Genomic DNA, 1,059,394 nt, shown 5'->3' with positions numbered 1-1,059,394 from the left:
TTGTAAATGAGTTCCAGTAGTTCATGGATTAGGGACCCAATCTTATGGGGTTCCCAGGGCTTCTGTATAGCTTATTTAGTTAATCTTTCTATCTACCCAATGGGACTCAGTGCTGTGTCTCGAAGAAACCGTCAGAGATGCTTAGTTTTGTAGTTCTCAAACTGTGGATTTGTGTCTCCAGAGATAACATGCTTCTTAACAGCAAAAGTGTTTTAAAATAAATAAATAAATAACATATAGAAGTGAGAAATAACAGACCTCAACCCTATTGTCCCTCTTCAAAATCCCTGACCTCTCTCTAAAAGTGCAAAGTTTCAAAAAGTTCAGTGAATAGAAGATTGTTGGGGGCAGAATAGATCTGGACAAGGAGAAGACGTCTGAAGATAAATGTGAGAAGGGACAGACAGGCAGTAGCAACAAAAGTGAAACTGAGCAGCATATTCCAGAAGTCTTGAGGTCTTTCTGAGTGTAGCCTTCATTGATTTGAGATCTACCATACCATTCTCTTACTAGAAGGGAAAACCTAGAATGGCAGCAGGCCGTAAAAGAGACCCAGTTTGGGAATATTTTAATGAAGTTCCTCTAATTGTGAAGAATATGTATTAAGGTTATAACAACCAACAAGAATGCACTTTTATGTAGAAATCTATGATTAAATTGAGTCTTCCTGACTAGTGATTTAAATCAAATCCACCCTGAGTATAGCATGTGGCTTCAGCTACTTCTCCACAGAAACACGAAGCAAGTGGTCATGCCTGGAGAGTAGCCCTGTGTAATGCATCTTGGGATCTGCCGCATGCTCTACTCTATGTAATGATTATACTTCATATATCAAACTAAACAGAGTGTAAATTAAATATTTTCCAAATTAAAAAAAAATATTCCCCAAAGTAACCCCCCATCTTTTATTGGGCTAACTTTTATAATATTTTTAGCAGTTTATCTAACAGCCATCTTTGTAAGAAACCAAACATTACCAAAATAGTGTAGCATCACTAAAGCGTCTACATATACAGAAGGGGTAGGAGGAAGAGCAATGTTATGATAAAGTTCTAACTGCCCTTCATTTTCTGCTGAATGGTTTTTAAAAATACGGATCCCTTGCTTCAGGCATCTGTGTAAATATGTCTACTAACCACAGTTTTAAATGACTGTCATGTATTGCTCATCTCTTAATATGTTCCTTTTTTAAAAAAAATAAGGCATTATTTACATTCGGCATCTGGAATATCTGGGAAGTTTTTTCATCTAGCATATGTACGTATTACATACAAAACACTTTATTAAAAGAATATTAAAGTTGCAAAGTCAAGCATGACCATATCACAGGGGTGGGCAAACTTTTTGGCCTGAGGGCCACAGCTGGATGGGGAAATTGTATGCAGGGCCATGAATGTAGGGCTGGGTTGGTGTGTGGGAGGGAGTGCAGGGTGTGGGTGCAGGAGGGGGCTCAGGGCAGGGGGTTGGGGTGCAGGAGGGGTGCAGCAGGGGGCTCAGGGCAGTGGGTTAGGGGGCTCAGTGCAGGGGGATGGGGGTGCAGGTTCCAGCCCGGCGCTGCTTACCTCGAGCAGCTCCGGGGTGGCAGCAGGGATAAGGCAGGCTCCCTGCCTTCCCTGGCCCTGTGCCACTCCCGGAAGTGGCCAGCATGTCCGGCTGTGGCTCCTCGGGGTGGGGTGGGGCAGGTGGCTCCGCTGCCCTCGCCTGTGGGTACCACCCCTGAAGTTCCCATTGGCCGTGGTTCCCTGTTCCCAGCCAACGGGAACTGTGGGGAGTGGTGCCTGCAGGTGAGGGCAGCACACAGAGGCCTCTGCCCCCTCGCCCCCAGGGGCCGCAGGGATGTGGTGCTGGCCGCTTCCGGGAGCAGCGCGGGAGCCAGGGCAGGCAGGGAGCCTGCCTTAGCCCCAATGTGCCACGGGGCTGGCAATCCCACAGGCCGGATTGAAAGCCCTGATGGGCCGGATCCAGCCTGCGGCCCTAGTTTGCCCTCCCCTGCCATATCATATAGAAGTCTGTGCCAGGAGTAGAATGCAGCCCTTCTGGGTTTCGGTCCAGTACCATATCCAGAAGAGAAGAGAACATCCACTCTTTTCTTGCAACCATCTACCTCATTCACCGTCTATCTTGTGAATGAGGCAGGGCTGCTGTAGAACAAGAAGTATGTGATCATGTAATTAAAGACGGTATCATACTGCATATGCATAAGGGGGTTGAATTAAGCTTGCACAGGCATCCTTAATTCTGGCATTTCCTAACTCTTAAGTGCCTGACTTTGCAACCTTTATGATCTTTACAAACAAAAATTTGTTAAATTTCTTAGGCTTTTTAAAAAAGAGAACTAGGAAAGCAGAAATTCAATCATGTGGAACCATATTGACAGCCGAGGAAGGGGCTGGGACTGACAGCCGAAGCCCTGAAGTCACCGAGGTCACAAAAAATCACAGAATCCACGACCTCCATGACAGACTTGTAGCCCCATTTGTTTGCAATCTCAGCAAAGAGGCCAGGACTTGGCATAGAAAATCATTAATCTTTATTAGTTCACACAACACCCGGCATTAAAAATGCAGAGTTCAACCGGGATTTTTTTTTAATGGTGCATCCTATTGGGCAAAGATACAATTTTTGAAAAGACTTGAGCCAATTAAAAACAAAGCCATGTCTGTAAGGAAATGTGTGGGTGGGATCTTTGCTTATACAGCCAACTATAAGCAAGAAATATTTGATTGACAGTGATGTATGAGACTGGAATTTATCTGCCGGAAGTACTTCAAAGAAAGTGTTTTAATGTTCAGCTCTATTACACTGTATAGCTGCATGTGATGCTTGAGCCAGAGAATCAAAATGTCAAAACAAACTAGTCTCTTTAATTTCTTAAAAAGATGGCGGACCGAAAGCGAATCCACAAAACTAACCGATGTATCATCTTTTTCCACTAAATCTGCAAATTCTCCATCTTCATCTGATTCAGCAAAGGAAACAGTAACATGTAAAACTAAAAGTGAGCCTGGGACCAGTACAGCTGCAACTAATGCTGTTTCTACTAAAACTATAAAATGGCCTTCCGATATGTCAAATATCAACAAACCACCGACTCAGCCGAAACGTCAGTCTTTTCCCACTTCTGTTATCAGCGGTAAAAAACGAAGCCTTGCGACACATTGGTAGGAGACGCATCAGTGGGTGGAATATATAGTGTGTCTAAAAACACAGTGTTTTGTAAAATGTGTAGGCATTCTGGTGACTTGTTCCGAAGACAGGTTCAGTCACAGTGGATTTAGTGATTGGAAGCATATGCACCAGGCCTGCTCCAGACATGAGACTAGTAAAGCACATGCAGTGGCATTCACTAAATATGTCAGCTACCAACAGTGTCAGTTATCAGGCCATGGAAATATTCTTAACCAGTTAAACAAAGAAGCAATGAATAGGCGCTTAATAGATACAAATCGGGAGCATATTAAAGGGGTGCTTGATATTGTACTGTTCTGTGCTAAACAGCAAATATCTTCACATGGGCACAGAGAGGATCAGGAAGCTTTAAACAAAGGAAACTTTCTGGAGCTTTTCAAACTACCCAGTAAATATGACGGAGAAATTCAAAGTAGACTTGAGATGCCAACATCTTCTCTTTGTAAAGCAGGATGGGCCTGAGTCAATGCTACTGAAGTCAGTGTTGAGCCTTCCACTGATTTTTTGGGGGCCTACATGGACATGACAGGGTGGTGGTGGGGAGAATGCAGTAGTCAATAGTCACAGCACTCTGGTGAGGAAGGGTGGGCCAATGGTTAGAGCACTAGCCTGGGACTTGAGAGGTCTGTTTCAATTCCTTACTCTGCCACACATGACCTGTGTGACCTTGAAACACTGGGGGGTCTGTCTATACTGCAGTCAGGGGTGTGACTGCAGCCTATGTAGACCTACTTAAGCCACCTTTGATCTAGCTGGCTCGATTAATAATAGTAGTGAAGCTGCAGTGGCATGGGTGGCGGCCTCTCAAGTATGCACCCAGAGTCCGGGTGCGTGGGGCCAGCTAGATCAAAGGTAGCTTGGCCATGTTCACAGTGCTACCACCACTACCTCCTGAGTGCAGTGTAGTCCCTCTGTGATTTTTGCTTTTCTCTACCTCACAGGGGTTCTGTACAGATGCTACAGTAATGGGGTTATAAGTAACGGAGGGAGAATCTGCTCAGTACTTTGGGATGCATTGTCCTGCCTAAATGTTAAAATCGGATTGGTTTTTACACCACATTATTGTTACATGATAAAACTTCCAACCACATCCTGAGAACGAATGGCAATTTTAGCTGAAATGAATTTGCCAGAGCTTTTTCTTTCGGAGTGGCATCCAAACAGGTGCCTTTCAGGGGGTATCATACAGGATGAGCTCTTGAAACAAGTAATCTGCACTTTGACCACGAGATGTCACTGTGGTGTAGGGTACCACCACAGGATTAAAGGCACTCAAGTCCCTTCCCAGCCACTTTGGAATTGTTTTCATTGTTCCCAGTTAGGTTATACACTTCTTGGTAAACAGACAGCCATAACAGCAATGATTTTACATTCCTTTGCCTAAGTAGGATACAGACACCCACGCTCACTTATTTGCTATCAGTGATTTCATGTCCATTCTTGACATAAAGTAATTGGCTCTCATTTGCAAGCTCAGCAAAAAGGCCAGGACTTCACTATGGAGACTAAGAATCCTCGCACCCAGAGATATGGTCCCACAATGGCACAGCAGTGTAAGGAAGCATGTAACACTGCTACCTGGCTTGCACCAGCCTTGTGAATAAACAGAGAATTTAAGACTCCTGAGCCATCAGTCCAGGAGCACCTTCACAAACACCAAGGCCAAGACTCTCCCAACAGTATTTTGCTGCCTAACTCCCACTGAAGATCTGGACTTTAGGTCAAAGGCCCATATTTTAAATATGGGGGCCTTAGGTGAGGCCCCTGAACCCATATTAGGCACCTAAATAAATGTTTCAGTCTTCATAAATGCAGAGTCCTGTCAGCTCACACTGAATTCCCTTGAGCCGCTTGATCTGCCAATCGAGTATCACCAACCTGAATATACAGGGGCCTAAATATGGACTTAGGTGCTGAAATGTAAACACCCACACCAAAATAATTGAGGAGAAAATTTTCAAGAGTACCCAAGTGACTTAAGAGCCTATGTCCCATTAACTTCCAATGGCTCCTAAATCACATAGGCACTTTTGAAAATGTTACCCTCGGTCTAAATTAACTTGTATTTAGCACACTGACTACCTTCTCATTGAGGGCCAGCTTCTATAGCTAAGAAGTCAATGGAAGTTCTGCCATTGACTGCATGGAGTGCAGAATTAGGACTAAAAGCCAGATTCTCAATGTTATTTAAGGTGCCTCACTCCCACTGGAAAGTAGGCACCTAAATACCTTTGAGAATCTGGACAAAAATGTCTACACTTAGACACATATTTAGAGTGTTATATAATCAAGTAAACAAATCTGATTTATTTGCAATTCCATCAACTATTCATTATTACAATATTAGTGCACATTAAAAGCTGACCCTGTAGTGCTATTACATAACTAGGAAGAGGACACTATAGAATACAGCACAAAAATGACACAGCAGTTTTTCCATTTTGTAGTCCTCTATCAGTTTTAGAGGACACAGGTATAAATCTACCCAATGCAGAGTAATGACGTTATTGCAACCCTCCAGCTGATGATGTGAATGCACAGAAGTAAATTAAGGAGTTCCCAGAGCAATGTTCACTTGGCCACATTCAACATGCCCTATATACTAAGGTCTATATTTAACTACATACAGTCTGATCAGCAATACTACTGTGTATTCACTATGATTAGAGGTGAGTTGACATTGTTCTGAGAACATTGACTTTATCCCAGTTTGTGTGTTTATATCACCAGTCTCCATGTTGCTTTCATTACTCCTTTGTTATGTCTGTTTTGGTAGCACCCAAAAACCGTGATCAGGATCAGAGTCGCAGTGTGCTGGGTGCTTTACAAACACACAGCAAGAACTCAAAGTCCCTGCCTGAAAGATCTTGCAATCGAATCTGAAAGTGGATGTAACTAAGGTGTGTAGGAGGGAGGAGAAAATGCAGCCATTACTTGCATTGATTTATTTTAAAGGGGAAAGAAAAAGAAAAAGGAGACAAAAGCAAAGCAGGGAAGAATGAAGAACTGTGCAGTTCAAGTACCATGGATGCCAGCAGCCGGGATTGTGCATTTAAACCAGTAAAGAAATGGGACGTTTTCCCCTTCCCAGTTTCAGTGGGATTCCACTTTGGCACAACATCCAATCTGCTGGCATAGGCTGTTGTTCTAACTGCCAAGGCTGGTCTAACTGCCTATGGTGGCAGGTATAACGTCCCGCCAAGGTCCCACAACAGGCCAGTGGCAGAGAACAGACCCAGCTCTCCTAAAACAGGGCCCTAGCCACTGACCATGTTGCCGCCCCTCTTCAATTACAGGGTTTAAAAAGGTTCAAGTGTTGTGGTTTCTTGTGTGTTACACAAACTGTTCTGGATGAAGTTTTCTGTGGAATGTGCCTGTCTACAGAACTGTAACCTCACGGCTGTGCCTATGCTGGAGACACCTGTCAGATTATAATATGATTTCTCTTTTGCTATTTTCTATAAATACATTATTTCTTATTCAGCTCAGGACAACTGGTCTTTTATTCCAAGAGCCATCACCTGCCCCACGTCCCCACGACTATGAGGAGGCAGTGTAGCCTAATTGATAGAGCACTGGACTGTGATTCAGGAGGCCTGGTTTTTAGTCCCAGTTCTGTTACTGGCCTGCTGGGTCACCTTGGCCAAGTCACTTCACCCTTCTGTGCCTTAGTTTCCCCATGTGTAAATGGGGCTAATGTAAAAGCGCTTTGAGGTCTATGGAAGAACAGCATGATATAAGAGTTAGCTATATTACAAAGCAATAAAAAATCCAGTTGAAATACAGAATGTACCAAAAGCATTGTAAAGAACTAAGAAACCTATGACTCGGAGCATTGTGGAAACACCCAAATATATGGGAGGTGCCTCAGAAAAAACCCTAGTGCCACAGCAGAAAAATTGAGTTGTCAATTAAGAATTGGTTCACATGTTATCTTTTATATTTATAAATAGATTATTGACCCTTTATCAATTAATAGCTGTTGTAATAATTGGTTAGTCAACTGTGAAGCCAACAGGCTGCTTATAGCCACCTGAAACCTTCCCCGATGTGCCTCTAATACATACTACTCATGGCTGTTACATGCTTAAAACTTTTATTAATCATTTACTACCCCATTGTAATTGGTTACCTTAGATGAATATGACCCGGCCATGGCATCACATATTGGCCAAGAGTGCCCAGTGATATTGGGTGCCTCAATTTCTGGGTGTCCAATGGGAAGAAGTCTGATTCAATGCTCTGCACTTTCTGGACATCAGAGCCCTTACTGGTATCTCAAGTTGGGCACCCAAAAATCATTAGACACTTCTGAAAATCTTGAGTCCTTAGTCTCAGGCCAATGCTTTAACCAAAAGCCCAACCTTCCACACTGCCAGAGATCTGTAATCATCAAGGTCAAAGCTGAGGGAGGAGGTTGCCATCAGTTTATATTGGAAAGTCACCCCAACATCCACATCAGTAGAGCCCTGCGAGGATACAAAATTTGTAGCCACATCTGATCCGCAAACATGGTCTGTGACTACCTACATCCACATAGATCCGCAGATTTGCAAGGCTCTAAACATCAGCATGAGCTCTACCCGTCAGATGTGGACGCACAGGGAGCAGGCTTTATTAACATGAATGTTAGGCAGACAGCACTACATCAGCTACACAGTTTCTTTACAACCAGGAAAGCCAGAAACACATACTTTAAAAATAGAAAAGTTAGATTCTGTTGCCATCGCATGACTGGAAGTCAAGTCCTTAAGCCCATGCCTATGATGTCTATGCCTTAGCTTGGCCCTGCTTGTTTTGGTGGTGGGCTGCCTTCCAGCCCTAAATCAGATTGAAAGAGTGGAGATAAATTTTGCTCTTAAAGTTGCTGAGAAGCTTGTCCCCTATCACCCATCCACCCCATTACCAGCAGAGCATGTGCTAAAAAGAGATGGACTGAGAGGAAGGATGTTCCCGTGGTTAGAACAATAGGGTCCTGGTCCCTGCTCTGCCACAGAGTTTAGTTCTCTGTGCCTCTGTTCTCCCCCTGTACAATGGAGATAAGAGCACTGCCCTACCTCACTGGGGTGTTATGAGGATAACGACATTAAAGACCGTGAGGTGCGAGGATGCTACAGTGATGCAAGGGATCGGGTAAGTACTAAGACAGATAGTTGCAGAAGTTATGCTCAACAGCATGCAGGCTTATGAAGTGCTTCTTTAAAAGCCAAAGGGGAAACAGCTCAAAGAATGGGGAAAATGAGTTTTTTACGTGAATCTTCATAAAGAACCTTAGTAAAGAATTAAACTCGTAGACATCTTACAGTGTCATGATTTGCACCTGAAATTGAAACCGCCAAGGAGAAAAGCACAATTGAACTGGGGGGAAAGGGAAGGGAGGAATTAGTCCAGCCACCTGCACTGAGGCAGGACTAACTAAACCTAGTGCATCCCTGACAAGTGTTTGTCCAACCTGTTCTTTAAAACCTCAATGTTGGGGGGCCCACAACCTCCCTTGGAACTATATTCCACGGCTTAACTTCATTTATACTTAGAACATTTTTCCTAACACCTAACCTAAATCTCCCTTGCTTCATGTTAAACCCATTACTTCTTGTCTTGCCTCCAGCAGATATGGAGAACAGTTGATGACCACCCTCTTTTCTAACAGCTCTTAACATATCTGAAGACTATCAGGTTCCCTCGGCTCAGTCATGTATACTTTAACTCATGCAGTAGAGGCTCATGCATTTAGCTCCAAAGGCCCAATGTTCGATCCCGCCAGCTGACAAAGAAACAAATTAGGGTGCTTTGGCATGATTTGTTCTTGATAAATCCATGCTGGCTATTCCTTATTGATTATTTTGAAAATTCAGTTATTTGGCGGGGAGAGAGGGGGAGGACTCATTATTTTTCAACACTTGGGGCTGACAATACTGACAGCTCCATTGACTTGACATCAGCTTACACCAGCCTGTAGTGTACAGTGACAAACACAAGACGTGTTTGTGCTTGGATAAGAATGATACAGTATGTTCCTGACAGAGATAGGCATGAGTCAAGACTTTGGGCATGGAACACCCAGGACCTCTTTGCATGTCTGTATCCACTCCAGAGCAGAACTTTTCTGCTCAAGCCCATCTGATCCCAAGAGCAAGTTACGATGTCCCCTGATTTGTGGGGAGAATGAGGCTGTAGTACTTGTGTTCCATAGGGAAGAGTGTTGAAAGCCACCCCACTCTGTTAAAAGCTCAAGTTTAAATTCTAGCGACAGTCATGTGGGTGTTTAACTGTATGGCTCACACTACTGCTTTAAAAGGGGTATTGGAGAGGTGTGTTGGAAGATGAAAGAGCAAAGAATCCAACCAATCACGTGTCAGTAAAGACCACATTTGCACCTGCATTGTTTAGTTACTTGATTAGCCATTTGGTAGCTGTTTAATCAAAACACTAGACCGAAATGAGAGATTGAGTGAAAAAGAGGAAAAAAAGGAGGAAAGGAAAGACCCAGTCATGTTTGTCTAAAATGTCAACCTCCTAAATGTAACATCAGCTTTTAGTTTGGTTTCCAATCCAGATCTGCTGTAATGTGTCTGCAGATATAGATTGCTGTATTTTTCATGCATTACCAAATGCATCTGTGTTGCAGCTACAAAGCTCTCTCTGCCCAGTTAAGTGGATTAAGCAGCCTGGTGCCAGCAATACCTGGCTATTTTTTATATTAAGATCTCGCAGCCTTCCAGATTTCTCTCTCTCTTTTTTTAAAAATCTCTAATTAAGATATTAATGTTCCAGCCAGCTGGAAGGACGTCATGACAAAAGCCCTTGCCTAGCACTTCTAGCCACTGCAGAAGCAGAAACGGTCTGAGAAATGGTGCAACACCAGTCCTTCTAGCTGTGCAGAGGTGCACTCAACACAAGAAGATCTCCCGGGATGCATGCTGGCTGACTTGGGTCACTGGAGGTCCATGTGCAGTGTCCCACTCCCACCTCTACTGCAGGTGGTTTGAATTGCCAACTGTGTCACCAGAGGAGCAAACAAAGGAAAAGGCTCGAGGAACTCTGCAGAGTTTTTTAAAAGTGAAAACAGACGGTCATTTATCCCTCTCTCTTAGACACAGACACACACATGCTGGAAGATAACAGCCATGACTACGACAGTAGCAAGTAAGGTTCATTAGCAGGACAAGGTGCTGGTAGTGAAGTGATCACATGAGGGTTCCAATAAGACCCATCCATAATATTAAAAAATGCCATGAGTTATCGTCACAACAACGATATATTCCTCTGCCTGGAGCAGTTCCCAGATCAGGGCTAATATTATCATCTATCAGACAGGTGCTAGGCACCTGCAGACATAGAGTAAAGACGCGTCTCCACCATGAATAGTTTATAATACAAGGCCTTGGTCCTGCGCCGGGGATCTGCAGAGTTCCATTGACATCAGTGGAATTGTTACAGGAGTGCGCGGTCTCTGTACAAGTGTAAATAGTCCACACATGAGGGGCTAGTAGATGGTGCCCCATAGTTCCTGGGAACTGCAGAGCCAATAACTCTTCCAGCGGCTGCACTGCAAATGGCTTCTTGCATGCTGCTCTGTACATGACGCTCTCCACAGGAACTGCACAAGGGCAGGGGGGCTTTGGCTAGCGGATCCTGATGCGGGACTGGAGGCTAAATGCAAGCCCAGGGTGAGAGGAATGGGGCAGCACAGGGCAGTGCTTATAGCCCTGGCTTTGGAGTCAGGAAATTAGGGGGAGAGGCTCTATGCTGGTTCTGCCACAGACTTCATGGGTGACCTTGGGCAAGTCACTTCCCCACCATTCCCCCTCTTTCCCTGTGCCTGCCTGGTCTAGTTAGGTGGTCAGCTCTATGGGGCAGAGACTGTCTCTTGCTCCATGTCCATACAGCGCCTAGCACAACTGGGGCTCAGTCTCGGCTGGAGCCTCTAGCTGCTACCAGAATACAAGGAATAATAAAGGGATTGGCCAAAGTGCTTTTTTCTCACGCTTCCCCACTGCCTTTGGCCTGCTCTTTCCTAATTATTTCCTTTTTCAACACTTGGTTTAACGCCTTGCCTGTGTTTTTCTTTGCCATTCCCTGCACACAGGGTTTTTTACCCTCTCCCCCAACCCCTCAATTTTATCTGCCCCACAGCCACAACCTGCTTTCCAGCGAAAGCTTCCCCAGAGTCCATTCCAAACACAGTGCAGGGATTCCAGGCCCATCCCCTCTTCCCCGCTACCAGCTCACGTGAGGTTGCTCCATTGACACAGAGGGGTCTCAGAGCTGGAGCTGCTGCTGCTGCCACCATGGCGCTGCTATCCTCGGTGGAGTGGCATTAGGGCTGGGCTGGGAGGGAGGGAGCAGGAAGAGGGACCAGGCCAGCCCACATGGCCCTCCTGCCCCCACTGCTGCTCTGGCTCTGTCCAGTTAGGCCTGGTCTACACTACAGGGTGGGGGGTCGAACTAAGGTACGCAAGTTCAGCTACGCGAATAGCGTAGCTGAACTCGAACTACCTTAGTTCGAACTACTTACCCGTCCTGACGGCGCGGGATTGAAGTCCGCGGCTCCCCCGTCGACTCCGCCACCGCCGTTCGCGGTGGTGGAGTTCCGGAGTCGACGGGAGCGCGTTCGGAGTTTGATATATCGCGTCTAGATGAGACGCGATATATCGAACTCCGAGAAGTCGATCGCTACCCGCCCACCTGGGCGGGTAGTATGGACGTACCCTTAGGGGAGTTGGAGCCTTTTAAAAAGCTCCGCCCAGGTGTTAGTGGGATGCTCATGCCCAACATATCTCAGAGTGGGCTAAGGGGGGCCTGCTGGGCCTCAATTGTTCCAGCCCAGTCTTGAATGAGATCCGTTTCACTTCCACCACAAGAACCCTACTGAAACTAGGAGCCCTTCCCTTTTTCCCATAAGTCCAGGAGCAGCTCCAGGCACCAGCACGCCAAGCGCGTGCTTGGGGCGGCAAGCCACGAGGGGGCGTTCTGCCGGTCGCCACAAGGGTGGCAGGCAGGCTGCCTTTGGTGACATGCCTGCAGAGGGTCTGCTGGTCCTGCGGCTTTGGCGGACCTCCCAAATTCGTGGGACTGGGGACCTCCCGCAGGCAAGCCATCGAAGGCAGCCTGCCTGCCGTGCTGGGGGCGGCAAAATACCTAGAGCTGCCCTTGCATAAGTCCATTCAAAGGACTTCATGATCCTGCAGGCAATGCTGTGCCCAAGTCCCATCACCAGCAATAACTGTCTGGAATATTATCCCTGAGCTTTGCCACACAGCAGGTAGAGGACTAGGAAAACCAATTCACATGATTGAGGCTGTATCGTCAGCTCTCCCTTTCAAGATTCAGTGTGATGGACACGCTGGAGGGGAATGCCTCTCGTTATTCCACAGAAAATATGAACTGGAAGGACAAGGCCTGTCCGAGTTTGCCTTTTACACAGGGCAGGGGAGAAGAGCTCAAACATGTTCCTAAAAATAGGCAGCAGTTCGCACCCGCCTCTGGGATTCATGGCTTGGGCCCATCTGTAGTGAATGTGGCCGTGCTGATGCTACCTAGTGGGGATCTCCTCGCAACCAGTCTCTTCCTCGTCAGCGATAAACGTTGTGCATCCCTTCCCACAGCCATACCACTGCTGGGAAAGCAATGGAGGCAGCTCACCCTCAGGGAAAAGGTTGTCTCAAATCCGTCCTGAGCAATCCCTTGTTGTCTGTTCCTAGGGTGGTGTTAATGGACTCCGGGAGGATCCGCAACCGGCCTGTGTACCCAAAGGAAGCACTGCCACAGGGTAGGAGCCTCTGAGGGACATGGAAGGAAAAGAAGAAGGGGGCTTTGGACGAAGCCCGCTGCATGCATAAAACTAACTCCTGGATATTTCCCTCAGGTAAAGGCATCGCACTGGGACTCAGGAGAGGTGGAGTTAATTCCTAGTTTTGCCGCAGTGACCGTGAGCAAGCCATGTAAACAATTTATGCCTCAGTTTTCCATCTGTAAAATGGAGATGATACTACCCTGTGTAGACTGTGAGGGCAGAGGCTGTATCTCCCTAGGTATGTGTACTGCGCTCCCCGGTCCTGGGTGGGGCCTTTGTGTGCTGCTGTCATACAAATGGCAAAAAAGGGTGTGATCCCCTGTCAACAGGCCCAGCCACTCTGAAGAAGTTTCCTTTGCTAATTTTTAAACTGCACATCCACATCTCTAAAATTCTTAAAATGGCAGCACAGCACCAAGCAGTGTTTCCAGAGTGGGTCCAATGCGTTTTTGTCCATTCTCCCATGTACTCATTTGTCCCCAATCTCCTTGGACCTGTGATCATTCAAAAGGCGAGTAATATCTTACTGTGCTGACAGTGGCACGTACCTGCTGTGGTCTGGGGTGTGTGGGGGGGCTCATGGATGTAATTGGCTGGTAGACCCTTTGGATCTCTACAGTTCAATCTGACCCTCCCTGTGTTCTGTGATATGATACAGGTTCATATGTTATGTTTATGTTCTGTTCACCAAAGCCATTAATCTGCATCATTAGGGGTTTCACTTGGTGGCTGATTTGCATATAGCCAATGAGAGAGCATTGTTTCTTCTTAGTCACTCTCCCTCCCTTATTCACTGGTTATGCAGCCATGACATTCTGTCCCTTCAACAAGGTCCTGGCCACTGCAGTAACTCCCTTTTGGAGTGATCTGCTCCAAATACCATATGCATATGGGTGTTATATTTTTTTATGGCATACAAACAGAGAATTTAGATTAAAAATACATAGAATACTCTTGCTGGAAGGTTGCAGGGTAACACTGCGTGAATTGCTAGAATTCAAGCCAACAATACAAAGGATCCAAAACAGAAAGAGACAAAGCAGGCTGCTCCTTGAGGCAGAGAGGCACAATTCTCACCACTTTGCTCTAGGCTGACTCTTTGCAGACTGACTGCTGAGGCCCATATCAAGGCTTCCCTGCAGAGCCCCCTTGCTTACAAGTGAGCCCAGAAACCTCCCCTTCCTTGCCCATCTTAAAGTGACAGCTTGCAATTCTAACACAATCCTCATTACATCACACTGGGCCTGCATATGTTCTTCCTATGAGCAAGTAGGCATCACACAGACTGTGCTTGGCTCCCTGCTAAGGGCTAGGGACCAAGAGCATGCAGCGATACTCTGGAATAAGTAGATAGGGCAGTATCTGGGTATTAGACCCTACTGTGATAGCTGCCTTTTGAAAAGCTGAGGCTGATCACTCAACTACTTCCAGAGCTCCCAATCATCTGTGGCAGCCAGAGAAGGGGAGAAGTTGTTCAGAGCTTCTAGACCACCCACCCACTGGCCTGAAAACTCCATAATCCAGTGTCTCAATTCCCTGCAGTCTGTCTCTGGCACAACCACCTGACATGAAAGCCACCCTACACATCTCCAGTGTATGCCGGGCTTGGAATATGGTGGATTATAACCAAAGCCAAACGAGCTATTTAATGTAGAACCGCTGTTTATGGATCACATGCTAAAGTTCAAATGAACATATCACAAAGCAACAGCAGGGCAAGTTTGAGAAGGTTCCGTGCGATTGGGAGTCGTGTGTAAAAATAGCACCAGACAAGGCAGACGCTGTAATGTGCTCTTCAAATAACAGCAATATTAATTTCAGGGAAGTGAAATAAAGGGCAGAAACATGAGTTACAATCAATCGATCGGGTTGAACATTCCAGGGGGAAGTAGGTGGATGATGAGTCAGCACTATAAAACCAAGGAGGTCAGGACTGTGCTACTAAGATATGGTGCATGAGAAACAGGCAGAGTTAGGAGATGCTAAATAAGGACTTGAAGAGGTCAAAGTACTTCTGGAGGCTCATCGAGACGGTTATGAAGCCCACTGAAATCAATGGAAAGACTCCCCTTGACTTCAATGGACTTTGGATCAGTCTCTTATTGCTGTAGCTACAGCACTGATCCATTTCACCTAGTAAACATGATGGGGAAATCTGCCAAGCCAATGAGGGCCCTGGATGCCCAACTCCCACTCATTTCAAGGGGAATACATCATCCAAATTCCTTCAGTGGCCTTGAAAATCTCAGCCTCACAGATCTGAAAAGGAATTAACACGAGGGTAGGGAGAGCGAAAGATGTAGGGCCTAATCCTCAGTTGATGTAAATCTGCATCCCTGCACTGAAGTCAAGGGAGCTATGAGAGTGCAGAGAGGGAAAGGTAGGCCGAGATCGTCAGCATTTCTTCACTGCAATCAATGGACCTATATTGATTTAAACCAGCTGAGGATCTGGCCCACAAACACTTCAAAGTAGTTGAGTTAAAAAAGGGCCTGGTCAGATTGATATACAAATCTGTCTCATAAACAGCTAATTATATATCTTTAGACCAATAAAAAAAGGCTTGCATCACACCTATGTCTATTCAGATGGGTGCATATTTTCAAAATTCATCAGATACCTGAGTACAGGAATGGAATACAAAGAACCTAACCTCCAAAAGTTACAAGAACGAGACACTCTGGCTTGGAGATTGCAGAAAACAAAAACCCTAACAGTACAGATTTGCTGTCTTCAGTGCCTTAGCTACATCCTTCCATTTTTAGCACAGTGATACAGTGCCTGGGACAAAGGATTTCAATGCTGAACAATACAAAATAAAGTGCCAAATATCACATATCAATCAGAATAACAACCAGCCCAAATGCACAGTCTGAGAAGGTAACAGAATCCGGCTCAGTGGGAGTATAAAAAGAGATTGCCTTTGCTGTTAAGAGCTGGTAACTCTGTTTATTTGAGGAGAATAATGAGCTCATTGTCTAGCTTTGTCAGTAAGTGAAGCAGTGATAGAGCCGCATGGCAAAAACTTGCAGGAAAACACCTTTTCTTTCCAACCTTTGTAGGAAGAAGATGGGTGGTAGCTTGCCTTCACTTGGCCAGTCCAGAGGATTAGGTACGTGTGGGAAAGGGGTAGAATATATTTTCACGTGTGTGCACGTGAGCTTCAATTAATCTCAATGGCCTTATCTTCTCTCGATTTTTTTTTGGAGAAATCTCTTGTTTTTGCACTATCACCAGTGCAACTCCTCTGGCGATAGCAGTTGTGGCAGCACTAGCATAAACAAGGCACCAGAATTCTCTAGTGTTTAAACCACCATATTGTCTAGACTGGCTCTGGCGCTGGACCCATAACTGTGCACCAGTGGGTGATATCGCTGGGGAGTCCAGTGTAGACACAGCCTTTGTATTTACCCTTAAATACCTGCATTAATCCTTGAATAGCTCTCCCTCTCGAGCCCTGTTATCCCGAGTGACATGTGTGTATAGATCTCATGGTTAAAATAGCTATTTGAGGGTATTCTAACTCTAATAAAAACTCTTCATTGGAATTAATTTCAAGCCCCAAGGTCAAGTGAGGAGGAGAAACCAGCTGCAAGGTGCAGAGTTGTGTGACAGGAGACGCATGCCCGAAACTCTTTATCACCTAGTTTTCAGAGGTTTAAGCTTAGCCCCTGTGACTGAGAAACCACTTAATGCCAACTGGCAGAGCGCACAGGGGTACGTAGGGGTACAGGGATCCCCTCGGTTCACCAAAAGGGGTCATGTATGGTCTCTGTTGAAAGTATGTGTCACACTGTCATCATACTCGTTGTGAAATGTATGTGCAGATAAGGTGTAAGGAGTATGTATGTATACAGAACATTAACTTCTTAAAGGCTATAAATTAAGACAGGTCCACCAGAAGGCGATAAACAGATTCTAGGCAGGAAAGGGGTAGCAAACTGTATTGTATGCCTCCGGGCCAACTCAATCAGCATAAAAACCAGTGGACATGCTTTGAGACAGGCTCTATTTGCTGTCTGGGCCAGGTGCAGGCCCAAGGATTTACAAAGACAAAGGAACCCCAAGATAAGCCTCTGAAGAGGGACCTGCCCGGGGTAAGGGACCATATTTCTGTCACTGCATAACAGAAGTGAAGAGGGGATAAGATTTCATCCTTGGGTCTGTGAAGACAAGCTGCTAGCCAGATTGACCTGATGTGGGATGATAGGGGAGTGCTTGTCTGCCAGTGGTAGACGAGGTTCTCTCATGCTAATGGCAGGTGGTAGCAAGGTGCCTCATACCCATGGGTACCTCTGGGAAGTGTCACAGTCACCCTCCCCATTCCGGAAGGATACAAGGCAGTGCTGGGAGACCGTAGCTCTCCATCCACCAAGTTGTTTAAGGGTGATTACCTCAAAAGGAGCCCAGGTACTTGCACATCCAGGAAGGACGCTTTGCCATTCCAGGCTTCCTCTGGGTCCAGGAACAGCCAGTAATCCTTGCTGGTAGACACCAGGTTAAGGGCTTGTGAGCACTGCTACTCACAACTGACTTGTCACACCTTGTTCGTAGGAAAGCAGCACTGCAGCTTCCTTTGGCAACTGCCCCAGACCAGCTGGCTGGTTTTGTTTTTATTCTTGTACATCAGGGGTGGCCAACCTGAGCCTGAGAAGGAGCCAGAATTTACCAATGTACATTGCCAAAGAGCCACAGTAATACGTCAGCAGGCCCCCCCATTAGCTCCCCCCCACTCCCAGCGCCTCCCACCCACCGGCAGCCCCACTGATCAGTGCCTCCCCCTCCCTCCCTGCACCTCCTGATCAGCTGTTTTGTGGCATGCAGGAGGCTCTGGGGTGGAGGAGCGAGGGCACGGCAGGCTCAGGGGAGGGGGCGGGAAGGAGTGGAGTGGGGGCAGGGCCTGTGGCAGAGCCAGGGGTTGAGCAGTGAGCACCCCTCGGCACATTGGAAAGTTGGTGCCTGTAGCTCCAGCCCCGGATTTGGTGCCTATACAAGGAGCCGCATATTAACTTCTGAAGAGCAGCATGTGGCTTCAGAGCCACAGGTTGGCCACCCCTGTTGTACATCATGTTTTTAGTATTATTAGTGGAAGATCTAAGAACTAGAATCCAGCTTTCCTGACCCCAAGGCCAGCACCTGAACCAGAAGACCAGCCTGCCTCTGCCAGGGTGTAGAGCTGGTTGGTGTTGAGGTCTAGGGAGAAGCTAATGTGGCACATTGTTTTTAATGATTAACATGCACAAAAGGATTTAAAAAGTCCCAGCATAGAAAAGGGGAAGGGGCTGAACCCAAGATCTTATAACACTGGGGTTTTGGGCCAGGCTACTGACAGCTCTCTTGTAAGGTCTCTTATCTTCTTTCTCCCTTTCCTTCCATCAGTTATTCAGAAGCAGCCTGCAGCCACACTTTCACATTGCTGCAGTAGTTTGATCTTTGTTAGTAGTCTTTGGTCTTTGTGCAGGGTACTCAGTGGGCCAGATCCTCAGTTAATGTAAATCGGCACAGTTCCACTGAAGTCATCAGAGCTGATCTGATTTTCACAGCTGAGGATCTAGCCTCAGAGCCTTTACGAGCTGCAATAAATAATAATTCTGACAACATGACACAGAGCGAAAGTGCAGGGCAAAATTTTATGCAAGTAGCTGGAAGCAAAATTATTGTGCTGATTCCAGAAGCACTCTTGGGGCATGGAAAATTAATGAGCAGCACTTAAGTTTATCAGAATTCGATAGAAAAAATCCCTCCTGCTACCCCAAATGATGCGTTCTTGTATTAGGCTTCAGAGAGTGGAACAATATGTACAGGTTTCAAATGCATGCACAAAATTTAGAATATAAAAAAGTCACAAAGATTTTCCACAAGGTAACTCAGCTTTCAGAACATAAGAACAAAGGGACATGCAATGAAATTAAAAGGCGGTAAATTCAAAACTGATTAAAAAAAAACTTTTTTTCACACAAATGTGATTATATTGCGGAACTCACTGCTCCAGGATGTTGTCAAGGCCAAGAACTTAGTAAGATTGAAAATTTGGACATTTATCTGGCTAGCAAGAATATCTAGAGTTATTACAATTAGCACAAACTGAGTTTGGGAAGAGATAAAGAAACCTCATGCTTCAGAGTTTAAACCAATTGCTCTGGCAAAGTTAGAAGCTTTAACTGTCATAGAATATCAGGGTTGAAAGGGACCTTAGGAGGTCATCTAGTCCAACCCGCTGCTCAAAGCAAGACCAATCCCCAGACAGATTTTTACGTCAGTTCCCTCAGTGATTGGGCTTACAACCCTGGGTTTAGTAAGCCAATGCTCAAACCACTAAGCTATGCCTCCCCTATAGACATCACTTTTAAAAATGAAATTCATTGTTCACTCCTACATGAAAACGCACTTTATGGGGATTAATTAATAAACCTTGATATTTCTGGGGACGTGCATGTAAATGGGGAATACCATTCCCCATAACAAGAACCTGTCTCAAATTTCCTGTCCAAATGTTTTATTTAACAGAACAGTGTTTTTTTGACAAAATAGAAATTAACAGAAAATGCTTGTTTTCATCTAAAATTATTGGGTTTTCATTAAAAAAGTTTAATTAAAAAAAAACCTGAATAATTTTGAAGAAAACGTTTATGGAAAAATGAAAACGTAATTTTTTATGATATTTGTCGTGAGGGGCAAAAATCCAACCAGCTTTATGTGAAATTAATCTACACTGTAAACCTTTGACCTTCTCATTAAGGGTCAAATCCAACTCACAGTGGAGTCAATGGAAAGACTTCATTTGACTTGAGTGAGAGTTGACTTGGCGCTATCATCCTGATCCAACAAAGTACTTAAGATGGGAGAAATCAAAGTCAAAGCAACTACTCTTGTGCATGAAGTTTAAGTTCTTTGCTGGACTGAGGCCTATGGGGAGGTTTATAGACTGCAGCTCAGTGTATTTGGTTCGTTGGTGGGCTGTGGCTGCTGGAAAGGCCTATCACCAACAGGCTACCTGCTTCTAAATCAAATACTCAGCATGAGTTGGTTGTTGGGCAGTTAACCCAACTGTTAACCATTATCAGCCTGACTGTTTACGGTGCGTGAACTGCAAAAATAGTGGTTGAATGACACCCCTTTACCCTCCCAAGCCCTAAATGGTGATGGTAGGTCCCCAATTTATCCCCCTTTCCCCTCAGTGTTCTTCTTCTTCGTTCAACTCACAAGAGTAAGAAGTATGACTATGGCACACACACCTGTTCCTTCTCAAGCCAGCAATGAGGTAACGGTGGCTTTGTGATGATGCTTTTATTAAATATTTTGGTCCAATACTTCCTGCATAACAGGAAGCAGCCTTTGACATCACCCAAGTCACTGACTCCCATGGGACCGCTCATGTGAAGAGCTTGCTCACCAGTACTAGTGAGGGGCTCAGAATCTGCCCTAATTTACAGTTTCACTATCAAAGCCTCTAGAGATAATTTCCTTTAGCTTCAGATCTAAGAGTTTGCATCTACTGCAGGGATGGGCAAGCTTTTTGGCCTGAGGGCCACACTGGGGTTCCGAAACTGTATGGAGGGCCGAGTAGGGAAGGCTGTGCCTCCCCAAACAGCCTGGTCCTGCCCCCTATCTGCCCCCTCCCAATTCCCATCCCCTGACTGCCCCCATCAGAACCTCCAACCCATCCAAACCCTCCCTGCTCCTTGTCCCCTGACCGACCCCTTCCTGGACCCCCGCCCCCTAGGATTGGCTACAGGTGTTGTCTTTGGTGTAGGATCTGGAGCACCAATTGATCTAGGGTAAGTGGGACTGGGAGCAACCTAAATGTGGTGTGATTTTTGGTGTAAGTTACCATTATCACTAAGTCCAGTTTGTCTGGGTGGCAGGATAGTCTGGAGAGTCTAAAGGGGCTGCCTGTGACTCCCTGGTAAGACTGTTCTAGTGATCCAGGAGTTCACATTTGTTACTGGCTTGGGGAAATCTAATTATAGAACACACCATCAGCGTGTGGTATCTGCCAGTTTTCGTACAGTCTGCCCGGAGGTACTCACGGTCGTGAGCTACACCAGACAGAGTGACACCTTTGAACAATCATCTCCATGTTTTCTTCGACTCAGCTTCCTCATGTGTGGTTTGGCATCCCTGAATTCATCTGCAAGGCCTCTACCCTCTCCGGTTTCAAGCGCTCATTAAAAACCCACTTCTGCCATGTTGCCTGTACTAACTCTCATGGATCTGTGTAGAAAATCCCGGTTGTTCCCCTTCCCTGATTTATCTACCTGCCTGGTTGTCTGTGCTTAGGCCCTTGTATGCTTGAAACGTGCTTTGCACTTTTGGGTGCTCCCACGACTAGTGTATTTTAATTATAATAATACTTTTAAAAAGAAGTCCAACCCTTAAAACTGGATTGCAAGTCAGTGAAATTCTGTCATTAGCAGAGGCGGGTGAAATGTTTTCATCAAAAAAAAGAGAGAGAGAGAGAGAGAGAGAGAGAGAGAGAGAGAGAGTGTGTGTAAAAATGCAGATTTGGAGACAACAGAATATTTTGAAAAGTCATGTCAATGTCACCAAACTGGTTGGGCTAAAAAAAAAAGTTGAAACAATTTAAAAAAAGTCCAAGCATTTTGAAGTGAAATGTTTTGACTTTTTGTTTAGAAATTTCCTTTAATTTAAAAATGTTAAAAATGCTCAAAATCTAAACAAAATATTTTTGTTTCAGGTCAAATTAAACATTTTGTTTGAGCCCCCAAATAATTTTGTTTTTAATTTTAGATTTGCAAGAGCTATTTTCCCGATTTTTTGGAATTGCCAGTGACCTGAAAAAAATCCAGCATTCACATTTTTAGTCTTTGGCCAGTGACAAACTCTTGGGGGCTGAGTCCTTTTTCTAGTGGAGTCCCAGGGAAATCGCCTTATAACCGTGCCCATTTGCAAGCAATGGCTACTTACTCCGTATCCCAGACTTCCCTACCATGATCTAATCAGCTGACAATCTCCATCAAACTCCATCCTTTATGCCAACCCATCCCCCACAGTTCCTTCTGGGAAAGGAGACACAATATTATTCTCTCTGCCTTTAAATAGAAGGCACAAAATTGCCAATATTTCAGGGTAATGATGAATGTGGAAGAATTACCCAGGTGATTAATGAGAATTTTACAGGAAGCTTTTAACATAATTAAACATAATGTCCTGCTGGCTCTCACCCCCTTCTTTCCTACACACGTGTTTCCAAGTTTCAGCAAGATGCTGGTGAGAGAACCGTAGCGGCAGAAGGGCAAGTGGGCGTTCTTTGAAGGGTTCACCCCTTGGTCATGCAGATTGGTCAGCGTGGCTAGTGTGCTTTGTGTAGAGGGATGTCTGTGGGCTATGCCTGTTCAGCCGGAGGTGGATGGAGAGCACCAATATTTGTCACAGCAAAACCAGACGTATTTTTAAAGCCAAATGGGACCAGGGACCACTGTGACCATCAAGTCTGACCTCCTGCATAGCACAAGTGAGTGGATTGCACTCCATGGTCCCTGCAGCAGAGGGAGTTAATCTGTCCTGCTGTCTAAGGGACCTCTGCATCAAGGTTGAATTAAAACATACCTTTTAAAACCATAACTTCTATTTAAAACTCCAGCTGCTGGAAAATTTACCACATCCCTGGCAAACTGTTCCAATGGTTAATTACTCTCGCGGCTACAAAATTGCATCGGATGTCTGATTTTAATTTTCCCTACTTCAGCTTTCATCTGTTGGATCTTGTTATTCCATTATGTGCTGGATCAATGTGACCCGGTGTCAGATGCCGTCTCTCCGTGCAGATACTTATAGTCTGTGTGATCTAATCGCTTCTTAACCTTCTCTTTGATAAGCTTTATAGCTTGAGCTCCTTATGTCTCTCATTAGTCATGTTTTCCAGACCTCAAATCATTTTTGTGTCTCTTCTCCCTGTGCATGGAACACCCTAATCCATGAGGTCACTCTCCACTTTCAAAGCCCTCGTCAATATAAATTCCACCATGATGCATACAGAAAATTGCCATCTGGCAATGGCTAGGTAGAAAGTGTGCCACTGGGAGTGCTTATATTTATATTAAAAATGGAATGATTCAGAACCATCAAGTAAATAGATCAAGTTAGGCACATATACTAGCTGTTTGTTACCCTTTTCTTGTTGGTTACACTCTCTTGTTGTGTCTTGTCTTGAATTGGGTTGTAAGTCATGGGTCAGCTCTGGCTTTTTTGCCACCCCAAGCACAGCAGGAAGGCTGCCTTCGGCGGCACGCCTGTGGGAGGTCCCCGGTCCCGCAGATTCGGCAGCATGCCTGCGGGAGGTCCGCCAGTCCTGCAGCTTCGGTGTACCCACCGCTGAATTGCCACCGAAGCTGCGGGACCGGTGGAGCTCCCGCAGGCAAGCCGCTGAAGGCTGCCTGACTTCTGCCCTCGAAGGGACTGGCAGGGCACCCCCTGCGGCTTGCTGCCCCAGGCACGCGCTTGGAGCTCTGGTGCCTGCAGCTGCCGCTGGTGGGAAGAGAGACACAGCAAGGGGACCACTCCATTCTAGATGGCATCAGCAAACTGGATGGATCTGTTTCCAGAGCAGCCTACCTCCAAGCAGCTGCAGTGCAGGCATTCTGCTAAGAGTAGCATGCAGCCCACAGCTGTCACCTGCAACAACACCACAGTGAAGAAGGTACCAAGAATATGTCACTAATGCCTCCAAGTGTGAAATAGCAGAGTAGGTGTTCAGCAATGGAAAGGACTGTTTCAGAAACCGTGGCTGCCTATGGCCCAGCAGTTCTCCATGTCTGAGAATGTATACAGTGCACCACACGGTTCTGCCCCAGAGCGACTTACTGAGCTTACTCAGCAGGGCTGAGAGGTTCCACCCGAGATTGGGGCTCATTGCATTAAGCACTGTACAGGGAGGAAGGATGCTACAGTCATTATGATGTTAACCTGGGGTTCTGTTCCTGTGTGACCTTGGGCAAGTCACTTAGGTCTAGATTCTCAAAGGTATTTAGGGAGTTAGGATCTGGGCCTTAGTCCCTATGGGCCTGTAATGCGGTGGAGGGAGGAGGTACTGGCAAAGCCAGAGAGTGGGGGAACCAGACACATTGGAAAGACTCAGGGAAAAGTGGCAAGGCATAGGACAGTGCAGACCTTGGCTGCTGATCAGAGGGTGCCTGAGCTGGAACTCGGAGTAGAGGGTGGGCCCAGGGTCCCCTACCAGTCAGTGGGGAAGTGGCACAGACCAGGCAGTGGAAAGTAGTTTGCCTGGGACACAGGGCCGGCTCTAACTTTTTTGCTGCCCCAAGCAAAAAAGAAGAGCGCCGCCCCGCCCTACTCCCCCCGAGCGCTGCGCCGTCCGAAGCCCCGCCCCCTCATAGCGCTGCACTGCGCCGCGCCCCCGCCCCCCGAGCACCGCGCTGCTCTAAGCTCCTGCCCCTCTCTGAGCACCACGCCAAGCCCCTGCTCCCCTGGGCACTGCGCCAAGCCCCGCCCCTCCGAGCTCCACGCTGCTCTAAGCCCCGTCCCCCCAAGCGCCATGCCAAGCCCCCACCCCTGAGCACCGCACCAAGCCCCGCCTCCTCCAAGCGATGCACCAAGCCCCCGCCCCCCGGGGTGCCGCACCAAGCCCCCGCCTCCCCTCCGAGCGATGCGCCAAGCACCCGGCCCCCCTGGGTGCCGCACCAAGCTCCCGCCCCGAGCACTGCACCACGCCCCCGCCTCCCCTCCGAGCGATGCGCCAAGCCCCTGCCTCCCCGAGCGCCCCGCGCCGCCCAAGCGCCGCCCTGCCCGAAGCCCCACCCCCACGAGCGCTGGGCCGCAGAAACAAAAAAAAACCCCTCCAGCGCTGCCCTGAGGAATCAAAAAAACAACAACAACCCTCCACCCCGAGTGCCGCCCTGCCCCAAGGTGCCGCCCCAAGCATGTGCTTGGTCAGCTGGTGCCTGGAGCCGGCCCTGCTGGGACAGTTTGCTCTGAAAGACTTGGATCCCCTGGAAAGGAAGAACGCAAGTGACCTGGCTGGACGGTCAAGTCAGAAGATGCAGCTCTGGGCGTGAGAGGGGCCGCAGGGTCAGAGAGAATGGCAGGTGGAGAAATCACCAAAGGCGGGTGCAGCACCTGGAAAGAGCTAATCTCCAAAGCGGCCAGGAGGCGGCGCCCTAGCGGTGAGTGCATCTCTATGACAGGGCCTCGTTTGGAAAAAATGCAGACGATAGCACTTCCCTTCCTTGTAGAGATGCTGGGAGGTTACAGTAAAGAATGCGAGACACTCGGTCACTACAGAAAGGGTATGCCATACAAAGACAGAGGTTCATGGACACCATGAGAGGCAGTTCCTGCCACAAAGAGCTTACAATCTACATAGACACAGGGGTTAGGTGTGGGAAAGGAGAGAGACAAAATGATTTACTTGAGGTCACACAGCAGATGGGTGGCAAAACCAAGAACAGAATCCAGGGTTCTTGAGCCCAAGTCTAATGACCCATCGATGGGACTTCAATTGTACAAATGAAACTTGAAGCTGATGGAGTTTTGAAAACTACAATCATGGATAACTTAAAAGTATCAGGCCACCTGCAGGTCACTATACAGCAGCTAATATGGGATACCTCTTTCTCATGCCTGTTAATTGGGATTGAAGGAAATGGGCCTTTGATGACAGGCAGAAATTGACTGAACAAACTCCAATGGAGTGGAACAGCGTGCATCACTTGTTAGGGCCCTGTGAGGAAATAAAATGGAGAAGGAGGGTTTTTTTCAAAAGCATTCAGCATTGGCCTAACTCTGTTCCCCCTGAAGTCAGTAGGAGTTTTGGCCTTGACTTCAACGGGAGCAGTATTAGGCCATAGCTGAATGCTGCTGAAAGTCCCACCTGAAATACCACTCTAGTTTTAATGTGCTGAATGGCAGTTCCCCTCTACCTTCACAGCCCTGAAAGCTGGTGTCTGCTCCTTGGGAAATTTCAGGTTACATTTAAAATAATCCCTTTCCTACATTTTTGATTAAGATGAAAACTCAAATTTGAAACAGTAAGAAAAATAATCTGTGGGTGACTTTAGATTTCAGAGCCACGTAGGGAATGCATTTCCTGCTAACAGTGTTAGCTGTAATTGAAAAATCGATACCTACAGCAAGCAGACACTGGCTAAGTCGCAGCCTGCTTACTTTTATTATTACTAATCTTTGGAGTGGTCTCTCCCGTGCAGAAGAAAATGGCACATTCATTTTAATGTAATTACAGCAACAATGCTTATAACTTTAGTAAGGCTAATCTTGAAAATTAAATTGGGAGGAACATGCTCAATGAAATGAAATGTGATTGATATTAAAGCCACAGAAAGATAGACTCATTCTAGTCACAAGGTCAGGTCAACATACAGCAGTAACATCCATTTTTTAAATGAACGGATCTATGGCTACGTTGCCCCCTGGCAATTTGCCCTAAGGGGTAGCATGGAGATGTGTCTCCCCAGAAACAGTGTAGGGACCAGGGTCTGACTGTGAACATTCAGTCCTTGCTTTCCTCTTCTCCATGGGGAAAGTAGCTGTACCAGCCCTGTTCCTGATGCAGATTGCTTCCCACTCTGCTCTGCCTAAACTGCTCTGGCCAGTACATTATGGGGTGGGGGGAGCAATGTTCCACTCAACCCTGCCTGCCCAGCCCCCACCCATCGGCACATGAAGGGTAGTGGTAGCTCTGGCAGTTGCTTTCTCTCCTGTGTTGTGACCCTCCATGTGCATTCCCAGTGTCTGAGCGTACGAGGGCTCCTGGTGGCAGGTGCACAGTCCGGCTCACACTCAAGCCCTTCGAGAAAAGAGAAGTGAACAGCAGTGATCCTGATTCTCTTCTCACTCCCACCAGTTTTACATCAATGTAATGCCATTGAGTGAAGCAGGGTTATTCCTGATTCCCACCAGTGTGTGTGAGAGGGAACCAGGCCTAAGGAGGAGATGTAGGGATCTTTGTTTGAAATTTCTGTGTCACGGCAGAGTAGATAATGGAGGAGTCAAGGGAACCCATTGATTGGACATGGTCCTGCTGTTGACTCTGGTACCCCTCCATGAGAATACTCAGAGAAAAGACTCAGGATCAGATCCTCAGCCAGTGTAAATTGGCACAGTTTCTTTACAGCTAAGATATGGGAGGCTGGACCTGAGGCTGAAGAGGATCTGAATGGGAGCAGGAAAGAACTCACTGATTGGTCTTCATGTGAAACAAATAATACTGCTAGATTCTCACTGGAACACATCAGGGGAGTCTATGCCAGGCTGAGTATGATGCTTAAAGAAATGGAGGCTAGGTGATCTGCAGTGGGATTCTACCTAATCCACAGAGGAGGAGAATGAAGGCGAGACAAGATTATAATGATCAACAGATGGCGCAGGCAGTGCTGCCAAAAGGAGGGATTTGGGATGTTCGACCACTACGAGGCAGTCATGGAGAAAGGATCATTCTCCACCTGAGTGGGGAGGGAAATAGATTTCTGGAATGGAGGTTTGGCACAACTGATTAAAAGAGCTTTAAACTAGGAATTTAGGGGAGATGATCGGGAGATGCTCATGTAATCTCCACACGTGATTCTAATATCAGGAAAATCAAAAAAGAGCAATGGAAAAAGGAACAGCAGCAGGTAGGAGAATGGACATTAAGAGGAAAGAAAGCGCCACTACCAATGAAATTAACAGTCAGGTAGGCGATACTGGCAGTAGAATGACTGTACCTCATTGGAGGAGGAAACTGGGCAAAGCCAAGCAGAAACTAATAAGATGTTTGTACACCAATGCAAGGAGTCTGGGTAACAAAATGGAGGAACTAGAACTACTGGTGCAGGAAGTGAAACCCGGTATTATAGGGATAACAGAAACATGTTTGGGCTAAAATCACTTTGGGGAAGAAAGCTACCAGAGGCTCCCTTAGGATAGTGCTTGGGGTGTGCTACAGACACCCAGGATCTGTTTTGGATATGGTTAGAGACTTCTTTAAAGTTTTTAATGAAAAAATACTGCTGAGAATTATGTGATTATGGGAGACTTCCCAGATATAGATTGGAGGACAAGCATTACTATTAATAGTAGGGCCTTGACTTGCCTGGATGTGATATCTGACAGATTTCTTCACCAAATAGCCACCAAACCTACAAGAGGTGATGCCATTTGTGGCAGAGCTCTAACCTTGCTCCTGTGGGTCCTGCGTTTCTAGGCGGTTTATGCCAGCCTCAGTGGCTCACTGTGACCCTCCACGTAGCCCTTCTCTCTCCAGGGCTAGGGTTACAGTCTACTGAACCCTTTTCATCATAGGCTGCAAGGAGGTTGGTGAGAGAACTCCCACAGTCTCTGTTCAGCCTCCTGTCCTGACAGGGACCTGACTTCCCCTTCTAGGAGATGTTCCTGTAGTGGTGGGTTGCGGGGGACCCAGGCCCGCCCTCTACTCCGGGTTCCAGCCCAGGGACCCTAATGGTAACAGTTGTTGGCAGCCAACCTTTCACTGCCAGAGTTGCTACATTTCCCTGGGCCACTTCCCCACAGCTCTCCTGCTTCACCCTTACCTTAGGGCTCCTTTAACGATGGTTTTAGGGTGTCTTCAGTAACCAGCCCTTCAGCCGCACTTCCTCTCCTCTGGCTCCCTGACTCCCCTGCCTGACTGGAGTGAGCCCTTTGTATAGTATCAGCAGGGCCTTAATTAGAGTCAGGTGGTCACATTAACTGAATGGCCTCACCTGACTCTTTACAGGTTAATTAGAGTCGGGTGTTCTCATTAGCCTGGGGCAGCCCCTGCTCTGGTCAGTCAGGGAACAGAAAACTGTTAATCCAGTGGCCAGTATATCTGCCTTCTGCTATTCTGTGTACCCAACTGGCCTGGGTCTATCACACATTTTAGATTTGGTATTGGTGAGTAATTAGGACCTCATAGAAGAACTGGTTGTAGAGAATAACCTCAGTTTGAGTGATCAAAGTTAATTCAGTTTAAACTAAATGGAAAGGATAAACAAAAATAGATCTGCAACTAGGGTCTTTGATTTCAAAAGGGCAAACTTAAAAAAAATTAAGGGAATTAGTTAGGGAAGTGGACTGGACTGAAGAACAAGGATCTGAATGTGGAGGAGGCTGGAATTTCTTTAAGTCAAAGTTGTAGAAGCTTTTTGAAACCTGCATCCCAAGCCAGAAAAAAAATCATAGGGAAGGGTTGCAGACCAAGCTGGATGAGCAAACATCTCAAACAGGTGATTAAGAGAAAGCAGAAAGCCTACACGCAATGGAAGATGGGAAGGCTCAGCAAGGAAAGCTGCCTCCTGGAGGTCAGAAAATGTAGCGGAAAATTGAGAACTGCCAAAAGCCAAGTAGAGTTGGATCTTGCAAAGAGAATTAAAACCAATAGTAAAAGGTTCTACAGCCATATAAATAAAAAGACAACCAGGGAAGAAGAAGGGGGACCACTAAGCACGGGGGATAGGGTGGAGATTAAAGATAATCTAGGCCTGGCCCAACATCTAAACAAATATTTTGCATCAGTTTTTGATAAGAATAATGAGGAGTTTAGGGGTACTGGCAGGGTGGCTAATGGCAATGAGGATATGGATGTAGAAATTACCACATCTAAGGTGGAAGTCAAACTTAAACAGCTAATATGAGCCCCCTGATTTAGTGCCATTAATCTCCATCCAAGAAATATTAAAGGAACTGGCACATGAAATTGCAAACCTAATAGCAAGGATTTTTAATGAATCCATAAACTCAGGGGTTGTACCCTATAACTGGAGAATTGCTAACATAGTTCCTATTTTTAAGAAAGAGAAAAAAAGTGATCCAGGAAACTACAGGCCCATTAGTTTGACCTCACTTGTATGCAAGGTCTTGAAAGAAATTTTGAAAGTAGTTATGGACGTAGCAGTAAATGGTAACTGGCATAAAATACAACATGGTTTTACAAAAATGGTAGCTCATGGCAGACCAACCTTTGAGAAAACTGATTTTTTTTAGACAAAGGAAATGAAGTAGATTTAATCATTAAGACATGAGATACAGTTCCACATGGGAAATTATTAGTTAAATTGGAGAAGATGGGGATTAATATGAGAACTGAAAGGTGACTAAGGAAGTGGTTAAAGGGGAGACTACAATGGGTCAGCCTGAAAGTTGAACTGTCAGGCTGGAGGGAGGTTACTAGTGGAGTGCCTCCGGGATCAGTCTTGGGACCAATCTTAACATTTTTATTAATAACCTTGCCACAAAAAGTGGGTGTAAACTAATAAAATTTGCAGGCAACACAAAGTCGGGAGGTATTGCCAATACAGAGGAGGACTGGAATATTATACAAGAAGGTCTGGATAACTTTGTAAACTGGAGTAATAGAAATGGGATGAAATTTAATAGTACACAGTGCAAGATCATGCATTTAGGGACTAACAACAATAATTTTTGCGATAAGCTGGGGATGTATCAGCTGGTAGTGACAGAGCAGAGGAAAGACCTGACTGTATTGGTTGATCACAGGATGACTGAGCCGCCGATATGATGTGGCCATGAAAAAGGCTAATGCAATCTTAGGATGCATCAGGCAAGATATTTCCAGTAGAGATACGGAAGTGTTAGTACCAGTATACAAGGCACTGGTGAGACCTGATCTGGAATAGTGTGTGAAGTTCTGGGCTCCCTTGTTTAAGAAAGATGAATTCCAACTGGAACGGGTGCAGAGAAAGGCTACTATAATGATGAGAGGAATGGAGAACCTACCTTATGAGAGGAGACTCAGAGTTTGGCTTGTTTAGCCTAACCAACAGAAGGCTGAGGGGAGATATGAGCGCTCTCTGTAAATACATCAGCAGGCTAAATACCAGGGAGGGAGAAGAGTTTTTTAAGTTAGGCACCAATGTAGACACAAGAACAAATGGCTATAAACTGGCCATCAAGCAGTTTAGACTTCGTATTAGATGATGGTTTCTCATCATCAGAGGAGTGAAGTTCAGGAACAGTATCCCAAGGGGAACAGTGAGGGCAAAAAAACCTTGCTGGGTTCAAACCTGAGCTCGATACGTTTATGGAGCGGAGAGTGTGATGAGACTGCCTACAATGCCATGTAGCCGATCTGCGACTGCTCACAGCAAATATTTCCCAATGGTCAATGATGGGACTCTAGAAGGGGAGGGCTCTGAGTTACTACAGAGAATTCTTTCCCAGGTGTCTGGGCTGCTGGGTCTAACTGATCACCCTATCTTAGGTCAGGAAAGAATTTTCCTCCTGGATCAGATTGGCAGAGACTTGGGGGGTTTTCACCTGCCTCTGCAGCCTGAGGCATGTAGGTTTAAATTTGCTGGTTTAAACTAGTATAAATGGTGGAGTCTGTGCAACTTGAAGTCTTTAAACCATGATTTAAGGACTTCAGTAACTCAGCCAGAGATTAGAGGTCTATTACAGGAGTGGGTGGGTTAGATTCTGTGGCCTGCAAGGTGCAGGAGGTCAGACTAGATGTTCACGATGGTCCCTTCTAACTGTATAGTCTACGAGTTATGCTGCCTTTCCACCAGCTGTGGATGCAGCCTCTAACTGTTGTGCTGGAATTTTGAACTCATTCTTGGCTCTTACTGACTGGCTTTTGGGGCAGTGCTTTTATTCCAGGTCCTACATAACTGACCCTGGAACATTCCTGACTGGGCAGCTAGGAAAACTGTTATACTGAAGGTCTGTCCCCCAAAGCTGTAGGTGAGTATAGAAGTATTTACATTCCTGTGTGGCAGCGTGTTTTAGGGTAGGGCTACACTGCAATTGGAGGTGTGCTTGCATCTTGGGTAGGCATACCCGCACTAGCTTTAATCTAGCTAGGTAAAATAGCTAAAATAGGTAAAAATAGCCATGAAAACATGGCGGCACAGAATCCGACACGGGCTTTCAATGCAACTATGTAACCAAGTTCTGGGAGGGTTTGCAAGCGTGCACTGGAATCCGAGCTGCTGCGTCTTCACTGCTGTTTTTAGATAGATTAAAGCTAGCTCAGGTATGTCTCCTGACCTGAAATCACATTTCCGATTGCAGTGTAGACGTATCCTTAAACGCCAAAAAGCAGGCTAAGGGGTGCATTACACCTTCCCCAGAACTCATGCAAAGCACACATTGTATTCAGAGCTAAAAGGATGCAGATTCCAACACCCAGCAGTGCCCTTTTCTAGGCTCCCCTCCCCCCATGCACACTTGTTTTTGGGTTTTCTGTTAACTGGAGAGTCATTTACTAAACAATTGGCTGGATTAAGAAAACTGCTTTGATTGCTTGTGTCCACCAAGATGCTCTCTGGTGACATTCAAGAACAAAAGCACACTGGAGAGGGAGGAATCCCAGAACGGCCCTCAGTGACTCAGCACAGGCCTTGCGTTGAAATCAGAATGTTGCAACAATGTCTAAATTGTGGCTGACATTTGATCGGTGACTCACTGCCAAAACATTTGGAGAGGAAGCATTGATCCCTCTGTCCTGGAAAACTCCTAAAACTTTGCTAAAATGCCTATTTTAATGTAGCCTTTATAAAAATACAATTGTGATCCTTTTATAACTGCAGCCAGGGATTTCTTGACATCACGAGCTCTACAGTCCAAGCCTGCAGCTCAAATATTTTCCCTTTTCTTGCTTTCTCATTCTTTTCCCTCAGAAAAACAAGGATGCCATGCTCCAGAGCCCATCTCTGCATTGGCTGACAGTGGCGCTGTTGCTCATAAGTATGTTTGTACTTAAATAAATTAGGAACCTGTTAAGGAAATCGAGTTGTCTTTTTTTTTTTTAAATGCCACCATTCAAGTCTACATGAAAGATAACACCTCTTTATGACAGCAACAAAAGAATTACAAGAAGCTTTCAGACAATAAAATAAATACCTTCGTGAGCATTCAATGGCCCCTAAAAATGCAATGTAACTTGGAAATTAAAATGCAAACCTGGAACTAGGCAGATACCTTATACACTGTCCCCATGTGCAAAGGGATATTGTACTCAATGTACAGCAGTGCTAATAAATCAGGAATGGGAATGTCATCATTAGCAATCAGCTTACCGGAACTGAATTACTCCCTCAAAACCCACTATGCACGAGATCAGGACAATCTGGTCCACAATGGGAAGTAATGGCTGGTGAGGTGGCTGTCAGGGCACCTTCCCCTTTCTCCTCTCAGCAACCTTTTCCTCTCATTACTTAGATGTAAGACCCTCATACAAGGCAGCCACTGGGCAGAGAGAAGTCAGCAGGGCCAGCATTTTCTGCTCCACAGCGGGGCAACAGTGTAGACTCAGGGGAGTGGAGGTCATTATCTGACACATCCCAGTGGGTAAGAGAGACATTTTCTGCATCCCAGTTCAGACCAGTTTGGGGAGCTGGATATTTCTTTTTAGGACAAACAAGTGGAGTTAGACATGGAGTTGGTGTAGCACAGAAGTTGGAAACTTTCATCACTTACATTTATGTCATAGGAATTGTCTGAGCAGATCAGACTCATGGTCCATCTACTCAAATATTCTCTCTCCCACAGTGACCTGTGCCAGCTGCTTCAGAGGAACCTGAAAGAAACCATGAAAGGGCAGTTATAGAATAACTGGTCGTTGGGGGAAGTTTCTTCCTAACCCATCAGCCAGAAACTGGCTAGTGCCCTCACGCCTATGAGTTTATATGCCTTATTGAAAAAATTTATCCTAGTTACTACAACTGTGAAAGTTCTCATTATCCATCTAAGGGCTTGTCTACATTACCCGCTGGATCGACAGGCAGCAATCAATCCAGAGGGGGTTGATTTATCGTGTCTACTCTAGACATGATAAATCGACTGCCAAGTGCTCTTCCGTTGACACCGGTACTCCACCAGGGCGATAGGCATAGGCGGGGTCGACGGGGAGAGTGTCAGCCGGTGACTTACCAAAGTGAAGACGCCGCAGTAAGTAGATCTAAGTACGTCAACTTCAGCTATGTTATTCATGTAGCTGAAGTTGCATAACTTAGATCGATTCCCCTCCCCAGTGTAGACCAGGCCTAAATGTCCAATTCTTTTGTGAATCCTGCTATGGTCTTGGCCTGCATGATATCACGGGGCAGTGAGTTTCACTGGTTAATTATGTATTGTGTGAAAAAGGATTAGTTTGTGTCATGTTTTAATTTGCCTTTCAATTTCTGTGGACTGTTCCCTTGTTCTTGTGTGATGAAAATGTAAATCAGGACCTTCTATTCACCCTACCTCTGTGCCAATCATTTTTTTTTACACCTCTGTCATGTCCCTTCTCATTCATTGCCTCTGTAAAGCAACCAGGTTAAAATTTTAAGTTACCTGGGTGCTTTTGAAGATGTTTCCCTCAGTCCCAGACTTTCCCCAAGCCTCTGACTGTTCTCATCATGTTCTGTATTGTTTAGTTGGTTATACAGGTAAGTCTTAACTTTAGGAGTGTCTTGTGGGCCTCCAAAACCCAGGTAAATTCAGGGGTCCAGGTACATTGGCGCCTCAGTCTCAAGGAGCTCCTACGCCACACAGATCGAGAAAGCTCCTGCATTGCTCCTCAGCTCCCTGACAGTGGAGCTGCAGAGCTTAGGAGTCTGGCAGGACCAAAGCCTGGAGCTCCATGGGAGCTGGGCTGCAGACAGTGCATTCCTGAGGGGCGTGCCCCACCTTCCATTAAACCAGGGGATTGGTTTACTGGGATTCAGGGCATTAAAGCTGCATTGGACCAGAGTGAGATGTTGCATCCAAAGAGCTGAGGTCTATAGGGGCATGTTGCCCCCTCCCCCCGTTGAAGACTGAACGTCCCTTGGAGTTTTGTTTTTCTTTGCAGCTGATGCTCCTCTCAGAGCACATTGATAGAGTCATGGCACCTGTAATTAGCAAGACCAGGGGGTTGTTTTTTGGTTTGGAAATGCTACAGAAGAGGTGAAAACTACAAATGAGTTGCTGCTGAACAGCAGCAGTTACAGCAGTAAGATGGGCCACCTGAGCTGGACTAACAGGCCAAGAATGGGGGAGTGATGACCCCCAGGAGGATGGCAAGTCTGTGAGCTGCTCCTCAGGGATACCCCAAACCCTAGCCCTGCAGGTGGTTCTTAACCATGGGTACATGTGCTCCTGGGGGTACCCAGATGTCTTCCAGGGGGTACATCAACTCATCTAGATATTTGCCTAGTTTTACAACAGGATACATAAATGCACTAGCAAAGTCAGTACAAATTAAAATTTCATACAGACAGTGACTCGTTTATACTGCTCTATATACTATACACTGAAACGTAAGTACAGCATTTATATTACCATTGATTTTATTTTATAATTATATTGTAAAAATGAGTAAATCCGCATTTGTCAGTACTAGTGTGCTGTGACACTTTCGTACTTTTATGTCTGATTTTGTAAGCAAGTAGTTCTTAAGTGCGGTGGAACTTGTGGGGTATGCAAGACAAATCAGGCTCCTAGTTTGGAAAGGTTGAGAGCCATTGGTCTAAAGGCCTTGCCAAGGACATGGAGGCCAAGTAGAAAATGATCTTTTTTTGCAAGTAGTGGAGGCATTTGGCTACAGGAGTTGACTTTTGTTGGACAGATGGCTGAGCTGATGTTGCAGCTGCAAAGAGTCGTTTTCACAGTCCTCAAAATTGGCCTAGCCCTGCTCACACCGAAATCTATGGTAAAACTCCCCCTGACCTAACTCTGTTCCCTTTGAAGCCAGTGGTAAAGCTCCCAATGGCTTCAGTAGGAGCGGAGTTAGGCCAACCGTGAACACTTTAGAAAATCCCACTCACTTCTACAGTAACACATTGTAATCACATTTTTAGGTACTGCTGATAAACCAAGGTGCTTTCCACACTGATTGCTCAGTGTCCTTGCACTGCCCCATAAAGTCTAACTTTCTTCTGGCTTTAGTACATTAACTTTTTTAAATCCTTTTTCCTGTTCTGACGCAGCAGATTTTTCTTGCTACTTTTTCTCCATCTACTTTAGTTAGATATAAAATACTATTTTAAAAGAAGAATTACATTTAACAGTTTTGTAAACATCTATAAAATGAGTCAGAAATGAGTTCTAGGAATAATTAAAAAATCCAACAGCTTTTAGTTACAAAAAGTTTCATTTTCTATCATGATTTGTATAGTTTCTGTTAAGTTTACAGTGTGTTGATTTAAAAGTGTGGGTATCTATGGGTTATCATTATGCCCCATCGAGCGCATCATCTGAAACTGGGCTGTCCAAAATACCACTGGCTACTATAAGAAAATGTTCTATTTTTAATATTTATGAAGAGTTTAAAACCAAAGTTCTAGCTGGCAGACAGTTTCAGTGATCTGGTATCTCAGTGCAGCCCTGGTATGCATTTCAGACAGAGGTGAAGCATGTGAATAGATCTGGGAGAGATGCAGACACTGTTTGCCAAAGAGAGACATGGCACTCAATCAGCTTAAAAGTACTGTACATTTTATTGGGGAAATTAATAAAACAAATTACACCTCTCTCGCCTTTTAAAAAAGACGGGCTTAATTTAAAAAGTGAGGGCTTCAACTCCTGGCCTGGAAATGTTGCACTGAGTCAGACCCACATTGCAATCAGATGAAGGTCCATGTTGAAGCCGCATATTGTTCCAGTGCAGAATATCAAACTTTTGCCTCACTTGTTAGTCACTATAGGCCCAATCTTGCTTGGGCATATTCAGGGCTATTTCTTGCCTATTCCCCAGCACAGGGCAATTGTATGACAGTTCTGAGCCCCGAGCCTGCAGATGACTGCTTAGATAGGCCCATGCGCCTCCCCGGAAAGTTTTGTCACTTCTAGAATGGACCACTGCAATGCAACCCTCAGCTCCCTTCAGCTGGTGCAGAATTTAACTACCCCCTAGTAAAGTGGAGTCTCTCATCATGAGCACCTGACGCCAGTGCTCTGGGATCTGCACAGGCTACCTGTGGGTTTCTTGGTGGAGTTTAAGATGCTATAAAGCCTAAATTGGCTTGAGGCCTGCCAGTTTGACAGTCTGCCTCTCTCCCTGTGGCATACTGCTGTTGGAAGGTTGAGTTCTGCCCCCGTTTCAGCTTCCAAGGGGATTTAAGGTATTGCTGCAAGAGAAGGCTGCTCTAATTTATACCAGCTGCCAACAGCCCCAGAAATTGCTGAGTCCCTGGGATACCATGGTGATGGGCACAGGATATGAACACAAATAGAATAAGAAGGCTCTGGGCACACCCTTTTCCTCTACTCATGCTTCTTATGCCAACTGCAGGAAGGGAGGGTGATGTAGGAGCCATTCCACCAATGGTTGCTACCAGAGCATCTCCTATTCTGGAGTGAGCCTTCTGCAGATGGCTGCACCAATGTGAGGGCAGTACGCAAAGCTACCTCAGTGAAGGGGAGACTAACTGAATGTGGTGGATTCCAAATCTCCCACGACAGCCAGTATGGGATGGGGATGCAGGTTGCTTAGGTGCAGTCACACAATTAAGGAAGACCTATGAAGGACCAGACTCTAGGTCTGCAGAACAGGGGTTGGGAACCAGTATTTATAACTATGGGCTCCTAAAATGGACAGGAAGTGCTGTTGCACGTGTGGTAGGATCTCGAGAAAAAGGAAAGAGGAAGGGGGGGCATTCCCTTCTCCAATATTTGGAATTGTTCCTACTGGTGTTCCTAAATCTAATATTTGGCTGATATTGCCTGTTGATGGAGTAGCAGGTGATGAGCGATCTCCTAATTGCTAATGACAGCTTAGCAAACTCTTTATTCCCGTTTGCAGCTGTCTAGCCTCATTCAGATTCAGAAATATCTGACATCAGAGCATATTCGGTAGGACTTCAACATCTTTCATGTGCAACCTAATGTGATAAATGAGCTTGTTGAATAAAGGTTAATTGCTACCCATGGAGAACTAAGATATTATATTGACGGAATTATAGGATAGTTTATAAAGGAAGCCTGCAGAAAGCACCATACAGCAGGGCTAAAAATTAAATGACATCCACAGGCTTTACTGTAGGCTATTAATTTGAGACATTTCAGAAATGTCTAGAGAGTTCTGTTATTTTTGGAACAATCCAAGTACGTGACAAAGCTACTCTGACAGTTTTCTCTTGATAGTAAATAAGAAATATTTAGTATTAGAATCACTGTGGTTTAATCTATTGATGCTGTGGCAATATCATGCAGATAACAGACAGCATCTACACCAGCAATAGAGAACTTTATCAGAGCAAGGAAGCATTCCCCTATAGATCTTGGGAAATGCCCTGGTTCCACTTACTAGGAAATGCCCTGGTTCCACTCAAAATAGGTCCCTTTCCCCAACTTAAATGGTGTATCCCAACCTCAGGAGATAATCATCAACCATGGCACAGGGAAAATATCCAAAGACTTCCTCTGTTCTCATAAAACAATTATCGTGGAATGATTACCCCAAAACACATCTAGGCAGAGACTTGTCCTGATTCATGTTCAGTCTAATTTGTGCAAGGAGATCATAGAATCACAGGAATATTTTCCAGTGACACTGCACTTCTGTTCACCCAACTCCTTGTGAGGCCAGCTAAAGCCACACGCCACTCATGTTAATGTAGATCACTAAGAAAACACATTCATCTCTGGCAAAATCATTCATGCCTGCATTGTGCAGGAGGTCAGACTAGATGATCATAATGGTCCCTTCTGACCTTAAAGTCTATGAGTCTATGAGTCTATGTTGTTGTGTTTGAGAAACTTACCCACATGCTTTGTCAGCCATCTGACATGCATTTGATTGGTTTAATGTCAAAGATTAACAGCTTTTGGACTTTCCCCCATGTTATCATCAAATGTAGAGAGATCAACATTTAAACGTTCCCACAGTCCTCCGCCCTACCCACCATCAACTAACTCTTGAATGAAAACTGTTTCCCATCTGACTGCATGATTAGGTTTTGTCTAGATTAGGATTTAATGGCGTGAAGTAAAATTGCATTAGCTAACGCAGTCTAATTAGCACCTTCTAAAACTCTAGTCAAGACAAAAAAATTGTACTTTGGAATGTGTTAAACTGCTGGAGTTGAAGCTCAATTTAGCACATTCTAAAGTACATTTGCTTTGTCTTGACTGGAGTTTTAGTAGGTACTAATTAGATTGAGCTACCTTCCATCACACTCTCTAAATCTCAGGGTATGTCTACACTGGCAAAGTTACAGCACCGGCAGTTACAGTGCCGCTCAGAGAGCGCCGAAGGAAACCGCTGTTGTGTGTTCACACTGTCAGCTGCCTGCACAATAGCGTGTTCACACTTGTGGCACTTGCAGCTCTATTCAGAGCGGTGCATTCTGGGCAGTATCCCACAGAGCACCTCTTTCTCTTTTGCCGCTAAGAGGGGGGGTCACGGGGCATCCTGGGTCCAGTCCCAATGCCCCGTGATGCATTGCTTCACATCCCAGCAATCCCTGTGCTTCCGTCCACATTTGGCACCATCTTTCAACGGTTTGTGTACTGCGCGCCCTGCCTTTTCAGGCTGCAGGAATGGACCCCGCACTGCTGACCAGTATGCTGCTCACTCTGACCAACACGTCACGCGTGGCAGTGGAGTTATTCCTTAGGGCCTTGGCTACACTTGTGAGTTGGAGCGCATTAAAGCAGCCCCGGGCACCCTAACTCCTGAGGTGTCCACACTGGCAAGGCACGTAGAGCGCCTGGACTCTGCGGCTGGAGTGTCCCTGGTACTCCACCTTGATGAGAGGTATAACGTTTGCTGCACCCCTGCTGGAGCGCCACAGCACCAGTGTGGATGCCCTGGTCTGTCAATGTGCTCTGATTGGCCTCCAGAAGTGTCCCACAATGCCTGTTCTAGCCACTCTGGTCGTCAGTTTGAACTCTACTGCCCTGCCCTCAGGTGACCAACTCTCAGACCCGTCCTTTAAATTCTCTGGGAATTTTGAAATTCCCCTTCCTGTTTGCTCAGCCAGGTGTGGAGTGCTCTCAGTGCATCTCTCCAGGTGACCATGCCTCCACGCGCCAGGCAATCCCCAGTATGGAGCAATGGCGAGATGCTGGACCTCATCAGTGTTTGCGGGGAGGAAGCTGTCCAGTCCCAGCTGTGCTCCAGCTGTAGGAATTATGATACCTTCAGGCAGATATCAAGGGACATGATGGAAAGGGGCCATGACCGAGCACACTGCAGTGCAGGGTTAAAGTGAAGGAGCGGTGGAATGCCAACCGCAAAGCCGGCGAGGCAAACAACCGCTCCAGTGCTGCCCCCGCGACCTGCCGTTTCTACAAAGAGCTGGACGCAATACTGGGGGGCGACCCCACCTCCACTCTGAGTACCACCATGGACACTTCAGAGCCCAGTTCAACAAGGCAGGAGGAGGAGGAGGAGGAAAGCGGGAGTGAGGGTGCTGAGGAGGAGGGAGACACCCCGGCATCCCTAGATGCATGCAGCCAGGAGCTATTCTCAAGCCAGGAGGAAGGTAGCCAGTCACAGTGGCTGGTGCTTGGGGAAGGACAAACACCAGAGGAGGTGCCTGGTAAGGGGCTTTTATTTTGGGAAGGAAGTTGTTCGGTGCGGGCTCTTGGGGCGAGGAGGGTCAGGGCAGTGTGAATGCCTAGATGTGGAATAGGGCATTGATGTGCTCTCTCATATCACGGTAATCAGCCTCAGTGATCTCTTCAAAGGTCTCATGCAGAAGCTGGGGTATCTGCTTGTGCAGGTTCCTTGGGAGAGCTACAGTGCTCCTTGTCCCAGTCAGGCTAACATGTCTGCACCACTGTGCTCTGAGGGGCAGAGGGACCATTGCTGCACACAGGCAAGCTGCATATGGGCCAGCGCAGAAGCCCTGATACTGATACCGATCGGTCGCTAACCAGTTCGGAGTGGGAAAGTCGATGTGTTGATGGAAGTGTGCAGGGCCATTAATTGCATTCTGCTCCAAAATACCATGACTCTGGGCAACATGCATGACACTGTGGATGACTTTGCACAAATGGGCTTCCCTAACTGCAGAAGGGCGATAGATGGCACACACATTCCAATTCTGGCACCAGATCACCTAGCCACTGAGTACATTAATCACAAGGGATATTTCTCAATGGTTCTCCAGGCGCTTGTGGATCACTGTGAGCGTTTCACAGACATTAACGCAGCCTGGTCTGGAAAGGTGCATGACACACGCATCTTTCAGAACACTGGCCTGTTCAAGGAGCTGCAAGTGAGGACTTTCTTCCTGGACTAGAAGATCACTGTAGGGGAAGTCAAAATGCCCATTGTGATCCTGGGAGACCCTGCCTACCCCTTAATGCCGTGGCTTATGAAGCCATACACAGGGCAACTTGGCAGTAGCAAGGAGCAGTTCAACAACAGGCTGAGCAGTGCAGAATGAATGTTGAGTTTGCATTTGGCCAGTTAAAAGCCCGCTGGCGATGCCGGTATTGGAAGATTGACATGGCCGATGACAATAGTCCTATGCTTATAGCCATGTGCTGTACGCGCCATCATATTTGTAAAGGAAAGGGTGAAAGCTTCATTCAGGGCTAGACTGCAGAGGCTCAGCGCCTGGAGGCTGAGACTGAACAGCCAGACACCAGGGCTATTAGAGGGGCACAGCGTGGGGCCATAAGGATCAGAAAGCCTCTAATATTTGTTGCTATGCTCAGGATTGCGGTGCTTGTAATGCTAGGAGGTGATTGGTGCATATGATGCAAGAAGGGGCCTTAACATAATTGTATGTCACTTTGCAGGGCTCTTTTTGCTTTCACTTAATAGAATAAAGATTGCTTTCAAACCAACACAATTCTTTTATTAAAAGACAACAACTGGAGAAGAGAATCAAATGAAAAAATTCATCAGCAGGGAGGGGGATGGAGCTGGGCGAAGGGAAGGTCTCAAGAGGAGGAGGGGTCCCGGGATGGCTACAGATTTGTATATGTCCAGGGATCATACCCAACCTTCTCCTTTGGAGTATGATGCAGCAGGTGCTGTACTTCAGCAGGGCCAAACTGCAGAGGGATGGGTGTTGAGTGCAGCGGGTAGTGGGAGTCCACACTGCTGGACTGTGAGGAGGGAGGAGTGGAATGCTGAAGGAAGAGCCAGGAGGTGGATAAGAATGTGTTGGGGGTGGGGGAAAGAGCGCATGGGAAAGAGTTTTGCGACAGCGGCTGCAGGGGAGGGTGGGTGTGGAGCTGCTCGGTTTGAAGAGCTAGTATCGCCTGGAGCGTGTCCGCTTGGTGCTCCATAACATTTAAGAGCCGCTCTGTGGCTTCATTCTGGTGTGCCATGTTCTCCTTTCGGTTCATCTTCTCGCTCTCCCGCCACTCCTTCAAGTCCTGTTTCTCGACAGCGGAGTGCATCATACCCTCACTGGGAAAGTCCTCCTTAGTTCTTCTTGGTCACTTTCTAATTCTGTGCAGCTGTTCTGCTGTCAATAACAAAGTGGGAGGCTGGGCTCCCAAGGTCATCTCTGTGAAGTTTAAATGCAACATTTTACAGAAGCAGGATTGTTTGTAACACAGACTACACTGATTTAGTGCTTTAAAGCACAGCCAGTACTCACACACCTGTCACTAACTGGCTGACCCCAGGCAAGTACACATGAGCCATAAGGCCCCCAAAACGGTGAGTAGCTGCAGGGGCAGGGGAAATTAGGCTTCCCAGACCCTGCTGTACACTCGGCACATGGCTCTTGGGGAGAGCCAGCACTGTAGGGGGGGCCTGATAATCATTCCTATCCCCACAGGATGTGATCATTCTGGAAGTTATCTCGCTGCTGAGGGTGAGCAGGGAATCAAGGAAGGGTCTTCTCCAAGCCTGCGGCTTCCACTCCAGCCCCTATGCGGCTATCCTGTGTGCAGCTATGGTCCCTCCTCCCCCGACCCGTGACAGCAAAGCAGCATGGGAAAGTTACCATTAATGAGGCAAGAAACAAAGCAGCTCTACCGAGGAACCTGTGGCAGCGGATTGCCCAGTATCTCCACAAGAGTTTCCTGGAGATCTCTGAGGGAGATTCCCATGAAGTGAGGGAGTCAATCAACAGCCTGTTCTGCTGCTCAAACTAGGCATGGGATGGGAGACAAGCCTGCTTTCTGCAACCCTCCTGCCCCCAACAACTCGCTTCAGCAATTCCCAAAATCAGATCCACTTACCAGGGGCCTCCTCCCCTGTTTGCACTTTGCCAAGCTCTGACTGCTGCATGCATCTCTGGCCTTCGAGTCATCCTCTGCCTCTGGGTCCTCCTCCTCCTCTTCATCCAAGATTGCCTCCTCCTGGCTCGGTCCACTCTCAACTGACACATGAGCCAACGAAGTATCCACAGGGGCCTTCACAATGGAGGTGGGGTTGCCACCGAGTATCGGGTCCAGCTCTTTGTAGAACCGGCAGCTCATGGGCGCAGCACCGGAGCGGCGGTTTGCCTCTCGCGCCTTGTGGTAGGCGCTCCGCAGCTCCTTCACTTTGACCCTGAACAGCAATGTGTGCCGGTCATGGCCCCTTTCTATCATGCATTGTGAAACCTGTCCATAGGCATCATCATTCCTATGGCTAGAGCATAGCTGGGACTGCACAGCCTCCTCTCCCCAAATGCTGATGAGGTCCAGCAGCTTGGCATTGCTCCAAGCAGGGGATCGCCTGGTGCATGGGGCAGGCATGGCCACCTGGAAAGATGCGCTGAGGCCACTGCATGTGCCACCGAGCAAACAGGAAGGGGATTTTCAAATTTGCAAAGGAATGTATGGGGTGGGGCTGACGGTTGGTCACCTGAGGGCAGGGCAGTAGAGTTCAAACTGATGGCCAGAGAGGTGAGAACAGGCATTGTGGGACACCTCCTGGAGGCCAATCGCAGTGCTGTAATCACCACGGTGTCTACACTGGCACTGCAGTGCCAGGGGTGGCTCTAGGAATTCTGCCGCCCCAAGCAGGGTGGCACGCCATGTGGGGCGCTCTGGTGGTCGCCGGTCCCGCGGCTCCAGGGGACCTCTTGCAGACGTGCCTGCGGAGGGGCCGCTGGTCCCACGGCTCTGGTGGACCTCCCGCAGGCACGCCTGCAGATGCTCCACCGAAGCAGTGGGACCAGTGGCCCCTCCGCAGGCACATCTGCGGAAGGTCCACCGGAGCTGCGGGACCAGCGGACCCTCCACAGTCATGCCTGCGGGAGGTCCGCCGGAGCTGCGGGACCAGCGGACCCTCCACAGTCATGCCTGCGGGAGGTCCGCCGGAGCCGCCTGCCGCCCTCCCGGCAAAATGCCGCCCCAAGCGCGCACTTGGCGTGCTGGGGTCTGGAGCCGGCCCTGTGTAGTGCTGTACCCCCGGCACAGAAAGTGCTACACCTCTCATCGAGGTGGTTTTTTAGAGCACTGCATCTGTGCAGTTTCTGCGCACTAAGTGGCTTGGCAGTATGTACACCTCAGGAGTTACAGTGCTCAGAGCTGCTTCACTGCGCAGAAACTTGCCAGTGTAGACAAGGCCTCAGATTGCTCACAATGGGCCTGATCCTCAGCTACTGTAACTGGGCATGTGACATTGACCTTCCCTGCCCGTATGCTGATTTCTACCAGTTAGGGATAACACATGGCCCATTTGGTCATAACACATCATTAGATTTAATCCAAAAATCATTGAACTAGAACAATAGCTAAACCATGAAACCAAATAGCCAAAGACGATCTGGCTAACGTATTGGAATTTCATACATATCATTAAAGTAAATTATTTCCAAAGGTTCAGAAACTATTTGTGTTTATTCTAAACCAGGAGTTCTCAAACTTCATTGCACCGCGACCTCCTTCCGACAACAAAAACTACTACACAACCCCAGGATGGGGGACTGAAGCCTGAACCCACCCGAGCTCCACCACCCAGGGAGGGCTTCGGCCCCAGGCAAGAGGCCTATAACCTGAGTCCTGCCACCAGGGGTGAAAGTGAGCTGGTATGGGCCAAAGTGGCTGCCAGTACCAGCCCATACCCAGCTGACTTTAAAGTGCCGCAGCAGCAAAGGACCCTGCTTTAATGTTGTTGCCTCTTTTGCCCCCCTCTGCCGCCGACGAGGGGGGTAGGGGGGCAAAGGGAGCAGCTGCCCCAGGGCCGGCAATTTAAAAGGGCCCGACCATGACAGCAGCCAGAGCCCCGGGCCCTTTAAATCACTGCTGGAGTCCCGGGTGGCACGGGCCAGGGAGCATGGAAGGGCTCACTGGGGGACGCTGACCCCCAACTCTGCCCCTTCTGCCCGAGGCCCTGCCCCTTCCAGGAGCCGGAGCTGGCTTCCGGACCAGTAAGTCTCCAGAGTTACTTTCACCCCTGCCTGCCACCCAGGGCTAAAGTCCTCAGGCTTCGACTTCGGCCCTCGATGGTGAGGCTTGGGCCCTGGGCAGTGAGGCTCAGGCTTCGGCCCTGCACCCCAGCAAGTCTAAGCCAGCCCTGGACACCCCATTAAAACGAGGTCACGACCAACTTTGCGGTCCCAACCCACATTTGAGAACCACTGGGCACGCATCCTGTATATATTTATGCATATGCTTAATTTTACTACCTTGAGCAGTCCCAAAATGGGACTAAAATTAATCACGAGCATAAGTGTTTGCAGAACAGCGGCCTACATATCCTAATCATGACGGAGCAATTATACATAGAGTAGACCAGAGATTTAGAGCCAGATCCTCAGCTAGTGTAAATCTGTCATCTTGACGTCAATGGAACTTGGTTGATTTACAGCAGCTGAGGATGCAGGTTTTATTATTCTGGTTGTTGTGGATTAATGTGTGTAAACCCCATTGATAATAATACTGCTATACTCCTTGCACGTCGATGAAAGCCTAGATACCAGAGATTGAATGTTCTGAGAACATAATTAGAGATCACTTAAAATAGAAGACCAAAGAACAAAAATGATTGTAAAATACAAGAGAGGAAATTAGGAAATACACAGCAGTAAGCACAACTGATCTTCTTTCATCTGCACTTACAACTTGTGTTGCAGTTGTCCAAATTTTAGGCCCAGATCCTCAGCTGGTGTAAGTCATCTTACATCAATTTACATGAACTGAGTGTCTGGCCTTTAGCACTGAAAATAGCTGACTAGAAAAGCAGTGGAATATTCCGCCCCCCCGACCCTCAGCCCCAGCAATAAGAGGTATGGGTTTATCCAAAATGAGATAATTGCAGAGCCTAAACCATAAGATAGAACAAAGAAAAAAACATATGCCAGAGATTCTTCTTCTTCTTCTTCTTCTTCTTCTTCCCCCCTTTCTCTCTCATATCAAAAGGAAACCTTTGCTCTTATTCCTTGATCTTGCTGTGGTAGGAGAAATAAAGGCTGGTCAGCTCAGATCTATTTTTGATACCACTTATAGCTCGGGTGGATTGAAAAAGAGGGGAAGTGCTAGGTGAGTAATGTGACTGCAGTGAGCTGAAGCAGAGGAGACTTGAGCAGCAGGTTGCAAGATAGCTACATGCAATAAAGCCTCTTTTTTCCAATCAGAAACACTGGGCCACAGCTCCAGCGAAGTCCACGGACCTACATGGAATTACAACAGCTCAGGATCTGTCCCAAGCATTTAAAAAAAAATGAAACCACTCCCATGCATCACCCTTCTTTGTTTACCAGAAGGATTATTTCAATTATATTTACAGGGTACGAGACGTCTACTGTTGGCAACCTGCACCGAAGGGGTTCACTGAGTCACCACTGCAATGCAATCAGCTAGCACCCACCTCTGCATCCCGCAGGATCCCATTTAAGTCACTGGGCCGCTGCATGGGCACTGGAACCAACAGACTGAAGGATCTGGGCTAACTCAGGGGAATGGGTCAGTAGTAATAAGGCCTGTCACGGGAGTTGCCCCTCTCCTTGTAAAAACTGTACAGACTCCCCTGGTTATGCCATCCCTGGGTCTTTTTATTTTGTGTTCCCACCACCAATCTCACAGCAGTGCCTGTGCAACAGCCTATTTACAATAGTCAACTCGCTTTTGGCCCTCTTACCGGGGCCGGAGGGTAACCGAGGCCTCCCTGTTCTGAGCCTCTGTCTGGCTAGGCTCAGCTAGCCCTGGTGGGCTGGTTGGTCGGTCGGTCGGTCGGTCAGTCAGTCAGTCGGTCGCTCGGTCCTTCCTCTCTTCCCCCCTGCACTTCCTTCCTGTGCTGCCTCTTATTAGCCCAGGGCTGATGGGGTAATTGGCTCAGCTGGGCAGCCTGCTTGGGTAGTTACCCCCGTCAGCTTCCTACTGCTGAGCTAATTAACATTAGAGTGATCAGAGTGCGGGGCTGCCCTGTTTGCGCCCTGCACTCTCTCACAGGGCCCCTTTGTCTACTCTCACATTTATTAGAGGCTACCATTTTCTCTGCTTCTCACCTGCAATGCACTGCAGCTGCCAGGCAGCACTTCCCCTTGTTCTAGTGACTCCCTCTGGCTTTAAGACTCAAGACTGCACGACTGCAACAAAACTGGAAGAAAAATGAAAGCAAAGAGGCAGATTTTCAAAAGAGATCAGCTTCTACGTAGGCAGCTAAATGAAGCACTCAGTGCCCGGCTGTTCCCACTGAGAACAAAGGAAGCTGTTGCACGCGCCGCAATTTTGCAAATCTTTCCCCCACCCAATAAAGACAAAAAATCAAAAATCCGCCCCTACATGGGATGCAACAATTTCCCAGATAATAGAAAAATGGGATTTATTTAAGCGAGAGCTAGAGAGAGATGCACTTTGTTGACGTGGGTCCACTGGCAAATGACTTCATTGCAACAGAGTTAGACCAATGCTGACCACTTTTGAAAACACTAACGTCCATCTGAGGCCCCTCTCTCACAAGCATTTATGCACATGCTTAATTTGACACAGATGAGTAGTCCCTGGCCTTATCTCTATTTGAGCATTTTGCCACTGCAATTATGCCAACAGAGCTATACTGGTATAATATGCCTTAGCCAGTATAACTGCATCTATACTAAGGCCCGGTCTACACTAGAAAATTAGGTCGGTATAACTATGTCAGCTCAGGGGAGTGAAACATCCGACCCCCTGAGCAACACAGTTAAACTGACCTAATCCCTGGTGTAGACAGTGCCCGGTCAACGGGAGGTCTGGTTGGAGTACCTGTACCGATGGCAGAACCTCTCCTGTAGGCGTAGGTAGTGTCTTCACTGAAGCACTCCAGCTGCAGTGCTGAAGCTGTGCCACTGCAGTGTTTTAAGCATAGATAAACTCTCCAGCTTTTACTGGCACAACTGTGTCAATTACACACACACAAAAAATCAATCCCATCTCCCACCAACACAATTATGTCAGTAAAACTTGTAAAGAGACAGCTGCCTAGCTCTCGCTAGGTTTAGTCTTCATTCTTCATTTTGTTTATACCCTGGTCATTACAGAGATGCCCTTGATGTATGAGAAGCAAAAAACTTAAAGGCTTGTCAGAAAAATACAGGTTTTGAATAGAGCAGGTAGAAATTATTTTTTAGATGAAAAATGACTTTTCAACCCAAATGAGAAATTTAATGGAAAAATTTCATTTGATCAAAATTACAAAATTAAAGTATTTTTTGTTAACAATTTTACCATCACCCCCTCCTCCCCAATTTTTTTAAGGCTATAGAACCTTTTACTGTTAGTTTTAATTCCCTTTGCAAGGTCCAACTCTGCTTGGCTTTTGGCAGTTCTCACTTTATACCTACATTTTCTGACCTCCAGGAGGTAGCTTTCCTCACTGAGCCATCCCCTCTTCCATTCTATGTAGGCTTTCTGCTTCCTCTTAATCACCTGTTTAAGATGCTTGCTCATTCAGTTTGATCTGCATAACTTCCCTACAGTTTTTCCCCTTGCTTGGGATGCAGGCTCCAGATGGCTTCTACAACTTTTACGTAACAGTAACTCCAAGCCTCCTTGGAGTTACTGTTACGTAAAATATTTTACGTAATTGTTTTAGAAAAATTGTTTTAGAAAAAAGAAACTATATTTGATTTTCCAGTTAAAATATTTTGCAAAACGTATTTTTTTAAATGAAGAATAGCAATTATTTTTCATGGGTAATGCTGACAATCAGCACTAATTTTGGGAATGATGCAGGATGAATTTGTATAGCCCAGGTATTTTAGAACACAAATCAGTTGTAATCTCTATAGGAATGTACGTGTGTGTGTGTGTGTGTGTGTGTGTGTGTGTAATAAAGAGGAGATGGGATGAAATTTTACTTTTCAGTTACAAAGGTGTAATTCCGGAATAACTCTACTGAAGTTTACTTTGGGAGTACTTGGTTAATTCAGAGTCACAATAGATTAAAAAAAAAACTTGTATGCGTAAAGAGAAACACACAGTTCAGCACTTCTCAGATACAGAATAAAGTATACTGGACAGAATGGAAAATCAAATTTGCAGTTTGGAATATGGAAGCCAACAAATAAACATTATACAACAAAATAAAGGACGGGCAACTCAAAGAGGTCCTGAATTAAACACCATTGATAGCGTTGATACCATTTGGAACTAAAAACAGACATATCTGATAACATTCTTCCCTATCCTCACACCTCCTTCCATTTTTCACAGCAACACAAACTGATTTATAGTAATCTGATGTTGTCTTTTGGTAAATTGATCCATGTTCTTCTAGCCTCTGTATCTTACAGATAATAGCACCTGACATAAAAATGGACTCTGAGATATGGCCATGATAAGGATCAGCAAAATGCAAGAAGGTTTGATCTGTTCCCATCTCAACTACACCCACACACTATGGGACCATAGGTTATTTTTTTACCTGCCCAGGCATGTTCTATAATAAAAAAAACTATAGCTATGCAAATTGCATTCCTGACATTTTCCAACCAAGATTACCTCAGTCCTGGATTGATCTCATTGGTGAGAAAGTGTGACCCTGACAGAAGCTCTTCAATCAGTGAATCAGTTGCTGTTGCTAGTCATATGACTTTGTTATTGAATCCCCCTTGGTTACTGCGAATTGGCCTTTGAAGATGATCCGTCACTGGAATTTGCTACACTTGAACCTTGTCTTGCATTGGAACAGCAGCATGGCATGAAAGTTACGATTACTGATTAACATCTAAAGATATGATCCCCACAGTTTCTGTGTCAAAGGCTGCTACTGTAATCCCAGGGAATAATGTTACTAATCAATAATCCAGCACTTATAAGGGCCATTGCAGCAGTAAGGGCTTTTAAAATGATCTTTTTTCTGTGTCAAATTCAGACTCCTCCAATCCTCACCCCAGCTCTTTGGTTCCATAGCCCTCTGCCCAGATGGACGTTTCACTCTATCAGGCAATCTCCTTTGCCAAGGCAATAGTTGCTTTATCACACTTTCACTGTAGGACTCTTTATAATGATCATAAAAATGATAAACCTTTCATGTTTGGACAATGTCAGTAAATTGACTGATAACAACGAAGGTGCTGCTTTTATCACAAATGCGGGCAGATTCCTTTGAAATGCAACACGGTCTCAACAGGACAGATCATTTTAAGAGATGAAAGACGGTGTGAGCTGGACTTATGCCCTGAGCTTTTCCTCCCTCAGCACCATGGCATAGAATCATAAAAATGTAAAGCTGGAAGGGACCACCTCTGGGTTAACCATTGAATCAAGTGGCCCATAAAAGATGGCTGGCAAGATTCAACCAAGAATCTGCAATTATTTCTGCTGAACAAGTATTGAAAAAAAATACAAATTGTACTCATTGATCCTTTCTGCTTCCCCGAGGCACTTGGCTTTAGAGCTTAGGGTTGGGTAAAGGTGATAATATAGTTCAGGGATACAAATGTAGGGAAATGGCGGAGGGCCCTGCATGCTGGGCATCAGGGCAGGGCAGAATGCGGCAGGTGCTAGCACAGTGGGGCCCTGGTTTGTGATTGCGGCCCTAGGTTTATACAAATAAATCATGATCATCAGGTCCTGGAGAAAGCTCTTCATCCTCCACAACGTTGTGGGCAAAGTTACGCCACGACAGGCCATAAAGCGATACCAGCCAGTAACAAATGTAAGCTCCAGGGCTCTGAAAACCATTATAGAGCTGGGAAGGAAAGAACCAGGGAGGGCATACCAGCAACCGTGACAGCAGAAGGGTTTGGCTCCTTTTTCAAGGGACGACTTTTTAAACTAAGCTGAGAACCATCAGGCTGAAGGAGGCTTTTGGTGGCTGGTTCTGCATGTTTTAGGGTATTTGTTCCACTGCTTTTTCTTCCCCTCATCCTTCTAGGAAAAGGCAACCCCCTAAAATACTCCAGGATGCAAGCACTACTCTCAAGTAGCACCCAGCTTATTTGAAAAATTGTCACTTGCAAATTTCATCACATGTACCTTGCTGCCTTTTTGAAAATACACTGCACTGCTACAGGCATCAGAAAGGAGAAAATTTCTTAGCGCCTCCATATTACTCCCTCTTTTTTCCACCGGTCCCACCATCTCCTGGGCTACAGATTCTTTTGCTATCAGGGACAGATTTAAACAGATTTATGCTGTTTAAAAATCCAGGCTTACAAACTACCATGCATGATTCTCACTCGGAGAGGCAAGCAATGACTGGTGCATCTAAAACAGGAGTTTCATTGCAAGTGTGATGACAGCCAGACTGCAGCTTCCGACACGCTGCTGGGAGAGCAAGCTGCATCTCTTCTGCCTGGTTCTTCTCCTCTAGCACTGCTGCTCAGCCATATCTGGAATTGCTCCATACACACAGTCACAGTGGCATTAAGATGGGTCTTACAATGGCATTAAGATGGGTCTTACATTGGTTATTTTCTCCCTCCTCAGTGACACAATGCATGATGAAACTTGCTACTATCAGTTTGTCCTGAATTGCATTTGGCACAGAAAATGTGAGAGGCCAAGATGGCTTTCTACCAACCTTTTGCACCTCTCCTTAGTGTAGCCTTGATTGGCTATTGTGTCTAATAATATCAATAACCCCTTTTAAGCTCTTGTATTAGACAAGAATCTGATCTCCATGGCTACTCCAGGATTCAAAACGTTAGGGCTATCACCACCATGTGGGCTAGCATCATTGCTAGAGACTTGAGGAGAATGCAAGAAACAATGATTGCATTTAATCCAATGCACCTTTATTAAAAATTTCACCACATAGAAAGCTCCCAACTAATATAACTGTCATATAGACTGTAATGGCTGGAAAAAAAACCAGTGTCCAACACCAGTACTTCCAATTCCATCATACTCACATATCCCTATGGAATCCTGAAGAAAAGAGCATGGGACGAGGGCAGGGGGCGGAGAGAGACAGGGCACTCCTGTTGAAGGTCCAGCAACCATGACCTCCAGAAAGCGATGACCTCCAACCATCCACCAGGCACTATTTATGTAAATTATGCGTATGTCCAAAGCTCATTAGTATCAGAGGACTGTTCGCATCAGGGCCGGCTCCAGGCACCAGTGCAGGAAACAGATGCTTGGGGCAACCAATGGAAAAGGACGGCACATCTGGGCCTTCGGCGGCAATTCGGCGGCGGGTCCCTCAGTCTCTCTCGGAGGGAAGAACCGGCCACCGAATTGCCGCCAAAGAATGAAGTGGTGCGGTAGAGCTGCCGACAAAGTGCTGCCGATCGCGGCTTTATCTCTTTTTTTTCCTTTTCACAGCTTGGGGCGGCAAAAATGCTGGAGCCGGCCCTGGTTTGCATGATAAGCCACTTGGACAGTTCTTTTAGCTTATTAACTTTTACGTCTCCTTATCACCACAGTAACATGTTGTTACCTTAAAGAAGTCTCTAACATTTCACCCCGGCTGCCAGCAGTCATTTTGTGGTGTCTACTGATCTCTTATAGACATTACTATCCAAACTCAGCAGTTACTTTTCCAAAAAATCATCATACAAACACAGATGCAAGCTTGGCAGATTTATTATTAACTTACTTTGGCTAATTTATCCTAAAGCCTAATTTGGCTAAGCTAAATATTTTACAGGTCTAAGCCTGTAGGTTTCATAGAATCATAGAAGATTAGGGTTGAAAGAGACCTCAGGAGGTCATCTAGACCAACCCCCTGCTCAAAGCAGGACCAACATCAACTAAATCATTCCTTGCATTTCAGCTTTAAGCCTCAAATATCCAGCTCTGAGAATAGATTAATCTATTAGTTACAAGCTACATTATATTAGAGTCAGGTGTGTGTGAGGAGTGGGGCTGTCCAGGCTTTGATATAAGTTAGAGCAGACTCAGGGTTGCTCTAAATTATACTTAGCTGCCAGAATGACTCTTTGGGGCCATAGCCAGCCCAGAATAGTCACAGCCCAGCAGTAATTCAGCTATGCTGGGTGCTGTACAGACATCAAATTAAAGTCAATCCAAAGCTTAAAGAGATTGTAATGTAAATAGGGACAAGACAAGATAGGGTGCATAGGTGCTGGAACTAAGGGTGCTGCCTCACCCCCTGGATTGAAGTGGTTTCCATTATCTACAGGGTTTACAGTTTGGTTCAATAGCTGTCAGTACCTCCACTATACAAATTGTTCCAGTACCCCAATAGGGTGGTGTAGAGCACTATGGAAGGGGTGACAAGACTCATAATGGGAGATAGGGAGGGAGTTATCTTACCACTGACATATGGTCCAGAGCCAGGCGCTGTAGTCACTGCTCCTTCAAGGGAGAGTGGGCAGGGGGAGTATTGACCCATATAGGGTGGGTGAGAGGGGGTTCAAATATCCAGTATATAAAGCATGGCTGGGGCTGGTTCTAGTCTGTGGTCATTTGGGAAAGGCAGGGTAAAGTAGCACGTGCAAGGTTAGAACCTCTCTGGCCTGAAGGTATATGGTGGGAGAGGGGAGAAGGACTCAGGGGACCTTACCTTGCCTTGCAAACCCAGTGGGCCCGGGGGAAGCAATTGCTCCATTTATAGCACCTCCTGTGTTTGAAATTTGGCACGAAATAGTCCTGGGTTAAGAGAGGCAACTTTTACTGTCTCCCTGAAAATCCACTTGAACACAGCAGAGTTATAAGCTGCAGGTCACTGCCACTTGAACCTGTGCATTAGCAGATCCTTTTAGGGAAACGGAAAACAAAACACCTGCAGCAGGGAGTCTAAGAGCCTGGCTCAACTGACTCGGGCTTGCAGGGCTCTTGCTATGAGCTCCAGCCAGAGCAGGAACATCGACACTGGTAATTGTAGCCATTTAGCGTAATCCTGTGCCAGCTGAGCCGGGCTCCCAGACTTGCTGCCTTTTTTCCCCCTTTAATTTTGCAGTAGACGTTCCCTTAGAGGCTGTCTCTGAACGTTCCATCTGCCCTGGCCATGCTCCCTTGCCCAACTGAGCCTCCTGAAGCAGCCACACATAACTGACCTTCACAGGACACAGCCAAAAGAGTGGATTATCCCTGTACTGCTCCAAATAACCTCTGGCCTAGGGGAAAATGCATTGAGCTTCTAGGCAGGTAGATTTGCATGTTCAAATCATATCTTGTCTAATGGTGGGTGTTAATAACAGTGTGTTCTTTCCAACTGTTTTTATTGTCTGTGGGCTCAGGCCCCTAATTCAGCAAGGTGAAAAGGATTAACCCACACGGGTTCCAAAAAGGAGTAACAAAGGCTGCACAAAGTCACTTTGGGCACAAGTGGGAATAGAACCCAAGTTTTATCCACTTACTCACACTATCAGGCAAAACCTGCTATATCTATGTACCTAGGCAGGCTGGCTATAAAACAGGATAAATCCGGCATATGTAACCCACTGTTTCATTGTATCCCCTTGTAGAGGCTAGTCTATAGACCAGGGGTGGGCAAACTTTTTGGCCTGAGGGCCACACTGGGGTTCCGAAACTGTATGGAGGGCCAGGTAGGGAAGGCTGTGCCTCCCCAAACAGCCTGGCCCTGCCCCCATCCGTCCCCTCCCACTTCCCACCCCCTGACTGCCCCCCTCAGAACCTCCAACCCATCCAACTCCCCCTGCTCCTTGTCCCCTGACTGCCCCCTCCCGGGACCCCCACCCCTAACCACCCCCAGGGCTCCACCCCTCCAACCCCTGCTCCCTGTCCTGACTGCCCCAACCCCTAACCATAATCCCGCCCCAGACAGGCCCCCGGGACTCCCACACCTATCCAACCCCATTCCCTGTCCCCTGAGACCCACCCCAGAACCTCTGCCCCAATCAACCATCCCCAGTTACCTGTCCCCTGACTGCCCTGACCCCTATCCATGCCCTTGCCCCCAGACAGCCCCCCCGGGACTCCCACACCTATCCAACTCCCCCTGCTCCCTGTCCCCTGACCACCTCCACCCCCTGAACCTCCACCCCATCCAACTGCCCCCTGCTCCCTGTCCCCTGACTGCCCCCCAGGACCTCTGCCTCCCCCCTCCCCCCCTTACCATGCCGCTCAGAGAAGCAGGAGCTCGCAGCCCCACCGCCTGGCCAGAGCCAGCCATGCTGCCATGTTGCCCAGCAGGAGCAGCGGGCCAGAGCGTGGGCTGAGAGCTCAAGGGCCGGGCAGGATGGTTCTGTGGGCCGGATGTGGCCCGGGGCTGTAGTTTGCCCACCTCTGCTATAGAAGGTAACTGCTTATACCACTGCAGGCTGGTAAAATTAGTCCTTTAGCTCAAGTTGGAGCAATCTGTGCTAAAAGTTAGTGTTCAAACCCGAGTGATGAACCAGGGAGGAAGAGTTGTTACAGTTGCACATGAGTGAACTTGTATTTTAAAAAAAAAACAACCCAACAACCTAGGAAATGCCATACAAAGTGCTAAGAGAATGGTAAGGTTAAAGTCAAGCACTCAAGACAGGGAACATCTGAAGCATGTGTCCATGTAACCTTAATTCAGCCCTATTGCGCTTGTGCAGTATGACCACATGCTATTTATTTTTCCCTCGACAGGCCCCTGCCTCATTCAGTAGAGAGCACTGTCCATCCTACGCAAAGTAACTCAATGCAGCTCAATTAGACTCCACGTCTTTCCTGCTGGAGTTCTAGTGTTAACTTGCAGCAGTTACATTTCAATGTGCCATTGTAACAAATTGTAGAGTTTGGAAGTAGGTTTCAATAGAAAACAAGTTGTCAAGATGAAGCCCTTTAAAATATGTAGTGCTGCTCAGAATAAATCTATCACTATTAGGTACAGCATGATATCTGTGAGTGTTCTGTTCTGGGGGTGTCTGCTAAATTTAGATCTAGAAATCCCCCCACAGGACATAAGATTTGTCAGTATGCTGGAAATAGGAGTGAGAAGGAGAGTTGAAATGAGATGGGGGAGATTTCAGGATGCCAAACAACTGGCTTATGTAACTGTTCAGCAATTCTGCCTGGTTTCCACTCCACACTGGTATAAAGTGCCAAACTCCATGCAGCCAATCACTTTCCAGGACTTCTACTGGTTACTCCAGCGAGCGCTGTAAACCAGTGTCCCCGGACATGTGTTAGCATTATGTTATATTGAAACACTTCCTGATGTCCAGACAAGGATAATTTAAAAAAAAACAAAAACCCCAAAACTACATACACACAGATGCAACATGAAAACATCCACTACTCGCCAAGATTTAACTTGAGAGCCGTAATTAATGTTGAATTTACTTTAAATGGAGACTAATGGCTGAGGTAAAACTGGAGTGGTGAATAGAAACATGGTTTAAGATGAGGACAGATGGAAAGTTTTCAAGCTGGAAAGGGTTTAAGAGCAGAGTACCCCAGGGGTCAGATTTAGGACATCTGTTGTTCATAATGTGGGTCTATTTATAAAAATAAATTACTTGGAGAAGGGTGTTGAAAACTTAGGCAACATTCTGCTCATAGTTCCGTTTGTGTAAATCCGAAGTAATTCTGCTGGCTTCAGTGGAGATAGTTCAGATTTACACGGGCGTAATTTGAGAGAGGGATTTGGCTTGAGACCTCTGAATTTTCAGATGACGCAAAAATTGGAGGGTGAGCAAATAATTAGACACAATGTAACCAGCTTCCAAGGGATTTGGGCTATTGAAATGCTGGGGCCAGCAGATGGCAAATCCAGTTCATTGTCAAAATGATAAAATAATTAACTGAGGGAATATCTGCTAAATGGAACAGCCGTCCAATAGCAACTAGGAAAGGGACTGAAACCAACAGCTACACTACATATAGACAAACAAAATGCTACGCTAAATCGTATTAGCAGAGAAGGACTATAAAACAAGAGAGACAAGACCTTTTCTACATAAGGAACTGGTTAGGCAGGCTCATTTTAATGTATTGTCTCCAGATCTTGTCATCAGAGCATTGGGAGACCATCATAGTATTCCCTCTGCCTTAGAGAGAGAGAGACATTAGGCAAAAAATAAATTGCTACCAGGCCTGGGAAATTATAGATGAGGACAATGTAAATCAGGGAGGAGAGGCAGAGGGTGAAATTTTGACCCCCATTGACATTAATGGGTGTTTTGCCACTGATTTAAATGAAGCCAGAATTTGGGACAGAATCCAGGACACTTCCGGTGGGAGGGGTGAAATTGCTTTATTTTCTGTGGATGAAGCCATGATCTTATATATTAATACGCAAAAGCAATACAAGGCCCTCATTCTCTGTGTAGGCACAAAGCTCCGGCCACGTGGAACTCATCGCTACAGCTGGGTGAATAATTGATTTTCTGGTTTTTGTGGCATTTCCAAAAAAAATGGGGATGTGGGGATTTGGGGTTGAGTTGAACCAAATCTGAGTTCTTGGTGAATCAAAGGGTCCATCTGGGGTTTGTGCCAGACTGAGGATTTGAACCTGCATCTTCCACATCCCATGCAAGCACCCTGAACACTGGGCTCAAAATTATAGGGAGAGCTGGGGCAGCAACTGCACCATCTCCTCTGGCCATTTTGTGAATGGCTGAAACTACACATGTCAAATTCGTGACTAGTTTTGGGTTGACTGAAACTGCATTTTTTGGCGAATAAATTATTTCTTTCAAAAAAATTTCATCCAGCTCTATTCATGGCAGGATTAGGGCCTATGATTAGGGTGACCAGATGTCCCAATTTTATAGGGACAGTCCCGATATTTGGGGCTTTGTCTTATGTAGGCACCTATTACCCCCCACCCCCTGTCCCGATTTTTCACACTTGCTTTCTGGTCACCCTACCTATGATACAAAGAAGGACATTTACAAATATTGGTTAGTTAATTAAATTGGACTGTTTTAGCTACTACACAACTAAGTTCTATGGGAAACTCTCAAAATCCCACAAATGGCGCAGGGTCCCTTAATCTGTGGCTGATGAGACTGTAGATTTCCATGGGAAAGTGTACCTGTTTCATGAGTGCAGGAACTCAGACAGTGATTATATGAGCATTAGCAAGGAAATACACCTTAAAAGGCTACGATTTGCCCATCCAGACTAACCTCAATCCCCAAAATCTAATTGCCCAAGGGGGGAAGTCCTTACCCCTCTCATCTCCTTTGCAAAATTAAAATTAAAAGGAGCCTTGCACTGTAGTCAGAGGGTCACTAAAATCAGATTCCATCAGTTAAAGTTGGGGGGAGCCAGGCACACCACCAGTCTTCTTCCTTTGAACCAGAGGTTGTTAGTGTAGCTACAGATTCTTATCATGAAAAGAAGGGGACTTGCTCAGCCAGGTCCCAAATCATTGAGGACTTTGTAAGCTTAAGCTCCACCAGAAAGTTTATAGTGCAGTTTATTACCCATCTCACTCTATCCTAAGTGCTTAGATAATACAGTGATGGGTGTTCTAAAAAATCAAGCTAGATCTAAGCGAGAGGCACAGCGCAAAAAGCTTAGGAAGCATGCAACCACACTCTGCATACACTTACATTTCCAAGTACTTTTACAGAGTTGCCTCATGCAGAACACATTATTTAATTTAAGGACATAGTAACTTTAAAAAAAAAAAACTGCTCCATCCACTGCTCTGGGTGCTTATACAATAAAACACATCTATCAACATTACCAATTTAATCATATTCTCAAGAGTTCCTTCTTACACAGTTAGACATTCAAAACAAACAGAAACCACTCTCCTTAGCTTTCTTACCCCATTTATAACGTCTTCCCATTTCCACCTCCACCCTTAAAAGCCAGGGAGTAGCAAACTCAGGCTTTGTCAGCCTACGTGAGCAGATAAGTTCCAGAGTTGCAGACCCCTTACTGTGAACACCTTCCCTTAATCCAGGGGAGGGGGAGTTAGCTCAAACACCTTTGCTGATCTATCACAGGAGAAGAAAATGGGCCTCTCAGGTGTTAGCTCCTTCACTGTTTAGGATTCTACAAATCAACAGCTTGAATTTTACCTGGAAACAAAAAACAGGAAGATAGGGATGCACAGATGTAACATTTTGCCAGCAAGCCACCTCCCTAAGCAAGAAAACAGCTGCATTCTGAACTCGCTGTAGTTCTTCCAAATGATCTTTGCATATAGCCCCTTGTAAAGTGCAATGCAACAATCCCATCTGAAGGTGTGAAAGGTATGGATAACTTGAGAGAGACCCATGCCCAGAAGAAGACTTCAAGGAGTTCTGGTCAAACACAGATGAGAAAAGCAGTCTTAGGATCAGCTGCTCCCTGGTCATTCAGAACAATGGAGGATCAATAAGATCTACCAATTGTGGACCCCCTCATTTGGGGCCGGGTATCACCACTGCCATTTCTTCCACTTGCTTTCCCCATGTTACCAACATTATCCCAGCATTACATGGGTTGAGTCTGAGCCAGCGAGGCCTTATCCAAGAGCTTGCATCTGTCAAGCAATGAGTGAGTGGCACAGCTGCAGGAGCTGAGTCAGATGAGATGGGGATAAAGAGCTGTGTGTTGCACATGTACTGAAGGCACTGCAGGCCTTCTCATTAACCCGAATGAGATCATATACAGATCAAACAGGAGAAATAACAAGCCCTGTAGTAGTGCTCATGAGAACTCCTTTGGGACAAGCAAGCAATTACCAATTCCTACCCCTGGGACATCTTGGGCAGAATGGAATGGGACCATACAGGTCTATCTACCCCTCCTAGCCACTGCACACGTATCACCAAGACCTTGCCATGACTAATACTACCCAAGGCAGCTGACAGATTGGAAAGAATCATCATGGACCATCCATCCATTACCAGGGGAAGCTCATCTACCCATGCAACTTGTGAAGCTTCTGTACCATTCCTAGCCCAGAAACCAGAGTGAGTGGAGTCCAGCTAATCTTGTTTGGTGCCTCTAAGTGCTATTATAATATAAGTAACAAGCATAATAAAGGGAGGTTTAAGATTATTTTTTAAATGGGAGGTATGTTGGGCCAGACACCCTTTCCCTGTTCCTAAATCTATGCTCATGTTAATTAACTCGTTCCATGAAATCTTATATAAATTAGAGATGGAAACAACCTGTTATTGTAGGTTGTCTAGTATCCATTGCCCGGGGAAAAATGCAGGATGATTTTGGACAGTAATTGCTGGAGCTCTGTCCAGTCTTAGTTTAAAATTTTCTATTTCTTAATAATCAGCAAATTCACTATTTATTATTATTAGATCTGGCTGGAAATTTTCCGATGGAACATTTTGCTATTGGAAAAGGCTGATTCATTGAAATGGAAACATTCTGTGGGAAGGCATCAATTTGGGCACAACTCACAAGGAACTTGTCTAGTTTCCTCCCCACCTGACTCCTTGCCAGCTAACTTGATAGGGGGCTTGGGACTGGAAACATTTGAAAAATTCCATTTCAGTTCTTCCAAAATAGAATGTATTGAAAATATCCCTCCTGTGAAAAATTGTGCATATTCGACTTTTCCTTTCAATTTGGAGTGAATTTTTTACAGAAAGGTGAAATTTTCCATGGGCAGGAAATTCCAGTTCTCACTCATCTCTAACAGTTAAGTCTCCTCTCATCCATTCCTCGTTCAGTTGTTGTCTATGCCTTGTTTTAGCACTGGGGTGCCCAGGTCTGAGCACAACACTGCAGGTGCAATATCACCAGCGTGACTACTGAGGTGACCAAGTTATGACTTCACCATTCACAAGTAGTACAGCCATCCCAAACTCATGGCTATAAAAGCTTTACACCAAACTATACCATGTGCTCCAATGCACAATCCTATTTCACTGCAAATCCTTCTCCATGGAAAAGGCCTTTCTGCCACAAGAACAGCACTCTCAGCATTGACACACCTTCTACCTAAAGCAACCAAAAAAATTAAAATAAAAAAAAACTTAAAAAAAATCATGAAGCAAATCAACCCCAAGCAGAATTTTTACCTTGAAAAGAGGAGATTAGTGCTAGAAATTCCATGAACTCTACTAGGGACTTCACTATTACTATCAACTTTACATGCAAGGGACTCAGAGACAATGGTGATGGGCTGCGTAAAACCCTAACTTAAATTTCTCTCCTGTGTGTATGATCAAACATGCCTTACTGAAACAGTCATAATTTCATAGAGTATAAGGACAGAGGGGACCACCAGATCATTTTGCCTGACCTCCTGTATCTCACATGCCAGAAAATATCACCCAGTTACCTCTCCATTGAGCCCAATAACTAGTATTTCACTAAGGCATATCTTCCAGAAAGGCATTTGGTTTTGATTTGAAGTCATCATGAGATGTAAATCCACTCCTTCCCTTGACAGTTTGTTCCAATGGTAACTCATCCTTGCTGTTAAAAATGTGCGCCTTATTTCTAATTTGAATTTGTCTGGGTGCACATACAGCTGTCTATGAGCAATCACATAATTTCTGAGGCAGCAGAGTAGAACACTCATATAATTTTTATAACCATCGTCCTGATAAATATTTTTATGGAACTTTTTCTGTCTAAAAATCTGACAAATGGAACTGGTGACCTTAGAAGAATTTCATCTCTTCTAACTGAAGATTACTGGCTTGCAGAAGAAACTGGTATAATTTTTAAAAAAATATTATCCCTAACAAACATGTAAGGGCACCTGAATGGTTGCAGTCCACTAAAAATGAGTGATGACTTCTTGGTGATCTCTGACAGAAACGTTACACTTTGAATCTGGAGCTAGCTCTTTGGCCTGTAATGAACGAGTGCACAACATTTCAAGATTTTAGCTCAGTGGGAATTAATAGAGTCAGTCAGTGAGTGATCTGTTGCTAGGACATGAGTTACATACTGCAGGGGAATTTATGGGAACAGTTAATAGATACTGGTTTCACTACACGTCTTTTGTAAATTGCAGTTTAAAGAGCCACTGACCATATGCCAACAAATGTGAAAGCAATTGTCATACAGATTTACAGTTTCCTTCACATTTTTACCAGAGAAGTACCCAAGTCTGAGTTTCTCTTGTTAGGTTGGAATTCAGTACCAGCAACTTCCATGTTATGAATGACAAGCAGTGAATTTTGCCGTTAAAGTGGTATTTTCACATCTCCGTCAAGCCTTGTAAGTTTTTCCCTGTGTCAGACACAAAATGCCTAGTAGGAAGTAATAGATGACAGATGCTTCTTCTCTCAATTATGTCTCATATGTAGCAACGTTCCTTCAAATACTTTCACTTTGAGGAAGAAGGGTGGTTGCCCTTCATGAGGCACTGGTCTAAAAGTTCAGCTTTTTTTTTTTTTTAAGGTTCAAATTAGTGTTAATAGATCCAGTCAAATTATTTGTTGCAAATTTAACCCTTTTTCTGCTTGCAAAGTGTTCATGAATGGACTTCCACTTCACAAGACTAGTAGTTATTTATTATTATTTACACAAACAGTTTATCTGATGGGCTTTTCTCTGAACTATATCTATTTATTACATATGGTTTATGAGCGGTTACCTAAATTACACGGTGATAGTTCTGCTTCCTAATTGGATTACTGAAGCTTTTTAAATCAATAAAACAACAATGAATAGCAAATAGTAAGTAATGAATACTCTTATTCATGGAAACTATACCAATGTTTGTAGTCAAATCTAGGTATTTCTACAGAGAGCCAGCTATTCCCCAAGGACTGGTGAGACTAAACACTCATTCACCCAAATAGCAAGGGGCAGGAAAATGGTCAAATGGAATAACCCTTCCAACCTTGATGTTAATCATTATTACACCAGCTGTACATTTAAGAGTTGTCACCTGTCAGAACAGATGGATTTATGTGGATTTTCATTGTGCATCTCTGATGCCACAGACAGTAGAGATTGCGCCAGCTTTCCTCTCTCTTTCAAAGAATGGTGGAGATGTTCATTATTCACCAAAACACTCACCACCCACAGATTGGCGAAACAGTGAATTTTCTTGTGGACCACCCAAGAAATAAATTTCTTCAGCGGTATCTCCTGGGGAATTGATTTTAGGCAGGACACCCACGTTTGTTTCATTTTCCATCATTGTTTGAGACAAGTCTGACAAACCCCTGCAAAGCAGCTAGCCTCAGACCTCTCAAATGTTTCCTCACAGGTCCGAAGGCTAATCAAAGAGTGGTTCTTTGTAGCAAGATAATTCAATTTCCACAGATTCCTTGCGGCTGAGTGCTTGCTTTCAAGTTAGAGGGAAGGGAGCACCAGGAGGAAAAGATTTTTTTGCAATGTAAAAAGAGTCAAGAGAACTGGCAACACAGCTGGCCAGGGCTGGACACCACCCTAGGAGCCCGTCAGAAGCCAGGGAAAGGGAACAAACAGAATGGTTTGGTGTCTAGAGGCCTTAGGTGGAGATCAGCAGCAGCAGGAGGACTAGTTTCAGAGGGATTAGAAGGCTTTTCATTTTTAACTCTCTAGCCAAGGAAGGGGGACAAACAGACTTTTAGCAGTATTGCACCTGACCAGTTCTACATCCACATTTGAATGTCAGTAACAGAGGAAAAAGATTAAACAAAATTTGCTTCCTCTACAAATGATGCAAAGCCAACTCCCTGCATTCACTGGACAATTGTAGTTCAAACAAATCTACTACACTTCCTCTCTGTGTTGCACATGACCATCATGGTGGTGTCTGTATACTCTGCAATGAACAGTGGCTGAGAACACTTCAAGTGCATAGTCAAGCCCTCCTCAGGCCTTGAAATGTCTGCCCATTTGGTATTCTATGTGGCTGTGCACCAGGCGTTTAATTCTCTTCCTTTCATATTGTTTTGATCTGCCATTCTCGAAGTCAGTCCAATTCTCGTCCTTCTGTACAATGAAGGCTATTTTAAAACTTCTGCTACAACCGCTCTTAGAGTCTCCAAATCGGCTGCCATTGTAACAGTGATTTTGTCTGCTCTATGAGCACCTCACAACCACTAGTGGAGTTTATCACCACAACACCCCAGGAGGTAGGCAACACAATCAGCCCCATTGTGCAGATAGGGGAAACTGAGGTGCAGAGCAGATTAAGTGGCTTGTCTAAAGTCACACAGGGCAGTCTGTGGAGGAGCTAGGATAATTTTGCCCGTCAATTGCACTAACCACGAGTCTATTCATCCCACTCTGACCTCCAGCTAGTGGAACACTACCGTGTTTGTCAGAAATGGATTCCTATTGACACCCACCAGTGGGCTATGGATCAGGCCCATGCAGCGAGTAATTCACTACTGGAGCTGGGTGGAGATTTTTCAAAACTATTTGGAAACTGGGATTGGATTCAGTAAATAGCTATGGCCCCAAAAATGGAATTTTGTTTTTGAAAAAGTTGCAGTGATTAGTTTCAACCCTGGCAAAATGAAACGTTTTGACTTCTCATTTTGAAACTGAAAATGTCATCTCAGAATTTAGCTATAGCTTTAAACAAAAATGGTGGCAAACACCCTGAAAGTGAAATAACCTTCTCCACCAACTTTCATTTTGGTTTACATTGGGGGTGTTTTTAAATCCAAAATGATTTTTTTTTCTTCCAGTTTTTTGTTCCGGTGAGGGGGGAAATGAAAAAATAACAACATTCAGTTTTGGTTCGAAACAAACCAAAAAAAAATTTTTTTGGGGGGGTTTAAAGTTCAGTCCCCAAACAATAATAATAATAATAACCCCCCCTCCCAATTATTCACTCAGCTCTGCTTACTACCTGCACTAGCATCCCTGAAGGGCCTTAGGATTTTGGCATTCACATTGTAATCCAATGAGTCCAGTTGCTATCATCCCACGTGCATGACAAACTTCGCTTATGCTGGCCTTCCCACGGGTCATTAGAAATCCTTTCAGGAGAGCCTCCTGAGTGGCAAGCCTAGAGCCAAGGTCTTAATTAGGGTCAAGAGACAAAAGCAGAAAGCTATAAATGGGCAAGTGTAATAGCAGGTGGGAGAGGACTTCTGACTTTTAAGGGCTGGGGTAGAAAAACACCGAGAAAAATTGCTCGTTGCTATCCTCAGTCAAACAAGATTCAGCTAGGGTTCCATAATGCTCACTTGCATAGAATTCCCCACAACTGGTGGAATTAGTGGGTGAAATTCCATAGCCTGTGCTAGACAGAAGGCCAGAGCAGATTATTAGAGGGTCCCTTCTACCCTGAAAATCTCTGCAGAAGCCCCCCAACTTACGCAATCATTCCGTTCCAGAAAGCCTTGCGTAACTTGAATTTTGTGTAAGTTGGAAACGTATCTCCGTACATTACGCACAAATTTTTGCAACTCAAAAATCCTATTTCTGGCTTATGGGACTTTTTCCGTAAGTGCGACTTTGCGTAAGTTGGGTCTTGCGTAACAGGGGGAGCATCTGTACATAAAGCTGAAACTTGCCTTTACTTTAGATGTACAGAGTTCCGCATGCATACTCCATGCTCTTCTCTAAACTTCCCCTTCCACACCTGCATGATCTCTACTTATATACATCTACCACCCAATTAAAGCGCACACCAGCAGTTGCTTTGCCCTTAGCTCACTGAACTGCAGCCATTACAGAAAGCCAGGCTTTATCAGCCTGATAGAGTTCTCCGAATGTATTCGTGATGTGTCAAAGTCATGGCATTCAGTGGGTGGAGCGTACTAACCTCTTCCACAGCAGATACCAACGCTTTGGAAGCAAGAGCATTGGAGAGGAGGTAGACTGGACCCATTCTGGGGAAATGGCTTAGAGCAGGGTAGTTACAGATGGAACATTTTCAGACTGGAAAGGGGTTAGCAGTGAGTTGCTCCTGCTTTGAGACTTCAACATCCACCTATCAGGAAATGAGTGACCCCGATAAGGATATTAAAAATAATCCACAGATTTGGATATTTTTATACATTGCTAAAACTGGAGACAAAATAAACATGAAGAGGACAGCTGGCCACAGTTAACTCATCCCGGTGCAGCAATGGGATGTGAGCACTCTTGACGAAGAAGCCACAGCCAGAATGAGCTTGGAAACAGTCTATCTTCCAATGCCGGCAGGTGGGTCCCTCCATGTCTGAGGCGCAGTGGCGAAAAACGTGTGTGAAATTTGCACTTCTGTCCCCACTCCGTGGATAAGTCAGAAAACTTTGGGCACCAGAGCTGACTTCTCAGGGAAACGGGCATTTTTCTGGGATTCTCTGCTCAGCTGCCTCCACTGATACCCTCATTTTGATCCTGGAACCAGAAGCCTCAGGCTTGTTTGTTCATTCCCTGTCCCTCACACTCAGCTGGTGCCTGAATTCTATGGCCCCTCCGTCTCTTGGGGGGGAGGGGGGAGGCTTTTGTTGCTTTGGTGGAGCCTGGCCACCAATCCCAGGCCAGCACTAGTCACATAAACTTATACACACGTGCAGATGTGTGACATTAGCGACTGTAGCTTTTCAGAGCTTATTTTCCTTCTGGTAATTTTCTGCCATTGCATCTTCCTCTCAGACGAGAAGTCTCCTAACTCTGCTGTGTTCGGCTCTCCAAAGTCTGCTCCCACTGTACCACAGGGTAGCCAATGGACTGAGAAGGCTAATTACATACATTACCTGTGTGACCTGTTTGATGCATTTAGCTAAATTCCTGATAAAGAAAATAGGAGATGGTGATGGTCAGAGATGATCTTGTTTCCAGGAAACAACTATGACTGGGCAACCAATATGTTCAATGTTGAGTGCCAAATTGCCAACACAACCCTCCTGTTTCATTCTGCACACAGCTAGTGTTCAGCCGCTGGTGAGTTCAAAGAGCATGAGAAGGATGGGAGGAGCAGTAGGGAGTTTCCAGATCTTGTCAGATTGCCAGAAATGTGTCAGAACAGTTGGCCCCTGGGTGACCCAGCCACATCCCAGAAGAAAGGAAAGCTTTGAACAGCTGGCAGAAGCAGCACCGTCCATCTCACTGCAGCAGTAACGAAGGCAGGGGGAAGCACAGATAGGAGAATCTCGCCTAATCAGATTTCTGAATGAACTGTCAAGTATAACATAAGGTGTGTGCCACATAAGACGGCTGCTTGGGGTTTTTATACACCATTGTCCACATAGAGACCCAGCCACAAACTGTGGGTAAGCTCTGCTGTACAAGTGGAAATGTACTTGTTTTCTTTCAAATGAGAATTTAAAAATGTAATTTCAGAAATGATGGACTGGGTTCACCGGCACGCTCTGGCTGCACTGTGCCACTCTTGGTGTGCGAAGAAGCCACAGAAGCAGCTTCCCTGCCTGATTAAGCTGTGTTTAGGGCTGCCTTGCGTAGCCAGAGCAGCACAAAACAGCTGGAGTGTGCCAGTGAATCTGACCCTTTATGCTTTGTGGAGGAGAGGCAATATGATCATCTGAGGTACACAATAAACACAGTTACAAACAATGTTACCATTCAAAGTAGGGAAAGGTGAATTCTGAGCATTAGGCTGCTGCAAGGTTTCCCACATGGCTGGGTTCTTCACTTTGCACCATGGTTATGAGTGACAAACTTTTCATTCAGCTGTAATTCAGTCACAGATAGTACTGCTCTTGTTCTCTTTGTTAGGAACCCTTTCCCTTCGCTTCTGCTTGTGCTTTACTGAGTGGAATGCTCATAAATGGAGTATCCTCTCTGTAGGGTTTAAAATATCAATTTGCCATTTACTACCAAATACATTTTCCCAGTTATAGAAGACAAACTTTCTTGTGATATTTCAGGTGTTCACATTTCTTCCTGGGCATAGATGAAAATCAGCAGGCCAGTTAAGAGGAAAGGTGGCCAGTGATTTGGTGCTTGTCTGGGATTCAGGAGACCTGGGTTTAATTCCCTACTCCAACTTCCTGTGCAATTCTGCCCTCTTTGTAAAATGGGAATAATACTACTTCCCTACCTTGCAGGGGGAGTTGTGAGGATAAATGCCTTAATATCAGAAAACCTCATGATCTTTAATGTAATGGAGACCATACAAGTATGTTAGATACAGGAATGCCTCTGTTTTCATTTAACTTCTATGTGAAAAACCATGGGCCAAGTTCTCTGCTGGCATAATTCCACTGTCTCGAGTGTAGCAAACTGCAGGGAGAAAACAAGTTGCAGGAGGGAAGAGGTTGGAGGAGGCACCAGGAAGTCAACCTGCATGCACATGGCTGGAATACTAGCTGCAATTGCAGTGTCTCTAGGTAGTTCTTGTAATAAAGAGCCAGTTTAGTTTTACAAAAGCATGGCATCCTGCATGCAGGGTAATACCACAAGTGGAGTTACACCAGCAGAAAGTTTGGCCCAGGATGTCTTTGTTCCGTTCCAACATACAGAGCTGCAGGTTTTCAATTTTGTTTCCCCTCATGCTTCTAACCCACCAGGACTGAACCCCAGAAAAACCACAACAGTACAACAATGCCAGATTGCAGTCTAGTGCTGTTAGCTGTCCCCCGAAGTAACTCACATCACCATATCTATAACACAATGGAGGAACATTAATGTCCCCAGACAGGAGAACACCAATAGTCCATTTAGTCAGGTGCCCTGTTTACAGCAGGGGCTAATAATGGACATTTCAGAGGAAGCAGGAAAAATAGTATAGTATTGCAGCATAAGGAATGCTATTATATTGTGGCAAATGTCACTGTAACCCCATCTGGTGATCAGTTTATGCCTGAAATCAAGAGGCTAAGTAGCCTATAGGATTATTATCACAGACAATGTAATTGCAAATTGTATTCTTCTTTGTTTAGGTATCTAATCCCTTTTTGGAAATCTTACTGACACATTTGCTTCAGCATCTTGCAAGCCTAATTTAATTAGGCCTTGTGTGAAGAGAATTCCCTGTTATCCATTCCACTTTTAATTCCATCAGCCGACCTCTTCCATTATGGCAAAGGGTAAATGTATATAGGAGTGCATGGTGGGCCTTCTCTGTACCAAGAGGATCTTAAATGATTCCACCTTGGACCCCAAATTCAGTTATCTTTTTTTCTCCCAGGACCCTACATCCCAGAATCCTTTGCACCACTTTCCCCACAAGGTTTCAGAGAAAACATCCTCAGTACTTCACATAGTTCCAGGCAGAAATAGAGGCTCATTCTCTCTCACCACCCTTTTCTCAGCAGCCAGTGGAAGATCTCCTACTGCTACTGTTGTCTTTCCTTCACTGTCTCCAAGAGCAGGGAGATGGAGTGACACTCAGATCAGTGGACTGGCAGGATATTAACAGAACAATTTAAAGGGGAAAACTTTGTGATCTCCCAAAAAAGCCCCCACCAATGTCATGATCCTATTGCAGCCTAATGTAACAGTTGACTGCCACAGAGGGAATGGGAGGAGAGAGACTATTTAGCTTCCCTGCCTTCCAGCAATTTCCAAGGGTGAGGAGAAAGAGTGGAGCCCTCCTCCTCACACATGGGAAGGAGAGAGAACACAAGAACAGCCATACTGGGTCAGACCAAAGGTCCATCTAACCTAGTATCATGTCTTCTGACAGTGGCCAATGCCAGGTGCTTCACAGGGAATGAACAGAACAGTTAATCGTCCAGTGATCCATCCCCTGTCGTCCATTCCCAGCTTCTGGCAAAACAGAGTCTAGGGACACCATCCCTGCCCATCTTGGCTAATAGCCATTGATGGACCTATCCTCCATGAACTTATCTAGTTCTTTTTTGAACCTTGTTATAGTCTTGGCCTTCACAACATCCTCTGGCAAAGAGTTCCACAGGTTGACTGTGCATTGTGTGAAGAAATACTTCATTTTGTATCGTGCCCCACTTCCCCATTCTGACAGGAGGAGAGTTGTTCAGCATTTCCTGCTGGAGGGAAGGGATGTAGCTTGGGGGGTGGTGAGCAGATTTGGGGGAGGGGTGGCTACCTTACAGACAGACCTGGTCTGAACTCATTTTGAATCTTCCTTTTTGCCCTGAATTGCAACAAAGAAGTTGAAGTTTCAAAATACGCAAGTGACCTTATTGATATGTTTCAATAAGGGTGAAGTGCTCGGTTCCAACTTGATATTAGATATAAGAAAAGTCAAAGGATAAATACAAAACAAAGCACTTTGACACATTCCTGGGAAGTGTTTACACTTTGTTAAATCAGTATTTTCTGGTGGGAAATGGTTCCATCACTAGATTTCCAAACAGCTGGTGCTGTTGGTTTAAAGGGCGGTTACAAAGATGCCAAAGCACCATTGTAAGTCAGGAGGATTTGTGCTCCTAACTCACCAAGGCCCTTTTGAAAGTCCCACTCTTAGCTCATACTGAGCTAGGCTGAAAGGTGTGAGCCACAGGAGGTGCCACTTAGACACAGGTAAATGCTGTGAAGAAGGGAGGGCTTATGGCTTTGAGGTGAAGAAAATCTATGTGAAGTGGCACACAACCTGCCCAATGAGATAGAGTGATGCAACTCTGGTACCCAAGAGGAAAATGAACATCCAGAAGAAAGTAAACTAGCAAATGAGGAACACGGGCCATGCTAGTGATGCTTATAGGGAAAGTACCAGCATTTCATCCCCACCACACTCAAACATCACCCACAGTTATCTTGGTAAAGAAACGATTCTAAAGGAAACGTTATGAATAAAGACACCCAACCCCTCAGTATGTATCCACTGGATCGCTACCTGGAGCAATCTCCTTTTCAATGGAGGCCATGTTCATCTGTAGTGTAACCCCACTGAAGCCAAATGAGCTAACTCATCTCTGAACCTGCTGCCCAGGGGCAGATCTACAGCCGGTGTAGCACCACAGAGACAGTTCACACCAGCTAAAGATCTGCTCCTCCGTTCTCCTCTTATCTCACTCTGCTATGCCTCTCACTACCTTGTTTCTTTGTCACCCTTTTATATCTGTCTCTTTGAACAAGGGATTAAATGCATTCAATAATGCATATATATAATTACATATATGACCTCTGACAGCTTTAATCAACATATGGAATTTAAATACATAGCCATATTCCCCCATGAATTGGTAAGACTTTTACATCTGCCTTGAAATCAATATCCTGCATCAGTGACTAAATAAAATTAGCAGTGGACTGGGACTGAAGCTGAAACCTACAGTTGCCCTCCCCCACACTCCATCCTCCAGGAGGCTGTGCCATCTTGAATGGCGTGATCATGACACAGTTGTCAAGCAGCAAATTTGAAACTGCAACATCAGAGACATAGAGCTTTTGAGAACAGTGTTTCTCCAGGTGGGTGAGATATAGATGGGCAATGCTGACCTAGGATTTCTAGCTCAGTGAATAAATGCAGAGCTCTCAGCTAGATTCCCCACTCCTGGCCTGTACCCCATCAGGGCTAGTGAGTGGCTGGGGTGCTTTTGCTCTTGGTTACTGGGGTTGAACTGGTGCCAGAACTTTTTCAGCAGGTATCCCTCATCTTTGTGCTGTCCATGGCAACACACCTGACCCTGATTCACAAATTTTAAGAACCAGAAGGGAAAATTATGGTCATTTAGTCTGACCTTCTGCATAATACAGGCCATAGAACATCACCCAGTGATTTCTACATCTAGCCCAATGACTGGTGATTCAACAAAAGTAAGACACTGTCTTCATTTAAAGACTCCAAGTAGTGGAGAATCCCTTACATCTCTTGGTTCTAGTGGTTAGCCTCCCTGGTAAACATTTGCATCTTTTTGGGCAACTGTTTGAACTTTGCTGACTTCAATTTCCAGCCCCTGGATCTCGTTAGTGCTTTGTCAGCTAGTCTTCCAGTATCAAATCTCTTCTTCCTATGCTGCTACTTAGAGAAGGATCCAGTGGTCTCTTAACCTTCTTTAATTAGACTCAGGACTTATCTACACTATAGGTTACATCAACATAACGTATGTCGCTCAGGGGTGTGAATAAGCCAACCCCCCCTGAGCGACGTAAGTTACACCGACCACCAACCACTGTGTGAACAGTGCTATGTCAGCATAAGAGCTTCTCCCACCAACATAGCTACCGCCGCGCACGGAGGTGGAGTTATTATGCCGATGGGAAGGCTCTTTCCACCAGATGTGCTACAGTGGAGCAGCTGCATAGATTAGCCTTGAATAAACCAAGCCCCTTCATTCTGTCCCAGAGAGTCGCATTTCCCAGACTTCAAAATCATTCTTGCTTTTTTCAGAACCCTTTCCAGTTTTGCCAGCGTCTTTGTTTAGAGTGTTGTCACCAAAACTGGACACAGCATTCCAGTAATGCTCTCAGCAATGCTGTATACAGAGGTAATGTCGCCTCCTGGCTCCCACTCAATGCTACTAGTTATATATGGAAGGATCATGTTAGCCTGCTTAGTCACAATGTTGTACTGGAAACCAACTGAACCTGAGCTATCTGCCATGACCCCTACATTCTTTTCGAGGCACTGCTTTCCAGAATACAGCCCCCTAGCCTGTAATTATGGCCTTCATTCTATTTTCTTAGATCAAAGTCCTTGCATTTGGCTGTATTAAGATATGTTTGATTGCACCCAGCTTACTAGAAGATCCAGATCAATCTAAGTAATCTGTCCTTGGTATTTTCCACTCGAATCTGTGTCACCTGCAAATGATCAGAAATGGTTTTACGTTTTTTTCCAGATTATTGATAAAAGTATTGAATAGTGCTGGTTTGGGAACCAGTCTCTGGGGGACCCCACTCACTGACTATACCTGATTAACAATTAGTCTTTGAGATCTATCAGTTAGCCTGTTTTTAATCCATTTAATGGGCCATATTGATTTTGTATCATGCCAATACTAAGCCAGGGGTTCCTTAGCACACAGTGGATAGCTTATTCATTTGGTGTAATGCCTGCTTCAATCCTGGGGGGTCTAATGGACTCTATGCTGCGTTTTACAGAATTGCTGTCAGCGTGTATCAGTCCCTTGCAGGTAGCATTGCATTATTTGTGTCTTAACAATTTCTGTCACAGTGGTTTGAGGCCCCAGAAGTATAAAGCAATTGCTACAATAATGCCACAGCTTCACTGTGCTCTGCTTTCTCACCCCCCCCCCCTTTATACTCTCTTGACATTCTCTGTCATAGACAGTGTGTGCTGCAGTAGTTATTTACAACCACTAGGGGTCAGTTTTTTAATATCTAGAATGAAGAGTTCCTTTGTATGCTCTCTCAGTCCCCTGCACCCACTGCAGGCCTCCCCCTTGAGCCCTTCCCATTCTCCATGTCCTCTGCCTCCTATCCCCAGTCCTATGCCTCCTCGATGCCCCCAGGGCCCCTCCATCTGCATTCACCCCCACCTCCATGCCGAAGCAGTCTGACGTCTCCATTTCACATCTCTCCCAGGCTCCCCGCTCCCAGACTACTGCCCCTCTGCACCTCCCCCACCAGTGGCTCAGCACAGACTGGGGTCCGCAGCAAGGCAGATTATGTTATAGGTTTAACTTTACTACATAGAAATACCCTTTCCTCTTTGTAAGTCTGGGATGCTTCCCAGAAGTACACGGGGTTGAGAGGCACCTTGCTACCCCCTGCCCTTTGCAGGAGGGAGCCTTGTCTGTACCTGCCAGGGGTCAGCTCCCTGTCTCACCAGCCACCGGCAACACAAGCAGGCCCCTCTCAGCCTCCGCTCTCCCTTTGCAGGTTAGCAATAGGCACACCCCTGGAGTGCCCAGCAGGGCCGCCCAGAGGATTCCGGGGGCCCGGGTCTTCGGCGGCGGGGGGCCCCGCTTCGGCGGTAAGTTGGCGGCGGGGGGTCCTTCCGTTCCGGGACCCACCGCCAAAGTGCCCCAAAGACCCACGGCAGGGATCCCCCGCTGCCGAATTACCGCCGAAGCGGGACCCGCCGCCGAAGTGCAGCCCCCACCGCGGGTCTTCGGGGCACTTCGGCGGCGGGTCCCAGAACGGAAGGAACACCCCCCCCCCCGCCGCCGAATTACCGCCGAAGACCCGGCTGCACTCCAGCGGCGGGTCCCGCTTCGGCGGTAATTCGGCGGCAAGGGGTCCTTCTGTCCCGGAGAGGAAGGACCCCCCCCCTCGCCGCCGCCGAATTACCCCCGAAGACCCGGCTGCACTCCGGCAGCGGGTCCCGCTTCGGCGGCGAGGGGTCCTTCTGTCCCGGAGAGGAAGGACCCCCCGCCAGCGAAGACGCTCTGTGGGCCCCAGAGCGAGTGAAGGAGCCAGGGGCCCTGAAAAACTCTCATGGGGGCCCCTGCTGGGCCCGGGGCCTGGGGCAAATTGCCCATTGGCCCCCCCCCCCCCCCCCGGGCAGCCCTAGTGCCCAGACCCTCTTCCACTGGCCACTCAACGATCTGCTACTCCCGAAGGAAGGGTACACACCAGCTTACCAGTTTCACCACTACACTTCCCTTTGCTTTTAGTGGAAACAAGTGAAAGTTTGTATAACAGATATGAGAAGGTTCAATGGAAATATTGGCTATATAAATGCTATCATAACATGCTTTCTAGAGCCTCAACTTAACTCGTAAGACATCCCCTTGTCTAATAAATTTAAGATGCACCTCAAGAGTTTCAGGTGTTTTTCAGCCAAGCCTGACTGTGATTTCTCACCCCCCTATGAAACACACACACTGTCAGCTTATGTCCTAGGTGAAGGATACAGCGTGTAGCTCTGTACCTAGAGTTGTAGTCCAAAACTTCATTGCAAACAGGACTTTCTCCTGCTGATTTATTTCATCCTGTCAATTCCCTCTCGAAGATTTTACAATCCCTTCATTAGCATTTGGCTCTGACTAACTGGGCATCCATTGTGAACCATACAATACCCAATTTACATATAGCCAGCCAGCCAAACATCTCTTGCCTAAGAGAAACTGGTTCATCAACTTCTGGTGACCAGCCCCAACTCACAGACTTCAAGAACATATGTTTCAATATATATAATTCCTTATCTATTGTCTATAGATACATCTTGCAATCATTATGAGGACCAGTGTGACACAGACTTTCAGTAGAGACCATACCTGGCACTCTCTTGTGAACTAGTATGCACATACTAGACCCAGGGGAACTCTAACTCATGCTTCTCTGTGCCCTATTCCAGTTGGCACCAAGAGGTCCCTAAGTCAGAGTCCAATACTAACCCACCTCAACACATTCTACAAGGCCCCTTTCCTCCATAACACCAGTGGAACTGAACAACTGCAGAGTGGGAAGGTGGAGACATTGGGAAGACAGGATGAGCCAGAAAAGCTAGGAATGTTTTTAACAACTGAACAAGAGGGAATGGTTTATGAATCCCTGTGACTCTAAAACACATTTTCTGACCCCACTCCAAGCTTCCCAGAACAACTCAGTGCTAGCAGGAGATGTGGCCAGTGATGTTTCAGGTGGGTTGGTTTCTACCTGTGGAAGTTTGATAGCAGGAATTGAAAGCAAATAAACCAGACAGAGTGGAAAGTTGGCTTCATCTTGAACCATTAGGCAGATACAGCCATGCCATGATCAACTTAAGGGCATACTTGACAATGGTTAGGCTGCGGATGTGCTGAACCGCTTCCCATCATGATGGCTAACATCATCTCATGAATCAGAGGGGTAGCTGTGTTAGTCTGGACATGCATCCGACGAAGTGGGTATTCACCCATGAAAGCTCATGCTCCAATACGTCTGTTAGTCTATAAGATGCCACGGGACTCTTTGTCGCTTTTATCATCTCATGACTCCCCCATCTGTCTGTAGCCACCTGTTGTCTTATGCTGAGACTCTAAGCTCCTGGAGCAGGGGGACTGACTTTATGTTCTGTGTTTATACAGTGCCTGGCACAATGGGGCCCCACTGCAGTACTGGAATTCCTAGGTGCTACTGCAATACTAATAATGATTAATAATACTAGCTTCCTTTCTCTTACGCCATAACCGTAGCTGCTATTGCACAAGAGAGGTGTCTAGGAGAATATTTGACCTAGCAATGGGCTTCTGATTTCTGAATGGAATGGAAGAAAGATGTCATAGAAAATGTGGAGATAGTAGTAAGGCATCTTTGCCATGGGCTTTCTGGTTTGGTTCAAAGTAGGCCCAGCCAAATTAAATTAGCTGCCTCTTGGGGATGTCTTCCTTCCACCCTCAACACATTCCTGGCCTGTGACTTCAGAAATGCAGAACCACAACTTCATACCTTGGAATCCAAGCTCATAGTTCTCTTCAATCCAAGCTCACAAGATCTCTGTTTTCTCTGCTAATCCTGTTGGAGGAGGGGTGAGAGGGAACATAGTAGTAAAATCAGTGGGTGGGTAGGGCTCACCAAGAGATAAGGCAGAAGAGGCAGTAGTGATAGGATGGGACTGATTGGACGATATTCTGGAAGAAAGAGAGGAGTGGGAAATTGTACGCATGGTGTAATGGCATGTTTACTTGCTGTAAATAACTCAGCCACTAGATGTCTCTGCAGTATGCAGAGAATTCCAGATGGGGTGTGGTCCTTGGTAAACAAGAATCAAAGCTGGAACTCAAGCTATGTGGAAACTGTTTATAGCTTTTGTAGCTGTTTTATTTAATATATGTCTTCTGTTTAAGAATGTCTTTAGTTCTGTAGATGTCATGACACATGGGAGAGGGAGGAAAAAAGGGAGCAATGAGAGGGGACATGAATCTTTTAAAAAAATTCTGAAAGACATAGAAACAGACATGAAGCAAGAAATAAGACGATAGGAAAAGGAGAGAGAACCACACTTACTGGAACTGGTAGTGTTCCAGGAACTAAGCCATGTCACCAATACCATCAGAGTTAAGGGGTTAATGTCCTGTTAATAAATGTCTTCTAGTAGCTGCTAAAGTATAAACGCTGAATGTGTGAGTATAGCAAAAACATTGACTGGCCAAAACCCATGTAAGTCCTGCATCATACCATTTAGAGCCATGGCCAGGGGCTGTAAAGTAAATGAGGGACAGAGCGCGCTCGCAGTGCACTCGGTGAAGGGTTTAGAAAAGGATAAAATACCAGTAGAAAATTCTAGTTTTTGATGAGGCTGTGGAAAGAAAAAGTTGCTATCCTTGGTATTGTGGCAGGGCAGCTCCCTACCCCCTGACCGGAAAGCCCACAGAATTCTTGCAGGCCATTCAAATCTATGGGAGGATTTTGCTAACTATTTTCCACAATAGATTTCTGCTCCTGCAGTTTGTCTCCCTTTGTCCTACTCACTCAGTGGCAGCTTTGCTGCTAAAAGGGCTTAGTGTCACTGCCTAAGGCAACAACTCCTGGTTTTAGAGATGGTTTCTGTGGTTGTTGTAGACAATTAATGGTGGGAAAGAACTGCAATTAACTGGCAGCAATAAAGGGAAATACCAGGTTACCAACTCTTGATGTTTTACATACATCCCCAGCTTCAGGAGACAAGGGATTAAGTGAGAATCTCATCTTTCACTGAAAATAAAAAGGAAGTTGTAGTTGCAGATGAAAGCTTGAAAACATGACCCAAGAGGATCCTAAAGGCTCTGAAACTGGAAGGCCCCCACACCCCAAAAAAGCCCCAACATGTAGCTTAAAAAAATCTTATGAATTTCCAGACAATCTCATGATTTTTGGAGGCCTGACTCCTGATTTTGGAATGTGTGGGGCTGCCAATGCTGCATGTAGCCTCTTTCCCCTACACTCTAATCTCAAGCAGGCTGTGCGGGCACTCAGGTGAGTGCAGGGACCAAGGGGGCAGTTTGTGACTCCTGAATTCAGGGGCTGTTCATCTCCCGGTGCAGACTTGAGGGCCACTAAAACTGGTTCCCCCAATGGCCATGGAGCAGAAGCCCCTATGAGGCATGTTGTGGCAGGGACTCAAAGCACAGGTCTGACCCAGGCATGCCCCCCCACCAGTCTGGTCCATCTTAGTCATCTTTGAGCTGGGGGCTCCTTGCCTGGTGCTGTTCAGTGGAGGTGGGCTCATGCTATCAGGTGATTGCGAATCAGACCTTTTGAGTCTAATCTGGAATGCAAACGGACATTAGAGTTCATGGTATGAACTCTTCACAGCATGTGCATGCACCTCGGTGAAATCCACCCCTGTGCAGAGAGCCGGCACAAAGCCTGTGCACCACCCAAGCCCTATTTTGGTAGGTACAAATGGAACGAATCAAATCAATTACTAGATCTATCGAATAAATCAAAGCCAGGCCCCTGTCCACCCCAGCTCCGATTCCACAGGGGTGTGCACCAGAACTGGTTGGGAATGCCGGGGAATAAAGACACTGCTGGGAGTGGCCATAGGTCCAGATTCCCACATGTATCCAGGCACCTAATGCACACTGAAGCCCAGGGGATTTAGGCATGTAAATACCTTTGCAGTCTGGGTCCTATTTCTTATATCAGCCTGCTTCCGCCAGACAGAGCTTTGGTCCCCTCAGGCCCTACTTCATATGCATGAACAAAAACATGATTCTGCAGAGCTGGAGCTGTTGTGCAGAACTCAGCTTTTCCTACGTGTCTTTCTAGCCACACACTTCCCTTAACACATACTTCCAGCGGCAGGACCTGTGGCCAGTTATCCCTGGTAAAGCGGGCATACACAGGCTGTCTCCTGGGCCTCACTGTAGCGGACTCTCAAAGCTTCAAGAGCAGTAGCCCTCCCTTCTCCTGTCCCATCCTGGAGAAGGGCAAATCAGCAATGGCCCCTGGTTCTTTTAGCTACTTCTGGTGGCATAAGTGCTCCTGAGTAACATGCAGTGTGCTAAGCTCTCTGGCCTCACATGCTGTGCGTATGAGACACAGACCTCTAACAGTTGTGAGCTCTTTGGGTAGGGAGTCTCATTGCTATGTTTGTACAGGGCCTTGCACAATGGGACTTCCTAAGTGCTACCACAATACAAATAGTAAACAGTAACCTCACTAACATGTACCTGCATATATCAGACTGCTGCCCAGCCAACGGTTCCCAGGTCTCTCTCTGGAATATCAGATCCAAAACTTTGCTGTACTTGAGCCATAAATCTGCTTTAAATGGTCCAGCACACTTGGTCACAAGTTGATACCCACCTGGTAATGCTGACTGGCCAGTCATAAACGTACACCTCTACTAAGCCTCGCTGCGCGCGCGGCTCCGGCCGTCTCCGCCGCCCTTCCTGAGCGGCGGGTCCCTTCATCCCGGAGGTCCGAGCTCTTGGAGGAGCCCGGGGAGGATCGCGGTCCTTCAGCGCGTCGCTCCTGAGCAGGTCCGCTCGGGCGGCGACCCGCCCCGGCGCAGCTGCGGCTGCGGCGAGCCGCCCGAGCTCCCTCCGCTGGACCTGCCGCGGCATGCATGCGGCGCTCTCACGAGCCAAATGGAGGATGCCAGCGGGCGGCGCAGCCGCTGGTGCCTAGAGCCGCCCCTGCCTCTACTGCTGCTGTGCAGGATTTTCCACAGACAGCTGTAAAACCTTGCCCGTGCAGATCTGGGTTGGATGGAATGACAACTTTAGCTGTGGTGCCAACAGAGAGCTTCATCTAGTGCTTTTGGTCTCTGAAATTCAGACAAATGATATTCCTCCCAAGTTCTAAGAGGATGCATGTTCTCTCAGACTTTAGAATCTTTTGTTTAAAACAATATGACATGCAACTAAATTAATCATAGAATCATAGAATATCAGGGTTGGAAGGGACCTCAGGAGGTCATCTAGTCCAACCCGCTGCTCAGAGCAGGACCAACACCAGCTAAATCATCCCAGCCAGGGCTTTGTCAAGCCTGACCTTAAAAACCTCTAAGGAAGGAGATTCCACCACCACCCTAGGTAACCCATTCCAGTGCTTCACCACCCTCCTAGTGAAATAGTGTTTCCTAATATCCAACCTAGACCTCCCCCACTGCAACTTGAGACCATTACTCCTTGTTCTGTCATCAGGTACCACTGAGAACAATGAGTCCATCTCCATCGAATAACCATCAATATCCCTGAATCCTGCCTGCATTGCATTTCAGATTTGATATGGGGCAATGCATTTGCATTGCACCACTGTTGCTACTAGGAATATTCCTGCTTTTGCTTTGCACTTCCATTAAAATGTTACCCAACACGCCTTCCACTACTCTGGGGATTTCTTTCACTGCAGGTTTAGTTCCAAAAGTTTGCTTCTACACACAGAGCAAGGCTGGATTAATTTAACAATGTGATTTTAAGCCAGTTTAGGTAAGCCATGCAAAATCCTTGATGAGCACTTAAACTTTTAGTAGGTTAGTTTGCACTGGTAAATGTAAAGGTACAAGATAAATCAATGTAGCCAGAATTAAACCATTAAAAGTGTTTCCATAGTGGGGTTTGCACAAGAACCAGTTTTAGTTAAACTGGTGAAAATTCTGTGTTTAGACAAGGCCAAAGTGGCAAACCTGAGAAAGACATAGGAAACAGTATACAGGAGCTGATATCTCATTTCCTTTCCTGAACACAGAATTAATTGTGTTTGCTCATCATCGTATTTGCGGAGTCAGAGGAATCTAATTGCATTTGTGGAAGGACAGCTATATACCATGAAAACTAAAATTAGCAATTCAAATAGGCTCTTGGCACTTATAACGTGGGATACAGGCACCACCAGATGCTTTTTAACAAATCTTGCAGCATCCTGATCAAAATACCTGATCATGATGCAGCCGTGACTGCTGTCGTGGTCATCATTACTGTCAGAACAGCAAAAGGTCCTGATCTCACCTTGTTCAGTAAACCCTATGTGCTGTGCGCACCGAGCTTTGGTGTATGATGCTTTTATTCTTTTACAGGGAATATTCTTGAGCATTGGTAGAATCTGGTATCCTTAATCTTTACCAGCTCGGGGAAATGGCCAGCAAAGCAGATGCAAGCCTGGTGCAGCCCCGGGACTCACATGGCTCAGTGCCGCGGGGCTGTCAGTCTATTCCTGGGGCCTAGCAGTGTCTGAAACCCTTTCTCTGCTCCCAAGCCTGTCAGGGGGTTTTGTAGGGGGACCCAGGCCTATGCACTCCTAGATCTTTGCAGGCTCTCCTGCCTGTTGGTCAGTTCGTCCCCTCCTGGGCTGTTTAGTAGCTTGCTGGCAGTCACTCCTTTCTCCAGTCTGCTCTCTTCTCTGGTAGCCGCCCCTCCCCTCTGCTTCTCAGCCCTTTTGTCCTCCCAGCTGCTGAAAGGCTTCCAATCAGCAATGGCCGGCAGCGCCTGCATTAACTCTTTGGTCGCTGGGCCAATGTGGGGGCCACACACCCCACGACAGGGTGGTATTGATGGATTATAAAAAGAACTGGTTTTGATAGGAAAATGCCAGTGCTGCATGAACGCCATGTACAGTCTGCTGCAGAGCGCCAGGCAACGTTCCTCACTCCCTGCCGTTTTTGACTGGTGGGCTTTCACTCCATTACACAAAGGAAGGATGGTCTTGTCTTGTGGATAAAGCAAGGGAGTAGGACTCAGCAGAATTCAGTTCCCTTGTGATTGTGGGCGAATCAGTGTCTCTCTGGGTCTCTGTTCTCTCCCAGGTGTATGCTGCAGGCATATGGAGGATGGTTCTCCTGAATTATTCTCCATGTAATCATTGGACTGCCTTCTTTCATTAGAATGAGAGGTAAGGGGTAACAATTGGATAGACTTGGTGGATGTTTTCCCCTTTTCAGCTAATACGGTTGAATGTATTGTAACACATGTGGCCATATTAGTATGGAGTAACAGCACAGCATGCTGCATCACTGACCCTGGCAGCTCTCCCATGTTTAGCCAGAAACTCATTTGTACGTGCAGTGGAGTTTTAAAGGGCCACACAGCACGGACTCTGGTGGCCCGGGGCTGGGTGGTCAGGCAAAAATGGGAATTTCCAAAGTCAAATGCTCCTGCTCTGGAAGTTTGATCTAAACCCTGAGTGGATGCAGGGAACACGTGCTTGGGAAATGAAATTTCCAAAGTCTTGTTACTCCTCTGTGGGCTATTGGGGGTTCTAGGGTATGCTGCTCTGCTGCCCATTTCAACACAGTCTCCAAAGTAGCTGCAGACACTGCATCGATCTGGCATAGAACACCCCCAGCACTAGATCTTTCGCAGTGAAGCAGAGTATGACACCTGAAGCCAGATCCTCAGTTGGTGTAAATTTGCATAGTTGCATTGATTTCAGTGGAGCTATGCTGGTTTACACCATCTGAGGTTCTGGGCCCTGCTAGCCACAGCTCTACATACCACATACGATGGATGCTTTTGGTTTTCTGCTCTCGTTTGGTGCAGAAGAGGAATGTGAATGCAGAAAAGGAGCAGTCTGTACATACGTTGTCCCCAAACGGATGATACACTTTGAATAGCTAACTAGAGCAGGCCAACAGTTTTCATTTGAAAACATTTTTTTCAGTGAAGAATGGCTTTCCTCAAAATGAAAATGTACATAAGAACATAAGAAAGGCCGTACCGGGTCAGACCAAAGGTCCATCTAGCCCAGTATCTGTCTACCGACAGTGGCCAATGCCAGGTGCCCCTGAGGGAGTGAACCTAACAGGCAATGATCAAGACCATCAATATAGCCATACTGGATCAGACCAATGGTCCGTGTAGCCCAGTATCCTGTCTTCCGACAGTGACCAATGCCAGGTGCCTCAGAGGGAATCAACAGAACAGGTGATCAAGTGATCCATCTCCATTTCTTTGGAAAATGCTCAATTTTGACTAAATTGTTTGGGTTTTGAGTAATCAGAAGTGAAAAGCTTCACTCAAAACCTCAAGAGTTTTGATCAACCTTCCCCTCACCCCATCCCAAACATCAGTTTTTGGATTAAACGTTTTGGTTTTTGAGAAAAATGCAACAATTTCAGAAGAAACATTTCTATTTTTGCTAAATCTTTGGCAGGAACAAAAAGCCATTTCCCAACCAGCTCTAGAAGCTACCCCTGTGCACCACATCAGCCCTTTGTGCTGCCGCCATCAGAGACATTTAGACGGCAGAGTTCCTGGAGATGCCATGGCAAGCACGTAGGTAGGGTGACCAGATGAGATGAAGAAAATATCGGGACACATGGGGGAGGAGGGTCACGGGACAACCACCCAAATATTGGGACGGTCCTGATTTTATCGGGACATCTGGTCACTCTACACATAGGGTTAATGGGTTAATGGTACGGGGGGAGAGGAGGGAAGCTAGGTAGGGGCTATGCTCTGGGTAGAACCTGACATCTGTCACTGTCGGCTCACTGCATAGAGATGTCAACAGAGAGCATCAGGCTGGCTCATGACAAGACTAGACTCCTGGACATCTTGGAAGCCATTCAGGTGTCACCCTGGTCATGAGTGAGGAGTCCCCTGCTAAGCCTTCACTAGAGCAGTTAGAAGCAAAACGATTCTTCATGGCACAAATCTGCCGCACGTTTCATTGGAGGTACTCTACCAGCCTACACTAGAGGCAAACTTGCCACTCGAGGAAATGGGCAGTCTCCCATTGCAACCCAAAGGACAGGGGAACAGTAAGAGCCAGGATCAAGTGGTATCTCAGGCAGTGAGCAAGGACCGTGCTCTGCCTGCCTGGCCACCAGAATTTGCCCTGCCTTTTCCCAGGAGGTTTTGTGGTGCTCCACAGGAAATTGATCTCACCCACACTGTAATCCAGCACCTCAGATAGGTCAGTGCATCAGCAAACAGCAACTCCCCCAAAAGCTATTTTTCACTTCCTGGAGCATGCAGGGGTGTGAGTCACCTTGGTGCCACCTGCCTCCAGCATGAAGATGTCTTGCCTTTGTCCGCTGGCAATTAGCTTCCTAATGTAACCAGCCTGTCAGCTACTCAAGCACTCTCCTCTGGGCTATCCCAGCCCTCTCTTTGCCTTGCAGATTGACAACAGATGCACTCCAGCCCCTGAGTCCTTTCAAGGTGTCGCCCTTTGGTATCCAGTCCCTGGTCACCGGATACCCACAGACATCCCAGGCTCTGCTCCCAAAGGAACAATGTGCCATGATTTACCAGTTTTACCTTAGACTCCTCCTGTAATAGGCACAGCGCTTGAGTTCAATTATGAAACAAAAAGGAAATGTATTTAAGAAAGAATATTCAAATAAAAAGAGCGTGAGAGATGGGAACAAATGGTTACATATAAAACAACATCACATTACACATTCTAAAGACTAAACTTAACTAACAAGTTGTCCTCCTATCTAAAGAAGCTTAGCTAACCCAAAATTCTGTTCAGTGTTTTCACCCAAGCCCGTCTGAGACTCATTTTTCATGAAGCCAACTCACTGTCAGTTTACTTCCTAAGTGAAGGATGCCAGGGTGTCTTTTTGCACCCCTCAATATACCAGACCAGACCTTTCCTGATGGGAGCGGGGGTTGGGGAAACTCTATTTTGATCTTGTTTACCTCTTCCTGTTAGTTTCCTTCTCAATCTCCACCAGCTCTTCATCAGCATTTGCCTTAGAATGCTAATAGACTCCTATTGACGTACAAGACACTTGGGTCGCCTCTGGAGATAAGGTGTTTCCCCATCTCTTGTCTGGAGGAGTTGATCTCAAGTGACCTGTTTTTAAACTACAGACCTAGAGAACATGATTTTTAGTACATATATACAATAACTTCTCACACATTCTCCATACATACATCTCACAATGGTTAGGACCACCAGTGTGACACAGGTTCATTAGAAACAGTATATGACATTCTTATGGGAAACACAAGTGCGCCCAGTACCCCATTATACCCCAGTGCCCTTTGCCAGGTTGGCATCCAGAGGATCTTGGGTCACAGGGGTTGCCATTTCACATAGTCCTATCATACCCATACGTTAGAGTGCTCCAAGCAGGGTCAGTCTGCAGGGGACACTGGGTTAGTGTTCTAACTTTTTGTTGGTTTTTAAATCTTACCTGACAGAGGTTCAAATCCTAGCCTCCTCACTGATAAAATCAGCTCCGACGATCTCCTCACGATGGACGTTAGTCCACATCATGGAAACAACCGCACAGTTCCACACGACTGCAAGTCTGCACTCAAGGGATAGCTAGCAGTGGAACAAGAAGGAGAGGGGATGCAAGATTGATGGTGCATCAGGTGACTGGGACAGAGAGCATCTGCCTGCCCTGTGCTTTCCTGCAGACCGTGCTATTAATTCATAAGCCCTGAAATTCACCCCTCAAATATGGGGGGGGAAAACTGTGATAGCAGATGCCAAGCTGTTCTGAGCTTCTTCACTAATATCCTCCATGGTGGAACATTTTAACAGAGATTGCAAACACATCAAACCTTACTTTCAAAACTGTCACACAGACCAACAAGTAGGAGACATGAACTCATATGAAATCTGAATGGAGACTTCTTATGAGCAGAAAATATGCTCCATGGTTGCATGGTGCCTTTATCTGGCAGTTCAAGAAACATTGTCAAGCAGTTTGTGCTGCAGAATTGACCTATCTTCAAATCAGTTTAATCTGGCAGGGAATGCCATCTGAATTTTAAATCTCTGGTTTTAAGTCCCTCCTTTGGCACAAAGAGCTAAGTCATCCCTCTCCATAAGTGAGTCCTAGGGAAGGAGACATATAGCATGGAAAATTCAGAGCCTGCAGAATTCACTGCCGGGAAGGAGGGGTGCAGGAAAGAATCCAGACAAAACAAAGTGCAGGCACTGGTGAGAACATGGCCTTTCATGGGGAAAAAGTAGCTAGACATAAAACTGCCATGGATTTACTGTTCTCATTCTGCAATACCTGTTCCTATACGGGTCTGCAGATGCCCAGATAGATTTTCACTAGAATTTTTTTAATGGATGCCCTGGAGCAGTGGAGAGTCTATATAAGCTACAAAACCAGGAGTGAAGTAAGACCCTGGCAAGGAACTTCATAGCTAAACTAGAGGAGTGGATGAGGGAGAGCTTTGCCACCCAAAGAACATCAGAACAAAAAAACCCTCTTACATGAGCTAGATTTCTTGGTCCCACCCCTTGTTCCTATAGCAAGCAGCTGCTGGTCCCTCAAAGCAGCACAAGATATGAAAGACCATTGCAATTGACATGACATCTTTTAGAATGTCTCATGTCTGTAGATCTTAATTTTCCTACGTTGATATTTATTTAAAGTACTAGATAACATTCAATGCCACTTTTCAGTGAGGCAGTGTAGCACCAGATTTACATCTTAATTTACGATCTATGGTAAAACTTAGAACATCAGAAATGAAATATGTTTTGTTCTGGAGTGTAAGTGATCACTGTTGAGTCCTCTGCAGCTTCTGGTGCCAGTCTTGTAATGTGGGGCCTGCAAGAAGTAAAGTCACATGATTTAGCAGTCAGGCTAAAATACCTCCTCAGTTTGAAAGCTGGTCTTCAGTGGAGTTCGTCTGGACTTTTTAAACATTGTTTTTTTAAATCATTGACCTCAGACAAACTAGTGGATATTTTATATTTTTTCCTATGTCGACTGTTATCAGAGGAAATGTCCTCAGAGTCAGGACTTACTGTTTTTGTGTTTTATCTGTGCAGCAAATTCCATTAAGTGAAATTTAATGCCAAAGCTGTAAGATCTGCATTCCTGGGGAATGACTGTTTGGGGCATTGTCTTTGAATCGGCTGCAAACACAAGCTGATAAAGCACTTGTTGGATTAGTCAGTCATGTCATCTTTTGCTGGACAGTAATACAAAATTGCTAGAAGAAAATGTATTTCCTCAGGGGGACCATGTCGCCTCCTGTAGGACACAGCCATGCAGAGAAGCAAGTAAGCAACCGTGCTGCATGGTAAAGTCACACGTCATTTTGCTCCGACTTATACTGAGGTAGGGAGATCTTGGGCCTCAGTTGCATGGAGTGAAATAGAAGATTAGAATGCAGTGGCCAGATGTTTTGCGTTAGTGTCTGGGGGAAAGGAAGACGTCATCTCATCTCATCTTTCTCCAAGATTTGATTGTTTTGCATCTTGCATATGCTACCACGGGGAATCCACCTAGGAAGCATGAGCTGTAGAAATAAACCAAGGGACTGATTTCTCCACTTCCCTGCACCCTGTGTGGCCATTTAAACCTGGGCAAAGTGTCCATAAAACACTGCAAGATTCGCCTTTCATACTCCCTGGGCACATGTGGAAATAACTATACAAGGCTCTCGGCAACATAGAATCGGACCCTGAATCTGTAACAGCATTATCAGACCTCTTAGAATCAGGAAGGGAACATTCCGAGCTTGGCAATTTACATGGGGGCCAAAGCAATTAGGCATGTGATTAAAGTTAAGCACATGGTTAAGTGCTTCCATATTCAATATTCCATATTCTTCTTGATCAAAGATGATCACCAGAAGGAAAGTAATACCCACAGTGTCATGGACCCATCTCTGCCATGTACCTGAGGTGCTAGCCAATCTGGGAGAGGAGATTAGAAACAGCCCCAAGGCAAAAGGGTCAGATGTGTGTTCAACACTCATTGTGCCAGTTCTGTACTGATTTACAGCTCTGTGAAATCCACTTGGCTTCAGTGGAATGGCATTGAGTAAAGTCCGGCATGGGATTTACTCAGGTCTGCTCTGGCTGTTTTAATCTCTTTACTGTGGAATACAGCAGGTTCTGTGTAGGGCTGAAGAGGGCAATGGCAGGTCTTTCTCCAGCTGTACATCCAACTCCAATTTCTGCCTTTCCAAAAAGAGATCAGCACTTACTTCTCTGAAGCCAAATCAGAACAGAGTGCTACCCATGTTGTGGGACTTCCTGTGTCCTCAGTTCCTGTTACAGTGCTTAGTCTCATCACAGTCCCAAATTCTGCAAACATTGGCGACTTTACACAATGTGTTCTCAACGTGTGCATTGCAACCCCCAGCAAAAAGGGTTGTGAACAGGTGCCTGGAGGGACTGGAGCCACTTGGCCTTTCCCCTATTGCTAAATAGAAGGGGAAGGTAGAAGGGAAGGAGAGTCGTGTCCCAGCAGTGACAGGGAGTCTTGGTATAGACAAGCTCAAGAAGCCGGGTATCATACACTGCATCCACTAGTGTCCAAATGAGGATTCTGATTAGCAGTCAAGTGTTCTTGGCTTTTTCTAAACACACTCTCTGAATTCCTGTTCATCCCTACCCTGCAAGTTACACAGAAAGTGCCCTCTCATTCACTTACATCGAACCAGCTTTTATAAAGCAAGAGAACAAAAATAATTTGTTCCCACAGGAATTTAAGGTTAAGGGAACCAAATGACATGTTCATCTGACAAATACAGTCGCTTTACCTAGTTCATTAAATAAAGCCTAAGAGCTGTGCGGTGTCACCTCGTGCAGTGGCTCTCAACCTTTCCAGATGACTGTGCCCTTTTCAGGGTCTTGCGTACCCTCAAGTTACACCTCACTTAAAACCTGCTTGCTTACAAAATCAGAGCTAAAATACACAAGTCTCACAGCACACTGTTACTTAAAAATTGCTGACTTTCTAATTTTTACCACATAATTATAAAAATACCCTATCAGAATAAAATGTTGTACTTACATTTCAGTGTATAGTACACAGAGCAGTATAAACACGTCATTGTATGAAATTTTAATTTGTACTGACTTCGCTAGTTCTTTTTATGTAGCCTGTTGTAAAAGTAGACAAATGTCTAGATGAGTTGATATATCCCTGGGAAGACCTCTGAGTACCCCCAGGAGTACACATTCCCCTGATTGAGAACCACTGCTCTAGTGTGTCTACACTAAAGGGCCTATGCCCCTTAGTTCAAATGAGGCATGTGCCGACAGGAGTTTTTCCTGCAGATTTAGGATGACTTCCTCCTCAAACAGGGTTAGCTAAGCTGACAGAAGCACTCATCTATTGGCATAGCTGCGTCTACACTGGGGGTTTTCTTGGCATAGCTGTGTCGTAAGGGGGTGTGTTTTTTTCACATCCCTCACTGTAGCGGGGTGGTTACCCGCTCCTGCCCTTCAGGGCTTAAAACAGCCTGGGAGAGGGCTGTGGTTGGGGAAAGAACCCTGGGCTGATTGGGGGAAAGCAGGCTCAGCTGTGGCAAGGCCCCAATCAGGCCCAGCTGGCCCCTATAAAAGGCTGTGAGCCAGAGGACCAGTCAGTCTCCTTCTGCCTGTAGAGGGAGAAGGGCCTGGCTGCAGGGAGCTAGACACAGGGTACCTGAGTGGAGCAGGGCTGGGGAAAGGCAGAGGAGCTGCTGCCTGGAAAGCCCCAGGCGGTGGCCTAGCATAAGGCCAAGAGGTACGGGGGGTTGCAGAGGGCATCCCAAGGGGTAGGCAAAGGCAGCAGGTCCAAACCCACCCTTGCCAGTGATGAGTGGCGGATACTGCAGTCTGCCCCAGTGAACTGGGCTAGAGGAGACTGGGCAGTAGCCAAACTGAGGCAAAGTGGGGATAGTGGGTTGGGGGTTCCCCAGGGAGGGGATACCCAGACTGGTGGGGTACTGCCAGGAAGCAGCACCCCAGTTAAAAGGACACCGGGGTCCTGGGAGGACAGGCAGATCACCGGCCTGCAGAAGGCGCTCCAGAGCTGGAATGAGCTAATTCCCTGAGAGACCAGCAGGAGGCACCACAGGGGTGAAACTGCTTGTCTACACTCACCTATGCTGATATAAAGGTTTATGTGTAGGAGGAATGTCTGCACTGGACACTACGGCAGCACTGCACCACTGTAGCGCAGACACTTACTACAGCGGCAGAAGGGGTTCTTCTGTCATGTAGTAAGATTTTCAAAAGCATCTAACTCCCACTGGCTGCTTTTGAATATTCCACAATGTGCCTATCTATATCTTTAGGCCCTTAGTTCTGATGTACACCACTCAGGCTTGGGCCTAGTCTACACCTAAAACTTAGGCCAAGCTAGCTAGGATGCTCAGGGGTGTGAAAAATTCACATTCCTGAGAGACATAGCTAAGGCGACCTAAGCCCCAGTGTGGACACTGCTAGATTGACATAAGAATTCTTCCGTCAACCTAGCTGCTGCCTCTGAGAGTTGAATTTACTACATGACAGAAGAACCCCTTCTGCCGCTGAGCATCATAGTTGACAGAAAGACCCCTTCCATCAGTGTAGGAAGTGTCTACGCTAGAGCGGACAGCTGCAGTGCAGTCACTGTGCTGCTGCAGTGTAGACATGGCCTAAGTATCTTTGAAAATCCGACCCTAAGCTTCCAGAGACCTAACTGTGACGTTAATACCACTGGCTGCTCCCTCCCTCCCCTGTGCCAGGACTCCAACTAGCCCTTTAAAAGCCAGTTTTTACCTCCACGCTGCTCCATTCACTACACAGTGCTCCCCTGTGCTGCTGCATTTTGAATAAAATGGGGATTTCCAGCTGGAAAGAACGAGTATCATTGGGCTGCAGCTACCACGTCTGATTGAGAGATTGCAACTGTCTGCGGATGTCTGTTCCCAGCATCGGGATGATGATTATGTATTCAGTTGTTCATATTTTGTCATAAGCAGTTTTTCCTTGGTAACACATTCAGTTTCCACTCTGTCATTAAAATAACACTGAAATAACAATGTAAAATAACAGTGTAAAATCAAATAGCTCAAGAGCTCTCCCTGCTAACCTTGTGGCCTGTACAGTTTCCTCCTCCCCCCACACTTTTAAGTACTCAAGAGACGTTGTTTTGCAACAAGGCCACTCATTCCAAAGAGGGCACAAACCTCATCAGCATCAGGTAAACATATCAAATAAATAGCGTAGGCCTGGTGCAGGAAAGAGGCTCACATCTGCTAAACAAAGCTCAGGGCCAGATTCTGGTCCCCTCATGCATGCAGTGTAGTACTTTACTATGTGCATCGCCGCAGTGAGATTACTTGCACAGAATGGTACTGTGCTGAGTGGGGGGTTGAAAGGAGCTGGGCTTCAGTGCTATTAAAATACTAATGTTTAGCGAATTCCCCAAGAGCTGTTATCTGTTGAAGGAGCAATACACCTAGCGAGTTTCAACTGACATACTTGCTAAACACACTCGGAATTTCTAGGAGATTGTCTTTAATGACTTACTATTAGAATCTGAATTTCCTGGTTACATTATGTCCAATAATGGATTGATTTAAAAGGTATAGCTCAGTTATGAAGCACTGCTCATATCACAGACCTTGATGTCATGAGTTTTAATAAGTGACTAGTATATCCCCACCCCCACCTTCACTGGCACAGGATAGGGCCATGCATTATGTGGCTCTTCCGAGAATGCAGCACGGCATCACCTTGATTTTCTGAAAAGCTCAGGGCTGGAGCCAGATTTTCCAGAGAGCTCAGCACCCAGCAGCTCCCTCTGTGACCCTCATGGCTCAATTTTCAAGAGCCCTCCGCACTCAAAATGCCCTTGGAAAACCTGGCCCCAGATGTGTCCATGCCTTTTCACGCTCATGCTATACCACGCTGGTCTTCCTGTTACAGCAGAACCCCCTGACTCATTTCAGGCTAGAGACGCTTCCCTAGCCTCCACCCCAGCCCAGCGACACCTTTTCCTGGGTCACATCCCAGGCCTGCATCATGTGCACCATCTTCTGGCTGAGAGGTGCCTATGGGGTTCTTTCAGGAGCCCCTCACTGGCCATCCAGAAGGGCAGTGCTGAGCATTCAACTCCCAGTGACTGATGGGAGATATGCAAGCTCAGCACCTCTTGGGGGCAGGCCCTCACGTGGCCAGCGCGGTTGCAGTTGAGCATTGTGAACAACCTCAGGTATGAAGCTTAGAGGGCCGAGTCACTTCCCTTTGCCCCTCCCAGGCTTGGCAGGTGGACTCTGGGACTCACCAGAGCAGGTGCTGGTGGGCTCTTGGATCAGCACTGCTGCTACTTGCCAGTGCTCCTCTGGGCCCTTCCCTGCTCCCATCCACTGTTGAATGTGGCCTGGGCACAGGGCTCTCCCCATCCTGCTGCAGGTCTTCCCAGCTGTGGGGAGAGGAGCTCCCATAGTCTTCTTCACTCCTCCTTCCTCTTTCTCCCCCACCCTGTCATTCTGCCTCTTCCGCTCTGTCTCTGCTCCTTTGTCTCCTTCACTTGCTCCCTCACGCCCTCTGTTCCTCTTTCCAGGGCCGCCCAGAGGCGGGGCAAGTGGGGCAATTTGCCCCAGGCCCCGTGCTCCGCAGGGGCCCCCCAAGAGAACGGCTGAGGCTCCCGCCCCGGCCCGACCCTGCCTCTGCCCCTGTCCTGGAGCCTCAGCGCATCCAGGAGCGTCCCTGAACAGCTGCAGCGTGGCTCCGGTGGGACCTGAGCTTCGCCCCGCTGGAGCTCGCAGCCCCGCCCCCTTACCATGCGGTTCTGAGCGGGGAGGAGCTCAGGCCCCGCCGGAGGCAAGCTGTACCACTGTTCAGGGATGCTCCTGGATGCGACACACTGAGGCTCCGGATGAGGCTCCGGGTGAAGGGGAAGCTGGGGGTAAGAGGCTGGGGCTGGGGCCAGGGGGGTTGGATAAGGGGAAGGGAGTCCCGGGGACAGTCAGGAGACAGGGAGGAGGCAGAGGTTGGGGGAGAGGTCAGGGGACAGGGGGATTGGATTGTGGACATTCCGGGGGTCTGTCTGGACTCAGCAGGGGTGGGGGTGGATAGGGGTCGGGGCAGTCAGGGGACAGGGAGCAGGGGTGGGGTCCCGGGGTGGTGGTTGTGGGGGGTGGGATCTCTGGGGAACGGTGAGGGGACAAGGAGCAGGATGGGTCAGGGATTCTGAGGGGGGCAGTCGGGGGGCAGGAAGTGGGGAGGGGGTCAGATAGGGGGCAGGGCCAGGCTGTCTGGGAGGCACAGCCTTCCCTACCCTAAAGCTCATTCAGCAGTTTGAGGCTTGCAGAAGAGCCGAGCTGTTAGCTTTTCCATTAGGGCTACCATCCCCTTCACTTCTCAAATGCCAAATTATAGTCTATATTTAATTTCAGTGCCACAGGGAGATTCATGTCAGGGGAGGGTAGCTTCATTTAAAATTAGCCACTGGGGGAGGGATCACATGAGAAGAGCAATATCCTACACCACCTACCTCCTTCCCAACCCTACCAAGGGAGACCCACCCCCCCGCATTCCCTGAGGCTTCAGAGGGGTTAATTCAGTGGTTCTCAAACTTTTGTCCTGGTGACCCTTTCACATAGCAAACCTCTGAGTGTGACACCCCCCCTTATAAATTAAAAACACTTTTTAATATATTTAACACTATTATAAATGCTGGAGGCAAAGCGGCGTTTGAGGTGGAGGCTGACAGCTCACGACCCCCAGTAATAACCTCGTGACCCCCTGAGCAGAATTTAAGCAGAATTTTTTATTGTTTCTTTAAACAATAAAAACAGCAAGCAGCAAATATTTGGCCACACGTTTCTGAAACCCCAAACCATAGTCAGGTTTTGGCAGACTAATTTCAGCTTTTCAATTAAAAAAAACACAACAAATTTTGAAGGAAAGCAGACATTGTCCATGATTTTGTTCTGCTTTTTAAAAACCCCTAGTTTTCAATCCAGAAAAAGTTTTGACGGAAAATATTTGTCTAACCCTTTTAATGAGCTTTAGTGCCTTTTAGCACTAGCTGATGCGGAGAACCAGTGATACCTTGTAAAGAAGTTTTCTCAAAACTGGGTTTGTGCCGAGATGCAGAAGGTTTATTTTTCCCAGGGCCGCCTGTGGGCGGGGGGAGCAAGTGGGGCAATTTGCACCGATCCCCGCAGGGGCCCCCACGAGAATATAGTATTATAATTTTTTTTATTGAATGGGCCTCCGAAATTGCTTTGCCCCAGGCCCCCTGAATCCTCTGGGCAGCCCTGAGCCGCGGCTCTGCGCCTGCCGGGGACAGAGAGCACCGGTACCCGCAGCCCTACAGTTCTCTGTCCCCAGCAGGCGCGGTGCCGCGACTTCTCTCCAAGCCGGAGAGAAGCCGTGGCCCCGCGCCTGCCGGGGACAGTGAGCACCGGCACCCGCAGCCTTGGAGTTCTCTGTCCCCAGCAGTCGCGGTGCCGCAGCTTCTCTCCCCTGCTGGGCACTAGGCGGGGGCACATCAATGTCCTGGCGGGTGCCATGGCTTTGGGGACCACGGGTATTAGGCCTTAAAGGGGAGCCAACTTATGATCGTGTTATATGTGATTTCGCGTTATGGCGGGGCGCGTTATTGCGAGGTTTGACTGTATTTGCTTGAATATAGGCTAGTTTCTCTCACTTTCTCAATGTCTGTCTAGAGATTACCAGTAATTTTTCTTTCTTTCTTTCTCTTTCGCACATATAGCTTGTTGTGACTCTGTGTGTCTGAGGTGTTTACTCAAGATTAATTAATGGTCCTTAGGGAGACAGAGGATAGAGAAGCGAATGCGAAGAGAGATGCCTGTGTAGAAAAAAGCCTGGGATTTTCTGCTCAGCAGGTTTGGGGCGTGCAAGATCATATTTTATTATAGGTAGTATCCTATGTAAAAATTCTTATATAGACTGATAAATCACATATCATATGCATAATACATTGTATTTGTATAGCATGGCAAAAGAAAAATTCCAACAATTCATTGTTTTGTAGCAAAAATTAAATTGGAATAAACATTTGTAAATATATTTTATATATAGTCTGGATAAACTTTGTATTTTCCTAACAAAATTAATCAATGTTTTCTCATTTATTCATATGAAAAGGATAATTTTCCTTATTCCTGATGTAAAAAAAATATATATCCTCTTTCGTTTTCCTATTAGAACATAGACAAAATAGCACTAACTTTCAGAGAAATATCCTGGTAAAATAACACAGGTTTTCAGCATCTATCTATCTATCTATCTATAGATATATATAAATTAATAAATATATTATTTGTTGATAGATATATAAATCTCAATATTTATCATATAAAATTAAATCTTTTACTAGTTTCAATAAAAACTTTCTGCTACTAATTTTAGCACCAATATTAGGTAATTCAGCATAACCTTCTATAAAAAAAACCCAAATCAATGTACTGGAAAAATACAAACCACACACAATTTTCTGAGTGTAATTAATATCAATATAACTAATAGATGAGCTTTAGGCTAGTGGGTTGAAGCCGGAGAGAAGCCGCGGCCCCGCACCTGCTGGGGACAGAGAGCACCGGCGCCCGCAACCTCGGAGTTCTCTGTCCCCGGCAGGTGCGGGTTCTCTCCCCTGCTGGGCACTGGGCACTAGGCGGCGCACGTCAATGCACCGCGTTGGGGACCCCTGACTTAAACTGACCGGCTTGAAACCCCGCTATACCGCGACCCCGCATTTATCGCGATGGAATTTTTTGGACCCCAAACATCGCGTTATAGCGGGGTTTCACTGTATAATGAATATTATAGGCTTTAATAGCCTTTAAATCATATAGACACACAGTTTGAAATAACTTGCTCACCAAGTACTCAGAATATTTTGATATATGTGTATCTTCCTTCACTTCTCTCAAAACCCTCTATTTATCCTTTCATCACCACTCTCTGATATTTACTGTGAAGGTTCCCGAACTGACGGAGGGAAGCCAACACAAATTTTTCCTCCTCAAGATTCACTTGACCCAAGTCTATAAGACGATCACCTTCAAACTCAGTCATGTGAAGCATGAATAGCACATGACGCAGAAAGAAGCCTGTGCATTAAAATACACAATTGTACCTATGTACAGATCAAAAGAAGAAAGAACACACTAACATATGAGTATGAGCTTGGCAGGATTGCTTCACATCAGTGCTGTCTCCAACCGCACATTTTTCCCGATTTTATCGGCAGTGAGATTATTTATTTATTTAAACAAGCTATGAAGGCACAGTCAGAATTTTACCGGTATCATCTGGCCAACAAAATGCTCCCTTAGGAGACTGATAGAGGACTTACTCTTAGAAATACTAATTTTACAAATGCAATTATCGTTTTTTTCTCAGCCCTGATCTCCCGCCTGCCAATAACGAACAATTAGTAGGGCTATTGATTAATCACAGTTAACTCAAAAAAATTAATTGCGATTAAAAAAATGAATCATGATTAATCGAAGTTTTAATTGCACTGTTAAACAACAGAATACCAACTGAAATTTATTAAATATTTTGGATGTTTTTCTATGTTTTCGAATATATTGATTTCAATTACAACATAGAATACAAAGTGTACAGTGCTCACTTTATATTATTTTTATTACAAATATTTGCACTGTAAAAATGATAAACAAAGAAATAGTATTTTTCAATTCACCTCATGTAAGTACTGAAGTGCAATCTCTTTATCCTGAAAGTGTAACTTACAAATGTAGATTTTTTTTGTTACATAACTGCACTCAAAAAGAAAACAGTATTAAACTTTAGCACATACAAGTCCAAACACTCCTAGTTCTTCTTCAGCCAATCGCTAAGACAACCAAGTTTGTTTACATTTACGGGACATAATGCTGCCCACTTCTTATTTAAAATGTCAGCTGAAACTCAGAACAAGCATTTGCACGCACTTTTGTAGCTGGCATTGCAAGGTATTTAGGTGCCAGATATGCTAAACATTTGTATGCCCCTTCATGCTTCGGCCACCATTCCAGAGGACAGTCTTTAAAACAAAAAAATAAGTGTTAAATTTGCAACTGAACTTCTTGGGGGAGAATTATATGTCTCCTGCTCTGTTTTATGCATTCTGCCATATATTGCATGTTATAGCAGTCTCAGATGATGACCCAGCACGTTTGTTTTAAGAACACTTTCACAGAAGATTTGAAAAAATGCAAATAAAGTACCAATGTGAGATTTCTATAGATAGCTACAGCACTTGACCCAAGTTTAAGAATCTGAAGTGCCTTCCAAAATTTGAGAGGGACGAGGTGTGGAGCATGCTTTAAGAAGTCTTAAAAGAGCAACACTCCAATGAGATAACTACAGACTGAATCACTAAAAAAGAAAATCAACCTTCTATTGGGGGCATCTGACTCAGATGCTGAAAATGAACATGCATCAATGTGCACTGTTTTGGACTGCTGTTGAGCAGAACCCATCATCAGCATGGAGGCATGTCCTCTGGAATGGTGGTTGACGCATGAAAGGACATATGGATCTTTAGCACATTTGGCACGTAAATATCTTGCAGTGCCATGTGAACGCCTGTTCTCACTTTCAGGTGACATTGCAAACAAGAAGTGGGAAGCATTATCTCCTGCAAATGTAAACAAACTTGTTTGTCTGGGCGATTGGCTGAACAAAAAATAGGACTGAAGTGACTTGTAGGGGCTAAAGTTTTGCATTGTTTTATTTTTGAATGCAGTTATCTTTGTACATAATTCTACATTTGTAAGTTCAACTATCATGGTAAAGAGATTACACTACAGTACTTGTATTAGGTGAATTGAAAAATACAATTTCTTATGTTTTTTCTGTACAATATTTGTAATAAAAAATAATATAAAGTGAGCACTGTACACTTTGTATTCCGTGTGGTAATTGAATTCAATATATTTGAAAATGTAGAAAACATCCAAAAATATTGAAATAAATGGTATTCTAGTATTAACAGTATGATTAATCACGATTAATTTTTAAGCGCTTGACAGCCCTAACAATTAGTGAAGGGTAAGGGTAGGGCAGTGGTCCCCAACACGGTGCCTGTGGGTGCCATGGCGCCCACCGGGGCATCTATGTGCACCCGCGTACTGTCTGGCGGATGAGCATCCTCCGAAATGCCGCCGAGAAGCAACGTCATCCAGAAACGTCGCCGCCAAAATGACGCTGATTTTCGATGGCATTTCGGCGACAAAGCCTATGGATGCTTCTGCTTGTCGGCAGCATTTCGGTGGCGACGCCTAATGACGTTGCTGCTTCTCGGCGGGATTTCAGCGGATGCTCATCCGCCGGCCATGGTCCTCAGTGGCTCGTCGTCCGGCGCCCACCAGGCGAAAAAGGTTGGGGACCACTGGGGTAGGGTAAGGGGATTTGTGTAGCCAGATGTGTATATTTTTGTCATATTTGAACGAAATGTAAATATCTTCTGTTTCCCATATCTCCTTTATTTATCAGCTGATTTTGATAAAATTTGAAATGGAGTCAGTTTTTTCTTTTTTAGAGGCCCCTCATATTGAGAGGCCCTGAGCAGTAGCTTAGTTCGTTTATACCTTAATCCAACACTGCCAGACTGGGAGCTACAGAAACAGTGTTGTGAGGCACCCCAGGTTGCAGGGCAAGTGATGACAGAGCCACTCACTGATCTGGATTGTACCCTAGAATGTTGTACCCACATTCTCCACTCCAGCTCCCCATGTCTTCACTCTCTTCTCTTCGCTTCCTCCCTGCCAGCTGCCTCCATGCTCTCTGCCTCCCAACCTTCCGCCTCCATGTTCCCTTTCTTCACCTCTCCTCCTTCTGCCTTATCCCCAGTCGCCACTGGGCCTGGATGCCCCCAGCTTCTTCCCTTCACCCAGCCCCATAGAAAGTAGGCAAGGTGGGGAGAAGAGATGCTGCTGGCCTGTAGCTCAGTCTCCTCCCTGCCAGGTCAGGCTCCCTCTTGCTCTGCACTCAGAACCATCTGGGGCCGGGTGCGGGGCCCAGCTCAGCGATTGACTGCAGCAAGCAGTCTCAGCCATAGCATCCAGCCTGCCCAGCCGGAGCAAGAATGGCCCCTACAGGCAAGAGGCTCCAGTGCAACCCCCTCTTCCAGATGAGTGCTTCTGTTCTGGAGCTGACTGACTGACAGCTACAAAGACAGGCAGGAGTGTTCAGCTGAGTGCCACTGAGCAAAGCAGTACCAGAAATTCTCCTCTGATGCCCGCCCTGCAGCCCGTCCACCAGCCAACTGAAAATTGGAATGGGTGACAGGCATAGTGCCAGCTGTTCCTTAGTTGGTAGATTGCAGGGGCCTCCCTTGAGGTGCCTAAAATTATGCCCACGCTAGAAAGGAACATTTTTTTGTTCTGATGCTAGAGCATCATGCATATTATTGCTTGATTTGCCTGGCAGCTCCTTTTGCATGGGTTACATCATAGTATTTCAGCTCTTCTCCATATGTTATCAGCTGCTAAAAAGACTAATCTGAAAAATATCTGACACTAAAAGTATCTCCGTTAAGTGCTGAAATAGTTTAAACAGATTGCTAATTGAACCACTGACTCTCTCCTAGACAACCATTCCTAGCAAATATTCATCACATGAGCATGACATATGCTTTTATATTTCTTAAACTAAACTGTACCCCAAACAAAATAAGGACACTGCCTTGATATATGGAATCAGAATCTGATTTAAACAAGAGGCATTTATTACAGAAAACAGCTACAAACAGAGACACCAATAAATAGCCTTCCACACAGCTCCAGTCCCAGCTTTGTCTCCCTTGTTTACCAGGCACCACACCCTGCTTGGAATTCTATGTAGCACCCAGAGATATCCAGTGGCTGAATAATACACTGCATATAAACATAACATTACATGCCCAATCCTACAGGGTGCTAAGCACTCTCAGCTCCCAGTAGATCTACTCCTGACCCTATTGTGGTATGAGGACAAATGTGTCTGGAGCTCTGTGACCTAATCTGATTCTGCACCCACTGAGTTTGACTCTCACGAACAGGACCTCTCTCTCTCCCTGGCCCTCATTCATTTGTAGCTCTTGTTATCTTTCTGAACAATCTGATTTATAGTGTTGGCTCTTTCCCCAGGCTTCTGTTTCTTTTCAGTTTGTCCCACCAACCTGCATTTTAATTTTCAATCTCAGGTGTCTCCTCTCTTTTTTCCGTCTTCCCAGATCTCTCCATCCAAGTGCTGTGTGTGGCTGGCTGCTGCCTAGCCAGGAGGATCTTTTCAACCATGTTCTGTGTCTCAGATGCTGGCCTGGCAAAACAGACTAACATTCCCATTTATTTTAATAGTATAACCACAGGCCTGAATTTGGCCAAACACCTCCACCCTTCAGTCTTGTAGCCTCAGCTTCCACATCCAGCTGTCTAGGATTCATTTAAGAAGAGTGATACATTGCCACTTCATCATCAGCTCACACTGGGCTGACATAGGGAGTCCTCAGTTGGGGGATGGGCTCCCCCAGCAACCTTCTGTCAGATCAATTTGGTAGTCTGAGCTAACGTCCATTGAAAGGCAGTGGAAAGACTCCCACTGATTTCAGTGGGCTTTGGATCAGGCCCATAAGAAGAAACTAAACGTAGAGAAACAGAAAGAAGCAAGAAAAAGCCATTTGTGCTCTTGATCAGATAAAGTCCCCCTGGATATCAGGGGAATGAGAGGCTAACAAATAGGAAGACAACTGACTTCAGTCTTGACAGCCACACACAGAGGAGCCCCTCTGGGAGCCTGGGGACTTTGCCTAAACTAATCCTGCTCAGTGCCAAGTCCCTTTCTTAAACCCATTTTTCTTGCCAGATGTATGAGAATCTGACAGAAGAGACCAAGGGGGCAGATTTATTTATGTGAACTCTCCTATGTAACATTCAGGGAAAGAAACATTTCCTTTCCACTAGGGCTATCAATTAATTGTAGTTAACTCAAAAAAATTAATCGTGATTAAAATATTAATTGCAATTAATTGCACTTATAACAATAGAATAGTCATTGAAATTTATTAAATATTTTTGGATATTTTTCTACATTTTCAATATTGATTTCAATTATAACACAGAATACAAAGTGCACAGTGCTCACTTTATATTATTGTTTTTGATTACATATATATGCACTGTGTGACAAAGTCCCTCTTCTATCTTGGTGGGTCCTGCGCTTCTTGGCGGATTTGCTCACCTCAGTGATCTTCCCCTCTGGTGGAACCCACAGTCTGGATCAACTCCTCCTGTGTCTGATCAGGAGTTGGGAGGTTTGGGGGGAACCCGGGCCCACCCTCTACTCCGGGTTCCAGCCCAGGGCCCTGTGGAATGCAGCTGTCTATAGTGCCTCTTATAACAGCTGCATGACAGCTACACCTCCCTGGGCTACTTCCCCATGGCCTCCTCCAAACACCTTCTTTATCCTCACCACAGGTCCTTCCTCCTGGTGTCTGATAATGCTTGATTGTATGATCATTCCTCAATCCTCCAGAAGCACACCCTCTCAGTCTCAGCTCCTTGTGCCTCTTGCTCCCAGCGCCTCACACACACTTCTCTCCTCTGGCTCCTCCTCCTTGACTGGAGTGAGCTCCCCTTTTTATAACAGGTGCCCTGATTAGCCTGCCCTGATTGGCTGCAGGTGCTCCAATCAATGTAGCTCTCTCCAGTGCCTTCTAGAAAGTTCTTAATTGGCCCCAGGTGCCCTGATTAGCCTGCCCTGATTGGTTGCAGATGCGCCAATCAATGTAGCTCTCTCCGGTGCCTTCTAGAAAGTTCTTAATTGGTCCCAGGTGTCTTAATTACCCTGGAGCAACTGCCATTTTGGTTCCCATGGTACTAGGGATTTGCTTAGCCTGGGGCTAACATACCTGTTCCTGAGTACTTTTCTGTAGCCATCTGGCCTTGCTCCATCACAACTGTAACAATGAAACCAAAGAAATAGTATTTTTCAATTCACCTCATACAGTGTAATCTCTTTACTATAGTGTAATCTCTTTATCGTGAAAGTGTAACTTACAAATGCAGATTTTTTTTTTACATAACTGCACTCAAAAACAAAACAGTGTAAAACTTTAGAACCTAAAAGTCCACTCAGTCCTCTGGGGAGGAGCTGAGAAAGAAAAACAAAGGAAATCAGCTGTTGCCACCAGCTAATTAAACAACATGTGCACAAACCTCTTAGGACACCAAAAACCCAATCCTGTTCTTAAAAAGTAAATTTTATTAAAAACCAAAAGAAAGAAAATATATTTGGAATTTAGGCTATTGCTACTTTTAAAAAGAGCAAATAGAATAATTAAGCATCTAGAATGGTTTTCTTGAGGTCCAGCTTAATGGTTACAAGCAAAACAAAGCATTTGAGGGTTAGCACAGAGGAATCCACAAGCCAATAAGAAATAAAAGAGATAAACCTAATCACATCTTCCTAGACATTTCCTGATTTACTTACCTGTCTGGGGTTTCAAATGAGTAGTTCTAGGAATGATCTGTTGATTTCCCATACCTGGCTCAAAGCTCTTACAGCATAGCTCCAGCCCTGTCTCTCCTCTGTCCCCTCTCTCCAGAGAACAACCACAGACAGACAAAGGGGAAGGTTTTTCCCCAATTTTAAAAAGCTCTAGCCCTCCCGTTGGCTCTTTTCTTCAGGTGCCCACTCCCTTCCTTTTACCTATGGGTTTTTTTAACCCTTTACAGGTAAAGCAAGTAGAGAACAGATACTAACAGGGATTTTATAGCTAACTGGCTGCCTGGGTGTCCATAAAAGGGAGCTACGCTTCCCCCCACTTCATGTATAACATGTGAGATTTCTAAAAATAGCTCCAGCACTCAACCCAAGGTTTAAAAATCTGAAGTGCCATCCAAAATCTGAGAGGGACGAGGTGTGGAGCATGCTTTCAGAAATCTTAAAAGAGGAAAACACTCTGATGCAGAAATTACAGAACCCAAACCACCAAAAAGGAAAATCAACCTTCTGCTGTTGGCATCTGACTCAGATGATGAAAATGAACATGTGTCAGTCTGCACTGCTTTGGATCATTATCAAGCAGAACCTGTCAACATGTCCTCTGGAATGGTGGTTGAAGCATGAAGGGACATATGAATCTTTAGTGCATCTGGCACTTAAATATCTTGCAACACCAGCTACAACAGTGCCATCCGAACACCTGTTCTCACTTTCAGGTGACATTGCAAACAAGAAGCAGGCAGCATTATCTCCTGCAAATTTTAACCAACCTTGTTTGTCTGAGTGATTGGCTGACCAAGAAGTAGGACTGAGTGAACTTATAGGCTCTAAAGTTTGACATTGTTTTATTTTTGAATGCAGGTTTTTTTGTACATAATTCTACATTTGTGAGTTCAACTTTCATGATAAAGAGATTGCACTACAGTACTTGTATTAGGTGAAGTGAAAAATACTATTTCTTTTGTTTTTCATTTTTACAGTGCAAATATTTGTAATAAAAAATAAATATAAAGTGAGCACTGTACACTTTGTATTCTGTGTTGTAATTGAAATTAATATATTTGAAAATGTAGTAAACATTTAAAATATTTAAATAAATGGTATTCTATTGTTGTTTAACAGCACAATTAATCATGATTAATTTTTTTAATCGCTTGACAGCCCTAATTTCCACATATACCTTAGTTCTGGCCTAGTAAGTAGCTGTGATGAATGCAGAAATATTTGTTCTGTCTTCTTTAATTCCCTTCCAGTATATGCCTCTCTGACTTTTGTTGCATGCCACAGCTGCACTTTTCAGTGCAGATGGCACCAAAGACTGGGGAAATGTATTACAGCTCTTTTACTGAGCAGGTGGGCGGTTTGGGAGAAAAGTAGCTTAGCGGGTGTGTTGAATCTTTTCTTCCCAAAGTCCCTATGCTTGGGAACAGCTTGCCTGGCCAAATGCAGATCTCTGCCTCTATAGGGCACGTCCTCAAGTGGGGAAAGTCAGCATAATCAGTGGAGCTATGATTTACCAGGGCTGAGGCTCTGATCCAATATTCTCTTAGTCACTGTTCTAGGGACCTTTTCCTTCTCTCATTTCTTTTATTTGAATTTTATTTTACCTCTTACCCTCATCAGCGGATATCAATTTATGTCTGCCATGTCATCTCTTTCTTTCCATTTTTAAACCCGAGTAGCACTCACTGGTGTAGACTAGCATTAAAAAGATGAATAAATTGAAAAAAATCCCATAAATTGCAGTGAGCTCCCTACTTTCTCTTAGTTCCTATAGCAACCCCTCCAAATGTCCATAAAACCTGAGCTCTGAAGCACAGGTCTATGAAGAGTTAGTGCAGGCAAGTAAGTAACCTGCTTGGCTTTTGGCTTGTTTAATCTATTTTTCACAAGCAGCTCTTTCATCTCACTTCTGATTAAGTAGGATCCAGAATGCAGCAGGGTTCTAGCCGCTGTTATTTTTAACAAGAAGCCTGCCAATGATAAAGATTAGAAGTCAAGATGAAAAAGAATAAAAAGGGAAATGTTCTTATTCATTGAACTGTGTCTCTAAAGCCTGAAATGTATATTGCATAGTGAGAAAGCCTTAGCACTATAGTTTTAATATATGCACAGAGCTAAAACAGGTAGGGTAGTTTGGACTGACAAGATCATATTTAACGCAATGTTCTAGGGCACAAGACCAAAGGACCACCAAAAAAGTAAGTCATCTTCCTTAAATGCATAGGCTGGAGTGTCTTGTTGTCAAATATAAAATAGATAGTAGATATAAATATAGCTGACATTGCTTGCCAGCCAGAAAGCACTAGCTTTTTTAATCGGGAGATGGGTCTAAACTGACCCTTTCCCATAAACTTTTTGGTTTTGTTGAACTGGCATTTTCCAAAAGAAATGCATTTCATCAGAAAACTCCTGACCAGCCCAACTTACGATCTAAATAGATAGAGTAGGAAGGGGAACAGACACAGAAAGCTGAAACGAATTCCCAGGGTTCCTCAGCAAGTCAACATCAGAGCTGGAAAGAGAAGTCAGGTCGCCTGAGTCTCAGGGTACATCTACCTGGCAGCCGAGGGTGTGAATGGCAGCTCATGCAGATGTACCTGTGCAAGCTGTACTCTAGGTAGCTCGCTAAAGTTAGAAGTGAAGCTGCTGCAGTGTAGGCTTCAGCACTGGCTGAACAAGAGAGGACATACAGAGGGGGCAGGAGGTCTTATGTAGTCTGCACTGAAGCCTGGGCCATGGTGCCTCACTTCTATTTTTAGCATATTAGCTAGAGCGCAGCTAGGGCGGGTTTGTCTGCATGAGCTGCCCATTCACACTCCCGGCTGGAACATAGACAGACCCTTAGTCCAACTCCCAGTCCACTGGGCAACACTGCTACTCCTGTCTTCGCAGTATGCCAGGAAAGGCCAGTGTGTTTGAAAGTGTCATGGTATGTGTGGAGAGCCATTGTCATTTTCCCTTTCTGTTTGTCACAGAGAACTATGCACTGCCAACAAGAAGGCAACCCCCCTTCACTCCCCTGGAACTGTAATGGAGTCTATACCTATTGATTGAATAGCACTGGCAGTCACTACTCATTTCATGCCGCTTAACCTCCAATCCACCTCACACTGCGGTAAGCTCTAAACGAGCTGCTTTCTAACACGTTGACACAATTGCTTGAAATGGAAGAGTAAATACAGTTTGTTTTTTCAGCCTTACTCTGTTGCTTTATTGACTGGGAGAATTTAGGAGCACTGCTGCTTTTTGTCCCTTGTAATTGAAATTGTTTGCTAGGCAGGTGCTCTTGTTAACCAGATAGTGCAGGGGAAAATGATTGTGGGTTGCAGCCTCGTTTGGAGCTGCTTTCTGTGGAATAGAGATAGCTGTACTCAGGTCCATGTTAAGCCAAGCCGAGGCTCTATTACCCCCACCCCCCCAAGGCTACCCACACAAGAGCCATCTACTGGGTTGGTGGGAACCCAGGACGACTACTCGTGGGGCAGGCTGTGCCTCTTCCATCCTCCTCACCTCAGACAACTGCTTTGTGTCTTCAGGCTGGGCTCAGGTCCAGCCTGGAGGAGGGAGGACTCAGCAAGTTCTGGCCATGGCCAGGGAGGTGGCTCCACTCAGACTGAGGGGAAGCTGAGTGGGACAACGGCACCTGCATCCCCTCCCCTTCGTACGGAGTAGGCCAAGGGGGGCACTGGTGGTAGCTAGCCTGAGGGAGGGCACTGGGCTGTGTGTGGGCATGGGGGGGGGGGGAAGGTGGACTGTTTGTCTGGAGCACTGGAATTTGAGGGGGGGTAGAGTTGGGGGGGGCTGTGCAGTAGCTAGATAGCCTCTGTGGCACCCCTGTCTGTGGCGGGGGAGTGTGAACGGAAAACACACTAGCTCACCTTGCTCTCACTTTCCGGACCCTGCCTGAGTAAGACCCATTCTGCAACACAGGGCCAAGGAGGCTTTGGGTAACACATAGGGGACTGGTGCTGCACTCGGACTGGCAACCAGCCCCACTGAGAGTGTATTTGCTTTGAAACATACAGCAGTGGTCTGGTCAGTACTAACAATTTTCGTGCAGGTCTGGCAGCATCCTGAAAGCCTGTCCCTGTGAAGGAAGAGTGAGATGAAAACACAATAGTAGAAACTTTCAGAAGTGCCTAATGATTTGAGATACCTTAATTCTAAGTCTTCAACTTAAGACTACCTGAAGAGATTGGAAAAGCAGAGCACCCACCCACCCTCTGGAAATCAGCTTTCTGAAGCACAGTACACATAGTCACTAGTCACCTCAGAAAATCTACACCAACATTTGTTTATTGCTTTTTGCAATCAAGATCACTGACTTCTTCAGTGGAAGGAGGTGACCTCTGAGGAGAAGGTTCTTTAGCTCTTTATGTTTTATTCAAAATTAAAATCTCTCAAGGTAAATTCTATTTTTAATAATGATCATTCACTAAAACTTCCTTTACTCAAGGTCTCCTGGAGGGCTCGCCTGACAGTTACATACTTGATGTTTCTTCCGCTCTTCCTGTGCCAATATTCTGAATGGCTGCTGCTTAGTCAGAATGACAGACGAAGTCGGGTGAATCAGTATGCTGTATACCATGTCATTTCTCTTAACGAGCACCAAGATATCTTTAAAAGCACTTTACAGAAACTGTAAGTATGTTTTTATCTCAAAAGAAGTTTATACACGTCACATTTGGAAATGTGGCTTATTTGAAAAATGTAAAAATACAGCTCTAAAACATTTGTCAAGTTGTACTCTCTCAGCTTGCTTGGTAGAAGGACAGTTCTTCAAGCTGAAAGTACCATGTTTAACATTTTCACAGAGCAAATAAAGAGTTCAGAAGAATCTGAGCTAGATGTATAAACTATAGCTTTCCACTGCCTTTTAATAGTCATTAGAATAATAGAATAATAGAATATCAGGGTTGGAAGGGACCTCAGGAGGTCATCTAGTCCAATCCCCTGCTCAAAGCAGGATCAACACCAACTAAATCATCCCAGCCAGGGCTGTGTCAAGCCGGGCCTTAAAAACCTCTAAGGAAGGAGATTCCACCACCTCCCTAGATAACCTATTCCATTGATTTACCACCCTCCTAGTGAAAAAGTGTTTCCTAATATCCAACCTAGACCTCCCCCACTGCAACTTGAGACCATTGCTCCTTGTTCTGTCATCTGCCGCCACTGAGAACAGCCGAGCTCCATCCTGTTTGGAACCCCCCTTCTGGTAGTTGAAGGCTGCTATCAAATCCCCCCTAATTCTTCTCTTCTGCACACTAAACAATCCCAGTTCCCTCAGTCTGTCCTCGTAAGTCATGTGCCCCAGCCCCTAATCATTTCCGTTGCCCTCCACTGGACTCTCTCCAATTTGTCCACATCCTTTCTGTAGTGGGGGCCCCAAAACTGGACGCAATACTCCAGATGTGGCCTCACCAGTGCCCAATAGTGGGGAATAATCACTTCCCTCGATCTGCTGGCAATGCTCCTACTAATACAGCCCCATATGCCCTTAGCCTTCTTGGCAACAAGGGCACACTGCTGACTCATATCCAGCTTCTCATCCACTGTAACCCCCAGGTCCTTTTCTGCAGAACTGCTGCTTAGCCAGTCAGTCCCCAGCCTATGGCAGTGATGGGATTCTTCCGTCCTAAGTGCAGGACTCTGTACTTGTCCTCGTTGAACTTCATCAGATTTCTTTTGGCCCAATGCTCCCATTTGTCTAGGTCACTCTGGACCTACCCTCCAGCATATCTACTGCTCCCCCCAGCTTAGTGTCATCTGCAAACTTGCTGAGGGTGTAACCCATCCCATCAGCCAGATCATTAATAAAGATGTTGAACAAAATTGGCCCCAAGACCAACCCCTGGGGCACTGCCAACTAGATATCGAGCTGTTGATCACTACCCATTGAGCCCAACAATCTAGCCAGCTTTCTATCTACCTTATAGTCCATTTGTCCAATCCAAGAGGTAAGAATAGCTCTTACAGTGATATTCCTTTTTTTTCAGAGCAAGTCTAAACTAGGCACATTTAAATGTCAAGAAATGCTTTAAAAATAGCAACATTAGTATTCAGTAACTCACACTTTTGTGGGTAAACATGAAGATATGGGATTTTGGTGAAAGCATCCTCCCATCCCAAGTAAATATGATTAAACAAATATTTTGTTGAGGTAGATGAAAGTTGAAACAGAGAGCAGAAAAAGCATTCACCATGCAGACATATTCCTTTTGCGGCTATTCTTTGAAATGGGTTATCAGATACTTCACAGCCATCTTTATCAGAGCCCTTTGGAGCACTCTGAAATTCAGCAGCTGCAGAAGGAAAGCAGAGTATTACTCTGCATGCTTGATAGCTGAGTCATAACCACTCTGCTCCCATAGGCCACAAGACATTATATTCAATGCATGTAAGGCAGCAGTGCTGTTTCTATATGCGCCTCAAGCTAATGGGTAGGGAGGGGGAAAGTCACTGTATGAACCAAGCACAGACCATTCTTAAGCTGACACACAATACATTTTGGTTTAACGCTTTTCACATGGCCAAGAAAGACCCCTAGGTGCACTGGTTCATTCCTGGTAATGAACTTTGACTGTAACAAGGTTTGCTGCAGTGTTGAGGCATCACTAACACTATTAATGTAAGTGGCAATAATCATTTCCTTTGTACTTCCTCGCCCTAGCATGACTAATTGGTATCAACAGAAACAGCTCCATTCAGGGCCTTGCCTGCCCCAGCAGCTTTGAGAGCAAATATGGAAATGCTGATTATCTAAGGAGAGCACAAAATGTTGATCTGCAGAAGGAATTGTGTTTAGATAGAGGCTAATCCTCATACACAAATGAGCACATTAATTACAGAATGCATTTTGCTGCAGGGCAAGTTGTCTTTTGACCTTTGAAAAATGGAGTAGCTATGTTTCTACTGTATGGGAAGATAACGGTTTTGTGTATTGAAACTGATTAGCCCCGTTTGCATCCATGAATAAGGGGAGTGACTTTTGCTCAGGGCAGACACAGCAGTATTACTACTTTGTCAGCAGGAAGCTAGCTGCTATTGATTCATTTCCCCCCTTAAGTTGGAGTTTCTTTCTGCTGATTCCTTGGTAGCTGTTGGAAGATAACACTTTTGGTGTTGTTTTTTGGTACATTTAGTTTTCTGATTTCTTATGGGATTGAAAGTTTTCATGTGAAAATGAAGTGGGACAGCGCTTTAGCTACTCCAAGAGTGAGAGTCGGCATGAGCGTTACAGGCCATTTGTACTCAAGATACATATCAGCCAGACATAGTTTAGGATGACCTACCGGTTAGAGCACAGGACTAGAAGTCAGTAATATCATTCAGTCCCAAATCAATCAAGTTTTCAGAGAAAGCTGGCACTGGCCACGGATTCTTGTGGTGTCAAAAAAGCTATAAAAAAACTATGGGTGAAAAGCTTAACCAGCCCTAATGATTCCTACATTACAGTTGGTGTGGAAGTGTCATGGCCTCCTCTTTCAAACCAGGGTGCCTGAAATTAGACTCCTTAAATCCATATGTAGGCACCTAAATAGAAAAGTGGTCTCATTGTCAGGAGTGCTGAGCAATCCCAGCTCCCGCTGGAATTAATGTCAGAACACATCTGTTTAGGTGATTTACTTTAGGTACCAGGGTTAGAAAGTTTTCTGATAATGTTTGCAGAGATCATAGGATGGAAAGGACCATATCTCCCATCGACCCAGCAAGGTGTGGACACCGCAGTAAATTGACCTAGGCTATGTCGACTTCACGTAGCTGGAGTAGCGTAATTTAGATTGACTTACTGTGGCGGTGTAGCCATAGTGCAAGTGTCATGTTTGGTCTTAAATGAGTAGCAATATTATTTGGTCATGTTGCAAGGAAGAGGACGACATCTCTATCATGCAGCTCTCCTGCACATGTGAACCTACTACAGTTGCTTAGGGGCAAACACAAGAACACTGCAGTGCAGTTATGCTGGTGAGCCAATAGATGATTTTTCAATTAAATGAAGTCATAAATTTCATAATCCGCTAACCCTTTGATAACTTGCCAGACAGCAATTTCCGAAAAATGGTGAGTGCAGCAGCCAGAGGCCTAGAATGGAAACAGTCATTGTTTATGAGAGGCACGCAAATGTTCAAATCCAGGCCAGGCTGTAAAACACAGCCAAATAAATGAAGGAGTGGAGTGTAGAGTGACCTTGAAATCTAAATTAACTTGTGCTAATTGGATTTAAGTGATTGTAATTTCCAATTTGGAGTTTGTAAAGCTGGTTTCTACTAGTCAGCCCCCCTCTAGACGACCGTGTTCTCTTGTAATTAAAGTAAGAGGGACTCTCTTCTGGTAGTTCAATCAACTAGATTACAGGCACTGAGTTAGTACCACAGCAACCAAGCCACTGAATCCATAGATTTACAGCCATCCTTAGAAACAAGTTCGCTGTGGCCAGGCCAGCTCTTGTGCTAAAGTTTTATAGCACTTATCACTTGATTTTATGGGCCATTAGAGATCATAGAAATATTGCACGAATGAAATATTGATCCCCTTTGGCTCCTCTTTTCCTTTTGGGAGAACTGTTGGCCAGCTGGTGGCCACCTGAGAGGCGTTACTTCCTTGCTAAGGCTTCCGATTACATGTGACACCTCCAGCATACACATGTAGGACTACACACTTAGTGTGGGATTTTGGCCAGCAGTCAGCACTGGCCTAGCTCTGCTCCATTGAAGTCAATGGGCTTTGTTTTTCCATTCATTTCAGTGGCAGCCAATGTGGAGTTCTTTTGAAAATCCCACCCAACGCCTATACATGTCTGTTCCACATGCCCCTACCACTTCCTGTGGCAGCTGGCATCCTGGCTGCCTGGCAGGCCCTGCTTTTCCAGCTGGCTGCACTAGTGACACTCAACCAGCTACTCTGCTGATATTAGGCATCCAGCATACATGTCTGAGAGCACCTCAGAAAGATCAGTGTGTGGGTGAGTTCCTGGTGAGAAGGCCTTGCCTGGTCAGTGCATCACATTAGGTGTCATGCTCATTCTAACCAGTAGTGTGGTCCTCAACATTTTCCATGCAGCTGTTTTCTGCCCCCTCCTCCCCCAAACCCACCTAGCTGGTGCCACCTGCCATTTATCCATGTGGGAAGGGCAGGGTGGTCATGACCCCTTGACACCGCTTTGTGGTTCCCCCCCAGAGGTTGTGACCCCCAGATTGAAAACCCAGGCAGAGTCCACCCTCCTACTGCATACTGCTCATTGTGTGGTGAGGGGGGGTCACTCATTTCCAGCCTCTGACATTTCACTTTGGCTGCTCAGGTTGCAGAGTTGGGGATTTGAAAAAGGCCTTTTTATTTGCCCAGAACAGCAATTTGTTATGCCAGCTGACACCCACCGTGGTATGTCCTGCGCTTACTTAAACCATATGCTCTGAACGGAGGCTCTGGCTGTGTGTAGTAGACGATATAATTAGCTTGACACCCGGCAGCATTAAGAAGTTAAGGGTGTGTTGGCATTTTCATGGCAGGCTCCGTGAATAGAGGTGTCTAGCCCAGCAGCTGAGTGTCTCTGCAGGCTGAGGACCGGCATGTAAAGCTGCAGTGCATTCTCAGAGAGCGCTTCCTGAGTTCCATTTTACCAAATTGTTACCAACCCTGGGTTAGTTTGTCGGAGGTATGCTAGTTTAGCTCTGGGGAAGAGCAGGAACAAAACAGCATTACAATCTGGCTGCTTGCTCCCTGACCTGCTCCAGTCAAGGAGCTATTCTGAGCCAGCCCTCTCCCTGGTGCAGATGACTCCCCCCATTCCACACTGGCTGGCCTGTTGTTGTAGCTGGATGGGGGAAGAGTCAAGCAGCCACCCAGTCCTTGCTCACTTGGGGGGGAAAGGAGCAAGGGGCCCAATTTGTAGCCACATCATTCCTTACTGCTATTTAGCGTGCATTGCACATCAGATCTATGTACTTTCTGTATTGCTGTACAGGTCAGAAACCTGAGCGCCCCCATTGGCAGATGTGGGGTGGCTGGCGGCATTCCATATGTGTTGGCAGTGCCAAGCCTAAAGTGGTTTGACCTAGTGTGAAATGTCTCACTCTCGCAGAGATCTGGCCTTCCTTCAGGTGCTCATAATAGTCCGTGGTGGTGTTGCATCATCTTTGGCCACATCACCAGGATGGAAAACACTGCAACACATCATGCTCTCAAATGCTCCATCGACATGAGACGGGGTGCACGTCCTGCCCCCTACCTGGCGGCCCCTGTGGGGCCACTCCAGAGATTTGTGGATTGGCAGGCTTGACCCAGGCCTGGGAATTTTGCTACACGATGCCTGGTGCGACGCCATCAACCGTGGTCACTCTGGCTGGCACAACAGCCTTCAGTCGACTATGCACGTTTGACGTTTGCACACCAGGAAACCAGTACATCCAACAGTCTGCAGCAAAAGCAATCAGTGGGGTAGTCAGCATTCCTCCCAGGCACTTTTTTTTGCATGTTCCATAACTTGGTTCCAAATCAGTAATGATTTAATTAGTAATTAACAGTAAGTGTATTACCTGCCATCTGATCAATGTTCAGCCATGGAACAACTCTTTGTCACAGCTTCTATACTATCAGAAGACCTGTCTTTGCTCAGGGACGTTCTTAGCAAATTCTTCCAGTGTTTTCCTCTGATTTCCCCATGCAGCCCACTCTATACAGGGAAGTCCCTTGCTATCCGTAAAGGGAGTTAACTGGGTGGGAGGAGGGACAACATTTGCCATTAACGTTAACGTTTTTACTTAAAAACAAAGCCAAGGAAGAGGCAAAGCTGCCACCCCACAGCCTAGCAGCATGGATGGAAAGCGTTAGGGTGACCCTGCTGAAGTAAATGAACGTTTCCCATTGACTTTGATGGGGGGGGCCAGGATTTTACCCTCAGAGTAAATGAGGATCGGCTTCAAAATCCCCTTTGCACCATGCTGTCAGTGTGAAAAGGCTGCACTGTGGGCATCTATACTCACTTTGAGGCCCCTGTACACTGTGAGCGTGGCGAAAGGAAGCCTTCATGTAAATGAGATTCTGGAACCTGATTCATAATGCATAAGCACGGAGGGACAGCGCTAATGATGCCGAGCAATTCTGGCATCTCCTAACTTTAATGTGCTTGACAGTGCAACCTCAATAATGATGCAGTTTTGCTGTGTGACCCAGATTAGCTAGAGATAACATTCATCTGGGGGGAGGATCGCGGTGGGCGGGGGGGGGGGAAGTGAAACCTCATAGAAGCTGGTGGTGTGATTGACGCCCTTCTTTCAGGCTACATGTACCCAAGTAGCTGAAGCAGTAGGAGCCACCACCCAAAACACAGGCACATGGCAAGGCGACTGATGTAGCAAAGGCTGGGGCTAGGGCCTTGATTGGGGGAGCTGTGTGTGTGAGAGAAGCAGCAGAAACAAAGAAGCAAAGAAGCCTCGGATGCAGACAGAGAAGCCCTAGTAGTAGGACCCAGAGAAAAAGGCTAAGAGAGCTCTTGGGCTGAGTGCTGGCTGAAAGAGGCTTGGAACTATGAGCAAAGAAACTCTCCCCTGTTGTTTGATTCCTGTTGGGATCCAGGAAACAGGACTTTGTAACTTATGTATAAATAAACAAGATTGCATCAATGAACTACCTGATTCCATTAGGAGGAGAAAATGATTATACGAAACAACCTGCTAACTCCCCTCCCCACCAAACTGGCCAGCGGTTCAGGTGACAAGGGGATAACATTATTCGCTCGTTAGTGAATGCTATGGTTAAGGCTGCAACACTTACGGTTTTTTAAATTTTTTTTTCCATTTGTTCATTACTTTTCACCCATCTGGATGATATTTTCCCATACTTGGTTTGGAGCCAAAAAGTGTTTTTATTTTTAAAGTTAAAGCAAAATCCCTCCTTCCATTATTTAGGCAGATTAAGATGGAACAAACATGCATTTTCCTGTTTTGTTTTTTTTAAAAACTTTTTTTTGAGTGAGTGTGAGGGAGAGAGAGAGGCCTCTTCCCAAAACAGCTGAAGTTTGAAACATGAAACTTGGCCTCTGATTGATTCCCCAGTCAGGCGAGGGGCCTGTGGGGGTTGTTTTCTTTTGTTTTTTTTTTAAATATATTTGTTTTTGAGTTAACATTTGCAAATCACAAACATAGCAGGAAATGTTAAGTTGGAAGGTGTGTGCCTGCCAGCCCATAGAACAGAGCAAGGTACTGGCAGAGCTTCTGGGACAATCTGCCCCCAAGCCTTGGCAAGGCAGCAGGCCTCCCACACCACATTCAGGGGCAAGAGCCATGGGGTCCCACTAGAGGCAGAGCCATTGCTCTTATCCTCAAATCCTTGCAGCACAGCGAGGCAAAGGATGCAAGGCTACACCCCTTGCATGTCAGCACTGAATTCCATCCCCACACTGGTGCTACTAGAAATGGACTGGGTCTCTTTGCCCTTCGAGGCAGACCAGGAGTCACCCGTAAGGAGTGATGCATCATGCAGGCACAGCAACGTGCACTTAAAACTCAACAATACGGATTCAGCGGTTGAGCAACAGATGACCCCGTCCTCCTAGCCTGGACCCCTCAGACCCACTGAGCCTCATTGTCCTCAGCCCCAGTGTTATTCTCATTGGGCTTGGTAATGGGGTTCACTCACCTCTCGTGAGTGCCCCCTTGACTGAGTGGCCGTACCTGCACACCCTGTCTCCGATTGTCTCCAGAGAGGGAGCCCTGGGGCGCTGCTCTATCCCAGAGATGGGACAATGTCTTCACCCTCTTGGGGCTTCCTGGCTAGAGCTCTCCAGCTGGGCACTATGGTTCAGTTCCCTCTCCAGGGTGCCTCAATGTCCAGGCCACTGTCCCCTCAGTGGCTAATGGGGAGTGAGGGGGACCCGGGCCTGCCCACTACTCCAGATCTCAGCCCAGGGACCATGTAGAGAGCAGCCGGCTATTGTGTCCCTTTAACTATGTCACACAGATTCTCTAATTCCTTGGGCCACTTCCCCGCAGTGTTTTCACCCTTAGCTCAGGGCCTTGTACTAATGGAGTCCCAGCAACCAATTCAGGGCTCCTCGCTGTCCCTGGCTTCTAGTAGCTCTGCCCTATCTGGGGCTCCACAGCTCCAACAAGGAACTGAACTCCCTCTAGCCCTGCAGCTCTTCTTATATTAGGCTGCTTGGCCCTGATTGGCTGTGTCCCACACAGTCATTCTAGGCAGCTTGGAGGACCCTCTCCACTGCCCTTTTTTGGGGCGGGATGTGGCAGGGCCACAAGACCTCCAGCAGGGGGCCTCAGAGGGTCTGGTATACCCTGTCACAGGATCACACACCCTGTTCCCAGGTGCTTGGCCTTTGGAGTAAACCAGTGTATTGCAAGGACCTTGCTAGCTGAGTGGGGGCTTTGCTCCCAAGACTCAGCTGGGGCCTGTCCTCCCTGACTAGAGGAGGACATCTTCTGTCAGAGATGATTGGCCCTGGCCATCAGGGCCGGCTCCAGACCCCAGCGCTCCAAGCGCACGCTTGGGGCGGCATTTTGCCGGCAGGGTGGCAGGCGGCTCCGGCGGACCTTCCGCAGTCATACCTGCGGGAGGTCCACTGGAGCCGCGGGACCAGCGTGCCCTCTGCAGGCATGTCTGCAAGAGGTCCCCTGGAGCCACGGGACCGGCGACCGGCAGAGCGCCCCCTGCGGCTCCGCCCTGCTTGGGGCAGCCAAATTCCTAGAGCCGCCCCTGCTGGCCATGATGCAGAGCTACACTGAGGCCCCTGTGATGTGTTCCCCATTAGGGGTACGTGTGTGAATGGTGCAGTGGAGGAAATGACCATGGGGCACTGAAAATAACTGCCCAAGTGGGAAATGAAGTAAATAATTTGCAAAATAATCCGGTCATGCTCCGTTCAGGTCCCACCATGTCAATGTCAGTGAAGGAACCTGGAGCAGGAGCTGTGCTGCATATTCAGGACTCGGTAACGCCTCTCCAGGAATGGTGTTGAACTGCTGCAGCAGGAGAAATACTAATTTAGCACAATGGGGTCATGTAGGAGGAGGGATGATTACAGCTTTAAACAGTCACTCCTCCCAGTGCACGTATCCCTGCCTAGCCTCACTCATAAACACCTTCCTCGAGGACTGGATCAAGCCTATGTCTATCCCACTTGCAGATATACTGGGACACAGTGCTCCCAGGGCCCTACATTTTGCTGCACCTCCAAGGGGAGCCATCTCTTAGCCCACCACAGGAGATGTTGGCTAGTGTTGTCCGCCTTGTTCAATGTATAACTCAGCGTGACTGTGTCAAATGAACACAGCCGAGTTCAGTGCATGTGCTGCCTGGCCCAAGGGGATGTGGGCACAGGAGCCTGGGCACGGCCCTTGCACAGGTGTCTAGGGGGTTGCAAGAAGTTGCCCTGCCCTGGCACAAGTGCCTGACATAGCAGCAGTCTGTGCTCCCCGCATGCTGCAAGCAGGGGGCTGCTCACTCAATCTATTTAGCTGCCCCTCCTCTCTGCAGCAGCTGAGTGCCTCACAGTTTTCATATATTCATCCTTGCAACACCTGGTGCTATTATCCCCATTGCACTGCTTGGAACTGAGGTGCAGAGAGACTAAGTGACATTCTCAAGGTCAAACAGGCACCCTGTGGCAGAGCAGGGAACTGAGCCTAGGTCTCCTAAGTCCTAGGCTTGTGCCCTGACCACTGGACCATCCTTCCTCCTTGTTATCCCTGTAGGACTCCCAAAATGGGGTGGCCAGATTAGAGAGAGAGGCATGCCTCTCCCTGCCCCTCTACGCTCACCCAACAAAGCAACCTTGTCCATCCAAGCCAAGTAGCCCCAGGAGAGATTATTCCTGCCTGGGAGAGTGTCTCTCCTATGCTGCTGCTGGAGCAGTTATTCCACGCTGCTCAAAGGGCTGTGACATAAAAGCAACACTGGAGCTGTTCAGCTTAACTGTGCAACCTCCACAGTGCACAGGCGCAGCCCTTGTGCCTGTTACATCGTGGAGGTGTGCCAGCTAGCAGCTCCAGCGTGACGGTTGTGCCAGGCTTGTCCCTTTGGCAGGATCTGGGGTGTAAGGAATGGCCAGTTCAGATTTGATTTGTATGTGAATCCTCTCAAAGTCAACATGTTGATGGACCAGAAGAGTGATATGAAAAAATATGGATCTCAGCTCATTCTTGTGAAGGGCTGTTGTGTCTGCAACCTGCTGGGAAAGTGTGCGTGGTATTATAAAGTAGCTGAGCAGGCAGTTTTTGGAATGAATGCTTCAGTTTTGCCTGTTTGTCTTCAGATTTTGGCCAGATTAGAGTCAGGCACAGAAGAATTCCCATAACTCTCTAAAACTCTCCACTTCTTGTCACCCATCATGAGCAAATTGTTCAGCCTACTCGCTCTCCCGGCAGTGCCCCCTGGACAGGAATATGGCAAACAGACCTGCCAATGCGTCCCAAGCTGCGCTGCAAAGGGCTACCAGGGAGCAATGTCTTTACAATAGCAATTCTGCCCAGAGAGCTATAGCAGGGTGCATAGGCCAAAGGAGCCCTTGGAAAATAAATTCTCCGAAGGCAAAGAGAATTCACAGTGCCACAGACGTATTGGGGATCTACTACTGGCTCTCCTCCCACATGCGTTAAATTGCCCCTGAGTGGCAGGAAAGAGTTTGGCTGCAAATCAGATAATCCCAATAAAAGCCGATAATACCGACAATGGTACTTCTGCGGCAGACACATGGGTCCAGCAGAATACCACGCTATCTAACCACCTGCGTTAGACTTGGGCCTGATTCTCCTTCATGCCCTTCCCCTTTACTCTGCTGAGTTGGTGTAAAAGGGCCTGGATGGAAATGAGAATGAGGCACAAGGAATTCACAAAAACAGGCGGGAAGAGGCTGTCGACAGTGCTCACAGGAATCACCATCTCTGGGCCTGCTTGATAGATGGCAGCTTGCCCCAAGCGGAAATGAGGCCAGACTTTACTGCTTGGCACGCAAGGGTCAGCCAAGAGCTGGCTGGGCATTTTAAATCTTCTTCTGTGCTCACTCAGCTGCACCCGAGACAAAGCATATTAAGTCTGGGAGTCACCCGACAAAGCCCAGACATTGTGGCCAGGTGGAACTCCATTTGCCATTTCCCCTGCTGCAAACTACGCAGGCAGGCACGCATCCTCTTTTGCTCTGAAGGTCTTTGTGGCCATCTGCTGCCTCTCCCACTGGAGACTTCCAGAGACTATAACTCAACCATGTCGAGCTGTGAAAGGAGTGAGCCTGAGCTCTCAGCCCACGCCAGCACTTCTGGGGTGATCCCCAGTGTCAAAGGAACTCAGCTCTCACTTAGAAGAACAATGGGATGCTAAACTTGTAAGCCGACTGGGGCAGGGACTGTCTTTATGTTCTGTTTGTACAGTGCTTAGCACTATCCCAGCGATACTCAGACTAAGGCTCATGAGCCGCAAGTGGCTCTTTAATGCGTCTCCTGCAGCTTTTTGCAGCACATGATGTTAAAACACTGTGTGATTTAATTATTAACCAATCTAAGCTATTAACCAATCAGGAGGCTGTTACTATGTTATTAACCAGTTGTAGTTGATAAAATAATAATACTTGATCAGTCATTTTGCTGTGAGAATTATATATATATAATAATTATAAAATATATATATATAAATTATATATTATATATATATATATATAAATGAACCAATGAATTCACACTCCTGTGGCTCTTTTGGGGAATATTGATTGCTAATTTGGCTCCTAAACCACTGAGGTCTGAGTATCACTGCTCTATAGAGTCCTGACCCATGCTGGGGCTCTTAGGTGCTATGACAATATGTATAACAACAAACAAAAATCAGGTCTTTAGAAAATCCAGCTCTGACTGTGAGCACCTTTAAACCTTGGCTTGAATGCTCCAGCTGATAGCAACACAGCCATAAAGAAACAAAGTAGAGAAGGAGCCCAACACAAAAATCGGAATAACTTTCTTTAGAGGAAAGGTTGACAAAACTGGAGCAGGAATCGCTATTAAACGAACAACATATTGATGCGGGAGTGTCTTAAATTTCATATCCAAAAATCTTTCCTTTAGTTTGTATATTATTTTGCTGCTCCACTCCAATGCACCTGTTCGTCTTTCAGTTGAGCCATTAAGGACATGTGAGACATGCCACTGGAGAATTTCTTTCTTCCTTTTTTACTTTCTTTTTTAATTATTATTGAACCCTGGTCAATGCAAACTGCTCAGCAGCAATTAGACTGGCTATCTCTATGAACAAAGGCGACAGACAGCAGACTGGATGGCAAACTCCACTCCAGAAATTGGGACACGAGAGAAAAAGGAGGCAAAAATGACAGTAAAGGAACTTAGCTCACCAAAACAAATGTGGGAGTTAGACAGCTGTGTAACTGTAGTGCAGTATTTGGACTAGGGAGCCAGAGGTGAGGTCTAATGGACTGAAGGAGTCTGCGGAGTAACTGTGCCAGTACTACACAGTAGCAATTTATTCCAGCACCTCTTTGACTGCAAATGAACAATAAAACCTTAAATAAATCAACAATTGCTTATTGCTTCATAATTGGGATAATAGATTCTTTAGTTTATCAGTACCTTATGGCCTTCCAGGGTGCATTCTTTGAACAGTTTCATTACAGATACAATCCTCTCTTCTCAACAATAAATTATTATTTTTTTTAAAAAAAGGAAAAGAGAAACAAGAGGATACATGACAATTTTAAAGCAAAAGGAAAACAAACCCTATTTTTGACATATATCTTAAAATAATGTGAAGCCATCTCTCTCTGTGTTAAATGCCTAAGTATAAATAATAAAGGACATTATGGTATTTACAGTGTTACACAAGGAACTGAGAGAGCATCATTGACATGTAACTCAGAAAGACAATAAATGATGGAGGAAAACATTCAAGTATGTACAAGATGTATTTACAACAGAATATATCATTAAAATAATGATATGTGGCCATTTTCTTTGTCTGCATTTCTCTGCAGCATTTCACAGGTGCTCTTCTCATTGGAAGTCAAGGGGGCTGATGGAATCTAGCCAGTATCGAAGACAGAGAACGGGCTTTGCTTATGTTTGCCAGTGGGCGACTTGCCCTTTTAACAGACACAGGTTTGCTTTTCTGAATGCACAAGTAATGGTTCATAATCTGTACAAAGATATAGTAGCTGGATGAAAACAGGAGACGATGCTTCATTGTCATGAAACAAGAGAAAGGAAAGAAAGTTTTATTGTTTCCCTGGCAATAGTCCTTTCACACCCGGGCAGAAATTTTGTGGGATGAGGTGGGAGTCAGGGGAAAACACAAATGTGAGGATACAGGGCCAGATTCTCAGCTAGTGTAAATGAGCAGCCGTGGCGCTGTACTAATTTACACCAGCTGAGGATCGGGCCCCATGTTTTATGCACCACTTTCCATTGTCCACCCCTGACGGGATCCTCTAATCATGCAGAATTTCCCCAAATACAAAACTGCTTAGTGTAAATACGTTCTGGTGGGGTAAATGTCATGGTCATAGAACTCAGGGTGGTTTTACAGCCACAGAGTCTTTGTTCCCCCTCGGATTGCTGTTACACTTACTGTGAGTTTTAGCAGAGGGCCGGCGGGGCTGCCAGGGGGTTGCACGTTGTTAAAGGGACCCCAATAGCACAGACAGTGCAGCAACTGGCCCCAAGAGATGACCTGGCCTGGCACCGGAAAGCATGTTTGCTCTAATGCCAAGAGCTGAGTTTCCTCCCATCAGTCTTGCGAGGTGAGCAGCAGGTCCAGGGATTGCTCAGCACCTCTTGCAGGCTCAAGCCCATCTCCAGGAGGCAACAGGCCGCAGCAGAGTCAGGGCTAGCCATGTTACTGATTTGTTAACCTCCTCTCAGACTGTGCAGAGCTGGGTCCTATCATTCTCAGTATGTATTACTAATATGGCTCATGCATGAGGCCAAATTCTGCTGTTATGCTGATGCAAAACCAGGGTAATTCTACTTACTTATCACAGGTTTGGTTTTTGCTGAGCTTTCCAAAGGCGTCTAATGGAGTTAGGCAGCCAACGCCCACTGACACTCATTGAGCACATGCATCTCTGAAAACCCCAGCTTAAAGCTCTCAGGGCTCGTGCTCTGTTGTGCGTCACTCCGCCTGTATGCTGGGGCAGCTCCTTTGGCTTGAGAGCTTGACAATGCAATCGGAAGACTGTAACAGCTTTCCCCAGGTGTCCCACATGCACAAGGCACAGATTTCCATTTTGTAGTGCCCTTCTGTAATCTTTGATAATACTTTCAATGTTGTAAGTAATTTTCTCTGCTTTCATGTGATCAACCACCCCACCCCCCTGATTAATCTGTGAGAAGCCTCAAAGGTCACCAAGACATGGCGTGATTCAGTGGATGGGGCACTGAATGTGGACCCAGGAGATTGGGGCTCTATTCCCAGTGGTGCAGCCTTGGGCAGGTCACTTTCCCTCTCTTTCCCCTCCCACCTTTTGGCCGTCTAGTCTATTTAGTAAACGCATTGGGGCAGCACTGGGTTGGATTTTCAAAAGTGCCTAAGTGACTTGGGAGCACAAGTCCCATTGACAGGCAATAATACTTTTGTTCCTAAATCACTTAGGCTGCTTTGAAAACCCCAGCCACTTCTTCTTACTATGTGTTTGTACAGTTCCTAACACAATGGGGCCCATGTCTCTGCGGAGACTGCTACAACAGTAATAATGACTAACATGAAATGAGCACCAGGCATCCAGAATTTACACAGGGCCCTGGTTGTGTGCAGATGCAATACAAAGACACTGGTAAGCACAGTGAAAATACAGCAATACATACAAAAGAGGAGGGAAAACTGGGAAGGAATATGAGTCGTGGTAATACATCAGTTAAAAACTCTGCAGTCTCCCATATGCTTTTTAAATGCGCAGTGATATGCAAGTACAACTGAGCCCACTGCCTGAGCTTTCTCACTGAAAATAACCTGCCCTTGCTTTCCCTTCCATCAGAAAGATTCTCCCTTGTAATCTTGTCACTATTTCCCTACTGTCCTAAGCTCTCAGTCTGCTTGATCAGATGGCTAAGAACTCTGATTTCACAGCAAAAGTGAAGCTGATGCTGTCTGTTTTGATAATACAGTACTGTCGCTCCCCGCCTTCATCCAGAGTACTGAGTAGCTGCATTTACCACAATTGGCCAGATTCTGCTTTTAGACCCTGAATGAGGTGCCCAACCCTATTCAGCAAAGCACTTCAGCGTGTGCTTAACTTTACTCATGTCCTACTGCTGCCAATGGGACTTGAGCACATGCTAAAGATAAGCATGTGCTTAGAGGTTTGCTGAACTGCGGCCTTAGTTCCACTGGTGTATATCTGGCATAATTGCCGTGATATATTCTGATTTACACCAGTGTAACTGGGATTGGAATCAAGAGTAAATCACGGCTGAAATTTTTGTTGTCCTGAAATGGCTCCTATTTAGGATCAGTCATACTTACAGCACTGATGTTCTCCTATTCATACTCCCAGGGGGCCATGCAGAATGCTTGCTATTTACATCAGTCCTGAGTCTGCATTGTGCCAGCTGAATGTAAAATCAAAATCAACTGAGTGGGAGTCACCCCACTAAACTGATCAGAATTCGGTGCAAAAGAGGCGATTTGCTTCTGTCAGAAAGGGTGCAATAACTCCAGTATTGATCCCTCTCTTGTCTATTACCAAGCAAAGATTCTAATGCAATCACTGGTCACATGCACAAATACCCATGGACATTGTGGGGCTAATCAACGCAGCATGGGCTTTTCATAGAACTATTAAAAAAAATCAGGTCACCAGATATGAACTCAATGCGTCTTCTGCTATGTCTTTCCCACCAGGATTCCTTTTAACTATTCAGCAAATTGATTTGGCTTCAAGTCATTTCTATGTACAAGGATAACTTTCATTCTAACAGTAGCTCCAACAAGTCACAGAATAGTTATTGGGTTTTTTTCTCACCGTGTCCCTTTGGAAACAAAGAATAACTTGTCTATTAAAAATCAACATTAAAAATACGGGTAAAAATGGCTGCACTTTTATTAGTGGCTTTTTTCCCCCAGCTAGTTCTTTTCCTTGTCTGGTTACAGATACCTGGTGTATTTTTCCCAGCAACTTAAGCTAATGGAAATCTTGTTTTTTGTAAACTACTGGGATCACAGCCTCTGCTACTCTGAGCCCATTTTCTAAGGGATAACTAGGACAATTAATATCTGGAAAAAAATGTAATGACAGTTCCTAGTGAGTACAAGTGATTGCTGATTAATAACATATTCAGTTTAAAATCACAGTATTACTCTCTTTCGAATATGTAACATTATTTAATGCAATTTTTGTTATCCTGCTGTCATTAATAGTAGCATGCTTTGGATGTACTATTATTCCAGTGCCCAATGAAGCAAACCTTTTGGCTGGCAGAAAGCAGATACAACTCATTTCAGATACGGAAAGCAAATAAAACCTGTTATAGAAGAAAACAGTCTTGTTTTGTTGGTGGGTATCTCATCACAGGGTATGTTGATTTGGGGGGTAGTCTACTACAAGCAAACATAGGGACTTTTGCAATTCTTGCAAACCAGACCTCCAGTTACCATAACGCAATGCACAAAAAAGCCAGGAGAACTGAAGGTCGGAAGATTCTGCAAAATACCATGGAACAGCAATTACTGTAACAGTACAAAACTTGCTCTCAACATAATATAACATAAAGGCACCATTGATATCTTTCTCATTTTTGAAATACTGTAAAAAATTGCTACATATGGCACATAACACATTTGTACATACATATATTTAATTTATAAAAGTTTTTTTCCCCCTCCTGTTTTCTATTAGTGGAATTTGCTAAAATAAAATAAATTGTTTAATTTAAAGGTGGAATACTTCATTATATAAAATAAAGTTTTACATGTGAATCTATGCATTTTGTTTATGTTTTATACAGCAATAGGGTCTTGATTAGCTATTACACTGGACAACCTTGCTTGTAATTCTTCCTGTGTGGAGAACCGGCTAGTTGGGTTAGTCCTGCTGTCAGCCAGTCGGTATGCAGTGGCTGCCTCTAGGCTGGTTGCCATGGGGTTCTGTATGCTCAGGAAAGGTGTATCCTCACCTATTCTTTCGTCTTCTGTTTCACTCTCCGAGCTACTGCTCTCAGAGCTTGTGTCGGTGTCCACTTCTAATCTGTTGGAAATGTGGCCGTTGGGCTTTGTTCTTTTTGCCCTCCGGCTGTTGACTAGTTTCTTTGGAGGCTCCTGTGCTGGCTCATACTCCTGTGTGGTCTCATATTCCTCATCCTCTACTATCCTCAGAGGACTAGGTGGTGGACTGTTGCTCTCATGGGCGGGGTTGTGGTGGAAGGAGTTGAACTGCTGAATGTGATGGTCATACTTCTCCCGTAACCGAGGTGGCGTCACCAGAAGCAGAGGCCTCTCCTCTTCCATAAAGGGACTGACCGCCACAGAAGGGACAGATACAGTTAAGCTGGATACCGGTGGAGACATTTCTGAAGGGGGGGACTTTGGAGAACTTGGAGTGTGGAAATCAACAGGTGACATGCGAGCCGGTGTGGTCATAGCTGATACATACCTGAATAAGAACATATACAAAAAGGCCCCATAAAGGTGGAGAATGAATAAACATAAGAGAAAACACCTTTGAGGAACAAATCATTGCCATATTATCCATGTCCCACGTTTGTGATGTCACGTGCAATACCCTTGGGAATATAGGAATCATTTTCTAATGCATGCAATAGTCAATATGTATTTTTGCATGTGCTTGCCTTGCACCTGCGCACTGGATGTTGCATGCATGCATGCAAGCTGTGGATTTGACATGTGCATGTAGCTGCATGCAGGGATAATCCTGGCAGTAGGGAATGCATACTGCTTTTCATTTAGGCCATCACTGAAAAATGCAGCAGCCTCTGTCAATGCTCCCATAATCTATATACCTGACAGAGAGACATTCCCAGTGTTATTAGCCACATGGTATGCTAGCCTAGAATGCTTTTGTTCTTATGGGGAAAATCGAGGGAGGAGAGGAATTTGATGAAACCAGAAGTGTAGGGCTATTGGAAGAGTAGGGGAAGTATTTTCAGTTCTTCGGTGAGTCCAGCGATGGGAGGTAGGAGCAGGAGATGAAAGAAACACAATGCAGATGCAAGTAGTTTATAAAAGCTACAGTGCTTGTTGTTCCAGGCAACATTTGCCCCGTGTCTGGGACTTGAGGGAACGAGCAGGGAAAAGAACTAAAATGAGCAGAATGGAGGCTAGCTGAAGCTTGAGCCTGCATACCTCTGCTAAAAACAGAGGAGCTGATTTTGCCACCTTTACTCATGCTGAGTAAGTGATTCTTTACTGTAACAGTAGTTCCACTGATGTCAGAATCGGAACCAGAGTACTTAGGTGGACCCCTAATGTTAAAACATATCGGGCCTGGGTTTCAGAACTGATCAGGAATCTCTACTTTGTGCAGTGGAAACATCTGGGTGCTGACCCCTGGAGAAACCATTCCACACTGTAATTCCTGACTTTTAAATGTGTAAAATAGCGTTTTAAAATGGCAGCTGTTCCTTACGTGGAATATGATCCTTATAAGGTCTTTTTCCAGGACACACCTCCCCCCCGCCCCCGCGCACACAATCTCCTTGCCAGTTCTATGGGGGCATGAGGATCCAGCCCCTGGACAAAATGATCCGGCAACAGCTTCAGAAATCAAAACACAGAGCATTTCCTGCCCCCTGTGTGGAAACAAGAGCCGACACAAAGGACGGTTTGGCTCAGTGTTAATGGCCCCTCTAGAGAATTTACTCAGAATCCCTTGGTATCTTTCTGGGGAAGGTTAGCAGTTGAAGGTGATTTTTATAAATGGAGCCAAGCTGCCAGGTAGGCAGCCGTCCCTTAAAACAAAAATCCTACTGATGTTCAAACATGAAAGACAAAGAGCCAGATTCTCTGTGGGTGTAAATCAGTGTCCTTCCCTTGCACTCAGGGAAGCCAGGCTAATTCACCCCAGCTGAGGATCTGGCTCAAAATGCCTGATCAAAGGCACAGTGCACAGCATGACATTCTAAATTGGTTTTGTCTGTTTTTCCTTTCCCTGAACTTCACCTGCTTGAATTTCAGTTGTATCCAAATGTAAGACATACCCAAGTGGTACGTCCTGCACAAGTTATAGGCCTACTGCTGATAAGTGCATTTTATTTTTAATTGGTGAAAGTTATCTGAGTCTGAAATGATCAAAATCAGTCTAAATCCAAAATTGTCATCCAAAGCATGACTCAGTTCTGCATATTCCTCTTGATTAAACACAGCAGGTTAATTGGAAGGAGGGAAATTGGGTTAGACTCTCAGCTGGTGTAGCTCCATGGATTTCAGTGGTGCTCTGCTGATTTACATCTGCCCTTTGTTTCTAGGAAAAAAATGACAGAAGTAACCATTTGTGGCAATGAATCAAGTTGGCCACCATGAGACCAGAGAGGAACAAATAGGTCTGTGTGTCAAATAACAGAATAAAATCATTCCCTCTTTTTCCTTATATTCAGGAGCTCTCTGATCTATTCAAATCTTTCTATAGCTGGTGCTCAAGGGATAGAAGTTTCTGCCCAACAACAGCTGCTGACAGGAAGTTTCACTTCATTTGGTTTAGTTAAACTGGTCCAACGTTGTGTATTGACGCACACATAGAGACACACCTGGATGGAGCGTGATATGTTTGTGAATGGGATTGTATGATGGAGTTTCCTGTCACAGCAGGGGACTGGCCTTGATGACCCAGGAGGTCCTTTCCAGCCCTATGTCATATGACCCCATGACGCTTATACGGGTTTAAAACTGGGTGTATCAGTTTAGTGTGCGCCTGTAAATTGACCAACAAACTAAACGGACAGAATCCAGGTTTAAACTTATATAAGAGGATCCACACACAGAGATGTAGACTGGTTTAATGAAACCAATACCAATCACTTTGTGTTGTGGCAAATGGTCAATGCTAATGTGGTGGGTCCTGTGCTTTTTCTTGGTGTGGTGGGTCAGGGTGCCGCCCCTTGCCCCTATTCTTGGGTGTTATGGGCTCCGCTAGTGCCTTGATGGGAGAGAGAGAGGGGAATGGGGAAGAGACCCAGGTCCGCTCTCCTACCCTGGGTCCCAGCCCCTTCAGCTTTGTGAGCTGCTCACCCTCTCTCCCCTTGGGTAGGGTTTCCCTCAGTCCTTTGTGCCAGGGGAGTCCCTCTGCACTGCTTTCCCTTCCCCTGGTCCTCTGGCTAACAGCAATACTCCTCCAAACTCTAGTCAGCTATCCTTCCCTCCCTCTGTCTGACTGAAGCAGGGTTTTTTTATTAGGTCTTGGGCGGGGCCTTAATTGGCTCCAGGTGCTCCAATTACTCTGTAGTAAGCTTTCCTTGTTCCACAGGGAATAAGGTCTTGATCATCCTAGGGTTTATATACCTCCCATCTAACACTCTCCTGCTGCTCCCTGGCCCTGCTGTATCACAGTGTGCAGACCAGGTCTTAGGTCAGCCACAGAGATGGTTTCTACAAGCTTCTCTGGTGTGAGATGCAGCAAATATGTTCTACTGAATACAAGGTGGGTGCCCAGCAGGTATAAACTGGTGTTGCTCCATGGACTTCAATGGAGCCAGGACAACATGCATTAGCTGAGGAGCTGGTCCTCAACCTTTATTTAGCTTTTAAAGTAAAATTAAGATGTGACTCAGGTTAACTGTAGAGATCAGAGCCTTGAAGGAATATATTCTTATCTCATTAACTCCCTGCACACCAAAGTCTTAGAGGAAAAGGGAATCTGCATTTTTATTTTATCAGGTTCTTTTATGGTTCAAATTCAGCTTTAATCTAGAGTCTCTCTCTCCCTCCGTCTTCCAGAAATAATTTGCCATTTATTTCCTGCAGGCTGAAGATAGATGAGGCCTAATTTAACACCCAGGGTTCACGGTAACATCAAACACAGGTTTGGGCCATCACTGACTGGTGATTTATTGTAAAAATGCAGCCTGTATTTCCCCCTGGAATGTTATTTGGAGGAAATGCAATACCTGGAGATGCGGTGCCCTCTTTCTCCTTGTTAGAATGAAGAGCTATATACCCCAAAAGACAGCTAATGTGTCAAAATGCTGCCCAAGGTAACCTAGACACTCCAGAAGGGCAGTGCAAACAACATCCTCTCTTCTCACCCAGAAGATCAAATATGCTATACTAATGATACTGCATGAACTTGGGAGTACAATCCATATGGCCCATAGACAGTACAGAATACAATATTTGCTACTATAGACCCTGATCCAGCAAAGCACTTAAGCACATGTGTGATGGGGCGGCTGCCCCTCACTGGTATGTAAGGGGTTTAAGCCACCCTGGTGAGGCTGCGTGGGAGGCAGCCAATAGGGAAAAAGCTTGCAGATCCAGCCAATTAGGGGAAGGTTTATTGGAGGAGCCAATCAAGGCTGGGCTGGCCCATATAAAAAGAGGCTGCAGAGCAGAGGAGGGGGCAGTCACTCCCTGGAGTTTGAGGGAGGAGGACTGGCTGCTTAGAAGGCTGGAGCACCATGGACAGAGCAGGGTCAGCAGAGTAAGAGGAAGCTCCAGGCTGAGGGCTGCCAGACTGAGGCCCTGATACAAGGGCAGAGGAGGTGCTGGGGCTGCAGGGAAGTGGTCCAGGGAAGGAGACGGTGGAGTTAGAGGAGGGACAGTACATGGCTGCCAGCTATAGGCTCCCTGGTTAGGGGCCTGGATAGTGGGCGGGCCCGGGCTCCCCACCCTCCTTGCCCCTACTGAGTGAAGTGGACAGTGGATGGACTGCAGTTTGCCACTGAGACAAGAGGCTAGAACCTGGACTGCAAACTGCCAGTGAGGTAAGTGGTTAGTTTGTCAGTTCCCCGGAAGGGGGGAAAGAACTGAGTGTGGCACAGCTGGAGGGCTGTGTCCTGAAGAGGCCGATGCGGTCGGGAAGCGATGCAGGTACTGGACACAGAGACAGGAGTGACAACGGGCGATACTCCTCCTGAGGAGGGTGCACTGGCAACCCTGAGCTAATTCCCAGGACGGCAAGAAGGAGGCGCCACAACGGTGAGTTGAACCTGTCACATATGGTGGAAAATGCGGGCACACGGTCACCCCGATACAAGGGGAAGATAGAAGACTGTGGGGACTATTGCCTATTTGAGAGGCTAAGGGATAAGTAAGGTACAGAATGGAATTGGGGTATACTAAGGCCTTCTTTGCGGAGGGTTCTGGGGCCTTCTCAAACTGGACTCCGAAGGCGGTGTCCCTGAGGGAAGGGGCCGACACGCCGCAAGGGCAGCTTCAGACTCTGCTGCAGCAGGTGCTCTCCACCCAGAAAAGACAATGGGAGGTACAGGAGCACCTGCAGGCTTATATGGCTGGGTTAACCAAACACAAAGGGGAGTCCGTGAGAGTCGTAGGGAGTGAGAGGGCACCAGAACCAGGAGGCCAAGCTAACGTTTCACCTGTGGGAGGCTGGGACATGTTAAGAGGGAGTGCCCCTACCGGGCTGGGGAATGGGGGCCCCACCCAGAGAATAAGAAGGTGAAAGAGCCCAAGAGAGACCCCCCTGTGAGGAGAACAGGGAGGCACCGGGTTTGTTGGACCTGTGGGCAACAGGGACACGAGTGGAGGCAGTGCCCTCTGGATTATAGGGGTAAGGCTAGCCCAGGGGAAAGGGCCGATAAAAAGGAGAAGGACCATGAGAGGGCCATGGCCAAAGGGAGAGAAGGGATAAGCCTCCCGTGCCATGAGAATGGCCATATAAAAAGGCATTGCACCCAGAGGAGAAAGTGGGGGATGCCAGAGCGCAGGGCTCGGTCTGAGAATGCTCAGAACAAGGGGGCAGTGACTGAGGCCCTGATAGACAACCCTCTCCCCTACCCAGAAGGGGGAGGTAGGGAGGTGATGGGTAAGATGAGTGGGGCAGAGATCCAGAGAAACAGGGAACCTATGCAAGAGTAGGACAAGCTACGGTGGGGACCCAGACCCTGGAAGAGGGAGACAGGCTGCTTCCCTTGGTGGAGAACCTGAGGCAGGAGAGAGACACCCTGCAGGCCCAGCTGCGAGGGAAGCTGGGAAGATAGAAACCCCCCACCCCTTGCGCACCTTCAGGGGTGTGATCTTAAGGGGGAGGGTGTGTGATGGGGCAGCTGTCCCTCACTGGTATGTAAGGGGTTAAAGCCAACCTGGGGATGCTGCGTGGGAGGCAGCCAATAAGGAAAAGGCTTGTAGAGCCAGCCAATTAGGAAAAGGTTTATTGGAGAGGCCAATCAGAGCCAGGCTGGCCCATATAAGAAGGGGCTGCTGAGCAGAGGAGGGGGCAGTCACTCCCTGGAGTTTGAAGGAGGAAGACTGGCTGCTTAGAAGGCTGGAGCACCATGGACAGAGCAGTGCTGGGCAGGGACAGCAGAGTAGGAGAAGCTCTGGGGTGAGGGTTGCTAGACTGAGGCCCTGATACAAGGACAGAGGAGGTGCAGAGGAAGCGGCCCAGGGAAGGAGATGGCAGAGTTGGAGCAGGGGCAGTACGTGGCTGCCGGCTATAGGGTCCCATGCTCAGCGGGCAGGCCCAGGGTCCCTCCTCTTTCCCCCACTGTCCACTGAGCAAAGTGGCCAGTACATGGACTGCAGTCTGCCGCTGAGATGAGTGTCTAGAACCTGGACTGCAGACTGCCACTGAGGCAGGTTGGATTGAGGTCTGTCGGTCCCCTGGAATGGGGGAAAGGACCGAGTGGAAGAGGACAACGCGGTCGGGGAGTAACGCGGGTCCTGGACGCAGAGACAGGAGTTACGACGGGCGAGACACCACCTGAGGAGGGTGCACTGGCAACCCCGAGCTAATTTGCAGGATGGGCAGCAGAAGGCACCACAGTGGTGAGTCGAACCCGTCACAACATACTTAACTTTATACTTGAGTGAGCCCATCAATATTAACAGGACTACTCATATGATTAAAGTTAAGCATGTGCTTAAGTGCTCTGCTGGATCAGGGCCATAGCTGTTCACCCGATTTGGGAGTTGCTAGACACTGCATTTCTTGAAAGCCAAAGTCCAGAGTAAAATTACAGGCAGTTTTTTCACAATAATTCGACAGCTAGTGATGACCCAGCTTTAAGCTCTGTTTTGCATTCCTACATGGTACATTCATACAGTTCATTCCTATTATTCAAGCTTCTCTATCTTAACCAGCTCCTCTCTATTTGTAAGAACCAACGCAGGATATATGGCTTCTGCTGTCATTTGCACATGCTACTTTTTGAATCATGAAAGTGTCTCGTGCAGAACTCAAGAACTTCTGTGATTATGTTTATTTGGCAGTAATTATGCTACCACAGACAGGCAGTTAAAATCCCCCTGTGAATTCACAACACTCAGAGTTGGTCTAGGAACATTTTGTTCTCATTTTTCTTATATCCTAACCCACAGAACTCTTAAGTTAGGGCTGTCAATGAGGGCTTAAAGGGCAGATGGGGATAACTGGTGCTACCTTAATGTATTTATAATTATTTTTAAAAGTTGCAAAGACAACAATGTATAAAGAAATGGTTTGTATTTGACAGTTTGCCCTTCCCCCACTCCTTCATATGCCACTTGTCTTTTCCAATTGTAAGCTTCTGGAGGCAGGGATCCTGTCTCTGTACATGTTTGTACTGTGCAGTGCCTCACACAAAAGATCCTGAGTGGGGCTCTCCTGTGCTCTCATAATAACAACAAGAATGACAGCGCTTCACAGGCATTGTAAATATCCATTCATTTTTCCCTTTTGCCTGTTATCTCTCCTGTGCATATAGGCTGCTGCTGCTATCTGTACTGACGCTTTATCCTACCCGGTGTCAGTTCAAGTTTTGCTTTTACTTACAAACACACCTGGGGGGAATTTTCAAAAGCACCTAAGGGGTGTAGGAGCAGAAATCCCACTGAAAGACAAAGGGGCTTGTGCTCCTAAGGTACATAGGTGCTTTTGAAAAATCTCCCCTCCAGTGGATCAGTCAATCAATCCTCTTTATCCTCCTCTTTTGTCTCTGATAAACTCCATAGGCTGCCTTACTTGGATGCAGGAAGCAACCGAGAAACGGAACTAAGCAAAAGGTTCCCCTTTGATCTCCTTTCCTAGCTTCATATGCAGTGGAAACTCTGGCAAATGTCCGTATGTGAGCTACGGCCCAGTAGCCACGAGCCAGGACCAGAGAAGGAAGGAAGGGAAGAAACGTATTTGAGAGATTAATGGGGCACTGCTCGTCACATTTATGAATGAGGAGGAGCATTTCCTAAAGAAACAGAATTTTCTCTCTGGTCCTCAGGCACGAGGATTCACTCTGAATCTCTTCAAGCCCACTTTGCCCTGGCAGCTAGAGGGAGCAAAATGAATTTCTTGTAGTACCTTTCGCTGTGAGGCGAATCTCGGTAGGAGTCAGGGGTCTCTCTTGCATGCCTCAGGAAGCTGTTGCAATCTCGTGGACCTCCTATGCCACTGAGGCGTCCTCTGGCTCCTGCTGGGCTCGTGTGCCTGCTGTTCTCTACAGAAGAACTCACAAGCACGGAGTGGCTTTCCGAGATAATGCTTTCCGTCTGACCGTTACTCCAACTGATGGAAGGGAGGGAGGAAAGAGGAGAGAAAGAGCTTTCATTTTAAATTCAATACAGGAGAAAGCAAACTCACTGAAGTTTAACAATGAGAGAGCAAGGGCTACATACAGCTCGGGATATGCCTGTTAAACTCCATACTGGTTTATGGCAATCGCAGACCCTAGTTGGTGTGAATTCTGCCATCCTACAATGACAAGATGGTTTTATTTTTCTGACTATCAGCAGGTGGTTTAGTTCGGGGTGGAAAAGAGTTTTCCAGTCATTAGCAAGGCTTCTCAAACTGTGGATTGGGACCCCAGTGGGACCCGTTTTAATGGGGTCGCCAGGGCTGGTGCTGGACTTGCTGGGGACCATGAGTGATGGGGTTCAGGCTTTGGCTTCAGCCCCGGGCAGTGGGGGTCAAGCTACAGGTCCCCTTGGGCTGGGGCAGTGGGGCGTGGTTGGATCAGGCCTTGGTCCTCCCTTCTGGGGTCGTGTAGTAATTTTTGCTGTCAGAAGGGGGGAGGGGTCACGCTGCAATGAAGTTTGAGAACCCCTGAGCTAGAGCCATACTAAGTGATCTCACAGTATCTCCAACAACACACACTATCTCCTCAGTTCAACACTTTGTGTATATTAAAATTCACAGTACCAGTAATGGAACTCCACACAATCATATGGGCTCTTGGTAAACTCCCAGGAAGATAATTAGTTTTAGTGGCAGGATGTCAAGTACCATACATCTTTAGATTAAAACTTCATGACCAGTGCATTTTTAAGCATCTGCTTTAGGTAATGGTGGCAGAACTGACATCCACCAGTTTCTCCTTAGGCAGGGAGGTTTGTTTTCTCATTCTGGTACCTATGACTGGGCGTCTGGGTGACAGTGGTGGAGTGATGCGTTGTCGAGGTGTAGTGACTTGTGGAAAACGACGTCTCTGTCTCTCTCTCAATGACGTGTTCACTGGATATTACATTTTTAGATACATACTGCTGAAGAAACAGAGGTATCTCAGGTTTACACAGGGGAACGTACAACACATCTGCACACACACACATTTTGTTCAGATATTTATTTTGGGTCCCGGGTGAGCATTACCCCTGCAACATTCACCAGCCTTTGGTGGCTTGAAGAACAAGAAAATCATAGAATCATAGAATCTCAGGGTTGGAAGGGACCTCAGGAGGTCATCTAGTCCAACCCCCTGCTCAAAGCAGGACCAAACCCAACTAAATCATCCCAGCCAGGGCTTTGTCAAGCCTGACCTTAAAAACCTCTAAGGAAGGAGATTCCACCACCGCCCTAGGTAACCCATTCCAGTTCTTCACCACCCTACTAGTGAAAAAGTTTTTCCTAATATCCAACCTAAACCTCCCCCTCTGCAACTTGAGACCATTACTCCTTGTTCTGTCATCTTCTACCACTGAGAACAGTCTAGAGCCATCCTCTTTGGAATCCCCTTTCAGGTAGTTGAAAGCAGCTATCAAATCCCCCCTCATTCTTCTCTTCTGCAGACTAAACAATCCCAGTTCCCTCAGCCTCTCCTCATAAGTCATGTGCTCCAGCCCCCTAATCATTTTTTTTGCCCTCCGCTGGACTCTCTCCAATTTATCCACATCCTTCTTGTAGTGTGGGGCCCAAAACTGGACACAGTACTCCAAATGAGGCCTCACCAGTGCTGAATAGAGGGGAATGATCACATCCCTCGATCTGCTGGAAATGCCCCTACTTATACAACCCAAAATGCCATTAGCCTTCTTGGCAACAAGGGCACACTGTTGACTCATATTCAGCTTTTCGTCCACCGTAACCCCTAGGTCCTTTTCTGCAGAACTGCTGCCCAGCCATTCGGTCCCTAGTCTGTAGCAGTGCATGGGATTCTTCCGTCCTAAGTGCAGGTCTCTGCACTTGTCCTTGTTGAACCTCATCATATTTCTTTTGGCTCAATCCTCTAATTTGTCTAGGTCCCTCTGTATCCTATCCCTACCCTCCAGCGTATCAACCACTCCTCCCAGTTTAGTGTCAACTCCTCCCAGTGTAGTGTTTGTTCGTAACCTGGTGACTACAAAAGAAAAAGCACCACGATCTACCAACTGGCAATTAGGCTAGTCCACACCAGGAAGATTAAATATCCACTTGGTACATTATTTGTAGAGAAACATCTCCAAGGACATGCTTCTTTAAAGTACTGTGGCTATGAGCTCTGAGTTTCTTCTGCTAAAGCTGGTATTCTAACATCTCAGCCTCTGATCCAGAGCGATCTAGTGACTGATATCCAATGTTCTTCTGAAATGGCTGTACATGAAAATGCTCTGAATTTACTGTACATTAGAATAATTTCTTAAAAAGTTTCTAATCATTTCTTGGTGGAGAAATCCCACATTCCTGGAAACCCTGATCATTAATTTTTAGTAGCTAGCAGTTGAAAAGCCCTCAGATAAATGCAGTGGCTACCTACATTTACCAGCTGGACGTTTTCGGGCGGTGGATTGGGATGGTGGGGCCCATTAGCCATGTTCACCATGTTGTTCTGCTCAGAGCGAAGGCTCTGCCTAAGACGATCATGCAACTTTTTCCGTTGCTTCCTGTATGTGAAAGAGGGAAATGATTTTAATAGACAAAAGAAAGACAGCTGCACCATCCAGCACGACAGAACCACTTTACTGTCAACCCATGCCTGTTGTTGAGGGTCTCTGAGCAATCTCTATCACCAGGGTTACAAGCACTGGCAGAGCTGTGGAAGGTGTGTGTGGGAGTGAAGGGAGTTGCAGAAGGACAGGGAAAGGTGGGAGAGGAGGAGATCCATTTCCAAAACTTACTCCATTTCAGAAGCAGTTCTCCTCTGAAGATCAGATTGACTAGGTGGTGACATTCTGGATCTAACAGTCCACTGACATATATAGCTTGATTCCCTTCTACTGTACTGATCTGCCAACCCCCATCACTATGCAATCAAAGCGCAAAACACAGTGGATGTGCTTCTGCCTTTGCTTGTGCATGTAAATGCAATCTGGTATTATGCAGACTGCTTATGTGTTTGATAGCATGGGCTGGATGGACATGCTGGAAACGATTAATCTCTAACACATCAGTTCTATGGGTCTAGGATCCGAGCCAGGGAGCACCCATGTTACAAACAGCTAATGCTTTGCACTGGCAGCAGTAGCAGATCCTGTGCAAATACCATCCTGATTAGAAAAGCAGCAACGTGCATCCTGCAGTGGCTGCTCAGCAGAAGCCCTCCAGTCCTATACAACATCTGCCAGCCTTGCAGCTAGCAATGTGTTACTGTGATGACTTTTCTCAGTCAAGACAGGAGGTAGCCCAATGTTTCATACTGTGTGTTCTGTGACAGTGCAGCTACAGAATTTGCCATGGAATTTCTCCCTCTACAACAGAACTGTGCTCTACAATTCAAGCTTTCATGTAAAAATATATTTAGAGTCTTTATGGTTGCAGAGGAAATCTTGAAAATGTTAATAAAGTGCTAACTGATGAAGTGAGGTTGGCCGAAGTGTGCAGACACCCCGCCAGCTCTGTGAACGGCCTCATTCATGTAAATGGCATGTTAACTCTGAAACCTAGTGATTGTCACATTGATGTCAACACTGTTAATAGGTTCACTGCTATTTTGACAAAAACATCCAACTATTGTGTTTCTGCCACAATCTCAAAATGCCTCGGACTCCTCTTCTTAGACCACAACTTCTATGTCCCCTGCTCAGCTGCTAAACCTTCTATGAACACTTGTATGGGCTAATAACAAGCTGCCAGTACCAAAATCTATAGCACACCAAGGACTGAAACTGCAGTATAAAATGTATCAGGACTACAGTATTACAATTATGTTATTCAATTTCATACTTAATTTATAAATATCCTCCAGATTTGTTTGAAGGTACTGCAGAATTTCCATAATAGTGCTGCAGAACCCAGGGAATCAAGTGTAAAATTTAGGTCCAGTTTACTGCAGAGTATATAGGGTCTTGCCTATAGTACCTATAGGACCCAAAGCTGTCTACAGAAGTGTAGATATTTTAGCAGATAAGATACTTCAGGATATAACCATATTATTTTCAACCCTTTTCAGAACTCAAGGGAGGATATTCCAGGCTTGCCAAAAAAAAAAAAAAAAGCTGAAGCTTCTGAAAAGATGCTGTGATCAAGGAAGCTTGAATGCAAAGAATGAATTACTCGACACTGTGCATTTTATAATTTTTGCATGAATTACTGGAGGCACATTTTGGCTTTTGTTATAATTTAGTGCAGTGATTTTCAACCTGTGTGTCATTTGTGGACCCCTAAAAAATTTCCAGTGGATGTGCAGACCCCTTTGGAAATAGGGGACCGTGGACCACAGGTCGAAAACCACCGATTTCCACTCCTCCTGCACTAGTGAGGCCAAGATGTAGCATAGGTTGCCTGGGTGCACTACAAATACAGCAGAGTCAGCAGATATGATTACTACACAATTCCAATGCACAAGACTTAAGGCAAGTTAGGGAACATGATTCAGGTCGCATCTATGCTAGAACCTGGAACCGTGTTAGTGGATAGCTATGTGGTAACTAGGATCCCTGCCTCAGCTGTATTTGTAGCGTAGGTGGGTCCGAAACAGGCTTAGATTCATAATTTATGGGTCAGATTCTTAGCTGGTATAAATGGCATAGCTCCACTGAAGTCAATGGAATTCTTCCAATTTGCACCATGTGGGAATATGGCCCTATGAGTCTATGCTACTTTTCCCCTTCAGTAATATAGCTGGGTGCATTTTGCAAATGTGTCATTCTTCTTGCATCTAAAGGACATTAACTAAAAAGAAATTGCAAAAGGAAGCTGAGAGGAAAGAGTAATGGGAAATGTAATGTGCACATCCTTCGTTCTGCGACGTCTCTTCATTAATTTAATTGCTGTGCAGATAGAACACTTCGGAATTAAAGATTCACTGTTAGTTATCATCTTCACACTCCATCAGCAGTGTCATTTGCAAAGATGCCCACACATTTCTAGATCTTTATTTTTTTTACGTATTCTTTTCAAACCCATGTGGGGTTTTCCTAAAGATAGGAGGGGGGAGGAGGGAGCACATCTCCCAAATGCCAGCATGACTCCACTGCCACATTTTGAGGGTTTAACCTCTCAGGCCCCTTTTCACATTCATAAAGTGCTTTAAAAATATTTTACAGGCCGCTGCCAGCAATTCCCGATATCTCCTGCCCCTCCTGATTATCAAGGGCTGGGTTGGATTCCAGCCTGCTTTAGGTGAATCCTAGAGAGGTACTTTAGAATGTGTATGCTTAAAAAGCTGTAGGTTAGAAGCCTGATCCAAACCCCACTGTCCATTGGTTTCAGTGAATGTTGGATCATAGAATCTCAGGGTTGGAAGGGACCTCAGGAGATCATCTAGTCCAACCCCCTGCTCAAAGCAGGACCAATCCCCAAATGGCCCCCTCAAGGACTGAATGCACAGCCCTGGGTTTGGCAAGCCAATGCTCAAACCACTGAGCTATCCCTCCCCCCAAGTCCTAGAACAGCAAATCTAATGGAACATCTGCTTTGTGCAAATACTTTATGGGTACAATACTTTATTTTGGTGTTTGGTAGGTACAATTAGAAGAGTTTTATAAAAGCAGCAAAAGAATTTGACAGCACAAGTCCTATTGACTTTCACTGGGACTTGCTCCTACATTTTTTACATTAGCCCCATAATTTACAGAGAAATTACAGAATTTAACAGCACATGTCTATATTTACAACAATGTCAAATTCAATCCTTTAGTCTTTTGGATTTCCAGGTCCCTACTGCCGCTGATCTTGTTTTCAAATACTTACAAACTAGTCTGATCTTTTTACTTCTAGTCTCCAAAACCCACATTATTAAAAAGCTGGGGTCTGTTGTCCCATCATGATTCCCATGGGAATTATGAACATGTGACAAAAAAGGAACGAACAGATCAGTAATTTTAGTTTGACTCACATTCTAATTGGGAGGATTAGTTAATAAATTAATGTTTGCAAAGCCCTCTGATATCATCCAAGGTGATAAAATTAGTATTATACTTTCACCTGCTATTGAGTGAGATTTGTATCTGCCAGTATTTAATTCGTTTTGTCACTTACATTCGAATTTAGATAAACACAGATTGACTTTGCATGATGAAATCATCATGCTTTCATACATGCCCATCACATAGCAATGGTGTGAATCAACAATGCAAGCCTCTGGCAGGTTTCAATCAGGCATTGACTATCACCCCACAACTGTCCAATGGAACTACTCATGGAGTGTGAGCATTACGTTCAGCTGTGTGGGTTTGCGATATAAAGCCCTTAGGGATAATCACAGAGATTAAAAGGAAGAGAAAAGTTTACTTGGTTTTGCAGTAGGCCACAACACACATGATGCCAACTACAAGGAGGGCAATGCAGATGCCAGTTATGGTCAAGACCCTTTTCTGGTATAGTTCCTCTGCTTCTAGAAAGGGACAAAAACAGAGAAGATTACAAGATGCAGGCTGACAATTCAAGCAGATGACAGTGGACATGCTACATACCACCACACAGGATCACACAGTAACACAAACCCATGATCACCGTGCACTTTGGGCAAAACTCTACTGCAGGATCAGAACTTAATCTCTTAACACAATATCAGCAGCTAGTGGGTGCCAAAAAAACCCATAACAAGTAAAATAAAAAAGATACTTATATTGTTAACTAGAACAATATCCAAAATCTGACTTTAAAACTGACAAAATATCAGCATTTGCTGAAAATAAAAACACAATGCACTAAGGTAATAATGTGATTAGAAAATGCTTTGGATGTTTTGCTCTTGCAAAGACAACTGGAATAAAGGTTAATTCCCAGGCCCAGAAAACAAATTTAGCTTGTTTCTTCTTCTCTTATTTTGTTTTAACATTCAATGTTGTCCCTTTCCTCCAACCCCCACCCCCCTTCCCAAATCAAATGTATTTCTCAGTGGTCTTTACAGGAGACATTTCAGAGTCTCTTTTGACATTCATAACATGAGGTTGGCTTGAATTTGTATCACCAATGAAAATGAGACAAATGGTCAGCGGTCACTAATAGTGCTCAGCAGTTGAGCCTATCACCCCAAAATATGGCAGCAGCAATTATTAGTGATGCACTGTATCAAAGAAACACTGTGTGCTTACTTACATATCCAGATCTGTATTAAAGGAATGGTCCTAGCTAGAGGGGAGCCTTGCCCGCTGAAGAAAACCTGGTCTAGTCACTGATCTCATTCGCAGAGATATTTCACCATTCTAAAGAAATCATTAGCACCAGCCATGTTTGGGTTGGCTCAGCCTTCACATTCCGTCATCGGTCACACTTGGCGAAAGCATCATTGTATGTTGCAGCAGGGAAATGTTATGCTTAGAACTTTTAACTGGAGCCACGTAGGCCCAGATCCTCATAGGCATTTAACTCCCACTGAGCGGATCTGGGCCCAACTGAGGGTTGACTCAAGACACGACATTGGGAATCTGGCCTGTTTCCCTCTCTTTGGGACTGAAATGGTCACCAAGGTTGGGCTGTTAAAAAAATTTGGCCCTGGAATTAGTCAGAATTCCCCACGGCAATCGAGAAAAGTGGCCCTAACAGTGATGTGATGCCAGTAGGAACTTGGCCTTAAACCTGGCAGAGCATCATCTTGACACCAACGGGGAAATGGCCATAAGAGAGATTTACAAACAAAAAGAAACGCAGCTCCCCACCATAGTGGGGACTGAGCCCTGGCGGAATGGATATGGATTTGAAATCTGCTGGCCTGTTTCCTAGGGGGCAGTTCTAATTGGTATGCCCTTGATCTGTCAGTCTGCCTCTGACCTCACAGGAGTAACCTAGGGGCATGGAAGGTCACTGCCAGGCACAGAGATACACTTACTGTTGACCTGACACTGATCTGCCCTCTGGTCCCTTCATACAGGTTTGTGGCAATGCTGGTCTCCCTTACTGTCTCTTTAAACCCAGGAGCTAAATGCTTCACTGTCTTATGTCCCTTGCAAACCCACCAATGTCAATAGAGCTGCAGGCAGCGTGAGACAGTGAAGAACTGCCCCCAGCATATTATGACATGGCTAAAGCAAAGGATTAGCAACATGCTCTGGTATTCCGTGGGCTGCCTCTGGTACCCAGTGTGGGAATTAGGAAGAAATTTCCCTCCATCAGGGACTGGTTGTCCCTGGAAGGGTTATACCTCTGAGTGGCCTATAGAAGTGGCTTGGTATAGTTTTAAATTAGCTGATGGTACTGAGGCTCTCGGAAAGAAGGTCAGGTTTGTCAGAAAGGCTTTAGGAACCAACATGTGTGCGTTGGTGTCTATTTCTAGGCTAAGTGTTATAGTGATTGGCAGTAGATCCATGTGGCTTTCTATGTCATATGATCTGAGTAAAGGGGGAAAGTGAGGCATCAGGGGATGGGGAGTGAGATTGGATGTGGGGATTGGCCTTACATCTCCATGAAGGTCCTGATTCTTCACGTTGCGAAAGGGCCAATTCAGGAGTTTTGGTTGGGAGACTGAACTTCCTGGTAATAAAGATATATCATACTCATAACATATGGTGGGCCAGTTAGGCTACTATTTAGAAATGGAAAAGGGACTTCAGAGAATTTAATTGACATCTAGGTAGCAATCCTAGATTTGTATTACCTAAAAATAAATAATAATTTCCTGAGAACCTGTTAAGTAATTTAAGAAATGTTGTGGCTGATTGTTGAGGCATAACCCTGTATCTGTGTATGTACTGCCCACTGCAGAATTGCAGTGGCTGTGCAAAGGTGTTCACAAAAGCTACTCAGATATTGTGTGTCCTTTAAGGCCTGGCACTCTTTAGAAACTAATTGTGTAAGGTAACCATGGAGTGCAAGTTTCAGCGTGAATGGAGGTTTTCCCAAAATAAAAAATAGTATCTTAGTTTCTATGATACAATGCACCTTATCATGAAATGAACACTTCCTGCAAGCCAACCTCATTGTAAATCAAAACACCGGTAAAGAGATCATGAACACCATCAGACAAAATTAATAGCACTGAGTATTAACAGAGGGGAAGAAGTCAGTGTGGTAAAACTAGAATGCTGCAAAATTTATTAAAGAACTCAAAATCCAAGAACAGGAAGTCAAAAGGGGAAAAAAGCCCAAAACAAACATGACAGACAGGAAAAGACAGAAGATGAAATACAGGGAAAGACAAGGTTATAAGTTGAGGAGTCAACTGCAGGCCTGGCACAGCATGCTTGATACTAGAAAAAACAGAGTGAAGAAATGCTTGAAAAAAAGGTTTAAGCAGAGTCCGAAGAGATTTCTCATACAGCATAACTCCTAGCCTAGGCTAGTTAGAGGCTTCCATGAAAGTACTTATTGGTTAGCCAAGCAAATGGTGTATTGTGAGGGCACAATAAACCAACATACAGGAGAACGGTGTTAAATACACTATATGTATTAAATCTAAATTCAAAATGACTTGAACTGGAAGTCTGGTTTCATGTTATCAGGCATTAGCATATATTTTATTCTAAATAACTCTGGAAAAGTCCTGCTCTGGGTTATATCAGTGTAAATCCTATTCACTCCAAAGGCATCACTGATTTAATGGAAACTAGCTTCTGCACTGTGATAGCTTTGCTAACAGTGTTACAGACGTTTAGGCTTGTTATAGGTACGTTGGTGTGTCCCATGTTGGTCATATGGTGTCTGTCATGTGCAACATGTAAATGAACACGGTGGTTTGTGTGTGTTTATGAAGATAATTTTGCATTGACAGTTCACCCCCTCCTCATGGATGTGGAGCACAATGCATTGTGGATACTACAGGACAAGCTCTACGAGCCTGATTCTGAGTGGTGTAAAGGGGCCTTCGGGTAAATGAGAGGGTGTAGACGGGCTGACTCACCCAAGCAGCGCCTCCTGCTGGTGACTTCTGGGAATTAGCTCGGTTCCGCTCTGGAGTGCCCTCTGCAGGCTGGTGATCTGCCTGTCCTCTGGCCCCCGTGTCCCTCCCTGGACCCAGTGCCCTTTCACATGGGGTGCTGCCCCCTGGCAGTAACTCCTTTCTCTCAGGGTCTCCCCTCCCTGGGGAACCCCCACCCTCTATCCCCACCTTGCCTCAGTATATGGCTGCTGCCAGTCATTGTCTAGCCCCACGCCCTGGGGCAGACTGCAGTATCAGCCACTCATCACTGGCAAGATTGGGTTTGGACCTGCTGCCTTGGCCTACCCCTGGGCTGCCTCTGCAACCCCCAGAATGTATTGGCCTTATGCTAGGCCGCAACCTGGGGCTTTCCAGTCCGGAGCTCCCCAGCTCCTCTGCCTTTCCCCCAGCCCTGCTTCACTCAGGTACCTTATGTCCAGCTCCCTGCAGCCAGGCCCTTCTCTCTCTGCATTCAGAGAGAGACTCTTCTGGGCTTCTGGCTCACAGCCTCTTATAGGGGCCAGCTGGGCCTGATTGGAGCATGGCCACAGCTGAGCCTGCTTTCCCCAATCAGCCCAGGCTTCTTGCCCCAGCCTAAAGGCTGCTTTCTCCAGCCACAGCCCCTTCCCAGGGCTGTTTTTAACCCCTTCAGGGCAGGAGCAGGGATCCACCCTGCTACAGGGGGATTCACTGATTTCATGAATCCCTTGCTAATGGGACCCCTATGGAACTCCAAGCACAATTTATACCCCAAAACACCAACCCGCTTGGGGTGCTGCTCTATCCTTAGAATGCCACCTACCCTATCCTGAACAGTGAGTCCCCCTTGGGCACAAAGGACTCCAGGGGCTCAGAGAAGTTCAACTGGCAGCTCCCAGAGCCAGTGCATGGTTTGCATATTGGACAGAGTGTGTGTGTTTGTATAGAAATGTTAGTGCTGCACATGTCCTCCTGGATATTACAGGCCATGCTAAGCTCTCCCATGTGAGCTTTATGAGAGCAAACACTTAACGCTCCAGGCTTTGCATTCTGCAGCCGTCGTGAAGTGTGTAACCTGCTTCTCTTGACATAATTTAAATGGAGTACGGCATGAAAGGCAGGTAAATGAAATACTGCAGAAGGGAAGAGAGAGACAGTGCCTGGCTCTTCACAGAAACGCAGGTCACAAAGACTTCCTACCCACTAGCGGTGGCCTGTCACAACTGTAGTATCTACAGCCAGCAGCACTCCACGGGGGTGGGTGGGAAGGGTCAGGTGACAAGCCTGTTTCCCCAATGCCAGCCTGCAGAATGGCACAGGTAGAGCTGGGAAAACAGGCTGCATGAACCAGCTGTGAATGTTCTGAACCACAATCCATGGTTATTCAAGCCAGTGCTCAGCGTCACACTCAGAGAGAGGGCCTGGGACAACAGAGCTCTTTCTTGGTCAATAACACACATGAAGATTTACCAAACACAGGCCAGATCCTCAGCTGGTTAAACTGGTGCAGCTCCACTGACTTGAATGGAGTGACAGTAAGACACTTTCATATTCATTAGTTTGATTGGTGTAACATTTACAGATTCATTTAATAATATTTTGTAGAACAACAACTACAGTGTTGAAGTGTTTTTTTAAAATGATGTGGAAGAAGTTCAAAACAGCCTTGGGAAAAGTCCTTAGAGAAATATATGTGCAATGTGAATTTACAGATGGTTTTTCCTACTGACTGTTAAAAAATCCGTTATAGGATTGTTAGTTCTTCCTCAAGAATGCTAGGATAATGCAAATCATCCTTACCCTTAAATCATAATAGTGAAATATGTGTATGTCATTAATTACAAATTGCCCTAAACTACTCATAATTACTAATGTATATGGAGTTAAGTTTGTCCTCTAACAGCCATTTGTGAAAATTTAAAAGAAAGAATCATATCTCAAGTGGGAGTCTGAAGTGCTTTAAAAAGCTCTTTCCTGATAGAGGTTTGTATATGAGCTAAAGTCTGCAAGTGAGTCTGCATGGGATTTCAGCAAATAATTCACCAGACATTATTTTAGTAATAGAGTTTCTTCTACTACAGCACAGTACTAGTGCCAGACTTGTAAAGGTATTTAAGTGCCAATGAGAGTTAGGCACCTAAATACCCTTTAAAAATCTGGCCCTTGCAGAATATTTTGCTTTGATTTTTTTTCTTCAAATTTATAATGGTGAACACTCCACACACTATTTCCATGGCTATGAATTAATTATATTTAATCCAGGCAATTTTAATAGTAATCAAAATTAATTCTCTTTTGCAAATAATGAAAAAAGACAATTTGTATAGTTCATATTTTATAAAGAATTTTAGGAAATTCCAAATTATAATGAATTAAATCAAATTTAGCTTCATTTTAATAATTCAGCCAGTTCAAGAAATGTTTCACCTCCTGCAAAACATTAGTCATATGAGCAAGGACTACTCATTTAAAGGGTTGGTAAGATCAGGCTCTAATCCTTATATTTACTGCACCATGGTGAAAACGGTACCTACTGTCAGTGCTTTTGCCCTTGCATAGTTTGGATTTATTATTGGATAGATTGAGCCCATTTCGTAAACTTGAGTATCTGAAGGGAGGCTTGTAAACTCTTACTCAAGTATCTAAATACCTATTGCAGGCAATCAAGTGCTGAATAAGGCACCTAACTATGGATTTAGTCACTCAATTTTACTTTGAAAACTGAGTTCAATATTGCTTATTTTGTTGCAGAATTTAAGTGGCTATATTATCTTCTTGTCTTTTTTTAAAGACAGTCCATTAGCCACTTTGCTTAATTAATTCAGTGGGCGTTTCCAAAACCCAGCCACACCAAAAGATCATAACTAATGCTAATGTAACAAGTGTTCAGAACCATCTGGCACAAAAGTCCAATATGGCGACTTCAAGGCTAATGCATATGAAATCTGGAGATTTAAAGTATCCTATGTTAATTAACATTCTAGTGAGTTAATCACAATTAGGAAGTCAACAAAGGTTATTGTTATAGCTGTATGATCCCTTCTAAAGCATAAAGAAATTGGTTAGAAATTGAAGGAGGGGGAAAAAGGTTTTAATCTCTCAGGCTCTAAAATCTTGCAGGCTAAAAGGAATGATTGGTCCATACCCATAAATTCAATCCCAAGATGCTCTGCCAATGCAGAAAGTTGACAAAAAAGAAAGAAAAGGGAAAAAGTTTCAGAAAAGAGCAATACACCGTACTCAAAAACAAATTACACATGAATATTACGGCTGTTCTGTGTCTGCACATTGAAACAGGACGAGTGGCATGTGGTTAATGGGGCAGTGCTCAGATAAGCGTCTGTAAGCTTGCATGTCAATAACGGTTGTATTAAAGGTGTTACACACCAGAATAGGAATATGGCATTTGCACTGGCACAATGCAGTGAACCCAGCAGTTAACCCTTAAAGATCTTACTGAGCGGTAATGGAAATGTGGCTAGGGGGTGACGCTTGAACTAGTTTATTTTTAATAACTGACAATTATAGTGTATGGAGTCCTTACATCGAGCTGAATTACCCCTGCCAGAGACGGGATTTAGGGGGTGCTTACTCCTGGTTTCTGAAAAGGTGATTCTGGTGGGCAACACTACCATTCTTGTTATTTAGGGGCAACTTCATCCTGGCCATTACTGTTTTGTTTGATGGGAACAGATATCTGCAGCAGAATGGGCCCTCGTCAGCTTCTCAGCACAGCTCGTGACTGTAATGGCATTCCACACCCATTTACACTAGCTACACTGGGGGAGGGATAGCTCAGTGGTTTGAGCATTGGCCTGCTAAACCCAGGGTTGTGAGTTCAATCCTTGAGGGGGCCACTTAGGGATCTGGGGCAAAAATTGGTCCTGCTAGTGAAGGCAGGGGGCTGGACTCGATGACCTTTCAAGGTCCCTTCCAGTTCTAGGAGATTGGTATATCTCCAATTATTACCTTATTACCTAGCTGAGGATCTGACCCACTCTCCTTAGGCCATGAAGCCCCTGCAGAATCCTCCCTTGATAGCCGGCCATGCATCCAAAGGAAAAACCCAGTCTTGCAGGAGGATGTTTGTGTGGCAGGGTGGGGGAGCTGTCACTCTGATAAAATCAATGGTCTAATCTGGCATTCCACAGCCAGCACCAGTGGAGAATGCAGATTCCCCCGTGGCTGCGTATTCTGGGCGACCCATGTCATTTCCATGGGTGGAGGAGATTGTTTTCTTCTGGATAGAGCCCACTTTCCTTTGTAGAACTAAAAAATGCTGGATAAAATCCTAGCTCCATTGGCATCAATGGCAAAATTCCAATGGACTTCAATGGGATCATGATTTCACTACTCTGTGCTTTGGCTAACTGGGTTGCATAACAAAGTTATCCATCCAAATCCAACAAATATAGATTTCTCTTCCCATTGGATTTCTCAATCCCATTGGATTTCTCATTCCCATTAAATCAGATTAGCTTTTGCTTCCTATGTTTTTGTTTATTATGAAATTTAGAACCTGACCCTAATTTTCTATGGAAGTAGGTATTCAATTAGCTTACCCAGGTTAGGGAGAGTGAAGTGCACAATTCTTTCCTTGCCTATCAGTAACATTTTAAGGGTTAACTAAATTGGAATCCATCCAGATTTCTTTCTTAGGAGCCGGTACTACATGCCTAGGTGAACACTGCTAACAATACACATTAGTTGCATAGAAAGCTTGGTTGAATCTTCAATAAAATTAGTGACATGCTCATGCAAATATATTACTTTATTTATGTTATTTTATAGGTAAGCCTGCTAGTTTGGCTCTAATTTAATTTGAACAGAAGTCATTCATATCATGCAGCTTCTTTTTCAAATAATTCAGTGGAAATCGACCTTAAAACAGGAACATACTCTGGTCATAAGCCCTAAAAAGAAACCATGCTGAGGAAACATGCAGCACTCATTCTGATCCTAGATGGCATAAGACTCTCATTTATCTTTGCTATTCGGAGCTCCATTCTCTTGTTCTGATTAAAAGAAAGCAGAGTACCCCAACACTTTTCATTTTATAAAGCGTTTATTACATTGTATCCATTCCCATTTCATGTTGTTGTCTCATATTCACCATATGCAATATGCTTCCTGTTGAACTTCTGCCCATGTGTTTTAAAAAGAAACACAAAGATTATTTTAAATAATTAAGTTCCATTGTAGATGTGATTTCATGTTGGGCAAACTTTAAAACACATTCTTTAAGGGTAAAATTTTCAAAAGTGACTTAGGAGGGTAAAACTCATTTTCAAAAGTGACTTAGGGCCAGATTATTATACGTATTTAAGTGTCTAGCTCCCATGGATTTTAATGGGAGTTAGGTGCCTAAATACCTTTAAAAATCTGGGCCATAGACACTTAGTAGCCTCAGTCCTATTGAATCTCAATGGGACCTAAACTCCTAAATTGCTTTTGAAAATGTATGTTCTTAAGGCATTTTTGAAAATGTTACCCCAAGTCTAATTTAAACTTGAGAAGACAGTAAATGTTCATTTGTGAGTGATCCTCCCATCATATAAATATCTTATCATTTTATACACTCCAGAGCACTGGTTAGGCAATTTAGATTGAAAAAAAAAATGTAGCCTTTGACTTTAATCTTGGGGTGAGATGAAGGATAAAATTTTCAAATGCGGCTAAATCACATAGGAACCTGAGTACCATGAAATGTACGTAGGACTTAGGCGCCTACATAACCTAACCACTTTTGAAAATTTTACCTGAAAACTTCTAATACATCTGTTAGCCAAGGGTCTATTTTGGAAATTTGTATGAGCTTAGAGTAAATCTGCCAACTGTAAATTTCAAAACCTAAAATATTATTTATGTGTAAAAACTGAAAAGTGAGGGAGGTACAGCAATCAGCAATTCCAGTGAGAGCTGGAGCTGTCACTAGAGTATGTCAAACCTTGCCCATGATCCCCTGTAATTTATTGGCCAGACAAATCTCAAGGTTACATGACAGAAGAGTCTCATAATTGTCACGATAAATTATTCAACCATGAAAAAAAAATGATCACCAAGCCTGGTAAGGCTAAAATTGACCAAATTGAATAAGTGATGTGTATTGCAGATCTTGCCTTCAGGAATACAGGTTTCTTTCCCACATTTGGTCCCTTCTGCCACTCTAATGCATTTTATGTGAGTGTGTGTATATGTACACATACACACAAATCATATATACCCCACCATGCAGACGTACCACACAACTACTGAGAGACTCACAATTAAACTGACAGCCTGGCATGGAGTCCTCAGGCCACCAGGGACAGGATAAAAGGAGAAGATGCTTACCTGTGCTTATGCTCTAGAGCTACCTGTTCCATGCTGACTGAGCACTGTGGATGTAACCTGAATCTTGGGGGGAAATATGGACACTAGTTCTGCACATGTTCCCTTTAGACCTTCTCCTGACCTCCAGAAATGAACCCCCTCCCCACCTGGCATGGCAGAGGAAGAGAGTAGATTGTACTTGGGTTCTCCTGCTAGAGACTCAATTATAGGATGCTGTAGGGACCCCCCAGATTTTTCACAGGTTCATAGATTCCAAGGCCAGAAGGGACCAATGTGATCATCTACTCTGATCTCCTGGCCACAGAACTTCTCCAAACTAACCCCTAGAGCAGATCTTTTAGAAAAAACAGCTAGTCTCTGCTTGAACCAGATCTGGGAGATAGTACACATGCACCAGCCATTAACTGTCAATTTTATAACAAATTGTGCATCTTATTCCCCTTCCCTCACGAGGGTAGGAAATTTTGCCCACTTGCAATCTTGATGGTAAATATTGCAATACAGGAAACCTGTAAATTGTCATATCGCAGTGCAAAGCCCTTTAACCACAATAGAGCATGCTCATGAAGCTGGAAGCTTCTACAACGTTTTCCCCTCTACTTAAAGGAAGGAAAAACTATTTTTATATGGGGGAAGTTGCCTTAACTAAGATACCTGTGAAAAATACCTCTCTTTTCAGCACAGTATGAGGAGTACAATATTCTTACAGGGATATATTTGCTGGGTCGAATCCAGGGCTCCTTACCTACACAGCCTCTCATTGGGGTATGCGGTGTACACTTAGGATGGGATTTTCAAAAGCACTCAGCATTGACTTCGCTCTGCTCCCACTGACTGCAGCCGCAGCAGAACGAGGCCAATGCTTTTAAATATCCCACCCTTTAAGCTGAATATTAACGACAGAAAAATGACATTAGGATTTTAATAGCTAATCCAAAGGTCTTTGTATGGAGCCGCGTTGAACCATCCGCTTCAAACCAGTCGTGTCTCTTGAAACAATGAGGAGTTCTGCTTGAAACTGGATGGTACAATTTAGCTCCCATTTTTTTTTCTTTTTCTATTGGTGCTTGCTTTGTTTAACATCTGATTTGCTCTGAGCTTACCTGACTAAACTTAATTAAATCAATTGCTCAGTATGTGGGGTACAGCATAAGCTCTTGCCTTTCAGCCCCAGATATAATGTTAGACTGATTCTTCGGATCAGGCAAAGTTATCTTTTTAATTGTATGGCTTGACCTATACTTGGCTGTAAAACAAAAGTCATAGAAATGCTTCTTTATTGATTTTTCTGGTTACATTGAAATGTGCTCTCCCTGGACTCCTTCCAGAAGTGTCATTTTAAGATTTGTAGCATCTTAAGAAATGCCACTTTATGCTTCAGATCTATTGTATATAGAAAATGCTAGAATAAAATAGAATCGCTGGATTTTCAAAGTAGCCCAAGGTAGGTAGACAGGTGCTCTACACCAACTGAATTTCAACGGGGTTGTCAAAAATACCTCAGTGATTAAAAGACAGGTGTTCCATTGACTTCTAAAAGGCTTGTGCTCCTCAGTCCCTCAGAGTATGTCTGCACAGCAAAAAAGCCCCACAACAGTGAGTCTCCGAGTCTGGATGAATTAACTTGGGCTCGTGCTGTGGGGGCTAAAAATTGCAGTGTAGATGGTTGGGCTCAGGGCTCAGAGACCCTCCCCCATTGCCGGATAACAGACAGACAGACTATCAGGGTTGGAAGGGACCTCAGGAGATCATCTAGTCCAACCCCCTGCTCAAAGCTCCAGCCCGAGTGGGAAGTAAACATTGCTATTTTCAGCTCTGGAGCACAAGACCCACAAGCCCAAGTCAGTTGACCTGGGCTCTGAGACTCACGGCCTCTGGGTTTTTTTTGTTGCAGTGTATACATACCATACCTGTAGGTGCCTAATCCCCCCAGGGAGTTTTGAGGATCTGTATGTTAGGTGCTTTTGAAAATCATGGCCTGGGCACCCAAAGACTTGTTTAAAAATCCCAAGCATAGATAGAAAAATTAAAAACAAATGAGAAAAACCTGTAAATATATATTTTTCTGGGTGGAAAAAATGAATTTGTGGTTCATGTCTGAGTCTCCATTTGAATTAATTTGGGAAAAGTGTGATTTAGCCTTTGCGCTACTTTTATTTAAAAAAATGTTCTAACACTTGTTAAAAGCACAGAACATTTGGCTTTCAAAATAATAAATTAATATTCATAATTACAAATCTAATACTCAGGTAACAAAAGCACTGCACAGCCTAGAAAGGTATTTTAGCTTTTTGGTTGATAACTCACACTAATAAACCTTTCAAAACACAGTATAAAATAAATACTAAAATGCTGTGCAGTTGAATCACCTGCCGTTGTCCTGGGGATTTGCCAGGGTAATTCCCATGATAGACAATATGAATTATGTATGTACATTCTTTGTTCACTGATGTAAGAGAAGACCTATGTCTCTATTAGGGCTCCAAAATGTCCAGTGTGTGCTAACAGCTTTTTAGCCTATGTACTAGTGGAAATCTAAACTGAGCAATCATGCAGTCTCTGAAATCTTTCAATGCTAGTGAGTGATTCATCAAAAATAGTTCATATAGAACTGCCTTTACATCATAATGCAGAGGGACACCAGCAAAAATTAATTATGAATAGTGAATGTGCATTAAAAATGTAAACCCCAGGCAATCTCCCTCTATTTTACTTCTGACTTGGTTATATCTGAAGGCACAAAATAAATATGCAACATATTTGCACTTTCTCACTATTAAATAATAATTACTGGTTAACAAGACCCTCCAAGAGGAAGCTTATGACATCCTACAGTGTCCAAAGGAGTCTACATGGCACATTTCTTCAGCCATTTAATCTGGCTCTGAAATATTTGATCTTTTGCACCTGTCCCCCATAAATAAGAAATGTCAAGCAGCATCATTTATGTCCCCTTCCCCCCTTCTCTTTCTTCGTGTAATTTTCTTCCTACTGAAATGTAAAATGTTTGGATAATAAAGAAAAAAAAGCCCTCACTCCTGTTTGAGCGTGTTCATTTGATAAACCTGGAGTATGTAAATTGCCTTTACCTTTTATTTTCCACGGCAATTTATGTATATCCCTTTTATTTGGAAGGTTATTATCTTTATAAAGATTTTATAAAGCGATTTCTGTTTTAGTGCTGGGACTTATTTCTTTTAGCAAATAAAAAGTGAGACTTTTAAATGTATCTTTGTACTTCTTGTCAGCTACAGCTCTTTAGGACATCATTCAATATTAATTTCAGAACGCTCCTAAGTCTCAAATGCCCAAACGTCAATGCCAACAAATCCAACAGAGTACTGCAATTGCTTTTGTTATCATTTTCATGCAACAGGCAGAGGCAATCAATATTAGTTACAGGTAAAAAATAAATCTAGTTACAGGTAAAAAAAAAAATCTGAGGAAAGATGCAGCGACAAAAAAGCAGCACTGACTGAGCATGCTCCTATTGAGGCAGAGACAGAAAGGAAGTGGACGTACTGTAGAAGCTGGCCATTACGTAGTTTTGGCAGCGATCACCAGTAAATTCATTTGGACACCTGAGAGGAAAAACAAAAAAATGGTAGAGAAAACAGAGAAAAGAGAAGAGGTGAATACACACTAAGAAAGAAGCTCCTTCAGTGTGAACTGATTTGACTTGGTGAGTTCACCTTCAGAAACTGAATCTTGGTTTAGCGTGTCAAAATGGCTCAAGATGTTGAGAACAGCCCACTTGCTTTGCAGAAGCCCCAAACCAATCCAGATCACAGTATATTTCAGGATGCGAGAAAGTCACCATTCCAAATTTCCAAATCGCTTTTGTAAAGTAGTTTTCGCAAGGCAGCTAGGAAATGAAATCTGTACAACATTCATCTCAGTCTACATATTCCTTTAGGGTAACAATTTACAACATTTCACCAACCAAGAAAGTTGGCAGAGTGAAAAACAACAACAAAATTCTGCAGAGGATAAAAAGGATCCAGTTAAAAAAAAAGTCACACAAACTAGTAACATATTTGATGCTGATAATGGCATGGTGTACAGATTAAAGATTAAGAGAATCAAGCTATAATCAGAATCAAAGGATGCCAATTCCAGCTGAACTGTGAAAACACCAAGTAATAGTAATTGTGTTGCTGCAGTTGGGGAGAAAGCAAAGTTCAGATTATTTTAACATACTTTCTGGGTTTTGGATTTTCATGGGCAGAGTGTCAGTACATCTTGCTCCAGTGAATCCAGGTTGGCACCTAAAGGGCAAAAATGTGATAAGCAACAGAACACCAAAACCACTGAACTATCAGACTGGTAATTGCTTTCCTATGGAACATGGAGAGTCTCTAAATGACTTCAGGGGCGTAGGGGGCAGCAACTAATGAAAAAGTATAACGAAAGAAAAAATGTGTCCTCGGAGAATTATCATTGTGTAAAATTAAAAAAAATTATTAGAGAAAATCTGTGGCGTTTTTAAAAAAGTCAGCTCTAGTACAAATGGACTGCTCATTGTTCATTCCTGAGACACTGATTAGGGAGCCACACCAAATTCTTCCAGTTAATGACATGGTGTTGGACAATAATTTTACATCCTTGCCTTCAACAATCATGTATATTGCAGGACCTATGGAAATTCTACGGACTTTGGTATTTCCTTAATAGCGCGTTCTACCTTCAAGTTCATGCTTTTATTTATTATCTTTTTTTAAACACAGCTTTGTTCAAGGCAGCAGTTATGATTAAACATATCTGAGAAATGGAAAAGAGGTAGACCAAAAAACGACGAGCAGGGGGGTAGATATAAGTAGCCTCCTCTCATCTCTTCAGGCACATGGCGCACACATCATAATCCTTGGAAAAATGCAATATGAATTCCACTTTGGTTGAATGAAGAACTTCTTTCCCCCATGTTGTCCATGACCAGCTTTCTGCAGCCACAGCCAGCTTTTCCTTCTTCCTCATTCTCCTTGACTTCAATGTAGCTTTTGACACTGTGCGGGACTTCATTCTGTAAGGCCGGCATAGCTACACAGGCTTCTCTGGTTTCCTTAGAACATGTTTCTGGTGGTCCTCCTATGGAGTCCCACAGGGTTAAATTCTTGGCTATCTGCTTTTCTCCTACCTACCCACTCCATTCTCAGTGCTCTATTAATTTATCTACCTTTTACCTTCATGCTAAATCAAGCTATGTTGACACATTTAAATTAAGTTCTATTTATGTCAAGTTATGCTTTCTCCTGTTTGTCTCTAAAGCACTTCATGTGCTTGCTCCAGCCTGCTTCTCAGACCTGGTCTCTCTCTAATGCTGCCTCCCATTTGTACCTTCTTGCAATCTAAATTCAAGAGCATTCTGATCTGCAGCTACATTCATCTACAGCAGTCTTCCTGTACCTCTTCAACCCCATCAGGTTTTCAGTTGCACTGAAATCTCATTTCTCACTTGCCAAGCTTTTTAAAGTTCTCTCTCCCTCTGCTCACTATTATCTGTAGCGTTAATTAACAATAAGGATATTAACACACTGCACTTACATATTAGTTGTATTTTTTAAATACAAATGGATGCATCTTTGTCCAGATGCATTGCACAAGATTTATTTTCTTTCAATACAGGTACATTTTGGGTGTCTGAAGAAGTTTTGTCTAAACTGATTGCTGTAGAGATGAATTTGTTTATCAAAGGAACAGATTTTAAGCTTTTCAAAGCAGGGATACTGTCTTCTGATGTGTCTGTATAGCCCAAGCACATTAGGACTCTGATCCCAACAGGGATCCTTGAGCACTACCATAGATAAATACAATAAAGAATGAAATACTAAGGACAGAGGAAGGTTATGCCACTGGGCAGGGAAGATGGTTGAATTTGGATTTGTATTAGCAAACTGGAAGAAACAAAACTGCAATAGATGTTTTATCCTGTTAATTTAATTCTTATTTTACAGTAGGCTTATATGTTAAGTGCCCATCCTCGTAGTAGTAGCAATGATACCTTGCTCTTCTACAGTGCAAGAGCCCTTCGTCTGAGATCACTAAATCTCAGACGAAGGGCTGCACGATGTTCATGCCTACTCTGGATTCCCATCTCCTGACTCAGGCCAAACTTCAAATGGTGTCTATGAGCGTTTTGCTGATTAAAAGTCTCAGTATCAGGCCCCCAGTCACTGGCCTATGGGGGCCGCTTGCTCCTTGTTCTGTTCCTGTTGTCAGCAATGGGTGCAGCTGCATTGGTGTTGGCAATAATTTACAGGCTAGTGCAGACGGGACTAAATCATTTCCAGTCTGAGCTGGGTCAGGCTTCTTGACACAGCGCTGAAAACAGTTTAGCTGTGTTTATACTGACACTTAAACTGTTGTCAACACTGGTGCAGTTGCCAACCATTGCAAACAAGGGATAAAGACGGACCCAGTGTGGACAGGGGGTCGGATGACCATTTCCACTTCTGATTATTTGTGCATGTGAAAGGCATTTTATTGCAGACAACCAAAATTCAGTGCAGATTACAATTCTGCTTGTCAAGCTGTCTCTGGATTACACATGTATGAACAGGCAATATTTGAAAGCACCTTCTTATACTGTAATTTCTACAACACTGTCACTAGTCATCACTCTCTTTTTTGGTTACCCAAATAGCATTTTCAATTCTTTCCTTTTCTATATATGGGCCAGTGTCCACTCTCAGTTACACCAGTGTAAATCAGAATAAGGCCAATGGGGATAAGAGCTGCTCTGGATTTACACTGGTATAACTGAGAAATTACTCTGGGCCTGTATCTTCTCTACTGGCTAATTAGAGGCTATACAAACTATTTATTAAAGAAATTAGATGGCTTAAATCATCAGGACCACAGCTCTTTCTTTGATCAGATAAAAGAATAATGTCTAAAAGTTTTTTCTAATCCCTGATAATTTCTGTGTTTAGTGGTTTTTAATTTTGTAAAAAGCCTAGTCTCCAGGTTTTGACTAACTGTACATATTAATAGAAAAGATCAAGAACAAGTCCCTTTACTATAAGAAAATATGTAGTACAGGTAGGTAGCACAGGAATATTTTATCATCATTTACATGAATCACTGTAAGAACTGCGCCTTTAACTGCTTAGTTCAGAACTGTTAACACTATCCTGCCTCTTGACCCACTCAGACTTGGCAAACCTTTCCGTTAGCACTGTAATAAGCTTCCCTTTCTCCCCGTCAATTAACAGTTTTCTGGATCATCACATTAATTAATTCCTACTCTACCCATTCCATTTGCAAACAAGAATATAGAAAATTATAAAAATAAGAAATTCAATCACCGAAGCCATAGCACAAAATCACTTTTAGGGAACAACAGCAGCAAAGGCAACACAAATTGTATGGTGTGTTATTAAGGAAATATCAAATTAGCATAATCAAAAGTGGGTTATGGAAAGACTGTTCAAAACAGGGCTTGCAAAAACATTAAGAATACTATACAGAGTCTTCTCCAAATAAGAGAGAGCTGCTAACCATTCTCCTTTTCACAACATTGTCAAAATACCACATGGTCTGGCACTATTAGACTTTGGGTAAAATTTTCAAAAGCCTAAAGCGTGGGCTACACCTAAAAATTATATTGCCTTAGCTACATTGCTCAAGGCTGTGAAAAATGTTGTGCCCTGTGCAACATAGTTAGGTTGAACTAACGTCCCTTATGGAGAAGGTTAGGTCAGTGGAAGAATTCTTCCATTACCTTAGCTACTGACTCTCAGAGAGGTGGATTAACTACAGCAATGGAAAATGCTGTTTCACCAATGAAGGAAGCATCCACAGTAAGGTGCTACAGCAGCACAGCTGCGGCTCTGTTGCTGTGATACTGTAGTCCCATTTTCAGAAGTGATGTCGGCACTTAGAAGCCTACGTTTATGTCTGCACTGCAGTCAAAGGTGTGACTGCCGCTCGTAGACATACCAGCCTAGCTTTAATCTAGCTAGCATGCTAAAAATAGCAGCGAAGACCTGGCGGCACAGCTGCAGCATGGGCTGTAAAAGGCTGCCTGGGATTGTAGGTGTCTACTCGCATTGCTAGCCCACGCCAGGGTCTGTGCCAGCCTGTCTCCACTGCTCTATTTAGCCAAGCTACCCAGATGAAAGCTAGTGTGGGTATGTCTACTCTGGCTGCAATCACATCTCCGACTGCAGAGTAGGCATACCCTAAGTCTTACTGAAAGGAAACGGATACGTCTGTACTGGAATTAAAGACCCATGGCATGGACTTGGCTGGCTCAGGTTCACGGGGCTCAGGCTGTGGGTCTAAAAATTGCTGTGTAGATATTTGGGTTTGGGCTGGAGCCTGGGCTCTGGGACCCTTTCCCTTTGTGGAGTCCCAAGCCCTTAGCCTGAGCCCCACAAACTCAAACCAGGTGGCCCTGGCCAGCCATAGGTGTTCAATTGCTGTGTAGACATATCCAATGAGGTGTAGGCTTCCAAGGCCCAGATACTCAAAGGTATGTAGGCGTCTAGCTCCCATGGGAGTTATGCACCTAAATATCTCTGAGGACCTGGGCCCAAGTGCCTAAATCACTTTTCAAAATGACTCCTTTCTCATTTAGGCACTTTAAAAAGTTTTACCCAATGTCTCTTTAAAAACCCCTCCAAACCCCTCTTTTTTAGACTGAGATTATTCTATCCAGTCCAGGATTGTAATTAGATTACACAAAAGAGAAATGTATACAACACTGTGCCACTGTAGATGTCGCTCTACACAACATTTCAGGTACAGTCCATTGTATATATATACACATCTCAGAAATAAATCCAGGTAACTAACAAACATCTCTAAATCAATCATTTTGCTCAAAATGTATACTAGTATCAGTGAAAGCAAAATGTGACACAGTGTTAATCATTACACCTTCAGTTTTTTGGAAATCACTTTTGATTGCACAACTTCTGACTTTAGCAATAGGAGACAGATTCACAGGGGCTTACATGACCAGAGACATTGCCTGGAAAATTCCATGGTGGTTGTGCATTGGAGTCACGTTTTTTGATTCATGATAAAAACAATTTAGAACAATGAGACTCATGCTTTAAAAATTTTGTTTTTGTTCTCAACAGATGGAGCATATGGAAAATGTGAACTTGCTACCAAGGCAGAAACATGAAGAGCAAGTACCATCTTTCAAGTTTTCTGATTCCATGGGCACATTCTGGAAAAAGATTTGTTATCACAGTAGAAGGAAGCAATGTGTCCTTGACAGATATTTGTTTTAACAAACACTTTAAAATAGACATCCATATCTGTAACCATGCAAGAAAATAATGCTATTTTGTTTCTTCAGATTTGCAGTATGTACCCAATAAAACACAATTCAGATTCTCATGTCACTGTATCGCAGAGACATTTGTCTTGTTTTGTTACAGTATAAACAGCATCAGTGCTAGTAAATATCAAAGAGACATAGCAGAAGCATTGCAAACTAATTGTGAGCTTAGCTCTCCTTTATAGTGAGGTCCCTTTCCATCGCTTTAGTATAAATAAGAATCAAGCCCTGTGATTTTACATTGTAATGACTTCTCCAGCTATTTCTTGTGCTACCCAGAAAAGTGCCCTGCACAAATTTTGGGGAGTTATTTTAGTTTTCATTCTGATTCTAGATTTAATAGTTATTTCTTTTCTACATGGAAAAGAAAATCGTTTAAGAGGGCCTGGTATATTTAACATAACATAAACTTACAATAATAAAGAGCAAACACTGTCAGATCTGGCAATTTAAAAAAAAATGTCCTGAGATACAGTGAAAAAGAGGTGACTCTAAATCAACAGTGCAATACCAGTTAATAGTAAAAATGTTATGCACACAGCAAATGTGTTATGCGCACAGCCATTGGGCAGCTATGAAATGTTCTGAATGGGGTACGAGGAGGAAATGAAGAAGTGGAAGCACAGGAGCTGGTTTTTGGTAGGTTCCCAGGGATGTAGTATTAAAATTGGGTCATCTTGCGCTGCTCGGTTATGATGCTCATATAATTTAGTACAATTGTCCAAAAACAAAGTTGGTACTTTTACATTAAAGAAAATGGTTATAAACAGCCATAGAATAAATAGTCATGATTCCAGCAGCTGGGGAATTCGTGAAAAAAACAAATCTTGTTAATTGCAGGTAAGGTCCATAGAAAACGGCAAAATTGAAGTGAACAGAAAGTGTTTCACTAGAGTGCAGCCAGTATTTCCTGGAAGCAATTTCTATCTTCTCCTTTCCATGTGAAAGCAAGGTGTCTCTCCACCCTCACTTTACATGATGTTGCAGAAAAGCAATTATTGTGTTTTGATTTTTAGCCTTTATAAGACTGAAAATTATCTGATTACACCAGATTGTGTATCTTATTGACTAGCTTCTGCTGCCTCTCTTGAAAATGCCAATATTCTTACCAAAAAAAAGTTCCCTTAAGGTTCAATTCTGAAGGATTCTGAATGCCATGTGTTGAAGTCATTGAGAGTTTAGAGCACTCAGTTGCATCCAGCTCTGATCTGTTATCAGCACCACTACAGCTCCGAAGGCACCGGTTGTATAATGTGCTATGGCAAGATGCAAAGCTTCAGCCACAGCAACTGTATTTATACTGGATCTTCTGCAAAATAATGGGCTGATGTATGCTATGATTTGGATTTGTTTGTGATAGCAAAACTAGGCCTCGATTCAAGAAGGGAGCTCAGGCACGCACTTCAAGGCTAAGCATGTGCTTGAGTGAATTCCTGAATACGGATCAATGTCAGCACATCCTTAAGTGCTTTCCCGAATCAAGGCACTGCATCTAAAACACTGACAGCCACTGATGAGTTCAGGTGGCAATCTACATTGCTTATTACAAAATAATGCATTTAACAAAGTAATAACTCCTGTTATTAATTTGACCCTCATTAGACACAGTGACTTTGTAGTCACCTAACTTCAAAACAAAACATCTTCTGGCAGCACTAAGTTTTATAAATAATATTTGAATTGATCTTTAATAAGTCATTTATTTTACTACAATATGTTAATAAAAATGAGCTACTGTATGTGCTATACAGTATGTGCTATATCTGACAGTTATTTCACAATGTATCTTTTCATTATCTGGGGGTATATTTAACAGGTGATATCTGTCCTCTAAGATCTAACAGCCAAGATTTCAAATAATAGTTATCTCAGGGTATCCAAATGCCTGTTGGGCACATAGCGCTATCTGTATTATGAAACCAGCCGTGGAGTTTTAATAACTATTGTCTGAGCTATCTATAGGCTTGGCTTCATTGCAACAGTGAGTACACTTGAGTTATTCCACTAGTCTAGACTAGCCTCTCAAGTGAGACCAACCACACTGTGAAACAACACTCCAGCTACCCAGAGTGATGGGATTAGCAGCACAGTGATTGGATTAGCAGTTGATGAGTTGTTGTAACTTGAGCTATTGCATCTTCACTGCATTATTAGCTCAAGAGTGTCAAGCGGCTTCTCTGCTCTGGGCCAGAGCTAGCGAGTTTAAAGCTAGTTTGGGTATGTTTACATGAGCTGCAATCACACACCGGGACTGTAGTATCGACAAACCCCAAGTGTCAGCACCACTCAGGCGTCACCCCCTTCCCTCATTCTTCTCCCCTCCCTGCCCCGGACAGGCTAGCTAGCTCGAGTACAGAGCACCCCTTAGCTTGAGCTAGAGATTCTGTGTGGGGATGGGAGTCAGGTTAGGGGCAAAACTCAAGGTATACCTCGAGTTAACACTGCAATGAACACAAGCCCTGTTACACAGTGGTCATTCTCAATAGCTAGAGAGTTTTCATACCAACTCTGCCACACAAAGGTGAATATATATCTAATCCTTCTCTTATATCTGCTGGGCCTTTTGTGGGAGAGAGAACTGATCAGATATTAAAGCAATTACTTTGAGAAAAAGTACATGAGAAACATGGTGCTCCACTAAAATTAGCAAAAGGCTTCTTACCTGCACAAATATCTGGGGGGGTTTGGAAGGTCTTTGACCATGTAACACTCTCCCCCATTGACACAGAAGGCTTTCTGCTTTACGTCACATTTTGTGAGATGACTGGTGCCAGTAGTCGATGTAGAAGTGGCTGGAAGAGAGAAAACACAATTCAGGATGGTTTGGTTCTTTCCTGAACAGTCTTTGGATTTGAATACAATTTAGGCATGTGTGTGGAAGAGATATGGGGGAGGGAAGAACTGGCGATTCTTGTGACCTATCTGCTTGTGGCCTCCTAGAATTAATCTGAGTCATGGAAAATAATAGTTAGCCAAGGCAGTATTGTGCTGATCAATTTAAAGAGCACAAAGAGGGTTACAATCCTTAGACACGCTCCATGCACACAAACTGAGAGAGTTTAAAATTCCATACTGCAATCCCTCAAGCACCTGTAAATTCTATCAGAGCTCAAGGACCTTTCATTAAAAGAACTGTGTAATTTACATGTGAAATTACTTCAATTGCATTAAGCCTATTGTGATAAGATCTTTGGAGCAAGGACTGTCAGTCACTATATCTTTGTGAGGCCCTCGATTGGTTGACATCTAGGTGCTACCACAATATACATGTTAAATAATAAATATTAATAATACTACATAATGTGACATTATGACATTCCGGGATACAATCCAAACCACTGAGGGGCTGGGTCACCTCTGCGATGCACCCTTGGGTGCCTCATAATGCTTTGCTGATGTAGCTCCCAGTGGGCTGCTCACATACAGCTTTCAAGCACGCAGATCACCCCCTCTTCCCCATGTCCGTCTGAGTATAGCTGCAGCCTGCCAGCCACACATCAGTCACATTCTGACTTCCACCACCTGGCTACCACTTGCAGGGTGACCTCAACATGCTTCCAGGCCTGGAATTTCCTCCAAAACCATGTGTTCTGCACTCTCCTACCCTCTCCAAGACAGTCGAGATACATTAGGTCCGTTGCCCCTCTAAGAGGCTCAGTATACAACAGTTTGCCACCCTAAATTGGAGTTACTCACATAGTTCACAACATTGGATTAGTTTTGACTGAAGAATAAAACCAGTTTATTTACCTACAAGGAGAGATGTTTCCAGTGAGTACAAGTGTGAGGCATTAAAGTCAGAAACGGTTACAATAGAAATAAAGAGAAACTAGAGTGAGTTCAAGGTGAGGTCCTTTACCACAGATTCCCATAACACTGCTGACCAAACAACCAGGTCAGGCCCAGCTCCCAAAGTCTACGCACTGTTTAGACTTTGAGATTTCTAAGGTTTATTGTATTAATTTGTTTATATTTTGTAATTTTGTTTTAAAGTTAACTGATCCGAAACCATTCAGCTGTGCACATAGCTTGCTCATTCGTATAAACCTGAGTTCCTAATGCTGTTTTCCAGGGTCTCCATCCCTCCTTCCTTCTATTTGTTTGCACCCACTTGTTACATCTTGGGTCCTGATCCTGATTGGGGTCCCGAGGTGCTAATGAAATGTGAACAATTAATAATAATAAATCCTGATAACAATCCATTCCTTTCCCCTTGCCCCTCAGTTAGACTCAGTTAAATGAAGGCCATATCAAGCCTAGGTAAATAGGTCATGTTTTAAAAGCCTTGGCTAACACGTTTTAACAGGATGTTTCACCTACTGTAGAGAGTGCGTCATGTCAGCTGGTTGTGGTCAATCCTATAGGGGTTGGCATGGCTGTAGTAGTCCAAAGACTCTGTCAAGTGTAAGGTTATGTCTACATTGCACAGCCTATGTCAGCATAGCCACCTAGTATAGCTGCAGCACATGCCAACGGGAGTTTTTCTGCTATTGTAGAAACACCAGCTCCCCAAATGACATTGGCTATACCAGGGGTAGGCAACCTATGGCACGGGTGCCGAAGGCGGCACGCGAGCTGATTTTCAGTGGCACTCACACTGCCCAGGTCCTGGCCACTGGTCCAGGGAGCTCTGCATTTTAATTTAATTTTTAAATGAAGCTTTTTAAACATTTTAAAAACCTTCTTTACTTTACATACAACAATAGTTTGGTTATATATTATAGACTTATAAAAAGAGACCTTCTAAAAACATTAAAATGTATGACTGGCACGTGAAACCTTAAATTAGACTGAATAAATGAAGACTCGGCACATCACTTCTGTAAGGTTGCCGACCCCTGGGCTATACTGACAGAAACATTCACATCCCTGACTGAAATTAGGGATGTAAGTATCATTTAAAAAGTTAACTGTTTAAATGATTAAAAACATTTTGTTTAAACGGTTAACGGATTAAGTGGCTGGGCCCGCTCCGGCCAGGTGGTGCTGCTCTGGCCCTTTGGCCAGGGGCCACAGCTGGGCCCGCTCCGGCCAGGTGGTGCTGCTCTGGCCCTTTGGCCAGGGGCCACAGCTGGGCCCGCTCCGGCTGGTGTGGGGCTGCTGAGGTTAATGATTAAGGCGGTTAACCGTTAAGACTGATGCTTACTGGTTCATCGGTTAACGTTTTACATCCCTAACTGAAATAGCTACACTGGTATAAGTTTTAAGCGTAGACCAAGCTTACGTTGAAGTGAATGTGGGTCTCGGTAGGCGATACATATATGCTGATGGCACTGGAAGGTGCATTTACACTACTAGGTTAGACTCCCTTCTGAATTTAGTTCAACCTATGTAGTAGCTTGAATGCGTATTGCGTTTTAGCCCCTTTAAAACATTTCTTCCTGAAAGTAAGACCATTGTTCTGAAGACATCCTATAGTTCAAAAATCTAATGCATTAATTTAAAATGAAAAGCAATATTGTCTGCCTGAACTCCTGCCAGCAAAGCTTATTACTACCACAAAGACTAATGGAATGTTTGAAATTGAATTATAAGGATAGTTGTAGAGAACGAGCCTGTAGCTATCTAGAATTGCTCCGGTCACCCTGCTCGGCACTTTTTCTTTAAGCAGCATCAAAATTGATCATCCTGGAATTTGGAAGTAACTGTTAGTGCCCCACTGATGTAAAGTGAACGTTGGATGGCTGCAGTGGCTCTGAACAAATTGCGAGAGATGGGAGTATGTTGTCATTCTCAGACAAACCCCAGGACAGAAGGGATTTACATAGTTTTGCCAGGAGTTTTTTTCTCCCCTCACTCTTAAGTTTGGTATGGTGTATCCTATAAATCTTGCACACGTTTTTTTCCTGCCTTTATGATAGACCAGCACTGGGGTCTCAATCCACCTCCGTCCTCAGTAAGTTAGTTCTGGAGACAGCTTGTCTTTGATGCATAATTTTTGGTGGATAAACCAGTATTAACTCTATCACTGCATGTCTATTTTGCAAATTAAATTTAAAAAGCACCAAAATTGTGGTGTTAGGTTTCCCTTAAACCCACATGGCGGAAGAAATGTTGAGTTCTGGAGCAGGTGGTCCTCAGAGCAGATTTCACTCAATCCGTAACTAGCCCCATAGCTCTTGCCTTCCGTAACTCATAAAGTTCTCAGAGGGGGCCCTGAGGGCCTGAGTTATTTTACAATGTATTGACAAGGAGCTGCAGCAGAAAGACATAGCACAGCAGTAGCTAACATATTCCTCTGTTGTGTATTTAATTATCTAGCAAAATTTGTACCCTAATTTCATTTCTATTTTATAAGCCCATTTTAAATAGGCACGAGTGATATGCAAATCTATTTACATGATCCACTTTTCCTAGTTCATCGTCTTCATTTCCTTAAAGGATAAACCACAAATCATAAAACAATTTATAAACATCAGGCATAAGCAGGCATTTTAAAATACTGGATGTTCCATTTTCTTTTTTCATGACTGCAAGCAACATTTTCTTTAATAAACAACTGGACGTAGCATAAATGACACGTAACATTCTCACTAACGCAAATATTCGTAAGGCAACGAAAGACAATGAAATCTCTTCCCTTCTCAGGGAACTACTTGAGCACAAACAGAAGACTAGAGAGGTATCCTAGATACTATCTTTCTCAAAATCATAGAAGTTTTAGACACATTTAATAACTGTTCTCTAAAAAATGCTTCACACTCCACCCCAAAACCTCAGGGAAGCCCAATCTCTTAATTAAGCTTTAGCACAAGTTCACATCAGACAGTCATTGCAAAGTCATGGCAATTTTTTGCTTACCTGGGAGCTCTCTAACCTTTCTGTGTCTTGAAACATGGAAATGCATGCTAGTTTGGATTCTCTCTCCCCCGCTTTTCCAAAATGGAACTATACAGTCAATAATAATGTTGCTACAGCTTTAGGACACATGGATCCTTTATAAGTGCCTATGATTCAATCTGCTATCACCAACAGAGTTCTCAGATGGCTCCATGTTCTCGTTGCTAGTGAACAACTGTGCAATCTATGCACAATAGAAGCCTGTGCCTATTTTAATCTAGTTTCTGCAGACATCGGTGTAACATTGGAGGACACACTCTCAGCCAACCAAGGTGACAGGTAAGATGTCAATGCTCAAGTGAAGAGAAAATAAAGTGCCAGCCTCAGTGCACAGAAAGGAGCATCATTCTTTCTGAAGGCAGCTTATAGGTCATGAATAAGATTAGTTGCTGAATTGTAAGTAGATAGCCTTGTCTCCTTTTGTGAAGAAGAGATGAGAGAAAAAGCTCAGTATATCATACATTTCTGTGACTAAACACCACTAGCAACTGCAGCCTAGCTATAACTCACTCCAGCGACAGAGACAGGGACAGAGATGAAAAAAGAGACAACTCAGAGACGACATAACGATGACACCACATATCCCTAAATGGAATCAGCCTTACTGTCCCCACATTCTCCCAACTGGAGTTCAATCACCCTATTCTATGCACAAACCCAACTCCCTACTGACCTGAAAATAAGCAACTGAAAGATCTGCAGGGTGGATTAATTTCCCATATGGCCTTGGACAAGTCACTTCATCCTTGTATGTCTCAGATTAACCATCTGAAGGTTCATCCTGCTAAGTAATGAGCATCCTCAACTCCCATTGACTTCTTTGCTTGGCACCTCCCAAGAGTGATCCCCATAAAACAGAGTTAATAATATTTAATTATCTGCCCACCTCCAAGACATGCTGTTAAGATTCCTTCATGTTTATATAAACCCTCTGAAGAGGTAGTTGCAGATAGCTTCTAATCGGTAAAGTTCCCAATACAAACACTAAACAAACAGAAGCTGGGTAGATTTTCCACTGAAGTCAACAGACGGTCTTCCATTGACTTCAATGGGAACAGAGTTAGGTCAATACCAACGGCTTTTGAAAATTCCAAACTCTGTCATTTTGGAACACAAAGGAACATTTTAGTTTCACCAAAAATATGGATGGATATGTTCCAGCTTCTTTACATTTAATGATTTTAAAAAGGAAACTCTAGCCATGCTTAAAACTACCCACTGAAATTTCAAAAGATAAGATTGACCTCTGGGCAAGAAAAAACGGAGAAAAATGTTTGGTGTATTATGAATAGGCATTTTGGGTCAAAGGATCAGATTCCTCAGTATATTCTGGCTGCTCTGCATCACTCTGGTGATGCAATGCAGCCAAAATTCCAGCTTAGCTGGCCAATTACTACGGTAATAAGGGCTTTAAAGAGCCGGCTTTGCAGCTGGTTTGCATCGCAGGCATGGCATAAAGCTGCCAGAGCACACTTATGAATTTGGCCTGTTCTAGTCAAGTGCAAAACTGAAGCACATATAGAAGCCACTTTTCAAATGAGCAATTTAAAATCTCATAATATACATGCACAAATCCACTATTGTGTGCACACGTTTGTGAGAAAATCTGTGACATAATATACAAGGATCCCTACAAGGGGGAGAATAAACACCACTGCAGGCCAAAATATAAAACAAATCAAACAGAGGAAGACACAAAGAATCACAAAATCACAAGTTTCACCAAATGCGTTTGCCATCATAGTTTGAAGCCGCAGACTTTTGGAAAGAGAAAATGGGTAGAGTTATCATCTTACATTTATCCAGAACCTTTCATTCGGATGGCTCCCAAAGCGTTTTACAAACTGAACCAATAAAAAGACCATAACTTTCATCCATCAGTGAAATGCAGCCACCTCTGAGGTGAAAGGTGACTACTGTTTGTAATAGTACACTGCAAATCTACATATTATTTTAGCACAGGAACCAAAGACTAAATTACCCAATTAAAAATGCAGGGAAAATTTTAGGTTGGCAGAATGCAATTATGTATGGTGAGTGGGAATCTGGCCATAACACGGGCCAACGCTCCTACCCTTGTGAAGAATGACATAGGATCTTTAGGGCTAGATTTTGCCACCTTGCGCATGTTGAATAGTATCTTTCCAGGTGGTTATTTGTAAAATAAGGGGCTACTCAACATGAGGTAGGGTGGCATAAAGTGGCCCTGAATGGCGAGGTTGTCCATTTTGTCAGACGATTGAGAACTCCAGTAGCATGACTCCATGTTGGGGCATCAATTCCGACTGACTCAGAAGTGCTAGCCACCTACTTACTGTACCACCATAGCATAGAAAATGTCTATCCAAAATGCGTGGGGGGGGAGGGAGGGAGATTGTCTCAGCTTTTTGTGACATATCTGCGAAGCCACAGACATAGCGCAAACGTTTCTAGGCTAGTGTGCAACATCAGTACAATGTGAGGTAGCACCTCAGAACTGAAAATCAGGTGTGTCATGCCTTTCACTTCTCCAACAAGCATGTCACATGGATGCTGTCACTCTGTCTGGAGTGGCTCATGACCATGAGTGCCTACCTCAGGGCAGACTGTCAAAAACGGGGCAGATACCCCAAACTGGGGGTATGTTCTATAATTAGATTTCACCAACCTAGTAACAAATGTGAACCCCTGGATCCCTGTAACAGTCTTACCATGGAGTCCCCTTGAGCTCTGCAGTCTGGACTTAGTGATAAATGGTCACTTACACCAACAATCACAAAATATTCAGGCTGCTGCCAGTCCCAAGAGATCAGTCACCTCCCCGAGGTCAATATGTACCTTAGATCTCACACCAAAGACAACACTGATATCCCATCCAATCCTACAGTAAGCTAATTAAGGATTAACTAGGAAAAAGAAATTGAGAGAATTATTTACAGGTTCAGTCTGTGGTTCCGAAAGATGATGGAGCTGTAGCAATCTGTCAGCACTGAATGTCCTTTAGGGCTAACCCAGCCTGGCCCTGGGGATCTCTACTGTTTGTTTCTTAGCTCCAGCCCTTCTGAAAATCCAGACAACAAAGAGAAAAACAATCTTCATGACAACTATTTTTGTTTCCCTCTTCCAGCATTCCAAACAATGGGACGAGTCCTTCTGCGTGTGCTTCTGCATGGGTGGATGGGACCGTCAACAAAGCTTTTGTCTTACAATGGCCCACTTAATTTTGATAGACCTCCTAGATGGGTGGGGGAGCCTCTCTTCCCATCTGAGTTCACAAGTTCAGAGCAGGTATTTTTGCAGTTTTAAAACAAACTTATATTGTGCCTTGTAGCATAGGATGCAGACATTGCAAGCAAGATTAAAGCATGTAGCAACTCACAAGCATTTTATAGAGTCTAAACACTAAACACATCCTCACCAGTCTAACACCTGTCTTGAACAACATTAACAGACAGGTGAGCTGGTCTGGTTTCCAGCTATGAATTTGTCAGTGCTCAGCTGATGCCTACAGACTTGGCCAGAGCTGGCATCTGTTTGACCAATGTCACACATGTAATCTGCGCTCTTCTCTTTCAGCCGCCAAGCTGCTGGCAAGACTAAGCATCACTGAGAGCAGGGGTAGCCAACCCGAGCCTGAGAAGGAGCCAGAATTTACCAATGTACATTGCCAAAGAGCCACAGTAATACATCAGCAGTCTCCCATCAGCTCCCTGCCCACCGGCAGCCCTGCCAATCAGCGCCTCCCCCTCCCTCCCAACACCTCCCGATCACCTGTTTCATGGCGTGCAGGAAGCTCTGGGGGGGAGGGGGAGGAGCAAGGGCGTGGCAGGCTCAGGGGAGGGGGCAGGAAGGGGTGGAGTGGGGGCAGGGCCTAAGGCAGAACCAGGGTTGAGCAGTGAGCACCCCCTGGCACATCGGAAAGTTGGCACCTGTAGCTCCAGCCCCAGAGTCGGTGCCTATACAAGGAGATACATATTAACTTCTGAAGAGCCGCATGTGGCTCCGGAGTCACAGGTTGGCCACCCCTGCCTTAGAAAGACAAGGTGGGGGAAATAATATCTTTTATTGGACCAACATCTGCTGGTGAAAGGGACAAGCTTTCAAGCTCACACCATGATCCTCTTCAGAGGCTCTAGCTGAAGAGTTAAAAGATCTTTGGCTTTTGTTGTTGAATGGTACATTTTGAGAACACACTGTCTGGGCTAATCCATAGGAAATAACCTTTTAAAATATATATATTTAGCCTTAATCTTCAAGAAGGACTATTATATTAGTCACAGTCTGGATGATATTCTTTGTAAATTCACAGATGATCTTTTAAGGAGCTAGTTCTGCCTTTAGAAGCCAGAATCAAGTACCGTAACAGTCAGGGAATGATTCTATAGCTCTCTTTCTGTGGCACTATCTCTTTGAAGATCAGGGCCAGCTAAAAGGAAACAGGAAATCACTGGGTCTGGGAGATAGAAACTTCAGGAAAGCTTGAGAAAATGTAAACTGTTGTTGAACCAGCGCAGTTTGTCCCGCTTGCCTCCATGACACAGAGTCAGAAGCAATTTCCCTTCAAGAGTGCAAACCAAGAAAAGAAAAGCAGAAAACTAAAGACTAAGTCTTCAGTTCCTTGTGCCGGGTCGCTTCCTCCTTGATAGGCCGACAGACTGACCCAGTTGGCAGCAGCACTCCGGCAGGATCTGCACAGCATCTCAGCTCACCGCGGAGGGCTGAGAGGAGACGTATGCACCAGGCAGCATGACCAGGAACATTTTTGTTTTGTTTACTTTTGAGATAGGGAGGGAAATGTAAAGGCTGTTTTTAAGGAAGTCTGATTAGTATTTCATATGAAAACACGAGATGAGACGTGAGCCCCGACTGCACATAACACAGGGGAAATTAGAAACTTGGGGAAATCTGAGATTAGGCGAGATGAGCAGAGAGAGACCTGGCTTGCAATGGGGATTTCAGACAAGGAACTCTTTACAAAGCTGCAAATGAGGTCAGCTTTCACTTCAGGGAAATTGGGAGAGGCTAAACAATGCAGCAAGAGATGGCAAATTCACTGGTAATGGGGGTTTAAATGCACCCAATCCAATCGGAGGACAGAAGAACAGCAAAATAGACAGTCATATTGGGGTACATGGTACAGATAGAAAAAATGCACAAGGTGTGGTGGCCAAAAGGTCATGTGTCTAGGAAAGCAGGCTCTGAAAACATGCCTGGCAAACCAACAGCTGAATAGGTAACTGCCTTATATTTGGGGCCTGTGTCAAGCATTGGAGAAAATGTCAGAACTTGGAGGGTGGGACCGACAAGGAGGCAAATGCGACTGCTATTATAGAAGGGACATTCCAAAAGCTGACTTCCACCCTGAGCTGGAGAATACACGTTATCCTGAACAATCTGGGTGGCCAAGTAAACTGAGTTTGTGGCTCATCATAGCCATTCATTTAAAGCCTGTGCAGGCAGGAGGCCAATGCAAATGATTTACTGAGCTGAAGATTCAGGATATAAATGTGCAAAGTATCCCAGAAGTCTGCAATGTGTTTGATGAGAATGGTTTCCTATACAGAGGGCCTTATTCTCATTTACATTAGGTCCCTTTCCCCAGCTCTGGCAGGGCAAAGGCATTTTAAAGTGGGCATGAAAGTAATTTATACTCTTTGAGGTCTCTTCACAATGCCTACAGGGGTCCTTGCGTAAATGCAAACCAGGCCCCGAGAACCTATGAAAATAGATTTAAAAGAAGGAGCGAAGCCTCATGCTCTGAGTACTGTTCAGAAGGCCTCATTCTTCCTTCTGTAGAAGGGTAAAGCAGAGCAAATGAGACAAGAAAGAAATCAGATGACACATATCTGAGAAACAGTCTTTTTCCATGAACTGGGCCTGATCGCTTAACTTGGGTGAACAGACTGAACTAAACCACCAGACTGTGCATATGTTGTATCGCGAACCCTCAGCTAGAGTCTATTATGTCACCGACACTTACATTGTCTATCTGCATCACAAATGGAATCTGCAGATGCTATTGATATGGTCCAGTTATCACTCGAGTTGCTGAGAGATGCTCACGTCAGAAGTGCAGTTCTAGAAATAAAGCAGACATATATACCCCTTCTTTTTCTTAGTACAGCTTTCTCAGGTGTACGGCAGATTGATACCTAGTGGGAAATGAATCAGATACACTACATATCCTTATGCACCATAGATGCGGACAGGAAACCTTGAAGGCAAGTGCCAGGAACGTTCCTGGCATACTCAAGTGCTAGTATCACTCTTGCATTTTTATTCCTGTTCAACACACTTGCATAATACTGGCCGGCCTCTACGAAAGGGAAACGACACCTTGTGAATGCCCCAGGCACTGCTAATATAGCTCAGTGTAACACGCTGACACGTTTCAGCCACCCCAAAGAGGAGACAAGCCTGGAAGCATGGGGGGAAGGTTTCTAGTGATACTCACAAAAAGAGAGAGATACTATGAAATAGGATAATGACACCAGTTCAGGAAGTGGAGCCCAAAGTGCGGCCAGAGTGGGCCCGTGAGTCATGGGGACCCCTGCCCCAACAGGGCCAGGTGGGGCTGATGAGAGCACATGGAGTGAGAGCTGTAGAGCAACGGGACCCTGAGCACTCTGGAGAAACAAGATGGCTCCCTTTCATTACAGCCCCGGCAAGGCTACATTTTAGGTTTCTCCTTTTACACAAGAATTCAGTTTTCACTGTTCCCACAATTCTCTCCACAGAACCACAGCAAGTTTTCCCTTGGCTGTCAGTAAGAGGCAACTGGAGTGATGTTTTTGTAATTAGGACACTTGCCTATTAGGAAGAGGGCTGATGCCCCCAGAGCACCAGGAGCCCTATTTCATACAGGCCAATGAACAGACATCAGAGGCACACACTGCTACAGAGGTCTCTACAAAGCTGCCCTGGATTTGAACCAGCCAACTAGACATGAAAAGGGTCCAGCCTCGCTCTTTATCAAGCTGCGGTGCCTACCACAATGGTGCCCTGACCCTGATTTGACTCTCTGGGTCTGATCGTAATATAAATATAACCAATATCGTCGTTATCATTTCTATCCCACAAATGTAGTGTACAGTAAATAAATGTACACAATGATTTTAATTCCAGAAGCATTAATAAACACCTGTTCTTGTTTTCTTTCTGCAATAACAATTCCCCCAAAGGGGAAACACTAACACACCTAGGTCCCAATCCAGCAGCTAGGTCTGCAGAGGCACCTGCTGACTGCTAAGGTCTGCTTGCCTGGATCTGATTGTAGGACTGGTGCTGTAGTAGTTTACTGAGCCAGGAGGTATGTAAATGCACATACTGGAGTTCTTATTCTTGGTTCAAGGCTCTTTTCCCTCTCAGCTCTATGGGTTTGTCTTCCTGTGTGAAATGTTTTGCTACTTTTGTCTCACCTGTTTTAAACAACACATTCAGTCATAAAAACCCCCCACGCTTAACCATTGTGGCTTGAGTTAAACTGGAATAAGGTAGTGAAGTGCTTCATAAAACATGCAGTCAGGGTCAGTGTTACTGCTCAGTCTGCCAAGCTTTTACTGCTCCTGCATGTTATTGCAGCAAATGCTACATTATAAGTTCAATAAAGTAATGCTTCAGTCTTGATTTATATGCTGGTAATACCTATCTATTTGCTTATCAGATGGACTAATGAAATACTTCCATCCCATAGAAATGTGTTGATTCAAAGTCTGCTTTTCTTCCCCTTTTAGCTGTAGAATCTTTCTTATTAGTCTCAGGTGTGCACTCAAATTCTGTAGCTAAACAGAAATATACCAACTCTACTAATTTCTATTAGTCTACTCCTAATTTCAGTTTAATCTTTTAACTCTTTAAGATTAATGCAATCTGCTAATGGCGATAGAGACAATGTGTCTTTGAATGCTAGGTAGTAAAGTCCATTCACCAGCTTCCTAAAATGACATGCAAGCTTTTCATTATAAAGGACCTGTCAGCTAAATCCAACCTGATAATTGTAACATCCCCTTCTCTTCTCACTCCTCCATTGCCAGGGCCCCAGTACAGCAAACCACTTCAGCATGTGCTTAACTTTAAGCGTGATCCTAAGTTCATCTCTCCCCAAGAAAGCACATGTTTAACTTTCCATTCTTAAGTCCCCTTGACTTTGGTGAGTCTTCAGTATGTTCTTAAGAGCTTTGCTGAAGAAGGATGGATTTAGGCACATGCTTAAGTTGAATTGCTGACTTGGGGCCTAAGTCAGGGTCCCAGGTTAAATCTGCTTGCGCAAGTGACCAATGTCCAGTCCTCCCCTACACATTTTAAAATGTCCAATCTCTAGTGCTCCTCAGTATGAATCAATGGGTATGTCTACAGTGCATCTGAGAGCAAGCCTCACCATCGGGAGAGCTCGCAGGGCTTGCAGTTGTGTTGCTCTGACGTTCTGACTCAGGTTGGAGCTCAGGCTCTTAAGCCAGGGGGCAGGCTTAAAGTTGAGCACTTGCTGAAGTGCTTTATGTTCTGGGGCCCAAGCAATGGAGGAGTGAGAGGAAAAGGAGTTTACAGTTAGCAGATTGGATTTAGCTGAAATGTCCCAAATCTGCCTTCTGTTCAAGGTTTGGCACAAGGAGAAATATTCTCTAACTCTGTCAGGAAATATATTATAACTGAAAATAAAATAAAATAAAAATGCTTCCAAATGTTAGTTAGTGTATCGAGGGTACAAAGGTTTTCTAAAATAAAGACAATTACTCATTCTCCCTCTCCACCTGTCCCTCTGCTAACACGGGTGCAAAGGAGCAGAGCCCTATGGATGCTTGGGCACGGAAGGGGACATGACAATGCTGAGGCATTACAGCTTTTCTCATCCCTCAGACAACTCCAGTGCCCCTCCATGGTACACAGCAAAGTCTGGCCCTCAGTCTGTGGTCCTAGCCCATGGGGTTTCTATGTAAATCACAAGCCAATGTAGAATGATCCCCCAGATCCCTAGTGGAATTTACTGCACAAAGAATTTTGCCCAGAAAGCAAAAAAGATGACTTGCAAGCTGTCAGGTGTCTCCTTGACAACTATGATAAGACAGCTGCACTTGGAAAGGTCTCCTAAAGATGGTCATGTGAGGATTGTTGCTAGAGACAGCTTCCTTCTTAATGCACTGAGAAGTCTGAATTTATTCGCCAATTTACTTTGATATTCATGTTCTCACTGACACTCTTCAAGGCCTCAGAACATTTTTATGAAGCACATTGCAATTTAAAACAAGTCTTTGAGAAATAACCCGCAGAAAAGAAGAGCTATTAATTGCATGACAGTTGTATCCCAATTCTTCATGCCAGCCATGCACTGTTCCCTATGGAAAAGGTTATTAGAGTCTGACAAACAGATCATTGCACCTAACAAAGCTATTGGATCTGGCTTCTGGCTTCTGCTAGGGGAGCCACTCTCCCTTGCCTGAGAGCTGCTCACCCAGATACAGAGAGACAATCTTTTGTGGGTGGGTAGACTTGGAAAATTCCACTCCAATACTCTATCAACGCAGCCCTTTGATATGCCTCTTCTGAAAAAGAGAGACAAGGTGGGTGAGGTAATATCTTTTATTGGCCCAACTTCTTTTGCTGAGAGAGACAAGCTTTCGAGCTTACACAGAGCTCTTCTTCAGGTCAGCTGTTCTTCCGAAAAATGCAGACTTTCATTTCCATTTTCCTTCTGAGAACTTATCACAGCAGAAGAGAGTAGCGGAGAATGACATTATTAGGTGTTTTGCTTTTAGCCAAATCTTAGAGCTCTTGTAAGCAAGGTCTTTTTATAGAGAACTGTCAAGGCACTTGAAACTGCCATCAAGCAGTGTGCTTTATATATCAGGGAGACTTTTCTTTTTCCCCTCTCCCTTAATTTCCAGCCCAATGCTATACTACCATTTAAAAATGAATGTGTGTGTGAAATGATACACATCAAATGTGCTCCTGCCAGTAAAAAGATGACTTCAGAGCAGTTTTTTACACAAAGCAACATATTCCTTCCCACTTTTCCCTTTTTACTTGACTACTTTCGGAGATAAAGCCTGCTGATCTTAAACCAGATTAGTTGAAAATATAATAGCCAGTGGTTCTCAAGGGCTGTTCAGAGATTTGTACCCTCAAAGATTTTTTGTTCCATGCAGGGTAAGAGGAATCAACTTTAACAAGTGGCAGTAGAATTTGCTAATGTTTAATACACGTTTTTCATTTTATTTAGATGTATATTTCTGACACCTGATCTACACCCCAGGCTTCTGCCAGCAGAGCGATGTCAGTCAGAGGTGTGAAAAGATGTGATCTCAGAACAACATAGCTGGTCCAAGTCCCTAGTTTAGGGAATGTGTTTTTACACTATAGCTTGTTTTGGTCATGGCTAGTGGTTTTACTAAACAGATATAAAGCACAGTTTTTGCAGGATTGCTGCGTTCATACTAGGAGCTCTTTGACGATCCAGTATACTGGTATTCCGATAGCAAGCAAGTGCTCCTAGTGTAGACATGGCCTTTCGGTGAGAAGGTGACAGAGAACGATTGCTCAGCTTATTGCAGTGCTGCAGTCTTTACTTAGGGCCCATGGAAGCCAATGGCAAAACTCTACTGTGAATGGCATTTGGCCCTTAATACGTAAATGTTGGCACCTGCTATTTCCTCACTGAAAATTATATTATTAATGCAGCCCAGCAGCAATTGTTATTTAATAAGCACCTGCAGCCAAGTGTATTAGAGCAAACCAATTCAACATACAAATTATTGTGCCTGGCATTTCTGAAATGTGTGTGTGTAGTTAGAAAGTATAATAAAGGCACCACAATACTAGTCTTTCCTTGACTCTAAAAAAGTGATCTAATTTCTAGCAATAAAAAAATACAACCCTGTACAAAAATAAAATGTGCTCAGACTCAATGGCACATTCCACCCAGTAGATAATTTCTACAGTCTAGTTATAAACCTGTCAAAAAGCTGATTTATAATGAAATGCTGACAGGCTCCTAACTATAGCTGTGCTAATGGATCCACTGTAATAAACACGTCCCTGTCCATAAATCCACCTCCCTAGTACATAAATCACTAATAAATAAAATCAGCTAAAATTCAGCTATATAATCTTGCTAATCTAGAGACTGTAGATATCCCTGTGAATGTTTCCTTTCTGGTCCAGATTAAGAGAGGATCCTTGGTAACCAGACTCAGTGGTCCAAAGGGAGAGGACACTGCAGAGAAAATGAGTATGACTGATAAGAGCTGAGAGGGAGTCCAATAGGGGGACTGATGATTAAAGAAGCAGTCACTGTGACTTTTAACACCCAGCCCACATTCATAGAATATCAGGGATGGAAGGGAACTCAGGAGGTCATCTAGTCCAACCTCCTGCTCAAAGCAGGACCAAACCCAACTAAATCATCCCAGCCAGGGCTTTGTCAAGCCTGACCTTAAAAACCTCTAAGGAAGGAGATTCCACTACCTCCCTAGGTAACCCATTCCAGTTCTTCACCACCCTACTAGTGAAAAAGTTTTTCCTAATATCCAACCTAAACCTCCCCCTCTGCAACTTGAGACCATTACTCCTTGTTCTGTCATCTTCTACCACTGAGAACAGTCTAGATCCATCCTCTTTGGAACCCCCTTTCAGGTAGTTGAAAGCAGCTATCAAATCCCCCCTCATTCTTCTCTTCTGCAGACTAAACAATCCCAGTTCCCTCAGTCTGTCCTCGTAAGTCATGTGCCCCAGCCCCTCATCATTTCCGTTGCCCTCCACTGGACTCTCTCCAATTTGTCCACATCCTTTCTGTAGTGGGGGCCCCAAAACTGGACGCAATACTCCAGATGTGGCCTCACCAGTGCCCAATAGAGGGGAATAATCACTTCCCTCGATCTGCTGGCAATGCTCCTACTAATACAGCCCCATATGCCTTCTTGGCAACAAGGGCACACTGTTGACTCATATTCAGCTTTTCGTCCACCGTAACCCCTAGGTCCTTTTCTGCAGAACTGCTACCCAGCCATTCGGTCCCTAGTCTGTAGCAGTGCATGGGATTCTTCCGTCCTAAGTGCAGGACTCTGCACTTGTCCTTGTTGAACCTCATCATATTTCTTTTGGCCCAATCCTCTAATTTGTCTAGGTCTGTCTGTATCCTATCCCTACCCTCCAGCGTATCAACCACTCCTCCCAGTTTAGTGTCATCTGCAAACTTGCTAAGGGTGCAGTCCACACCATCCTCCAGATCGTTAATGAAGATATTGAACAAAACCGGCCCCAGCACCCTTGGGGCACTCCACTTGATACCGGCTGCCAACTAGACATGGAACCATTGATCACTACCCGTTGAGCCCGACCATCTAGCCAGTTTTCTATCCACCTTACCGTCCATTCATCCAGCCCAGACTTCTTTAACTTGCTGGCAAGAATACTGTGGGAGACTGTATCAAAAGCTTTGCTAAAATCCAGAAATAGTACATCCACTGCTTTCCCCTCATCCACAGAGCCGGTTATCTCGTCATAGAAGGCAATTAGGTTAGTCAGGCATGACTTGCCCTTGGTGAATCCATGCTGACTGTTCCTGATCACTTTCCCCTCCTTTAAGTGGTTCAGGATTGATTCCTCGAGGACCTGTTCCATGATTTTTCCAGGGACTGAGGTGAGACTGACTGGCCTGTAGTTCCCTGGATCTTCCTTCTTCCCTTTTTTAAAGATGGGCACTACATTAGCCTTTTTCCAGTCATCCGGGACCTCCCCCGATCGCCATGATTTTTCAAAGATAATGGCCAATGGCTCTGCAATCTCATCGGCCAACTCCTTTAGCACCCTCAGATGCAGCGCATCCAGCCCCATGGACTTGTGCTCGTCCAGCTTTCCTAAATAGCCCCGAACTACTTCTTTCTCCACAGAGAGCTGGTCACCTCCTCCCCATACCGTGCTGCAGAGTGCAGCTGTCTGGGAGCTGACCTTGTCTGTGAAGACAGAGGCAAAAAGCATTGAGTACACTAGCTTTCTCCACATCCTCTGTCACTAGGTTCCTCCTCATTCAGCAAGGGGCCCACACTTTCCTTGACTTTCTTCCTGTTGCTAACATACCTAAAGAAACCCTTCTTGTTACTCCTAACATCTCCGGCTAGCTGCAACTCCAAGTGTGATTTGGCCTTCCTGATTTCACACCTGCATGCCTGAACAATACTTTTATACTCCTCCCTGGTTATTTGTCCAATCTTCCACTTCTTGTAAGCTGTTCTTTTGTGTTTAAGACGAGCAAGGATTTCACTGTTAAGCCAAGCTGGTCGCCTGCCATATTTACTTTTCTTCCTACACATCAGGATGGTTTGTTCCTGCAACCTCAATAAGGTTTCTTTAAAATACAGCCAGCTTCCCTCGACTCCTTTCCCCGTCATGTTATTCTCCCAGGGGACCTTGCCCATCAGTTCCCTGAGGGAGTCGAAGTCTGCTTTTCTGAAGTCCAGGGTCTCTGTTCTACTGCTTTCCCTTTTTCCTTGTGTCAGGATCCTGAACTCGACCATCTCATGGTCACTGCCTCCCAGGTTCCCATCCACTATTGCTTCCTCTACTATTTCTTCCCTGTTTGTGAGCAGCAGGTCAAGAAGAGCTTTTCCCCTAGTTGGTTCCTCCAGCACTTGCACCAGGAAATTGTCCCCTACACTTTCCAGAAACTTCCTAGATTGTCTGTGCACCGCTGTATTGCTCTCCCAGCAGATATCGGGGTGATTAAAGTCACCCATGAGAACCAGGGCCTGTGATCTAGCAACTTCTGTTAGTTGCTGGAAGAAAGCCTCGTCCACCTCATACCCCTGGTCCGGTGGTCTGTAGCAGACTCCCACCACGACATTACCCTTGTTGTTCATACTTCTAAATTTAATCCAGAGACACTCAGGTTTTTCTGCAGTTTCATACTGGAGCTCTGAGCAGTCATACATAAGTCATTGCTCTCTTACGTACAACGCAACTCCCCCACCCTTTAAGTTGTCATCTGCAAACTTGCTGAGAGTGCAGTCCACGCCATCCTCCAGATAATTAATGAAGATATTGAACAAAATCGGCCCCAGGACTGACCCTTGGGGCACTCCACTTTATACCAACTGACAACTAGACATGGAGCTATTGATCACTACCCATTGAGCCCAACGATCTAGCCAGCTTTCTATCCACTTTATAGTCCATTCATCCAGCCCATACTTCTTTAACTTGCCAGCAAGAATACTGTGGAAGACTGTATCAAAAGCTTTGCTAATGTCAAGGAATAACACATTCACTGCTTTCCCCTCATCCACAAACCCAGTTATCTCCTCATAGAAGGCAATTAGGTTAGTCAGGCATGACTTACCCTTGGTAAATCCATGCTGACTGTTCCTGATCACTTTCCTCTCCTCTAAGTGCTTCAGAATTGATTCCTTGAGGACCTGCTCCATGATTTTTCCAGGGACTGAGGTGAGGCTGACTGGCCTATAGTTCCCCGGATCCTCCTTCTTCCCTTTTTTAAAGTTGGGCACTACGTTAGCCTTTTTCCATTCATCCGGGACCTCCCCCGATTGCCATGAGTTTTCAAAGATAATGGCCAATGCCTCTGCAATCACATCCACCAACTCCTTTAGCACCCTCGGATGCAGCGCATCCGGCCCCATGGACTTGTGCTTGTCCAGCTTTTCTAAATAGTCCCAAACCACTTCTTTCTCCACAGAGGGCTGGTCACCTTCTCCCCATGCTGTGCTGCCCAGTGCAGCAGTATTGGAGCTTAACTTGTTTGTGAAGACAGAGGCAAAAAAAGCATTGAGTACATTAGCTTTTTCCACAACCTCTGTCACTAGGTTGCCTCTCTCATTCAGTAAGGGGCCCACACTTTCCTTGACTTTCTTCTTGTTGCTAACGTACCTGAAGAAACCTTCTTGTTACTCTTAACATCCCTTGCTAGCTGCAACTCCAAGTGTGATTTGGCCTTCCTGATTTCACTCCTGCATGCCTGAGAAATATTTTTATACTCCTCCCTGGTCATTTGTCCAATCTTCCACTTCTTGTAAGCTTCTTTTTTGCGTTTAAGATCAGCAAGGATTTCACTGTTAAGCCAAGCTGGTCGCCTGCCATATTTACTATTCTTTCTACACATTGGGATGTTTTTTTCCTGCAACCTCAATAAGGATTCTTTAAAATACAGGCAGCTCTCCTGGACTCCTTTCCCCCTCATGTTATTTTCCCAGGGGATCCTGCCCATCAGTTCCCTGAGAGAGTCAAAGTCTGCTTTTCTGAAGTACAGGGTCTGTATTCTGCTGCTCTCCTTTCTTCCTTGTGTCAGGATCCTGAACTCAGCCATCTCATGGTCACTGCCTCCCAGGTTCCCATCCACTTTTGCTTCCCCTACTAACTCTTCTCTGTTTGTGAGAAGCGGGTCAAGAAGAGCTCTGCCCCTAGTTGGTTCCTCCAGCACTTGCACCAGGAAATTGTCCCCTACACTTTCCAAAAACTTCCTGGATTGTCTGTGCACTGCAGTATTGCTCTCCCAGCAGATATCAGGGTGATTAAAGTCTCCCATGAGAACCAGGGCCTGTGATCTAGTAACTTCTCCTAGCTGCCAGAAGAAAGCCTTGTCCACCTCATCCCCCTAGTCTGGTGGTCTTTAGCAGACTCCCACCACGACATCCCCCTTGTTGCTCACACTTCTAAATTTAATTCAGAGACTCTCAGGTTTTTCTGCAGTTTCATACCGGAGCTCTGAGCAGTCATACTGCTCTCTTACATACAATGCAACTCCCCCACCTTTTCTGCACTGCTTATCCTTCCTGAACAGTTTATATCCATCCATGACAGTACTCCAGTCATGTGAGTTATCCCACCAAGTCTCTGTTATTCCAATCACATTCAAGGATCCTTTACAATTAAAGCACTGTAGTCCCATGGAAGAATGTTCCAGAACATGCCCTCTCACAACAGCCACACTGCGGGGCTCGGGAAGTTACTTTAAAATACTGCACTCATATTTCTACAAGGGGTGCAGAGCAACTGAGCCACCACAGGATCCCCTGAGCTAGTTTATGTCAATTTAGTCAAAACTCCTTCAGCAGCCCTATGGAGCAAATGTCAGAGCAGGAGTGAAGTCACCATATACACAGATGCAGTACGTGCTCCTTCCTGCAGCCCTACTCTGGCAGCAGGCATGGAGGGGGGTGGGATCTAGCACCAGTGACAGCTCCAGTCGCCACTGGACATTGTGCTCAGTCTAGCACTGGGGATTATGGCTTTCCCCGCTCCCCATCCCATCCTGCAATAGAGCAAGGCCAGCCACAATAGAGCTCTGTCTTTAGGAGAGGGACTGTGGAAGGAAGGAAGCTCCAGGAGTCTGAGTGGGGATGATGTCTTTTTGTGGGGGCACATGAAATGATGGTGAACCTCTGCCCCCGTTTCCCAATGGGAAAAATGAGATCACTGTCACATGAAGACAGAGCAGACATCTCTGACTATTCATTCACACAGCCACATGATAAAAAAGGTTGGCAAAATAAAATCATGTGCACACACAGAAGCTGCAGCAGTTTAACTTAAATTGGTTTAGCTAAACTGATGTAAACCCTTCTGTGGGCACTCTGATTTCAATTTGGATTATTAATTATAACTTATGATTTGTTTTACTGTAGTCCCTAGGAGCCCGAGTCATGGAGCAAGGTCCCATTGCGCTAGGTGCTCTATGAACAGACAGTTCCTGCCCCAAAGAGCTCACAATCTAAATATAAGATAAGAAACAACAGATGGATACAAACAGATGGAATGAGAGTACAAGGAAATAACAAGCCGATATTGGTCAGCTTGATAGACTGAGATATCAGCACATCAGTGGCCTAATCATTGTCAAGTGTTTTGGTGACATCACAGCAAAGGGGAATTTTAAAGAGGGTTTTGAAGCAAGATACTAAGGTAGCTTTGTGGATTTTTATGGGGAACACATCCCAAGTGTGCGGGGCAGCATGTGACAAAGCATGAAAGCACTTGTTTGAAAATGTAACAAGATGGAGGCTTGCATCATGGGCAGATCAGAGACAGGAGTCAACATCTTAATAGTGAATGAGAGATGATAGGCAGGGTAGGGATAGAGCATGAAGGGCCTTGAAAGTGAAGACAAGCAGCTTGTTTTTGAGACCAGTTGAGGGATGCAAAGAGAAGGGCGCCGTGGTCAAAACGACAGGCTTGGAGAATGATCTTCACAGCAGCATTCTGAATGGCTCTGAATGGGGCAAGGTTGCATTTATGAAGGCCAAAGAGATGCAGTAATTGAGACATAAGATGATGAAGAACCTGGAGGAGAGTTTTAGTTGGGTGGATAGATAGGAAAGGCCGTTTCTTAGAGACGTTATGCAGACAGAATCAGCAAGATTTAGATCTAGCTTGAATGTGAGGACCTAGAATGAGGTCTGAGTTGAAATGGCCCAGGTTACAAGCATGAGTGACAGGCAGCACAGTGGTGTTGTCCACAGTGAATGAGAAAAGAGGTTGCGGGAAGGGCGGGGTGGGGGGGAGGGAGATTAGGAGCTCTGCTTTAACCATGTGGAGCATCAGCTGTCAACTTGACACCTATGAGGAGATGTCAGAGAAACAGGCTGAGATTTGAGTTTGGACAGAAAGCGACAGTTCTGCAGTAGAGAAGTGAGCACAGAGAAGGTAGCTGAATTTGTGTTTGCAGATGAGATTATCCAGATATAAGGTACAGAGGAAGAAGAGAAGGTGACCAAGGACAGAGGCCTATGGAACCTTGGTGTATCCTGAAGGTTTAGGATACTTATTTCAGACCAGTCTTTAAACACATATTCCGGGATGGGGAGTTTTGCCTGGTCCCCGGGGGCCATTTTGGAAGTTAATAAAGAAGCAGCTGTTGAGATCAGAGCTGATGTGCTGTGCTGCCTAAATACTCTGCAAGGCTGTAACATATTGACAAGGTTTGCTGGCTGATGTGTGCAACACATTGTACATGGACGCAGTGCTTTCAGTGCTGTGGTACCCTGAAGAGCTGCTTCCTGGGACTGGCTGGTTTCCTGAGAGAGGAGAAGGGTCCTAAGAGGCCTGAAAAGCCAGAATGAGTTTCAGGAGAAGCATGGAGGTGTAGACTCTGGGTTCTTCAGCCACGCTAGGGAATGATGCGCTACAGCAGGAAAGATGAATTCGAGCCTCAAACAGAAACATAGACATGCTATGTAGAACACACCTACTGTTATCTATTGGGTAATGGATGAGACAAAATGGAAGTTTTATCCTCCTCAGTGTTGTGGGTTGCAAGACCTATGGACTGATTTGTGATCTCCTGGAGCCAAGAACTCCTGAAAGGGTGACACTGGATGCTATAATTAAAAGCAGAGAAGGAACACTATGAACCAAAACCACCTGTTTGTGTTCTGTGGTATAAATTTTACTCTTGCATCAGGGTACCTAATGAATCTGTCTCGCAGTTTGCGGTAAATCTATGCCAGCTGACAGCCCAGCGTGAATTTGGAAATGGTTGGTAGGATATGCTGTGTGACCATCAATAATGGCATCAATAATGAAGCTATGCAGGGACTGATTCTGGCAGAGCCCACTCTAACACTCCAACAAGGCCATGGATATTTCTGTGGTGCTGGAGATGGCTGCCAGAGGCACCTGCCATCTTTTCTAGATCCCCGCCAAGTGGATGCACAAGTTGAGGGATAGGAAAGGGATGGTCAAGCCACACTAGGAAGGTTCAAGCTCCAGATCTTCTCATGCTAGAGGGAGAAAGAGTGGGCTACCAATGTGGGGGGAATCATTCTCACATGGGGAGTGCAGCATAAAGATTCAGGGTGTCATTATTGTAAAAAGAAGGGACATTTGGCTAGGTGCTGCGGAATCAGAGTCAGGGAATGCAGGGATACCTGGAAGACAAAGGGGAATAGGATGCGCCATGTGGAAGGAGCATCAGCTGGAGACCCTGAACTGGAGAAGGAGGAACCAGATGAGCTGCTTGCTCTCGTGAATCAAATGAACTCTTGTTAGGCACCAATCCTAGTCAAGATACAGCTGAATGGGCAGAGTGTGAAAAATGGAGCTTGGCATAGACGAAGCAGCTATGGTGTTGGTGCAAGAGACCTACAGAGATATCGCTGATGCATTCCCCAGCTTGACTTTATCCCCTACATGAGCTATACTCAAATCCTGCACTGTGGAGAAAATTCCCATATTGGGGAGGGTGGAAGTTGAGCTGAGGTATCAGTCCAGTGGGCTCGTCTTCCTCTCTTTGTGGTAGCTGGGTCAGGGCTAAACCTTTCTGGACAGTACTGGCTCTCCACCTTGAAGCGAGACTGGAAACGACTCCTGGGAGCATTGTATCACATATGCACAAGATCGATCAATGATCTTTTGAAAAATGATGAGTAAGTATTTAGAGAGGAGCTGGAAGAGCCCCAGAATCTCAAGGTGAAAAAAATACGAAGATCCCATTTCATACCCCTGATTTTGCAACCCTGTTCCTTATGTGCTACAAGCCAGGGTAGAAGAGGAACTCCAACATTTCGGGACCACATGGATTATCTAACAAGGAAAATCCTATGAGCGGGCTGCTCTGGTAGTGCCGGTAGCAAAAGCTGATGATTCCATATGCATGTGCGGCGATTATAAACAAACTGCAAACCAGGCTACCCACTTGGAGCACTCTCTGATTCCCTGAACAGAAGAGCTTTACAACAAGTGAGTGGGTGGAGTCTTGTTTACCAAGCTAGATATGCCACAGGCTTACCAACAGGTCATCCTGGATGAAGACTCGCAGGCTGTGATCACTGTCAATACACATAAGAGACTCTATAGGTATACCTGCTGACTGTCTGGGATTTCCTCTACTTGTGCTATATTCCAAAGAGTCATGGAAGAGTTATTGCTTGGATTGCACAATGTCAGCGTATACCTAGACAATGTTCTTAGCACAGGAGAGACAAAAGTGGACCATCTATGGAACTTAGAACAGTCCTACAAAGGTTAAGGGAAGTGGGGTTGTGACTCAAGTGCTCAAAGTGAGTTTTCATGGCTAAGGAGGTGGTTTATTTAGGACATTGTGTTTCGGGAAAAGAACTGCAACTACTGGAAGGGTTTAAGACATAAAAAAAGCTCCAGTTCCAAAAATTGCGAGTGAGCTCAAGTCCTTGGCCTTTTAAATGATTATGGATAATTCCTAGCAAATCTGTCAATGATGCTTGCCTGCCTTCATGCACTGCTCAAAAATGGTGCAGCGTGGCACTGGGGTAATGATCAGGAAGATCACCTGGAAGAAGAAACCAAAGGGCTTCTGAAGTCAGCCAGACTCCTAGTGTATTTTGACCCCAAGTGTGACCTGTTACTTACTTGCGATGCTTCACTCTAAGGTATGGGCGCCGTACTTTCACACTGAATGGAATATAGGACTGACAGGCCACTCTGCTATGCCTCATGCTCCTTATCGTCAGCAGAACAATGGTATCCCCAGTTAGACAATGAAAGATTGGCTATTGTAAGGTCCATCAATATCTCTGTGGGTGACACTTCACTATAGCAACTGATCACAAGCCATTTTTGGGACATCTGGACGAGGTCAAAGGTATTTCTCCTTTGTCTACCAATATCAGCCAATCGATAAGCCGCGAGTGGCTCTGTTCTGCCGCAGGTCTCTCATGGAGTAAAGCATGGGTGGCCTAAGTTGATAGTATCTTTGGACACACATCTGTATTTTCACAGGTTTTGTGAACTAAGTATCCGAAGCAGAGTTCTCCTCCGGGGATCATGAGTTATAATTAGGGTGACCAGAAAGCAAATGTGAAAAACTGGGACAGGGGTCGGGGGTAATAGGAGCATATATAAGAAAAAAAACCCAAAATTGGGACTGTCCCTATAAAATCGGGACATTTGGTCACCCTAGTTATAATACACCCCCAGGCAAGAAGATTAATACTGGAGAAACTGCACAGAACACACTCTGGGATGACCCAAATGAAAACTCTAACCAGAAGTTATGTCTGGTGGCCAAGTCTAGATAGAGAGCTGGAGTACGTAGTACTGCACCATGCCACATGCCAACAGTTACGAAATTGCTTCCAGTAGCAGACCTATCACCAAGGTAATAGCCAGGAAGGCCTTAGATCAGACAACACATCAACCATGTTGGTCCCTCCTTTGGGTCAATGTTCCCTGTTGTGGTGGATGCACATTCTAAATGGATGGAAGTCATTCCAGTCAGAGTAGCTACCTCACCTATAACAAATGAGCAGCTTTGTTTCTTGTTTAGCACACAGGGACTGCCTGAGACCGAGGTCTCTGACAATGCTAATGTCTTTACCAGTGAGGAATTCCAGGCCTTCTTGAGGGCTAATGAGATCAAACAGATAACATCTGCTTCCTACCACCCACCAACACATGGGCTGGTAGAGAGAGCTGTTCAGTCCTTTAAGAATGGACTCAGGAAGGTTACAGAGGGGTCGCTGAAGATCAGGCTGTCTTGGTTCTTGTGTAATTATAGAACAACCTCACATGCTACAACAGGGGTATTGTCTGTGGAACTACTGATGAGGCGGTGGATACATACCCGCTGGAGTTTCTTGAAACCTTGTCTGGAGAAACAAGTGCATCAACATCAAGAAAATATGAAACACTATCATGACCATCAACAGAGCACTTGCTTTGTGTCTCCTGGAGTACTCATTTGGGTTCACAGCTTTGTGGGAATGCCCAAGTGGTTGCCTGGTACAATTATAAAAGCTACAGGTCCACTTTCCTATGAGGTCGCTGTAGGAGATTTCCTGGTGAGACAGCACATAGATCATCTACTTGCCTGAGGAAGAGGTGAGGAACCTGAGTCAGGTTCACAGGACTCACTGTCTCCACCTGGCGGCGATGGATCAGTGGATGCTACTGCTCCTGTGACAAATCCAAGTTCAGAGTCTGGGGAGGTAAAGTTTGCTCCTGTTGCAGCAGCAAATGGAATGGACCTCTTGAAGGATTCTCAGTCTCTTAGTACTGGGGTGCTTGTGGAGTTATTGCCAGTCCTGGCTAATCAGAGAACATCTGCACCAGTTCTGCTTTACCATGAGACAACACAACGCCCCTGTCTGCTTGGATCTAGTCTTTGTGTGACTTGTGGAAGAATCTGTAGAGTAGGGGTGAATTGGGGCAGAATAATCCCCTTTTTCCTTTTTACCAAATGAGGTGGGGTCGTCTACCCTGCACCTCTAGTTAGAGTTCCAGTTACTAGGTTGTGCTCCCTACATACCTAAGTGGCTGTTACAAACCCCCACAGGAAGCTGGAGGCGGTATTAGGAGGATCCTCCAATGGACATGATGAAGGAGCGATTAGAGAGATAGGAGGAGCTTACACTTCATCTTAAACCTATTCTCAGTCAATTTAAACCAAAATAAGCCTGTTGTAAACTGAAATAACAATGTCCACACTGCCCTTTGCATGGCTTAACTAAATCGGTTTAAAATCACACTTTAGATTAAACTGGTGCAACTTGTTCCTGTAGATAAGGCCAATATTTTTGGCTTTCATAGCCAAGAACCATTAATTCAAGTGACAGCAGGCCAGTGTCATAGAATCATAGAATCATAGAACTTTAGATCAGAAGGGACCATTATGATCATCTAGTCTGACCTCCCGCAAGATGCAGGCCACAAAAGCTGACCCACCCACTCCTGAAATAATTCTCTCCCTTGACTCAGCTGTTGAAGTCCCCAAATCCTGATTTAAAGACTTCAAGTAGCAGATAATCCTCCAGCAAGCGACCCCTGCCCCATGCTGCGGAGGAAGGCGAAAAACCTCCAGGGCCACTGCCAATCTACCCTGGAGGAAAATTCCTTCCCGACCCCAAATATGGCAATCAGCTGAACCCCGAGCATGCGGGCAAGACTCTCCAGCCAGACACTCAGGAAAAAGACTTTCAATATCCCAACATTGACCCTCGGGACTAATTACCAGTGGTCGCATGTTATTGACCTATTGACTAAATCACGTTATCCTATCAAACCATTCCCTCCATAAACTTATCAAGCTTAATCTTAAAGCCAGAGAGGTCCTTCGCCCCCACTGTTTCCCTCGGTAGGCTGTTCCAGAATTTCACTCCCCTGATGGTTAGAAACCTTCGTCTAATTTCAAGCCTAAACTTCCCGACTGCCAATTTATATCCATTTGTTCTCGTGTCCTTTTAAACTCCCCACTTCCTCCGAAATCTTTATTTCCCTTTAACAAATAAACCAACATTTACATTATTAAGCCTTTTAATAGGTTGTTTTTCATCTTTCTGGCCACAGGATGATTTCAGAAGGTCTCTCAATCACTGAATCAATCTTCGAGTGCCACTGGCTGTGCCCTGAGGCAAATCCTTGCACCAATGAGCACTTTGCATCGTGATGTATCAACACTTCTTGAAGGTGACCTGGCAACTGATTTTCCACCACCCTGTAAAGCTGCCCATGGAACTTGGCCAAATGATATTTCTAGCCAGATACTCTTATTTCCTGAGTTTCAGTTAATAATTTAATAAAGCCCAAATGACAATGCAAAGGCTGGATGAGAATTGCACATTTTAGCTCAGCTATGCTAGTCCTGGCCTTGGTCCAAATGCTGAATTTGTCTCACATGCAGTAATTACTACATAGATTTCGATCTTTTTCATATTCACCGTACAGTTGGAAACAAAGATCTCAGAAGCTCAACACCAGAAGATGAGAGTTCAAAACAAACCAGGGAGAGGAACGACATCAGTAGTTTTATTTCCAAATATTAGATTAAAACAAAATAGTGGGAGAATTTACAAAAACGTATAGGTTAAAAATGTTTTCGAGTGTCTTTGGCTTTTTAAAAACATGAATATTCACCTAGAATGTGACCTAAAACAACAACAGCCGTATTGCCAAACCCAAGAGCTCCAAAATCAGGAATCAGGACAAAAAATGGTGTGATTGGCTTAAGAATCACAAGATTTTAAAAAATAATAAATTTGGAGTTCTTTAATTTTGTCTGCTGCTTTTGACCCCTAAGATTGACATTTCCCAAGCTTTTCCCCACAACCATCAGGGCTAGCAACTTTCTTTTTCTTTTCAATGAAAGCTGGGATTCCCCTGCAAGAACAGGGGCTTTAAGAAAGGTACCAAATATTGCAAGATTAGCAACAAAATTCTGAGAGTTGGCAATGCCACAACAACGCTGTTACTAGTGCTTGGGAACCAGAACTGAAACTGCTTAGAAGCTGCCGATAAGCTAAAGTGAAAGCAAAGAGCCTATGTGCACTATCCAAATGGAGCGAAATGCAAAAAAGGAAACTAACAGCTTAAATGCTGAGAAGGACGTTAGATGAGATCATTTCTTTTAGTCCTAGAAATGTTTGGACCAGACTGTGTCTCTGTGTGGAAACAACAGCCTGAAGCTGAAGTTCCCGAGCTGAATACCTCTGAATCCTTCTGTCAGCTTTCTCAATCTCCCCTCATCCACAAAAGAGAATGGGTGTCTGGCCCACCAAATGTGAGTCTCTCCTGCCTCTGCCACAACTTGCTGACTCACAGCTGCCATGTTTTGAGGAGCTCCTTGAGTGACATTCAGTACAGGGCGGGGTTTTTGCTTGGGTGAAAACTGTGGTTTTGTGCTCCCGTCTGTTGTGCACCCTTCATTATGCCTCCCCCTGCCGATTCGCTCTCCCATTCTCTTCTGTAACATGCCCACAGTGAGAGACAGGGTCAGCTGCCCCGTCCTTATCCTCCCTGGCTTCTGGCTCATCCCCACTGCCAGCCAGTGGGAGGGGTGGGGGCTGGGAGTGGTGTGAAGGGAGGAGGAGATGAAGTCTGGCTGCCTTTCTCCCCAGAGATCCTGTCCCCAGAAAGCATGGAGGAGGTCATGGGGTGAGTGAGTAGGGCTGAAGATGCCAGGGGCTGCTGGGTGGTGTGTGCGATGGTGGCCAGGAGTATTGCTGGATGCTGGGGCTGCAAGGCGGTGAGGGGGTGCCTTGGGGCTGCAGTAGGCAGACCCGGAGTGCTGGGGCTGGGACTCCGTCACTGCCTTGCAGCATTGCACCCCGGTGATCACAGCATGGTGCCTGCCAACTGGCCCCCAGTGGCCAGGAGGAGAGATTGTAGAGGATTCCCTGCTGCCAGCCTTCAACTTGGATTAACACACAGCATTCCAATGGGGTTGTAGTGAAGCACAGCAGGAGGCTGCAGGCATGACCGTCACATGAGACGTGCGAGACTTGGCAACCTTACTGACAGCATGGCTACTTGCCCTTAAAGGGATGCCCCTTTAAGGAGGCTCCCCAGCATGGCGGGAGCTCCACAGGAAAGTGAATACAGGCCCGGCCTGACCTTTCATTCCGTATGTCACTTGGCACTGGTATTGGGGCAGCGGAGGGGAAAGTGTGCCCTTTCACAGCCCCCTACAGATCCTTCACCCAATGGAGAGCCCTCCAGGGGAAGAGGGGCCTGTGTCATGGAGTGGGGAGAGGGAGATTTACATACAGGGGTCTCCTCTGCACAAGAGTCCTAAAGACTTATGTTATTTTCAGTAATGGAGATAAGTAAGAATTAAGGGACAGATTTTTAAATGACCAAAAGGCACATTACCACACTCCCCCCACTTCAGGACAGTGAGATCTGTGTGTCTCATGCCCACGTGTGCTTTTAACATTTCCCCCAAATGTATTTGTATTGCATTTAGTGTACCATCAAACTAAGGAACTTAACCCTGCAAACCTTCACTCCCCTGAATAATCCCTTAATCAGCTGTTCCACTGAAATAATTTGTGTAAGGTCTACTTGTGTGAATCCAGATTGTAAGGTTAAGCCCCATGTGAATATAGAATAATAGCACTGATTCAGGTCTAAACTACAGTATAGCTGTAGACTCTCAAAGGCTCCACAAGAATGTATTTCTCCAGGGTTAAATATTTCAAGGTCAAGTAAGACAAGACTGAGTTTGACTAACTAAGAGCAAAACCAGAAATGAATATGCCTTTCCTGAGGCTATTCAGTTACAGTCAAGCAGAGCTGACTTCAGGACTTTTTCAGTCTTTCCTGGGACTCAGAGATCTAGATCAATCATGTGTATCTTATACCCTAGACTAGAAGGACATGACACCTCAATGACATGGCCACTATAATACTGCTGTGTCGCCGACTTTCTTTGCATTTCTATTCTGTTTGGAGAGAACTCTATGTTCTCTTCCTCCACTTACCTGACTTTGCTTGCTTGATTCCAGCCAACGTTATTTTTAAAGTTTCTGTTTATAACATTCAGACAAATAAAGTGATTTGTCACCTCTTTGTAAAAATAACCCCCCAAAATATTACAGCACTAAAGATTTCTTATGCTAACCTTTGAAAACCTGGGTTGAATGATAATAAAACATTAAATAGGGCAAACACTTATGGACATATCATGCCATTCATTTCCCAACAGAAATCAGTGGGGAGTCTGGCTTAAAACTGACGACACAATATGGCCCTCGGTCAGCAATATGCCAACAGCAAGTTAAGTTATAGTGGCTGGGCCATACTTTACTTTCCACGGTGTCTTAGAAATAGACCACAAGGTACAATTAATTTCTCTGGACTTTTTGAAACTCACTGAGTAGGATGCTACTGTGTGATATGGTGTGATAAGGTAGCGATGAGAGAAAAGGGCATATGGGCACAAAGGATTTATCTGCCAGAATCACATATGAATAGACTCAAATGAAAAACTGATCCCAGAGAGTGAGATGGAGAGTGTTCTTCTCCTGTCTGGCATTTGAGCACATCCTATCTGCCTTCATTTACATGGACCATTGGCAAGTAATCTCCACTATGGAGTTCAGAAATGGCTGCTGATAATGTCCCTAAGGCTGAAGTCAGATTCTGGAGCTAAACAGTTTGAATGACCATATGTAAATGAACTGTTGCAAGCAGCTATATAAAGCTACTCCCTTCTGGTTAGGGTGTAAACAAAGATCATTTAATCAGACTTGCTTAAAAATATTCAGACGAGGGGGAAATAATGATCTAAATCAGCGGATGACAGCTCTGATTAAAGTGTTTACTAATGTCAAAATGGCTTCTCTGATAACGAAATTGGAATACGAATGTATAACGCAGAATTTATTTGCTTAATTTCTAGTAGCAAGATCTCGTACTCTCCAGATTATTATTTTTTTTGCTCTGTTGGCTTTGCTCAGCCTTTCAGAAATGTGTCACTAAAGCAGTACTTTGCTGATGTTGATAAAAAGAAACGAGGGTAACTCCCCCCCCCCAACAGTTATAGTAAATGAAATGAAAAATCTTTCACACATTTTATTTAGCCAGAAATGAATTCAAGAAGCATGACTAAAATATTGAACAACTTTGTGCCTTCAAAAGCACCATTAACATTTTTAGCTTGGCATCTTTTGTTTCCTAAAAACAAGTAGTCAAAGCTAGACAGAAATGTCAGGAGATCAATAAAAAGTAATTAAGAAGAGTGTTTAATGTCCTTGAGAAGGGTTTGAAGGAAAACTAGCAGGGAAACAAAAAGATCGGCATAGCTAAAAAATGGTAACAGTCAATGTTTTCCATTTAAGGAAATAGTAACACATAATTTTTGCCCAAAATTGCAGTTAAAAGTATTTAAATTATTAAACAGAAGAAATCAAAAGAAATGGATTTGGAGATGAATTATTACCAAAAACCACTTGCTATTTTTCAACTAATAGTTCTTGCCTTCTGCATATCCTTTATTAATCTATTACCTCCATAGAACACTGGGTATTTGTCATCAATTCTCTTTTCTAATTAGAAGACAGAATTTTTTTTCTAATGTGAAGAATGGTGATACTAATTCTCCAAAAGAGAAACTACTTGATAAATCCTGTTCACTCCATCCTTTTATCTACAGGCCTCTAGAGCATTGCATCCAACAGTGACTGGGACAATAAGGGTGTGGCTTTCCCTAAAGACAACAGGCCTTAGTTATTCCAGAAGAGATGACTGATTTTGGAGGGCCAATTTGACACACCTTAAAGAATCTGATTTTCAGAAAATTCTAAGGACCCATATTCTGAAATCAGGCCCCTATGACGTATCTGAAGGTAGCACCCAAAATGGAAGAACCCGAAGTCAGAGCATTGTAATTTACAGTAATTTCCCTAGCTTCAGTGGAATTGCCCCCAATCTGACTTCCAGTAACTTAGATCAGAATTTTGCCTGAAGTTAATAGCGGACACCTTTTATAAATGAGCTAGAACAGGATGCTGTTCATTACCTTCCATCAGTCACACATATTCTGTGTGATCAGGCGGAGGGTGGCACATCACAGAAATAAATCAAAGGGGATTATCACTTTGAGATACAGTAGGAAAAAGCAAGTCACAGAGATTTTATCCATGACCTTTTTCTAGGTATGCAGAGTTGTTGTAGCTGTGCCAGTCCCAGTATATTACAGACAAGGTGGGGGAGGTAATATCTTTTATTGGACCAACTTCTGTTGCTGACAGAGACAAGCTTTCGAACTTACACAGAGCTTTTTGAAAGGAGCAACTAACACCCCCCAAGACAGATTTACATTAGGACTAGCTGCCCACTGATGGCCTATTCAGGAGAATCCACAGTCTCAGTGACAACGGGGATTGCTTAACCCAGTGACTCAGCAGGGGATGTAGAACATGTGATCCCTGACTCCATGTTTGAGACAGTATCTTTCCATGCCCATGGATTTTTGGGGGTATAAATTGGAGTCTGTGACATCACCTCAGGCCTCTCTCCTGCCCCATATACTCTGAAAGCAACAAGAAGAAAAGACTTTGAACTGGGGAGATTGGTCCCAGACTGAGCAAAGAATTCAGCCTGTGTATTAAGAACTGTGAACTGCTTACAATGCCTAGTGGGATGAGAAAAACTGCTTGATTCAAATCTTTCTGTCTGATAAAGTGTAGAAGTTAGACTGCGATTTTATTTTTATTTCTTATGTAACCAACTTTGACCTCTATGCCTAACATTTAGAATCACTTAAAATCTACCTTTCTGTAGGTAAGAAACTTATTTTAATGTTTTATCCTTACCAGTGAGTTGTCTAAAGTGCTTGGGGAATCCGCTCAGATTACAAAGGCTGGTGCATGTCCACTATCCTTTGATGAAGTGGCAAAATAATTAATGAGTTTGCATTGTTCAAAAGAAGGTCTTGTGCAGGATAAAATGGGATATTTCTTGGGTGCTGGGGGGGATTTGCTGGTGTCTCTCTCTCTATAAGCAGCAAAGAGTCCTGTGGTGCCTTATAGACTAACAGACGTATTGGAGCATGAGCTTTCGTGGGTGAATACCCACTTCATTGGATGCATGTAGTGGAAATTTCCAGGTGACACCTGCCTCTGGAAATTTCCACTACATGCATCCGACGAACTGGGTATTCACCCACGAAAGCTCATGCTCCAATACGTCTGTTAGTCTATAAGGTGCCACAGGACTCTTTGCTGCTTTTACAGATCCAGACTAACACGGCTACCCCTCTGATACTTGGTCCCTCTGTATAGTTCATGAGTGGCTTAGAGAGCATTCATGCAACTTAGCTGGGTGTGTCCCTGCATGTTGTTGGCTGAGTGATCACAGCACCTGGAGGGGTTTGCTGCTTGTCACTAGCATGGCGTGGTAAGAGTTAGCCCGTGGAGGAAAGTGACAGTGGGTCCCACAGTTCCAGGTTGTACCCCAGGGATCTGTCACAAGTGGGTAATCCTGCCCAATAATAAAGGTCCTGAGCTTGCAAGTGTGTGTCCATGTGGTTCTCAATGCAATAGCCAAACTCTTCAGTGACAGTGTCCTGTGCATATTCTAGTGCACTTGGCCTTCTCTTTTAGACTTCAAACTCTTTGGTGTGGGGGCCTGTTTCTATCTTGATACAGAACACAGTGTTGGTGATAAACAACTAATAGATAAAATAATTATAGTTATAAATACAGCACTTTTACCTCCTACAAATGTATTCCACTGTAAGTCTTTATAAACATTTGGGGGGATATGGAGGGCTATGATTTTAGCACCTCTAGCTTCATATACACAGTTTAATTCCTAATACCTGAAATTAAAGGGAACCCACTTTTTTTATTTTTCCACCCCCAACAATTAGGCCAATGGGCTTTCTGGATTATTAGTACAACGTTAATTAGGAACAGGTGAGAGGCCCATATGAAGAGTTACTACCACGCAATGCAAGGATAAAATGTGTGGAAATTAGCTGTGCTAATTCCAGCCAACAAAGATATGAGAATGATGTTCAAGTAGGAAAACCTCTTTCATATTATTTTAAATAGTAAAATGGGTTTCAACACACAAACAGGACAATCTACCTGAAGTTACAGCTTGTTGTAATGAGTATGTATTGCATTCAAGTAGTGTCTGCACAAAGAGATACAGACTGCAGGTGGAATTTTCAAAGGGCCAGGCACCCAACCCCTTGTGAAATTCAATTCCTCTAGGCTCCTTTGAAAAAACCAGTTTAAAGCTGCACTATAATGAAAATCTGTGTCGTATCAGGGGACCCAGGCCTGCATATTCAGAAACGAATTGCTATCAGCAATGCTACAGATAAATATTCTGACAGAAATCAACGGTGAACTTTACCATGGGAAATTTCCAGTCTATGGCCATTTAAAATGGAAATTTTCTATAAACTCAGGGGCACATTTGCTGCTACACTCCAGCTGCTTTGTGCTGCTCTCGCAATGCAAAGTCCTCAAAAAGCTGGTTTAACTGGCTGGTTAAATTATGTGTTTTGCTTGGTCCTTGCTTTTATATAAATTAAAATGTCACTGCTCAGTTCTACTGCTCTGCTGAGCCAGTTCTCCATTTGGCTCCACTTCTCTGACGGACAGCTTAATTCCATTGCTCTGCTAAAACACTCCTCCTCCTTCTGGCCCCTCCCTTCTCATTGACAACTTCATTTCATTGTTCTGCTAAGCCACACCTCCCTTTGGCCCTGCCCCTCTCACTGAGAGCTAAGTTCTAATGCTCTGCACACCCCCTTGTCCCCAAACACCTCTGAGGCAGCTCAGTTCTCTTTGCTCCACTCCCACTTTGTCTCTCAGCCACCTTCCCCTCTGACAGGTAGCTCATTACTGCTGTGCTGGATATCACTCAACCTATTGCTCTTCTCTTGCAGGCAGGAAACATGATGCTTTTACTTGTCCAAATAACACTTCTATTTGCCCTGGACTTCTGGGTAATAGAGTTTTCCCAGCCTTAGCTGCTATACTTACGTCTTTTGAAAGAAATAAAAACCTTTCTCCAGCCACAAACTGCACAAATTAATCCAGATTATGATGCCTGACAAACTTCTTGTATTCATGTATTTCTCCACAGAAGGTCTTCACAGAACAATCCACTTCTTTAGGTGTCCATATGTCCTTTGAGATCCCTTCTAAATTAATTTGGGGTGGCCCCTATCTCTTTGCCTCACGAAGATTCAGGTCTTTGATATGTGCAAGTCAATTAATATTCTTCCTTTTCTTTCTTGGGATAATGTCTTTTCTTTGTGCACAATTATTTAAAATATACAATACAAGGAACATATATAAAAATGAAACTAAGGTTATGTCTATACTAGCACTTTTGTCGGTATAACTTATGTCACTCAGGGGTGTGGAAAAAACCCACCCCATGAGCGACATAATTTACACTGACAGAAGCACTGGTGTGGACGGCACTGTATTGGTGGGAGACACTCTCCTGCCAACATCGCTACTGCTGCTCATTGAAGGTGGTTGAATTATGTCGACAGGAGAGCTCTCTACCATTGGCATAGAGTGGCTATATGAGCAATCTTACAGTGGCACAGCTGAATCGGTACAGCTGTGAAGATGTAAGACCGCTAGTGTAGACATGGCCAAAGGATTAGGATCTTCCATTGTCTTTCATCTTGCAAAATGTGTACAAAGTAGGTGTTAAATGCAACCATTGGAGTGAGTGAGTGAATGGGGATAATTGCACAAGGTGCAGGACAGTGGAAAATCAGGCCCTATATGAGTGAAGTGCTCTTTTAAAATTACTTTTTGATAAAATCAAGTGTAACCCCCTCATCAAGTCACATATCAAATCTAAAAAGTAGAACATAGATCCTTCTCGGCCATTTATGACATGATGTCTCTAAGTCTTTCTTTGATCCTTCCTAAGAAGCATTGTTCTGCCATAAAATCTTACAACTGATATGAAATAAAGACAGGAGTACACTAGGTACTTGTGTTCTGGAAGTCTAATGAGCCAGGAAAAGGAAAATGCTGTCTCTGTTCCACATACAGGCATCAAGACTACAAGAAGATCTTTATCCTTTATGTACTGTATGGCCATTACATTTTTCCATTGGAGCATTCAAATTAAAATTTCTGAATGCAAGGTCTATTGTCCACTATATGCAACAGGTATCTTTTATTAAAGTGAAAGACCACACTTCAAGGTGCACTTTTAAAAACACATGATTGCCAGTCAGATATACCTAATTACAAAGTCTCTACCTTCACATCCCCCTACTCATGGCTAGGCATCAGTCCCTTTTCTCCTTAGAATCAGTGCACTATATGAAAAAGGTTTGGTCAAGAATTAAGTAGTTGATGCGAACGTTGTAGACCCAAGGGCTGAGCCAGAATATTTTTTTTTCATTAAAATATAATCCCATGGCCTGACTTTTAAAGGTGCTGAACATGTGCTGCTTCCATAGAAGTTGATGAGATTTTCTGATAGCTTTCTGCTGTATGTGTCCAGATAATAGAATTAACATATTTAAGACTTACGTTTTCAAAGGTGGCCAAAGATTTTGGATGCCACACTTTTTGGTCGCCTCATGTGAGACATTTCAAAGGGACTTGATTTTTAAAGGGTGTGTGCTCAGCATTTTCTGAAAATCAGGCCCCTTTAGGTGCTACATGGAGTGGCATCTCCTCAGCTTTATGCTCTCCCTTTGAACTCTGTGGCATTTCCGATGTGCAGGACTCCAGCGGAGGGCCATTTGTGTGAGGAAAGGGAGAGGATATTGCAGACGTTGCATTCAAGCTGTGATTGCAATCAGAAGTTTCTTCTTCTAATTTTTTAATAGACTCTTCTACAGAACCCTCCTTATGGCTGAATGAGTCTAATTAAGATTAAATCAAATCAGGACTTGAAGTCTGATATTGCAGAAAACACTGTGACAAAAGAGATCTTTGAACAGACTAGAGTCTGATGGGAAGCCAACAATTTGCCTGCCACACTTACTACATTTGATTCTGCTAGGGCCTAAGGAGAATGTGATGGGGGAAGGAGAACCAGACTCTCACCCCTTTACAGGGCCAGCTCCAGGCAACAGCCGAGGAAGCAGGTGCCTGGGGCGGCACATTCTAAGGGGCAGCATTCTGGCTATTCAGGAGGTGGCAGTTTGGCAGATCTTTGGCCCGTTTTTTGGTTTTTCTTGCTTCGGGAGTTCATCGGATGCCATTTTTTTTTGCTTGGAGTGGCAAAAAAGGTAGAGCTGGCCCTGCCAATTTAAATAGCAGGGACAGATGCAACAACACATTTCCCCCCCTTGCCTCCACATTTTCTCTTTGGAGACATCCTAAGTGCTAAATAAACAAGGAGAAGGAGGAAAGGATATCGAAATTAGGCCTCTTTTCAGTGCAGATAAGCAACTTGTCTAATCACTCAGCAAAAATGAAAAGCAAACATCTTGGTCCGTAGTGGGCTCTGATGTATCATATGGAGAAAATATATGTCCAACCCTGCCCCCAACCCTTGGGGAAATCAAGGTAGTGCTCCAGGAGCACGGGCAGCAGCATCGTCTGGCTAAGAGGGGGGTATCCTGTCTTGTTCCCTATACGCCATCCCCCGGGCCAGCACTCAACACGTGAAAAGACCCAAAAGAAAGGACACACAAACATTTTTCTCACAGGAAATTAAAAAATGTTGTGAGATTCCTTACCTTGGGGAGTGAGAGTCTGGAACCTCAGTCACAGCCTTCAGCACTTTGACAATAAAAATGAGGGGGCCGCCAATTTGTGTGGGTAACTTTGGGACTAAAATGAGGGCCCTCCACAAGGTGCACTTTGGGAAGGAGAGGGCTAGTGGTCAAGATCAATAACAGCAAGAGTAACTGCTTGAGAAGGAGAGGCTTTTAAAACCACCTACCCTCCAGATGTCAGCTCTAGGAGGATGGGTCATCGGTGGAGGCCTCAGAGAAGCAGTAGCTTCAATCAGCTTTGGCTGGGATTTTTAAAGTAGCCTCAAGAGAGTTAGGTGCTCAACTTCAATGGCAGCTAGCTCCCTCAGGCTCCTGATTTTAATTTTATGTAAAATGACTCAAGTCATGGTGCCTGAAATGACATCTTTTCTTTTCCCTAAGACTGTAATCAACCTGATTCTGCTGCTGGTGAACATCAGCTAGCACTCTGCACTCTCACTCCCTCAGCCTGTCAAGGACAGGCAAGTAACAGCAAAGCATTGAAACACCTGGACAACAATGTCAGCTAATGGTAGACAGACTTCAGGATACAGTGTGAATGTGAAAATATGGGCTAGGGTCTTATGAGAGCAATTGAAGCAAAATAATTTTGTAGCAACTCTTAGTCACTGTTTGATTTTTTTTTCCAGGACAAGCTTGAGTAATTTAAAAAGCTATATATATATATATGTATAGAGCTCTTGTAACAAAGGCTGCTCTCTCTCTCTCTCTCTCTCTCTCTCTCTCTCTCTCAAGAACCGCCTTTTTGCTACAAAAACAAATGGTAGTGCATCTGGGTGTGAATTCTGTAACTGATCTGTTGTGTCACAAACCGGTACTGGAGATTTAACTGTCCTCTTAATTCTGCTGAGTGCCTGAGGCATAGTGTCTCTCCTCCAGCATATGGCAGTGCCTGTATGATGACAGGTTTTGTTGTTGTTGTTGTGACAAGAGCACAGCTACATTCATGCATGCATGCACCAATACATCTTAACAAGGAAGGTAGCATGAGTGCCACAGATCTGCACTGACTGGCATTAACTGCGTATCATCCCCCCCAGAAGAAAGGACAGATTACTAATTTCATTGAGGATGCTTCCTATGGCTTTTACTGGCCATCTGCAGATGTACTGAGAGAAGAAACAAATGCACTGAGTTTGCTGTGCAGTTAACTACTTGCAAATGAGAAGACTTGTGTGTCCCTGTCTCACCCACCACTCACCATTATGTTCTACAGCACCTAACTTGTTTACAGCAGAAAATTAGGTCTAATAAGATAGAAAACATCCTGCATCTATAATGACCTTCACGTCATGTATATTTTCCTCTCTTAGGGCAGGTCTACACTAAGGGCGGAGGTCGAACTAGGGTACGCAAATTCAGCTACGTGAATAGCGTAGCTGAATTCGAAGTACCCTAGTTCGAACTACTCACCCGTCCAGACGCCGCGGAATCGAAGTCCGCGGCTCCAAGGTCGACTCTGCCACCGCCTTTTGCAGTGGTGGAGTACCGGAGTCGACCGCGGCGCTTCCGGAGTTCGAACTATCGCGTCCAGATTAGACGCGATAGTTCGAACTCCGAGAAGTCGAACTCACCGCGTCGACCCGGCTGGTAAGTGTAGACTAGCCCTTAGTCTCTTTACTTGGCTTATCCAGATCAGATGTTTCCCATAAAGCTTATGGGCACATCAGAGCCCCCAGTTTGATCTGACAAACCCATTAAAAACCACGAGCAAGAACAGCTTGGGAGTAAGTGAAAAGAAATCTCTTTTCCGATTCTCCAGCATACACAGAATGAGCCGATTTTAATGGGGTAAGCTTGGCCCAAGGGTCTTAAAATGAACAATTTTAAAAATCTGAGGCCAAGATTTGCAAATCTATGTGCCTAAAGTCAGGTTTCTAAATCCATAATAAAGCATCCACATAAAGGTGGCCTCATTTACAAAGTGTGAACAGCTGCCATTCGCATTAGCTTCCATGGGAGCTGCAGGCTTTTTTATTTAGATATCTCAGTAAGGAGTTAGGTGCTTGACTTTAGTTTTAAAATTCTGGCCAAAATTGTTTGCAAATGAAAATGTAAATGTGTCCTTCCGCTGCCCTGCTAAATTCATCATCAGCTAACGGGCGCAAATCTGCTCATTTTGTCTCTATGGGCCAGGACATACTCTTCTAGAGAGAATCAGAAAAGATTCCTGCAGAGAAGATTTGCATAACGATAAGAGAGAACAATAACTGAAAGTGCAGCTGTTCTTGGAGCAGTGAGTGTGAAACTGGTGTTGTGGGGGGTCTACAGTTATTGTCTCTCAGTTACGCCCAAATCAAATCTGATTGGTTTACAAGACTGCCAGTCCTTCAAACTCACATTTAGAGTCTGAGGCCTTGTCTACACTACAAATGTTTTGCTGGTATAGCTATACTGGGAGAATCCCAAGTCAGCTTATGTCAACAGGAGTTGGCATAGTAACACTACTTCTCTGAACAACATTAGCTAAGTTGACAGAAGCACTCTTCTGTTGGCGTAGTTGCATCTATAATGCGGGTTTTGCTGGCATAGCTACGTCACTAGGGGTTGTGGTTTTCTCACACCCCTGACCGACACAGCTGTACCAACAAAATGTTTTAGCGTAGGTCTAGGCTGAAAGTCAAGGTAGGTTCACCACTATTAATTCAAGTCCTTCAATCTGGCTTTAGGTAACAATTCTGTTTATGCATCAGCCAAAATCCAGCTCATTCTTCCATAGCTGTGTTGGCTCCTTAGCATTAACAAGGGGTAAAAGCAACAAAATCTTATGTTAATCATCAGAGTGAGCCGATGTGGCTGAAAACACATAGGAAGACACATCTGAGTAAGACTGCCACTTTGCAGAGCAGAATCACATGTTAAGTGACTTTGGGATTTGTCTCTTGGAAATGTGGTTCTTCTCTGAGATGTGATTCTGTAAAAATTGGCTTTGTGGCAGTCCGTCTAGGATCTCAGCAACTTCCATCTCATCTTTGTTCAGTTTACAAGTGAAGGGATAGTTTGTCTGATCGCCAACCCTACTATAACATGCTTCTCTCCGTTGTCCTGCTTTGTAGGTCGGTCGCTAAATGTTGCCCCAGCTGTAATTTTAAGATGGCTGGTATGGCCATTCCCCAGTACAATAACACATTGTAATAGTCTAGCCTGAAGGTGGCAGAAGCCTGCATCATTGTGGCACATCTTCATCTGCCACGAAAGGATGCAGAATCCTGGACAGCTGTAGGTGGAAAAAGGCAATTTTGCCCCTTGATGCTCTAAGACTCCCAGGCTGCATACCACCTTGATAACTCAGGGGGAAGATGCAGTCAGTAGATCCTCAGTTATATGTATTTTCTTCTGCCCACTGTTATCATCTCTGCTTTCCCTGGATCGAGCCAGAGCAGTCTGCTTTCTAGCTATTTTGGCCAGGTATTGTACGACAACATTATCTGTCCAGATTCTGCCACCCTTAGTCATGATGTGTGGTGCCCTTATTCACCAAGTAACTCCAGTGGAAAAAATTCAAGACTTTTCAGTGCATCACTTTGCAAACTCAACATGCTTGTAACAATCTTTTTGCAGGGAAGTTCTTTCAATCTAATGTGCTACACCTGAATACTGTCTAACGGCGCCGGTTCCCTATTCTCCTAATTCCTCTGGCTCATGAAGACCAATGGCTGCCCTTCCATCCTGTTCTAGGAACACAGGAATCGCCATCCTGGATCAGACCAAAGGACCATCTCGCCCAACATCCTGTTTCTGACAGTGGCCAGCACCAGCTGTTACAGAGGAAGGTGTAAAAACCCCACTGTAGGGAGATGTGGGATAATCTGCCTCATACATTAGATCTCATCTTGATCTAACAGTCAGATATCGGCTTAAGTCCTGAAGCATGAAGTTTAATATCCCTTCCAATATTTCTGTTGTTATTAGTTATGATAACGCTGCATATTCTTGTCATCCATTTAAATGTCCAATCTCTTTTTGAATCTTGTTAAATTCTTGGTCTCAATAACTTCCTGTGGCAAGGAGTTCCACAGTCTAATTATGTGTGGTTGGAAAAAGTATTTCTCTGCATTGGCTTTGAATTTCCCACCTTTTAATTTCATTGAATGGCCCCTTGTTCTTGTGTTAAGAGGCAGAGGCTCCTGACCTACCTATTTAGAACATTCATTATTTTATATACTTTTATCGTGTCCATATTTATTTGTATCCTTTCTAAGGTAACAATCCCAATCTTTTCAATCTCTCTTCATATGAGAGTTTTTCCAGCCCTTGATCATTTTTGTCATTTGTCCCTGAATTCCCTCCAGTCCTACAATATCTTTTTTGAGATGAGGTGACCAGTACTGAGTGCAGCATTCCAGAGGAGACCTCACCAGTCATTTATATAAATGAACTGTAATATTTTCCATATTATTTACCATCCCCATTCTTTATGCATCTGAACCTCTAGTTTGCAGTTTTGACCAGAGCTGCACATTGAGCAGAAGTCTTCATTGAGTTGTATACAATGATATGCAGGTTCTTTTCTTGAGCTTTCTCAATGTGACTAAAGAACCACACTCTCAAGTGAGAACAAACAACTATTTTTGCTTTCCTGGTGACAATTCCTGAGTTTAACAGGACAAATGATGTTTTTTTAAAAAGTCACATCTATCCTGTAGGGGGCACAGAAGAGCACCATACCATTGGCAGCTCCTGGAGCCATACTGCCTGTGAAAGAGACATAGAAAGAATTCAAATCTCCAGGTTCACTAGGGGAAGTGCACACCAGAATGGCAACTGCTACACTGGCCTTAGTCTGCCTGTCGATGTGCCATGTCTTCTTTGGGTTTTCCAGCTGGCAAGCCCTATGGCTTCCTGCTCCCTGGGATGCTGCCTGCCTGCTGATGTGTGTTGGTGGTGGGGATGGGGGGGAAGAGAAGGGAAGGGCTCTCTGGACTCCTCTTTATTTGTATTATGGTAGTACCAGTAGGCCCCAATTTAGATCAGGAACCCACTGTACAAACACATAGTCGTAGTCAGAGACTGTGCCTACCCCAAAGAGCTTATGATCAAAATAGACAGACAGACAGACAGACAGACAAAGGGTGCGAGGGGTCACGTAGGTCACATAGGCAGGGGTGGCTCCAGACCCCAGCACGCCAAGCGCGGGGGGCGCTCTGCCGCTCGCCGGGAGGGCGGCAGGCGGCTCCGGTGGACCTCCCGCAGGCGTGCCTGCGGAGGGTCTGCTGGTCCCGCGCGGCTTCAGTGGAGCCGCGGGACCAGCGACCGGCAAGCGCCCCCTGCGGCATGCCGCCCTGCTTGGGGCGGCGAAATGTCTAGAGCTGCCCCTGCACATAGGCCTAAGGTCACATAGCAGGTTAGTGGCAATTGCCCTGTCTTATGCGTCTGTTTATGGGGAGCTAGACATTGGCCCTATCTAAAATAGAACCCGTTGAGGTAATTAGACCGTTCCCTGTATCAAACCCGACAAACCAAATAAAAAGAAATGAAACCACCAAAAGCTTTGTGATCCATTTCCCTTTGTCAAGCCCCTACTCTACTGCCCCCGTTATTTTTTGCACTGTTTTATTACTCTCCAGTTGGTTAATATGAAGCACAAGAGCAATTCCACTCCACCATCTGTATTCTTACAAATGTATGCAGATATATTCGCTCAAGAGACAATGATACTTTGACTGACCCAGTTTTAACCAAAGTTTAACTTTCAACAAGGAAAGAAGAAATGCTTTTGATCCAAATATTTCAAGAGGAAAACAGGAGAAAACCAAAGATGAAAGCCATCTAGTCACCCTTGAAAGACATAACATAGTTGAGAGTATCTTTGTTAAGGGGGAGGGGGTGAGAAGGAATTCCACTTTCAGCCCTGCCTTCAAGTATTAAGAGTATTTAGTATCAGGAGTCTTTAATTCTCCAGCTGTTCCAAAAGATAAATATTGGCAGCTCTTTTCCCTATCACTTTCTTATCGACAGGTATCTGGTGTAAGAAGAGCTACTGGACAAAGACATATTGCACATGCTTTAGTGAACTTCCTAACTGGCCTGACAATTTCCCAGTAATCCATCCCATGTTGTTGATTCACACGTGACAGTAAATGAAGAAGAGACTCTCTATTTTCCGCATCGATTTTTCTGATTTATTTTCAACATCATGCCTCATTTCAGGATGAAAAGTTTCCGGTATCCGCATCATCCTCTCTCTGAGTTTGTCTGCCAATTGTTTTGCCATTCAGTAGCAACTGCAGATAGTACGATAGGCTGAGAATGTGGGAATGGCAGGCAGAGAAGGTTGGTTCAGATTCAGGGGGTGGGAAGATTAAATAAACGGCCTTTACAAAACAAACAGGTAGATTTTCTAAAGATCTCTGGGCCAGATTTTTAAGTATTCAGCATCTACAACTGGGTGTGGGTTTTCAAAAGAGCTCAGCTCCCATTTATGTACCTAAATAAGAACCTGTGTTTATAAAAAGTTTGGCACAGTGCCCAGTGTGCTTAGGGCCAGATCTTCAGAAGAGCCCAGCATCCAACATGCTGAATTCTTTTGAAAACCCGGTCAGTTGTTTCAGCATCTAAATAGGCACTGAGCTTTTTGGAGGCTTGGGCTTAGACTGAAAGTGCTGAGCATGTTTCAAACGTGCTTGCTGGGCCGAGCCTTGAATGAAAGGTTGGAGATTTTTTCATTGTCAGGGCACTTGAGTGGTATTTCAGGCAGCCAAAGCATATTGCTTTGAATATCGGGGGTTATAACTATGGTTATGTCTACACTACAGAATAACCTTTAGAAAGTAAGTGACTAGCATGTCTGATTTGGTTGGCAGGAAAAATATTAGAGCTTGAAAAATAAAAACGTATACTGATAACTCCGCCCTCCCTACCACTACATTCAATCACAGTTACCAGCTGATCCTTACATTTTCTTCAATTCATCCTGCTAATTAATCATTTCTGTAATTCATAATAATTTAATCTCTACACATTTGGCCTAATTCTACAATAGGTCAGGCTCTTCAGATTATGCCATTAATGATGACTCTTGCATAATATCATAGAACACAAGGGTTGGAAGGGACCTCAGGAGATCATCCAATCCCACCCCCTGCTCAAAGCAGGACCAATCCCCAATTTTTGCCCCAGATCCCTAAATGGTCCCCTCAAGGATTGAATTTATAACACTGGTTTAGTAGGCCAATGCTCAAACCACTGAGCTATCCCTCATCCACTTGTTTGATCTCTATACACTGATGACTCAAATCTACCCTCCTCATTGGTCCGGCCTCTTCTGGGCTTTCTGGTATGTCTGAATTGTCATGTGTTCTTCTAGGTCTTCATCCCTCACCTTAACTCCATCATCTCATTACTGTGATCTTAACTGACTGTCCATCCATGCTGTGAACACCCTACCTCCCCTGCCTACAGCGGGAGTAGAGTAAAAAAACTGATACCTCGACCTGGGGTGCTGGACCAATTTGTATAGTGGGGGTGCTGAGAGCCCTTGAACCAAACTGTAAACTTTGTATATAACGGAAACCACTTCACACCAGGGGGTGCTGCAGCACCCATAGTCCCAGCACCTATGACTTCGACACAAACACCCCAGGCTTTTGTGGATGTCTTCAGAAACAGACCACAGGTTTTGGGGGGGGGGGCAAACTCCTGTCTGCTTAGTAGGCAGGATGCACAATTGCCACTGCTCTTATCCTGGGAAGGATGATCCTATGGAAACACCTTGCATCGAAAACTGCAGGCTATTTTGGCCCTTCTCCATATTGCACATGGAAAGAACGGTTTGGTCCAGCAAACAGAAAGTTATAAAGATTCTTAATACTGCCTTGTTCAGCCTTCAGATACATGTTGATAGATCCCACTCAAGTCACCAGAACTGTGTGAACATTTGAGGACAGAAATGAGCCCTGAGGGAATTTCTCTGTGAGAGGGGATGGCCTAATGCTAATATTGTTGCTTATAATTTCAGATACACCAAAACTTGATTTTTCACCAAGGTGTTTGATTGTCTTACTCTTGAATCCACATTTACTTAGGAATACAGGAACTGACAGACTGGATCAGACCCAAGATCCATCTAGACCTGTATCCTGTCTTCTGCAGTGGGCCAACAGCAGACGCTTCAGAGGAAGGTGCAGGAAACTCTGTTAATGCCAGTGATGGAATAAACTGCCCCCAGAGAAATTTTCTTGCTAGAGTTTGATTTATGCCCTGAAGCTTGAGGGTTTATATTTCTTCCAAAACCTCTCATTTATTGTTAAGTCTTAACTATTATAACTCCTCTGGATATTGTTGCTGTCCATGTAATATCTAATTCTTTATTGAATTCTCCTAAACTATTGGCTTCAATAATCTCCTTTGGCAGGGAGTTCTATAAGCTAATTGTGCATTGTGTGAAACAGTATTTCCATTTATTAGGAGTTTTTAGGGGGCGGGGAGTGTCTTAATATAAATCCTTTTGCTATTTTAGCTCCTCTCCAATTTTCCTGTTTTCAGCACTAGACAGATCTCCAACTCAGAACTGCAGCAGAAGGCATAGGCCTATATTTTAAGCATAATGGGTGCCAACAATTCAAATGCTTTTAACATGGGGATAAAATGTTGCCTAATGGTTCATTTCTAAAGCACCTGTGAAATTTCAACTTTTGAATGCAGGGAAAAATTGAGTGCAAAAGTAGATTTCTGGGCTTTCATCTCAGCTTGGAACAGAATCTGGGCTGCTTATTATTCTGGGCCTGTTTGAAAACATGCTTGTTACGGACGCCTTAACCCAATCATTTGTTTCATTTGTTTAAATCATTTATTCATTGTTCTATAAGGGACCTGCGATCCTCAGGGCCAGATTCATTAGAGCTGGCACCGACAGGTGTGAAAAAAACCTTTAGATGCCAGTCTTCCCTCTTGTGCTCCAGGGGAATTTGTTCCAAGAGAAGACAGATGGTGGTGCCGGCACTACCTATTTGGGGGGATTTTTTGATAGGGCAAAGCATCGTTAAATTAAGAGCAGAGCTTTACATGAACCCACCAGGGAAAGGCTGAATTACCAATCCCCCGTTGCCTTTTCCAGATGCCTACTTTTTACGTGGCCCTGGCCCTCTTATCCCACAGAGAAAAGGGGAAGTTGAAATTATCTCTTCTGTTGCAACCTCCCACCATGCAGACTGAAAGTCAAGCAGACAGGTTACTGCTGGCCAACGCCAGCATAATCTCAGGCTTCTGGACTGCCTCAACCGAGTTCTAACCAGGAAAAAATAAACCCAAATCTTGTAATACAAAATAATCTGGGGGAACTGGAAGAAATGGTACAGGGCAGGGCGCAATCCCCCCTCCAAAAAACCAAACCAGCTTCCAGAATATTATGAGAGGCGGCGGGAATGAGTTTACAAAAATGTGAACCACAACATGGACATGTTCCTGACTGTTGGTTAAACAGAAATCAGAGGTTTCCCTTCACACCTTTTGTAGCAGGCATTCCAAAATATGACTTAAAATTGCAATATTGTGTTACACCTAACAACTACTTTGCTCCCTGTTCTGATAACTGGATGTGTGCCAAAGACTGTATTTCATAAGAGGTTGTCTTCTTTATCTTCTAGGAAAACAGATTTGACTCTTGCAACCACATTAATCACTAACCAAAGCAAGCTGTTTAGCTAATCAGAATCTGGGGTCTTACAACTGCTCTAATTTAATGATTCAATTTCTCTGCCATCATGGGCATACAGGGCCCTTCAATCACTGTCACCTACTGAACTGGAGGAAGTGAAACAGTTTCATTTTTAATGACTACTTAATTAAGGGCAGAGTAGCAATGGCATGGCAGTTCCATTCATGCGCAGTCTCATCAGTCAGGGGCCTAGGAGTACCTTGGTACAGAGAGATCTCACAAACCTGGGTGATTGGGCATCAAATGGCAGATGACATTCAACACCGATCAGTGCAAAGGAATGCACATTGGAAAACATAATCCCAATGATACACGTACAATAATGGGGTCTAAACTAGCTATCGCTACCTAAGGAGGAGATCTTGGAGTGCCTGCAGACAGCGATGACTGAAAACGTCTGCACAACGTGCAGCGGCGGTCAAAAAGGCTCACAGTACGTTAGGAACTATCAGGAAAAGGATAGAAAATAAGACAGAAAATATCATAATGCCACTGTATAAATCTGTGGTGTGCCCACACCTTGAATATTGCATCCAGTTCTGGTTGTTCCATCTCAGAAAAGATATAGTGGAACTGGAAAAGGTTCAGAGAAGGGCAATAGAGAGGATGAAGAGTATGGAACAGCTTCTTTACGAGGAGAGAGAGAATAAGAAGATTAGGGCTGTTCAGATTAGGAAAGAGATATTACCTCACCAACCTTGTATCCCTGTATAGTAAAGTATTATTTACCCTTTCACACAACACAAAACCCAGGGTCACCTGATGTTTAATACAAACAAGATGAATTTTTCACACAATGAACAGCTAACCTGTGCAACTCACTGCCATAAGATGTTATGAAGGAAAAAAAGTATAATTGGGTTAAAAAAAGTATCAGTCCATCAATGGCTATTAGCCAAGATGGTCAGGGACGCAACCCCATGGTCAGGGTGACCCTAAAGCTTTGACTATCAGAAGCCGGGAGTGGAAGACGGGGGTAGGTCACTCCATAATTGCCTTGTTTTGTACATTCCCCCTGAAACTCTGGTATGTGACACGCTTGGAGACAGGATACTGAGCATGATGGACTGTGGGCCTGATCCTATATGGCAGCTCATATGTTTGAAAGAGAGAAGCTCACTGAAATAAACAGGGATTGCTGGAATACGCATCCAAGATCATGAACCTTATCTTGAGATGACTGAGAGCATCCTTAGGGTACTGAGTAATGTTGGCTCCCGCTGCCTCCAGGAGGTTACCACCACTACCACCTCTCAGGATTGAGTTCCTAGAGAAGGACTAGAATACCCGGGCAGACTTTAAAACACATTGCACTTAAATAGAACACACTGAACTTTGCGTTTGCCATCACAGTTTCCCTTAGCATTTGTTGCTAGGCCTTAAGTATCATTGCAGTTCCCATCCACTCAGCTGAACTGACTCCCAGTCAAGTTCTAATGCTGAACTTCTGACATCCCACTCACTTCCATGGAAACAGTCTCCGATAGCATAAACAGGTCTATGACTTTGCTACAAGATCGAACAAAAGATCTGCATGAATTTCTCAGAGACCGGGTGTTACTAAGCAGTAAAAATAAAACCAGTGCAAACAAGTGTAAGTGGAGAAGGTGTGACGAAGAAAGCTCTTGTTCAGATCCTTAATCATATTTAATGACCGCCAGGATACTACAGACAAACTACAAGAAAGGCAAATTGACTTTTTTGTGACTCTTCTTTTTTCAGATGCATTCCTGTATGAAATTCCTGTTCTCCCTTTAGCAGAGAACAAATTGAATCCATACATTCCCCCTTAAAAAGCCTATCAAGCTCTGTGCCTTTCAGTGTACTGTAGTGTCTTAATGTTTACTTGATGTAGTATATTTGGTTCTTCATTTGTTTAGAGGAAGACCTTGGTTCTCAGAAGGAACATCTTGCTCCATACACTGCAGTCTAGCTTTCTTTAGCCAAGTAATGTCACCTCTCCTAAGCCCCAGTCCTGCAAACAACTCTGGGTGAGTTGGTTCCAATATGTGAACAGAGCCCCATTGACTGCACCTGTGGAAAGTTGCTTACAGGATCAAGGCCTTAAACTGGTCACTGAGATCACTGAAGAAAAATTGGAGGCATTCCCCCGTCCCAATGCAGGCTGAGTGAGATGTCTCACTAATGTTCCCAGACCCTACAAGCCTAAAGAACAAGAAACAAAAAGATAGAAAAGCATCCCTTAATCACGTCCAATCTCCCAAACATCTCCTCACTGCATCAGAAACTGTAAGTTAAGAGAAGAAACACTAATCATTCCTCTGCTGAGACCAGCCATATTGAAAACACTTGCATTTTATTACATCTCTCAACCTAAAATACATACAAAGGATCTCCTGTATGGAGAATTAAAGGCCACTGGATCGACCAAGGCTCAGGTTCAAGGATGTTTGCAAGAGGGACTAGAATACTTCAGTGTTGACACCGCAAGCTGGGAAGATGCGGCTAGCAACAGTTCACAGTGGAGAGCTGTGCTGCACCAAAGAGGCTGAAGAAAGGCGGATGAGTGAGATGGGAAAGCGAAGCAGGAGAAGAAGAAAGCACAGCCAGCCTCAAGCGCTAACAGTGGGTCAGCTTCATTGTCTGGCCCCACACCTCATGCCTGCATCATCTGTGGCAATGACTGTTGCTCTATGACTGGACTTTTTAGCCACTCGCGCTGCTACAGCGTGACACACAGTAACAGAACGGTTTTGGTGCTTACATCATCATCTTTCAAGGTGGATGCCTGCCATATTAACATTGTGTACACACACACACACACACACACACACACACACACACACACAGAGGAATTTTTCTGCACTGAACTTTAGCCCCAAATTAATTACGAACACTGTCCTCAGTGATCTCAATTCTTATCATCTTTCCCATGTTACAGCTCTTTTTTGAACTCCATACAAAAAATGCAGTTACACTTGGAGTGGGAAAAAGTGCTTTCCTGATGTGCTTCATTGTTTACAATGACTGTTGTCTTTACTGCACCAATGCTGAACAGATTGTCTTGCACACAAAGGAACCATTTTCAGCACTAAAGAGATTGCTTTTGGCGAATCACCGAACAAAGGAAGTATGCAGATGCTATTCCATAATGGCAAAACATTGCAAACTATTTATCAGAGCAATAGCCTGTATTACTTTGCAAGGGACATCCCCGTACTTGATAATAGTGGGGCTTCAGTCTCCATTGTCTGGGAGATTACTGGTCAGAAGTGAGTGTCTGAAGATATAAAGTAGGCAACTTGTAAATTATTCTTGGCCAATCCAATCATTTTTTTGTCTCTGAGGGCAGGTCTACACTCTGGGGCTAAGTCGACATAAGTTATGCAACTCCAGCTATGTGAATAATGTAGCTGGAGTTGAAGTACCTTAGGTCGACTTACTGCGGTGTCTACACCATGCTGGGTCGATGGGAGAAACTCTCCCATCGACTTACCTTATGCTTCTTGTTCCGGTGGAGTACCGGAGTCAACGGGAGAGCGATCAGCGATCGATTTAGCGGGTCTAGTGAACCCATGGTGGATCGATCGCCGCGCGTCGATCCCCCAGTAAGTGGAAACAAGCCCTGAGAGACAGATCACATGAACAAAAATTCTGTAAGATTAGCTGAGTTGGAGGCTGCATATTCAGCCCTTGTAGGAGGGGAAGGCGGGAGTGGCTTGCATCACTCAACCATTACCCCATCAGGGGGCCATTGCATTGGCATTGGCACATTCCAATCATTCACCAATCAGAGGTTACTCACTGTGGCTGACATGCAGGCTGTAGGGGAGGAGGAGGAGAGATGGGTGGAGATGGACATGAGTTGGTAGAGGGCACTGGGCACCTTCATAAAGAAAAAAAAACAAAGAAAAAAAAACAGTATGAAAGAGAAAGAGGGAGACACATTCACATTTTCTAAAGCGTTGGCTCTGTCAAAGGGGTGGCTGGGGTTACACAGTGGGGTGCCAGTCCACACGACGCTCGCTCTCCTTATTATCAGCAATACAAATACATGCACTTCCCCACAATATGATTGTTCATCTATGGCTCTCAACACTGAATGCACGGTTCACCCAACAGTTTGAATTTAGTTAGAGTACTGGAGAAGTGAAGAAGTGGAAGGGCTGGGTGGCCCATGTGAAAAGCCCATGTGACTTAAATTACTCAAATGGTTAGCCTGTGCTGCTGCTCTGCTGCTGCTGGCCTCACTGCTCAGGGGCTGCAGCTGGCTAGCTAGCCAGCCAGCTCATGTATCATCATGAGTCGCAGCCACACCCTGTGATTCCTGTGTAGACATATCCTATGTGAACAACTGCTGTGGGTGCTATGGGGAGGGGATGGGAGATGATAGTTGTAGAGGATGTCACACAGCAGTCTAGTCTCAAGATGACAAAGGCATGAATGACAGTAGCAATATCTGCAGAGAAACTGAAGACCAGCTGGCCAGATGTAGATGAAGAAATGCCTGTTTGGTGTTTGTTTTATATTACTGATTGTCACATGACACCTCTCCCTCTCACCTGGGGCAGCTATCATCATCATCTCCTTGTCCTCTTTTTTGTACTTCCCCACCACATCTCTCTTCATCTCTGTCTGATTAACCCTGAGCCAGCTTGTCCTCATCCACTGACTTCACCAAAGGATCTGGATGGGTCTGAAGGGATAGCAAAGTGGGTCTGAGTGTCACGAGCATACACCGTCTGCACCCTTTGTTTTCCCATGGCTCCTGCACCCCTTCAGTCAATGGACGCTTTGGTATTGACTTCAGTAGTACACCCTCTGGACCTTTCTAGAGTCTGAGCTCTTTCGACAGGGACCACCACCCTTTATTGAATGTCTGGAGAGAGGTTGGCACATCCTGGTGCACTACTGCAAAAAAAAATCTGCCTCCCACTGAGCCTTAACTATTACTGCACGCTCCCATCAGCTGTTCTGACGACTGTATTTCTGACAACCGTTAACATGAACAACCCTCCCAAAAATCTCCATTTGCAAACAAAGCAAGCAGTGACTGTTTATACAGGGCCAAAAGCGTGTTACGCGCCTCACAAAACAAGAGACACCATGTCCCCGGAGCTTATATTACCTTGACTCGGGGAAGGAGACCAGCAAACCGGGCAACAAGACATATATACACATACAACACGATGGGGGCTAATTTAGCTACAACGAGTCAGGAAAAAGATCTTGGCGTCATCGTGGACAGTTCTCTGAAGATGTCCATGCAGTGTGCAGAGGCGGTCAAAAAAGCAAACAGGATGTTAGGAATCATTAAAAAGGGGATAGAGAATAAGACTGAGAATATATTATTGCCCTTATATAAATCCATGGTACGCCCACATCTCGAATACTGTGTACAGATGTGGTCTCCTCACCTCAAAAAAGATATTCTAGCACTAGAAAAGGTTCAGAAAAGGGCAACTAAAATGATTAGGGGTTTGGAGAGTGTCCCATATGAGGAAAGATTAAAGAGGCTAGGACTCTTCAGTTTGGAAAAGAGGAGACTAAGGGGGGATATGATAGAGGTATATAAAATCATGAGTAATGTGGAGAAAGTGGATAAGGAAAAGTTATTTGCTTATTCTCATAATACAAGAACTAGGGGTCACCAAATGAAATTAATAGGCAGCAGGTTTAAAACAAATAAAAGGAAGTTCTTCTTCACGCAGCGCACAGTCAACTTGTGGAACTCCTTACCTGAGGAGGTTGTGAAGGCTAGGACTATAACAATGTTTAAAAGGGGACTGGATAAATTCATGGTGGCTAAGTCCATACATGCCTATTAGCCAGGATGGGTAAGAATGGTGTCCCTAGCCTCTGTTTGTCAGAGGATGGAGATGGATGGCAGGAGAGAGATCACTTGATCATTGCCTGTTAGGTTCACTCCCTCTGGGGCACCTGGCATTGGCCACTGTCGGTAGACAGATACTGGGTTAGATGGACCTTTGGTCTGACCCGGTACGGCCATTCTTATGTTCTTATGTGTGTGAAGGGAGACACCCTAAGAAATGAGATCAGTGGTGAGGCTGGGACAGAGTTGTGCCATGTCTTGAAGGCAAAGATGAGAAGTTTAAGTTCTCGCTTTAACCTAGTAAGAGTTTATTGACATTCCTTACAATTATTTAAGCAGGCATGTAGAGGAAACCCACTTCTTCAGGGGCATGCAAGGTAACCATCTTTGTGCTGCCTGGCACTGGCACTAGATGGAGCCCATGGAAGGATGGAAAGTCTTCTGGGATAAACCAGAAAATGCCTGCTGTTCAATTCAAAGAGGTAGGGGTTGGGTAAGGATTTATGTCTGCTTGTGGCCGCACGCTTAAATAGGTCAGAGATCCCCTTCCTTGTTCTTCTCCTTACACCTGTAACAAGTTAAAATTTTGCTGAAGTTGGAGGCAGGCCCTTTTTACTACCTGTCACACAAGTAAAAATCCTGGAGAATGTACAATGCCCAGAGAAAGAATAGTAACATGCTGTTCAGTTTGTAAACAGGTCTCTATTAATGTGAAACAGCATTATTGAAGAGTTGTAATTACATGAAAATAAACCACAAAGTCAGGAGACTACAATGTAGGTTTATTTTCATGTAATTACAACAAACCTAAATGTCCAGCACTGGTTTCCCAAGCCCACCTTAACTTGGACATGTTGCCGTGAGTATCTTCCACTTACTGATGGGGAAGCCCCACTAGCTGCAACAAAAGGACTCTTTTTGCCTGTTGTGTTTATGAATTATAATCTTATAGTCACTGAGCTCACCTGCTGCCATCCTTCTGCTCTAGATTAGACACAGGGGATGTTGCAGGCCCAGCTCACATATAGGGTGCTGGAGTCTGCAGCCTGTATGGTCAGCATGGATGTGGAAGAAGCTAAGGTCTCCAGTGTATGGTCTCTAACCAATGTTGGGAGGATGAGTGTGATAGAGCAGTGCAGAGTGGTTTATCCAGACCATAGGAGGGTGCTCAAAAAGGCAGCATTCTATGTGGGCCACCTGGGGAATGCTGTGTGCAAGATTCAGGATGTGCAAGATTCAGGTGAAGGTCTGTGGTCAGAGGTTTAGGTTGTTTCACCTACCAACGATCCTCCTCCTAGTTTTCTGACTCTCAGAAGTTTCCTGTTTAACCTAAGCCTACAATTTCCTGACCATTTAAAATGACTGCCATATCTGTGGTCCTACATCCTCTCCATCCCCCTCACTCATAGGGGCAGTGAGCGCTGTTAGTGGCAACCATCAGGAAAGTCCTTCTACCCCGGGGAACATGGGGACAAAGGTACAAGTAGGAGGAGAGGTTTCTTTTACACACACACACACACACACACACACACACACACACACACACACACACACACACACACACACACACACACACACACACACCCCTACCCCTTGCCCAAGAGCTGGGCAAAACCCAATTGTGTGTGTATAGATAGAAATACTGAGAAATGGCTAAGGAGCAGCTAAACGTTTTGCCTAGGCAAAGAGGAGTCATTTACTCCATACTGTAGTTTCTTGTGGAGCTCAGAAACAATGACAGGCAGAGGATTCAACTCCAGCCCCACTCCAGTGGATATTACAGGATCTGACTGTGATGGTGGCCCTCTTTAGCCTGGGAAAGGTTGTGCACTCTGCATGCTCCCTGTCCAAGGTTAGCCTGGGAGGTTATTTCTGGTCCTGCAGATCATATAAAACCCACAAGCCCGATGAGAATAGCTGAGACTGGACAGTTTTATAAGACATTTCTAAATGCTGTAGGACCGCAGAGGCTCTTAGGCTTTTCTCATTCCGCAGACTTTACATGGCCCTGTGGCTATCCAGAGCTAGTGGGGCTCTCTTTTCCCGCACAGTTTATCAACTCTACTTTAGTCCCAGACCAGGGAGCCTGTGGAGTTTAGGTGGATTATACATTGTGCCTTAAGATGCTGCAGTGTTGGATAGGACAATAGAATAAACCACATTCAGAGTTTCTAGTTCAAGTTGGTTGGAAGTTAACTGTAGGATACTAAATAAATAAACAACAAAAAACAACTTCAAACCGCAAACCAAATAATAATTGGGGAACTTATACAAAAGTGAAAACTTCTGGTTTTTATATTTGGCTAGTTCCCCCATCCAATTACCCACTTACTTTCTAAACCAATTATTCTCCAGCAGAGGACTAGACATGAATCATAGATTGATTTAGTTTTAGTGGGGTGGAGGATTATAATCAAGTTTATAATGGAAAGCTAGTTACAGCCTTAACTATGGAAGACTCCTGACTCTTCCTAAGTGTGCTCACGAAAGAGCAAAGCCTCAATTTCATTGTCTGCGGTCAGAAATACTGCATGCATCTCACAAACAGATTCTGAAGCTGTCTCAGAGGGAAAGAAGAATCAGTTGCGAGAGTGCAGTGTTTAAACTGACTTTTAGCATTGCTGGCATTACTGAAATGCCTACCTCTTTAAGGACTTAGACATTTCTCATGTATTAAAACAGTATAACACCATACCCGAGGTCTCTGCAGTCAGGAGATGTATGCCACTGAAACGGAACTTCTGCAGGAAGATTCAGGTTAAGGGGAAGATGCAGAAAATGGGATTTTTGAGGAGCTATAATATTTTGATCAGAAAGAAAATATAATTTTTTATCACTGAATTGTTATTCAGGAATTTGACTATGTGTTTAGCACTGTACCAGGCACAAAGAAAAACATGATTTTTGACCCCAGAAGTTTACAACCTATGGGCCTGATTCCGCCTCCTTTACTCAAATTACGTAGGACCATACCACGTATGGAGCCCCATTTATAGTTAAGATGTGTCACGTGGGAGTACTGCTAAGGGACCCAACTATATTTTCTACCCCTACTCACCTGAAATGAAACAGAGGTACAAAAGATTAATTGGCATTGATCCTAGTGGCATTGCTACACTGTCCCTTTTTCAGAAAATTAAATGCAACTAAAGCAGAACACCAGCTAAATTAAAACCATAAATGGTCTGGAGGTCATTTCTACAGGTACAAAGGACATTTAGGTGCCTAGCTCCTACTGACTTTCAATGGGAGTTGGGCACTTAATTCCCATTTCTTCCTTTGAAAAATCTCCCCTTCAGTTAATAAACACAGACAATTGGAGACATCTCAGGTGGGCTTTAGGGGATGGCATGTCTGCCAATAACTACTGTCTCGGACTCTCAATGGCTTTCTGATCACACAGACACTTCTTGTTCTCAAAGCAATTGCTTCTGCGGTGTCTGCTTAGCCACTGATGTGGATCCATCACCTGGAGCCTGTGATTACTGCCAGGGGTGCAGCCAGAATTTTCCTAAGGAGGGGGCCCAGAGCTTTCCTTCCTCTGCACCCTGCCCCACACATTCCCCCTAGCAAACCCAGGATGCATCCTTGAGCTCTCCCCTGCCGCTCCCTCATACCCAGTCCTGAGCTCTCCCACGCTACATGTTCCCCCCTGCACCCAGTTCCACACACATTCCCCTCCTGTTGCCCCACACCTAGGCTCACACTATTCCCCACATATTACTCTGTATCCAGGTCCAAGCCCTCTCCACCACTAAGTCCCACAGTCTCCCTGTCCCACACCCAGCCTAAGCTCTTACCCAAGGAGGTAGTCAGGGGCAAGAGTACCATCCCCACCAGGGGCCAGGATTTTCTGGGAGTGTGAGACCAGCTCCAGGCAGGAGCCAATAAACCCTGGGGCCCCCCTTGCTAAACTCCTGATTCCTGCTCCTAATGGTGTTTTCCATAGTTAGCAAATCAATTGGTGTCTGTTACTTCTGTCTGCAAAAGATCCCACACTCCTCTTCCTTATAAGTTAATGGTTACATGGCACGATGTCAAGTTCAAATCTTTTCTCTTGCTTGTGGGTTATCTGGCCTCAGATAATTGTGGGGCTGGTTCAGTTTGTGTGGTTTGCGTGGGGTTGTCTGGGTTTGGAAGCCACTGCGTGAGGCAAGTTGCACAGCCTCAGAATTCATGACGTACAGATGTGGATACTGTGGTCTAAACTGATTTATGGCTTTCAAAAGGTGGCAACTTTAGGCGCCTTGTGCAGACAGCAGGGGCAAGCCTCCCCTTGGTGGGTTAGGATTTCTGTGGCCTCCCAGCCCCACAGAGGTTGGGAGACGTGCATTCCTATGGATTAGGCATAAACCCAACTACCATGATGATGGAGGATGGGTCCACAGGAGCTACCAAGCTCTTGTTGCAGGACCCTTAGGGTACGTCTACACTACTCGCCGGATCGGCAGGAAGTGATCGATCTATCGGGGATCGATTTATTCTGTGTTGTGTAGATGCGATAAATTGATCCCCAATCTCTCGCCTGTCCACTGCTGAACTCCAGCTCAGCGAGAGGCAGAAGCAAAGTCGACGCGGGAGCGGCGGCAGTTGATCCCACGCCGCGAGGACACGAAGTAAGTGATTCTAAGTCGATGTAAGATACGTCAACTTCAGCTGCGCTATTCTCGTAGCTGAAGTTGCGTATCTTAGGTCACTCCCCCCCAGTGTAGATCAGGCCTTAGTTCCCAGTGCAGCAGCCTGGGGATGCAGGTCTTGGAATTTTGCCAGTCCATCAGGGCACTGGGCTTAAATGGATAAGGCAGGCCTTGAACTTTTGGGCTGCCTAGATTTTAGTCGCAAAAGAGAGATGAGCAGTGGACAGCATCTTTTTCCTTATGTTGATGCTGGGAGAGGATGCCTTTATGTGTGATGTTGTTTTGTCTTTTAAGTTACAGTCTTTAAAAAATAGCAGCCAGGATGCAAATAACTAAAGGAACAAGTAAGGTAAAATGCAAAGTCTAGCACTTTAGTCTCAACAGAGCAAGTTATATCCTAATCCTGCAGCTACAGAAATAACAGCACGAAACCAAACCAACTCAAAGATTAAATCAAGAAATAGAAGCGAATGCCAAAAACATTGTACACCCATTAAAATACTGGCCAGGATGAAATCCTGGAATATTAATCGTAGCGCAAACTATTATTGAGCCTGGTAGGGAGTGTCTGTTTTTAGAAAAAAACCTGCATGAGTGGATAAAGAGGGGGACAGAGGAGGTGCAGATCTGGGTCAAGATTCAACAGTGTGAGAGACTCTTCTTTTAGAAGACCAGCATAGACCAGCCTAAATAAGTTTGAGTAGCAGCTGCACGAAAGTCTCCAACAAAGCCAAAGTGAGCTGTGTCTGCTGGAGTGTCATTAAGGCTGGCCAAGGAATTCAGTGTATCTTTGGGACGGGAAGCTGCTCAGTGGTTTGAGTATTGGCCTGCTAAACCCAAGATTGTGAGTTCAACCTTTGAGGGGGCCACTTAGGGAGATGGGGCAAAAATTGGTTAGATGACTTAAGTGGGGATTGGCCCTGCTTTGAGCAGGGGGTTGGGCTAGATGACCTCCTGAGGTCCCTTCCAACCCTGATATTCTATGATAAACTATTTAGCATTGTCCACATCCTCCCAGAGTAAAGCAAAGGGGAAAACAGTAACATGGGCTGCATTGCATCTCCTCAACAAAGCTGGAAGGATCTGTGCTCATGTCAGCTGTTGTTCCTGATTGCTTTTTGGTGCTAGTGTTAATTTTTAATTGCCCATCCTTTTGTAACTGAAACCCCTAAGTGAGTCAGCCAACGTGTATCTTTCATCTAAATGTAAAACAGATCATTCATAAAAACACAATGCTTCAGGGCAACATGGTACCCAGACACAATCTGAGTTGGTTATTCATCCAAACGATAAGAAACTCATCTTCCAGCTTACTGTACAGCTCTGACTCACTCCAGGAGCCAGTGCACACCCACCCCTCTTGTATTTTCCCCATCAAATACCATTAGCGTTGAATCAAAAGCCAAATGTGCCTCCAATATTTTCTCAAAGATTCATCTTATCTATTACTACTGGCTGTATTCTTTGAACCATTTGGAGAGGACAGAAGTACCGTAAGTGAGCGTAATGTCTAATTTTCCTAGCAGGCATTCACTAACGCATTCCTCCTGCTTCTGTCACCCCCTTGACAATCAGTTACTGCCGCGCCCCCCCCCACCCCCAAGCCTTGAAACTCCCTTGTTACCTACGGACACAAAGGCTTTTGGAATATGCTTGTCACAGCAGTGCCACCCACATGAAAGCAAATTGTGTGCTGTTGGACAAATTGACTTTGCTAAGAGGCTGAATGAAACTGACTCACTCATGATCCATTAGGCAGCTGGCAGGAATCCAAACTAGCTAGTAAATAGCTACACAGAACAGGTCGTCAGGACCACTGTCTGAGGCCAACGATGTCATACAGAAGGCTCCAACACTGTGCTACATGCCGTATTGCCTCAGTCTACTTAAAGTTTAAAAAACAAACTAAAAAAGGCAATAGAAAGACCAGAGATGAGAAGTTAACATTCACATTAGAATTAAAGGGCCAGTTTTTGAATATGAATATGAAAATATAATGTATATTAATATTAACCACCCACATACACTATCTAGCAAGGACAACTAGATTAGGCTTTAGCCAGCACACTACATGTGCCAACAATATAACTTCCGGTTATACTGCAGATGCACAATTTCCATTAACTAAAACACACTATATTCTAAAGATGAACCAAAATAGATATGTATGTGTATACAAACATACTCTCTTTCCTTTTAACATTAGCAAAACTACCTATTTCCCCCTAACCTTGTTCTTGGAAATGGCTAAACATTTTTGTCTGAAACTTTCTAGACAAATTTAGCCTGGGGTAGATACCTGGCATGGAAAATTTCAGCCTGAATGGCTACAGTTTATCAAAGTTATATGCAGCTGAAAACAGGGGCTCATAATGGAAAATGTTACACAGCCTTAACTACAAACATTGTTACCTGCTCTACCTATAATCCATTTTCAAAATTAAATAGTAAAAAAAAATCATTTCCATCTTTATTCACATCCCAGGACTTGGTATTCAGTGTATTGTGTTGCTGCTGCAACACTGGATGGCTTCTCTAACACTTAATATAGTGTCAGCAAGTGTTAATGATGTCATCCACCACTGCAGAGGAAATAGAGAGCTCTGAGCTTAGATCTTGGCAGGAAAAAATAATTTTGCACCTAATCTCTAATCAAGTGTTTAAATAAAGTTTGTTTTACTTGAATGCTGCTTAGTGTCTAAGAAGGATGTTAGTAAATTTCCCCCTAAAGCTAGTCCCTGTACTGGTCCAGATAGATGAAAGGTGAAGGCAGCACATGGGGAAGGACAGGACAAGTGTGTGGCATGTCTGCCAATAACTACTGTCTCGGACAATATACAATACACAATAGAATATACAATATTCTATTGTAGAGATAGCAGCCATCTAAAGGATCAAGGTGTGCCCCAATAACTATAGGAACACCTGACAGAGCAGTGCAATAATACAGTGAGTGACATATATAAAGTAAATACATTTAAATAATGAATACCTCTATATTATAATTTACCATTATATTTTCATTTTTTGGGTGTGTGTGTGTGTGTGTAATTATGGCTCCTAGAGGCATGCTGGTCAGGTTGTATGTACCCCAACTGAGAAGCTGTAATTGAGAGCACTAAGCCTATTTCAATGAGGAAGTCTTTAGAAGCACTGGGGAAGTGCAATGAACAGAAGCACGTATAGAATGTGTTACACCTATAGAATAGTTAAAGGCAAATACTCTACAGAAGTAAATGTTTTTTTTTTTAACTCTTAACCATTGTTCACAATAGACACTTATAATCATTTTGGCAACTCAGGAGTTGGGAGAGAAAGTACACATGGTTATAGTCATACCTACTTACATGTTTTACAGTTCTACAGTAACGTATGATTTTAGGCATATAGCTGAATAATAGTTTAGCCTGTAAAAGACAGTACAAAAATCATTATGGGTTTTCCCCTACTGCACCAAACACACATGCAGTATCAACAGAAAGAGGAGTGGCTCAAGAACTGTCTAATACTAAGACCAAACCTAGACGTAGTTGCTGTTCAGATTTTGTGCTGTTTCCAGGCAGAAACCAAATGCAATTTACATCTCATCAAGTTGATGCAACCAATAAAGAGAACAGACCACGAACACCCTAGTCTCTTTTTCTTCCCCTAAAATAAACGTTATCTGCAAAATGACAAAACCAACAAGAAATGGAGCCATTTAAAAACCGGAGGGAGGTGAAAGATCTTATCACAGAGAAGTATTTAAAAACACTACAGTTTGGTTAAAAAGAGCCACTTTACAAATAGCATGTTCACATTTTGTTGGACTGGCTGGGCAGATGTTTTCAGTAATATCAGGTCCCTGTGTGTATTCAATATGCTATCCTGCTTTCTTTGGCTGCAGAATGCTTTCTTAGAAGACATCTGGGACACAACACACATGTTGTGTTTCGGATTCGGGTGTTATAACCCTGCGATGGTGAGTGCGGTTTAAAGACAATAAACTACGAACAAAGTAAAAAGCAGTGGAGCTTTTCTTTAAGGACAATCAGTTGGTAAACAAACAATTTATTATTGTGTGCACCTTGTGTCACGGTGCAATAGAAACCCAAACCTTCAGAGCATATGGATAATCATTCTTTTTAGTATACCAAAATCCAAGGATATAAAATAAATTCTAAATTTAAGCAGGTCAGTAACTACAGTATATTGTTACAATGTTTCCAGCATAACGCTACGCAGCTGTATATAACCCAAGGCAGATCTTGCAAGTTCTCCCTTCCTCTAACCTACAACCTCCCCTCTAACCTATTTTCACTTCTTGGTGTTTCTTTGAAACATTTATTTCCCTTTGTGAGCCATAAACATTCGTGTTTTTCCATTTACAGCCTCTGTCTGAGCTTGTGGCAGTGAGGGGATATGGGAGGTGAAAGAGTTGTCTAACACATGGCATAGTGCTGGATGCTGGACTTTATTGTTAGTCCATTGTTGTATGGGACCCTAAATAGCCAGTCTCCAGCTCAAGCTTCTGTTCTTGTTTTCTTTTCCACATCTGGCAATAATCCCCTCTTTACCATGATCCTCACTGCCTTCTTCCTACCAACACATTTCCTTGTAGTCCTCTCTCCTACCTTGGGACCCGATCCAATGCTCATTGAAGTCAACGGGAGTCTTTCCACTGGCTTCAATGGACATTGCATCAGGCCTTTTTCCCTGCACTTCCCTGCTGGTGTATTCCCATTCGGCCACATCCTGTCATCAATCTTTTCGAACCATGCACTGAAGCTGTCTGACACTGCTTCACAGGTGCATGGTACTTTCAGTTTTATCTCCACCGCTCCCAAAAGTGCAGAATTACCTCATGTCTTGCATCCTTTCTGATCTTGGACTATTGCCATTTTTCACCATGAGAACAGGTCTAGTCCTTCATTTTTAATTGGTATAAATTCCTTTGACTTTTGCTGAAAGTGGGTCACCTGCCGCCTTTTTTCCCCACACTATTCCCTAGGTGGTTGCAAACAGTCACTCACCATTGGGAATAGCATTCTCTCTCTCTCTCATTTTATTATCAGCTTTTCTACTAGGATGCTGCCCTTGCAAATGTGTTACCATCACAACCAAACAGGGAACCCTGCCTTGTTTTTTGTAAGCTTTCTAATTTATATTTTGACAGTCTTTGCTGCCAATTCCTTGTTCCTATTATTCTGTGAGTGCTCAGAGAAGGACAAAGTGCCCTATCTCCCATTTTCCTCTAAGCCAGTGGTTCTCAAACTGTGGGTCAGGACCCCAAAATGGGTCACGACCCTGTTTTAATGGAGTTGAGGCTAAAGCTAAAGCCAGAGGCTTCAAGCCCTGAGTGGCAGGGCTCAGGTTTTGGCCCCCAACCCGGGGTGGTGAGGCTCAGGCAGGCTCAGGCTTCGGTCCCCCCTCCTGGGGTGATGGAGTAATTTTTGTTGTCAGAAGGGGATCACGGTGCAATGAAGTTTGAGAACCCCTGTCCTAAGCAGTTTTAATTCAGATCAGTTTTACTCTTTGTTTGAGCAGAATGCATTTGCCATAAACGGCAAAAAAAAACCCAAAGTACCTTCAGTTTCTGATGGTGGTTTCTACTTGAACGTATTCAAGCTATTCCGAAACGGACTTTGATCAGCGACTGTGGCTTTAATAATTGTATGTGCACAGATTCTTTCTTACCTCTTCCCCTGAACTGGCTTTACATTCTGTGGAGCTGTAGTGACTTTTTCTTGGTCATTCTAGTCTTCATGTGTTGTACCATTCTTAGTTTTATTTATTTATCTAGCACAAATCATGTGCTAGGCACATTTTTCTTTAGAGGCTGTCAATTGGGCACTGGTGCCAAGACAGCAGATCTGCTCTCTGGCTTTGAACAGATACACATCCTCCTCGTGATATTAATCCTTCAATCTGCTGGGGATATTGCACAGTCCTCTGGGAACAAGATCCCATCCCATCTCGGGCACAGTTTGAGGATGCTTAGCTCTCTCTTTGGGTATTTATACCTTTGTGCTTTGGATCTCTCTGGAATCTTAGTACCTTCACTGCTTGCAGCATTACACCCTCTTAACTCAAGATAGTTAAGACCAAAGCAGATTGTGAAGAACTTCAAAAAGATCTCACAAAACTAAGTGATTGGGCAACAAAATGGCAAATGAAATTTAATGTGGATAAATGTAAAGTAATGCACATTGGAAAAAATAACCCCAACTATACATACAACATGATGGGGGCTAATTTAGCTACAACGAGTCAGGAAAAAGATCTTGGAGTTATCGTGGATAGTTCTCTGAAGATGTCCACGCAGTGTGCAGAGGCGGTCAAAAAAGCAAACAGGATGTTAGGAATCATTAAAAAGGGGATAGAGAATAAGACTGAGAATATATTATTGCCCTTATATAAATCCATGGTACGCCCACATCTCGAATACTGTGTACAGATGTGGTCTCCTCATCTCAAAAAAGATATTCTAGCACTAGAAAAGGTTCAGAAAAGAGCAACTAAAATGATTAGGGGTTTAGAGAGGGTCCCATATGAGGAAAGATTAAAGAGGCTAGGACTCTTCAGTTTGGAAAAGAGAAGACTAAGGGGGGACATGATAGAGGTATATAAAATCATGAGTGATGTTGAGAAAGTGGATAAGGAAAAGTTATTTACTTATTCCCATAATACAAGAACTAGGGGTCACCAAATGAAATTAATAGGCAGCAGGTTTAAAACAAATAAAAGGAAGTTCTTCTTCATGCAGCGCACAGTCAACTTGTGGAACTCCTTACCTGAGGAGGTTGTGAAGGCTAGGACTATAACAATGTTTAAAAGGGGACTGGATAAATTCATGGTGGCTAAGTCCATAAATGGCTATTAGCCAGGATGGGTAAGAATGGTGTCCCTAGCCTCTGTTCGTCAGAGGATGGAGATGGATGGCAGGAGAGAGATCAGTTGATCATTGCCTGTTAGGTTCACTCCTTCTGGGGCACCTGGCATTGGCCACTGTCGGTAGACAGATACTGGGCTAGATGGACCTTTGGTCTGACCCGGTACGGCCTTTCTTATGTTCTTATGTTCTCTTTACATGCTCTGATGCATTCATTGACATCATCCAATGGAGAAGGAAATGCTGATGGGACTTGAGCCTTCTCTGCTGACCCCTTGATCCTTCTCTGCTCAGAATACTGGCTTCCTCCTTTAATGATTATTTGACAGTAATAGATTTCCATTTCCTTCCACTGGAGTCTTAATAGGAAGTACTGTAGTAACTTAGATGCACAAAACAGATGCTTCATCATGATACTCATAGTTCATAGTTTCACTAGACACATGTAGGTGTTTTTGTCCATCTTCATCTTACTCTCCAGAAGCAACAGTCACTGCTGGTGTAGGTGGGTATAACTTCACTGAAATCAGTGGAGCTCAGGTGATATAATTTACTGGTTATTTTGTTTTGTTTAGTTTTAGTTTTACCTTGCAATAAACCTTAGGGTGCTTTTATACATCACCAGCACATAATTGCATTTATTCAGAGAGGTCTATCTGCTCATGGTGGTTGCAAGATAACATGATGCAGATGATCCTGCTGTTAAGTTGGCACTGAATTGGTCATTGATTAAATAGGATAGCTGTGAATATAGCTGTGGATAGTTGTCATCATTCTCCTTTAGCCCATCAATCTTTTGAGTCCCATGGCTTCTTAGATCACTCTTAGGATTTCCTTGTATCCTTCAAGGTCTCCTGCATCATCCATAACTGCATGCACTGTTTTATTTATGGTCACCGATATTTAAAAAGGCCTTAATGTACCTTTGCCCATATGCTGGGCAGTTGTGATTCCAGCTTTCATATGCTGTAGGTTCACTGAATTATACTACCCATGCTCTGCGCTGGTGTATCTTTCTACTGCCTCTGGTGCTCCTTTGGTGGAATCTGAACCTCTCCAGGGCCTTCAGATTTTCAGTCCTGGGGCAGCTCGGCCAGCCTTCTTATTTGGAGGTATTTACTCAGGGTCAGTCTTGCTACACTTAAATTCTTCTCTCTGCCACATCCAATTCTCTTTCTGATTCATAGCTGATAGCTCCAGAGTTGCATGAAGATGATAAACATTTCAGTTTGGTAACACAGAATCATAGGGTTAGAAGGGACCGCAAGGGTCATCAAGTCTAACCCCGGCCAAGATGCAGGCTTTGTTGCATCTCAACTATCCCAGACAGATGGCTATCCAGACTCCTTTTGAAAACCTCCCTAGGCTGTCTGTTACATTGTCCCACTGTTCTTACAGTTAGGAAGTGTTTCCTAAAATGTAATCTAAATCTGCTATGCGATAGTTTGAACCCATTGCCTCTTGTCCTGCCCTTTGTGGCAAGAGAAAACAACTTTTCTCCATTCTTTTTATGGCAGCCTTTCAAGTATTTGAAGATGGCTATCATGTCCCCTCTTAATCTCCTCTTTTTCAAACTAAACATACCCTGTTCCTTCAGCCTTTGTGCCTATGGCTTGCATTCCATCCTTTTAATCATCTTTGTCACTCACCTCTGGATCCTTCCTAGTTTCTCTACATCCTTTCTATACACTGCTGATCAAATCTGGACACAGTAATCCAGCTGAGGCCTAACTGGCACTGAGCACAGTGGTATTATCACCTTTTGTGACTTGCATGCTATGCCTCTGTTAATGAAACCTAAAACTGCATTGGCTTTTTTTTGCAACAGCATCACATTGCTGACTCATGTTGAGGCTGTGATCCACCATCGCTCACAGTTTCTTCTCAGCAGTGCTGCTGCCAAGCCATTATCCTCCATTCTGTATTTGTGCATTTGGTTTTTCTTTCCTAAGTGTAGCACCTCATATTTGTCTTAGTTGAATTGTATCAAGATCCCTCTGAATCTTAGCTCTAACCTCCAAAGGGTTGGCAACCCTTCCTCCACCCCGCCCCCACCTTTGTGTCATCTGCAGATTTGATCAGTGTGCTCTCTATTCCTACATTCAGGTCATTAATAAAGATGTTAAATAATACTGGACTCAGAACAGATCCCTGTGGAACCCCACTTGAGACCTCCTTCCAAAGTGACATCATTCCATTAATGGTTACTCTTTGTTTGTGGTTGTTTAACCAATTATGTATCCACTTAATGGTATGCCTCCAAGCCTGCTTTTCTCCAGATTCCTTATCAAAATGTCACCTGGGACTGTGTCAAAAGCCTTGCTGCTTTATGAACATGCATCTATTGGCTCTTCTTGAGGTTTATGTATGAAATATATCTCCCTTCCCTCTATTATAGTCTAAGGGCACAGTACTTGGTCTCGTTCTGGGCAACAATGTCCTGCTCACTTTCTAACCTTTCACCAGTCTAGGAACAAAATAAATGTGACTCGTTTTTTATTTCTGTCCCCCAGGTTAGCTCTGTATACTATTAAGATCCATTGCTAGCTTCAGCCTGTTCCATTTTTGCCATGGGAGCTTTGTCTGGAAATCCAGATATTCTATGGTTATAGTCCATCCAGGCTGTCTTCTCAGCATAGGACTAATCCAAAGCCCTTGAAGCCAGTGCAAACACTGAAGGTAAAATCCTGACCACAATGAAGTTAATGATAAAACTTCCATTGACTTCTACAGAGCCAGAATTTCACATTGTTTTACTTCAATGAGCTTTGGATCAAACCATCTACTTCTTTTACTTTCCTTCAAATGGTGCTTTTCTTTTTCTTATAGATCTTGCTGCAGCATTGCCACCATGTTTCATGCACCTAGTGCTGGTTTGCAGTGTAGACAAGAACCAATCTGAGTTAACATTTAATTGCTCTTAGTCAGCATAATGCTTCAGCTGCTAAGTAACTCAACCCATTTCCTCCAGTACTTCTCACAATCTGACCTCCTTTCATTTCCTGACGCTTTCCCTAAACACTGCCCACCTGAAATGCTTATCCAGCCCTCTGGGATCCGTGCAGATTGCTCCAGCTATGGAGCAGCTCTGTTTGCATCCTTAGGCTGACGCGAGAGCCGCTGCTCAGAAAGAAAGTGTCAGAATAAGTTCTTAAATAAAAAAGCAAAGCAAAGCAAACCAAAGCCTGTTCCAGGCTATCCTGACCTTAGCACTAACCAGCCCAGACTTGCAATCCTAAAGCTCTGTCTACCCTCTCTTTTCAATCCCTTAAAAATATCTTATTTCTATAAAAATCCTCTTGGGCAGAGATTCTGAGGGTCCCTTTAGGAAAAGCAGCTTTGCCTGACTGATCACTGTCAAAAGCAACTGCCCATTGTACACACAACATTTATTGGGTTTCTCCTCAGGGGAAAATGTTCACAACTGATCTGAGCTGACAAGAGAAGAATCAATATGGGGGCTTCCTTTTCCTTATCTTAGACTCAAGTTGACTATAGCAGGAAATAAAAAAATCTCATTTGCTTACTCAGGACTAAGTTGTGTTACTGCTGCCAAACCTGCAGTGAGGGGCGGTGCACTCCGACAGGCACTGTAGCCCAGATCCTCCAAGGTGTTGAACTCCCATTGCGATGTTTCCAGCAGCCCCCAGGGGCAGCACACTGGCAAAGCATGCAATGGCTACTCCAACAGGGGGTGAGCCCGACTGACCACACCACGCAGGGGGAAGGGTGAGCAAAGCTTCAATTACAGAGCAGCCTGGCTGCCGTTTGGAAGCCACAGTAATACATCTTTTCTGCTTTTCACCAAGTGTGTGTGGGGCTGAAATTAAGACACGCGACAATGACTAAGGCTCAGGTGTCTGCAGCGGTTTGGGAGTACAGCATGACAGCTGTTGGTACAGAGCTGCTCTGAGAAGTTGTGACCCAACAAAAGCAGAGTCTTTGGACAAAGCTGGATTTTTTTGGTAGAGAAAAACCATCTCTCTGTAAAACAAACAGCAGGGGGTGTTCTGTCAAAGCTTAAAAGAAAAGAAACGGGCAATGAATCGATTATACTCAAGACTTTGAAAAACAACCCACTCCCCGGTGTCCTAGAATACCCAGCTTTTGCAGCAGGTTACCTGCGTGAAAGCCATCAGTTAGAGATTGACGAGGCAGCCAGGTTCTTCTGCCTCATCGCTATTCGGTCCACATTTTAATTGAAGACTTTTTTGGAGGAAATATTAGCTGTCGGTATATTCTCAAACAACACATTCACCCACTCTCACTGCTGCAGCAAGCAGTGAGTCAGCAGCAGACAATACGGCCCAGATTCTCAGCCGAGGTCAGTCAGCACAGCTCCATTAACCTTCATAGGATGGGGGGCGGGGGGGGGGGGGGAAAGGGGGGGTGTAACACTGTAAATCTCTGGCTATCGAGCAGGAATGACAGCACTGTATCAACTCAGGTACCTTACTATAAAGATTGAGAGGCTGATTCTCATTTACCCATAGGCCTCTTTACATGGCCAGAGTGCCCTGAGCGGGCCTTAATGTATATGAGAACCAGGCTCTTAGATTGGCTTGGATGGAGGTTGCTTCTGTGACAGTCTAATCAGAGGCAAAGAAAAGTCAGAAGAATGCGTGTGTGTGGGGAGGACGGGACAGGACAGGTGGGAACAGAGGGGAACACATCTCGGTGGATGAGACAAGAAGGCTTCTCTTCTCTTGGGGAAAAGCAGGTTTCTGTAAAACCTGCACACAGCCTAGTTTTCAGACAGACTGAATATCCACATGTGCACACAAATTCTCGATCACCAGGAATTCTTGGTCACGCTGTATCTCTCAGTGTAGTGTTCAAAGTTCGATCCAATTGTGATTTTCTTCTTCCCCTTCACAAATGCCTTCATCACCCCCATCTGCCTCCCCCTGCTTAGAGAAACTGAGAGAAATGCTGTGACGTTTGCAATGAGACTCAGTCTCTAAAGCCTGGCACTGACTCACCCAATGATATTTTTTCCTACATTGTGATGTTTCACAACATTGAAACCCACTGACAATTCCATAATCATATAACTGCAAGACCTCACTGTGTCATGGCTCCGGGGGCTGTGCTAAAAATATATATAATTTTTTAAAGCCAGGAAAAAGGCTTGTACTGTTGTACTATACAATGACAACTGTTGCTGCTAATGCCATCCTATGCTACATGCCACGTGATGCTCAACAATCATATGTAAAACACTGACACTACTTTATTAACAAAACCACCCAATAGACATATATATAATATTCACAAGTGATATAGCCTGGGATGAATGGATGAGAACTAACTCCTCTAGCTGGAACTAATGTCCACTGACCTAAGTGCTAACATTATAACACAGGCACAGTATAACACAATTGTACTGTACTTTGTTTTATGGCAGTTTATATGAACACACATACTTCAGTGTTATGCAAATTGGCAGAAAGCAATGAAAAGGTCAGTGAACTAGTATGAAAATGGATATTGTGCTCTTCTGAACAACATCAGATGTAGTTAAGTGGTCAGAATAATTTAGAAATTACATAAAATAGGATTCTGTATATAGATATTGCCCAGAAATGCTAAAATACACATAAACAGCATTATTTTTAATATACAAACATTGAACCTTCAAATCAGAGTTGTCTTCAACCTAAGCCCTCCAAAAGTTAACGAGTAAGACATTTCCTCTTGCATAGAATTATATTGTCACCACAGTGGGTGAAGACAGTGGCTCTGACTCTAATCTCACTTACTCCTAAATTACAGTGGTGTTACTCCACTGACTTCCATGGCGTTACTCCAGATGTACAGTGATGGGAGAGGAGAGTATGGCCCATTGTGGTGCATTTTAGTTTCAGATGGAGCAGATCCTCAGCTGGTATAAACTGTCATTGCTCCATTGATGGAGTGATGAAAATTTACAACAGCCAAGGATGTGCCCAATTGCCTCTCAATTTCAGTGCATATTTGACCAAAACTATGTGCTCTTCTGAACCAATTTACAGGTTACACACACACACCTCTGCGTTGTGCTAAGACTTTGCAAAGTACTGAATGTGGTGGTGTTTATTCTGAAATAATTCTTATTACGTAAATGACATATGGCAAAATTCCAAAAATATTCTTCTATTATTTATTTGTATTAGAGTAGCATTGAAGAGCTTTAGGCACGGACAGGACTCCATTGTGCTAGGCGCTGTACAGACAAAAAGACAGTTCCTGCCCCAAAGTGCTGCCAATCTACGAATAAGACTAGAGACAACAGATGGTGACAGACTGACATGGGACCCCAAGGAAACAATGCAACAATACTGGTCAATATAATAAGCAGTGATTTCAGCACACCCACTGCCTAGCTATTGTCAAGTTTTTGTAGGCATCGCAGCAATGCAGAATTTATATCATCTTATTTTGCTGGTCTAACAACAAAAGTGGTACACATCTGGGAAACAGCACTTGCTGTCTCCCCACAACTGTCATTGAAAAACTCCAAGTGACAACACACCCTTCTGCTGTAGGTATCTCTGCAGTATATCAGCTTCCGTTTAAAACAAAAACCGAGCACATAACAGGAAAGAATAGAGTCGCACACGAGAAACAGGGCATTGGCCAGCTAATGGAGTGTTACAAGATTATTTCACTCATGACTAAGCTGGTTTTGACTTACTTGGTCTTTCAAACACTTTACCATAAATATTCATGAAATATTTCTTCATTCACGCTGGGAGTTAAGTCCCTATGTTCCAAAATGCAATGCCACCAGCAGCACCAGTGAAGAACATACAGTAACAAGATTATGGCATTTGATTTTTATTACTAATGTTGCTGTTCAGTTTCCCAGTTTCCTTTTAACTGGAGCCTGTGTTTTGCCCACTGCAGAAAGGCACAGAACTTCCATCCTGAACTGAGCAACTACAACTCATCCTACAACTAGACCCCTGGTAGGGCTGCGGGCATACAAACAGGCTCTGTCCTGTTGGCTTTACCCAAAACGTCAACCTGCCATGAAGGGGGGGAGGGGGCTTCAAGCTATGGAATGTGCTGAAGCACTGAAGTAAAGACAAATTCTCTCTAAATATCATGTAGATGTCAACAACCTCATATGGTCGCCTTAGTCCCAGAATAAAATGAACTGCAAAACAAGACAGCCCAGAAGCAATTTCTACAAGACTTTATTTTGCAGGCAGACGGGCTTGTTTCTAAATAGCACAATAACAAAATAGGTTAACACACAGGAATCATTACTGTGAAATTCCCAAGTACTCTCAGTGCCTCCTCAGACCCCTGCCCCTCCCTTGTTTGTGAGTCTTCATTACATTGACTGCCAGGAGACACACAGCACTGACTGTCAGCAAAAAGCCTAAGCCTTAAGATGAAGCCCAACAAGGCTTGCTTTGCTTGAACAGTTTTTCAAAGGGAAAATCTGGAATCCATGCTCGTGGTGTGGGGTCATGCAGCTGTGCATAGGAGGGAGAGAAGGAACTGAGAGGATGCCAAATCTTTTTCCATCGTCACAGCCGTGCAACTCCCCAGCGCACACCTCCTCCCTTCCAAATGAAAGCCAGGGGATACTAAGAGAGTGGAAGATTGTACTTAAATCTCCACTGCTCCAGTTATTGCTACCTTATTCCTTGGTCTTCTCTTCCTTTCTTGACACTGACTCCTGGGAAGGCTGTTCCAGTGTTTTCTACGCATTTATCCTCTCCCGCTACCATCCTTATTTCTCCTACACTCATTTCTGACTCCATGCCACCTGATGCGATGTGAGCAAGGATGCTGGTGCAAAGGCTCCACAGGGGGACAGGCCTCAGGCTGGGGAGAGCAGGATGGCAACAGGTGACAGGCCTGGGGGAGGGGGAAGTGCATTTGTGCTCACCCAGACTGTAGCTGGCATCATCAGCTCAGCTGGCCAGTCTCTGGGGTAAATTAATGCAAGTCGGAGCCCTAGACACCACCACAACCCATGGCCCAAGTCTGGTGCTATAGCTCTACCCCGCTTGGGGTGGTGGTGGCAGGGCAACCTCTCTCCCTTCCTGGAAAGCCTGGGGCAGAAGCATAAGGCCCACTTCCTCCACCAGGAGTAATTCCTTGGGAACAGCATTCCCATAGTTAACCCAGCAGCCAGGGTGCTTGGGCTGAGCCTCCTGCACTCTTTACTTGCCATACACAGAATCCTCTGCTGGGGTAAAACTGCCACAGAGTAGCGGGTCTTGGAGTTAACACCCTATTGAGAGTCATGAGGCACTTCACCCTCTCAGAACTGTTTTTCCAGGTTATCTGCAGACATCACTACAGTAGTTCCACTCAGGTCACATTTACAAGTTTTTCTTCACAACCATGAGGACTAGAAACCTACTTTTTTTGTCTAAATGAAAGCTGGGACTCTGATGTAATCACAGGACTCCAGTAGCTGAGGGGCCCTAGGCATTGGCCAATAAAGCCTATGCCTGAATCCAACCCTGGCCAGTCAGCTGGTGCAAAAACGAAGGTGTTTTTGTAAAGCCAGTGGACTAATTCTCCAGCACAAGTCTACCTTTGAAGAGAATCTTTGATTGGTGATGTAGCAGGAGCCCCTGCTACGTACATCTAGCCAAAAATAACTGAGTGGAGCCGCATTGAAAAAGTGCTTTAATTGTGTTTGACGCTGCACACTAATTTCTTAACTTCATTAGGCTCAGGGCAGATGACTCAGAGCAATGTGGAATAGCAATGGAGGGAACACAGTGGGATGCAAAGAGGGGGAGGAGAAATTTCTTAAGCAGTGAGTGAATTTCTCAGTTGTAAGGAGTCCTGCTTAATGTTTCTTCTTCAGCTCGACTCCTGCTGCAGGCAGGCAGGCAATTTCCTGTGCAGCTGCCCACTGAAGGGAGAGACGATGGCAATTTTCAGGACCAAGTGCTCTAATCTCGTTGATTGAGATCAGAGACTACAGTGTCCTTTCCTTAGACGTCCAGATTCACAGAACTAAATACAAAAGGGAAGAAGCTAAATATATTCCTTATAAGTTTTAACCAAATGGTGAGCTGTTCCATCAGCCCCAGATCCACATCATCTGGCCTGAATCTGCATTTACACTAAAGCCCCTTTATGCGGGCAGAGCAGCATAAAGGCCCTTCCGCGTACATGAGAATCAGACCCTTTGGCTCAGATCCTCACTGAGAGCTAGGTGCCTACATACCTTGGAGAATCAGGGCCTGTATACTGAACTATTGCATTTGCAACAGTAAATGGTATTGGCAAAAACCTCAGCCCCTCCAACCAACTCCATAATGATCATGGCATTTATTTATGGGAGTTGCAAACATGAGCTTTTCACAGAGAGGGGCTAGGAACTCAAGGCTGTATGGTTCATGGTGCTAGCAACCAACTCTGTTAACCATCAAAGTGACAAGAGCATATATAGAGTACAGCCATCCTACATGATTCATACCACACTTAGAGGTTCCCTGAATACAAGTGCAATTACCTCCAGATCATTTCTCCTTCTAGATACCCACAATTATTATTATTTTGATTACAGTACATCCTGGAGGCCTCGCCTGAGATCATGGCCGAAACACAGATCGAGAGACAAACATTGCCCTGAAGAGCCTACTGTATGAACAGACAGGAGAGGCAAAGGGTAGATATCTCAGTGCAACATTTCTCCCTATGAAAAGGGGCTGTTTACTGCAATGCTCTGAGCTGCCATGTCCTAGATTCTGACCATGTGGGGTGTCCTGAGAGCAATGGCCCTGTCCACCTCGAGGCTGGGTTAGTTATCACTCTTACTGAATTCACTTTGGAGATTGAAACACATCAAGGAACAGCTCTATTCATGTTGACATTTCCTTAAATGCATCTCTTTCCGACAGAGCCAGTACAGTTCCTGAGGAAGAGACAAGTGGGGTCCCAAATCACACAGCCTTTGTGCATTCACACATGTCCATTAAAGTCTGAGGTTCTGAGTGTCAAACATTTTTGGTCTCTCTCTCTCCCACGGCTGGGTTCGTACATCTACTTTGTCCTTGGCATCCTTATTCTTTTGAAAGAACTCTCCTTTCCCTTAACAGTGGAGTTCTTTAAAGATGCAACACCTAACACACAGCAGGAGTGATTCACTGCTGGGCAACAAGCAGTGGAGAGCATGGAAAGAAGTCAGTTAATTTGACAGGCCTCTTTGGTACTTGCCTTTTAGTGCAAGCAAACTAATATGCAAAACTTATAAAGGCAACAGCAAGAATTTTAAGTCTAGATGAATGAGGAAGGCTTTGCCACAGGAATAATGAACTGTTTGTTAATGTTAATGAGAACATCTCTGTCTGATTCCATGTCTCTTGCCTGTGAAATAAATACTTACATCCTTAGAATTACCAGGCTCTGAAAAGTTATCAAACCTTTGCCTGAATTGTAGAATTTCTATGAGAGGACGATGCATAGGCTCTCAGAATCAGGTCACTAATGGCTTTCTGGAGCAATCAGTCCTAAATGTGTGTGGCAGCAGCTACTTCAGAATCACAGAAACGCAGGGATGCCAGGGACCTCAGGAGGTCCTCTAGTCCAGCCTCCTGCCCTGAGGCAGGACCAAGTATACCTGCCCTCCATTTCTACCGTTCAATACTGAGTATTGCAAACACAGATATAAGACCTACTGCTCCAGAAAGCAGTTAATGGCCCTATTCTGGGAGTCTTTTCGCATTAGATTTTTTTTAGTCTTTGCACAGATTAGCTGCAGATCTCCACACTTTACATGCATGTCTGAGTGCAAATTTATTTGGTTTCCTAAAGACATGAATATGCTTTGCCTCCTTTTCTTGCCCTTCAGTTGCATTGTGAACCATCATGCACCCAGAGTCTCCTGCTGGTGCAATCGAGGTCAGGACTCCTATGCAGCTTCTACGTCTTTAATGATGATGAATAACAATTCCAAGACAAAGCAGTGGGTAGAGAGGTTACATTTTGCTGCGTCTATTTTGGGAATCTATTTCCTCCTTGGGCATCATTGCTCATGACTTTAAACAGAAGAGTAACTCCTGTGTTTGGGGAATCAAGAATCAGGGCACTGCATCATAACAGAGAAGTTTCCAGGCAACCAACCAGAAGGCAAACTTATAATCATTTGATGTCGGTGTCAGCATGTGTTGTTTAATTTGCCAGTACAAATCACTGCAATCATTTTTGGTAAAACCAAAGATAGCTCTTCAGACTTTCCTCTTGGACTAAATGGGAAAGTTCCAATAAAATCAATGTATCCAGACTACAAGGATAATGTGAGAATGTCTTCATACCTAAAAAGGAGGTATCACATTTTCTAGAAGGTCTTAATTGGGAAGAACATCTTTTACCAACGATCCTATCTTAAGTCTGAATTGGAACGTGGGGAGCTTTTAATTCAGATGGGTGTTGGACTATGTGTGCTGCATATTATTAGCCCTATATAACAGAATCACTCACTGGTTTCTTAGCTTGGGGGATGTGGATTGCTGCTGTTTATGGAATCTGTTTATGTAAACCCAATTAACACTCTTCTGAGTATGTATGTTCTGATTTGGAGAGTTTCAGACCTGGGTGGTTCATGGTGATGATGTACAGAAAGCTACCCGATCACTTAATGCTGCTTCTCCTCCTCATTTCCAGCTATTCATGCACATTAAAAGAAAGGTCAAAATACATTAAAGCACTTTCCTAAACTTTCCCCTGTAGTTGCTGTAGCTGTGAGTGTCACTATCCTGGCTGTAATGACTGAGCTAAGCATTAGGCAACACTTTGCTCCTAGAGCCAAATCAGAACCCAGGAATTTTGACATCCAGTATTCCTCTGCTGTGAGGCAGAAAGCTGAGCAACTCACTAGTTAAGACGTTATAAGGTATGCAGTGAATGAGGCAGGGACCTGCAGGAAGAGACTGGAGGGTCTTGTGACCATCTTTACATGCGCTAGCCACTAGATGGGGTCAAAGAATATGTTAGTGTAGTTGTGAGTGTTCCGTGTAACCCACCACTGAAGTCAATGGGAGCGATGGATGCTCACTATATCTGAAAAATCAGGTCCTAGCTCTCAACTTCCTGCTCTGCCTAGGTACGGTTTGAGAGGCCCAGATGAGGACCCTCTCCCCAGCCCTCAAAAAACAGGTTTACCTGATTCACACAGTGTGAAAACATCCTTAAAATAAGTTTAATATGACCTGTCAATGATGGCACGATGTGCAACAAGACACATAACTTCTGTTCTTTGTCACACACTGGCAGGCCTGAATGTTGCGAACACAGGTTATGGGCTGTGTGACTGTGAATAGGAAGACACAGTCTACACTATGAAAGGTTGAGAATCCCTGTTTTCTCATTCATGTGGCATTGTAGTTTGACCACTTGAAGCACTTACACACAACAACATAATAACTTGTGGTTAAAATTTAGCTCCCCACTCTTGCTTTATGGACATCACACTGCATCTTTCATTATTGTAAAGGTCATTAAGGGCCACTCGGGTATACATATGGAATCACTCCACTGACATCAATGGGGTTCCTCTGGATTTACACAAATGTAATTCACATTTGAATCTGGCTCAGAAGGGACGGGAGAAGCCAATTGGATGTAATTCACACCACTCCTTTTTAGTTTGAAAGTTTTATTAATGTGGGTGATCTGCTTCATATCCATTCTGGAGGAGAGAGATTACTTAACTGAGTCAAGACCCAACAGCCCTAGGAAAGCTTTTAACTCTCATGCTAGAAGAGCTGAAGGTGAAGCAATTGATCAAAATGAGCTTATTTTTAAGAGTGTTTATCATGATAACTTGGCTTAATTTTCATCAAAAATGACCACACGATGTTTAATAGGTGGAGCTGATAAAGCTCTTTGTTTGGATCGTGAAGGCCAGAAGCAACCATTCTGACAATCTAGCCTGACAGCATAGAATAGGCCAGACACTTCTTGAAACAGAGGGATTTAGGAGGAGAGAGAAATCTCTCTGTGATCTGGCACATCATATTTGTGTGTGTGTGTGTGTGTGTGTGTGTGAGAGAGAGAGAGAGAGAGAGAGAGAGAGAGAGAGAGAGAGAGAGATGGGAAAACAAAATCCACAAGTCAGCAACTTTGGGTTATTTTAGGGGCTGTTTATTGCCAGGGATGTAATAGTAATTTCCCATGGGAAAAATCTCATTTTGGAAAAGCTCCAGAAGGTTGGGATAATTTTTGAATTATCTTAAGTGTTTTGGAAATGTTCTAGAGGTTTTTTTAGACATTTGTAACATCGCCCAGATCTTCCATTAGTACCAGGGATGTTTGTATGTAATATCTATGGATGTTTATATTTTCCTACAAGCAAAGTAGAGGCTTCCTAGAAATATCTAGGAGGGATATTTAAAGAAAAAAATAATCAGGCTACAGGAACTTCCTATACAATGAAATCAATAAAAATCTCTTACTGAAATTAACATTTAAAATCATGATATTAGCATAAACATCATGAGATTAAAAAAAAAATTAAGATCTTTTTATTTGTTATTGGGTTTTTTTGAGCCTCACATTTTCAAGCTTTTGTCTGCAATCATGAGAGCTAGACACTAACTTTTATTTTTAAATGAAAGTTCAGATTTTCATATAACATCAGGACTCTTGGTGCTGGGGCTTTAGAAAAAAACAATAGATATTCTGAAAGTCATGGTAAAATTGTGAGAGTTGTCCAGAATTTAGGATCCACTTTTCATTGCTTATTCATAGAATCATAGAATCTCAGGGTCGGAAGGGACCTCAGGAGGTCATCTAGTCCAACCCCCTGCTCAAAGCAGGGCCAAACCCAACTAAATCATCCCAGCCAGGGCTTTGTCAAGCCTGACCTTAAAAACCTCTAAGGAAGGAGATTCCACCACCTCCCTAGGTAACCCATTCCAGTGCCTCACCACCCTACTAGTGAAAAAGTTTTTCCTAATGTCCAACCTAAACCTCCCCCTCTGCAACTTGAGACCATTACTCCTTGTTCTGTCATCTTCTACCACTGAGAACAGTCTAGATCCATCCTCTTTGGAACCCCCTTTCAGGTAGTTGAAAGCAGCTATCAAATCCCCCCTCATTCTTCTCTTCTGCAGGCTAAACAATCTCAGTTCCCTCAGCCTCTCCTCATAAGTCATGTGCTCCAGCCCCCTAATCATTTTTGTTGCCCTCCGCTGGACTCTCTCCAATTTATCCACATCCTTCTTGTAGTGTGGGGCCCAAAACTGGACACAGTACTCCAAATGAGGCCTCACCATTGCTGAATAGAGGGGAATGATCACATCCCTCAATCTGCTGGAAATGCCCCTACTTATACAACCCAAAATGCCATTAGCCTTCTTGGCAACAAGGGCACACTGTTGACTCATATTCAGCTTTTCGTCCACCGTAACCCCTAGGTCCTTTTCTGCAGAACTGCTGCCCAGCCATTCGGTCCCTAGTCTGTAGCAGTGCATGGGATTCTTCCGTCCTAAGTGCAGGACTCTGCATTTGTCCTTGTTGAAACTCATCAGGTTTCTTTTGGCCCAATCCTCTAGTGTGTCTAGGTCCCTCTGTATCCTATCCCTACCCTCCAGCGTATCAACCACTCCTCCCAGTTTAGTGTCATCTGCAAACTTGCTAAGGGTGCAGTCCACACCATCCTCCAGATCATTAATGAAGATATTGAACAAAACCGGCCCCAGCACCGATCCTTGGGGCACTCCACTTGATACTGGCTGCCAACTAGACATGGAACCATTGATCACTACCCGTTGAGCCCGACCATCTAGCCAGTTTTCTATCCACCTTACCGTCCATTCATCCAGCCCATACTTCTTTAACTTGCTGGCAAGAATACTGTGGGAGACTGTATCAAAAGCTTTGCTAAAGTCCAGAAATAGCACATCCACTGCTTTCCCCTCATCCACAGAGCCGGTTATCTCATCATAGAAGGCAATTAGGTTAGTGAGGCATGACTTGCCCTTGGTGAATCCATGCTGACTGTTCCTGATCACTTTCCCCTCCCTTAAGTGGTTCAGAATTGATTCCTTGAGGACCTGTTCCATGATTTTTCCAGGGACTGAGGTGAGACTGACTGGCCTTGTTAAAGGGCTGCTAGAAACAAAAACCTGATTTGGCTAGAAAAGATTTTCATGATCGTTCATCAGACCATTTATTTTTTAACAGCTTATTTTTTTTAAACATACACAAAACAGATAGCTCTTCTTGGAAGCTATCTTAATTAAATGTCTGAGAAAGACAGTTAGTCAATAGTTATTAGTAGTTTTTGAGAACAGCTGAACAAATCATGGGCCGGACTGTACAAAGGGCTAACCTGCTTTCAATTCCCACTGCAGTCCAGGAAAGCTGAGAGTACTCTGCCCAACTCGGCCCAAAATGCTGACGAGATGATATGGGAAAAATGCAGTGACTTGCTTCTGAGAGAAGAACTACGACCCCAATCACCCTCCTGCTGCAGGGATAAAGGAACCTGCAGGAAAGGGAAAACTTTGCTGGGAAACAATGGGAGGTTCCCTTGACTTACTTACTTCTTCCCAAAATGGAGAGGGCTCTTGCGGGCAGGGGGGCACAGCCCCTCTCCCTTGCAGCATGGATACTACAGGAGCAATGCAACAACTGGCCCTTTCCACCATTTACAAAGGGCCAACATTTTTAAAGGTTTGAGGTGTCTAAGGATGCAGACAGGTACCCAGTGCGATTTTAAAAATTGCCTAGACACCTAACTCCCTTTGGTGTTTAAAAATATACTTTTAATACTCTGTCTTTGCCCCCCAGCACTGCTCTGAAGGGGTAGAAGGTGCAGAGAGCGAGCATTCGTGCTGCTTGAAGCAGTATTAGTCACAAATGAATCTCCACTCTGAAATCCGCTGGTCACACTGGCTGATGCACCAGTTCCCTCCACTGCCATGCCCCTGGAGACAAAACCCAGCAGCTTGCCTGAGAAGCCACTGCTCACCTGAACACCATGCCCCTGAAGCCAGTTCTACTGGTTCTCAGCACCCCCTGCCAGCAAAGGAGGGAGAAGGATTTGGACCCAGGCATTTAAAATTCTGGGGGGAAAACCCTTTCCTATTTGAAGAAGATTTCAAACCTGAGCAGAGAGTCATTTGTTGTTCTGATCTTCAGGCCCAGGCTCAGATTTGTCACATGTCATAGAATCATAGGATTAGAAGGGACCGCAAAGGTCATCTAGCAGGACACGCTCTGAGACAGCCACATAAAGAAATGGAATAACCCTGACATCTACATTGGCATAGCTCAGAGCAGAATTCGGCCTCCACTGAGGCAGCTCCACCCAAAGAAACACTCATTTAAACCCACGCTGAATCTGACCCTATGTTCCCCGCAAGTCCTGTAATGCAGGCTCTGAGTTTGGGCAGCTAGGTAGAGGAAGGGTGGTAAGGCTGAGAATTTTGCATGTTACGTAGCCTTAACTAACAGTTGTCACACAAAATGAATTTGCAGCTATGCCTCTGGTCTGTATGGGATTAGCCACGTTTATGGCTCAGTGGCACATTATCAGCGGAGCCCTGGGCTGGAGGTCACTCTGAGCTATTCTATCCCCGGGGCAGCTCCCCTGATGCTGTAGGTGTATAACATTCTTCTCACGGCCCTGAGCCCTCTCTATTCCTTGCACGCATTTGCATAGGGGCCACTCACAATCTAGCCCTTATACCTCAGGTTTAATCACTTCATTGCCTACAATAGTGATAGCACGTTCTGAATACAGCAACCCCTGCATGTGCAAGCTAGCTAGTGCCGGCTTACTGCTGCACACTCAAGTGCCAAGTGGTCTGTCAGGAGCTACTACCCTTCTGTCCTCTCCTTCACGGCTTGGAGTTCACGTCACAGCCTGGCCCTTAGAGAATTAGTACCCGGTGGTGTCTTTGACATGCTCTCTTAAGATACTTGTTTCAGTAAGTTTCTCTCTCAGCTTTTAACATCAGAAAACACCTATTAATATTGGTTTTTCTAAAGAAATGTTTGAAAAGCTCACAAGTGAATCACTATCATTCCCCCCCTTCCCGCCCCCCTTTACAATTAAGGTCAAGTTGCAGGCTTCAACGTACTCAGGAGCAGAGTCCCTTTAAAACTCGATGGTCCAGAATCAGCGTACATCTCTAAGGAAACCCAGAGAACTGCCTCTTCAAAGGGGCTTGTTCTAACGGTATGCAGGAAGTAACAGTATTTGCTATGGAGGCAACTGCCTTGGCAAATCAATACTTTAAGGACTTGGAGGAACAAGCAGCAGCATAGTCCCATGGCCTAGGACTCTCAAAACCTTGTTGTAGTCCTGGTTCTGCCCTTGACCTGCTGTGGGACCTTTAAGAAGTTGCTTCCACCTTTTGTCGCTCATCTCTTTAGAGTACAAGTGCTTTAGGGCACGGCCTGTGTCTTGTCTCTGTGTGTTTGTACGACTGGTTGAAGATTCTGGGCATGATTGTAATGCTAATAATAAATAATAATAAACACTTGCTAGTGGATTATTAACAGGGCCTGAAAATATTAAACTGTTTTGTCACAGAAGCTAAAAACCACGGCATTCATGTCTACTGTTCCAAATCCTGGTCCCAGTGAAGTTGACATTTCCACAGGCTTGCATGGGACAAGGATGTAGGGCCAGGTTTCTACTGCCATTGGAAAGATTTGCATTGACTTTAGTGGCAGTTGGATGGGCTCTTGGTCACTAGAGAGAACTTTCACCGGAGAGCCCCTTCAGTATTTTTGGATGGTGTGAGCGCCTAGCCATAACTCCATAAGGATCATCGCTAAGGGCCAAATTGTGAGAGGTAGTACACCGGTAATTTCCCCCCTGGGTCTTGGATTACTGCACTACTCCACTTCCTGCACACATGGGTGGGTGGGTGGAACTTTAACTCCACTCCTTTCCCAACCTGTCACCTGTCAGCCCTGCTGGCAGGGGGGAAGGGGGGAGAGGAGAGGAAGAGCTAGGAAATTAAATTGTGTTTCTTTTGAGCTCCTGGGACAATGCAACTACACACTGGGCCTTGCTAAGGGCTTGTGGCAGCTCTGCAATTAGACCTAACAAGACCCAGCATTGCAGGAATGCCAAAGCAGGAGTTATACCCATAACTGCGTTTTATTCTGTCCAATTATAAAGCCATACAGATCTGTAGGATATGAGTAGAGTAAAACATTAATAATGAAGGCCTGTTAAAACTGAAGTTTTGAAATAAATGGCAGTTTTTCTGCCTCTGCTAGTTTGTTTAATTTTTCCTAAAACTGGCAATCAACTGGAAAAAATAAAGCGGGTGAGGTAGAATTCTCATTTACCAGAGAGCTCTCCAGCGATCCCTGGAGATTTATTAAACCTTATGGTGTGCTCTCTGCTAATGGCTTATACTTTTGGATTGGCCATTTGTGGTTAGAATAAGCGATGGCCTGACTTTTCCAAACCCAGCACAATGGAGAAAGATTGTCTTCTAGTTCTCTACAAACTTAAACTGAATTACACTGTAAAACATGAAACAGCACAGAATTTTTTGAAGCAAAAATAAAACTAGTCACATTTGGTATCTATGGGCTTTCATTTAGCAGAAGAAACAGATGAATAATAGATGTTCCCTTGGAAATACTATTCTGTTCACTTAGTGGAAATCAGGCAAGGGCAATACATTAAGTGTAGTCAAGATTATTCTATTTAATCTTCATAGTGATACAGTAATTTTAGCCTTGTAAAAAGCACTGACAGCTTTTTTTGCACAGAAGACCTTAAATCTGTAAATGAAAGGAGGCCTTCTCCATGTCCCCTGGCAATAGATAACGAGTCTCTAGCTTCAGTGTCTTCTGTGGAAGTGTCAGATAACCAGGACATGATATAAGGCATCCAGATTATGAAACAATATACCTCCACTACATTTCACGATGCGTGGAACCTCTTTAAAAAACCCGTCAATATACTAAGAGAGACAGTCAATCAATCACAAATATAAGCAACAGCAGCAGGACGATAAACTGTTGTCTACTACAGATGTTTTAGGTTATGGTTGCCAGATCTCCAGGCAGAGGCTGGGAATGTGGGAAGCAGAGAGAAAACGGAGCTACAGCACTCAACATTCAGTCTACAGATTTCTTACTATCTTTCTGATATTAAGATTTAATATCTGTAAAACACCACACCAGTCTGGAAGATCACACTAGTGATGACCAAACAGTAGCTGGTGCTTGGATGTCCAGAGTATATGTTAATAGTTTTGCATTCTGGTCTACAACTGTGGCTACATTAGAGAGGCATTATCCTATGGGGACCTTGCTCCTAATAAACCCAAACAAGCAGTCTCTAAAGCCTAATTTTTTTATTGTCCTATTATGCATTATCTCCCCACCAAAACACATCACTAATTCATCTGAAAAGTTAAAGGTCCAGATAGAGTTTTGTTTCAGTGTGATCTGAATCCAAACCAGATGTGTGGGATTACAGAGCAGTGGTTTGCTTCTAAGGGGAGCAAGCGAAGCTGTTCTTTGTTGTTTTGCTTTTGAAATGTATATGATGTTTTTCTTCGTATTTTAGATATGACAACACTCTACAAAACATGCAGCACTGAATTCTATTGCTCCCTTCCTGCACAAGGGGAGATGTTTTGGCAAAAAATTCCCGTTTCTTTTCCCTAGAAACCTGGTTTATTCTTCCAGCACTCCCAGGGGCACAGCATGGATATGGGGTGTGACCTGGTAATGGCGCATCAGCCAGGGCAATTCTACACTACCGGGTGCATCGGTGCCGCTGTGCTGCTGTAGGGCGCCTAGGGAAGATGTGCTATGCCGACGGGAGAGCGTCTCCTGCCCACAAAGCATGGTGTGGACACCGCTTTAAGTTGCTGAAACTTACATTGCTGGGGGGGAAGCGGGGGGGAGGTTGTTGTTTTCACACCCCTGAGCGACATAATTTACATTCACTTAAGTGGCAGTGTAGACCAGTGGTTCTCAAACTAGAGCTGCCACTTGTTCAGGATAAGCCCCCTGGCGGGCCAGGCCGGTTTGTTTACCTGCCGCATCCGCGGTTCACCGCTCCAGGCCAATGGGGGCTGCAGGAAGCAGCATGGGCCGAGGGATGTGCTGGCCGCCCTTCCTGCAGCCCCCATTGGCCTGGAGTGGTGAACCGCGGCCAGTGGAAGCCGTGACCAGCCAAACCTGTGGACGCAGCAGGTAAACAAACCGGCCCTGCCCGCCAGGGGCTTTCCCTGAACAAGCGGCAGCCCTAGTTTGAGAACCACTGGTGTAGACTAGCCCTTCGTGTTTCGTGGCCCACAGGTGCTCACCAGTTTGTCTTGACAGTTTCCAGACATGGCACCATGGCCATCTCACTTGTTCCCCAGCTCCCAAACAGCAACCTGCATTCCCACCCTCTCCGACACTACCTGGAAGGGACTCATTAGCTTATGGATGGGTTGCTGCTCACGTAGCAGCAGAGCACAACAGGAGCAGTGAATCCACCTCCACCCTCTGTCCCAAGATGGGTTTGCCATCCCGCAGTGTATATGAGGGTATGGTGGGCAGCCATCCATCCACTCTGCATGGCTCCCACTCGCTGCACCATTGGTGCCCTCGGCACCCTCCAGGCCACAGAATAGGCAGGCTGTACAGGCTGTAGGTAACATCTCTATTGTTTGGGCGAATAACTGATTATAATTACAGAGTTCATTAATGTGAGCAGGCTTTTCAGAGTCAAAACTGAGCCATGAACTTGGCATGTTTATGTATTGTACAGTAAAGCAATAATTCAGGGCTCAGCCGTGCCGTTTAGACATCGCCCTCTATTGGGGTGGTTCGGAACTGCATTGCCTTGAGGCAGCATGGGACCATGGAACCAGAGAGGCGGGGACCCCACCTTCCAAAGCTACCCAGCACATGCGGGGCCGGGGGCAGTGCTGCTCCACTTGTTCAGTGGGCATCACGTACTCCTCACTGAATGCCCATACTGCTCTGCTCCCATCCCTCCCCACTGCCTAAGGGTTGTCTTGCATCCCAGGAATCCCGTAAGAGAGCTGCACAGGTTTGAAATGGGGATGGTGGTGTCATTGTGCTCTGCCCTTCCTGTGCCACTGCAGAGTAATCTGGGTCACACTTCACAATAATGCTCCTAAGAATCATCACTCAGACCTTACACACAATCTAAACAGGACTCGAGGGCGTCCCAGCAATTGGTCACATGCATAGTTCGGACATTGGGTTTCTTCTTAAATGCCCACACTTATACCTCTTCTGTCGTCCTAACGGGCTTGCCCGAGAGATGCTCTCACTCGGCACTTGTCTATGTTCAGTGCTGAGCCATCTCATTCCATACGGACCCCGGAGGGCCTTGCACTGGCACTGAAGTTTTGTCGGTGGCTCTGAAGCAATCTAACTAACCGGCCAAGAGTCGATTTGGTGCAGGACACCAAGAAGGAGGAGCAGCCTAACCCAACCAATGCTGAGTGTCCAGCTGAGGCAGTGTTTGTGTCACTTTCTGCCAACAACAGCAGCAGCAGCAGCACTGAAGTGGGAGGATGCAGATGGAGGCAGGAGAAGAAAGGATTGTTTCTGGCTTTCCCCACATACATGCCAGAGGGCAGCATGGTTGGAGCCTAGCAATGACTTGCAATTGATAAGCAGAATGACAACAGTCAAGGGCAAAGCTAAAGGATTCTCTAGGTCAGGGCTGAGGAGCAGCTATGAGGATTACAAAGCTCAACCAGTCAGTTCCCCTTCCCTGTTTCCTTGATCCCCAGAGAGCATTTATGGCTTTCAAAATCTCCCTGACTCTCTTCTCCTGCATGCGACTCCTCACCAGCCTGGGCTAAGACCTTCCCCTAGCACATCCCCGACCAGCTGAGCTGGGCTCTGGAGGACAAAACTGTCCCTTACATGGGCCTTGAATGAATCTTTACAAAATGTCAATGGACTGCAACATTTTTCTCTGAAGGAAGCTGTTAGCAAACAATCTATTGCCTTAAAAGGCCAATGAGGCAGCAACAGAAAACAGCTTACCTCAAAATGTCAGGGTCTGATTTTGCTCTCACTCATTTAGCCCATTTTTGAGTCATTTAGGCTGTCAGAACATTCCCTAACAATATAGCGAAGCCCTGCTTCCTAGCTAGTTACTAAACATTAACAATTTTCTACCAGAGAAAATTTCTGGATTCATGATTTTTCCTAATTTCGGAGTGCTTTTGGCAACTGTAATGAATATTTATGACTGGTAATTTTTTGGCCATTTATTTTATGTTTTCAACTCATCAATGGCATGTTGTAAAGGGAGGAAGGCTGGTCTTATGGTTGAGGTATAGAACTGTGAGCCAAGAGATCTGGGGTTTGTTCCCAGCTCTGCCACAGACTTCCAGGCAGGGGCGGCTCTAGAAAGTAGGCTGCCCCAAGCAGCGCGGAGCGCTGCGCCGCCCTTCCCCGGTCCCGCGGCGGGTCCCCTCTTCCCGCGGCTCCGGTTGAGCTCCTGCCGGCGTGCTTGCGGTAGGTCCACCGGAGCCCGGGACGAGCGGACCTGCCGCAGTCATGCCTGCGGGAGCTCAACCGGAGCCGCGGGAAGAGGGGACCCGCCGCAGTCATGCCTGCGGCAGGTCCGTTCATCCTGGGCTCCGGTGGACCTGCCGCAGGCATGCCGGCGGGAGCTCCACCGGAGCCAAATGCCACCCCCCCGGGAAACAGCCGCCCCAGGCGCCTGCTTGGCGCGCTGGGGTCTAGAGCCGCCCCTGCTTCCAGGTACCTATGGCCAAGTCACTTGATTGACGCTTTTAGTAAATTTGGGCAATTAGACTTGTTTCTGCTCAGCAACTCTGAAAATCAGGCCCTATGTATCTCAGTCTGCACACCCAACGCGAGGGGAAACTTTTGCATATGTTTGGCACAATCTCTCTGTCCTTCATCTTCCCGATCTGTAAGACAGGGAGGATGATAACAACGCTTACCTACCTCATCAGGTTGTTATGAGGGTCACCTCACTAATAATAGTATAAATATTTAAACTTCTTGGATGGAAGTGCAAAGTATTATTATTTAATGTCAAATTTTGTGCATTGCTTAAAAACTACTTTTCATCCTGCACCGCCCCCCCACACCAGTCCCATCCTCTTTCTTGGTATGAAACTGACAAGAAAAGCGTCAGAGACTGGAATGAGGCAAGTGGTTCCTTTAAACAAAGATTCACCAGTAGGTTCTTGTTAACACTGTAATAGAATTCACTGGTAATTTGTCATTTTAATTAAAAAATAGTAGTTATTTGTTTTCAAATTTGAACATTAGTCAGCAGCATAAGGCAAGCTCTGTGGGATGAGGACTGTCTTTTTGTTTGGTTTGTAAAGCACCTGGCACCATCAGGTCCTGGTCCATGAGTAGGCTCCTAGTTGCTACCACAGTACAAATAATAAATAATAAAATAATGCCACACACACTATAGCACCACCACAAGAACTGTCATAGCTGAGATGCAGGATAAAACTTCACAACAGCTGCAGCAAGATCCTCCACCTGCGCAGAGCAAAAGCGACAAGGCTTCTGTTTGCAAGGAAAAAGAAAAAGCATTTTTATCATCCTGCATTTGGGGCAGATAGCGAGCAGCTCAAGAACATCCCTAGCACGAACAAGCTCTCCAGGAACTCAGTACCATTTAGCGCACAAGCCCAAAGGGCCAGCGCTACTGTGACATTTCAATCAGTCACTAATTTTTCCAGACTGAAACCCATTAATGGTCTAATCTGGGCTCCTTCCCAATGGTCGACTGAAGGAAGCACTTTGCTGACAGTTCGGAGCCTAATAAATCTTACCACAAAACTCTAGCTGGTGCTCTCTCAGGTGATTAAATAGTCAGGCAGGGGGAAAAAATGGTACAATTCGAGGATTGCTTTTAACCCAGCTAACACATAAAAAATGAAAAGTGGCAGTATATTACTTTGCTTTTCTCTTCCACCCATCATCACCCCAAATAGTAGCTATGGAGTGCTGTCCTCTATATTATTGGCTTATGCATAATTCAAAAATCCTGTACTGTATTCAACTGTATGGAAGAGCAGATCACCAGGTCTGTGTACACTGAAAATATCAAGTGGCATGTGTCTGAAGCTAAGAGCATGGACAAGTTCAGTGCAAGAAAATGTAGCACCGGCTACCCTGAGCCCTCTGGGCTGAGATAATTTGTGTTATCAGAATGGAAGCTCGCAAAGGGATAGACGGCTCTATCCCTTTGCTTGCAAATTAACATAGGTATTGGGCCATTTCTTAGCTCCCTTTTGACTAAAGGTTTTTTTCCCTTCATTGAACAAGAAATGCATCAAAAGCCAACCTTTCACATTGACCATTGCCTTTACCAGCTCTTTCCACAGGCTGGTCCCAGAACAGTTACTGAATTTTAAAAGGCAACCAGTTTTTCATCTACTTTCCATTTGTTAAGCTAATAGGGGACAGGAAGAAGAACAGATGGAGATTCTAAAATGCAAAAATCTAAGCTGCAGTCTCCCACTGCACTCATCACAAAATACCATTTCTTAAATCAGCCCCTCTTCTGAGCACCCCTCTGATATGTCATCTATATTCACCATGCAAACCACTGATCGGAAAGGAACTTGCTGTACTTGACATTAGCAAAAGAGATATTAGCCTCTGGATGGTGTTATGGGGGGTTCTGCTTGTTCCTTAACATCCGAGGCCCAGCTATAACTGGAAAGGTAGAGGACACTGTGAAAGCTGCGCTCTATTATGAAAAAGCAGGTTTGCAGCTGAAGTGCATTATTTTACAATGCAAACTGGAGTCAGCACTGAAATAAAGAGTAGCTTACATTATTCAGAATTAAAAAGTCTGCATTTGCCTACAGTTACCAGACAGTACAGTTGGATTTCACCTCAGCTTTACTTGGAATAGAAAATGTGTGGTACCCGTGTGGTGACAGTTAACAAATTCTGACTTTTCAATGGCTTCTTCTAAGTTATATTAGTGCATTAATCCTCCCATTACAAGGAAATAAACTTTACATGGGTAGGAACTGTGGGCCATTTTATCCATGATAATTAAAGCACCATTGGGCTATTCGTTACCATCTTCACTGATTATTAGGGCCCTACAAATTCATAGTGCATTTCGGTCAATTTTACAGTCATAGGATTTTAAAAATCATACATTTCATGTGTTGTAATTGTAGGGGTCTTGGCCCAAAAAGATTTGTGGGCGGGTCACAAGGTTATTGTAGGGGGTGGTTGCAGTACTGCTACCCTTATTTCCAGGGCCGGTTCCAGACCCCAGCGCGCCAAGCGCGCGCTTGGGGCGGCATTTTGCCGGCAGGGCGGCAGGCGGCTCCGGCAGACCTTCCGCAGTCATGCCTGCGGGAGGTCCACGGGAGCCGCGGGACCAGCGGACCTCCCACAGGCATGACTGCGGAGGGTGCGCTGGTCCCGTGGCTCGGGTGGACCTCCCGCAGGCATGACTGCGGAAGGTCCACCGGAGCCGCCTGTCGCCCTGCCAGCGCACCCTCCGCAGGCATGTCTGGAAGAGGTCTCCCGGAGCCGCGGGACCGGCAGCGCGCCCCCTGCGTGCTTGGGGCGGCCGAATTCCTAGAGCCGCCCCTGCTTATTTCTGCGCTGCTGCTGGTGGCGGCACCGCCGTCAGAGCTGGGTGTGCAGCCACAGCTGCTGCTCTCCAGCTGCCCAGCTCTGAAGGCAGCATAGAAGTAAGGGTGGCAATACTGCGCCGCCCACCAAAATAACCTTGTGACCCCGCAACTCCCTTTTGGGCCGGGCCCCCCAATTTGAGAAAGGCTGGTCTCCCCCGTTAAATCTGTATACTGTAGGGTAAAAGCACACAAAAGACCAGATTTCATGGGGGGAGACCAGATTTCATGGTCTGTGATGCATTTTTCATGGCTGTGAATTTGGTAGGGCCCTACTGATCCTCCATCTTTCCCTCTCCAGCAAGAAAAGAGCATTGTCCAAGAGACGATTACAAGTGCATGGGTTTGATCCAGCTGTACAGGTCTTTCCATTTCACAAAGTTCTCATACTGCTCCGCTGATGCCTCGTGGAAAACACTGACCCACGTTCATTGTCGAGGCAATGATGTGTCTATCTCATTCCCTGGAGATAGCTATGTGCAAAATTCACCTGGGGCATTGAAGGCTGTACAACACCCTCCACATCATCTAAATTGGGGTTATCCCAAGAAAGTTTTTGGTGGCCTAGAGTGTGGCCACCAGCAGGAGTTCAATGCCCCAGGTGAATTTTGCACATAGCTATCTCCAGGGAATGAGATAGATACATCTCACTGTAACAATTTTGCCTAAAATACTTATAATACATGGATAGACACCCAGCGCTGCCCAGAGGATTCAGGGAGCCTGGGGCAATGCAATTTTGGGGTCCCTTTCCATACAAAAGTTGCAATATTATAGAATACTCTATTCTCGAGCTGCCTTCACTAGCAGGACCAAGTACCTAATTAACCTTAGGAAAAAACAAATAAATATGCACAGATACATGTCCAAATCATTGTCATTTATTTATGTAGGGTTTTTTTGCGGACTCAGTAATAAAAATAATGTACAGTTGTCTGTTTTTTACTGGACCTAAACAGAATACAAACAAAATAAGGTGCTTTGCACATTCCTGTCTATTTTATTGTTTCTTTTGCCCTTTAGGCTGCTCTCTTTCAGATTTGCTAGCTAGTAAGGCTGCTGCTGTGAAACCTGATACATGTATATTCATATGTAGCACTTTTCACAGCAGACTTAGGAGCGACCTGGGAGGCAGTGAAAAGTGATATGAACAAACATCGCTTTTCACAGCAGACTTACGCAGCTCTGGAAAGCCGGGGGACAAATTAAGCCCTGGATGGAGAGGTGGGTAGGGAGGCCAGGGGCAATGGGGGTGAGGGGTGAGCCCAGGGCTGGAGCCCGAAGCCTCCTGGCTGAGGGATGGAGCCTGAAGCCCTGTGGCTGGAGCCTGGCGCCTGCCATCCCAAGGCTGAAGCCGGAAGCCCGAGCCCCAGTACCCTTGGGAAGGTGGGGAACTCACACCAGCTGCCTGCTCCTCTGGCATTTGTGGCTGAAGAAGAGGGCAGGGCCCAATCCCTGCTGGCAGTCCCAGGGGGAGGGCCACTGCTGCCGACCCCCATCACTGCCCAGGAGGCTGTGGCTGCAAGAAAAGCCTTTGGTGGCCGCATTTGAGAAACACTGATCTAAACACTGCACACAAGGAACCACATACTGCTCCAGAAAGGGTCTGCACGCTCCCTCCACAAAGATCCACACTGACATAGAGCTAGAGGCTGGAGCAGTGACCACAGACGAGCTGTGCGACCATCCCGTGCTCCATGCCAAACCTGGGAGTGGTGAATTTCACTTTCTCCTCAGCCCTTCACGTCACTCACATAGCGCCCCAGCACTCAGGCTGTATGTGGGTGACGCGGCTCTCACTCCATACGCAGCCGTAGTCCTCCAACGGTTACCTCGCAATCACGGCTGCAGCACGCACTGCCATGTCACAGGAACAGAATGGGTATTTCGGGCCAGGAATGAGACGCCAATGATGCTGAAGACAAAAAGAGCCTGTTCTCATGCAAAATTTCACTAATAATAAAAAGCCAGAGAAGGAAAGTGTGGTCCAAGGGATAGGGCACTGGCTTGGGAGTCAGGAGACTTGGGCTCTAGTCCCATCTCTGACAATGATGTACTGGGTGACCTTGGGCAAATCATGTCACCTGCTTCACCTCCCACCTGTCTGTGTGGTTTGTCTATTTAGATTACAAGCTCTTCGGGGCAGCAAGTCTCTCTCATTACATAAGCTATAGGAGAGCAGGCTACTATTACGTATACCGAGCCTAACATGCTAGAGCCCCGACTGCATCTGGTGCCACCTCAAGGTGCTAGTGGGTTACTAATACTAACATTACTAGCACTAAGAGGGAAATTGTTTCTCTGCTCCACCCATTCTCCACATGCTTCCTTTTGAATTCTGCCTTTATTCTACCTTAACAATTTAACACCGGTCAGTGGATCACATTCAGTCCCAAACCACGCAGCTACTATTGTCCACGTACATTTGGAAAACATTGCTGTCATGGTTTGGTTTATGTTTACTGTTACTAACAAATGAAAAGTGTCCCCAGACACTGCCACCATCATATCTACATGGTCTGAAATATCAGAGCAAAGGAGAGAAGTCAACTCCCAGAAGATCACTGTAGAGTCATAATTTTCAAGGCCAGATGGGACTATGATAATCATCTAGTCTGACCTCCTGCACAACACAAGGCAGAGAATGTCACGCAGTGATTCCCACATCAAGTTCGTATTTTATGGTTGAAGTACATCATCCCTTTTAGAAAGACATCCGGTCTTGTTTTAAATATTCCAAGTGCTAGAGAATCTACCACATCCCTTGGTAAACTGTTCCATGACTTAATTACCCTCACTGTTAAAAGTTTATGGCTTATTTCTAGCATGCATTTCTAGCTTAAGCTTCCAGCCACTGGTTCTTGTTATGCTATTTGAAATCTTCTCTTCACGTAGGTACTTTTGGATTGTAATCAAGTCACCTCTTAACCTTGTCTTGGATAAACTAGATTGAACTTGTCAAGTCTTTCCCAAGTAGGTTTTCCAGGCCTTGAATTATCCTTGTAGCTCTCTTCTAATTTTTCGGCTAGAACTCATACACTGTCCTCAGGTGATCCTTGTAGAAAAAAATCACTCCGCAAATATTCATTGTACCTTCCTGTAATGAACTTGAGTTCAGTACCATGCAGCTGTCACACAAAAGCAACGCTGGGCCCCCAGTTGGGTATTCAATACAAAAAGTTCACCCAATTAAAATAGCACACAAGACGATTGGCGGGATAATGGCCAATAGGATGTATATTACTATCCAATTAAAGTGGAGAATATTATAGGAAAAAAATAAAATATAGGAAATTAAATCAACAGCAGATATTTACCAGCATAATGGGTCAGAATTCACTAACAGTCACCACTATGATTTTCCATTCTAAGGAGAGGGCATAACTGGATTGTTGGCACATGTTAACTTTCTAACGGCAACAACTCTATTTACATTATACATGGCTTTTTGAACTGTGACTTATTGAGACGCCACATTTGTCAAGTCTTAGTACAGCACATAAGAAAAATAAATGTTCCTTTTCTTTCTCCTCTGCCCCCATGTTACCAAGTCCTTCTTTGACCAACTAACCTCCCCACTTAGGAACATACGTGCTTTTATATTTCATCTGAAACCACGGCTACTACTACAGCGTTCTACTTCCTGAGCTTGTTACCACTGGTCTGCCTCCACTCACAGCAGACAAAAAAGAAAACACTGCTTTCAGATTTCACAGTGGCATAAGGGGAATGCGGCAAATGGAAAACTGCTGATTACCGGCAATTAGTAAAATGATAAAGTTACTGAGCAACCTACCGATCCAAAGAAACCTTCATTAATCTCCATGGCAGGGTCAATTTAAAAGCTTGAAGCCAGCAAGAAAGAATGGCCGGAGAAGTTGCCAGCCATATACTTGGACCTGTTTGTTCAACAGCCCATATATTGGCTTTATTGGCCACAGACTGTTTTATAAAGCAAAGGGGGAATTATATGGTATCATTCAGTTAACTAGCTTTGAAGAATAGACTCTGTGCACTACCATATTGATTGTCTCTTTGAATTTGAAATAAGGCCTTTCTTTGCACTAACAGAATATATGTAGACAGTCATATATCACTAAAATTACATGGCTGAAGGCTACTGTTATTGGTAACTTGCAAACGTCTATTAGCACTGTAAGTGAATCGAATCAGGTCTGGACACAAAAGAATGGCTGAATTTGTGAAACTTGGTGAGGTGGCATCCAGAAAGCATAACAACTTTCAAATGAAAGGGCAGGAAGGGGTTAATAATAAAGAGCTACCTGGTGCTCTGATCTGCAGGCAGAAGGGGCCACTCTGGGGTCACTTTCTTCTGCGGTGGAGATGCTGTTCATGGGTCCCAGGATCCACCTAATGGCTGCAGTGGGCAGGCCTGGGATGAAGGGGGCATGCGGTAGCAGAGGCCGGGGAGGCTGGGCCTCTTCCCTTCATTTCGAGGGTGCCCAGCAGAGAATCTCTCAGACTCACAGTACAGCCAGAGAACATATTGCTTTTACATCTGTGCCCCTTTGCAGAATGTCCTGGAGCCAGCTGTGGCCATGGGAATCTTAAGGAGCGGGGCCAAGGCTGCTGCAGGGGCAAAGAGCCCTGCACTGATCTCCAGGGCCGCCCAGAGGGGGGGGCAAGAGGGGCAATTTGCCCCAGGCCCCAAGCCCCACAGGGGCCCCCACGAGAGTTTTTCGGGGCCCCTGGAGCGGGGTCCTTCACTCGCTCCGGGGGGCCCGGAAAACTCTTGGGGCCGGGTGCAGGAGCTTCTTCCGCTCCTGGTCTTCGCTGGGGGAGGGTCCGTCCGCTCCAGGGTGGACGGACCCCCCGCCGGCGAATTACCGCCGAAGCGGGACCTGCCGCCAAAGTTCAGCCTGGTCTTCGGCGGTAATTCGGCGGCGGGGGGCCCTTCCGTTCCGGGCCCCGCCAGCGAAGTGCCCCGAAGATCCGCGGTGGGGCCCCCCGCCGCCGAATTACCGCCGAAGACCGGGCTGCACTCGGGCGCGGGGTCCCGCCGCGGTAATTCGCGGCGGGGGGCCCCGCCGCAGGTCTTTGGGGCACTTTGCCGGCGGTCCCCGGAACAGGAGGGCCCCCCGCTGCCGAAGACCCCAGGCCCCCGGAATCCTCTGGGCGGCCCTGCTGATCTCAGGGTATCATGCCTTGGTAGTGATGTCTATCTGCGGGACCGAGGGTCAGATCCTGCCTGCTTTCTTTTACAAGGGAGAGGGGACAAACCTGTCTTCCCTCACTTCTCCCAGGCTCATTGTCTCTTCTCTATTTGCCAACATCTTAAAATGCCAAAGCTTTTCCTGTCCATCTCTCACTTGTCCATCCACAGCAGGCAGAAGGGGACTTCTCTCCTGCTGTCCTCTGCGCCTAAGTGACCCCAAGCCTCTTTCAGTCCTTCTCATGCCCTCCTCTTTCATTCCTAATCCTCTCCCTAACAAAATACTCACCTAGGAAACCCATTCATCACCCAGAAACTACAATGCCTTCCATCCCTCCCATACCACAACTACACAAGCCACCCACAACTTACATTGTTTAATGGTACTGAAAGCATGTCTAACACTCCTGGAAGCGTGCTGTGGTATTTTATATGAACTGCAGTAAATAAAAGTACAGCAAGAAAGCCTAGAATGTGAAATGTGGGGAATAACTGCCCAAGGAAGCTGATGGAAGACCCCTTGTTCAGGACACTTAAAGTTAGATCGGTCAGATCCCTACACATTATATTGTAGAGGACAATCCTGCATTTCCTATGGTGGATGTCTTCAAAAACTTCCACTGACAAACAAAAGCTACATCTGTGAGCAAAGTGGTACCACTTCCTAGAATAGGCAGAGCACACAGAGAGCTATGAGTATGGGGGACCAATTCTCAGCTACACAAAGGCCCCTTGATAGTGCTCTGGTGATGTTCACAGGCCTTAGAGAGGGTGTTACATTATTTTTGCCAGAAAAGGCTTTTAGTATTACTGAATTCAGGCCAGTGTGTCTACTAAGGCTGCAGTAGAATCATAGAATACCAAAGTTGGAAGGGACCTCAGGAGATCTAGTCCAACCCTCTGCTTAAAGCAGGACCAATCCCCAGACAGATTTTTGCCCCAGATCCCTCAATGGTCCCCTTGAGGATTGAACTCACAACCCTGAGTTTAAGCAGACCAATGCTCAAACCACTGAGCTATCCCTCCCCCCTAAGGGTGACCAGATGTCCCAATTTTATAGGGACCGTCCTGATTTTGGGGTCTTTTTCTTATATAGGCTCCTATTACCCCCCACCCCTGTCCTGATTTTTCACATTTGCTGTCTGGTCACCCTGGGCTGCAGACACTGCAGACATAGCCAAAATAACAAAGGCACTTAAAGTTGTGAGGTGCTCTCTTACTGAATCTAATTCTGGCACCTTCATGTTGACTTTAATCAACACCTTAGAAGAGTCAAGTCATTTCTTTTTATATGGTTGGTGGTTTCTTTTGCATTCAGAGAGGCTTTTGAATGTGCCTGATGTCTTTTACCCCTTTGATGTGTCTAATCTGAAGAATTAATTGACTGGTAAAAGTATAAAATTCATCTTTTTCAGGAACTCCAGAGCAAAACTTAACCATGTCACTAATCATACTGAAGATCATAGCTTCATATGCATTACCTGGCATCACGCAACTACCAAGCCATGACTGATTTCTTTTCATCTTAAAAACGGAAGAAAAACATGCACTGCCAAAAATACAATACCCATCTGAGTCTTCAGAATCCTTTGCCAGCCTGTTCCAGGACAGAGTATAGTAAGAAAAAGAATCATACGTGGAAAAGTTTTATTTCATTTAAACAGGAAATACTATGAACTAGTTGATTGTAATAGTGTAAAATAGAACTCAAAGGGGAGGTGGTAGCTTTTTGCCACCTTTTCTCTTCCCTTATTCTGGGCTGGTCGGGGGACTGAAATTACATCTAGTGTCACTGTAACCCTCTGGGCTGCTCTAAATTATGCCAGAGGCAGCCAGCCACTATGCCACACATTCAGTCCTGTCCCAGTCTGCTCCTGATAATCCCCTTGTGTCTCTGACACAGGCCCTGCATGCAGGGGCGGCTCTAGACATTTTGCCGCCCCAAGCACGGCGGCATGCCGCGGGGGGCGCTCTGCCGGTCGCCGGTCCCACGGCTCTGGTGGACCTCCTGCAGGCGCGCCTGCGGAGGGTCCACTAGTCCCGCGGCTCCACGGAAGCCAAGGGACCAGCGGACCCTCCACAGGCACACCTGCGGGAGGTCCACCGGAGCTGCGGGACCAGCGGACCCTCCGCAGGCAAGCCGCCGAAGGCCGCCTGCCTGCTGCCCTCCCGGCGACCGGCAGAGCGCCCCCCGCGGCATGCCGCCCCAAGCACGTGCTTGGCGTGCTGGGGCCTGGAGTCGCCCCTGCCTGCATGGAGCAGGGAGCGCAGTTAGCACAGGTCAGTTACATCAGTTTTGTGCTACCCAAGGAATCTCCTGTGTCATTTGCACCTTTGGGGAGCTTTCTGCCTGCTGAGGACTGAGCCTAAATGCTTCCTTCTTCACTTTGCATAGTTTCTTCTTAGAATAGATACAGCTTCCATAAACTGACCAGGACTCCCCAAAGAAATATTTCACCTGCACCCAGAAACAGTACAGTACCTACAATCACAACCAATAAATCTATGAAGCCTTTTCTCCTAACACCTCTATGACCTTGATAAAATATGCTTTTCCTACAGGAAGCCCTTCATCACCTGCCATGCTGCTTTGTCGGGCCTGTCTGCCCTTTTCCGCCATACAGCCAGAGTGGCCTCTGCTCAGGTGCTGTCTGCTGCAGATTGCTATCATATGATCTTTCCCTGAACCAGCTGCCTCATTGAATCGATATTGATTCAGACTTGGGTTTCTGCAGCAAATCTATTGCATTTCCATTAGCAGGACTGCAAATGATCAAACGTAGAAGGCTTCATTTATATCATCCCAGCTCCATGTCGCAGAGTAAATGCACAAATACATGTTAATGTGATCTGAGCCGAATTATGCCTTCTTGTCTACTGCTGGGAAAGTAGCATATCCCTTTTTAGAGCCAAAGAATATCGTCTGCAATGCAACCTGCAAATATAATAGTGAACTTAAAAGTACAATAGGTGCAGAAAGATAATAATCCAAGTCCCCTGCAGTGACAATCCAAACTTAGGGCCTTATCATGCCCCCAGTTTTTAAGCAGTTCTCCCCATTGATCAGAAACTAATGACGTGCTTCGGCCCCAGCCAGGAAACCATGATGAATACATACTTACATATATACTTACAGATTGTACATTTATATATGCATTCATATAACAAATATACATGGCTATATACATATATAAAGAGACAAAGATTATTGAAGTTCTCCACGGTAAGAGCAGATACCTAATTTTCAATGACAAAGGAGGCTTACAAAGAAATGTTCAGATCAAGAAATTATAAACAAAAGCAGCCCCAACAAACTAAAAAATGGATAATTGCAATCACTTCACTCTGAAAAAGCCAGAGCATTTTTAGAAGCAAAGAAGAAATGGCTACAGGCAACACATTTGAATGTTATGAGCTTTACATAACCAAATATTGAGTCAAGCACTGCCCTGAGTTACTACAGCTACAGTCCAGTGACTTGGGGGGGGGGGGGCTGCACCAATGCGAGCGAGTGCAGGATGTGGCCCATAGATTTTAGATCAATTTAGCCTTCTGCACATACAAACTGAATAATTGTTTTTCAATTAATTTATTTCATTAAAAGGGGAAAAATGGGAGCAAGAAACTAAAAAAAAGAACCAAAACTACACAAAATGAATAAAATGTGTGATCCTATATGGTGCTATAAAGATTTTATTATTGCATGTTTTGGAAGACCTGAATACTTCATTCATGGCCCTGCTACTTGTAGCTAATATGAACGATCCACATTTACGGCACCCCACCCCTGTTTCACACACACGCATGTGTGCTTTTTACATTACAGCCCTGTTGTATTCTGGGTATTATTACCTTGATTACACACGGGTAAAGCTCCTCTCAGCACTTGGATACTCCAGTGACAGCGCTTTAGGAATACACAAAGATTGGAGGGCTCAGTATCCGGGAATATCCTTAACCAAACCTGCTTAACAGAGGCCCAGCTACATCTCTCAGGATTTACAATGCTAGGCAGCCAGCCAGTGTCTCGCTATTGCATTGTGGGTTTGGGGACCCTTTTGAACACTTTTTCGCTGGGACCCTTGGTCATTTTTCCAGAGGTGTAGGATGTAACCCAAGGATTGGCAACCTTTCAGAAGTGGTGTGCTGAGTCTTCATTTATTCACTCTAATTTAAGGTTTCGCGTGCCAGTAATACATTTTAACGTTTTTAGAAGCTCTCTTTCTATAAGTCTATAATATATAACTAAACTATTGTTGTACGTAAAGTAAATAAGGTTTTTAAAATGTATAAGAAGCTTCATTTTAAATGAAATTAAAATGCAGAGCCCCCTGGTCCGGTGGCCAGGACCCGGACAGTGTGAGTGCCACTGAAAATCAGCTTGCGTACCGCCTTCGGCACCCGTGCCATAGGTTGCCTACCTCTGATGTAACCTGTTGTAGATAAATGGGGTAGTCAAGCATATACATACACACGGACATACCAAAAACCCCTCTATTATCAGTTGTTGCTGGAGTAATGGAGGCCAGTCAACAGAACAGGCCATGTTTGAGCTGGCACCTTCAGCCTTGCCATTGACTTTACGGGGCATGAGATCAGGCCCCAGCTATTTCAAGACCTATGCTTTGGGAATGGGAATCTCCCCTCCTATATGTTTAACCTTCAGGAAATAACCCCCTAGGCTGTTTATCAGCTCTGCCTTTCTGCCCCCATTACAGAACACAGCTCTGTGTACAACCTCTGAGGGTATGTCTGCACTGCAACTGAGAACCCAGGACTGGCCCGTGCCAGCTGTCTCAGGCCCGTGGGGCTGTTTAACTGCAGTGTAGATGTTCGGGCTCGGGCTGGAGCCCTGACTCTAGGGCCCTGCAAGGTGGGAGGGTCCCAGAGCTGGGGCTGCAGCCCAAGCCTGAAGGTCTACACTGCAATTAAATAGCCCCTCATCCAAACTCTGCGATCCCGATTCAGCTGCAGGTGTCCAACTGCAGTGTAGACAGACCCCAAAAAGCATTCCCCAACTTGCACTAGCAGAGAAAGAGAAAGGAATAGCCTGTGACATGACATAATCCCTGCACGGTGGAAACCACTGCATAAGGAAAGCAAGAGGTGGTAGTGTGTGTGGAGCGGGGGGTGGGTTTGAGATGGAGAGGAGAGAGCAGGTGAAGAAGAAAACTCAAATGCAGAGGTATAAGAGCCAATAAGGAAAATGAGAAGAGGTGAAGGAGGCAGCAAAAAAAGAAGAATTAAGGGCACAGAACCTAGGGTAAGGAGCAGAAATGTGGAAAATACCGACAACGTGATGTAAAGCCACTTAAACGTCAAGTTTTCCCTTCATTTTTTTCCAAACCCTAAAATAGGCCCATTTAGATCAGAAATTATGCCATGGTGCATCGATTATTTTGAGTGGAAAGAGGATTATTTTTGAGCTAAATGGTCCTGTTCTCAAGTCCAAGATGGCTTTTTAATGGCCTGAACACTGAAAATAATCATTTTGCTGACACTTCTCCTGAGCAAAGGAAGAAAAAGGGGAGACAAGTAAAACATGAGGCAGAAATCAGAGAAATGAAAATCAGAAGAGCTGTCAAAGCCAAGGGCAGACCAGTAACAGCAATACGTACAGCTTTCCATCTTTAATGCACAGTGCAAGCGCCAGCTAACCCCTGGGAGATAGGGACATATCATCATCCTCATTTTACAAATGGAGAAACTGAGGAAGCGAGGGGTCGTTTGCTCACAGGGATAGTCACTGGCAGAGCTAGCATTAGAATTCAGGAGACTTAGTTCCATAGGCTGACCACTTGGCTATGCCAGCTCAGTGTGTATGAGTGGAGACACAAGGAAGAGCCATTCTGCCAGGAGGAGCCCAGGTTTTTAGTCACAGTGAGGCAGCACTTACTCATAGACTCATAGACTTTAAGGTCAGAAGGGACCATTATGATCATCTAGTCTGACCTCCTGCACAACGCAGGCCACAGAATCTCACCCATCCACTTCTATAACGAACCCCTAGCCTATGTCTGAGTTATCCAAGTCCCCAAATTGCAGTTTGAAGACCTCAAGCTGCAGAGAATCCTCCAGCAAGTGACCCATGCCCCACGCTGCAGAGGAAGGCGAAAACCCCCCAGGGCCTCTGCCAATCTGCCCTGGAGGAAAATTCCTTCCCGACCCCAAATATGGCGATCAGCTAAACCCTGAGCATGTGGGCAAGACTCACCAGCCAGCACCCAGGAAAGAATTCTCTGTAGTAACTCATATCCCAACCCATCTAACATCCCATCACAGGCCACTGGGCATACTTACCTAATGATAATCAAAGATCAATTGCCAAATTAATTGCCAACATTAGGCTATCCCATCATACCATCCCCTCCATAAACTTATCAAGCTTAGTCTTAAAGCCAGATATGTCTTTTGCCCCCACTACTCCCCTTGGAAGGCTGTTCCAGAACTTCACTCCTCTAATGGTTAGAAACCTACGTCTAATTTCAAGTCTAAACTTCCTAGTGTCCAGTTTATATCCATTTGTTCTTGTGTCCACATTGGTACTGAGCTTAAATAATTCCTCTCCCTCCCTAATATTAATCCCTCTGATATATTTATAGAGAGCAACCATATCCCCCCTCAGCCTTCTTTTGGTTAGGCTAAACAAGCCAAGCCTGTTCATCCAGAACTGTCAAACCAGGCGTCTCAAGTGGCAGAAATGTCAGAAGAGACTAAATCACCTGAACTGACGGAGGAAAACAAAAACGAAAAGATACAAAGACAAAGGAGCCGTGTAGGCTGGGCCTGCCTGGGATGAGCTCAAGCAGCTCTGCAGTGGCATGCAAGAAGCCTGCTGGCAGGTTCCAGATCTGGCACCAAATGATGCGCTCAGCTATGCTGATATATTAATCTAAGCTGCTCCAGTAAAATGGATTTACTTCTGATTTAAAGTGATGCAACCTGAGAGCAGAATTTGACCCACCTTGTGCAGTCAATTACAGCCGTGCAAGGGGAGTGTTAAATACCACCAAATCAGAGTGATGGGGCCCATTTCAGTGTGGCATGCACCTAATATTGTCCTTTTCACTAGTGCAAAGTCAGAATCTGAGAGTTTTACGGTTACTTTGCATTGATGCAATTGACTACGCAAAGTGCAGGGCTACAAAGACTCAGGCCAAGGTGTAAGGAAGTGATGAATCAGACTCTGTGGCTGTCCAGAGGAGCTATAAAACCCATGGCTCCAACTCGAATGTTACTGAGATCTTAAGACTAGCACCACAGCTTTCTAGCTACAATTTATCCTCTACCTTCACTTGCAAATTATCAATTTTGCTCACATGAATAGGTTTAAGAACTTAATGGAAATGGAAAGTGAAAGCAGCTTAAAGATCTATCAGGAGGGAGGAATAGTTTAGGTATTATGCAGCTATAAACAAAACAATTATTATGAAAACATACCCATTAGAGGAGTATGGAAACATAATCATTAGAGTACGTGATGCATTGCTGCAGGATTGCACTTAAAGAGAAAAAATATAATTTAGTTCCTGCACTGTATTCCTATTCATAAGATCTACATGTCTGAGACATAATATTATATAGACCCCACCTAAATGAAACATTCATACATATAATTTAGCTGAAACTGACATGCCTCATACAGGTGGACACTTAAAAATGTTTGCTTCTGTTCTCTGTTTCAGCAAAGGAAAAATGACAATTTAAAATGGGGAGCCACAAAGGGAGGAAAGGCACTATTTCTGTACTGGGAGATCACAACGTATAATAATACAAGGTAGACTGGTTTGGGGACTAACACAGCTGACACAATTACTAGGATTGTCTTTCTCCTGCTCTCTCCCAGATTCCAGGATAAAGAAGTATCAATTAGCCCTCAACAGACTATGACCTTGAATAGTATAGCTCTAAACAGAATATGCTGAGTTAGATAGAAAAGGGAAGAGGAGAAAAGGATTCTAAAGTGCACTAAAGGGTCTTGTTCGGAAATGATACGTCAGTCACAGAATAGGAGCCATGACAGCTCTTACTTAGCCCTGGATGAAAAATTATCAATGCAAAGGGAAAGCTCACATGCTTTTTCTGAATAAATTACTTAGTCATGCCGGGAAAAGGAGAGAGGGTGAGATGCCATAAGGCCAATCCAATTTACAGACATTACTTCCTGAGACAACATTCCCAGAATTTTATACTTGACACAACTGTTCATAAAGAATAAAGTTTCAGTGCAGTTTCTTGTTTGTCCCTCTAACTTTTGCTGGGCATAACATAAAATATGTTCAAAATGCAGTTTAAAAAACCTCAGGACCAAATGCCTCTTTGAACTCTGTGGCAGATATTGTGCAACCTGCCTTCCCACCCTTATTTCCACAGGGATGCAAGGAACTGCAGCTGCTTGAAGCTTCAGAACTTGCTACACTTACGCTTTTAGGCAGCAGTAAATCTTTCCCACTCAGTGCAAACCAAACAAAATCAATTGCCAACCCCCTCTTGCCTTTCTATCAAGATCTATGTGGAAGTCAGATCCCTTAACACACTTAGTAGATATTTATCTAAAAAAATTAATTCCCGGACAGCCATTTATTTCCCAGCTGTGAGTGGATCTGAATGCAGAGAATGGCTTGTTGCCTGTGGCTGCTCACCAGCTAGTCTTTTTTCATTTACTTCAGACTCTGAGTGATCAAGTGAGGACAAACCAGCTCTTCCATGTTGAATTTTGCAGGGTGGTATGTTGTTGTTTTTCAGAAGCTGCTTTTGATTCCTCCCACCCCCATCCCCACCCGCAAGCCATTGCAGCGGGACGGCGTTCTCAGGTCACTCTGCGAGGTGCAAAGAGGTGGTGATATCTGTCACACCTTTAATGACACTTTCGAGATTTGTAGATGATACTGCCACAAAAAGGAGTTGCTGTGCTAATGACTTCTGGGAGGAAAAAAACCCTTTTGTCATCATTGCAAAAGCTGGTCCCAATAACTTAATCCATAGTCACCCAACTGATCTTCAACTAGGCAAAAAAAGCTTTTGTTTGACCGAACACCCATGTTTTCTTATCAGACACTCATCCTCTGAAAATTTACTCTCCATCTAACAGCAGGCAAAAGGCTACACAGGGTTATACATTTTTGTCTTTAAATTTTCCTTTCAATATCGTCGGAACTTCATTTGACGTTATACTAACTGGGCCATGGGTCAAGTCAATGGAAGTATCCTACGTACACCAGCTGAGGATCTGGCTCATGATATATTCTAATATAAAACATAACTAACCCAAGATGATTACTGGAGAGTAAATGGTGCTCCTGATGCCGCCATTGAGCCTGAGCATACTTCAAAGCGGGATTCAGTGGCAAAACTCTCATTGGTTTCAATGGAAACAGGATGAGGCCAAGTACATATGAATCACCAAGTCATCAGCCTGCAGTGGTTAAGAAGGGCACAACGGAAGGAGACTAGAGGTTCTCCTAAGCAAGCTTACAACAAAATTTGTTGCCAGTTTTAACCACTGGAGACCTCGATTGTGGATACCCGGCCTGGGCTCTAGCACAGCAGCACGCTGTCTTTTCATTTACAAGAGTTACAGAGATCACAGGCCGTCCAGCCTAACCTGCTCCCATCTGACAGGTTACAATGAAACATCCAATACATCATATTCCAGCAAGAAATTACTTAGATGTTTTACAATGAGCACGGAGAAATTTCTCCAGAAGCTTGATTTGTAAAAGGCTAATTCATTCTACATGTATGAGCTCCTTAACCAAGTCATCCTAACTAAATCAATGAGACAACACTCATGAGTAAGGTTTTGAAGCATCAAACCCTTGAGGAGGAAAAAAAAACAAACCCTGTAATGAGCCCTGAATGAAAAAATAGCCATAATTGTAATTGCTACATTAACAACTCTGGAATGCCTAGAGCTGCTACAAATGTACTGTAGCCCTTTCCCACTGCACTCACTGCCTGCTTCAGGAAGATGGCAGGGGCATTTATCAGCAATGCAAGACAGGAAAGAGGAAACAGAAGTGCTTTAGAGACAGGACAATGATATTAACAAATATAGGGGACTCAAAGCAATATGCAAATCAAATTGATCACTGAAATGGCAGGATAAATTACATGAAAAAGATACCAATCAAAATGTAAATAAACTGATTCATCTTTTTGTATAATGTATGCAATGAAATAACTTATGAAGACTTGCCTCTTGGTAACTGGCCAGGATATATGTCTTTAAAAATATCCTTTCTGGTACAACCACCATGTCTATTTAGCAACAGTTTCAGAGAGCTTGTGATCCACCCCTGTACCTCGCTCAGTTTATTCAAACTTAACATGCAATGTCAGATTCAAGGAAAAGATACAGAACAATCGAAGTCCTTTGTGGAAGAAAAAAATTAACTGCTACTTACAAAGTTTTGGAACGGGTTGGAGATTAGTTTCTGTTGTTTGTGCCTGAGAAAGGGTGGTAGTCTCTCTCACCTCAGGCAGCGTGGGCGGAGGGAAGGAAGGTGTGGCGGAGGACAACAATGAAAAATCTAAGACACGGTTATGCGGAGAAGGCAAGAGAAAAGGCTTGGAGGGCACTAGCGAACTATCAGCTTGCACTGTAACTTCAACCTTGGTTTCAGGGCTCGGTACTGGGAAAGGTGAGGTATGCACCACCGAAGGCACCCAAGCAGACAGAGCAGTAGGTTCCACTGAAATCACTGGGTCTTGTCCTATCCTCCCAGGGTCTAGGTGGGTAGGAGAGTCATACTCAAAAATTTTGTCTACAAACACCCACTTGAGGCCAGCAATGCAGAGGCACAGGCTGAGCAGGCAAGCCAGGATAGGGACGATGCAGATCTTTTCAGAGTTGAGGCAGCCCCTCAATCGCTCTGCCTCCAGGCACACGCAGCAAGTAGCAGCAAGGCCTGCTATTGCCTGGACCCTCCCGTCCTCTGTTTGCATCCCTGACATGTTGTCCTCAGCTGGGAGCCCTTCGAGAGATGCAGCAGGGTTCAGCTGAGTCGAGGAGTGGGGAAAAGTCTCTGCAGATACTTCAGACATATTTAAGCATAAAAATCTCAACCAGCTCACCTCCAAAAGGCCTTAACTCTATCACAGTCCATTACTATGAGACAGGGAAAAATCAAATCACCCAACTCTGGAAAAAATTATACAGTGGAAGTCAGTAGAGAGTCCAGGTTCAAGAACATCATCTGAACTGGGAGAGGATAAAAATAAAAAACCCCTCTCCTTTTAAACAAGAAATAGAGTTGCTTAGTAATTATTTAGCTCCCATTTCCTGGCCACTTTTATAATTCCTTCAATGCCTCTCAAGCCATCCCAGCTCTTCCGAGGGGGGTGGTGGAGGTGGTGCAGGGGGGTGGTGCAGAGGGGTGGGGGGGCGGAAACTGCACCAAACAAAGCACAAATAGTTGGATTAAGTGAACCAATAGCCCAAAGCGAAAGACTGGCTCCTCACCTTGAGCATCTGAGGCTGGTGTCTGCTTAGATGAAGAAAACAATTGTCATGCAGCAGAAGCAAAAGCAAAATCAGGAACAGCAGCAACGGCGGCAGCAGCGGCAGAGGTAACAGTGACAGTAGCAACAGCATCCTGTTGTGTTAAAGCGACGGCTGAAAGAGGCTGAATCATTACAGAGCAGCAGGTGCCTGCTCTCTGAGCATCACTGCAAACAATATCATTACACAGAGGTTTGAAAGGAAGAGCAATGCCAGGAGGGTGGTAACTCCCTTCTTCCCCCTACCCCCTCCTCTTTGTCCTTCTTGAGCACTCGCTCACTTTCCTCCTCTTTTTTTTCCCTCTCCTCCCTCACAGTCTGTTTCCCTCTCTCCTTTCTCTTCCCACCCCCGCCCCTCTGCAGGACTGCTTTGAGTGAAATCAGTACACCCAGCAACACAGGACTGCTAGTGACTTCCTATTTTATCCAATTAGAAGGAATAAAGGCCATCAAATCAAAGGGAGGCAGCAGGCAGCAGTTATGCGCTCTCTCGCTCTCTTCCTTCCACTGTTTGGTCAGAAGAAGATGGTAATCGATTACAGCAATCTAACAAAGCTGAGATGGGGGTGTAGATGGTAGGCTTAAGGGTTGGACCCGATGCTCAGCAAATCTGATATCCGATCTCTCTCAAGGGAAGTAGGCTTTTCTACTGCAGTTTCTTCCTGCCTGATGCATAGAGATAGCATTCCTTCCCAATCAATCTAATAAGTTTAACTCTCTAACAACAGGGTGATGCAGCTTAGGGAAATTAATATTTAAAAAAAATCATTTTAATCTTTGACAAATTTGCCTGTAAGTTATTATGGAGACGGGGATTGCATCAGCTTTTTAAATTCTGTTTTGGAAATAAATTTAACATTCTTAAAGGAAAATCAATCTCTCAAGAGCTAGTTTGTAACTGATACAGAAAATACAATGTTTAGGTCCTGCCTGAAATTGACAAAGATCAAGGAAATCTAGCATTAAGAAAGCTTCTGCTCTGTTCTTAACTTGGGCCATTGTTTTTCTGTATTGCAAAGATTTATTACGTCCTATGGTGCTTATTCGTGCCTCCCTTAAATTAGCATAAATCAAGGAGCAGCTTCATTTAAGTCAATTGTGTTATAATGGTGTAATGGAGATCAGAATCAGGCCCTTTATGTGGCATAATATTAACATATACAATGAGAAAAGGGACTCTGATTCTCAGCCCCCCTTCTCCACCCTGTGCCATCATTTCCACCAGTGACTTGGCAGCGTTTTATACCCATTTTATACTGGTACGAATGATGGCACAAGGTGCAAGGAAACAAAGAATCAGTCCCTCTGAATTGTCCTGGTTTTGTTTCTTGTTTCGAATGTTACTTAGTGACTAGTTTCCTTTTTATTTATTCATGGCAGTTAAAAATAACTAACTCCCACCAAGACCTCAGTGTAAGGGTAACTAATCTTTGTATAAGCTAGGTTTATTGACACTGAGATAGTTCCATGGGTGATCTGCTGTTTATCAAGATTGAACACCACCAGCAGTTTCTTTGGTGCCACTGGGACACATTTATACTTCGTGAAAATCAGCTGGTGTCAAAGGAATTATACCAGGAATGACTTTGTCCCATTATATTAAATTAAACCAATAGGGGTCTGCGCTCAGCTATGTTTATCAAATACTTCCTCTTAAATGAAAACAAATTGAGCATTAAGGCTCGGAAATCAAGCTCTCATAAGCTAGACAATGCCAAAATGTTACAACAGTAGACAATGGGAATCCAAGGTACTCAGCACCTTCCAGAAACACATCCATGCAGAGTCTCTTTGTTTGACCAACTATAGCAGTGGCTCTCAACCTATTTGCCATTGCAGGCTGCATATGCAGCTCTCTCTGTGTTATGTGGGTGGCATCCACACTCCCTGTGTGCCCTGAGGATGACACATGGGCTGCAGCTCTGTGCTGATTGGGCTGCAAGTGACCCACAGGTTGAGAACCACTGAACTATACAATAGTACATGGGAGAACAACACATGAGAGTCTGGGGAGAGACCCATGGTTACATTAAAAAAAACCCACAGCTGATAGCAACGTTCTTTATAAAAATATAATCAACAATCTAAGGCTGTAATTCCATTGTGGGATCTGGTCTTAAGGTTTATGATGTGATCAGAAACCTTTGTCAGAATGATTGCCTTTGATCACATAGAGTTGCTTAGCTTTTTACCTTTACATTAGCTAGCTGATAATACGTTGCATCAATACTGCATCTTTCAGCAAATATAGCAAAATACTTCCCAAATGGCAATGAATCACACACTTTACATTGCCACTGCTGTAAGACAGGGAGTATTATACTCATTCTACAGATGGGGACCATGATGTTTGAGTGTCTTATACACATCTTCTAATGCATCTCACCACTGGATTTTTTTTTTTACTTAGCCTAACTTTTTTCCAAATCTTGCTCTCTTATTACCCATAACTATGACCCTTTCGCACACCTGGATCCCTCCAAATCCATGTAACCCATTACTGTATTCCCCCACGTGGAGCTGCCTTCTAGGAAAACTACATATGTTTGTTCTCTGAATCTTTCCCTCTACCCTAGTCATCATTTCTGTTGCTCTTCTCTCAGTTTTCTCCTCTTTGTTGACATCTCTCTGGTGCGGAGATGACCAGATGTGAATGTGGTAGGGGCAGGCTCACAAGTGCCATGTCGTTAATTGATAAATAATGTCTAGTTCTATGGAGGGTGTAGAAAGGGACGATCACCTCCTTTGCTCATGCTGCGACCCCTCTGTAGCCCAAGAGCCCGTTGTTTTTCCTTTACCACCACACCACAAGCTGAAGACCACTAGGCCCCACTGTACGTCGAGCTCTAATTCAGTGTGCTTGGCCTGGCCATTTATTTTCAGCCCTTCCACCAGGTTTTCAATCCACATGACATGTCCACACTCATTCAAAATTGTTGCTCAGGCCGTGCTTTGTGAGCCTCTCACACATATCCATTAGAACAAGCTCTCTTACGAACGCTAGGTGAGTCCCCACTGCCCACCTCAGCCGTGACCCTCTGCTGAAGAGTGGCACACCACGGTGCAGACAGGCGCTACGCAGAGCACACAGCTCTCTCCTGCTCGCTAGGTGGCCTGCTCCTGCTGGGGGATTGTCTGCTCCGGGGCACTGGGAGCAGGGTTGTGCGAAGGCGGGGTGGGGCAGGAGGGAGGGAGCTGTGCTTAAAGCTCAGCCTGCATTGCATCACTGCAGCTGCTGAACATGACTGGCAAAAACCAGAGTAACTTACTGTAGCTCCTCATTTGTTTCAGCTCCTCCTCCACATGCCAAGGTCCTGCCTGCCTGCACTATCTCAGCACTTCGCTCGTCTAGACACAAACCCCTCCTGCTGCCTGCCTCAGCAGCATCACAACAGGCCTGGCTCCCCTCCAAGCTGCAGTAACCCCCGCCGTTGGTTCAGCTTCTCACTGCTCTTTCCTGCAGGTCCCTTACACCAGAGCACCACCAGGACTGGATCACTGTCTGCCTCCTCAGCATTAGCAGTAGCACTCAGTTCCTATTCTCCCTCACATGATCCCCTTCCCACATAGCCACCTGCATTGTCCTCTCATCCCCCACTCAATCCCCCTAGCCCTCCCACACCCCCAAGGTTTAACAACCCCCACTGCCCTCCCTCACCACGGGGTGGGTGGGGCCACACCCTTCTTGTGGACTGTCGGGGCTCCATTAACATCTTCTGTGCCAACAAGCTTCTGTGTGGGAATTGGAGCCCAGGGAGCAAAGTCTGCATCCTCTCCCACTCTGCATTTCTGGCCCTGCTCCGCGCATGGAACCTGGGCCAGGGGGACAATCTGCACAAGTGCTGTAATTCTAGCTTTGAGAAGCGATTAGTCTGGGCCAGAAAAATTACTGGTCAAGGCACCCTCTCACAAATAATCTACCAAAGATGACATCAGTGGCTAGGACGTGCTGAGAATGGGAAAAAAACGCTTACCAAATATGCCCCTTGAATGGAAGCCAGAAAATGCAAGAAGAAAGAGAGGAAGACTGCAAATAACATGGAAACAATCAGTTCTGAACTGCATCAAGCACCTCAACATGAACATAAGAACATACTGTACTGGGTCAGACCAAAGGTCCATCCAGCCCAGTATCCTATCTACCAACAGTGGCCAATGCCAGGTGCATCAGAGGGAGTGAACCTAACAGGTAATGATCAAGTGACCCCTCTCCTGCCATCCATCCATCACCACCCTCTGACAAACAGAGGCTAGGGACACCATTCCTTACCCATCCTGGCTAATGGGTAAGATGGGAAGATTTGGAGAAATGGGAAAATTTGGAGAGAAGGGCAGTTGATAGGCAAGGATGGCAAATGTGGGTAGCCCAATGTGCTAAGGTCTAAGGTAAGGTTTTGAAAAAGGAAGGTATTGGAACAGGAGGCACGCTAGTACTCCTTATCTCGCTTCACCTGGGGAGTGGGGGGAAATGTCTTGCCATTTGGTGTTTTCCTCCTATAGGCTGTTTTTGGTAGCTACTGCAAGGGGATGGTCTCTGGGTTACAGTCTTTCTGTACATGCATAAGTCCGGGTACAGATTCGCCACTGAACACGCTCTCCCCATTGTTAGTGCCTTTTTCTCAAAAATAGCTTGAAAATTCCCCCCGGCAGCTGCAAGGTTTGGCTTTTCATTCCTGCATTACCATATGAGGAAAGATGTATATTGTTTTAACATGGTTCTGTTGCAGGCTAGAGGAGATGAGCAGCTGGGAGTCAAACCAGCAATGGGTAAATGGGAATGGAGACTCTGAAAGGAGAAGGGAAGTGAGTCTGGGTGACTTGTCTATAGCTTGCAGGTGCAGAAGTTAACCAAACTAACCCACTGGTAACAAATCATAAGAGTAGGCTAGGGACGGGTCTCCCTAGGTTAACTCCCTGTGCACAGCTGTATTTCTGCATATGTCCATGACTTGGGTCTCTTTGGCCAAGAGGAAAAGGTTGTACAGATTCCATGTCAATGAAGCTGCTGTGTGCTGTGAACGGACTCCTGCCATATAATAAATGGTGGAGTTGAACTTAGAAGTTTGCAAAATATTTTTGTATTGGGTGGTGCATTTTGCTGGTAAATTTAATATAAATCCCTTCACTGCTGTAAGTTCTCAAGAAGAAGAGAGAAAAAATAATTATTCTCAAGACTGAGATGGGGGAAGTGAGCAGAGGAGTTGGTAGAGGCTGTATCTGTCCTTCTGACTGAATAGGTGTCTAACGTGGCTTTCATACATTTTAAGGCTAGAAGTCACCCTTCTAGTCTGACCTCCTGCATAGCACAGGCCACAGAATGTCACACTATAAAGAACCATCCTCCAGCAAGCCACAAATGTACATAAAACATTTCTCAAAATAAAGTATAAAGTATGAAGAATATCCACTGTCAGCAAAGTAAAGCAACAAGTAGCATTATTCTCAGGTGGTCACTCATCCATGTACTAACTAGGCCCAAACCTGCTTATGGTTTTATAAATTAGGCCTGATAAGCCTTATTACTCATAGCATGAGGGTAATCTGATTTGAAATATCCAGCTGCTACACCCTCACTTTAATTCACCATATTCCCTACCTGGATTCCCTAAGAGTACACTACATTCTGGGAAGCATCAGGCCCTGAAGAGACCAAGTATGTGCTCATGGGCAGATGTACTGTATGTTACAGTTGGACATGTTGAGTCACAGGTTGAGAATGGATGATGGTTAGTAGCAAAACACTGGTGTTGGCAAAGTGATTCATTCCATGCATTGCACTCTTGGAATTTTCAAACAGACATGAGCAACATTATGCTCCTGTGGTATTAATACAGGGAACCACTCTATCAATTTGTATTTCATTCAATTTTTTCTATACACTGAGAAATTGAAAACAGTATAACTAGGAGGATTAAAAAGCTGCACATTCATTAATAAGGGATTGATGATTAAGATTAAAAGGATCCCTCTTATTTGATTATGGGCCACTTTCTTCCAATTAAATAAATGCAGCATTTAGAAGATGGAGGTCATCAAAAATCACCAAGAGTGCCAAATGCATATCAACATTGACAACAGTAACCCCCTCTCCCCAAAATGTATCAACTTGTGTGTGTATCAATATGTATACATAAGGGGATATCCATGTGATAAATTGGGGAACCACATGGTAGATCCATTTGTCATGCACCTTTGATGGCTCACCTGTCCTCTGCCCACTAATCCATCTCCCTAGGGACTAATTCCAATCATCTGAATCTCTGAGAATTTCAAAGAGCTCCATTAAACACTCTCACACAAAAATGCTTAAGGAGAAATCCTATTTCTCTGTAAGACCTTCACTGGAACTGCAAAAACTAAAAGCGAGACCAACCTGAGCCTAGCTGTCACATACAGAAGACATCATTTTTCTGAATGCGGGTGTCACCAGGGCGGTCGCTTCTCCCCGGCTCCAAACCATGTGCTGCCACGCTTGGTTCTTCAAGGAGGTTTATTTGCACAACAGAGGTTATCTTAACCCAGTCTTAACTCAATCCTCAGTGACAGGCTTCAGGGCCACCCCTCCAAGGGGTCTCTGGCCCTCCAGCTCCTGCAAGCTTCCTAGCCTGGCCAGCTCTGCTCCCCTCCTGGAGCAGCAGTCGCAGGGCTGCTCCCCGAGCCCCTAGCCCTTTGCTCCTGGGACCCACCGCAGGCACTAGCTCCACTCCAGTGTGACCTCCCCTCTGGGGCTCTGCCTGTCTCATCCCTCCCTCTCCAGCTGCCTACGAGCAGCCCTTTATAAGCCCAGGTGTGGCCCAGCCCTCCTTTAATTGGCTGGATTGGGCTCCGGTCCAGGGAGCTGGGTTTAGTCTATCTACAGAGAGTCACAATTCCTTCCCTGTTCCCACCTTGCTCTAAGAAGGGGCCATAGGAAGGAATTCATGACAGCCCTTTTGCAGGTGCAGATGACTTCTGGACAGTGCATGCTCGGGGGTGGAGTGAAGGTACTGTCTACTTCCTGACCACTGGAGAGAGAGAGTGTGTGAGAGAGAGACGAAGCAGATGTCCCATGAATCCTGCTTTCTCCCATGCACACATAACTGACCCCTCCCCTTCCCTCTGCCATCACCCCATGTTACTGGGAGGACAACTGTGCTGGAAATCTGTACTTTTTTTCTCACCTATAGTTTTTGGTATGTGCGTCTTCTTTAAGGAAAAGGCAGGAAAGCTTTAGTGCTAAACACATATAAGCCCTAATCTGAGATAACACTTAAGCATGTGCTCAACTTCAGTGGGATCCCTTTGTGAAGACTGTATTCCCTTGTGATGTGCATAATAAAAGATAGGAAGCAACGTTCAACGAGCCTTCTCGAACATGTACCTGGAAGCGTGTCAGCTGGGGGCAATCACAGCAACATATATTTATCAGAAACCTGCAGACCGGTCATGATGAATATCAGTGCACTTGAAAGGTTAATGTTCATCCCAGCATGCATATGACTTTACTGTGGAATCAAGTTTACATACAACGTATACCCATATATTATCCATTGGCAGAATGCAGACTCTTTAAGGGCAATCACTGTGGTTTACAGAAACGTGCTTTACTAAAAACTACGGGTTCTCTCAAGAAATGTTAATCATTTCAGTGTTTGCTGCAGGTAATTGTAACAGAAAGATGCAATAAGATGGGCTGTTATTTCATGGGAACAAAAGGGTCTTCTGACTCTCTTCATCCTCCAGTGAAATGTGAGACACTGCGTCTCTTTCATCCTAATCAGAAGCTCAGTTTGTGGCACTCCCTGTGACTCACGAATATGACATTAAACATGAATTTCAGGAGCTTTAATCAATGGCAATAAATTGCCCAGCTGATGTATACACAGGCTCAGACTGTGTTGAATACTGGAATTGTCCAATGGAAAAATTAATCAGGGGAATTATATAGTAAAGTAGCATTCAGGAAATGAGCAGGCAGTTTAATACAAGAAATATAAAGCACCCAACTCATTTTTTCTGCCTAGGACTGTAAGCAGTGGGAGAGAGACGAGCACACCGCATGTGTTTTACTTGAGAACAATATTCTTCTCATCTCCCCAGTGCTGTAGCACCAGAGTGGTTCACAGTCTTTAATGTTTTTATCCTCACAATGCAGCTCTGTGAGCCCCATTCTACAGCTCAGGCACAGGAAGACACTAAGTGGCTCACCCAAGATCATACAGGAAGCCTGTGGCAGAGCAGAAATTTGAACCTAGGTCTCCAGAGTGCCAGTCTAGTGCTCTAACCACTGGGCCTTCCTTCCCCACTACTAAACCTCAGAAAAAGATGACATAAACAGCACCTCTAGTTCACTCAGCAGGCTCTGCACCAAACAGAGTTCTTAACAAAGAACCCAAGGATGAGGGCAAAAGTGTTTTTCTGCTCCTCCCCCACCATCTTTAGGGGCTGATTTACCACCACCCCCAGCTCAATTTAGAGATTCCTTGAAAACTGATGTAAATAGAGTAAAGGGACTCAACTCTGTATGGGGATTTATGATATACATACTACATAATTATTTCACGGAGAAGCTTAAAAAAGAAAATCAAGGCCTTGCAACCAGTGCTAGATGGAAGCATTTTTACAACTTAAGAACATAAGAACAGCCATACTGGGTTGACCAAAGGTCCATCTAGCTCAGTGTCCTGTCTCCCATCAGTGGCCAATGCCATGTGCCCCAGAGGGAATGAACAGAACAGGTAATCATCCAGTGATCCATCCCCTGTTGCCTATTCCCAGGTTCTGGCAAACAGAGGCTAGGGACACTATCCCTGCCCATCCTGGCTAATAGCCACTGATGGCCCTATCCTCCATAAATTTATCTAGTTCTTTTTTGAACCCTGTTATAGTCTTGGCCTTTACAACATCCTCTGGCAAAGAGTCCCACTGTGTCCCACTGATTATCCTCATTCCACCAAGTTTGTGTGATGCCTGTTATATCAACATCCTCATTTAATATGAGGCACTCTAGTTCACCCATCTTATTATTTAGACTTCTAGCATTGGTATATAAGCACTTTCAAAACTTGTCACTTTTTAGCTGTATTCCATTACATGATGTAATTGAGTGAGACTTGTTTTCATTTGACTGTTTCTCATCAGATACTACCTGTGTTTTATCTTCCATTCTCTCCTCCTTACTAGGACATAGAGAAACTCCATTAATAGACCCTCCCCTAAGGAATGTCTCTGTCCGAACCACGTGCTCCTCAGCACCTGTCGGCTTTCCCCCAGCCCTTAGTTTAAAAACTGCTCTGCGACCTTTTTAATTTTAAGTGCCACAACCTGGTTCCATTTTGCTTTAGGTGGAGCCCATCCTTCCCGTATAGGCTCCCCTTTCCCCAAAAGTTTCCCCAGCTCCTAATAAATCTAAACCCCTCCTCCCCACACCATCATCTCATCCATGCACTGAGTCCCAGCATTTCTGCCTGTCTAACTGGTCCTACGTGTGGAACTGGAAGCATTTCAGAGAATGCTACTATGGAGGTCCTGGACTTCACTCTCTTATCTAGCAGCCTAAATTTGGCCTCCGGGACCTCTCTCCTATCCTTCCCTATGTCATTGGTACCTACATGTACCACAACCATTGGATCTTCCCCAGCACTACACATAAGCCTGTCTAGATGTCTCGAGAGATCTGCAACCTTGGCACCAGGCAGGCAAGTCACCATGCAGTTCTCCCGGTCATCGCAAACCCAGCTATCTATGTTTCTAACTTAACCCCACCTCCCGAAGTTATAAACATAAAGATGTTGCAGGCTTATATTTGTGGAGTAAACTTTGCAATAAAATCATACATTCAAGATTTGCTAAGCTTCAAAAGTTCACTTGCAAAGAATATCATTACTTCAGTGCAAGAGCTAGTTCAATATACAGCTTTCTACAAATACCTCCAAAATTTGAATTTAATCCACAACATCCTGACTCATGATATCCATTCAATTATATTGTCTAGCACAGTTCTGGACATGTCTATCCAAATGCATCTTCATGGTGTTTAAGTAGCTGAATCCAAATTTCCTCTGCTTAAAATAATTTCAACAGCATAGCACCTGTATACTGCAAATATTCCAATAAAAACAGACATCAGTATGTCTCATAATCTCAGCATCATCAAGGAGATTTAATATTTAATACTTGTCTCTTACTTTACCCACAAAGCCAAGAAATGAATGAATCACTCTTTTGGCATTGGAGGGAAAACTTTGAGGATTTCCAAGTAATTAAAATTCAGTCAAGTAAGAATGACAAAGGGAATTTTATGCTTAGTCAGCACTCTGTATTTTAACCAATTTTGGCTTGTTGCATAGAATCATAGAATATCAGGGTTGGAAGGGACCTCAGGAGATCATCTAGTCCAACCCCCTGCTCAAAGCAGGACCAATCCCCAACTAAATCATCATAGTTACATTTCTAATCTGAAACCTTCTGCTAAATAGCTAAACGGTGTTTTCTGATGCATCTCCCCTCTGCTATATCTTTGGTACTGTATGCATTGCACATATCATTCCACAGTCTGGCACAGGGACTAGCATTTCACGGTTTACAGCATCAATAGCAAAAAGGCAGTTATTCTTCTCCCATAGCATGACATTCACATTACTACAGGGTTGGCTGATACTGAGCTAGAGAGAGGAACAGGGACAGTTACCAGCACCTGGATAACGTGCCCACTGCATTTACATTTCTATTCATTTCTATCCACTTACCATGTTGGTTAGTGGGTGAAAGCAATGCTGCTAAGCTTTTTCAGTACATAAAACAGTCACTGAAGTTGCTTTTCAAGCATCTAAGATGACCTGCATTTAACTAAGATAATTAAGAAACAATCAGATACAAAGTTTGGAGCTGTGCAGCTGGATGAGTGTTCCTTGCCAGAATTTCAATAACTAGCTCTGCTAAAAGAGCGCAGGGGATTTTGTGCGTATGTGTGTGCCAGAAGAGAATAAAATTCATTCCTTAACCTTCCACACTTAACAAGCATTAACAAATATCACAATGTATCCATTAGGGTTAGACACTGGCTAATTAAAAAAACCCATGCATCTGGGGTCTAATCAGTAATAATAATTACTTGCAGCTGTTTCCACCACCTTCCATCCCCTATCTCCTCCTCCTCCAATAAAAACTCTGTGGATTCTTGTAGTTACAGGAAGTTGAATGCATTATTTATGTGGATGCAGAGGCTAGAAAGTCCAGGCATGCTGCTTGCCACTGTTGTGGTAAGTTACAGCTATTGGCAACAGAAAGCTTGCTTGTGCATTAGGTGCTGTGGACAGATTTCAACCTTGCCAAATGAAATAGCGAAGTAATAACAAATATTAAAACAACAACCAGAAACAGTGCTAGGAATAGAAGGCAGGTCTGAATTCACTGCTGAGACAGAGTACAGTAGACCATCAACAGTTAGAATGATCCAGTAACAATTAACCTGTTACAATAAGATTGTACATTTCCTTTGATCTATTAATATGATTATATTCAAATGTATTTACTTAAGCTAGGGATCTCCAGAGGATGTGTGGGGAAAACAACTACAGAAGGCACTACCTCAGTTAGTGGCCAAGATGAAAAGTAAACGACGGCCTTTAGTGAGGCATTTCCCTCTTGCCCCTCTTCCATTAAAACAATGCACTTTTTATTCAGAAAAATCATTGCATTTGTCCATGATTTCAAGGAATATCAAACTGGTAGTCAGGCAAGCCGGAAATGCTCATTTCCTGGCATACTAAGCAATGATCTACCATTGCAGACATGTATCTGTCAAGTTGTCATCTGCGCACACATTCTGAAATAATGCCTTTCAGATTTCATTTCCAACCTGAGCCTGGGTAACAGATCATGCCACATACAAATATGGATGCAGAGGCTGACTCCCTGAAATGAAGGCTAAGTAACAAAGGGGGGGGAGGGGATGATGTGACTTGAACAGGTAATAAGGTTGCAGACTGTACAAACTAATTACAATAATCAAATGACATCAATCCTCTCCTGATAGGCTGCATCTGTTCTTCCCAAAACGAACTCCGCCTTCTTTTTTCAAGTGGGTGATCTCTGCGGGGAACTTGTGACTCTTGACACAAGTGCTTAGCTGTGAAATCTATAAACAGCAGCAGATGAATGTGTGATGCTGGCCTAATGCTGAAGGCTCCCCAATACTCTGCACATGGATCTTGAAGAGCCTTACTGATTTCAGGGGGACACCACATGTGCACAAAATGGGCCCTTGCTGAGAGAGCATACAATAGATCCATTAGGTTCATGGTAGGACCCAGGGGTCCAGTGATTAGGGTGCTAGCCTGGGTCCTGGGGGATCTTGGTACAATTTCCTGCTCTGCCACAGACTTGATCCTGGGCAAGTCACTTGCGTCCAGATCCTCAAAAGGTATTTAGGTATTCAGCCTCACTCCCATTTGCCATCTAAATACCTTTGAGAAGCTGGGCCTTAGTCTCTGTGTGCCTCAGTTCCCCATCTGTACAATGTGGATAACAGACTTTCCTGCCCCACGTGGGGTGATGGGAATATAAATACACTAATGAGTGTGAGGCGCTCAGTGCCTGGGATAGATGGTGCTTGCAGGAGCTTCCTATTATAGTATACCCAGTGTCATAATGCAATCTTTGGGCTTAGGGATTCTCTGTGGGCAAACGTAGGAAGAGGTGGACAGGGGAGTGGGCTGAACACTTCTGGAGCCTTCTCTGGTAGTGCCATCTGCTGAAATATGTCACAAACATTGCAGTAACTTGCAGAAAGCTTCCATGGAACTTACACAAACACTCTAGGTCTCGCAAAGTGAACCGTACGACATTGTGAGATGATGGTGTTGCACCAGGTTAAACTCCCAATTTCTTCCTGCTCCCTGCTAATTACAGTCCCTTAGCAACCGTGCCTTAGTTACACCAGTAGTGGCTGGTGGAATTACTGAGGCTTAAGTAACTGTCTCCTGTTCCTACTGGCTCTCTGTACTGGGGCTCATGGCAGGAAGAACTGCAGCCCTCCATCTGAAGGTGACTCCATCTCTCCCAAGTGGCCATGAATTAAATGTAACCTTTTCAGCCATCCTCTGACATTGAACCTCTGTGTGTCCTAGAGAGGCCCTTCAGCACCACTGTGGAGAACAGCGCTGGGATGGCATAGAGACCCTCTTGTAATTATTTGGTCTAATCCTATTCGGAGAAGAAAGGCTTTCATTTGCTAATGTAACAAATACGTTTCCTAGAAGAAGACCCCTCCATTTAAAATAAAAACAAAACAAAATCTCAAACAACATGACATTTATTGTGTGTGTGAAACGTTGTATGTTAACTAGATCAAAGGCTGTTTAATATTTAAAGAAAAGTTAGAGGAAAAAGCATTATTAAATGGCGGCAAATTTTGAAGCTACAATTCTGCACTCCTCATTATACAAGTGCAAACAATCTGAAGAAGCTGTTACGTTATTAAAGGTATATACCATCCAAGCAAAAGAGGCAAATGCATTATTTCACAGGGATTTTTGTATTGCAAAATATTCATATAGGATCACATTTGTGGTTGACAAAGTTGCTGTTAATTTAATGCTGTGATAATGTTATACTGGTTTCTATGCTGTCAATTGCAGGAATTAACTATTTTAAATGCTGATCAGAAATTCAGGTAGAAGTTTTAGAATTATAGTAACCTGATTTATTGAGCAACAAACAACATGCTTTCTATAAAGCCATGAGCCAAACCTTTAATCCCGTAATAGGGAATGTGGGTTTAGAGCATCTTTTTCATGCATCACACAAAGAGCAAGGTCTTTAAAATCATCAGATAATTTAAGAAAAAATGCTCCCTACCTGTGCAATAAAGAGCATTTAAATTACTTCTGAAAACATCTGTCTGTTGCTGCATGACATACTTGCCTCCCCATAAGCCTGCTCCCACTGACATCAATGGTTAAACTACCACTTATGCCATTGATGGGTCCCATGCACCTATTCTGGCACAAGCTTAGCCAAATCCTGGTCCCTCTGAAATCAGAGCCCAAACGCGCCTTGATTAGAATGAGACCACAATTTGGTTTCTCTGTCATACTTATCTGGCCCTTCACAGTCTTTAACATATCCTTGCAACACCCCTGTGAAGTAGGGCGGTACTATTTATCCCCTTTGTCCAGATGGGGAACTGGGGCCAAGAGAGGCGAAGCCTCAGATCCTCAAAGGTATTTAGGTGCTTAACTCCCATTGCGCAAGTTCACACAAAGTCTTTGGCAGAGCAGAAACCTGGACCTGGGTCTCCTAAACTGCAGGCCTAATCACTAGACAATCCAGTCCTCTGTCTTAGCTGAACACCAATTAAACGCATTCTTGTACAAACGTTGTTTATCCACCTCTGCATTCGCTTAGTCAGATTTTACGTTATTGAAGGATTTAGGAATTTTTAAGCAAAGGAGCATTTATGGAAAATCTAAGGTGGGGCTGTAGACAAGAGTGGTATGGTCACCGGGAGCAGACGCGAAGGTCACAGAAGGTATGCAAATTCATTGTGGGACCTTGTAAAACGCTTCGTTCATTCACCTATCAAGTGCAAGTAGCTGCAAGCTCTCTTCACAGCCTCCCATGCAACAACAACAAAAAAAGGGGGGGATATTTGGGTCTGTGGTGGGGAAGAGAGAATATCAATTCCAAAGTTACAATCATCTCAGAGACAAATCACTGCTGTCAATGATTCATATGTGAGTTATAAAACCGAGGCAATTAACTTAGATCTTCAGACCTGACTGGTACAACCCGAACGACAGTCAGAGACAAAAAATTACATTTGTATAGCTGATTCCCCTCCCTCCCCACAAACAGTCCACCTTAAACCTGTAAATTTCCTCACAGTAAAAGTATGCCTCATGTGTGAAATAGACACAATTATGGAAATCCCCTCTGGAAACTGGAGCAAGGCTCACAATCCCCTAGTTTGCCAGGAAATGCATCCTTCCTTATTTACTCTTCCCTGTAATGAAGAGTCGAGTTCACTGTCTTACCCTGATGACGAGTAAATTGCTGTCTAATCTCTATCTGCACCAAGACAATCCCCTTTCCCAAGGCAGACTAAGCATGCAAATTCTGAAGACACACTTGATATCTTCCAAATGATTATGGATGAGCCAGAGCTTTAGTGGCACTGGCCCTCTGCACAGAGGTAAATTTCTCCTGCTATGTGCCTGTACATATTTATTGTATGTACAAAGACACACAGAATTCATACATATATCATACAGATTACCGTGTAACCAGTCTACGGTCACCTAGGAAGTTTACAATTACTGTGATGCACACCAGTCACTCAGCACTTCAGAAAGTCTGTGGGATTAGAATTCCCATCCTCTATTGTCTACATTCTCACATCACACCCTAGTAGCCAAATGCCTCTTGCTTGGAAAGCAAAACCCCCTACCACTTGAGCTAAGGAAGGATCTCTGTTGGCTGCTGGCAGTAAAGGAAAATTGTGCCCCTCTATACTGCTAGAATTCTTCATGGATCATTGTGGCCAGGGAGAAACAGTCAAAGTTTCCTAGCAAGATGGAGGTAGAAAAAAAACTTTTTTTGGGGGGGGAGGGGTGTCATTGAAAATACCTGTTCATTTAGAGCCACTGAGGCCACAATCTTAGTAGGATTGAGAAATGGATTAAATATTGGTATGGAAAATGAAAACGTCTACAAGCAGCATCAGATAACATACAAACTATTTATAGAAGAAATATAGACACTCATGCTTCACAGCATAAGCCAAGCATGAACCATGGGGGGATTAGGAAGACATTTCCAGATGAATAGGTTTTACAAAATTGTCTATTGGGTTTTTTTTTGCACCCTCCTCTAAATCATCTAGGCAGAGAGAGATCCTGGAATCAATGGATCACTGCTCTCATGTGGCATGGCAATTCCTTCGCTCCTGTATCTGTCATGGACGATACGGTTTCATGACATTTGGAAATGACACATGATTTCAGCCAAAATATGAGATCATATGCCATGGCTATGGTTCCTTCTAGTCAGGGTAAATGATGGGCTCGGAGAGCTAGGAGCCAAAGGAAAGACAAAAACTTCATTGGTTACTTTCTGCTTAGCGCAGACCACCTCCCCAGCCCCTTTGTTTATATTAGGCATGACATGGTACTGAGGCCTTCAACTCCTACTGAAGTCAATGGGAATTGAGGTATTCCTGACATCATATAGGACTGGGCTTATTATGAGCTACTTCACACAGTGTATAATTAGACTGTGGAACTCATTGCCACAGGCTGCTGTAGAGATCAAGAATTTAACAACATTCTAAGAGAAACCGGATATTTAAATGGCTAAACAGTATAGTCATAGTTATAATTAGAAGAAAAGTTGTAGAAGGATATAAAACCTTGTGCTTCAGAGACTACACCAATCTCTAAATATTAAGGGTTAGCTGGAGAATCCTCTGGTGGGCAGATTATTCCACATCTTCCTACTGCATGGGGTTCTTGCACCTGCCTTTGAGGAATCAGGTGCTGGTTCCTGTCAGACGCCGAACAAGATGAACAAAGCATCTGACCCAGTCTGACAATTCCTATGTTTTATCTTTCTCTGACTAATCTTCTTCTCTATTTTTGCTGATGTCAGAATTCACATACACCATTTGTACAGCTGGTCAATTTCACTTTCTTCTCTGGCCAGATCAACAAAGGGCTAAATAGCAAGACTGGTTTGTGGGAGGTTGATGTATATGTGATCAGTGACTGGCTGGTATAAAGCTAAATAGATGGAAGTTTAATTTTTAATCCACTAATATTTCAACCTCACTGGGGGGAATCATTTCCTTCTGTTTCCATGTCTTCCCCCCCCCCCCCACCCCATCACCATGTTTGTAATTGTCCATGGATGGAAATACTCCTGCTTTCTTTTATTACTATCACTGCTATCCTAATTGTGTTTCATGTGTTTACAATGTTACAGTTGTGTGCATGATGCTTTACGCCTCTCTCACATCGTTCCTAGAACACCTGACCACCACAGCAGATGGACACTGAATGTGACCCTGAGAGCAATTACGTCTGTCCAAAAAGAACAGTCAATCTTCTTTTCTGCTCTTTGGTATATTACTCAGCTTTTATCATTAGATAAACCGCTGAGTTTTCTTACTTGTGTTCCTGTGCACACTCAGTCGTAGCAAAGCTACAATTTTATCTTGGAAAGTTTATGAAAGGTCATGAAGCTTGTCAGGATGAAAAAGGCAAAAGTCATGAAATTATGGTACAAACTCTATTCCCTTGAAAGTCCCAGGCATTATTTAGCACCAAACCCACATCTAATCTGCTTACAAAATCTTACCTCTTTTTTCAAAAATGTAGGTACTTGGAGTGAGATTTACAAAGGCACCTAAAGATGAATGTAGGAACCTAGTGGGATTTACAAATGTGCTCTATGAACTAGGCCACCTAAAGCCCTTTGACTTTCACTGGGCATTAGGCACCTAAATTGCTCAGGTGCTTCGTAAATTCCACTAGGAGCTTACTTGCCTCTCTAAGTGCCTAAATACCTTTGTAAATCTGGCTCTTAGTGCTTTGCATGTGCCATTTTGTGCAACCAAATTGTTGCCTTCGATAGTTTGTAATGCAAAAGGAAAAGAATGAAAAAAAATAAGCAGGTGAATCCTAGTTTTTTATGATGGAGAAACCAAATGTTTGTTTGAATTATTTAACTCCTCAGCAGTGTTAGTGACGAGTTGCTGTTTTTCTAAAACAAGTTTTAAAAATAATTTGTTTTTTATTTGAATAAAACTGTGCTAGTGCCTAGCTAAGGTGTTTCGATGAGAGCTGTGTTTGCTCAATGGGCTGGTCTGCAATGTAGGCAGGGTTCATTTTCTACTTTTTTGCTTTTTGTCTTTTATCACAGCTGGTTGCAGGTTTTGGTGAATGACAGTTTAATGTTAACAAGACATTTAAGAACAATAAAATTAGCCAAGATCAAATATCATCCTAAGTAACAGATTCGTAAAGAATGAAAAGGAAAGCAGACTGCTGGGTAATAATTAATAATCCCTTCAATATGCAAATGAATGGCGGAGTGCTGTTTGGGCCCATATGTTGAAAACTCACTGGCATATGTAAATTGAAGTCTTTGCCTCCAAGCCTGCTCACTATCACTGCACTCTTGTTGGGGGGAGTAATAGGACATGAATGCATAGGTATTACCCTGTGACTATGTCATTGCATGCACAATTCATATCCAATTACCCACAATTTTATGGCATATTTTACATGCACAACTCAAGATATTAAAAAAAGAAGAAATTAGCTCTAAGGGTACAGCTACACAGCAAAAAATGCCACAACAGCGAATCTCAGAGCCCGGGTAACTGACTTGGGCTTGCAGGAATCACACTATGAGGCTAAAAATAGCAGTGTAGATACTCTGACTCCGGCTGAAACCCAGGAGGGGGAAGGGTCTCAGAGCCTGGGCTCCAGCCCTAGCGGGAAAGTCTATATTGCTCTGTTTAGGCCTGTAGTGTAAACCTGAGTCAGTTGACTCAGGCTCTGAGCCTTGTGGCCATGGTTTTCTTTTCTTTTTTTCTTTTTGCAGTGTAGCCGAGTGATAAGAGTCACCACAGTGCTCTTGCTCAGCTCCTGTCTTCTATGGTGAAATTCACTTATGCTGTTGAGGGCCAGTGCAAGGTCTTGTCTACACAGTGACTTAATGCACAGCAAGCCATGGTGTGAATCTTCAGTGCACTAGCCTGCCATGTGCTAACTGGCTGTGTAGACCCTGCTACCATGCACTAACAGTTCCATAGTGTACTGGGATGTACTCCCGTTTCAAGTAACCACTTACACCCTGATGAGGTGCTGCACAGAGGGATTGTGGGGAAAGGCCTGTTAACGTTCTACATGTCACAGAAAGGCATAATGGAGGTGGGCCAAAAGAAGGGGCCACAGGCTGTCTGGCACTTCAGTCCACTAGTCCCAGTGTGAGGTTTAAGGTCACCACTGCACTTCACCTACATAGAGCCCAAATATTCTGGTTGTACACAGGTACAGCAGATTTCACCCTCTAGCCTCCCATGAAGCCTGGGGTTGACACACAGCAATCAGGGCTGTCTGTTAAATTTGTTCAACTACTTATTTGTCTAAGACCGCAAAAACACGTGGAATCCATATTTGCAACATTCTCCTTCTGAAGCTTCTTAACTCCCCAAATGACAAATGGAAAATAATAATAAATAGATACAATACAACTCTTGAGTACGTCTAGATACTGGAGAGGGGTTTGGATTCAGATCCCATTGGGCAGGAGAACCTGAACAGTAACTCTGTGCCACAAAATGTAGTTGTGCATTTGAACGAAGAGGACTGTAGCCCGAGGGCATATTATATATTTAACTGTGTAATTAGTTTTTAAAGATTCTTCTGACCTTTAGCAGACCATGCGATACTAAAACGAGTGCTATTTCAGCACTTGGCAATTAATACTCACCATTTCACGTACATAATAAGTAGCACAAAATGATTTATCCAAGTGCTTTGCATGTTCTAAAACACATTTTAAGGGAAAGAAAGAAATCAGAAGGAAAGAAGGGAGAGAGCTGTTACTGAACATTTTAAAAAAGGGCTCATGGGTTAGATTCTGAGCTCATCTACACATGTGCAATTCCTGTATCACTCCCATGAGTTCAGTGGAGTTACTCCAGATTTACAAGGGTTTAAATAATAAAAACATGTTAAAGGAATACAAAATAACGAATGGTAGAGAAAAGGTAAAACCAGGCACTCCTATTTGCTTTTTTATAATGGAAGAAGAGATGACATTCAATTATACTAAAATACAAAGCATTTAAATCTGATTTTTTTTAAACTCAGCTCAGAACTAGCTTGTGGAACTTCTTCCACTAAATATCCTTGCGGGTAAGTGCTCAGTAGAATTCAATGACATATTAGACATGGATAATGAGAACATCCCTGGCTACGTTACTTAGCATTAAAGACATTCAGAAGGAACAACCTGGGGTTGGCCATTGTCAGAGACAGGACATGGACTATAAGGACCATGGGGCTGAGCCAGTATGGGAATTTCTATGTTCTCCAAGTCTGTGTGGAGACAAGACATATCAGTCAGTGTAACTGTGCTGTTAAAAAACATGCATTCTGGTTTATTGTAGGAAGTAAAATCTCTTTCCCAGAATGCTGCTTTATCTTTTTCTATTAAAAAATCAACCATTATAGTAATTCACACCAACAAACATCTTCAGATGCCACAAACAAAAAGAACAAAAAAAAAAAAAAAAAAAAAAAAATAAAAAAAATTTAAAAAAAAAATTAAAAAATTCACTCTGAAGTAAATGAGTAAAAAATGTCACAAAGTGTTTAAGTTTCTCTATTCCATCCTCTGCACTTCAGAACCTGTCATGACTTAATGGTGCATTAAGTCACTGTGTAGACAAGACCTTGCACTGGCCCTCAACAGCATAAGTGAATTTCACCATAGAAGACAGGAGCTGAGCAAGAGCACTGTGGTGACTCTATCACACGGCTACACACAAAAAAAAAAATTCTCTGACACTAATAACCACCACATAATACAGAAATGCATTAGAAACCTCAGAACCAGGATGGATGTAGATGTATACTTCAAAAAGCTCCAGTCGTCATCCCCAGACACTTCCACATTCAACCTCTACTCTGAGTTTTAAGACTTTATGGTAAAAAAGCTTTTCCATGCTGAATCTTGGAAGACAAGTTCTCAGGTCTGGAAAAACTCTTCATAACCCCAGCTGGCTTGGGATCAGGAATATAAACCATAGTCCAGATTCTCTGCCCCCTCTTTTTAGTTTGGAAAAGAGAAGTCTGAGAGGGGACATGATAGCAGTTTTCAGGTATCTAAAGGGGTGTCATCAGGAGGAAAGAGAAAACTTGTTCACCTTAGCCTCTAAGGATAGAACAAGAAGCAATGGGCATAAACTGCAGCAAGGGAGGTTTAGGTTGGACATTAGGAAAAAGTTCCTAACTGTCAGGGTGGTTGAACACTGGAATAAATTGCCTAGGGAGGTTGTGGAAATATCTCTGGAGATATTTAAGAGTAGGTTAGATAAATGTCTAGCCGGGATGGTCTAGACAGTATTTGGTCCTGTCATGAGGGCAGGGGACTGAACTCGATGACCTCTCGAGGTCACTTCCAGCCCTAGAATCTATGAATCTGGTGAGAGCGGCCAAGGTTAGAATCCCCTTGGTATAAAGCCAACCACACCCCAGCCCAAGGTAGGTGGCATATTAGGGGAGGGATGGGCCATGACAGAGGCCAGTTCTCATCTGGTCACGTAGGGACAACACCTGCTGTCAGAAATTAGAGAAACCCCTATGCTGCTCTAACTCACACGAGGGCCAGGGCAGTCTGAAAATCAGGGAGTCATAAACAGCTCCCCTCCCCTGGCGCTGGAAGGTCTAGGTCTAGGCGCAGGAGAGAATCTGGCCCTATACTACAATGGTGATGTGAAAGGGCAACTTTGATAACTAATCTTTTAGATGTACTTAATTACTAATAAGGTCTGTATCAGCTCCCTAGATTTGCTTAGTTGTAGATCCCTAATAAAGAGGAAATGTCTAACCTGAAAAGCATTGAGTCAAAAGGAAAAAAAATCATAGGAAGGAACATGCAAGACATTATATATTTATATATTTATTGAAGAAAAATATTGACACCCCTTCAGATGCACAAATCCATGATTCAGGAAGCACAATTTCTCCAGGGCAGTAGCTTACTTCCTGACAATCTGAATGGGTTGTATGTGCCAACTTGCCATGCATTTCGAACATACCGCAGATAACTAGCCACCTACCTGTATGTATTCAGAGGGATATACATTATGACAAACAATAGTATTTTTAAGTGATTGTGCTTTAATAGCTACATAAAGTACAGTTGTTTCGCTCTACTCTGTGTAAAAGGCAGACTTTCACGAACAACCATAACACAAATTATAAAAATGCATTAACTGCCAACAATCTCCAATAACATTTTGAAAATGAAAGTCACCAGAGATGTAACTTTTCTCATTTGCATCTAATTAGAAGAGGTTACCAAAAGGCAGACGATTTCACAATTTACAAGGGAAAAAGATGCAAAGTGTGTGAAGGGTAATATCTATTGGAGGAGAGTTTAGCACAGCATTGTAAGAACAGAAGTGAAAGGGAACAAGATTCCTATTAATTCCCATGATTAGAGCTGCTATATATATGACCCAGTGGAGATCCAGGTCATGTCTCAATTGCAGTGATTGGTATTCCCATGCTAATGGTGACAGAGTACGCATATTGTATAGGTTCATTTCCAAAACAGTGCACCTTGAGCCAATTAAAAATATTCGTGCATCTAGTTCTCTATATATGTGGCTCTGAAAATATAACCCAGAGCACGTAACTAAAAAATTTTTAAGCAAAAGGTAATATATCAATGAATTGCTTTTAAAACAAACATTTGTTTAGAATGATGAACTTTACAAATTATTCCAAATCTAGCAGTGTATCTAGCTATCTTTATCTATTAATCAGAATCTTTTAATTTATCTTTCAAAGAACAAATCCAAATTGGTGTTGGTTAGAAGAGGAAACAATTGAAGAATTAACTAGGACATTTTCATCGAAGGCAACGTGGTGCAAATCCTCTAAATCTTCAAAAACAATGAGGAGTCCGGTGGCATCTTAAATACTAACAGATTTATTTGCATCTACAAATAAAATAAATCTGTTAGTCCAGGGGTAGGCAACCTATGGCACGTGTGCCGAAGGCGGCACGCAAGCTGATTTTCAGTGGCACTCACACTGTCCGGGTCCTGGCCACCGGTCCGGGGGGCTCTGCATTTTAATTTCATTTTAATTGAACCTTCTTAAAACATTTAAAAAACCTTATTTACTTTACATACAACAATAGTTTAGTTATATATTATAGACTTATAGAAAGAGACCTTCTAAAAACATTAAAATGTATTACTGGCACGCGAAACCTTAAATTAGAGAGAATAAATGAAGACTCAGCACAGCACTTCTGAAAGATTGCTGACCCCTGTGTTAGTCTTTAAGGTGTCACCGGACACCTCGTTGTTTTTGTGGATACAGATTAACATGGCTACCCCTCTGATACCTCTGAATCCCATCTGACACATTACAAAGCTTAGGTGATGAAGTAGTGTTAATGACCAAAATAACCTTCTTTCACCTACTGCTCACTAATGAACTTTGCCCCTTCCTCTCAGGCAATGACCTGGCCAGTGATCCATGCATTTGTCACTTCCAGACTGGATGACTCTAATTCACTCTATCTGAAGCTAAGCAAAGGCTCCAGCTTGTGCCAAATGCAGGTACCTGCCTCCCACAGGGGTTAGGCTGCCATCAGCATATCAGCCTTGTGCTCCAGTCCCTCAATCCCAAACTTCTTCCACTGCCACTTGATGCTAATCCCACAAAGTCATTAATGGATCATCTTCCTGCCACACTAGAGATTGCTTCTTCATGGACTGCCAATACAGTTGCATTCCTCTGGGACAGTGAAGATCAGAAAGCCCAGGATGCACCACATGACCGATAGAGAGCCAAGCTTCTGAATCGAAGTGAACCCAGCTGTGGAACAAACTTTCAGGGAGAGTGGAGTAAGTCAGAGCCAGACCACCTTTCCTACCAGAATCAGAATGATATTTACAAATAGAGCCTCCTCTGAACAGAAAAGAAAGAAAGAAAGAAGACTTCATGAAGTCCCCTGGGAACCTTGCTTTTCCAATCATAGGTGCTACGGGTTCATAGGAGTGATGAACATCAGTACAAAACCCAGAGGGTGAGAGGGAAGGAGACAGAGATAGATATATAGTAGCTAGAATTCCATTGTGTCAGTCTCCTAAATTTTAGGGCAATTTATAATTACTTAATTAAAACACAAATATTGTTCTTCATGCGCAGCTTTTCCACACTAAGTTTTGAGTTCTACGAGGATCCGTTTTCAGTCTTTAATTGAGCATTTTGGCTCTGTTATGCTTTTTTAGAGTGCAGTGATATTCTTGATTTCAGCATAATGACATATCTTGATGCACCAGAATGTCTGAATTGCTTGTATCTTGTCAAGGTCGTATCTCCCGCTGTAACTCAACGGATCTCTGGTTGGCTAATACCATTGGCTCCAATGGAACTTTATTCAATCTATATTATTGTTATGCCTTGAAAATAAAATTTAAAAGGGGGATGAATCAGAGAAGGCTGCCCCAATACTACTAGGTATATTAAGAACTGCTGTCCAAAAGATGATAGCCAGAGGGAAGCCTGTGACCGTGACTATTTGTTATTGTCATAGTGACAGCTTTAGATTTTTTCCTCCTGTGGAATCAGTAATGTAGCAATAGAAACATATCCCTCTGTGACAAGGTGTCTATAATTACATGATCAGTACAGACACTGCTGGCCCAATTTTGGTCTCACCCACAATGGTATACATCAAACATAACTCTAGTGAAGTGAAGGGAGTGACATCGGTGCAAACCATCCCCACGGTACAGGAGCACCTCACCCTTGGGAGCTAGGGAGGTGTGATTATTTCCATTTTCCACCCGCTGAGATTTTCAAATGTGCTCAGTCTCAGCCTAACTCTGCTCCCACTGAAGTCCATGGGCGTTTTTACCCTTGGAGCAGAGGGGGGCAATGGTGAGCTTTATGATGATCCCATCCTGAGAGGATAAGAGCCTGATCCAAAGCCCCCTGAAGCCAGTATGAGTTTTCCATCCACTTCCATGGGTTTTGGTAGGGTGACCATATTTTCCAAAAGAAAAATGGGACATGGCCCGAGCCGCTCTCCTGAGCCCTGCCTCTCCCCCCCCCACCCCGCCATGCAGGGTTGGCATCGCCGCTTGCGTCCCATACGTTCCTCCGCACTCCACTTTTTTGACCAAAGTGGGCATTTGTCCCGTTTGCTCTTGCCAACTCAGTTACACATGCCAGCATCAGTCACAACACACTACACAACTAACGACGTGAACAAGACAGAGTCGTTCAGCCCAATTCATGACCCTACTTCACCTCGTTCACTGTATATAAAATGGGGAAGACAACAGAATTTCCCAATTAATCCAGCAGTTCAAGAAGGTTAATACAGGCCTGTAATCGGTTAATCAGCCAGTTTCCACACAAAACAAGGTAACGGAACAATGATATCACAAAGAGTGTTGAGGCGTCCGGCCAATTATCTTGTGAGGTATTTATTCAGTTTGGAGTCTGGCATTCGGGGGGTCCGGATAATCTACATCCTAGAATATTAAGGGAATTGGCGAATGAAATTGCAAGCCCGTTAGCGATGATTTTTAATAAATCTCTAAACTCGGGGGTTGTACCGTTTGACTGGAGATTAGCTAATATAGTTCCTATATTCAAGAAGCGGAAAAAAAGTGACCCGGGTAACTACAGGCCTGTTAGTTTAACATCTGTAGTATGCAAAGTCATGGAAAAATGTTTAAAGGAGAGAGTGGTTACGGACCTTGAGGCCGATGGCAACTGGGACAAATTACAGCATGGATTTACGAAAGGTAGATCGTGCCAAACCAACCTGATCTCCTTCTTTGAGAAAGTAACAGATTTTTTAGACAAGGGAAATGCGGTGGATCTAATATATCTTAATTTCAGTAAGGCGTTTGATACGGTACCGCATGAGGAATTACTTGTTAAATTGGAAAAGATGGGGATCGAAATGAAAATCCAGAGGTGGATAAGGAACTGGTTAAAGGGGAGACTGCAGAGGGTCATATTGAAGGGGGAACTGTCGGGTTGGAGGGGGGTTACCAGTGGAGTTCCTCAAGGTTCGGTTTTGGGTCCGATGTTATTCAATCTATTTATCGCTGACCTGGGAACCAAGAGTAGGAGTGGGCTGATAAAGTTTGCGGATGACACCAAGTTGGGAGGTATTGCAAATTCGGAAAAGGATCGGGATATCCTCCAGGGAGATTTGGATGACCTTGTAAACTGGAGTATTAGTAACAGGATGAAATTCAATAGTGAGAAGTGTAAAGTTATGCATTTAGGGATGACTAACAAGAACTTTAGTTATAAGCTGGGGACGCACCAGTTGGAAGTAACGGAGGAGGAGAAGGACCTAGGAGTCCTGGTTGATCGTAGGATGACTATGAGTAGGCAATGTGATGTGGCCATTAAAAAAGCTAATGCAGTCTTGGGATGCATTAGACGAGGTATTTCTAGTAGGGATAAGGAGGTGCTAGTCCTGTTATATAAGGCGTTGGTAAGACCTCATTTGGAGTATTGTGTGCAGTTTTGGTCTCCCATGTTTAAGAAGGATGAATTCAAACTGGAACGGGTACAAAGAAGGGCCACTAGAATGATCCGAGGAATGGAAAGCCTGTCGTATGAAAGGAGACTTGAGGAGCTCGGTTTGTTTTCCTTAACCAAAAGAAGGATAAGAGGAGATATGATTGCACTCTTTAAATATATCAGAGGGATAAATACCAGGGAAGGAGAGGAATTATTTCAGCTCAGAGCTAATGTGGACATGAGGACAAACGGATATAAATTGTCAGTCAGGAAATTTAGGCTTGAAATTAGACGAAGGTTTCTAACCATCAGAGGAGTGCAATTCTGGAACAGCCTTCCGAAGGAAACAGTGGGGGCGAAGGACCTCCATGACTTTAAGATTAAGCTAGATAAGTTTATGGAGGAGATAGTATGATAGGATAACGGGCTTAGTCAATAGGTCAATTAAGTGCCACACTGGTAATTAGTACAAAGGGTCAATGATAGGATATTGTTAGCCTTTTTCCAGAGGGTATGGCTGGAGAGTCTTGCCCGCATGCTCGGGGTTCAGCTGACCGCCATATTTGGGGTCGGGAAGGAATTTTCCTCCAGGGTAGATTGGCAGTGGCCCTGGAGGTTTTTCGCCTTCCTCCGAAGCATGGGGCAGGGGTCGCTTGCTTAAGGAGTGGGTGGATCGGCTTATGTGGCCTGCATCTTGCAGGAGGTCAGACTAGATGATCATAATGGTCCCTTCTGATCTTGAATTCTATGATTCTATGATTCTATGATCTAAACAGAGCTTCCAAGCTTCTAGAGTTTCACCTGCTGAATCCTCAAAGATCTCAAATTGTCATAAGTGGGTCCTATCACGAGGCACTTATATCCATATTGCTTGAGGTGCTATGGGCCTCTATTATGCAGGAAGTCAGACTGGATGACCACAGTGGTGGTTCCTTCTGGCATGGATATTTATTTATTTCACAGGGCCCCAGCATTAGAGTTCTGTCAAGGGAACAGGCTATGAGACATCCTATGGTGCATTTCAGCACTATGAATCAGCAGTGACCTTCCAAAAGCATTCTGTTTGGAATAAGTGGTCATAGCCTTCACCCTGAGGGGGAAATAAATGGGTGTGGGGGGGGAACTGTTCTAAGGCCCTGAATATCATCTAATCGTATTCAACTGCTGAGTCAAGTGCCAGCCTCATGGATTTATTCCTCACACAGAAAAAATATGCAGATGGATAAAGCTAATGTTCTTTAATACCCTTTCCATGCTGCCAGCTGTATTTAGGCATTATAAACTCTTCCACTTATTCCTCTGCAACTGCAGTGTCAGCTTCTTCCAACTTTAATAGCGCTCAGACCAATCACTGCTTTTTACCTCTTTGACCTCCACTGGAAAGAGCAGCACAGGAGAGAATTGACTTTGTATTAATTGTCTGTGTTCCAAAGGATGATGTGTAGAAACTTTCTCATGGAACTGGCTAATTCAGCTCAAACCTGCATCGCCAACCTAACTCCCTCTGTTGGAATGAAAGAAGAACCAAAGATTATAGCTAAAGAAAATGTGGTGAGATTAAGTAGTTGGAGGCAGATACTTAATACCACTCCAAGGCTGAGAACCTGAGGGCGACTGAAGATTGTGCATCTCCTAGAAGTCTGAGAAATGTTAACTATTTGATTGTAACTGTTTCCTTTGTGATCCCTTCTGCAACCAGCTTTTGTACTTAAATAGGAAATGTAATTACATTCATATTAATTATCTCAACCTGCCCAGTGTCACTTGCAAAATCCCTACAGCAGAGATGACAATAAACTCTTGGGGGCTGATTCTGTAATGCATGAAGCAGCAGAGTATTTCCCTGACTCAATGCCCCATGTGTTGATATTAGGGGCACTGAGTTACTGGAGAGGTGCTGTCTTTCAGATGTGGAACTGTGTCCTGAATACTTGTGGTCAGAGATCCTGTAGTACTTTTGACAAAAGCTGGGGTTGTTAGTCCCACTGTGCTAGCAAAATTGCAATATGAGTAACTGCCTTCTGCCTATCTAAATTCCCTCAGCTGTTTCAATTGGATACAGTATTCTTCACTTCCTGCTCTGCACTAAATGACTGCACAGTGTTGCTAGGCACTGTTAAAACAGTTGTGTCGTTTCACCCAGAGGTGTCTGCATTTCAATGGTAAGTGAAGTGATAGAAATATATTTTGTTGGTACGGTAAAGCAGTGTGAGCTCCTTTGGGATAAAAGATGGTAAATAAATGATAGATTATTATTATTCTATTTGTCCTCCAATTCTTTATTCTGAGCACATATTCAATGCTGCAGGAGCCATGGCACCATCTTGTTTGTATTTCTAATGTAGAGAGAGTATTAAAAGTGAACATCTGTTAAACTCAGAATACAGTGGAGTCAAATAAAACTAAAGAAACTCAGACTTAAGACAGAAACTCCATCTCAAAATCTTAACACACCCCAATAAGCCTGTATGTTACAGGGTCCCCAGATAGCAGGTCATCTTACACATCCTATGTGCTGCAATAATTAGACATAAGAGAGAGAGAGTTCAGAATTGAGTTTCACTCTCAGCTTTGCATTTTATTGTTTGTGTAGGTTTCAGTCAGACCTCTACCATCAAACACCTGTCAACAATGGCCTAGTTATTCCTCAGACCTGCCTTCAGTGCAGGGGACTGGACTAGATGACCTACTGAGGTCCCTTCCAGTCCTATATTTTTATGATTCTATGATCAGTGGAGGGTAACTGTTGTAGTGCAATTTCCTTTGCTTTTCTTGCTAGCAGCATTAAAAAAAACAGAACAGGTAAAATCTCTGAAAACTAGACAGCAGGGGAACCCTATTGGCCTTAATGGTTCATTTCAAACCAAAAATGATCTGTTCTCTGAATTACAGAAAAACTAACAGTGAGCAAGCCTTGATCCATTTGGAGGTTTGGGTAATCATCCAGAAGCCAGAAGGCTTAGCCAAAAACTATGCAAGCCTCCAGAGCTCTCAAAGTGGTAAAATTGGTATTGTTGGATTCCAGGTTTATTGTTTGCACCCTCCTCCTCCCTGAGATACCAGCTCTAGCTTGCTCCCTTCACCAACAAAAAATGTTTTTTCTTACTGCACGTGCTGCATACTCAGTGTGTTCATATTTCTGCTGGGTTCTTTCCTCACTAGTATCAGGGAGGCAGTGTGGTTCAGTGGCTCAAGCCCTGATCTGGGAGTCAGAAGACCTGGGTTTTATTCCCAGTTCTGCCACCTTAGGTAAGTCACTCCCCTCTCCATGCCTTGTTTTCCCCTCCCACACATGTCTATTTAGATTTTCATCTATTTGGGGTAGCGACCTTCTCTCGCTATGTGTTTATCCATCACTTAGTGCAATGGGGCCCCAATTTTGGTTTGAGGCCTCAAGGTTCTATTGTAATAAATTAGAATACCCTTCTTGCATCTTTTCACCAATAATAAAGTTCTGCAGACCAAACTACATCCTCACTTATACCCAGGCAACTGTTCTGAAGGCTAGAAGGTTGGCACAGGGGTTATGGAGAGCATGAGCTGGCTTCCTGATTTTTTATTACTGGTGATGATATCGGGAGAGAACCCAGTTTGACTCTAGCTTGCAGAAGTAGCAGAGAGAAAACAACTCTATTTGTAAATGGTGCAAACTGGAACTGAAAGTCACTTAGAGGCAGGGTACATGGAACCCCACAATGTAATTTTTAAAGGGTAGATCCCTGTTGTAAGGATGCCCCCAGACTGGGAGAGCTCTCCAAAAACCTCTGGGCTTTATCTCAGAAAAGTCTTCTCCTTCCCCTCCCAAAACTCAGTTCCCACCTGTGATAACAGGGATCTGTCCAGCTATTTGCAGGAGGCTTCATCTCCAGCTCCTAGATCTCACAAGGAAGGCTGTATGATTAAGTGTATCCAAAGGGCAGTACATTCTATGCTGTAGATCCTAGAGCCACCTGAGGTTGCTGCTAATTTAGAAGGCAGTGGGGCTCAGAAGAAGGGTTATAGTTGAGGAGAGGGTTGTCCTTATTGAGCATCTATCTGGAGAGAAATAATTAGCACACATTTTTTACTAATCTTTATGGAGGGGTTGGGTACAATTTGGGAGATGGAGGAAGGTCTGAGCCCATTCTTATTTGGCCTGAAGCAGTTCACCCATCGCTAGCAAAAAGCAAGTGATTTCATTTAGAACGTTTTATTATGCGGGCTACTGACTAGTGAGACAGTTATCCTGGACAGTGTAAATTCATATTAACACACTCTAAAAATACAATCTCCTAATGCAATCAATATAGTTTTTGCTGTTTAGTGTGTATAATTTTAAATGGAAGCACAATTTTGAGCCTGAGATAGTGTGACTGCCAGAATGCCTTTGCGTGATCCTTGCTGTGTCTGTCTGAATCTGCTCCGCTTAATATGCAGGTTGGAAAATACATTATTGCACTGTGAAAAACTGTAATGTTGTGAAGATATCTAGCTATGTCTGGGATGGATAGAACAAATTATTATCTATGGATAGAAGAGATGAGCACTGCTAGCTGACATGTCACATCTCTAAATTGAGTATTAGAGCTAGCTGAGGGTTTTTTTTTCCCACTTGTTGGGTAAAATCTGATATGTAATGTCCATCTTGGAGTTGTGAAAGGACAGCTAAGCCTCCATCTTGGATACCCTCCTTCTCAGATGATTTAGTGCCTATTCAGTCTTTTTCAAACGAAGGCAGGAAAAGGTCAGGTCAGGTAGAGTCATGTGACAGCCATACTCTGCCTAGCAACCACAAGTTATTTAGTAAGTGGCAGGCCTGTCACTCAGGGCTGTCCATCCGAGTGGCAGCCAGAGTCCCACATAGCTCAGCTAGCTGCCAGGAGCCCCAGAGGGACCAGGACTCATGGGAGTTCGGATTCTTGGTCTCTATTGACATACTTGCACTCAACTGCTACACACCATTAGTGAGCGCGTACTTGCACTGGACTACGAGGTCAAGCAGAGACTGCGTGGGCAAGCACTGAAGACCTACCTGAGGGAGAAGATCTGCCCAAAAGGGAGAAGACCTGCCCAGAGGACCTGTCCAGAGGGAGAAGAATACCCAGTTCCTGAGTTCCTGTTTGGTGTCCAGTGCTCCCGATTTTCACCACTATCCCTGTTGGTATCCTGAGTCTTTGTCATTGTGTCCCTGTCTTCAGGATATGGTATTGTAATACCCACTGCAATTTTCCTCTGTTTTACATCCATAGGTTAAGGGGGTTTAAGGGCTCTGAGCTTCACGCTCTGGTAACTGTTAACAACCGAGTGTGTCTTCCTTATGTTTTGTATTGTCTGAAGGGGTCCTTGTCTAGTTTACTGACTAGTGGCATAATAAATATTTGTGTGTTACATCTTATTCTGCCTCTGTTTTAATAATTCACCTGATGATAGATGCGGGAGGGGGTGGGATCTGCAGACAGCCCATCTTCTGATTTGTGTAGACCATAGTTAAACTGCTTTGGGCTAACACAATTGTGCATGCTCTTGGAATCATTGTGGATGGTTCTCTGAAAACATCCATTCAGTGTGTGGGAACAGTCAAAAAAGCCAACAGAACATTAGGACTTCTTAGAAAAAGGATAGATAATAAGACAGTAAATAACATAATGCCACTATGTAAATCAAGGGTACACCCACATCTTGAATACTACATGCACTTCCGGTTGCTACATCTCAAAAAAGATATATTAGAATTGGAAAAGGTACAGAGAACAGCAACAGAAATGATTAGGGGTAGGGAATGGCTTCCATATGAGGAGAGATTAAAAAAGACTAGGACTGTTCATCTTGGAAAGAGATGACTAAAGGGGGATATGATAGAGGGCTATAAAATCTTGACTGGTGTGGAAAAAGTGAATAAGGAAGTGTTATTTACCCCTTCACAAAATACAAGACCCAGGGGTCACAAAATGAAATTAATAGGCAGCAGGTTTAAAAACAAACAAAAGGAAGTATTTCTTCACACAACACACAGTCAACCTGTGGAACTCCTTGCCTGAGGATGTTGTGAAGGCCAAAACTATAACTGGGTTCAAGAAAGAATTAGATAAGTTGATGGAGGATAGGTCTGTCAATGGCTATTAGCCAAGATAGTCAGGGATGCAACCACATGCTCTGGATGTCCTTAGCCTCTAACTGTCAGAAGCTGGGAGTGGACAGCAGGGAATGGATCACTCGATAATTGCCCTGTTCTCTGAAGCACCTGGCATTGGCCACTGTCGGAAGACAGGATACTGGGCTAGATGGACCATTGGTCTGACCCAGCATGGCCGTTCTTGTCATTTAGGTTTAGGAGAAAATAAAGTGAAATTCATCCAGACAGCAGAGGGTCAACACCAGGTGCTGCCCTCCACTTCAGATCTGAACAGAAACTATTCAGCAGGACCATGGGAGGAGCAGCCATGCAGGAGTTCCTGCACACCCTGGAAGAGTTCTCTGGCCTGGCTAGTCATAGGCTTGCACAGCAGGCTGTGATGCATGTGGATTAGTGGACACAATTCGCAGAGAAGGACCACAGCTGCTATTTCAATCCACACAATGGCACTCAAAGAAGAAGGAGCCAGTGGTGCTGGAACAATATAAACCAAACAGTAAACCCTGTATATGTTGGAAACCACTTCAAGCCAAGGGGTGCGGTTGCACCCTTAGCATCAGCACTTCTGAAGAGAGCTGCATTGTTACCATAGCCTTTCCTCAGGTTGGAGGTGGTGGATTTTGCCTTTCTAACCCTCCCACCCCCGCATCCACCTAGAGCCCAAATACTCTGCCTTCTCACACATTGCACGGGTTTGGTCTTTAATGAATGATAAGGCCAGAGTTTATTCCAAAAAGGGTTGGGGTTTTCCTCTCTCTTTTTTTATTTTTCCAGAATAAAGACGGTCAAACACCCGGTTAAGTAGCTCACCTGGGTTTTATGAACCAGGACTTCCCAAACAGGACTGTTGAGGATCTATTTTAGGAAAAATAAATGTGGGGCTTTTGTAGAATCGAGGCCATATGGAAATAATTACACTGCAGCAGTACTCTGTGAGTGAGGAATCCTCATTATTCAGCAGTACCTCTTCAGACAAATACTCTGCCCAGAGGTTTTGATCCTTCCTTTGACTCTCTTACAGGTTTTGACTCTTTTCAAGTCCAATGTTTCCCACTGCTATTGCTCATTAGTTTGAACTAGCTTTACCCCAAGAACATCAAGGATGATTCGTGTTCTGTGTGGATGAATGAAAAAGAGAAAACTCCTCTTCAGTTTCTTCTCCTTCTCCCAAGCACTCTGGCTTCCTGACACTGGTACCCTCACACTGTCTCTCCACAGACCTTCAAGGCCCCTCGCATTTCCATAAACCCTTGGACAACTCCCTGCCATCCCCATGAAGCAGAACCACCTAAGCCCTTCCAAGGTCTGATTTTCCTCTCCCCTCAGCCGCAAGCCCATCTGCCTCTTCTGTCCTGCAAACAGTTCCCCCACACTGATCCCGGCTGAGATCCCAACGTGACTGGCTTCCCCCTTGTTGATCCCAGCCCACGGGTTACCAGCAGGTCAAAAGTGCTCGGAAACTCTTCCTCGTGCTTATACAGCATACACAGAGACAGTGCCCAACAAAACACTTTATGGAACATCCGATACACAGCGATCACCCACCCACTTCTCCCCATGCAGAGATTTTGCCGCAGTGCAAGGTTCTGATTATGACTGGTACTTCACTAATTGTCTGGTGCATCAACACCGCACATGGTTACTTTAGAATCTCATCATGTTATAATTTTACAAGCAAGAATACGTCTTTAGGGACACTTTGTAAAATAAGAGCAAGGCCATGCAACACAATATTTGACTGTCATGGTGATGAATCAGAACATTTTTACAGCAATTCTCTTAACACTGCAAAGCCAACTGAATTTTGCTTTCTGGTCTTAAGCACACAGTTAACTAAAAGCACGTGATACCAAGGCACTGAGTTGTCTTGCAGGTAATGTTTCAGAATTACTTCTCCCTCACCAGCATCATACAGAAAAGAGTTATAGGTTGTGAGGGATTTGTTTCAGATCACTGCAGCCCTAAAAACAGAAGAAAAATGACTTCCATCCCCTAGCTGCTCAGATGACCTCGGCAGCCCTTGCTAATGATAGCGCAAAGGGCTCCAATTACTAGCGATTTGCTCACTTAGCTCATCCAATCCTGCAGGGGAAATTCTATCACACAGAACTACATTGATGAGAAAAATAAAAGCTATAATTTAGTTTTCAGTACTGAATAATAAAAAATAAACTTAATGGATACTATCTTGCAAGTATAATTTACTTTGCATTTAGAAAACAAACCACCTGACAGCGCTATCGTTGGTAAGTTAGTATCATCCATAGATCCTTGGAAGATGAAAGAGGATATGAATAGGCTTTGACCTGAATTTTCTCCCTCCTCTCCTGGATTTCCCAGACCGTTCTGTTGTCAGTCAGATCACAAGCCTGGTGGTTTCAGTAAGACTGTAAGTGTCATTATCTGTTCATGTTTTTTTCTACTGATCCAGATGAACTGTTGGATAATTACAAGCACCAATACCTACATTTTAAAAGGGACTAGTGATTTTGAGGAGGGCACCTCAATTTTTGGGTGCCAAACTTGACACACTTTAAAGGGACATGATCTTAGAAAGTGGTGAGCACCTGCCCGCTGAAAACCAGGCACCCTTAAGATGTTTCAAGTTGGGACCCCACAAAAATGAGGCACCTAAAATCACTGGTCACTTAAGAAAATTTAGGCCAGGGCAATGTTCTGAGATTCCTTCTTGTGTTTGGCTGATGGCGACACTGCTGGTATGTTTTCTGAAACAACATCGAATTTTCTCAGTGTGGTGGAAGGAAAGAGTTTATTTTACCTCCTGTGGCTGTTACAAGATTCAAAACAACTACTGTGAAATGGCCATGACCCAGTCAAATCAGGAAAAAACCCTAAACAACTTCATACCATATATGGGGGCCTAATCTTCAAACATCTTGCCTTGCCATGCCCCATGTGTCAGTGTCTACCCATGTACAAAGCGAATATAGAACACGACCATTCTGCTTTGGGAGTGTTTTGTCTACCCGAGGGGCAAGGCTGGGGGGGGGGGGTCTACTTGTGCTCTCTCAACAGTTTTCCTGTTTAATTCTACTGACTTGAATGGAGTGACTCCTCATTTACATGAGTGTGAGAGCAGAATTAGGTCATGGAAGTCTTAAGAGGCTATTTTAAATACCCAGTCCTGAGGGTGCCTTTCAGGTGAGTTGTTTTTTGCCCTGCTGTTATGCCTCAAAAATGTAAGATCCCATTTATTACTCTGACCTTGCAGGCTGAACGATTTTTGCCAGCCCCTAATTTCTTATTTTCCCTTGACACACAGTTAAAAGCACCAATCAATCCAATAGCTAGAAAAAAATCTGCAGGCATTAATCTTATTTCTCATTTTAAGCACAGAGAATATTCTGAGTTCCATGTTCAAGCATTTGGCTTTGAAAATGCCATATTATGCTCCTACAGTAGCTATTAAACATGAATTAAGGGCATCTCTATATAGTTTGCTAGACCGTGCAGAATACATTTTATAGGAACACTTGAATTGTCATGAGAGATCATCAGACCAATGCTCCATTTACCCCAGCAGCGGCCAGGTCCTAGTTCAGAGGAAGATGAGCCCCTCCCAGCCAATCATCCAATCAGTTACACAGTGATGTACTCTGGAGCTGAATGCCTTCCCAACTCTCAAAAGCTAGCTGTTTGGGCCAGGGGTGGCCAGTGGGTGTAGGGGCTTCTAAACTGTGGTCCTCCAGGGTGACTGTGTTAAGACGAAGATGTGCACATTGTCATGAATTTAAAAGTGGCTCCCTGAGCTGCAACCTACGACATTCAAACTGAAGGGTCTGAATCAGCCCCATCGTGACATGGAGGATGTAGGAGTGCCGCCTCCACAGCTGCTTCATACTGCTTCTCCTGCGGCCCCAGGACCTCTGCTGGGAGTAGAGTGACCAGACAGCTTATACAAGAAAAAGACCCCAAAATCGGGACTGTCCCTATAAAATCTGGTCACCCTAGCTGGGAGCAGTCACAGCAGTTACTGTCCCTTCCCTGATGCATCTGCTCAGCACCTCCCCCCGCCGGCTGCCTCTGCACTGCAGAGGAGGGAGAAGAGTAGCTCTTGTTCCTGCATTGTCCACTTCCCTGCTGGGCTGCCGGAGCCCCACAAAGAGTAGGGTAGGAGCTCAGCGGGCTCTTCCTGAACCTAAGGGAGCACTCAGCAAAAATGTCTCCCCTCCCCCACACAGCCACCCGGGGCAGCCCAGGACAGGGGAAAGAGAGAAGAAACGGTGCAGCTTTAACATGAGCCAGCTGGCAACAGACTTGGAAGGACCCTCAGGGCCATGCTCCAGATGCGGATAGCTGGAGCATAGCACATTCCAGTACCATGTGTTGAGAGAGGGAGGGAGGAGCCAGAGTGCTTGCTGGGGACTCCCCCACAATGGGGAAATTCCCAGTAGGGGACTCTGGTGGTTTCCTCTCCCTCTGCACTGCCTGAGTACGGCCCCTCAACCTTTCTGAAATAATATGTTTGGCCCTGAGGCTGTAAAGATTGGACCATCTCTGACTGAGGCTCTGAAGCTCAAAGACTGATACAATAGTATTCATGAGGGGAGGGATAGCTCAGTGGTTTGAGCATTAGCCTGCTAAACCCAGGGTTGTGAGTTCAATCCTTGACGGGGCCATTTAGGGAACTGGGGTAAAAATCTGTCTGGGGATTGGTCCTGCTTTGAGCAGGGGGTTGGACTAGATGACCTCCTGAGGTCCCTACCAACCCTGCAATTCTATGATGAACACTGACACTTAAAAAATATATTGATAGTCCCAATATGCAGGTGGGTCGCTCCCTGTCACTTACTGCATCTGTGGGATAACTTCATTATCCACTCATGGAGCTAGAGAGGAAAATGTGTGTCTGGAGGGCTAGTTCGTAAAGACTTGAACTGTTTGTATGTACTTACAGGAGGAGGCATTAGTTCGTTCTGTTGATGCCTGTATCCCAAACACGGGCTCTGCAACACACAGAAGGTAACAACAAGGTCATAAGGAGATACAAAAAAACTATCACATTGTATTAGAAGATCCTGAATGTGTCTTCCCCCCAAAAAAATAAAGAAAACCACCGAAGGAAAGAAAAAAGAGTAACAACTCCAGAAAGTGAGGAACTTCAAAGTCACTACAGCAAGTCTGGGGCACACCATGAATAAACAATTAATGCAAAAATGATCCACTGTCCTTGGAGTGAAACATAAGAAAAAATTGGCAGTGATAGGAACAATGTTTTCAGCTGCCTGTGACAGAATCAGAGGCCAGTCAGAAAGCAGAGGGCCTGAAAGTGGCCATTCTCTTCTGCGTATTGAGCAAGGAAGTGCTGAGAGCAAGTAACTCTCTAGAACAACGCCAAACGGATCTTCAAGGCTACATTAAATAATAGCTGTGCTTAGGGACTGCTGTGACTAAAAAGAGAACAGCGTCTATGAAAACCACCAGTTTTGGACATATCCACAGCCGGAACGGACCACAGACACAAAACTGTGAAAGGAGGATATGTTCAAGAACAAAATTGTACTTAGTGGCAGCATAATGTGGTAAGAAAGAAAGAATGAAGAGACGCAGACTTAAGCTGTCAGACAATTTGTAGGGCATATGAAGCAACCAGTTCTGGGAGACATATAAAACCAGGCCCAGGCCAATCAAACCAGGCCCAGACCTATTGACAAAAGGTACAAAAGGTACAAGGCCCAAACGCATGCAACAAAACCAGGGCATGCATTTGGGAGTTGCAAAAGTTCTACTCATAGAGGGTCGGGGCAGCTCCAGGTCCCAGCACGCCAAGCGCGTGCTTGGGGCGGCAACCCGCGGGGGGTGCTCTGCCGGTGCCGCGAGGGCAGCAGGCAGGCTTCCTTCAGCGGCTTGCCTGCGGAGGGTCCGCTGGTCCCGCAGCTTCGGTGGACCCTCCGCACGCAAACCGCCGAAGGCAGCCTGCCTGCCGTGCTTGGGGCAGCAAAATGCCTAGAGCCGCCCCTGTAGATGGTCTGGGCAATATATAGTGTAACACATGAGTACAGAAGTCATATGCAAAGGTGTGCAGGACAGCGTAGCAGCTAGACAGCAATAATACAGAACCCATGCAGAAAGAGGACTTTACTTGTGGTAGTAGTAGAATACCATGCAACCAGCGAGACGAAGACAGAGCCAAGGAGTGCCCAGCATTGAACAACAACCCCAAGAATGTATCAGTGAGGTTTCTGATAGACCATTGGGCAGAGGCTAAACACACTGACATATTCCTAGTAGAGATCTTAATTTAGAAACCAGAGTCACAGTAGGTACACCAGCTGAATGGGAAATTTATACCCAATGGGGTTCAAGTATAAGGCCCAAAAGGAATAATCATGTAGAGGGAAATCACACCTGAAGTTAAGGTGACTCTGCAAGTTCCGTCAGCTCCAAAGAGACTAAAGCAGCACTCCTAGGCAACTGGATGGTGGCAGTCTAAACAGGAGCACTGCACACTAGTCCTTTTCCAATAATCAAAGAAGATCTAATGTGCTCATCTGTATTGCAGGGTGTTGAATAATTCTGCAGGGTGCATAAAATCCCAGTTATTCTGAAACAGCTAGAGGATTCTGTAATGATTTAGCATAGATCCAGGATTAACAGCTTTGTGAGAATGGAAAAGAAAAATGGCACATGATGGGTATATTTGGATGTACAAGAGCTGAACAGAGTCATCCCGACTCCATCCCAACGTAAGATGATCTTCTGTGCTAAGTGGCCAACACTCTATTCAGACAGAAAGACAGGCACTGGAAAGAGTACCCTGATAAGTAGTCATCAGACTTATGCACTTTAATACTCCCATGGGTGGAAAGTAGTTTTGCTATTTACTATTTGGTATTAAATCTGCAAGTTCAGCAATGTCCTTTTGTGCCCCTCAGAGTCCACATCATAGCCTCTGCCACAGTGACAGCAAAGAGGAGAATATTCCTGTACAGAAGCAGGCAGTGGGAAGAACACAAGTAGCAAAGCCGCCGGTTCTGTGAAGAAAGAAGAGCTGTGTGCAGGTTTTGTTCTTACATCACCAGGGGTGAGGAAATGAGAGTAAAGCACAGGCCAGGGCCAGCATGACACTCCTCTGAACTGCTTACAGGACACTTGCTATTAATCGTTTGGTCTAATATGTACCAAGTGAAGCAATACTGACAGCCACAATGAGAATATGAAAGAATCCTGGGTCATCTGATGAGCATTTGTTAGACATCAGTGCCAAGATTTCCCAAGCCTACCACACACACAGATGCATCAAAGGACAGGCTGCAGGCATGCTTAATGCAAATTCTTGTGGTCTTTTCTCCTTGATCTAGCCTACCAACGTTGTCATCTCAGACTAAAAGCAGCCTTTGCCAGATATGGCATTCCAAACGAGCTGGTGAAAGACCACTGTCCCTTTGCCAGCCCGGATCTGTGCAATTTTGTGAATCCGTGGGATGTATGTCTTATCCACCCCAGTCTACAACTTCCTCAGTCAGACATGATAGGAGAGACATGGCCATTTATAAAGTATCACTACTGTGTTATATTTCCCATCTACCATACAGGGACCATTTATAAAGTAAAACTAATATTTCTTTTTTTAAAAAAAGAAAGACAGTGCACTCCGAATGCCCCTGGAGCCTAGAAACATGCCCCTCATATGCATGGAGCACTTAGCAGCAAAGCTGCTCAAGGGCAGAATGCGGAGAGGAACACTCACACCAATCTGAAGGTGAGCTAGACACAGAAGAGTTCATACCAAGCTGAAACAGCCTCAAAGGTGGTAAAAGCACAGACCGAGAATACCACCTGCATTCATGAAACCTGCACAAGGACAGTACCAGACTGCAGATCCTGTCAGGTTAAGCCACCCATAGGAGAAAGATAAAGGAGGTGCTGGTGACCTGATCACACAGGTCGTATGGAGTCACTAAGGGACCAGAAAGTGTCACTATGCGCTAGCCAGGAACCTATGTGGGCCACATAGCATTTGAGGACCCACTCTTACATGAATGTGAGATAATCATCGTGTAGCCTGCTAGGAAACATGAACATATTTGACACTGCCATCCTACAAAATGCACATGCACAGGCAGAGAGTCAGATACAGCTACTTGCCAGTGGGAAAGATTCTGTTATGGCCCAAGTGTAAAGATGTGTTCCTGCAGGTAAAGTGTTACTAGTAACCTATAACCCAAGAAGAGGTCAGGCAAGCTGCAGCACACTGACGGTTGCAGTGAACAAGGTAGGACAACGTATACAGCTCAGAGACACTGGAAGTTATGCTTATCCCCTTCTTTAATTGTTTGCTAAAGAGCACCTCCATGTTAAAGGATTAAAAAGCAGGAATGTACTAAATAGTTCACTCCTATTTTAAAGTCACCAATGCAGGGCCAGTATTCAAGTCACTCTCACTCCCACATGCTGGAGCTCTGGCTCCAGTCAAATTGTTATATGCAGAATGAGCTAGAGAGAGCAGACCTAGGTCTGAAGAACTAATTGGAGAGAGAAGAGACTGTTTAATTTGACTTACGTGAGGAAGTTTTTGCTCCTTCTGTTGATACGGGTGTCTTGCTGGAGTGTTCTGTAAAACATAAAAGGTAACAGGAGGTTACAATATGGTTTCAGAAGATCCTGAACTCATCATTCTTAGTAAAAGCCAGTTTAGCTGTTAAGAAAGGACTGGCTCAAGGAAAAAATAGAAGCTCTAAAAAGCAAGCTCAGACTTCAGCCTCAGGGGGCAAGGATGCCTACTGCAGTTGACTGTCTATTTGCAAAATAGCTTCCTGGGGAAAAACACAGAATGATCTATAGCTAGAATGACCCTGCTGTTCAAGTCTCTCATTCTCATCTGGGAATAATGGATCCACGGCAACTGAGGAAAAGCACACAAATGGCTGTATTTATGGAACAGTTCAATTGAGTCCTTGTGCTTCTAAGCAGTTGGATTTTGCAACGAAAGATTTGTGATCATCCTATTTTATTTGTCTGTGAATATATCCAGCGGTGTCCTTCTCTACTTCATGGAAATCTTCTAACTCACATGCACAGCCAACTCCCACTCATGGTAGAGGCGGAAGACTCTGCTTTGGAAGTCAGCATTCATGTTGCACAAAAGTGGAGTCAAGTTGTTGCTATACAAAAGTCCCAGGGAACGACTGCTCTTGGCATAATGCCATAGGCTTCTCCCCACTTTGCTTGTTGATATAAAAGTTGGTGGCAATGGTACATGATAGTACCAGCACTTAGCTCCTTGCCAGATGGTTAGCAGAGCGTCTAATAAGTAGATGGATGGCTTTCTGTTAGAGCAGGTTTCTGTGGAGACCCAGAGCACTGACGTCCATATCACAATATGCTATTGTGATGTCTGGCTGAGTAGAAAGCTCTTCAGACATGTTCCTGGACTGTAAGTTTTCTGAAGTTGTCTAGACAGTTATCAAACACCGAGGTGGTAAAGTTCTTTATCACTGCACAAGTTACAACTCCATTGGTAATACAATATCCTCATGCTTGGCTGGAGAACAAGAGGGGTCATGGATGCCACCATTTCAAGAAGTGTTGAGAACATCCCGCTTAGAATGTTAAGCATGTGAGTTTCCAGTAGATCAGACGAAAGGAACACAGAAGAAGAACGCAGAAGACACTTGGGAAAAGAACTCCGACAGCCATTGGCCATGGTATAGTGTTAGATCTTCCTGAACAACTGTGGTCTGCACCCAATTGTGCAGCCCTGTCACATTGTTCAAAACATTCCAACTCCCTGGGACATTCAGATTGTTTCCATTTTCTGTAGTCCTACAAAGATACACAAATCCCTTATCGAGGCATGAGTTAGTGGAGGGATATCTGTCCACCATTTTCTTTCAAGGCAAATAAGACTACTAGGTTGTTCTCTGTTCTTGATCCTGAGGTTGCACATGGACATGACCAGCATCAAGAACCAGTCTATATAATTTCTCTCAATGTAGCTGCAATCAAAGCCTTTGTATTAGGATCTGTTCACTTTTCTGGCCTCCCTTTTTCACTAGCTCTTCTGTTTGGATTTTTTTCCCTTGTGACCCAGTTTCCTTTGACAAATGTACTGGTTCTCTGGGACACGTGGTCCACGATTATTTCATGATGCAGGAAAAATTGTTATGAAGTGCTCCCCCACTACTCTGTGGTGGGTGCTCTGCAAAAGAATAGTGTACAGATGCATATAAAATACTAGGGTCAAAATCTTGTCACACAAGGCCATGGCATGTGGGGGTGCATGGCTGGGCACCAGAAAGGGTCTATGCATCTTGTCAGGGATGGAGACAGTGCGCTGATATATAATCTGAGCTGCCCAAGCAATTAACCTTTCAAAAACGAGAGGGAACATGGCAGGCCTGACACCTCAGACATCTCTGCATCAGGCCGTATTGGAGCAACATTTTCTTTTCTTCTGAAAGAAACAGTGTTCCATTCAGTGCCTGTGCTGAGCTGGTTGAGCCTCTCTCATCATTCTCGTTACAGGCTGGGCAGCATCAGTCAAGGCTTAGTCCATCCTTCCACCAATACAGACGGCGAGTTGCATTTGTAGCGGGAGATATGACCAGAAGCTCGGCACCAACAGGGCTTCCAGAAGAACCACATTCAGAGAACAGGTGGCACAGTCACACAGCATCAAGTGTGGTTCGTAATATTAACAGCTGAAGGTGTAAAACACAACAGGCACTTCTTATTGCTTATCAAGGACTGCATGCTGCACCATGGCCACGATGCATTCCACTCCGCACAACACCTGTAGAAAACAGGCTGAGGAGAAAGAGGAAGGTGGTCTCCAGCGCTCGCAGAGGCGGAAGAGCAGTGGGAGGTTTTTAGTAGTGGTATCTTCAGCACTGTGAGAAGCTGGTGATCTGGAGAGTGGCTTCTGGCCCTCTCTTCAGCTTCACATCTAGGTCTCCATCAACAGCAACAATGTCAATAGCCCTGTCCATTGTAACTCTCCCCCACATGTATTCAGGAGCGCTGGAACAATTTCTGTAGTGGGGATGCGTAGTGCCATTGAATCAAACTGTAAACCCTGTATATGATGGAAACCAATTCGAGCCAGGGGGTGGGGAAGCACCTCTAGTTCCAGCACCTATGCATGTATCCCGTGCCTCTTGGGGCACATCTAAGGTCTGTGAGAGGCGCTGTATTGTCAGGGCTTAACAAAAGACAAACTCTTCCCCGAAAATGGAAATATTTGCCTGTTGCTCCTCCACTTCCCTAGGCAAAAACTGCAGAGGGAGAGGCAAGTGAAACGCTGTTTTTTTTTAAGTAACACGGAAGGAGTTCTCTGCGGCACCTCACTCCCACTGTCCCGGTACTCCAGCCAGACGTGGTCTGCAATCTCTCCCTGGCAGGTGACTGAAGAGAAGGCAAAGACCATGAGGGGTTCAGCAGCACAAACTGCCTGCTGTGTCTTCAGTCTGATCCATTGTTCTCATCCATGAAAGCTGTGCTGGGACTGCTGAGAAAGCAGGGCTAACCGCTCAGACAAGGAGTGCTGTGTGAACTCAGCTGAATGGTCTGTCTACGCGCTGGAGTCTGACCTGACATGTCACTCTTTCAAATCATTCCCAAAGGTGGGCTGACCCCCATTGTGACCATGCCTCCGTAAGAGCTGGAGGCACAGCTTTGACACCACCAATGGATTATACCTGATCCAGCTGACATTAAACAGATGACCACACAAACCAGGTCCGCAACGCCCTGCCCTATGAACCCAGGCCCCCCTGGCACAGCCAGCTAGCCATGCCTGGAGGAGGAGGGGCTTCACAGATAAATGGGGAGACAGACAGGAAGGCAAAGCGAGGAGCAGAGCAATCCACTCCTAAGCAGTCTTCTCATCGGGGACTCCAAGAAAGAGGAGGATCCCTGGAATAAAAGGCAGACCCCCTCTCCCTCACAGGCAAAGGGTCCTGTTGGAATAGAGGGAGTTTCCTCCTCCAGAGCCTAGCAGAGAGATGGTGATGATCCAAAGCCGCAGGAAGAGGTCCTAATCATGTTACGAACAGAGAATGCCTTTCTCCAGGGATAACTCCCGGTGTCCTCGTCGCACATAGGAGCCACTGACACATCTCTGCGCTCCCTTTCTGCAGTGTTTTATGGCAAGTAAGCGGTGTATGGAGGAGTTTGGTGAGATACCCGTTTATGTTTAGTCATATAGTGTATGTATGAAAATATAATTGGACATGGAGGAATTGCTTTTAGCATGTTTCATTCACTTTCCAAGTGTTGGCTTTCATGTAGCTCCTGCATAGTACAAAGCAACATTGTTATTAAACATTTTATTTCAAAGGATTAGTTAGGGTTCTGTTGCTGACATACCCAAAGGACGATCTGTCCATTCATATCTTCATGTTACTTATTTCTCATCGAAAAGCTGAGCTAGTTATCCCTCCAGGTTTCCCCTCTAGTTCCTTGGAATTAATAAATTGGTCATTTTTATGTGACTCTTATTCCTGTAGAAAGTTCCCAATGGAACAGATACCCCTGTGTTTCTCATGGCCCCTTTGAGGTCATGCTTCCTGATGCTTGCGAGAGCTCTGCCCCTAATCCAAACACCGAGGGATATTTCGGCCTGAGCTGAGCTGAGTGGTTGCTGCTGTTGTTTAATCTTTCACTCACTGAAAGATGCCCAAAGAAATGGCAGTTGCCCACACACATTTCCCGCCCCCCCCTCGCCCAGCTATGTTCATAACTCCTTACCCTCCTCATCCATCCTGGAGCGGTGCTGAAGTGGTGACACTGTTCTTCCTACTCAAATTGCACTATTCAACTAGGTCCAGATCCTCAGCTGGATTCCACTGGCTGCAATGTAGCTATGCTGATTTACGCCAGCTGAGAATCTGGCCCACAATTCCTAGCGTGGCCTCGTCAAACTCACAAGAGAGGGATAGTCTGGTCTCTTGCTCTAATCAAACCTCAGACTGATCAATATAGGGCCACGAAGGGATTTTTCTTTCACGAAATGCATTGCACAGTTGGTCAGGTGCATTATGGGATTTAATGTGTGTAAGGCTGGATTTCATTTATGATTTGATTTGCCTTCCTCTTAAGCATCAGACATTGGCTACCTGCAGAGGCAGGATAGTGGATTCAATGGAACAGCCTATGGTGGCATGAGAAATCCTTCATTCTTAACTGTCCCCATTTGACATGCTGAATGGTGTTATATGAAGAAGTCCGTGCATTAATGAAATGGTGGCTGCACATCACCATTTCCAAACAGGGATGCGTAAAGTTGAAATCAATGCAGGGTGTTCAGTACGTTTGAAAATACAGTTATTTCCTTTGGCGTCTACATATGGATTTTGGTGTGTAACTTTTGGAAGACACATTTGAAAACTCTGGCCTTAGTTTTTATTACTGTATCAGTCCTCTTTTAGTACAGTTAAAATGATCCTTAAAAAATAATAGAAGTAAAAAGTGTGCTGCAAGAACCCCCTTGCATAGGAAAAGTGACAAATTAGTATATGAAAAGCAATTAGCACAATGCACTCAAATCCCAGTGCTCTCTATTTATAGATCTCCAAAAAAGTCTTTTCTGACCTCAGTTACAGTCCTTCTTAGGGAAGCACATGTGAAAAGGAAGGAGGCCGAATAAGAAGGCAGTTTGTACCTGTGGGCAAGTTACACTCATTATAAATGAAAAGAGGACAGAAGAACTGCTGCATACCATTAAGACTGCTAGAAACTAGAAATTGTAATTTTAGAATATTCTTATAATTTGATTTTAGTTGTATTTTTTAAATTTAAAAAAATCTATGCATAAGGCACCCTACATGAGAAATTCAACTTCCTTTAATCTCCAAACAAATTCTACAAGACGATCTGTCCAGTCAAAGCAGGAAGAAAAAAAGATCCAGCACAAGAGCAAACCTGATAGTCTTCATGCCCACATTCCAAACACAAGGGAACTACTTTGCACTTGGAAGGAGAATACGGAAAACAAAAAGTAGTTGTTAAAACACGATGAGTAGACCCAAGATCAATCAAAAGTAGCTAACTAGAACTAAAAGGGCTTCTGAAACATTCAAATGGCAGCCTATGAGAGATTCCTGATGGATCTCCTTGGGAATGGAGTTCCACATGTGACGAAGACATACACCATCTTGTTGCTGAATGAACCTGTGAACGGAGAGCAGACATGACCCACCCAACCTTATCTACTGGGTATGGACTCATGGTGAGATGCTTCAACAGATCATGGAAGGTGGGCTTTGACTCCTTTACTCCTGTTCCATGAAGGAAGCAAACAGCCATACACTTCAACCTCCAGATTAATGTCAAGGGAAGCTCAGTTAGGAGTGCATTACAGTAATCGATTATCTTAGAGATGACAAAAGTACCTGGCAGTTGAATCAACCATGAGGATTTCTGAATGTGTTTTCAGATGGATTTGTATGCATGCCTTGGTGCTTTGGAGAGGGATATTTTAAGCATTTAAATAAGGAAATAAATGGAATGAAAAGCATGCATGCCAGCAGTGGGGACCCATGTCTGATAGATATGGGAAGGTTTTCCAGATAAAAGCTAGTCCCTGCATAATGAGCACTTGTATTCCCACAAGGGGCCTCAGAACACTTTCCACAACCAAAAAGCTTCACCTAACCAGGTGTCACTACAAAAGGCAGGGAGGACTTACTGTCCAAGAGCAATCTCCAGCTGCTGGGAAGGGGTGGAAGTTCTGGGGTTCCTGCTTGGAGCTTTATCTTTTAGATTAGACTCTGACCAGACAGTGCCAGTTAAATTCAAGGAGTCCTGTGGCACATAATACGTGAGCATGTAATTAAAGACTGTACCATAATGCATATACCCAAGGGGGGCAAATTAAGGGTCCTTCGGCAACTTTATTTCTGGCATTTCCCAACTTCTAATGTCTTGATTTTGCAATCCTAACATTTTTTGTATGCAATTTTCTAGATTTTTAGGAATGTTCTAGATTTTTACCCCAGCTGTATTTTTCCATTAAGCTGTATCATATTGACATCCATGTGAGCATCAGCAGGGCTGGAACCTTTAGATTCACAGCACAGACCTCTGCTGCTTGACCTAATGGAGTAACTGATAACAGTAACAGGTTGTAATGCTCTAGGACAGTGGTTCCCAAACTTCAACAATCTGTGAACCCCTTTCAATAAAATGTCAAGTTTCATGAACCCCCTCCTAAAAATGAATATTTCTAGGTATTTTCTCCTTTACCTGAGTATAAATGATAAAAGCAGTGATCTGGGAAATATAAAATTTGTTTTTATGACATGCTTATTACACACTATTATTATTTATCATTACAGTATTTTTATTACATTATGAAAATGGCAACATTCTTCTCACTTTTGTAGCTTGTATCACTTTGAATAAGCCTGTTATAAGACAAGGCTCCTATGTTTCATCAAGGAGTATCGGATGTGAAACAGCATGAAGATATTTAAGAAACCAACTCAAAGAGTTCCTCCTACACAAGCATTCAGGTCTTGAGCAGTCCAGGCACAACGTACGTTACAACAAAGCTTAAACTTGTTCTTCATAATAATTTTAGAAACAACACTAGCTGCCTATTTAATTTTAAAAACAGCAAAAAATATCCACCTCCCTTTCCATTTCTTATAAGGAGTCTTGAAGTTTAAATCTCCTAGTGTGATAGATGTGCTTGCTTTGATCTGCTTAGCTGCTGGTCCCTTGCTGCCCGGGGTCCCTAGGGAAGCTCTGTCCGCCATTAGGGCATTTTTCCCTGAGAACCCCCTGTAACATTTCGTGAACCCCCAGGGAACCACTGCTCTAGGAGGAACACACTTTGCCAGTGAGTTTCACAGATAATTACTGACAGCAGAGGAATCTTGGGTTACATTCCCGGTTCTGAAAGGCATTGTACTCTAGTGGGCTCAGACCTTTCTGCCCTCTTTTCTCCCCCAAGCCCAACTCCTTCTGTCCCTGTCATGTCTCATCTCCCCCATCCCTGGCTCCTCATGCCAGTCTCCTTACCTAGCCATTCCCAGTCTCCACCCCCTGCCCAGACACTTTATCCTAGTCTTAGTTTCCCCCTTCGGACTGCCCATCCAGATCCCAGTCTTTCCCTCACCGCATCACCTCATCCCCCTCTCCCTCCCCACGCTCCTTGCCCAGTCAGTCTTAATCTCCCCGGACACAAGGCTCCTCATCTGAGCTCAGTCTCCCTCCCTTTCACCACAGCAGTCCCCAGCAGCAATTGCAGGTAAAGTCCTGATCAGCCTCTGCATCCCTGGGGTGGAGCAAACTCAGTGGCAACAGTGCATGCCCAGTCTGGGCAGCACCTGGAGCCGTGACAGCCCAACACTGTGGCATTTAATTTCAAAAGGGGGAACTATACAAAAATTAGGGGGTTAGTTAGACAAAAGTTAAAAGGTACAGTGACTAAAGTGAAATCCCTGCAAGTTGCGTGGGATTTTTAAAGACACCATAATAGAGGCCCAACTTCAATGGATACCCCAAATTAAGAAACACAGTAAAAGAACTAAAAAAGAGCCACCGTGGCTTAACAACCATGTAAAAGAAGCAGTGAGAGATAAAAAGACTTCCTTTAAAAAGTGGAAGTCAAATCCTAGTGAGGCAAATAGAAAGGAGCACAAACACTGCCAACTTAAGTGCAAGAGTGTAATAAGAAAAGCCAAAGAGGAGTTTGAAGAACGGCTAGCCAAAAACTCCAAAGGTAATAACAAAATGTTTTTTAAGTACATCAGAAGCAGGAAGCCTGCTAAACAACCAGTGGGGCCCCTTGACGATCAAAATACAAAAGGAGAGCTTAAAGACGATAAAGTCATTGCGGAGAAACTAAATGGATTCTTTGCTGCAGTCTTCACGGCTGAGGATGTTAGGGAGATTCCCAAACCTGAGCTGGCTTTTGTAGGTGACAAATCTGAGGAACTGTCACAGAATGAAGTGTCACTAGAGGAGGTTTTGGAATTAATTGATAAACTCAACATTAACAAGTCACCGGGACCAGATGGCATTCACCCAAGCGTTCTGAAAGAACTCAAATGTGAAGTTGCGGAACTATTAACTAAGGTTTGTAACCTGTCCTTTAAATCAGCTTCGGTACCCAATGACTGGAAGTTAGCTAATGTAACGCCAATATTTAAAAAGGGCTCTAGGGGTGATCCCGGCAATTACAGACCGGTAAGTCTCACATCGGTACTGGGCAAATTAGTTGAAACAATAGTAAAGAATAAAATTGTCAGACACATAGAAAAACATAAACTCTTGAGCAATAGTCAACATGGTTTCTGTAAAGGGAAATCGTGTCTTACTAATCTATTAGATTTCTCTGAAGGGGTCAACAAACGTGTGGACAAGGGGGATCCGGTGGACATAGTGTACTTGGATTTCCAGAAAGCCTTTGACAAGGTCCCTCACCAAAGGCTCTTACGTAAATTAAGCTGTCATGGGATAAAAGGGAAGGTCCTTTTATGGATTGAGAACTGGTTAAAGGACAGGGAACAAAGGGTAGGAATTAATGGTAAATTCTCAGAATGGAGAGGGGTAACTATGGTGTTCCCCAAGGGTCAGTCCTTGGACAAATCCTATTCAATTTATTCATAAATGATCTGGAGAAAGGGGTAAACAGTGAGGTGGCCAAGTTTGCAGATGATACTAAACTTCTCAAGATAGTTAAGACCAAAGCAGATTGTGAAGAACTTCAAAAAGATCTCACAAAACTAAGTGATTGGGCAACAAAATGGCAAATTAAATTTAATGTGGATAAATGTAAAGTAATGCACATTGGAAAAAATAACCCCAACTATACATACAACATGATGGGGGCTAATTTAGCTACAACGAGTCAGGAAAAAGATCTTGGCGTCATCGTGGATAGTTCTCTGAAGATGTCCACGCAGTGTGCAGAGGCGGTCAAAAAAGCAAACAGGATGTTAGGAATCATTAAAAAGGGGATAGAGAATAAGACTGAGAATATATTATTGCCCTTATATAAATCCATGGTACGCCCACATCTCGAATACTGTGTACAGATGTGGTCTCCTCACCTCAAAAAGATATTCTAGCACTAGAAAAGGTTCAGAAAAGGGCAACTAAAATGATTAGGGGTTTAGAGAGGGTCCCATACGAGGAAAGATTAAAGAGGCTAGGACTCTTCAGCTTGGAAAAGAGAAGACTAAGGGGGGACATGATAGAGGTATATAAAATCATGAGTGATGTTGAGAAAGTGGATAAGGAAAAGTTATTTACTTATTCCCATAATACAAGAACTAGGGGTCACCAAATGAAATTAATAGGCAGCAGGTTTAAAACAAATAAAAGGAAGTTCTTCTTCACGCAGCGCACAGTCAACTTGTGGAACTCCTTACCTGAGGAGGTTGTGAAGGCTAGGACTATAACAATGTTTAAAAGGGGACTGGATAAATTCATGGTGGCTAAGTCCATAAATGGCTATTAGCCAGAATGGGTAAGAATGGTGTCCCTAGCCTCTGTTCTTCAGAGGATGGAGATGGATGGCAGGAGAGAGATCACTTGATCATTGCCTGTTAGATTCACTCCCTCTGGGGCACCTGGCATTGGCCACTGTCGGTAGACAGATACTGGGCTAGATGGACCCTTGGTCTGACCCGGTACGGCCTTTCTTATGTTCTTATGACTGGAGGGAGCATGCTCAGTGCAATCTTTGGAGAATTTAGCTGCCAAATTCTAACAACTCTGTATTTACTATAGGTGAACTGAGATTTTTCAGACTTCTACTTTGAACAGATTTGGGTGTTTTTTCCAGGGAACAGCAAAAAGCATATCCATGGCAGCAGGGCAACTGCCACAGCCACATTTCAAATCCCTGCTCCAAAGCACGGAGGCACAAGAACTTCTCAACAAAGTGGTTGTAAGAATCTTTGTGACAGTCTGTATCCCTATGTTTACCCCCTTTTCAAGACTACGGTAAATACTGTACAAAGTATGCCTTGTGAGATATCATTTGAAAGCTCATAATTTACTGATATCGGCTTATCAAATTTAGCCTCTTTAGAGACACAAGGGCTGGCTGCAAAGTTTAGATCAGGACCAAACTTTTCTCAAGTTCAGGAGTATTTGATATATTAAGTCTATTCTATTCTATTCAATACACACACACTAAGTCATTCCACATCCATACACTAACAAAAAAGCCCAAAGACTTACACTGATGACAAATAAAGATTATAGTTTCATTTTCCAATTCACATGGGACTTACCTCCTAGTTCAGGGCACAGTGTGCAACAAATATGCATTGCATTGTAATGTTGTCTTCAAATTCCATCACATTAAGAGACAAAAGTTGTCTTTTAGTTGTTGTATTGATCTAATCAGGTGTATGGTCCCCTCACCCTCAAAGGCCTCCTACTTGAATTTCAACTGTCAATACGTTTTAATTACTCAACAAGTCCAAGAAACAGAATTTAAGCATATACCTGCCAACTGGTCATAACCAGAAAAGGTACTGTGAAAAGGTTTATATACACAATGATACAAACTACATTTTGCTAGAAGCATATGTCACGATTCCTACCAGTGAAACAGAAAGGAGCTTTGAAAAATATAATTTTGTAGCTTCAAATGACTTTGAATAAGCTTGAGAGCTCTGCTTCCTCAGATCCTCCATTCCTCAAATCACAAGTCTGAATGACAGTATATGAGACAGGCTTATGTCTATGAATGACTTCAGATGTTGATCACATAGCCTGCATTAGAACATTTCTCTCACGTGCCAGCTGTCCGGACAACTATCGACATGTGAAAGGAGAGGTGGTCACATTCTGTAGCCATATAAATAGTACTTAGAGATGAGGGCTGGTTTTTAGTAAAGGCACCGGACTGGGACTCAGGAGATATGGGTTCAATTGCCTGCACTGCCACAGACTTAATCTCTATGTGCCTCAGTTACTCTTTTGTATAATGGGAACAGGAATACCCTCTTTCTTCCACCCTTTGTCAGTCTTGTCTGTTTAGATCATAAGGTCTTTGGTGCCGGGGCTGAGTCTCACTGTGTTTGTACAGCGCCTAGCGCAATGGGGTGTTAAGCTCTGTGGAGTCTTCCGGGTTCTACTGTAATGACGACTCAGCTTGTTTGCATAATGAGGGCCAATTTAATCTAAAATCGGTTGTACTTATATCAGGCCTAATGTTTTTAAATTTATTTTGTTTACACCACAATAGACTTAAGTGTTTTCATCTCTATTTTGCTTCCAGTGTGGTCTAGTGAGGATGCACCTCTTGCAATGCTTGCAAGGTTCTCATTCACCTGCAGACCCTTTTGTCCGGATGGCTCTTTTATGCAAGAACTTTTAAACTGCAGTTAAACAAATAGCCACATCTTACCATTGGTGTCCGTGATGGTAATGCTGGCTTTGGTGCTGTCATTCCCTAGTTTGTTGCTCACTTTGCATGTGTATTCCCCAGCGTCTGCCAGCGATGCTTTAGAAATGTGAAGTTCCGAGTACTTCCTGTGGAATCAGGAACAACATGTTACATCTTTTATCCGAGTAATAATCATGACAAGCAGCTAATGCATTTATCCAATGAAGAGATTCATCTTCTATCCTCTGACTACACCAGTTTACCCCTACCAGAGTTTGGAGAACTCTGTAGAATAGGCATATGAAAGAGCTGAAAGAAATACATTTCTTTATACTTTTCTGCTTGAGAGTTCTCATTGTTATTAAGGGAAATCTATGAAATCTTCTCCCTTCAAGAAACTGGACCAGGAGGTGCTCCGACACCACGGACACGGGTGCTGTACAAAATATAGATAGATTCTCCTGTCACTGAAGTTCATGCTGCAGTAGCAGAGTTCTGTGCAAGTACTGTAGTTTCTAGCATCTGAATAAATAATCATGAGATAGCAAGAAGCTCTTTAAGCAATCTTTGAAACCCCACTAGGAAATCACTGTCCAGTGTTAACAAAAAATTGTGGACAACAGTGCAATCTGCTTGAGGCTACATTTTGTTCCTGGCAGGAGATGTAATTTAATCAGTCTCCAAGGTTTTAAGATTAGATTTTAAAATGCAGAACTCCTGCCTGGTCATTTATTTGGTAGGAGCACATTCTAGTGTCTCTCAGCAGGGCCCTGACCACAAGTAACCTCAGTAATTCCATTACCTGGAACAGTCATCCTGAGCTGTGTTTGGCCACAGAACAGGTACAGCACAGGAGGTTTAGGCATAGGCTTCCTCACACTGCCAGGCCAATCTGATTTAGCCCTGCCCAGGGCAGATCATCTCTAAGGATGAGAGGATAATTCACTCTTTGCTCTCTCTCGTCGGAATTTGGGGCCACATGAAGTGGTGGTTGTTATATTGTGGACACTTGTGAACTCCCAGCAGAACTAAGGCCTGTTCAACACCTCAACTGTAGGTCGAGTGACATTGCTCAGGGGTGTGAAAAATTCACACCCTTGAGAGAAGTCATCAAGCCAACCTAAGCCCTGCTGTAGACACTGGTAGGTTGATGGAAGAATTCTCAAGGGGTTGATTACTACAGCGATGGAAAAACCCTTCTTTCGCTGTGGCAAGTGCCTATACTACAGCAACACAGCTGCAGCACTGCAGCGGGGCCACTGTAATGCTTGGCATGTAGCCACAGCCTGAGAGTCTGAACTCTCTGCACACAGGGTGCCAAGCAGTCATCGAACTGAAATGATGGTCAGGAACGGATGAGCTGGGCTGGATTCAAATTGGAGGTGGTAACCTAGAGGTAAAAGGCTCTATTTACCCTAGTACCAATCCCCAGAGCCAACTAGTGCCCCTTCTCAGCTCTTCCTTGTGGCCTATTGGTCTTGCAACAGTATGGAGCAGTTGTTGCTAAGTCGCTTAAGGTTTCCTGTTTTCACACAAAGGCACAATTGCGGAGGGGATGAATCAGAACAGCTCCGATGCTTGCAGGGGGAAGAAGGCGGCAGAGAAACAGTGCCAGGCAGCCACTGCAGACTCAAGCCATCGGGGAGACAGGGGACTGTAGACCAGCAGGCCATTAGCAGAGGGAGAAGAAGGCATAGGTGCAGGAAGTAAGGGTGCGGGGGGTGGGGCCAGCGGCCAGGAACCGAGCCCCAGGTGAGGTGAGGGGTTGGGGAGCAGAGAATGGGTGGAGGACCGGGAAAAGGGCACAGGCGCAGGAAGCACCCCCCAGGTTTTATGTGGGGCCACCGGCTCTGTGCCCCACTCCCCAGCCGCTGGCTTCATGCATTAAACCTGGGGGTGTTTCCCGCGCCTATGCCCTGTTCCTGGCCCTCCGCCAACTCTCTGCTCCCCAACCCCTCACCTCACCTGGGGCTCGTGTCCTGGCCACCGACCCCACCTCCTGCTCCCAGGCCTCCACTCCCAGGGCTCTACTCCGGGGGCCCCATGCCTGGTCCCACAGCCGAGGCTCTGCTCTTGGCCCTGCACGTGGGGTCCCGGCTGCTGCCCCCAATGCTGACTCCTGGCCCCACGCTCGCCCCCAGCTGTGGCCTCAGCCCCGTTACCCCGTCCAGGTCCCCACTCCTGGAGACACAGCCCTGCTCCCAGGCTCTGCGGGTGGGCGGACAGGGGTTAAGAGGGATGGCTTTCAGCTCCCCCGCTACTAAAAATGTTCCAGCGCCACTGGAAGAAGGAGTAGGCCAGTAGAGCAAAGCAGGGGCTGGCAGAGCCTAGGCAGGCTAACTCAGGATGCAACATCACCCCACTGATAGGCTGAGAGGAGGCCAGCTAAAGTTGTGGAGCCAATTCATGGAACAGTATTCACTGACCCACCTTCCTGGCTGGAGTTCAGGTGGCATGATGCTGGCTGCTTGTGGGTCATGGGGGATAAGAATATGTAAGAACACGAGAATGGCCACACAGGGTCAGACCAATGCTCGATCTAGCCCAGTATCCTATTTTCCAACAGTGGCCAATGCCAAGTGCTTCAGAGATAATGAACAGAACAGGGAATTGAGTGGTCCATCCTCTGTTGTTCACTCCCAGGTTCTGGCAGTCAGGGGCTAAAGACACCCAGAGCATGGGATTGCATCCCTGACCATCTTGGCTAACAGCTAACAAACCTATCCTCCATGAATGTATCTAGTTAGTTTTTTGAACCCGGTTATAGTTTTGGCCTTCACAACATCCCCTGGCAACGAGTTCCACGGGTTGACTGCAGGGCCAGCCTAGACCAAATGGCTCAGCAAGTGAGGAGCATCTTTGGCACTCCCCCCTCCATTTGTTAAATGTTTGAATGCCTTATGAGATTTTATAAAGATCTAGAACATTCTAGGTGGTTAGTGAAAAATGAATCCACATACAGAATATCTGAAACATGTAACTTCAAACATTCTATTTTCCCTTTTGTCACTAACAACAAAAACAGCCCCCCGAGCCTGGTGCCCAGCTGGTTGCCTGAGTCGCCTGCCCCTAAATTCAGCCCTGATTGACTGTGCGTTATGTTGATTGTTTTAAACCTGTTGCATATTAATTTCATTGGGTTACCCCTGGTTTTATGTCATGTGAAGGAGCAAAGAACACTTCCTTATTCATTCACTTTCTCCATACCATTCATGATTTTACAGACTTCTATCATATCCCCCCTTAGCTGTCTCTTTTCCAAGCTGAAAAGTCCCAGTCTTTTTAATCTCTCCTCTTATGGAAGCTGTTCCAAACCCTTAATCATTTTTGTTGCCCTTCTCTGTACCTTTTACAATTCTAATAGATCTTTTTTCAGATGGGGCAATCAGAACTACATACAGTATTCAAGGTGGGGCATACCATGGATTTACATTGTGGTATTACATTTTCTGTCTTATTACCTATCCCTTTCCAAATGTTTGTTTTTTTGGCTGCTGCTGGACATTGAGCGGATGTTTTCAAAGAACTATCCAAAATAACTCCAAGATCTCTTTCTTCTCTGGTAACAGCTAATCCATGCCCCATAATTTTGTATGTATAGGTTGGCTTATGTTTTCCAATGTGCATGACTTTGCATTCATCAACGTAGCGTTTCATCTGCCATTTTGTTGCCCAGTCACCCAGTTTTGTGAGATCCCTTTGTAAGTCCTCACAGTTGGCTTTGGACTTAACTGTCTTGAGTAAATTTGTATTGTCTGCAAATTTTCACACCTCTCTGTTTACCCCTTTTTCCAGATCATTTATGAATATGTTGAATAGGACTGGTCCCAGTACAGATCCCTGGGGGACACCACTATTTACCTCTCTCCTTTCTGAAAACTGACCATTTATTCCTACTCTTTATTTCCTGTCTTTTAAAGCAGTTGCTGATCCATGAGAGGACCTTCCCTCTTATCCCATGACATGGGGATAAAATTCTTACAAAAGCAACTGGAGAATGCAAAGTACTGCAGCTTTGGGTTATAGTCTTGTGCGAGAACAACATTCAGGTGCACAGGAATAAAAAGCACAGTTTCAACAGTCTCTCATATTTTAGACTCCCACCCACATTTCAGCTTCTACTTTCCTCTCTCTCTCTCTCTCTCTCAATTATCAAGATCCATGAGAACCATCTATGTGGCACTTGTGGCAGAGGAACAAACCCTCCGCTCTGCACAGTTGTAATTCTTCATTACATTTAAGTGATATCTTAACTTCGAAAAAACAGTGAGAAGCCTGGCATTTTGTTATTTTTCTTAGGTGCAAAATCCATAGCAATGGTTTCCAAATCTGAGAAAGAAATTGAATATTCATAGCATCAATGGTATTATAGGTATTATTGTTAGCTAATGCTACAATTTAAATAACTGAGTGCACACTCAGACTCATTAATCACTTTAAATGAAGAAGCAGCCAAAAAATGCTGGGCTCATATGCATGCATGCAAGGAAGAAAACCCCACCCAGAGTGCAGTCAAAGCCCAGACTAGAGGAGTGCTCAGTGTCATAGACTGAGGACCCCAAGGCAGGGCTCAGACAGCCTCCACCCAGCAGCTTGCTGGTACCAGCAGATATCATGGGCTGGTGGACTCTAGCTCACCAAAGGCACCACCCATATTAGAGGAGACATCCGGCCTCTCCAATTGGCTCAGGCTCACTTTGTAAGCCACAACTAGGCACAGGAAGTCGTCTGAGCAACTCGGGGAATCCCTGGCTGGCTGCTATATTTGACTCTGCCTTCTCATCTGACTTCTGAGCCCTGCCTCAGAACATAAGAACGGCCATACTGGGTCAGACAAAAGGTCCATCCAGCCCAGTATCCTGTCTACCGACAGTGGCCTATGCCAGGTGCCCCAGAGGGAGTGAACCTGGGGCTGGACTAGATACCTCCTGAGGTCCCTTCCAACCCTGAGATTCTAGGAACCTAAAAGGCAATGATCAAGTGATCTCTCTCCTGGCATCCATCTCCACCCTCTGATAAACAGAGGCTAGGGACACCACTCCTTACCCATCCTGGCTAATAGCCATTAATGGACTTAACCGCCATGAATTTATCTAGTTCTCTTTTAAACGCTGTTATAGTCCTAGTCCTCACAACCTCCTCAGGTAAGGAGTTCCACAAATTGACTGTGCGCTGCATGAAGAAGAACTTCCTTTTATTTGTTTTAAACCTGCTGCCCATTAATTTCATTTGGTGGCCCCTAGTTCTTATATTATGGGAACAAGTAAATAACTTTTCCTTATTCACTTTCTCCACATCACTCATGATTTTATATCCCTCTATCATATCCCCCCTTAGTCTCCTCTTTTCCAAGCTGAAAAGTCCTAGCTTCTTTAATCTCTCTTCATATGGGACCCATTCCAAACCCCTAATCCAGGGGTTGGCAACCTTTCAGCAGTGGTGTGCCGAGTCTTCATGTATTCACTCTAATTTAAGGCTTCGTGTGCCGGTCATACATTTTAATGTTTTTTAGAAGGTCTCTCTATAAGTCTATAACCAAACTACTGTTATATATAAAGTAAACAAGGTTTTCAAAATGTTTCAGAAGTTTTATTTAAAATTAAATTAAAATGCAGATTTTATTAGTTTACTGTGATCCTTGCCCTTGCTTTTCCTTGCTGAGTTTTCTGATGTCTGGTAGCACCTATTTGGATACTTTAAGCTGCACACAGGCTTCTGAGTGATCAGTTGTTAACCGTCTGGAACCCCTGATCGGCAGCTGATTTGAGTGGAGCTGGTGAGTGGTAGGGCTGAGCAAGGCTGGAGGTGGAGGGGGCCTGCGCTGGAACTCCAATCGGAAGCAAGGTGAGTGGGGCTGCGGCGGGGACCCCGACTGGCAACGGGCCAGCAGCCGGAACCCCAGCCCACCCAGCTCTGGGGTTTCGGCGGTGGGCTGAGCGTCTCCGCCCGTCCCCGCTCTGAGGTTTCAGCCACCGGCTCCTGCCAGCCGGGGTCTCAGCCCACTGCCAGCCTGGGGTTACTTCACCCAGGCTGGCAGTGGGTGCTGAGTGGGACCAGCGGAGGGACCCCGGCTGGCAAGGGGCCAGCAGTGGGAACCCCAGAGCGGCGCTCAGCCTGCCCTGCTCTGGGGTTTCGGCTGCCGGCTCCTGCCAGCCAGGCTGGCAGCCCCTGCCAGCCTGGGGTTCCTTCCCCCAGGCCAGCAGCGGGTGCTGAGTGGGACCCCGGCTGGCAAGGGGCCAGCAGCAGGAACCCCAGAGTGGCGGCGGGCTGAGCAGATCAGCCCACCGCCACTTTGGGGTTTCAGCAGCCGACTCTTGCCAGCTGGGGTCTCAGTCCACTGCCAGCTGGGGGAAGGAACCCCAAGCCAGCAGCGAGTGCTGAGTGGGACTGGCGGTGGGACCCCGGCTGGCAGGAGCTGAGAGGCTCAGCCCGCCACCACTCTGGGGTTTCAGCTGCCAGCTTCTGCCAGCTGGGATCTCAGCCCACTGCCAGTCTGGGGTTCCTTCCCCCAGGGCAGCAGCAGGTGCTGAGTGGGACCAGTGGCGGGACCCCAGCTGGCAAGGGGCCAGCAGCGGGAACCCCAGAGCGGTGGCAGGCTGAGCGGCTCAGCCCGCCCCGCGTGCCATCAAAAATCGGCTTACTTGCCACCTTTGGCACGTGTGGCGTAGGTTGCCGACCCCTGCCCTAATCATTTTAGTTGCCCTTTTCTGAACCTTTTCCAATGCCAGTATATCTTTTTTGAGATGAGAAGACCACATCTGTACGCAGTATTCAAGATGTGAGCGTACCATGGATTTACATAAGGGCAATAAGATATTCTCCGTCTTATTCTCAATCCCCCTTTTTAATTATTCCTAACATCCTGTTTGCTTTTTTGACTGCCACCTTGTTCCTGACTCCTGCCTTCCTGTCCCTGTTCAGCTCTGCCCACTAAGCCTGACCACCACCGTTCTAGCCACTAGGTCTAACTGCCTACATCCCAGTCTATGACACTATCTCTGTCTGTCATCCAGAATAGCTATCCGTAAGCAAATATTCAAATGAAGCTAATATGGCAGCCCAAACTGCTGGTGCACTTGCATGCAGCATTTCGTGGGTGGTTTCATTTCTAATATCAACAGCCAGGTAAAGCAGCAAGCGCAAATTATTTGGACACACAGGTGCCAGGCAGATTTGAAATGCACAGAAAGAGGATAAAGAACTGAAATGTTGCCATTAGAAGTGGGCAACTGAGTGAATATTTTACTAACAGGTGAGAAGCCATGGACTGGTGTCAGAATTTTCTGAATGGCATTACCTGGTATGTCGACTGATATAAAGGAAATGTTTAGTCTTTTGTAGCATCCAGCCCACTGGCTTTCAAGCAGGCTTGATGAAATAACAGGTTCAAAATGTCAATATGGGATTTACCTGTGAACAGCATCAGATCACAAACCCATTCAAGCAAGCTAATAGGCCAAGGAAATACTGCACCTGTGACACTTCTGCAGATGTCATTAGCTAACAATATGCATCAGGAAATTGCACCAGTAAATAACAAGACTGCAATTTCATCTCCTCCACACCAAAATCTGTTGGTTCTGGAATCTGTTGCTCAGACCTTCCCTGTCATTTTAAAGGAAGCTGCAGAGCTACTGCCTCCATTTCTGTTTCAGTTGTTGGCCCCTTATTCTGCCTAGCACATATTTTTACATTTTGTTTAAAATTTTACATCTAATCTGTTGGAATTCAAAAAAAAAGTTTCTTTCTTGAAATGACTTTGCACTTTCTATTATGCAGTCACATAATGAGCAAAGAGTTGGTGTGTAAAATCTGAAATTAACAAAAGTCACTTTTGATGGTTGGACACTACTTTCAGCCCTAATGGGATTTTATTAATATGTAGAAAGTGTTCTTCTGAACTGTCTGGATTGATGAAGCCAATAACATTAGGCTGCCTTGAATCCTGATGATGCTAGTGCGTGTCTTCTACAGCAGCAATATAACTCACTCTTTAAGTAGCCATTTGTCTTTAAAACAGATATTAATTCTAGTCAGCTCAGATGACTCTCCACACTTTAGTTCATATTTTCCATACTTCATTATTATAAAAATTCCATATTAAAATTGGTTGTCCGTATAACAATATAGCAGCCCAAGAATAAGAAATATTTGCCTGCTTGATTATCTTATATCATAAAAACACTAAAAATAGAGAAATATTAACCATTTAAATTAATTTAGCTTGGTATGGGAGATTTCTTGTGTTCCTTCATTAATCCAGTTTGTACATAATATAATTCTGATCTTTACTGCATTCATCTGCACTGTATTATTTTTCCACTTATTTACTTAGCTTTATAATATGTGCCTGTCCTAAATATGTGTACAATACAATCTAAACATGAATTTCAACTGAGCCAAGGGCTATGTTCATGATTTTCCTCCAAAACAATACCTATCTCTTCTCAGGCCTGGAGTGGTAGCAGCCAAAGCAACAGCAAGACCCCACTTTCTCCCCAAGTTACAATCCTGAATGACAAATTCCTTCAGTTGGGGACACACCACAGGCGACTATCTCCGAATCTCAGCTAGACACTCTGACCCACAGCACCTCACGTACATATGGAACAGGAAGGCAGACAAACAGAGTCCTGTGGTGCAGAGAATGGGAGTGATGTCAGGGCAGAGGAGCTGTCAGCGCTAACCTGTGAGGACTCTCAGGGTATGACTACACTGCAATTAGACACCTGGGGCTGGCCTGTATTAGCTGACTTGGGCTAGCAGGGCTCGGGGTAAGGGTCTGTTTAATTGCTGTGTAGATGTTCTGGCTTGGGCTGCAGCCTGAGCTCTGGGACCCTCCCACCGCACAGGGTCCTAGAACCTGGACTCCAGCCCGAGCTGAACATCTACACCGCAATTAAACAGCCTCTTGGCCATAGCCAGCAGGCACAGGTCAGCGGCATGGGTTTTTAACTGCAGTGTAGATATACCCTCACAGACAACCCCTGTGCAGTTTGTCACTTCATCACTTTTTCGGTAAAAGCACAGAGCCACTCGAGCAATTGTAACTCTCCCTGCCAGTTTCCACAGGCATATCACCAAATATCTTGTGGGCAGTGGTACTGAAGGCAGCTGATGGATCTGAAAGAATCGGCGCAGGCACTTGATTTGCTTCCACTTCCAGAAGGCCAGTAGCCAAGCAGACCAACTAAGTAAGTCTCTGTACCATATCCTAGCCTAAAAGCAGATTGGGAGGGGTCTGGGAAATCAGAGGGTTCCAAGTGTTCCCAGAGTTGCTTCATTAGTCCTTCCCAATAAATCCTCTGTGCCAGGGAAATCAGAGACAGGGTAGAGATTAAGTTCCTCAGAATCCAGATACAGTTTCTTGGGCCAAGGCCTAACAATTGCTTCTTTATGAGATTTTGCTTCTATACCCTTTCTAAAAGGCGGCATTGATACTCTCCTCCACTAATAGCCTCAACATCTCCCTGCAAAACTTGGTGAGTTAAGAGAGTTATTAGTCCAATGTTCTCCAATGGTCACACACCAAAGCTCCTCAAGCACATCAAGTAACATAGGGTGAACAGAAGAAAAAAATGGCATTTGTCACATATGGGCAGCCAAGGGTCAGGTTTCTCCACAATACAGATTGAAATTACTATACTGCAAGAAACACTTGACTCCACAAATAGGTCTAGATTAGGATTCACCAGGCTATTTACCACCTGGAACGGTTCCACTTACCAGGACTTCACAGATGCAAAGTACAAGGGCCCTTTCTTTACCTCTTGCACAACCCCATGCCAAGAAACTTCAAAAATTCTTTATGTCACAGTCAGTCAGACAGACTCAAGGGGCGGCTACTCTAGCTGTCTCCCTTCCTGTTTCCTGGCACTGGCTATACTGCAAAGCACTGCGAGGACAATGCCGGGGAAGAGAGGAGAGAACGGATCTTTTCAGCCTCATCCATTTGATAGCGAGAACAGAGATGCTTGGTGTAACACAAAAAGTTTAAATGCTGCTATTTGGGTGGAGGATTTGACACATAACAATAAGTGTTCACCCCATCAGAGGGAAATGCAACAAAATCGCCCACCAAAACCAGTTGTGGTTTATTCTACAGAAAAGTGTGTCTTCAGATCTGATCCTGTAAAGTTAATAGCACTTTAGCCTGAGCAAGGAGTGCGGGATTGGGCCCAAAATGTCTTAAATGCACACAGTAGAACCTCAGAGTTATGAACACCAGAATTACAAACTGACCAGTCAACCACACAACTCATTTGGAACCAGAACCTCCCCCCACCAAAGCAAACAGTATAGTACTGTTTTAAATGTAAACTACTAAAAAAATAAAGGGAAAGTTGCTTTTTTTCTTCTGCATAGTAAAGTTTCAAAGCTGTATTAAGTCAATGTTCAGCTGCAAACTTTTGAAAGAACAACCATAACGTTATGTTCAGAGTTATGAAGATTGCAGAGTGAACAACCTGCATTCCCGAGGTCTTCGTAACTCTGAGGTTCTACTGTACCTTTAATACACCCTTCTATGTAAGAGTGACAAGGTGCAAACCAAAACATTTTGTGGAAATAGAATGTCAAACCCTCCTCCATAGATGAGAGAATAAGCTATTACTTAACTTCTCTCTCTCTCTCTCTCTCTCTCTGCCTTCACACAGAAATAATACTCCAGATTTTTCCTGCACATGCTTCAGCAGCAACCCAGTAAGGACAGTTTCATCTAATCAGGAGGATGAATTTCTGACAGCTCTCAGATGAGGGCCCAATCATTTGAGGTTCTCACTGCAGTGGGGTAATTTTTTTTGACCAAAACATGTTTTTTTAAGTGAAAAATGCAGATTTGGGTCAACCAAAACATTTTGCAAAATTCTGTCAATTGTGGCAAATTGTTTCAGTTGAACTAAAAAAAAATATGAAAAAAATCAAAACATTCCATGTTGGCCTTTTTTAAATGAAATGATCTGATTTATTTTTTATTCCAAATGACTTTCTGTTTAGAAATTTCCTTGGATTTTATTTTTTTAAATTTATAGAATATTAAAAAAGATTGATATCTAAATGAAGTGTTTCATTTTCGGTTGAACTACACGGTTTGTTCGACCCAAAACAATTCTGTTTGACTTTTCAATTCGACAAAAATACAAAAAAAAATTTCATTTTCGAATCAATCCAAAACACATTTTTCTTTTGATTTTTCAGAATTCACAAGAAACCAAAAAACTCTGTTGGCCACACAGCTCTAGTTTGGAGCGCCCTGGTAAAGCCAGTGGGAATTGAAGCCTCTCAGAACCACGCAGGAGAAACTTAGCAACTTCCAATGCAAGACTCAACGTTATTCCTGGAGCCAGATCCCCTTGAGAGTTTCAAACAATCTGGGACTTCAAACAATGAACGTGAGGTTTTACCAATGGCCTGCACCCAAGATTTATTAGTTTAAAAAATGTTTCCACTTTGCTATAAAAAACAACAATCAGAAAAAAAATGGAATATTCGTCATGAGATATTCCATTTTTATTATTACTTGACAACAATATATAAGTCCCAGTGAAAATAAAGAGATAACCTATTTCCGTTAATTCTCTCTCCTTATTTCACAGCACTCATTTGTGGATGCTGAGATCATTAATACTCCCAGTGCTTGGGTGAATAATTCCACTTCCTCCCCCCAGCCCAGCTTGCAGGATGTATCACGGTACTTACTTTTGTTTTTTGGAGATCTTGACATTTCCTGGTTTGTTTTTTTTGGTTATTTCTTTTCCATTCTTTAGCCATTTGAATCTGAGAGCGGGGTATTCGGAACTGGCTTCACACCTGAGCACTAGCTTCTGGCCCACAGCGGACTCCTGGTTTTTCAGCTCCTTCAATTTGGGAGGCCCAGCTAAAGAGAGAAAAGAAAGCGCTGGTGATTAGGCTGCTTTCGAAAGAGAATCACGCTGATTGAAGAAGTCCTAGGCAAGCCAGAAAATGTAGAGAGAGAACCAAACTAAGTGACTTCAAAACCAAAAAATCTCCCATTTGCATGAATTATACTTAAAATGTATGAAAAGGAGAAGATATGAACGGGCACATTGGTGAGTTTACTCTGGAAGGAAACACACACACTTGGCCCTTCCTTGACTTCCCAGACACAAGGCAACACAACCTGTGCAGAACTGCAATGATGCTCCCGTAGCCAATACAGAGATGCCGCCCATGAATACTGGGACCTGCAGTTGAGTAATGATCTATGTGGCAGGCCAGGCCTCTTGAAGCAAGACTTCATGCTGGGAACTGTAGGGTACGTCCACACTGTACACTGAGCCCAGATCTGTGGGACCCGGGCTTGGTGTTTCCAAGTCTGTGCTTGAGCATCCATACTGCATTGTAAACCTGGGTTAACAGTTACCAGACCCGGGTCTCACAGAAATGCTAACACGTCCAGACTGTTCTATGCAGACCTTCTGACTCCGATTCGTGGCTTGAGCTGCGTCCACACTGAAAAATGACAGGTCTTGAATCTGAGTCACAGCAAGATTTAGGCTCTGACCCACCCCCCTAACAGGGTCCTAGGACTTTGGTCCTGAGTGCTTGCTGACCCAAGTCAAACTAATGAAGCCCAAGCTTCCCTTCCATCCACACGCCAAACCTGAGTCAGAGCCCTGGTTTGGGTATGTCTACACTGCAAGAAAAGACCAGTGGCATGGCTGTGACTGGCCTTGGTCAGCTGACTTGGGCTCATGGGGCGTTGGGCTGCAGGGCTGTAAAACTGCTGAAGCCCGGGCTCTGAGACCCAGCCCTGTTGCAAGGTCCCCAACTCCAGGCTTCAGCCCAAGCCCAGACATCTACATTGCAATTTGATATAGTCCTGCAGCCAGAGCCCTGCAAGCCAGAGTCAGCTGACCTGGGCTCTGATGCTCAGTGCCATGGGTTTTTTAATCGCATACCTCTCATCTCCATGGGCCGTACTGAAGGCAATAGAATAAGTAGTGTAAAGCATGTTATTTATTTGCCTGTCCAAAGGCTCCAGGTACCTCTGACATGACAGACAGCTTACAGAACAAATATAAGCACAGCAGCTTCCCAAACCACCGCGGGGAGAAGACACTCACTCCGGACAATAATTCCAACCCACATTACACTGAGCTCAACCTGAACTAGCCCTTCTTCCCAAAGGCCATATTAAAGAGGCAGGCTTTGAAGCACACCTTGGGGAGCAGCAGATTAGGACCATATTGGATTGAGGGAGTGGAACTGAATTCCAGAGTCTCAGGCCAGGTCTACACTAAAATGTTAAGCTGACCCAGCTATGTCGCTCAGGGATGTGAAAAATCCACACCCCTGAGCAATGCCATTAAACCAACCTAATCCCCAGTGTAGACAGCATTAAGTCGATGGAATAATTCTTCTGCCTCTCGGGGAGCTGGATTAGCGACAGTGATGGGAGAACCCCACCCATCACTGTAGTGAGTGGTTACACTGAAGCTCATCAGTCTCGTCATGGAGAATGCGCTGCTAGCAGCTCCCTGTCTGAACTGAGGTGGCCCCAGCTCCAGTGCCTCCAGTGACCACCGCAGTATGGTACTGGGAGAGCGGGGTCTCTTTTACAGCTATATCTCAAACCATTCAGGGCCGTACATGTCAAAGCAGACACTTAAACTGCAACAGGACAGATCTCAGAGCACAAGCACCACGTGCTTATGGTGAGAAACTGCATCCATTAAGTGAACCAATATCCCTTTTGCACTAGCATCAGTTTTCAAGTTCCTCCCAGTGGTGAGAACTGTTGCTTTGCTTGTTGTATAACTATAATGCTCGATAAGGAAATGAGGGACCAACATGGCTGTCCCCTGATTCCGACAGATGAAGACGGCTGCAATCTTCTCTGTAGTATGTAAATTAGGTGCTTCCACCTGGATCATGACAAGTTTCCAGTGTGATCCTGTGATGGGAACACTTTTGACTCCCCTGGAATATGGAAAGCAGGGCCAGGATTAGAGCTTTTATTAGCTTGGCTACTTTTCGGCATTTGTATCTTATGTTTTGGGATGGGATGCCTGTGCTTGCTATTCTACCCCGGCAAAATTCTGAAGGCCCTAATACAAACTTAACGCTGACCCACAAGACATTTTTATAAAGTCTTTCAAGATCTGCATTACTATTAGAGCTCCAACTCCATATATCTCCATAGTGTAAAATATATGACTAGGATTGGTCAACATTTTTCTGTTAACTACTTGGAAATGTAAAATAACTTCTTGATCAAAATTTTCCCAGAAAATTTTCATTTCAGTTGATGTTTTCACAGGATCTTCAGTGAAAAATGGAAACTGAAAACTTTTTTAAAAAACAAAAAAATTATTTAGCTTTTTAGTTTCTGAAAACTGAATTTCCACCTACCCTCCAAAAACAAAAGTGATTTAAAACAAACAAAAAAGCCCACGTTATGGAAGAACTTAATTGTTTTTGTGAAAATTTTTGAAAAACAATAATTTTAAAATTTCTCACAGAAATAATCAGCATTTTTCACCAGCTCTATTAGTGACATGTGTGCTGACAAATGTGCCATTGAGTTTTGTGGATCGAGATAAGGTCATCTGTGAAATGGGGAAGGTGAAATTTTCACATCAATATTGTCAATAATGGAGCAGGTGAGCAGCAAAAGGTAAAAATATTTACATAACCTTCCTTAACTAGTTATTTGAATAGTCATAAAACATGTATAAGGGTTATATTAAGCAGGGGAGCATCATCAATTATAGGGTCCCAGGTTTTTGTATTGGTTGAACTGTCATGTTCTCAGTAAGAAATAAGGGACTAATGCAGGGGTTCTCAAACTGGGGGTCAGGGCCCCTCAGGGAGTCGTGAGGTTATTACATGGGGGATCGCGAGCTGTCAGCCTCCACCCCAAACCCCGCTTTGCCTCCAGCATTTATAATGGTGTTAAATATATTAAAAATGTTTTTAATGCATAAGCGGGGGGTCGCACTCAGAGACTTGCTATGTGAAAGGGGTCACCAGTTTGAGAGCCACTGGGCTAATGTCTTGGATCTTATTTTAATTCAATATTTTCTGCACAAAATGGCTTGCAGAACTTTTTCCCCCATCAGAGCTGTTAATGGAAAACAGTGTTAAATTAATATGCTCCACTCTTGCCATAACTCCGGAGTTACCAGGAAACATAAAAGTAGATTCAATCAGCGGCAGTGCCCTGCATTAATTCATGGTAACTCATTGTCTACAGGCCCTCCAGGGAAAACGGTATGATTTGCACACAGATAAGACAGAAAAAGGAGTGTCTTTTTTCATTTCCAGTATGTTTGTTTGTGTTTATCTGCATCCATGCTTTTGCAGAGTTAACCACATACCTGTCAGGCATATGAAAATGAACTTACTGATAAATTATAGCACAGAATGCTTTACATTTTGACATTTAGTAGGAATGCAGCTACCCAGATTATAACTGCAGCTGTACTTCACTCCAGCCCTATCAGTACTTTTGGGGCAGTCTCTGTGGGACATGCATTGGTTTGGAAGGAAAGTGACTTTTAGAGATACTAGTATCTTTAATGCTTATCTTTTACTGTCCATTGCTTTAATATCCCCTTAAAAGCTTGAAAATATTATTTATTTCCCTGTTAGTTTTGGCCCATTTCCATTTGGTAAGCACTGATTACTTCCCTGACTCTGCTTCATTTGTTCCCGTGCATGCCAACCAGCCCAGGACCTTAAACCTTTTCTGTCAGTAATACAAAATAGTGCCTGTTAAACAATTGGTGGTGGCAGAATGATTTGCACAACATATATATTTAACACAGAGAAGTATAGCCCTCCAATGTTTAAGGCGGCTCAAACTTTGGACAGAGCTCTTCCAGGAATTTCAGTATCGCAACAAAAGTGGTTGTACACATGACACCAGTAGAAAAATGACAACAAAGCCAGACATTAAAAAAAAAAAAAAAAGACAAAGAGAAACATTTAGAAGTAACAATGGGAAAGCCCCCAACCAAGCAACGCCCCTATTAAGGTGCACTGGGATAGACTTTACAAGCATTCTTTGGCTGAGAAACTCATTGAAATACTAGGACAGGGGTCGGCAACCTTTCAGAAGTGCTGTGCCGAGTCTTCATTTATTCACTCTGATTTAAGGTTTCGCGTGCCAGTAATACATTTTAACATTTTTAGAAGGTCTTTTTCTATGTTTATAATATATAACTAAACTATTGTTGTATATAAAGTAAACAAGGTTTTTAAAATGTTTTAAAAGCTTCATTTAAAATTAAATTAAAATGCAGAGCCCTCCGGACCAGTGGCCAGCAGTGAGAGTGCCATTGAAAATCAGCTCGCGTGCCATAGGTTGCCTACCCTTGTACTAGGAGGTCTCATGTTTTAAACATTAAATTAGACACACAGAAAGGCATCCAAATTTAACCTTGAGCCTTCCACACTCCCCACTAAGGATCACTCTCTACAACTTGCAGACCTCCACTGACATGACGAACTTCACCCCTCCCCCACAAAAAAGCAACACAGGCTATCATGAGGAGAGAGATCTAACACTGTGAGAAGTCTTGACAAATAGAGCCAAAAGGCCCTTGTGTCAGCAAAAGACCAGCAGTGCTAATGGGCTCTGAGAAAGTTTAGCAAGCAGCAGTACAGGAGATGTTAAACCTTTGCTTATTAACGCAGACTGACTATCAGGGTTTTTCTTGTTAATTTTTCTCTCTGGGGGGTGCCGTTACCTTTTGAAAGTCCCAGTGTACAATATTGTTAAGGACAAGGAACAAACTTTTCTACATTTACTCTGCAAAACCATGTTGATAACATAAAACCTGAGTTAATCTGTCATTACTGGACTTTGGAGAGTTTGGCAGTGCTGAGTTCTCATCACCTTCAATGTTTGATTGTATAGTTAATCTGCATGGAGCCTCAACACACTGAACAAATTAAACAGCAAACCTGCAAAATGTCATCCCGCAGCAGCACACTTGCAGCTGAAATTCCATGGAGTCTTTCTAGAATATTACAAAACCTTTTAAGAGCGGGAACACAGGAACGTATTAGACACACTTGCCATCACACATATGTATTATTTGGTGTGAAAAATTGTGATTGACAGTTATGTTAGTAAATGAAAGCCACAGCAGTAACCTCTATTGGTTCTTCGGGCTGCTGGTGTGCAGAGACCACAGCCTACCATGCTGACCAATATTGTCTCATTGTTTCCTTGTACTCCCCTGTCTGTATCCATCTGTTGTCTCTTGTCTTATATTATGAGCAACTTGGGACATGGACCATGGTTTTTTCGTTCTGTGTTTGTACAGGACCTAGCAAATGGGGCCCATGACTAGGCAATTCAATAATATAGATAATAAAAATAAGTTATGCTCAAGGAAAGAGAGACAGTCACTTAAGACAGAATACATCTACTGCCCAAATCCCCTTCGCGCCACGTACACCTCGCCTACAAGATTACAACCAAGCTCAGGGTTATAAACTACAGGCCAGATTTTCTAAAGTGCTCCTACAATGCCTGAAGGGAGGTGCTGGGGGCTGAGCACTTTTTAAAATCTGGCCACTCCATTTCAACGTATTGAGGCTCCATGCAGATTAGCTACACAACCAAACACTGAGAGTGCTAATAGGACATAACCCTGCGTTGCCAAACCCTCCAGAGTACAGAAATGACCATATCGGCACTGAGCTCTTTGGAAAATCTGGCCCTATATGTTTCAGATTCTGTGACTTGATATTACTGTGCACTTTCATTCGCAAAGACAAACAAAAAGGAAACAGGCAAACCAATAAGTAGTTATTAGACCTGAGCTGTCTGTCAGTCTAGGTACCAAAGCCAATAAACCAACAGAAGTCAGCCCTACCTAACCTTGGCACTATAAACAGGAGATAAGCAAGTGATGCACGTGACAAGTACAACTCAGACTCTCTGAATGCCATACGTCTTAGTGAAGCCACAAGGACATTTCTGCAAAAGTTTGAGCTGTAGATGCGACATCACTAGCATTTCAGCTGAAACTTTCAAAGCAGCGGTGCCACCCAGCAGCATCAAGAGCTCTCGTTAAACAGCTTGGTTTATTTTCTGGTGAAATTTTCTACACGAATATATGGCATGTCACCCAATCGGCATGGATGTTTACTTAGAAAAGTGGAGCTGCTCCTTGAACTTGGATTAGTGCCTCCTTCCTATTCTTTCCTTTCTAAGTACAGTAATCCCCTCCAAAAGCAGTGATTGAAGTTGTAGCTCTTTCCTTGAAATGACTTTCAGAGAGGTATTATTAATCATCTTATCTAGAGCATGGAGATAGAGTCAATTAACATTTCCCAGCAGCAGGTGCAAGACGGTGTCACAATGAGGAACCAAAAAGTGAAAGCAGAACATTAATCCGAGCATCTATGTTCACTTTCTGAAAACAATAATAAAGCAAAACTAAAAACGTTGCATAGATGGGGAAAGCACCGTCCTCTCTGTTACAGTGTGTAAAGGGAGAGTAACCCCACCAAAGTCATGGAACGATGTTCAGGCCAAACTTGTGTGGCTGAAAGCAGAATCAGGCTCATGAAAAGGCCTGGGTAGCCTCGACAAGGTAATGCAGCCACACAGGGCATCAGCTTGTAAGCTTAGTCACCAGATTTCTGCACTGCAGGGCAAGAGAATGCTGTAGAGAGAGCAAGCTGAATTCAGAGGTAATGAAAATGAGGGGGAGAGAGAGGGAGAGTACATAACCTACAGATTACAATTTAAATGTCAACACTCTTAATTAACTCGCTGCTGATTATTTCTGCAGAAACATACAGTTTATCCCTTCACCCCAATCTCATCAGCTACCAAATGCCTCCACTGACTCCTACCCTGTTGCCAAAATCTCCTGCTTCCCTGATCAACTTTCACGATGCCGTTACACATTGTCAATACAAAAATCTGACACTGCAGGCAGAAAACGTGGGGACAGCATAAAATAAATGCAGTTTATATCAAAATAAACAATCCAGGGCTATTATTCACATTTAAGTCAATAAAAAGCGCTTAAGGCTGATTTTGCAAACCTAGGAGCCTAAAAGGAGCCTCCTAAATCCATATTTAAGTATATTTAAATAGCTAAATAAATAAAAATCACAATCCCCTCCTCCTCCAGCCAGGCTGCCGGGGCTAGGCTCCATGTTTCCTCTCCCCCTAACCTGGCACTCAGCAGGGACTGCAGCGGCTCCCCTCTAGCTTGCAGCAGGGAGCAGGGGGACTGGCTGAGGGAGAAGCCTCCCCAGGAGGCCTGCTACCTGCATAGGAACAGCTTAAACTCACCTGTTCACTCCCTGGTTCAACCTGCGGGATTAGGGGCCATTTCTGGCATCCTTGTTAATTTGACTCACAGTTGTTTGGGGCGGAGGGAGGAGAGAAATGGATGTGACAGTGACTTTTCTCCTTCCACTGGCTTTTATTAGCTCTGGATTTAAGCTGTGCAGCCAAATGCCTAATCTATTCTGCCCCTGCCTTGGTCTCACCCCTGACCCCCTCTCCCCCAAACAACTGTGAGTGAAATTAACAAGGATGTCATAAATGGCCCCTAATCCCGCGGAGTGAACAGATGAGTTCAAACTGTTCCTATGCAGGCAGCAGGTGTCCTGGGCAGGCTTCTCCCTCAGCCAGCCCCCCTGCTCCCTGCTGCAAGCTAGAGGGGAGCCGCTGCAGCCCCTGCTGAGTGCAGGGGGTCAGGAGAACGTGGACCTTAGCTGCGTCGGCAGCCTGGCTGGAGGAGGAGGGAGGAGAGAAACCAGTGTGACGGTGAGTTTTCCCTTTCCAAGCTTTTATTAGCTTTGAGTTAAACTGGTTTTTATGCAGTCAAAAAAGGTGAAAGTAAGCCAGTACTGAATGCTCCACTTATTTGCCAGGACGCTGCTCCACCTTTTTTTACCGGTCCTCCGTACCGGCCTGTATCGGCTTACTTTCACCTCTGATAACACTCAACCCTTGATTATCCCTGTGCTGGAGCAGTGCTGACAGAGCAGTGCTATCCTGCCTCAATCTTTTGAGGGCACAAAGGCGACATGCCTTAGGACAATGAATGACACCATAAACCATATTGCCAGCAGTTTTCTTTAGGTGCCTGTTCAACACATCTGCCTAATTAAACTTGTCATTGCCACAGTTGGGCCTAGTTCCAGTGAGATCTACACAACACGTGCATGGAGCAGGCTGCCATTTCTGTTCCGCAGAAGCAATGCACTGAATTAAAACGGCATCATTCATCATTAAACAGAGAATGTAAGCAAGTTTCATTGGGCACTGAAATACTTCTGCTGTCCTAAGAAGCAATTCTGGAGGGCATATTGCCATCTGTGGCAAGTTTACCTATATTACATACCTTCTTAGGTATGTTCTGACTGTAGAATGAATGCCAATGCTTGGGCTGTCAACTCTTACATCTTCTTGCCTTTCTGTAAAGTGCTGTGGATGTACTGGAAGTCTGGGTGAAACTCACCTCTCTGTGGAAGGACAGCCCATGCACTATAACAACCACGTCAATCCCACTTAAGTCTCACCTAGACTTTGCCCTGGGCCTGTGCAAAGCAGTGAGCATCACTCTACATGACTACACAACATATGTGTTTCAGGGGGAGCAGGGTTGATGCTTTCCAGAACAAACCTTTTTCCAACTGCTCCTCCACCTTGTTTTTTTTTTTTTTTTTTTTGAGAACTCTAAAGCCTCCTTGGGTTTGCAGCAGCGATTTGAAATGTAACAGAGAATAGCTGTCAGGTCAGAGAGCAACTTTTGGCTGTCCTCATGGAAATCCATTCATTGGCCAAGTTACAACATGTTGAAAATCATCATTTGATCAGCATAATGCTCCGGAGAGTTTGCTATCAGCTCACTGCCACAAATTGGGAACATTCTGCCTGTCTCACTAAGCCCCCCTCACATGTCCCATGTGCACCAAGTATGCTCCACAGTGTCTCTCTATCGAAACAGAAAACCACAGCCACAACCTGTGGGGACAGGAGAGTCTGTTCTTCCCTGGTAACATTCCCTCCCAGCAATTCCTGCCCTATGTCTGGAGAATTTCACAGGCACAGGAACTATGGGTGTGAGGTTTTACCCAGGGTCATCGCTGCCGGCCCTGCACCCAGGGTCCCAGCTGCTGGCCCTGCACCCACCCCTTGCTGTGGCCCAGCCTCAGCCCTTTACCCCATCTGCGTCCCCCACCTCCCGGAGCCACAGCCCTGATCCCAGCCCCAGCTCTAAGGGGCGACTGGGGGTGCAGGCAGGGGTAAGGGGGGGCACAGCTCCCCCACTCTAAAAACTGTTCCAGCGCCACTGTCCCTTCTTCTCCATAAACTGTGCTCTCCTGCTGCTGTTCAGCTCCATTTAGTGCCTCCTGAACCAAACCATTTTCTGTCTCTCCCCATTAGTGTCTAATGCACTGAAAGAGGCACAAGCCCCATGGACAAAATAGAACATGATCATGTAATTAAAACCTGTTTCATAATGCGTACGCACCAGGGGGCTGATTTAAGGTCACAGGGTCAATCATAATTCTGGCATTTCCTAACTTTTGAATGCTTGACTTTGCTACCTCAAGAACATTCTTTAGCATATTTTTGTATGTATTGATGTTGTATCTCATGTAACAAGGTACTATTAAGTATGTACTAATGACCTGGAAAAGTATGTTGGGGCAGGAAACAGTAAAGTGACAAAATCTGCAGGTGGCACAAAATTATTTAGATCTGTCACATCTCCAGAGGGTTGTGAGACACTTCAGAGGGAGCTAACAAAGCCAGGTGAATGGGTAGCAGAATGGTAGATGAAATTCAATGCAAGGTAATACACGCTGGAAGAAATAACCTGAACTATTTATATACCCCCTTGAGAGTGCTAAATCAACTGTAACCACTCAGGAAAAAGAGTTGAGACATGATTTTCAGAAACAGGAGCCAACAGTTAGGCTCCTAAGTCCATATTTAGGCACCAAAAATATGTGGCCTGATTGTCCAGAGCACTGGGTGTCCAACAGCTCCCACAGAGGTTGATGGGAGATGCTGGGTGCTCAGTGGTTTTGAAAATGAGGCCTAATTATGGATTTAGGAGCCTGACTCAGAGCCCACATTTTTGAAAATCTTTGCCTTGTAAGATAGTGTAGACAACTCAATGAAAATATAGGTTCAACATACAGTAGTGATCAGAAAACCCCCCCAAAGATTTAAGGCTTTATTAAGAAAAAGAATAAAGAATAATAGTGACTATCTGTTGTTATATACATTGATGGAGTGGCCACATCTTCAGTGCTTTGTTCAGTACTCGTCACCCCATCTCAAAAAAAGGGTGGAGCAGAAATCGAAATGGTCCAGAAAAGGGGTAGAGGCATCGAAATACTTCTATATAAAGACAGATTTACTGGAGTGGAAAGATTTGGTTTAGGGAGGAGTTGAACAAGAAGTTAAGTGATAGATATACATAAAATACAGAATGGTACAGAGAAAGTCTGGTACTCCTGCTTTGTCTCACAATGAATGTAAAAGGAGACACCTTGTGACAGATATGTCGATTTCCTGCTTGGGAGACCTTACTGAATTAAGTTTAAGTACCTTTGGGGTCCACCGAATTAAATGCAAAGGGTATGTGTTATTGTGGGCTAGGATTGTATGTAACCTCTCTATGGGGGAGATGTTATGGGAGGCCTGGGAGTTCAAGGACTATACTGAAAGTGTGCTAAACAAGAATGGACTTTTGGGACAATAAGAGTGAAGTGGATGTCTTAGGCCTGGTCTACACTAAGGGGGGGGGTCGAACTAGGGTACGCAAGTTCAGCTACGCGAATAGCGTAGCTGAACTCGAAGTACCCTAGTTCGACTGACTTACCCGTCCAGAAGGTCGACTCCGCCACTGCCGTTCGCGGTGGTGGAGTTCCGGAGTCGACTGGAGCGCGCGGGGAGTTCGAACTATCGCGTCTTGATTAGACGCGATAGTTCGAACTCCGAGAAGTCGAACTCACCGCATCGACCCGGACGGTGAGTATAGACCTACCCTTAGTTATCAAGGATTGAACCTGGGACTTTTACATGGGCTTCTGTCTAAGCAAAAAAGAGCCAGCTCCGTTAGCCAAAGCTAAAGCCGGCCCAGACACCAATAGAGGGGGGACACAGCACCACCTGAAGGAGGTTACAATGCCACACACGCTAGTCTACTTCACCCTCCCTTATTTTTGAGTGGGAAGGGGAACTTCCCCACAGGCTCATCAGACCCCCAACTCGTCTATATATACACTGGCCTGTATGACAGCTTGTATGAGGCCTGTTTTCCTCCCTGGCTCTTGTACAGTTGTAGCCCTTAGTAAGAGGGTTAGAATGAAAGTGTCACCTTAGCCAAATGCTCTCATTTTTCAAACAAGACACCCTGGACTTGAAGTTGACCTAGGGAGAGGTCAATGCAAATTCCCTACTTCCAGTTATGCAAAAACCCAGCCCTTTGAAGCTACTTCCTGAGAAGAGGGTCACTCTGCTAATTACCTTCTCCCGGAGACTGGAGATGAAAGGCCAAGATGTATAAAGAAATGGCTAAACTCCCCTGCTGTGGTTCTAGTTCTGAATCTGAGACAGTTATGACCTGTAGTCACGGAGTGAGCCCAGGTGTGGGTGTTGAAGGACTGATACCTACCAGAGCCTGAGGTGGGAGCTGGGGGTGACCTCTGGTAAGCTTTCTTAGCATGTGTGTAGATTCTTTTTTGTTTTAATATGTTTGCTCTGTAGTGATTTCACCATAATAAATGTGCTTGCATAGAGGGAGCTCTGCGGTAACTTCTATATGCAGCCAATATACCGGTCCTAGCTTCTAGAAATAAAGCAAAGAACAGATGTTGGCCTTTTAGGCAGCCTGGCTTGTTGGGGATATCCCAGTGAAATACAGAGATCTATGCTGCCTTTAAACCCCCATCAGGAGGGAGTGAGATGCGGGTCTTCACCCAAGAAAGTTGACAGCTGGGAGCCTAAAGTGGGTGCCCTTGGTGGACCACAGAGGGAGTATACAGGAGAAGTTACCTTGAAATAGTGACATACCATGAAACTGAAAAAAACATATCTATGTATCTAAAAAGGTGATATTTATTTTGTAACATATTACCTGTGGAATTCACTGCTGCAAGATATTACTTAACCTTCCCTGTGGATGCACCTTGATGTGGTGGGAAAGCTTGTGTGCTCCAATAGCTATGCCAGCAAGAGCTATAACTTCTGGTAGGGCCAGCCAAGCTGGACAGATCAACGGAGAGGGACCAGATGAAAGGCAGCCCGTTGGGCCTCTAGGTTGGGGGTTGAGCAATTGGCCAACAAGCTCTCCTTATAAAAAAGAGTGATCTTATAGCAACACAAAATAGCCTTGTTTGAGCCCTAAGTGACATTGGCAAAGATTCAGATTCAGAAGATACTGTATTGCTGAAGCAAGTAGCTTAGTAGGATATTCAGAACAGTTTTGTCATTAATATCACTTTTTTATTATTTGTATTGTGGTAGTGCCTAGGAACCCCAGTCACAGACCAGGACACTAGTGTGCTAAACACGAGGGACACAGAACAAAAAGACGATCCCCGTACCAATCTCAATAATATTCACAAGTCCATAAGACAGGACAGAAATGTTTCCAAGATACCAACCCTCATCCTTCAAGACATAAGCCAACTACTAGGTATCTGCAAACCGGAAGAGATAGCTCTTCTGCAGAAAAGGACCTGGGGATTACAGTGGACGAGAAGCTGGATATGGGTCATCAGTATGTCTTTGTTGCCAAGAAGGCTAACGGCACATTGGGCTGCATTAGTAGGAGTATTGCCAGCAGATTGAGGGAAGTGATTATTCCCCTCTGTTCGGCACTGGTGAGGCCACACCTGGAGTATTGCGTCCAGTTTTGGGCCCCCCACTACAGAAGGGATGTAGACAAATTGGGGAGAGTACACAACAAAAATGATCAGGGGGCTGGGGCACATGACTTACGAGCAGAGGCTGAGGGAACTGGGCTTATTTAGCCTGCAGAAGAGAAGAATGAGGGGGGATTTGATAGCTGCTTTCAACTACCTGAAAGGGGGTTCCAAAGAGGATGGATCTAGACTGTTCTCAGTGGTAGAAGATGACAGAACAAGGAGTAATGGTCTCAAGTTGCAGAGGGGGAGGTTTAGGTTGGATATTAGGAAAAACTTTTTCACTAGGAGGGCGGTGAAGCACTGGAATGGGTTACCTAGGGAGGTAGTGGAATCTCCTTCCTTAGAGGTTTTTAAGGTCAGGCTTGACAAAGCCCTGGCTGGGATGATTTAGTGGGGCTGGTCCTGCTTTGAGCAGTGGGTTGGACTAGATGACCTCCTGAAGTCTCTTGCAACCCTGAGATTCTATGATTCTATGATCTCCTTAAGGCATGTTATTGTAGGGTTGCCCACCGTGGAGGTGTTATATCTTCCTTTGGAGCATCTGGTAATGGCTAATATCAGAGAGGTAAGATAACACACTAGATGGACCACTGGTGTGTTCTGTTATGGCAGTTCTTATGTTACTAATCAAAATAATTAATAATGATGATGTCAGAATGATAGCCCAATAGACTCTGTGCATGTTCAAAACACAATTTCAATATTTTAATGAGGCCAGTCTGAGCAATGGACTACCTCAGTGGGTTATATAATGTTTCCCGAAAATAATCACTTATTAAGGTATTGGCATGTAAGGAAAGAAAAACTGAACTGATTTTGGAAGATTTCTGATTTTTTTTTCCATTAGCAGAACTGAGGTTAAAAAGTACAAACCAATTTGGAGAAAACAGGATTATTTTAAGCATCAAAAGCATAAAGTTGCTGTTAGAGTACAGGTGGTATAAAATATTCACAGCGACATGAAGAACTTTAAAGCTTTTAAGTCATTGATTTGCTAATGCAGAAGGCAATTCTTAAACTATAGATTTGGGCTCCTAGTTCAATGGAGTCTAATGTGTTCCCTTTTAAAATCCCTTTTAGTGCTTCTCAGGTGTGATATTCCTGTGACAGGATCCCTGGGTGCAGCCTGGGACCGTGGGACCGCTGTGCCCCCTAAACTCTCGAGCCTGGGCTGTCTCTCACAATGCCCTGCTAGTGACCAGCAGCAAACCCCTCCAGGAGCTGTGATCAATCAGCACACCCATCTAAAGTGCATGAATGCTCCCAGAGCCACACATGAATCACACAGAGAAAGGCACCAGGCAAATCCCCCCAGCTCGCAGCCTTGTACCTCAGGAAGACAAGCAGTGCAAGTTTATTAATTGGTTCACCACTTCATCAGTGGAATGTGGACATACACCAGTCTTTGCAAACCTGAGCAGATTTACCACACACTTCAGGCAAACTCACTGGTAAAGATAACAGTAAAATAAATGTATTGACTCCAAAAGATAGATTAAGTGATGGGCAAAAGGTCAGAGTTAATTACCAAAAGAAACAAAATATAAGCACACAGTCTAAACTCTCAACCCCATTAGACTGGGCAACAACTAGATTAAGCAGCTTTTCTCACTCCACTGGATACTGCAGTTCACAGTACACAGATTTCACCCTTGAAACCTGGGCCAGGCCCTCAGCTGGAGTCTTCAGTCATTTGAGTGTCTTTGTTGCTTGCAGCGTATGTGAGGGCAGGAGAAAGGCCAAGCATGGGCCTGCTCTGTTCTGTGGGACCCTCAGTCCCACGTGCTTGGGGAACACAAGTCCAGGCATGTCTGGGAGCATTGCTGAGTCCTCAGGCAAGGTTAAGCAATTCCCCTGGTGTGGCCTCATCAGAAGGGTCTCCCTCCAAAATCTATAACCTGGGATCAAGTGTACAGATAAAAGGTACAGAACTTCAGTATAGTCTCTGTTTCTCTAGAAGAGGCACATGGAGGTGGCTTTATGCAAAACAGAAATGGTCACTTTTAGGCAAAAGCTCCAAAAATGATGAGTGGCAAAATTGAAAGTCTTTCTACAAGACATGCTCTGAGTCTAGACCAACCACAGTTATTGGGGTAGGTGATGGTCACTAGGTCAAAACTATAGCCTGTGTTCTGCACAAAATGAGTTATACCTAGAAAAGGACATAAAAAGCAACAAGCATTGGTTCTTTAAATATATTAGGAGCAAGAGAAAGACAAAGGAAGGTGTAGGTCCTCTACTAAGTAGGAATGACAGCTAATAATTGAGAACATCGAGATGGCTGAGGTGTTTAATGCTTATTTTACTTCAATCTTCACTAACAGGGTTTAACTAGAAGGGGGAAGGAATGCAAGCCAAAATAGGGAAAGAACAGGTTAAAGAATATTTAGATAAGTTAGATGTATTCAAGTCGGTAAGGCCTGATGGAACTCATCCTAGGGTATTTAAGAAACTAGCTGAAGCAATCTCGGAAACATTAGCAATTATCTTTCAGAAATCCTGGAGGATGGGTGAAGTCACAGGGGACAGGAGAAGGGCAAACACCGTACCTATCTTTAAAAGAGGGAACAAAGAAGACCAGGGAATTATAGACCAGTCAGCTTAACTTTGATACCTGGAAAGATACTGGAACAAATTATTAAACAATCAATTTGTAACCACCTAGAGGATAATAGAGTTATAAAGGAATAGCCAGCATGGATTTGTCAAAAACAAGTCATGCCAAACCAATTTCTTTCTTTGACAGGGTTACTGACCTAGTCGATGGTGGGAAGCAGAAGACATGATTTAACTTGATTTTAGTAAGGTTTTGGGCACAGTCCCAGGTGATAGTTTCATAAGCAAACTAGGGAAATGAAGTCTAGATGAAATTACTAAAGGGTGGGTGCACAAATGGCTGAAAGACTGTACCCAAAGAGAAGTTATCAATGGTTTGCTCTCAAACTGAGAGGGTGTATCTAGTGAGGTCATGCAGGGGTCAGTCTTGGGTCCAATACTATTCAATATTTTCATTAATGACTTGGATAATGGAGTGGAGAGTAGGTTTATAAAATTTCAAATGACACCAAGCTGGGAGGAGTTGAAAGCACTTTGAAGGACAGGATTAGAATTCCAAACAAACTTGACAAATTGGAGAACTGGTCTGAAATCAAGAAGATGAAATTCAATAAAGATAAGCACAAAGTACTAGGAAGGAAGGAAAAATCAAATGCACAAATACAAAATGGGGAACAACAGGGTAGGGGCTAATACTGCTGAAAAGGATCTGGGGGTTATAATGGATCACAAATTGAATAAAAGTCAGCAATGTGATGCAGTTGCAAAAAACTCTAATACAATTCCGGCATGTATTAACAGGTGTGGTATGTAAGATTTAGGAGGTAATTGTTCCGCTCTATTTGGCACTGGTGAGGCCTCGGCTGGAGTACTGTGGTCAATTCTGGGTGTCACGCTTTAGGAAAGAGGTGGGCAAATTGGAGAGAGTCCAGAGAGAGCAACAAAAGTGATAAGAAGTTTAGAAAACCTGACCTATGAGAAAAGGTTAGAAAAACTGGGCACATTTAGTCTTGAGGAAAGAAGAGTTGGGGGGTGGGGGAGGAACCGATAAGTCTTCAAGTATGTTAAGGGATGTTATAAAAAGGACAGAGATCAATTGTTTTCAGTGTCCATTGAAGGTAGGACAAGAAGCAATGGACTTAATCTGTTGCAAGGGAGATTTATCTTATATATTAGGGGAAAGGGCCATTACTCTCTGGAATAGGCTTCTGGGGAGGTTGTGGAATCCCCGTCATTGGAGGCTTTTAAGAACAGTTGGACAAACATCTGTCAGGGATGGTCTAGGTTTACTTGGTTCTGTCTCAGTGCAGGGGGCTGGACTTGATGATTTCTTGAGGTCACTTCCAGCCCTACATTTCTGTGATTCTATGCACAGGCTGAACTAGATGATCCTAATGGCCCCTTCTGGCCTTAAAAATCTAAGAATCTGTGAAAAATAATATAATTAGAGTTAAATACAAAATAATAATAATGAGTAATTATATAACACGGCAACATCACACTCAGAAGCCCAAACAGATCAGAACAAGACCAAAATAAATGGCGAGAACTGGTGATGCCATATGCCCCTGGGGGTCCAGGAGGATACAGAAAGAAAAGACACTGTAAAAGCATGACCATCTGCCTTGGTCACCGTGCAAGAGGTATGTTTTGGGCTGGAAGGATTCTGTTCTAAGTTTATGATGTTTTCATTCAGCTGAGGGCACATCCAGCACGTTTACACTGCAGCTGAGAACGTGCCTCCCAGCCTGGCTAGACAGACCCATGCTACCTTTGTTCAAGCTAGAGCTCTAAAAATAGCAGTGTAGACCTTGCGGTTCTGGAGGAAGTTAGCAGCTAGTCACCTGAGTCAGCTGCCCACTGGCTTGCTTCCAGCTACAATGCAGACATACCCATATATATGTTCTGCAATTTCTCAAAAATATCATGTTTTGGAAGAATGAACACAATTTCCCAGAACTACAGAAATGTAGGTCTGGAAGGGGCCTTGATAGGTCATCTAGTCCAGTCCCCTGCACTGAGGTAGGACTAAGTATTATCCAGACCATCCCTGACAGGTGTTAATCTAATCTGTTCTTTAAAACCTCAAATGGCAGAGATTCCACAAGCTCCCCAGGTAACTTGTCCCAGTGGTTAACTACCCTCACAGTTAGGAAGTTTTTCCTAATGCCTAACCTAAATCTGTCTTGCTGCAACTTAAGCCCATTGCTTCTTGTCCTGTCCTCAGTGATTAAGGAGAATAATTTATCACCTTCCTCTTATAACAATCTTTTATGTCCCCCACTCCTTTTATGTCTCCCACTCCTCCTTCTCCAGACTAAACAAAACCTTTTTTTTTTTTCAATTTTCCTCCTAGGTCATGTTTTCTAGACCTTTAATCATTTTTGTTGCTCTCCTCTGGACTTTCTCCAATTTCTCTATATCTTTCCTGAACTGTGGCACCCAGAACTTGACACAGTACTCCAGTTGAGGCCTAATCGTGTTTTGCTTACAACACTCCTGATAATACATCCCAGAATGATGTTCCTTTTTTGCAATAGTGTTGCATTGTTGACTCATATTTAGTTTGTGATCCACTATAATCCTCAGATCCTTTTCTACAGTACTGCCTCTTGTGCAGTTATTTCACATTTTGTATGTGTGCCATTGATTATTCCTCCCCAAGTGGAGTATTTTGCATTTGTTCTTATTGAATTTCATCCCATCTATTTCAGACCTTTTCCCTAATTTGTCAAGATCATTTTGAATTCTAAACACCCAAAGCTCTTTATAAGCACTCCCAGCCTGGTATCATCCACGAATTTTTTAACTGTATTCTTTATGCCATTGTCCAAATCATTTATGAAGATATTGAATAGAACCAGACACAGAGCAGAACCCTGCAGGGCCCCATTCAATATGCCCTTCCAGCTTGGCTGAAATATCGATAACTACTTTTGAGTGTGGGTTTCCACCCTCCTTGTAATAGGTTTGCCAATGCTCCTAGTTTGTTTATGAGAAGGTCATGTGAGACAGTATCAAAAGCCTTACTAAGTCTATGTCTACACTATGGACCTTACAGCAGCACAGCGATCCCGCTGCAGCCGTCTGCTGTAAGGTCTCCCGTGTACCTGCTCTATGCTGGTGGGAAAGAGCTTTCCTGCCGGCATAATTAAACCCCTCCCAATGAGCAGCGGTAGCTATACCGATGGGAGATGCTCTCCCACCAACATAGCGCTGTCCACCCTGCTGCTTTTGTCAGTGAAACTTACATACGTCAGGAAGGTGTTTTCTGGCTTTTCGGAAACAGTGCCACTGGAATGTAATGGGAGGAAAGTCTCATTTTGTTCTCCACCCTTGCTGGGCTCAAAATGGCTGAGGGCATTTTGCTTGAACTTTGGGGGGCCGGGTGCGGGAGGGAGGAATTTGACTTCAAACAGAAACTGAGCATCAAAAAATTAACCTTAAAATGTTGTGTGAAAACAGGGGGTTGGGACGTAAACTGCTTTGTAACCATAATTACAGCAGGCATAGCCTAGCACACGCATCATGTATACTATATGTATCACCAGATACAGCATAAAGGCAGCACAGAGCACTGCCATATGATAAATCCAGTTTCAGGCAGGATTAAAGAGAGTTATTTCCCAATTGTGATAAAAAAATAAGCCCACTATTAAGAAGGTATAATGTGTTTGGGCAAGAAACTATTGACTTGTCTCTTAAAGCTGGCACCCTGCTCTCACGATCATGCAGCAACGGCAGCAACTACGTTTATGAAAGGAAAGCAGAACGAAACGGGCTAACCAGAAGTTGGTAAGGTGGCAGGCTTCTTATAAACACCATGGATCAGCAGTTCTCAACTAGGGTGGCACAACCCCTCTTCCAGATGTCCAGGAGTCATGAGTACCCTGCCCTTCCCATATTGCTAAGGAAGGAGGTCCTGATTTGGAAGAGTTTGAGAACCACTGCAACAGGCAGATTAGACCCATGGTAGTGAACGCTGCAAACAGCTGGAAGAAGAAGTAAAGCAGTAAAAAAACAAAGAGAGGGGACATTCACCAGAAAGATCATAGGCCATTTTTTAATGCTCTGTGAGAAAATCTAATATCCTGAGTACCCCTGCTGGTTGTATGGGGAATTCTCAGGTAGTAACTGACCAAAGAGGTCACCATCATTGCTCAGGGAAATGCAAAAAACAGACACAAACAATGTCCTGTAGAATATGGACAAACTCCTTCACTCAACTTTGCCTTACTCTGAATCTTTGCCCATCTGTAGGGAGATATAATAAAACAACCTGACTGGAGAGAATAATGAAAAAAATCAAAATGATTAAATTGATTCCCCACTCTATTTCTGCCTTTTATTCGTGTTTTATTTCTTCTAGCAGGAAGTTATTAGTTCCATTCACATAGTTCTCTTTGCAAAGTGTTTTATCTCATCAGCTTTATGAATATCCAATATATCTATAGTACATAAGTACGTCAATGATTAAATAAAACTAATATCAAAGTAGGCTTTTGCTGGAATCTCTGAAAGAGGAAATTTGCTATTCAGCAGGGAACAAGAAGAATGTAAATTCCTTAATAAACTTGCCCAGAGATGGGTACAAATGGCCAGTGGCTGTTCCCATGAGATGACTGTGAAGTGAGTTGTGAGAGAGGAGGTCTTGATCTAAATGGACAGTTATACACACCATAAAAACCATCTAGAATCATCACTCAACTTAACACTATCCAGCATCTCAGTTGGCAGCCTTGGAGGAGTTGCCAAGGCTGGAATGGGTACACAGATTGGCACTGGATTTGGACTCTACAATTCTGTGCCAAGGGCTGCAGACAGAGCTTTGTGACTGGCTTCTCCTCCTTCTCCCACCAATCCTTGAGGAGTGAGAACACTGCAAAGATTTTGAAAGTTCTCACAGGGGGTGCTCGGTACGACAGCACTGATACACAGATTCCTCTTCCACTCACACCTTCCTCTGTGTATCATCACAATCGTACCAGTTTTCTCATCCCACCCCTGCCCTGGAGGGTTAAAACTGGAGGATTTCTCTTTGCAAAGGCAGTTTTTGTGATGTGCACACCTGAGACTGAGACCACCAATTAGCCACCACATGGTAACACCTTCCAATCACTACCAGCCTAGCCTAATTTAGAATTAGTAACTTAGAGGTGGAAGACAACCTCCCCTCATTACAAAACTCTTGAGTCATCCCAGCCGTATGGAACAAAGTTTAAATGCCCACAACAAACATGGTGACTTATGTTATTTCTGCTTTACTCCTCTTCCCTCTGTTCAGAGACGCCAAGTACAGGAGACTCCTAGACTTTGATTTAATCTAAACGTTTATTAGACTTAAAAGCTCACACAATGGTGCTAAGGCTCTGCTGGGGCCAATGACATACTCCAAGGGTCATGGCTCCACATTCTAAAACCATTAGCCTGGGGGGAATGAAACTGTTTTCTATGCCCCTGTGACTTCCTTACATCTCTTGTGTGCTGTTTGTCCATCCCACACCATTACACAAAACCTGTTACCACAGTTCCCAGTTTCTGAAGTGCGAGGTCTGAATTCTCACAAGAGAACTACATTTGTGTTCTCATGAAGTCAAATGGAACCGCTGATTTGGAGGAAATGTTGCTGTTACAATACAGAATCAAAGATTTATGTTTTAAACGGGCAGCAACTAATATCAAGAGGGAATAGATATATTACAAATAAGGAATTTCCAAGCAGCTAATAACCTTTCCCTACCCACCATATCCTAGGATACATTTTAAGGTTTAAGCATAACATATACATTGAAAATAGCAGAAACATCTGGGGTTTATTATGACACCACTTTGCTAGTCCAGGGCATTGTACTAATCCCTGCAGGCCAATGCTCACCCTTGACCTGCCAAACACGATTACCGCAGTCAAGCAACTTCCCCATGCTCCACAGCTGCTCTCCTTCCCCCACTCCCATCAACAGACATTAGAGCTACTATCCTATAGCAACCAATCCAGAACTTTGGTTGCCATGGTCACTGCATGGGCTAAAAGATACGATCACAAGGATGATCAGTGGAGTCATTTTGCCAGCAATGCTGGGGGCGGGCAAAAGACACACAGACCCCCATAGTGCCTCCTGATCCAAGAGCCCAGAGATGTAAATCCCCTCCTGCTCTCTTATGCTCTTAGTGCTAGTGCTACTGAACAAACATGAATCCACACACCTCCGGTGACTCTTCCTTCCAAATCCCCAGTCATTCCATCCTCTCTGGGCAGAGGACTCCCTTCGCCCCTAAGCATCACTCATGCCCGGCAGGAGTGAGAGCAGCTCCTAGTGTCAAGAGGTGGCAACGTAGCTGCCTTCTCCAGATGAGCCCAGCTGGCAGGAGAGCTCAGGTGAGCAGTGCCGGGTAAAGCAGCTACAGAAACCCCCCTCAGCAGCTTGCCCCAACCAAAGGAAAGTTGGAGTGGGGGCAAAGTTGGAATGTTCACATTCCAGCTATTTACCCTGCTTACTTTACAGGCACTGAGGAAGTCCCCCTCCATTCTGAGTGTTCCCACCCCCACCCCCAAACAGGTATTTGGGCTAATTGTTCGAGCAATATTACATCCATTTCCCCCTCCTAGATTTTCCTCCTAGATTAAAGTGCATGCTCTTCTTTTTTTTTTTGGTTGACACTTGACTATATGCTGATTACAGTATTCTGTCCAATTTGTCCTGCAGGATAATTTGGAGAAGTGAATTTCTAAAAATAAGCCTGAAGTGTCTTGCTTTTTAAAAGTTCCATGTCTCAATAGCTTGGTAAAACCTCTGTGTTAGAAGAAATGATACTTACTTTCACTTTTTGTCTGTGTGTGTTAAATTCAGCCCGCCGATCAATTGAAATGTCTTCTTGGAGTTATGCCATGGTGAAAGAAATGTGCATTTAGAGAATAAATGGGCTTGATTCTCTGCTGGTATTAAGGGGATATCTAGATGATGTATTTAAATATAACCTCGATCCCTCTCTGAAGAAGCATCTGGCAATTCTGGTTTTGGATCTCCACAAAAACTTTATGAGGTCATGCGTTTTCCCTTCCCCCATTACTCCTGGCTGGAACTTTTACATGCGGCATGCTCAAGGAAGAGGCTTTATGGAAAATTTAGATACTAGTGCTTGTGAAAAAGACACAGTAAGCACCCAGACACTAACCCAGCCCTAAATTGGCAGCATTTTAACAAGGGGCTTCCTCAATGAGTGATACATGAGCCATTCCCTCCGTAGCTCATTCCCTTCTCTCCCAACTCAAAAAATCCTTCAGTGCTTTCCTTTCCTTTCTCACCTCAAAAAAATCAATCGAATCACACTCCAGATCCATCCAAAACTCCCCACACCTCAGACCCGCCCACCTATCCATGCTCCCCCACCCCATTATGAGCTTCTCTAGGCAGCTCCCCTATCAGCAGCGTCTCATAGAGGCAGCTGTTGGGTCACTCTGTAGCCTCTAGCTATAGGATGGCGGAGAAGCAGGTCCCCTCTGAGAATGGTGGGCTGGGTGGGGGCTTGGGAATATTTGCTGCTTGTAGTGAGTGGGTCAGCCCGACCTCATCTCCCCTAGCTGGGTCAGGGGAGGAAGGGAGTCCTTCCTGGCTTGCAGAAAGGGGATCTAGACTCATGGAGGGAAAGTGCCTTTTCTATCTTGTGTGAGAGAATTGCGGAGGAGGAAAAGGGGAGATTAGTGCTAGTGCTACTGAACAAACATGAATCCCCTGCTAACTAACGGGAAAAAAGCCCTGCATTCACATTCTGTAAGTATATTCCTTTACCTGGGTTATTGGTTTTATCTTATCTGCTCAAAGTTTATGGAATCAACATAAATGGGTGCAAAGCAGTTTTATGAATGTAACTGGCCTGATAACCATATTCCAAGCACTTGGTGCCTCAAGTTGTTACTTATTTTACAACAACTTCAAAGCATTTTACTGGTCTTGTTTATTCTGTGTCTCTTTGGGACTGATCAGAAATGGACTCTGATTTTTTCCAGGAAACTGACAGGCCCTGGTTAGAGAAGAAGCCTTTAGTTACACATTCACCATGAAACAAGGCAATCCAGTGACACCTGGCGTTCTGTTAATTTGTCAAGGGAGTTCTGAACCAACTAAAGTTTTAAAAAAAGGAAACTAGCTATTCATAACATTTGAACGTTCCCCTGCTGGGGGCTGATTTCTGCTTTTCTAGAGAGAATTGACTTCCTAAGTCTATCAAAAGAACATACATTAGTCAAAGATTTGTTCCTTGCTAAGAGTTAATATGGAAATAAAAGAGTTATTTGGGAAAAATACACTGGTCTCTCGCAGCAACCTTTATTTTTCTTACTTACGGACAACAGCGCTTTCCAAATCTGTGCCATCCAGCTGTTAGCAAATTTCACAGAACCACTCCCTAAGGGGGCTTGTCCATAAAAGCTCCAGCATTTTTATGTAACCACAAATTAAATACGGCTTAAATAAAAAGATGCACTTTTTCCTGACACATGCCTGGTGGAGGAATTCTGTGATGTAATAACATTCTAGGAGGGCTTAAAGGCAAGGCGCACTTACAACTGAACTCATCTACTTGCTGTAATTGTGATGGACAAGTTTTTGCATCTGTTTGCGCATGCCTTAAAACTGCACTAACAACTCTGGAAAGGTGAAACATTTTGCCATTTCTTTGCAACTCCTAAAAAAGTCAAGACAGAATGAGAAACTGCAGTTTCTTACTTTGCAGAGCCTGAGAATAAGATGACAAAGGTGCTGAAAACACCTGAATATCTAAAACCACTAAGTATACACAAATTCCACCTGTAAGTCAGGTTAATGAAATAAGTATCAACATTACTGTTTCTCTTTCTCCTCCTTATCCGCTGTCGCCCCAGAGGAGACCACACACAGAGCCTCAAACCAAAAGCATGAAGTCCAACCTAATTTCTTTCAAATGTTATGCTTGAAACACTGAAGTTTATTCACTGTTTTAGTTTAAATGGCTAATTATCTTTTTTCTTGTTCCCTGGCTCATTTAGAGCTAGGTGCTGAGGTCACCCGTAGACTTTCACTTACAGAGGATGGAAGGAGTGTAGACCTCTTTCAACAGGACTCCACTCCATCTCCAGCCTCTGTGAACTAAGGCCTCAATCCTGCAAAATGCTGAACACTGTGGTCCGTCTAGCAGAGCAGTTAAGCACGTGCTTAACTTTAAGCATGTGAGTAGTCCCATTGAAGCTAATGGGATTATTCATGTTCCTTACAGTTAAACGTGTGCCTAAGTGCTTGGCTCTTCGCGGGATCCAGCCTTGAGACCTCTGCACTTCTCCGGCAGGGGAATGAGGAAGGAAACGTGGGACTGTGCAATTGCAGTGGATCAAAATTCTCTGCAGAGGGGAGGAGAGAGCTGGGCCCAGTGCTCTCCCTATTCTCTGTACTGGTGGCACTGGTCCAGCTGCGCCGATGGCGTGCCCAGCCGGGGCTGAGCATTCCATCTCGCAGCTCACTGAGAAAATCTTTGATGAGGGCTTCCCACCTCCCATAATCAGCAACAGCAGATTCCTTTCCTACAGGGGGGCATGAAGGCCCCTGGGAAGCACACACAACTGTGGACCGAGTGAATAGCACTGGAGCTAATTAGCATCACAATCCATTCTTTGCCACTTCTGGAAGCAGTACAGAGCTTTTCCCTGTGGCCGGCCTTTTGCCCAGGAAGAGATGGGAACAATGAGAACAGGCTCTATTTTACCCTCCTCATCTGGCCTCTTCATGCTACTCAGAACCTGGTCATTAGCATCACAGGTCAGCAGCGATCTCCCTGGGGCAGAGGAGTGGCTCAGCTGGTGTAAAGCAGCAGAGCTGGGTCCCACGCCAACTGCCTCATCCTGGCACAGTGGGCAGGAGGTGGCGTGTCAGCATAGCCGAGCTCCAGCAGCTCTCCACTGATGGGGCCAGGGCAAGCTGGCATTAAGTTACAGCAACCGAGGCTGCTCTAACTCATGTGGAGACTTGGGCAGGTTGAGAAAGAAGGAGCTGTTACTGGTGCTCACTGACCTCCCCTTATGTGCTGAGCAGGTCTTGATACAGGAGAGAGTCTGGTCTAATCATTTTAACTCTTGGCATCCAAAGACCTGGGCACCTTAGGAATATGAGTTCAGAACTAGGTACCATAAACAGGGCAGCATGAAAAGATGAGGTGTCAAGCTGCTTTTTGGCTATTGCCAGCATTGCAGTACTGACCAATAAAAACACTCAAGAAGCATGAAGGTACTCATGGTTTTTCATCTAAGTAATGTGCTGCCTTTCCTTAACCAATGCTACAACTCAGGGTGTCAGATTTAACCCGCATGACAACTCAACAGGAAACCCTAACACACACAAGAAGGATTAATAGAGACTAGCACATTAACACCACCCTATACCGAAAACCTACCGACCGCTATGCCTACCTTCATGCCTCCAGCTTCCATCCCGGGCACACCACAAGATCCATTGTCTACAGCCAAGCACTGAGGTACAACCGTATCTGCTCTAACCCCGCAGACAGAGACCAACACCTAGAAAATCTCCATCAAGCATTCTCAAGACAACAATACCCACACGAGGAAATAAGGAAACAGATCAACAGAGCCAGACGTGTACCCAGAAACCTCCTACTGCAAGACAAACCCAAGAAAGAAACCAACAGGACTCCACTGGCCATCACATACAGTCCCCAGCTCAAACCCCTCCAACGCATCATCAGGGATCTACAACCCATCCTGGACAATGATCCCACACTTTCACAGGCCTTGGGTGGCAGGCCAGTCCTCGCCCACAGACAACCTGCCAACCTGAAGCATATTCTCACCAACAACTGCACACCGCACCATAGTAACTCTAGCTCAGGAACCAACCCATGCAACAAAACTCAATGCCAACTCTGCCCACATATCTACACCAGCAACACCATCACAGGACCTAACCAGATCAGCCACACCAACACCGGTTCATTCACCTGCACGTCCACCAATGTAATATATGCCATCATATGCCAGCAATGCCCCTCTGCTATGTACATCGGCCAAACTGGACAGTCTCTAAGGAAAAGGATAAATGGACACAAATCAGACATTAGGAATGGCAATATACAAAAACCTGTAGGAGAACACTTCAACCTCCCTGGCCACACAATAGCAGATTTTAAGGTGGCCATCCTACAACAAAAAAACTTTAGGACCAGACTTCAAAGAGAAACTGCTGAGCTCCAGTTCATCTGCAAATTTAACACCATCAGTTTAGGACTAAACAAAGACTGTGAATGGCTTGCCAATTACAGAACCAGTTTCTCCTCCCTTGGTTTTCACACCTCAGCTGCTGGAACAGGGCCCCATCCTCCCTGATTGATCTAATCTCGTTATCTCTAGCTTGCTTCTTGCTTGCTTATATATACACACCTGCCCCTGGAAATTTCCACTGCTTGCATCCGAAGAAGTGGGTATTCACCCACGAAAGCTCATGCTGCAAAACTTCTGTTAGTTTATAAGGTGCCACAGGATTCTTTGCTGCTTCTACAGAACCAGACTAACACGGCTACCCGTCTGATGCTAAATTAAAATAATCCAACCTCGGATTTAACTGCAAACATCAACACTTTCCTCCTTTATCCAGAGCTGGGAATTGACTTCAATGTTGCCGCTATTGCCAATGAAGTGCACTGAAGGAGCAGATACAGAAATCAGAGCTGGTCATACAAAACTGCATCAGGATTTAGCTGCCTTTCTGTTTGCTTGCTGCGTCTTTTCAGCATTTTGAAGATATTCTTAATGTGCGCTAGTGATGGTTAATGAGTGCCTTCCAAAGGACAAAAGGAAGTAGAAAGAAGTTGGGGGGGGGAGATTTGGGAAAGATGCAGGTTTGTTTGCTGTGTGATAGACCCAGGCCAGTTGGGAACAGCAGAGTAGTAGAAGGGAGATGTACTGGCCACTGGATAAGCAGTTTTCTGTTCCCTGAGTGACCAGAGCAGGGGCTGTTCCAGGCTAATGAGAACACCTGACTCCAATTAACCTGCTAAGAGTCAGGTGAGGCTCTTAAGCACCTGACTCTAATTAAGATCCCTCTGATGCTATAAAAGGGCTCACTTCAGTCAGGCCAAGGGGGAGCCAGAGGAGAGGAAGTGCGTGCGAGGAACTGGGAGCAAGAGGTGTGCAAGAAGCTGAGAGTGAGTAGGCTCTGCTGGAGGACTGAGAAGTACAAGCGTTATCAGACATCAGGAGGAAGGTCCTGTGGTGAGAATAAAGAAGGTGTTGGGAGGAGGCCATGGGGAAGTAGCCCAGGGAGTTGTAGCTGTCATGCAGCTGTTCCAGGAGGCACTCTAGACAGCTGCAGTACATAGGGCCCTGAGCTGGAACCCAGAGAGAGGGCCCGGGTTCCCCCCAAAACTCCCAACTCCTTATCCAACACAGGAGGAATTGACCGGGACTGTGGCTTCTACCAGAGGGGAAGGTCTCTGGGCTGTTTCCTGACCCACAGGTAAATCTGTGAGGCAAGCAAATCCGCCAATGAGCGCAGGACCCACCAAGGTAGAGGAGGAACTTTCTCACAGCTGTTACATTCAATACCAAATCCAAAGAGGCCATTCAAATACCATTTTCAGGATGAGGACTAGATGGATCACACACTGGATTGGTAGGGGCACACAGATGGTTGGTAGTGAATGGAAGCAGGAACCTCCTGATCACTGAGGCTTGTCTACATGGGAAAATTGCACCAGTTTCACCTCAGGTCTGAATTTAAACCAGGTTACTTACACCAGTGCAAATCCAAGAGTAGACACTTCTATTTCAATTTAAGAGTATCTTATTTTGATTTAGTTTAAGTCAATTGGGAATAAATTTAAGATAAATCAGAATAAGAGTGTCCACACAGGGATTTGTGCTGGTTTAGCTAAATTGGTTTAAGACCTGATTTAAGGTAAACCAGTGCAACTTTCCCATGGAGACAAGGCCTTAGACCCAAAGGTAGGAGTTAAAAATGGGCTAATCCTGCAAATATATAAGCATGTGAGTAACTTACTTATGTGAGTAGTCTCATGGATCTTAATGGAACAATTCACATGGGTACAGTTACTCAGTGCTCACATGTTTGCTAAATCAGGCCCAAAGGCATTTCAGTCGACAGCTTTTATTTGATCTATGTCAAATCTAGTCCACTTTAGAAGAAAAGTCACCCAAAACACTATAGGAGGCAACCCAGTTGGCAGAGAGTCCAATGACTGAAAGGATACTGCACTCTCCCTGCCCAATCTCCCCTAAAGGTTGTCCGCCTAGGACAGGGCTGAGATGGATTTGCTATGCAGTGGGAGGGTCCTGTACCTCTTCTGGGGGCAAAGTGAAGATGCTGAGGAGAGAGAGAACCTAAGTCTCCAGCTCTGTCAAGCTGCTCACTTCCATAAGCTTCATTCAGGAGACTTCCAAAGGAATCAATGGAAGCTGTGCATACATTGCCTGATTCTGTGGCAGAGCTGCCATTAACAGCAGGGGTGCAGGATCCAGCCGACAATACCCACTGAAAGTCAAGGGAATCTGCCCTTTGAAAATCTCTCCCTAACTTTTTTTTTTAATTTAGTTGGTGCTCAGAGGAAAGAAGAGAGGGAAAGAAATGAACCACAGCACTGATGTATTTACTCCAACATCCACAGGATAAAATGCCTAAACTGGGGAGTGTTTTCCCTGAATCAGGACTGGCTGACTGGGCCCAAAGGCAGGAGGCATGTGTAGTGACTGAGAAGTAATTCATTTGGAGTAATACCTAATTTCAAGCAAGAGTGACCAGATGGTCCCCTTAGATCCACTAACAAAGGAGACATTTCACATGTGGTTCCCACCATCCATGCAATGAAGGGGGCACTCAGCTGCCTCTCTAATGCTATTCCCCTTCCCTGCCACCCACAGAGGGAACTCTACAGGAGCTTCAGGGAAAGGGGAGGAGATTGAGCCACAGCAATGAAGCTGCGAGGAGCCAATCCTGGTCAGAAGGCACATTGTCTCTGCATGGATGTCCCGGACCTTTCTCAGAACCCTTGGGAACAGCATGAATCTCTGGGAATCCTCTTGGCTAGAGGATGGGCCACATGGATTTTCCACACCTCCTCCACTAAGCCCCCTGACTGTGGTTATCCAGGACCAATGTTCAACAGGAACAGAAAAGACGCAGGGTTGAGTTAAAAGAATATATTTTTAAAATTTCTTTTAACTAGCAACATTCTTAAACCCAAAGGAACTATCCAGTTGCTATATGCTCCTGGCATGTCTCATAGTCTGAGCAAGGAAACTGTGTTAGCCAGTGTGACTCTGGGGTTCTCCTCCTTTAGCACAACACACCAGTGTTCATATTTACTACCTCATACGCTTCGATGCAATTAGTGTAGACAAAAATAATTCCTAGATCAAAATGTATCTAGGAACAGAAACAACTGGAGAAGCCAGAGCTGATGGAGGCACAGAATTCAATCTGGCAATGATTCACAGGGTTTAAGGCCAGAAGGGGCCATTATGATCATCTAGGCCGACCTATATACCACAGGCCGCTAATTACGGCATCATGCCCGTAACTTGTCTTTGCGCGATAGCGTATCTTCCAAAAATCTATCCACTTTATCTAAAGACTTCAAGTGGTAGAGAATCCACCACATCCCTTGTAAGTGGTTCCAATGGTTAATTACCCTCACTGATAAAAATGCTGCACCTTTTTTCTAGTCTGATCTAGTTACCAGTCATTTCCTGCATCCTCTGAAAGTCCCGCCTGAATGGAGTGTTTTGCCCATGGTTCATTGGCAGTCTGCCCTTTCCAAGAACAGGTATGACTAGCAGCTTTCAGAGTCTGGTGTCTGATTTTTCAATAGCCTGGTTTATCTCTGTAGAACAGATTGACACTTCGGCAGCTGATCAAGCTGCAGATGTCTGGTTGTGACTGTTCATGTGCAGCAGTGCAGCCGAGAACAGTGGTGAAAAGCCGATGCTGGCAAGGCTAGAATACTGAATATGACAATGTTCTGCTTTCAGTCTCCGTCAGCCGTGCTAACTCCCCCGTGGTAAAACTGCCAGGGGAGGAAAACTCTGTGAGGCTCCGCCTCATGGGAGCTCCTCTTGGTCTGGATGGGTGGGAGCTGTTGTTGTTTGGAGTGCGCCAGGGACCTAGACCACTGGGGGAAATGGCAGGAAGCCAGAAACATCTATGCCTTTGCAGGTCTCTGGCACCACACTGACACTCCCTGGCAGTGCAGGTCCAATGCAGCTTCACTGCCAGCATCTCCTCTGACTGCTGCTGCCCCAGAGCGGAGTTCCCATCACAGAATTGGGTGAGAGAACAAGGTGCCTTCTCCCTGACACACCTACCTCTTTTCTCACCCCTCCCCATGAATCCCCAGAACCGAGATAGCCCTGCAACACCCCTTTCTGTGCAAGGAGGGGGAAATCCACGTTTAGAGGATCCTTCCATGTGCCAATGTTTAGGGCTTGATCTGGACCCAGGGGCGGCTCCAGACCCCAGCACGCCAAGCGCGTGCTTGGGGCGGCATGTCGCGGGCGGGCGCTCTGCCGGTCGCCGGGAGGGCGGCAGGCGGCTCCGGTGGACCTCCCGCAGGTGTGCCTGCGGAGGGTCCGCTGGTCCCACGTGGCTTCGGTGGAGCATCCGCAGGCATGCCTGCGGGAGGTCCACTGGAGCCACGGGACCAGCGGACCGTCTGCAGGTGTGCCTGCGGGAGGTCCACCGGAGCCGCGGGACCAGCGACCGGCAGAGCGCCCGCCGCGGCGTGCCGCCCTGCTTGGGGCGGTGAAATGTCTAGAGCCACCCCTGTCTGGACCTATGTTACTTCCAGGTCTCTAAAGCTATCTTCATATACTGGGAAGGCAGTGTGGTCTAGTGGATAGAGCATTAGCTCAGGAATCAGGAAACCTGGATTCTATCCAGGATCTACCACTGACCTGCCATAAGGTCCTGTGCAAATCGTTTTCCCTCTCATTTTCCCATGCCTTTATCTGTTTAGATTGTAAGGTCTTTGGGACAGAAGCTGTCTAGCAGTATGGAACATTATACTCAGCTGAGATTCTAGGTGCTACCGTAATGCACATAACTGCAATATACTCAATGCATTTCCAACCTACTGGCAAAACTGCATTTGCACAATAAGAGGTCATATTTTATACTGTGGCATTAATAACTAATATACATTTCCCAAATATAATATAAAGACTAGGACTGAAAGCTGCATTCAATGATATTTCAATACACAGTGGACACTACCATTAAGAAACACTAAGTAGCCTACCACTAACTTGTAGTGGCCAACAGAATTGTTAGATTTCTCCTAAAATACCAATTTATGAGATTGCTTCCTGCAGTAATTGATTTAAAATCTAGCTTTTCTGTCATTAACCACACCCATGAAATCCTCCTTCAAGCATCCCTGCAACTGTATTTTACCAGGACTTTCAGTTTATTCCTCACAAAATCTACACCTGAAGTGGTAACATTATTCTTCATGGGGAGGGGGGGCTCGCTCATTAGCTGTACAATAATATAAACTGCTGTGCAGGTAATCAGGAGACAAGACGAAGGCTACTGCCACACAAACAAGCTGTTAAGTGGGTCTGAACATGAATAAAAGTCCCAAACACCAGACCTAGATCAGCCTGATCTGGATTGCCTCTTCTTATGGAGAAGACAATCAGCCCAGCGGGGCTGACAGAGGCAGAAATGACCCCAAACAAACAATCTCAACATTGAATTGTGCTTACTTTGTTTAGTCCTTTGGGGACCTGGCTCAATATCTAGTTGGCCCATATATAGGGCCAAATTCTGAAACTCTTTCTCAGCCTTGCCAGAATGAGGATTGTTTAATGTGGCCCCTACTGACCAATCCACATAATAGGGTATGTTCACACAGCCAGCAGAAGCGAGTCTCCCAGCTTGGGTCCACAGACTCAGGCGTGTGTCCTGCAAATAGCTGTGTCGCAGAAAGAGCTCAGGCTCCGAGACCTATTATTAGAGTGCTAGTGTGAGACCTACTAGCCCCGCTCTGTTAACCCTGGCTGGCAGGGTCCCTCCTGCAGGCTGTGTAGACGTACCTAGAGTGTCTATTTTCCCAGAAATCCACCCGGGGAACTCCCACACTCCCATCAGAGTTATGCCAGTATCAATGAGCAAACGGGTGCCAACAGGATTTCGTGTGCTGAATGACACAAGTGAAGCAGGAGTAATTATCCCACAGGATCCACGAGTTGACATACCGGAGAAACACGGATGTTCAAGATAGTGGGTTTACCAAAAAGTTCCCAGTTAGTTCTAAGAAAACTTGTCGCTATATTCTCAGCATTCCCTAATTGGATTTTTTTCCCCTTAGCAGACAAAGCAGCTCCAAATACCAGAGGGGAAAAGAAAGACGGGAATGAGAAAAGGACAGTACAGTATGTTCATGAACATCTCTATGACCTCACACTGAACTTTTCATATTCATGTCACATGGGAGCAGAGCAGAGTACATGCCAGGACCTGGGCTTGCCTCTCCCAATTCACCTGCGCACACAACTTTGACACTGCTGCACTTCCTAACTCTTAGAGGGTTGCTCAATCAAAGCTGCCACTTTTGCACTGCTTCCTGCCATGTTAAGACGCTCATAAAATACAAATAAAGTCAAAGTACTAAAAGATCTTAATAAAACATGCCCTGTCTCCCACACAGCTACACCGAAAACTCAACAGCTGTCTGGAGTAGGCAGCTGCCTGCCTGTTGAAGCTGTGAAATGAAAGGTTTGGGATATTTTGGCAAACATATTCAGGGCCAAATCCTGCAGTCCTTCTCAAGCCACGCTCCCACTGGCTCCAAGGGGAGTTCCATCTACGTAGAGGCCCTGCGTGACTTCTGCCACCAACTGCCAGGGCTTCCTTTCTTACAGAAAGATTTCTGACACACAGAATCAGCGATTGTCACCGCTCTCTGCACTTCACTGGCGCTCGGGAGGGAAGACATGAGACGACAGGACGGATCTCTCTCACGCCACAGGACACAAGCTGACAACTGATTAAACTGCAAGGCAGGAGAATTTTGGATAGAAAGGAAGGTGAATTTTCCTAATATAAAACCCCACCCTGCTGAGCCATGACTTGGAAATGACCATTACTGAAGTCTAGTCTTCAGCATCTTCTACTCACGTTGTGCTGCGGATCTGAGCAAAATTAGATATACGTTATATCCCCTTCAAAGCCTAACACAACACTGGAGACTCCTGGAGAACGGACCAAGATTATGAAACTCTTTCCCCGCCACCCCCCGCGCAAAACTAGATTTACATTTCGGAAGCCAAAGACTGGTGATTTATTCCAAACCACTATTCTGCCTCCCCCCACACACACCCTCAAATACAGTGGAAGCCTCAAGTCTAGGGCCGGCCTTCAGGAGCCTGAGAGTAACACAGAAGTGAGACACTGGGATTTGTGAGTGGTGCTCTCAGAGCACCCTCTAGTGGCCAGAGAGGAACACCATGGGAGTAGCTAAATTAGAGGAGTAGAAGAGTACAGGATTAATGGCATCCAAGGATGTACTGGAAAAAAAAACAAAACAGGACCTCACTTGAACCAGCTTTCATCTAAAATCATCACCATATCAGTATATCAGATTATAGTCCCTGTGGCAAATACTGACTAAGAGGGGTGGGTAAGTGAGGGGACAGCTCATGTTTTAAAACAGAAATTACAGAGCGGGCATGGCTTTGAATAATTGTACCCCCCAAAAGAATGAACAAATATTCTCCCTTGACAGAAAAACAATTTATAATTTACACACATCTTTATTGGAAGTCCTTTTAGGTATGTTCTTTCTGAAAACATTATTTCCCAATGTCTTTTGCTTACAATCAGGTAAAAGGAAACTTCTGGCGAATACTTTTCATTCAGATAAGGTTTAAACATTGCAAACATACGCTACACTTTTGCAGTTTATTGATACAACTCTTTTTTTCTGTTAACATGACCAGTTAATGAAGATTGACCATTTTTTCTTTTTTTTACATTTCTTATTTTTCCATAGCCAAGCTCTGTTAGTGTTATGGTAGCAACTAATGTCAATGAACTGTTAAATTATTATTAATTTGTACTGTCACAGCATCTAAGAGTCCTACTCACTCACAGGCCAGGACCCCACTGTCCTGGGCTCTATACAAACACAGAACGAAAAGAGGATCCCTGCCCCAAAGAGCCCCATTGTGCTTAAACTACATCCCTATTATTTTTCAATTGCAATCCTCACATTAAAGCCATATTTAGCTTAGATTTTCTCAGGCTGGAACAAACTAATTCCGAGTTGCCCACAGAGAATTCTGAACTGGAGAAGGGAGTAATTTAGGGTTAACTGAAGCACTTGAAGTGCATTCATGGGGTTCTTTGTACAGCTTGAATGACTCACACAAAATATTGACACTTGGTTTGTTTTCTTGTATCATAACGGAACATGATAAACTATCAGTGCTGTTAAAGTTGCATTCACTCTTGTTACTTTTGGAATGTTAACAAAACACTGATTTCGTAAGAATTCATAGCATTTCCAGAACTTCTGACACTTTGCGACATTATTGTTCTTCATTGTTTGGCTCTTGGTTATAAGCACCTGCCCCAAAATACTATAGGACATTTAGGGCTAGATTTTAAAAAGAGCTCAAGACTAGATTTTCCAGGACTCAGCAACCTCAACTAGTGGCTCCTGATTTTCAAGACAGTGCAGTTCCCATTTAGGCACCTAAATAACACTTGGATTTTCCAACATGCTCAGCATTCAGCAGCTCCGACTGTGACACTTGTGACCAGATTTTCAGAAGACCTCAGCACCTTTTGAAATCTGGCCACATACTTTGGGGCCTAGATGGGGACCTCAGCTAATCCCAGACTGAGAGTGTTGAGTTCAACCCCTTATCATCCCAGCTAGCATTCATAGTTGTTCAGAGGTTTCATACTGTTTCACACCAATTTATGTTTTCTTTCTGTCTCAACTAGTGCATTTGCAGGAGTCTCAGGAGGGAAGACAAGTGCCAGGAGTTAATGTTTTAAAATCCTTACATCACTAAACAAATCTGAACAATATTATACCAGAGATAAATACATTCAGCCTTCCCCAACTACCAATATTTGCACAAAGTTTAGGAGAGTTTCTTTACTTATTTCAGGGGAATACCTTTCTATACACAGCCAATAGTTATTGGATAATTGTACTGTAGCTATACTGGTATGTACTTACAATTTTATTTGCATTCCAGTGGCTATCCTGGAGTAGCTCTTGCTGTGTTACGGCAAAGGCAATTGAAGAGTGACTGATCTCACACAGTACACAAACCATGAAGATACTTACATGCTTTAAACGAGATTCATTATCAAATTGTTCTGAAAATGGTCTGGTATGTTTGGAATCATTCACACATTACATAGAGGTAAAGGGCTTTCCCTTCCCAGTCATACCAGGAGTATATAAATATTTGGGGTTGGAAACGATAACAGAAATTTGTCACTTATTCTGCAAGATGATTTTCCTTTAGAACTGGTCAAACCTCAGTTGAAAACAGCTTTGGCTAGCACCTCAAAGGATTCACAGATCTTCCTCTCTTCTCCAAACCTGCCTTCTTCCATCCAAATCTTGGCCCAGCCTTCTGATCTCGCCTCAGCAATGTGAGCTTTATCAATTTAAACTTAACATGCCCAAAACTGAGCTCTTAATCTTCCCCACCAAGCCCCTGGCTCTGCCTTTCTCTGTTACTGTGGTCAGCGCACCTTCTCCCATCATTCAAGCCCTCTGGCCTCAGTGAATGCAATTTTCCTCTCCTCAAGTCCATTCAAAAATCAACAAAGAGTCCTGTGGCACCTTATAGACTAAGAGACATATTGGAGCATGAGCTTTCGTGGGTGAATACCCACTTCATCAGATGCATGTTTTTACAGATCCAGACTAACACGGCTACCCCTCTGATACATTCAAAAGTCATAAAATCATAGACATATAGGACTGGAAGGGACCTCAATATGTCATCTAGTCCAGTCCCCTACACTTTATGGCCAGACTAAGTAATAACTAGACCACCCCTCACAGGTGTTTGTCTGACCTATTCTTTAAAACCTCCAATGATGGAGATTCCACAACCTCCCTAGGTAGTGCTTAACCACCTGGACACTTAGGAAATTTTTCCTAATGTCCAACCTAAACTGCCCTTGCTGCAATTTAAACCCATTTTCTCCTGTCCTATCCTCAGAGGTTAACGAGGACAATTTTTCATCCTTCTCCTTGTAACAGCCTTTTATGTACTTGAAAACTGTTATCATGTCCATCCTCAGTCTTGTCTTCTCTAGACTAATAACAAACCCAATTCTTTCAATCTTCCTTCATAGATCATGTTTCCAGGGGTTCTCAGGACAAACTTTTGGTGGCCTCAGAGTGCAGCCACCAACTTTTGCCGGTGGCCACTCTCACACTTTTTCCTAAATACTTAATTAATTTTAGGAAAACCAAATAAATATGCACATATACACCTCCAAATCATTGTAATTTATTTATTGCTAGCTAGTAAGTCTGTTGTGAAAAGTGATATTAACAAACATACAAGTATCACTTTTCACAGTAGACTTACTCAGCCTTGGCAAGCCTGGGGGCAAATTAAGTCCTGGATGGAGGGCCGGGGGAGGCAGTGGGGCCATGGGGGGGTAGGGGGTGGAGCCTGAACCCCTGTGGCCAGAGCCTGAAGCCCAGTGGCCAGAGCCCAAAGCAGACAGGGCCCAGGGACACAGCTTTACACCATGTGACCAGAGCCTGGAGCCTGCCACCGCGCAGCCGGAGCCCGGGGCTGAAGCCCAAAGCCTGAGCCCCACCATCCCTGGGAAGGTGGGGAACTCACTGGCTGCCTGCTTCTACAGCGTTCTACCCCAGGTAACTCCAGAAGGGCCCAATCCCTGCTGGCAGCCCCAGCAACCAAACACCAAGGCAGCACATCCAGGAGCAACAGGGAGGGGTGCTTCTTTGCCCTCCCCATCGTCACAGCCCAGGAGGCTGTGGCCACAAGAAAAGTCCCTGGTGGCTGCATTTGAAAAACACTGTTCTAGACCCTTAATCATTTTTGTTGTTCTCCTCTGGATTTTCTCCAATTTGTCCACATCTTTCCTGAAATGCTGCACCCAGAACTGGACACAATACTCCAGTTGAGGCCTTATCAGCGTGGAGTAGAGCAGAAGAATTACTTCTTGTGTCTTGCTTACAACACTCCTGCTAATACATCCCAGAATGCTGTTTCCTTTTTTGCAATAGTGTTACACTGTTGACTCATATTTAGCTTGTGATCCACTCTGACCCCCAGATCCCTTTCCGCAGTGCTCCTTCCTAGGCCGTCGTTTCCCATTTTGTATGTGTGCAACTGATTGTTCCTTCCTAAGTGGAGTACTTTGCATTTGTCCTTATTGAATTTCATCCTGTGTACTTCAGACCATTTCTCCAGTTTGTCCAGATCATTTTGAATTTTAATCCTATCCTCCAAAGCACTTGCAACCCATCCCAGCTTGGTATTGTCCGCAAACTTTGTAAGTGTTCTCTCTATGCCATTATCTAGATCAGGGGTCCCCAACGCGGTGCCCGCGGGTGCCATGGCGCCCGCGGGGGCATCTAAATGCGCCCGCATCCTGGCCGGCGGTGGAGCACCCGCTGAAATGCCGCCGTATTTCTGCGGTGTTTCGGGGGTGACACCCCTTGATGACGTCACTTATCATCGGCAAGTGACATCGAGAGGCGTCGCCGCCAAAACGCGGCAGAAATTCGGCGGTGACGCCTCTCGATTACATCACTTGTCGGTGGCAAGTGACATCATCAAGAGTCGTTGCCGCCGAAACTCTGCAGAAATTCGGCGGCATTTCGGCGGGTGCTCCACCGCCGCCATGGTCCTTTGTCTGGCGCCCGCCAGACGAAAAGGTTGGGGACCGCTGATCTACATCATTGATGAAGATATTGAACAGAACCGGTCATTCCACTTGATAGGTCCTTCTAGCATGACTGTGAACCACTGATAACTACTCTCTGGGACGGGTTTTCCAACCTTATAGTAACACCACCTAGGCTGTATTTCCCTAGTTTGCTTATGAGAAGGTCATGCGAGACAGTATGGTGCTGCTAAGATTCTGGTTCTTTGTTCTGAAATCATTCCCTCCATCTTTGCTTCCCCCCTTCTCCACCATAACAAACTTGTCTCTACCTTTAAGATCTTTCACAGTTTAGCCCCACTGCAGTAGGGTACTTAGAGGGCTGGGTGGCTTAGTGGCTAGTGTACCTGACCTCCAACTCCTGGTTCTGCTGTTGGGGGGCAGGGGTGGTAACAGTCCCTGGTCCCTGCCCCTCAGTCTGACCCCATCCCTCAATGGCCTCTGCTCTGTCAATGATGCCACAGTTTGTTGCCTATTAATTCAATTTTCTTGCAAGCACCTTCATGCTTTCTCCTTTTCCACCCTTTCCATCTAGCAGGAGTTCCCTGCTCATATCCCCAAAACCATTACCTTATCCTCCTCCCAAACTCACCATAAAAAACTCACCTGAACGGTGATGCTTGCAAAATACCAACAGTGACCAGGCAGTTGATGTGCTTATTTTACCAAACAAAGTCATTTCACTGTGATTTTGTCCAACCCTCTCCCCTCCCGTTTGTTCTCTCCTTCTGTACTCTTGTCATGTGCTAACATTGTAAGCTCTTTGGGGCAGGTATGGTCTTTATATGACAGGTGCGTACCAGTGGGGTCCTGACTGGGCACCTAGAAGATACTGCAATATGGGTAATAACAACAATATTGTAAGCTGCAGTGTCCACTTGCTGTCGCTTTTGGAGGAAGCATCTGAAACTGACAAAAAGGCACAGCTTTCTGATGTCAGTTTCCCCTTGTGCCAGGCAGTGAGTGCTTCTCTGCTGGATGCCCTGGGGTATTCCATTGGTGTCCCAGAATGCCCGCCAACCGTACTGTTCAGCCTATTTGCAAACTTAGTTAGCATAGCAGGTCAATGATGTCATTTGGAGAGAAGCTGTCAGCTTCTATCCATTTGTAATACTAAGTTTCTCAGTTTTTCCACCACCTGTACTCACAAGCGCCTGACGTGCCCCACTGAGTGAAGACACAATAGTTCTGGAGTTAGGACAAGCCAGATAAAATTGATTTGTTCAAGACCATTTGAAAGCAAGAAAAATATTGTTCCTTTGCACAATTTTAGGGATGAAGAAACTATGGCAACAAACAATCCCTCAAATGATCCTCTTTAATATTGGCACTTAGCCCATTCCACTCTGCGATGAAAAGTGTTAATAAGTTTGGGGTTTTGTTTTTCTTTTTTTCTGTTTTATCTGAAAGCCTTTTTAAATTTGCATCTCTGTCTTCTTTGACGGATGTTCTGCAGTTACCTAGAGTAACTTTAGAAGACAATTAAGTTAAAAAGAAAACCTCCCTGTGAGATTTATTTAAATAATAACGCTGATTCTGAAGCTAATGACAAGTTACAAATTAAAACAATGCTTCCAGCCCCAAGACTGGAAGGATGTGAATTGCTTTGACAGCAAAAAAATAGAAAAAAGGATTAAGAAAAGCTAGAATTTATTTACTAAATTTATCTCTAGTGGTACAGAGAATTTTAAGAATAATTCCTTAGCTTGACTGCCACATTTCATATTCCAGAAAACCAACAGACAGATGTAACTACTGGCAAAAGAGACCTTAAAGGGGATAAAGAATGAAAGCCTAAAGCATAAAATTAGTATCTGCTTCTCTGCCCCATATGTTTAATTTTTTGTTCTTTCCACTTTTGGAATAACAGTTTTCATTAATATCTTGAAATGCTATGTTGTTTGATCTTTAATGTTACTTACTATCAAAAAAAAAAAAGAAGGTTCTTAACAGGTAAAAGACATAGCTCACAAACCTATGATCAGCTGTTTGGAAGTGTTCAGTGACAGAATTAATGCATAAAGGTGCCTTGTGTTTCATATGAAAGTTTAAATTGTATATGTAGGTCTCAAGCCTACAAACACTTACACATGGGAATGACTCTCCAGGAGTTGTCTCGTCATATGCACATGTGTTTGAAGGACCTGGAATTTAATTACATAAAATGAAATGATACTTAGACTTAGACATTGCAGCTATAGCAATGTCACTTAGGGATGTGATTTTTTCCCCACAATAGTTCAATACCTAGCATAGATGCAGTTACACTGGCAAAAAAGTACTTTTGCTGGTATAGCTTATTGTGTTTGGGGAACTGGTATAAGCTAATACTAGCAAAAGCACTCTTTTGCCAGTAAAAGGTGCACCTTTTGCCAGGATAGCAATCCCAGCAATCCCTTTCAAATGTAGGCAAGGCCTCCTCGCACCTGGATGACGAGCAGCTGGCTGGAGCTGGAGCCTAAGATTGATGTGATGCTGCTAGGAAGAAAGGCATACTTCCAACAACTCACCTGCTCCACTGCAACCCCTGCCCTTGGATTCTAAGATCAGACAGCATCACTGGAGTTGGCATTGAGTCATTAAATGCAGTTACCCACCCAAATATCCCTGCTGACAAAGAATTACCACTTCCCTCTGCAGCTGGTCAGAGGACAATGCCCCATTCTATTGCATCCTGATCTGGACCCATGTGTTTGGAATTTCCAACTACTGCATTTCCCTACACCGGAGAATGAAGGCCTGCACCTATAGGAAGCTACAACTGATTCAAAGTGCAGCAACTCATCTGACACACACAGGTTACTGGGGACACAAATCCCTCCATTCAGTGCTCCCTACATGGGCTCCCCATTGGACACAAGCACCTAGTTCAAGGTCTCTGTATTGATTTTCATAGCCCTGCTTAGAATTGGCCCTACCTACACAAGAGACCATCTCTCTCCTAACACAATGATGACCTCACATAACAACTTTGCTCTGCTGGAAAAATTAAGTTGTCAACAACCCAGAGAAGAGTAATCTCCTCAGGAGACAGAACCTCCATGAAAACTGGACTGAGACAATGGAACTCACAACCAGACACAGTTAGAATGACCCATCACCGCATTCAGAGCTAACTGCAATGCCGTTTCTTTGACATAGCTTACCTGTAACCACCCTCTCCAACACATCTCCAGCCCCACACTAGATACTTACTATCACCCATGTCCTCCCCCACAGGTAGTTGCAAGCTTGTTCCTGTCGGCAGGGCTGGGAGAGAGAGAGATTTTGGTGCTTCCTTTTTTTGGAAGCCTCCCAGATACCACAGTGATAACGAGCAACTTTATAAAACCTAACTGGATTGAGAGAGAGATAATAAAAAGGTCAAAGGAGTATTTGTACCTGGTTTTGCATAGCAAGGGAAGTCTCCCCTGACGTATCTAAAACTCTTATTCACACTCATTAATAAGCGCAAGCCATGCAATCTGTCTCACTGAGCAAGACAGACTGAGAGAGGACATACATGGTGGTGGTATTTGGTTTATTGGCATGAGACTGGGATAGCTGCCACTAGTGAATTATACAAGTCATCTCCAATGGCTGATTATTAAACCTTCATATTGCATAACAGCGTCCTGTGGGTCACAGCACATTAAAAGCAACATTAGTTTAGGCATTTTAAAGCATTTTCACATTTTCTGCTGCTGCTCCTTCTAAAGCAAGACACCTTAACTAACAATATTCCAGCTGTACCAATGAAAGGCAAGAAATTTAAAACAAAAAAGATCTCTAGGCTATACAGGGCTGAGTCTCTGTTACCCTGCACCACACAAAGTGAAGATGGCTCTAAATTGCTACCAACTCTGAATTTCAACATTTTAAACTCATTTTGCACTGGTGTAAACCATTACACATGGCCATGGGGAAATCAAATTCTATATTAGTTTTATTTGTATGACAGTCCCTTGTAGACACCCCACCCGAGGTCAGTGCCCCATTGTGCTAAGCACTGCACAAACACATAGTAAGAAACAGTCCCTGCCCCAGACAGCTTACATTTGAAATGTATATAAAATAGTTTGTTGATAAATCAGGGTGACATAACAGAAGGTCTTTAGGGCAAGGACCTGTCTTCCTATGCTTGTAGAATGCCCAGCGCAGTGGGACGCTGATCCTGATTGCACTGTTTGAGAAATACTACAATAAAAATAATACGTAACATGAATTCGTAATAAGGGCCAATATCTTAGGCTCTGATCCAGCAAGCTGATCCACATAGGCAGGAACCTACAGCTGTTTCTAGTCCAGATAGCTCACAAAGCACCTGACCTTAAAGTACCACAGGTCTGGTTTATCAGACCAGACTGATCTGGGGACAATGGGGATGGACATAGGGCATTTTTAACTGTGTGTTCTTTTTGTTAAAAGAGGAAACTGGCTGAAAGCTGCTCAAAAGTTTGGACTCTCAGATACAGTCCCGAGTAGAGATGAATTAGTGGGCAAAGTGCAGGCGAGGTGGCCAAAGGACAACAGAAATGCAGCTCATCAGGTGGCTGTGCCGTTTATCACAGAGATATCAGGACCACACGGTAGTAAAAAAAAATCAGTCTGGTTAAATAGTCATGAAAACTTACTAGCCCGGACACAAAATCTACTTGCCAAGGGCTTACCTTAAAAACTTGAATGCCATGTTGCTGAGATTGGGCTCTCCCTTTCTCTCTCACACACACATACACGAGTGCCAGCTTAAGGCGCCGTATAAAGTCAGCCCATTATTACAGCCTATTCGCAACTCACAAGTGTTATCTCCACAGGGTCGCTAAACACACCGCCGCCAGAGCAGTGTCGTGTGGATGGGGCAAGCCGAGGGGAAGCACTAAAGAGACAGCCAGGGAGATCTCACAGGCTGGCCCCGAGGACTCCCTCGGTGGATCCCAGCGGCGCTGTTGGGCAGGCGGGAGCAGCGCACCCCTAGCGCTGGGCACCGTGAGCGCGGAGCCCGGGCGCAGCGGGGGAACCCGCGGGGGGCGCCGAGATGGGGAAGCAGCGGCTCCGCGCGTCCCCTTCCCCGGCTGTCTCGGTGCCCGGCCCCGGCCAGCCCCGCTCCCGCAGCATCGGCGCCGGGTCAGACTGCAGGGCTCCTCCTGCGCCCCAGGGCACCTGCTGCGGGGCAGCTGGGGAGAGGGCGCAGGGCTCGCCCTGGGGGCGCAAAGGGGACGGGACGCGCAGCGAAGCCCCGACCCGGCCGAGAAGCAGGAGAGCGGCGCGCGGGGGAGGCACTTACCTGCTACAGGTTCGGCCGCAGCGCCCCCCTCCTGGGGATCCGCTTTCCTGCCAGCCCCTTTGCCGCCCTTCTTGCCTTTCCTCCCTTTGCCTTCTCGCTTCTTCTCGGCCATCCCGGCGGGTGCTGCCCTAGCGCCCGGGGACGCTGCGCCCCTCTCCCCCGCTGAGCTCCGGGCCCCGCTCCCTGCCTGCCCCTGGCGCGCCGGCTGCCCCCTGCCCCTCGCTGCGCGCAGGCTGGAGCAGCAAGCGAGCCGGCTGGTGGGGGAAGTTCGCCTCTCTCTCTGCTGCCCCTTCCCCTGTGTCCCCTCTGCTCTCTGGCTGCCGCTGCTGCTGCTGCTGCCACCTGGGACAAGGCGCCAGGACTTCCTGGAAGTTTGGGGAAACTCCTCTCTGCTATGTTTCTTTGCCCCCGCTTCACTAATGCCCGCCCCGGGCACCGCACGCTGCTCCGGGAGGAGCCTGTACAGGTCCGGGGCACAGGGCTGTGTTTGTGGGTGGATGGGGAGGAGCAGGAGCAGGAGCGGCTGCAGCAGCCAGAACCCGACAGAGGTCGCTCGAGCGGCTGGGAAAGCGCTGGGCGAAGCGGGGCGGCGTGCGCACGCCCGGTGAGCACGGACAGGCACCTTGGCCCGAGTTGCTGCCGCTGCTTGCTGCTCTTGCCCCCGGCTGCAAGGGCCTCCTTGTCCCGCGGGGAGCTGTGCGCGCGTGGGACCCCTTCCCCCTGCCAGAGCTCTAGCACAGGGCGGAGAAAGTCCCCCAAAGGAGGGAGGACACTGGGGAGCCCAATTTCGGAGCCATGTGGCATTCTGGGGTCTGATCCTAGGCCACTTCCCTCTTCCCCCAGGGCAAGGCTGGGTTCAGTCCCAAACTCGTGGAGAGCCTCGACTGAAAGAAGGCGCCAGAGAAGTGTAAAGGTTGTTGTGGCTATTTGCAGGGTGGAAGTTAAAGTCTCCCCTTGTTTAAAAACAAAAAACAAAACGTTTCCTTTCATTTTAATGATTTCCCTTTGCACTGTCAAAGCAAAACAGCCCCTCATATTTGTCTGCCACATTTTCATACTGCAGGGACTCTTCCAGAGTTTGAGGCCCTGTTCCTGCATGCTGAGCTCCCCCCAGATCCAGGCCCCACTGATTCCTTCATGAAAGACTGGAAAGTGAAGTGCATACATGTTTAACAATACATGTGCCTGACATTGCTAATAAGCCTCTTAGCAGCCCCAATTCAGAAGTCCTTTGCTGAATATGGGATGGATTTAAGCATCTTCTTAAATATTTTGCTGAATATGGGACCTTACTGTACAGTGGAAACTGTAGTCTCTCAATTCTGACCCTAAACAGGGGTAAGGTTACTTGTGTGTGTAAGTTTGGGCTTTCAAACCTCAATCCCACAAGCTGTTCTTTGGAAGTGGATCCTTGTCCTTGTGTGAAGCCCTATCACTGGCGTCAAGTCCATGTAAAGTGCATCTGATGCTCAGATTCTTGTAGGAACAAATACTATATTAAAGTGGACTGTGCAGTCTGTAGGCCTCCAGCTGAATTCTTCTTATCTCATTAAGGACCTGAGCCTGTAAATATTTGCACCCAAGTGACAGTCACCCAAAAACTTGGATGCTTTAGTAAGTTGTTTAATAAAACATTTTTCTTGTTTGAAACCTGACCGACATTTAATGGGACTCTGCAGAGTGGCACTTGTGTGGAATAACAGGCAGCATCGGTGCCTAAAATTGGGATTGCTGAATTTTCCTTTAATATTTATCAGCATTTAGTGGATAAAAGAGAATGGTATGTTATTTTTAATGTCCCTAGGATTCAAAGTACGGTATTTAAAATAATCACCATGTACACAAATGGTGTGATAATAATAATTTCTAATATTGTCAACTACAACTGTTTAAAAATTATGAATCAAGCCTCAAGAAAATCATGTGAATTTAAAATTATACATTTTAGGTTCCTTTTATTTGTTGTCTAGGGTTGTAGCCTTTAGGGTTCATATTTTCAAGCTTTTCTCCACAATCACAAGGGCTAGAAACTTACTTTTCTTTCAATAAAAACTGTGATTGTCAGGGACCATGATTCCAGCATCTGGGGTTTTAAGAAACATACCCAATTTTGCGACACTTCTGATAAAACCGTAAGAGTTGACAACACTGCAGTAAACATCAAAACTGGGTCTGATTCTGCACTCATTGATGTTAATGAAAATCCAGTGAGTTGCAAGACTAAGCCCTATCTGAAATATGCATCATCAATGTATGAAAGAATAAGGTGGGCAAATTTTTAATAGAGAAAGTCAATATCGGTGTCTATTTTTCCAGTCTTCAGTGCATTCAAATTGCACTTGAATTCTTGATACATAGTGTTCTGACATGTGAACAGGCCAGATAGGGATTAATCTAAAGCCGGGAGAAGGAAAGCAGGTCTGAGGATATACAATTTGCCATTGAAAAAATATTATTGGCTGCAGTAGCTCTGTTTTTCCTTAAGGGGTCAGTACTTAGCTAGGAGGGAGCATTATCTGGCAAAATGTGGAGAGAAGAAAAATCAATGTGGAGAAACATACTGTACTTTCAAACACTTTTGATCTGAGGTAATCTTCTATATACTTGAGTTTAAATGCTCAAGATAAAGTTTTACCCCCACTATTTATTAAGGGATATTATTATATAATATCAGAGGGGTAGCCGTGTTAGTCTGGATCTGTAAAAGCAACAAAGAATCCTGTGGCACCTTATAGACTAACAGACGTTCTGCAGCATGAGCTTTCGTGGGTGAATACCCACTTCTTCAGATGCAAGATTATTATATTATTATATAATAATTATTGTGAATTAATTGTATTATTATTTTTCAAGTGCAGACAGAAACAGTATGCTTAGACACAGACCCCAACCCAGGGGCTTTCCTTGTTACGTTCCAATACTGCAAGTTGATCATTGAAGGTCTGTGTGGCTGCAGGATCATGGGCGAAAAATAGAGGGCCGAATTCTGATGCTCTTACTTCTTGGACAGTCTTGTTGAAACAAACAGGGCTACTTGCACGGTAAGGGACTACTTGGCATGAGTATGGATCTCCGAATCTGCTCTCACAGAGGGAATTCATTCCTTTGAGACACGTTGTCAGTCTATAGTGGTTTGCAGAAGAGATTACTTCTAGATAAAAAGTGAGAAGGTGGAAAGGGTAGCTCCTGGTACTTTACCCTTCTCCCACAGAAGGGTAAAGTTGTTGGTGCCAGCTTCCAGGCACCGTGGCACAACTGGTAACACCTGCTATATCACCATTTGCAGGAAGCACTGGAACTGACCAATTGCAGCATGTTGGTAGACTATAGGCTTCCAGTACAACTGGCTCGAAAATGTTGCTTCCCCCTACCCCACATACACATACACACAACCCATGGGCAATTATGATGAAAATGCCCCCCAAAATCAGTTTTTGTTAACATTTTCCACAGCTCTTCAACAGTTTCAATTTTTAAATAGACACGATTTTTTTTAAATCAATCATCACTGCAAATCATAAGGCTGACCCTGCAGTCCTTACACAAGCAAAGCTCCTACTGCCTTCAATGGGACTTTTGCCTGAGTGAGAAGTGTAGGATTGGGTCTGATGTTTTCAATGCACTGTCTGTACTTGTTAAATTCCTTTTAGTAGCGATAGTAAAATGTTAGTGTCCTGGATACTACATGGGAATGGTAGAGCTTTGTTGGCAATAGCTGTGTCTACACACACAAGTTGCATCACTAACTTTACATGTATTGTTAAAGTGCTACAACTGCCTCAGGCCTGGTCAAAACTTATGTCAACATAGCGATAGCACTCAGGGGTGTGAAAAATCCACCCCCCTGGATGTTGCAGCTATGCCAACTTCACGCCTGGTGTTGTCTCAGCTCGGTTGATGGAAGAATGTCAGAGAGGTGATGTTCTTACAGCAGTAGAAAAAATCCTGTAGGATGTGTCTCCACTGGGATTATGGCAGCCTAGCTAAGGTGCCATAGCTATAGACCCTGGAGTGTAGACGTGGCCTCAGGATACAGGGAGTTTATCCCAGCCTAAAGGTAGAGCTTATACCTGTATAGCTTAGGGCATGGCTACACTTGCAGATGTAGAGCGCTGTGAGTTAAACCAGCCCTCGGAGACCGCAGCACAGAAAGCTGTTCACACTGTCAGCTGCAAGCGCAGTGGGGTGGCCACATTTGCGGCACTTGCAGTGGCATTGGGAGTGGTGCATTATGGGCAGTTATCCCACAGAGCACCTCTTCCAATTCTGGTGCTGTGGCTTGTAGGAGGGGGGTGGGGAGTGCGGGACATTCTGGGTCCTGTCCCAATGGCCTGTGCTGCATTGCTTCACATCCCAGCAATCCCTGTGCTTCCGTCCATATTTGGCGCCATCTTTCAACGTTTTTTGTACTGCGCACTCTGTCTTCCCTTTCGGTCTGTGGGAATGGATCCTGAACTTGTGAGGAATATGATGATGGGTCTCACCAGCACATCACGAATTGCAGTCGAGTTACTCCTTTAAGCCATGAAGTGACAGTGAAGAGTCCAACGATGATGTCAACTCGCGTAACGCATATGACATGAGATTGCTTGTGGCATTCATGGACATGCTCACCACAGTGGGATGCCACTTTTGGGCTCGGGAAACAAGCACTGAGTGGTGGGATCACATCGTCATGGAAGTCTGGGATGATGAGCAGTGGCTGCAGAACTTTTGGATGAGGAAAGCCACTTTCATGGGACTGTGTGCTGAGCTCACCCCCCACCCTGCGGCACAAGGACACGAGATTGAGAGCTGCCCTGCCGGTGGAGAAGCGGGTGGCTATTGCAATCTGGAAGCTGGCAACTCCAGACAGCTACCGATTGGTCGCTAACCAGTTTGGAGTGGGAAAGTCGACCGTTGGAATCGTGTTGATGCAAGTTTTCAGGGCCATTAATGGCACCCTGCTCAGAAGAACCATGGCTCTGGGCAACGTGCGTGACATTGTGGCTGGCTTTGCACAAATGGGTTTCCCTAGCTGCAGAGATCGATAGATGGGATGCATATTCCAATTCTGGCACCAGCCCACCTAGCCTCTGAATACATAAATCAGAAGGAGTATTTCTCTATGGCTCTCCAGGCACTTGGGAATCACCGTGGGCATTTCATGGACATTAACGCAGGCTGGTCTGGAAAGGTGCACAACCCACGCCTCTTTCAGAACACTGGCCTGTCGAGGAAGCTGCAAGCAGAGACTTTTTTCCCAGACCAGAAGATCACCGTAGGGGAAGTCAAAATGCCCATTGTGATCCTTGGAGACACCACTTACTCTTTAAAGTCGTGGCTCATGAAACCCTACACAGGGAGCCTTGACAGCAACAAGGAGCGGTTCAACAACAGGCTGAGTCGGTGCAGAATGACTGTTGAGTGTGCTTTTGTCCATTTAAAGGACCACTGGTGCTGTCTGCATGGGAAGCTGGACCTGGCCGATGACAACATCCCCATGGTTATAGCTGCGTGCTGTACCCTCCATAACATTTGTGAAGGGAATGGTGGAAAGCTTCACTCAGGCATGGACCTCGGAGGTTCAACACCTGGAGGCTGAATTTGAACAGCCAGAAAGCAGGGCTATTAGAGGGGCCCAGCACGGGGCTTCAAGGATTAGGGATGCCTTGAGGGAGCAATCTGATGCCGAAAGCGACCAATAATGTTTGGTGCCCTGAACGGGAGTGAAGTGCAGTGGTTCCAGTGCTAGTAGGCATCTGTGTTTGCTATGCATGATGTACTGACTTGCAGTGCCTGTTGCTTACTTAATGCAATAAAGAATGTTTTCAAAGCCAAAAAAATCATTTATTGAAAAGAACAGAACTGCAGGGGAAACACACATGGTATGACACATCTGTGCTGTCTGGGTGGAGGGAAGGGGGCAGGGTGGGGAATGGGACAATCACAGATTTGCATATGTCCTTAGCATATTCAGCCTTCGGCTATGGCTACACTTAAACTTCAAAGCGCTGCCGCGGCAGCGCTGGCCGCGGCAGCGCTTTGAAGCGCTAAGTGTAGTCAAAGCGCCAGCGCTGGGAGAAAACTCTCCCAGCGCTGTCCGTACTCCCGCTCCCTGTGGGGAATACCGGACAGCGCTGGGAGCGCGGCGCCCCGCTCTGGGGCTTTGATTACACTGGCGCTTTGCAGAGGGTGTGTTTTCACACCCTGCTGCAGCGCTGCAAATTTGTAAGTGTAGCCAAGCCCTTCCTGTCTGGAGTGCCGTGGAATGAGTGCTGCACTTCAGGCTGGCTAAAATGCATGGTGATGGGGGTTGAGTGCAGTGGGTAAGGGTCATAGTTTGCAGGGCTGGATGGTGAAGCTACAAGTGTTGGAGGCAGCTGGTGGTGATAAGAACCTGGATGTTGGGGAAAGTGGGTTGGCGATGACATGGGTGCACAAGGAAAAGAGTTTTGGGACAAGGGCTGCGGGGGGGGGGGAGAGAGGGGGGCTGGCTGGCACGGATGTGCTTCGCCTGCATTGCTACGAGTGCCTGTATCAAGTCTGCTTGGCGCTCCATGATGCTTAGCAGCCGCTCCATGCTTTGGTGCCGGCAATCCACATTCTGCTGGCAGAGCCTCCTTTCAGTCTCCTGCCACTCCTGCACTTTTTGATTTTCATTAAGGGACTGCTGCATGACTTCATGCAGCAGGTCCTCTTTGCTTCTTCGTGGACGCTTCCTGATCTTTGCAGCCTTTCGGCCGTTGATAACAAGGATGGCTCGGATCTCAAGATTGTATCTGTAAAGCCAAACTGCAACACTTAACAGAGGCAGCATTGTTCATACCAGACAGAGCAATGATTCGGCCAAACTTAAAGACAGCTATAGTGTACACAATAGCAGAAAGTGCCCGTCCCAAAGCGAGCGCACATAACCCACAGGAGCCCCAAAATGGTGAGTAAGCACAGGGGCAAGGGGGACTGATTGTTTCAGGGCCGTACTGTCCTCTGGGTTTCTGTGCCTTGGGGAGAGCCAACAGCTGCAGGCCCTCCCCCCCGCGAACACTGTCCTCACATTTTCCACAGGATGAGTTCATCCTGGAAGATATCTCACTGCTGAGGGTGACCTGGGAAGCAAGGGATGGTCTTCTACTACAATGCGGCTTCTGCTCTGGCCCATATGCAGCAATGGTCCCCCCGCCCATCACGGCACAGTGGTGTGGACATGTTAGCCTGACTGGGACAAGGAGCACAGCAGCTCTGCCAAGGAACCTGCGCAAGCGGATTGCCCAGCTTCTGCATGAGACCTTCGATGAGATCACTGAGGCCGATTACCACGATGTGAGAGAGCACATCAATGCCCTATTCTGCATCCAGCTCTAACCCTGCAACCTCCTCGCCCGAACAGCCCGCACCGAACAACTTCCTTCCCAAAATAAAAGTCATTTACCAGGCACCCCCTCTGCTGTTTGTTCTTCCCCAAGCACCGGCCGCTGCAACTGGCTACCTTCCTCCTGTCTTGAGAACAGCTCCTGGCTGCATGCGTCTAGGGATGCCAGGCCATCCTCTGGCTCTGGGCCCCCCTCCTCCTCAGCACCCTCGCTCCCACTTTCCTCCTCCTGCCTTGTTGCACTCTGGGCTGCCACGGCCTCTGAAGTGTCCATGGTGGTCCTCGGAGTGGAGGTGGGGTCGCCCCCAAGTATCGCGTCCAGCTCTCTGTAGAAACGGCAGGTCGCGGGAGCAGCACTGGAGCGGCCGTTTGCCCCCCATGCTTTGTGGTAGGCGTTCTGCAGCTCCTTCACTTTAACCCTGCACTGTTGTGCGTCCTGGTCATGGCTCTTTTCCATCATGTCCCTTTATATCTGCCCAAAAGTATCATAATTCCTACGGCTGGCACGCAGCTGGGACTGGACAGCGTCCTCTCCCCAAACACTGATGAGGTCCAGCACCTCGCCATTGCTCCATACTGGGGATCGCCTGGCGGGTGGAGGCATGGTCACCTGGAGAGATGCACTGAGAGCACTCCACACCTGGCTGAGCAAACAGGAAGGGGAATTTCAAAATGCCCAGAGAATTTAAAGGGTGGGTCTGACGGTTGGTCACCTGAAGGCAGGGCAGTAGAGTTCAAAGTGATGACCAGAGTGGCTAGAACAGGCATTGTGGGACACTTCTGGAGGCCGATCAGAGCGCATTAACAGACCAGGGCATCCACACTGGCGCCATGGCACTCCAGCAGGGGTGCAGCAAATGTTATACCTCTCACAGAGGTGGAGTACCAGGGGCACTCCAGCCGCAGAGTCTGGGCGCTGTACGTGCCTTGCCAGTGTGGACACCTCAGGAGTTAGGGTGCCCAGGGTTTACTCAATGTGCTCTAACTTGCAAGTGTAGCCAAGCCCTTAGTCCCATACAGGAAGCAGAGTAAGCTATACTGGTAGAAGGCACCTTTATACTGATATGACTGCGTCCACACTAGGTTTTGTACTGGTGCAACTACATTGGTAAAAATCAGGCCCATAATTGACATAGTGGTACAAAAATTGTTTGTAAACCAAGCCTTACATTGCTAAGCACATACCTTAATACTTTGTAAACCTGTAGCACATTCCATCTGAAGACAAAGCACTTTATCGATATGAGTGAAATAACTCTGTGAGGAAGACAAGTATTGTCCTTATTTACAGATGGGGAAACCGAGGCACAGATTTGTTATGTATTACACAAAAACCTGAGGAACAGCCAGACTGACAACCCAGATCTCTGAGCTTCCAGCCCTATCTTTTAACCACAAGACTATCCCACACATGGTAGATTGGATACATAGGGCTTGATTCTCCACTGCCCTGCACCTTGTGCAGTTATTTACACCGGTGCAAAGTGAGTGCAAAATGCTACTAAAACATCCACTTTGCACTTGTGGAAATAACTGAAACATGCAGGGCAACAGAGCCTCCTACTAAACTAAAAATAAATAGAGTGCTCCAATGATCTAAACAGTTCTGCCGCTAAAATGCTAAGGACCGATTCTCATTTACACGTAGGGTCTGTCTAGACGGCAGTCATTGGGTGCGATTGCCACTTGAGTAGATGCACTTGAACTAACTTTACTTTCACCAGATCAGGTCCCAGACCAGTGAAACCATGGCAACATGGGCTGTACAAGCCCTCTTGGAACTCTGGGTAATTACTCACAGGGCTAGCAAAGCTGTGATGTTACTCTTCCGGGATTCACAGGGCCAGCCTCGCTGTGGCTAGCTCAGCTATGTCAGCTGAAGCTGCAATTACTCCCAACGGTTGCAGTCTGGACAGACCCATAATTCACATCCACTTTAAGGCTTCTTTACATTGGCAGAGTGATATAAAGGGGCATTAGGCCTGGTCTCCGCTGCACCCATTTCATAGAATCATAGAACTTAAGATCAGAAGGGACCATTATAATCATCTAGTCTGACCTCCCGCAAGATCCAGGCAACAAAAGCTGACCCACCCACTCCTGAAATAATTCTCTCCCTTGACTCAGCTGTTGAAGTCCCCAAATCCTGATTTAAAGACTTCAAGTAGCAGATAATCCTCCAGCAAGCGACCCCTGCCCCATGCTGCGGAGGAAGGCGAAAAACCTCCAGGGCCACTGCCAATCTACCCTGGAGGAAAATTCCTTCCTGACCCCAAATATGGCAATCAGCTGAACCCCGAGCATGCGGGCAAGACTCTCCAGCCAGACACTCAGGAAAAAGACTTTCAATATCCCAACATTGACCCTCGGGACTAATTACCAGTGGTCACACGTTATTGACCTATTGACTAAATCACGTTATCCTATCAAACCATTCCCTCCATAAACTTATCAAGCTTAATCTTAAAGCCAGAGAGGTCCTTCGCCCTCACTGTTTCCCTCGGTAGGCTGTTCCAGAATTTCACTCCCCCGATGGTTAGAAACCTTCATCTAATTTCAAGCCTAAACTTCCCGACTGCCAATTTATATCCATTTGTTCTCATGTCCACATTAGTACTGAGCTGAAATAATTCCTCTCCCTCCCTGGTATTTATCCCTCTGATATATTTAAAGAGAGCAATCATATCTCCTCTCAACCTTCTTTTGGTTAAGGAAAACAAACCGAGCTCCTCAAGTCTCCTTTCATATGACAGGCTTTCCATTCCTCGGATCATTCTAGTGGCCCTTCTTTGTACCCGTTCCAGTTTGAATTCATCCTTCTTAAACATGGGAGACCAAAACTGCACACAGTACTCCAAATGAGGTCTCACCAACGCCTTGTATAACGGGACTAGCACCTCCTTATCTCTACTAGAAATACCTCGCCTAATGCATCCCAAGACCGCATTAGCTTTTTTAACGGCCACATCACATTGCCGACTCATAGTCATCCTGCGATCAACCAGGACTCCGAAGTCCTTCTCCTCTTCCATTACTTCCAACTGGTGCGTCCCCAGCTTATAACTAAAATTCCTGTTAGTCATCCCTAAATGCATAACCTTACACTTCTCACTATTGAATTTCATCCTATTACTAATACTCCAGTTTACAAGGTCATCCAAATCTCCCTGGAGGATATCCCGATCTTTCTCCGAATTGGCAATACCTCCCAACTTCATGTCATCCGCAAACTTTATCAGCCCACTCCTACTTTTGGTTCTGAGGTCAGTGATAAATAGATTGAATAAGATCGGACCCAAAACCGAACCTTGAGGAACTCCACTGGTAACCTCCCTCCAACCCGACAGATCACCTTTCAATACGACCCGCTGCAGCCTCCCCTTTAACCAGTTCCTTATCCACCTCTGGATTTTCATTTCGATCCCCATCTTTTCCAATTTAACCAGTAATTCTTCATGCGGTACCGTATCAAACGCCTTACTGAAATCAAGATATATTAGATCCACCGCATTTCCCTTGTCTAAAAAATCTGTTACTTTCTCAAAGAAGGAGATCAGGTTGGTTTGGCACGATCTACCTTTCGTAAAACCATGTTGTAATTTGTCCCAATTGCCATTGACCTCAAGGTCCGTAACTACTCTCTCCTTTAATATTTTTTTCCATGACTTTACATACTACAGATGTTAAACTAACAGGCCTGTAGTTACCCGGGTCACTTTTTTTCCCCTTCTTGAAAATAGGAACTATATTAGCTAATCTCCAGTCAAACGGTACAACCCTCGAGTTTAGAGATTCGTTAAAAATTATCGCTAACAGGCTTGCAATTTCACTCGCCAATTCCTTAAATATTCTAGGATGAAGATTATCCGGGCCACCTGATTTACTACCGTTAAGCTGTTCAAGTTTGGCTTCTACCTCGGATACTATAATTTCCAACCCCGCACCTTCATTCCCATCAGTCTCTCTGCCACTATTCCTAAGCCCTTCATTAGCCTCATTAAAGACTGAGGCAAAATATTCGTTTAGATATTGTGCCATGCCTATCTTATCCTTAATCTCCACTCCGTTTACAGTTTTAAGCGGTCCCACTTCTTCTTTCTTGGTTTTCTTCCTGTTTATATGGCTAAAAAACCTTTTACTATTGGTTTTAATTCCCTTCGCAAGGTCCATCTCTACCCGGCTTTTGGCCTTTCTCACTGCATCCCTACACCCTCTGACCTCAATAAGGTAGGTTTCTTTGCTGATCCCTCCCATCTTCCACTCCTTGTACGCTTTCTGTTTTTTCTTAATCACCCCTCTGAGACTCTTGCTCATCCAGCTCGGTCTAAAACTGCTACCTAAGGACCATTTTCCCTTTCTCAGGATACAGGCCTCTGACAGCTCCTGCAACTTCAACCTGAAATAATCCCAGGCGTCTTCCGCCTTTAGATCCCTAAATATGTTAGTCCAATCCACTTCCCTAACTAGTCGCCTTAATTTAGTAAAGTTAGCCCTTTTGAAATCGTAAACCTTAGTCTCAGATGCAATTTTGTTTATCCTTCCATTTATTTTGAACCGAATTATCTCATGATCACTCGAGCCAAGGTTGTCCCCTACAACCATTTCCTCAACAAGGTCCTCACTACTCACCAAAACCAAATCTAAAATGGCATCCCCCCTCGTCGGTTCAGCTACTACTTGATGAAGGAATTCATCAGCTATCACGTCTAGGAAAAGCTGAGCCCTATTATTATTACTAGCATTTGTTCCCCAATCTATATCCGGGAAGTTAAAGTCTCCCATGATCATACAGTTCCTATTAGTATTTACCTCCTTAAAAACATTAAAGAGTTCTCTATCCATATCCAGGCTAGATCCCGGCGGTCTATAGCACACCCCAATCACTATCCCAGGGGAGGCTCTAGTAGTTTTCTTCCCTAATGTGACCATTGCCCAAACAGACTCCGTATTATCCATTCCATTACTAGTTATTTCATTACAGTTTACCTCATTATTGACATACAATGCTACTCCCCCACCTTTACCTTTGTTTTGGTCTTTCCTAAACAGCACATACCCTTCCATACCTGTACTCCAGTCATGACTACCGTTCCACCATGTTTCAGTTATTCCTACGATATCGGGTTTCAGTTCTCGGACCAGGAGCTCCAATTCCTCCATTTTGTTACCTAGGCTTCTCGCATTGGTGAACAAACATCCTAATTTTTGCTGTTTGGCTTCTCTCACCTTTGTTACCCAATTTGGTAGGGACCCAGTACCACCAGTATGACCTATTGGTCTAGTATCCATCCCCCCCTCTTCCTTATTTCCAAACCCCTCCCTCTGACTATATCCGTTCTTATCCTGTTGTCCTCCCTCTCAATGTTTAAATTTGGCGTGGAGAGTCTCTGGACATCTCCCAACCGTCTCCCCCCAATACCTAGTTTAAAGCTCTTTTGATCAGATGAGCCAGCCTCCCTCCTAGAAGTCTATTTCCCTCCCTACTCAGGTGGAGCCCATCCCGTGAGAACAGTTCTCTGTCCCCGAAAGCCTCCCAGTGCCCATACATCCCAAAGCCCTCCTTATAGCACCACTCCCTGAGCCAACTATTTATCATCACAATCCTGTCACCCCTTTGTCGCCCTTCCCTAGGGACAGGTAGAATCCCACTGAAGATCACCTGAGCCTCAATTTCCTTGAGCGTCTTACCCAGCCTGGCATAGTCTCCCTTGATTCTCTCCAGCGAGAATCTAGCCGTGTCATTTGTTCCTACATGAAGGATGATCAACGGGTTCTTACCTGCTCCTTTTCGGATCCTTTTCAACTGTAGGTCCACATCCCGTATTTTAGCGCCCCGTAGACAGCACAGCCTTCTGTTCTCCGGATCAGCTCTGGTCACAGGCCTGTCCAACCTTCTCAGTATGGAATCCCCAATCACGTAGACCTGCCTTTGCCTGGTGACAGTGCGGTCTGCTAACCTATCCCCCGTTCCCCCTGATTGCAAGCTCCTTCCATTCCTATCATCCCTTGTAGTCCCCCTTAAGCCATCCTGCATCCTCCCGGGGCCAAAAGTTGGCGCTGTCTCCATCGACTCCTCCCCTCTTTCTATCGGACTAGCCACTGTTCTCTTCTTCCTTGCCCTCCCACCGTCAGCTACCACCTGCTGTACCCCTTCCTCATTCTCCAAACCTTCAAACCTGTTCCTTAGCTCTATTTCTCCTTCACTGGCCCTCCTTTTCCCCTGCCTGCTTCTCACGGTCACATGCTTCCACTGCCCATGTTCCCCATCCAGCATTCCCCCCCCACAGGCCTTAGCCCCTGCTTCCCCCTGTACCTCTCAGAATTCCCCTTCAGCCACAGCTTGCCTTTGCTCCATCAGCTGCTCAAACCCCCTTCTAATCTCTACCAGGGTTTCTACCTGCATCTCTAGACCTAGGATCTTTTCTTCCATCAGCTCTATTAGGCGGCACTTCATGCATTTAAGTAAGTTGGTTTCAAGCTGATTTAGTTAAGCACAATCCTCTTGTGTGGACACTCAAATCCGTCTGCGGGTGTGCCTACACTCTCACCAAGCTAGCACGCTAAGACTAGAATGGAGTAGTAGAGTGAGTGGTGGGAGAGGTGAGCTGCCCTGAGTACAATCTCCTCTGAGACGCTAAGTATGTCCTAGGGCCGCTAAACCCTCCCGCTGCTTGCGCCACTGCGGCGACCTTCTGTGTTTAGCGCACTGGCTTGATCAGAGCTAGCACAGGTATGTCTCCTTGAGCTGGGAATCACAAAAAGTGCAGACAGACTCAGTCAGTGACTGATCTCGATTTACACTACTTTAAAACCTCTGTAAGTGAGAGGAATTTAGACTCATAAGCCTGAATTTTCATATACAGTAAGGCCCCTTTATGCTGCTCTGACAGTATAAAGAAAGGGGGCTTAAGGTGACCACATATGTAATGTATTAAGTATAAATGTAGCGTAAACAAGAATCAGGCCCATAACATCTAACTGGGAATAAACAACCTCATCTCTGACTATATTTGACATTTTGTCAGCAGTTAAACATTTGTAAGCTTAATAAAAATCATTGACACCTACTCAGCTGAATCAGTACAACAGTCGCTTTTATTTTATTGACCTTTATGAAGATGCAGATCCTGATTACATAAAGTCTCCAAGCAGTGGTTTAAGGGTCAATGTTATAGACCAATGCCTTTGGCAACAGTAATGCTTGAGGCAGGTGATGACGTTTCTTTAGTGTCTTTTTTCTGGAAATGGCTAATTTTTGAGTTGTTTGTGTATGTGTTTGTATATACACCGCCATGAAAAAGGATCTGACAGCATCTGATTTATCATCGATTTTATGGACCTGATCTGTGAAAGTTCAGAAAATGTCACAATGTGGGACTCGGAGCTTTAATATTTATTATTTCTGAGCTTTCAGGGGCTTGAAATCAGCACTGCTAGTCAGATTAACAGGCAGGAAACTGACACAGTGAGTGGTCTGGTATGAGTTTGTGACAATTACATGGATTTATTGAGAACAAATTTTAGTCTCCTTCAAATATATTGGGCTGAATTCTCCTCTCATTTATACAAGTGCCACTCCTATTGCAGTTGATGAGAACTTCACCCATATAGCTGACAGCAGAATTTGGCCTTTTCTAAATGACAAATGAGGGGGAAAGGGCACAGAAAGTAAAGTTCTATTATAAGGAATTATTTTGGCACCCTCCGGTTTAATTACTTTATCTCAATGTCCACTACATCCAGATCCACAAAACAGTAAAACTTTGCAAGGCAGGCAGTGCACTGAGACCTGGCGCTGAGTGGTCTCTCATGTATATTCGTAGAAGCAGCAAAGAATCCTGTGGCACCTTATAGACTAACAGAAGTTTTGCAGCATGAGCTTTCGTGGGTGAATACCCACTTCTTCGGATGTATTCGTGTAACTCCCATGACTGAAATGGCAAAGTAGCATAATCCACATTGATTCAGTTCACGCCGCACTCCCTGTTAGTACCTGGCCCAAGCCAGGGAAGCTAATGATTCAGCCAGCAGCCCACATTTGGTGATGAATCCTGGTCACATACCACCTGAGCCAGCCTGCGCATATGCTAAGAAGTATATTCAGTCAGGCTCAGGGTCTCCTCTCACTTACACTGATGCAAGTCAGGAGTAAATCCATGGTTCCTCTTGATTTACATCAGAGTAAATGAAAAGAGAATCTAGTCCCTACTGAATAACAAATCAAGGTGGGTTACACTACTTTGCCTTTTACATTCACACCAACATTACAGTCCACTTACTTCTGATGGGTAGCTCACACTGAAGTATAGAGCTGCTGAATTTGGCCCAGGGATTTCAAATGAAGTTGCATGTGCTTATTACTGGCTGAATTTAGTGTCTTATGTCCAAACCCACAATCCGGTGTTTTGCCACGTGACAGCACATAGTTTTTATTGATATTGTACCACTCTGTTAAGGTCTCATATAAACTTCACCAGGCCACACCACCAAACAGAAAATTATTACAAACTGGCAGCATGGAGAAATGTTGAATTGTTCTCAATATTTTTTTTAACACTAGCATGTGAAATCATTCATGTGTGTGTGCACATATGCGATAGTTCAAAAAGGCATCATTTTCCCCATCTATCAGACATTTGCAGCTGCATGCGAAAATGCACAACTACTGGGAAGTCTCAGATTTGCATAATTTCCATAAATTGGCCTTTAGATTCCCAGCACCAATTTTATATCCAAAATACCTGGTTTGTGTGTGCAGTCATGAGAACTTTGCAAATATTTTTGCACACAGCTCCAGACACCAGCGGTTTTGAAAACAAGGCCATGGGCAGCAAAATGAATTTTTAAGACAGGTCTAAAGCAAAACCAACTACCAGGGCTGGATGTATTACCTCATAAATGTTATGCTTTTATCCAAGAATGAATGATTATCCCCAAATCTCCAACTAAACCACTGGGCTAGTTTTTTCAAACTCTGGTAGGTCCCTCAGGGCTCACTTTGCTACTCCTACCCTGCCTTGAATCACCAACTCTCTGAAGAGAATTGCTTCTCTTTGGAATCAGTCACCACAATTCAATCAAACTGGAGTTATCTAAAGGACTTCTACAGCCCCCACTTCCCACAGTATCTGCGAGTCTTCCAGTCTTTTCTGTATTTCTCCATCCCACAGAGAAGAGAAGTGTTACATTCCCCTTTTTTACAGAAGGGCAAGTCACTTAGCCTAAGGTCACACAGGAAGTTTATTCCAGAGCAGAGACTAGAACATAGGTCTCAAGTCCTAGGCTACCATCCTAACCACCAGGCCATCCTCCCTTTCTTCCCCAGTATCGTGTGGATTGTACTGATGCCATGTCCTCTACAGATCTTGGTGGACCAGGGAGAGTGAAACTTGTACCTGAAATTTTCCCCAAGCGAAGAGTATTATGGCCGCTCCAACTCTGTTCCAAATTCTAGTTGGCAGTAAACAATTATTTGAATCACAACAATGCATTACATTGAGCAACTCTTTACCAAAGTCATGAAAAGCAAGTACGTTTTTCCTAGTGATACTTAATATCCTGTGTAATTAGTAAGGAATTTGTCACTTCTGAAGCACAGTGATCATTTACAAGTAAAACAAACGAACAAAAAACTACAGTGCGTATGGGGGAGGGAAAGAAATGTAAATCAGACGATTTCATTTAGATTCTTCTCTGTTATTGCTGGATAAACTTTCCGACAAGAAAAAAGGATGAGATTCTTCTCCCCCATAGGTTAGCTGGATGGAAAACTGATACAATTTTCTGCTTGTAACAATAGTAGAATGTCTCTGCTGCATCATCTATTACTTTCCACAAATGAAATTAGATGCACAGCAGCGAGCTAACATAGATCACATACATTGTTGAGAGGAGCCTCCTTGACTGTGTTGTGTCTTGTGTATTAGCCTTGTCAATGCAATCTTCAGAACACGCAATGAAATAACAGAGAGAATAAGAGAAGGTAAAGTCTTCCCAGTTCAGTATTTAGGGCCTTGAGCCAGCAAGGCCCATAAGCAAGTGCCTAGCTTGAGTGTAACCCACTGATGTATGTTACAGGTCCCACTCTGCACCTGATCCACAGAGGATATGACTCTGTTATAGTCCAACCTAGTGGGGATTAAGTGAAGTCCCTGCTTCAATCCACAGTGTGTCAGCCAAGATGCTGGCCATCACATAAGCACAGGAGTAATTCCTCCAGGAATTTTCCTCCAGGGTAGATTGGCAGTGGCCCTGGAGGTTTTTCGCCTTCCTCCGAAGCATGGGGCAGGGATCGCTTGCTTAAGGAGTGGGTGGATCGGCTTATGTGGCCTGCATCTTGCAGGAGGTCAGACTAGATGATCATAATGGTCCCTTCTGATCTCGAATTCTATGATTCTATGATTCTATGACCATCTTCTTGTTTTCATATCCCTGTGAGATTGTGAGTGGATGTACTATAGACTGCTTGGTAAAGTTTGGAAAACGATCTTATACTCTGAAATTTGAAATTCACTTCAAAATGTTGCCGATACAACATTGGAGTATATGGTAACTCTGCCTCTGTTTGGCCAAAAAACTCCTGAGACGGTAACAAAATTAGTAGAAAGGCTGCACAAAAGTTTAGGGGCGAGATCTTCAACTGGTGTAAGTCAACATAGCTCCACTGAAGTGAATAGAACAACACTGATTTACCCCAGTTGAGAATCTGGCCTTAATGTACCATGAATATTTCCAATCCAGTACTAATGTAGATGTTCCATTTAGGCATCGGTATATAAAAGACATGTTTAATTAAGGATAATTAATGCACTGGATATTCATACCCCGATACTGCAAAACTTAAGCACAAGCTAAACTTTAATCATGTAAGAAGGCCTGTCTACCACAATAGGAGTACTGTACTCATCTGTAAAGTTACTCACATGCATGTTTGCAGAACTCGAGGCTTACATGCCTTTTGCAGGGTGGACTGATTCAAACAAAGTGATTCAAATCACTGATTTGAATCATAATTCAAATCAGCAAGTGGGAAACCTTCCCTTAACGCATCAATTGTAATCTTATTTGTATTTGTACTTTTTATATTCCTAAGAAAAGTTGATTCTCATTGATTGATAACCATTAAATCATGTTGATTTGCAACTAAATATAGCCTTTACACTAGATTTGACATTTCTTTTTGCTAACCAGGAGAATGTGCTGTATCTATACATATTTAAGCAATTATATAGCTTAATTTACATTTGTTCAGATTCTTAATGTTTACTTTTTTATGTTAGAAATGGTATTTGATTCATCTCTTATTTTCCAGATGATGAATATTTTTTTACTTGTGATTTGTGTCATGTAGGGTGACCAGATAGCAAGTGTGAAAAATCAGTACAGGGGGTGGGGGGTAATAGGAGCTCATATATTAAAAAAACCCCAAATATAGGGACTGTCCCCATAAAATCGGGACATCTGGTCATCCTAGTGTCATGTCACATTGAGATGGAATTTGGAATTCAATTAAAATGCACAAAGCTAGCATTTCATTTTTTTTTCATAGTTAAGTACTACTACTTTAAATGTGTGGATAGATAAGAAACAAAGTTTATCAAAACATGTTTTTATTTTGTTTTTTAACTAACTGATTTATTAAACAAAAGAAATGTAATCTGTAGTTAATTAATTGAATTGACTGTTTCCAGTCACCACACCCTTCAAGATTTTAGAGCTAGTAGATCTCACCTTTTCACACCTTGTTTTTATTCATAGACTGGAAGAGGAAAACAAGCTTTCCTGGGTTTTCACCTCCGAATCAGCCTCTCATCTTTGAATGAACTAATCATTGAACTGAACTAGTTGAATAAATTGAAATGAAGAAAATATTCTGTCTGCACCTGCAGAAGAGGCTACTGCTGTCAAAAAATTGGTTTAGTATGTCAACAAACTCTGCTTCCAGGGGTTTAGCTAGTTACTTCCACCAGCTCAGTGCTTTGGTAGCAAACACCATGTACTACTTCAATTTTTTTATTTAATTAAATGATTTTAGTAGCTAATTGTAAGAATATAAGCTGCCATAATTTCAAATAGGTTTATTTTAAAAAATAAAAATATATTAATTTAAATTAAAAAAATCTGATTTAAATATAAAAATCTGATTTTTCCAAATTGATTTTTATCCACCTGGCCTTTAGTATTTCAGCCATTAATTAAAAAATAATGTGAATCACCACTACACAAATAAATCACATCTGATGATAACTTCAGACAAAACAGCAGAGTCATTTGGGCCCTGATTCTGCAAACACGTATGCACATTCTTAACTTTAAACACTTAAGTAATCCAATGCAGTCAATAGGACTACTCACATACCTCAAGTTAATCGTGTGTGCAGGTGTCTGTGGGGCCAGGGCCTTAGAAATGATGTTAGGGCTTGTCCACATAGGGAAGTAATATGGGTGAAAGGTCGGGAGTGAATATAAAGTGCTGTAGTTATACTGATATAACTCCCTATGTGGATACTTTTATTCCAGTTAAAAGCTTGTGTAGACCGGGAAATTGACTGCCATAGTTGCTGTGAAATGAGCTATTCCTCAATAACTCCCCATGTGTGGAATAAAAGTGACTGCATTCTGGAATAATAAACCCAATCAGAAAGCAGAGTAATTCTGTAATAAAATCACTTTTAATCTGGAATACAGTGTCCACATGGGGGATTCATTCTGGAAAAGCTAAATTATTCTGGAATAGTTATGTCAATCAATTTCCCCATATAGACAAGGCTTAAAGTGTCCACATGGGGAGTTACTACAGTGGGTTAACTATCCTAGTATAGTATCAGAGGGGTAGCCATGTTAGTCTGGCTCTGTAAAAAGTGACAGAGAGTCCTGTGGCACCTTATAGACTAACAGACATATTGGAGCATGAGCTTTCGTGGGTGTCACTGTTAGTGACATCATGACATGCGTCTGACGAAGTGGGTATTCACCCACAAAAGCTTATGCTCCAATACATCTGTTAGTCTATAAAGTGCCACAGGACTCTTTGTCACTTTATCCTAGTATAATGTCCCGTGTGGACAAGCCCTGCACCAGAAACTCTTTACCAGAACACTAGATCCTCAGACACGTGTGCATGCGCGCACACACACACTTAAAACAGCCTTCAATAACTATGATTTAGAGCATACTCTGGCATGCAGAGCCCAATCTATGTAACATTAGAAACATGCACACATCTGTTTGCCACTTCCTTTGGATCACTAAAAACTTCTTACAGCTCTGCCATGTTTGCCAAATTTTGATTGTTTAAAATAAAGATAGCTGGGTTCTGGATATTTCCTTTTAGGGCAAGGTTTGCCGTAAACCCCCATTAATCCTTGCCCAGCATCACTAACTTCTATGAAGTAGTTTTAATTGGATCATAAAACATTCAGAAATGAGCCAATGCCAAGACTCCAATTACCCTAAATGTACTAGTTCTATGCAATTTTCTAGTAAAATACTGGAAGCTGTTGGCTTATTTGACTGAGAGGGAAGAAGAATCCATTTTAATGACAGATAGCATCTCCACATTGGCTTGTGAGTTAAAATTAGTACTGAGCATACAATTTCCAATGAATACATTATTCAACACTTTTAGCCCTTCTTTATGCTCATGAACTATCCCTGTAATGTTTATTAATGTGATTGCTACAGATAATTGTTTGCTGAATCTTTTACTCAAACAAATTTCAGCCTACGAATTACTAGCAAACTGTTCATTGCAGCTATTCTGGATTCATGATTCACTATTCCAGCTGTGTGATTGTTCGTGTGCCCGGATTGGGTGACTGAACTTTTATAACTAGGAGCAGGGCCTGAATAAAACAATGGGGCTGTAAGAGTAGCTGCCAGAGTCAGTGCATACTGACCCCTATCATGTGACTAGGAGTATTAACCTTTTGTGACCTGATCCCTGTTATGTATTTGTGGTAAGATAATAAAGGCTAGCGTCTTACCAGCACTCGTGCATCTCACGTTTATTACATGGTGTCAGAAGAAAATTAAATCTTTGGCAAAAAGGGAGAAAATGAAGCCACCTAAATCCCTTCATTTTGAAGGGAACCTGCCAGAGAACTGGAGGAGATGAAGTCAGAACTATCAAAAGCTCCTGGAAGCAGTGAAACTGAAGAGGGTGAAATTCTCCTGTTGCATGCACAGAGGCACTGGAGAACTACAATACATTCTACTGGGAACATGTAGGAGAATGAAACCATTCCGAAATTTGAAGAACACTTTGATCTATGCAAGAATGTCAATTGTCAACGACAAATCTTCCTTCGAGAAACCAGCTGGCAGATGAGACCATTACAGTCCCAGGTAATAAAGTGAAGGCCTGGGAATATGCACAGTTAACAGGTTAATCAGAGAACAAAGTTTGAGGTATAACTGATAAGTAGGTCAAAGTGAGGTTATTGTGAGAAAATGGACTCGACTTTGCAAAAATGCATGGATATGTACAGGATCAGTAAACACTGTGTTTGCCAAATGAAGTAGGTTCCGACCCAAAGCCCACTGCAGTCAGTGAAAGGTTTTCCCCTCACTTCAATTGATAGTTGATCAAGTCCAGTGTTAGCAACTCATGAACCAAAGTGCATCTAATTAAAAAATGTACACCAAGGCACAGAGACAGAATACAGGGCTAACCAAATGGTAGAATCAAGATCTGTTTGCAATGAAGAGAGAGGCAATCACAACACGGCAGATGTCCAGGCTCCATGGATGCAGAGTCATGCATGCAATAAAAGCAACCATTTGGCAAAAATGTGTTAGTCTCAGCACAAACTGGAAAGAATTACCAAAGGAAAACCCATGCGTGAACATACAGCTGGAGGACAAGGCTCTGATGATGCTGTGGAAAAGGGAGTTCTTTGTCGGATCTTCGAATACATTTACAAAACAATGTTCCACAACAGATTGATTTGTGACACTGGAAATAAATGAACAAAACGTGAATTCCAGATAGACACTGGAGCTGAGTGCAACATAATGAATTACAGCAAGTACTTAGAAAAAGATAAGTGACGGCCAAATGTTAATGTTAAAAAGTGCCCTTGTTTCATATACGAAGCACAAGATGAGCCCTTTGGCAAAGCCTTACTGGCACCTCTGCATAAGGACAGATACCACTGAGCAGAGACTGAAATAATGGATGAGGAAGTCTCATATGTGCTTGGCTTGAACTACAGTATGCAAATACAGATGGTCACACATGTTAGATAACTTTACAATTCAAACCCCTATAGACTAGACTGGGGGGCCGTGTAGACAAGCCCTAAATCTGTTCCCCTCTGAAATCAATGGTAAAACTCCCTGCTGGTCTTTCAGTTCCCAATAGACTTGCCTGTCACCCTCCATCATTCCTATCTCATCTCTTCCAATCCATCAGCCCATTCCTTCTGTAAAGGGCACCCTTTTTTCTCTTCTTCATTGCACAGTAAGACTCTTTTCTCTTTCACATATTGCAGCTTTGAAAATATTGGGATAAATTCTCTGCCGAAGTCACTGAGCTGTACCCAGTTACACCAGCAGAAAATTGGGCCCAGTCTTCAGATGTTACAATAGCAGTTGCATTTAAAACCATTTTTCTTTGTTCTTAGCAAACAGAAAATGTTAAGAATTTGCCGACAAGTCCTAGCAAAGAGCTACAGCCTGAATCAGCCTTTGGATTATATGGCTGATTAATTTTTATAACATCAAACATCCTTGGATGCATCCCAATAACCACTGTTCGAACTAGTGTGGTCCTTTCTTAAAAAGTTTCTTCCATTCTGAGAGAGACTACTGATTCCAGCAGCATTCCCCGGGTTTAATTATAATCATTCCTAGGTCTTATACAGCACTTTGCATCCACAGCTCTCAAAGTGCTTTACAAAGGAGGTCAGTTTCATTATCCCCATTTTACAGATGGGGAAACTGAGGCATGGGGCAATGACATGACTTCCTCAAGGTCACCCAGCACGCTGGTGGCAGAAGCAGAAATAGAGCTCAGGTCTTTTATGTGCCAATTCTATGTCCTATCTGCTGGACCACACTGCTGCCTGATAGGTAACATCTCTCAAACTGGTAACATTTTTCAAACTGGAAAGTGGAGCCACTTAACAGTACAAGCCTTAAACCCTTACTTAAGGCCTGACCGTAGGATCAGTGGGAACCTTTCCATTGACTAGCATTGTCATCGGCCCAGGCCCACAATGCCAATGCAGGACCAAGCTGGGAAATGTGCTGGAGTGAGGTTTTATATGGTACCAGATTGTCCTTCAGAGATGTCAATATTCTGTACTCATCGTGACAGGTAAAACTGTGAGGATCCCCTCCACCCCCCCGAGCTGAATATTGTTGCAGTTTGATTTGCAGTCCCACACGAGCTACCCAGTCAGTGATAAACTCTCAGCAGCATTGGTATGTCCAGAGTAACTGCACTGAAATCCGGGCTCCTGAAGGATGGGCTTATGGCCTCTGTTATTTCTATGTTACAACTCTGAAGTGCTACCGTGGCAGGTGACAAGGTACCCCCCTCACCATGGTAACTCCAGGCTGCAGCATAGTTGGAAGTGTGTGTATGTTTCCTGCCCGCTCTTCTTTGCTTGCTCAGATAGGCTACATTTCCTTTTTGTCCTGCTTTCTTGCAGCCCTTTGTTGGCTCTTCCGCTTTTATGATCTTGAAGGGGAAAAAGTTGCTTGGCTGCTTAAACAGCTTAAACTTGGCCGCTTGAAAATGTGAGGATAAAAGGAATCCATATGAATGGAGAAATGGGCAAGTTAGTTCAACTCTCAGTGCTTCTGTTTCCCCTCATGCCCTTTGTCTGACTTCTCTGTTGAGTATGTAAGCATTCGGAGGCAGGGACATGTAGATGTACAGAGTCTTGCACAACTGGGCCCCTACGTCAGTTAGGCCTCTAGTCAATACTATTATAGAAATAACAGTAACTCTGCAAAATACCAGACTTACGTTATCAAATACCTGCACTTCTTTAAAAGCAGCAAAGAGTCCTGTGGCACCTTATAGACTAACAGACATTTTGGAGCATGAGCTTTCGTGGGTGAATACCCACTTCGTCAGATGCATGTAGTGGAAATTTGCAGGGGCAGGTATATATATGCAAGCAAGAAGCACTTCTTTACATATCAGTGGATTTATATGTGTCTCTTCATTTACATACAGAGCATTTAGAACATGAACAATAAGTTCTCAAGCTTCTATTGAATAATAATAAAATAATAAACAAAAATAATACTAATCAATAGCTCATATGCTCCATGTAAAGAATGAAAGAAAAACTCAAGCAGGAATCAAACTGGGCTAGTTTTTCAGCTGGCGTACATCAGCATCAGAGCTGTAAAGATTGCCACCAGCTAAGTACCATATACATTTTCTGCCTGGGTTTTTTCCTGTATCACAGACTGTTGTCAAAAAAGCCGCAGGGGTGCAACACCTCAGCGGAGCCAGTGTGACAGATGATTGGCACGGAAGTCACCGTGCATTCAGACAAAGGTGAATTTGTGCGTCCAGTCTATTCTTGCAGCAGCCTCACTATGGAGGAGTGGGGGAACCCACAGGTCATACAATCGCTCTCATGCACACACTCGCACACACTCAGCTGGGATGACATTTGGGAGGTTTTCCTTTTCCTCTAGCAAAGCTGTAAAAGCTTTTCTTTCCTTTCCAAATGCCAGCTGGAACGCTGGGAATGTGCAGGCACAGGCTTACCAGCTGAAGTGTGGCAGGAGCCAGGAAATCCCAATCCAAAGTCTCCCCCCGCCCCCTCCCACTGACAACAGTGGCAGCTCCTCAGCTATAGAGGTTCATTTTTCTATAGCATTTTCTTTCAGGAGAGGCAGTGCAGTCTACAGGAGCGCACACATGCTTCAGAGTCCTAATACGCTTAGGTTCTGATCCTGCCTCTGATGCTGACTTGTTCTATGACCTTGGAGGAGTCCTTTCAACACACTGCCTGAGGTTTCCCCAGGTGTGAAATGGGAATATTCTGCCTCATTCATCTATTATACCGTAACAGCTGTGATTCAACTATAGCTTTAGGATACTAGCCATTTTTATCTTAACAAGATTGCTGTGTCCTAGTGCCCATTACTGTAGGATGGACTCTCTGCTCTACATCCAGACCCAGTCAGTGTGAATCAGTTTATAAACTCCACTTATGATTCATGTTAAAAAAAAAGGCCTTTGGAAAACAAACATTCTGTTCGCTACTTCCTCTCTTTCTGCTCGCCCCAAAAAATCTGCACTCACCGAGTACACGTCATCCAGAGCAGACTGTAGAGCATTTCTGTCTTTCTGACCTCAGTATGAGCTGGTATGGGAGACTCATAGCAAGTTACTTCTTTCATGACAAGGGATCTTTTGGTTATATGTGTCCAGTTTTCAATGACATGCTGCTGACACACAGGGGCTGGAAAACACATGGATTTGGCCAGCTAAGAATTGCCCCAGCGTTACTGAGCTCTCAGCTGTCACACAGCTGACACCCTGATTCTCCACAACAACCCCATTGGGTGTGGGGGTTCTACACAATGGATACATGCAACAGTGTTTGTACAACATCTGGCACAATGGGGTCATGTCCATAACAGGATAATGGCGTTTGAGTGGTTTTTCACTGACTCTTGGTTTCTTCAGCTAGCACGAGGTTCTCTATTATGGCTGAAATTTTCAAAGAGGAGTAAGGTAGCCAAGTGACTGACTCCCACTCAATTTCAAAGGGAATCTCTTTAGGCCCTTTCAAAAATCCCCATTTAAAATGCCAACATTTACCCACAGCTACCACAGAGTGGTATCCGAGACACTGTTCTCACAGTGGAGACTCACTGCAGAAGCTCAGCTCCCGCTCTGTGAGGTCTGTGGGCACACGCTGATTTTAATAGTGATCACTCTGCACAGGCATGTGGGAGAAACACTTCAGTGTATGCACATACATTATGGTCTAAATTCTACAATCCCTCACCTACACTGCATATTACTTACGTGTTCCCACTGCCATCCCTGGAACTGCTCATCACGAAAAAGCATTCCACCATCAGGCCCCTGATAACTGAGCATTCCTAAATTTGTGCATAACCGAATTTAGAGCCTGATGCTGTAATCCAGGCATGAGCCACCCCAACACCCACTGCCTTCCATGGGAGTTTGGGGAATAAAAGGTGCCCGGGCCCATGGCCTTTGCCACCAATTTCCAAAAGGTGGGGGCTGGGGGGGAGGGGAGAGGTAAAGGGGAGACAAAGCAAGCACTGCATTTGAACCAAGGAGACATTAAGAAAAATTGAACATCTGAGTCCCAAATGTGCAATATTTAATTTTCTCAGCTAGCCCATTGCTGGCAGAAGGAAGAATCAAAGCTTTATACATAATGTATGACTTTCAGAAGGGCAAAAAGAATCAGTTACTGAATTCCTTAGTATAGAAAGTGGAGCCAATGAAACAGCCTATAGCATGGGGCCAATCTACCACGCATGTAATATTGCTGCCTCATTCAGGAACTGACAATTGTTTCCTTTGCATCAAGCAAAATAGGGGCTTTGGGTGAAGTCACTAAAGTTAATGACAAAATGCCCATTGCTTTTAATGGAACCAGCATTTCACCCTTCATTGCACTAGAGTAAAAGCTGCAGAACGATCAATGACGTGGCTTTATTTATGCAGTGTTACTGGATGTTTACTGGATAGCAGTCTATTTAAAATTCCACCCCTCTAACTTTACTGGTAAGCCATTCTGTTATTTCTGTTTAACGCTCTTGCCAAGTACCTTTCTGATACCCAAATGGAGTAATAAGCCTTGCTGTCTCTATACAACCATTGTAGAAATATGAAGTTCATATCCACGTGTTTCAAGTTTCAGCAGGGCGGATCCAGCATTTCATCATTCCAAAGGAGACAAATGGTTTCCCATGCAGGTTACTAAGTGTGGATCATTCAGATGAGACATTGCAAATCAAGGTCTGGTGTTCGCTCTAGGAACAGCAAATATCCTGTGGCCTTTCTTGGGAGAGTAGGTGTTTTCCCACAAAACTCCTACAAGCCGCGCACACAGAGAAACACAGCTGTGCAGTATCCTGTGTGCCACTTCATGACTGCCCTCCATTCCAGAGGACACTACTTCAGTGTTGCTGGATTAGGTAATTTTTTATTTATTAAACATATTTCTAAGATGCCCATTGCTACAGTACCTGGGCACCCTTCATACTACACGTAACTGAGGAAGAACATTTCCCCCAGCTAGGGAAGAGAGCTTTTCATCACTTCATCTAAACTGCTTTCTGAAAGGACAGACTAAATCTGATTTATTTCAACTCAATGAGACTTTGCAGGCCTGACGACCTAGACAAATGTTACAAAAAGGTACTGACAGATCTGTCAGTAGTTAATTCCACAGGGGATGGATCACTCAATCATTGCTCTGTTCTGTTCATTCCCTCTGAAGCACCTGGCATTGGCCACTGTCGGCAGACAGGATACTGGACTGGATGGATCTTTGGTCTGACCCAGTATGGCTGTTCTTATGTATGTTTGCAGCCAAGTGCCCTCTGCTGAAGAGCACTCTGATTCCAGATGTCCAGAGTTCAACCTGCACTAAAAGCCGAAGTGTCTTCATTAATTTCAAATGCCGTGACTTTACAGAAGACCTTTGAATTGCCCCTAGAAATGAGCTTGGCAACAGCCTCAGAATCGTGTGCTGTTGTTAGCCAGCCCTCCTTAGAAAGTGCCCTGCAGCATTCTACTTTAGCTGCAGCTTCTGGGGAGCCCTAAATCAATCCAGTTCAGCATATCACATTGCTCTAAGGTGAAGGTGTGAAGGTATAGACAACCATCGCTAGATACGCAGCTAGGAGGAAAGAATGCAATACCCTGGCCAGCTGTGCGTGAAAAACACCTTTCTGGTCTCTCCTGCTCTCTAGGAACCGGGCTGAGGACAGTAAGACTGAGAAAATGCTGCATCTTAACACAGCTGAGGGCAAGGTAACAAGCCCTGCTGCTTCAGCAAAATATTTCTCCTTGCCAACTTGACATCACTTCTGTCTGATGCCGATGGAACCTAATTCTGCTACTGGCATTTTTATCTAGGTTCCTACGTTGGCTACAAAGTGGGTATCAGTTTTGTCTGGGCTTGGTAAGTAGATCAAAGAGCTGGGTGTCACCAGTTTAACTTTGTGATTGGCTTGTTACATGTGCCCTTTAAACCTTTGCCTTTTAGCTGCTGAGAGCGTGTTTTGTTCCCTTTGCAAACTGATACTTGTTTAGGGGGAAATCCTTGTTTTGCTCTGTTTAACTTTGAGAGAAGGTCTAAATGAACACTCTGGCAGCTAACTCTATCTCTCCCACGCCAGGATATGGCATTTCTGCTGAGAATGTTTACTCTGTAATTCAAGGTGGTAGGTCAACAGAAGAGGGGTGAAATGATTTGATGGGCTTTGGGAGCCTTGCTAACTTTGTCCTGAGAATAGAGAAGAAGGCCAGAGTCTCTCCCCCCTTCCAGGAACTTTGTGCTGCTCCAGCAGTGGAACTCAGCTCTCATTGTCTAGCTGAGAATTCCCCCGTGCAGGGAAGCTCTGGGATGTGGCATAAAGTGGCATGGCTGCCTCCTATGTCAATTGACCCCAACACCACTGGAGTAGGAAGCGGTACATTGTGGGGGAGGGGTGTTATAAGTGGGAAGGAGTAGAGCAAAGTGCATCAAAATGTCACCAATTCTAAGCTCCTGCGTGGTTCCATAGGGGTCTTTGCTGGCTGACATGGGTTAGACAAGCCAAGGGGAGCTAACTTACAATAATGGGATCAGGCTGACACAAATGCACCATGAGAATCAGGGAAGTGTAACTTGCTGTCCAGTGTTGAGAGGAGCTCAGTATCTGGACGGAGGATCTCTACAATACAATCCATGCAACATCAGCTCTTCCTTTTCTCATTTTTAGTTTCAAAATAAACAATCTCTGATTAAACCCATTCTATCTGCGTCTGTAGCAGACCCATGTAGAATTTATATCACTGACTGTTTTGTGCACCTGACTGTGGGCCCAATCGAAAGCCTAGGAAGTCAATGGGAGTCTTTCTCTTGACTGCAGTACACCCCGGATCAGGTATTATGTGTAATTTTGCATTCTCTTTCCTGCAGCTAAGTGATAATCAGAGCATTTTTTTAAATCCTGAATTTTAATTGGTTTAACAAATCGCTTCCATTTCCAACATTCTACAGTGTGTCATGGTCTTCCTGAGTTTTGATTAGCTGAAGGCATGCAGAACTTTTTACACTTAAGCAAAAATACTACAACTTCCTTTAAAACACGTCAAATAAAGAAAATTAACATGAATGTTTTTATTAACATTTAGTGGGAAGAAGTATTGTGGAATATATGCTATGTCCCTCTCTGTGAGCCTTGGCTAGATCACAGGATTCCACCGTGTATTTTCCTTGTATATCTTCTGCTATATCTTGCATTAACACCATCCGTGGCTCATTAGCGCTAACCTTTGATTTGATGAGCAGGTAGTTCTGTTTACCTGAGGACAGAAACTTTTCTAAGCCCTTTAAATGATATCAGCTGAGTGAAGTCCATTTTTATGCCCAAAGTCAAGCTGCCTGAATCCCCTGTTTTACAGGGCTTATCTTCCCCTCTCTAATCAATGTGAACCAGACACCACTGGCAAACCCAGGCTGCCTGGACTAAGACAAACCCTTAATATTCCCAGCTGGGAAAAAATCATCACAGTTTTCAAACTTGAGTTCATAAAATTAGACACCTGAAGCCATATTCATGTACCTAAAGAGTCTGCCTGATTTTTGGAGCAACACTGAATGAGGCAAGGTCCTGCAAAAAAAAAAAGTATGTGATCGTGTAATTAATGTCTAATGCATACGCACAAGGCAGCTGAATTAGGGTTGCATAGGGCTGTAGTTCTCAAAGGGGTACAGATACCCCGGGGGTACGCAGAGGTCTTCCAGGGGGTACATCAACTCATCTAGATATTTGCCTAGTTCTACAACAGGCTACATAAAAAAGCACTAGCAACATCAGTACAAACTTAAATTTCATACAGAAAATGACGTGTTTATACTGCTCTATATACTATACACTGAAATGTAAGTACAATATTTATATTCCAGTTGATTTATTTTATAATTACATGGTAAAAATGAGAAAGAAGCCATTTGTCAGTAACAGTGTGCTGGGACACTTTTGTACTTCTATGTCTCATTTTGTAAGCAAGTAGTTTTTAAGTGAAATGAAACTTGGGGGTATGCCAGACAAATCAGACTCCTGCAAGGGGCACAGTTGTCTGGAAAGGTTGAGAGCCACTAGCATAGGAAACCTTAATACTGCCATTTCCTAACTTCTGAGTGCTTGACTTTGCAACCTTCATGTTCCTTTAACATTTGGGTTTGTGTCTCTGTGTTATTAATATAGGTTGCTAAAATGTAATCAAAACTAGCTCATTGGTCAAAAATGGAGCTTAGATACTATAGAATATGAGGATTGGAAGGGACCTCAGATCATCTAGCTCAACCCCCCTGCTCAAAGGAGGACAAATCCCCAAACAGTTTTTTTTTAAACCCCATTTCTCTAAACGGCCCTCTCAAGGATTGAGCTTATAATTCTGGGTTTAGCAATCCAATGCTCAAACCACTGAGCTATCCTCCACACAGGCTAGAAAAGGCTATACATTAATCACTTGATAGACAGGCACATGGACTTCACCATGGTCTCCATTACATCACAGTTACTCCAAATCCTGGGATCCTTCTTGGATACTATTTGTTTAATTATTACATTGTAAAATGTATCACAGGCAAGTCAGTAATTCAAAAATCAAATTAATCATCTCCAAATCATGCTAATGGTATTATATGAATAACACAGGTTGGATTAGTAAGCAGCCAATCAAGAAACACTCCTCCCGAGCCTGGAAAGTATTTTTTATGCAACATGTACTTATATTTGTCAGTGGAGTTATTTCAGCACCAGGCTCCACACGCTGATTCATTAAGGTCTATATTTTATCAATGGTCAGTCTGAAGACTCTGTCATACTGTGTCTTTCAAACAGCTGGTTGTTGACAGGAATGCCTGTATTTACCATTTCAGCATATGGCTACTGAGAGAGTCTCAAGTGCAGAATTAAAATGACAGGCACAATTTTATCATCCAGCATGCTAAGAGCTAGAATTCCCCTCTGTGCACCAGCACAAGACTCTGCTTAGGTCTTACTATAAAACTATCTCATCTCCCACGAGGACCATGCCTAATGGGCCTGCTGCCAGAATGGGAAGGAAGGCAAGATCCAGGTAATTAGCAGCACCTGTCATGGATGGCAGGACACTCATCTGTGAGAGCCTAAGACACCCTTTATGTTATTCGATAAACAGACTCATGAGCCACCCTAGAAGCTCTGCTCATAGATTTTTGAGACCAGAAGAGACAGTTATCATCATCTAGTCTGATGTCCTGTATAATGTGGGCTATTGCACCCAGCAATTCCAGCAGTGGAAGGAATTATTCTTCTCTCCTCCATGAGTGAGTGCTACTGGGCCAGGTAATTTGTGGCTGAATTAGAGCATATCTTTTAGAAAGACGTCTCATCTCATGTTCTAAACTGACTTTGGGTGCCCAACTAGAGGCCACATAAAGGAGCTTGATTCTCAGAGGGTTGGTGGCGGTACTCAGCACTTTCAGGAAATCAGGCCCTGATAAGGTATATCAAGATGGCACCTAAAAAGTGCTCCAAAGAATAAATTTACCATGTTCCTTGACTATCTGTTCTAATGATTAGTGATCTTGAGGGTTGGAAAGTTACATTTTATTTCCAATTTGAACATTCTAACTTCAACTTCCAGCCACTCGCTCTTGTCATGCCTTTGTTCCATGCCCTTTTATTACTGAAAATGATTTACATCAGGAAATCAACATAATGAAACCAAGGTTAGAGAGATTATTCTTCATGCCAAAAGAACTGATCAGACATGTCATTTCAAAGTTCTCAGCAGTAGCTAATCCATTGGATCCTTTTTGCTTTGTGTCTCTGGTTGGTTCTAACCAGGAGAGGAAGGACATATATATATAATAAGGTAGAGGACTGGCAGCCTAGATCCCTGGTTCATTTTCCTGGTCTTGACAAAAACTTCCTGTGTGACCTTGCACCAGTCACTTAAGCACAAATATTAAAAAGTGGACCCCAATTTTAAGTGTCATATTTTGGGTGCCCCTTTAAATTTGCGCTTTAACCTCCAAGACCCTGGGGATAATATTTGCTTATTTCACTTTCTTTGGAAATTGCTTTGAGTTCCTCAGATGGGGCCTGATCCAAAGCTTGCTGAAGTCAATGGAAAGATTTCCACTGCCTTCAATCAGTCCTGGATCTGACCTGTGTAAGGCACCTCTAGAGAGAAAATCTGTGATCAGTTCCCAGCGCTGCCGCAGATGCCTTGTGTGACCTCAAGCAAATCATTTACTCCCTCTGCATTTCAGTCCCCGGTAATAATCCTTTCTCCCACGCTTTACCTGTCTTGTCTCTTTAGAGTGTAAGCATTCTGGGGCAGGGACTGCTTCTCACTACCCGTATGTACAGCACCAAGCGCATGGACGCCCTGATCTCTTTTGGCGACTCTAGGCACTACTGTAATAGAAAGAAATAACTGTAACTTAAAGGTTTGTGGAGCCCCTTTTAGATTATTCACTAACCCCTGTCTCTTCCTCCATCATATCCTTATCTGACAGAAAAAGGCTTTCCTATTTGGTCTTAGGCTGGAGTTTTGGATTGTATTTAAAGGAAGTGCAACCGGTGGAGACATTTCATTGCAAATGAGCAAAGAGAATCATAGAATCTCAGGGTTGGAAGGGACCTCAGGAGCTCATTTAGCCCAATCCCCTGCTCAAAGCAGGGCCAATCCCCAACTAAATCATCCCAGCCAGGGCTTTGTCAAGCCTGACCTTATAAACCTGTAAGGAAGGAGATTCCACCACATCCCTAGGTAACCCATTCCAGTGCTTCACCACCCTCCCAGTGAAAAAGTTTTTCCTGATATCCAACCTAAACCTCCCCCACTGCAACTTGAGACCATTACTCCTTGTTCTGTCATCTGCCACCACTGAGAACAGTCTAGATCCATCCTCTTTGGAACCCCCTTTCTGGTAGTTGAAAGCAGCTATCAAATCCCCCCTCATTCTTCTCTTCTGCAGGCTAAACAATCTCAGTTCCCTCAGCCTCTCCTCATAAGTCATGTTCTCCAGCCCCCTAATCATTTTTGTTGCCCTCTGCTGGACTCTCTCCAATTTTTCCACATCCTCCTTGTAGTGTGGTGCCCAAAACTGGACACAGTACTCCAAATGAGGCCACATCCATGCCAAATAGAGGGGAATGATCACATCCCTCGATCTGCTGGCAGTGCCCCTACTAATTCAGCCCAATATGCTGTTAGCCTTCTTGGCAACAAGGGCACACTGTTGACTCATATCCAGCTTCTCATCCACTGTAACCCCTAGGTCCTTTTCTGCAGAACTGCTGCCTAGCCATTCGGTCCCTAGTCTGTAGCAGTGCATGGGATTCTTCCATCCTAAGTGCAGGACTCTGCACTTGTCCTTGTTGAACCTCATTAGATTTCTTTTGGCCCAATCCTCTAATTTGTCTAGGTCCCTCTGTATCCTGTCCCTACCCTCCAGTGTATCTACCACTCCTCCCAGTTTAGTGTCATCTGCAAATTTGCTGAGGGTGCAGTCCATGCCGTCCTCCAGATCATTAATGAAGATATTGAACAAAACCAGGCCCAGGACCGACCCTTGGGGAACTCCACTTGATACCAGCTGACAATTAGACATGGAGCTATTGATCACTACCCATTGAGCCCTATGATCTAGCCAGCTTTCTATCCACCTTACAGTCTAGGCCCATACTTCTTTAACTTGCTGGCAAGAATACTGTAGGAGACTGTATCAAAAGCTTTGCTAAAGTCAAGGAATAACATATCCACTGCTTTCCCTTCATCTACAGACCCAGTTATCTCCTCATAGAAGGCAATTAGGTTAGTCAGGCATGACTTACCCTTGGTGAATCCATGCTGACTGTTCCTGATCACTTTCCTCTCCTCTAAGTGCATCAGACTTGATTCCTTGAGGACCTGCTCAATGATTTTTCCAGGGACTGAGGTGAGGCTGACTGGCCTGTAGTTCCCCGGATCCTCCTTCTTCCCTTTTTTTAAAGTCATCCAGGACCTCCCCCGATCGCCATGAGTTTTCAAAGATAATGGCCAAAGGCTCTGCAATCACATCCGCCAACTCCTTTAGCACCCTTGGATGCAGTGCTTCCGGCCCCATGGACTTGTGCTCGTCCAGCTTTTCTAAATAGTTCCGAACTACTTCTTTCTCCACAGAGGGCTGGTCACCTCTTCCCCATGCTGTGCTGCCCAGTGCAGTAGTCTGGGAGCTGACCTTGTTTGTGAAGACTGAGGCAAAAAAAGCATTGAGTACATTAGCTTTTTCCACATCCTCTGTCACTAGGTTGCCTCCCTCATTCAGTAAGGGGCCCACACTTTCCTTGACCTTCTTCTTGTTGCTAACATACCTGAAGAAACCCTTCTTGTTACTCTTAACATCTCTTGCTAGCTGCAACTCCAAGTGTGATTTGGCCTTCCTGATTTCACTCCTGCATGCCTGAGCAATATTTTATACTCCTTCCTGGTCATTTGTCCAATCTTCCACTTCTTGTAAGCTTCTTTTTTGTGTTTAAGATCAGCAAGGATTTCACTGTTAAGCCAAGCTGGTCGCCTGCCATATTTACTATTCTTCCTACACATCGGGATGGTTTGTTCCTGCAACCTGAATAAGGATTCTTTAAAATACAGGCAGCTCTCCTGGACTCCTTTCCCCCTCATGTTATTCTCCCAGGGTATCCTGCTCATCAGTTCCCTGAGGGAGTCAAAGTCTGATTTGATGTTTGGTGCTGATTCACAACTGCAGCGATTTAGCAGCAGGTTGACCTCCACACTGTTTGCCGAAAGACTCATGCCAGGCGTGCTGATTGCTGGTGCCAGAGGGCAGGTAATTTTGTGACAGGGAAGAAGGCTATGAGAAAGAGCACTGAATTCCCAGAATACCCTTCAATTTTTCTTCTTGTTACACAGAGTGGTTTACATAAAGTGGAAGCAGATTAATGGTGTTCTCTAGCTAGTGTGATGACTGCCAAGAATGAAAACCAAGGTTTAGAAACAGCCAGTGTTAGAACGTGCAGGGCTGAAAGCTAGGTTCGGGGGGGTTCTGGGCCACTGACACTTCCGCATCATGACAGGAGGCTTAGGCTGGGCTCCCATGGGAGGCCCTTGTGAAGCTGGGCTTGGCAGGGAAGTTCTTCCCAGCAGGATCAGAGTGGCAGCCCCTCACAGCCGCCTGATTGGCTGATAACAGTATATAAACCAGGAAGCCATGAAGGGGAGCTGTCTGATCAAGAACACAGACTGCCTGTCTGTCTCTGCTCGTGATAGACTCTAGACTCTGGCTTCTGACCCTGGTTTGTCCTCAGTTTTGCTATTCAATTGCTGTCTGTAATGTGGTTCCTGTCCCCAATCTCCTGGTAACCTGACTCTGCCTGCCTCCTGACATCTGACTCTCAATTCGCCCTAAGGCACTTTTTAGACTCTGACCCCAGTACCTGACTCAGCCCGACTCCCGCTATGACCACTAGGTCTGACTGCCCTTGTCCCTGTCATGACAGTTTGCTCAGACTATCTGCATCCCCCTCAATCCATCCAACCCCTCCACAGATGATAGAAGGGGTTGGCTGCCCTCCAACCAGCAGCTCCCTGAGGTCACCTGTCTGCAGGCGGGGAACCATGCTACACAATGTGGGCTTGAAGCACAGGCCTTGCACGAACAAATAGACCAGTTGCAGGCTCAGATGGCACAGCTCACTGCTGAGGCCCAGGTTTCCTGGACCAATGCTGGCTGATCTTCCTGCTCCACCCCCTAGTGTACCCCACAGACCAGACTGAGGTGGGGCTAGTACTCAGCCTGCTCTCCAGCGAAGTGTTCAGTTGGGTCTCCCCCACTGTTGGAGCAGAGCAGCCCTGTGCTCTCCAACTGGAATGCCTTCATGACAATCTTCAATGACCCACACTGCATCCACCAGGCAGAGGCTGCCTTCTGGAAGCTTTGCCAGGGGCAAGAGCCAGCCACTTCCTATGCCGCACATTTCGAATGGCTCGTGGTTGATGTTGAATGTAATGAAGCAGCCCAACTTTACCCTTTCCGGTGTGGGCTCAATGTTGAGCTAAAACACGAACTAGCTCATGTCAAAAACCCCACACATCTAGCCAAACTTACTGACCTTGCCCTGTGCACTGACTCTTGTCTTCATGAACGGAAGGAGGAAAGAGTTGGCTCAACACCCCCATGCCCACCCTCCACACTGAGACCTGTTCAACCGAGTCCTGAACCCATGCAGGTCAACCTGGGTCACCAACATCTGAACCCGGAGGAGAGAACATGACAACGACGGCTGAACCTCTGCTTTTACTGCAAGGGACCAGGACACACCTCCTGCCCAGCTCAGAAGAACTCGAGAAACAGACCAAACCAGCTCCAGTGTGTGTGTGTGTGGGGGGGGATACAGCCCAGACTCCTAGGAAATACACTGCTGCACACATAAAGAACAGGACAATGACACTTATGGAATGTCCTACAGGAGCTATTTTCTGCAAGGTCCATACCTCTTACTTGGTCACTGGATGGCAAGCAAAGTATGCACATTCCCAGCCGCCACTAACAAGCATTTTGCACATTTTAAGGATTAACTGGCCAGATGAATCACAACAAAACAGTGTAATGTCAAACTGCAGCTCTTAGTGAACAATATCTTCCCCAACATAGTATACCTGAAAAAGGATTGCATTGTATCTCTTAATTCTACAATGCCCTTCACATGCAGGCTTCCAACAACTGCACTTAACTATTTTGTACCCTAGATATTTTCTGTTGTACAAATATACACTAACAGTGACGTGTGTGCTTAACTTTAAGCATGTGACTAGTCTCATCCCACTGAAGGGATGGGACCACTTGTGCTTTAACGTTACATATGTGCTTCAGTTCTTTGCTGGAGAGGGATATTACTGTAGGTACTACTGGTTATAATAATTGAACTTCTACTATAGAAGTTTCTTCATAGTTTATTGGTGGTGGGGGAATATTTTCAAAAGGATTCAGAGACTCTGTCTGGGTGCTTCAGGAAAGCCTATGCAGAACTCTTTGGTCTAGATCAGGGGTTCTCAAACTGGGGGTGGGACCCCCTCAGGGGGTCACGAGGTTATTACATGGGGGGTCGTGAGATGTAAGCCTCCACCTCAAACCCCACTTTGCCTCCAGCATTTATAATGGTGTCAAATATGTAAAGAAGTGTTTTTAATTTTAAAGGGGGGTCACACACAGAGGCTTGCTATGTGAAAGGGGTCATCAGTGCAACAGTTGGAGAACCACTGGTCTAGATATTGCAGAATCATAGGTTCTGCCATAAGATTCCAATTATTTCCTTTGGCCAGCTCAGATAATCTTTAGGAAAGGCCCCTCTCTTAGGTCTTCAGTGTTACTTCTTCAGGTGTAGGATACGTCAAAATGGACAAATGGAAATATTTCACCATACAACACATAATTAGCTGGTGGAACTCATTGCCACAGGATATTGAGGATTTAGGAGGATTTAAATGTCCAAAGAAATTTAAATGGAGAACAAGAATTTCCAGAGTTGTTATATGAAATACTTTAAAAGTGGTGGAAAGCTATAAACAGTCATGCTTCAGAACTGGATTTTCTGAAGGAACAGTCTTCCATTGGGAAATCCTGATTCAACAAAATAAAAATGTAGCAATTTTGTCAAAGTTTTCAACAGGAAATGACCAAAACTTTTCATTTTGATATGGCCAAAATATTTTGTTTGGATTTTATCATTTTGACTTTTATGTTATGTCATATTATAATATAAAAGTAAAAATTAATAATTTCAGGATATTTTGTTTCATGAAAAATTCCAACATTGACTTCATCCCGATTTGGGACTAAATGAAATTTCGAAAGCTACCTGCATGAAATATTATTCTCTCTTGGTTTGACGAAACTGGAAAGCAATTTTATTTTTTGTTTGATAATAAAAGGAAACCGCTTACGCAAATAAATCATGATCATCTTATGTGGCAGCCCCATTACTGGAGGTTTGCAAGCATGGCAGCCCATTCTGTATGATCCTCTGCTGACATTACACAAACTTGTCTCACTCCTCCTCTCTTGATCTCTGTTAGTTCTGGATTTTCATCTCCCACTATAGTCTCCTTCTGATTTCAGCATAATTGTTTTATTACTTGGAGTTCATATCCATCAATCCCTACAGTTTATAATATGTTGAGCAATTTCAGGTGGTAGTGCTTGTCAAATGCTTTTTGGAAGTCAATAAAACACAAGTATACTGTTTTCTCTATTTCAACTGAGCTTTGTAATATAAGCTTCAAGTTCACAATGGTGATTTTCATGCCCTTTCCACATTTGAAGCTGTATTGTTGTTTGCTTATTTCCTTGTCAATCCTTTCTTGTATTTTGTCTTGAACAACTTGCAAAAGTATCTTAGAGGCATGGGATAGTAGGCTGTTTGTTTGTATTCTTGACAATACATAGAGTTGTTCTTTTTGGAGATCTGGAAACACAATGAACTTTGTAAAGTCTTCTGGTAATTCTCCTGGCTCAAACGGATTCTTCATTACCCCTCACAGGGATTTCAAGCCTTTGTCCCCTATTTTTTTTTTTTTGAACAATTCAGCTGGTATTTCATCACAATCCAGTGCTTCTCCACTCAGTCTTTTTATTGCTGCCACGATTCTTCATCCAATATTGGTGGACTTACTTGATTAATCTCTAGTTGAGGTATTTCAGCCCTAATACTACTTGGTATGTTCTTGTCATCTCTTATTCTTGTCTTTAGGGTCTGTCAAATATTGTCCAATTTTGTCCTTAAGGGTTACCTTTCTTCTGTAATTTATGGCACTTACCTTTTGATACATCTCACTTTGTTTGTTTGCTTTATCCAACTGCTTTGCGTTTCTGATCCAACCATTCATTCAGACTTTACTAATCTGCATTTATTCTTCATCATTTTTAGTCTTCAGTATTCCTTTTTTTCTGTTTTTGATCTTTGTGCTTTTACTTTCCTTCTTTTGTCCATCCCAGCAGTGATTACATCTTTTATCCAAGGGACTTTCTTAGCTAATTAACTTCTTCCCTACATATTTATCTGCAGCTTCTTTGATAGCATCTTTCAGACATTCCCAAGTGACTTGGTCTTTGCTGTCATTAATTATCCGCATCACCTCTTCTTGGTAGTGACTTTGTATCTCATGATTCAGACCTCCAAGGTTCCATCCTCGATAGTGTTTGGCTTTCTGTAACTTTTTCAGTTTGATATTCAGTCTCATTAAAACCAGTCTATGATCTGATCCACAATCTGCACTTGGTGTTACCTTAACCTTCCTAACACTATTTCTGTATCTACCATTAATCATAATAAAATCAAGCTGGTTTTTATACATCCCTCTTAGTGACTCTCACGTACCTCTTGCGCTTTGTGTTCAGAATGAGCACTGCTGGCAATGAAGTCACGTTTCTTGCAAAATTCTATGAATCTTTCTCCTCTATCATCTGTTTCACCAATGCCAAATGGGCCAACTGCTCCAGATAGTCTGTCCTTTCTTACTTTTGCCTTCCATGATACGGGTCATGGGAAAGGGAATTTTTCTATCTGCCGGTCAATAATCCACTATTGTTACAGCAGTGTTTTTTGAGTTACAAGGACACAAATGTGTGCTACCGCAAAACTCCTTCTGTGTGAAACTCCTCACATGGTTAAATTTTATTTATGAATTAAGGGGAAATTTTCTAAAGCGCCTAAGGGGTTTAAGAGCACAAATCTCACTGCAATTCAATTAGACTTGTGCTCCCAAATCTACTAGGCACCTTTTAAAAAAAACCTCCCCTTATATTAGTTACATACAAAGAACATTTTTCAATTAGCAATTAAAAAAAAACATTTTTGAGATAAGGTCAACTTTTAGCCTCAAGTAAGGTTGCATATGCAGAATTAAAAAGCCACTGCAGTGTGTTTGTGTGTTAGGCCTAGCATTTTGTTATAGTAAAAATAAAAAGTTTTTTGGTGAGTTGCACCTTCATATTAAGGAAGGTCTGATGCTAATCTACTGTGTAAAACACAATGGAAGTATAAACAAGTCTTTGTTGGCTTAGGAAAGGTGAAACTGAAAACACAAGTTTCTCCCATCACCTTCATCTTCATACGTAAAGTGACCTTATTAACATGTGATGGGTTTTTCTGAGAAGATACTTTTGCGTCAAGTTACTAGTTCTATAAGAAAAATCCAGCACGGCGAGAGATGGAGAGCTCCTGCTGATTTTCCCAGGATTGGAAATGAAAACTACACAACGCCAGAGGGCTCCCTCCCGCCCCGCAATAATTTAAAGAAGAGTTATTTATTGAGCGCAAGATGATATGTTAGCAACAGGTGTGACCCTGAAAACAGACGTGAGAAGCTCTTGACTACTGAAAATGTATTGGAAGCAGTTTCTTCTTACTGTTTACGGTTCTCTTCTTTAAAAAGAAAAGAAACATAAAATGAAATAAACTGTGCACACAGCCAGTCTGTGCTAAAACTTCCCATTATTTTTTTTTATTACCACTCCTTCCCTGCCCATTTGTATGGCTGGCCATCCATTATGTTGTATCTTTTACACTGTAGGCTCTTTGGGGCAGGGAACACTGTTTACAATGAAGGAGATTTTCAAAGGTACTGAACAGAGATAGGTGCCCAGTGGAACATCAGTAGAACTTATGGCTCTAATTCCCTTAGGTGCTTCTGAAACTTTCCCCCATATCTGCTTGTACAGAATTTAGCACAAAGTGGCCCTGGACTGGTTGCCCTCTGCGCACTACTGTAATATACATTTTCAATAATAACTAGGAAATTAAAGCAAAAATAGCTACGAAAATGGAAGGCAGCATGACACACAAAATAATGTGCCATTGTAGTACACGTGGTGCTGGCAGCTTGCATCTGGCACAGCTTATTTTCTCTGTAGTGCACATTGAAATGGAGAGAGGCAGCTGTCCTACTGCAGAGGCAGCTGTCACTTTGTGCTCAGATGCAGCCTGCTACAGAGAGAGAGACACACACAGTTTGTACTTGCTTGTGCAGAATTTCCTTGTCGTCTTTCTGGATTTTACAGCCTTATTAATCTAAACCAGAGGTCAATCTGCCTGAAAGTGGTAGTACTTTGTGTATGGAAATATGTAGCAGGACATATGCTGGTCCTCCCACCGCACATCTATTCCTACTAACGCCTATCCATAAAAATACAAATACTTTATAGATGCTCCCCGTTGCTGGATTTTCTGTTGACTGCAGTCATGCTTGAGCAGGCGGGGACTTCCTCTCACAGTAAACTGATGTCATTGTGCTAAAGCTGCTCAGTGGAGTTCATTGAGTCCCTTTTGTGCAGACAAGTAGGTAGGAATTAATGGTAAATTCTCAGAATGGAGAGGGGTAACTAGTGGTGTTCCCCAAGGGTCAGTCCTAGGACCAATCCTATTCAATTTATTCATAAATGATCTGGAGAAAGGGGTAAACAGTGAGGTGGCCAAGTTTGCAGATGATACTAAACTTCTCAAGATAGTTAAGACCAAAGCAGACTGTGAAGAACTTCAAAAAGATCTCACAAAACGAAGTGATTGGGCAACAAAATGGCAAATGAAATTTAATGTGGATAAATGTAAAGTAATGCACATTGGAAAAAATAACCCCAACTATACATACAACATGATGGGGGCTAATTTAGCTACAACGAGTCAGGAAAAAGATCTTGGAGTTATCGTGGATAGTTCTCTGAAGATGTCCACGCAGTGTGCAGAGGCGGTCAAAAAAGCAAACGGGATGTTAGGAATCATTAAAAAGGGGATAGAGAATAAGACTGAGAATATATTATTGCCCTTATATAAATCCATGGTACGCCCACATCTCGAATACTGTGTACAGATGTGGTCTCCTCACCTCAAAAAATATATTCTAGCACTAGAAAAGGTTCAGAAAAGAGCAACTAAAATGATTAGGGGTTTAGAGAGGGTCCCATATGAGGAAAGATTAAAGAGGCTAGGACTCTTCAGTTTGGAAAAGAGAAGACTAAGGGGGGACATGATAGAGGTATATAAAATCATGAGTGATGTTGAGAAAGTGGATAAGGAAAAGTTATTTACTTATTCCCATAATACAAGAACTAGGGGTCACCAAATGAAATTAATAGGCAGCAGGTTTAAAACAAATAAAAGGAAGTTCTTCTTCACGCAGCGCACAGTCAACTTGTGGAACTCCTTACCTGAGGAGGTTGTGAAGGCTAGGACTATAACAATGTTTAAAAGGGGACTGGATAAATTCATGGTGGCTAAGTCCATACATGCCTATTAGCCAGGATGGGTAAGAATGGTGTCCCTAGCCTCTGTTTGTCAGAGGATGGAGATGGATGGCAGGAGAGAGATCACTTGATCATTGCCTGTTAGGTTCACTCCCTCAGGGGCACCTGGCATTGGCCACTGTTGGTAGACAGATACTGGGATAGATGGACCTTTGGTCTGACCGGGTACGGCCGTTCTTATGTTCTTATGTTATGTTCAAGTAACAGCAAGTTCAGATGAGCAGCTCGGGAGGTGAGGCTCAAGTTCAGCGTTGCTTCCTGAAGCAGCGTACGCACAGACCGAAGAGGCAATTTCAGCATGTGGGCGTCAGATGAAATCTGAAGTATACGGTGGATTATGGACTCCCACGTTGTTAGCTTTACAAATCTGGGTTTGCAAACAGTTTGGATATCTGGGTGACCCACATGCGAGGCCAGCTGTTCCCAGGCTTCACTTTCAGTTCCTTCCTCCTACTTTCTCCTTAAAAAAAAAAAAGTGCAAAATCCCTTGATGCCTGTCTCAATTGCAACTGTTTTGCTCGATAAAATGTGAGGTGTGCTGCTCACAAGCAAACAAGTGACTAGATGATAATTGCCTTGATTGTGTGAAAAGCATACAGAGACTTCTTCTTGACATAGCATTGGTGTTCCATTGTCCAGTGGACAGGATGGCAGTATGGATAGCACATGCTAGAAGGAGCTTGTCAAGATGGGGTGGATACACCGTTTGATAAGTTTAAAGAAGGAGGATCTTTAGTTTGCTCACCACAAAATCCTGCTGGGCCCTGCCATCCACGCAGTATGCCTCCTTCCTATACCAGCATGAATTTTTTGGTTCAGCCATTGTTATTGACACGGGTCTAGTTCTGACTCAATGCTGGAAAATAATGAAAACTCAACTTGACTGGCTTTCTGCTTCTGTGGTCATCTATCCTCCTCTTTATCCACTTCCCACTTTATGAACACTTTGCCTCCTGTTTGCTTTGATCCTCATCCATTGTCTTCCCACTGCCCTGTGTTTCTCTGCCTCACAGGTTATCTCACCGATGCCACCTAAATAAAGGGCCACCTAAGCACTCAGTGTTTCCACAACAACAAAAGGTAGGCTTGCATGCTCCAGTTCACTAGGAAAGAAGGAAAGAGCCATCAATCTTGCTGGATACTGGAGAGGTCAGAGTGCTTACTCAGCTCTCCAATCAATTATCCACTTGAACAGACCATGAGTTTTAGAAAGAGGACTATATGCTATTCTTTTTGACATCAGGGCTGCAGGTATTTACAACAGATTTAAGGGACTTGGGGAGACCAATGCAACCATGTAGAAAGCATCTTGAAAGCAAAGCAAGTCTCATTCTAATGGTCAAATGTGGGAAATATTTTGGAGGTTCAACAAACTTAGAAAAACCAAACTACCTTAAAATCTACCACACGACATCATGCTCATTTGCTCAATGTGTTTCTCAGTTTCCTTATCAAACATCCTACAGCCTCATGCCAGATCCATTAGAAAGAGACGTGTCATTTGACTTGCTGCAGTGATAGTTTGCCACTTGGAGCTGTAAAAACCAAGCACTAGTCTTATCAAACCTGATTCTCGTTCACACTAAGGCCAATTTACACCATTCTAGTATTAATGTAAATGTAATTAATACCCACTTTAAGGCTTCTTTACACTGCCAGTGCCATGTAAGGTGGTTTTAGTGTAAATGAGAGTCAGGCCAAATGTGTCACCTGGTCTAAGTGTTAATGCCACACCTCACCACTGTATCTCAGTGACCAAAATTTGATTAAACACCAGACTGTAAAATGAAAAAAAATCACACAAAATGCTGAACAGAGGTGCTGTGAGGATGAATTCATTACTATTTGAAAGGCTGAACGTTGCTATACAACTGCTTATTCTATTCTATCATGACCAAGCACTTGCATTAACCCATCATTTTACATTACAGCATAGTCATAACAGTGAATACTAGCGGCAGGAATCAATAGAAGACTTCCAAGAAATCAAACTGCTCGTGAAGGTTAGAGTTTATCTGTTAAATAAAAAGCACACAGAACAAGGAATTTGCATGGCCGACCACCTTACAGAAGCCAGTGCAGATGGCTAATAAATAATGCTGTCTAACTTTGAGTCTGAGTCGAAGTTGTGTGATCTCAGACTCAATACGGATATATTAGATTTACTGCTTTCCTTAGAGCCATAAATGAGTCACATGTTGTGATGAAAGAGAGCTGGAATGGCCAACAGAAGGCCAGCTGTGTGGGAGCTCTGGTACCTTTTAGAAGCTTGGTTCTCAGAAGATATTCCTCCTGTTTAACTCCATCCGGTGACAGTCGGAGGAACCATCCTCCATTACTCATCTGAAGGCTCAGAGAAGATGATCCTTGTGCAGGATCAGGGACCTACTACATTCATTATGTTTACAGCAATGCACATATCGAACACTCTGGGATAGGCACTCTTCATCTGTAGATACATAAAAAAATAAATACTTCTTTTAAGTTCCTGCCTAGTGTATTGTAGAAGTAGATTCTCCTTGTAGCAGTCGGTGTTCCTGGCTATATTTACACACTATATGCCTTAAAACTACTTGATGATACACGTTCAAGCTGAGATTTTCAGCAGGGCTTTGGAGCGGAGCCTGGAGCTGGAGTGCGGACCAGTAGGTTTTATGCCCGGAGCTGGAGCAGAGCCGGAGAGGAGCAATTCAAAAATTTGATTGCTCCAAATCCCTGATTTTCAGGGAACTTTGGCAATTAGGTGCCATTCATTTCAGTGGGAGTTGTACGTCTGCATTTCCCAGGCAGTTTTGAAAATCCCCTGCGCTAAACTCTGAAAACTCCGCAGTGCAAACAAGAAACAATTCTCCCAAGTGAGAACATTAGTACATTTGGACTTACTTGTCTGCAGTCTGATTGGCTAGTAATGAGCTAAGGTTCAGCCACCATGCCACTGAAAACCAATCTAAAATCCAGAGGTTTCAAACAAAGCAGCAAAATGTGCGTCTCTAGTGGGCGGAGCTTGTTTTGTAGGTGGAGTTGGGAAGAGCAACACATTTTTCTTCTCCAACTCAATCCCTTTGTGCACATTTTCTACAGTGAGTAAGGAGTAAATTCTGCCACTTGAGTCACACTAAGTACTTCGCTATGTGGTTAGTTCTGCTAAAGTCATATACACCTACAACCTATTTCTTTGTACAGTTTGTGCATTAAAAATGATGACTAATGAGACTATGAATTGTAAAAATGCAAACTTGAAAAATCTCAGCTTACATTTCCTGATGTTTAAAGAGAAAGAAATATGTTCAGAATCAACACATGCTGCAGTGGAATTGTGATCTGCTTTACATGTCCTAAGTCATTATGTTCTAATGAAATCCACCTTTTGGTTCTCACTGAAATCAACAGGCCTTAAGCATGTGCTTAAGTGCTTTTCAGAACTGGGACCAAAGGCCCTGATCCAGGAGAGCACTTGAGCACACGCTTAATTTAAGGTATGTGATTGATCCCACTGAATTCTATGGGGCTACTTACATGCTTTAAGTTAGGGGCATGTTTAAGTCCTCTGCTGGATCAGGGTCTAAGCGTTTTGCAGAATAAACTTGGGCTTAAAGCTAAACACATGCTTTGTTGAATCAGGGCCTGTGGCACCATGGCCACCACCCAACTCTATTTCCCTTTGACTTCAGGCCCCTTTAAAACTCACCCTGTTTCAAATTGTATTCTCAGCCCCAAGCCTTTTAATTCAGTCGTCACCAGGCAGCTGCCAACAGAGTTTGTGAGAAACAGAACTCCAAAGTCCCAAAGTCCCAAAGAAAGTCTTTCATCAGTTCTAGCTCCAGTTTCCTGGGGTTCCTCCTGCCTCTGGCAGTCCTGGCTACTTCTCACAGCCAGAGCCCTCTGCCCTGCAGATTCCTGGTGCCTTTTATATTGGGAATTCTTCCCCTCTGGCAGGGCTCATCTTGTAATCAGGGCTGGCTTAGCCCAGGCTCTCCAATCCACAGCGCCTTATGGTACATGCGCATGGATAAGCACATTTTGAAAAGTCAAATACAATTAAGAACTATATTTCCCCAAGGATACCCACTCTAGGAAATATTTTACCCACAGGTTCGGCTACTACCCAATTCCTAATATTGCAGAGGCAAGTCCGTTTGCGAAATTGGCATTTGGACACTGACTGGGCACCTTTGTGCTTTGAAAGATGTAATTTAATTCATCATTTTCATTCTATTCCCTCTCCAGAGACATTTCTCAACTCTTATGTCCCTTTGTCCTCATCAGTGGTCTCAACTCCTCTCAACCTAATAGACTGTGAATTTGTGTGTTGTTTGCACTTTCTTCCAGGACATTAATGAGGAGATTAATTAAATCTGGTAGTAAGAGTACATGTCTAGAGCCCAGTTAGGAGTACATCTCTCCTAACTCAATTCAGGACTTTGTTAATGGTTCTTAACACCTAATACAACCTGAATACATTTTTCAATGCAGTATCAAGTGCTTTAATAACATCTAAGTATTTCACATCTACTGCCTGCCATCCATCCAATCATCTTATAATTCTGCCGAATAAACCAATCAACATTTCTGGTGAAAATTATTCTCTATTAGAGCTGAGTGAATAATTCAGAATGAGTAATTTATTCCATGAATGTAACAGAATATCTTCAAGCAGAATCCAATTTACTTGTTATTCCAATGTATCTGATTATTCATTAATCCATGGTTGACCCATGAATGGTTAAAATTCCAGGTGAGTGGCTTAGGTGATTTACTTCAATGGCACCTGGGCTGGCCAGCATCTCTGAAAATCAGGTCATGTATTTACAGCCCAGGTTCAACAAAGCACGTAAGCATGTGCTTAACTATGAACACATGCTTAAATTCCATGGAAGTCACTGAGAGTTAAGCAAGTGCTTAAAGTTTTGTTGAATTGGGGCTCAAGTGCCTAAATATAAACTTGGATACCTAAATCACAGAATCATAGAAGATTAGGGTTGGAAGAGACCTCAGGAGGTCATCTAGTCCAACCCCCTGCTCAAAGCAAGACCAACCCCAACTAAATCATCCCAGCCAGGGCTTTGTCAAGCCTGACTTTAAAAACCTCTAAGGATGGAGATTCCACCACCTCCCTAGGTAACCCATTCCAGTGCTTCACCACCCTCCTAGTGAAATAGTTTTTCCTAATATCCAACCTAAATCTCCCCCACTGCAACTTGAGACAATTGCTCCCTGTTCTGTCATCTGCCACCACTGAGAACAGCCGAGCTCCATCCTCTTTGGAACCCCCCTTCAGGTAGTTGAAGACTGCTATCAAATCCCCCCTCACTCTTCTCTTCTGCAGCCTAAATAAGCCCAGTTCCCTCAGCTTCTCCTCGTAAGTCATGTGCCCCAGCCCCTAATCATTTTCGTTGCCCTCTGCTGGACTCTCTCCAATTTGTCCACATCCTTTCTGTAGTGGGGGGCCCAAAACTGGACGCAATACTCCAGATGTGGCCTCACCAGTGGCGAATAGAGGGGAATAATCACTTCCCTCGATCTGCTGGCAATGCTCCTACTAATACAGCTCCATATGCCGTTAGCCTTCTTGGCAACAAGGGCACACTGTTGACTCATATCCAGCTTCTCATCCACTGTAATCCCCAGGTCCTTTTCTGCAGAACTGCTGCTTAGCCAGTCGGTCCCGAGTCTGTAGCAGTGCATGGGGATTCTTCCATCCTAAGTGCAGGACTCTGTACTTGTCCTTGTTGAACCTCATCAGATTTCTCTTGGCCCAATGCTCCCATTTGTCTAGGTCACTCTGGACCCTATTCCTACACTCCAGCATATCTACCTCTCCCCCCAGCTTAGTGTCATCCGCAAACTTGCTGAGGGTGCAATCCAATGTAGGTACCCAAGTTTGAAAATTTTGGCCTCAACGTCTGGTGAATATTACAAAGCTTTCGTTTCTCTCCTGCGCAGCACACATCTGGGGAGAACACCGTGCCAAGTCACCCCCTCATTCCTAAGCATGGTTTGCACAGTCATTATATTACAAGCACTCACTAGAAGTCTAAAGTGATCATCAGGGCCAGCTCCAGCTTTTTTGCCGCCCCAAGGGAGGGACCCGCTGCTGAATTGCCGCCAAGGACCTGGACCATTGGCCACCCCAAGCACCTGCTTCCTTCGCTGGTGCCTGGAGCCGGCCCTGGTGATCAGTCTCATGAACTCTCCATAGACTTACTATTTATCTTTTTATTATTTCGTGACATTTTAAAAAAAATGTCCTAAGGGTTTTTCTGCTTCCCTACTGTGAGCAACAACATGAACCATGCTTGGTGCTACCTTTCCTCCCCTCCTTCCTCTTCATAGACCTGCCTCCTGCCTCTTCAATTTCTGCACTGCTGCCACTGTTACTTGTGCCCTTTCTTTGGAGAGCTGGGAGAGTGGGTGCATGAGGGGGCAAAGGGCATACAGATGATGTATTTGCAGCACAAGACCGCTGCAACTGGCCATCAATCAAGTGTTGTGTTCAACGCATATACAGGGCATGTCTACGCAGGAGCTTTGAGCTAGTATGCTAGAACGGAGTGTGGATATTGCAGCACAGGCGTATATGGACCCAGTGGGCTGGGTGGCTTGTGCCCTCAGCTGGCTGGCCCTGTGCCACTACCCGTGCTGCAATGGCCACTCTCCATTCTTAGTGTGCTAGCTAGGGGGCATCTGTTCACCCAAACTGAGACGCTCACTCCCAGCAGCAGTGTAGATGTGCCCATACAGAGACATTAGATAAAAACAAGTATTCTGTCCGGAAGGTCACAATGTAACATGACTTTATTTTTTAGAACTCAGAACAATAACACATAAGAACCCCCAAACCAGAGAGACAAAGCGGGCTGGCTCCCTAAAACAGAGAGGCACAACTCAACTTTCCTTACTCTAGGCTGGCTGGCTGCAGACTGATTTCTACTAGGCCCAGATTGGACTCTTCCCTACAGAACACATTCACCTGCTGGCAGGACCATGAAAAACCCTTGAAATTTAAAGTGATAGCCTACAATTTTAACAGAGTTTTCAATACACCACACAAAGCAACTAAAGTGACGTTCCCCCTTCCTTTTAAACCTCCACGGAAGTGTGCCAAAGATATCAGGTTTGCCAACTGAAATGTCAATTGACGAGAACCATTGTACTAACAGCAGCTAATTCCTTTGGATACAGTTGGAGCGGAGTCCTTTGAGTAAGGGAGCGAGTGAGTGTGACATCTATGAATGCTTTCTTTCCAGATAACAATAAAATATTACTCTCCTCCAATCAACAAAGAACCAAGTACAGAAATGTTTTGATCAAAGGCAGGTTTTCTTTACCTGACCTTTGGGAGAAGGTGTGAGAAACAATGGTCTGATTAAATATGCCAGGATGTTTCCATAAAGAAAGGAGTCTAAAAAAACCCCCAACAACCCAGTTTCTTGGCACTTTCAGATCTGGAGTTAGCAAATAATAAACTACCTCCCCAAGGAAGAAAGCCCAAAGGCCGATTAGACATGAGCAGGTACCCTATCCATCACAGATCATTAACTTGGCTTTTATATGTGTTCAAAGAGGCACATTCTAATTCTGCTGATTGAGCGTGTCAGTTTGTGATTAACTGCCTTTGCCTTGCCACCCAACTGCTAACCAGCTCCAGCCTAGTTTTTGTTATTATTTGAATGGCAAAGGCAATCCACACTGAGATGTCAGTATAATTGGCTGGTGTTGGCTGCATATTTTAAATATGGTTTACAGCAAAGTCTTCCTTATCCTTAAACCAAAACAAAGACAAAAGCCCAATGCGCCCAACCTTTGAGAACATGGTGAAAGTGATGTACATCATGGAGAATCAGGAGAGAAGCTATACAGATACCTGTTAACAAAAATTCTGGTTGTTAAAGGGCAAGTACAGATTGCCATGGCTTTCACATGCTCTTCACACCATGTTAACTTTCTTTGTTAACACTCTTTTTGTTCTGCAGATAACAGAGAGTGTAAACACAGGCCCAGATTCTGCACAAACTTATGTTTGTGTGTAACTTTAGGCATTTATCTAATCCCATTGAACTGACTTGGACGACACTTATGTATAAAGTTACTGAAGGGTGCAGTGTTGCCAGCACTCAGATTTTATCCCAAGTCTCATGATGTTTGGTATTGTTCTTAAAGCCCCAGGCCCTGGAATCAGGTGAATACACCAGAATCTCAGCTTTCATTTTCAAATCAAAAGCCCATTTCTAGCCCTTATGGCTGTGGAGAAGAGCTTGAAAACATGAGCCCTAAAGGTTCAAAAAAGCCAGGAGGCAAATAGAAAATCTCCACACTTATTATTTTGAAAATGTCATGATTTTTAAGTCAATTCCATGATATTTTGGGCCATGACTCTCATGATTCTTGAATGCTTAGGGTTGGCATTAGCTGGATCTGGGCCTTAATCAATATTATGATAGCCTAAAACAACTTGCTGAAGGGTGACCCAAGACTTTGAACAAAAAGTAAAGGCCTGCAAAACTTTTCCTTTGGGAATAGTCCATATGGAAGTAGTCTTATTGCTGCTGAGCAAGAGTTTTCAGATGGGGCACCGTTTTAAGGTGATAGGAGAAGGAAGTTTGCAAAGCTGGAGGTTCCATTTTAATTTTATTAAAAAGGCAACAGAGTAACACAATCAAACACTATGTACAACATGCTGCAAAGGCAAATTCTGTGAGATGAGAGTATCGTATGGGTTAATATATAGTGTTTCAATACTATCATACTGGGCCCATGTAGAAAGGAAGAATGGTCCAGTGGTTGGAGTGAAAGGTGGGGACATGAGAGCCCTAGGTTCAGCTCCTTGCTCTGCCATAGGCTGCCTGTGCATCTTAGGCAAGTCTCCCTGTGCCTCAGTTCCCCATCTGTACAATGGGGATAACAGCTCTGTTCTCCCCCACAGGGGGCTTAGGAGGGTACAGACATTAAAGATGGAGAGGCGCTCAGATCCTATAGCCATGGGCGCTAGATAAGTACAATCGACAGATCTTAACTGTAACTACAGCAAAGCTTCTGCTCTGCTATAACGTGGGTGATACAGCACTGGGGTTAGAGCTCGTAAAAACAGGCAAAGCTCAATATTCCCATTTAGCAGAGGCCGACTGGCAGTATTTGAATGGAGAGGGAGACTGGAGAGAATTATATACCCTCATCTTTGTGGCATCCATAGAGAGTGACAGCAAAAAGACAGTCCAGTCCAGGTTAGCAATACCGCATGCCCTGTCTGGGTTGATGTTTCTTAGAGAGGTGAAGTTGAACAGAAAGGATAATGGTGCCTCCATTCCATCCTTTGACTTGTCTATTCAATCTGTCAGCTCTTCAGGAGGGACCAATTCTTACTGTCCATACAATGCCTAGCACAGTGGGGTCCTGAATTCAGCTGGGGCCTTGAAGTGCTGCTATGGCAAAATAAATCAATAGTGAGGAAGACAGCGGCCGAGAGAGCTAACGTGGTGGCAACACACCTGCCTGATCCCTGCACGTACCGCAGCTAATGAGTAAACACATCAGCTTAAAATTTGCTTTGAACGATTCATATTTTTCTAAGTTTTGAAGTGTTAAGTTATACATTGTCTCTCTGCCCTGATGGTTTCAGGGTCAAAGATATCTCTTAAGGTAATGTAACATTTTAAAATGACTGCACTGGTGCTCTGATGAACTGCTGTGAAACCTCTCTAAGATTGGCCTTGTTGTACTGTGCATGAGGCAGCCAGCACTGGGAGGAAAAAACAACCAGTTTCACAGATGGCATGTTCTTCCGGTAGGATGATCAAGTAAATCCCCCTCATTTTCATTGCAAGAAGTGGTTGGTAAGGTGGTTCTCCCAATAAACACCAGGGGGCGTATTGTCTACAATGATAGCAAAATCTGTAGTATCCCTCGGATGGCAATACCATATCTGTATCCACTCCAGGGTCTTCCCTGAACTCCTTTTACACTAGCATGGCAAAGTTATCATTGCAGTGGGAATCTTATAATGCAGTTTCATCACCTCATCAGAACCCCAAGGTATAAATATAGATTTATATTTTATCACTTAGCTATACATTATTTTGACTGCCATTTAAGGTCCTCATTCAGCAAAGTACGTAAGCACATGTTTAACTTTCAGCATGTACTTACATCCCACTGAAGTCAATGAGATTTAAATACATGCTTAAATGTAACATGCTTAAGTGGCTTGCTAAATAGGGGTGCTTTGCTAAATTGGGGCCTAAATGCCGTAAAAATAAATAGTTGTCCACTATAAAATATTGGTTGATGTGAATGATTAAAGTTCTACCCTTATCCAATCCATATCTCCATCACTGGAGATTTTTAAGAAAAGGTTAGACAAACACATCTCCAGGATGGTCGAGGTATAGTGTCACCTATGTATACAAGGCTGGACCTTCCTTAATGTGGGGTGATGAACTAGATGACCTCATGAAGTCCTTTCCAGCCATACCTTTCTATGATTTTTTTAGGTAATAATTGGAGATATACCAATCTCCTAGAACTGGAAAGGACCTTGAAAGGTCATTGAGTCCAGCCCCCTGCCTTCACTAGCAGGACCAATTTTTGCCCCAGATTCCTAAGTGGCCCCCTCAAGGATTGAACTCACAACCCTGGGTTTAGCAGGCCAATGCTCAAACCACTGAGCTATCCCTCCCCCTTTTATGTCCTTGTATTAAAGTTGAAACATCAAATGTCAGATAATTGCTAATAGGTTGACAGCAGACATCATGAGGAATAGCATCTGTCAATGATCAACATGACAAAGCCACAGTGCACTGCAATGGCACCAGATGTCTACCTAATTAAAAAGGCACATGGCAAGCAGCACCATAGATGTTTCAGTCACAACAAAGAATTCTTCCTGGGAAGAAGTCTGGGACCCCTCCGTCCCCGCAGGTCCCCTGCTCCTACTGTAACCCTTGTTTCTGATATCTCCCTGTATCTTGTTTTCCAGCCTTGTCATCTCCCTTCATCCTCTCTGCTCCTTCTATACCCTGGCCTGCTCCAAAGCCTACTGAAGTCAATGGAAAGATTCTCCTTGGCTGCAATGGGCTTTGGATCAGACTTCTAATTGTCTTCTCTCCATCCCACTCCTTACCTCTCAGCCTTCCAGACCCAACTCTTCCCACTGCTGACTACCAGGGGCAGCTCCAGGCCCCAGCACGCCAAGCACGTGCCTGGGGCGGCATGCCGCGGGGGGCGATCTGCCGGTCGCCAGGAGGGCGGCAGGCGGCTCTGGTGGACCTCCCACAGGCACGCCTGCGGAGGGTCCGCTGGTCCCGCGGCTTCGGTGGAGCATCCGCAGGCGTGCCTGCGGGAGGTCTACCGGAGCCGCGGGACCGACGACCGGCAGAGTGCTCCCCGCGGCGTGCCGCCCTACTTGGGGCGGCAAAATCGCTAGAGCCGCCCCTGATGACTACTCACTGTGTACCTGGACCTACTGCCTTCCTACACATTTACCCAACATCTCTCTGTCCCCTAGGAGGGCTTCCTCTCCACTTCCCCGTCATGAGAAAGCTCAGTGAGGACAGATCCTCAGCTGGCATAGCTCCACCGGGGTCATGGATTTACATCAGCCTGAATCTAGTTCAACATCTCCTTAGAGTGGGCCTCCAATAATGGAGAAACATGAGGCTTTGCCTGATTAGTCCATTGTACACATCTCACAATCTATACTAGGTCCAGGACTGCAGGAAAAACACCGCACCGAGGGCAGATAGGAACTACAGTACCACACTCAGTGTCTCTGCAAAGCTACTCCCAGTGTGTTAAATAGTGTGATGTCTCCAGCAAGCAACTGCATTTGACTAGCTTGGATAATGCCTTTTCCCAACGGCGGTCCCCAGTCCCCTACCCAGATGACGGACACAGTTACTGACCAAAATGTGGGAGTGAGACAATTTTTAGTATCGGGACTAAGAGTATCCCTTTACGAAGCAGAGGTTGGGTTTTTCTAAAGCCCTCATTGAAGTTGATAGTATTACTGTTGGCTTCAATGGGAGCAGTCAGGCTAATGCTGAGCACTTTTGAAAAGCCCAGCCCTTCTCCTCTCTTTTACTTGCTTTCCCATCTGTGCTAGCTGTTTCTGGCTTTGTTTCTTACTAATAAATGTTGCTACTGTATTGCTAGCCCCTAGCATTCAAAGTCATGATTCAGCCCACCTCATCTCCCCTCACCCCCCAAATCAGGAGATTTTTAAAAACAGTATCTCTTGGGGCCTTTTTACCTCTCTTCTCATGCTGTAACCATTCAGGTTCTGGTACTTATCCGGCCTTCATCACTGTAGTATCTAAGCACCTTGCAATCTTTAACGTCTGCACCCTCACAACACCCCTGGGAGGCAGGGAAGTGCTGCCAGCCTCAGTTTACCAGTGGGGAACTGTGGTCCAGAAAGGCTGTGTGATCTGCCCAAGATTGCACAGGAGCAAGGACTTGACCCCCCGAGTCTCCCAAGCCTAGCTAGCGCCGTGACAACTGGCCCATCCTTCCTCTCGTTCATGAGTTCAGGCGTTCCTGTGCAACCACGGAGACTACATGATTCCTTGTTTTACAAATGAAAGCTGAGATTCTCACCTAATGACATGCCTCCAGAAGCTGGGGCTTTAAGAAAAAGGATGTGAAAAACTACAGCTGATTATGTTGATTAGAAACATTAAGATACATCTTTCGTATTGGTCGTTAGTTCAGTATTTCCGATGGACAAATCAAGCTTCTGTTAGCCCTGTTTGACAACACACAGATAAGAAAGAATCCAGCTGGATCCTACCAGTTTTTAATACACCTAATTTCTGGAGTTGTTATGAATGTTTTAGGTTGGTGTCACTGTCAAGTATCAACAACAATGATTTACATGACCAATAGCTGCTGCAAAGTGACCATGTGTTCTTTGGATATTAAGCCAAACACTTCATTGCAGTAAGCCCTGACTATCCTTGTGGTTTTGCCCACCTCCTCAGGGACCTTTATAGTGCTCCCCTTACTATAAACAGTTTAAAGTCGTAATGGTAAACACACAGGGCTAAAACAAAACTTGTATTCGTTACACTTGTGTTGACTATTTGTGACAATACTAGACATGTTTACCAGTCCAGCAGAGCAGTTTACACAGGAAACCCCCACACATTTACCTCTTCTGCCATGATTCATTCTTGGTTTACACAGAGGAAGAGACATAATGGATCTGGTTTTCTACACCAATACAACCTTGCAGGAGCTCCTGTGTACTAAACTCCAGCATTTTGTATGTTGGTTTAAAAAACAGATGGAGGCCATAATGTTGCAGATCTGTCCTGAAGAGTTTAGTCTCTGCATAGCTTCTCTCCACTACCTGACTGATAGCTGACCTCAGAAAGGCCATCATCAGTGGAAGAAGAAAACAGTATGTGAGGACTAGATCCTCCAGGATACAACCAGAGGAGCAACCTCTAGCTGGCGTGTTGGGAGGCATCTTCTACTCGGTGATGAACACAACTGGTGCTCCTAGCAATCAATGTGATGGGGAGGTCATAGAGTGCTCCCAGGACCCACAAGTGAAGCTCTATTATGCGTAATGACATATTGCACCAGGAGGTGCCAGAGGAGAGCAAATAATCTGTGGTAACAGCAAACCAGGAGCTGATAAGTATAGGCTACATAATCCCATGGACTGGGCGTTTAGGCAGGAAAAGAGATTTGCCAGAACTCACTTCCGATATCTTCTTTACCAATGAATATTAGCCTGGGCAGGAGCCCTGCTGTCTATGCTGCCTCATAGGGCAGGTCTACACTAAGGGTGGGGGTCGAACTAGGGTACGCAAGTTCAGCTACGTGAATAGCGTAGCTGAATTCGAAGTACCCTAGTTCGAACTACTCACCCGTCCAGACGCCGCGGAATCGAAGTCCGCGGCTCCAAGGTCGACTCCGCCACCGCCTTTTGCAGTGGTGGAGTACCGGAGTCGACCGCGGCGCTTCCGGAGTTCGAACTATCGTGTCCAGATTAGACGCGATAGTTCGAACTCCGAGAAGTCGAACTCACCGCGTCGACCCGGCTGGTAAGTGTAGACTAGCCCATAGAAACATAGAATCATAGAAAATCAGGGTCGGAAGGGACCTCAGGAGGTCATCTAGTCCAACCCCCTGCTCAAAGCAGGGCCAACCCCAACTAAATCATCCCAGCCAGGGCTTTGTCAAACCTGACCTTAAAAACCTCTAAGGAAGGAGATTCCACCACCTCCCTAGGTAACCCATTCCAGTGCTTCACCACCCTCCTAGTGAAAAAGTTTTCCCTAATATCCAACCTAAACCTCCCCCACTGCAACTTGAGACCATTACTCCTTGTTCTGTCATCTGCTACCACTGAGAACAGTCTAGATCACGGGTGGGCAAACTTTTTGGCCTGAGGGTCGTATCGGGTTTTGGAAATTGTATGGAGGGCCCCATCCACCCCCACCCCCGGTCCCTGTCCCCTGATCGCCCCTGGAACCCCCGCCCCTGCCCCTGCTGCCCCATCCAATCCCCCTCTCCTTCCTGACAGCCCCCCCCCTGTGACCCCTGCCCCATCCAACCACCCCTTCTCCCTGTCCCCTGACTGCCTCAGGAACCCCTGCCTCTGACTGCCCCCTGCTGCCCCATCCAACCCCGCCGCTCATTCCTGACTGCCCCCCCCAGGATCCCTGCCCCCATTCAACTCTCCTATTCCCCACCCTCTGGCCACCCTGACCCATATTCACACTCCAGCCCCCTGCCCACCCCACAAACTTCTCTACCCTCTATCCAACCCCCCCACTCCCTGTCCCCTTACTGCGCTGCCTGGAGCACCAGCGGCCCCAGGAGCTTGCAGCTCCGCCAACCAGAGCATTGTGCCGGCAGCAGGGCAAGCTGAGGCTGCGCAGGAGGGGGAAGAGCAGGGGAGGGGCCGGGGGCAGCCTCACGGGGCAGGAGCTCAGGCGCTGGACAGGAAGGTCCTGCAGGCCAGATGTGGCCTGCGGGCTGTAGTTTGTAGTTGAAAGCACCTGTCAAATCCCGCCTCGTTCTTCTCTTCTGCAGGCTAAACAATCCCAGTTCCCTCAGCCTCTCCTCATAAGTCATATGCTCCAGCCCCCTAATCATTTTTGTTGCCCTCCGCTGGACTCTCTCCAATTTATCCACATCCTTCTTGTAGTGTGGGGCCCAAAACTGGACACAGTACTCCAAATGAGGCCTCACCAGTGCTGAGTAGAGGGGAATGATCACATCCCTCGATCTGCTGGAAATGCCCCTACTTATACAGCTGTAGCGAGGTAGTGTGGTTCCCCACCCCCCGGGGGAGGGATGAGCCCCTCCGGCTGACAAAGTGGGTGGAGCCAGTGGAGCCTATGCCCCCTGACCCAGGGCCTGGGATTGTTGCTTAGCTGTTTGCTCAGCCCCTGCCTGAGAGCCTGAGCCACAGACGTTGTACTGCCCCACCCTGACCAAGGGCCTGGGCTTATTGTTTAACGGTTTGCTCAGCTCCTGTCCGAGGACTCGCTACTGCCCACCAACTGGGCGGGAGTACCCATTTGTTTTGCCTCTACCGCTGCCGTGGCCTGAGATCCCGCAGCCAGACTAGTTCCCTGACGTAACCAGATGGATGTAGCAAGGCGGTGTGGTTCCCCGCCGGCCCAGAGAGGGACAAGCTCCAGCCGAACCTTCTACAACAGCCCCAAATGCCATTAGCCTTCTTGGCAACAAGGGCACACTGTTGACTCATATCCAGCTTCTCGTCCACTGTAACCCCTAGGTCCTTTTCTGCAGAACTGCTGCCTAGTCACTTGGTCCCTAGTCTGTAGCAGTGCATGGGATTCTTCCATCCTAAGTGCAGGACTCTGCACTTGTCCTTGTTGAACCTCATTAGATTTCTTTTGGCCCAATCCTCTAATTTGTCTAGGTCCCTCTGTATCCTATCCCTACCTTCCAGCGTATCTACCACTCCTCTCATTTTAGTGTCATCTGCAAACTTGCTGAGGGTGAAGTCCACACCATCCTCCAGATCGTTAATGAAGATATTGAACAAAGCCGGCCCCAGGACCGACCCTTGGGGAACTCCACTTGATACCAGCTGACAATTAGACATGGAGCTATTGATCACTACCCATTGAGCCCGATCTAGCCAGCTTTCTATCCACCTTATAGTCCATTCATCCAGCCCATACTTCTTTAACTTGCTGGTAAGAATACTGTGGGAGACCGTATCAAAAGCTTTGCTAAAATCAAAGAATAACACATCCACTGTTTTCCCCTCATCCACAGACCCAGTTATCTCCTCATAGAAGGCAACTAGGTTAGTCAAGCATGACTTGTCCTTGGTGAATCCATGCTGACTGTTCCTGATCACTTTCCTCTCCTCTAAGTGCTTCAGAATTGATTCCTTGAGGACCTGCTCCATGATTTTTCCAAGGACTGAGGTGAGGCTGACTGGCCTGTAGTTCCCTGGATCCTCCTTCTTCCCTTTTTTATAGATGGGCACTACAGTAGCCTTTTTCCATTCATCCGGGACCTCCCCTGATCGCCATGAGTTTTCAAAGATAATGGCCAATGCCTCTGCAATCACATCCACCAACTCCTTTAGCACCCTCGGATGCAGCGCATCGGGCCCCATGGACTTGTGCTTGTCCAGCTTTTCTAAATAGTCCCAAGCCACTTCTTTCTCCACAGAGGGTTGGTCACCTCCTCCCCATGCTGTGCTGCCCAATGCAGTAGTGTGGGAGCTGACTTTGTCTGTGAAGACAGGCAAAAAAACCTCTTCCATGCCATAACTGTAATTTTTCATCATTTAGCAACAGATATAGTTGGATGCCTGGGAAGAAACAGGCTAGAATATTACTACATCCTGGTGGGGTGCAATTATTTCTTTATTCTTGAGATTTATGAAATAACAATGAGAAGGGGCACATGCCTGAGCACCCCAGTGTCATCTGATACTCGTGTAAGAGTACAATAAATCCCAAACCATGCAGAAGCACAGAGGATAGAATATCAGGGTTGGAAGGAACCTCAGGAGGTCATCTAATCCAACCCCCTGCTTGAAGGGGGACCAATCCCCAGACAGATTTTTGCTCAAGATCCCTAAATGGTCCCCTCAAGGACTGAACTCATAATTCTGGATTTAGCAGGCCAATGCTCAAACCACTGAGCTATCCCTCCCCTAAGTACTTACTAAGTAACCAGGCAGTGCAAAAGGAAATCATAGTGTCAATTCCCACCCTAAACATTCTCTCTCCTTGCCTCCCCCCTTCAAACAATCTCTGCTTCTTCAGCAGCCCTGCTAAGAAGATAGCCCTTGCAGCTGGCCCTTGTGACCAGCAGATTCTGGATATTTCAGACAAGTATGAGAGTGCCATCCAAAGGGAAGAGACCACAGGGGCCCTTATGGAGAACGCTCTGCCAGCAGCCTCATTATTATACCAAGCGGGAAGGGATCCAACCCAAGCACCTCAACAAATCTCATTGCCACCAGACCTCCAGAAGCTTCCTCCCATAGGTCTAGTAAGGCCTAATTCTTAATAGCCAGGAGGCCAGCTCTACATCTCACTTCATGAAGATGGTTTATTAAAAGCCAAACATTATGGCCCTACATTCCACTCCAATGGGCGGACAACAGCAACAACACAGCCTCCTCTGAAGGGCCACAGTCTTCATAGACACAAACAGTTTCAGCTCTAAAATCATCTTGAACCAAACCAGAACCATAGATCAGCTACTGGTTCTTGACTGTATTAAAGAACTACTCCTTCTAAAAGCTACCATACATGATAATATTTCAGGAAATTGTGGCTGTAATTGGAGAACGAGGGTCAGGTTTCAGGAGGCACATAGATTGGTGTGACAAACATGGGCAAGCCAGGGCCAGGCTGCTACCACACAAACAGTAGAAGCTCAGCTAAGACATCTGCAAATACCTGATAGATTCTAGTACAGATGAAAAAGCTGTTCATTATGGGCCTAAACCTATGTCAATTGAAGTCAACAGCAAGACTCCCTTTGACTTCAATGGGGTTTGGATCAGGCCTTAGATAATTTGCCCAAATGTTATAAGCAGTAAAGGGGAAATTTTTAAAGGCACAAATGGCAATTAGGTCCCAAACTCCCATTGGAAATCAATGGGAGTTAGGTACCTCAACTATTCATTCTGCATTTGAAAGTCTCCCCCTAAATTCTTATCATTTGAATTTTGAATTTCCATTGGTACAAACAGAAGGGGAGCATAAATGGTGCCATTTCTCAGGGTGTCACTATATGGAACCAAAACTAAGTGCATCAGTGAATCCACTAGCTACAAAAGGAATGCTTATGAAAACACAGCATTTCTGAGGCTGTCTTAACAGCATACAAAAACAATGAGGAGTCCGGTAGCACCTTAAAGACTAACAGATTTATTTGGGCATAAGCTTTCGTGGGTAAAAAACCCTGGACGACTCATTGTGTTTGTGGATACAGACTATCACGGCTACTCCTCTGACACTTAACAGTGTAATAACTATAGTGCTTGATTCTTTGGGTTTATTAATTGCTAATTATTCTTAGTCAGGTTTGCAGATGGTGACTGTGAAGAGTGCATGTAACAAAGAAGCAGGAATCAGGACACATTTTTCCTCAGGTCCTGAACAGAAGCCAGATCACAGAAGTGCACATTAAAGAAGGGAAGTGTCTTTCCATTTCCCTGTGTTACTGAACTGTCTGCAATTAGCCCAGCTACTAGTATTTTCCATGGGTTTTTGTTTTTGAATGTATCTTTTTTTTTCCAGCCCCACATACAGAAGGAGTTCCACAATCTTTCTGCCGCCCTTTCTGGCCTTTATCACCTCTTTCCAAAATGTCTGCCTCCTGTGGCATGTAGTGGAGTGTTAATTTCCTTGTGTGTCAGACACATCTTCCTGTCCCTTGAGGTCATGTTTGGAGAGTTCTAAATTGGAATTTTGATAGAAAACAGGTTACTTTCATTCTCTGCCTTCATTTCTACAGTGTTGTAGCTGCGTTGGTTCCGGGATACTAGAGAGACAAGGTGGGTGAGGCAATATCTTTTATTGGACCAACTTTTGTTGGTGAAAGAGACAAGCTTTTGAGTTTACACAGAGCTTAGACAGAGCTCTTCAGGTCATTTTACAATCTCTTTGCTTGTCTTGAGGCCTTATTTATATTCCCAGCCTAGCCATAATTTACATTATTATTGTTATTGTTATTTTATACTTAGGGCTAACATCTACTCTTTGAAAGATCCACAGGGGTAAATGCTTCCTAAATAGTGTCATTGTTCTTGCAAGTTACACCGATGCTGACTTGGAAATCTGTGTTGGCCGAGGGAAGGGTTTAGACAGATGTGTTCTGGTGGAATACAGGGTCAGTGTTTCAACAGTAGCTACTCTTGCCCTCAACCATGCCTCCTGGGAGGGAAGTTTACAGCATAAACCTGCTGGTTTTCTGGAAAGAGAGACAGCGCATCTACTGATTGGTACAGAAGCAGCTGTCAGCCCCACAGTTACTAGAGACCAGAGTCTCCCCTGAGATCTGTGGTGTGGTTTGTAGCACAGAATTTAATTATTAAATTACTTAATGCACTCTTTGGCTCACCTACATGGAACGATCACAGCACATACAGCTTTCAGACAAGTAACATAAATAGCAAACGGGGCTCTCTCAACATGTAACAAATCCTTCGGATGAGATGTGCACAAACCATAATGTGAGAGGGAGGAAAGAAAGAAAGAAAGAAAGAAAGAAAGACAAATAAGTTGAACCATCCCTACTGTGTGTCAGATACACATCCGTCACTAATGAGGGCCTATGCATGTTTACTAATGCAGAACAACACTTAAACTCATCCTACACACACAACTCATCCTGGTACATACACAGGCATCCATGTACATCCACACACATACAGCCGCATGCACACTGCAACCATTCAGACGGAAAAAAAAACACTAGACAAATGTGCAAACAAATAATAAAATATATATTTCAATATAATTGCAATACAGTTGCATTGTCTTTTTACTGACCGGTGTGGCCATTGAAGAGCACTAGATTCCGAACTAATGGAGGTTAAACAGGGCTGTGGATATGATATATCTGTTCACTAGGAAATGTATATAACAACCCTGCTGCCCACTAAAAACCACATGACACATTAACTCATGACATTGTGCATGAACAGCTGTATAGGAATCCTAAGCTAAGCCAAAAACATATGGAGACTGGTTGTTTTCTCCTCACCGTCGGCCCTTAGATTGTCAGCAATTTGGGGTAGGCACTAGGTTTTAGCAGCACCCACCGCAGTGGGACCCTGGCCATGATTGGAGACTCTGGTTGTTACCACAATAGGAATATTAAATAATAATAAAGAATCTACAGTATCTAATCAATGGTTTCCCAAAAGCAAAACCACAATCTCAGCTTCTCAGCTGGCGATCAGTGGCACAGCTCTGTTGGTTTCAATAGAAGATTAATTTAAATGGAACAACACCAGTTTATAGCAAGGGAGGATCTGGCCGACATTCTTAGTGTAGCTCATATCCTTTGCCTTTGCTCCCTTCCCTCCAGCTGTGGACACCCTTGTGCCTTTGTGGGAAGGGGCATCTGGCACCTCCATTTCCAGGAAGACTCCATATGCTGCGGAGTGAATCCGCAGGCACCTACCTTCGTATTTCAGGCTTTTTCCCCTTGTCCTTCTGAGAGGCTTGAGGTTCTGGCTTGGTCTGTTGGATTGGTGAGTGCTGTCTCTTGCTGCTTCTTCTTGTTCATATTCCTGTTTGGATCCCATTGGTCTGTGAAACAAGGAAGAGAGGAGTGCTGACGGGATGAACATACCCAAGGCACTGTTGACACATATCATAACATATACCTATGGCAAAGCTTTCACACTGAGCTGAGAATATTCACTTTCTTAAACTCCCACCTCCCTGGTCATGAAAGCAGTGTTATCCTACATGTCCTAACCCTACTGGGTAGAGTTATTCTGTTGCCTTTTCAACTATCCTTCTAACAGCCATCCAGCCCTACTCTGTGTATTGCTGCTGGCCCATGGAGCACTTGATGGAGGTGGCCTGGCTGGCCATTCTCCTTATTTCCAGCTGCTAAATAGATAGATAGCTAAAACACACTTGGTACTTCCTTGGTCTTACTCTTCCCCCAAAACAATTGCCATAGATGCCACAGGGACATTACGTGATCACAGAGAGTAGATGAGATGGCTGTGTGGTCATGGATGGGGCGGGCAGCAGATCTGTGCACTTGTGAATGGGAAGGGGAGGTGTCCTGAGCATGTGGTCCATGCTATGAAAAAATCTGAGAACCTCTGTCCTGCTGCAGTGTGCAGAGCAATGTGCAGTGTGCTATATGTGATACTGAGCTACTCCCTTAGAGATTGCATTTAACGACAACAGGTGCACATCACCAGCCCCAACCACCAAAAACCGGAAAAAAGAAAAAACAAAAAAAAACCAAACTTACCAAGTGTGAGAGGCTGCAGGGCTTTCACAGCGCCCCCTACCGCCTCCCCAAGGTCGTCACACTAGCCCATGACAGCAGCTGTGCATACCACCCCTGGGCCATCCTGGGGAGAAGACAGGGGCATGTGGAAACCCTACTGCTGCTGCAAAGCCTTTTTCTTCAGTGATGTGTTTTCATCAGAAGTGTGATGCTCATCGAGTATCAGGATGCCATGGCACGCATGGGTGCTTGCGTGCTGGATTGCTAGGTGATACATCTTAGGTCTAGTGACAGCGCCTGCTATACTCTAGGTGTGTGTTTTCCTGCGGTACCTCATTTCACACAGCATTGTGCGAATCCTCGGCACACACCCCTAAAGTGGTTAAAAGGAAGCGATTCCCCCAACTGCTGGAAATTCACACGCAAGTCCGCCCGCGGTGTATTTCTCCACACCATCATTCTAGAACTGATGAGGATGATTCCCACGTACAAAGGCCATGTCTGGACGAAAGATCTGTGGCAGCTAAGAAACGTGCTCATGCAAGCAGTATGCTGTGTGTTGAAATGATACACGTGTTTGAAGGCAAATCATGCCACTCTATATACTTGAACGGGGATCATTCAATCTTCAAATATCTTTAGCTTCTAGGATTATTTTTATTTGTACTGCAGTAGTGGCTGGCAATCCCAGTCAGGGATCCGGGCCTCATTGCTCTAGGTGCTGTACACACACATAACTAAAAGTCTACCCCAAAGAGCTTATAATCAGAATGGCTTCCTGTTTTCCTGGGGACTGAACTATTTTACTTCAGAGCTTCCCAGGGTCTTCCCTCAAATATGCTTTCAATGAGATGTGAAGAGCTCAATGTACTCTAGATCTATTTAATTACTCATTTCCACACCTAAAGTTAAATGGCTCTGTTGTATGAAACTAAATTGAAAGCTGACTGTATAATCTATCAAGGTAATAATGTTCAACGCTACTCACAGGTAACCTAATTATCAACATAGGGGCCAAGGAACATGCATAAGTAGTTTTAAACAGAGGAGCTAGCAAGTGAAAATGAAAACATTACATTTGCTTTAATAATATAAAAGAAAAATTACTGTAGTGAGGTGTGTCGAAGATGGTTGGTTTCTTGGTTTGTTTTAGGAAAGTTGTCTGTGATTCATTGCTAACGGTGAGAAAGGCAAGATGAAGAGAAGCAATGATACAGTGTATACATGGCACGGTTACTGTAGTAATTTCCTTGAAATAATTAACAGTTAGGAGGAGGTTGCATATGCTATTCCAGATGTGAAAGAACAACAGATGGGCAGCTTTCTAAGGCTCTGATAATAAAATGACCTAACACTCTATTTAGAGAAACAAATTCTTCTCTTTGGCTGTTTACAGATTTTAGAAATATCACGATAAGCAAATCCAGACAGTTCAAAGCAATGATATAAAGGACAAGTGGATAAATAATGACCCAACTTTGTTACGAAACAGAGTGTAACTGTTGTATTGCTAATATAAACACAGATGACCTTTATATTTGCTCAACTTTTCGTCCTTAGCACAGGAAACAGCAGATGATCTTTATCAGACAGTAGAATCTTTCACTTTGCTTCTACTATTGAGCTGTGGGGCAGATTCTTATGCTGACTTTAAGGGCATGACAATGTCATTATCTTTTCAAAGCACATGCTGAAAACATGATATGGAGTGGAGGAGAAAGACACATGGCTTCCTGTAGCCTGGGGATAGCACGAACCTGGGCGACAGGCATCCATGCCCATAGTTCTCCTTTTAATTTTCACAAAGCGAAGTCACAACATGAATAAAGTTCACAGTAAAAATAAAGCTGCAAAGCAAGAGAGTCCTATAAATATAACCTGGTAGGACAACATGTCAGCAGTTGCACATTCGTTTTTATACAAATACAGCTAATGAATGTTGAAAGTTTCTGTATCCAGGGAATGTTTTACCTGGGCATGGAAGAATTTGAATTTGTTCTTAGTAATTCATGTATTTGCATTACAATAGCACCTAGGCCCTAGCCAAGATCGGGGCCCCACTGTGCTAGGAGCTGCACAAACACACAGTGAAAGACAGTCCCTGGCTCAGTGAGCTTCCAATCTAAACAGAGGCGAGACAACAAGTGGCAGAAAAGTGATATATTTATCCCCATTTTACAGATGGGGATCTCAGGCCCACAGCAATTAACTGACTTGCTTAAGGTCACACAGGAAAGTCTGGGGCAGAGTCAGGAACTGACCCCAGATTTCCCACCAATTAGTCCAGTGCTTTAACTACGGTATGTCCTCCCACTCTGCCGGGGGAAATTCAGGAGAAATTATTTCTATTGAAACACAATTAGTCAGGGTTTAGTGTATGCTACTAATTCCCTTTCCCCTCCAATTATTAGGATTAATTCATATTTATAGAAAGGTCATGCCCAGAGGCCCCAGTCAGAATCACCTTTGTGCTGACACATAGACCCACACAGCTCTTGGCCCAAAGACCTCTGTACCTCCCTCCTCTGCCACAAACAAACATGACACAAGACATTCTGCTGTTTGGTGCACATGGTCAATGCTGAATCCAAGGGGACAAATTCCAAACAAACAGCAAGCCTTTGATAAAAGCCTTTGTGGGCCCCCCGCTCCCCTAGGTGAGTGCTGTAAGCCAGCAGGGATGGGGCAATGCATCTCTCTTTGGAACTGAGAGGTGCCGAAGAGTGGCTAGTGGTGCCTGACACAGAGTGGGTATGAAGACAATACAGTGAAAGCCAGTCTGGAGTGAGGGGACAAGGCCAGTAGGCAGGGCAAGCACTGAGGGTGTGGGGACATGCCGGTGTTGGGAAGGATCCTGACCAGGGGAAAGGAGCTGTGCATTGGACCACAGCATCCCCAGCAGTTGGCATCTGGAGTGGGCCCACATACCCAATGGCCAGTGCCTGGAAGGGGCCCAGGTACCCAATGGCCAACACCCAGAAGAGGCCCATGTACCCAATGGTTGGCACCAGGAAGGGGCCCATGTACCCAATGGTTGGCACCTGGAAGGGGCCCATGTACCCAATGGTTGGCACCTGGTAGGGGCCCATGTACCAAATTGCCAGTGCCTGGAAGGGGTCTGGGTACCCAATGGGTGGTGCCTGTAGAGGCCGACATACCCAACCGCCGGTGCCAGGGGAGGGAGGACCATACTCAACAGCTGGTGCCAGGCAGCAGCCACCATTTTTTGGTATGCAACACTGATGCTTTGGGAGATGTTTCAACGTTTATGGCTACAAAATGCTTCAGGAAGCTGTTATCCATATGGCTACTAGGTTTGGAGCAGTATTCATCCAATCCCTACATGGCAGGTGTCTCACTCTTCCTATCAGCCCCTGCTCATGTAGATCCCAGCTCTTAACATCCCCTGTGTTCCTGCATTTGCAATGAAAGGAGAGAAGAACAGGAAGAACATGTTTCTATTTACTTTTTTCAAATATTATTGGATTTCACTTTTTGCCTCTTCCTCCATTTACTTCTGCACCACTGTTCCTCCCCCATTTTCCATGGCCCAGTCCAACCCCTATTTTCTCAGCAACTACCCCTGGATGGTGCATCTGCTCTCAGGATGTTGTTCACAAAAGCTAAATTGGGGATTTAAACTTGGCAATAATTAGCATTTATTGACAGTCTGCATCTTAGGTCCCAATTCAGCAAAGCTATTAAGCAGATGCTTAATTTTAAGCACACATTTGAATGCTTTACTGAAACTGGGCATTGGGTCACACATTCACTGCAGAAATTTGGGGAATGGTGCCCAGCTGCAGACCAAGGGGCAGTTGCAAGGCAGGTGAAACACTGACAATAGCAGTCACTCATCAGCTGGCACTGTTCCCATCCAGCAGGGGGTGCTGTGCTATTCCATAGAGCTGCTTGGAGATGGCATTAGGCTTGGTTGTAAGATTTTCTTGGGATTCACATTACAAAGGTACAGGCTTGGTCCCTTAGGCTCTGAGCAGCATTGTATAGATATCTCATGGTGTACAGGGCGTAGAAAGTTCCTTTGCCAAAGAATTGTCCCATTTGATCCAACTGATCGAATATAACTAGCTTTAAACTTGTCTGCTGAGGAAGCTAGGCTGGGAGAGTGCTTTGAAAGAAGCGCCTTGAACTCTGTTAGAACAATATCATCGGGGTCCTTAGCTCCACAGTGGACCACGGCTCACCTCTAAGCTACCGGCAAACTGCTATTAAGGGAAGTAGTCATGAGCAGATTTTAATGGCAAACTCCAAGGCAATGCACTTGGCTCTGAACATTACATTCCAGGACATTGCCCATTGTCCCTTCCTCTGCCCATCTCTAACATGGCTTCCCTGGCAGTCTGCCACAATGTCTGTGGAAAAAGCTAAACTGGGAGCTTTCCTCAACATTATCACCAGTCAAGTAATATCAGTTAGAAGTGTGGGCTGCCAAGGAATTCCTGGTGGAGCTGGGTGGAGGCTTTCTATACAAGGAGGATGAGTTCTAGGGACTGGACTTCCATGAAAGCACGTAGTGCTTGTTACTTAAAATTGTCCACAAAAGCGAATGAGAAGAAAAGGAGAACTCAATGAATTACAGAATGGAAAGTACACCATTGTTTCCTGATTCCTGAACTTTAGTGGATTCCCAGAAAACTGAAACAGAAACTGAACAGAGATAAACAAGCCCTGATGGTGGAGCAGAGAAAAACACCAGTTTACCTGATGAAACTTGTGTAAGATTACAACAGTGCTGGTAACATATACAACAAAGTGGGAGCAAACTGCTGGAAGAGAATGAACAGGAGAAGACTCCCAAAGAGAAATCTACTGCTCACAGTCAGGAATTATAGTTTTTGTGCCATTTTATGCACCACAAGGCAATGGAAATAAAAAATGAGGCAAGACAATATGAACTTTCAAAAAGAGCTCAGTCCCCACTCAGACACCTACATAAAGGGCTCAGATTCAGAAAACTGCCCAGCACCCAGCAGTTCCAACTGAGACCAGTGGAGAATTCCCCACTTCCTTCATCTATTGATAACAGTGGAAATGCTGGGCCCATTGGAAAATCTGACATCCTCCCCTCTCCTTTTTGGGAGGGGCTGTGCATAAATGGGTGCTGAGCTCTTTGGAAAATCTGTCTCAGAGTCCTTCTGCAGTATTGCCAATCCCTAAAGTTCAAAAAACCAGAACATGAATCAGATGGTCCAAAATCAGGAGACTGAATTAAAAATCCTGGAATAATAATAATAATAATAATAATAAATACACTGAGGGTTCTGTTTTATTTGTCTTCTGGTTTTTGAGCCTATAGGATGCCTTCAGGCCACATTTTCAAACTTTTCTCCACTACCATGAAAGCTAGAAACTTTTTAATGACAAATGGAAGCTGAGATTTCTCACGTCAGCCCAAGCCTCAGGAAACACAGCTTTAAGAAACACACCAAATATCATGAGAATTGGCAATGCTGCTGCTGCGCCTTGTTATGCCAGCTGTCTGGGATCACTCTGTAATGTTACCTGTATCCTATGTGCGGCAATGAAGAAGTACAATGGGCTGCATTAAGGATAGACTTTCTGCTTTTAGGCTGGAATTTCCTAGTCATTTGTGCAACAACTTCATTGTCACTTACAAAGACACACTATTACCATTTTTATTTAATTTACTGTTCAATGTTCATAACTCTTATGAACTTGGAAGGGGAGTTCTCGTCCTCATTTCTTTGTTTATTTCAATCTTTTTTGTTTGCAAACACTGATCTTCCGCACTTGGAGAAAAAATAACATTGTCCCTCTGAAAGATGGAGGTAAGCCAGAACCAAAACCATGGATCCAAATATCACCAGACTTTGGGGTAGTCAAAATCTTGACCTGAAGCTCAATTCTGCAGTGTACAGCCATTTTTCATTTCTATATAAGTATAGTCAGACTTAATATGGGTGGCTCATAACGTTCCTGCAAAACAGTTTGCTATTGTGCTCAAGTTGCTTCTGTGGGTTCTATTTCCATTAAACAACAAGAAAAGAGTAGATTAAAAAAATCCTAAAAAATGATACATTTAGAATCTGGAGAATATTCCTTGCCATGGCCCCAATTCAGTGAAAGTATTTAAGGATGTGCTTAAATCCATCCCTATCCAGCTAAGCACTTTTCTGTATGCTTGAAGTTAAGCATGTGCCTATGTGCTTTGCTGAGCAAGGGTAGGTCCATACTTACCGCGCGGGTCGACGCGGTGAGTTCGACTTCTTGGAGTTCGAATTATCGCGTCTAATCAAGACGCGATAGTTCGAACTCCCCACGCGCTCCGGTCGACTCCGGAACTCCACCACCGCGAACGGCGGTGGAGGAGTCGACCTTGGAGCCGCGGACTTCGACCCCGCCGTGTCTGGATGGGTAAGTCAGTCGAACTAAGGTAGTTCGACTTCAGCTACGCTATTCACGTAGCTGAAGTCGCGTACCTTAGTTCTACACCTCCCCCCCCCCGTAGTGTAGACCAGACCTAAGAGACTAGCTCAAGACAATTTTTAGGTAGTTCAAATTGTTGTGCCTAAGCTTCTTAATAGTATCCTTGCAGATTTAGACCCCGATCCTGCAAAGATTTACACATACCTAACTTTACACACAGTGGACCCAATTTCACACTACGGAAGCCAATGGGAGCTTTGCTATTGACTTCAGCGGGCATAGACGCAACCCCCGCAAGTCAGTGTGTAAAATGAAGCCAGGCGTAAGCCTTTGGCAAGATGGGCCTTTGTTTGTTCTTTTATGATTTTAAGACAAACAAGTTGAGATCTAAATGACCACGGAAAATTAAATACACTCTTATCCTTTGTGGTTGAGGACAAGAAGAAACAAGAATCTGTGCAACATATTTCATGCTTGTGTTTATCTAAGAAAAACATTTTCTTAATTCATTTGTTTATTCTTCTTTACTTTTAGCCTCGCTTTCTTCATCACTTAAAAAAAAATAAAAGTCAATGGAAGAAAACCCCCAAACACCTGGCAGTTGATTTCAATGATAAACCATTAGAAGGCAGATCCAGCCATGACTCAAATGAAAACAGAAAAGCTCAAGCTGATGTAGCCACGTCTCCTTTAGCTGAGTTAACCTAACTTAAATGCAGGCTGCACTGTAGAGCTGGCTCTGCCGATTTGTTCTAATTGGCGGCATTAGTCACCCATGTGGCACTAGTGTAATTTTCTTTTACGAGCAGTTTCACAGAATTAAGAATAATGGATTGTTTTCCAACAGATGTAATTAAAAAATTGATGGAGCAGTTTCACTATTTCATTGTGCTGTTAGTTAAAGACTGGAGAGTGAATGTCACTGAAGAAATAACCGATTGCATTTATGGAGATTATGGGTCTGTTTTGTGTGGCAGTTTTTCAAACAGGCTATAGTATTAACCCCATTTATTCAAAACTCTATCATCCGAACCTCCGCATTATCCAAATGCCTTCCTTGTCTCGCAAGTATCTCATGCTGGGGGACAAGGAAGGGATTTGGATAATACAGAGGTTTGGATAATAAAGCAGAGATCCCCAGCCAGGACTCGGAGGAGGAGGAAGAAGATGAATCTGTGACTAAAGAGGAGACCATCCTGCTGCTAAATGGATCCTATGGCAGGCATGGAGTCCTCTGCAGCCCCCCTGTCCTGGGAGCAAGGAAGCAGGGCAGAGCACAGACCGCTGGCCACTGTGAGGAGAAAGATGAGCCCCCGGCCAGAGGGGAGGCCACTCTACTACTGACTAGCTTCTATCCTCTTGACTATCCAAATTCCCCATTATCTGAATAAAATTTGTTTTCCCCCCCCAGACTATTTGGGCAGTATACTGTATATAGGGACTGAGGGTGGGATTACAAAGGAGCTAGGTGGTTTTCAGTGGGACTCTCTTACTGTCCTTTGGCAATTCTCAGCCTTAGGCTGGGATTCCCCACTCCAGGACATTGGTTTCATGCCATGCAGAATTACGAGGTGTAGAACTGGTATAACAAAGTGGAGGATCAGGCCTTTAAATACTTTCAATATTTATTTAGATTTCAGTTTTAGACAAACTCCACACCAAAGAAACCCCACCTGGGATGTGGGGTTCTGTCAGTTGTCAGGCAACATGATTCATTAACAAAGAAAGAAGCTGACAATTCAAGTGACGGTGAATTGGAGGTTGTAAGTCAGGATGAGATGCCCAAGTCACACAGATGCTTTTGAAAATGTTACTTTTTTACCTATTTGTTTTGTATGACTAATATAATGCATTTTCTCCAGTCCATGCTCTTAGATTACGCAACAAATTGTCTGAGAATTTGCAAGTCAATCTGTTAGTTTCGGAGTTAAAATGAATTAAGCAGGAGCTCTTTCTGAGTATTGCACTTTGGTTTGTTTCTTGGCCTCTCTCTAGCTAACGAATAGCTTGTTACCATAGTTAAAACTCATTGAAAGCTCATGCGTAGGCTACTTTTGAAGAAATTCTATTGCAGTCAAGACAAGTCATTAATATTTGTTCTCTCTAATAGCTGTGAGTATTATGGGCAGACCTAGGTCAATAGATCAGGTCATTTTTCAGTAGTGGGTCTGTGACATAAGAAGCAACTCAACCAATCATAATCATTCCTCCACAGTTAATTTGCAACCTGCAATTCTAGTGTACATATGTGTCAAGAGTTTTCATTGGTATATTAATACATAAAACCACTGTGTTGTGTGTCAGTTAAGGTTGGACTACACAAAACATAGCTGACACAAAACCTAAAAACCAAGGAAATTAAAAGTTAAGGTAACCAACAGTACATACCCTCTTGTCTCCACCCAGACACACAGCTAACCACTAGCACAATCACCACATGCTATAGATCAGTGGCTCTCAACCTTTCCAGAGTACTGTACCCCTTTCAGGAGTCTGGTTTGTCTTGTGTACTCCCAAGTTTCACGTCACCTAAAACCACTTGCTTACAAAATCAGACATAAAAATACAAAAGTGTCACATCATTCTATCACTGAAAAATTGCTGACTTTCAAATTTTTGCCATATAATTCTAAAATAAATCAATTGGACTATAAATATTGTACTTATTTCAGTGTATACAGAGCAGTATAAACGAGACATTGTCTATGAAATTTTAGTTTGTATGAACATCGCTAGTGCTTTTTATGTAGCCTGTTTTAATACTAGGCAAATATCTAGATGAGTTGATGTACCCCCTGGAAAACCTCTGCGTACCTCTGGTTGAGAACCACTGCTGTAGAGAATGCAGACAATTTCTTCCCTAGCGATGTTCGTACAAACTAAAAGCCCACTAGGCTTTTGGCCTACACTTAGAGTCACTTTTTTTCCTTTCAAAAGAGATAAGAGCATGGATTTGATTCCTGAACTAAAGGAATCAAGCCACGTGGTATGAATGTCACTAGTGAAGTTCAATTGTTAGATTGCTTGTGTGCTATACTGTACCAATGATAATTAATTATTCTGCCTGGCAACAGTCTTTCCTTAGTGACATGGGGTGTGTTTCCTCTGTGCTGAGGAAGAAGATAACTAAGAAATAGGAATATACTGTGGACAAATGATTTCAAATAACACTTTGAGAGACACCCTTTTCTCTGGCTCTTCTGTATCTTAGATATTCATGCCTGCAGTTTTTCAGTATACATCTATTTATAAATAGTATCATATTGTGTCAAAAAAAAATAGCTCCCAGATGTAAATCATCTTGAAACCACAATGGAAACCATCCTGGCTGATCACAGGCACTATACTCACCACACCCATACAGCACTGATACCAACACCGTCAGAGAGATGAGGTGAGTGAGGGACTATCTTGTATTGGACCAACTTCTGCTGGCGAGAGAGACAAGCTTTCGAGCTACACAGAGTACTTCAGCACCACTGATAGTCTCTCTATGGTCCTTATCTGGCCAAAATTACCACAGTATCTGAGCACCCGCCAAATCTTTCACATATTTATCCTCACACACACCACTGTGAGGCAGGGCAGTGCTATTATCCCCCTTTTGCAGATGGGGAACAGAAGCTAAGGTGACCAGATGTCCCAATTTTATAGGGACAGTCCTCATATTCGGGGCTTAGTCTTATATAGGCGCCTATTACCCCCCAACCCCGTCCCGATTTTTCACACTTGCTGTCTGGTCACCCTAACAGAAGCACAGGCAGAATAAGTGACGTGTCCAAGGTCACACAGGAAATCTGTGGTGAAGCAGGGCACTGAATTTAGGTCTCTGGAGTCCCAGGCTAGTACACAGACAACTAGACGATACTTCAGCTAGCTTCGTCACTACAGCGACTCATGACAAATGTTGCAAACAGATTACAAAAAACAGAGACATCATAATATATACTAACCCAGAGATAATAGTCTTCCAAGACTGCTCACCGCAAGAAACAAAATCATTTGCAGACTTTTCTATGAAACAATGAGAGCGTGTAGACCTTAAGCAACTCCTACTGCAGTAAATATCAGAATTAGTGCTTTGCTGAATTGAGCTTTCTATAGCTTACAATACCATCAGACATAGCTATTTAGGTGCTATGTGAAGCTATCTGGTTCTTTTAGAGGCATATTATTTTCTAGACACCTTAATGCTAATAATTTGTGGAAGTTTAAAAAAAGAAATGGATGCTTGTACTGAGACAAAGATATAATTTGGGATGTTAAGGCTATTAAAATATGATTATTTCTGTAACTAAATTAGGGTGTCATTCTCATTGGCACTACAACAAATACAAAAAAGTTAGAAAAAAATCTGTATTTATTTAACCAGGCAAAGAACCCTTGAGGTATACATATCAGATTAGTTAGATTGAACAGAATGGTGAGAAATTATTGCCTTGAGATGTTTTCCTTGATTTCTTATAGATGAACTCTAGGTTGGAGTTATTGTTGTGACAGAAAGGAAAGCTTTTACAAGCTCACAATTGCTTGTAAAAATTTCAGTAAAAAGCTCCACTAAATTCAAACTACTTAGGGGGAGAATGTAATTTTAGTTTCAAGCTGCTATCACAGGACAGATTTACGACTCATAACGTCTTCATTTGGTTATATATTACTGTCTTGTTTTCAGCACCCCAAATCATGGCAGAGTCTGCTGTCTTTATTAACACCTGCAGCCAGCTTTCAGATCCCTTGTAAATTGCTGTGTTTTTTTTTTTTTAACGAACTGTTTTATATTTCATTATAGGGACATATGGGAGTGACGGGCCAATTGCTGCTTCCATTATAAAATGGCTTTCTAAAGTTTAGTACACATCAGGATGAAAGTTGACACATGGGCCTGCATGTAATTTTTTTAAACTTGCCTAGATCCATTAATTTGCTTTCAGAGATGCTATGTCTGGAAGCTCCAAATATCATTTTCTGACCTCCTCTGGCAAAATAATAGTCTAATTTTTCAGTCACTTAGTCCTTTGCATGGACAGCTGCTCATAGCAATTAAAACGAAAATCTGAAGAGCTGAACTACTTAACTTTGCAAAGTGGCCAATATTAGCCTTACTATTAATAGTCTGAACAGTCCAAGAGCATGTTCATTGAAATTCAGGGCAGCAATAAAATGTCAAGTAAACAGCAATTATCCTGCAAATATTCATCATATAATAACAGATAAGAGTGTTTAGGAGTGCTGGGGATTACATCTAAGCACAGATTTTTCAAAAACGGAGGCCTAAAGTTAGGAGCCTAAATTCATATTTGGGCAGCTAAATAAGTGGCCTGATTTTCAAAGGTGTTGAGCCCCCAGCACCCCTATTGATCTTTATAGGAGCTAATGGGTTCTCAGCACCTTTGAAAATCAGGCCACTTATTTAGATGTCTAAATATGGGGTTAGGTTCCTAATTTTAGGCCCCATTTTTTGAAAATGGTGGCCTTAATTTCCAGGGTTTGCAAAAAGGGAGATTCAATTCTTGTTGTTTGTATTTTAATGTAGCCTTATACTACAGTATAAGGCAGGGGACAGGAAAGGGGAAAAATGCTAACAATACGGGATGATGGGGCCTGCAAAGCTCCCTTGCTTATTGTTTGCTTATTGTCTCTGAAAATAAGTGCTCAATAAAGGCTTGATCCAAATCCCACTGAAGTCAACGAGAGTCTTTCCACTGACTTCAGTGAGCTTTAGTGGATCAGAGCTTAAGGCCCAAATCTTTACGCTGATGCTCAATTTGGATACTAGCTGGAGGGTGAAGGGGGTCTGGAGGAGGAAGAATGCCTCACCTCCAAGCTACAGGTCTGCTGTATGTTGACTGTTTCAGTCTATCCTACTTAGTGGAGATTCCAAAAGGACTTCTCCGGAGGAATCAGGTTCATCTCCACTACTTCCCAACACAACAAAGAGAGGTTTTGAGACCCACAGGTAGTGTGTCAGGTAGAGAGCCTCCAACACAGGGAACCCTACACACAATCTCAACAGAAGTGAGAACATGGTCTGGAAGACTAATCAGACCCCCTCAAAAACTTGGTCTTTAGAATACAGCTCAAGACTATTTAAGTGCAATTGATAAGGGAACATCATAGGCTAAATAGTTTCAAGGAATTTCAAATGTCTTCTGGATTGTTGTGTGTATTTACTTAAGAACATAAGAGGAGTCATACTGGGTCAGACTAAAGGTCCATCTAGCCTATTATCCTGTCTTCTGACAGTGGCCAGTACCAGCTTCAGAGGGAATGAACAGAACACGTGATCATTAAGTGATCCATCCTCTGTTTATGGTTTATAATATAAGATTTAATCTTTTATTATAAAGAAAGGGAGATGAGGAGTGGTTATAGAGGTCCTGGTCCTCCACAGTTACCAGAGAGGACAAGGATGTGTTGCAGTGAGAAACTTAATAAAGGTAGGAACTTCCTGATTAGGGAGTGCTCTGGCTGCTGTATAAAGCATGCCTCTTTTTATATATAGAGAGATACACCTATCTCACAGAACTAGAAGGGACCCTGAAAGGTCATCAAGTCCAGCCCCCTGCCTTTGCTGGGCAGGGCCAAGTACTGATTTTGCTCCAGATCCCTAAGTAGCCTCCCTCAATGACTGAGCTCACAACGCTGGGTTTAGCAGGCCAATGCACAAACCTCTGAGCTATCCCTCCCCGCAAAATCCTCATATTATATTTGCCTTAGTGACCCCACTGAGCCACCCTTCTCCAGTCCACCCACCCCCTGCATGATGCCATGTAGGACTTCCCTGTGGAGCAGAGTTTACTGCAAGACACAGGATGTCCACCCACTCTGAGATTCCCTAGCTATCCTATTCCTCTACCCCCTTGTTCATCAGAACCACTCCCCAGTTCAGTTACCAGGGAGCCTCTGTGGCTGCAGAAGGGGTGGGATTTGTGCTTCAGGGACCCACCCTACACTCAGGGATGTGAAGAGAATGTGCAATATCGCAAAGCAGAGTAATCTGTATGTCTCAGAGGGGCTCCTTGGCCTGCATGCTAAACTCTAGCTCCGCACTATCCTGAGAACTTAGATATTGTGCAGCAGCACAGCTAAGCACATTCCCATACTTGTGCCAAACATGCGATGTGGTCCTACCTTTATTCAGGTAGCAATAGCCTAAGAAAGGAAATTGTTCAGTGTAAATTAGTCCAACCGCATGGTGGAATAAACAACACCCATGAATCTCCTCAGCAGCAGAATCAGCAGGGAACTGGTCACACATATCAGATGTGTTATTTTATAAATCATTAGATTGATGCAGAGCAGATGTAAGGACCCATTACCAAGGGCACAGGACATTTGAGATATTTTTATTCATCTTCCACCTAACTCAGCTATTGAAACATAAAACATAGAGCTCATGCATATGTGGATCCAACTGGGTGAATTTTTTCAGCTGAAATTTTTTCAACAAAATTGCCCATTTGGAATTACTGAATTAATTGATTGATTAATTTGGCAATTACTGAAAATGTTCCTGAATTCATGCTGAATTTGACAAATTGTTTCAGCAAAAAAACAACTGAAAATAAATTTAGAAAAATGTTTCATTTCAACGTTTTTGAAACAAAATGTTTCCATTTTGATTCAGAACTTTTCAGTTTGAATTTTACTTCAATTTTATTTAAAAAGGTTAAAAAAATCTCAAAAACAAAATGAAATGTTTCATTTGACCCAAAATTGTGTTTTTTCAATTTTTTGGTTCAGCCAGCGAGCCAAAAAAACCCTTTTATTCGTACAGGTCTATATATGGAGCTGAAATCTGCATGAGCGGGATCTCACATCCATAGTATAATGAGATTACATTCTTCCATATCAAAGCCTTTTACTAGTGATGTTATCAGAGTGAGATGTCACTTGCATTCTAAGTACCTATTTTCAGCAGCCTATATCTTTAGGTAAACATTACTTTTTTGAGAGATGTGTTTCATGTTTGATCTCAAAGCACTTTTTGGAAAGTCTCCTTCACATCCACTGGAGTGTTTCTGAATTAATCAGAAGAAGAAAAACCTTTCAGGTGTTAGGAAACACAACAAGCGTGAAATCCCAGCCTCCTATGAAATCAATGGCAAATCTCTCATTGACTTCAGTGGAGCCAGGATTTCACCCAAAGTTTTTTTGCACTGAGATAATTTAAAAAAGTTGTTCCCCCTCCCCACTCAAAAATCCTATTGTAATGATAGCCACTGGAGTCAATAGATACTCTCTCATGCCAGGAAATAGACGTAGCGTTTTTTGTAACCCTGATCTATGCCATGTGACTGGGGCCAGCAAATACAATGTAGTTTCTTATCAGCACTTCTGGGTGTCACCCCTTTATTACACATCCAGACAGAATAATGGGTGACCAGTTGTGTAGTTTAAATCATAGAATCACAGGACTGGAAGGGACCTCGAGAAGTTGTGATGTTGCACTCCATATGTTTTATGGAAATATGCTTATGAGTGTGAATATGATGTAACTGGAATATGCTTTATGCAAAAGGTCTCTTGTAATGTATAACAAAGGTTATAAACTACTGAATATATTCCTCCTATTTGTATGCATGTATCATTCTTGTATCTGAAGCTAGAAATATGAAATATAACTCTGAGGTCCTATTGTAATTATGCAAAGTGTGGGCCATTAATGGTGGTTTAGAATCTTATGGCTCCCATTGACTAGGACAATTGGTTGTAAATGGTTTATTTACCTGCAAACCTTCCTGTGTATGTGTGGGTCAACCCAGGAAGAATGGAGACTAAGGGTCTTACAGTGACATGTGACCATGTCACATGATACTGGAATCCATCTTAAGCCTTGTACTTTTCCATTGCTAAGGCGGGGTGGGGACAAGCACAGACAAAAGATTCTCGCCTTGCGCCAAAGCTATAAAAGGGAGTGGAGCACGACAAAAGGGGCTTCCAGTCATGAGAAAACCCCTGCTTACCAGCGTAGATGTCTGCTGGATCTAACAAAGACTGTACCAGGGGAAAGGATTGGGCCCAGACTAGGAAGGAAGCTAGTCTGTGAAAGAAGCTTATTGGAACATCTTTGAGGGTGAGATCTCTCTTTAACCAGTTTTTTATTGTATTAGGCTTAGACTTGCGTGTTTTGTTTTATTTTGCTTTGTGACTTACTTTGTTCTGGCTGTTATTACTTGAAACCACTTAAATCCTACTTTGGTTTATTAATAAACCCAGACTAAGTGATTAATACCTGGGGGAGCAAACAGCTCTGCATATCTCTCTATCAGTGATATAGAGATAGAACAATTTATGAATTTACCCTGTATACGCTTTATACGAGGGGCGGACAAACTTTTTGGCCTGAGGGCCTCATCAGGTTTTGGAAATTGTATGGAGGGCTGTGCCTCTCCAAACAGCCAGGCGTGGCCCACTCCCCTCCCCCTATCCTACCGCCCTGCTTCTCATCCCCTGACGGCCCCCACATGGACTCCTACCCCACCCAACCTCCCCATCCCCTGACAACCCCTGGAACCTTCATCCCTGACTGCCCCCCGCTGCCCCATTCAATCCCTCCTCTCATTCATGACTGCCCCCCGGGACCCCTGCCCCATCCAACCCCCCCTGTTCCCTGCCCTCTGACCACCCCACCCCCTATCTACACCCCCGCCCCTGACCACCAGCCCAAACTCCCCTGCCCTCTATCCAACCCCCCCACCCCGCCCCCTTCCCCATTACTGCACTGCCTGGAGCACCGGTGGCTGGCAGTTCTGGAGCACCGGTGGCTGGCAGTTCTACAGCCACGCCACTGGGCAGCACAGAGCATTGTGCCGGTAGTGCAGTGAGCTGAGGCTGCAGGGGAGGGACCAGAGGTTAGCTTCCCGGGCCAGGAGCTCAGGGGCCGGGCAGGAGGGTCCCACGGGCCAAATGTGGCCCGCAGGCCGTAGTTTGCCCACCTCTCCTTTATACAGAGTAAAACAGATTTATTTGGGGTTTGGATCCCATTGGGAGCTGGGTATCTGGCTGCTGGAGACAGGTAACCTGATGAGCTGTTTTTACTTAAAGTCTGCAGCTTTGGGGGCATGGACCAGACCCTGGGTCTGTGTTGCAGCAGGCTAGTGTATCTGAATCAACAAGGCAGGATTCTGGAGTCTCAAGCTGGCAGGGAAAACGGGCTCAGAGGTAATTTCAGCATGTCAGGTGAAGTCCCAAGGTGGTCTCTGTGACCAAACCTGTCACAGAGGTCATCTAGTCCAGTCCCCAGCAGTCATGGCAGGACTAAGTATGATCTAGACCATCCCTGACAGGTATTTGTCTAACCTGCTCTTTAAAATCTCCAATGATGGAGATTCCACAACCTCCCTAGGCAATTTATTCCAGTGCTTAACCACACTGACAGGAAGTTTTTCCTAATGTCCAACCTAAACCTCCCTTGCTGCAATTTAAGCCCATTGCTTCTTGTCCTATCCTCAGTGGTTAAGAACAATTTTTCTCCCTCCTCCTTATAACAACCTTTTATGTACTTGAAAACTGTTATCATGTCTCCACTCGGTCTTCTCTTTTCCAGACTAAACAAACCTAAATTTTTCAATCTTCCCTCATAGGTCATGATTTCTAGACCTTGAATCATTTTTGTTGCTCTTCTTTGGACTTTCTCCAATTTGTCTACATCTTTCCTGAAATGTGGCACCCGAAATTGGACACAGTACCCCAGTTGCAGTCTAATCAATATGGAGTAGAGCGGAAGAATTACTTCTTGCGTCCTGCTTACAACACTCCTACTAATACATCCCAGAATGATGTTCGGTTTTTTTTCAACAGTGTTACACTGAATCAGAGGAGTAGCCGTGTTAGTCTGGATCTGTAAAAGCAGCAAAGAGTCTTGTGGCACCTTACAGACTAACAGATGTATTGGAGCACAAGCTTTCGTGGGAGCTTTTGTGGGTGAATACCCACTTTGTCGGATGCATGCATCCAACAAAGTGGGTATTCACCCACAAAAGCTCATGCTCCAATACGCCTGTTAATCTACAAGGTGCCACAGGACTTTTTGCTAGTGTTACACTGTTGACTCATATTTAGCTTGTGGTCCACTATGACCTCCGTTTCTGCAGTGCTCCTTCCTAGGCAGCCATTTCCCATTTTGTGTGTGCAACTGATTGTTCCTTCCTAAGTGGAGTACTTTGCATTTGTCCTTATTAAATTTCATCCTATTTACTTCAGACCATTTTTCCTATTTGTCCAGATCATTTTGAATTATAACCTATCCTCCAAAGTACTTGTACACCTCCCAGCTTGGTATCATTCACAAACTTTATAAGTGTACTCTCTATACCATTATCTAAATCATTGATGAAGATATTGAACAGAACTGGATCCAGAACTGATCCCTATGGGACCTGACTCGTTATGCCCTTCCATCATGACTGTGAACCATTGATAACTACTCTCTGGGAATGTTTTTCCAGCCAGTTATGCACCCACCTTATAGTAGCTCCATCTAGGTTGCATTTCCCTACTTTGTTTATGAGAAGCTGAATAACAGCCCTGGGTTCTTTTTGAATAAAATCTAGGGTGTCCTTTGTTAGTTTGTGATATCCTTCCAATATTTTTTGAATATCAAATACAGTTGAATGTAGTGGGACTGATTTGCACACTCCCCACAAAGCAACAATTTGCTGGATTTTATTTGGTCATTACTCCTAGATGAACTGTATAGTTAAGGGCTGACGTGCCTTGGTAGAGCTGAGGAGTGAGGGGAATCTGTACTAATCCTGCCTGCCTTAAACTGTTTTAAACTGAAGCCCCTTTAACTGGTCTGACTTTATTAAACTGAAGTCCCTGAAACTGGTCCCTTGCCTTCAGGAACACCGAAAGCAAACCACAAGCATGAGACCCTACCACTTCAATGTTAGTGCTTTAGCTCACTCACTAGTGGCATAGGCTTTTAGTTCAGAACATCAAGTGTTCAAACCCCACTAGCAGCCTAAGCAAGGTCAGCTATATGTGCACAGATAAAATAATGTGTGAAACAGATGGATATCACTAAACATCAGCCTGTTTAAATAAGGAACTGAATCCTTCTCTTCACGGTCTGTACACGTCTTTGGAAATCCTCTTATTTTTAGCATCCTAATGGGCACAGCTGGGTTGTTTTTAAAGGTTGTTGGATCACTAATGCAAGAAAAGAAAACTCTAGTATCTGATATCTCAACATGCATGAGCTAATAGTATGGGCAAACCAGGGTCAGGCTTCGGCTAATGCAAATTCTGATGGGAAGCTTTTGTTTGACATAGAATCATAGAATCATAGACTTTAAGGTCAGAAGGGACCATTATGATAATCTAGTCTGACCTCCTGCACAACACAGGCCACAGAATCTCACCCACCCACGCCTGTATCAAACCTGTGTCTGAGCCACTGAAGTCCTCAAATCATGGTTTAAAGACTTCAAGGTGCAGAGAATCTTCCAGCAAGTGACCCGTGCCCCATGCTGCAGAGGAAGGTGAAAACCCCCCCAGGGCCTCTGCCAATCTGCCCTGGAGGAAAATTCCTTCCTGACCCCAAATATGGTGACCAGCTAAACCCTGAGCATGTGAGCAAGACTCACCAGCCAGCACCCAGGAAAGAATTCTCTGTAGTAACTCAGATCCCACCCCATCTAACATCCCATCACAGGCCATTGGGCATATTTACTGCTAGTAGTCAAAGACGAATTAATTGCCAAAATTAGGCTATCCCATCACACCATCCCCTCCATAAACTTATCAAGCTTAGTCTTGGAGCCATTCAGGTTGCATATCTGGCTATGGCTACAGCATAACGTTCAAGTACTCATCGGACAGCCTGTTTCTTCAAATGTGGGACTAGGGACAAGGAGTAGGCAGGCGGCTACCTAATCCCAACAATTCAGAGAGCTAGTGGCTGACATGCATCCAATGAAGTGGGTATTCACCCACGAAAGGTGCCACAGGACTCTTTGCTGCTATAACATTGAAAGAAACCCACTGATGCTGACAGTTGCTGTCTTAGCACAAGTGGCCAAGAGCAGCCTCTCACTATGTGTACTCTTATCTCATCTTATCCTGAGCTATCAGAAAGCAGATGGAGAGTGATGCTTTCACTAACAGGAATTAAGCACGCTTGAGAAGTTTCTGGTGGAGACACTTCAGAAGTCAAGTATGGGATCTAACCATCCCTTTGATTTTGTACTATCATGCAGACACTGTCATCATTGTGAAAAGGAAATAAGCTAATTGCCAGAGTGGCTGAACAAGCTCATTGATCCAGGATGGCTGTAGTAGGTGGAAAGGATTTATTTTCTATCGGAAATATACTGCAGATGTTTGGGGCCCTGATCCCAGCACAATGTAGACAAGGCTTTTGAGCTGCGTGTGTGATAGAAAGCCATGGATATTGGGATAGATACTTAGCTTGTGTAATTTGACCAAGCACCACTGACATCAGTGGAGATGGAGCAGCTTACACCAGCTGAGGATCTGGCACTTTGGTTCTAGGGTAGGTTAACCTATTCACAAGAACGATCCACCTGATCATAGAATCTCAGGGTTGGAAGGGACCTCAGGAGGTCAACTAATCCAACCCCCTGATGGTAAAGCTAAACCCAGCAACAGGCACCTGCTTTCCATGGAGGCTGGGATTTGCTCCTCACCAAACATTTCAGACAGAGAGTCAATCTCTTCAGTATGAAAACCTGTAATAATATATGCCTTTTCTCAGCAGTGCAAACCCAGCCTGCATACAGTCACGCAGCCTGCATACCAGTGCAAACCCAGCCTGCATACAGTCACGCAGCCTGCATACCAGTGCAAACCCAGCCTGCATACAGTCATGCAGCCTGCATACCAGTGCAAACCCAGCCTGCATACAGTCACGCAGCCTGCATATCAGTGCAAACCCAGCCTGCATACAGTCACGCAGCCTGCATACCAGTGCAAACCCAGCCTGCATACCTGTGCAAACCCAGCCTGCATACAGTCATGCAGCCTGCATACCAGTGCAAACCCAGCCTGCATACAGTCATGCAGCCTGCATACCAGTGCAAACCCAGCCTGCATACAGTCACGCAGCCTGCATACCAGTGCAAACCCAGCCTGCATACCAGTGCAAACCCAGCCTGCATACAGTCATGCAGCCTGCATACCAGTGCAAACCCAGCCTGCATACAGTCATGCAGCCTGCATACCAGTGCAAACCCAGCCTGCATACCAGTGCAAACCCAGCCTGCATACAGTCACGCAGCCTGCATATCAGTGCAAACCCAGCCTGCATACAGTCACCAGTCTCTTACAGGGTGAATGAGTATCAGCTGGGCCCTCAGAAACCCTTTCCTACTTTACTGTTCCCTCTCCTTGGTCCTTCAGTGTCCCCTTGTCACTGGGGCTGAGCCTCCTGTGTGGAGTTAAGTATCGGGGGTAGCCGTGTTAGTCTGTATCCACAAAAACAACAAGGAGTCCAGTGGCACCTTAAAGACTAACAGATTTATTTGGGCATAAGCTTTCATGGGTAAAAACCCCACTTCTTCAGATGCATGGAGTGAAAGTTACAGATGCAGGCATTGTATAATGACACATGAAGAAGAAGTGAGGTTTTTTACCCATGAAAGCTTATGCCCAAATAAATCTGTTAGTCTTTAAGGTGCCACCGGACTCTTTGTTGTCTGTGTGGACTTAGTGCATTATGGGGAAACTACCCCCGGAGGCTCTTTGCTTGGGGAAATTGACAACTCCTGACTGCATAAGGCAGGAAACCTTACAAACAAAGCTCAGTGGGATAGTAGTCCCACTGTTGTGGCGAGAGAGGGGTGGTGTCACCCTAACAGCATCCCAATACAAGTGGGCAGTACGTTTCAGCTGGCCTGAGCAGTTGTTCATACCCCAGCTCACTAATGGCATAACCTGTATCTAGAAGGTGTCATCTAAGATAGCAATAGAAAGCTAATACATGGATCATTCATATTATGGTGTGGTGTATGCACAGAGGACAAATTCAAAATTACAAACATATTGGAAATTATGTTATGAAAACGAGTCTCCCAGGCAGGGGTAAAGTTACCCCATGGTAGACAAAGGAATGTGGTTTGTCCACCTTGAAAAGAAATAATGGTAATGCAATTTACACAGAAGGCAAACAGGACCATCAAGCCAACAAGGGGAGGAGATAACCACTATACATCACAGCAAGGGGAGGAGATTGCGGGAAACAGATCTATTTGCGTTTTAGCAAACATCCGCAGGGGAATATACCAGCATGAAACTTCCTTCGCCACCTCACAGTTTGAATGGATTTTACTTGGGATGTGTGGGGGAGTAACCTTCAGAAGTATCCATTACCGATGTTCACTGGAGTACAAAGAGAGGAGCAGGGAACACCAAGTGATCTTTCACCTAAGACATCAAAGGAACTGAGCACTCTGGACTTTGCGGGAGATCAGAGGCTTTGATCAGAGGGGTTGGTCAGCCATCTTGCTGGAAGGTAGATTGGCAAGGAAACTGCCTTGAACAAAGGCTGTAGCATTCTTTGTTACGTCTTAGCCTTTAGAAAGCGTTTTTCACTTTTGTTTGCTTGTAACCATTTCTAACTCTATCCTTTGACCTTGAACTCACTCAAAATCCTACCTGTTTGTTAATAAACTTGTTTTACTTTTAATCTAAACCCGTTGAGTGCCGTGTTTGATTTCAAGTGCATGCTACCTCCAGTTAATGTGGCAAGCTGCTGGGGATTATAAATTTAAAGGAACAAACAAACCTTAATATCGCTCTGAATTGTCCAGGAGAGGGCTGGACATTGCAGAGAACTCAGTTTGGGGAAAATACGGTTCTGGGGGGATGCTGGGGGTCATCTTGCCAGGTGTAATCAGAATATGGCTGGGATGTTACCAGAAGGCTGTTGGAATGAGAATTGCAGAGTCACAGCTGCTTAACACACAGAGCAGGCTTGTATGCTGGCTGACAGCATCCAGAGAGAGGACTCCAGAAGAGTCTTTTGAGGGCCTTAGGATTACAGGGAAGGCAGTGACACAACCCCTCACTGATATGGATTGCACCTCAGCATATGACAGGTGGTTGTTCGCTAAAAATGCCTCTCCTCTCCATGGCTGACATTTCCATTCTCAGATCCTGCTGGACTAAGGCCTGAAGAACTTTATAATTTTCCCCTACTTGAATGAATGTCAACTGGCTTGCAAAGAACTTTCCCCCTGGATGTGGAGCCAGCTGGGGGAAGTAGTGGCTGCTCCATCCTTTGGAAGAAGATGCTCAGGTTTGTGCCTCCCAGTGAATGTGCATTTCCCTACTGTGAAACACGAGCAGCCTCCAGAGCTGTGTAGTGCAATGTTGGAGCGAGAGTGTCTGTGCTGGACAGAATGTCAGACCTGCTAATGCACTTGGATTCCTTAACAATACGCCTTATTGGGTGCTATTGGGGAGAGGGTGTCAGAAACAAGAGAGCTGAAAAGAGATTGAACTTTATTTCTGGGACCTTTGGGTCAGGGTTACAAAGGTTAAATACCACTGCCATGTGGCAAGGATCAACATCTACTAACGCTAGTGTGAGGTATATTGAAGACTGTGTTGGAATTGCAAGCTATAACTTTAAAAATGTGTGTTTGTGGGTGATTCCTGTTCCTACCTGTGGGATAGGAGGCTCTGTAGGGAAGTGTGCAACAAGAGTTAGTCTGCAGATAGACAGCCTACAATCAGGTGGGGCAGGTTGTACCTCTTTGTATCAGGGAGCAGCCTGCTTTGTCTCTCTCTGTTTTGGGTATTTATGTGTTATTGGGCTGACTTCTACAAAATAAAGTAGTGTTGTGTTGCAATCCTACGGAGCAGGGAGTTATGTTTTTATTTAACTGTTCTGTTTGTCTGCTGTACATGTAACACAGTGTCTGCTATTAACCCCATATGCAGAAGGCAGCTGCAGCAGACAGTCAAGTCTCTTGCTATCTTTTCTGTTGCCCACATAGGAAAAGGATGGTTCAGGATGATTTCTAGCCCCCAATTCAACAAACATGATGTACTGGGGGGGTAGTGGAACAACTTATGGTATGAGGGAGATCAAAAGATAAGGCTAGTGGTCATGGCATATGTCAGGATCTCCAAGTCACAACACTCTGTGAGTCATATTATTACTCATCATGAGCAAACTAAACTATTACAACTAAATTTTAGGATAACATGACCCTTTGTAATTCTTAGAAGGATACTGTCCCAGAGTGGGGCACTACTGTTTACTTGTCAGTCACTGATGATTAATCAATGTTAGACACTAGTTAATGACTCATCAAATTAGACTGTAAACTCCCTAGAGGCAGTCACTTCTTCCTTACCGTACATGGGTCCTATGGGAAAAACCTCACCGTCATCCAGCAAATGGAGTCTCTCTCAGACTAGATACATTCCGATGGGGGCAGCATTTGAAAGCATTTAAACAGGAAGATCTAAGGGTGAACTTCTTTGAGTTGTAAACTTCTCCATGTACTGGTTTGTAACAGCAATGGGGATCCACAGACAAGTCCAAGTTTCAGTACAGATAAGCACCCAAAGGTACTGATGCTTATTCATGGCTCTTTGAAAAACTGGGCAGATGATTGCAAATTTCCATTCCTTCTTTGCCAGCAATTAAAAAATGGGTGCTTAAGAAGTTAGGCTCTTAAGTCCATACTGCGCAGCTAAATATGTGGCCTGATTTTCAAATGTGTTGAGCACCCAGTGGCTCCTAAAGAAGTCAGTGGCACTCATTTTTTTTAAAAAAAATTAAAGTTTTCAAGCTATACTAATGTCTACCTGAGACACCGTGATCTAGTCAGTAACGTTCAGGAGCTCAAACAAAATTACATATGTTCCTTCAATACAGTTCTGACTAGAGAAAAGGAGCAGCAAATCGGAGAGTTTTGCTAGGGCATTCTCCAGGTGAAGAAGGAGAGACTATGTGACCCTTGGGGTGAGTTTGTTGTTTGTTAGTTTGTCTTATGTGCTTGCTTGACTAAAGAGTATAATAGGGTCTGTTGTGGGGGCTGTTTGCTGAGCCACACAGCCTGCTAAAGTAGGCTGAAAGCTTACTAAGGAGGCTCTAGCTTGCCATCCTTTAATCCCTACACCCGTTAGGACCCCTTGACAAGGGGTAAGGGCTGACTCCAGGAGGACAGGGGTTTATAAAGCCAGCTCCTAAGCAACCAGAAGAGCTAACCAACAAGGGAGTTTCTTGAGGGGGTTTAGAGAAGGAGTGGGAGAGGCAGTTACATCTAACAAACATTCCCTAAACATAGGCCAGTTGCCTCAAAAAACAAACAGACAAACAAAAAACCCTGCAAGAATGAAAATAATGCAGGCAGAAGTCCAGTAACAGAGTGGGGGCTATCCTGTTTACTGCACTGAATGCAGCATGGACGATTACCTGCCTTGTGGGCAGGTGACATATGTGTGCATGCGGTGCAAGCAGCTGATGGCCCTCAGAAACCAATTATGGACTCTTGAGACCAGAGTGGTTGAACTGGAGGAGCTAAGGGACACAGTAGAGTGGTCTCATCCCCAGTCTGACAACCTCTGTGCTATTGAGGAGGATGAAGATCTTGAGGAAGGAGAACACCAAGCTGGAGCAGAGGGAAACAATCCCATAGTTGGGATTTTCCTTCCAGATGATGCCATGGTATCCTCTCGCACTAAGGATACAGAGAATGCAGTTCCATGAGGATGGCACATGTGCAGTCCGGGTGGCACCAGAAGCTATGAGGGCATGGAGCATGCTCAGTGTAACGAAACTTCAGAGATTTTAGCTGCCAAATTCTAACAAATCTCTACTGAGCATAAGCAAACTATGATTTTTCAGAAGCTTATAAATTGGCCTAATTTGGATTGATTTTCACAGGAACAGCAATAAGCACATCCCTGCCAATGGAGATCTCCTGGCCAAATTTCTAGCCCTTGCTCCAAAGCAAGGGGATACCAAACCTTCTCAAAGAAAAAAGTCACAAGAATTTTTTTAATATTGCAAAACAATGTGTTTCCCCTAGCCTCATTCTCAGAAATGGCTGAACCATTTTGCCTGAATTTTTCCAGAAAAATTCAGTCCCAGGCAGACATCTGGCATGGAAAATTGCAGCCCAAATGGTTCAAGTTTGGCAAAGTTATAAGCAACTGAAAAGAGGGTCTTTAAATGGGAAGTGCGGGGCAACCTTGATAATAGGGAGCACTACCAGCCCTGCCCATAATACAATGCACAGCTAAAATAACCTAGTAGGTGCCATTTGAAAATCTTTAGGTACATATGGAATGTGGTGAGGGGCAGAGTCATATTTATTTGCGGGAAAGGGTAAGGAAAGCTGAATCCTGGCTGTTTACAGGGAATTTGATAAACACACAAAATCAGATCTCTTTGGTGTTATGTGATTGTGATGCTCCCCGGGGTACCAGGGTTGTGTGGTACCTCACCACCATCTGCCCTTAGTGTGAGGAGATCTTGTTTGTGCCTGCTGTGACTGAGCTCCCTGACTTCTGGTAACACAAACACTATCTTTCAAGCCAGAAATCTGAGCCCTCTCCAAGCATTTCCTGTAGAGTCTAGCCCCTTACTCATAGAATTACCAGGCCTGCTGTTCCCAAAGGAACAATACGTATCAGACTGTAAGATTTTGCTTGGGGCCAGCACTTTGTTTAACACCACAGCACTAAGATATATTTATAGTGAAATTAAAAATAAATTAATGATCAAAGAATAGAGACTCTAGTGATAGTGAGTAAGAATATTGGAAACAAATGGTTACATATTAAATAAAATCATAACACACTTTCTAGAGACTAAATTTAACTAACAAGTTACCTCTTGCCTAAAGAATCTTAGCTCACTCAAAGTTCTCTTCAGTGTTTGCAACCGAGCTTGGCTAAGATCCTTTCATTGTTCTTTGAGCTCCTCAGGGCTAGTCTACACTTACCAGCCGGGTCGACGCGGTGAGTTCGACTTCTCGGAGTTCGAACTATCGCGTCTAATCTGGACGCGATAGTTCGAACTCCGGAAGCGCCGCGGTCGACTCCGGTACTCCACCACTGCAAAAGGCGGTGTCGACCTTGGAGCCGCGGACTTCGATTCCGCGGCGTCTGGACGGGTGAGTAGTTCGAACTAGGGTACTTCGAATTCAGCTACGCTATTCACGTAGCTGAACTTGCGTACCCTAGTTCGACCCCCGCCCTTAGTGTAGACCTGCCCTCAGTGAAGGTTGCCAGGGTGTCTTCATCTCCCAAGCACAGTGGAGCCAAACTCTGGAGTGCACCCACCTTCCCTCCCCGCTCTGACACTACTTTTTCTCTTCCTGTTAGATTTTGTCTCTGAAGTCCTCACAATCCTTCATTTGCATTTACTTCAGACTGGTCATTGGTGATCCATTGTAAATGAAACAATACTCAGTACACATGTAAACAGACAGATGAATAGACATCTCTTGTCAGACAGAGAACCTGTTTTTCACTTCTGCTGGTGACTAGTACAAGACACACCAACTCTCGCAAATTGAGAAATGTGATTTTAAACTAAAATGAAACCTCATTCATGCCATGATAGAACTCTGAAATACCAAGACTTTTTTTCAGCAGGGGCTAAAAAAAATCCTGACATTTGAGAGTTCTGTCAAGATAAAGGAGGCTTAATTTTAATTAAAAATCACTGTCAGCCCTGAATTCTGCGAGGCTCCTGCTGGCAGCCTCAGGACCAGGGGCAGGGCGGGTTCTTCAATAGTAGAGAATGGAAACCATCGGAATGGTTTCACCAGGCACAGTTGGGTGTCTCTAACATGTTTGCTGTTGGGGACTGAGGAGGAGAATAGAGAGCTCTGTCGGGAACGTAGTCAGGGTGGATCTGGGGAATTGGAGCAGGAAGCACAGAGCACAATGAGGGGGGAAGCTGCAGCATGTGCAGGTGAAAAGAGAGCAATCTTGCTTCCCTCTCAGTGAAATCCTGCCAATTCCTCTTCATAGCTAACCTTGTGCCCATGTCCTTCAAGTGTGTGGTGGAGGGGGAGGGAGGAAAAGAGGCCAATGAGCTGGTGTGAGAGGGACTATGCAAGGTGGATGTGAGCTAACCACAGTTCTCGACCTGCCCACCAGCAAGTCACAAATGCACCAGCTGACAGGAGATTGCACTAGTCTCTGACTCCTGCCCTCTGAAGTTATTATTTAAACAGTTCATCAGGGCTGGAAGTGTGCTGGGCACTTCAGCTCCAAGAAGCCCCAGACTCTCTTCTCCACACCATCTTCTTCCTCCCTTCCAAGCCAGCTAGAAGTTGGAGGAGGGTAAGGCACCTGCGAGCTGAAAGCTGGCAGGGGCAAAACTTTCCCTATCTCCCCACTATAACTACATCCACATTTGTGGATCATTAGTAGAGGAAACATTTCAGTCCAAACCTACTAACCCATCCAGCCATTGCTGTTGCAGTCTTTCCAGCTTCATCTTACTGTGTAAGCAGAGTCTGAATGAGCTCTCCCCTGACATCTAGTGGTGAGCTGTGGAAAAAGACTTCAGAAGCTGATCTCACTTGCATGGACACACCCGCCCTGCCTAGGTGCTCAGCATGATGGGATTGCTTGCCCAAATGATCACATGTGACCGGTGTTGGATCCCCAGTCTCTTTGTTATTGGAACAGGAGTAATAAAGGGTTGTTATCCTTGTTGTGTGAACCAAGGGCAGCAGAACTGTACCTGGCATACCCCAATGGAGGGAATCACTCTCGAATGGCATTCACTAGGCAGGGGACATGGGTTCCAAACCCCAGTGAGTTGAGAAAGGGTGGGGATAAATGCTTGTACCTGGTGGTTTGGGCTTTGTTTAAGGTTCTATACACGGTTTGACCCTTTTTCTCTCTATGGTATAATAAGAGAGCTAATTTAGACTCAGTTAAGAGTCTTGTTACATGCTGCAGAGCTGAAATCACTGATACATAGGTAAGCATTAGACCTACTTTGGGAAAGTGTCTCTGTAAGGAACTCCTGAGTATGCAACAGCAGTGAGGCTCCCCCACTAACAGCTGAAACCACTGAGAGCTGTGTTAAGTGTGGGGGCCCTGAAGACATCTTAGAGAGTGGCCAACTGGTGGAGAGGTGTGGCCAGCAGGGCAGCTGGCGGAGAGGCATGGCAAGTGAGTGCCCGAGCAGTGCAATATGTAAGGTGTCTCCTTACCCCCCCTAACCCCCCGCCCTCCACACAGGGTGGGAGGTGAACTCTGTGGATGAGCCTCTGAACTCTGGGGCTGCACTGGCCAACAACAGCAACTGTGAGTGGGGTACAGATTAGGGATGGGCATGTTAAAGGGACTTTTGGGTTGCTGGACTTAAGACCCTGAAGGGAAAAGGACATTGCCAAACTTACTTAGGGGTGGGTCTTTTGCTCATGGTTTGTGTTTATGAACCCTAGTTGTGGTGTTTTCCCAAATTAATGCTGAGTTACTTCCCTCCTTTTATTAAAAGTTTTTGCTACACTCAGACTCTGTGTTTGGGCGGGGAAGTATTGCCTCTCAGATGCACCTGGGGGTGGTGTGTAAGTTTTGTGTTGTATTGTTGAAAAGGACCCCCTAGATAGTGAACCCAGCTCTTGTTGCTGCTGGATCCACCTGGCAGAAGGGTTATACTGTATGGTGCGGTGTTGTCACTCGATCACACCCACTCATGACACGGCCTGGCACTGGTAGTACTGCCCTCAGTTCCTCCTGGCTTTTCCATAATAACCTAGTCACAGCTCAAAGTACTTAACACAATGTTCCCTCTAACTAGGGTCCAATTTATTAAGTATTGATAAATATACAGCTTCCTTTGAGCCTTCAGGCCCAAATCCTTTGAACTGGTTAAGAAATTCCACAGTTCACCCTTCTGAGGCTGTGCAATGGTTAAGGCCAGCTTCCCCAGCCTACCAATAGCCAGGTTCCAGCCCTGCTTCACAGACCCTCTCTTCCCATCTGCCCTTTGGTTCAGGGGCCCCCAGCCCTTCTTCTTACACAAACATTCTCCTTTCCGAGCTAGCTACCCTCCTCAGAGTCACCTCACAGCTGCTCAGGAGGGAGCTCCCTGATTACCACCTGGTCCCCATTCACCAGCTTGTCTGCTGCTCCCTTAAACACCTGTTTCTTTAAGGGGCCAAGTCATGGAACAGGGTGGGTTGGCCCCAACTGCCCTCCTCCCTAAAGGAGCCAGACCACCCAGGGTCATGCTGCCTCTCATGCTCTGTCTGCTGTCACATGCACACACCCTGGGGATGGGCAGGGGGAGTTCAAAACCCGAGAGACTGAGCTAAAACCACAATGTAATCTTCTTTTAAAATACCATGATTTTGGGGCCAATGCCATGACTTTTTGGGGAGCCGATTCATGATTTTTGGTCTCTTGAACTTGGCAATATTGTAGTACCCACACACCTTAAGAATATACATATGTAGCTACACACACAATTCCTTACACAGTATTGTACATACATTTTGCAATGATTGTGATTACAGAGTGACACTGGCTTTCATTTAACATCTCACATGGCATTCTTTGGTAAATTAGAATGTACGCACCAGGCCTGTGTGGTGCCTGTACCTACTCTGCACCCCCTTGCCAGTTGGCATTAAGAGGTTCTTGGGTCACAGTGTTAATGACTCTAAATACAATTTTGACCAATTAAGCATGATGTTTAAAAAATAACCATGCTAAATAGCTCTTACAGCATGTAAACAAACAGAATGGAACTGCCTTGGGTGATATTTTTTGTAATAACTATCTTTTGTTGGTCCTTCTCACTTCCGTCTTTTTATAAAAGATGACTTTTTTGTTTATCCAAAACTACCTGACCACTTTGTTCTTTTCAATCACAGCTACTGCTCGCACTAACTTCTGCACTAGCATAAGGTTCACCTTAGTGGCTGGGATCAATTTGTCAACTCAGCATTGGGATGTTCTATTACAGAACTTCAGACTTATACCCTGATGCTGGATCTTTGCCCTTAAGCCTCAGGATGCAGTTGTTTACTAAACTAGAAAATCGTGATGCTTGGATGTGCCTCTCAGCTGTTCCATCACACATGCTTATGCTGAAGCTAACGTATCTGTCCCTTGAGCACAGTTATTAGTGAAACTCAAATTTGGCTGGTTCAAGTGTAGATTGTGGGGTATCTGGGACTCATTATAACCTTTATTTCAGCTCTTTTAAAATAAATGTTGTCTCTGACATCCAAAGCTGGTCAGGAATTTTCTGTCGGAATGATTTTCCAACAGACAATGTCCATGTTACAAAATCGGAATTTTCCATCGGAAAATGTCAAGTTTGCTGAAAATCTTTCAATTTTCTATTGGGAAAACTAAATGGATGGCTCCCTGCCTAGAAAGCTCTTGTCAATGCCACTTTCTGCCTACCTCAGGCTGAGCCCCTGGGCTGTCTCTCTGCCTTCCCCAGCTCTGGCTGCAGGAGAGGCAGAGAATTCTGGCACTCAGCCTCCCGGCCTCCCCCACAGCTCCTCTCCTATGCTGGCTGGGAGAAAGTGAAATTGACGAGTCTTCCAGAAGGGCAGCCAAGAAGCCAAAAAATTCCATTTTGGTTCTCCCAAAATGGAATTTTTCTGAAAATCCTTCCTGGAAAAAAAATGTGTCCCCTGAATTGGGAGCAAATTTTTGTTCTGAAACAGTGATATTGTTCTCAGGAAGGGATTTCCATTTTCCAGCCAGCTCTATTGACATGCACTTTTCCAGGAAACCAAATGTTTTGAGGTCAGAGAGGGTGTGATTTTGCAGATGTGACAGAATAGAAAATCTTATGAAGTCGCCTGGCATTATATTCTTGGCAATAATGACTGCAGGTTAAGCTCACGGGACCTGCCTATTATCTCATGTGCAGCAGTGTAAATCAGCAATAATGACTCTGGTAGAAAGACAGGATAAGTGAGATCAGAATCAGGCCTTCTGTTCCTTTTCCTTCTTTGGGACAGTGATATGAAGCTCTTAAGAACATAAGAACATAAGAACGGCCGTACCGGGTCAGACCAAAGGTCCATCTATCCCAGTATCTGTCTACCAACAGTGGCCAATGCTAGGTGCCCCAGAGGGAGTGAACCTAACAGGCAATGATCAAGTGATCTCTCTCCTGCCATCCATCTCCATCCTCTGACGAACAGAGGCTAGGGACACCATTCTTACCCATCCTAGCTAATAGCCATTTATGGACTTAGTCACCATGAATTTATCCAGTCCCCTTTTAAACATTGTTATGGTCCTAGCCTTCACAACCTCCTCAGGTAAGGAGTTCCACAAGTTCACTGTGCGCTGCGTGAAGAAGAACTTCGTTTTATTTGTTTTAAACCTGCTGCCTATTAATTTCATTTGGTGACCCCTAGTTCTTGTATTATGGGAATAAGTAAATAACTTTTCCTTATCCACTTTCTCAACATCACTCATGATTTTATATACCTCTAACATGTCCCCCCTTAGTCTTCTCTTTTCCAAGCTGAAGAGTCCTAGCCTCTTTAATCTTTCCTCGTATGGGACACTCTCTAAACCCCTAATCATTTTAGTTGCCCTTTTCTGAACCTTTTCTAGTGCTATAATATCTTTTTTGAGGTGAGGAGACCACATCTGTACACAGTATTCGAGATCTGGGCGTACCATGGATATATATAAGGGCAATAATAGATTCTCAGTCTTATTCTTTATCCCCTTTTTAATGATTCCTAACATCCCGTTTGCTTTTTTGACTGCCTCTGCACACTGCGTGGACATCTTCAGAGAACTATCCACAATGACTCCAAGATCTTTTTCCTGACTCGTTGTAGCTAAATTAGCCCCCATCTTGTTGTATGTATAGTTGGGGTTATTTTTTCCAATGTGCATTACTTTACATTTATCCACATTAAATTTCATTTGCCATTTTGTTGCCCAATCAATTAGTTTTGTGAGATCTTTTTGAAGTTCTTCACAATCTGCTTTGGTCTTAACTATCTTGAGCAGTTTAGTATCATCTGCAAACTTGGCCACCTCACTGTTTACCCCTTTCTCCAGATCATTTATGAATAAATTGAATAGGATTGGTCCTAGGATTGACCCTTGGGGAACACCACTAGTTACCCCTCTCCATTCTGAGAATTTACCATTTATTCCTACCCTTTGTTCCCTGTCCTTTAACCAGTTCTCAATCCATGAAAGAACCTTTCCTTTTATCCCATGACAGCTTAATTTACATAAGAGCCTTTGGTGAGGGACCTTGTCAAAGGCTTTTTGGAAATCTAAGTACACTATGTCCACCGGATCCCTCTTGTCCACATGTTTGTTGACCCCTTCAAAGAACTCTAATAGATTAGTAAGACACGATTTCCCTTTACAGAAACCATGTTGACTATTGCTCAACAGTTTATGTTTTTCTATGTGTCTGACAATTTTATTCTTAACTATTGTTTCAACTAATTTGCCCGGTACCGATGTTAGACTTACCGGTCTGTAATTGCCGGGATCACCCCTAGAGCCCTTTTTAAATATTGGTGTTACATTAGCTAACTTCCAGTCAATGGGTACCGATGCCAATTTAAAGGACAGGTTACAAACCTTAGGTAATATTTCCGCAACTTCACATTTGAGTTCTTTCAGAACTCTTGGGTGAATGCCATCTGGTCCTGGTGACTTGTTAATGTTGAGTTTATCAATTAATTCCAAAACCTCCTCTAGTGACACTTCAATCTGTGACAGTTCCTCAGATTTGTCACCTACAAAAGCCAGCTCAGGTTTGGGAATCTCCCTAACATCCTCAGCCGTGAAGACTGAAGCAAAGAATCCATTTAGTTTCTCCGCAATGACTTTATCGTCTTTAAGCGCTCCTTTTGTATTTTGATCGTCAAGGGGCCCCACTGGTTGTTTAGCAGGCTTCCTGCTTCTGATGTACTTAAAAAACATTTTGTTATTACCTTTGGAGTTTTTGGCTAGCCGTTCTTCAAACTCCTCTTTGGCTTTTCTTATTACACTCTTGCACTTAAGTTGGCAGTGTTTTTGCTCCTTTCTATTTGCCTCACTAGGATTTGACTTCCACTTTTTAAAGGAAGTTTTTTTATCTCTCACTGCTTCTTGTACATGGTTGGTAAGCCACGGTGGCTCTTTTTTTAGTTCTTTTACTGTTTTTCTTAATTTGGGGTATACATTGAAGTTGGGCCTCTATTATGGTGTCTTTAAAAAGGGCCCACACAACTTGCAGGGATTTCACTTTAGTCACTGTACCTTTTAACTTTTGTCTAACTAACCCCCTCATTTTTGTATAGTTCCCCCTTTTGAAATTAAATGCCACAGTGTTGGGCAGTTGAGGTGTTCTTCCCACCACAGGGATGTTGAATGCTATTGTATTATAGTCATTATTTCCAAGCAGTCCTGCTGTAGTTACCTCTTGGACCAGCTTCTGCGCTCCACTCAGGATTAAATCTAGAGTTGCCTCTCCCCTTGTGGGTTCCCATACCAGCTGCTCCATGAAGCAGTCATTTAAAGTATCGAGAAATTTTATCGTCCTGAAGTGAAATGTTCCCAGTCAATATGGGGATAATTGAAATCCCCCACTATTATTGGGTTCTTAATTTTGATAGCCTCTCTAATTTCCCTTAACATTTCATCATCACTATTACTGTCCTGGTCAGGTGGTCGATAATAGATCCCTAATGTTACATTTTTAGTAGAGCATGAAATTTCTATCCATAGAGATTCTATGGAACGTGGATTCGCTTAAGATTTTTACTTCATTTGAATCTACACTTTCTTTCACATATAGTGCCACTCCTCCCCCTGCACGACCTGTTCTGTCCTTCCGATATATTTTGTACCCCGGAATGATTGTGTCCCATTGATTGCTCTCAGTCCACCAGGTTTCTGTGATGCCTAGTATATCAATATCCTCCTTTATCACAAGGCACTCTAGTTCACCCATCTTATTATTTAGACTTCTGGCATTTGTGTACAAGCACTTTAAAATCTTGTCCCTATTTATTTGCCTGCCTTTTTCTGATGTGCCAGATTCTTTTTTATGTGACTGTTTATCATCTGATCCGACCCTTACATTATAGTCTTCAGTCCTCTGCTCCTGACTATAACCTGGAGATTCTCTATCATCAGACTCTCCCCTAAGAGAAGTCTGTGTCCGATCCACACGCTCCTCTGCAGCAGTCGGCTTTCCCCCATCTCCTAGTTTAAAAACTGCTCTACAACCTTTTTAATGTTTAGTGCCAGCAGTCTGGTTCCACTTTGGTTTAGGTGGAGCCCATCTCTCCTGTATAGGCTCCCCCCATCCCAGAAGTTTCCCCAGTTCCTAATGAACGTGAACCCCTCCTCTCTACACCATTGTCTCATCCACGCGTTGAGACTCTGAAGCTCTGCCTGCCTACCTGGCCCTGCGTGTGGAACTGGGAGCATTTCTGAGAATGCCACCATAGAGGTCCTGGATTTCAGTCTCTTCCCTAGCAGCCTAAATTTGGCTTCCAGGACATCTCTCCTACCCTTCCCTATGTCATTGGTACCTACATGTACCACGACCACCGGCTCCTCCCCAGCACTACACATAAGTCTCTCTAGATGCCTCAAGAGATCCACAACCTTCGCACCAGGCAGGCAAGTCACCATATGGTTCTCCCGGTCATCACAAACCCAGCTATCTACATTTCTAATAATCGAATCTCCCATTACTAACACCTGCCTTTTCCTAGAAACTGGAGTTCCCTCCCCCGGAGAGGCAACCTCAGTGCAAGAGGCAACCCCAGCACCATCTGGAAGGAGGGTCCCAACTACGGGAAGGTTTCCCTCTGCTCCCATTGACTGCTCTGCTTCCCTGGGCCGTTCTTCCTCCTCAACAGCACAGGGGCTGTCTGAGCGGAGGTGGGACAATTCTACAGTGTCCCGGAAAGCCTCATCAACATACCTCTCTGCCTCTCTTAGCTCCTCCAGTTCCGCCACCCTGGCCTCCAAAGTCCGTACATGGTCTCTGAGGGCCAGGAGCTCCTTGCACCGACTGCACACATACGCCACCGCCCACAGGGCAGGTAATCATACATGCAACACTCAGTGCAATAAACTGGATAGCCCCCACTCTGTTGCTGGGCTTCTGCCTGCATTGTCTCCTAGTTAATGGAAGGGTGGTTTACAGAAAGAGGTTTTGGAATGTGGTTCGGTTTATAGGTTTAAGGGGACTACAGGGAAGGTGTTAGGGCCGGCAAGGGACTCCCACTCCCTTCCCACTCCCTTGCGAAAATCCCTGTTAGCAGCCCCTGTTCGCAAAGCTCCCTGGTCGCTTGTGTGAGGCTTTATAAAGCCCTGGCCTGAGTGAATGCCCCGCCCACTGATTAAGGCTCAGCCAATTACCAGAGGCTTCGAGCTTTCAAACCTTCCTTTGAAGCTCACGGCCTTCAACTGCCAGCCAGAGCACACAGTCCTTCTAACAACCAACCAACCAAACAGACTGACAAACACAAGCTCAGCACACAGCAAGTAACCCCCAAACACAAACACACACTACAGACAGTCACTTACCCCACAGATGCTGTATTTGCTCCTCCTTCACCTGGAGAACTCCCTTGCGAAACTCTCTGTTAGCAGCCCCTGTTCGCCTTAGCAGCCCCTGTTCGCCCTTTGCCCTGTTGATCTCAGCTTGTGAGGTGGATTCTTCTACATTTAATTTTCTTGCTTAATTTTGAAACATATGCACGTGTTGTATGTGCATACTCAAAAACACACACAGAGATTTGCTCCTAGAAACAGGTGTGTTCTTTGTACCTGTGACAGCAGAAGAGCAATGCCCTGCCACATGCACTGACAGATTGAAGACAGGTTATCCCTCCTCAGAGTAGCTCTTCCTTTAACCCAGGTGCTTTTTTATTTCTTTTTCTTCCTTTGTCTGTCTTGTTTGCACTGTAAATAGCACTCTGCTTAACTTGCGAATGCAAAAAGGAGGAAAAAACAGAACAGTTTCTTCAGAGGAGATTAAGGCCCTGATTCAGCAAAGGAACATATGTAACTGTAAGCATGAATGACTTCCATGGGAGTTCTCATGTGCTTTAAGTTACATGCTCATCAAATATTTAGAAGAAAGGAAAATAATCCATGGCATGACTCAGTCTAGTTGCATTCCCAAGTGTTTGTAATATCTTGGACTATTTTGTATTTGATTTTGACTGTTTTTCATCCTCTTCAGTCACATATTCAGCATTGGTATATGGACAAAATCCACAGTCTCCATCTATCAGATAGAGGATGTTCGTGCTGATCTTTGGAACACCCATATATCACAGCCATCCTGGGTGCCCTTTATGACACGAGGAGATGATATGTAATGATATTATGAACACTGAGATGCAACAATTTTATGATCAGGTCAGTGAGGCAAAGTTGTGATATACTGGGTAATTAGATTGTTCTGTATCGATCTAATTTATACGTCAGGAAGTGGAATGTTTATTATCTGTCGAAAATGCATGCGTTCGTGGGGTGTGTTCATTAGTGGCTTCCCAGATAAGAATATCCAACCAAGCATTTGAAAGGCAATGGGGCAAGCTGTTAGCTTCAAGGATCCTGTCTCCAACAAATGACAACCTTTGTTTTGTCAAAGCGAGTTGATACCAGGACAAAATGCTATTAACAGTTGAAAAGTGACTCAATTGCTGTGAAGGAGGGTGACAAACGCAGTGGGCTGCGAGTTAAGGAGTGAGCTCTAACAGGAAGACAAGCTGACAGACAGTGAGGCTCTGCAGAAGAGCCTACAGGTAGGACGTTAGACCTCCCACGGTTCCCATGTGGAATATGGTTAGATACCTGGTAAGGCAGGCATGCATATCGTCTGTTTTATCATTTTAAAGAACTGTTTTATCTGAAATGCTTTTGTTCTAAGTAAATGATACTTGGCTCTGAGAAGGTTGTTTGGTCACTGGTTACCAATGTCGATGCCCAAGAGGGAACAGAACTGCAGGGTTTAAGCCTATCTCAGCAGACCTACTTTAATCATGTTAGTACCAAACGACTGCAGACCAGTGCCCAATCTGTGAGTGGGAGAATTGCATGATTGCACTCTGAACCAGGTGACAGATCCAGGCCTGAGATGTGACAAAGGGCACACCTGAAGGGACCCGGAGGAGTCAGAGGCGCAAGGTGATATCCAGTAACTGTGATACCCAGTGCTGAGCAAGTCCTCTGAAGCCTGGCATCTCAATTTTCTAGCACTGCTTAGGAAATGTCTGACATTTTATAATCCCTTCTTAGTGCCATAAAAAGCTGTAGTAGAGTCCCCAAAGTGCCTGAGGGCATGGCTACACTTGCAGGTGTAGAGCGCTTTGAGTTAAACCATCCTTTGCAGAGCGCAGTGGGGAAAGCGCTGCAGTCTGTCCACACTGACAGCTGCAAGCGCACTGGCGTGGCCACATTAGCTCTTGCAATGGCCACAGAGAGCAGTGCATTGTGGTAGCTATCCCAGCATGCAAGTGGCTGCAACATGCTTTTCAAATGAGGGGGTGGGATGGAGTGTGTTATGTGTATGTGGGGAGAGAGGGGGGGGGGTTGGGGGCTGAGAGCATGTCAGCATGCTGTCCTGTTAGTTCAGACAGCAGCAGAACCCCTCTCCCTCTCACACACAGCATTCCACACTAATATCATAGAATATGATAGAATATCAGGGTTGGAAGGGACCTCAGGAGATCATCTAGTCCAGACCCCTGCTCAAAGCAGGACAAATCCCCAGACAATTGTTTGTTTGGTTTGGTTTTTTTTACCTCAGTTCCCTAAGTGGCCCCCTCAAGGGTTGAACGCACAACCCTGGGTTTAGCAGGCCAATGCTCAAACTACTGAGCTATCCCTCCCCACAATGGCTGCTTTGTCTCGGAGCAGATAAGCAGCCAGCTGTCAGAAATGGAGCTTTCAAAGGACATATTGGCATGCCTGCAGTGATTCCAAAACAGTGACAAGAGTGGCCACTTGACTTAAGGGTATTATGGGACATTTCTGGAGGCTGATCAGAGCACAGTAATGCAACACCTCATTCACACTGACGCCCGGCATTTCAGCCAATGCACACCAAGTGTTAATCTTCTCGCCAAGGTGGAGTACCAGGAGCACTCTAGCCCTGGAGTCAGAGTGCTGTACATGCCTTGCCAGTGTGGACGGGTAGTGAGCTAGGGCGCCCAGGGCTGCTTTAATGTGCTCCAACTCGCAAGTGTAGCCATGCCCTTAGGATGAACATGTTTCTGGATGTTGGCATTCACTCCAGGCTGGCCATGGAAACATTAAGGAGAATTTGCCGGCTTTTGAATTTGTCCTGATCTAGTCACCATTCCACTGTTTGTTCCTTACTAGAAAATGGATTGACTCATGTTTATGAACCGGGCCTCACTTCTGATATTCATATCTGTGTCTAATCTTATGAACCTTACTCTTCAGGCCACTTGCTTCTTTCTGGTTGGAAAGGAAATTGTTTTACACTCAATTTATACACACATTTCATTAAAGGAGTGCCTATCTTTTGCTCTAAGCTCGCCACAAGACCAGTGTTGCCAACACTCCCACTTTTATCATGAGTCTTGTGATATTTTGTGTTTTTCCTAAAGATCCAGCTTCTAGAATTAGTTTATTACCAGAGAATCTCAGCTTTCACTTACCTAAAAAGCAAGTTTCTAGCCCTCATGGGTCCTGGAAAAGGGTTTAAAATGTGAGGTTCATTAAGAGAGATTCTTGTTCATAATGGTGCCAAACTACTGCTTCATAACTGGTAAACTCAATAAAGGATCAAGCACAACTAAGCCTCCCAAAGAAAAAGAGAGGCCACATAGTCTTGTGGATAGGGTGGTGTCAGAGGTGCCAGGTGATATGGGTTCTGCCCCCCCCTTTGGCGCTGACCTACTGTGTGACTTTGGGCAGTCACTTTACTTCTGTGTTCTTGTTTTCCCTGCCCCTCCTTGTCTGTTTAGATTATAAACTCCTCCGGGCCCTGATCTCAGTTGGGGCACCAGTAATACGAATAGAAACATCTCTTTGTTGAATCATCAACATAAATCATAACCCAGCAGCTAAAGCCTTATCTCCAATCTTCATGATCTCCCCTCATTGCTGTGAGGGTCTTTTCAAATACATAATGTTAGATAGCTCTATTCACCAACACAAATTGGCATGAAAAAGAGTCAGGGTTGAAAGTGTGTTTGAATGGAAACCAGTGGACGCCAAATAGCAACAGCTACAAATATCCTGTCTTTTGAAGCAGTCCAAATGTTGGAGATAGAACTGGCAGAAAAATTTCCACCAGAAATGTTTTTTTTAATCAAAAATTATGTTCTCAACTAAATGCACTTTTTAGTAGAAAATGTTTAATTTGTGTCTAAACTGAAAACAAACATTTTTAGTTTTCCAACAAAAATCTGAATATTACTGACAAAAAAATGAGATCAAAATGAACACCTTTTGTTTTCACTGACATTTTTCACAGGGGAAATAATCTCATTTCCTGACCAGCTCTAGGCAGAATGTCTAGAAATAAACAAAGAAAGCATCCAGCCAGTTATCCAGCCCTATAATCCTTTATCACTTACTGTTAACCCATCTGATTTAGACAGATCAGTCAACCTCAATTTTGCTCATTCATTATTATTATTATTCATTATTGGTATTATCATAATGTGTAGGAGCCTCAGTCATAGACCAGGACCCCGTTGTGCTAGACACTGTACGAATATGAGGGAACCTTGTTCTGTAATGGAAATATACTGTTGGATGTTTGCTGTTGGTTTTGACTTTGAACGGACTATAATTCCAGCTATAATCTCTAATCCTATGTCAGGGTTCTATTCATTTTCTCTAAATGTGATTTCTTGGTGGAGTAGCAGAATATATTTTTGAACAGAACCTGGATTGTTTAATCTCCTTGGTGAATAAACTATTTATGCTCATTCAAACAACTGGAAAATTCACAAGCAAAATTTGGTTTAAAAGAGTTGAGGTTGAGACGGTCTTTCTGCAGAGTTCAGATAGCAAACTAATATGACCCTTTCTTTACAAAAGTTCAACACGCCTTTAAAAAAAAAGTGAGAATGTCTGGAAATGTTAAAGGACCCAGCCAGTTCCTCACTGACGTAAACCTCCATCCTTTACTCTCATCCCACCTGATCAACACCACTGACATCTAAAATTTGCAAAATTATATGCAAGTGTCAAATAGCTACAGTGCAAGGTGCTGGCACACAGCTTATGCCCCACTTAAGTTCTGTTTAAACCTTCAAAACAAGGGCTTAAGTGTGACTTAAGTGACACTCAGGCCTCTGCCCAGGGTGATTTCACCCAAGGAGATTGTGAAATATTATTTCGTATTAAAGGGATCAATTTCCAATACATCCTAAAACCAACATACACTAGATTACTCACGACAGAAGGAAACTGCATAAATCAGTTGCTGAGGAGTATAATTAATATAGTTAAATATAAAATTTGCCATGCTGGCCCAATGTAGAGAGACAGGACCATGGTTTTCTTTAGCCCTGTGCAGAAAAAAGAGTAAAACAGCAAGCAAAGGCAAGCAAACTGACAAGCAGTCCTTGGTTTCTAAATGAAGAGCACAGCTGTGGCCCTGGCTAAGGTGCGCCTTTGTTCTCTTGCCTGGATGTCCCATATGACCGGTTGCAGCACAGGAGGGATAGCAGCCTCTGTGCCACTATTCTCCCACTAGTGCAGGTGGGTGTGGAGTGGGTGGAGCCTTGACTCCACCCTGCCCCAATGCACTGGCCAGCACAGCTGATCCTGGGCAGAGGGGGTGTGGCCAGTGCCCTTTCCCCAGACTTCCTCTCTGAGAATTTAAGCTACTTAAAGGTACAGTTCCCAGTTTCACAGGGGAAGCAATCTGTGCCACGTATGTAGGACAGGTACAGGTTACTTCCTTTTTAGGAGCCAAGGACCAATCTGTAACTTACTGAGTACCAAACTTCACTGGTCTGCCCCTGGGGCAGCACACCTATGTGCTACTCCGTACTGGAGATTTGTGGCAATGTATCCCTAATCAATATAGCAAGATACTCAGTTTCCCAGTTCCTCTGGGCTTCCTCTCCTGGGCACGGGGAGGGAGAACGTTTCTCTCCCCCAGCCATCCTATGTCTCCCATTCTCTCTCTCAGGTGCTTGGCTGGCTGGTTCTTGCTCACATCTTCATGGTCATATGTGGGTTTGGGAAGGAATTTCCCCCCAGCTCAGATTGGCAGTGACCTCAGCGGTTATTCGCCTTCCTCTGCAGCATGTGGGTGCAGGTCTCTTGCCAGGTTTATCGGGGTATCTTTCACGTAATCATTCCCATGCCCGTCAGTTCCTCTTATTCCCTGCCTGTGGCACATAATAGTCTAGTCTCCTTTGGGCTGTAATAGTTTGGTCTCATTTTGGTTGTTGGGTTTAGTTTGCGAGTGCTGGGTGGTGTTGGTGGCCTGTGATATTCAGGATGTCAGACAAGGTGATCCGATGTTCCCTATAGGCTTCAGCTGTATGCAGTGATGAGCTGCCAAAATATTAACAACCGGTTCCCTCCCCCCCCCCCGGGGGGGGGTCGTGCCCGCCCCACACCCGGGGGGGGGGGGTTGTGCCCCATCCAACCCCTCATGTTCCTTGACACACACACCCCCGGGACCCCTGACCCATCTCCCCCTTCCCTGTCCCCTGACTGCCCCTTGCTGCCCCACCCAACCCCTCCTCTCATTCTCGATGGCCCCCCAGGACCCCTACCCCATCCAACCACCCCTTCTCTCTGTCCCTGAGTGCCTCCACCACCTCATCCAACCCTGCTCTTTCCTGACTGCTCCACGGGACCCTTGCCCCCATTCATTCACCCTGTTCCCTGCCCTCTGACCGCCCTGACCCCTATCCAACCCCTCACAACCCACCGCCTCCCTGCCCCCTTACCACACTGCCTGGAGCCGGGACCAGGTCCACTCCGCCAGGACTACAACCGGCGCCACGGGGCCCAACTCCCCGAGCCCGGCCGGACCAGAGCACGCACCGCTCAGCCGGAACCGCAGGGCCCGACTCCCCGGGCCGGCACTGGGGCCGAGCCGCTCGACCAGAGCCGCGGGGCCCAACTCCCGGGCGGCACCGGGCTGGGCCACTCGGCCGGAACGGGCCCGACTCCCAGGCGGCCCGGGCGGGCTGGGCTGGAGCCGCTGGGCGGCCGGAGCTGCAACCACGGGGCCGGGACCAGCACCAGCGCCGCGGGGCCCGAGCTGCAACCGCGGGGGCCGGGACCAGCACCGGCTCCGCGGGGGCCGGGCTGGAGCTGTAGAGCTGAAGCTGGGGGCGCTCGGCGGGGGCCGGGACCAGGCTGGAGGGAGCCGCACTCTGGGACCGGGAGCTGCTGAGCCAGCCGCACCTCCCCTCCCCCCTGGGCCCCAGCTTACCTGCCTGCTGCTTGTTCAGGCTTCCTGCGAACATCTGATTCGCGGGAAGCAGGGGAGGGGGAGGAGAAGGGGGGCGGAGCAGGAGAGGAGGGGGAAGTGAGCTTGGGCCGGAACTTTTGTTAAATAAAGCCCTTATAGAACTGGTTGTCCTGGAACAACCGGTTCTAAAAGGGCTGCTAAATTTAACAACCGGATCGCGCGAACCGGTGCGAACCGGCTCAAGCTCACCACTGGCTGTATGACTCTATGACTTCAGTGGGAGAAGAGCGAGGCCACAGTGGGGGGGTTGGAAAATCCCCACCCTTATAGCACAATGGGCTAAAGAACCTTCTTCCGTCTCTAATTTCTATAATGTATCTCTGGACATTTTGAATAAATTGTTCTACAGTTAACATGCGTTACAGGAATAAAGCAGCAAATAAATGGTGCTTGTAGATAAGAAAAAGCTTATCGATTTCTTTTCTCTTTTTGGTGAAGCAATTTAAATTAATATGCTAAAATACTTTGTTGATCTCCACTGAATGAGACATATCTTGTATTTTTTTATTCAGTGTGATTTTTTCACGTCTGCCTAGTACTTAATCATACTGTATTACACCTAGATCTCTCTTCACGGATAACAACACTTATTGCACATTGATGTCTTACCAATGGATTATTAAATATGTGTTCACTGAGAGTTAAAACCTAATTTGTCTCCTCTGGTCCCCAATCTTGGACACAAGCAAACACTAATAATTGTAAAGGTGTCTGGAGTACTCCTGGATAAACACAGACTGAAGGAGTGTCCTACAAAACCAGTCATTTAACAGCCTCTAAAGCTAAAACCATTAAGTTGAGCAAAAGCAAGAGCTGAGTTTAATCACGTCTTTTACCTGCAGACATCAGCACTGAGAATTAGTAGAAACTAGAGGTGACCTGAAGCCAAAGTCTGGATCTGAAGACCCCTGAACTTTGGGATTCAGCCAGTACTGGGGTGATCCAGGTTTTATGTTGCCAACTCTGGAGAATCTGTCATGAGTCTTATGATATTTGATGGGTTTTTCCTTACAGCCCCAGCTTCTGGAATCCAATAATTATGGGAGAATCTCAGCTTTCATTTTATTTTAAAGCAAATTTGTAATCTAGCCTTCATGGTTGCAGTGAAAAACAAGAGTGAATGAACCCTAAAGGCTCAAAACCAAGGCAAATAAAAAGAACCCCTGATGAATTAGTTTTTCAGCCTAATTAACGTTTAAATGTAACTTATAGACTCATAGAAGATTAGAGTTGGAAGGGACCTCAGGAGGTCATCTAGTCCAACCCCCTGCTCAAAGCGGAACCAAACCCAACTAAATCATCCCAGCCAGGGCTTTGTCAAGCCGGGCCTTAAAAACTCTTAGGCATATAGCCATGACAACCTAGGAGCAAGATTCCTCCCCTGCTCCCCCTTTACCCTGGGAGGGGAAGCAAGTTTCTCCTCCCCATACACCTGACCTACAACTCTGGATGTGAGGAGAAGGAGGAGCCAGGGCTTCTCCCGCTCCCCATACCTCTTTCCCACCCACCTGCTCACAGCGGGGAGTATCAGGGGAGTATAGAATCATAGAATATCAGGGTTGGAAGAGACCTCATGAGGTCATCTAGTCCAATCCCCTGCTCAAAGCAGGACCAATCCCTGACTAAATCATCCCAGCCAGGGTTTTGTCAAGCTGGGCCTTAAAAACCTCTAAGAAAGGAGATTCCACCAGCTCCCTAGGTAACCCATTCCAGTGCTTCACCGCCCTTCTTGTTGTGTATTTGGTTGTCATGGTTTTTGTTCCTATGGCAACTGAGTTAGATTATTAGGGGATAGCCCAGCCGGCTTCGGCCGGTTAGGTGAGCTCTGTGTCTGTAAATAAATGGTAGTTTTGTTAGCTGTCTGCTGTCTGGCCTCAAGTGATTTCTTCCTAAACCGGCTGCCCCCAAGGATATAACAAGTGGCGACGAGGGTGGGATTCTGGTGCTGCTCCAGTAACAGAAGGAAGTAGAAGTCAAGGTAAAGAACAAACAAACCAAAAAACTGCTTGTTTGCACTGACTGTGAAAGTGAAACTAAAAATCATGGCTACTCTGACCGGGCCACTGGAACCTTTTGATGAGAATATAGTGCAATGGCATGTGTATACTGAGCGTTTTGAGCTTTTTGTTATTGCAAATGACATTACAGAAGAGAAGAAGGTGCCAATATTCTTAAGTGTTGTAGGGGCTAAAACCTACTCCCTGCTACGCAGCTTACTACACCCTGTTAAGCCAGAGACTAAATCTTACAGTAACATTGTGGAAATCCTGGGGTCCCATTTTTCCCCCCAGCCACTGGTAATTGCTGAAAGATATAGGTTCCACAAAAGAGACCAAAAAGAAGATGAAACAGTTGTACAATTTGTAGCAATTTTAAAAAAGCTAGCAGAACACTGTGAATTTAAGGAGATGTTAAATGATGCCCTGTGTGACAGGTTAGTGTGAGGCCTCTACAGTGAAGCTATATGGAAGCGCCTACTGACAGAGGCTCAGCTTACCTTACAGAAGGCTGTTGATATTGCTGTCTCCATGGAACTGGCTACAAGGGAGACGCAATACATCGGTGCATCCCCTAGGGTACAAAAAGTGTCACAAGAACCTACCCACAAAACTGTGCAGAGTCAGGAATGTTACCGCTGTGGTAAGCCGGCTCACCAGACATCAGAATGCTGGTGTAAGGACCTGGTGTGTCAACACTGTGGCAAATAGGGACACATTGAGTGTGCCTGTAAACAAAAGAAAAAGAGGCCTGTGGTCTGGCTGACAAAAAGAGGAACCCTGCATACCCTAGAGCAGACCCAGGATGATCAAGGTGACACCTCATCGCAAGAGGAAGTGCCACTGCATGTTTTGTCTTTGGCAGTGGGCTCACATGAATACTGGGTAACCCCGTTGTTGGATGGCAAACCTATATGCATGGAACTGGACACGCTGGTCTCCGAGACTGTGTATAATGAAAAGCTACAGCATCTTCTGCTTAAGGCAACAAAAACTGTTCTGAAGACATATACGGGAGAAGCTGTGCCCATGTTGGGCACTATTGATGTTAAGGTGGAGCTCAATGGACAGGCTGCTAAATTGCCACTGTTTGTGGTGAGAGGTAATTACCCAGCCTTAATGGATAGGTCTTGGCTTGGGAAGATTCAGCTGAACTGGGCAGAAGTGCACCGGATGACTAAAGAAGAAACCAGTCTAACCCCTATACTAAGGAAACATGCTGCTGTTTTTGGAGAGGATCTGGGAAGTATGAAGGGAATCACTGTGACATTGAACATTAAACCTGACAGTCAACCAAAATATCTGAAAGCCCGAACTGTGCCATATGCTATCAGGCCAAAAGTTGAAGCAGACCTGGAGCGCCTGGTCACCAATGGAGTCCTAATACCAGTTACCCATAGCCAATGGGCCACTCCTATCATTCCAATAGTGAAGAAAGATGGCTCCCTCCGGATTTGCGGTGATTTTAAAGTCACTGTCAACCCAGTGTTATGTGCAGAGCAATATCCGCTTCCCCGCATCAATGGCCTCTTCGCAGGCCTGGCTGGGGGACAAAAGTTCAGTAAGATTGATCTGAGTCAACATATTTACAGATGCACGTCGATGAAAAGTCCCAAGAGCTGTTGACTATTGTGACTCATAAGGGGCTTTATCGATACTGTCGCCTACCCTTCGGAATAACGTCTGCTCCCGCCCTGTTCCAGAGGGCTATGGACCAGATCTTGTGTGGCTTGTCAGGAGTTCAGTGCTATCTGAATGATATCCTGGTCATTGGAAGGAATGAAGAGGATCACTTAAAGAATTTAGAGGCTACCCTACAAAGACTGGAAGAGTATGGCCTACGAGTTCGCAAAGACAAGTGTGAATTCTTCCAGCCCTCTGTTGAATATTTGGGACACATCATTGATGCTGTGGGTCTTCATAAGGCCCCTGCAAAAGTTAAGGCTATTGTGGAGGCTCCCCCACCTCGAAATGTAAGCCAGCTGTGCTCATTTCTAGGACTACTGAACTATTATGGAAAGTTCATCTCACAGTTAGCCACACTGCTAAAACCACTTCACGAGCTCCTTGGGCAGAACAAGGCCTGGAAGTGGACTGAAGCCTGTGATGTTGCATTTAACAAAGCTAAGGATGCATTGCTAAATTCTGAAGTTCTAACGCACTGTGATCTGTCCTTACCCCTACAATTGGCCTGCAATGCCTCCCCTTATGGAGTGGGAGCAGTTGTGTCACACATTATGCCTTCAGGAGAAGAGAGACCTATTGCTTTTGCTTCACTCACTCTAAGCAAAGCAGAAATTAACTACGCCCAAATCGAATGTGAGGCATTAGGAATTGTTTTTGGAATTCGGAAGTTTCATCAGTACCTGTTTGGGCGGAAGTTTACTCTTCTCACAGACCATCGACCTCTGACGTCAATTTTTGGACCCTACACAAGCATTCCCCCATTAGCTGCTAGTCGTATGCAACGTTGGGCATTGTTACTTTCAGCACACACATATGAAATCAAATATCGGAAATCCACTCTGCACGGCCATGCAGATGGCCTCTCAAGGCTGCCTTTGCCGGTCAAACATCAAGATAGTGCCCAAAAGGAAATCTTCTACTTTGAACAGGTAGAGAATACACCCATCACTGCTACTCAGATAAAGAAGGCAACTCACGTTGACCCAGTATTGTCCCAAGTTATGGACCTGGTGATGCATGGAAAATCTCGACAAATCTCTCCGGTCTCACCCGACCTTGTTACCTACATGTCCAGGAGGACGGAGTTATTGGTCCAATCTGGTTGTTTGTTGTGGGGGAGATGTGTCATTATTCCACCCACCACTGAGATCACAGATGTTAGAATAGCTACATTCCAGTCACTGTGGAATAGTGCACATGAAGGAAATTGCATGAAGCTATTTTTGGTGGCCTGGATTGGACAGTGCTATTGAAGAGAAGGCAAAAGCTTGTATGTCATGTCAGGGTGTGAGGAATGCACCCCAGTGGGCACCCCTACACCCACGGGACTGGCCTGAAAACCCGTGGCAACGTATTCACGTTGACTTCGCTGGCCCCCTTGAAGGAAGCATGTTCTTGGTGCAGTAGATGCCCATTGTAAATGGCCAGAAGTCTCTATAATGCAGTCCACTACTGCAGAGAGTACTACCCAAAAACTACGAGGACTCTTTAGTCGTTTTGGTCTGCCAGAACAACTTGTGAGCGACAATGGACCGCAGTTTGTCTCTCAGGAGTTTCAAAATTTTATGAAGGCAAATGGGATACACCACATCACTTCAGCACCATATCATCCATCCACCAATAGATTAGCTGAAGGATTTGTGCAGATAATTAAACATGCTTTGAAATCAGCAAGGGGACAACACTCCATTCAAAAGCATCTGGATACCTTCTTACTTTCCTACAGAAACACACCTCATGCTATGACCAAGGCATCCACGGCCTTTCTAATGATGGGACAACAGCTGCGCACTTGCATTGATCTGCTGAAACCTTCTGAACCCCGACAAATTGTGCAACGTCAGCAGCAATATCAAGTCATCAGATGGGCACCCAGAGCAAAAGACTGAACCTTTAGATCGGGACAGCCAGTTTTGGCTCGGAATTATACTTCCGGAGCTAAATGGGTCCCTGCCACGATCATCACTCAAACAGGACCTGTTTCCTACACAGTCCGGACTGCAGAGAATCTTACCTGGCAGCGACATGTAGATCCGCTGTTGCCAGGTCACGTCAGTCCTCAGGACACATCTGCAGTTGAGTGGTCTGACTTCACCTCTTCTGGTGAGACACCGAATCACGAATCACCTGTTCCTGACTGTTCTCCTCCATTACTGCCGGAGGCTGAGATACCCCTTTGCCCAGCACGAGCTGATACCACCTCCTCACCCGTTCGTGCTGCGGACCCTGAGCCCATGGTACTTTCGGGTGCAACAACACCAGAAGCCGTAATCCACCTAGAGACAGAAGGCCTCCTAATCGTCTGGATCTTTAGCTAGGGCGAACCCACGGTTATGGGGCAAAATAATCCCCATGGTTTAGCTGGGAATGGAGGTAGTCTACCCTCCTTCTCTAGTCTAGGGTGTGTTTTATTTAGGGGATGTTCTTATTGGGGGGGAGGAATATGTTGTGTATTTGGTTGTCATGGTTTTTGTTCCTATGGCAACTGAGTTAGATTATTAGGGGATAGCCCAGCCAGCTTCGGCCGGTTAGGTGAGCTCTGTGTCTGTAAATAAATGGTAGTTTTGTTAGCTGTCTGCTGTCTGGCCTCAAGTGATTTCTTCCTATACCGGCTGCCCCCAAGGATATAACACTTCTAGTGAAATAGTGTTTCCTAATATCCAACTTAGACACACACACCCCCACTGCAACTTGAGATCATTACTCTCAGTGGTGGCAGATGACATGAGAACAGCCGAGCTCCATCCTCTTTGGAACCCCCATTCAGGTAGTTGAAGGCTGCTATCAAATCCCCCCTCACTCTTCTCTTCGGCAGACTAAATAAGCTCAGTCCCTCAGCCCCTCCTCATAAATCATGTGCTCCAGCCCCCTAATCATGATCATGTGGGCAGGTTTCTAACACATGGTCTTTGAATGCTTGGGTTGTCAGTACTGGGAAAAAGTCAAGTAGGTGTCTGCAATGAGGTCTTACTTTACTGCACTTTTGCCTTGTCTTACAGCAGGCTCATCCCCCAAAATGGACAAATGCACAAAGCCATGGCAGCTTCTAAAAAAATTGTTCTTAATGTGTACATTCATCAGAAAATCAGTCAAGGTTACCTGGTATAATTTACATCTGGTTTCCCATGGTCTCTGTGCTCAAACTGTGATAAAAGGAGAGTGGGTTAAACATGACTATGCAGATTGTGAAATGACTTATCAATAATTTGTTTTCACTCATTTACAATATATTCAGTAGTAACTGAATAAAACTCATTGAGGAAACAGCTTGGCTTTTCTGGGAGGTTGCTACGGCTGGCAGGTTTCTAAAAGGGAGAAAAATTGAAAACACTGTGATCAGAAAATCTTCCCTATTCCAGATCTTCTGCCCTTTAATGGATTTAAATTTTAATATCTGGTATTAACAGGCATCAAAGGGAATCAATTCCACAGCTCAGTGGCGCGGAGAATAGGCCCTAATTCAGCAAAGCGCTTAAGTACATGCTTACCTTTAAGCACATGCTGCAGTCTATTCCCTAATTCAGCAAAGTGCTCAAGCACATGTTTTACTTTAAATGCATGCTTACACCACTTTGACTTCAGTAGAACTTAAGCACACACTTAAAGGTAAGCATGTTCTTAAGAAGGGGGGGGGGGCACATGACCTCCCCAGCGGGGAAAGGAGCAGAAAGCTGCCAGCTCCTCCATTGGCTGTGCTGCCGCCAACCCCGCCCCCCAGCCCTGTCCTCCCGTGGGGCTGCTGTACAGACAGAGGAGACACAGGTCTGTGGAAGGGCAGCAGCTGGGGCTGGGGGCAGGTTCCTCTGTCTTTCTGGTATGCCGTACCAGCTATAAATATCTTATTGGTATGGAACAGCTTTTCCAGCATAGACACACCCTTCTTCACAGGGACCATAAAGGATGAAAACAGGCAAAAATCCTCAGATCTCCAACAGGGATGACTAGAATTCCCCATAGTCCTTGGATTATAAATACATTTTCAAAAGCACCTACGTGGTTTCAGAGTTTGAGTCCCATTGACTTTCAATACAATGTAGCATCTTAAGTGACACAGGCACTTTTGAAAGATTTACCTTCTGTCTAATTTCTGACCTTTTCTATCACTTTTCAGGCACCTGTCACATCTTTTCCCCGATGCCATTGTCACAGTGAAGTATATTTCTGATACTTTCATCTCTTTGTAAAAGCCAGGAAAGATGTGCAGCATGCAGGTGTCTCCTTTTGTAATTACAGACGCTCCATAGCAAAGGGCCCAACAATGGCTCAAGTATGTCCCCATAGCACCCTCTACTGCTTCAGGACAAAAAGCTTCTGAGCTGATTTAACCTTCACCAGATGTGTGTTGCAAAAAGAGGCAACTGAGATGATTTACAGAGGAAATCTCTTCGATCTTCAGCTTCTCTTTTCTAAAGGGGCAACCCAAAATGTGGCTTTGCCTTTTTTCCTGAGAGGCTTGCCCATGCACAGTCCACATGACTGAGCTGACTTTTCATAACAAATGTTTCAATTAAAACAATGTCCAAACCCAGTGCCATCCAGTGTGACAAGCAACCTAACAACAATAACCTACTATTTGTAGGTGATAAAACAAAAGCACCTTGTTAATTAAACCAACAGATTTCAAGCTGCCAACCAGTTATTATATGAGTGAGTAATAAACTTAGGAATTTTCTCAACTGTATTCTTTCAAGATAAACATCCAAAGTCAACCCCCATGAAGCAAAGGTTTCATTTCACCCCCGCACAACATACTGTACAGGTGTGTTTTGACAAAGACACACAAAGAAGAATCTTGAGGTTCTTTCCACACACACCTCTAACCTCGTTGACTTTCTTCTTGAAAACAGGCTTCTTGCAAGCGAGGAAAGACTGCAGAAATAGTTGTAAGAAAAACAGAGGGGAGTGTGGTCTGTCCTTATCTTCTGAGGGCTGAGAGGCAGTTTGCTTCTATAACATTCCCAGTGTATGCATTCGCTATCACACACCAAGCCTCCGAGGAAGTGTTATACATTAGACAATACCGGTATATAGAATGTTGTCAAAATGGTGTACAGGGTGCCTATAGGGTATGTTACATGCAACACGCCTGGATCCTGGCTATCTTATTCCATCACTCCCTTTGGTCAATCCATACCTCCAGAGGAAGCACTCTGAGCTTGATCCAACACCCATTAAAGTCAATGGGACTGGAGATCTTATTGCCTTCAGTGGAGACTATATTGGGCTCTGTTTCTATCCTTCTTCCACACTTAACTTCATCATGCCTTCTTATCTGCTCTTTATACTCCTAACCTCCCCACGGCCATCTCCGACACTGAACATTCCCCTCCCCTTTAACTCACATTTCTCCCACAAAGCCTTTTCAATTATTGTTCATACACACCCAGACGTTTGCACAAAAGCACTCACTGATCTGTTTTGTCTGGGTCTGAACTAGCTTGGAGGAAGCTTGGAGCAAACACCGCACCTTCAGTTTTGTTAGGCTACAGCAAAGAAACAGTTACATAACAGTTTCAGTAATGGCATCTCTGGGATTGTTCAGTTTCAACTGTGCATACTGGGTAATTTTTTCAAAAGCACCCAACTGATTTAGTAGTCAGAGTCCCACTGAAAGACATAGGCTCCTAAATGACCTAGGTGCTTATGAAAATGTTGGCCAACATATAATTACTTCATAATGAGATAGCAGGACACCATACTGGACCTAACAAAACAACATTTTACTCTCAGGTGAGCAAAGCACTTTGGATTGACACTGGTATGACATGGGTCTTCCACAGAGCTTTGCACATTATCAATGCTCCACAGATAATACTAATGACATATATTTTACTCGGTATAAAAAACTCCACCTGCTCTGCTCTCTTAGGGCCTGTCTCAGCAAATCACTGACATGTTGTGATGCTCTGTACCTCGGGGAAACACCCAGTACCCCCATGTTCATCCTTGTAAAATGATTGTGTGCTATCCAATGAAAAGTTTGTCATGTCAGGTGTCTTTGGAAGGCTCATGATGCACTGGGCATGGCTCTTATACTGATGTTATAGTAATTGTTATAGTAATGTTAGAGGTTGTAATTTCATGTTTATAGTTACGAGGCTGAAAATGTGTCCTTGTGGCTTTAAACAAGCCCAGGCAAAAACTTTCCAAGAGCAGAGGGGCAGTTCACACCTCATCAGGGCATGTATGGGACAAACCCAGCCCAGCCTCACAGGAACAAAGGACACTGGCCTAGGCAGCAACAAAGGATCTGTTGGACTCTCCAGTGAGTCACCCCCTTCCTTTGGTCAGTCTGGGACTGCGATGAGGTAATACTCACCTGACTCTGAAGGGGGGGGCAAAGCCAAGAGGGAAGAAAGAACATGATAAAAGGAAGAGACGTTTGCCATGCTTTTCCTCTCTCTTCCACCTCCATCTACAGACCACCACCACCAAGCGACTGAAGCACTGATCAAAGGGGAGAGCCTGGCTGAAGGGCAGCCAGCCGGCCTGGGGTGAGAAGCATCTAAGTTTGTAACGGCATTGAAAGTGTTAAGATCAGCTTAGAATGTGTTTTGCTTTTATTTCATGTGTTGTTTACTTATGCTAAGCAACCTGTTCCACCTTGTATGTAGCTGGGACACTCAGAGTACTTTTCCCAGAGCTGAAGAGCTCTGTATAGCTCGAAAGCTTGGCTTTGTCTACACTGGCAACTGAATGACAAAACTTTTGTCGTTCAGAAGTATTAAAAAAAACACACACACCCCTGAAAGACAAAAGTTTTTTTGACGAAAAGTGCCAGTGTGAACAGAGCATTGTCAGCAGGAGTGTTCTCCTGCCCACAAAGCTTGTACCGCCGCTTGTCTGGGGTGGAATTTTTTTGTCGGCAGGAGAGCTCTCTCCCGCCAACAAACAGCGGCTATACTGCTTGCCTTTTAGCGGCATGGCTGTAGCGGCACAGTCCTGTCATTAAAAGGTGTGTAGTGGAGACAAAGCCCTTGTCTCTTTCACATTTGTGTGGTTCTCAGCACCATAGGGCCTTGGGATGACAGCCCTGGCTTCAAATGCAATGCAAAATCGTTCCTACATATAGTAACATATTTGGCCCCCTTTGTTGTAATACCTGAGCCCCTCCCAATATTTCATGTATTTATCCCCTCTGTAAGGCAGGGCAGTGCTATTATCTCCATTGTACAGATGGGGGTGCAAAGAGACTGGGATCTGGGCCACACTAGGATTTTACACAACCTAAGGAGACATAGCTATACCGACCTAGCCTCCCGTGTAGACAGAATTCTTCTGCCAACCTAGCTACTGGCTCTCGGGAAGTGGATTACCTCCTAAGAGGTTCTCAAACTTCAGCAATCTTTAGCAAGAACCCCCATTTTGATTTAAAAAATTTTGTGGACCCCCCAAGCTCCCCTGCTCTGCCCCAGGCCCCACCCCCACCCCCACCCCACCTTTTCCCACTCCTTCTCCACCCCTACCCCTCCTCTTCCCTGTCTCTTTTTGCCCCCTCCCCTGAGCGTGCCCCATTCCTGCTCCTCCCTGTCCCTCCCAGCGCCTCCTGCACACTGCTGAACAGCTGCTCCCTGGCATGCAGGAGGCACTGGGAGGGAGGGGCAGAAGTTGATCAGTGGTGCTGGTGGCCCTGGACATGATTCCACCCCCTCCTCGGAGCGCACCCTGGAAAAGGGGGGCATCTGGAAGGCTGACAGAAAGATCCCGTGGGGACTACTGCACCCTGAGTTCATTGAAGCAGCTCTGCAGAACCAGACCGGTGCTCCGAGGATCAGGGAGTCTAATGGCCTTCTCCATGACTTCTCCCACCTTGAGCTCTGCAGATTGTTGAACAGCCAGTCCTCAGGGTCTGGCCCTTGCTACTTATTAAAGAAAGGTTAGTCTGCACCTACAGACCCAGTAGTTCTGTGCTATCAACTTCCAGCAGCCAGCTTGGAAAACCAGCCTCTGTCAAAGCAGCCTCTGACCTCACCTGACTGTCCTTGGCACCCCCATTGCTCCTTTTTCTGTTTGAGGAAGAATTTAACCGTCTCCTTGCTCTGAATGCAGCAAGAGAAAACTCCCACAACTGTCCCTCTTTCTCATTACTCTGGGGAAATCCAGCCAGGGCTGGCTCTACAGTTTTTGCCGCCCCAAGCAGCACGCCGAATTGCCGCCGCGGGCAGTGGGGGCAGTCCGTGTGCCCTTAGGGTGGCAGGCACGTTTCCGCGGCGGCAGCAATTCGGCGGCAGCTTCTATGTTTAGCTGAAACGCGCCTGCCGCCCTAAGGGCACACGGACTGTCCCCGCCGCGGCAATTTGGTGCGCTGCTTGGGGGCAAAACAAGGGGGACTGCTGCCCCTTGCAGATTGCCGCCCCAAGCACCAGCTTGGAATGCTGGTGCCTGGAGCTGGCCCTGAACCGAGCACAGCGGGAAAATTAACATTCAAACTTTTACCATTTGTCTCTTACCATTTGTCTCAAGCAGGAACTGAATGAGCAGCATGAGAGTTTGCTACTGGTACCATGCTAATTACAGATAGCATTGCAGAGCCCATGTCTTCAGAAATCATGAGTCAAGTCCCCAAAATCATGAAAATGGCTTTAAAATCAAGAGATTAAAAAAACCCCAATAATACATTTGTGGGACGAGGTGTCTTTTTCTTTGCCTTTTGGTATTTGAGCCATTCGGGTTCATGTTACTAAACTTCCCTCTGCAACCGAGTGCTAGAAACTTACTTTTTAACAAAACAAAACTTGAGTCTCACATGATTGCCTGATTCCAGAAGCTGGGGACTATAAGGAAAAGCCCCAGATACCACAAGCCTCCCAATAAGATCATGAGAGTTGGCAACACTACAATGGGGGTGCATCAGTGGCACATGCAGGAAACTGGTCAATGCTGTTTCCAGACATCTTTAATGTGGCTGCTGTCCTTAACAATGGTGTTTGGACTCATCCTGGAACCTGTCTGGATGGCTAAAAGGCAGCCAGTGTGAACACGCTATTCAGTGGGAAGGGAAGAGGTAAAACAAGCAAGCTCCTGGCTAAATGAATGAATTTGAACTTCTCCATTCTGGTTGTCAGTGTGGGTGTGAATCGTAGCACTGCCACCCTGGGAAGTCTGCACTGTAGCATTCCAAGGGACTACTTGCTACAGGCAATGCAAGGGGCCCAGAGTCTCTTTCCCAGTGACAAGCAGTAGCAGCTGCCCCAAAGGAGAGGAAGGAAGAACACATTACTAAGGTTACTTCCTGGGGGTCTGTAATTCCTTGAAACAAATTACCTCTGTGCCACGGATTAAGAACAGATGTAGCAGGATCCAGCTGCCGGGAAGCCTTTAGTGCTTTGTAGCAGAGTGGCCATCACCCAGGGCAGCCTGGGGGCAGCCGATGGCCCGAGGGCAGCCCTGCATACAGCCCTTCACCTCAGTTTCCCTGCTTGGATCCCCAAATAAATCCCACACAGGGTTTTCCAGTCCAATCACAACAGGGTCTGATTTATTAATGTAAAGTTCAAAGCTAAACACAGAAGCCTTCCCTCCAGCCAGACACAGCCACAACTCCCCTGGTCCTGTCACAGCCCTCCCTGCCTAGCAGGCTAACCCCTGCCTCTCCCAGCTGGAGCAACTCCCTTGGTCTCAGGGTCTGCTCCACAGGAGCCCCTCTCACTTTCTGCAGCCTCACTACAGGCTCCTGAGTGTCCCCTGACTGCTGCCACCTTGTGTCCATGATAGGAAATTGCCTGATTCCCCTCAGGTGGGGCTCTTCTCTCCAGTCCAAGGGCAAGCCACCAGTTACACACGAATACCAAAGAACAGGCGGACAGAAGAGTTTAATAAGATTTACAGGGTGACCAGGTAGCATTCTCTGCCTCACAGCTTTATGGGTGTGGAGAAAAAAAAAACATTGCGGGCCATGACTGCTTAGCAGATAATGGAAAACCAGGGCTCCCTGCTAACCGGGGACTTCTACAAATACAACGGCTGGTGGCATAGTGGGGAGGAAGCCCATGGCTAAAGCAGCAGTAGTGTTAGTATTGCAGAGGCATCTATGGATTCATGGTACATTCCAATTAAGTCTTAACATAAAGGGCCAGATGCTGAGGTTTCTACTCAGTCCTTACTAAAGCAAAACTACTGCTGATGTCACTGGGGTAGCCCGATAGCTGGTGACTTCAATGGAGCTATGCCACTTATCAGAGCTGAGGATCTGGCCCTGTCTAAGTAAGAATCTCGAGAGCGATACTAGGGTGACCTGATGTCCAGATTTTATAGGGACAGTCCTGATATTTGGGGCTTTTTTTAATATGGGCTCCTATTACCCCCCATCCCATCCTGATTTTTCACAGTTGCTCTCTGGTCACCCTAAGTGATACCCACTTAGCAGGCTTCCAAGCTGGAGTCAAGGAGAGTCCATCTCTGTGTGATGAAGCCCCACAGAGAGGGAAAGCTAGATTAGAAGTTCCTCTGTAATATAACCTTGGTCCAAGAAAGGAGCTTCCTTTGTAAATATGGGGCCAGATCCTCAGCTGGCCTAACCTGGCACCACTCCACTGACATCAATGGAACGATGGCCAGTGACATCAGCTGAGGATCTACCCCACACGGTGCACCCAGAGCATGGGCACAAGGCACCAGTTTTCATTTTGTTTGGGATTGCTTGGGATATTCCATGTGGCGCAGAGCACACTTTGCACTTCCCTCCTAACCTTCCCAATATTTCCCCTTGGCCACCTCTGGTCTAGTCTATGCGATATAGGTTCTTATACCTCCCAGAGAGGGGGCAAATTTTAAGCAGATTTTACATTCAATCTGGAAAAGAACCTCCTCGGCAATTCTCTAGGCATCTCCTTAACTGATTATTTTTTTAAAGAAGATTATTAATGAAGCAGCAGCAACAACGTCCATGAAAGAGTCTCCCATTCAGCCTTTTAGGTGCTTAGCAGTAGCTTGCTCTTGCATTGTGCCTTCTGTGTCCCAAGGCAGCCTTTGGAAAACGAGGAATGTGAATGGAATAGCAGAAAAATCCTCTGCCCCAAAAGTCCCCTTTTCTCTGACTTTCATTAAAATGAAAAGCAAAAACCCAACAATATAGTCTTTAAAATCGTTAATGAAATGTTTCCAGCGTTAGAGGATGCAGCAAGGAGCTCCTTGTCCTTTTTTGGGGGGGAGGGATGGGTAGGGAGGGGGCTTTCATTCATAAGAAGGATGATTCATACCAGAGTTATGCTGAATGTGCAGCAGCAGCCCCCACCCACCTACCTGGCATGGATACTTACCCTGTGACAATATTGTTTGAAAAAGTCAAACAAGTTCATTAAGCAAAACTTGGGAGGGAAAAAAAAAAGTCAACACGCCTCTGCTTTTACTTGTCTGGACAAAACCAGAGCAGAGTTTTCATTTTTTTCCTTTTGGTCAGAAAGTGAGTTTGCTTGGAATGGCATAATTTTGCAGAAGGGTGTAAATGAAGGGGATTTTCAAGCAGCAAGACAAGGTCTATTCTCTGTGACCAAAGGCATCATGCAAGTTGATTAGACCAAAGCTTAACAGCAGTAGTTCAATTCTCAGGAATACTGTACTGTAAACAGAGAATGCCTGTCAATATTTATATACACAATGCCTGGGGACATATACGCTGATGATGAGCTCTGACTTGTTTGAAACAGCTCATGAAAACATGGGGCAGTGCTAAAAACCATACCAAGAGAACAGTCTGACATTGAAACCTTCTCAAGTGCTTTGTTCGGAAATTAAGGGCACCAAAGTGTGGAACGTATTTTGACAGGAGTATCTCTTTCAGTGTCAGATATAGCGAGAGCTATTGTTCATTGTCATTGCCCTGAAGCACATTCAAACATACACAACATATGGATATCTCTGTGAAAAGAGTATCTCAGCAAAAACTTGAAGGCCTTACTACATGACAGTTATTAACTTGAGGCAACACCTATGCATGCAATTTACCCAATGAGCATGCGGATTTACACCATTACAGTATTCATATTATACTGGGGCAACAGAGTTCTTCACAAATAGCTGAGAAAAAAATTGGCTAATATTTTAAAGAGTGACTAATGATTTTGGGTTTCCCCTCTTTTTGGGTGCCCTACTTGGGGCACCTTAAAGGGGCCTGGTTTTTAGAGAGTGGGTGCTCTTCATTTTCTGAAAACCAAGTCTTGTTAAGATGTCTCAAGTTGGACACCCAAAATCACTAGCCACTTTTGAAAATGTAGGGCCTCATTGTGAATGGAATACCCCAAATGGACCTTTGGAGGCACATTTCAGGTGCCTAAAGATGCAGATAGGCACCTAATGGGATTTTCAGAAGTGCCGAGGTGTCTAACTCCCACAGATGTCAACATTTTCATTGAAAAAGCGTTTTGACAAAAGAACTGACCATCCCTTCTGTACATTGTCCTGGAGGCCATGTGGCTGTGCCTGATCTCTCATCTGAGTGACACAGGGTGCACCCATCTGTAACATGCCTGAGGCAGCAGAAATTCAGCACAACATTCCTGATTTTACATAACAGTACCACACTGCCAACAGTAATGGAGTGGCCCCTTCACTAGAGCAAGACTGGCCTGACCAGATGGTTAATATAGGGCTAGATTGCAATCTGCAACCGGGAGCCGGGGGTAGCACAAGGCAGGCAGAGCTTCTGCACAGCTCCCCTTTCTGCACACATACTTGCAATAACAGTCCATCTGCATCCTTGCCCTCTTCCTCCCTGGCAAAGCAATCACCCCCAAAGAGGCAAAGAACAGCCTCCAATGGAGGGAGCATCCTGCACCATTCTAATGGATGGTGCAGAACATGTATGTGTAGCCAGCAGCCCGGGGAGAGACACCTCTCCTGGTGCTCCCCCAAGGCCAGAGAAGCTCTGCACTGGCCCCTGATTGTGGCTCTCAGCAAACTGCAAAACTGAACCCATCATCATCACAGAACTATAGCTAACTTGGGCCAGACCCTCAGCTGGTGTAAACTGGACCAGCCCAAGCAAAGGCAAGGGGACTGTTCCAACTCAGAGGAATGAAATTGCTTGGGAAGCTAATAGTGGGAAAGGAGGTGGTTCTGCCAACTCCTCTTGTATGAGGAGTCTGTGAATCTAGTGGGGAGCAGATACTTCCCCAACATAGGGTCTCATCCAGAGCCCACTGAAATCGATGAGACTCTTTCCTATTGCCTTCATTGGGCTTTTGTCCAGCCCCTTAAGTGATGAATGAGATAGAACCGCCCACCTTACCTACTAACACAGAGTTAGGGTTAACCCCAAACGGGTGATCCTTCAGCTCATGCTAGTGGTCCCATTGGCCTTCTCCACCAGGCCCTCTTCACATATCTGATTCCAAACGCAATCCAATTAAATAATGGTAATACTAATAATATATAGCAAATGGCATCAGTAGATCTCAAAGCACTTTACAGAGGAGGTCAATACGTCCATTTTATGTTGGAGAAACTGAGGCACAGAAAGGTAACATGATTCACCCAAGGTTGCAGAGAAATAGAAACCTGGTCTTCCGACTCTCTGGCCAGTGCTCTAGTCACCAGGACACTTGTAATGGGGGATTTTTTTTGCACTCCCAGTTTTTCTACTGACCTCCGGAGCAAGGAATTCACCCCCTATTTCTAACTCTTTGGCCATTGGCCAGGTTTAAGGGTACAGTGTAATGCCTCTCTCAGATCCATGATGGTGTCTTGTAGCACCCAGCTACCACAATGACAGATGTGATATAGACAGACAGATGGTAGCTAGTATAGATCCTGTGTTCCCTAATCATTAAGCCCCATTCACTCCTAGTAGTACAAACCCTCATGGATTTTTATTACTAAAAAAATGTGACTATAGGGGAAAGTTAGATTTTACTTCTACATATACATGTCTGCGTTTGACCAATTTCCAAACTGCCAAAAGCAATTATAGTGTATTTTACTTTGCCCATTTTGGAGTAACACAAGCAGCAAGAGTCATCTGAAACTAGCAGATATTTTGCACATACTTTAAAGAGGGGCAAACTGCTTTTAAAAAAAAATCAGTAAAAGAGTAATATGATTCTGGGCTGAGATTTTTTGTATACAGTCTAGCCATGCATTTCCACAAATGACTAGGGAGTTTGAAGGCCCAGGTTTTTGGGTGCCCAATTTGAGACACCTATAAGCTGCATGGTTTTCAGAAAGCACTGTGCCCAGCCCCCTCCCCTGACCCAAAATCAGGCCCTTTCAAGGTGTCTGAGGTTGGGCACCCACAGTGTTGCCAACTCTCATGATTTTGTCATGAGTCTCATTAAAAGTATTGTTTTCCTTAAAGCCCCAGCTCCTGGAGCCAAGTGGCTATGTGATGATTTTAGCTTTCATTCTTAAAGAAAAAGTAAGTTTCTAGCCCCTGTGGCTGTGGCGATAGCTTCAAAATGTGATACCCTAGTGTACCCCAAAGGCTCAAAAAGCAGAAGACAAATAAAAACAAACAGCAAATATATTATTTTTACATAATCTCATGATTTTAAAGCCAATCTCATGATTCTTGGTGAGCCTGACTCATGATTTTGAACATTTGGGGTTGACAATAGTGTCCTCAAAATCACTAGTTACTTTTGAAAACCTGAGCCTCTGTGCATGAAGTTTCTCTACACAGCACATTTCCCAGGCATGTTTGCTTTCGAAATATTGTGACAGACCCAGACCAGTGGGGTAAAGGAGTCTGGGAGAAGGCAAATATACTGGTCACTGGATGAGCAGTTTTCTGTTCCCTGAGTGATCAGAGCAGGGGCTGCACTAGAGTAATCAGGAACCTGCTAGAACCAATTAAGGCAGACATGCTGATTAGATCACCTGCAGCCAATCAAGGCAGGCTAATCAGGGCACCTGGGTTTAAAAAGGAGCTCACTCCAGTCAGGCGAGGAGGAGCCAGAGGAGAGGAAGTGCGTGTGAGGAGCTGGGAGCAAGAGGCGCAAGGAGCTGAGAGGGAGAGGCTGTGCTGCTGGAGGACTGAGGAGTACAAGCATTATCAGACACCAGGAAGGTCCTGTGGTGAGGATAAAGAAGGTGTTTGGAGGAGGCCATGGGGAAGTAGCCCAGGGAGTTGTAGCTGTCATGCAGCTGTTACAGGAGGCACTATAGACAGCTGCAATCCACAGGGCCCTGGGTTGGAACCTGGAGTAGAGGGCGGGCCCAGGTTCCCCCCCCCCCCCAAACCTCCCAACTCCTGATCAGACACAGGAGGAGTTGATCCAGGCTGTGGGGAAGATCACTGAGGTGAGCAAATCTGCCAATAAGCGCAGGACCCACCAAGGTAGAGGAGGAACTTTGTCACAATATCCATCCCATTCTCTCCTGCTTCATCCTGAGTGAATCACATCACACAGGTTACTACTGTACAACTTTCTGTCATGATGTAAAGGAGAAATGTGTTGGCTTTCTGCCACCTAAACTATCTAATGAATTCTTTTCCTTCCATTACTACTGTTGGGATCTTTTATATGTGCCTTTAGTGTATAATACAACACAGTCAAATGCTACAACAGTAATAAAAAGACTTCATAAAAAAGTAACACCTTTGCTTTTTAACTCAAAGGCGTATCTTCCTGACAACAGCACTTAAGTGATTTTTATCAAGAATTAGATTGTTCTTTCTGCCAAAATGCATTTAAGCCCTGATCCAGGGGTCTCAGTATAATTTCTACTACATGCTTTTCTTTTTCAGGTCTTCCCAGTTGTGTAATTTTCTTTTTCATTGTATTTGTTTACTCCAGCAGACAGGCGTTCTTGGATAAGGGAGCTGGCCAGCTGCAGCAGATTTGTATGAAATTTGCGCTTAATGGACAAACCGAATTTCTGTGTGACCCTGGCCAAGTCACATAGCCTCTCTGTGCTCCATGGAGATTATAGTACTGGGTGTTGTGAGGCTAAATACATTAAAGATTGTGATGCACTTTGAGATCTATTGATGAAAAGTGCTATATAAGAACTAGGTATTATTATTATTATTATTATTATTATTATTATTATTATTATTATTATTTCTGCATGGATGCAGAAACTATTAATCATCAGCTTACTGAAGAAAATGGCTGGTCCACACTATGAATTTACATCAGTAGAGATATCTAAGAACATAAGAAAGGCCGTACCGGGTCAGACCAAAGGTCCATCTAGCCCAGTATCTGTCTACCGACAGTGGCCAATGTCAGGTGCCCCTGAGGGAGTGAACCTAACAGGCAATGATCAAGTGAGCTCTCTCCTGCCATCCATCTCCATCCTCTGACGAACAGAGGCTAGGGACACCATTCTTACCCATCTTGGCTAATAGCCATTTATGGACTTAGCCACCATGAATTTATCAGTCCCCTTTTAAACATTGTTATAGTCCTAGCCTTCACAACCTCCTCAGGTAAGGAGTTCCACAAGTTGACTGTGCGCTGCGTATAGAAGAACTTCCTTTGTTTTAAACCTGCTGCCTATTAATTTCATTTGGTGACCCCTAGTTCTTGTATTATGGGAATAAGTAAATAACTTTTCCTTATCCACTTTCTCAACATCACTCATGATTTTATATACCTCTATCATGTCCCCCCTTAGTCTTCTCTTTTCCAAACTGAAGAGTCCTAGCCTCTTTAATCTTTCGTCATATGGGACCCTCTCTAAACCCCTAATCATTTTAGTTGCTCTTTTCTGAACCTTTTCTAGTGCTAGAATATCTTTTTTGAGGTGAGGAGACCACATCTGTACACAGTATTCGAGATGTGGGCGTACCATGGATTTATATAAGGGCAATAATATATTCTCAGTCTTATTCTCTATCCCCTTTTTAATGATTCCTAACATCCTGTTTGCTTTTTTGACCACCTCTGCACACTGCGTGGACATCTTCAGAGAACTATCCACGATAACTCCAAGATCTTTTTCCTGACTCGTTGTAGCTAAATTAGCCCCCATCATGTTGTATGTATAGTTGGGGTTATTTCTTCCAATGTGCATTACTTTACATTTATCCACATTAAATTTCATTTGCCATTTTGTTGCCCAATCACTTAGTTTTGTGAGATCTTTTTGAAGTTCTTCACAATCTGCTTTGGACTTAACTATCTTGAGTAGTTTAGTATCATCTGCAAACTTTGCCACCTCACTGTTTACCCCTTTCTCCAGATCATTTATGAATAAATTGAATAGGATTGGTCCTAGGACTGACCCTTGGGGAACACCACTAGTTACCCCTCTCCATTCTGAGAATTTACCATTAATTCCTACCCTTTGTTCCCTGTCCTTTAACCAGCTCTCAATCCATGAAAGGACCTTTCCTTTTATCCCATGACAGCTTAATTTACGTAAGAGCCTTTGGTGAGGGACCTTGTCAAAGGCTTTCTGGAAATCTAAGTACACTATGTCCACCGGATCCCCCTTGTCCACATGTTTGTTGACCCCTTCAAAGAACTCTAACAGATTAGTAAGACACGATTTCCCTTTACAGAAACCATGTTGACTATTGCTCAAGAGTTTATGTTTTTCTATGTGTCTGACAATTTTATTCTTTACTATTGTTTCAACTAATTTGCCCGGTACCGACGTTAGACTTACCGGTCTGTAATTTCCGGGATCACCCCTAGAGCCCTTTTTAAATATTGGTGTTACATTAGCTAACTTCCAGTCATTGGGTACCGAAGCCGATTTAAAGGACAGGTTACAAACCTTAGTTAATAGTTCCGCAACTTCACATTTGAGTTCTTTCAGAACTCTTGGGTGAATGCCATCTGGTCCCGGTGACTTGTTAATGTTGAGTTTATCAATTAATTCCAAAACCTCCTCTAGTGATACTTCAATCTGTGACAGTTCCTCAGATTTGTCACCTACAAAAGCCAGCTCAGGTTTGGGAATCTCCCTAACATCCTCAGCCGTGAAGACTGAAGCAAAGGATCCATTTAGTTTCTCCGCAATGACTTTATCATCTTTAAGCGCTCCTTTTGTATTTTCATCGTCAAGGAGCCCCACTGGTTGTTTAGCAGGCTTCCTGCTTCTGATGTACTTAAAAAACATTTTGTTATTACCTTTGGAGTTTTTGGCTAGCCGTTCTTCAAACTCCTCTTTGGCTTTTCTTATTACACTCTTGCACTTAAGTTGGCAGTGTTTGTGCTCCTTTCTATTTGCCTCACTAGGATTTGACTTCCACTTTTTAAAGGAAGTCTTTTTATCTCTCACTGCTTCTTTTACATGGTTGGTAAGCCACGGTGGCTCTTTTTTAGTTCTTTTACTGTTTTTCTTAATTTGGGGTATCCATTGAAGTTGGGCCTCTATTATGGTGTCTTTAAAAGGGCCCATAACTTGCAGGGATTTCACTTTAGTCACTGTACCTTTTAACTTTTGTCTAACTAACCCCCTCATTTTTGTATAGTTCCCCCTTTTGAAATTAAAGGCCACAGTGTTGGGCAGTTGAGGTGTTCTTCCCACCACAGGGATGTTGAATGCTATTGTATTATGGTCACTATTTCCAAGCGGTCCTGCTGTAGTTACCTCTTGGACCAGCTCCTGCGCTCCACTCAGGATTAAATCTAGAGTCGCCTCTCCCCTTGTGGGTTCCCGTACCAGCTGCTCCATGAAGCAGTCATTTAAAGTATCGAGAAATTTTATCTCTGCATTTCGTCCTGAAGTGAAATGTTCCCAGTCAATATGGGGATAATTGAAATCCCCCACTATTATTGGGTTCTTAATTTTGATCTCTCTCAGCAGTGTGAAAAATCCACACCTCTGAGAGATGCAGCTCTCCCAACCTAACCCTCCAGTGTAGACAGTGTTAGGTTGATGTAAGAATTCTCCTGTTGACCCAGCTTCCACCTCTCTGGGAGGTGGATTACCTATGATGTGTTGACATTGGAGCACTACAGTGGCACAGCTCTAAAATTTTAAGTGTAGACATTCCCTTAATGTAATCTATTAGAACCAGTTGTTCATAGATTTAAAAGGCAGAGTACACCATTGCATTGGTGATCAGCTAATCTGACCTCTGGCATAGCACAGGCCAATGCATTTCATCCAGAGATTCCTACATCATGCCCATAACTTATTACTGAGCTAAAGTATCTCTTTTAGGAAGGCATCCAGTCTTTATTTAAAGACTGCAAGCAATGAAGAATCCATCAAGTCCCTAAGTAAATTGCTGCAATGGTTAGTTACCCTGAACTGGCCATACTATTCCAAGATTCTATCCCATAGGATGCTCAGTAATTCCCAAATCTCAATCTTCACCTCTTCCATTCATCCTCTCCTGGGTCATGTGGAGTGAAGGACTTGGCTTTATACAGTGATATTCCAGGGAGCTGTATCTCCCCAGAGTGAGTTAACAGATCCCCCAGCTACAGAAACTGACAGGCTATATGCTGAATAGAGACAGATGCAGGTATTATTATATCATAAATGGATTTGACAGAAACAGAAGGGAAGGAAACATACCTAGCTTTTTAATCTTCACTATTAGGGGCTGATGTTCAAAGTGCTCTGCAGGAGTCATATAGACTCATAGACTTTAAGGTCAGAAGGGACCATCATGATCATTTAGTCTGACCTCCAGCACCTTGCAGGCCACAAAACTCACCCACCCACTCCTCTAATAGACCCCTAACCTCTGGCTGAGTTACAGAAGTCCTCACATCATGATTTAAAGACTTCAGGTTAGAGACTCCACCATTTACACTAGTTAAAACCTGCAAGAGACCCATGCCCCATGCTGCAGAGGAAGGTGAAACCCCCCCAGGGTCTCTGCCAATCTGACCCAGGGGAAAGTTTCTTCCTGACCCAAATATGCGGATCAGTTAGACCCTGATCATGTGGGAAAGACCCACCTGCCAGACACTTGGGAAAGAATTCTTCCCCATCTAGTGTCCCACCATTGGCCATTGGGAAATATTTGCTGTAAGGAGTTGCAGATCAGCTACATGCCATTGCAGGCAGTCTCACCATACTGTCCCCTCCATAAACTTATCAAGCTCAGTCTTGATGCCAGTTAGGTTTGTTGCCCCCACTGCTCCCCTTGGAAGGCTGTTCCCGAATTTCACTCCTCTGATGATCATTTAATTTCAAGCCTAAACTCCTTGGTGGCCAGTTTATAGCCATTTATTCTTGTATCAGGATTGGCCCTTAACTCCTGCCTCTCCCTGGTATTTATCCCTTTGATGTATTTATAGACAGCAGTCATATCTCCCCTCAGCCTTTTTTGGTTGCGTTAAACAAGACAAGCTCTTTTAGTCTCTTCTCATAAAGTAGGTTTTCCATTCCTTGGATTATCGTTGTAGCTCTTCTTTGCACCTCTTCCTGTTTGAATTCATCTTTCTTAAACATGGGAAATGAGAATGACACACAGTATTCCCAGATGAACTCTCACCAATGTCTTGTATAATGGTACTATCGCTTCCTTATCTCTACTGAAAATACCTCACCTCATGCATCCTAGGATTGCATTAGCCTTTTGCACAGCTGCATCACATTGGCGGTTCATAGTCATCCTGTGATCAACCAATACACCTAGGTCTTTCTCTTCCTCTGTCATTTCCAACTGATACGTCCCCATTTTATAGCAAACATTCTTGTTATTCCCTAAAGGCATGACTTTGCACTATTAAATTTCACCCCATTTCTATTACTACAGTTTACGAGGTTGTCCAGATCTTCTTGTATGATATTCTGGTCCTCCTCCATATTGGTAATACATCCCAATTTTGTGTCATCTACAATTTTTATTAGCCCACTTTTTATGCCAAGGTCAGTAATAAAAATTTTAAATAAGACTGGTCCCAAGACTGATCCTGGAGGAACTTCACTAGTAACCTCCCTCCAGCCTGACAGTTCACCTTTCAATATGACCCATTGTAGTCTCCCTTTTAACCACTTCCTTATCCACTTTGCAATTCTCATATTAATCCTCATCTTCTCCAATTTAAATAATAATTTCCCATGTGGACCTGTATCAAATATTTTACTGAAATCTAGGTTGATTTGATCTATGGCATTTCCTTTGTCTAAAAAAATCAGGTATATTCTCAAAGAAGGAGATCAGGTTGGTCTGGCACAATCTACCTTTTGTAAAACCATGTTGTATTTTATCTCAATTACTGTTAACCTCTATGTCCCTAACTACTTTCTCTTTCAAAATTTGTTCTGAGTCCTTGCATTCAATTGAGGTCAAACTAACAGGCCTGTAGTTTCCTGGATCAATTTCCCCCCTTTTTTAAAAATAGGAACTATATTAGCAATTCATCAATCATAGGGTATGACCCCCAACTGAGCAGATTCATTAAAAATCCTTGTTATTGGGCTTGCAATTTCATGTGCCAGTTCCTTTAATATTTCTGGATAGAGATTATCCAGGCCCCCCGATTTAGCCCATTAAGCTGCTTGAGTTTGACTTCCAACTCAGATGTGGTCATTTCTACCTCCATATCCTCGTTCCCATTAGCCACCCCGCCACTATCTCTAAGATCTTCATTAACCTCAGTAAAAATGGAGGCAAAGTATTTATTTAGATGTTGGGCCATGCCTAGACTATCTTTAATCTCCGCCCCATTCTCAGTGCTTAGCAGTGCCACTTCTTTTTCCTTGTTTTCTTCTTATTTATATGGCTATAGAACCTTTTACTATTAGTTTTAATTCTCTTTGCAAGGTCCAACTCTATTTGGCTTTTGTCAGTTCTCATTTTATCCCTTCACTTTCTGACCTCCAAGAGGTAGCTTTCCTTGCTGAGCCTTCCCATCCTCCATTGCGTGTAGGCTTTCTGCTTTCTCTTCATCACCTGTTTGAGATGTTTCCTCATCCAGCTTGGTCTGCAACCCTTCCCTAGGAATGTTTTCCCCTGGCTTGGGATGCAGGCTTCAGATAGCTTCTGCAACTTTGACTTAAAGTAATTCCAGGCCTCTTCCACATACAGATCCTTGAGTTCTTCAGTCCAGTCCACTTCCTAAACTAATTCCATTAATTTTTAAAACTTTGCCCTATTGAAATTAAAGACCCTTGTTGCAGACAGGGGCGGCTCCAGGCCCCAGCACGCCAAGCGCGTGCTTGGGGCGGCAAGCTGCAGGGGGTGCTCTGCCGGCGTTGCGAGGGCGGCAGGCAGGCTGCCTTCGGTGGCTTGCCTGCGCAGGGTCTGCTGGTCCCGTGGCTTCAGTGGACCTCCCGTAGGCACACCTGCGGGAGGTCCACCAAAGCCACGGGACCAGCGGACCCTGCGCAGGCAAGCCACCGGAGGCAGCCTGCCTGCCGTGCTTGGGGCGGCAAAATCCCTAGAGCCGCCCCTGGTTGCAGATCTATTTTTGTTTATCCTTTCCATTTAGTTTAATCAGAATTAGTTCATGATCACATTATAAAGCCATCTAGTTCAAGGCCAGATCATCTAGTCTGACCTCCTGCATATCAAAGGCCCTAAACCCCATACAGTTACCACACCCCCATTGAGCCCAATATTCTAGAATAGATTAAAGTATTACAGCCTTCCAGAGACTAAACTATTATTTGCTTCAGGGTGGTCCAAAGTGCACCGATGCCCCTGCAATGGCAGGAAATTGATTTGATGAGCTATACCCAGATGAACATTATACACCCTAACCCTAATAATTGTAACTGGGCTGTTGTTGGCAACTAATAGGGTCTGTGTGCCGGCACCAGTTCCAAAATAAGATCAAAGCACAGCCTGTCATGTGTGTCATTTTAATGTAAAGTCATATAAGGTAGGTATTTTCACATCCTTATGTGCAACTGCTCATGTGATAGCATAACACAAGTTTGGAGGTTTTTATAATCTGCTTTTTTGCAAGTGTTTCAGTTTCACAGTTACCTGCAATTCATGGTAGTCACATGCAGACAGCTCTCTGGAATAGGAGGATTCATTAATTCATTAATGTGATAGTTTATAAGATACCTGTTTCCATCTGTACATTGTTAACTTCACTCTGATTACTGAATGTGAAATAGGCAAACAGACAAAGGAATCATATTTGAATGGTATCCGTGCATGCAGCAGAACCAGCACCTATACCAGGCAGCTGGGTAAATGCAACTTGGGGAAAGAATCCATTCACCAGCCTGGAGATCTGCTTCAGGAAGCCTACTCCATGCCAATGCCTGGTGTAGGCTGGTATTTACATGTTCCCCCCAGTCACTGTAGAATTTCAGGAGAAGTTCTGCAGAAAGGGACCTGGGGATTACAGTGGATCAGAAGCTGGATCTGAGTCAGCAGTGTGCGCTTGTTGCCAAGAAGGCTAATGGCATATTGGGCGGCATTAGTAGGAGCATTGCCAGCAGACTGAGGGAAGTGATTATTCCTCTCTATTTGGTACTGGTGTGGCCACATCTGGAGTATTGCGTCCAGTGACCATAATATAATAACATTTAACATCCCTGTGGTGGAAAGAACACCTCAACAGTTCAACACTGTGGCATTTAATTTCAAAAAGGGGAACTATGCAAAAATGAGGGGGTTAGTTAAACAGAAATTAAAAGGTACAGTCACTATAAAGTGAAATTCCTGCAAGCTGCATGGACACTTTTCAAAGACAACATAATAGGGGCCCAACTTAAATGTATACCCCAAATTAAAAAACACAGTAAAAGAACTAAAAAAAAGTCACTGTGGCTTAACAACCATGTAAAAGAAGCAGTGAGAGATAAAAAGGCATCTTTTAAAAAGTGGAAGTCAAATCCTAGTGAGGTAAATAGAAAGGAGCATAAACACTGCCAAATTAAGTGTAAAAATATAATAAGAAAAGCCAGCGAGGACTTTGAAGAATGGCTAGCCAAAAACTCAAAAAGTAATAACAAAATGTTTTTAAGTACATGAGAAGCAGGAAGCCTGCTAAACAGCCAGTGGGGCCCCTGGATGATTGAGATACAAAAGGAGCAGTTAAAGACGATAAAGTCATTGAGGAGAAACTAAATGGATTCTTTGCTTCAGTCTTCACAGCTGAGGATGTTAGGGAGATTCCCAAACCCGAGCCGTCTTTTGTAGGTGACAAATCGGAGGAATTGTCACAGATTGAGGTGTCACAAGAGGAGATTTTGGAATTAATTGATAAACTTAACAGTAACATGTCACCGGGACCAGATGGCATTCACCCAAGAGTTCTGAAAGAACTCAAATGTGAAGTTGCCGAACTATTAACTATGGTTTGTAACCTGTCCTTTAAATCGGCTTCTGTACCCAATGACTGGAAGATAGCTAATGTAAAGCCAATATTTAAAAAGGGCTCTAGAGGTGATCCTGGCAATTACAGACCGGTAAGTCTAACGTCAGTACCGGGCAAATTAGTTGAAACAATAGTAAAGAATAAAATTGTCAGACACATAGAAGAACATAAATTGTTGGGCAAAAGTCAACTTTGGTTTCTGTAGAGGGAAATTGTGTTTTACTAATCTATTAGAGTTCTTTGAAGGGGTCAACAAACATGTGGACAAGGGGGATCCAGTGGACATAGTGTACTTAGATTTCTAGCCTTTGACAAGGTCCCTCACCAAAGGCTCTTACATAAATTAAGTTGTCATGGGATAAGAGGGAAGGTCCTTTCATGGATTGAAAGGTTAAAAGACAGGGAACAAAGGGTAGGAATAAATGGTAAATTCTCAGAATGGAGTGGGGTAACAAGTGGTGTCCCCCAAGGGTCAGTCCTAGGACCAATCCTATTCAATTTATTCATAAATGATCTGGAGAAAGGGGTAAAAAGTGAGGTGGCACAGTTTGCAGATGATACTAAACTGCTCAAGATAGTTAAGACCAAAGCAGATTGTGAAGAACTTCAAAAAGATCTCACAAAACTAAGTGATTGGGCAACAAAATGGCAAATGAAATTTAATGTGGATAAATGTAAAGTAATGCACATTGGAAGAAATAACCGCAACTATACATACAATATGATGGGGGGTAATTTAGCTTCGACGAATCAGGAAAAAGATCTTGGAGTCATCGTGGATAGTTCTCTGAAAACGTCCATGCAGTGTGCAGCGGCAGACAGAAAATCAAACAGGATGTTACGAATCATTAAAAAGGGGATAGAGAATAAGATGGGGAGTATCTTATTGCCCTTGTATAAATCCATGGTACGCCCACATCTTGAATACTGTGTACAGATGTGGTCTCCTCACCTCAAAAAAGATATACTGGCATTGGAAAAGGTTCAGAGAAGGGCAACTAAAATGATTAAGGGTTTGGAATGGGTCCCATATGAGGAGAGATTAAAGAGGCTAGGCCTTTTCAGCTTGGAAAAGAGGAGACTAAGGGGGGATATGATAGAGGTATATAAAATGAGTGATGTAGAGAAAGTAAATAAGGAAAAGTTATTTACTTGTTCCGATAATACAAGAACTAGGGGCCACCAAATGAAATTAATGGGCAGCAGGTTTAAAACAAATAAAAGGAAGTTCTTCTTCACACAGCGCACAGTCAACTTGTGGAACTCCTTACCTGAGGAGGTTGTGAAGGCTAGGACTATAACAGCGTTTAAAAGAGAACTGGATAAATTCATGGAGGTTAAGTCTGTTAATGGCTATTAGCCAGGATGGGTAATGAATGGTGTCCCTAGCCTCTGTTTGTCAGAGGGTGGAGATGGATGGCAGGAGAGAGATCACTTGATCATTACATCTGTTAGGTTCAGTCCCTCTGGGGCACCTAGCATTGGCCACTGTTGGTAGACGGGATACTGGGCTAGCTGGACCTTTGGTCTGATCCAGTACAGCCATTCTTCTGTCCAGTTTTGGGCTCCCCACTACAGAAAATATGAGGACAAATTGGAAAGAGTCCAGCGGAGGGCAACGAAAATGATTAGGGGCCTGGGGCACATGATTTATGAGGAGAAGCTGAGGGAACTGGGGTTATTTAGTCTGCAGAAGAGAAGAGTGAGGGGGGATTTGATAGCAGCCTTCAACTACCTGAATGGGGGGGTTCCAAAGAGGATGGAGCTCAGCTATTCTCAGTGGTGGCAGATGACAGAACAAGGAGCAATGGTCTCAAGTTGCAGTGGGGAAGGTTTAGGTTGGATATAAGGAAACACTATTTCACTAGGAGAGTGGTGAAGCACTGGAATGGGTTACCCAGGGAGGTGGTGGAATCTCCTTCCTTAGAGGTTTTTAAGGTCCGGCTTGACAAAGCCCTGGCTGGGATGATTTAGTTGCGGTTGGTCCTGCTTTGAGCAGGAGGTCTCTTCAAACCCTAATCTTCTATGATTTTGAGAAGGGACTGCCTCTTACTGGATGTCTGTACAGTGTATAGCATGTTGGGACCTCAATGCACTACCCTAGTGCAAATAATAAATACTAATAGAAGTAGTAGCTGAGCTCACACTGTATTGGGAGAAGAATTATAATTTGTAGCATTTATATTAGGAAATGCAGAAATCCCGAAGGAAAACACCACAACCAACATAAATAAATCCTTTGTAACTCAAATTCATTTCCAAAATATACACCCATAGAATAAGTGAGGTTTAGCGTTACATCCACTGGAGTCTTTTTCTAGAGGGGATAACCCTTTGGCCATTTGTATTTAGCTGTTATAGAAGCTGGCATGAGCTCAAAGATGTTGACATAAACAATTGTTTAATGTTATGCTAAGAATTTTATGGACGGTTTCCTAAGGTAGGGCTGCTACCAACAGAAACAAGATGACTTTGCTAAGGGTAATTGGCAAGACAACACCCACTCACAAGTAATTAGTGGTACCTTAGAAAATTTACTGTCCTCTACTGCTCAGTTCCCATCCCACCCCCTAACAGAATTCCATATTTGTAGGATAATATTACTTGACAAAAGTGACCGTATTGCTTTCATTTATCAAAATCAAGGAAAAGATAACCTTATGCTTCAAGTTCACTGATTATCAGCTTGGGAAAGGGGGAAAGGACTCCCAGATATTGCATTGGACAAATAGATGGAGCTTGGGCATTTCACTCCTTCCTCTGAAACATCTGGGATTGCTGACCAGCCACGCCAAGCCTGACCAGAGGTCTGTCCTCATGGGGCAATATCTGTGTTCATGTTTGCCATCTGAGGCAGCACAGCACTAGGAGCCTGGGTTCTAATCCTGGGTTTGCCACTGATTTTCAGTATGACCTTTCTGGGGCAAGTCACTTCCCCTTTCTGTGCCTGTCTCCCCCTCACTATTTGTCTATTTTGTTTGTAAACGCTTGGGGGCAGACCTAGCCGGTCACTTGGTATTTGTACAATGCTTAGTGCAATGGGGCACTGATTCTGACGGAGGCTGCTAGGTGCAACTGTAAAATACATAACTAAAGTAAGTAGTATCCACCTATCTCACAGGAAGACTAGGAGGAATTATTAGCTGCTATTTGCAAAATGCTACGTACACAGAGCCATCATATTGTTTTGCACCAGAGTGGGATCATAACATTTAGGGAAAGTTGCTGTTCACAGGTTTCCATGTTGCAAGGTCACAAATGAGCCTGCACTTTTTCTCAGAAAGCAAACAATTAAAAATGAAATCAATCCCTTTTCTCCCTTCCTTCCCAGGCACAAAATCCTCCTTCAGACTCCATGGATCCTACCACTGAGCGCACCCCAAGAGCAATAGCAGAATGGGTGGCAGCACTGTCAGAGTGGTTGCAACATGCACAGAAAAAAAATCTTCCATGCTTCTGGCTGAAAAACCATGAGAAACTCTGGCTTTCCGTACATGGAACCCGTGTTTCTGTTGGGTTGTCTCCTGCTGTCTCCTGACTATTCCATGTCCACTTGGGCCCTGTGGTGAGGGGGAAGAATGTGGCCAAAGGGCTGAATTTCACAGTTGTGTGTGGCTCTGGCAATAGTTTGTCCCCTTCGGTATGTTTTGTGTATAGCCTTAAGACAGGAGATAGCTTTCCATTCAAACATTCATTATTCACTCTGTGTTTTCATTTTCTCTTTACTGTGGCAAGTCATAAACATATGTGAACGATTTAAAAAAAAACATTTTTTTTGTATAATGTTTCTCAGTGTAATTAACACATTCGTTTTGCTGCTGGTTTTCAGAGCATGAATGCTCAACACTATGAAAATTAGGCCCCTCCAAAGTGTCCCAGGTTGAACACCCAACGATGAAGGCATCCAAAGTCCTTAATCATTTCTGAAAACCTTGGCCTTATATAGACCTAAAATTCAGCTGCCACTGTAGGGGCAATGCATCTCCTTCCTTTCCCCAGCACTGCTTTGCCAGGACATGCTGGTCATCAGTGCGTTACTCATCTCAGACTGATGAGGGATCAGATCACGGATTTCACCCAGTGCCTTGCAGAGAACTGGCTGGTCATATGATGCTGAATATTCTTGTTTCCACCTGTCATCATGTCACTTAAAGAGACCTACAAATTCTTTGGGTGAGCACTTCTAGAGATATCAGGGGGAGGGGGGAGAACAGAAGGGTCCAGCAGTGGGATGCATGGCTCTGTTTTCATTCCATCTAAATGCCCTAATACTGAGGCTGTTAACAGCAGGATCTACCCTCTCTTATCATTATTATACTGTTGTTTACATTATTTTCTTTAAGCTGTATTTATTAGACTGATTACTTTTTTCACTGAAACATATACTGTTAGTTCAAAAGAATTAAAATGTGTAGCTTTCCTAGTTATTCCCTCATTTCCATAGAATGATTCTAAATGCTTCTTACCGCCCTCCTTTATCCCCCACCCCCACCCCTTCCTCCGGGGAAAATTTTGCATGCTTCACTCCCGCCCATAGTCATGCTCTGTGCTATTTCTGATGCTCGGGCTTCCCTTCCAGATTATTTCTGAATCCCCATATCGAAACATGCTCCATTTGGCTACTTTGTAGTGGCATATTGAAAAATAGCTGGTGTCGCTAATCAAGTCCTCATTCCATATGGCAGAACAATGGTGCTGCAAGTCTCACTGCCAGGCCAAAGCGGAAGAAAGAAAGATCTCCAGCAGCACTTTTATTTTTAGTTTTTCTTTGCATTATTTATGAGCAGAAATGTTTGGGAATTTGGCAGTGTCACACTGGAAAATAAAAATGATTTGTCAAAATTATAATCCCTATAACATGCTCCCTCCTCATATCTGTCTAAGTTTGGGTGAACTACAGCGTATGTCCTGATAAAATGTCCTAATGAATAGAAAACTAGTGCATACCTATGGAGTATCGCTCTTTGGTCTACTGATCTTCTGTAAATATAGATAACCATGACAATCATCCCTAGAACTAGTCACTCAGGACCTGCTCCTGCTCCCACTGTAGTATCTGTGAGGAAGCAGCCTCCGGTTTCAGTGAAATGCTTTTATGTGTTTAACTATTACATTCACCACAATGGATGAAACCAGATTCAGTGTCTTAAACTCCATCTGTTTCCATGTCTCTCTCTAGCCTACTTCTGGTTGGATACCTACAGGGTCCACAAGATCGCATTGTGCCACATTCCCATTGATGGCAGCAAGCTCAAGGCCTTGAATTGCAAAGTTGATGAGTAAGATTGCTCTGTATATATTAAAATAAAATATTAAGACCAAAGCCCAAGCAGATGGCATGGACAGTAATGTGATATGGAACATTTCTCCTCCAGGAGTGTGAGCCAGATAAATGATGAGTACCCTCTGCAAGGTGCTACGGGCATTCAACTCCCATGGAAGACAGTTGGAGCTGAGGGTGGTCAGCTTTCCCCAGGAGATGTTCTGCACCTCACAAGGTCAGACCAGAATTTTCCAAGCCAAGGCCCTGATCTTGTAAAACTTCAGTGGGATTTCACAGGCTTTCTAGGGTTTTCTTGGGAGTTTCCAAAACACTCAGCAAAGGGCCAACAAACACAGTGAGAGTTTTACCATTTGCATCAATGGGGGCAGAGTTTGACCAACTCTGAATACTTCTGAAAATCCCTCTCATAATGTTATAAACTTAGCCATGCGCAGTACTAAACAAGACAAAATGAGTTCAATAGGTCAGTGTGTGTGCATGTGTGTAAGGGTTGAGAAGTCAGGAGCACAACCTGAGAAACTTGGATGGATATAAGATTTGCCATTCATTTTTAAGTTACAGTTTTTTGTAATGTACATTTCTTGCCTTGCAGGGATACAAATGCCAAGTCTTTGCTACACTCTTCTCAAACACAGCCTGCAGAAATGTTCTAAAATGGAAAATCACTCCAGTAGAACAGATGTTGGCACTGATGAGCATTAAAAAGTTACTATTTGCCAACTGTTCAATGTCATCTCACTTTTCTGCACTTTTCCCCTATGCTTAGCATAGGAGACAGTATGCTCCTCAGGGCATGGTAGGACTCCGCTCTCATAAATGCCAGGGTAAATCCATTGTCAGTAGGGTTACAGCACTGGGAAACATATGTAAGTGAGAACAGAACCAGCCCCTGTGTCTTTATACCTGTCCATAAATCACTTATCACACTGTTATCACTATGCAAATAACACAATTATTTTTCTTATCATCTGTGCGTCTATAGGGTAATGGTTGGTGAGCATTACACTGACTTTTTAACAGCTTCTTCTGTACTGCACGCTTACACAACACCCCACATTCAGGGGAATCTCAGAAACTTTATGTATGGAACTAAACTAATTAAGGCTCAGCATGAAGCCAACACCATCTGCTACCTCAGGGAGATGTTTGCTTTTTGCTTTTCCATATTTTACTGGTGTGTTCCCCTGTTTCTCTTTCTGGCACTCCCTTTAGAACAAAACAGGCTGAGGTTATGTGGAATGTGTAGCAAGGCAACCCTCACCTTGGCAAGTTCAGGCAGACCAATGTGACACACCCTGCTGGAAAAACTCACAATGGGGTCCTAGCATCACTCATTCTGTCAAGTCAGGGCAGAGAACTGCAAATGGGTCTGACCTGGTTGTTAGGACATGCTTTGCTGTTACTAACTGCTCTAGTTATAAAGTTCAAGAGCTAACATACTGCCAAGCCCCAGAATGAATAGAAGAGGAGAAAAAAACCACTGAAACAAATCACTAATCCTCCAATTTAGGAGGATGTCCGGTTCTAAGGTTCATATGAGAGATTTCAGGAAGACAATGGGGAAAGAAAGGGAGGCAAAGGAGACTGGCATCATAGAGGGCTACAGAAATACTTTGGAATAAACAGCATTAAGGAGGTAAAGTCCATCTGACTTTTCAACTGACAGAAGGGATTGCTGATCAGCAAAACACCAGTCATCCAGCAAACCCGAACATGACCTCTCAGTGTGCTCTGGTGGCTAAGAAAGCAAATGCTCCCCTTGGGTATACAGTAGAAGCAGGGGTATATAGACAGAAGTAGTGAGAAGGTATAATTTCTATATATGGCATTACCAGAATATTGTGGCCAGTTCTGGTGTCCTCACTTAGGATGCTAAAAAATGGGAAACGGTTCAGCAGAGATCCACAAAAATGATTTGAAGTCTGGAAAACCTGCCTTCCAGAGAAAAAATAAGAAACTCCATCTATTTAGCTTAACAAAGAGAGGGTTGAAAGGTAACTTGAGCCTAGCAAATGGTGAGTTTGGTGGCTCCTGTGACAGGAGAGATCTTAACGGACAGGATGGGCCAGGCCCCGCAAGATTTCTAGCTCCCACAAGACTTCCAGGCTAGTGATCTCATGGCATTTGGCATGAAATTTGGAGCAGTAAAAGGAGCCCTGTGCTCTGGGCCATTCCTGTTTGCCAGCTTGACCAGCAGTTGACCCCCATCTTCCTTCACTTATCTAGGTCACTGTGGGCTGTGCGAGTCACCGCTTTGGGGCTGGCAGGAATTTATCCCCATACCTCCAGATTGGCCAAGTCTGGCTGGGTTTTTCGCCTACCTCACAGCAAGGAGTTTGGTTCAGAGTACCCAGAACACTGAGATTCTCTCCCTCCTGGAGGGCAAAGTCTGGAGCTATGGGAGAGTCGTTTAATGGTCATTACTTTTGGCACATGCCCAGTGCAGGAACTTGCTGATTTAAGCTCCAGATCTAAAAAAAGAAGGTAACACAGTGGGCATCCCAAGAGCATCTCCTTACGAGATGGGGGCATGGTGTCTAACCCTTTGGGACAAACCAGAGGCTGGGGCACTACCTGGGGGGACTGCCCCCACCAACGCACTTTATGGTGGTGCTGTTGCAGGGTCGAGGTCGTCTCTCACCTCAACCCCCATAAGAGGAAGGGATGTTAGCTGGCAGATAGAGGTGCCCAGAGAACCTCCTAGTGCAATGATTGGCTCCCCCTGCAATGGGAGCACCCTCAAGAATTGGCAAAGGGTCAGTGGGGTGCAAGTGACTGCACTGGGCTGTCCCATGATGGGAAACTTGGATGTAATTTGAATAATAAAGTTGCAGCCTGGTTAAACCCTTCTTTTGGGCAGTGAGCAGACCAACTACCAACTACATGGTGAGACGATTTCTGATCGTTGATGGCTCTGTAATCTAGCAGACAAAAGGCCAAGAGCCAGTGATTGGAAGCTGAGGTTAGACAAATTCAGACTCGAAACAATAGTCAAGGTGATTGTCATTGGAGCAGCTTACTTGGGGATGTGGTGGATTCTCTGTCATTTGGAATTTTTAAGTCAAAACTGGAAGTCTTACTAACGAGACACTCTAGCTTAGTCAAAACTTATGGGCTTGCCGGAGCAACCACCCCATGAAATTCTATGGTCTATGCTGTGTAGGAGGTCAGACTAGGTCAGGGATGGGCTAACTTTTTGGCCTGAGGGCCACATCTGGGTATGGAAATTGTATGGTGGGCCATGAATGCTCACAAAATTGGGGTTGGGGTGCAGGAGGGGGTGAGGGCTCTGGTTGGGGATGCGGGCTCCAGAGTGGGGACAGAAATGAGGAGTTCAGGGTGCGGAAGGGGCTCTGGGCTGGGGTGGGGGAGTAGAGTGTGTGTGTGGGGTGAGGGCTTTGGCTGGGGGTACAGGCTCTGGGTGGGGGCAAGGGATGAGGAGTTTGGGGTGTAGAGCATGCTCCAAGCTGGAACCAAGGAGTTAGGAGGGCGGGAGGGGGAACAAGGCAGGGGCAGGGGGGTGGGGTGTGGGGCGGGGTGCAGGCTCTGGCGGGGGTTGCGGGGGGGGACTGAGGGGTTTGGGATGCAGGAGCTAGGATCGAGGGGGCGGGAGGGGGATCAGGGCTGGGGGTGGGGGTGTGGGGAGATGCTCAGGGGTGCAGGTTCTGGGAAGTGCTTACCTCAAGCAGCTTCCGGAATCAGAGGCATGTGTCTCTTCTCCAGCTCCTGCGTGGAGGTGCAGCCAGGCGGCTCTGCACGCTGCCTTGTCTGCAGGCACTGCCCCTGTGGCTCCCATTAGCTGCAGTTCCCGGCCAATGGGAGCTGCAGGGGCGGCCCTTGGGGTGGAAGCAGCATGGAGAATGGAGCCCCCTGGCTGCCCCTGGCTGGAACTCACCGCTGCTTTCGGGAGCCACGTGGAGCGGCCCCTGACCTTGTTCCCCAGCGGGAGCTTGAGGGCTGGATTAAGGCCAGATCCGGCCTTCCTGGTCATGCTTTGCCCACCCCTGGACTAGATCATGTAATGGTTCCTTCTGGGCATTAAATCTGTCCATCTTTAAAACCTGAAACTTTTAGGTTTCTATCAAGCAAATTTCATTGCTTGGTCTCTGTGTTTTTTCCGTCTCCTCATTATACATAAAGGACCAGATCCGACCTGACCCTTTTTTCAGTGTCCTGTGGAGTTTTTGCCAATTTACACCAGCTAAAGATCTAGCCCATAATGTTAAACTGTATTTTAGTCTCACTGATGTGGTTTATTTGAGTGGGTTTACTTGGAAACCTGACTGCACCACACACATTCACTACTGATTTTCTGATTTACTCAAAGTGAAAGGTGAAACTCCAACTGACTACAGTGGGAGCAAGATTAGGGTTTTTATGTGACATAGTGTATGTGTCTACTAGTTTCCAGTTCCTAGTGTTTAAATTGTGACCTTTGGCTAGGAACCCCAGAAACCGAACTACCCAAATTCACAAGTCACTTCTGAAAATCTAGATCACAATTTTACGTGCTAGAGAGATAGGAACTATCATGAGAAGGGTGAGCATTTCACACCGGAAGAAGCCAAAGGAAGAGCTACGTAGTTATGATACATTTGCTGATTGTTACCTTTACCCTCCTTTTGCATCTGGTAGCATACGTCTGCAGGTGTGCCACTGTGATGAATTTGCATGTCAGTACTGATTTCCAGTCAAGCAATGAGGCTATTACACTACAAAGCAATTTCTTAAAACACCTACTATTCATGGAATTAAAACGTTTCTGCTAGGAATGCTGTGGGTTTGGAGCACATTCCTCAACAACGCAGGGCCGGAAATGACAGGCAATGTACTTAGACAGAGTCACTCTTGGAGGTGAGAAATGTTAATGATTCAGGAAAACCTTGCTGATCTAAACTAGTGTTGACATGAAGATTTAGCAAAGAACAGACTAAAGGAAAACTGAAAGGAAGGACGGGACAAAATCTGTTTCCAAGGACAGTAGCACCAGGCTGCTAACACATCTTTTCATTCCACTTTAGAGCCTAAATCCTTTAGCTAGGCCATGAAACATACAAAACACTCTTTGGGCAACTAAGGCCAATTCATGGCTTGCCCCCAGTGAACGGTTAGGAGGGGAGCAGAGCTAGAGTGATGAAGCAGGAATTTCCTGAGCCATTGTGCGGAGCAGAATGGTCCAAGGGTTGGAATGAAAAGTGTGCACAGAACCATAGGAGATGACTCCGTGGGTGCTCCGGGGCTGGAGCACCCATGTGGAAAAATTAGTGGGTGCTCTGCACCCACCGGCAGCCAAGCTCCCCTCCCCGCCCCACCTCACCTACGCCTACGCCTCCTCCCCTGAACGCGCCGCGTCCCCACTTCTCCGCCTACCTCCTAGCGCTTACTGCTGCCAAACAGCTGTGAGCAGAAGTTGGCGCCTATGCACAGCACCAGCCCTTATCCTGCTGTGTGCTGCATGTGCTTCCCTCTGCCCGCTGCCAGAGGCCAGCTTTCAGACTGGGGAGGTGGAGGGAGTCAGGAGATTGGTCACACCATCTCCCTGGCTGACCATCCCAACTTGGGGTTATGGCACACTGCTGGGCACATTACCAGTGTCCTCTGTCTAGAATTTGGGAAGCACTCGATATGAATCCGGCCAGTCTCCTGCACAGCTGTGCTAGGGCTGGCAGTGGAGAGAAGCTTCCTTGTATTGGTTTCCCATCCCAGTCCACCTACACAGGGCAATGCAGAATTTGGCCCTCAGTGAGCAGACTATCTTGACCTGTGCAATTCCATGTACTGAAAACAGTGGCCTATTTCTAACTATCAACATTTCCAAAGCAGTTATTACCATGGCATGAAGGCTTCACATGCACAAATTACAAAAACAAAATGAGATCTGAATAGGGAAATATTAGAGGTACAGTATCAGAGGGGTGGCCATGTTAGTTTGGATCTGTAAAAAGGGACAAAGAATCCCGTGGCACCTTATAGACCAACAGACGTATTGGAGCATGAGCTTTCGTGGGTGAATGCCCACTTCGAAGTGGGTATTCACCCACGAAAGCTTATGCTTCAATATGTCTCTTAGTCTATAAAGTGCCACAGGACTCTTTGTCGCTTATTAGAGATATAGTCGTCTCTTTGCTCTGGTCTTTCGCTTCACGGTCAATTCCCCTCCTACTTGGAGTGCATTCCAAGGTTTCCTGCTGTTCTGGTTCCTGAGGGAATGATCTGGGAAAGAGGTGAATCTTGCAGACTGACCTTCAGCTAGCAAGGTCAGACCTTCTCCTGAGCTTTTGCCAAAAGGTGCGTTAGGGACCACCATCAAGAACAGGGCCGCCCAGAGGGGGGGAAAGTGGGGCAATTTTCCCCAGGCCCCGGGCTCCACAGGGGCCCCCACGGGAATGGCTGAGGCTCCCGCCCCGGCCCCACCCCTCTCCTGGAGCCTCAGCGCATCCAACAGTGTCCCTCGACAGCGGCAGCGTGGCTCCGGCGAGGCCCCTGAGCTCTGCCCCGCTCAGAGCCGTGTGGTAAGGGGGCAGGGCTGCGAGCTCCGGGCCGAGCGGCTCCTCCCCTTACAATGCGGCTCTGAGTGGGGCAGAGCTCAGGGACCTCGCCGGAGCCACGCTGCAGCGCTGTTCAGGGACGCTCCTGGATGCGCTGAGGCTCTGGGTGAGGGGGGATCCGGGGGTAAGGGGCCAGGGCCAGGGGGGTTGGCTAAGGGGCAGGAAGTCCCAGGGACAGTCAGGGGACAGGGAGGGGAGAGGTTGGGGCGGTCAGGGGACAGGGAATGGGGTTGGATTGTGGGCGTTCGGGGTCTGTCTGGACTCAGCGGGGTGGGGGTGGATAGGGGTCGGACCCGTCCGGGGACAGGGAGCAGGGGTGGGGTCCCGGGGTGGTGGTTGTGGGGGGTGGGATCTCTGGGGGACGGTGAGGAGACAAGGAGCAGGATGGATCGGGGATTCTGAGGGGGGGCGGGAAGTTGGGGGGGCAGGAAGTGGGTGGGGGTCGGATAGGGGGCAGGGGCAGGCTGTTTGGGAGGCACAGCCTTCCATACCCTAAAGCTCATTCAGCAGTTTGAGGCTTGCAGAAGAGCCGAGCTGTTAGCTTTTCCATTAGGGCTCCCATCCCTTTCACTTCTCAAATCCAAATTATAGTCTATATTTAATTTCAGTGCCACAGGGAGATTCATGACAGGGGAGGGTAGCTTCATTTAAAATTAGCCACTGGGGGAGGGATCACATGAGAAAAGCAATATCCTTCCCAACCCTACCAATGGAGACCCCCCTCCCCTGCATTCCCTGAGGCTTCAGAGGGGTTAATTCAGTGGTTCTCAAACTTTTATACTGGTGACCCTTTTCACATAGCAAACTTCTGAGTGCAACTCCCTCCCCCCATATAAATTAAAAACACTTTTTTATATATTTAACACTATTATAAATGCTGGAGGCAAAGTGGGGTTTGAGGTGGAGGCTGACAGCTCGCAACCCCCAGTAATAACCTCATGACCCCCGACGGGTCCCGACCCCCAGTTTGAGAACCCCTGGGTTAATTTAATTTTAGCACCCTGTGTCCATTCACATGCATGTGCTATTTTGAGCATTTCAGTTTTCACAACATAGGCTCATCCCAGATTCTGGAACAAGCTCAAATGCTCAGTTCGTGGAGTATGTACAGAAGCTATACTAAAGACAAACCCACGGTAACCATCTCCAGTTTGTGAGGGACCCCATGGAGCCAGTCTCTAGGAAACAGATAAATGCATGGGGGTTAAGTCCATTAATGGCTATTAGCCAGGATGGGTAAGGAATGGTGTCCCTAGCCTCTGTTTGTCAGAGGATGGAGATGGTTGGCAGGAGAGAGATTATTTGATCATTACCTGTTAGGTTCACTCCCTCTGGGGCACTTGGCATTGGCCATTGTTGGTAGACAGGATGGACCTTTGGTTTGACCCAGTATGGCTGTTCTTATGTTCTAACCTAAATGAACCCAAAGTTATGGAGACAGATATGAGTCAAGGAAGCCAGCAGAGTATCAGAAACCTGGAAAAATCTCTGACTGGATGGGCTCAGGTGTTTGGTCACAAGCTGAGGTGGTTCAAAAGTTTTGGATTTTTTTTAAGCAGAATTTTTTATTGTTTCTTTAAACAATCAAACACAGCAAGCAGCAAATATTTGGCCACACACTTCTGAAACCCCAAACCATATTCAGGTTTTGGCAGACTAATTTCAGCTTTTCAATTAAAAAACCACAACAAATTTTGAAGGAAAGCAGACATCGTCCGTGATTTTCTTCTGCTTTTAAAAAACCCCTAGTTTTCGATCCAGAAAAAGTTTTGACGGAAAACATTTGTCCAACCCTTTTAATGAGCTTTAGTGCCTTTTAGCACTAGCTGATGCTGAGAACCAGTGATACCTTGTAAAGAAGTTTTCTCAAAACTGGGTTTGTGCCAAGATGCAGAAGGTTTATTTTTCCCAGGGCCGCCCATGGTGTGGGGAGCAAGTGGGGCAATTTGCGCCGGGCCCCGCAGGGGCCCCCACGAGAATGTAGTATTGTACAGTATTGCAATTTTTTTTATGGAAGGGGCCCCCAAAATTGCTTTACCCCAGACCCCCTGAATCCTCTGGGCGGCCCTGATCAAGAAGGCTCTGCCACTGGCTTGCAAAAGTTTATAAACAAAAAAATATAATTTGAGATATACCACTCTCCTCAAACTGGAAGGGACCCTGAAAGGTCATTGAGTCCAGCCCCCTGCCTTCACTAGCAGGACCAATTTTTGCCCCAGTTCCCTAAGTAGCCCCCTCAAGGATTGAACTCACAACCTTGGGTTTAGCAGGTCAATGCTCAAACCACTGAGCTACCCCTCCTGAGTCCTGGTACAGTACCCCACTGTGATGAGGTTTGCACCCATTGCCTGGCAGACAAGGAGTTAAGAGCCAATTAGTGCACCCACGAGGGGGAAGGGTCCCAGGGCCTGGGCTCCAGCAAGTAAACAGCCCCCAGCCATGAGCCTGAGTCAGCTGACAAGTAAACAGCCCCCAGCCATGAGCCTGAGTCAGCTGACAAGAGTCAGCCAGGGGTGTTTAACCATGGTGCAGACATACAAGGAACCACAGGTACCGCAGTACGAAACAGACTGTAGAGGGGACATGATTCTCCTGTGCAGAGAAACCACACAGGAGAAGGTCAGTCTCTGTGGAGGGTGGGGGAACCTTGAGGTAGGGCTCAAAGTGGGGCCCAGAGAGGTGGAAGAGCACCAGAGAAGGGAGAAGCTAGAGGCCTGAGAAGCAAAAGGAGCTGTGTTGAGCAGCACAAGGGAGCATACATATTGGGACAGCTATCTAGGGTGACCAGACAGCAAATGTGAAAAATCGGGATACGGAGTGGGGGGTAATAGGAGCCTATATAAGAAAAAGACCCCAAAATCGGGACTGTCCCTATAAAATCAGGACATCTGGTCACCCTACATCTATCCCAAGTCCGCCCATGTTGCCTCCGGCTACACTGCTATATAGTGTGCAGCTGTCTGTCTACCTGTGCTGGGAGAGACACTCAGTGTCTAATTGATGCAGGCTCTAAAGGATAATGCACTCCTCTGAATGGCCTTTATCCATCAGGCCCCGAGGGTAGACAAGCTGCTCCCTACAAAGTCAAAGCCAATGAAGTTAGTAGACAGCTACTCCAGTATCAAGCAGTGTCCAGTATCAAGCGGAGTGCCCCAGGGATCAGTCCTGGGGCCAGTTTTGTTCAACATCTTCATTAATGATCTGGATGATGGGATGGATGGCACCCTCAGCAAGTCCATGGATGACACTAAGCTGGGGGGAGAGGTGGACAAGCTGGAGGGTAGGGGTAGGGTCCAGAGTGACCTAGACAAATTGGATTGAGAAGCTGGATATGAGTCAACAGTGTGCCCTTGTAGCCAAGAAGGCTAAAGACATATTGGGCTGCATTAGTAGAACCTTTTCCAGCAGATCGAGGAAAGTGATAATTCCCCTCCGTGGGCACTGGTGAGGCCAGATCTGGAGTATTGCGTGCAGTTCTCCCCCCCAACCCCCACTACAGAAAGGATGTGGACAAATTGGAGAGAGCCAGCAGAGGGCAACGAAAAGCACATGGCTTACAAGGAGAGGCTGAGGGAACTGGGATTATTTAGTCTGCAGAAGAGAAGAGTGAGGGTGGGATTTGATAGCAGCCTTCAACTACCTAAAGGGGAGTTCCAAAGAATCATAGAATATCAGGGTTGGAAGGGACCTCAGGAGGTCATTTGGTCCAACCCCCTGCTCAAAGCAGGACCAATTTCCAACTAAATCATCCTAGCCAGGGCTTTGTCAAGCCAGGCCTTAAAAACCTCTAAGGAAGGAGATTCCACCACCTCCCTAGGTAACCCATTCCAGTGCTTCACCACCCTCCTAGTGAAAAAGTTTTTCCTAATATCCAACCTAAATCCCCCCCACTACAACTAGAGAGCATTACTCCTTGTTCTGTCATCAGGTACCACTGAGAACAGTCTAGATCCATCCTCTTTGGAACCCCCCTTCAGGTAGCTGAAAGCAGCTATCAAATCCCCCCTCATTCTTCTCTTCTGCAGACTAAACAAGCCCAGTTCCCTCAGCCTTTCCTCATAAGGCATGTGCTCCAGCCCCCTAATCATTTTTGTTGCCCTCCGTTGGACTCTTTCCAATTTTTCCACATCCTTCTTGTAGTGTGGGGCCCAAAACTGGACACACTACTTCAGATGAGGACTCACCAATGTAGAATACAGGGGAATGATCACGTCCCTCGATCTGCTGGCAATACCCCTACTTATACAGCCCAAAATGCCGTTAGCCTTCTTGGCAACAAGGGCACACTGCTGACTCATATCCAGCTTCTCGTCCACTGTAACTCCTAGGTCCTTTTCTGCAGAACTGCTTCCTAGCCATTCGGTCCCTAGTCTGTAGCAGTGCATGAGATTCTTCCGTCCTAAGTGCAGGACTCTGCACTTGTCCTTGTTGAACCTCATCAGGTTTCTTTTAGCCCAATCCTCTAATTTGTCTAGGTCCCTCTGTATCCTATCCCTACCCTGCAGCATATCTACCACTCCTCCCAGTTTAGTGTCATCTGCAAACTTGCTGAGAGTGCAGTCCACGCCATCCTCCAGATCATTAATGAAGATATGGAACAAAACCGGCCCCAGGACCGACCCTTGGGGCACTCCGCTTGAAACCGGCTGCCAACTAGACATGGAGCCGTTGATCACTACCCGTTGAGCCCGATGATCTAGCCAGCTTTCTATCCACCTTATAGTCCATTCATCCAGCTCATACTTCTTTAACTTGCTGGCAAGAATACTGTGGGAGATCATATCAAAAGCTTTGCTAAAGTCAAGGAATAACACATCCACTGCTTTCCCCTCATCCACAGAGCCGGTTAGCTCATCATAGAAGGCATTTAGGTTAGTCAGGCATGACTTGCCATTGGTGAATCCATGCTGACTGTTCCTGATCACTTCCCCCTCCTCTAAGTGCTTCAGAATTGATTCCTTGAGGACCTGCTCCATGATTTTTCCAGGGACTGAGGTGAGGCTGACTGGCCTGTAGTTCCCCGGATCCTCCTTCTTCCCTTTTTTAAAGATGGGCACTACATTAGCCTTTTTCCAGTCATCCGGGACCTCCCCCGATCACCATGATTTTTCAAAGATAATGGCCAAAGGCTCTGCCATCACATCCGCCAACTCCTTTAGCACCCTCGGATGCAGCGCATCCGGCCCCATGGACTTGTGCTCGTCCAGTTTTTCTAAATAGTTCCGAACCACTTCTTTCTCCACAGAGGGCTGGTCACCTTCTCCCCATACTGTGCTACCCAGTGCAGCAGTCTGGGAGCTGACCTTGTTTGTGAAGACAGAGGCAAAAAAATCATTGAGTACATTAGCTTTTTCCACATCCTCTGTCACTAGGTTCCCTCCCTCATTCAGCAAGGGGCCCACACTTTCCTTGACTTTCTTCTTGTTGCTAACGTACCTGAAGAAACCCTTCTTGTTACTCTTAACATCTCTTGATAATTGCAACTCCAAGTGTGATTTGGCCTTCCTGATTTCACTCCTGCATGCCTGAGCAATATTTTTACACTCCTCCCTGGTCATTTTTCCAATCTTCCACTTCTTGTAAGCTTCTTTTTTGCGTTTAAGATCAGCAAGGATTTCACTGTTAAGCCAAGCTGGTCGCCTGCCATATTTGCTATTCTTTCTACACATCGGGATGTTTTTTTCCTGCAACCTCAATAAGGATTCTTTAAAATACAGCCAGCTCTCCTGGACTCCTTTCCCCCTCATGTTATTCTCCCAGGGGATCCTGCCCATCAGTTCCCTGAGGGAGTCAAAGTCTGCTTTTCTGAAGTCCAGGGTCTGTATTCTGCTGCTCTCCTTTCTTCCTTGTGTCAGGATCCTGAACTCGACCATCTCATGGTTACTGCCTCCCAGGTTCCCATCCACTTTTGCTTCCCCTACTAATTCTTCCCGGTTTGTGAGCAGCAGGTCTAGAAGAGCTCTGCCCCTAGTTGGTTCCTCCAGCACTTGCACCAGGAAATTGTCCCCTACACTTTCCAAAAACTTCCTGGATTGTCGGTGCTCCGCTGTATTGCTCTCCAAACAGATATCAGGGTGATTAAAGTCTCCCATGAGAACAAGGGCCTGCGATCTAGTAACTTCTAGATGGAGCTAGGCTTGTTCTCAGTGGTGGCAGATGACAGAACAAGGAGCAATGGTCTCAAGTTGTAGTGGGGGAGGTTTAGGTTGGATATTACAGAAAACTATTTCACTAGGAGGGTGGTGAAGCACTGGAATGGGTTACCCAGGGAGGTGGTGGAATCTCCTTCCTTAGAGGTTTTTAAAGTCAGGCTTGACAAAGCCCTGGCTGGGATGATTTAGTTGGGTTTGGTCCTGCTTTGAGCAAGGGGTTGGACTAGATGACCTCCTGAGGTCCCTTCCAATCCCGATAGTCTATGATTCTATACTCCCCTGATACTCCCTGATGTGAGCAGGTGGGTGGGAAAGAGGTGTGGGGAGCGGGAGGAGCCCTGGCTCCACCTTCTTCTCACCATCCAGAGTTGTAGGTCAGGTGTATGAGGGGGGAGAAACTTGCTTCCCCTCCCATAGTAAAGGGGGAGCAGGGGAGGAATCTTGTTCCTAGGTTGTCATGGCTACATGCCTTAGGGCTCAGTCCTGCCGATGAGGAGTAGAACTGGGGAAGCAATTTTTACTTAAAGCCCCGATCCTACAATTGATAGCATGGGGGCAGACTGCTGGTCCCATGTGGACCCCTCTTACTCAATGGGATTCTGTGTGGGTGCAGATGCCCACCCACACATTGTCACTTGTAGGGTCTTTATTTGATGAATCTCCCGTCTTTCTGTCTATGAATTGCTTGCACACAAAGGATGAACATCACAGTTTTATTCATCGTTCACAACTGTCTGTGAATTTCTTCAGGGACTAATCCTGGGGCTGCTCCCAACAGGGTCGGATTTCCTGCTGCCCTGTTCAAAGCTCAGAGTTAGGAGTCAGTACCAGGACAAGGGGGCGAGCTCCAGAAGCTAGCAGGTTGCAGTAAGAACAGGATTCTTAGCACTCACGTTTGGTTTACAGACCCACTGAGGATGCAAATTACAAATCCGGGGCTTGATCATGACTCTAGACACAGCCCTGCAACAGAGGTTCGTGCAGAGCTGCTCCAGCCCATGGGAAGCACTGGGAGACAGTCTGCTTCAAGCAGATAAAATGCCACCTTCAGTATGGGAGAATGCCCAGGCTCACCACGGCACCTCTCTGGGAGAAGCTGCTTACTCCATCCATTGCACTGGTCCTGCTCAGCGAGGTGGCGCAGGAGGTCAATGGGGCCACAACATATTGTTTGGAGACCAAATTCTCCCCCCAGTTACAGCTGTTCAACCTTCTAGAAGTTAGCAGAGGTCTACCAGAGAGCAGTATGCACCTCAAAGGGCCAGCTGCTCTGCTGGTGTGTACTGACTTCATTGGAACTGCACTGATTATACCAGCTCAGGGTCTGGCCCTGAGAGCTTTTAGATTTGTATCTGTTACTGAAATGTCTTTGATTCTCCAACAACTTAGTGTTGCCTGCGACAGGGATTTTCCTGCTTCTTTTATTTCTATCAACGAGGTTTGATGGCTGAGCCAGTTGCAAATAACCAGGACTCACTGTACTTGTAGTGACCTGCTGCCCTCCCCACCTTGCATTTTACAGACAGACAGACAGACACATGCACATAGAGCGTGCCAAAAGCACATCATGAGGATTCAACAATTGTCACTGTGTGCAGGCGCCTCTCAAGAGACCATGCCATGGAAGCTTGCTCCTTTGCAGTCACATTATTCTGTACTAATGAAGTGTTCATACACAAGTGTGTGTATGTATAAAACACTCTATCTATCATGAAGAATTATAAAAGGGCACAGGGTTAATTTCTAAAAAATCCCTTGCCAGTCACGTCATACCAGAACCAACAACGTACTTTACAAATATCAATGACAAATTAACTGCACACCCTTAATTTCACACACAGGGCCCCATTCTGACACCTTGGCTTTTGTTGAATAATACTTTATGAATAGCCCACCAACTTCAATAGTGCTAATCCTGGAGTAACACACTACTCATTGTAAGTAAGGCCAGCAGAACTGGACCTGGGGTGGTTCAGAAGCCATTCCATTTTTCATTACACCACTCTTTGATTCAGATTAAGGAAAGCTCCTTGAAATAATCTGGTACGGCTGGCTAGCAATCTTTTACAAACAGCTGTGGGTTTGTTTCCTTCCCAGAAATGTTTTTCAGAAAAACCCATTAAGAAGTGTGGCACACGGACGGCGGCAATTCCATCTCTCTCCATAATTCTTTACGGCTGGTAGCTTCGTCCTTTAGAAAGGGCACAACCATGAGCAACTGGCTTATGCCTGAGATAGTTTTTTTCTCAGGGATTCCCTGGGAGAGAAAGCCAGTGACATCACTGGGAGATTTTCATTTCACTTCCCTGGTTTGTGCAGGGGAGGGCACTCGCCATCTCTGATAGCAAAGGACGGGGAATGGGGAATGCAGGGAGTTTCCCCGGGAAACACTGTAGCAGATGGCCTGGACTGCTGATAAACAGTGACACAGCTGCAGCTCGACCAGTGGGAAGGGTATTTTTAGAAATCTCTGCTCTCCTAGGTCTGGCTAGTGTTTTTCTCTTCTAGCCGCCTTCCTTTTTACTGTCACCTTTCCCTAGGAAGTGAGGCTTTGCAGCTTAGATTGCAAGCACATTCTCCCCAGCAATGCCGTTTAAATTCTCTATGTATGCCATTCTAGATCCCAAACACCCCCTCCCGGCATCTAATTACGCTCTATGGGCTCCTAGGATGGTGCTGAATACAAGAGCAAATGTTGCCATGGTAACAAGAATGAAAAGCATCCCTTTTTCAACAGATACTTTGTAACCTACCATGTCAATTTTGCACCATTTAAATGAGAAGCCCCTGATAAGATCCAGCCAGGCCTGCCTGTAAATAACAAGGCATACTTTTTAGCATACTCCAAATACTTTATCAGAGTAAATATAAAATGCCATTCTCTATTCATTTTGCACATAGTGTAGTTTACACAATGGTCTGGCTAGATGGGAAAACACCCCTCACGGAGGGCTAGGTAGTAACCGATGTGGCTGCACAGGCACATTAGGAGGAATAAAATTCTCCCATTACATCCCTGCTACCTGGCCACTGAGTGCAGGCAAAAGCCAGTGCAGTGTGTTTACCTGGAAGCAGGTAGTGAGTAGTTAGGGAATTTGGCTCCTCCCTCTCCCCAGTGAACCCACTGCCATGGGCTGTGCAGATGTACCCTCAGGGGCACAGTTCCTTCCCTGTTCTGCTCCAGGGGCAACACGGCTAGTGCCACCCCATCCACAGGGCATGTGGCAAAGCCGCAACCCCAACCTAATTAACTTAAACCACTGTTACTAATGAGTCCGTGCAGGCATTTTGAACTGTCCCTGCTGTTTTATTGTTTCATTATTTTATTTCATTTTCACTCTTTGCCTGCGTATGGTGCCTGCCCAGCCAAATTCTGGGTGTTCTTGGGCACAGAGAGCTTCTCCCTTTGCAAATCCACAGGGGTTTAAAGATGTGTGATTCTAGTAGAGCCTGTTTAAAGATCTTTTAAAATCCTTCTGGTAAAGGGCCTGATCCTGAGCTACCTCCACTCCTGGCAGCTGAGGATACAAAGCCCCTCGCACCTGGCAGAATGCATGAGCCTAGGTCGCTGAGATGGGTGAAAGGGAACGCAAACTGTGCTTGGATTTCTTTGACAAAACCCAGTCCCAGTAGTTATCCCTTTAAAAGTAGCTCTCTATGGAGCTCAGCTCCTGGGTGTTGCAGCAGCTCTCCCTGCTTGGCGCCACCCCTACGCCAAGTGATGGAGCTATAAATCAGCTGCATAGCAATGCTCCCAAAAGTGAGGTGAACCTTCAGCCGAGGAGCACAGAGGCTGGCCTCTTTTACACCCTGCCACAGCTGTTCTGCTTTTCCAGTGAAATCCACTCTTTGCTTTTTGTGTTTGACATCCCAGACCAGCTCTTTGAAATCCCCCCCCGTGTGAGTATTCACACTGAAATCAACTAGACACGGCAGAAAGTGGGAATGGAAACAGAGGCACATGCGGTGAAGTGACTGGCCCAAGTCGCATGGGCTGTTTTGAAAATGCCATTCTAAATTCACAAAAGTGGTGGCACTCCATAGAAATACGTGTGATACACTGTCATACTGTACTTGTTTGTTTAGTTGTCTGGAACTAAGGGCGCACTGCAGCAAAGACTTATGCCTGTCTTTAACTTCAACACGTGAGCACTGCCATTGGAGTCAATGAAACTTCTCACGGGTTTGAAATTACGCATGTGCATAAGTCTTTGCAGAAGGCAGGTCTAAGGTTGCACTGTACTGCAAACTTAGCCCTTCCTATGAGGCTCTATGGTGGCTTTTATGCTTCTATTCATTTTTCTGTAGAGGGGCATGTTTCTTTAAGTAGAGAGTTGTGTTTTGGAGTGAGTGAGAAGAAAGTTTATTTCTAGCAGCATAGGCTCTGATTTTTAGGCAAGTCTCAGCTGGATATTCCTTTTTGCCAGTGCAATTTCCAGCTGCAACAAATTGCACTTGTGTTGTGTGTGTTTGTGTTTTTTGTATCTATAATTCATTAGTTGCACAAAGTTTTGCCAGTGCAGCTTGCGTCTGAAATAAGGGGTGCTATCTTCCAAAAGTCTAGGCCTAAATACATGATGTTATTTCTTTGCTGTTAAAAAGCTCTCTATAACAGTGGTTCTCAAACTAGGGCCGTCGCTTATTCAGCCGATCGTGGCTCCCACTGGCCGTGGTTTGCCACTCCACGTCAATGGAGACTGCAGGAAGGGCAGCCAGCAAGTCCCTCAGCCTGCGCCGCTTCCTGCAGCCCCCAGTGGCCTAGAGCAGTGAATCGCGGCCAGTGGGAGCCACGATTGGCCGAACCTGCGGACACGGCAGGTAAACAAACCGGCCCGGCCCACCAGGGGCTTTCCCTGAACAAGTGGCGGCCCTACTTTGAGAACCACTGCTCTATAAAACTAGCATTTAAATTAACAGAGTGAACTAAAAACAAAGCCTGTTTGCAGATGAGGCTGCTTGATACAAGAGCACAAGGAAGAATGCTGTATAACACAGGGTGCATCTACACTGCCAAAAAAGACCCACAGCTGCGAATCTTGGAGCTCAGGTCAACTGAGTCAGGCTTGCGGGGCTTGGGCTTCTGGGCTAAAAATAGCAGCGTAGGAGTTCGGGCTTGAGCTGAAGCCCAGGCCCTGAAACCTGCTGAGGGTTCACTGCTATTAGTGGCCCTGTACTACAAGCCGCTTGAGCTGAAGTCAATTGAACCAGGCTCTGAAGTTTACCGCCCTAGGTCTTTTTTTTTTTTTTTCAGTATAGACATCCTGACAGGCTACAGAACTTCCATAAAATAATTCCTAGAGCAGATCATTTAGAGAAACATCCAATCTTAATGTAAAAATTGCCAGTGATGGAGAATCCACCGTGGCCCTTGGTAAATTGTTCCAGTGCTTAATTACTCTCACTGTTAAAAATGGACGCCTTTTTTCTAGTCTGAACCTGTCTAGCTTCAACTTTTGGCCATTAGACCATGTTACAGGTATCTTTGTATCAGTGACCTGTCTCCTTCACTATTTACCCACTCCCCCAATGTTTGTGTCATCTGCAAACTTTATCAGTGATGATTTTATATTTTTTTCCAGGTCACTGATAAAAATATTAAATAGTGTAGGGCCAAGAACCGATCGCTACAGGATCCTACTAGAATCACACATGCTTGATGATTCCCCATTTACGATTACATTTTGGGACCTATCATTTAACCAGTTTTTAATCCATTTAATGTGAGCCCTATTAACATTATCATTCTAGTTTTTCAATCAGCATTTCATGCAGTACCAAATTGAATGCCTTAGAGAAGTCTAAGTATATTACATCAACACTATTACCTTTGTCAACCAAACTTTTAATCTAATCAAAAAAATATGTTAGTTTGACAGAATCTGTTTTCCATAAACCTCTGTTAATTGGCATTAGTTATATTACCCTCCTTTAATTCTTTACTAATTGAGTCTTGTATCAGTTGCACCATTATCTTGCCTGGGATCGATGTCAAACTGACGGGCCTATAATTACCTGGATCATGCTGTTTAGCCTTTATAAAATATTGGCACAACATTAGCTTTCTTCCAGTCTTCTGAAACTTCCACAGTGTTCCAAGGCTTATTCAAAATCAAATGTAATGGTTCAGTGAGCTCCTCAGCCAGCTCTTTTATAACTCTTGGATGCAAGTTATCTGAATCTGCTGATTTTAAAAATATCTAACTTTAGTAGCTGCTGTATAACATTCTCCCATGATACCAGTAGAATGGAAAGAGTGTTTTCATAATGAGATGATATAACTACATTATCTGTTTTTCCCCAAATACAGAACAGAAATATTTACTGAACATTTCTGCCTTTTCTCCATTCTTAGTAATAATTCCACCATTTCCAGCTAAGAAATGTTTGTAAATGCTTTGCTGAATAGGAAAGGGCTGCTGAACTGGAGGCAGAAAGTGTTTAAGTGACTTAAGAGCCTAAATCTCAATTTCAAAAGTGACTTTGGCAATTGGGAACCATTTGAGACTTAGACTCCTAAGTGTTTAAATCATTTTTGAAAATGGAACTTAGCTTCTAAGGCCATGGTTGGACAGGTGGTAACATATGATGGAATTTATTTCAGTACCCCATTGGGCCACGCTGTTTTCAGGTTGATATTTCTCAGGCTGAGAGATTCTCATTTTGCAGGTATTCTTCTTGGACCTGGATCTGAGGAGGGCAGCGGGAAAGGCATTCCACTTAAGGAGTAAAAGTTAAATTCCCTGACAGGCCTGACAGCCAATTATTCAGAAACACTGTCATGGCTCACCTTACACAGATTCACCTGATATAAGGAAGATGTGCCAATTATTAATTAATTATTCACAGCCATTCTCAGTGTTGTCCATTCTGCTGAGTGACATTTATACTTTCATACACAGCTTCATCTGAAGTAACAGACGTATGCATTTGGGTCTTATTTCCTGACATTTAAACTTTCAAACTCTCCCAAGTAATATGCGATACCCACCTCTTCCCCAACCCCTTACAGAGACTCTATGTCAGAGTCTATGCACTGCTGTAGGAGCTCCATGTTATGGTTTAGCGCACCGGGCACTGGTGTGGGAATCAGGACATGTGGGTTCTACTCCGAGGTCTATCAATTTTCTGAAAATCCCACCCACAATCCATCAAAGACTTTCAGATAAATTCCCTCTGTTTATTTTAAAATATGACCATGTCTAAGGAAGCCACTTGGGAACTGGTCCTGGAGCAGCACTGTCTTTCCAATGGCTCGTCTCTGCCATTTTTAAATTATCAACCTAATCTTTCTCTGTGCAGCGAGATCAACAATGGCAGAAGCATTGTTTAATAACAGTAATCCTGGTGTAGCCAAACTTCTGGCATTGGGATTATCATTTATTTACTTCAACAACATACCCATAACACTTCCTAAGGCAGCAGCAAGGCAAGGAGGCTTGGAGCTCTTCTGCGGATAGCCGAACACCCAACATAACTTTGACAATCCCATGTGTCTTGCAATGTGTCCAATGAATGTTGCATGTTACTCTGAAATACTGTAATTTAAAATGTCTGGGCCTTATTGCTTTACTATAAAACAACACTGCTTCTCTAGATTTTCACATGTCAACATGAAGATCCCATTAGTTCAGGGCTTCTGGGTCTCAATCATATAGCAACTATGGAAAAAAATTGGCCAGATTTTCCATTGCCCTGCACCTGTTATAGTCATTTATTGTAACATGCTATGACATCAGAATGGTAATGTTTTATACCCACTTTGCACTGGTACAAATAAGAACATAAGAACGGCCGTACCAAAGGTCCATCTAGCCCAGTATCTGTCTACCGACAGTGGCCAATGCCAGGTGCCCCAGGGGGAGTGAACCTAACAGGCAATGATCAAGTGATCTCTCTCCTGCCATCCATCTCCATCCTCTGACAAACAGAGGCTAGGGACACCATTCCTTACCCATCCTGGCTAATAGCCATTTATGGACTTAACCTCCATGAATTTATCCAGCTCTCTTTTAAATGCTGTTATAGTCCTAGCCTTCACAACCTCCTCAGGTAAGGAGTTCCACAAGTTGACTGTGCGCTGCGTGAAGAACAACTTCCTTTTATTTGTTTTAAATCTGCTGCCTATTAATTTCATTTGGTGACCCCTAGTTCTTGTATTATGGGGATAAGTAAATAACTTTTCCTTATCCACTTTCTCAACATCACTCATGGTTTTATATACCTCTATCATATCCCCCCTTAGTGTCCTCTTTTCCAAGCTGAAGAGTCCTAGCCTCTTTAATCTTTCCTAATATGGGACCCTCTCCAAACCCCTAATCATTTTAGCTGCCCTTTTCTGAACCTTTTCTAGTGCCAGTATATCTTTTTTGAGGTGAGGAGACTACATCTGTACACAGTAGTCGAGATGTGGGCGTACCATTGATTTATATAAGGGCAATAATATATTCTCAGTCTTATTCTCTAACCCCTTTTTAATGATTCCTAACATCCTGTTTGCCTTTTTGACCGCCTCTGTACACTGCACACACAAATGACAATAAAGAATCCGGCCCATTGACTCCAGTGTGGCAGAAAAAGTGTGGACACATTTTCTCTACCTGCAGTGCCTGTTGATTGCACTGCAATCTCCAGGGTTGCCCCAGTTCTCCAGTCGACCTCCTGGCAAGAACCACTGATAACATGTTTACCACAGCTTCACACAGATATTGACAGGCATGCTCCATGCCACTGTCCTTTTAGAACAGGATGACAGAGCAATCAGTGTCTTAGTGATCTGCCACTGGGCCCATACAAATGCAATACCTCTATTTTTAATGGACAAATGGAGGGAAGATGATGCAGATTCATAGATTTTTTTTTGTCTTTCCTGCAACTAGGCAGACCATTAACCTGTGTTTAAGTTCTAAGGTTTGTCACCCATCTGGTACTGAAACAAAACTGGATGTGATTTTGTCTGGTATTGGAGGGGGGATGCCATTTTGAAGAGCACGCCACCCTTCCCCCGCCAGCATGACCTCACATGACTGTGAGGTCACGCTGGTGAGGGGCAGTGCGCTTTTAAAAATGGCGTCCCCTGTGTGGCATCCCCTTGCACACACCGTGGGGTCACACCGCTCCTGGAAGTACTGGAATATCTAGTATCCGGGGATGCATGAGTGGCCACCCTACCTGCCAACCCTTACTTTGTTTCCACAAGTGACTTAGGTCAAAGGGTTGTCTCTCTCTTCCCTGTGTATTAGCAGACACAGTAGCATGTTATCAGGGGTTGCTGATTATTGGGCATTATAATCTTGTATAATATAAATAACCAGGTGCAAGGGAATGAAAGGACTTCTTATTGTTTTCTAACCGTACGGCCTGCTAACGCACATTATGAGAATAAGAACAGGAATGCCATGCACTTTTATGTCTTTCTAAAAGATACTCTCTAACTCATCAGCAAGTGATTGGACTAGCTTCAGGAATAACGGGGTGAAATTCTCTGGCTGGTGGTGTGCAGGAGACCAGATTAGAGGATCATAATGGTCCCTTCTGGACATAACAATCTATGAAGCTATTTCAGAATCAAATAATAGTTTGATAAGCAGGGAAAATGATGAAAATACCAATTATATAACTTATTGCCCCTTAGCTACAATTAAACTACAGTGTGAGCAGACTTAAACAGTATCTAAGTCCACACTCCAGTGAGTCTACATGTATTCACATTCATTGGTATGCTCCAGAGGTTGTGTGCTACTCAAGTGATACAAAGCTTGTGGGTACATCTACACTACAGGATTATTCCAATTTTACATAAACCGGTTTTTTAAAACAGATTGTATAAAGTCAAGTGCACACGGCCACACTAAGCACATTAATTCGGCGGTGTGCGTCCATGTACCGAGGCTAGTGTCGATTTCCGGAGCGTTGCACTGTGGGTAGCTATCCCATAGCTATCCCATAGTTCCCGCAGTCTCCCCCGCCCATTGGAATTCTGGGTTGAGATCCCAGTGCCTGATGGGGCAAAAAACATTGTCGCGGGTGCTTCTGGGTACAGCCTCACCCCTCCCTCCATGAAAGCAGCAGCAGCCAACCGTTTCGCGCCTTTTTTCCTGGGTGAACTGTGCAGACGCCATAGCACAGCAAGCATGGACCCTGCTCAGCTCAAGACAGCAATCATGGATGTTTTAAAAACCTCGCGCATTCTCGTGCACTCAATGCTGAACCGGGACCTGCAAAGCCAGGCGAGGAGGCGGCGGCTACGGCAGCACGACCACGAGAGTGATGAGGACACGGACACAGAATTCTGTCAAACTGCGGGCCCCTGCGCTTTGGAGATCCTGCTGGTAATGGGGCAGGTTCTAGCCATTGAATGCTGATTTGGGGCCTGGAAAACAAGCACAGACTGGTGGGACCGCATAGTTTTGCAGGTGTGGGACGATTCGCAGTGGCTGCGAAACTTTCGCATGCAGAAGGGCACTTTCATGGAACTTTGTGACTTGCTTTCCCCTGTCCTGAAGCACCAGAATACAAAGATGAGAGCAGCCCTCACAGTTGAGAAGCGAGTGGCAATAGCCCTCTGGAAGCTTGCAACGCCAGACAGCTACCGGTCAGTCGGGAATCAATTTGGAGTGGACAAATCTACTGTGGGGGCTGCTGTGATGCAAGAAGCCAAAGCAATCACTAAGCTGCTGCTACGAAAGGTAGTGACTCTGGGAAATGTGCAGGTCATAGTGGATGGCTTTGCTGCAATGGGATTCCCTAACTGTGGTGGGGCGATAGATGGAACCCATATCCCTATCTTGGCACCGGAGCACCAGGGCACCCACTACATAAACCGCAAGGGGTACTTTTCAATGGTGCTGCAAGCACTGGTGGATCACAAGGGATGTTTCACCAACATCCACGTGGGATGGCCAGGAAGGGTTCATGACACTCGCGTCTTCAGGAACACTACTCTGTTTAAACAGCTGCAGCAAGGGAATTACTTTCCAGACCAGAAAATAACAGTTGGGGATGTTGAAATGCCTGTTGTTATCCTGGGGGCCCCAGCCTACCCCTTGATGCCATGGCTCATGAAGCCATACACAGGCAGCCTGGACAGTAGTCAGGAGCTGTTCAACTACAGGCTGAGCAAGTGCAGAATGGTGGTAGAATGTGCATTTGGATGTTTAAAGGCGCGCTGGCGCACATTACTGACTTGCTCAGACCTCAGCCAAACCAATGTCCCCATTGTTATTGCTGCTTGCTATGTGCTCCACAATCTCTGTGAGAGTAAGGGGGAGACCTTTATGGCGGGGAGGGAGGCTGAGGCAAATCACCTGGCCGCTGATTACGCACAGCCAGACACCAGGGAGATTAGAAGAGCACACCAGGAAGTGGTGCGCATTAGAGAAGCTTTGAAAACCAGTTCCATCACTGGCCAGGGTATAGTCTGACTGTTGTGTTTCTTTCTCCTTGATGAAACCCTCCCCCCCTTGATTGACTCATTCACTGTAAGCCACCCCCCCCCTTCGATCACAGCTTGCTTTCTAAGGAAATAAAGTCACTCTCGTTTAAAAATCATGTATTCTTTATTACTTAATTATAAAAAGAGGGAGAGAACTGACAAGGTAGCCTGGGTGGGGTTTCGGAGGAGAATAGTGGGGAAGTAAAAGGCCACTATAAAAATGTCATAATTTCATAATAATGAGAGCCTTTTGGTTGGGCTGTCCACTGGGGTGGAGTGGGCGGGTGCACGGAGCCTACCCCCACGAGTTCTTACTCGTCTGGCGGGTGAGGAGGCTAAGGAATATGGTGAGGGGGGAGGGTGGTTATACAGGGGCTGCAGCAGCACTCTGTGACCCTGCTGCCGTTCCTGAAGCTCCACCATATGCCGGAGCATGTCAGTTTGATCACGCAGCAGCCCCAGAGTTGCATCCCGCCACCGCTGATCTTCCTGCCGCCACCTCTCATCTCGAGCATCTCTCCTCTCATCTCGAGCATCTCTCCTGTCCTCACGTTCATCCCTCCTATCCTCACGTTGGTCCCTCCTGTCCTCACGGTCACTGGCATCTTTCCTGTACTTTGCTACCACGTCCTTCCACTCATTCAGATGCGCTCTTTCATTGCGGGTCACTTCCATGATTTCCGAAAACATTTCTTCTCACGTCTTTTTTTTTTTCTGCTGCCTTATCTGAGATAGCCTTCGGGACGGAGTAGGGATGCTTGAAAAATTTGCAGCTGCATGAGTGGGGGGGAAAAAGGGAGAGAAGTATTTAAAAAGATACATTTTAGAGAACAATAGTCATACTCTTTCACGGTGAACAACACTATTCACCTTACATAGCACATATGTTTTCACTACAAGGTCGCATTTTGCGTCTTAATATTGAGTGCCTGCGGCTTTGGTGTTACAGATCACAGACGCAGGTCCGGGCATCAGAATTCTGCTTGCATGCGGCCATGGTAAGCCATTGTCTTTCGTCTTCTGCAGCCTTCATCTATCCAGTACCCTCCTTTCCCAAATAGCAAGCAAAGCGCATTGAGTGCTGCTTCTTTCCTGTTAACATGCAGCATCAGAAACAACCCTGTGGCTGGTATCATGGAAGATCACTGCTAAACACCCCACTTTCCACCACCCCCCACAACCGCGTGGCTGGTAGCAGGAAAGATCCCTGCTAGCCAAACGCGGAAAAAAGAAGCGCCAATCGCGCCCCCCTTTCCCCCCGCTTGGCTACCTGCAGGGAAGGATTTCTTTTAAGCAACAGGCAAACAGCCCAGTAGGAATGGCCATCTCTGTCCCCTTACTTAAATTCCTAAATTTCAACCAGGTTACCATGAACGATATCGCTCTCCTGAGGATAACACAGCGAGATAAAGAATGGATGTTGCTTGAATGCCAGCAATCACCGGGACCATATGCAGCTAGGCTTTGTCATGCAATGATACCAGATTACTTGCTACATGCATGGCATGGTCAAGTGTCCTACCATGGAGGACGGAATAAAGCAGCGCTGCCCAGAAACCTTCTGCAAAGGCTTTTGGAATATCTCCAGGAGAGCTTCATGGAGATGTCCCTGGAGGATTTCCGCTCCATCCCCAGACATGTTAACAGACTTTTCCAGTAGCTGCACTGGCCGCGAATGCATCCCAAGTCCTCAGGCCAAATTAATCATTAAAAAATGCTTGCTTTTAAACCATATCTTATATTTACAAGGTACACTCACCAGAGGTCCCTTCCATGGCTTCATTGTCTGGGATAGTGGCTTGGGAGGGCTGGGAGGGCAATTCCGTCAGGGTGAGAAAAAGCTCCTGGCTGTTGGGGAGAACGGAGTGCTGTGTGCTCTCTGCAAGCTCATCCTCCTCTTCCTGCTCATCTTCCCCGTCCTCAGAATCCTCAGCCATGGCTGCGATTACCAACCCACCTCGGAATCCACGGACAGGGGTGGGGTAGTGGTGGCGGACCCCCCTAGAATTGCATGCAGCTCAGCGTAGAAGCAGCATGTTTGCGGCCCTGTTCCAGACCTTCCGTTTGCTTCTTTGGTTTTCTGGTAGGCTTGTCTGAGCTCTTTAACTTTCACACGGCACTGTACTGAGTCCCTGCTGTGACCTCTCTGCATCATGGCCTTGGACATTTTTTCAAATGTTTTTTCATTTAGTCTTTTGGAACGGAGTTCTGTTAGCACGGAATCCTCTCCCCATACAGCGATCAGATCCAGTACCTCCCGTGCGGTCCATGCTGGAGCTCTTTTTCGATTCTCAGGAGACTGCATTGTTACCTGTGCTGATGAGCTCTGCGTGGTCACCTGTGCTGATAAGCTCTCCACGCTGGCCAAACAGGAAATGAAATTCAAAAGTTCGTGGGGCTTTTCCTGTCTACCTGGCCAGTGCATCTGAGTTCAGATGGCTTTCCAGAGCGGTCACAATGGTGCACTGTGGGATAGGTCCCGGAGGCCAATACCGTCGATTTGCGGCCACACTAACCCTAATCTGACATGGCAATACCGATCTGAGCGCTACTCCCCTCATCGGGGAGGAGTACAGATATCAGTATTAAGAGCCCTTTATATCAATATAAAGGGCTTCGTTGTGTGGACGGGTGCAGCGTAAAATCGGTTTAACGCTGCTAACTTCGGTATAAACGCGTAGTGTAGACCAGGCCACTGAATCTCTGGCTTTCCTGGGCAGTTAAACCAGGTGTGTGGCTGCTCTGTGTAACTGGCCAAGTACAGAACAGCTAAAGTGTAGCCATGACTAGCGCTTGGTTGGGATACCAAATAATCAGTCGTCTGCCAGGCTTGCTTGGCTGGCTTGCATCTTAACAGTAATTTCCCTTTTCATGAGATCATAGGTGGATTTGTGCACCATGCGACTCTGCCCATCCTTTCTCAGAGACTGACAGAGCAGTGCAAGTTCCTCCCACACAAAACCCTCCCAACGGCCACAGTATTTTGAAGCACGCCCTTTCAGCCGGAGGGCAATCTTCAACGGAAACCCAGCAGCTAGGTAAGGGTGTAAAAACACATCTAGTCATTCCAGTCCTGGTTTCTAAGGCAACAAAGCAACAGCACTAATCAGAGTTCCAAGCACATGGCTAAAACCTCACATTCTGTTATGGCTATAGAGAGACTGCCCAATTTTTCACTGCCTGGCACCTTGTGTAATCACTTACACCCGTGCAAAGTACATCTAAAAGGACACCATACTGACCTGGTAGCATACCACACTCTCTTTTCACGTGTGTAAATGGCTACATAAGGCACAGGGGAGTGGAGAATCGACTTAAATATTGTAGATAATGGGCCATATTTTCCAGCTCATGCACTCACATTTGTGTGAGTATTTGAACATGCCATATATTTGTATAAAAAACCAACAAACATGCTTGATTCCAACCTGCATACACACAGCATGATATAATTACAACTGATCAGAAAATGGAATTTCCATGCCACAGGAAATATTTCATTTGTTTTCATCCTAAACCGGGACAAAAAGGAAAAGTACAAAAACAATTAGTAGAATGAATCATTTTAAAAAAATCCAATTCATAAATATCAAAATACAAAATTTCACACTTCAAATTGAAATGTCAACATTTAAATGTCAATTCAAAGTGAAAAGTTTTTGTCAGAAATGACATTAAGATGATATTTTAAGTTGGCATTACAATTTGAATAAAAATTTGTCATTCAAATCAACATTTTGAAAACAAAATTCCAATTTGATTTGAAAAGTCAATTTGAAAGAAAATTTTGTTTTGATTTTTCCCAATAGAACATAATTTAAGAAAAAAATCAACAAATTGACATTTTCCCATGAAAAAGTTAGATTTCAACAAAGCTATATTTCCTAACAGGACAATTTTGGGGTCAGAAAATTTCAAACAACTCTAGGTATAAGCTTCAACTAGGCATATGCAAAATTGTGTGTTTGTGTTTTCATACACGTTTGAAACTGGCTCAGATACTCTATTTGTTCCTTAGATTCTGACTGGCTGAATCAGAATTATTGTTATTTATTTGTATTAGTGCAGCATCTAAAAGCCACAGTCATGGGACAGGACTTTATTGTGTTAGGTGCTGTACAAACACAGAACAAAAAGATGGTCCCCGCCCCAGAGTTTGCATTGGGGAAAGCCAGGTGATATTTCACAAGGGCAGGTGAAAGATCACTGCACGTGGTCAGATGCACTCTGCTTTCGAAAGAGAACATGGTCAAAACAGCTTCCATTTTGCAGAATTCTGCAAGTAAAACCCTAACCTGCTTTTTATTTAATGTTTTAAAAATAAAAGTGAAATGACAAAGTGTAGTGGCAGCCGAATAAAATATTGCCCTGGAGAGAGAAAAGTTGCTTTCCTGGAAAAGATTGGAAAACAATGCCTTCAGCTTCTGGAATGATGTATGATCGTGGCAAATATGCTATCCCCTAAGGCAATATTTACATGTCACTTTTTAATATACACACTGGACCAAATCATCTCCTGTCATTTACACCATTGGGGATGCACTGGTGCATCTGAAAAAGGAACTTGGTTCAATATATATATATATATGTATGATCGTTATTTCCATAGATAGTATTATGTACACTTTCAGTCATTACTGTTTTCACCAAAATAACATTACAGGAGTGATTCTCTGCCTGGCAACAGGTTTCTTTGAGTCTACAGTATCCCTCATGGCCATAGATTCCTCCTTTAGCAGCAGACATAGAAGAAGGCAGCAGCTGATTGTGGCTCATTTTCCCTATTGTTATCCCACAAGTTACATCTGGAGCTGCTGCAGAAATGGTCCTTCAAATAGCTCAGAGCTCTTTGGACTGCATGTACATAGGTAAAGACAAAGGGCCTGATCCTCCATGGCCCTGCATCACGTGTGCAGTCATTTACACCAGTTCTAAATGGGTGAAAATGCTGCTAAATCTGAATGGAAGTGGTTTACACTCACTTGGCACAGGTGTAAATGATGGCACTAAGTGCAAGGCAGTGGAGAATCAAGTCCAAAATAATACAGTGTTGTCATATATACCGTAGTGACAGCAAATACGAGCGCACAAATTATACAAAAAGATTTGATCTTTTCATAAAGATTCTAAACCCCCTCCCCCCATTATTCCTGCTCTGTAATCTTACAGAAATCTTACTGTGAAAAGAAAAAAGGTTGCTTTTCAGCTATACACCGCTACCTCGATATAACGCCACCTGATATAACACAAATTTGGATATAACGCGGTCAAGCAGTGCTCCGGGGGGCTGCGCACTCCGGTGGATAAAAGCAAGTTCAATATAACACGGTTTCACCTATAATGCGGTAAGATTTTTTGGCTCCCAAGGACAGCGTTATATCAAGGTAGAGGTGTACTTCCTATGAAAAAGTGGAGGAGTGTGAGAATTTTGTTATTAATGATGGAATGATAACTCAATGAACCGGTTGTGCATAGCTTGCATTTAAGTGTGTTGCCCAACTTGGATAATGTCTAACTAAAACTGGGCTCATATTGCAAAACAGTATTTGAAGAACAAACTGGACATTTGCTTTGAATGCATGCTCGGCCCTTGTTATAAGTTTTCTACGTAGGAGTGATGTATTTTTGGTTCACAATAAAGTGCATGGCAAGTTTGTATTTGCATAGAGGCTCATACTGTATGTTTTCACTTGATCATCTTTAACTCTCATTGAGTTCCCTCTTCTTGTTCATAGGGGTGAAACTCAAAGCTCCATCTATTTAGTTGGTCAAAGAGAAGATTAACTGGTGGTGTGATCATGATCTATAGGTACCTGCACAGGGAGAAGATTTCTGATAATAAAGGGCTCTTCAATCTAGCAGACTAAGGCATAACAACGTTCAATCACTGGAAGCTAAAGATGAACAAATGTAGAGTAGAAATGTGGCACAATTTTATTCCATTTAAAAGTGAAACATTTTTAATGGAATGCACACAAATCTGATGGATTGAACTACATCACCACCAGATAATATAACTAGCAGAAACAAGAAACATTCCCTCTCTATTCCAGAGTATATATATCCAAGTTTCATTTAAAAAACTCCCCTGATTTAACCGTCATCTCTCTCTTACAGATGCTGCATTGGCTACTTCTGCTTTGCCAGACCAACCAGGAGTTTCAGGAGCAATTTTAAGAGAGCATTAGTAAATAACTTGAATGTCATACTGAATGGCAGAAGCACATTGTTAAGATGTACTCACTACAGACAGCATAGCTAAACCCAAACCAGGTAGCGTTCATCCTTTGCTCTCCCCTGATTTCACCGAGGGGTTTATTAAATAGTGTTGTTGTGACATATATAAATATAGATGTTAATTAAACAATCTGCATCTTTCCTCTTTGTGGTACTAGGCTTTAAATGCACTTTAAATAGAGTTTTCTCTTCCTATCCAATAGTATCTTTCTTTTTTGTCAACACCAGGCACCACAGCTGCATCATTTCTCTATTCACCAAGGCAACATCCATGTCTTCTTCCCCCCACCTCCCCCCGCAAAATCATGCACAGCTCAAATCATCTGTCCTCTTAATACAGTTGGTGCATCCCAGCTCTTCCTAACATATTGCCTTTCCCATGTACCTCACACAGCTGTAGCCAGCTCTGCTTGGCATTGGGCAATTCTTGCATAAATTACCGAAATAAAGAGTTATATAAATTCTAATTTACAGCTTTAATTTGCTAAGCTCTGAATACTGCCAAGTGTGCCTTGAACTGGCTCAGCAAAAACCTAAAGCCTTCTGTTCCAGCACTTGTCATGTGGACCCAAACTTTTGCTGAATACACACCCACATGCACTGACATGATTAATATTCTCTTTTTAATTTGGTGTGCACATTAATAAGGGCATTTCTGGAGAATGACAGCATTTGCAGGCAGCACGCCCAATAATTTGGAGGCAGCTACTTTGGCTCCAAAACTGTCTTTTTTAGTTGATCAGTTTCCTCAAACAAATTCCTTTTTAGTTTGTTTCTCATGCTTATGCAATTCATTGGCTCTGGGCATGTGATCATGTCCCCACCAAGTGGCTGACCCTGGAAAGAAGTCTTGCTCATTACTTGCAGTTAATTGACACACCATCCCTATTCAGCATAGCATTCAAACATGCGCTTAGATTTAAGTCCATTGAGATCAATGAACACATGCTCAAGTACTTTGCTGAACTGGGACCTTAGTTCTGAAGGGTTCCAATAGGATCTCCACTGAGTAGTAGTGCAGCCATTATTTATTATACTAATTGGCAGATGAATTCCCATGGGCCTCAGATATGCAGGATGAGCTTGTCCAGAAGGGGGCAGTATGTATTAACACCATCACATCACCCTCTGCTCCTTATAGTTGGTCTCAGCTCAAAGGAAAATGCTTTATTTCAAGTCCCAGTGAAATCAGTCAAGCCATTTGAGAATGAAAAATACACGTTTCCCGAACATTCCTATCATACATGTTTCACTTGGAGAACTCAGACATGGCTGGAGCTGGACACTTAGCATGTGAGATGTTTTAGTTTTGTTGTTTTAGTTTGGGCCTTAAAGAGTAAGACAGGTTATGAGAACAGCAGAATTTGAATTTTTCTATCTATTTTTTCTAACAGATTTTTCATGGGTTGTTAAGAACACTCCAGTTAAGGAAGTTTTTTTTAAATCAAGGACTCCATCACTAAGGATGACTTTCAGGTTAAAGGGCTCCATACCTTACAAGTATCAGAGGGGTAGCCGTGTTAGTTTGGATCTGTAAAAGCAGCAAAGAGTCCTGTGGCACCTTATAGACCAACAGATGTATTGGAGCATGAACTTTCATGGGTGAATACCCACTTCGTCAGATGCACGAAAGCTCATGCTCCAATACGTCTGTTAGTCTATAAGGTGCCACAGGACTTTTTGCTGCTTTTAAATATCTTACAAGGTCACTTAAGGATGGATGAGTCATTTTTGTCTGAGGTAGTGGTGGTTCTATCTGGGATAATGTAGCCAGAAGACTGCAGAGTTTATAAACTCTACATTGGAGAGAGCTACCGCACATGCCATTTGCCCAGGAGAGAGCAATTTAGAAAAGAGGAAGGATGGTTTTGTGGTTAAGGCACTGAACTCAGACTCATGAGATCAGGATTCAATTGTTGGCTCTACCACAGACTTTCTTGGGCAAGTTACTTAATTTCTCTCTCAATGTGTATAATGGTGATAATAACAACACTTCTTTCTCCCACCCCTTCTCTTGTCCATTTAGACTCTAAACGCTTCGGGGCAGGGCTATCTATTATGTATATGTACAACCCCTTACACAATGGGGCCCCAATTTGGTCAAGGCCTCTAAGCACTACTGTCACAGAGATAATAAGATTGTTTAGGACACTGACTCCCTGTAACCACCTGGCAAGAATAAACCAATTGGTTCCTGAGTCGCTTGGTCCCTGCACTGGGCTCAGCACTTGTACAGGGATAAAATCGGGCTTTTATTTTCAGTGCCTGAACTCACAGCTGTGTACCAAGACCTATATCCTAGTGGACTTGTTTTAATTAAGTAACACAAAACTGATTCCAACCTAGATATTCTAGTTTGGAAGATTTGACCAATTTACTTGTTTTGTTTAATTTTTTTGAATTTTTTTGTTTTATGAATAAAAAGTAGGTACAAAAATTAAGACCAGAATCTGTAAGCAGATCCAGTATTGGAAAGGGAGCCAGTGCAGTAAGGATGGAACCAAAGTCCATGTGAAGTGCTGTGTTTCCATTGGCCTGTGCTCCTTAGTAGAGGTTTTGAAGCAGTTGGAACTTTCTCAGAACCTTCACTCTGATCCTCAGGTGATGGTGTGTTTAAAAGACAAACAGGGAGTGACAAAAAGAGCTGATCAGGAATTTTCCAGTGAAACTTTAATTGTGTGAAAATGCTGATTAGTTGAAACTGTTCCTGGGAAAGGATCTGTTTTGATGAATCTGTTACAAAAAATTGAAAAGTTTAGAAACTGTCAAAACATCCCATTTTGATATTTCCAAAACAAAAAGTCTCATTTTCTCAGTTTGAAATGATTGTTCAGTTAGAAATATTAGTTAATTTATACTAAAAGAGATGTTTTAGAGAAAAGTCAAATATAAACAAAACATTTTGATTGACCTCATCTGAATTCCCCCCCACCCCATATTCTCAGTTTGTAAAATTTAGATATTTGTACTTTTTGTCCCAATTTGGGACAGGAAAATTTTTCAAAATCTTGAAAATTCTCACAGGACAGGAAAGGCATTTCACGCCTAGCAGTTTATGATGGACAGATCCATGAGTTCCCTGACTATTGCACTAAGACTTACTGCAACAGCAGTACGAGTTCCATCTTGATCCTGATGATGTTGGTGAGCAAGGGGAAGGCAATTCCTGCTTACTTGGAAGAACCCAACTGAGTCTGGGGCACAGCAGCTCTACTTGGTTGCCCTGGGCATTTTCTCACAGAGCTGGAAATGTATTTTCATAATGGAAAAGATCCTTGAATCTTGAATGGTCCTAAGTGAAGAGATGAATTGGACGCTGCAGCCAACAGTCAGCCTGACAAAAATCTGAATTTCCCAATATCAATCTTAATAGAAAAACACAAGTTATCAGAACTGGAAATGACATCTCTTTAACCTTCAGCTATGAACACAACATGGATTCATGTTAATAGGGCTCACCAGGGGGTTTTAACATACTACTTTCTATGACACAAAAATTAGCATGAAAGTCCAGAATGGAGTAGCCACTGGGGAATGCTCAGTCCATTACTACACTCATCTTTAACCTCCATAGTACATGTGTAACCCTGAGTAGCTAAATATCACATTTGAAAGGGCATTTTTACAATTGTGATTAAAATTATTCTGCAAATAAAATTCAGATCTTGTATTCATAAATAACATGACCTAACTTTTTCCATCAGGATGGATTATATATCACGCTGTACCCAGAGAACTAGAGCCTAGCATAGAGGCCTAGCATGCCTGAGTTAGATTCCTCAGCTTCTTACTGTGAAGGAACTTCTCTCTTCGAAGCAGCGTTGTAGGACTTTATAGTGTCACCCAGCTGCCGGGGTCTGTTCTCCAGTCAATATACAGTCCTCAACCCCTAATCCTGGCAGTGCTCCCAGGACCCCAGTGAGAATGCCCCCATCTCCTCAGTAATAAAGGGAAAGCACAAACAGATATTTGCCAGCTGGAAGACAGAAAGATGCAAGGCCCCTTTCACTTTTTTGCCAGCTGGGCCCTCTGTGAGGACACCAAATCTGTGTTGTTGAGGAGGGGCACAGCTGCGTTTGCAGGACTGGCAGGTTCACACTCAGCTTGCATTGCTGTAGTCCCACCAGGCACCAACTAAAGCATGTATGATTCAAGGCAGGTCTTCATCCTCAAGGTGGGGAGACCCAGTCTTTTAACCAGGCAGATATGGTAGGACCCTGCGATGTGACCAGAGATGGGATTCAGGGCTGGAAAGTACTATTTTGAAGCCTAAATCCTCAGAGCCTCCTGGGACTAGTCTCCCATTAAAATCCATGAAAGTTTGACCTACTACTACTACCACTCAGCTCTTCTATATTGCTTTTCATCAGTGTATCGCAAAGTGCTTTACAAAGCACGTGAGCCGCGTGACCGGGGCCTGAGTCTTTTTTTTCTCAGGACTAATGTCCTGTGAACTTTTAATTGGTTTGATCATTTTTCCTTTTGGGTAACATGGGGATATTGAAGTCACGATTAAAATGCCAGGAATCTTTCTTTGCCCCAGAGACTGCTCATAAAGGCTGATAACAGACTTTAAAAGTGTCAGCATCATTTTAATTAGTGAAAAATCATTAGGTAATTCTATGATCTTTCATTCCAACCAATATATGACAGCTAAATGCAATCAGATGTCCTGTAGGTCAGACAAAATGTTCTTGCACAATGAGAAAGTGCCTTTTGTAAGCCCCTTTCTTTTAACATTCCTGCCTCTCTGCATGGCTTACATTGTGAGGTTCCAGGGCTTGTCCCAGAACCCATGATCAGAGACCATTTACAGGAAGTCAGAGAACAGACAAACCTATCTCCTGGTAGGTCAGGTTTAAACCCCAGAAGATGGGTAAGAATGAGAAACAATTCGCTTTTCTAGTGGAAGACAAGAATCTACATACTGTGAGAATAGTGCACACATTGTAACGTGCCCACATCCCACCCTCCAGCAGTCATTTGGATCAATGACAACCTCTGAAGAAGTGGCATAATTCCAGTATTGTTAATTCCCCTCCCTTTTAATAACTCCCTGCTAATACATGGAGTGAAATGATGGGCTTCAAGATACCCTGTGGAAAGGCAGTCAGAGGGGTATATTGGAGCTGTTACTGAGCTTCAGAGAATACACTGCAGCAAAACAAACTACTCAGACTCTCTGTTTACCAGAGATTGGCCAAATAGCAAGACATTGAGAAAATGAGTAAATGATAGTAAGACAGTAAAGAGATAGGGATAGTAAATCCCGTAGAGAGTTAATTATAATCTAAGTAATGAAGCCAAGTTGAAGGAAATGTTGATTACAGTACAACTTTAACAGTAGTTAAACACAAACCTTTTGTGATGTGCAGTCAACACTCAACACCCTCGTCTGCACATTTTGCAAACCTTTGGTACCACTTTGCCCACAAGACGTGTCCAACATTTTCTATCCATGTGAGTGAAACAAATCCAGAACTGAAAAATAACAAAATATTACCCACAAAGTTTAACATATGAATTCCTAGCTAGTGCTAAAATGTGTCTGAAATGTTCAAACTTGGGTGACTAGAATTAGGCTCTTAAATCTGTATGTGAGAACCTACTGGGCTAGAACCTAGGGGCTTGTGATGCCTCCACACTGCCACTGGAGACTTAAGCTGGACTCCAAAGTGAGGCACCTGTAAGGTTTGGCAGGAAGTACCACTCAGTAGGGCCTGATCCCTCACAGTGATCCCTCACAGCTCCTTCATTGGCCACTACTGGTGCTTAAACCAGGAAGCCATCATGAGGAACTGTCTGCCTGCTTCGGCTCTACACCCTGCTTATGATAGACCCTAGACTCTGACCCTGATTTTTCCTCGAGAACAACTGAGTCTCACTTGCTTGCACACATGCCTGCATGCCCAACCCCACCCCCTAGCAGTGATTGAGCTTTCTGCACACACACCTAGGTCCCCCACCCCTGGCACTGATTTACATCTCAACTAGCTGTCTGGGTGCTCAGACAGACACATCTGGTCTGCTGGGGATGGGGCATGCATCCTCCACAGATTTCTTTGCTTCCCCATTTTTCTACTGGGAAACAAAGAAATCTGCGTGGGACATGAATTCTACGCACATACAGTGGCGCAGAATTCCCCCAGGAGTAGAGAATGCAAATCCTTCATTTAGAGACATGCTAAGCCACACAGAGCTGTACTAAAACCAGGGTTATGCTGGTGTAACTCAGGACAGAGTGCTCTCAATGGTGGAAATAATGCCTAGATTGGGGAATTGCAGTTGTGAAAAGTTAAAACTTTGTTCCAGAGATTGTCCCACAGTTGGCTAGCCCTGTCCCAAAAATGGGTGGATCTGGCCAGAAACAGGGCATAGCCAGGGTATCCAGAAGAACTGTTAAGTCAGTGTATAGCTGGGACAAACTGCAGTGGAGCCAGAGCTACAAATCAAAGCTGCCCTTTTCCAGTGCAGTTCCCAGGGTGGTGAAAACACCATCTAACACTCCCTGTGGGTGAATCCCCACTATGGTACACCTCTGCCTGATGCTGCAAGAGTTTATTGACCCAATACATGATAAAATACATTATTATAATTAAGCTTTTAATGTTACTCATAGGCATGATCTTTTCACTGGGAAAATTCACAAGTGAGGTGTAACTGACTAGTTCTTAGCAATGGGTGGAAAGTTTTCCACCTTTTCACTGCAGAAATATCTTAGAAAATGGTACGTTCATTGATGCTAAAACTTCATCGTCAGTGGAAACTTTAATCAAGCTTGTTAACTCGCAGTTTCTGAGCTGTTGGTCTTGTATGAGATTCCTAGATCAGGGTATACAATGATGTTAATGTCTCCCACAGACATGAGACACAATGCTGAACTTTTGCTTGTAGAAATGTATATGCTTTTACTGGCTGTCACTGCCAATGTATCTTATCCGCTTCATCTCTCTAATCCCTGCGGCATTTTGCATTAGGCATAACTGAAGGACTTGTACAGCAAAATAAAAAACAAAAGGTTACAAAATGTAACACAGCAAGAACATAAAAGAAAGAGTCTAATGATGTGACCTGATCCCTCAGTGGCTTGTTAACTTCAGGTAGTGCATTCTATAAGGCAAGGGACAGCCCCTCGTTCTTTGCTCAGGCCCCTTTGTATCTGATCACATGTAAGAGTGCTGTTAGCAAACCTAGTACTAGTGTAACACTGACAGACTCCAGTCATCGATGGGTGGGAAACCTGGGACCTCTGGAGCTAAATGCATGAACCTCTACTGCATGGCTTTTAGCTCAGGCTGTAGAGCAGACTCATTAATCTCTGTCTTTAAGTGGCCTTGGTGCCACTAGATGGGACAGAGCACCACATCCAGGAGGTGTGTGGGTTACACTAGCATCCCCAAGACAACTCAAACTCTCCAACACTCACCCAGATATTCCTTTGACAAACCAGCCCAAGATCTACCACAAGTCATGGTAGGGTGACCAGATGTACTGATTTTATAGGGACAGTCCCAATTTTGGGGTCTTTTTCTTCTATAGATGCCTATTACCCCCCACCCCTGTCCCAATTTTTCACGTTTGCTCTCTGGTCACCCTAAGTCATGGGCTTGATGCAGGAATTACTGGGTGAGGTTCTCTGGCCTCTGCTATGCAGGGGGTCTGAGTAGAAGATCATAATGGTCCCTTCTGGCCTTAAAATGCATTCATCTAATACCCACCATGTCCAGATCTTGACACACAGAACAGAAGTTTTAGAAGAGCTCCACTCTTACGTGTGCCCCCACAAAATGATATTGAAAACTTGCATAACTATTTGCATATATTCAGGCATAAACAGTCAGAAATGCTTTTCTTCCTATTTTGAACTTATGTTGAAGAAAACCCTAATGTGGGGAGGTAACTACTTGTATTCATATGGAGCTCCAGGCTTTGTAGATGTCAACTATAAAAACGCCTGAAAGGTGAATACATAAATAAACTCCTCCTCCCCTTCCATGGTGACAAGGAGATGTGAAGGGGAGAGAGAGTGCTTACTGGTGTTACCGTAAAACAACCCAAAAACGTCAATCAGAAGGGCAAGCTATTTTGATCAACTCCATAGTGATATTCTTGGAGGAATGATAGTGTATAGCCATGCCCTGGCTTGTCGAGGACTCAGAAAATTCATTCCCATGTTTTTACTATCTGATTCCTGAGAACAACCTGAAAAATCCCCAAGGAAATTCTCCTAGTAAGTTTCAAACTTGAATAGCAGGAAATGAGAAAGCTGAGAAAGCTGGACATTCCTTTTATTTTTCTTTAAAAGAAAAAGTGGTTGCTTGGAATTTTGTCTCATGAGAGAACAGGAGCAATCCGAACATAGATCATTTGAATTATGGAAGAAGTCAGGGATTCAGAAGCATTTGAAACATTGTGGTGTCAGGGCTATTTCTTACATACCCAAGTCACTCTCTGCATATGAAATCCACTGAACCTGGCAACAGAAAAAACAACAACAGGGGATTGCTTGAGCTTCCCCATATAAAAGGCCAATAATCTGTGGTCTACATGGAAGAGCAGTAACGTTGGCAGGTGTGTACTATGCCTTCTGTAGGAATGACAGGTCACCATTCACATGCTGCAGCTGCTCACCTCCACTGGCTTTCCGAGCCATAATTTATCCCCCAGTATATTTGCTTCTCCTTTTTGCATGTTGCAGCAAAAGAATCCTTAAATTTTATCAATCCAATTCTCTGACAGGCCAGACTTTAATATATTCTGTCTGCTGCAGCTTATTACTCGACTTGTGTATGTCAAGAGAATGGTCTTCCCTGATACTCAGCTTGAAATGGTGTTAGCATTTTGCATCAGTCACTTAAGAGCTTGGCTGAAACAGGGCCTAAGCACATGTTTAAGAGCTTTACTGAGTCAGGACCCTACAGCAGAATCCAAGGGGGATAAAATATCTTCTCATCTCATTTCTATGTAAGTCTTATTTTGTCCACTCTTGGGTATGCTAAGCTTTCTGTGAAAGTCTTATGAAATATGACTCAGGGAAAAGGATAGACTGGCGAATATCTGATAGTGACAGCATCATATGGTGAGACTTCCATCATTGCAGCATTGTAAATAAATAAATAAATAAATAAATCACCACCAAAAATGAATAGGACAAACTAGAGCCAAGTGCAGAAGCCATGAAATAGTAAACAGATTTTAAAAGATGGTCAGAGCTCCTAAAAATATTTTTGCATTTTGATATAGTCTAATGACACTCTTTCAAGCCCCCTTGGAAGCTGTCCCTTTTTATTAAAATGTCAATTTAGAACATCTTTGACGGTCTTTTTGAAAATGAGGATTACACTCATACATACAAAGTAATACATAAAGTACAGCTAATGTGATCATAATGATAGAATACACTGGTTGCCCTTTAGAAATCAGCAACTGCCAACCTTTACCATATGGTACTACCGGAGATACTATGGCTACTCCCTATACTTAGGAAATGACTACTTGGTTTTGGGGAAATAGCTGACTTTTTAATGGCACTGCTTATACAGAGTCAATATCAAACTTAGAAAATTCAGAGTTCTATCCTGCAAGGTTTTAAAAAAACAACTATGCAGCATGGCTGGTGAAAACCAGCCCATTCATAACTTGACATCACCAACAAATCCATGCAGCTGGCAGGAGGCAAGGCTATGTATTTTACACATTATATAGAAACTAGCATCAATACTATGTTAAGGTTATAGAATCAAACACTTGAAAGTCAAAATTTCACATGGCCAGCTTAACATTGCAGGAGAAACCTTGCACTTTGTAATGTCCTGATTTCTGAACGGATGTTTCCGCCTTTGGCTAGGGTTTTACAATGATGTGATTGTAACAATGACAGTGTGGAACTCCTCAGCTAGGCATAAAACAGGATTATCTGACCCCAGAGCAGTTTGTCATTGATACACAGTGAGTAATAAAGTTTTAATGTTTTCTAGAATGTATTTCAAGCATTTAGGTAAGAAGTTCCAACAGCCCAACCCCTTCTATGTCTCAACTATAAAGGATATCCAATATTGGGAACTAATGGCCTCTTTCTTGGGTTCCAGTGTCCTTTATAAAGAGATGCTCTAGTTGAAAATCCTGCATGCTTTTATTGCAATTTTAGTTGGTGAGTTTCTCCACAGCAATACTATATAGTCCACACCTTGTAAACCAGGTTTCCGGGGAGAGATCAGAATTAGGGCCAGAACCATCTAGCTGCAGTGGAGACTGAAGCTGATAGCAAGAGGAACTTCAAGAATGCACCAAATATGGATCAGATTTTATAGAACTCAGGATATTTACATTTCCCATGAAACTATATCCCAGCCACAATCAACATAGATTGTGCATTTTAAACCAGTACTGTTACATCAAGGCATTTTAAAGGAGAGTCTTAGCAAGTATTGACTCTGTTGGGAAAGGATTACCTGAGTTCTGATAACTCACCAAGAGTGGTGGCTCATAACTCCATCTGGAAATAAGATAGGAGGATGGGCTTTTTGGGGAAAGAGGACCTAGGGTGTCGGTTGAGCAATCTTGAGGGAGGAACCTTTGGAGCATCCCATGCTGGGAAGAAGGTTTGAGTTGAACTTTATGGGTAAGATTTTCAAAAGTACTCAGCACTGGCACAACTCTGCTACCATTGAAGTGAATGGGTGCTTTACTATCTGACTTCAATGAGGGCAGGATTAGATCAATACTGAGCATTTCTGATAATCCCACCCTGTGTATCCTTGTCGTTGATTTCTTTGTTAATGGAACAAAATTCAAGAGATTTCAGTGCTAAGCATCACATAACAAGTATGCCTTCATTTTATTATTTCCCATTTTCAGTAACATTCAGGTGCTCGCAGCAAAGGCACGGTGGTCGCGGTGATTACTTCTTTAACATACTGAACAATATTATTTTACTCCCAGCTATGAGGTCATTTCTGCTTGTTTTCACAGAATGCCATCTATCAAGCATTGGTATAATTGTGATAATTGAAAGCATTAGGAAAAGCAAACTATGCATGATGCTAAATGTGTGCTGGAAATCTGACTCAGTACAAAATTACTGTATTGAAAAAAACAGATGTGTTTGCTCCAAACACAGCCCTGGCCACATTTATTTTGCCTACAGCAAACTTTTGTTCTCAACACAGAATCATAGAATATCAGAGTTGGAAGGGACCTCAGGAGGTCATCTAGTCCAACCCCCTGCTCAAAGCAGGACCAACCCCAACTAAATCATCCCAGCCAGGGCTTTGCCAAACTGGGCCTTAAAAACTTCTAAGGAAGGAGATTCCACCACCTCCCTAGGTAACCCATTCCAGTTCTTCACCACCCTCCTAGTGAAAGATTTTCTTAATATCCAGCCTAAACCTCCCCCACTGCAACTTGAGACCATTACTCCTTGTTCTGTCATCTGCTACCACTGAGAACAGTCTAGATCCATCCTCTTTGGAACCCCCTTTCAGGTAATTGAAAGCAGCTATCAAATCCCCCCTCTTTCTTCTCTTCTGCAGACTAAATAATCCCAGTTCCCTCAGCCGCTCCTCATAAATCATGTGCTCCAGCCCCCTAATCATTTTTGTTGCTCTCCGCTGGACTCTTCCCAATTTTTCCACATCCTTCTTGTAGTTTGGGGCCCAAAACTGGACACAGTACTCCAGATGAGGCCTCACCAATGTCGAATAGAGGGGAATGATCATGTCTCTCAGTCTGCTGGCAATGCTCCTACTTATACAGCCCAAAATGCCATTAGCCTTCTTGGCAACAAGGGCACACTGTTGACTCATATCCAGCTTCTCGTCCACTGTAACCCCCAGGTCCTTTTCTGCAGAACTGCTGCTTAGCCATTCGGTCCCTAGTCTGTAGCAGTGCATGGGATTCTTCCTTCCTAAGTGCAGGACTCTGCACTTGTCCTTGTTGAACCTCATCAGATTCCTTTTGGCCCAATCCTCTAATTTGTCTAGTTCCCTCTGTATCCTATCCCTACCCTCCAGCATATCTACCACTCTTCCCACTTTAGTGTCATCTGCAAACTTGCTGAGAGTGCAGTCCACGCCATCCTCCAGATCATTAATGTCAAGCATCTGTATGTATATTATGCTAGTCAGATTATACTTGGGTTTCCAGAAGGATGAAAAATGAGGCACAGCTCTGAGAAAGCTATGAATTTATGAACAGATGCAAATTGGTGCCTGCGGGGCAGGAACACACTGGGAACCTTTTGTATCAGAGAGGAAAATGAAACGCAACATGAATGGGATTAGTGAGCTCAGAAAAGATGCCTTGTTCAGGTGAAAATGTAACGGTTCACACAGATCAGAAGAAGATGTATAAATATAAACACAAGGCCTGATTTGCATCTATGAGCTGCCTTTGATTGTGGGGTTTTAGAGGAATTTGGCAGCTGACACTTGGCTTCTGCACCTGTTTGAGTAAGAGTTAGAGCCAGATGTGCTGTGATCTCCACTCTCTCAGGGTATGTCTTTGTTGCATAGTGTACCCAACTTATTTCCTAGGTTTGTCCCCTACCATTCACACAGAAAACCCACTGGCCCAGGCTTGGGGGTGCTTTCAGCCCAGGACAGCTTAGCCAGCTGGGGGCATGGGCTAGAGTCCAGTCTCCGCTTTCCCTCAGGCTGGAACCCACCCACTTTGCGGTGAGGATGAAGGCAAAACTGCTTAAGTGCTAACAGTCCTCCAATGCCCTTCCCACAATTCCCCCTGAAGGACAGACAAGTTCTCCCACAACTATCTGGGGAAGGATCCTGGAGCATCTCAGCACAAAGAGCCATAGGATATGCCCCCAGACACATGAGGGCACAGCAATGTGGCAAGGGCCTTCCAGTGGGGATGCTCACACCCAAGCTGGGCTAGCCCCACTGCTCAGAACCAGTGCCAGTTAATGGTGCAGTGAAGACATACTGCCAGAACGACAAGCAGGGTCAGACATCAGGGGCTGTGAGCCAGGGTCTCCTCTCACTCGTGTCTGTTTTATCCTGGAACAGCCTAATGAACTTCATTGGAGTTATTGACAGTTTATATTGGTGTGAGCAAGAGGGGACCCATGTTGTATCTTTGCCCTCGCCATCGGGAATGCCAGGGAGTGCTGCCATGGAGAGGCAGTGACTCCCCTGAGGTACCTGCATAGGGCAAAGGGGCTTTCTCTAGTTGACTGATAGATGGTGTGAATACCCCTTTTCCTAGAGACAGCAGAAGCAGCTGAGGGCTCTGAAATGGAGCTGTCAGATGGGAACCCTGGGGACCCAACTGGACAATCAGGAGCAGGATCGGGTCAAGAGAGCTACCTGGAGCCACTTGGCAGGAAGACAGTGGTGGTGGTGAGGTTGCAGTGCAAGATCTTTCAACCCTTCAGAAATTGCTCCCTGTTGCTAACGTCATCCCCCCTGTGAAGAGGTTTGCGAACATAGTTTAATGGGAGCATATAGTGCTAACGTTTTATACTGTCAGTCTGTGTTTGCCTCCATCAAAGTGGTTTAGGGTTAGTCTCATCTCAGTGATACTGTTGCAAACCTGAAGTAACTCCACTGATGTGCACAACTGCAGCGTTACTTGAGGTACGTTAAACAAAATGGAATTACTTTGCATTTACACAGTATAAGTGAGAGCAAAATCTGGTCCTTAAAGGAAATAAGAACAGGAGCAGAAAAGGGAATGTAACGCTGAGCGAGGTGGATAAGGTGATTTAGAGCAAGCTAGAGTGAAATAGGTGTGCAAGATTCAAGAGGCAGGTAAAAAAAAGGAAGGTGACAAAAGAAATGGTTATTCCTTTAGCTGTGATCTGTACAGACCACCTCTAAAATGAGAGGAAGGAGAGTCAGGTGAATAATTCAAATGCTTTCTCTACATCTGTTCTGGGAAGGCCTTATTTTGCATGTTATCACAAAATGGCTATCATACAAGTATTTGTAACAGAGTTCCATGTGGGGTCAGCAGATACACTGGCCGAGTATAACACCAATACAGCCTGATAGATAACTATACGAACATACCGAGTACAAACTGTTACTCACTTCAGCAGCAGGAGCAGATAACGGAAGACACATAAAATCTTCCATGAATAACAAAATCCTATTTGAAGCTTTTTTTAAAATAGATAGAGAGTCCATACTGCAAATGCATGAGGGGGGGGAAAAAACAGATTTTCATAGATTTTAAGACTAGAAGTACCATTATGATCATCTAGTCCAGGGGTAATCAGTTATTTTTTGTCAAGGTCCAAATTTCTTTGTCAAGATATAGTCAAAGTCCAGACTCCAGAGAAAATAGTACAAAAATAACAACAATAATGATAATAAGTAAATAAAACTATTTTGTGGTCTCGTGGTCTGGATTTGGCCGCAGGTCTGCCTATTAACTATCCCTGATCTAGTCTGACCTCCTGCATAATACGAGCCAGACAATTTCATCCAGTGATTCCTGCATGAACTCCATAACTTCTGTTTGAGATACAGCATCTCTTGTAGAAAAGCATCCAGTCTTGAATTAAAGACTGAGTGTGATGGAGAATCACCACATTGCTTGGGAAGTCTCAGGGATTTATTACCTTCATTTTGTGGCAGGCCTTGTGTCTCTCCGGATTGAAAATTATGTGGTAGGCAGGAAATCAGGTTGTCAGTAGTGACCAGGGGAGACTTGCTTCTTAGAGGAACCAGGGAGGAGAGAAAGCCTGTATCTGAGGGAGTCCAGAATGAACTGGGAGGGCATTCTCTAAATGGCGGTCCATGACAGGAGAAATCCAACTGAGCCCATCTTCAGAACTCAACATGAGGGCCACCATTCCACACAAGCCTTCCTCCAGGAACAAAGGCAATCGTGACAACCAGTGCAAATGGCAGAAAGAAGAGAAAAATATTTGTAAGAGGGAACCTTGAAAAAATTCACCAATGTAAAGGGGTTCAACAGTTCTCTGGAACTCCTCATTTTAAAAATGGGAAGAACCTATCAGTATTTATAAAGCACCAGTCACTAGGTCTTTGTTCTCTGTAATCTCTCTATTGTACGCTCATTATCCTGGGCCTTTGGGAACAGAGTAGCCTTGAGGACTAGACGGGTTTGCTGGATGTTCATTTATACCAGCCCTATCTAGTAAGGAGTCTGATTGTTGTTATTGCTTATACCGAGGGATATTGACACTGCTTAAGTCATGCACATTGTCACAAAGCATTTAAGCACAACTTTTTTTTATATGTAACACAAACAAGGTCAACTCAGTAAGAGTCTTATTTGTGTTCTGGGCTGTTTTGAAGCTGGGAAAAGGCTACCCCGGCACTCTGCAGGGAGAAATCTTGCAAGGCTTCTGCGTCATTTACCTGGCACCTGCGCTTGCTCACACAGATTTATGGCAATAGAGGTTCCACACCAAAGATCAGTTGCTGCTGCGTGTTTCAGCGGACTCCATTTCCATTACACTCCAAGGTGCTGAAACACCATTGGCACATTATTAGTTTTTCAGCTGAGTGGCACAATGAATTATTGGTCTTGTCAGCGTGATGAGAAAAAAGGAGATGGCACTTTGAAGTGAGGTGGCAAAGCGGGAGAGAACAGCACATTTTGAGCTGATGGAATTCCCAAGCAGAGAGTTCAGAAGATGTACTAAAATGCATGCACAGGTGTGAATACCAGGGATCACTAGTATTCTAAACCATTCTCATTTATTCCTCCTGATTTCAACTACTGTGTAAAAGAGAGGGGCTCAAATGACCTGAGGCAAATGGATTTAGGCACCTAAAGATGCAGACAGATGCCTAGTGGGATTTTCAAAAGAGCATAAGAAGGTTACGTTTCAATTAGAGTTAGGCGCCTAACTTTTCTAAAACCTGCATCTTTTCGCACCTAAATACCTTTTTGTATCTGGCCTCTGGGCGATATTTCCTGGGGGCTGTCTTTAATTTTTAAGAGGGCTTTCTTTTTTTCTCAGACTCATTTAAGGGTGAGATTTTCAAAAGGTGCATAAGGGATTTAGGAGCACAAGTCCTAAAGTTAGTGAGATTTGTGCTCCTAATTCATTATTCACTATTGAAAATCCAGCCTCCAGGTCCCAGATCAGCAAAGCACTAAGCATGTGCTTAAGTTGCCATTAAACTCAATGGGCGTTAGTACAGGTTTACGTGTTCCGCTGAATAGGAATGGATTTAAGCACATGCTCAAAGTTTAGCACACAAGTAAGTGCCCAAGCCTTTAAAGAGCAGGGTTTTCAAGTCCTGGCCTGAGTAGCTTGTTCATTTTCACACACCAGTCTCCCATTTCTCATTATCATCTGAACTTGTGCATGGCACAGCCAGCACCAGTGATGTGTAAGGGACACAGAACCCTTCCACTGAGAGAGGGCCCTCCCACTTCTCCCTCCCCTGGTCTCTGGTGGCTGCTGACACATGGGATCTCCTGGGACCTCATAGGTGTGACTGGCAGAGGAGACACCAGTAAGTCTCCTTTCTCTGGGAGGAAACGCCAGGGTAGAGAGACGCTCCACCTGAGTAAAGGTGAGTGCATTTGGCATGCTCAGCATGCATCCAGAGAGAAGCCAGCCTGCTCCTCCTCATAGAGATCCCCAGAATAGGGGCAGGAGAAGAGGCTGCAGGTACTAGCCAGATGGGGGAGGTGGGAGATGTGAAGAGGAACAGCTGAGTTACACCTCTTGCCCTGCAAACAGCGGCCCCTGTAGTGAGTTGGGAAGGGACTGAGCAGTCTGCTTTCCTATTCATCCCTGCCTCACTGCAAGGATCAGTTGCTGCTGAAGCTGGGACAGAACTAAACTGCCCGCAGCCCACTGAGGCTCTAGCCTTGAGGCGAAAACCCTCCAAAGGACTGTGCCAGCAGGTGCAGCTAGCTGATGGCCTGCGGAAGCAGTGCAATGGAGTTCTGCGTCCCTTTGAGATCCCACCGTAACGAAGAACTGTCTGACACACAGTACTGCCAACCTCCAGGGTTCAAAAATCATGAGATTGACTTAAATATCACGAGAGCTTTAAAATGAGACATTTGGGGCTGTTTTGATTTGTCACCTGATGGTAGGCCTGATTCCACTCTCACTTACACCAGCATAGCCCCATGGGCTTCAGTGGACTTAGTCGTGCTCTACAGCAGTGCGAGTGAGAGGACACTCAGGTCTGTTCTCCATGGGTGTGTCCCTAGAGTGGCTCTGGTGTCAGGATCCTTGCTTTGTCCAGAGGATGCTCAGGCCAGTAGCATAGAATCCACCACCCCTCCTTTGAGACAGTTGTGCAGTGAGAAGACTGAAGCTACACAATGACACTGATGGATACATGGAGGCCATCACCGTGACTGCTAAGAATCCTCTTTTTTCTCTTCTTTTTCCGCACAGGAAAACTGCATGATAAACTGCCTGCATCAAGATCCAAGACAAAGTCTTCATCCATAGCTCAATGGCATTAAAGGCTGTGGTTGCTCTGTTTACCCTTAGGGGAGCTTTCCCTTTTATACCAATGACCAATTCACTTATTAGAACCCCAGCTAATAAAACTCCTTGGCCGCTCAGGCTAACTAACCGAAAGCACAATCAGACGTTAGCCCGGGAGAGAGTCGTTACCACAGGCTCTGAGCAGCCCCAGCACTGATCTGCATCGTGATAATGGGAAAGAGGAGGACAAAGCAATTTGCCTCATTTTCATTCCCAGCGCAGAACGCAGGCTTCCATGAACAGTACATGACCTGTCCTTTCTGTTATTTCACCAGATACAACATACTGCTTCATGAGCTAGTAATTTAATAGCTCTGAATATTGCTCTCATTTTCATGCCTGTTGAGCCTACATTACATATTGGATATAGATAATTGTCTACATTGATTAATTCCTGTTGCTCTCAGTGCTAGTTGTCATCAGAGGTGTTTCTCTCCCCTTTTGTGCTCAGGTTGCGGATGCAATAATTCAACCATGTAACTGAGGTGTCATATCGTAAGCCAACCTTTCCTCTCCATGCTCATTTCCCAATACTTGGGAAACATTAGCATTCAGCTAGGATGCAAGGGGGGAAATGCATGACTGCTAATTTAAAAGGACAATACCTGTCCATGCCACATTCAGATAGAGCTGCACCAGCATCACTGGGACAGAACTTTTCTGCTACATTTTTCAATCATTTTAATGTTTTACTCTTAATTTCTTCTGTAATTAAAACTTTTGTGTGAAAGTGGGAGCAAGCAAAAAGCTTCCTTCTTTGACTCTTCTAGCAAAGGCTGGGCAGGGTAGGGAGTTGTGGCAAATCATCTGGTTTGAAATGAGGCAATTTCAATTTCAAGCCTAAATCCATTGTAGAGAAATTATATTTGGTGTCTGCAAAGAAAGGGTAGCAACTAATTTATAGTCCAGGAGAGTACTTATGTGAAATCTCTACAAAAATACTGGCCATTCAGAATCAGGGCAGTGATTCAAAGCCACCTATTTTGGTTAGCTTGAAAGGGGTTTAAAATCACTTATTCAGAATGTCAAAGCCGTATTATTGCAGAGATTTCACCTAATTGCTCAGCTGCTGCTCTTGGATCCAATATATTGTGTGTATCAGTCAAAGGGCTTGTCTATGCTGGAAATTTTTCCAGTTACATTGGTATAACTCCCCATGTGGACACACTTATTCTGGAATAAGAGTGCCCTTTTTGGCTCCATTTAAGCTGCTTCCAAAGGGACAAACTACACTGGAAAAAGGTGTTCTCATAATGCTGGAATAAGAGTGTCCCCACTGGGAGTGACACCAGTATAAGCACTTTAAATTCATACCCTACTTTATACTGGTATATTCTTCCCCTGTAGATAAATCCACCAACACTCCTCTAACACAACCTCTTCCGACTCATTCTTAAATGCCACTCTTCTGTCCACTGTTAAGGACTCTGTGAAGGAGACTGTTTGGACTGGAATTTGACAAGTACATGCAAAACCCCAGTTTCCATTTCTTGGTCTCTCTGTACAAATAACTGTTGGCTTTGGTCTCCACCTTATATGTTTAATGGAGGACAAGGTGGTGGTAGGCATTTCACAATGTTCACCCACATATCACTGCTAGTTCTCTCAGGTTAGCAGTTAGTCTGGTGTGTTTCTCTATGGAGTTGAACATGGATGTTATGCTTCTGCAAGTCCTTATGAGCAAATATACCTCTGTGGACAGTAGGTTTGCCATAGCTTACTCTTTTACTGCAAATATAGAGAATAATATTGGACATTACTACTGTGAAAATATTGAAACAGGTCCACAATACACATCTTGATTATTGGCTTTGCTTCAGACTCAGAAATATTTCTGTTCTGTTTTTTCAGCATTATTTATTATTATATTCAAGTTCTGAGTACATTGAGCACAACATACTTTGTGAATTTCACAAAGAAATCGTATATCCTGACTCATAACCTATGAATGAGTATAATCAATAAATCAGTATAATCAACCGCAGCTGGATATTTGACAGTCACTGCCAAAATCAGGGTGGAGAAGGAGTAAAACGGTATATAGGAATTGCCAGACTGGATCAAACCCAAAGTCCATATAGTCCAATCTTCTCTCTCTGATACGCTCCAAAGCAAGGTGTAAGAACCTTTCAGTAGGCAGACAATCTACCCTGAATATTATGTGTCATACTGATCTCTAATAGCTAGAGACTGATTTAAGCTCTGAAACACTAGGTTTCATATCACTTCCAAAACCATCATAATACATTTTGACATTTGGATATTCTTGCTATCCATAAAAATATCCAATCCCTCTTTAAATCTTGCTAAATTCCTGGCCTCAAAAACTTCATGTGACAAGGAGTTTAACAGCCTAATTACACATTGTGTGAAAAAGGATTGCCATTTATCAGTTTTGAATTCACCACTTTTCAGTTTCACTGAACATCTCTTTATTCCTGTGTTTTGAGACAGGGCAAACAGAAGCTCCTGATCTACCTCTCTATTTATTATTTTATATACTTTTATCATGTCCCTTCTTATTCATTTTATTTGCAAAAGAAGCAATGAGACACAAGAATATTGATTTCTAAAAAGATGACCCTGAAACTCAAACACAACTGGAAAAGCAGGGGATGCTTTAACTTCCTACAAACAATTGGTACTTCCATAAATCATATCATTCCACCTTCCTTTGTTTAATTTATGAATTATGGTTAATACAAGAACATTAACACTCTGCATTGTTTCTATTCTCCTGGGGGCTGGTGTACATCAGCAACTGTGGCAATGAAGCAATGTCAATTTACACCAGTTGAGGATCTGGCTTCCTGGAGTAAAACATCAGGTGACATATCCGTGTCTAGCTCGAGAGTCCATCTCAAAGTCTTATTTGCATAGCAGACCTGGATTTGCTTTTGGAGTGTTGACAATTATTTTGCTCACTGTGACAGGCAAATATCCACAGTTCCCCAGTTCTGACAGAACAAGGAGTAATGGTCTCAAGTTGCAGAGGGGGAGGTTTAGGTTGGATATTAGGAAAAACTTTTTCACTAGTAGGGTGGTGAAGCACTGGAATGGGTTACCTAGGGAGGTAGTGGAATCTCCTTCCTTAGAGGTTTTTAAGGTCAGGCTTGACAAAGCCCTGGCTGGGATGATTTAGTTGGGGGTTGGTCCTGCTTTGAGCAAGGGGGGGTTGGACTAGATGACCTCCTGAGGTCCCTTCCAACCCTGAGATTCTATGATTCTATGATTTGTCTCAATCGTCAAGACTGTGCAGGCACATTCACAGGAGAGGATGTGAATCTTTGCATTAACCAGGAACAGTAGCAGTAGAGTAGGATCAGCATAAGTGGAATGTGTGGAGGCAACATGCCAGGCTACCCCTTGGAAAACACCCAGATGCAGCCACTATGGGCTGACACAAGCTGCTTTTCTTTTGCAGCATAATACTGTGCAAATCATTATTGCTCAACTGAAGTCAATGGCATTATGACAATCAACACCAGCTGAGGATCTGGGCCTTAGCACTATATTAACCCTTGCACAAAGCTTTTATAGGTTAATCATGGAGGTGAATCCTCTTCCTGTCTACATTCAAGGGCTACTAAAGTTAAAGAAGTGAGCAAGTGGATTAAGCTGAGATATGCAAGTTGGAACATAAGAACACAGACTGGAAGAAGCTTGGAGCTGTGTGAGGTCTCAGGGGGCTCCGGGTCTTCGGCGGCAATTCGGCGGCGGGGGGTCCTTCTGCTCCGGGACCCGCCGCCGAAGTGCTGGGTCTTTGGCGGCAATTCGGCGGTGGGGGTCCCCCGCTGCCGAAGACCCCAGGCCCCCTGAATCCTCTGGGCAGCCCTGCAAGAGACAAAATAGAAAGTTAAAACGCTAAATGTTGTAAAGCTAAAACGCTGGTGGAGGGCTACAAAATCCTGAAATGGTGTCAGAGTTATTCTGGAGGAAACCATGAAGAGGCACATGACAGAGATTACCAGAAGGTCAGCTAACAGATGCGTGAGTGTTGGAACGAGGTCACTATCCATACAGTAAGTGGATATGCACTACAGTTAGGGGACTATGAAAAGGTAAAAGAGGAGTTTTTCACTGGGTCATTGTGCTTTACTGGAAACATGCCACCCAATGAGAAGACAATTCTTCAGCAGAGATCTAACTGCACATGTTAGCACTGAGAAGGCTGTGTCTGGTATTCCATGGAGGGCAAGACACTGGAACCAGAAACTCTGAGCGGGAAACAGTCCCACAGACTTGTCTGGCATGGGACAAGGTGATTGCAAACACAAACTTTCAGAAGAGGGAAAGTCACCTCACAGCCAGTGGAAGACAAAAGTCCCAAACTGATTTATTTTTAAGAAGAAGTGATCAGTCACAAATAATCAATTGTAAAGTGGATTGTGAACCAGCACAGACTTTTTCTTATGGACTTCGGAATGCAGAGACCTTGGAAGCATTGAAGCTCTGGACACTGCAAAAGCCTAACCGATGGAAACTTAAAGGAATAAAACTTATGGGAATAAAAAAAAGATCTTTAAACAAAACATAACGCAGAAACGTCTTGACTACACACAGGGATGTATGGAGGATAATTGGTGCCATCTAAAATTAATGCTGCTGGAAAAGGTAAATGAAGTCCGAGGAGTGATGAAAACAGTGCTGAAAAAGATAAGAATGGAAATTTGACAGTGGAATCCTCAAATTAAAGACTCTGTTGAGAAGCAAAAGGTCATCTTTAAAAAATGGCAGGCCAGTGGCTTGAACAGTGATAAGAGAGTGTACATGGATTCAAAAAAGGAAGTGAAGTATTACAGTGAAGAGCAACTCATTATACATTTTAATCTTCAAATCAGTACAAAGCACTACCTTGGAATTTTTCCATCCATTTTACACGCTGACAAAAATTTCAGGTTGCCACAAATATCAGGGCATCCTGAGGTACAAGTTAGTGCCACAGAGCATTCAGAAAGACATAAGTTTAAAAGTTTTGCAGTAATAAACATCAGCTTTCAGTAGCCCACTGCTAACTTGTAACACAACTAAGTTATCATATGTTCTAGTAGTTCACTAGACTTCTTTCTACAGATCTTGTATCAAAGCTAATAACCTTTTGCTGGTTGCAGCTTAAATTTACTATGTCCTGGGTTGCCCATTAGTTTGCCATTTGAATCTGATAGGTCATAAATAACCAGCAATGTCAGAGCTACCAGTAGGGAAACACCATCAATTCTATTATAGTAATTCATTCTGCCCGTTTAGGATCTGCTCCAAAGCACATTAAAACCAATAGGAGTGTTTCCACAAACTTGGAGTTTGGATAAGGACCTTAGTGAACTGAATACAACAGCCAAGGACCCCAGAATGATGGGTAATACTTAGGAAATCTGCATACACAGAGGAAATGTATGCTGAACCTTCTATCAGATTAAACACCAGTCACAACAAACAGATACAAAACAGTGCTCAAAGAAGGGACTCAAACATCCATCAAAGCCAAACAGATTCAGCCTTTGACAACATACAAAAAGAGACCAATAAAAACCACGTCACAAGTCATCATGTACTAACACAACATGCCTTCTTCCCATTAAAAGGACCCAGCCTTACCACACACTCTAGCAGCAAAGGGTGGCTGGCATTAAGCCCTCAGAGAACATCTGCTTCCTTACAGAACATGCAGCAAAGTGAGGTTAGTGCTTGTGAAAACTTTAGCTGGACAGACATGGGACCTAAATGCTCATATCACCCATAGTACAGGAACAAGGCAGGCAGTGCAAGTTTCATCCAGTTCTTACCCATGTTCCTCAGTGATGACCTCTGTAAGAGGGTAGTTCAGTCTCCATGCCGCTGAGACAACGCACCAAAGTGTCGATCAGTGTCAGCAGGGGCAGCTCCAGGCACCAGTGCAGCAAGTGCGTGCCTGGGGCGGCAAGCCGTGGGGGGTGGCCTCAGGGCCGCCCGGGGGAGGGGGGGGTTTTCAGGGCCCCTGGAGCGGGGTCCTTCACTCACTCTGGGGGCCCCAGAAAACTCTTGCAGGCCCCGGGCCCCCGGAGCTTCTTCCGCTCCAGGTCTTCGGCGGCAATTCGGTGGCGGGGAGCCCTTGCTGCCGAAGACCCCAGACCCCCTGAATCCTCTGGGCGGCCCTGGGAGGCCTGCCAGTTGCTGTGAGGGTGGCAGTCAGACAGCCTTCAGTGGCATGCCTGTGGGAGGTCCGCCAGTCCTGCGCCGCCGAATCCGCGTGACCAGCGGACCGCCCGCAGGCCGCCTGACTGCCGTGCTTGAGGTGACAAAAAACATAGAGCCGCCCCTGAGTGTCAGCTCAAGGTTTGTGGGGGATTAAACTTTATTTGCTCTTTTTAATACTTTGGAGCCACCCTTCAGTCCTTGTTTCTTCACTTCCTGGCTGCTCTGAGCATGTAGCAGATTTGATTCTGATTTAATACACAATATTTCACCATACTCTTTTCTTTTATAACTCTGTAACCCATGTGCCTAATAGGGAGATATCTCTTTAAGAGACCAGTTGGGGGGACGTAGAAGTGAGTGGTGTCTGGGTCATTGTTGCTAGGTAGATTAAGCATTCCACATCCAGAAGCTTCTGGAATTGGGTGTGGTAGCTTTGGCTACATTCCCGTACAGGGATGGGCAAATTTTTTGGCCCAAGGGCCACATCTGGGTGGGGAAATTGCATGCAGGGCCATGAATGTAGGGCTGGGGCTGGGGGTTGGGGTGTGGGAGGGAGTGTGGGTAGCGGGAAGGGGCTCAGGGCAGGGAGTTGGGGGCTCATGGCAGGAGGTTGGAGTGCAGGAAGGGTTGTGGGGTGCGGCAGGGGGCTCAGGGCAGGGGGTTGGGGTGCAGGGGGGCGTGGGGTGTGGCAGGGAGCTCAGGGCAGGGAATTGAGGTGCACAAGGGATACAGGGTGTGGCAGGGGGTCGAGGCAGGGAGTTAAGGTGCAGGAGGGGTATAGCGGGGGCTGAGGGCAGGGGGTTGGGGGGGAGGACGGGTGCAGCAGGGGGCTGAGGGCAGGGGTTTGGTGTGCAAGAGGGCTGTGGTGGGGGATTGGGAGCTCAGGGCAGGGGTTTGAGGTGCAGGAGGGGTGCAGGGTGCAGCAGGGGGCTCAGGGCAGGGCTTGAGGTGCGCGAGGGCTGTGGGGTGCAGCAAGGGGCTCAGGGCAAGGAGTTGGGGGCTCAGGGCAGGGGGTGAGATGCAGGCGGGGTGTGGGGGGGGCTAAGGGCAGGAGGTTGGGGTGCAGGGTGCGGCAGGGGCTCAGGGAAGGGGTTGGGGTGCAGGAGGGGTGTGGCGGGGCTGAGGGCAGAGGGTTGGGGGCTCAGGGCAGGGGTTGGGATGCAGGGGTGCAGCAGGGGCTAGGGCAGGGGGTTGGGATGCAGGGGGGGTGCAGCAGGGGGCTCAGGGCAGGGGCTTGGGGGCTCAGAGCAAGGGGTTGAGGTGCATGAGGGGTGCGGGGTGCAGCAGGGTCTCAGGGCAGGGGAGTTGGGTGCAGGAGGGGTGCAGCAGGGGGCTAAGGGCAGGGGGTTGAGGGCTCATGGCAGGGGTTGGGGTGCGGCAGGGTCTCAGGGCAGGAGGTTGGGGTGCAGGAGCAGCTCTGGGTTGGCAGCGGCGCACAGCAGGGCTCAGACAGGCTCCCTGCCTGCCCTGGCCCCGTGCCTCTCCTGGAAGCGGCCAGCGCCATGTCCCTGCAACCCCTGGGGGAGGGGGGACAGAGGGCTCTGCACACTGCCATCACCTGCGGGTACCTTCCCCAAAGCTTCCATTGGCTTTGGTTCCCCGTTCCCGACCAATGGGAGCTGCGGGGGGTGGTGCCTGCAGGCAAGGGCAGCACACGGAGCCCCCTCCCCCAAGGGACATGGTGCCAGCCACTTCCGGGAGCAGTGCAGGGTCAGGGCAGGCAGGGAGCCTGCCTTAGCCCCACAGCACCACGGTTCCAGGGCCGCCCAGAGGATTCAGGGGGCCTGGGGTCTTTGGCGGCGAGTCCCGAGGCAGAAGGACCCCCCGCCACGGGTCTTCGGAGCACTTCGGCAGTGGGTCCCGGAGCGGAAGGACCCCCCGCCACCGAATCGGCGCTGAAGACCTGGAGTGAGTGAAGGACCCCACTCCAGGGGCCCCGAAAAACTCTCGTGGGGGCCCCTGCGGGGTCTGGGGCAAATTGCCCCACTTACCCCCCCCCCCCCCACTCCGGGCATCCCTGCACGGGGCTGGCAATCCCGTGGGCCGGATCCAAAGCCCTGATGGGCTGGATCCGGCCTGCAGGCCATAGTTTGCCCACCCCTGCTGCAGTAGGTTCCCTGTTGCTGGGGTCAGACTCCATGAGGGGGAGCAGTCTGGGCAGCTGCTTTGCAGAAGGCCATGTACCCTGTGTGAGTTGGGAGAAGCTGAGCCCAGGAGCAGGAAGCAGGCTGCTGCCCCTAACGCTAAAGCATTTTGCAGCAGGTTAGTGATATTGCTAACCCTCTATCAGGGAAGCCCGGGCAATGCTAATTATAGCCAGGGGAAATTGGGAGGGAAAAATAACTTCTATTTTAATTGTATGTTTTGAATGTTGTTTTGATTTTAGCCAAACTGTTCCAGTTAAATTGTCTCAACTAGTCTGAGTCACCAACTTTTCTTTAAATGTAGTAATGGGGAAAGAGTCATTTCTACTTTGCTAGTCTCAGTTTTGTCTTTTCTTGTAACAGGATTTTCTTAAATCAAGACACGTAACTGAGTGGTGGGTTAATCAGTCAGCTGACTGGCTAGCAGGGATTTCAGCAGAGGAACAGGCTGCCTGGGTTCCAGCTGACAATTCCTACAAGCAATGGAGGGAAGATGTTGTTTTAGACTCAGCAGACTGTCTAAATTTGGTGATCAAAGACACTAACTAAAGACTTAGGTGAACAAAACCTAAGCTTTTGGGAACTTTCAGTTTCTTCTAGCTGTATTTCTGTGGGGACTGAACTGTTCAGATTTTAATTTGTTTTCTTTATTTCTGTTTATGTATAACTGTGAAGGTAATGTCTGTGGATGGTAAAATAGCCATGTCATGCTGTAAAAATTAGATTGTTTCTTTATCATAAGATTTTATAAAGTTACTTAATTAAATTCATTTCGTTAGTTCCTTTTGGGACTTGAATGTGGAGAGGTTGACCCTGTCCAATCCTTGATGAAAATCCTTAGAGACTGAACGCTGGGTCTCCAGCTACTTTCTATGGGAGTTGGGGGGTTTTTAAGACCCTGGAGATGGGAAATGAAGTGAACTCTAGCCCACATAAAGGTTACAGCTCCTCACCTCTGCACAATGGTAGAAGATGCCACCATTGGGGTTTTTTTGGAAGACAATTGATTTACAAAGAGGAAAGATGATCTTGTGATTAAGGCACTGGACTGGGTATCAGGCTAAGTTCAATTCCGAGCTCTGCTACAACCCTCTGGTGTGACCTCTTGTCAGTCTTGTGATCTCACCGGGTAGATCTACACAGCAAACAACGCTCCCACAGGGTGGCAAGGTTCAGAGCCGAGGCCAACTGACTTGGGTTCAGCCCAGGCTCTGAGGCTCTCCCCAGTCGCTGGGTCTCAGAGCCCAGGCTCCAGCCCAAGGGGGAACAGCTACACTGCTGTTTTTAGCTCCAGAGGGTGAGCCCAAGTCAGTTGATCTGGGCTCTGAGACTTGCTGCTGCGGGTTTTTTTTCCTGTGTAGACATACCCTCAGCTCCTCATCTGTGGTCTGGGGATAACAACCCTTCCTTTCTCCCACCTTTTGTCCTATCTGTTTAGACTGTAAGCTCTTTGGGGCAGAGACTGTCTCTCAGTATGCATCTGTACAATGCAATGGAGCCCTGATCTCAGTTGCAGGCTGCAGGCACTTCTGCAATACAAACACTAATAACTTTTGGCGGTACTGTCTGGTGGTCTCCTCCCTGTCTCCAGATCTGTTGTGTTTAATACATTAGCTGGCAGATGGGAGTGTCTGCTCGGGAGAAGACAAGGTCTTGAATATATCCAAGGTCTGGCAAACCAGGACTGAAGGGCATTGCCAGCTGTATTGAAAGGCCTGCACAGTAGCTGCCTGCATTACTACATGGCTTTAGCCAGTGCAGTTATCACCTGGATTTCACAAGCACCACACTCACATAATACCAACCAGCCTCAATCTGTTTTTCTTTTGAATGAGGCAGCATACATTTTGGAACAGACATAATACAACCAATAACAATTCATAGGGCTTTCAAACCTCATCACAGGACTTGTTACAATCGGATTAAGAGCAGTAACTTCTGAGTCAAAAATGTAAAGTTGTGCAGTGAGACAAAGCAAGACAGAGAGGAACTATGGCAATGGGACTTAAAAAAAGGCAAAACACATGCAAGACACAGAGTGGCTGAGGGACACTCAGAGACAAACAGTGGCTTTTAATTACAAAATTAATTGTTCTCCAGGGCACCCTCACAAGTGATAATACAATCATCAAGTTTTTTTTCTTTTTTAAATAGGAGCCAGTAACTCATAGACCCAAAGACTTTAAGGTCAGAGGGACTATCAATGATCATCGGGTCTGACCTCCTGCACAGGGCAGGCCACCCACTCCTGTAAGAGACCCCTAAACACTATGCTGAATGTCATACATACTCATTGCAGAATATATGCATCATATCCAGTTTACCTCATGACATGCTCAGGGTCAGCAAAAGCCCTAAATCCCCAGGTGTCCTGTACAGATACTCTAGGGGCACCATTCAGTTTTAAAATTCATTTCCCTGTGGTACAAACATAGACCCAGCTTCTGCAAATGCATGTGAATAACTTTACATATGAGTAGCCTCATTGAATTCAAGGTTCACCTCCATATACTGCAGGATTAGGGCTAGGGCTGCCGAAACAGCTGGTTTGATTATCCAGGATATTGACATTTGTGAACAACAATTGACACAGGCATATCACAGATTACAGGTACTGTGGAACTTGAGCAAACGAACATAGAACAATTTACAGGGGAAAAACCAGCACAAAACTCTCAGAGCATGGAAGAACCAGCTAAATATGGCAAGAAAACAAACAATTCTCATTTTTACAGTCAAAGAGCAGTGAGCTATTGGTTTTGTGCTGTAACTCTCCCATTGTTCACCGTGCAGTATAATATGATAACATTTCAGTTTAGGCCATTATAACATTATTGCAGTTTTATTTATGGTTCATGAGCAAGAATTTAACAAACATCACTCTAGTAAACTATGTCCATAATGCACTAAGTGTGCAGTATCTAACACATGGAAAATATTAGAACCATACCGAGGACAACAGAGTTTCCTTTCGTAAAAGAGAGGCAACCCCATCACTAAGGCTGTATTTTTCCTCGGCCTTAGAGGGGAACATTAGATTTTCATAAACACACAGTGCAATAGGCAGTATAAGGTGCTAAAGATTATATTGTACCTTTGGTGAGTCCTCAACTGGTGACAGGCTGAGGTCAGGGATCTCTCCCTTTCTGCCATGGGAGGGACCATTTCACAACGGAGAGCTAGGATTCCAGGTTTTCTGATGGCTAGCTTAGCCATAGCATATTCTTGACATCACTTCCATCACCTTGGAATGTGGCTCAAGTCTCTGATGCCTACATGCCCCAAATCCACTCACTACTCGCCACCTGTCATGCCCCCTTCCCCAGTTCACTCGATACTGCCCACCCCTACTGCTGCTCTGTGGGCTCCTTCAATCTGTGCATGTGCACACTTCAACTAGGCTATCTCCCCAGTCTCTCCACTCCATCCCATTCTCTCCTCGCCCTTCTCCTCCTTCAATCTGCTAACTCCTTCCATCTCCAACCCCAGCCCAATCCACCTCCCGAACGAAGCTGGGGCGGGGGCCTCAGTGGCATCCCCAGCCAGGAAGGGAGCCAGCAGAAGTCTGTTGCTTGCTTCTCTATGGGGAACAGCTGTTTCTCCCCTGGACCTTGTAGAAGGGTCATGCATTCTTATCTTTCCCTCCCACAGCTGTGAGGGTTCTTTCCCCACTGCCAGGGCAGGGAAGAGGGCTGTTCAAACCCAGGATCCTGAGTGACTGGGGGGGAGTTACAGCTGAAGGGTCAATGCTCCCTTTCCCTCCCATGCTGGGGAGCACAGGGAGGGGTGGAGGAGAGGCTAAGGCTGACAGCAGCTGAATTGCCGCAAGCCTGCAGGCAGGATCTCTGCTGCTCTAAGAATAGATCAGGCAGAGCTAATGTAACATAGATCAATGCTGCTGCTCAGCACCAAACTAGGATGGGCATCAGTCCACTGGAGCTTGCCAGGGAACAAGCAAATGACTGCTTGCCTGATAGCTCAGTCTGTGTCTAGCTTCTGGCCTCTGGTTTCCTGGGCTTGTTTACGTCATTAATATGCCTATGTCCAGCACTGCAATAAGTTTCTCTGAAATGCAGTGAATTCCTACAACACATTTTGTTAGTGACATTCCCTGCTACTGGCTCTTGGGTCAGATCTCCCATGGCTCCCTGCAATGGATCTTGCTTTGGGGGGGGAATCAGGGGAGGGTCAGAAACTCTAAAGATGGCCCAGGCAGAGCCCAGCTATATCCCCAGTCCTCAGTCCAGTTACTGCACATTCCATGTCCACAAAGCCACATCTTTAAAACGGTTCCTTGATTTTAAATCCACTCACTGTTGTAGCTGCTGTTGTTGTTAGTCTCTGTCGGTGCCAGGCTGTGCTGAACTGGCCCTTCAGAAGTGGCCCTTCCTGACAGTAAATGGGAGAAGAGAGGGGAGGTGGGGAGGGGGAAAGAAAGAGAAGGGAAGGGGATATTTAGATAATCTCACTGACCAAACAGCAAACACTTCAACAGTTTAATGCTATTTGCATGCCAGTTTGTACTGTAATACCCTACCCTGCCCTCCCATGCACCTACTGTAGACAATAGCAATGGAGATGTAGGGCTGCCTGAAGTCCAGCCAAAGAGGACCATTAGCCCTTGCTAAGCCTCAGTCCCCTGGAAATGCTTTGCAGTGTACTGAGATCATTACGCCCATGACGAAAGAAGGTAATGGGCTGTCCCTTTTTTACACAAGCCAAGCAGTTCCAACAGGCATGTCCCGGGCATTTCCAGAGAATGAACGTTCTGTATATTGCCCTATCAGCATGCTTGGATCATCTTTCAACATTCCATTCAACAGCCCTTAAAAATGTACGCCAGGTGCTGCATATTCAAAGTGAACAAATCGTCTTACAAACTGATACAAGAGGCGACAAAAAATATTGGCAGCATTTCTCTGGACAAATAATAAGCACGGTCTTTCCTCAGGAAGGAATCCCCAAACTCCTTTTTTGTGTTACGAATATGTTTGATTTATGTTGCTGAAACCTTTGTCATCTACGGAGTCTGCTTTTCTTTCACAAACCGTACTTGCTACATAATCTTGTAAGGAATACGCCTGTGCAAGATTTACAGATAGGTGCTTTAGAATCCTTTAATGTAATTACTCCCAAAGATACTACTTTTTAAAACAAAGAGACAAAATGGCAATTCACAGGACCTTAAAGCCTGCTGAGTTGAGAGCACTGCACATTTTAATTTTGGAGATGATACTTACCATGCTTAGGATCCATTACTCATCTCACAGCCTGATTGTCTTCTTGCTTATTACACCAGTGTAAATGAGGAATAGCTCCACTGTTCTCAGTTGAGTTACACTTATGTAGAGGAGTGTAGGATCAGGCCCCAAGGCTATAAAATTAGCAGCTACTGTGGACACGCGCACACACATACATAGTAGCTATTTTTTCCGAACTGTGGAATGATGAGTTTGGCATTAGTTCCTTAGTCTGCATCTGAGTTTGGGAGATTTCCTGGTATGCAGTCCTGGTAATGAACACAGTCAAGCTTACTCTGTAAAGAGGAACCATCTCTTTTTTAAGTGTTGGTTTCTCTTTAAATGCTCTCCCTTTCCCACGTATGCCTCTAGAACCAAGCTCTTAAGCATCACTTAAGCAATGTACATGGTTGATAAAACAGCATTTGTGTTAATTAAAATAAAAGATATTTTAAAGCAAACATGGGAAGCTAATTCAAGCGCTGAAACATGCATTTGAGCCTTATACTGTCAAAAACCTGCCCATTTTACTCATATGGAAGCAGCAAATGCTGCATTATCGCTGACACAAATGCAATTGTTCAACATTAAAGTCATTTCTGCCTTGTGATAAACAGACTAAAGAGACAATTCATGCTCAAGACCACAATCCTGCCTCATTGGACAAAGCAGATGAACTTGGAAATAAATAAAAACATGTATTTTGTCCCTTGCCATGCCTACTTGTCATTGCTTTTTCATTTAAAAAAACAAAACACAACTTTCAGAAGTCTTGCAGACAAAATTCCCTTTATAACACGGAAGGGGGGAGATATAGAAAGATATAGCGTTAGTTCTCCTCCGGGTTATCTAGCCAGGCAAACGCAGAGGGACTAATTTGTTCCCTTGGCTGGACTTTTTTAAAAAAAATCATACATTTTACGTTAAGCTACTTTTTATTATGTGCTATTTTTCTCCCTTTGTCTCTTTGTTGAGGTTCTTTCTAACACATACTAAGAAGCAAACCTTCAAAGCCCTTCACTGGCTTCCCATTCAGCTCAGAGTCCATTTCCAAATAGCCCTTGTTGTTTATAAAGATTCTTCTTGAACTTGCTCCAACTTTCATCTTTCCCTAGTTCTGTCACTGGTCCATTTGCATTAGTACTATCACCTCCCTCCCACCCATCTCTTCCTGCAGTCTCACCACTATTTATGCAAGAGCCTTCTTCTCTGCAGTTTCATCTCTTTTCAGTCTCGTCTACCTTTGCCTACATGCCAGCTCTTTAAAGTCTTCCCCACCCTACAAAAGCATTTTAACTTATGTCATTCCATAGGCATATGTTGCTTCATTATGTCTTTTTATTTCTATATCTTATTTCTATATTTCTTTCTTTTTTTTGAATGAAAACAGATTCTCACTGAAGGGCGCGTCTACACAATAGCTGGGAGGGTGCTTCCCAGCATGGGTAGACAGAAATACGCTAGCTCTGCTTGAGCTGGTGTGCTAAAAATAGAAGTGTGGCCATGGTAAAATGGATGGTGGCTCAGGCTAGCTGCCCACAGTACAATCCCCTAGCCTGAGCCACCACGGCTGCTCTGCTATTTTTAGCATGCTAGGCTCAAGCAGAGCTAGCACGTGCTGCTAGCCATGCTACCCATGCTGCGAAGCGCTCTCCCAGCTGCAATGTAGACATTCCCTGAATCACATGACTCCAGCAGTTATGGCTTTAAGAAAAAACACCAAATATCACGAGACTCACAATAAAATCGTCAGAGTCAGCAACCACTGCACATCTCTCAACTATGGGCCTTGACTTCATTCGGCATTGGATCAGACCCGTAATGGCCTCTTTGCCCAGCTGCTAAGGCTAATGTGCTTCAGCAGTCTGTCCTTGTCTCAGCTGTAGGGTCGCCAATTTTCTACTAGCACAAAACCGAACACCCTTGTCCCGCCCCTGCCCTGCCCCTCTTCCAAGGCCCACCCATGTCCCACCCCTTCTCTGAGGCCCCACCCCCTGTGTGCTCTCCCCACCCTCACTCACTTGCTCATTTTCACCGGGCTGGCTCAGGGGGCTCCGGTGCAAGAGCGGGTGAGGGCTCCAGCTGGAAATGCAGGCTCAGGGTGGGGCTGGGCTGGGGATGAAGGGTTTGGGGTGTAGGAGGGTGCTCTGGGCTGGGATTGAGGGGTTCAGAGGCTGGGAGGGGGATCAGGGCTGGGGCAGGGGGTTGGGATGCAGGGGGGTGGCTCAGGGGTGCAGGCTCTGGGTGGGGCTGGGGAGGAAGGGTGGGGGGTGTAGGAGGGTGCTCTGGGCTGAGATTGAGGGGTTCAGAGGCTGGGAGGGGATCAGGGCTGGGGCAGGGGGTTGGGATGCAGGGGGTTGGCTCAGGGGTGCAGGCTCTGGGTGGGGCTGGGGATGAAGGGTTTGGGGTGTAGGAGGGTGCTCTGGGCTGGGATTGAGGGGTTCGGAGGCTGGGAGGGGGATCAGGGCTGGGGCAGGGGGTTGGGATGCAGGGGGGTGGCTCAGGGGTGCAGGCTCTGGGCGGCGCTTACCTCAAGCAGCTCCTGGAAGCAGCAGCCATGTCCCCCCTCTGGCTCCTACGCAGAGGTGCGGCCAAGCAGCTCTGCACGCTGCCCTGTCTGCAGGTGCTGCCCTGGCAGGGCAGCATGCGGAGTACCTTGGCTGCTCCTATGCGTAGGACCCGGAGTGGGGACATGCCAGCTGCTTCCTGGGAGCCATGCGTCACGGAGGCTAGCAAGGAGCCTACCAGCCCCGCTGCATGGTGCCACCAACCGGACAATTTCTAGGTAGAAATTCCATGCTCTAATAATAAGAATATAGTGGTAGGGATATATGACCAGGATGGTGATTGTGACTGTGAAATGCTCAGGGAGATTAGAGAGGCTATTAAAATAAAAACTCAATAATAATAATGGGGGATTTCAATTATCCCCATATTGACTGGGTACATGTCAGCTCAGGATGGGATGCAAAGCTAAAGTTTCTTGACACGTTAAATGACTGCTCCTTGGAGCAGCTGGTCCTGGAACCCACCAGAGGAGAGGCAATTCTTGATTTAGTCCTAAGTAGAGCACAGGATCTGGTCCAAGAAGTGAATATAGCCGGACTGCTTGGCAATAGTGATCATAATATAATTAAATTTAATATCCTTGTGGCAGAAAAAACACCACAGCACTCAACACTGTAGCATTTTATTTCAGAAAGGGGAACTACACAAAAATTAGGAGGTTATTTAAACAGAAATTAAAGGATACAGTGCCAAAAGTGAAATCCCTGCAAGCTGCATGGAAACTTTTTAAAGACACCATAATAGAGGCTCAACTTAAATTTATACCCCAAATTAAAAAACATAGCAAGAGAACCAAAAAAGAGTCACCGTGGCTAAACAACAAAGTAAAAGAAGCAGTGAGAGGCAAAAAGGCATCCTTTAAAAAGTGGAAGTTAAATCCTAGTGAGTAAAATAGAAAGGAGCGTAAACTCTGGCAAATGAAATGTAAAAATATCATTAGGAAGGCCAAAAAAAAAAAAAGAATTTGAGGAACAGTTAGCCAAAGACTCAAAAACTAATAGCAATATTTCTTAAGTACATCAGAAGCAGGAAGCCTGCTAAACAACCAGTGGGGCCACTGGACGATCGAAATGCTAAAGGAGCACTCAAGGACGATAAGACCATTGCGAAGAAACTAAATGAATTCTTTGCACCGGTCTTCATGGCTGAGGATGTGAGGGAGATTCCAAAATCTGAGCCATTCTTTTTAGGTGACTGATCTGAGGAACTGTTCCAGATTGAGGTGTCATTAGAGCAGGTTTTGGAACAAATCCAAGAGTTCTGAAGGAACTCAAATGTGAAATTGCAGAACTACTAACTGTAGTCTGTAACCTATCATTTAAATCAGCTTCTGTACCAAATGACTGGAGGATAGCTAATGTAACACCAATTTTAAAAAAGGGCTCGAGAGGTGATCCCGGCAATTACAGGCCTGTAAGCCTGACTTCAGTACCGGGCAAACTGGTTGAAACTATAATAAAGAACAATATTTCAGACATATAGATTAACATAATTTGTTTAGGAAGAGTCAACATGGTTTTAGTAAAGGGAAATCATGCCTCACCAATCTACTAGAATTCTTTGAAGGGGTCAACGAGCATGTGGACCAAGGGGATCCAGTGGATATAGTGTACTTTTCAGAAAGCCTTTGACAAGGTCCCTCACCAAAGTCTCTTACGTAAAGTAAGCTGCCCCGGGATAAGAGGGAAGGTCCTGTCATGGATTGGTAACTGGTTAAAAGATAGGAAACAAAGGGTAGGTGTAAATAGTCAGCTTTCAGAATGGATAGAGGTAAATAGTGGTGTCCTCCAGGGGTCTGTTCTGGGACCAGTCCTATTCAACATATTTATAAATGATCTGGAAAAAGGGGTAAACAGTGAAGTGGCAAAATTTGCAGGTGATACAAAATTACCAAAGATAGTTAAGATCCAGGCAGACTGCGAAGAGCTACAAAAGGATCTCTCAAAACTGGGTGACTGGGCAACAAAATGGCAGATGACATTTAATGATGATAAATGCAAAGTAATGCACATTTGAAAGCATAATCCCAACTATACATATAAAATGATGGGGTCTAAATTAGCTGTTACCACTCAGGAAAGAGATCTTGGAGTCATTATGGACAGTTCTCTGAAAACATCAACTCAATGTGCAGCGGCAGTCAAAAAAGAGAACAGAATACTGGGAATAATTAAGAAAGGGATAGATAAAAGGACAGAAAATATCATGTTGCCTCTATATAAATCCATGGTACACCCACATCTTAAATACTATGTGCAGATGTGGTCACCTCATCTCAAAAAAGATATATTGGAATTGGAAAAGGTTCAGAAAAGGGCAACAAAAATGATTAGGGGTATGGAACGGCTTCCGTATGAGGAGAGATTAATAAGACTGGGACTTTTCAGCTTGGAAAAGAGATGATTAAGGGGAGATATGACAGAGGCCTATAAAATCATGACTGGTGTAGAGAAAGTAGATAAGGAAGTGTTTACTACTTCTCACAACACAAAAACTAGGGGTCACCAAATGAAATTAATAGGCAGCAGGTTTAAAACTAATAAAAGGAAGTATTTCTTCACACAACACACAGCCAACCTGTGGAACTCCTTGACAGAGGATATTCTGAAGGCCAAGACCATAACAGGGTTCAAAAAAGAACTAGATAAATTCATGGAGGATAGGTCGATCAATGGCTATTAGCCAGGATGGGCAGGGAGGTGCCCCTAGCCTCTGTTTGCCAGAAGCTGGGCATGAGCGACAGGGGATGGATCACCTGATGATCACCTATTCTGTTCATTTCCTCTGGGGCACCTGGCACTGGCCACTGTCAGAAGATAGGATACTGGGCTAGATGGACTTTTGGTCTAACCCAGTAGGGCCATTCTTATGTTAATCAACGGCCCGGTCAGCAGTGTACATCCCTAGGAGCTAAGATCAAAGTGTAGTGTCTGTTCTTAGTGTAATATCTGATAGGTCCTTTATTTGAGGACTGTATGTTAAATTGATTTTTGAAACAAGGGGATGGAATAGGAGCTTGCTCTGTCCACCCCATGCATTGACCTGGTATTGCAGTGTCTCCAGGACCAGTGGGGAAAAAAAATACACACACACTGGGCTGATAATGAGTCCTGAAGGGTGTGTTTACACAGCTAGCAGCATTCCAGAGCAGTGAGGCTTAAAGCTCAAGTTGACAGACGCATGCTTGCGAGGCTTGGGATATGGTGCTAAAATGCGTCGGGGGTTCAGACTCAGGCTGGAGTTTAGGCTCTGAAGCATACTTGCCTTCCTAGGCTTCAGATCCCAACCCCCAGCCTGAGCCCAAATCTCTATACAACTTAGCACCGAATCTGTAGACCCAGTCTCTGAGACTGGCTGCCACAGGCTTCTGCTTGCTGTGTAGACAAACCCTTTACAAAAAGAAGTCTTTGATTAGAGAAAGACATTTTATCACAGGTATTGTGATATCTGGTGTTTTACTTAAAGCCCGAGCTCCTGGCGTTGAGTGTTAATGTCTGATTTTCGACTTTCATTCAAAAAGTTTCTAGCCCTCATGATTGTGGAGAAAAACTTGAAAATGTGACCCCGAATACTCAAAAAAACAGATGGCAAATTAAAAAAACCCAAAATGTATTATTTTAAAAAGCTAATGATTTTTAAGGCAATCTTATGATTTCAAGGGATCGGGGATTTGGTTTGTGATTTTGGAATATTTGGGGTTGGAATAAACACTGCATTTGTGTAAGTATAATGCCCATGCTACTTAGCACTGCATTGATAAGTTTGTTAATTGTGACATATTCTCACATACCTACATGCTTTACAAAGAGTTATTTCACAATCTTCTTGACCCGTGGAAGGGCTTTCTTTTCCATACTTATGAGCTATACCTTACAATGTAAAACCACTTCATATACTGAGCTGCACACTAGATTTGAAATGAGCTACAGAAGATTATGGCTTGCTGTTTTTTCCAGTTCTTGTTATCTCTGGAGGAAAAAAAATTATGCAAGATATTTTATCTTGCATATGATGCTATAACATGCAGACTATCATGCTATCCTAAACAGAAATGGCCCACAGATATGAGGTTGAGGTTCAGATCTGAACATTCCTGAAGCACAGGCATTTTTAAAACATGGGATTTTGGCTTGAGCTCATCTCTTGTCAGAAACCCCAAACCTTGCTGAAGCCCCATTCATCACTACCTTTCAATTTGTTTCTAGGGAGCATTATGGAATGGATTTTCAATAGCTCTCAACGCCAGCTTAACTTTGCTCTCTTTGAAGATAGTGGTAAATCTCCCATTGGCCTAACTCTGCTCACATTGGTTTAGCAGGAGTGACGATGTCCAACGCTCAGCAACTTTGAAACTCTCAACCTACAGCTGCAAGTGGTGCCTTAAAAAGAGAAACAAACTAACTAACTTCTCTTTCATTCGGCTGTTGCAGGCATCTATCGGATTGTCTCTCTGGTTTCACTCCAAATCCCTTTTGCAACTCAACCAAGAGAACCAGAGCAAACACCATGTGTAAAATGTAAGAGGGAATCATAGACTAAGACTATGTCTACAGTGCCAAGCTTTTTCGCTCAAATTATATCACTTTTAGTAAAGTGCTTTAATTAAACCGCTGTTGCATGTCCACACTGTGCTCCTTGTGTCAGCAAAATTCATTCACACTAACAGCTCTTGCAATGACAAGAGAGCAGTGCACTGTGAGTAGCTATCCCACCATGCACCTGGCCATAGGGTGCTTTGGGAAGGGTTTGCAATGCCTCATAGGGCAGGTACAGCATCACATGATGCAGGTTTCTCAATCCCATTGTTCCATGGGCATCCTACTAGATTGACAGCCACTTTTCAACGGAACTGTGGGACATAGTGGGGGAGAGTGTGTGTGGGGGGGGAGGAGAGACAGACAGTGTGTGAGGGGGAGAGTGAGTGTGTCAGCATGCTCTCTCGTAAGTTCAGACAGTGCCGGTACACACACACACACACACATCCAGCCCTGCCTGCCTGCCTGCCTGCCTCTGTGTTCCTAGTGCAGGAGACAGCAGGGGCATTCCATGTTAATGATTTGGTCTTTGGTTCCTGGGAGCAGAGCAGCACCACACACTGGCTAGCAGAACCGAGCTTTGAAAGGAGAGGGGCTCAGGAGAGGGGCTCATCCCTTTGGGTGGAGGGATAGCTCAGTGGTTTGAGCATTGGCCTGCTAAACCCAGAGTTGTGAGTTCAGTCCTTGAGGAGGCCACTTAGGGATCTGGGGCAAAAATTGATCCTGCTAGTGAAGGCAGGGGGCTGGATGCGATGACCTTCTGAGGTCCCTTCCACTTCTAGGAGATTGGTATATCTCCAATTATTACCTTACCTAGGCCTGCTGAGTTCAAAACAATGAGCAGGGCGGTCACTTCAGGCATTGTGGGACACCTCCAGAGGCCAATTACAGTGAGGCAAGCAAGGTGTTTACACTGGTACTTTGGCGATAAAACCTTTGTCCAAAAAGCCTTATCCCTTTTCTCAAGCTGCCATTTGCAGCTGAGGAGGTTTATCGCAAAAAGTGGCTTTGCAGTGTGTACACCTCTGCTGTTTCATCGCCAAAAGCTGCCGTTTGGTGAAAACACTTGGCGTGCAAAATTGTGAGTGACTGTTGGTAGCTGTAAAGACAAAGAAAATGGAGGAATGGGCATTTTGTACCCCCAGGAATCCCCTTTGATGTGTAGCCTCTGGATGAGTAATGCAGTAAATCTGCTGTATTTCACGGATAAATGGGCCCACAGCCTACCTGTGGAGTTCTTAAATATTTTCAATGACAGTAGCAACACAGAGTTTATACAGTGATGGATAAGGGTAATTCTGCCTTTTGAAAGCAAGCAAATAAATAAAACATTTACAGCCACAAAAAGCAGATTTCTTCAAACAGTTTTAAACAACACACATTGAGCTCACTTTTCATGCCTTTTAGCTGTGATCGAATTTTATGCAACGGGGGAAAAATAATCGGAGAGAAGCAGTATAGCGTCACTCTCCAGACTCCAAACTGCTCTTATGTAAGAGTAGAAAAGCTGTAACTTAACTGAGTCTAATCTTGGGGATAACCAGGGGTCTTTTTGTGCGAATCAGACTAAAGTCATTGATTCATTAAGGTCCAAATTCTGTCCTTGGGTGGATGCATGAAGTGTTCACTGAAATCCACAGGTGTTAAGTGCCTGTGTCTGACCCACATGTTGAAATGTAGCCAACCATCCTACAACCTTTACCCTTATGGAAAAATACCATAGGTTTTACTACAGAATGAAAACGTTCCTATATAATTTTTAAACTAATCTATGGAATTCCATAATAGGGACAGAATGTTCTGTTAAATTGTATAAAATGGCTTAAAAATTACATAGAAAGGATAAAATTCTCTATTAAAAACTATACATTTCTAGAAAAACATCTATAGACCCTACTGTATTCAATTTCTATAGAAGCCTGTCACATTTCATCACTATCAAATTCCATAGGCCTTTCCCCAAATGTCACATGAGTAATATTTATTTATACCACTGGACCAGCTCCTCTCCTCACCTGCACAGGTGTCAATCAGGAGTAACTCCACTGATTTAATTGGAGTCACACTGGTTTAAAATAAGTATACGTGAATTCAGTGGGATCGCTGAGTTGAGACAAGACTGAGTCCTTTTGTTCTGTTTGCAACCTAGATTGAAAATACCCCTTTTGTACTTGCATCACAAACTCTTTCTCTTACCTCACCCACCATTTTGACACAGAATGCAAACTGCATCTTCCCTTGGCAAATCCTTCTGATCTCCATCCACTCACACCAATCCTTCCTAGATTACATTACAGTATATCTAGTATATTATTACAGCACCAAAAGGCATCAGCTGAGATCAAGGGCCCCACTGTGCATCTTTTCATGATCCAAGATCAGGAGCTGTTGAGGGCAGAGACTGTTGTTGTTTTTTTAAACTTGTTTGTACAGTACTTGGCACAATGGGATCTCAATTCTTGACTGGGGCCATTAGGCCCTACTGTAATACAAGTTGTAAATAAATAAACTCCCATAGAAGGGAAGCTCTGTACATGGCAGCCCAGCAAGATCATCCCCAAAGGGGAAGAACAGTTAATATTGGGTTGCAGAATGCATTTACAAATGTGATTCTGCCAATTTCAGGGAACTTTCTAACAAGCCTACAGTTTTCATGTTTTCGGCAATAGACAAAACAAATGAGTATCTAATTACAGCAATTTACAACCTCTGCATTCCTCAGCCCCCCTGTGACACAATCAGCACTAAAAGTTAATGGACCAAGATATTTTGTTCTATACCAAAAGAAACTCCAACAAGCAACATGCCAGCTATATAGAAGTGTGGATAACACATCTTCCAAATGGGTTTCCTTCACCAGCTATTCTACCAGAGCCAGCTACAGCCAGCAAGCAAGGAAGTTTATATTTATCATTGCAGGAGAGGCAAAAATACTGCTAACAACTAGCATTTTGTGCTGTTCCCTGCTGCTAGTCAACGGTGAATTCACTCTGTTCTCATTCTTTGCATGATTAGATGCTGTGACTGACTGCTTGACACCACTAGAATTCAACTTGACCGTGACACAGTTGCCAACTTGGATCAAGGAAACCATTCATTGTTATAGCCAGATGGCATAAGAATGGGTTATATTCTACAGAGGTTTGTATACTGTGCTCATCGCTGTAGTATCAGAGCACAGTCCAGTTGTTCATTAAACGACATGACTAACATCTGTCTTGGAGTACAATTTTCAAAAGCTTCTAAGTCATTTAGGTGCTGGTGAAATTGTTACCCTAAGTCAATACAATTAAAAATGTTAACAAAGCTGCCAATTCTCACTTTTCCAGTTATTGTCAAAATGGCAGAAATCAGCCACACGTAGCAGCAGTTGTCTCCTGCTAGATTGATGTTCTAAAAGAAACCTTCCTGAAGATCTGTCCAAATGACCTGCTACAATAAGTAGGAGAAACAGAAAACTTGTACATCTAACTGAGCCGAAAGACATCTAACTGAGCCAAAAGTCTTTTCTGAAATTAAAATATCAGATATTTTAAAACAGTTCTTTGGAAGGCTCAATCCAAGGGCTAACTGCCTCCCTGGCTGCTGGCCCACAAGGGATCAGGGACCTTCCTGGCTTACACAGCTATGGAGGGTCTGACCAAATTAGGCCCCGTCTCTGACCTGAATTTGTCCTCCTAAGAGAGGAATCTCCTTTGCCAGCATGACACCAAGCTCCATTACCATATACTGCAGTCAGGGTTATGGGAATTATGTCAGACAACCTGCTGGCATCATAACATGAGGCAATCCCACAACGTGCATCCTCTAACACAAGGACAGGCTGCTCTCCAACAGATTCAGTCAATTAAAAATAGAATGAAATTTATTTTCAAAGGCCTTCTTGCTACAGTAGCCACTGGTTTGAGAGAGCCGTTCTCCAAAGTTATATCTTGCAAGCACAGAAAGATTTGAATATTACATTTGCAGAATATGATTGCAAGGAAAATGTGGAAATATATGCATATGGATATAAAGGAACTGGGTATAGCAAAGGTACAGCTGCTGTGCAGAAGATCACACTTTCACAGGGACCAGTCCAAAACTATGGAGCAAGAAAGGAAGGATGGTTCAGTGGTTAGCACACCAGCCTAGGATTTGGAAGATCTGCATTCAAGTCCCTGCTCTGCCACAGACTCCCTGCATGATCTTGGCAGGTTAGGTTAGCTTATCTCATCTGTAAAATGGGAACAATAGCACTGGAGTATAACACTGCCCTACCTCACAGGTGTGCTGTGAGAATAAATACATGAACGATAGTGAGACACTCAGGTAGCTGGGGTCAGATAAGTACCATAGGTAGAACAAATGTCCACAGAATCTAAGAAACACCAAGACATGCACTACTTTCTCCTCTGGCAGGGCCAGCTCCAGGCACCAGCACAGCAAGCAGGTACCTGGGGTGGCCAACGGAAAGGGGCGGCACGTCCAGCTCTTTGGTGGCAATTCAGTGGTGGTAGAGTGATTGTGGCTTTTTTTTTTTTTTTTTGCCGCTTGGGGCGGCAAAAATACTGGAGCCAGCCCTGTCCTCTGGGCGAAAGTTACGGTTCCCTTCACTGCTGTAAACACACAGCATGTATAAATAATATTTTTAAAATTACACATGCAATTTTTCCTCTCGGGAGAAGAATAAAAGTACTACATGAAACAGATCTTAGTCATGTTACTTAATGCATCCCTGGAAAGTGATCAGATCTTGCAATGATGAGCGTGGCATCAGACTAGCATGAATAAAGGTGTGAGACTTTAAAAAGTTCAGGAAATACAAGTTGACATTTTCATTATTATTTATTTGTATTATGGCAGCACCTATGAGCCCCTATCACGGACCAGGACCCCACTGTGCTAGGTAAAATATTGAATAGATGCGCATGTGATGATAAGTATGAGGCATTACGTATCACAATGCATATGCACAAGGGGGCTGAACTGAAATTGCAGAAGCAGCCTGAATTCTGGCATGTCCTAATATTTGAGTGCTTGACAAAATAATGTTCTTTTAACATAGTTTGTGTGTGTGCATAATAAATAATAATAATTCCCTGTTATCACATTTATTACTTGCTTGGTCTGGAGTCTAAACTTCCTATGTCACTTACAAAGCAATTCAGCAGATCTTATGCAACTGCAGTGAATGTGGCTATAAATAAAATTGCTGCAAGTAGTATTGATATTATTCAGCATTATGAATATGGGAACTGACTGACAATAAAAATCAAGAATGATTAACTCTATGGCCTAATGGCTCCATGGCAGCTGCAGCCAGAAATCAATGCATTAGGTCAGTGAAAAGCAATCTGCTGATTTTCCCTGTGAAAACTCTCTGAGGCAGAGCTGTGTTGTGCTCACTGTTTTTTGCTTTAAAGAGCTGTCGTTTCTATAGCAAACCGAACGGAAAGCCAAACCGGAGGAGAAAGCATCTGACATCACCTAAGGTGTATGGGGACATTTTGGCAAACCAGTAAAGTGCCTGAAACCACTAGGGCTTATTGCTAAAAGCAGCCTAGTCAGCAGTCTCAGCTTAACCAAGGCAGGAGGGGAGGGGGTTTGGGTGCCACAGAAAGAGCAGCTTGACCCCGAGTCCTTCCTGATAAGAACTGCGTTGAAGTTGCTGTAACATGTATTTTAGAAGAGCAGGATGTGTCCCAGGAATGTCTATTGGGGCCTCAAGGCTGCAAACTCTGGAAAAAACCACACCTGATTAATCAATAATCAGAAAGAACCTCTTGTTTGACCATTGAAACTGCTTACTTAAGTTTCCTTTAAGGGACATGTCATTCTATTACCAATGTATAAATAAGGGGAAAAAGTTTGAGATAGACTCTTTTGGACTCTCCCTTTGGATACATCTTGTGGTCCCCACCAGCAGATGGAAGATTTGGCCACCAGAAGCCTGTCACTGTGTCACTCGAGAGCCACACTCAGCTTTGATAATTATCAAGGGCTTGGGGGTGTTTTACTAACTTGTTGCGGACGTATGTAAGTGCTTGAGACTAAGTAAAGTTTAGCTTTAAGTGAAAGCACTCTTGTGTTGTCCTGTTTGTGCCAGCCATCTATCAATTGGAGAGCCGTGTCTCCCCTGATTTATTTCCTGACACCACCTCGCACAGAGTAAAAGTTACCAAGAGCTTTGGGTTGAAAGAACCCAGGTAACAAAGGAACCACGGAGATAAACTGTTTACAGAATTCCTCACCCAGGGTGCATGATGAATTCACCATGGCCCCAAATAATAGTTTGAATACACTTTAATTAAGATTAAATTTCATGTGCCCTGAAAGCACAGACCCAAACACCACCTTCCCTGCCAGAAACACCTAAAGGAAAGGAAATCTCTGCAAAATACCTTTCCCCAAAATCATTCTATCAGGGGCATTGGGTTTGCCATCTAGTTTAGGTTCTTCCGTGACTTCCAATCACTGTAGTATCTGAGCACTTTCCAACACCCCTGTAAGTACGGCAGTGCTGTTATCCCCATTGTACAGATAGAGAACTGAGGCACAGAGAGGCTTAGGCCCAGATCCTCAAACATATTTAGGCTCCTAATATCCATTGATTTAATTCTTCAAGTGAAATCCGTGGAAGTTAGGAGCCCTGCTCTGGGGAAGTGATACTCAGTCTGGAGCGTCAGGAAACTCTTCAGGGCCCTCACATGTGGCATCCACTGATTGATCATAGCTCCTCTTCAGTTCTTCCACAAGCCTGTGGAGCAGGCTGGGGGCAGGGTCTGCAACAAAATGAGCATAGTGGCTCCCTAGGACTCCACCTAGGACACAGGGAGGGAGGGAGGGAGAGATGGAGAGACCTCTCCCAATAGCCAGGTAAGGGCTAGAAGGCAGGGAAAGACTGGAGGCCAGAAGAGGGAGGAAACAGGATGCAGGAAGCCCAAAATAATCCCATTTTATTGATGCAATGTTGTTTTCCACATGGTTGCCTCAACATCCACATGATGGTGAGACATGATGACACACATCATGATGGAAAAAAGGCCATTGCAACTGATTTGTCTGTAGCTCCGTTCAATGACAATGTGGCCTGTTGCTCTAGGGGTTTCGCTGTTCTAGGTTACTTGGATGATGTCTGCTCACTCCCAACTCAGTCATTCTGTGAGGAAAAGTTTGTTCTTACGGTATTTACTCTACAATCGACTAGCGTATCCTGGTATACACACAATGACCAAGATTTTCAAAAGTGACTAGCAATTTTGGCAGCCTTAAGTTTTGGGTGCCTAATTTGAGGCCTGGTTTTGTGCTGAGCACACAGTCCCTGAAAATCAGGCTCCCCGAAGGTGTGTCAACTTGGGCACCCAAAAATTAAGCCTACCAAAATCGCTAGTCACTTTTAAAAACCTAGCATATGCTTTTAATATGTAACAGTTTCCTGAATGTGCCTATAGGGGGAGCTTTTCAAAGGCACTTGGGTGCCCTAGCAATCCACCCCATGCCCACCTCCCCCTCACACACTCTAGACTCATCTCCATGATTACTATTATTCTCCTGTTTCCTTTGGCTGTGGCAAAGCCAATCAGCTGATACAAATCTCTATTCCACAGGAGAAATTACCCTGAGAAGGGAGGGAAATCATTTCCCAGACGGTGGCCTACCCTAAAAGATGAAGAGGAGTCAGTGTGCAGGTGAGGGATGGTTCTGCCCAGAGGTTATGATCCAGACACCATTTTGCTTCAGAATTAATTTTAAGAGGAGAAGGGTGTCATGACTGAGGTTGTTACTCTTGGTGAGACAATCTATACCCTCCCTTTTTGTTCAATCTGTGTGTGCTGCCCCTGCGTAGAAGTTCTCCTCAACTCTTTAATGAAAAACTCTTCTTTCAAAATCCCCTTTGCTTTAACTGAATAATTGAAATGCAATGCGCTTTCTCCGTCTTCCTATACATATCCTGATAGCCAATTTATTCCATCTGCCTCTAATACTGGGAAGGTCTCATAAGAGCACATCTGTTACAGTGCCATATCAGTTGAATTAAAGAATTTAAAACTGCAGTAAGACCTGGAGTTGGAAACTTGCACTGGATAATTTGTAATTTTCTGCATATTAACAGTTATATTTTCTTCCCTGAACACTTGCCATTAAATAGCATGATCGGAGACTGCTAAGCTTTAGGGCCTCACATTCTGTCAACTAATGTGCTATTTTTTGTAATCCTTTCTCATCCTTATCTATGCACCACACAATTTAGCTGTTGCCTTTACTTGTACATGTAATCAGCAAAGCTTTTATCATTAAGTACCAATAACTGAAAAGCTAATTCAAGCTAAATTATTTATAGATCAGACCAATGAGAAAACCCTATTTTAGATCACTGACTCTTTTTTGTCATGCCTCAGATTAAGTTTCACCTGAAAACAAAGGGAAATCGTACACAAGATATTGCAAAGACACCAGATTCTTTTGCATATTTTAACATATTTGGACAGTGTTTCATTGGTTTCACAGCAGCACTGTACAGTCTGTGTTTTGTAGACAGATATACACTGGGAGCAACCACATGGGTGTCACTCAGGTGGAATTATTTCATTTCCACCGAAGTATCACAAGTGCAAATTTCAGTATCTCACTCTGCTTCTCAAAACAGGTAGGTCTTTGTATTAACTGTGTAACATCCAACACACAACCCAGTGAGGAACGCAGAACAGTAACTAAACCTGGTAACAAGAGGGGGTGATGTCAGAGTTGTGCTTTAAGCACCAATCCTACAGTTTGGGGTGTGGGAGGGGTTAAGACTGAGGTTGGCTGGAGGCCATTTCCTTGGTTTAATCTGGAGCAGCCTCTGGGCTTTTCCACCAGAAATGTCCTCTGTGCTGGAGTCCAGGAGTGGTGGGAAGAACCCTCTGATTTAGGTGGATTTAAGGCCCCCTTGGTGAAGTGGGAGTATCAACAAAGGGGCCACAGCAGGACCGAGAGGCTGGCCCACTGTGCCCAGCTGTAAATATACAATAACTAGAACTAGGCAAGGTGTTATCCATAGTCACAACAGTAGAGCTGAGCTGAGAGCACAAACTTCACTGTAACACGATGGAGCAATGAGCAACAGGTTACGTCACCACAGGGCTTAAATTCTCCTAGATTATTTCCCGGAGTCCTGTATGCCCCCCCATTCAGGGCTCTGAGCTTCAGCTGTGGCAGGAGGTCTCAGGCCTTTAGCCTCATGGGGGTTAGGGTCACACCAGGGCTCTGGGCTTCAGCCCATTAGGGGAGGGCGGGTGCCAGGGCTAAGGGCTTCAGCCACGGGGCCCCGCAGACCCCCTGAAACCGGCTCTTGCCTATGGCTGCCAACTTCGTGATTGCAGAAAACCAAACACTCTTGCCCCACCCACTGCCCTGCCCCTTCCCTGAGGCCCCCGCTGCTCACTCCATCCCCCCTCCCTCCGGCACTCGCTCTCCCCCACCCTTGCTCACTCGCTCATTTTCACCGGGCTGGGGCAGAGGGGTGGGATGTGGGAGGGGGTGAGGGCTCCAGCTGGGGGTGCAGGCTCTGGGGTGGGGCTGGGGATGAGGGATTTGGGGTGCAGGATGGGCCCTGGGCTGGGGGGTAGTGCCGAGGGGTTCGGAATGTGGGATGGGGCTCCAGGCTGAGGCAAGGGGTTGGGGCACAAGAGGGGGTTTCGGGTGCAGGCTCCGCCGGGTGGCACTTACCTCAGGTGACTCCTGGGAAGCAACCAACATATCCGTCTCCTAGGTGGAGGCATGGAGCGGGGGCAGAGTGCAGAGCCGCCCTGGCCACCTCTGTGCCTAGGGGCCGCAGGGACACACTGGCCACTTCTGGGAGCTGTACAGAGCTGGGGCAGGCAGGGAGCCTGCCTTAACCCCCTGCACTGCTTACCGGACTTTTAGTGGCCCAGTCAGCAGTGCTGACTGGAGACACTAGGGTCCCTTTTCGACCAGGTGTTCCGGTCGGAAACTGGATGCCTGGTAACCCTACTCTCGCCCCTCCCCCTAAGGGGTCTGAAACTATTTACTGGAGCTCTGTTCTGGACAGCTCTGGCTGAACTGAGCCCTGGGTCAGTCGTTCTCAAACTGGCATATGGGTAAAATCCACGGATAGCAGCCACCTAGGCCTGCCGCAGCTGCCCAGGTTTATGCAGCTCCCAGCCCTGCCCCCACCGCTGCTTGGGGAAGAGTGCATGGGGTAGAAAAATCAGTGGCTCTCTTCTGCTGAGAATCACAGGTGGGGCTGTACAAAACTTGCCAGCTTTGGACAGCCACGCCCAGAGAAGCAGCCAGGCTGGCTGGGAAGCGGGTATAATGCTAGGGCTGCCCGGAGAACAAAAGTGACATTTTGCAAAGAATGTTGAGGTTTGGGAATTTGGTTTTTATTCTGCCTCAGACCCACACTGAGACCTTCTGAAAATTGTTATGACAAAATACAATGGAGAGACTCAGCCACAGTAGCCAATAGCCCAGTGTAAAACTGACCCATGGAGACCCACATTTAAATCCTGTTCTTCTTGATTTGGAGCAGGGACATGAATCTAGGTTTTCCATATGCCAAGTGAGTACCGTAACCCCTAGGCTATTTCCCTATGTTAAGTTCTCCTCACACCTTCTATGGGCCATCTTAATTATCACTTCAAAAAGTTTTTTTCCTCCTGCTAACGATAGCTCATCTCAATTGATTAGACTCTGCCTGTTGGTATGCATACTTCCACCTTTTCATGTTCTCTGTATGTATAAATATCCCCTGTCTGTGTGTTCCATTCTATGCATCCGAAGAAGTGAGCTGCAGCTCACGAAAGCTCATGCTAAAATAAATTTGTTAGTCTTTAAGGTGCCACAAGTACTCCTGTTTTTTTTTTTTTTTTTTTTTGCGGATACAGACTAACACGGCTGCTACTCTGAAACCCTAGGCTACTGGGTGTGGAGTCGGGGAGGTGATGCATGGCCAGAAAGGGTTAAACATCCGCAGGATAAATGAGTCAAATGCAAGACTTACAGGCATGTGGGGAGATTATGTTTGTGGTTTTGTGTATTTATATATATATGGGTAGTGGTCAACAATGTAATCAACAGTCCCTGTCTATGCTGCATTCTGCTAATTCAGAGATCAAAAGAACATCCTAGCATTTAAATGAATTGTAAACATGAGATATCGCTGTATTCGTCTCTCTTTGAAATGTACAGCCAATCATCTGTGAATGGTGGAGAAATAGGCAATTGCCTTATGTTAATTTGTAGAGCTAAGTTCCCGTGATGGACCTACTTCAAAGTTGCCCTAATTACCCATTGTAAGCCAAGGGACTCTGACTTGTCAAAGAAGCCTTGAAATTGTATAAAAGATCCTTGGGTCCCAATCCTTTTGATCTCAGATCTGCTTGAGGTTTCATGCAGGGGAAGCCTAAGCCACAAGGACTGAGATCTTAGTTCTGACTGGACCACCCAGAAATATAAACATTGGACTATAACCTATGGACTATTTCTGAAAGAATTCTTTGCAACTACAAAGCTCACCATCTCTGCTATGAATCTGACCTCAAGAATTGAACTCATGTCTGTATGCATACTGATGTTTTAACCATACTTTCTTTCTTTTCTTTTTTTAATAAATTTTAGTTTAGCTAACAAGAATTGGCTGAGAGCGGGTATTTGGGAGAGATCTGTAATATTCATTAACCTGGTAGGTAATGTGTCCAATCCTTTGGGATTGGTAGAAGTTTTTCTTTTATATGATGAAATAAGATCTTCATCATTCTTGACATGGCTATCTGGGTGGAGGCCTGAAGCTGGGTTACTTTAAGGGAACTGTGTTGTTGGCTTCTGTGCAACCAGTGAGGTAATAAAGAAGCTGTTTTGTGCTGGCTTGGTAAATATAAGTATTAAAAATATCCACCAGCTTCGGGGATTGTCTGCCTCATACTTTGCAGTTCACCCTAATTGAGTGACCTCAGAATGCCACAGGGGGTCTCTCTCTCTCTCTCTCTCTTTCATTCTCTTCAACCACTTCCCTCCACCTCCACATATCCTGTACCCGAGAAACTTTCCTGATGAAAGTCTCATAAAAATGATACATTTCTGTGAAAATGTAGATGAATCTGTATTTTCCGATGAAAAAAATGTTTCAACAAAAATGCCCAACCAGCTCTAGTCTACACAACACAGGTGTTTTCATAGCAACTTCCTTCTGTGTCGGAATGTTCTTAAATACACTCAGCTGTCAACAAAGAGTGCTTAACCTGGTTAGATATGCAGAGGATGAAGCACGGATTAGAGCTATTGTACGAAGTCTGACAATCAGACTTATATTTTTAGTTGGCATTAGCATTTTAAAAATAGCACCAAAATCCACAAGGGGCAGAGAGGATAAGAGCGCTTGAAATAACGCAAGACTACTCCAAGGTATAGCGAGTGTCACTCTCTCTCACCTATGTCAACATTGTGCTAATCTGAGTTTGCAGATTTCTTCACTAGTACTTGATAATGGCTCTCAAAGGAGACTCGCACAACACTTCACAAATATTAATTAACTAAGCTCTTCTATGTCCAGACGGGGCAGAAAGCATTATATATCCACTTTACAGCTGCCTACCCTGAGGCACAGGGGCCCAGATTCTCAAAGGTATTCAGGCTCCTAACTTCCTCTGGAATCTGTGTAATTTGGGACACTACCTTTGAGGATCTGGAAAGCCTAAGTCCCTTGACCATTGTCATATAGCATGTCAAAGCCAAGTATAGAACCCAGGAGTCCACACTCTCAGTTGCCTGCTATAACCACACAGCCTTCCTTTGCCTGCTCAGGAAGAGAAAAGGGAAGCTTGCTGCCCTAAATTGCATGTAGCCCTGTTGCAATGACACCTGCGGGGCTTTAGAGGGGCACAGGAATCACTCCTGGAAAACTCTGCCCCAGCCACACCTCTGCCTCCTTCAGCACACTCCTGACCCACAGTGGAATGCTCCTGGCACCTGGGGATACTGGGAAAGCAGGGCAGAATTGGCTCTGCATCTGGCATTGTGGCTTTGTCCACTGTGGGTATTCCTGGGGAGCGCCACAGACCTTCTCTGCAGCTCCTTTGTGTCAGAAGGGGGGCCCAGAGCAGCAATGGAATTCAGCCATCAGGAGGGATCCTGCCAGGAGAAGTGGTTCCCATCACTTAAAGGAAGGAGAAGAAAAAGACCGTTCAGGGAATGCAGCTGCAGGCCAACCCTCCCTTTGGACATTCCATCTCTAGGGCCCTCAAGGAATGACTGGGAGGGGCTCGGCAAGTTAACCAGAGAAACATGCCTTGGAAACATGTCTTGGTAAAGTCAGGATCTCCATACCAGGTTTCAAACTTACTGGAATATGCATGGTGCTGCTTGCACTCTGAATGACTAAGGAATAGTGTCATTTCCTCCTCTTACTGCTGAAAAGAAAAATTAGGTATCTGTTGAAAAATAACTTCTCACTCAAATTCCAGATGCATTTAACTAAATGAAAAAGGTCCCTTTGTGCACCAAAGCTTTAATTACATTATTACTTCTGAATATTTTATATTCAACTATTTCAAGACCCAAACCTTTTTCTTTAACCAAAGAGCATACTAATTTTAAACACGTTGGCAGTGCTGTATCACTGGTGTGCCTACAGTTCTCAGATACTCTGCAGTCCACATGAACTCCTGGGGCCTGAGTTTCCATTGTGATCTGCAACACTCCAGTGATGCAAACTCTCCATAAAGCCAGTGGAAACTCCCAGGGGTATAGCAACACCTCCTTACAACAGAGGGGCATGGTCAGAGAAACAATATTGTGCAGATCCCCAGCTGCAAGAATGGCCTTTTGTGCTATTAAAATGATCAGAGGTCTGGAAAACACATCTTCCAGTGGAGAGAATGCAGGGGCTCCATCTATTTAGCTCATCAAAGAAAAAAGTTAAGAGGCAATTTGACAACAGTCTGGAAGTACCCATGCAGGGAAATGGTCTCTGACATTAGGGGGCTCTTTAGTCTTGCATACAAAACCATAGCAAGAGTCAATGGGTGGAAGTTGAAGTAAGAGGCATTCAAATTGGAAATAAAATGCATCGGTGAGGTAATTGTTCAAAACAATTAGCAGGGCTGTAGTAAATATGTGGAGTCTTTAAATTGAGACTGGATGTCTTTCTAGCAGATGTGCTTCACTGAAACTCTGAGTTGGTAGTGTACACAACAGTGTACACTTCTGAGCACAGAAAAACAATCCCTCCACCGCAAGAATTCCTGGGTGAAATTCTCTGGCCTGCTTTATGCAGGAGGTGAGACTGGATGATCACAGTAGTCCCTCTAAGCCTTATAAGTTATGACTCTTCATTCCCAGAGACATACAGGCATGTGAGCCTCAAATCCCAGGACCAATCCCAAATAGAGTTGCATTTAATCAATGTACTGTTTAAGGAAGAGGAGAGAGATATAAAGCTTCAGGAAAGATTTTACTCTTATTCAGATGTATAAGACATACAAGAAACTGCTTTACTTCAGGCAAGGAAACACAAGTGACAAAAGGGAAAGGATGCCTACAGTAACCTGACATGTCAAAAGTCTACAGTTTGCACCATTTGCTGTTCTCTCAGATCAAGATATGAGTACGGTCCTGGAAGATTCCCTGAACAACTTTCTTCACTCTTCAAAGAAAGATCTGTAAGTCCTCCTCACCCAACAGGGGCTTTCCTACAAATTCAATCTACATATGGATTCATATTGCACCAGTCACCATGGTGTCACAGTGCCTTCTCTTTTGTTGTCTCCCATTTCGTCTGCCCTTTCTACCCAGATCCCTCTTAGGTCATGACTGACTTTGTTCCTTATAGCCTACCGTCTCCTTGGAGAACCCTCAGAAAACCCAGTGTTTCTCACTAAAGCGGCACTGAATAGGTCCTTCCAGTCCCGGAGCTCTCCCCTCATCCTGTGGTGAGTGGCAGCCACTACCTCAGTTTCTCTGCCTACCTATGCTTCAATTTCCTCCTGAGCTGGTAGGGAAGATTAATTGCACCCTCTGGTTAGCTTAGGAATGTCCTCTCCTTGTAGGGTAAGGGAAAGTCCACACAAAACACTAAGACTTCTTTGCCCTCCCCAAGTGTGCATGCAGCCCTCTCCTTTGGATACAGGAAACGAAGGAGGGCCTCATCCCACCACTCAGTGATCCCCAGTCAATAAGCCAGTACCCACACTGGACCTAGGCCTATACTGCTGCTCTTCTCCCAGGCTTTTTGGGTAGGGAACCTCTTAAAGAGACATCAAAACTTCACCTTGGCTTGCACAGATTCCAGTTTAACTGAAATCAGAGATTCTTAACAAGTTCTCTGTTGGGGAAACTAACCTTTCTAAAGAGCCTTGGGCTCTTAAGCACAGCAGGGCTTGAAGTAGTCATAACTTCTGTACCTGTTCTCCCTACCTCCAAGAAAAGTGCCACCTGCTCCATGGAATTTATACCAGCCTCCAAACTTGAATATCCCTTACAATGTGTTAAATACCTTTCATTTGCTTAAAAATCCACTTAATTAGCAAGATAACAAAGCCTCTAATACTAATCTTTGTCTGATTGTTTTGGTATGAGCCTCTCTTCCCCGCAGTCCCCCCATATCCAAAACCTGAGAGCCTTTTAGGAACAGAATGGGAACGAAAGGTGTTTTAATTTGATTTCTCTTTGTTCTCTGCCAATTGTGCGTGGACCAGTTGAGATCGTCGGGACCCTGGTACACACATGGGAAGTATTATGTTTCACGTGTACCCCACAGAGTTAACTCAGCAGTAATGCAAGGAACCTACAGGCCGGTATCCTGTAAGACATTGGCTTATTCATGATAGCATAAGTAAAGTAGTCCTATCACCCTTAACACAAATAAAATGGCTCGACAGTTACCCTAGATTTTGGGTAACTGGGAACAGCTTGCTCAAGAAAGGGAGTTGGCATGTAAACACAGGAACACTGAACTGATACTGGCCTTGGATATTTTATGATAGAAACATTGACAGACGTTTAACCATAAACTTGCTTTAGCAACAGGTGATGTATATGATAATGAGCAAATAGACACTAATATGTTAACCTATAAGATAAGTGCACCCCAATATTATGAGGGAGAGGAAGTTAGATTTGCACATAGAAGGTTGAGCTCTGAATTACTCATGATGGTGCCCAGGCACTATCATAGGCCAAGCCACCATGTGGCGTGGAACCTTCCATCATTGACCCGTCAGCTCTTCATTGTCATCTACCACCAACCTTTGGGTGTTGGGGTTCTGGACCATTTAACTCATTTGGCATGCCAGGAATAGGCATGTCTCTCACCACCAGGTCCCCAAGGAAGGGTGTGAGTACATATAAGTATATGAGCATATGCAGAGGATGACACCAAAGATATCCCTAATACTGCTATTTGTTTATGTGGTTTGGAGTTGCCTTGTGTTTATTAATTGTGTTAATAATAGTGGCTAAGGCTTGGCTTTGCCCTCAGTGTGAGTGTCTTTGCCAGACAGCCCGGGGCTCCCAATAAGATATTGAATTTGTTAGTTTTAATTCTTTGGAGCCTGATTCTGGGACAAGAACCCTAGTACCTCCAGCTTATTAAATTAGTATAATTTGGCAATTGATACAATTATTATTAACCATTTGAAAGGATCAGGCTACACATGGCACACACACAGTTAGATAAAAGTTAGATAAAAATATAAATACTCTGGCTGGAAGGGTGCAAAACTTTATTTCTTAGGATTCAGAATAACTCAAAAGAAACTCAAAACATAGAGAGACAAATCAGGCTGCTCCCTAAATCAGAGAGGCACAATTCACCTCCAGCTTATTCTAGGTTCCCTGTCAGCAGAACTGACTGCTCAAGGTCCAGATTGTACACTTCCCTAGCGAGCCCCCTAACCTGAAAGCAGGACCAGGAAACCCTTCCACTCTTAAAGTGACAGTTTGTCATTTCCAACACAGTCCTCAATGTACTACAGAAAGGTGCAACCCGTACCCAGAGAGGTAACACGAATTGCAAAAGAAGTGGGAAAAATAGATTCTGTCTGATGTCCCATTGCACGGACAAGCGTGGACAGCTTGTTCCGCAGGCAGTTCTAGAGCATGCCTTCTGATCTGTTCAAGGGTTGGCAGGCTGATAAATCAAGAAATACAGGGCTGGCTTATTAGGTATCTGGAATTTGGACATGGAAAACAAAACAGGGCTGGCTTATTAGGTATCTGGAATTTGGACATGGGCTGTGATATTTGACAACTTGTATGAGAGTTACATTGCCCGGGGCTGCTAAGCAGGTTATGCCTCCATTGCTTCTTGTGTTTCAGCAATGAGCCATCATGACACTTATAGCAACACCTGTCAAAAGTTTTCTGGATTTGGTGCACTCTATTAGCCACCACATGCAAAGCTGACACAATATGTATTTTCACCAGACTTAGAATCTAAATTGTGCTTCCTATTTTGGGCACATTTTGCAGTTCATGTTTGTCTCCAGAGCACCGTTTTGTGTCTCAGGATATAACCATCTCCTACATGCAGTATTTTGCATCTGGTCTGACTACTGAGAAAAAGTATAAAAGGAAACAATTAAAGAAGTTTGTAATATTTAATAATCATTTAATGATTAATACAATACTGCTACAACTAACAGGGCTATAAAAAAAATCAGCCACACAGCACAAAAATGTTCTGAACTCTGTTTTCAGTAATTTAACAGACAAACAAGACGGAGTTGAAAAATTGGGTTTAATCAACTAACATTAGAACAAATGAAATGAGATGATAATTGCACACATAGTTGACTGGTTTTGCATAGCTCACCTCACGGATAGCAGTGTGGTTAAGAGGACATAGTTGTCTAAAGCAAAACCACAGGCACAAATGATGAAGTAACATTTGCACCCGTCTATTCAGATGCCTAGGAAAAACTGCCTGGCAGTGTACGTGTGAAGCCGAAGCATCCCCTCCTCCAGCCTGCAGGCTATGTGCTGTGGTACAAATCCTTTTCTCAAGCACTACTTTTCTAATCCATTGACAGACAGGTACAAATTACACCTGTAGAATTGTACAGCTCCCCAGTATGGGAGGAAATGAAGCCTCTGGGCCACAGCCCGCTAAATGATTTCCATGACACCCTCCAGCAAGAACTCATCCAAATAGCCAGTTTATTTTATTTAGATGTAACACCAGAAACACCAGTAGGGTGACTGCAGTAGTGACATGGTTTCTAGAGGTTCTTTGCACAGGCCTCAATGCAGCAGTCCATTCCTATTCAGCAAACAGCACTTCGGCCCGTGCTGTGATGCTTGACAGAATTTGGACTTTAAAGCGCTAGTTTGCTCCTCACTATAAGAATCAAGCCAAATAAACCCCATGATTTTTCCTGCTACTGGCTGTGCTCTGGGAGGTTTTATTTTTCATCTTTTTCTTTTCCCCCTTAGAAAGCTTTGCCAGCCATTATGCAATGAGAGCTTTTCCTCTTTCTCAAGCATTGCAGCCTATGACATTCCTCAATTTTGTTTGTATACACGGCATTCAATTTAACCAACTAGACATTTCTACCCTTAAAACGTACTGGGCTCAAAGGGGCACGTGAACAGATACTGCACATTTTATAGTGGACAGGAATTTGATCCCAATTCAACAAAGCACATCCTTAATTTTAGTCAATAGAGTAGTTGGCAGAACTACTCACGTGCTTAAAGTTAAGCATGTGCTTAAGTGCTTTCCTATACTGGAGCCTTAAAGATGACAGAAGATGCCCAATGAAGGACCAAAGTTTGCAGATCTCACTGAAGTCAGTGGAAGCCCTGGCTGTGAAGAAAAGGACGAATTTGGCTCTCTAGTTATGGGTACTTTGTGCAGTGATTGTACTCTAAGGCTATGTCTACACTGCAGATAAACACCTGCAGCTGGCCCATGTCAGCTGACTTGAGCTCCTGGAGCTTGGACTACAGGACTATAAAACTGCAATGTAGATGTCTGGGCTTGGGCTGTAGCTAGGGTTGCCAACACTCCAGAATTGGCCTGGAGTCGCTCATCTGATGAAACGTCCAGGAATACACCCAACCAAAGTTGGCAACCCTAGCTGGAGCCCAGGCTCTGAAACCCAGTAAGGAGGGAAGGTCCTAGGGGCTGGGTGTCTACACTGCTATTTTATAGCCGTTCAGCCCAAGTCAGGTGACACAGGCCAGCCGTGGGGGTTTAACTGCAGTGTAGACATACCCTAAGATACATTCATTTTGCACAGGAGAGGTTGTAGTTACTGGAGAAGTCTATATGCCAATTAATCACAGTTGTAAGAAAGAGCTGTTTATCTCCAACACCAAAACTCCCCTGCTAGCCGAGGAATTACTTTCAAAATGTGTGACTGGATAATGGTAAGTAGTTAAGCTGAGATATAAACTGATCACACTGTCATTCACAGAGGGGTTTACGTGCCAAACAAATAGCACTGAATTGTAATGATAAATGTGCAGGGTTAATTTACTTGTGACACTAATGTCAAAAGCTGGGCTCAAACTGCACTTTGTGGAGTGAGTGGAAGCCCTGCCAATTCACAACCGTTTTTCAGACAGCTCAGCCTGCATAAGGAGTACTGTGCAAGTTCCTTGTTATTTTTGAATCAATTGTAAATATCAGTGTCATATAGTGGCACACAGCTCAGTGAATTCTGTATGCAGGCTTTCAGGTGTCAAACACCTGGTCCGTGAGTCAATGCCAGCCTGCTTTATGTATTTTTTGGCCCAGACAGCACACTCATAATCTGCAGACTCTAAAGGCATGTTTATACAGCTCACAGCAGTGCACCTCCAAGACTGGGTCGACAGACTTGGGCAAGCAGGTTTTGTACCACCACACTAAATATAGCTGTGTCGATGTGGCAGCTCAGGCTGGACCTTGGACTCTGAAGCTCACCCCACTCCCTAGGCTTCAAAACTCCAGCCACAACTTAAAAATGCTGACTGCACAACTACTGTTAGGGCGGTAATGTGAGCCGCAAGAGCCAGAGTATGTCAGCCTAAGTGGGGAGGCTCACTGGATGTGCAGATGTACCCTAAACTTTCATTTTCTTTTTTTTTTAAAGGGTATTTCTAGTCCTCATGATTGCAAATGAAAACAAAAAACAGAGTATTACCAATTTAGTGTTGTCTTCCTGAGTCCGAAGACAGCTAGAACAAATGACTTCCTCTGCAGCATGGGGCACGGGTCACTTGCTGGAGGATTCTCTGTAGCTTGAGGTCTTCAAACTACAATTTGAGGACTTCAGTAACTCAGACATAGGTTAGGGGTTTGTTACAGGAGTGGGTGGGTGAGATTCTGTGGCCTGCATTGTGCAGGAGGTCAGACTAGATGATCATAATGGTCCCTTCTGAACTTAAAGTCTATGAGTCTAAAATCTATGAGACGGGTGAACTCCCTCACCCCACCCCCATTCATCTTATCAGTCTTAATGCTAAATTGTTAGGTGGCCTTGAGGGTAAGATACTGGAATAGAATGCAGAAGACCCCTGTTCTGTTCCGCACTCTATCACAGGGCTGCTGTGTGCCCTTAGGCAGGTCATTTCATATTTCTCTCTACCTCTGTTTCCTTTCCCTTCCTTTGTCTGTCTTGTCTATTTAGATTATAGCCTCTTTGGGACAGGAACTGTGTTTGACAGTTTGCGTGGTGCCTAGCACAGTGGGCCCCAGATATTAATGGGGTGTCTTGGTGCTACCATAACACAAATAATAAATAATGTATGGCCATGCTGAAATGCTCTATGGAAATTCTGTAAAAAATAAATGAGTTAACTATGAAAGACAAACAATCACAGAATGTTTTGTTCCCTTTTGGAGATGGAGAGAATCTGTGGCCAAGCAGAATTTAGGATGACAGTTTCCATTTGGTAAGGAAAGCAGCTGAGTGGAGCATTTCGACTCTGAGCTCTCTGTGGCAGAGGCTATCTTTGTGTAATGTTTGTACAGTGCCTGGTCCACTGGCCCCCATCACTGATCAGCACTATCCTTTGGCACTACCACTGTAGAAGCAAGAATAATAGGATTTGCAGATTCAGTGCCATCCATCATTTCCAGTCTAAATTGGACCCTGTTAAAAACAAATACTTGTGAGCTCCCAGGACTTGATCTAAAGCCAATTGGAGTAAATAAGGGCTAGTCTACACTTACGAGCTGGGTCGACGTGGTGAGTTCGACTTCTCGGAGTTCGAACTATCGCGTCTAATCTGGACGCGATAGTTCGAACTCTGGAAGCCATAGTTCGAACTCCGGTACTCCACCACTGCAAAAGGCGGTGGCGGAGTCGACCTTGGAGCCGCGGACTTCGATTCCGCAGCGTCTGTACGGGTGAGTAGTTCGAACTAGGGTACTTCGAATTCAGCTACGCTATTCACGTAGCTGAACTTGCGTACCCTAGTTCAACCCCGCTTCTTAGTGTGGACCAGCCCTAAGAGTCTATTGATTTCAGTGGGCTTTGAATCAGGCCCATGTGGTAAATTGTTCACTCAGCACTGGCCTAACTCTGCTCCTGTTGAATCTATTGGCCATTTTGCTATTGATTTCAAGGGAGGAGAATTAGGCTAATAGGAGTTTTACTACTGACTTCAATGAGAACAGAGTTAGACCAATGCTGAGCACCTGTGAAATTCTCACCCTTCATCTTTCGTCTCCTTCTGATTTCCATTCGTTAACCTGAAATTATATCGCAATTCTACCCCCAAGTGTGACAGCTGCCTTGCAGGGTAAAACAACGGAAAGGTTAGTGAGCTATCTTCTGTTTAAAGCTCCTGAGTAACAATGTTCTGAAAACAGGATGGGGAAAGGGCCAGGAGATAAACAAGGAAATGGAGAGAATTAAAAAGATGCAATTCTGATATTTTTTTAAAACCTGCACATTTTAAAATGATGGAAACCAGAGACTTGGAGCATGAGGTAACTTCCCCCAGCATCCTGCTTTCTAAAAATATCAGTGGCGTGTCTTCTTTTCCACCTTAATAAAAGACTGATGTTAGGGCTTTTACTTAGGTCAACATCTACACTGCTTCCATTTGTCTACTGTCTATTTTCCTCCGCATGACACAGATGTTGTTATCAATGATAACCAGAATCACAGGGCTGTATCAAGTTCCTGAACTTTGCAGTCTTGAGTGGAGTGGGGGAAGAGGAGGAGAGATTTCCAGAAGTTTGCAATCATCTATCCAGCTTAGAAAAGTAGAAGCTTGTTTTTCACAGAGAAAATTCAGACCAATAGCAAAAATATTTTCTTTCCGGCTATGACTGTTTGCTGTATGCTCTTGCATCTAGGGCCCCAATTCAGGAAATCATTTAAGCATATGCTAAGTCACGTGCTTAGAGTTAAGTAAATGCTTAAGTGCTTTCCTGGATTGTGGCCTGGATGTTTATGGCAGGGTTCTCTACATCCCACTATCATGTGGTTAATCTTTGCTCTCTGCTACTGTACCAGCATCTCATCCAGGATGCATTTTGTTGGTCCTAAGCTTGTGCTCACTAGAAAATTAGGCATTGTTAGAACATGACCTTGAGGTGTTAACTAACATGAGGTTAAACAGGACATGCTGCTGCTACCCCTTTTGGTTGAAGCCCTGAGTACTGCAACACAGAGCAGGCTGGAAACTAATGTACAATGAGCTAATGTCTTTTAAGCATGTTTAAATCTGCATCCAGTTACTGAAAAAAAACCTCATCTTGAAACTCTTGGATCGATGTCCAAGTGGAATATTGAAAGTGCATGGAAATGGTTGACTAAGTTGCAGAATAGCAAAAGGTCTCTTTCAAATGTTCCATCATCAAGTTCTCCGAAGGTTTCTTTGGAGACATGGACCTTTCTAGGGGAAGAGAAGACTGTTGGACCTGCTACTGCTTAGGTGTCATCTTACGGAGGACAGGAGCCACACAAAGGGGTTTTTCCCCCCCTCTCGTGGGGAGATTATTAAGGTTTCAGCAGGTTAGCTGGCTAGAAGAAGTTCAAATCAGAGTTGTACTACAGGCAATGAACTACAAAGACTAGTGGCAAGTGTACCAGGAGGATAGTTTCCTCTTTTTGCACATATTCACCCACATGCTGCTGTTTATCAGCTAGCTGTAAATCAAATGACAGAGCTCTTATTGGTTGACCATTTCACAAAGTCATTAGCTAGTCAGATTTGTTTTAACTAAGATATTTAATGGGAAGCAGCATTGTCTGCTGTCCAGATCACAGAACAGAAAATTAGGAGACTTAGGGTCAAGTTCTAGCTCTGCCAGTGACTTACTCTGTGGCTAATGGCAAGGCAATCAACACGTCTTGGTCAATGAGTCTTCTTAATTAACAATATGCCTGGGATCAATGGTGCCAAGATGACATTTTTTTGTCTTGTGGGCTGGCTATGGCAACATCTCTACATTGCTAACATGATCACAGGTACAATGTGGCAACTTGCTATAATCACATCATCAGTTTAACAGACTAATCATGTGAGATACTGAGTGCCCTAAACTCCCATTATCTTCAGTAGGAGTTGATGACACCCATCTCTCGGCACATAATAGTTTAGACAGAGCTCTATAAAATCGTGACTGGCATGGAGAAAGTGAATAGGGAAGTGTTACTTACTCCTTCATGTAACACAACGACCAGGGGTCACTCGATGGAATTAACAGCCAGCAGGTGTAAAGCAAACAGAAGGAAGTACTTCTTCACATAATGCAACATCAACCTGTGGAACTCGTTGCCGGGGATGTTGTGAAGACCACAAGTATAACAGGGTCAGGGCTGCCCGGAGGGAGGGAGGGAAGGGGGGCAAGTGGGGCAATTTGCCCCAGGCCCCACAGGGGCCCCCACGAGAATACAGTATTCTATAGTATTGCAACTTTTTTTTTATGGAAGGGGCCCCTGAAATTGCTTTGTCCCAGGCCCCCTGAATCCTCTGGGCAGCCCTGAACAGGGTTAAAAAAAGAATTAGATAAATTGATGCAGGATAGGCCCATCAATGACTATTAGCCAAGATGGTCAGGGATGGAACTGCGTGCTCTGGGTGTCCCTATACCTCTGACTGCTAGAAGCTGAGACTGGATGACAGGAGTTGGATCACTCAATAATTGCGCTGCTCTGTTCACACCCTCTGAGGCATCTCACAATGGCCACTGTTGGAAGACAGGATACTGGACTAGATGGTCCATTGAACTGACCCATTCTTATGTTCTTAGTCTCATGTGGACTGTAATTCTTTGGTCTAATTTCAGTTGTTGGGTTTAGTGTGTAAGTTCTGGTGGCCTGTGACATACAGGAGGTCAGACTAGATGATCTGGTGGTCCCTCCTGGTCTTAAACTTCATGAATTGGGTCCGAAATAGTGTGATCCAGTGGACAGGACACTGGACTGGGACCTGTGCTATTCCTGTCTCTGCCACTGACTTGCTGTGTGACCTTGGGCAAGTCACTTCCCTTCTCTGTGCCTCTGCTTCCCCTTCCACCACTCTGTCTATCTTGTGTGTTGAGTCTGTAAGTTCTTTGGGGTATGTCTCTTACTATGTGTCTGTACAGCACCTAGACCAGTGGAACCTGATCTCAGTTGAGGCATCTAGGTGCTTCCATAATACAAATAATAAGTAATAATTAACTGGTGGCATTAAGTACAGGCTTGCCAGCTTAAGTCCTGCCTGCTTATGATGACTTGTCAAATATCTTTCTAAATATCATGCTTTGATGTGGGTTTGAATTTCTGAACAGAACTGAGATTTGGTTCAAAGAAACACATATTTTCTCAGTAACCTGGATCGCTCTCTTAAAGATATGCTGTAAATTCCATCCCATGTTACTGGGCTCAACAGCGTTCACAGCTGTAGTGTCAGGAAGAGCAATTCCTGGAATGACTGGATGAAATTTTCACACCCTCTGTTACATAGGTGGTTAGATTATATGATCATAGCACTCCCTGCTGGCCTCAGAATCTGAGAGTATCTATGCACCGATTTAAGGAAGAGTTAAAAAGCATGACCATCTCCCTCTTGGTTGTAAAGGAACCCATCCTGGCATCGTTGCTGACCCATTGGAAAGAAATAAGGTATCAAGAAGCATTCAGTTTAAAAGGAGGTGTGTAAGGCATTAGAGCCTTTCCAGCATTGCAGGTTTCTCAGGCTGTAGTGATCACCAAGCTCTTTTAGAAGTAAGTGATGTAAGCCATAGATAAAGGCATGTAGTTAGCTAATTTCCCTAGAACAGTGGCAATGAGCTGAGATGTGTTCTAGAATCAATATATGCCAAAATAGTGGTGTGTTTCTCTTCTCAAAACTACATTAACTGGAGTAATTCTGTATTGGCGTTGCGTGGGGTTGTAAGTCATTTGACTTAGAATTTGGCTTCATGGACAAAACACTCTTGTAACCTACTCTAAAGCACTTTGATGAACAGGTTTTAGGCATCATCTCTTTACAATCAATTGGCCAAGTGATCTAACGAATAAGATTGGCTCTGAAAGAGGCTGATTCCAGGGCTGAATTTGCCAGCAGTCACTAGAAAGGCATAAAAGGAATAAAGCAAATTTAACAGGACACACAAAGAGGGTGGCGAGATTGACCAGTAGTTTAATTGCCAGACCTGAGCTAAGAAACCAGGTGCATCCTTACCATGGCAAGATTTTTCACTAATGCTCCATCTGATAATTGTATTGTACCTTGACTGAACCAAAGTTTAGCCATGTGCTATGTTCCTATATAATCAAAAATGTTCCTTGCCACTGAACTGACCAGGTTAATTGGATGTACATAATCCTTCTTCTTCCCAGTTACATTATTGGGAAATCAATGCATGATTTTGTACCTTGAGGCAGTACACTCATCAAAATTATCTTGTTTGCCAGTATTGGTGATTGTTGATTTAATACGTCCTGGAACCACATAAATAAGTTACATCTTGGTTCTCCTGCTAACAGACATAAACATGTTGGTACGAGTGATACTGACTGTCACAGGAGAAGAAATATGCTTCAAGGAACACATTGTAAATTAAAGCCTTTAATATTCTATTACTGACTTGCATCAAATCTCCCATAATATTTCAAAAAAGTTAATTTTTTTTCATGTGAGAATGCAATTATCATCCTAAAATTCATCAGTTTGAAGGCCAGAAGGGACCATTACAAAATCGGAATGGGATTAATTATTTAAACTCTCCCTTTTCACATGCCCCAAATATTTATAGCTATCCATACAAGTGGTGACTGCTAAGCATCAAGTCACATGGCAACCCCAGACTTTCTTGGTGGTGTGTGAATAGGGGTGGTCTCAGGTTTTGTTGGCAGAGAAGTGGCTCAGTGTTGGTGTTGAGTTAAATGGGAGTTGTGCAGGTGGAGCAGCGACAGTATCCAGCCCTTAACTAGCTGTGTGTCTTCTCTACAGATTCTTATACTGTATTCATCGCCATAGTATCTACACCATACACACCCGTTTACATCCCTCTTCATGGGCTCAGTCAATGGGAGCTTTGCTATTGTCAAGGAGAGCAGGATCAGGCTTTTAGGCCCCTTTCCTGCACACACTTATGCAAGGAAGTAACCTTACGTACAGGAGGAGTCACAATGGAACTCAATGGGACTAACCTGATGAATAATGTTATTTGCACACGTGTGTGCAACAGTGATGCCGTAGTGCTCACCCACAGACTTAGAAATGGAAACACCTACTGCACATGCTCAAAGTGCAATTTTAAAGGGTCATTATCTATCTCAAATCAAAACCAGCTTTGCTTTTCAAACTCAAAGTCATTCCAAAGTCTAGTAGGACCATGGCAAGTTTGAGACATTTTTTCTGTAGCCCTGTCTAAAAAAACCCTCATTTTTTCCAGTAAAAAAAAAAGTACCCGTTCCCCCAGCCAACTGATGGATTTGGAAATGTGTGAAATGATTTCGCTCAATCCTTTCTGGCGGAGACCAGGCCTGGGTAATTTCAGCCAAAAAGGAAGAGGTTGGTAAAGTACACATGCATGAACACAAAGATAGTAGTAACAGCTTTGTGACTATAACTGCAGTATGTAGTAGGGGCTACCATTCAGAGACTTAAGGCCAGAAGGGACTATTATGATCATCTAGTCTGACCTCCTGCATAAAATAAGCCAGAGAATCTCACCCAATAATAAGCACACTAAAAAATGCTGAAGCCTAAATTTGAAAATTTCACACAATATGAAAATACCTAGGGTGCCCAGATGTCCCAATTTTATTAGGACAGTCCTGATTTTTGGGTCTTCTTCTTATATAGGATCCTATTATCCCCCACCCTCGTTCCGATTTTTCACATTTGCTTTCTGGTCACCCTAAAAATACCTCTTCAGTGTAAAGTTTCTTTAGCAAGCATACACCTTACAAACGTACCTCTGTTTGAAGGACGTCACTCATTTTGGCCCCAAAGCTACCTCTGTTCAACATAAATATGGGGCCCTCTCAACTTTTACTGCTGAAATTTGTTCATATCAGAAATTCATGATCCCGTAATAGGGGGTCTAAAGGGAGAGCTATTGATATGGAAGGAAGGAATTCCACATTATTTTCAGTTGCCTGCATGAATAATTTGTGTCTCTCCCTCTGGCACATGTCACATCTCACATCACTGACTCGTATGGAAGATTTCAGAGAACTTCAGTTAGATTTCAGGAGACAGTCACTTGCCATTTAGGGCTAGGTTGTGCCGTTCAGACACAGCCCTGCATTAACGTTGGAGCAGAGCTACACCAACCCAGGCAGCAGACCAGGAAGCAGTCTGCCTTGGGGTGAATGCCTCCCAGAGCCCCCCAGTACACAGAGATGGCTTTGATTGTGAGCTCTTTTGGGCAGGGTCTCTCTTTTGTTATGTGTTTGTACAGCTACCACAGTGGGGCCCTGATCCACGATTGAGACCCCATGTGCTACTGTAATGCAAATGAATATATAATAATAATACACTCCTTTGAGGGGGACTGTAATGGGGTGTACCTAATCCGCACCAGCCCCGAAAGGGTTAACTGTGCTTTGCAGGCTGAGGAAGCCCCACCCCTCAGACTCTGCTGGGCATGCTCAGCCTGGCGGCAGAGTATAAAAGGAAGCAGCCCAGCTCAGTCTAGGGGGTCCACTGAAGAGAGAGGACACAGACTACAGGACCTCCCCAGGGAGTGGCTGCAGGCACAATTCCAGGAGCAAGGCACACAGAGGCCCAGACGGACTCCACACTGCCTGACGAGCCCCAGGAAGAGACCACACCAGTGGGAGCTAGGCCATTGGAGGACCCCAGAGACCCAAGGGAAACATGGAGATTTGCTGAGGGAGGAAGGAGAGGAAGCAGCCCGAGGGACTTAGGATCTTCTCCAGTGAGTGAAAGGGGGAACTGGTCAGTGTGTTTCGGGAGGATCCCCACTGACTTGGTGGTGAGCACCACTGCCAAGGCCCTGGACTTGGACTCGGAGGAGCAGGGAGAGCCCAAGTCCCCCTCCCCTGGGCGCCACACTCCCCTAAGTGGTACCCCACTTCCCCAATGGGTCAATAGGCCACACAATCCTACAGAGGTGGGCTACCCTAGTGACTCTGTCCATTAGGCTCTGCTGCCTGAAATGAAGGGTAGCTTACTGACTCTGGCCATTGGGCTGCACTGCCCTGAGAGGAAGGGTCACTTACCGACTCCATCCATTAGGCCGTACTACCACGTTTGTAGTCAGTGTCACAAACATAGGATCTGACAATCTGCTATTAAGTTCTTTTTTTCCTTCTTCACCCCATACATGACCCGGTCCCTGTAACGGGATATACCTACCCCACTACAGGGACAACAAGTGTATTCTTCAGCTCTTCTTATCCTCTTTGGGACACTATGTGCCTCAAGAGGTGGGGTGGAGGGAAGATGGGTAAGGAGTAGTGCCAGAGCACTACTCCTTCCCCAGGACTTGGGCAGTCATCCTTAGTGGTTGGAGCCAGAGTCAGCATCACAGGGTCAAGCCAAGGGCAGAGCCAGAGTTGGCGTTTGGGGCATTCAGGAACCAGGCAGAGAAGCAGAAACCAGGGACAAAGTCAGGAGAGCAGGGCTCAGATATCAGATGAGAAGTCAAAGTCTGATGAAATATCCAGCCACAAATTCAACAGGTAGCAGAGACAACTTCCCGTACCTCCTTCTGGCTTAAATAGCGCAGCCGGATAAATCATTAGGGCCGAGTGATCTTCCAGTCAGGACAACCATGAGCAGTGCCTCTGGTAGGGCCAGGACTCTATTAGTCACTCAGCCTGCTAGTTAATAACAAGCAAGCTGCAAAGGTTGCCTGGGGATCAGTGGACCTAGGTTCAAAACCTGTGGATCTGTTTACAGAGTAGCCACAACACATCTTGAAACTCAGGATGCAAAGGTTGCCTGGGGACCTGTAGACCTAGGTTCAAAACCCATGGATCCATATACAGAGTAGCCATGACACATCCTAAAACTCAAGACTGCAATCTGCTCAAGATGGAGAAGGGTCAATACACTACACTGTAGCCTAAATAAATACTGATTTGTTTTTAAAGGTGCCATGGCTCTTTCTTAACCCCTAAAGCTATGTTTTATTGAGTAGAGTCATTTTATCAACACACAATACAATCAGAATCTGGTCAGACTTTATTTAAGGTTCTGTTTATAAATGGCTTATAAAGGGTTAATAAATGATTAATAGCTGTTATAAGCATGCTACAGATATTAGTATGTGTTACAGATGGTTATAACCCACAGTGCTAGAAGGTAATATATAGGATCATAAGCAACCTATTGACCTGCTGGGCTCAATTAATTAGTTAACCGTTTATTAAAAACATTGATTAATCATTTATTAACCCCTTTAAAATGATTTATAAATGGAATTGTAACAATGTGCTACCCAGTGTCCTATTGAGCCTAAAGTAAATATGAGCGGGCCACACAATTCAGTTTAAAGCATCACCACATTCTTCTCTGTTTGCCCACCCTCCCACTGACGAAGTTCTGAAAGTATGTCATTTTTGTCCCACTTTCAATAAAACAGGCCAGCCTACGGTTTACTAACATCTGTTTCTGTATTCTTAAGTCCTGATTTTAACTAACACCTCAGTAAACTGGAGGAAATTTGGATTTAGCAATATTTTCATGTGTTTTTCCCCCTCCCCTCTGGAGGAACCTAAGGTCTCCCATTTCTTCACAGTGTAAAACTAATAACAAATTAAGGGTCCACAGAGGAAATAAACCAGGTTGTTGTTTAAATCTTATATGGAGGAGTACGGGCTCCTGCTCCCATTGGAATCAATTTATGTTTTGCCATTGGCTTCAAAGGAAGCAGCATTAAGCTAAAAATACATTTGAAGCTTTCAAATTAAAAAATTCTCTGCTCCAGATGACATATATATGCTGAAGTTTAACAGGCCCAAGAAATGGAAAGTCAGATATTGCTGTAATAATACAACAGTGGTACAATAGAGGAGGACAGTTTTACATGCCAGGGTTCTGTTGTAAACAAAAGAGTGTTAAAGGTTTAAAACTGCAGGAAAATAAGTGTAGACCAAAGTGCCAGATAATACGTTCAGATTGCTTGGTTTTGTTCCTGTTATTAAAAACAAAAATGCATTCTGGCCAGCAGCTGTCATAGCAGAGTAACTAAGAGACTACCCCGAAAGCCAACGGTATCCCTACAGACTGGATTTCCTTGTGCTGGTGGGAAGCAGACATGTCAGAAGTGTGAACACTACCTCGGTGGAAAGGAAAGGAGGCTTGGGATCATCTGAAGGTGTGCACTGGTGCAGCTCCAATGGAACTACACTGATTTATACCAATTGAGACTCTGCCTCGCTATGAAAGGGCTTGAGCAGCAGATCAAAGCAACTGTTCAGTGCTTTAGATGACAGAAAAGATCATCCTGGATTAGTGTTTGTATTACAGTAGCACTTAAGGGCCTCAAACATGGATCACAATCCACTGTATTAGGTGATTTGGGAATTAACAATACTTAATCTAAAAGACACAAGAAAAAGGTCTTGTAGCATGGACATATTTTGTGTTTAAAAGGCATCATATGAACAATGTAATTATTTGAGCTAGTTGAATATTTAAAAATGTGAAATATTTTGAATTTGTTTTAATTTCAGAGTGAACCTGTTGCTTGCAACATTTTTCATCATTAAATCAAACTCTTTATCAAAGTTGATAGCAAAACAAGTCGCAATATTTTTTGTTCACGGAAAACATTGATAACTATTTACATAACCATTTTGAAATAGATTTCAACAAAAAAAATGACAGATTTTGTAAAAAATAAAAAATATTTATAGCGTTGACAGTTTTTGCAAAAATAGGCTATATATTTTGACAAATTATTTATTTATTTAGGACAAATCTTAACAGCTAAATAAGTTATCTCCTAGCATATCTGAAATGGAAAATGTGGAAACTGAGAAGGATCTGGTCTTTTGGATACATCCACTGCTTGTGCTTTATTCCTGTTAATGTGAAAACCAGAGATGTCCCAAAAATATCAGCTATATTCAATAATGATATATATACAAAAATACCATCAGCATATAAACTGATTTTGTATTCTTCCCTGTTTATAGCTACACCTTCAATGGCTGAGCGCTGACGTATGCACATTGCCAGTGGTTCATGAGAGATTAAAAATGAGGGGCAAGAGGGGACAGCCCTGTTGAGTCCCTCTTTCTTGTTGAAATGTGGGCAAAATAATTCCTTTCGTTGATAGTGAAGCAAGGGGAGAGTTGTATAATACACTGACCTATTCAGGAATATTGGTTCAAATCAACTTCTTTTAGGACTGCCATTAGACAAGGAAATGCAATCCTATCAAAGGCTTTCTCTACATCTAGCTATGGAGGGAACATCTGACATCTGAGCTTGCTGGATCGAGTGAGTGATTTTTCTTGTATTATTACCTGCCAATCTTCCTTTAATGAAACCATCTGATTTCAGTGTATAATTGTTGGGATGATGGTGTTCAGTGTGATCACTAAAATTTTTGCAATCTGTATTCAATAGAGAGACAGGGCAGAAGTAGCCACAATTGTAACCAACTTTGTTCTTCTTGAATAATAAAGAAATTAAAATAGTTCTTGTCACAAGACATGGCTCCTTTTTGGACTGTTTCAGTGAAGACCGTTGAAAGAATAGAAGATAGCTGATTATAAATTGTTTTGTTGCAATCTTCCGGAATCCATATGTTTTACTGCCCGTTCGATCTCTTGCATTGTGAAAGTATTGTTCATAAACACCACTTGTTGTGAAGTCGGGGTATTAAAACGTAGGCCTTCAACAAAATGCTCAAATGTATTAGAGTCAAGTGGGTTGTCTGATTTATATAAATCTTGATAGAACTGCTTACACTAATTATTTATATCTGTTGGTTCAAGAATGGCACTCCCGTCTTCTTGTAATAAGGAAGAAATATTGTTGTTGGCTAGTGCCATCTTAAGTCTCCTGGCAAGTTGTTCACCTGCTTTATTCCACATTCATAATATCTTTGTTTGACCCTGTTGAGTATAATTTTGACTTGGCTGGATAAGCATTTGGTATTGATTAGAGAACATAAGAGGTTTTCATGATTTGGGTTAGTCTTGTGCGTTCTCTGTAACTCATCTGTTTCCTTGGCCAGACAGGCTAGTAACTTGAGTCTCTGTTTCTTCTTTTGGAAAGTCTACTTTATGCATTCATCCCTTACAGTAGCTTGCAGAGCTTCCCAAGAGGTGCCATCTGAGGTAACTGAGGGCTTATTTTCTTGTATGAAGTCAGAGGCAATTGAACAGAATTTTGCATCCTTTAGTAGCAGAGTGAATTTGAAATTTTTTAACGAGCTCTAGTCAGATATTTCAGCTATAACTGACAAGAGCAGTTCATAAAGGAGAACAGGTCTAAAGAAAATCAGTCAAATCTCCAAACTATAGTATTGATACATCTTTTACTAATTAAGACCTGAAATCATACGTAAATATTTAAACAGAGTAGTAAATTCTCAGTTATACATAATTACAAAAACATTTGTCTGGGCAGGACTTTGCCTTAATGTATAAATCATGCTTTCCATGATTTGCATGGTTTGAAGAATATCTATTGCTTTTAACATGGCAGTATTAAAAAAAAAACTTTTAAAGGGGCAATTCCTTAATTGCAAAACAAAGCACCAGTAAAAGGAGCTTTGCTCACAGGAACAAGGTGCAAGGACTCCTCTCTTGCCCCCTGCAGACTGGGGTCAGCTACGCAGAGCTACACTGAGGCTTCTACTTTGGGTATTTAGGGCTTGATCCTGCACCTCAGACGTCCAGGGGACTTTAATGTCAGCACAGTTAGGTCAGTGGGAGTTTTGCTATTGACTTTAGCAGAAGCAGACCTAGGTTAATTGGTGTTTTGCCATGGAGCAGGATCAGTACTTGTTTATTGCATCTACCCATAATCTGTCCCCAGCTACTACCTCTTTGGCTGGCTGTTCTGTGCCTCCTAGGGAGACATGAGGCCAACCAGGGCTGCTCCTCAAGGAGCTAGTGGAGTATCAGCTCCATATGGCTGGGTAGGAGGAGGGTACCTACAGCAACTCTCCCTTTTAGTTCATCTCCAGTGCTGGGGAGCCACTCAAAAAGGCCACTTTGGCTAGACATCCCACCTATGCAGCTGAATTGTAATTTGAGATGTCCGTTTGCCTTCTCGAAGATTGATATGTCTGTCTAGTCTAATCTCCCTTGAGTTATTATCTATATTTTAAAGGCAAGGGTAACAACTGTTGTAAATGCTGATACTCATGTATGGGTAAACTATTTCTAGCTTTCAGCTTAACATCTTTATTGCCACTAGGGGACACATTTCATTTTTGAGACAATGAAAGCGGCAATGACATCAGACATATTGGAGGATCACCCTCAAAAAGGAAAAGCCCTTGCAGCAATGTCTGAAACTTCAAACACTTTGTCTTTTGTAGGAAAAAACAAATTAATGCAAGAAAATGATGACAACCAAGCTCCAATCGTGGCAAAGGGCCATCAGGACTGGAGCTGAGAACCTGACCACTTTGGTTCTACTTGTGGTTCTAGCCTTCCAGAGTGGAAGGCTATGATGTCATAGCAAGTTTTCATTCAGTGTGGCCCTGGTTTTCACAGGTGCGAAGCACTCACAGCTCCAGCTGAAGTCAATGGGAGCTGCAGGTGTTCGGGCTCGGTTTGCTCCTGTGAGACAGAGCTATTGTACAGCTATACAGGCACATAACTCATCTCAGCAAATTTATATCCTTATTCATTTTAAACAGCCTAGTTTTGAAGATGTTCTCGTGCTAATATTCAGTTGCTGAAAATGGACATGTTCTTGCTTCCTTGTTAATGAAATGTGATTGTGTGTCAATCTGCAACGGGTGTGATCTAAAACCTCTCTCTTCAATACTCCTAAAACAACCATTACCTGACCATCTCACAATCCTTAACATTTATCTTCACAGTGCCCCTGCAAGGGAGGAAACTGCTGTTATCTCCATTGTACAGAGGAGAAACTAAGGCACAGACAGGCAAAGTGACTTGCCCAGGGTCACACTGTTGTGGACTGGGATGTTGGCAGTCTGGCCTAGTAGACAGAGCAGCAGTCAGGTCTAGTGAGCAAAGCAGGCAACTAGGTTGGGGAACAAAGCTGAGGGTCAGCATCAGAGTCAACTGCCAATTATCCAGCCAGAGTCAGAGGCCAGGGTTGGGAACAGGACTAGTAACTTCTGATTGGATGTGATGTATAAGGGCAGGAACTGGAGGAGAGGCAAGGATCAAGGCCAGTGCAGGAACACAGTGGGAACAGGAGCGAGGCACGAGCAGAGCAGGAATTAGGAACAGGGGTGGGTACAGGAGGCGGCACAAATAGAGTCCAATGCAGCCACAACAGGAAACAACTTTGCTGCTCAGACAACTTCCCGTGCCTCCTTCTGGCTTAAATGACCTGGCCTGGACTAATCGGTGGAGCCTGGGCAATCCTCCAATCAGGGCTCCCCTGGGTGGTGCCTTGGCTGAGGCTGTCATCCTACTAGCTTTTTGGCCCACCAGGTTTCAGCAGACATTGGGTGGAGGCCAGGATGCAGCAGATGTCTGGGAACACCCAGGCCTGGCTCAAAGACCTGGGACATCTCTCTCTCTCTCTCTCTTTCTCTCTCTCTCTATGGGTGAGCAGAGAATTGAACCCAGACTCTGGAGGCCCAGAACAGCACCCATGCCCCTGGCCTATCCCAGACCTTTTTACACAGCAGTAGTGAGTGTGAATCTAAAAGCTTGTACAGGTGTTTCTGAAGGAGTGGGAAACCACCTTTCCATTTACAGCTAAACAGGATCTATTCTTACAAATGTTGAGCCATAACATTCACACACTCTCCCATTATTTGAATGCCATGCCAGGTGCTTCACTGGACATGAAAGATCTTAGAATGGGCAACTTTTAAAAGGTAAAATACAATCAAACTGTAAACAAAGGAGTTTCAGTGGGACTGCTGCTGTTGGAGGAGCAGGATTTTGTATGTTGTGTATTGTATTTTGTAGTTTGCATGTGTGGAGGCTGGTAGGGGCAGTGTGCTGGGAGAGGAGCTGAGCCCTGCTTAGGGGGTGGGGCTTCTCTGCTTAGGGGTCCTATAAAGGTAGCCAGCCAGTCAGGCAGTGGCATAGACAGCTGCAGCGGCACAGCAGCCAGCAAACAGAGCTGTAAACAGGGGAGTTTCACTGGGAGAGTTTGTGGGGGAGACTTAGAGACCTAGGCAGAGGAACTGACAGGCTAGTGAAGGGAGTGGGTGGTGGTCTGCCGGTGTTCTGGTGCCTGTTGGGGGATTGTTTTGGTTTGTGTTTCCTGCACTAACAGGATTTAGGTGGGAAGGCTATGACTGATACAGAGGCAGCAATAAAGACACAATGAGGATGACTGGATGTGGAAGCTGCGGCATGTACATGATCCTGGAGGGGGTACCTGAAAAGAGTTTTGTCTGCATGAAGTGCCGCCTGATAGAGCTGATGGAAGAAAAGATCCGAGGACTGGAGATGCAGGTGGAAACTGGTAGAGTGTAGAAGAGGGTTCGAGCGGATGATGGAGCAAAGACATGAGGAGGCTGAAGGGATAAGCTCAGACTTGCAGATGGAAACAGGACCAAAGAATTCTGAGGGGAGACTGCTGGGTGAGGAAAGTGGACGGTGAAAGCATGTGACTAAGAGAACCAGGCAGAGGAAAAGACAGGCCAGTGTAGGAGAAATAGAGCTCAGGAACAGGTTTGCAGAGTTGGAAAATGAAGACGGGGCACAGCAGGTGGTCGCTGAAGGTGAGAGGGCAAGGAAGAAGAGAAGAGCAGCTAGTCCTATAGGAAGAGGGGAAGAGTCAATGGAGACAACACCAAATGTGAGCCCCAGGAGGATACGGGATGGGTTGCGGAGGATTGCAAGGGACAATAGCAATCAAGAGGACTTGCAGCCAGTGGGAGCAGGGGATAGACCGGAGAATCACACTGTCACCAGGAAAAGGCAGGTCTACGTGATTGGGGACTCCTTACTGAGAAGAAGAGACAGGCCTGTAACTAGAGCTGATCTGGAGAACAGAAGGGTGTGCTGTCTGCCAGGTGCTAAGATATGGGATGTGGACCTGAGGCTGAAAAGGATCCTAACGGGAGCGGGAAAGAATCCGCTGATTGTCCTTCATGTGGGAACAAATGATACGGCTAGATTCTCACTGGAACATATCAAGGGAGACTATGTCAGACTGGAGAAGACGCTTAAGGAAATCGAGGTTCAGGTGATCTTCAGTGGGATTCTGCCTATTCCTAGAGAAAGGCAACAAAGGTGTGAGAAGATTATGGCGATCAACAGATGGCTCGGGCAGTGGTGCTATAAGGAGGGGTTTGGGATGTATGGCCACTGGGAAGCATTCATGGACAGAGGACTGTTCTCTCGGGACGGACTTCACCTGAGTAAGGAGGGAAATAGACTTCTAGGATGGAGGCTGGCACAACTGATTAAGAGAGCTTTAAACTAGGAATTTGGGGGAGATGGTTGGGAGATGTCCAGGTAATCTCCACGCCAGAATTCAACATTGAGAGGGAAGAAAACAAACTAAGAGAAATTGCAGCCGTGGGCAAGAGAATGGACATAAGGAGGAAGGGTAGTACAGATACCAGTCTAATTGGTGATACTGGTGGTAGAATGTCTGTGCCTAACCAGGTAAAGAATGTCAGTGAAACCAAACGGCAAAAATTAAGATGTTTGTACACTAATGCGACGAGCCTAGTTAACAAAATGGAGGAACTAGAGCTAATGGTGCAGGAAGTGAAACCGGATATTATAGGGATAACAGAAACATGGTGGAACAGTAATCATGCCTGGAGTACAGGTATTGAAGGCTATGTGCTGTTTAGGAAAGACAGAAATAAAGGCAAAGGTGGTGGAGTAGCATTGTATATCAATGATGAGGTTAACTGTAAAGAAATAAGAAGTGATGGAATGGATAAGACAGAGTCTGTCTGGGCAAAAATCACACTGAGAAAGAAAGCTACTAGAGCCACCCCTGAGATAGTGCTTGGGGTGTGCTACAGACCTCCGGGATCTGATCTGGATATGGATAGAGACCTCTTTAATGTTTTTAATGAAGTAAACGCTAATGGGGATTGTGTGATCATGGGAGACTTTAACTTCCCAGATATTGACAGGAGGACAAGTGCTAGTAACAATAATAGGGCTCAGATTTTTCTGGATGTGATAGCTGATGGATTTCTTCACCAAGTAGTTGAAGAACCAACAAGAGGGGATGCCATTTTGATTTGGTTTTGGTGAGCAGTGAGGACCTCATAGAAGAAATGGTTGTAGGGGACAACCTTGGTTCGAGTGATCATGAGGTAATTCAGTTCAAACTAGATGGAAGGATAAACAAAAATAGATCTGGGACTAGGGTTTTTTATTTCAAAAGGGCTAACTTTAAAGAATTAAGGAAATTAGTTAGGGAAGTGGATTGGACTGAAGAACTTGTGGATCTAAAGGCAGAGGAGGCCTGGAATTACTTCAAGTCAAAGAAGCCTGCATCCCAAGAAAGGGGAAAAAATCATAGGCAGGAGTTGTAGACCAAGATGGATAAGCAAGCATCTCAGAGAGGTGATTAAGAAAAAGCAGAAAGCCTACAAGGAGTGGAAGATGGGAGGGATTAGCAAGGAAAGCTACCTTATTGAGGTTAGAACATGTAGGGATAAAGTGAGAAAGGCCAAAAGCCAGGTAGCGTTGGACCTTGCAAAGGGAATTAAAACCAATAGTAAAAGGTTCTATAGCCATATAAATAAGAAGAAAACAAGAAAGAAGAAGTGGGACCGCTAAACACTGAGGATGGAATGGAGGTTAAGGATAATCTAGGCATGGCCCAATGTCTAAACAAATACTTTGCCTCAGTCTTTAATGAGGCTAATGAGGATCTTGGGGATAATGGTAGGATGACAAATGTGAATGAGGCTATGGAGGTAGATATTACCACATCCGAGGTAGAAGCCAAACTTGAACAGCTTAATGGGACGAAATCGGAGGGCCCAGATAATCTTCATCCAAGAATATTAAAGGAACTGGCACATGAAATTGCAAGCCCGTTAGCAAGAATTTTTAATGAATCAGTAAACTCAGGGGTTGTATCGTACGGCTGGAGAATTGCTAACATAGTTCCTATTTTTAAGAAAGGGAAAAAAGGTGATCTGAGTAACTATAGGTCTGTTAGTTTGACATCTGTAGTATGTAAGGTCTTGGAAAAAATTTTGAAGGAGAAAGTAGTTAAGGACATTGAGGTCAGTGGTAATTGGAACAAAATACAACATGGTTTTACAAAAGGTAGATCATGCCAAACCAACCTGATCTCCTTCTTTGAGAAGGTAACAGATTTTTTAGACAAAGGAAACACAGTGGATCTAATTTACCTCGATTTCAGTAAGGCATTTGATACAGTTCCACATGGGGAATTATTAGTTAAATTGGAAAAGATGGGGATCAATATGAAAATTGAAAGGTGGATAAAGAACTGGTTAAAGGGGAGACTACAACGTGTCATACTGAAAGGTGAATTGTCAGGCTGGAAGGAGGTTACTAGTGGAGTTCCTCAGGGATCAGTTTTGGGACTAATCTTATTTAATCTTTTTATTACTGACCTTGGCACAAAAAGTGGGAATGTGCTAATAAAGTTTGCGGATGACACAAAGCTGGAAGGTATTGCTAACACAGAGAAGGACCAGGATATCATACAGGAAGATCTGGATGACCTTGTAAACTGGAGTAATAATAATAGGATGAAATTTAATAGTGAAAAGTGCAAGGTCATGCATTTAGGGAGTAATAACATCAGTTGGAAGTAACAGAGGAGGAGAAGGACCTCGGAGTATTGGTTGATCACAGGATGACTATGAGCCGCCAATGTGATATGGCCGTTAAAAAAGCTAATGCAGTTTTAGGATGCATCAGGCAAGGTATTTCCAGCAAAGATAAGGAGGTGTTAGTATCATTATACAAGGCACTGGTGAGACCTCATCTGGAACACTGTGTGCAGTTCTGGTCTCCCGTGTTTAAGAAGGATGAATTCAAACTGGAACAGGTACAGAGAAGGGCTACTAGGATGATCCGAGGAATGGAAAATCTGTCTTATGAAAGGAGACTGAAAGAGCTTGGCTTGTTTAGCCTAACCAAAAGAAGGCTGAGGGGGGATATGGTTGCTCTTTATAAACATATCAGAGGGATAAATATTAGGGAGGGAGAGGAATTATTTAAGCTTAGTACCAATGTGGACATACGAACAAATGGATATAAACTGGACACTAGGAAGTTTAGACTTGACATTAGACAAAGGTTTCTAACCATTAGAGGAGTGAAATTCTGGAACAGCCTTCCAAGGGGAGTAGTGGGGGCAAAAGACATATCTGACTTTAAGACTAAGCTTGATAAGTTTATGGAGGGGATGGTATGATGGGATAGCCTAATTTTGGTAATTAATTTGGCAACTGATCTTTGATTATTAGCAGGTAAATATGCTCAGTGGTCTGTGATGGGATGTTAGATGGGATGGGATCTGAGTTACTACAGAAAATTCTTTCCTAGGTGCTGGCTGGTGAGTCTTGCCCACATGCTCACATGGGCACAGCCGGTCGTGAGACATACTGTGCATGCGTTGCACACATAGCCAGCACACCACTGTGTGAAAGAAATCTATATTGTTTTATTCCTGGTTGGTCAGGACTTTTTTTCATGTTGGATTTGGCAATTTAAATGTTACTGCCATCCAGCACAAGGTGGCCCTCTCTTCACTGAAAGACCAAATTACATGAAATGGAATAAACAACAGTAATGCTGTGTTAAGTCTCTCTGTGCCTGACCAGCACATCGGAGATAGCTACGCCTTCACCATGGAAAGCAGAAACTTCATTTTGTTTCCAAATGAAAGCATTGAAATTGCAGAATATTGAAAATTTACAGACTTTTACTCCATGGGACTTGCTGGTTTTTTTTAGCACATGTAATTTTTTCCTGTTGATGTACAGGCAATTTTTGGAGGATTTTGCAGTGTGTTCCATTGAGAGAATTACAGTTTCCAAGACCCAGACCCACAGCCTGTCTGAGTCCCTTGCTGAATGCAGTCATGTCACAAAGGGGGCGAATCATAGAATATCAGGGTTGGAAGAGACCTCAGGAGGTCATCTAGTCCAACCCCCTGCTCAAAGCAGGACCAATTCCCAACTAAGTCATCCCAGCCAGAGCTTTGTCAAGCCTGACCTTAAAAACCTCTAAGGAAGGGGATTCCACCACCTCCCTCTGCTTCACTCTCTCTCCTAGCTCAAACAACTGACGTCAGATCATACTTTAAAAAGAAAAACTCAGAATCTTTTCAACTTTCTTTTGTTTTTGGCAAGCTCAAAAATTTGTCTCTCTCACCAAGGGGAGTTGGTCCCATAAGAGATATTACTAAGAGATTTTGAACCAAACAGATGATGACGATGATAAATGGGCAACACTAATTCTGGCATTTCCTGACTTTTCAGTACATGGCTTTGCAAACTTTATTGTCTTATAATAGCTTTTTCTTTGCTTGTTTATCTAATTTTATATACTTTAGCATTCTCGGGTTTCACTAATAGTTGGTATTAAACACATACACACACATCTATGTATGAATATTGTCTCTAGCAAATAGCAAAGTGGAGCTTGAGCTCAGGTGCTTTGGTAAAGGTAGGGCTTGAAGGTAAAAGCTTTAAGAGCCACTGACTTAGAGCAGCCATGAGGCTGCTGTAAGTGGCACTAGGGGAACCAGATTGGTGCAGGATTTTCAAAAATAGGTCAAATGTAAAAAATGTGTAAAATCCTATAAGTCTGTGTGTGTGTGTGTGTGTGTGTGTGTGTGTGTGTTCATCTTGTTAAAAATTTATTTAGTCTTGTTTTAAAAGCTTCTCTCTCATCCTGATCAAAAGAGGAGGGACCGCTTATTCAAATTGCCATATGCAGTGAAATAGATTAAACCTTGCAAACGCCATAGCCAGGGGCTTGATAAAAATGTGCTTCACCATATTAGGGTGACCAGACAGCAAATGTGAAAAATTGGGAGGGGTGGGGGGGGTAATAGGAGCCTATATAAGAAAAAGACCCAAAAATCGGGATTGTCACTCTAAAATCGGGACATCTGGTCACCCTAAACCATATTTCTTCTCTGATAGCCTTGAATCATTAGATCACAAAGACAATAGATACATGGAATACTACAGTTCAAGAGCATTTTAATAAAAATCCTGTCCATTCACTGTGTTGTACAATTTTCTGGGTTTCCATAAACTTTTGGAAGTTACCGCAGCACTGAATTATTACATACTTTTTCCTCAAGCCAGCTTTTAGGCCCAGCTGTTCTTATGTCCATCCCCATTCAGCAAAGCATGTGCTTCAGTCTTAATGAAGTCCAGGGGATTTTCTGAATAGGAATGGACTGCTGAATCAGGGGCTTAGTGATCTAGTAGCTCATTACCAGAGATAAAACTAATAGAACTAATATGCCCAATGGTCTGTGATGGAATGTTAGATGGGGTGGGATCTGAGTTACTACAGAGAATTCTTTCCTGGGTGCTGGCTGATGAGTCTTTCCCACATGCTCAGGGTTCAACTGATCGCCATATTTGGGGTTGAGAAGGAATTTTCCTCCAGGGCAGATTGGCAGAGGCCCTGGAGGTTTTTCGCCTTCCTCTGCAGCATGGGGCACGGGTCACTTGCTGGAGGATTCTCTGCACATTGAGGTCTTTAAACCATGATTTGAGGACTTCAATAGCTCAGACATAGGTTAGGGGTTTGTTACAGGAGTGGGTGGGTGAGATTCTGTGGCCTGCATTGTGCAGGAGGTCAGACTAGATGACCATAATGGTCCCTTCTTACCTTAAGTGTATGAGTCTCTGGGTATGTCTACACTATGGGATTATTCCGATTTTACAGAAACCAGTATTTGGAAACAGATTGTATAATGTCGAGTGCACGCGGACACACTAAGCACATTAATTCGGCAGTGTGCGTCCATGTACCGAGGCTAGCGTCGATTTCCGGAGCGTTGCACTGTGGGTAGCTATCCCATAGCTATCCCATAGTTCCCGCAGTCTCCCCCGCTCATTGGAATTCTGGGTTGAGATCACAATGCATGATGGGGCAAAAACAGTGTCGGAGTGATTCTGGGTAAATGTCGTCACTCAATCCTCCCTCTGTGAAAGCAACGACAATCATTTTGCGCCCTTTTCCCTGGATTGCCCTGGCAGATGCCATAGCACGGCAACCATGGAGCCCATTCAGACTTTTTTCACTGTCACTGTATGTCTACTGGATGCTGCTGACAGACGCAGTACTGCAGTGCTACACAGCAGCATTCACTTGCCTTCGCAAGTTAGGAGAGATGGTTACCAGTCATATTGTACCATCTGCTGCTTTGCAAATTGGCAATGATGGTTACCAGTCCTATTGTACCGTCTGCTGCTGTCCATGGGTACTCCTGGCTGGCCTTGGTGAGGTCGGCCAGGGGCACATGGACAAAAATGGGAATGACTTTGTCTAATGGAGATTCAGTCCTGCCTGGAATATCATAGCAGCTGGAGGCTGCCTCCCCCTCCACTTTTATCTCTGATTACAGATGCAATAAAGTCAGTGTTGTTGTTCCTGCATTCTTTATTACTTCATCACACAAATTGGGGGATAACTGCCATGGTAGCCCAGGAGGGGTGGGGGAGGAGGGAAGCAACGGGTGGGGTTGTGGCAGGGGCACCCCAAGAATGGCATGCAGCTCATCATTTCAGCGGGATGTCTGGGGCTCTGACCCAGAGTGTCCGTTTGCCTCTCTGGTTCTTTAGTAGACTTGCCTGATATTCTAGGCAGGACTGACTCTACCTTTAGACAAAACTTAAAGAAGGAAATGATCGGGAGTCATTCCCATTTTTGCCCAGGCGCCCCCGGCTGACCTCTCCGAGGCCAGCCAGGAGCACTCATGGGATGATGATGATGACAGATACCAGTTATATTGCACCATCTACCATCGGGGAGGGGAGGGGAGAGGATGCTGCTGTTTAGCGCTGCAGCTCCCAGGCTTTGGGAGCTCAGCCAAGAATGCAAATGATTTTCAGAGAGTGCAGGAATTGTGGGATAGCTAGAATCCTCAGTCCCCCCTCCGTGAGCATCCATTTGATTCTTTGGCTTTCTGTTACGCTTGTCTCAGCTCCTTACGTTTCACACAGCACTGTGCTGAGTCCCTGTTGTGGCCTCTCTATCATAGCCTTGGAGATTTTTTCAAATGCTTTGGCATTTCGTCTATTGGAACGGAGTTCTGATAGAACAGATTCATCTCCCCACACAGAGATCAGCTTCAGTATCTCCCGTACGGTCCATGCTGGAGCTCTTTTTTGATTCTGGGACTGCATGGTCACCTGTGCTAATCGGTGCTCCACGCTGGACAAACAGGAAATGAAATTCAATAGTTCGCGGGGCTTTTCCTGTCTACCTGGCCAGTGCATCCGAGTTCAGATTGCTGTCCAGAGCCAACACAATGGTGCACTGTGGGATAGCACCTGGAGGCCAATACCATCAAATTGCGGCCACACTAACCCTAATCCGAAATGGCAATACCGATTTCAGCGCTACTCCCTTCGTCGGGGAGGATTACAGATACAGATATCGATATAAAGGGCTTCATTGTGTGGACGGGTGCAGGGTTAATGCAATTTAATGCTGCTAAATTCGATATAAACTCGTAGTGTAGACCAGGCCTATGAGAACACAGATATCTAGCACAGGAATGTTTCAACCTTCTTTTTAGAAACTCTTGGCATCTGTTCAACCATGCTCTCAGTCCTGACTCCTGCAAGCCCTCTGTGTTGAGCTCCCACTGATATGAACAAGTGATCTGGACATGGGGTTTGCAACTTGGGGTCTCATATGCAATGCTACAAGTTCATAGACTCATAGACTTTAAGGTCAGAAGGGACCATTATGATCATCTAGTCTGACCTCCTGCACAACGCAGGCCACAGAATCTCACCCACCCACTCCTGTAACAAACCCCTAACCTATGTCTGAGTTATTGAAGTCCTCAAATTGTGGTTTGAAGACCTCAAGGTGCAGAGAATCCTCCAGCAAGTGACCCGTGCCCCATGCTGCAGAGGAAGGCAAAAAACCTCCAGGGCCTCTGCCAATCTGCCCTAGAGGAAAATTCCTTCCCCACCCCAAATATGGCCATCAGCTAAACCCTGAGCATGTGGGCAGGACTCGCCAGCCAGCACCCAGGAAAGAATTCTCTTTAGTAACTCAGATCCCATCCCATCTGACATCCCATCACAGACCACTGGGCCTACTTACCTACTGATAATCAAAGATCAATTGCCAAATTAATTGCCAAAATTAGGCTATCCCATCATACCATCCCCTCCACAAATTTATCAAGCTTAGTCTTAAAGCCAGATATGTCTTCTGTGTCAAAGTGAACATTTTGCTTTCTTAGGGCCCAATCTCGATACCCTTGCTCTCATGAGTGATACTAATTTCATCAGTAGGGCTACTTACAGAGTGAACTGCTCCTCAGTGTGACTAAAGGGGTCAGAATCTGGCGCATACTTTCGTTCTCTTCCTCACTCACCCCACCCTTTCCTGGCATGAGGTGGCAAGGCAAAGACCCTGGTAGGGCCACCAGAGCCCAACAGGTCAAAGGATAGAGACCAGATGAAAAGCAGCCCACTAGTACTCCAGGTTGGGTGTTGAGCTAGGCCAGCAGCCTAACTTCATGCAATCACAGTGTTTGAATTTGAGGCTTCCAGAGAAATCAGCCCCAAATTAAGACACTGCGACTGCATGACAATATCACAAGGGTTGATAACACTGCAGGCTTTGGGCAGATCCCCTACACTGAGGGTGAGCTCAATCTTCATTCGACATTAATTAGCCATGAAGAAACACAGAATTAAATGGTGTGTTTGCAAAACTGCAAAAAAAAATTGGTATTGAAATCCAACAGCTCAATCAAATATGAACACTGGGCCTGGTGGAAATCTCCCTAGTATTATAAGTAGGGAACTTGGCATCCCTGAAGATAGGTATCTTCTGAAAATGACCTGTGTTACATTGGCTGTAGGACAAACCTGGAAGGAGTCTATACAGTATAAATATTGTAGTGCTGTGGTCTGGGAAAAATAGATAACTGATGAGCATTTATCACTTTCTAACAGGCAGCCTATGAGATACAATAGAACTGCTGACATCAGCTAGAAGGATCAGCAGAAGCAGCCCATAAAGCCCAGAATTCCATCGCTGTTAGAATCATAGAATCATAGAATATCAGGATTGGAAGGGACCTCAGGAGGTCATCTAGTCCAACCCCCTGCTCAAAGCAGGACCAAACCCAACTAAATCATTCCAGTCAGGGCTTTGTCTAGCCTGACCTTAAAAACCTCTAAGGAAGGGGATTCCACCATCTCCCTAGGTAACCCATTCCAGTGCTTCACCACTCTCTGAGTGAAAACGTTTTTCCTAATATCCAACCTAAACCTCCCCCACTGCAATTTGAGACCATTACTCCTTGTTCTGTCATCAGGTACCACTGAGAACAGTCTAGATCCATCCTCTTTGGAACCCCCTTTCAAGTAGCTGAAAGCAGCTATCAAATCCCCCCTCATTCTTCTCTTCTGCAGACTAAACAAGCCCAGTTCCCTCAGCCTCTCCTCATAAGTCATGTGCTCCAGCCCCCTAATCATTTTTGTTGCCCTCCGCTGGACACTCTCCAATTTTTCCACATCCTTCTTGTAGTGTGGGGCCCAAAACTGGACACAGTACTCCAGATGAGGCCTCACCAATGTCGAATAGAGGGGAATGATCACGTCCCTCGATCTGCTGGCAATACCCCTACTTATATAGCCCAAAATGCTGTTAGCCTTCTTGGCAACAAGGGCACACTGTTGACTCATATCCAGCTTCTCGTCCACTGTAACTTCCTAGCCATTCGGTCCCTAGTCTGTAAAAGTGAATGGGATTCTTCCATCCTAAGTGCAGGACTCTGCACTTGTCCTTGTTGAACCTCATCGGGTTTCTTTTGGCCCAGTCCTCTAATTTGTCTAGGTCCCTCTGTATCCTATCCCTACCCTCCAGCGTATCTACCACTCCTCCAAGTTTAGTGTCATCTGCAAACTTGCTGAGAGTGCAGTCCACGCCATCCTCCAGATCATTAATGAAGATATTGAACAAAACCGGTCCCAGGACCGACCCTTGGGGCACTCCACTTGAAACTGGCTGCCAACTAGACATGGAGCCGTTGATCACTACCCGTTGAGCCCGACGATCTAGCCAGCTTTCTATCCACCTTATAGTCCAATCATCTGGCCCATACTTCTTTAACTTGCCAGCAAGAATACTGTGGGAGACCGTATCAAAAGCTTTGCTAAAGTCAAGGAATAACACATCCACTGCTTTCCCTCATCCACAGACCCAGTTATCTCCTCATAGAAGGCAATTAGGTTAGTCAGGCATGACTTGCCCTTGGTGAATCCATGCTGACTGTTCCTGATCACTTTCCTCTCCCCTAAGTGCTTCAGAATTGATTCCTTGAGGACCTGCTCCATGATTTTTCCAGGGACTGAGGTGAGGCTGACTGGCCTGTAGTTCCCCAGATCCTCCTTCTTCCCTTTTTTAAAGATGGGCATTACAGTAGCCTTTTTCCAGTCATCCCCCGTTCGCCATGAGTTTTCAATGATAATGGCCAATGGCTCTGCAATCACATCTGCCAACTCCTTTAGCACCCTCGGATGCAGTGCATCCGGCCCCATGGACTTGTGCTCGTCCAGTTTTTCTAAATAGTCCCGAACCACTTCTTTCTCCACAGAGGGCTGGTCACCTTCTCCTCATACTGTGCTGCCCAGTGCAGCAGTCTGGGAGCTGACCTTGTTTGTGAAGACAGAGGCAAAAAAATCATTGAGTACATTAGCTTTTTCCACATCCTCTGTCACTAGGTTGCCTCTCTCATTCAGTAAGGGGCCCACGCTTTCCTTGACTTTCTTCTTGTTGCTAACATACCTTCTTGTTACTCTTAAAATGTTCCTGGAGGACACCCATATATCAGACACTTGGAATGAAGTTTATTACAGTTTTGCAGACATTTAAATTTTTTTAATCAAGCCCTTGGATTATACAGACTCCTCTCAGCAAAAATAATGGTCTAATCCAAATGGAAATCTGATAGTTTGTGAATGTGATGGAGTGTTTAAAATCTCTGCCATCCTCTGTTCCTAAACAAGGCATCCATGTTGACAACTCATGATTTTACTGAGAGTAACATGATTGTTGCTGTTTTTGTTAAACGTGGAGTCATGTGATTCTGTGAGAATCTCAGCTTTCACTTTAAATAAAGGAGTAGTAAATAACTAGCCCTCATGTTTGGAGAAAAGCTTGAAAATGTGACCCATACAGGCTCAAAAAGCAAAGGCAAATAAAAGAACTCACCATGTCTTTTTTAAAATCTCAGGAGTTTTAAGGCAATCTCATGATTTTGGGGGCCCAATTTTTGACTCCTGAGGGTTGGCAAAACTGAAGGGCAGTAAGAGAACTCCCATTTATCTTGTTGTAACACTTACAAATGCCTCAGCAAATCTGTATAACTGCTGCATAAAGCTAGCTCATAACTTGTGCAAAATAAGAACCTGCCTGTCACAGAGTGTATCTGCCCTACAGTAACTCTGCTGGCCAAATGTTGCGCTGTAGGTGCTCCCTGCCTCCGTTTCCTCTAACAACACCAATAAGTTAATACAGGGCTTTACCTAGGGAACAGTGCCCCTTCTGAGGGGTCTAGCTGATTCCTGGCAGTCTGGGCTTCCTACCACTCTTTGGGAGTTCCCAGACTCTCCAAGCACAACTTCCAGGCCCCCTGCTCCGGTGAGCTCTCCTGGGAGTTTCCAGGGTCTAGGAACCACCTCAGCTAAGCCTTGGTAACTCCAACCAGTCACCTAGGGATTTAATTACTTCCAGTTTGGCCTTAGGTACATTTAGAAAAATGGAGGGTTTTCAGTTAATTAAATGTGAAATCATGTGATATAGTCAGTTCATCATCCCCATGATTCTCTTTATTTTACAATGCCTCATGATCAACGTACTGCAGAGTTGTGTGTTCTGCTCTGTAGAATTACTAGGAGAGACGTCAGAGGTTGTGGCAGCCAGGTAGTTGTGAGCTGCTAGCACCTTGGTCAGTATGGGAGGTAATTCACAACTGTGGGATAAACAACATATTAGCGCAATGTCGCTGATATAAAAAATCCTCCCTGACATGCCACTGAAATGGTCATTGTTCATTTTCAAAGATAGCACTTCATTAAGGTGAACGGGGGCAGTTCACACTGCTCAGCTCTATTGATTCCGTCTATCTGCAGACTGGGGCAGATGCTGGGTTCATGTTGCTAAGGTTGTCTTCACAATCAAAAGGGCTAGACAGGGCCGGTGCTTCCATTAGGCGACCCATAGGCAGTCGCCTAGGGCGCCAGGATTCGGGGGGCAGCATTTTGTGCGCTCCCCACGGGGCGTACGGGAGCTTCCGGTTCCGCTCCCATCGCGCCAAAGAAGGACCTTCTGCTGACGTGCTGCGGAAAACAGCGGCAGGCAATTGAGCAGCTCAATGACTGCCGCTGTCGCCTGCGGCATTTCAGTGGAGGGTCCTTCTTCGGCGGCGTGATGGGAGCAGAACCGGAAGCTTCCGCGCGCCCCGCGGGGAACGCACAAAATGCCGCCCCCCCGAATTCTGCCTAGGGCGCCAGAAACTCTGGTGCCGCTCCTGGGGCTAGAAACATAGTTTTAAAAAAGAAATCTTAACGTAGATTCTGGAAAGATAATTCTGCACCTACAGGGGATTCTGTGGTAAGTTTCATAGCTGCAAATCATGGAGTATATGGGGCACTAACTAGCTGTTCTTAATACTATATTTCCTCTTCAGATATTCTGGACAAAATCCTACAGACCATATAAGGAGATTCTGCTGGGAGTGCCAAAAGCAGCAGAGCTGGTGAATTTCCATGGTGCGGTGATCCGTGTTCCCTATGTGTGCAGAGGTCGGGCAGTGGCAGAACGGGAGGCTGAGGAGCAGCCCTTGTGAATCTGCCATTATGTGGCATATACCCCATGAACTCTCATGAAAGGGGTGCAGCAGCCCAGGTAGTTACTGGTGACTGTGAAGCAGCTCCCTGGCCACTCTGTGACCTTTGGAGGGGCCCCAGCACATACACACAGCTTCCACAAAGCCTCCCCAGCACACAGGAGGGTTGCCAGTGGCTTCTGTATCCGGGTGCCATTTAGGGTTGCCAGGTGCCCAGTTTTTGACCAGAAAGTCCTGTCAAAAGGGGGACCTGGTAGTGTCTGGTCAGATGTACTGACCGGACACCAAAAGCCTGGTTACTGCAGGGTAGGTCATTAACCCACACCAGCCCCTGCTCAACTGGGGCCACCTCCTACCTGCAGGCAGGCTCCTTGTTAGGCTGCAGCAGGTCCCAGCCCCAGAGCAGAGGGAGCCCAGCTGGTGGGGGAGGCGAGAGGTGGATAGGATCCAGTGAGTAACAGGGGAAGAGTAGTGAGTGATGGGGATGGGGCCTTGGGGAGAAAAGGTGGAGAAGGGGCAGAGTCTGAGGGAAGAGGCAGAGCAGGGGTGGGACCTTAGGGGTCCAGTTATCAGCAATTAGAAAGGTGGCAAGCCTAGCACACAGGCTATGAGCTGGGGAAGAGGACCTGTCCCTTTATAAACAGAAGCAAAAATTTGCTTACAGAGTAGAGGTGCTGCATTCCCAAATGCCTGTGTTTAATGCACAGTGAATGTCGAATACCCGAACAAGGGCAGCATCCCTACTTGCACCGTCAGTCGCTGACTTGGCTTTTGCACCCAGTCGGTCACATGACGCTCTGCCCTGCATGGTGTAAAGTCTTCCGCTCTCCTGACATTCCTCATGAGAGGGGGATGTTATCAGTTTGGTTTCCTCTCCTGCTCACAGTGATAGAAAGAACCTCCCCACATTTCCTCCACCCACTGAGAGCACTAAAGGGATGACTGTGAAAGGTCAGTGCAAATCTAGCTCTACACCCTTCCTTTCCAAGCAAATCACAAGAGCAAATATTTCACAACCTAGGCCTGGTTTATTTTACAAATAATTACACCTACACGAGATAACTCTGCTGGGTCAATGCTCTGGAATTTTGCATGTTTACAAATGACATTGTTCTTGATCGCTCATTACACAACTCGTTTTATGATGTTGCCAAGAAGAAAAGAAAAATCAGCCCAAGAAGCAACATGCTTTGATTTGTTTCTTATCATAGAATACCAGGGTTAGAAGGGACCTCAGGAGGTCATCTAGTCCAACCCCCTGCTCAAGGCAGGACCAATCCCCAGCAGATTTTTGCCCCAGATCCCTAAATGGCCCCCTCAAGGATTGAATTCACAATGCTGGGTTTAGCAGGCCAATGCTCAAACCACTGAGCTATCCCTCCCCCATACCCCACTATCCAGAAGGATCTGAATAACAAGGGGAGCTAGTTTTCTTTACAGCAGATATAATATATAGCATATAATGCATGCAGGCAGCATAGCCCCTCACAAATGAGCTCTGTGCCAATCCACACGTAGAAACAGGCAACCGTTTCATCCTTGGCTTTTCTTTACACACTAAATATGTTTAAATCCTACCAAAGCTTTTCAAAATCAGCATCATGTTGTCCTTCTCAATCAAATCCCTCCCCAACACCAGTAAAGCTATGAATGGATTCTGTTACCCAAGCCCATCATTTAAAACAGATACTAATATTAGCCCAAATGGGAAAGAAGCTGCTGCAGCCCATTAGCTGAGGCCCAAACCTCTGCAGTGGAAAGGAAAGGAAAGGAAAGGAAAAACATGGATTTTGCATGGCTCCCTGGAAGAGGCTGGGCATTGGCCTATGCAAACTACCAGATGGCAAGTTCCAGCCTCCAAGAATGCAGTCAGAGCTGCCTCTGTACATCACAACTGCCTCAGCTGGGCTTGGGGGTGGAGAAACCACACAGAAATATCAAAATGGACAACACTCCACTAATGTCTCATCAGTATACAAGGCAGAGTTAACGATGAGATTAACAGCGTTTCTAGTTAAAATTAACCATTTAATACAAGATAACATTATGTATAGTTATATACGTATATATGCTCACACACACACAATCAAAGCTTCTATTGGACGATCCTAAGGGAATATCCATTATGTTGTCTTACACGAGTTACACACACCCTCGTGTCATTACATAGGAGCACAGGACCACTTGTCTACACTGAGCTACCAGGTAACTTGAGGGACTTCTGGACACAGGTAGGACCTGACAGGCTGACACATGTTCCCCCTTCCTTTTTGTCTATTCTGTCCAAGCTAGGCACTGCACACTTTTTAGAAGGGACAGAGTAAGAGTTCAAGGCCAGCTTTCACCTTGGAGCAAAAAGCTTTCCAGTTTACATTTCTAACTGCATCTAGGACAAAAAGAACATGAAAACCAGGGCAAAAGAAGACGGCTCTGAATAGCCCCAGAGATGATTGGAAAAATATTATTTTTTTCACACTAACACTTGAACTATGGCATCCTACCTTGAGACATGGTCCAATCTGTGCTTCAGTCACAAACAAGCAAAAAGTAAATCCGAGATTCTCTAGCTGAGGGACCTCGACTGCCGCACAATATACCTCAGCACTTCTCGCTCCTCCAGTTTCACCACTGCTTACAAACAACTCTAGAAATACTGGTATCATCAGCCTAGGCTCATCCCCAGCCCCACTGCCATGCCAACGTGTATGAGATGAAAGCTCCATAGGCAATGGGTTCCCCTTCCAGAGAAGAGAATTATTCTTTAAAATTCAGCAGTTCTTCTCCTGGAGTTGCACCACAGTATCTCATGGCCAAGATGGCCCTAGCAGAGAAGTGAAAAGGAGGCAGAATGTGTAGCATAAACACCATGCACAGAGAATATAGCTCAAAGACCCAATGGATCTTAGCAAGATGAGGGGTATTTGTGCCTAACCCCATTCAGCACTGGCAATAAGACTGACTCCCAAGCCCTGCTGCTGTTAGCTCCTCTACCTGGCAATTGTGTTCAGGTGAGCCTCTCTGATGTCGGCTACATGGCAACTAAGGGAAATTAACAGTGTTAACAGCAATATTAAACTCCTGACTTGTATGTGGTGTTATTCATTCTACTGTAGAAGAACTCACTATTCGGAACATTGGTACCCCCAATGTATTCTAGGGTGGTTGTTTTTTAATCTCCTTCCTGTGAAGCACGAAGGATAGCCACAGCTGGGGATGGGACACTGGACAGGGAGGGCCAGGGCTCTGAGGTGGCACCGCGCATTCTCTCTCTCATGTGGTTGGCTGCCTGGTTCTTGTTCACATGCTCAGGGTCAAACTGAACACCATATGTGGGGTCAGGCAGGAATTTCTCCCACATCAGGCTAGCCGTGATCTTGAGGGATTTTGCCTTCCTCTGCAGTGTGTGGGTGCAGGTCATTTGCCAGGATCATCTGGGTATATCTCACTTGATCATTTCCATGAAATTGTGGGGGCCTCAGCCACTGGTGCACTCCAGTCCCTCCTGTTCTCTGCCTGTGGCACATAATAGTCTTGTCTCTGTGAGCTGTAATACTCTGGTCTAATTTTGGTTGCTGGGTTTAGTGTGCTGGTGCTGAGTGTTGGTGGCCTGTGATATACAGAAGGTCAGACTAGGCTGCCTTCTGATCTTAACCCCTCTAAGTCTCTGTGTTTCCCAACTATTTACCACATCTGGCCAGTCACTGTTCTCATTTCAAAACAAAGCTCTCTTTATTTACTTGTTCAGAAGTGCAGCAGTGGTATGAGGTGGTGTGGAAACCTACCACAGAACTATTCTGTGTGACTCTCCCCAATTTTCCCATTTCTCTGTGAGATCTGTGCTTATCTGCTCTCACCTGTGCCCCCTCATGGTGGGGGAATAACAGAGCGTAACTTCTTTGGAGCAGGACACAGAGAGTGTAACAGATAAGGTGGATAAGCGTAGGCTGTCAAAATGGAGTCTGCAAAGGCCAGGTAGAAAAAGACAGATGAATAATGTCAGAAGAAAAAATGTTAAAAAACCAAAGAATTGTTAAATTCTGTAATTCAGTTAATTTTACCCAGGGTGAGTTGTTTCTACTTTGCACACAATTTCAGGTGCCTAGATCAGTTATATGATTTATATCATTGTAGTCAAAGCCTTGTCTACACTAGAGCTTGCCAGCACAGCTATCCCAGCAAACCCTACTAGAGTAGACGCAGCTTATAGCAGCAAAAGAACTCTCTTTCTGGTTCCCCAAACAGAATAAGCTACAGGTGCTTTTGCCAGTGCAGACTGTTATCATCAGTGACCCAGTCAGCCTTCCTCCGGGGAAGTTATGAAACACTTTCAACTGGTTCCTTCTGCTGCAGCATGTACACTGGCACCCCATAGCTCACATTAGCTTTTGCCCCTTTCTGGTTCCTGACAGTTCCTGTCTATTCAGTCTGTGCCTGTGAGCATTAAGGATGATTCCTTGGTTACTCTTACAAGCCACCCATGGTCGAGGGGGAAGGATGACGCAATCACTGAAGCTGATCACTGATTCACCCCACCTCTCCCGAAGTAAGCCGTGTCTTTCACTACCAGTGCCTTTAGAGGGATGTGTGCTTCTTGCAACACAGCTGCATACATCATAGACTAGGAGGAGAAAAGGGGAGTTTATCAACACAGATATCACACCAGGTACAGTTGGGAGCAGAGCTGCAGCTCTTTCTTCTGCCTGTCGTTAAAATGACTACACTGAAGAAACCGTTGCAGGGGTTTGTTGGTGCTAATGCACAAGTTTAGGGATGTGCCACCTTTTCCACCCGTTTTTCCCTTCATTGTGCCGTGTTGGTGGACTCATGCCCACTCTCCCTCCTCCAAGACACTCCCCCTCCCATTTGTTCTCAAACAATGAATGCTTAGTGTAAAAGCCAGTCCCCATTTTCCTCCTTCCAACTTCCAAACCAAGAGTAAAATGAATAAGTTATGAGTGCTGATTGGATGGCCTGAAGAGATACTATCGACTTGATCATACTTTAATTAATTTTTAAAAATCCAAATGGCTTGTATTTTTTAAAATATTCTTATGAGAGTTTATAAAACTTGTCTGTTGGGTCTATTCATCAAAGGAGAATCTGAGTAAGACACTGATCCCACAAAGACTTATATGCGTGATCAACATTATGCACTGGGAGTCATCTCATTGACCTCAATGGGGCAACTCACATTGCCTATAAATTAAACACAGGCATAATTTGGAGCTAAATCCAGTCCTGATTTTAAAAAGTGCAACTTCCAGTGACTTCAACTGGTATTACACTTACTTATGCCAAGGCTGATTTGCCCACAGAGATGTTTCTTTTTTAAAAAAAAATTGGATTGGTCTAGAAATTGATGATTTTTTTTTAAATTCCCTATTCACTTAATTATCCAAAACTGTTGAAAAACCATAAGAGAACTGCAAAAATATCCTGAAAATTGTTGTTCACATAGAACATGTAATACTGCTGAGAATCTCCACTTGGTTTTGAAAAATATTTGTTTTATTGTAGGAATTCAATTTTTTTTAACTGCTTGTGGTTTTAATAAGGATGTTTCTGGTCAAATACATTAATAATTGGATCACTGTAATCAAGTTTATATCATAAATTACTTAGCCACTAATCATTCAATTTTTCAGTAGGTAGACCAAAAGGGAAGACATTGTACAGTATAATCACTATCAATATCTCGCTGCTTTAAATACTAATTTCCTGTGTGAGTTTCCAAAGTCACTGCAGATTGATGGGAGTACCGATAATTTCACTGAGGTGCTCCCTTGCTCGCTCCCCCACCCAAGGAGAGCAAACAGGCAAAGAGAAGTGTATTCCTTTTGCTCTGACACCTAGACATAAGGTAGCCAATCAAACTGTGTTCATTAGAGCTAATCTCCTCTCTTCTGTCTATTGAAGGCACAGTATTTATGAGGCCCCTTTATTGTAGTACCAGAGTGCCTCACAGTCGATTTATCTTCACAGCACCCCCTGTGTCATAGGGAAGTGTCATTACCCACTTTGCACTGGGGGACTGATGCCCAGAGAGCATGCATGGGCGTGTCTGGTGAAACAAAAACTGAAGCTGGGTTTCCAAAGTCTCAGGCTAGCATGCTGCCACCAGATCATTCTGACCATGCTTGTTTCAGCAAGAAGAGCCAGTAGGGGAGGAAGCGAATCAGGCGGGGGATGCTCAGTAGCACGGCCTTTGCACAGTGTTCACACTGCACAGTGTCCCTTCTTTCAAGAGAAAATGCATTAATATACTCCACTTAGCTAAAGACTGGGATGGAAACCAGAGCTTACAGAGAGTGTAGAGAACCTCTTTACATTAGAATGAGGGATGAGAATGGCCCAGTACATGCCTCAGAGACTTTCAGGATTTCAGGCACATACATAGCATGACCTCATGGGAAAGCATCAGCCCCATCAGGAGCAGGAGGCTGTATAAACTGCACTCCCTGCGTTACTGCTGTCTGGAGAGTGGGGAGGAAAATACCATGTCCCAGCAATGTTAAATCGAGACTGAGTCATCGGTGGCTTCAAAGGAGTGAGGCTGACACATAACTGAAGGGATGAGGAAGTGTTCTGAGTGCTAAGGGACCAGAGATGTAAGTGAAGCTAAAACAAGTTCAGACAGGTGGAGAGAGAGTACTCAGAAAAAGAAGGAAGCTGTGGTGACAATTCTCAGCCTTCCTGGTACATATGTAAGATGCCTTAAGATCTCAAGATACCAAACTGACCACCAAATGAGAAATCCTACTGGAGGTGGGAGAGCACAAATGTCAGAAGAACTGATAAAACTTGAGCAGGCTACAGAGGAATGAAGGCTAGCATGCATAGCTAGCTGTGATGGCCAGGAGCTGAGCACCCTAGGACAGAAGTAACAGCTGGAAGTCCTGGAGCAATGGACAAAACACTGATGTCTGATTGGGGGCAAGAAAACTGAAATGGATTTTGAGGGTTGGATTTTCAAAAGAGCCTAAAGGAGTTAGGTATCAAACTTCCATGGGCTTTAGGTTTCCTTGGTTCCTCCTATATCTGTGCTCTTCTAGCTCCAATAGGATCTCTCACCTGGTTAGCAGTTTGATACACATCTGAAGGTCCTCCATGTACACACCCGGAAGGCTGAGAGTGACTGACAACAGATTTCTTATTCCCTTGGACGTCTCTGAAAATCTCAACCAAGGACTTTTACCAAACTATTCCTCTAATGCTTGAAAGCTGTGTATCAAGCAATACCGAAATACAGCATAAACTGTCAGTTTAAACACATCTGTGCCTTGCCTGCCCAAAGAGAAGTGACTGATCAGATATTTCAAAGACAGAGGGGTCAAACAGAGGGGTTTTCTAGCAAGCATTTTGTTCATGTCACAATTAGGACATTTGATTGTTAATAAGGATCAGAACTTATTTACGATGCTGTCAGTTGAAAAAGGTTGCAACCCTGAGGTGTAAATTTCAGAATTTTACAAGATCCTGCTGGGTTTTCTAAGATTTTGGGGAAATTTTGCAATGTTTCTACAGAATGAAATCACTTCACAGATTACCATATTTTTGGACTGATGGAACTGTATGAGACACACAAATAATGATGTTATAACAAAGCTGTTATATAAGAACTGTGTATGCTATGCAAACTAATCTAAAGGTGCTGAATATGCATTTTTACCCCTCAAAGTGATATTCGCATTAGGTGCTGAGCACTGGAAAATCTGGCCACTTGTTTTGGTGCCTACTTGAAACCTGGCCTGACCTCTTTGGAAAGTCCAGCCTTGCAAATATTCATTACCCCTTGCTGTACACAGAGTCAGAATGGAAAGTTGAGTTTCTTAAGACAATTGACACAGCTAACTACATCTACATTATGCAATAGAGCTTGAGATTCAACCTGGAAATGGAAAAAGTGTCTGTCCAGCATATATTATATGCATTCTGAGCCTTGTTCCTGCTGGAATAGATCAGCGCTTGGTAGTTCACCATGGAGGTAAGTAAAAAGGGCCATTCAGAGATATCACAGATCCGATGGAACCTTTGTTGCTTTAGTTACAATAGTTCTTGGCATCGAGGTCTTTTGCCAGATGGGCTATTTCCAATCAAGTGTTAATTTAGCAATGCAGACACACTTAGCAGATGCTACTTGCTAAAATACACAAATAATGTGGAGTCACTATTATTGAGCTGAAGGCATATAGTATATTTTATTGTGGAGCTTAGCTGAAACTTAAATGATCAGAATGATGGCTACGCAGTATAGTTGTATCAGTACCAGTCTCAGGATATTAGAGAGACAAGGTGGGTGATGTAATATCTTTTATTGGACCAACTTCTATGGCTAGTGATTTATAAGATGAGCCATCCTCTCAGTTTGTTATATTATTGTTATTATGAGGCATTGATTGCTTCCAGCTCTGTATTATTCTAATGTTGTCTATATCAAGATAAACTTGCTGTGCTAGTCACTGCTGCTAAGCATTTTCCCTGCCTGGTAAATCTGCATACAGTCAATAACCTATTAGTACTTAATGCACCATAAAATGAAAAGAAGCAATGAAATCTATACTGCAAAACAGTGCTGCCAAAGTACAGCATGTCTGATCGTAATCCTTTTTGAAGGTGTTCTAATACTAAAAGGTGGAACAGCAGGTTCTCGGGACATATGACATGAGTGACAGATACAGTTATAGAGTAATTACAATATTTTACCTTAGCAGGACTGCAGGGCTTCCCAGAATTGTTAACACAGAGCCAATGAGATAAGTGCATGGGTCTCTCCACCAGCTCTCCCTATTCACACTCAAGAGGTGGCCAAGAAGACCAGCTCTCACTTGCAGCACCTGAGGGTCTGTGTTCAAATCTCACAAGAACTCTGGCTTGGGGTATGAAAAGGATCAAGACTGGAGGGTTTTCTAAAAGATGTGCTCTAGTTCAAACAGAAATTAATTCAGGAAAGTCCTATTACCTGTGTTATACAGGAGGTCAGCCTAGATGATCACAATGATCCCTCGTGGCTTTATAATCTAAGAGACACAGACTTGCCTAGTTTGCGCACCTTGTAGGACAACTGCCCATAAAATATATTTCTATACTGCCAGACGGCATTTCAGGAACTAAACCTTTGGATAAGATGGTACAACAAAAACCAACACTCCCTAAACTTGCCCCCAGTAGTAGGGAGTTGTAAAAGTGATAGTTTCATGTCTTATAGGAGACTGAGACATTCCTAAGAAAATTGGTAGTTATTTGAATCATTCCGGTAGTTTAAAGAAGTGTTTACATTTTAAAAACTGTGATGCTCTTTTAAGATTACAACACACATATAATATTTAAGGGCTACCACTCCCTGGCTGCTGATGGGGAAAAAGGTATAAAGAGAATGTCTTTCCTCAATGTGTGATAATCGCTTACACTTCTACCAACATCTGTTCTCAATAGGAACTATCAAGTTTTGAGCACTGCTGAAAATCTGGCCATTTATTTAGGAGCCAGATTTCAGTGTGGTTGGTGTCATGGTGTTTGGTGTCATGACTGTGAGTACCTACCTCAGGACAGACTGTTAAAAACAGGGCAGACACACACAATTGGTAGTATGTTCTATAATTAGATTTCACCAAGCCAGTGACAGATATGAACTCCTGGATCACCATACAAGTCTTACCATGGAGTCACAGACTGGTCCCTTGGACTTGCCAGTCTATCTTGCCACCCACGCAAGCTGGTCTTAGAAATAAATGGCCACTTACACCAAAAATCACAAAATACTCAGGTTGCTGCCAGTCCCGAGACCAATCACTTACCCCAGATCAATTGGTACCCTAGATCTTACACCAAAGACAACGTCTGTAGCCAATTCTGTAATTAACTAACTAAAGGTTTATTAACTAGGAAAAAGGAGTGTTATTTACAGATTAAAGCAAGCAAACATATATACAACAAATGAGTTGCAATCTAAATCCTAAGATTGACAGAGTTGTAGTGATCTGTCAATTCAAAATGTCTTTCAGCAGATGTCTTTCAGCTGAACCTGAGGTAACCCTTGGAGATCTCTGCCATAGTTTAATATCTTTAGTCCTGTGACAGTTAAAATAGCAAAGAGATGTAAAATTTTCACATCAACTATTTTTATTCCCCTCTTCCAGCATTAAAACCGATGGGATGAGGCCTTCTGCACGTACTTCTCCATGGGTGGATGGGGCAATTAACAAAACGTTTGTCTTATAATAGCCCACTTAATTTTTGATAGTCCTCCTGGATGGACAGGGGAGGACAATTCCCATACCTGGGTTCACAAGCTCAGAGCAAACATTTTCAAAGTTATAAAGCAAAATGTATATACACCTGTACCCCAATATAATGCGACCTGATATAACATGAATTCGGATATAATGCAGTAAAGCAGTGCTCCGCTGCACACTCCGGTGGATCAAAGCAAGTTGGATATAACACGGTTTCACCTATAATGCGGTAAGATTGTTTGGGTCCCGAGGACAGCGTTATATCGGGGTGGAGGTGTATTTCCTTATAGCCTGGAATACAGACATTACAATTCAGGCAGCAACTTACAAGCATTTCATAGAGTCTAAACACTAAATACATTCTTATAAAACTGATACCTATTTGAACAAAACTAATATACAGGTGAGCTGGTTTGGGTTCCAGCTAGAAGTTGGTCAGTTCTTAGCTACTGCCTAAGGCTGGTACTTGGTTTAATGTGCATCACAGTTGGGTGCTGAGCCCCTTTGGAAATTTGAGCACACTCACATATTGGGTAGTGGATGGGGTCATAGAAGCATAGGAACATGGTTTTATTCATTTTAAAATGTTAAAGACATGTCAGATGGCCAAGCTGATGATGCGTTAGAAATGTAACTTACTCTTCATCTTCATTTTTATCTCCAGGATTTCTCGACTTTAATGTTGCGGTAACAGTTTGTATACAGTCTGTTAGTAAGTGTGTAATGTACTTGGCGGGGGCGTATGGACGAAAGGAACTGTATAAATACAAAGTCAATACTCTCCTCACTCACTACAAAGGAAAAACCGATGTGAGTCCAACTGCACCCAACCCCAGAAAGCAGCCCCTCCATCAGATCCACTCTCAGGAAGCTTCATCACATATACAAACTGGAATGTCTGAACAATAAGGAAGATGCAATGACAAGAATTCCTCTGGACACTGATCAGTAGTGACCACAGCTTCTGTCTAATCTGCACTGGGAGCTTTTCTGATGACAGGAAATCTGCTGTTACCAGATTCAGATATCAAAGATTGGCAAAATGCCCCTGAAAACCCATCACTTCTTCAGCTTTCCTCATTTCCTCTTTGACATGCATGAAATAAGACATTGTTTTCCTGAGTTCTTCTTTTAAAGTATTCACACACCACAATGTATTGCATCAAACCAGCATGAATGAGCTACTCTGTGTGTAGAGATTTCCCAAGCACTGTATTTCCTAACTTTTTCTGAATATTTTATCATGCATTCCTGGTTGTTCCAGCCATTAAAATAGCTAACAATTTTCCCTTCCTTCCTTCCTTTTTTTTTAACTATTACTATACTGACCCTCAACATATTACAATACTTGTTATCCTTCCTCGGGGACTATGGAAATGAGGATGAAAAGTGATGACCTAGGTTTCCTATGGGAAATAGTAGGGGAATTCAGGGGACTTTGGCATAATCTCATCTTTGTCTTAACACCTCCCGTTGTGTTTCACAAGCTAGGTGAATAGATAACACCCTTAACAGGTGAAAATAGGGAGGTAGTATAACCTAGTGCATAGTGCATTGGACTAACAGACACATGTTCTGTTACTAGCTCTACCACTGATCTGCTGTATGACCATGAGTAACTCACTTCACCTCTCCTTCCCTTTGCCTACTTAGGTGTAAGCTCTTCAGGGAAGTGACTTTCTATGTGCTTAGCACAATGAGCCCCCAATCTCAGAAGAGGCTGTAAATCCTACCATAATATAAATAGCATTCGTCCTTATGAAGTAGTAGTACCATGTCTAGAATACGACATAGGTGTGGACATAGGTGTGGACAGACACACGAGTGCACTGTTTTACTGCACACATGGCATTCATCATAGCTATTGCTATTGTGGTTATAAAAGAATGTACTGTAAGAGAGAGAAAAATAGACTCCTCAACCTATCAGGACTCAGGAAAGGTCTGAGGGGGCAGATCAGTGACAGTGATACACGGTATGTACTTTTCAGTGAATGGATATGACTGAGTAAATGGCATCTCGTTGTTTCCCAACTCTCCTTCTGAATGTCCAAGGATGCAGTCAGACTCTCGTTAACAGAAAACCAGCGTGTGCACCACAAAGACCTCTTTGCAATATTTAGGATGTGCAGTAACTAGAATTGCAACAAAACCAGAGTGAAGTAAAATAGCTATTCTGGAAATTTGAAAGCAAAACTTCCTGACTTTGATTGTCCAGTTGATTCCTTAAACATGAAGCCAGCTACTGTGATCAAACTGAAACTTATAAAGTACAAACTGAATACTTGCATAGCAGTTTGGATGTGAGATTCAGTCTGATTGGTATAAAAGGCACAGGGACAGTCTCTGTGCTCTGTGTTTGTACAGCACCTAGCATAATGGGGTCCTAGTCCAGGAGTTGGGCTCCTAGGCACAAGGGCAATATCAATAATAATAGTAGTGCTTTCAGGCACTTCCTGAACAAGTGGTGGTGCATAAGGAGGCACGGTGCAGAGACATGGCTCTGAGTCACACACAGTTCCTTCCCTGCTTTCCCCTTGTTCCAGGAGTTAGTGACTTGCTGCTAGCCAATCCCGAGAGCAATTTATGCCACTCATGCCACTGCATGTGGTTCATCTACACTAGGTAATGTGCTCGGGGAGTGGAGCCAAGGCACTGCCTATTCCCCACCCACCTACTCTACGGGTTGTGTTTGGTATTAGTTGCTCCCCAGGGCCAAATTCTGATATCACGACATTCACTGAAGGGTCCCTTACTCCACAAGCAGTCCCCCTGAAATCAGTGTGAGGGACGGTGTCAAAATCTGGCCCTCTGTGACTATAGCATATATTTTTCCTGTGTCTGACTGCTTTATTTCCCATTTCATTCCTTCCTTTTCTCGGTCACAGGATAAAGGTGTAGATCTTCTCCCCAGGCATCCCTTTTCCTTGGCGGCTACCGGGCCCTTCCAGTTGTGGCCTTTGCTCTCTCAAGGCCTTATCTACCTCCCCATTGAAATCACTGACTTCAACCAACCTGGATCAAGCCCTGAGTCCTAAAATATTGCTCTCCCGGCCATTGCCCTCTGACTACTGCTGCTGTCTCCTCTTTCACCCTCCCCTTTCTTATCACAGAACTATGGAACCAGAGGATGAGATGGGACCGCAAGGGCCATCTAGTCTAACCCCCTGCCAAGGTGCAGGATTTGTTGGGTCTAAACCATCCCAGACAGATGGCTATCCAGCCTCCTTTTGAACACCTCCCTAGGCAGTCTGTTCCACTGTCCCACTGTTTCATAGATTCATAGACTCTAGGACTGGAAGGGACCTCGAGAGGTCATCGAGTCCAGTCTCCTGCCCTCATGGCAGGACCAAATACTGTCTAGACCATCCCTGATAGACATTTATCTAACCTACTCTTAAATATCTCCAGAGATGGAGATTCCACAACCTCCCTAGGCAATTTATTCCAGTGTTTAACCACCCTGACAGTTAGGAACTTTTTCCTAATGCCCAACCAAACCTCCCTTGCTGCAGTTTAAGCCCATTGCTTCTTGTTCTATTCTTAGAGGTTAAGGTGAACAAGTTTTTTCCCTCCTCCTGATGACACCCTTTTAGATACCTGAAAACTGCTATCATGTCCCCTCTCAGTCTTCTCTTTTCCAAACTAAACAAACCCAATTCTTTCAGCCTTACTTCATAGGTCATGTTTTCTAGACCTTTAATCATTCTTGTTGCTCTTCTCTGGACCCTCTCCAATTTCTCCACATCTTTCTTGAAATGCGGTGCCCAGAACTGGACACAATACTCCAGCTGAGGCCTAACCAGCGCAGAGTAGAGCGGAAGAATGACTTCTCGTGTCTTGCTCACAACACACCTGTTAATGCATCCCAGAATCACGTTTGCTTTTTTTGCAACACCATCACACTGTTGAATCATATTTAGCTTGTGGTCCACTATAACCCCTAGATCTCTTTCTGCCGTACTCCTTCCTAGATAGTCTCTTCCCATTCTGTATGTGTGAAACTGATTGTTCCTTCCTAAGTGGAGCACTTTGCATTTGTCTTTATTAAACTTCATCCGGTTTACCTCAGACCATTTCTCCAATTTGTCCAGATCATTTTGAATTTTGACCCGGTCCTCCAAAGCAGTTGCAATCCCTCCCATTTTGGTATCATCTGCAAACTTAATAAGCGTACTTTGTATGCCAACGTCTAAGTCGTTGATGAAGATATTGAACAGAGCAGCAAAGAGTCTTGTGGCACCTTATAGACTAATAGACGTTTTGGAGCACGAGCTTTCATGGGATGCATGCTCCAAAACATCTGTTAGTCTATAAGGTGCCACAAGACTCTTTGCTGCTTTTACAGATCCAGACTAACACGGCTACCCCTCTGATACTTGATATTGAACAGAGCCGGTCCCAAAACAGACCCCTGCAGAACTCCACTTGTTATACCTTTCCAGCAGGATTGGGAACCATTAATAACTACTCTCTGAGGCCTGGTCTACACTACGCGTTTAAACCGGTTTTAGGAGCGTTAAACTGATTTAACGCCACACCCATCCACACTAATAGGCCCTTTATATTGATATAAAGGGCTCTTTAAACCGGTTTCTGTACTCCTCCCTAACGAGAAGAGTAGCGCTAATATCAGTATTACCATATCGGATTAGGGTTAGTGTGGCCGCAAATCGATGGTATTGGCCTCCAGGCGGTATCCCACAGTGCACCACTGACCGCTCTGGACAGCAATCTGAACTCAGATGCAGTGGCCAGGTAGACAGGAAAAGCCCTGCGAACTTTTGAATATCATTTCCTGTTTGCCCAGCATGGAGCTCCGATCAGCACGGGTGGCGATGCAGTCCCAAATCCAAATCCAAAAAGAGCTCCAGCATGGACTGTACGGATGTGATCGCTGTATGGGCAGACAAATCTGTTCTATCAGAGCTCCGTTATCAGTGGTGCACGTTACAGAAGACGAAATTCCAAAGCATTTTTAAAAAATCTCCAGACAGAGGCCACAGCAGGGACTCAGCACACTGCTGCGTGACAAACGTAATGGAAAGCCAAAGAATCAAATGGACGCTCATGGAGGGAGGGAGGGGGGACTGAGGACTCAAGCTATCCCACAGTTCCTGCAGTCTCCGAAAAGCATTTGCATTCTTGGCTGAGCTCCCAATGCCTGTAGTGTCAAACACATTGTCCGCGGTGGTTCAGGGCATAGCTTGTCAATTTACCCCCCTCACCCACCCCCAGAAGTAAAAGGGAAAAAAATCCTCTCTTGACTCTTTTAAATGTCACCCTATGTTTACTGAATGCTGCTGATAGACGCGATGCTGCAGCAGTCAACGGCAGCATCCTCGCCCCCCCTCCTTGGTGGCTGATGGTACAATATGGCTGATATCCATCGTCATCATCAGCCTTGTGGCAGATGGTGCAGTACAATAGGACTAGTATCTGTCCTCATCATCAGCCCGTGAGTGCTCCTGGCTGGCTTCCGGTGAGGTCGGCCGGGGGCGCCTGGGTATTCCCAGTAGATGGTACAGAACGGCTGGTAACCATCTTCATCATAGCAACAGGGGGCTGAGCTCCATCAGCCCCCGCCCTTCATGTGTAAAGAAAAGATTCTGTACTGCCTAGACTATCATAGCAGTGGGATGCTGGGCTCCTCTCCCCCACACTGCTTAATGTCCTGTCTGGACTATCATAGCAGCTGGAGGCTGCCTTCCCCTCATTTTATCTCAGTAACAAGTCACTGTTTCTTATTCCTGCATTCTTTATTACTTCATCAAACAAATGGGGGGACACTGCAACGGTAGCCCAGGAAGGCTGGGGGAGGAGGGAATCAACAGGTGGGGTTGTTGCAGGGGCACCCCCTGTGAATGGCATGCAGCTCATCATTTCTGCGGGATCTGACACGGAGCGGCTGTGCTCTCTGGTTCTCTGATACACTGGTTCTCTAGTACACTTGCCCCATATTCTAGGCAGGACTGATTCTATTTTTAGGTACCATAAAGGAGGGATTGACTCGGGGAGTCATTCCCATTTTTGTCTTTTGCGCCCCCGGCCGATCTCAGCCAGGGGCACCTATGACAGCAGCAGATGGTACAGCACAGAAGGACTGGTAACCGTCATCTCATTGCCAATTTACAATGGCATGGTAGATGGTACAGAACGGCTGATAACCATCTCTGCTATCATGCAAAAGCAAATGAATGCTGCTGTGTAGCGCTGCAGAATCGCCTCTGTCAGCGGCATCTAGTACACATACGGTGACAGTGACAAAAGGCAAAACAGGCTCCGTGGTTGCCATGCTAATGGCGTCTGCCAGGGCAATCCAGGGAAAAAGGGCGCGAAATGATTGTCTGCCGTTGCTTTCCCAGAGGAAGCAGTGACTGACGACATTTACCCAGAACCACCCGTGACAATGATTTTTGCCCCATCAGGCACTGGGATCTCAACCCAGAATTCCAAGGGGCGGGGGAGACTGCGGGAACTATGGGATAGCTACAGAATAGCTACCCACAGTGCAACGCTCCAGATATCGATGCTAGCCTCGGACTGTGGACGCACACCACCGAATTAATGTGCTTAGTGTGGCCGCGTGCACTCGATTTTATACAATCTGTTTTACTAAACAGGTTTATGTAAAATCGGAATAATCCCGTAGTGTAGACGTACCCTGAGTTCGGTTATCCAGCCACCTTATAGTAGCCCCATCTAAATTGTATTTGCCTAGTTTATCGATAACTATAGCATTCGAGACCGTATCAAATGCCTTACTAAAGTCTAGGTATACCACATCCACCGCTTCTCCCTTATTCACAAGACTAGTTATACTATCAAAGAAAGCTATCAGATTGGTTTGACATGATTTGTTCTTTACAAATCCATGCTGGCTATTCCCTATCACCTTACCGCCTTCCAAGTGATTGCAGATGATTTCCTTAATTACTTGCTCCATTATCTTCCCTGGCACAGAAGTTAAACTAAGTGGTCTGTAGTTTCCTGGGTTGTTTTTATTTCCCTTTTTATAGATGGGCACTATATTTGCCCTTTTCCAGTCTTCTGGAATCTCTCCCGTCTCCCATGATTTTCCAAAGATAATAGCTAGAGGCTCAGATCCCTCCTCTATTAGCTCCTTGAGTATTCTAGGATGCATTTCATCAGGCCCTGGTGATTTGTAGGCATCTAACTTTTCTAAGCGATTTTTAACTTGTTCTTTTATTATTTTATCTTCTAAATCTACCCCCTTCCCATTAGCGTTCACTATGTTAGGCATTCCTTCAGACTTCTCAGTGAAGACCGAAACAAAGAAGTCAGTAAGCATCTCTGCCATTTCCAAGTTTCCTGTTACTGTTTCTCTCTCCTTCACTGAGCAGTGGGCCTACCCTGTCCTTGGTCTTCCTCTTGCTTCTAATGTATTGATAAAAAGTCTTCTTGTTTCCCTTTATTCCCATAGCTAGTTTGAGCTCATTTTGTGCCTTTGCCTTTCTAATCTTGCCCCTGCATTCCTGTGCTGTTGCCTATATTCATCCTTTGTAATCTGTCCTAGTTTCCATTTTTTATGACTCCTTTTTATCTTTTAGATCATGCAAGATCTCATGGTTAAGCCAAGCTGGTCTTTTGCCACATTTTCTATCTTTCCTACCCAGCGGAATAGCTTGCTTTTGGGCCCTTAATAGTGTCCCTTTGAAAAACTGCCAACTCTGCTCAGTTGTTTTTCCCCTCAGTCTTGATTCCCATGGGACCTTACCTATCAGCTCTCTGAGCTTACCAAAATCTGCCTTCCTGAAATCTTACAGTTAGGAAGTTTTCCTGAGATATAATATAAATCTGCTATTCTGTAGTTTGAACCCCTCCCTCTGTGGCAAGAGAGAAAAATGTGTCTCCATCTTTTTTATGGCAGCCTTTCCAGTATTTGAAGGCTGCTATTTATCCCCAGTTATTGCTTCCAGGGGAGGTTTTAACGTGGCTCCTGGTACTAAAAGAAGAAGCTCATGTTTTCACTTGAACACATTACTAAGTTTGGGTTATTTTGTGATTTAAGGTACGTCTAGATGTCGAGCTGGAGATGCAATTTCCAGCTCAAGGAGACATACCCATGCTAGCTCTGATCAAGCTGTCAGGCATGTATTTGGGGTGGCTAGCCCCTGCTGCCAATCACACAGCCATGGCTTCATTCTATTTTTAGCATGCTAGCTCAATTAGAGCTAGAGTGAGTATGTCTCGTCAAGCTGGAATTTAGAACATAAGAACACAGGAACGGCCATACTGGGTCAGACCAAAGGTCCATCTATCCAAGTATCCTGTCTTCCAACAGTGGCCAATGCCAGGTGCCCCAGAGGGAATGAACAGGACAGGCAATCATCAAGTGTCCCATTCCCTGTCACCCATTCCCAGCTTCTGACAAACAGAGGCTAAGGACACCATCCCTGCCCATCTTGGCTAGTAGCCATTGATGGACACATCCTCCATGAATGTATCTAGTTCTTTTTTGAACCCTGTTATATTCTTGGCCTTTACAACATCCCTTGACAAAGAGTTTCACAGGTTGACTGCGTTGTGTGAAGAAATACTTCTTTTGTTTGTTTTAAACCTGCTGCCTATTAATTTCATTTGGTGACCCCCTAGTTTGTGTGTTATGAGAAGGAGTAAATAACACTTCCTTATTTACTTTCTCCACACCTGTCATGATTTTATAGACCTCTATCATATCCCCCCCTTCATTGTTTCTTTTCCAAGCTGAAAAGTCCCAGTCTTATTAATCTCGCCTCATTTATACTTCCAGCTCGAAGTGTAGATGTACTCTTAAAAGCACAATGTCCCCAATTCAGAGACGTACATAAGCACTTGCTTAACTCCCCTTGAAGCTAAGAAAATGCTTGAAGTTAAGGATGTGCTTAAATGCTTTGCCAAAGTGCAACCCCAGCCTCGACTGGATTTGTCTTTGCAGTATTTTCACTTTAAAACAACCATCATAGGTGAAGTTTTGGAACCACAACAGTTTCAGAGCTGAGCCCTGTCACACACTGTGCACGTTGTTATGGCCAAGTAAATTGATAAACCATGAAATGAGGGGTTACAAAAGGGAAAGTTGACATCCCCTCAGATATAAGGGGGCGTATCACTATAATTATACTCGTCCCACTGACAGAGATAACTTGTGCATTGGTGTTTGATAAATTGCTCAGTTAAGCTCCTTATCGCTGTCTGCTGCCATACTACTTTCAGTACTGAACAAAGCTCTTAGCCAACAAAAATACATTTGGAGGCAGCACTGTAACAACTAGCATCCATTTTGATTCCAGGGTTTCAGCATTTTCTTTGTTCTTAAGTTCAAATGCCTACTTTAACTACAGAGACAAGGTAGGTGAGGTAATATCTTATACTGGGCCAACTTCTCTTGGTGGGAGATACAAGCTTGAGAGCCACACAATGCTCCAGCACCACCACAAACATTTTAACTAGGGCCAAAATAAACGTTCACATGATAACTTGAAGCTACAAGATATTAGCCTAGCTTCAAATTGGGTTACAAGCTCAAAACTCCAACCATGAGAGCTGAAAGGTTCCCTCCAGTTTGCAGGCCTTTCAAATAAACATGGGCCCAGTGTCAAGATGCTTTCTGGGTTGGCATCTGTTGGGATGGTGCCAAATTATTATGAATTACTGTGACCAATATGAATGAATGAGGTAAGCATGAATTTGGTGTGGCTTGGGATGTCTAAATTTGCTAGAGGATTCTGGGAGCAGGATTCTCTTAGCATCAGACAGTTGGTGTGGAAACTTACTGAGAGCACTGACGTTGAACTTGAATGGTTAATTGAGGCTCTATCTGTGCGTGTGTTTCAACATGAGACTTTGAAACATATCAGACGAGTGACCAGCTCACAAAGTAAAGAAAACACAAAAACATGCGATCAATAGGCTTGGTACAGATTGACCTGGATAACACCGTGCTAAGTGAATGGTTGATGAGAAGGTAAACATCAACTGATCTTCGGTCTGTCTCTGTTTTGCAGTCCCTTCTGAAATATTAGAGAAAACCAGTAATGAACGCCCACAGGGCATATTTCTGTGATATGTGATGCCTTTGAGAACAAAAAATATAAATGCTAAACAAAGTTAGTTAGTTCGTTCGTTCCCCAATTAACATTTGAAGAGGTCTGTGATGCTGTAAGACTAACGGTCTCAGGGTAGCCAAGACCCTGCTATGAGGGACTTTTGTAGGACTTTTGAACCTGAGGGCCTCGAGGTAACCAAAACCCTGCTTTGGGTGACATTTGACAGACCAAGTACCTGAGAGGGGAAAAGAAGAGAAGAAAAGAAGTTTCCGTCTAAGACCGGTAGCTATACTTGCTTTGTTTGCCAATTAGGATACTGTGTAAGGCCAACATAGTTACGGAAGGTTTATGCTTGGGGAATTGAGGCTTATTAGGGAGATGTGTATTATAAAACCTTTTACCGCTTGTGTGAATCTTTCTCAAATAAACTGCTGTGCACTAAGCAAACTGAATATGAATTTTCACTGGTACTGGTAACAATCTGCCCAACTGTGGGTCATTAAAGATCCATTTCAACAGCATCGGAATCATGTATAATTTGCAAGCTTGTCTGTATTTAACGCTTGGTTGGTGCAACACATGGGACTACAAACCCAGCCTGAGAATATTCCAATAGGCCCTTGCCACACCCAAGCCTGCAGCTCCCTCCAATTCTAATGGAAGAAGGTTACGTTACCAATTAATGTATTTGTGGCTGGGGGTGTATGCTTCTTTAATGGTAATGAAGAGTAATGATCTAGTGCTCCCAGATCATCCTGCTGCATGCAGGACCTGATTTTCAAGAGCGCTCATCAGCTGGCAGTTCCCACTGGGACTCTTTTCATCTGGCTCAGCACCGTGTTCACTGATCTCTTTTGAGAATCTAGGCTTGTCTTTTGGTGTCTAATGGAAGCTGAGCTCTTTTGCAAATCTGGCCTACAGTGCTGACATTTAAGAATTGCCGGCTTTAGAGAGACTTGTCCTATGGGATAAAAAAACAGTTGCATCACAGCATGGCAGCACTGGATTATGCTGCAAAATTACAATCTCATTATATTATGTCACATACAGAGTTCTCCAACCTGAATTAAATTTGGGAATTTTAAATGACATGGGAGCTAGTCTGCAAAACACCGCCCTGAGATTCTCCTAAATGTGGTTGCCAGTAAACTAGAGCACAGACATTTTACAGATTTTAGTAGATTGCTATAAGCTTTTATTTGCAGTTGTATATTGCTGCTAAAGAAAGACATTTGTGTGTACACAGCTCCCTCATAAAGAATCTGTTGTTTATGCGCCTTCCTGCAGGCAAACATTTTCTGGGCTGGGTTTATCTTTATTTAATAGGTAATGATGAGGTCGCGGCTGGTCTTGGAGCAGTAAGTGCTGAAATATTCAAAAAGATATAACAGAGATGGAGGAGTCTGTTAAATTGAGCATTGCCTCTTTGAAAAGCTTTGAAGGTTTTGAACAACCAATCTTGTTTTCCCATGTATAATTCTATAGCTAATTTGGGATCAAAGGCCAGCTCACTCTCCTCTCACTGCAGAGATTTTCCGAGTTCATTTGGTCAGATGGCGTAGTGAAGAATTACTCGCTCACCCTGGAACAAGGAAAAGGGAGCCAGGCCCCCAGAATGTGCTATTGCCCCCAAATCCCCAGAGTGGCATGCACTATAGAAGTCCAAAGCATGGCCTGCATCTCTATTATTTGTGGAGCTGATCAAAACGAGGCATCTCCCTCGGCATCAACAGTGATACCTGTTCAAAGATAGAAATTTGGAAATCTGGAACAAAGTGTTTTAGGAAGAATATTAATTTGGGAAAAGAGAAATCTCCTGGGGGTGGAGGGGTGCTCATCCTACATTCTTCCTACATTCTACATGTTTTGGACTGACTAGGAGACTGCTTGGATGTGAAGAGGTAAAGGTAGCTTGTGGTGACTCAGAGCTCCCTGAAAGAAGGGAAGGAATTAATATGACTTTTCTAAGCAACTTTTCATATTGAGGGACAGATCCTCAGCTGGTACACTGGCATGTCTCTCTCCACTGGCTTCAGTGACATGATGCCAATTTACACCAGTTTTAATGGAGGCAGTGTGTCCTAGTAAACAGAGCACTGGACTGGGACTCAAGAAATATGTGTTCAATTCCCAGCTCTGCCATTGGCCTGCTGGGTGATCTTGAGCAAGAAACGTCACCTCCTTGCGCCTCAGTTCTCCCATCTGTAAAATGGGGATAATGATACTGACCTCCTTTGTAAAGTGCACTAAATAAGAGCTAAGAACATAACATAAGAATGGCCATACTGGGTCAGACCAAAGGTCCATCCAGCCCAGTACTCTGTCTACTGACAGTGACAAATGCCAGGTGTCCCAGAGGGAGTGAACCTAACAGGTAATGATCAAGTGATCTCTCTCCTGCCATCCGTCTCCACCCTCTGACACACAGAAGCTAGGGACAGCATTCCTTACCCATCTTGGCTAATAGCCATTAATGGATTTAACCTCCATGAATTTATCCAGTTCTCTTTTAAATGCTGTTATAGTCCTAGCCTTCACAACCTCCTCAGGCAAGGAGTTCCACAAGTGGACTGTGCGCTGTGTGAAGAAGAACTTCCTTTTATTTGTTTTAAACCTGCTGCCCATTAATTTCATTTGGTGGCTCCTAGTTCTTATATTATGGGAATAAGTAAATAACTTTTCCTTATCTACTTTCTCCACATCACTCATGATTTTATATACCTCTATCATATTCCCGCTTCGTCTCCTCTTTTCCAGGCTGAAAAGTCCTAGCCTCTTTAATTTCTCCTCATATGGGACCCATTCCAAACCCCTAATCATTTTAGCTGCCCTTCTCTGAACCTTTTCCAATGCCATTATATCTTTTTTGAGATGAGGAGACCACATCTGTACGCAGTATTTAAGATGTGGGCGTACCATAGATTTATATAAGGGCAATAATATATTCTCTGTCTTATTCTCTTATCCCCTTTTTAATGATTCCTAACATCCTGTTTGCTTTTTTAACTACCTCTGCACACTGCGTGGACGTCTTCAGAGAACTATCCACAATGACTCCAAGATCGCTTTCCTGATTAGTTGCAGCTAAATTAGCCCCTATCATATTGTATGTATAGTTGGGGTTATTTTTTCCAATGTGCATTACCTTACATTTATCCACATTAAATTTCATTTGCCATTTTGTTGCCCAATCACTTAGTTTTGTGAGATCTTTTTGAAGTTCTTCACAGTCTGCTTTGGTCTTAACTATCTTGAGTAGTTTAGTATCATCTGCAAACTTTGCCACCTCACTTTTTACCCCTTTCTCCAGATAATTTATGAATAAATTGAATAGGATTGGTTCTCAATCCATGAAAGGACCTTCCCTCTTATCCCATGACAACTTAATTTACATAAGAGCCTTTGGTGAGGGACCTTGTCAAAGGATTTCTGGAAATCTAAGTGGATCCCCCTTGTTCACATGTTTGTTGACCTCTTCAAAGAACTCTAATAGATTAGTAAGACACGATTTCCCCTTACAGAAACCATGTTGACTTTTGCCCAACAATTTATGTCTTTCTATGTGTCTGACAATTTTATTCTTTACTATTGTTTCAATTAATTTGCCCGGTACTGTCGTTAGACTTACCAGTCTGTAATTGCTGGGATCACCTCTACAGCCCTTTTTAAATATTGGCGTTACATTAGCTATCGTCCAGTCATTGGGTACAGAAGCCGTTTAAAGGACAGGTTACAAACCATAGTTAATAGTTCCGCAACTTCACATTTGAGTTCTTTCAGAACTCTTGTGTGAATGCCATCTGGTCCCGGTGACTTATTAATGTTAAGTTTATCAATTAATTCCAAAACCTCCTCTAGTGATACTTCAATCTGTGACAGTTCCTCAGATTTGTCACCTACAAAAGCTGGCTCAGGTTTGGGAATCTCCCTAACATCCTCAGCTGTGAAGACTGAAACAAAGAATCCATTTAGTTTCTCCGCAATGACTTTATCATCTTTAAGCGCTCCTTTTGTATCTCAATCATCCAGGGGCCCCACTGGTTGTTTAGCAGGCTTCCTGCTTCTGATGTACTTAAAAAACATTTTGTTATTACCTTTTGAGTTTTTGGCTAGCCATTCTTCAAACTCCTCTTTGGCTTTTCTCATTACATTTTTACACTTAATTTGGCAGTGTTTATGCTCCTTTCTATTTACCTCACTAGGATTTGACTTCCACTTTTTAAAAGATGCCTTTTTATCTCTCACTGCTTCTTTTACATGGTTGTTAAGCCACGGTGGCTCTTTTTTAGTTCTTTTACTGTGTTTCTTAATTTAGGTATACATTTAAGTTGGGCCTCTATTATGGTGTCTTTAAAAAGCGTCCATGCAGCTTTCAGGGATTTCACTTTAGTCACTGTACCTTTTAATTTCTGTTTAACTAACCCCCTCATTTTTGCATAGTTCCCCTTTTTGAAATTAAATGCCACAGTGTTATGCAGTTGAGGTGTTTTTCCCACCACAGGGATGTTAAATGTTATTATATTATGGTCACTATTTCCAAGCGGTCCTGTTATAGTTACCTTTTGGATCATCTCCTGCGCTCCACTCAGGACTAAATCGAGAGTTGCCTCTCCCCTTGTGGGTTCCCGTACCAGCTGCTCCAAGAAGCAGTCATTTAAAGTGTCAAGAAATTTAGTCTCTGCATTTCGTTCTGAAGTGACATGTTCCCAGTCAATATGGGGATAATTGAAATCCCCCACTATCACTGAGTTCTTAATTTTGATAGCCTCTCTAATTTCCCTTGGCATTTCATCATCACTATCACTGTCCTGGTCAGGTGGTCGATAATAGATCCCTAATGTTATATTCTTATTAGAGCATGAAATTACTATCCATAGAGATTCTATGGAACATGTGGTTTCACTTAAGATTTTTACTTCATTTGATTCTACATTTTCTTTCACATATATTGCCACGCCCCCCCCCCCCCCCCCCCCCCCGCTCGACCTGTTCTGTCCTTCCAATATATTTTGTACCCCGGAATAATTGTGTCCCATTGATTGTCCTCAGTCCACCAGGTTTCTGTGATGCCTATTATATCAATATCCTCCTTTATCACAAGGCACTCTAGTTCACCCATCTTATTATTTAAACTTCTAGCATTTGTGTACAAGCACTTTAAAAACTTGTCACTATTTATTTGTCTGCCCTTTTCTGATGTGTCCGATTCTCTATGTGAATTTTTCTCGTCTGATCTGACCCTTACATTATCCTCTTCCATCCTCTGCTCCTGACTATAACCTAGAGAATCTCTATCAATAGACTCTCCTCTAAGAGAAGTCTCTGTCCGATCCACATGCTCCTCTGCAGCAGTCGGCTTTCCCCCATCTCCTAGTTTAAAAACTGCTCTGCAACCTTTTTTAATGTTAAGTGCCAGCAGTCTGGTTCCACTTTGGTTTAGGTGGAGCCCCTCTCTCCTGTATAGGCTCCCCCCATCCCAAAAGTTTCCCCAGTTTCTAATGAATCTAAACCCCTCCTCTCTACACCATCGTCTCATCCACGCATTGAGACTCTGAAGCTCTGCCTGCGTACCTGGCCCTGCGCGTGGAAATGGGCACATTCCTGAGAATGCCACCATAGAGGTCCTGGATTTCAGTCTCTTCCCTAGCAGCCTAAATTTGGCCTCCAGGACGTCTCTCCTACCCTTCCCTATGTCATTGGTACCTACATGTACCACGATCACCGGCTCCTCCCCAGCACTAGACATAAATCTCTCTAGATGCCTCAAGAGATCCGCAACCTTCGCACCAGGCAGGCAAGTCACCATAGGGTTCTCCCGGTCATCACAAACCCAGATATTTATGTTTCTAATGATCGAACCTCCCATTACTAACACCTGCCTTTTCCTAGTGACTGGAGTTCCCTCCCCCGGAGAGGTAACCTTAGTGCGAGAGGATACCCTAACACCATCTGGAAGGAGGGTCCCAACTATGGGAAGGTTTCCCTCTGCTCCCGTTGACTGCTCTCCTTCCCTGGGCCTTTCATCCTCCTCAACAGCACAGGGGCTGTCTGACCAGAGGTGGGACAATTCTACAGTGTCCCGGAAAGTCTCATCAGCATACCTGATGAAAACTCATGGCAATCGGGGGAGGTCCCGGATGACTGGAAAAAGGCAAATGTAGTGCCCATCTTTAAAAAAGGGAAGCAGAAGGATCCGGGGAACTACAGGCCAGTCAGCCTAACCTCAGTCCTTGGAAAAATCATGGAGCAGGTCCTCAAGGAATCAATTCTGAAGCACTTAGAGGAGAGGAAAGTGATCAGGAACAGTCAGCATGGATTCACCAAGGGCAAGTCATGCCTGACTAACCTAGTTGCCTTCTATGAGGAGATAACTGGGTCTGTGGATGAGGGGAAAGCAGTGTATGACTTGACTTTAGCAAAGCTTTTGATATGGTCTCCCACAGTATTCTTGCCAGCAAGTTAAAGAAGTATGGGCTGGATGATTGGACTATAAGGTGGATAGAAAGCTGGATAGATCGTCGGGCTCAACGGGTAGTGATCAACGGCTCCATGTCCAGTTGGCAGCCGGTTTCAAGCGGAGTGCCCCAAGGAACGGTCCTGGGGCCAGTTTTGTTCAATATCTTCATTAATGATCTGGAGGATGGTGTGGACTGCACTCTCAGCAAGTTTGCAGATGACACTAAACTGGGTGGAGTGGTAGATATGCTGGAGGGTAGGAATATGATACAGAGGGACCTAGACAAATTAGAGGACTGGGCCAAAATAAACCTGATGAGGTTCAATAAGGACAAGTGCAGAGTCCTGCACTTAGGACGGAAGAATCCCATTCACTCACGAGTGAAAGTAACTTACAGGACTTACCGGTACTGCCAGAGTCCTGAGGGGGGCGTGGCCTCAACCAGAAGAGGTGTGGCATCTCAAGATTTAAATCAACCTGGGGCTCCCAGCTGCAGAGGTGGCTGGGAGCCCCTGGGGCTCAGGGGCAAATTAAAGAGCCCAGGGCTCCGGCCGCCGCGGAGCTCTGGACCCTTTAAATCCCCACTGCAACTCCAGCCGCCAGAGCCGCGGGTGGGATTTATAGGGCTCTGGGCTGACCGCAGCAGTCGGAGCCGCGGGAGAGGGGTTTAAAGGGCTCTGGGCTGACTGTAGCTGCGGCAGCCCAGAGACCTTTAAATCAGGCCCCAGCCCGGCCATAGGAGCCGTGGCGGTGGGGGGGTTAGAATCATAGAATATCAGGGTTGGAAGGGACCTCAGGAGGTCATCTAGTCTAACCCCCTGCTCAAAGCAGGACCAATCCCCCAACTAAAACCCCAAATTGCCCCCTCAAGTATTGAGCTCACAACCCTCAGTGGGTTTAGCAGGCCAATGCTCAAACCACTGAGCTATCCCTCCCCCCATTTAAATCCAGCCCCAGCCCCAGCCCCAGCCTGGCCACTGGAGCCGCGGGCAGGATTTAAAGGGCTCTGGGCTCCTGCAGCCGCAGCAGCCCAGAGCCCTTTAAATCCAGCCCCAGCCCAGCCGCCCGAGCCGGGGGCGGGATTCAAAGGGCTCTGGACTGCCTGCTGCAGCGGGGAGCCCAGAGCCCTTTAAATCCCCACAGCGGAAGCCGGTGTGGTCCAGCACGGCGTACTGGCTCTTACCGGTATGCCGTTCCGGACGGGACCGGCATAGTTTCACTTCTGCATTCACTGTTACAGACTAAGGACCGAATGGCTAAGAAGCAGTTCTGCAGAAAAGGACGTAGGGGTTACAGTGGACGAGAAGCTGGATATGAGTCAACAGTGTGCCCTTGTTGCCAAGAAGGCTAACAGCATTTTAGGCTGTATAAGTAGGGGTATTGCCAGCAGATCAAGGGACGTGATCATTCCCCTCTATTCGACATTGGTGAGGCCTCATCTGGAGTATTGTGTCCAGTTTTGGGCCCCACACTACAAGAAGGATGTGGAAAAATTGGAAAGAATCCAGTGGAGGGCAACAAAAATGATTAGGGGGCTGGAGCACATGACTTGTGAGGAGCGGCTGAGGGAACTGGGATTGTTTAGTCTGCAGAAGAGAAGGATGAAGGGGGATTTGATAGCTGCTTTCAACTACCTGAAAGGGGGTTCCAAAGAGGATGGATCTAGACTGTTCTCAGTGGTAGCAGATGACAGAACAAGGAGTAATGGTCTCAAGTTGCAGTGGGGGAGGTTTAGGTTGGATGTTAGGAAAAACTTTTTCACTAGGAGGGTGGTGAAGCCCTGGAATGGGTTCCCTAGGGAGGTCATGGAATCTCCTTCCTTAGAGGTTTTTAAGGTCAGGCTTGACAAAGCCCTGGCTGGGATGATTTAGTTGGGAATTGGTCCTGCTTTGAGCAGGGGTTGGACTAGATGACCTCCAGATTCTATGATTCTACCTCTCTGCCTCCCTTAGCTCCTCCAGTTCTGCCACTCTGGCCTCCAAAGCCCGGACACAGTCTCTGAGGGCCAGGAGCTCCTTGCACCGAATGCACACATACGCCACTCGTCCACAGGGCAGGTAATCATACATGCTGCACTCAGCGCAATAAACTGGATAGTCCCCACTCTGCTGCTGGGCTTCTGCCTGCATTCTCTCCTGCAGCTACCTAGTTAATGAAAGGGTTTTGTTTAAATCAAGAAGTTTTGAATGTAGTTTAGTTTACAGGTTTTAAAGAACAGTAAGTGAACCTTGCCCCCTTCCCACTCCCTTGCGAAACTCCCTGTTAGCAGCCCCTGTTCGCAAAAATCCCTAGTCACTTGCGCAGTGCTTTATAAAGCCCTGGCCTTCTTGATAGCCCCGCCCACTGACTAGGGCTCAGCCAATTAACATAGGCTTTTAGCTTTCAAACCTTACTTTGAAGTTCACAGCTTCCAACTGCCAACCACAGCACATGGTCCTTCAATTATTCAGCTGTTATTATTATTAAGGATCTGATGCTAGCTATGTTACTAGCCACTGACTTTTCACAGTCACATGCACAAGTACCCGGCTGAATTGGGGCCAGTAATTGTGATTGCGTGGGATGAAAACACTGGAAGGTGGCAGAGCTGGTCACAATGACAGACACAGGGCACTGTCTTGGTTGTGCCTTTAGTTACAGTCTTGTTTGGAACACATGAGTAAGTTTTCTCACTGATATTTTCAAGGTGCTGCTGTGCAGCGCGGGTTGTAGTCCTATCAGTGATCACAAGTTTGGTGGGTATTTTTGTGTTTTTGCAGGGAGCATTAATTTTGGGGTACATTGGACATCTCTTCCACGCTTCCCCAGTGTTATTTCCTTAGGGAATCACCCTGTTAGACACTTACAATGAAAAGCATTTTTGTGAAAACTGCCTTTGCCCCCAAAAAAGTTTCTATTTCCCCTGGAAGAAAAATTTAGAACAGCCCAATTTATTGTGCATGATAAGGTAGTTTAACCAGCTGCGAGGTACTGTTGGCTACCATTTCACTGGGCATGATCCCTAGCTGAACCAGAGCTGTGCTCAGCACAGCTGGGAAAGGAAAGTACCAGACCTCTTCTACTTTAATAACTCCTTTCTGCCACAGCGTCCTAATCATAGCATCCTAATTGTAGACTTAAGGCTGCTATAACATACACTAATGGCTAGCCATTCAGATGGCCAGAACACACTGTGCTTCAGCTCTGCCCCTCCCTTCCCCATCCCAGAATGCCCCCTCCACTAGTATTTGTGGGAGGGAATGGCAAAGATTACCTTAAGCTTTTATGATGCCAAAAGGGGACATCAGAGATACACACATTTTAAGGCCAGAAGGGACCAGTAAGATCCTTTAGTCATCTCCTGCATAACACAGGCCTTGTAGTGTCACTCAGTGATTCCTGCATCAAGCCCAGCTCATGGCTGAACTAGAGCACGTCTCTTGCAAAGACATTCAGTCTCAATTTAAACACCCCAAGAAATGGAGACTCCATCACAGACTTGGCAATCTGTTCCAAGGGTTCATTACCCTCACTTTTACACACCTGCATCTTCTGGCTTGCCGACATGGAAAAGATATTCTTCATTACAGTTGGGTGTGTGTGAATTTACAATGCTACAGCTATTGCAGAATAACTCCCCATGTGGACACTCTTATTTTGGAATAAGAATGTCTACATGGGACTCTATTCCGCAATAGCTCTTCTGGTCAATTTCTTCTTGTAACTCCAGTTTGCTTGTTTCTGATTTCCTCTTCCAGCCATTGGTTTTACCAGGGGCAGAGATTCTGACACACTGATTTCACTGGAATGCTACTGGAGAATGACAGTCACAGCATAAGACTGCAGTGAAACAGTTGATTGAAGGGTGTAGAATTTGGGAAGTTATACAGAATGCTTCACAAAGGATTGCGGATAGTGGGGCTGAGATTTTCAAAGCTGCTCAGCAGATATGGAGGCTGATTTTCATCAATTTCAGTGAGAACTGGGTGTCTACAACCCATAGCTGTAGCAGCTTTGAAAAACTCAACCTATACCAAACAAGTGTGTTCTAGAAAGTGAAATTGTCAGTGCACAGAAGAGACACATTTGTATGGCAGCCACTGTTAATGTGCACATTTATAATACCACTCCATTCAAATTACCATAAGCTTTGGAAATGAGATTGTCAGTATATTTAGTACGGATGATCTCACATGCATTGTCACTGTGCTATGACACAGATGCAAACATTTCAAGCCTTTTCCCTTAAAAATAACTGCAATTTAACAATTCAGATGCGGTCCATACTTCCCCAGGCTAGGGCTCAACCTCAAATCTTTCACTGTTGCTCAAGTGTCTGCAGCATCAGCTTGGAATGTGAATTATTTGGGGGAGGGAACGTCTTTCCTGGCTGAAAAGGCTCTGAAGGCCTGGTAAGTGTCATTACTGGATTTGTTTTGGGTAATGTCAGTGCTTTAAGACAGCAATTATGCCAGCTCCCTGGGATGACAGGCTTTTCAATTTGGAAATGCAGGAAGAATATCAGGCTTAAATGTTTCTGTAAACATTTCTCACCAGCAATTTATTTTTAGTTATCTTTATCGTAGAGGGGGGGAAGGGATAGCTCAGTGGTTTGAGCATTGGCCTACTAAACCCAGGGTTGTGAGTTCAATCCTTGAGGGGACCATTTGGGGATTTAATTTGGGGATTGGTCCTGCTTTGAGCAGGGGGTTGGACTAGATGATCTTCTGAGGTCCCTTCCAACCCTAATAATCTATGATTCTATGATAATCTATGATTCAATTTGAAGGCAGACAGCCCCTCTGGGTGAAATTCACCCTGGTCATGAAGGGCCAGTCCAAAGCTATCTATCTGCACACCTTAAGCCCCCCATGGGGCTGCATTAGGGGACTACCTACTGAGAGGATTCCTATGCACCCACTAATGCATGATGGAAAAGTCCATTGTGCTGTCTGAACACAGGCCTCTTGGGGTAGCCTACATAGCATTTGACAGCTCCAAGACACCTTACAATCCTTAGAGTTGGTGAATTTGGGAGTATCTTTGGCATGAAGACAACAAATACTGGGTAGCTCAACATGACCTGAAGAAACTAGAAAATCATCAAAAGGAAGAAGCTTGGCACATTGAGGTACTAAGGGGAGATGGAGAAGTCAACACTGCAGGGAAAGGTTCCAGGCATCCTGGAAAGAAAGGTTCAGCAAGCACAAGGATTGGCCCAACACAGCACAGAGGATCTTCTACTATAATAATATTCATCTTCAATGGCTGCTTAGCCCATTACAACAAACTAGAGATCTTCCAGAGTATTTCTTGTTGACCATTTGACCTGTTAGCCTCCTGTTCTGTTTTTTAACTTTCCTCATTTTACTTGAAAAATTAAAGCCAGAAGCTAAGTCATGTGTACAAGCCAATAAAAACAAGACAAAATCATTAGGGAAGAAAATATTCTGAGAATATTCTACAGGTATCTGCTACTAAGAAAACGGCTTCTTTGGTGTTCAAAATAGCAGTCACATGACAGTCCATCTTTGTGAATGTTGCAAGACGTGACTCTCTCAGAGCCTACAAAAGCTCACCAGGCTCAGAATTTTAAGCAAAGATGTGGGTGTTTTGTGTGTACGCTTATTAACATCTAGAGCCATGATATTACAAGAGTGATTAGTGGCTTTGGATGCCCAGTTTGAGACATCTTTAAGGGGCCTGATTTTCAGAAAGTCTGAGCACCTGCCCTCTGAAAATCAGACCCCCTTTAAATTGTCACAAGTTTGGCAACTATTAATTGAGGTACCTGAAATCACTGGTCATTTTCAAACATCTTGGCTTTATCTTTGAGCCCTACAATCCTTAGGTCTTGCTGGGTTTGTTTTGCTTTTAAACATGTTGGAACACGGTAGTTTTGCTAAGGTGAAACCCAGATGAACTGTAACATTTAAACTGCAGAAACACCTGTTAAATCAGTGTAAATTGTACAGCTGTCCAAACCTATCTATATTACTCAGATATGGATCACTCTATGGTTATTTCCCCAGATCTGACACAGATTTCTCTTAATATCTCTCTAACTCAGTGTGAGGAGAAACTGGTTCTGGTTTTGGCAAGCCATTCACAGTCTTTGTTTAATCCTGAGCTGATGGTGTTTTCTCTCTTTGAAGTCTTTTTTTTTTTTTTTTTGCAGGCCACCACCTTAAGATCTGCTATTGTGTGGCCAGGAGGTTGAAGTGTTCTCCTACAGGTTTTGCATATTGCCATTCCTAATATCTGATTTGCCCCTGCTTATGTACATCGGCCAAACTGGACAGTCTCTAAGGGAAAGGATAAGATAAAATGCAAAAAAAAAAGAAGAACAGAACAACCTCCTGGCCACACAATAGCAGATCTTTAGGTGGGCCATCCTGCAAAAAAAACTTCAGACCAGACTTCAAAGAGAAACTGCGACTGGGAATGGTTTGCCAATTACACCAGTTTCTCCTCTCCCTGTTTTCACAACCACCTCAACTTTGAACCCTCCTCCTCCCCTCTGCCTGAAAAAACCCTCTATCTCTCTTGCTTGCTGCTTCATATGCATATATAAACCTGCCCCTTCCACCACCCACACTTGAAGAAGAAAGTGGTATTCACCACACAAGAGCTCTGCTGCAAAAAACGCTGTTTAGTCTATAAGGTGCCACAGGATTCTTTGTTGCTTTTACAGATCCAGACTAACACGGCTACCCCTCTGATACTCTCTAACTCAGTTTACCCATCTGTAAAAATTGAGATTGTTATCATTAAAGTGACAACCTCAACTTGAAATCTAGTTCAACTGGACAAAAGAGTGAAAAGCAGCGTAAGGCACTAAACCTGCCCCTGTGGTCATTCATTCTACTTCTCAGTACTTCAGAGTCCATGATTAAAATGTTTAACAGTCTGAATGGAATATTATAGCACTCAGTATAGGGCAACTAGTTCAGGTAGCTCTATCCACAGAGCCTTCTTCTCTAACCCTCATGACACATTCATCATTCTGAAACAATGATACTTTGAGGAAGCTTGGGTTTGGTTCCTCTGCTATGGTTTCCCATGCTTCTGCTGTTAGCTTTCCCCTTTAATACAGTGTAGGGGTCAGTTGCCCCACTTTGGCAAACAGAGGGGTTAAAGCAGGCTGGAGGGAACCTGTGCAGAACCCGGCCAATCAGAGAAGGGCAGAAAGGCAGCCAATCAGGGCCAGGCTGGGCCCTATATAAAGGCTGCAAGGCAGAGGAGACAGGGAATCTCTCCCTGACAAGCAAGGGAGGAGGACTGGCTCCCAGGAATAGCCCTTAGATAGAGCACCACTGGACAGGCTCAGGGGAGCAGAGGGAAAGCTCCAGCCTGACAAAAAGGGCTGAGAAGGTGCATGGGCCAAGGGGAAGTGGCCCAGGGAGCGCGAGCAGTAGAGGGGAGAGGAGGAGGGCAGAAAGGCTGCTGCCAGAGGATCCCTGGGCTGGGACCCAGAGTAGTGGGCAGGCCTGGGTCCTCCCCTCCCCCCTTACACGGCACCTGGCTATGGAGGACTGTGCCTTGTCCCTGAGGCAAGGGAATAGACTGTGGGGAGGCAGGTGGCCACAAATGCAAGTGCAGACTGAGGACTGCTGATACCCCTGGAAGGGGGGAGAATAGAGCGGGGCACATCCAGAGGGCTGTGTCCAGAAGAGGTCGCCGCAAGCCAGGGAGCAACGCGAGTCCCAGACAGCACAGCTGAGCAGGCAACAGAGGGCGCTCTGTGACTAGGACAGAGCTAATTCGATTTGGTTCAATATCTTCATTAATGGTCTGGAGGGCATGGACTGCACCCTCAGCAAGTTTGCAGATGACACTAAACTGGGAGGAGTGGTAGATATGCTGCAGGGTGGGTAGGGATAGGATACAGAGGGACCTAGACAAATTAGAGGATTGGGCCAAAAGAAATCGGATGAGGTTCAACAAGGACAAGTGCAGAGTCCTGCACTTAGGACGGAAGAATCCCATGCACTGCTAATGGCTAAGCGGCAGTTCTGCAGAAAAGGACCTGGGGATTAGAGTGAATGAGAAGCTGGATATGAGTCAGTGTGCCCTTGTTGCCAGGGGCAGCTCCAGGCACCAGCGCAGCAAGCACGTGCCTGGGGCGGCAAGCAGAGGGAGACGGCGTGCCGGTCGCCGTGAGGGTGGCAGTCAGGCAGCCTTCGGCGGCATGCTGGCGGGAGGCCCACCGGTCCTGTGGCTTCAGTGACGAATCAGCAGCGGGTACCCCGAAGATATGGGACCGGCAGATCACCTGCAGAAACACCGCCGAATCTGCGTGACCAGCGGACCACCCGCAGACATGCCACCAAAGGCCACCTGACTGCCGTGCTTGGGGCGGCAAAAAACATAGAGCCGCCCCTGCTTGTTGCCAAGAAGGCTAACGGCATTTTGGGCTGTATAAGTGGGGGAGGTTTAGGTTGGATATTAGGAAAAACTTTTTCACTCAGAGAGTGGTGAAGCACTGGAATGGGTTACCCAGGGAGGTGGTGGAATCTCCTTCCATGGAGGTTTTTAAGGTCAGGCTTGACAAAGCCCTGGCTGGGATGATTTAGTTGGGTTTGGTCCTGCTTTGAGCAGGGGGTTGGACTAGATGACCTGAGGTCCCTTCCAACCCTGATACTCTGTGATTCTATGAATTCCTGGAGCAACCAGCAGGAGAAGCCATGGTGGTGAGCACAACCTGTTACATACAGTCACAAATAATTTACTTTTCTCCCTCGTGGTTTACAGCCAACATTTTCCCTCCTCACACTTCGGCAGCAATTGTTTACTTCCCTCACTGGTCTCCATCCCTTCCTCTCATGTGAATCTCATGAAGACTTGTCTTTTCTGATAACATAATGTGACTAGGTTTTGGCCCTACTTATTTCTTGAGAACCAATATAAACCCATATTGGGTTACACCCTGACCTATGAAATTGCATTTACTTTCCCAAAGTTCCATATATCCCAATGTAACGAGGCGGGACTCACCCCTGTGGTGCTTCCTGCTGGTACCTTCTGGGAATTAGCTCGCCAGCCCCGGAGTGCCCTCTGCAGGCTGAAGTCTCACCACTCGCTGCTTCTGGGCCTCATGTCCCTCCTGGACCTTTCTTCAGGTGCTGCCCCCAGGCAGTACACCTACTCTCTGGGTCTCCCCACCCAGGGGAACCCCCACCCACTATCCCCACTTTGCCTCAGTATATGGCTACTGCCAGCCCCCATCTAGCCCCCACTCACTGGGACAGACTGCAGTCTAATTGCCACTCATCACAGGCAATGAGGGGTTTGGACCTGCTGTCTCTTCCTAGCCTTGGGCTGTCCCCTACAAGCCCAGTACCTGTTTGGCCTTATACTAGGCCGCAGCCTGAGGGTTTCCAGGCTGGAGCTCCCCAACTCCCTTGGCCTTCCCCCAGCCCTGCTCCACTCTAGGTACCTTCTCTAGCTCCCCAGCAGCCAGGCCCATCCCTCTCTACAGGCAGAGACAGACTGTGGGTCTGCTCCTGGCTTTTATAGGGCCAGCTGGGTCTGTCTGGGGCATGGCCACAGCTGAGGCTGCCTCCCCAATCAGCCCAGCCTAAGGGTCCCAGCCCCAGCCCTCTCCAAGGGATGGCTTTTAACCCTTTCAGGCTGGGAGCAGGTGACCACCCCACTACACCCATGTATATTTCCCCGGTAATCTCTCCTGAGTCATCTCTTGGAGGATATGTCCACCAATGTCTATTAGCCAGGATGGGCAGGGATGGTGTCCTTAGCCTCTGTTTGCCAGAAGCTGGGAATGGGCAACAGAAGATGGGTTACTTGATAATTACCTGTTCTGCTTATTCCCTCTGGGCACCTGGCATTGGCCACTGTCAGAAGACAGGATACTGGGCTAGATGGACTTTAGGTCTGACCCAGTGTGGCCATTCTTATGTTCTTATCAAAGAACCATATTGTGCTGCCAAGAGGCTCTCAATCCCTCAGATAGCTAATGAATTCCTATGAAGCTATGAGCCCTCTGCTTAGTAGCACCCAGTCTGCTGGAGAAATTACTCTCTCAACTCAAAGGAGACCCCAAATGTAGGTTCTCGGCTTGCCACTGTTGGCCATTAACAGACAGGTAGTTAAGTTTCCCAGGACAGCTATCTTCCATGTCCTAACTGCCTGTTCATTGCAACTCCTGGCCTCCTCCACTGCTGAATGCTTTTAACACATACCTCCAGGGCACCTACAGACATTTTACCCCAATCTTTCTAAAAGTCATTCAAATGGATTTGATTCCATTACTGTGTAACCTCATTGCTTTACTAATAGATACCAGAATGTTCTCCTGTCCAAACAGCACCACCCCTCTCCTTCCCAAATCCTGTGGACCAGCCCAGCTCTGCATCTCACCAGATTTCAATACATCTGGCTTCTCATGACCAGCTAATCTGGCTCTAAAGCAAACAGATTCCTTACCCAGAAGGAAATCAGGCAGCACCTGTGCTGATTTATATTGAGAGGACAATCTGGGAAAAGGAAGAGCTGCTATAATGAATCTGTCTTGTTTAAGTTCTGGGTGTTAAATTGCTGAGATACTGCTCTGTTTCTTCACACAAACACGTACACACCTGGAGGTCTTCAGAGAATAATTCCTCTGGGAGCTTAGCCACACTTAATGCTTCGATTGTGTCAAGCCACATGTAGCCATTAATAGCCAGCTAAATCAAAACTACGGCAGCACTTGACACCTAACTTAGTGAGTTGGTACAGAAGACCCATTACTTAGAGACATAATTTAAGTTTATTGCAACTTTACTGCCTAGCTGCCACAAAGTGGTGTGCAAAGGAAATACTGAACATGGGCAGGTGCATACACATAGTGCAGGGGATGGGAACACACAAGCTGCTGTTATTGTAAATCTACAGAAGTTATGATGCCTTGACATTTAATAGTCAGTAGACTTCTAAATTACAGTGTTCATTGTGCAACAGTTAATGCTAATACAGTGCACTGACAGCGGATTTCAAGGCACAAGAGGATCTCAAGGCTCTTTGCAAACAGTAACTGAACAAGCTTCACAGAGCAGGTTCCATTCATAGACTCCAAGGCTGGAAGGGCCCATTGTGATCAATTGGTCTGACCTGCTGTACCACACAGGCAACAGGACATCCCTAAAAGAATTCCTGTTTGAACTAAAGCAGATCATTTAGAAAAACATTTAGTCGTGGTTTTAAAATTGCCAGTGATGGAGAATCCACCATGACCCTTCCCCAACCCCCTTATATGGATCAAATACTCATAAGAACAGCCATACTGGGTTAGACCAAAGGTCCATCCAGCCCAGTATCCTGTCTACTGACAGTGGCCAATGCCAGGTGCCCCAGAGGGAGTGTGTGACACTGTACCCCATAATGCTTTATGGGAATATGACATAACTGGAATATGTTTTGTGCTGCCTGTGCCATGTAACATATCTCTGTAAGAGTTATGGTCCACTATATCTATTCATCCTATTTGTACACATATATCATTTTGTACTTGAGGTTAAGAATATTGGCCGTATACTTGCTTGATTTCTAAGTAAGCTTGGTGAGGCATTTGGTCAGCTTCTTTAGGAAGGAATTCGCAAGGTTAAATACCCGATCAGGAAGCACGTGGGGATGCTTGGAATGCTCCAATCCACATAAGAAGTCTTCCTGGAGACATACAAGATACCATGTGGCAATGGCTTCTGCCTGTAAAGACTGTGAGTCATGCCTGGACATGTGACTTGCCCAGGTGACTCCAGAACTCCATCTTGGAGCTGGACTTTGCATAGGAGTGAGGAGGGGGTCTCCACCCACAAGGGAAAGTCTATTTAAACCCCTAGGAGACCCCTCCATTTGGTCTTCAGCTGGCTAAAGAAAGAGCCTCCCTCCCCCCCCGGATACCTGAAAGAAACTGGAACAAAGAGCAATGACTGCAAGGGGTGTGAGTGATTGCTGGACCCACGCTACAAGGAGATTAGTCTGTAAAAGGGAGGATTCTGGAACTAGTGAGGATCTTATCTGTATTCAGTTTGATTAGACATAGATTTTCGCGTTTTATTTTATTTTGTTTGGTGACTTACTTTGTTCTGTCAGTTACTACTTGGAACCACTTAAATCCTAGTTTCTGTATTTAATAAAATCACTTTTTACTTATTAATTAACTCAGAGTATGTATTAATACCTGGGGGAGCAAACAGCTGTGCATCTCTCTCTATCAGTGTTATAGAGGGCAAACAATTTATGAGTTTACCCTAGATAAGCTTTATACAGGGTAAAACAGATTTATTTGGGTTTAGACCCCATTGGGAGTTGGGCATCTGAATGTTAAAGACAGGAACACTTCTGTTAGCTGCTTTCAGGTAAACCTGCAGCTTTGGGGCAAGTAATTCAGACCCTGGGTCTTTGTTGGAGCAGATGGGTGTGTCTGGCTCAGGAAGACAGGGTGCTGGAGTTCTGAGCTGGCAGGAAAAGCAGGGGTAGAAGCAGTCTTGGCACATCGAGTGGCAGCTCCCAAGACGGTTTCTGTGATCCAACCCATCACAGAGTGAACCTAACAGGTGATGATCAAGTGATCTCTCTCCTGGCATCCATCTCCACCCTCTGACAAACAGAGGCTAGGGACACCATTCCTTACCCATCCGGCTAATAGCCATTAATGGACTTAACCTCCATGAATGTATCTAGTTTTCTTTTAAACCCTGTTATAGTCCTAGTCTTCACAACCTCCTCAGGCAAGGAGTTCCACAGGTTGACTGTGCACTGTGTGAAGAATTTCCTTTTGTTTGTTTTAAACCTGCAGCTGTAACTCCATTGATCTCACTAGCATTATGACAGCAGACCATTTTGAATGTTTGTAAGGGAATGCTGGAGTTCTCATCTAGTGGACAGCGTTTCTGTGATCCAACCCATCACAGAGTGAACCTAACAGGTGATGATCAAGTGATCTCTCTCCTGCCATCCATCTCCACCCTCTGACTAACAGAGGCTAGGGACACCATTCCTTACCCATCCAGCTAATAGCCATTAATGGACTTAACCTCCATGAATGTATCCAGTTTTCTTTTAAACCCTGTTTAAAATGGGGAATCAAAGCAACCTGGGCTCTAGTCCTGGCTCTGCTTTTAATCTGCTGTGGTACCTCGAGCAAGACATTCCCCCTCTCTTGGTTCTGCTTCCCCTTCTATCCTTTGTCTGTTTACACCAGAAGCTCTTTGGAGGAGAGATTCATTCGTATAGCATCTAGCACAACAGGGCACTGATCTGAGTTGGGGCACGCTGTGCACTGCCACAAGAATAATAATAATAATAATACCTCCATTATTATAAGATTAAGCTAGAGATATGGATATGAGATGGATGGATAGATAGGATAGCTTAATTAGTCAATCAGTCAATTAAGTGCCACACTGGTAAATAGTACAATCAATGATATGATAATTTTTTTTTTTTCCAGAGGTATGAGGGAGAGTCTGCCGCATGCTTCGGTTGTTCTGACGCCCGCCATTTGGGGTCGGGAGGAATTTTCCTCCAGGAAGATTGGCAGTGGCCCTGGAGTAATAAAAAGTCAGATGCAACCAGAACTCTATTAATAAATCCATTGACATACTTTCATAATTCCATTGACATACTATCAGGGTTCAAGGAACTTTGCAGCACACAAGATCTCAACGGGAAATTTTTTTTAAAACCTCAAGTTAGCTTTCAACCCGTGTCACAGACCTTGATGCAAAAAGGCAAAGTGCACATCAAAGCATATCAGTGGGGAATGGTGTGAAGGTGACTGGAAACAAACGGAAGTGCTTGTGTACAGTAGAAAAAATGTAACAATTCCTTTGAAATTTTGGAACTAGGCTGATGTCAGCGACACTTTCCAATGGAAGCTGTCAGCAAAGAGTAATGTGTGTCAGGCAAAATCAATTTTCTGTCTGGCACAACCAATAACACAAACCACAATACAGACTTTTTGTTTGGAAAATCAATTTTCTGCACATCTCTGATTGCCTATGCGATCAGCCTACCTCCCTCTATAAGTGCAATGCCCAGTTTACATAACAGCATCTCAGTGATACCATCTGTCTTTCATTTTATTTTAGGAAACCAAAATACATTACCTCACTCAGAACACATCACCCTCAGATTAAGGAAATGGGTAAAATGTTCAAAAGCCCCTAGGAGACTTAGGAGCGTAAATTCCATTTTCACAAGGGACTTAAGCACCTGGGAATCTAAAGGCTTGTCTACATGGTGCCTTAATCTGCATCAGCTGGGTGTAAATTCTAGTGTGCACTAACATCTTGGAGCCTGCGTGGACCTTGCTGGTGCTCACTAAGAGCTCACTAGTGTGTATTACTGTAGTTCTGTTTCAAACAATACTACATTAATACGCATTAGGCACCTTTTAGAGAGTGCAGGGAGATGGGGCACCAGAAGCGGAGGGCTCTGAGTTACTACAGAAAATTCTTTCCCAGGTGTCTGGCGGCTGAGTCTTGCCCTAAGCCACTTGGCACCGTTAACAAATTGATTTTATTAAAGTGTTCTCAAATTCAATCACCACAAGCCATTGTGTGAAACTAGAGACAAACTACACCATTCCCAACAACTTAGGGGGTCCATAGACTCAGAGTTTAAGGCCAGAAGGGACCATTATGCTCATCTAGTCTGACCTGCCTAACACAGGCCAGAAAATTTCATCTGGTTACCCCTGCACTGAGCCCAATAACTATTACTTTGTGTCTGCGAACCCAGGTGCTTAAGATGGCTCAGTCCAAACATTTGCTACCCACAGACAACTTATTTCCTAGTGATGGGCGAAATGGGGGGCATGAGCCGCACCCTGGTGCACTGAGGGTTAAAGAACTGCTCTGGGCCCAGAAGGCCATGCCACCCGCACCTTCTGGGCATGATCACAGCGGAGGCAGGGCTCAAAAAGGAGCAGTTTAGCTCAGTCTAGGCGGACAAAGCAGAGGAGCAGTCATGCTCTGCAAGCTCCTGCAGAGAAGCCACCGGGGCTCACCACAGCCAAGCCCAGGCTCCCCCACCAAGCCACTGCAGGCCCTTCACTCCAGAGAGGCAGGGAACAACAGGCCGCGGATGATAGAGAGCCCAATCAGAGAGAACTCCAGGGGAATCCAGAAACTGATCGGTCACGTGGCCGGACGAATGAAGTGGCCTAGGGAACAGGCATAAGGGCATTCGCTCCTAGGCCATATATTTGAACTAGTCTTCACAGGGCCCTGGGGTGGAACCCAGTGAAGTAAGGAGGGCCTGGGTTCCCTTATCCCTGACCATGGACTCTCACCACTGGGCGACACAGCCACTAATTCTCACCACTGGGTGACATGACCACCACCGCTAGGCAGTTCTGCCAAGTTCGGACCTCAACCCCTGACAATGGGTAAGACATTTTCTGAACCCAGTGCTAACAAACTCTTTGCAATACAAACAAACTGCACATCAAAAAGTATGGGACCATTTCATGTCAGATATTATAATCCGCTAACCTTTAAAAGGTCTTCCAAACCATGCCTAGTTTGCTTGTACCCAGCCCCCAGGTAACAGGGTAGGTTGGATGTTATCACTTATAGCCAAAACAGGACCGTTTATAGTTGACAGCTCAGAACCTAGAGCTAAATTCTGCTCTCCTTCATACCCATGTAAATCCAGAGTAACTCCAGTTTCTTCAGAGGAGCTACTCTGGATTCACACCACTGTCAACAGGAACAGAGTGAACTTATTTTCTATTTCACCATCCATAACGCTTACATTTTATAGCCCTGTCCAGTCAAACTTGACCTTCCTCCCTTGGAAAGAGGGAGGAACAAGGCATACTGGGGGCATAAAGACCATTTCTCTGCAATGCATGCAAGACTCAGAAGAAGGCAGAGATTCCCTTCATCAGGCCAGCAGTGACTTCATTGGTTTCTTTTTTCCTACCCTGATGAAAGCATTACAGCACTGACAGTGCAAGGAAAGCCAATAATCAGATCTGACATTCCTTAGTTTGTACAATACAGGAGCGCTAAGTTCCCATTCTGGTTTCCAGCCTAAAAAAGGCAGTTGACTCAAACTGAGATAGAGATCAGGGCCCCATTATGCTAAGCTCTGTGCAAACACATAGCGAGAGACTGTACATTCTAAGCAGACAAGACGGACGGAGGAGTAGGCCAAACAGGCACAGAGAGATAAGTGATTTGTCCAAGGGCAGCACATCAGTAGCAGAGCTGGGATTAGACCCTCAGCCTCTTGAGTCCCAGTCCAGCACCTTAGTGGCTGGAGGTTTGATTGTGCTTAACAAACAGGGGTGTTTTGTTGACAGAATCTACACTAAAAGACACCGTCTGCCAAGATTGCAGTTACTGACTGCATGTCCGACCAGCAGCAGGAGGTTACACTGTTGCTGTATTCAGCCAGTGAAGCAATCAGGACTTCAGTGCATTTTTTCTCACCACTGTAAGGCATGGGACTATAATAGAATGTTGCTCTTCTACTACACCAGAAACTAATGTTGATACTGTGGAAGATTTCATGCTAACCTGCGGGGGATAGCACAGAGCAGGGGTGGCTCCAGGCACCAGCTCACCAAGTACGTGCCTGGGGTGGCAAGCCGTGGAAGGCAGCCTGCCGGTCGCCGTGAGGGTGGCAGTCAGGCTGCCTTCGGCGACATGCCTGCAGGAGGTCCCACGGCTTCGGCGGCAATTCAGCGGCAGGTATGCCTAAGGCGCAGGACCAGCAGACCTCCCACAGGCAAGCCGCTGAAAGCCGCCTGACTGCCGTGCTTGGGGCAGCAAAATACATAGAGCCGCCCCTGGCACAGAGTCCTAAAATTCAGCTTTAAAATATTTAGATTCCCTGAACCCACAAGTTTAAGGTTCCAATTCAGCAAAGTACTTAAGTACATAACTTCAATGTGCTTAAAGTTTTCCATGTGAAATAAAATCTTAAGCAGGTCTGTAGAGAACAGCAGTCAACATTCTCCTCACATAATGCAGGAGGGAAAGAGAGCCTTCTGGTGAATGACGAAGAGTAGTGGTTTATCACAGTCTGTGAACATCATGTTGAGAGTATTAAGGGGCCAGCTGTTAGAGCACTAGTCTGGGGCTTGAGAGATGGGAGATCAAGTCCTTACTCTGCTACAGACTCCATAGTGTGACCTTGGGAAAGTCACTTAACCTCTGTGTGCCTTGATCTGTGCAAATGGGACAATGCACTTCCCTCCCTCCCAAAGGTGTTGTGAAGGTGAATAAATTAAAGGTTGGGAAGTGTTCAGATGCTTACAGTAATGGTGACCATGTTCTACTACATTCTTCATAGTAATCAGGATAACTGAACAAGGATGATTTCCAGGAGCAGCAGGAGTGCAAATGTGGGGAGGGGGAGGGAAATGGCATTGTGACCCCATGTGCCAGGTTACAATGCCACTCGCTCAAATTCAGCCAGTCATGATGGAGGGGCAGACAGGCCAAATTTGAGTGAATGGTTTTGCGACCTAGCACACGGAGTCTCCATGTTGCTCATATTGGCCCACCTCCCCTCTGTCATGATAGCAGAGAAGGGCTACACCGTTATGTCAGCCAGTTCTAGTCAGGGGCCAAAGGGGGGAACTTTGCCTCCCCCACTTCTTTGTGCCCCTGCTGAGTTCAGGTTCTCAAAAGTGAGGGGATTGTCGTCCCTTGCCCCCACCCCACCCCTTTGCTTCAGATGGTTTCTTACTGGGTCTTCTTCAACCTTGACTGAGATGACAAGAATCCTCTTTCATACAGCTTGTTCCAATATTGCTCCAAGATACATTTCTGAAGAGACAACTTTGCCACTGAGGCCTGGTCTACACTACGGGGGCGGGGGGGGGTGTCGAACTAAGGTACGCGACTTCAGCTACGCGAATAGCGTAGCTGAAGTTGAACTACCTTAGTTCGACTGACTTACCCGTCCTGACACCTCAGGATCGAAGTCCGCGGCTCCAAGGTCGACTCCGCCACTGCCGTTCGCGGTGGTGGAGTTCCGGAGTTGACCGCAGCGCACGGGGAGTTCGAACTATCACGTCTTGATTAGATGCGATAGTTCAAACTCCGAGAAGTCGAACTCTCCGCATCGACCCGCGCGGTAAGTATAGACCTACCCTGAGAATCTCTCTGCAGAAGTCACAGACGCTGCTTTCAAAACAACTGACGGTGAGCTCATGTAGTATAGTCTCAGGCAGAAATCTGATGTGGGCGGAGGCATGAAATCTGTGTGCACTGGGGGAAGATCAGACATACCTCCTGGGTGGAAAAACTAAGCAGAAAGAAGGAAGAAATTCTGGGGAGTAGGTAGGAGAAAAAAGCAGTCCAATCTTTAAAGTAAGTTCCTTGATTCTTGTGATAAACTTTTATCCATTACACTAGCTCAGAGAGGTATCATTTGTCATGATGACAATCAAATGACATCCTCCTTCTTTGAGGTCATTTGACTTCATCATAGATTTTGACAGCTACATGGTTCTGGAGGCAGCACTTGCCAGAGGATGTCACCGTCCCTCTCCAGATCTTTTCTACAGAGATCTAAGAGTAGCAATTTAATGAAAGTTCACAGAGAACTCAGGAAGGGCGGGGGACCTCCACAACTCTGGAGTTTTGGTCACTGTTTTGTTATAAGCCAGCACCGTGTATATTTTCATTCTGTAACTAGTCATTTGAAAACTGTAGTGTTTATTTAAATCTTCAAGTCTTAGCAGGGCTTTTTTTGTTTGATTAGTTTTGATATAGTCCTTTTCTCTACAACAGGGGCCGGCAAGCTTTCAGAAGTGGTGTGCCGAGTCTTCATTTATTCACTCTAATATAAGGTTTTGCGTGCCGGTAATATATTTTAACATTTTTAGAAGGTCTCTTTCTATAAGTCTATAATATATAACTAAACTATTATTGTATATAAAGCAAATAAGTTTTTTAAAATGTATAAGAAGCTTCATTTAAAATTAAAATTAAATCAAAATGCAGAGCCCCCCACACCGGTGTGAGTGCCACTGAAAATCAGCTCGCGTGCTGCCTTCGGCACACGTGCCATAGGTTGCCTGCCCCTGCTCTACAGAAACCTAAACATTCAACTACTGCTCCTGGGAATTCCCTGGCTTTGGGGGTAAATTTAACGTCATAGAGTCTAAGGCCAGAAGGGAGCACAAGATCACCTGGTCTGACCTCCTGTACAGCACAGGCCACCAGCACTCACACACTAATCCTAACAACTGAAATTGGACCAAACTATTACAGCTCCTGGGAGACTGGACTATTGGGTGCTGCAGGCAGAGAACAGGGGAGACTGCAGTGCACCAAAGCCCAAGGACCCCAGAGGGGGAGGGAAATGATTAAGTGAGATATACCCAAATAAACCTGATAAGTGACCCACCTCTTCATGCTGCAGAGGAAGGCAAAAAAACCCTGAGGTAACTGCCAAACTGAGCTAGGGGAAATTCTTCCCTCACTCCACATAAGGTGTGAGGGGAGAACCAGCCAGCCAAGCACCTGAGAGAATGCTCGGTGCCACCTCAGAATCCTGGCCGCACTCCCCAGTGTCTCATCTCCAGCTATGAACATCCCTGATGCTTCAGAGGAAGGAGATAGAAAACCCCTCAAACCCCAGAACACATGGAGAGTGGGAATCCCTTCCTGACCCCCGCAGGTGGCTGCCAAAACTCAAAAGTCTGAATTTTTAGGAATGTAAAATGAACCAGAAGTGAGCCCCAGGGCTGCAGCGCTTGCCCCCTACCATCACAAGCGACCCTGTCATACAGTCACACTCAAATGTGTCCAGCATTCTCTCAAAACTAATTGTTTGCCCTCACAATTCCTGTTGGTAGGCTGCTCCAGAACCTCATCCTTCGGATAATTAGAAACCTCCTTATTTCCAGCCTGGATTTGTTCACGGCCAGTTCATATCAGTTTGTTCTTGTACCAACATCTTCCTTTAGCTTAAACAGCTCTTCACCCTCTATGGTATTTGCTCCCTTAATGTATTTATAGACAGCAATTGGATGCCCCCTCTGCCTTCTTTTTGCTAGACTAAACAAGCAAGTTCTTCTAGTCTTCCAAGACAGGCCCTCCCTTCCCCAGATCATCCAAGTAGGTCTTCTCTGCATCTGTTCCAGTTTAAATTAATCTTTCTTTAACATGGGTGACCAGAATTGTACACAGTATTCCAGATGAGGTCTCACCAGTGCCTTGTACAATGGCTTTAATATGTTAACCAGGAATTTCTGTTAAAATGGCATGCACTTCCTCCAGGCCAAATGGAATGTTACAGCTTCAGGACTGTACAGTCTGAGGGGAATAACTTTAGGAAGAAATTAGAGGGGTAGCCAGGTTAATCTGTATCCACAAAAACAATGAGGATGGCACCTTAAAGACTAACAGATTTATTTGGGCATAAGCTTTCATGGGTAAAAAACCCACTTCTTCAGATGCATGGAGTGAAAATTACAGATGCAGGCATAAATATACTGACACATGAAGAGAAGGGAGTTACCTCACAAGTTGAGAACCAGTGCTGACAGCGCCAATTCGATCAGGGTGGATGTAGTCCACTCCCAATAATTGCTGAGGAGGTGTCAATTCCAGAGGGAAAATTGCTTTTGTAGTGAGCCAGCCACTCCCAGTCCCTATTCAAGCCCAAATTAATGTTGTTAAATTTGCAAATGAATTATAGCTCTTCAGTTTCTCTTTGAATTCTGTTTTTAATTTTTTTAATTTAATTTTTTTTCTTGAAGTATACCTACTTTCAGATCTGTTATTGAATGTCCAGGGAGATTGAAGTGTTCTTCTACTGGCTTTTGTATGTTACCATTCCTGATGTCTGATTTGTGTCCATTTATCCTTCTACATAGAGACTGCCTGGTTTGGCCAGTGTACATGGCAGAGGGGCCTCACTGGCACATAATGGCATATGTAGATGTGCAGATGAATGAACCTCTGATGGTGTGGCTGATGTGGCCGGGTCCTCTGATGGTGCCACTAGAGTAGATATTGGGACAGAGTAGGCAATGGGGTTTCTTATAGGGATTGGTTCCTGGGTTAGTGTTTCTATGGTGTGGTGTGTACTTGCTGGTGAGTATTTGCTTCAGGTTGGGGCTCTGTCTGTAAGCAAGGACTGGTCTGTCTCCCAAGGTCTGTGAGAATGAGGCATCGTTTTCCAGGATAGGTTGTAGATCGTTGACGATGTGCTGGAGAGGTTTTAGCTGAGGACTATATGTGATGGCCAGTGGTGTTCTGTTATCTTCCTTGTTGGGCCTGTCCTGTAGTAGGTGACTTCTAGGTATCCGTCTCACTCTGTTTCCTCATTCCCCTAGGTGGGTATTGTAGTTTGACGAATGCTTGATAAAGATCTTTCACATGTTTGCCTCTGTCTGAGGGATTGGATCAAATTCGGTTGTATCTTAGGGCTTGGCTGTAGACAATGGGAGCTGTGGTGGCCGTGCTTGGGGCGGGGGCAGCATGCGGAGAGGAGCCCCCTGGCTGCCCCTATGTGTAGGAGCCAGAGAGGGGACATGCTGCTGCTTCCTGGAGCCGTACAGAGCCATGGCATGCATGGAACGGGGCAAACCTCCGACCCCGTTCCCCAGCTGGAGCGCCGGAGTGGGAGCTCAAGGGCCAGATTAAAACGTCTGATGGGCCGGATGTGGCCCCCAGGCTCTAGTTTTCCCACCCCTGCCCCAGGTCATTAATAGATTTTAAAGCCAGAAGGGACCATCAGTATGATCATCTAGTTTGACCTCCTGCATAACATAGGTCCAGAGGTTTCACTCCATAAATGTACTCAGCCTCAAAATTCACTGCCCAAGTTTTCTAATTAGGAGCTACAGTATAAGTATGCAGCCATTGTGGGGCAATGTGATAAACACAGAGCAGGGAAAATGTGGTGGCTGTTTGGGTTGTATTAGGGATCTTTCGTAGGGTAGTACAGTACCATGAGATTTATTGTTTAAATAACTCATATCCCCTGAGCATTATGCCAGCATAAAATCTGTCTGCCAAAGCCGGTACTTAAACACACATAACTGCTGTTCCCTTTGTACAGACACAGCCAACTTCTTAGCTTAATTTCCATTCTCCTGGAGTTTTACATCAAGTACTCTGTGCTCAGTCTGACTCACTAGTCACATATTGTCTTGCAGGAGATAAGCAAATTAGTTCAAAAATTGCAGTAGTACATGGTGAATTCCGCAAATAAAGATATGAAGGGGTTATTCAGCAACAAATAACTTGGATTTAATAGTTCCCCTTTTTTCAGAGGTCCCAAGGAAAGCCCAAAGCAGACACTCCATCATGCACTTTGTTGGTTATATTTCACTCCTCACTAACAAACACTAGAGCTGGCAGACAGGAGATGGCAGCCTGACTTTAAAGGGGAGCTATTATTACTATTTATTTTTTGTTTTACAATAGCAGCTAGCAGTCTGAATTGAGTAGAGTCCCATTGTGCTTAGATGCAGTACAAGCGCATAGCAAGAGACAGTCCCTGCCCTGAAAAGCTAACAATCGAAACAGACAAGGTAGACATAGGGTAAAAGGGGAAACTGAGGCACAGAGGGGGCAATGACCCAAGCACATATAGCAGGCAGCGAATAGAACTCAGGTCTCTCAGGACCCCTAGATCACACTGTCCCTTAAATCAGTTGTTCTCAACCAGGGGTACGTGTACCCCTCAGGTTGTCCAGAGATCTTCCGGGGGTACATCAACTCATCTAGATATTTGCCTAGTTTTACAACAGTCTACATAAAAAGCACTACTGAAGTCAGTACCAACAAAAATTTCACACAGACAATCACTTGTTTATACTGCTGTATATACTATACACTGAAATGCAAATACAATATTTATATGGTAAAAATGAGAAAGTCAGCAATTTTTCCATAACAGTGTGCTGTGACATTTTTTTATGTTTATGTCTGCTTTTGTAAGCAAACAGTTTTCATGTGAGATGAAACTTGAGGGTATACAAGACAAATCAGACTCCTGAAAGGGGTATAGTAGTCTGGAAAGATTGTGAGCCATTGTCCTAGATCACACAGCTTTTTAATCTAAGCCCCAGTTGTACACGAAATGGTATACAAAAAAAGAATACTGGGGAATTCCTTCATTCCTCCATTCCCAGAAGGTCCTCAATAGTTCCCTGATAAAACATTAAAAACTGAGGCAAAGTATTTATTTAGATGTTGGGCCATGCCTAGATTGTCTTAGATCTCCACCCCAACCCCAGTGCTTAGCCGTCCCATTTCATAAAAGCAATAGAAAAATATCGTTATTAGATCCTTCTTAGTTATGTCTCAGCTGACAACTGTCATAAAGAAAACAAAAACAATGTTGAATGCTTAAACCTAGGACTTTCACACTAGCTGGAAAACAACATTGCCAACTCTCAGGATGTCATTGCGAAGGTGTGATATTTGATGTGTTTCTTAAAGCCACAGCTCTTGGAGGCATGTGATCAGGTGAGAAGCCCAGCTTTCATTTAAAGAAAAGTGTCTAGCCTTCCTAGTGTGGAGAAAAACCCAGGGCTGCCCAGAGGATTCAGGGGGCCTAGGGCAATGCAATTTTGGGGGCCCCTTCCATTAAAAAAAATTGCAATACCATAGAATACTATATTCTAGTGGGGGCCCCTGTGGGACCCAGGGCCTGGGGCAAATTGCCCCACTTGCCACCCCCGCTGGGTGGCCCTGCTTGTGTTCATATAATATGATACTTGTAGGGCTCCTGCAGGTGATGTATGGGAGGCAGGCCAGACTGTCACTCCTGCCGTAGTGAGAGAGGAAGGGACCTAGTAAATAGAAAGTAGCTAGGAGAACCTCTACAAAGGCTGCCATGCTGCTCTAATGGTCAGTCATGGCCCTTGAGGGAAGCATCACCTGTGGGCTGTGAGATCTCCAGGGGAAAAGAGCAAAACTTCCGATCCCACATGTAATCAGGAAGTGCAGAGATGCACCAAGACGATTAATTCTCTTACGGTGAAGATTTGAGCTGGTTATTGTGTCCAAGGCCAGGGCCGCCCAGAGGATTCCGGGGGCCTGGGGTCTTCGGCGGCGGGGGGGCCCTTCCGTTCCGGGACCCGCCGCCGAAGTTCCCCGAAGACCTGCGGCGGCCCCCCCCCCGCCGCCGAATTACCGCCAAAGCTGGACCCGCTGCCAAAGTGCAGCCCGGTCTTTGGCGGTAATTCGGCGGAGGGGGGCCTCCGCCGCCGAATTACCGCCGAAGACCGAGCTGAACTTCGGCGGCGGGTCCTGCTCCGTCTTCGGTGGTAATTCGCCAGCGGGGGGTCCTTCCGCCCCGGAGCGGAAGGACCCCCCCGCCGGCGAAGACCGGGAGCAGAAGAAGCTCCTGCGCCCGGCCCCGCAAGAGTTTTCCGGGCCCCCTGAAGCGAGTGAAGGACCCCGCTCCAGGGGCCCCGAAAAACTCTGGTGGGGGCCCCTGTGGGGCTCGGGGCCTGGAGCAAATTGCCCCTCTTGCCCCCCCCTCTGGGCGGCCCTGGAAAAACCTCCCCTCATAAGTCATGTGCCCCAACCCCTCAGTCATTTTCATTGCCCTCCACCAGACTCTCTCCAAATTGTCCACATATTTTCTGTAGTGGGGAGCCCAAAACAGGATGCAATACTCCAGATGTGGCCTCACCAGTGTCAAACAGAGAGGTATAATCACTTTCCTTGATCTGCTGGCAGTGCTCCTACTAATGCAGCCCAATATGCCATTAGCCTCCTTGGCAACAAGGGCACACTGCTGACTCATATCCAGCTTCTGTAATCTGTAATCCCCAGCTCCTTTTCTGCAGAACTGCCGCTTAGGCAGTCGGTCCCCAGCCTGTAGCAGTGCATGGGATTCTTCCTTCCTAAGTGCAGGACTTTGCACTTGTCCTTTTTGAACCTCATCAGATTTCTTTTGGCCCAATCCTCCAATTTGTCTAGGTCACTATCCCTACCCTCCAGCATATCTACCTCTCCCTCAAGTTTAGTGTCATCTGCGAACTTGCTGAGGGTGCAATCCATCTCATCAGCCAGATCATTAACGAAGATGTTAAACAAAACTGGTCCCAGGACTATCCCCAGTGTTAAGATCCAACACAGAGTAAATATTCTATTCCTAACACTCCTGTGAAATTTCTGGAGATATTTTAAAAAAAAAAAACAGTGAATCTGAGCTGGCACAAGGCTTAACACACCTTTGAGGAATCTTGAAAAGGGCTGGGAACTTGAGATCTTTGTGCTTTTGGGTCTGTTTGCTTCTAATTTCAGTCTTTGTGTTAGCCTGAGGAGCTTATTCTGGAATTTTAAAAAAGCCTTGAAGAAAAAAACTCTTGCTTAAGGATTACTTTGGTATTCCAGCAAGAGCTCATGGGGAATAGTGCAGCTCGACTCTAAAATAATATTTCAGAAATATGCAGCTCAGTAGAACACACTGTCTCACAGAAAACACTCCACACAGTTATTTAGGTAAGAGCTCCTACAAACACTGATAAGACTCATGCACCTATCCCTGAAGACTCTTCCCATTGTGTTTATGTCCTAGATATCATGTCATCGTTTACCACTGATTTCAGTCTGTCATTCAGCTGACAGCTCAGAGACTGTTGGCTCTTAAGTCTCTCTTAATACCTGCTTGTGTCCCTATTTTTGGAATCATTATCTGGTTTTAGGACAGCTCCTCAACAGTGTGAAAGGAGACCAAGAGCTCCTGCATTCTTCAAAGAAAAAACCCCAAACCAAACGACAAACAAGTCTGTTTGAAAAGCTATGGTCCTGTCTACAGTGGGGGGTGGCATATATAATGTTGGTAGATGTGCAGGTGAACGAGCCCCTGATGGTGTGGCTGATGTGATTAGGTTCTATGATGGTGTCACTTGAATAGATATGTGGACAGAGCTGGCATCGTGCTTTGTTGCAAGGATAGGTTCCTGGGTTAGTGTTTCTGTTGTATGGTGTGCGGTTGCTGGTGAGTATTTGTTTCAGGTTGGGAGGCTGTCTATAAGCGAGGACTGGCCTGTCTCCCAAGATCTGTGAGAGTGAGGGATCATCTTTAAGGATAGGTTGTAGATCTTTGATGATGCGCTGATCTATTTCCCTATGATCGTTCCTCATTAACGATCTGGAGGATGGTGTGGACTGCACCCTTAGCAAGGTTGCAGATGACACTAAACTGGGAGGCTGAATATGAGTCAACAGCATTTCCAGCAGATCGAGTGGATGTGATCCCCCCCTACTCAGCACTGGTGAGGCCTCATCAACTGGGATTGTTTAGTCTGCAGAAGAGAAGAATGAGGTTCCAAAGAGGATGGATCTAGACTGTTCTCAGTGGTAGAAGATGACAGAACAAGGAGTAATGGTCTCAAGTTGCAGAGGGGGAGGTTTAGGTTGGATATTAGGAAAAACTTTTTCACTAGTAGGGTGGTGAAGAACTGGAATGGGTTACCTAGGGAGGTAGTGGAATCTCCTTCCTTAGAGGTTTTTAAGGTCAGGCTTGACAAAGCCCTGGCTGGGATGATTTAGTTGGGTTTGGTCCTGCTTTGAGCAGGGGGTTGGACTAGATGACCTCCTGAGGTCCCTTCCAACCCTGAGATTCTATGATGATTCTATGTTAAGTTCTCCTCACACCTTCTATGGGTCATCTTAATTATCACTTCAAAAGTTTTTTTTCTCCTGCTGATGATAGCTCATCTCAATTGATTAGACTCTTCCTGTTGGTATGGGTACTTCAACCTTTTCATGTTCTCTGTATGTATAAATATCTCCTGTCTGTGTGTTCCATTCTATGCATCCGAAGAAGTGAGCTGTAGCTCACGAAAGCTCATGCTGAAATAAATTTGTTAGTCTCTAAGGTGCCACAAGTACTCCTGTTCTATTTGTAAAAGAGTTTCTAGTTCTTGTAGCTACGGAGCAAAGGTTGAAGTGAATGCACCCTAAAGACTCATAAACCAGAAAAAAAAATACTCCCTCCTATTTTTTTTTTAATCTCATGATTAATCTCATGACCTGACTCGATTTTTGAAGGCTTGGGGTTGGCAGTGCTAACACTGCAAGTTTATACTAATCAAATTACCTCAGTGCACTTATATCAGGGGTCAGCAACATTCATCACGGGCCGGTCAGGGTAATCCGCTGGCGGGCCACGAGACATTTTGTTTACGTTGACCGTCCGCAGGCACGGCCTCCTGCAGCTCCCATTGACCGGGATACATAGTCAGGAAACACTAATACACTGATACAAGGAATTCGGGTCACAGTTATCATTTTGCAGCCTATCACAAAAAGAGGTTGCTTGGATTTTTCTGGAGTACACTAAAAACTTCTGCCACCTCCGCTATGACCTTCAACTATGCTTACATAGGATGGGCCAAATTCAACCCTGGTGTAATTCCACTGAAATAAAAGGAAATACTCTGGTCTTTGTGCTTCCCCATCTGTTTGTATCCATTTGTTGTCTCTTGTCTTATGCTTAGATTGTAATCTGTTTGGGGCTTGGACCATCTTTTTGTTCTGTTTACATAGAAACTAGCACAATGGACTCCTGAGCCACACCTGTGGTTCCTACATATGACTGCAATAATAAAGAATAATAATCTCAGCCAACCCACTCTATGAAGGTGACCAGGACCCTCTACAACAAGAAAAAAACAGATTAAAATGCAATAAAAATACTAGAACACACAATAGGTTGTTGTAATTTTTCGGCACCAGAAGTTTTTTTTCCATAAAATTAAGCAGAAATGCAAAGGTTAAGATCCCCAAATCAATGTTAACTTTGACATGTTAAGTTTTTTTGGTGGTATGGCTAGGCTTGCAGATGACACATATGTTAAAGTACATGAGCCTATGCCAGCCTTCTGGCCTGAGAAATAGGCCTATTCTGTTCTCAGATCATCAGCTAATTGATCCTTTTGCCTTGATTTTATTTTCTTGGCTACTGTTTCAATCTATGTGCACTTACATCCCCTGAAAAGTTATGTTCTGAATTTTAGATTCAAAACAACCATCCATGCTCAAAATGAAACTCAGCCAAATCTGCTTTGTTTTCCTGGGCTCAGGACCAACCAAGCAAAACTTTTAAGAAGGTTCACAGGTTCTCAGCCTAAGCCCATAAATTCTTCTCAGATGGAGAAAATGCTTGAAACTTGGCCTAGGTTTGCCTGAAATGTTGCCCAGGGTTTACTGGAAAGTTTCATGAAACTGAGTGAATCTGAGTTAAGTTTCAGATTTGCAAGAAAATGGAAACCGGATTAAAAAGGTAGCATACTATAAATTGAGCATGGTTCCTTGTTGACTGTCTATACCGCTAGTGCCATCTTCTGGCTGAAACATGCTGTAGACTTCTTCTGGTGACACATGGAGAAGTTCACAATGGAGATTGCTAGACTGGCTAGCTGACAGTTTAGAAGCAGCTAGTGAAGATCCAGCAGCCCATACACACAGCACCAAGACAGATACAAATCAATGATTTTTTTTTAAATGGGTGGTTTTAAAAAATTGTGATTGGATTTTTAAAATTTAAATTAATACAGTTTTTTAAATAAACCCATTTAAAATTAAATTTGAAATTATGACAACCTGTGTTAAGGCCTAAATTTACTACAATTTACTAAAATAATTTAAATTAATTTTAAAAAAGTAAGCAATACATATTTGCTGCCAAGTTTTAAAGAAACTCAAACCACCAAATTTGTAGAAGTCACAGGCTAAGCACCTGGAATCATAGTTTATTCAAGTATTAACAGAGCTTTTGACCTGTCTGCAGGTGCAGAGCGAATATTTTTTTTCTTTTCAGTTTATTCAACTAGTTCAGTTTGATGAGTAGTTCATTCAAAGATGAGAAACCAACTGGGAGTTAAAAAAGCAGGAGAGTTTGTTTTCCTCTTAAAATCTAAGGATAAAAATGGAGGAGTGAGAGGATGAGATCTACTAGTTCTAAAATCTTGAAGGATGTGGAAAGCAGAAAGAATCAGTTCAATTCCTTAATATACTTCCTTTGTTTAATAAATCAGTTTTTAAAAAACATATTTGATAAGCTTTTGTTCTGATGTATCCAGCACATTTATGGTAGTTTTATTCAACTAATAAAAACAATTTAAAAATGCTGGGTTTGTGCTTTTAAATTGCATTCCAGTTTCTATCCAAATGTAACATGACACAAATCACACCTAAAAATTAATCATCTGGAAAGTAAGAAATGACCATTTCCTAACATAATAAAAATGTAAAAATTAAGAGTTTGAATAAATGTATGGTAAATTAAGTTATATAATTGCTTAAATAAATGTGATTAGATATATAGTGTGTCCTCCAGGTTAGTAAAAAAAAGTACCAAGTGTAGTGTAAAGGCTATATTTTGCTGCAAATCAAGTTATTTTAATAGGTCCAAACCAATGACAATCAACTCTTCTTTAGGATAATAAGTAAGTAAAAAGACAAAACAATAAAATAGGCAATTTAAATCAAGGTTTCATGCTCGCTGATTTAAACTATAACTAAAATCAGTGATTTAGATCACTTTGATATGTCAATCAACCTTGCACAGCACCCATCTCTAAGTTGAAAGTGAAATGCACATTTTCATTGTGAAAAGTCTTTGAATATCGGTTATACTCAGATGTACTCTCTGGACTGAAAAAAAAAAAAGCTTAGACATGCTGATAAATAAGCCAGGAGAATTTACAATATATATTTGCAGAGTAACATCATACTGGTGGCTGGAAGTTGTGTGGGGGATTTAATGCCGGTGATGCAGATCCTTTGAATCAGCTGTGTGTGTTAGACAGTACGGTGTGCATGAGTGAGACAAGGCTAACCATGATTCTGTACAGCTTTTTCCATACTTTTACTGATCTGCAAAACTCAGTCACTCAAAATGGCCTTGGCCTTACACTGAAGCCTTTCCTGATGGCTAAATGAGATCACAAATGATAATGAGCAGCATTGTATCACCTTGAAGTTATTCCATGGAGAGCTCACCATGGGAACTGTGCCAGAAAAGGGGATTTGGGGGGAGGGAGAAATGGACCAGCACATGATCTTGGCTTAAGACATCAATGTCTTTTCAGTGCTGTAGTGCCGCTGAAGCTGCTTAGCCAAATGCAAAGCCTAGATAGCTTCACAAAGAAATATTTGAAGAGCTATCAAGAAGTTAAGAGCAGATCTGGCAGCTACAGGGGGTGTTTACTATGATTTTCTGAACATTTCTCCCTAATGTTTGTTAGTCGTATTTGCTACAATTTGCAAAAAAACCTAAGCGGCTTAGGAGCATCCATTCCATCTTCAGAAGTGGCAGGCACTTAAGAGCCTGTTTCACAGAAGTGCAGTAGAACTCAGGTTCCTACGTCGCTTTGAAAAATGAAACTTTTGAAAATGTTCACCCAAGGTCTTTGATCTGTGATTCTGGTTTGATCTCTGCCATGGTTCCAGGATCTCCCCTGGCTGCCAAGGACTTTCCACATGGAATTCAAGGTTTTATTCATCTATACAGCAGAGCCTTAGATGATTTAGGATTAGCACCCAAGAGACAGGCCAGTCTTGCAGTGCCATAATACAACTGATGTGACCCATTAGACTTCCAATATAAAAAGACAACAAGATCCAATTAATGCATGAACTGGGCCTTGATTCATTTTTGCATTGACTTCAATGAGCTTTGGATAAGGCCCCCCATTCATTCATTAATTGGATCTTGTTGTTTCTTTTTTCCAGTTATATATTACTGGATGTCTAGCTAGCCCTGACTATCAGTGCCCTATACATACAACTCTACACCATTGTTAATTCATTTATTATTAGTTAGCTGTGACACAAAGCTATAGAAAATAATTTGCACTTCAGGGAGGATGCCCTGCACAGCAGTTCCCCCTGGTCTGCAGCAAGTGACCTTCATCTGACATGTCTGAACCATGTCTGTTGTAGTATGGTAGATTGCTTCCCCCTGGGCCCACCAGAGCCTTATCTTTCAAGGCATGTGCAAAGCTCATTTCATTTTGCAGGGTTGAGGGGAAGAGGTGGGCTAAGGTTTGGGTTTGAGAGAATGGGTAGTCTTTTGGTTAAGGCATCAGCTGGGACTTAGGAGATTTCAGGCTCTGCCACGGACTTCTGGTATGACCTTAGTTTCGCTGGGACTCAGCTTTTCATCTGTAAAATGGGGACACTTCTACCTCCTTGCTCTCACTCTTTGTCTTGCATGTTTATCATGTAACCACTTCCAGGCTGGGACTGACTCCTACTATGTATTTGTACAGCACTGAGCACTGATCCTGGTTGGTCCTCTGTGCACTACCAGAATACAAATTAAACAAACCCACATTATTATTATGTGAACTGTATTTCCTGGTGGTATAAAGATAGAATGAGCAGTCCTTTATATTGTATCATTATTGATATCATTCATTTTAAATCATGTAATGGGTGCTCAGAGCATAAGATGAATGCCTATAGATTGCAATAAATAGATAACACAAAGATTCACAATGCTTTCAATAATTCTAATATTAATAAGTATATTATTATACTATAGTACTTATAGCCAAGATGCTAAGCTGGTGTAAACTGGCTGATTTACACCAGCTAAGAATGTGGCCCAGCATTATTTTAAGTGGCATTGTATTTTATTATTAGAAATGGGCTTTCATAGTCCCCCTTCCTTAAGTTCTACATATAATTGAAGACAAAACTCTTTCCTGACATGAAATGACCTCCAGTGCAAGTGCATTTTAACAGTTAATTTCACTGCTGTATAGTTGAAAGAGCAGCAAGAATCTAACAGTTCTAGAACTTAATATATTATGTGCTTATGATGCAAGGTATCAGGAATCACCTTCATGCTTCATGATCAAAGATACACGAAAGCAAAATGCCTGATGCCCACTAGACCACTAAATGGAACCACATAGGACAGATCTATCAATCATGGGTTAGCCTTTTTTTGCTTCCATTCCTGGCTGAAATCAGTATCAAAGCCCAGGTTTTATGGACTGTTTAAAGCCCATTCTCCTTCCATGTGTTGGCTGTGCCCAGTAGGCACCCATGCAACAATTGGAAGTAAACTGATATTCAGGAGGCACTAAATCAAGATTTCTTCTCTCTTTGGGAGAAAAGAAGTGATCTAGATGTGTTTCTTTATTCAGCCTTGCCAGGATGACACAAGGAGTAAGGTGAATAAGTAGACATTCTAGAACGAGAATAATCATGTAAAACTAAGACACTGTAGACTCCGTAACTGTTTCTTCCCCAGCCTTTGTCTACGGGCTGTAACCTCTTCAGGGCAGCGACAGTTTATTTTACAATATATGCCTAGAACAACAGAGTCTCTAGGTGCTATTGTAAAAATAAAACTACCCACTTTTAAAAACTGTGCTTAATGATTTTTAATGTTCAGTTAGAAAAAGGGTCCTCATAGCTTATCACCAGACCAATACAAAGGACAGTGCACTAGTCACATCTGACACCAGATCTTCAGCTGATATAAACTGGCATAAGTTCCAGTGGCTTCAATGGAGCTACAATTTACATCAGCTGAGGATCTGGTTCCAGGGAGTTTAAATGCATTGAGACAAATCCATGCTTGTGTTTACTCCAGGGATGAATTCTGACCAACATGCATATGCGCATATAACTGACTGATGGGGAGCGGGGAGTAGTTTTCAAAAGAATTTAGCATCCATTTATAAGAGCCAGATCTTCAAGAGTGTTCAACCCAGCATACATCCAAACATACTGAGCTCTCTGAAAATCTGGCCTAGGCTGTCTGATCTCCTCTCCCAATGATTAAGTTAATCTCCTGGTTTTTGGAGGAGCAGGGGAGGAAGCATTTGATTGTCTCACAGGTCCATCACAACCCAAGTTGTAACATGTCTTTTTGATCAAAGAAATTTTGAGTATATAACATTTATAAATAACATCACCTTATCATCCATGTTACCCTTCCCTTGTGCCCCATTTGCCATAGAGCTTTTGAACTAAGTGCAGCAATCAAATCAGAACTTGTCTAAACTTGTCTCTGTTATGAAAGTTCCTTATAGCTATTAATTGGGGATCAACAATTGTAATTTGCAAGTTTCCCCTAAATTGTTAGAGTCATAGACTTTAAGATCAGAAGGGACCATTATGATCATGTAGTCTGACCTCCTGCACAATGCAGGCCACAGAATCTCACCCACCCATTCCTGTAATAAACCCCTAATCTATGTCTGAGCTATTGAAGTCCTCAAATCGTGGTTTAAAGACTTCAAGGTGCAGAGAATCCTCCAGCAAGTGACCCATGCCCCATGCTGCAGCCTCAGAGCCCCACATAATGCTCTTCTTGAACTCTTTGGAGTTAGGTGACTGGCTGGTTTAACATCCTATTAAATAAACAATTTACACTGGCAGAAATTGTTAGTAAAACCTCACCACCTTCTACGTACAACATTTTCTATTTGCCGATGATATGTTTTAGTTTAAATTATTCAAACTAAGAAAGTCTCCAAAGTGTGTTAAGAGTATTGGAGAGGTTCTCCTTTACAGCCCCCAGGCTGACGTCTGTAATCTTCTCTGTCAGTCACAAGGTTTTGTTCATAATACACTATGTTTGGATTTTTTTTGAACTTTATATTTTATATAAAAACAATAAAAATATACACAATGAAACAAAACATAGATAAATACATGCACAAAATGGAAATACAATATAAATAACAAAATTTGGTGTTCGTTATTTGTAAAACCTGGGGAAAAAAACAACTAAAATTAACCAACCAAAATATAAAATACCTGAACCCATAGAGGTCATGCAGGGCATCAATTGTTAAATTGACTAAACAGGTGAATAAATGAGAATATAACCTATAAGGATCAGGGAAAAAATATATACTAAACTGAAAAAATATGCAATAGTTTCATGTGTGACCACACATACTCATATTTGCATTATGCTATTGTTAACCTGAGCTGAGAAGTCAGGAAAAAGAGAAATTTTGTGGCCTTTGTAAATCAGGGTATCAGCTTTTATGGCAGCATTCTTTTCATTGAACTTTAGCAGCTTGAGATGATGCGTCTGGGCTTGCCAGACTCCTGCCTTCCAGTACCAGGCATTCAGTGAGCCCTTTCAATATCTAATGGGGGCAGCTCAGAATTTAAGTATCTAGCGAGTGGCTTCTGAAGAAAGCTGATAATATCCTCCCCGTCTAGACCTTCAGCAATGCCCAAGAGGCGAAGGTTGTTTCTTCGATATCTCTTTTCTAAGGCCTGGTGTACACTACGAGTTTATTTCAAACTTACCAGCATTAAACCGAAGTAACGCTGCACCCGTCCACACAACAAAGCCCTTTATTTCGATATAAAGGGGTCGTAATATCGATATCTGTACTCCTCCCCAACGAGGGGAGTAGACCTGAAATCGGTATTGCCATTTCGAATTAGGGTTAGTGTGGCCACAATTCGATGGTATTGGCCTCCGGGACTTATCCCACAGTGCACCATTCTGACCACTCTGGACAGCAATCTGAACTCGGGTGCACTGGCCAGGTAAACAGGCAAAGCCCCGCGAACTTTTGAATTTCATTTCCTGTTTGTCCAGCTCATCAGCACAGGTATCCATACAGTCTGAGAATCGAAAAAGAGCACCAGCATGGACTGTACGGGAGGTACTTGATCTGATCGCGATATGGGGAGAGGATTCCGTGCTAGCAGAACTACATTCCAAAAGACGAAATGCCAAAACATTTGAAAAAATCTCAAAGGGCATGATGGAAAGAGGCCACAATAGGGACAATAAAGACGCGAGACAAAATGTTCTCGGAAATCATGGAATCGACCCGCAATGAAAGAGCTCATCTGAATGAGTGGAAGGTCACCCTATCCCAGTACAGGAAAGCTGCCAGTGAACATGAGGCCATGAGGGACAAACGTGAGGAGAGGAGAGATGGTTGAGATGAGAGGTGGCGGGATGCAACGCTGTGGCTGCTGCGTGATTAAACTGACATGCTCCGGCATCTGGTGGAGCTTCAGGAACGGCAGCAGGATCACAGAGTGCTGCTGCAGCCCCTGTATAACCACCCTCACCCATCACCATGTTCCACATCCTCCTCACCCAGACGTGTAAGAACGCGTGGGGGGAGGCTCCGTGCACCCGCCCACTCCACCCCAGTGGACAGCCCAAGCAAAAGGCTGTCATTACTTTGCACTTTTTTAGTGGCCTTTTCCTTCCCTCCTATCCTCCTTCCAAACCCCACCCGGGCTACCTTGTCAGTTCTCTCCCTCTTTTTATAATCAATTAATAAAGAATACATGATTTTAAAACGATAGTGACTTTATTTACTTAGAAAGCAAGCTGTAATCGAAGGGGAAGGGCGGGTTGCTTACAGGGAATGAGTCAATCAAGGGGGTGGGTTTTCATCAAGAAGAAACAAACACAACAGTCACACCGTACCCTGGCCAGTCATGAAACTGGTTTTCAAAGCTTCTCTGATGCGCAGCGCTTCCTGGTGTGCTCTTCTAATCGCCCTGGTGTCTGGATGCACATAATCAGCGGCCAGGTGATTTGCCTCAGCCTCCCAACCCGCCATAAAGGTCTCTCCCTTACTCTCACAGAGATTGTGGAGCACACAGCAAGCAGTAATAACAATGGGGATATTGGTTTGGCTGAGGTCTGAGCGAGTCAGTAACGTGTGCCAGCGTCCCTTCAAATGTCCAAATGCACATTCTACCACCATTCTGCACTTGCTCAGCCTGTAGTTGAACAGCTCCTGACTACTGTCCACAGTGCCTGTGTATGGCTTCATGAGACAGGGCATTAAGGGGTAGGCTGGGTCCCCAAGGATAACAATAGGCATTTCAACATCCCCAACTTATTTTCTGGTCTGGGAAGTAAATCCCTTGCTGCAGCCGTTTAAACAGAGTAGTGTTCCTGAAGACGCGAGCGTCATGAACCCTTCCTGGCCATCCCACGTTGATGTTGGTGAAACATCCCTTGTGATCCACTAGTGCTTGCAGCACCATTGAAAAGTACCCCTTGCGGTTTATGTACTGGCTGCCCTGGTGCTCCGGTGCCAAGATACGGATATGGGTTCCATCACAGTTAGGGAATCCCATTGCAGCAAAGCCATCTACTATGACCTGCACATTTCCCAGAGTCACTACCTTTGATAGCAGCAGCTCAGTGATTGCGTTAGCTACTTGCATCACAGCAGCCCCCACAGTAGATTTGTCCACTCCAAATTGATTCCTGAGTGACCGGTAGCTGTCTGGCGTTGCAAGCTTCCAGAGGGCTATTGCCACTCGCTTGTGAACTATGAGGGCTGCTCTCATCTTGGTATTCTGGCGCTTCAGGGCAGGGGAAAGCAAGTCACAAAGTTCCATGAAAGTGCCCTTATGCATGCGAAAGTTTCACAGCCACTGGGAATCGTCCCACACCTGCAATACTATGCGGTCCCACCAGTCTGTGCTTGTTTCCCGGGCCCAAAATCGGCGTTCCATGGCTAGAACCTGCCCCATTAAACGCCGGGGCCCGTGGTTTGAGAGAATTGTCTGTCCATGTCCATGTCCTCATCACTCTTGTCTGCCATAGCCGCCACCTCCTTGCCTGGTTTTTCAGGTCCTGGTTCAGCATAAACTGCACGAGAATGCGCGAGGTGTTTACAATGTCCATGACCGCAGTCTTGAGCAGGGGCGGCTCTAGCGATTTCACTGCCCCAAGCACGGCGGCATGCTGCGGGGGGTGCTCTGCCGGTCGCCGGTCCCACGGCTCCAGTGGACCTCCCGCAGACGTGACTGCAGAGGGTCCGCTGGTCCCGCAGCTCCGGTGGACTTCCCGCAGGCACGCCTGTGGATGCTCCACAGAAGCCACTGGACCAGCGGACCCTCCGCCGGCACGCCTGCGGGAGGTCCACTGGAGCCGCCTGCCGCCCTCCCGGTGACTGGCAGAGCGCCCCCCGCAGCATGCCTCCCCAAGCACGCGCTTGGCGTGCTGGGGCCTGGAGCCGCCCCTGGTCTTGAGCTGAGCAGGCTCCATGCTTGCTGTGGTATGGCGTCTGCACAGTTCACCCAGGAAAAAAGGCGCGAAGCGGTTGTCTGCCATTGCTTTCACGGAGGGAGGGGGAGGATGTACCCAGAACCACCAGTGACAATGTTTTTTGCCCCATCAGGCACTGGGATCTCAACCTAGGATTCCAATGGGCAAGGGAGAATGGGAACTATGGGATAGCTATGGGATAGCTACCCACAGTGCAATGCTCTGGAAATCGACGCTAGCCTCGGCATATGAACGCACACTGTCAAATTAATGTGCTTAGTGTGGCCGCGTGCACTCGACTTTATACAATCTGTTTCCTAAAATCGGTTTCTGTAAAATCGGAATAATCCCGTAGTCTAGACATATCCTAAGTCATCCTGTTTTTCTTCCAGTATGCCTTTTCTAAGCTTTAAGGAGGCAGTTTCTTCTTTAATTTCCCTGGTTTCAACGGCAGTCTTTTGTAGCTCATTCTCCAAGTGAGCCAGTTGGGATTTTATATCACATACATCTTTAGAGACGCCATGAATATCTTTTGAGACTGAATCCAGTAGGCTTGTGAGGAATTCTTTTGGTGCCGCACTAACTTGGCCTAGGTTCTGCTGTGGCCTTGCTGTCTTCCCTGACAACTGCTTAGTTGATTAACATAAAGAACATAAGAACATAAGAACGGCCGTACCGGATCAGACCAAAGGTCCATCTAGCCCAGTATCTGTCTACCAACAGTGGCCAATGCCAGGTGCCCCAGAGGGAGTGAACCTAACAGGCAATGATCAAGTGATCTCTCTCCTGCCATCCATCTCCATCCTCTGACGAACAGAGGCTAGGGACACCATTCTTACCCATCCTAGCTAATAGCCATTTATGGACTTAGCCACCATTAATTTATCCAGTCCTCTTTTAAATATTGTTATAGTCCTAACCTTCACAACCTCCTCAGGTAAGGAGTTCCACAAGTTGACTGTGAGCTGCGTGAAGAAGAACTTCCTTTTATTTGTTTTAAACCTGCTGCCTATTAATTTCATTGGGTGACCCCTACTTCTTGTATTATGGGAATAAGTAAATAACTTTTCCTTCTCCACTTTCTCAACATCACTCAATGATTTTATATACCTCTATCATATCCCCCCCTTAGTCTTCTCTTTTCCAAGCTGAAGAGTCCTAGCCTCTTTAATCTTTCCTCGTATGGGACCCTCTCTAACCCCCTAATCATTTTAGTTGCCCTTTTCTGAACCTTTTCTAGTGCTAGAATATCTTTTTTGAGGTGAGGAGACCACATCTGTACACAGTATTCGAGATGTGGGCGTACCAGGGATTTATATAAGGGCAATAATATATTCTCAGTCTTATTCTCTATCCCCTTTTTAATGATTCCTAACATCCTGTTTGCTTTTTTGACCGCCTCTGCACACTGCGTGGACATCTTCAGAGAACTATCCACGATGACGCCAAGATCTTTTTCCTGACTTGTTGTAGCCAAATTAGCCCCCATCATGTTGTATGTATAGTTGGGGTTATTTTTTTCCAATGTGCATTACTTTACATTTATCCACATTAAATTTCATTTGCCATTTTGTTGCCCAATCACTTAGTTTTGTGAGATCTTTTTGAAGTTCTTCACAATCTGCTTTGGTCTTAACTATCTTGAGCAGTTTAGTATCATCTGCAAACTTGGCCACCTCACTGTTTACCCCTTTCTCCAGATCATTTATGAATAAATTGAATAGGATTGGTCCTAGGACTGACCCTTGGGGAACACCACTAGTTACCCCTCTCCATTCTGAGAATTTACCATTAATTCCTACCCTTTGTTCCCTGTCCTTTAACCAGTTCTCAATCCATGAAAGGACCTTCCCTTTTATCCCATGACAGCTTAATTTACGTAAGAGCCTTTGGTGAGGGACCTTGTCAAAGGCTTTCTGGAAATCTAAGTACACTATGTCCACCGGATCCCCCTAGTCCACATGTTTGTTGACCCCTTCAAAGAACTCTAATAGATTAGTAAGACACGATTTCCCTTTACAGAAACCATGTTGACTATTGCTCAACAGTTTATGTTTTTCTATGTGTCTGACAATTTTATTCTTAACTATTGTTTCGACTAATTTGCCCGGTACCGACGTTAGACTCTGTAATTGCTGGGATCACCTCTAGAGCCCTTTTTAAATATTGGCGTTACATTAGCTAACTTCCAGTCAATGGGTACCGAAGCCGATTTAAAGGACAGGTTATAAACCTTAGTTAATAGTTCCGCAACTTCACATTTGAGTACTTTCAGAACTCTTGGGTGAATGCCATCTGGTCCCGGTGACTTGTTAATGTTGAGTTTATCAATTAATTCCAAAACCTTCTCTAGTGACACTTCAATCTGTGACAGTTCCTCAGATTCGTCACCTACAAAAGCCAGCTCAGGTTTGGGAATCTCCCTAACATCCTCAGCCGTGAAGCAAAGAATCCATTTAGTTTCTCTGCAATGACTTTATCATCTTTAAGCGCTCCTTTTGTATTTCGATCGTCAAGGGGCCCCACTGGTTGTTTAGCAGGCTTCCTGCTTCTGATGTACTTAAAAAAGATTTTGTTATTACCTTTGGAGTTTTTGGCTAGCCATTCTTCAAACTCCTCTTTGGCTTTTCTTATTACACTCTTGCACTTAAGTTGGCAGTGTTTGTGCTCTTTTCTATTTGCCTCACTAGGATTTGACTTCCACTTTTTAAAGGAAGTCTTTTTATCTCTCACTGCTTCTTTTACATGGTTGGTAAGCCACGGTGGCTCTTTTTTAGTTCTTTTACTGTTTTTCTTAATTTGGGGTATACATTGAAGTTGGGCCTCTATTATGGTGTCTTTAAAAAGGGCCCATGCAACTTGCAGGGATTTCACTTTAGTCACTGTACCTTTTAACTTTTGTCTAACTAACCCCCTCATTTTTGTATAGTTCCCCCTTTTGAAATTAAATGCCACAGTCTTGGGCAGTTGAGGTGTTCTTCCCACCACAGGGATGTTGAATGTTATTGTATTATGGTCACTATTTCCAAGCGGTCCTGCTATAGTTACCTCTTGGACCAGGTCCTGCGCTCCACTCAGGATTAAATCTAGAGTTGCCTCTCCCCTTGTGGGTTCCCGTACCAGCTGCTTCATGAAGCAGTCATTTAAAGTATCGAGAAATTTTATCTCTGCATTTCGTCCTGAAGTGAAATGTTCCCAGTCAATATGGGGATAATTGAAATCCCCCACTATTATTGGATTCTTAATTTTGATAGCCTCTCTAATTTCCCTTAGCATTTCATCACTACTACTGTCCTGGTCAGGTGGTCGATAATAGATCCCTACTGTTATATTTTTACTAGAGCATGAAATTTCTATCCATAGAGATTCTATGGAACATGTGGATTCGCTTAAGATTTTTACTTCATTTGAATCTACACTTTCTTTCACATATAGTGCCACTCCTCCCCCTGCACGGCCTGTTCTGTCCTTCCGATATATTTTGTACCCTGGAATGATTGCGTCCCATTGATTGCTCTGAGTCCACCAGGTTTCTGTGATGCCTATTATATCAATATCCTCCTTTATCACAAGGCACTCTAGTTCACCCATCTTATTATTTAGACTTCTGGCATTTGTGTACAAGCACTTTAAAAACTTGTCCCTGTTTATTAGCCTGCCTTTTTCTGATGTGCCAGATTCTTTTTTATGTGACTGTTTATCATCTGATCCAGCCCTTACATTATACTCTTCAGTCCTCTGCTCCTGACTATAACCTGGAGATTCTCTATCATCAGACTCTCCCCTAAGAGAAGTCTGTGTCCAATCCACACGCTCCTCTGCAGCAGTCGGCTTTCCCCCATCTCCTAGTTTAAAAACTGCTCTACAACCTTTTTAATGTTTAGTGCCAGCAGTCTGGTTCCACTTTGGTTTAGGTGGAGCCCATCTCTCCTGTATAGGCTCCCCCCATCCCAGAAGTTTCTCCAGTTCCTAATGAACGTGAACCCCTCCTCTCTACACCATCGTCTCATCCATGCATTGAGACTCTGAAGCTCTGCCTGCGCGTGGAACTGGGAGCATTTCTGAGAATGCCACCATAGAGGTCCTGGATTTCAGTCTCTTCCCTAGCAGCCTAAATTTGGCTTCCAGGACATCTCTCCTACCCTTCCCTATGTCATTGGTACCTACATGTACCACGACCACCGGCTCCTCCCCAGCACTACACATCAGTCTCTCTAGATGCCTCAAGAGATCCGCAACCTTCGCACCAGGCAGGCAAGTCACCATACGGTTCTCCCGGTCATCACAGACCCAGCTATCTACGTTTCTAATAATCGAATCTCCCATTACTAACACCTGCCTTTTCCTAGAAACTGGAGTTCCCTCCCCCGGAGAGGCAACCTCAGTGCGAGAGGCAACCCCAGCACCATCTGGAAGGAGGGTCCCAACTACGGGAAGGTTTCCCTCTGCTCCCATTGACTGCTCTGCTTCCCTGGGCCGTTCTTCCTCCTCAACAGCACAGGGGCTGTCTGAGCGGAGGTGGGACAATTCTACAGTGTCCCGGAAGGCCTCATCAACATACCTCTCTGCCTCTCTTAGCTCCTTCTTTTGTTGCATCTTACTGTGTTATTGGAATCCACATTCAACAGTTCCAGTTTATCCGGTTTAATAAATTGATTAATTGATACATGGGGAGTGAGGAGCTCTGGGCCTAGGCAGCCATCACATGGGTACCATGTGACCCCAGTACTCTACATTTGACTTTTATTTTTAAGGTAACTGGGAAAATTGCTAAGAACTGATTGGCTGATGCAAAGGGCAAAGTTGGGCTTTCCCTGTAGGGTTGAGTTTGCATGAAGTTTGCAAGCTAAACCCTGCATTTTCAGGTCTCAGGTGCTTAGAGCAAACCAATATCTGCAGGGTCCTTTTGAAGAACACCAATCTTCAAGGAGAACATCCCACCCTTTGACCCTCACTGGGCTGCCCCATCTCTCCACAAGCTCTATGGCCCCTTCATTAATTTCACTGTCTTCAAGTCCTATATGGCCCAATGACCTCTCAGCATTCAGTTCCCAGTATTAGATAGCCCTCTACTTGGTCTTCATGATGCCAAGTGGTACTCCACACTCCAGGAAGCTCTTGCTGGGGATAATGGCTCCTAAACCTAACAAGATATTCTGTGAGCAGATGCAGTTCCCTTCCCTACCACCACAACTGCCAGCACAGCTGGTTCAATGACTGAGCCAGCAGAGGTTGAAATGCCCCATAATTCTTAGGGTAGAATTACCAGAGAACAAGAAATGTCAGTAAGGAAAATAAGCTACATGCCTGGCTGCACCTGCTGCCTTTCTACTCCAAAGGGGGAGGACTGTTGCTCGCTGCATGCTTGGGAACACCTTTCCAATCCAGAGAGAGAAGCAGGCCACTGGCAGCCTCTCCAAGAAACCCATTTGGCCAAACAGCAGGGAATGAATCGCTGACACTAGTTGCCTAGGTAACACCGTTTAGCTCTAAGCTGGGCAAACACTTGCCTTCCTTAGCAGCCTCATCATTTCTCTTGTGTGAACATGTTGAAAAAGAGAAGCACTTGACTGCTTCAGGAGGTACACTTCTATTTAAATCAGAGAGGCACCATCTTGCATTGCCTATAGACACACCCAGGATACTACTGTGAGTGAGATGAAACTTCCCTCCTATTCTACACCTAAGCAGACTAAAAATAATGCATTTTAAAGGTGTGTTTTTGTTTAAAGCTCATGGGGAACATTTCAGTCACCAATACCCTAACCAGATTCTTTCTGGCAGGGCATGGTATTATGGAGGACTCTGAGGAACAAATTAATGTAACATCCAAGGCATGCAAGTCAGATAAAAAGTTGACAGACCTGTGAGTTGCAACTAAGCAAGATCCTTCCTTTATCTACTTTGCTAGAAACTATCATTGCTGGTTAACCAAAAGGAAAATGTTTGTCTCACCACAAGTGATAGGGTACTGAGCATTCTGTGAGGAGCTAGCCATGATGGCTAATTTGATTTTAAAAAGTAAAAAGACTCCTGGGACCATGATCTGAGACTGGAAGTGGGAGAGCTTTTTCATTCAGGACAGATGTGAATACTAATCTTCTGGTTTGCTTTGCTATGATGCACTGTAGTGGGGCGGCTCCCCCACTCCAGCAGAAAAAGGGTTAAAGCCAGCCCTGGGAGAAGGTTGTGGCTGAGAGCTGCTAAACTGGGCTGATTGGGGAAGTGGCCACACCACGCCCCAATCAGGCCACAGCTGGTCTGTATAAAAAGGCTGTGAGCCAGAGGCCTAGAAGGAGTCTCTCTCCAGGCTGGGAGAGAGCAGGGCCTGGCTGCCTGCAGAAAGGGGACTGGAAGTGAAGCAGGGCTGGGGAAAGGCCAGAGGAGCAGGGGAGCTCCAGGCTGGCAACTCCCCAGACTGCAGGGCCTGGTCCAAGGCCCACAGAGGTACTGGAAGGCAGCAGGTCCGAACCCCCTTGCCTATGATGAGTGGCTTTTACACTGCAGTCTGCCCCAGGGCGTGGGGGCTAGATGGTGACTGGCAGTAGCCCAGACTGAGGCAAGGTGGGGATTAGAGGGTTGGGGGTTTCCCAGAGAGGGGAGACCCATAGAGACTGATGGGGGTATTGCCAGGGGCAGCGCCAGAGTAAAGGGGCACTGGGTCCTGGGAGGGACATGGGGGCCAGTGGCAGCGGGACACCGGCCTGCAGAGGGTGCTCTGGAGGCTGGAAAAGCTAATTCCCTGAGATGACCAGCAGGAGGCACTGCAGGGGTGAGTCCCGCACCTTTACATGCACACATTAAAGATGAGGTACTAAAATGTCCGATTTACCTATGACATAGCATGTCAAAATCTAAGGAGCCATAATCTTTCACTACACACCATCTCACTCATGGCAAAAGGAGCCATAAGAACTGCACAAGGAAAGCCATGGTTTGTCATTATTTTGAAGCGGAGAAATACAAAAACACGGTGCACAGTGATTGGTAAACAAAAGCATTTGGGGATCGGATGGCAGTATGTTTAACAAGAATTCAAACAATTTATTTGTAGCTATGATTTTTTTAGCTCCCACTGTCTGCAACCCAGTGGGAAAAGAGGAAGGCAATAGTATAGATTGTGAAATGTCGGTTAAAACCGAAGCAGGATGGAGGAGACCTCTACCCAGTGATGCTGATGTATAAAAGTGCATCAACTGGGGACACAGGATCACCTGTTCAACTACTAATAAATCATTTATGTTCCGTTTTGGGTTCCACAAATCAGCAGTTAAAACCAACAGTCATCGCTAGTAAAGTTCATATCAATAATAAACATGGTGCCAGTAGATGGGGCTGTTACAGATTATTTTACAAGTAGAGCTCTTCAAAAAATTGTCAGTGGAAATAGCTTTTAGAATGATGAAAACATTTTGCTCCTTTTTAGTGGAAAAAGGCGGGGGTGGGGGGACCCAAACCAAAAACAATCCTGAAAATCTATTCCTTTTTTTTTTTGGTTTCCATTTAAGTTGAATTAAAATGTTTTGTTTCTTTGAAAAGTTCCATGGAAAATTTTGAATGAACTTATTTTTTTTTTCTTTTTTGAAAATTTTACATGGAAAACACTTACCATTTTTATCAGTCTGCTTAACAGTTCTATTAATCTGTAGGCATTAGATCTCAGAAGAAATGCCATACAGTTCTTGTTAGAATCTGAGCATGTTGCCAGTAAATTTGTTCACTGCCTGCATCGCTTTGACTAGAATAATTTCTTAGGTGTAGAGCTACTACTTACAAGACATTCATGCAATGAAAAAAAAATACATGGTGTCAAAAACATGATGAAAATTTGAGACACTTTTTACCCCAAAACCAGACAACTTCTTTTCAGTTCATCATGGCTATAATTAGAACCAATCAGCTAATGCTTTTGGAAGGTGAGCTGGATAACTAATGTGATGGAGCAAGGCCGGATGGCTACAGGAAAGTATTGAGGAGCAGGTATGTTAGCTCCAGGCTAAGCAAATCCCTAGTACCATGGGAACCAAAATGGCAGTTGCTCCAGGCTAATCAAGGCACCTAGGGCCAATTAAGAACTTTCTAGAAGGCACCGGAGAGAGCTACATTGATTGGAGCACCTGCAGCCAATCAGGACAGGCTAATTAAGGCACCTGGTATAAAAAGGGGAGCTCACTCCAGTCTAGGGAGGAGGAGCCAGAGGAAAGAAGTGCGCATGAGGAGCTGGGAGCAAGAGACACAAGGAACTAAGAACTGAGAGGGGGTACTACTGGAGGATTGAGGAAAACACCATACAATCAAGCAGCATCAGACACCAGGAGGATCCTGTGGTGAGGATAAAGAAGGTGTTTGAAGGAGGCTATGGGGAAGTAGCCCAGGGAGCTGTAGCGGTCAAGCAGCAGTTACAAGTAGCACTATAGAGACTGCTGCAATTCACAGGGCCCTGGGCTGGAACCCGGAGTAGAGGGCGGGCCCGGGTTCCCCCCTAGCCCCGCTACTCAGGAGTAGTTGATCCAGTCTATGGGTTTCATCCAAGGGGAAAACCACTGAGGGGAAGAAATCCGCCAATAAGCGCAGGACCTACTAGAGGAGAGGAGGAACTTTGCCACACTAAGGAAATCATGCCACTGCCAATATGCAAGACTTATTTGCTGACCCAAGGAGGCAAATGTCTTTGCACCCTAGCTACAATTATCTGGGAAAATTAGTTTTGAGTCTTGGTAGCTGCCATTGTAGTTTTGCATAAGACTGCAAAACCTAGTGCAGAGCGTACAAAAGGAAACAGCTGTATGAGCCCAGTCAGACAAGCCAACAGGTGTATCCTTGAACTGAAAGAGGCAGAAAATGCTGCAAGAAACAGGCAGGCATCCCAGAAGTAAAATGTTAATGTAATACAGGTAGAGACCATGGAAAGTAGAAACAAATAGGATGACTCTAAGATCTGCACATAAGCACCAGGTCTTTCAAAGTTCCAAATTCAAATCTCTCTTTGACCAAATGAAGTAGGTGCAACTCTGAACTTAATGGCATTTCTCTCTTTTCAGCCTGATAATTTGGGAATGCTGCATCCAATCAATTTCAAAATCCAGGCCATGCTGTAGGTATCAATGGGAAGAAACCTATTGATTTTGGTGCATATCAGAATATCCAGAAAAGCCTGATTCTCAGGAAAACCGTAGCCCCCAGACTGCCTGGTACTACAGGCAGAGGAATCTCTCTGCTGTCTACATATATAAGAGGCTGCATCTTGACTTGCTGCATGGGGACGTACCCTTAGAGCCCAGGCTACAGACTACATCTACACTGCAATAAAACATCCACGGCTGGCACGTTCGCTGACTCAGACTTGGGCTGCAGGGAGACATTCAGGTTCAGGCTGGAGCCCAGGCTCTGGGACCCTGTAAGGGGGTAAGAGTCACAGGGGCCAGGCGTGGGTATCTGGTTGCAGTGTAGACATGCCCTAAGGCATTATACCTTACACTGCACTGTAAGCCCGGTGTTCGAACTCAGGCTCAAGTCTAACCCCCTTCCCTCTACACATAAAATCACCTGAACACAGGGCTCAGACTCAAGGTCCCAGGAGCCATGGGGGTGAAGAGTCTGAGCCTGAATCAAGCCAGGACCCAGGGTACAAGCCCTACTGCTTTGTAGTGTAGATGCAGCCCCACTGGACGTGTGTCTGGGAGTCTGCCAAAAGTATTCCACAATCCTACAGCCAACTTTCTTTGTTGAGTGGACAGTAAAGTTTGGTGGCAGTCAAGTTTCCCCAGACTGCACAATGAACAAAGGGTTATAGTAGCCACACTCTGAGAGGGCGCTAGGAAGTCTGGGAAATTGGTGATTGGACTCAGGCCCACATAATGCAGCATAGATGCTGGAGCCCCAGGTTGGGACCCAGGGTTCAACAATTCCTAAACCTGGGTTACAAATGAGTGTAGATGCTCAACCCTAGATTAAAAAACCTGGAGTCTGCTAACTCAAGTTCTACTAGCCCTGGGCTAACATTGCAGTGTAGACAGACCCTAACAGAAATAATTTTAAGAGAGCCTTACAGGAAGGGTTTATAGCAGGGGTAGGAAACCTATGACACGCGTGCCAAAGGCGGCACGCCAGCTGATTTTCAGTGGCACTCACACTGCCTGGCTCCTGGCCACCGGTCCGGGGGGCTCTTCATTTTAATTTAATTTTAAATGAAGCTTCTTAAACATTTTAAAAACCTTATTTACTTTACATACAACAATAGTTTAGTTATATATTATAGACTTATAGAAAGAGACCTTCTAAAAACATTAAAATGTATGACCGGCACACAAAACCTTAAATTAGAGTGAATACATGAAGACTCGGCACATCACTTCTGAAAGGTTGCTGACCCCTGGTTTATAGGTACTGAGAGCAAGTGGAGTATGTGGTGGGGCTTGGAGTGCTGGAAAGTGCACAGGGAGGGAGCAGCAGTGATGGGGGTGGGGGGTGGGGTGGGGTTTGAAACAGGTACCCATAGTGGGAGAGTAGAGGGAGAGACGGGAGGATCCCAAAGAGAACGGGGGGCCAGTGGTGGTGGGGGAAGCAGGGACCTGGAATTAGGGGTTGTGATGCACACAGAGAATGTGTCATGTGGCAATGAGGGTTGGTGAGATGGGGGAGAGGATAACACGGGAAACAGAGTCCGTACCATAAGGAAGGGGATAGGGGAGTTGCAAGAAGTCCCTGAAATGAGGGAGAGGGAAGGGTGACATACAGGGAGTTTGTGGAGGGGTGGAAGGAGACACTGGTGGCTGCAATGTGCTCAGCCTGCAGAAGCTACAAAATGTGCAACCCTCATGTTAGACTTTTCTTTATCCTAGAGACCACAGCAATGAACACTGTAGTTAAGTCTGAAATGCAACTTACGTGACACTCTGCCTTTTCCAGTGGCTGGTAACCGTCTCAGAAATGCTTTAGGGCTGAAGTTTCCCATGCTTATTCTCTCTCTTTTGAAGAGTTTGATCAAAACCCACCCAGCTATATTTTTGAGGCCTTAGTTTCTGAACAAAAACTACATTTGCCCCACGTGTTCTCACCTGGAATTTCATGCACACTACTCAATAACGTCTGAACCTACTTTGTTCACAACAGGCTTGCTTGGTAGAGATCATCTAAGCAATATGCCAGGATGGATAAATTTGGTTCAATAGTTCTTCAATGGTGAGTGCTGAATGGTTTGCCAAGGAGGAAGAACGGTTTGCTTTGATCCTCTTAAACCTTTCAACCTTATGTTCTGTCAACAATGAGCTTAGTTCTCACTCTCTGTTTGGCCAGTTTGGAATAATGTATAATTTTGAATGGATAGGAGCTCAGTAGCTGAACTACCAAGGGACTTTCAATCCAGAGAACTCTTAGGAAGTCCAGTTCCACTTAAAAAAGAGCTCCTAAAATAGTTCCTCACTACAAGGCTCCACAGACATGAGAAGCAGCATGGGAATGTAGAATCTCATATTTGTCATTGAATGCACACAATACTCTATGCTTGGCACTCAGCAACGACTTAGAACTTGCAGTACCCCAATGAAGTAAGCAGATATCAACCAACAGCAAATTTACTGTCCCCACCAGAGTTTGAAATAGGCAGACAATTTTCATAGGACATTAAGTGACCTTCTTTTCTTCATGGGCAGATACTGAAACACATACATCTTTTAACGTTAGAGCTATAGTTACACTGAAAAATGTTGTCACTTTCAAATTCCTCCTTCAAACTCATCTGCCCTGATGCCTGCCAACTCTATGGGGCTTTTCAGACCTTTCTCTGGGGTAAAACGCTAATCTATGGGGAAATCCTCTCTCACGGGCTGTCCTTTCCCATTCACCCACCTCCTGGGATGGGGGTACATCGGGTGTTAGAGGTGCATGAGGCACACCAGAGGCACATGGGAGAGCTCAGGAGGCACAACTCAGGGGTACATGCACAATGGGGGACAAAAGATACTTAAAACTTGATCAGGTTTTGAGCATGCTCTACGCTGCAGTGGGACTGGAACTGCCTGGGTCCCGCAGGACCTGCTGCCATTGTAGCATAAGCAGGATATAAATTCAACACACAATGTGGGAGTAGGTGGGAGTGGGAATTACAGGGCGGGATGGGAGCGTGATTAAAAAAAATAGTCCTTCTACTCTGGGAACAACATGAATGTCCCAGCCAGCAGCCGCCACTCTCTGGCTATCCAGCTCTGAAAGCAGCGCTGCTACCAAGTAGAAGTAAGGTTGGCAATGGGGAGCGACTGGAGGGAGGGTGCAATAAATTCCATGAAAAAGTTTGTGCACCACTGGTCTAGAGCATACAGATATTTGCAGGAAGAGGGTCACCTATTCGGCTGAATCAAAATTCACTTTTGAATTTGAACTAATGGTTGGTGACAGTTTTTTTAATTCTCAACATTTTACTCAGTAATATTAAAAATGGCTGATTAATGCTACAGGCAGTAATAAACACTCTCATCTATTATTTCAGTTTTATTGATGTCTTTTTATTATATTTAGCTCTAGTTATCATTATAAATAAACTTTCACTGTAATTTATAAAAAGGGGAATAGTTTATTGGACAATTCTTTACAAGTGTCTCTTACTTTAAATCAGAAGTTTCAGCATACTGCATTCTGGGATCTATGCCAACTACACACTGGAGAATCTCAAGTAGCTTTCAATATCTGCCTGCTTACATACAGAAATGTCAAAATGGTAACAAGGATGTGTAATTTATATGCATGCTATATGTGTGACCCTATCACTCACAAGTAGCACTGAGAAGCCTGTCACAAGTAGGTGAGGAAAACATCCCACACAGCTTCAATACACCGTACAGCCGCAAGTGTTTATTTTTCGATTTTATTCAAACAACCTTACTTCATACTTAGCCACAATCTTTCTAATAGCCTAGATTTAATTTCTGTATAGCAGACTTTAGACAGAAACTTAAATCCAGGCTGAGAGAGAGAGAGAGAGAGAGCACCCCATGATGATGAGATTCATAGATTCATAGACTCTAGGACTGGAAGGGACCTCGAGAGGTCATTGAGTCCAGTCTCCTGCCCTCATGGCAGGACCAAATACTATGTAGACTACCCTTGATAGACATTTATCTAACCTACTCTTAAATATCTCCAGAGATGGAGATTCCACAACCTCCCTAGGCAATTTATTCCAGTGTTTAACCACCCTGACAGTTAGGAAGTTTTTTCTGATGTCCAACCTAAACCTCCCTTGCTGCAGTTTAAGCCCATTGCTTCTTGTTCTATCCTTAGAGGTTAAGGTGAACAAGTTTTCTCCCTCCTCCTTATGACACCCTTTTAGATACCTGAAAACTGCTATCATGTCCCCTCTCAGTCTTCTCTTTTCCAAACTAAACAAACCCAATTCTTTCAGCCTTACTTCATAGGTCATGTTCTCAAGACCTTTAATCATTCTTGTTGCTCTTCTCTGGACCCTCTCCAATTTCTCCACATCTTTCTTAAAATGCGGTGCCCAGAACTGGACACAATACTCCAGCTGAGGCCTGACCAGCGCAGACTAGAGCGGTGCAAGTGAATTCCTCTTATCAGCTGAGTTTGCAACTCAAAGCGCAAGGGGGAAAGAGAATAAAACCCTTACCAAGAAGGAACTGTATTTTATGCTTCTTGGACTCTGGGGGGCAAGGATTACTAGGCATAAGCAAAAGATCCCTAGTGCTTAGGCTGGGTTAGCCCTAAAGGGCACATAGAGATTGCTTATTCTAGAATCTTCTACTACTTTTTTGCAATTTAAGACTGGAACTCATGTGTGTTTAGATGTTTACCTACTTTAACCCTGTAAATAACTCTCATTTACTTTTCCTACCTCAGTAATCTGTAGATAGTTTATTGTACGATTGGCTACAAGCGTGATCTTTGGTGTGATATCTATATTGCAATTGACCTGGGATAAGTGAGTGTCCTTTGGGACTGGAGTAACCTGAATATATCAATTTTGCACAAAGGTAAGCTTACCTGGGTGACAAGACAGATTGGAGTACCCAAAGGGACAGTCTGTGATGCCACGTTACGGCTCTTACACTGCTTGAGCAGTTTATACTTGATAACTGGTTGGTGAAATCTAAGTATAGAACTCACAGCCAATCTGGAGGGGTTTTTGCCTTGGTTTTGAACAGTCTCCCCTGAGGTTGGTACATGCTCTTAAGTCAATGCAGGACAGCTTGAAAATATTCTCCTGCTTTGGCACCCCCTCTCCCTTTGTGTCATCATTTAGACTTGTGCCAAATAGTGTGTAAACCCTGCTGAATCAAAATGGCAGCACTTTGAACACGTGTAAAATGACGACTCCTGTACAAAGCAGGAGCTAATCTGTTCCTTTGTGTGAAAACCTGGTTTCACTGAAGTCAATGGCAAAGCTTCTGCTGACTTCTGTGAGGCCAGGATTTCACCTTTTCCATTTATGGTGGTAAAATGACATTCCTTGTTTCTAGTTAGAAGGGGATGAGAAACATAATTGTAACCGTTCTGCCAGGTGGAGCCAGTAGCAACCAGGGCAATATCTAGAGGTTTCTTTCCATCGATACAACACAGAACCATCTTGAGCCCACACCCAGAAAATTACACACCACACCTGGGCACCTCTGAAAGGCAATATTTCCCCACTCACAAGCACAGAGTCTGAGGGTAGAAAAGAAACTGTTAATGAAAGGAGGGAAGTAACTCTCCATTCATTTGGGAAACACTGCAACCAGGGTTCATAAACACAAACCATGAGTAAAATACCCACCCCCAAGTAAATTGGGCAGTGTCCTTTTCCCCTCAGGGTCTTAATTCCATCAACCCAAAAGTCCCTTTAACATGCCTGACCCTTCTCTGCACACCACTTACAGTTGCTGTCCTTGGTCAGTGCAGACCCAGATTTCAAAGGTGCATCTGCAGAGTTCCCCTCCCACCCTGGGTGGAGAGAGGGGGTAAAAGAGGCACCTTACTCGCTCTACTGCTTGGGCATTCATTCGCTGCCCTGCTGGCTGCTCCTCTCCACAAGTCACCCTTCTGGCCGCTCACCACATCTCTCCAGCCACCATCCAAACATTGACCCAGCCTGACCTTGTCAGAGCTGACAGATCATTTCATTTGGTGGTTTAACTGCATGATGGTTACCTTCTCTCTTGTTAATGATGTTGTTGTTGTGCCCTTAATGCTCTGTAGGAAGAGTTTCTCCCAAGACTCAGTTAAACAACTAATAAAAACACATCAACCATCTGAGATCTGCAATAGCTGTCTATCAGCAGTCTCCCCAAATACAGTCATTTCTCCAATTCTATACCAATTCTCATTGGTGATTCTGTACGGTCAACTCTACTGGTTTTCTGAGCAACATGGGTATGAAATCCAGTAGTGCTCCGTGCTGGCCTAACTGTTCTCCCTGAAGTCAATGGAAGCAGAATCAGGACAATGCCAAGCATCTTACTCTCTATTCTTATGTTTCCCTTCCTTTTGTTTAGTTCTTCATTATTGTAATCATTCTTTTGTTTGTAAAGCTGATAAGCTACATTTTAAAAAGTTATTTACACCCTCTGGGTAATTTAGACTTTTTATACATCTATTTTTATACCACTTATTAGTAAGCCTCTCTCATTAAAAGGGAGGATGGCTGTCTATGGTTAGACGCTGCTCAGACGTTCCATGCACATCTTTGCCTGTCCAACTCAATCCCCTGCCACAAGACCTTTGCTGGGGCCAGTCCTGAGCCGCCCCCAAGCAGAGCTGGCAACAAATTGTGTGTTAATGTTTTCTGTGTAGATAGAAGGGCTTTAGCATGATGTCATCAAACTCATTTTGATTTGTGGTCTAAGCCAGGATTTAAATCCTGGTCTCCAACAGTAAATGGATGCTAGTTTAATGCCCCAAAACCCTATGAGTACTTTGTATCTCAGAAACTTAAAACATTGCTGCACAGAGCTGCTACTTCTCAACCCCAACATGAATCAATGCCAGGCAGCGGTATGCAACATTTCACAGAAAACCATCCCTTACAATCACAGTGTATAACGGAATGACACATACAACTACTCATTATTCCCACACAGAAAGCCTTCATTAACCTATGGGTTAACCTGGCAAACATATCCATTTGGTAATTCTGTAGCTTCTCTATTTACTAGAGGATACTGGAACTGCAGCAAGATAGGGACGAATTACAACAAAGATGAGGTTACTCACTTCGAGCAGTAATTGCAGTTCTTTGACATGTGTGTTTCTATGGGTGCTTCTCTTTGAGTGACTTCCAAGCACTCTAAGCAGAGATCGTGGACTCCTTGTATCTATCCTCGAGGGAAATGAGGAGCTTAGATAACTTTCTAAATTGCTTGAGCCTAAGTAGGAAGCCAATATCCTTCTAACAGCCAGGGTACAGAAACAGGATTCCTACAGCGAAACTGGTGGTTTCTGTTTGTATCTTTTTACAAATTGTGGGCCATATGCTGAGCTCCTGACTCATGCTGGGTAGCAGTAATGCAGTGTAAATGCAGTAGATTCTGGTGCTATGTTTGCAGGAAGAGGGAGTTTCATCGCAGGGTTAGTGTTTCCATTTCATCTCCATTCAAAGATATCACTTTTCCCATAGCACAGCAGTGTTACACTAAACTATTTGTTCAGCAAAACAACACAGCTCTCACCTTATAATACTTGCCTAGCTGCAGCAAATTCATCAGTCGCTGCCATTATAACACTGAATTTTAGTATCTTTAGCTGGATTGTAGAGAAAGCAGCTCTCGGGATTCACTGTCAGAACTGCCGTGTGAGTCGCCCCAGCAAAGGAAGTGAAGCGTTCATATAAGCAGTACCTCTTCCCAGAGAGAGAATCACCTTCACGGGTCCATGGCCAAAAATCCTTAGTCAGCTCAGGTCTCTCACTTGGCTGTGCGATGTGCTACACAGCTGCTCCAGCACACTAACCTTTGTCTGATTGATGATAGCGTATTAGGTTAAGAAGAAACCCTATGAAGACGAGAGGCGGAGGCTGCAAAAGGCACAGGAAAACCCACCCAGAGAGTATACACATGAGTTGACCTTCAGCTATAAAGTAACATTCAAAAGAAATAAATTGTCCTTGGATCACTGCAAACCAGGATAATCTTTTCTTAAAATTTCCCCATTTCCATAAAGAGGAATAATAATAATAAGTTCTCTTAAGGACACTTAAAGTTTGACAGGTGGATGATTCTTAGCAGGAGAATTAATTGCACCTAGAGGATACTGTATAAAAGGGTCATTAAGTACTATAACTTTTCAGTACTCAGCAGGTCCGACTCTATCTCAATCCAAGACACAACAGACAGTTTTCTCACAGTATTTCTTATTCAATTTCTCTGCTGTTAGAACTCTGCACTGCCATGCAGGGGCCTGTACAGGCCTACAATTAACAGATTCTTTCTGTGGACCACTTTGTATCACAGGTTAAATAAGTTCCACCCTTGGTTCTCAAAGGCCTGATTGGAAAGCCTATTGAAGTCAATGGGAGTCTTTTAATTGACTCCAGAGGGCTTTGGATCAAGCCCTGACGTTGGTACCTGTATGAGACCATACTGTGTTACTCTGACTTCCTAGCAACAAAACAGGGAAGCTAGATATACTAATAATGATTGAGATCCTGTAGCTCAGATCCTGGTGAGAACCAAGCTACCACAAGGACAGATTTTGCCCGTTACCCACTAACTATAGAAACATTTGGGACACAATAACCTGACCTAGCCCAGATAGTAAACCTAGCCTTTCTGGATTTGTGATGTATGTATGCATGGGATTTTCCAAAACATGCAGCATTAGCCAAACTCCGCTCCCACTGAAGTGGGAGTTTTACCAATGATTTCAATAGCGTTAGGTCAACATTGAGTACTTTGGACAATCCCAGCCCTCCAACGTACATTCAGTACAGTTGTCACGGGGAAATTAGTGGGCTGGATTTTCCATGATGAGCGGGTCTGAGTCCAGGAACAACACTTGTAAGTGCAAGCAGTTAGGCTGCAAACCATTAAAAGGAGACCAGTGGAAGTCTGTTTTGTCTGTTCTCAGCCAATAATACAGTGAATGAAGTGTCAGCTTAAAAGACATATCTGTCTTTAAGACTAAACTTGATAAGTTTTTGGAGGGGATGGTATGATGGGATAGCCTAATTTTGGCAATTAATTTGGCAATTGATCTTTGATTATCAGTAGGTAAGTATGCCCAGTGGTCTGTGATGGGATGTTAGATGGGATGGGATATGAGTTACTACAGAGAATTCTTTCCTGGGTGCTGGCTGGTGAGTCTTGCCCACATGCTCAGGGTTTAACTGATTTAACTGGGGTCGGGAAGGAATTTTCCTCCAGGACAGATTGGCAGAGGCCCTGGAGGTTTTTCGCCTTCCTCTGCAGCATGGGGCACGGGTCACTTGCTGGAGGATTCTCTGCAGCTTGAGGTCTTCAAACCACAATTTGAGAACTTCAATAACTCAGACATAGGTTAGGGGTTTGTTATTGAAGTGGATGGGTGAGATTCTGTGGCCTGCATTGTACAGGAGGTCAGACTAGATGACCATAATGGTCCCTTCTGACCTTAAGTGTATGAGTCTATGACCTCAGTGTCATTCTGGCATAGCCAAAAGTAAGTGCCACATTTTCTTTGCGAAACCAGCTCTTATGCACTCTGATCCTCCAGTGGACTCAACGTCCATTAAACACAAAATGCTACTCATGCCATTCTACAGCTTAAAGCACTTTGTCTGATTTGACTAGTCTGCTGGGAATCCAGGGATGTTGCTTATAATCTCACAGCGGTCAACGTATCCAACTGGAATTCAGAACCATAGAGTGTAAAAGTAATTTCCATCCCACCTCCACGGCTATAATTCTTAAGGCACTTATCAAATCAAGGTCTGTATCACTTTGAGTTATAAAAGTGTCCAGTAAATGCTACCACCATCTGATTTTGTTCAGCAAATGTAACATTTGGCAATGATGTGTGTGCCTGCCAAACTGCTGAGCAGCTGCAGCAGGTGCTGTAAATCAGTGCAGGATGCATGTATTCCACTGAGGACTGAAGCCTTCCAAGCAGATTATCTGCATAGATTTCTGGGTGGCAAAGCATCATTATGAACACACACCACTTATATCCATTTCCCCTTCATTTACTGAATGTGAGTTGTTCAGCAAAGGAAATACATCATGCACTGGGAATAGATTTGCAAGAAAACCGAAGTGTAAGACAGCATATAATGCAAGTCATTGTAAGAAATTTCTAAAGAAAAATCATTGGGAAGAAGGAAGAAGATTTAACACATCTATTAATATAAACACACCCTTTTTTACACAATGAAAAAGAAAACCCAAAGAAATATTTTAATTTGAGAGAAGGACAGATTACAAAACATTCTTGGTGGGTCTATTTAAACTCTCATTCTTCCAGGAAGAGATAAATGCTATGTATTCAGTGCACACAAAGGATGCCTGTTGAGTTCCTTTTTCAGCAGCACACTCTAATGTCTAAGGCTAGTGGAGATTAAGGGCCCAATTTATACAGTTTTTATTGACTTCAGAGTTCAGCACCTCTGCAAATAAGACCTTAAGGGCCTGATTCAGATCTTGCACTGTTAGATTTCAGTGGAGCTATTTGGAAAAATTTTCCCCACCACAAGATTTTCACAAAATAATTGAAAAATGCCTTCCTTCCCAACACATCATGGATTTTCTCAGCAGCTGGACTCAGGAGTGGCATCTGAAATTAATAATTATACTAGTATAAAGTGGGTGTGAGTGAAAAGAGAATTGAGCCCAGAAGCTGCTGGCAAAGCAGCATAGTGGATTTTGTAGAGTTTTAAGTCTGTAGTGGAATTTTATATGGTATTAAGGCAAATGTCTTACATGAGTCTACATCTGGTGTTCCCATCCCTTGTGATGAATCTCAGAGCCCCAGTGCATTTAGCATGCACCTTTGGCCATCTCACCATTAATCCATCTGCGCCCAGACTGCTGGAAAGGACAGAGTCAGATATTTCCATTGAGGGATGCGCTTCCTGCCCTGAAAAGTCTCGAGGCATCAGAATTTTGAAAAAGCAACATTACAATGTTTAGTGAAACTCTTTGGGAGTTTCTAGAGCTTTGTTTACATGGGGAAGTTCTACTCATTATGTTGGTAAAGTTATACCAGTATAACCTCCATTTGGGCTCTCTAATTCTGGTAAAAAAGATGGATTTTTTTCACTTCGGTTAAACCCCTTCCCAAGTCATAGGACCTAAACCATGTAAAAGGTTTTTTTTTATAGTGGAATAAGAGTGTTCACACAAGGGGTTATACTAGAATATTGGTTTAAATTCACACCTTACCTTACCCTGGTATGACTTTCCCGCATACACAAGGCCTAAAATGTATGTTTATTCCCCCTCTCCCTCTGAATCCTACCCAGTTCAATCTCAGGGAACACATGGGCTCAGATAAGAGAGCCTCACTTTACAGGTGATCTCTCCAAGACATTTCAAAAATACAGTTTTACTCAATATCATGTCGTGTATCCAGAATTCAAGACAGCCCGGCGTGGTAGAAAAGGTGTGACTAGCACTTGAGTCATCCATCCCTGTCACCAAGTCCCAGCTTCCAGGAGATGGAGGTTTAGGGATCTGCACCTCTGCCCTTCTTGGCTAATAGCCATTGCTGGACCTATCCTCCATAAACATATCTAGTTCTTTTAAGAACCAATTATAATTTTAGCCTTCACAGCATCCTCTGGCAATGAGTTCAACAGTGACTGCGCATTGTGTGGAGTAGTACTTCCTTTTGTTTATTTTAAAGATGCTGCCTATTAATTTCATTTGGTGACCCCTAGTTCTTGTGTTATGAGAAGGAGTAAATAACACTTCCTTATTTACTTTCTCCTCACCTGTCATGTTTTTACAGACTTCTATCATGTCCCACCACTCCCCTTAGTTGTCTCTTTTCTAAATTGAACAGTCCCAGTCTTCTTAATCTCTCCTCATACAGAAGCTGTTCCATATACCTAATCATTTTTGTTGCCCTTCTCTGCATCTTTTTCAATTCTAATAGATCTTTTTTTAGATGGGATGACCAGATCAGTATTCAAGGTGTGGATGTATCATGGATGTATACAGTGACATGAAAGTATCTTCTGTTTTATCATCTCTCCCTTTCCTAGCGGTTCCCAAGATTCTGTTCGCTTTTTGATTGACGCGGCACATTGAGTGGATGTTTTCAGAGAACTATCCACAATGACTCCAAGATCTCTTTCTTGAGCAGTAACAGCTAAGTTAGATCCCATCATTTTGTATGTATAGCTGGGATTACCGTATATACTTGTTCATAAGCAGAATATTTTTGGTTAAAAAGTGATGCATCAAAGAGCAGGGGTCGGCTTATAAATGGGTCTACACCAAAATTTGATGATTTTAAACTCTATGGAATCATTGAATTGAATATCTAATACATTGTCATTTTGTTTACCTGGAGCGTCTGAAGGCATGGAGCCCCTCAGCTCCCTATGGCCATGGTTTGCTGTTCCCAGCCAATGTGAGCTGCGGGAAGTGGCACCATTGGCTCCCATTGGCTGGGAACGGTGAACCGTGGCCACAGGGAGCCGAGAGGCTCCGTGCCTGCAGATGCTCCAGGTAAACAAAACGTCCCACCAGCAGCTTACCCTGACAAGCTGGGAGCCAAAGTTTGCCAACCCATTTATTGATGTCAATACTGCAGCCTTTTAAAGTTGCAAAGGCTTTGTTTAATGGACTATATTGGTTTGAAAGGAATACTAAAAGAGCAGTGCTGCAGATCTGCATGACATTTGACCCATGCATTTCACAAAATGTTACGCCTTACAAGCCAATCAGAAAAATACAATGAATGATAGTACTATAGCACTGGTGTCAGTCCGCTACTGTGTAATTTGATCTCTTCATTAATTTCTACCAATGGACCTCATAAGTTTTGAGCCAATATGAAAATATAACATGCAGAATCAATGGAATTTCTAATAAAATTGAAATAGCCTGTTATCCCCACAGACATGCAATCTACAGGGCTGCTTTGAAATTAACAAAGAACAACAATAATTTGACCATGATAAAGCAGGTGACATTCCTATATAAAGTCCTACAAAATCTATAACTACAATAATAATAATCTATTTTCATACTAGTATTTAAAATGAACAACAGTAAAATCAAAAGAGAAAGGTCTGCTTATCACACAGCGTTCAAACTTAAAGTTGTTGAATATGCAGAAGCAAACAATAATTGCGCCGCTGCTCGTGAATTCTGTATCAATGAGACGCGAGTAAGAGAATGGTGAAAAAATAAAACACTAAAAGACATGCCAAGAAGCAAGAAAAAATGTCCAACGAGGTGCGCTTCATTTCCTGAGCTAGAGAAAGATCTCAATAATTGGGTTGTTGAATGTCGACAAAATGGGTACATTGTCACTAGAACTGGAATTCGTCTGCGTGCTCTGCAAATGTCGAAAGACAACAAATACAAGTCAGTAAAGCTGTCAATGTTTGTTCCATCAGTGGGTTGGTGTACTCGCTTTATGAACCGTCATGGTCTCTGTCTTCGTCAGCAAACAAAGATCACGCAAAAGCTGCCAAGAGATCTGGAAGAAAAAAATCGAATCTTTCCAAAGGTTTATTATAAAATATCGAAAGGAATATGCATTTGAACTGTCACAAATAGGAAATATGGATGAAACACCAATGACATTTGATCTCCTGAGCAACAGAATGGTAACTGGTGTTGGTGAAAGAACAGTTTTAATTAAAACCACTGGCCATGAAAAAAATCCATTTTAAGGTGGTTTTATCGTGTTTGGCAAATGGATCAAATCTCCCTCCTGTTATTTTAAAAAGAAAACCTTGCCTAAAAACATGAAATTTCCTGCTGGTGTCATCGTATGTGCACACAAAAAGGGATGGATGGATGAAAGTGGGACAACTGAATGGCTGGAAAAAGTGTGGAATAAGAGACCAGGAGCACTTTTCAAAAAACCTGCTAGTCTCGTTTAGGACACGTTCAGGTCACACAAGACGGATGAGGTGAAAAATGTGGCCAAAAATATGAAAACTACTTTGGCTGTAATACCTGGAGACTTAACTTCAGTTCTACAACTGCTTGATGTCTGCCTGAACAAACCCTTTAAAGACAGGCTACTCAAAATGTGGTCTGAATGGATGTACTCAGGCATGGCGAAGTTAACAAAAGGCGGGAATCTTATGAAGCCCAAAATCAATCTGGTCGCCCAGTGGATCAAGGACACATGGGTGTCCATTCCCTGGGAAATGATAGAAAAATCATTTAGGAAATGCTGTATCAGCAATGCACTTGACGGATCAGAAGATGATGTCATATTTGATGATAACACAACAGAGGCTGATGATGAGAAGGAATCTGAGTCTGAAGACGACACTGCCAACATCTACCATGACAATGCAGGTGCAGCTGTGACTGAAGATGAGTTTAATGAACTGTTTGGTGAATCAGAGACTGATTCAGACTTTAAAGGATTTTAAGACTTTTTAAAGTCTCATATTGCTCTAAGTTACTTGTTTTAAATATCCATTTTCTGATTTTAAATATTGACTGTAATTTTGAAGGTGAATACATATTTGTTCAGTTATTATAACAACAACAGATTTTTCATTAGATTACATTAAAATAATTCTAGCAAACTTTTGAGTGTTTCTTGTGATGCCAGCTTTTAAATATAGCAGGGGTTGGAAAATTTTGGCTCCCGCCGGTTAGAGTAAGCCACTAGAGGGCCTGGACGTTTTGTTTACCTGGAGCATTCACAGCACGGAGCTCCTCTGCTCCCAGTGTCCGCGGTTTGCTGTTCCCAGCTAATGGGAGCTGCGGGAAGTGATCCATGACCTGTCACCCAATCCCAGCTTCTGGCAAACAGGCTAGGTACACCATTCCTGCCCATCCTGGCTAATAGTCATTGATGGACCTATCTTCCATGAATCTGTCTAGCTCCCTTTTGAACCCCGTTATAGTATTAGCCTTCACAACACCCTCTGGCAAGGAGTTCCAGAGGTTGACAGTGCATTGCGTGAAAAAAATATTTTCTTGTGTTTGTTTTAAACCTGCTACCTATTAATTTCATTTGGTGGCCCCTTGTTCTTGTATTATGAGAAGGAGTAAATAACACTTCCTTATTTACTTTTTCTATACCACTCATGATTTTATAGACCTCTATCATACCCCCCCTTAGTCGCCTCTTCTCCAAGCTGAAAAGTCCCAGTCTTTTAATCTCTCCTCATATGGAAGCCATTCTATACCCCTATTATTTTTGTTGCCCTTTTCTGAACCTTTTCCAATTCCAAAATATCTTTTTTGAGATGGGGCGACCACATCTGCATGCAGTATTCAAGGTGTGGGCGTACCATGGATTTATATAGAGGTAATATGATGTTTTCTGTCCTATTATCTATCCATTTCTTGATGATTCCCAGCATTCTGTTCACTTTTTTGACTGCTGCTGCAGATTGAGTGGATGATTGCAGAGAACTATCCACAATGACTCCAAGATCTCTTTCTTGAGTGGTAACAGCTAATTTAGACCCCATCATTGTATATGTATAGTTAGGATTATGTTTTCCAATGTGCATTACTTTGCATTTATCAATATTAAATTTCATCTGCCATTTTGTTGCCCAGTCACCCAGTTTTGAGAGATGCTTTTGAATTTCTTCGCAGTCTGCCTGGGACTTAACTATCTGGAGCAGTTTTGTATCATCTGCAAATTTTGCCACCTCACTGTTTACTCCTTTTTCCAGATCATTTATGAATATGTTAAATAGGACTGGGCCCAGTACAGATCCCTGGGGGACACCATTATTTGGATGTTTTGTCCGAGACATCAGGAGCAAGGTACCAGGGGAGGTAACAAATAGATGTCCTGAAACACCTAAGGTGCTACGTAAGTTGTTTATTCCAGTTGTTTGTCTCAGTCTATAACTGTCGGAGTACCTCACCTTAACCCTTTGTGTGGCCAAGGGGATAGCAGGAATTCCTGCTGCTGAGCCACTCCTTGCCATGGGGCACTCATGTGTTAGTGTCCCTGTAGCTCCTATTGGACGCTAGTATTATGCCTTGAGGGTATTAAACCTGGCTGAGTGCCTTCGCCACCGAACCGAGCCTGTGCTCTTTCTTTATGAGTAACATCAAGGTCTGCTGAATTAACATGCTGCACTGTCTACTAGTGCTGCTGACATCAGAGCTCCAAGAACAGTAACAATGCTGCAGCAGCAGCAACAACATTCCTCAGCACTTAACAGCAGCAGTCAGGGGCACCAGAACAGGAGGTCCAGGGGGCCATGCCCCCCACTTTTTACCAGAGGTAAGCAAGAGGGGAAGGGGACAGAGAGGAGTGAGTGGGGGCAGGGCCTCAGGCCCGAAGCGCGGGAGGGCGGGGCTATGGTTTGGACGCTGGTGACCTCCCCACTTTTAAGAAGCATCTGTCGCTCCTGACAGCAATCATTTATCTTGTGTAGAAAATTTATCTCTGCATCCCTTCCTGAGGGCACATACACCCAGTGAATATGGGGATCGTTGAAATCCCTCATTATTATTGGGTTTTCTGCCTTTGCAGCCTCTCTAATCTCCCTGAGCATTTCACAGTCACTGTCACCATCCTGCTCAGGAGGTCAGTAGTATATTCCTGTTGCTATACTCTTCGATTCATTTAAAATTCTTTATTATATTTGACTCTATGCTTTCTTTTACCTATAGTGCCTCTCTCCGACCAGTGTGACCTACCCGGTCATTCCTATACACTTTATACCCTGATATTACTGTGTTCCATTGATTATCCTCATTCTACCAAATTTCCGTGATGCCTATTGCATCAATATCCTCATGCAGTGCCAGCCACTCTAGTTCATCCATCTTAGTATTTAGACTTCTGACATTTGTATATAACCACTTGTACATTTTGTCAATATTCAGCTGCTTGACTTCATATGTTATATTTAAATGGGACTCTTATGTTTGACCCTCAATAGCTCCTCCCTGTAGTTTACAAAATACTGCTCTATGCTTTTAAGTAGGATACAGAATTCCCCCTTTAATAAATTCATCCCTAAGGGATGTTTCCATCCAAATCAGGTGCTCCTCCACACCTGTTGGCTCTCCCCCAAACCTTAGTTTAAAAATCCTCTACAACCTTTTAAATTTTACATGCCATTAGTCTGGTTCCATTTTGATCTGGTTCTGTTTTGGTTCTGTCCTTCCTGTATAGGCTTCTCCAAAGGCTCCCCAGTTCCTAATAAACCTGAAACATTTCTCCCTATACCTTCATCTCTCTCATCCATGCATTGAGACTCTGCAGTTCTGCCTGTCTTTCTGGCCCTGCACGTGGAAATAGAAGCATTTCAAAGAATGCTACCACGGAGGTCCTGGACTTTATTCTCTTACCTAGCACAATAAATTTGGCCTCCAGGACCTCTCTACTACCTTTCCCTATGTCATTGGTACCTACATGTACCACGACCACTGGCTCCTCCCCAAAACTGTGCATAAGTCCGTCTAGATGTCTCATGAGATCTGCAGTCTTGCACCTTGCAAGTCATTTACGATGTGGTTCTCCCAGTCATCACAAACCCGACTCTCTATATTTCTAATGCTCAAAACCCTCATTACTATTACCTGTCCCTTCCTAATAACAGGGACCCCATCCCCCAGAGGGGTACCCTCCATGCAAGAGGATGCCATGACATCATCTGGAAGGAGGGTACAAACTATGGGATTGTTTCCCTCCACTGAAGATTGAAGTTCTCCTTCCCCAAGACTTTCATCCTCCTCAACAGCACTGAGGCTGTCAGACTCGGGCTGCTCTCCTATGTCCCTGAAAGTCTGTCTCCCTTAGCTTCTCCAGTTCATTTTTACTCCTGCAGGGTTTGGGGTGGGGGTGGTTATTGGCCTATTTGTTAGGTGTATCTGCCTCTCACATTCCCTCTCTAAATTCTAAACTCCCTTTGAAAAACTCCCATTTGCTAGCGCCTCTACCCACTTAGGAACTGGCTTTTTAAACCACTGTTGTCCCTAAGTTAGTCCCCACCTCCCTTGTCAAGGGATTCTCGAGGGGGTTAGGAAGAATCAAAAAGATAGCAAGCTAGAGCCTCATAAGTAAGTTAAAATAGGCAGAGAGATACTGGGGAGCCCAGAGCATTCATATATAGAATAGAATATTAGGGTTGGAAGAGACCTCAGGAGCTCATCTAGTCCAACCCCCTGCTCAAAGCAGGACCAACACCAACTAAATATGCCTGAAGTGGACTCTGGAAAGCCACATGTCATGATGTAGATAAGATACCATTGATATGAACACACCAGGTAAGCAAAAGAGATTCATTGAAACTTGGAGGAAAAGGACTTTTTAGGAAATAATTTCCCTCCCTCAGCAAACAGCCACACACTAAAAACACAGGAACCAAATTGTCAAGTAACAAAAAGCATAAATACTTTTGAGAGTGGAGTGGGAGGTAGGAAAGATATTGAAGCTCAAAAAAGACCCATCCAGATTCTGACAAAATGAACTACACCGCTACCCCGCTATAACGCGACCCGATATAACACAGGTTCGAATATAGCGCGATAGCAGCGGGGCTCCGGCGGCGCTTTAAAGGGTCCAGGGCTCCGGCTGCTGCGGGAAGCCCCGGGCCCTTTAAATCACCGCGGGAGTCCTGCTGCTGCTATCCCGGGGCTGCGGCAGCGGGGCTCGCCAGCAATTTAAAGGGCCTGGGGCTCCGGCTGCTGCGGGGAGCCCCGGGCCCTTTAAATCACCACTGCAGCCCTGCCACCACTAGCCCGATATAACGGCGTTTCACTTATAACGTGGTAGGGATTTTTGGCTTCCCACGACCACATTATATTGGGGTAGTGGTGTAATAGCATTCTGACAATTCTGCTTAAGCACTTATCAATGCATACCACACTGTTTCTACAAAGTACAGAAGCTTTGAAGTGATGCAGCACATAATTCAGGAAATCCTAAATAAAATGTGCATTGTGTCAGAAGTTGAGGTGATAAATTAGAATACATCTCTTATCCACCCCAACACTTGTTTCAAAAGCAAAGGCACACATTTTTTAATTCCCTAGGTTTTTCTGATATTTTTGACAATATTTGAATTGTTTCTGCTTCTTCAGCAATGCAGTTAAATCTCATCTGTAGCTACAGAGATAATGTCATGTAGAAAAATAATTGTCAGAACTTATTAGAGAGGTATAAAAGCCAAATGCACATAGTCATGTAAATTAAAAGGGTCACAGGACTGGAATCATCTTTACTTGTAATTAACATGTGACATCATTTTTAAAATACATGCCCTCTTCTAAATCCATTCAATTCAGTATACCAAATTTAGTATATCCATTTGGTATATCAGCTATGCCAATTTAAATGAAATGAAAGTTAAGTGTCTTTATTCACATTTACTAAACTTGTAGTCTTCCCAATCACAATTCTCTAAATGATTTCAAAGTAAGTTGCACACATAGAAGGGTTGTACAATCACACCCTCTGTTATTAGGAATAGAGAAACTGTCATACTAGATACAGCTGGGTGAATTTTTTCATCTGAAACACTTTTCGACAAAAAAATGCAGATTTGGTAAAACAGAAGTGCTTTGTGAATTTGTGTCTGTTTCATCCAACTGTGTAAATAAAACAACCAAAAATTTCATTTTGCCATTTTCAAAACAATTTATTTCCATTTTTTGATGTGAAATGACTTTTAGATTAGAAATTCCCTTCAATTTTATTAAAAACATTTTAAAAAGTCAAAATTTGAAACAAAATGTTTCATTTCGGGTCACACAAACCAGGGACCCTTCAGCGGACAACAGAACTGCCAAAACGAGAAGTCATTTCCTAATTCCATCTGTTTGTGTTTGATGTATGTCCTGAAGATCAGTTTGACATCTAATTTTTATATATATTTTCTATATTTCATGTACCTGTGGATGTTCTTATGTTTTCAATCCTTCATGGAATCCTGCTAACTGCTGACATCAATATCTTGTGGCAATGAGTTCCACCAATGAATTATGCATTACACAAAATCATTTTTATCATTTTTCATTTTTGCCTTTCAGTTTTGTTGATGGTCCCCTTGTTCTTGTATTCTGAAAAGTGATTAATAGGGGAGCCTGACTTGCTTTCTCAATACCTTTCTTTAGATACCTCTACCATGGCCCCTGCTTCTCATCTCCTCTCTAAACAAAACAGTCACAATCCTTTTGGTCTCTCTTCACAGATCTCTTCAAGCCTCTAACCAATTTTCTTGCTTGTTTCTGAACCACCCTGTACCTCTGCTATATCATTTATGAGATGGGCTGACCAGAACTCAAGAACGGTATAATAACAAATCTTAGTTTTCATCAGTAGATCTCAAAATACTTCACAATCTTTAATGTATTCAAGAAGAGGGTGACCCATAGCTTTATATAAAGACATTATTATATTTTCAGCATTATTTCCCTCCCATTCCTTATGTGTCATAACATTTTGTTTACTTTTTTGGACTATCACTGCACATTGAGTTGTCCACAAGGACACTCAGGGTCTTTTTTTCTGAGCAGGTACAGTAAATTGAGAACCCAACCCTACTCCTTGGTGCTGCCATTATTTTGATTACTTTCCTCTCCACAGGATTATAGCTAAACAAAACTTACTGAAAGACAAAACATTTAGGAACTTGACTATTAACTATATAAAAATGATGTTAATGCACCATTATGATTGATGTTTTAAGGCACAATTCAGGAATCATAGAATATCAGGGTTGGAAGGGACTTCAGGAGGTCATCTAGTCCAACCCCCTGCTCAAAGCAGGACCAATCCCCAACTAAATCATCCCAGCCAGGGCTTTGTCAAGCCAGGCCTTAAAAACCTCTAAGGAAGGAGATTCCACTAACCCATTCCAGTGCTTCACCACCCTCCTAGTGAAAAAGTTTTTCCTAATATCCAACCTAAACCTCCCCCACTGCAACTTGAGACTATTACTCCTTGTTCTGTTATCTGGTGCCAGATGCTACATTTCTCAGAGCTACCACAACTGAGCAGACTTATCCACAATGGGCCTGCTCCTAACTCCATTAAAAGCAATGGGAATTATGGCACAGAATTTAATGGGAGCAGGCTTAGGCCCAGTGTACTATGGGTAAAAAATTCAAAAGTGCCTAAGGGCCTACCAACCCAGGATGTTAGTGCAAAGCAAGCCAGGGAGGGAATCTATAGTGCACTAATTTGCTGCACAGTAATGTCCCATTGTGGTCACTGCTACAGCGCAGTGAAAGGCCATATCTACACTACAGGTGTTGCAGCAGTGCAGCTGTGGTGCTGTAGCCATGCAACTATAGTGCCGCAGGGTAGACGCATGCTACAGCAAGTGAAGGTGGTTTTTTTTAATCAGAGTAACTCCTCTTCCCCGAGCAACCATAGCTAGGTTGATGGAAGCCTTTGTCCATTGACTAGTTGCGTCTACACTGGGGGGTTAGGTCAACATAGCTACGGTGCTCAAGTGTAGACTAGTCCAAAGCCCTAGCGTGTGTTTGATGAACTTCCATTTCAAACAGCAGTAATGTTAAACAGCACCATGGAACTTTTAGCATGCTGTGGCAGCGTCCACACAGGATGTTATTGCGCAACACACTAGTGTGCTACACATTCACACCCTGTGTAGACAAACCCTACATTTCTTTTGAAAATGGCACAGAGCTACTTTTGAAAAATTAAACTTAGGTCTCAGTGAAAATCATCCTCATTCAGGAGTAAATTCATTCACGGGTTTGCTGCCTTTTTTCATTTGAATCCTTTGAGTTATCTGAAAGAGGGAGAAAGCCTCTTGCAATGTCATTAAAGCACACAGACTGCTATTGTCCATGTTCATTAGGTACCAATTCCACAAAGTACTGAGGGACAGACACAGCATTAACTTTAAGCCTGTATTTAAGCCCATGTGTGATATGGTCCTCGGTAGGGTGACCAGATGTCCCGATTTTATAGAGACAGTCCCAATTTTGGGGTCTTTTTCTTATATAGGCTCCTATTACTCCCCATCCCCTGTCCCGATTTTTCACATTTGCTGTCTGGTCACCCTAGTCCTCAGTGGGTTGAGGAACATAATGGTTAGCATTCACTTGGTCGTGAGGCAGCAGTAGGAGAACCCGGGCCTGCCCACTCCACCAGTCTCAGACCCAGAGCCCTAGGTAGGTCAGCAGCATATGGCCTCCAGGAGGAGCCCTCTGAGCTACCTTCCCTGGATTGCTTCCTACTGCGGCTTCCTTCCCTCAGCTTCTGGTCCCAGATAAGGGGGAAAGAACAGGACACCAAACTGCCAGCCCTGGCTGGGCTCTGCATACAGTCCTGTTCCTTCAGGGAGGTGCCTCCAGCCCCTTTTGCCTGCTGGGTACATCTGCACTCCACCCCAGACTCCCTCTGCTGAGCTGGGTTGCTCCTTTTCAACCCTGTCTCCAGTTGGAGCACGCTCTGCAGGATTGGAGGGCGAGGCTAGCTGGGCCCAGTACTGTCCTTTAACCCTTTCTGTCCCAGTGTGGGGTTCGTATACCCCATAACACCATGCCTGTTCAGCTAGGATTTAAGCACATGCTTAAAATTCCAGACCAAAAGGGAAATTTTTTTAATGTTATAAACATCTGGTAATTGGATTTTATAACAAAAGTGTGTCTAAAATGCTCTAATGAGGAAAAAAGTAGATCCAAGCCAGCACCAACTAGGTCCCATATTCATGGGATCTTCATTCGTTTGTTACAATTAACTCTCTGTTTTCATCATGGCTGAGTTAGGTGATATGAGGGTCTCACCCCAATTCAAATTCAGAAATGGCTGGAATATCCCAATAGGAAGAAGTATGCACAGCAGGAGTTTCACTGCCATTAGCAGGTGGAAGATTAGGGTTATTTTCTATTAGACTTTATATAAACTTAATTATTTTACTGGCTCAAAATCAAGTACTAAAACTAGCTAATTAATGGCAAGCACAAGCTTGCCTATCTGAGTCCCATATGGGGTCATTGTATCATTTCATCACTGAGATTGCCTTAGAATATGAAAAGAATTGCAAAGAATAGCCTGCACTCTCTGTTATACCCTGCTGCTGGTGTAGTCCCAAAAGTTGGGAGGGGCCAGGCCTGGAGCTGATAGGATCAAGGCATCCAGGGAATGCACTGATCGTCCTCTGCTGAAACACTTAGGTTGGCAGTGGAGACACCCATCTGCTCTCCCTTGCGATGAATCCCCCACCATGATGCCCTCAGGGGTGAATCTGTCCCTTCATCTCACTGCAGCCACCGACCATGATGGGGACTAAGTATCAATCTCAACGATCGCTATTGAGCGCCATGTGATTTTCAGTTGCAGCTCCGCCGTCTAGTATTTCTATTCCCACAGCTCAGCCAGATAGTTTAGACTGACAGCTCTAGCAATCATCTTCTTGTTTTCTCAGACTGTATTTTAGAGCAGTGCCTCTGCACATAAAACATTTATGGAACATGGCCACTGAGAGTCATAAAGTATTCAAAGCAAGCCCAAGCTTTCACAGGAGCAACTGAGCAAATGATCAGGGAAAAACTGCTGCTCTTTTGAGTTCCAGATTCTTGTGGTACTGCAACATTGCCTGGGCATAACACACAACTTTGGAGGTACAGGTATTCTGAGGCCTATTTTCCTAGTCATCACCTTCAAATATCTCCCACAGTTCCCAACAATGCCACTTTGGCCCAAATCTCCATAGACAATGAGTTATGTGCATGCAGGGAAAGCAACATAAAAAGGTAATTTGCCAATATATAACATTCCAGATCACAAAGATGTGGGGGTGGGGTCTCAGCTTGGGGAGGTTCTTTGTGCACCCTTAAACTCTCTTTCCATGTGATGTTGTGTTAATCAATGAGATGCAAGGACTGCAGACCCAAGTCCTACTTTGTGTAATGTATCCACTGAAATAGGAGCCTCTTAGTGCAGATTCTGATGCAGAGGTGACCTGCAGCAAACAGTCATACCAGTGGAAGAGCATCCAAAAGAACAAGACATATTTGTTACCATCTCCATACCACCAATCACCTTTCTGACAGCCAAGAGTTAGAAGCAACACACACAACATGAAGAACTCAAACATCTGTGCTAATCTGCAATGTTCGCTGTCCCTTGCAAGTTCTGCGATAGGTGGACTGGTTGCCCTTCCCTTGTATTTATGCCTTTGTTTTCCCTGGGTGCTGTCTGCTGATTTTCTTTTTCTCCTCTTCTGTTCTAGTCACTGAATTGTTATTTGGTGACAATGCAGATTGGGTCAAGGTGTGGAGTGTTCAGATTTCTGAGAGCAACTATTTTTGTTTCAGGACAGATGGTTTCCAAGTGGGACGCATGCTTGGCAGGTTCTGCAGAACCACTGTACTGTGCTGCATCGGTCTTGAGCTCATTGACTCATCATGGTCCTGTTTCTTGCCATGCTTCTGATTAGGTGTGTGACCAGCCTTCCTGCGAATATCAACCAAAGTGTCTCTGCAAATCATAAGGGACATTGCCTCTTTCCTGCTCTCTACACACAACTCACAACTACTTGAGCTGCACCTATCTGTCTAGGTCAGTGCTTACATGGCCCCCAATACTTAGTGTCTGAGCACTTCTATAGCAGCCTTACTTAGCATAATATGATATGTAGCACGAGTGATGTGTTTACTTTTTACACATATTATGCTTCATATATGTAGTATGTCATACTATTTTATAATATTAATAAAATATTTTAAAAATGAAAAATCGAAAATCACAGCTAGCTGGGACATACTAATTACGGACTACTTTAGTTTTTACTATGCAACTTGAAGCTTTTGAAATTGATCCATCACCATTTCCATAATTGCAAACAGTACCAAGACATAAAATGTTGAGTATGCGCCAATCATATTTTAGTGCTCAGCACTTCATGCGAGCAGCTGTTAATGAGTCGGAATGTATTTTTCACAGCATGCTATGATGAACCAATGACTAATCCAATATTCCAGATTTCAGAGCCTTTGCTTCTTTCACATGATTAAATCTGCAAGATGCAGAGGCCCATGTCTGTTGAATGACGCTGCATGTAGCATGGAAGGTTTTTATTCAGGGTATGTGGAGCTTCCTTTCATCCACACCATGATGGGAAATACGTAAATTACCAGTTAAAAAAATATAGGACCTAGTCCTGCAAACCCTTATATCATGTGCAGTACTCCTAGAAAGAATAGTTCCACTGGTTCTGGTGGGCCTATTCATGGTAATAAATGTTTTCTACCAGTCATAAGTATTTGCAGGATTCTATCCATATATGTTTGCAGACACCAGCAATCAGTGCAGTCTGTGTTTCTTCAGTGTTCCTTCACAACTCTGCAGTGTCTATCTGTGATGCTGACACATGCTGTGGGGATATCTACGTTAGAAATTGCAGGGCCATGTGATAAATTGCACCTTTGATGGTCTCATCTGCTTCCCCTCCTCCACCAGGATTTCTTCCAACATTCCAAGCCTCTGAGCAGCTGCAAATAGCCACTGTTTCTTAATCAAACCACCAGCCATAACATTGTTTCCTTCCCACCTAAAGAATGAGGAATTTCTACACTTTCTCACCCCAAATTAAAGCAGCCTGAAGCATAGAATGAGCAGTCTGTCCTAGCCCAGTGCCCAATTTATTCTCCCATAGCTCCCAAACCTTCACACATAGAAATGGGCACATTATACTAACGGAAAGGGGGAATTCCTAATTCTTGCTTCAAAGCCCTTGATGATCTGGAAATATCAACATTTGATAACATGGCATTATTGGAGGAAGAGCTATTTTAGAGATTTCTATAATTTCGTGGTTATAACTATAATGATCCATATAGTGATAATTAGGAGAGTGAGACGATGTGTGATGGTGTCTTATAAAAAGCTTGGGGTAGCAGCATCACCAGCAAGTCCCAGTCAAACTCTTAGTTCACAGTAACCAATCAATGTATTCCTTAGATGCCACATATTTTACAGAAAAGCTATTTTAGAAATCATAGAATCACAGATATGTTGGGCTGGAAGGGACCTTGAGAGGTCATGTAGTTCAGCCCCCTGTGCTGAGGCAGGACCGAGTAAACCTGGACCATCCCTGACAGGAGTTTGTCCAACCTGCACTTAAAAATCTCCAATGAGGGGGATTCCACGGCCTCCCTCAGAAGCCTATTCCAGTGCTTAACTATCCTTATAGTTAGAAAGTTTTTTCCTCATATTTAACCTAAATCTCCCTTGCTGCAGATTAAGTCAATTATTTCTTATCCTACCTTCAGTGTACATGGAGAACAATTAATCACAGTCCTCTTTCTAACAGCCTTTAACATATTTGAAGATTATCATCAGGTCCTTCCTCAGTCTTCTTTTCTCAAGATTAAAAATGATCAGGTTTTTTTTTACCCCTCCCTCATAGGTCAGATTTCTAAACCTTTCATCTTTTTTTTTTTGCTTTCCAATGTGTCCATATCTTTCCCCTTTCTAATCTATTCTGATGCAGAGTTTTTAATATTGTCTGAATACCATTTTCATATGCTTCGTACTGTGTCTTTGGCACTTTAAGTTGCAAAACCAATATGAAGTAACCACATGGGAACAGCTGGGTGCCAAATAACCATATCTACTAAATAAACACAAACATGCCAGGCCTAGCCAAACACAGACTGCTGCTCTGACTGGTTTCTAACAAATAGAACACAGTGAGCACCACTACAGGACTCACAAAATATGTAAAGGAATACTATCTTATTCCTGTATCAGAGGGGTAGCCGTGTTAGTCTGGTTCTGTAGAAGCAGCAAAGAATCCTGTGGCACCTTATAGACTAACAGATGTTTTGCAGCATGAGCTTTCGTGGGTGAATACCCACTTCTTCGGATGCAAGCAGTGGAAATTTCCAGGGGCAGGTGTGTATATATATGCAAGCAAGAAGCAAGCTAGAGATAACGAGGTTAGATCAATCAGGGAGGATGGGGCCCTGTTCCAGCAGCTGAGGTGTGAAAACCAAGGGAGGAGAAACTGGTTCTGTAATTGGCAAGCCATTCACTGTCTTTGTTTAGTCCTAAACTGATGGTGTTAAATTTGCAGATGAACTGGAGCTCAGCAGTTTCTCTTTGGAGTCTGGTCCTAAAGTTTTTTTGCTGTAGGATGGCCACCTTAAAATCTGCTATTGTGTGGCCAGGGAGGTTGAAGTGTTCTCCTACAGGTTTTTGTATATTGCCATTCCTAATGTCTGATTTGTGTCCATTTATCCTTTTCCTTAGAGACTGTCCAGTTTGGCCGATGTACATAGCAGAGGGGCATTGCTGGCATATGATGGCATATATTACATTGGTGGATGTGCAGGTGAATGAACCGGTGATGGTGTGGCTGATCTGGTTAGGTCCTGTGATGGTGTTGCTGGTGTAGATATGTGGGCAGAGTTGGCATCGAGGTTTGTTGCATGGGTTGGTTCCTGAGCTAGAGTTACTATGGTGCGGTGTGCAGTTGCTGGTGAGAATATGCTTCAGGTTGGCAGGTTGTCTGTGGGCGAGGACTGGCCTGCCACCCAAGGCCTGTGAAAGTGTGGGATCATTGTCCAGGATGGGTTGTAGATCCCTGATGATGCGTTGGAGGGTTTGAGCTGGGGACTGTATGTGATGGCCAGTGGAGTCCTGTTGGTTTCTTTCTTGGGCTTGTCTTGCAGTAGGAGGCTTCTGGGTACACATCTGGCTCTGTTGATCTGTTTCCTTATTTCCTCGTGTGGGTACTGTAGTCTTGAGAATGCTTGGTGGAGATTTTCTAAGTGTTGGTCTCTGTCTGCGGGGTTAGAGCAGATACGGTTGTACCTCAGTGCTTGGCTGTAGACAATGGATCTTGTGGTGTGCCCGGGATGGAAGCTGGAGGCATGAAGGTAGGCATAGCGGTCGGTAGGTTTTCGGTATAGGGTGGTGTTAATGTGACCACCACTTATGTGCACCGTGGTGTCTAGGAAGTGGACCTCCCGTGTAGATAGGTCCAGGCTGAGGTTGATGGAGGGGTGGAAGCTGTTGAAATCATGGTGGAATTTTTCCAGAGTCTCTTTCCCATGGGTCCAGATGATGAAGATGTCATCAATGTAGCGTAGGTAGAGAAGGGGCGTGAGTGGACGGGAGCTGAGGAAGCGTTGTTCCAGGTCGGCCATAAAAATATTGGCATATTGTGGGGCCATGCGGTGCCAAGCAGCGGTGCCACTGATCTGGAGATATATATTGTCATTAAATTTGAAATAGTTGTGTGTGAGGATAAAGGCACAGAGCTCAGCAACCAGTTGTGCTGTGGCATCATCAGGGATACTGTTCCTGACAGCTTGTATTCCATCAGCGTGTGGGATGTTGGTGTAGAGAGCCTCTACATCCATGGTGGCTAGGATGGTGTTCTCTGGAAGGTCACCAATGCATTGTAGTTTCCTCAGGAAATCAGTGGCGTCACGGAGATAGCTGGGAGTGCTGGTAACATAGGGTCTGAGTAGAGAGTTCACATATCCAGACAGTCCTTCAGTGAGAGTTCCAATGCCAGAGATGATGGGGCGTCCAGGATTTCCGGGTTTGTGGATCTTGGGTAGTAGATAGAATAACCCTGGTCGGGGTTCTAAGGGTATGTTGATTTGTTCCGGTGTTAGTGTAGGGAGTGTCCTGAGCAGATGGTGCAGTTTCTTAGTGTATTCCTCAGTGGGATCTGAGGGAAGTAGCCTGTAAAATTTGGTATTGGAGAGTTGTCTGGCGGCCTCCTTTTGGTAGTCAGACCTGTTCATGATGACAACAGCACCTCCTTTATCAGCCTCTTTGATTATAATGTCAGGATGGTTTCTGAGGCTGTGGATGGTATTGCGTTCTGCACGACTTAGGTTGTGAGGCAAGCGATGTTGTTTTTCCACAATTTCTGCCTGTGCACGTCGGCGGAAGCATTCATACATTGGACTCTCTACTCAGACCCTATGTTACCAGCACTCCCAGCTATCTCCGTGACACCACTGATTTCCTGAGGAAACTACAATGCATTGGTGACCTTCCAGAAAACACCATCCTAGCCACCATGGATGTAGAGGCTCTCTACACCAACATCCCACACGCTGATGGAATACAAGCTGTCAGGAACAGTATCCCTGATGATGCCACAGCACAACTGGTTGCTGAGCTCTGTGCCTTTATCCTCACACACAACTATTTCAAATTTAATGACAATATATATCTCCAGATCAGTGGCACTGCTATGGGCACCCGCATGGCCCCACAATATGCCAATATTTTTATGGCCGACCTGGAACAACGCTTCCTCAGCTCCCGTCCACTCACACCCCTTCTCTACCTACGCTACATTGATGACATCTTCATCATCTGGACCCATGGGAAAGAGACTCTGGAAAAATTCCACCAGGATTTCAACAGCTTCCACCCCTCCATCAAACTCAGCCTGGACCTATCTACACGGGAGGTCCACTAAGTGGTGGTCACATTAACACCACCTATGCCTACCTTCATGCCTCCAGCTTCCATCCCACACCACAAGATCCATTGTCTACAGCCAAGCACTGAGGTACAACCGTATCTGCTCTAACCCCGCAGACAGAGACCAACACTTAGAAAATCTCCACCAAGCATTCTCAAGACTACAGTACCCACACGAGGAAATAAGGAAACAGATCAACAGAGCCAGATGTGTACCCAGAAGCCTCCTACTGCAAGACAAGCCCAAGAAAGAAACCAACAGGACTCCACTGGCCATCACATACAGTCCCCAGCTCAAACCCCTCCAACGCATCATCAGGGATCTACAACCCATCCTGGACAATGATCCCACACTGGGTGGCAGGCCAGTCACAGACAACCTGCCAACCTGAAGCATATTCTCACCAGCAACTGCACACCGCACCATAGTAACTCTAGCTCAGGAACCAACCCATGCAACAAACCTCGATGCCAACTCTGCCCACATATCTACACCAGCAACACCATCACAGGACCTAACCAGATCAGCCACACCATCACCGGTTCATTCACCTGCACATCCACCAATGTAATATATGCCATCATATGCCAGCAATGCCCCTCTGCTATGTACATCGGCCAAACTGGACAGTCTCTAAGGAAAAGGATAAATGGACACAAATCAGACATTAGGAATGGCAATATACAAAAACCTGTAGGAGAACACTTCAACCTCCTGGCCACACAATAGCAGATTTTAAGGTGGCCATCAGGACCAGACTCCAAAGAGAAACTGCTGAGCTCCAGTTCATCTGCAAATTTAACACCATCAGTTTAGGACTAAACAAAGACAGTGAATGGCTTGCCAATTACAGAACCAGTTTCTCCTCCCTTGGTTTTCACACCTCAGCTGCTGGAACAGGGCCCCATCCTCCCTGATTGATCTAACCTCGTTATCTCTAGCTTGCTTCTTGCTTGCATATATATACACACCTGCCCCTGGAAATTTCCACTGCTTAGCTCATGCTGCAAAACATCTGTTAGTCTATAAGGTGCCACAGGATTCTTTGCTGCTATCTTATTCCTGTACACTTCATCTCCACATTGGAGGGAAAGGAAAAATGTATACATATTACATCTGTACACATATACACACACTCACATGAGTATGAGGCCTCCAATTTGGAGAAACGATGGTAATTTAATGTAAATAATAATGGTTCTAATTTTGGACTTTACCTAAGAAAATGTCATGTGTTCCAGGAAAGCAACTTCATTCCATACTTATCTACTTGCATCAGCTGCTATGTTTATCAGTTTAAAACATATTGTGTCTGAAATCAAAACAAGTCATTAGAAATCTGTCACTGTAACCATAAATTCTTATCTAAAGTAAGACAAATAGACCTGTAATTAACAACTCTTCAAAATATACCATGTGTGTCAATATATGCTGAGGCGCAGTGGGCTCCACTGGATAGGGTAAGCATTGCACTGAGACTTAGGAGACCTTGCTTTCGTTCCCAGCTCTGCTGATGTCCTGGTGTGCAACCTTGGGCAAGTCACTTCACCTCTCTGTGCCTCTGTTTCCCTTCCCCCCCTTTGTCCATCTTGTCTATTTAGATTGTAAGCTCTTTGGGGCAGAGACTCTCTCTTACTCTCTGTCTGTACAGTTCCTAGCACAATGGAGCCTTGATCTCTGTTAGGGACTCTTAAGCTCTGTGGAGGCATGAATAATAATATGCCAAGTCCAAAACTTGTTAAGTAATCTTGCCCTATTTCAGATCCTGGCACTGTGTCATTAGTCTTCTTGCATTTGGAAGCTAGGAAACAGACTTAAATCAACATATCTGAGCCTGGTTCATGTGCAGATACTCTATGGATTTTGCATTCTTTACAGCTATCTAGCAATAATATGGCACAGAATCTTCTAACGTTTTCCATTTAAATTGAAATACACTTCCACTATTACCATTCATGTTTTCACTATTTTCCCCATGGCTTCTCCATCTGCAGCTCAGGCAGAATTGAGAGTTTATGTGCCTATCTTCAAAGAAGGGATGTGGCCAGCAAGAGAAGGTTAGGCTGAAAGTGTTCAGTAAAATAGGACTTTTTTTTTTATAACTATAATTAAAAGGGGGGGGAACTAATGCTTTAAGTTAGTGATGGATGTGACATTACAATGAAAATCATATTTTACACAAATAAATCTGTGTCAGTAAACCATTTGTATGTCAGAATAATTTATATTTTTAGCCATTTTACCATTATCCTTAAAAAATATGCTGAAAGGCAGGCAGGTGTCGTTAGGGCAGAAGAGCACATTTGGAGTAGAAGCAAGTGGTTTTATTTATAAAATTATGTTAAACTTTAAAAAAGGCATCATACTTTGAAGGCAACTTGATCTGTCACTACCCTTTCTATAATAATAATACTTAGAGCTGGTCAAAATTTTTCAGAGGGAACAGTCTTTTGTTGGAAAATGTGCATTCAACAAAATCAAAATGTGCTGCAGGAAGTATCAATTTTGATAAAATTTCATGTAGACAAAACTCAAAATGATCCATTTTGACTTTTTCCTTTTGAAACAACTTTTTCGTCACCATACCATCCCCTCCATAACCTCACTCAATAACCACTCAGAGCCAGATTCAGACCTCACTCTGCCATGCATTGGGGGGAGGGGAGATAGGCTAAGGCCCCCATTACAGCCCGGCTCAGATTACAGCCCTGAAAGGGAGAGTAGGGCCGTTTGCCTGACACTCCTCACCACAACCAAGTTGTCAGGGAAAGGGTGGAGAGTGGAGGAGCTCCGGGTCTGCCCCTCCCACACTCACTGGTCAGCTAGAGTAGTTCACTGAGCACACAAGCTGCTCCATGAGAAAGTGAGAAGTTGCTTACTCCATCCTAAAACAAGGGAGGAATTAGGATTCAGAGCCCCAATCTGCTCTCTGGTTTGCTCCACAGGGCAGGACGACTATGCATTACCTCTTACTCAGAGCAGACTGGCAGGTTCCAAGGTAGCCATCAGACCTGAATAGCAGCAATAGATGTTTGCTGAGTCCAAAGTCAGGCTCTCCCGACCAGGCCCTGCATGGGGGAGGGAAGAGTGCAGAGATGGGGGAGTAGATGCAGTGTACGAATGGAACAGTAGTATATGTAGGAGTGGAGCAGTATATAGTACATGAGGAGCAGGTGATAAGCATGTGCTGGTGGTGGAGGAGGCACCCATAATGGATTTTATTATTGATTTGTCTTTTTAACCAACAATGTGAAGCAAATTCAGAAAACAGCTTATAGAAGTATGTATAAACTCAGATACTGTATGAAACACACTAGAAGTATTCATACTCAGGGGAATCAGGTAAAAACCCTACAAAGAGCTATTCTAGGGAAGTTATAATAAACAAAAAGAGCTGGTTGGAAAATGTTTTTTTACCCAGCAGGAAATTTTTACTAAAATGTTTGAGAAAAGCAGACAATTTCTGTGAAATGTTTAATTTAGTTCAAACCCAATTGTCCATCAAAAAGAAGTTTTGATGGAAATGCTTTAACCTTATAAATGAGCTATTTACAAAAGAAATTATGTCCGGTATAAAACTGAACATGTTTCCTACCTACATCTTCTCAAGAGCCATGCTGGCATGTGCTTATTCACTGTGCAGTTCTTCCTCAGGTGAAGTTCTATGGCAGAATCAGGCCCTGTGGAGCTGACCTTTATATTGCTAACACATCAGGTGTGAGCTACCCAATATTTCTAGTTCTGATGGGAAGTGAGATATCAGACTTTGAAAGCATCCAACTGACTCAGATTACCAGCTGGTCTTTTTACCACCCATCGCTTCAGTCCCAGCTTGGTTTAATGACTACTCGCTTAGAACCAAAAAAGCTAAAATCTAATCTTTTTTGTTATTATTTATCTAAAAGAGCTGGTATGCTGCTTTTCAAATGGTTTTTCATTTACTCTTAATCTAGCAGTTCATGAGATATTGGTCGATAAAGTCACAGCAATCCTAAAGTGAGGGAAAAGAGCAAGGTACTGATGAGGATGATGCTATTTTCTCCATTGAACTTTAATGAGCTCTGTGTAGAGGTTTTGTATTGCTCCAGCTGTGTAAAGCATCCAGAGATGGAATGGGTCTGGCCCTCTGATGATTCCTTCAGGTAGTAGCTCCACACTAACCCCTTTCTAGAGATCAAGACTGAGGAAAGAGGCTCTGGCCAAGGTGCCCAAGCACTCAAGCAAGCTTCCAGAATAGCCCCTTGTGGCTGTAGACAGCTGGCCACAAGTTTCAGCCTCAGGACCAGAGCACCTGGGACATGGAGCTTTACCTCACATTGTGTCGAACTATTAAGTAGTTTTGCAAAGATAACATTCAGTGATGACACATTTTAAAAATTACGTGTAGACTACTACATGGGCCTGATCCTGAGAGCTTCTAAGCAGCTGCAGCCCCTATGTAAAGAGAGCTGTGCCTGGGTAAGGACTGTAGGACCGGCCCCACAGCTTTCCATGGCAAGTTTATTATTTCTCGTGCTTTGTGCTAGTACGGGGAAACGCTTGCAATCACACATACACACACTAGAGATTTGTATACATTCCATGTGAGTGCCTTTGTGCTTCTATTTGCTGCTTTTTTATTATTATTATCCACTCCATATAAAGTGCTTTCCTCATGGGGAGCTAATGAGGCTTTTGCAGCTTGCAATCCCTGCACTATCCCAGTGTCGCGCAGCTTCCATCTGTTATCATATCGGATTAATTATAGCTGCATTATATTTTCACCTAGCAATATATTTGCTAGGAAAGACAACATGATTATAATACTTATAGCGTGCTTTACATGTTCAAAGCACTTTACAAACACCATCTAATTAATTAAACAATGCCGATATCACAGATAGGCATCATTTATGGAAAAAATGAAGATAAACGTATGTATTCCGAGAGAGGAACTGCAGGAGAGAACACACAATAAATACTACATTATGTAAAATATATTTGAGGGCCCTCATTTTCAGAGGGCAAGTTCTCAGCACTTCATGAAAGTCAACCTCCTCCCTTTAAGGTGTGTCAAGTTGGGAACCTAAAATAGCTAGTCACACTGGAAAAGCTTGGGCCATTGATCCCAAGACTTTTTGGTTAGCCCAATCAATCATCTTTCCCCAAATCCTCAGGGTGGCTCTGCCGCTCTTTTTCAGCTCTATAACAGATGTAAACCATTTCCACATCTCTGCTTTAACACAGAGAGACATTTCTGAATCTTACAGTAAGGCTTCGAGTGCTACCTTTGCTCCACTCGCACATACCCTGTCCCTGCAGCTGAATGACGAAGTGGGTGTTCACCCACGAAAGCTCATGCTCCAATACGTCTGTTAGTCTATAAGGTGCCACAGGACTCTGCTGCTTTTACAGATCCAGACTAACACGGCTACGCCTCTGATAGTTAATTTTGAATATTCTCAATAGCACAGACCAGAAATATTCTTTTTCCAAAATCTGAAGGAAAATGACTACTGTCAGAAGTGTTGGCAAGTGCCAGTGCTACTGGAAAGTTATCATCACAGTCTTTATGATGCTCGTGGGTTTTGCAAATCCCAAAGGGACAAGCAAAATCTGTTTCTCAAACTAATTTATTAGCAAAGCTGCACATACAGTCAGGTCACCATCATCATCATCATCAAATGGTTCCTTTTGGAAAGGCTATTATTATATTTAAGGCCGAGCCAGGCATTTATGATCATTTAGTCTCATTTCCTGCATAACACGGGCCGTACAATTTTACACAGTGATTCCTTCATTGAATCCAATAACTTATGGCATGTCCCAAGTGCCTCCTTACGCTAAATCAGTCATCAGCTTTTTTTTTTACATAAAAAACAAGAGTCAATCCATTTTAAAGGTGAACACTGCAAAGAGTTTAATCTCATCGGGAAATATTTACACAAGATTCAGTGGCTAAGGTTTTTGACCTTGATTGTTCATGGAGGACATTTCACTACCAGTTTGCTTATCTTTAATCTGCTGAACAGACACAAGCATTCAAAGATAAGAGATTTACTTGTGGCAGTAAATCCTTGATTGCTAAAGCAATGATTGAAAATCCATTAGTGAACAAGCTCTGGTCCGACTGCTGCATTTCTTGTGTTTTACTCCTATGCTGCTCATATATAATTACTGAAGAGGACTCCCTGAAAGGGGCACCAATTTTAGCTGGACTGGCAGACTTGTCCAAATTTCAGGAAGACTCCAATACTTGATTTTGATCACATTAATTGCTGATATTTTAGCAATACCTAGTCAGAGTTTTTGATTCATAAACTGAGTGTCAGCTTCCATTCTTTGCACATGGCCCATTTCCCAAATTCCCTAACACACTACACAGGATAAAGAAATTAGCTCCTAAAGTCACTTTTCCAATGGAGGAATACATTTTCAGCATGGATGTGGAATTTTGTACCTCTCTCCAAATTAACTACAGATACACCATACATCAGCCTGGAAATGTACCTTCATAGCTGTTCACCTATTGATGCTATTACTGGCCAGCAAGCCTGGTGACCGATCTGGCATATCTGAGCACACGAGGCCATGCACTCTCATTAGTATAGTGGCACATGGTGCTAAGTTAACACATTTTCACTGTACCTAAACGTTGTAACAATGTAAAAGAAAGCACCGTTTGTTCACCACTGTGTTACTCCAGATTTGCAATGATGTAACTCCATTGATTTGAATGGACTTACACAAGCATAAAACTGGAGTAACGAGTGGTGAAATCAGGCACTGGACATTTTTCCACCTGTAACAATCGAGTAACAGGTTTTGTAGTATTTCCCATTCTAAATACAGGGAATTACACCAAAATGGTGGTAAAAAATACTACAATGTTATCAACATCCCCCTTAAATGGTACTCATCGTATAAGGAAATATGAAATAAAAATAGAAAGACAATTATTACAAAATGAGAATCAAATGAAAGTGAGGCCTTATAAACATTTTTACAGAACCTGTGTGATGTTAAACACATACCTGACAAGAAAAGAGATCCAGTACTGGAGAGTGAATTCTTTCTCTAGCCGCTGACTTGTTTTCAGTGGGCTGGTATTAAAAGTGCATAAATAGAAGGCAATGTTAATGCACTGCCATTGTGAAACATTTTCAAAGTTGAATGATAGGATTTAATGCACTGATCCTGCAAACACTTTTACATTCAGGGGCGGCTCTAGGCACCAGCAAAACAAGCTGGTGCCTAGGGCGGCCAAATCTAGGGGGCGTCCCCTGCCGCCGAGGGGGGGCGGCAGGCTGGGCCGGCGGACCTGCTGCAGTCATGCCTGCGGGAGGTCCACTGGAGCCCCGGGATGACCGGACCTGCCGCAGTCATGACTGCGGAGGCGGCGCTCGTCCCGCGGCTCGGCTGGACCTCCCGCAGGCATGACTGCGGCAGCTCAAGCGGAGCTGCCGCGTCCGCGAACCCTCCGCAGCTGCGGGGGGTCCAGCCGAGCCACGCGGGACCAGCGGACCCTCCGCAGTCATGCCCGAGGGAGGTCCGCTGCTCCCGCGGCTCCGGGGCGCCTCCCGCGCATGACTGCTTGGGGCGGCCAAAACGCTAGAGCCGCCCCTGTTTACATTCAAATACTTCTCTTATTTCAGGTATTAAAGCACCTCACCATTTTTAATGTATTTACTCTTCCAACACCATGTGATGTAGAGTGGTGCTATTATTCCTCTTGTACAGAGAGATGAAGTGACTGCCCCATGGTCAGACAGGAAGCCTATAACAGGCCAGTGAATTAAACCTGGTTTTCTGAAGTCCCAGGCTAATACCCTAACCACTGGGCCACTCTTCCTCACTAGATAACTTTACTCAGGTAATTAGTAGCACTGATTTCACAGAGGCTAATTGCAAATTTTTGTTTGTTTTGATGGAAGAAATCCCACTTTCTCTCTCTTTTTTTTTTCTGGTGGGGAAAAAGGGAATTTGGAAGAGCTGGGACTCAAAGTGAGAGAAAGTGTGGGGAAAAACCTATTTTCCCCTTTCCCCCACTTTTCCAATGGGGGGAAAGTTTAAGTGGGTTTTCCCCAAAATTTTGACATAAGCATTTGTAACAGCAACAGACCCAGGTTTTTCGTGGACAGGATTGAACCTCAGACCTTTGAAACTAAAAGCATGAGCCTCTACTGCATGAGCTAAAAGCCACATCGCTGCTGGCTAATGCTGTAGAGCAGACTCATTAATCTCTCTCCCAGTGGTCTCAGTGCCACTAGATGGACCAGAACACCAGACCCAGGAGGTGTGTGGATTATACATTTTCAAGAATGTTTGTAGAAATTTTTGTTGAAAAATTTCATTGGAAGAAAAAATTAAATGAAAATGGCAATTAGTATTGCTGCTTTCACTGGGGTTGCTTTCATGAGTTAACTTATTCATGTGCCTAAGTATTTGCAGAATCAGGACTTAATACCTTGCTTCACCCATGATTTGTCAATGTTCCCCCATAAAACCAAAACTACTGCAGTCTGAGAGGCGAAAGTCTTGAGCTGCTGACTTAGGCTCTCCATCGCTCATTTCACATGAGCAACAGGCACCAGTCAAACAGTGCTAAGCTGTGTACAGAAACTAACGTGTATAGGGTTTAGACTTGCCTCATAAAGAATTATCTAACCCTTTGCACTTACTATAGGGCTTTTTACACAATGGTCTCAAAATGCTTTACAAATGTTTGTGATTACAAATTGGAATGTTTCCTCAAAGGGAACTCTAGCTTCCATGTTACCTGTTAACTGAAGGCTAGTGGCAAAGCCACAGTTCAGCCGAATAATAATAAAATGTGACTCTTTGCTCCCCTCCCATGCTGTATAAAATCTGCTTTTAGGCCCCAATCCTGTAGCACTTCTCCATACAGAACTGACAGTGCATTCAGTGAATGACGCACATATGGAAGAGCTACAAGTCTGAGGTCAGGCTAGGATTGGGGATTGAGCACCAGTCCCAGTCTTTCCCTAGGGATTAAACTGATTGCAGCTCTTTTGGCAGAGCTGGACAAAAAATGCTAAGCATGTTTAGTAAAAAAAAAATTGGTAAAAATGAAAAGTTTTTTGTTTCCGTCAATATTTTCCACAAAGTTTTAAATTTTGCAATGAAAAATTTCTAACTACACATTTTTATTTCATTTTCATAGAAGAAATCCCACTTTCTATGATTTTAATTCTTTTTCTGGTGGGAAAGAAGGTTGAATTAAAAGTGAAAGTGTGTTGAAAAGAACCCCTTTACCTTTTCCTCACTTTTCTAGGAGGGAGATTTGAAAAAAAAAAAAGGGGGATTTTCCCCAAAATTTTGAAATAAACATTTCCAAAAATGTTTGTGGAAATTTTTATTGAGAAATGTTGATGGTTAGAAAAAATAAAATGAAAATTATTTTTTGCAAAAAATTTTTATTGTGATTAAAACTCCTTTTTTTTTAAGTTAAAAAAACTATTACAAAAATGTTGACCAACTGTATACCCAAGTTAACTGTGTTGGTCTAGGTATATAGTTAACCTGACCTGTTTCTAAAAGGTATGAAATATTATGTATTTGAAGCAATGGCAAAAAATTATTAAAAGGGAGAGGAAAAATTCAAAATGAATTTTTAGCAGATGTGATAAGAAGCTCAGGACAGTGGATCTTAATTATTAAATAGACAATGAAGCCAAGAGCAGTTGAGCAACTCTTTAAATCGATACCATTTCACGGAGGGAAATTTTTGTTCAAAGGCAATTATCATAATCTACACCAGGGGGCAGATTACATCAACTCTAGAAACTTCCTGGCACATATGGAACTGTATCCAAATTGCACAAGATTAGATGGGAAACCAGATATTATTTTTTTGCAAGATTTAACACTATTCTGCAAGCCCCAAAATGTGCCTAGAGCAGTGGCACAACTGCATGTCGGGGACTGGAAACAGGAAGCATTTGTGCATTAAGCAATGCTACTGTAATTCAAATTCAGTTTAGAAAAGCATCAGCTCCACATCTGAAGACAATGTTATGTGAAGGTGGAGCACCTACTTTTGGCCCCTGCCCTGCGCTTGGACTGAACAATCAGGCTATTGCTCCCCTGCACAGCTCCGCTCCCTTCAGGATTGGGGCCTTGCAGGGCAAGACTGTGCCTTGTAGGATTAGATCCTGCAAGGTGCTGAGCACTCGGCCCTTAACCAAGCACAGCACTGAGGCGGCATATGCTTCATTTTAATCATGTGAGTAGTCCCGCAAGTCTCAAGGTGCAAGCCTGCGTTGAAAGCAGTCTGAAGCCATACCACCATAGGGATACACTAGAGGGCTTGGGCCTCGGGGGGCAAAATCCCATCACACGCTTTCCCGTGCACGCAGGGGGTGCATGGACTGCAGCCTATCTGGGGATTTCTCTAGCCCCAAGTTACTGTTGTAGCAGAGAGCCTCACAATCTTTAGTGTATTTATCTTCACAACACCCCTGTGAGGCAGGGCAGTGCTATTATCTCCATTGTACAGATAGGAAACTGAGGCACAGAGAGACTTGCCCAAGGTCACACAGGAAGACTGGTAGAGCAGGGAATATAAGCCACGTCCCTCCACCCTAACCATTGGACCAACCTTACTAGTGTACCTAACCCATTCCAGGCAATGGAAAGAGGTAAGGAGTGGGGCCATGGCATCCTCCCTACCCCTTCCTTTTGACTTTAGGAAAATGTGCACCTCCAGGGACACCTGGAGGGAACAGCCCCTGTCCCTTGGACTGCTAATGCCCCTGGTACTTGTGCAGGGTGCAAAAGGCTGTCTGCTTGCCCCACCCCCACCCAGGCCCCAGGGCTGGTAATCACATGCCCATCACATGCCCTAACATGCCAAATGCTCTAACTTGCCTCATTGGGCCAGCTCCTCAGCTGGTGTTAGCTGGCGTAGCCCCATGTCTAGTCCTTAAAGTTTAAATATTTGTCAGCTTGTGCCTTTTCTGAATTCCACCTTGCCTTGGTATGATTGCAGGCTATCCCTGCCGTTCAAAGGGGAAAGTAAAAATAAACTGCTGCACACCAAGGAATCAAGGCACTCCCTACACCCCACTTTAGTGCCGGAAGTGCCAGGTTCTCCTATAATCACCTGAGAGATAAAGGCCTTCAGTGCCTTTATGTGGAGAAATGGTAAAATGAATGTCAATCTGAAAATACCTACCAATGCAAAGACACCAGGTAGATACAGACTGAGCACTAGAAGCTCGTATGTGCTTTGTGGGTGGTGGCTTGCATAGGGATGGGAGTGGGGCTGCAGGATGTATCCAGCTCACTAGCAGAATACTTTTGGGAATAATTTGATTTTCAAGCCTCAACAAATGCAACTAATTTTGGCCCCTAATTTGTAGGATTTTCTCCTTCTAGCCTTGCACTGATTGTCATGAGTTTTAATGATATTCCATGGAAATATGTCTAGCTGGGCATCACTGGATCGTGTTCTTTTCAAAAGACAGTCAGCAACCAGAGAGGATTATGCTGGGTCAGGTTCCTAAGGTTCCTGTGGTGAGCTATTTGCCCAAGAACAGCAGTACAATTTAGTCATACTGAAAGGACTTAAATTACAAATTGTTTTTGCTACATAGTAAAGCAAATCCAAATAAAAAAAATAAAATGAATGAAAAAAAATAAATTAAGAAAAAGGACCGTAAGCTGTCTAAAATCCTACCTGCCACATGGGGCCACAACAGTGGTACCCCTAACTCACCCAGCAATATCATCAATTTATCCAGCTACACACTCAGCCCAGCAGAAGAGTCTGCCCTATCTCGGGGACCCTCTTTTTGCCCCAGCACCCCCACAAACATGATACAGTTCTGCGGCGATCTGGAAGCCTACTTTCACCATCTCCGACTCAAAGAATACTTTCAAGATAACACTGAACAGCACACTGATACACAGATACCCTCCCACCAACAGCACAAGAATAAGAACTCCACATGGACTCCTCCTGAGGGTCGAAATGACAGTCTGGACCTATACATAGAATGCTTCCGCCGACATGCACAGGCAGAAATTGTAGAAAAACAACATTGCTTGCCTCATAACCTAAGTCATGCAGAACACAATGCCATCCACAGCCTCAGAAACCACCCTGACATTATAATCAAAGAGGCTGATAAAGGAGGTGAGAGTGTCATCATGAACCGGTCTGACTACCAAAAGGAGGCTGCCAGACAACTCTCCAATACCAAATTCTACAGGCCACTTTCCTCAGATCCCACCGAGGAATATACTAAGAAACTGCACCATCTACTCAGGGCACTCCCTACACTAACACCAGAACAAATCAACATACCCTTAGACCCCCGACCCTTAGAACAACATACCCTTAGAAACCCTATCATCTCTGGAATTGGCACTCTCACTGAAGGACTGTCTGGATATGTGAACTCTCTACTCAGACCCTATGTCACCAGCACTCCCAGCTATCTCTGTGACACCACTGATTTCCTGAGAAAACTACAATGCATTGGTGATCTTCCAGAAAATACCATCCCACACACAGATGGAATACAAGCTGTCAGGAACAGTATCCCTGATGATGCCACAGCACAACTGGTTGCTGAGCTCTGTGACTTTATCCTCACGCACAATGATCTCAAATTTGGTGACAATATATACCTCCAGACCAGTGGCACCGCTATAGGCACCCGCATGGCCCCACAATATGCCAACATTTTTATGGCTGACCTGGAACAACGCTTCCTCAGCTCTCTTCCACTCACACCCCTTCTTTATCTACGCTACATTGATGACATCTTCATCATATGGACCCATGGGAAGGAGATTCTGGAAGTATTCCACCACGATTTCAACAGGTTCCACCCCACCATCAACCTCAGCCTGGACCAATCTACACGGGAGGTCCATTTCCTAGACACCACGGTACAAATAAGTGATGGTCACATTAACACCACCCTATACCGAAAACCCACCGACCGCTATGCCTACCTTCATGCCTCCAGTTTCCATCCCAGACACACCGCATGATTCATCATCTACAGCCAAGCACTGAGGTATAACCACATTTGCTCCAACTCCTCAGACAGAGACCAACACCTACAAGATCTTCACCAAGCATTCTCAAAACTACGATACCCGCACGAGGAAATAAGGAAACAAATCAACAGAGCCAGACATGTACCCAGAAGCCTCCTGCTGCAAGACAGGCCCAAGAAAGAAACCAACAGAACTTCACTGGCCATCACCTACAGTCTGCAGCTAAAACCCCTCCAACGCATCATCAGTGATCTACAACCCATCCTGGACAACGATCCCTCGCTTTTCACATATTTACACCAGTGACACCATCACAGGACCTAACCAGACCAGTCACAACATCACCGGTTCATTCACTTGCACGTCCACCAACGTAATATACGCCATCATGTGCCAGCAATGCCCCTCTGCTATGTACATCGGCCAAACTGGACAGTCCCTACATAAAAGGATAAATGGACACAAGTCAGATATTAGGAATGGCAATATACAAAAACCTGTAGGAGAACACTTCAATCTCCCTGTACACACAATAGCAGATTTAAAGGTAGCCATCCTGCAGCAAAAAAAACTTCAGGACCAGACTTCAAAGAGAAACTGCTGAAATTCAGTTCATTTGCAAATTTGACACGATCAACTCAGGATTAAACAAAGATTGTGAATGGCTAGCCAACTACAAAAGCAGTTTCTCCTTCCTAGGTGTTCACACCTCAACTGCTAGAAGAGGGCCTCATCCTCCCTGATTGAACTAACCTCGTTATCTCTAGACTGATTCTTGCCTGCATATTTAGACCTGCCTCTGGAAATTTCCACCACACGCGTCTGAGGAAGTGGGTATGCTCCAATACTTCTGTTAGTCTATAAGGAGCCACAGGACTCTGTCACTTTTTAAAAAAAATACTGTCACCTGTTCGAAACACAAACAGTTGGGACCCTTACAAAGCCTCAAAGTTTTCTGTTCTGAGAGTTGCCATTGTTGCTAACTGCATTGCTACTTTCATATGCAGCACGTTAGCCTGAATCTTTGCTTTCCAAATATTTATCCTTCCATCACCAAAAGGAAAAAAGAGGAGAAGAATTATGCTCCCTGATGCCTTTTGAGCCATAGCTGACACTGAAACGACAGCGGGTGACAACCCAAATTTAGAAACAATGGTTAATGTTAAACTAGTCTATATTATCATAGACTGTAATCTTTGGGGAAGGAGCCATCTTCATTTTGTGTGTGCATACAGTGCCTTCGCACAATGGGGCACCAGTCATTGAGCTTCAAGGCCAAACAAATAATAAATAAAAGTAATGTATAATAGTGAAACTATTGAAAGAAGTGGGATTTAATGCATGAGTTGAGGACAAAATTTGACCCAATATATTTTAAGAGTGGAAATCTTTCTTAACCCCCTCCCCCCAACACACACACAAAAAACTGATGATGTGTGATCAATATATAGAATTGCTAGGATTAGTTTGATTAAACTCTACCCTATGTCCCTGTAAAAAAGTGGAATTGGGTAAATCTAGCACGTTAAAGAAGTATGGGCTGGATGAATGGACTATAAGGTGGATAGAAAGCTGGCTAGATCATCGGGTTCAACAGGTAGAGATCAATGGCTCCATGTCTAGCTGGCAGCCGGTATCAAGTGGAGTGCCCCAAGGGTCGGTCGGTCTTGGGGCTGGTGTTGTTCAATATCTTCATTAATTATCTCGAGGATGGCATGGATTCACCCTCAGCAGGTTTGCAGATGACACTAAGCTGGGAGAAGTGGTAGGTACGCTGGAAGGTAGGGATAGGATACAGAGGGACCTAGACAAAGTAGAGGACTGGGCCAAAAGAAATCCGATGAGGTTCAACAAGGACAAGCTCAGAGTCCTGCACTTAGGATGGAAGAATCCCATGCACTGCTACAGACTAGGGACCAAGTGGCTAGGCAGCAGTTCTGCAGAATAGGACCTGGGGATTACAGTGGACGAGAAGCTGGATATGAGTTGACAGTGTGCCCTTGTTGCCAAGAGAGCTAACGGCATTTTGGGCTGTATAAGTAAGGGTATTGCCAGCAGATCAAGGGACGTGGTCATTCCCCTCTATTCGACATTGGTGAGGCCTCATCTGGAGTATTGTGTCCAGTTTTGGGCCCCACACTACAAGAAGGATGTGGAAAAATTGGAAAGAATCCAGTGGAGGGCAACAAAAATGATTAGGGGGCTGGAGCACATGACTTATGAGAGGCTGAGGGAACTGGGATTATTTAGTCTGCAGAAGAGAAGAATGAGGTGGGGATTTGATAGCTGCTTTCAACTACCTGAAAGGGGGTTCCAAAGAGGATGGAACTAGACTGTTCTCAGTGGTAGCAGATGACAGAACAAGGAACAATGGTCTCAAGTTGCAGTGGAGGAGGTTTAGGTTGGATATTAGGAAAAACTTTTTCACTCGGAAGGTGGTGAAGCACTGGAATGGGTTACCTAGGGAGGTGGTGGAATCTCATTCCTTAGAGGTTTTAAGGTCAGGCTTGACAAAGCCCCGGCTGGGATGATTTAGTTGGGGTTGGTCCTGCTTTGAGCAGGGGGTTGGACTAGATGACCTCCTAAGGTCCCTTCCAATCCTGATATTCTATGATTGAAATCAATGATTCTTTGATTTTCTGTCTGGTTTGTTGGTTTTATCTTAAAATCAACAAGAATATTAAAATAATCACAAGAGTTAGGTTTTATTCTTTGAATGCTTGAATGGAAAGAGAGATACACAGACTGTGTAGTTATATTAATCAAAGTGTTCAATGATCAGACAGACTTTACATTTTTCAGCTAAGGACTTTTGTCCCCTGACCCTCTGAAAGATTTTCAACTAAGCAATAATTTCGAGCGTTACTTACGCTAATGAAAAGTAAGTGATCACAACATGAGTTATATGCATCCTGATCTGAAGGTAGAAGCACATAATGGAAGGCAAAGTCAAAAGTCTGAATGTTGAACTGGATAAAAATAAAGAACTATTGTGGTTATAGTACTAAATTTTCATATATTGCAAAATAAAGAAGGATCATTCTGTTCATCTAGTCTGACCTCCTGGGTAACACAGGCCAGAGTTTCACTCAGCGATTCCTGCATCAATCCCAAGAGCTGAACTTTTCTGGTTTATTCCAAATGTTTTTTTCATATGAAACTGCATGTGCTTTTATTTTCTTTAGTGTTCCCGCCTCTTCCAGATACTAATGCAGTACACATCTCCACTTCTTGCAGTCACTGTATGCGTGTACATGGCATATTGCCATTGTGGTGATTAAGATAAAGCATGCTTAAAACATGAGCTAATTACCCAGCAAAGATTCATACACTGGTATTTCCCCTGTTTACATGACTCTTCTCTCCTGCGTCACATGACACAGAAGCATGGAAAACAGAACTCGCATTCAACATCCTGGTATATGTCTACACTGCAGCTGGGAGTGACCCTCCCAAGCCAGGCAGACCAGTCTGGCACTAGATTAGCTCCACCTAAAGTGCTAGAAATAGCAGTGTGGATGCTGCCTGCCCAGGTGGTGGCTCAGGCTGGCTACCTGAGCTTGGACCCAGGAGGTAGGGCAGGTTTGAACTCTTGCAGCGAGCATGAGCAGCCATGGGTGCTGCAATGCCTACGCTACTATTTTTAGCATGCTAGCTTGAGCGAAGCTAGCATGAGTGTGTCTACCCAGGCTGGGAGGTACACTCCCAGCTGCAGTGTAGACATCCCCAAGGGATTTAGAAGAGCCCATGCAAACCCACTCAGCTGTCCAGCTGCATATGGGTAACAACGTGTGCAATGGCAGAGACAGGCCAGTATAGTAAAGACACAATTAACTAATGTCAACATGCCAGACTGCAGACATGGAAAGACAAAGACCCTGAAACAGCAAAGCGCTGGGAGCAATCCTACGACCTCACAAGCCTACTCCGTGTGCTTTAAAATAAGCAGGTGCTTAGGCGCTTTGCTGGATCAAGGCCAAAGAACTAAGGGAGGGGGCGAGCTTGTGACTGAAGGGCAAGTGTCGCATCCCCATCGTTCTTCTCCCTGCCCCTGCACAAGATGTAACCCCTCCCCTCACTCCAACAGAATGGAATGGGATTGAAATGAGCCGCACCCTTCTGCAGGAGATCTCTTGTGTATACGCAATTCATATACAAGGCAATATGGCCCACAAACACATGAGAACCCTACACTTTTCTGCCTTAACATATTACCTACGTGGCAAACCCCCTTGGAGACAATGACGGTTACCAAACGCTCACATTAACACTACCACACCCTGCTTTGATAGCTTCTGTGAGGCAGTGTGGTCTAGTGGATAGGGAGGGACCTTTGTTTTCAGTTTTTATTTAATTTAATTTTTCCTGGGAATTTATCGATGTCTATTAATACCACAACAAAAACAGGTGAAAATGGGTGGAAAAAATATTTATAATTTTTCAGGGTAAATATCAGGGTTTATTTTGATGACAGAAGGACAGGAGAAAAAAGTATTCAGTAGATTAATACAATGTGGTTTGCTGCAGAACTAAAACAGAACACAAAACACAATGCTGCAATACCTTAAACTCTGAGTTTAAGAAAACAATGTGTCTCTAATCCTCAAATAAAACTTTTCATGTGAATAAAGAATTTACTGTTGTAGACTTAGAACTATTAGCCTATAAATATTTACATTTAATAATTGGGTCACACCATTTGCAGCGCATACACTCAGCTTCATCCTTTTCTCTCATTTGTGTTTTTTTTTTAACTTTTGAATACTTCCTTGTGTTCTGAAACATATTCTGATACAGATTTTTGTTTTCTTCCTGTTTTAGTGTCAGATCTCTAAACTGTTATCTGCTAACAGCTTGAAATGCATACGCGGTGGGCATGAGATTCATCAGTACGTTCAGATACGTACGCACTTCAGAGCTTGTGTGCGTGCCTGTTTGTTTGTGTGTGAATCTTATCTAAACTAACACATAGCGTTGCTTCAACAGGCAGCTTGACATATACACACAGACTAAGGTATTATCGTAAAACATATATCTCATGCAATGTATTGTATTTTCCTAATAAAACAATTTAATTTTTATATATTTGAATGATACACAAGTAGGATGAAAATCGGGAAAAAACGAATAATACTTTTTGTAAAACTTTGGATTTTTTTGTAAAAATCGGTTTAAACTGAAAACGAAAGGGCTTATAAATAAGGTGCTGGCATTGGGAGTCAGGAGACCTGGGTTCAGATCCTTAATCTGCCACTGACCTGCTGTGTGACCTTCGGTCACTTCTGTTTCCCCTCCCAGGCTTTGTCTGTCTTGTCTATTTATAGTGTAAACTTTGGGACCAGGACAGCCTCTCGCTATGGGTTTATACAGCATCTAGCACAATGGGACATCTGGGCACAACTACAATTCAAACAAAGAATGGCCTCACGCCTCCTTTAAAGTAAGAGAAGTGAAATGTGATTGTATAAGCATATGAAAAGTTTAAAGCGGGAAGGTGTGATAGGTAATAATGTGGATTGGGTGTTTTATTTAAAACCCTCACATTTTTCAACATTCCAATCCTGACTTCACTAGATCTGAACTTTAATCATTAAAACAGGCTCCAATATGTACACTCCTGACCTGTGCATTCACACAAAGAATCTCTGGAAGTCACTGGCCAACCACGTAAACTGGTAACCTTGCAGCATGCAGGTGTTTCCGCTCTACGGCCAAGAGAGTTGCATCTTTGCAAACTGTACCCTGAAGAGTTAGTGCAGTCAGAAGACTCCCTCCCCGCCCCCACCTGACCCCATCTCCACCCCTCTCCTGGAGCCTCAGCGCATCCAGCAGCATCCCTCGACAGCAGCAGCGTGGCTCCGGCGGGGCCCCTGAGCTCTGCCCCGCTCAGAGCCGTATGGTGAGGCTGCGAGCTCCAGTGGGGCCTGAGTTCCCTCCGCTCAGCCTGGAGCTCGCAGCCCCGCCCCCTCACCACGCAGCTCTGAGTGGGGCGGAGCACAGGGGCCCCGCCAGAGCCACGCTGCTGCTGTCGAGGACGCTGCTGGATGCGCTGAGGCCCGGGTGAGGGGAGCCGGGGGTAAGGGGCCGGGGCTGGGGGGGTTGGCTAAGGGGCAAGGAGTACTGGGGATAGGGAGGGGCAGAGGTTGGGGAGGCAGTCAGGAGACAGAGAACAGGGGTTGGATTGTGGGCATTCCGGGGTCTGTCAGGACTCAGCGGGGGGGGGTGGACAGGGGTCGGAGCAGTCAGGGGTGGTGGTGGGGAGGGGTCTCTGGGGGACGGTGAGGGGACATGAGCAGAATGGGTCGGGGATTCTGAGGGGGGCGGGATGTCGGGGGGCAGGAAGTGGGTGGGGGTCAGATGGGGGCAGGGCCAGGCTGTTTGGGAGGTACAGCCTTCCCTACCCTAAAGCTCATTCAGCAGTTTGAGGCTTGCAGAAGAGCCGAGCTGTTAGCTTTTCCATTAGGGCTCCCATCCCTTTCACTTCTCAAATGCCAAATTATAGTCTATATTTAATTTCAGTGCCATAGGGAGATTCATGTCAGGGGAGGGCAGCTTCATTTAAAATTAGCCACTGGGGGAGGGATCACATGAGAAGAGCAATATCCTTCCCAACCCTACCAATGGAGACCCCCCCCTCCCCTGCATTCCCTGAGACTTCAGAGGGGTTAATTCAGTGGTTCTCAAACTTTTATACTGGTGACCCCTTTCACATAGCAAACCTATGAGTGCAACCCCCCCCTATAAATTAAAAACACTTTTTAATATATTTAACACTATTATAAATGCTGGAGGCAAAGTGGGGTTTGAGGTGGAGGCTGACAGCTCACGACCCCCAGTAATAACCTCGTGACCCCCTGAGGGGTCCTGACCCCCAGTTTGAGAACCCCTGGGTTAATTTAATTTTAGCACCCTGTGTCCATTCACATGCTATTTTGAGCATTTCAGTTTTCACAACATAGGCTCATCCCAGATTCTGGAACAAGCTCAAATGCTCAGTTCGTGGAGTATGTACAGAAGCTATACTAAAGACAAACCCACAGTAACCATCTCCAGTTTGTGAGGGACCCCATGGAGCCAGTCTCTAGGAAACAGATAAATGCATGGGGGTTAAGTCCATTAATGGCTATTAGCCAGGATGGGTAAGGAATGGTGTCCCTAGCCTCTGTTTGTCAGAGGGTGGAGATGGATGGCAGGAGAGAGATCACTTGATCATTACCTGTTAGGTTCACTCCCTCTGGGGCACTTGGCATTGGCCATTGTCGGTGGACAGGATATTGGGCTGGATGGACCTTTGATTTGACCCAATATGGCTGTTCTTATGTTCTAACCTAAATGAACCCAAAGTTATGGAGACAGATATGAGTCAAGGAAGCCAGCAGAGTATCAGAAACCTGGAAAAATCTCTGACTGGATGAGCTCAGGCGTTTGGTCACAAGCTGAGGTGGTTCAAAAGTTTTGGATTTTTTTTAAGCAGAATTTTTTTGTTGTTTCTTTAAACAATCAAACACAGCAAGCAGCAAATATTTGGCCACACACTTCTGAAACCCCAAACCATATTCAGGTTTTGGCAGACTAATTTCAGCTTTTCAATTTAAAAAAACACAACAAATTTTGAAGGAAAGCAGATATTGTCCGTGATTTTGTTCTGCTTTTTAAAAACCCCTAGTTTTTGATCCAGAAAAAGTTTTGACGGAAAATATTTGTCCAACCCTTTTAATGAGCTTTAGTGCCTTTTAGCACTAGCTGATGCTGAGAACCAGTGATACCTTCTAAAGAAGTTTTCTCAAAACTGGGTTTGTGCTGAGATGCAGAAGGTTTATTTTTCCCAGGGCTGCCTGTGGGTGCGGAGCAAGTGGGGCAATTTGTGCCGGGCCCTGCACAAGAATATAGTATTGTACAGTATTGCAATTTTTTTTACGGAAGGGGCCCCCAAAATTGCTTTGCCCCAGGCCCCCTGAATCCTCTGGGCGGCCCTGGCATAATATGAGATAAAATTTGCAATGCTCTTTAATTAGCGGTCCCCCCAGTGTTTAGATGATAAATCCTCACATCAGGTGGAAACCTGACAGAGCATATCTCAGATCAAATAAGATTATTTTCCCATTCAAATCAGTTTGACTGTTGGAATTCTCTCTCCCAAGTTCCATTGATAAATACCAATACCAAAGCCATCAGCCAATGAGTCCCTGCAATACTAGGACCAGCATTCAAGCCCACACTATTTCAAAACACTTAGCTCTACCTAGTGAGCAAAAGTAGCAACCCCACTGCCGTGTTCAGCATAGGCTACATTGGCTCTGGATGCTTTCTTCACTCCTACAACTAAAAAGTTGATACAGACCATATTTAAAAATTAAAACCTAGAAAAACAGTCCAGCTCACTTTGTTGATTGTGATGCTTTAAGAATATGAAGTCCAATTTGAAAAACTGCTCCTGAATAGTCACAATTTGTACATTACATAATGATTTTTAAAGCCAGTGCCTTGCATGGCTAATCAGGAAAACTATAGAAGTCCTCTAGGTTGAAAAGGAATTTCATTTACTGTGAGTCACATCATTGTGTTATTGGTCCTTAGGAACTATTAACATACAGCCAATACAAAATCCTGGCAAATGGTATAACGTGCAAATATCCATGCAAATCCCAGAACAACGTTGGCACTGATGCTATTGCAGTCACAGATGAATTTGCCAAATTGATTTGAATGAAATTCTGAATTAAAAAAACCTAAAATGATGCCTGTTTTAAGCCTTAGGTTTTTAAGGGCTCAGCACCCATAACTGGAGCTCACTTTCCCAAAGCTTAGTTCCCATTTAAGCATCTAAATAAAGGCCAGGTATTCAAGACAGCTCAGCACCCAATATGCACACCTTTTGAAAATCTGCCCAAGTATTTTAATACAATTCTTTATGCCTGAATTCACAATCTCTTTGATTCAGTTTTAATCCCCACAAACATAGTTTGTAAGGGAAACAGCAAGGAAGCTATAAAGATTCTTTTGGACACTCTGGGGAAGATCCTCAATGGGTGTAAATTGTGATAGCAACTATTCACAGCATCTGAGGATGGACCTCTCATACCTCAACATGTTAAAAGAAAGCTTAAAAGCACATTTAACCTGCCTAGGACCAAACTGAGTCCCAGTTTATTGTATACCCCACACCACTGCATTATGTTCAATAGGATTAACCAGGACGTAAATCAGTGTACAATTTAATTCTTATGGCCAGGTTCAGCCATGGTGTAAGACCCTGCAGCACTTTTTGATGTCAATGGATCAGCACAATGTACCCCACCCCAGAAAGTGCCTGGCCACAGTAAAACCGGCTGGGAGGGGCCATAAGGGGAAGAAAGTCCCATGAGGTCCATCCTGAGGAGATTTTACAAAATTCCTTCACTGAGAGAGGGAGTTGTCTAGCTTGCTCAGGACTAGAGGTAAAACCACAGTTGGTCCCTTTATATTTTCCATAATCATTCACAACTGCAATTGCTGCTTTGGATATTTCACACCTCAACTGCTAGAACAGGGCCTCATCCTCCCTGATTGAACTAACCTCGTTATGTCTAGCTTGCTTCTTGCTTGCATATATATACCTGCCCCTGGAAATTTCCACTACTTGCATCCGACAAAGTGGGTATTCACCCACGAAAGCTCATGCTGCAAAACGTCTGTTAGTCTATAAGGTGCCACAGGATTCTTTGCTGCTTCTATAGAACCAGACTAACACGGCTACCCCTCTGATACTTGACACATTGGTTGTCTCCCAGCACCACCTTTGATGTGTATTTACCAATGAGTATGCTCCACTCCAAAGCTGCTCTTTCCTGTAACCTGACAACCATGCTTCTGCATGCTAGGCATCCTGGCTAGGGATGTCAGTCTGAATCCCACTCACTGTCTGCCTTTAAAGGACAGTGCTTTTCTTTTCCTGCCATTCCCCCTGTATCCAATCTGAATTACTGATGAATTAACACTGATCTGACACGGTCCAATTCTCCCTTCAGATACCCCATTACATCTCACTAAAATCAATCACCTGTGTGTGCTTTTACCAGGGTAGGTTTGAGCTGCTGAGTTAGAAAGAAATGTATAGTGCAACAAAGTAACAAACTCATAGTAGGGAACGGGACAGCAAAACTTTCAATACTTCTTTCAATCCAAAGAATTGCCAAACCCACCTGCATTTTTATTCAAAAGTTCTCTAGAACATGTATCTGTGGGTAAATTTTCATAAGTGCCCAATTGACTTTCCATGTTTTTTAGGGCAGTGGTTCTCAAACTTTCTAGACTACTGTACCCCTTTCAAGAGTACAGTCAACCTGTGGAACTTCTTGCCTGAGGAGGTAGTGGAGGCTAGGACTATAACAGGGTTTAAAAGAGAACTGGATAAATTCATGGAGGTTAAGTCCATTAATGGCTATTGGCCAGGATAGGTAAGGAATGGTGTCCCTAGCCTCTGTTTGTCAGAGGGTGGAGATGGATGGCAGGAGAGAGATCACTTGATCATTACCTGTTAGGTTCACTCCCTCTGGGACATCTGGCATTGGTCACTGTCGGTAGACTGGGTACTGGACTGGATGGACCTTTGGTCTGACCCAATATGGCCATTCTTATGTTCTTGAGTCTGATTTGTCTTGCGTACCCCCAAGTTTCACCTCACTTAAAAACTACTAGCGTACAAAATCAGACATAAAAATACAAAAGTGTCACTATTACTGAAAATTTGCTTTCTCATTTTTACCAGATAATTATCAAATAAATCAACTGGAATATATATAGTGTACCCACATTTCAGTGTATAGTACACAGAGCAGTATAAACAAATCATTATCTGTATGAAATTTTAGTTTGTACTGACTTCGCTAGTGCCTTTTATGTAGCCTGTTGTAAAACTAGGCAAATATCTAGATGAGTTGATGTACCCCTTGGAAGACTTCTGCGTACCCCCCAGGGGTACATGTGCCCCTCGTTGAGAAGCACTAATTTAGGGTCCTAAGTCACTTGGGTGCTTTAGAAAATTTTACACTGTTTTGAGTTTTGGTTTTTTATTTACAATTTTCAACACAATCTGAGGGCCTGTCTCCATGAGGAGTTATCCTAGGATAGCTATTCCTGAATAACTTCATGTATTGATGCTCTTATTACAGAATAAGTGTGTTTTATTCCAAATTAGATTAATATTTGAATTATATCTTGAATATTCCACCACCACCACCACCCCCAATGAATTTCAGTTTATTCGTTTTCAGCAAAAGCCAGTTACAGGTCCAATGGGCATCAGTTACTGCAAAGCCATTTGCTTTCACTCTGTTAAGGGAATCAGAGAAGCTTTTGAAGGTCTTAAATGTAAAGTGACTGAAGGTCTAGAGGTTCTCTGTTTCACTCTGGTTTTCAAGAGCTCAGCAGACTTACTTCACAACTGTCTACGCAGAGCATGTCTTTTCATTGATCCCATACAAGCATTTGCTGAGGTCTGACATAAGTGCAAATGGCTCAAGAACTAAAAACGGGAAATCCTTTGAGACAACTCAGTAATCGCTAGGGAGGAGCTATGCTTTCACAGCTCTAGGTACAGAAACAGAACTATTTCCCATGCTGCTGTAACAGTATTAAGGCATGCAGAATTGAGAAACAAGAACGCTCCAAGATCCAGCCACCAACTGATAACAGTGGCTCCAATCCTGTGATGATAGCATGCAGCTGGACTGTGACGTATGTACAGAGCAACACTCAAGTCAATGGGGGCTGCATGTGTCCTCCTGTCTGGATCACAAAGCAAGGCTGGGGAATACATATGTTCTTCCTCAGCTGTGTGTGCTGTAATGTTGTAAGGTAAATGGAATAGCCACAGCCTACAAATCACAACAGTTTTTTAAAATGTTGTTTATTCAAATGTCTAAACTGCTCAGCTAATAATATCTCTAAGGGCCTGATCCAAAGCCCATCCAAGTCAATGGGAGCCCTTCAGCGGGTTTTCAATCAGACCCTAATCCATGTCCAAAATAAACTAAAAACATACTTCATAAAAGTGTCAAAAGGAGCTCACCACCCATCTCATTGCAATAACACCCCCAACTTAATACTCTTCCCGACTCAAGTTTCCTCTGCCTACCCTCGGCAGTCATAGAAGGATAGACAGGATAGAAGTTTACTAAGGCTCTGATTCAGGAAATCATCCCTGTTCAGGACAGCACTTAAGCCTCACTGAAATCCATGGGACTTAACCATATGCTTAAAATTGATCAAGCAATTAAGTATTTTACTGAATCTGGGCTCAGGCACAGCAAGAGGGAAGCATGTTCCAAAGTGAAGGGTATTAACTGAAGACACCCTGCCAGCAAGTAGCCATCCCTTTTATACTGCAGAGGCCCTGCAGCTCTGCCATAGTATGTATGCAGAGACTGTCAGAGGAAAACACCAGGTTAGCATTGTCAACAAGCACATACAATCAAATAATTATTGCATCGTACCTCTGCTGCGGGGTAGCAGATTTCATCTGAGGATCTCAAAGCACTTCACAAAAATTAATTAGTCCTAACACTCCCCTTCTGAAGCAAATAAGTAGTAAACCCACTTTACAAACAGGAAAACGTAGGCCCAGAGGTTTTATGTGACTTGTACAAAGCCACCCCGTTGGTCAGTGGCACAGTGAAGGATAGGACCCAAAATTCCTGACCCCCATTCTACTTTCTGTATTAGTGAAAAATATATTTAGTTGAAATGAAAGCTTCTGTTAATTCAAGATGCCTGGATTAGTCATGACACCACCATGCTCTGACTAAGTCAGTGTCCAGAGATCAGGCGAAGTTTTGGCAGGCTGTTTTAAAGTTGCTGGGTTTTTTGCAAGTATGGGCAATTTTACAAATCTTTACCATACAAACACCAAACATACAATATTAACCATTACAAAACTCAGCACTCTTTGGCCTGGTCTACACTAGGCGTTTAAATCGGTTTTACAAGCGTAAAACCGATTTAACGCCACAACCGTCCACACTAGGAGGCACCATATATCGATTTTAATGGCTCTTTAAACCGGTTTCTGTACTCCTCATTAACGAGAGGAGTAACGCTAGTATCGGTATTAACATATCGGATTATGGTTAGTGTGGACGCTGATCGACGGTATTGGCCTCCGGGAGCTATCCCACAGTGCACCACTGACCGCTCTGGACAGCAATCTGAGCTCGGATGCAGTGGCCAGGTAGACAGGAAAAGCCCCGCGAACTTTTGAATATTTCCTGTTTGCCCAGCGTGGAGCTCCGATCAGCACGGGTGGCGATGCAGTTAAAAATCAAAATAAAGAAAGAGCTCCCGCATGGACCATGCGGATGTGATCGCTGTAAGGGCAGGCAAATCTGTTCTATCAGCGCTCCGTTACAGAAGACGAAATTCAAAATCATTTTTAAAAAATCTCCAGACAGACGCCATAGCAGGGGCTCAGCGCACTGCTGCGTGACAAACGTAACGGAAAGCCCAAGAATCAAATGGACGCTCATGGACTGGAGGACTCAAGCTATCCCACAGTTCCTGCAGTCTCCGAAAAGTATTTGCATTCTTGGCTGAGCTCCAAATGCTTCTAGGGTCAAACACAGTGTCCGCGGTGGGTCAGGGCATAGCTCGGCAATTTACGCACCCCCCTACCCACCCCAGAAGTGAAAGGGAAAACAATCCTCTCTTGACTCTTTAACATGTCACCCTATCTTTACTGAATGCTGCAGATAGACCCGATGCTGCAGCACTCAACACCAACATCCTTGCTTCGCCCCGCCATGGGTGGCTGATGGTGCAATAAGACTGGTACCCGTCCTCATCATCAGCCTATTGGCAAAAGGGGCAGTGCAAAAGGACTGGTAACCATGATGACCAGCATCTGTTAGGTCGATCAAGGGTGCCTGGTCCTAATTTTTCATGGTAGATGGTGCAATATGGCTGATAACCATCATCGTCATAGAAACAGGGGGCTGAGCTCCATCAGCCCCCACCCTTCATGTGTAAAGAAAAGATTCAAGTGACCCTGAACTAGCAGAGGGATGCTGGGCTCCTCTCCTCCACACTCCTTACTGTCCTGTCTGGACTATCATAGCAGCTGGAGGCTGCCTTCCACTCATATCTCACTAACAAATCACTGTGTCTTATTCCTGCATTCTTTATTACTTCATCACACAAGTGGGGGGACAATGCTATGGTAGCCCAGGAAGGCTGAGGGAAGAACGGAATCAACAGGTGGGGTTGTTGCAGGAGCACCCCCTGTGAATAGAATACAGCTCATAATTTCTGCAGGATCTGACACAGAGCAGCTGTGCTCTCTGGTTCTCTGATACAGTGGTTCTCTAGTACACTTGCCCATATTCTAGGCAGGACTAGGGGACTTGCCCATATTCTAGGGGACTTGCCCATATTCTAGGCAGGACTGATTCTATTTTTAGATACCAAAAAGGAGGGATTGACTCAGGGAGTCATTCCCAATTTTGGCTTTTGCGCCCCTGGCTAAGAGCAGCCAGGGGCACTTATGACAGCAGCAAATGGAACAGTGCAAAAGGACTGGTAGCCACAATCATCTTATTACCAATTTATGGTATGGTAGATGGTGCAATATGGCTGATAACCATCCCTGCTATCATGCAAAAGCAAAAGCATGCTGCTGTGTAGCGCTGCTGAATCGCCTCTGTGAGCGGCATCTAGTCCACATACGGTGACAGTCACAAAAGGCTACACAGGCTCCATGATTGCCATGCTATGGCATCTGCCAGGGCAATCCAGGGAAAAAAGGCATGAAATGCTTGTCTGCCGTTGCTTTCCCAGCGGAAGGAGTGACTGACGACATTTACCCAGAACCACCCGCGACAATGAATTTCTCAACCCGGAAATTCAAAGGGGCGGGGGAGGGGAGGCGGGGGAGGCTGCGGGAACTATGGGATAGCTACGGAGTAGCTACCCACAGTGCAATGCTCCAGAAATCAACGCTAGCCTCGGACCGTGGACGCACACCACCGATTTAATGTGTTTAGTGTGGCCACGCACACTCGATTTTATAAAATCTGTTTTACAAAACCGGTTTATGCAAATTCGGAATAGTCCCGTAGTGTAGACGTACCCTTTGTTGGGAGAATCATTAAAAACAACCCAGTCTGGGACAAGGTGTTGCTGGGTATTTTGTCAAACTGAAAGCTAATTCTGTCTTTACTCAAATTAACTAATCAAAGCCAGTTCATTATACTTAGCAATATTTTAAAAAATCCTCAATTGCAATTTGTGTGGGCAAATATTGACTAAATGGTAACAAAATATCTAAGTATCTTTCCATCCTCTATTTTGCTGTACATGTACTGGGTACATTCACTTCTCTATAACAATAATCTCCCATTGATTTTTGAACCATTCCAATAGTTATGGCTGATTTTTCCTAGTCTAGCACAGTGATGTCCAACCTTCCTAGCCTGAGCTTGACACACATTACATAATGGGCCACAATCAATACTTGGGAAGAGATTATCTGGGGCTTGCACAGTGCAAAGGGAGCACGCCCTTTTCTATTCCCCCAGCCCCATGCAAATCCCTTGCTTGGGATTCCCCTGGAAGGAGGAGAGTTTCCATTGGGCATAAGACTAACATAAGGGGCTTCCATACCACCTCCTTCACAGCCCTGGCACAGGGAACTGGCTGGAGTATGTTGCACTCTGGCTATCCCCAGTTGACATATGGTCTCTGGGGGACCATAGGCAACTGGCACAAGTTAGAGCAGCCCCCAGGCTGCTGCTCTGGGGCAAGGGCAGAGATTTAGAGAGCCATAACTGGCTGTTGGTTCTCAGGGTGTGCTCCTTTCCCTCTCTCCTGTGCTGCCCTGGGTGTCTGCACAAGGGAGAAGAGCCATAGTTTGTTAGGCTCTCCCCTAGGCTCAGCTTGAGTTGAAGTCCCTATCCTGCCCTTCCTGTGGCTCCCACAGCCCATCAAGCATGCTCCATAGCTGGTGACCATAGGGATGAGGCCAATTCATACACTTTAGTTTGACTAACTCAGGGTGCAGCTCAGAGGGGCACATGGTCAGTTATAATCAAAGACTGACCTTAATACAGTTGCCCTCAAGGGCTACAATTTTGAAGGGCCACAGGCTGTGTATCCCTGGTGTCATGGCTACTGAATGATAGGAGATTAATTCTTTATTTCCTCAAGTGAAACCTTTCCCACTAGACCATTAAATCAGGAACTATTCATCCCATAGTGAACCATCCAACTTAATACTGCAGACTAAATAATACGCATCTATACTTAATTATCCATATTTATTATGTTAAAAAGGCCCCAGCAGGATTACCAAAGGACCATTTAATAATCAATGCCCAATGATTCAGTTCTGTTTTCTTAATAAACCATGTCTCCTGCCAGTAGTTGAATTATGCTTCTTATAATGGTAGTTTAAAGGCCTCTGTGGAGCCAGAGCATGGTAGTGCCAGCAAGGAAGGAAAAGTAAGAAAGAGAAAACAAGAAAAGGCAAGGTAAGCAAGAGGATGCAAGGACAGTGGTATGGGAGAGGACACACAATCAGCTGCACTGCTCGTGGGAGTGAAATAGGGCATGACAATGAGGATCTAGCTGGGAATGGCTACAGAAAGCCGGAGGAGAGGATGGATGAACTGCTTGTAAAAGGTGAACAGAGAGATGCTAGAAGGAGAATGAAGAGGACATGAGATAAGGGGTAGAGCTGAAAGATAGCAGCAGGCTGCATAAATCCTTTGAAAAAATGGAGCTCTGGGAATTCTGTTTTCCCAATGGGTGTGCTGCTACAGCATCCATCTCTTCAGGTTTATAAATGAGCAAATAATGGGGCTAGCTTTGTTTAAATGGAACAAGCTCTCTTGTCTTGGTATTTAATGCCTTCAGCACTTTGAAAAGCTCACTGGTTCAATATACTAAATCTACCATATAGCGCTACAGTCCTTTCCTTTCCTGATTTGTACATTATGCTATTATGCCACTGACACTCCTGTTTGGACCACTCTGATATGATACGAGGTGCTCAGAAATGATGATGGACAATAAAATATCCCTTTATTTTAAAATAATAAACGCAGGGTCTTTTTTCATTTGCCTTCTGATGCATGAAACTTTAGGGTCATGTTTTCAAATGTTTCTCCTCCACTGGGAGGGCAAGAAACTTACTTTATTTTAAAAAAGCAAATATTCTCACATAAGTAACATGACTCCAAGAGCTGGGTATTAAGAAAAACATCAGCTATTGCGAGACTCATGATGACTGCTTCCCTGACTCAGACACTAAAGCCATTTTCATCCATCATGTTGATGTAATTGTTAAATAAAAGCATTTCACTGATCCCCCTGCTTCCACACACTGCTGATACCAGTCTTAACACTCAGCATCTCACAAAGGCTGTGTCTACACGCTAAGCTGCGGGGGTGATTCCCCTGCTCATTTACACAGACTCCCACTAGTTCTCATCGAGTTTGCATGAGTATACATAGCAGTGAAGCTGCACTAGCCTGGGTAGAAATAGCAGACTGAGTATGTACCTGCCAGTTTCAGGCAGGCTTAGCCAGGCCTTTGCTGCCTCTACCTGTACTGCTGCAGCAACGCTGTTATTGATACTCACGCTAGCTTGATGAGAGCTAGAGCCAGTCTGTGTACATGAGCAGGGGAATTGCACCTCTACCTCATAGTGTCAACTGCAATTCCACCCCTATTCATTTAGGATCCAAGCCAAACTTCCAGGGAAGTCAATGGCAAGCGTTCCTTTTACGTCAAATGTGAATTGCACCGGGCCATTATTTGTCTCCTTACGTTTGCAAATGTGGATCATTAAATATACATGAATAGTCTCTAATCTGCAGTATCAAGCTGGATGGTTTATTATGGCATGAATAGTTCACAATGTAATGTAATGGACAGCATAACAGTTATGCTAAGTCTACATTCTTACAGTCGCTTTGTCAGGAATTTTGCTGTGACTGTCACTGCCTGAGCAGTTGGCTTTAGCAACCAATGGGCCCCCAAGAACTTGAAGCACTCCAAAAATAACTCTGACCAGCTGGCTGCCTCAATGTCCTATAATGGCCTTTGAGCCTCTCCCCTCCAACCGACCTCTCATCCCCTAACCAGGAGAGAGAATAGGAGATGTACTCAGGAGCCCTGCATGCTGTGACTGCTCAGCAGATCCATCATGACAGGAGTTACAAGGAGCACCAGGAATGATTTTGCCCAGAAGGAAAAGCTTGATAATCGGATGTGTTGATAAACAACAGCACTAGGTGCTTGTAACAGAGCAAGCTACCTCAAAGGATACAGAAGCCCAGGAAACAGATCTTGGGAAAGGTCAACTCGAAAGCATGCGTTAATCGCATTAAATCCCCATAGAATGATTTATAGGTGGAGTCTCAAGGAAAAGCAAAACCCACCTGCAAGCTGCACCCAGCAGAGTTAGCCTCTTTCAATTGCCCTTAGCTCACAGAAGAGACCCAGACATTCATACCTCAAGGCAACATTGTCTCTGGATCCAGGAGAGGACAATATTTTTGCTGGGGCTGCTGGACTCCATTTTGGTTCCTGGGAGGGGGTTTGTGAGTGCTAGGGTTGCCAACCCTCCTGGTTTCGCCAGGAGTCTCCCGGAATCAGGCTCTATGTCCCAGAGGGTACTTAAGCCAAACCATGAGATTTTAGGCCGCTAAAAGTCTGGTGGCGCAGTGGGGCTAAAGCAGACTCTCAGCCTGCCCTGTCCCCATGCTGCCCCGGGAAGTGACAGCACATCTCTGCAGCCCCTGGTGGAAGGTGAGGGGGCTCCATGTGCTGCCCTTGCACTGAGCGCTGACTCCACAGCTCCCATTGGCCGCAGTTCCTGGCCAATAGGAGCTGCGGGGGTGGTGTCTCCGGGCTGAGCCTGGGGCATAGGGTTGGGATGCAGGCAGAGGTGAAAGTAAGCCAGTATGTCCCGGTACAGTGTACCGGCAAGAGCCAGTGTGCCGTACCAGAGCAGATCGGCTTCCCTTGGGGCAACTTAAAGGGCCTGGGGCTCCCAGCAGTGGCTGGAGCTACAGGCCCTTTAAATTGCCACCACAGCCCTGCTGCTGGAGCCCTGGGTAGAACGGCGGGGCTCAGGTGGCAATTCAAAGGGCACGGGGCTCCTGCTGCAGCTACCATCCTGGCCCTTAAAATAGGCACCGGAGCCCTGCCACCGCCTCCCCAGGGCTGCAGCAGCAGGGCTCCGGGGACGATTTAAAAGGCCCAGGGCTCTGGTAGCTGCTACCACCCTGGGCCCTTTAAATCATCCCCGGAGCCTGCCAGAGCCCTGGGGTAGAGGCGGCGGGGCTCCGGCAACGATTTAAAGGGTCCAGAGCTCCGCTGCCACTACCGCCCCAGGCCCTTTAACTTGCCACCGGAGCCCCACCGCTGCTACCAGGGCTCCGGCAGCAGGGCTCCGGGGACAATTTGAAGGGCCCAGGGCGGTAGTGGCAGCCAGAGCCCCGGGCCCTTTAAATCACTGCCCGAGCCCCCAGCTGCCATTACTACCCCAAGGCTCCAGCAGCACGGCTTGGGTGGTGATTTAAAGGGCCCTCCCACTGCCACTACCCTCCGGGGCCCTTTAAAGCGCCACCCGAGCCTCGCTGCTGGAGCCCTGGGGTAGCAGCAGCGGGGCTCTGGCAGTGATTTAAAGGGCCAAGGGCTACCGGCTGCCACTATTGCAGCAGAGTCCTGGGCCCTTTAAAGCTCCGCCAGAGCCCAGGGCCCCGGGGTAGCGGCGGCATCCGGGACCCCCCTCTGATGGTGATTTAAAGTGCCCGGGGCTCCACTGTGGGAGTGACAGCTGGAGCCCTGGGCCTTTTAAATCACCCCTGAGCCTCCCAGCCACCTCTGCAGCTGTTAGCTCCGGGGGTAATTTAAAGGGCCCAGGGCTCCCAGAGCCCCAGCCCATGGGCCTTTAAATCGTGTTTTAAAGCGCCCGGGAATTTAAAGGCCCCACCTCTTCCAATAGAGGCCACGCCACTTCTGGTTGAGGCCCCACCCCCTTCTAAGGACTCTGGAGTACTGGTAAGTCCTTTAAGTTACTTTCACCCCTGGATGCAGGAGGGGATGCTGACCCTGGGAGGGAGTTTGGGTGTGGGCTCAGGGCTGGGGCAGATGGTTGGGGTGCGGGAGGGGGTGAAGGGGGCGGCGCTTACCTCGGGTGGCTCCCGAAAGCGACCGGCACATCCCTCTGGCAGTGACTCCTAGGCGGGGGGGGGGGGCAGAGGGTCTCGGCTCGCTGCCCCTCCCCGGAGACATCGTCCCCACAGCTCCCACTGGCTGCAGTTCCCAGCCAATGGGAGCTGCAGAGCTGGCACACATCCCTGCAGCCACTGGGTGGGGGCAGGGGGCTCCATGCACTGCCCATGCCTGCAGTTCCTCCCCCTCCCCCCGCACCCTGCAGCTCCCATTGGCTGTAGTTTCTGTCCAATGGCAGCTGTGGAGTCAGCGCAGAGACATGCTGGACACTTCCAGGAGCAGCACGGAGCCAGGGAAAGTAGGGAGCCTGCTTTATCCCCGCTGCGCCGCTGGAGTCTTAGCAACTAAATTCTCCCAGTTTGGCTGCAGTAGCCTCAAGGAGATAGAGATTGATTCCAGGAGACTCCCGGTAAAACCGGGAAGGTTGGCAACCCCATATGAAAACATCTGCTAGGGGAAAGAGGGTATACACAGTCATGTGGAAGGTGTGGGTCATAGCATGCCCCCAAACAGTGTGTTGCTTTTGGGAAACTTCATAAATGTAGGGAAAAAATCATTTTGCAACATGCTGCAGATCCCAAATTCAGAAAAGTCAAGTGCATTCAGTAAAAACAATCTGGTTGAGGAGTTTTTCATAGACGTACTGGGATCTAGCAAGCCTGATGAGAGGGGCTGGATACTGCCTATGACGGTGAGTAGAACAAATATTCTATTGCAACTTGACACAGGAACTCAGGTTAATATTCTGTCAGAAGAAGATTATGAGAGACTAAAAATAAGACCAAAACTGGGACCAACAAAAATTAAATGTAACTGGTTATTCTGGAACAAATATACCAATGAAGGGAAGGGGCACGGTTATGTACATGCTCCCGTTCAATGTAGTGCCAAAGGAGGTGATGCCAATTTTAGGCCTGGCTGCATGTGAGAAACTCAGTCTGGTAAAATGGGTGCTCTCGCTACAAGATCACACCGAACCTGGCTATGAGACACTCTTTGGGGAATATCATGACCTGTTTTGAGGGTTGGGCTCCATGCAGGGGGAACGTACAATCCAGATAAACAAGCAGGTCCCTCCAGTTTACCTGTCCATGTAGAGCGGTGCCATTTGCACTCTGTGATAAACTCAAGGCCATCAGGATGCTGGTGGAATCGGATGAGTTGGGTGATGAAGAGTCTATGTTGCAGACAGACAAGACAGAGCTGCAGAACACACTGCACACCCTGTCCAGCAAAGTGGAGGACCTGAGCACATGCAATGACCTGATTGGCAAGCACAGCACGGCACTGCAGCGTTCTCTCAGCGAGGTGGAGACCCTCAAGCTGCCTGCTGAGAGTAATGAGAAGATCAAGCTGGTGAACAAGCATGCCACACTCTTCTGCATCACCTCCAATGCCATGATCAATGCCTGCCGAGACTTGCTAACCCACCTGGGAAAAGGCACATTTGAAGAAAGTAAAGACTCACTCGAGAGTGATATGTTGGTAACCTCTCCTCTCTAGATAGTTGATACACTGGGTTTATGGAAATGTACTAGATGAGATGAGAATTTTATATATATATAAGAGTTAATTCATTTTTCTTTAAGAGGGAAGATGTAGAAATACATTTATATTAAAGATTGTGATTTGGAGATGCTCCCTCATAAGGGACAGTGTTGTGAATGTGGGAATTGGGAGATTTGCTCTGGAGGTGGGGGGTTGGGAACACCACATGGCTGTGTGCAGCAGCTCGCTACAGAAGCTCTCCAGTTTGTTTTATTAACAGTTTTATTCCTTTCTCGTTCATTTGGTTTGTTATTTAATGAGCCCCAAGATCATTACAATTAGTGACCTCACTTGGGATGTGGGAGACCTAGGTTCAAGTCCCTAGTCCAATGATTACTTAATTTTGTATACAGCATGAAATGTACAGGAGAGATTGACAGAACTCAATCCCAGTGGTTGGGCACTTCTTGGAGAGAAGAAAGAGGTGGGCTCAAATCCTTACTCCCCACCAACCAGAGGGGGGAATTGAACCTCAGTCTTCCACATCCTGGATGAGGGCTCGAATCACTAGGAAAAAGATATAGTGATGGTGATTGTTCTTCCTTGGCTTTTTGCAAGGAAGGACGTAGCTATCTAACTCTAAAAGAGGGTTCACGGTTGTGAATCACAAGTGGAGATAGATGCCTAGAGAGTTATACCACATCCCTCTCCGTGGCATTTCCTCTTGGCTAGTGTACGCAGCTCCATGTTCAGTGTGCCAGCTTGTGTGGATTCCATTTTTAGGCACCTAACTCTTTCCATGCATTGTATAGGGAGGCTGGGCATCTAATGCAGAACTGTGGCTTCCTCTAGGTGGCAAAGTGCCTAAAGTGAGGGGTTACAATACTGAGCCTAAGTCCCCTTTGTGGATCTAGCCCAGCAGTTCTGAAACTGTGGGTTGGGACCCCAAAGTGGATCATGACCCTGTTTTAATGGGGTCGCCAAGGGTAGGCATACGCCTTGCTGGGGCCCAGGGCCTAAGTCCAAGCCCCACTGCCCGGGGCCAAGGCCCAGGGGCTTCAGCACTGAGTGTGGGGGGGTTCAGGTTACAGGTCCCCCACCTGGAGCTGAAGCACTTGGGATTCAGCTTTGGAGCCCCCCCCCCAACCAAGAGCGGTGGGGCTCTGGCTCTGGCACCCCTGCCCAGGGTGGCAGGGCTCAGGCAGGTTCAGGCGGGCTCAAGCTTCGGTTCCCCCTCCTGGGGCCATGCAGCTTGTTGTCAGAACAAGGTCGCGATGCAATGAAGTTTGGGAACCCCTGATCTAGCCCATGGTGCATGGGTCTGCCTGCTGCTAAGTCCCATGAATTTTCAGGTATGGCTCCTCAGTTGATGTTTGCTGTCTCTTTATGCTTTTAAAACGTATGGAAGGCATTTAACATTTCCCTATTGGAAAAAACTCATCACAAATAGAACATTGTATGCCCTGACTTTTCTTTTAATAAAGACAAGACTTTCCACATTTGGCCATGACAAGCAGCCAGACTGTCAGTTTTGTGACTCTTAAAAGAACACATAGGATCCTGAGCTCACCACACAAATCTTCTATATAACCCTATGTACCCTTTGAAGGGAATCTTCTCTAGAGGCATAGCACATCCCAATGTTTCCCTCTTTCCCACTACCTGTACACAAAACGGATTCCTTCAGGGTGACAGACTTGGAAAGCCCCACTCAGTAGCTAAAATTATTCTTACAGACCCGCTGTTCTTCAGATCACTTTTCATCACTTCTGTGACAAATCTTCCCTGGAAACAAACGGACGAGATCAAGACAAGCATATCTGCACACCAGCTACAAATGTCCAAAGTGCAGTTAGTGCACGAACAGCTTTCGGTATGAAATGATACACGTCCACAAAAACATCTGCTTAGTTTTAGGTCTTAGAATATACATGTAATCTTAGCCACATGGTTCCAGTCTCATTATTTCTCTTTACAAATGTGTTACCACCCTTCTACTTTCAGTGCTAACTCTAGCAACTGTAATACAAATAAATAATAGTGGCTACTTAGAGTCATCACAACTGTAATAGAGTGACTAGGCTCTGTTCCTTTAACCCTGCACTGCATGTAGCCCAACCCTTGCCATCAATCATTTCCATTTTCTCTTCTTTTTTTTTTTGCACTATATGTGCGCTATAGACTGTATTTCCTACAGTTCAATATTTTCCATTTTCCATGGGCTGAGAAAAGTCTGGTGAGCAAATACAATTATTTTCTATCCTGAGTTAGTAATAATAAACACAAAACAATATCTAGTAGCTCGATTACGTACCAGTCAGGTGTCTGTTGGTTGTTTCTTTTACTAGTTTTATTGTGAATAATTGGTAACTTACCCAAATTCTGTGGTAAAAGGCAATTTTAACCATGTTGGGCTATATCCTCAGTTACTACAAACTAGTGTAGATCCATTTATGTTGATGGAGCCACACCAGTTTGCACCAGCTGGGGATCTGGGTCATTCCTTGGAAGCTGCACTTGCTACATGTTCAATACACTTTACTTTACAAGTAGTTTCACTGACTTCAATGGGGCTTTTTGTGGTGTAAAACCATATTCATTACAAGTAAGAAATCAGAAACCAGTTCTCCTGAAGCATCAGGCCTAAGCTACTATATAAACAAAACCTCTTTAGGAGTCCAGAATGAGCAGCCTGCTCACTGCCTCATAGACTCTGGGCAGACGGATGCAGCCCCAGATGCTGCATGTAGTAGCACTGACCCCTGGTGAAGAATGTGACACAGTCACAATTGATCCATGGGGGAGTAATTTGCTATGGCCCTTTGCCATGTGTAGCCTACTTCCTCCCCGGGCCTCAGTTGAACACTGCTAGCCAACACATGGGTGGGGCGGGTAGCATCAAGACTTCACACCCTATTTGCTCCCAGGGAGTGCACAATAGCATCTGGGCTTGGAGCAGAGATGTGAAGAGTCCATGGAGGGAGTGTGTCTTACTCCCATCTGGCCAAGTTGGGGTCGGGCTTGATGGGAGAACACTCTTGGCTTGCAAGCACACACTAATCTGAACAGGAAATGATGAACCTGATAACCCAAAGAGGGTATGTTACTTGAAAGATGGTGCCTCCTTCATTGGCACTGGATGGTGGGGCAGAAGGCACCTTTAACTTTAGAACCCTCTAGTGCTCCATCACCAGCTCCTAGGCTTCTCTAATTGCTATAAGTGAGGAAGAGGTTTGTGCACATGAGAGAAAACAGAAGGCATGTTCTAAGGATAATCTTCACATCAGATTTGATAGGAAGATGCTGACACATCTGCCAGCCTTTCAGGCCATCTTAAAGCAAGATTACATCTATTTTCACTCTAGGTCAGAGCACAGGTGAAAATGCAGATGAGGCTGTAGGAGACTGCTCTACCAACATTTTCTCTGCCAAGATTGTTGTTTTCTCTACTGACATTTTCATGAATGAATAAAAATTGTGCTCTAGAGAGCTAATTTCAGATGAGAAAAATAATTTTCAGGTGACAAACTTTTTTGGCAGCTCTGATTTTAAGAGTAATCCAAATTCTTTTTCTCTCCAAAAGCTGAGAATTAGATCAGAAGCTATATTATGAAAGCAGAACAACCATCACTTAATGACTTCAGTTAAAGACCTCCAGCAGCAGCAGCACGAAGCATTTATGGATAACTTGACATGACACTGAAGGGGGGGAAAAAGCCAGATAAATATAATAGATTGTACTTCTTGTTTTATTTTGAGAATACCTTAACTCAGAAACCCCTGCCACTATCAGATTTGATAAGATGAACAGCAGCACTAAAGTAAACAAGCTTGTAAGCATCAGGGTGAGATTGGTGTGATTTGTTGTTCTGAGTTTAGGTTAATGCGTTGATTAGCTTTCCCCCTTAATTTCACCTTTTCTTTCTGAAGCCAGGAAAGGACAGCTGAGTGAGAAACCAAAGTGATCTCCACCAGGGAAGCAACATGCTCACTGAAATCTGATTTTAAAAGGTCATGTAATTTGCTTGATTCCATTAAAAACAATGCCAAAACGTTAACTTTGCAGTTTGACAACAGTCAGGGAAAATGATAATTTAGAGGAATGGATGGAAAAGCTTTGGCCATGTTTGTGAAGAAATAATTCAAATTTTTTACTCATGAATCAAAAGATAACAAGCTTCCTCAAACACTAGTTGCGTGAAACATTTCTCTGGTTCTGTAAGAATGGCTTTTCTAATACAAACACATTCTCTACTGTAGAGACTTCCCACTGGAAACAGCCTTTTAAAAGCTGCAGTACCCAGAAAGACAGGCAGGCTAATATGAAATTGAATCAAGTCACATCAATTAGCCTCTGGATACAAGGACCATGAGGACAGACGGTTACGGGCCAGAACCTCAGCTGGCATAACTCAATTTACACCAGCTGAGAATCTGGCCCCATATCAGACATATTCAAAGGGAAACAAGAATTTGTGAAGGAACGGAATTGGAAAGGGAAGTCATACTGTTTTTCAAGCTTCAAAGTATATTACTACTAATAAATGAACATTTACAAATATTAGGATTCTTTAAAAGAACCCTAAAACTTGAGAAATATATTTTAGGAAGGAAATAATTTGAGTTTAACATAAGAAAGTAGCATGGTGTTCTGGAACTAAATCTTACATTCCTGTTCTGTTTTTATCCCGAAATGACTGATATGGACTCTCAACATTAACTCTATCTTAAGGTGGCATTTATGTCTTGGAATAAAATATGAACTTCATAAGAGTTAGGTTACATTGTAGTGCTGTCTTACATGAAGATTCTTGGTCATAAAGCTCTGAGAGAAGCTGCTGCACAGTAACTGGTTGGTATGTTTACTGTTGAGCTCCCATTGAGTGCAGAGTGTGGAGACACTGCCATTTGTGCTGTCTCGCTTACAGTGTGTTTACTTCTTAATGATTAGGGGGGTAGCCGTGTTAGTCTGGATCTGTAAAAGCAGCAAAGAGTCCTGTGGCACCTTATAGACTAACAGACATATTGGAGCATGAGCTTTCGTGGGTGAATACCCACTTCATATTCACCCCGAAAGCTCATGCTCCAGTACGTCTATTAGTCTATAAGGTGCCACAGGACTCTTTGCTGTTCTTAATGATTGTTCCTTATGGGCAACTTACCATGAACAAGGATAAGACATTTATACTGGAACAAGATTTGCAGCTCAAGCCTGATGAACTGAAAAAATACTGCATTATGAGCCAGGGCCTGACTCTTTTCACTTGCAAAGGGCATGCCCAGCCTCGCAGCTGAGGTGGATTGTGTATGTTGATACTGGTCTGGAAAGATGAGACAAGCTAACTGCACACCACAAGGAAGGGCATTTTGCAAGAATCAGTAATGACCAAAGAAAGCAATCCGTGCATGCAGATAGATTGGAGCAGTCCATAGCAATGCTTAAAAATAAGCTATATGCTGCTCAGGGAAAAGGGGTTCCCAGATAAATCAACAAAAGCATCAGACTGTCAGACCACCTAAAATTTTGCTACATAAGGGAAAAATAATTTATCTGCCTGAGGCAGCTAGTTATTATGGGGATTAACAGGGTGAATTCCCCCAATAAAGCAGTCAGAGGGAGCGGAGGGATTAGATCAAGAGAGTTGGAGAGACTCCAGAAAAGATTAACAGAACTGATCATTTTATTTATACAGCAATAAATTCAGACCATGCCAGGAAAAGAAGACTTTGCACATTCTTTGTAAATAGTCACGGTTGCATCAAAGAAACACTGAACGCTGTCATCAATTTCTTCTCCAAATGGAAACAACGCACATGTCCCATGTCTTGGTTAACCTTTTAGGTCAAAAGGAACAAGACAGGTTAAAAATTGACTCAAATGGTTAGCCAAAATTTGGGGCCTGTATGTTGTTTATATTAGGATAAATTGGTGATAGAGTCAGGTGTTTCTTTGATGCAACCCTGTCTATTTACAAAGAATGTATGAAGTCCTGTCTCCTGAAGACAGGAGGAATAAACAAGAGACAGTGTCTTTGCTCATACCTGCAAGCCCCTTTCCAGCCAGCACTCAACCCAAAAGCTCTCTGTCAGATTTTTCCCAGGTCCATGCCTCTAGTGCTTCTATGGCTGTGGCTGGTGCTTCCCTGCTGCCTTCTCTGCCCATCTCTCTGGTCTTTCTTTGCCTCTCTTTCACAGACACACAAAACTTCACAAAAGAATAGGCAGAAAACCTGTCTGCCTACATGTGCCTTTTTTGGAGTGGGGTGGGGGGTAGTGGTGATGTGTGTCTCTGTTTGGGGTGGTGGCTACTATTGTTTCAGCTTTCTGGTTCTATAAAGGAATGACCTTGGGCAAGTCACAGTCCTGCTGTGTGCCTCAGTTTCCACATCTGTAAAATTGAGATAATTATACTGATCTCCTTTGTAAAGGGCTTTGAGATCTACTACTAAGTGCTACATATTATTGTTTTTATTTAATGTTAGGAAAATTAGTAGTATGATAGTAATGCATTTTTCTTTGACTTGTACCTCATGTTCCATGGATCTGTCAATATGTTAAATAATAATTCTACTTGCAAATATTGACTTCTATAGGGCCAGTTGTGCATTTGGGGACTTATGGAGCTAAATCCCACCAACGAGTTGGGCTGCGTGTAGGATGCAGTACTACACAATGCTACTGGAAGACCCTTATGGGGCTGGAGCTGGTATACTGAGGATACAGAGTTCTGTGGGGCTAGACCCACAGCAGCAGAGGCACAGCCAGGTAGTGGTGGGTATCCTGGAGGAAAGGGAAGCGCAGGTTTCTGAAGCTGCAGGGAGTGGTGAGTGTGTGTGTGTGCATGCGTGCGTGCTTTCTGAGCCTGGGAATGTCAGGTGGGGTAGGGTCCAGTATTGCAGGGTTCTTACTCTCGCAGGGAGTGTGTGTACAGTATTGCCAATCCCAAACATTCAAAAACCCTGAGTCAGGTCCCCAAAATCAGGAGATTGGCTTGACATCCTGAGTTTCTTTTAAACAAAATGGTGGGGTTCTTTTTATTTGTATTCTGCTTTCTGGTTCTTAGGATGCACTTGGGTCACATTTTCAAGCTTTTCTACATAACCATGAGAGCTAGAAAATTGCTTATTTAAAACAAAAATGTAGCAGAGATTCTCATGTAGAGTAAAACCTAGATCAGCAAGGTTGGGACTAGGAGAAAACACTGAAAGGGTCACAGAGTGATCAATATTGTTTTTTCCCATCCTGCCCTTTATTGTAAAGTGTCCCAGATTTTCATTCTGAAAGGGGAATGGTTGGAGAGAGGGGGGAGAATGTCCCTTTCTCGTTCTGTTCCATAGATTAATAGATTACCAGGCCAGCAGGGACCACTGTGATCATCTAGTCTGATCTCCTGTATAACACGCAATAGGAGATTTGAATTTCCATGCCAATTTCCTTTATCTCCCAGCAAAACACTGTGACACCCCCAACCACAGTGTCCCAGTTATTCTCTTTGAAAGTACGATCAATCCACAGGGTAGAAGGATGATGCAGGAGGAGGAGGAGGCAGACTGCTACCAGCAACCTCCTCACTTATTCTGTGCATCAACCACTAGTGGTTCTGCCTTTTTTGGTGTAATGTAAAAAAAATGATTTATATCTATACACAGGGAGAGAGAGAGAGAGAGAGAGAGAGGACTTTGTTTAATTTCTTCTTGTTGATGGCCTAACTTGGCAGCACGTGGAGTACCTGATATTCTGGTGCTCTTGCCAAGAATCTATTACCACCACCATCAAGTGTGTGACATTTGGAGCCAAATGTAATTAGATAAATAGTAGGGTTAATGACCTTGAATTTACCATGGAAGGCAACAACTCAATCCTCTTTAAATTGATTAAGAAAATAAATTCCTACAGAACAGAGCAGGCCTGAATAAGAACAAGCCGTAAAGGGGAAGGGAGGGGTGTGTGTGAAACTAAAAAGGTTCACTGAGTTCTCCAGAGAGGGTAGAACAAAGATTTGGTTTTGAACTAATTTTCTATTCCCTTGGGATCCCAGCTCTGTGATTCAGTTACTCACAGGACTGTGTAATGCTTTGCCTTAAAAACAAACAAACAAACAAACAAACAAACAAGGCTGTTGAAGAAACCCATGTAATTATTCTGGTAACCTGCTCTCCAGTAACTCTACAAAATAAGATCCTTAACCTGACTAGGCAGACTGGGGATTTACTCTTTGAGAACTCCCGAGATAAGATACTCTCCAAATACACCCTAGCTCTAGCGAAGAGAAGAAAAGCCAAAGCTGTCAGGCTAAGATTATTTCATATTATCCTCAGCAAGACTGAAAGTTGTTTATTAAGGTCAGAGTTTTATATTCACAATACCAGGCGAGTTTGTTTATCTCAGGTATATATGTGGCCCCCATTACCACATGGTATCTGAGCACCACACAATCTTCAATGTATTTATTCTCATAACACACCTGGGAGGCAGGGAATGCTGTTCTTCTCATTTGACACATAGGGACCTGAGGCACAGAGAGACTAAGGTCTCTCAGGAAGTTTGTGATACAGCAGAGAATTGAACTCAGATTCCTCAAATCCTAACTACCAGCCCAATCACTGGACAACCCTTTTGCTGATCTTAAGGGGTATGGAGGGTAGAAATCCCTGGGGCAGCTTGGAAAGTCTCAGACTTTCTGCTAAATTAATCCAGCAATAGGCACACCAAGAAAGGAGACAGAGCAGGACCCTGATGGCATGGTCTCATACTCTCTTGTGGAAAACACTGAATAATGTGTTTTTTTTCCTCCCAATGCTATTTACTTTCTCTTGGAAGGAATATTAATATTGCCATTTGTGTTAGTATTTACAATGATTTCCTACCTGACTCTCTTTTTCAGAGTCATCTGGTTCAGATGAACAAAGACAAGACAAACTGCACTTCATGTGCAGTCTTACTGCCTTGTAAATTGGAATAAACACAATTAGGAGTTGGGCCATTTTACTGATTTTTACTTCTAAATCAGTCCCAAGGTGGATGCAAATAGGTACAGTAACTCCTCACTTAAAGTCATTCTGGTTAACATTGTTACATTGCTGATCAATTAGGGAACGTGCTCATTTAAAGTTGCCCAATGCTCCCGTATAACGTTGTTTGGCAGCCACCTGCTTTGTCCACTGCTTGCAGGAAGAGCAGCCCATTGGAGCTAGCTGGTGGGGGCTTGGAACCAGGGTGGACCAGCAGCCCCCCATCAGCTCCCTGCTCCCCTAAGTTCTCTGTGCCACAGCTGCCCAGCAGGCTACCAATTGCCGGCAGTTCAGGTGTCCCTCGCCCCACTGCCATGTGCTGCTCCTGCCCTCTGCCTTGGAGCTGCTCCCGGGAGCCTCCTGCTTGGTGTGCGAGGGGCAGGGAAGAGGGGGCTAATGTCAGGGTGTCCCCCTCCCCCCTGCTCCTGCCCCCCACTTACTCCATCCCATACAGCGGTGTGGGGGGACAAGACAGGGCTCAGGACAGAGGGAGCTTGCTGGTAGCAGTTGGTGTCTCAACTTCCTGATCTACTTAAAAAGGCAATGTACTTCGAGTACGGTCAGTGTATGTAAAGGAGCAATGCACATCTCTCTCTCTCTCACACACACACACACAGGGTGTGTGTCTCTGTCTCTGTCTGCCATGCTGTCTCCCCTCCCTCCATCTGTGGTGCCTTGTAGAGTGTGAGGTTACATTAACAACAATATGTTAACCCTTGAGGGCTCAGCCGAGTGCTAGTTCATCATTTAGCACTAAGGCATTCCCTGGGAAATATCCCACCCTGTTCCACCCTCTGACTCCATCACCTCAACCAAGCTTTACAATCATCATTGCTGTGTACAGTATTAAATTGTTTACAACTTATCCTGTGTATTTATATATATATATATATAGTCTTTTATCTGGTGAAAAAAAAGTCCCTGGAACCTAACCCACCCTATTTACATTAATTCTTATGGGGAAATTGGATTCGCTTAACATCGTTTTGCTTAAAGTCGCATTTTTCAGGAACATAACTACAACGTTAAGCAAGGAATTACTATAGAAGGTTGCTTTGCACTCTGTGGAGATAGTGGATTTGGCGATGATTTCACAGATGTCCTACTTTATACATCACAGACTCATCTCCCATAGGCTCAGTACCGTCAATAATTCTCAAACATGAGGGCCTGATCCAGCTCTCACCAACACCACAACAAAACACTGCTAAAGTAAATGGAATCAAACCTGTTTTAAAACAGTGCCAAAGGAGAATGTGATTCTGGATCTCTAAGATCCCTAAGACTGCACTAGTTAGGTACGGTCTCCTCTTGTCCTGGAATGGGGCCTAGGTTTCATAATGACAGCTGCCCCTGAAATCAGCTTTTTCCCCCTCACATCTTTTCCCCTCTGTCTGGGATGACGCCTTTCCTTCCATTACCTGACATGCATGTCTCTTGTCAACTGTTTTTATTGTTGTAATTACACTAAGAACACAAAATTCTGTAAGGCTTAAAACTGAACAAAAAAGAAGCATTAACAGAAAACATAAATCCTTTGAATCTTCATTGATCATGAGCTTGTAATAAGACCCAGTCAATGAGGGAGCTATTTTTATATGCAGACCTATAAACTCTGGTCCCCTATCCTGAGTCACGAAAGGATTATTAGAGGCATGTCTCATCAGTCTGTTTTTTGAAACTGTTTTCTCTTGGGGTTAGTTAATTTAAAAGACCCTATGCATTAAAATGAAAGGGAGAAATGGCACAGAAGTCTTGTTAATCACATATCCTGCGGCTATTTTGATTCCCTCTGTTGGCTCACTTGTCCACGTTTTAATACGTCAGTGTTACTCATGCTTGATTGAAATGACTACTGTGATGCTTGAATTTCATCACTGTAGTACAATGTGCTCGGAAGGCTCTGGTATGCAAAATTACCTGGTCCATTCTCAGGGGCGGCTCTAGCAATTTCGCCGCCCCAAGCATGGCGGCACGCCGCGGGGGGCGCTCTCGTGGTCGCCGATCCCGCGGCTCCGGTGGACCTCCCACAGACGTGCCTGTGGAGGGTCCGCTGGACCTGCGGCTCCGGTGGAGCAGCCGCAGGCATGCCTGAGGGAGGTCCACTGGAGCTGCCTGCCGCCCTCCCGACGACCGGCAGAGCGCCCCCCGCAGCATGCCGCCCCAAGCACGCGCTTGGCATGCTGGGGCCTGGAGCCGGCCCTGTCCATTCTGCAGACTTTTCATTAACGCTGACAAAGATTATTACTAAACAGTGAAAATTATCCTCAGTAAATGAGTTAATTCTTTTTCTGGACATTAAATCTGGTTTATTTTATTTTTCTCCTGTGCAATATTGCTTCTTATTCTTAAGTTTTTGAGCAATATTTGTTGGCACAATTTCTATAGTGGTAGTTGAAAACTTAATAAATAAAAATCAGTTTTTAGAATCCATCTTTTATAAAGTGCAGAAAACCCCATCTGAAGACAGCATGTGCTCCATCAGAACCCAAAGTTCTGATCTGAGATCTGCAGTGCACATTTTGACATCAGTGGCAATCCTGCATATGTAGGGTGAGTTGCATGCAAGAATGGAGATTCATTCTGAGGGCAGAAATTTGCACTTAGTACTGTGGGTATGTCTACACTACGAAATTACTCCGATTTTACAGAAGTCAATTTCTGGGAACAGATTGTATAAAGTCGAGTGCATGCGTCCACACTAGGCACATTAATTCGGTGGTGTGCGTCCACAGTACCATGGCAAGTGTCAACTTTCAGAGCAGTTCACTGTGGTAGCTATCCCACAGTTCCTGCAGTCCCCGCTGCCCATTGGAATTCTGGGTTGAGCTCCCAATGCCTGATGGGGCCAAAAATTTGTCACGGGTGGTTATGGGTAAATGTTGTCAGTCAACCCTCCCTCTGTGAAAGCAATGGCAGACAATCATTTCACGCCCTTTTCCCTGGATTGCCTAAGCAGATGCCATAGCATGGCAAGCATGGAGCCCGTTCAACCTTTTTTCACTGTCACCGTATGTCTACTGGATGCTACTGACAGACACAGTACTCCAGGGCTACACAGCAGCAGCTCCTTGCCTTTGCAAGTTAGCAAAGACAGTTACCAGTCATACTGTACCGTCTGCTGCTTTGCAAGTTGGCAATGACGGTTACCAGTTATACTGTACCGTCTGCTGCTGTCCATGGGTGCTCCTGGCCGGCCTCGGTGAGGTCAGTCGGGGGCGCCTGGACAAAAATGGGAATGACTCCCCAGGTCATTCCCTTCTTTAAGTTTTGTCTAATGGAGATTCAGTGCTGCCTAGAATATCAGGCAAGTCTACTAAAGAACCACAGATACAAGTGGCCGCTCCGGGTCAGAGCCCCAGACAACCCGCAGAAATGATGGGGGGTGCCCATACAACAACCCCACCTGTTGCTTCCCTCATCCCCCACCCCTCCTGAGCTACCTTGACAGTTATCCCCCCATTTGTGTGAAGTAATAAAGAATGCATGAATTTGAAACAACACTGACTTTATTGCCTCTGCAAGTAAAGAGGGGGAGGGATAGCTCAGTAGTTTGAGCACTGGCCTGCTAAACCCAGGATTGTGAGTTCAATCCTTGATGGGGCCACTTAGGGATCTGGGGCAAAAATTGGCCCTGCTATTGAAGGCAGGGGGCTGGACTCAATGACCTTTCAAGGTCCCTTCCAGTTCTAAAAGATTGGTATGTCTCCTCCTATTATTATTATCAAAGGGGGGAGGGGAGAAGTTTGGCTTACAGGGAAGTAGAGTGAACCACCATTTTGCACATGCTCAGCCTATAGTTGCACTGCTCCTTACTACTGTCCAGGCTTCATGAGCCATGGGAGCAAGGGGTAGGCTGGGGTAGGTGCGACCACATGGCGCTGCCGACTGGGAGAGCAGCCTGAGGCAGAAGCCTCCAGCTCACATGATATTCCAGGCAGGACTGAATCTCCATTACACAGAACTTAGAAAGAATGACCTGAAGTCATTCCCTTTTTTTTTCCAGGCGCCCCCAACCGACCTCACCGAGGCCAGCCAGGAGCACCCACGGGACGACGATGACAGATATCAGTCATACTGCACCGTTTGCCATCTGCAAGGCAAGGCAAGGCAAGGGGATGCTGCTGTGTAGCGCTGCAGTACCGCATCTGCCAGCCAGGGGCAGCTCTAGGTATTTTGCTGCCCCAAGCTCGGCAGGCAGGCTGCCTTCGGCGGCTTGCTTGCGGGAGGTCCGCAGTCCTGTGGATTCGGCGGCACGCCTGCAGGAGGTCCGCCAAAGCCGCGGGACTAGCGGACCCTCCGCAGGCATGCTGCCAAAGGCAACCAGCCTGCCGCCCTCACAGCCACCGGCAGAGCGCCCCCGTGGCTTGCCGCCCCAGGCATGCGCTTGGTGTGCTGGTGCCTGGAGCTGCCCCTGCTGCCAGCAGAATCCAGTAGGCATATGGTGACAGTGAAAAAAGGCGAGAAACTATTTTTTTCTGTTGCTTTCACGGGGGGGAAGGTGGAAGGGCTGGGCTGATGACATGTACCCAGAACCACTCACGACAATGTTTTTGTCACATCAGGCATTGGGAGCTCAACCCAGAATTCAAATGGTTGGCGAAGACTGCGGGAACTGTGGGATAGCTACAGTCGTCAGTCCATGAGAGCAACTGCAGACAATCGTTTCGCACCTTTTTTCCGCGCAGATGCCATAGCACGGCAAGCATGGAGCCCGTTCAGCTCACCGCAGCAGTTATGAGCATTGTACACACCTCACACATTATTATGCAGAACCAGAAGCTGAAAAACCAGACGAGGAGGCGACGGCAGCGCGGTGACGAGAGTGATGAGGACATGGACACAGACTTCTCTCAAAGCGCGGGCCCGGCAATGTGGACATCATGGTGTTAATGGGGCAGGTTCATGCCGTGGAACGCCAATTCTGGGCCTGGGAAACAAGCACAGACTGGTGGGGCCGCATAGTGTTGCAGGTGTGGGACAATTCCCAGTGGCTCTGAAACTTTCACATGCGTAAGGGCACTTTCATTGAACTTTGTGACTTGCTTTCCCCTGCCCTGAAGCGCAAGAATACCAAGATGAGAGCAGCCCTCACAGTTCACAAGTGAGTGGCAATAGCCCTCTGGAAGCTTGCAGTGCCAAACAGCTACTGGTCAGTCGGGAATCAATTTGGAGTCGGCAAATCTACTGTGGGGGTTGCTGTCATGCAAGTAGCTAACGCAATCACTGAGCCGCTGCTATCAAAGGTTGTGACTCTGGGAAATGTGCAGGTCATAGCAGATGGTTTTGCTGCAATGGGATTCCCTAACTGTGGTGAGGCGATAGACGGAACCCATATCCCTATCTTGGGACTGGACCACCAAGGCAGCCAGTACATAAACCGCAAGGGGTTCTTTTCAATGGTGCTGCAAGCACTGGTGGATCACAAGGGACGTTTCACAAACATCAACGTGGGATGGCCGGGAAAGGTTCATCTTCAGGAACTCTGGTCTGTTTAAACGGCTGCAGGAAGGGATTTACTTCCCAGACCAGAAAATAACTGTTGGGGATGTTGAAATGCCTATAGTTATCCTTGGGGGACCCAGCCTACCCCTTAATGCCCTGTCTCATGAAGCCATACACAGGCAGCCTGGACAGTAGGCAGGAGCTGTTCAACTACAGGCTGAGCAAGTGCAGAATGGTGGTAGTGTGCACGTTTGGATGTTTGAAGGGTCGCTGGCGCAGTTTACTGACTCATTCAGACCTCAGCAAAACCAATATCCCCATTGTTATTGCTGCTTACTGTGTGCTCCACAATCTCTGTGAGAGTAAGGGGGAGACGTTTATGGCAGGATGGGAGGTTGAGGCAAATCGCCTGGTGGCCAATTACGTGCAGCCAGACACCAGGGCAATTAGAAGAGCACACCAGGAAGCGGTGCGCATCAGAGAAGCTTTGAAAACCAGTTTCATGACTGGCCAGGGTACCGTGTGATAATTCTATTTGTTTCTCCTTGATGAAAACCCATCCCCTTGGTTGACTCTAAAATTCCCTGTAAGCAAACCGCCCTCCCCACTTCGATCACAGAATGGAAGTAAAGTCCCTATCGTTTAAAAACCATGTATTCTTTATTAATTGATTATAAAAATAGGGAGATAACTCACAAGGTAGCCCGGGTGGGGTGGGGGAGGAGGGAAGGAAGAGGCCACTTCAATACTTGTTGAATGACAGCCTTCTGTCCACTGGTGTGGAATGGTTAGGTGCCTGGAGCCTACCCCACCCCCCGCATTCTTGGGCATCTGGGTGAGGAGGTGGCTATGGAACATGCGGAGGAGGGAGAGTGATTAAACAGGGGCTGCAGCAGCAGTGTCTCCAGCTGACATTCCTGAACCTCCACCAGATGCCGCATCATGTCCGTTTGTTCCCGCAGTAGCCCCAGTGTTGCTTCATGCATCCTCTGATCTTCCTGCCACCACCTCTCCTCATGTTCACTGGCCGCTTTCCCGTCTTGTGCTATTATGTCCCTCTACCCTTTCTGCTGAGCTCTTTCAGTGTGGGATGCCTGAATAAGCTCAGAGAACATTTCATCGCACGTGCATTTTTTTCGCCACCTTATCTGAGCCTTTGGGATGGAGGAGGGAGGCTTGAAACATTCGCAGCTGCAGGAGGAAAAAAAGGGAGAGAAGTATTTTAAAAGATACATTTTAGAGAACAATGGGTATACTCTTTCACGGTGAACAACATTATTCACATTACATAGCACATGTGATTTCAGTACAAGGTCATTTTTTGCATTTTATATTGAGTGCCTGCGGCTTTGGTGTTTAGACATCAAACACGCCGGGCAACACAGCTCGGCTTGCAGGCGGCCATGGTAAGCCACAGTCTTTCAGCTTCTGCAACCTTCATAACAGCAGCGCCCTCCTTTCCCATACCAAGCAAAGCCTGTTCAGTTGTCCATTTAGGACTGTGGTTTTCGTGTTAATGTGCAGCAGCAGAAACCAAACTAACGCCCCCCCATCCTTTTCTCTGGGATGACCACTTTAACCCTCCCCCGCACCGCACCGCATTGCTGGTATAAGGGAAGATTCCTGCTCTCCAAACGCAAACAGCTCAGAGTGAAGCCCTCCCCCCAATCCTTTTCTCTGCAATGATCACTTTAACCCTTCCCCAACTGCGTGGCTGGTATCAGGGAAGATTGCTGCTAGCCAAATGCGAACAGCTCAGCACCAATGTCCTCATCCCCCACCGCTTGGCTAACTGCGGGGAGGCTTTCTTTTCAGCCACAGGCAAACAGCCTGAGGATAACACAGAGAGATAAAGAACTGATGTTGCTTGAATGCCAGCAAACACCGGGACCATACGCTGCCAGGCTTTGTCATGCAATGATACTAGATTACTTGCTACTAGCATGGCGTGGTAAAGTGTCCTACCATGGAGGACAGAATAAGGCTGCTCTCCCCAGAAACCTTCTGCAAAGAGTACCTCCAGGAGAGCTTCATGGAGATGTCCCTGGAGGATTTCCACTCCATCCCCAGACACATTAACAGACTTTTCCAGTAGTTGTACTGGCCATGAATGCATCCCAAGTCCTCAGGGCAAATTAATCATTAAAAAACGGTTGCTTTTAAACCATGTTTTATATTTACAAAGTTACACTCACCAGGGGTCTCTTCTACGGCTTCATGGTCTGGGATACCACCTTGGGAGGGTATTTCAGTCAGGGTGAGAAAAAGACTCTGGCTGTCAGGGAGAATGGTGTGCTGTGTGGTCTCCTCAACCTCGTCCTCCTCCTCATCTTCCCGGTCCACAAAATCCTTAAGCATGGTGACTGAGAGTCCATGGACAGGGGTGGGGTAGTGGTGGCGGCCTCCCTAGAATTGCCTGCAGCTCAGCGTAGAAGCAGCATGTCTGCGGCTCTGCCCCGGAGCGTCCGTTTGATTCTTTGGTTTTCTGGTACGCTTATCTCAGCTCCTTAAGTTTCACGCAGCACTGTGTTGAGTCCCTGTTGTGGCCTCTGTCCATCATGGCCTTGGAGATTTTTTTCAAATGTTTTGGCATTCCATCTTTTGGAACGAAGTTCTGATAGCATGGATTCATCTCCCCATACAGTGATCAGATCCAGTACCTCCCATACAGCCCATGCTGGAGCTCTTTTTTGATTCTGGGACTGCATGGTTACCTGAGCTGATGAACTCTGCATGGTTACCTGTGCTGATCAGCTCCCCACGCTGGGCAAACAGGAAATGAAATTCAAAAGTTTGCAGGGCTTTTCCTGTCTACCTGGCCTGTGCATCCGAGTTCAGATTGCTGTCCAGAGCAGTCACAATGGTGCACTGTGGGATAGCTCCCGGAGGCCAATACTGTCTAATTGCAGCCACACTAACCCTAATTCGAACCGGCAATGTCAATTTCAGCGCTACTCCCCTCGTTGGGGAGGAGTACAGAAATCGATTTTAAGAGCCCTTTATGTCGACAAAAATGGTTTTGTTGTGTGGACGGGTGCAGGGTTAATTTGATTTAATGCTGCTAAATTCAACCTAAACTCGTAGTGTAGACCAGGCCTGTGTGTTGTAGGCTGGGACTGTCAGAAGTGCACAACAGAGACTTAACTCAGCTCCCACTGAAGTTGGTGGGAGTTTAACCATTCTCTCCAATGAGAGCAGAGCTAGGCTGATACTTACTGCTTCTGAAAATCCCCCTTGTAATTCTCACACATTGCACAGTTCGGAGATGCCACCAGTTACTTTGCCGTTAATCCAAGAGATAATGAATGAAATTGTGAGTTATCCATAGGAATGGGCAAATGATTTATGTCAAAATAATGGAGTCCTACCTCTTTGTCAAAACCTCCACTCATTTTAAAGAATTCAATTTGAACAGCATCTTTCCTGAGCTTCTGAAATGTTTGGAAAGGGATTTGTTATGATTTATGTGAATGGGACTTTATAATAAATGAACCCCACATGGGCTATCTTTATATTTGGGAAGATGCCTTGGACTATTTTTCCTCAGAAGGAGGGAAACCAAAGCAGGTGCACTTGTCATGCCACAGCCTGCTGCAGGAGGGCGCTCTGGAGGGAGAGGGGACGGACTGTCCTATAGCCAGGAGTAGCCCCACCATGGACACCAGGCTGCCTCTCAATGTGCTGGAGCCACTCTGCATGGAAAGATGACATTAGAGAAGAATAGGCAGGGCATGGGAGGGGTAGTGGGTTATAGAGCGGGAGAGGGCTGAGTGGGGAAAGAGGCCACAGGGACCTCCCCAAAGTGCTGGGTAACTTGAATCAACTTCAAAAATGTGTGTCTCTTCATTGCCTCAAGCTTTAAGTTGACGTGTATAAAATACTAAGTTAAAAATTCATGTAATTATATGTGTCTCATCTTTATTTAAGCCTATCCCAGAAACATGGGCTTTTCTTTCTGAAGTCTCATAACAAATATTATAGCTTCTCTTTTTTTTCATTCTGGCTTTTTAAAAAGCCACATATAAACCAGTGGTGAAGTCCCATATTGTCAAATTTGCTGATATGAAGACACCAAGCCAGCCCAGGCCTAGAGAGAGATGTTTTGTCATAAACACAACTCAGAAAATAACATGTGAAACTGGAAAAGCATCAGTCTCTTTCTGCTGTATTAAGAGAACTTTAAGCGTTTCCTAGAAGCTAATTGACAACTGCAAGAAATAAATCTGGTTGTCTTAAATAGAATTCCTGCTCTGAGCTCACTTTCCCACGAATAATTGACTCATCTGCAAAAGGCTTTGAGAGGCAGTGATGAACAGAATGCGGTAGAAATGGAAATGTTAATCCAGTGCTATGCAAAGATCTGTTAGGAATGGCTCTGACTGCTAAATGAGAAACAAGAAGACTAGAAAAATAATAGACAGAGAATAATAGCCAGGTTTTTTTTTTTTAACCAGTGTGAGGGTTATACTCTAGTAAAGTGCTGAACAATCCTTTCTTAGGTTAAAAGCTTATCTATGGGGTACCGGGTACCTCTGGTTTTAAAGTGCTTTTGACTTATATTGCTTGAAAATTAAGAGCTTTGGAAAACATACCCAAGCAATTTATTTAATTATACTTGGCATTTTAACCTAAGTACAGTCACCAAAGCGTGAAATCAATGCACAGTTTATCTTTTTGCTTAAGCCAGTTGGAATAGCTGCCTTTTGTGACTACACCCAAAAATAATTGTTATTAGTGATAGGGCAGAAGGTTTGTGTTTGGGGAGTGGGCTGCTTGTGGATATAAATAAATTAACCAACATTCTACTAATTATGCCAGTTTTGAAGAACACATGAAGCTATTCTCTGATCCTCTCTATACAGTTTCAGATAATAGCTTTGAAGTGGGCTGTGTACATGTGTGGGGGGAATCTTTGATGCAGGCTGTGCTGGAGAAAAAGCTTTAATTAGTTTTGCTCTCATATTTCTGTAGCTTTTTTATTAATTTTGTTTATATTGGGTATCACACTCTTGATTTCTTGCTCTTTCTTTGGAAAACAATGTTTCAGATATTGAGTTCTAATAGCCTATTACTACAAGACAGGCCATCCTAGCTGTGATGTGGATCTTCACACCTGAATCTGCCGCTGGAAAAATTGAGAGGACAAACTTAGGATGGAGCTGCAACACGTCAAGCAAATTCAAACATTGGAACAAGGAATCAATACCCAGTAGCATTCCTGCACTTTCTAACACCATGTGGGAGCCCTGTACCTCAGGAGGCAAGGCATGTCTTTTCCTGAAGCTAAGGACCTAAAGTTAATCACCCTGAAGAAATCAATCCCTGAGCATCTTCAGTTCCCTGTAGGAATAATGTATGCTTCCCCCTCATCGGGAGTCTGCATCACACATTGCATCCCAAATGTGGGCCTCAGCAGCTTGAGAAATGTGGCTGCGGCTTACTCCATGCATTGTCCTGTCAATTTCGATGGGACTGCTCATGGGGCAAAGCACTACTCAACATGAGACAAACTGTCAGAACCTGGCCCTTTGAAAGCAAGTTACCTTCCAGAGCACTGACATGTTTTCACTGACGGAGGTACCCAATCTTTTATTTATCAACTAACAGCTAGATTTTGACTCTCTTTGCATGCCCACATGCAGGGCCGGCTCCAGGCACCAGCGCAGCAAGCAGGTGCTTGGGGCGGCCAACGCAAAGGGGAGGCACGTCCGGCTCTTCGGTGGCGGGTCCCTCAGTCCCTCTCGGAGGGAAGGACCTGCCGCCAAATTGCCACCGAAGAATGAAGCGGCGGCAGTAGAAGTGCTGCCGATCACGGCTTGTTTCTTTTTCTTTTTTTGCTACTTGGGGCGGCAAAAATGCTAGAGCCGGCCCTGCCCACATGGCAGTATAAGGGGGAGTAGGAATCCCATTTATGTCCCTGCACAGGCTTCCTGGATCTTAGGTTTGGGTATGCAGAAGCAAACCAGTGCTGCAAGCCCACTTAGTCCCTTCCTCGATCAGATGGATGGAAAAAGTGGAGACTTGACTCTCACAACTTCAATGCACCAGCCACCAGAACTGAGTGGAGGTGGCAGCACACGTGTTATTTGCTGCTGGCGTGAACCATCTTTTCCTGGGCCAGTATAGCAAATGTCTGGCCTAGTGCTATCAGCTGTTATGATGGGCACCATCTTGGCTGGCACTAGGGATTGAACTGGGGACCTCCAGAGCTGGAAGCCTCTATAGTTTGGTAAAGAGCCAGGATCTCAAACTAAGAAGTGAAAGTGAACTGCATTCTCAGTGTATTGGGCACTGCCCCCCACACACTGACTAGTGGATTACACTGTCCTTGGGACATAAGGGAACTAAGTGTTGATTTTGAGATCCAAGTTACCTAAGCATCACTAGCCCTCCTGCCCCATATGCTGAACAAAGAACACACTGAGGCAGTGTTACTGCTCCCCAACCTGCTATTGTAATTCCTGTTACTTGACAGAAGTATAAACAACAGTGTTCCGAGAAACAACCAGAAAATACCAGGGTCCAGGATTTTGCAGCAGGTGGCATCTGCCATGTAATTCTAGTGCTATTGTGACCGACTGCTTTGCTCTTTGCCAGTGCAGCTGATGCTGTTGGACAGAGCATGACTAGTGTTTATATCAGAGTAGACCATCTGGAAACACAATCAGAATCCACAGCCTCAGGGGATTACTGAACCCAGCAGAGCATGAAAGGAAGATCTGTGCACACAGCTATTTGGTTCTGTCATGACCTTAGCTCTGTGCAGCAATAATTTTGACTCTTTAATGTGACTAAATCAAGTACAGTTACTTTCACAGGCGCCAGTTCAGTTGGCTGTCATAAAAGTAAGACACTGTACAGTGGCAGGTGTCCACACAACTTAAAGCCTTGAGTATGCTATAAAATCCATACAGAGTTGTCAAAATATCTTGTACCCCATTAATTACAGACACAAATTCTTGTAAATTTATCTTACTTGCAAAATAAAATATTGAGCAATCTATTTTTGTTCAGTTTTGGTTGCACTCAAAGAGCAGAAGCAAAGCTTTGACCTCAGCTATTGGCTCTTCAATCAAAGTGCTGCTTTTTTATATTGAGTGTCAACTTCCTATTAAAAAACTGTGCCTGGAATAAAATGCAAAGTTTACACACACAAGCAGCCTCACTGGGGTCAGAGGGACTATTCTCAGTGCATAAAGTTAAGTGGGTGCTTACATCTTTGCAAGATGGGGGACTCGGATAAGAAAATATAACAGAGCATATTATGCATCAGTTTTTAAGCAGAATGCCCCATTGACCTCTGAGGGATGTTCTGCTTTTAATAAAAGGCACAGTTTGATGCAGTTGTATTTCCTTACCCAAAGTATTGATCTTACTGTGCCGGAAGTTAAGCACATGCTTAAATATTTGTAACTAGTCCCATTGATCTCAATAAGACTATTTGTGTGTGTGTGTGTGTGTGTGTGTGTGTAAAGCTCAGCCTGTGTATAAGGCCTAAGTCTTTTTAGGAATGGAGACATAGCGAGTAGGAAAGATTACATTCATTTGATGTCAAGTACTTTTTTCCTTGAACTTAAATTACTTGGGGTAGTTCCATATTCTGATGGGGTGGGGAGGGTAAAGAGTTTCCATTTTACAGCAGTGTAAACCAAGGAAAGCTCTAGTTCTTTATCAGGTAGCCCAAAGAAAATGACAGACCATATCGGAAGGTGGTGTTATTTGTGTAGAGCCGTTCATTGAAAAATAACGTGAGAGAAGGGAATCAAATAACTTGATTTTTTGTATTTCTAGCCAGTCATTTTAAGAGCAGTGTCAATATTTCTGAGTGTTTAAACAAATGCTAACACACAGACACAAGATGATATCTGCAGCATTATCTAAGGGATTTTGTACACCCAATTTCCAAAAAACAAATGTAAATTGGGCATCCAAATTCCCTTGATAGCTTCAAAAATCTTAGCTATAGCATATCAATAAAACATATGAAATATATTAAAAACAACACAGAACCAATGGGGAGAGGAAAGGAAAAAGGAAGCTATTGTACTCAATATCTGTAGGGCATGCAGATGCCACACTGATGAGGTTGGCATAAAAAACCTAGTTAAAGATAAAAGAATCTTATTCTTAATTCTTCTTTGATGATGTTTTCTTCCTAATTGCCCTTACCTTAGCCAGTGGGTTCTAAGGTCTTCTTTGTGACTAATGTGACTGAGGAGTTTCAGCAGGACCACCATACCAACTAAAGCTTTCTTGACTCATGCACCATAAAAGAAAACCATCCATTATTCTGACTGACAAAATATGCTTATCAGAACCAAAGATCCATCTAACCCAGTATCCTGTCTTCTGACAGTGCCCAATGCCAGATGCGTCAGAGGGAATGAACAGAACAGGACAATTATCGAGTGATCCATCCCCTGTTGTCCAGTCCCTGCTTCTGACAGAATTTTAGGGACACCCAGAGCACACAGTTGTGTCCCTGACCGTCTTGGCTAATAGCCATTGATGGACCTATCCTCCATGAACTTATGTAATTATTTTTTTGAACACTGTTATACTTTTTGGCCTTCACAACATCCCCTGGCAATGAGTTCCACAGGTTGACTGTATGTTGTGTGAAGCAGTACTTCCTTATGCTTGTTTTAAACCTGCAGCCTATTAATTTCATTGGATTGCCCCTGGTTCTTGTGTTATGTGAAGGGGTAAATAGCATTTCCCTATACACTTTCTCCACACCAGTCATGATTTTATAGACTTCTGTTCTATTCCCCCTTAGTTATGTCTGTTCTAAACTGAACAGTCCCAGTCTTTTAAATCTCTCCTCACATGAAAGCTGTCCCCTACCCCTAATCATTTTTGTTGCCCTTCTCTGTACTTTCCCTAATTCTAATATATATCTTTACTGAGATGTGTAGAACCTTGAATACTGCATGCAGTTCTGGTGGAGGGATGAGAACTGCATGCAGTATTTAAGGTGGGGGCATATCATGGATTTATATAGTGGCATCATGATATTTACAGTCTTATTCTCTAACCCTTTCCTAATGGTTCCTAACATTGTTTGCTTTTCTGACTGCCACTGCACACTGAGCTGATGTTTTTCAGAGAACTATCCATGTTGACTTCAAGATCTCTTTCTTGAGTGGTAACAGCTAAGTTAGACCCCATCATTTTATATGTATAGTTGGGATTCTGTTTTCCAGTGTGCATTACTTTGCATTAATCAACACTGAATTTCATCTGCCATTTTGCTGCCCAGTCACCCAGTTTTGTGAGATCCCTTTGAAACTCTTTGCAGTTGGCTATGGACTTAACAATCTTGAGTAATTTTGTATTGTCTGCAAACTTTGCCACCTTGCTGTTCCCCCCTTTTTCCAGACCATTTATGAATCTGTTGAACAGCACCGATCTCTGTATATATTCTTGGGGGGACAGCACTATTTATCTCTCTCCAGTGTAAAAACTGACCATTTATTCCTACCCTTTGTTTCCTATTTTTTTACCAGTTACTGATCCAGAAGAGAACATTCCCTCTTATCCCATGACTGCTTAGCTTCCTTAAGAGCCTTTGGTAAGGGACTTTATCAAAGGCTTTCTGAAAGTCCAAGTACACTATCAACTGGATCACGTTTGTCCACATGCTTATTGACACCCTCAGAGAATTTGAATAGATTGGTGAGGCATGATTTCCCTTTGCAAAATCTATGTTGACTCCTCCCCAACATGTCTGATAACTGTTTCTTTAACAGCGTTTTAACCAATTTGCCTGGTACTGAAGTTAAGCTTACCAGCCTCCAAATGACATGATTGCACCTGGAGCCTTTTTTAAAAATTGGCATTGCATTAGCTATCCTCCAGTCATCTGATACAGATTCTGATTTAAATGATAGGTTACATACCACAGTTGGTAGTTCTGCAATTTCATATTTGAGTTCCTTCAGAACCCTTGGGTGGATCCCATCTAGTCCTGGTGGTTTATTACTGTTTAGTTTATAATTTATAACTTCACAAGACCATCTACTACCCCCCGTTTTTAAAAAAAATAGATATCAGAATACCTTTGTTAAAGAACATATATTTTTAAGTTATATTAGAACAAAACCAAATCTGTACTGCCTTGGTGCATGGAATCAGATTTGTATTTTAAGGTGTGACCTACATTGTAACCTAATGCCCTAATCTGATTTTTCGTTCTTCGTATCATTGTGTGTATTTCCATCCCTGAGCCTGCCCTGCAGCAAAGATGTAACATGGATTCGATAAGCTAACCTGGTCTGATACTGCACTCTATCAAATAAACATTACAATTGTCCTTCCATTACTTATTTGTGTAGTACTAAGGCAAGCAATTATAAATAAATCTCTTGTACAGTCAAAATGACTTTAATCTGGCCTAAAAAGAACTAACTGCAGATGGTTTGTCTGGAAAGTACAGACCAGAGCTATGTAATCATGATCTGGTAGCTTACATATAGTATTATATCAAATAAATTAGAATTAAAGACAAACCAAAGAAGTTGGACAACATAGATAAATATGAATGGCTTGTATAATCCACTCATATGGACATGCCAGATACATGGCTTAACTCATTCATACCTACACTCAGTGGGCATCTACTTCCCAGTGCAGTCTCCCCCTTCATATTAAATCATTCCCACTACATTACTATGAGGTAAAAACTTTAGCTGCGTGTATGCAACATAAAGATGAAAAGAGAACAATAGACTAGATTGTGCCCTTTCATGTGAAAATCTGCAGGAGGGAGGAAAATCTATATTATACTACAGTAGAACCTCAGAGTTACGAACTGACCAGTCAACCACACACCTCATTTGGAACTGGAAATACGCAATCAGGCAGCAGCAGAGATTTAAAAAAAAATACAGTAAACTACTAAAAAAATTAAGGAGATTTTTTTTTAAAAATTGACAAGGTAAGGAACCTGTTTCTGTGCTTGTTTCTTATAAATTAAGATGGCTAAAAGCAGCATTTTTCTTCTGCATAGTAAAGTTTCAAAGCTGTGTAAAGTCAATGCTCAGTTGTAAACTTTGGAAAGAACAACCATAATGTTTTGTTCCGAGTTAGGAACATTTCAGTGTTACGAACAACCTCCATTCCCGAGGTGTTCGTAATTCTGAGGTTCTACTGTCTCAGGGAGTTGGAGTTGGCAACTCACTGCAAAACCTTCCATTCACATCTCTAAAATGTTAGCTACAGAAACACCCTTTCTGACTCATGTACCACTATAAAAGAGGCTATTGAGGCCTGATGCCTCGCATTAAGATGGTCCTATTTGAATGTATTGTAAAAATGATGCTCTAAAATGTTCATTGTGCCTGGTACTACTGATACCCTCCCAGACCATGCTGCAGGCCGTCAGTGCAGTGGTGATGTCCTTTGCAGTGGTATCTCAGGAAAAGGACAAATCTGAGACCTGTGTCTGTGTAAGCAAACTACCCCAACGGGTATTTATAAGATAAGATCTTGCTGCTCCAAGCACTGATACTTTTATCTGACTCTCCATGACCTGTATATCTTTGTGCTTGTATGGGGTCTAATAACTCATGTTCCACGGCTAACATATTTTAAAAATAGAGGCCTAAAGTTAGGCTCAAGGCCATATTCAGGCATCTAAATAAGCGTCATGGTTTTCAAATTGGCTCTACTTCTGCATGAATTATACAGTGTTTCATCAAGCTCTGAATCTGTTTAGATAGTCCTGGACTCCGCATGCTGTGCTGTGCTATCCCTCTACTGTTTGCTGTTACTCAGTGACTGTGACGGATGGATCCAAGCATTTCAGCTCTCAACTGTTCTGATGTACCAAAGCCTTTAACCTTTTCAAAACAGACTGTTCACTGATTTGCCACTAGCTTGGGAACTGTTCAAGAATCATTCCATCTCTTGGCTAACCTGTCTACCACCTTTTCATGCTGGCTGTATCTGTTTAAGTTTTGACTGAGTAGCTGATAAACGTGGCATCCCTAATCTCAGTTGCTCTTAGCTGTTCTTCCTTTTCAATGGACAAAGCATTTACTAATACAAGATATAATAGGGGGCTGGGCAGCCTAGTGGTCAGCACATCAAAATTCTGGCTCTGTGTCTCTCTGTCAAGGCAGTAGAGGTGCCTGTTCCTGATCCTAAGCTGTGAATCTTCTGCTCTCCACCCACACCTGGGCTTCTGTTCTTAAGGAGGTGAAGTAGGAGGACCCAGGCCCTCCCTCTCCATCAGATCCCAGCCCAGGGTCCTGTAGGAAGTGACACTGGCAGGGTTCTCCCTGCAGTGAGTCCAAGTCTGCTGATCTGGGCAACTTCCTACCTATATGTCCCTTTAGTTTGGGGTGTGGTCCCTATAGTCCAAACAGTCACTCATTTAATGCAAAAACAGTCCAAAAGAGCAGGGCCTTGCAGGACCTGCTGGTTCTCAAAGACAGGAGGTGGGGTATGAATCATAGAATATGATTCTATTAAATCATCAAAGATTAGGGTTGGAAGGGACCTCAGGAGGTATCTAGTCCAACCCCCTGCTCAAAACAACCCAACCTCAACTAAATCATCCCAGCCAGGGCTTTGTCAAGCCTGACCTTAAAAACCTCTAAGGATGGAGATCCCACCACATCCCTAGGTAACCCATTCCACTGCTTCACCACCCGCCTAGTGAAATAGTTTTTCCTAATATCCAACCTAGATCTCCCCCACTGCAATTTGAGACTATTACTCCTTGTTCTGTCATCTGCTACCACTGAGAACACCCTAGATCCATCCTCTTTGGAAACCCCTTTCAGGTAGTTGAAAGCAGCTATCAAATCCCCCCTCATTCTTCACTTCTGCAGACTAAATAATCTCAGTTCCCTCAGCCTCTCCTCATAAATCATGTGCTCCAGCCCCCTAACAGTACTCCAGATGACGTCTCACCAATGCTGAATAGAAGGGAATGATCATGTCCCTAAATCTGCTGGCAATGCTCCTACTTATACAGCCTAAAATGCTGTTAGCCTTCTTGGCAACAAGGGCACACTGTTGACTCATATTCAGCTTCTCATCCACTGTAACCCCTAGGTCAGGGGTCGGCAACCTTTCAGAAGTGGTGTGCCGAGTCTTCATTTATTCACTCTAATTTAAGGTTTCGCGTGCCGGTAATACATTTTAACGTTTTTAGAAGGTCTCTTTCTATAAAAGGTCTATATTATATAACTAAACTATTGTATGTAAAGTAAACAAGGTTTTCAAAATGTTTAAGAAGCGTCATTTAAAATGAAATTAAAATGCTGATCTTACGCCACCAGCCTGCTCAGCTCGTTGCCAGCCTGGGGTTCTGTTCACCTAGGCCGGCAGCGGGCTGAGCAGGGCCTGCAGCCGGGACCTCAGACCTGGGGGGGGCGGCGGAGGGGTTTCAGGGGTCAGGGCAGATGGCTGGGGTGGGGGGGTTCAGGGATCAGGGCAGAGGGCTGGGGTGTGGGGGGGTGCAGGGCAGAAGGCTGAGTGTGTGGGGGGGGGTCAGGACAGAGGGCTGAGGGGTATGGGGGGTGCAGGGCAGAAGGCTGAGTGTGTGTTGGGGTGGGGGTTCAGGGAAGAGAGCAGGAGGGTGTGGGGGGTGCAGGGCAGAAGGCTGAGTGTGTGGGGGTCAGGACAGAGGGCTGAGGGGTATGGGGGTGCAGGGCAGAAGGCTGGGTGTGTGTTGGGGTGGGGTTCAGGGAAGAGAGCAGGAGGGTGTGGGGGGTGCAGGGCAGAAGGCTGAGTGTGTGGGGGGGGTCAGGGCAGAGGGCTGAGGGGTATGGGGGGTGCAGGGCAGAAGGCTGGGTGTGTGTTGGGGTGGGGGGGTTCAGGGCAGAGGGCTGGGCTGCTCGGCCCGTGGGGGTGCTCCCACCCCCTGCCCTGAGCCACTCAGGGCAGGGGGCTGGAAAGGATATGCCCTGTTTCACCCCCTTCCCCAAGGCCCCATCCCTACCTTTCTCTGTCTCCTCTACGGAGCTGTGTGCAGGCTGCCGCTCTTCCCCCTCCCCCTCGCAAAGGCCATCAGCTGATTGGCGCAGGGACAGAGAGTGGGCAGAGCAGGAAAGCACCACGCTGGGGGCAGAAGCGGGAGAGGGGGAAAGCTTGGCTGCCGCAGAACCAAGCTTCTGCCTCCTGCCCCCGCAGGGGAGAGCGGTGTGGGGGGGGCTGAGTGGGGCTGGGACCGCGACAGGCAGCTGCGTGCCACTCAAAATCGGCTCGCGTACCATGTTTGGCACACGTACCGTAGGTTGCCAACCCCTGCCCTAGGTCATTTCTGCAGAACTGCTGCCTAGCCATTCGGTCCCTAGTCTGTGGCAGTGCATGGGATTCTTCCGTCCTAAGTGCAGGACTCTGCACTTGTCTTTGTTGAACCTCATCAGATTTCTTTTGGATCAATCTTCTAATTTGTCTAGGTCCCTCTGTATCCTATCCCTACCCTCCAGTGTATCTACCACTCCTCACCATTTAGTGTCATCTGCAAACTTGTTGAGGGTGCAGTCCATGCCACCCTCCAGATGATTAATGAAGATATTGACTAAAACTGGACCCAGGTCTGACCCTTGGAGCACTCTGCTTGATACCGGCAGCCAACTAGACATGGAGCCATTGATCACTACCCGTTGAGCCCGACGATCTATCCACCTTATAGTCCATTCATCCAGCCCATACTTCTTTAACTTGCTGGCAAGAATACTGTGGGAGACCGTATCAAAATCTTTGCTAAAGTCAAGGAATAACACGTCCTCTACTTTCTCCTCATCCACAGAGCCAGTTATCTCCTCATAGAAGGCAATCAAGTTGGTCAGGCATGACTTGCCCTTGGTGAATCCATGCTGACTGTTCCTGATCACCTTCCTCTCCTCCAAGTGCTTCAGAATTGATTCCTTGAGGACCTGCTCCATGATTTTTCCAGGGACTGAGGTGAGGCTGACTGGACTGTAGTTCCCTAGATCCTCCTTCTTCCCTTTTTTAAATATGGGCACTACATTAGCCTTTTCCCAGTCATCTGGGACCTCCCCCAATCGCCATGAGTTCTCAAAGATAATGGCCAATGGCTCTAATTAGCCAATGGCCAATCCTCCATCTGGCTTCCTGGAAAATGGTTCCTCTCTCCAGCATCCTGTCCAGCGCCCTTTTCCTGGACCGATGAGCCCCTTTTCACCTGCTCCTCCAGTCAGAACATGCTTGGCAAGCTCTGAAGGGTGCGGCTAACTTCAGGCCCAGTGTGAGGTTTGTATTCTCATCACACAAGGCTTTTAGCTGGTAACCTGGATCCCAGTAAGAAGGCCAAGGATTTGTGGTATGTCTTAATAGCAAAGTGCAGACACATCCTTTTTGTATCTGACCACATCAACATTCCCTATCTGTCGGGCTTGTTGAAATGAAGGCCACCAGACACCAATCTCTCATGTATTGTAACTGGGACATGACCACTTGTAGGATGCGTGTTAAATCTTTTCTCCTGTATCTTGAAGGCTAGACATGACCGCCTCAGCTATCCTAAGGAGGCAACACTTCCTTTAGGATCTACAGAAATCTTAACCTTCTTTAGTTTTTTGATAGTGACTATACTGTTATCCTGGTCAATTGGTGTCTGAATTTACACAACATCTAATTACTCCAGCCAGTCAAGTTCACTTTTCACTTGGTTTCTGAGGTCCAATGGGACGGTACGTGGTGTATTTTTACACTCTGTTTTATAGGCAAGTAATACACATGTTTGGGCATCTGCATTTACAGACTGCAATTCAACATAAGTACAAATGGTACCTACTCTTCCATTATTTCAAATTCTTAGTGATACTTGTTCTTTATACAGATATACAAAGGGGCTTTACCCAAGGGTCTTATTTTGTGTCCATTACGTGAAATGAGCTTAGTTTTAAATTTTGGTACCTGGCACTCAGTAATATTTTCCATATATCTGCTGTGTTTGCATTACATGCAGCTTCAGAATCTGTTTTGAAATTCACTTTTACTTCATCTCCAGTGTCACAAACCAATCTGTTACAGATCTTTTCTCTGTAGATTTATTAAAGAACCCAACCAAAACCCGTTTTATAAATTCCCCTCAGAGATTTATCCTCCATCTGTATGATCAAAATATTTGCCCTTATCATTTGTATGACACTACATCACTTGTGCTTTATATTTTGTTGCACTTGCCTGCACATTTATTACAAACAAATTTGGTCCCTGCCATTTGTTTACTACTGACTTTTGTCTTTATGGTTTGTGCATTTTAATTAGATCATCTTAGTTCTTTCTCTGCTTATTAACACTTTCATTTGAGAAGCTTTTCACTAGAAATATCCAATATTCTTTACATTGTCAAATTCATTTCTCAGAATAACTTTGCATTGATCTGATAATCAGTTATACTTCAAATAATTTGATTCTCTAGTCCAGCTAAAAGCTGTTGTCATTATTATTTATTATTTGTATAATCATACTGTATAGAAGCCTGAGTCATGGGTAGGGACCTACCAAATTTATGACTGAAAAACGCATCATGGATCATGAAATCTGGTCTCCACCATGAAATCTGGTCTTTTGTGTACTTTTACCCTTTACTATACAGATTTCACAGGGGAAACAAGCATTTCTTAAACTGGGGGTCCCAATCCAAAAGAGGGTTGTCGGGGGGAAGTTGCAAGATTATTGTTGAGTGGTCATGGTATTGCCACCCTTACTTCTGCGCTGCCTTCAGAGGTGGGTGGCTGAAAAGCTGTGGCTGCTGGCCAGCTGCCCAGCTCTGAAGGCAGCACTGCCAGCAGGAGCGCAGAAGTAAGGGTGGCAATATGTGGCTGGAGAGTGGCAGCTGCTTGCTGATGGCCCAGCTCTGAAGGCAGCAGCACAGAAGTAAGAGTAACAATACCATACCATGCCCTCCTTACTTCTGCGCTGCTGCTGGCGGTAGCACTGCCTTTGCAGCTGGGATCCTAGCCAGCAGCTGCCGCTCTCCAGCCACCCAGCACAGAAGTAAGGATGGCAATACCATGACACCCCTACAATAATCTTGCGACCCCCCCCCACTCCCTTTTGGGTCAGGACCCCTACAGTTACAACACAGTGAAATTTCAGATTTATATATCTGAAATCATGAAATTTATTATTTTAAAAATCCTATGACTGTGAAATTGACCAAAATGGACCGTGAATTTGGTAGGGCACTAGTCATGGGTCAGGACCAATCAGATTAGGTGCTGTACAAACATAGGACACTAAAACGGTCTCTAACCCAAGGAGTTTACAATAAAGTTTATTTCCAAGCCCTAGTCACTGGGATTAGGTTTACAAAAGGGACACTACAAAGGTCCATTGATACCAAAGGTTACTCTTACACTCTGGCTCTCACTTGGAAGTTCCTAGGGAACTTAGCAACATACAGCAGGGGGCTTAATCATCTTTGGTTTACCCAGAGCTTTAGTGAACCTGACCTCAGTTAAGCAGGGAGGACCTGGATTCCATCTCTAGTTGGTGGCAGAAGCAGTAATTTGACTTCCTATCAATATTATTTTAGGAAATACAACACTAAAAAGATTTTTAAACACATAAATGAGCATTTGTAAATCTGACCAAAATACAAATAAGCAAATTAATTGTCTATCATTCTTCATTAGATTCTAAGACAATATGACAGCTATATATTCAAAGTTCATTGTGTGCTGGCCAAGATTTTCAGAAACGACTAGTGATTTTAGGTGTCTCTATGTTTGAGTGCTCAATTTGAGACCCCTTAATGGTCCCTTTAAGGTCAGAAGGGACCATTATGATCATCTAGTCTGACCTCCTGTACAACGAAGGCCACAGAATCTCACCCACCCACTCCTGTAACAAACCCCTAACCTATGCCTGAGCTACTGAAGTCCTCAGATCATGGTTTAAAGACTTCAAGGTGCAGAGAATCCTCCAGCAAGTGACCCATGCCCCACGCTGCAGAGGAAGGCGAAAAACCCCCAGGGCCTCTGCCAATCTGCCCTGAAGGAAAATTCCTTCCCGACCCCAAATATGGCGATCAGCTAAACCCTGAGCATGTGGGGAAGACTCATCAGCCAGCACCCAGGAAAGAATTCTCTGTAGTAACTCAGATCCCATCCCATCTAACATTCCATCACAGGCCATTGGGCATATTTATCGCTAATAGTCAAAGATCAATTAATTGCCAAAATACCATCATACCATCCCCTCCATAAATTTATCAAGCTTAGTCTTGAAGCCAGATATGTCTTTTGCCCCCATTACTCCCCTTGGAAGGCTGTTCCAGAACTTCACTCCTCTGATGGTTAGATTTGCAGAGCATGGTTGCACAGAACTTTCTGCAAATCAGGTCCCTTTACAGTGGTTCTAGTTAGGTACCCAAAATCATGAGTTAATTTTGAAAATTCAAGTGTGAATTGAATGGTCAGTGCTGATTTTTCTCAGGAGTAGTTAGATGGTTAAGAAAATTGTTTATTTTCTGTCTATCACTCTGACACTTCCCATGTGGGAAGAAAAAAGGCATCTCGCTAAATCATGAAGCATTAAATGAGAGTCATCTGCAAAAATGTTATTTTGATGCCATGTATTACAAAGTCCTTATGAACAAAAAATTGAGTCAACTGAAAATTTTATTTATTTTCTTTAACTTTAATAGGGATAAAAACAATAACCAAGTGATATTTGTGCAGTAAGAATTCTACCTTGGGAAATGATATATGTAGAAAGATTTTTTTCCCAATCAAAAATGTTCCCTGTGGCATGTTACAAGTGAAAGAATTTCTGGTGAGCTTAGCTGAAAAATGAATAAATAAGCACACAATACTTTAGCACGTAGAGTTCAAGGATAGTGCAACACTCACAGAAAAGTGATTTTCCTTCTTTATTTTTCTTTTTGTCTTTCTTTAAAAAAATATCTCAATTCTCTTGCCTCCAGGTAGTAACACACATTTTTGGGTTAGAAATATGCTGAGAAACTCCAAATTGGGAATGTTTTATTGGGTAAAAACATCATGTTCCCAGTTCTAACAAGTCACGTATCTGTTCAACTTTCAAAATAAAGGGAAGAGTCACATAAAGGAGGGGGTCAAAAGTGGCAAAAGATGTTTAATTGGATAATGAAAACATCCACTGATTCAGAAAAAAACCCACTTTTTAAAGTCTTAAGCCAATCACTAACCCGTCTAGGGTGAGTTATTTTTATTTTTTGCTTTAAAAGGTTGATTTTAATTTCTATTCCCCAAAATTCTGTCAGATTAATATTTTGCACATAACTGGTTTTCAATTGCAATCAGACAAAATCATGAGCTGGTAATCTCATGCCAAGATTTGAACAAATACAGCTTTCAGACTACAAGCTATATGATTAGAATTGTGTTATTTAACTGGAGGCTTCTTCTGGCTGATAATTAAAGCAGAAGACAACCATATAAAGAAGAAAAGTCAATGTGCATGATTCTGATCTGATTTTCATGCATGCAAATGCAGTAATTTCAGCAGAGTTACTCCTGATTTACACAGGGTAACTGAAAGTAGAATAATTCTCTGTTCTATGAAACCAGATTAATTAAAATATCACACTGTCAGATGAGTAAGCTTTCTTCCATTGGCAAATAAGTAACTGTTATATCTAGAATCTGTCTCATATAGTAGAATAAACACCAGGTAGTCTATTGATTTGTAATTGGTGAATTAACTTCCTTGTATTATAGTTAAACAATAAACAATGTTAGAGGGTAGAATATTAGATTATAAATGGTTTCAGTCTGCCAATAACTTATATAGCATAATAGCAACACTCCTTTATAATCCAATTGCTTTCCAGTGATTTCAAGTCTTATAATTATGGTGCAAGAATTCTACTTATAATTAAACAAGTACATTTCAACCACTTGATACCATTGGCCATTTACTAGCTACCACAAAACATTAGCCCCATCCCATGTACGGTATATTCCTTTTAGTTTGAGGATTACTCTTGGCAGCCTTTTAAGCAGAATCCCTTTAAAGATAATGGTAGCAATAGATACACTGCAGCTTTTTAATTATCCGTAAGTGTTTCTTTGGTAATGTGTCTTTACCAGGGGCAGCTCTAGAAATTCCGCCGCCCCAAGCAGGGCGGCGCGCCGGGCCGCTCTCATCGCCCTTCCCCGGTCCCGCAGCCAGGGCAGAAGTGGCTGCGGACGGTCCCGTGGTCCCGCGGCTCCGGTGGAGCATCCGCAGGCATGCCTGCGGGAGCTCCGTCTGAGCTGTGGGACCAGCGCACCCGCCGCAGTCATGCCTGCGGGAGCTCAAGTGGAGCCGCGGGAAGAGGGGACCCTCCACAGTCATGCCTGCAGCAGGTCCGCTCGTCCCGGGGCTCCAGTGGACCTCCCGCAGGTATGACTGCGGAAGGTTCGCCGGACCCAAATGCCGCCCTGCCAGGACAATGCCGCCCCACGCGCCTGCTTGGCGCGCTGGGGTCTGGAGCCGGCCCTGGGCATTATGGCACCTAACTGACTTAGGAATCTAAATCTCATTTGCAAAAATGATTTAAGCACTTAGGAGTCAATTGGATTTTGGCCCCCTATGTTGCTAAATCACTTTTGAAAATAAAATAAAGGCTCCTAAATCAGTTAGGCATTACAACACTGAGCACAGCAATGCCTAAATACCTTTAATAATCTGGGTCTCAGTCACTTGGTGTAATGTCATAGTTTTTAGCAGAATGAAGGAACTAACTGATGTTCCATCTTTTTATGATGAGTTGGTACAGAAATTCAGGAAAGCTTTTTTTCTGTAATCTCCTGTTCTCTAGTAGATTATGGTACAAACTTGATTCAAATTACTTAGGCAATAAGCTTGCTCTGGATGGGTGACATAGCCAAATCCCCAGGATCCTTATGAAACAGCAAATCTAGGGATTCGGGCCTATTATCCTGGTTTATTAAAGAGAAGGATGATTGTCTTTAACTAGATTTACTGTAAGGATTACTATGGAGGTATTAACTCTGATGGGTTTCATGGGTCATTTCTGAATTTTAGAAATATGTATGAGAAGAAGCCTTTAAAAAAAATAAAAAAAAAAATCTCAGCATCAGCTTCTTCCTTTACTGGGTGGAATTCTTTGGCCTGTGTTAAGCAGGAGGTCTGATTAGATTATCATAATTGTCCCTTTTGGCCTTAAAAAGCTATACATTTAAGAGGTTAATAATGATCTTTAGAAGAGCCATAATCTTTAAAAAGCAATAATATAAACTCCTTTTGAAAATCAGCTAGTGGAACACCATATTGTTAGTAACACTTGGAGCTGTTATACCCTTTCATTCACATCCCTGAAATGTGACGGTAACGCTTTAAAAGTCAGTATTGCTCCCTGATGATCAGAGTGCACAAGAAATGAAGCAGGTGATCATATTATGAAGATCTGCTGGGAGTAGAGTGTTGTTTTGGTGACTCAAATTGGTGAACTTTGATTTGTGGGTGAGGCTTGTGTGAGTACCTACTTTTGTCCCCCAGTTTGGTGCTAATCCTATGTGAATTAAGCCCATAGGATGGAACGTAAAGTGGTTGTGTGCTTGGTTCAAATGGCAGCCTTAGGCTCCTTTCAAAATCCCAGCTGAAGCTATCATATTATTCATATTCGCACAGCTCTTAAAAGCCCCAATGGTGGACCAGGACCCCAGTGCGCTAGGCACTGTACAAACACACAACAAACAGATGGCACCATATGGGATATTCTTTTCTCATGCTGGGTGGGTTTGGGACCAATGTGTAGGTAACAATGCTCCTATTTCGCGGCATACAGGACACAACCTAACACTTTTTAGCTAATATAATATGCCACTGAAAGTAGTAACAATGCTTTTGTTTGTATCTAGGCTACAGGGTCAATGAATCCTAGGCTGTTCTCAGTGGTGGCAGATGACAGAACAAGAAGCAATGGTCTCAAGTTGCAGTGGGGTGGGGGGTGTCTAGGTTGGATATTAGGAAACACTGTTTCATTAGGAGGGTGGTGAAGCACTGGAATGGGTTACCTAGGGAGGTGGTGGAATCTCCTATCTTAGAGGTTTTTAAGGTCAGGCTTGACAAAGCCCTGACTGGGATGATTTAGTTGGGGATTGGTCCTGCTTTGAGCAGGGGGTTGGACTAGATGTCCTCCTGAGGTCTCTTCCAACCCTAGTATTCTATGATTCTATGAATCGTGCTCAGATGCCTCAGACACAAGAAGTCACACACCCTAATCCACACCCACGTATAATTCAAATAGCATACTAGGGGATGGGAAAGGGTCAACAAATGACCATACACAACAATATGAATTTTACTTAAATAGACCCTTTCAAACAGATTGGCACTAATCAGGTCTCATTACACTCCCTGCAGCTCCAGATGCTTTTCATTTTTAGTTCCTTTATGAGGTCACATTAAAATCCTTTGTTTCCTGCCAAGTCATGGCAGGTTGGCAAATGTAATTATCATTGAGAGCAAGCACAAAACAGAGGGCTACATCTCCCAGGATGCCACAGCAGAGCTTGATGCATCTGGGCAAAGAGGGGAGGGGGGCACAGATGTCTTTGCACTACCATTTCACCTCCTCAGGGCTTCTGGGGCCTGAATGGGCCTCCAGCATAATTTCAGGGCTGTTTTAACTTGTGCCAGCAGATAGTGACTCCCAAATTGCTGCTTTGCTATCCAGGATTGCCAAGGGGCATTGCATTCCACTCTTGCTCCCTCTATCCCCTCCCCCATCCCTATGCCCTGTAACACCAACTTTCCTGGGGCAGGCAGAGGGGGAGTTGGGTGGCTTAGCACTGTTGTAATCAGCCATATGCCTGCTGAAGATTCCACTTCAACAGGGAAATCCTCAGCTGTGTTGAAGCCTGAATTCAGTAAAACATTTTAGCACATGCTTAATTTTAGCACATGCTCAACTCCCATTGCAATCAATGGGAGTTAAGCACATGCTTTAAGTTAACTTTAAGTACTGGCTCACTTGGATAAATAAGGACAGGCTGCCAAATCAGGGCCTAAATTCCCTTTGTGCTGTCTGAGAATCTGACCATAAAGTTAACCCCAACCCCACTGAAATGCAGACCAGATAAAGCACTGTGGTGAAAACACATCAGGTGTTGTCTATACATAATAATGAGCACATTAAGAATGTGTAAATAGATATGGCTTATACAATATGTGTTTTTATATTTATGTAGTGCTCAAAGGCCCTGATCAGGATTGGGATCCCATTGTGCTGGGCGTTATACAAACATTAAAAAGAAACAGTCACTGCCCTGAAGATCACATGAGTCTATCACTATTAAATTTTCCATTTAGGTCTTTTCTTACTCCTTCCTTCCTTTCTTTCTCTGTATAGTTTATGAAGAAATAAGTGAAACAGTGTACATATGAAATCTGTTTCTGATAGGTTTATAGACCACAGAGCAAGTACAAACTAAACACATTAATTACCCTATTAAATATGTTACAGCCCAAAAGCAGTATTCCATCAAATTCATCCATTTAGCAATGAAATTAGACATTATAAAAAGATGGTTTCTTTTGAGGCTGCGTTTATATAGCATGCAGTAATTATGTAATTGGTCAGAATAACGAATAGTGTATTAGTAGCTAATTCAAATCTCAAATCACCACAGAAACAGACTGTACATTTATTTTCATTTTAAATTTTATTTTCTAGTGTGAATAAGTGGAAAACATCAGAAGAAATGTAATAAACCCTTCTCTTACACTAAAAGGAGACTATAATATATTTAGATTGTCATTCAGTCAAATTAGAAAAATATGACTCAGAATATGGGACATGAAAGAAAACAAACTGGTGATATCACTGAGAATTTTAAAACTGAATATCACTCCTGACTATTTGTCAGTACATTTCTTATACTGTATAGTGCTGAGTAACTAAAGTTGTTTGGACACTGAGAAAGTACTATGCCTGTTAATTATGCAAATAGCACAAAAACTAAGCCACCATACAGGAAGGATGGTCCTGTGGTTAATGCACTAACTTCTAGGACTCAAGAGACTTTAATTTTAATTCATGGATTTGCTAACTGCTTCTTGTGTGACTTTGGGCAAGTCACCTAGGTCCCAATCTCTCAAAGACTTATGCACAACCTTAATTTTAAACATGTGACTTGTCCCATTGAATTCAATTATATTTTCCCACAAAGTATTTCAATGACATTTTTTTCATTTCTGCCAAAACATGTTGACTGTTTCAGGTTTTCATTGAAAAACCAAGGACACAAAAACTTTTGGTTTTTCTATGAAAATCTTTTTTTTTTTTTTTTTTTACAAAAATTGTCTTTATTCATAAAAAGGTTCACTTTGTCAAAACCACTATACTCCGTCAAAAAGATATTTCATCAGAAAATTTTCCACCCACTGTCGTTTAAGGGTCCTAAAAACTGAAGGCTCTCAAAGGCCTGAAAGTATGGGTGCAACAGCCACTCCTACATTCCATGGCTGTGTTAGTGCTTTATCACCTCCGGGGAAAAGATTCTTCTTCCTCTTTCTCAAAGGGCTTTGTGCAGGGGAGCAGAATGTTGCCCTAAATATAGCTCTGCTTTTAAATAGGGTCTCATTCACAAAATGAGAAAAGGGTTAACCCTATCCCAGCTGTAGAAAACAACAAGGATGTTGTAATGGCTTATTCCATCTAATAATAAAAAAAACACTGAGCTACCCTGTCATAGGTTTATTCCCCCACTTGGAGCTTTTGGGTTCCAAGATGGGGACCTGCATCGACTTCTCTAAACTAATCTTCTAGTTTAGATCTGGTTCTCGCTGCCACCAGTCAAGTTTTAAGTGTCTGACACACTCCCTGTTCCCCCAAAAACTTCCCCTGGGGAACACAGATTCAAACTCCTTGAATCTCAACACAAAGGGAAATTTCCCCCCTCCCCTCTCCTAGTGCTTAGGAGAGATACCTGATTCAAACTCCTTGAATCTCAACACAAAGGGAAACAACCCATTTCCCCCGTCCCCTCTCCTAGTGCTTAGGAGAGATACCTGATTCAAACTCCTTGAATCAACCAAAGAGGGATTCACTTTTCCCCCTCCCCTTCCCCTAAAAATCCAAACAAGGGAAGAAATCAATCAAGTTTTAAAAAGAAAAGATTTTATTAAAGAAAGAAAAAAGTACACTCTTTCTGTATTACCAGGATGCAAAAATACAGGGTCTAACTTATAAAAACTGGAGAGACTTCCCCTCCCTCCTCCTCAGCATAATCAAAGTAACAGCAAACAGAAATAAAGAATTCCTTCAGCAAACACACAATTGCAAATATAGAAAGCAACTTAAAAGACTAATCCGCCTTTTTAACTAATACTCACTATACTGGATAGTAGGAAATACTCCTGGAGAACTTGGAGACATGTCTGGCCTCTCTTAGATCCAAAGAGAGCACACAGAGCAAACAAGGAACACAGACAAAGCCTTCCCTCCACAGAGATTTGAAATTATCCTGTCCCTTGCTTGGTCCTCTGGTCAGGTGTTCCTCAGGTTACTGAGCTTGTTAACTCTTTACAGGTAAAAGAGACTTTAACCCTTATCTGTTTATGACATACCCCCTTTTCATGCAAATGCGGCAGCAATGCATACATAATCACTATCATCAATTTGCTCTAACATTTGATTTAATTTGACTCCTGTATTTGTAAAAAGGCTGGGGTGGATAGAGAAGTTTTATTGAAGATCTCCATTCACAGATGAGTCTTTTTTACTCTCATTTTGAATGATAAAGTGGAAATACTTTTGGAACTAGCTGACGTGGTACATTAATTTGGTGGTGGTTTTTTGGGCAGTGAATGATTTTAGTGTCGCCACAGCAAAGAGTAAGATTAGAATGGGTTAGATTATTCTGTGACCAAAGGTTATACAAAGGAGTATCAATAATTTACAGACAGGGTAGTGTTTTATGGGAAATAGCAGTTTCTCATACAAAATAATCATGATTTCACCACTTGGGACAACAGTAGAAATACAAACAGTTTGTTCTTTCCATCTAAATCTGTGCAAAGCCTGCCTATTCCGGTTCCCCTGGATTTCAGCACACAAGTTTAGCTCACTTTTCACCCCATCATTTTTGCGTTACATTTTGTGTTGATGTATCCCCCAATTCAAGCAAAACTCAAACCAGTAGTTGCCTCCAAGTTTGGAGAAGTTCAGTAAGAATACAATGGAAATCACTCTGATCTACCATCTCCAAGAATGCACCTACTCCAACAAACTCTGGATTCTGTCTTCCCTAGTTTGGTCCCCTGCAAGGGTGTCAATCAATATACAGCATCCCCTCCCCTCCTGTCCAAAACTCTGTAGAGGGCAGCTAGTTGGTTGGCTTCTTTCCTCTAAAGAGCTATGCAGGAAAGCCTCACTACCTTCCTCTCTGCACACGTGCCAGTATTTTCTTGGAGCATCTGAGCTGTCCACCAAGATGTTCCTCCAACCTTAATTCTGCCTCTTATCTAGAGTTTTCCATCATTTTACGGTCCATGTGCCCCTGAATGTCCTATACTCATGGACAGGTGGATTCAGTAGTAAAGCTGAGGTAATATGGAAGCAGAGTTGAAATACTAGGCAAAAATTATTCATTGTAAGATAATGGAGTGGAGCAGGTGACTGAAAGCCCTTCACCATGCAAAGTTTTTTTTTCAGGAGAATTTGATTACACAGGTTATAACACATACAAAAGAGATTTTCTTACATAAAGAGACTCAAACAGAATGTTGCTCTGGCTATAGCCCAGTTCGGTCTAAACTCCACTTCCCTCTGCATAGCACTTACAGGGTGCTGAGGAGCTGCCTGATTATTAGCAAGCAGAGAGTTAACTCCCTACTTAGCCCTCACATAGGCTCGAGAGCATAAAGAGAAGCAGCTGGAGACTGAATGCTCATTCAGGCTCTCAGAGGGAACAAAGGAAGCTCTGGGCCAAGTCCTAAATTGACATAGATCTTTCTGCTTTCTATTATGATTTGTATGAAGGTGGTGCCTAGAGATCGTGACTGACATCATGGCCCCACTATGCCAGGCACTGGGCAAACACATGGTAGGAAACAGTCCCTGTACCAAAGAGCATAGACCCAGATCCTCAAATGTATTTAGGCTCCTAACTTCCATTGATTTGAATTGATTCATTCATTGATCCACAACAGTATTTAGGCGCCAAGCATCCATTGATTTCATTGGTACCTAAATACCTTTGTGGCTCTGTCCCTTAGGGTCTAAACAAAGGGAAAGGAAACAAGCCCAGAGAGCAGAACTGACTTGCCTGAGGTCACACAGCAGGTCAGTGGCAGGGCTGGGAATAGACCCCCCGTGCTCTTTAGTCACAGTGCAATGCCCTAGCCATAGGACCTCGCCACCTCTACTAATCACCTTTCTAAACACTTTCTCTTCACTCGCAAGCCATTCCCTCTGCTGTCAGGTCACTAATGCTGCCCCAGCCAATTTCTCTCCCACCTTTTTGCTGATACTGCTCACTCCATTTCCTCGTGACTCTTCCAGCTCATCTTACAGCCCTGAGCTCACGTTATGCACGTTTTGGTGTACTTTGCCTGTCATCATAACCATTTCATAACCTGGCTTTACCAGATCATCTGTGATGCTTTCACCTCTAAAGTGTTAAAAGATCTAGATATATAAATGGCCAGAACATTTTGGTTTCCTGTCTACATTCCAAACACACACATTTCAGCTATAACCTTCATGCATATGAATAGCGTCACCCTGGTACAACTCTAGCAGTTCAGATAATTGGTGGTGTGCAGATATAATTTGTCCACCATAATTGTGGGTATGCAAATTGTAAATACACCACAAGAAAAAGACATTAGCAAGCAATTAGAAAGGCTGAGGCAGTATATTAGATCTGCTGTACTGCAGGACTGTAAAGCTCATGAAAAGCAAGGAAGGACAGCAGCTTAGTACTGTAGAGAAGAGGGAGAAAGAGCAGGAGATGCTTGCATTTTGTGACTGAGTCGTGTGTTTGAATATTGGTAAAAGATATTGACTAACAATCTTGAGGGAATAGAATTATAAATAATAGATAATGCAAGAGTCGGTTTGAACTACTGTATTCCTGCTGACACATTGTTGCAACTAATTTTCTAGCTTTCACCTCTGCTGAATTAGCCTGGAGATAGAGGTCTGCCAAAGAGTAGCCAGATCACTGCTGAAAACAGTGCCGTGTTGAGAAGCTGCTAGAGAGGTGGGGAGTGGGAGAGACTGTACTTTGGTGTCTGGAGATTTCAAAGCTTCTTTCTGTGTTTACATAAAATATAAGGAAATCCAAGTGGGGACTTTGTAGCTCTTCTCTATCGCTCTATATTTTGCTAATAATTATCTAGTCATCAGATACAGGCACTTTTGATCACCTGCTCTGAGGAAAGACCACTGCAGTGAGAGGAAGCTTACATTATGCTTGAATCAAAACCAGATGTAAGTACATCCAGATCTTCTGTAGCAAGGCACCTTTCATAGAGAATGCTTTGCTCCAGTTTCATTGGGGTTTTGTTCTCGGTAGTGACTAGTGCATCATATCTGCCAACTAGGGAGGAAGAGGTAGCCTTTTGTGCACTTGGGCTCTGGCCCATTGAAAGCTTTGAATCGGACCAGATCATACAGGGTATAGTTTGCTGAGGACCAGTGTGATGTATTTGTGTTTACCTGTTTTCCTTTTAGGAGACACAGTGGCGGATTAGCCATTGGGCCAACAGGACCCGTGCCCAAGGGCCCTGGCCAATTGGGGGACCCCAGAAAAATGGGCATCCCCATGCCCCGACCCCACTCCCTGGGAGGAGCATCAGGCGGGGGGCAAGGCAAGACCCCAGACCCTGGTCCCATTTTCCCGGGAGGAGTGCAGGGGGGGGGGGTGGACTCAGGCAGAAGGGGTGTGGAGGGGTCCCCCACCTGCTGTGGCCCAGGGCCCCACAAATCCCTAATCCACCTCTGAGGAGACAGGCCACTGCAGTTTGGCCCGGCTCCTATTTCTGTGTGTCTCCGATTGATTTAAATGCAGTGCTGCTGATTTACCCCAAAGGAAGCTCAAGCCAGATATGTTCTTTTGTAGGTAATACGAAAGAAGCAAAAAGGAAATAAACAAAATGATTTAAGCTAAATGTGTTCTCTTCTAAGGATTTAGAACAGTTTGGGATCCCCTCTAATGCAGGTCTAATTTCTGTAGATCTGGGAGTTTTGTGTAAGTAAATTAAACAGGATTTAGTCCAGGAAGCATATACATTCTCCCCCCTCTTCCCCACCTCCAGTAAGAACTGTCCCCAATTCTGTCAACATCATTATGTTAGTGGAAATTTCTCAGGAGGAGGTTATCCTACAACTGCCAAAAAACCCTACCAACACAAGAATGCCACTGTACACACTTCTCCCTCTGGGAAGAGGATGAAAGAACAAACAATACATGACAGACGTTAGTTTGTACACTAACACCGGAACAAATCAACATACCCTTAGAGCCCCGACCAGGGCTATTCTATCTACTGCCCAAAATCCACAAACCTGGAAATCCTGGACGCCCCATCATCTCGGGCATTGGAACTCTCACTGAAGGACTGTCTGGATATGTGGACTCTCTACTCAGACCCTATGCCACCAGCACTCCCAGCTATCTCCGTGACACCACTGATTTCCTGAGGAAACTACAATGCATTGGTGACTTTCCAGAAAACACCATCCTGGCCACCATGGATGTAGAGGCTCTCTACACCAACATCCCACACGCTGATGGAATACAAGCTGTCAGGAACAGTATCCCTGATGATGCCACAGCACAACTGGTTGCTGAGCTCTGTGCCTTTATCCTCAGACACAACTATTTCAAATTTGATGACAATATATATCTCCAGATCAGTGGCACCGCTATGGGCACCCGCATGGCCCCACAATATGCCAATATTTTTATGGCTGACCTGGAACAACGCTTCCTCAGCTCCCGTCCACTCACGCCCCTTCTCTACCTACGCTACATTGATGACATCTTCATCATCTGGACCCATGGGAAAGAGACTCTGGAAAAATTCCACCATGATTTCAACAGCTTCCACCCCACCATCAACCTCAGCCTGGACCAATCTACACGGGAGGTCCACTTCCTAGACACTACGGTGCAAATAATTGATGGACACATTAACACCACCCTATACCGAAAACCTACCGACCGCTATGCCTACCTTCATGCCTCCAGCTTCCATCCCGGGCACACCACAAGATCCATTGTCTACAGCCAAGCACTGAGGTACAACCGCATCTGCTCTAACCCCACAGACAGAGACCAACACCTACAAAATCTCCACCAAGCATTCTCAAAACTACAGTACCCGCACGAGGAAATAAGGAGACAGATCAACAGAGCCAGACGTGTACCCAGAAGCCTCCTACTGCAAGACAAACCCAAGAAAGAAACCAACAGGACTCCACTGGCCATCACATACAGTCCCCAGCTAAAACCCTCCAGCGCATCATCAGGGATCTACAACCCATCCTGGAGAATGATCCCACACTTTCACAGGCCTTGGGTGGCAGGCCAGTCCTCGCCCACAGACAACCTGCCAACCTGAAGCATATTCTCACCAGTAACTGCACACTGCACCATAGTAACTCTAGCTCAGGAACCAACCCATGCAACAAACCTCGATGCCAACTCTGCCCACATATCTACACCAGCAACACCATCACAGGACCTAACCAGATCAGCCACACCATCACCGGTTCATTCACCTGCACGTCCACCAATGTAATATATGCCATCATATGCCAGCAATGCCCCTCTGCTATGTACATCGGCCAAACTGGACAGTCTCTAAGGAAAAGGATAAATGGACACAAATCAGATATTAGGAATGGCAATATACAAAAACCTGTAGGAGAACACTTCAACCTCCCTGGCCACACAATAGCAGATCTTAAGGTGGCCATCCTGCAGCAAAAAAACTTCAGGACCAGACTTCAAAGAGAAACTGCTGAGCTCCAGTTCATCTGCAAATTTGACACCATCAGCTCAGGATTAAACAAAGACTGTGAATGGCTTGCCAATTACAGAACCAGTTTCTCCTCCCTTGGTTTTCACACCTCAACTGCTAGAACAGGGCCTCATCCTCCCTGATTGAACTAACCTCGTTATCTCTAGCTTGCTTCTTGCTTGCATATATAAACCTGCCTCTGGAAATTTCCACCACTTGCATCCGAAGAAGTGGGTATTCACCCACGAAAGCTCATGCTGCAAAACGTCTGTTAGTCTATAAGGTGCCACAGGATTCTTTGTTGTTAGTCATATTGTTTAATACACAGCTGGAAGGTGCTCAGATACTATAGTGATGAGCCCAGTGTAAGAACATATGGAGACTAGAACTACAGGGTTCCTTAGACTTGCTCTAGCTTCTGTCAGAGACGGCAGGCAATTCTAGGCTTAACCAGCCAGTTAAACCAGTTTATGGCTGTTTTGTGGTGCTATTGCAGCACAAAGCACCTTGAACCTATCGATGAATCTACCTCTCAGTTCTTCAGGGTACCCATTGAGGCTTAGCACGTTATAGGTAGAGACCTACTGTGTATGAGGCTTGGAGTTTGTTTAATGATCAGAAATGAATCTTCATCATAAGCTTCTCCAAAGCTACTTCATCATGGAATGCCTCTTCTGGCATTTACTATATTATTTTTTAACTCTATCATTTTCTGTATGTGGGTTTTTTGTACGTTACAACAGAGGCAGGATGAAATACTATGTACCACCCCTGTGTTTTATAAACTTCTGAGCCCCCGCAGCTGAGGGTGACTGATGCCAGCACTCCAAAGAAGCCATTTCCCAATAATTGTCGCTGGCATCTTTCATTAGCTTGAGATTGTTAAGGGTCACCTGAAGAGAATAAAATAAACTGCCTACTTTACATGATTAATTTCTACCAATCCCATCTCCATTCAGAAGCTATGGCTTACTTCACAGTGGTGCTCAGGTGTCTGCAGCTCAGTAGCTTGCAAGCAGGGTATTTCAGTGTTTGTTTCCATGGCTGGCAGTGAAAGAGCATTTGCTGATGATTTTCAATGAGATCAAGATTTCTGTTGGTCCTTCAGATAATTTTCTGTCCTAGACATTTTTAAAACAAAAACATATTTATATTCTTGTTGTTTCGACTAAATTACGCTATTTGGGGCAAAATGATTTTGACTTCAGAAAAGAAGACTTTGACCCCCTCAGGGAACTGATGGGCAGGATCCCCAGGGAGAATAACATGAAAGGGAAAGGAGTCCAGGAGAGCTGCCTGTATTTTAAAGAATCCTTATTGAGGTTGCAGGAACAAACCATCCCGATGTGTAGAAAGAATAGTAAATATGGCAGACGACCAGCTTGGCTTAACAGTGAAATCCTTGCTGATCTTAAACACAAAAAAGAAACTTACAAGATTGGACAAATGACCAGGGAGGAGTATAAAAATATTGCTCAGGCATGCAGGAGTGAAATCAGGAAGACCAAATCAAACCTGGAGTTGCAGCTATCAAGAGATTTAAGAGTAACAAGAAAGGTTTCTTCAGGTATGTTAGCAACAAGAAGAAGGTCAAGGAAAGTGTGGGCCCCTTACTGATCGCCATATTTGGGGTCAGGAAGAAATTTTCCTCCAGGGAAGATTGGCAGAGGCCCTGGAGGTTTTTCACCTTCCTCTGCAGGGTCAGGCACGGGTCACTTGCTGGAGGATTCTCTGCACCTTGAGGTCTTTAAACCACGATTTGAGGACTTCAATAACTCAGACATAGGTTAGGGGTTTGTTACAGGAGTGGGTGGGTGAGATTCTGTGGCCTGCATTGTGAAGGAGGTCAGACTAGATGATCATAATGGTCCCTTTTGACCTTAAACTCTAGAGTCTAAGAGTCTATGAATGAGGGAGGCAACCTAGTGACAGAGGATGTGGAAAAAGCTAATGTACTCAATGCTCTTTTTTGCCTCTGTCTTCACGAACAAGGTCAGCTGCCAGACTATTGCACTGGGCAGCACAGTATGGAGAGCCCTCTGTGGAGAAAGAAGTGGTTCAGGACTATTTAGAAAAGCTGGACGAGCACAAGTCCATGGGGCCGGATGCACTGCATCTGAGGGTGCTAAAGGAGTTGGCGGATGTGATTGCAGAGCCATTGGCCATTATCTTTGAAAACTCATGGTGATCGGAAGCAAGGCCGGCTCCAGGCACCAGCATTCCAAACTGGTGCTTGGGGCGGCAATCTACAAGGGGCGGCAGTCCCTGTTGTTTTGCCCCCAAGCAGTGCGCCGAATTGCTGCCGTGGGTGGGGGGGAAAGGGAGCAGTCCGTGTGCCCTTAGGGCGGCAGGCTCGTTTCCGCGGTGGCGGCAATTCGGTGGCAGCTTCTATGTTTAGCTGTCCGGGGCGGCTTCAACTAAACATAGAAGCTGCTGCCGAATTGCTGCCGCCGTGGAAACGTGCCTGCCGCCCTAAGGGCACAGGGACTGCCCCCACCAGCCCGCTGCGGCAATTCGGTGCGCTGCTTGGGGCGGCGAAAACTGTAGAGCTGGCCCTGATCGGGAGAGGTCCCGGATGATTGGAAAAAGGCTAATGTAGTGCCCATCTTTAAAAAAGGGAAGAAGGAGGATCTGGGGAACTACAGGCCAGTCAGCCTCACCTCAGTCCCTGGAAAAATCATTGAGCAGGCTCTCAAGAAACCAATTCTGAAGCATTTAGAGGAGAGGAACAGGAACAGGAACAGTCAGCATGGATTCACCAAGGGCAAGTCATGCCTGACTAACCTAATTGCCTTCTATGACGAGATAACTGGCTCTGTGGATGAGAGGAAAGCAGTGGACATGTTATTCCTTGACTTTAGCAAACTTTTGATACGGTCTCCCACAGGATTTTTGCCAGCAAGTTAAAGAAGTACGGGCTGAATGAATGGATTATGAGGTGGATAGAAAGCTAGACAGATCATTGGGCTCAATGGGTAGTGATCAATGGCTCCATGTCTAGTAGACCCATGTCAAGCAGAGTGCCCCAAGGGTCAGTCCTGGGGCCGGTTTTGTTCAATATCTTCATTAACGATCTGGAGGATGGCCTGGATTGCGCCCTCAGCAAGTTTGTAGATAACACTAAACTGTGAAGAGTGGTAGGTATGCTGGAAGGTAGGGATAAGATATAGAGGGACCTAGACAAATTAGAAGATTGGGCCAAAAGAAATCTGATGACGTTTAACAAGGAGAAGTGCAGAGTCCTGCACTTAGGACAGAAGAATCCCATGCACTGCTACAGACTAGGGACCGAGGGCTAGGCAGCAGTTCTGCAGAAAAGGACCTAAGGGTTACAGTGGATGAGAAGCTGAATATAAGTCAACAGTGTGCCCTTGTTGCCAAGAAGGCTAATGACATAAGTAGAAGCATTGCCAGCAGATCGAGGGATGTGATCATTCCCCTCTATTCGATATTGGTGAGGCCTTATCTGAGGTACTGTGTCCAGTTTTGGGCCCCACACTACAAGAAGGATGTGGATAAATTGGAAAGAGTCCAATGGAGGGCAACAAAAATGATTTATGAGGAGAGACTGAGGGAACTGGGATTATTTAGTCTGCAGAAGAGAAGAATGAGGGGGGATTTGATAGCTGCTTTCAACTACCTGAAAGGGGATTCCAAAGAGAATAGATCTAGACTGTTCTCAGTGGTACCTGATGACAGAACAAGGAGTAATCGTCTCAAGTTGCAGTGGAGGAGGTTTAGGTTGGATATTAGGAAAAAAAATTTCACCAGGAGGGTGGTGAAGCACTGGAATGGGTTACGTAGGGAGGTGGTGGAATCTCCTTCCGTAGAGGTTTTAAGGTCAGGCTAGACAAAGCCCTGACTGGGATGATTTAGTTGGAGATTGGTCCTGCTTTGAGCAGGGGGTTGGACTAGATACCTCCTGAGGTCCCTTCCAACCCTGAGATTCCATGATTCTATGATTCTATGAAAATGAGATGTGTGTGTATTACTGAAATATTGTAACTCCTCCTTTAATCACCTTGGCAGTTACAAACACTCAACATTTATCCCTTTATAGAGGACTTGTAAAACCTCAGTGAGGTTAGCTGGGCAAGCCAGTCTATAAGAAGTTCTTTTATAGACTCATAGACTTTAAGGTCAGAAGGGACCATTATGACCATCTAGTCTGACCTCCCGCACAAAGCAGGCCACATAATCTTACCCATCCACTTCTATAACAAACCCTTTCTTATTTATGTATCAGAGGGGTAGCCGTGTTAGTCTGGACTAACAGACGTTCTGCAGCATGAGCTATTCACCGCTCATGCTGCAATTTATGAGACTAAGGAAGTGATGAAAAGACTCAAGACTTGGTCCAAAGCTCATTGAAGGCATTGGGAGTCTTTCGATTGACTTTGTTGGTCTTTGGATTGGGCAATAACAACTTATGCACTGAGCATCTGGACTGCAGAGAGCCGTGTGGCTCCACTTCTGCGGTTCTGTGATTTTTCAAAGTGTTCTTCACATCAACGTGTTGGTATTCTTCATGGTGCAGGGAGGCTCAAGCTGAGGAGCTGCTGGAGTCCTGTGGGACACCAGATCTTTGCAGATCTCTTGGTAGTGCACCAGATGTATCATGAGCTCAGGGGCAAGCCCTGTAAGTACTGTGATGGGGTGGCTGCCCAAAACTGGTAGGTAAGGGGTTAAAGCCACCCTGGGAGGTTGCGTGGGAGACAGCCAATGAGGAAAAGGCTTATAATGCTAGCCAATCAGCTTTATTGGAACAGTCAATCAGGGCCAGACTGGCCCATATAAGAAGGGGCTGCTGAGCAGAGGAGGGGGCAGTCACTCCCTGGAGTTTGAAGGAGGAAGACTGGCTGCTTAGAAGGCTGGAGCACCATGGACAGAGCAGTGCTGGGCAGGGACAGCAGAGTAGGAGAAGCTCTAGGGTGAGGGTTGCTAGACTGAGGCCCTGATAAAAGGACAGAGGAGGTGCTGGGGCTGTGGGGAAGTGGCCCAGGGAAGGAGATGGCAGAGTTGGAGGAGGGACAGTATGTGGCTGCCAGCTATAGGGTCCCTGGGTTGGGACCCAGAGTAGTGGATGGGCTTGGGTCCTCCCTCCACTTTTGCCCCCATTTGCCACTGAGGGGAGTGGCTGGTGAATGGATAGCAGTTTGCCACTGAGATGAGAGGCTAGAATCGGGACTGCAATTTGCCACTGAGGCAGGTCCCCTGGAAGGGGGGAAAGAACTGAGTGGAGCACAGCTGGAGGGCTGTGTCCAGAAGCAGACGATGCGGTCAGAGAGTGACGTGGGTCCTGGACATGGAGACAGGAGTGACAACAGGCGAGACTCCACCTGAGGAGGGCACACTGGCAACCCCGAGCTAATTCCCAGAACTTCCAGCAGGAGGCGCTGTGGGGTGAGTCAAACTCCATCACAGTACTTAGCTGCCAGGCTGTGTGGACTTTAGCACCTGATGGGGCCCCACTAAGAACTCATGGTTCAAGTGAAAGGATTCTTTACTAGGCCCGGCAGAAAGGACAGGGTGCATACAGCCCAGACACAGTGGCTTAGTCAGTTACAATAAAAAATAGGCAGTGATTCCTAACTGGCCCCTAGAACAGCTCACTAGACAAGTGTGTGGATACCCGTACCTTATGCACTTCCTCAGGCCTAGTGCTTGGGGGTCCTTTTTAGTCTCCCTCTTTATCAGAGGGAAATTAGGTATCAGCCTGTAGATCCCAATGACCAGGGCTCATTCCCATTGGAGGTGGTTAGTTTGGGGACCCTCACCTTTGTCCTGCTATCATTCAGACGCAGAGGGTGCCTCATGTCTCCTGATTGTGGGCTGCCCCCTTTGTGGGTGACAAATAGGCGATAGGCCCATCCTACAGCCCCCTGTATACTGCTTACCCCACTCTTTACGAGCGCAATGCCCACTTCCCTTTGGGATAAAAATTCTGACCTTGTGCAGGTACTGTGAGGACGAATGCAATAGTGGTGAAGTGCTTAGACAGATCAGCTGGAAGGTTGCTGCCTTGTGGTCCTGACAGGCTCCTTCTTCAGCTCTACGACTGCATCTTTCTGTGGATCCTCAGTTGTTGATGCTTCCTCACAGGCACTGCTCAGACATGTATCCAGCCTCCCTTTGCTCACCTGCTGGACTCAGGTCCCAGCTCTCAGGCTGCTGCTGCAGCATCCTCAGAGAGTCTGCTCCCATCCTGGAACAGGTCTCTTTAAAGAGCTCTTTGCCCTATTGATAAGAAGAAGAGACTGGCATCTGCTCTCCCCACTGTCCCGCTCTACAGCCCCCACCCCACTCCAATATCTTATGACTTGTATAAGGAGAGAGTGGAGGGAATGAAAAGTAGTTAACATACTGCTGAGCAGCTCCATTACAATAGCTTTGCATCATGGGTGAAATTTGCCAGCAAAAGACCTATGCAAGAATTCAGTCTCATTTAAGCCCTCAAAACAGGCCTTAAGTGATGCATAGGTCTTGCATCAGGGTGAATTACACTCTCCATGAGTAGGCCACCTTAATGGCTTACTTTAAAACTGGACTGAATTTCAAACTGAGAGTGTCTCTTGACATCTGTGTGCTCTCAGGGCCTGGGAGGGCAAATTAATGACAGAGTTCTTAGAATAGTTATTATTTATGATTTTACAGCTCTCTGACATTTTCCGGGCACTTTACAAATCAAACAGAAAGACAACAACCCTGGACTGAAGATCTTACAACCTAATATTAGGTGTGACATAATGAGGGAAAGTAGAGAGTGCTCTACAACAGGGATTCTCAGCCTTTTTCTTTCTTTGGCCTCCCCAACATGTTATAAAAATTCCACGGCCCACCTGTGCCACAACAATTTTTTTTTTGCATTTAAAATCAGAGCCAGCATTAGGGAGTAGCAAGCAAGGCTGTTACCTACTGCCTCACATCACAGGGGGGCCTGCAAAGTGAAGTTGCTCAGGCTTTGACTTCCACCCCAGGCAGGGGTCGGCGCCACCATGTTGCACAACAGACACTTGACAAAATTACTGCACTTAGTGATGGACATGGGGGGTGGGGTGTTATGACATTCAGTCATTCAATTTTTTGAAAAATTACCACAGACCTCAAAATTTTTACCATAGACACTTGTGCCTGTGTACGGACACAATGACCTCTGGCCAGTGATGAGCTGCCAAAATCTTAACCACCGGTTCCCTATAAAAAGTTCTGATTTAAGGGGGGGAGCGGGGCAGGTGCCGGGGGAGACATACTCATGGGGCCGGGGGCCCCTGCAGGGCCTGGGGCAAATTGCCCCACTTGCCCCCCCCCGGCAACCCTAGAGCTTGCAGCCCCCTCCCCCCTTACCTTGCCGGCAGCTCAAAGCAGCAGGACGACTCCGGAGCTCAGCTGAGCTGCCCAGCTGATGCCGGTGGCTGGCCACGCTGCAGCTGGGGGAAAGTGGGGGAAGGGCCAGGGGAGCCTCAGCCTCCCCAGCTGGGAATCCTGGGAGCAACAGGATGGTCTGGCCCGTGGACTGGAGTTCTTTGCCCAGTCCCTGGCCCTTTAACAACCAGTTCTCCACGGAGGTCTAATTTTAACAACCGGTTCTTGGGAACCTGTGGGAACCCAGCTCCAGCTCACCACTGCCTCTGGCCCCTGGTGGCAGGGTTCAGGGCCTAGGGCTTCAGCCCTGCATGGAGGGGTTCGGCTTTCTGCCCTGGTCCCCAGCAAGTGTAACACGGGCCTGTTTGGCAGACCCCCTGTAACCTGTTCACAGCCCCCCAGGGGGCCCTGGACCCTTGGTTGCAAGCCACTGCTCTACAAGAGAGAGAGGTCTGTACATAGTTACTAGAAAATTTGCCAGTAGACGGTGCTCAAGAATATGCAGCATTCTGATATTTCCTAGGGATAAATTCCTGATTATTAATGAAAGTAGCTAAGGGAGAGGGCACTTGTGGGTAAGAGCAGAGATTATTCAATTCCAACAGCTGTTTCTGGGTCCCGATTTGAAATCATACCAAGAGATATGTAATAAATAATGTAAATGATATAAAGATCCAGGATTTTCAATATGTACAGGTCAAACATTTTATTGTGAAATCTGGCTACAAGGTGACTCTATCTAGATCTTTAACTACATTTGAACAGTTGACTAAGAAGCAAGCTGGATATATACAATTTCGACTGAAAAAGGTATTGATAAGAAAATAAACCAGATGAAAAGATGAGAAAGGGATTTGGACAAAGAAATTGATGAGTGGGTCTCTATATGGAGACAGGGATGTACATCTTCAATTTGTGTAGCTCATAAAGACTTTTAAAATAAATTACTACATAGATAGCATTTGATTCTAGTTTAGATCCATCATATGTTTGCTACTAGGGAAACACGCTGTTGGAGGGATTGCAGGGAAAGGGGAACATACTTGCATATGTAGTGGTTATGTCCAGGAATTTGATGGTTTGGGGAGGAAATTATTAAAGAGATTAGTTTTATGACAAAATGCCAGCTTCCTAGAAATCTCTTGACCTGCTTACTCAATGCTCTCGTACAGGATATACATTTTAAATGAATGAAAAAATAATTCCCTATTTATTTCCATAGCTAGATTTTGTATTGCACATTATTGAAAAAAATGTGACTCTTTCTCCTGTGGAATTGTAGTTAGGATGACCAGATAGCAAATGTGAAAAATTGGGACACTTTTTTTTCAGGGGGGCAGGTATCAGTGTTCCCTCTAATTTTTCCCGCCCATGTGCAGAATGAATTTTATTATGTGCACCAGTGTGGAGGTGATGTGTCACAATCACCTCCACATTGGTGCACATAACAAAATTAACGAGGTGGGGCTGCGGCCGAGGGGGCTCAGGCCTGGGGTTGGGGTGCAGGGGTGTGAGAGCTCCGGCTGGGGGTTGTGGGCTCTGGGGTGGGGCCAGGGATGAGGTGCACAGGGCTGGGGCAGAAGGTTGGGCTCTGGGGTGGGGCCGGGGATGAGGGGCTCAGGCCTGGGGAAAAAGTTTGAGTGAATCTGACGCCTGTGACCTATCCATTGGGCAATACAGCCTCTCTATAATCATTAACTTACTTCCTATGGACATCCTAGGGTAGGTGCTGATTTGCAGCTGGTTTTTGTTGTTTAATTTATTTGGGAGTCTATTTAAATTCCTAATGTAACTGCGGTGTTGAGGGTAACAAATCAACCTTGACTCAGCATAAGGAAAACTGCCACAAGACAACTGGAAAGCTTATAGAGAAAGAGAGAGAACAACTGCAGGGTAAAGATTCAATTTCCTAGCTACTGAAGGATCTGGTAAGCTGAAACCAGTCTATTTGGCTGAACTGTGTGTATTCCCAAAAGCCAGCCAGATGCTGGAATGAGAGAGAGAGAGAGAGAAGATCCCAAGAGAGAGAAGAAAGTTCTTAACACAGGGAGAAGGAGTGCATCAGTTGTAAACAAAAAAGAAAATAAAAAAGGGATAAAGGCTGAAAGAAAAGTAGAACTGTCCATAGCAGTGTGCAAGGAAACTCCATTCGGAGGCAGCTGAACAGACCTGAGGGGGAGCAGTAGAGACATTGAAGTGCTTTGAAGACACTGGTTTATTTAAATAGAATTCCCCATGCTGGTATCTGTAACAAGACCTGTGGGACACTGGAGCTCCTGCACTGAACAATATGAGTGCTATGTAGTTGCAAATGTCACACCAGAGCACCAGCTCACACCCCAATTCCTGGATTGACTGGGGAGTAAAATTTTCACTCTGTTGCACATTCTGATACAACTACACAGCCCTGGAACAAAAATCAGTACAGATACTGTGCAAGAATTTAGTCACATTGCACTCTGAGACTGTGGTTAACTGCCAAGAGGTTCTGTGTTCATAGAAGAAAACCAAGAAGAGAAGAGGAAAATGGTTTCACAGTTTGTGGCATTCTTAAGAGGAGCTTGCTAACAGCTGTGTTACAGAACACCCTTTGCAGCATGCTAGTGAGTGGTTTACACAGTGCCTGGTCTCCAAGCCGCTGCTCACAACTAGAGAGATGTGGAAACCACCATTTCTTTTACCATTGTTGCAAGGGGATTACAAATACTGAATACATCTACAGAAGTGCACATTGTAGCAAGACTTTCAAGCAAACAGGCAGGTAGGAGAGACTGTTACTAGAAGCAACCAGAGATCTGCTTGATGCCCACTACTGAATGTTCTATCGAGAGACTGTGTGCAATGCTCAGTCATTATGGTCTGTTAGACCACCTGATAAGTGACAATGAACCCCGTTTATAACTGACGAGTTCATATCTTTATGGAGATTCATGGTGAGCGTCAGATCAAATCAGCACCATTCCATCCAGCCTCCAAAGGTTAGAAGAGACTCAATATTTTCCAATAGACTAACAGATTTTAAGAACAGACAGGACCATAATGATCACCTAGGCTGACCTCCGATATAGATATAGATATATATAAACACAGGCCAAATAATGTCATCCCTCTAGCTAGCCCATTAAGGTATGGAACATCTCTTTTCAGTAAGCCATCTGATCTTGATTTAAAGACTCCAAGTGATAGAGAATCTAACACTAATGTATTTGCAGAGTTAACTACCTTCATCATTATTCCAGTGCTGTACTTTGCTGACTTGAGCTTGTGATCTTGTTAGGCCTTTGCTAAACTAAAAATTCTCTCTCAAACAACTATTTTCTCTCTGTGCAGGTACTTGAAGACAGTTATTAAGTTACCTCTTAATTTTCTCTTCAATAAGCTAAATAAATCAAGCTCCTTTATTCTCATATTATAGGGCATGTTTTCTAGACCATGAATCTTTGATGTGTAGATCTTCTCTGAACCTTCTTCAATTTTTCTAAACATCCCTTTTCTAACGGACACCAGAACTAGGGTATAGGCCCTGCTGTGCTACTAACTTGTTGTGTGACTGTGGACAAATCATTTCCCCTTCTTTTATCTTGTCTATTTAGACTGTAAGCAAAGACTGTTTCTTACTCTTTGTTTTTACAATGCCTGGCACCATGAGGAGCATTCCAAAGCTACTGTAATTCAATAATAAAAATACCTTGTTAGTCCTTTTTGCCATGGGATCATGTTGGGAACTCCCATTCACTTGGTTGTTTACCATGACCTCAAAGTCCTTTTCAGAGTCATTACTTTCCAGAATATGTCCTGTAAGAATAAAGTCCCCCATCTTGCAAGGTATAAATAATTAAATAAGCTTTATTATTCTTCACAAGTAAAATAAGTAGTTCATAAATGCCTACTAGCTTATTATCTTATCAAAACAATAGCACCTGCCACTGCAAAGAACTTCATCACTTCTAGTATTTGGACAGCAGCTGGGTATCTATTTTGACTTACTGAAGCCTCAAAGTTGGCATCAGACCAAGAGGCACAAGTATTTTACGTTGACAAGCGATAAGAGCCAGAAAGGGAGTTTTCAAACCCGGCCAAACAGTCCTGGCTTGTAACTATGCTACAAGGGTATAAACTGGTTCTTTCTTTACCCTTCACCGGGGTACAGTGGACACACAAAATTACTTGGTGAAGACAGTTTGATCAGCTTTTAACAGGCGCTATAACCCCTTCATTGAATGAATCAGATGAAAGTTGAAGAGTTACACATCCAAATGATGTGGAGGTTCTGTGACATTGTGTCAAAAGTTCTTTCATTCTGGAACCAGCTCCATTATTGCTCTTTACTGATCATTTTGCACCAACTTTGTTTTCTGGGCTGTCTTTTCTGCCGTTATGCCTATTTCCTGTGCACTATGCACAGATGACAGTTCCAGCTTCTTTCCACAACCTAGAAGCCATTCAATAAAAATCAGATCTCATTCTCATTTGAATTTAGAATGTAAGTGAGAATGCCCTTCCACAGACTTCCTATGTGATCTTGGGCAAGTCATGTAATCTATCTGTGCTCCAGTTTTCCTATCTATAAATATAATAGTGCTTCCCCCACAACAGAGGAGCTGTGAGGGTATAGGCATTAAAGATTGTGAGGTGCTCAGATACTTTGGAAATGGGGCCATAGAAGTACCCAAGCTAGATAGCCCTAACTAGAATCCTAAATTGTCTAGCCTCATTTTATATGTAGTATGAGTCTGCATTAACAATTGGGAGCAGGGCCGGCTCCAGGCACCAGCCCAGCAAACAGCTGCTTGAGGCGGACAACGGCACGTCTGGGTCTTCGGTGGCAATTCGGCGGCGGGTCCCTCACTCCCTCTTGGAGCGAAGGACCCACCGCCGAATTGCCGCTGAAGACTGAAGTGGTGGCGATAGAGCTGCAGATCGCAATCACGGCTTTTTTTTTTTTTTTTTTTTTTTTGCTGCTTGGGACAGCAAAAACCGCAGAGCTGGCCCTGTAATGCCTAAATACCTTTAAAAAGCTGGGCCTGAGTAAATCAATCACTTATTTAGAGCATGTGATTGTGCATCAATCTATGGAAGAGACAAATACTTTAACTTTGCTTTTAATGATACTCTAACTAGGAGGGTATTGAATACCTAAAGTTAGCTGAATACTGAATGGTGAGGGATGATATGTGGTTGAAATCTAATTGCAAGTTGTATAGTGGGTAGAGGAATAAATTATACAGACTGGTGTGTTGTAGTTGATCATTTGAGGTTATACTGTGGAACCCTGAGTTGCCCAGCTACTCCCACAGAGTTCAATGGATCTACTTATGTAAGTACTCACCAACATAGGTGTTGCAAAAGCTAGTTCCCTTAGGTCTCAATTCAGCAAAGCACTTAAGCATATGCTTAACTTTAAGCACATATTTAAACTCCATTCCTATTCAAGAAAGGCAAGTAAGCCTTACTTAAGTCTTTCAGCAGGTGCTTAAGTACTTTCCTGATGTGAGGGCTATGTGCTTTGCTGAACAGGAATGGGCTGCTGAATTGGGACCGAAATGAATTAGGGTACTACTAATAAAATAAATAGATCTTATATAGAGCATTTAATCCTTAGATCTCAAAGCACTTTACAAATGGAGAAACTTAGGCACCGGGAAATGAAGTGACTTTCCAAAGGTCACCTGGCAGGCCAGTGTTGGAGCCAGGAATAGAAAACCAGGTCTCCTGAGTCCCAGTCCAGTGCCATATCCAACTATGACACACTACCTGAAATAATTCTGTCATTAAATAGAGAAAATTCTCCTTACCTCACAAACTAAACACATTAATGATCCCAATATATTTGTTAATTACTGTTATTGCCACTGTAACATATTAGAGAACACACAACACACACAGAATGGTTTACAATTAGAGAGGTGCAACACAATTTATTATGCACTAATATTATCAATCTCAGACTATCTATAGACCTGTCTTCCAAACCACAAATGTGGTGTAGAGCCATGTGTGATAAACGCTATATTTCACCTTTTACCACCACACTTGTCCTCTGCCCACTAATCCATCTCCCCCAGGACTTATTCTAACATTTCAAACCTCTGAGCAGCTTTACAAACAACCGCCTTTTTCATTTTAAACCAACCTGCCCCAAAAATGTTTCCTTTTTTCCCCCATAAAATTGTGTACTCGACAAGCCAACGTGCCCTGAATGAGGAGGGGCTCCTATGCAGAGGGGCCAAAACTGGAACATTTATCCAAACATCCCCAAATCTCTGAACTCAAAGAGCTTGAATAATATAGGGCCTGGTAAAATCAAGATCTGTTTGATGATTTTTAGTAAAGTAAAATCAAAACCACCACCTAGTCTGGGAACATATAAGAGAGCCAATCTGGGCACAAATTTGCTTTGTCTGTCTATAATCACATTTGCCTTCCATGCTAGGTAAGTGGCAATCAGCTGTATATTCTGAAATACTGCCCACTTCCACACGCAAATGGTGTTTGTTGAGGAAGACTTAATTGCTCATTGGAATCAGAACAATTTTGGGATACCAGGTCTCGGAATGGCTGCGGAACAGACAGGACTGTGCTGATCTCAAGAGTGTTTGCTACATACGGATTTTTAATTCCTAAACAGACCAAGTATCTGTGCATGGAACTCAGTATGTAGGTCCCCTGTCCCTCTCAGGATGGATGTGTCTATGATTATACAATTTGGTATGCAAGAATTTGGAAGTCTTTTCATAACTGTGAATTGTCCCTAGGCTGCTAACAAAACAGTACAACTTGGAGGGAACCCATCACCAAAATATAGTGGAAGAGTCTTTGGGTGATTTGTGACTACAGATGGTAAAATTTTTTAGCTTGAATACAAGTTGTTTTGGAGGGGGTGGGGTTGACAAAACATGGGTGTTTTTTTTAAATGGAAATTTATGTGAAAATGATTTTCCTTAAATTTAATCCAATTACTTTTAATTTCTCCAAACCAGAGACCCCATCCCCAACATGGCTGGCTCACAGAAGAAATTAATATAGTTTTTGAAAAATGTTATCCATAATATACATGTCAAGGCACTTGCATGGCTGAAATAGACAAAATGGGGTCTGATGACATCTGGCTGAAAGGACAAACTTCAAATCTGTTTTTGTTTGTTTTTTCTGCACTCCATAGCCTATAGCAGATGAGTGTACCAAAAATCAATATTCCACTCAAAAGGAAAATTGAAATTAATTGGGTGAATCAGCCATTGAGTGACTTATTATAGCATCTGTATTATATTTGACATCTTTAAATACATGATTCATCATCTTCACTTTAAAAAAAAAATCATTACAAAGTCCTTCTACTGATGTAGGGATATATTAAGTTATAAACCAGTTTTTACATCATTTGCTGGATAGAAAGAATGCTAGAGTTCTGACAAATATCAGTCATACGTTAGCAGTGGTTGTTTAATATCATAGCCAATACAACAAACATTCTTCTGTATCTTAAACTGTAAAAGGTTTCTACTAAACCCATCTCAGGCTCATAACTTTGAATACTCGGATATAAGGAAGTCTCTATAATGAATAATATTCATTGAACTGCACTAAGATGTCTTATTTTTTCTCATGGAAGTACAGGATCTCTTTCATACCATAGTTTTATATCACTTCCTTACAGCTCTATAAACATTGTGCTGACAGAGGTTACCTATAATATTATAGAACTGTATGACATTTGCAAATAAAAAGCAGAGAATATAGACAGGCACAGTGGGGAAATCAAATCTATTGAGCATGAAAGATCTCTGCTCTCCAAGACTATAGTAAGAATTTTGTCCTTATATGAAACAGCATAACTTTGTATTAATCCTTTCATCCAGTTGTTTCTGCTAGGCCTGTAGGGGAAAATTGTGCATAACATGAACCCTATGGGCCTAAATGTGACTGCAAATTTGTCATTTAAATTTGGCAAGACGTTCAAGCTATGGTAAATCAGCATCGTAGTTAATCATCTAGTCCCTGATTCAGCTAAATGTTTTAGCCTTAAGAGTATTCTCTAGTCCCAGTGCTTTCAATACACACATGCCTATATATTATAATTCCATTTGGAGGAAATAAAGAAAAAAGATGTAAAGGAAAAGCTTAGCAGATGCACCCAAAAGCAGCAAGTTAATAGATTTTGGAATTCAAAGCAAATGCATGGATGAGGTTTTTTAGAACTATACAGTGATAATAACGAATGAACCCCTCCCGCCCAAAGTGCTTCTTTTTGTAATGGCTACTTGTAGCGATTATCATCACTGCTATTGCTAATGGTGGCATTATTTTCAAGTATTCTACATCAAGCCATCTTTGCACTAAAAACATCAGTGTTGTCAATATCTCACCATAATACACAGCCTCATATATAATAAAAACAGTGCATGTTGGCTAAAATTTAAAATCTGGATGCCTAAAGTTAGGCATCTAAATCCAGATTTTGTTGGTTAACTGGCCTGATTTTCGGAAATACTACTGAACAGCCACAACTTTTAAATTGAGGAGATGTGCAGTCAGTGACTATATCTCTGGACTAGGAGTCTGGAGATCTGGATTATTTTTCCAGCTTTGCTGTGTGACACTGGGTGAGTCACTTTGCTGGCCTCTGCTCGGTTTTTCTGCATCGGAAGAATCTCATGTACCACTACAGGCTGGGAACTGACTAGCTAAGCAGCAGTTCTGCAGAAAAGGACCTGGGGATTACAGTGGACGAGAAGCTGGATATGAGTCAGCAGTGTGCCCTTGTTGCCAAGAAGGCTAACGGCATATTGGGCTGCATTAGTAGGAGCATTGCCAGCAGATCGAGGGAAGTGATTATTCCCCTCTATTCAGCTTTGGTGAGGCTACATATGGAGTATTGCATCCAGTTTTGGGCCCCCCACTACAGAGAGGATGAGGACAAATTGGAGAGAGTCCAGCGGAGGGCAACGAAAATGATTAGGGGCTGGGGCACATGACTTACGAGGAGAGGCTGAGGGAACTGGGCTTATTTAGGCTGCAGAAGAGAAGAGTAAGGGGGGATTTGATAGCAGCCTTCAATTACCTGAAGGGGGGTTCCAAAGAGGATGGAGCTTGGCTGTTCTCAGTGGTAGCAGATGACAGAACAAGGAGTAATGGTCTCAAGTTGCAGTGGGGGAGGTTTAGGTTGGATATTAGGAAACACTATTTCACTAGGAGTGTGGTGAAGCACTGGAATGGGTTACCTAGGGAGGTGGTGGAATCTCCTATCTTAGAGGTTTTTAAGGTCAGGCTTGACAAAGCCCTGGCTGGGATGATTTAGTCGGGAATTGATCCTGCTTTGAGCAGGGGGTTGGACTAGATGACCTCCTGAGGTCTCTTCCAACCCTAATCTTCTATGATTCTCATCTGTAAAATAGAGATAATAGCATTTACCTTCCCTTGTAAAGTGCTTGGATATTGATGGATAAAAAGCATTGCATGAAAGCTAAGTGGCATTATTATTATTCTCTCTACAGTAGGATGCTTAACATCATTAGATATTGGAAAACACACCAAGTACTTTCTTTGGACAGTATCAAAAGAACACTAATTAGCAGACCAGCATTCAGAAGCAGATCCAAGACTGGAGAGTGCATAGTGCAATCAATTTTTAAGCAAAACATCTGCTTTCAGCTGGGAGCTCTGCTTAAAAAAAATCAATTTCAGAACATAGCCCCATGATGGTGAGAAGTTTCATAGGAAAGAGGGTTAGCTACACACCAATGGTGTCAGCTCCAGATGAAAGCAGTAATTTACCTTTCATATAAGGTCATGGAAAAGTTGTACAATGATGGGGGAGGGCTGCAGTATGTATTAAAGAAAGAAGAGGGGAAGATCTCTTAAAAAAAGAAACAGAACAAATGTATTTCCTAACCTCCTCCTGGATTTATAATAATGATTCATTTGGAAGCATTTTCAACCTGTGTATAATTAACACAGTAGCATATATCAGAATGTGTAGTGCAGTCTCTGATGCACATATTGTTATAGTGAGGGACTGGTAGTTCCTGCTAGAGCTAAGAGGTTTCACTTATTATTATTTGTGTTCCAATAGTGCCCAGAGGGCCTCGACCACGATCAGTACCCAGAGGTGAAAGTAAGCCGGTACAGTCCGGTACAGCGTACCAGCAAGAGCCGGTATGCCGTGCCAGACCACATTGGCTTCTGCGGCAGGGATTTAAAGGGCTTGGCGCTTCCTGCAGCCACGGGGAGCCCCAAGCCCTTTAAATCCAAGCCCGCAGCTCCAGCAGCTGGGCTAAGGCTGGCATTTAAAGCGCTCCTCCGAGCTTTCCGTCGCGGCGGGGAGCCCGGAGGAGCCCTTTAAATCCTGGTCCCAGCCAGCTCTGGTGGCCGGGCTGGGGCCGGGATTTAAAGGGCTCCTCCAAGCTCCCCGCTGCGGTGGGAAGCCCAGAGGAGCCCTTTAAATCCCAGCCCTGGCCTGCTGTGGCGGCCAGGCTGGGCAGCAGGGAACCCGGAGGAGCCCTTTAAATCCCGGCCCTGGCCCCGGCCCGCAGCTCCGGCAGCCGGGCTGGGGTCGGCATTTAAAGGGCTCCTCCGGGCTCCCTGCTGCGGTGGGATGCTCGGTGGAGCCCTTTAAATCCCGGCCCCAGCCCGCAGCTCTGGAGCCTCGGGCCCTTTAGTTCGCCCCCAGGGCTACCAGCCACCTCTGCAGCTGGGAGCCCCCTGGGTGATTTAAAGGCCCTGGGACTCCCAGCCACAGCTGGTGCCTTTAAATCTTGAGGCCCCACCTCTTCTGTTTGAGGCCACGCCACTTCCGGATGAGTCCACACCCCCCCAGGACTCCAGCCGTATCAGTAAGTCCTGTGAATTACTTTCGCCCCTGTCAGTACCCCAATATGCTAGGTCTGCACAAACATATAGTGAGGGATAGTCCCTGCCTTGAAGAGTTTAGAATCTAAATAGACAAGACAGACAAAGGATGGGAGGAAAAACATAGGCACAGAGGAAATGCCTGAAGTCATTCAGTAGGTTAGTAGCAAAGCTAGGAATCGAACCCAGGTTCTGAGCTAGCACCCTAGCTACTCAGCCATACTATCTTATGATACAGCCCTTTGTTTTTTCATGATTATATTTTTAAGAAAGATCCTCTTTGGGGCTAGAATCTTTCATGTTCCTTGCTGAAAGACAAAGTCTGGGAATGATTTCTTCTGCCATTCTTGAGTACACCTCTACCTCGATATAACGCTGTCCTCGGGAGCCTTTAATCTTACCGCGTTATAGGTGAAACCGTGTTATATCGAACTTGCGTTGATCCACCAGACTGCGCAGCCCTGCCCCCCCCCCCCTCCGGAGCACTGCTTTACTGTGTTATATCAGAATCCGTGTTATATCTGGTCGCGTTATATCAGGGTAGAGTTGTATTTAAGAGTGAAAAATCTACACTTCCCCTGTTAAGATGTTAAGGAAATATTAAGATCCCCTTTTGGTCACACCAAACTCAAAAATGGCTAAAGTTTACAATGTGGAGTTGTCAGCATGTCTGCTTGTCACCAAAAATGAGGTCCTGGTGTTATTTGCAAAGAAAATCTAAAGAAATAATGGAATTATAAGGAATTTAAAATTGGGCTTGGCACTCGTAGGAAGTGTGCTGATTTATGATAGCGGTCCATGTTAAAAAGCCAGCATGTGTCAACAATTACCACATGGTGTTTTCTGAGATAACTTAGGTTTAAGCAAGGCTTAGGGCATATCTACACTATAAGCTTAAGTTGACTATGTTAGGTCAACTTACAACCCCACTGAAGTGGTTCATGTCCACAGTGCCCTTCTTGTGCTGGTGGTGCGCATCCTCACCAGGAGTGCTTCGACCGACTTAAAAGTGGCAGTGGGGGAGGGGCTGAGAGCTACGTGCAGCTCCCTGCCAGGAACCTGGCTGCCCCCTAGAGCTCCCTGCCTGGCACAGCCGTGCTCCCAGTGGGGAGCAGGGAACTGAGAACCTGGCGGGGGGAGGGAGACAGCCAGTATCCCATCAGGGAGATCCGTGCCCAGAGTCCAGTCAGCTGCCGTGCTCCTGGTGGGGAATTGAGAAGCCCGGTGCAGCTGCCTCGTTCTCCGGCTCGAAGTGGGGAGCTGGGACCCTGGGGATCAGCAGGGCTCCAAGTGGAGAATGGAGAGGTTGGGCAGCAGCCTGAGCCAGGAGCCTGGGTGGCAGCCTGGCTTGGAGTGGAGAGCAGGCAGCAGCCCAGGTGGGAGCCGGCTTTCTTGTCAATTTCATGGCTCCAGCGGAGCGTTGCTCTAACTACACCAACATAAGCCTTATGCCTCTCGTGGAGGTGGAGTTATGATGTTGGTGTAGTAGGATACTTACATCAGCGGGAGCAAGGCTGTAGTGTGTACAATGACATAATTAGGTCGACGTAAGCTGCCTTATGTTGACATAATGCTGTAGTGTAGACAAAGCCTTAGATAGGAGACAAAAGTGATAACTTTGTGGTACCTGCCACCTAATACTGACTTATTAAAGGTGACCTCTGCAAGTTTGGAGGCAGAGGGAAACATGGTATTAGCAATGTCCCTTGGTTATATAGGAGTTGGTTGACAGTGAGATAGTATTGCACAATGACAAGGATTGGAAAGATATCATGCTGTTAAATACAGTGCAAGTTCTTCTCAGGGAGCATATCAATGCTAAATATTTAGATATCTTTGCATTCTGATTTTACAAAATAGAATACACACCAAATTCACAAAGTAAATGTAGAAGGGAATGCTATGGTGTCATATAACATCCTCATAACTCCTGGGAAAGTATAAAATTGAAAGACTTCTAAGCAATGCAGATACTTGAGGCAAGTTATTTTAAAGATATACCTCTCAAATTCTGGCTCCTGTGGTGTTAGGAAAATACCAGATATAATTAAACAGAAACAAATACATTTATTTAGAGCAGTCATGAAGTATTCCTTCACTATCACACTTAAACATGTGCTTTATAGTCCATCCCTGCTAAAGAAAGCACTTAAGCATGTGTTTAACTTTAAACCTGTGCTTAGGTCCCTCAATGACACTTAAGCGTGTGCTTAAAATTAAGCATGTGCCTGCATGGGGAATGATTTTCTCCATCACTGGCCCTTTTTAAAACAAGATTAGATGTTTTTCTAAAAGATTTGCTGAAACAGGAATTATTTTAAGGAAGTCCTATGGCCTGTATTATGCGGGAGGTCTGACTAGATGATCACAGTGGTCCCTGCTGGCCTTAGAAGCGATGAACACAGGCCGAGGACAGACCTGTGTAGTCTAGGGAGCAGTTCTGTACACCTGACAAGGGCCCAGAAGTCCACCCTCACAGATCCAACCAGGGCCGGCTCCAAGTTTTTTGCCGCCCCAGCAAAAAAAATTTCCTGCACCCCCCTGGCCCCACTCCAACTGCACCCCTTCCCCGTCCCATTCCAACCCCTTCCCCAAATCCCCGGCCCCACCTCGGGTGCGCTGCATTTCTCCTCCTATCCTTCCCTCCCAGGCTTGCAGCAGCACGCTCGCGGGAGGAGGCAGAGGTGAGCTGGGGGGGAGCGGTTCCTCTGCCCCCCAGGGTTACTTCCTGTAGCCCTCCCCATGCCCCCTACCGCCGCAGCTCACCTCCGCTCCACCTGCTCCCCTGAGCACGCCGCTGCCACTCTGCTTCTCCCCCCTCCCTCCCAGGCTTGCCACAAAACAGCTGATTCACGCGACAAGCCTGGGAGGGAGTGGGGAGAAGCGGAATGGCGGCACGCTCGGGGGAGCAGGCGGCAGTGGAGCAGAGGTGAGCTGGGAGGGGAAGTGGTTCCTCTGCCCCCCCCCCAGGGTTACTTCCTGCAGCCCTCCCTGCGCCCCCACTGCCGCAGCTCACCTCCGCTCAGGTCCAGCTCCCAGCTTCTTGCACAACCCCCCCCCCCCCAAAAAAAAGGAGCCAGAGTGCCATCCCTTGGAAAGTGCCACCCCAAGCACATGCTTGGAGTGCTGGTGCCTAGAGCCGGCCCTGGATCCAACTGCAGGGTCAGAGCTATGGTTGCAAAAACAAATAGCATCTTATAGGCATGTGGTTCACAAGGATAAAATAATTAGAAGTGCAAAGCCCTTCTGTCTGTATTAGGTTAACAACCAAAACTGTCTGAAGAAACATGATGCAAACCAGATGAGCAGTTTTTTTTTAAAAAAAATTGCTGTATCAATTACTATGACAGTATGTATATGTATTGTAAAACCTCAGACTTTTGGGTGGAAATCAGTAAAGCCTGAAAACAAAGGCCCTTGCATAGACTGCCTCATTCTGCTTTATTCTCTTATCTTGTCCTAGCAGATAGCTGCGTGCTCTTTGGGTGGATGTGGCTGTCAGTATTGGCTCCTGCAGAACACTTACTCACCTACAGCAATTTTCTTGGCAAAAAAAATGTTAATAGAACTAGTGAACTCAGATGACCTTCATTTCTCCACATCAGACAGCTGAGATCTGACAAAAAATAACCTTCTGTGAACTCAGATGGAAAGGACACATTTGAGATTTTGTTTTTTCTGTAATTCAACCAGATTTCAAGATTCTAGCTCAACAGGGAAATAAAAATTAATAATGCTGTTCAACTGGGTGAGTGTCCTGTTACATGCGTCTGTAAAAATTTTAGGTACCTGATGCTTTCTGTACAGGTTCTCCACATAAGAAAACAGCTTGTGATTTGTGACAGAGGATTTGGTATTTGTCAATAACTTGTATTTCACAGCCGGTGATAGTTGGTAAGAGGAAATTTACAGAAAAATCCCATCTTCAGCTTTGAGGGGTGTAGTCAGATTGAGCTAACACCTATAGTCAGGAACAATGGATAAGAAAGTTGGAATTCAGTCACCTTGACTTTTGAGGATGGGAGGTTTACAGACAACTGTGTTGTGTATGTAGCTTCATAGAACTCTTAGGGATACCGTTTGACACAGAGGTGCTGGTTGTATACACCAGAATCACTGGACAAAAAGCTTTTGTGAAAGTCAGTGGGTAAGAGAATGAATTCTAAAAACCTCTGTAATTGTCAGGGGCCCAGCAGACTTGAAAATGAGGTCCTGGAAGACTAAAGGGAAGTTCTGCCATTTTTCACCCTGGATTCTGATCTGTGGATGTTTAAATTCCAGCTGGCACTTCTTAAGAGTTCAGCCCCTGGAGTCTGCCTGGGAGATACACTGAATGAGAATGTCTCCCAGCCAGCCTGGCTCTCCTCCTATGTGGGCTGACCTCAACAACTTTGTGCATCACTTCCCCCTCTGCTGCTTTTGGGGGCTTACAGTCCACCCTCCACTAGTAGAAACTGGGTTATAAATTAAGCCCTTTATCAAAAATTTACAGTGCGCAAATGTGGGGGGTGTACCTCAATCACAGGGGTGGGGCTGGGCAGACTGAGAGAGGGTTTGTGGAAGATGGAAGATTTATTTTTCCCTTTTCTTATTGAGAAATTGTTTTCTCCCAGTCACGTTACATAAAATTTCTCTTTCATGGAAAGAAGTGGTGCTTGTATAAAGACTTCAAAGATGTTACCTGAAGCCTAATCATCTGTTTACTTCAGATGGAATTGCATGTCACGTCTTAGGGGGTGTTCAGGCCCCTCACATTTAAAAAGAAATCAGTGTGGTTCTCAAAAAGCAGTTTATAATTAGCTGAATGTAGTTTCATAGGTTTTTACTTGGATTGTCATATGGAAAATTTTAAAAGATGTCTGTTCAAATGCTAGAAATGGGCTATGTACTGCCTGCAAGCAGTTCCACTGAATTAGAGGCATTTCTACTCAGGGTAAAGCACAATGAATTATGATATAATGGACACATTGCCAAGAAAATGGTTTTCCTTTCCATAACTGGTCAAAAAGTTTCATGGAAAAAAAAGGTTTTAACATAAGAACATAAGAACGGCCATACTGGGTCAGACCAAAGGTCCATCTAGCCCAGTATCCTGTCTTTCGACAGTGACCAATGCCGGGTGCCTCAGAGGGAATGAACAGAATAGGTAATCAAGTGATCCATCTCCTGTTGCTCATTTCTAGCTTCTGGCAAACAGAGGCTAGAGACAGCATCCCTGCCCATCCTGGCTAATAGCCATTGATGGACCTAACCTCCATGTATTTATCTACTTTTTTGAATCCTGTTATGGTCTTGGCCTTCACAATATCCTCTGGCAAGAAGTTCCACAAGTTGACTGTGTGTTGTGTGAAAAAATACTTCCTTTTGTTTGTTTTAAATCTGCTGTTATTAATTTAATTTGGTGGCCCCTAGTTCTTGTGTTATAAGAAGGAGTAAATAACACTTTCTACATACCAGTCATGATTTTATAGACCTCTATCATATCTCCCCTTAGTCATCTCTTTTCCAAGCTGAAAAGTCAAAGTCTTATTAATCTCTCCTCATATGGCAGCCATTCAATACCCCTAATAATTTTTGTTGCCCTTTTCTGAACCTTTTCCAAGCCCAATATATCATTTTTGAGATGGGGCAACCACATCTGCACACTGTATTCAAGATGTGGGCATACCATGGATTTATATAAAAGTAATATGATATTTTCTGTCTTATTATCTATCCCTTTCTTAATGATTCCCAACATTCTGTGCACTTTTTTGACTGCCGCTGCACATTGAGTGTGTGTTTACAGAGAACTATCCACAATGACCACAAGATCTCTTTCCTGAGTGGTAACAGCTAATTTAGACCCCAACATTTTATATGTATAGTTGGGATGACAAGAAATTTTTGTCAAAGCAGAAATTTCTGTGGGAAATGTCTCTTTTCAATTAAATCTGGGGAGGAGTAGTTAGAAACACTGTAAAATGAAAAATAAATTGTGGGAACAAAAAAAAACTTTTCCCAACCAACTCTTCTCAATTCCTTAGAGTAATCATAGTAATTCTAGTCCTTAAAATGTGTAGAAGTCTTACATGTGAGGACATATGATTTATTTTTGTTTTAAGAAAGATATTCATACCCACTATTAAAGCCATGGGAGATCATGTGACATAAAATGAAAGGGAGTGGAATCTTTTACATAAGCACCTGATAGAGATAGATGTGAGACTATCCTGTTTTTCTGACCTTATTGCTTAAAATACTATCACTAACTAAGATAGTATTCTTTGTCTTAGGGAAGAGGCGGAGAAATTTTTTTTTACAAAGAGAAAAAAAATTGTCAAAATTTTCTTTGAAATGTTTTGGTTTACATCAAAAAAGCCCCCAAACTCTTTTTTTCCCTGGTGCCAATAACCTAAACAAATTCAGGGGGTGTTTCTTTCCAACAAAAATCTGACTAATTTTCCCCAATGAAAACAGACATTTTGACTTTTCACCCTGAATGTGGGAAATAAAAACAATTGTGCTCCCTTTCAGAATAACTTTATTTTATTCAACTGAGCTACTGTATCATCTCTCCCAACATCTCAAAATATTTCCTGCACCAATGGAGAAAATAAGCTGCGTCACAGTGTAACCTCCCAGTCTCACGGCTATAACTCGCTCTCTGACAGTGCACTGAAACTATAGTGATATTGACATTCACTGAGAAGGAGGTCTCTCTGAACTCTGAAAATCAACCTTATAAAAATAACACTTTCTTACTCCACAGATTGCTCCAGGTGTCTATTCAGGGCCAAGTCTATCAACGTCTGTGACAAAATAAGATCTTCCCTTTTTTCAAACTCCTGATAGGCTAGCTCAGAGAAAGTGAGCGGGACTCTGCGCTTTCTTGTGAGTCCCCAACAGAATTGTTTACTGAACCATTTACCCCTTTGAAGACAATGAGACTGCACAGGTCTCACTGGGAACCTAATTTTGGCTGTAGAACCTTTGTTATGAATGATCATGCACATAAAAGAAGAACCCAGCTTGACAAGGATCCCAGGCTGAATTTCTAGAGTTTGCAGTTCAAAAGCACATTTTTAAAAAAAGTATCAATTGAGCAAATGTGATCTGGAAGTGACTGAGACACAAGCACATAACTCCCAAAAATGACATTTTCAGAGAGAGGGTAAATTACATTTCAAACGGAAACACAAAAATGGCTTATGGCTGATATTACTCAGTGGTCACATCTCACTTTGTAGATTTGTCTTTGTCCAGCCTGAGAATGGGAATTGAGTCATAGGATTCCCTAGGATTACATGACATAAGTGAGATGGGTTGGACCCCCTGTCCGGGATGCCACCTGATGTACTGGGGTTTCACTAGCCTGGGCTCCCTCTCCCTGTTTTGCTGAATCAGATTCTCTGGTTGGCAGCACACACACACAGGTAGGGACACACCAGTTGTAGAATCACACAGAGTCTGCAAGCAGCTCTCTATGGGAAGATTCAGCTAGTAAATGGCCCAGCACTCAAGTGCAGCTCCCCTCTGGAAAGTACATCCAAAATGATATTGTCTTGCGCTGTAGAGAAATCTATACAATGTAAGCTCATAAATTCGCCCCCTCCCTCAATATGGAGGAAGATATGCACAACTTCTTGCCCCTCCCCCAGTTATAAATTGCACAAACTGAGTTTTATAATAAACAAAAATAAGTTTTTAACTACAAAAGGCAGATTTTAAGTGATTATAAGGGATAGCAAACAGAACAAAACAGATTACTGAGCAAATAAAACAAAACACGCAAATTAGGCTTAATACACTCAGGTTACAAAATGTAATTTCTCACCCTCAATGTTGTTTTAGGCAAGTTGCAGAGTTTCTATAGCTTACAACTCCAGTTATTTCTCTTTACAGACTGGACCCCTGTCTCAGCCTGGACTCAACCCTGCCTTTTCCTTCAGGTGTTTTTAGCAGTCTTTCTTCTAGGGCAGGCAAAGGAGGAGAGTCAAGATTAACCTCCTCCCCAGCCTTAAAAAGGATTTACCTAAGGCAGGAATCCTTTGTTTGATCCCATCCCTCTACAGTGGAAAAGTATCAGCAGTGTCCAAAGTGGTACTTCGTACCAGGTGACATCATCAGATGACCCTGCAGTGTCAAAGCAACATCCCAGGAAGCTCCTCAGGAAGGTGGGAAATTAGTATCTTCAGAGTTCTATTGTACTTCTTAAATGGTTCATCCAGGCTGATTGCCTACTGTCAGGTGGGTGTTCCCCCAAGTACACACACACAGTCATAATTGTTACAAAGTCAATATTCCTAACCTCAGATACAGAAATGATACATGTATACAAAATGGATAATCGCATTCAGCAAATCATAACCTTTCCAATGATATCTCACATCCCATATTGCATAAAATGTATCTTAGTTATGCCATATTCATATCATAACAATATTTCTATGAAGAATATGGAGTGTAATGTAAAAGACGGTTACTCACCGTTGTAACTGTTGTTCTTCAAGATGTGTTGCTCATATCCATTCCAGTTAGGTGTGCGCGCTGCGTGCACGTTCGTCAGAAGATTTTTACCCTAGCAACACTCGGTGGGTCGGCTGGGCGCCCCCTGGAGTGGTGCCACTATGGTGCAGGATATATACCCCTGCCGACCCATCCGCCCCTCAGTTCCTTCTTGCCGGCTACTCCGACAGTGGGGAAGGAGGGCGGGTCTGGAATGGATATGAGCAACACATCTCGAAGAACAACAATTACAACGGTGAGTAATCGTCTTTTCTTCTTCGAGTGATTGCTCATATGTATTCCAGTTAGGTGATTCCCAAGCCTTACGTAGGCGGTGGGGTCGGAGTTAGAGGTTGCAGAATGCAAAACTGCTGAGCCAAAGGCTGCATCATCTCTGGACTCTTGGACCAATGAGGCAAAGGTGTGGACCGAGGACCAGGTAGTTGCACGACATATCCCCTGAAAGGGTATGTGAGCCAGGAAGGCAGCAGAGAAGCCTGAGCCCTGGTGGAATGTGCAGTAAGGTGGCTCTATGGAACATGGGCCAAAACACAGGAGGTACAGATGCACGACGTCATCCAAGATGAAATCCTCTAGGAGGAGACAGGTATGCCCTTCGACCAGTATGCCAGTATGACGAAGATTTGGGGGCATTATGAAAGGGCTTTGTCCGCTCAATATAGATTGCGGACGCCCTACGGACGTCTAGGGAGGGCAATTGTTGCTCTCCTTGCGATGAGTGTGGCTTCGGAAAGAAGACCGGAAGGAAGATCTCCTGGTTGATATGAGAGGCCGACACCACCTTAGGGAGGAAGGTCGGACGTGGTAACAACTGCCCTTGTCCTTGAGGAACACAGTATACCGTGGGTCCATCATGAAAGCCTGAAGCTCGGAGACTCGTCTGGCCAATGGAAAGGCTACAAGGAAAACTGTCTTCCAGGACAGGTATATCAGCAAGCATGTTGTCAGTGGCTCGAATGGGTAGTCATAAAACTGGTTAGAACCAGGTTGAAGACCCAGGTTTTGGTGGGGGCCAACTGGGGGGGTATAAACGCTCCAAGCCCTTGAGGAACCTAGAAACCACAAGGTGTAAGAATACGGAGCGGCCACTCTCCGCTGGGTGGAAGGGAGAGATGGCTGCCAAGTGTACCCTTAAAGATGACCGCGCCAGGCGCTGCTGTTTGAGAGACCAGAGGAAGTTCAAGATGGAATGGATCGGGACCTCGACGGGAGAAACATTGTGCGTTTCGTAGCAGCAGGAGAAACGCTTCCACTTGGCCAGATACGTTAACCGAGTGGAAGATTTCCTACCACCCAGGAGAATCCTGTAGAACCGAGGCAGAACAACGTAACTCGGATCGGTTTAGCCACGCAGCAGCCATGCTGTGAGGTGCAGGGATTACAAGTCTGGGTGGTGAAGCTTGCCGTGATCCCGCGTTATGGGGTCTGGGCAAAGAGGCAGGGGAATAGGGTTGGCTACCGACAGGTGTAGCAACCTGGTGTACCAGTGCTGCCTGGGTTACGCTGGAGCGATCATGATCAGGTGCGCTCTGTCCCTGCGGAGTTTTAGCAGGACCCTGTGAACCAGCGGGAACAGTGGAAAAGCGTACAGCAGATGGCTCATCCACGGCATCAGAAAAAAACCCTCCAAGATCGAGCCCGGGGAGAGGCCTTGGAATGAGGAGAACTTCTCTCTCTTTTCGTTCTCGCGAGAGCGAAGAGGCTCTATGCGGGGAAAATCCCACTTCCGGAAAATGGAATGGATAATGTCTGGAGGAAACGACCACTTGTGAGACAGGAAGGATCTGCTGAGGTGATCCGCCAGCTGAAACGCCTGGTATACAAGGCAGACTGCTCTCAGCTCTCGGACATTGATGTGTAAAGCCAGCTCTTGAGCCAACCGAAGGCCGTGAGTGCGAAACTGACCCAGGTGAGCACCCAGCCGAGAGATGGGGTGTCTGTCATGAGGGACCCCGAGGGGTGAATGGAACAGCATCCCTGGATACACCAGGGAGGGCGTCGACTCCCAGTCAAGGGAGCCTAGGATGCTCAGGGGAAACGACGACCATGAGTATGCTATCTCTGCCCAGGTGGTACACCAAGGTGAGCCACAATTGAAGTGGACGGAGGCGAAGCCTGGCATGTTTGGTTACAAACGTGCAGACAGCCATGTGACTCAGGAAACCTAGGCAAGTGCGAGCCAAAGTTGTCGGGAAGGTCCGTAGACATTGTACAATTGTTACCATCGCCTGAAACCGAGGCTGAGGTAAGCAGGCTCTGGCGAGACTGGAGTCCAGGATGGCCCCAATGAATTCTATTCCCTGTGTGGGAATCAGAGTGGATTTTTCTATTGATCATCAGGCCTAGACACAGGAATAGGTTCGTGTCGATGCCCACATGACTGGTAACTTGGGCCCGGTGGTCCCTCGAATGAGCCAATCGTCTAGATACGGAGAACGTGTATCCGACGGTGGCGAAGAGAGGCGGCAACTACAGCCATGCACTTTTAATACACTTGGGCTGTATAGAGGCCAACCGGGAGGGCCATAAAATGGAAATGATGACGTTAGGCCCAAAACCGGGGGTACCTTCCGTGTGGAGGAGAAATGGTGACGTGAAAATACGCGCCCTTCATATCGAGGGCAGCATACCAGTCTCCGGGATCCAAGGATGGGATGACGGTCCCCATGGGTACCATGCGGAACTTAGCTGTATCATGAACTTGTTGAGTTCCCGCAAGTCTAGGATAGGTCTGAGACCTCCCTTCGCCTAGGGGATTAGGAATTAGTGGGAGTAGAACCCTTTGTCCCTTTCGTCCTTAGGTACCTCCTCTATAGCTCCGATGAAGAGAAGCGTCCACACCTCTTGCAAGAGGAATCGCTCGTGAGAGGGGTCCCTAAGAGAGACGAGGATGGATAGGCTTTTGCCCCATTGGTGGTTAGAAGGATCCTAATTTTGGCTCCTTTGGAGTCCTGATTGACGCCTATGACCGCGTAAGCCATGCCCGCTGGCAAAGTCCTGTCTTTGTCTAGGCGCAGGGTAAGAGCGGCGAGGCTGGGGACGGAAAGGTCGGCGCTGAAGCACCGGCGTGTGCATGCCGAGAGAGAGCGCAAAGTGACCCTGCTGCCCTTTAGGCTTTGCAGCCTAGGGCCAGTTTTTTCAGAGAACATGCCTTTGCCATTGAAGGGCAAGTCCTGTAGAGTGTGCAGCAGCTGCGAGGGAAGGCTCGATAACTGGAGCCATGAAATGTGCCTCGTGGCAACACCCGAGGCCAGAGTCGTGGCAGCGGAGTCAGCTGCCTCCAACGAGGCCTGGAGGGAAGCTCTCGCCAGCTTCTTCCTTTGCTCCAGGAGGGCATCGAACTCTTGACGGGAGTTCTGAAGAACCGACTCTGTAAATTTGTCCACCGCCACCCATAGTAGCGGCTAAGCAGGGCTTGCTGGTTTGCTACACGAAGTTGCAGGGCCCCCGCCGAGTACATCTTATAGACTCATAGACTTTAAGGTCAGAAGGGACCATTATGATCATCTAGTCTGACCTCCTGCACAACACAGGCCACAGAATACCACCCATCCACTTCTATAACGAACCCCTAGCCTATGTCTGAGTTATCGAAGTCCCCAAATTGCGGTTTGAAGACCTCAAGCTGCAGAGAATCCTCCAGAAAGTGACCCGTGCCCCATGCTGCAGAGGAAGGCGAAAAACCTCCAGGGCCTCTGCCAATCTGCCCTGGAGGAAAATTCATTCCCGACCCCAAATATGGCGATCAGTTAAACCCTGAGCATGTGGGCAAGACTCACCAGCCAGCACCCAGGAAAGAATTCTCTGTAGTAACTCAGATCCCAACCCATCTAACATCCCATCACAGACCACTTAGCTGCTGATAATCAAAGATCAATTGCCAAATTAATTGCCAAAATTAGGCTATCCCATCATACCATCCCCTCCATAAATTTATCAAGCTTAATCTTAAAGCCAGATATGTCTTTTACCCCCACTACTCCCCTTGGAAGGCTGTTCCAGAACTTCACTCCTCTAATGGTTAGAAACCTTTGTCTAATGTCAAGTCTAAACTTCCTAGTGTCCAGTTTATATCCATTTGTTCTTGTGTCCACATTGGTACTAAGCTTAAACAATTCTTCTCCCTCCCTAATATTAATCCCTCTGATATATTTATAAAGAGCAATCATATCCCCCCTCAACCTTCTTTTGGTTATGCTAAACAAGCCAAGCTCTTTGAGTCTCCTTTCATATGACAGGTTTTCCATTCCTCGGATCATCCTAGTAGCCCATCTCTGAACCTGTTCCAGTTTGAATTCATCCTTCTTAAACATGGGAGACCAGAACTGCACACAGTATTCCAGATGAGGTCTCACCAGTGCTTTATATAACGGTACTAACACCTCCTTATCTTTGCTGGAAATACCTCACCTGATGCATCCTAAAATCGCATTGGCTTTTTTTACGGCCATATCACATTGGCGGCTCATAGTCATCCTGTGATCAACCAATACTCCGAGGTCCTTCTCCTCCTCTGTTACTTCCAACTGATGTGTCCCCAATTTATAACTAAAATTCTTGTTATTAATCCCTAAATGCATGACCTTGCACTTTTCACTATTAAATTTCATCCTATTACTATTACTCCAGTTTACAAGATCATCCAGATCTTCCTGTATGATATCCCGGTCCTTCTCTGTGTTAGCAATACCTCCCAGCTTTGTGTCATCCGCAAACTTTATTAGCACATTCCCACTTTTTGTGCCAAGGTCAGTAATAAAAAGGTTAAATAAAATTGGCCCCAAAACTGATCCCTGAGGAACTCCACTAGTAACTTCCTTCCAGCCTGACAGTTCACCTTTCAGTACGACCCGTTGTAGTCTCCCCTTTAACCAGTTCCTTATCCACCTTTCAATTTTCATATTGATCCCCATCTTTTCCAATTTAACTAATAATTCCCCATGTGGAACCGTGTCAAATGCCTTACTGAAATTGAGGTAAATTAGATCCACTGCATTTCCTTTGTCTAAAAAATCTGTTACTTTCTCAAAGAAGGAGATCAGGTTGGTTTGGCACAATCTACCTTTTGTGAAACCATGTTGTATTTTGTCCCAATTACCATTGACCTCAATGTCCTTAACTACCCTCTCCTTCAAAAAATTTTCCAAGACCTTACATACTACAGATGTCAAACTAACAGGCCTATAGTTACTCGGATCACTTTTCTTGCCTTTCTTAAAAATAGGAACTATGTTAGCAATTCTCCAGTCATACGGTACAACCCCTGAGTTTACCGATTCATTAAAAATTCTTGCTAATGGGCTTGCAATTTCATGTGCCAGTTCCTTTAATATTCTTGGATGAAGATTATCTGGGCCCTCCGATTTAGTCCCATTAAGCTGTTCAAGTTTGGCTTCTACCTCGGATGTGGTAATATCTACCTTCATATCCTCATTCCCAATTGTCATCCTTCCATTATCCCTAAGCTCCTCATTAGCCTTATTAAAGACCGAGGCAAAGTATTTATTTAGATATTGGGCCATGCCTAGATTATCTTTAACCTCCACTCCATCCTCAGTGTTTAGCGGTCCCACTTCTTCTTTCTTTGTTTTCTTCTTATTTATATGGCTATAGAACCTTTTACTATTGGTTTTAATTCCCTTTGCAAGGTCCAACTCCACATGGCTTTTAGCCTTTCTCACTTCATCCCTACATGTTCTGACCTCAATAAGGTAGCTTTCCTTGCTAATCCCGCCCATCTTCCACTCCCTGTAGGATTTCTGCTTTTTCTTAATCACCTCTCTGAGATGCTTGCTCATCCAGCTTGGTCTACAACTCCTGCCTATGATTTTTTCCCCTTTCTTGGGATGCAGGCTTCTGATAGTTTCTGCAACTTTGACTTGAAGTAATTCCAGGCCTCCTCTGCCTTTAGATCCACAAGTTCTTCAGTCCAATCCACTTGCCTAACTAATTTCCTTAATTCTTTAAAGTTAGCCCTTTTGAAATAAAAAACCCTAGTCCCAGATCTATTTTTGTTTATCCTTCCATCTAGTTTGAACTGAATTACCTCATGATCACTCGAACCAAGGTTGTCCCTTACAACCATTTCTTCTATGAGGTCCTCACTACTCACCAAAACCAAATCTAAAATGGCATCCCCCCTTGTTGGCTCTTCAACTACTTGATGAAGAAATCCATCAGCTATCACATCCAGAAAAATCTGAGCCCTATTACTACTACTAGCACTTGTCCTCCAGTCTATAGCTGGGAAGTTAGTCTCCCATGATCACACAATTCCCATTAGTGTTTACTTCATTAAAAACATTAAAGAGGTCTCTATCCATCTCCAAATCAGATCCCGGCGGTCTGTAGCACACCCCAAGCACTATCTCGGGGAGGCTCTAGTAGCGTTCTTTCCCTATGTGATTTTTGCCCAGACAGACTCTGTCTTATCCATTCCATCCCTTCTTATTTCTTTACAGTTAACCTCATCATTGACATACAATGCTACTCCACCACCTTTGCCTTTATTTCTGTCTTTCCTAAACAGCACATAACCTTCAATACCCGTACTCCAGTCATGACTACTATTCCACCATGTTTCTGTTATCCCTATAATATCCGGTTTCACTTCCTGCACCAGTAGTTCTAGTTCCTCCATTTTGTTTCCTAGGCTCCTCACATTAGTGTACAGACAGCTTAATTTTTGTTGTTTGGCTTCACTGACATTCTTTATCCGGTTAGGCACAGTAAGACCCTTCGCCTAGCCTCCTTGGATTTAGGGGCTGGTGCCTGCTGGCCATGGCGTTCCTTCCCATTGAGGGACTGGACGACAAGGGAGCGGGGGGGGGGAGATGTACATATAGGTACTCGTACCCCCTGGAGGATACCATGTACTTGCGTTTCGATTAGAGGAAGGCCCGAGGAGTATGTTCCTGCCCCCGCCTCATCTGGGGAGGAGGAAGAAGAAAGGCCAGGGACAAGCGGGTCCTGTGTGGGCTCGCGCTCCTGGACGACCTCCTGATCCGGTGGGATCTGGGAGCCCGGTGGCTGAACCGGGGCTTGCTCTGTACCAGTCGGAGGGGGACGGCTAATTGTCGCCTCTGGCACCCAGTGCTCCGACGGAACAGAGCGAGATGGAATCACAGGTATGCCTCTGGCGTGGTAGTATGCCCAAGGTGTCCAGAATGACCACTGATAGGTCTCCTGGAAGACTCTCGAGGGCACATCGGAAACAGAGTACCGCGCATATGAAGCGTCCACGCGGGACGACACTGATGCATGGCTGGATGGCCCTGGAGGAGCTGAAAAGCCCTTGGTAGAGTCTCCCTCTCTAACTGACGTCGCTCGACGCGGCACCGGGGATCGGTACCGGGAGGCATACCAGTACCGAGAACGGGACCTGCCACCAGAGCGGTGCTGGGCGGTCGACCGAGATCGCGAGGCTCGATGTTGGGAGTGACTATGGGAGTCCCGGTGCCTGGAATGGTGCCGGGAGCTGGATCGGTGCTGAGTGTACTGGTCCAGCGAACGGGACGCTGACCGGTGCCGCGAGTACTACTGGTACCGAAATGGAGAATGGTGCCGAGACTGTGAGCGGCGTTGGGACCTCGATCAGTGACGGGACCGAGAACGTCTGCGGGACTGCGATCGTGAACGGTGCCGCTCTGTGGTGCCGACGGAGGGTGGTCTGATCAAGGCAGGCTTGCCGATCGCCTATATAACCCGCACCGGCGGTGCCGGGGGTTGAGGCAGCGCAGACGCTGTCATTGCAATCAGCTCCCTCACCGTAGAAACTGTCTCCAGCATGGAGGGAATAGCTCGCGCCGGGGAGCTTTCAGGCACCGGACTTGACGGTTCTTGCGTGGCCGGGGTCGACGGTGCCGATATTGTCGGTGCCACGGCAGGTATTGGAGCCGGGTGGTCCGACTTAGTATAGCGCTCGGGCTGCGGAGCAGGCGGCTCTGACGCAGCTTAATAGTGAGCTCGACCACGGCTCGCACCGGGGAGCTTTCAGGCAGTGGACTCATCGGCTCTTGGGTGGCCGGAATCAACGGTGCCGCTATTGTCGGTGCCTCGGCAGGTATCGGGGCCGGGCGGTCCGACTTGGTATAGCGCTCGGGCTGCGGAGCAGGCGGCTCTGACGCAGGAGTCTTGTGCCTCTTCACCTTCGGGGAGAGGGATCGGTGCCAAACGGATGTTGGTGCCGGCGACGGCCGGTTCCGAGAGGCCTTGGCGGTACCAGCGATCTGGTGCCGAGGGAGCGCTTCTTGAAGACTGACCAGCGCTCGGTGCAGAGGGCTGAGGAGTAAGAGCTGCCTCTCTCAGGAGCTGCTTGGGACGAAAGCCCCGCTCCCCCTTTGTTCTCGGCTTAAAGGCCTTATAAATGCGGCACTTATCTGTTAGGTGAGATTCCCCGAGGCACTTAAGACAGGAGTCGTGGGGATCTCTTGTCGGCATCGGCTCGTGGCAGGCCGAGCTTTGAAAACTCGGTGAACCGGGCATAGGCCCAGGCACCGGGTGCGGGGAAGGGGATAATCCCCGAACCCCTGTGAACTATATACACTAACTATAGTACAAACGAATAAAGTTAACTACAACTATATAAATCTAAACTATATACACAAGAATTAACGAGAGAACTACGAGTAGCTAGGGAAGTGGAGGTCAGCTAAGCTGCGCTCCACTGTTCCAACGACCGACACGGGCGGTAAGAAGGAACTGAGGGTCGGATGGGTCGGCAGGGGTATATATCCTGCGCCATAGTGGCGCCACTCCAGGGGGCGCCCAGCCGACCCACCGAGTGTTGCTAGGGTAAAAATCTTCCGACGAACGTGCACGCAGCGCGCACACCTAACTGGAATGCATATGAGCAATCACTCGAAGAAGAACAATAAGTATCTGTACAGGGAAAAGTGATTTGATCCTAGAGAACTCGCTAAATGTAGAAATAAGTTGCAGCATTTTAAGAGAGCTCCCATCCTTGGAACGCTTGCCAAGGGATGTGACGGAATCTCCATCACTTCAAGTCTTTAAATTGAAATTGAATGTCTCTCTACAAGATGCACTCTAAATGAACCCCAATAGTGGTCATTTATGAAGTAGGGAAGAATAATCCTCTGAAATACAGAAATCACTGCTTGAAATCCTATGTCCTGTGCTATGCAGGAGGTCAAACTAAGGGTAACATTTTCAAAGTGATTTACGAGCCTAACTCTCACTTTCCAAAAGTGACTTAGGCACATAGAAGGGATGTAGGTGTTTTGGAAAGTTTTACCCCAGATAATCATAAAGGTCCCTTGGGTCATAAATATTTAAGCATCTATTTATCATCACTGTCCACCTCCCCCCTGAGAATAAAAAATGTTGTAAAAGCATGTTTCATTGCTGACACCAAAGAGCAGCTTTCTGATAAACTGATGCAGCTAGCAGCATTGCACCGAATTAATGCATATGAATCCATAGTTCTCTGGCACCTATGTCCTTACACCAGGGTCTATTAAAGTTGTGACCTAAGCACTATGCCACCCTAACAGATGCCCTTGAGTAGGGGCACCCAATAGACCATGAAGGGACATCAACGGTGTAGGATGCTGGAATTCCTCTCCACTAGAGAATGGCTGTCTATATCTATATCAATATCACATTTATATGAAAGGACGTTTCCCCCTCTAAATAAGCTCAACTTAGAAACAGCCTTTGTTTGTCAGAAAGGGCCTTTTTAATCCAACTATGGAGCTGAACTGATTGAGGCAGAAGCAGGTCACTTGTCTTGCCTGAAGCCACGCAGGACTGAACAATCCAGGATGGCTTTTTCAATAATGTAATAATAAATACTAATAACAGGCTTCTCTAGTCACTTAAACTAATTGAGGTTTTGTACCTTTGAAGTATTCCTTTCCCACACTCTGCTAAAAGCAAAGAACACCTCTGAAATGGAGGTTAATCAAGAGCCCTACGTTTCTGTGATTCTATGAGATGTACCAACATGCAAACCATGTTAACTTGGAGTGAAATTCACCCCTGTGCACAGGGCTAGCTCAAGTCCCACTTAAAGCCGTAGCTTGAGGGCTTTGTGAAAAATGAGTAATTTCACTGATACAAGATCATGCCCCTAAAAAGGAAAAATGCCCGGGCACCCCTATGAATAACTGAAGCAGCAGTGTTATCATTAACCTCAGGGCTACACAAAAATTAAAGAGGAGCCTCCAAAGAACTTGGAACGAGGGTGGCTAGACTATCCTTGTCAATACAATAGCCAGTAGCTGGGGTGAAATGAACAACCAGGTTTATTTAAGCTATTTAGCCAAGAGGGTGCCTACAACTAATCTGTGTTAGAGCTAGATCCTAGTGGATAGGGGAAAAGAAAATATAGTAGGGAAGTAAATACATGGCCTACTTCTTTTCTTCATGGGTTCTCTTATGCTATAGGGTCATCTGGAAGTATTACAGGGATTATAAAATAATGTAGGCCTCTTTTCCCCCAGGGAATGCCAGTTTTACACCAGTGACTTTTGATGATACTTAGGCCCCTCTGTGCCCGTTACTTCTCAAACTGGGACTTAGGAGCCTCAGTCACTCAGATGCTTTTGAAAAAATTATCCATTTTGTTAATCTCCAGCAAACAGTCCCTGTGCTAGGACAGCGGGGTTTCCCCATTTCTTCTTGCTTTTTATTTCCAAGTCTCCCCTCCCCAGTGCGGCAACATGGGCATTTGACCTCATCTTTCATCTAACTAGCTAGCATAGCCCCAGCTTTAAGGCATCATAACATTGGCTGTTAAGTGTAATGGCTTCTTTGGGGGGGGTTTCTGCTATGAACAGGGATAGAAATCTGACATCTGGTAATTTTGGTTCATATTGCAAAGAGAGTATAAGTCCATATGAGCAATAAAAGAAAAATGGATGGAGAAAAAAAGCACAGAGGGTGTTGCTTTGAAGTCATCAGCTAGTGGTGGGAATGGAGCTGTGTGAATAAAAGACTTTTCAATGTGCTGGCAATTCAGGGAAAAAATTACTTGGGATGAACTTAAAAAAAAAGTTTCAAAATTTTCAGCAAGCTCAGAAGTAAAAAAAAGTAATTTCAGGTTGAATATAATGTTTCATTCAAACAAGATCAAAACATTTTGTTTCAATGTTAACCATTTTAAAATGGTTTTGCTTGATTTTTAAAATAAAAGAAATTTCTAAATGAAAAGTCATTTTTACCCAAAAATATCTAAAGAGAAAACATTTAGATGTTTTCAATTTTTTTTAATGTGAAACAATTGAGTGAAACTGTGGAAGCAGGGAAAGAATTAATAAGGATTTGAAGGGGATCTTAATGCATGTCAGTCAGTTAGCAAGAGTCAGGCCACACTGTAACCCTAATGATGTGAGACTTGCAGAAGCGAGGCTGGTGTGAGGCGAGAGGGAAAGAAACTGTGTAAAAAGTTATTACGACCTTGCAACTTGTAACCAAATATGCAGACTGGTGTCTTCTAGGAGTGAGAAAAATAAGATAGCAGGATGGCTTATGTATAAACAAAATGCAGCTGTTGCTCATTATTGTCTGTATTATTGCTTCTTATTGTCTGTAACAAAGGTATAAATGCTTGCTGTAATTGTTTACCTGTTGAGAGACCTGTCCGGGACTGGGGCGACCCTGTGTCCTAGGACACTCTCTCCCTCCATTGTAATTACTGGAGAATTAATAAAGTATTTGATTTTGCTGCACCCAAAGAAAAAGTGAGAACTGAGTTTTTCTCCGACAAACTAACATGAACTGTGAAATGTATCAGTGTCTCTGAATCTGCATTTTTCACAAAAAATGGCTGGAAAATTTTGCCCACCTCTAGTTTGGAGTAAGTAGGGGTATTTAATAAAATTGGGAAGCAGCTGTTAGGCTTTTGCAGCAGTTATTTAGACTGGCCAATCCTGAACAAATACTCAGATTACATTTGATTAGTGGCCAAAGATTTGGGACAGTTTACTATTTGCATAACTGCAAATGATATCCATAGCAAGTCCCCTGCATTAAAACAGCTTTCTTAACCATTTAGTAGATATAGGATAAATGAATTCTGCTCTGCTGGGCCTGCATATAATTTCATTGGCAGCTTCTGGATTCTTTCCCCTGGGTATTTATTCACTGAGGGGCATGGGTGTTGGAGTCCTTTCTTCTCCTTCTGACCCCCTTTATCCCAGCATTGATGGCTAACATTAAAAAGAACAAAAGATTGAACTTTTCAGTCCCCTTCCTTGTTATTTTTAAAATACTTCTCTATAGTCAAACTACAGTCACTGTTATTAGAGTTAGTAATAAATAATATCAACTGAACTGGGTGAATTTGTGGGATATATGCCTCCATTTTTGGATGCCCAGTTTATGACACAGGGGTCCTCATTCCCAGAGGTGCTGAGCATCTCCAGCTTCCATGGACTGAAACTGGAGATGTGGGACCTCAGCATCTCTAGAGATCAGGCCATAGGAGTCTCAAGCTGGGCTGAGGTTGCCAAAATTAACGGACGCACTTGAAATGTTTGCCTTTAAAACAAGGTTGTTTTTAAATATATCTCCAAACATTATTTTAAGAAAATACTTTTTTCAATCATTACTGTAAAACCAGACATTTGATTTGCATTTAGAGACATGCAATTTTCTTCTTCTTTTTAAATGTATGATTGCTAATACATTATCACATTTGCATTCTCTGTACTGCATTACACTAATCCTTTGGATTTTTCATACTTATGGAGTCTACCTTTACATAGAGGCTCCTTTTTATTCTCTTGCTCTCCTTTAATAATTAAGCACTTTGTTGCAGACCTCTTTCCTTCTGTGAAAGACTAAAATATCAATTTGTAAATTTCCCTTACTTGGGAAACAGTCACCATCTCTTGTGATTTTATTGTGAGTCTTTGATAGTTGTTTTTCTTAAAGCTCCAGCTCCTGAAGTCAAGTGATTATATGAGAATCTCAGCTTTCATTTTGAAAAGCGTATGTTTTTAGCCATTGTGGTTGTGGCGAAATACTTAATCACATGACAAGTGTAACCTACAAACTTTGGAACACAAATAAATAATAAATCCCTACATGTGTATTTTTTGGAAGTCTCATGATTTTAAAGCCAATCTTTTTTTTTCCTGGGGGCAGGTCTGACACATGATTTTTGAATGCTTGGGGTTGGCAATACTGGGACATGAGTAAGAGTCACAGGACTGGGCCTATATAACCCATTTCAGCACAACACTTATGCATAAGTTTAATTTCCACAGCTCATTAATGCATGGGGTTGAAGCCGATCTATAAAGTTAAGCAAACTCAAGTGTTTTTTCTGAATTGGGCCATAGATTAATCTCCACTTCTTTCCAATCTAATGCTCTTCCTCCAGCTTTGCTCAGGTAGCGGGAATACATTTTTCCCTTTCTAAACTGAATTGTAATTCCTTTGGTCACCATCCCCATCCTCACTCTTGCTCTTGCATTTGTATCTCTCTCTGAGCACCTAATCCATTTATACCACTGTTTCTGAAGTAGTGGGAAGCACTTGCATTTTCCCATCTCTTACCCACCTCTGTTAAAAAGGAATATTTCTAGTATTCGGATCTTTCCCCTGTCACAGATACAAGGACTGCTAGGTCACTATGTAGAACTAGGAATGGAAAATAGATTGAAAATGCTGCAAGCATCTCTAGTCCAGCAGAGCTCTATTACTGAAATTCATTGATCCAGTGACATGCGCCAGTACCAACATACAAGGTCATTGTGCCTTGGCTCTCTATGGAGCTGTTCCTGGTCTCAACACACAGCTCAATTAAACAGGCTGAGTGATGGGGAGATTCCCCTCACTCCCCAGCTGCAGAGTAGTATCAGACCCACCTTTTAGCCTCTAATGCACTCATGAGGGAGAAGAGCTGTTTGATGTGTATAGTCACAGCCCCATTAGCCTCACTCTCTCCTCCCCTCACTCCGAAGCACATTTTAGAGACAAGGCACCCCCCTCCCCTCTCAGAGCAGAGCTATGTAATGCAAAGAGAGTAGAAGTTCCTGTGCCCATGGGGAGGGGGCAGGATTTGCCCCTAATTATCTATCACTCCCACTCCCTTTTCCTTACTTAGAAATTTGCTTCAACTATTGTGGATGTTGCTTTAGGGAAAAGCTGCTAAGAATAGAAAATAACACAAGTACAGCTACTAGGCAGCATTTTCCAGCAGAAAATATCAGCAGGATGGGGCAAATTCATCCCTGGTGTAACTCCTTTGACTTCCATGGATTTACATCAGGAACACATTGAGCACAATATATCTAATAATGCAAAGAATTAAGAGTTTGCGGATAAAGGGCACTTGCTATAGCTTAAAAAATTCCTCCAATTTTCAAGAAGACTAAAAATAAAATATTGGCTCTATTATATTTATTCCTGTTAAAAAATGAACAGCCTAGATTACAAAGATGATAGGCTTTATATTCTTCTTTGTGCAGTCATGTACACTGGGACAAATTGGATGCAAGATGGGACCATTCTGATGGGACCTTGCTATGTATAAATAACTGCACATGCTGGAGGGCAGTGGAGAATCTGACTCTAGAACTCTATAAAGAGTTGAGTTAGTTAATATCTGGATGGTAAAAGACTTTAAAAGCCAGAGTTTCCACAGTACTCAAACCCCAGAAGTTCCACTGTTGAAAACCTGGTCACTCCACTGAGGTTTCTCAAGGAGGGCCAAATCTTTTGAAAAATGTGACCAAAAGCTTTATATCATCACACCAGATATGAGATATTTTCTTTACTTTTGTATTATAATAATGTAGCTTTTTAATTTACACAAGGCCTTCATGTCCTCCCTCCCATCACGTTAATGCTCCCTGCTAAGGTGCTGTATTGCTGAAGTCCGGGACTCAGAGTAGTCTTCTTCTTTATGACTCGGCCCTCCGGCCAGGTCACTTAGTTCTCCCCTTCTGGGAGGATGTCAATGTCTCTCTGGAGAAGCTGTCCCTCTACCATTCCAGGTAGTCCTCCTTCTATGTCCAAAGCTGTGCCACTTCCCCAGTGGCTGGTAGGGAAACCCAGTTCTGGCCTCGGCTTCTAGTCTGGGTTCCAGCCCAGGGACCCTATGCTCTGCAACTATGGCCTACTTACTCCCAGACCTGGTTGCTACTTCCCGAGGCTCTGTCCTACTTCCTACTTCTGTTCTCTAGCACCGCTGGGTTTAGTGTTTGTCTGAGCTTCCTCCAGTCCCCATGGCTACTTCCCACTTTGGCTTTTTGCCAAACCCTATAATCTCTAACAAACCTCCCTCCAGTCAGGAAGTGACTGCAGACTATTTCCCCCTGCAGTCCCCTTCTGTTCTTTGCTTCTTACCTTCCTAGAAGCCCCGCCTGTTCCTGCCCAAGTGAGCTTCATCCTTAATTAAGCAATACTGATCCCTGGCTCCCCTCCACGTTATGGGCTATGCTGTTAATTGGCCCATCTAGCCTATCTTAACCCCATCACAAACAAGCTCCACACATGCTTTTTGTCCTGTGACACATCTCTTTTCCCAGGGCCTAGTTTATTGACATAAAACTCAAAACAAAACACAGTCCTGGGGCTTCTCTTCTCCCATTTCCCCCTGGAGTCTACTCTCTGTAGGTCTTCCCTGCCTTGGTAGGCCAGGTGCAGCCTACCTGTTTGGAGTCTTTCTGCTCCCATGGAGCATGCTCTTCCTGATCCTCACCCTCAACCTTCTTCAGTTCTCCAGCTGTAGCTTCCAGGCCCAGACTCAGGCCCAAACCCTCCCCCAATCTCTGCTGAACCTGTCTGGCATGTCAGCAAAGGGGAGGCTTTGTTTATTTCCACTGCTGAAAAAACAACTTTAAAAAGAAAACGTTTGTTGTTGTGATGCTCTTGCAAGGGAGAAGGTGCAGCGCTAATCTATTGGCATCTCATGGTGCTAAAAGAATCTATCAGGTTTAATTCCTCTGACAGGTGGCACAGATTTAGAACAACAGTCTGGAATTTGATAGGCTTTCCGGCAGGTAGCTTAATCAGTGTCATCTGCTGAGGCAACAAATACACAGCTCTTCATCACAGCCTGCTCTACAATTTTTCATCTTACCTTCCTCGTTATTTTACAGGCAAGAAAATTGAGAGACTTAAGAGAAGAGCATTTAAAACCTTTTTCAGGAAAACATTTTACCTCCCTAGTTCTCTATTTAACTCTCCAAGACACTGAAATAGCTGGAATTAGTACTCAGCTGTATTTCCTCAGACCCATCATAGATGAGACATAAGAATGGGGTCAGAACATTACCTTACATGATATTATCTGCATAGTGAAACATAGAATCATAGAATATCAGGGTTGGAAGGGACCTCAGGAGGTCATCTAGTCCAACCCCCTGCTCAAAGCAGGACCAAACCCAACTAAATCATCCCAGCCAGGGCTTTGTTAAGCCAGGCCTCAAAAACTTCTAACGCTGGAGATTCCACCACCTCCCTAGGGAACCCATTCCAGTGCTTCACCACCCTCCTAGTGAAATAGTGTTTCCTAATATCCAACCTAGACATTCCCCACTTCAACTTGAGACCATTGCTCCTTGTTCTGTCATCTGCAACTACTGAGAACAGCCGAGCTCCATCCTCTTTTGAACCCCACTTCAGGTAGTTGAAGGCTGTTATCAAATCCCCCCTCATTCTTCTCTTCTGCAGCCTAAATAAGCCCAGTTCCCTCAGCCTCTCCTCATAAATCATCTGTCCCAGCCCCCTGATCATTTTTGTTGCCCTCCACTGGACTCACTCCAATTTGTCCTATTCCTTTCTGTAGTGGGGGGCCCAAAACTGGACGCAATACTCCAGATTTGGCCTCACCAGTGCTGAATAGAGGGGAATCATCACTTCCCTTGATCTACTGGCAATGCTCCTACTAATGCAGCCCAATATGCCATTAGCCTTCTTGGCAACAAGGGCATACTGTCGACTCATATCCGGCTTCTTGTCCACTGTAATCCCCAGCTCCTTTTCTGCAGAATTGCTGCTTAACCAATCGGTCCCCAGCCTGTAGCAGTGCATGGGAGTCTTCCGTCCTAAGTGCAGGACTCTGCACTTGTCCTTGTTGAACCTCATCAGATTTCTTTTGGCTCAATCCTCCAATTTGTCTAGATCACTCTGGACCCTATCCCTACCCTCCATCTTATCTACCACTCCCCCCAGCTTAGTGTCATCCATGGACTTGCTGAGGGTTCAATCCATCCCATCATCCAGATCATAAATGAAGATGTTGAACAAAATCAGCCCCAGGACCAACTCCTAGGGCACTCCGCTTGATACCGGCTGCCAACTAGACATTGAGCCATTGATCACTACCCATTAAGCCTGATGATCTAGCCAGCTTTCTATCCACCTTATAGTCCATTCATCCAATCTATATTTTTTTAACTTGCTGGCAAGAATACTGTGGGAGACCATATCAAAAGCTTTGCTAAAGTCAAGATATATCACACCCACTGCTTTCCCCATATCCACTGAGCCAGTTATCTCATCATAGAAGGCAATCAGGTTGGTCAGGCATGACTTGCCCTTGGTGAATCCATGTTGACTGTCCCTGATAACCTTTTTCTCTTCTAAGTGCTTCAAAATGGATTCCTTGAGGACCTGCTCCATGATGAGGTGGACTGGTCTGTAGTTCCCCAGATTCTCCTTCTTCCCTTTTTAAAAGATGGGCACTATATTTGCCTTTTTCCAATCATCTGGGACCTCCCCCAATCACCACGAGTTTTCAAAGATAATAGCCAATGGCTCTGCAGTCACATCAATCAACCTTCAGATGCATTGCATCCAGCCCCAGGGACTTTTGCATGTCCAGATTTTCTAAATAGTCCTTAACCTGTTCTTTCACCTCAGAGGCTGTTCACCTCCTCCCCATACTATGCTGCCCAGTGCAGGAGTCTGGGAGCTGACCTTGTCTGTGAAGACCGAGGCAAAAAAAGCATTGAGTACTTCAACTTTTTCCACATCATCTCTCACTAGGTTGTCTCCCTCATTCAATAAGGGTCCCACACTTTCCCTGGCCTTCTTCTTGTCACTAACATACCTGAAGAAACCTTTCTTGTTATCTTTCATATCCCTTGCGAGCTGCAACTCCAGTTGTGCTTTGGCCTTCCTCATTACACCCCTGCATTCTCAAGCAATATTTTTATTCTCCTCCCTAGTCATCTGTCCAAGTTTCCACTTCTTGTAAGCTTCCTTTTTGTATTTAAGATCACTGAAGATTTCTCTGTTAAGCCAAGCTGGTCGCCTGCCATATTTGCTATTCTTTCTGCACATCGGGATGGTTTGTTCCTGCGCCCTCAATAAGGATTCTTTAAAACACAGCCAGCTTTCCTGGACTCCTTTTCCCCTCATATTAGCCTCCTAGGGGATCCTGCCCATCAGTTCCCTGAGGGAGTCAAAGTCTGCTTTTCTGAAGTGCAGGGTCCATATTCTGCTGCTCTCCTTTCTTCCTTTCATCAGGATCCTGAACTTGACCATCTCATGGTCACTGCTGCCCAAGTTGCCACTCACTTCTACTTCCCCTACCAATTCTTCCCTGTTTGTGAGCAGCAGGTCAAGAGAAGCATGGCCCCTAGTTGGTTCCTCCAGCACTTGCACCAGGAAGTTGTCTCCAACACTCTCCAAAAACTTCCTGGATTGTCTGTGCACTGATGTATTGCTCTCCCAGCCGATGTCAGGGTGATTGAAGTACCCCATGAGAACCAGTGATCTGAAAACTTCTGTTAGTTGTCTGAAGAAAGCCTCGTCTACCTCATCCTCCTAGTATAGTGGTCTATAGCAGATGCCCACCACGACATCACCCTTGTTGCTCTCAACTCTAAACTTAACCCAAAAACTTTCAACAGGCTTTTCCCCAGTTTCATACTGGAGCTCTGATCAATCATACTCCTCCCTTACATACAGAGCAATTCCTCCACGTTTTCTCCCCTGCCTGTCCTTCCTGAACAGTTTATACCCATCCATGACAGTGCCCCAGTCATGTGAGTTACCCCACAAAGTCTCTGTTATTCCAGTCACATCATAGTTCCTTGACTGTGCCAGGACTTCCAATTCTTCCTGCTTGTTTCCCAGGTTTCTTGCGTTCATGTACAGGCATGTAAGATAACTAGCCGATTGCCCTACTTTCTCAGTATGAATCAGGAAACCTCCCCGTTGCACCCTCCTCCTTGTGTTTCCTCCCAGTATCCCACTTCCCCACGTACCTCAGGGCTTAGGTCACCATCCCCCGGTGAACCTAGTTTAAAGCCCTCCTCACTAGGTTAGCAAGCCTGCAAAGATGCTCTTCCCTCTCTTCGTTAGGTGGATCCCATCTCTCCCTAGCAATTCTTCTTTCTGGAACAACATCCCATGGTCAAAAAATCCAAAGCCCTCTCTCCAACACCACCTGCATAACCACGCATTTACTTCCACAATTCAATGATCCCTACCTGGGCCTTTTCCTTCAACAGGGAGGATGGACGAGAACATGACTTGCGCTTCAAACTCCTTTATCCTTCTTCCCAGAGCCACATAGTTTGCAGTGACCCATTCAAGGTAATTCTTGGCAGTATTGTTGGTGCCTACATGGAGAAGTAGAAAGGGGTAGCGGTCCGAGGGCTTGATCAGTCTTGGCAGACACTCCATCACATCCTGAATTGTAGCTCCAGGCAAGCAGCACATTTCTTGAGTCTCTCGGTCTGGTCGGCAGATGGATGACTCCATCCCCCTTGGGAGGGAGTCCCCGACCACCACCACCCATCTCCTCCTTTTGGCAGTGGTGGTTGTGGAACCCCCATCCCTAGGACAATGCATCCCATGCCTTCCGGTCGATGGGGTCTCCTTCTGATCCCTTCCCTAAGTTGTACCATAGTACCTGTGCAGAGAGCCTGAAAACGGTTTCTTAGCTCTATCTGCATTGGGGGTACATGGGTTCTCCTCCTTCTTCAGCTGGAGGCCACATGGTGGCAATTTTCTTCCCCATTCTGCACTGCCCTCTCTGATTCTTCAGCATGCTGTGTCTGCAGTACCAAACGCTGACTTCTATCCAGAAAGTCTTCATTTTCTCTGATGCAACGCAGGGTTGATACTTGGGTCTCTAGTCCTTTAACCTTCTCTTCCAATATGGAGACCAGCTTCCACTTCATACAGATAAAGTTGTTTCTATCCTCTGAGAGAAAGACAAACATGGCACATCCTATGCAGGTCACAACAGCTGATCATTCACTATCCATACTGTCTTCCTTCTAAGAGCCTCACAGAAGCCTGAAAGGCAAAAACTCTGTGGGAACTCCCCCAAGATGAACTCCCAGGCAAACTCCCTCTGTTTGCTTCTCTGTTCGCAGCTCAGTGGGCCGAAGATTCTGTAAGGTGTCCCTTATGAAGTTTCCTCTGTGTTCCTCCGTAGTGGATTAGGTCCCCCTAGAAGAAAGCAAAGATCTGGTCCACAAACTCCATGGACATCCCAGAATCCACAGGAATACAGGGCCATCTGCACAGGGTGCCATTATGAGGCACACCACCTCATAAATTTCATAAATGACCAATGAGTGGGGTAATTCACTAGCCTGACTATAGAACAAAATAAGGACAACCTGGAGGTAATTCTTCTGTTTTTCCTGCAATTAGCAAGGAAATTTGTAAAAGGAATTGGTATTATTATTAAGCAATAATCTCTCCCCACCAGAGGGGTGGAAATTGTTTCTTTTGTTTTTCAAACACTCTACAAGCATGCTGGCACCAGCGGACGAATAACCCAGAATACCATGGATCTATGTTTTGTGTTGTTTGTCTGTGGTGTTTGTCTTGTTGCTAGCATGACGTGGGTGGGGGATGGCTTCAAAAGACTGACCTGCAGGGGGAGATGTGTGTGGGAATGCAAAATGCTCAACTAGGAGGCCAGCACCTGTGGAATAGCTACCATGGTACCTGGAAATAGAACGGCAACTAAAGTGGGCCCCACAAGCCCTATGGAAATAATGAGAAGGGGAGGAGCTCACTGAAAATCAATGAAGGGGTGTGTAAAATGGTGTAAATCAAAGACAATGTTTGGCTGTGCCCCTCTCCTATGACTATGGAGGAGCAGGATCAAGGACCTATGGCAAGGGGTAGACAATTGGGTGTACTATGTATAAGATGTTTTGCTAAAAATGTACATATTACTGGGGGCACAATTACACCAGCCCCCAACCAAACTACACACATCTACACGCTGCTATCTAAACTTTGGTGCACAAATGGCTCTGTAAATCTTATTGCTGTGAATAATCAAACCAGGGCATACCAAGTGGTTAAGTTGGTTTGAACAATAATCCATTTCTCTGTGAACATTCAATGGACTTATCATGTGGACAAAAGCATGCAAAACCTGCAGGGGCAGCTTGTTGCAACTGCCAGCAACTGGACACATTAAGATCTTGACCCTGTCAAAGGAGGAGAGCCGGTGTTTTGGTGGTGGCTCAAATATTGGACCATACTGCAGTGGTCAGGACTTGGTGTTGCTGTGCATTGTATATTGTTAACTGTACTTGTGTTACGTTGCATATGAAGATAACCTATAAGTAATGTAGTACGCCCTCTCTACCCCACAGTGTGTAAGACAACCCAGACCCAACCTGTCTGCAAAGGCCTATACTTTAAGAATTTAGATGTATTCTTATCATTTAGCTAGTTATAGAGGTATAAAAGAAAGAGGTATAAAAATCACTGTCTGTCTGTGTAATGGCCTTCTCTTACTGTGACAGTCCGAGGCCTGGTTCTTCAGCTAAGCAGCAGAGGCCAGTCATAAACGGGAAATGTATGCTCACATCCTCACATTCCAAACTATTCACATTGAAATAAGGTGCTATTGGGCTGTTAGGAATACAGTCCTGTCCTGATATTCCTATCACCTCCAGAGAAAGGAAAGAGCCTAAAAGATGTAAAAGGAAACTTAGTTTGATAGCATCCTGTCTGGCAAGAACTCACTTATCAATAGCTGGGATGTGAAATCTTCATTTCTGTATTGTTCTATCACTGTAGTCTCCACTTCCCTATTGTTTGTCTGTATAATCTCTATCTGGTTCTGTGATTGTTTCTGTCTGCTGTATAATTAATTTTGTTGGGTGTAAACCAATTAAGGTGGTGGGATGTAATTGGTTAAATAACCATGTTACAGTATGTTAGGATTGGCTAGTTAAATTTAAGTAAAATAATTGGTTACGGTATAGCTAAGCAATCTATGAGGTGGTGTGCCTCAGTTTTCCCTTTTGTACAACAGACCAGGTTTGCAATAGTTTCTTTGCTGTGCCAAGCTTTAAGTTTATTCTTAGGTAATAGCTGAGAGACAGTTTCAGATTTCTGCTCTGTACACACCCACATACACAAACACACACACACACACCCCTCCCTCTTAGGGTTAACCTGTCCCCCTTATTTTCGGGCTTGACTTGTTTTTTCACCTCCCTTTCCTGAAAGGCCATAATTTGAGTCTTCTAGTAGCTTATTTGCTGACCAGATGTATTCATTATTTGCAGGTTCTTTGTGCTGCAAAGGGCAGTTTCCTTCTTCCCCCATCAAATAGGTAATTTGCATCCACACAGAGGCTTTCTTGGCTTGCTTTTGGATTCAAAGCTATCAGCAGCTCAGAGACTGTTTTAAAAGGGACACATTCCACTTCCACCAGAGTTCTGATTACATTTTACTTTCATTTCCTGCTCCAAAACACACAGCGATCTGAAAAAGAAGCACAATCTACTATGGCTTCTTTTGGAGCCCTAACAGGATTTTAAATAAGTACCATGTTTTGTTTGCATTTCTTTTACCCCTTCTCCAATATACAGTGCACATGTCCTGGGAAATGGTTTAACCTCCATTATATTAGCCATATTAATTTTACACAAGGTGTGACTGCCTCCCCTATGCCCAGAGTTTTCATGAACCCCCAAACTGACAGTCCGATTCTCCAGAGCCACCCCAAGGCTCAGTGTTCCAATCATTGCTCCCATTTTCCTGTGCACACACACAAAATTCTATTTTGTCTAACATCCCTTGCACTGTAAGTACTCTTTTTTACCCAACTGTACCTCAATTCAGGGGTGAAAGTAACTTACAGGACTTACCGGTACAGCCGGAGTCCTGAGGGGTGTGTGGCCTCAACTAGAAGAGGCGGGGCCTCAAGATTTAAAGGTCCTGGGGCACCGGCTGTCGCTGGGAGCCCCAGGGCCTTTAAATCAACCCGGGGCTCAGGGGCAAATTAAAGGGCCCGAGGCTCAGGCCGCCACGGAGCTCTGGGCCCTTTAAATCCCCACAGCAGCTCCGGCTGCCAGAGCCGCGGGCAGGATTTAAAGGGCTCTGGGCTGCCCGCAGCCGCGGGAGCTCTGAGCCCTTTAAATCCCGGCCCCAGCCCGGCTGCCTGAGCCGGGGGCAGGATTCAAAGGGCTCTGGGCTGCCCGCTGCGACGGGGAGCCCAGAGCCCTTTAAATCCCCACCACGGAAGCCGGTGCGGTCTGGCACGGCATACTGGCTCTTGCTGGTACGCCGTACCGGCTTACTTTCACCTCTGCCCCAATTACACTCCCATCTTGTACAACCAGAGACAGCCAGGGGCAGCCAAGTTAAGTTCCAATAGAAACCTCTGACATTGCTTTAGTGATTTTGATTACATTACCCACTAGTCAAATAATTTTGACCAGATTATCTCTCCTCCTGCTGCCTGCAGCAGTCCCCTATAGACCATTTCTGTGGGAAAAGGGACCATTTTCCCTTAAAATAGCTGTAAAGGCTTCCGGAGACAGAGGTATAGTGGTGGTAGTAGCCACTCTTCCTGACCCCTGGTATAATTTAATTACCAAGCTTCCATCCAATGTGACTGCACAGAGTTGCACACACAGTTACGTTTATATAACTGGGCCGGGCCACCCAGAGGATTCAGGGGGCCTGGGGCAAAGCAATTTCGGGCACCCCTTCCACACAAAAAATTGCAATACTATAGAATACTATATTCTCGTGAGGGCCCCTGCGGGGCCTGACGCAAATTGTCCCATTTGCTCTCCCCCGCCCCCAAATCGGCGGCCCTGGGAAAAATAAACCTTCTGCATCTTGGCACAAACCCAGTTTTGAGAAAACTTCTTTACAAGGTATCACTTGTTCTTAGCATCAGCTAGTGCTAAAAGGCACTAAAGCTCATTAAAAGGGTTGGACAAATATTTTCCGTCAAAACTTTTTCTGGATCAAAAACTAGGGGTTTTTAAAAAGCAGAACAAAATCACGGACAATGTCTGCTTTCCTTCAAAATTTGTTATGGTTTTTTAAACTGAAAAGCTGAAATTAGTCTGCCAAAACCTGAATATGGTTTGGGGTTTCAGAAGTGTGTGGCCAAATATTTGCTGCTTGCTGTGTTTGATTGTTTAAAGAAACAATAAAAAAATTCTGCTTAAAAAAAATCCAAAACTTTTGAACAACTTCAGCTTGTGATCAAATGCCTGAGCCCATCCAATCAGAGATTATTCCAGGTTTCTGATACTCTGCTGGCTTCCTTGACTCATATCTGTCTCCATAACTTTGGGTTCATTTAGGTTAGAACATAAGAACAGCCATACTGGGTCAAATCAAAGGTCCATCCAGCCAGTATCCTGTCTACCGACAATGGCCAATGCCAAGTGCCCCAGAGGGAGTAAACCTAACAGGTAATGATCAAGTGATCTCTCTCCTGCCATCCATCTCCACCCTCTGACAAACAGAGGCTAGGGACACCATTCCTTACCCATCCTGGCTAATAGCCATTAATGCACTTAACCCCCATGCATTATCTGTTTCCTAGAGACTGGCGCCATGGGGTCCCTCACAAACTGGAGACGGTTACCGTCGGTTTGTCTTTAGTATAGACTATGTACATACTCCACGAACTGAGCATTTGAGCTTGTTCCAGAATCTGGGATGAGCCTATGTTGTGAAAACTGAAATGCTCAAAATAGTACATGCCTGTGAATGGACACAGGGTGCTAAAATTAAATTAACCCAGCGGTTCTCAAACTGGGGGTCAGGACCCCTCAGGGGGTCACGAGGTTATTACTGGGGGTCGCGAGCTGTCAGCCTCTACCTCAAACCCCGCTTTGCCTCCAGCATTTATAATAGTGTTAAATATATAAAAAAGTGTTTTTAATTTATAAGAGGGGGGGGGTTGTACTCAGAGGTTTGCTATGTGAAAGGGGTCACTAGTATAAAAGTTTGAGAACCACTGAATTAACCCCTCTGGAGCCTCAGAGAATGCAGGAGAGGGAGGTCTCTCTTGGTAGGGTTGGGAAGGATATTGCTCTTCTCATGTGATCCCTCCCGCAGTGGCTAATTTTAAATGAAGCTACCCTCCCCTGACATGAATCTCCCCATGGCACTGAAATTAAATATAGACTATAATTTGGCATTTGAGAAGTGAAAGGGATGGGAGCCCTAATGGAAAAGCTAACAGCTCGGCTCTTCTGCAAGCCTCAAACTGCTGAATGAGCTTTAGGGTAGGGAAGGCTGTGCCTCCCAAACAGCCTGGCCCTGCCCCCATCTGACCCCCACCCACTTTCTGCCCCCCGACTGCCCACCCCCCTCAGAATCCCCAACCCATCCTGCTCCTTGTCCCCTCACCGTCCCCCAGAGACCCCACCCCTGCTCCCTGTCCCCTGACTGCCCTGACCCCTATCCACCCCACCCCCCCGCTGAGTCCTGACAGACCCCCGGAACACTCCAACCCCCACATTCCCTGTTCCCTGACCGCCCTCCCAACCTCTGCCCCCTCCCTGTGCCCTGACTGTCTCCGGGACTTCTTGCTCCTTAGCCAACCCCCCCGGCCCTGGCCCCTTACCCCCGGCTCCCCTCTCACCCGGAGCCGCAGCGCATCCAGCAGCGTCCCTTAACAGCAGCAGCGTGGCTCCGGCGGGGCCCCTGAGCTCCGCTCCGCTTAGAGCCATGTGGTGAGGGGGTGGGGGCTGCGAGCTCCAGGCTGAGCTCAGCTCCCTCCGCTCAGCCTGGAGCTCGCAGCCCCGCCCCCTCACCACGCGGCTCTGAGCGGGGCGGAGCTCAGGAGCCCCGCCGGAGCCATGCTGCCGCTGTCGAGCGAAGCTCCTGGATTCGCTGAGGCTCCGGGACAGGGGCGGAGACGGGGTCAGGTCGGGCTGGGGCCAGGGAGGGAGCCTCAGCCATTCTCGTGGGGGCCCCTGTGGAGCCCGGGGCCTGGGGCAAATTGCCCCACTTGCCCCCCCCTCTGGGCAGCCCTGTAACTGGGTTTTATTATTAAACCAAAAACTTGCTTCTTGTAACAGCACAACTGTTACCTGTACCATTTTCACCACTCCCAAATGTTTACTTTCCTTCAAACCCTGTATTATCAATTTTTGCAAAAGGTATTTGTAACTTTTTACTTACTTCTTTAAATCACTTACTACTACATTTAGTTCTTTAAGGTAGTGCACTTTGTCTGTAACAATTCAGCCACCAAGTACAATTATTGCCACACAGCTGCCTTAACCTGTGCTGTCTTTACCTTGAGACTGTTCAAAAGGCAGTAAAACATTTGTCTCCATGGTTGCCCATGGATCTTTTACTCCAAAAATTCCAGTGGAATACAGCAGACCATTATCATACTTTGTCCCAAACAAAACAAAAACAAACAAACAAAAACCCCCAAAACATTTCACATAAGTATCCAAAGTACCATCCATTAAAACTTCAGAAAAACAAAAGTGTGGAAAGGCAGGGGGAGAGGAGGGGGAAGAGGTGGAAAGAAACCAATTAAGCCTGTTAGGTCAGTTTAAAGTACAGGCTACCAGCAGCAAATTAAGTAAACTGAGAGAAAGAAGAAGGAAAAGAAGAAAAGGATATAGTTAGCTCTGAACCAAGAGTAGGCTCCCAGGGTTGAAACAGTTGGGAACCCAGACCCCAGGTTCTCATTCTGGGTCTGGGAGAAGAGTGGGGGTTGTTACCTGCTTCTGCAAACCCTGCCATTTTTCATGTTGAAACCTTTTCTTTTTTCCTCCACTCCCTCAGGACCAAGTCCCAGCTCCTGTCTCTAAAGGTGATCTGTTAACTCTGCTTCTGACTTTAAAGCATTTTGTGCCAAATCATCTTTAACCACCCTAACTAATTTACAACACTTCAGCAGCCCTTGCTGAAACAGCACCAAACTTGAAAGATTACTGGCAGCTTCCCATAATGCTGCCCTTACTTCAAACCTCTCACAAGTGGACTGAAGTGCCTTCTTTCCCTGGAAGGCATTCAGTCTCCATGGGCAGGGACCTTCTTCCACTACCCTTATACCAAAGGAGGGTGGGCTCCTCAGCCATCCCCCATCCCTTTGGGTCCCCTAGCACTTTCTCCATTTCCTTTTTAATCTCATCCCAGGCTGACCCCTGCACCTGGTATGGGCCCTGGTTCTTCCTTATCCATTTATCCAAAAAATCCTTTACCCTGGCTTGCTAGAACCCACAACTACCACCGCGAGAGTTTGCTATACCCCCTTGTCAAGGTTTCCTCCCCCACTCTGAACTTTAGAGTACAAATGTGGGGACCTGCATGTACCCTTCTAAGCTTAATTTCTAGCTTAGATCTGATAGCACTGCCACCAACCAAAAATATAGTGTTTTGGTACACTTTCCATTCCCCCCAAACCTTCCCTGGGGAACCCAAGACCCAAATCCCTTAGATCTTAGCACAAGAAGAAATTAACCATTCCCCCTCTTCCCCCCCCCCCAGACTTTCCCCTCCCTGGGTTGCCTTGAGAGGCTTTACACAGATCCAAACTCCTTGGATCTTAAAACAAAGAGGAATTAACCATCCCACCTCCTTTCCCCCCCCACCAACTCCTGGTGAGTCCAGACCCAACTCCTTGGATCTTAAAACAAAGAAAAATCAATCAGGTTTCTTAAAAAGAAAGCTTTTCATTAAAGAAAAAGAAAAGGTAAAAATTATCTCTGTAAAATCAGGATGGGAAATGCATACAGAGTACTTAAATTTATATAGCCAGAGAAATCCCCCCTAGCCTCAGGTTCCAAGTTACAGCAAAAAGAGGTAAAAATCCTTCCAGCAAAAAGAAACATTTACAGGTTGAGAAAACAAACATAAGACTAACACTCCTTCCTGGCTGGGTACTTACAAATTTAAAACATGAGACTGATTCAGAAAGATTTGGAGAGCCTGGATTGACGTCTGGTCCCTCTCAGTCCCTGAGAGTGAACAACCCCCAAACAAAGAACACAAAACAAAGATTTCCCTCCACAAAGATTTGAAAGTATCTTGTCCCCTTATTGGTCCTCTGGTCAGGTGTTCGCCAGGTTTACTGAGCTTTTTAACCCTTTACAGGTAAAAGAGACTGTAGTGAGGCGGCCTGGCTCCCGACGGCCCCTGAGAGAGAGGAACCAGAACAGCCCCCTCAGTGGGCGGAGCCACCACCGCCTGTTCCCGCCCCCCGGAAGTCAAGGGGCGGGACAGGAAGTATAAAAGCCCGGCCTCAACACTCAGTTGGAGCCCAGCGGCCGGAGAGGACAGACGCTCCTGTTCAAGCTCCTGCTGGACCGAGCCTGCCCAAAGCCAGGTACCCTGACGCGGACGGATCGAGCCTCCCTCGAGCCAGGTACCCTGACGCGGACGGACCGAGCCTCCCTCGAGCAAGGTACCTGGACGTGGACCGACCAAGCCTCCCTCGAGCCAGGTACCCCAAGGTGGACTGGCTGAGCCTGCCCCGAGCCCGGTACCCCGAGGAGCTGCCCGAGCGTTCCCGTGACCCGAGTCCGGAGGAGCAGCCCGACCTAGAGAGCCCTCAGCACGACGAGGAGCCCATGGTGTGGGACCCCGCTGCAGAGCCCAGCGAGGAGCAGGTACCCATGGAGGGGGAGATGGCGTGTAGCCCGGGGGTAGCCGACCCCTGTCCGGCTGAGGGCACTGACGTGCCCATGTCAGTGTGTTGCGGCCAGGATCCCCACTGACTGCAGCGGATACACGCCGCTGTTAGGGCCCTGGGCTGGGACACAGTGGAGTGGGTGGGCCTGTGTCCCCCCTGCCACCCCACTCATGGGTGGCAGACTCCCCCTCCTACCAGCGGTCAGGCAGAGAAGCCTGCACTTACCCGCTGTGGCTCAGTGCCTAACACAAGGACCTGAGCCTTGAACTATAGTTTATTGCCCCACCCTGGGGCTTACTGACTATTGTTGCTCAGCTCCTGAGACAAGGACCTGAGCCCTGAACTATTATTGCTGCTCAACTCCTGCTGTAAGGAGCTGAGCCTAGAACTGCTGTGTTTGGTGCCCCGCCCTGATTGAGGGCCTGGGCTTAGCTTGTTAACTTTCTTGCTGCTCAGCCTGCAGTGGGATCTGAGCTCCCTGGATTCTTGTGTGCTGCCCCGCCCTGAGCTAGGGCTTGGGGCTTACTGACTTTGTAACTGCTCAGCTCCGGCTGCCAGGACCGGAGCTTAGAACTGGTTCGCTGGCCCACCCTGAATGAGGGTCGTGGCTTATTGACTTTGTGGGTGCTCAGCCTGCGGAAAGGGACTGAGCCTAGACCTAGTATCTGCTGTCCCGCCCTGACTGAGGGCTGGGACTCATTGCATTAACCGTGTGCCTTCTGTTCCGCCCTGCTTGAGGGGCAGAACCCCAAAACCTTCAGAACCCGGAGACTGATTGGGACCGTGTAGTGAGGCGGCCTGGCTCCCGACGGCCCCTGAGAGGGCACAGCCCCAACCTCGGACTATTACAGAGACATTAACCCTTATCTATCTGTTTATGACAACCCTACAAGCAGCTGCGCAGACTGTTGGGGACAGGGACTTACAGGCTGCCACTCACCTATCCGATGCGATACATCCGAGTCACCGGCACCAAGATGTTAGGAGGCTTATTCCTTCACCCTCTCACTTCCCTGGTCCTTCTCGCATAAATAGAGAGCAACAATATCCGAAGTCCAAAGGCGCAAACAATTAGATATTTATTGGGGTGAACTTCCAGCAAGCATGATTCCAGTTTCCTTCCTTAGCGTCCCCCTTCCCAGCTGTGACACCACAGAGCCTTGCCTGTGTCCCTGTTTCTATTCCCATCCCCTGTTCCCATTTCCCCCTTTAGCAAAACATAATCTCAATTCCCCCATCTCCAGTCCCTGTTCCCATTCCCGCCCCTTACTTCCTGATTGACTGCAGACTACATAGTAAAACTTGAGTTTTGCTTAGCTATACCTTAACCAATTATTTTACTTAAATTTAACTAGCCAATCCTAACATACTGTAACATGGTTATTTAACCAATTATATCCCACCACCTTAATTGGTTTACACCCAACAAAATTAATTATACAGCAGACAGAAACAATCACAGAACCAGACAGAAATTATACAGACAAACAATAGGGAAGTGAAGACTACAGGGATAGAACAATACAGAAATGAGGATTTCACATCCCAGCTCTTAATAAGTGAGTTCTTGCCAGACAGGATGCTATCAAACTAAGTTTCCTTTTACATCTTCTAGGCTCTTCCCTTTCTCTGGAAGTGATAGAAATATCAGGACAGAATTGTATTCCTAACAGCCCAATAGCACCTTATTTCAATGTAACTAGTTTGGAATGTGAGAATGTGACCATACATTTCCCAGTTTATGGCTGGCCTCTGCTGCTTAGCTGAAGAACCAGGCCTCACAGTCTTACTGTCACAGTAAGAGAAGGCCATCACACAGACAGACAGTGATTTTAATTCTTCCTTTTATACCTCTATAACTAGCTAAGTGATAAGAATACACCTAAATTCTTAAAGTATAGGCCTTTGCAGACAGGCCTGAATATCTATATCCTAACAGTTACCTCAACAGTCACTCTTCCAGTGGTGCCAATTAAGGAGAGCAGGGCGGGGAAGCAGCAAGGTTTTTGCACTTGCTCAGAGTTCCACAGGCCATGGAGCTGGGGTGGGGGGCCAGGCCTGACTACTTTTAAGCAGTGGTCCTGAACTAAATCAGCAGGGCTGCGGCTGGAGCAGTTCAGAGTGTCGCTCTGGCTCCATGGTCACAATGCTGCTGAAGTTTGACCCGGCTGCCACTTCATAAAAACAGAGGTGTGGCCGGGTCAAACAGTGCTGAGACCTGGTGCATGGGATACTCCTGGGGGAATTCTGCACCAAAAAATTAAAAATTCTGCATACAATATTTTTTAATTCTGCAAAATTCTGCATATTTTATTTATCAAAATAACACAATATAATCACACTGGTTTCAATTGTTTTGGTAATTTAGTTAAACTACAATACAATGGATGGAGAATGGGAGTGTGTCTCGGCTGCACAGACAAACAGAGCACTGCTGCCAGGGGGAACGCTGCCTCCTCACTGCTGGGCGTCCACACCAGAGGCATTCTAAAAAATCTGGGGGGGAGGGTCAAATGACTCCCCCCGAACCTTTCATTTGTGCCCCCCACACACACAGACACTAGCTCCAGCTACATGTCACCTCTGGAGCACAGGACTGAGCCATAGGTTTAAAAAGAGCATAAAACCCAATAAATGTGAAGGCAGTAAAAATATCAAATGAACTTCTACACTGGAAAAGTGAAGCACCCCTCCCAATTTACCCTACGGGGTTTAATCTCACCTCAGTAACCAGGACCTCTGAGATCAGAGACTACCTAAGGCATACTGTTTAGTTATAACATGCAGAAAAAAAAGCAAAGAGGGAAACAGCAAAACATTTAAACACAAAAACGCTCCTAAAAAAAAAAGAATTTCAGCTGCAACAGCCTTAAAAATGTATGATTAGCTAAATATTTGATGAGGTGTTACTGACATGGGCCATCCATTCCTTAGGAATTATAGTGCTCATGTGTACTGAACACCTTAGCACAGTAAACACTCATTTCTTTTGTTTTCAATAGGAATTTTACTCTGGTACACTTTTGGAAAGCAGATGAAAAGCTCAAGCAAGATGAGCAAACAAGAACAATTCTGTTCTATCCAGACCCATCTCTTTCATTTCAAATGAGCTGTCTCTAGTCACTTAAAATCAGTGCTGCCTACTGAATGGAATATGTGTAATGCTGAAGTGTAAGTGCTCTATGAAAACACTAAGGGAAAGCACCCCTGTTTAAGTGCTAAGATGTCTGTAACACTACTGTCCATTTCATGGCTATATCATTGTATTATTATGATCTAAAAATGCCTCTCTCATTGATCAAGATCTGCATGAAATTATAAATTATAAAACAGCTTGTACAAACCTCTCAGTAATATTTCACCACAATAAGCACACAATTAATATTTATACAACTGTAGCTAAAAGTGCATCGTGACTCTCAAAAAGCTTTAACTACATAGAAAAATGAGCTCATTACAATCTGTAGAAATGACCTGAAAGTCAACAAAATCCAAATAAGAGAAAAGGAAAGGAATAAGAATAAAATCAAGGGGAGAACCACACTCTTCCCAACAGACTTTTTGAAATCAGCATTGTTTCATATTTGAGTTTGTCACACAGCATGCTGTGTAGGCACCAGGCATCTGGAGAGGACCATGGCTGAAACTAATTGATTTCTGCATGAAGACAAATAGATGGCAAATCCTTACTATACATTCCTAGGATCTAGTATACGCATTCATTCTAAAGTCTTCCCACGTCAGAGATGTGGCTAGTAAGACGGGATGGTCGCTAGCCAGAGACAGCGTGGTCCAGTGCATAGGGTATTAGATGGGGAGCTGAGGTCTATTTCCAGCTCTGCCACTGACCTGCTCTGTGATCTTTGGCAAGTCATTTCCCCTCCCTGTCTTGTCTATTTGGACTCCAACTATTAGGCGCAGGGACAGTTGCTCGCTATATGCTTACAGAGTGCCTAGCACAGTGGGCCCTGTAGGTGTTACCGTAATGCAAAACAGTAATTAGTGGGAGCAAGAGAGAGAAAAAGTTCACATAGCAGAAGACAATTCCCAAGAAAAGATCATATGCACAATGCAAACACAAATATACAAACTTGAAAGTAAATTAAAGCTGACCAAATACTAGAGGGATTCTTTAAAAATTAGCATATACAGCACTTCATGGTATGTGAATCTCAGTAAATGTAAAGTTAAATATTTACTTCTAAAATCATCCAGCCTCCTGACTGAGAATCCTTGTATTTGCCAAAAGAATCTAATGCTGTATAACATTACAGATTAAATAAATAGCAGAAGGTGAATCTCATTTGCAGTTTACTATTATTGATGGCAAAGGGAAGGAATTACCTTCACATGTACTGTAAAGAAGCTGTGTAGTCTAGGGGATAGGGCACTAGAGAACTGGTTCTGCTTCTACCAACAGATCACGTTCCCCTCTCCTGCTTTGTCTCTCTGGTCTATTTAGACTGTAGACTCTTTGGGGCAGGGATTGTCTCTTAGGCCTGGTCTACACTGGGGGGGGGGGTCGAACTAAGGTATGCAAGTTCAGCTGCGCGAATAGCGTAGCTGAACTCGAACTACCTTAGTTCGAACTACTCACCCGTCCAGACGCCGCGGGATCAAAGTCCGCCACCGCCGTTCGCGGTGGTGGAGTTCCGGAGTCGACGGGAGCGCATTCGGAGTTCGATATATCGCGTCTAGATGAGACGCAATATATCAAACTCAGAGAAGTCGAACGCTACCCGCCGACCCAGGCGGGTAGTATAGACATAGCCTTACTATCTGTACGTACAATTCATAGATTCCAAGGCCAAAAGGGACCATGGTGATTATCTAGTTTGACCTCCTTTATAACACACAAGAACATCCATACTGGGTCAGACCAATGATCCATACAGCCCAGTATTCTGTCTTCCAACAGTGGCCAGTGCCAGATGCTTCAGAGGGAATGAATAGAACATGGCAGCTTCAAGTGATCCATCTTCTGTTGTTCAGTCCCAGCTTCTAGCATTGGAACTTCCATAGAGGCCACAGAACTTCCCCAAAATAATTCCTAGAACAGAACTTTTAGAAAAAAAATCCAATCTTGATTTAAAAATTCTCAGTGATGGAGAATCCACTGTTACCCTCTGTAAGTTGCTCCAGTGGTTACTGTCAGTGTTTAAAATGTATGCCTTTTTTCCAGTCTGAAACCTGATGGGGCCCTGATCTTGGTTGGGATTTTTAAGCTGCTATTGTAATACAAATAAATAATAGTGTGGTAGAAAGAGAACAAACTTAGATCTTCACCTAGTCCTGTAATTCTATCCTGCATTGATAGGGGGCCCTTTTGAAGTCAATGGGCTCTCTCTGCATGGATTAGATTGCATGATCAGAGCCAGAGAAATTCTCTAATTTTCTCTGATGCTTCCAGATGAACCTTCCCTAAACACAAGCTCACGCAGCTAAAATGACATCTGGCCTGGGGTGATGAGCCAGCCAGACAGCCAACTTCTTTCCTTGACCAATGCAAAACTCACTGCTGAGCCATGGAAAACCATTCTAAATTACATGACATATAATAATTTGCTGCTGAGAGACAACCACTATGCATAATGGCACATGAATATTTAACAGCTTTGTAAGCTGCAGTGCAAATGGCTATTTTTGCCGTGCAGAGAATGATATTTCTATAGCTCTACATCCCACTATAACAGGGATAGGCAACCTATGGCACGGGTGCCGAAGGTGGCACGCGAGCTGATTTTCAGTGGCACTCACACTGCCCGGAGACTGCCCACTGGTCCGGGAGGCTCTGCATTTTAATTTAATTTTAAATGAAGCTTCTTAAACCTTTTAAAAACCTTATTTACTTTACATTCAACAATAGTTTAGTTATATATTATAGATTTATAGAAAGAGACCTTCTAAAAATGTTAAAATGTATTACTGGCACACGAAATGAATAAATTAGAATGAATAAATGAAGACTTGGCACACCACTTCTGAAAGGTTGCTGACCCCTGCACTATAATGTCTCCATTGATACCCACATCCATGACTTTGGCATCCACTGCCTCCCTTGGCATCAGGAGTGTGAATCCTAAATACATCAGCCGCCCTGCAACATACTGGGTGGGATTTTCAACAGCACTCAGTGACCTAATTCTGCTCCCATGGAAGTCAGTGGGGAAAAAAATAAGAATGGCCATACTGGGTCACACCAAAGGTACATCCAGCCCAGTATCCTGTCTGCCGACAGTGGCCAATGCCAGGTGCCCCAGAGGAAGTGAACCTAACAGGTAATGATCAAGTGATCTCTCTCCTGCCGTCCATCTCCACCCTCTGACAAACAGAGGCTAGGAACACCATTACTTATCCATCCTGGCTAATAGCCATTAATGGACTTAACCTCCATGAATTTATCTAGTTCTTTTTTGAACCCTGTTATGATCTTGGCCTTCACAACCTCCTCAGGCAAGGAATTCCACAGGTTGACTGTGCGCTGTGTGAAGAACTTCCTTTTATTTGTTTTAAACCTGCTGCCCATTAATTTAATTTGGTGGCTCCTAGTTCTTATATTATGGGAACAAATAAATAACTTTTCCTTATTCATTTTCTCCACACCACTCATGATTTTACATACCTCTATCATATCCCCCCCAGTCTCCTCTTTTCCAAGCTGAAAAGTCCTAGCCTCTTTAATCTCCCCTCATATGGTATCCGTTCCAAACCCCTAATCATTTTAGTTGCCCTTCTCTGAACCTTTTCTAATCCCAATATATCTTAAATTTTGAGATGAGGAGACCACATCTGTACGCAGTATTCAAGATGTGGGCATACCATGGATCTATATAAGGGCAATAAGATATTCTCCATCTTATTCTCTATATCCTTTTGAATGATTCCTAATATACTGTTTGCTTTTTTGACTGCCGCTGCACACTGCATGGACATCTTCAGAGAACTATCCCCGATGACTCCAAGATCTCTTTTCTGATTAGCTGTAGCTAAATTAGCCCCGATCATATTGTATGCATAGTTGGGGTTATTTTTTCCAATGTGCATTACTTTACATGTATCCACATTAAATTTCATTTGCCATTTTGTTGCCCAATCACTTAGTTTTGTGAGATCTTTTTTAAGTTCTTCACAGTCTGCTTTGGTCTTAACTATCTTGAGCAGTTTAGTATCATCCGCAAACTTTGCCACCTCACTGTTTACCCCTTTCTCCAGATCATTTATGAATAAGTTGAATAGGATTGGTCCTAGGACTGACCCTTGGGGAACACCACTAGTTACCCCTCTCCATTCTGAGAATTTACCATTTATTCCTACCCTCTGTTCCCTGTCTTTTAACCAGTTCTCAGTCCAAGAAAGGATCTTCCCTTTTATCCCATGACAACTTAATTTACGTAAGAGCCTTTGGGGAGTTTTACCACTGACTTCAGTGGGAACGGAACTAGGCCTGTGGTTAGTGCTTTGGAAAATCTTGCCTACTAGCCATGGATGGGTATTCAGAAACACTCCTATTGAAGTCAATGTTCAATGCCTCTGAAAATCAGGCCAATCTGTTTATGTTCTGTAACCCTTACTCTCTGGGCAACTTCTTAGTGTATCTGCAATGTGCCTCAGGTGGCACATGGCCAGGATTCATCACTGAATTTGGGCCGCTGGTTGCATCATTAACTTCCTCAGCCTGGGTTGGGCATTAACGGAGGGTGCAATATGAAAGCTGATCCATGCCCTCGTCTCTGGGTATTATGGAGTGGATCACAAGTTATGGAAATGACTTTAGAGTAAAAATATGCAATTCAAGAAAACATTGACTTTCTTAGCACTATGTGTCATTACAAGCAAGAACGTGTTTTGGGCAAACACTTGATTTTGTTTATAAAAATACATTAGTGTGTGATCTGAAATGCTTCTCTTCTGTAAAGACGCTTTGATAATACAGAAAAACAGAGAGCCACCCAGCAATCATTAGTCTCGGGCTTGACCTTGACCTTCCTTATGCAGCCAGAATCCTCAGAGGGCAATAGAAGTTTGGAGTACTGAGAGAAGGCAGGACTGGGCTCCACCATTTGGAGAGTAAAACGTAACCCTGCTACTCTTTTAACTGACTTGTTACTAATAACTTTTCACAGAGAATGGTGTATGGCAGAGCTAAAATAATGCATGTGTAAACAGCCAGGCACAGATGAAAGCCCCTTTGCACAGGATCTCCACCAGTGGGGAATTCCCAGGTGGCAGATTCAGCTCTGATGGCTCCATGCCACTCTCTCTCCTGATGCTTGGTGTAGGGAACATTGCCAGAAGAGCCCAGGTGAGATCAAAGCACCCCTGCACTCCAGCAATCCTCAGCAGCCAGAACAGCCCAGGAGTGGTATAAATTAGGGCTCTCTAAATTAGATGCAGGTTTGGAGAGATGCACTTGTCTCCTTGACACCCAGAGCTTCTGGGACTGAATGTATTCCGTTTTATTTATAGTCATTTCCTGGAAAAACAGAAACATATGGCTCCAGAAAATACTCACTCCCAAAGCACCCCTGGATTCTGATGTAAGCTCAAGAATGTAAGCTTTCCTATTTTAAATTTGACATTTCATGCTTTTCTATCATGACTTCAATAGGAGCATATTTAGTGACAGACACAACAAATAGAACTGGACAGCTCCGTGACTCCTTACTGGCTTGTCTCCTTATGGCTCTTATAGCCGTATCGAGAAACTCGGTTCAGCTCCATTTTAACATTTTTGGAATAAAGATTTTATTCCCAGAATGAAATTACAGCCTAATGTTTCTAATATCCAAAATATTTTGAATACATTTGATGTAAATAGTTCAAAGTGACCTAGAAATTCAAGAAAGAAAAAATATCTGGAGAAAACTGATTTTTAAAAGGTATCACACCTGGCTGGGTATTATTTCCTGAAAAACGCTGTGGTTTTTTTTCTGGAGTGCTAACAAATTTAGGTCCTGGCCCTGCATGTGATCAACTTTTCACACTGTGAGAATCCTGGATACTGGCAGCACATTAAAGTTAAGCACACACATAAATCTCTACAGGATTGGGGCACTAGCTATATTATGGGTCAAAATTCTCGTTGGTATAAACAACATAGTGCCACTGGCTCCAATGGAGCTACACTAATTTATACCTAATGAGAATCTCACATTTATTGGTAGACATACTCAAAGCAATTCAGGGTCGTGCCCCAGGGAATTCAGAAGAGACTTTATTTCATAATAAAAAGACCTTAAGCCACTTAAGTCATAGAACTAGAGCATGTGTTAACTAGGCTGTGACATTCAGCTATGTACCCTCTTATATCACAATCCTATTAATCCCATAATTAACACTCACGGGGTAGGAGCAGAAAAAAGGCATGGCACAAGTTTATGAACACAGATGGGAAATAGTGATGATCACTGGTCAGTAGCAATCAGTAACAAAAGCTGATCATTACTTCCCTATATTCTAGCACTACAGACATTCAATTAAGAATACTTAGTTTGCATCCCTTATTCACCTTCTTATGCAGCATAGGCCACTTGCTAGAATCATCTGGGTATATCTCAGCGCCCTACCATTGCAACGGCTTCAATCATTAGTGTATCTCAGTCCCTCCTGCTTTCTGCTTGTGGCATACATGAGTTTAGTCTCCCATGGACTGTAATACTTTAGTTTAATCCTGGTTTGGGGGTTGGTGTGCAGGTGGCTGGGTCGTGTTGGTGGCCTGTGATATACAGGAGGTCAGGCTAGATCTGGTGGTTCCTTCTGGCCTTAAACACTAACTCTGATCAGATCCCCAAATTTAAAGCAAAGCAGCATAAAGATCTAATAAGATATAGCTTATTCCGTCATCATGATTTACTGCATCATCACAGTGGAAACAGGCGCTCTGGCAATGGCAATTGGTAGTGCACTGTGATAATAGTGGTGCTTCATCAGCTGGTAATTGTGCTATTAGTGTGCCATATGAACATAAGAATGGCTATACTGGGTCAGACCAATGGTCCATCCAGCCCAGTATCCTGTCTTCCAACAGTGGCCAATGCCAGGTGCCCCAGAGAGAATGAACAGAACAGGTAATTATCAAGTCCATCCCCTGTCACCCATTCCCAGCTTCTGGCAAACAGAGGCTAGGGACAGTTCAGAGCATGGTTTTGCATCTCTGCCCATCCTGGCTAATAGCCATTGATAGACCTATCTTCCTTGAACTTATCTAGTTCTTTTTTGAACCCTGTTATAGTCTTCGTCTTCACAACATCCTCTGGCAAAGAATTCCACAGGTGAACTGTGGGTGACCCCCAGTTCTTGTGTTATGAGAAGGAGTAATTAATACTTCCTTATTTACTTTCTCCACACCAGTCATGATTTTAAAGACCTCTATCATATCCCTCCTTAGTCATTTCTTTTCCAAGCTGAAAAGTCCCAGTCATATTAGTCGCTCCTCATATGGGAGCCATTTGATACCCCTAATCATTTTTTTGCCCTTTTCTGTACCTTTTCCTACATATCTTTTTTGAGATGGGGTGACCACATCTGCATGCAGTATTCAAGATGTAGGTGTACCGTGGATTTATATAGAGGCAATATGATATTATCTGTCTTATTATCTATCCCTTTCTTAATGATTTCCAACATTCTGTTCGCTTTTTTTTATTGCCACTGCACATAAGTGGATGTTTTCAGAGAACTATCCACAATGACTCGAAGACCTCTTTCCTGAGTGAAAACAGATACAATTTTATATGTATAGTTGGGATTATGTTTTCCAATATGCATTACTTTGCATTTATCTGTTGGAGCAATACGGCCAAATCGCTCATTGCTTTTCTCTTATACAGCACATTATTACTATAAAATATACATCTATACTGTTATGTTTCACATCATACACACAGAGAAGTTAGATTAAAAAACATCAAATACTCTTGCTAGAGGTTTGCAACATAACACTACTTTATTTCTTACAATCCAGAACATCACCACATGTTAACCAAAAACACACACAGAGAGAGAAAGCAAGCTGCTCCATAAGGCAGATAGGCACAACTCAACCCACTTTGTTCTAGACTGGTTTTCCAGACTCACTCTGATCACACACTTCCCTACATAGTCCCCAAGTCTGCAAGCAGGACCAGGAAACTTCCTCACTCTTAAAGTGATAACTTGCAATTCATACACAGTCCTCAATACACCACATATGCAACAACCTGTATATTATTATGGCTACTATTAACATTAAGACTGCAGGCACTCTCTAGTTCTTTTTACAGAAGGCATTAAAGGAGAAAACACGGTTTTGTGCAGCTATGTGACTTAAAAATAGCAAAACAGTTAAAAAATTAAGACATTTTAAGTCTAGTGATTAGGAAGTCTAAATAAAATTATCAGACTTTCAGCAACCTCCACTATTATTTTATATATTTATTGCTGAACTGATTTTTTAAATTTGCAAAACAAAACAAGGAAAAAAGGAAAGAAATGAAGGGCCAGCTCCTCAGATGGTTTAAATCAGCATAAGTCAGCGGAGCAACAGAACAGAAATTTACACCAGGTCAGAGTCTGGTCCCAAGTGTCCCAAGCGCACGTACCAAGAACCTGACAGATAGGAGGTTTCAAGCCCTCCAAATGTGGTTTGAATGGAAATGCTGACTGACACTGACCTCTACCAGCGCAGCTGGTGGGCACTGGCTTAAAACAGAAATGTTTGTGCATTTCAGAATGATGTCTTGTAAAATAAGCACATCTGTGTGGAGTAACTGAATTTATGAGATACATCGTGATCTGAGATCACAATGGAGTCTAATATTTGCAACTGGTGCTAATTGGTACCTTTATCTGAAGAGGCCAGAAGCTTACTGCAGTTATCTGAATTCATGGTCCTTTGGTTTAGCTAACAATATCTGCTGGGTTGTTTTCTGTTGCCCCCCCCCCCCCGCCCCGCCTTTTTTCTTTTTTAAATATGGTGCTCTTTGAAATATCCCATCTCTGGTTTAAACCAACCATGTAATCTGTTTCATTATTTAGAAGGCTATTGAATCCCTTAGACAGCTTTGAAAATCTCACCCCAGATTGCCTCTCACTTTCTTGGAAGGGATTGCTATTGCCATTTTAACACCTACAACCACCTGAAACAAAAAGGTGCGGGTTTAAATACATTTTAATCCTCAGTCATTTAATGAATATCTTAAATATTTTTCATACGTGTACGTTAGACATTTGAGATGGCATGTTATGCAACCATCGCGGCAATCTCTCTCTGAATAAGTGCTCGAGTTCAGTCTCCTTGGAGACAACTGTGTATCCTGCAGAAAAATCAAGTCTCGAGATTCCCATATGGCTTCAAGATTTATTCCTTATAAAAGCTCAGCCTCTGCTTTCTACCACAACTAACTGGAGAACTTTTGTTTTATTCCTTTTATGCACCTGCAACAAAGGCACTTGCCATATTTTGTCTGACGGTACGTCTATACTGCAATCAGAGGTGTGACTGCAGCTCAGACAGGCATACCCAGGCTAGTTTCCATCTAGCTAACACACTAAAAAGAGCACGGAAGCCATCGTGGCCCAGCCCCAGTGTAGGCAATGCAAATACATACCCAGGGTTCCAGGTGGGCTTGTACAGAAATACCCAAATGTTATTAAACAGTTTTTCTGGAAAAGATTTCACTCAAATCATAGAATATTGGGGTTGGAAGAGACCTCAGGAGGTCATCTAGTCCAACCCCCTGCTCAAAGCAGGACTAACACCAACTAAATCATCCCAGCCAGTGCTTTGTCAAGCCGGGCCTTAAATACCTCTAAGGATGGAGATTCCACCACCTCCCTAGGGAACCCATTCCAGTGCTTCACCACTCTCCTAGTGAAATAGTGTTTCCTAATATCCAACCTAGACCTCCCCCACTGCAACTTGAGACCATTGCTCCTTGCTCTGTCATCTGCCACCACTGAGAACAGCCTAGTTCCATCATCTCTGGAACCCCACTTCAGGTAGTTGAAGGCTGCTATCAAATCCCCCTCACTCTTCTATTCTGCAGACTAACCCCAGTTCCCTCAGCCTCTCCTCGTAAGACATGTGCCCCAGCCCCCTAATCATTTTCATTGCCCTCCGCTGGACTCTCTCCAATTTGTCCGCATCCCTTCTGTAGTAGTGAGGGGACCAAAATGGGACACAACACTCCAGGTGTGTCCTCACCAGTGCTGGAGAACTTATAGGATCAAGACATCAGAGAATGTATGAAAGTGAAACCTGATTAATTAAGAAGGAAATGATTGTTACTCAGACTGCTCTTTCTATCTGGGCACTTATATGGCTTTGATTAGCCTTGGTGAATCAGAGGGGAGGTGGCAGGAAGCCAGTTGTGGCCCTGGAGCAAGTTAGAATAGCTGGGGGGCTTCTCTAACTTGTGCCTGCTGACAAAAGCCCCACAGGAACTGTCCACTAGCTGATCATAGTTGTAGTACATTGAATTCAAGCCCCTCCTTTCTGCCATGGCCCACCCCGACACAAACCCTGTGCTGGGAACTTATGGGGAAGACAGACTGGGAAGATCTAAGCCTATGCTGAGGGAACTGCCAGCTAGGGGGATCCGGCCAGTCTCTGCTCCCTAAGGTGACCAGATAGCAAGTGTGAAAAATCGGGAAGTGTGTGGGGGGTAATAGGAGCCTATATAAGACAAAGCCCTGAATTATCGGCACTGTCCCTATAAAATTGGGACATTTGGTCACCCTACTGCTCCATTTCCACTGACGAGTGGCACAAACGGAGAGGAGCAGGGCAGAGTCAGCCTCTCCGTGCTTATGTCTGGGCCCCTTGTCCACTGCTCAATTCCAAAAACTGTTTCCAGTATATAGTGACAGCTCAATAAAAATTAAATATGCAACATATATTAGTATAAAACTGTAACATAACCCTGAAATCTCTCATAATATCTGCTTCTTTATTATTGCCTGCAAAAAAAAAACAGTAATATAGTATATAGAAATCAATGGGATTTAGGCACTTAAAGGGTTTTGAGGATCTGGGCCAATGAGCCTTAAAGAATATTGTGTGTTTGCATAGCGCTTAGGGAATGAGGTTCTGATTTTTGTTGGGGTCTCTAGTTACAGCCAGAATACAAATAAATTAGAATTAGGGCTGTCAAGTGATTAAAAAAATTAATTGTGTTTAATCGCACTGTTAAACAATAATAATATACCATTTATTTAAATATTTTTGATGTTTTCTACATTTTAAAATATATTTATTTCAATTACAACACATAATACAAACTGTACAGTGCTCACTTTATATTTATTTTTATTACAAGTATTTGCACTGTAAAAAAACAAAAGAAATAGTATTTTTCAATTCACCTAATACAAGTACTGTAGTGCAATCTCTTTATCATGAAAGTTGAACTTACAAATGTAGAATTATATACAAAAAAACCTGCATTCAAAAATAAAACAATGTTAGAGCCTGCAAGTCCACTCAGTCCTACTTCAGCCAATCACTCAGACAAACAAGTTTGGTTACAATTTGCAGGAGATAATGTTGCCCACATCTTGTTTACAATGTCACCTGAAAGTGAGAACAGGCGTTCACATGGCACTGTTGTAGCTGGTGCTGCAAGATATTTACATGCCAGATGCACTAAAGATTCATATGTCCCTTCATGCTTCAACCACCATTCCAAAGGACGTTTGTCCATGCTGATGAAGGGTTCTGCTCGATAATGATCCAAAGCAGAGCGGATCGATGCATGTTCATTTTCATCATCTGAGTCAGATGCTCCCAGCAGAAGCTGATTTTCTTTTTTGGTGGTTCGGGTTCTGTAATTTCCGTATCTGAGTGTTGCTCTTTTAGGACTTCTGTAAGCATGCCCCACACCCCGTTTCGATCAGATTTTTGGATGGCACTTCAGATTCTTAAACCTTGGGTCGAGTGCTGTAGTTATTTTTAGAAATCTCACATTGGTACCTTCTTTGTATTTTGTCAAATCTGCTGTGGAAGTGTTCTTAAAACAAACATGTGCAGGGTCATCATCCAAGACTGCTATGACATGAAATATATGGCAGAATGCAGGTAAAACAGAACATACAATTCTCCCCCAAGGAGTTCAGTCACAAATGCAATTAACGCATTATTTTTTTAACGAGCATCATCAGCATGGAAGCATGTCCTCTGGAATGGTGGCTGAAGCATGAAGGGGTTTATGGTTTGGAGCAGGGCCAGCTCCAGGGTTTTTGCCGCCCCAAGCAGCAGCAAAAAAAAAAAAAAAAAAAGCAATCGCAATCAGCTCTACCGCCGCCGCTTCAGTCTTCGGCGGCAATTCGGCGGCTGGTCCTTTGCTCCCAGAGGGAGTGAGGGACCCGCTGCCGAATTGCCGCCAAAGAGCCGGATGTGCCGCCCTCTCCGTTGGCCGCCCCAAGCACCTGCTTGCTGGGCTGGTGCCTGGAGACAGCTCTGGTTTGGAGATTATAGAAAACATGTAAACATGAGAAATGAAAAAGGTCAAAATAATGATAATTGGGGCTATAAAAAGTCAACCTTTCTATTAGTCTCATAGAGGGCTTGATCTCACTCCCACTCGAGTCAATGGAAAAATATCCATTGCCTTTATTGCTGTGGGATCATGGCCAGAACCCTAAAGCTAAGGTATCCAAAACAGGTAATGCAGTAAGATTCTAAAGCAAATGTGTATGGCAAGTTGAGCTTGGTCCACTGCGTAGGGCAAGCCACATAATGAAATCATCAGCACTGATCTGGCGCATTTAATCAGTCTGCCTGCTCTTGAATTAATTTATGAATTTAGGACTCTAAGAGTATGATCTTTATACCAACAGCACTCAGAAAGGGAATGTTCCCTGTAACTTTCTTGAGTGGAATATGACTATAGTAAGCAGCCAGATCTTCTTCATACTTACTGGTTTTAACATGACAGACTTAGGCCTCAATTCATGAAAGCTGCTCTATTCAAGAAGGGCATTAAAGTACATGCTTAACTTTAAAGCTCATGCTAAGGTCCCACTGAAGTAATTGAAAACAAACATTCAGAAACAGAAGAAAAAAGGCAAGTGAACATGACAAATACTTATTTCTCAGCTCAGAACATTCCATTCCTTGCATTATTTATAGTCAAGATGGTTGGAGAAGGGCAAACATAATGCTATTTTTAAAATGGGACACAAAGAGGACCCAGCGAATTATAGACCAGTCAACCTAACTTCTATACCTGTAAAGATACTGGAACAAATTATTAAACAATCAATTTATAGCCACCTAGAAAAGAATACGGTTATAATAACCAGCATGGATTTGTCAAGAACAAATCGTGCCAAACCAAACCTGATTTCCTTCTCTGGCAGCGTTATTGACCTAGTGGATAGGGAGGAAGTGGCAGACATTATATATGTTAATTTTAGTAAGGCTTTTGACAGTCTCCTATGACATTCTCATAAGCAAGCTAGGGAAATGTGGTCTAGATGAAATTACTGTTAGGTGTGTGCTCAACTGGTTGAAAGACTGTACTCAAAGAGTAGTTATCAATGATCCACTGTCAAACTGGGAGGACGTATCTCGTGGGGTCTCACAAGAATCAGTCCTGGGTCCAGTACTATTCAAGATTTTCTTTACTGACTGGGATAATGGAGTGGAGATTATGCTTATAAAATTTGTGGATGACACCAAGCTGGGAGGAGTTGCAAGTACTTTGGAGGACAGAATTAGTAATTATTTTGGGGAAGTTCTATGTCCTGTGTTATAGAACACAGATCAGACTAGATGATCACAGTGGTTCCTCAGGCCTTGTAATCTATGAATCTATGAACAGTCCTCAAATATGTTAAGGGCTCTTGTGAAGAGACAGTGATCAATTGTTCTCCAGGACCACTGAAGGTACGACAAGTAGGATTTAATCAGCAGCAAGGGAGATTTAGATTAGATATTAGGAAAAACTCTCTTACTATAAGGATAGTTAAGTCCTGGAATAGGCCTCCAAGGGAGGTTATAGAATCCCCATCACAGGAAGTTTTTAAGAAAAGGTTGGGCAAACACCAGTCAGGGATAGTCTAAGGTGACTTGTTCCTGCTTCAGTGCAAGAGGCCAGCTTGATGACTTCTTGAGGTACATTTCTATGAGTCTATGATATGTCAGGGCTAGACTAGGCACAAGTGGAGAGAGAACACGTTCTAGTGATTGGGAGATTCCCCCCCCAAAAAAAACAAAATGGGGCCAACACTGAATTTACTTCACTTTTAAACTGGCTTAGCTCCATTCACTGCACTGCAGTTACTCACAAATTGCACCAGTGTAAGTGATACTAAAATCTGGTCCAATTACTTTTTTCATTCTCTGAGATTAAGCATTTAATAGCTTTCCATGGTACTTGAAACATTGCTGCTACTTGCTGTCATGTTTTCTGCTTGCTTCTGTAATCTGAGGCAGATTATTTTATTGTCATTTACCTGCATCAAAGAACAGAAAATAACTTTGTTTTCTTTTTTGGAGACAAGCACATATTTAATTTTTCATTTGGAATTCTCTTCAGACACATACTGTTTTCTCCTGTGTTGAGCTGCCCATAACAGGGAATAAATGGTATGAGCTGAATATCTTTCTGGAGAAGTTTCTATCCTATTGCAATTAACTATATCAGTTCCAGGGTCATGCCAGAAGCCAGCTTTTTTCCCTATGTGCAAGTGGCTGAGGATGCATTGTGTGTTTTAAATTGTTCTTTGTTAGCACACACATAGGTCTCTGATAAGGCCTCCAGGGGGGGCAGGCGGGCACCCGCACCAGCCGGGCGGGCGGCGGGCGTCGCGGGGGGGTGTGGCGCTGGAGGCCGCGCTGGCATGCCTGCGGGCGGCGCCACACGGGCCGGGACGGACGCGGGCCCTGCCAGGCGGCGGGTGCGGTCCCGCCCTCCGCCCCGCTCCTCAGCTCCCGCGCGGCAGGGCCGCGGCAGGTCCGTCCGCCGGGCCCCGTGGTGGACCCGCAGGCATGCGCATGGCGGGCGGCTCCCCACAATGCCGCCCCCCAGGATGCCGGAGCCGGAAGAGGGGGAGACCGCGGGACTGGGGGGGGGGGCGGCGGCGCGCGCGCGCTGCTTGGGGCAGCCTACTTTGTAGAGCCGCCCCTGCTGATAAGGCCTCCATCCCCCAAAATAAAACTAATTTGATTAAAGATGCATTTGGTTTGGCATAAGACTTTAAAAAAAAATAGAACTACAGTTAAAAACCATCAGAGGACATCCATGCACATCAGAGCCAATGCTTATAAGAGGGACCATATAGGGCCACAGTATAGAAGTGCACCTAGGCCTCAAACTGACTTTATCTGACCTTGTTTCTAGGTTTGGTCCTCTATTCTATGCACAGAGATGGATGGATAAATAATTGCAAATGATATGTCAATATTTTAAGTCAAATGGAAATACAGAGATTTGGGACATACCTAAGAAGACTCAATCTTGAGATAAACCTTTTATGTTTACTCTCTAAAACTGCAGCATTTGTGATGGTGGATTTCCCCTCTCCTCCCTCCCATTAAATACAGACACTGAACGCTTTGACTGCTTTGGGCAGCTGTGATAGCACAGCATATTAAAGGATTAGAATAGGAAGTATGACTACCATTCCATGTTTATGTACATACACACACTTTCTTCATCCAATGGCATGCATTGGAGGGGAAAAGGTTTTGAAGTTCATTCTGAAAAATGCAATTTTTACAGAATTAATGATAGACAGATGTGAATGAAAACTAGCAGTAATAAATGTGGCTGCTTCTAAACACTGTACAAGCTGAATCCAATGCACTGCTTTTAATATTCCAAGAGAGCTTTTTCTTTAACACAGCATTTCCTGGGCCAAACTCAATATTCTATTTCCTCTTAATGAAACAGGGAGAGTTATGGATTTGTAGGGGTTTTTATATGCTAGTGAAATATGTTATTACTGATATTTCAGCCCAGATGAAATTTTGTTTTTCTGGAAAAAAAAAAATGTGTGATTGACTGATCCAACGTATCAAGCCATCTCAAACATTTTAATATATTTTAAAATATCTAATATAAATTTGCCTTGCATAAAGGTAAGCAGCAGGTGTTTTGACTCACAACAAGAGCTGCATGGGAATGGAATTTTCCATTTTGCAGGAATTTCTGCAGTTTTGAAATATTTTTTGTTCCATAACAGAACAAAAATCAAATTTTTTTCACAAAATGATATTCTGAAAAATAGATTAATTTTAAGTCAAGCAAAATAATTTGTTTAGATACAATCGAAAAATTATGTTCCAATTTTTACCTTTTTTTTTGCTTTATGAAAGTGTTTTATATATAAAATAATTCATTTTCTTTCAAAAAGTCATAGCAAAACCAAAAATGTCAAAATAGGATGATTTAGCACTACTGAAATGCTTCATTTTGAGGTGCGGGATTAAACAACATTTTGTCAAAATTGAGACGTTTCAATTTTGACAACAATGGCATTCTTCATCAAAAAACATTTGAATGAAAAATTTCTAACCAGCTCTACTCACAATACCTATAGGGCCAGACTGTGGCCCTGCCTACATAACCCACATAGGGACAAACAGGAGATAATATTCCCCCACCCCACCCCACTCTCTCTCTCTCTCTCTCTCTCTCACACACACACACACTCACACAGAGCTTGATCTCCTACATTTCTACTGTAAGTTTGGTGGTAAGATCAGGGGTTGCATGCTCAGTATTTCCCCCTTTCTCCTATGCAGTGGGGACAGGGAGAAATGGGCAGACCTGTGGCCCCACCTCCCCAATATGCAGGCCACACTCAGCTATGTTGATGATGAAAGCAGTAGCACATTACTACTCCCCAGAGTAAAGTGGAGGGTAGGAAAGGTACCTGTGTGAGCCACAATTCATTTCCTGAGCTCCTATTGGGGTAGCACAGTTCTGTGTCATCTCTTATGGCATTGTCTAAACTGCAATCAGAGATGTACCTGCAGCACGTATAGACATACCTGAGCTAGCTTTAATCTAGCTAGCTCAAAGAACAGCAGTAAAGCCAGGGCAGTCTGGACAGCAACACACGCTACCCACCTGATTATTTACCCAAGGTCCTGAAAGGGCTTGTACAGCCCATGCTGCCATGGCTTCATTGCTATTGTTATTCAAGCAAGCTAGAAGAGACCTTTGACATCACTGTGGATACACCCTTAGACACTGATAGGACCAAGCTAACCCAGAAAGTTCTATGAACAGCCAAGATATCTACCATTTTAACAACCTACAGGCCCAATCATGCCATCTGATCTACATGTGAAACTCAAGAGCAGAAAAACAGGAAGAGTATCTGTATAGCTCTCACAGCAGTTCAAATTCAAATCTCTATCAGTTAGGACCTGATCCTGCAAAAACTTACATATATGCTTAACTCTGTACATTTTGTGTCATTTCATTGACTTCTGTGGGACTACTCACAGGGCTGAAAATTAAGCATCGGTCTTTGCAGAACTGGAGACTTAAGCTCAGATCCTCAAAGGTATTTAGGCACCTAACACCACTTCTTTGTAAAGACCAACCGGGAATAAGAGCATAACTATAAGTGCAAGACAGAGAAATGGGGCTACATTCTGCTTTCCATCACACTTCCCCAGCTCCACTGACTTCACAGTGGCATGATAGGTGTTATAAAAAGTAGTTTGGTCTATGATGTCTTTCAGCAGAGAAGCATTGGGACTTGGTAGCTTTTTAAGTGTTCTATTTTTTAAGGACTAATTATGCATTTGGATGTGCAAATGCAACAATAAGGGTATGTCTACACTACAAGACTATTTCAAATCAACTTAAGTCGAATTTGTGGAATCGACCTTATGAAGTCGAATTTGTGTATCCACACTAAATACACTAATTCGATTGTGTGAGTCCACAGTAACGGGGCAAACGTCGACTTTGGAAGCGGTGCACTGTGGGAAGCTATCCCACAGTTCCTGCACTCCCCGCTGCCCATTGGAATTCTGGGATTTCCCCCCAATGCATGCTGGGGGTGAAAACTGTGTCGAGGGTGGTCCTTGGTAACTGTCAGCAATCAACCATCACTCCCGCCAGCGGGAAATTAGTTTGCGCACTTTTCCTGTTATAAGTGACAGCGCGGACGCCACAGCACTCCACTGCGATCATGGAGCCCGCTGTGATCATCGCTGCACTTATGGCCGTTGTCAACTCCTCGCACCTTATCGTACACCTCTTCAACAGTCAGATGCTGAGAAATCGGGCGAGGAGGCAATGGCAGCGCGGTGAGGACATGAAGTCTCAGACTGGCACAGACCTGTCAGAAAGCACGGGAAGCCACGCCGTGGAGATCATGGTGGCACTGGGTCATGTTCATGCTATGGGACGGCGATTCTGGGCCCGGGAAACAAGCACGGACTGGTGGGACCGCATAGTGCTGCAGGTCTGGGATGAATCACAGTGGCTGCAAAACTTCAGGATGCGTAAGGGCACTTTCCTTGAACTGTGTGACTTGCTGTCCCCTGCCCTGAAGCGCAAGGACACCAGGATGCGAGCAGCCCTGACAGTGCAGAAGCGAGTGGCCATAGCCCTCTGGAAACTTGCCACGCCAGACAGCTACCGGTCAGTAGCGAACCACTTTGGCGTGGGCAAATCTACCGTGGGGGTTGCTGTGATGCAAGTAGCCAACACAATCGTTGAACTCCTGCTCTCGAAGGTAGTGACCCTGGGAAACGTCCAGGTCGTCATAGCTGGCTTCGCCGCGATGGGATTCCCAAACTGCAGTGGGGCTATAGATGGGACTCACATCCCTATCCTGGGACCGGACCACCAGGCCAGCCACTACATTAACCGAAAGGGCTACTTTTCAAAGGTGCTGCAAGCACTGGTAGACCATAGGGGACGCTTTACCAACATCAACGTCGGGTGGCCGGGCAAGGTTCATGACACGCGTGTGTTCAGGAACTCTGGTCTGTTTAAACACCTCCAGGCAGGTAGTTTCTTCCCGGACCACAAAATAACTGTTGGGGATGTGCAGATGCCTACAGTGATCCTCGGGGACCCAGCCTACCCGCTAATGCCCTGGCTCATGAAGCCCTATACAGGCACCTTGGACAGTGACAAGGAACTCTTCAACTACCGGCTGAGCAAGTGCAGAATGGTGGTGGAGTGTGCTTTCTTACGTCTCAAGGGGAGATGGCAGAGCTTACTGACTCGCTCGGATCTCAGCGAAAACAATATCCCCATTGTTATTGCAGCTTGCTGTGTGCTCCACAATCTCTGTGAGAGCAAGGGGGAGACCTTTATGGCGGGATGGGAGGTTGAGGCAAATCGCCTGGCTGCAGATTACGCTCAGCCAGACACCCGTGCCATTAGAAGAGCCCAGCGGGAAGCGCTGTGCATCCGGGAGGCTTTGAAAGCTAGGTTCCTCAGAGAGCAGGGTAACCTATGACTGTCCAGTTGCTTTACAGAGAAGCTGAACCTGCCCGTTTCTTTACCCATTTACTGTTGACTCTCCTCTGCAGTCTCATACCCCGTTCACCCCGTTTGCCCCCTTCCAACACATGTGTAAAAATAAAGGTAATGGAGCACTGTTATTTAAAAACCTTTTCTTTAATAATGATTTCGCGTCAAAGGGTTGAAACAGGGACGCGGACTGTGGTGGGTAGGGTGTGCAGTGATGTAGAGACCGCTTCTAGACTCTAGGAATGATAGCCTACTGCTCCTACAGTGGTCTCTGGGGGGAGGACGGTTACAGGTGGGTGTGCAGGAAGGGGTGAGGGGTGTAGGCTTTGGGACGGAGTTTGGGTGCAGCTTCTGGGCTGGGGGTGGGGGCGTAGGAAGGGGTGAGGGGTGTGTGGGAAGGGGAAGGTGGCGTAGGGGGTTGCGGGCTGTGGCTGTGGCTGAGGGTTTGGGGCATTGTGGAGGCTCAGGGAAACGGTAGAAGGGCAGGGTGATGGCAACCTGCCTTGCCATTTGTGGCAAGGCGCTAGTACCCTGGGGCAGCAGACAGCATTTGTGCCCGTAGCCGCTCTACTGTCAGGTAGGGACGCAGCGCGGGGGTGGGGGGCGAGACGACACGCCGGGGGAGGGGTGGCAGGTGGGCGCTGGGACCTGCTCCAGGCAGGGAATTGACGGGGCGGGAGGAGACCCGCGTGGGCCAGGGCCCGATCCAGGCTGGGCCGGGGGAGAGACCCACCTCCTAGTATACCTGGAGCAGGGCACCTGCCGCCTATGAACAGAACATTAAAAACACCTCACAGACTGACCAGGGTGCCTAGTGACTGCACTCAGTGAGTAACCTGCTGTTGATCCTGCCCCCATGTCTGTACCCTGTTCATGGTGACTGTCCTATGCAATTACCAAACCCCTCTGCCCCCTTCACAGAAAGTCTTCAGCAAACAAACATGACAGAAACAGTAATTAATAGCAAACTAATTTTAATACTCGACAACACAGTAAAGGTGAGAACTTTTCAAAATCTAGGGACTGAGAACTTTTGGGTAATTTAGCAGTCCGCTGTGGTGCAGTGACAGTTTTCACGGCCCTTGGTACCCCTCCTTCTTGTTATTCTGGGAGAGGTGGGTATTGGAGTGTGTGGCGGGGGAGGGCGGTTGCAGACACAGTGCAGGGGGGCTCTGTCCTCCTGCCTGCGGTCCTGCAGAACATCGACAAGGCGCCTGAGCGTGTCCATTTGCTCCCTCAGTAGTCCAAGCAGCATTTGAGTTGCCTTCTGGTCCTCCTGACGCCATCTGTCCTCCCATTCGCTGTGTGAGCGCTGCTGCTGTGTGAGGTTCTCCCTCCACTGGCTCTGCTGGTCCGCTTCTGCTCTGGAGCAGCCCATAAGTTCTGCAAACATCTCGTCCCGAGTCCTTTTCTTACAATGCCTAATCTGCGCCAGCCTCTGTGAGGGGCATGGTGGAGCAGGTCGGGATACTGTTACAGCTGTGTGAGGGGGAAAAGGGAGTGAATTGCTTACAAAGATGCCTTTTCTTAAAAATGAAACATAGTCTACTCATTGCCTGTGAACCAGACCAAGGACGGCACCTATCTCCTGAGCACTCACTCAGGGAAAGTTCGATTTATCTGCATTCGCTTTCATTGCCTGGGGTATTGCACTGCAGACAAGACAAGCGGGGCAGGAAAGCTGAATCCGTGGAGCAGCCAGGCATGGTAAACCAAAGGCTTTTGGCTGCTTAAAAGTCAATGTCCAGCTCTGTCCTCTTGCTGCAGGCAATCCTGAAAGCATAAACTCTGCCCCTGTTCCACCCCCTCGCGGTTTTCCCTTGGAAAAGATCCCTGTATGCTGCCACTCTGTAGCCTCCAGCACGTGGCTCTAAAGTGACGCTTCTTGTTGTTCTAAGGAACAGTGAAGCACTACCAATAGTAATAGTACACAAATCACTCTACTTCCATGCAGGAGTCTGCGCGCGAGATCACCCTGAGGAGGGTGTCACGGAGAGACAGGGAGCGCATGCTGAATGAAAGCCAGCACAAGCCAGGGCCCTATGCTGCGATGCTCGTCAAGGCACTGGTCCCGGAGTACCAGCTGAGAGCGTGGTGCGGAAAAGTGTGCTACCTCGGAGCACCCAATAAGCCAGCTCTCCCCAGGAACCTCCTCCATAGGCTTTTCGACTACCTCCAGGAGAGCTTCGTGGAGATCTCCGCGGAAGATTCCTGTTCCATTCCCCTGCATGTAGACCTTCTGTTCGCCTAGTCTATTTTCCTGTTCCATTAATAATAAAAGTTTACATGTTTAAAGCACTTACCGACTGATCCTTCTCCTGATTCAGGGTCCGTGGTAACGGCTGCGGAGGGTTGGTAGGGGATCTCAGTGAGGGTGATGAAGAGATCCTGGCTGTTGGGGAAATCAGCATTGTAAGCGCTGTCGACTGCCTCCCCCTCCTCATCTCCTTCCTCATCTTCCCCATCTGCGAACGTCGACGAGGAACTGGCCGTCGACAATATCCCTTCATCAGAGTCCACGCACACTGGTGGGGCAGTGGTGGCAGACCCAATGAGAATGGCATGCAGTGCCTCGTAGAAGCGGCATGTCTGGGGCTGGGCTCCGGAGCGTCCGTTTGCCGCTTTGATTTTATGGTAGCCTTGTCTCAGCTCCTTGACTTTCACGCGGCACTGCATTGCATCCCGGCTGTATCCTCTGTCTGTCATGGATTTGGAGACCTTCTCATAGGTCTTCACATTCCGTTTGTTGGAGCGCTCTGCTGGTCAGGCAGCAGGCAGGGTGCCTTTGGCGACATGCCTGCGGAGGGTCCGCTGGTCCCGCGGCTCCACCGAAGCTGTGGGACCGGCAACTCCCCCCCCGCGGCATGACGCCGTGCTTGGGGCGGCAAAATGTCTAGAGCCGCCCCTGCTTACCTGGAAATTCCTGTTTACATACCTATTAAGGCTGAAAGTCAAGAAATCTGGAGATTCTGTGCTAAGTGATGCATTGAATTTCATATTTAATTGTTATGCTGAGCTTATTTGAATATTTGTCTTTATGCAAGTTGTTTTGGTTTCTACTCCTATTCCCAGATCTCAACACATCATGAGCTGCTTTGCTACAGTTGCAAACATGCCATAAAGTTCAGCAACAATAATAATTTCACTAGACATCAGAGGTGAAAGTAAGCCAGTACGCCCTGGTGCACCGTACCGGGGTGGCCCGGCTTCCCCAGGCGGCAATTTAAAGGGTGTGGGGCTCCCAGCAGTGGCTGGAGCTCCAGGCCCTTTAAATTGCCACCAGAGCCCCTCTGCTGGAGCCCTGGGGTAGCGGCAGTGAGGCTCCAGGGGTTATTTAAAGGGTCGGAGCTCCCGCTGCCTCTACTGCCCTGGGCCATTTAAATAGCCGTGGGAGCCCCGCTGCCCCTACCCAGGGCTCTGGGGACTATTTAAAGGGCAGGGGCAGTAGGAGCAGGGGAGTCCTGGGCCCTTTAAATAGCCCCCAGAGCCCTGGGGTAGCAGCGGCAGCTGGGGGCTCCGGCAGCAGTTTAAAGGGCCTGGAGCAGTAGCAGCAGCCAAGCCTTGGGCCCTTTAAACTGCTGCTGGAGCCCCAGCTGTCGCTGCTACCCCGGCGGGGGAGAAGAAGGGCACTTACTGGTACAGCACAGGCCATGGCTGGCTCTGACCCCCCCCATCCCCAGCGGTGGCTCCAGGCACCAGCGTTCCAAGCACGTGCCTGGGGCGGCAAACTGCCCACAGCAGCAGGGAGCAGCGGGGGTCCCCCTTGGCTCCCACAGCAGCCGGGAGCGGCGGGGTCCCCCTTGTTGTCCGTGGTGGCCGGGAGCAGCGGGGGTACCCTGAAGTTCTCAGCTGGCGCTGGCTGAAGTCACAAAGGTCTTTGAAAGTCACGGATTCCGTGACCTCCGTGACTAAATCACAGCCTTACTCATTATAGATCTGCCCCATTCCATTACTGTGACAAAGATGGGAAAGATGTGTTGAGACACACACAAAAAGAAGCTATCTCAAATCCACAGAATATCTCCACCATACACAATACCTAGAATCATAGATTATTAGGGTTGGAAGGGACCTCAAGATATCATCTAGTCCGCTGCTCAAAGCAGGACCAATCCCCAGATTGCCCCCTCAAGGATTGAGCTCACAACCTGCTGCAAAGAAGCCCTCCTCTGAGTCATCCTCCTATATTAGATTTTCCTTGAAAGTAATCATGGATTAGGGGCTATTGTGCTCTTACGGGTTCAGCCAGCACTAATCAGCCACATCTGTAAGGCTTGCACTGCTGGGAGGGAGGAAGCTTTAAAAGGGAAAGCCCCCCACTCTCCACCTCTGGAAGGGATAGTGACTAAAGGGAAGAATGCAACACAGGCAATGGGGAACCTGGCATCAGGGGGATCCCCGTGGCTCCCAGACACTGTGGGAGCAGGGGGCCCCGGTGGCAGGGGGGGATCCGCGCTGCTCCCAGCCACCGTGGTCGGCGGGGGGGATCCCTACCACTCCTGGCTGCCACAGTCAGCAGGGGGATTCCCCACTGCTTCCACAGCTGCATAGGGTACATATTTTGTCATGGCTATTTTTAGTAAAAGTCAAGGACAGGTCACGGACTTCGGTGAATTTTTCATTATTGCCCGTGACCTGTCTGTGACTTTTACTAAAAATATCCGTGACAAAACTTAGCCTTAATATGAGCACACCCGGGAGAAATGGCTGGCTTGTCATCTTGCATGACACACGGTATTTGCAGAAGGCAACACACATAGCAAATGATTGAAGTGGTCTGCCTGACAAGTGGCAGACTAGTAGGTGATTGCAGATATAAGCAACTCTTGTGGTTCCAAAAAAACTGTCCACATATTAAAGTCACAAGATTAGGACAAAATTGCAGCAAAATTGGCATAACACTTTCTGAAAATCGGGAAAGGAGCAAGGTTGTTTTAGTTTAATAACTGCACTTGTGGATGGCTGTAATGAGGTAGAGACTGCTTCTGTTCATTCTTTCTTCGACATTGGCTTAGCAATAGGGCTGGTCAAAAAATTTCCATTGGAACATTTTTGCATGAAAAAATGGATTTTTGATTAAACAAAAATTTTTGCTAAAAGTATTTGCCTTCCTCAAAAATGTTCACGTTTTGTCAAAGCCAAAAATCCCCAACTGAAAATGTTTGGAGAAATTTTGGTAAAAATTTGGGGTTTCTGCACTTTTCAGCCAAACATTTCAGGTGCCCAAAACTGGCGGGGGGGAAATGGCAGTTTTCTGATGCATCATGGCAGAGTTGAGTGTTAAGTGGACAATATGGTAGTTTCATGGAATTTGACAGGGTTCCCCAATGTATCAGAAGTGGCATGGGAGATAGCTCAAAGGTGCTTGTGGGGAAAATGTGCAAGCAGGCAATAAAGGCTGGTATTGTTAGCAGAGAGAAGGTGGAGGTTGACATTGCGATTATGAAATCGTAGTCAACATTTGGGGAGGTTTTCAGTTTATTGATGAAATATTACAATTTTCCAAAAAAAAATTCCGACCATCTCTATTCAGCACAATGTCTTGACAAGGAATTGAATTATATGGCTTTTGCTGTAAAATTTGTTTCAAATTTTATTTTTAATGGAAGCCAAACATCCAAAGGTTAACTAGTCAACAGGAAGATCAGATTCTCTTTACAGTAGCAAATATATTTGTACATAAATGTTGTGTGCCAGCCCCCTACCACCAAAGGCTACAGAGGGAGAAATAGTCTCCCTGGCATGTGAAATAACTTTTCCTCTTGGAATGGATTTAAGTCAGTTGATTTTCAGATGCTAGATACTGAATAAGTTGGAGGAGGTGCTTGTTGAAAATACTCGCTTTTGGCCAAATCATGGCCCATTTGTAGGCCCACAGCTGAAATTCAGGAGCCAAGGACATATGAGAGGATGGAAGAATCACACATAGCATTGGTTACAGATTTAAAAGATCACAAGAAACTTCACTTCAGCTGATTTCAAGATTAAAGAATAGGCAGAATGTTGCACAAAATATGCCATGGAGGTCTGCTATATCCATTCAACATGGGGAAGCTGTCTACTGCATGTGAAACAGTAACAGGCGACACTTACTCCAAGTCTGCAAGAGTTGATTTTATTTTATCTTCAGGATAAGTATGCTCCTTTAGACTTAGCTAAAATAAATATTGAGAGACAAAACTGCGAGCTCAGATGTGCATGTTCTGCTTCTAGTGACCTGGCAAGTTCAGAGAGGAACCAAAAAAAAAAGACTCTATTAACAGATAGTTCCAATGTGTCGTTAACCCAGGTCAGTCCAACCAACTGCAAGACAAGGAAGATAAATAACAGTGATTCAAAGTAAGAATTTTCATCATAATTGATACTGTGGGATTGTGTTTCATAGCACTGGATAGGGATTAGCTGTGACTTAAAGTCAACTTGCTTTACACATAAATACGTCTTGACATCTAAAACTTCTCCATCATCAATCAATGATTTTGCTGTTACTGTAAAAACATACAGTGCGGAAAGCAATTTTTCCAAGACAAAAGCTATGAGCATTAGTGCATGAGGGATAATGTCTAAATCTTGTCACTTCCTTCTACAGTGCATTTCAAAGATCTGGCCTTTTCTGTCTCTCCCAACTGCCAAAGCTTTTGGTCCCTGCCTTTATCTCTTGATCATTATCATCTTCACCTCTCTGACCTTTGCACCTGCAACCTTGCCCCCTTCAAATTGATTCAAAACACTCCCCCGGTGTGATTATCTTGCTGGCTCAGTGATCTAACCACAACACTCTCCTACTCATGTTTCTCCACTGGCTCCCCTTTGTCCACTACACCAAACACATGCTTCTTGTCTTCACTTTTACAACCCTTCATTATTTAGCCCTGCCCTGCCTTTCAGACCTACGATTTCATAATCGCAATGTCAACCTCCACCTTCTCTCTGCTAACAATACCAGCCTTTATTGCCTGCTTGCACATTTTCCCCACAAGCACCTTTGAGCTATCTCCCATGCCACTTCTGATACATTGGGGAAACCTGTCAAATTCCATGAAACTACCATATTGTCCACTTAACACTCAACTCTGCCATGATGCATCAGAAAACTGCCATCCACAAATGGCCAAGCAGGTGGCAAGATGGGTTTGCTATTTATTACACATAACATGTTCAATTTTATTTTACTGCTACTTCAACCTACTATCCCATTCCCTCATCCTTTGCTGTTACTTCCATCTCTTGTGTCTTCTCATAGTCCTTCACTGTGAGTTCTCTGGGGCAGTGTCACAGGGCGCTGTCTGTTTGTTGGGGGGAGAAGACACCTCCGCTTCACCCCTGCGGGGTTGATACACCCTATCACACAGTTGTCAAGATTCTCAGCTGGGTCAGACAAACACAATCAGGGACTCTGGCCCTCTGAGCAGTCAGAGCCAAGGAACAGCCTGTAGGCCCTTACCTCCTTTCTGGGGTAAACAATAGCAAATAGAGGTTTCAGCTCCCTGGGTGGGGCAGAGCAGAGCAAACAGACAGTCTATAGCTAGAGTCTCCAGCAGTAATGCCAACCTGCCAGTGCGGGTTGGAAGGTAGGGGAACCCGGGCCCACCCTACTCCACCGGGTTCCAACCCAGGGCCCGATAGAGCCAGCAACCGTCCTGCTCAGGATTCAAGTATTGGCTCACAATACATTTCCTGGGTCACTTCCTACCCTTAAGTCCACTTTGGGCTTGTCCTCTCTGGGCAGCAGCTTTGTATCCCCATCAGTCTCCACAGCTGTTGTGCCCTCTGTAGCATTGTCAGGATCCCTGCCTCAGCAGTCTGGACGGCTGACCATTCCTCAGCAGCAGCCGGCGGCACACATCCATCCTCCTCCTCAGTCAGCCCAGGCTGAACTGACCAGCTTCCTTTTATCTGCTTCTGCCACATGCAGCATAGGCAAGGGGGCGTGGCCTCTTGGGCCAAAAGAAACTGGCTATGCCCTACTTGCCCAGTGCAGGGTTGATACACCCCATCACAGCAGGTATGGAGTTATTTCTATGTTTATGCAGCACTTAGCACCACAGGGCCCTGATCTTTGTTTGGAGCCTCAAGGTGCTGCCTCAGTATAAATACTAAAGGATTCAGGATCCATTATCATTAATTAATATTATTATGTCCCCAAAATAAAACCTCCATTTTCAAAATCTGGCATTATTTACCTAAACCCACCTTTCTGGTGACTACAGTAAACATCTTTACAATTGCTACCTGATCATGTTATGGCTTTGTTCTGTATTTCATGCAGACACCTCCAATCTGAGACAAAATGATGAGAAAGAACTGAGCTTTATTACCTGCTCTGATATTAAATATTAATTGTGCTTGGGAAAGAGAAGCCAATTGGATCGGCTTTAAAGCTTTGATCTGAAATTTACAAAACTAATTTCAAGAGTGTTTTTTGACAATGTATTACTATTATATATAGCCCAAGATCCTGGTTCAATTTTACATTAGCTTGATATTTCCAAACTGTAAAGCTATCTTCCCATTTTGCACAGCAATCATTGATAGGGATGACTGCCGAACTGATCAAGCCAGTTCTACTGGTACCCTAAAGGCAGTGCTGAAATTAACATTTGTTGCTTTCTTAAAATTAAATTGTATTGCAATCTACTGTTCTGCTTTTTAATTCTTCCTGTTTATGTGTTTTAAAGACTCAATATCAGAATTGCAGTGCCAATGTTTACCATATCAGAATAAGTTTGGCCCATTCTGTATAGCTGTGTGGGGTTAAGCAAACTCCATCCAAACCATTTTATTCTGTGCAGACAGAAACATAGCTGTAAACAAGAGAGCACTAAGATGGCAGGACTGTCTGTATAGTGAAGTGGACCTTGCACAAGTATGGAAACAGACCCATGAGAGTAGTTCTGCCAACAAGACTGAAATCTCCTTTACCCTGGCATGTGTGGGACTGGTCAAGTCTTCTGTAATTAGAAGAAACTAATTTGCAGACAAGATGGTGGCAGTGGTTGTTTGAGTGCAGGCTCCTGACTGTGCATCTTGCAGCTTTGTTGCCCACTTGAGCCAATCTTTCACTTTTTCATTTTGATTTGGATATAGTTGAAGGAAGGGGGCGGGATTCTCTGCAGCTGGACAGTTGGCATGTGGGTGTCCTCTCTCCAGCTGGATACAGCTGGGAGGGTTTGAGGAAGGTGAAAATGTTTCCTTTCACAATTAGATACAGAGGTGGGGTATCCCCGTAAGGCTGGTCACATTTGTGGGGAGAGGCTGTGTGTGTGACATACACCCGAGTATAGCTGGGGAAAGGGAAAGTATAGCTTGGCAAGATAAATGGGTGGTGAGGGATGTGGGTGAGGGTTCCCCACCTCTGAGTGTAGTTGGTGGGACATTGGGTAAGGTGGTTTCCCCTTTCATGGCTGGATTCTTCTCTCTACCCAGCCCATGACTGGATATTGTTGTTGGGAAGGAAGTTCCAAGAAGCCATGCATGGGAATGAAACCTGGGAACATATATTCTGGTCATGATAGCAGCTGTGTTATAATGCTCATGTGGGGTTGCGGTTTCCATGCCAGTACACAACTTGGCAGGGTTGCTAGCATGGACTAAGCATGTGGCCAAAGCAGATTCCATTATTCTGCTCCTTTAGAACTACATTCTCACCAAGGGGCCAGAAAGGAACCCCCTTACTTTTATTGATTAGTACCTTCCTTTATGAATAGTTCCACTGAATCGTTGTGAGAAAGGGTGATACAATCAATCCGTTTCCATATACCTTTGAGATGTGTGTCATGCTAATAGGAGGGGCCGAAAGCAAACCTTACATTATAGTTAAGAAAATATGTAAAAAAACATGTGGCAAAACAACTCCTTATTTGCTACAACACACACCAGCATACGTTTCAGTCAGACTATTAACAGTGGCTAGTGCCTGATGACTGAGAGAAAGGTAGGAAACAACTCATCATTCATTTTGCAAACTCTGAGTGCTGTGCATGAAAAACATTTCCATGCTAATCTTTTACAAATTAAACTACGAGAGTAGGTTGCCATTATTTTAGCTTACATGATTAAAATATTATTTGTGGTCATAACATTTTCATGTCCTCTTCCAGTTCCAGACACAGTATTTAACTTGATGATCCCAAGCAATAAAGGGCCACTACATGCTTTCTGAAGTAGTATTTCCCTTTTATCTGATCTAAATTTACTAGCTATTAATTTTATATCCTACCCATTGTTCTTATAAAACCAAATAGAAAGGGACTGATCAGTTTTCACAATATCTTTCACAATTTTAAATATCAGTGGTCTTATGTAGACCAGTTTTACACAGATGTAACTCCAGTGAATTCAATGGAATTACACCAGTGTGAGATCAGGATCAGGTCCCATGTCCTCACTAACTTCTTTGCAGGTTAAATAATCCTAGTTCTAACAATTTCTTAGCAGTAATAAATCTTGCCCATCTTTATTGCTTTTCCAGGCCATTTGATTGTTGGTATCAACATATTACTTATGGTGTAGAGACCAAGACTGGGTAAAGTATTTCACATGAAGGTTTACCATTGTTTGGTATATTGTCATTGCAATGGCTTCCTTAATATCCCTTTTTAAATACACCCAATCATTCTATTTGCTGTTTTTAAATATTATTTCTTGACTAAGGTTTGCTGTAGCTCACTGGGAAGACATTTCATTGAGTTATCCATGGTAGTGATTTCTCCAGAGGATCGCTCAAGCAGCATATTTAAGAAACTGAGACTAGTTGTACAATGTTCATTCCTTATACTTATCGCAGTTTAATTTTATCTGTCACTTTAATGCCATGTCTCTAAGGTATTTAAGGCTATCCAGAGTTTCTCAAAATTCTCCATAATTTTTACTAACCCTGTTTAGGATCATCAGCAAACTTCACCAACATGCTCTGCATTTCCTCCTCGAAATCATTCATAAATACACTACCTTAACCCCTCTCCACTTTGAGGTGCAGCCATCGACAATGACTTTTTTTTCCTGTCACTGAACTAATTTAAATCCAAGAGAATACTTTGTATTTACCCTGATTTTTGAAAATTTGATTAAATTATATTCACGTTACCCCTTTTATCTCCTTTTTTAAGTTGTGCAAACCACTCTGGCAGGTTTGAGAGACAACTTTGTTCCTTTAGAAGCTATTCTGGAGTTAGTTGTTCATTAAACTGCTCTCCAAGCACAGGTGAAACTCTGTTAGTGACAGCTGACTGTACAGATCAATGTCAGCATTTTGCTCCTAAAGCATAAATTATTCTCCCAGATTTACCCTCACTAACTTCACTCAATTTATGACTATTTTACAAAGTAGCATGTTGCTTACTTAATCTTGCTAAAAATGCCTATTTGGGGCCCAGGCTCATTCCTTTTGCAAGTTCCACCAATACAAATGTAGGAGATGTGCAGATTTGAAGATGACTTTTTGATAAATGGCAGAAAACAGCACCAGTTGGCATCTCTGATTCAAGGAAATGGAGCACTAATTTAATGATCACAGACTATTCTTAGTCTGTATATATTACACAAAGCAAAAACTCATAGACTCACAGACTAATAGACTTTAAAGTCAGAAGAGACCATCGTGATCATCGAGTCTGACCTCCTGCACATTGCAGGCCACAGAACCTCACCCAGTCCTGAAATAGATCCCTAACCTCTGGCTGCATTACTGAAATCCTCAAACCATGATTTAAAGACTTCACATTACAGAAAATTCATCATTTACACTAGTTTAAACCTGCAAGTGACCTGTTCCCCATGCTGCAGAGGAAGGCAAAAAATTCCCAGGGTCTCTGCCAATCTGACCTGGGGGGAAATTCGTTCTCTACCCCAGATATGGTGATCAGTTAGAGCCTGAGCATGTGGGCACGACCCACCAACCAGATACTTGGAAAAAAATACTCTGTAGTAACTGAGAGCCCTCCCATTTAGTGTCCTGTCTCCGGCTGTTGGAGATATTTGCTACTGGCAGTCACCGATAGGCTACATGCCATTGAAGACAATCAGGTTGGTCTGGCAAAATCTACCTTTTGTAAAACCATGTTATATCTTATCCCATTTACCATTCACCGCTATGTCCTTAACAATTTTCTCTTTCAAAATTTGTTCCAAGACCTTGCACACAATTGATGTCAAACTAACAGGCCTGTAGTTTCCTGGATCTCTCTTTTCCCCCTTCTTAAAAATGGGAACTATATTAGCAATTCTCCAGCCTCATTAAGCTGTTTGAGATCGACTTCCACCTCGAATGTGGTAATTTCCATCTCCATATCCTCCTTCCCATTAGCCACCCTGCCACTACCCCTAAACTCCACATTATCCTTATTAAAAATTGTTGCAAAATATTTGTTTAGATGTTGGGCCATGCCTAGATTATCTTTAATCTCCACCCTATACCCTGTGCTTAGTGGTCCCCCTTCTTCTTTCCTTGTTGTCTTTTTATTTATATGGCTATAGAACCTTTTACTATTGGTTTTAATTCTCTTTGCAAGGTCCAACTCTATTTGGCTTTTGGCAGTTCTCACTTTTCCCCTACACTTTCTGACCTCCAGGAGGCAGCTTTCCTTGCTGAGCCTTCCCATCTTCCATTGCGTGTAGGCTTTCTGCTTTCTCTTAATCACCTGTTTCAGATGTTTGCTCATCCAGGTTGGTCTGCAACCCTTCCCTATGATTTTTTTCTCCTTGCTTGGGATGCAGGCTTCAGATAGCTTCTACAACTTTGACCTAAAGTAATTCCAGCCTCCTCCACATTCAGATCCTTGAGTTCTTCAGTCCAGTCTACTTCCTAAACTAATTCCCTTAATTTTTAAAGATAGCAATTTTGAAATCAAGGACCCTTGCTGCAAATCTATTTTTGTTTATCTTTCCATTTTGATCACTCAAACCAAGGTTGTCCCCTACAACCAGTTCTTCTATGAGGTCCTCACTACTAAACACTGCCAAATCTAAAATGGCATCACCTCTTGTTGGTTCAGCAACTATTTGTTGAAGAAATCTGTCAGATATCACAGCCAGGAAAATCTGGGTCCTCCTATTATTAGTAGCACTTGTCCTCCAATCTATAGCTGGGAAGTTAAAGACTCCCATAATCACACAATTCCCAGTACTATTTATTTCATGAAGAATATTAAGAGGTCTCTATCCATATCCAAATCCGATCCTGGTGGTCTGTAACATACCCTAAGCACTATATTAGGGGAATCTCTAGTAGCTTTCTTCCCCAAAGTGATTGTGGCCCAAACAGACTCTGTCTTATCCATTCCATCACTTCTAGTTCCTTTACCATCTAGCACATCATTAATACTTAATACTACTCCACCACCTTTGCCTTTATTTCTGTCTTTTCTAAACTGCACACACCCTTCAATACCTGTACTCCAGTCATGACTTCTGTTATCCCTATAATATCTGGTTTCACTTCCTGTACCAGTAGCTTTAGTTCCTCCATTCTGTTACTCCTGCTCCTTGCATTGGTGTACAAACATCTTAACTGTTGTTTCTTGGCTTCACCCACATTCCTCACCCGATTGAGTACAGTCATTCTTACCCTTTGTTTCCTATCTTTTAACCAGTTACCAATCCATGACAGGACCTTCCCTCTTATCCTGTGACAGCTTACTTTGCTTAAGAGCCTTTGGTGAGAGGTCTTGTCAAAGGCTTTCTGAATATCTAAGTACACTATATCCACTGGATCCCCCGTGTCCACATGCTTGTTCACCCCCTCAGAGAATTCTAGTAGATTGGTGAGATATGATTTCCCTTTACAAAAATCATTTTGACTCTTGCCCAACAAATTATGTTCATCTATGTTTCTGACAATTTTGTTCTTTACTATAGTTTCAACTAGCTTGCCCGGTACTGAAGTCAGGCTTACAGGCCTGTAATTGCCAGTATCACCTCTGGAGCCCTTTTTAAAACTTGGCATCACATTAGCTATGCTCCACTGATTTGGTACAGAAGCTAATTTAAAAGATAGGTTACAAACTACCGTTAGTAGTTCTGCAATTTCATGTTTGAGTTCCTTCAGAACTCTTTGGAGAATACCATCTGGACATGCATCCGACGAAGTGGGTATTCATCCACAAAAGCTCATGCTCCAAAACGTCTGTTAGTCTATAAGGTGCCACAGGACTCTTTGCTGCTTCATGTGGTCCTGGTGACTTAATACTGTTTAATTTACCAACTTGTTCCAAAACCCCCAGCTAATGACACTTCAATCTGGGACAGTTCCTCAGATTTGTCACCTAAAAAGAATGGCTCAGGTTTGGGAATTTCCCTCACGTCCTCAGCCATGAAGACTTCATTTTGTTTCTTCACAATGGCCTTATCATCCTTGAGTGCTCCTTTAACATCTCAATCATCCAGTGGCCCCACTAGTTGTTTAGAAAGCATCCTGCTTCTGATGTACTTTAAAAAAATGTTGCTATTACTTTTCGAGTCTTTGGCTAGCTGTTCTTCAAATTCATTTTTGGCCTTCCTAATTATATTTTTACACTTCATTTGCCAGAGTTTATGCTCCTTTCTATTTTCCTCACTAGGATTTAACTTCCACTTTTTAAAGGATGCCTTTTTGCCTCTCACTGCTTCTTTTACTTTGTTGTTTAGCCACGGTTGCACTTTTTTGGTTCTCTTACTATGTTTTTTAATTTGGGGTATACATTTAAGTTGAGCCTCTATTATGCTGTCTTTGAAAAGTTTCCATGCAACTTGCAGGGATTTCACTTTTGGCACTGTACCCTTTAATTTCTGTTCAACTAAGCTCCTCATTTTTGTGTAGTTCCCCTTTCTGAAATTAAAATCTACAGTGTTGGGCTGCTGTGATGTTTTCCCCACCAAAGGGACGTTCAATTTAATTATATTATGGTCACTATTACCAAGCGGTCCAGCTATATTCACCTCTTGGACCTGATCCTGTGCTCCATGTAAGACTGCGGGCTTGGCTACACTTGCAGATGTGCAGCGCTGGGAGTTACAGCTGTGTTCGTACAGCTGTGTAGGGACAGCACTGGTGTGTGGCCACACTGACAGCTAACAGCGCTGCAGTGTGGCCACATTTGCAGCATTTGCAGTGCTGTTGGGAGAGGTGCATTGTGGGCAGCTATCCCACAGAGCACCTCATCCCATTTTGGTGCCGTGGGTTGTGGGAAGGGGACGGAAGGGTGCGGGTCATTCCGCTTCCTGTCCCAACGCCCCGTGGTGCATCGCTTCACATCCCAGCAGTCACAGTTTTTCCGTCCATGTTTGGCGCCATTGTGATTCTCTGTGAAGCGCGATTTCTGTGGGAAATGGAGCCCGAGCTGCTGAGGACTTTGCTGATGAATGTCGCCAGCACATCACGTTTGGCAGTTGAGCTATTCCTTCAGCTCCAAAGTGACAGTGAGGAGTCCGATGATGATATTGAGTCGCCTGACGCGTGTGACACTAAATTGCTTGTGGCATTCACGGAAATGCTCAGCACCGTGGACCACTGCTTTTGGGCTCGGGAAACAAGCACTGAGTGGTGGAATCACATCGTCATGGAAGTCTGGGATGATGAGCAGTGGCTGCAGAACTTTCGGATGAGAAAAGCCACTTTCATGGGACTGTGTGAGGAGCTCGCCCCCACCCTGCGGCGCAAGGACACGAGATTGAGAACTGCCCTGCCGGTGGAGAAGCGGGTGGCTATTGCAATCTGGAAGCTGGCAACTCCAGACAGCTACCGGTCAGTCGGGAACCAGTTTGGAGTGGGAAAGTCGACCATTGGAATCGTTTTGATGCAAGTTTGCAGGGCCATTAATTGCATCCTGCTAAGAAGAACCGTGACTCTGGGGAACGTGCAGGACATTGTGGATGGCTTTGCACAAATGGGTTTCCCTAACTGTGGAGGGGCGATAGATGGGACGCATATTCCTATTCTGGCACCCCCACACCTAGCATCCGAGTACGTTAATCTGAAGGGGTATTTCTCTATGGTTCTCCAGGCGCTTGTGGATCACCGTGGGCGTTTCATTGACATTAACACAGGCTGGCCTGGAAAGGTGCATGATGCACGCATCTTTCGGAACAGTGGCCTGTTCAGGAAGACGCAGGCAGGGACTTTTTTCCCAGACAGGAAGATCACAGTAGGGGACGTCGAAATGCCCATTGTGATCCTTGGAGACCCCTCTTACTTGTTACTGCCTTGGCTCATGAAACCGTATACAGGGAAGCTTGACAGGAGCAAGGACCGGTTCAACTACAAGCTCAGCCGGTGCCAAATGACTGTGGAGTGTGCTTTTGGCCATTTAAAAGGGCGCTGGAGATCTCTGTATGGGAAGCTAGACTTGGGGGAAAGCAGCATCCCCGCGGTTATATCCGCGTGCTGTACCCTCCATAATATTTGTGAAGGGAAGGGTGAAACATTCAGTCAGGCATGGACCACCGAGATTCAAGTCCTGGAGGCTGAATTTGCACAGCCAGAGAGCAAGGCTACTAGAGAGGCCCAGCACAGGGCTACAAGGATTAGGGATGCCTTGAGGGAGGAATTTGAGGCTGAAAGCCAACAGTAATGTTTGTTGCCTTGCACGGGAGTGAAGTGCAGTGGTTACAATGTTAGTAGGATTCTGTTTTCCCTAAAATGATTTGCAGTGCCTGTTTCTTTACTGGGCTACGGTATCTTTCACTTTCTGCAATAATAAAGACTGTTTTCAAAGCCAATAATTCTTTTATTGAAAAGAAAATAACTTCCTTGACAGACACACAACATTTTGGGAACCTAAAAGGGCAGGGTGGTGGGTTGGTGAACTGTACAGTCACAGGTTTGAATATGTCCTGTCTGGAGTGCTGTGCAATGACTGCTGCACTTCAGGGTGCATATACTGCATGGTGATGGGGGTTGAGTGCAGAGGGTAAAGGTCGTAGTTCTCAGGGCTGGTTGGTGAACATACAGGTGTTGGAGGCAGCTGGTGGAGGTAAGAACCTGGATGCTGGGGAAGGGGGTTTGGAGCTGACATTGGGGCACAAGGGAAAGAGCTTTGGGCCGGGGGCGGGGGACAGCACGGTATTGCTCTGCCTGCATGGCTACGAGTGACTCGATAGAGTCCGCTTGGCGCGCCAGGATGCTTATCAGCTGCTTTGTGCTTTTCCTCCTGGCCGCTGCGTTTCTCTGGCGGATCCTGCTTTCCCTTTCTCTCCAGTCCTGCAGGTTTTGACTCTCTCTGGCAGATTGATCCATAACTGCTTTCAGCATGTCTTCCTTGGTTTTTCGCGGCTTCTTCCTGAGGTTTTGTAGTCTCTGTGCAGTCGAGGAGATGGGCAGTCCAGCAGTCAAGGTCGCTTTTCGAAAGGCAAAAATGGCAACAGTTAACAGGGGTAGCATTGTTCATAATCTCATCCAGTAATTCCCACACAGTGAAGGAGTTTACAGTCTTCACTTTAGCATACTTTTCCCATACCAAACAGAGCACACAGAACCCAACAGGAGCCACGAAATGGTGAGTAAGGGGGACTGATTGCTTCAGGGCTGTGCACGGGTTTCTGTGCGTTGGGGACAGCAAACAGCTACAGGGGGCATCTGCACTGAACAGTCTCCCAACATTTTCCACAGGAGTTAATCCTGGAAGATATCTCACTGCTGCGGGTCACCAGGGAAGAGCGGGAAGGTCTTCTACAGCAATGTGGATTCCGCCCTGGCCCCTATGCAGCTTGCCTGTGTGCACCAATGGTCCCCCCACCCCTCGCGGCACAGTGGCGCGGACGCGTTAGCTTGACTGGGACAAGGACCACAATGGCTCTCCCTATAAACTTGCGCAGGCGCATTGCCCACGCTCTGGCTGAAACTTTTGAGGAGATTACCGAGGGTGATTACCGCAACGTGATATACCACATCAATGGGCTATTCCACGTCTAGGCATGCATGCATGCAGCCCTAACCCCCCCTCCTCTCCCGAAACATTTCCATCCTGAAAATAAAAGCCACTTACCGGTAACCCGCTCCTCTGCTTGTCCTTCACCAAGTACTGGCTGCTGCGACTGGCTACCTTCCTCCTGGCTTGAGAAGAGCTCCTGGCTGCATGCCTTCTGAGATTCCAGGGTGTCTCCCCCCCACCCCAGTACCCTCACTCTCGGTTTCCTCCCCCCCTCCTGTCCCACACCCCACTCAGAAGTGTCCATCGTGGTCGTCGGATTGGCAGTGGGGTCACCCCCAAGTATCGCGTCCAGCTCCCTGTAAAAATGGCAGGTCGTGGGGGCAGTGCTGGAGCGGCAGTTTCCCTCACGGGCTTTGCAATAGGCACTCCACAGCTCCTTTACTTTAACCCTGCACTGCAGCGCGTCCCGGTCATGGCCCCTTTCCAGCATGGCCTTTGATACCTGGCCAAAGGTATCATAATTCCTACAGCTGGAGCGCAGCTGGGACTGCACAGCTTCCTCCCCACAAACACTGATGAGGACCAGCACCTCGCCATTGCTCCATGCTGGGGCTCGTTTGGCGCATGGAGGCATGGTCACCTGGAAAGATTCACTGATTGCACTCCACACCTGGCTGAGCAAACAGGAAGGGGATTTTTAAAATTCCCGGGGTATTTAAAGGGCGGGTCACCTGAGGCCAGGGCAGTAGAGTGCGAACTGATGAGCAGAGTGGCTGAACAGGTATTCTGGGATATCTCCTAATACCCTGGAGGCCAATAACAGCGCTGGTGTGTGGCCACACTTGACGAGCAGCGCTGCATCACCAGCGCTGCACTCGTTATATCCCAAGCAGACCAGGTGTTCAGCCAGCGCTGCAGCCAGGGAGTTGCAGCGCTGGATGTGCCTTGCAGGTGTGGACAGTTACTAAGTTGCAGCGCTGGAAAGCCTCCACCAGCACTGCAACTCTCCAGTGTAGCCAAGCCCTAAATCAAGAATTGCTGCTCCTCTTGTTTGTTCCAGGACTACCTGCTCCAAGAAGCAGTCATTTAAGGTGTGAAGAGCAGAGTAACAAGTAAAATATGTAGGTTCAGTGGGCCTCATTCTCATTTATACTAAGGCTTCTTTACATGACTATGGCAGTGTGAAAAGGCTTTAAAATGAGAGTAAGTGTAATTTGTGCCCATTGTAAGGCCCCTGTACACAGATAGAGTGGCATAAAGGGGCCACAGCATAAATGAGAATAAGCCCCAAAAAGTTCAGGACGAGCTTGCACCACTGCAAAATTAGTTTGGTTATAAATGCTGAGCGATAGAGGCAGCAATAAAGCAGTCAGGGCAAAAAGCATGTGCCTCATGAAACTATTTGACAATTCCAATAAATGATGATAAATTGTGATGTAGAATAGCAGGTCCCTAAGCTGCTGGTTTCAAATACATGTATTTTAAGGATAATTTTCCATGAGCTGCATACTTGAAGAAGAGGTGTTTTGACTGAGCACCATTCTTGACAAAAAAATAATGTTGATATTACTTTATTAAGAGTGAGAATTGAAATTTATTCCGATTTTAAGCAAAATATACCTCCCTGGTGGCAATCCCTTCTTTATGTAAAAGTTTTCTTGAGATCAAGGCATATCTTCAATAAGCTAGCTTGGAAGGCTTTGTCCATTACTGCATTATGAAGTTTTTAAAGATATCTAGCCAAATAATCACTCAATTGACAAAGATTCCAAACCATATCAGACACAGGATGGACTGGCAAAGCTTTCTTTACAACAGGCTATGCAAGTGTAATCTCTTTGTATTAGGAGAAGGATGAGCAGCTTTCCCCCCTCCTTTCCGTTCTTTTATGTCAGGTCATCAATATTTATTTCTTTAAAGTAGATGTCATCATATCCTGCAAGTTATGGATAATGAGCCCTAAATGTGTAGCCACACAAGCAACTCACATGAGCTGGGGAGAGGTAATGTAGTGCAGCGGATAGAACAAAAGACTAACATCCAAGACAGCTGAGTGCTGTTCCCTGCTTTGACACTCACCTGTTGTGTGACCTTGGGCAAATCGGTTCATCTCCGTTTTCCCTCCCACCCTTTGTCTGACTTATTTATTCAGATTGTAAACTCTTTGAGACTGGGGCTGTCACTTACCATGTGTGTGTACAGCACCTAGCACATTGGGGCCCAAGTCTTAGCTGGGGCTGCTAAGTGCTACTGTAATGTTAATAATAAATTATTCCCAGAAGTAATGTTATTGACTTCAGTGGGAATATTCATAAACAGTATCTGGCATATAAATATTGCCTGCATTTGAACAGATCAGACTTTGTCCAGCTTGGATCCTCTAGTGCTACCGTAGTACAAACAACAACAAGGGTAGAAGCTGTTTTTAATGCAGCAGTTGCAGAACTGTGCCCAATTCACATATAAAAACAATTCACTTATGCTGTACATGTAGATAATAATAGAGAACAGGGGTAAAACTAAATCTGAGGTTTCAAAATTGTCATTATTAAAAAATGCTCATATCCCATTTTACTGGTGATCAATGAAACAATAATGCCAGTTCTGGATGAAAGGAAGAGAAAATGTAAAAAGTTTCTGCTTGGAGTAAATCCCCAAATTAGCTTAAACCTGATCATTTCTTTTCTCTGCAGTACCATGTACACCAATCCTTCATGACAGAGCTATGTGGGGACTGAGGCAATTTTCACTTATCAGCCTCAGCCATCCCATATGAAAGGGCCCTCATTAAAACATTCCTGCCAGGAAAAATATTTCTGATGTTATAACTCATCATAATAGACACTTTCTTTTCTCCTTCAGTGTGTCCATTAATCAGTGAGCAGGGAATAATAAAATAGCAGTCACCATTAAAAAGTAAACATTTACTCCAACACACCCCAATTGTGTTGTTATACTTAGAACAGGAAAGATACCTTTTGGATACCTTTGAACAGTAATGGTGGGATAAAAGCTGACTTGTTACTGACTAACACTGTATAAAAAACAACATACACAGGGAGGGAAGTAATTAAGCTACATAAACCAAGATCAGTTAAGGATCTGAAAGTAAAAATTACATCTTCCATTATTAGCTTTAATTTTATCACATACCAAAACACTACATTAAAATAACACCAAGTCAATACTCAAAGTCAACACTCAAAAGTTAGAAAATGTCAGAATTAAGGTTGCCCATGAAGCTTCATAAAATGAATTTCCTGGGGTGAGATGAGAGAGATTCTGTCTGCTGCAAAGTATGTTGCAGAAGGACACCACTTAAATCCCGAGAATGATAATTTCCATGCGAATCTGCATGCTTTCTTGTAGAAAGATTCATGTCTCTCCATCATGGGGCTCTCTTTCTCTCTCTTTCCTCTCCCATTACCTATGTCTTCATTATAAATGATAAAGTAGAGTATAAAATAGATTGGAAGAGATATTCTTCTTGTGGTGTGTGACATTTCACTCCATATTCTTATGAAAATATGCTTATGATATGAATATGACATAACTGAGATATACTTTATGCAAGATGGCTCATGTAAGATATCATTGGAAAGGTTATGATTTACAGAATGTGATTATCCAATTTGTATGCCTGTATCATTTCTGTGTCTGAAATTAGGAATATTAACTATGTATCTGTATTTCAGATATGTTCCTTTGGGTGTCAACCCCAACCAGCCCTTCGGGTACAACAATGGAAAAGCCAGACAGGGCTAATGGGCTATTAGCATAAACAATGGACTGTGAAAGATCTTAGTTTTCCTGTGGATGCTGGAGACAGCTTACAAGCAATGACTGCAACAGCCATGCAGAGACATGGGTCCAAGTCACCTGGCACTGGATACCCCGTCTTCCCTTTTTGGAATACCAGTGGTTTTCCACTAGAAGACAAAGGGTTCCTGCCTTACACAAGAGCTATATAAGGCAGGGGAGTGACATAATCATGGTTCTCCTCTGCCTCCCTACCCAAAGAGACATTGAAAAACACCTGGAAAAAAAAAAGAACTGAACTGGGGGGGAAGGAAGAGCATCCAGCTTGTGAGTAATAATACCTGAGGTTTCAAGCTGGAGACCAGTGCATCTGCCTTTCAAGACTTTCTGTAACCTGCCTGCAACAATATCTAGGGTGAGAAATACTATTTGTAACCAATTTCTTTAGTGAAACTAGCGGAGTTTGCGTGTTTGGTTTCATTTGCCTAGTAATCTGCTTTGTTCTGTCTGTTATCTCTTATATTCACTTAAAATCCATCTTTGGTAGTTAATAAACGTATTTCTTGTTTATAATAAAATCCAGTTTATGCAATTTATAACTGTGGAGGGGAAGGGGCGAGAAGTTGTAGATACCTGCCTCCACATTGAGGGAGGAGGCAGATTTCATAATACATCTTTGGGTCTGCACTCCAAGGGAGGTGGACACCTGTGTGATGGGGCAAGTCCCTTAAGCTGAATCTTCCCAGAACTGATATCAGTGTCTGTTTTGTTCTGTAGTTGGGTGTGGCCCTGCCTGTGTGTGTGACAGAGGAGGCTTAATAGCCTGGCTCAGCAAGACAGGTAGAAAGGATGCCCAAACTGGCATAACAGGTGGGCTTAGTGGTATCTCAGCACATCAGGTGGCATCCTAAGGGGTCCAATCCATCACATGGTGTATTGAAAATGAGTTAAAATTGTGATAGTTTAAATCGCAGGGGTTTTCCTGGTCCTGACTGCAGGCTCTGTAGGGTAACATAGGATCAGAGTCAGTCTGGAGACAGACAGCCTAGGGCAAGGAGGGGTGAGTTGTGCATCTCTGTTTTAGGGAGCAGCCTGCTTTGTCTCTCTCTGTTTTGGGATTCTGTGTATTATCATTCTGAATTCTAAGAAACAAAGTAGTGATACACTGCTAACTTCCAGCAAGAGTATTTTTTGTTTTATCTAGCTTCTCTGTTTGTAGCCTGTGAAATATAACACTGCTCAGAAAATCTTCTTTTGACAAGGTTCTTCTTTTGAATATTTAGGCTGGGAGATTTTTCAATGCAATGGGCCCCAGACAATCTTGTCTCTTCATAAGAGGTAGAGGAAGAAATGCTAATGTTGCTACTGATGTTGAAAACACGAGCCAGCCTGGCCAGTTTGGTATTTTCAGTATAATGTGTGTCCTGCATTTTTATTTTCTGCAGTGTCCTCATCAGAACAAGGAGCAGAGGGAGAGAAGCATATATTAAATGTTTTGACCTAACCTGCAACATGGCATTCCTCCCTAAACTTCTGCTGTACTGTTCTATAAAGCTAAAAAAAGATGCTTTTTGTGTTCCTAGCAATTGCAAAGAGATGAACTTTCAGGCGTCCTTTAATCTGTGTGATCCAATCAAACATCTCCTAGTACAGAGCCCACTCTCCCTAATGAAAACTAGTCCATTTACATATTAACATCACATTTTACATGTCTGGCTTTTAGCAAATTAAAGGTGTTTCACTGCATATAGAAATAATTGTATTTCTTTTTGATGAAGTGAAGGTGCCCTAGTTTTCCCTTGTTCATCTATGGGCCATGATGAGTTTGTCATGTTATATGCCATTAGCAGCACATGGTATTGTTCTAACTAGCTCTGAAGGGATATGTGGTCTTGGTGTATTGCTGTTAGCGCTAAGAAATATATGCATATTTGCTGATGATCATTTTCTTTTCCTTTTTGATTCCTGATTCCATCTCATGAAAAATATTGCAAGCAGAAATGGGCTTGAATCAAATCCAAGATCTCAGCATCTCTGAAGTTTGAAGGGTTCAAAAATCTAGAGCCAATTTTTGTGGCTTGCACTCATCCTTTCAAAATGTTAATCAGTGCCTCTGCTGTTTGTATGTAATGGAACTTGCAAGGCAGTCTCCTTTAGCAGGGTGGGCCAGATGCCATGGTGATGTAAGTGATGTGCAAACTACATATCAGGCTTAATTTGGATCAATGGATGTGAAAAATTAATCCAATTTAGAACCATTTGTCATTCTGTGTCAGCAAAATTCAGCCCTGGCACAAACAGGTGCAACAGCTCATACCACGACTAACTTCGGCTCTGGCAGTATTGGGAACAGAGTGGGATTAAGGCAAACAAGGGTCTCTCATTTAACTTTTATTCTCCTGCTACATGATTTTCATGCTACGCATTCCATTTTGCCTTCGTGGAGCCAATCTCTGATCTCAGTTGCACCAGTTAAATGTGGACTAACTTACTGCTTTAATGTAATCACTATAGATTTATACTGGTGTAAATGAGAACAGAATCTGGCCCCACTGGTGTATAAATTACACTAATTTTGCACACCCTCTGAATGCCAGATCGGTTCATTTTACATAACTGCACCTCTTATGACAAATTTATACCCGGCAGGTAGCTTACATTACCATTTACACATCACTGTCAAATTTGGCTTATGGACTTCCATGGAAAGATGCACACACAAGCTACGTGTGTCTGAATTTGATCATACATCCCTCATTATCCACCAATTCAATGACTGGGCCACTGAGTTCGGAACTGCAAGGTACTTACCCTTAGTGCCCATTGTATTTCAAAATATGAAAGATGCACATGTATGTTCTCGCTCATAGTACTACATCCAGCCTGATTAACTCCAGGAGACAGCAGACTTTGCACAGTTATCTCTGGCATCACATCTTGGAGATTTATAACTCTTTCTTGTGGAAGAAATGCTCTCTAGACCATTGCCTTGCAGAACACATTACGATGCAATCAGGCTACTTTTGCTTTTGTAGATAATGAATCTGGGATTCTTTAACTCCAGGATTCTTTCATGTGTTGCTTGGATGGCAAGTTTCCCTGGAGCGGGCTCTTATCAAGATGTTGTCTAAGTAAGGGGAAAGATTTACACTCCATGATCTTACAGTCACTGCTACCACTCTGAGAATCTTGGTAAATGCCCTCTGTGCTGTTGTGGGACCATAGTGAAAATTCTTATGTAGAAATTGTACTTAAACTAACCATTCTTCCTGTGCAAGTCTGGTGCCAGTCCTAGATAGAAAACTGTTAACATACCATGTGCGATAGACCCAGGCCAGTTGGGAAGAGCAGAGTAGTAGAAGGGAGATATACTGGCCACTGGATAAGCAGTTTTCTGTTCCCTGAGTGACCAGAGCAGGGGCTGCTCCAGGCTAATGAGAACACCTGACTCCAATTAACCTGCTAAGAGTCAGGTGAGGCTCTTAAGCACCTGACTCTAATTAAGGCCCCTCTGATGCTATAAAATGGCTCACTCTAGTCAGGCCAGAGGAGAGGAAGTGTGAGTGAGGAACTGGGAGCAAGAAGTGTGCAAGAAGTTGAGAGTGAGTAGGCATACTGCTGGAGGACTGAGAAGTACAAGCGTTATCAGACATCAGGAAGAAAGTCCAGTGGTGAGGACAAAGAAGGTGTTGGGAGGAGGCCATGGGGAAATAGCCCAGGGAGTTGTAGCTGTCGTGCAACTGTACCAGGAGGCACTCTAGACAGCTGCAGTCCACAGGGCCCTGGGCTGGAACTGGGAGTAGAGGGTGGGCCTGGGTTCCCCCTAAACCTCCCAACTCCTGATCAAACACAGAAGGAATTGACCTGGACTGTGGCTTCTACCAGAGGGGAAGGTCTCTGGGCTGTTTCCCAACCCCTGTGAGGCGAGCAAATCCTCCAATAAGCGCAGGACCCACCAAGGTAGAGGAGGAACTTTGTCACACATGATAGGTTTTGATCCTGCAAAGTCCTTAGCACTTTATCCCAATCCAACCAAGCACTTACATGCTTGCTTAACTTTAAAATTTACTTTTACTTTTACTTAAAATTAAGCATGTGTTTAAGTGCTCGGCTAGATCAGAGTGCTCATCCGCTTGCAGAATCCAGCCCACAGATAGCATGTATTGTAGTTAAAGCCAGGTTTGTGTGTAGCCTTGAAAATAGTCATGATGAAATTCTGAAGTATTCTAAGAAAAGTCAATATATTTTACTTCAATTTTCTTCACAGAAACAGGAATTGTTCCAACAAATATTTGGCAACATGCGCCAATCAGGTATATTACAAGGTAAAAACAAGTTTAAAATCAAAATATGTTTAAAGTATTATATTTAGACTTTCTTTTCAAAAACTGACATCTGGTTTAGGCAAACACATTCTAATCTGCCAAATGTGATCTTATATCTTCCAATAGGTATAAAGGATACAAAGAAAAATGGAAAGGCTCAACAACAGAAAGAGGTTTTTTATTTTTTAATACTGAAAGGCTTCTAGGGAAACATATATTGGAGAGGATGAAGAAGGGGTACTGCATGCTAGATGGGGATTCATACAAGCACCAGGTTAAATGACTCAGCCTTTGGCACCCCTTAAACTGAATCTCAGCTTTCATTTTAAAAAATAGTCAATTTCTGGCTTCTTTCCTTAATGAACCTTGAAACCATAAACCAACATAAACCAATTATTTAGGGATGAAGGGAACATGCAGCTGTGCTGTGCTTCTGCAGCAGGTGGGTTATACTAATACAACATTACCAGCTTGAACTACAATCAGGATTCTTGCAATATTTAATGTTTTTTTCCTTAAATTCTCAGCTCCTGGAGTCATGTGATTAAGTACCAAATATTTAGAATGAAGTGTACCATAATTCTACAGATGTTTTAATTGAGATTATATGGTCTTCTCTCAGTGAAGACTATGCTCTGGCCTGGCTGGAAATCTCACCTTGTCTTGTTTGTCAAACTGATAGACTGTTTAAAGTCACGATTCTCTGTTCCTAGACAGGGGAACAGTGCTGACAACTCTCACAATCTTATTGAGAGTTTCACCATCTTTGTGTTTTTCTTAGAAGCCTAGCTCCTGTAATCATGTAATTACATGAGAATCTTAGCTTTTCTTTTTTTAAAAATAAGTTTCTAGACCTCTTAGTTGCTAAGAAAACCTTGAACAAATGACATATAAAGGCTCTAAAAGCTCAGGAGGCAGATAAAAAGAACCCAATTTATTATTTTTTAAAATGTCATGACTTTTAAACCAATCTTCCGATTTTTGGGGAGGCCTGACTTGTGATCTTTGAACACTCAAAGTTGGCAAAACTGCTCTTAAGCCGAATCAATTACAGTTGGCGTGCATCCTAAAGAGACACCTTAATGACTCTCCCCAGCTGCCCAACACCAGCACAATGCACAGCAGTGTGATCATAGTGGACAGGAATTAGTGAAGTTTAAGGTTGGTGGAGCAGCAAAAAGTTTTTAAGCTTGAGAGGCCTGAAAAATCACAAGACTTAAAATATCAACTGTCTTTGAGGGACCATTTTTAATTAATTATAACTCATAAACTGATTAACAGATTTACTGGAAAATCCTCAGAAAATTCCATTTGTACTCACAGATTGTGTGCTGTATGTATGGAGAAGGATACACCACATTTTTCATGCAATACAAAGTTTAAATCCCTGCTTTAAATGCAAAAACAGAGCCCAGCCTTACCTATGGTATTGCTGCCACTCTTCCATCATGCAACATTTTAATGGGCTAAGGTTGGTTATCGAATCACCAGTAAATTATCTTATGACAATAAACACATGAAACAAATTACATAAAGCTGCCCTGTGGTGTATAGACAGGTCTTTCAGTGTGTCTTACAATTGCATCTCTTTACCTGCAGTTCTTCTCTACATTTACAGGAGCCATTTACAGTGCACAGTAACAAAGTTTTATTGGTCCTAAAAAACTAGGAACAGTGCTGCATATTCTTGAGCACCATCTGTAGGCACCTTATCTATTAACTCACTAATTACATATATGCCAAACATCTCTCATTTTTAGAGTACTCCTGTGGCATGTGCAACCAATACAGTATTAACTAGATTTTCTATTTACTGTATCTTTTGGAAAATCAGATGACATTTTCTTTATTACAGGAGAGACTTTCTTTATATAAAATATTTCTGAGTGGTAATCTTTCAAAATCAAACTATGAATTGCACCCCACATGAACACGACCCCAAACTGTAAGAGGACACTGGGAGATGGGTTACAGAGCAAAGTGAGTAACACACAAGACAGACAAGGTGGGTGAGGTAATATCTTTTGGTGACAAGCTCTTTCACCAACAGAAATTGGTGCAGTACAAGATATTACCTCACCCACCCACCCCCCACAATCTCTCCAATATGGGACCAACATGGCAAATAAAATACAAGGTTCTTTTTCCAGTGCTTGTTGCATCCTGCCATTGCTGCTTTTGGAATCTGGCCGCATAGTAACCTAATTTCAAATTGGAACAAATTAACAGAATTAAACAGAAGGGAACAATAGGTCATATTAAGCCATTAAATTAATGAAGCTACAGTGGAGGAGTTAAAGGCAAGAACAGTACATCAATCACTCATAGGTATTTATAACAAAAAAAGAAGAGTCCCTGAGGAAGCTGCTGGTGGTAATTGAAGAATGTGGAAACAAGAGAATCAGCAAAGACTGACAATCCCTATCTATGTATTTGAGAGATAATGTAGGGTTAAGATAATCTACTCAGGAAAAAAGTCATGACTGAGGTAGATCTGACCTAATACCTCCTTGTTATTTACTAACTGTATCCCAGTTTTCAGTGTTATTTAGGCAGATGTCATACCATTGGAATGCCTCTAATGCATCTCAGACATACAGTAATGCCACAGAATTATGATAAAAAATTACAAAATTAACAAGGAACCTAGTTACGTGATAAATAATACTAATGGGAAAAGAAAAGCTCAGCATGCTGCTGTATTTTAAGTGAGAGGCTTGTGCTTCTAGGAATCTCTTCACTGTTGAATTTCTTCCTTTAGGCTACGTCTACACTACCCGCCGTATCGGCGGGTAGCGATCGATTTTTCAGGGATCGATATATCGCGTCTCATCTAGACGCGATATATCGATCCCCGAACGCGCTTCTATCGATTCCGGAACTCCACCGCCGCGAACGGCGGTGGCGGCGTCGACATGGAGAGCCCCGGACATCGATCCCGCGCCGTGAGGACGGGTAAGTTATCGATATAAGATACTTCGACTTCAGCTACGTTATTCACGTAGCTGAAGTTGCGTATCTTATCGATTTTTCCCCTTAGTGTAGACCAGCCCTTAGTCTGGGTTACAACAGACTTTCATTGGCAAAAGCCTGCACCACTGTGGCAGTCTTTGCTACACTGCAGCCCTCCCTGGTAGTGCTGACCACTAACATGGCAATATAAAGGAAGAGAGGTGGAAAAGGTCATTCCTCTTATTTTTCTTATCCATTCTTAGTTTACTTCTCATTCAGTGGAATAGTGTATTTGTTCTCCTGAGTAGAACTGATGGTTAAATTAAGTAAATGTCAGATTCTTCTCTGAAAAAAATGGCATTGTGTGGCTCCATGTTTATTGTGCTGCACAATTCCATACCAAGTCTCCTTCCTTTAAAACAAGAATGTACTTTTTTCTAAATGCCAGCCCTTCAAACTCATGCTGTTCACAGGAGCTGCAGGCAGCACACTGGAAAAACAAACTGGTTAAGCAACTACACATTTTAAACTTAAGGCTTCTCCCTTTGAAAATATTGGCCCATCGCCTCAAATATACAGATGATGCTCATGGTCAACATACTTAAAAGTATCAGAGGGGTAGCCATGTTAGTCTGGATCTGTAAAAGCAGCAAAGAATCCTGTGGCACCTTATAGACTAACAGACGTTTTAGAGCATGAGCTTGCATGGGTGAATACCCACTTCGTCGGATGCATGTCACTTAAAAGTGATGAGCACCCAGCAGGTGCCCTGGGTGTTGAGCACTTTTGAAATCCTGGCCACAACAATACATCTCCTTCTCCTTAAGTACAATTCACACCATTCTCCAGCTATCCCCATGCCTGACAGAAATCAGCATCTATATGAGGAGCAGCTGGCTGAAGCTAAATCCAAAGAAAGATAGAACTGATGCTAGTGAGTAGAGGGAAATGCTTTGAAGAACTAGCCAGCAGCATTCCATCATTGTCAACAGAGAACAGATGCCCCACCACCATTACAGTGGTACACCATCTCGGATCTTTCCTAGATTCCTCTTTGATATGACACACCCAACTAGCCATTGCAGAAAAGATGTCTTCCCTGCACCTTTAGCTGGCCAGACACCATTGTCCCATTCTAGCTAACATAGACCAAGCTCTCAATGGACTGGGACTGAGTTACCTCAGACTGCCTCTTCCTTCAGAACTGCCAGAGGTGGCCATGGCCCACAGGATAATGAAACTCACAACAGTCAGAAGTAAAACACATACAATTTTTGGCAGAATATGGAACTACCTGGCAGGAGAATTGAGGACAATGAACTTGATCTGAGCACCTTTAAGAGAAAATGCAAGACCTCTTTTGAAATAGCCTTCCCATAATACACACTCGCTGACACCCATCAAACATACCCACCCACCACTTTATCTGCTTTCACAGTTGTGGAGACATGGAGGAAAAAAACATAAAGGGACAAGAAAAGTTAAATGGATTCTGACCAATCTTTCCTGCCTCTGGACAGAACAATAGAAGAGACATATCTGGTCTCTGTATAGACATTAATAAATACCTTTTAATTTTGCCTAGCACTCAAACACCACAGGGAAGGATGTGACCTACACACAGATATCTTAAGTGTTTGGAAACACATACAAAAAATGTCAGTGTCAATTAAACTCACAACATAAAAACTGTCAACATACTAGAGTATGTGCCTGGTTTTATCCATGAGATAATAGCTGGATTCAAGCAGAATACACTCACTTCAATCAACTCTTTCAGATTTCAAATTTGAGGCCACTTCAACAACGCACTCAACAGTAGATTGACAGTTTTTAAAGCATTGTGATAATCTAGTCTGAGCTCCTGCATAGCACATCCCACAGAATTTCACCCCATGATTTCTCATTGAGCCCAATAACTTGTGGTTAAATTAGAACATAGCTTTTAGAAAGACATCCAGTCTTGATTTAAAGACTTCAAGTGATGGATAATCCATTACATCTGTTAGTAATTTGTTGCAATGATTAATTATCCTTACTGCTATTTTTACTTTGAGTTTTTTTAGCTTCAACTTTCAACCATTGAATATTTCTAGATTAAAGAGCCTTTTATTACCAGAAATCTTCTCTCTGTGGAAGTACTTCTAGATCATGATTAAATCTTTTCTTTGCCTTATAGAAGAGAAGGTTAGCTCTCAAGACATTCTTGTAGCTATTTCCAATTTTTCAACATCCTTTTAAATATGTTCACAACAGAACTGGACACATTATTCCAGTATTTGTTTCACGAACACTGCCTGGAGAAGTAATATCAGCTCCCTATTCCTACTCAATATTCCTCTATTTGTACTTACACTGTAAGCTCTTTGTGGTAGGGACTGTCTTTTTGGTCTGTGTACACAGTGCCTGGCACAATTGGGTCCTGGTCCGTGACTGGGGCACGTAGACATTACAATGTTGATGATGATCATCATTTTAGGATATTAGCCCTTTTAGTCACAGCATCATACTGGGAGCTCATGTTCCATTGGTTGTCTACTATGACCCCTAGATACTTTGTAAAGTCACTGTTTTTCAGGACACAGTCCTTCCCACTTGTAAATATAGCCTACATTTTCTGTTCCTAGATGTGACTTTGCGTGTGGCTGTATTCAAATGCATATTGGTTGGCTTCACCCATCTTAAAGTGATCTAAGTCCCTATGAATCAGTGATCTGTCCCTGTAATTATTTGTCATTCCATCAATATTTATGTCATTTGCAAAATTTATCAGCAATGATTTTTTGTTTCTTACTGATTACTGATTAAAAATATTGAAAAATGTTTTATAACCCCACTAGAAATTCCACCCTCCATTACTGATCATTCCCAAATGAACAAGTAGTCTTTGAGATCTATCAGTTAGACAGTTTTAAATCCATTTAATATGTGCTACATTGCTTTAGTATAGTGCTATTTTAAATGAGAATGTCATAAAATATTAAGTTAAATGCCTAACAAAAGTCTAAATATATTATGTCAACACACTTACTTTTATCAACCAAACTTGTAATCTTATCAAAGAACAATGTCAAGTTAATTTGATAGAACCTATTTTCCATGAAACCATTCTGACTGGCATTAATGATATTTCCATCCTTTAATTCTTTACTGACCAATTCCTGTAGCAACTTTTTAATTATTTTGCCTGGGATCAAAATTAGTCTAATCGAGTCTATAATTTCACAGGTTATCCCATGTACTCTTTACAACCTTCAAAAATCAGATTTTTATAAATAGGTCCAAGATTACTGCATATCAGAATTGCCTGGGCAGGTATACAGCAACCTGAGTCCAAATTTGCAAGTGAAGTGTAAAAACTTAGAAAAGCAGGTAGATCTAATATCTAAGACTATTTTGTACACAACTTTGAGTAATGCCAAAATAGACAACTCACAGAACACTAAAAAAATATGGGAAGCAGAATCCCACGGTACCATGAAAGATGTCTTTCGGATAAACATGCTCCAGAATTCACACACCACTGCTGCCTCACTATCATGGAATGAATTCTAATGGAAAGTAAACACACTCTACAACATCAGCAAAACAAAGTCAAGTAGCCAAAGCCCTTGCTAGAGAGAATAAAGACAACTGGGTCATAACATATACATTTTCAGAGAAAGTGCACAAACCCAAACATTTTAGTCATACACAAAAAACACTTTGACATACACTTAAGTAAAAAAAAGCCAGTGTGTTATGTTCTGGCAGACTCTCCCCCAAAATCTACAAAACAATAAATGAAAAGATGTATTCTGAACATTAAATAACAGCAGGAAAAATATCACCACAAGAGAAAATCATACCATTACAACCTGGCAAAACAAAATATGGGTAAGAGAGAAACAAAGCAGGTTTGAAAAGCATTGGACTTTATCGATGAGTTAGTTATGACCTGCAAGAAACAAAAACAAAATATAATGACCTTGAGCTACAGCTACACTGTCCTCTATCTAGAAAGAAATTAATCTCCCATAACACCTGCCTGCCCAAGTGTCTACATGCTGCACCAAAACACCCATATACATACATGTGTATAAAAACTTTACCTCATCTTCTTCTAGATTCATTCATTTATAACAATATTTCACCAAATAGCTGTGTATAATAAATATGCATCAGTTACCCCTGTATATTCTTATGTGGAAACACAGTATGTGTTCTTATCTGCATATAATAATAAAGCCTGTGTCCATACCTGGGTATTTTACGTGTATATATTTACCTGTAAGTAAAAGGATGTACAAACAAAAAGAAATACTGTAAATCAAGCTATAAGTGTTGGAAAGTCACACGCTACAAAAATTTAGCATTTGATTTTTCACACTAATTATTTTTAAATAGCTTCACTGAGGTTCAAGGCTCAAGATATCAGAACACACAAGCATACACTTGGAGTTGTGCTAGTTGAAACAAAGTGCAAACTAGTGGAGCTACGTTATCATTTTTAAAGTTCAGGGACCATTAAACCACTATGGTAGACTGATTCACTCAGGATCAGGGGGAAAGCCAGGAACTTGTGAAACCTTAATTAAGAGAGACAAAAGGTGGTCACACATCATCTGAGAATGGTCAGGAGATTCTTTTGAGCCTCCAAAGCAAGGTCTGGAAGTTAAACAGATTAATGTGACATTTCAAAGGGATTTCTGAAATCAATACCTCTGCACAAAAGTCAATGGTTATTCTGTATTATTAGCGCAAATATTGAGGTTTCTTGAGAGAAGTGATGAGAACAAATATTCCCTGCACAAAAGAGAAAGACGAGAAAAATATATTGTCTTCCTTCCATAAATATCTTTCTTATCAATGTTTGCTATGAGTCACACAGCTGAGATAATCAGCCAGGTTGAGTCACAAACAAACAAAAAACTAGCCATGCATGGCAAGGGAAACTTCTTTCTCTACATGATCTCAAAGGCTCTGATTTAGGCAAGCATCCATAGTCAGAAAAGCATTTAAGAATGTACTTAATTTTTTTCCATGCATTTAAGTCCCATGGAAATCAGATGATTAGTAGCACAAGCACTCTGACAGGCACATGCAGTGCAATCTGGGGAGCAAAGTTGTGGATGCTACTTGCACCCACAAAATGGAGACCTTTTTGAAAATTTACTCAATAGAGTGATTTTGTATGCACATTCATCTATAGTGCGGTATAGCCACAATTTTCAAACCTGCTCCCAGGATCATAATTAGACACCTAAATAAGTTAGAATGTATAAACATCATATTAAAAACAAACCAGTTCAGTCTTCTGTATAATATTTTTAAATTTTATATTTAAAAATACTCAAGGCAATGTTTCCACTGATGCAGGTTGCCCTTAAATTTATTATTCCTGTTCCCTTTAGCTATCTTTCTTACAATTGTCACTCCTTTGTACAAATGACAGGACATTTTTCCTGATCTTTTTAACTGTTGTCAATAAATGAAAATATTCACGTGTATAGTGGAAAAGTACCCTTCAGAAGATCCAAAATAAACTGAAGGGTTGAAATCCTGATTCCATTGAAGTCAAAAGCAAAACTCCCATTGACCTCAATGGGGCAAGGTTTTCACACAAGATGAACAAAGATACTTGAATGCAAAACATGAGCCACGTTATTTGCTGCTGTACTTTATGCTTTTTCCACTTATTCTGGGGAAAAAACAACAATGTCCTTCCAGGATTCCCTGGGGCAGATCCTGTGCTGGTGTAAATTAGTATAGTTCTGTTGGAGTCACTGGAGCTCTGCAAGTTATGCCAGATGAGGAACTGGTTTCTGTTCCTCTTACAAATGCTCTGTGAAGCAGTGAGGTCCCTTCTGGTCAGGAGAGCTGAAAGTGGCTACTAATATCAGCCAGTCATGAGCAGAGTGTTATATGAGACATTCCCCTTCCAGCCCTTCTTCCTTGGCACCCACAATCCAACCAACCTCTGGTCAAGATTCATACTGGGGTGTTCATATAACAGTGTGTTGCATGGCCACTATGTACCTGCAAGCCACTCCCGCTTTTCTCTGCTTTAGCAAATAAGGATAGGATTTTCAAAGATACCTAAGGGATTAGGATTGACAATTCCTATTAATTTTTAATAGGAATTGGGAGTCCTAAAGAAAACTGAGCATACAAATCCCCTAGGTGGCTTTGAAAATCTCAGCTCAAATGTTTATTGAAGTGTTTATTCCTCTTATGCTGTTAGTGTTCAGAATGTCTGTGAGAAAATATCTTGCTTCCCAGATGCTGACACTTTTAGTAAGATTTATGTCTGCTTAAATATGACACACAGGGTCATTTGAACCATGTATTTATCAACGTGATGTCAAATACCTAATCTTTACTGAATGATCTGTTCATCTTGCAAAAAGGTATCACTCTTCATATTTAATCAATCTTTTGGAAAATATTAATCATCTGAAACCCTCACAACTGCTCCGCTGATATAGTAACTTTGTCATAAACATTCTGTGCCTCTGGAAAATACTCTCTAACTTATCTTTGCTCCATGTTTCTTTTATTCAAATTGATATAAAAGGAAACTCAATCACAGGATCTCATCACCAGCTGATGGTGTACTAGCAGGTAGGTAACTGATGACTTTCTGTAACCTTAACAATCATTCATCTTACCATTAATAGAAAGGTACTATGCTTTTCCTTTTGAAGACTAGTGTTTCATTGTAAAACATAATCTCACCTTACAGGAACTATACATTGTTATTGTTGCTATTTTATGCTTTGTATATTATATATATACACTATTTTTAATAAATATATTTTAATTCACTATTTTTAATAAATATATATATATATTTAACAGGTGTGTGTGTGTATATACACATACCTGTTAAAATATATATATTTATTAAAAATAGTGAAAAACCTTTGATCTAAAAAAATAAAATGTAAAAATATCCCTTAATTAATATACACAGAAGCCTAAAGATCCAGCAACGCAATGTTCCAAATGTGATGGGAAGAAAAATAATTTCATGTTCATTAATATGTCACAAATGGCCACTCCATTTTCCTATACAATTTGTGCTAGACTTCAAGGGCAGTTCCTGCTGCCAGTGAAAGTCAATGGAAGTTTTGCCGTTGACATCAATGGAGACAGGAGCAGACCCTAATGTAAATTGGAAGTTCAAACACTTTCAAAATCCTACCTGATAAAAAATAATTTTGCCCAATATTTTCAGGATCAGCTTGTTCAAAATATTTTAGAGTTCTAATGCAACACAACCTATGTATCTAGTAAAGCCCAATCCATCAGCTGGAGCACCCAAAAACCTTCCACTGAGTTTCAATGGGATTTATGCATGTTTAAATCCTTGATTGAACGAAGCACTTCAAAATGTGCTTAAGGCCCCTATCCAGAAAAAGATTTATTGACATGCTTAACTTTAACTTTAGTCTCATTGTTGGGACTATTCACATGATTAAAGTCAACCATGTGCTGAAGTGCTTTGCTGAATCAAGCAAAGCACCTATAGATTCCAGGGCAGCAAAATCAGGCTTTAAATGCTACAGGGATGAGCTCCTTTATCTGATCAAACTGTTTATTGAAAATTAGCAAAAAACATGACACCCATGTTCAATGTTATTCTCACAAGTGGTGGAAAAAATTAACATGCCAGAATTTTTGTTAATAATGTCCATTGAAGACCCCAACTCTTCAACCCTTACTTATGCGATTCACTCTTACTCACACAAGGAGCCCTACTGACTTCAGTAAATCAACTCACATGAGTAATCAACTCAAAACCAAGCCCATGGTGATCACTAGAAATAAGGGATTTTTTTTCTTTTTGTTTTTTGAAATGGGAGAAGAATTCTGCCTTTGTCTTCATTTGCACATTGCTATGAGATTAGGGCAATTACTAGTGGAGTAATTACATGAGGAGTAAAACATATTTCATTTGGGTGCAGTAGTAATATCCTGCATGTAAACTACTGGATTTAAATCGTTGATACAGTTGGCAACAAATCTGCCCCTTTACAAAATTACTATAGAAAATATTTTATATGTGAAAAATTATCATTAAAAAAACACAACTATTATTGAAAGTTTCTCCCTTATGGCAGCTGCTTTTGCTAAATATTTTAAATGACAGATATTAATACATTCTGATTTGTTCCACTGATAGATGCAATCTAGCGTCAGTACATTTTCAATAATAACATATCTTTCAGCTCTGAGAACAATAGAATTAACTGTTCTTCAGCAGTTACTAATAAGACAGCTTAGCACAGTTAAATAACAAATGTGAAAGATGAGAAGGAATGGCCTTGTAAAAGGACTGGATGTGTTTTGGACAGCTGTTGCAAAAATTAATTGAGTCTATATTCACTGTTCTGAATATGATCCCCTTCTTCTATACTACCAAATGCTCTTTTGCACAAAGGAAGTGCAAACACATACATATAACCATTAAAAAACAGACAACTGTTCCTGATAGAAAATAGGTGGTTTTTAAAGGAATATTAGCTGTTGCCATAAACAGACTTGTTGATAACATGATAAAAAAAGATGTATTACTGTTACAATTTTTTGAAAACTCATCATAAAAATATGTTTTAAAATAGTAAACAAATACTGTGATGACACGCATTTTGAAAATCCAGGCAATAGAAATGCAGACTGTGTATTACACCAAAGGCCTGATTTTTGATTTCAGCAGGAATTTTGCCTGAGAAAAAGCTGCAGAATGAGGACCAAATATACCCAATAAAACATGGGGATACATTTAATATAACTTTGCTTTCAGAATCTGAACACTTTCTAATGCATGTTACTGAAAAGAACCATATATTTTGAAGCTGCTGGCCTGCCACTTCCCCACAGATGTATGCCCCCATGTTGCAAAGGGCATGTTGTACCACATTGGCAGATGCCCTCCCTCCCCAAATTCCACACAGCCCTGCATGGCTTAAGAGCTCCCAGAACCCCTCACAACTTATGTCAGGAACTAAAAGTGAATACGACTTTGAGTATGTTACACTTCTGTTGCTTATAGAATGGAAATGCATGATCTTTCTGTGACCTATCTTTTCAGCCTGCTTAAAGTTGTTTCTGTGGTTGTGATTGACTCTGACTACTGGAAGAACAAGTTATAAAGTTGTAATGAAAACCACAAGAAAAGAGTAAGTGGATAAGAACATTATAAAAGGAAAAAACAATGAAAGGCAAACATGACAGAATATGACATTTAATTGGTTAAAGACTTGTTTTGAACTCATGTCAAAGTAGCTTGAAGCTGTTTTTATTCTTTGTCACTGGTAATATGAAGGATAATATGAATGGAAATGAAACTGTCTACATTTCCTGTTGATTGGCTGATCCTAAGCTACCTAGTTAAAACCACAAATTGTAATATAGGAAAAACACCTTGGCTATAAAGGTCTATTGAAACTGTCATAATTCAGAACCAGAAGAGCGACAGAGCCCCAGTACTGGTGAGTTTACCTTTTCTGTTTATGCTGCTTTTAGTCTTTGATTGATAAACCAAACTTGAGCTTGACCAGTTGATGTTTCAGTTAATAAATAATCAAAAGAACCCATTATTTATAGTCTCCACCATAGATGTGTGTGGGATAATAATCTGGCCGATAGTATTTGGACTTTGCCCTCATTTCTCCAGATCACGTTATTTTCTAGAGTTTGCAGATCAAGGTTCTTATGCATGGAACCACTTTTGTGTCATAGGCTGCTGTAGGAAACATTAATTTGCAAAGAGGATTTAAACCAGTTTTGACACAAGTTACTAAATTTTTCTGTGGGTGTAAGCCTTTGGCGCATAAAGCACAGTCAGTCATGAGACAGGCTGAGAGAATTTTCCAGTCTCCATAACAAAATGATGGGGCTCTTGAAGTCTGTCCGGTAAAATCAGAGTTTACACTAGTTCATAGGTTAATCTACATTTAGTGAAGACATACACTGTGAAGACTTAACTTTAAATATTTATTATGTAACTTGCCCATAAAATGATAAATGATAATCATATATGAGGGAGAGAAAGAGAAATGTCTATCCTACACTTTACATATGGTACTATTATTGTTTAAAGTGTCATTGGAATAATGTGAATCAAACAGACTGAAGTGAAGAGAAAAATCAGATTTCAAATGTCCTTGAAATATCTGATTCCCCCTGAAATTATTGTTGTACATATATATATGATGTGTGTATGTGTCCACCTGTATATATATGTACACCTTATATAAAATATATCCTTTATACAAGTGTAATGTTGATATATAAATAAAAATTAGAAACTATATATATAAAAATTAATATGGCCTTGATTCAGCAAAGCATTTAAGCATGTGAACTCTGAACAAACATTTCCAGTATATCTTCTTTCTTTAAAGAGACACATTATTAATATTATCCAGCCACAAATTGATATTTATTCATATACCCATTTAAAATGAAGTATTAATATAGTTTATTTTCAGTAATTCCAAGAATAGCTAAAACAACAATAATAAGTATCAGGGAGGGCCAGGTATTTGCATTTTAAATCTGATTTTTTTTAACTTCAGTCTATTTGTGTAAAGTGGCATTGCAATAATGTGAATCAATTTAAATAGTTAAGTGGACAACATATTTAAAGTGCAAGACAGATATTCATATGCTTTGCTCCTTTATTTAATTAGAAACATGTATAGGCCAGTGAGATGTACAGTGTATTATTTTGATTCTTTAGACAGGGCTGTTAACCTCATTGAAATGATTCACAGCCTTAGGGATTGTATCTAACCTCTGTGTATAACAGGGTATGTATGTAATGTCCATTAGACTAGTGTGTGTGCAACCTAGTGTATAAAGAGGAAAATATACTCCCATGTGTGAGTAAAGAGTAAAGCAACTATTTTTAACTCAGCTTCAAATGTGTTTTTAAATTGTTTGTATTCTGAGGTGTTTTCCCATATGAATATATTTCAGTTTTATTTAGTGAACTCAGATGAGAAATTAATTTGGTGTGTATTGAATATCCACAATATAAAAACTAATAAAGTTACACTTCTCAGTAAAATAAGTGCTTCACTCACATGATGGATTTTAGACATCATGATTTATGTGTTTAAACATATTTTTTTAGTGAGGACCAGCATATTACTTGGGCAAATTACATTTGTGCATACTTATATATAGGCTGTTGCTATTCTTAATGCTAATCACTTAATATAGCTTTGTAAAAATCTCTTTAATGCTGAACAGAAAATCCCCACAGCAGTATTTTAGTGTGCATATCTGCTTATAGTCAATATACTTTAAATGCCATTACACATATAAAGTGTAATGTCATTTAAAGTATATATAAATATATTATATATAAATTGAATACAGTATCTCAGAATGTAAGAGCCCCTGGAAATTTCCACTACATGCATCCGACGAAGTGGGTATTCACCCACGAAAGCTCATGCTCCCAAACGTCTGTTAGTCTATAAGGTGCCACAAGACTCTTTGCTGCTTTTACAGATCCAGACTAACACGGCTACCCCTCTGATAACTGACATAGAGGAATACAAAGCTGATACACATTTTAATTATACTGAAAAATAGCTATTGTATACTGTAGCCACCACTTGAAGATAGTAAAATGTTTCTCTAAACAAAAGCTCACTGTTGTAATGATTGTTGTTTTGTCTCTGATAATTACATGCCAATGATTTGTAAACCTTTAGAACTTCCTAAATAAATAAACAAATAAAAAATGAACTGTAAGAAGAGGAGACGCTAGCTTTACTTACAAAATTTGGCCAAATAGAAAGTCATCTTGGATACATTTAAAAAGGAAGTAAATAGAGAGATTCCTTAGATCATATGGAGCCCAATTCTGCAAACCCTCAGCCAGACCGTACCCCCATAATAAATGTACAGCATAATCTCACCCCTTTCTTAGACCCAGCTGGGGAGACATTCTATGGCATCTTCATAGGAGGAAGGGACGGAGGCTAGGAATGAGGGATAGATGGCCCAATGTTGAGGGCTCCACTTCATTCCCTACAAGCCCCAGGTATGTTATCTAGGAAAGATCAAACAACTTATGATAGGGATACCCCTGTAAGGAGACCAGCCATGGTCCAGGAAATTCCCTGGTAGCAAAGCCCTATTGGTGCCTTGTTGACAGGGAGTTGGGGGTGGGGAGTATATTGGGGGTATACAGCTAAGGCAAAGGCACAGGGCCTCAATGCAAATGACATTAGCCTCCTGTTGATCCCTTGGAACCCCATGTGGCTTGTCATTTCACAAGGGTCAGAGCAGACCAACTGAATGCCGCAAAATGATCCTCACTGAGCTTTCTTCCCTTGCTTAGCCCACTACTGTATGCTCTACCGTGACAGAAGGTAACATGGCCCCCTTACTCATGTGAGTTAGTCTTTATCTTTGAAGTCAACGGTTCAACTTGTATGAGTAATAATTAATCATATGAGTAAAATTCACAGAATCTGTACATGGGAATTAGGTGCCTAAATACCTTTGAGAATCTGGGTCTTAGAGACTGGAAGCCCAGTCTTCAAGACACTACACATGTGGGTAGTTCAACTGGAATGCAATAGGAGCATTTACATGAGCAAAGGCTACTTGGATGAGAAAGAGCAGAGTTTGGCCCCATATTCGTAAATGTCAAAATATTTCAAGAATCAGAAGTACTTGGCACTCAGTCCTTCTTGCACTGAAATATGGGAAAACTGCTATTGATTTCATTAAGAACAGGATCAGGAGGAGAGAAAGCAATATAGCTTTCAAAATTGAAGTCAAAGAAAAAGACAGAGGGACAGTTCCTCAGCTGTTGTAAAACAGTATAGCACCATTAAAGTAAATGGAACTATACCAACTTATATCAGCTGAGGATCTGACCCAGAGACTGAAAAACTCTGGGAAAAATCCTGACCCCATTGAACTTGATGGGAGTTTTGCCACTGAGTTCAGTGGGGCCAAGATTTGGCCATCTGTTGCTCCCAAAAAGGAAGTTAAAGGTCTTCAGACAATACCCCCAAATAATGTTAAATTAGCCTGACATTTTTAAACCAGTACAGATCATCTTCATTTCCATACAATTACTACAGTATATTACTTCCTGTGGTTTATTTGTATAGGGAACAAAGTCTGGGAATGCCCCTCCCATCCCTGCTAATCTTGCTGATCATTCAGTAACTTCTTAGCCAGATAATTTATTCCCCACCTCCTCTATTTCATTATATTTCTGTGCTATGCACTGTTATTCACCAAATATATTATCACTATTTATGCCAGTCCTCCACTTAAAGATAAGTGCCACATGTAGAGACCGTTGCATGACTGTGCCTTCTGCACATTGTATCCATCACCACAGAACTGAGAAAATGGATTTTTTTTAAGAATCAGAGACAATTACCCAAACCCTAGGAAGACAAGATCTGAGCTCACTTCTATATGGAATACTATGCCCCTCCTTCTTCTGGATTTCAGTGCCTAGATACTGTGAGAAGCAGCACCATATAAATATGAGTGAGAAAAGAAAAGGTTTCAAAAATAAGGGAACAACCCTATCTTTTACTCTTAGGAGTAATTCCACTAAAGTGAATTGGGTTACTTACATGAGTAATTGAAGCAGCATTTGATTCCAAAGTAGCAGCTTTATTCATTCCACAATTTAGGTCTTAAGTAAATGTAAAAGAGTATGTGTATGCATTAGCAGACATCACAAGACATATTCTTAAGTTCAAATGCAGCAAGAAGGTAACCTATAATTTACTTTATATTCGCCAAATTGAAGGCTGCAAACAAATACTGTAAATATACACACACACATTGCACGGGTATAGACTAGAAACAGCAACAAGATCCTTGACTGTTTTGAACTATGTTAATTGGTGTTTGTATCACCTTATTTTCTCATTGATTGCTCATAGTTTGAGCTGCTTGTAGTATTCTGCAACTACAGAATTGATATGATTGGAAAGCATAAGCACAGAACAATGCTCAACTAAATATTTCCCATTCTGAGTACAATAATAAAGCCATGCTGGCAGAGATAATATGGATTCTATGTTTCAAGTTGCCATTGAAGGCTTGCAGGAAATTGACATGAAAATTTGAAACTCTTTAGACATTGACACTGTTATAATGTTCAGAATCAAAATGATCCTGGGGGTGAAGGTTTACACAGTGATTCTTACCACACAAGTTTCATAGCAGTATAGACTTTCTACATGCAGTTCTCAGCTGTTTAGCAGTTCTGTGGCTAAAACAAAATACTTTCTGTATGTATTTAATCATATCAGAGTTGTTATTACAGAGGATTAAACAGGCATGCCTTCAAACTCTACAACAGGAGAACACAAGCTGTTGTATAGTACTATTCAGCTTTTTATGTTAGCTAATAAGACAGGTCCCTGAAGAGTGTTTCCCTTGTTTTACAGTGACATCTATCAGCCAGAGCTGGGGAATCCCAACGTCACTCACTCGTGCTCAGCACCACTGCCTGTGAACAGCTCCCCTCTGCACACTGGGGCAGCTTTAGGTTGCCCTGGTGAAAGGGAGGGAGAAGGAGAAAAAAAAACAAGTCTGACTAAAAGAAAAGTTGAAAAATACAGGAGCTAAGCTGATAAGCACCTCATCCTAGAAGCTTGGGCCCTAGCAACCATTGGCGCCCCAGCCACACAACAGAATCACCTTGAAACATTCAAATTAAAGAGGAGTGACAGACTATAAATTACCGGTGTTATGAAACATGACAAGGTGGAGAGTCGAAAACAATCCAGTTAACCCAAACAGTTCAGTTCACACTGGCTGGCTGGATTCTATAGGCTCCAGGCGATCTTATTTGTATCTAGAGTGTGTTGTCATGTGCAGCCATGGTAATACAGGGGCTGGGAAGAGATCTTGCCTCCTTTCTATGATAAGGTAATCAACGGATTGCCAGGATGATTGCAATCTGACTAGAACAGAAAGGACCGAAATAGCCAGGCTGTCCACATAAGGTAACCAAGATAGTTATCTGATCTGTCAAACCAGAGCGTAAAAGTCAGAGACGGGAGGCCAACCTTGCAGACCCCTTGATTTGTAACTGGACTCCTCTTTAATTCTTCTGCATGGCCCAAGGGCTAAAGCTCCGTCATCGCCTCTGATTAACTAAACTCACAACATACAAATCTAAGCAACACATCCAGGCTTTGACTGCCCAAAACCTCCAAAGCCCTCCTACTTCTAGGGAGGACAGGGAAGCAGCCAAGGCCTTTATTGGTGAAATCGATAGCTCACCAGCACCCCAGCTATTGTGACACTTTGAAGCCTCTCCTCACAAACTCCCATTCATTTGAAAAGACAAAGCACATGCTGCCCGGCTCCTTGGCACGGAGCTCACACACACAGCCTCTACCGAGCACCACCGACTCCCTCCCAGCCCGTCGGATGGCATAAGTGGGCGTGGGGCTGTCGTACAAAGTTTCACCCTCCCCACGCAGCTCTCTGAAGCCATCTCCAGCCATATGAAATACCCCCGGGCAGCGGCCAAGGAAGCCCCCGAGGGCAGGGCAGACCCCCCCCATTTCCAGGCGCACGGCGCGGCTCACTTACCACATCCCCGGCACAGCGCCCTGCTGACCTCCCGCTTGAGGTTGCGGCCGGTCTCTAGAGGCGGGGAGGACGCCTGGAATAGCGCGGCGCCGGCGTCCAGCGGCTCCATGAAGAAGATGTAGCGGCTCTCCGCCTTCAGCCGGCCGCAGGCGGACCCGGGCTCGCCCCGCAGCCAGAACAGCGAGTCCTTCCGCAGCCCGCCGCCCTTCACCGCCCACACCTGGTGCACCCGCACCCGCGCCACCCAGGGCGGGGGCGCCGGGCTGGGACTGGCGGCCGGCGGCGGCGGGGAGGGGGGCAGGGTCCCGGCCGCGGGGGCAGTGGGCTGCCCCGGCCGCCTCCCTTGCGGCAGCCCCGCTTCTCCCAGCCCTGCCGGGCGGGCCGCCTCCCGCGGCAGAACCTTGCCCTCGATCACCACCGCGGCGCGCCGGACCAGCTCCTGCACCGAGCCCACACTGGGCGGCGCGGGGAAGCACGGCGGGGCCGCCGCCAGGGCCGAGGTGCCCAGCAGCAGCAGCAGCAGGAGCGGCAGCGGCAGCGGGCAGGCGGCGGGAGACGAGCGCATGGCGGCCGGCCCGGCTGCGGGGGGCGCCGCCACGGGCTAGGGCAGGAGAGCGGGCTGGGGGCTGCGAGCGCGGGGAGGAGACGCCGGGGACCTGCCTCCCGGCTGCGCTGCTCCTGCCGCTGCCCGAGCCCGGCGCTGCTGCATGGAGCTGGGCAGGCGGCGGCGGTGGGGAACCGCCAGCGCTCAGGGCTCCGCCAGTCGCTGTGCCAGCCAGGCTGCGGCGCCAGGGGCTGAGGAGGGCCGGGAGGCGGAGTTGGGAGCCTCAGAGTCGCCGGAGCCGCCAGCAGCAGCCGCGGCCATGTGTTCCCGAGGCTCTGTTTACCTCGCGCGCCCGCCCTGCCCGGCTGTCACCAACGGGGGTGTATCCCTGGCGTGTCAGCCGCCCCTTCCGCCTCTGTGTGTGGGGAGGGGTGTATCCCTGGCATGTCAGCCGCCCCTTCCGCCTCTGTGTGTGCGGAGGGGTGTATCCCTGGCGTATCACCCACCCCTTCCTCCACAGTCTGTGTGGGGAGCGGTGTATCCCTGGCGTGTCAACCGCCTCTTCTGCCTCAGTGTGTGCAGAGGGCTGTATCCCTGGTGTGTCACCCACCCCTTCCTCAACAGTGTGTGTGGGGAGGGTTGTATCCCTGGCATGTCACCCACCCCTTCCTCCACAGTGTGTGTGTGGGGAGGGGTGTATCCCTGGCATATCACCCACCCCTTCCGCCTCAGTGTGTGCGGAGGGGTTTATCCCTGGCGTGTCACCCACCGCTTCCTCAACAATGTGTGGGGGGAGGGGTGTATCCCTGGATCACACCCCCCACCCGCTCCAGTGTGTGAGGGGGGTTTATCCGCGGCGTCACACACGCTTCCTCAACAATGTGTGGGGGGAGGGGTGTATCCCTGGTGTGTCAGCCATCCCTTCCTCCACAGTGTGTGTGGGGAGGAGTGTTTCCCTGGCGTCTCAGCCGCCCCTTCCGCCTCAGTGTGTGCGGAGGGGTGTATCCCTGGCGTATCTCCCACCCCTTCCTCCACAGTCTGTGTGGGGAGCGGTGTATCCCTGGCGTGTCAACGGCCTCTTCTGCCTCAGTGTGTGCAGAGGGGTGTATCCCTCGTGTGTCACCCACCCCTTCCTCCACAGTGTGTGTGGGGAGGGTTGTATCCCTGGCATGTCACCCACCCCTTCCTCCACAGTGTGTGTGGGGAGGGTTGTATCCCTGGCATGTCACCCACCCCTTCCACCTCAGTGTGTGCGGAGGGTTGTATCCCTGGCGTGTCAGCTGCCACTTCCACCTCTGTGTGTGCGGAGGGGTGTATCCCTGGTGTGTGACCCACCCCTTCCTCCACAGTGTGTGTGGGGACGGGTGTATCCCTGGCATGTCAGCTGCCCCTTCCGCCTTAGTGTTGACGGCTCAAAGGGCTCGAGGCGGAGCAACAGCAGGGTTCGTTGCCCGGTGTGTGTCGCACTAATTAACACACCAGGGTGGAGAAGCAAACCACGTTTATTTGAGCTCAAAAAAAGGTGCCAGGGAGAAAAAGCATTCTCAAATCCTGCACACCCGCGCGCAGGCGGGGTCCCAGCATTTATACCCCCCTTGTTTGTGTAAGCCTTTTGTTAGGTTGTGGGCGGCCCCCCTCCCTTCCCAACAGCAGTTACTTTAAACATTACATTTCAGCGTGTTAAAAAAGTTCCCATTCGCATATTTATCTATGGCCTTCACAGCACAAACGCATGCAGATTTTCCTCCCCCCTCTCCCCCTCCTCCTCATTGCTTTTTGCTGTTTCAAACTGCCCTACAGCTGCAAGCTGAGACAGCTGACCGTTACACATTTTGCTTGCTGTCTGTTAGCATCTTAGGCTGGTTAAAGTTCACAGCATGGAAGACCTTTGGTTACCACTTTGGTTTATTTAGGCCTAGGGACACCAACAATTCCCCCCTTTAAGAATACTCAACAAACTTTTGGCGAGTTTTCTCAAACTTTAAAGACAAAAAGCAATGAAGCAAGCTCTGCAGAAATATGTACAACTGCTCTTTTGAGCTTAGTCACCCCCAACCCAGGAATGAATGCATGGACAAAAGAGTGGAATGTTCATTTGACAACTAAGGGATTGGGGCACTGACTATAAATCAGGTAGGTATACCAAGTGGTTTAATTTCCCAGATGTCTCGGTGAATAATTCAGTCCCACATGCATCCTCCCCATGGATCCAGCAGGATTCGGTATGTGGGAGCCCACACCCACCCTAACCGGTCCATATGCTTGGAAGGAGCACTGTGAATGTCCACACTTCCATCCAGAAAGTGTCCAAGTATGTCTTCATGACCACAGATCAGATGGTACTCCTGATGTGTCTGTAAGGGCAGTGGGCCAAGTTTCGTGCTCAAGATCACTCGAAATCCTGAATTTCTAAACATACTAGATCCCACTGCAATGCCTTCCCAGCCTCAGTGATATTCAATACCATCTCTGTCAGTAACTTCTGGGTCATAGGGTGGAAATGACATGTAACTCACCAGCTCCAGCCTGTACTTAAGATAGCTGAGCTTCAAGAATAAGGCTAGGGGCCTTTTCTAGTTGGCCCAATTTCTTATCATATTCTTGGCTTTTAAGAATATTCCAAATGGCTGCTGTACTATTGGCCCCTAGCCCACAGGGATCTGGTTAATTTTTTTTCTTTCCTGAGGAAATAACCCAGGCCCTCTGTTGTGCTAATCTAATGGCAGCCCCTTGTGAGCAATCTGGGTATGTAGAAGTGATTTGAAAACCTGATAAGGGCAATGTCATTTAAAATCCAATTAGGGAGGGCAATACATACTGAAGGATTTATCCAAAACACAGGGCGCAGCCTGTAGAATAAACCCCAAAATCCAATTAATACCACATTCCCAAGCATGGGTCCCACAAATTTTTTTCTGCCAGTGTGTAATTCTTTGTTTCTTCACCAGGGTCAGTTCTCAATGTCCTTTTAGTCAGGAATTCCTGGACTTTGGCAATGTCAGTGGAGTGAGTGTTTCTTCTTCTTTCCCGAAGCAGTCGTGGTTCAGCATCCTACAGGGGAGATTACCAGGACATCCTGTAATGGTTTTGCTTTTTCTAGAAAAGTTTAAAGGCACAGTAGATTTGTCAGTGGACAAGGGAGAGGTTACAAGCACGTCACCTTGTCCTTTTCCCCTGCTGTCCAGAAGCACAGTAGAACTAGAAGAAAAAATAGGCTAATTATCAGTAGGAGAATTCTCCTGGGGTGGAGGGGTCTTTTTGCAGTGAGAATCCTGGGTCCAAGCAGTCAGTCTTTGGCACTTCACAGCGGTGTTGGTAGTCAACAGGACTAGGAAAGGGCCTTTCCAGCGTGGAGCCAAGGCAGTCTTTCGTTGATGGATCTTTATGTAGACCCAGTCTCCTGGTTCCAACGAGTGGCAAGGTTGCACAGGATCCTTTGGTAGTGCTTCCTTCACCTGTGTATAAAAAGACTGTTATCCATCAAATGAATGTCCATCTGAGCTAGGGTTAGTGGGGGTGCAGCTAGTAGTCGCATTGGGCATCCTGTCAAAATTTCATGAGGGCTGAGTCCAGTCTTTCGATTGGGAATGGCTCTCATACTCATCAGTGCCAAAGGGAGGGCATCTGGCCACTTTAAGTTTGTCTCAGCACAAATCTTGGCCAGTTTTTTTTTTAAATCCCGTTCTGGCGTTCCACTGTCCCAGCAGACTATGGGGGGTGAGGGCAGTGAAGGTTGTATTGGATCTGCAAAGCTGCACATAACTCCTTTACAATCTGTCCAGTAAAATCAGTTCCACAATCACTGTTGATACTCACAGGGATGCCAAAATGTGGTACAAAATCTTTAAGCAAAATTTCACAACAGTCCTGGCATCTGCTTTCCTGCAGGGAAAAGCTTCAACCCAATTGGTAAATACATCAACTAAAACTAATACATATTCATAACCACAACATTTAGACATTTGAATAAAATCAATCTGAATATTTACAAAAGGTCCCCAAGGAGGAGGGTGGGCTGCCCGGTGCACACCAATCTCGTTTAACTGCAGCAACCATCCCCCCCTTCCTTGGTAGTCAACCAAGTCTTAGCTGTGAGCAATGTCCTTGACTGGGGCCAGTGCCTTAGCCTTAGACTGAGCATGTTAGCTATTCTTTTTCTCAGTTAACTCTTTTTTTTTCTTTTCCCATTTTTGGCTTCTTTAACCTATAAAGGAAACTTTACTTATACACCTTTTGTTAACAATGAACACATACACATTGCTGTTATACAGTACATTAGTCTTATTATTTAATGTATGCCACATATACCCTTTCACTAAAATAACCTTATTACAAAGGTTTAGAACAACAAACCAGGTCAAGCACACCCACTTTGAGAAGCTCACTTAATATAACCTCTAGTCCAATAGTTTCCCACAATCCCCAGCCCTTTGGCTAGAATTCTGAGGTAGCCAGAAGGATCCCATGTACAATATGGGGAGTGGGTTAACTTTTCATGTCCTTGCTTTTAAAGACCGTTGGTATGCAAATTTTAATAACAATTTTTAATTAAAAGTATTGGCCAATGTAGTTTTTTTCTCTTACTTAAGAAAATGTATTAGACTTTAGTATATCACATTTTTTTCTGATGTATCCAAACACTTTGTATTCTAAGTTGAACAGAACCAGTATCTGCATTTTAATCCAACCCTTCCGCTTGATTTTAAATCAGACCATCCCATAAAAATATTAAACACATCAATTCTGGCCACAAGACAAACACCACAAGACAGAACATAGAACACAAAACATAATTTTTACTCTGTCAGTAAATGCATGGTATGTTGAATGCTGTTCAGCTGGCATTAGTTTTCTTTGATTATCTGAAAGACAAAAACAGAGGTCTACGCCTTTTGGGCAATCAATCATTACTTAAAATATACAAATACTCTTGTTGATTTCAGGCAAAACAGGGGAATTACCCCATATTTTCTTTGCCTGAATTTATTTACAAACATTTCAAAGACACCAAAAACTTTTCTCTTTAGCATTTTTACAAAGTTCAACTGCTGTTCCCTCCAGCAACTACAGAGTTAACTTTTCACCTTCCCTTAAAAATCACTTGCTTTTCCCTTAAATCACTTGCTTTGTCTTCCAACAGCCACTTACCAATTCAAATCACCATTCCAAATATCCTCCTGAGTATTTGAAATCCCCATGCTTATACTCACTTACTTCTTCTTTCCACTACACCCTCAAAAGTTTCCAACCTGTTCTCCAATCTCTCTGTCTGTTGCCTGCCCGCCTGGGCCCGATCCTGCTTTTCTCGCTGAACCGTCCCTTTCATGGGCACAAACTTGTTCCACTACCAGTTTAGCTAGGAGGGTGGGCTTCTCAACTAGCCCCCACCCTTCTGGTCTTTTCCCTAAAACATTTTTACTTACAAGACTACCCGAGTCCTCCCTAGTAAGGCTTGCCACCTGGGCAAAAAATACATGGCCATTGGGTAAAGGCCATTTACTTAACACATAATCCAAACCCCTTTAGGGGGTCTACCCAGAGACCCACCCATTTGTCTGCTGACACTTAAACAGAAAAGAAAATTACACAGAGAGCAGAGAAAATTACAGTCTAAGCCAGATTTTTCCTACTTCTATTACATTGTCCGTTACAGGGGGCGGGACAGAAGGATCTCAATACAACCTCAGAGCTTCATCGCACACATGGCTTCCACCCTGAGGAATTACGAACGAGAAGTTCAGTTCCGCCCACACACCTAACGCCCAAATGAACAGAGCAGAAAAACAACAGTAACCGGTTAAACAGAACAGAACCAGAACCAGATAGTGTTTCCTTATTCTATTAGGGCTCACCTTTAATCATGCAATTCTTATCACATAACACCAACAATACCAAACAAAGCAAACATAAAATAACAAGGGTAAAACAGATAGATGGTGTAAATTCTGCAGCCCCCCCCCCTTCTCAATTGCTTACCAAACTGTGACAAATGTCTGTTACCAATTTATCCCTCATGTCAGGTGATCAGGCTGACACTGCAGGAGGTTGGGGGAAGAAAACACACCATATAACCAAATTTTAAAGCTTCATTAAAAATAATAAAACAACAATGGAGAGTGTTGGGAATGCTCCCACCTCACTCAGGAAAAATATGAATGCCCCAAGCCTTAAGCCACTTTAATACTCACACATGTCTCACTGGAAAGTTAAGCTTTGCAAATGTAATTTCAGTTCTGTAACTTGTATTGCCTTTGGTTTGCCTCTGTCTCTATTTTCCACAACCAGCTGGGGCTGAAAGCAGTTTTTCTTTGCACTTAGCATAGTCTGCGCTGGTTCTTGACCTTGAACACAAAGCAACTTTTCCCTTCATCTCTGGGACAAGCTGAATTTCAAATTAACCCGTTCTTAGACAAATTGTTCACACTGTGTCAGAGGCTTTTCTTTGGTGATTAAAAGCTCCTCTGAGATATATGATCTTATCTAGATTGAAGGTACCTTCTAATGGGCATTGTTTAGATGGATTTTCATGCGTGTGAAGATTCCAATTCTCTAAATACCTGCAGGTTTTAGGACCATAATGTACATACATGTACTATGCTGGGGTACCCTTAGTGGGTGAGGTGGAATGTTTAGACTGTCCCTTACCCATTTTCCACTTACACACACACAGAGGGTGCCCTGTCCGCGCTAGCGGCTCATAAACTAAGGATCTCTCCCTACAGGACACTCACACAGGAGAGACTAACGAGGATGACTATGACTCTCCTACACCTCCCTTCAGCAAAGAGCGTCGGCTAGTCTCTGGGAGACGGCGCCGCTTACTCTGATTGCATCCAGTGAGATGATCAGACTGTCAGTAGCCCACACGGAAAGGAAAGGGGAGGGAAGATGGGTTCACACGCTCCTAGACCCAGGTAGCTTCCTCGCCGGACGATGCCAGGCCGAGTCAGCCCACCGTGGGTCGGATCTCCTAAAGATCCACTAGTTACTGGGCTTGCGTTAGAGTAGTCCTGATCATGAGCATTTGCTTCACAGGGTACTCTGGGCGTCTTCCGATAACAATTACACACACACACACACACCCCCACCAAGGCCATTATTTCCTATTACCACGATGCATCTTATCTTGCTGCACAGTCAATAAGTTCAGATGGCATGAGCCCAACAGAGACAGATATCCCCACGGACAGTCCTCCTCCCAGTGCAGCTCTGGGGCATATGATGGGGGATTTTTTACAAGAGCTCTCTATACAAACAGCTTCAGAAGCTACCCATTCGCTGACAAAACAGAAGTAATTGAAGGATCGTGTTGTAATTAAGTGATCCTTCTGGTGGCCACCTTTCCTGGCTCTCTAACTGATACTGAGGCCAGTCTACTGTACAAAATCTTTTCAGCTTACTTTTAGTCAATGGATCTGATTCAAACACTTTCTAATTTGTCAGAATGCATTCTAAGGGTGTACACCATGCCCTACCTATACTCTGTCCCTGCCCCATACCACGGGCTTGCCCTTGACCCACTATAGGACGCTCTGTCGTCTAGTGGGAATTACAATGGCTGGGCATCCCCAGCCTCAGGCAAAAGTTCCTACCACACCACTGGACTGTTCCTACCTTATCCACGAGACCGGTTCCTCACCATCGCCCGCAACAGCTTCTCCACTATCTGAGTGCATTGCACCGTTGTGTCCTCCAAGGTCAGCCTGGCGCGTCTCTGCCGAGGCCCCCGGTAAAGGCACAGGTGCGCGCTGGGCGTCGGCTGTGACTATCGTCCACCGGCCATTGGAGGAGTCCGGGCAAGGCACAATTTTGCCTCGAGCCCACCCAGGGATGTCAAAACTGTTGCCGGCTCAAAGGGCCCGAGGCGGAGCAACAGCAGGGTTCGTTGCCCGGTGTGCGTTGCACTAATTAACACACCAGGGTGGAGAAGCAAACCACGTTTATTTGAGCTCAAAAAAAGGTGCCAGGGAGAAAAAGCATTCTCAAATCCTGCACACCTGCGCGCAGGTGGGGTCCCAGCATTTATACCCCCCTTGTTTGTGTAAGCCTTTTGTTAGGTTTTCCCCCTCACCCCTCCCTTCCCAACAGCAGTTACTTTAAACATTACATTTCAGCGTGTTAAAAAAGTTCCCATTTGCATATTTATCTATGGCCTTCACCGCACAAACGCATGCAGATTTTCCTCCTCCCTCTCCCCCTCCTCCCCGCCGCTTTTTGCTGTTTCAAACTGTCCTACAGCTGCAAGCTGAGACAGCTGACCATTACACATTTTGCTTGCTGTCTGTTAACATCTTAGGCTGGTTAAAGTTCACAGCATGGAAGACCTTTGGTTACCACTTTGGTTTATTTAGGCCTAGGGACACCAACATTAGTTTGTGCAGAGGGGTGTATCCCTGGTGTGTCACCCACCCCTTCCTCCTCAGTTTGTGTGCAGAGGGGTGTATCCCTGGCCTCTCAGCCACCCCTTCCTCCTCAGTGTGTGTGGGGAGGGGTGTATCCCCAGCCTGTCACCCGGCCCCTTCCTCCAAAGTGTGTGTGGGGAGGGGTCTATCCCCGGCCTGTCACCAGCCCCTTCCTCCTCTGTGTGTGTGGAGAGGGGAGTATCCTCGGCCTGTCACCCACCCCTTCCTCCTCAGTGTGTGTTCCTCCTCAGCATGTGTGGGAAGGGGTGTATCTCCAGCCAGTCACCCACCCTTCCTCCTACTCAGTGTGTCTGAGGAGGAGTGAATCCCCGGCCTGTCACCCACCCCTTCCTCCTCAGTGTATGTGGGGAGGGGTGTAACCCTGGCCTGTCACCAGCCCCTTCCTCCTCTGTGTGTGTGGAGAGGGGAGTATCCTCGGCCTGTCACCCACCCCTTCCTCCTCAGTGTGTGTGGGGAGGGATGTATCCCTGGCCTCTCAGCTGCCCTTTCCTCCTCAGTGTGTGGAGCAGTGTATCCCTGCCTGTCAGCTGCCCCTTCCTCCTCAGTGTGTGGGGAGGGGTGTATCCCTGGCCTGTCACCCACCCCATCCTCCTCAGTGTGTGGAGCAGTGTATCCCTGCCTGTCAGCTGCCCCTTCCTCCTCAGTGTGCGGGCAGGGGTTTATCCCTGGCATGTCAGCTGCCCCTTCCTCCTCAGCATGTGTGGGAAGGGGTGTATCTCCAGCCAGTCACCCACCTCTTCCTACTCAGTGTGTCTGAGGAGGAGTGAATCCCTGGCCTGTCACCCGACCCCTTCCTCCTCAGTGTGTGTGGGGAGGGATGTATCCCTGGCCTGTCACCAGCCCCTTCCTCCTCTGTGTGTGTGGAGAGGGGAGTATCCTCGGCCTTTCACCCACCCCTTCCTCCTCAGTGTGTGTGGGGAGGGATGTATCCCTGGCCTCTCAGCTGCCCTTTCCTCCTCAGTGTGTGGGGGGTTGAGTGTACTCCTGGCCTGTTACCCAGCTGCTTCCTCCTCAGTTTGTGTGCGGAGGGGTGTATCCCTAGCGTGTCAGCCGCCCCTTCCTCCACAGTGTGTGTGGGGAGGGTGTATCCCTGGAGTATAAGCCGGCCCCTTCCTCCTCAGTGTGTGCCGAGGTGTCTATCTCTGGCCTGTCACCCACCCCTTCCTTCTCAGTGTGTGTGGGGAGGGGTGTATCCCAGGCCTCTCACCCACCCCTTCCTCCTCAGTGTGTGTGAGGAGGGGTGTATCCCTGGCGTGTCAGCCACCCCTTCCCCATTCAGTGTGTGTGCAGAGAGGTATATCCCCGGCCTGTCAGCCACCCCTTCCTCCTCAGCAGGGGCGGCTCTAGGCACCAGCAAAACAAGCTGGTGCCTAGGGCGGCAAAATCTAGGGGGCGGCAAAAGGCTGGGGCCCCAGATCATCCTGCCGCTGCGAGCCGAGGAGCGGCCCGTCCCCTGCAGCCCGGGGGGGGGGCGCGGCAGGCTGGGCCAGCGGACCTGCCGCAGTCATGCCTGCGGGAGGTCCACCGGAGCCCCGGGACGACTGGACCTGCCGCAGGCATGACTGCGGAGGGGGCGCTCGTCCCACGGCTCGGCTGGACCTCCCGCAGGCATGACTGTGGCAGTTCAAGCGGAGCCGCCGGACCCGCGAACCGTCCGCAGCCGCGGGAGGTCCAGCCGAGCCACGCGGGACCAGCGGTCCCTCTGCAGTCATGCCCGCGGGAGGTCCGCTGCTCCCGCGGCTCCGGGGCGCCTCCCGTGCATGACTGCTTGGGGCGGCCAAAAAGGTAGAGCCGCCCCTGCTCCTCAGTGTGTGTGGGGAGGGGTGTACCCCTGGCGTGTCAGCCGCCCCTTCCTCCTCAGTGTGTGGAGCAGTGTATCCCTGCCTGTCAGCTGCCCCTTCCTCCTCAGTGTGTGGGGAGGGGTGTATCCCTGGCCTGTCACCCACCCCATCCTCCTCAGTGTATGGGGAGGGGTGTATCCCCGGCCTGTCACCAGGCCCCTTCCTCCTTTGTGTGTGCAGAGGGGTGTATCCCTGGTGTGTCAGCCACCCCTTCCTCCTTAGTGAGTATGCGCAGGGGTATAACCTTGGCCTGTCACCCACCCCTTCCTCCTCAGTGTGCGGGCAGGGGTTTATCCCTGGCATGTCAGCCGCCCCTTCCTCCTCTGTGTGTGTGCACGAAGAGTGTCCTCTTCCCATTACCCGCCCCTTCCTCCTCAGTGTGTGTGTCAGGAGAGGTGTATCCCGGCCTGTCAGCCGGCCCCTCCCTCCTCAGTGTGTGTGGGGAGGGGTGTATCCCCGTCCTGTCACCTTCCCCTTCCTCTTCAGTGTGAGGGGGGGTGTATCCCCAGCCTGTCACCCGGCCCCTTTCTCCGCAGTGTGTGTGGGGAGGGTTGTATCCCTGGCATGTCACCCACCCCTTCCTCCTCAGTGTGTTTGGGGAGGGGTGTACTCCCGGCCTGTCACCCAGCCCTTTCCTCCTCTGTGTGTGTGGAGGGGTGTATCCCTGGCGTGTCAGCCACCCCTTCCTCCTCAGTGTGTGTGGGGAGGGGTATATCCCCGCCTGTCACCCACCCCTTCCTCCTCAGTGTGTGTGGGGAGGGGTGTATCCCCGGCCTGTCACCCACCCCATCCTCCTCAGTGTGTGGGGAGGGGTGTATCCCCGACATGTCACCCACCCCTTCCTCCTCAGTGTATGTGAGGAGGGGTGTATCCCTGCCATTTCAGCCACCCATTACTCCTCAGTGTGTGTGCGGAGGGGTATATCCCCGGCCTGTCACCCGGCCCCTTCCTCCTCAGTGTCTGTGGGGAGGGGTGTATCCCTGGCATGTCACCCACCCCTTCCTCCACAGTGTGTGTGGGGAGGGTTTAATCCTTGCAGTGTTAGCCGGCCCCTTCCTCCTCAGTGTGTGTGGGGAGGGGTGTATCCCTGACCTGTCATCTGGCCCCTTCCTCCTCTGTGTGTAGAGGGGTGTATCCCTGGCCTGTCACCCACCCCTTCCTCCACAGTGTGTGTGGGAAGGGGTGTATCCCTGGCGTGTTAGCCACCCCTTCCTCCTCAGTGTGTGTGAGGAGGGGTGTATCCCCAGCCTGTCACCCAGCCCCTTCCTTCTTTGTGTGTGCAACGGGGTTTATCCCTAGCATGTCAGCCGCCCCTTCCACCTCAGTGTGTGCGGAGGGGTGTATCCCTGGCATGTCACCCACCCCTTCCTCCAGAGTTTCTGTGGGGAGGGTTGTATCCCTGGAGTGTTAACGGGCCCCTTCCTCCTCAGTGTGTGCGGAAGGGTGTATCCCTGGCGTGTCAGCCGCCCCTTCCTCCTCAGTGTGTTTGGGGAGGGGTGTATCCCCGGCCTGTCACCCAGCTCCTTCCTCCTAAGTGTGTGTGGGGAGGAGTGTATCCCTGGCGTGTAAGCCACCCCTTACTCCTCAGTGTGTGAAGAGAGGTATATCTCCGGCCTGTCACCCGGCCCCTTCCTCCTCTGTGTGTGTGGGGAGGGGTGTATCCCTGGCGTGTCAGCCAGCCCCTTCCTCCTCAGTGTGTGTGCGCAAAGGGTGTCCTCTTCCCATTACCCGCCCCTTCCTCCTCAGTGTGTGTGGGGAGGGGTGTATCCCTGGCCCATTACCTGACTCCTTCCTTCTCAGTGTGTGTGTTGGGAGGGGTGTATCCCGGCCTGTCAGCCGGCCCCTTCCTCCTCAGTGTTTGTGGGGAGGGGTATATCACCAGCCTGTCACCCACCCCTTCCTACTCAGTGTGTGTGAGGAGGTCTGAATCTCTGGCCTGTGACCCGGCCCCTTCCTCCTCAGTGTGTGTGGGGAGGATGTATCCCTGGCCTGTCAGCCGCCCCTTCCTCCTCTGTGTGTGTGCACAAAGGGTGTCCTCTTCCCATTATCCGCTCCTTCCTCCTCAGTGTGTGTCGGGAGGGGTATATCCCTGGCCTGTCAGCCACCCTTTCCTCCTCAGTGTGTATGTGGAGTGGTGTATCCCCAGCATGTAAGCCGCCACTTCCTCCTCAGGGTTTGGGGGTGCATGTATCCCCAGCCTATCACTCAGCCTCTATATCCTCTGTGTGTGTGGGGAAGGGTGTATCCCTCGCTTGTCACCTGGCCCATTCCTCCTCATTGTGTGTGGGGAGGGTGAATCCCCTGCCTGTCAACCACCCCTTCTCCTCAGTGTTTGTGGGGAGGGGTGTATCCCCAGCCCATCACACACCCCTTCCTACTCAGTGTGTGTGAGGAGGAGTGAATCCCTGGCCTGTCAGCTGTCCCGTCCTCCTCAGTGTGTGGGGGGAGGTGTGTACCCCCATAATGTCACCCAGCCCCTTCCTCCTCCCTGTGTGTAGGGAGGGGGTGTATCCCTGGCTTGTCACCCACCCCCTTTCTCTTCAGTTTGTGTGGGGAGGGGTGATTCCACAGCCTGTCACCCGGCCCCTTCCTCCTCAGTGTTTGTGGGGAGGGGTGTATTCCTGGCGTTTCAGCCGCCCCTTCCTCCTCAGTGTGTGTGGAGGTGGGTATCCCTGGCGTGTCAGCCACCCCTTTGTCCTCAGTGTGTCGGGAGGAGTGTATCCCTGGCCTCTTACCCACCCCTTCCTCCTCAGTGTCTGTAATTATGGGTATATCCCTGACCTGTCAGCTACCCCTTCCTCCTCAGTGTGTGTGGAGAGGGGTGTGTCCCCAGCCTGTCACCCAGCCCCTTCCTTCTCAGTTTGTGTGCGGAGGGGTGTATCCTTAACGTGTCAGCCACCCCTTCCTCCTCAGTGTGTGGGCAGGGGTGTATCCCTGGCCTGTCAGCTGCCCCTTTCTCCTCAGTGTTTGTACGGAGGGGTGTATCCCTGGCATGTCAGCCACACCTTCCTCCTCAGTGTGTGGGGAGGGATCTATACCCTGCCTGTCAGCCGGCCCCTTCCTCCTCAGTATGTGTAAGGAGGGGTGTATCCCCGGCCTGTCATCCACCCCTTTCTCCTCAGTGTGTGTGGGGAGGGGTGTATCCCTGGCGCATCACCCACCCCTTTCTCCTCAATGTGTGGGGAGGGGTGTATCTCCGGCCTGTCAGCCAGCCTCTTCCTCCCCAGTGTGTGTGGGGAGGGGTGTCCTCCTTCCTTCACCCACCCCTTCCTCCTGAGTTTTGTGGGGAGGGGTGTTCTCCTCCTGTCACCTGTGCTCTTCCTCCTTAGTGTGTGGGGAGGGTGTATCCCCGGCCTGTCAAACGGTCCCTTCCTCCTCACTGTGTTTGCGGAAGGGTGTCCTCTTCCCATTACTCGCCCCGTCCTCCTGAGTGCATGTGGGGAGGGGTGTATCCCCAGAATGTCTCCCGGGCCCTTCCTCCTCAGTGTGTGTGCGGAGGGGTGTATTCCTGGCTTGTCACCCTGCCCCTTCGTCCTCAGTGTGTGTGGGGAGGGATTTCTTCCTCCTGTCACCTGCTCCCTTCCTCCTCAGTGTGGGTGGTGTTGTGTGACCGGGTGTACTGTGCCCTTTGATACGCCCTGCTCAAGGCCTTGCGGTCCTGCCATATTCCACCCCAGCAAAAGGAGTAATGAAGGTTGGTCCTCCAGCCTAGCAAGGCTAAAGGGAAGTGGCCAGTCAGAGTGAAGCAGTCTTAGATAAAAGGGGCTGCAGGGGCTGAGTAAGTCAGTTGCTAGCTGGGACCAGAAGAAGGAATAAGGACTGGAAGGCTGCAAAACTCCACTGGTAAAGAGGCTTGTGAGAGACCCTGCTCCAGCAGGAAACAGCCAGAGAACCCCGAGGTAAGGGTGAAGAGGAAGGGGTTACATGGGAAGTGGCAGAATAGCAGCAGAGTTAAAGGAAGCAGTATGGGGCTACTATTTGTAGGCTTCCTGGGTTGGGACCCTGAGTAGTGAGCAGGCCTGGGTTCCCTGCAACAGGCACTGGCAGAATGGCCAAAGCCCTGAGAAGTGGGACATGTTTTGTGTAGTAGCCCAAACACAGGGCTGGAATTTAAAGGGCTTTAGGATGGGGATGAAGACCTTCCAGGGGGCCAACTATTTGTTGAACTTTATTACCCCAGGAAGAGGAACAAACTTGAAGGAGTAACCAGGCTGGAGAGCTGGGACCAGAAGAACTGGTAAGGCAAAGAGTCTCCATACCAGGGTAAGGATGGACTTAACGCTAGCCCAGAAGGGGCTGAGAACTGATCTCAGAGACAGGGCTGCTGATACCAACCAAACCATAGTGATAGGCCCTGTTTGTTACCCTGGAAAGAGTTTGTATGTTTGTTCACAGATTGATTGGAGGGCTGGGTCACTGAAGACCAACCTGAGGAGGTTAACAGCTGACTGGGATGCTGGGAGCTGAAAGACAGTGTGCAGGTTTGCACCCAACTGACAGGAGGGGCTCATGAGAGGTGACTGTCCCCTGTCACAGGGTGGGGGAGCTTAAAAAGGGAAAACCTGACACTGGAAGGGACAGTGAACAGGAGGAGGGCTGCTCCACCTCAGAGTCCACTGACCACAGAAAGAAATCAGCGAAGAGGGAGACAGGGGCAGGCCTCACTGGCCCCAAAGCTGCATGGACCAGCTGCAAATCAGGATACTACAAGAGGAGGGGCTGTAGGTTGACCCAGTGATAGGCTAAGTCCAAACAGTTCAATCCAGAAATACTGCCTGAAAGCCAGGTCATCTTTGCTTTCACTTGGATTCTCCTCTGTCACGAGGGAAAAAAAGAGGAAAGGACCTTCTTTTGTCTGTTTGTTTTACAAACCCCTCCTATGCTACAAACTGGGAGGAAAGGACATTACAAATGACTTGAAGTGGGGGCTGGAGAAGACTTGGGGAAACCCCTATGCCCCACAAGTGGTGGTGAATATGGGCATAACTATACCTGATACAAGGGGTTTAAAAATAAGAGCCTTAGGGTATGTCTACACTACAAGAGTAGTTCGATTTAACTTAGGTCGAATTTGTGGATTCGACGTTATGAATCCGAATTTGTGTATCCACACTAAGGACACTAATTCGACTTTGTGAGTCCACACTAATGGGGCAAGCGTCGACTTTGGAAGCGGTGCACTGTGGGAAGCTATCCCACAGTTCCCGCAGTCCCCGCTGCCCATTGGAATGCTGGGTAGAGCCCCCAATGCCTGCTGGGGGAAAAATGTGTCGACGGTGGTTTTGGGTAACTGTTGTCATTCAACCTTCACTCCCGCCCTCTCTCCCTGAAAGCGCCGGCGGGAAATCTGTTACCGCACTTTTTTGGTCAGTGACAGCGTCCACAGCACTGCGAGCATGGAGCCCGCTGCGATCATCGCTGCACTTATGGCCGTTGTCAACTCCTCGCACCTTATCGTCCACCTCTTCCACAGTCAGCTGCTGAGAAATCGGGCAAGGAGGCTCCGGCAGCGCGGTGAGAACATGAAGTGTCAGAGTGGCACAGACCTCTCACAAAGCACGGGACCCCGCGCCGCAGAGATCATGGTGGCAATGGGTCACGTTCATGCTATGGGATGGCGATTCTGGCCCCAGGAAACAAGCATGGACTGGTGGGACTGCATAGTGCTGCAGGTCTGGGATGAATCACAGTGGCTGCGAAACTTCAGGATGCGTAAGGGCACTTTCCTTGAACTGTGTGACTTGCTGGCCCCTGCCCTGAAGCGCCAGGACACCCGGATGCGAGCAGCCCTGACTGTGCAGAAGCGAGTGGCCATAGCCCTCTGGAAACTTGCCACGCCAGACAGCTACCGGTCAGTAGCGAACCACTTTGGCATGGGCAAATCTACCCTGGGGGTTGCTGTGATGCAAGTAGCCAACGCAATCGTTGAGCTACTGCTCTCAAAGGTAGTGACCCTGGGAAACGTCCAGGTCGTCATAGATGGCTTCACCGCGATGGGATTCCCAAACTGCGGTGGGGCTATAGATGGCACTCACATCCCTATCCTGGGACCGGCCCACCAGGCCAGCCAGTATATTAACCGAAAGGGCTACTTTTCAATGGTGCTGCAAGCACTGGTGGACCATAGGGGACGTTTTACCAACATCTACGTCGGGTGGCCGGGCAAGGTTCATGACGCGCGTGTGTTCAGGAACTCTGGTCTGTTTAGACGCCTGCAGGAAGGTAGTTTCTTCCCGGACCACAAAATAACTGTTGGGGATGTGGAGATGCCTACAGTGATCCTCGGGGACCCAGCCTACCCGCTAATGCCCTGGCTCATGAAGCCCTATACAGGTGCCCTGGACAGGGACAAGGAGCTCTTCAACTACCGGCTGAGCAAGTGCAGAATGGTGGTGGAGTGTGCTTTCGGACGTCTCAAGGGGAGATGGAGTGTTCGCAAACACTGACTCACTCGGATCTCAGCGAAACCAATATCCCCATTGTTATTGCAGCTTGCTGTGTGCTCCACAATCTCTGTGAGAGCAAGGGGGAGACCTTTATGGCGGGATGGGAGGTTGAGGCAAATCGCCTGGCTGCTGATTACGCTCAGCCAGACACCCATGCCATTAGGAGAGCCCAGCGGGAAGCGCTGTGCATCCGGGAGGCTTTGAAAGCTAGGTTCCTCAGAGAGCAGGGTAACCTATGACTGTCCAGTCTCTTTACAGAGAAGCTGAACCTGCCCCTGTTTCACTTACTATTCACTTTTTTCAGCGGTTACATACCCCGTTCCCCAGGTTTTCCCCCTTCCAACAAACGTTTAAAAATAAATTTATTGGAACACTTTTAATTCACAAAGTTTTCTTTACTAACGAATTTGCGTTAAAGGGTTCAAACAGGGATGCAGACTGTGGTGGGTACGGTGTGCAGTGATGTACAGACCACTTCTACACTCGAGGACTGACAGGCTCCTGCTCCTACAGCGGTCTCTGGGGGGAGGACGGTTACAGGAGGGTGTGCAGGAAGGGGTGGGTTTGCAGGAAGGGGTGAGGGGTGTGTGGGAAGGGTGAGTAGGTGTAGGGGGATGATGGCTCTGGCTGGGGCTCAGGGCATCGGAGAGGTTCATGGCTAGGGTGGAAGGGCATGGTACGGGCAGCCTGCCTTGCCATTTGTGGATGCCAGGCGCTCGGACCCTGGGGCAGCATACACCTCCCAGACTGACCTGGGGCAGCAGACACCTCCCACAGTGACCCGGGTGCCTAGTGACTGCACTCTGTGTGTGACCTGCTGTTGATCCTGCCCCTATGTCTGTACCCTGTTAATGGTGGCTGTCCTATGCAATTAACAAACCCCTCCCCCCCCTTCACACAAAGTCTTCTGCAAAGAAACATGACGGAAACAGTAATGAACAGCAAACTATTTTTAATACTCAACTACACAGTTGGGGGATGAAACTGGGATTTGGGATCGGGTGAGCCAGGAAGGGAAGCAATTCTCATACTTTAGGGAATGAGAGCTGTTTGGTACATGAGCGCTCTGCTGGGGTGGAGTGACAGTTTTCATGGCCCCTATCGCCCCTCCTTCTTGTGATTTTGGGTGAGCGGGGGACAGGACTTTGTGGCGGGGGAGGGCGGTTGCAGATACAGTTCAGGGGGGCTCTCTGCTCCTGCCTGCGGTCCTGCAGAACATCCACAAGGCGCCAGAGCGTGTCCGTTTGCTCCCTCATTAGTCCAAGCAGCGTTTGAGTCGCCTGCTGGTCTTCCTGCCGCCACCTGTCCTCCCGTTCGCTGTGTGAGCGCTGCTGCTGAGAGAGGGTCTCCCTCCACTGGCTCTGCTGGGCCGCCTCGGCTCTGGAGCAGGCCATCAGTTCAGCGAACATCTCGTCCTGAGTCTTTTTCTTTCGCCGCCTAATCTGCGCCAGCCTCTGTGAGGGGGATGCCGGGGCAGTTCGGGAAAGAGCCGCAGCTGTGTGATGGGAAAAAGGAAGTGATTTCCTTGCAAAGATACATGTTTGCGAACACTGAACACAGTCTACTCAGTTTCTGTGAACAAGACCATACAGGGTATCTAATCTCATGTGCTCTCAGGACAAGTTCGAATTTTCGGCATTCGCTTGCATTGCCTGGGGTCTTGCACTGGAGATCGGACAAGCGGGGCAGGACAGCAGAATCCGTGTAGCAGCCAGGCCTGGTAAGCCGTAAACTTTAGGCTGCTTAACAGTTAATGGATTGCAGTGCCCTCCTGCTGCAGGCAATCTGGAAAGCATAAAGTCTGACCCTGTTCCAGCCCCTCGCGGCTGTCCCCGGAAAAGATCCCTGTATGCTTTTCCTCTGCAGCCTCCAACACGTGGCTGTTAAACGACGGTCATTGTTATGCAAAGGAAAAGTCAAGCATTCACAATAGTAACATTAAAGTAATTCCCCTAATTAGATGCAGCAGTCACCGAGCGAGATCACCCTGAGGCGGGTCAGCAGGAGAAACAGAGAGCGCATGCTGCGTGAATCCCTGCACAGACCAGGGCCCTATGCTGCCATGCTGGTTGAGGCAATGCTCCCACTATACCTCAGGATGGCCTGGCGCGGAAGAGTGTGCTTCCACGGAGCACCCAATAAGGCACCTCTCCCCAGGAACCTCCTGCTGAGGCTTTTCGAGTACCTCTCCGAGAGTTTCGTGGAAATGTCCCAAGAGGATTTCTGTTCGATCCCTATATGCATTGACCTTCTTTTCATATAGTTTTTATTCCTGTTTTGTTAAAAAATAAATGTTTACATGTTTATAGCACTTACCGACTGATCCTTCCCCTGATTCGGAGTCCGGGTTAACGGCCGGGGAGGGTTGGTAGGGGATCTCTGTGAGGGTGATGAAGAGATCCTAGCTGTCGGGGAAAGCAGTATTGTAAGCGCTGTCGCCTGCCTCGTCCTCCACAAACCCTTCCTCATCTTCCCCATCGGCGAACATCGCCGAGGAACTGCCCGTCGACACTATCCCATCCTCAGGATCCACGGTCACTGGTGGGGCAGTGGTGGCAGACCCACCGAGAATGGCATGCAGTGCCTCGTAGAAGCGGCATGTCTGGGGCTGGGATCCAGAGCGTCTGTTGGCCGCTTTGATCTTTTGGTAGCCTTGTCTCAGGTCCTTGATTTTCACGCGGCACTGCGTTGCATCCCGGCTGTATCCTCTGAGTGCCATGGCTTTGGAGACCTTCTCGTAGGTCTTTGCATTCCGTTTTTTGGAGCGCAGCTCCGAAAGCACAGACTCATCGCCCCACACAGTGATCAGATCCAAGACTTCCCGGTCAGTCCATGCTGGGGCCCTCTTTCTACTCTGAGATTGCATGGGCTCCTCTGCTGGAGAGCTCTGCATCGCTGCCAGTGCTGCTGAGCTCGCCACGATGTCCACACAGGAAATGAGATTCAAACTGGCCAGACAGGAAAAGGAATTCAAATTTTCCCGGGGCTTTTCCTGTATGGAAGATCAGAACATCTGAGCTCGGACTGCTGTCCAGAGCGTCAACAGAGTGGTGCAGTGTGGGATAGCTCCCGGAGCTACTAAGTTCGATTTGCGTCCATACCTAGCCTAATTCGACATAGCTATGTCGAATTTAGCGCTACTCCCCTCGTCGGGGTGGAGTACCGAATTCGAACTAACGAGCCCTCTAGGTCGAATTAAATGGCTTCCTGGTGTGGATGGGTGCACGGTTAATTCGAATTAACACTGCTAAATTCGAATTAAAGTCCTAGTGTAGACCAGGCCTTAGAGGGGATAGATCTCTGCTGCTCCATGCAAGATGGAACTGAATTGGTGGTAAGTAGTGGTTAGGAGAGATGCAGAAGCAACAACTAGCTGCTCAGCAACAGCAGTTCCAGGATCAATTACTGCACAGTGGACCAACCACCAGCAAGTTCACACTACACAACAACAACAGCTGCATCAAGAGTTGGCCCAGCATCAAGAGTTTAAAAAAAAATGATACAGCAGATAGTGCCAGCCCTACGTCCCCAAGGAGTTCCAGTGGGTCACGCTTCTGCTGAGGGGATTTCCCTGCCAGTACCAGGGAAGCTAACCAACATGGGACTGGATGATGAAGCCTTTTCAGTTACATTTGAAAGAGTGGCACTAGCAGAACAATGGGATTTGATTCTAGCCCATACTTGACAGGCTGCCTATGCTGTACCCATCATGATCTGGAATGTACAAAAGACTACAAAGTCTGCCATTTTGGACTATTGTGATATTTCCAGAGACCCACTGTCAACCGTTTAGAGCCAAGAGCCACCCAAAGGGGTTGAGACCTGGATAGTAGCGGAATGGTTGAGGGACCACTGTAGGAGAGTGGCTCCATCTGGAGGAATGATCAGGGGCCCAAGTGGTCAAGGCCATTGTGACAGACCAGTTTATGAAGATGTTACCTGTGAAAGGCAAGGAGTGGGTACTATGGCACTGCCCAGGGATGTTATCAGAGGCGGTGAGGCTAAGGGAGGATTTTGTAGAAGCTGAAGGAGAAACCCTCAAGGCATCGGCAGAGCAGGTGATGGAATGGTGAGAGACCTGGGAGGGTGAGCCAGAATCAGTAACAATTTCTCTGAGGGGCCCAACCCCACAACCAGCCTCACCGGCATCTTTCCATTAACAACCCATTAATATCCTATTCCTATGGGCAGACAGGACACAAAGGGTGAGTGCCTTCTTGTAGAATGTGAATATGCCCAGGACTAGATGGCAGAAACCTAGGTGTGGAAAGTTAATGGTACCAGTGATGGTCCAAGGGAAGAACCTTCAAGGACTCTTGCAGTCTGGCTGCAGCCAGATGGTGGTTCAGGCCTCCATGGTGGGAGATGATGCCACTCCCATGAATACAATCCACCCCCAGTGTATACATGGCAATGTCAAAACATACCCCAGACAGCATTTACAAATGAGAGAAGAACATACCACAGTGATAACAGTGGCCCTAACTGAACAATTGGCCTACCCCATAATCATAGGCTGAGACTGGCCCTTTTTCTGACAAGTCATTAACACATGAGCCTGTGTTGCAAGTGAGGATCTGGATCTATCATTACAACCAGTCCCCTGGAACATGGTAAGCCTTGGAGAAGCCGAAGACCCTGAGGAGGGAATGTCTCGAGAAACATGATCCAGGGAATACAGATACCTTCACCAGGCTCCTTCTGCCTGAGCCTCAAATGCCTTCCAAAGATCACACAATGATTCTGCTAGCTGCACTGGTCTGAGCCAGATGAATCAACGCTGGAGCCACCTTGCCAAGCCACTTCAGGAGCACCTTTGCTAAGATCTTATAATCTGTATTCAAGAGGGTGAGAGAGCTCCAGTTTTCTAACAGCAATGTGTCCCCCCACTTTGCTCAGCAGAATCAACCAGCCCTCATTAAGTGATCTCTCCAACTCCTTCCTACCCAGTTCCTCACTAAACATGGTTGTCAACATAAAAGCCTTTGGGAAAGTCTGGTACAATTCACTTGTCAGCTCATCTCTACATGGGGCCACATGTTTCTTTAGAGTTTGAATTGCTTCTAAAACTTCCTGACACTGAACAGGGGTGCACAAACCTTCTGCCTGTTCTACTGTAACTTTGGGAACTACTACAGAATCCAAAAATGCTGCCCTTTGTACTGATGTCTGATGCTGTTGCTCCTCTGCATCAAATAATTGGCATAATAATCATGGATCACATTCAGCATCTCTTCAGGGTCGCTAGTATACCTCCCTTCTGCATTTCTCAGACCCAACATGTCCCTAGTCTCCTTCCTCTCATTTTTATAGGTGAAAAATCTGGTGCCAATGGTGTTTGCTCTTCCTCTAACAGCAGCTACTTTCCCTTTACTTTTATTCTTAACCCTGACATGAAGGCTGCTCATATTCTCCTCCCCATCCTGTGATTATCACTCTTACCCCTGACTTCCAAATCAGGGTGCTCCTGCCCTACCACCTCCTGCGTTCCTGACTGAGAAGAGGGTGTGGTCAAGGCTGGGGTTGTGAGGGGATCCTTCCCATAAAGCATGACTGCTTGAGACTCTGCAACCTCTCTTGATGATACAATAGGGTGACTAGATAGCAAGTGTGAAAAATCAGGACAGAGAGTGGGGGGTAATAGGCACCTATATTAGACAAAGCCCCGAATATCAGGACTGTCCCTATAAAACCAGGATGACTGGTAACCCTATAATACAAACACAATACTTCTTTAGCTCTACCAATTCCTACTCTAGCCATTGCCTTCTCCCCTGACCTTCCTGCCTCTGCTGCACCACACCGTGCAACCTCTGCCTGTACAGCCAATATCTCTCCATTTTCTGAATCTCTGTCCTTGGCAAGACTCATGAAAAAATGCTTTATTTCCTCCTTCCTATTTAACCACTAACTCACCAAGTAGGGATATACCCTGGTTACTGTCTCTGATTCCTTAAACTGAGCAAGGAAGTGGAAAACCCAGTTCTCTTCCCCTTGCTTCACCTGGTCGCTGCCACTCATTACTTCCAAGTGCCTGGGATTCAACTTCCAAATGCAAAGTGACCTGCACTAATAAATGATCTGAAACCCCCAATGCAATGGTTCTAAATCTTACACAGTTCAGTCCCTTCTGTATGTACAGTCTATTACTTCCACGCTTCCTTTCCCACTCTAAAAAATGTACATCCATCACGCTTCCCCACCTCCTGCTTCTGGGTTGAGCCCTCTGAATCCTCCTCTTAAAAATAAAAAAATCTTTCAATTCAGCTGTTCATACTATCATATGTAACTGTTTAACATCTGCTCCCTGATCCTTTGATGCCCCTTCTGATCTGCCCCACTGCTCACACTCTCTCCTGTACCTGAACATGGGAGTTAAAGTTATGTCCAAAAATAACTGTCCAAGAAGTGAAGAGATAAGGAGTAACATTATTGTTAGATGGTGCCCTTTCCCTCCCAAGCTAGGGTGCCCAGAAACACTAATAAGCCTCAGAGTGGTAGCCATGTTAGTCTGTATCAGCAAAAAAGAACGAGGAGTACTTGTGGCAATGCCTCTCTGCACCAGTCTCTATGAAAAAGAATAAACGGACACAAATCAGACGTCAAGAATTATAACATTCAAAAACTAATCGGAGAACACTTCAACCTCCCTGGTCACTCGATTACAGACCTCAAAGTCGCAATACTCCAACAAAAAAACTTCAAAAACAGACTCCAACGAGAAACTGCAGAATTGGAATTAATTTGCAAACTGGACACCATTAAATTAGGCTTGAATAAAGACTGGGCGTGGATGGGTCATTACACAAAGTAAAACCTCTTTCCCCATGCTATTTTCCCCCTACTGTTACTCACACCTTCTTGTCAACCGTTGGGAATGGGCCATCCTGATTATCATTAAAAAAGTTTTTTTTTCTCCTGCTGATAATAGCCCACTTTAACTGATTACTCTCGTTATAGTTTAGTATGGCAACACCTATTTTTTCATGTCCTCTGTGTATATATATCTTCCTACTGTATTTTCCACTGCATGCATCCAATGAAGTGGGTTTTAGCCCACGAAAGCTTATGCTCAGATAAATTTGTTAGTCTCTAAGTACTCCTCGTTCTTTTTACTAATAAGCCTGCACCTAGTGTCATCTGTATACTCAAAGTCCACCTTAGTGCCCAGCAGAGCGATAATCTCCCACAGCCAGGGCTGAGGGAGTTTGAAGGTGTAGAATAATATACCCACACCATCAGTTTCACTTTCACCCACTGGCCATACAGATCACCCTCTCCTCCAGCTAGATCTAGCCTTTTCACAGGAAATTTCACAGGGTAATCCGCTTTCCTGAATCATTAACACATCCAAGTGCTGCAGGTCTTGTAACACTGCCACCTTCCACACCTGTGTCCTTGGTGTTCTAATACTGTTCATATTAAATGTCCCCACCATCAGAGGGTCTGGCTCCCCATCCACCCCATGCCCATTATACCTCTGCAGCTCATGGGGTCCTCCTGCACTGTCAGAAGGTGCCGTCAGGAGCACTTACAGGATGTTTGATAGCCTCCCCCTAGAATCAGACACTTATTCATCCCCATCCTCAGTGCCTCAAATCTCCTTCCTCCTTCAGTTCTCTCCAAGCTCACCCCCTTTGTTCCCTGTGGTTTCTTATTCGTGCTTCTCAGCTGTTTTCCCCATCCCCACAGTTTGTCGATAACCTGGGTGCAAATGGAAAGACTGCCAGTGATATAGGACCTCCCCCCACAACTGGCTGGGGACTAAGAGTCGACAGGTGCATTTCCGCTGCTGGACATGACTGATCTTCAATGACCAAGCCAGCTGCCCCTGCCAACTCCACCAGTCCCTTCCCTCAACCATACCCCATCTCATCATCCTCTTTTTCCCTTCCCCTCCTGCTGACCCACCAGTACCTCCACATTCCACCCCCCATTATCCACCACAGACTCCAAAGCCTCTGCTGATGCAACAGGGTTGCCATATGCCCCTGCCTCCCTGGCTAATTCCTGGGCCTCCGCCTCCTCTGCCCAACTGACCAGAGGGAAAATTTGTTGCCACAAGGGGATGCTAACAGACAGAGGCCCCACATTAAAGTATACAATTGAGGTTCTTGGCTTTAATCTTTGTGCCTAGATTCTCCTGTGTAAAATAGGGATGGGAATGGTGCTACCACACCTCACAGGGGTGATATGATTAAACCATTACTGTTTGTCAGGGACTAAGATACTGTAATGAGAACCCAGTAGAAAAGCCTATGAGGAAATTCTATCCTGGGTTTGTATGGTATACAGCAAATAATGCACATGGACACTCAAGGCTAAAAAGAAATATGGAATAGCTAGCCATTCAGTGAGCACTGATTATCTTGTGCATTGAATGAGACAGGGGTCCTGTGGAAAAAATGTATATGAAGGTAAAGATGTCACATAATGTAAATACACAAAAGGCCAAAATGAGGTGTTGCAGGCAAATCTTGATTCTGGCACTTTCAAACTACTGGGTGTTTGATTTTGCAATCTTAATATTCTTTTCAAGTAGGGTTTGTTTGTTTTTAAAGAAATGTGTAATTTTTCTGTGTGTGTGAGAGAGGGTGTCTCATCTTTCTCTGTCACTCTTCTCCACTGTTGCAGAGCAAGCACAATAATAAAAAATTCACCGAGACACTGCCTCCACAGACCCTGGGGTCTGTGTTTGAAAAGAGGGAAATCCTTAATACAGTTTATAATATTAAAGACCTTCCTGTAGGGCACGCTGGCAGTGGGTGCTTGAATAACACCTTCCATCTGGGTATCTGTACAAACAGGAACTGAGCCTCATAGTATGCCTAGAGATGTCTGTATAGGAAATACAGTCTCCATTGCCACTTGTCTACAAAGAGCACATGGCTACTACTCCAAGTGGGGGACCTGCCATTGACTCTCTTCAAGTTTTCTTCTTTTCACTAGTAAAAGACCCCATAAACCCACAGAAGATTAAGCCTTGAGTCTACAGGGAATGGGTATTTGCTCTGAGTCCACAGGGAAAGGGTGTTTTCCTGGAGCGCATGGAGGAGTAGAGCCTGGAGCCCACGGAGGGGTAAAGTTAGGTGCCTTTCGCCTGGAGCCCTAAGAACTGGGTAAAGGTTGATGCCCTAGAGCAGGGGTTCTCAAACTGGGGGTTGGGACCCCTCAGGGGGTCGCAAGGTTATTGGATGGGGGGTTGTGAGCTGTCAGCCTCCAACCCAAACCCCGCTTTGCATCCAGCATTTATAATGGTGTTAAATATATAAAAAGGTGTTTTTAATTTATAAGGGGGGTCTCACTCAGAAGCTTCTTATGTGAAAGGGGTCACTGGTACAAAAGTTTGAGAACAACTGCCCTAGAGTGTGTGAGTAACAGAGAATTATGTGTGGGTAACAAAATCTAGGAATCAGAACTTAGCTCGCTACCAGACTCCCTCTGCTGGCTTTAACACTGCAGTTCGCTGCCTCTGTTTCACCATCTGCAAAAATAGGGATAATACAACATACTTTGCTACCTCCCTGGGTTGTTAAAGATAATTAAAGTTTCCAAAGCACTTTGAGAAAGAAAAGTGCTATGTATTATTATGCAAACATTACAAAAATATTCATTTTTAAGCACCCCTCACATTGCATAAGAACAGATTTTCTCCCTCTGTTTCTCTCTTCTCACTGAAATGGAAAACATGAGGATGGACAACACTTTTTAGACAATGGGGATTAATGCAGTCATAACAGTCCATTTGAAGGCAGAATATTACAGGATCAGGGCCTTGGTGCAGTCCAGTGTTTTACCAGTTTATAATGCAAGCAAATTTTATCATTAGCAATACTCTATTTTTATGTGAAATAGTACAATACACATTATATAATTATCAAATACATACACAGCCATTACAACAATAGGTTTTTTTCATTATACAGAAGTAGGTTCCTGTCCTATGTTAGAGCTCTTCCAAACTATCCATTTGTCTATTGAACTAAAATGGACAGAACAATGGAGTCTTGGCATTTTTCATTAAATAATTTCAAAGGGGGCTATAAAATGCTATAGTTTTCTCAGTTACAAACATACAATTGGTTCAACAGTTGTGTGCAAGCCACATCACTGCTCAATGCCTCAGTTTCCCCAGCTGTAAAATACTGACCTCCTTTGTAAAGTGCTTTGAGATCTATATGTATAAAGCAGTACAGAGGAGCTAGGCCTTTAGTATTATGTTCACATTATGTTTAGCATGTCAACAAAAACATTATTTCTATAATTGGTTCCAATGTCCTGGTTCAGCCAGGTATTTAAGCATGCGCTTCATTTTAAACATGTGTGGGATCCTATCAAAGCCAGTGGGCCCACTTAAATGCTTGAAGTTATTCCTCTTAAGTATCTTGCTATACCAGAGCCTACATGCTGACTGGAAAAGCTCTGGGCTTGCAAGCTACCTTAAAAGGAATAGGGGTGCAAGAAGGAGGCAAGGTCATGACCCTGCCGTCTTCCACAATGGTCAGTGGAGAAGGCTGGCTGCTGAGGGGAGCATCTTTTGGGCCCTTCCAAGGACTCACAACAGGGGTATTCCCACAGCATGCTGGGTAGGTCTGTGCCTCCCAGAGGAACCGTGCCTCCTGGTGCTCCCACTGAGACAGGAGGCAGTGTGGAAAGCTGTTCACCAAGGGCCGGATTCTGACACCCTTACTCAGAGTAGCACCTTAATCCATGAGTGTTCTGTTTCCTTCAATGGGACATCCATGGGATAAAGTACTCCTGAGGTGAGGAGTTGGGGTGTCAGAATCCAACCACCTGTGCTACAATCTGGCTCCTGAGACTGATGAAAAGAAAAAGATGAATGGAGGCAAACCACACTGACTTGTGCTGTAGAAGAAACAAAGGGAGATGAAAGGGCAGCACATTTCAAATAGAGGATGGGAGAGGTAGTAGGGTAAGAGATTGTATTTCCAGGGTTCTCAGGGGGTAGTGCACACAGAGCTGGGTGGGGGAGAATTGTAAAAGAATAGAAGTATAGTATCCCCCAGCAGCATTCTTGTAAGCTTTGTTTGATTTAAATCTAGGTGTGTTTATTAGGGTTTATTAGTGTTATTAATGTTTATTAGTGTTTATCTACTCACACAAAATCGAACACTCTTGCCCTGCCTCCTGCCCTGCCCCTCTTCTGAGGCCCTGCCCTGCCCTTTCTCTGAGGCCCCGCCCCCTGCTCACGCGATCCCCCGTCCTCTGTTGCTCACTTTCCCCACCCTCACTCACTCGCTCATTTTCACCAGGCTGGCTGAGGGGGTTGGGGTGGGGAAAGGGGGGAGGGCTCCAACAGGGGGTGCAGGCTCTGGGGTGGTGCTGAGGATGAAGGGTTTGGGGTGTAGGAGGGGGCTCCAGGCTCGGGGGTGGAGCTGAGGGATTCAGAGTATGGGAGGGGGCCCCAGGCTGAGGGGGTTGGGGTGTGGGAGGGGGGATGGGCTCCGGGCTAGGGGTGTGGGTTCCGGGATGGGGCCAGAATTGAGGGGTTCAGGGTGCTGGAGGTGGCTCCAGGTTGGGGCAGGGGGTTTAATGTGGGTGGGGGGTGAGGGCTCCAGCTGGGGGTGCAGTTTCTGGGGTGGGGCTGGGGAGCAGGGGTTGGGGTTTGGGGTTCAGGAGGGTGCTCCAGGCTTGGACTGAGGGGTTTGGAGGGTGGGAGGGGGATCACGGCTGCAGCAGGGGGCTGGGGCGTGGGAGGGGGTCAGGGGTCCAGGATCTGAGTGGCGCTTACCTCAAGCATCTCCCAGAAGCAGCAGCATGTCCCCCCTCTGGCTCCTACGCAGAGGCACAGCCAAGCAGCTCTGTGTGCCGCCCCGTCCACAGGTGCTGCCCCTGCAGCTGCCATTGGCCATGATTCCCAGCCAATGGGAGCTGCGGAGCCCACGCTTGGGCCAGGGGCAGCGTGCGAAGCCCCCTGGCTGCCCCTACGCATAGGAGCCAGAGTGGGTACATGCCGCTGCTTCCAGAAGCCACACGGAGCCATGGCAGGCAGGGAGCCAGTCTTAGCCCCATTGTGCTGCTGACTGTACTTTTAATGGCCAGGTTAGCAGTGCTGACCAGAGCTGCCAGTGTCCCTTTTCAACCAGGCATTCCAGTTGAAAACCAGACACCTGGCAACTCTAGTGTTTATAGCACTGGTGGACCGATTGTGGTATTATATGTATATGTACGTATACTAATGGTGATTTGTTGTACCTACCAGTAATCTCTCAATGGTGGCTTTGCCACAAGTCCTGAGGGATGGGCAGTGTGGCAGTGCATTTCCCCACAGAGCAGACCACACACAGCAATTCCTCATCTGTTCCCCTGGTTTCCCCTTTGCTGTAGGTGGGGTGCAAGCTGTACCAGCCCTAATCCAAGTCAGACTACATCCCCTGGTGTGTGGTACCAAGTCTCTGCTTACTTCCCCTTCCTGCCAACCTGTGTAGGAAGGGGTGTAACAGCCCCTGCAGATCTTGCTGTCCTCTCCTCCCCACAATCTGGGATCTAAGTAAGCAAAGGGGTACTTTTCCCCCTACTGCCACTGAATGGGCATGTAGCCAGGGTGACAATCTGGCCATAGGTGCTTACAAATGTAACTGATTCCATCAAATCAGATGTGTCAAAACAGTTAAATAGGATCTCCCTCAACATAGCCAACCACAAGACCACAGTGACCATTTCAGCATCCCTGCCAGGCATTTGAACTCAGGTTCAGCATAATAAATCCAAAGGGACAAACCAGACAGACCTTTCAGCAGAACCAGTTTAGAAAAATGTCTCTCCACTTAGTTCAGGTGCTACCTTGCTTTGCATAGGATACTTTCTGAAAAATTAGGCTTTCGTAACACTACTATGTCACATTGACATTTGGAAATAAATTAGCTACAGATGCTGTAGAAATGGACTGCACGAGTAGTGTTTTTCTTGATATGGAAAACTGAATTGATAAGGTATCAGATAAGAACATAATTTACTTTTGCTGGAAACCTCTTTGGTTTCCATTGACACTTCAGGCTACTTCTCATTCCCAGCGCCCACCCCCATTATAGCAACAAATACAATAGTTGAAGATAAATCTTTATCATTAGTCATGTCTCCATACCATGTTGACATATAGTTCAGCTTATTTCCTGTGCAATGTTTTGATTCCTTCATGCCATCAACAATAAAGCATTTTCCCCAAAGAGGAGAAATAATTTGCCTGGAAACCAATTGTATTAAGTAAAACATTCTTTCTGGCTGATACTTGTTTTCTTTCCCACTTTGATAAAATTATCCCACCAGCTGCCAGAAAAGATTTAAGCTAGTAAATTTACTGGTGTAAATCCATCAACTTGAATGCACATACTTCCCAGTGACTGGCTGTGTTGTATGTATGAGGGGATTCAGGCCCAACATCTTATTTTACTCTTACTCTGTTTAGCACGAGGGGGCCAGAAAGTGACCAGGCTTCTGTGCACTGGGAGGAAAGGTGTTTTAGGGCAACAAGACAGAGCAGAATGCTGTGCATTAAGCCTTTTGTTGATCTGACAGGTCTGTATTTGTGCATTTGGTTTTTCTTCCCTAAGGCCTGGTCTACACTAGGACTTTAATTCGAATTTAGCAGTGTTAATTCGAATTAACCGTGCACCCATCCACACCAGGAAGCCATTTAATTCGACCTAGAGGGCTCTTTAGTTCGAATTCGGTACTCCACCCCGACGAGGGGAGTAGCGTTAAATTCGACATGGCTATGTCGAATTAGGCTAGGTGTGGATGCAAATCGAACTTACTAGCTCCAGAAGCTATCCCACACTGCACCACTCTGTTGACGCTCTGGACAGCAGCTTGGATTCTCTGACCAGCCACACAGGAAACGACCCGGGAAAATTTGAATTCCTTTTCCTGTCTGGCCAGTTTGAATCTCAATTCCTGGTTGGACATCGGGGCGAGCTCAGCAGTACCTGCAACGATGCAGAGCTCTCCAGCAGAGGAGTCCATGCAATCCCAGAGTAGAAAGAGGTCCCCAGCATGGACAGACCGGGAAGTCCTGGATCTGATCGCTGTGTGGGGCGATGAGTCTGTGCTTTCGGAGCTGCGCTCCAACAAACGGAATGCAAAGACCTACGAGAAGGTCTCCAAAGCCATGGCACTCAGAGGATACAGCCGGGATACAACGCAGTGCCGCTTGAAAATCAAGGACCTGAGACAAGGCTACCAAAAAGTCAGAGCGGCAAACGGACGCTCCGGAGCCCAGCCCCAGACATGCCGCTTCTACGAGGCACTGCATGCCATTCTAGGTGGGTCTGCCACCACTGCCCCACCAGTGACAGTGGATTCTGAGGATGGCATAGTGTCGACGGGCAGTTCCTCGGCGTTGTTCGCCGATGGGGAAGATGAGGAAGGTTTTGTGGAGGACGGCGCAGGCGACAGCGCTTACAATACCGCTTTCCCCGACAGCCAGGATCTCTTCATCACCCTCACAGAGATCCCCTACCAACCCTCCCCGGCCATTAACACGGACTCAGAATCAGGGGAAGGATCAGTCGGTAAGTGTTATAAACATGGAAACATTTCTTTATTAAACAACAGGAATATATACTATATAAAAACTAGCTAAAAAGTTGTCCATATAAAACTATATAAAAAGAAGGTCCACACATATAGGGATTGAACAGAAATCCTCTTGGGACAGTTCAACGAAGCTATCGTACAGGTACTCGAAAAGTCTCCGCAGGAGGTTCCTGGGGAGAGGTGCCTTATGTGGTGCTCCGTTGAAGCACACTCTTCCACGCCAGGCCATCCTCAAGTAGAAAGGAATCATTGCCTCGACCAGCATGGCTGGATACGGTCCTGGTCTGTGCAGGGAGTCTCTCAGCATCCTCTCTCTCTCTGCCCGAGTGACCCGCCTCAGAGTAATGTCGTTCGCCGACTGCTGCATCTAAGTAGGGCAATTAGTGTACTGTTACTACTGTGAATGCTTGAGTTTTACTTTGCATAGCAAAGACCTTCGTTTAACAGCCACGTGCTGGAGGCCGCACAGGAAAAGCATACAGTGATCTTTCCCGGGCACAGCTGCGAGGGGCTGGAACGGGGTCAGACTTTCTGCTTTCCTGATTGCCTTCTGCGGGAGGGCACAGCTATCCATTAACTGTTAAGCAGCCTATAGTCTAGGGCTTACCAGGCCTGGTAGATAAACGGATTCAGCTGTACCGCCCCGCTTGTCCGATCTCCGGTGCAAGACCGCAGCCACTGAAAGCGTATTCCGAAATCTCGAACTTGTCCTGAGAGCTCGTGAGACTAGGTGCCCTGTATGGTCTTGTTCACAGAAACTGAGTAGACTGTGTTCAGTGTTCGCAAACATGTATCTTTTCAAGGAAATCACTTCCTTTTTCCCATCACACAGCTGCGGCTCTTTCACGGACTGCCCCGGCATCCCCCTCACAGAGGCTGGCGCAGATTAGGTGGCGAAAGAAAAAGACTAGGGACGACATGTTCTCGGAAATGATGGCCTGCTCCAGAGCCGAGGCGGCCGAGCAGAGACGGTGGAGGGAGACCCTATGTCACCACCAGCGCTCACACATCGAACGGGAGGACAGGTGGCGGCAGGAAGACCAGCAGGCGACTCAAACCCTGCTTGGGCTAATGAGGGAGCAAACGGACACGCTCCGGCGCCTTGTAGATGTTCTGCAGGACCGCAGGCAGGAGGAGAGAGCCCCCCTGCACTGTATCTGCAACCGCAATCCCCCGCCACAAAGTCCTGTCCCCCCCCCTCACCCAAAATAACAAGGAGGGGCGCTAGAGGCCGTGAAAACTGTCACTGCACCCCAGCAGAGCGCTCATGTACCACACCGCTCTGATGCCATAAACTTTGAGAAGTGCTTCCCTTCCTGCATCACCCAGTCCCAAATCCAAGTTTCATCCCCCCACTGTGTAGTTGAGTATTAAAAGTGGTTTGTTGTTATTCACTGTTTCCGTCCCATTTTTCTTGTCAGAAGACTTTGTGTGAAGGGGGGGAGGGGTTTTTTAATCGCATAGGACAGCCTCCATTACCAGGGTACAGACTTCGGGGCAGGATCAACAGCAGGACACACACAGACTGCAGTCACTAGGCACCAGGGTCAGTCTGGGAGGTGTATGCTGCCCCGGGTCAGTCTGTGAGGTGTATGCTGCCCCAGGGTCCTAGCGCCTGCCATCCACAAATGGCAAGGCAGGCTGCCCTTACCATGCCCTTCCACCCTAGCCATGAGCCTCTCCGATGCCCTGAGCCCCAGCAAGACCACTCATGCACGGACACATACTCACCCTTCCCACACACCCCTCACCCCTTACTACGCCCCAACCCCCAGCCCAGAGCCTGCATCCAAACTCCGTCCCAAAGACGGCACCCCTCACCCCTTCCTGCAAACCCACCCCTTCCTGCACACCCACCTGCAACCGTCCTCCCCCCAGAGACCGCTGTAGGAGCAGGAGACTGTCATTCCTCTAGTGTAGAAGCGGTCTGTACATCAGTGCACACCGTACCCACCACAGTCTGCATCCATGTTTCAACCCTAGAACAGGAATTCATAATTAAAGAAAACTTTGTTAATAATCAGTGTTCAATTAACTTTATTTTAAAACGTGTGTTAGAAGGGGGGAAACCTGGAGAACGGGGTATGTAACCGCAGATCGAAGTCAACAGTCACTAAAACAGGCTCAGGTTCAGCTTCTCTGTAAGTCAAGTGGACAGTCATAGGTTACCCTGTTCTCCGAGGAACCTAGCTTTCAAAGCCTCCTGGATGCACAGCGCTTCCCGCTGGGATCTTCTATCGGCACGGCTGTCTGGCTGAGCGTAATCAGCAGCCAGGCGATTTGCCTCAACCTCCCATCCCGCCATAAAGGTCTCCCCCTTGCTCTCACAGAGTTTGTGGAGCACACAGCAAGCTGCAATAACAACGGGGATATTTTTTTCGCTGAGGTCCGAGCGAGTCAGTAAGCTCCGCCATCTCCCCTTGAGACGTCCGAAAGCACACTCCACCACCATTCTGCACTTGCTCAGCCGGTAGTTGAAGAGTTCCTTCTCACTGTCCAAGGCGCCTGTATAGGGCTTCATGAGCCAGGGCATTAGCGGGTAGGCTGGGTCCCCGAGGATCACTGTAGGCATCTGCACATCCCCAACCGTTATTTTGTGGTCCGGGAAGAAACTACCTGCCTGGAGGCGTCTAAACAGACCAGAGTTCCTGAACACACGCGCGTCATGAACCTTGCCCGGCCACCCGACGTAGATGTTGGTAAAACGTCCCCTATGGTCCACCAGTGCTTGCAGCACCATAGAAAAGTAGCCCTTTTGGTTAATGTAGTGGCTGGCCTGGTGGGCTGGTCCCAGGATAGGGATGTGAGTCCCATCTATAGCCCCACCGCAGTTTGGGAATCCCATCGCGATGAAGCCATCTCTGACGACCTCGACGTTTCCTAGAGTCACTACCTTTGAGAGCAGTTGCTCAACGATTGCGTGGGCTACTTGAATCACAGCAAGCCCTACAGTAGATTTGCCGACGCCAAAGTGGTTCGCTACTGACCGGTAGCTGTCTGGCGTTGCAAGTTTCCAGAGGGCTATGGCCACTCGCTTCTGCACAGTCAGGGCTGCTCGCATCCGGGTGTCCCGGCGCTTCAGGGCAGGGGCCAGCAAGTCACACAGTTCAAGGAAAGTGCCCTTACGCATCCTGAAGTTTCGCAGCCACTGTGATTCATCCCAGACCTGCAGCACTATGCGGTCCCACCAGTCCATGCTTGTTTCCCGGGCCCAGAATCGCCATTCCACACCATGAACTTGACCCATTGCCACCATGATCTCCACTGCGCGGCGTACCCTGCTTTCTGAGAGGTCTGCGCCACTCTCCTCACCGCGCTGCCGGAGCCTCCTCGCCCGATTTCTCAGCAGCTGACTGTGGAAGAGGTGGACGATAAGGTGCGAGGAGTTGACAACGGCCATAAGTGCAGCGATGATGGCAGCGGGCTCCATGCTCGCAGTGCTGTGGCGTCTGCGCTGTAACTGACCAGAGAAGGGCGTGAACAGATTTCCCGCCGGCGCTTTTAGGGAGGGAGGGCGTGATTGACGGTTCAATGACGACAGTTACCCAAAACCACCCGCGACACATTTTTTTCCCCAGCAGGCATTGGGGGCTCTACCCAGCATTCCAATGGGCAGCGGGGACTGCGGGAACTGTGGGATAGCTTCCCACAGTGCAACGCTTCCAAAGTCGACGCTGGCCCCGTTAGTGTGGACTCACAAAGTCGAATTAGTGTCCTTAGTGTGGATACACAAATTCGACTTCATAAGGTCGATTCCACAAATTCGAATTAAGTTAATTCGAAATAGTCTTGTAGTGTAGACGTACCCTAAGTGTGGCACCTCACATTTGTCTTTGTTGAGTTTCATTTTGTTGTCTATGCCCAGTTCTCCAATTTATCAAGACCCCTTTGAATTTTCGCTCTCTCCAACCTCTCCCCCACCACTGCCCCGAGCTTTGTGGCCTCTGCAAATTGATCAATATGCTCTCTATTCCTACACCCAGGTCACTAATGAAGATGTTAAATAATATCGGATCCAAAACAAATCCCTGTGGAACCCCACTTGAGACCTCCCTCCAATCTGACATCATTCCATTAATGGTTACTCTCTGTTTGTGGTTGTTTGTTTAACCAATTATGTATCCACTTAATGGTAGTTCCTCTAAGCCTGCATTTCTCTAGCTTCCTTATCAGAATGTCATGTGGGACTATGTCAAAAGTCTTGCTCGAGTCCAGGTATATTATGTCCACTGCATTCCCCCTATCCACCAAACCACCTACCTTGTCAAAGAAGGAAATCAAACTGGTGTGGCATGACTTGTTCTTGGTAAATCCATGCTGGCTACTAGTGATCACCCCTTCATCCTCCAGACATTCACAAATTTAATGTTTTATACTTTGCTCTAGTAGCTTCCCAGGTGTCAAAGTCAGACTGACTAGTTCCCTGGCTCCTCCTTTTCTCCCTTTGTAAAGATGAGCACAATGCTAGCTCTTCTCCAGTCTTCTAGGACCTCTCCTGTCATCCATGTATTTGTAAATATTATTGACAGTGGCTCTGCTATTTCTTCAGCTGATTCCTTCAGCTCCCAGGGATGAATAGCATCAGGCCCTGGTGACTTGAATTCATTCAAATTAGTCAGAAGATCTCTAACATATTCTTTACTTATCATCATCTGCATTCCTTCCCCTTTATTGTCTATGGTAACTTTGCTAGTCATCCGGTCACATGTTTTTTGTGAGAAGACTGAAGCAAAGTAGGCATTGAGTAGCTCTGCTGTCTTATCTTCCATTACCAGCTCACGTTCTCCATTGAGCAGCAGGCCCACACCATCCCTGATCTTTCTTTTTTGTCTGACATATTTGTAGAACCCCTTCTTGTGATCTCTAACATTTCTTGCCAGTTGTAGCTTATTCCTTGCCTTGGCTTTCCCGACTTTGTCCTTACATGCTCGCGCTATTCCCATGTATACTTCCTTAGTGAAATGTCCCTCCTTCCATTTCCTGTATGTATCCCTTCTGGTTTTTAGATAGCTAAAAAGCTCCTGATGCAGCTTCATTGGCCTCCTATGGCTATTCTTATCTTTCCTCTGCATCGGAATAGCTTGATGTTTATCCTTTAGTATTACATCATTTAGGAACTGCCAGCCCCCTTTGACTCCTTTTCTTCCTAATGGTTTCTCCACGGGACCTTGCCTACTATTTCTATGAGTTGGTTGAAATCTGCCTTTTTCTGAACTCCAGTGTCCTTGTTTTGCTGTTCTCATGTCCTCCTTTCCTTAGGATCTTGAATTCTATCAGGTCATGATCACTTCCTCTCAAGCCCGACCACCTTTGTGTTCATAGTTAATTCATCCCAGTTGGTCAAAACCAGAAATAAAAAGGGATAGGGTGACCAGACAGCAAGCATGAAAAATTGGGACAGGGAGTGGGGCTTAATAAGCACCTATAGAAGAAAATGCCCCAAATATAAAATAGGGACATCCAGTCACCCTAAAAAGGGATGACCCCATAGTTGTTTCCTCAACTTTCTTCATCATAAAGTTGTCCTCTACACATGCTAAGAACTTGCAGGGCATATTATGTTTTTCTGTAATAGTCTTCCAACAAATATCAAGGAAGTTAAAATCCTCCCATTAATACTAGCTCCTGTGTTAGCTAATCTTGTTACCTGCTTGTAGAATGCCTCATCCACTGGCTCTTCTTGATTTTGGTGGTCACATTGACCAAGAAGAGGGGCAAGGGGAAGCCCTAGGGGAACCCCACGAGAGAGACCCCACAAGACAGAAGAGCAATTGCCCAAGCTATTTTCTTAGATCCCTCAGAGGCAGGAATGAAGCAACTGAAGGGTGGCCCTGTCTCCTCCTGCTTGAATTCTCTGTCACATCCCTGGAGCAAGTTAGAGCAGCAAAAGGGTGGCTCCAATATCTGCCAGCTGGTGAGTAGTCCTTTGCAACCCTGTCATATTCTTCACTGCCTCTGACATGCCTCCCTGTTCTGGGGGCTGCAGGAAACATGTTGTAGGAGCCAGCTCAATGGCTGTTGGGAACACTCCCACACTGAGGATATGCCCAGCCAAGGATTTACAGGCAGTCTCTGCTCACTTGGCACTGATCAAGTGGTGAAAAGGAAGTAAGGCAGGGCCAAGAATCTGGCTCATAGAGTATTGTTATTTAAATCAGACTTTAAACCACTTATCAGTCGTACATTAGTCTAAAAGCATCAAAGAGTCTTGTGGCACCTTATAGACTAACAGACATTTTGGAGCATGAGCTTTCGTGGGTGAATACCCACTTCGTCTGATGCATGTAGTGGAAATTTCCAGGGGCAGGTATATATAAGCAAGCAAGAAGCAGGCTAGATATAACGAGGTTAGTTCAATCAGGAAGGATGAGGCCCTCTTCTAGCAGCTGAGGTGTGAAAACCAAGAGAGGAGAAACTGGTTTTGTAGTTGGCAAGCCATTCACAGTCTGTTTAATCCTGAGCTGATGGTGTCAAATTTGCAGATGAACTGAAGCTCAGCAGTTTCTCTTTGAAGTCTGGTCCTGAAGTTTTTTTGCTGCAGGATGGCCACCTTAAGATCTGCTATTGTGTGGCCAGGGAGGTTGAAGTGTTCTCCTACAGGTTTTTGTATATTGCCATTCCTAATATCTGATTTGTGTCCATTTATCCTTTTCCGTAGAGACTGTCCAGTTGTCAGAGAACAACACCTACAAAATCTCCATCAAGCATTCTCAAAACTACAATATCCGCACAAGGAAATAAGGAAACAGATCAACAGAGCCAGACGTGTACCCAGAAGCCTCCTACTGCAAGACAAACCCAAGAAAGAAACCAACAGAACTCCACTGGCCATCACATACAGTCCCCAGCTAAAACCCCTCCAATGCATCATCAGGGATCTACAACCCATCCTGGACAATGATCCCACACTTTCACAGGCCTTGGATGGCAGGTCAGTCCTCGCCCACAGACAACCTGCCAACCTGAAGCATATTCTCACCAGTAACTGCACACTGCACCATAGTAACTCTAAATCAGGAACCAATCCATGCAACAAACCTTGATGCCAACTCTGCCCACATATCTACACCAGTGACACCATCACAGGACCTAACCAGATCAGCCACAACATCACCGGTTCATTCACCTGCATGTCCACCAATGTAATATACGCCATCATATGCCAGCAATGCCCCTCTGCTATGTACATAGGCCAAACTGTATGTGATGGCCAGTGGAGTCCTGTTGGTTTCTTTCTTGGGTTTGTCTTGCAGTAGGAGGCTTCTGGGTACATGTCTGGCTCTGTTGATCTGTTTCCTTATTTCCTTGTGCGAATATTGTAGTTTTGAGAATGCTTGATGGAGATTTTGTAGGTGTTGTTCTCTGACAACTGGACAGTCTCTACGGAAAAGGATAAATGGACACAAATCAGATATTAGGAATGGCAATATACAAAAACCTGTAGGAGAACACTTCAACCTCCCTGGCCACACAATAGCAGATCTCAAGGTGGCCATCCTGCAGCAAAAAAACTTCAGGACCAGACTTCAAAGAGAAACTGCTGAGCTTCAGTTCATCTGCAAATTTGACACCATCAGCTCAGGATTAAACAAAGACTGTGAATGGCTTGCCAACTACAAAACTAGTTTCTCCTCTCTTGGTTTTCACACCTCAGCTGCTAGAAGAGGGCCTCATCCTCCCTGATTGAACTAACCTCGTTATCTCTAGCCTGCTTCTTGCTTGCTTATATATACCTGCCCCTGGAAATTTCCACTACATGCATCCGACGAAGTGGGTATTCACCCACGAAAGCTCATGCTCCAAAACATCTGTTAGTCTATAAGGTGCCACAAGACTCTTTGATGCTTTTATAGATCCAGACTAACATGGCTACCCCTCTGATAATTGGTCTAAAAGTAATTTTTTAGAAAGTTTACACAAAGCCCTGGCTATTTATTTCAGTCCCCATAAATTTGTTTGTCACTCATGAGTTCGTGATTATCCAGGACATGGTCTGCAGATTAGACATATAATGGCTTTTGAACTGACATTTCATTCACTAGATTGAAATACATGGAAGGAATAAAATGTCCCTTCCCTGCGTAACTGAGGTTTAATCCTTCCCACAGAAATACATGATTTAGGTTTAGGATGGTTGGTGGTTGGAAGGCTTTGATGTAACCCTATCACTTTTCAAGAGGAAATTACTTGGACATGGGAAATAAAAAAATTATTTAGGTTCCAATCCTGCAAACACCTAGGTCCAGACACGCAATGGAATTAGGCTCCTAACTCCCATTGATTTCAGCAGAAGTTAGGAGCCTAAATAACTTTTGAAGATCTGAGCCTTATTTATTTACTTATGCATGGTCCAATTGGACTAATCACATGGATAAGGGCTACTTGTGAGTTCATTTTGCGGGGTCTTTGCTCTGGAAACAGTTTTTCTGGACTCTCCAAGTTACCTAACATTCTTGTCCAAAGACGTGCCTTTTCTAGTAAAATGACGAAAGAATCAATTCTACAATTTACTAGAGCTGGTTGGAAAATCGTCAAAAGACTCTGTTGGAAAATATCATTTTGATGACACTTAGGATTTCACAAAACACTTCTCCATTGACCATTTCATTTAGAAAAAAATTGTGGGATGGGAACTTTTGAAAATATTAGCGTCCCGTTTCAACATTTTCATTCACTTTTTCATTTCAAAATGACTTGTTAGAAAAAAATTTAAATAAGGGGGGGAACAGAAGGGTGTGCTGTCTGCTGGGTGCTAAGATACAGGATGTGGACCTGAGACTGAAAAAGATCCTAACGGGAGTGGGAAAGAATCCGCTCATTGTCCTTCATGTGGGAACGAATGATACGGCTAGATTCTCTCTGAAACGTACCAAGGGAGGCTATGCCAGACTGGGGAAGACACTTAAGGAAATCGAGGCTCAGGTGATCTTCAGTGGGATTCTGCCTGTTCCTAGAGAAGGGCGACAAAGGTATGACAAGATTATGGTGATCAACAGATGGCTCAGGCAGTGGTGCTATAAGGAGGGCTTTGGGATGTATGGCCACTGGGAAGCATTCATGGACAGAGGACTGTTCTCTCGGGATGGACTTCACCTGAGTAAGGAGGGAAATAGACTTCTAGGATGGAGGCTGGCACAACTGATTAAGAGAGCTTTAAACTAGGAATTCGGGGGAGGCGGTTGGGAGATGTCCAGGTAATCTCCATGCCGGAATTTAACATTGAGAGGGAAGAAAACAAAGTAAGAAAGGATACAGCCATGGGTAGGAGAATGGACATAAGGAGGAAGGGTAGTGCAGATACCAGTCTAATTGGTGATACTGGTGGTAGAATGTCTGTGCCTAATCGGGTAAATGTCAGTGAAGCCAAATGGCAAAAATTAAGATGTTTGTACACTAATGCGACGAGCCTAGTTAACAAAATGGAGGAACTAGAGCTACTGGTGCAGGAAGTGAAACCAGATATTATAGGGATAACAGAAACATGGTGGAATAGTAATCATGACTGGAGTACAGGTATTGAAGGCTATGTGCTGTTTAGGAAAGACAGAAATAAAGGCAAAGGTGGTGGAGTAGCATTGTATAACAATGATGAGGTAAACTGTAAAGAAATAAGAAGTGATGGAATGGATAAGACAGAGTCTGTCTGGGCAAAAATCACATTGGGAAAGAAAGCTACTAGAGTCTCCCCTGAGATAGTGCTCGGGGTGTGCTACAGAGCGCCAGGATCTGATCTGGATATGGATAGAGATCTCTTTAATGTTTTTAATGAAGTAAACACTAATGGGAATTGTGTGATCATGGGAGACTAACTTCCCAGATATAGACTGGAGAACAAGTGCTAGTAATAGTAATAGGGCTCAGATTTTTCTGGATGCGATAGCTGATGGATTCCTTCACCAAGTAGTTGAAGAACCAACAAGAGGGGATGCCATTTTAGATTTGGTTTTGGTGAGTAGTGAGGACCTCATAAAAGACATGGTTGTAGGGGACAACCTTGGTTTGAGTGATCATGAGCTAATTCAGTTCAAACTAGATGGAAGGATAAACAAAAATAGATCTGGGACTAGGGTTTTTTATTTCAAAAGGGCTAACTTTAAAGAATTAAGGAAATTAGTTAGGGAAGTGGATTGGACTAAAGAACTTGTGGATCTGAAGGCGGAGGAGGCTTGGAATTACTTCAAGTCAAAGTTGCAGAAACTATCAGAAGCCTGCATCCCAAGAAAGGGGGAAAATTCATAGGCAGGAGTTGTAGACCAAGCTGGATGAGTAAGCATCTCAGAGAGGTGATTAAGAAAAAGCAGAAAGCCTACAAGGAGTGGAAGATGGGAGGGATTAGCAAGGAAAGCTACCTTATTGAGGTCAAAACATGTAGGAATAAAGTGAGAAAGGCCAAAAGCCATGTAGAGTTGGACCTTGTAAAGGGAATTAAAACCAATAGTAGAAGGTTCTATAGCCATATAAATAAGAAGAAAACAAAGAAAGAAGAAGTGGGACTGCTAAACACTGAGGATGGAGTGGAGGTTAAGGATAATCTAGGCATGGCCCAATATCAAACAAATACTTTGCCTCAGTCTTTAATGAGGCTAATAAGGAACTTAGGGATAATGGTAGGATGACAAATGGGAATGAGGATATGGAGGTAGATATTACCACATCCGAGATAGAAGCTAAACTCGAACAGCTTAATGGGACGAAATCAGAGGGCCCAGATAATCTTCATCCAAGAATATTAAAGGAACTGGCACATGAAATTGCAATCCCATTAGCAAGAATTTTTAATGAATCAGTAAACTCAGGGGTTGTACTGTCCGACTGGAGAATTGCTAACATAGTTCCTATTTTTAAGAAAGGGAAAAAAGGTGATCCGAGTAACTATAGGCCTGCCAGTTTAACATCTGTAGTATGCAAGGTTTTAGAAAAAAATCTGAAGGAGAAAGTAGTTAAGGACATTGAGGTCAATGGTAATTGGGACAAAATACAACATAGTTTTACAAAAGGTAGATCGTGCCAAACCAACCTGATCTCCTTCTTTGAGAAGGTAACAGATTTTTTAGACAAAGGAAACACAGTGGATCTAATTTACCTTGATTTCAGTAAGGCATTTGATACGGTTCCACATGGGGAATTATTAGTTAAATTGGAAAAGATGGGGATCAATATGAAAATTGAAAGGTGGATAAGGAACTGGTTAAAGGGGAGACTACAACAGGTCATACTGAAAGGTGAACTGTCAGGCTGGAAGGAGGTTACTAGTGGAGTTCCTCAGGGATCTGTTTTGGGACCAATCTTATTTATTCTTTTTATTACTGACCTTGGCACAAAAAGTGAGAATGTGCTAATAAAGTTTGCGGATAACACAAAGCTGGGAGGTATTGCTAACACAGAGAAGGACCAGGATATCATACAGGAAGATCTGGATGACCTTGTAAACTGGAATAATAGTAATAGGATGAAATGTAATAGTGAAAAGCGCAAGGTCATGTATTTAGGGATTAATAACAAGAATTTTAGTTATAAATTGAGGATGCATCAGTTGGATATAACAGAGGAGGAGAAGGACCTTGGAGTACTGGTTGATCACAGGATGACTATGAGCCGCCAATATGATATGGCCGTTAAAAAAGCTAATGTGGTTTTAGGATGCATCAGGTGAGGTATTTCCAGTAAAGATAAGGAGGTGTTAGTACCATTATACAAGGCACTGGTGAGACCACATCTGGAAAACTGTGTGCAGTTCTGGTCTCCCATGTTTAAGAAGGATGAATTCAAACTGGAACAGGTACAGAGAAGGGCTACTAGGATGATCCGAGGAATGGAAAACCTGTCATATGAAAGGACATTCAAAGAGCTTGGCTTGTTTAGCCTAACCAAAAGAAGGCTGAGGGGAGATATGATTGCTCTCTATGAATATATCAGAGGAATAAATACCAGGGAGGGAGAGGAATTATTTAAACTTAGAACCAATGTGGACACAGGAACAAATGGATATAAACTGGCCATCAGGAAGTTTAGACTTGAAATTAGATGAAGGTTTTTAACCATCAGAGGAGTGAAGGTCTGGAACAGCCTTCCAAGGGGAGTAGTGGGGGCAAAAGACATATCTGACTTCAAGACTAAGCTTGATAAGTTCATGGAGGGGATGGTATAATGGGATCGCCTAATTTTGGCAATTAATTGGTCTTTGACTACTGGCGGTAAATATGCCCAATGGCTTGTGATGGGATGTTAGATGGGGTGGGATCTGAGTTACTACAGAGAATTCTTTCCTGGGTGCTGGCTGGTGAGTCTTGCCCACATGCTCAGGGTTTAACTGATTGCTATATTTGGGGTTGGGAAGGAATTTTCCTCCAGGGCAGATTGGCAGAAGCCCTGGAGGTTTTTCGCCTTCCTCTGCAGCATGGGGCACGGGTCACTTGCTGGAGGATTGTCTGCAGCTTGAGGTCTTTAAACCATGATTTGAGGACTTCAGTAACTCAGACATAGGTTAGGGGTTTGTTACAGGAGTGGGTGGGTGAGATTCTGTGGCCTGCATTGTGCAGGAGGTCAGACTAGATTACCATAATGGTCCCTTCTGACCTTAAGTCTCTGAATCTATGAATCTATGAAGTGAAATGTTCCAATTGACCTGAAACCAATGTTGTTAAAAAATTTTGTGAAAAAAATTGAAATTTTGCCTTTGTCCTAGTTTGGGATGAAAACAATTTTGAAATCTCAATTTCACAGGACAGAATCTGTTTTTCTAAACAACTCTACAGTGTAGAGACCTAGTCACAGAGGTTCAGCTTTTTGCTGCATGCACATGTGGGGTAGAGGGGAGGGTGGAAGTTCATCCCTGTGTGGATGACCAGCACAAGTTAAGTCTCACTTAAACCCTCAGGGACACTTAAATGGAGCACAGGCTTTATGCAAGTCCTCTGCATAAGGGCAAATTTAACCCTTGCATGATGTATGTCCCAGGCACTATACTCAAATAGAAGCAGTACTACAATGCAATAAATAGCTAGACCGCACACCAAAGCAGCACATTGGCAACAGAACTGTTTTCTGCAGCATGACTTGATTTTTATGTTTCTTGGGAGCATGTCCACATTACCTGGATCTGACAACTGGGATTTGCATGATCACTTTTTGAGGGGGAAGAGGGAGAATTGCAGGGCAGACATTTTGCTTTGGAGATTAAAAGTATCTTTATGGATGAAATGTGCTCATATTTAATACCTTCTGAAATGTGTTTATTTGAGCAAATGCCACTGTCTGTTGGCATCACTGGTGCCAAATGTCACTAATCAATGTTTACACAGGTTGTCATGGAAAGAACAGAAGCTTAATCATTGTAATTACAGGACTATAAGTACATAAGCCCAAAGCCAAAATGTTGTTACTCAAGATTACATTGATTGATGTATGTGTTTGTCCCCACAAAATCTTTGAGTTACGGTTCATAGACTGTCTATCTCACCAACAGAAACCATAACAAGATAGCAAATAACTAGCTAAGTCTTTCAATACCTCACCTATACCCCACTCAGTTTCCCTTCTCATACTCAATTGTCTCCTTTCCCTCAATGCACCTAGACTTCAGAGTCTGCCACAAACTACCCTGTCATGAATGCAAAAACTGACTCACTTCCCAAATTACACAAGTCTTGTTTTACTGAGCTCTGAGAGGAGGGGTTTCAGCAGGAGGTGGCAATAGCTGATTAGCACAGTGTAGAGCTGGTCAAAATTGTTGCAATGTTGACATTTCAAATCTTGAAATTAAATTCATTTCAGATTTATTTATTTTTTTGACAACAAACACTTTTTTCCTGCATTTTTCCCTCAACTAGCTCTGGGGCAATCAACATTTTATGAAATGTTATTAAAAATGGGATTTAAACAATGGGAAGACTAAAACAAACTTTGTCCCTTTTCTTCCAACCAGCTCCAGTCAAGGGTTTTGAGAGGTGGGGTCAGCCTGGCAGTGGTTAACTCATTGCGGAGCTGCATGTAGGAAGCAGTGCTTGAGCTGAGAGACGAGCATACAGTGCATGGAATCAGAGAAATGAGGCTAGATGAGGACAATGGATGTGGTGAGAGTGTTATTGCTGTTCAGATGATTGGAATGCTAGAAGCAGTCCTGATGGATTACTTGACGGAGGTCAGGTGAGGGGATCAAAGCAATTTATTACATCTCTACTTGTGGCACCTTAGAGACTAACAAATTTATTTGAGTATAAGCTTTCGTGGGCTACAGCCCACTTCTTCGGATGCATCTGAAGAAGTGGGCTGTAGCCCACGAAAGCTTATACTCAAATAAATTTATTAGTCTCTAAGGTGCCCCAAGTACTCCTGTTCTTTTTGCGGATATAGACTAACACGGCTGCTACTCTGAAATATTACATCTCTGTAACTTATCACATGGACATCACCACCTCATGTGTGGGGTCTGTGTTTGTTTATTATAAAAGCATTACCAGTGAAATGGAGGGCTGGAAGGGACCTTGGGAGGTCAAGTCCAGCCCCCTGCAGTGAGGCAGGACCAAATAAACCTAGACCATCCTTGACAGGTGTTTGTCTAACCTGTTCCACAACCTCCCTTGAAAGCCTATTCCAGATCTTAAACTACCCAAATAGTTAGAAAGTTTCCCCTAATAACTAACCTAAATCTCCCTTGCTGCAGATTGAGCCCATTACTATTTGTCCTACCTTCAGTGGATGGGAAGAACCATTGATCACTGCCCTCTCACAGCCTTAATATATTTGAAGACTTATCTGGTCCCCCCTCAGTCTTTGCAAGACTAAACATGCTCAGATTTTTTAATCCTTTCCTTATTGGCCAGGTTTTCTAAATAGTTGATCACTTTTGTTGCTCTCCTCTAGACTCTCTCCCCAGTTTGTCCATATCTGTCCCAAAGTGGTGGTGCCCAGAACTGGACACAGTACTCCAAATGATCCTCACTAATCCTTATTCACAGTACTGTTATTAATGCAATAATATTTGTAATGCACTGTTAGATCCTCAGATGAAAGGTGGTATAGACATCCAAACCATCATGTCAGGGGTCTGCACTTGTCTGAGTATATGAGGATAAAGAAGCCTTTACAGTGCTAATACATGTTGTGTTCTGCTTCCCAACATTATGTATTGTCTGTGGGCATTTGTCCATTATTTGATGCCTTAAAGTATAAGAATGAAAATGAGTATCAATTTTATTTGCAGACTCATTCTAGGAAACTCCATGGCAATAATAGAAACTTCCTCTTTACACCCTTCCAAAATAGGATTCCTGCAGGTAATCCTGCAGGCATTACCACGGAGGGAACAACAGCTGCTGCCACTAAGCAGCTCTCCAATTCTCCTGGTCCTAATTCTTCTACCCCCCCACAACACAGCTGTTGAACTTTGCTTCCTTGCTATTATTCCATCCTACACCACTCCCTAACAATAGCCTATCAGGGAATAACTGCATTTGGGCCCAGTGTGTGCACTTCTTTCCTCCCTCCTGCCAGTCTCAATATCCTTATAATTTCCCCTCCGTATGGCTGGGTGAAGGGTTCATAATGAACAGTTTGTCAGATTAATTCTGCGTCTTTTTTTCCTGTTCACAACTGATCTAAAACAGAACATGATTTTTTTTATTTTTTAAATCTTAGTTATTTACCAATTCATTTCTAGGGCTGGTTGGAAAAACGTTAACAGGCATTTTCTGTCAGACTGCAGCTCTGCTGACATTGAAACACTTTGTGAATTCATGTCAATTTTGCTGAAATCTTGTTTTGGAGAGGAAAAGGTGGGGGGATGTTTCAACTCTATTGAAACAAGAAATTGAGATTTTGGAACAAAATGTTTCTATTTTTTCCTTTCAGAATGACAACATTTAAAAAAACAAACTGAAAATATTAACTCTTATGAAACTTGACAATAAAATGTTTTGACCCCAATTTTTTTTTTCAAGAATCTTCTTTCTTGGAGAATTTCCAAGTTTCCAGGTTTCATTCCCAATCGGAATCCTGAAATGGAATTCCATTCTCCACACAGCTCTACTTGTTTCTGTGAATAGTTCTTGGCTGGTTGAATTGCAGCATTTTTTGGGAATACGATAGTCAAAATGTATGCTCTTTTGTCCCAAGTCATGAGTGCAGAAGTGGGAAACAAGGAGATAATGTTGTCTTGAAACCAGGCTTGGTGTTCCCACCAGGCCTCAGAGCAGAAAAGTACCAAGATGGGGAGAAAAACAAAAACAAAAACAAGGAATGAAAACAGTGAGGCAGAAAGGGGAAAAGAAATAGGGGAGGGTAGATACAAAACACCAAATGAAAGGGGAAACACAAGACAAGGCAAGGAGTGAGTCCACCCCTCTTTGGTGAGAGAGTGGGCAAGGGCCCTAGGAGGATTCACGGCTATTGCCTTTGAGTGGGTGAGGTTGCTGCCATGTGTTGGTGGAAGGAGCTGTGCAATTGTAATCCCCACACCTGCTGGGTGTGGTGCTCTGTCCCCTCTAAGACCACTTAAAGATTAATGAGTATGCTACAGCCTTAGCTAAGAAGCACGTAGCTTTTAGCTCATGCAGTAGAGGTTCATGCATTTAGCTCCAGAGGTTCCAGGTTCAATCCCACCACCTGGGATCTGTTGGTATCACACAGTCACTCACTATTCCAGAGAATTGGAGTTGTGTACAGAATTTACTAGAATACAGCATCGCCTCCCCAGAACTACAGCCCTTTTTCTTTAGGCTTGGAATGAACACCCTGAAAACTTACAAGTAAATCCATTAACTGATTTATGCATTAAAATTAATTTAAAAAATGGGATCTTTTGCCCTGTGCCAAATCTTTTTGTCCAGACTAAGCTCAGTAATGGAATAGCATAGACTCTTCAAACTGATCTGGCAATGTAAAGTAGCAGTAAACCCAGCTTAACTGGCCAGTGTGCTCCAGTTGCTTTGCACTGCTGCAGTGGACAGAAAGCAGCTTAGCCTACCACTGAATATGACCCTACTACAAGTGAACATGTTTTCACACCTACAGATCATTAGAAATAGTCTCTTTGGGTTTCTTGTTCATGTATGAAATCAGTAATAATTTTAAAAATCCAAGGGGACGGACAGAAACTTGACAGTTATTAATGTTGAGTATATTAGGATAAAAAATATTCCAAATACAAGCATTGAGGAAATGTAGGTCTAAGGTTATATTTACAAGAAATGCAAACACATTAAGGTATGCACAATGGAACTCTAACCTCAGGGCTGTTAGGTTGAGAGTGAAATGACATAAGCATATAAGAACAAGCTAAAATGACAGTAACTCTCTAAAATAACCAGATGAAAAGTTAGCAAAATTATACCCAAGACAATCTGCTTTGTTAAAAAATCAATCTAAAGTAGAGGAAGAAGAAATCAGAAATAGACACTTTTTTAGCATTAAAGCTGAGGCACAAGATTGTCATATTTGCAAATGCGTTGTTTGTAAGGAAATAGTGGTTTGGAAGAACAATCTGGCTTTGTAATAATCCCTCTGTGATCTGAATGTGTCAGTGAGAGCTCCAATTTTTATGTCTTGTCTCAGCCATTTAAAACAACTTTTTGTTTTCAATCACTATAATATGCCAGAAAACATTGGAATTTGCTACCATTGTTGACTGGTATATGTAGCATATTTTTGTGCCATGACAAATCTGCAGCTGCTGTTTGAATACATATGGAAGCAAATGTTGGTGATTGTGTTTTTATAGTTCTGCAAGCTCATATCCTCTTTTCTGAACCACTCCATTCTGAACAAATTTCCCTGGAGCAAAGTCTCAGCCAAGTGCAGTATTTATATAATAAGAAGGGTGTGAATGCCTCCTGGAGACTTGTTTCTTCTGAAGTAGTTAAAGGTGGATAGCTACCTTATTGGTTGGTGCAGAGATAAAATCATGGAAGCTTTATAATCAGAGCATGCAAGCAAAAGCAAAGTTATCATGGGCTAATTTGTACAATGATGGAGCCGCACACTCATCCTCTTAGAATCTTATTTAAAGCCATGCACATGATCTCTTTGTTCATGTATTACATTCCACCCAAAAATGAGGTTTGCATATACTTCTGACTTGCCTTGTTTAATGCTCCCTGCTTTGGATCTAAGGCCTGGACTACACTTAAAATTGAGGTTGACATAATTGCATCACTGAGGTGTCAAAAATCCACCACTTTTGAGCACTGTAGCTATGACAACCTAAACCCTAGTGTAGGTGCAGCTATCTCAGTGGAAGAATGCTTCTCGTGACCTAGCTACTCTTGCTCAGGGAGGTAGTGTTCCTACACTGACAGAAAAGCCCCTTTTGTGGGTGTAGGCCAGGGGTCTCAAACACATGGCCCGTGGGCCGCATGAGGCCCGCCAGGTTATTTTCTGTGGCTCGCGAGCCCCTCGCACCCCCCACACACACCCTCCCCCAGCGTTTACCTAGAGTGGCTCCGACCTGGCATGCACCGGGGGCAGGGCAGGCTCCCGGCCTGCCTGCCCTGCCCTGCCCCTGCGCCGCGGTTCCCCGTTCCCAGCCAATGGGAGATGCTGGGGGCGATGCTTGAAACAACAGCAACACACACACCCCTGCACCTCTCCTCCCCCACGTTCCAACCGCTTCCCGGAGCGGCGCGAGGGCAGGGCAGGCAGACAGGGAGCCTGCCCTGCCCCCGGTGCATGCCGGGCCAGATCCCGCCCCCCGAACCTCTCCTGCAGTTGAACCCCCTGCCCTGAGCCCCTTGCCGCACCCTGCACCCCTCCTGCACCCCAACCCACTGCCCTGAGCCCCCTGCCACACTCCTCCTGCACCCTAATCCCCGCCCTGACCCCTTGCCACACCCCTCACCCCTCCTGCACCCCACACCTCAACCCACTTACCTGAGCCCCCTGCAGCACCCCTCCTGCTGCACCCCTCCTGCACCCTGACCCCCTGCCACATCCCAACTCCCTGCCCTGAGCCCCTGCCACACCCCACACCCCTCCTGCACCCCCTGAGGGCAGGGAGGGGGCGGAGTTGGGGTGGGGATTTCAGGGAAAGGATTGGAATGGGGGCAGGGAAGGGGTGGGAAGAGGCAGGGCAGGGCATTAGGGTGCAGGAGGAGTGTGGCAGGGGGCTCAGGGCAGTGGGTTGGGGTGCAGGAGGGGTGCAGGGTGCAGCAAGGGGCTCAGGGCAGGGGGTTCAACTCATGGAAGGGGTGGAGTGGGGGCGGGGCCGAAGGCAACGTGGGGAGGTGTCAGTAATGCAGCCCTCAGGCCAATGTACTAGTCCTCATGTGGTACTTCTGGTCATTTGAGTTTGAGACCGCTGGTGTAGGCTGCGGCTACATGACAGGGTTATGCTGGCATAACTATATGGTCTCATAGCTATGCCGGTATAGTCCCTGTAGTGTAAACATGCTGTGATGGAATGCACTTCTGTATTCACTCCCTATTGTCATAATTTTTGTACAAGGCATGCCTTGTGCAGTACCATCTGAAAATCTGTAACCTGCTGATCAGTAATATCATGGTAAAAGGCAAGTAGCAACATTATGGGTAAAGTTATGGACATGAGCTGAAATCATGACTGAAGTGTGTTTACCAGACAAGTCTGGGGAGTGGCTAAACCAGTTTATCAAGGACAAAGGGCAAGCTGATGCCCCAGCCAGGTGTCACCAAAGTTGATGGGCCATCACCTATCAAGTGGCCATTCTTTGGCAAGGAAGAGGGGCAGGGACAAAGATTTGCATGTTAGCAAAGAAGCAGCATGAGGTCTCGTTCCTCCTCCAGACCTACTGTCTCTTGGTTTTCAGCTGGAAATGCTTTTCAAAGAGGAACTGAAACTATACAAAAGGACGGGAAAACACCCCAAGACACCTCTCCTCCTTTTCTCTCTTTCTCTCGCTCTTTGCATGTGAGACGACCAAGGAAGCAGCCCTGCATTCTGGGGGAGTGGTCCTGACCTGAAAGTTTGGTCAGTAATGCTGATGGAAGCACGTGGTGAGAAACTTTACTTTGTATCTAATATAGTTTGTTAAACTAGGCACTAGAAAGCATTTTTGTCTTTATTTTCTTGTAACTTTCTTTAACTTTTTTCTTCTGACTTTTATGCCACATTGCTTGTACTCACTTAAAATCTATCTTTGTAGTTAATAAATTGTTTTATTGTTTTATCTAATCCAGTGTGTTTAAGTTAAAGTGTCTGAGTAACTTCATGTAGGGTGGCAAGTTATATTTTATATTATTCCCTTAATGGAGTAACAGCCTTAGTGTATTTGGATTGTCCAGGAGTGGCTCCTCCCCCCTGTACATTTCGGGGGAGGGGGATCTGGGACTGGGAGTGTGGTGTAACCCTGCAGTATAACCAAGTCTGGTGGCTAAGTATCACTGGCAGGCTGCAGTTACACACACACACACACACTCAGTGTGTGTGTCTTGCATGCTGGAAGACTGTTGTGAGAGGCCCGGATGGGAGCTACTTCAGCAAGGAATTATAAGGCACCCAAGGGTGCAGGGCAGGGGTAATAGCTCCCACACTGGGCTGGATTGCACCCCAATATGTCACACATACCCTTAAGATTTGATTCTCTTATATCCTAAGGCTTGGGTGTAACGTACATTTGCATTCACTTTATGTCCCATTGACACAGCCAGAGCAGTGTAAAGGAGCCTTAGTCTTCATGAGAATCAGACCCTAAGTGTATTTTGTTTTAGACATGAGTCACTACTTTATTGTTGTTGTGCAAACAAACCCATCCTTTTATTTATTTATAGTAGCAAAGAGCACATGGGCAGATTGACAACAATAAAACATAATCTTTCCACTTGCAAAGACCATCAACTCAATTACATTTATATTTCTGTAGCTGTTACTAAAACATTTTTATTCTTGGTAACTTTCCTAACCCATGACTAAGATAAATATCCCAGTTTTTCATTTGACATAACACAAACATCCTATATAGTGCAAGAGAACCAATACAATTGTGATGCGTTGAATGCCCCCATTCGGGGTGTCACCTGATGTGCTGGGGTCCCACTGGTTCTGCCCATTCCACCAGCTTGGGTTTCCTCACCCTGTTCTATCTGTGCCAGGCCCTCAAGCCTTCTCCAGCACACACACACACAGGTAGGGACACGCCCAGCTGAAAATGGACACAGACACACTGAGATCAGATCGGGGATTCACCCAGCACTGTCTTGAGGTATGTCTACACTACCAGAGTAGTTCGATTTTACTTAACTCGAATTTGTGGAACCGACCTTACAAAGTCGAACGTGTGTATCCACTCTAAGGACAGTAATTCGACTTTGTGAGTCCACACTAACGGGGCAAGCGTCAACATTGGAAGCGGTGCACTGTGGGCAGCTATCCCACAGTTCCCGCAGTCCCCGCTGCCCATTGGAATTCTGGGGCGAGCCCCCAATGCCTGCTGGGGGAAAATATGTGTCAACTGTCGTCATTCAACCTTCACTCCCGCCCTCCCTCCCTGAAAGCGCCGGCGGGAAATCTGTTACTGCACTTTTCTGGTCAGTGACAGCGCGGACGCCACAGCACTGCGAGCATGGAGCCCGCTGTGATCATCGCACTTATGGCCGTTGTCAACTCCTCGCACCTTATCGTCCAACTTTTTCACAGTCAGATGCTGAGAAATCGGGCGAGGAGGCTCCGGCAGCGCGGTGAGGACATCAAGTGTGAGAGTGGCACAGACCTCTCACAAAGCACGGGACCCCGCGCCGTGGACATCATGGTGGCAATGGGTCATGTTCATGCTGTGGAACGGCGATTCTGGGCCCGGGAAACAAGCACGGACTGGTGGGACCGCATAGTGCTGCAGGTCTGGGATGAATCACAGTGGCTGCAAAACTTTCGCATGCGTAAGGGCACTTTCCTTGAACTGTGTGACTTGCTGTCCCCTGCCCTGAAGCGCAAGGACACCCGGATGCGAGCAGCCCTGAGTGTGCAGAAGCGAGTGGCCATAGCCTTCTGGAAACTTGCCACGCCAGACAGCTACCGGTCAGTAGCGAACCACTTTGGCGTGGGCAAATCTACCGTGGGGGTTGCTGTGATGCAAGTAGCCAACGCAATCATTGAGCTACTGCTCTCAAAGATAGTGACCCTGGGAAACGTTCAGGTCATCATAGATGGCTTCACCGCGATGGGATTCTGAAACTGCGGTGGGGCTATAGATGGAACTCACATCCCTATCCTGGGACCGGACCACCAGGCCAGCCAGTATATTAACAGAAAGGGCTACTTTTCAATGGTGCTGCAAGCACTGGTGGACTATAGGGGACGTTTTACCAACATCAACGTCGGATGGCCGGGCAAGGTTCATGACTCGCGTGTTTTCAGGAACTCTGGTCTGTTTAGATGCCTGCAAGAAGGTACTTTCTTCCCAGACCACAAAATAACTGTTAAGTATCAGAGGGGTAGCCGTGTTAGTCTGGTTCTGTAGAAGCAGCAAAGAATCCTGTGGCACCAAATAACTGTTGGGGATGTGGAGATGCCTACAGTGATCCTCGGGGACCCAACCTACCCACTAATGCCCTGGCTCATGAAGCCCTATACAGGCGCCCTGGACAGTGACAAAGAACTCTTCAACTACCGGCTGAGCAAGTGCAGAATGGTGGTGGAGTGTGCTTTCGGACGTCTCAAGGGGAGATGGAGAAGCTTACTTACTCGCTCAGATCTCAGCGAAACCAATATCCCCATTGTTATTGCAGCTTGCTGTGTGCTCCACAATCTCTGTGAGAGCAAGGGGGAGATCTTTATGGCGGGATGGAAGGTTGAGGCACATAGCCTGGCTGCTGATTACGCCCAGCCAGACAGCTGTGCGATTAGAAGTGCCCAGCGGGAAGCGCTGTGCATCCGGGAGGCTTTGAAAGCTAGGTTCCTCAGGGAGCAGGGTAACCTGTGACTATTAAGTTTGTTTACAGAGAAGCTGAACCTGCCCCCGTTTCTTTACCCAGTTAATGTTGACTATCCTCTGCAGTTACATACCCCGTTCCCCCCTTTCCAACACATGTTTAAAATAAAATACATGGAACTTTGTTAATAAACACCGTTTTCTTTTATACTGATTTCGCGGTTAAGGGTTAAAACTGGGACGCAGACTGTGGTGGGTAGGGTGGGTAGTGCTGCAAAGACTGCTTCTAAACTCGAGGAATGACAGGCTCCTGCTCCTAGAGCGGTGCGCGGTGGCGGACTGGTTGTTTCAACGGAGACTGCCACCCCTCCTTCTCGGGACTCTGTGTGTGGGGGCTATGTGACTTTGTGGCGGGGGAGGATGGTTACAGATCAGCTGCTGCATGGCTCTGTGATCCAGGATAAGGACCACTGCATAAGATCTCTAACCACCCTCCCCCGCCACAAAGTCACATAGCACCCCCAAAACAGAACATGAAAACAACCTCCCAGACTGACCAGGGTGCCTAGAGACTGCACTGTGTGTGTGACCTGCTGCTGAACCTGCCCCCGTGTCTGTACCCTGGTAAAGGTGACTGACCTGACCAATTACCAACCCCCTTCCCCCCTTGAAACACAGTCTCCTCTAAAAGAACATGACGGAAACAGTAATTAACAGAAAAGTATTTTTTATTATCACCTAGACAGTTAGGGGATGAAACTGGGATGGGGGCTTGGGTGAGGCAGGAAGGAAAGGACTTCTCAAAATTTAGGGAATGAGAGCTTTTTGTTAATTGAGCACTCTGCAGGGGTGGAGTGACAGTTCTCACAGCCCCTCGCGCCCCTCCTTCTTGTTACTTTGGGTGAGGGGGTATGGGACTTTATGGCTGGGGAGGGCGGTTACAGATACACTGCAATGGGGCTCTGTCCTCCTGCCTGCAGTCCTGCAGAACATCCACAAGGCGCCGGAGCGTGTCCATTTGGCTCCCTCATTAGTCCAAGCAGCATTTGAGTTGCCTGCTGGTCCTCCTGCCGCCACCTGTCCTCCCATTCACTGTGTGAGCGCTGGTACTGAGACATGTTCTCCCTCCACTGGGTCTGCTGGGCCGCCTCGGCTCAGGAGCAGCCCAAAGGTTCAGAGAACATCTCGTCCCGTGTCCTTTTCTTTCGCCGCCTAATCTGCGCCAGCCTCTGTGAGGGGGATGCCAGGGCAGGTCGGGAAACAGTCGCAGCTGTGTGATGGGAAAAAGGGAGTGAATTCCTTACAAAGATACATTTTTGCGAACAATGAACATAGTCTAGTCTGTCTCTGTGAACAAGACCATGCACAGCACCTATCTCATGCGCACTCAGGAAAAGTTCAAATTTTTGGCCTTCTCATTCATTGCCTGGGGTCTTGCACTGGAGATCAGACAAGCGGGGCAGGACAGCAGAATTCGTGGAGCAGGCACACATGGTAAGCCGTAGACTTTTGGCCGCTTAAAACTTAATGTATAGCAGTGCCCTCCTTTCACGCTCAAAGCAATGGTCATAGCGTTTGCAAGTTCCTGCTGCCGGCAATCCAGAAAGCATGAACTCTGCCCCTGTTCCACCCCCTCGCGGCTGTTCCCGGGAAAGATCCCTGTATGCTGCCCCTCTACTGCCTCCACCACATGGCTGTAAACCGACGCTTATTGTTATGTAAAGGAACAGTCAAGCATTCCCAATACTAACATTCCCCTACTTCAAAGCAGGACGCCCTGAGCGAGATCACCCTGAGGAGGATCACTGACAGAGATAGAGACCGCATGCTGCGTGAAAGCCAGCACAAACCAGGGGCCTATGCCGCCATGCTCGTCGAGGCAATGCTCCCAGAGTACCTGCTGATAGCCTGGCGCGGAAAAGTGTCCTACCACGGAGGACCCAATAAGGCTGCTTTCCCCAGGAACCTCCTGAGGAGGCTTTTCGATTACCTCCAGGAGAGCTTCGTGGAGATCTCCCAAGAGGATTTCTGTTCTATCCCCATATATATTGACCTTCTTTTCACATAGTTAATATTCCTGCTCTGTTAAAAATAAATGTTTACAGGTTTAAAGCACTTACCGACTGATCCTTCCCCTGATTCAGGGTCCGTGTTAACGGCTGGGGAGGGTTGGTAGGGGATCTCAGTGAGGGTGATGAAGAGATCCTGGCTGTCGGGGAAATCAGCGTTGTAAGTGCTGTCGACTGCCTCGTCCTCCTCATCTGCTTCCTCATCTTCCCCGTCCGCGAACATCTCCGAGGAACCGGCTGTTGACACTATCCCATCGTCAGAGTCCACGGTCAGTGGTGGGGTAGTGGTGGCGGCCGCACCCAGAATGGAATGCAGTGCCTCGTAGAAGCGGCATGTCTGGGGCTGGGCTCCGGAGCGTCCGTTTGCCGCTTTGATTTTTTGGTAGCCTTGTCTCAGGTCCTTGATTTTCACGCGGCACTGCGTTGCATCCCGGCTGTATCCTCTGAGTGCCATGGCTTTGGAGACCTTCTCGTAGGTCTTTGCATTCCGTTTGTTGGAGCGCAGCTCCGAAAGCACAGACTCATCGCCCCACACAGCGATCAGATCCAAGACTTCCCGGTCAGTCAATGCTGGGGCCCTCTTTCTATTCTGAGATTGCCCGGACTCCTCTGCTGGAGAGCTCTGCATCGCTGCCAGTGCTGCTGAGCTCGCCACAATGTCCAAACAGGAAATGAGATTCAAACTGTCCAGACAGGAAAAGGAATTCAAATTTTCCCGGGGCATTTCCTGTGTGGCTGGTCAGAACATCCGAGCTCGGACTGCTGTCCAGAGCGTCAACAGAGTGGTGCACTGTGGGATAGCTCCCGGAGCTATTAGCGTCTAATTTCATCCACACCTAGCCTAATTCGACATGGCCATGTCGAATTTAGCGCTACTCCCCTCATCGGGGAGGAGTACAGAAATCGAACTAAAGAGACCTGTATGTCGAACTAAATAGCTTCGTTGTGTGGACGGGTGCAGGGTTAATTCGAATTAACGCTGCTAAATTCGACATAACCTCCTAGTGTAGACCAGGCCTTGCACTGTATAGAAAAATCAGCACAGCACAAGCTCATAAAAATCACCCTCTCCCTCAATGTGGAGAGAGATATGCACAGCTTCTTCCTCCCCACCTCCCCCCCCCCCCCCAATATGAATTGCACAAACTGGGTTATGAAATGAACAAGAAATGAGTATATTAACTACAAAAGGTCAATTTTCAGTGATTATAAGGGACAGCAAACAGAACAAAGCAGATTACTGAGCAAATAAAACACAATATGCAAGCTAAGCTCAATGCACTCAAGAAACAGATTACAAAATGTAATTTCTCACCCTCAATGTTGTTTTAGACAAGTTGCAGAGTTTCTGTAGCTCAGAAATCCAGTTATTTCTCTTTACAGACTGGACTCCTGTCTCAGCCTGGACTCAACCCTGCCTTTCACTTCAGGTGTTTTTAGCAGTCTTCCTTCCTGGGCAGGCAATGGAGAAAATTCCTGACTGCCTTCCTTCCCAGCCTTAAATAGAATGTACATAAGGCGGGAAGCCTTTGTTTCCAGTGGAAAAGTACCAGCAGTGTCCAACGTGGCATTTTGTACCAGGTGACATTATCACATGACCTTGCAGTCTCAGGGCAACCATAAGACAAGGTTTATTTGCAAGGCCCACAGGAAGGAACTCCTGGGAAGATGGGGGAGCCACATCTTTGAAGACTCGTTGTCTTTTCCGATTGGCCCATTAAGGCTGATTACTTACTATCTGATGGGCATTTCCCAAGCATGTACCCACACAGTTGTAATTGTTACATAGACAATATTCCTAACTTCAGATACAGAAATGATACATGAATACAAATTGGATAAAGACATTCAGTAAATCAGAACCTTTCCAATGATACCTCACATGACCTATCTTGCATAAAACATATCCCACTTATGCCATCATAACAATATTTCTATGAAGAATATGGAGTGTAACATCACAATGATTCTGTGCCTGCTGTAATATATATCTTAAAATGTAATTATATGAAAACTAGTAATTTTGTATCTAGAATAGTATTGCTAATATATAAACTACATGTTACTAGACAAAAACCTTAGAAGTGGAGAGAGAGAAAAATCATTCCTTTTATTTTTCTGGTTAAAATTGTTTGTTTGGTGCAGTAGGACCCTTTGACCTTGTATAGCACATCTGTCAGGGATCAAGCTCATTGCAGGCTGTAAGCTCAACCTGAATTCGTCCCTCTTGTTTTCTCGTGAAACATGGCTTCGCTTTATAAATTATTTGTCACATATGACTTAAACTGAACTCTAATACAAATATAAATTTTGGATGCCATACAGCTAGTGGGACTATTTCCATGCTTAACTTTAAGCATGTGCTTAAGTGTGGTGTTGGACTGGCACCTATGTCTGGACTCTTCCCATGATTAGGGCAATCACAAATGGCACACGTCTCATGCTTGTTTGTGTAACAGGGTGGCTTGCCCATAGGTGGAAGAGCCTGGGGCTAAACCAGCCCTGACTGCAGGACAAGCTACATCTGGGTTGAATCAGGTGAGCTAATATAAAAGGCAGGAGAAAGCTGAAGTGGGGTGTATAGCTGAGGGGGAGACTGTGCATGGAAGCAGAGCCAGAGGGCTGAGCCCCAGCCAGAGAGGGGTGTGACCTGGCAGCTTCAGGCAGAGCTGTTTTTCGACCAGAACACCTGGTTGAAAAGGGACCCTGGTGGCTCCAGTCAGCACCGCTGACCAGGCCATTAAAAGTCTAGTTGGCGGCTCAGCAGTGCTAAGGCAGGCTCCCTGGCTGCCCTGGATCTATGCAGCTCCCCAGAAGCGGCCAGCATGTCTGGTCCCTCAGTGCAGGGGTGATCAGGGTAGCTCCATGCGCTGCCCCCCAGTGCCGGCAACACAGCTCCCATTGGCCAGGAACTGTGGCCAATGGGAGCTGTGGAGGCAGCGCTTGTGGGTGCAGGGAGCACGAACTGTGCAGAGCCACCTGGCCGTGCTTCCGCCTAGAGCAAGACATGCTGGCCACTTCTGGGAGCAGCGGGAGCCAGGGCAGGCAGGGAGCCTGCCTTAGCCCTGCTGTGCCAATGACTGGGAGCTACCTGAGGTAAGCGCTGCCTGGCTGGAGCCCAAACCCCCACCTGCACCCCAATCCATTACCCCAGCCCTGAGCCCCTCCCGCACCCTAACTCCCTCCCAGACTCCACACCCTCACCCACACCCCTTGACCAAGCCCTGAGCCCCTCCCACACTCCAAACCCCTTGGTCCCAGCCCAGAGTCCCCTCCTGCACCCCAAACCCTTCATCCCCATCCCCACCACAGAGCCCGCATCCCCAGCTAGAGCCCTCACCCCCTCTCACATCCCAACCCCCTGCTCCAGCCCAGTGAAAGTGAGTGGGGGGGAGCGAGTGACAGAGGGCCAGGGGCTGGAGTGAGTGGGGAGCAGGGCCTTTATGATAAATGAAGGGGAGGAGCTCCCTTTTATGGATACCTGGCCATCCAGTTAGCTGTAAAATCCCTCTTGGTAGCTGTTCTCTACTTGCTTTTCCTGTAAAGGGTTAAAAAGTCTGACTGCTATGCATAGGTAAAAGGAAGTGAGTTGGGTACCTGGCCAAAAGAGCCAATGGGAAGGCTAGAACTTTTAAAAATTGAAACAAGACTCCCCTTTGGTCTCTCTGTTGTTGTTCTCCAGGGAGAGGGGACGTAGCAGGACAGGGCTGGAACTATGCTGTAAAAAGCTTTAAGCAAGGTCTGAAAAATCATTAAATCATACCTAGAACTGACTTATTTGAAACCCCAGACATGTAAGTAGATCAGGAAATGTCTAGAAAGATGCGATTAGGTTTATCACTTTTATTTCTTTATGGCTTGTGGATTCCTCTGTGCTAACCCTCAAATGCTTTTGTTTTGCTTGTAACCTTTAAGCTGGACCTCAAGAAAACCAGTCTTGATGCTTAATTATTATATTTGCTCTTTTTAAATCTAAGCTCCAGATGTATTTTCTTTCTTTTTGTTTTTAATAAAATTTACCTTTCTTTAAGAACAGGATTGGGTTTTTGGTGCCCTAAGATGTTTGTGCATGTTGTTTAATTAGCTGGTGGCAACAGCTGATTTTCTTTGTTTTCTTTCTCAGCAATGCCCTGGAGGCAGGGATGAAAGGGCTTGAGGGTACCGCACAGGGAGGAATTCCCAAGTGCGCCTTCCTAGGTCCAAGGGGGTTTTTGCACTTGGGTAGTGACAGCATCTACCCATCCAAGGTCAAAGAGAAGCTGTGATCTTGGGAGTTTAATACAAGCCTGGAGTGGCCAGTATTAATTTTTAGAATCCTTGTGGGCCCCACCTTCTGCACTCAGAGTGCCAGAGTGGGGAACCAGCCTTGACAGCCTCAGAGAAGGGGCGGGCAGGGGCAAGGCTGTTTGGTTTCATGGAATTAGAAAGTTGGCAACCCTAGCACAGCTGCTTATGATGCTGGACTTTATGTTGAGCACTATTTGGACGATTTTGCGATTAAGGACTCTGAGGTTTGTGTGAACCTTGTCTGCCATTAAACCGCCCTGAGGAAAGAATGCTGTGACCCACAAGAGACCATCAGGAGTGCTTAAGGGGCCTGTAAGAAGGGGCTTTTAGGGTAGGGGGCCTGTAAAGCAACTCCTGGCCACAAGGGGGTGCTCAATTAGGGCCCACACCACTACAGAGTGCTTTTAAAATCAGTGGGCAAAATCTTGCCCGTTTGAAGTCAATGGCAAAACTCCCCTTGGCTTGGGAAGGGCCAGGGTTTCACTCCATTACATTAAACATTTAGAACATGCTGTGAATGGGTACATAAGAACATAAGAACGGCCGTACCACGTCAGACCAAAGGTCCATCTAGCCCAGTATCCTGTCTACCGACAGTGGCCAATGCCAGGTGCCCCAGAGGGAGTGAACCTTACAGGCAATGATCAAATGATCTCTCTCCTGCCATCCATCTCCATCTTCTGACATACAGAGGGTAGGGACACCACTCCTTACCCATCCTGGCTAATAGCCATTTATGGACTTAACCACCATGAATTTATCCAGTTCTCTTTTAAATGCTGTTATAATCCTAGCCTTCACAACCTCCTCAAGTAAGGCGTTCCACAGGTTGAATGTGCGCTGCGTGAAGAACAGCTTCCTTTTATTTGTTTTAAACCTGCTGCCTATTAATTTCATTTGGTGACCCCTAGTTCTTGTATTATGGGAATAAGTAAATAACTTTTCCTTATCCACTTTCTCCACATCACTCATGATTTTATATACCTCTATCATATCCCCCCTTACTCTCCATTTTTTCCAAGCTGAAGAGTCCTAGCCTCTTTAATCTTTCCTCATATGCGACCCTCTCCAAACCCCTAATCATTTTAGTTGCCCTTTTCTGAACCTTTTCTAGTGCTAAAATATCTTTTTTGAGATGAGGAGACCACATCTGTACACAGTATTCGAGATGTGGGCATACCATGGATTTATATAAGGGCAATAGTATATTGTCAGTCTTATTCGCTATCCCCTTTTTAATGATTCCTAACATCCTGTTTGTTTTTTTGACCACCTCTGCACACTGCGTGGACATCTTCAGAGAACTATCCACGATAACTCCAAGATCTTTTTCCTGATTCTAGGGTAGGACACTAGTGGTTGAATAGAGTGCCATGTGAGCTTCAGGAGAGGGTCCCTAAAAGCTGGACTGTGCAGAAAGCTCAGCAAGCAGGACAAAACAACTTCAGAACAAAACTGCAGCCACAGCAAGGACCAACCCAGTGGCCTCCTGGTTAGTCTCTGGGGTTCTTTACTGTTGTCATATCAGTGTCTGGAGACCCGTATTGTGTTGGGTGTGAATATTGCCTTCACTTATGCTTTAAAGTGTTTGCTGCGTTGTAGAGAAAAAAATGTTTTCCCAGTGTAACGCCACATCAATTAAGTGTTTTGTGTGAGAACAGAAATTAGAAATGGAAGAGACGCCTTAGGCCACAACTCGTATATTCACCTATCTGTTCCGCCTGGCTTCTTGATGCCATTCTGCCAAGCTGAAATGCAAATTGGCAACAATTACCACAGATAAGATTGAAACATTCAGGCATCGTTACTGTGTTGGGGGGAGTGTTTACCTCTGCAAACATTTTGAATAAGTATCTAAGACCCCTTGAAGTGAATGGGGTGCTACTTTTAATGGGACTTTTCCTAGTAGATCCAGGCCGTCGTGCTGTGTATTATTGCCTGGAGAAGCATTTCAGTGTGGGAATCATGCAGCCATTGTTGTTGTGCCTTATGTCTGTAGGATAACAGGCATAAGCACTGACTCCATGGGTGCTCCGGGGCTGGAGCACCCATAGGGAAAAAATGGTGGATGCTGAGCACCCACTGGCAGGCCCCCTATCAGCACCAACCCCTCCCCACAGTGCCTCCTGCCCATCAAGATCAGCTGTTTTGCAGCATGCTGGAGTCTCTGGGGGGTAGGGGAGAGGAGCAAGGACGTGGCACACTCAGGGGAGGGGGTCAGAATAGGGCAGGAAGAGGCAGAGCGGGAGTGGAGAGGGTGTGGGAAAAGGGGGGTGGAGCCTTGGGGGAAGGGGTGGAGTGGGGGTGGAGCCTGGGGCAGAGCCAGGTGTTGAGCACCCCTCAGTACATTGGAAACTTGGCACCTGTGATAACAGGGCTTTTGGGTTAACAGTTCTGTGATTATTTTTATTCGGTACAGTCTAATAAAGCCTTCGTAAAGATAAGGTACAGAAATATTATTGTGAACATAGCATCAGAGTGCCATTGTGCTGAACACAGAGACAGTCCCAGCAGCAAAGAATTTACAGTCGAATGAAACAAGATGGACAAAGAGTAGGAGGGAAGGGAAACAGAGTGAAAGGACTTGCCTGTGGCTGAGCTAGAAATAAGTATCCAGGTCTCCCAAGTCCCAGCCCAGCGTCTTATCCACTACCTCCCACCTACGTCACACTGTATAGAATGCTATTGAATAGTAAGCAAAGAAAGAGCATGAGTTTGGTGGTTTGAATTGTGCCTGGCCTTGCCCAGGTGCCCAGTGAAGGAAAGGATGAAAGGAACCTTCTTCCAGACTCGTGTGCTGTTGCTCAGGGGACAGACACACTGACAGTACTTGTGCTCTTGTGAGCAATGAGGACTGCTGCAGTTAGCACAGCCAGTTGTTGCCTATAATTATACTAGATGATCTCTCATTCAGCTGTCCAGCTTACAGGCCAAGGCTGAAAAGCAACTCAGTTAAGAGATTCTCTCATGGTGCTGTTGAGAAAAAGAACATGAATGAGGCCCCTGCAGGCTTTACTATGGTCATGTTTAGGGAATGTCCCATGCCAGTCCTGGTGAAGAAAGCAAGTCATGGAAAGGTAGTTTAAAAATTCAGCTGAAGGTCACAAGAATTGCTTTATACCCAAAATAACTTTTGTCTTTCCATAGTTGGTGATAACAGTGACCTATCCGGGTTACTATATCAGAGCCAATCCTTTACAATCTAACTGCATTGCATTCCCCCACTGTAATGATCGCTGTGTCTCTCTGGAGGAGGGGAGGGGAATCTACTCCTCTCATGGTGCTGCTCTGCTACCTACCCCAATAAAGGAGAACTAACAACTTAAAATGCCTTGTTCAAAAATTTTAAGTAACACTTCACTTTCAAATGCCTGAACAGCAAATGTAACTTTTCTTGTCTGCATAGTAAACACTGTTTGAATAATCAAAGTGGGGCTTTCTGTGCCTTCTTGGTTGCAGAGATTTGATATGCTTCCTGAAGGTCCACAGTCTGGGCCAGCTCATGCTCTACTGAGATGGTTGCAAGGCCGACCAGCCTCTCCTGTGTCATTGTGGAGTGTAGATGTGTTTTTATTAACTTCAGCTTGGAGAAGCTGCGTTCTCCACTGGCAACTGTTACAGGAAGTGTTAGAAATATGCGCAGAGCAACAAAAACATTTGGAAAGAGAGTGGTCATCTTATTTATGCACATATATTTCAGAACAGCCTTTGGAGTTGCTCCTGCTGAAATGTATCGTGAAAGGGCTTTCAGTTCATCACCTAAATCACTCGCATCAATATAGCATATCTCATCATGTGTCACTCTCTCTAGTGCCCTGCATTGCTGGTGTAGGTCTTCTTCAGGTATAGTGAGAGTTCTGGAATATCATACAACATCCCAGATATACTGCTGTGTTCCTTGAGTTTCATGAAACATTCTTCAACTGACTGTATTGCATAATCTAGCACCTGGTTAAAGAATTCAACTTTGAATTGTTGTTTGGAGTCCCTTATGGGATTATCCCGTGCCTCATAATCAAAATGTCGTCTTCTTTGGTGACTCTTGTATTCTTGAATGGGTGGGGAAATAGCTTCAGTGTGAAGTTCCTCTGCCAACTTCTGAGCACTCTTCAGAATGTTTTGAAATCCCTCATCTGACCGGTAAGACTGTAGGTCTGACTTTGCTTTATCCAGTTGTTCCATTGCTCCAGATATATCAAGGTCAACACCTTGGAGTCTCTTGCATACAAGATTTATTTCAAACAGTGTGTCATGCCACAACACAAAGCCACACAGAAATTTGAAGTTATGTATGTTTCTGGTGATTCCATTTCCCTCTGCCACTGTTCTCCCACGAACAGTTCCTGTCATAGCAGGCATAATGGCAACTATGGCATCATCTATCTTCCCAATTTGGTGTTAGATAGGCTTTATCGCCTCCACTTGACTTTCCCATCATGTGGCACTCAATGGTTTCAGTGTCAGAGAGGATGTTCCCAGATGTTGCTTCAAAATTTGCTATCGATGAGTTGATGCAGAGAAAAATACATAGATGCTTTGAATTACATTAAAAAATTCAGCAGCCTCACTAGAAACTGATGCTGTATCACTGACCACCAAGTTCAATGAATGAGAACTGCATGGGACAAAAGAAGCTCGAGGGTTTAACTCTCGGATCCATGTCTTCACTCCTCTGTTCTTTCCTCTCATGTTGGCACCATTATCGTAGCCCTGACCTCTCATGTCAGCTATCGCAATTCCTGTATCTTCCAGCTTTTTAAGAGGCACATTTGTCATACCAGCTCCTGTAGTATCATCAATGTCAATAAATTCTAGAAAATGCTCTCTGACAGTCACCATTGCAGGGACATTTTCACTAGGTTCTGTTGTTGTTACAAAACGCAACATTAAAGTCATTTGTTCTGTATGGCTGATGTCAGGTGTGCAGTCCAGAATAACAGCATAATATCTTGCTGACTTCAGATCTGCCACAGAAATAACTGTATGATTTCATTTTGAATTGTTTTTCCAAGGTAGGGGTATGTGTACATTTCTTGGGTGGTGACTCTTCTTAGATGCTCCTGGATGTGGTGCTAGGTTTTGGGTAGCAAGCATTCTCACAACGGCAATGAGCCTTTTCAGAACATTTTGCCAGTAAAGAGACTCTGATGCAATCTTCTCTTGATGCTGATCATCTGTGGTGGCCTTTAACCTTATTCTCATCTCAAGCTCTTTCCACCTATGGAATGCTCTCTGGTGGATTGCTTCCTTCTCATGGCATGCCAGATTTCTAGCCAGATTTTTCTAGTCTTTTGTTTGTGTAGAACCCAATGTGGCTTGAACATTAGGCTGGAAGAGTTTGCAACAAAAACAGTATGCAGCATTCTTGGTTTTTGAGTACATAAGCCATGGCCTGTCCACTTTGTCACCAATGGTGACTTCATGCCAGTAGTGTGTTAGATGGAAACTTCTATTTTCATTGTCTTTGGGGAACATGAAGTTTTTCATTTGCTGTGGCCCATGCAGTACAAGGAAGTCCCTCAGGCTACTGCTCAAGTGGGTCCACAGTCCTGGATAATCTAGACTTAATGAACTAAACTCAGCAGCAGCTGTTTCTTGCACCTCCACCACACTCTTCTCTGATCTACACTTTTCTTCAGGAATGTGCATGGTTACATCCATTTGAGATCGAAATATGGATGTTACAATAGCTGCCAGCTCACCTGCACTCGGACTAACTGGAAGATCAGGCATCTCCTCACCACTCACATCCTCACTGGGGCCAGAAGGCTCACCATGAACATTTGTGTCCAAGGGTATGTCTACACTACCAGAGTAGTTCGATTCTACTTAATTCGAATTTATGGAACTGACCTTACAAAGTCGAATTTGTGTAACCACACTAAGGACACTAATTCGACTTTGTGAGTCCACACTAACGGGGCAAGCGTCGACTTTGGAAGCGGTGCACTGTGGGCAGCTATCCCACATTTCTCGCAGTTCCTGCTGCCCATTGGAATTCTGGGTCTAGCCCACAATGCATGCTGGGGGAAAAAAATGTGTCGAGGGTGGTTTTGGGTAACTGTCGTCATTCAACCGTCACTCCCGCCCTCCCTCCCTGAAAGTGCTGGCAGGCAATCAGTTTGCGCTCTTTTCTGGTTAGTGACAGCGCAGACGCCACAGCACTGCGAGCATGGAGCCCGCTGCGATCATCGCTGCACTTATGGCAGTTGTCAACTCCTCGCACCTTATCGTCCACCTTTTCCACAGTCAGATGCTGAGAAATCGGGCGAGGAGGCTCCGGCAGCGCGGTGAGGACATGAAGTCAGAGAGTGGCACAGACCTCTCATAAAGCACGGTACGCCATGCCGTGGAGATCATGGTGGCAATGGGTCATGTTCATGCAGTGGAACGGCGATTCTGGGCCCGGGAAACAAGCACGGACTGGTGGGACCGCATAGTGCTGCAGGTCTGGGATGAATCACAGTGGCTGCGAAACTTCAGGATGCGTAAGGGCACTTTCCTTGAACTGTGTGACTTGCTGTCCCCTGAAGTGCAAGGACACCCGGATGCGAGCAGCCCTGACAGTGCAGAAGCGAGTGGCCATAGCCCTCTGGAAACTTGCCACGCCAGACAGCTACCGGTCAGTAGCGAACCACTTTGGTGAGGGCAAATCTACCGTGGCGGTTGCTGTGATGCAAGTAGCCAACGCAATCGTCGAGCTACTGCTCTCAAAGGTAGTGACCCTGGGAAAGGTTCAGGTCATCATAGATGGCTTCGCCGCAATGTGGCGGGGGAGGGCGGTTACAGATACACTGCAGTGGGGCTCTGTCCTCCTGCCTGCGGTCCTGCAGAACATCGACTAGGCACCGGAGCATGTCCGTTTGCTCCCTCATTAGTCCAAGCAGCGTTTGAGTCGCCTGCTGGTCTTCCTGACGCCACCTGTCCTCCTGTTCGCTGTGTGAGCGCTGGTACTGAGAGAGGTTCTCCCTCCACTGGGTCTGCTGGGCCGCCTCAGCTCGGGAGCAGCCCATAAGTTCAGAGAACATCGCGTCCCGTGTCCTTTTCTTTCGCCGCCTAATCTGCGCCAGCCTCTGTGAGGGGGATGCCGGGGAAGGTCGGGAGACAGTCGCAGCTGTGTGATGGGATAAAGGGAGTGAATTCCTTACAAAGATACATTTTTGCGAACAATCAACATAGTCTAGTCTGTCTCTGTGAACAAGACCATGCACAGCACCTATCTCATGCGCACTCAGGACAAGGTCGACTTTTCTGCCTTCGCATACATTGCCTGGGGTCTTGCAGTGAAGGCCAGAGAAGCAGGGCAGGATAGCAGAATTCGTGTAGCAGGCAGACATGGTAAGCCATAGACTTTTGTCTGCTTAAAAATGCAATCCTGAAAGCATGGACTCTGCCCCTGTCCCACCCCCTCGTGGCTGTCCCCGGGAAAGATCTCTGTATGCTGCCCCGTCCCGCCTCCACCGCATGGCTGTAAACCGCCAGTTACAGTTATGTAAAGGAACAGGCAAGCAGTCCCAATACTAACATTCCCCTACTTCAAAGCAGGAGACCATGAGCGACATCACCCTGGTGAGGATCAGTGACACAGAGAAAGACCGCATGCTGCGTGAAAGCCAGCACAAACCAGGGGCCTATGCCACCATGCTCTGCGAGGCAATGATCCCAGAGTACCTGAGGATAGCCTGGTGCGGAAAAGTGAGCTACCATGGAGGACACAATAAGGCTGCTCTCCCTAGGAACGTCATGCGGAGGCTTTTCGATTACCTCCAGGAGAGCTTCGTGGAGATCTCCCAAGAGGATTTCTGTTCTATCCCCCTATATATTGACCTTCTTTTCACATAGTTAATATTCCTGTTCTGTTAGAAATAAATGTTTACATGTTTAAAGCACTTACTGACTGATCCTTCCCCTGATTCAGGGTCCGGGTTAACGGCCGGGGAGGGTTGGTAGGGGATCTCTGTGAGGGTGATGAAGAGATCCTGGCTGTCGGGGAAATCAGCGCTGTAAGCGCTGTCGACTGCCTCGTCCTCCTCATCTGCTTCCTCATCTTCCCCGTCTGCGAACATCTCCGCGGAACCGGCCGTCGACACTATCCCATCGTCAGAGTCCACGCACACTGGTGGGGCAGTGGTGGCAGACCCACCAAGAATGGCATGAAGTGCCTCGTAAAACCGGCATGTCTGGGGCTGGGATCCGGAGCGTGCATTTGCTGCTTTGATTTTTTGGTAGCCTTGTCTCAGCTCCTTGATTTTCACGTGGCACTGCGTTGTATCCCAGCTGTATCCTCGGTCTGCCATGGCTTTGGAGACCTTCTCGTAGGTCTTTGCATTCTGTTTGTTGGAGCGCAGCTCCGAAAGCACAGATTCATCGCCCCACACAGTGATCAGATCCAAGACTTCCCGGTCAGTCCATGCTGGGGCCCTCTTTCTATTCTGAGATTGCATGGACTCCTCTGCTGGAGAGCTCTGCATTGCTGCCAGTGCTGCTGAGCTCGCCACGACGTCCACACAGGAAATGAGATTCAAACTGGCCAGACAGGAAAAGGAATTCAAATTTTCCCGGGGCTTATCCTGTGTGGCTGGTCAGAGCATCTGAGCTCGGACTGCTGTCCAGAGCGTCAACAGAGTGGTGCACTGTGGGATAGCTCCCGGAGCTATTAACGTCGAATTCCATCCACACCTAGCCTAATTCGACATGGCCATGTCGAATTTAGCGCTACTCCCCTCGTCGGGGAGGAGTACAGAAATCAAACTAAAGAGACCTGTATGTCGAACTAAATAGCTTCGTTGTGTGGACGGGTGCAGGGTTAATTCGAATTAACGCTGCTAAATTCGACATAAACTCCTAGTGTAGACCAGGCCTAAGTATCTCAGGAGAGCTCCTTCCTGCTTAGATAGAAAAGCTTCCTTTGCTTTCTTTCTTTTTCTGAATGCTGCCCCAGAGGGGCGTTTTCTCCTTTCACTCATGACTGCTGTTCTGTGCCAGCTAGAGTGGCTCTCAACACTCAGTTGAAGGGGACAAATAAGCAGGAAGGAGCAAGAAACAGGAAGCTCCCTGAGAATCTGGTGTGAATCAGTCCAGGCTCCTGAAGATGCTAGAGAGGTACATAAGAGGCATCTCCTCCTCTCTCTCCCTGCAGCTCCTGCTGCTTTCTGTTATTCCCTCTCACCTTTTCTCCTGCCTGCCTGTTATGTCTCTTGTGCCATCTTTCCTCCATCACAGCTTTCTATACTCTGGGTCCTAGTGGCGCCTCCCCCCTCCCGCCACAGTCTGGCAGTTGAGGCAGCCGCCTCCGTTCACCTCATGGTGAGGCCAGCCCTGTGTATTTCCAACTGAAGGGAAGGTCAGAGCAGATCTGTCACGGGTGAGGCGATGCTCCCAGGGGTGAAATGTGGCAGTTCTGAAGGAGGCGGAGAGCACAAGCACACAGTGAGACAGCGTCCCAGTCCCTAAGAGGTTACAAACACTGCCATCAGAGGTGTAACTGCAGCACATGTAGGAATACCCAAGCTAGCTCATGTACTGGTAACAGTGCCTCATGGCAGCACAGGCTCAGTGCAGCCTGTATAAGCCTGCCTGGGTGCTTACTCAGGGGCCTAGCCCATGCTGCCATGGCTTCCCTGCTGTGGTACATGAGCTAGCTGGATTATGTCTCCATGTGCTGCATTTACACCTCTGACCTTAGAGGAGACTTACCCTCAGTAACCCATGCAGGGGAGTACGGGGATGCTTTACACCCCCTTACTTTCCTGCCTGAGGGTGTAGGATTGTGCCTTAAATAGCTCATGCATATTATCACCATTATCCTTTATTAGTGGAAATGTTTTCCTCTTTCCAGACCTGGGATTACCTCCCCCCTTGCAGCCCTGCTGAAGTAAATCTACTCCTGCCAAGGCCTGCAGTGTACAGCTGCTGCATTTATTAATCCTTTTTTAAATTAAGTTGAACATAAGTGCTTTGCTAAGAGACTATATTCTCTTTACTCTCTCAAATCCTGTCCCTCCAGCCATTCATAAAGCATAAAAGCAATGATGGAATGTATAAATATATTAGGTAATAATAATTGGAGATATACCAATCTCCTAGAACTGGAAGGGACCTTGAAAGGTCATTGAGTCCAGTCCAGTCCAGTCCCCTACCTTCACTGGCAAAACCAAGTACTGATTTTTGCCCTAGATCCCTAAGTGGCCCCCTCAAGGATTGAACTCATAACCCTGGGTTTAGCAGGCCAATGCACAAACCACTGAGCTATCCCTCCCTTCCCCCTTATTTACAGGTGAGTGGCATTCAAATTCCATCCATTTAAGAGTTGAATAAATGGCTCTTACCATTCCTCCAGCTTCATCCTGGAAAGGAAAAAAGGCTTGCAAGAGTGAGAGGATATCCACTGGAGGTGGCACGAGGCAGTCTGGAATCTAATAGGCCCTGCCCACAGGGCTGCAGTGGAAACATTCAAGAGGATCAGCTCCCCTTCCGTCACTGTGCTGCATTCTACAGAGCAAACCTGTCTAGTTTAACTAGGTTACCTGCATTCCTCCCCATCTCAGCCTCTGACAAGTGACTACTGCAGCAGTGTAATCACATGCCACACTCTACGATTTCTGAGGTTATACATCCTTAGAGCAGCAAAAGAGAGCAAAAATCACTTTTCTTCTTCTTACCTTTTGAGGCATCTTTAAATAATCCTCACCTTTACTTTTCATTTTGCACTCTCAGATCACAAGATATAGATAGCCTAAAACCAAATTTTGGGCAAAGTTGTGTAGCTAGACTGCTAAATCCTATAACTTGGAACCACAGTTAAAGGCAGGGACAAATCAGAGAGGGCCTAATTTTAAAAGAACACATGTATGTATGATGGACATCACTGAACTGGATTAGATTTAGACTAGCAATGTCCATAGAAAATTAAAAATCACATAGTGAGGGCACATTGCTTACTGTGCATTCTGAGCAACTAGTCCAGGGGTCGGCAACCTTTCAGAAGTGGTGTGCCGAGTCTTCATTTATTCATTCTAATTTAAGGTTTTGCATGCCGGTAATACATTTTAACGTTTTTAGAAGGTCTCTTTCTATAAGTCTATAATATATGACTAAACTATTGTTTTATGTAAAGTAAATAAGGTTTTTTAAATGTTTAAGATGCTTCATTTAAAAATTAAAATGCAGAGTTCCCCCGGACCAGTGGCCAGGACCCAGGCAGTGTGAGTGCCACTGAAAATCAGCTTGCATGCCGCCTTCGGCATGCATGCCATAGGTTGCCTACCCCTGATCTAGTCTGAGGTCCTGCATGACACCGTCCATAGTACTTTACACAGGAATTCTTACTGCTAGCCCTTTCTTGTGAGTGAGCTAGAGAGAGACTACTTAAGAGTTTTGTGATAACAGGTTGTATTAGGATTTTTGGAGAGAATGGCATGGGTGTTTGGGGAATGCCGTGGCTTTTGGAGGGATCTCGTACGGATGGGAGAACTACCTTATTGTCTACAAATTAACCATTGTGTTCTAAATCCTCAAAAGTCTTCAGGCACCTAACTCCCATTGAAATCAATACCTTTGAGGGTCTGGGCACTTGGGACAACAAATTCCCCATTGTGCTGCTCCAGCAACGCAAAGGGACCAAGACAGCTGACGTTTCCCTGGTGGAAGGGAATCCCTGGCTGGTATTGAGAAGATGTAGGCAGCTCTATATCGCCCCAGCTTCATAGCTCCTGGCACAGAAGCCATATCAGGGGTATGGCTAGAGAAGAGTAGCGTGGCTGAAGCACCACTGTTGCTGGCATTGAGGCTCAGTTTCCCTGTGGCTGCTGTAAGTGGCACCAGAGGCTGAGTCACTCTCCAGGCAATCTCCTAAGATTGGGGAACCCCAAAAATTTATGACTTCTGCCACAACCTCTCTCCCCAGCGTAAGTGGAGCTCTGCTGCAGTCGGAGGACGGAGCCCTTTGTTTAGCTGTTTTCCTGCTTGCTGAACTGTTTGAAAACCAGAGCAGAACATAGTTCACAGCCTCTGACAGTGCACTCAGTACTGCCAGTGCCATGGAGGATGCCGCAGACCAAGGCTCCCTTGGCTGGCTTCTGACTCTGATCCTGGGCTTGTCTCCTGGTTCCTGAATCTTAGTTCTGACTCTAGGGTCCTCTTTCTGGCTCTAACCACTAGGTCAGACTGCCTATGTCCCAGTTGCTGGCACCCATGATATTTGCCAGCATCTCAAAATGTTTCTAAGTGTGCTCCTATCAAAAACTAAGTATGGTCAAGTTTGGTCAGCCTCGGCATGGAAGACCTCCGAGGACCATGGAGGGGGGCTGCAGGAAGTTGTGCTGAGTGGGTAGCTATTCCCTCTACAAGTGCACTGCTCCCAATACCCCACTGTGATTTTAGGAGGCATACTGCTACTAGATGGCTATTGGTGGCTCATTAGAGGGTGCTCTCTCCTCTGTGTCTTAGCAGAACTTTTGTTAATATGGTCGCAGTCAAACAGTAGTTGTTCATTATCATTGGGCTTAATTAGCTCCCTAGGAGATGTCCCAGTGAAGCAAATTTGCCAATTAAGCTCATTGTGATCAAGCGCCGTGTGCCTGCAACGGAGTGATAGGAGTCACCTCTTGCTCCAGGTGATGGAATCATGCTGGCTAATTACTTCTGCTTCATTAGGGCAGCTGTGGCTCATTAGACTCCACCCCGCTTAGAAGGACATACTGCTGTAGGTGACTTGAAAATTCAAATAATAATTATCCCAAAGTTACACAGCCACTAGACTTGATCTGACATTGAAAGGTGACAATTCTGGAAAATGGGTTTTCTCCTGGCTTGTACGAAGGCAAACGTATCAAACCCTTACATGCCAAGGCTGCAGTCATTTCTCCCTCAGTGCACCAGGCAACCAAAGCTGCTGATTTCCTCTGATTTGTCACTGAGTTCATGTGCGTTTACATGTGCAACTGTCTATGTCAAGTATCAGGATATGTAAAACACATTCCATCTGAGAAAGTTGGCCACATCCTCAGCTGGTGTATAGAAGATAGTGGATGGAGTTATGGCATTTTTCGCCATTTGAGGATTTGGCCCTGTGTGGTCTCAATTAACTTCCTCTTGTTACCTAGTGTTTCCACTGGACTGGTTACAGGTTCTCTATTGCTGGCATCAGGATGGAAATCTAAAAAGTCAGTTTCCAAATAAATTGCCATACAAGATGTGAGAGATGGAATGGTTCTAATAGGTCCATCCCAGAAAGTAGGGCTTGTCTGGGTTTTGAACCCAGCTGCCCTCACACACAACCAGGGCCGGTGCAAGGATGTTTTGCACCCTAGGCAAAACTTCCACCTTGCGCCCTCCCCCGTCCCCAAGCCCCCACCCTGAGGCCTCCCCGCAGCAGCTCCCCCGCTCCGCCCTGAGGTGCCCCCCCTGCGGTAGCTTCCCACCTCCCACCCCTGCCCCGCCTCCACCCTGAGCACGCCGTTGCTGCTTCACTTCTCCCGCCTCCCAGGCTTGTGGCGCCAATCAGCTTAGGTGCCGCAAGCCTGGGAGGCGGGAGAAGTGAAGCAGCCACGGCGTGCTTGGGGAGGAGGTGGGGCAGGGGTGAGCCAAGGCGGGGAGTTCCCCTGCATGCTGCCCACCCCCGCTTCCCTGCATGCTGCCCTCCCCGCACTCTCCTGCCCCAGCTCCCTCCGCCTAAATGTCGGCGGCGACCGGTACGGCCGAAGATCCGGCCACCGCGGTCGCTGCCGAAGAAAATGCCGCCTCCCAAATCCTAGTGCTCTTGCGACCGCGTAGGTCACCTAAATGGTTGCACCGGCCCTGCACACAACATGAGGTTCACACTTCTAGATCAACAAGCTAAGTTTTGGTGCCAGTTGTGGGCAATTTTCTCTCTGTAGTGCAATTTTTGTGATGGTAAAAGCTGAAGCAGGGTCTTTGGGAGGGATAGCTCAGTGGTTTGAGCATGGGCGTGTTAAACCTAGAGTTGTGAGTTCAATCCTTGAGGGGGCCGTTTAGGGAACTGGGGTTTAAAAAGAAAGAAACTAACTGAGAATTTGTTCTGCTAGATGATCTCCTGAGATTCCTTCTAACCCTGATATTCTGTGGGAGGGGCTTTCTCTGCAACTGTTTGGCATTTTGGAAGATAAGCAAACCTTTGAAAACCTGGCCTCTATTTACGATCCAGAATGGGAACTAAGCTCTTTTGAAAATCTCATCCCAATTGTGGGTGCTGGAAATCTGTCCCATGCTGTATATTGACAGAATTATCCAATATTCCATGCCTTTGTGCAATTCTTTTGGGGATTTACACCTTCAATGTCAGCCCTAACAAACTCCGTAATTAGCGCTGTTCAGCTGAATGAACTGTTTGAGGGGACTGTCGTGAGAGTCCCAGTACTTGCTTACAACGTTTTGCTGATGCTTTTATAGCTCTGCAGAATTGTATCCTACAGAACTACCTCACTCCTGTTTTACAGTTTCCTCCACTTTGAGTGAAATGACCCAGATTGTATTCTGACTGCTGGCGTCTCACACATGCCAGCAGTGTCAGGAATTGTGTGCTGCTCAATATTCCCTTCTTAGAGCTTTTGTGACATCAGTTTCTAGGGTCTGTCTTGTCCGTGACCGTGTTTTCAAAGTCAGTCCTTGTTGCCAACGTACATCTTCAAATGTCTTTAGCAAGACGAAGGGCAGAGTTCGGTGAGAAACAAACAAGCTGCGAAAATGGTTTAAACACAGAACTTATTAGTCAGTAGACCTATGGCTTTAATCCTTGTCTGCAGACCAGAATCTCCTACAGAGGGCAGAAGCAGGGAGGGAAGGGAAGGGGAGGGGAGTAAAGTGTTGTACCTTTTGCTCTTTGCATAATAAAAACAGACACCTCACTGGCACAGTTGGGTCCCAAATCACCATGTTTACTAATTAGACAGAAACATACAAGGCCTAGTTACATACGCACTTCTGCTTTGACTGCTTTCAAGCAGCTTCTACAACATCAAACACAGCAAGCATCACTGGAAGTCTTGCAAAATCTTTAAAGGGATAGTCCCCTATTCCAATAGACTACACAAATCCAACTCCACCAATGTAATAATCCAAGAATATCTCCATATGGCAGGGGTGGGCAAACGTTTTGGCCTGAGGGCCACATCTGGGTATGGAAATTGTAGGGCGTCCCATGAATGCTCACCAAATTGGAGGCTGGGGTGCGGGAGGGGATGAGGGCTCCGGCTGGGGGTGTGGGCTCTGGGGAGGGGTTCGGAATGAGGTGTTGGGGGTGCAGGAAGGTGCTCCAGGCTGGGACTGAGGGGTTTGGAGGGTGAGAGGTGGATCAGGGCTGGGGCAGGGGGTTGGAGAACGGGAGGGGGTCAGAGGTGCAGGCTGTGGGCAGCGTTTACCTCAAGCAGCTCCCAGAAGCAGCGGCATGTCCAGGGTCAGCTCCAGGGTTTTTGCCACCCCAAGCGGCGGAAAAAAAACCAAAAACCCACAATCACGATCGGCGGCAGCTCCACCGTGCCACTTTCTTCTTCAGCAGCAATTCGGTGGCAGGTCCTTCCCTCCGAGAGGGACCGAGGGACCAGCCACTGAATTGCTGCTGAAGAGCCCGACATGTTGCCCCTTCCTCTTGGCCTCCCCAAGCACCTGCTTGCTGAGCTGGTGCCTGGAGCCGGCCCTGGGCATGTCCTCTCTCTGCTTCCTATGCGGAGGCGCGGCCAGGGGCTTCTGCTCGCTGCCCTCTCTGCAGGTGCCGCCCATGCAGCTCCTATTGGCTGTGGTTCCTGGCCAATGGGAGCTGCGGGGGCAGCACTTGGGGCAGGGCAGTGTGTGGACCCCCCCGGATGCCCCTACACAGGGGCCAGATTAAAATGTCTGGAGGGCCAGATGCAGCTGTAGTTTGCCCATCCCTGCCATAGGGGGCTGTTTGTGGACATTCCTATCCTCCCAGAACTCTTCCCCGTGAGTTTCTTTAAAATGGAGCGGCTGTGCCTGTGTGATTAAGACTCCTGCAGTTTTGTAAAGTTGCAGAAGAAAACACAGCAAGTTATATCAATAGATGACGTTGTTCTGATGCTTTTTACTACTGATGGTTTGTTACTTTGTCTAGTCCCAACTTCAAATGCAGTATAAACTCTGAGGTACAACAATTGCAGTGTGCAGAGCTGCGCCAGGTCCAGGAGACAAGGCTTAAAAAGAAAGCACCTGCTTCAAGATCAAATCTTGAGAATGAAGCAATACTTCTATGTTAGCTGTAAGGCCTTCCCTAACGAAGTATTATCAGCCCTGTCTGAACTCAGTCGTTTAATACATGCCCAGGCCTTATTGGCCTGCAAAGACTGCTACAGAGGAAGGATAGCCTTGTAGCTAAGGTACTCTCTTGGGATTAAAGAGACCGGTGTTCAAATCCTAGCTTTGGTACAGCCGTATTGAGCAAATCACTTAATGCCCCTATCTTTGTCTTAGGCCTTGGCTACACTGGAGAGTGGCAGCACTGGTGGTGGCTTTACAGCGCTGCAAGTCACTCACCGTACACACTTGCAAGGCATATACAGCGCTATATCTCCCTGGCTACATCGCTGGCTGTACTCCAACTCGGCCTGGGGAATAACGACTGCAGCGCTGGTGATGCAGCGCTGCTCTGCCAGTGTGGCCACCAAAAGTGCTGTTATTGGCCTCCAGAGGTATTTGGAGGTATCCCAGAATGCGTGTTCAGCCACTCTGCTCATCAGTTCGAACTCTACTGCCCTGGCCTCAGGTGACTCACCCTTTAAATGCCCCAGGAATTTTGAAATTCCCCTTCCTGTTTGCTCAGCCAGGTGTGGAGTGCAATCAGTGAATCTTTCCAGGTGACCATGCTTCCACATGCCAAACGAGCCCCAGCATGGAGCAATGGCAAGTTGCTGGACCTCATCAGTGTTTAGGGGGAGGAAGCTGTGCAGTCCCAGCTGCGCTCCAGCTGTAGGAATTTTGATACCTATGGGTAGATATCAAGAGCTATGCTGGAAAGGGGCCATGACGGGGGCGCGCTGCAGTGCAGGGTTAAAGTGAAGGAGCTGCAGAGTGTCTATTGCAAATCCCGCGAGGGAAACTGCCGCTCCGGCGCTGCCCCCATGACCTGCCGTTTTTACAAAGAGCTGGATGCGATACTTGGGGGTGACCCCACTGCCAATCCGACGACCACGATGGACACTTCTGAGTGGGGTGTGGGACAGGAGGAGGTGGGGGAGGAGGAAACCAAGAGTGAGGGTACTGGGGTGGGGGAAGACACCCCAGAGTCCCTGGAGGCATGCAGCCAGGAGCTCTTCTCAAGCCAGGAGGAAGGTAGCCAGTCACAGCAGCCGGTACTTGGTGGAGAACAAACAGAGGAGCGGGTTCCCGGTAAGTGGCTTTTATTTTCAGGATGGAAATTTTTCGGGAGAGGAGGGAGGGTTAGGGCTGCATGCATGCCTAGATGTTGCTTGCGCAAGTTTATTGGGAGAGCCACTGTGGTCCTTGTCCCAGTCAGGCTAACGCGTCTGCGCCACTGTGCCGCGGGTGGGAGGACCATTGCAAGACACAGGCAAGCTGCATAGGGGCCAGGGCGGAATCCGCATTGCTGTAGAAGACCCTCCCGCTCTTCCCAAGTGACCCGCAGCAGCGAGATATCTTCCAGAATTAACTCCTGTGGAAAATGTTGGGAGAGTGTTCAGTGTAGGTGCCCCCTGCAGCTGTTTGCTTTCCCCAAGGCACAGAAACCCCGAGGACAGTACGGCCCTGAAGCAATCAGTCCCCCTTACTCACCATTTCGGGGCTCCTGTGGGTTATGTGCACTCTCTTTGGTATGGGAAAATTATGCTATTGTGAAGACTGTAAACTCCTTCACTGTATGGGATTAACTGTCTGATATAAACAATGCTGCCTCCGTTAAGTGTTGCCTTTTTTGCCTTTCCACAAGCAACCTTGAGATCTCGGCTGCCCGTGTTATCAAAGCTCAAATACTCCAAAACCTACAGAAGAAGCCGCGAAAAAGCAAGGGAGACATGCTGCAAGCAGTTATGGATCACTGTGTCACAGAGAATCAAAAAGTGCAGGACTGGAGGGAAAGGGAAAGCAGGATCCACCAGAAAAATGCAGCGGCCAGGAAGAAAAGCACAAAGCAGCTGATAAGCATCCTGGCGCGCCAAGCAGACTCTATCCAGGTGCTCGTAGCCATGCAGGCAGAGCACTACCGTGCCAGTCCCCACCCCAGCCCAAAGCTCTTTCCCTTGTGCCCCAATCCTCTGGTCATCTCCATTGTCCTCTCTGAACTCCCCTCTACCTGAGAAAGGGTGAAGAGAACCCAGTACTCCAGGGCAGGAGTACTACCGTTTTCAGAATGTTTCCCCCCATTCAAAACCCCCTTCCCCAGCATCCAGGTTCTTACCACCACCAGCTGCCTCCAACACCTGTACATTCACCAACCAGCCCTGAGAACTACGACCCTTACCTTCTGCACTCAACCCCCATCACCATGCAGTATAGGCATCCTGAAGTGCAGCAGTCATTGCACAGCACTCCAGACAGAACATATTCAAACCTGTGACTGTACAGTTCCCCACCCCACCTCCCTGCCCTTTTAGGTTCCCAAAATGTGTGTCTGTCAAGGAAGTTATTTTCTTTTCAATAAATTGATTCTTTGGCTTTGAAAACAGTCTTTATTATTGCAGAAAGTCAAAGATACCTTAGCCCAGGAAAGAAACAGGCACTGCAAATCAGCTTAGGAAACACAGATTCCTACTAACATTGTAACCACTGCACTTCACTCCTGTGCAAGGCACCAAACATTACTGTTGGTTTTCAGCCTCAAATTCCTCCCTCAAGGCACCCCTAATCCTTGTAGCCCTGTGCTGGGCCTCTCTAGTAGCCCTGCTCTCTGGCTGTGCAAATTCAGCCTCCAGGCGTTGAACCTCAGAGGTCCATCCCTGACTGAATCTTTCACCCTTCCCTTCACAAATATTATGGAGAGTACAGCACGCGGATATAACCGCGGGGATTCTGCTTTCCCCCAAGTCTAGCTTCCCATACAGAGATCTCCAGCGCCCTTTTAAACGGCCAAAAGCACACTCCACAGTCATTCGGCACCGGCTCAGCCTGTAGTTGAACCGGTCCTTGCTCCTTTCAAGCTTCCCTATATACAGTTTCATGAACCAAGGCATTAACGGGTAAGCAGGGTCTCCAAGGATCATGATGGGCATTTCGACATCCCCTACTGTGATCTTCTGCTCTGGGAAAAAAGTCCCTGCCTGCAGCTTCCTGAACAGGCCAGTGTTCCGAAAGATGCGTGCATCATGCACCTTTCCAGGCCAGCCTGTGTTAATGTCAATGAAACGCCCACAGTGATCCACAAGCGCCTGGAGAACCATAGAGAAATACCCCTTCCGATTAACATACTCAGATACTAGGTGGGGTGGTGCCAGAATAGGAATATGCATCCCATCTATCGCCCCTGCACAGTTAGGGAAACCCATTTGTGTAAAGCCATCCACAATGTCCTGCACGTTCCCCAGAGTCACGGTTCTTCTTAGCAGGCTGCGATTAATGGCCCTGCAAACTTGCATCAACATGGTTCCAACGGTCAACTTTCCCACTCCAAACTGGTTCCCGACCGATCGGTAGCTGTCTGGAGTTGCCAGCTTCCAGATTGCAATAGCCACCTGCTTCTCCACTGGCAGGGCAGCTCTCAATCTCGTGTCCTTGCGCCGCAGGGTGGGAGCGAGGTCCTCACACAGTCCCATGAAAGTGGCTTTTCTCATCCAAAAGTTCTGCAGCCACTGCTCGTCGTCCCAGACTTACATGACGATGTGATCCCACCACTCAGTGCTTGTTTCCCGAGCCCAAAAATGACGTTCCACAGTACTGAGCATTTCCGTGAATGCCAGAAGCAATTAGTGTCATACGCGTCGGGCAACTCGCTATCATCGTCGGACTCCTCATCACTTTGGATCTTAAGGAATAGCTCAACTGCCAAAAGTGATGTGCTGGCGAGACTCATCAGCATACTCCTCAGCAGTTCGGGCTCCATTTCCCACAGAACTCGTGCTGCACTGAAACCGTTGAGAGAGTCAAGATGGCACCAAACATGGACGGAAAAACAGGGATTGCTGGGATGTGAAGCGATGCATCACGGGGCGTTGGTACAGGAAGCAGAATGACCCGCACCCTCCGCCCCCTTCCCACAACCCACGGCATCAAAATGGGACGAGGTGCTCTGTGGGATAGCTGCCCATAATGCACCACTCCCAGCACCACTGCAAATGCTGCAAATGTGGCCACACTGCAGCACTGGTAGCTGTCAGTGTGGCCACACTCAAGCGCTTTCCCTACACAGCTGTACGAAGACAGCTTTAACTCCCAGCGCTGCACACCTTCAAGTGTCGCCAAACCCTATGTCTCCCCTTTGTAAAATGTGCCTGGTCCTTCCCTCTTATTGATTATGAGATGCTCAGGCACTATGGTGATGAAGGCCTTATATGTAGGTAGTTAGACAGGAAGTTTGGTGCTGAGGGAGGGCAGGAAGCTGAATTTGTTAGTGGAATAGAGAAAAGGCAATCTGTTAAATCAGGGATCGGCAACCTTTCAGAAGTAGTGTGCCGAGTCTTCATTTATTCACTCTAATTTAAGGTTTTGCGTGCCAGTCATACATTTTAATGTTTTTAGAAGGTCTCTTTCTATGTCTATAATATATAACTAAACTATTGTTGTATGTAAAGTAAGTAATGCTTTTAAAATGTTTAAGACGCTTCATTTAAAATTAAATTAAAATGCAGAGTCCCCCGGACCAGTGGCCAGGACCTGGACAGTGTGAGTGCCACTGAAAATCAGCTCGCCATAGGTTGCCTACCCTTGTGTTAAATGATGGACCACTAAAAAGCCTTGACATCCCAAGGTCAGGATGCCTAACAAAGAGAATGGGGGGAAACATTCTGAAAACGATAGTACTCCTGTCCTGGAGTACTGGGTTCTCTTCACTCTTTCTCAGGTAGAGGGGAGTTCAGAGAGGACAATGGAGATGACCAGAGGATTCAATATAAAGAGGGATTGTAAAGTTTTAGTTTGGGGAGATGAATAAGAGGGGATATAATAAAGAGAGAGAGGATAATAGTGGTATACAGAAGGGAAAACAAGGGTTCATCTTTGCCCTTATCATACAAGAACAAGGAGCTATTCAATTAAATGTAATGACAGCAAATGTAAAGTTGGTAAAAGGAAATAGTTTCTTACGCAATGCACAATTAACCTGTGGAACTCATTGCAAAGAGACAGCATTGATAGCAAGAATTTAAGAAAACAGTCTGGAGGTTGCATCTGAAATAAACGGGTTCAATCAAGGATCCTGTTGCCCCAGGCCACTTAAACAGGAAGAGGCTGCTGATTAGGAGCAAGAGTCTGAGCCTAGAATGGAATGCATTCCTGCAGGCAGTTCTGAGCTACAGGGGATTAGCGGGACTGGCCCCAAATACTTTTATTTGCTAAGGTTGGGAGTTCTGAACCAGAGCCTCGAGTTAAGGACCCTATGAACTTCCTTAAGATTGCTCCTTCCCTGAGAAGATATATTTATCTTAGCTTCCCCTTCCTTGGATCCTTTACACCAATCTTTTACCTGAGGGGATTGGGAAGGAGATTCCCCTCTGGGCAAGTTATTCAAAACATTCCAGTCGTTTCTTGAACCGTGACATTGTGCAGTTTATATGGTTTTATAAAAATATGGTAATGAGTGAATATAATGTAACTGGAATATGCGTCATGCAAAAGGTCTCTTACAAAGCTTATAATCTACTAAGTGTGATCATCCTATTTGTATAAATGTACCACTCTTGTATCTGGGGCTAGAAATATAAGATATAACTTTGAGGGCCTATTGTAATTATGCAAAGTGTGGGCCATTAATGGTGGTTTGAAATCTTAATGGCTCCCATCAACCAGGACAATTGACTGTGGATGGCTCTGTTTGCAGGCAGGCTTTCCTGTGAGTCAGGCTGGGAGGAATGAAGGCTTGGGGTCTTACAGTGACATGTGATCATGTCACATGAACTGGAATCCATCTTTAACCTGGTGCTTTTCCAGTGGGGGTGGGGGTGGAAACCAGAGAGAGACAAAGGATTCCCACCTTATGCAAAAGATATATAAAGGGGTGGAACAAAACAAAGGGAGAAAACCATCACGAAGAATCTCCCAGCTACCACCTGAGCTGGAACAAGAGCTGTACCAGGGGAAAGAATTGTGCCCAGTCCTGGAAGGTGTCCAGTCTAAGGAAAAAACTTACTGAAGCATCTCTGAGGGTGAGATTTTCTGTATTCAGTTTGATTAGACATAGATTTGCGCGTTTTATTTTATTTTGCTTGGTGACTTACTTTGTTCTGTCTGTTACTACTTTGAACCACTTAAATCCTACTTTCTGTATTTAATAAAATCACTTTTTACTTATTAATTAACTCAGAGTATGTATTAATACCTGGGGGAGCAAACAGCTGTGCATCTCTCTCTATCAGTGTTATAGGGGGGCGAACAATTTATGAGTTTACCCTGTATAAGCTTTATACAGGGTAAAACGGATTTATTTGGGTTTAGACCCTATTGGGAGTTGGGCATCTGAGTGTTAAAGGCAGGAACACTTCTGTGAGCTGCTTTCAGGTAAACCTGAAGCTTTGGGGCAAGTAATTCAGACCCTGGGTCTTTGTTGGAGCAGACGGGAGTGTCTGGCTCAGCAAGACAGGGTGCTGGAGTCCTGAGCTGGCAGGGAAAACAGGAGCAGAGGTAGTCCTGGCACATCAGGTGGCAGCTCCCAAGGGGGAGGGTCTGTGAGCCAACCTGTCACACCTTCCTCCAAAGTAACTAGTAGTGGACGCTGTCAGGGACATGATATTGGGCTAGTTGAAGCCAACAGCTGGTCTGACCCAGTCTGGCCAGTCCTATATTTCTTTTTACTGTAATTAATGTTGAATAGACACACTTTCTTAGTGTAAATATACTAAAACATGCTGAAACTATGTTCATATGTTGAGGCAAATCCACAATGCTAGGAAAATGCACATTATTATAGAACTAGGGGCCAGAACCTAATCTCAGTTATATCACTATCAATCCAGAGTAACATGATTAAAATCATTGAAGTGTTATTAGATTCACACCAAGATTGCAGAGATCGAAATCTTGCACTAAGTACCTATCTACAGCAGAGCACAGAAAGGAAGTAGACAGTTGGGGATTCCATTTGTGCTAAGCTGCAGGACACTCCATTGAATTATTCTTCCTTTTGTTTCTCATATCCTTAGTATTCTGTTAGTCTTCTTGCTGCATGAATCTTCCATCTGTAGTTTTATAGCATAAGGTGGCAGATACAATACATCATAGGGTAGTCAGGATCATGATCTATACAAGCTGTCAAGAAAGAGCTAAAGCAATTGGCCTTTGTCACCATAAGAGACAGTGTGAGAGGATAAGGGAGACCTTATTGGCTTCAATGAGGAGACATTAGGTAAAATTCTCAAACTGCCTAAGAGCCAGATCCTTTAAAGGTATTTAAGTGCTTAAATCCCTTGAAATCATGGGATTTGGGGTCCTAGGACTCGTGGACTTTCAGTGAGGCTAAGACTCCTAAGTCACTTGTGCAATTTTGAAATTCTTTCCCATTAGCGCTCCATTGTCTGATCATGAATCACTGCTTCTTCTAGCACCTCTGCTTCTTACTTAGATCAGCCACCCATGCAGTATGTCATAGCACTTCTCAAACTGCCTAAGAGCCAGATCCTTTAAAGGTATTTAAGTGCTTAACTCCCTTGAAATCATGGGATTTGGGGTCCTAGGACCAGGGCCGGCTTTAGGCCTATTCCACCAATTCCCCCGAATCAGGACCCGCAACCTACGAGGGCCCTGCGCCCAGTGAGAATCCCTTCCCTGGCTACAGGCGCCTTTTTAATTTTTACTCACCTGGCAGCGCTCTGGGTCTTCGGTGGCACCTCGGTGGCGGGTTCTTCGCTCACTCTGGGTCTTCAGTGGTGGGTCCTTCGCTTGCTCTGGGTCTTTGGCAGCGGGTCCTTCAGTGCTGCCGAGGACCTGGAGCAAGTGAAGGACCCGCCGCCGAAGACTCAGAGCACTGGCCAGTGAGTACAATCCCCACATGTTTTTTTACATTTTTTTTTTTTTAGTCATCACTGCCGGGGCCATGGAAACTGTTCGAATTAGGCCCCGCACTTCCTAAAGCCGGCTGTGCCTAGGACTTGTGGACTTTCAGTGAGGCTAAGACTCCTAAGCCACTTGTGCAATTTTGAAATTCTTTCCCATTAGCACTCCATCGTCTGATCATGAATCACTGCTTCTTCTAGCACCTCTGCTTCTTACTTAGATCAGCCACCCATGCAGTATGTTGTAGCACTTTTGAAAACGTGGGTGTTTCATTTAGGTGCTGTAGCTTTTGATTAATTTTGAGTGAAAATTGCACAAATCTTTGATTCCAGGTTCTTTACTCAGGCAGCTATGGACATTTATTAAGAATGAGATTGGTGAGTCACACATAGAAACGTGAAAACTTTACTTAAGATCCAAATAGTTCCAAACATAAGCATTATGTGGTGTTGTTGTAGTAGTGCTGGTCCCAGGATATAAAAGAGACAAGGTGTCATGGACTCACAGGACTCGTGCTCTCTGTTGGCTCTGTATGGTCCCTGGGAACCCCCTTCAGTACAACAGCCCTTCTCGGGGGTCCACTCTCTCTAGGGGGTTAAGCCGTAGGCCCCTCCACCTTCTGGAACCACACCTCTCTGAGCCTTAGCATGCCTGTTTCTCACTGTGGGCCCCCTCAGGGAGTCCACTCGCTCTGGACTCATGGGGCCTCCACACCCAGAGGGAATAATGCAACCTTCATCTCTAGACCCGAGCGACTCTCAGCCAACGTAAAACAGGAGGGTTTATTGAGCATCTGAACACAGTATAGGAACTCTCAGGGCCTTCAGGCCTGGCCTCCCTCAGCACAATACATATAAGTCTCTCCTGCTTTCTCTCTCCAATTCAGAGACCCCACGCTTTCCAGCTGGGCATCCAATATCACCTTGCCCCCTCTGTACTCTCTCTTCTGTCCAGGTAAACAGGGTTGCCTGGGCCTCCTCTCCTCTAAGCTTCTCCTCTCATCTGTCCTTTGTTCCCCACTGTCTAGAACTGGCTAGGCAGGTCTCCAGGGTCCTCTCTCCGCAGCCCATTGTCCTTCCACTGGCTAGAACCAGCTGTGACGTCTGAGCGGGGCCTCCCGCTCACCAAGTCACCAGTCGCTGGGGTAGCCATTCTCCTGACCATTGGCTGGGGTCCCAAGTTTCCTCTCCAGTCCTCTGTAATAACAAACTCCCTCTCCCATCCCCTCGTTAAACCTGTAACACACAGGGAAACTGAGTCCCACCCCTTCTGCATGCCAACCGTTGGAAAAAAAAAAGAAAAAAACCAAGAAAATCTCCCACTTCGTCTCACAAGGTGGGTGAGGTAATATCTTCTTTTGGACCAACTTCTGTTGATGAGAGAGACAAGCCTTCAGGCTACACCGAGTTTCACTGCTAGCTGACAGAAAACAGATACCCAGAATGTAACAACTCCCAGTTCTGACAGGCTCATGGCACCATGGAGACGGAAACAAAGATAGAAGAAAACAGAATGTGGAGAACATCATAAGTGGGAGGTGGTGACCCAGGCTTCTGCCATCCTGTCACTCTGATATGCCTCCTAAAGATTGGATATAACACCCCCTTTTTATACATATTTTTCCTCATATACCCACACATGTCCCGTGACCATATTTAGATTGCCTCCCAGCCCTCTGTCCATGTATGGCATTCCAGGGAACCAGAAGCGGGGTTCTGATTGTTCATTCTGATTGGGTTAGTATATTTCCCAATATTTCCCTATTTGGATTACAACTTAATTGGTTTTCTTATCAATATTTTTGCATTTCTTAGCATATGGACTATATAAACTATAGCCTGCTTATAAATACATGCGTCCTCAGCTCAGGTCTGGGATCAAAAAGTCAACAGTGCTGATCTTTTTAAAAAGCTAGTCGTTAAATGCTATTACAGCCAGTCCAAATAACACAAACTACAGAGAATGGGAAGTTCCAATTGCCACTCCAGCCCTCCCTTTTCCACTTCCTTCCAACTTTCTCAGACAAATTCCTTTAAAGCTGAAATGTTCTTTGCTTGGTGTGACAAAGTGGGGCTGTTCTTAATGTTCTCTCTGAATACTGTGTGGGAGCCCCAGTTTTCCCTATGCAGTTCTTAAGTATCTAAGTGGTGGGATAAGGGGGTGTGATTGTTGCAGAGCCCGAGAGGGCCAGTGTGATGCTGTCTGCGCAGAGAATGGCCAACACCCTGTCTCCTGGCAACTGATGGCCTGGGCCCCTACTCTGCAAAGGTGCCAACTGAAGGTGTTGGAGAACAAAGAGATCAGGTGACCTCCTGGCCCGGGAAAGAGACAAAGGCAGAGGAGGGGCTGGAGAGTTTCAGTTTGGAGCTGGTTGGGGAAGGGGAGGGAAGCCTGTCTGGGATCCCTGGCCCCCCAGTACAAACCTGGGGGAGGCATAGTTCAGTGGTTTGAGTATTGGCCTGCTAAACTCAGGGTTGTGAATTCAATCCTTGAAGGGGCCATTTGGGGATTGGTCCTGCTTTGAGCAGGGGGTTGGACTAGATGACCTCTTGAGGTCCCTTCCAACCCTAATAATCTATGATTCTATGAACCTGACTGAGGGGGTCCTGTTGTCTGTACATACAAGCTCTGTTTTGGACTCTGTTCCTGTCATCTAAATAAACCTTCTGTTTTACTGGCTGGCTGAGAGTCATAGTGAATCGCAGGAAGCTGGGGGTGCAGGGCCTTGTCTCCCCGAAACTCTGTGACACTTGGCCTCAACCTGGAGGTGACTTGTTTGTTTTGGAAGTTTGAGTGGTGTGAGCTGTATGTGCATAAAAATCAATTCTTCCCTTTAACATACTGCTTGATAGTCCTCCTTTCCTAAACTGTCCTATTGCTAGGTTAGTTGCAGTGATTAAAGAGCTACAGCAAGGTATATGCAGTTTGGGTAGTTGGATTGGGTAGTTCCAGATTGGTATAGTTTTTATTTGACGAAGGTCCTACAGAAAACTACATTCCAAGGATTTCTTTGCAAAGGGCTTTCTAGGACATTGCTGTTCAAATTTAACTTTGCTTCATGGGTGTGCCCTACATTGGAGGAAGTGCATGCTGCCTCCAAGGGTGTTGCAGCCTTCCCAAAAGTGGGGTGGTTAGGGGCCCTGCGCCTCCTCTTCCCCCGAGGCCCTACCCCCAGCCAAGCCGGAGCAGGGCTGGAGAGCCCATCCCCCCGACCCCTGCATGTGTCCCCACCCCCTGGCCCTCCCACCCAGGACAGGTGAAGGGACCAAGGCTCACCACAGCTACCCATGTGGCTCTCCCTGACCCAGCTCTGGCCGGGGTGGGGAGCAGGGGCTCAGAGCCACAGCCTGGCCATGATAAGAGCCACGCAGGCAGCTGTGGGGAGCCACAGTGGACCCTCCACCTGCCTGCAGTGCAGGGGGCCTGCTGAGAAGAGTCCCCAGCTCATGCCCTTGCCCCTCAGGCCCCCCACCAAGAGCAGGTAGAGGGTCCACGGCTCCCCACAGCTGTCTGTAGTCCCAGACCCTCCATCTCCACCTGCCCTGGGCTGGGCAGGGAGCCTGGGGGTGGGGACACAGGCCAGGGGCTGCTCTCAGCCCCCTCACACAGCAGGCAGGTGGAGGGCCTCCTTTGGATAGATAGTCACAAATCTCAGAGAGCATTGCTCACCTAGGCCTGGTCTACACTAGGCGTTTAAATCGGTTTTAGGAGCATAAAACCGATTTAACGCCAAAACCGTCCACACTAGGAGGCACCTTATATCGATTTTAATGGCTCTTTAAACCGGTTTCTGTACTCCTCCCTAACGAGAGGAGTAACACTAGTATCGGTATTAACATATCGGATTAGGGTTAGTGTGGACGCTGATCGACGGTATTGGCCTCCGGGAGCTATCCCACAGTGCACCAGTGACCGCTCTGGACCGCAATCTGAACTTGGATGCAGTGGTCAGGTAAACAGGAAAAGCCCCGCGAACTTTTGAATATTTCCTGTTTGCCCAGCGTGGAGCTCCGATCAGCACGGGTGGCGATGCAGTCCGAAATCAAAATAAAAAAAGAGCTCCCGCATGGACCATGCGGATGTGATCGCTGTAAGGGCAGGCAAATCCATTCTATCAGCGCTCCGTTACAGAAGATGAAATTCAGAATCCTTTTTTAAAAATCTCCAGACAGACGCCATAGCAGGGACTCAGCGCACTGCAGCGTGACAAGCGTAACGGAAAGCCAAAGAATCAAATGGATGCGCATGGACTGGAGGACTGAAGCTATCCCACAGTTCCTGCAGCCTCCGAAAATTATTTGCATTCTTGGCTGAGCTCCAAATGCTTCTAGGGTCAAACACAGTGTCCGTGGGTCAGGGCATAGCTTGGCAATCTACTCACCCACCCCCCACCCACCCCCAGAAGCAAAAGGTAAAACAATCCTCTGACTCTTTTACATGTCACCCTATCTTTACTGAATGCTGCAGATAGACGCGATAGTGCAGCACTCAACACCAACATCCTTGCTCCCCCCCCGCCATGGGCGGCTGATGGTACAATATGATGGAAATCCATCCTCATCATCAGCATAAGCTGATCGTACAAAAAGCTGGAAATCCATCCTCATCATCAGCCTATTGGCCCTAATTTTTTCTGGTGGATGGATGGTGCAATATGGCTGGTAACCATCCTCATCATAGCAACAGGGGGCTGAGCTCCATCAGCCCCCACCCTTCATGTGTAAAGAAAAGATTCAGTTGCCCCTGGACTAGCAGTGGGATGCTGGGCTTCTCTCCTACACACTGCTTAATGTCCTGTCTGGACTATCATAGCAGCTGGAGGCTGCCTTCCACTCATTTCTCACTAACAAGTCAGTGTGTCTTATTCCTGCATTCTTTATTAATTCATCACACAAGTGGGGGGACAATGCTATGGTAGCCAAGAAAGGCTGGAATCAACAGATGGGGTTGTTACAGGAGCACCCCCTGTGAATAGCATACAGATAATAATTTCTGCAGGCTCTGACACAGAGCAGCTGTGCTCTCTGGTTCTATGATACGGTGGTTCTCTAGCACACTTGCCTATATTAGGCAGCACTGATTCTATTTTTAGATACCAAAAGGAGGGATTGACTCAGGAGTCATTCCCAATTTTGCTTTTGCCCCTGGCTGATCGGCCAGGGCACTTATGACAGCAGCTAATGGTACAAGACGATGGAAGGTGCAATATGGCTAGTAACCAATCTTGGCTTTTGCACCCTGGCTGATTGGCCAGGGCACTAGCAGCAAATGGTACAAAAGGACTGGTAGCCATGATCATCCTCAGTTCCAATTTATGGAAGGGTTTGGATGGTGCAATATGGCTAGTAACCATCTCTGCTGTCATGCAAAAGCAAAAGCATGCTTCTGTGTAGCGCTGCTGAATCGCCTCTGTGAGCGGCATCTAGTACACATACGGTGAGAGTCACAAACTGCAAAACAAGCTCCATGATTGCCATGCTATGGCATCTGCCAGGGCAATCCAGGGGAAAAAGTCGCGAAATGCTTGTCTGCCGTTGCTTTCCCAGACGAAGGAGTGACTGACGACATTTACCCAGAACCACCCGCGACAATGATTTTTGCCCCATCAGGCACTGGGATCTCAACCCGGAAGTTCCAAGGGGCGGGGGAGGCTGCGGGAACTATGGGATAGCTAGGGAATAGCTACCCACAGTGCAACGCTCCAGAAATCGACGCTAGCCACGGACCATGGACGCACACCACCGATTTAATGTGTTTAGTGTGGCCGCGCGCACTCGATTTTATAAAATCTGTTTTACAAAACCGGTTTATGCAAATTCGGAATAGTCCCGTAGTGTAGACGTACCCCTAGTCTGCAGTATGATTGCCCTTCAATTGCTGATTGGGTTTGTTTACTGTTAGTGGTGTGATATGTCAGATGTCAGGTTCAGAGAAGGGCTACTAGGATGATCCGAGGAATGGAAAACCTGTCATATGAAAGGAGACTCAAAGAGCTTGGCTTGTTTAGCCTAACCAGAAGAAGGCTGAGGGGAGATATGATTGCGCTCTATGAATATATCAGAGGAATAAATACCAGGGAGGGAGAGGAATTATTTAAGCTTAGTACCAATGTGGACACAAGAACAAATGGATATAAACTGGCCATCAGGAAGTTTAGACTTGAAATTAGATGAAGGTTTTTAACCATCAGATGAGTGAAGTTCTGGAACAGCCTTCCAAGGGGAGTAGTGGGGGCAAAAGACATATCTGGCTTCAAGACTAAGCTTGATAAATTCATGGAGGGGATGGTATGATGGGATAGCCTAATTTTGGCAATTAATTGGTCTTTGACTACTAGCGGTAAATATGCCCAATGGCTTGTGCTGGGATGTTAGATGGGGATGGGATCTGAGTTACTACAGAGAATTCTTTCCTGGGTGTCTGGCTGGTGAGTCTTGCCCACATGCTCAGGGTTTAGCTGATCGCTATATTTGGGGTCGGGAAGGAATTTTCCTCCAGGGCAGATTGGCAGAGGCCCTGGGGGGGTTCGCCTTCCTCTGCAGCATGGGGCATGGGTCACTTGCTGGAAGATTCTCTGCACCTTGAAGTCTTTAAACCATGATTTGAGGATTTCAGTGGCTCAGACATAGCTTTGATACAGGAGTGGGTGGGTGAGAGTCTGTGGCCTGCATTGTGCAGGAGGGCAGACTAGATGATCATAATGGTCCCTTCTGACCTTAAAGTCTATGATTGTATGTCTTGTTGCTGCTCTGTGATTTGTGAGGCCAAAAATTCTCATTGTTAGCACATCACAGAAGTAGCTAAACTTGAATGCATCAAGATGAGGAAGAAACTCTCCAGTCAGAGTCATTTGTATTCTTAACAGGTAGAAAGAACATATTCTATTACTTCTTCTTAGTTTATCACATTAAGTCCCTGACAAAAAAATACAGAATACTATTTTGAGGGGTGAAAGTAAGGAGTTACGGGCCATGGCAGCGCTTTAACATCGCTGCCTCTTTTGCACCTCCCATCGGCGGCCCTGCCAGGTCCCTACAGGAAAAGGAGCAGCTGCTCCATGGCCAGTGATTTTAAAGGGCCCGGTGCTCTGGCCACCACCACCACTGATGCTACTGCCGCTGGAGCCCCAAGGTGCCACAGGCCAGGCAGCATGGATGGGCTGGCTGGGGGACACTGACCCCAGCTCTGCCCCTTCCCCCGAGGTCCCGCCCGTTCCGGCAGGCCCCTGTACTGGTAAGAGTTCAATTTTACTTTCACCCCCTGACTATTTCAGAAGCAAAGTATAAACAAATCAATTTTAAAATGTAGAGTAGGTTGATCTTGCAGCTTTATATAGTTACCAAAGTTAAGATCCCTACTATTTACTATAACTACTCCCAACTTTGCTAGAGGGGGTCCAAGCTTTGACCTCCCTATTATAAGGCCCCGATCCATAATGTTTAGATGCCTGTTCAGCTTTGAAAATGCTAGTCTTAGTTTATTATGCCCAATCATACATGCATGCAGATTTTTCTATCTATAATTGGGTATGTTTATTTAACAAGTGAGGCTCAACACTCTGTCCACTCTGAGGGGAGGAGACAAGATGTCTTAGGTCTGGTCTACACTACGGGGGGGGGAGTCGAACTAAGGTACGCGACTTCAGCAACGCGAATAGCGTAGCTGTAGTCAAACTACCTTAGTTCGACTGACTTACCCGTCCAGACGCGGCGGGGTCGAACTCCATGGCTCCAAGGTCGACTCCGCCACCGCCGTTCGCAGTGGTGGAGTTCCGGAGTCGACCAGAGCGCGCGGGGAATTCGAACTATCGCGTCTTGATTAGATGCGATAATTCGAACTCGGAGAAGTCAAACTCACCGCGTCTACCCGCGCGGTGAGTATGGACCTGCCCTCAGATACACTACGAGGTTCCTTATAAGGCACAAGCGAGTAAGCTGAGAGGAAGCGAAAATGCTACTGCCCAGTTTTAGTCCCAAAGAGTTGCAGAAGATGAGATCAGCAGTGAGACACTGCTTGGTAAAAGAGTGACTAGAACTCCAAGTGACTGCTCTGGAAACTCATAGAGGAAGGACTACCCTATGCAGCAAACACTTAAACACATGCTTCAATTAGTGCTTTGCTGGATTCGGGCCTAAATTTTGAAGTGATTGCCAGAGGCTCAAGTATGCTCTGATTTGTGATATTGGCTCAGTAACCTCTTGCTTTGCAAATCTTCCTGACACATTTAACTGTCCACCTAGCAATACTGGATTTAGATGGCAGGCATACAGTACCACTGTATAGCCTGATGCTGAATGATGCAAATGATTCCATGTGACTGGGCACGACATGAAGGAACGGCTTTAGAGCAGGTGTGTAGCGGAAAATTTCATTGACCTTCACCACCAGTTCACCTCTTGTGAACTAATGTTCACCTTGCCCTTGTTGGTGTGAGAAAATCTGAGCTGCATGAGAGCAGAAGAGCCCAAACCAATGTCTCCATTTGCCTCAGGAGCAATAAAGCCTGGCACTGTGGACAGAGTGCAACCAGAGTCAACAGCTTGACAGTGTATACTAGAAAAGAAGAGCAGTCACAAGCCATGAAAGGCAAGGCAAGTAGTCATCCCCACCTCCCCCATCGCCAGGAGGTGACTATCGTGGCAATGAGGGAGCTAGTGTAGGGATGCCAAGAGATGGCTGGAGCATCAAGGTTGGGACACCCAGTCTTTACAGCAGCATTTTGAATGGATTGAAAGGGGATGTGAGAATGGCATTTCTCCAGGCTAGGAAGGTTGCAGAAACTGGCACACTAGATGAGAACCTGGATGACCGCTGAAGCAGCAAGATTTCAATACCCCTTCAATTGAAGGGTTAGGTCTGCATCAAAGATGATAACCAGTTTATGGGCCTGAGCGATGGGGAACAGGATATTGTCCACAGTGACTAAGGCCCATCATTCTCAGTATTTGCTTTGGTTTTGTCCCTCACAAAGTCTCTGGGTTTTACCAGTTTTTCACCCAAATTTTGCTTTCTCAAGATGGAAGAATTTTTTTGCAGAGGACGCAGACAGGGCTGCACTGAAGAGCTTAGGGGGTGAGGGGGGGGGTCTGTCAGTCAGGGAGTCAGTGCACATGGGGTGCAGCCTTCCACTTCCCTCCTGACCCCAGCCAGGTTTCCTTTCCCTGCACATTGGGGAAGCAAGAATGGCAGGGAGTTGGGTCCTGGCAGCTGAGACCACCTGACCACTGCAAGGAGTGAAAGGCTTCCTCAACTGCCATGCGGCAGGTACCCATCCATCCTCATGGGCACCAGAGAGCCCTCTCCTCTGGCCTGCTGCCCTTCGTTTTTGGTTTTTACCATGTGCTCCCATTTTAAATTTTTTAAAGTAAAACCCAATACATTCCCAGGAAATAAAAAATAAAAGCTGAAAAGGAAGGGCTTTAGTGACTAAGAAAGGAGGGAGGGGGAAAGATCAAGAGCTCCATTTTGGCCATGTATGGCGTTAACTGGAACGTTTTCTCCTAGACATCCAGACATCAAAATCAGCCTGAGATTTTAGTCCGGATGGAAGGAGCCACAGCTGGAGTAGAGGAATACTTGTGAGTCATCAGCATAGCGTTGATGTTAAAGCCATGTTTTTAATGAAATGAAGACCACGCTGTATCTTGATCTTTGTGCAAACCTCCCCTTTGACAGCAGTACTAGTTCTGCTTTGGATTGAAGGAAAGGGATAACGCTAACTGTATTTACCATGACAATAATGCAAAATGAAATGTGACCATCTTTAGATCCTGACACTCCTGAGCTACGACGTTCAACTCAGATGAGACATCAGATTTTTCAGTCAGGGTCTTGATTCCTGAAGTTTTCCAAAAGGATTGATAGAATTAAAAGGGAGCATTGATTTAGCTGTGATAGAAATCAGGAACCTTCCTTTGCACTAACCAAGTTATCACACAGCTTCATTTATCCAGGACTCTTATGCAGAGAAGAGGAATCTCTTCATTGATCCATGTTTGCCAGTCTTGTTCAAACCCAACTTCTTCTATATACCTTTTGAAATGCTGCCCTGTCTTTCCATTCCCAGAAAAGCCCTAAATGATAGGCCTATGCAAGTCAAATTCTGATAGATAGGCCCACCCTTAACATCTAATCCAATAGGTGCTGTGATCATAAAGCTACATAGAAAAGTGGGTTAAACTGTCCAGAAGAGGACAAATGGGCTGGTTTAAAACTTAAGAGTGTATTTCAAAATAAGTAATAGAGGGAGATTTTCCAAAGGCATCGCTGAGCATTAAATGCCCAACTCTCATTGAAAGCCAGTGGGAACTACCTACTGTGCCTTTAAAAGTCTCCTCCTAAAATATCTTCTGTAGAGTACAGGAAAATGTGTTTTTGAAGAGCACAGTCTGATATTTTTCACATGATTCCCTAGCTAAACGCAGCAGGGGATATGTTTTAGAACTGCTTTTATTCTTTTCTTTCCTACCTTTCAGCACTGAGTCACCAGGAGGTAACAGCTTCACATCAACTAGGGGATAAATAAATGGTATCTGTAGCCCCAGCATAACAAAGAAAAGGTTAGAACAGCAGACACCCTGTGATGTCTTTTCTGAAGATCTATAAATAATGTGGCTCCCTAGAAAGGCCAGTAGGTCTCTAAAAGGTGCAAAAATACTGTGTGAGAGCTTTGCTGTTGCTGAGCTCTGTGTCAGCTCCCTGATGCACCAGCCTGTGTGCCTTGCCAGCAAGCTCCTTGAGACTCTGTTACCTGCAAGGCACGGGTTAGACTGGCAATCAGTGAACCCCCGTTCCTGAGTTCCCCAGAGACGTCTCTCTGCAGTGTCCACTCCCTCTCACTGGACGCTCACAGAAATTAGGTTCGCTGCCTCCGAAGAGATGGACCCCACAGCAGCCTGTTAGGTTAGCTGAAGACTCACACGTCACTTTAATAAACAGCACTTCTGAGATGGTTTGGTAATAAAACAAAAATAAATGTATTAACCAAGAACAGATTTAAGTGATATTAAATAAGAACTAAAGAAGCAGGTATGGATACAAACAAAACAAAACATGCTTTCTTGCACTCTACCTAAGCAGTTTTCTTACTCACATCATGTTACCAGCATCTTCAGCCCTCCAGGCCAATACCCATGGTTCACAGAATCCAAGGCTGCTGTCCCCTTTGTTCCCTAAGTGATAGCTAACTAAAATGGCTTTTTGCTCCCCTTATATGACCCAAAGTCCATTGTGTCTGCTTGTTAGCTTGATGGCTTTGTTTACCATATATGGAAATCTACTTTCATTATCCTCTGCTAGCAATCAAGCCAGTCAGACAGATAAATCCATATTACTTTCTCTAGGGCACTGCCCCCCAAACACAGTCTAAGGACATATTTGTACACAATCCCTACATACATCATTCACTGATCAGCGTGTCACCAGTTTACATCTGACACCTTACAATACACCGTTCAGATACATATTATGACACCAGTGTGGTGTTGGTAATGTGTGTGTCAGGTCTGATATGTGCTAGAGTATGGTGGCCCCTCTGCCAGTTGGCATTGAGTGAATCCCTGGCTTAACAGACTTGCTTTTGTTTGACAAAGTCAGTGCATCTTTCCCCAAGTAACATAAACTTTGAAGTGCTAATGGCAAAATAAAATGTTCAAAAACAAATGTTTGCCACATCCACCAGGAAGTTCTCCTTGCTTTGCACTGTTCTGGTGACTCCAGACAACTATAAATGAGGCTTAGATGGCTGGTTAAGTGCAGCTTGCAGCTGCTTTGCATTACTAGAGTGGTACAGAGTGTAGCAGTGGATCTGGGCCTTTATTTTTAAGATGTGTATATGACATGTAACGACCAAGAGCACATTGGAGATGGCTCACAACAGAGAAGATACTGAGCAATCTCAGTGCTGCTGGCTGCATGAAATATGTACATTTCTCTTATAAGTGTGAGAATTGAGTACATATGGTAATACAGGCACTAGTTAAGATTTTTTAATTAACCAATTTTCCATATCAAATAAGGCAGCCCTCCCTAGAAACCATCAGCAGAGGCTTGCAGAGTACCTGCATGGAAGTTTCATTGAGCTCTTTCCAGCGGATTCACAAGACATCCTTGCGCACATAAGCAAACTGCCACATGTGGCCACACCACTACCTAACGCTAGAGGAGAATGAAAAGCAATAGCAACGCTATCCCTCTTGGTTGTACCACCGCCTCTTCTAGCACAGGTCAATTAATGATAAGTCAAAAGCTGTGTCCTGCTACTTCAGGGGTGCCGTCCCTGCAATTGGAAATTCTACTGCACACTTACCCGAGGTTCCTTCCCTGCACTGGGTTCACTCGTGCCCAGCTGACGGGACTGGCTGGAGTGCAGTGGAGTCAAAAACAAGTCCTGGTTCACTCTGCAGCTGGATCCCCGGTCTCCTGTCCCCTATACTCCTTCCCCTCACTATTCACAGCAGGGGCCAGTGACTCGGGTTCCTCAGAGGTTATCCATGGTGCTGCTGGGGATGGCGGTGGGGGGGTCTCTGCTGAGGATGATATGCAGCTTTTTTGTAAAAGTGGCAGGTCTGTGGTTCTGTACCAGATCAATTGTTAGCCGACCTGGCCTTCTAGTATGCCAGCCACAGCTCTTTTTCTTTCAGACGGGACTGCTGCTGGTCCCTCTCGGAGCCCTTCTCCTGCAACCCCCAAGCAATCTGCTTGTAGATGTTCACGTTTCTGTGACTGTTTGGAGCTGTGCCTGCAAACCCTCTTTTCCACACAGGCTCAGGAGATCCAACCCCCTCCTGTCTACTCCAGGCAGAAGTTCGTCTGGAGCATATATCAAGCTGGTCAGCTGCACTCAACAGTGGAGAGCTGCTAGGTACTCTGGCCAAGCTGGGCAATCAGGAAAAGGAATTTCAAAAAGTCATGCGGCTTTATGGGGGCGGGGTTCGGTCTAGGTGAGACCTGGGCAACAGAGTTCACAGCAGAGTTCACAGCTGCTGGAGGCCAGTAACAGTCGCCATAAGTAATGCAGTGTCTACATTCACATTGTGTCGACTTAAACACACCAGCCTTGGCTCTACTCTGCTCAGGGAAGTGGTATTAGTAATTTGGCATAACGGGGCACTTATGTCTGCAGTAGCCCAGTTGAAGTGAAGAGACGTGCATAACATGGTTGATGTAAGCTGCCTTGTGTCAACCTAACTTTGTGGTAGATATCAGGCCTTAGAATGTTCCTTGACACCCAGATCAGCTGTCTTCTTACTCAGACTTCCCATTGACTTCCACAGGAGCAGAGTTAGTCTAGTTTCAATAGTCACTTCTCCCCATTGCAAACAATGCATCGTCTAATTAACCATTATGAGGTGCTAATAACTGGTGACATCTGAAATACACACGGAGCTATTGATAAAACATTCATTTGAGTTGGATCAATGTCCTTGTACAATTATTTAGTCAAAAATCTTTCCAGTTCTGCAGGTTTTTCAGTGCAATTATTTAGAATAAATAATTGGTTTGAAATAGATCTTTACTGTTAGAAAATACCTTTAATGTCACTAGGGAAGAGAGGATGACCTGGTAAGAGTCTTTCCAGCATTAATTTTACTATTCTATGAAAAATTGAGTTTTTCCTGCCTCTTTTCTAAGCAATATTTGTCTTTTGCATTAAAAAAAAAAGTAGAATCAGCAGCTTGTAGACGTATTTCTTGTTAATTGTGGGTGGATTTGAACTGTTTTAGGGTAGTTTACCACTAACTCTTCTTGCTGAGAAACCCTCCCTTACTGGTAGCAATCCTGAACCACAATGTCCTAGCAGAGGCTGAGATTTTTAGAGTGACTCTGATATTTATCCATATAAGTTCCATTGATTCCAAAGGGAGTCATGTGGCCTTGGAATTTGGAAATAACCACAGGACTGAATAAATGACTCACTTTAGCTGTAGGGAGAAAGAGTATTGTGTGTTGTACACAGAAACCCAATGACAAAATGTTGAGAGTTGAGGGCCTAAAGTTAAGCACCAGAATCCACAGTTAGATACCTTAATAAAAGCAACCTAATCCTTAGAACCACTGAGTACTGGCAGCTCCCCTTGACTTAATCGGGAACAGCAGGTGCTCAGCACTTCTGAAGATCAGGCCACTTGTATTTTGCTGTCTAACTTTAGGCCTCCAAATCTATACATTTTAGCTCAAGTTTCCACAGGAATGGTGGGATTTTTCCTGAGTGCTTCATGTTGGTCTGACTCAGTTTCCACAACAGTCCATGATAAAACTCCCACTGGTGGAGGGATAGCTCAGTGGTTGACCATTGGCCTGTACTGTGAGTTCAATCCTGAAGGGAGCCATTTAGGGAATTGAGGTATGAATCTGTTGGGGGATTCGTCCTGCTTTGAGCAGTGGATTGGACTAGATGAGGTCCCTTCCAACCCTGATATTCTATTACTTCCATAAGAGCAGTGTTAGGTAATGCTGAGCACTTTTTTGAAAATGCCACTCAACATTTCTGGATTACATTTAAAGAAAATAATTACCTCAAAAAGGTGTCAGGATTAATTGCTTCTCTGTTAATACCTGTTGCCTTTCTAATCTCACTGATCAATGAAACCAAGATGTTCTTAGGCAATTTAAAACTGGAAAAGTTACTTTACTTTTTGTCTCTGTCTCAATGCTTCGCGTAAATGCATGGGATCAAGTGATGTGTAGGCTCTAGTACAAATAGATATCACAGCATGAAAGTGATCAAAACCATATAGTAAAAACTCTTTTGAGGCAGAGAGAGGCAGTGTGGTGCAATGGATAATGCCCTCAGCGGGGAGGCAGGAGACCTTGGTTCTGTTCCAGCTCTTTTGTTGACCTGTATTGTGATTTTATGCAAGTCACTTCCCCTCTCTGAACCTGTTCTCCTGTCCTGTTTGTATAGATTGTTAGCCCCTCAGCGAAGGAAATGTCACTTCTGTGGTCTTGTCTACATGAGGACAGTTTTGCCAGCACAGATAAACTGGAAAAGCACTCTGGTATGAATGCAGATATAGTAGTGTAGGAGTTCTTATATCTGTACAGCCTTGTGTAGCTTACTAAGGATTTGCTGATCCAGTGAGACTGGTATAACTGTATTGTGGAGATACAGCTTATGCTGGCAGACATGGCCTTTCGCTGGTATAGCTTTTAGGGGTCCCTGAATAAAATAAGCCACAGGGGAAAAAACACTGTTTTGCCGGGATCACTGTATCTAAACTAGGGCTTTTGCTGGCAGAATTATGTCAGTTAGGGTATTGTGATTTTTTTTTTATGCCTAGCAGACATAGCTCTGCCAGCAAACTTTTACGTGTAAACCAGATATGTTTGTTCAGTGCCCAGCCCAGCTGGGTCTTGAGAGACGTCTGAGTGCTACTGTAATATATAGAATAATCAGAGAAAGTTCTACTAGAGTGCTTCAAATAAAGTGTCTTTAAATGCAGACTGTGGCTAGAGTTAATCAATGGACAATGATGTAGATTGTTTTATTAAACTTTGAACGTAAGGTTAAAAAATATTACACATTCGACAGCCCCTCACCCGCTCAGTATCTGCAGCAAAATGAAGGCTGGTAAATATTCCAGGGAATAAGCCAGTCTTCTGTACATGATGTCAGCCGGAGGAATCCTGCTGAGTATATCTGCACACAGCAGGCAGCTGCACAAGCCTATTTGCTGCCTGGAAATCATATATTTGTCACCCAATATTCCTTTAAAACAGCAGCAGTTACAGCAGGGCTCCTCCCTGACTCCGGGTTAGAGCATAATCACAAGCTTAGCTCACCGCTGTCAGCAGTGGGGGCAGGCACAGCAAAAAAAACAGATTTGCTACAACCTCATTTAAAATGGCTTTTGCTTGCCAATGTCATTGATTGGAGGAAAAGAGGACTTGTATTAAAGGATTTATAAGCGAGTCCTAATCCTGCGTGCTGCTCTTTAAATACTCAGGTTTCATTATTTCCCTCTTTGTCTAACAAGATGTTTAATCTCGAGAGACTTTAAAACAATATTTCAAGAAAATAATCAGTTTGGCTGTTTTGTTTTCTGATACAGCCCAGCATTCCAAATTTTAATGGGATTCTAACAACATTACTTCCCTTCCAAACAAACAAATTGAGAACAACATCTCTGTCATTGGAAGTGGGCAAATTGATTGAATGCGCTGCAGAATAGACAGAGATCGAATTTGTTATTGAAATAAGTAAAGACAGAGGAGCTACAAAAAGAAAACAAATGAGTAGGTAATGAAGTATTGTGGTGCTGCCGTATTTCAATAGTGCTGACTGTTTCCAGGGCAGCTACTTGACATGCTCCAATGCTAGTAATTTTTCCTGAAAAGCAGTTACCTGATTAATAAAACCCCAAAGAATCCATTTGAAAAGGAGGAACATGAACAGTTGAAGTATGTGGCATCACTCAGTTATGTGAGGTCATTACAGATAGAAATAGCAAGAGCATTGTAAGCCCTGTTCATGTCTTGAAAACAGAATAATCAAGAAAAAATTCACTTATGACTAAAGAGTACTTCAATGCTTCAAAGATCGAGTGACCATATTTTCCCAAAGAAAAAATGGGATGCCCCAGAAGTCGGCCCAATACCTCCCTCCCAGCACAGGGCCGGCCCCATCCCTCCCTGCTGCCCGCTAGAGTGATCAGCTGTCCCGATTTTATAGAGACCGTACCAATATCTGGGACTTTTCTTTAAATGGGCGCCTACTATCCCCATCCCGATTTTTCAAACTTGCTATGTGGCCACCCTACTGCCCACCCACGTGGGGTCAGCCTGAGGCCCCCCTCACCTTCCCATGCATGGGGCAGCCTGATACCCCCTGCCGCCGGCTCATGGCCAACCCAGCCTGAGCTGCTCTCCTGAGCCCTCCGTCTCATGTGGGGCTGGTGTTGCCTCCATTCCCCCGCCCCCAACACGTTCCTTCAGGCCCCTGATGATCAGCTGGCAAAAGCAAATGGGACAGTTTTGCCAAAAGAAAGTCAGGATGGCCAGGACAGAGCTTAAAAAAGGGACCGTCCCAGCCAAAATGGAACATATGGTCACCCTACAAAGACGTCTTTCTCGTGTAGCTTTTGGGACTTCATCTTTGGGCCTCATGTGACCCAAAAGATCAGGGAGTGTCACACAGAACCTACAAGCATCTAAGTTGCCCCATAAATGCATTTTATCCTTTTTGTCAGCGGACAGATTTTGAAATCTCTCTTCTCTATAGTTTTCAAAACTTCAACGTGTCTAGTTCTAAAGCTTCTAATTGTTTGTGTAATCAGAGGCAATGCACTGCCAGACTACTTGATATTACACAGTGCGCAGCAAAGACCAAGACATCAGTTCAGCGAGTTCCTTAAACACATACCGTAATTTCAAGCATGTGAGTAATTTCACTGAACCTACAGGCTTCGTTACTGAAGGAACGTGCTGAAGTAGCATGCTGTATTCGGAACAATCCTGAAAGCGGCTCCACTCCTGTACCTTCCATTAATTGCTGAGTCCCTTTCAAGACCCAGCTATAAAGCAGCTGTTCTTCTGCATTATATACTTATCCATGGGGCCAGTCTAGGAACGCTGGGATTTTGGGTTATGACTTGATTCTTTGCCAATTATAGGCCCTGGGCCAGAGCCTCAACTGGTGTAAGTCAGTGTATCTCCATTGACTTCAGAGCTATGCTGGTTTCCATTCGCTGAGGATCTGTTCTCTTTATAAGAGGGGTCCTGAGATTACCTTCTGGTGGGAAACTCTTTTCAAAATACCTGAGACCTAGCGGAAAGACCCACACCAAAAAAAATTGCTCTTTGATATTTTTATGAGCACCACAGCTTTAATATCTGGATAGTTGGCAGAATTCTACCAAAGGCAGAGAAATCACCCCAACCTTGCCTTCCCTGTGCTGAAGGTATTTTAACTCCCTGTTCATTTGTGTCTAGCAGGGAAAAGAGCTCAATCTAATTATGCAAAAGGCAAAATCAGCCTAAGGGCAAAGAGTTAAGTCACCGGCATGTTCTCTGTTCAGCTTATATTACCGACTTTATAGCACTTCAGTAAAGTACCTGGACAAATACAGCTAACAGTGATTTGTTCTACCACTAGAAACAGGAAATGCAAAATCATCCCCCAGAGAGAGAAAGATCATTTCATTCTTCTGTAATTTGGGTGACTTTCTTCTATCTGCAGCACTCAATGTACAACAGATTTATGTACTGTACAGGAGTTGGCCACGAAGAATGAATTTTTGGAGATATTTAAACCCATTAAGATGATACACTCTATTGCAAGTGAGTCTTTGGAGGTTAAGAGTCAATTTATCTTGCTGGTTCTACAAAGTAGAGGGGGTGTGTGTGAGGACAAATGGGATTTGAGTCAATCGTCATGTAACTGGGCTGGCAGGAAGGGGACAAGGAAGAAAGTGGCATGGGCAGAATTTTGAATGCTAAAACAGTAAAGACAGCAGCCTTTGGCTGCACTGAGAATAGCATAGAAGAGTGACCGACGGTAACCCTCCCAGCTAAGCGGTGATATCACGCAGTTGTGAGAAGGAGTCTGGAAGAAGCATCAGGACTGATATTCCAGTTATTTTGCGTATTTCTCTCAATATAAATTAGGCTCACCTGAACGGCCAGGAGAGGAGTGCCTGGTGTAGGGATTCTCTAAGTTGCTTAAGGAGTCAAATTGCCCCTGGAATTCCATGCTCAGGATGAATAAAGACAAGTAAATCCTTTTCGCCCAATTACCAGCCCTTTTGGGTCCAGCACTGAGCGCAGCTACATGGGTCCAAGTCTCAGGACCAGCGGGCTCAGAAAGGAAGAAGGCATGTGAATGAGATGGCAGAAGGAGGGTTTAGCTCGGTAAGATTGGGCCAGCAGAACTGCAAGGCATAGCTGAGTATGGCCGGCATACCACAAAGGCCTGTGGCTTGACATCAGGCTCGCAGGGCAGAGGTGGTCAAGACAAGAGGACTGGACATGAGATCAGCCCGAAGAGCTGAGCTGGCCTTGGGTAAGCCTGAGACATCACAAAGCACTGACATCAGCACCGTAGCACAGACCTCGGTGGGGCCACAACATGAGCTGGCTTGTTGTTTGACATGAGCCAAACGGCATAGCTGGGAAAGCTTGGAACACACCAAAGCCTCTTGCTTGCTAACAGAGCACGGCAAATGGAGGAAATGCCAGGACATCAGAGGCCTGTTACTTCACATCAGCCCTCGTGGCAGAGCTGGGTAAGACTCAGACATCCCATAAACCTGGGACTTGACATAAGCCCTGTGGAACACATCCAGGAAAACCAGTGCATCAAAGGCCGTTACTTAGCAGCCTGAAGGACAGAGGTCGGGAAGCCTGGGGAATTATAAAGCCCAATGCCTTGACATCAATCCTGCAGAGGAGAGGCGGGTAAGGCTAGAACATGACTGAGGCCTGTGACTTGACATCCATTTCAGGGCCGAGCTAAGGACCTCACAAAAAGCCTGTCTTGCTTGAATAAGCCCTGCAGGGAAGGACTGGTTAAGTCTGGGAGATCACAAAGGCCTGTGGCTTGACATCAGAGGTTCAGGGAAATCCGGATAAGGCCAGACCATCACACAGACCTTTGGTTTGACATCAGCAATGCAGAATAGACCTGGTAAGTCCAGGACAACAGAAATGCCTGTGATCTGAGATCAGCCTTACAGAGCACAGTGGGACAGAGCAGGATATCCCAAAGGGCTGGTTCCTGACATCAGCCATGGCATTAAAATAACTGTGCTTTGACATCCATCCTGGAAGGCAGAGGAGGGTCATGCCAGGACATCACGAATGCTTGTGGCTGATACTGGCCCTGCAAGGAAGAGGTGGGTAAGGACTAGGGCTATTGTTTGACATCAACTGTTCAGAGTGGATTTGGGTAAAACTGGGATATCAAAAGGCAGAGGGATGTGAAGCCAGGACTACACTGAGACTACACAGTTGCTTTACTTTAGTCTTGTAGGGGAGAGTTGACTAAGGCTGGGACATAACAAAGGCCTGTGGCTTGACATCAGCTCTGAAGATAAAAAAAATGGATAAAGTCAGAATATTGCAGCGTTCTCTGGTTAGACATCATCTCTTCTGAGCCACCTCTCTGGCCGGGTTTGCTGAAGCCCCTGCAGTCAAGTTCCTTACGGCTTAACCGCTACCTGCCCACGCTGTAGCCTGGGGACAGGAGGCGGCTGGATTATCTTGGTGGCCAGCAGAAGCCTGGAGGTGTTAGCTGCCTTTCAATGCTGTCCAGGCAGGAAGGGAACAAGCTGCTTCCAGCCACAGGGGAATGAGGGGGGAGGGAGGAGGAAAGAGAAGAGCTCTGCAAAGACATGGGCCAAGTCAGCCCTCCCCGCCCCCATCTCCCTTGCAGCCGGAAGCAGCTCCCATCCCTTCCCACCCGCACAGTGCTGAAAGGCTGCTGCTGGCCACATTCTGATGTGAACCCTGGCAGAAATCGGGGGGTGGGGGGAAATGTGACCCTGAGCGCCTCTCCCACGTGTTGCCTCGGGAAGGTACCAGGAGAGGCAGGTCTATCCCAGGGGCCCAGCCAGTCATGGATGTTGGACAGCTCCAGGCAGGGAGGGTCCGGTCAGTTGGTCACCCACCCCTCTCCCCCCGATTTGTGAGAGCGGTGTTATGGACGTGTGTCCTACTGTGTAATCCCTCCCAGTGTGAACCCTAAAGCCTTAAAGATAAGAAGGTAAATAAATAGAATCCAACTATGCAGTATTTCTGTTTAACAGGGGATCCATCAACTTGATGTTAATGTTAACTGTTCTACTGCATAGTACTGACTGATTGCCATTGCACTCTTTTGAATACGAGTAATTTTACCAGGTGTCCCATATTCAGCATAGGGAAATATGGTCACCTTACATCAGGTAATCAGTGAGGGGACATTTCTGGATGAGGTCAGCTCTTGGATCCCATACAAGCCGTGCAATTCTTGCAAAGCTTGTAATTTAGTTGGGTTTGTTATTCTATTGCAAACAATGGAGGCATTGTCACCAATCGCTGTCATAAAAGAAGAAACACTAATATCCTTGAGAGATTATTGGGACAGGCCAACCATGCCAAGATTAAAAAGGCTTTCCTATTACTGAAGCCTCATCACATTCTGGCTACACTTATCACTGTAACACATAATGACTTCTTCCCGCAAGAAGAGTCACTAGGAAATAAATTCTTGCTAGAATTCTCTGGAACACACAACAAAGTAATGTCTTCGAGCGAGAGCCTAAGCAACATCTGCACCCTCTGCAGGAGCGTTACTGTTTGCGTTATGCATTACAACTGTTGAGAGGTTGTTAATAGACAGCCCATCTGCCCTCAGCCTACAATCTGTCGCTTGTTGGTGCGGGGCGTAGAAAGGAAATGAAGAGTTATCCAATGCCCATTGACTTTACAGAGTTTGTGACGCTGTCGTGGTTGACGAGGTGCAGTGGAAGCAATATAAAGGAAAAAATAATGAAGCTCAATAAAGCCAGGACCCAGAGCTGTGGCTAGTGTATTAACACAGCAATGTGCTGCAATTAAAGTTGAGCAAAATTTTACAAATTAATTTTTTTTTCACAGAAAAATGCAGATTTGGATTAATGGAGCAATTTCCATGATTTTGTATGGAATTTACTGAATTGTTTCAACCAAAAACAATCCAATTGTTGCATTTGGAAAAGAAACATTTTGAATTTATGATTCAGAACCATTTCAAAATTGACTTTAATGTTATAAATAAAAAAAATGTAAAAAAACAACCCGCTCTAAAATAAAAAACCGCCCATTTGGGGTCAAACAAAACATTTTGTTTGATCTAAAATGAATGCTTTTTTTTTTTTTTTACTTTTATCATTCACCGAAAAACTCATAAAATGTCCATTTGGTGTTGACACAAAATAGTTTTATTTCCCCCTTGTATGGCCAGAAAACTAAAAGGCAGTTAATTTGCACAACTTTAACCTCAAGCAAAAATATACCAGGTACTTCAGTGGACGTAGAATCAGGTTCTAAAGCAGATCCTTAGCTGGTATGAACTGGCAGAGTTCCATTGACTTCCACTGAGCTGTGTTCATTTACGCCAGCAAAGGATCTGGTTGAGGGTGTTTAAGGCTGTGATTTTCAAAGGAGCCTATGGAATTTAAGAACCCAAATTATATTGAAAAAACAATGGAATTTGGGCATCTAATCTCCTTAGGCTCCTTTGAATCCCAGCCAGACTGTTTTCACTAATACATTATAAGGACATGCTGCTAATATTAGACACAAACGAAAAGCTAGCTTCTGACTCAGGGCTATTTGCAATTGCTTGAAGCGCAACATTCTTGTCTGTGCTATGAGTCACAGAACAATAAAAGGAAGACATCATCTGGTCAAGAGTGTAACTGCATACAGTTCAAAGCTCCTCTGTGTTGGTTAATTAACATCAATGATTAATGTAAATGATCGTTGATTTTGAGGCAGTGTATTATGCATCTATTGCTCAAATCCAATTGAAATCCATTAAACAAACCCTGTGTGGTAGTAGAAAAGCAGTGCTTGCGGTCAGTGGAAGCTATGATTTTAAAATACTGCCCATGGATTGCTATGAGTGACTCTTTAGCAAAAATGGTGAGGCTTGGCAGGGTCAGGCACCAGACAGCATTTCCCTGGAGTACTTACTCTTCACTTTGCTGTTGTGTGAAACTTCCTGAACGTTTGCCTTTCTTCAACATTATTTTCATTTATTTTTCAGCAAACTTCTTAATGTTAACATCTCAAGTTGTTTTGCACCTTTTTCCCCACCCAGGTCCCTTCCTAAGCGAGGTGATCTAGCTAGGTATTTGTATAGCCCTCTGTCAGCCGTCAATCTGAGCACACCTCACTCACGTTAATTACTGCATCTTCACAATGCCCTATCAGGTAGGAAAATGCTGTTATTCCCATTTTAAAGAAGAGGGAGGAAAGCACAGCTTGATTAAGGGACTTGTCCGTGGTCACACAGAAAGTGCATGTCAGGATCAGAATTTCCAGCAAACTGAAAAAAAACCACATCGCTTGGTCAGTTCTGAGCCAGTGCCTTCATCACAAATGCCTCGCATAGATTTGGGTGCCTGGGATCTCCCGAGTTCTGTTTCTGTCTCTAAACCTGGCATCCAATATGATGAGCACTTTTCAAATTCTGGTCATTTATTTTGGCATCTAACAGGTAACTGAGCTTTTTTGCCTGTTTAGCCCCAACTGTGGGTGCTGAGCATTTATTTTTTGCGCAAATCTGGCCCCAAGATGAGAAGCAATTTGGGGCAGGACCACGTGCTGTTTCTCTGCTGTGTCAGGAGCCCAGCATGCTTTTGCCTGTTGTGTACATACAAGAGACTCCGTGGGTGCTCCGGAGCTAGAGCACCTACAGGAAAAAATAGTGGGTGCTCAGCGCGCACCAGCCACCTGCCTATCAGCTGATTGGCGTCCCCCCGCTGAATTACCAAAATTACCCATTTTGGTAATGGGCGGGAGGTGCTGGGTGAGGGGGTGAAATGGGCGGGGTGAACAGGTGGCACAAAGATGGGGCCTTGGGGAAAGGGTGAAGGGGGGTTGTGGCCTCAGGGTAGAGAGACACAGTAATATCTTGTATTGGACCAACTTCTATTGGTGAAAGAGACAAGCTTTCCGCGTGGCCTGAAGATCTCTGTGTCGTTGTCCTTCTAATAGCCTGGGACCAACGTGGCTACAACAACACTGTATAGCACATGCAGTACAGTTCCTATTCACCCTCTCCCACCAGTGCTGGTGGCTGTGGGAGGAAAAAGGGAGAGCTCAGGCTGCATCTATTGACCTGCTGATTTCTCTTTCCCTCCCACAGCACTGTCCTAGACGGAGGAGCGTCTTGGCAACTTCAGTCCAATGGAGAAGCAGAGAGCTCTTTTTCCTGGATACGACACTCCAGGTCTGTCTTACAGACTCAAGACAGACATAATGAGAGGAAGGTAAGAGCCTTATTGCCTTTTCTTCATCTTCTCATTTCCTTTGTTCACCAGTTTTGATTTCTGTGCCTGTGGCCTTTCTATGAAAGGCTAGTTAAGAACATAAGAACACTTGCTTAATCCATTAAAAGCAAAAGACATTTTCTAGAGGCCAAAGTGAGATGGCTGTATACTGGCTCCATGTCATACCTTCGGCTTGCATCCACACAAAAATTGCACCCATTTGCTAAAGCAGTTTCTTCATTGATTTCATTAAATCAGTGTGTTCCCTTGTGTAACCTCATAAATCAGTGTCAGAGTGAATGATCTTGATTTAGTTTAACTTGGTAACTGTATCTATTGGGTTTCCGGGAAACGGGGCGGGCAAAGCCCGCCCCATGCTAACGGAACCCCCCCCCCCAGCCTAAGGGGAGGTACCACAGGGCCTCAGAAACCCACTAATTGCGGGGGACAACTAATAAAAGAACAGGGACAGGAGTGTGGTCAAAGGGTCATAAGAAGGGATCCTGACAGGGACACCGAGCAGAGAACCCCGGACAGCGCCCACTGCTCCTCGAAGGCGTCAAGGGAGCCAGCGGACGCCGCCCAGAGGAACTCCGCCCGGAGACGTGAGCGGACGAGGGACCGGAAACAAGCCCCACAGTCGCAGGAGTCTCTGTCGGCCAACCTCCTCTCCCTGGTCATGTGGATGGCCTTTTTAGTCAGGGCGAGGAGGAGGTTGACCAGGAGGTCCCGCGACTTTGTGGGGCCACGGATAGGGAGTGCATGGATAAGGAGGTGAGGGGAAAAGTGCAGCCAGAAACGTAACAGAATGTCGGTGAGGAGCCGGTATAGGGGCTGCAACCTGGCGCACTCTAGGTAAACATGCGCCAGGGTCTCCCTCACGCCGCAGAAGGGGCAAGTGTCCGGGACAGGGGTAAACCTCGCCAAGTACACGCCCGTGCTCACGGCCCCGTGAAGGAGCCGCCAGCTGATATCCCCGGCGGGCCTCGGGACCAGGGTGGAGTATAGGCTGGCCCACCGGGGCTCCTCACCCGCCACAGGTGGCAAGAGGTCCCGCCACTTGGTGTCGGGGCGGGACACGAGGGTGAGGAAGTGAAGGGTGTGGAGCACGAGCGCGTAGAGTTGTTTCCTTGGCGCGGTTTGAAAACGGACCGGCTGCAGATCGTGCAGCCGGCTTGCGGAGAAGGGGCGGGGGGGCCGGTCGGGTCTACGGGGCAGGGGCCCGATGAAAAGGTCCGGAGGGCCCGGGGAGGGGGGTGGGCGGGGCGTGCCCTCACGCAGGACCCGGTCGAGATAGGCCCGAGCAGCGGGCGGCAAAGCGGCCCTCACCTCCTGAAGTACGCGCCGGGGAGTACACGGTCTGGAGAGCCCCATCCGCCGAGCGAGCGTCAGGGGATCCAGCCAGTCTCCCCGGTCGTAGTCCAGGAGGTCTCCGACCCTGGTAGCTTCCGCCAGGACCACTTGGTAACTGTAGCAGGGTGTTTCCCTGCTCCTGCAATGAAGGGTTAAAAACAGGCGAGGGCTGTGGTTGAGGCAAGAAGCCTGGGCTGATTGGGGAAAGTAGGCTCAGCTGTGGCCATGCCCCAATCAGGCCCAGCTGGCCCCTATAAGAGGCTGTGAGCCAGAAGCCCAGAAGTGTCTCTCTCTCTCTCTAGCTGTTGAGAGGGATGGGCCTGGCTGCTGTGAACTGAGTAGGGTACCTGAGTGAAACAGGGCTGGGGAACGGTAGAGGAGCTGGGGAGCTCCAGCCTGGAAAGCTCCAGGCTGTGGCCTAACACAAGGTCAACCGGTTCTGGGGGTTGCAGAGGGCAGCCCAGGGATAGGACAAGGCAGCAGGTCCAAACGCTCCTTGCCAGTGATGAGTAGGCTGAAACTGCAGTCTGCCCCAGGGCGTGGGGCTAGACAATGACTGGCAGTAGCCATATTCTGAGGTCAGGTGGGACTAGAGGGTGGGGGGTTCCCTGAGGAGGGGAGACCGTGAGAGAAAGGGGTTACCACCAGGGGGCAGCACCCCACGTAAAAGGGCACCGGGGTCCAGGGAGGGACAAGGGGGCCAAAGGACAGGCAGATCACCGGCCTGCAGAGGGCGCTCCCGAGCTGGAACTGAGCTAATTCTCAGAAGTCAGAAGCAGGAGGCGCAGCAGGGGTGAATCCGCTCCTCTACAGTAACAAACTGACCTAAAGATCCTATATCCGCAGTAGGGGCTTGCAGGGACTTAACTAATCAGTTTAGAAATTGATTTACTTCAGTTGGTGCAATTTCAGCATGTAAATAGGGCCTCTATTGAGAAGTGGTAGTTGCTCAATGTTCAGCATTTCTGAAAATCAAGTCATTTATTTAGTCTCCCAAAGTCATATTTAGGCAGCCATTTTTTTTAAATCTTGGAGGTACAATTTTTGTTAATTTGAAGAAGCTTTTTTCTTGTGCTTCACTTTTCAGCCACTGTAGTTGGAGCTATAAAGGTTAAAAAAAATCCAGTAAATTTTCTCTTACTAGTTTAAAATGCAATGGGAAAACTCCCCACACAATAGTAAATGAGCCCATGTATCATCATTACAGAATTAGCAACCGTAGTTCCGAAAAAGGACAAACAAGGAAAACGACTTTAATCATCTCCTACAGTTAATTTATATTCCAAATAATGTTATTTCATCAATATCACCTGAATAATGTTTGAAATCAAAATAATTTCAACCGATTTTACAGAAAGAAAGATTCCTTTGATACTTTTCCTTCCTTTTGTTTTCCCTGTTTATAAATTATTTCAGCTGACCTGTATATGAAAAATTGTATATGTGACTTACACTGGGTATCGTTAAAGTTTTCTTCAATCTTTTTACCATTATGCAAGGCATTAATGATATAAGCAGGTGTTCCCTGTGCTGAGAATGGAAATATCAGTCATTTTATTATTATTATTTAACATTTATACTAATTCAACATCTTAGACAGCTCAGGGCCATGTTTTGCTGCCGCTACACACACACACAATAAATTACAGTTCCTGCCGCAAAGATTGAAACAAAGCACGGGGTGAGATGGGCTGTACTGCATCCTGGGGATGGCGCATCCTACAGTAGCTTCTTTGAAGCTATAAAAAAACGAAAATCAAATATTGCTATTTATTTTAGTATCGTCCTAACTGGATGTGATTTCACTTCCAGAATTATTTTTGTAAAAAATCACTGTATTTAAAGACTGGAAATCTTTAAATAAAGATTAGTTTAAATCTTTTAAATCAATATAAAGCAATTTTTCTCTTCAATAATCATGTCCCAGAATGAAACAATCTTTTATCTTCAAATGCTGCTTCAGGTGATGAGGTTTGGCCTATGCGTGTCTATGCAAGTTATTTCCACAAGAGCGAAGAAGAAATGCTTATAGACCTGAGAGATCCTTCTCAGGCAAACTGGATTACAGCACACGCGGAGGCCTGCAAAAATAAGTTGATTTTTTTAAAACTTGATTCTAAGGGCCTCCAGTGACGTGCTGACCTTCCAGTGTCTTCTGCTCACAGTCCAAGCTTCACCCCCCGCCCCAACATGACAGGTGTGACGGAGTATTAACTTGGGTGTGTATTAAAAAGGGTGTGACTTCACTTAAATGCTGAGGGATGATACTTGACCAGCATTTAAGTGATGACAGCTGCCATTCATAACCTGAGCCCAGGAGAGGATTGAGGCCAGGTGATACCTTCTGCTTGGGAAACTGGGCAAAGGCTGGAAGAAGGGCGGGGATGTGGCTGGGGGAGGAAGCAGGAAGGGGTTTCAGTTTGGAGGTGGGCTCGGGAGACGGGGGGAGGCCTAGAATCTGGATCTGGGCTCCCCGCCCCTCAAGAGGGACCTGACTGAGGGGTCCTGTTTTCTGCACCTACAAGCTCTGTTTTAGACTGTGTTCCTGTCATCTAATAAACCTGTTTTACTAGCTGGCTAAGTCATAGTGAATTGCAGGACGTGTGGGGGGGTGCAGGGCCCTGACTCCCCCACACTCCATCACAACTGGTGAGTGAGATGGGCTGTACTGCATCCTGGGGATGGCGCTTCCTACAGTAGCTGACTGCGGAGCAGTAAAATGAAGGGGGATTGACAAGCTCAGAGAGGAGCCATTTCAGGAGGCAGAAGAACTATGCTTAACCCCCTGGGAGTTAAGGACAGTTGCAATAACAAGGTCCCCCTGGGGATTGTGGGGAGTGGTTCCAGGAGGAGGAGCCTGCAGCTTGACCCTGGAAGAGAGGTGGTGACCTGGAGAAGGGCTGGCACAGTCAGGGTACTTCCTGGAAACCATGAAGAGCTGAGAGCACACAGGCCTGCAAGTCCACAACAACTTGGGTACAGTGGGGAGATATTTAACTATCTACTTAAGAGGGACCTTGTAGAGCTGTGCCAGGGGAGGGGGCTTCGCAGAGGGGGGGCACTAAAGCACAGCTGATTGTCCAGCTGGAGGAGGAGGAGGATCACTCAGAGGAGCTGATCCCTGCCCCAGAGGGAAGCAGCCCAGCAGATGCAGCGCTGGCACCAGTGTCTGTCCTGGCTGGGACAGTCTGTCCTGTCAGACTGCTGCTGAGGGCACTCCGAGGCCCCTCCGACCTATGGCTAGGGGAGGGGCTGGAAGCAGCCAGGTGAACTGCAGGGACACCATGACCCCACAGACAGCAGGGGATCCTCACAGCCAAGCTCCCTGTTGCTGGTGGCTAGAATGGGAGAAGGAGATAAAACTGAAAGAGCTGGAGGATTGGGAGAAACCGCAGCAGCATGACCTGGAGCTGGCAAAGCTGAGGAGCAGAGATCTCCCTGTTGTGGTGAGGGGGGACCCAGAACTACATGGAACTTCGATAAGTGCATCCTGTCCCAGCGTAAGATGAAGTCCTGATGGCCTTTGAGAACACCTGCAAGCTGTACAGAGTTGACCCTGCAGACAGTCTCCGGTTTCTCACCCCCTTACTGGACCCCATAGGGATGTACAGCCAAATGGAAGGGGTGGAGGCAGGGGACTATGAACTGTGCAAAAAGGCCCTGCTACACAAGTTTGGGATGACTCCCGAGGCATACTGGAAAAAGTTCCGGACTCAGTGTAAAACCCCTGAGGACACACATCTGGAACTGATCCCTCCAAATGGAAGGCTATGTCCACAAGTGGGCAGATGGGGACCCAGACTAAGGAGGACATGGTTAAACTGGAGCACCCGTATGAACATTGCCCATCCGACCTTAGGATATGGTTGGTGGACCAAAAGCCAGAGGACCTGCCGGTCAGGGGGTGGAATGGTGGAGTCCCAGAAGAATAAGCCCACCATGGTGCAGAGCGAGAGAGTCAAACCTGGGACCCCCACCCAAAGGGGGACTGTGGAGAACCTCCTCCCCAGGGGAACAACCAGCACCAGGACCAACCGACAGGTTCAAGGGGACCAATGCAACGTGAATTGTTCTTACGGTGGGCAGAAGGGCCACATATGGACCCAGTGCCCCAAACTCAAGGACAGGGTTAACTGGGTAGGGACAAAACAGAGGAGGGGCAGGCTCCCAGGCAGGAAGGGCTGACAGCTTACCAACTGCTCAGGAGGGAGGAGATTTCCAGAGCAGCTCCTCCTGGGGCGTGGATGCTCCAGACTCAAGGTTCTCAGTTTACAGGGTGGGCTCTCCCTGCAGAGAAAGTGCCTTGTTCCTAGGAGGTGGCTGGGAGGAAGGTCAATGGATACTGTGACATGGGCGCTGACGTTACGCTGGCCCAGCCCGAGGTGGTGGCCCCAGATCGGGTGGTGCCCAATACCTATCTGACCCTGATGGGTGTGGGTTACACCCCATTCAAGATGCCTGTGGTGAGGGTACATCAGAAATGAGAGGCCAAAGAGGCCCCAAGGACATGGGGGTGCACCATCATTTGCCCACTGAGGGGAACTGACCTAGAGGATTGGCCAAGCAAACCCCAGAATGTTCCATAGCCAGAGCCAGCAAGTGTCACTCTGCCTTGACATCGGTGAGAGTATTTCACAGGAGGTGCAGGACCCTACCCTGGTGAGGAGGGAATTCCCAGGGATAAGGCTGAGAGGGGCTGTGGCTTCAGACCCAGCAAGTGAAAGGGAGCAGGCCCCCATCCCTTCCCTAGCCTCTGAGTTCCAGGTCGAGTTGCAGAAAGATTCCCTCCTTGTAGAAGCTAAGGGACCTGGCTGGCCTCAGTGCAGCACAGGCCCTGGGGAAAGTCTGCCAGGAGTGGTTTCTGAGGAAGAAGGGATTCATATACCAAGAATGGGCTCCCCAGGTGAAGTGGAGTCGTGGGGATCCAGAGACAGCTGGTGGTCCCCCAGAGGTACCAACGCAAGCTACTGTATTGGCCCATGACATCCCTCTCTAAGGACACCAGGGAATCTGGTACACCAGGCAGAGGCTGCTACAGAACTTTTACTGGCCTGGGGTCTTTAATACTGTCCAATAGTATTGCTGATCCTGTGACCCCTGCCAGAGGGTTTAGGGTTAGGCTACTAGCTCTACTTCTGAGAAGTCTATTTTAGTCTGATTTGCTTTGTACATTGCCAAGATCATATAAAACATGAGTATTATGGTTTCGCTCAATATTCTATGGGAATGTCATTATTTTAGTCAAGACAGAGTTCCAGAGCCATTGCCTCAGCATTTTACACTTTCAGTATAAAGGCCATGCCTTTTCAGAAAGGTCAGTATGTACTTCACTTCCATCAAACTAGCTCTTAAGGAAAGGTCAAGACCTCCATGAAGACTATCTCTGAGTAATTTGTTATACAAATATCTCCATGCATATTTGTGTGGGACACCTTCATTAACAGGCAGGCTGTGCATTTGATTTAGCAGAAAATCTAATCAAACTAACTATATTTTTAATTGTATTTACATTTTTCCACAGGCTTGTTTAAAGCCACTTTATAGGGCCAGAATTATCCAGAGTCTGTTCTTCTAGTATTTTATATTATTCAGGGTTTACAATACAGGGATCAGAGCATATCTTGCTTTGCCAGGCACCAGGAGACAACTGTAGTGATGACACTCGCATGATGAAACATGTGGCTTGATTAGCTGGAAGACCCTGCTGCAGCCTGGGAGACATAGTCTGGCCAGGGAGCCAGGCCTGGCCATAGGAGACAATGAGGGGATGAAGCACCCTGAAGCAATGCCACACCACAGGGAGATGCAATTTAACATAAAATTGATACAAAATGAAATATTTAATTTCAGCTTTCCCAATAGAAAATTGCAATTTTTTAATTATTGTGGAAACTGCATTTTCTGTTGAAAAATAATTTTTCATGGAAAATTATCGACCAACTTTTCCTGGTACGGGATGCCATTTCATAGAATCATAGAATCATAGAAAATCAGGGTTGGAAGGGACCTCAGGAGGTCATCTAGTCCAAACCCCTGTTTAAAGCAGGACCAATCCCCAATTATATCATCCCAGCCAAGGCTTCCTTAAAAAACTCCCAGGAAGGAGATGCAACCACCTCCCTAGGTAATCCATTCCAGTGCTTCACCACCCTCCTTGCGAAATTTTTTTCCCTAATATCCAACCTAAACCTCCCACACTGCAACTTGAGACCATTATTCCTTGTTCTGTCATCTGGTACCACTGAGAACAGCCTAGATCCAGCCTGTTTGGAACCCATGTTCAGGTAGTTGAAAGCAGCTATCAAATCCCTCCTCATTCTTCTCTTCTGCAGACTAAATAATCCAAGTTCCCTCAGCCTCTCCTCATAAATCATGTGCTCTAGCTGCCTAATCATTTTTGTTACCCTCCACTGGACTCTATCCAATTTCTCCACATCCTTCTTGTAGTGTGGGGCCAGAAACTGGACACAGTACTCCAGATGAGGCCTCACCAGTGCTGAATAGAGGGGAATGATCACATCCCTCGATCTGCTGGAAATACCCCTACTTATACAACCCAAAATGCCATTAGCCTTCTTGGCAACAAGGGCACACTGTTGACTCATATTCAGCTTTTCGTCCACCGTAACCCCTAGGTCCTTTTCTGCAGAACTGCAGCCCAGCCATTCCGTCCCTAGTCTGTGGCAGTGCATTGGATTCTTCCGTCCTAAGTGCAGGACTCTGCACTTGTCCTTGTTGAACTTCATCATATTTCTTTTGGCCCAATCCGCTAATATGTCTAGGTCCCTCGGTATGCTATCCCTACCCTCCAGCGTAACTACCACTCCTCCCAGTTTAGTGTCAACTACAAACGTGCTGAAGGTGCAGTCCACGCCATCTTCCAGATCATTAATGGAGATATTAAACAAAACCAGCCCCAAGACCGATCCTTGGGGCACTCCGCTTGAAAACAGCTGCCAACTAGACATGGAGCCATTGATCTCCAACATTGAGCCCAATGGTGTAACTAGCTTTATATCCAACTTATAGTCCATTCATCCAGCTCATACTTCTTTAACATTCTGGCAAGAATACTGTGGGAGATGGCATCAAAAGCTTTGCAGAAGTCAAGGAAAAACACATCCACTGCTTCCCCCTCATCCACAGTCCCAGTTATCTCTTCATAGAAGGCAATTAGGTTAGTCAGGCATGACTTGCCCTTGGAGACTCCATGCTGACTCTTCCCGATCACTTTCCTCTCCTCTATGTGCTTCAGAATTTATTCCTTGAGGACCTGCTCCATGATTTTTCCAGAAACCGAGAAGGCTGACTGGCCTGTATTTCCCCAGATCCTCCTTCTTCCATCCTGAGCACTTTTTCCACTCATCCGGGACCTCCCCCAATAACCATGAGTTTTCAAAGATAGTGGCCAACGGCTCTGCAGTCACATCCACCAACTCCTTTAGCACCCTTGGATGCAGTGCATCCAGCACCATGGACTTGTGCTCATCCAGCTTTTCTAACTAGTCCTGAACAACTTCTTTCTCCACAGAAGGCAGGTCACCTTCTCCCCATGCTGTGCTGACAAGTGCAGCAGTCTGGGAGCTGACCTTGTTTGTGAAGACAGAGGCAAAAAAAAAATCATTGAGTACATTAGCTTTTTCCACAGCCTCTGTCACTAGGTTGCCTCCCTCATTCAGTAAGGGGCCCACACTTTCCCTGACTTTCTTCTTGTTGCTAACATACCTGAAGAAACCCTTCTCCAAGTGTGATTTGGCCATCCTGATTTCACTCCTACATGCCTGAGCAATATTTTTATACTCCTCCCTGGTCATTTGTCCAATCTTCCAGTTCTTTTAATCAGCGTGGATTTCACTGTTAAGCCAAGCTGGTCGCCTGCCATATTTATTATTCTTTCAAAACATCGGGATGGTTTGTTCCTGCAACCTCAATAAGGATTCTTTAAAATACAGCCAGCTCGTCTGGGCTCCTTTCCCCCTCATGTCATTTTCCCAGGGGATCCTGCCCATCAGTTCCCTGAGGGAGTCAAAGTCTGCTTTTCTGAAGTACAGGGGCTGTGTTCTGCTGCTCTCCTTTCTTCCTTGTGTCAGGATCCTGAACTCGAACATTTCACGGTTACTGCCTCCCAGGTTCCCATCCACTTTTGCTTCCCCTACTAATTCTTCCCGGTTTGTGAGTAGCAGGTCTACCCCTAGTTGGTTCCTCCAGCACTTGCACCAGGAAATTGTCCCCAACAATTTCCAAAAACGTCCTGGATTGTCTGTGCACCGCAGTATTGCTCTCCCAGCAAATATCAGGGTGATTAAAGTGTCCCATGATAGCCAGGACCTGTGATCTAACCACTTCTGTTAGTTGCTGGAAGAAAGCCTTGTCCACCTCATTTATCTCCTAACAGTGAGGGATAGCTAATGTGCCAGTGAAATCGAACAGCATCTGTAAAGTTGAATCTTTAGTTTTAAAACAAAATATGCCTCTGGAAGAAGTCCATCCAAGTGTGATCCAAGTGCCAGTACATGGTATGTTAAGTCCATTGCAGCCAGACAGGTGGAAATGAAAGATGTACTCATACATCTAAATGTATGAGTACATTGAGATCGAGTCATAGCCTAGTGTTTCTCAATGTGGCTTTAGCTTCATAGTGCCCCTGTGAGGCAGTATTGTTGTAGCTGTTTTGATCCCAGGATATTAGAGAGACAAGGTGGATGAGGTGAAATCTTCAGGTAAGAAAAGCTCTTTGTAGCTTGAAAGCTTGTCCCTTTTACCAACAGAAGTTGGTCCAATAAAAGAGATTGCCTCATCCACCTTGTCTGTGTGAGGTAGGACAGCATTGTTTCCATTTTACAGAAGGGGCACAGCAAGATAATGTGATATACTCAAGGTGCAGCAAAAAATCAAAACTTCGTGAGGAGTGAAGCCACTGATGGATTTCAAAGTGACATAATGCGTTTGAAAATCCCACCCCAGATCCCCAGAGTCTCTGCCTTGTGCTTTTAACAGGCCAGACCTCCCCTCAAATGTTACTTGGTTACATAAATTAATCTGTTTTACAGTTTGCTGTGGAAGCAGCATCTCAGTCTCAGGGTAGAGAGACTACATTGGATCTATGACAACTTTAGCTGTTTTAGGATCAGCAAAGATGGACTCTAGCTGTTGTTAGTTCTAGGCCTACTCATAGGGAGAAGTAGCCTTTGGGAAGGGAGACCCTTAAGGGGAATGAGAGCAAATGGAAAGATAGGTTTTGTTAGGTGCAGATTACACTGCTCTACAGCCAAAATGCTTCTGAAATAAATGTAGTCTAACTTTACTAATTCTCGGTCACTAAGAACGAAAATGATGCTATTGGGTCAGTATATACAACCCTTGACTTGGGAACTGCGGAGGATAAGTGAGTTATAAAGGGAAGGGATCTCAATTTAAACCAGAAATGACTTAAATACATCTTTGGGTAGGTCTATACTTACTTCTCGGATTTCGAACTATCGCGTCTAAACTAGATGCGATAGTTCGAACTCCGAACGCGCTCCCGTTGACTCTGGAACTTCACCACCGCGAACGGCAGTGGCCGAGTCAACGGGGGAGCCGTGGATTTCGATCCCGCGGCATCTGGACAGGTAGGCAGTTCAAACTAAATTCGACCCCCCCCCCCAGTGTAGACCAGGCCTTTGCCTGGATCATTAATAAATCTATGACGGTTTGGATA

At 45.0% G+C, this 1,059,394-nt stretch overlaps 1 protein-coding gene, 4 long non-coding RNA genes and 1 pseudogene across 17 annotated transcripts; 4 read left to right on the top strand and 2 right to left on the bottom strand.

Moving 5' to 3' along the window:
* Positions 1 to 33,396: 33,396 nt before the first annotated feature.
* LOC120408733 lies at positions 33,397 to 74,641 on the bottom strand. 2 transcript variants are annotated; one of them, XR_005600924.1, is made up of 4 exons: positions 74,586 to 74,641; positions 72,489 to 72,550; positions 47,236 to 47,327; positions 33,397 to 33,497 (listed from the first exon to the last, which is right to left on the bottom strand). It is a non-coding gene; the product is annotated as an uncharacterized LOC120408733 (long non-coding RNA). The 2 variants fall into 2 exon arrangements; XR_005600923.1 differs by lacking the exon at positions 33,397 to 33,497 and adding an exon at positions 46,980 to 47,115.
* Positions 74,642 to 105,852: 31,211 nt separating this feature from the next.
* Positions 105,853 to 113,267, top strand: LOC120408734. 2 transcript variants are annotated; one of them, XR_005600925.1, is made up of 3 exons: positions 105,853 to 106,091; positions 106,188 to 106,372; positions 113,006 to 113,267. It is a non-coding gene; the product is annotated as an uncharacterized LOC120408734 (long non-coding RNA). The 2 variants fall into 2 exon arrangements; XR_005600926.1 differs by lacking the exon at positions 113,006 to 113,267 and adding an exon at positions 111,693 to 111,963.
* Positions 113,268 to 123,032: 9,765 nt separating this feature from the next.
* NRG1 (neuregulin 1) lies at positions 123,033 to 939,587 on the bottom strand. Of its 11 annotated transcripts, none has more exons than XM_039543748.1 (13): positions 939,267 to 939,587; positions 576,902 to 576,976; positions 332,235 to 332,412; positions 320,559 to 320,683; positions 308,745 to 308,795; positions 305,137 to 305,187; positions 160,521 to 160,650; positions 152,767 to 152,834; positions 138,690 to 138,792; positions 134,776 to 134,902; positions 133,179 to 133,306; positions 132,132 to 132,335; positions 123,033 to 124,319 (listed from the first exon to the last, which is right to left on the bottom strand). In XM_039543748.1, the coding sequence occupies exons 1-13, from the start codon at positions 939,373 to 939,375 to the stop codon at positions 123,668 to 123,670; spliced, it is 2,001 nt and encodes a 666-aa protein (XP_039399682.1). In that variant the 5' UTR covers positions 939,376 to 939,587; the 3' UTR covers positions 123,033 to 123,667. The 11 variants fall into 11 exon arrangements, with proteins under 11 accessions (XP_039399682.1, XP_039399680.1, XP_039399683.1 ...); XM_039543746.1 differs by having other exon boundaries at positions 133,179 to 133,309; positions 939,267 to 939,582; XM_039543749.1 differs by lacking the exon at positions 152,767 to 152,834 and adding an exon at positions 152,089 to 152,147 and having other exon boundaries at positions 133,179 to 133,309; positions 939,267 to 939,582.
* LOC120407755 lies at positions 127,194 to 157,941 on the top strand. Its single transcript, XR_005600233.1, has 3 exons — positions 127,194 to 127,319; positions 127,643 to 127,700; positions 157,653 to 157,941. It is a non-coding gene; the product is annotated as an uncharacterized LOC120407755 (long non-coding RNA).
* Positions 355,476 to 395,545, top strand: LOC120407754. Its single transcript, XR_005600232.1, has 3 exons — positions 355,476 to 355,756; positions 379,062 to 379,249; positions 395,317 to 395,545. It is a non-coding gene; the product is annotated as an uncharacterized LOC120407754 (long non-coding RNA).
* Positions 583,295 to 583,474, top strand: LOC120408783 (annotated as a pseudogene).
* Positions 939,588 to 1,059,394: the final 119,807 nt, after the last annotated feature.

Source organism: Mauremys reevesii, linkage group 6 (assembly GCF_016161935.1).
Source record: "Mauremys reevesii isolate NIE-2019 linkage group 6, ASM1616193v1, whole genome shotgun sequence".
In the NCBI taxonomy this organism is placed as follows: domain Eukaryota; kingdom Metazoa; phylum Chordata; order Testudines; family Geoemydidae; genus Mauremys; species Mauremys reevesii.
This window is presented reverse-complemented; position numbering and strand designations above follow the sequence as displayed.

Bases quoted from the DNA above. Each gene is read 5' to 3' on its own strand.
- NRG1 (XM_039543746.1), bottom strand. From the start codon at position 939,375: ATGGAGCCGCTGGACGCCGGCGCCGCGCTATTCCAGGCGTCCTCCCCG. The intron at 320,684-332,234 runs GTAAGTACCGTG...CTGATTCCACAG, and splicing joins AAGATCTCCAAAAAACAAAA to GAAGTACTCGGAACTTCACA. The intron at 133,310-134,775 runs GTAGGTAGCCAC...CTGTTTCTTCAG, and splicing joins AAAACGTCCAGCTGGTAAAT to CAGTATGTATCTAAAAATGT.